General features: G+C 37.5%; 15 protein-coding genes, 1 long non-coding RNA gene and 1 pseudogene across 61 annotated transcripts; 8 read left to right on the plus strand and 9 right to left on the minus strand.

Annotated features, from left to right (window-relative positions):
- Positions 1 to 4091: 4091 nt before the first annotated feature.
- On the plus strand, positions 4092 to 374111 carry LOC5571296 (serine/threonine-protein kinase N). Of its 12 annotated transcripts, none has more exons than XM_021840134.1 (14): positions 167821 to 167990; positions 218532 to 218820; positions 219737 to 220024; positions 233923 to 234244; positions 263211 to 263653; positions 332083 to 333067; positions 333125 to 333330; positions 349069 to 349524; positions 361559 to 362134; positions 362258 to 362447; positions 362508 to 362689; positions 362755 to 362862; positions 362922 to 363062; positions 372415 to 374111. In XM_021840134.1, exons 3-14 carry the CDS (start codon positions 219935 to 219937, stop codon positions 372556 to 372558), a joined length of 3843 nt encoding a protein of 1280 aa, XP_021695826.1. In that variant the 5' UTR covers positions 167821 to 167990; positions 218532 to 218820; positions 219737 to 219934; the 3' UTR covers positions 372559 to 374111. The 12 variants fall into 12 exon arrangements, with proteins under 12 accessions (XP_021695829.1, XP_021695834.1, XP_021695823.1 ...); XM_021840133.1 differs by lacking the exon at positions 167821 to 167990 and adding an exon at positions 168278 to 168725; XM_021840135.1 differs by lacking the exon at positions 167821 to 167990 and adding an exon at positions 168284 to 168725 and having other exon boundaries at positions 219789 to 220024.
- Positions 263635 to 265533, minus strand: LOC5571298 (2-hydroxyacylsphingosine 1-beta-galactosyltransferase). The gene is made up of 2 exons (XM_001653552.2): positions 265187 to 265533; positions 263635 to 265123 (listed from the first exon to the last, which is right to left on the minus strand). Exons 1-2 carry the CDS (start codon positions 265352 to 265354, stop codon positions 263741 to 263743), a joined length of 1551 nt encoding a protein of 516 aa, XP_001653602.1. The 5' UTR covers positions 265355 to 265533; the 3' UTR covers positions 263635 to 263740.
- On the minus strand, positions 274321 to 277062 carry LOC5571297 (2-hydroxyacylsphingosine 1-beta-galactosyltransferase). 3 transcript variants are annotated; one of them, XM_001653550.2, is made up of 4 exons: positions 276824 to 277062; positions 275986 to 276258; positions 275428 to 275921; positions 274321 to 275370 (listed from the first exon to the last, which is right to left on the minus strand). In XM_001653550.2, the coding sequence occupies exons 2-4, from the start codon at positions 276163 to 276165 to the stop codon at positions 274467 to 274469; spliced, it is 1578 nt and encodes a 525-aa protein (XP_001653600.1). In that variant the 5' UTR covers positions 276166 to 276258; positions 276824 to 277062; the 3' UTR covers positions 274321 to 274466. The 3 variants fall into 3 exon arrangements, with proteins under 3 accessions (XP_001653600.1, XP_011493156.1, XP_021695840.1); XM_011494854.2 differs by having other exon boundaries at positions 275986 to 276276; XM_021840148.1 differs by having other exon boundaries at positions 276954 to 277061.
- On the plus strand, positions 297524 to 331911 carry LOC110675370 (polycystic kidney disease protein 1-like 3). Of its 3 annotated transcripts, XM_021840147.1 has the most exons (7): positions 297529 to 297612; positions 315099 to 315602; positions 321741 to 322295; positions 329751 to 330026; positions 330086 to 330265; positions 330331 to 330685; positions 330750 to 331911. In XM_021840147.1, exons 3-7 carry the CDS (start codon positions 321903 to 321905, stop codon positions 331721 to 331723), a joined length of 2178 nt encoding a protein of 725 aa, XP_021695839.1. In that variant the 5' UTR covers positions 297529 to 297612; positions 315099 to 315602; positions 321741 to 321902; the 3' UTR covers positions 331724 to 331911. The 3 variants fall into 3 exon arrangements, with proteins under 3 accessions (XP_021695836.1, XP_021695839.1, XP_021695838.1); XM_021840144.1 differs by lacking the exon at positions 315099 to 315602 and having other exon boundaries at positions 297524 to 297612; XM_021840146.1 differs by lacking the exons at positions 297529 to 297612; positions 315099 to 315602 and adding an exon at positions 298487 to 298843.
- Positions 374112 to 386637: 12526 nt separating the features above from the next.
- LOC110675371 lies at positions 386638 to 388139 on the minus strand. The gene is made up of 3 exons (XR_002499420.1): positions 388034 to 388139; positions 387002 to 387944; positions 386638 to 386937 (listed from the first exon to the last, which is right to left on the minus strand). It is a non-coding gene; the product is annotated as an uncharacterized LOC110675371 (long non-coding RNA).
- Positions 388140 to 389433: 1294 nt separating this feature from the next.
- On the plus strand, positions 389434 to 442643 carry LOC5571295. Of its 4 annotated transcripts, XM_021840155.1 has the most exons (5): positions 389626 to 389729; positions 389784 to 389854; positions 389997 to 390078; positions 401006 to 401026; positions 401124 to 402677. In XM_021840155.1, the coding sequence occupies exons 2-5, from the start codon at positions 389825 to 389827 to the stop codon at positions 401456 to 401458; spliced, it is 468 nt and encodes a 155-aa protein (XP_021695847.1). In that variant the 5' UTR covers positions 389626 to 389729; positions 389784 to 389824; the 3' UTR covers positions 401459 to 402677. The 4 variants fall into 4 exon arrangements, 2 of the variants coding, with proteins under 2 accessions (XP_001653598.1, XP_021695847.1); XM_001653548.2 differs by lacking the exon at positions 401006 to 401026 and having other exon boundaries at positions 389448 to 389729; positions 389810 to 389854; XR_002499422.1 differs by lacking the exons at positions 389784 to 389854; positions 401006 to 401026 and having other exon boundaries at positions 389434 to 389637; positions 401124 to 402620.
- On the minus strand, positions 411548 to 543503 carry LOC5571294 (kinesin-like protein KIF13A). 5 transcript variants are annotated; one of them, XM_021840154.1, is made up of 15 exons: positions 542508 to 543503; positions 513770 to 513857; positions 470195 to 470627; positions 458358 to 459717; positions 445177 to 447204; positions 444968 to 445113; positions 444215 to 444262; positions 443751 to 443838; positions 428313 to 428408; positions 427761 to 427823; positions 427307 to 427570; positions 421012 to 421485; positions 420809 to 420942; positions 413704 to 413884; positions 411548 to 413645 (listed from the first exon to the last, which is right to left on the minus strand). In XM_021840154.1, the coding sequence occupies exons 1-15, from the start codon at positions 542557 to 542559 to the stop codon at positions 413590 to 413592; spliced, it is 5511 nt and encodes a 1836-aa protein (XP_021695846.1). In that variant the 5' UTR covers positions 542560 to 543503; the 3' UTR covers positions 411548 to 413589. The 5 variants fall into 5 exon arrangements, with proteins under 5 accessions (XP_021695846.1, XP_021695841.1, XP_021695842.1 ...); XM_021840149.1 differs by having other exon boundaries at positions 427100 to 427570; XM_021840150.1 differs by lacking the exon at positions 444215 to 444262 and having other exon boundaries at positions 427100 to 427570.
- Positions 543504 to 557121: 13618 nt separating this feature from the next.
- Positions 557122 to 618703, minus strand: LOC5571293 (glycerol-3-phosphate dehydrogenase [NAD(+)], cytoplasmic). Of its 5 annotated transcripts, XR_002499423.1 has the most exons (7): positions 618271 to 618703; positions 602495 to 602672; positions 574622 to 575201; positions 574412 to 574565; positions 567885 to 567977; positions 566757 to 566891; positions 565311 to 566689 (listed from the first exon to the last, which is right to left on the minus strand). XR_002499423.1 is itself a non-coding variant. In XM_021840158.1 (6 exons), exons 1-6 carry the CDS (start codon positions 618312 to 618314, stop codon positions 558010 to 558012), a joined length of 1065 nt encoding a protein of 354 aa, XP_021695850.1. In that variant the 5' UTR covers positions 618315 to 618703; the 3' UTR covers positions 557122 to 558009. The 5 variants fall into 5 exon arrangements, 4 of the variants coding, with proteins under 4 accessions (XP_021695850.1, XP_001653595.1, XP_021695848.1 ...); XM_021840158.1 differs by lacking the exons at positions 565311 to 566689; positions 566757 to 566891 and adding an exon at positions 557122 to 558025; XM_001653545.2 differs by lacking the exon at positions 566757 to 566891 and having other exon boundaries at positions 566085 to 566497.
- Positions 618704 to 623551: 4848 nt separating this feature from the next.
- LOC5571291 (endoribonuclease rege-1) lies at positions 623552 to 652507 on the plus strand. The gene is made up of 6 exons (XM_001653543.2): positions 623552 to 623784; positions 626365 to 626534; positions 638573 to 639435; positions 639501 to 639602; positions 651897 to 652099; positions 652169 to 652507. Exons 2-6 carry the CDS (start codon positions 626367 to 626369, stop codon positions 652321 to 652323), a joined length of 1491 nt encoding a protein of 496 aa, XP_001653593.1. The 5' UTR covers positions 623552 to 623784; positions 626365 to 626366; the 3' UTR covers positions 652324 to 652507.
- LOC5571289 (septin-7) lies at positions 623861 to 917780 on the minus strand. 18 transcript variants are annotated; one of them, XM_021840169.1, is made up of 16 exons: positions 917525 to 917780; positions 917010 to 917460; positions 911510 to 911511; positions 767553 to 767663; positions 755943 to 756363; positions 736813 to 737023; positions 736489 to 736741; positions 734267 to 734459; positions 734034 to 734196; positions 733659 to 733706; positions 733333 to 733498; positions 733129 to 733262; positions 686674 to 686722; positions 624289 to 624401; positions 624135 to 624228; positions 623901 to 624072 (listed from the first exon to the last, which is right to left on the minus strand). In XM_021840169.1, the coding sequence occupies exons 2-16, from the start codon at positions 917080 to 917082 to the stop codon at positions 623953 to 623955; spliced, it is 2151 nt and encodes a 716-aa protein (XP_021695861.1). In that variant the 5' UTR covers positions 917083 to 917460; positions 917525 to 917780; the 3' UTR covers positions 623901 to 623952. The 18 variants fall into 18 exon arrangements, 16 of the variants coding, with proteins under 16 accessions (XP_021695851.1, XP_021695852.1, XP_021695853.1 ...); XM_021840168.1 differs by having other exon boundaries at positions 917010 to 917463; XM_021840159.1 differs by lacking the exons at positions 911510 to 911511; positions 917010 to 917460; positions 917525 to 917780 and adding exons at positions 784525 to 785072; positions 827166 to 827319 and having other exon boundaries at positions 623861 to 624072.
- Positions 917781 to 941331: 23551 nt separating this feature from the next.
- On the plus strand, positions 941332 to 942341 carry LOC5576847. The gene is made up of 3 exons (XM_001662906.2): positions 941332 to 941539; positions 941606 to 941965; positions 942031 to 942341. The coding sequence occupies exons 1-3, from the start codon at positions 941502 to 941504 to the stop codon at positions 942194 to 942196; spliced, it is 564 nt and encodes a 187-aa protein (XP_001662956.1). The 5' UTR covers positions 941332 to 941501; the 3' UTR covers positions 942197 to 942341.
- An 11847-nt stretch (positions 942342 to 954188) lies between these two features.
- LOC5571287 (proto-oncogene serine/threonine-protein kinase mos) lies at positions 954189 to 956473 on the plus strand. The gene is made up of 3 exons (XM_001653538.2): positions 954189 to 954358; positions 954438 to 954827; positions 955306 to 956473. Coding segments are annotated over exons 1-3 (1308 nt in total). The 5' UTR covers positions 954189 to 954356; the 3' UTR covers positions 956222 to 956473.
- A 10-nt stretch (positions 956474 to 956483) lies between these two features.
- On the minus strand, positions 956484 to 1000802 carry LOC5571286 (tafazzin homolog). 3 transcript variants are annotated; one of them, XM_021840177.1, is made up of 8 exons: positions 1000192 to 1000802; positions 988974 to 989344; positions 988667 to 988823; positions 968099 to 968227; positions 967912 to 967926; positions 967592 to 967835; positions 967276 to 967528; positions 956484 to 957977 (listed from the first exon to the last, which is right to left on the minus strand). In XM_021840177.1, exons 2-8 carry the CDS (start codon positions 988983 to 988985, stop codon positions 957924 to 957926), a joined length of 864 nt encoding a protein of 287 aa, XP_021695869.1. In that variant the 5' UTR covers positions 988986 to 989344; positions 1000192 to 1000802; the 3' UTR covers positions 956484 to 957923. The 3 variants fall into 3 exon arrangements, with proteins under 3 accessions (XP_021695869.1, XP_021695868.1, XP_001653587.2); XM_021840176.1 differs by lacking the exons at positions 988974 to 989344; positions 1000192 to 1000802 and having other exon boundaries at positions 988667 to 988948; XM_001653537.2 differs by lacking the exons at positions 967912 to 967926; positions 988974 to 989344; positions 1000192 to 1000802 and having other exon boundaries at positions 988667 to 988945.
- An 8246-nt stretch (positions 1000803 to 1009048) lies between these two features.
- On the minus strand, positions 1009049 to 1040750 carry LOC5571284 (ubiquitin carboxyl-terminal hydrolase 31). The gene is made up of 6 exons (XM_001653536.2): positions 1039771 to 1040750; positions 1024624 to 1024812; positions 1024429 to 1024563; positions 1024235 to 1024369; positions 1013488 to 1015809; positions 1009049 to 1010152 (listed from the first exon to the last, which is right to left on the minus strand). Exons 1-6 carry the CDS (start codon positions 1040221 to 1040223, stop codon positions 1010102 to 1010104), a joined length of 3285 nt encoding a protein of 1094 aa, XP_001653586.2. The 5' UTR covers positions 1040224 to 1040750; the 3' UTR covers positions 1009049 to 1010101.
- Positions 1040751 to 1051330: 10580 nt separating this feature from the next.
- Positions 1051331 to 1052093, minus strand: LOC110675372 (annotated as a pseudogene).
- A 5721-nt stretch (positions 1052094 to 1057814) lies between these two features.
- Positions 1057815 to 1059495, plus strand: LOC5571283 (monocarboxylate transporter 12). The gene is made up of 5 exons (XM_001653534.2): positions 1057815 to 1058004; positions 1058069 to 1058195; positions 1058250 to 1058596; positions 1058656 to 1058925; positions 1058983 to 1059495. The coding sequence occupies exons 1-5, from the start codon at positions 1057933 to 1057935 to the stop codon at positions 1059466 to 1059468; spliced, it is 1302 nt and encodes a 433-aa protein (XP_001653584.2). The 5' UTR covers positions 1057815 to 1057932; the 3' UTR covers positions 1059469 to 1059495.
- Positions 1059496 to 1072274: 12779 nt separating this feature from the next.
- On the plus strand, positions 1072275 to 1073902 carry LOC5571282 (otefin). The gene is made up of 2 exons (XM_001653533.2): positions 1072275 to 1072456; positions 1072524 to 1073902. Exon 2 carries the CDS (start codon positions 1072525 to 1072527, stop codon positions 1073749 to 1073751), a length of 1227 nt encoding a protein of 408 aa, XP_001653583.1. The 5' UTR covers positions 1072275 to 1072456; position 1072524; the 3' UTR covers positions 1073752 to 1073902.
- Positions 1073903 to 1094228: the final 20326 nt, after the last annotated feature.

Consider the following 1094228-nt stretch of genomic DNA (forward strand, 5'->3'; position numbering starts at 1 on the left):
GTTGTCAAATAACACAGAACACCTAGATATAAGAAATGAATGTAATGTTTGGAATAATACTAATAAAAAAATTAAAAAAAAAAAAAAAAAAAAAAAAAAAAAAAAAAAAAAAAAAAAAAAAAAAAAAAAAAAAAAAAAAAAAAAGCGTGTTCTATTGCAGTTGTTACGCGCCCCCAAGGTGGTCGATTGAGGAATTTTCCAACATGGTTGACAGGATGATGGCCGAACTAGCTAATCGGCAGCCAGTAGTGATAGCTGGCGACTTTAATGCATGGGCAGTGGAGTGGGGTAGCCGCTGCACCAATCAAAGAGGCCAGCTATTGTTGGAATCCCTGGCCGCATTAAATGTAGAGCTGGCAAATGTGGGTAATGTGAGTACCTTCCGCAGAAATGGTGCAGAATCGATCATCGACGTAACGTTTTGTAGTCCTAACCTTTTAGGTACCATGAACTGGCGCGTTGATGACGGTTATACTCATAGCGATCATCAATCGATTCGCTATAGTATAATACCAGGCGGGCAGAAGGCAGCGCGATGTAACTCGACCCAAGCCCGAGGATGGAAAACAGCGCGCTTCGACGGCGAAGTATTCACTGAAGCCCTGAGGCGCGAACGAAACACTCTGGACCTAAACGGTGAAGAGCTAGTTGCTATGATATCACGAGCGTGTGATGCTTCCATGCCGAGAAAAGCCCCTCCTAGAGATAACAGGCCGGCAGTGTATTGGTGGTGCGAATCAATTGCAAATCTTCGAGCAATCTGCCTTCGGGCTAGACGAAGAATGCAACGCGCACGCACAGAAGCACAAAGAGAGGAACGCGGTGCAGCATTCAGAGAGGCAAAGTTGGCTCTCAAAAAGGAAATCAAGAGTCGAAAACGGGCATGCTTTGAAAGTCTATGCGAGAGTGCCAATTCTAGTCCATGGGGTGACGCCTACAGAGTGGTAATGGCTAAGACCAAAGGAGCCATAGCGCCCCAAGAGAAATCGCCCGAGTTGCTGCGATCGATAATCGATGTACTCTTCCCGCACCATCCCATAAGCCCATGGCCCCCAGCGCCGTATGCGGCAGATGAAGGAGAAGAAGTGGCGAGAGTGACGAACGAAGAGCTGGCAGAAGTCGTGAAATCATTCGCGTCAAACAAGGCACCGGGACCCGATGGTATCCCGAATGTTGCCTTAAAAGCGGCAGTGAACACGGATCCGGACATGTTCAGAACCACGATGCAACGCTGCATTGATCAAGGAATCTTCCCGGATGTATGGAAGCGACAGAAATTGGTGCTACTACCAAAGGCGGGGAAACCACCAGGTGACCCGTCGGCGTATAGACCTATCTGTCTACAAGATACGACGGGCAAGTTATTGGAGAGGTTGATTCTCAACAGACTAGTACCGTATACGGAGAGTGCGGACGGCCTGTCCAACAACCAGTTTGGAATCAGAAAAGGTAAATCTACTCTGGACGCCATCCAGTCGGTCGTTCAAACAGCTGAGGTGGCAATCGAGCATAAAAGGAGCGGCATCCGTTACTGCGCGGTTGTCACTCTGGATGTGAAGAATGCGTTCAACAGCGCAAGCTGGGAAGCAATAGCACACGCGCTTCACCGCCTCAAGGTACCGGTGCAGTTGTGTAAGCTTCTAGAAAGCTATTTTGATGGTAGGATTCTACTGTATGATACAGAGGAGGGGCAGAAAAGCGTTCGAATTACCGCGGGAGTACCTCAAGGTTCAATCCTGGGCCCGCTGTTATGGAATGCGATGTACGATGACGTACTGAGGCTGCCCCTTCCGACGGGTGTTAAGATTGTTGGCTTCGCCGATGATATCACCCTAGTGGTCTATGGTGAATCGATGGAGGAAGTAGAGTTGACAGCAGCGCACTCTATTTCCCTGGTTGAGGAGTGGATGAAGTCTAGGAAACTAGGACTGGCCCATCACAAGACTGAGGTGGTGGTGGTCAACAACCGCAGGTCCGAGCAACGGGCGCTTATCTCGGTAGGTGATTGCACCATAGAGTCCAAGCGATCCCTTAGGCATCTTGGGGTAATGATCGATGACAAGCTGAGCTTCGTTAGCCACGTTGAGTATGCCTGTAAAAGGGCATCTACGGCTATAGCGGCGCTTTCGAGGATGATGTCTAACAGCTCTGCTGTAATTGCCAGCAAACGCAAGCTGCTGGCAAGCGTGGCGCTATCCATACTAAGGTATGGAGGACCAATCTGGTCAAAAGCGCTTAGAACGAACAGAAACCTAAAGCGGTTGGAAAGCACGTACAGGATAATGTGCTTAAGAGTAGCAAGTGCATACCGGACGGTATCTAAAGAGGCCGTGTGCATCATAGCCGGGATGACGCCCATCGGGCTCATCATCAAGGAAGATGTTCAATGCTTCAACCAAAAGGGGACCAGAGGAGTCCGCGACACGTGTAAAGAGGAAACGCTCAGAAGCTGGCAGCAGGAATGGGAAAACTCCACTAAGGGTAGATGGACCCATCGACTAATACCAAATGTGTCAGATTGGTATGGTAGAAGCCATGGGGAAGTGAACTTCCACCTGACGCAGTTTCTGTCAGGACATGGTTGCTATAGACAGTACCTGCATAGGTTCGGGCACTCAGAATCTCCTGCGTGCCCCAATTGTGCTGGTGTAGATGAAACAGCGGAGCATGTCGTGTTCGATTGCCCCCGTTTCATTGTTGTGAGAGGTCGCATGCTCACTACATGCGGAGGGGACACGTCCCCCAACAATATTATAGAGAGAATGTGTGCGGATGCCGAGTGCTGGAATGCAGTAACCACGGCTGTCACTCACATTATGTTAGAATTGCAGCGTCTATGGCGCGCCGACCAAGAGTTGGCTGCAGAGGATTAGCCCTGCCGAGGCTGGTCCCTTGTAACATTGTTTAAGTCGGCTAGGAGAAGCAGTTTGCCTAGGCTACTTCTGCTACACGTGTTGTGCTATATGCACTGGTCCCTTCCCGAAGAAATACCGTAAGGTGGTTCCGGGGAGATGAGGGTCTGAGTCCAAGGGTCATGTCGATGCACTGTTCACCACTTGAGCAATTCTAAATGAATTGCTCATGCACAGTGCATAGGCTGGTTTTAGCGGGTCGTCGTTGGTGCGTCATCCCCGCATTCCCTGAGTTATCTTCTCAGGGGATCTGTTTGCAGATTTCCCCCTTGTAAAAAAACAAAAAAAAAAAAAAACAAAAATCCCTCGGGCATGGTCCCGCAACGCTCTCTCACTGCGGGCAATGATATGGACTTCAATTTTCATTTTACATATGTAATTTGATTCAAATTGCACGATTAAATCGATAAATTCAACATACTTGAAGTCTCCTTACAATATTATTCGTTTCTCTTATATGGCAAAATACAATACAAAATTAATACTTTTCCAAACCATCAAAATACAACTTTTGAGCATCGAAAGTATTATGAACTTGGTTATAAGTGTTAAACGTATGAAGTTTAAATTCTGTGCCAAATCAAGAAAATAAATTGACATAAAAGCTGACGAACTTGCATGCAAGTTGGCTAAAATCGTCCAATTCTTCTTATTCAACAGCAAATATCTCAAAAACTATACGAGCTATGATATTTTTGAAAACGGTTATTCTTCAACCCATACAAGTGTTCTGCACTGTATTTGACAAAATGAACAAATGAACGTTTTCATTTTACTTGAATTTTTGTCCGTTCGGAAGAAAACTGCTGTTCCAATTTTGGCAAAATGACCGATTCCGAACAGAACCTTAATATACGGTGCACCTTAATTAGTTAAGAAGCTATACCACAATCCATCTCCACTGGCACTGCGATGACGCTCACAATCGCTCCGAAGTGTGACGCTCAAAGGTTTGACGTTTCAAACGTCACACCCCACTGTCAGTCAGTTATTTTTTTGTTTGGGTTGCGTGATTTTTTTTTCCTTCGCGGAACATTGCGCGTGTGTGCTGTTGTGTTATTATTTTTCCCGTTTTTGGGTGCGTTCGAGCACCAACACAATCTCCCAACCCGTTATTCTACACACAATCGGCGGGACACGAATACCACCACCACTACAAAGTGGAAGCCCTGACCGACGAGAAACAACACACCCGTCCGTCACGGAATTCAAGAATCAGTTTCTTCAGTGTCGTTTCGTGACTCTGGCTCATCTTGCTTTTGTTGGCGGTGTGGTAGATTCTAGGGAGCGTTTTCCGGAGTGTTTTCCTTCGCATTCGGTGTGTTCTTTTGCGGGCAAGAAGTTTTAGTCACGGAGTTTACGAGTTGAGAAAGGCGGTTCAGGAATTCGACCGAAATCCGGGGGGAATTTCCGGAACGGACACGGGACAGGTTTTCGCTCGGCGATCGTTTCTTTTGCTTTATGGTGTTTGTGTTGTGGCGCTGTTGCTGTTAGTGGTTGTCTTAGCGACAGACACGTTTATTGTTGATTGCCGAAGAAGGCGTTGTGGATCGAGGGGAGTGTCGAAAGGAGGGAGGAAGTTCGTGTTCAGCCAGAAATTCCGTTCCAGGTTCGCGATCTTCTCCCAGAAGCCAGTCAGTGGAGGAAAAACGCGAAATTGAATCTGTGACGTTTGGAAACTCGAGTTGTTAAGCGGTGTGAGTGTGCGCAATCATGCGTAAACAATAGTCGCGTCGGAATTGAAATACAGCAGTTTCAGGGCCTACTCTTGTGAAAATACTGTGTGTTGTGTTGCAAATCCAGCAGCTCAGAAAGTGCGATCGACGATCAAAGTGGCCGCAGAAAATATACGATCTATGTTCTATTCGCGGAGTGCTCGTTGATTGATAAAAAGGGTATTTTCGAGGTGAAGATCCATTCGCCCACGGTCGCGGAAAAGTGTTCATATTCAGATTATTGGTGTGTCATAGCGGCAAATAGCTCTAGAATACCTGTTGTGTGATTCAGGGCTTTTTTTTTTCGGTGAAGGGTGCGAAGGAATTTCGCTTTTTGCGAGTGAGTGAGAAAGCGAAGGAATCATCCATTTAGTGGCCCGAGACTTAAAACGGAGCAGGCGGTGAGAAGCAGCTTCAGAGCAGAGCCCCGTAGTAAATAGCATAAAAAGAGGAACGACGGAGCGGAACTACTGCTCGGCAAACTCAAAATGGCGGAATCATATTATCAGGTATGATGATCGCGACGACCAGCGGATGGATGGGTTCTGGTCCTGGGGTTGTATTGTGGGCGGCTAGCATTAGCAAAATAACAACAACCAGCAAAAGTATGCTGCGGTTCATCATCGCGCACCGCAAAGTGGCGATCGTGATTGATTTGAATTCAGGGGGGAGATCAGCGTAATGCTGCAGTCCGGCAAAAGGGGGAGGGAGATCGTTCGTTGATCTTCGAATGCAGGGTTGAAGGTCTCTCCGCGGCCGGACTCTGCGCAGTGCAAATTGTATAATAAGTGGTTCGCGAGCGCTGTTTTTTTGACTGATCGCGTTGAAACATGTCATCGTCCGTCACCTGAGTCGGACTTGGGGGAAAAATGGAGCATGAGAAGTTTCCTTGACCTGGCTAAAGGTCAATCCACCGGGTTCTACAACATTGCATATTTTAAGATATGATCAAAGAATCAATGGGTTCCATCAAAGTATGCCATTCCATGATATCACAGATTTTCAAAATTCTTTGAGCTATCTGTACTAAATTCTACATTTAGGTATCATCTCGATATCTTTCCCTATATTGGTCTGCATTTTTCCTATCTGATCTGCTGTCACTTGTATCTGTACACAATTTTTCTCTATATCTCGATTTGAACTTGTTCAGGTATTTACTCCCCGTTTTCCCCCGTATGTTGCCATTGCCAAATTTTAGTCATTATTTTTTTTTTCTTTATTAACTAGATTTTTAGCCCTGGGCTAGTTCATCTCGGGACCAACGGCTTTACTTCCATTTTCTTCGTCACTAGGTATAACTTTTATGTCATAAGTGACTATCTCGGGGATGGGATTCGATCCCAGGTCCTCGGCGTGAGAAGCGTGTGTTCTAACCACTACACCAAGTCCGTCCCCCTAAACAATTTAGAAGCACTGAACTGCCGTGAATCGCAAGTCAGTCCCATCTGCATTTTCGTCAAAATTGCGTTGAGTTTAGTTTTTAACATATCTTCCAACGCTCTTTCAGCTGCACTAATGAGATACTATGATTTGTTCGGAAAAATATGATAAAAAAAAACTGCAAGTCAAATTGTCCCATAATGAAAAGTAACCGTATATGTAACACAACAATTATTTGTGTTTTGATCATCTTCATTCTCGGAAAAATATCGTAGCGAAAAGCAAATTTTCAAAGTTTCATTAAGATTAGAACACGTTATCATCCTCTGGATTTTTTTAATGGGTATTCTAATGGAAAACGAGTTTGGAAGCTTCACAACCCATTTTCTCAATGCCTCATTTTTTACAGATGGGACTGACTTGCAATGCACGGCAGTGAATGACCGCTTATTTTCCCTAATCTTTCTGGTTACCATCTGGTTTCATCTCATCATTCGATCATCTGAGAATGATACGGATTGAATACATGTACAATTTACAATGTAACTATGTATACAGCGGTAAACTACAGTAAATTGAAGGGGAATTCATAAAAGTAAGTCAATGATACACATTTAACAAGATTAATTTTCCTTGGGCTTTGCTTGTGTATTTGCAAACTACCTACTGAGATGGTGCCCGGTTTCCATCAGCATTTAAAGGATGTCTACTATCTAGAAATACCTGTAATTCTCAGGGAATTTCGGCCACAATCAGGAAAATTATTTGAAATCAATTACACATGGTAGAACATGTCCTTTTTGGTGACACAAAATATATTCAATAAAAAAAATCGTTGCACCGCTATCAAAACGCTACTTGAGATGTTCAGGCCTTTATTTTTTTTTTAGTGATTTCCATTTATTCAGGATAAAACATGTTTGGGAAAGGTTGCAAAACTTATGAGCTTTTGAAACATAGCTGAGAATATTCATTTTTTTTACAAAATAGTTATTATTGTTTGTTCAGAGTTTTTTTTAATGCAAGTCTCTAAAATGTTCCTATTTTTTGATATAAAGTATCTTAAGTCTCTGTTTTAATAAAAAAATGGTCTCTAAAGTCACTTTTTTGTCCTAATCCGTTTCCAGTGAATCCTGATGCAATATTTACAGAGACTATTACGCGAAAATTCCAAAAGTTTTTATTTTTCTCAGATTCAAAGGAATGTGTCATGAATTATAGTGATTTCTCCAGAGATTGCTTCTGAAATACTTTCAGGAACTCTTTCGGAGATGTTACTAGTATTTTTTAAGGGATGCTTAGATGAATTTCAAGAAAATCCTTGAGCACTGTAACGTTACTATCTCCAGTAGTTTTTACATAGAGCACTCTGATTTTCTTTTTTGATTATCCCAGGGTTCCCTCCAGATATATTTCCAGTTGTTTCTTCTAGGAAATTTATCACAGATCCAACTGGAGTTCTTCCACAGAAGTTTATTCCAGAGTTTACAATAATTCCCACGTCGTTTTTTCAAACTTCATAAGGATTCTTTTGATAATTTATTCAAGATTATTCTTAAAAATTTACCAAAAATTCCTTTAAGCATCATTCGACGAAATCTGTTAAGGATTTTTCCAAGAATTCCTAAATAAATTCGACCTTGGATTCCTCTAGGTATAAGTTCCTCCACAAACTTCTCTCGAAATTTTCACAGTGTTTCATCAAAATCGTCTGCGGTTCAAGAATTTCTTCAATATTTATCGATATTATATTTAAAAGTATCCAAGGATTCATCATGCAAGTTCCATACCAGTTAATGCAATTATTACAAATATTCACGAAAACGCGACGTGAGACAAGACAAAACACTTATAGTTCTTACTATCGTCAAAAAAGCTTAAAAATGTCCGACTGATTGCGATTCGTACGATGTTGTTCACAAAAGCGACAAGACTTTGCGCGATTTATTGTGCAACCTCAAGGACAAAGTTCGACCGGAAAGTGAGAGTTCGTCTTAAAGAACATAGAAATACGGTTGTTTCCAATAAAATAAACGAATCCAGTGTGGCAGCTCATGCGGTAGATTTCAATCACAAAATAGATTGGGAAAATGCAAAGCTCATCAAAAGTGTAAGAAAAGTTTCTCACCTAAACGCCTGGGAATCAATGTTCATCATCGCCCCCATCGTATCGTGTCTGTTTGATCTGGTGGATACGACACTTCAGTAGCAGTTTTTCTCTTCGGACGTGTACTACTAACATCGTACGAATTGCAATCAGTCGGACATTGTCCCGGAAATGGGCTACATCGCGCCCGAAACCGGTCGACAGAAAGGTAATTTTCAAGCTTTTTTGACGATAGTAAGAAATATAAGTGTTATGTCTTGTCTCACGTCGCGTTTTCGTGAATGTCGTGTTGTTCTTACGTTAGCACAAATCATATAAATTTATAGTATCATAAATATGCTGTCGGAATTTCTTCATAAAGTCTTGTAGGACATTTTTCAGAAACTCGATTGTTTTGTTTTCAGTTAGCTTAGCAAATTATCAAGAATTTCATCTAGAATCTAGGAGATCTCCAAAAATATTCATAGGAATTCATCAAGGCATACTTAAAACTCTTACAAGGATTTTATTTAGAAATTCTTCGTGGATTTTGTTTAAAATTATCTTCAAAAAAAATTGAAAAATTACTTTGATATTTCCCCGGAGACATCAGTGACAAGATTGGCTGTTTTTTCCGAAGACTTCATTTATAAATTTAAAAAAGAGGAACATCTGGAGTAATTGTGAGTTCTCGAAAGATGCTCTATAAAGTCCTAAGGAAATCATTAGATAAATTTATGGAACACTTAAGACTTTCTTGAGAAATGCCTGAAACAGTCTTTGCAAGAATTTCTGAAGGAATCTTCGAAGTAATTTCTATGGTGATCAAGAAAACTCCAGATTGGACGATCAAATTCTGTGCGTGAGACTTCTGTTGGCTGTACCAAAAGATCTTTTGAAGAAACTATATGTTGAATGCTTATGCTTAGGGGCGATCCATTAATTACGTAAGACAATTTTCAGGGTTTTTCAACCCCCCTCCCCCCATGGTAAGATTTTTTGTATGAAAATTAAAAATAAATTGTATGGCGCGTAAGAAATCCTAAACCCCCTCCCCCCATAAACCCTTACATAATTAATGGACAGCCCCTTATTATATATTTGAAAAGACATTCAGCCGTCAAAAAAAAAAAAATACAAGAAATCATCCAAACAATTTTTAATCATCTCACTAATAAATCATCTCACTACAAATCCACAATATAAATATTAATTCGTATCCCAAGTAACACCAAAAACATCTTCTCTGAAAGGAGATAGCAGATCTTGTCATATAAAAGTTGTAATAGTGAATAGCATAACATCTTGAGTTATAAAACAGTTATAAAATAGCTATCGAAAAACAAATCATCTCAAAACAGTCAACCCAGAAATGACTATCTGACTTGGTTGATATAATGCTCTACAAACGTGCATATAACTTCACAAGGAATCATACTTTAAGTATCGGTGGTTATAAAATGTAAGTTATAATAATGTGTTTTTAATGTTTTTTATGCAAGATTCAAACTTCGATAAAACATTCGAAATTGATAAATCTTGTTAGAACGCCGTAGAAAACGCCATACTGACACCCTCTGGAGAAAAATCCGAAATAGAAATGAAACGAAATTGCTAGCGATGCTCTTTAAATTCGATTACTTTTCATAATAACAAAAAAAAAACCAACTGGTTTGATCATATCAACGGTAATGGCGTGAAAAACCGTCGGAAACTCTTGAAAAAAAAAAAACAGAACCATAAGCCGCGAAAACGAACATAAGTGGTCACACAGAGTACTGCTATAATAGGCATTATTTTACAAGCTGAACACAAATTCTTCCCCTTGCCCCACAAGTTTTGTTTGCCTCTTCTACTAGGATTTACTGTTTTAGTCAAGAACTTCACGAATTTTGCCATACTCGCTTTGAGAAATAAACGCAAAAAGGTGCCGATATCTGACGGTTTTGGCACCGTAAGGGGCGCATCACATAGTCCTGAGTGTTTTGTGAACAACGGACACCTGATTGTCACTAGAATCAACATAATAACAAACTTGCTCTGGTAGAAAAAAACAGAAGTTCCTAATGTGTTGGCTGGAATCGTTGTAGTCAAGTACGAAGAACAAATTCCAAATCAATTAACAAAAAACAGCTACCGCGCGAGTTTTTTCCGTCACCATTACTGCTAATTTTACAATGTTGACATTTGTAAACCGATGTTTGACGTTTGACGGATAAAAATACGTTTACTAAGCAAGATGCTATATTAAAGTTGTTCGGGTGTTATAATTATTATCGAAATAACAATAACATGCATTCTCAAATAGTATGTTGAAAAGAAGTTCTCAAGATGTATTTTAAACGTTATTATAATTGTATCAAAAACCCGTTGCTAAGATTCTCTGAGGATGTTATTACAACTTAATTTCTACTTAATTTCAACTTATTTCAGAATCAACGACAACGATTTCACATTTGATCAAATAAATAGTCTAGATTACAGTACCGGTTGAGAATTTATATAACCTTGTTTCGAATTCATTGAAGATAATACCGATCATATTAACCAGATACATTTTGTTAAAAATTCAATTTAGTGAATTGAGCAATCTTGACTTGATATGTAAAAAATTGAGTAACAGAGTGGAGTGTGACCGATGTGAACAGAGCAATATAAAAGTTGAATTAAATAATTGAATAGTTCAAAGATTTTCGAACGGCACTGTAAGCCTAATTGAAAATCTGCCATATTATGTTTTTGTGAGAATTGAAGCAAATTCCACAAAACAAAAGATTTTGGATGGATCTGTATTATAATCAAGGATTTTTATAACGGCCCATGAATTATTGAAGAGTGAAATTTAAAGTTTCACCATAAATTTTGAACCGCATATTAAACTTCCCAAGTATCGATGAACATGATCCATTTTCGTTTACCTCCATTTCATTTGTTTTGCATGCCAGTATGACATTGGACGTTCTAATAAGATAGTGTGTACTACAAATGTATTTTTCAAGTTATATAGCTTACAAATAACATTACAACAACCAAAACAAATGTCAGTATTGTAGATAATCATCTTGAATCATACATACGTTATTTGCACTTTCAAATACCTTAATTACAACTAATGAAGTTTGTCGCTTTATACACTTGATTTGTGAGTATGTAGTACTGAAAAATAATCTAATTAGAACAAATGAATATCGCAACTTAAATTTTCATCTTTATTATGTTGAGGGTTTGTTTAAAAATCATCGATTACATGTGATTTTAACTAGTTGTCAGACCTATAAGATGTTATATAAGCCGCCATTTTTTGCGCTGTTTGAGCTATATAAGTGTGAGATATAATGTAAATACTACTATAAAAATACAACCGAATATGTTCAAAACTTGAAATTTTAACTCATATATAACTAACTGTGTTACTTCCCAATTGGGATGCCTGGTCGCAATAAAGTCTTCCATTTAGAATTTGGCCGCACAATATTAGTGATTTCTATAAGAGGAGAAAACGAAAAAATCTTAGCATATTATTTTGTAGCATTTTTATTAAGCTTCATGGGAAAAATATTTTTTTAGTTGAGTTTTCAAACGTTTTGCCGAATTCCACCCACAATTTGTTTGCACAGTACCATTGTTTACCTTATTTGTAAATTTTTAAAGAAAATGTCTAAACCAGACGGTGTTTGTATTATTTTCACTTATTTCTTAGATTCACGCTTGGTTTTTGCCCAATTTTTTTCGATCTGTTGGATGTATGGGTAATTTGGTAGACTGAAACTTTTTCACTAAAATCGATTCTCTGACGTTAGATCTGTTAGATCTTCCAGCTTGCCAAGTTGGTTTAGAACTATATGGGACCTTTTTTAGATTGAATTAATGGGAAAGTTCTTTTCTTAAAATTCTCCTCGTTGTAAATTGGCCCATTTTTTTTTTGTTCTAGCGATAAAAACTAGGGATGTTTTCTTGCATAACAGCAGATAGCTTTCCAAACCGTCAACTTGCAAATGAATTTATCTGCGAAAACGTATTTGGACTTACCTGGTACATCAACCTTAAGTTCTGCACGGTAAAATAATTGGTACCGGTATGGTATGCGATATGAAAATTATAGAATTTTGCGTCGTTCCTCCTTCTGACTATGATGGGTTTTCAGGATTGAGGAAAGTATAGATGATTAGATGAGATTGTTCTCAATTCATTAAACTGAAGTTTTTACGCGGTACCGTGTAAAATGATAAACTTCTTGAAGTCCAATGACCCATGCAAGCCTCTCTAAAAAAAATGAGACTTCTTCCAAAGATCTTTACAGAAATCAATCAGAGAATTCTGCATTGCCTCGTCTTCTCCTGGTCGTCGAAAATTTTTAGCTACAGAAATTATACTTGTGTCTGAATTTCTAGAATTTGCCTTCAGCACTTTTATTTATAAAATGGTTGCGTCCTGATTGGAATTCACCGTTCATCAAAGTCTATTTTTTCTCTCCATTCTTCAAGGAATGTCTTCAAAAATCACTTAAGGATTTATTTCCAGAAATCGTTCCTCGGAGTGGCTCCAATTTCTATAACGAGTCGTCAGCAATATCTCAGACTTCTTTTTTTGGGATGCTTGTTATTCCTGCCAGGAATTTCTTCAAAATACAGGGCCTTGTTTCGCGAAAATTCTAAAAAGGTCAAAGTTGTTCCGCCAAGTAATCGTTCAAGATCAGATGAAACTTCTGCATATTTCTTAGGATTTTTTTTTTGTATTCTCCCAGAGAACTGTTTAAAATTTTTCAAAAGTTATTATTCTATAATTTTTACTGATGTATTTTATACCAAACTCAATTTCATATGAACAATCTGAAAAATTTCACCAGAAACTGCTAAGATTTTCGAAGAATTTCTGTATGAATTTTTCAAGGAGACAATTATGAATTTTACTAAAAATTGGCAGGTTTTCTTCAAGAAATTGCTACAGGGATTCTTTAAAGTAATTTGCCTTCAATACTTTTTGGATGGTACCCTAAAAGATAACCCGACGCCGACACGAATGCACCCCCTGGTGTAAAGTGTCGTAAATACACAAAAAAAACAAACAAACACCCTAAAAGTTCACCGTGAAATCGCGTTGATAATTGGGATTTGTGTGGAAATTTCTCCTGCATATTTTTGTGAGCATTTCATCACGAATTATTCTAAGAATCACTCTACACAGTTCGAACGAAACGTGTAAATTTCTGAGATAATGCACATAATTGGAGCGTGGTATATAATGGATATTTACATGACATGTCATGTAAACTTCAATTATAGGTCATGTAATCCAGCAGGATTCTGAGTGATTACATGACATATAACACTAATTTACATGATTCCAGACTTAAATTTACATGACGTCATGTTTACATCGCATAAATGAAGTTTACATGACGTGTAATCTTCATTATTTTTAACTGTGTAGGTGTCCCTATGCCAATTCATAAAGAATCTAACTTGTATGGAGACTCGTAAAAGGGCCAATCTGCCGATGATGTTTTAAAATCCAAACATGTTTATCAGTTGTGAGATTTAAAACGTTATACACAGTTAAAAAATAATATAGATTACACGTCATGTAAACATCATTTATGCCATGTAAACATGACGTCATGTAAATTTACTCTACTTTATTATCTACAAAACATCAAAATGCTCTACGAACAACTTTTTAGACGATGGCGTAGATTGCTGTTGAAAATATTTAGTTTTGAAGTGCTCTAGATCAAAGTATTGCAAGAAAAATCAATCTCGTGTTGTTCAAAATCTTGAGAAAAATGGAGTTTACTCCATACAATCATGAAAATCTTCACAAGTGTTCTCAACATGTCGAATTAAAATAGATAAAACGTTGTAAAGGGTAAAACAAATTAGGTTTCTTTTATATTTAAGTACCGTAACTAAAAAAATTACAGACCTTCTGAAAATTATAAAAAAACATTGGCTATAATTTCCAATATCCTGAAATTTTTGAAAATTGCTGAATTAGGGTTACTTTAGGATTGCATAGAGAGCTTTCTTTCCTTCTTTTTTTTAATTTTGATACCTCATGAAATTCCTCGAAAGAAAGGCTTTCTAGCATAGCATAGCATAGCATAGACTGACTGCACATGTCAATGGTTGCTACTCCGTGATTGATCGGAACTGGTAAGAATTGCACTACGATCCAAATGAATAAGGGATGGGAGTTTCCGCTTACTCTTGAAGTGCAATTTTAGCAGATCTAGTATTATTGATCAATAACGGCGCCGGCCAAGTCCTTACAGTCAGTTGGGATGGGGAAGGAATGTTAGGGTGTAATGATTGTTGCTTCTAAAGACCGAGAATACCTCTGCATCTCCACAATCACCACGGAAAGGGTGTTTATTATTGAGGGAGGAAAAGATCTGGGAGTCACCTCTGGTCGATGATGCGATCCATGGACAAGGGGGAAATATACGACTTATATTTAAAGCTAGTTTTGTATTTTTGTCTCGAGAAGTTTTTGGTAGAAGCATTAAAAAATACGTCAACATCTATAATGCCGAAGAATTCAAAAGACGTTTTTATTAATGACGAAAACTGAAAATTACATGTATATATTTTAAATGAAACAGGAATAATGCCGACACTTGTAGTGACGAACCATACATAGTTTGTTTGAAAATTACATATGAGTATTACTGTGCATTTTGTCTCGATATGGTAGAAGTTTTAAAAAATACGTCAACATTCACAATGTCGAACAATTCAAAAGATAATTTTTAATAATGTCTAAAAGAGAAAAATATATGTATATTGAAATTGTATAAGAAAAAAACATAATGCCGACACCTATAGTGACGAACCATACAAAGTTTGTTTTAATATTACTTAAAAGTTACGCTTTCAAAAAAATGTGTTATCATAAGCATGAAACGAACTTACCAATTGGTAATCCATCCTCGACTGAACACAAAACTGATACTGACAGCAAAACTTCTTGGCGTCCCGAAAACAAACCGTCTTGCTTGTGCCTTCCAAATACCTACCCAGCAACCTACGCTCAACAACAGGGGAAAAAGAAGTTCTCCGTCGACGAAAACACGCGCGAAACCATGAGCCAAATCTATCGGACGACGCAAAACCGAACTGTCCTGCTTGGGCTTCACGAAGCACTGAATTCAATGAATAATTTTGGATAAATTTCTCAGAGAAAAAAAACTTAGACAAAATTCATATCGGAATCCTAAAATATTAATCAAAATAAATTATCTGTAACGAATCATCGTGAAGTGTTCTTTAAATATTCTCAGAAACTCAAAATGTTATTCTTGAAGAAATTTTAAGCGGATTGGCTGAAAGAAATTGAGAGGCCCAAACGTAAAGGGGGAGTAAGTGACGTTTTGGTCACTTTTGAGTTAGATATACTCAAAAATTCTACTGTTTCTAAGCTTTTCAAGCGTATTTTAGGTGCTCTTTCCGTTTCTTGGCTCACATGCAATGAAAAACTACAAAACTGATAAATTTAAGTCGACTTTCTCATAACTAGGTTTTTGCAATTTACACCCCCTGAATTCTTAACATTTTTTGAGAAAGTGCTGGGAGCGGTTTTTTAGATTAGAGGAATTCTCAAAGGAAACTAATACAATGTAAAAGTTCTTTAAACAGTAAACGACATAATTCCTTGTGATATCGGAACAATACTAGCTGAAAAGAAGATTCTAGAGGAAATCTTAGAAAAGTTCCTGGAAAAATACGTTTTAGAATTTTAAAAGCAATCCCTAGGGAAATTTCTGTTGATTTTTTTTTCCACGAAATAGATCTTCAGTATTGGCTGGAATTTTACCTTGAAAAAAAAAAAAAAGAAAACGCTCAAGAAAGTTTGTATGACAACTGGAGTAAAGTAAAAGGTTTTGATCAGTTTATTCCTCATCATTGTTTTTGCCTAAATTCATCCAGAAATTTTCAATAATCAATTACTGGACTACTCAAATCTACTCTCGATCGTCTTTATTAGAAATGCAGTTCAGCGGGTTCGAAAATCAAAACAGCATTTTTTATTGAAATGTTTGACATGAATGTGAAAACTCATACGCTTTTATGAAAACTCAAAGAAAAAAAAATTCTAATTGTATAAACCCAAAGTTTTTTTTATTAAATTCTCAAATTGCGAACAGAACTTCATATCACTACTAAAACCTTCTCTTTGTATCTAACTTGGTACTAACATGAAATATTGTCGTATTTGCAATCAAACATCAGTTCCAATCTTGCCGCTTATGAAGATTGACAGCCAGAAGTATGTCAAGAGCCTTCCGATTATCTAATTTGAAGCTGCGAGGTTAGTGCAGATGGAAAAACACAACGCACTTGAAAATAAGTGCTCGTTCCAAATGTTCCATTTTTTTTAACTGAGCTTGTATGGAGCTCGTTTTTCAGTCGTTTCATAAGCAGTTTTGCACCAGTGCTTAGCAAAGTGGTAACGTCCGCGGCTATAAAGCAAAGCCACGCTAAAGGTGTCTGGCTTCGATTCCCAGTTAGTCCAGAATCTGGGAAATTTCCTGGACTTGATTGGGCATAGAGAGCATCATAGTACCTGTCACATGATATACGAATGCAATAATTGCAACTTTGACAAAGAACGCTCTCAGTTAATAACTGTGTAACTGCTCATTGAACACTAAGCTGAGAAGCAGGCTCTGTCCCAGTGCGGAAGAAAAGCGGCGAAAACTTTTTTTAATAGTAAAGTTCACCAATCATCACAATCATCAAACGCAAACATGTATCCTGAAAGATCACCACTTCGGAGTCTCGGACCCATCCCTGGGAAAGGTTATTGAGATTCCGCGAATGTCAATCGACACGCGTTGGTCGTAATGGCAAAATTGACGACAGCTCATTTGAATATTTCCCCTATTTCATCGATCGGTCATGGCGAGTTCCCCGTGTATTCCGTTTGTATTAGCATAATAGGTTTTATTTAAATGGTCATAACTATTCAATTTGCAACCAGCCACTACCAGTGCTGAAACGGAAACGTACAACAAGTGAGAGGAAGTGGGGTGCCCAAGCAAATCCGGCTTGTCGAAAGAAAGCGAATCGACGGATGGCTGATACTGCCCCGCTTCCTCCGAGGGTAAATAAATTTTAGCCTTTCGTCGACTAGTTACAGGGCTGGTAGCAGGTCTCTTTTTAGAGATGTGGCCACTATTTTAATGCAAGTCTCTAAATTTATCACATAATTATGTAAAGTTTCTGAAACAATATTAGTTGAATTCTTATGAGCACTTCCACAGTGATTGAGAGCTTTCTTTGCCATTCTTTGATTCATATATCGTGTAGCCTGAGAAAGCGAGAAAACTCACTTAACAAAAAATCTTGGCTGGTGATATTTGAACCCATGACCCTCAGAATGTTGTTGCTGTCTGTTTAGCAGTTCGACTATTTTGGAGTAATATTTGCAGAGAAATGCTCCTGTTCGGTCTTTTGTCAGGCATGAGATCTCTTAATATTCTTATTCTCAAAACACTCATTCGCCACCAGCCCTGACTTCACCGCGTTGAGATTTGGGATCGGAGCTTCTCTACTAGCCTAGAGAGCGTAGGTACCTAGCTAGTCTCGGATTGACAAAAAACATGACTGCAAACAAAACGGTTTGTAGACGCGGTGCGAAAGAGTGGATTGGTATTTACTCTAGAGTGAGTACTTTGCTACCGGGTGATGTTGATTGCCAATTTTTCTGTTTAAATAATCTGTTTGGATTGCGGTTTTCAACGCGATTGGTAGCAGCGTTATATTCGAAGAAATTTGTTGCGGCTTTCTAGAAGCAAGGTTGGCCAGAGACAAAGTCTCTCACAAATACGAACTTTAGACTCATAGCAAATTTTCCATATGAAAAATCGCTTTTATGTACAATTTAGGAATCCTAACTGGAATCGGGGAACAATTAAATATTTGTGACGATATATTGTTTCTGTTAATAAGCTCTATGGACCCATCATAAGGGATCAGCCATGTCAAGCTCATGAATCCGAAGGCATTATTAAAAAGAAAATGAGTTGACTATTAAACTTGGTCGTTTTATGCAACTATGGTATACATTCAGATACATAGAGCTCAACTTTGTTCATATCTAAGACAAGAAGTGACAGGTCAAAGTACAAAAACGAAACCAATTGCCTGGCAAAAAAGACCACTTCTCATTGGTCGTTTTGGCAAAGGCCTACTTTCACATCGTTGAGTTGGATTACAACAGGGCACTTTGTTGCTAGCCCGGCCGTGTTGCTAGTTTATAATTCGAGTTTCTACAAAAAGTTTGGAAAATTTTCATGAATTTTTTTGTTTTATATCTATTTATATTCGATGTTCAGTTCAAAGCATGTGCTCCTATAATGCAAAAATGAATAAAAATTTACCCAATTCTAACCAATATAATGGAAATTATGTCAACTCTCTCTAAACATATCACCGGTTTCGAATTTTCACCTGATTTTTAAACATATAGCATACTCTATTGTACTAAATGAATGATCCATGCAAGAAACAATCAAATTATTAGCTTTGATACTTCAATTTGTTCACATGATTTGCTTTGAAAGGATACTGGTAGCACTGGATTTAGTATCGTCAAGGTAATCGACTGAACAAAACAACGGGACAGTCTTAGTTGAGCTGTCACGTCCTGTCCTAGGTTCATATTATTTCAAAATCTTTCTGAATTTCCTGTGAATTCTACGAAGGGGGACGTCTTTTAGATATTTTAATAAACTGTTATATCATTTTTGTTCAATTTTGTTTAAATAGAAGCGTGTAAACTCACGGAATTTTAAAATTGCATTCAAAAATAATTTATAAAAAACCTAGATAAAGTTGTAAAACTGTTTATTTTGTATGATGTAGCTTCTGGTAATGAATATTTTGAAAGCCATATTAAACATCAAAATTTCTTACCAAACGTCTGGAAAATAGCAAGTCGCAGGATCATTTTGTCATCAGTTTTCAAATTTAAAATCCGGGAATTGAACAACTGATTTTGAATGGAAACCCTGTCCAAAAAAATATATCCAGGAATTATTCCAGAGAACTGTGAAGAAAGTCTTTTAGAACTAAGGATTCAGAATGAAATGCTTGAGAAGATTCTAATGAAATTTCTGAAGGGAGTGCATGAGGAATTCCTAAAAGAGTTCTAAATAGATTTTCTGGAATAATCCCTGGACTCTAGAAAAACGTTTGGAGCAACTCCTTGGAGTATTCGTACTGAACTGAAAAATCGGCTTTACAACTCCTGCTGGAAGTATTGGAGGTTTTATAGCAAAACCCCTAAACGAATATCTACAACTTCTCTGGAATACACCTTGGTGGATTTTCTTGGAAGAACTGTTGCATGAATTTTGGGAAGATCTCTTAGAACTTAGAGTAACGAATAAAGAGTCGATGGAATAATTACTAGACAAATCTTTGGAGGAAATCCTAAACCAGTCCATGCCTTTAAATTCATTTCAGCATGGACGTTTTTTCACCTTTATGATAAAAAATTTTTGATCAGTAGTAATGTGCCAAAATGAACAATACTCTTCATGAGGTATTCAAATAACTAATTGGCTACGGAAAATTGAAGATGAAGTAGAAGTAAATGGATTTAAGGACCTTTCGGAGCCCTAATATCGACTCAGATCATTATCTTGTTGTAGATTAAAAATGAGCGCGATTATTCAGTGTCCTGAAATAACAGAACACTGCGCTTCAATATCCAACGCTTGTCGACTGATAGGGTAGCTGCAAAGAGCTGCTGCCGAGCTAGGCGAGCAGTTTGGGAAGAATCAACGTTTCGGAAGATGTCAACAGCCTGTGACCCTATCCACGAAGCTGGAAGTAATTGGCATTGGTCAATGACAAAGACGAAACGTCTGGTTCGATTAAGAGTGCCAGAGAGTGACAGACGCGAAAAATGTCGCCGGAAACCGTATGCTTGTGACCGGTATCCTGCAGAACAGAGAGCGTTATAGAGCTAAGACAAGACGTGACAGGACAGGTCAAAGTACAAAAACGAAACCAATTGCCTGTCAGAAAAGACTACTTCTCATTGGTCGTTTTGGCAATGGCCTACTTTCACATCGTTGAGTTGGATAACAACAGGGCACTTTATTGCTAGCCCGGCCGTGTTGCAAGTTCATAAAATTGAGTTTCTACAGAAAGTTTGGAAAATTTTCATGAAATATTTTTGTTTCATATCTATTTATATTCTTTATTTTTATTTTTCTTTATTTGGAGTAGGGAAAAGCCCAAGTGAGTAGATCAACATTAAAATCTTTCTCAAATGGGCGCAAAACCTTCTCTTCTTTTCGTATCAACAGAATTTACATAGTTTCAAAATGATACAATTTTGGCTTACATCTATAATTACATCTAAAATACAACTAGTTATATCCTAAGCTATCTAACAAAGATTAACTACTTCGACTAACTGAGGCTGCAAGTATTTGGCTATATTTTTTACGGAGGGTGTAACGAGAGAGATGGAAATCGAATTCAGACGAACAACGGTTGAAGATTCGACACATGCTAACAAACGGTTCGTTGTGCCCATAATTAGTGCGAGCACTCCGAAGAAAAAGAAAAGTGCAGGATCGAAGACGACGGTATGGAATATTCGATGTTAAGTTCAAAGCATGTGCTCCTACAATGCAAAAAAGAATAAAAATATACCCAATTCTAACCAATATAATGGAAATTATGTCAACTCTCTCTAAACATATCACCGGTTTCGATTTTTAACCTGATTTTTAAACATATAGCATCGTCTATTGTACTAAATGAATGGTTCATACAATAAACAATTAAATTATTAGCCTTGATATTTCAATTTGTTCACATGATTTGCTTTAAAAGGATATTGGTAAGTTACCAGTAACACTGGTAACACTGGATTTAGTATCGTCAAGGTAATCGACTGAAAAACAACGGGGCAGTCATAGTTGAGCTGTCACGTCCTGCCCTAGGTATGGACCGATGCACGAGTTCACTATCTGACGTTTGAGCGGTGCCGTGTTATTTACGTGACCATGGCAACAAGTGAATTCGGCACCGCTCAAACGTCAAATTCGTGAACTCATGCACAGGTCCATAGTAGAGCGAAAGCCGAAGAAAAGCGAACCACCACGAATGTGAATGTCGGAAGAAATAATTGTGAAAATAACATTCTCTGCTGTAGGAGTAATTACACAAGCTCGTGGCGTTGGTGTGCTGAAGGATTTCCTGTTGCAAATCCTGAATAAATTTATCTGAGTATCCCTTGGGATACTACGCTGGAGGAAGTTCTGGACAGATTCCTGAGAAAATTGATGGCGCAATCTCTAGATGAATGGGAGGGATCCCTGGAAATATTCCTGCAGAAATACTAGACTAGACGAATATCTGCAGCTTTCAATTGAGGAATCTGAGTTGAAATTGCAGGTTTGATTGCCAGGAGAAAAGGAAAAAAGTGACTTGGGACTATCTTGATTGAAAAAATGAGTTAAGTGGTCAAGTCTCTAAAAAGAGACCTACCATCCCTGTATAGAAGATGGAAAAGAATTTCAATCAGGCTTGAGCAGTGATACCAATACTCTTCTCAGGACCGTTGAAGCTGCTATGGTCTGTCGAACTTTAGTCATAATTCTAATGCTTATTCATTTTCCAGACTATAGACCCTATCACATTGTCATATTGTGTGGAAGACATAATCGCAAAAACTATCCTTTGAAGCGCACTATCGCTGTTCGGTGCCACGCGAATCAAAAATCCGGATGTCTTCGGCGAGGGACGAACAAAAAGCAGATGCTCTTGGAAGAAAATCGTTATCCTAGTCACGATTCGGACCATGTAATAAAACCATTGAGAAGTGAATTGTAATCTCTTGCGAACAGATGAGGATCTACCCTGGCAGCAATTATTAATCACATTGGGAATGGTGCCTTAGCTAGGCGCAAACTACAAGAAGATTGACTTCCAGGTCGGCGTCATCTGGGTTCTAAATCGCGCGATGAAGTCATCAACGAAAATAACAACTTCCTTTCTTACGCCTAAGATGCATGTTACCGAAATCGACTGATACTGTTACCGAACTGAGAGCCACACCTTTGTAGACTTACCTGACCGCAGCGGTTATCAGTCGATGTCGCCGGTAATCCTTCGCAACCCAACCGAACGGAGCTTATCACCCAACAAGATAACGAATTTCATTCTGCTGGCATAGATTCCAAAAACGTTCAAGCTGCCCATCGAGGAACGTTTAGCATTTTATCGGCGAAATGGAACGTGTTGCTCCGATGGGGATATTGCTTTCATTCATGGGGATCGAACTAGTTCGCAGGACCAGGCCCTCGCCGAAGCGGGAAGAATTCGCGTGGGAGAGTCCGTGACAGTCGCAATTAAAATAATTCGCTCACCTCCACGAACACCACCATTCGAACGACGCAACAAGACAGTTGACCAGTGGCTCCTCTATACACATAAATAATTGTATACCCCACTGTCGAATGTTTGGCATTGGCAAACGTTGGACAACGGTGACGACGACGACGACGACAACGATGGACGCCAGACGACGAATAAATTTGTCCAACTTGTCCAAGGCGAAGCGAAAATAAAACAGACGACGACGCGTGAGACGGTGCGCGTAGGAACCTTCGGTCCATTTTGGGATCATGCTCTAGCGTCTTCGGCTTAGGTGAACTTCGATTTTGAATATCTGGAAAGAACTTATAGTAGCTGTTTACACATAGAAGTTGAAATTCATGATCTTCTCGGGAAGATAGTAATTGAGTAATTGCGAATTATTGGTAATACATTGACCCAAAGTAACAGGCAAACTGTTACACGTCTGTTAATTTGATCGACATAACAACACGAGCAAAGGGGGTATTTGTCCTGATATTCGTAAACGACACTGAAGGCGGCTTTAAGTAGAGGTCGAGATAAGCGTATCTTTCAAATGTAACTTTTTGTTAGTTGCGGCAAAGTACGCTAGATCTACATAATCCGTATTTTATACAGCTTTAATACTTATTGAATGTTTCGCAGAAAACGGATTGAATTGGCTTTTCTCCATATCAGTGTTCCAAGCCTGGTAGTAGGTCTCATTTTAGAGACTTGGATTCTATTTACTTTCTATTCAATTTCACCCAAAATTTGAACTCGAACCAAGGGATATGGCATAATATCGAAGAACGAAAAAATCATCTTTTTAAACTTTAACCAACAAAAGACATTTTAAAATTGAGTAAACATGTGTTTCTGGCCTAAACTTCAGCAGTGTGAACAATAATTGGGTCAGAGATCTAGCACCCTATTATCACAGTCACTTCATTTAGAATATTTTCAGGGTCTCTTAAAGGAATATTTCCAGAAATTCTTCTTAAGTTTTCTCTACCAGTGCTCCCAGAAATTCTCTCAGCCATTTTTCAAATGATGCTTAGAAGAATATCTCCAGAATTTGCTCCAGGAACCTTGAGAACTCCAAAGATACTACCTCCAGGAATTACCTCAAATATAACATTGATTTTCTTCCAAAAACCTATTTTAGAATTTCTTCTAGATATTTTTCCACTAATCCTTCAATTGAACTCTGCAGTTGTTACTCTAGGACAGGGGTTTTCAGCCTTTTTTTTTCTCGCGAAGCACTTTTTGAAACAACATTGTTGCACGGAGCACCTGTTCTTCATGACCGTTTACAAGCTTAAATCAACGCTATAATTCCTATGCAATTCGTGAAGTAAGATTAATGTTAGTCACTCTCTCAGTAACTTTGAATTCCATATTAAACTTTAGATTCTAATCTAAAAAGATTTGATTTGTTTGATTGAGCAATTCTTTTAAATTTCAGGCTTTTTATTTCTAACAGCAGTTGTTATAAATTGGATTTAGGATGATGTTAGAATTACTAAAATTTTGTATTGCTGTATATCGAAATTGTAAAATCTTTTGTTACGAACACCCTACAAAGTAAAAAAACATTTCGGGTGAGAACTATATTTTTACTCGTCCGAACATGGACAAGATGTTTTCCAAATTGCTTCTCTCTAAGTAAATGACGTCATAATTAGTGACATAATTAAATGACATACATGTTTGTTCTTGGCAAATATTCCACATGCAATAAAACTTAATAAAACATTGTCCTATTATCGTTACAACCTAAACATGGTACTTAAGAAATTGAATAATTGTAAACAAGTACGAAAATTAATTTCGGCTCCGTAAAGCGTTAATGGCGATTGAGCTTCCAATAAATTAATTGGTAAAAAATGATGGTTGGACTCTGTTCCAATTATAACTGAATTATAACAAAATTTGCAGCAATTCAATGTAACATGATGTACTCTAAAAATAATTGTAACTTATTCTAATATAATCTTGTTACGAAACATCGAGAATACATTTTACTAAATTATAAAAATAGTAGATATCTATATCTCAATATGATACATTTATATCATGATTCGCTAGTCGGGCAGGCATCTAAATGGTACTATATTTGGTTTTTCGTCAAATATTGGCTTGAAAACAGCAGAATTGCTTTGGTTAGAAAACGGAACGACTTTTGTTTTTAGTGAGTATTTGTAACGTAATATTTCTTTTTGAGCCTTCATTTTTGTGTTTGAATAAACTAATTACTACAAGTTCAACGCTCACCGATATATTCATAATTTTGATAAAACTCGTGAAATATTCCTTATTTTTTATCATGGGGGCGGAGTTACATGTAGGGTGCAGAACCACTTGGACACATCCTTGATTCATTTTGGCATAGGGCTTTTCCCGGCCGAATTGTCTGATACTTTGCAATATGAAGCGCAGCAATACGACGTATATTATGACCAAAAAAAAACTATTTAGCTTAAAAAAAAACCTTACTGCCTTAGACCCTAAGTGAATCAAAAGTACCAAAATTATGATCCGGCTCTCACCTACCTTAGATTTTTTTTCTACGAAGATAAGCATCCCAACAAAACTATCACACCCTGAAAATTTCAAAATATTTTGTCTTGGATAATTGAACTTCTTCAAAACAACTCAATCTCAGCTCAAATGCTTAAGGTTTTCTTAAAAATATTCGAAGTATATAAAAGTTCGATAAGATTTTGACACCATTTTTATAAAAAAAAAAAAAACAGAAAAAAGAAATGCGAGAAATCATTTTGGCAGATGGATACCCCACCCATGAACTGACGAAAAGATTAGTCAAGGAATTCCAGAGTAAGCTGAATCTCTTCCTCACTAGGTCAGTTAAAATACCCTGGAGTACTCCAAGAAACTATCACGAGTCATGAAACATCGAGGTTGACGAGATGATGGTGTCTTTCAACGTAGCGGCTTCTTCCTTAGCATTCCAGTTAAGGATAAATCATTTCGAGGACTGTTTACTACCCCGAAGGACGGATGCAGCATGGAAAGGAACGGTCAGGAAATGTATGGCATGGATGAGAACTACTTCCAATTTCGATAAAACTTCGACAAGCAGACGAAAGGAACCCCCATGAGAAACACTTGCTTTCTCCGATTTTGTCCGAGTTATTCATGGCGAATCTTGAGGAAAATTTTAAGAAACAAGGAGCATTGCCGGAACGATGGTGGAGATATCCAGCGTTATCAAGTGGAAGGATCTATCTAGGATTTTGGCTACAATCAACAATGACACCAGGATAGCAAGCTAACCCACGAGAAGGAAAACTGGGAAAATCACCGCTGTTGGATTTACTTGTCATCAGGGAAGAAAATTCATCATTCAACTTCGAAATCTTTAGGAAGTCTACAAACATCCAGCAAGTCATCCCCTACACGTCGAATAATTCGTTCTAGCATAAGATGGTAGCTTCTCACATGGATGCAGACTCTACCTCTCAGCAAAGACGGAAAAACAAAGGAACTGGAATATATTTTCAAGATGACACATGGATCAACGGATACACTGAAGATAAAAGCCAACATCAGCAAGAAGAAAAAACAGCACACAGTGTGCACACTAGAAGTACTTCGCCGAACATATGAAGAGAGTCTCCGTCTCATTTGACAGACACATCACTAACCAGCTCTGCCTCAACCAAGCTAGGCTCAACCAAGGATCCGGTTAACACACTGAACAAGGCAAGTTTACAAACTCAGTTTTCCTCACTGAACCTCGCGTATCTAGAGGAGTAAAACAGACCCCTCTGTGCGGTCCTTAGCCTCCTGGCCAGCAACACCTATCCCTACCTCCTCGCGGTACTGGCCGGGGTACGAGTAACCTTAGGGAAGAACGGGCAATCAACCCCTGTGGGAACTCTGGTCGTATGCTGACCAGGAAGGTGGAGTTTACTTCTGCAAACTTGGAGCGTATGTACCCCATGTTAGGAGCGGCTCAACACAGCGTCTGTGTCCCATGTCAGGGGCGGCTGATCATCGTCCGAGTGCCAGAGAAGGACTCTAAGCTAAACTGTGCACTATGGCCCTCCGAACATTTAAAACATTTAAGGGGTTGGCGTCAGGCCATGCAAGCCAGCCGTAAAAAAGTCAATGAGAGAATACGAACCGAGACAATCGGCGAAGACCACAGCGACGTAAAGGGACTTGCGTTTGGAAGCTCAGTACGTGGAACTGTAAACCTCTCAACTTCATCAGGAGCACATGCGACGTGCTGAAGGACCGCGGATTCGGCAGCGTAGCGTAGCAGGCGATCAATGGTGCGAACGTAAAGAGATAACCTTACCATCTACAAAAGCTGCGGCAACACACACGAGCTGAGAACAGAGGCAGATGCGCGTGATTGAGTGGTGGCGGATTAATGAGCGACGGCAAAATCAGCATAGGAGATCTAAACGCTAAGGTTGGCCAGGAGGAAAAGTTCAGACCGACTATTGGAAAGTTCAGCGCCCACCAACTAACGAACGAAAACGGCTTACGACTTATTGATTTCGCCGCGCCAGTCGTAGCACCTACTTTCAACACAGACTTCCACACCAATACACCTGGAGATCACCACAGCAAGCAGAATCATTAATCGACCATGTTTTGATTTAAGGGTCGGCACTTCTCCGACATTATTGACGACAGGACCAATCGTGGCGATAACATTGACTCTGACTACTATCTGGTGATGGTTAAACTGCGCCCAAAACTCTCCGTCGTTAACCTTTCGGTCGTCGCGCGAATTTAGTAACGCGAGTAGTCGCGCGTTGTACTTTGTACAACACTCTTGGTTTTACGAAAATCCCAGGAGTCTGACTACTTAGAACCGTGATCACCAACGGTGATCAGTTTCGCAATTTTGAACAAAATAATTATGAAAACTATCCGCTATCAAAAATAAAAATGGTTTAAAAAAAGGGGCTGAGGATCACTGACTTAGAAGGATGGCGTCTTCGGCAATGTTGTACAATAGCTCAAGGGCTGTCATGGATCGAGTTAGTTGATTCTTAGTTTTGCCACCAGGTGACGCTACTGAGCATGAAACATTTGTTTCGCAGATCTCAGGATCTTGATCACTTAGAAAGATGACATCTTTGGCAAAGTTGTTCAATAGCTCAAATGCGGTCTTTGTCTCATCCTTGAAGTTCGAGATTATATAAAATAATGATAGCCCTTGAGCTACGCATAAACTTTGTCGAAGATGCCATCATTCTTAAAGGTCAGGATCCTGAAGTATCCGCAGAACAAACGATTTATGTTCACTAGCGCCGCCTAGTGGCAAAATTTTGAGTCTTATAGCTCGTACAATGATAGTCCTTAATTTACTGAACAACTTTGCCGAAGATGTAATCCTCTAAATGGTCAGGCTTCTGAAATAACTGCAGAACAAAAGTAAAAGTTCCATGTCCACCAGTGCCACCTAGCGGTCAAATTCCGAATTAAATGAAGTACCATCAGATAGCGCTTTACCTCCAGAGCAACTTTACTGAAGACCTCATGTTTGGAAATTATCTGTATTTTGAGATATACCGATTTCAAATAGGGGTCTACTCAAACCGTATATAGTGCGTTCATTATTTTGCGATTTCTATGTACATTCCTTGATTTTAATGCATCATAAAGGGCCATACTGTAAACAAAAACTGTTGAGTATAGATTCTTGAGGAATAAATTTTGGTTTGGTGACGATAAATATCTTTGTTACAAAATCATGGCATATAAATCACAACTGTTGTACAAAGTACAACAGCGCGACAGACCAAAGCTTAGCAACGTAAAGACTGATAATAACAACGATGGAAGGTGAGCAAAATTGTGTGAAGGTTTCAGGCGAACATTCCAGTTTGTTTGGATCCCACCAGGGACTACGACAAGGTGATGGACTTTGGTGCCTGTTGTTCAATATTGCACTAGATAGTGTTATTCAAAGAGCCGGGCTTAACAGCCGGGGTACGATTTTTACAAGATCCAGACAATTCGTTTGCTTCGCGGATGATATGGACATTGTCAGCCGAATATTTGAAATGGTGGCAGACCTGTACACCCGCTTGAAACGCGAAGTAGCACAAGTTGGAATAATAGTGAATGCGACCAAGACAAAGTACATGCTAGCTGGTGGGCCGAGCGTGGCAGACGATAGACGGGGATACGTTCGAGGTGGTCGACGAGTTCGTCTACCTTGGATCCTTGTTGACAATAACTTTAGCCTTGAAATAAGGAAACGCATCATCAGTGGAAGTCGGGCCTGCCATGCGGTCAAAAAATATTCTCATTCGCACCAAATGCACCATGTACAAAACGCTCATAAGGCCGGTAGTCCTCTACGGGCATGAAACATGGAAGATGCTCGAGGAAGACTTGCAAGCACTTGGAGTTTTGGTCGAATGGTGTGTGGAGGCGAAAGATGAACCACGAGCTCGTCCAACTCTACGGTGAACTCAGTATCCAGAAGGTGGCCAAAGCTGGAAGGATACGATGGGCAGGGCATGTTGCAAGAATGCCGGACAGCAACCCTGCAAAGATGGTGTTCGCTTTGGATCCAGCGCAGCAAATTGTGACCCATCAAGTATCAAGTAGTACGCGATATACCAGTACCCAATCGGAAAAATGATCTAAGCGATGAATGACCAGCGTCCCACAAGTTCGCTACATGCACAGAAGAGTTTGCGTTCAAATTCGAATACATATATCACCTCACCCAATTACGAACGATAAACATAATGCCCGCTCCATACCATCCACATCATTCCCAGATGGAAGCTCAACGGCTGTAGTGTGAACCGGAGTTCTGCTGATGATATTGGCCTTAGCCATTCCTGGTCGATGAAATAGAAGCCATAAATTCTGCCATTCATCTATGGCATGCAACCACCATTCCAAGCCACTCTAGCACCTGTTGACGGCATAGATCATTACTGGATTTTGTCGGATTAGCTCTGTCCTAGTCTGCGTCTGCTACTGGCCTTAATTAGCATGTGGCTCAAAAACAGTTGCTCTTCCTGAGTACGGACCATTTAGGGGAACGTCCTGTAGTAGAATCGATATTTTCGCTTTGACGATCTCCATAAAAACGCTATTCAGTGGTAGATTTGAGCCATCTATGGTTTCGATGAAATCCTCGATTAAATTTACAATATAGGATAACGTGGTCAACACTGACTGGGACAATATTACGACGCACTTTGCCGTCGCAATTAACTAGTTTCAAACATTGCCGCACGCGCCAGTCTGGTGGAACCTGTTGCTCAGCACACGTTGGAATCTGTATCGCGTTCACCATGAGGAGAGGCCCACTGTTTGACCCTTCTACTGACAACATCATATTTTTAAAACAAAAATATTGAAATCGCGATAACTTTTGCGTTTTTTTTTATTTTTCACAAGTAATCGGTAAACTCCTCTAGTGTTAGAATCTGTGTTGAATTTGACCCAGGGGGTTGAAGAGAGTCCTAAGTTCCTTGGGGGACCGGCAGTCCTCATATAGAAATTCTTTGATCGCCATTTTATTTTTTGGTGCTTCTAAATTCTTCTCACGACTAGAGTGGTACAAGAAACATAAACGCTCATTACTAAAAAAAACGATTGAATCAGTTTGAATCATTTTTCCACAACAGACTCTAATCAAAGTATTGTTTTGAAATGCGAGTAATCTTAATATGAGAAACATTCTGCATTGTTCCCTCTTGTATTTTTGGAACATCTCCTTAACCAGAAGATCAATGATCAAAATTGACACAGATTCTTAATCTAGAAGATTTTTTGTGAACTTGTAAAAAAGGTTAAACAATATTGAAAAACATAAAAAGTTCTTACGATTTGAATATTTTTTCGTGGCAACATATGATGCTGCCAGTATAGAGGTTAATAGTGGAGCTGTGACGAGCGATCCCTCCCGGAATCGATTCGACAGGTTTTTTTTTGCGCCTGTGATACAACACACAAAGCGGGCACTTCCGTCTCTTGGTCGTCCGATGGGCTAGAGCGCCATCACTTTTATCCGTGGAACGGTAATTTTTCCCAGCCAGCCGCCGCGCCACGAATGATGCCGGCAGCCAGCCAGCGGTCCATTTCGCGACTGGCGGATGTCAAAGCTAATTGATAATAAAAGCAACATCGAATCGAGACACACGATACGACGGTGGCCGTCCGCCGAGAGCTTCACCCCAACACCAGAAGAGGAACCGGAAAATAACGTTGAAATCGAATGGAAAATTATATTAGCTTGCGTTGCTTTTTTTACAGTCGCGGGCCATTAGCATTGGCGTAGCTAGCATTTTTTTTTTTCTAAGGGGTCCTTCATCAAATTCTTCCTAGATTTATGTTTCTTGAAATTTATCCAACCATTTTAAACGCTCTTATACCCAAATTTTTATTTTCGATCTAAATATCATTTTCAGTTATCTAAAATCGTTTTAAACACGTTTTGGGCAATGATTTATTTTCATTCGCAAATCTATGAATTTTGGGTTTTTGATTTTTATAATTTTTATTTTTGAACATCCCTATCCTTTTTCATTTTTTCTTGAAGCCTCTTCTAGTTACTGATTTTAAGCATTAATAAAAATTCAAGTTTTTACGGTGCTTTTGAAAATATAAAATTTCTAATTTTTTTTCTGGACTTTTTTTTATTTTCCGTGTAATTAACGGAAAAACAGTTTTGAAATTATTTTAATACCACCAAGCTTTTCTTTTGTGATAGGTTGATCGTAGAAAAATATAAAAGGTACGATTTTTTGCATTACACGTTAAATGAACCTAAGGCATTTGTAGGATATATAAGAATACAATTTTTCAAACAACTTTCAAAAATACAAAAAAGTTTCAAAAGTCATAAAAAATTTTTTTTATATGAGTGTTATGAGTCAAGGTTTATGCCAAAAATAAAATCATTTTGATTTCCGAGCTACGAAAAAAATACACAAAATTCTAAAGTGTACCCCATCTAAAGGCGGGGTTGGGTATTAGAGGGTTAAGAGATTCCTCTGAGAATTCGTCATAAATTCATCTAATTTGTCTTTTAAAGATTTCTCTAAGAATCCCTCCAGATATTTCCCAACATTTATTGACATATTTCTTGCGGATTTTTTTTTTGCCGTAATCTGCTTGCAGTGAATACTGGTGCCGACATTCTAGAGGCTCCAGAAAAACCTGTAGATACTATTTCACAACTATTACAAAGGTTCTTAATGAAATTTTTCTCGGATCCCGAGAAATGCTTCAGGAATTGTTATGATTTCTCCAGAAATTCCTTCTAGAATAGTCTCATGAACATTTTCAGAGATGCACCAGCGATTTTCAAGGGATGCCTAGAGGAAATTCTTCAGAATAATTCTACAAGATATTTTCCCAAGAAACCCTACAATAATTCGATAAGATTTTCTCATTTATACTGGGCATTTTCATGAGGATGTTTTTAGAAGTTCATTCACGATTAATCTCATGAATTGCTTCAAAAATACCTTCATGCATGATTCGAAATCTATTCCACAGCGGAACAAAGATAACCTTTTTACGTGTCTCCAAATTATGTGTTTCCACTTAATTTGAGGTTGCTGAATCCATTGCCGTTTTCAGAAATTCGCAACCTCACAATGCACAATGCTTCAGGTCGTCAAATTTGTAAAAAAACGATTTTATAGATATTAAAAGGAAATTTAAACAATTCTATCAATCCACTGATTGAAATTTTTCAATTTCATATCGATTTAATCCAACTTTTTCAACATGCATGAAGCCTCCATACAATAGTAATATGTGAAAGTAATCTACAGGAATGTCATAAGCAATTAAAAAAAAGGTCTTAAAAATATTTTTCAATATATGTATCGAACTCTAATGTGGTTACTGTTAGGTTTCCTTTCTTTTGCTTTTCATAATTCATGTATGGTCTCTTTTTGATTCATATTTGCTTTTTTCAGGCAGAAGATCTTTAAAGTTCATATTTTCAAGACGATATATTGCAACTAGTCCTGATTTCCCCAGGCATATGCAGATCATCTGTTAAGCATTCTTGTTTTTTAGAAAAAAAAAATACAATAGACATATTTTTTCTCTTATTTAACTTCTCTTTGTAGTTCACACATTTAAAACAAACAGATAATAACTGTTTTTTTTTTATTGAAATGAAAATTGTTTTGAACTTTTTTTTTGTTTAAGTGTATCGAAGCCAAACTATCTATCTTTGGAAATATAATTTTAGTCATCCTAAATTATTTGTTAGTCAATTATTTAATGTATTTTGGAGAACTTCTTGAATCTGAATCTTTCTAAACCAGGAAAAACCTGGAAATTTCAGGAAATTTCAGTTCTGTAAATGAGTGGTTTTTCTCTCCACATAAGATAACTTCACAAAAACATAGCTTTTCAGGTATTTTTAAAATAAATAAAAATGATTCATTTCAGATACATAGATATACTAATGTCGAATATTTATACTTTTGGATAGGCAACACAAATTCTAGATTTTTGCATGTTTTAGCGTAAATGTAGGGACTTGGTTTTCACTCTTTCATAAATCGAACACAGCTCAATTCGGATTTTTAGTTTCTGTTGAAAATTCATATGCTTAAGTTATTATTTCTATTAAAATAAGTGATAGTCTGATCATTTTTCGTATCGGCAATGATAATTTTTTTTTAAATTTTTATTGTACGTACTTTACAAATTTCGTACAACAAAACCGCTCAGTTGTATCGCGATTTTTGCAAAACTGATAAGAGAAGCATCATATATATAAAATCCCTGAGTCAATAACGCTTTGAAAAATTTCACCGAAATGTTTCATTGAGCGCTACGAGCACTACAACAGCAGAATGTTTGAGAGTTTTCGATATCATTTTTCTCCCTAATTCGTAGAATATTCTGAATTTTTTCAAGTGTTTCACAGCTGCAGAAACACTACTACCGCATTTAGGGTTGTAACAATTTAAGATTAGAGCCTTACAACTGCATAGTGATAACATGTTCATGGAAGTCTGGTTAGAGCATAAAATTAGACGATTTTTAGAAAGGATATGAGATACACAGAACAGAGGCTAATTCAAACGGGGAAAGGGCAAGCTGAAATTCACAATGTTGAATTTTAATTTGTTAAGTTTGTTTTCATTTTCAGAGTACAAAGATTGCTTTGAAAATGGATTTTTAGCTTCCAAATTTCGTTGGAACGTGGCTAGCCACGTTGGCTAAGCTAGTCTAGAAATAAAACACCAACAAACAGGTAGCAAAATGCTCAAAATTCAAAACCTGCTTTCGATAAGTGCAAGAAGCTGAGGTTCGAATCCCACCGGTCGAGGATCTTTTCGGGTTGGAAATTTTCTCGACTTCCCAGGGCATAGAGTATCTTTGTACCTGCCACACGATATACGCATGCAAAAATGGTCATTGGCACAGTAAGCTCTCAGTTAATAACTCTGGAAGTGCTCATGCGACTGCTGAGAAGCAGGCTCTGTCCCAGTTGGGACGTAATGCCAGAAAGAAGAAGAAGAAGAAGTGCAAGAATAGAATGTATGAAAATCAGAATTTAATCTGCATTAGGCTTGAAATTACAGTATGGTAAAGTCGTGCCCATACTTTCTGGGACACCCTATACTTATGATATCGAATATATCTTGATGTTATAAAAATTAAACAGTGTTCAAAATGTGATAGTTTTCGAGAATGAAAATATGGCCAAATCGGGAACCATTACAGCCATATCTGGTACACTTTCCCTATATTCCTAGAGTTTAGCTAAAAAAATATTCAGAGGTTCCTTTAGATTCCGCTGAGAATTTAGACATTCCTTTAGATTAAATCTAGAATATATATTCAAAAATGCCACAACGAAAACATCCCACAGGTCACAGTTGCGTAATTTGATTGAGCATTTCTGCTGGAGATTCTACCAAAGTTTCCTTTTAAAAACCCCTTATTAAATATTTCCAAAAATTTCACAGAGATTCATCCAACGAATTTTGAAGAGACTTTTTTAAATAACTTTTGTGATTCTGGGATTTTTACAGATTTTATAGAGATAATTAGTTTGAGTATTCCGCAATCCATTCGTGAAAGTCTCCAAAAATTACTTCTTGAATCTATCTGTTTAAATTGAAAATGAAATGGTGTTTGTATGTCACCATGTAGCTTGAGAACGGGTAAAACGATTTGCACAATTGTTTTTTTTTTTCACTGATGCCTTTGTCCAAGACTCCTACGTGCTCGTGCGAATAAAAAGTTCAGAGAATTTACGAGGGATGTTGGGAAATAATGAAACATTAAAATAATCTACGGGTCATATTATCTCAATCCTATTAACAGTGATCTAGAGTAACTTGGCATATGACGTATGATTTTGAAGTGGCAGTAGGTACAACATTTGCCGGGATTTCTAGAGATGTTACTTTACGAGATCTTCCAAAGGTTTCTACAGGATACAGAAATCCACAGAGTAGGGCTAAACGTTTGGCATATGCACGTTTGGTCGAATGAACAAAATGAGCGGACACTTGGTCGATTTGTTAAGATAATGTTTGGTACTAACACTAGACTTTTGAATATTCCCTTCTTCTATTGACAGGTAGGTATTCCTCAGAGGATGTCCGGCCATTGCCGTTTGGTCGAACGGTTGAATTACTAACAATTACTAACGTCATGCTTGTCGCTATATTAGTGCCCCAAGAGTATAATTAAAATAATCCGTTATTTCAGGACGAAGTTTTAAACTCGCGTCAAGACCCTAAGCTGATGGTTGGTTCGGTGTGCTAGGGTTAGAGTGATTTTCATCAGAAACTTTTCCTTCTTTTAAGCATAGACTATTTTTCCAATTTGTACAGGTTCCATGAGTATTGGCAATAATTTAGCTTACATTTTATTTGAGTATTTAATGTTGTTTAAATCATCAAATTGTTTTAATTGCATCTAGTTAATTTTTTTTAAAGATTTTCCCTTCTTTTGATCATTGGCTGTTCATTTATATTTGAGTCGTGAAACGTGTAATTATTGTCAAAAGCTAGCTACAAACGCAATGCGATGAACCCTCGGTCAACCTTTCAGTGACTTTCGATAGTGATTGATGACGATTCGTTTTGAATCGTTGGCGATTCGTTGGCCTATAAAGAAATTGTAAAAATCGCTGATCCCGTCTCTGCTGGCAGCTATCACCGCTAGTGGAGAAGTGAATAATTGCTTGCATTTAGGGTCTTCTTTTAGCATTGACTGTTTCTTGAACTAACGGTTATGAGCTGTTCATTAATGATGATTTATCCTTCTTTAAGAATAAACTGTTCTTTGAAATTCATTTGTAGTTCACTATTGTTTTCAATTTCGGCCAAACGGCATTCGGCCAAATTACCCGGAACATCCTTATTTTTCGCTAGACGAGTTTATGCCAAACGTCCATTCGGTCAAATTTTCGTATGCCAAACGGGTTAACATCATTCCACAGCGTTTGAAGAAGTTAGTTCAAGGACTTTCCAGTTTATTCTGCCAATATTTTCATATGGATTTGTTCAAGAATTCATCTACTGTTTCTCCCAGAAATTGTTCCGAAAATTCCTCCTGGTATTATTCGAGGAAATCTATTACGAACTCGTTCAAAAATTCCTCAATATAATTAACCACTGATTTCTCATGAAGTACATCATGAAATTTTTTCTAGCTGTTTTACAGCATTTTGTCCAGCATGGTTTACTCCTTTCGTTTTTCCAAAGATTTTTCGAAGCATTTCTCCAGTAAAATCTTTATGAATTCTTCAGAAGCTTAAAGTTTCACACCAGTAAACACTACAGCTTATATACACGATCATTCCTACATGGATATCTCCACGGATTCAGTCCGATGATTTCCGATAAATTTCATCATAAACTTTTGTTGAATATTATTTATTATTTATATAATTTATCTAAGCCATTCAGCTTGGAATTTCATCAGAAACTTTTTTTGGATATTATTTAATATTTATATAATTTATCTATGTCATTGAGCTTGGAAATCCTTTAAGAATTTATGGAGTTCTTTCAGGAAATTCATTAGGAATTTCAGCAGTAGGCTTCTCAAAAATTATAATAGGATTTGTTAAGAAATACCTCCCGGTTTTTTTTTCAGAAATTTCTGCAATTATTTATGAAAAAATGTCTCCACAATTCTCTAGAGACATCCCTGGAAGTATTCACAAAAATTGCTTGTTGACTTGCTTATAAAATTTCTCATAGAATTTCTGAAAATTTTTTTAAAGGAGTCTCAATATGAATCTATGGAGAAATACTTAGATAAATCCCTGATTTAAATCTTAAATAAATTGTAAACACCAGTTTCGGGGGAAATCTTAAAAATTATCTAACCCTTTGGGGCCGGCGCGGTCATATATGACCGCAGTACAAAAAAGGCTGTAAAAAAAACCAATGAACAAATGTATATACTGTCTTCGGCATAGTTGTCCCAAATATACTCTTTTATCAGAGAAAAATATGAAGTATATGCCTTTATGACCTAATTGACAACCTAGAACATCCTGAACATCCTGAAGTTTGGAAAATTGAACTATAAGTACATACGAAGCGTGAAATGCTGTTTGTGAACATAAATGATGTTCAGGCTAGATAATACAGAATTACTCTTTTAACGAAAACACTATTTCACTTGCTTTGCTATGTCCTGGGATGTTCTAGGACGTCCAAACTGTCCTGAAGCACACTCTTTGAAATCTACAACCGTAACAGTAATTGTTTGGGTTAAAAACAATAACATTACAAATTCAAATAGAATCTACCAACCTCTGAGAATCTCAGGAGCTATTTCAAGGAACGTATGGGATATTCCAGGCCCTCCAAATTACCCTGGAGTTCAGAACTTCAGGTCTACACTTGTTCCAGTAGTTATTCTCGCTAAACTGAGTGAAGTTATATAATCTACAATGTTTACTGAACCTTGTCACGGATCAAAAGGCTACTTCAAGAAACGTTTGAGGTATTCCAGGCCCTCCAAATTACCCTAGAAATCTGAATTTCATGTCTACATTTGTTCCAGTAGTATTTCTTGCTAAACTGGGTGAAGTTATATAATCTACCATGTTCACTGAACTTTCGCACGTATACATAGGATGTTTTAAAGAACGTTTGGAGTGTTCCGGGCCCTCCAAATTACCCTGGAGTATTATAGGTGATCCAAATTATCATGGAGTTCAGAACTTCAGGTCTACACTTATTCCAGTATTTTTTCTTGCTAAACTGAGTAAAGATATATAACTTACCAAGTTTACTGAACCTTGTCACGGATCAATAGGCTAATTCAAGGAACGTTTAGGGTATTCTAGGCCCTCCAAATTACCCTAGTTTTCGTAACTTCAGGTTTACATTTGTTTCAGTAATTTATCTCACTAAACTGAGTGAAGTTATATAATCTAACATGCTCACTAAACCATCTCATGGATCAATAAGCTCTTTCAAGGAACATTTGGGATATTCCAGGCCCTCCAAATTACCCTGGAGTTCAGAACTTCAGGTCTGCACTTGTTCAAGTAATTTATCTCGCTAAACTGAGTGAAGTTATAAAATCTAACATGTTCACTGAATTATCTCACGGATCAATTAGCTGTTTCAAGGAACGTTTGGGGTATTCCGAGCCACTCAGATTACCCCGGAGTTCAGAAATTCAGATCTACAATTGTTCTAGTAATATTTCTTACTAAACGATGAAGTTATTTAATGTTCACTGAGCTTTCTCACGAATCAATAAGATATTTCAAGGAACGTTTGGAGTATTCCAGGCCCTCCAAATTACCCTGGAGTTCAGAACTTCAGGTCTACCCTTGTTCCAGTTACTTTTCTCGCTAAAATAATCAAAGTTTTCCCTCTGGGGCCGGCACGGTCATTTATGACCGCAGTCGGAAAATGGCTGTATAAAAAGAACCAATGAATAAAATTTACTGTCTTCGGAAAAGTCCTTGCAAATATACTTCCCTGTCAGGGAAAAATTTTAGGTGTATGCCTTAATGTCCTACTTGGCAACCTAGAACATCCTGAACATGCAGAAGTCTGACAAATAGAATAATTAGTATAAAAGTAGCTTAAAATGCCTTTTGTAAATACAATTGATGTTCGTACTTGGTAATACATACCTATTATGTCAAGAAAAACGCTGCTTCACATGCCTTTTCATGTCCTGGGATATTCTACGACGTTCAGACTATCCCGAAGCTCAATTCTCGAAATTTACAGCAGTAGTTGCTTGCGCTAGAAATAATCAGCGATGCCAGATTTCTTTGGAAATCATTCCGTAGACGAAAAGTGATAAGCGGGGGGAGAGATCCCCGGCATTGCAATTCCGTAGATTTCCGTTGGAAAAATCCGTAAATTACCGTAGAATAATGAGAATTTCCGTAGCTTTCTGTAGAAAATATACGTTTTCCATAGAATTATCTTACGGATCCGTAGAAAGTGCTCAATTCCGTAGATCTACGAAAATTTCCGTAGATCTGGCTACGCTGCAAATAATAATATTTTCAACTCAAACGGAATCTATTGACCTCTGAGAATCTCAAAAGCTTTTCCAATCTATCCTGGAGCTCAGAACTTCAAATCTGCTCTTGTGGCAGTGTTTTTTTTCGCTAAATAGAGTTCAGTTATATAATCTACCAGGTTATATAGGGCCCCCATAGCCCAAGCTGTAAAGACGCGGGTATTCTCATGACCATGCTGAGGGTTCCGGGTTCGATTCCCGGTCGGTTCAGGATCTTTTCGCAATGAAAATATTCTTGACTGCCTTGGGCATAGAGTAAAGGGTGTCCACGATGAAATTGCCACATACAAAATTGATTCGCAAAATTCGAGTTTTCATCCGATTGCCATCAAAACTTCAGGGATTGAGAAATAACTATTAAACTTCATTTTACCATTTTACTCGTATTTTATTTACAGTCCATACGTAAATGCCCGCACCTTGGCCTCAACCCCGGCCATGAGATTCTGCACAACCTGTGAATCAACCGTTTTTTGCATGTAAACCCATACTTTCATGGACAACGAAACATATTTGAAGGCCGACTTCAAACAGATCCCCGGCAACTTGTTTTTCACGGCCAAGGATAAGTTCAGCGTTCCGGAGCATGTCCGCACTCAGAAGAGGTCCAAATTTGCGAAGAAATTCCTGGTTTGGCAAGCCATCTGCACGTGCGGGAAGCGGAGTGCACCTTTCGTGACCTAGGACACGATGAACGGACAAGTGTACATGAAAGAGTGCCTCCAGAAGCGGCTGCTCCCTCTCCTGAAGGCCCACAACGTCCCAACAATCTTCTGGCCGGATTTGGCCTCATGCCACTACTCCAAGGACGTGCTGAAGTGGTATGCGGATAATAAGGTCAATTTCGTGCCGAAAATGTTCAACCCTTCCAACACTCCGGAGCTCCGCTCCATCGAGAAGTACTGGGCGATTATGAAGCAGCACCTTCTTACACACTTAAATTATTTTGCCGACCTCAGCAAACGGATTGCCGAGAATCCAACAGCTGAGATTTCGGTAAAAAAATTGCCGAATCTCGGTAAACTTTTTACCGAAATATAATAATTTTTTACCGAGGTTTCGGCAAACGTTACCGAGATTCGGTAATGGTTTACCGAAATCTCGGTAAAAGTTTTGCCGAGATTCAGCAAATATTTTACCGAGATTCGGCTGTTGGATTCACGGCAATCCGTTTTACCGAAGTCAATTTCGGAAATTAAGTGTGTAAACGACCTAAGGTAGTGAAGACAGTCGAGGAACTGAAGAAAGTATGGGTTCACATGCAAAAAACGGTTGATTCACAGGTTGTGCAGAATTTCATGGCCGGGGTTAAGGCCAAGGTGCGGGCATTTCCGTATGGACTGCCATCTGTTGCAAGAACCGCGCGAAGCACTGTCTGCCATGATGGATTTTTAGTTGACGTTTGCCTAACACGCACACTACTACACGAATTGCCTGTAAGTTTTGTTCGCATCATTCAGCAACGTGTACACTATCAAAAGTCAAAGCGGTCGAACACTAGCGCCTCTGGTGGAACGATCGCGTCGGTCAAATGAAATTCAAATTCATCGTTAAATGCATGTACCATGAGCTTCTCAAGAGTGTTACGTCTGTTTGTCTGTGACAATACAGTAGTGACGTCTCTACACGGATAGTCGTGTTGCACGATTGCAAAAAAGAAGTAGAGCTCGAGATTTGTATGACGATTACCGGATCTTTTCGTAAAGGAAAGAGTCTTGACTTCCTTGGGCACAGAGTATGGGCGCATGCCTGCCACACGATATATCCATGCAAAAAGGTCATTAGCTGAGAAAGATCTCAGGTAATGATTGTGGGAGTGCTAAACTAACACTAAGCTGAGAAGCCAGCTTCCTCCCAGTGGGAACGATATGCCAAGAAAAAAGAAGAAGATTCGTCGACAAACACATATATTCAAAACGTGTTTCTACTCGTTTACGCATTTAGACTCTACTGACGTTTTCACAAATTGTTCTCAAACAAAAGGTGAAAAGCAGGGGGGTTGAAAATAGTATATTTTTACGTGACATAATTTATGGATGCTTCCCAATAGATGTCGCTAATTATGACTGGAAACTTTGTCGAATACACCATGTTTCGGAAGTGCTTCGTTTCGTGGTTATTAATTTATTACCACTAAATCCTGACTCTCATCGCGTTGCAGATCTTATATACTGAACATCCCGACAAGTTAGATAATCTAAAACATTCTAAATGATCTGATAATATTTGCTGAACACTCAGAAGGTTCAGAATATACGGTAGATTACAGTTCATCACCTTGTATGATGAACAAGGTTGTTATTACAAGCATAGACTTCAAGTTATGAACTCAAGAGCAGTTTTGAAGACCTAGTACCTCCCAAAAAAATATTTGTCATCATTTCTTGTTATGTTTAGCATTTTGAGCACCAAAACTATTGAAAGGCGTTCAAAAAAACTGTATAATAGTTCTTGGAAAAAATCAGGCCCCAAAGGGCTAAAGGCATCTCTGGAGAAACAAATGGTTGAATCGATGAATCACTGTATTCCTGGAGTACTTGGGACCTTATTGGGACATTATTGAAACACTTTTAAAAGAATATTTCTGGAGGAATTCCTGGAATTAATCATAACAGAACTTTGTACTAAAGAAATTAATAGAGTATGTGAAGAAAACTTTTAGAAAATATCTTTCTGACAAAATGATTGGTAAAAATTATGAAAAAATATTTACAGTAATACTTGTCATAATGTCACGATGAATAAAAAAAATCTTAGAAAAGATAAATTAATTTATTATCTCCTGATTCCAGATAATAAAGTTTCGAACTGTTTAGTGGAATACCTATAAATAAATGAAAACCGAATTTAGTACTATACTATTTAACTAGAGTCCTGTTAAATTAGCTTGTTTTTTTTTAACATAAAATATTTCTAGGGGACGGAATCTACCCCCTAGCTCCCCTGCTGTTCCTGCGCCAAAGGCCATTAGTGTGTCGGAGAGAATCTGCTTCTCTTTTTTGTAATAAAATCATGTCGGGAAAAGCTTTATCGCGACGTGGTTTAATAAATTTCATCGAACAAGTGACTTTGATTAGATACTCGCTGAACGGAGTACCTACCAAGATCTTAGGTAACTTTTGCACTCGTTTTCCTGCTGCTCTGTGCTTACACATTACATCAGTATCGGCAGCAGAACAACCCAGGAAGCAAGACTGGTTCCCTTGGATGATGGAAGCTTTTTCCCTAGCGATGTGAATCAACGAGTCCGCTTGAATCAATTCAATCATAAGCACCCTCGGAAGAACCGACGCAGAAATGTTTCAGCCCTCTTACCGTTAATGATTTTACACACATCTGTTTTTTTTTCGTCGTAATCGACTTGATGAATAAAGAAAGGTACACACTGAGTTACATCGCCTTCATCACGATTCCACGAGACGAGACGTGAGAGACGTTTGCATCCAATTCGCCTTCATCTCTCCCTGATGTTTGATGCAATCAAGCGACTCGAGCTACTAATGCACTTGTTCCCTCAGCAGCAGCTCACGCAAAGACTTCACAAAGCATTAGATGGAAGCAACAGCCAACCATCATCTCGAATCAACAGGCTGGATTGATGAAGGAAATGAAAGTGCGAGCCCTTCACGAAGTGTCTACAATATCATACTGCCGGCTGAAGCTGGAAGATGATTTTTCTTTCCATCAGATTGAACAATCTGCCCACTTTTGGTTTGGTGGGACCGCCGCTCGCTCGGTTTCGTGAGTCGACTTATTACCGGCTGTGCGCGGTGTGGGACCATGTTTACATAAATTGATACACGATACCATTGAGGATGATGATGATGATGATGATGATGACGACGCCGACTTGAAGTGGTCGGTGACGCTTAAAGTTAATCCCGGCATCCGCCGCTGACTGCGCCATCAGCTCGGTTGTCAGCTAACTAACATCATCTGATGCGGTATAGTCTGTCGCGTTGCTTCTAGTAGGACCGACAACTTGCTGACAGCGTTGCGTCATTGCTATTCGCGGTGGAGCGACAAAGACGCGGTAGAATCAGCAATCAGCTGCAACTTTGTTGGCGATGGTCACGATAAAATTAGGACGTAAAATATACACGTTCATATGCAATTAGTTTTGCAATCTCATTTTGCAAAAGCGGTTGAGCTATAGAATAAAGTGGGGTTAAAAGTTTGAAATTGGGACAAAGGTTTCTTTTTTAGAGTTCTAGCTCAATTCAAAGCAAATTTTATAAATGTCATGGTGGTTCGAATGCTGTTCCAGTAAGAGACTTTCACTCCAAATATTATAGAAATCGATTGATATTTGGAAACGTTATGGCTTATTGTTGTTTTGTTTTTAGATGTAAGAATTTCAATTTTCATTCGAACTTTCGTTGCATGGAACGAGATAAAAATAAAATCTTATTCGATGTTTTATGTTAGAGCGTTTCTAGGCCTATCATAAGAATACTTTGAGGTGTATTAAATTTTGCATTAATCCTTCTAAACTATTTTTGTCCAATAGTAGGGCAAAAGTTCGAGCCATTTCACGGTTATAATTAAAAATGGGTTAAAGCTTTTTCGGAGTTTCAACTGATTATTTGCATTGTAGATAACTCTTTAATGTGTTCTTTGTTTTCTATCTGTTTCCAGGTAAACATCGCAATCGCCACGGAAAGTATTCTGAAGTTGAAAGTGAGCGTATGTCTTTACGACAACAAGCACAGACAGTAATCACTGGTAAAAAGGTATAATAATAAGGTCGCATAAACAGGGGTAGATCGAAGGAATGAATCCAAGAAAGCTCTACACGGATTGTCCATAGGATAATTAGCACTGTGTTTGTAACACGGTTCTCAAACATCATAAATTCTAGGACCACCAGGAATCTAGCATAACTGGAGTGTAAGGATATAAACAGCTTGCGGGAGTCTACTGTCAGCATCTTTATCGCAGGGTGATTCGATAAAGAGTGTCATAAAGTGACAGATAACCTTGTATGAAGTTAACAAAATGCAAACTGACTCTACAGAATAGAAAGGACAAAAGAGAAACGAATATACCGTAGGAATTGCTTAAGGAATGATCGACATCCGATCATGATATTGGGCCAATATCATGTTTCTGGAATGGGATATTTCCATACATTTTTGACAGCTCAAATATCTCCTTTTGGATGCGATATTGAACATGGGGCCTTCCTTAGCCGAGTGGTTAGAGTCCGCGGCTACAAAGCAAAGCCATGCTGAAGGTGTCTGGGTTCGATTCCCGGTCGGTCCAGAATTTTTTCGTTATGGAAATTTCCTGGACTTCCCTGGGCATAGAGTATCATCGTACTTGCCACACGATATACGATTGCGATAAGGGCAACTTTGGCAAAGAAAGCTCTCAGTTAATTACTGTGGGAAGTGCTCATAAGCTGAGCTGAGAAGCAGGCTCTGTCCCAGTGAGAACGTTATTCCAAGAAGAAAAAGAAGAATGTGATATTTTAAATATACAAACTTTAAGTATACAAACTGTGCAAATATGCTGCTCGGCCTGGAGGAAGAATTTCAGACCGACTATTGGAAAGTTCAGCGCCCACCGGTTGACGAACGAAAACGGCTTACAACACAGCCTTCCATACCGATACATCTGGAGATTACCGCAGCAGACAGAATCACAAATCGACCCCGTTCTGATTAATGGACGGCACTTCTCCGACATTATCGACATCAGGCCCTATCGTGGCGCTAACATCGACTCCGACAACTATCTGGTAATGGTTAAACTGCGCCCAAAACTCACCGTCGTTAACAACGTACGGTACCGACGGCCGCCCCGGTATGACCTAGAGGCTGCACTACCGAAAGAGGGTGAACTGGATGAAGCCTCTCTTGAGGACTGCTGGAGAACACTGAAAGCAGTCATCAACAATGCAGCTGTGAGCAACGTCGGGTACGTGGGACGTAGTCGACGGAACGATTAGTTTGACGAGGAATATAGGCAGATTCTGGAGTAGAATAATACAGCGCGGGCGGTCATACTGCAGCAAGGGACCCGGCAGAACGTGGAGCGTTATAGACGGAAACAAAAACAGTAGACCGGCCTCTTTCGAGAGAGAAAAAACGCCGCCTGGACGAGACGGAGTGCGACGAGATGGAACAGCTATGCCGGTCTCAAGAAACACGTAAGTTCTATCAGGAGCTCAACGCATCTCGCAACGGCTTCGTGCCGCGAGCCGAGATGTGCAGGAATAAATATGGGAACATTTTGACGGCGAGTGCGAGGTCATCGAAAGGTGGAAGCAGCACTTCGACGAACGCCTGAATGGCGCTGAGAGCACAGGCAATGAAGACAACGGAGGAAATGCCTTCGTCAGTACTGCGGATGATAGAAACCAACCAGCCCCCACTTTGAGGGTGGTTAAGGATGCCATTCACCAACTTAAGAACAATAAAGCTGCTGGTAAGGATGGTATCGGAACTGAACTCACAAAGATGGCCATTTGTCTGCATCGGCTGATAGGCACAATCTGGGAAACAGAACAGCTACCGGAGGAGTCGAAGGAAGGGGTTATATGCCCCTACAAAAAAGGCGACAAGTTAGATTGTGAGGACTTTCGAGCGATCACCATTCTAAATGCGGCCTACAAAGTATTATTCCAGAACATCTTCCATCGTTTGTCACCTGTAGTAAACGACTTCATTGGAAGTTATCAAGCCGACTTCGTTGACGTCCGATCGACAACGAACCAGATGTTTACTGTACGGCAAATCCTCCAAAAATGGCGTGAATACCAGGTCCCAACGCATCACCTCTTCATCAATTTCAAGGCGGCGTATGATAGTATCGACCATCTAAAACAGCTCTCCCAGGAAGCTCACGAGACTGATAAGAGCAACGATGGAAGGTGTGCAAAATCGTGTGAAGGTTTCTGGCGAACATTCCGGTCGACAAGGTGATGGACTTTCGAGTCTGTTGGTCAATATTACGCTAGAAGGTGTTATGTGGAAAACCGGGTTCAATAACCGAGGTACGATTTTTGCTTCGCGGATGATATGGACATTATCGGCCGAACATTTGAAAAGGTGACAGACCTGCACAACCGCATGAAACGAGAGGCAGCAAAAGCTGGACTGGTGGTGAATACGACATGTTAGTTAATGGGGCCGAGCGCGACTGGGCTCGCCTAGGTAGCAGTGATACGATAGACGGGGATACGTTCGAGGTGGTCGACGAGTTCGTCTACCTTGGATCCTTGCTGACGACTGACAATAACGTTAGCCGTGAAATACGGAGGCGCTTCATCAGTGGAAGTCGGGCCTATGGCCTATGGGTACTATGGCCTTCACAAGGAGCTGCGGTCACAAAAAAGATTCACACCCGCACCAAATGTACCATATACGAAACGCTCATAAGGCGGAGGAGGACCTGCAAACACTTCGAACGTTTTGGCGGTGTGTGGCGGCGAAGAATGAACCACGAGCTCGTTCAACTCTACGGCAAACCCAGTATCCAGAAGGCGGCCAAAGCTGGAAGGATACGATGGGCAGTGCATGTTGCCAGAATGCCGGACAGCAACCCTGCAAGAAGGCGTGGAGCGCAGCGAGCTAGGTGGGCGGATCAAGTGTGCATCGATTTGGTGAGCGTGGAGCAGAACCGATGATGTAGAGATGCGGCCACGAACCAAGTATTGTGGCGTGAAATTGTTCATTCAGTGTTATCTGTTTAGATGTTAACTAATTAAATGAAATAAAAAATGTAAATGAAGCCCTGACGGAAATTCTTAAAGGATCTTAAAGGAATCCATCTGAAAATAGCTCCGACAATTTTTCCAGGAATTACACAAATTCCTCCATAAAACCAACTGGAAATTTCCCAGGGAATAATTCTGGGAATTCTTTCGATAACTCCTCCGAAACTTCCTCTATATATTTCTCAGAAAATTCACCCGGAGCTCTTCCGGGAACTTCTCCAGGAACCACCCCGTGAATTCATCCGCGATTTTTTCTAGGAATTCTAAAAATTCTCCAGCAACTACTTCGGGCTTTCCAAAAGGGAATCATCTGTAGATAACTTGGCGATTAATATTCTTTCAGCGGACATTCCATGATTTAATTCAGATAATTATTCAGGGAGTTACTCCATGATTTTTTCTAGAAAAAACTTCGGCAGTTCTTTCAGGGATTATTACGGTAATTCCTTTATGAATTTCTTTCAGAACTCTTCCAGAGATTCTTTGAATATTGCTCCTCCAAGCATTGCCCGCGAACTTATCAAGGAATTATTCCAAAACTGCCCTCGGGGATTTTATAAGGAATTCTCTCAGTTGTTTATGTTGTGGGTCTATTGTAATTTTTTTTTTCTTAACAAAATCTCTAAAAACTTCCCTGGGAATTGCTTCAGCGTTTCCTTTTAGATTTAGGACATTTCAGAGAATAACGTAAGAAGTTCATCAAGAATCTACTTTACCAATTCCTGTAAAGAATTACTCCAAAAGATCTCCATGGAATTGTTCCCAAAACTCATCCAGGAATTTAGGTTTTTTTTTCAGAAACGAGTAAGGGACATCCTGCAAGGAATTCTTTGGGAAACTTCTTAAAGAATTTTGCCAGGAATTTCCATGTGAGTTCATTCCAGAATTCCCTTATAAAGTCGTTCAGATAACATCTGGAATTTCGCCTGAGTATATCTTCAGGCGCAAATCCCAATGGAAATCACAAGATGTTTCGAAAGAACTCCTAGGGAATTTTCCAAACCAATTTCTAGAGAAATTTTCAAATGAACTACTAGATGTACTTCGGAAATTCTTCCAGGGAAATGCTTCAAGGAACTACTCCGGTAATTTCTCTAGGAAGTTCTTTCAGGATTCCTCCAGAGATTCTTGAAAATACTGCTCCGAGAATTCTTCCAAGTATTCCTTGCCAACTTATCTAAAAATTCTTTCAGAAGCTTCATTGGTAATTTTAATAAAGAATTCTATAAGTAGTTTCTATATTTGAATCTATTAGTAGTTTTTCAAAAACTTTCTCAAGTAACAGTTTTGAAAGTTCCTACGGCAATTTTCCACGAATGTTTCGGTGCACTTCTCCAAAAACTTGCCTAAGAATGCCTCAGGCGTTTCCTTTTGGATTTTTTCAGTGAATCATTTTAGGGCATTTCAGGGCATGACGTCAGAAGTCCTTCAGTTACTTGTGGAGCTACTAGATGTAATTTCACAGAAGCACCTAAAGAAACTTCTACCGATACGGAGGAACTCTCAGCGAACCGTCCAAAAACTCATAGGTTTACTTCCGGAAGAAATCCTGGGAAATCTTGCGGAGGAACTCCTAGCGGAACTTTTAGAGGAAATCCTTGCGGAACATCTAGATGAACTCCAAATTCTTAGAGAAGATGTGGGGAAACATCTGGAATTCCTAGCAAAATTTCAGGAAGATATATTTGGGTAATTTCTGGAAGAACTCTTCTGCTGTTAATCCTGGGAAAAATTTCGGCGGACCTCCGAAGAAAACTTTCAGAACAAATCATAGGAAAATTTCCGGAAGAATTCAAGCATTGGGGATACTTCTGTAGAAACTCCTTGACAAACTTCTAAAGCAACTCTCAGGTGAACTTCCAGATGAACTCGTTGCGGAACTCAAAGAGTTTTCCGAAGGAATTTCTACAAGATCTTCAAGAGAGTTTCCTAGCGGAACTTCCAGAGATACTCCTAGGAAAACTTCCGGAGAAATTTCGAAAGGAGCATCCTAAAGAAGTTTAACTAGTAACTTTTTTTTTTTTATAAGGTACTCTGTGCTCGTGGCCACTACTGTGCCGGAATCATTTGATCTGTAGCTTCTTCTTTATCGATACAGATCTATTTTCAACTTATCTATATTTACATCTTACTTTCACTCTCTCCTACTCTTTTACTCTCACACCGAGCAGGTAGGAGAGAGCTCTGCTGTTAGTGAGGCTAGCTGCCTGCGAAGAGGGTCAGTTTGTCTCAGTCACCATCTGATACTGATGGAGAATGGATGTGCTCCCCAAAGCACGGTCCTCCGTGAGGCGTCTTCTGGTGGCTGGACGGGTTTTTTGTGGAGGGGCTGGGAATCGAACCCATGAACTTCCGCTTATGAAGCGGAAGCGTAACCTCAAGGCTACAGACCCCCCTATTTCCGGAGGAACTTGTGAAGGAATTTCTACAGACACTTTGAGAGGAACTTCCACAAGAAAGAAGAGGAACTACTACTGGAACTTGGGGCCCAGATAGCCGTAGCGGTAAACGCGCAGCTATTCAGCAAGACTACCGGTCGAGGATCTTTGTACCTGCCACACGATATACACATGCAAAAAATGGTCATTGGCAAAGTAAGCTCTCAGTTATTAACTGTGGAAGTGCTCATAAGAACACAAAGCTAAGAAGCAGGCTCTGTCCCAGTGAGGACGTAACGCCAGAAAGAAGAAGAAGAGCTACTGGAACTTCCCGAAGAACTTCTGCCGTAACTTCTTCAGGAACTTACGAATGAACTCCTACAGAAATTTCCGGTATAACTTGGAAGGAGGAATTCTGGAGGATCCTCTGGAACTTCCGAAGGAACTCCTGCGGAAACTTCAAGAGGAACTCCTACAGGAACTTCCAGAAAAACTGCTACACGAACTCCTACAGGAACTTTCAGAGGAACTCTTACAGGAACATCCGGAGGACGTCCTACAGGAACATCCGGAGGACGTCCTACAGGATCTTCCGTAGGAATTCCAACAGGAACTTCTGGAGGAACTCATACAGGAACTTCCGAATGAACACTTACAGGAACTTTTGGAGGAACTACTACTGGAACTTCCAGAGGAACTTCTGCAGTAACTTCTTTGTGAACTTCCGAATGAACTCCTACAGAAATTTCCAGTAGAACTTATGAAGGAACTATGGACGATCCTCTGGTACTTCCGAAGAAACTCCTTCGGGAACTTTCAGAGATAAATTTTGACAAGAACTTCCAGAGAAAATTCCGAAGGAACTCCTACAGAAACTTCCAGACAAAATTCTACAGGAACTTCTATGGGAACTTCCAGAGCAACTAGTATAGAAACTTTCGGAGGAACTCCTGCAGGAACTTCCGGAGGTATTCCAACAGGAACTTATGGAGGAACACATACAGGAAATTCCGGATGAACACATACCGAAACTTTCGGAGGAACTACTACTGGAACTTCCGGAGGAACTTCTACAGTAACTTCTTGAGGAACTCCTTCAGGCACTACCGAATGAACTCCTACAGGAGTTTCTCGTAGGACTTATGAAGGAACTCTGGAGGATCCTCTGGAATCTCTGAAAGATCTCCTTTGGGAACATCCAGAGGAACTCATACAGGAACTTCCAGAGGAACTCTTACAGGCACTTTCAGAGAAACTCCTACAGGAACTTCCAGAGGAACTCCTACAACAACTTCAGGGAGGAGTAACAGCATTATATAAACTGTCAAACAATATCACCATAATATCCGGTGTGAACAGGCTTCGTGATTAAGTTCGTCCTACGAACTCCTACGGGAACAACCAAAGGAACTCATACGGGAACTTCCGGAGGAACTCCTACAGGAACTTCCGGAGGACGTCCTACAGGAACTTCCGGAGAAACTCCAACAGAGAATTCTGCATGAACTCATACAGGAACTTCTTGAGGAACTCTTTCAGGAACTTCCGAATGAACTTCTAGAGGAATTTCTGGTGGAACGTATGAAAGCACTCTGGAACTTCCAAAGGAACTCCATCCGGAACTTCCAGAGGACCTCCTACTGGGTCTTCCAGAGAAACTCATACAGGAACTTCCAGAAAAACTTCTACTGGAACTTCCGGAGGAACTCCTTCAGGAACTGCATCATACAGCTGTACAATTTTGGCAAAACAGTGATCTAAGAAGAGGTAAGAAGAGAGCTGTCAAACAATATCACCATAATATCAGCTGTCAAACAATATCACCATAATATCCAGAGTAAACGGGCTTCGTGCTACAGTTTTATTACGTTATCATGATAAAACTCCGTAGTGTGAACAAGACATTAGTTTCAATTACGAAAACATCATGAAGCGTTCGAAAATTCAACCGGAACATCTTCATCATGGCTTTGTAGCAGCGGACGGTTAAGGTTAAGAAAGTTACTAGTGTTCACACGATTCATCAGAATCAACTCAGGAATAGAACATACCTTGATACAGTAAGCCAGTATAGTCAACACATCCACTAGAAACCTATCTTAACCCGAATTGAGTGTTCTTATCCAAACCTATTGCAAGAAAGTTTCCAGATTAGATTGATACGATAGCTTTTTGCTATGTTTGATCTCCTAGCTATACCCAACTGTATCGTACGATATAGACTCTAAAAAATGGATTATGGACCTAAATGAGCGCCACCGACCCAATGAGTTAATTTGAATGAAATTCGCATAAATTTGAACGCGGAATTTTGTAGTCGGATACGATTGGATTGCTTCTCCCGACCGCTTGAGCTGTATTATGTAACAGTTCCTAGCAGCGAGAGTAACGGCCAACATCTGCAAAATTTGGCAATCGATTATTTAGGCAATTCCTAAAACAAGTTTCGATTCGGTAACCGCGTGTCACTGTTTCCAAACATCGTCGATTGTTAACTGCAGTTATGTTTAGTTTTTGTTTTGTTCAATCAACTGCATGTTTTGTTTATATCGACGTCAGCTTTTGCCACCTTCTAATTAAATGAAATTATCATAATCTCCAACGACCGAAAGCGTCACCCGAGGGCATACCCCCCAAAGGCAAACGGTCATCATTCATCTTGAAGCATCAATAAATCAGACCCAGTTCCAGATGCATAATGAACCCGCCGAATATAAGAAAAAAAAGCAAACGCTCTTTACTCCGGCTGCCGTCAGTTGATTTCGTCACCATTGGTGTCTTTCGTGGTTACCTTTGACGGTTTAATCGCACCTGGCGTTAGCTTAAGCTGACTTCGTTCCGTGATTATACTCTGCAGTAGCGTGTTGTTGAGACGCTGGATGGATTAGAAGCTAGGGTGGTCCATAATGATCAAACTTTAAACACTTTCAGTTACAAGGCCTCAACATTGTTTGTATATGTTTGGTCAATTTTCTTTATACATTCTTCCAGTTCGTTTAGCCCTTCCTTGGAGTTGACAAATTCCGCTCAAACTTTTACAGCCGAAATCCCAAAAACATAACCTCCATCACAGTCGATTCCTGTACACTTTTACAGTAGCTTCTGGGGGTCCGAATGAACAATTCTGGAGAGGATTAAATTTAGAGTTTTTCAGTTTAATTTTCCTCCCATAAAAATGGGCCACCCCAATGAGAGGCGCTACAATTCGGTCTGACTGACTGACAAACTAACTGCCACTACACTAGCTAGGTGTAGGGTACACACTGACGGACTGATTGCGGGGCTGTTTGCTGTCGGAAAACGCGCGAGATTTAACACTCTTTAGTGCGACCGCAACAAGCTAGCCACCTCACATGCGTGCATACAATGTGACACGCTCCTCTCTTAAGGGATTGAAGGGGAACTTGGGGACGCGCAGGTAAGACGTGGACACGCTACAGTGGCGTAAGGGTCTCACGTTCTCGTTTCGTCGGGCTTAGAGATCATTTCTTTTGAAGGTTTGTCGTTGCCACTGGTAGGAAGAGTATTGTAAACTCGAAGAAACAGCAGTAAACTATGAAAAGAATAGCTTACCTAGATGTGACAGACCATCCAAATTTCAACGTTTTCAGGATGGCCAGGAATTCCACCAGAGTTTTCTCCAGAAACCTGTAGGAATGGTTCCTTAAAAATAGTGGGTTATTACCAAAAGTTCACCCAGGAATGCAATTACAAAACGTAAATTTTGTTCAAGTCTTTATTTTGTGGTGCAAAATGAATATGACATGTTAACATGTCGTAGGAAATTGTGAACAGAATGAGAAAACATCAGAAGACAAAACTTCAATCTTTGAGCGCAATATTCTCAATGCCTTCTTTTTCCATATGAGACAACAAATTCTGTGACTAAATTAGGGTGATCTTTTCTATGAGACCACGTAGTTTTTGAGTTTTTGAAAGTTGGCTTACTATGTGTTGCTACTAATCCTTTTTTTCAAACCCTATGCTCTGCTATGACTGCTTCAGCTACGACACATTCTGAACTGTCTGAAAGAGCGAAGAAGACCACACCGACCACCCATGACCTGGCTCAGATGGAGTATTCCGGCGAAGAGTCAAAGGTATCGGAGACACCACCAAATCAGAGTCTTCGATAACTTCACTCTCGAACATCGTTTGGAATACAACGACGACCCTCGCAAGAACACGGACAACGAGACTTTTCGATTCGGAAGTAGGGAAAGTGTAGTACCTCTTCCGACGCAAGTACGGCAGGTTGAAGGAGTCATCCGGAACGTCTTACCCCAACCCGTTGATGATGAAGTCACCTCCGTAACCGATGGAACCCTACACGACGTCACGACATTGTAAATTCACCGATATACCATCCACTCTGTACCAACATAAGGCAACAGCTACGAAACCAATAACGAGAACACCGACGATACTACACAAAGTCTTTCCCCAGGCTATCGGCAGGATATGCTTTCTGGAAGCAGTCGTGTAGTAGATTCTGCAATGGCTGGCATTATGGGGCAACACGTCCTACAGGTTAGTCTTGTAAATTCTCAACCACAAACAGGTACTGCCGCGTCTGTAATACACATCACAGCAAATCCAAGTCGACATCAACCAGCATCAACCAATCGCCTCGCTAACAACCAACTCACCGACGATACTACACAAAGTCTTACTCCAGTGCCGGTATTTCTAGAAGCAGTCGTGTAGTAGTTTCGGCAATGGCTGGCACTGTTGGCAAGACGTCCCACAGGTCAGTCATTCTACTTTACCATCGCAAACGGTTACTGCTATCCCTGATATTCTTTCAGGATACGCCGCATCACCTCCATCTTCCGTAGAAGGCCCTTCAAGAGATCATCTTAGAAAAAAACACAATGCGCTTTACCAGTGCCGGCTGTTGTCTGTATTGGCAGAACTAGTGTAATGATTTAGACAGCAGCTGTTACTGTGGGACAAAGCTAACACGATCAGCTATGGATAGTCGCTCCGGTGGCTGCTTCGCCCGCCAGTGGAATATCCATGGTCTTAGGGCCAACATCAGTGAGTTGATCATCTCCGACCTCGAACCATGCGTCTTAGCCTTGCAGGAGACCAATGTGAACCAGACTATTGTTCCGTCAGACTTTGTTGACAGAAACTACACGTTCCCGATACAGTCGAGGAACGCCAACTATTAGAAACACCTTGCACAACCAGTAGGCCTTGCAATCCGAGGTATACCGTTCGAACGTGTGCAAATAGACAACCCTTAAAATCTCGTCGCTGTTCGCCTTCACGCACCGATCAAGGCAACCACCGAGTTCAGCTCAATGCCACACCGCACTGGCTAATTTGTTCGACCGGCTGGAAGGTCCGATTCTGCTCCTGGGAGACCTCAACGCTCACCATATCGCACCATATCAAGCGCGCTTGGACGTTTCATATCCAAAACAATCTTTACGTAGCAAATGGTGATCTTTAATGATGGCTCAGCTACCCGCATCGACCCGGCTTCGGGCAACACTTCGGCGATCGATGTGACCATCTGCTCGGAGAGTCTGGCTAGGAGGTTCACCTGGCGAACCTTATCAAACACGCACAACAGTGATCACTTCTCAAATGCGTAATCCATACCTAGGTGGTCATATCGGCAAATTCGTCGGCGACCTAACCCAGACCAACCCGAAGCGTTGGCGGAATTCCAAGCAGCAAAAGCGGATGCACGAAAGGCGATCAAAAAAGCGAAGGAGCAATCGCGGGAAAGCTTTGTAGGGAAAATCTCCCCGCACAGCACGACGATCGAACTGCGGCGCATGGTTAACAGACTGCGTGGACATCGGCAGAGACGGGCAGTTGTTCTCAAATGGCCCAACTTTTACGGACAACCCCGAAGAAGTGGCGGGAAGAATTGGTGACGTACTACGGCGAAAGATCTACGAGTTCCAGATGCCAAAAATGGCACCTGAGAGAGAGTCCATAGATGTTTCGTCTAATACCGGCGACGCGTACAACGTTGACATTATCCTAACCGAAATTCTGTGGGCTCTCGACAAAGGGCGAGGTGCCTCGACAGGTACTGACACGATAGGGTACCCGCTACTTCAACGTCTTCCCGTGTCCGTAAAATTTGTACTGCTGGTGGAATGCCCTCGTTGTTCCGATCCCAAAACCGAACTGCCAAGATTCCGGCTCTGCTGAATTTCGACCTATTTCGCTGGCCAGCTGCATGGCGAAGCTACTCGAACGGAACCGCCGTTCACTGTGCTCACTGAGCTGGAGTAGAACGGACGATTTGACAAGCATCAGCACCAAATACCAATAGCAAACGTCGACAAGCACTGTTTGAAAGCATCTCTGGGTCTGCCCAAAGCATATGGCACCACCTAGTGGCACGGTATACTTCGCACCCTGAAATCATGGCGGATACGTGGTCGGATGATGAGCGTTCTTCAAAGCTTTCGGCGCGAACGTTTCAGGTGTCGATAGGTTGATACACGTCCAGTGAACACAAACTGAAAAAGGGTGTGCCGCAAGGATCAGTATTATGCATAACGCTGTTCCTGGTGGCGATGCAGTGCATCTTCCGGAGATTGCCGAATAGAGTCGACATACTCTCGTTAATGGGGCAAAAAGCGAAGGACTTCACACGAAATTGCAGGCGGCCGTGAAGGCTGTCTGTAAATGGGCGAAGAGTTTTGGGTTCGCCATGTCTGCTGCAGCCCGAATGCGTGTCGAGAGCCGGCGCGGAATATCGTCGTTGACCAAGGCTCCATCCCGAATACCAACCGGTTGAAGGTTCTAGGTATCTCTCTGGATTAGGGATTGAATTCTGAGAAAATTGAGAGAACCTCTCACGTATCGGTCTCTGTAACTATCATAATATGCAGCACATTATGAGAGACTGTTTATCGTATACTGCTACAACTTTGACCAGATCGTGGGGACAGCAGCGCATGATAAAACCCCTCTAATCAAGCTCCAAACCTGGGGGACACTATGGCTGTCGAAAGTTCGGGGATTGTTTATCGTGCCAGTAAAGTAAAACACCTATCACCAACGGTAAACAAGCGAGAAAAATTGATTTTATCATCGCTCTCTCTTTGGGGCTCTCGTTCACTGCTCCTTTTTATCAGACTTGTTACAACTTGCGAAACAATGCCGATCAAGGTCCGCAACGGATGGGATGTTTTTCTTCGCTTGCTTTGATCGTGCTTCAAAATCAAATGAGAGCAAATTCTGCAATGCCTTCTCTGCATTGCAAGCTCCATTGCAAGATTGTGAAAAAAGCGTGCGAGTCACGTCTACGATTATTCCAGATGATCGGAGTCAAATTGTCACGAGGCAATCGGACAAGTTTGCTGCAGGTTGTATCGCCGTTAGTTAGCCGAGGAGGACCAGCAACTATACAAATCCTTGCTCCGGCTGTACGTTTTCTAGCAGCAAATCGTCAAAGATGCACTGACAGGATGTCTACTACCTGGAAAACCTGGAATTCTCAGGGAATTTTATTCAACCTGGAATTCTCAGGGAATTTCGATCACAATCAGGGAAATTAATTTCACGACAAAGGAATTTTGCGTCAAAACCTAGAGGCACCACTATTTGCAAGAAAATTCTCTTAAATCGAAGAAAAATTCGGCTGCGCCGCTATCAAAACACTATTAGAGCTGTTCAGTGAGGTTCCTTTCGAGTATGAAATTTAATGGACTTACAAAAACATGATTAACGTTTTTAATATCTCTATCTCTATATCTCTATATTTAATTAACATATCTAGGGCCTGCAGCAGGATTCTTTTTAGAGAAATGATCTTCATTTTTATGCAAGTCTCTAAAAAGTCTCTATTTTTGTTTAAAAGTCTCTGAAGATTTTCCAAAATGGTATCTTAAGTCTCTTTTTTCCTTATCTTGCTTGCAGATAATAATGCTGCGAAATTTCTAATCATATTTCTCAAGAATAGCTTCAGAAGTTACCCTAGTGATTTCTCCAGGGATTTCATGTTAAATACTATCATAAATTAATACAGGATTCAGTTAGAAATTCTTCTACCAATTCTTATAGTAGTGTTTCAGGAAATCCTTGATCACTTCAACATTACTACCTCAAGTAATTTTCTCAGAGTTTACAACCGAAAGAAAAATCCAAAGTCTATCCAAGGATCCAGAAATTTTTTCACTATTTTTTCCACCAAATGCTCTTGTTGTTAGACTAAGAAATCTTCCAAAGGTTTTTTTTAAGAAAACCCGCAAAGGTTAAATCTAGATTTTTTGATAATAAGATAGATAGATAAAAAGTAATAGATTTTTTGTAGAATTTGTACAAGGATTGTTTGTTTAAGAAACTGGACAAGAATTTCAACGCCGATTATTTCAAAGAATTGTTCAAAAAACCCTCGAGGAGTTATTCGAGTGAATCTACTAGGAACATTTCAATTAATTCCTTTAATTCGATTTGTGTTTCATTATTGAGTTCCCTAGATTTTTGTCTAGGAATTCCTCCAGCATTTCATCAAAGAATTACTGGAGTTGTTCCGAACATTTTTCAATGTATTACTCAAAAAATCACCATGGAATATTAATAAGTTCATTTAAGGTCCCACACCAGCTAACACTACAGCATTTTTTTTTTTTCAAGAAATCCGCCGATCACTCCTACACATCTTTTTAGAGATTTCGTCCCTTGTTTTTCCAGGAGTTCCTTCACAAAATTCTGCTGGATATTATCCACAGATTCAATTGCTTTTGTTTTTTTTTTATTATTTTTAAATTAGGTATCTCAGCCATAATCTAGAAAATCTTGTAAAATTTTCTCAAGAGTGAGGTATTCTAGAAATTCTTATTCATCAAGGATGACTTAAGAACTTACACAAGTTTTAACAGAAGTTACCCTAAGATTTGCTTTAAGAACAACAATTTTTGTTCAACAATTTCTCAGCTTTCCAAAAAATTTCATTCACATTTCGTTGGAGAAAAACATTGGAGACCCCTAGAAGAATGCTTGCCTTTTTTAAACTTCTTTGAGAAATCTTTTAGGATTATTAGATGACTTCCCAAATGGAGTAATTCCTGAAGGTATTTTTAGAGGAATTTCTAGTTAAAATCCTAAAGAAATTCTGAAGGACAGTTTTGTAGCAAATCCTGAGAAATTCTAATGGACATCTGGAGTAGTTTAAGGTTTAATATTCCTACATGAAGGATGTTCTAGAAAAATCGATGAAAGAATCACTAGATAAAATCCTGTAGGACTGAGGGCTTCCTTGAAAAAATATCGGATATGTGATATTTTTTTTTAAAACCCTGGTTTGATTTTTTATTTTTTTGAGAAATCCCTTGGGAAAATTCTTGGAGAGGAATAGGAAATAATCACCAAATGAACTTCTGAAAAGAAAAGAAAATCTCTCAAACAAAGTTATTTATCCATTCATCTAACCTGAAGAATTCATTTGTAATTTTGGAAAAATAATCTGAAATTCAAAGTTTCAATTTAAATTTCGTAGCAATTATTAATAGCCCTCTCTTTTCCACGACTTCAATCGACTATTTCTTAACGAAAAAAGCGTTTATATAAAAATTGTTTAAACAAATAAGGTTGCGCTAAATTATTCAAAACCAATCCAATAGAATTACTTGCTTTTCAATAGAAAATTTGTTTGTTAATTGTTTTACAATTGAACTAGTTAATTAGGTGGGTTAATCTAATGTATATAGAATCATATTTATATAACTACTAGTGGTCCCGGCAAACTTCGTCTCGCCATCAAGTAGGCTGTTGAAAACCGCTATGAATCGTCCCATACAAAATGACAGTTCCGTTCATTACCGTTTTTCCTACTTTCCCGGTGAACAACCTGGAACTTTTATACACACAAACACGTCGGAACCCTTGACGAACAAAATGGAGAAAGAATCATTCAAATCCGTTGACCCGTTCGTGAGCCATTTCGTGACATACAAACATCATTCCATTTTTATTTATATAGATTGCACTGTATTCATCTGAAAATCAATGGAGCACTGGTGCTACCATTGGAACGGAAGGGTTAATTTAGAACTCTTGAACATTTTCGAATGAAATTAATCAATTTATCATTTATCTTAATTACATTTAAATGTTATACAGGTCGGACGGGGCTCGATAACACTGCGGAACACGTTTTTGTCTCCGGCATCAAAATACCTCTATTTACTTAATAAAGGGTTGCTGAATCTATCGCCGTTTACAGAAATATCATAGCACGTCTAGTTTTTGAGATATTGGTTGTTGAAAATGCGAAAATTGGCTATTTCAGCAAACTTGCATGCAAGTTTTCCAGCTTGTAAGGCAATTTATTTACTTAATTTGCCACAGAATTCAAACTTTATGTGTATAACAATACTTATCATCAAAGTTTGTAATACTTTTGACCCGGAAAAGTTATTCTTTGATGGTTTAGAAAAGTATTGTATTTTGTTATATAAGAGAAATGAAGAATTTAGTATGGTGACTACAAGCATATTGAAAAAATCGGTTTATTCTAAATTTAATCGTGCATTTTCAATCAAAATACATCTGAAATGAAAGTTTAAGTCCTCTTTTGCATGCTAGATGGATAGGATGACAAAAAAGTTTGATAAAATATACTTCAAATTTAAGGTAAACATCGATAAAATCAATGTTTTATACAACTTTGTCGACCTGTAGCTAAAAATTGTGACGTGCTGGGAAATTTCTGAAAACGGAATCAGATTCAGCAACCCCAAATCTACTAGAGACACATAATTTGATCCTTGAGTCACGCAAAAATGTCATTTTTGTTGCTCTGTGTAATCCGTGTTTCCATTATCCGAAATAAATGGATCTAGGGATCCAAAAGTTTTACGAATTATTTTTATTAGAGACAATTTTTAGATATAGAAATTAATTTAGAGGAGATAAGGTATTCAAATATGTAGCAGATGACTTTTGCAATAACCATTAACACGATTCAATCAATTTGAGATATTCTGAAGAATTTGGCTTTTTTTCTTATGTTGTTTACAGATTTAGAATTAAGAGTTATATAAAATTAATTATTTTCGTCAACCGTTCGATTTTTTTTATGTGAAGATTAAATACAAATAAATGTGTCATATTTAAAACATTAAATAATTAATGAAAACCTACTCCAACTCCGCGGACAATATCTCATAACCGATCCGAAATATGTAGCTTTGAAAGCTTGAAAAACTGGAAATCTGTCTCTGTCTATTGCTAAACGTTTAATTTTATTATATTGTAATTTGCAAGCAATTGCTGAGAATTTGTAATATTAGGCTTTTTTCATTCTGTTTCAATATTGCCGAGCTGCTGTGCATAAAGAAAGTATTCGAGCGTAGGATAAGGAACTATCATTGAACGTCACCACAGGTACAAGAAATGCCATTGAGACTGATAGCAGATTCAACCTGCTCCACAAACCCTTTCGGCGCTGTCTGCTAGCGCATTTGAAAGAGCTTGCGGCCCAACTATCCGTCTAGCTGCATATGTAACGTATATGTTGGTTCTCTTCGCCGTAAGTAAGCGGATCTGCGTCGCAACATGTGCTTAAATAGCAATAAATTGTTAAAATACTTCACGCGCTCTCGCAAACAGCAGCACCTCACACTTACTCATTTTCAATTAGACTGGTCTAGTCTGGTATGGTAGCACTGACTAAATCTTACAGCAACTACTACGCAGCATCATGGCAGCAGACGGACGTCTTTTACGTCACCCAATCGCTCCGGCTTCTCAGCAGAGCAGTCCGACCTGGAAGTTAATCTCCAAGCCAACTCCACCCCATACGGTAAAAAACAATAAAACTGTGACATTATGTAAGCTCGGAATCGCTCACCAAAAAACAGAGTCAAAAGGTTACCGAATTTTCGATGCTTGAACGGAAGATCTTTCCTATCGGTTGGTTTATATCTTTCAAGTCAGGGGTTAGATGTCCAAAAACAGTCGTCGCCTGAGTGAGAAATGGTTGTGATTTTAGGATTTTTCCCACCTTAATGGGATTTGCTAATTTGGATTGAGTTACCCGAGCAAAAAATGATAGCCAATTGAAAACTAATTTTGATGCTGTTCATGACATTCTCAGTATAATACTCTGATCTAATCAAGTGTTCCAAGATAAACAAAAGCTTCAACAGCTCAAAAGTCCTTAAAAACCGAATTTAGTACTATACCATTTAATTCCACTATAGTGTGTTTCCTTTGACGTATACGCGGCCTCAACTGTAAGGCCGTCTTCAGTGTCGTGTACTAGACTCGACTTAGTCTCGAGTTACAGACAGGCTTTACAGTTGAGGTCGAAATACGCGTATCAATCAAAGGATACAAACTCAAGTGGAATTAAATGGTATAGTACCCTATCTGGTTTTTCATTTACTTATAGGTATTCCACTAAACAGCTCAAAGATTTATTATTAAAAGACCTCCCTCAGTACCAACACCACTAGGCTGGCTACCTTTATCTCTACCTGCAACCATGTACTTCGTATGTAGCTGTAAATTAATATTTTTATATTTTCAAATGGTAATCTCAATTGTAGTATTCATATCATCGTGTAAATGGTGTCCATTCTCTTGGGCTAACTATAAAATAATATTTCAGTCAAACCTTTATAAGTCGGTATTGAAAAGACCATCGACACATGGAAATATCGAGTTATGGAACAGATTATTTTTGGAAAGCTGTTTGAAGGGACCATAAAGAAATTTTGATTTTAGTTTGATGAACAAATAGAATTTCAATTTAGATTTGAGAATATCAAAATTATATCAAATTTTGAAGCGAATCTGCTAGATTTAGAAAATGGTTATCAAAAGCGTTTACCAATTTGTTTTGAATAACAAAACTTAACATCCCTTTGATAAGATTTTGAAACCAGATTCCACTCGGGTATAGCTACTGCTGAAGCTCGGGAAAGGCCCGACGATGGATTAAATCCGATCGGGTGGTGTGATTCAACTTATTTATTCAAATGAGGCAACGAGCTGGAAGTCTTAATTGACGCTTGTTAACCGTATGGCTGTGGCTGTGTGTCTCTTGAGAGAAGGGTTCGGTCGTTTGTCGGATGCACTGTGCGCTCCAGTTCCTGTTGAAGTTGGTCTGTTGAGAATAGCCTGTACGACATGATAATTATTGCACTTATCTGTTTGCGACACACAGTGGGTTGTCATTATGATAAGAACCACGATGGTGTAGAGCAGCTCCCAAGATAGAACCATGGGCAAGACGATGTACAGTCATCTTACAGTCATGGATAACCCACAGATGTGGATCAGTGCTGGGTTAAACAGAAAATTTATCATCAAATATATTTGCAATTGCGCAAACAAAAATCTTACAAATGTACACTAATTTTTAAACTGTTTTTTCTGTTTCTGAGAAATAAACTGTCTACCATATTCCTAGTTGCTGTTATAATGTTACCTTTCTACCTTTACAATCAAATTTTGATCATGATCATGATTTGGTGCGTCCCAAAAGGGATGTTAGTTGATTTGATCCTTCTCTCTCATTGATCCACGTTTGTGGGATGGATGTTCTTAAAAATAATCCATAACTGGTCCATATCTGTGGGCTGACTGTACGAACACTTCGAGTTCGAGTGACATTATAACGGGCCACTACAATCAACACATGCACCAAACATAGACACACGGACTCGCAAACGAGCTGATAATGGATGGAAGTATCCATTATGGTGGTGACGGGCTCTGCCACTGCAAGTATCAATCGGATCTATTAGTTAGGGGTATTTTCTCGTCGATTGCAGGAAGCTTCCTTTGTTGACCTACATAACTTGTTCTATTTATGGATCGGGTTGTTTTGTGCAATGTTGAAGTGGAACGGTTTGGAAATTCTGCTTTACAGTACTATGCCATGTTGAACATAAAAAAAGCATTCGTCAGTGTTTGGCATAAAGGCTTGTTTGTAAAATTGAAAAACTTTAATTTTACAACATACGTTGTTAGATTAATCCAAAGTTATCTGTCAAATCGTACACTTCAGGTTAATTATCAGAGCTCTTAAATCTGAAAGACTTTCTTTAACAGCTGGTGTTCCATTTTGGGACCAATATTTAACAATATATTCACATCTGACTTACCTGAGTCACTTCAGAGATGTCAAAAATTTTTGTTTGCGAATGACACAGGCCTCTCCGCCAAAAAACGAAGCCTGCGTGTTATCTGTAGTAGATAGCAAAAAAGTTTGGATATTTTTACTTGCATACTTGCGAAAGTGGAAGTTAAGGCGACACTGTGCACATTACACCTGCATTTTAAATAAACACAAACCTATGATGCACTGCCGGGTTCAGATTGAACAGAGCAGTACGAATGTACCCGATCAATTAATAAGACAATTTAGCAGTATGAAGTGCCCTTCGTGCAGAGAAAGATAATGGAACCCAACAGGGTCCAATTGATAGCAGGCGCTACATGACCAGTCATTAGAAGAATTATGATTTATTATGATGTGAATAAATTGAATAAATTACTCGTAAAACATAAGAGCAATGCATTCCTGAAGACATTAGTTGATATTCTTTGGTAAGTAGAAGAATAACTTGCAGTCAACAGAAAGTGTGTGTGCTTACAGCAGTCGCCTATTACTCATCTACTTGTAATATTGAACATGATAAAACCTTGGTAGATATTAACCAAAAATTTCATTTCATGTACTATGTACGATTGTGAGAAAAAGATATAATATTTATATAATATAATTCTCATTTAAATAATATGGATGTGCTCACACAACATTAGGCTGAAGATCAAACTCTCCATAGAAAAATAAAAATTATCTACTACAATTATGCTTTCTTCATTTAAACCGTTATGTTCTTTTTTGAAATTGTGTAACATGGAAGCCATTTACCGAAATAAGTACAAAAACCGATGAACAGACTTACCCAGAGTTGGTCGACTGTGATAGTTGTAAAATTATTCAACTACAAAAAGGGAGTGCGGTACGGAGGACCAAGCGCTCGAGTTCGCTTTCAAACGCTTTGTTTCCGAGCGGAGTCTGTATGCTGTAAGTGAAGCTGAAAGTGGATTGTGGCTGCTCAGTCAGGCTGAAGGATTGATTGGTGAGCTCGTTTCATGCTTTTATTTCAAATCAAAAAATATGTATGACTGCACTTTCAACCCTTACCTTTATTTTCTTTTTACCCTTATTTTTGTAATTAAAAAAAACTTCGGATGGTTCGACACTATAAGTGTAGATTTGCAGAAGGTTCACTTTATTCAATGTACAGTTAACTCTCCCTTACTCGATATTCCGTATCTCGATATCGAGTTAGAGAACCATAGTAAAAGTTGGTTTTCATGGCTAACTCGATGGTCCTTTGGATCGCAGTTGCACTGGTTTTGTGTTCTGTAACTCGATACCTCCCTAACTCGATAGTCCCTTCAATATCGAGTAAGAGAGAGTTGACTGTACTTTTAGTGGTTTGCCACTGTCGATAGTGTCGGCATAAGAACACTCTGTGATGGTCCGCCTGTCGAGTTTATTTTTCTTTTCATATGAGTAAAATATGATAACACATGCTTTCGTTCTTACAGCTGTGTGAATGTTGCGTTTAGCTATTTGTTCAACAAACTTTGAATGGTTCGTCACTACAAATGTCGACATTATTTTCTTCTACTTGGAAATTCTTCATATCAATTGAAAATATTATATTTACAAACATGTTTATATCTCACAAATAATTGTTTATCATGGCCTAATCACTTATCAAAGCGAATCCTGTGTATGTTCACTGAGTTCGGTCAATCACGGAATTGCAACCATTGATATGTGTAGTCAGTATAAGCTAAGCTGTGATAGTTGAAAAATTTGAATTACAAAAAACAATGAAAGAGGATAGTGATAGGATAGGATTTTTATAATTAAAATGGAATGGAGTTCAGATGTCACGAAATGGCTAGAAAACAAACTAACGGATTTCCTGAAATTCTCTCAGTAATATTCCTGAAGTGTTCTGAGGTGTTTGAGTGTATAAAAAACTCAGGATATTAACGGACGAAGTGAGAAAAATGAGAGTGAATGGATCTGTCATTTTGTATCGGACGTTCTATGACATTTTTCAGCAGCCTTCTTGATGGTAAGACGAAATTTGCCTAGTTGAAAGATTAAGATTAAAAAAATGCAAATTTGTCGTATACAATATCAATTGTCTCACTTACCCAAACATCAGATTTCGAAATTGATAAATATCTTGATGATATCTCGGTATCGGGTCAGAGAACCACATTAAAAATTGGGTTTCATTGCTATTTCGATAGTCCCTTGGATTGCATTTGCACTGGTTTTGTGTTCTGTAACTCGATACCTCTCTAACTCGATGGTCCCTTCAATATCGAGTTATGGAGGGTTGAGATTGTATATATAGTCATACTGGAAATAAGAATCTGATCAATGAAAATTTCCGATTTGTTTCTCTCTCCTGCTCGGGAGACGATCATAAGAAAATCAATTCATATTTTTACGACACCAATGAAGTCACGCGCAGTTATTGCACCAGGAGGAAACGCCCGTGATGCAACTGCATTGTGTCCGCACAGACAAACGAACATAACAGCTTGAACAATTATCAATTTAAAACATTAACAAACATTGCCGCCCAATGCTTGAAATACTATATTTGACCATCCGGAAAATAGAACTCGAAAAAAAAAAAGCAAAACGAGCGCCTCGAGTGAGCAGTTGGTCAACTATCAAACATTAAAAATGAGCGCTACTGGCCTATACGACGAAACGAATTCGAGCGCCACGTCTGATTGTCTGTGGTGTTCGCATCTTCAGAAGAGAACATTCCACCGGGCGGGCACACGCAGGTACGATATGATTGGGGGCTTTTCTTCCCAAATCTGGACCGCAGCTGTCGTGCCGCAATTGGCATCGTGGATCGAAATCGGAGCTATTTTTGACGCGAGCAGTTTAGTTTCCGAACCCGTTGTTCAATTAGGTGGTCCCGTTGCGTTGCCGGAATTGTGCGCAGCAGCTTCGATAGCTGCACAGAACTGCGATCAGCAGCGTTTGATACGGCGGGAAACTTAGTTGCCGCAGGTGCTGCCACGATGTTCGCGGTAAGGGCGAGATTTCTGGAGTTTTGTTAGCGATGCGATTTTGAGTTGAATAAGCTTCAAAGTAAATGGAATGAAACTGTATGAGTAATCCTTGTAGTTCTGTAACAGAGAGTGTCAACATGCAATGATCGCAGGGCTGGTTGCACGTCTCTTTTTAGATACTTGATCAAAATTTTCGATGAAATAAGGTATCTAACCCAAAATGACCCCTTAAGTAACTTTTTATTCCTTTTATTCGGCTTGCAACTCTAATTTAAAATCTTAGAGGCTCTAGAGTTAGCCTGCCCAACCTTTTTGAACTGCGGTTGAAATTCCTAAAGCAGTATTGTGTGGTGGGCCAAATTTCATTGGTTCACATTGGTAAAATGAACGAAAGGCGCTCAGTGAAAAATTTAAGAATTGAGGAAACTGAGAATAATGAGTTGTTGTTGAATGATTCTGTACAAATCTCCTCTGAAAATCTGTTATGATTCTGAAAAAATTGTGCTCGCTCAGGATTTAATTCAAAATTTGTTCTGAGACTGGGTGAAAATGTTCTGCAGGATTTTATTAAAAGTAAACTTTGTATGAAATCACCATAGAAGCAATTCTCGCTGAAACCAGGCTGCCATCGGCACACCGTTAGAATTCCAATTTTATGTCATTGATCGCTAGAATATGCAAAACTAGAGGGTGGTCCTTTCGATTTATTCAAATAGATAGACCCTTCGTACGCCAGCTAGCCAAATAGTTTGTGAAAAAGACCATTTGTTTATAAATCTTAGTTATTCACGCGATGTGTCTCATATTTCCCTTGGAACACAAAACAAGTTTGGTGGCATCGTTTAGAGGAAAGATGTAACTTTCATTTAAAGTTTAAAAAAAATTGGCGGTCATTTCAAATTTGGTCGTTATTTTGCATTTTGAATCATTTCTTGAATCACTCCAAAACCGCTGGTTTTGAATTATGAGGTCACTATCTGAAGGCTGAGAAAAACTGGCCAGAAACTTTGTTTTTTTTTTTGTATTGGAAATGGCCATCGTGATTGCATTCAATTGCATTTTTCTTTCCTAAGTTTGTTTGAACGCTCCTGTTGCGAATGCTTAATGTGAAGGCTGTCAAATGTCAACGAAAATGTGTCGATTACCGTGATTTCTAACAGCACTGTTGCCACCTAGATTGATTTCTCATGGATGGTGACGAATTTAGGAACACCATGGCAAAATAAAGTGCAAAGCATTAAAAATGTTAAGAAGATTTTTTTCCAGGCCAATTTTGAGGTTTCAGAGAATGATTCCATGTTATGTTGATGCGATTTAATGAACAATGTATATACCTATTTGTACCATACACTTGGCCTTAACTACATTCGTCACAGCTTTATAGAAATTCAGTGTTTAATAGTGTAGACAGTTATGTTACTTGGTCCTTATAATATTATAAAGGTCCTTATAAATTAACTTTGGTCCTTTCTGAACCTCTCAAATTATCAAGTTGATTGAAAAAACATTGAAAAAAGAAGAATTGTAAAAGTGATCAAATTGAAATATGTATAGAATTGAAAATAATCCTGATGTTGAAATAAACAACTGAACTTTTAGTTGATAGTGTAGTCACAGATTAGATGTAGGAAGAACCTTTAAATTTATCGCGCGCTGCATAAAATGAATCCTTGGGTCGTACGTTGAACTCCCCTGCATCAGTGAAACCTTCAGAGACTGTTACGCGATTGTTTCAGGTTCTCCCAGATTTGTTCATTAAAATTCCATGTGAATAAGCTCAAGGAATTCTTCTTGTAAGTTCTTCAGAGATGTCTTCTAGAATAGTTTCCCGGCCCTCTCCAAGATTCCCTCTAAATTTTATTGTGCAGATTTTGTCACCATTCTCTCAAAAATTCTTTAGAAAAATGTTTAACCTTTCGGTCGTCGCGCGAATTTTTGTAACGCGAGTAGTCGCGCGTTGTACTTTGTACAACACCCTTGGTTTTGCGAATATCTCAGGAGTCTGAACACTTAGGTAGATGACGTCTTCGGCAAAATTGATCAGTAGCTTATGGGCTATAATTATTATAACCAAGAAATTCTGGATGTTGCCACTAGGCGGCGCTAGTGAGCATTAAGCTTTTGTTTCCCAGATCTCATGATCCTGACCACTTAGAAAGATGGCGTCTTCGGCAAAGTTGTTCGGTAACTCAAGGACTATCATTGTTTGAGCTAGTTGATTCAAAATGTTGCCACTAGGCGGCGCTAGTGAGCATAAAACATTTGTTTCGCAAATATCTTAGGAGCCTGATCACTTAGAAAGATGGTGTCTTCGGCAGAGTTGTTTAGTAGCTCAAATTCTTTCTTTGTTTAATCCTTAAAGTTAGAGATTTATTGAAATAATGATAGTCCCTGAGCTTCTGAACAACTTTGCCAAAGGTGCCTGTCTAAAAAGTCAAGATCCTGCAGTATCCGCAAAACAAAAACTTCATGCTCACTAGCGCCACCTGATGGCAAAATATCGTATTTCTTGGTTCAAATAATGATAGCCCTTGAGCTACCAAACTACTTTGCCGAAGACACCATCTTTCTAAGTGGTTAGGCTTCTGAGATATCTGCAAACAAAAGTTTCATGCTCACTAGCGCCGCCTAGTGGCAAAATTTTGAATCAACTAGCTCGAAAAATGATAGTCCTTAACTTACTGAACAACTTTGCCGAAGACGACATCCTTCTAAATGGTCAGGATCCTGAAAAATCTGCAAAACAAAAGTAAAACTTCCATGCCCACTAGTACCACCTAGCGGTTAAATTCCGAATTAAATGAGGTACCATCAGATAGCGTTTCACCTCCAGAACAACTTTACTAAAGACCCCAAGTTTCTATATTATCTGGATTTCGAGATATGACGATTTCAAACTGTGGTTTCCTCGAACCGTACATAGTGCGTTCATTATTATGCGACTACCATGTACATTTGTTGATTTTACCGTATTATAAAGGGTCATACTGTAAATAAAAACTGTCGAGTATTGTTCTTAAGAAGATTCTTGAGGAATACATTTTGGTTTGGTGTCGATAGATATCTTTGTTGCAAAATGATAGCATATAAATCACAACTGTTGTACAAAGTACAACAGCGCGACAGCCCGAAGGTTAAGATGGGTTTAACCCGTATAGACCTAAGTGAAAGCAACAATACTAAAACCCTCACCGCTCAGCGAATACATAATCGATTCAAATAATATTACTATACTGGCTCACATATCTAGTTTCTAAAAGTGGTCAGAGGAACTCGAGAATATTCCTGTGGCCGGAGTTATTCCAGTGGGTCACTGGGTCGAGTCGGGTAAAAAAGGACGTTTTTTTTAATTAAATTTGCATACATCATTAAGATCTGATAATCAACATCTCAAATAAAGAGTTTTTCTCCATTTAGAAAGTACCATATGTGACTACTGCCCGAAATTACCGGCTATATATTTGTTGGCTATTAAACCGTTTCAATTCTCTTGAAGTGGAGATCATACACAGTATTTCACTGAAATGCGTTCCCATAATCTTGACACAGATGTTTAAATACAAATTAGCCACTTTGTCGTAAATTTGAGGCGCCCGGGGACCCGAAAACGATCATTTGAAGGATTAAACAAATGCAGGACATATGGTAATCCAATTCAATCGTGATGCGTTTTGCTTAAAACTCCTTGATATAGGGTACGTGTACCAGTTATGGACATAATGGTTCCCTATTTCGCCATACGTGATAACTTTAATGTTTTCAAATTTTAAAATTTTGTTTGTGTTGTAGAAGTTAGATTTAAGATATATCTTGAAGTTTAAACATTCAAAAAGATTTATAATGTGAAAATTGTCAAAATTTCACGTATGGCCAAATAGGGAACCACTATGGCCATAACTGGTACACTTTCCCTAGTGGCCACATTAATAGACGATTATTATCACAATTATCTGTGACTTGAAATTTGCCTACCTCCAGGGGCACAGAACCACGGCACCCTTCACCCGACCTGACCCAGTGACCCATGGAATAACTCCGCCCAAAGGAACATTTTCGAAATCCTCTGGCCACTTTTAGAAATTAGATATGTGAGCCAGTATACTGATAAAATATGATTTGTATCCGTTTAGTATTCGTTGAGCGGTGAGGGTTTTAGTATTATTGCTTCCACTCAGGCCTATACGGGTTAAAGTCGCTCCTCCAGATTTGTTTCCAGCAACTTCTTGAGCACTACAAAGCTACTATCAATACTTCCATCAATTTCCACAAGGATTACTCTGAAATTTTCGCAGAGTCTGTACTAGAGTTACCTGCATTTTTTTCCATTAACGATTCCACCGATTTCTCCAGTCTTTTAAGAAAATCTTCAGAAATTTATTTTAGAGTTTTTGTAGAGATTTGTGTAAGAATTTAAAAAATATAAAGAATTACTATTATTCCTGCGGTACATCAATTTTTTTCAGTTTTACTTTCAGTCATTTCCATATGAATTTCTTCTAAAGTTCATCTACGACTTCTTCAAGGATTAATTCATAAATTTGTTCAGAAGTTATTCGAGAAAATCGAAGAAATTTTGGTTCAATTACAGTCAACTCATCCTAATCGGGATACATAAAACATTATTATTTTTTACTTATCTCGATTATTTGACAGGCTCGGGCGCCGTAGGGCATAACAGAGCCGAAATCTTTTCACAGTCAGTTCAGATCTGATGCCACGATGCTCACCGCATTCCTATACGGCAAATTCGATATCCTATGAAGCCAAGCTGCAAACACAGAGATTGCTTTCTGAGGGTATGCGCGTTTAACGAATAGTGATTGGACGTAAGTCGATACATGACACGAATGAAATCACAGCTCATGCCCCCCTTAAACCATGTTTTTTTCGACACATGTGGTCTTCCGACAAGGCCAACGCAAAAAAAAATCATCGAAGGTGATTTGACGCTCGTAAACATCGCCTTCTTTAACGCCTACCTTAGACAGAGAGTCCGCTTTCTCATTGCTCGGAATGGAGCAATGGGAAGGCACTCAAGCTAGGGCAATAGTGTAAGAGCGATTTGACAAAGCACTCAATGCTTGGCGTAATCCATTCAGGGAGTACACTAAGTGCTTCACCGGCTTCATTGACCAAACAGCCTCCAGAGAACTTAAACGGTCGGAAAAATAAAGAAGTGCTCGGGTGGGCGAAAACTGATGAAGGAGGTGCTATGAGAAACGTTGTAAACGCCGAAACCAGTGATATTATCCATTTTTGACCCATCAGTGAAGAACTGTCGGTCCTCGTTGACAGGCCCGAATTTACTTGCAAACATGGGAGGCATAAACTTTGAACAGTCGAAGACTAGGATTGGTGTTAACCTGAAGATTGGCCGACTTCCAGCGTCATGTACCAGTAGTATACACTGATGAAACGAGTTCGAGGGTTATGTTCAAGCAGCTTTTCGAAGTTTTAAATAACCAATGGATTGAGAAGGCCTCACAACGGATGAGGAACTGGAGTGTTAACTACGCGAAACGATACTCCAGCAAGTACCTCTAAGCTCATTCTATGACTCGAGTTCATGCATATACATAAACAGTTCATGCATATACATAAACAGTAAAGGAGAATTGACTGTATCTTAATCATAAAAAAATACTAATTGAACTTTAACACTTCACTTCACTTTTGCAAAAGAAAAAATAAAATACTAAAAATCACTAGTAAGGTGAGCAAATATTTTTAAACTCTAATATGTCGCTTATCTTGACAGATAGGATTATATCGTCTGTGACTTACAGTGTCGATCACTCAAGTCTAGGCCTCTCTGTCAAAATATGGAACAGTGATTTTTAGTTTTTAATTTTTTCTTTTGCAAAAGTGAAGCAAAGTATTAAAAATCAATTAGTAGTTTTTTCTCAAACATACTCTAATAATTCCTTCTATAAATTTAAAAAAATATATAGTATACCTTGGCGCGGTAAATGGCTGGGCATGGCGTACCATTGGTACCTCGCGTACCTGCAGGAATAAAATAGACCCCTTAGTGCGGTCCTTAGCCTCTTGCCCAGCAACTCCTATCCCTACCTCCTCGTGGTACTGGCCGGGGTACGAGTAACCTTGGGGAAGGTCGGGTAACCAACCCCCGGTGGGAACATTGGTCGTATGCTGACAGGGAAGGGGGGGGTTTGCTTTTGCAAACCTGGAGCGTCTGTACTCCATGTTAGGAGCGGCTCACAACAGCGTCTGTTCCCCATGTCAGGGGCGGCTGATCATCGTCCGAGTGCCAGAGAAGGACTCTAAGCTAAACTGCGCACTATGGCCCTCCGAACATTTAGGGGGTATGGTCCTCCGGAAATCTAGGGGGTTGGTGTCAGGCCCTGCAAGCCAACCGTAAAAACACATCAGCACAGGAACGTCAACAAGAGAATACTGACCAGAACAATCGGCAAAGACCACAGCGACGAAAAAGGACTAGCGATTGGGAACTCGGTACGTGGAACTGCAAATCTCTCAACTTCATTAGAAGTACTCGCATACTCTCCGATGTACTGAAGACCCGCGGTTTCGACATCGTAGCGCTGCAGGAGGTGTGCTGGACAGGAGCATTGATGCGAACGTTTAGAGGTAATCATACCATCTACCAGAGCTGCGGCAACACACGCGAGCTGGGAACAGCTTTCATAGTGATGGTTGATATGCAAAGGCGCGTGATCGGGTGGTGGCCGATCAATGAGAGAATGTGCAAGTTAAGTATCAAAGGCCGATTCTTTAACTTCAGCATAATCAACGTGCATAGCCCACACTCCGGAAGCACTGATGATGACAAGGACGCATTTTACGCGCAGCTCGAACGCGAGTACGACCGCTGCCCAAGCCACGACGTCAAGATCATCATAGGAGATTTGAACGCTCAGGTTGGCTAGGAGGAGGAGTTCAGACCGACGATTGGAAAGTTCAGCGCCCACCGGCTGACGAAGGAGAACGGCCTACGACTGATAGATTTTGCCGCCTCCAAGAACATGGCCATTCGTAGCACCTTTTTCCAGCACAGCCTCCCGTATCGGTACACCTGGAGATCACCTCAGCAGACAGAATCGCAAATCGACCACGTTTTGATCGATGGACGGCACTTCTCCGACATAACCGACGTCAGAACCTATCGTGGCGCTAACATTGACTCCGACCACTACCTGGTGATGGTGAAACTGCGCCCAAAACTATCCGTCATCAATGATGTACGGTACCGACGACCGCCCGGTACAATCTCGAGCGACTGAAACAACCGGATGTCGCAAATGCGTACGGCTCAAGAAACGATTGGTTCGACGAGGAGTGCCAGGAGGTTTTAGAGGAGAAGAATGCAGCGCGGGCTGCAATGCTGCAGCATGGTACGCGGTAAAACGTGGAACGACACAGACTGAAGCGGAAATAGCAAACCCGCCTATTCCGGGACAAAAAGCGCCGCCTGGAAGAGGTGGAATGCCAAGAGATGGAGTTGCTGTACTGTTCTCAAGAAACGCGGAAGTTCTATCAGAAGCTCAACACATCCCGCAAAGGCTTCGTGCCGCGAGCCGAGACGTGCCGGGATAAGGATGGGAGCATCTTGACGGACGGACGCGAGGTGATCGAAAGGTGGAAGCAGCACTACGATGAACACCTGAATGGCGCAGAGAACACAGGCACAGGAGGTCAGGACAACGAAAGCGATGGCTACGTCAGCACAGCTCCCACGATGGGGGAAATTAAGGATGCCATTCAACAGCTCAAGAACAACAAGGCCGCTGGCAAGGATGGTATCGGAGCCGAACTCATCAAGATGGGCCCGGACAGGTTGGCCGCTTGTCTGCATCGGCTGATAGTCAGAATCTGGGAAACGGAACAACTACCGGAGGAGTGGAAGCAAGGCGTTATATGCCCTATCTACAAAAAGGGCGACAAACTGGAGTGTGAAAATTATCGTGCAATCACCATCCTAAACGCCGCCTACAAAGTGCTATCCCAGATTCTCTTCCGTCGTCTATCACCTATAGCAAACGAGTTCGTGGGAAGTTATCAAGCAGGTTTCATCGACGGCCGCTCGACAACGGACCAGATCTTTTCCGTGCGGCAAATCCTCCAGAAATGCCGCGAGTACCAAGTCCCTACGCACCATTTGTTCATCGATTTCAAGGCGGCTTACGATAGTATCGACCGCGTAGAGCTATGGAAAATCATGGACGAGAACAGCTTTCCCGGGAAGCTCACAAGATTGATCAGAGCAACGATGGACGGTGTGCAAAATTGCGTGAAGATCTCGGGCGAACACTCCAGTTCGTTCGAGTCTCGGCGGGGACTACGACAAGGCGATGGACTTTCGTGCCTGTTGTTCAATATTGCGCTTGAAGGTGTTATGCGGAGAGCCGGACTTAACAGTCGAGGCACGATTTTCACGAGATCCGGACAATTTGTTTGCTTCGCGGACGACATGGATATTATTGGGAGAAAATTTGAAACGGTGGCAGATTTGTTCACCCGCCTAAAACGCGAAGCAACAAGAGTCGGGCTAATGGTGAATGCGTCGAAAACAAAGTACATGCTGGTTGGCGGAATTGAGCGCGACAGGACCCGCCTAGGAAGCAGCGTTACGATAGACGGAGATACCTTCGAGGTGGTGGACGAGTTCGTCTACCTCGGATCCTTGTTGACGGCTGACAACAACGTTAGTCGGGAAATACGAAGGCGCATCATGAGCGGAAGTCGTGCCTACTATGGGCTCCAGAAGAAACTGCGGTCAAGAAAGATTCACCCCCGCACCAAATGTACGATGTACACAACGCTCATAAGACCGGTAGTCCTCTATGGGCATGAGACGTGGACTACGCTCGAGGAGGACTTGCAAGCTCTTGGAGTTTTCGAACGTCGAGTGCTAAGGACGATCTTCGGCAGCGTACAGGAGAACGGCGTGTGGCGGCGAAGGATGAACCACGAGCTCGCTCAACTCTACGGCGAACCCAGCATCGTGAAGGTAGCTAAAGCTGGAAGGATACGCTGGGCAGGGCATGTTGCAAGAATGCCGGACAACAACCCTGTAAAGATGGTGTTTGCTACGAATCCGGTCGGAACAAGAAGGCGTGGAGCGCAGCGAGCTAGGTGGATTGACCAAGTGCACCAGGACCTGGAGAGCGTGGGTCACAGTCGAGGATGGAGAGAAGCGGCCGTGAACCGAGTGAATTGGCGAATTATTGTTGGCGAGGCTTTATCAAGATAATTGATGTAAAGCCAAATAAGTAAGTAAGTAAGTACCTTAACCATTCTTGTAGGAAATCCTCTAACATTCCCTCAAAAGTTCAGAAGTTTTTTTCAGAGATCTTTCTAGAAGTTCATCCAGAGTTACTTTAGAACTTACATAAGTTTTACTTTGAAATTATCTTTAGATATACCTATCTCTAAGATTTTTAAAAAAATCACTCAATAATTCTGAAAAATTTACGTTACATTACCGTGGAGACATCCCTGGAAAGATGCCAGGAAATATTCTTTACAGATTCTCTTGGAACATGTATTAATAAATTTCTGGAAACATTCTGGAAAGAATCTTAAAAATAATCTTTGGGGTGATTCCTGAAAGAATTCTTAGAGGAATTCGTGGTTAAAATCTAAAAAAGTCTTGGAGGCATCTCTGGAGAAATTACTGGTTGAATTCTTTACAATATTCTAAACATATATCTTGAATGAGGTCCTTGAGAAGTCGATGAGAGATTTACTGGATTCCTGAAGAACTTATGACTTTCTTGAAAAAATTCTGACAGTATCTTTGAAGGAACTTCTGATAAAATATCTGAAGTAATTTCTGTGCTTATCCCTCGAAAAAAATCGTGTTTGAGTTCTCGAAGGTGGTACTTTTAAATTGTTGAAGCAATTTTTTATGAAGTTTGGTTGAATTTTTCATGCAAGAGGTTTCTATAGATCTCATTTTCAAGACACCCAGTCGCTACCAGCCCTGTGATCCAGTTTGGAATGAGAACCACTTGCCCAATGCTTGAAAATCGTAAAGTGGCTCATATTTCATGTCCGCTACGACGGCCTCAATCCACTTGGTAACGTAAACAAAGCCCTACAAACGCTTTCCAAGCGTCAACTTGGTGGTGATGCTCTTAGGGGAGAGCATCGTTCGGACAAACCCGCAACTGTAGACTGCACTATGGGCGATCAGGTGGCCAATAATCGAAAAAAGGACTTGTTCTGATAGTTTTTTCTTGTACATCATTCCATAGTAAACACTTCTATTAAAATATTCATGGAATATCAGGACAAGATCTTTTATATTTTAATTGATACAGTATGTCAAAGTTAGAATTTTAAGAACAATGAAGAATTCAGTGCAAACACAAGGTACACATTGAATACAATATACTGCATAATCTTAATATTTTATACAGATCTTTATACTCTGTCCGAAAGCTTATTTAAAAAGCTATCTTAGAATAATGAAATGAAATAAAAATTAGTACTTTAGGTCGGAAAAATGCGAGGAATGCACTGAGAAAAATATATTTGATTTGATATCGAAACTTTACACATCCCATACTTTTTTGTCCCAAGTTGTCCCAGACTAAAATTTATTTCCAAGGGTACTTTGAGATGTAAACTAAAGGATCGAGAATAATTTAGCTGCACTTTTTTAATTTTGGGCTTTTCGAATTTTTGATATATTTTTAATCATTTTCTATTAAAAACAGCTAAAAAATAATACAGAGAATAACTGAATGTCGTAGGGGCCCAGATAGCCGTAGCGGTAAACGCGCAGCTATTCAGCAAGACCAAGCTGAGGGTCGTGGGTTCGAATCCCACCGGTCGAGGATCTTTTCGGGTTGGAAATTTTCTCGACTTCCCAGGGCATAAAGTATCATCGTACCTGCCACACGATATACGCATGCAAACATGGTCATTGGCATAGTTAGCTCTCAGTTAATAACTGTGGAAGTGCTCATAAGAACACTAAGCTGAGAAGCAGGCTCTGTCCCAATTGGGACGTAACGCCAGAAAGAAGAAGAACTGAATGTCGTTAAATCATGTATATCATCATTTCTATGTAAGTTCCTACATTTATAATGGTTTTCACAACGTTAATCGCATAAATGGCTTATATGCATCATTAGTAACAAAACTTATTATTTCGCTATAGGCCCTATTCAAAAGTTAGTCTCGAAAACTTGTTTTTGAAAATAAAACATCAAATTTGTATCACTCATAAACATGACATGAGATGGAAAAAATATGTTTGGCCGCCAGTCTGTATGGAAACCGCCCATAGTGGACTGCAGACTGTTTACAGCTTGAACCTTGTTTGTGTTCGACTTTCCTCCGTTCGATGACAACAGCAGCAACGACAGGAAACAAGGGGAGCAAACGGGAAACTATTAAAAGCGTCAAGAACCGGCTCAAGCGATGGATCAGATTCCACCGCCGCAGTTCATGGGACTTCCACAGAACAACTATCACTACTGATTACAACCAAGCGTCAAGCGCTAGGAACGACTACCGGGGTGCTAATGAGCTTTCGATAACAATCGATGGTGTTGAGTTTTGTCGAAGACAAGCCAAAATATATAGAAGCAGGACTGTTAGCAGGTCTCTTTATTGATTCCCTCTAAAATCCCCCGGATGCTCTCATGAATTGCTCCAGAAATTCCGCCAGGAATTATTACGAGAAATTCTGAAATCCCGAAATTTTTCCGCTAGGGTCGATGTACCAATAGCCGCATAGCTAAGAACAAAAAATCGTATAAAATCGAAAAATAACGCTATCGTCATTATTTTTTTCATCATCTGAAAGCTTTTTATCTTGGTTTTGTGGGAAAAATATGAAAACTACGAAAACTCAAATGTTTGCATTTATTATCGCGTGTGCCACTTTAGGAATACATGTGGCTATAGTAGCACTATTTCTAATTTCTGTTCCTATAGTAGCACTAGCATCCCGGCGTTGGCAAAATACTTATCAAAACCATATGTTTACAAAACTTTTATATTTTTATATGATCTATTAGATTTTTTTTTGTTAATCGTTTATAGGGTAAGGGATCCAATGGTTATGAGTATTCCGTTAGTTGCGGTAGCGTCGTTGATTTTGTTACTTTTTCCCGAATGACGTTTCATCAGATGTCATTTCTTCGAACACTAGCTCCCTGAATAACTATTTTTCCCTACTAGCCCTGTAGAACTATCCACCAAGTCAGCATTTGACCCGTAAACCAAGCCATTCCCGTCCAGTTCCATCAGTTCAAGACGATTAAGTAATAAGCTGTGGAAAACGCTTCGTCACGATCCCCAACTATCTCGGTGGCTGCTGTAACCTATTCCCACTTATGAACGCAAGCTACTAGTAGGTATGCTAACATACAGCCTTGGGCACGACGACCGCGATAGGATCTTCATTTTCTCGCTAATTATCGTGGCCACCGAATTGATCGTTGCTCTTCGTGGATCCGGTTTACCCGCTCGTTTACTCGTTATAGCCGGCTTACTCACAGTGGACTATCTGCCAGGTTGTGAGTAATTCAAATTTAATTTCTCAACCAATGCTCATATCATGCAAGAGCTAACCACTCGGCGTCATTTGGTTTTTATTTTCATATGGCGGAAAATTGGCGTGTCAATGAGCTGTCTAATCACTATTTCTATCGTTCCCAGAGCGCTCGGGGAATTACCCAAACACAGAACTGAATTTGACTCCTCTTGAAATCCATGGCTTCTTTCAGAAAGAATTCCAGCATTGGCTAAGCGAAGCTCAATTTCAGCTGCACAATCGAGTTGATTTGATGGTTCTGGACCAGCCAATTGCCTGCAGATGAAACGGAGCAATCTCGAATGCTTGGAATAACGACCGTTGTCACATGTGTCCACATGTGGCGTGTTTGAGTTGTTTATGATTGAACCGTTGCACGTGATCGATATTGCCTCGAGGATAGAAATAATTAGGTAATTTGGTACCGTTTGTTGCCTGCTTTGTAATCCTCAACTTATATTGGGGGCATTCACGATGTGAAAATTGACAGATAGAAGTGGTTGAGGTATGGCGGGAGTGCGGCTGCAATAGGGATTTTGCTTTTTTGTCGTTCGCGGCGATAGTACATCGATTGGGGCTGAAGAACTGGCTCGTTGTACTTCAAGATTGATTAGGCCAAATGGGTGATTTGGTGGTAGGAAACGTTGAGGTCCTTACTGTATCTGCGGCAAATACAGATGATTACGCCTAAAAGAGAAAAAAGTCCTTCCAGAAAAATCTTTTGAGAAATCAAAAACACATAAAAGAAATTCGATAAAATTTGATTTAAATACCTAATCGCGTCAGAGTTTTCTAATTCTGTAAGTAAAGCTCTAAATTCGTGTTTTTTATCCTGAAAATCATAGCTATAATGCCATGGATATGAAATTCTGGCCACATCCAGATACCCTGGAACCGACTGAGCTCAATTGTAATCTTTTGTAACCCTATTTACTCATATCGTACGATGGCTCAAAATTCGTGATTTTTTATCCTGAACATCGTAGCTATAATATCATGGACCAATATGTGATTTTGAGCACATCCGGATACCCAGGAATCGGTTCCGGTAGGGCCTCAGGGGGACACTCTTATAATCCTATTCACTCATATCGCGCGTATTTTTTGTATATACTTTTTCGTAGTACCAAAAGATAATTTGGTTGCATTGAGTAAAGAATAACTAGGATGTCTACTACCTGAAAAAAACCTGGAATTCCTGGAAGCCTGGAAAAAACCTGGAACTCTCAAGGATTTTTTTTTACTATCAGGGAAATTAACTTCATGGTAGAATTTGTTCATGACAAAGGATTTTCACGTTAAAACGCGCCAAAAAATTTCGGCTGCGCCGCTTTCAAAATGCTCCTTGAGCTGTTCAGTGAGGATTTTTTTATTGACTTCCCAAGACAAGATTGAATTTTAGGAATAATATTTGATCAGTAATGGATCCGTATACCTTCATGGGCAATTTATAAAATTATTCGAAATTTGAAAAACTGGAAAATTGATATTGGGAAAATTATTTGGAATATAAACAACTTTCAATTTAAAACGCCGAAACAATCAATTTATCAATTTTAGGGCTGATAAACTCCCTTTTTAAAAACTTGGTCTCTATTCCAATGCAAACCTCTATTTTTGATTAAAGATTGAAGTCCTTATATTTTTTTACCAAAACGGTTTCTAAAGTTTATTTTTCCATATCTTGCTTGCAGTGAATTCTAGATGATGAAGTAGATGATGAACCGAATTTAGTACTATACCATATAATTCCACTAGAGTTTGTATCTTTTGACAGATACGCGTATTTCGAGGTCAACCCTACCTATAGAAAACCATCGTAAGCACACATGTGCAAACTCTAGTGGAATTAAATGGTGTAGCACTAAATTCGGGTTTTCATCTACTTCAGAGACTGTTAGGAGACTTTTCCACTAATTCTTTAAAAATTTCATCTCAGATTTCTCGAGGAAAAGCTTCGGAAATTATCCTAGTGGTTTCTCCACAGATTTCATCTGGGATACTTCCAGGGATTCCTACAGGGATCTTTCCAAAAAATTCTACTAGAGATTCCTCTACAAATTCTCTTAGATATTCTTCCAGAGATTTTTCAAAGAATATCTTGAGTAATTTATCCAGAATTTGCTCCAGGAAATTGTTGAGCACTTCAGCGTTATTTTCTCCAGTAATTTGCTCAGGGATTACTTAATTTTTACAAACACTATCTCAGTACCTCCTCTAGATATTATTCCAATACATAATCCTTCCACTGAGTTTTCCCGTTGATTTTCCACAGATTTTTATTGATTTTCTTCCATGAAAACCGCAAATGTTAATTCCAGAGTTTGTGAAAGTAGTTGTTTAAAGTTTTTTTTTTTTTTTTTGAAGAAACCCGACAAGAATGACTACGTCATTTCATCCACGGTAACTTAAAAGATTTTCTCCAAGTTAGTCTCGAGGGGTTATTCGAGAAAATCTATTAAGAACTTTTCAAAGAATTCCCCAAACTCGACCCTTCGTTTCATCATAGAGTTCTTCTAGATTTTGTTTTCTAGAAATTTCTCCAGAATTTCATCGAAGAACTGCGGTTCTTCCAAACAGATTTTTCAAAAACATGGAACTTACAAATGTTTATTTAAGGTTCCATACTAATTTCGCCAGAAAATCCTACACAATTGTTTTGCTTTTTTTAATAATCCCAACAATTAACCTAGAAACTCTTCTAAAAAATCCTCAAGGGTCTATGGGTTCTTTTAGCAATCGTATTCACCAAGGGTGACTTTAAAGTTTACCAAAGTTTCATTAGAGATTACTTCAAGATTTGCTTTAGAAACACCTCACAAATTTATTTGAACATTTTTCAAATTTATGAAAAAAAATGCATTCATATTTCTTGGAAGAATACCTGAACAAATCTTTAGACTTCTTTGAGAAATCTTAAAGAATTATTGTAGGAATTCCTAAAGAAATCTCTGAAAATTCCTGGAGATATCCTTAGAAAAAATCCTTGTTAAAATCTTAAAGAAATTATGAACGACAATTTTGAAGAAATCCCTGGAGGCATCTTTGGAGAAACTTCTGGTTGAATTTTTGATGAAGTTTTAAATGGATGTCTTAGAGTATGTCCTAGAAAAATCTATGGACGAATTCCATCCAGAATGAGTCGAAAAAAAATAAAAATCGTGCTTGATAATCTTCGATTTGGATTAAATTTTGTACAAGATTATGGTATGGTAGAATAAGTGTTTTCCACAGAAAAATCGATTATTTTGACTCAAGAATAACTTTTGAAAATTGCCTATAAGTTTTTGCATGCAATATATTTGAAAAATTCTAGCTCCGAAACTGTTGATTTCAGAAAAAAAAATCTATGAAGGAGTTGCACTAAAAGAAAAAAATATAGGGAGCTGGACCCAATTCTTGGCACTTTCGATTCACTTCGGCAGTGGGGTTTTTTGAAAGCTACTAAGCTCATATTTGGTCACAATATGCGTCGTAGTAAAATGAATCTCATTGCAAAGTTTCAGACAATTCTGCCGAGAAAATACCCCCATGCCAAAGTGAATCATGAAACTGCACCTACACTGAAAAAAAAAAAACAATTAGAAATGATTATGTTGATCACTTCTCTAGAAGTAGTCATTTTTTGACTATATCAAGTTTAATGCAAATAAATAATAAAATTAGCCATTTTTATTAGTTATTCGCGATTCTCCATCAACGGTGGAAAAAAATATGACCTATACTCTCGGAAAACGTATTGTTCTTCATGGAGAATCGCGAATAATTAATGAAAATGGCCTATTTTATTGATTTTTTTTTTTGCATTGTACTTGATATAAATCGAAAATCGCTATTTCTAGAGAAGTTATCCAGATAATCATTATGGTTTAGAATAATTTCAAGATTCTTATTGTATCATCAGGTCCAATGTTGCTGAACATCGATCGGAAACGCGAGGCACGATGAATTTTCGTAGGCATCAAAAAAGAATCTGCGAATAAACACTAACAACCGTTCGGGCGCTTCATTCATTCGTGTTTCATTTTCGGATCGCTGTTTCTCCCGACGCTATCATCGGGTGATTTTCCATCGCTCGGTAATGTGAACGGTACGATCCACGCTGCCTGTTCTTCGTGAAGAGCAGGAAAATATTCATTTCGGAGTTCTGTTTGATACTTCGACCTTGACACTTGCTTTTCCCGGGGCGAGCGACGAGGGCGGGATCAAACATGTCGCGCGTCGGTCTCGTAAGTGAAAAAGTGGCGTGATCGGTGAGTTCGGTTGAAGAAAGTGAAAAAGTGCCGCGATCGGTTAGTTCTGTTTGATCTTTCGACCTTGACGCTTGCTCCTGGGCAGTGCGTCAAGAAAGCCCGAACGGTTTTTTTTTTTTTTTTATTCTTTTTGGGTCGCGCGCTTATTTTTTTTTTTTCCTGAGTGCTTTTTTATAGCCGAGCAAACGAGTGAAGCCGAAAGTGGATTGTGGCTGCTCAGTCAAGGAAAACGGATCAATTGGTGAGCTCGTTTCATGCTACTATTTCTAATCTATAAAATATGTATGACTGCACATTCAATCGTTACAATGGTGGGATGTAAATATGATTTTTCAACAAACTATGGATGGTTCGTCACTGTAAGTGTCGACACAAACTCTGATTCATGATTTATTTATGTTTAACATTTTTTTTTTCAGAACACCTCTTATATACCTTTAATTTTGTAATTAAAAAAAACTTTGAATGGTTCGACACTACAAGTGTAGACTTGCGAAAGGTTCACTTTATTCAACAAACTTTGGATGGTTCGCCACTGTAAGTGTCGGCATAAGAATAAGAGTGTTCTATGATGTCCCAACCAATCGAGTTTTTTGTTTCTTTTCAAATGAGTAAAATATAATAACACATGCTTTCGTCCTGACAGCTGTAGGAATGTTACATTTAGGTATTTGTTCAACAAACTTTGAATGGTTCGTCACCTCAAGTGTCGGCATAATTTTCCTCTACATAGAAATTGTTCATATCAAATGAAAATATTATATTTACGTATAAGCATGTATATATCTCACAAATCATTGTTTATCATGGTCTAATCGCTTATCAAAGTGAATCCTATGACCCAACGATCCTCCCCATTAACAAACATCCCTCCCAGTAACCTTTGTGGAGATGCAGAGGCAAACACGGTCTCCAAAAAGCAAAGGTTACACTCTAACATTCCTTCCCCCAATCCCACCTGACTGCAAGGACGTGGCCGGCGCCGTTATTGACCCTGTATAAATAGAGGCACTGAATTATGCACACTGAAGAAGATTATGGCCAATCCCAGCCGAGCTTCTAGTTGATTCTTTGTGCATTTTCACTGACTTCGGTCAATCACGGAATAGCAACCATTGATATGTGTAGTCAGTCTAAGCTAAGCTAAGCTAAGAGCAGGAAAATATTCATTTCGATCATCTTTAAACGGGCTCGCAACAATCACGCCAAATTTGTTCCGCTCAAAAATGAGTGCCGAGAGCACAAAATTGGCCTCTTTTCGTGCAGCACAGATTCTGTGCAAAGGGGCTGTACACAGTTTTGTGCAAACGGTGGTAAACAAAACTGAATGAGTGAGGAGGAACGCTTGGAATGCGGAATTCAGTTCCAATTTTAAAGTTTTTCAGAGATTTTTTCATTTGAATAGCCGAAGTGGAAGCAAATGGGGAAAAAACTTTCGCTAGAAAACATCTCAGAAAACTCCCCATCTTACCAACGGTCAACTGTTTGCTGCCGCGCGGGAGATCATTGACAGTTCCGTTTCCATCGATCCTCGCACAGCCGAAGGCCAACACGTCGGCAACTCACAGAATGAGTGCGACCTACACAGAATTTTCACTCAGTCAGCCAATTCTGCATTGGTTGCCTCATTCTGTGTAGTTTTAATACATGCGCTGCGTGGAGCTGGCTTAGCGTGGAGTGTTTGCTTGACTTTACGAGAAGAAGCAACCCAGGGGGACGGACCTGGTGTAGTAGTTAGAACACTCGCCTCTCACGCCGAGGACCTGGGATCGAATCCCATCCCCGACATAGTCACTTATGACGTAAAAAGTTATAGTGACGACTTCCTTCGGAAGGGAAGTAAAGCCGTTGGTCCCGAGATGAACTAGCCCAGGGCTGAAAATCTCGTTAATAAAGTCAAATCAATCAATCAGAAGAAGCAACCTTGCAATTAATCACCAGAATGAACAGCATGTGGATAAATGAATCCTACGAATGGAAAGGCTTCGCGAACCACTTATCGGTGTGTTCATTTTGCTTCTTCGGCGTTGCATCCGTTCGCTTTTTGCGATGCTCTTCGTGACTCAAAAATGAAAAATGAATTTTGGCGAATGTTGGATCGCGAAGATGCGTCGATCATTGTTCACGAAGAAGATCCATCGCAACACTGATCAGGTCGTATTTATTTTGACAAAAAAATACAGTCGACTCTCCATAACTCGATATTTAAGGGACCATCGACTTATAGAATTATCGAGTTATGGAATATACCGCCACAAAAAGTCAAAAAACCAAAGGAACAAATTTTTGTATTTCCAATACATAAATGATCACTTCTGTAAGAAAGCAATATTATTTTGTTCATAGTATTTAACAAACTATAATATGAAAACTTTTTTCGAAATGCTCGAAAAGTCATATTATTTTGACTGACAATAGTTTTTTTTATTTCCATGTTTTTCAACTTTTATTACAACTTGCATGTATTTATTCACCTCCAAACAAGAATAAGACCAAGTTTCCCACAATAAGAATGATTTAAAAATAGATATCGAGTTATGGCGAGAAATTTACTTCATACGTGACAATTAATTGTGGAGATATCGAGTTATAGAAATATCGACTTGTGGAGAGCACGATGTATGGGAATTTGAAGAGACCGAAAAATCCATTGAGTTATAGAATATCGACTTGTGGAGAGTCGACTGTAAAACAAATTTGAATATCGACCAAAAGTTGTTCTTAGAGAAAAAAAAAATATTGAAAATTTCTCCATCATGAAACTTTGTTCCAAACATCTGTTTACTATCAAGATTCTTTGGTGTAAATTTAAAAAATATTAAAAATGAGGTTTTTGTGTACCGTAATCCGGGATAACATTGATCATTTTTTTGAATATTTCTTCAATATTTCGTTTGAAAATGCAAAAGTTGCCAATTTTATATTTTTAAAACAAGTACTGCCACCCATAGCTTGTGACTATATACTGTATTTTGCTTTTTGAAAGATTTGAGCATGTTTAAAAAAATGTTTTGAATGACTTTTTGATTTAGCTGATATGGGGTAACATTGATCTCCTATGTAAACAACGTTCGGTAATGTTGAAAATGTCGTTACTTACTCAAATCATGGCTCCTGAAGCCGAATATGAAAGCCAAACGCTTACAAGTCATTTACTTTTTGAGATATTTCAAAATTAAAAACTCCTCGAACCACGGAATACGCCTAAAGGTAGGCAATTACCTAAAGGAAATCTACATTCTGAACAGTTATTCGTTAATGTTGCCTAATTGAGCATACTTATCAAAGTTTTGACAACGGAATCGTTTTTGGCAATGCCATTTTTAGTGGGAATCGCATTTCCCTTGTTCATATGGTTTGCAGCATTTATGTGCCTCATGAATCTTCGGTAGTGTCATCCTAAACCATTGGAACCATTGTTTCGAAAAGTTGACAAAGTTCCGCATAAGGTGAACGGAATTTTTGCCAAAATCTTCACTTTCATTAGCTTATGAATATAAGAAAAAGAAACACCATTCATGATTTGGAAATGTTCCATCCATAAATTATGATACGATTTTGTTATGAGATGAGTCATTGCGATCAATGTTACCAGGTTGAGTTATTGAGATATCTAAAACATTTTTTTTTACGAAGTTCATAGGAAAATTCTCGAAGGGGATTTTATGGGAAATGATAATTACATGAATTCCTGAGCTAGCCTCGGGCTGTAAATCTCTCAAATAAAGAAATATATCCATCTATCCCAGCTTGAGTAATATCTGGATCTTTGGGCAAATACCCACTTGAAATAATTTCTGATAAAATTATTTGAGAAAATAATTGAAAAATTTAGCGTAATGTCTTACGACTTGTAAATTTCAATGTGAAATATTGTCATAAATATCTGTAAGTCATTTTTTTTTCTTTTTTCGCCATTTGAGTTTTCTTCACGCAGGCCGAAAATGGATAGCGCATGAATACGCAGATATTAATAAACATTAATAATGAAGCATACTGGCGCTCTTGAGAGCTCCGTTCAGTTCACAATGATGGTCTCTTACAAACGATATAACATGATGAAGTCTCATTATCAAATACAGTTCAGTACTTTATCAAATACAATTCATTTGAAAAAAACCAAGCTTTTATATTGTTCCACCTTGAAATAACTTCAACATGCATTAAATGATTTGGAAGCTTGAAACGCTATTGAATCAAATTATTTTGTCTATAACTTTTTATCTATCTGAAATTAGAGTATGAAAATTTAAGGGAATTTCACGAGTAGTAGTACAAATATTTTTCAACAGTTGTCGGCTCGGCTTCGGTTGCCATAATCGTTTTATGTCAACACGATCTACAATTTTCAGTGTAGAAAAATGGATCCATTCCAAAATCTAAAATAATTTTCTTAGACAAAATATTTTACAAATCTTAGAGAAACATTACAGATTTGTCAAGAAAATAGTTTTTTCCAGTGTTTGGATTTTGATCCGAATAGAGTTGTGTTTGATCCGTTGAATCTGTTGCATGCTCCTTTGTGGGCGAGCGACGGAATTCGGATCGTGTCTGGTTCGCATAGTAACCGCACTATTGGTATCGATCATTCGTGTTCACGTATTCATTTAAAATTATATCTTTATCGTTTACCAAAACGAATCCCTCCCCAATATCCAAACTCCCAGTGTCTATTTGTGGGAGTGCAGAGGACTCCTCGGCATCCATAAAGCAAGTAACACGTCAACATTTCCCTCCCATTCCCAAATTGACCTGCATTCGGACGCAGCCGGCGCCGGTATTGTTTGTTATAATAATGAGAGCACCAGTACTTATACATTGAAGATGCTACTGATCCTGCGTAGCATCTGTTGGTTCCCTGTGTAGGTACAACTGTTCTTGCAATAACGGAGTAGCAACTGCGGGCGGTCAATCATGCTCATGCTCATTTATGGATTTTGTTCCGAATAAACCGATCGAACCATATTCGGAGAGTATGGTTAGCGAACAATAACAGTTCGTGGCACATCGCAATCGGTGAGCCCTATGAATGTAAACATTTACTCTCTCGTTAAGTACGTGGCACGAGAGCAGCAACTCTCACAGACTGCAACAGTATCAAGCCATTCGGGTGATTTATGTTTTGCATTAAATTGGTAATAACTTTCATATTTTCTGGTAATGCAGCCTTTAACAACCTAGTTATAATCTATTGGACCATTGAACACCCCTTTGGTTGCAAACATAGCACAGAAAATGGAAAATATTCGCCTCTATTTCTTGATCAGAATCAGAGTGGGCCAGCGAATGTTACAAGTGTTGACACACAGTGATCGGCGCCAAACAGTGGGTGTGTGTCTCTTGTTTTCGTTCATGGCTCGTTTTCTGCCCCGAACGATAAATGTCATGCGTGTTGTATGAATGCAGGTGGTTGAATGGGATAAAAATATGGCTCGTGTGTCAATGATCGTTAAATTTTTCAAAGCCTGGTTTAATCTGAGTTGTGCAAACATAGCACGAAAAAAATATGAACGAGAAATCAGATTGGTATCTTTTGAAAGACACCAAAAACGAGAAAGCACAGAATACACTGTATTATAACCGTATAATGCGAAACCGTAAATATGATGATTTAATATAATCTAGTGCTTAATAATCGGTTTTAGGGATAAATTCGGGTAAATTTCTGTAAATATGTTTTCATTGCAGTAGTTTTCTTGATTTATTTTTTGAAAAAAAAAGAATAATTTTTCGATCAAAATTATGTCCCTACGATACTGACTTCAATCATTGATACATCGAAGAAAAGGAAATCGTATGACCAGTGGATACCGAGTACGGAACAGTAAAGTCATTTCAGCTCAGTCTCTTTCTGCAAACATAATTGATCATCCGCGAGCGTTGATGGCCCTGCTGTGAGTTATGCCGCTGGCCGATGATGACATACATATACGGCACACATCAGACCAATTTACTAATCTAGAGCAATGAACTGTGTGCGTTGGGGCAATTGTTGCCGGTCTGGGCAGATACATCTAGCTGGGAAAAAGAGAGCACTGATTAACGCCAACCTACGGCAACTTACACAGCCTTGGCAGCCAAGTAAGTTCCATCCAGCCAACACACAATGAGGAGAAGACGACGAATGCCCACGGAATAAGATTAACCTGATTCTCCTGTGCGCTTCCCGCAGTTGAAGTTGCTCAGTTAAACTTAAGGTAGTTTCTCCGTCTTTAACTGTTTGCTATTGTTGTTATTTTGCTGTGTGAGCCACACTAGCTACTTTCCGATTTCTTTCGATAGAGTGCTTGTGTTTCGCTTTGATTCCCTTCCGAGTGTTGAGTGTTATTACGTGTTTTAACAATTCGTCTTTTTGCTGTTTCGATTTCAGGTTTGTACTACTGTTTACCCGTCATGGCCAATATCTCTAAAGAAGAAGAAACCCTAGCAAGAATCACCGTTCCCGGTTCACAAGTGAGCAGAGGGCTACTTCTACATGTTTCATCACTTCATTGCAGACACAATTGAGTCTCAAGTATGGACAGCAGCGCCGAGTCCAAGGTTTTTTTTTTCTTTCTTCTCGATTAAGTGGATTTCCCACACACAGCATCATCGGCAAGCAGCAATTCTTCGATTTTGTTTTCAAATTCTGAGAAACGATGCAGGTATTTTGGGGAGGGGAATTCCTCTGACGAGGTCTACGGCTGGTGGGATTAGAAATCGAGCTGAACGATCCCGTCGATTTGATCCGCAAAAATTCCATGTAATGATGATTGGTAACGCAATGATGTACATTTTTTGCGCGAAAACTTGGATATACACGTGTAAACTATATTTACAGCGAACAAACTCATCAAATAATATTAATCACATTCTTTTCTGAGGCACCTTTATTAACGCTCCTATCCCCTGGTTCCTATTTGGTTTCTTTTTGTTTTCTTGATTTCTCTTTTTCTTGTTTGGTCCCTTTTTGGCTCCTGTTTGGCCTCCACTTGATTTCTTTTTGATACCTGTTTATTCTAGTTTTCAGAAATTAATTCTCTAAAGTTTTAAGACACTCAATCGCTTCCAGCCCTGCAATCCTAGTTCCTACAATTACAATTCAATTCACCGTCCGGAGATAAGATATACGATTCCTTTCGGACAGACAATGTTCCCCACTTTCAATCGTAAATCATTACATGAATCAGTACACCCCGTGTACCCACAATAGGCCCATCTACGTCAGAATCATACAAAACTATAAACGGTGGACTGAATTGAATGGTACTGTATCTCCTCCTTACCTTCCGAATTAAGTCATGTCATGAAGACGACGACAAATCTCCAGAGTGTTTTGGTTTTATTGCTCCATTGTGTGCTGCTGGGCTGGGCTGCAATGCTCTTTCCAACTCGAATCTATGACAAAAGGTCGAAGGACAAAAGGTCGAATGACAAATGGTCGAATGACAGAAGGTCGAATGGACAAAAGGTCGAATGGACAAAAGGTCGAATGGACAAAAGGTCGAATGGACAAAAGGTCGAATGGACAAATGGTCGAATGGACAAAAGGTCGAATGACAAAAAAGGTCGAATGGACAACAATTTAGGAAGAATAAAAGGCTATACTTTTGAGATAAAAACCAAGCACAAGCGCTACAGCTAAAATAGACGTGACGAAAACGCGCATATTTTCAGAAAGACCGTGCTGAGGAAGGTTCAATTTCAGCTGGTCAACGATCTTTTTGGGGTGAAATTTTGTTAGACTTTTCAGGTCGTAGTGCATCCAGAGTTACTGTGTACGTGCTGTAGCCTTATGGACAAGAGCCACATTCCTTTCAGGCTCACCCGTGCACTGTACATTTTGAGACCTATGTTGGTGTTCCTCGCTTTTTTCTTAGGGTAATTTGTCCATGCGTCTCATGCGCTCCGTCACAGGCGTTGTTCAAAAACAGCACAATAATTGACGTGAAGACAAAATTTTAAAACGAGAATCGAAATTGTAACTTCCGGATCGCGCGTTTTCGACCGTAACATGTAGACCATCTAGTCACCTGCATAATAAGGTATAAATAGCTGTAGAGACTCTTCGTTACTAAGTAGTTGTTGTACAACTTGGACACCGATGGCGAGCGTAGCACCGAGCAGCGCATGTGTTGAATCTTCTCGCGCTCGCTTTTAGAATTTTCGCGAAGCGCAGCACACTACGATTTTGATGCGTTGAAAGGCGGTTTGGTTTGAGACTCGTCAGGTAATTTATGTTCTCCTGGTAATTGTGTAACTCTAAGTGCATCGAGGTGCATTACACTTGTTAGATGGTTCGAGGCTGGTTCCCTGTAACAATGTTCAAGGCAGCTAGAATAAGCAGTTTCCCTAGGTTTTTTTTGCTGCATGTGGTAAAGTGCTATATGCAATAGGCTCTTCTCGAAGTAATACCATCAGGTGGTTCCGAAGAGAAATGAGTCTGAGCTCAAGAGTAATGTATGTGTTTTCTGTAAACCTGAATTCAGAGCATGGGCATTGGTACGACATCACACCGGCAATCCTAATAAAAACATCCAATCCCGCATCTCTTAATAAAAAGCATGATGTGCAAATAAAAAAAAAATGATAAAATTAATAGAAAAGCTCTCAGTAAATGCTTGAGTAGCTGAAAAGAAGACCCTACCCTAGTTGGGGCTTAATTCCAAAAAAGGATGATTATTTTTCCCTGATGCTAATTAAAATCAATCGAAACCAAAAGTCAGATAAAACTCTAATACATAGCCCCGAAAACAGCAAAACTTCAAAAGAAGGACATTTTTTTTTTTAGATATGCAATTGAAATGCCCATAAACACTATAAAGCATGAAGAACAGCCGATATTTATAAGAAAGCAGCATTTAAATTAAAAAAAAAAATACACACAAGATTTAAAATTGAAATCTATGAAGAACAGCCGATGTATAAACGAAGGAATAATCGTCGATACAAGTGTCTACAACAGTATAAAATCACTATAATGTATAACTCCAAAAGAACAGCCAATGTTTAAAAGAAGAACAAATCTCTTTTGAAAATGTATCAAATAAAAAGCTAATAATAATTACTCTATGCTTTGGAGTATCACAATTATAACAACCGACGTTCAGAAAATTAATCTTTTGTTTGGAAAATGATAGCCTTAGTACAAATTCTTGCTTCAAACGGTAATTCTAAAGAACAGCTATCATTTAAAAGAAGGAAAAACTTCAGATGAGAAGGGAGAAATTTGTGGTCAAAATGTTAGCAACTGAGTGCACGATAATCATTTCAATGGTACAATTTGGAGTCCATTCGACCTTTTGTCCATTCGACCTTTTGTCCATTCGACTTTTTGTCCATTCAACCTTTTGTCCATTCGACCTTTTGTCCATTAGACCTTATTTTTCATTCGACCTTTTGTCCATTCGACCTTTTGTCCATTCGACCTTTTATCCCTTCGACCTTTTGTCCATTCGACCTTTTGTCCTTCGACCTTTTGTCATTCGACCTTCTGTCCTTCGACCTTTTGTCCTACAACCTTCCAACTCGTGTACGGTGAACTTGACTTTCGTGGTCATATTTCCTACATTTCATCGATCTGGCCCACATTTCGGAATTGTTCCTCTCCGACAATACCACCGAAGTTGGGTAGGCATCCCTATACGAAGCATATAATATGATCATAACTATTTTTTATTAACATCTGTTAAAAATACCATAACATGACGTAATTCCATCGTTGAAAGTTTTTTATATTTTTCAACAGACAACATTTGTTTGAATTTTAACAATAAATTTTAAACTTTGTCGTGAAACTTCAGGAACATAACTAAGCTAGAATTTTCAAAATCTGATAGTCTATTCTCAAGCCACTTCGTGACATATAAACACACTTCTATTTTCATTTAAATAGATTATTAACAATTATAATAAAGTTTGTTATAATTTTGTTAGTTAGTGGAAATTTTGTTAAATTTTTTGATATCTTAACTACTAAGAACACACGTTTTATAACAACTGAAGATATAAAAATCGGATATCAAAAATATCTCATTCTGTTACTATCCTGTTTCTTCCAACTGTTCGGGATGTGCTCTGCAATTGTTCGATATCACCGAGGGAATGTTTTTTTTTTCTCGTTCCTGATGGAGATGTTTTGTTATCAGCAGTTGTTGATGTTGTGCAGTTTTCTCATTTAGCCTAAAAGCGTATTGTATTTCTGTACTTCTGTCTAGTTAGTGTTTTTCGTTGTCTTTTTCCCCCATGTTTGTGCCAAGTGCCTACCGCCGTTTGTTGTCATTTTTAACTGACCAACATCGGCCCAGATGATGGTCGGGGAGCGAAACGAAACAACGAGAAACAAGTCGAGCTTTCTGGTTTATTGCTTTTTGGTTCGGTTGAAAGTTGGAAATTTCTTTCCCGGAAGGGAGGCAATTTGGGTCGATTGTGTGGAATGATGTATGATGGAAGTGAGGATTCTGATCATAGTAGAATTGATGCATTCAGTCGTTCATGGATTGCTTGCTTTTTAAAAAAACAAAGCTCACTAGTACACTTTCAAGGACACCTCCAGCAATTACTCTCGAGATTCCTCCAATTCGTCCAGAATCTCTTCTAGCGATTCTTTAAAGAGATTTTGCCAGAATTTTTTCCAGGAAATACTTGAGCACTAGGACTCTACTTCCTCTACTAATATCAATAAGGATTACTCCCAAATTTTTATCATGATTTCCTCCAGAGATGTTTCCACCGTTTTATTCAGTTTTTACTCTAAGATTTCTTTCAAAGATTTCTACAGGAGTTCTTCTAAGTGTATCCAGTTGGGTTTAATTCAGAGGTTTTGAAGAAATTTGGTCAGTTATCTATAAGGAAATCCAAATAGGTTTCTCCAACTTTGGCAAAGAAAGCTCTCAAATGCAAAGGCAAAGCAGCTCTGTGGAAGTGCTCATAAGAACACTAAGCTGTAAAGCAGGCTCTGTCCCAGTGAATACGTAATGCCAAGAAGAAGAAGAAGAATGTCACTGATTCGAGTCTTGAGTATCGCACTGCTGTAAAACGAACATAATCCACTGAACCTGCCCTAACATTGATCAATATTTTTCAAACAAACCTTACCAGCCTATCTAAAATGTTTTCTGAACTCTAAACCCCATAATAAAACAAATTGCTTTATATATTTTGAAAACAATTTCATTCATTCACCATTTCTCCTATCACAATCATCACCGATCATTCCTTTGCCCCATCATAGCGAACCTCTTTCTCAGCGACACACGTCTCCAATTAATCAAGAAAATAGAACAAGAAACGCCGTTCGCTTATTACAACCCATCGCAGCGCATACTTTGCCAAAAGTACCGTCTGTCGGTCGGTCGGTTTCCTATACGCAATCGCTTCTCAGCCAACGTCAACATCATCACCGTCGTCTTGTAACAACAACAACAACAATCGGGTAGAAGAAAAATGAGCGAATCAAGTGTGGTGTGGTACCTCATGTCATAATGATCCTGTAAAGCCGTTTGATAACGAGCGAATCGCCGGAGATCGCGCCGCAAATCTCTTCGCCGTCACGTTCTCTTTCTCCTCCAGGTTTTGGAATCGCGGGGCGATCGTACTACATTCATTGGCTTGAAATCGTCACATCAGCATCAGCGCTGCCAGATTTTCAGAACTTAATACATACCAGGATTTCAATTTTTTTGGAAGAAAGCTACAAATTTCAAAAGAAAGCTGATCGTTTGAATACAATTTTATGATGTCTGAAGAAAGAGCAGCTTAGGATTTTGAGAGCTTAAATTTTCTCAGAATATTTTTTGTTATTTTTCAAAGAATATAAAAAGTGCCAAAAATACTGAAAAATACTGAAACAGCACAGAAATAAAAAAAAATCATATACATTGAAATTTTTTGTACGGTTTCTTTTTACAAGGCTTTTTTTACACGGCTTCCGGAATTTACTCGGTACTTTTTTGCACGGAATTCAGAATATCCACGGCTTTATTTTCTCATTTACACGGATTTCGGAATTTACACGGCTTTTTTTCTTACGTACATGGATTTCAGAATTAACACGGTTCTTTTTACACGGATTCCGAAATCAGCATGTTTTTTTTTTGCGCGGTTTTTTTTTTCACACGGCACGTAGGGACACGTGTAAAAAAACCTTGGTGTATAGACTTTCCATAAATTCCATATCAGATTTTTTCAGGGATTCCGACAAGAAATGTGCTATGAATGTATGTAGAAAGCTCACAATTATTTGTGGACTTCCACTAGGTATTAATCTAGAAATGATTCCCTTCTTCCAGCAGTTCGTCAAGGGACTTGCACACAAATTACTTCACAATTCTTTCAAGATATTGCTCTATGTATTCTTCGACAGATCCCTCTACCAAGTTCTATTGGGTATTTATTCAACAATATATTCAAGAATTTCTTTAAACATTTAGCCAGAAATCCTTCCAGTAAATATCTTAAGAATTCCTCTATACCGTACTTCAAAAATTGCGCCTCAATTCCTTCAGAGATTTCTTCGAAAATTCGTATCAGAAACGCTTTTTGAAACCTTTGGAGAAATTTGTCCTTCAATTTCCTGGAGAACCTTTTCAGGAAATTCTATGAAAAATCAACTCACTCTGTATCACATGAACATCATATAGACCATGGCATTAGCATTATTCTAGTAAATGGCAATTAATTTGTTCTAATACTGAATTAAGGTCATACAAAACCATGGTTACTAGGAGAGTTACCACGTGATATCTTTTCGTGCAGTAAGTTTGATCTTAAGTGTGGTGTGGGTGCACGACGTTAGGCATAAGTACGATTGGCATAATGAATGTTAAGCATAATGGACATTAGGCATAATGGACGATAGGCATGATTCCCAGAATAACAAAAATGAATTTGTTTGTGTGAAAAGTGAGCTGACATTTTTGATAATTGTGGATGGCTTCAAATATCAAAAGTTCTTCTTCTTCTTTTTGGCGTTACGTCCCAACTGGGACAAAGCCTGCTTCTCAGATTAGTGTTCTTATGAGCACTTCCACAGTTATTAATTGAGAGCTTTCTTTGCCGATTGACCATTTTTGCATGTGTATATCGTGTGGCAGGTACGAAGATACTCTATGCCCTGGGAATCGAGAAAATTTCCAACCCGAAAAGATCCTCGACCAGCGGGATTTGAACCCACGACCCTCAGCATGGTCATGCTGAATAGCTGCGCGTTTACCGCTACGGCTATCTGGGCCCCTAAATATCAAAAGTGTGTCCTTTGAAATACGATTGCCTTGCAGTCATCCCACAGTTGTGAATCCTTTGAGGTCAATTTTTAGAACAAAAACTTGATTAAATTATTAGCATGAAAATGCTTTAAATTGCTTCATTAGCTTTGTGGTAACTTCTGTGACCGTAGAGTAAACTGTAAAGCCATGCTGAAGGTATTTTAGTTCGGTTCCCAGTCGATCCAGGATCCTTGGACATGGAGTATACACGTGCTCATGTATCGTGCCCAAATAATAATGCAAAATGGCCATTTTGGCAAAGCAAACATTTGGTCAATAACTGTGGACTCGGGGACGGACCTGATGTAGTGGTTAGAACACACGGACCTGGGATCGAATCCCATCCCCGAGATAGTCACTAAAAATTTCAGTGACGACTTCCTTCGGAAGGGAAGTAAAGCCATTGGTCCCGAGATGAACTAGCCCAGGGCTAAAAATCTCGTTGATAAAGATAAAAAAAAAAAAAATAACTGTGCTCCTAGAATACTAAGCTAAGAGCTTGGGTTGGGGCGTAATATCAAGAATATGAACGACGCTAACTGCTGTTCATCTTTTGAGTTTGGTTGTACACATATTATTGGCAAATTTTTCATCAGAGATTATCCCTTCTTCAAATTGAAGGTTATTTTTTATAGTTATACTGTCGACAAAATTATTGTAGTTAGTGCTGCTAATGTTTTAATCAGATTTTTTATCTTTTATAATTAAATTGTTCTTTCGAGACATACTCATTCAAAAATAATGTCACTATTGCTTTTAATACTTCCATCATATATTTTCCCTTCTTTGAATCCAGTGGCGTCTCGTCCTAAGGTGCACTTGGTGCACTGCACAGTCAAAGATTTCGAACTAACAAATTAAATATGTATATGTTATAATTCTCAATACTTCCAACATTCATAATGTGTAGTTGCTTGAAAATGTTGTTTGATTTCTTCACCTTCAATTGGTGCATCGCCCTCTGTGGACAAACCGTTTGATTCTCCCTCCCATGGTCTTGCTCAACCAGCAAGCGAAAACAGCAAAGCAAACAAGACAAACTGCCATGCGTCTCCATCGTATTTCAAAGAATGTTCATTTCAGTCGTGCACTCTTTCTTGTGCACGAAAATAGCGTGTATGGACACAGCAGGAATGTGCATTTGTATTGGCATTTCTAGAGTAACAGTGGCATTGTATTGGTAAAATCTGGTTCACTCCAATTTGTGCACCCGAGAGAGAAATTGCCCATGACGCTCGCATTGGTTTGCAAGAATTGAGAAAGCGCGCGCAACTGGCGTCACGACGTCTGCTGATGGAAGAGAAAGCGTCAACGCCATACATGCTTTGTGTGTATGTATGTTGCATGGAGCTTCCAGGTGTCGCGCCTTACTAGGTGAAATATTGATTGGAACCAAAACTAGATGTTATAAACATATTGGCAAAATTGATTATGTTTTATCTTATTATATAAACCAAATTTATGTGGCTTCGAATTGATTTATAAACTATGAGTGAATATAGCTTTTCTTGCTCAACAGACCGACAACTGATAAATTGCGGTGGGCGTAAAGTGGGTTTCAGCGTTCAACAGTCAGTCATCATTTCACTTAAAAGCTTTGATGTATCCACAAAAGTATACAAGGAGATGTACCAGCGCTGGACATCGTTAAAAGCTAAGATATCGTGATACAATTAACAAGCTGTAAATAATAAGAATTATTATATAGAATAACAACGTTAGGAATAATGGAGATTCGGAATTTCGCGAAAGCCACGAAATCCACGGAATTTATCCATCATCGCGAAACTTGGAAAATGACGCGTAAATAGTTGAATTCTGAAGGTTTATATGATAATCTCAGAAAAGTTCAGATTTTTGCTCATAAGAATGGTTTATTTATTTGTAAGCCGAGTTTCATATAAAAAAATGTGCTAATCGTTTAGTTTCAAGTTAAAAGTCTTTCTTCTTGCTTTAAATTTTGCATTGATAATATGATATTAAACTTATTATCTCAGTTCGCGAAATACGAAAAATTCTTGAAATTTACGCATATAAAGGTCATTTTTACTGTAAATACACAATTTTATGTCAAATATGATCAAACTATGGGACCGCGATAAATACGCAAAATTTTTCTTTCATCGACTTGGTATCAGCGAAATTTTGAGAATTTTGCTGAGAATTTTCCTTGTCCCTAAACATTATATAAGGAATCATCCAAAATTCCTAAAATTTACAACTAGTGATTGAAACGAAGAAAACAAACAAAAAATACGTCCAATGAGCAACAAATATAATAGCTTCCAGACACTTCCAGAATGCATACAGTATTGGAAATTACATTTTAATGTGTTTCTAATAAGAAATTACATTTTAAGCTGAAATACATTTTAAAAAATCAATTGAAAAATTCCTATTTATAATTCAAAATAAACGGTTTGTGCGAGTCAGTGCACAGGTAATCAAATTCCTCACGGGACGCCTCTGTTTGAATCAAAGGCTATTCTTTATACTTATACGGTAAATTTAATGACTGATTTGTGGAATCTTTTTGTTGGAATTGTAGATGTAGTTTTTTTTCCATAAAAATAGCACGCCATGCTAAATGCTGATTACTATGTTATGTTAAATTTTAACTTGACTATTAAATCACAGACAAACAGACGTAACAGCTAGAAAAATTATCAATTTAAAACATAGTCACGTGAACGGTTACGTGGTGTCCGATCAGTGCTGCTAGTTGTCACATCGAGACGATATTGATTGTCATGAAAAATAAAGCTTGCTCACAAATTGAAGTTAAAATCTGAATTTGAAATTAACAAATTAACAAATTGAAGTTAAAAATCTGCTTTTTCCTTTTTTTGCTCTCACACACCAGCTTAGCTAGCTTAGCTTAGACTGACTACACATATCAATGGTTGCTATTCCGTGATTGACCGAAGTCAGTGAAAATACAAAAAGAATCAACTAGAAGTTCGGCTGGGATTGGCCATAATCTTCTTCAGTGTGCATAATTCAGTGCCTCTATTTATACATGGTCAATAACGGCGCCGGCCACGTCCTTGCAGTCAGGTGGGATTGGGGGAAGGAATGTTAGTGTGTAACATTTGCTGTTTGGAGACCGTGTTTGCCTCTGCATCTCCACAAAGGTTACTGGGAGGGATGTTTGTTAATGGGAAGGATCGTTGGGTCACAGGATTCACTTTGATAAGCGATTAGACCATGATAAACAATGATTTGTGAGATATAAACATGCTTATATGTAAATATAATATTTTCATTTGACATGAACAATATCTATGTAGAGAAAAATTATGCCGACACTTGAGGTGACGAACCTTTCAAAGTTTGTTGAATAAAGTGAACCTTTCGGAAGTCTACACTTGAAGTGTCGAACCATTCAAAGTTTTATTTTTAATTACAAAAATAAAGGTAAAAATAAGAAGGTGTATTGAATAAAAAAAAATTTAGACATAAATAATTTATGAATCAGAGTTTATGTCGACACTCACAGTGACGAACCATTCATATTTTTTTGAAACATCATATTTACATCTACGATTAACGGTACAGTCATACATATTTTATAGATTAGGAACAGTAATATGAAACGAGCTCACCATTTGATCCGTCATCATTGAGCAGCAACAATCCTCTTTCAGCTTCAGTCGTTTGCTCGGCTATATAAAAGCACTCAGAGAAAATAGGCGCGCGACCCGTGAGGGAAAACAACTGACGACTACTCGGGCTTTCTTGAAGCACTGCCCAGGAGCAAGCGTCAATGTCGGAAGATCATAAAGAACTAATCGAAAGCGGCACTTTTTCACTTTACTCGACCGACGCGCGACATGTTTGATCCTGCCCTCATCGCCGGCCCCGCAGGAGCAAGCGTCAAGGTCGAAGGATCAAACACAACTAATGGATCACGCCACTTTTTCACTTTTACTCGACCGACGCGCGACATGTTTGATCCTGCCCTCATCGCCGGCCCCCGCAGGAGCAAGCGTCAAGGTCGGAAGATCAAACACAACTCTTTTTGCTCTCACACACCAGCATAAGAAAAAGTAGATTTCAATAAGGGTTAAAAGCCAGAGATTTTGTATGGAATTTTATTATGACACAATCGGAAATTCGAAAATTTTATTAAAAATTGATCAATTTTCAAATTGCTATGTTATGTTTTTTAAAAATGTTTTTTTTTATGGTTTATCTTTAAGAGTGAACTGAAAAAACGCCTCAATGCAGAAAACTTTCCTCGCTCGAATATCTCTTACAAATTGTAGTTTAAGAGAAGTCCTAATAATTTGATCAAGTGATTCTTTTCATAACTGTGGTAGCTAGAGTTGATATGTTGAGAATTTACGTATGTGAAGAAAAAATATATTATTTCAGTGTATACTTTTGGTTGTCAGTGTACAATATATTTGAGAGGAATCTTTTGAGTGTGCTTTTGATTGACAGTTCAAAAGAGAATGAGCGGAAAAACGATTTGAGCTTCATCGCGTGGTCGAGAACTCGAGAAGTCAGTTTAATGAACGATTTTGTCGCGGATGGTTGTGCTGGTTCAAACCCAGCTCATGTTCATTTGGGCGATGGCGAAATCGGCCGAAAGTGATTATTTTTGCAGATCCGGATACTACAATACCTAGTTATCGTTTAAAATGAACAATCTTGTGAGTTTTTTACTTAAATGTTAAGTTATTCTAGTGTAAGAACTTAGAACGACGGGGTTGGTGGTCTGATGGCTACCGCTTCTGCTTCATATGCAGAAGGTCATGGGTTCAATCCCAGGCCCGTCCCTTTCCTCGTACTTTGTAGTTGTATATCTCTCACTTGCTTCTATCTTCCATTCTAAATATATCACACTCAAACTATATTCGTTCATAGCAAACGCTAGAACCAGAGACGGACAAGAAACCGTTTCCCTAACGCTTCCTATTCCACGCGCACACCTTTCTTACGCCTGATACATAGGCAGTCTGCTAACCACAAAAGCAAACCTCTCTGCCATGCCTTCCCGAGCAGAAGAAAATAACTACTGAATACCAAATTGAGGTATTCCATAACAGACAATTTCCAATACTTACAACCTGAATGAGGTATGAATGAGCCCTGCATAAGAGGTAAAATACCTCAAATAATACCTTATGCATATTCTACAAATACCAAGCTGATAACTAGATCATGTATTGTAATACCTAAATAATACTTGATGGATTGTCATATAAAAGTGAAATTTTTCAATACCTCCAGCAGTCCTCAATAGCTATCGAACACCAAAATGAAGTATTTTTAATTGTTTTTCAAATACCATTATAATACCAAAATGAGGTATTGACAACTGAATAATACCTAATTATGGTATGATACCAAAATATGGTATGCATAAGTTATTGGGGAGTTATTTGTTCCTACTCGGGTTTCCTCCAATCCATACACTCCCGCATGAACTGACGTGGATGCAGTGGAATATACGGTCCACGTGGGACCCTGATAGCCGTAGCGGTAAACGCGCAGCTATTCAGCATGACCATGCTGAGGGTCGTGGGTTCGAATCCCGCCGGTCGAGGATCTTTTCGTAAAGGAAATTTTCTCGAATCCAAGGGCATAGAGTATCTTCGTACCTGCCACACGATATACACATGCAAAAATGGTCAATCGGCAAAGAAAGCTCTCAGTTAATAACTGGTGGAAGTGCTCATAAGAACACTAATCTGAGAAGCAGGCTTTGTCCCAGTTAGGACGTAAAGCCAGAAAGAAGAAGAAGAAGTGGGAGTCAGTTCAATGCATCATCAATTCCTCCCCCTTCCCCTCATTGGTCTGCATTCTGACGTGGCAGGTGCCATTGTTGCCTAAAAATAGAAGATCACCAGCACTTATACACTGAGGATGCCTGTTAGTCCCAAGCAGTCATTCGGTTGGTTCCTTGTGTAAGTGCAGCTGATCTGGCAATACTGGAGTGCATCCACGGGCGGCCAATCAAGCTCAAGCTCAAGCTCAATAAATTTTGATTCCTACTTTTTATTAGGAGGGACATTCCGAGCAATGTTATCCCGCTGATCAATGTTACCTTATTTTACGGTACAATAAATAATCTCGGAAAAAATAACCCCCCCCCCCTCTTTCATCAATTTTCTGGGTACGCCACTGATTAGAATTCTACCAACTCCAAATCTTGTCAGAAATCTGCCAAAGATTCTGTCAAAATCCCACCAACCCAAACAAAATGTTGTGATAATGACGCCCAGGATTTGATGGTAATCCTAGCAAATCTATGGAAAATTCTGTGAGATGTACCCAACTTCTATGTGCAAGTCTTACCGAACTATTCCACGAAATTCTTGTCCAGATTTTAGTAAGAGCATGAAAGAGAGGCAGATAGAGAGTAGTCATATATTACAACAATTTAGTAATTTTGTGACTACCCGTGTTTCTGAGTGTAGATCCGTAGAAATTTTTCAGTTCCGTAGATCTCCGCAAATTCCTATAGATCTGGCAACACTGCCTATCAGCCGCGCTACGCTCTCGCGAACTAGCGATCGCGATCGTGCCGCGCGATCACCCGATGGATTGTGTCTAGCTCAGAGGGAGAGGAAACCTACCGCGCTGCTTCCACCTCCTAAACGCTTCGATGATGTCTGGATCTCGACCGAACAACAAAGCACGTCTCTCGCACCGCACCCGGAGGGAGGAATTCGGAACCAGCTGGCTGGCTTGGCTGGCTGGAACTGAGAAGGCTTCGGGGGGTTTGCTTCAGTCATCGTGGCGTGGTCGTTGGGTCGGGTCGGGCTCTCTTCTCGTTTTTTTGTTGGGCACGACGGAGCCAAACAACAATAACAGAGCAAAGGCAAAACGTTAGTAGCAAATTGACTTTCGCGGCGAGTGGTGCTTTCGTGTCATCATCGTTTTGGGGTTCGTCGTCGCGGTCGTTGTCTCACTGTCGAGAGTGTTTTTTTTTTTGCGTGGACGGAATTTTTGGCTGCTGAAGAGCTACTAAAGAGATTGTGGTAAAGGTGGTGACCTCTTCTCATTACGAGTGTGATTTGGTTAGGGGCATAGATAGCCGTAGCGGTAAACGCGCAGCTATTCAGCTAGACCTAGTTGAGAATCGTGGGTTCGAATACCGGCGGTCGAGGATCTTTTCTTAATGGAAATATTCTCGACTTCCCAATAGAATATCATCGTGCTTGCAACACAATATATGAAAGCAAAAAATGTGTCAATTGGCAAACAAAGCTCTCAATTAATAACTGTGGAAGTGCTAAAAACAGTTGCTGAAAAGCAGGCTCTGTCATAGTTGGGACGTAACGCCAGAAAGAAGAAGAATGGTTTTTGGGTTGAGGGGATTTTTTTGGAAAGTTGTTTTCGGGTCGTGGGGGCAACTTAAGGATCCGGAAGTGTTCAGTGAGAAGAAGAACTTGCGCTCGTTTAGTTGCACAAAGAGCCATGTAATGCACCCTAGATTTTACATAAGTGCCGTTCCAGTAATTTTTCCATCAAACATTACCTCATATCTCCACACGAGTGGATCCATGTGCGCGAATGGTACCGTTCTTTTTTTCGCCAGTCGGTCAATCGATCACTCGTGATACTCCAAAAAGCCCACGACTCGGAGTGGTTAGTAACATGTAATTATACCGCGGAGTGTGATCAATCGATCGATCGTCGTCGGTTGATCGATCAAGTTTGGGCTTTGGTCACCTCCGACCACAAACCGAAGAGAGAGAAAAAAACAGCAAAGTGTGTTATGTCAGTCAGTCAGTGGGGCCACACGGAATTTTATGAAGGAAAACGCCGCGCCTGACATACGCGGGCTGCCAAAACTCTGCGCGCGCGAAACGTAACACAAAAACGCATTCATTCAACCTTCACTTTCATCGATTATCATCATCGAGCAGCAAGGCAGCAGCAGCAGCAGCGGGTGCAAGGCACCTGAATAATGAACCTGAAGTCGCAGCCACGCAGAAATAAGGTGGTGGCACCATTAAGAAGACGTGGAACAAGAATGGGCGAAAAAGAAGATCAATACAGCACGGTGTGTTTAGAAGTTTTATTAACGAATAAAAATGTCCACCAATTCGGCACTCATTCGACAGATAAAGTATTCAAGCATCTCCTTTGGGAATTTGGGAATATTTCAAGAACGGATTCGAAAGTAATCGTGATTAGTGATAAGTTCGGGGAAGGATATATTCACTATTATTCACTTATATGAATATGCTTCAAAGTGTTCCCTGACAATAGAGCTGGTAACAGACTTCAAGACTAACAATTCAAAAGGCCTCATCCTCAAAAAGTAAACAATGAGAAAAACGCAATCTTGTTTTGTCAAACAATAAATCAAATTTATATTATGAATTTATGCATTGTATGTTATTTTATCATCCAGAAAGTCGCTGAACAAACTGATTTATAGCAATGAATATTAATTACTATCATTTTAGCAAAAAATCCTACTAAAAAAACGAGTCAAAGGAAATGAGGCTTTTATTTCACCAAAAGCTGTGCAGCCCTTTTCATTTGTGCCCATAGACGCCGGCCGACGCTGATGAGGCCAGTGAGTTGACGCCTTTGTTTACTCTAACATGTGTTGAGGCCTTCTAGTTGTGGCTTCTTTTTTCATCATCTTGTGATGTGGCCTTTTGAAAATCATCCAAAATTGATGATGAAATAAGAAAATTGAAGTGTAGAAGAGTGTTAAGTGGTGAAGTAAGGTACAAGGAAATCTCTACAGCAGAAAAAAGATTCGGGCGGTCGATTAAATATGTGATTTATTAACTCCCTCGTCATTCATGAACATAGGGTGTGCTACGCGAGTTTGTCGTCAAGAAAATATTGGTTCAATATTGCAATTGAACGTTATTTTTCATGCAATTGTAATCAAATCGTGTTTTGTCGATAATGATTGAAGTACAGACAGGCTGACGCAGGTATTATAAGGTAGTGTGATACAAAATACATCAGTCTACAGGAACCCGATGGAAAATTTGATCATGTTCACCATTGCGACAAGCGCTGTGTAAAATAATACAAAGCGTAATCGCTCCGTAGCATAACTTACTTCTACTTAGTAAATTTAACCGTTTTTCGTTCTCTAAATTGCAATTTTGAAGTTTTTTTTTAATAGGCCTCAACTCGGTTTCAGACGAATATATAAATGAGGCCTTTTTAGGAAAAGGCCGCATTTGCGATAAATAACCTGATTAGCGGAAAATGAGATGGGGCCTTATAGAAAAATGTAGTTTTTTCAACTTTCATGCATATTTTTGTATGGCTATTGTATGTTTCAGTAAGAATAGGCTCTTATACACTAAAATCAGCAAAAACCTGATTTGTTTACATTTTGGACTTGAGGCCTTTTGAATTGTTAGTCTTGACTTGGTCACTTTTTTACTGTACGTCTCTATTTTTTTGACGTCTGTAAAGCCTCTATTTTAAGCAAAGTTATTAAGGTTTTTATAATAGCCCTTTTCCTTATTCTGCTTACAGTGGAATGATTACGCTTACGCGACTGATCTACAGGTTCTTCATGAATTTCCTCTTAGACTCCTGAAAAAACAGCTATAGGTATTCTTCCAAGTATTTTTCCAGATATTTCTTCTGAAATATATTTTCAGGGACACTTCCATGAGTTCCTCTAAAGATTCTTCCACCGATATCTTGGGCCAAAAAGATTCTGATCAAGATCTTAACAAATCTCAACAGAACTTTGTTCCTATTCTTCAATGATTTATACTGAAATCTTTGCAAAATATTATTGGAATCTTAGCACGATTCTATTCACACTCAACATTGCTGTAGCTTTTTAGTTTCTGATCGAAATTAATGGAAACCACAAATTTACCTATAGTCGGAATCTTAACATCATTCTAGTAGAAATCATCATTTGCACAGTATTCACGAATAGAAATTTCCACAATAATTCAGGCACAGTCTTGTCAAAACACTCATAAGATTTAAACCAGCACTTTTTAATTTGAGTCTCATGATTCAGTACAGAATCTTCTCATGGCACTTTTAGGAAACCTCTTAAGATTCTGTTCAGAATCTCTCAGTAATTTTCTTCCACTTTCGAAATATGTTGTCAATTCCTGCATTTTGTCCAGAATCAAGTCTGAATTCCGAGGATTTTTTAAGCAAACTAACTCGCCGAATTAGGCTCAGAATCTTTCTTGATATAGAATGTGTCTTGGAATATATTCAATCCAGAATCATAAAAGGATTCAGTTCGAAGTACTACAAATTTTCGCTTGAATATCTTTGAAATTGATTCGAAAAGCTTAAGAAATTCTGATTTGAACTCCTCAAAAACCTGGTTCGAAGATATCGTATGATTCAGATCTAAATTTATACTTGTTTTGATGTTTTAGCTGTTAAATATTCAAAACTCTTCCACGAAGTTTGTGCAAATCTCACTAGAATATTATACATTATATTTGAGCAAAAATGTAATATTTTAAAAACTCCATAGAATTAAGAAGGGTGCAGAGCTTCTTAGGTACTTACACAATTCACTTTAGCATGGGCCGAACTGTCTGAAAATTTGCAATGAAAAGCACTTCAATACGACACATATGATGATCAAATACAAGCTTGCAAAAAAACCCACTACTGAAGTGAACCAAAAGTGCCAAGAATAGGATCTGGTTCCCTAACTTAACAAAATCATGAAAAAAAAGCTTATCCTTTTCCTAAAAAATTGTATAGGGGAAGAGCACCAATTTACGACCCCTTCGTACGATTTTGGCCTACTTGGTATGGAAATCCGAAAATTGGCACAGAATTCTTGTAGGTCGAATATTAGTGCTTTTGCCGTATATTATTAATTTTTAAAAATTATCAATAAAAATGTGTAAGAAAAAAAACTACTAATTAAACTTTAACACTTCACCTTTCTTTTGCAAAAAAAAAAATTAATATTAAAAATCACTAGTAAGGCGAGCAAATACCTTTAAACTTCAATATATTGCTTATCTTGACAGATACACTGAGAGGCAAAATAAAGTGCCCACCTCACCAGTTTTCGAATTTCTCTCATTGATTTGGTTCACATTAAAGTTAACACACTTAAATCTTTTTTGATATTTTATTTTTGATATTCTTTTAAAGTTGCACTTACGAAATTTTGATAAAAAAAGAATTTTACTCAAAGAAAAAGAAAATCAATATTGAAAAAAATAAAATAGTGACAAAATAAAGTGCCCACTTCCTTCTTTTGGGGCCAAGAAGGAAGTGGGTGTGATGGTCTGGGGGTGTTTTTCGTGGAGTGGAGTAGGAAGCCTCGTGAAAATCGACGGAATAATGACGGCAATTTCCTACATCAACATCTTGCGGGAAAATCTGGAGATTTCGCTGATCCAGACGGGCCTTGAAGACAAATTCATATTTCTCTAGAACAACGACCCGAAGCATACTGCCAAGAAGACCAAGTCTTTCTTCCGATCTTGTCGGATTAAACCGCTGGAATGGCCTCCACAAAGCCCAGACCTCAACCCCATCGAGAATTTGTGGGCGATTCTCGATGCCAGGGTTGACAAAACTGGTGTTACCAACAAAAATAATTATTTTGAGGCCTTGGACCGCGCGTGGGAAGAACTAGAACCACAACACCTACAAAACCTGGTGAAAAGCATGCCGAAACGCCTCCAGCAAGTCCTTAAGGCCAAAGGAGGACACATTAACTATTAAATTGCTCTTTATTTTTCTTAAATCATCTTTTCTGGGGCCAAGAAGGAAGTGGGCACTTTATTTTGTCACTATTTTTTTCAATACAAATTTATTTTCTTTTTCTTTGAGTAAAATTCTTTTTTTTATCAAAATTTCGTAAGTGCAACTTTAAAAGAATATCAAAAAAGATTTATAAGCGGTTTCTTCACCACCGCTTAGGCCTTAAACCTGGTTTAATCGTATGGGTAAACGTGGTTTACGGCTTAAGCGAAGGTGAAGAAATCGGCCCTTAAGTGTGTTAACTTTAATTTGAACCAAATCAAAGACAGAAATTTGAAAACTGGTAAGGTGGGCACTTTATTTTGCCTCTCAGTGTAGGCCTATTTCGTCTGCGACTTACAGACTTCTCGACTAATAATCCCTTCCACAAATTAAAAAAAGTGTAGTAAAAATGTGTACTTTTTAAAACTTCTTACACTATATTTCAGAAGTTTATAAAATGTGTCCCGCTTTGTAGCCAAACATGTCTGGTCAATTTAGAAGCTGACAATATGATCGATTCAGTCATTACCAGCGATCGACCAATCGTTCTCTAGATCGTTGCTCTTGAAGGTTTGAAATTTATCCAAAGACTATCCCAGAATTTCCTTCGGATGTTTTACGCTGATGTCTCCAGTTACTCTATTTAGAATAACGGCAAAAAAAAATCTTTAATTTTTGTCACGAAAAATCTAAGAAAGTTTATTGCAGAGTTGTTGAAGGTATTCATTTTATTTTAGGAACTTCTTTAGAAATTTCTACGTTATTTTTTTAGTTATTCTTTAAAGCAATCCGCAGAAATCATCATTCAAAATAAAATCAACCTGGGATTTGCCATGAAGTTCTTCCAGAAATTTCTCTAGGAATTCCTCTCGCATATCGTTCAAGGATTACTCCTGCAGTTCTTCCAGTCATTTCTCAAGAAAAGTTCGCTTAAGGTTTCACACCAGTTCATACTACAACAATTATTCCAGTTATTCGTCCCATTTTCTTTCGAGATTCTGTCCAATGTTTTGTCAATGAAATCTTTCAGAAATTAATACATAATCTAGAGCTGGTCAGCCCAACCTTTTTGACCGCGGGCCAAATTGTTGAAAAAATATTGTACAGCGGGCCAATTTTTTTCTTTTTTTTTCAGAAATTTTCGATGTTTCTCATGATTACATCAAAATTAAAATAATTACTTCTGCTCAGGATTATGTAAGATTCAATCATGGATGTTGTGCTAATCTTGTCAAGGAATTATTATTATTATTATCTCTATTAGGGAGATTTTCAGCCCACGGCCCACCATGGAATTAATGAGAATTATACAAGTTCTGGTATAAGATTCTTTTTAAAAAATGCTTATTTGGGCTCTGCCTTAATCTGCATTCATTTTCTGTCCGAATTCAACATGTTATATTTTGAAAATCCTGGTTCGGGTTCTATGAAAATGCTGCTCTTGATTTTGTAAAAACCCTTCATTCGAAAAATTCTCATCTGAAATCTTATAAATTACTGTTCAGAATTTTATTAGCATACTGCATATAATTCTGAAAGAATTTCCACTAGATGACATAGATTCTAACTTGAATTATTGGATCCTGATTAGAATGTGAATCCAAATTTCAATCCGAAATAGGAATCTGGGAGAAGGTTGCTATAAATCGATGCCCAAAATTCTGAGAGAATTGAACCTATGATTCAACGATATTGTGATTGGCCTTTTTGAAATATCTTTCATTCAAACTGGATAGAATTTCAGTCTTGGCTATCAAATAGTGTGCAAAGTAATGGAAACCTGATACAACTAAACTAATTACTCAGAAAACTTATCATAATGAACCCCAAGTCGATCGTTTCTAGCAAGAGTTATGTGTAAAATAGTTCTCATGGTTAATCAAACTAAAAAAAAGGGCAGAAAGTCAAGCTAAACATTAACATATTTTCACAATTTCAAATTAACTCATTCTGAATTCAAAAACATGATGTATTTTTTAACGTAAGAAAAAATATCAAATTGAGATTAAATCTTAAAATCAACTTAAAAGTTAAAATAGTTCTGCCTTGGTATGTTCGAACTTAAAGTTGGTAGTTCATTCAACGAGCCAGATATGAGTAGAATCTTGAAACTCTTCGCGGGTCGCACAAAATGAAGGCGCCGGCCATAGGTTGGGCAGGCCTGATCTAGAGGTTCTTTCAGAGATCCTTATAGGAGTTTAGCAAGGGTAACTTTGGAACTTTCACAAGTGTCATCAAAGGATAAGTTTAAGTTTTCTTTCCTCCATGATTTTTCCTAAACTTACTTTAAAAATTTCTTTAACAAAATTGCGTTACGCTTCTAGATGAAGAAATTAAGTTTGGAGCGTTACATAATTTGTGAACGGTGCCATTAGAAAACTTTTCAAAACGTTTCTGTACGGATTCCTCAAAAAATCTTAGGAGCATTTCCTGGAGAAACTCCTGAGGTATGCTTGGAAATTCTTTTTAAAAATCTTGAATTTTCTGAAAAACTTAGAACTTTGGCAAATATCTGACAGCATCTACGGAGGAAATCCTGAAAGACCCTAAGGTTATCCTTTGAAAAATCCAGGTTATCTTTTAGAACGTAATTCTCGGATGTATTTCTTGGGATATCCGTAAAAAATCACCTCATAAACTACTGAGAAAATCTTCAAAGCAGTGTTGGTAGACTGACACTCAAATCTCAATCTTTGAGTTTTTCCGCGAGAGCAAACTCATTTGAGATCTGCTTCCAAAACTCATCCATGAGATGTTGATACAAAATCACTTGCGTCAAAAATGATTCAATCATAAAACACATCGATAATATGTCAAAACCCAATGTTATTGTTTACATTAGAAAGGTTTGCTTAGAAAAACAAAGAATAAGTGCTTTGCGTGAAAAATCAAACTGTGGAAATACAAGCCAATGAGTCTAACGGATGGGCCAAATAATTCATGATTTTTTTTGTCTATTGAGTTGCGTGAGTTACAAGTCAAGCGTGAAAATCTCAAGCATGTAAAATGACAAAACGTCGATTCCCGAAACCTCGAATGCCAAAACGGATATTAAAGGAAACTAAATTTCTTGAAAGAAATAATGTTCATATAATCATAGCACACTTAGTCGATCCCGATGTGAAAAAAGACGTCTGGCAAATGATGTTGAAAATTGACTGCTTTCGACGTTTTGTCCTTGGGGCCCAGATAGCCGTAGCGGTAAACGCGCAGCTATTCAGCAAGACCAATCTGAGGCTCGTAGGTTCGAATCCCACCGGTCGAGGATCTTTTCGGGTTGGAAATTTTCTCGACTTCCCAGGGCATAGAGTATCTTCGTACCTGCCACACGATATACACATGGCATAGTAAGCTCTCAGTTAATAACTGTGGAAGTGCTCATAAGAACACTAAGCTGAGAAGCAGGCTCTGTCCCAGTGGGGACGTAACGCCAGAAAGAAAAAATCAAGAAAATACATACAATAATCTGGCCAGGTTCTGTTTTCTTGATTCCTGTGGTGTTGAGTTGCTTGATCCGTTGAAATTGATGCTAAATTCTTTATGAGATCTTTGCAGGAATCCTATAAAAAATCGAGGTGCTAATCTACTAATTAAGGTGGGATCTATTGAAGATCATTAGGTAATTTTCCTTGAAAATCTTAGCAGATCCTTAATGGTTGACGATCAGCTGAATTGATATGATAATTATTAGCCAATTAATTGGCTAATTTCATGAGAGACCTACGTGATATCCTACTTAAAATTCACACAATTTGAATGAACCGAAACAAAAACAAAACAAAATGCTCGCGAGCATCAGAATGCTGATTTATGCGCATCTGTCGTACTCGCAAGTAAACGAAGATAAAGTTATTCGTGAAAGTGTTCGGAGCTCGGAGTCAATTGCACTTTTGGAAAGGAGAAACTATTTTCTCTCCGACGTTTCTGGTTTTCAAAGTTTATTTTACTACAAAATGGCAGTAAACTGTCGATTTGATAGATATACAATTGATTTATTTGTGGAAATCCTAAAAAATCATACCTTGTTCGGATACTCACGAGTAAAAGTTCGCGAACTTTTCTTGTTGGCGAGTCTGTTATGATTGTTTTGCGTTGGTTTACACTCGTGAGGTTAATCATGATGCGAACATTTCCACTACTGCTCCTGACGAGATTTCGCATGGCTCTCTGAAGATTTATAGTAAATCCTTCCAGCTATTCACAACGATTTAAGAGATTCTTGATGAATTTATGGCGAGATCTTTGATGGACCAATGAATATTACCTCTTTCAGTAATGGCAAGAATGAAGATCACAACGATCGATTTTCATACAAAACGTACAAGTTTGGAAACTTGTATCACAGTTTCTGTCAATTCGATTGATCTGAAAGTTGAACTGCTTGTCAGGAATAACTTGAAGTTTCATTTGTCAGAAAGTGTTAAAATACTGTTCAAGAATTTTATAATGATCATAAAACACCATATTGAGCAAAATGACAAAATTGCCAAATTGAAACATGTTCATAATGATTATTTAAAAGAAGGCATGCATTTTCATTTATAATACATTTAAAACTTTGTGGTATATAATGTTTATTCTAAATTGTTTGTTTTTGAAATATCGAAGAATCAATATTTGCCCTTTTTTGTTGAAATGGGCGTTTATCTATAACAACAAATCTCGTATATAATTTGATAATTTTTGACCGACGAGTTATTGTCGTAATTTCGGATCGATTTGCTAAAAGTCGAGTTGCAGGTCTCCGAACATGTCCATTTTATATAAAAATCAGAACAGTAGATATTAGAGTGGTTCAAAAAAATGTTTTTGCTCCACACCGCTCATTCGATTAAAGATCGAATTCCGAGTGTCCTTCCAAAAATTTGAGCTCATTCTCATTCGGTTGAAAATTGAAACTGCACAAGCCCTTCAAAGTTTATATGGGAAGTACTATGGGAAAAGTAAGCAAATCATTCAATCGATCATAGTGTCTGCCCATGTGCTCTTGGGGATTAGAACTACGTTAATAATGTAAGCTACAACTTTGCTGAAGACCGTTTTCAAATCGGATGTCTCAGTAATTAGTTATTGATTTTTATATGAGTAAAGGCCCAAACGCAATGATAGCGGAACGGCAACGGAATGCGGAACCGGTTCGCCAGCATGAACTATAATCAACTTGTCGACTCAGTGTTGATCCAATTTCATTCGTTGTCAGCTCAGTCGAGATGTTGTGATACATGCTGGCGAACCGGTTCCGCATTCCGTTGCCGTTCCGCTATCATTGCGTTTGGGCCTTAACTGTAACTCATGGTTTTTTCTATGGGATAATTTCAAATTCACAGGAAAGATGCTTGGACATCACATCTAGGAAATGCTCATTGAAAAATTAATAATTACTTGCTTTTTTTGTCACAAACTGATGCGCAAATCACGATTACCTTCGATCCTCTTGTTGCAATATTTCCAAACAAATCGAATGCCATATCTTCGAATGATGAGTGCCGAAATAGTAGACATTATTTTTCGTTAATAACGCTTTCAGACTCACCGCGTAATACCTGTACCTGTCCTGTCGAGAGCAGGTTGAACTTTTGAGCAAAGTGCGCCACCGCGACTGTGATGGTATTGACTTTCGGTTCGGAACACTGCACCGATAGCGAGGAAGAGCCTTGAGACGTGATCTGCACCGCGCGGAGCTCAAGGACCTCTTGTGTGGGGTACGTGGTGCTGCACTGCAGTGCGCACCACCTTGATATTGAATTTATTGGACATTGGGATGAACTTTTCACCTGTCCTCGTGTTCGGTCGGTCGTATGGAACCAGGCAGCATGACATTCAAGAGAGAAGAAATCGTAACACAGGAGGCGCAGTTTTGTGGAGGCATCATACGATTGTTGAGTAGATGAAGATGGACAGATTTAGTGCAAAAAAAGTTGATTTGTAGTAAAGCGATCCCGACCAGGCGGATGGAATAAGATTATAAAAATTCCTCTGAAATGATTTTTATATCACCAGTTTTTATAGAATTGTTAATTGTTAAAATTAGAAAAAAAGGTGTCAAATAACTATTCATAATGAAATTATTACAATATGTTTTACAAGGATGTCAAAAAATATTTTTTTTTTTTGAAAATTATGTTATTGTTCATTACATCGAATGTGACTTACAACAATTACACAAATGCAATTTCAAAAGTATGACAAATATTGTTATAAATCTGCTATAAAAAATATAAAGTTAGAAACAAAGCCATCTTGATAACAAATTTAAATCAACTTATATTATTTTTAACTGCTGTTAATAGAAATGTGTCAAAATTTTGTTATGTGATTCTGGTCGGGCTGGTTGGACAATAGAGGAATTATTACCGTGCCTAGATGAATGGAATAATAAATTTTGCTTGGAGAACTGGGGAGAACGTGAATTGTGTGTGATGTGTTTTGTGAGAGCTCAATGGATGACGTGTGCCGCCGTGGATGTGGTTTCCGAGAAGCTGACTAACTTACAAGCCTGATTGGGGCAAATTGGACAGAATTAAGAAGAGGTGTCTAAAAGGGGAATGTAAACAAGATGTGACAAACGTGTGTGTCGCGAAGTGATTGCTGGGGGCTCGAAAGCTTGGGCAGTTTTAGTGCGATAATTGGATGCGAAGGGTAGAATGGAGTTGTAGGTATTTTAGCAGGTTCATTATCTGAAGCTTGTTTACTGGAGTCTTTAGAATACGACATCAAAAAGTTGAAGAAATAAGTTTCTTTTATATATTGCTTTAACGATGAAATTTGTTTAAGTTTCAAAAACATTGTCAATATCAAGTTTTGTTTGTAGAAAAATGTTAACATCAAGATTGCTATCGATATATATTCCACTCGGCTCGAAAATAATTGAAAGTGGAGCTGATAGGATTGAGAACCGCTTCATGGGATATTTGAAATGTAACAGGGACATGATCAGAATCAAAATCAACATGAGTAACCAGTTGGCAACAAAGGTGACTAGAGTCGGTTAAGACCAAATCAATCGTAGATGGGTTTCTAGAATAGGAAAAACATGTAGGGCTATCAGGGTATTGAATTGAGAAATATCCTAAAGAAAACTCATCAAATAAAATATTTTAATAATAATAATAAATAACAAATAATAATCAAAATAATACCATTATGCTGTTAGAATAGCTCAGTGAATTATTCCATGAGCGATGTTTGGCATTGCAATGACAAAAAAAATTGACTTACTGTGAGTCAATTTTCGTAAGTCAGTTTGAATCAAATTAACTTGCTGCCCAATGCATTGAAACGGCAAATAAGCAGCTATGAAAGTATATTTACTGAGCTGTGTTTCAACAGAAACACCCAAAGTTTCAAAAACTTTAATTTCAAATGACGAAAAACGTTGATGTATTATACGCCTACCCGTTACAGAGTCGCATAACAAAGTTGTTTAAACAACAGCTGTTAAATTAGCAGAAGTTAGTATAATTTTGTTTTCAAGATTGCTTTGTTCTTATCTTGTTACATATTTGGTAACAGATTTATACATTTGTTATGTTTTTGACATCCGCGAATCGATTGTCATTATCACCAAGAATCTTCAAACAATCAATATCAAATTATTTGAATATTGTTTTTGTTCTCTAGGTAAAACCGCATAAGTTTTCCCAGACTTGTCCCATTTTCTTCCGGATGTCCGCTGGAATCGAACTTGAATTCAATCTTCCCGCATGTTATAAAATCGAACGAAGTGCTATGTTACACAATCACAAGAAGTGCAATCTGGCGTACACTGTGATTGAAAAGCGATTCAATCTACAAGCGCGCCTTTCGCCCCCATCCAATCCAAACTCGATTATCGAAAATAGTTGCCCCGGTAAAGTGATTTTCTGCTCCCAGGAAATCAACACAATTTCCCATAGCAATAAAAACACCGGTTCCATCCCACACACAACAACTCCGTCACTCAGTCAGAGTCAGTCGGCCAGCCAGTCAGCCATCCTATCAGATCGGAAAATCAACTCACCTCACTTTCTATCTACCAGCGCCTATCTTGCTTGGCTTTTCTACCCGACCAGTGGACTGGAACATCATTGTAAGAGAGTTTGTTAGTCAGTTAACATGATTTAATTCTGACAAAATGTCTTATAAATTTAACTAATTACTTCAAATTTATTATTTTAAAATTTCATATACATAAAACAAAAATTGTTTCAAATTAAAAAAAAATCTAACTTATTGTGTTATTTCCATAACAGAGCTATAACAAAATTAGTTGTTTTCATAACATAAAATAGAGCTGACGATGTATAATAAATTTCTCTCTGCTTCTTCAAAACAATTTGTGTTATATTTTGGTCTTAAATGCAATTAAAATTTAAAATATTTGATCTAGAATAAAACAAAACTTCTTATTTGTAACAAATTTTGATACAATTATAAACTTTTGTTGTAATCCGGTCGCTATCGTGATCCGTCGCCTGGGAATTTCCAATCTCGATCGCAGTCATCGTCGTAACATCTATCCATCCAGCCGAGTAACTTCCTTTCCGCCTCCGATCCAACCGACGCATAGTGGCCAAAAGTCAGAAATATGATGTTTGCAAAAATTTTCAATGATGTTTTTGTGGATTTCTTTGGTACTGAATAACAAATCCTGTTAAAAAGTCAGCTATAATTGGGCCTTTTTAATTTTACATTTTTTGTTGACGTTTCTTTATCGAAATATCTGTTTCCGTGCTAAATCTTGCTCAATCGGTTTTATATGATAGAATGAGCTTTATTCTTAGGGGCTTTCCTTAGCCGAGTGGTTAGAGTCCGCGGTTACAAAGCAAAGCCATGCTGAAGGTGTCTGGGTTCGATTTCAGGTCGGTCTTCCTCAACTTCCCTGGGCATAAAGTATCATCGTACCTGCCACACGATATACAAATGCGAAAATGACAACTTTGGCAAAGAAAGCTCTCAGTTAATAACTGTGGAAGTGCTCATTGAGCACTAAGCCGAGAAGCAGGCTCTGTCCCAGTGAGCACGTAATGTCAAGAATAAGAAGTTGCTTTTTATCACAGAAACGAAATATATTTATTTTGAACCGATTTTGACAACTACACCGGATTTTTTGTTTCGGCGACTATTTTCAAAAAATCTTGTGTTCTCAATGAATTTTAATTGTTGAACGGTTTGAGTGAGATTTGTATTTTTGACCAACTTTTGCATGAAGTGCGACAACTGTGCGGTGGTGCACCGTGTTCGACGTAACGTCATCTTCCTCTACATAACGCCGCCGCCGCCAACAACATTTTTCTCTACATTTTATCGCATCTGCACAACGATATTCTCCTACGACTTTATTCGCGCGCTCCTATCATGAGACGTTGGCCGTCGCCACTATGGGCTAGAAACCAAAATTTCGCGACAAAATTACAATCACACGCATAAGGACAAGAAAGCAACCTAAATACAAATTTTCATTTAAATTTGAGTTTTGAATTTAATTTAATCTTGGGATTATGACTTTTAGGAAACAAAATTGATTTATTTCCTATTTAATTTCAAATATATAAAATATCATGAAAAAATCATTCATTCCAAAGAAATAAAAAACTACAGTTGATCTCACTTTTTATTATTTTCTCCCTTCAGTGAATCCTTGATTGAATTCTTCTTTCCAATGAAACTCCTACGTAGTTTATCCAGGAATTCTTTTCAGTAACGATTCCCTAATGCTCAAATCTACTTGTTCGACGAATAGAAATTCTTGATTTTCAGCTACTGGTTTACATGTGATTAATAGCGAATTTCTTCTTCTTCTTCTTCTTTCTGGTGTTACGTCCCAACTGGGACAAAGCCTGCTTCTCAGCTTAGTGTTCTTATGAGCACATCCACAGTTATTAACTGAGAGCTTTCTTTGCCAATTGACCATTTTTGCATGTGTATATCGTGTGGCAGGTACGAAGATACTCTATGCCCTGGGAAGTCGAAAAAATTTCCAACCCGAAAAGATCCTCGATCGGTAGGATTCGAACCCACGACCCTCAGCTTGGTCTTGCTGAATAGCTGCGCGTTTACCGCTACGGCTATCTGGGCCCGAATTAGCGAATTTCTACGTTCCAAATATGACGAAATTGCCATTTTTAGATTCGTTCGTCAAGTAAAACGTGATGTAATGAATTGTCACTGATTCTTTCACAGATTAATCAAAGAAAAGATTCAATGATTTTCCCGGGGTTTGTTCAGAAATACAGTTGGGAAATCTTCCAGATTAAATCCAGCAATTCTCCCAGGACTTCGTTCTAGAACTGCTCGATTTATTTTTCAATGAATGTTTAGCTGAATTCCTCCATAATTTACTCTAGAATATTCTTTAGCAGTCCAACGCTTCTACCTCCAGTAATTTCCACAGTGAATACACCAAAATTTCTCTTAGGCTTTCTTCCAGCATTTCCTTCAAAAATTCTTTCAGTGATTCTACCAATTTGTCTATTTTTTTTTGTGATATATCTTCTAGATATCCTTCCTGAAAAAATCAAACAAGCTTTCTAGGATCGATGAAATTTGTTAAGGAATTATTCGAGAAAATACTAGAAGAAATAGTCAAAGAGTATCTACGGTAATTTTTTTGGGTGTGATTTTTCCGATAATTTTAATTTCTTCAGGAATGATTTCTTCCAGGAATTTTTGCAAGCATCCTTCCTGGAAATATTTCTCGTTCTATTGAAAACTGTTCGATGAAATCAACTAGACTCCTCATGGAATTTCTCCAGGAATTCCCCCTTTCAACATTTTATCCACGGATTGCTCCTGTAGTGCCTTCCAAACATTTTTCGAAATAAGATTACTCATCAGAAAATGTTTCAGCCAGTATTCTTTCAATTTCTCCGATTGTTTCTACATAAATTTCTCATCAATTCCGCTCAAGTATTTTTCATTGATTTATTGGTATGGTAATTGTTTTCAACAATTATTTTATCCATTTTTCTGGATAGTCATCCAAGTCATGCAATACTCATAAAAAAAATCTTAGAGAAGTTTCTATTAAAAAACTGGATGATTACATTGAGGACATATTTAGTAAATTTCGGGAAGCATCCGTTGAAGAATTTTTGAAGGGACCACCAGATGCATCTCTGGAGTAATTTCTGAGCATATCCTACTGACAAATTACTGGTTCAATCTTTGATGAAATTCTGTTAAAAAAAATCTCGGAGTGAATCCAATAATGAATTGCGATAGCAGAGTACTCATTTGGGGAATTTCTCAGTGAATTCTTGAACGATTCTTCGAAGAAATTTCTGGAACTATCTCCATCTCTATTTCTGAAGGTATCCTTCCTGGATTCAATTCTGTTGAAACACTTGGAGTAATTTCTTGAGAAGTCTCTTTTTGTTTCCTGTTAAATCTCTTTAGGTCTCTTTTTTCATGCATGAGATCACTTTATCACATCAATGTTGACTGTTGAAAAACGCCAAGAAACTTCCCATACAAAACGGCAGTTCTTTTCACTTTCGTTTTCCCACTTTTCCGGTGAATATCATAAACTTTTCGTACACACAACCACGTTGGAACACTTCAGGAACATTACTATGAGAGAATTTTCAAAATATGATAACCCGTTCTCGAGCCAACTAGTGACATACCAACACTATTACATTTTTTTATATAGATAGATAGATAGATAGATCAATAGATTTTTATCGATATTACACAGTATAGAGAGTCGGATTCTATTCTTGCACTTTTGATTCACTTCAGCAGTAAAAGTTTTTGAAAACTACTGATCTCATATTAGGCCACAACATGCGTCGTACTGGAGCGCTTCTTATTGCACAGTTTCAGACAATTCGACCGAGAAAAACCATCCATGACAAAGTGAATCAGGGAAGTGCCCTACTGGGTTCATACCAAAACTTTAAACACAGTCTATAGCTTCATTTAATGAGATGAAATATCAGAAGCTACCGGTCTACACCGGTATTTCAACGTAAATTCTATTATTTTATGCTGAAAGCTTTTACATAAGGATTCCATTTTTTTTTTGCCTGGTTCTCGTATCTAATTGATTTGACATTAACAAATCGAGTAGAATTTTGAAAATAAAGTCAAATGTAATTTTTGAACCGAACCAATATGCTTCTGAAAACCATTTTAATATGAACAGAGTTTAACTCTAAAAGTACCTACTAAGAAAAAAAACTGACTGTTGAAAATCGCTTTGATTCGCCCTATACAAAAGGACAGTTTCGTTCAATCTCGTTTTTTCGACTTTCCCGGTGAATATACTGTGATTTTTATACACACAAACACGTCGGAACCCTTGACGAACAACACGGAGAAAGAAGCATTCAAATTCGTTGACCCGTTCGTAAGCCATTTCATGACATACAAACACCATTCCATTTTTATTTATCTAGATAGAAAATAGATGACGTAAATTCAAAACTATTCGATGGAAACAATGGAATGACTTAAATTTGATGGTATTTGAACTTAAAAATACGTCGTCCAATGTGGCTGAAAATTGGTGTGATCCGAACAATACTCAGTTCAATGTGACGGAAAATTACGTCATTTGTAACTTAATTTTACGTCATTTAACATGCTTCAATATGTCGGGCACATAAATCTCAATGATTGTTTCTGAGTGTGTAGTAATTTGTGGATGTTTCTATTGTTATTAATAAAATGTGTTGATTCGTTGAGTTCTAATGATAGTATCATTGTTTTAAAAATAAAAACTAAATTATAACTCGTACTTAACACATATGGGCAAGAATTATTGGTAGCATGTGATATAGGATACGCAGTTCAGGCTTCCACATCATACTGTAAAATCAAGAAAAAAATCTGGAATTTAGGTCATTTGAAAAAAAAAACAATATAATTATTTTTGTAATTTTTTACCACAAATCAAATGTTTCTCAATTTACAGAAAATAAAGTTTTTTCGTTTAAATTTAAAAGTTCAATTTAAAACTGTAATTAATCGAAAAAAATCCTCGGTATGCAGTCACGTTTGTATTCATTTCATAAGATTATTTTCATAAAAGCCTTTTGGAATTTTGTCGCGAAATTCTGATTTCTGACCCATAGTGCATCACTGTCGTTAAGTTTCAATGTTTATCTGCGCCAATCGACGATCGTTGAATGCGACCGTCCATCCGGGGGTTATGCGTGGGTAGAGCTTCTTCCTGAATCTCGAATTCGACAGCTTTCGTGTGTGGGGCTGAAAAGAAATTGAAAGCAGATAAAAAGCAGTCCATAATCTGTATCGTCGGAAGTTGGCGAAAGGAGCGAGCCGGGCCACGCGCTTCGGTTCGGCGCATGGAAATAAAAATAGTTTGATATAGTTACGCTGGAGTGGCTCGATATCCTGCTTCTGCAACTCTTTTTTTTCTATGTAATTGAAGTTCGATTTGTGCTTGATTGTTTATGAGTTGGTAAACTCAGTTCCTATTCCGCTCTGATCGTGGATATTTTCGCACGACATCTCTGGTCATAATATGTCACACCTTATGAATAGGAAATGAAGTTTTACATAATTCTTGAATAATTCAGTTGGAAAACTTGTTAAAAGATATTCGTAGCGGCTCGGTTTGCTCTCAAGGAGGATTCAAATGTTCAGGGCCGTCGTTCAATTGCGTTCGCTTGCTCATTGCGGTAGCCTAATAAAAATATGTCGAACAAGGACACTTGGCTTTTAAATTTCTAATTTGGTTTGACAATGCACTGCACTCAAATAAATACCTTCGTCACGAGAGTAGTGTAAATAGAGGTCTACCGAAATTGAAGCAGATTACGTACAATAAGGCTTTTCAGACGCACTCAATTGGCTTAGCGTGGACCATAGCCGAATTTCCTAATCCTTGGAGTCTATCCCTGACTTAATTTGTATTTCCCATGATGCCAGGAAATAATTATAGAATGACAAACACATTTCTTCTGATTGGTTTTACTACCAATGTGGCAGAGCTTGTTTCTGAGGTTAGTGTTCTTTAAACACTTGTACTATACACTTATTAGTTCAATATATTTTCCACTTTGTGTAAGCTGTACTATTATTGCTATTGATACTTGAATTTGATATTTGATATTTAATATTTGATATTTAATATTTGAGATTTGATATTTGATATGTGATATTTGATATTTGATATTTGATATTTGATATTTGATGTTTTATTTTTGATATTTGATATTTGATATTTGATATTTGATATTTGATATTTGATATTTAATATTTGATATTTGATATTTGATATTTGATATTTGATATTTGATATTTGATATTTGATATTTGATATTTGATATTTGATATTTGATATTTGATATTTGATATTTGATAATTGATATTTGATATTTGATATTTGATATTTGATATTTGATATTTGATTTGTGGCCCAGCCTTCTTAAACCACTCCACAGCTCCAATCAGCGCTCCAATATGAAAAATCGAACCCCAATTAAGCACCTATCGTCCGTTTCGAGAGCGTCCGGACTCTGCCGGGACACGAACCGCTTCTCCGAAACGGTCGTCGTTCCTGCCGTGGCCTGTGTGTATTTACGTCTGCGGGTTCGCGTCAGGTTTGTAATTACCAACCCTCCGCCCGCCATAACATATCATCCAACAGCGATCTCCATCATCATCCTCCTCCTGCTCTTCGTGTCGAGTGTGTAGGATTGCAATGCATGATTTTATTTTTCCTTATTTTTGCAAACTCACTCATTACGAACACTTCCTACCTCTATAAGTTAACTCCCCTAACCCCTTAGAGTAGGGCGGTTCAAGATCCTAAAAAAATCGGAAATTGCAGCTTCCATATCTTTTTTACATTCCTTTTGATATAAAAAGAGTTCGATCAAATGTTTAATCATTTTGGTGAAGGTTTAAGGGTAAAAAAGAAGTAGGATTAGTATTTTCAAACTTTTTTGTACATTAAACCACCCTAGTGATATAGCTATGAAACGATAGGCACAGAGAGCACTATTGGCCGGTTAGTTAGGGTGCTTGGCCGCTGGAAGATCAAGTGTTTCGCCGCGCAGTTCGGTTCGACAGGCAATCTACGCAAAACGTCAACAACAACCATGTGTCTGAGAGTTCATGTGTTTTTGCGTACGGCTTGAACGCAGAAGGTGTTTATGGAAGAAATTGAGATGTTTTGATTGCGGAAAAAAGAAGTGTAATTTGTTTGGATTTTTTCCTCCTCCTCCTGCAGCAGTGAAAATGCAACACGACGACGGGTGGTAATGTGCGAAAGAAAAATCGAACAAGTGTCGCTCTTGAAGGCAAGAAAAATCAAGGGAAACGCAGAGCCCGGCTTCTGCAAAGTGTATACGGTTGGCAAATGAGGGTATAATTGGATCAAGTGCTTGTGGCTTTGCGAAGCAGCCGTTGGAAAAATGAAGGAAGTGAGCGGTCATTTCAAGGGGTGAAAATTGGCAGTCCAAAGAGATTGATTAATTGTGACATAGTGACGGTGTGCTCTGATCAGGAAAGTGGAGAGGAGTGCGGAAAATTGAGCTGATTAGTGACAACAACCATGAGCATCAACGATCCCAACGATTACAGTAGCAGTTACAAGTCGAGCAGAATGGTGCTGCTGAAGGATCTGACCGCGAAGCTGAAGGGGTATTTGTTCACTGTAGGTATTATCTGATGAGGAAAAACTAGTAAGAATTGTTTATCTACTTGGATTTTCATAATTCTACCTTTATGCTCAATAAGATGATAGTTTGAATAGAAAAAATATGACAAGAAAAATCTTTGAACAGAAGTGCGTTGAAATCTTCAAAAAATAAATTATCGCAAAAAAAAAATACAATGACAATTTTCATTTCCCTGCAATGTATATGTTTTCTAGTAAATTATATTGCAAAAGTTCAGTCTATAATAAGTGTTTTTGTATTATGTATTCAGTTGGCAGCGATCCTTTAAGGCCGTTGTACCATCAAAAAGTCATGTAGTATACCCTGTTTCGTTGAACACATTGCATTTTACACCAACTTGGACTGCTTCAGCCATAGTTGTGGTTTTGAACATTGTATCAATCATTAGATTCAATTGTTCAATTGTTATAATTTCAAAATCAGTGACAAAACCTGTGACTAGAAGAAGGTAATTTTTCTGCTGTGTTTCTGTTGAGATTTTCCGTTGATGAAAAAAGGGAATAGAAATTACCTGCGGGTGCATAAGCATTGGTGTTTCCATTTGATTTAAAAAAATCGAACGGTTACCCGTAAGAAGAAATTCGAGAGGAGCTGGTATTACCTGCGACAACATTGGCGTAGGAATTTACATGGGTATTTCCATTAGAATGGTTACCCGACGAAAAAAAATAGCTTGTGAATGAGCATGATTTTGATTTCCCTGGTGACTATGTATGCAAGCGATCGTTAACTGAAAAATGAGAATCGTTGGAGATTCTTCCTGGGGAATTCCGGCTACGAAAAACGTTGCCGTTTATCTGCCTGGCACGAGCCTAAACGACTCATTTGTGCGAAGGGCAACCCCAAAAGTTAGACTTATGGTTACCCCCGCAATTTGCGCATACAAACTTTTTGATAGCGTGCGAAAAACCTCCGCAGACAATGCATCTTGCGTCGTAAACATTTTAAAGTTGAAAATAAATATGTTTGGCAATACTGTAATCAAAATATATTTTCATATATCAGATCCTCAATCATGGGCAATCGTTCCGTGGATTAGGGAGTGGTCCGAATGATTTGCTCACCTCGGTACATATTTTCATTGGATTTATGAATTATAAGGATAATCCGCGACACAGTATCTTGGTTAGTAATGCACTTGTCTAGCATACAAGAGTCATTGTTTCGAATCCCAATTGAGCACCTATTTTTTGTTTCAGAATTTCACGAGTTAATCAATGTAATTACCATGATGATTGGTTTATCGAACAGCTCTATATGTGTTAATACATCTTTCGAAGCAGTAACGATAGCCATCATAGTACATTCTCGTTGAAAAGCATTTGTGTTGCAACTTTCTGGGACAAAACTATTCCAATTGATTTCAGTGGCTATTACTTCTGCCGGCTGCATACTATTCAAAGCAACAATTGGCAAATTTACAACCTCCTAGCCGCTAAAAACCCCAATAGTTACTCAATTAAATAATGCACCTAAACCGCACCGAAATGAAATTGGGTCCCAATTACTGCAGCTGCCTGATGCCCTTACCTAACAGACCGCGCGAAACAAAATCTCACAATTGCACTTTGTTCCCATCATCGTCACACCAAACACAAAAAAAAAATGCTACTGCTGCGAACAATCCATTCCATGGCTTTCCGTCGGAGTGTTCTTACATAAAATTTCTTCATCTGCTCGTGTCCAAACAGCATAAACACTGCACCAGCTCGGCAGCTTTTGGCATCGCGGCGCAGTAGCTGTTCATGTGGTGCTTATTGTAGTTTAACGATTGCAATTTAGTGCTTTTGTTTCCCGCGTGCCAATTCTCCGCACACCAGTTTTTCCGCGCCACAAACGGCGAATTTTCTGACATAATTTTATGTTTTGACTCCACACCGCCACCGTCCAAACACTGCCGATTGGCACCAACCTACAGTGGTCGAGCTTCGTAGAAATAAAGGGCCAAAATAATCAAAAATGATACATAAATTTTTATATGTTTAAATGTACAAAATTTATATTTTAACATAAAACAAAAACACGTCATGGTGCAGAAATTTTAAATAGATTAATCAAGTTTTTTGCTGAAAATGTGTGGTTTTTAAATGAGAGATATTTGAATATTAGGGGCCTTCCTTAGCCGAGTAGTTAGATGGGGTCTTCCGCGGCTACAAAGCAAAGCCATGCTGAAGGTGTCTGGGTTCGATTCCCGGTCGGTCCAGGATCTTTTCATAATGGAAATTTCCTTGACTTCCCTGGGCATAGAGTATCATCGTACCTGCCACACGATATACAAATGCGAAAATGGCAACTTTGGCAAAGATAGCTTTCAGTTAATAACTGTGGAAGTGCTCATAAGAACACTAAGCTGAGAAGCAGGCTCTGTCCCAGTGAAGACGTAATGCCAAGAAGAAGATGAAGAAGAAGATATTTGAAGAAAAAACACTATTTCACTTATGTTTTTTGAGTATTTTTAATACTAAAATGATTGAAATCATATTTATCTACCCTTCATACATTTTTTATCAAATTCGATAAAATATAAACAAAATGGAAGTTCTTAATCATATTTGATTGCATTTCTTTTAAAATCGCTTATATTAATACTAGGTTAATAAAGGTTATTTATTCTGTGAACAGTGCCATCTGGAATAATAAAAAAAAAACAGTTTGGACAAAACAAATTGTATAGATTTTAACGAAAAAAATCTTATCTTGATACACAGATAAGATTTTTTTTTCGTTCAAATCCATAAAATTAGTTTTGGCCAATTTTTTTTTTTCACCGTTCATTCTGCATCCGTCCATCTGTGGGCTACTCTCGCCGTGTTACGCCGAGCACGAGACGTGTGTGTAACTACTGATCGCATTTCGATTCATTTTCCCTATATTTAAAGCGCAATTTATTATGCAGTTCATGATTATTGTTGTCATCGACGACGTCATTGCCTTTTCAGACGAGGGAGCACATGTTCGATTTTTACGATACAAACAATCATGGGTGTAGCCATGATTTCCTACAAAGGGATGGAAGTTTCGAGTGACCTCAGAAGTGCATTCACGAGTTTTTTCGCAAAAAAACAACAATTATGTACAGCCTATGCACCCGTTTTGAAGGATGTTCACCCTCCTTTGTCCTTCACAGTGAGCATAACACGTAAGTGGAGTATAAAACGTGTCTTGGTTCGATATGTAGACTGAGTATCGGTGGTAGGTCATTTGGCATAAAGTCGTTTGGGATAAAGCCTTTTGGCATAAAGTCGTTTGGCATAATGGTCATTTGGCATAAAGTCGTTTGGCATAATGGTCGTTTGGCATAATGAGTCTGAAGAATTTCTCAATTTTCGTTTTTACATTTCTATTCAATATTTCTGATGACACAAGGCTTGTTTTGGAGTCAATTGATACAAGATGGCACTCTATTCAACAATCATTCGCTCTTGAATAAATTTGAGCACAAGAGGAAAGTTATTGCCAATAGTATTTTATTTTTTATCCAGAAATTACCCTTCTTTTATATATTAATTCTTCTTTTGAGTTTCGCTACTGGAACAAATTTTTGCACTGAAGATTTTTATATATTTAGCACAAATTTACCCTTCTATTAATTGTTCTATTTTTTTTTCCTAAATATGATGTAACCATTATTATAGGTATGAAAACTGTTGATTTCAAATTTCATTAAATTTCTCCTTCTTTTATGCATAGGTTGTGCTTTGGAGCTATATTTTTTAAGTATTTTTGTATAGAACTGACGCCCCTTCGGCAATCGATAATTATCAGCGAAAAGAGAAATCGATTACTGCAGTTACTTTGATGGGTTGTGTTACTTTTCCCCGAATGTCATTTCCCCAAATGCCATTACCCGAATATCCCGTTTCCTCGACTAGCCCACTCATCCAAAAATTTTTAGCACCCATAATTGTCGTTACTATATACATTTCAGGGGGTGAACGAACTGACCATCTAATATGCAACCTTCTTTATTTAATTGGCGGTTCTTTCGAGTTTTACCGTCTTCAGCATTTTTGCCAACATGTGTATAGACGAGAATGACAGAATACTTCCTTCTTTTGACTGTTTATCGTTCTTTCTCGTCACCACTTTTCGGGGGAACCAGTCATTGCCGCAATAATTTTTGGCGTCAATTCTTGTATTGGTTTAATTGTAAATTTTGCCTTCTTTTAAAAATAGGCTGTTCATTATGTTTATACTGTTAAAAATTTTATTATTAAGTAAAGCTAATTGTGAATCATTTTTATTATCAATTCTTGCCAGATGTGTTGTTAGAATTATAATTATTTCGGAACCTGCCAATATTCTATATATACTTTTTTTGGGGCAAACTCGTGATCTCCTTACGAGATCTGCTGGAAAATATAATATTTCAATCATTTTCCCTTTTCTCGATAATAGACGGTGTTTTTGATGTACACTTCCAAAATTAGAATTTATATTGAACCGTTGAAATGTTTTGCCACAAGACGGGGTTGGTGGTCTAATGGCTATCGCTTCTGCTTCGCAAGCAGAAGGTCGTGGGTGCAATCTCAGGCCATTCCCTTTCACATATTTGTAACACTCTTTCTAATAGCTGTCTTTCTCTATCTCTCTGCGTCATTATGGCGCAAACATCATCAGTTCTATCTATCGCTAGAATTGTATATATCGACTTGACCGCTTACCACAGTGGTATCCATACGGTCGAATGGATGAGGTCATCCATCACTAACAAAACACTCCAACCTCCAAGGTAGCTGAGGGAAATGCAGGAGATTCTCCGGTTTTCTAGTAACAACAGCTAACTAATTAACTTCCTTCCTCTCCCCGGTGAACATAAGGACGTGGCCGGCGCCGCTATCAATCGAAAAATATCAAGGGTTGTGGGATTGTACATTGAAGATGGAAAAAAGCTAAAACCCAAGCATCATCTGAGTGGTTCTCTGTGCAATATCACTATCCTGATTGATCACGGAGTAGCTACTACAAAGTATATGCTCCATCAGTTGATCGTTTTTGATCGTTTTTGAACCGTTGAAAAGTTTTGCCACAAATATTTTCTTTTAAAGATGTGTTGTTCATTTGAGCTGTGCTGTGAAAAGATTTTTTTTGCGTTAGAGTCTGAAACATTTTAAACGAAAAATAATCTGCTCTCGTATAAAGGCTATTTTTGCATTAAGTCGCATTAATAGATCTTTTGATTAGAGCTTTTGATATTTTGCAAAAAAAAATCATTCTTTTATCAAGTAATTTTCAGCGAGTGTTACGTCCAAACTGGGACAGAGCTTGATATGCAGCGAAACATTCTATGAGCGTTCCCTTGATGAATAACTGCGAACTTTCCTTGCCAATTTACTATTTTCAAACATGTATATCGCAACAAGCTCAAGGGTACTCTGTTCTGTTCTGAGATGTAGAGACCCGTCACGAATGTCACAGCATTTTTTGAAATTCTTAGCGCGGAGAATCTGAACGAACACCACGCTTGTTTAGAACCTACCAAATGTTTTTAGCTGTGGGCTCGATGGTGTTGATCTCGGTAAAAGCTTACCGATATTTATTTAAAGTCAATCATTATGCCAAACGGCCATTATGCCAAACGGCCATTATGCCAAACGGCCATTATGCCAAACGACCATTATGCCAAACGACCATTATACCAAACGGCTTTATGCCAAACGACCTTATGCCAAACGACTTTATGCCAAACGGGGTACAATCTGAGTATCGATTCCAATTAATGGTTTGGAGATTGGAAAAACTTTGAAGATTCGATTGGTAGCGATCCCATTGGCCAGCATTTTTCCCCTTGCCTTAGAGACACCCGGGATCATCCTTAGTTTCTTGGACCGTTAGATCATATAAGGATTTTGTACAGTTCGTCCAATAAATCTCTAAGATAGATTTCATCAGCACTTTATCCAGGAAAATCTCCCTGATTTCATAGGTATCCCTCCAGTATTTTTCTTAGGTATTCATTTAATTCACTATGCTCCGGAACAGAACTTCTTATGTTCAATTAATTGCTGCTCTGAAACAAATAGGGTTAACTAAATCCGGACCAATGCAAGAACGCATCATTCGGTTCATTTTCTTTCATGAGGTGTAAGCTGGATCTTGGTTCCAGAAGTACTTTCCGGGTAGGAGCCGAAACCATGGAACAAAGGTAAATTTGACTCGAAGTAATTTGTGGCTATTAACTCAGAAATTCAATGCAAGACTTTAACTCTCAGTATTGCGAGTTTTGTAATTTGTTTTTTTCTTCTGTTCGGATGACCCACTGCGACCATTGTTCAGATCTATTGTGGCATTACCCGTATCCTTAGTGTATAGTGCATGTCGCATTACTCCATTTCCATTGATAGGTAATGAAGTATTCCTTGGAGATTGATAAAAATCGAATATGATGAAAAGGTCTCGCTATTTACGGTTTACTGTATACTATTTATGGTTATCCTAGATTCAAGTGCAGTCTTGGAACTGATAAACTCCGAGTCTTTAGCAGCTGCTGGGTTAAATAGATTCAATTTCAGAAACTGTTGCCAGTAACAAGGACTTTGTACCGCGAATTCTTGAATTACCAGAACATATTACACTAGCCCGACAAACATGACGAGACTAGGGTTCAAATTGGTAGATCTTACCCCGTAACGCATCACGAAAAGGTGCGTTACAGGTATAATACCAGGGTGTCTACTACCTGGAAAAACCTGGAAAACCTGGAATTATCAGGGAATTTCGTTCAACCTGGAAAAAACCTGGAATTCTCAGGGAATTTCGATCACAATCAGGGAAATTGTTTGAGGCTGTAATTCATGGTAGAATATGGTCACGACAAAGGATTTTTGCGTAAATCTGGGCAACAATTATTTGCAAGAAAATTCTCTTCAATTCTCTTCTACTTTTGAGTATGAAATTTTATAGACTTTATAAAACATGATTGACGTTTTGAATATATCAGTAAAGGATTAACATAGATTACCAGTAAATGGTTATATGGGGCCGGTAGCAAGTTTCTTATTAGAGAATTGGTATTTATTGTTATCAAAGTCTCTAAAAAGTCTCTATTTTTCATGGATGGTCTTTGAAGTCTCTATTGTAACCAAAATGTTCTCTATAGTCTCTTCTTTCCTTATCTTGCATGCAAATGATTATAATGCAAAATTTCTTCCAATATTTCTCAGGAACAGCTTCAGGAATTAGCCTAGAGGTTTCTCCAGGGATTTCATCTAAAATACTATCAAAAACTAAAACAGGGTTCTCTCCGGAAATTCTTCCAGAAATTCCTCTACCAATTATTGCAGTAATTTTTCAAAGGATGCTTAAATGTATTTCTCCAAAGTTTGCTTTAGGACATCCTTGAGCACTTCAACGTTACTACCTACAGTAATTTTCTCAGATTTATTTTGAACAATTTTCTAAGAACTATTCTAGGACTTCCTCCACTATTTTTTTCAGATTCTGCAGTCATTAGGGTAAGTGATCCATTGGTTGTGAGTGTTCCAATAGTTGCGGTAGTGCCATTTTCACTGATTTTATTGCATTGCAATGCATTGGTCACAGAACCGACACTGCCAATCGACGTATTGGCTTGTTGATACTCGAAATAGTTGAAAACAGCATTCAAATTACTTTGTTTTCAAGTAAATCCGCAAAGGTTTATTTTAGATTAGAATTTTTGGTAAAATTCGTTCGAGGATTTTTTTTTCAAGAAACCCGACAAGCATTTCTACGCCATTTCATCTACGGTTATTCCAAAGAATCGCTCCTAAAATTTCGCGACGGGTTATCCGAGTGAATATATTAAGAACATTTCAAGCAATTCCTTAAATTCGACCTGTGTTTCATTATTGAGTTTCCCTAGACTGTTTTCTAAGTATTTCTCCAGCATTTTATCCAAGGATTACTGGAGCTCTTTCAAACATTTTTCAATGATTCCTCAAAAATTTCTCATGGAATATTCAAAAGTTTGTTCAAGGTTCCACACCAGTTAACACTGCAGCATTTCTTTTCAAGAAATCTCCCGATCATTCCTACACATTCTCTTAGGAATTTAGTTCTATGTTTTTCCAGGAGTTCCTTCACAAAATCCTGCGGGATATTATGCAGAGATTCAACTGTTTTTTTTTTTTTCAATTGTCTTAGCAATAATCTACAAAATCTTGTAAAAAGATGTATGTGTAATCATATTTATGTAATCGTAAATACAATTATCTGATTCAGGTTGTCTTAAGTTCGCCGAAAATCAATGGAGCTATGGAGCTACCATAGGAAGGAGAGGGTTGATTTAGAACTCCTGGACATTTTCGAATGAAATGTAACAATTCATAATTTACTTTAATTTCCACATTTAAATGTTACACAGATCGGGCGCGAACAACCGTAGGCTAGATTATCCGTGTTTCTATTATCTAATCTAATCTAATCTAATCTAATCTAATCTAAGCGCTTGCACAGCCAATATTGAATAGCATCCTGGAAATACCTAAATTTATTCAGGTATTTTTTTGTCAGTATTAATATTTGCAGAATATCAACGATACGATGTAAATATTAAAATGGCCAGGCCCACTGTGCAGACTTTGGGGTAGAAGACCCAAGTAACCAGTAAGCACGATAATGCGGCACGGTAACAGCATTATATGCGCATATAGGGTAATCATTTGATGCATGTCAGTTTTATATACGCATATAATGCTATTATAATGCCAGAAAAGGCGAAATAGCGTGCCATTATATAACCGTGCTTCTCTGCACCACTAATGCTGATATAAGACCACGTGAGAAACGTCAGTTGTTTTCGCCAGGTTTTTAGGGCGAATATTTTGTGCTTTCGCGTACGCAGCCAGAGAGCTTTCGCGTATGCGGCCAAACAACTGGTACACGAGGTAAATAAATGAATAAATGATAATGGAAACCTCTAATAGTATGCAAAAAATGTAATAAAATGATACAGATAGTTCTTCTCCGTATTAGACATATTCGTTTTGGTAGTTTTCATCCTTTTGAGGACTTGCAATTGCCACATTTTGATCCTCGTTTTATGATGATGAAATTCCTCATTTTGCGTCTCGAACCTGCGACACCCGTATTGTTGAGTTGTTGTCCTGCTCCTTTGCTCCTACGGCCACATAAGATAGATAGTATTGGAAAGAAAAGTGATAAATTTAAACCATCACTTTTCCCCGTCATAAAACCTGCAATTGTAGTAGTGAGAAGATTTATGTTTGACTCCCTCTTACCACTATATGCAAACACAAAGCACGTGGTATATCTGTCAAAACACTGGATGGCATTTAAACATGCCCTGTATTCGAATATAAAGCCAATATAGTGCTTATTTAATGTTTGTATGCATCAGGCTTAGAAGCATTAATGATGCTGTGATAGGGTTTCTATGCAGCAGAAGTGCTGTTATAAGGTGTGTAAGCATTTGTGGTGCTATTATAATGCATGTACGCATCTATGATGCTGATTAAGGGCTTATTATTAGTGCTTATGGTTACTTGGGGAAGATTGAAAAAATCATGACGATCAGGTTATTCACGCATGAATAAACTGATAGACAAAAATTTTCCAATTTTGAGAAAGAAGAAACGGGGACAACCGTACCAACCGTTTCGATTTAGGGTTAGATATAGGTAAAATCGTTGGGAGTGGCGTTGCTAAGAAAGTTAATGCACACTCCATTGTTGTTCTCCTGGGATGGGACATAGGTATTTCTTCCTCATGTCCTGGCTCTATAGCCTTGATTCAAGCACCTTTGCTCGCTCTCTGAAACGAGATGAATTCCAATTTTGTCCCTTTTTCGCTATACAGAAACCAAAACTTTTTCCCATAAATTTGAAAATATATAAAAATAAATTAGTAATACCGAGATATTATGAATACATGGTTTAACTCACCAAAACTGAGACCTTGTGTGCAATTTGCACAAAAATGATAATATAAAGTATTAAAAACGATCTCACCAGATATCAGTAGTGCACCAACGTTTGATGTTTGTATACTCCAGGATCCCGCTGTTACCGCCAATGATTGCAAGTTACGCTTGAGGCAATCGTCGGAACTTTTTCGGTAGGCAACAAAGACCGCATTTTTCATTTTTGGTAGCCTTGGGCTATTGACGCATTGTTCCATCTGTAACCGGGCGCCAAGACTTACTGTTGGTCTATCCGCAAAAGGCCACTTCTTCCGTCTGAACTCGGGCGCACACGTTGACGGAAGTCCATCGATTTTGGAAACAGCAACAACACTGTGCTTGAAAGGATCCATAGTGTTCCAGTACTGCCCACCGAACCAAGGTTGCGTTGCCACCCAGCGATTTTGAATCGCAGTCAAGGGATTGTTGATAAATATTTTCCATTCCTCCTCTTTTATCTTTTCACCGAAAAATCTTCTCAATTTGTACTACTACTTGAAGTGTATTTATGTTAAACAAAACGCAAATTCTTGAATTTGACGCACGGAACTTTTTTTTATTATCCGCAAAAAAATAAATCCAAAAGTTAAACGGATTATTTGTATAAATTTAGGTGAGAATATACCTTATCAAATATGTAGCAGATGATGACTTTTGTAATAACACGATTCAATCAATTTGAGATATTTTAAAGAATTTGGCTTTTTTTGCAGGCAAGAACTGTATGATTACTTGCGAAAACATCATTAAACTTAATTTTTATTTTAACATATTGTCACAAATCCAAATCAAATTTTACTTTTACGCCCATGAAGCTGTCTTAGGTTTCCAAAAGACCCTTGGAAATGAATGGTGCATAGTATTTTTTTTTTTGCATGAGAAGGTAGTAGGTAAAAAACGTTCAAGAAGAAGCATAGTGATGCACTTGAAAGTTCCGTGCAGTTCACGATCATGAACAGAGCTCTTACAACGAAATAAAAGACTCCATCATTGGAAAATATATTTATTTTGAATAAAACTTAAATTTTGGCATTGTTAGCACCTACATAATGGAATATTGGATATTGGAAGTTTCAGTATGGTTTAAAAATGTCTTGAAGTGTATAAATTGCTGTTAAATTAAAAACATTTTAAAATTTGTTATTATTTTGTTGTAGCCATTCAAAATTAGAGTATTTCTTGAACCTAGAATTATATTGTGATTCCTGGAAAAACCTGGAAATATCAGGGAATTTCATTTCGGCAAACGAGTAGACACCCTGTTTAAACATACTCTAATAATCCCTCCCCTAAATTTAATAAAAACCTGTGGCTACTCCAACAATCTAAACAAAATCTACAGAGCTTAAAATTACTTTTTCTCTAAGAATTTCTCTTCCTTCTCTTCATCTGTGCAACAACAATTTCCTCAAGTGCTTTTCTTAAAATTCCTATAATCCCTCTACTGGCAGCTTCATTTTTTACAATAAAAAATATTTACATTGCGATAACTTTTTTGTTTTCAAATACTTTTGCACCATTTTTTCACAAGTTCTCAAAAAAATCTTCTATTTTTAAAATCTTCGTCGATTTTAATCATTGGTCGTCTGGATCCGGAGAAATTCCGAAATTTTTCGAGGGACCGACGCGTAGCCATAACCCACTTTAATATCTTAGGCTACAGATTTTTTCTCGAGTTCGGTTATTCACTTTTCGAAACAATACTTTGATGAGAGTCTGTCGGGAAAAAAATTAAGCAATTGGGAGCAATCGTTTTTGAGAAAAGAGCATTTATGTTTGTGGTACAACTCTGTCTATAAGTTTGTTTGCGACTACTTTTCGATACACTCCTCTTTGAGAAAACTCGATACACACAGGTCTTTGAGAAACCTATACGACATCAAGCGTATTTCAGAATCAATTAGTACAAAAAATGACTTTAAGTAAACTAAGGCATATTACCTATATATGATCGCTGACAGTGAGAAAAATGTTGTCAATAGTAGTTTATTATTTCGTTGCGCTACTGGAACAAATTTAGCACAAATGCTGCTTTAGCAGCTATTTATATGCTCAGCACAAATTCACTCTTCTATCAAACATTAAAAGTTCTTTCAATATATGATACAACAATAATTAATGGTATCAAAACTGTTAATTGACATTCAAATTAAATTCACCTTCTTTTAAACAAAGACTGCTCTTTGAAGCTGCATTTTTCAGATAATTTTTTGTTTCCAACTGATATATGGGTGACAATTGATAAATTGATCTGTACATGTTATCAGCGAAAAGAGACATCGGTTACTGTAGTTACTCCGATGATTCTAAACACATTTTTTAAGTCCTTTCGTTTCATTATGTAGTAATCATTTTTGGCGGTCAATCTTCTGTTGGTTTATCATTAATTTTCTCTTCTTTTAAATATAGCCTGTTCTTCATATCAATACTGCTATGAGATAATATTTAGTAAAGTTGACTGTCATACAATTTTGAATTTTTCTGTTTTATCAATTCTTGAAAGAGCCGTATATTTTAAAAAAGAAGGGAAGATTTGTGATTGGAATAATAATTGCCCTCAAATATCTCAAAACAAGATCCGGTGTGAAAAATAATTTATGTTGAAATATTAGTTGGATTTAAAGTGATGATTATTGGAACAGCATAAATAATCATCACTTTAAATCCTGCTAATATTTCAACATAAATTATTTTTCACGCCGGATCTTGTTTTGAGATATTTGAGGAGGATTATTATTCCAATCACAAATCTTCCCTTCTCTTTAGAATATACGGCTCTTTTATTTACCACTTCCAAAATAAAATTATTATTTGATTGTTCAATAATTTTGCCATAAATATTTTCTGTTAAAAAAATCCTAGCAATGTTGTTAGAAGATTTTTTTGGACTACTAACTTTAAAAATTTTAAACGAAAAAAAAAGTTCTCGTCTAGAGGCTATTTCTGAATTACGCTGCAATAATATATCATTGGAATGAAGCCTTCAATATTTTGTATTTGTATATTTTTTTTGTCTTTCATCAAGTGTCATTGGACGTCAATATGGGACAGAGCATGCTTTGCATCATTCGATGAGCGCTTCCTTAATTATAAACTGAGAACTTTTCTTGTCAATGCCGCATTTTCAAATATCTATACCACGATAAGCTCCATTATGCCAAACGGCTTTATGCCAAATGACCTTATGCTAATCGGCCTTATACCAAGCGACTATATGCCAAACGGGGTACAATCCATTGTATAGCCCACATTTTTTTTTTTTTTTTGATTGATTGACTAAAAACAAAATGGTGTTCAAAGAAATTTTATATAGGAAATGTCAGTTCTTCAAAGAACATCGGAATATTTTCAAAACCAAATGACCAATGATCAATATCGACGTATATTATCGGACTTTATTAAGTAGACCCCCAAAGCGGTTAAAGTTTGGCTTTTTTGACCTCCAAAGAAATTCCAAATGAAATTCCGAATCAAATTTAGCATTTAGCTCCAAAAGGAACTCCGAAGGAAACTCCAGAAGAAATTCCGAAGCAAATTGCAAAGTAAATTTCGACGTAGAAAATTCCAAATCAAATCCCGAAGATAGCTCCAAAAGAAATTCCAAACGAAATTCCAAAGCAAATCCCGAAAGAAATTCCAAAGCAAATTCAAAAAGAAATTCCATAAAAATAAATCCGAATGGATTTTTGAAGGATGTTTCGAAGCAAATGCCAAAGAAAACTCGGACGAAAATTGCGCAGAAAATTCCAAATGAAATTCCGAAGCCAGCTCTATAAGAAATTGCAAAGGAAATTCCATAAGAAATTTCAAAGGAACTTCCGAGGCGAATTCCAAAGGAAATTCCGAAGGCAATTCCAGAAGAAATTCCGAAAGAAATTCCAAAGGAAACGCCGAAGAAAATTTTGAAGAACTGAAGAAGGAAATTCCGAAAGTAATTCCAAATAAATCCAAAATAACTTCCTGAAGCAACTTACTGAAAGAAATTCATGAAGAAATTCCAAAGGAAATTCTGAAGTAAATGAGATATGAAGTTCCGAAGATTACAAAGGAATTTTAAAGGATACTCCTAAGAAAATTCCGAAAAAAACAATTCGAAGGAAATTCCAAATTAAATTCCGAGAAAATTCATTGGAAATTCTGATGAAAATTACGTTAAACAGTCCTAAGGAAAATTCCGTAAAAAAATTCCAATCAAAACTTCTAAATAAAATTCCAAAATCTCCATAGGAAATTCCAAAGGAAATTCCGAGGAAACTCTATAACAAATTTGGAAGTAAACTTCAAACGAAATTCCGAAAGAAATTTCAAAGAGAATTTTGAAGGAAGTAATAAAGGAATTCCAAAGGAAATTCTGAAGAAAATTTGATAAGTAGCCTCAAAGAAAACTTCAAAGGAATTTTAAAGGATACTCCTAAGGAAATTTCGACGGAAAATCCAAAGTTAATTCCGAAGGAAACTAAAAAAAATCCAACGGAATTTCCGAAGCAAATTTCAGAGGAAATTCTGACGAAAATTGCGTAGAAAATTCCAAAGGAAATTCCGAAGAAAATTCCGTGAAAAATTCCAAAGGAAATTCCAAAAACTCCATAGGAAATTCCATAAAAAAATTCAAAGCAAATTCCGAATGAAATTCAAATAGGAATTTCTAAGCAAATTTCGAAGAAAAAATCACAGCTCCAAAAAAAAAAAATCCAAAGGAATCTTCGATGGAAACTTTCAAAATATAAGGGAAATCCTGAAAAAAAAATAAAAAAAACTGAATAAAATTCTAAAAGAAATTCTGAAGCACATTCCAAAGGACATTCCGACGACAATTCTGAAAAATATCCAAAGCATATTCAATAGGGAATTTCTAAGGAAATTCCAAAGAAAATTCCAAAGCAAATCCCGAAGCAAACTGCAAAGAACAAAGGAAGTTAAAAAGAAATTTCGTAGAAAATTTCTAAGAAATTTTCTATGGAAAATCCAAAGCAAATTGGTAAGGAAATTCTCAAGAAAACTCTGTAGAAATTCCAAAGAAAATTGTAAAGGAAATTTATAAGAATATTCCGCACTAAATTTCAAAGGTCCAAAAGAAATCCCAAATGAAATTCCGAAGAAAGCTCCAAGGAAAATTTCGAAGGAAATTCCAAAGTAAATTCCAATGCTTCGAAAGAACTTCCAAATATTTCGAATACAATTCTGAAGGAAGCTTCAAAGATAATTACACAGGAAATTCCGAAACAAACTCTAGAAGAAATTCGGAAGGAAACTCCAAAGAAAATTCCAAAGCAAATTTCGAAGGAAACTCAAAAAGAAACTCCGAAGTAAATTTCGAAGAAAATTCCAATGAAAAGTTCAGAATGAAATTCCGAAGGACACTTCATTGGAAATTTCGGAGGAAATACCACAGAAAATTCAAAAAGGCACTTCTAAAGATACCGAAGAAAATTCCACAGGATATTCCGAAGCATGGACATGAAGCATGGACCATGCTGGAAGAGGACCTGCAAGCACTTGGAGTGTTCGAACGAAGGGTGCTTAGGACGATCTTTTGCGGAGTGCAGGAGAACGGTGTGTGGCGGCGGAGAATGAACCACGAGCTCGCTAGGCTCTACGGCGAACCAAGTATCCAGAAGGTTGCGAAAGCCGAAAGGGTGCGCTGGGCAGGGCATGTTGCAAGACTACCGGACAACAATCCTGCAAAGATGGTGTTCGCGTCGAATCCGGTTGGCACAAGAAGGTGGGGAGCACAGCGAGCGAGGTGGCTTGATCAGGTGCAACAAGATCTGGAGAACGTGGGCCAAAATCGAGGTTGGAGAGACACAGCCTTGGACCGAGTAAATTGGCGTAACATCGTTAACGAGGTTTTATCAAATTAATTGATGTAACACCAACTAAATAAAATAATAATTCCGAAGCAAATTCAGGATAAATTTCCAATTTTGATGAAAATTCCGTAGAAAATTTCAAAGGAAATTCCGATTAAATTCCAAAGGAAACTCCAAAAAAAATTCCGTTGAAAACTCCAACGAAAAAATCCATATGAAATTCCGACGAAATTTCTATAAGGAACTTTGTTACATCTTTGAAGAATAAACGAGAACTGATTTTAAAACTGAAATTGCCTACGTTGTCTTAACCGAATCGCGTGTACTATAACAAGCAGAAGGCAACGTACTTTTGTTTCGGGAATGAAGGAGCCCAAGGCTGAGAATCTCTTTTGAAAATATAAACTAATCACTATTGTTGCCCCTCATCGTCGTCCATCAAGCTATTGTCATAATTTGAACACGTCAAAAATTATTTCATTCCTTTTTTATCTGTATTTTGATTATGGCAGTTAGAGTTGTGCTTCACTGAATTCACTGATTATTGTTATTGGAACGTTTTATTTTAACTATTCAAAAGAAAACCTTAATGAAAATATCTTAACGAAAAGTTGCATGCCAATGAAGAACCATGATTCAAAACTATACAAACAAAGTTGATTTGTTAGATCTGTTGAGAATATTTATTTTTAATTTACAAATTAAATGATCGCACTTATGCAAAACTGAGGACAATAGCACCAATGAAATATCACTTATATTTATTTTTCCACTTGTATTTATTATTCCATTCAAATTCTCATTTTTTTAAAGGACCACCGTAATGGAATATAAGTGAGCCTTCTCAATGAAATATCACGAATCTAATGAAGGAAATGGCCTACGATGATGAAAGAGATGATAAAATACTATTGTTTTTAATATGCCATTCAAATTATGATTTTTCGACAGAAAGGCCCACCGTAATGAAAAATAAGTAAACCACCCTAATAAAATACCACATATTAAAAATGTGTGGAAAAATTAAAATGGCTTACGATAATGTGAGAGATGTTCCAATACTATTGTCTTCAATATTCAATTAAAATTCTATTTATTATTTTTTTTTTTTAACAAAAAGAACCACCCTAATGAAATATCACATATAATATGCTTTCAGTGGCCAACAATGATATAGGATATGTTTCAATACTATTGCCTTGAATTTCTCAGCAATTGAATTCAAATAGTTCATTTCAAATTCAATTCACTCCCCCAACTCAAAAATTTACTAAGTCCCAAAAGGTCGATTTAAAAAAAAAATCCAAATTACACCAGATCTCGACGTTTCATGCATTTCTAAGACATCTGGCATCAAAAAAAAATTTTCAATTTCTGAAATTTCATGTACAGTGGTCACACTATCATGGGTCACCCACTATTATGGGTCATTTGCATTTGAATTGCATGCAGAGCAAAGTGACTAATGATCGTGACAAGGTGACCCATAATAGTGTGACCACTGTACCCCCCCCCCCCCCCTTTGGAGATTTTTCATGGGTCAAAAAAGCTCAAATTTTGCATGGGGACTCGAGGAGACAAAACTTTTGAGCACTACCATTTTTTGTAATTCGATGTGCAAAATTTTTCCCATACATTCCATTGGCACCCTAATAGATATAAAGAAACAAAAAAAAATCGCGATTTGAATATTTTTTATGCTAAAAAGTATAATTCAAAGAACTCCTCTAGAAATCATCACATTTTTTCAGTTCTTTTTTATTTGAAGAACGAAAAGTTTTGTTTAAATTCATTTTTGAATTTCTTGCAATAATTTGTGGAACTCGTGAAGTAATATTTTCATAAATGTCGTTTGGATTCCGTAAATTTATGTTTTAAAGGATTCTTAAAGGTATGCATTGAATGAAGTCCTGTAAAACTCTCTGAAATTATTACTGAAGTATCCTTAGAGGATTTCCTGTTTAAGTTATTCAAAAAAGTAAATAATTAAAAAATGTTTCTTAAAATTCATTGATTTGGTGGCGACGTTATAACCAATTCCGGAAACTATCAGTAACTCGAAATTTGCATACCTCCAGGGGCACAAAATCACAGCACCCTTTTCACCCGACCTGATCCAGTGACCCACCGGAATAACTGCGGTCAGGAACATTCCGAGATCATTTGGCCACTTTTAGTAACTAGATATGTGTATAATCGAGGTTATTAAAATAACCAGGTTCAGGTTATTAAATAACACCCAGGGTGTCTACTACCTGGAAAAACCTGGAAAACCTGGAATTATCAGGGAATTTTATTCAACCTGGAAAAACCTGGAATTCTCAGGGAATTTCGGCCATAATCAGGGAAAATATTTTGAATCTGTAATGCAGGATAGAATATGCCCTTTTTGTGAGAGAAAATCTTTTCAATAATAAAAATTTTCAGCTGCGCCGCTATCAATACGCTACTAGAGATGTTAAGTCCTTATTTTTTCGAAGACTTTTTTTTTGAGCTTAAATTGGAAAGTTAATAAAGGCAAATTTGTTTTCAAAATGTTTTTTTACTATTCCACATGTTCTGGAGGAATCTTAAAGGAATGCTTCAGGTATTCTATAGATTCTTTCTAGAATACCTTTATGAATTTCTCCAGGAATGCCACCAGCAATTTTTCAAGGGTTGCTCAAATGAATTCCTTATATTTTTGAACAGGAATTTTTGTTTTAAATTTTTTCAAAGTGTTTTTATATTGAAATAAATTTTAAAATAGTTCAATAATCATTAATATAGCTTGCAGAAATAAGTTGTATTAAAATTTTTAGAATATGTAGGATCATTACTTATGCTCTATGCAAAATATTGTGAATGATTTACCTTCTTATATCACAAATTCCAAACATTTCCAAACGATGTGCGATAGTTTGGGTAAACGATATTGATCTAAATGATCGATTGCCGTTAGCCTCATTGATAGGAGATAGTGGGAGCATATAGTTTTTTGGCTATTTTTGCCCCAATTCCCCTAAAAATGATTTTCATAATTAATTGAACAGATATCTCCGAATCAAATTTATTATATACTAAATTGTTTATTCAGTAGTTGATACAGTATTTAAATCCTAAAACATAGGAGATTATGGGGATCTTTTACACATAAATAAAAAAAAAACAAATAAAAACACTCAAAAATGGATCCATTAAGTAATCATCTGCAGTTTTTTTCTGATTGAAACAAATCACTCAGAATTAAATTAGTTACACAATCATACCTGAAGAAATTTCATGAGAATAAAATTGCATTTTGAAGAAATTTCATGAGAACAAAATTGCATGGAAGTGCCCAAGTAGCTCTGCCTGCACCCTACTACTGAAAAAGTGATCATAAACAAACAAAGTCTTCCATATATTTCAATAAGGCACATTTTGATTGAAGATGTAGTAGTTAATAATGCTTAATTCAAAATAAATTGACGCTTATATTGAGCTGTTCGGTAATCCAATCCGCATGGTTATTAAATTAATTAACTCATTACGCGTGGTAAAGATGGACAAATCTCGCGTAACAATTCAAAAGGGCCAATCCTCAGATCGTTGACTCTGAGAAAATTCGATTTGAATATCATTCATCACATTTTCAATTCCTATTTTTCAGATTTCAAATCAATCAATGTGATTTCTTGCTAGTTGAGTGACGATTTACTGTTACTACACACTAATAATTGACTTTATTCTGAAAACTGACAAAAATGTGGAAAAAATGATGAGTTTAAATGCTTGGCCCATTTTCGATTTTCATCAAGGCATGGGCCTTTTTTATTGGCCAAAATAGAATTTTATTAGCGTGCTTGGCCCAAGGCTAGGCCTTTTCGGTTTTCAATGAATGAGCAAGAGAGAGTCATTGGCCTCTCACCATGCTAAGGCCAATGACAGTTTGCGAAATTTTCCGATTGTAGGCCTTCTTGATGGAGCGAGAACCAATCATTGGCCTTTTCGAGCGGGGGCCAATGAATGATTTGGAAAAAAGCGGTTATTGGCCGTTTCGAAAACCGAGTTTATAACGGTAAGTTTTATGCTTATGTTGACAATGTTTGCAAAGTTTGTGGGTGTTGGGAGATGCTATCGAATGGTATCAAAACCCGATTTGTTTACAATTTGATCATTGGCCCTTTAGAATTGTTACGCGAGAAATCATGGGTGAAATTATGAAAAAAAAAAATCCACGTGCTCGGCTGGGATTTGAACCCAGGACTCTTGTATGCTAGACGAGCGCTTTACCAACTAAGCGACCGAGCCCGTAAAGCGCTCGTCTACCATACAAGAGTCTTGAGTTCAAATCCCAGCCGAGCTCGTGGATTTTTTTTCATATTTTCACCCATAATTTGTCCATCTTTACCACGCGTAATGAGTTAATTAATTTAGATTTCTTCATGTTATGCATTTTAGAAAGCTCTTGAGCATGCTTGAAATTCAGTCAAACAGATGTAACCATAATTACTGTTTACAATATAAACGAAGTATGGTAAACCATGAGGAACATTGATGTCAACCAACAAGCAATCTGTTAACAGCAGATGTAGAGGCAACATAACAAACATAGTAACTATAAATTATACTAATGAAATGAATGATCGATTTTGGAAAAACCTAGAATTGAGCATTATAAACAACTGCATTATCACTTATATGATAAGTTTTTCTGTAGTGTATGATGGCAATTGGATATTGAATACCAAATATCCATAAAAAGACAAAATTATTTCCCGAATAATTTCTTGTAAATGCATTTTGACTCTCACGAAATTGCTACAGTAATGATTGAATAACTAACCTGATCCTGAGTAATTTGTTGTAATCAGAAAAAACGGCTGATGATTTCTTGATAGACTCATTTTTGATTTTTTTATATGGTTATTTTTTTGTTTATGTGTAAAAGATTCCCAAAATCTTCTATGTTTTATGATTTATTTATATATTGTATCCTATCAATGAGGCTAACGGCAATCGACCATTTAGATTAATATCGTTTACCCAAACTATCGCACATCGTTTGGAAATGTTTGGAATTTGTGATATAAAAAGGTAAATTATTCACAATATGTTGCTTAGAGCATACATAATTATCATACATATTCTACAAATTTTACTACAACTTATTTCTGCAAGCTATATTCATGATTATTTGGCTATTTTAGAATTTATTTCAATAAAAAAACACGTAGAAAAAATTTAAAACAAAAATTCCTCGCCAAAAATATTTCATTGAACATTTGGCCCCATAATCCCCTAAATTTCCATCTTTTTATAACGTTCTCTGTGAAACATTGTTGAATGGACTAGAAATGATGGATTTCATGGGAAATAATCTCCACAATAAAATAGTTTTACTCAAAACAACATGAAAATCTAAAATTTTCAAGGAATTGGGGCAAAACGGGCACCATAGCTTATCCCAGAGTGGCCCCACATTCATGAAACCATCACCAATCGATTTCTGAGAAAATTTCCTTTCGAATGAGCTATAAAACTTATTTTTTATCTTTCTATTGTGGAATTTATCAATTTTTTCCACCTTTGGGGTCGGAATTCCCCAATGTGCAATGTTTGAAAATGTTCTTCATGAAATTCCTATTCGAAATTTTGAAAAACTTGTGAGAAGATTTCTGTAATATATTTTCAGCAATTCTGTAAAAGCCCCAGAGGGCTCACAGTTTAATTTCAGATAAAGTAATAGAATTTGCTTCAATAGTAAAAAGCAAAGTTTTCAGAGATCGAGTAATGGCCCTTAATAGGCCAAGAAATAGCCATATGTCAATGTGCTCAAATGGCGCTTAAGCCAAGGCTTTTGGCCAGGACATACGGTTGAAATTTCTAAACAACGTCACTCCCAATGATTTAATCTTTCCCTTTGAAATGAAACGGTTGGTACGGATGTTCTTGTTTCTTTCTTCGTAAAAATTGAAACTGCGTCTATCACGTTATTCATAAGTGAATAATTTTATCGCCGTGAATTTTTAAATTATCTCCAAATCGAAGTCTGCACAGTGGGTGCCTGGCCATTTCGAAATTTGTATCTTATCACCGATATGCTGCAAATATTATACCTGACAACGATAAACCGGACGAAATTATAGTATTTCCAGGATGCAATCCCAGGAAGAATATTACGAGCTTTCTTCCTCGGCGCATTATTCGAAGAATTATTTCAATAAAATTAGTAGATCTGCTGACAATATCCTTGGCAGAATCCTTTCAGCTTACATAACCGATTTTTGTTGAATCTCTGGCAAGATTTATTGCAGACTCTTGATGACCTCTTGGTATTTCTTGTAAGATCTCTTTTGAAGCCTGATTGTTTGGTGGAGTCCAAAAATTCCCTAGAAGTCTATTGTGACTCAATTGTATGGAGACAAACTTTGAAAAATTAAAATAAAAGATTGATTTTCGTAGCTCGCCCCGTAGCTACGCCCATGAAAACAGCATACCGAGCTCCTTACTGAGGGAGTCATACCACCACGTATTTAGTCCGTATAATCGATTGCCCCTTTTGGATTTGTTATTGTTGTAACAGAGCATCGACTGCGCGCCGTTATGAATCGAACCGAGCCGGCGGTGGTGCCTTGGCACGCAGATCGACGACCTCGTGGCGTACCCTTCAAAAAGCGCAACAGCTCGAGAAAAAGGCTTTATCGTGACCCAAAAATCAGCAATGCAGTGAAGCGTAGGACCATGAACACCACCAGACTTCAACGCGCGAAGTTTTATCGATTTATAGGGTTTTCCCCTCAGCACTGCTGAAGGCAACTCTAGCTGCTAAAGGCCTCAATTCGTGTGTCTTGATAATCTACTGAACTCGGCACGCGGCCAGGCTTCAAGATCCGAGCGCTCTGAACTCGCTAACGGAATTCGCTAAATTCGGACCGCGGGCAGTCAGTGTGGCAAATTTGGCGGAGAAAATGAAAACAATCGGAGAACCGTGGCTGGAAACAGTAGTGCAACCAAGGAAAGATGTCGATAAATCTTTTGCGCTCTACAAGAGAGCTTTCCAGGTAGGCAACTGAAGAAGACTATGGTCAACAGGTTCGACTGGAGCAAAAAGTAGAAAAAAAGCCGGTGAAATGGGCGAGAAAACACAGTTAGGTTTTTTTTTTCCTATATTGTTGTTGTTTTTCGTTCGTACATCGCACAGCTGATGGTCACGGCGGCTCAGAAAGCGGATAAACACACTTTACGCCTATTTGGACTGTTGGGAAGAGGAACCCCTGGTCTAGCGCACAGGTGGTTTGTAGAGCGATTCACACGGGCGGTGTTGGTCTTGACAAGCTGGACGGAGTCATAATACTGTCGATGGGTTTGGCGTGGGAAGTTTTCACCTCTTAAAAATTTCGGGTTGGAAATAGGTAGTAGTGAGGTTGGTGAAATATGAATACAATTTACACAATGTAGATAACAAGGTGGTACGTTTGCAAAAGATATAATTACCAGTTAGACAAATTTGAAAACATTCAACTCTGTATACAGAAGGTGGTAAAATTAAGATTTTTCATTCAACTGTAAACGATTCAGATAGAAAAAAATTGTCATTACGTTCACGTCAACATCCGCTAGCTTTCCCCGAAACCAATAAATCCACCTCGTCCCGAATCAATTAAGTCACACTTAATCCCCAGGCACGATTTATGATCCGCCGCTCGCTAAAATGCACTTCGGGCTAATGTAATTGCTCACAGCTCTCACTTTCTTCGGCTTTGGCGCGCGCGCACCGAGCAAATCATAAAAGGGTCGTAAAAATACCTGCCCTACCTTTCCTATCCGATCTCAACCACTATTATTGCGGCTGGAATCTGGCATCTCTGGTATACGTAGTGAAATAATGCAGGAAGGCTCCTTCAGCCCGATATTTATCGATCCCGTACCGAATGCATTATTGCCTGTGTCTGCACCCTGCACCCTCACCACTGCACCAATTGCCTTTCAATGCAATCGATGCAATGCTCTTATTGTAATTGATACCTATGCACAATGACCGCCCTTTTTGCCTCTATACCTATGATCGCTCTCTAGAGTCAGTGGCGTGGATAGAAGGTTGAAAGCGACATTCGTTTGGCCGATTTCCAATTGTTTTTCGAAAATTAAGATGGGTTTGGTGGTCTAATAACTACCTCTTCTGCTTCATAAGCAGAAGGTTGAATCCCAGACCAGTCGCTTTTATCGTACTTTTTAATTGTATTTTTCACTTGCTTCTGTCTTTCACTTTTAATCTATCACTCTTAAACTGTTCGTTCCTAGCAATCTCTAGCACCAGAGACGGACAAGAAACTGTGTCCCTTCGCTTCCTTTCTTCCACCATTTTAGCATGCCTTTCCTTACGCCTGATACATAGGCGGTCTGCTAACCAAAAAAGCAAACCTCTCTACCATAAAATTACCTTACCCCGCATGGCGTAGATGCAGGGGTATATCCGGTCTACTGTAGGCCAGTTTTTAATGCAACATCAATTCCTTCTCCTCCCCCTCATTGGTCTGCATTCTGACGTGGCAGGCGTTATTGTTGCCTAAAAATAGAAACTCACCAGCACTTACAAAAGCATTCATCTGGTTGGTTCCTTGTGTAAGTGCGGCTGATCTGGCGATAATGGAGTAGTACGAGCACCATGGGTGGCCATGCAAGCTCAAGCTCAATGCATACGTTGTCATCGATGCAGTGATACTCCTGTTTCAAATCAAATCATCATGTTAATCTCGTGTAAAAGGGGGTTTGGATTGTAAACTGCTCTCTCGTGGCTACGCCACTGTCATAGTAACGATAGTCTATTATCCATTGAATCTTGGGGGTGCGAGAGGCCGGAGTCGCATATCAAAATTAAATATATGTATCATGTCCTAGGCATAGCACGAGGCTATTTGAATTACTCTCACTCTCCATTGAAGTACAGGGCTTTTGAAGTTATTAAGACGAATTGCTCATTAGGTGCATTTTTTACTTTCATTTGTTCGATAACTCATGCCATAAATAACATATTCCTAATACAGTCGACTCTCTCTCTTACTCGATATTTCGTCCCTTGGATCACAGGGACAATGGTTTTAACTTCTGTAACTTGATACCTCCCTATCTCGATGGCCCCTCCCATAACGAGTTATGGAGAGTTGACTGTATATAATAATATACAAACTCGTTATTAAGAGATTTCTACTCATAGGAATTGTTTTCTAAAGCTTGGATGGAGTCATACTAGGGCCATGGCGTATTGTAGAGCTTAACTTCGTCGCTTAATGGACAACCCCCAAATTAATAACGTAAGACAATATTGATGGACGACCCCTTGGGGATCGCCCAAGGGGTCTGCAGCTATCCAAAACGTTCCCATTTCTTGCTCCATCGCATAGCCTTAGATGGAGTTGTAGAAAAATAAGCAAAAAATCACTACTTCAACACAACTAGGCTTGCCTCTTTCTCTACCGCCAATCATGTACTTTGTTTTGATAGAGTTGATGATCAAAGCTTTCCTCGTTGTCTTCCTTTTCAAGGGAACTACACGGAAAATAAAATATAACCCAAAAAAATTTAAAAAATAATAATTTCAAAAGTATCGATAAATCTTTAGTTTTTATTGTTGCTAAAAATCAGTTACCAGAAGAAACTTCAAGAAAAAATGGAAAAGGATAAGGATGGCCAAAAATAAAAATTATAAAAATCAAAAACCAAAATTCGTAAATTTGCGAATAAAAATAAATTAAATTACCAGTAATTTTTATATCTTGTGGTGGATAATTAGATTTTTATCTTCTGTTGTAAAAGTTTACGTTTTGAAATATATGCACCCTATATATTTTCTTTGTCTTTGAAAATCGTTTAATTAACCCTCTAATACCCAAATTTTTATTTTCGATTTAAGTATTATTTTTCGTTATCTAAAACCGTTCTAAACACGTTTTGGGCATTTATTTATTTTTATTCGCAAATTTTTAAATTTTGATTTTTGATTTTTATAATTTTTATTTTTGAACATCCCTAGCTTTTTTCATTTTTTCTTGAAGCCTTTTCTAGTTGTTGATTTTTGGCAATAATAAAAATTTTAATTGTTACGGTATTTTGAAAAATATTAAATTTTTAATTTTTTTTCGGAGCGTATTTTATTTTCCGTGTAACTAACGGAAAAACAGGTTTGAAATAATTTTAATACCACCAGGCTCTTCGTTTGTGATAGGTTAATCGTAGAAAAATATAAAAGGTACGATTTTTTATATAACACGTTAAATGAAGCTCAGGCATTTGTAGGTTATATAAGAATGCAATTTTTCAAACAATTTCTAAAAATACAAAAAAGTTTCAAAAGTCATAAAAAACTTTTCCTAAATGCGTGTAATGAGTCAAGGTATAAGCCAAAAATAAAATCATTTTGATTTCCGAGCTACGAAAAAATACACAAAATTCCAAAGTGTACCCCGTCTAAAGGCGGGGTTGGGTATTAGAGGGTTAATCAAACCATCCTAGTATGTAGCATATTGGCTCTTTAAATTTTCACAAAATCTATAAAAAGGGTTTTGAACAATAAATCGCAAAACAAAGATTATTTTTTGCATGTTCTATTTGAGAATAAAAACTTATCCTACTTATTAGGACAGACTTCATTTGCAAACCAAATTTTTAAAAATGGCCTGATAGACCTTGGCTTGAATATACTTTCAAAACTAGTTGAGAATGCTACCAAAACATATATTCATAGGTTAATACATAAGAATGGTAAGACAGAAATGCTTCAGAGCATTTGTCGTTCTCATCGAAACGCTTATAAAATCATGCATACTTTCTTCAAAGACATTTGGGGAGCCGGACCTCTTCTTGCCACTTTTGATTCACTTCGGCAGGAGGTTTTTTGGAAGCCACTGAGTTTATACTTAACAAGAATATTAATTGTACTAAAGTGATTTTTTATTGCGTATCTTAAGACAATAACCCCCTATAAGGGGCCCAGATAGCCGTAGCGGTAAACGCGCAGCTATTCAGCAAGACCAAGCTGAGGGTCGTGGGTTCGAATCCCACCGGTCGAGGATCTTTTCGGGTTGGAAATTTTCTCGACTTCCCAGGGCATAGAGTATCTTCGTACCTGCCACACGTTATACGCATGCAAAAATGGTCATTGGCACAGTAAGCTCTCAGTTAATAAGTGTGGAAGTGCTCATAAGAACACTAAGCTGAGAAGCAGGCTCTGTCCCAGTAGGGACGTAATGCCAGAAAGAAGAAAGAAGAAGAAGAAGTGAAGTGAACCATGAAAGCGTCTAAGTAATTTTGATTGAAATATTAAAAGCGTAATTTTAATAACTACTTTAACAATATAACTCAGAGGAACAACATATTCAGCCTATCGTCTTTATGCTAAATATCCATTCGGCCAAACGTACCACTCTTTAAACTTACTAATGAAAAATTAAATTCCACTCAGGCTAAAGGTGAAACAGTTTGGAATCAACTTTGAAGATTGTACTAAAACTTCAAAGGCACAAATCTCACGAAGAAAGCATCCAACAGTGCACTTTTTATTTTGTCTTTGTGTACTAGCAGAAAGCTTAAAATAAAAAGATCAGTAACGTTTGCCAACTTTTTCTCCAGATTAGTGCCTTTGAAAACGTGAGTAGGAGCACAAGTGGGTCATTGTGACAGCCATCTTTGGATTCCGAGACGTTTCGCCTTAAATCCATCATTTGTTCTCCATTAGTCGGCGTTCAAAGGACGTATGACGTATCTATGATACATCGGTTTCAAATATTATTTATATGCAAATATTATATATTCCGTAATCTTGATCTAGTTACACACAATATTGGCCTTATTAGGTAGAAGCGTTAAAGTCTTATTCTTATCTTATTATCTTAAGTGATCTTTTTCGAAACCTCTTTCTAAAATTTTGAAAAGATTGAAAGACTGCGAACAAAAGAATTATTCACGTTAATGTGCAATTTTTGTTAAAAAAAACTGTAGGCAATATTTTGAAATTTTGGATGTACGATAAAAAAAATCAAATTTAGTACTTAACTAGCCCTACAACCTGCAGTAGATCATATTGGATGGTAACTTCTTCATTGTAAGGCAGTGTAATAGAACTGAAATAAAACTGATTACGGTTCGATGTTCAAGTCATTTGTAGTCACTTTTTCGGGCACCATTTTTTGCTTCAGCCCTGCTAATTAGATTCGCCAGAATACCATGTTCAGTAGGGTGTCTCAATATTACACTTTGTCAGAAAACTTGTAGTGCTAAACCTCCAAATGGTAGCTAAAAATGTCATCAAACTTTTGTTTCTAAAAAAAATACTCTCGTTGTGGAATGTTTCGTGATACTCATTGTTTTTATATCTTCTTGTGAATCCCTGAAAGTAATGATCTGGGAAAAAAACAAGTTTCCGAAAAATTGTATACATTTTTTTGAATTTTTTAAAAGTATAACTTTTTAGTACATTTTTATTTTCAAATAGAATAGGTTTCACTGTTACTGTCATTGTTTTCTGCATTTTTATTGACTATCGTGCAAATATGATCAATATCTAACACCAGAAGCAGAAGTTGATCGAATGATGCATTAATTCCTACCTAGAATTTTTATTAAAACTGAGTTTATATTCTTTTGAAAGATTTTAGCTACTTTGATGGCATTTAAACGTAAAAAAATAGAGTATTAGAATGCCGTTGGCACACTTGAACCTCAATACATCATTATGGATAAAAAAGAAACTGTTTAGCCTACTTTACAAGAAAATCGAATACGTATCGTTAAACAATCAACAAATTGTTCCTAAACTGGATTTAAGTATACAGCCATTCCATGAAAACCGATCTAGTGGGTCACCGAATTCCGTGAAAATTTGCTATTTTGTTCCTTATCCAAAATAAGGATATACGTATTTTTGTATTTTTGTATTACTATTTTGATTAGGGTGACCATTTCCGAAATAGGGTGACCCGAAAAATCGCGATTTTGCAATTTTTTTTATTATTTTTTAAATTATAACTTTTGAACCGCTTGACCGATTTCCAATTTCTTGGACGAAATGAAAGCTAAAGATTTTGACTTTGCAAAAATTTAACAAAATTGTATATTTTTTAAACATGAAAAAATCCGTTTTTTCGTGTTTTGAAGCCCTTGGGATCAAATGGGCTATAGATGTTCTTATTTATTCTTGAAAGTTCGGAAAATTTTACGTTTTCTGTCAAATTTTTAGCGATGTATGTTTCTTAGTTTTTGAGATATTTTTTTTTGAAAATATATAATCAGTCATTTTCCATGTCTCTTATACCTTTAGGATTTTGTTTGTGTATCATGAAACAACAAATTTTGTAGTTCAAGTATATTGACATTTGCTTAAGTGTCTTCTATGCCTTGAAGTTTTCATTTTGTATCAGAAAACAATTAATTTTGCAGTTATGGTGCTCAACAAAATTTGGTAAAATTTGGAATCACATCACTCTAACATATAGAACATAATAAGTTTAAATTTTGTGTAAATTTCAACACATTTCGTCCCAAACTTGTTTAATGTAGAGAAAGTTTAATTATTTTTTTGTTATTTTAACCACTGCCAAAGTTATAACCACATTTTGACATAACAACATGTTAATTAAGTAACAAGATCTGTTATAATTCTCTTAAACTCGCTGGCAGGATTCCTTTTTTCCATGATTCCAGTAATTTCTTAAGGGGTACTCCTCGTGGCTTTAGCAGTCCACCGGTTGCACCTCAAGTAATTTCCACAGAGATGGCACCGAAAATCCCATCTGGTATTCTAGAAAGGCCATCAAGATTTTTTCCAGGAATTTCCTTCTAATAATTATCCAGTTGTTACTCGAATAATTCCTACATGAATTTTGTCAGGGACATATCCAGTCTAAAAGAATTCCTCCATGAGTTACTCGGTGTTAATAATTTAATAATTTTTTCGACAATTTGCTAATATTTTTTCTCTAGATTTTCCCAGCATTTAATCCAAGGTTTACTTTGGCAAACGTTTTCTCGACTTATTCATCTGGTTAATTTTAAATCAGGAAATGCAACTCTCCCAGCAATTCCACCAATTATTTCTATATGAAATTTTACAGGAGTTGAGGGGTTTGAGGGTTGTCTGCGATTCCTCCGGCAAATCATGTAAGGTTCGTTTGATATTTGTAGTTCTAAATTCTAAAGAACCATCCAAAACTCCTTACGTTCCAAAAATTCCTTCAAAGATCTTGTCTGAGGTTTGTCTGGATTAACTCTAGAAATATCTTCCGGGCTTGATTAAAAATTCCTTCAAAAAATTCTGAACATTTCTCCGGCGCATTTTTTTTTTCTTGGAAAAATGACTGCATCAATTTTCTTACGTCTCTCTTGCTGATTTTTTGGAAGAATTTCGGAAGGAATTCCTGAAAAAAAAAACCATAGAGAAATCTTAAGAATATTTCCTGAAAGTCCATTTCAGAAGTTGCTGGTTGAAATCCTTAAGAAATCCTAAACGAAATTTTAGGAGGATATCTAGGAGCTGTTTTGAGACAAAATATTCGGAATTTTTTCCAAAAATTTCTAGAAGAATCACTGGGAAATACCCAAGGAAATATTTGGACGAATCTCAGAGATAATTCTACAGATATTCTTAGACAAAAAAAAGAGTAGACCTTAAACAATTTTGAATATGGGATCTTACGGAAATCTACGGGAGATAAATTACAGAATTCCTGGAAGACTGAGTACTCATTTGAAAAATTTCTGGAAGCATCTTCTGAGGAAGGTATCCTAAACAAAATCTTGGAGAAATTCATAGGAAAATCCGTGAATCAGTGGATGAATTCCTGAAGTAAATTTTCGGAGTCGTACCTAAATGGAAACAGAAGAAATGCCAGCTGATTAGTTTACTTAGTTCATGAATTTACAAATACATAATAACACGTTAAACTTAAACATTAGTATACCTGGCGTGATGTTTGTTTATTACTCGATATTAAACTACTATTCTATACCCTGGGAAGTCAAGCGAAGACTATCAATTAGACTGTTGAAAAACGCAATGAACAACCCCTTACAAAATGAAGGTTAATTTTACTTTGGTTTCTCCGGCTTTCCCGGTGAATATCCTGAGCTTTTTATACACACAAACACGTCGTAGCACCTCAGTAACATAAGTATAAGAGAATTTTCAAAAACCGATAGCCCGTTTTCAAGCCAACTCGTGACACACAAACAACATTCAATTTTTATGCACATAATATAGATAGATAGATAGAAGACAGAAGATAGATAATTGAGATTTCAATAAACTGATTGTTATCTATAAAAATTAGACATACACAATTTATCGATAAACCAAAGAGAAAGCTTCCCCCTTGATATATCAGATTCATTATGTCTTCCTGGCTACAACAACATGGTTAGTTTAGTATAGTATTGTAAAATCATCGAGATTACACGTATGAGACAATAAGCTAGTTTTTATTTTCGTTCACTTGCCTTGAGGTTTAAGGCTAATGAATCCATCATACAATCATCAAAAAATAAAAAACAGTTTTTTCATTCAAATTTAAAGAAATCTCTGCGGAAATCTATCAGCGCATTACAGATAACATGTGCAATGCAATGATAGATTTTCATGAGTATCGTTTCAATTTTGAGCAAAAAAAACTGGGTTTGAAAATTTTTAAAACTAGGATGTTTATTTCCCTCTTAATCTTAAGAAATTAAATTTATTAGAAAGTTTGCTAAATTTCGTTAGAACATTTCATCAGGCCCTCCACCTAATTATGGGCTGTGCTGATGAAATGGAATGGAATGAGGGATCCACTGCGTTACTGCCGCCAAGGCACAGTCACGTATTTGCTCTGCGGAGTTGTTGAAGAACTCGGCAAATAAATAACCTCGAGATGAAGGATATTCCATTAGGGATGATGGTACATGGATGATTCATCGTCGGTCGGCAGTTCCAACTTACAGCATAGCAGCGTGGTGGATACGTGCTTTGTGAATCCAATAAAAGTGTTTTCTTGCGAGAACCCTTACCTTCTACGCGGGGTGGTATCGGAAGAATATTGTTGACTGCTGCATGACGATCTGGTGGATCTCTCGATGGAATTGAACAAATAAATAACACCAGCATTCCGGTGGGAAAGTTGAAACAAAAGAAACATCTTAATTAAATTCCATTTCAGCACGTACCGACTACTGCAACTGGCTGGTTTCTCGTGGATCCAATGAAAGCTGCAATCTGGCATAATCTTCTAATGTTATGTCTTACAAAATCTATCACAGACGTGCCTTTGATTTGTTTTCTTGTTCTGACGCTGAAAACTAATGATTTCTCTTTTCTCTCTTTCCAGGTATGTAACTATTAAACCGAACGATAGACGAAGTCACTCAGATCTACCATTGAATTCACAAGTAATACAATTAATAAAACAATCGATAAGTTTTCTTATTTCCCATGCAAAACTCTTAGGATCATAATCCAAACCCCACACCATGAATCATATCTAGCTATTTCCATCCGTGACACGATAAACCAAAATAGGATCTACTTTCATTCCGAAAGGTTATCTATTCATTTCCCGAACTTTGCCCCATCAAAATCCGAAGCATATCAAGAAGTTGCACGCCACAATCACACAAACACACGTCACGTCACGAGCCATCACCGCAAGCCCACAATGAGCCAAGCAAGATGATGAGGTGTCGGAAGCTCGCACTCACCGCCACCTGTCCGATCCGCTCCGCAAAGTTTGTTCCGATATCTCAAGATTAACAATTGAAAAGACCTCAATTTCAAATAGAGCTCATAACGCAAATGAAAATGGCATTTTCAGATTATCTATTTCCAATATATTTCCTATAGTTTTAATATACTCATACCTTTTTTACGTCATTACTAAAAGTAATCATTGAATAGCTCGACATTATGATTGTCGACGTCTTTTTTTAATCTTCTAATAGTATCTACGAATATATTTTCACTGTGAGACAAATATGTAAACTTAGTTTTCAGGACTCTTACTTTTCCTCCTCATCCAACAAGGATCACATCACCGACCAAAGGTGACTCCCAGATCTTTTTCCTCCTTGGCTAATAAACACCCTTCCGTGGTGATTGTGGAGATGCAGAGGTATTCTCGGTCTCTAGTTGCAACAGTCATTACACACTAACATCCTTTCCTCATTCTAATTGACTGTAAGGACTTGGCCGGCGCCGTTATTGTTCAGCAATATGAGAACTGCTAAAATCTGCACTTCCAGAGTAAGCGGAAAATCCCATTCCTTATTCATTTGGATCAAAGTAAGTCTTTCCAATTTAGATCAATCATATTATGATATGCTATGCAATATTGAACTTTAGGACTTATCTATTGTTGGTCTTGATCTGTGTATCTATCCGTTCCGTTCGCGTCAGTTTACCCAGTTCCAAATATCCATGTGTGTGGGGTGGAGTGTAACGCTCTTTTTGTTGTTGTTCATGTGCGCTGCTATGCAATGCGAGCTGGTGGTGGTGTTATTCCCCAAAGCGCGCTCGCAAGCTAGCTGCTTTTATCGATAAAATATGTGTGTACGTAGACGATAATTGGATTTCGCATCCCGTCGCTGCCACCGGGAACCTCTCTTTGCCCGCCAAACAACGTCTTCGCTCCGACACGAGCCGGCCGGTCTTGAACTCGAGGCTTGACTTTTCTTGTGCCGCGGAAGCAGGGGTTCTCCACTTTACATTTCTTGCGGTTCAGATGACTTTGGCAGTGATGTTGCAAATTGGAAGCTGAGTTTTCTTCCCGATAGAGTAAAGAACTACTTGGGCGTTGAGGGGGTTTTCAGCCAAATTGTTGCCAAATATGAGCCAAGTAGCACTACTAGTGGGTTTGATTCCCAGTCAGTTCAGAGAGAGCAGTTGAGAAGCAGATCCTGTCCTAGCGCCAAAAACTGGAAAAAGCTTAAACAACCAAGCTGCAGTGGTTCAAATGCTTCAAAAATAGTAGAGTAAGGTGGGGCAAAAGTTCGACCTTAGTGGTATAATCAAAGTTTCCAGGAAAACAATAGCAGTTGAAACAAAACAAATACCTTACAGACAACCTTCACCATATTGGCTATAATTTTGCTGAACAAACTTCTGTCAAAATATTTACCCATTTACCTCTTGCCCCACTCGAACTTTTGCTCCACTTTACTCTATACGTCTTGTTCTTGAAAATATCAAGAAGCAATCAACATAATAGTTCTATTGGTGCCCGAAAAAACGTTAGAATTGATTCTCAATGCGATTTTTTAAACTAGACACCAATATCTACAATTTCTACTGATGTCATCAATCAGTGATTAACCCCTTTATAGAGTATACTGGCAGCTTCATTTTTGTACCGCTAAAAAAAATATTCAAATCGCGATAACTTTTTTGTTTCTCAATATGTTTGCACCATTTTTTCACAAACTCTCAAAATACTCTTTTTTTAGAATATGTGTCGATATTAATAATTGGTCATCTGGATTCCAAAATTCCTTGGGAACCGACGCGTAGCTATAGCTCACGTAAATATCTGAGGCTACAGAATTTTTATCGTAATCGGATATTCACTACTCGGAATGATACATTAATGCGAGTATGTTGTGATAAAATGAAGCAATTTGGGGCAGCCGTCTTTGAGTAATGAGAATTTATGTTTCTGGTACTACACTGGAAAAATCAAGATCTTCAAAACTCTAAAAACCTCATATCGTAATTTTCAGATTTCTCCTAGAATACTGAACCGATTTGTATGATTTTTTAAGAGTTGCTCCTTATTACCTGGCATTGTATAGTACACATTTTATTTTTTTTTTTATAAATTGACCAAAAACAAAATGGCCGCCAAAGACATTTTATATGGAGAATGTCAGTCCCCCAAGGAACATCGGAATATCTTCAAAACTTGATCACCAATGACTAATATCGACACGGCTTCTTAAACTAGAAGAGTTTTTAGAGGTCTTGTGAAAAAATGGTGCAAAATATTGAGAAACAAAAAAGATATCGCTATTTGAATATTTTTCTAGCGGTAAAAAATGAAGCTGCCGGTATAGAGGGGTTAATACACACTCTAAAGGAATTAAGCCATTCGAAAACGTGAACGAAACATGGGAAATATTTTTTTTTTTCTGAGGAAATGCTAGAGTTGCTGTCGAATGAAAATCTTTCGTATATCATCTCGATATTCTCTAAAGCTAGGCAGATTTTAAAATTTTCGAAAACCTAAATGTTTAAGGTGAAGATGTATCTAGAAGTGAAACCAAATCTGAAATTTTTAGAGCACAAATCTAGACAACCAGACAACCGATCGCGTTAAGAAATTTATTGATTGGTCACTCGCTGGTGATGACCAATCCATCAAATTTTCAGCTTTGGATGATGTTTGATTCTTCAGATTTGTGCTCTTGAAAATTCGTGTTGTATGATGAAGATAGGATTCGTCATGGAATGAAGTTGTAGGATTTGCTCCAGATATTGTAGCTTCGTGTGATATCCTTTACGATCTCAATGATGTCTGTCTACAATATCCTCCGTAACCTTGACATTGTCAATACAACAGTGGATTTCAACCTTCATAGTGTTCTGTACCATTTATTTCTCAATATTTAACAATCGTTGCACTTTAACCATCTCCAAATATACAAAACACTGGATTGTCGCCACAGTTGACTCCAACAAATCTGTAAAATGTTGAGGAGAAACATCTCTGAATCCAATAATGGCCGTCACAATTGCAGACTTCTCACGTTCTCAAAAGCTTTAAAGCGCAAGTAAAAATGGAGCAAATGTCAAAACTCTAAGCAGTTTTCTCTTTTTAAAACAACAAATCAAAGATGATTTAAAAGGAGAAAACTGCTTTTTCAGTTTCGACATTTGCTCCTTGCCCTGACCTCTCTTTTTCTAGCTGCACGTTGAGAAAAATCCATTCAAAATGACGCGTAAAATTAATAAAATCATGCATATAAAGGGCATGCCAAATTTGTCGTTTATTCACACGAAAAATCATGTGAAAATGTGAATATTACAACATTCCCGGTATTCATCGTAATCGTAATCGAGCATGGACACAAATTCATGTAGGTTATGTAATTTTACATGATTTGAAGTATAAATTTGCGATAAATCTGGAATTCACTTTATGTACATCTGAATTTTATAATGATTTGACAACAAAGATTTTTCTGAGAATTTTGGAATTCTAGCTAGAAATCTGTATCCTATGAAGAGATCTTGAGTTTAGTTCAAATATGGTACAAAATGCATTCTCACTTTCAAATCATGTTGGTTTTCCAATATTCCTGCGGGATCAAGATTATTCTTCCATATCCAAAATAATAATTAAATAAGATCATATTGAAGGCGTTACGTCAACTTTTTTATCGGGTTTCAAATATCTCTGTTTTCCGAAAAGGCGTGCATGTTTCAAGGAAGTGTTATTCTACGCAACCATTCCTCTCTATACATAATAGCTTCTTTTTCTTCTACTACACCATCTTTAACCCTCTAATACCCAAATTTTTATTTTCGATTTAAGTATTATTTTGAGTTATCTAAAATCGTTCTAAACACGTTTTGGGCATTTATTTATTTTTATTCGCAAATTTTTAAATTTTGGTTTTTGATTTTTATAATTTTTATTTTTGAACATCCCTAGCTTTTTTCATTTTTTCTTGAAGCCTTTTCTAGTTGTTGATTTTTAGCAACAATAAAAATTTAAATTGTTACGGTATTTTTAAAAATTTTAAATTTATAATTTTTTTTTTTTGGAGCGTATTTTATTTTCCGTGTAATTAACGGAAAAACAGGTTTGAAATGATTTTAGGCTCTTCGTTTGTGATAGGTTAATCGTAGAAAAATATAAAAGGTACGATTTTTTATATTACACGTTAAATGAAGCCCAGGCATTTGTAGGTTATATAAGAATACAATTTTTCAAACAATTTTTAAAAATACAAAAAAGTTTCAAAAGTCATAAAAAACTTTTCTTGTATGCGTGTTATGAGTCAAGGTATAAGCCAAAAATAAAATCATTTTGATTTGCGAGCTACGAAAAAATACACAAAATTTCAAAGTGTACCCCGTCTAAAGGCGGGGTTGGATATTAGAGGGTTAAATAATGTAATGTAATAACAACTTATTACATTTCATTTGTCGTAGCAGGTCAGAATTTTTACAGGTGAGTTGATTTCACCTGCTTATAAGAGAAAAAAACGCTTTGAATATACTTAACCTAAACATATAACGCATTAATCGTGGCAATAGAAGATTGTAACGATTTTTGCCTGAAATTATTAATTATTTTATTTGACATTTGTTCCAATGTTGCAACATTGGATATTCTATGTAACTCACTACTACTATATCAGGGGGGAAGCTTCAGAATCATTTTCAAAATTTTATTTTGAATTCTCTGCAGAGCTTTCTTCCTGGTATTACAACAGCTAGTCCATATTGGTACAGCATACAACATGGCTGGCCTGAAAATTTGTTTGAATATCAAAAGCTTGTTCTTAAGACAAAGTTTTGATTTTTTTATTAATAAGGGGATAGAGACATTTTATATATTTATTACATTTGGCTTGAATGCCCTCAATGTGATTTTTGAAAGTTAAATTCTTATCTAGCATGAGCCCTAGATACTTAACTTCATCTGACCAATTTATTGGAACCCCTCTCATCGTGACAACATGTCTACTTGAAGGTTTCAAATAAAGCGCTTTTGGTTTATGTGGGAATATTATTAGTTGAGTTTTGGAAGCATTAGGAGAAATCTTCCATTTTTGCAAGTATGAAGAAAAAATATCCAAACTTTTTTGCAATCGACTACAGATGACACGCGGGCTTCGTCCTTTGGCAGAGAGGCCTGTGTCATCCGCAAACAAGGATTTTTGACATCCCTGAGGTAACTCAGGTAAGTCAGATGTGAAAATATTGTATAATATTGGTCCCAAAATGCTGCCTTGAGGAACACCAGCTCTTACAGGAAGTTTTTCAGATCTGGAGTTCTGATAATTAACCTGAAGTGTACGATTTGACAGATAATTTTGAATTATTCTTACAATGTATGTTGGAAAATTAAAGCTTTTTAATTTAACGATCAAACCTTCATGCCAAACACTGTCAAATGCTTTTTCTATGTCTAGAAGAGCAAGACCAGTAGAATAGCCTTTAGATTTGTTGGAACGGATCAAATTTGTTACACGTAAAAGTTGATGAGTGGTCGAATGTCCATGGCGGAATCCGAACTGTTCATTGGCAAAAATTGAATTTTCGTTGATGTGGGCCATCATTCTGTTCAAAATGACCTTTTCAAAAAGTTTACTGATGGAAGAAAGCAAACTGATTGGACGATAGCTAGCAGCTTCTGCAGGATTTTTGTCTGGTTTTGAAATTGGAACAACCTTAGCATTTTTCCATTTATCAGGAAAATATGCTAACTGAAAACATTTGTTGAATATATCAACTAAAAATGATAAGCTACTTTCTGGAAGTTTCTTGATGAGGATGTAGAAAATTCCATCATCGCCAGGAGCTTTCATATTTTTGAATTTTTTAATACTAGTTCTCACTTCTTCCAAATCAGTCTCACAGGCATTTTCGAAAACGTTCTCTTGATTGAGAATATTTTCGAACTCCTGAGTAACTTGATTTTCAATTGGACTAGTAAGTCTTAAACTAAAATTGTGCGCACTTTCAAACTGCATAGCAAGTTTTTGAGCTTTTTTCGCAATTAGTTAGTAATAATTTGTTTTCCTCTTTCAATACCGGTATTGGTATTGGCTTCTGAGGTTTTTTCAAGATTATACATAATTTCCAAAAGGGCTTAGAGCCAGGGTCCAATTGAGAAATTTTATTTTCAAAATTTTTGTTTCTTAATTGTGCAAAACGTTTCTTGATTTCTTTCTGCAAATCCTGCCATGATTTCTAAATTTTTCAACGTTGTCTGGTATTGGGTGCTGATCGGTACTGGGGGGTCTCCCCCTACAAATTCATATTGCTCCTTAACGAAGTAAATTAAATTTGGGGAACCGTAAAACTCGCGGTTTGGTCTAGAATTTTCAAACGGTTTGTACAGAGGTAACGTGGTTACTCCGTCATTGCCTCCGTAATATATTGAGCGGCCTTTTTAAGTCCTTCGGAAGATCCGTAAAAATGATTTAGAATCGGTTCACAGTCATTGCCGTTTTGTGGCGATAAATGGCCACTTTGTGATCCTCCGGAAAACCCGTGAAAGTGGACATTTCCTTGAAGACCTAGAGAGCTGTAATTTATTCCAAACAAATGTCATTCGTTGTTTTAGAATCGTATTATTTTCATTGCCATCGTCAGATCCGTAATGTCCACTGTGTTCAAAAAGTCTGAAACATCCGGAAAAGTGGGCATTTCGCTGAAAAATGAAAAAATAACCTGAAAATTGAAAATTGTGAAGAGCCCTTGGACGATTTCCCTGAAAAAGCTCCTAGCTCCTCCATATCTGGTAAAATTCCTAAAGTTATCTCCTGAAGAAATTTCTACAGAGGAATCTCTGCAGCAATGTGTGGAGTAATCTCGTGAAATGTTTCAGAAGGAAAAAAAAAATCGCCGAGGAATCCCCGGTAGACTATTTCAATGAAATGTTAGAACTACCGGAATTTAAAAAGGGGAAGGAGGAATCCCTGGCTGAATTATTTAAAGAATGCCTGTATCAGTTCTAAAAAGTATCGATCGAGAAATTTTTATAGAAATCCTTAGAGAAATACGAGTAATCATAGGTGAATGCTTGGAGAAAGTTTCAGAAGAAAACCCTGTTATTAGAGGAATTTCTTGAGAGATTTTTCGAATCACCCGTGAAGGACTTCCTACAAAGATTTATGATAAAATTGATCCAGCAACAATCTTTCCCAGAGAAGTACATAAGAAATCTCTGGTAAATGCCCGTAAAAGTTCTTGGAGGGGTACATGGTGGAATTTTCAAAAAGCTTAGGGAAGTTCCCCAAGGGGGATGGAGAGAATCCCTAGAGGCATTCCTAACGAAGTCTTTAAAAAACGTCTGAAGGAAATCTTTCAAAAACCAAAATCCTGTGGAAACCTTTGAAGTACTTTCTTAACCCCTCTACGAGCAGCATCACTATTCTATCGCAAAAAAGGTTTGAATCGCGATAATTCCTTTGTTTTCCAGTTCTAAAAAAAACTCTTCTATTTTTGAAATCTTTGTCGATTGATCATTGGTTTTGAAGAATTCCGTAATAGTTTAAGGTACCGACATTTCCCATATAAAACTGTTTTGGTCGCCATTTGTTTGTAGTCAATTTATTAATAAAATAAAATATGGACTAAACAATGTCAGACTAAAGATCATTAAGATCAGTTGAGTTATCTCCAAGAAAACTGAAAATTAGCAAATTATGTTTTTCGAAGTTTTAAATATGCTTATATGACCAGATCGAAGCAAAATTCATAAGTGCTCAAAACTCGAAATTGGTTGCTCCAATTTGCTTCATATTTTCACAACAGATTTTCATTAAACTAATGTTTTGAATATCGATTAACCCAACATGAAAAAAAATCTGTAGCCTGAGAAATTAACGTGGGTTATAGCTACGCGTCGGTGCCCCAAAGAATTTCGGAATATATTTTAGACCAGATGGTCAATGTTCAAAACTGACACATATTCTTAAAATTGAAATAATTTTTGAGCAGGTAGTTGTGAAAAAAATGGAGAAAAAGTATCCTAGAACAAAAAAAGTCATGCCTATTTAAAAAAAAGGTAGTCAAAAGCTTGCTGCTGCTTGTAGTTGATGATGCCTCTGAAAGAATTCCTAGATACAAAAGAAAACGATAACCGTGGCGAGTTTTGGAAGGAATGCTTGAAGGAGTTTTTGAAGAAATCTTTGAAGGTATCTTAGTAAGAATGTCTGAAGGATTTCCAAGAAGTGCCAGTTGACGATTTCATGATATTGTTACTAAATGATTACATGAAGATGTTTTCGTATAAAATCCTAATATGAACTTATGCGGATCTCTCGAGAATCCGTGCCAGAATTACTGGAAAATCTCTGGAGAAATTGTTCAAAAAACACCAAAATTATTTCATGAGGAATTTCTGGAGAAATATTATCTTTGATCAAATTGATACCTTTCAATTTAACGTTAATCCAAAACCATGCGGCCGTAGCCGTTCTTCTTTATTCTAATCTAGTTTCGTTTCTGGTAAATTGTGTTGAGCAGTGAATCAATTTGTCAAAACAGACGAAAAACAAACAACAAAGCAAGCACGCTCACAACCGTTTATCCCAACTTGTTCGGATTGGGATACAATCAAAAGAAAAATTGTCGTGCAACCTTTTTAACTCGTGATAAATCAGTTGTTTTAAACACAAAATCGAATTAGGGCCCATTCACATATTCCATAACGCTGAAGGGGGTGGGTGGGTGTTTTCAAGATGTTACAGGTCATGCAAAATTCGGAAAATATTCTTACAAAATGCGTTACAAGGGGGTGGGTGGATGTTAAAAATGGCCATTTTCGGCGTTATGAAATTTGTGAATAAACCCTTAGTTTTATGAACGCTGTTCGATAACGTGACATCATTGTCATATTCTGTTCAAGTAGTGATCAACTGTTGTTGCGGAATATAATTGTTGCAACAAGAATAGGAGGGGGCAACGTGGCGTAGTTGGCTACACGTTCGCTTCAAAAGCGGATCGTCATGGGTTTGATTCTCAGCCCTCTCATCAAAAAATTTCGTCAGTCCGCTCAAGAACAACACGAGTTCATCCGTCCAACATTACGGCCGCCTGAAAGCGGACTGGCATCTTGACCCTTCTCTGAGCAAACGCTGAACAGCACCCGGAATAACACGGCAATCGACAAAAACGGCTATGAACAAATGGACCTTTCTTGGTCTGAGAAAAGCATCCCTGCATGCTCTACTATCCACCTGCGAAAAGTAGAGAGCGCAAAGAAACAGCGTAGCATCAAATCCAAAAATAGATTAGGTAATAGAATAGTATGAATTTAGGCGTAGTGCTCTAGTACATCAGTCGAATTGATCTTCGCTCTAGTGATGCCCAATGGCGAAATGAGCTACAAATTAGAATATAAGTAAATAAAAAAAACAGAATAGGAGAGGAGTCATTATTGCTGCGTGTTGGTTGACAATTGATTCACTGGTCTTGAGTAAATAGAAAACCTTTGTTTTGTACCGTTCAATTCAAACAAGAATTTTGTATCCTTTGACCTAAACTATAAGGCCTTCACTGTCTTGTATTAGATTCAAAGTCAAAATACGAATATCTATCAAATGATACAAATTTCTAGTTCGAAGGTGAAGTATTAACCCTCTATACCCAACACCGCTTTCAGACGGGGTAAACTTTGGAATTTTGTGTATTTCTTCGTAGATCGGAAACCAAAATGATGTTATTTTTGGCTTAAACCTTGGCTCATAACACCCATATAAGAAAAGTTTTTCATGACTTTTGATTTTTTTTTTTTGTATTTTTGAAAAAATGTTTGAAAGATTGTATTCTTTTATAACCTACAAATGTCTGGGGTTCGTTTAACGTGTAATATAAAAAATCGTACCTTTTATATTTTTCTACGATCAACCTATCACAGAAGAAGAGCTTGATGGTATTGAAATATTTTCCAACCAGTTTTTTCCGTTAATTACACAGAAAATCAAAAAATCCAGAAACAAACATGAATTTTTATTATTGCCAAAAATCAGTAACTATAAGAGGCTCCAAAAAATGAAAAAGGGTAGGGATGTTCAAAAATAAAAATTATAAAAATTAAGAACTAAAATTCATAGATTTTCGAATAAAAATAAATCATTTTCCAAAACGTGTTTAGAACGATTTTAGATAACTAAAAATGATATTTAGATGGAAAATAAAAATGTGGGTATTAGAGGGTTAAACTCCCAGATAGCCGTAGCGGTAAACGCGCAGCTATTCAGCATGACCATGCTGAGGGTCGTGGGTTCGAATCCCGCTGGTCGAGGATCTTTTCGTAAAGGAAATTTTCTCGATTCCCAGGGCATAGAGTATCTTCGTACCTGCCACACGATATACACATGCAAAGAATGCAAAGAAAGCTCTCAGTTAATAACTGTGGAAGTGCTCATAAGAACACTAATCTGAGAAGCAGGCTTTTTCCCAGTTGGGACGTAACGCCAGAAAGAAGAAGAAGGGTTAAACTCCGTTTTTCTCTTCGTGTCCCACATTTAATCGTTTACCAACCACTGCGTCTAAGCACACAACCAACACTGCGCCCGATGACATAGGTCAACAGGGATTTTCTGCTGGGGAAGTTCGATACATGGGTGCTGCTTGCCGTTCTCGGAAAGCTAATGTGGCCCGGTGTAGTATCGCGCTTCATTTCATTCCGTTGCACTAAGGCGGGCTTCGGGTTTGGGCTTACTTTGTAGGGATTTCAGTACAGTTCGGTGGACCGGTAGAGCCGGAGTGCAGATCCATCGGGTCTTCGGGGGATCTGTACTAAAAGACGAGTTCACCTTCGCGACCGGTTTCAAATTACTGTCGGTCGGCGGATTTCGTTCCTCCCGTCCGTCGTCGGAAAGGACCCATTTTCGGTGGAGCATGGAAGATTTACTCTGGCACCCCGACACCACACTGTGTTTGTGTTTCCTTTTATGATAATTGTGTTTATTGGACCGTGTGCTAATCGATTTATGACTGGTCGTGAGTGAATATATTTGCTGCTGTAGATCCAAAAAGAAGATAATCGTAGGCGGTTGAGCGTCGTTCGGGTGGATTAAGTTAACGCTTTTACCTGATAGTAAATTTCTTCAATTTAGATAGTCTTCTGTGAAAGAAGTCTTTAAAGGATTACTTTATTACTCATATTTTTTGATTAAAAAAATAACTTTAACTCAAAATCAGCACCTTGTTGCACTATCTGTTCAACAATTGCTTCCCACTTTTGTTTATCCCATTTCGACTTATCTTGGAAAATTCTTCTAAATGACGCATCGTTGCACAGTGGGCAAAACTGAAGTCGTAACTGGACTTATTTAAAAGCAGCTGAATTTGATTCATGAAATGATGCAAATTTCATCTTGCGCAGGCTTCAGTAGATGTATCGTTTTGAACATTTTCTCCTGAATTAATTCCTGTTAAATAAAAATCTTTTAGTTGAAATCAGTGATTTGCTAAATTGCGAGGCAATATATTTTGTTCTTCGAAAGGCCAGTTCTTGCTAGAATATTTTGAATGATTTCTGGGGCTACCCTTAGAGAACAACCCAGGTTAAATTCTTAAAGCAAAATACCTTCTTGAAGAAATTCTATGGGTAGTCTTTTTGTTCCTTAGTTCCAGGTAGAACCAACTTTTTTATTTCTGTTTAGTTTCTTTTCTTCAGAACCACTTACTCAAATCTGCCCAGGATGAAACCTATTCAAATCGAGTTTTTGAGCATATTTCCTCCAGAATTGCGCCACTTCAAGATTCTAGTTCAGCGGATTCTATGTCCTAACACGGCTCCGACTCTGCCCGCTGTGCGTCGATAGGCTTTATCAAAAGGCGGCGCGTACGTTATCGATTGTGACTCTCTTTCTCTCGCTCATCCCCTCGCTGCCACGTCACGCCCTGACTTTAACAAATTCACCGATATTCTCGACGCCAAACAATTAGTCAGCCGGCTGTCGTCGTCGCCGTAGAACGGGCACCTAATCGATCAGAGGGCGTCGCATCGCGTCGTAACGCATTAGTATTCCACCTCGTGCGCGATTGGTCGTCCGATTCTTCGAGTGATTCCATTGACATATTTTTTCTTCAATTGGAAAGGAAGCCCTGCCATGGTAACGAACGTGGTGCAACTTAATTGATGGAGTTGCCCTTAGAGCAACCATTTAAGGTGAAGATGCATCGAAGCCACAGCTCAAATTTTCAAGAGCAGGAATCTGGTGAACCAGAAAGCCATTCTCGCTTAAAATTTGATCTATTTGTCACCGCCAGCGAGTGGCAAATCGGTCAAGTTTTCAGATCAAACAGTTGTCTGGTTCTTCTGATTTATGCTCTTGAAGGTTTAAGGTTAGAGTTCGAGCAGCAGTCAATTCTAGAAGAGATATTGGAAGACAAAGGCAGAAGGGGGTGCTGCGTGCCACAAAGTCGGCTTCTTCAATCGTGATCGGAATTAGCGAAGCAATAATACGAAGTAATCTAGAACGTGCCCCAGCCCCGCCGAAGTGATATGGCCGAAAAGTGCGTGATTTTAAAAGAGCAAACACCACGATAAGAAGTTGCTGGTACCGAAGCTAGTGACGGCGGTGGCCAGTTTTGTGAATGAAAAGCGAAAATTACGGTCGAAATTGAAAGTTACCTACCATTCGAAGATAGTGCTATGACACGTTCCAGATAGTGTCCAAAAATGTTTTGTGGTTTCAGTGATAAAGCTGTCGAAAATGTGTTGGGTGCTACGAGTTCAAACAAACGTTCAGAAGTGCAAATGATCCATTGGAAATGCTAGCTTAGCGGATCGCATCTCAACTGTTCTGTTGGCTTGAGTGGAATAGAGCTGAGACAAATATTTGCCCGTACGTCTGGATATTTTCCGGGCTATTTATATATGTGGTTGACATTTGTCGGTATGCCTGAGTGGTGGAATTAGCGAACTAAATTCGATCTTGCTAAATATTTGCAGACTTGTGGTAATTTACTAACGTTTGTACATACAGTTGCTTGTTGGTACTAATTTGAATAAATTGGTTCCTCTCACTGCTGTCGGGTAAATGGCTAATACAAATTTAGAAGTAGCAGATTGTTATCATGAGAGCTTCCTTAGCCTAGTGGCTAGAGTCCGCGACTATAAAGCAAAGCCATGCTGAAAGTGTCTGGGTTCGATTCCCGATCGGTCCAGGATCCTATCGTAATTGGAATTTACTTGACTTCCCTGGGCATAGAGTATCATTTTGCCTGCCACTCGATATACGAATGCGATAATGGAAACTTAGGTAAAGGTAGCTCTCAGTGGAAATACTCATTGAACAGCACTGAAGCTGAGAAACAGACTTTGTCCCAGTGACGACGTAATGCCAAGAAAAATACGAAGAAGAGCTTTACTGGTGCGTAATTTATGTTTTCATGATATACCTAGGCTTTGGGAAGGACTGAAACAAATATAAGTGAGTCATACATTAGATAGATTAGATTTCTAACAGGTTTCCTCAAACAGCTAATAACTATTGCATAATCAAAATGGTCACTATCTGCTCTATGGTATCACTTCGGTAATTCTATTCACGATAACGACTCAACATCGTGCGTCCATGAACCTGATCGATTTCACATTTTTCGTAATCAAAGAACACCAATTAATCAACTCTAGACTCTAGACTCTAGAAATTCATTGACATACTTTGACAATATGATATATTTATGCTATTAGAAAGTTGAGTTAATTCTCTCGTGATACCTTTTTTAAAATAAGTTTTTGATTTCAACCCCACATCCCTATCTTGACTGGCATGTTAAAAGGAGGCTGGTCTAAGTTTGAGCTGATTTCATCGAGATTAAGAAGTGCATTAAACTGCGTAATGATAGCTATATATTAGGGTGCCAATGAAAATAGATTTTTCGAATTTCAAAAAAAGGTAGGGCTCAAAAGTTTTGTCTCCTCGAAAAAAGTCCCCATGCAAAATTTGAGCTCAATCGGACTTCATTAAGTGGACCCCCAAAGCGGTCAAAGTTTGGCTTTTTTGACCCATGAAAAATCTCCAAAGGGGGGGGGGTACATGAAATTTCCGAAATCGAAATTTTTTTTTTGATGCCAGATGTCTTAGAAATGCATGAAACGTCGAGATCTGGTGTTATTTGGAAAATTTTTTTTTTTGAAAAAATCGACCTTTTGGGACTTAGGAAATTTTTGAGTTGGGGGAGTGAATTGAATTTGAAATGAACGATTTGAATTCAATTGCTGAGAAATTCAAGGCAATAGTATTGAAACATATCCTATATGATTGTTGGCCACTGAAAGCATATGATATGTGATATTTCATTAGGGTGGTTCATTTACTTTGCATTAGAGTGGTCCTTTTTGTTAAAAAATAAAAAAAAATAAAAAATAGAATTTTAATTGAATATTGAAGACAATAGTATTGGAACATCTCTCACATTATCGTCAGCCATTTTCTACATTTAATATGTGGTATTTTATTAGGGTGGTTCACTTATTTTCCATTCGGGTGGGCTTTTCTGTCGAAAAATCATAATTTGAATGGGATATTAAAAACAATAGTATTTTATCACCTCTTTCATCATCGTAGGGCATTTCCTTCATTAGATTCGTGATATTTTTGTTTAGAGAGGCTTTAAATTCCTCTGAATTCATGCGCCTCTAGTTCCATTTGATATGCGACATCATCGTAGGATACTGTTAACATATTTCTTTAGGGAGTTTCTCTTATTTTCCATTAGGGTGCATCATTTTTCGTATAGTTTGAAACCATGATTACTCGAAAAAATCTCGTCCACTTTCCTTAATTATGGTATCATTGTAAAAATTTCAACCTTAATATCTACAGACCGAAAGATTATGGTGTGGACTACTACATAATATTTGCGTAATGTTCGACGAAAAATGTAAAGGTAACTTAGTTAACAACAAAAGAGTTTTCTAGAAAGCCTCTCATTGTTAGAAAGGTCTTTTGAAAAGTTTTGTGTGATTTTCATTCGGAATGCAACACTTCACTAAGCTGAACCAGTTTGGAGTCCTCGTCTCATACAAAATCCGCTTGCTACTTCGTGATTTCAGATGCACTCATCTCAGAGATCAAGCATTGAGCCTCGTGACCTTTCCAAGGAAGGAAATTCCAGAGGATATTCCGAAGGAAATTGCAGAGAAAATTCCGAAGGAAATTCCAGGGAAAATTCCGAAGGAAATACCGAAGAAAATTCCAGAGGAAACGAAAATTATAGAGGTACTTCCGAAGAAAATTCCAAAATAATTTCAAAGCTTCAAAAGAAATTCCAAATCAAATTCCGAATCAAATTTAGCATGAAACTCCAAAAGGAATTCCGAAGAAAACTCTAGAAGAAATTCCGAAGCAAATTGCAAAGTAAATTTCGACGAAAATAACGTAGAAAATTCCAAATCAAATCCCGAAGGTAGCTCCAAATGAAATTCCAAAGCAAATCCCGAAAGAAATTCCAAAGCAAATTCAAAAGGAAATTCCAGAAAAATAAATCCGAATGGATTTTTGAAGGATGTTCCGAAGCAAATTCCAAAGAAAACTCGGACGAAAATTGCGCAGAAAATTCCAAATGAAATTCCGAAGCCAGCTCTAAAAGAAATTGCAAAGGAAATTCCATATGAAATTTCAAAGGAACTTCCGAAGCGAATTCCAAAGGAAATTCCGAAGGCAATTCCAGAAGAAATTCCAAAGGAAACGCCGAAGAAAATTTTGAAGAACTGAAGAAGGAAATTCCGAAAGTAATTCCAAAGAAATCCAAAATAACTTCCTGAAGCAACTTACTGAAAGAAATTCATGAAGAAATTCCATAGGAAATTCTGAAGTAAATGAGATATGAAGTTCCGAAGAATACAAAGAAATTTTAAAGGATACTCCTAAGAAAATTCCGAAAAAACAATATGAAGGAAATTCCAAAATAAATTCCGCGAAAATTCAACGGAAAACAGTCCAAAGGAAAAAATTCCAATCAATACTTCTAAATAAAATTTCGAAATCTCCATAGGAAATTCCAAAGGTTATTCCAAAGGAAATTCCGAGGAAACTCTATAACAAATTTGGAAGTAAACTTCAAACGAAATTCCGAAAGAAATTTCAAAGAGAATTTTGAAGGAAGTAATAAAGGAATTCCTAAGAAAATTCTGAAGAAAATTTGATAAGTAGCCCCAAAGAAAACTGCAAAGGAATTTTAAAGGATACTCCTAAGGGAATTTCGACGGAAATTCCAAAGTTAATTCCGAAGGAAACTAAAAAAAATCCAACGGAATTTCCGAAGCAAATTTCAGAAGAAATTCTGACGAAAATTGCGTAGAAAATTCCAAAGGAAATTCCGAAAAAAACCCAAGGGAATTCCGAAGAAAAATCCGTGGAAAATTCCAAAGAAATTTCCGAAAACTCCATAGGAAATTCCATAAAAAAATTCAAAGCAAATTCCGAATGAAATTCAAAAAGGAATTTCTAAGGAAATTTCGAAGAAAAGATCACAGCTCCAAAAGAAATTCCAAAGGAAACTTCGATGGAATCTTTCGAAAATACAAGGGAAATCCCAAAAAAAAATTAAAAAAAAATGAATAAAATTGCAAAAGAAATTCTGAAGCACATTCCAAAGGACATTCCGACGACAATTCTGGAAAATATCCAAAGCATATTCAAAAGGGAATTTCTAAGGAAATTCCAAAGCAAATCCCGAAGCAAATTGCAATGAAAGAAGGAAGTTAAAAGGAAATTTCGTAGAAAATTTCTAAGGAATTTTCTATGGAATATCCAAAGCAAATTTGTAAGGAAATTCTCAAGAAAACTCTGTGGAAATTCCAAAGAAAATTGTAAAGGAAATTTCTAAGAATATTCCGCAGTAAATTTCAAAGGTCCAAAAGAAATCCCAAATGAAATTCCGAAGAAAGCTCCAAAGAAAATTTCGAAGGAATTTCCAAAGTAAATTCCAATGCTTCGAAAGAAATTCCAAATAATATTTCGAATACAATTCTGAAGGAAGCTCCAAAGATAATAACACAGGAAATTCCGAAACAAACTCTAGAAGAAATTCGGAAGGAAACTCCAAAGCAAATTTCGAAGGAAACTCAAAAAGAAACTCCGAAGTAAATTTCGAAAAAAATTCCAATGAAAAGTTCAGAATGAAATTCCGGAGGGCACTTCATAGGAACTTTCGAAGGAAATACCACAGAAAATTCAAAAAGGCACTTCTAAAGATACCGAAGAAAATTCCACAGGATATTCCGAAGCAAATTCAGGATAAATTTCCGATTTTGATAAAAATTCCGTAGAAAAAAAAGGAAATTTCGTAGAAAAGCCAAATAAAAATTTTTAAAAGGAATTTCGAAGGAAATTCCGATTAAAATTCAAAAGGAAACTCCAAAGAAAATTCCGTTGAAAACTCCAACGAAAAAATCCATATGAAATTCCGACGAAATTTCTTGAAGGAACTTTGTTACATCTTTGAAGAATAAACGAGAACTGATTGTCAAAACTTGAATTACCTACGTTGTCACAACCGAATCGCGTGTACTATAGCAAGCAGAAGGCAACATACTTTTGTTTCGGGAATGAAGGAGCCCAAGGCTGAGAATCTCTTTTGAAAATATAAACTAAACACTTTTGTTGCCCTTCATCGTCGCCCATCAAGCTATTGTCATAATTTGTATACGTCAAAAATTATTTCATTCCTTTTTTATCTGTATTTTGATTATGGCAGTTAGAGTTGTGCTTCACTGAATTCACTGATGATTGGAACGTTTTATTTTAACTATTCAAAAGAAACCCTTAATGAAAATAGCTTAACGAAGAGTTGCATGCCAATGAAGAATCATGATTCAAAACTATACAAACAAAGTTGATTTGTTAGATCTATTGAGAATATTTTACAAATTAAATGATCACCCTTATGCAAAACTGAGGACAATAGCCCCAATGAAATATCACATATTATACATTAACAGTGGCCTACGATGACATAGGAGATGTTTAATTACTCTTGTATTTACTATTCCATTCAAATACTCAATTTTTTTTAAAGAATCACCGTAATTGAATATAAGTGAGCCTTCCCAATGAAATATCACGAATCTAATGAAGGAAATGGTCTACGATGATGAAAGAGGTGATAAAATACTATTGTTTTTAATATCCCATTCAAATTATGATTTTTCGACAAAAAGACCCACCGTAATGGAAAATAAGTGAACCACCCTAATAAAATACCACATATTAAATGTAGAAAATGGCTGACGATAATGTGAGAGATGTTCCAATACTATTGTCTTCAATATTCAATTAAAATTCTATTTTTTATTTTATTTTATTTTTTAACACAAAGGACCACCCTAATGGAAAGTAAATGAACCACCCTAATGAAATATCACATATCATATGCTTTCAGTGGCCAACAATCATATAGGATATGTTTCAATACTATTGCCTTGAATTTCTCAGCAATTGAATTCAAATCGTTCATTTCAAATTCAATTCACTCCCCCAACTCAAAAATTTACTAAGTTCCAAAAGGTCGATTTTTTCAAAAAAAAATTTTTCCAAATAACACCAGATCTCGACGTTTCATGCATTTCTAAGACATCTGGCATCAAAAAAAAAATTTCGATTTCGGAAATTTCATGTACCCCCCCCTTTGGATATTTTTCATGGGACAAAAAAGCCAAATTTTGACCGCTTTGGGGGTCCACTTAATGAAGTCCGATTGAGCTCAAATTTTGCATGGGGACTTTTTTCGAGGAGACAAAACTTTTGAGCCCTACCTTTTTTTGAAATTCGATGGCAAAATTTTTCCCATACATTCCATTGGCACCCTACTATATATGTATGTTACATATTTGCTACATAAAGTATATCCATATAACAAAAGCCTTTGTACGTTTTTTTTTTCGATTTTATGCTCAAAAGTAGCCTGAAATTTGATTACAGTCATCACCATCTACAATTCCATTTTTTTTTTTTCATTTAAATATCAGATTTATATTCTATCAGATCTCCTGGATGTTTTGTTCTTCCAAACCAATGTTGTAGAAATTGGAATGGTTAGCATAAAAAAATGATATTTCTGTGGAGAATGTGCTTTGGCAATACTGTGTCATTTTTTTAAGACACCAATACATTAATGCTTCTAGTGGCCTTCCGTCGAAGCCAGTGGCACAGTCGAAATATGTTCCTGGCGAAAAGGCTCGGCCATTATCCCGAGAGATTTCTGGTGTAAACCTACAGCAATATATGAAAGAATTATCGGAGGAATCACTAACCAAAGGGTAATCTCTGAGCTTGTTGAACTGCTGGTCTAATTTCTATCTTAGTTTTTAGTAGAATGTGTGATGAAATTTCAGGAGTACTTTGTGGAAGAATAACCTAAAACATTCCTGTAGAAGCTTTTGGCTGAAATTCGAGAGATATTTTGCCAAGCTTGTAATACAACTTTCAAAGGAGCTTAGATTATGGTTGATTGTCTAAATTCTAGATTTGTAGAGAGACTCTTTGGCCAAATCAGGAAGATTTATATTCATTTGTCTAGAATTCCATAAGCTCCACGGGAAATTCCTTCAGGAGGTTTGTCAGCAATTTATAAAAAAACGGTCGAAGCCATTTCAACATTTTAGTTGAAAAATCTCCTAGTAAAACTTGCCCTGAAAATTTCTCTAGTAATGGCGTCAAACATACCTCAAAAATATTACCGAAAATTACTCTTGCAGTTCCGCAGGAATTGCCAAAAAAAATTGAAAAATTATCAGTCAGTAAATATTATTCTCAGCTATCGAGTGGTGCCTCTTGAGAATCGCCCGTGAGATCCAGAGATTAGAGACTCGGTTGCTAGTTTATAATCCACTTCTGTTATGTGATCCTTGGCCAGTCCCAATTCTATCAATTTTTAGCTGTTTATTTGTCAATTTTTTACTCTTTAGTGAATGTTCGAACCCTCTGAGCAGAATCTCAAATAGAGAAACTTAAAAGTAGATGGAGTACACGGTACTCCATCTACTTTTAAGTTTTTCAATTTTTTACTTCTTCTTCTCAATCCACCTCTCATATCCGTTTATAGCAATCGCTAAGACAAGAAAAGTACAAAAAGTTTTTCCTTCACAATCAATCTTTCACATGAAGAACTAGCCCATCGAGTTAAAATTCACAAAAATAAAGTCTTAAAAAGCTTTCTTCTTCTAACCTCAGCAAATCAGTGTCGTAAATCACCTACCCTCGATATCAGGTTGTTACAGCTTGTGCGGTTTTCGCGTTTGTTTAGATCATCGAAATCAGGAAATTTCGACCTTTGTAAGTTGATGCTATTAATCCCAAAAAAATGAATTTAAAAACAATTAATTTGAATCCGAACAGTGTGCGCTTACAAAAGCTGCTTCAATAACAGCTTAAATAATGATAATTTTTGCATTCAGTGAGAACTTTATTTGGTTTTCGCCGTGCATTTTTTTTTTTTCAGTCAAGCTTTCAGTTACTCTTAAGCGATTATTCCACAGGTTCTTCAGGAATTTCTTCTCGAACTGCTCGAGGAAAACCAACTGGAATTCTTCTTGTGAGCAATCCAGAGATTTCTTCTGGAATACTGTCAGGAACTCCTTTGGGTGTCCCTCCATAAATTTCTCTTGAAATTTCCCACCAATTCTCCCTGGAATTGAACTGATTTTTGAAAATGCATTTTTGTGATTTTTGAAATGAAGAGGAATTTCTCCAGATTTAGCTCTTGGAAATCCAACGCAACTACTACAGCTGTACCAAGAAAACAACATTTTTCCTTTAAAATTCGTTGATCGATTTTTCCAGGAAATTCTACAAGCATGCTTACAGTGTCGGGAAATTATCCGTACAAACTTTGAAGGCATGGCTCTATGCAATTAAGCGGAATAATTTCAGTATTCTTGCATGGTATAATACATTGACCTATTATATTCTTTAGCAGTAAGTTTCACACATATCCGATTTCAAATATTTGTAAAACCAAGACAAAAGTGTTGAAAGGTCTTAGAGAGAGCCGTTTTTCGAGTTTTTTGACGGAAGATAAAAGTCCATAGAACTCACAGGATAAGAACTGATTTATTTTATATTTCCAGCCTAACTTGAAGCCAAGGAACTGTAGATTACTTCAAGGAGTAATAGAAAATTTGGAATAATCTATTTCAGATTTCAGGGAGAAAAAGTCTCTAAAATGACTAACGGCCCTCAGGAATAACGTCTCCGAAAAATTAAAATTTGCCTATCTCAGAAAGTAGAAATTATTTCTAAATTATTTGAAATTCTATTTTGTGTCAACATATGGATGTATTAAAAAAGGTTCACGGTCATTGATGTTTTATCGTTTTAAATGTGAGATCATCTTTCTTATATTTTGTTGTTCGGATAATATACGAACACCCTGTACAAGAGTTCCTACAGTGGGATTCCGTTTTTGGCAACAAAGTCGAAATTTTCAGTTGCCAAAAATGGAACCGTGCCAAAATCTAAATCCATTTATTTAATCTAAAAAATATCATTAGAATATTGCTACATCGCCCTTATAGTAACAAATAATGGACAGACTTCAAAACCGTACGAAAATAAATGATTTTTTTAAATTTAATGAAACAGTTATTTGGAAATGGATCTTCAAAATTATGTTTTGCATAATAAGGCATCTCATATCATGCAGGGAGGCGCACAGAAACAGCTGAAATCACTTGATATACACAAATAGGATTTACCATTGTAATATGGATGGTATGTTAAATTCAAAAAGAAATGAATACAAAATGTTATGGTACAGTGGTACTCAACATGCGGCCCTCAAGCTGTATGAGGCTCTCATGATCCATAACAGTGGCTTTTAATTTCGTACAATACACAAATAAGCTTCTTATAACTTTAAGTTGAAATGAGTTTAACTGTATTTTCGATGTTAGGCTTGTATCAACCATATTTTTTAAATCAACGAAAATTCGCTAGCAATCTACAGAATCTTGTTTAGAACTCTCAGGATCTTGCTCAGGATTCAGATAGGAATTGACATCTGCCCAAGAGCTCACTAGGAAATTTGGGGACATTCTAAGATTCCGCTGCGATATTGCTGAAAATTCTCAAGGTACCAATGGAAATTCTTCGACGTAAGTAAGGTAAACCATAAATTTATCTGGAAACCTATTCAGAATCCTAAACATTCACAATAAATACTCGAACTACCAGTACAAATCCTCAGTATTCCGCTAGAAATTCACAGGACGACTTTGAAATCTTATCAGTTTACTGAGAATTGCCAGACTTCGCACAGCATCCGTAATAAGTAGCTATACATTCTCAGGAACCCGCAAGAAACCTCATATTTTCGATAGTAATACCCAGATTTCACTCAGTATCCTCAAGCATCCACTCCGAAAATTCTCATGCATAAGCCCACTATAAAAACATAATATCTCCCAAGAAATCTCTAGGATTCACTTAGAATACTGCCATACCTAGATAGGAATTACCAGGATCTCGTAAGGAGCAATTTTATTATTTCATGCGGCTAACATACTTGATTAAAATAATGATATGGAATGCAGTATACTCCAGCATGAGCACTCCTGGACCAGGCTGGTATGGAATCGGATATTGGATCGTTTCTTAAAAAACACCGTTCTACCCATGGGTAAAACACGAATTATGGTTTCCCAAGGTATATTTTTTTGTTTCTACACGGAAAGACTTCCGATTTGTTGAAGTTCCTTCTAAATTGATTACAGTATGTTCAAATTCAAATTCATCAACTGCAGTGCCATCTATGGTAGAAACAGTAGTTCGAAACGTTTCTTCCGTATATTTTGCCGATTTTCTCCATACAAACTTGGAGCTTGTTTAGCTCCGTCCACTTGGATTCTACGCGGATCCAATAGCTTCTGGAGGTCCAAATGAACAATTTTTTTGGGTGTTGCTTTAAACTGTTATAGTTTGATTAATATGGGCCATCGTAATCAACTTACAAAAAAAATCTCTCAATCATACTCACCGCACGCTTTACTGATCTTATTGAGAAAAAAAAAATTAGACTGTGCTTGCATTTGTCATGGTGATGCTACTAAACGGTGCATAGAAGAAGCCGTTTGTTCATTCATTCCTCTAGTTACTGTCAAAGTTATGATTATATGTTGACACTTCAGAAATTTACTTGAATAACGTAGTTTATTAAAACAAAATCAATAATAAGTTAAGAGGAATGACTTTTTGTTTGATTTATTTCTATTATTGCTGAATGCTTCTTCATACGCTTTGTATGTAATTAAATGTAATAACAAGAACAGTAAACCGAAAGGCGAGACGAAATTTGTCAATAAAACTCTGTTCGAATTTGTTCAACCGAGCTGCTCCAAATCTGAAGAAAAATAGTTTTTATTGACTTTATCACCTACCGGCAGTCTCATGTGGGCTAGTCACAAAGTATGAATGCCTGAGAAAAGAATTTGAAACTCTAGTTGAGATACTTATAGAGATTAATGGCTTCATGAAACGTTGCGAACATATGAACATCTCAAATTTAATAAACGCACACAGGAGGGTGAATGTCGACGAAGCTCGATGGAGCTCTAGAATGCGGTAGGAGCGTAAGAGTAGGAGCTGACCTGATTTTCAAATGATTAAAATAAAAGACGCAATGATATTAACAAAAATTTACAAATTTTGATGCTATTCAATAATGTTGCCAAAATCGGAGGATGCCAAAAATGGAGCATGCCAAAAATGGAATCCCACTGTATATCGATTTTCGTTGTTGTTCCTCCAGGGTTTATTTCTGGAGAACTATGAGGAACTCTTCCAAAAATTCCTAATCAAATTTGACCAGGTATTCCTCATTAGGTCCCTCCAGACATTTTTTATAACTTGGTTGAGTCTCTGAAATTAATGGAGGCATCTCTAAGGAACTTACTGTTTGAATTCTTAAAAAATACCCCATCTGGAAATCTCTGAAAGGAATCCTGAAGACCAGGGCAGACAATCGTCAGATTGGTCACCGACTGGTGATGAAATAAAAAAACATCGTCATCCAGTATAATAACTCTGACAGGTCGTCGTCTAGTCATCGAGGAAAGAATGCACGACTAACTTCAATCCAAAACCGTCAACGATCAATTTTTTTTTACATTCCGCTTGCTACCCTTACTCACAAGAAGAAAGCGTTTACTGTATATTCGCTTATTACGCACCATACAACGAATGCCATCACATAATTGCTTGTATTGACAAGTGAGTCCGTTCTCCTCATGGTTCTACAATAGCTTTGTTGGTAAGCGCGTAGAGTAGACGATTCAGTGATCGTTTGTTCGATTCCAGACGTGTTTTGTTGTTGTTTTTTTTTTCAAATGCTCATAATCTGTCGAAGACACGATTCATATTTTTAGTCGGCTCAGTGCTCCCGAACGAAGATTCGCTTATAACGAAGAAATCGTATTTGTTCGTCATGCCGCCGAGCATATGTGACTGGATCTCTGCAGCAAATCGTCATCCGCCGCTGATTGAGTGACGATGACTTTTAGTTTCGTCGCCGACTTTTTCCACTTGAAGGCGACGATTGTCTACCCTGTTGAAGACAATGCTGGTGGAATATTTGGAATGCTTCTAGGTTAAATTCTTGAAGATATTTCGAACGTAATTCTTAAGGGGTTCGTAAAAAAATCACTAAATGATCTAATAAAAATACATACTATAAAAAGTACAGTCATACTTGCCTTATTGTCACAAGAAATACTTTCTTATAAATACAGTACAAGGCTGGTAGCTTCTTAATTTAGGCTAAGTTTTAAGTTAGCAGGGTGTCTACTACCTGGAAAATCCTGGAAAACCTGGAATTATCAGGGAATTTTATTCAACCTGGAATTAACAGAGGATTTCGGCTATACGCAAGAAAAAATCCTCGAACCACTAAGGCAGCGTCCATTTATTACGTTACGCTAAAATTGAAAATTTTTGATCCCTCCGCCCCCCCCTCCGTAACGCATTTTGTACGGGAAATTTTGAATTTTTGTATGAGCCGTAACGCTTGAGCCTACTCCTCCTCTCCCCCTAGAGCGTTACGTAATTTGTGGATGCCGCCTAATTATTATGACAGAATATGTCCTTTTTGTAACACAACATTTATTCAATCAAAAAAAATTTCGGCTGCGCAGCTGTTACAACTTGAGGTATTCAGTCCATTCACTTTAAGTTATATTTAATATTTATTTCGAATAACTTGTTTAAATAAGGAAGTAGGAGTTAGGATTGCTAAAATGGGAAAGGCAAATACGATTCCCAGTTCTAGTTTGGTATCTTTCATGAGCATATGAAATAAATGATATTTGTAGGAAAAGATTAAAGCAAGTAAAAATAGTATATTTTCAGGTAAGCAGATCTTTTTTAAAGGCTTGGATACTATTTCAATGCATATCTCTGAAAAGTGTTTATTTTTAGTTAAGGTCTCTAAAGACATTATAATCAATATGGTATCTAAAGTCACTTTTTTGCCATAACCCACTCTTTCCCATGGTAGCTCCAGAGCTCAATTATTTTTGACGAACTTGAGGCAAACCGAACCAAAGGAATACTATGCATTAGTTTCTACAGTCAACTCTCCGTAACTCGATATTGAAGGGGCCATCGAGTAAGGGAGGTATCGAATTATGGAACACAAAACTAGTGCAAATGCGATCCGAGGGACTATCGCAGTAGCCATGAAAACCAACTTTTACTGTGGTTCTCTAACTCGATATCGAGATACGAAATATCGAGTAAGGGAGAGTTAACAGTAGATTATGATTCTATACTTATCAGATTAATCCAAAAGTCAACTAACTTTTTGAATAGTAAAACTATTGGTGAGCAATCAGTTTACTATTGTAAAACAACCAACAAATTTTAAACTGATTTTGAAAAATAGAACCTTTGAAATATTGTTTTTGGAATTACTTTTTACAAAAACGATTTTTCATAAAGAAAATGTCGATTGAAGTCGTCGGACATACATGGTTCATCTGCTTGCAATGAATTCTGGTGCAACATTCTAGAGGCTCCAGAGAAACCTTCAGAGACTATTACGTAACTATTTATCCAGAGATTCCTTCTGGAATACTTTCAAGAACTCCACCAGGAATGCCACCAGCAATTTTTCAATAGAAGCTCAGAGGAATTTCTTCTCAATTTTATACTAAAAATTTTGGAGCATTCCTACGCAATTTTCACAGAGATTACTCTGAAGAAAAAATCTCAGTATTTCTTCCAGATCACTGATTCTTTCACAGATTTCTTCAACTTCAACTTCTAGGATTTTTCCCGCATGCCCTACAGAAGTTTTACCCCAAAGGTTTATTATAGAGTTTCGAGAAAAATCGACATTTTTACAAGAAACCAATAATTCCTACGCATTTTTCATTTAATCTAGGCATTTTTATAAGGATTCTCTCAAAAATTCAACCATAATTACTCTACGGAATTTCTCAAAACTTACTCAAGCTATTATTGGATAAAATCTTTTCCAAGAATTGCTCGATGAATTGCATCTGGGATTCCTCATTATATTCCTCTAGAAATTTCTCCAGCATTTCTTCAAAGTATTATTACTGCGGCTCAAACACTTCACTGATATTTTTTCAAATACAGTTTCCAGACCTGCATAGATTCTTTAAAATTTCATTCAAGGTTCCACACTAGTTAATACTACAGCAATTATTACAGTCATTGCTCCGACCATTGATGGATTTATATGCCTTTATTATCATATCAATTTATCAAGAAATATATTCATCAAGAATTCGAGAGATCTTTCAGTTATCCTTGTAGGTATTCATTATTATAACTCACACAAGTTTCATCAGAAATCACACTAGGATTTTTTTTAGAAATTCCTCGTGGATTTTTCAAAATTTTACACAAAACATATGATTTTTTTTTAAGTTTGAGTTTTGTTCGTGGTTTTTCTTTAAAAAAAAACAGATTGAATACATGAAGGTATATAATTTACGGCAAAACGAAAAGTTACTTGTCGTAATTTTACGGAGAAGTCTTAGAATGTGAATACCTTCCATTAAACTTACTGATGGAAAATTTCTTTCTTAGTCGGCGTTCAAAGGACGCGGTTTAAGCAGTATTCCAATCAAATTCGAACTTCTGTCATCATTTTTTACTTGAAATATCGATTAATGCGTAAAAATATTGACCTTATTAGGTAGAAGAGCTGGAGTTTAAATGGAAAAGTGAAATGACAAAAATTTTAATTTTACAAATGTTCCAAATTCTTATTAAAATGTACAATATAAAATACTTTGGTAATATAAAAGACACAACATTTTGAAAATATTGATAATCTACTAAAAAGGATTATTACGTAAATATAAACTACCCTGTTTGAAAAAATTCTAGGCGATATCTCGTAAATTTGGAAGCACAATAAAAATGTCCAAATATGGTACTCAACTAGACCTACTACATGCAGAAGATCATATGGAATATTCCCTATCATGATTGATATTGATCGTAAAACAGTATACTAGAATTGAAATAAGATTGATTACGGCTCGCTTTTCAAGTCACTTTTAGTCACTTTTTCGAGAATAGAAAGTCACTTTTTAGTCACTTATTTCCCAAATTTGGTCACTAAAATAACTTTTTTCGGTACCAATTCTTGCTACCAGCCCTGATTTTAAATACAAGAAAAAAAACTTCTAAAATTTCCTTAGACGAATATTTAACTAGATTATCTAAAAAATAATAATGAAACTCTTGTATTATGGTTTCCCAGACAATCAAAATGTACGTATAACGGAATCACCTTTTGCATGTATGCGATACTTATATGTGCAAAGTTTCCGTATAAGATGTCGGCAAAAGGCGTTATACATACAAAAGTGGAGGCGATAGGTGTGTATATTTTATATGAATAAAGTTGGTATACAATGTGAGTTTAAAGATTTTATTGCGAACTATTATGTAATTTTATGCGACTTAATTTGTACTTGTATACTGAACGAAACAAAAAGCACTGCAGAACCCAGAAAATAGCGTTCAATACGAGGAAACCCGCCACTCAAACGATTTCCGTCGCCGTTTTTTTGCGAATCTGATGTTATTTGTACAAGTAAATGAGTTTCTACGTCAATTCTAGTATGATTCTTGATTGTCTGGGTTCTGTCTAGATTATATTTGTTTTTTTTTTTTTTTATGGTCTTTCTTCGTTCCTCATTGGTCTCTATTCAGTCTCTTTTTTAAGCATGAGGTCACTAAAGTTCCTATTTTAAAGACTCTCAGTTACTACCTGCCTTGAAGTTATGATCCGTTTCAATGCATGCCGTTTTAGTTGTACTTGAATATATTTGGAACGCACTTTCAACAAAATTTATGGCGTATTTATGAACATATAGTTTTAGTTCAAAATATTTTTGAGTAAAGGTAAAAATATTATATAAGCTTCAGTGGAGCACTGTCAAGGCTTTGCAGAGCACCAAGTGCTCCGGGAAGTATGATCTGAAAACCGCTATGTTAGATAATTTTGATGATTTCATGATGTCTCTATTTGGAGTTGTATTGGATCGCATTACGTCCTCACTGGGATAGAGCCTGCTTCTCAGCTTAGTGTTCTTATGAGCACTTCCACAGTAATTAACTTAGAACTTTCTATACCAAAGTTGCCATTTTCGCATTCATATATCGTGTGGCAGGTACGATTATACTCTTTGCCCAGGGAAGTCAAGGAAATTTCCATTACGAAAAGATCCTGGATCGACCGGGAATCGAACCCAGACACCTTCAGCATAGCTTTGCCTTGTTGCCACGGACTCTAACCACTTGGCTAAGGAAGGTCCCTAAAGACGTTAACAATAGACTCAAAAAGTCCCTCATTGGCCTCATTATCTACAATCATTGAGCTGTTTTAGTGTGCACTGCCATTAGCTAATGATTAACTGTGATGTTTTCTGACATTGCTGACCAATAGTTTTTTCATCAATGCACTTTGCTCCGATGAAAAATGCATAATAATGCCAGAGCATCGCTGAACGAAAAACCGATTACAGAAACATGATGAAACTTACATAAGACCATTTAACGATAACAATTTCATAAAAAAAAACAAAGCCAATATTCATAAAAATTACTACTGGATGACCTCTCCCCAGGAAACCGCAATCAAAACGTAACCGTGCTAAACTCATCAAAAGAAATGCCTAATGGCGTCCACGGTGCCGGGTAATCGTGCAAAAGCATTACGGTAGTTGCTCATTTTTGCGATTACATCCAAGGGGACCACGGGCATAACATCATTGAAGCCAGCGAAAAAATCTGATAATGTCCGTCCACTTGTGCAGCGCCATCGCAGGAGATAGAAGGACCGAAAGCGGAATAGAAAGACAGAAAAAACTTCTTCAAAGGAATGGAGTGAAAGTTTTAAGCAGCTAGATGGATGCCTTTGCGCGGTCCCAAGCCTCTACAATAATTACGTGAGCCTTTGCATGGAGCAGCGCGCATATCGCGTACAAGTAAAGTGCTGCACTTTGACGGCTCGCACACGCCGCCTGACTGAATGAGTCATACCCATAGCGGCGTATTTTGTACTCCTAAATAGGGTTACCAGCCATACTCTTTTTGGAGTACATGTATGTTGTTTTTAAAAATTGTGTACTTTTTTGTATTGCTGACTTTTTAAGGGAGCTTGGTGGTCTAATGGTTACCGCTTTTGCTTGGTAAGCAGAAGATCATGGCTTTAATCCCTGGCCCTTTCCGTAGGTAGATTATTTTGTAAAAGTTTCTTTGTTGTGCAATCTGTATCTATCGATATTTTTCATTCTTTCTCTCATTCTACGCTTATTCGTATGTTCTAGCAATTACTAGAACCAGAAAAAATATGCCGTTTCCCTCTATTCGCCCCTTTTTGCTGCAAATACTGCGTAGCATTTTCAATGTGATAGATTTCATTTGGTCGCCTAATATGTGCTTCAGAAAACGTGACTTAATTCTCACATTACTGAGCTTTTACTCTTTAATGAAGTTTCAAAAATGTACTCTTTTGGACAATGATTAATATGGTAACCCTACATTCTCAAGAGACCGTTCGGCAGCTTCTAATAGCAATAATAAAACAACAAAGTTTGAATTTTTCCGTCGCTGCCGGAAAGTACCCTCCATCGCTGGAATCCCTTCCTATCCCAGGCATGACGCCGCCGTCGCCATAGACGATGATCGAGGAAAAGAATTTGCACACACTAGCGCACCCAGCTGTGTGGAAATTGGGCGGCAGAGCACTTTCGCTACACAGTTCGTCGCACAATGGGACCATTTCAGGAGAAGACGATCAAAACCTCTAACGCGTCTTAGATGACATTGGAGGGCGTCGATGTCTATTCAGGGAATATGTTCATAATGTTCTCTATTTTTGTACCGAGCAAAAACTGCTTAAACCGCAAACAAAACTTATCGATAAATATAAAATGATTGTGCTATTTTTCCCCGAATTCCGCATCGTTCTCAAGAAACGCGTAAGGTCTACAAAAAAATCATTGCAACCCACAAAGGCTTTGTGCCGCGAGTCGAAATGTACCGGAATAATGATGGGGGTATCTACGAACGAACGTGAGTTGATCGAAAGGTGGACGCAGCACTACTATGGACACATGAATGCCGCAGAGGCCGAAGACCATGGCAACAGAGGAATAGCTTCATCAGTACGGCGAATGAGGGAGACGTGCCAACTCCCATAATAGGTGAAGTTAAGGATGCTACCAAACAGCTCAAGAACAACAAAGCAGATATGAAGGATGGTATTGGAGCGGAACTCATTAAAATGGGAATTATCCTAGTGGTTTCTCCAGCTATAATACTGTCAGGACTAATACAGGGTTCTCTCAAGAAATTCTTCAAGTAATTCCTCTACCAATTCTTTCAACATTTTTTTAGAGAATGCTTACAGGAATTTCTCCAGAATTTGTTTCAGGAAATCCATGAGCACTTTAACGTTACTACCTCCAGTTATTACTCTAAGAGAGATTCCAAAGATTCCCTAAAAAATTCTTTTAGGAAAACCCACAAAGGATAATTCCGGAGTTTTTGGCTAAATTCATTCAAGATTTTTTTTAAGAAAGCGTACAAGAATTTCTACGCTGTTTCAGTCTCGGTCATTACAAAAAAATGCTCCAAAAATTCCTCGAGGGTTTATTTGAGTGAATCTATTAAAAACATTTAAAATAATTCCTTAAATTCGACCTATGTTTCATTGAGTCTCCCTAGTTTTTTTTTATAGGAATTTCTAGAGCATATCATCCAAGGATTACTGGAGTTCTTCCAAAAAAATTTCAATGAATTTCTTAAAAAATCAAAATATTCTATGGGATATTGGAAAGTTCATTTAGGGTGCCACACCAGTTAATACTATAGCAATTTTTCAAGAATTCTTCCGATCATTACTACCCTATTTTTTGGGATTACGTCCAATGTTTTTTTTCATGACTTCTTTCACAAAATCCTACGAGAAATTATTCAGAGATTTAATTGTTTTTTTTTTAGAATTATCTTAGCAATAATTTTAGAAATCTTCTAACAGTTCTTCAAGACTGAGTCCTTCTAGAAATCGTTATTCATCAAATATGACTTGGGAACTTACACAAGTTTTAACAGAAGTTACCCTAAGATTTGCATTAAGAATACGTTATGGTTTTTGTCAACAATTTCCCAGCTTATTGGAAAAAAATCATTCCCATTTCCATGAAGATGGAAAACTCCTGGATGAATGCTTGAGAAAAAAAATGAACTTCCTTAAGAAAGCTCTTATATTGGATGAATTCCCAAAGAAATCTTAGGAGCAATTTCTGATGGTATCCTTTGAGAAATTTTTAGTTAAAATCATAAAGAAATTCTGAAGGACAATTTTTCAAACAATCCTGAGAAATTCTTGGAGACATATGATGAAGTTTCTGGTTGAAAATTACGACATGTTTTAAATTGGGAGTCTCCACCAATCGGAAAATCATCGGATAAAATTCTGGAGAACGAAGGGCTTTTTGGAAAATATCTGAAATAATATATGAAGTTATTCCTAATGTCACGAGAAATCTTTATTTTTTTTTTGAAATTTTCTCAGAGATATGTCTGGTAAACTCCTTTTTGCTGGTTTCGATTTTTTATTACTATATGGCCTCTTATTGGTCTCTTTTTGGATCCTGTTTATTCTATTTTTTCAGAAAAGAGGCTCCTAAATTTCCTTATTTTTAAGACGGTCGCTACCAACCCTGCTTTATGTCCAATTTCTAAAATTATTGGAAAATATTTGATCCATTATGATTAGTTTAAAACTCTAAAACGTTTTCGAATAAAATGCAAAAACTATTATTTATCTGAATTAGGTACTTGTGGATTTTTCGGCTACGCAGTCTTGGAATGATTAAAACGAATTTTACTTTAACCCAACTTTTCGACACAGAGATTGTGTCTTCCTCAGGAGAAATCAATTTGTCGTTTTTCGAGGAAGACACAATCCACATGTTGAAACGTTGAAACGTTTGTGGGGATTTGAATTCTAAACTTGTAACCAACTCAGTTATTGGATCACCAAGTGGCTCGGTAGCTTAGTTGGTAAAGCGCTCGTCTAGCATACAAGAGTCCTGGGTTCAAATCGCAGCCTTTACCATGCGTAATGAGTTAATTAATTCACATTTAAATGTTATATGTTGGACGTCGGATGTAATTGTTAAGTCGGACGCGATCAATCAGGGGTTTGTTAATCTGTTTCTATTTTCTGAGAAAATGGATCCGGGATAAGGAAGTTTAACGGATTATTTATATTAATTTAGATGGAATTATGTTTAATCAAATATGTAGCAGATGACTTTTATAATAACCATTAACACGATTCAATCAATCTGAGATATTTCAAAGAATTTGGCTTTCTTTGCAAGTCACCTGTATGATTACTTATTTGGTATTGATAACACCTTCATATTGGAGTATTCGATTTTGGAATAGCTTCAGCATGCTTTGAAAAATGTCTAGTTGATTTATACAATTTATTAACGCAAAAGCTTAAAATACCTCAAAATTTGTCATTAGTTTGTTTTAACCACATAAAATTAGAGATAGATTAGATTTCTTGAACCTGCAATTATTTTGTAAAACCTGGAAATATCAGGAAACTTCATTTTGGTAAGCGAATAGACACCCTGGACAGAATATTCTTCAGTGACATGGTGGCAAACAACAACGCACGATAAAAAATCTAAAGAAGGAGATATTTGGTCATTCCCGACTAAAATGATATTAGCAATGTTGCCGAGGACGGTGAAACTCGAAAGAACCGCAAATAACCAAGGATGCATATCAGGTGACTGGTTGTCATAATTTCATCCACCTCAGGGTGGTGAATCCTCCCTGAAATGGATGAAGTTATGACAATTATGAGTGCCAAGCACTTCGGGGAAACAGGATATTCGGAGAACTGGTGTTCGGGAAAAGGTAGCACAACCTTTTAAAAAAACGTATTTTTGTTGTATCGTATTTCTGTATTTTGCTGCAATATTATTTTTAAATGTCAACAAATTTGTCGAAGATATTATTTTGGTATTTTGCAATTTAGGCAGAGAAAAATAAAAAAAAAATGATTTCGAGGTTAGGTATTTTACCAAACTGCTGCAATTTCTCCTTGAAAACGATATCAAAGCATATTATTTATATATTCTGCAAAATTGTTTTAAATTTAATATTTTGCTAAAAACACTAACTTTTTGATCTTTTTAAAAGACATTTGCTATAAAGGCACGCTATAAAGCCATTTGAACTCTGACCGGTTTTTTCGGAAATGATCCCATTGTGCGTCTTGCGGGGCTCGAGCAAATTGAGTTTGCGTTTTGTTGCGGCCGTCGAAGATGCTGAATTTATTCCGTTCCGTCCACCGTGTCGCAGAGTGACGTGCAAAATTCCTTTGGAGCGCGGTGCGATGGTCTTCGGTCTGTACCCGGGCTTAGAGAATTGACAAAAGATTCCGACGGCTCTGCTGCGTACTTCGCTGGGACGCAGTCTGAGAAATGTGTGATCGGCAGCGACAGCCAACGAATTTGACATGATTGATTAATGGCTGGTTATGCCAATAATAGGCAGGCGCGGGGCTTGACTGAAGTCAGTTACCTATCGGCTCGAGTGGGTTTATTAGGTTTAAATTTGTCAACAACAGATGCTACTCCGGAGTAGATTAAACTGGCCCTAAAATATTATTACGAGTGTCGTGTTTGCTTTGCTGAATAATTATCAATCTTTTGACATAAATAGCTTATCAAATGATGCTATATGAGCTTAAAATGGAATTATTTCAGACTCCGGTATATTGCATTTCCGATTGTTGTTACCCCTTTTCAATCGTTTCAAAAACTAATGTTCATCAGCTTTGGTCGTAAGAACATTATTTTGTTGATGGTCATTAGCTTGGGACACGATTATATGAAAATTATAATTTCTCGCTCCAGTACACGTTTTGGGTGTCATTTCCGTCCTATAAGAACTGTACAAAATATAAATATGTATGTTTCGATTATTGGCAATAATTACAACCACACCACAGTGCTTCCAAGGGCCTATATTCGTGATCGAAAATGTTTTGCACCAGAAAAGTTGGTTTTAGAGGTATGGTGTCTTCAGAGAAGTTGTTCGGGATGTTGAAGCCCTTCTTAAGAAAGAATTATTTTTGTGATGAATCCACCTAGCAGTGAGATAGATTTTCACTTTTTTGAAAAAGTGGAGGTACAGCAATGGTGTCTTCGGCAAAGTTGTAGATAATTTCACTACATGAAAATTTGCTGAAGACACTTTTGCTCTATCTATTGAATTTTAAGAGATATAGGTCATTTTTTTGTGAACGACCCCTTAAAACTAGTTTTTTCGTTATATCCTTTTCTGGGTATTTTTGAGATTCTTCACATGTTCTACAAAGTTGTTTTAATTGATAAAATACGCATTTCTTTAGAAGACATAAAAAATGTATCTCTTATATTTTCGGAGTTATATGATATTTTATGTTAAAAAATCGGCTATTTCACCTTCCTCTAACATTTACAGGGGCAAATTGGGGCAACATTTTTAGCTTGCATATAAAAGAGTAACTTAATAGCTATCAAATCCATGGTAACTGACACGTGGCACTGCGTTCCTTGCCTACAAAATATGTTCTGTAAAATATTGAAAAATTGAAATTATGCAACTTTTAATACCGTTTATTTTTTAAATACGCCATTTTTCAGGGCTGAGTGACAATTTTCAGGTCTTTTACGCAATGATATATTCGGATTGGCTAATGGTGATATTGCCTAAGATAGGATATCTTGAAATCAAACGTCATACTTCTCATTTACAGTGAAAACTAGATGTATGAAGTGGCGTGACATACGAACAAAATGGCTTTCAAACGGACTATCATTTGTTACCATAAATAAGCTATAATTTCGCTGATATGTGTATTTTTAAGATTTTCGATACTACTTTTTGAGCATGTGAAGAAGAAAATTTAAAATAAGACCCTTTTTATATACAGTGCTGTTCTGAATAATAGCAGCGCATGTCGATTTTCATACAAAATGCTCAACTTTGACATGCTGTAGTTTTGTTCCCTTTCAAGCAATCGAGTTGAAATTTTCTCCACAGAACTACAAATATGCCCAATTTTGTAACTACAAAATTTCAAAATTTTCTAAGCCCCTGCCGTAAAGTGAGATACTAGGTGAAATTGTTCGAAAAAATAGCATTTTTAAAATTTTGATTTTCGGCTTGACATTATAGTTTTAAATTGTATATCAGGTATCAGGTATCAGAAGGCCGGCTCCAAAGGCACGTTCCCCACCAGTTGGGAGATTTGTGCCATCGCCATATTTGAGCCTATTTCATCATCTACCCGATGGGAGAGGAAAGGGAAGGGAAAGATGGGAGGAAATAGGAGTGGGGTCCCTTGAAGAGGGAAGATCGCATAAGCGAAATGAGAGCATGTAGCTCCATACCACAATGGGTTCGAACAGCGCCCTAAAAAGGGCACTGCAAAACGCATGAGCGTAAAGAGAGCCTATAGCTCATTACCACAGCGGGTTAAGAATAACAGAATGTCCTGAAGATTCAGGCTTCTGAATTCAGTTTCACTTAATAAGTGTTTACCAAGTAATTGGAATCGCATTTGCGCAAAAACTGGACAGTTACATATCAGGTGATACGAAGTTCCATAATCGGAGTCACAACTATCACACACAAATGAGTCAGCACGCTGAATATTTGCCATGTGATAGTTGAGTCGGCAGTGGCCTGTCAACGCTCTGACCAAGAGACTGCAATTCTCCTTTGACAGATTTGTTAAATACTTCGCCACCTTTGGAGATGGCTCAGTAATATACAATTTTGTTTGACGACACGACTCCAAACTATTCCAATATTGCTTGTGCTGAGTTGCCGCCCAAGAGTTTATCTGAAGCTTCACCCAGCACTTCGAAATTGGAATAGCCGGCTCAGGGCCAATGAAGTCATGCGATGCTCCATCGCGAGCTAGCTCATCAGCCAATTCATTTCCAGCGATGGAAGAATGGCCAGGTACCCATACAAGGTTTACAGAGTTGACTGAATTCAGTTCCTCAATTTGAGTTCGACATGCGATAACAAGCTTCGACCTTGAGTTGGCCGAAGCGAGAGCTTTTATAGCAGCCTGACTATCTGAACAGAAGTATATGACTTTACCCATTACGCGCTGTTGGAGTGCTGATTGCACTCCACACATAAGAGCAAATATTTCCGCCTGAAAAACGGTGCAGTTTCTACCAAGTGAGTAAAACTGATTCAGCCTTAGCTCACGAGAATATACTCCTGCACCAGCTCTACCTTCAAGAAGGGAGCCATCAGTGTAACATACTATATTGCTTGATATACTTCTTTCCAAATAGCCAGACGTCCACTCTTCCCGTGAAGGGAATTGTGTGGTAAATGTCCTGTAAGGAAAGTTACAAGCAATTGTGAGATCACTTGGAGCAAGGACAATTTTGTCCCAATTCACCAAAAGTGGAAACAACGAAGTGTGTGTAGATCTACGATTCACTGGATTTTTCTCCAGTAGATCCAGTACCCATAAACGGTAAGAGCAAGAAAGTGCTTCTTGTTTAAGATATATGTGTAGTGGCGCAACGTCGAAAAGGGCCTCGAACGCTGCTGTGGGAGTTGTAGAGAACGCACCAGACATCGCCATCAAGCACATCCTTTGGAGATGGCCCAATTTTGATTGGATTGTTCTCACTTCGCCCTTTTGCCACCACACAAGACATCCATATGCCAATATTGGTCGAACAACTGTTGTGTAAATCCATTTGATATATTTGGGTTTGAGGCCCCAAGTTTTACCAAAGGTTCGCCGGCATTGACCGAAGGCCATACAAGCTTTTTTGACTCTGAAATCAATGTGAGCTGTCCATAAAAGTTTGGAATCTAGAATGACTCCGACATACTTTACTTGATCAGTCACATTAATCTCAGTGCCAAAAAGACGTAAAGGTCGAATTACATCGCGGTTTCGTCTTTCCGTAAAAAGAACAATAGATGTTTTATTCGGGTTAACCGAAAGGCCATATTGGCGACACCAACTCTCGACTACCTGAAGAGCACTTTGCATCAGTTCGAATAGGGTGCTTATGCACATACCAACTATCAGAGCTAGATAGTCGTCGGCAAATCCATAAGTTGGAAAACCGCAATTATTGAGTTGCCTCAATAGCGTATCTGCTACGAGATTCCACAAAAGTGGTGACAAGACTCCCCCTTGGGGGCATCCGCAAACACTCAATTTTCGAATCGCTGCTTGACGCAATGTCGAGAAGAGATGTCGGTTTTTGAGCATTTGATGAATCCAATTGGTAATCATTGTAGGTAGCCCATGGTTTCGTGCGGCTTCCAATATGGCATCGAAAGACACGTTATCAAAGGCACCCTCAATATCCAAGAAAACACCCAAGCAGGATTGCTTCTGAGCGAATGCTTTCTCGATATCGTATACAACTTTGTGTAAGAGAGTCACAGTGGACTTTCCAGATTGGTAAGCATGTTGATTCACATGAAGAGGCATGTTTGCCAAATAAACATCACGGATGTGATGATCGATAATGCATTCCAGACATTTCAGAAGAAAAGAGGTCAGACTGATTGGTCTAAAACTCTTCGCTTCCTCATACGACGCACGTCCTCCTTTTGGGATAAACTTTACAGTAATATCACGCCAGGATTTGGGAATGTACCCGGTAGCAAAACTGCTTACAAGTAGCTTTTTCAAAACATGTTTGATAAACTCAAATCCCTTTTGGAGCAGAACAGGATAAATCCCATCCACTCCTGGAGATTTGAAAGGAGCAAAACTATTAAGTGCCCATTGAATCGATTCAGTAGTTACGATACTGCGAGCCGAGGCCAGAGACTCGTAACTACATGAAAAGACATTTGGTTCATCCGTAGATGCTATGTCCACACATCCGGGGAAGTGTGTATTGAATAAACATTCTAAAACTTCTTCATCGGAAGAAGTAAAGTACCATTAGGTAAGCGAATTTCGTTCACTTGGAAATCCTTAGATTTTGCAAGAATTTTGTTCAACCGACTGACTTCACTCAAACTGGAAACATTTGTACAAAGGTTTTTCCAGCCGGATCGTTCAGCAGAACGAAGAGCCTTCTTGTAAGCCTTGCGAGCTGACTTGAACGACTCTGATCCAGCTGAACGGCGTCTGTTCCAACTCCTTCTACATTGTTTCCTGAGTCTAGTCAGATCGGAATTCCACCATGGGGTCCCTCTTGTAGTCTTTACAGACCGCAGAGGACATGCTTCTTCAAAAGCTTCCATAATGTAGGATGTTGTAGTATCAACGGCATCATCCAGATCACTTGGATTTGCAATGGACGGAGAATATCCATGAAATTTGGTCGCAACCAATTCAATGTAGAGTTCCCAGTTTGTTGACCGGGGATTCCTAAAACGCAAAGTCTGCGCAGTTACATTTGAATGTTCAAAGAAGATGTAGCGATGATCAGATAATGATTCCTCATCTGATACATGCCAATTCGTCAACTCGTGACTGATTCTATTCGAGCAGAGCGTTATGTCTAACACTTCTTCTCTATTAGAAACCATGAAGGTTGGGTGATTGCCTATGTTAAGTAATCCAAGGTCTGTACTACTTAAGTATTCCATCAGACTGGAGCCTCTCAAATTGATATCCGAGCTGCCCCAGATGATGTGATGAGCATTGGCATCACTGCCCACAATCAGCGGAAGGCCTTTTGTTACGCAGTGTACGACAACTCGTTTGAAGTCATCCGTTGGGGATGGTTCATCATGTGGTAAATATACCGAACAATAGACGTATTTCCTGTTGAGGTCACCAACAGAAACATCGATTGTGACAGCACATACATCTCTGGTAGTTAACTCAGAAATGAGTGTAGCAACGATTGCTTTATTAACGAGCACGCATGCGCGGGGCATGGAGCGCAAGTTTGCCATTTCAAGTTTGCTAAAAGTAGCAAAAACTGGGTCCACAAGGTTACCTAGATAGAAGTTCCCTCTACGAAAGTAGGGTTCTTGAACTAGCGCCACTTGGGCTGCACCATTTTGCATGAGTCTGCAAAGATTGATCGTTGCTGTTCTTTTATGCTGAAGATTGATCTGAGCTAACCTAACCGTAGCCACTACCCAAACTAGGCAGGATTAAGCTTTTTGCAATCTCAGCACGAAAAAGACCAGCAACGAAAAAACCAGATCGGTATCTATTTAAAGTCGCCAAAGGCGAAAGAGCACAGAATACACTGTGTAAAACGCATAATGCGAATCCATATAGGTGATAATTTAAATTAAATGTCAACATATTCATAATCCCACCCTTATTAAGCCTCAGGATAGAGACTGAAGAAGGGCAGCCGATTATCTCGGAGAAACACAAGGTCACCTGCACCATTGCTCCGGGTAGCACAGGAAGGACTCAATACTGTGGAGGGCGCCCTGGTACCCCACAGGCTCCGTTAGCGGTTAGGTTTTATTTAGACCCCCCTAACCATTCATTTCTAGGCACGGTACGCATCACTCCATAAATTAGGGGTCACCTGTGAGGTGGACTTTTACCACCGGAACAGGCAGTTCGTAGTGTTAATTCTTAGCCAGTTGAAACAATCGCTACCGACACTACGCGGCTATCTAGGCTGCTCGGGAAAAGGAGGTTAATATTGATGATTAACTCCTGACGTGCCCAAGCAGCCGGAAGCACGACAAATTCAAGAGGAACATCAGAAATCTTATTATAAGCGCGTTGTTCAGTTCCAGAATTTATTACGTTAGAAATATTCACATGAATTCCTAGGGGAGAAAAAATCATATCGGAATCCTGAAATATTAACTAAAATAATTTACCTTTTGAGAATTATCGTGAAGAATTTCAAGAAAAATGAAGACATTTTGGAAAGAATGTCTATGTGAACCCTAAATTTCTAGATCCTTTTCCAGGAGAAATTCATGACTGAAAGAAATTCTCCAACAATTTTGTGGAGATTCTAGGAGGTGTAATCGAAAAATTATTTGAGAAGTTTTTGGACTATGTAAAAAAAACGTAAGATTTTTTGGGACAGCTAATGAAATAATTCTTTGTGGTATTAAACATATATATTTGGAGAAAAAAGTTGAGAAGCTTCTGGGAGAAATAATAGAAGAGTTCCTGAGGAAATATTGAAGGAATACTTGGAAATATACTTTTAAGAATTCAATTTGGAATTTCTAAGAGTTTTTTATTGAACTCATTGGTGTATTTCTCCAATGAGTCAATGGTCAATTTTATCTGAAAAATAAATAGCCAAATTTCAGGAAGAAAGTCCTTCCAAATAAAAAGTATAGTGGATGATCTTAATAAAATGACGTCTTATTTATAAAAAATGTTATAATCAGGTAGCGAAAGGTGTCCAAAATTACCGTTTACATCGACATGTGTGTTAGAGTAAAGTAAAAATTATTGCACAGTTTACTCATACGACCTAAAACATAAACTCTACAAAACAAGTGAATCAAAATGGTCTGGAATTTTTCTGGAAAACGACTGCAAGGTCAGGGAAAGTCAGGGAAGCCGACACCCTGATCCAGCACCCAACGTTTTATAATTCAAAAAGTAACTCTCATAGAGTTATGGGTAATGAGTTAATAGACCCTTGCACTGCCCTGAACACGTGTGGCGGAACTCATTGCTTCCTCACTTAAACCTGGGCTAGAAGATGCTTCGGTTTTTTTTTCTTGGAAAATTTATCTAATTCATCAAATTAATGAACAAGAATGTATGTACACACAGTGCAAAAGAATGATTTCTGTTTCTACTTCTAGGATTTCAAATTATTTACGATTAAGCGTATTAGATTTTGAAAGCTACTAATTAAGCTAATCAAGTCTGCTGAAATATATGGTGGAGCAAATGATGTAGTTGCTTTCTTCTGCGCTTAAGAATTCCGAATTAAAACTTCTTCTTCCCAGCAGATTATTAGTCTTTCTATTTATTGTAAAGCTATTCATTTCATTTCTGGGTCAACTTCAAACTCTAGTCTATAATCTCTGTTATAAACACGATCTAGGAGAGCATGATCGTGAGCCTTTCGAGTCGTGTTCGTATATTCATTTCGCGCAGTATATTCCTTGTCATATAAAATCAAGTGCAACAATTTCTAGGTGAACATGGCACAAAGTTCCTAGTCTTAGTTTCTGCTATATGTTCGCAGGTTATTACCATTCAAATGACCATATAATCAAAACCTACTCATATCAATTCTTGTCGTCGCCAACTCCGCTCATCACCTAACGATCATCGATGACCATCCTCGGCGACTCATTAGGTAGCCGCATACCGCAAAGGTTTCCATCGAGGTGTCATCTACCCATAAGTATATTTATAGTTACAAACCGCAAGCTGCCCATATGCTGATTGACCATCCATAACTTTGCGTACGACAAACGGCGCAGAAACGCATTTTATATAATTATCGGCCGCTAATTGATAGTCAGTCACTGCCATCATCGTCCACCCGCGCACTCTGGCCTGTTTCCCATCTAAGACGAAACCATGCGATCCAAAAGGCGTTAAGGTGGTAGCCAGATTGGGCAAAGCTTGCCAAGGAACCTCCTCGTAGCGATCAAATATTCCAGTTTGGCCATCGGCGACTCCGCCAAAGTTGGACGCGCGGCAAATTGGCGGCTTGTGGTAGGTAGCAGCGATCGCGGCTCAAAAGCGGCAAATGACCACTAAGCGCGTGGGAGGCACACCACTTGGCACAACTAGTCGATGTGCGCACTACACGGGCATAGCCAAGGGGGGGACGTTGACGAAAAGTTGTGTTGGGGCTTCCATGATCATCTGCTTGCTACAAAGTTTACAGGAACAAAATGCAAATCCCTGAAGGCATCCCTAGAAAACTCTTGGATAAACTCTTTGAGAGATTTCTTAAGAATTTTGTCAAAGAATGCCTATAGAAGTTCCTATAGAAATCTTAGGAGGAATTTCTAGAGTAATTTCCTTTAAAATAAATCCTGATTGAAATGTTGAAAAAACCCCCGGAAGACAATCTTAAAGAAAATCCTTAGAAATCAGTGGCATCTGGGGGATTGTCAAAAAAAAACTCTCGTCTCCTGGCTCCTATTTAATTTATTTTTCCATGATATACAGAAAATCTCTTTTTTGTTTCAGTTTCCAGTTCCCAGGCTAAATTGTCTGAAACTGCGACTATAAAAGTTGAGCATTTACATATAACGTAACAAATGAGAGCTTACGTTCTTCATTGTATTACATTTTATGCAAATGTTTGGAATTATTACAGAAAAAGAATGCGGAAGATTTTAGAAATGAATATTTTGTTAGAAATTGATAAATGATGAGACCGTTCGCCTCCCCTTTGTTAGAAATCCTAACTACGTTCATGTCATCCCCACACGTCACATTCGGTTCGATGAATTGCCGGTGGGCTACGAATCGAAGCTTCACTTTTTTCGTGTTGTTTTCGGTGTCAAGCCGCGGCTTTGGTCAATGAGTTCGGGGTCGTTCGAGGTTCATTAAGAAGTTGTTTGTCTTGTTACGTGCTTGTTCAGGTGCATTCCAGGTCTTTTTTACTTTATTGCACAAACTGAGCAACACCCCACTGCACAAACAAACGTGGCTCTCAACCATGCAAGAATGGGGCGAAGAAAAAAATCATCATCAAAGGATTGAACGAACCCTCCTCGGTTGGCACGCTATCGGGAAGAGTTTTATCTTATCTCGGTGAACGAATTGCCAACGAGAGTGTGAACATGATAGCGCAAAAGCACACACAAACGGTTTCGATTCCCATGCAGAAGGTTCGACGACGACGACGACGGAAACGACGGAGCGGTGTTCCGCTCGAATATTGCCTGAGCTCACGCGAACCCCTGCTGACTACTTGCCGGGTCGGAATCATGGCACAGTGGTTTGAAACGCAAAGTACACATGATCATCTGTGTCAAAGAGTGAAAATATGACTATACTATGTTCGTTAAGGTTGTTGCATATGTAAAGAGGCTTGGCTTTAAGACATTTCTGATTAATCCTTCTATGTATAAACATGATTGAACTTTGATTTTTTTCTGTTTGTCGATAAAAACGTTTGGTGTCTTCGACAAAGTTGTTGGAAATGCTGAAGGAAAAAAAAGTTATGTGGAGGACACATTATCTCTATCTTACAATGCATAAAGGATTTATAGTTTATTTTATAGAAAAAAAAACATTCAAAGTACAAATATTCACTTGGCGATGTTTATGACCTGAAATGCAGAACTGATAAAAAGTCTCTTTTTGGAGAATTTGTCACTATTTCAATGCAAGTTTTTTAAAAGTCTGTTTTTAGTGGAAATTCGCTAAAGCCTCGTTTTTAACTAAAATGGTTTCAGAGAAATCATTAAAAACCCTTACACCGTTACACAATTATTCCTCAAGTTGTCCGGAAATTTCTTCTCTCGTTTCTGGAAGAAAAGCTTCATGAATTCTTCTAGTAATAGGGTCCTAAAGCCCTGTCCCAATTTTAGTGCCAAACGCTTAAGTTTAGGCCAAGAACCCATGTTTACTCAATTTTTTTATATTTTCCGGTAGTTTAAGTACAAAAAACATTTTCTATGTTTATTTTAGATTTTGTCACACCCCTTGGCTTTAACTCAAATTTTGGGTGTATTTTGTTTTCCGTGTCCCTTCCGAAATGTCAGATAAGAACAACCCCAGTGTTAAAATTAAAACCCCTGTGGTGTTTTTGTCGACTAAGCGAACGTCAAACATGATCTTAAGTGTCAAGGTTCATTTATGGACCCAATTTTTAAATTAAAGTTTAAATATGATATAGCCGTTATTTGGGCGGGAAAAATTGCTAAAGTAGTTGCAGTAAGGTGCTCTTTCGTGTTATTGAATAAAAACAAAATTTCATTAAAAATTTTAGGACCCAATTTCTCCAGATTTCTTCATGAATATTTTCAAAGACTCTTCAAGGCATTCTTTCAAAAAAAAAAAAGGTCCCGTGATTCCCTACCAATTATCTCAGGAAATTGTCTAGAGTGTCATGAATCCTTTCAGCTACTACCGTCAGTCTCTATAAAAAGGCTATCCCATGATTTCATTCGGATATTTATTCTCATATGCTTCCATTTTTTCATCGTTATTAATGTGTTGTTTTTAGTTCAACACGAACCAGACTTTTCAAGCATTCATACAGGAGTTCTTGCAAGAAAATCCTCAACAGTTTATTCCAGATCTTTTGAACAAATTTGTTTTGGGATTTTTCTAGCAAAACTCTTAACAGATTTTTTTTTCAAACATTTTCATGTTCCTTCAGTACCACACACGGTTCCTCTCAGAAATCGCTCCAAAAACTGTTCCAGGAATTATTCCACGAAATCTATTAAGAACTCTTCCAAGAATTCCTCAATTGAGAAACCAGGAATTTCTCAAAAAGTTGCTCCAAAAAAATTCTTCAGGAATTTCTCAAGCATGTCATCAAGTGATTCCTCTTGCAGTTATTTCAAACACAGGGTGTCCACTACCTGGAAAAACCTGGAAAACCTGGAATTATCAGGGAATTTTATTCAACCTGGAAAAAACCTGAAATGCTCAGGGAATTTTGATCACAATCAGGGAAATTACTTTGAGGCAGTAATTCATGATATGAGCTATTCAATGAAGATCCATTTAAGTATGAATTTTTATCAGCTTACCAAAACATGATTGATGTTTTTAATATCTCTTTATTTATTTAGTGAAGGATTAACATATCAAGGGCTGGTAGCAGGTTTATTTTAGAAACGATTTTTATGCAAGTCTCTAAAAAGTCTTTATTTTTGATAAAAGGGGTCTGAAGTCTCTATTTTAACCAAAATAGTCTCTAAAGTCTCTTTTTTCCATTATCTTGCTTGCAGATAATTAAGATACAAAATTTCTTCTCACATTTCTCGAGAACAGTTTCAGGAATTATCCTTGTGGTTGCTCCAGAGATTTCATCAGGAATTCTTATAGAAATACCTCTACCAATTTCTTCAGCAATTTTTCGTAGGATGCTTACAGGAATTTCTCCATAAATTGCTTCAGGATTGAGCATTTCAACGTTACTACCTCTAGTAATTTTCTCAGGGTATTCCCTGAGAACAAAGTCTATCCTAGGACTTCTTCCAGATACTTTTTCACTAACTTTTCAACCGAATTCTACAGTCGTTAATCTAAGAGATATCCAAAGTTTCCCACAGAATTTCTTCCAAGAAAACCCGACAAGAATTTCAACACTATTTCATCTACGGTTATTCCAAAGAATAGCTCCAAAGTTTCTCGAGGGGTTATTCGAATGAATCTATTGAGAACATTACAAATAATTCCTTATATTCGACCTGTGTTTCATTATTAAGTTTCTTTAGATTTTTTTCTAGAAATTTTTCCAGCGTTTTTTCCAAGGAATTTTGGAGTTCATCCAAACGTTTTGAATGAATTCTCAAAAAATCCCCATGGAATATTGAAAAGTTCATTTAAGGTTCCACACTAGTTAACACTCCTACATTTTTTATGAGATCCTACGATTGTAGTAACAATAATTCCTTCACATTTTTTTAGGAATTTCGTACTGTTTTTTTTTCAGGAGTTCCTTCAAAATATCCTGCGAGATTTGATTTTTTCTTCTATATTTTTCAATTATCTTAGTAATAATTTAGCAATAATCTTGGAAATCTTCTAATAGTTCTTCAAGAGTGACTCTTTCTTAAAACCTTTTTATCAAAGGTGACCTAAGAAATTACATAAGTAAATGTAACAAGGTTACCCTAAAATTTGCTTTAGGAATACGTCACGAATTTTTCTCAACAATTTCTCAGCATACTGGAAAATTTCATTCAAATTTCCACGAAGAAAACTCCTGGAAGAATATTCGAAAAATAAGTTGTGAAAACTTCCTTCAGAAATCTTTTAGAAATAATGGAGGAATTTCCGAAAAAATCTTAGGAGCAATCTCTGGAGTAATTCCTGAAGGTATCCCCAGAGAAATTTGCTGATGAAATCTTTAAACAAAAATCTAAAGAACAATGTTGTAGAAATTCTTGAGAATTAGGAATCATCTGGAGAAGTTTCTAGTTGAATATTATAACATGTTTTAAACGAGAGTCTTGAAGGATGTTTGTAGAAAAACTGATTGGAGAATCACCGGATAAAATCCTAGAAGACTAAAGGCTTTTTCGAAAAATATCTGAAATAATGGAAATAAATATAGGAATTTCTGATGGAAGCCCTAAGGTATTGTATGTGATATTTTTTTTTGGAAAAATCTTGATTCTATTTTGAGATACCCAAAACAAAATATTTGGAGGAATTCCTTAGGAAATTCTTGGAGTGTGAAAATCTCAAATAAAGATATCAATCAATCCCCATCGTAATGTCGTCATAATACATGTTTTTCATTTACTAGCATATACCAGATTTGTTGGTATGTCGTCGTAATGTCACCGTCACGAGAAATTTGAAAAAACAAAGTTTAAAATATTCTCAGAGAAATGTGTGGTCTGATCAAACTATTCTATCCTGGTTCCTGTTAGGTCTCGTTTTGCTTTTTGATTACTGTTTCGTCTCTTTTTGATTACTTTTTAGTGTCTTTTTTTCTGGAAAGAGGTTTCTAAATTTCTTATTTTCAAGAAACTCAGTCACCACCAACCCTGCTTCATGCAGAATTTTTAAAATTATTGGAAAATATTCGATTTTAGAACAAACGATTTTCGAAAAGTATTCTGGAATTTGTACAACTTTAACCTTCCAGTCGTCGCGCGGTTTGCCACCGTCAGAACCAACGTGCTGCTGTTGTGAACGAAAGCGTGTTTTTTCAGCGATGTTGCACAAAATACAACAGCGCGACGATGGAAGTGTTAAATTGAAAATTTCGTAACAATCATGATTAATTTAGAACTTTTCCGAAGGAAATGCGACAATTTAACATTTATTTTAATTACCACAGTGTTATGTTATACGGTCGAACGCGATTACCCAGGGGCTTAATAATTCGTGTTTCTATTTCCGAAAAAAAATGGATCGGGATCCAAAAGTTTTACGGATTATTTGTATGAATTTAGATGGGTATATGTATATCTACTTAAATATGTAGCAGATGACCGTGTAAATGTTAAGATATTTTAAAGAATTTAGCTTTTATGTAGATCAGAACTGTATGATTGCTTGCTAATACATCGATAAACTTAGTATTTATTGTGAAATATTACCACAAATCCAAATAAAGTTTTACTTTTGCGCCCATGAAGTTGTCTTAGTTATCTAAACGACCGATGGAAATGATATGTACCATTCATCTGTACTAAAATACTTTCAAGAAGAAGCATACTGATGTACTTGAAAGTTTCGTTCAGTTCACGGAGCAAACGAAATATAATACATCATCATTGGAAAATATAATTCATTTGAATAAAATTTAAGCTTTGGTATTGTTAGCATGTTCATATTGTAATATTGGATATTGGAATCGTTCAGCATGCTTTAAATAATGTTCAGAAGTGTATAAATAATTATTAGATTGAAAACATTTTAAAATTTGTCATTTGTTTGTTTAAGGGCCCTTTTCTTCACCTTTGCTTAAGCCATAAACCACTTTAAACCCATATAATAAAACTAGATTTAAGACCTAAGTGGGGGTGTAAAAAATCATAGACATATAAAATTAGAGTATTTCTGGAACCTGGATTTTTTTTTTGTAAAACCTGGAAAAACCTGGAAATATCAAGAAATTTTATTTCGGTAAACGAGTAGACACCCTGAAACATTTTTCGAGTAATTTCTTAAGTAAAATCAATTACTGGAATCAGCTACAGCAATAATTCCAGTAATTTGTCCGATCATTGCTACATTACTTTCTTTTGCGATTCTGTCTGATTTTATTCGATAAATCTCTTAAGATAACTTTTTTTGGCATTCCACTGTGTTTTTTTTTTTTTTCAATCATTGTCTTAACAATTTATCTGAACTTCGACTTCTTTTAGAATTACCTGCTAGATCTTTCATGAATTTTTTATAAAAATTCTTGACAGTTGTATTTATTCCCTTTTATCTTGATATTTTTGGATTTCCTGTACAATTCCCTGGAAACATTCCTGGATTTAAAATAATGTTTAGATGGCTTCTTGAAAGAGTCTTAGGAGGAATCTGTGGAGTATTTCCTAAGGGTATTGTATAGAAGTTTTGGAGACGTTCCTGGTGGAATCTCTGTTGCAATTTATGGCGTTTTACTCAGAAAATAATCCAGTTTGATTGAAATTCTCGAAGGTATCTTGGACGAAATTCTCCGTCGGTACTCCGCAAATAAAATAAAATCCAGAAGAAATATTACAAAGTATCTTCAAGAATTCTGAATAATAATAATAATATGACAAAGTAATTCAAACAATCTTATACATATCCCTTATACATAATCCCTAGTCGAATTCAGGTTTTTAAGTTCCTATTTTTAAGACTTTCAGTCGTAACTAGCCCTGTACAAGAATCTAGAACTATTTATATATTTGCAATATATCAATCTTTGCCTAATTATCAAAATAAATTTTTCTTTCTTGTCTAAGAAAGAACAGAATTTTATTATAAAAATAATACCTCTTTCATACTTAAACATTTCGAAAGTTGCAAATAGTCAATAAAAAGTTTATACATCACAACTTCCAAATCTATCCTATTTTTTCCTGCTGGGCCCATGCATGTCTAGTTTTTGATACTTTTCTGATGGATAAAACTTGGTTATTATTAAATTTTAAGCATTTTTCAAACGTATTTCAGTATTTTCCATAAAAAGTGCCGTAATACGCACAATATAGATCATTATTCAAAGGTTAAGGTATAACGGTATAAAGTGTAAGAACTTTTTACCAGGATAATTTTGTCATTGTAGAACAAATACAAATTCAAATGCTAATAACTTTATGAAAAATTAATGAAATCGGGTGCATCCGGAAGCAGTCGACGGCAAATTTGCTTTAGTTTTAGAAACTTGCTTCGACATGCATATTGGCCACCAGACACCGGAGATGTTTCGGATTTTCCGAGGTCATGTCAAATTGGCATTTTTTCTGTTGTTTGTATGTTTATGCGGTATGAAGTTGTATAGATGTTCACAATTATCCTAGATACTAGAACTAATAGGAATTTGAATGCCGGCAGACGCATTGAAATCCATTGGTAATCCTCAGAAGTATGACCATTTCCGTAAAATTGGTTCCGAAAAATATGGTCAGTCATGTTTGTGTTTCTAATAATGTAAATATTATCCAGAGCTGCTGTAGGAAGCATCACCTTCATTAGAATGTTCCTATCAGGCTTTGTATAAGAGAAACTCTGAGAAATGACATTTAGAAGTTGCCTCGTTGAGATTTTTTAACAATGTCCGATTTTCGTGATTAATATCAAACCAATATTTCTAGTTCAGCAAAAAATCGTGTAAAATCCATAGTTTTTATATTTTTTGCTAATTCACCGTACGCTTTGTATTCTGCATACTATTTTTTTTTTTATTTCGACAAATGTGATTTTTTTAGTACATTTCGATTTTACATCATCAAGAGTGTGTATCAAATTCACGCTAGTATTATTATTTACATATCAAAATGTTGGAAAATTTGTACAGAAAAACTTGGCCCAAGGCATCACACCTTTTATTTTATATGTATCAGAGTTATTCGAGATTTATTGCCGGCAGAAATTGGAGTTTTTGTTTTTTTTTCCAGAATATCACAAATGTTCTTTCTTATAATTTCCAACATGTTTTCTCACAAACCGAAGGAAACCGAGTGTGTCCATATGTCACATATAATTGCTGTTAAGGCTGGATTTATAATTTTTTTGACGGGTTATAGCTAGGTTTATGGAGACATATGTTGGAAATTGGTTAACATTTGTATAATATTCTGTATTAGAATATAGATAGGTATAGAAGTCACATTTCTGCCCTCAGTAAACCTTGAATATCTCTTACATGCGTAAAAATAAACACAAATATGGGTATGATGTCTTCGGTAAAGTTTTTCCTCGCAAAATTTCCCATCTTTCCGTAAAAATATAATACAAGTGCCAAGATTGATACTTTTGACAATATAAAATAAAAATGTGATGAGAAAATAATGATTGTCGAATATTTAAAAAGACAGTGTGCAAAGTTTCCGAGCAAAACGTACAGTGAACGATTTTCACCAGATACGGGATCTGCAAAAATATATACACACTAGGTTTTACGGTATTCGGCTGAACTAGAAATATTTATTTGTGGGGTGAGCCCACAGGTTGAATTTTGGGACACCCTAGTTTGCATTGACAATGCAAATTGTAGGAATATTTTTCCAACCTCCAACCTCCAATAGGAAATTATTTTCCTACCTCCAACTCCTTAGATTCCGCTTACTGTATATTCAATTTTAAATGGCTTTACATACAGTAATTTCGTTTGTTCGAGCAAATATCTCTTTTTCCACTTTCTTTACCATACCAATTCCGGTTAATGGTGAATATATCTTAAAGCGTTGATTTATTTTGAATACATTGTCTGAAACACTTTCAGAACTATCAATTTTGCACCTTTTTGCTGAAGGCACCAAAGACTATCTCGATTATTTTTCAAGTTATGGACGATTTTCTCAATCTTTTAAAACAAAAACCGTCCTCACAGTTTTTTACCATAAACAGAGAAAAAGATAATATTTCTAATGGCGACAAAAGATTGAATTCGTTTGCACCTTTCAGAAATATCGACATTTGAAAACAACCATTTTTTACAAGAAAATCTCTGATAACTCTGTAACTATGAGAGATAGAACAGTAGTTTCTTCAGCAAAAAGTTGCGCAATCAAAAGTTCTAAAAGTGATCGGAAAAAAGTTTTTGCGAGAAATCTTCGTATAAAAAGTTATCAAGAAAAAACTGATTTTTCAGTATCACTCTAACCTTTTTGTTTAAAAAAAATCATAACTCGCGATCTATAAGAGATAGAAATTTGGTTTTTCAGGCAAAGTTGCTCCAAATCGACTGTTCTAGAACATTGTAGGCCTAAATGCTTCAGCAAAAAAGTTTATATGCTGATCTCGTAAACCATGTGGGGCACCCTCATTTCACATCAATGAAAAAATGTCTGAAAAATATGAAGAAACTTTGCCGAAGGCACCATATATCTTCCTAGATATGGGTATGGGATCAATGAGCGCTGTACTGCAAAAAAAAAAACGCGTACAAATTGCAGCAAATACAAGGAAATATAACCAAGATAAATTGACATAAAAATGCCAAATACACTACAAGGCACGAATGAGTTCAACTGGAAAGTATAGTACGTACAATCGAAGGACAATGTAAGTTAAATTGTGGACTTCGTGACCGTGCGGTTAGTGTTACCAAGCATTTAGCCGCGTAAATCCGAAAAGAGTGGGTTCGATCCTCGCTTCAGTCCGGAAAACTTTTCGCTAGGAACGTATTTCGACCATGCCGTTGACTAGTGTGGTGCTTTCTTCAAAGGACAAATCGTTTATTGGGAAGCATTGACGTGCCGGTGTAGGGTAGATGTACCAATAGTGGAGGTACTAAGCACGATTGAACTTCTTTTAACCGCCTAAATTCAAGAAGCGCAAATAATGTACATGTTAATGTTGTAACGGGAAGTAACGACCATTGACTTAATGAGAAAATTGATTTCATCGCAGTAATCCACGGCATGTCAGTGAAAAATAATACCTCCACTATTGGTACACTGTTCCTTTAGTTGCGGTAATTTTTTTAATTTGTGTTCCTATAGTTGCGGTATCCGTTGTTTTCTTATGGAATCCTCCACTATAGGAACACTTTACCGCAACTATTGGTACAAGTAAGAAAAGTTTTAGCAATTTTAGTGATATTTCATCAGTTTAGAAGCAATTCGAACGCTTTTTTCAACTATTCCGTGTATCAACAAGCCAATACGTCGATTGGCAGTGTCAGTTCTGTGGCGAATATAATAAAATCAGTGAAAACGGCACTACCGCAACTATAGGAACACCCACAACTAAGGGAACACTTACCCTATTTTTTTTCAGTCATAAAAATCGCAGTGAACAAATTTAAGTGGAAATTTGTACCTCTTAACAGATTTCAATATAATCTTATATCTTCTTTGAATACTATTTTTTCATTTAACATTTCCTATAGAGATGGGAAAAACAGCTCATTTTAGTGAACTGATCCGATCCGAATCACTCATTTTAGTGAACCGGATCTTTTGAACGGTTCAGTGGCTCAGCAGCTCGCAAAGAAAGAGCGAATGGAAAAAAAATCGGTTCACTCCCTGTTGCGCGACATGCGTCGTACCATCTGTATTTTTCTCTCTATCATTCTCATTCTTCATCCCCAGAAACTCACGAAACTCGGCTGATTTCCCCTACTCCAACCAAAGGGAAGAAGCAAATGTAGGAACTTTGCCATTCAAGTGAGCACTTTTTCTCTCTACACTATCAATCATCTGCCTGTAACGAAGTGGGCGGGGCAAACTTGTTTGTCTATGCTGAGAGCGCTGGGAGCACGGAGCAGCATAAAACTGTGCTTGCATGTGTGGCGTGGCGTACAAAGCAAGGCACGTGACAAGCGTTATAATAATGCCGAGCAACGAACAAAGGAGAATAGGAGAAACAAAAGTTCGTCCTTTTTCCGGGTCACTTTCTGTCTGATCCGTGCTGATCAAATGAACCGACTCTCGCCAAGATAGAGCCATGAATCACTCGTTCTTTTGAGTGATCCGGATCTTTTGAACGGCTTCGATTCTTTTTGTCCATTTCTAATTTCCAATAACTTAGTAGACAAACAGAATTAAAGGATTAATTGAAAATGTCTTGAAGGCAAAAGTTTCCCCTTAACATATGCAACAACATTGCCGTACATTGGCGATATTTTCGCTTTTTGCCATCGGAAAAGCTGATAATCCTGATTTTGCGTTTTAAACCACTGTGCATGGGAAAATTGCTGGATGGATGTTATTATGCACATGAGAGCGCAAATCAGCTGACGGCACTTCGCGTGTGCACGGCGATACAGATTTCCTTCGTTTGTTTTTGGCTTCGCGTTTACGCACACAGCCCGCCGCCCGGTCGCTTCCATGACGCTCGGCGTGGTTCATCCGCTCACTCGGGGACATCACTCAACAACAGATGATGACGGGACGATATACGGATTCTGCTCAGAACCGGTAGCACAGTGCAGGGCTGGTAGCAGGTTTCTTAAAAGTTTTTATTTCTAATGAATAGTCTCTGAAGTCTCTTTTTGAAACAACATGGTCTCTAACGCCACTGTTTTTGCTTTTCTGCTTGCAGTGATTCCTAGTGCAGCATTTTAGAAGGTCAGAAAAAACTTTAGAGACTCTCCTTCAAAATGTGTTCGAGTGATTCTTCCAGATATTTCTTCTGGAATACATTCAAGGACTCCTTTCGAGAATACTTCAACAATTAGTCCAGTGATTCCTTAACCAATTCTTTCAGAAATTCCAGAAGATTCTTGGAAGATTTTATCCAAAGTTTGCTTTAGGAAAACTTGAGCACTCTAACGCTACTATCTTTAGTAATTCCCCCATCCAGGGATTGAATTCTGAGAAAATTGAGAATATCTCTCACTTATCGCTCTCTGTAACAATCATGATACAATTCGAAATCAATCAATTCCAATCGAAATCAATTGAGAACGAATTCTGCAATGCCTGCCCACAGCGATTACTCTAGTAGACTTTCCCAGAGAACTAAATTCGTCTGGATTTGAAGTATTACACCGATTCCCCTAGTTGTTACTTCGATTGGATTCTTCGACCAATTCTACTCTAGAAGTTCGCCCAAAGATTCCTACAAAAAAAAAAGTCTTGAAGTTTCTTCTTAAATTGCTTCAGAGAGACTATTAATAACATTCCTTAACACTTCAGTCGTCGCGCTGTTATATTTTGTACAACACTGTTGAAAAAACCTCGCTTTTCGTTCACAACAGCAGCGTGGTGTTTCTGACGGTGGCAAACCGCGCGACGACTGAAAGGTTAAATTATTATCAAGGAATTTCCCATGCAGTGCCTTCAGAAATTTCATCCAGGGATTACTCCTATGGTTGTTTCAAACATGTATCGAGTGATTTCATAAGTAATCTATGTTTTTTTTTCTTTTTGATTATTAAAACACTTGGTCGCTACCAGCCCTGTAGCCCACGAAAAACGTTTTGATTTGCACGATCCGGTACACCAAATGATGCAATATGATAGCAATTTGCAATTTCGGGCTGTAAATTGTTTCATTCGATAGAGTCACACATTCTCCATCATGTAGAATCATGTCAGAAAATATTTGTTTTATCACAAATTGTTGAAGCCATTTTGTGTTTCCTGATCGGAATCTGCCTTGTCATTCACGAACGTTGGAAAAACACTGACCGTCCACAGTATCCGCGCGCTTCAATTAATTAATATTTCCGAGCCCTACTGCCCGTGTAATTATCAGCAAAACTATCATGATCTCAGCACTTTCCGCACTTTCAGTAGGCCCTATAGGAAAACTGTCCTCCATGAGTCAACATTGCGGTACCAAATTGGACTACCTAATGAGACATAATTTTATTGCTCCACTGACTGACTGGTGTTGGGTCAACTTCCGCCGTAATAGAGTGGATTTAATCGGTTGATCATACTGAGTTGGGCTGGGTTGTCATCATTACACTTGCATTGGCCTGACCATACATATAACAAGATGACAACGATCGCGATATTATGGTCATGCAGTATATCTTCGATATATCGTCGTTTGAGCCAATTTCTGTGCGTGATACGAAAGCGAAACCAATCTGGCAAGCCAATAAATTGTCTTCCGCTTGGATAATTTCTGAGTCTACGGGAATGGTAGTTTCCGGCTGCACATAACGGGCTAATGTGGTCGGAAAATGGCTAAATATTTTCCTTAAAAAATTCTTCCGGAGTTTTCATCAAACATATTTACAGGAATTGTCTGCACAAATTATAAACCCATTGCGAATTTCTTGATAATAACACAATGTATTATTCTAAACATTCTTTCCTGATGAATTTTAGGAAGGAATTCGTGGAAGAATTTTTGATGGCGAATTACTTATAAAAAGAGATGTTGTGACAAAGGAGAAGAACTTGTAACAATTCGCGGAAACATTTCTGGAGGAATTCATTGAGCAAAAATCACTAAAATTTGAAATCACCTAGATCAGTAAAATTTGGCAGAATCTAGATTCATTCCTAGAGGTATTGTTGGTTGAATCTCAGGGAGAAAGTTTCTGGGAGAGATTCTGTAGAAATCCCTAAAAGTAATCTTGAAATGGTTTCTTGGTGAATTTCTGAAAATCTTTAGAAAATCTCTGTATCTAATAATTTTTGATGAAATCGTTCAAAGCATCCTTGTTCTGAGATGTCCAAAGCCGGCGCGTTTTTGCGTCTCCGCATTTTTTTTTTCTTAATTCTTGGTCACCCTCAGAATGATCTTACTGAGAGCAAGCATGGAAAACATTCACTTGATTATTGCGTTTCCCTCACTCACTATCACACGCAGTCAAGAGCAAGGTTCTCGTTTCTCCAATCAAGCTGAATGTTTCCATTTTCAATGCGCATTCTACCTATTTTTCGCCGAGCGGACAAGTCAGGAAAAAAACTACAACAGAACTAGTCACTACCGATTCAGTGTGCCGAAGGTATCCGATTGCAATAGCTAATGATTGTTTGTATGCTGATTCCACTCGAGTGGCATTCGTTCTTGAGAACTTATGAAATACACTCGGCGGAATGATTCAGTGAGCACGAAATCAGTTCATTCAGCTGAATGCAATCAGTGATTTTTTTTCGTGTCTGCCAGAGCAGGTTAGTTCTCTCTCTCTTGTCAGTGAGTCTCAGCGATTCGTCGGGATTGCGCTGACCCTAGAAGCGTTCAGCTCTCACTGATCATTTGATGACGGCTTCATCCCATTGTCCAGAACGCCACAACTCCGAATGGGTCATTTCCCCGAATAAGCCATTACCCCGAATAGTAGGAGATACAGCTTAGTATCTTGTTTTGCGGGCAAAAATGCGTCTATTGAAAACTGGTAATAAATAACACGTAAAATTCGTCGGTAAAATGTCCATCATATATTTTCCCTTCTTTTGTATGTCATCTATTCTTTCGAAAAATCTTGTTGGCAACTATCTGCCCATAACTGCATAACAGTCACATTCGAAATTTTTGACAAATTGGAGTTAATACCGGGGAGAGTCATCAAATGATAAATACTTTCGATCAACTTACTAACATCTGTGAGTTTGTTCTGGAAAATTCGAAAAAAATACCAAGTTGTTTTGTCACACTGGCAAATGTAACCGCATAACAGTCACATTGAGATTATACATGAGTCTCATAATGTAGTAGCAACGAAATTTCTATCAGAATTATTTTCTGTCTACTCACCCAATATGCGGTATGAGTTGTACAAAATTTCAGCCTCAAATAAGCTCTTTTGAATTCTTAATGATTTTTTGAAATTTTAGTTTCCTCCCATACTGCAGTAAAATACAAACTTGGTATCCCATTTACTCAATGCCTACTTTTGTCGAATGTTACAAATATGCAGTTATGGGCAGCTATCTTCTTCTCATTCTTTCTGAGACAGTGCCTGTTTATCAGCTCAGTGGGCACTTTCGCACTTCAAGGGTTCATTGCCATTTTTGACACCTACACACCCCCTCGTACCATTTTTTGTATGGAAATTCTACATATTGTGTATGGGCTGTAACATTTTGAGGACAACCACCCACAACATTTTTTGTCCCTTTTTAGTATTTTGAAATTTGTGAATAGGATTTTTTCCTTGTCAATTTACCATTCTTGTACATGTCCCTGTATGCCCAAGGACGTCAAGGAAATGTTCAATGCATAAGATCCGCCACCGGAGGAATTCGAACCCATAACCAGCTTATCTTGCTTACAATGATCATTCACGTCTTAGCTGCAAACATTTCCCCAAAAACTACCTGCTTTTTTATCTCCTAAAATATGAAAAAATACATGGTTGAGCCTAACTTCTTAAATACTCATAAGGAATCGTACAATCATCTCCCCATTCTCTAACTACAAAAAGTCTAAAAATGTTATGCATTCTGGGTCATGGCGTTCGGGGTAATGACCCATTCGGGGTAGTGTCACAGAGTCTTGATGACAGCAACTAGTTTTTATTGGTTGCGTTCGGGTGAGTGAATGAACTTTCCCATGTATTTTTTTTAGTCATAAAGCATTTCCTCGTTATACGTCCTATCATGACTCAAATAAGTTTAAAAGTATTTTTTTAATTTGTGAAAAAGTGTTGCATAATGAACTCATATTACAATTCCGTTTCCTGACGGATTTGCGTCATGAATTGTGAAATTTGAAAAATGTCGTTCTAAAATGAAATCAGAGATTGATTTGTATCAAATTAATGATGAGATTAAGAAGTTGATACGAATAACAGACACTAAAGAAGGCTACAATTGGTAGTCGAAATACGCGTATCTGTCAAAAGACAAGCAATTAAGACGGAATTAAAAGGTGGAATACTCAAATCTACTTCTTTGATATGCTATATTGAGATTCAGCTCCGAGAATTCAAATACATAAACAAAATTCAATGTTTTTTAAATGGAAACATTTAGGAAAAAACTCAACTCTGCAAACTCTTGACTATTATTAAATAGGGGATTCAATAATTTGTTCCTTGATTTTTTTTTTCACGGAATACAATTCTAGGATAAAGCTATTACCTATTTTTGCATATATCTAATTTCATGATTCTCTGAAATTTGGAATGAAGCTATAAGTGAAATGGATAATGAAGCTATAAGTTTTTGATTATTCAATTTACCGATTAATTTCAAAAACCTGGTCTCGCTAAGGATTGCTTACTTTTGTGGCAGCTCTGAAACATATCATTCGACGAATAAATCTCTAGAAGCTTTCCTGAAAGAATTTCAAAATGATCGCCAGAAATTCATTGAAAATTTCTGCCTTAGGTTTCCAAAAATAATTCTAAAAGTAGTTTGCCAACCTTCATGCATTTCATCAGCTGTGTGCAGATTCATGAAAAAGATTCTTCTATTTAAAATATCGTAAAAATAACTTTATAATTACCCATAATTCCAACTTCAGGATAATAAAAAAAACACTTTCACACAAACTTCCACTCGGTGATTTCATCAAAAACTCTTCATAAATTTTTTAAAAAGTTCACACAAAAGTAGAAAATTATCCCAAACTCCACTTCAAATTGATTAACTCATTACGCGTGGTAAAGATAGATAAATTATGAGTGAATTCAAAACTTGTAACCTTCTGAGTTATTGGGTCACTAAGCGGCTCGGTAGCTCAGTTTGTAAGTCACTCGTCTAGCATACAGCAGTCGTGGGTTCGAATTCAACCTTAGCAAGTGTATTTTTTTTTATAATTTCACTCATAATGTATCCATCTAACGCGTAATGAGTTAATTAATTTAAAAACCTTGAGGATTGGTCTACCGAACAGCTCAATATATGTATTCAGCCATTCCATGAAAAACCGATCTAATAGGTCACCGAATTCCGTGAAAATTCCATGATTTTGTTCCTTATCCGAAGTGAAGGTACACGTGTTTTTGGATTTTTTGATTACGGTGCCCATTTCCAAAATAGGGTGACCAGAAAAATCACGATTTTGCTTAATTTTTATTTTTTTAGAAAATCATAACTTTTGAACCGTTCGACCGGTTTTCAATCTTTTTAGACGAAATGAAAGCTAAAAATTTTGACTTTTCAGGAAAAAAATTCACAAAAATTGCTTTTTTACATGAAAAAATTTTATTAATTTTCGTTTTTTCGTGTTTTGAAGGCCTCGGGACCTAAGGGGCTATTGCTGTTCTCATTTTTTCTTTAAAATTCAGAAAATTTCACGTTTACGGTCAAATTTTCAGCGATGTTTGTTTTTTAGTTTAAGAGATATTTTTTTTTTTTTAAATAAAAAATCAGTCATTTTCTATCGGCACACTGTAGGTCTCAGCGCATTGGATTAAAAATATCATAACTCGACCGATGATTTTTTTATGGAATGAAAGCTTCAGATTTTGTTTGAAAAATTAAAAAATCTGAAAAAGTCTGAAAAAAAAATTATATAAAAAAATATAAAAATTTCCAGTTTTTTTAGAAAGTTTCATTTATTTTCATGTAAACAATTTTTTTTTCAAAGTTTTATATTTTTTTCTGAAAAGTTGAAATCTTTAACTTTCATTCTATAAAAAAAGATTGAAAATCGGTTGAGCTGTTCAAAAGTTATGATTTTCTTTTAAATAAAATTCTAATGCACTGAGACCTACAGTGTGTGCCGATGAAAAATGACTGATTTTTTATTTTCAAAAAAATATATCTCTTAAACTAAAAAACATACATCGCTGAAAATTTGATAGTAAACGTAAAATTTGAACTTTCAAGAAAAAATGAGAACATGAATAGCCCCTTTGGTCCCGAGGCCTTCAAAACACGAAAAAACGAAAATTATTGATTTTTTTTCATGTGAAAAAGCAGTTTTTGTGAAATTTTATATATTTCCTGAAAAGTCAAAATCTTTAGCTTTCATTTCGTCCAAACAGATTGAAAATCGGTCGAACAGTTCAAAAGTTAAGATTTTTTTTAAATAAAATATAGCAAAATCGCGATTTTTCTAGTCACCCTATTTCGGAAAAGGTCACCCTAATCAAAAAATCCAAAAACACGTGTCTCCTCATTTCGGATAAGGAACAAAATAGCAAATTTTCACGGAATTCGGTGACCCCCTAGATCGGTTTTTCATGGAATGGCTGTATTAATATAAGAAGAACTTTCACAAATTTCTTAGTTGATTCCATCAATTGTGAATGCCTTCAGGGAAGATACTTGTAAATTCATTGAACATTGCATAGTCAACTTTATGTGGGATTCAGATTAGTATCTTCCAAAATACTTGACTAATTCCACTCAAATCATCAGTAAAATTATCAGCATGTCTTTCTACAGATTATGTGCAGATTGCACCTTTTCTTTTTGCTATTTTTTTTTTTTGATTGCTCATGTTATAGAGATGCTTAAAATAAGAAGATCAGGAACGTTTGACAACTATCCATCCAGTTTTGTGCCTTTGAAAACGTGAGTAGGGGCAGAAGGTGGCCATTGTGCCGGCCATCTTTGGATTTCGAGATGTTTCACCTTAACTGTAATTTCAAAATCTGTTGCAATTGCCTAGAAATTGTAGAAGTATATAGCACTTCTGGCACCCTCCGTAGTTTTGCACATGCACTGTACTGAAATTATTACTGGAAGATATTTTTTCGACGGATTCGAAAGTATGAAGTGATTTTTTACAATAAATTTGAATTGATACATACTTTTAAAAGTGTTTTGTCCAAAACTCATCAGAATCGCAAACCCCCCAGTTCCCCACTTCTGAGGATTAGTTATAAGATTCAAATTCTTAATTCTAATCTATCCTATATTTATACAACTGCAATGGTATTGCCAATGTTCTCATATATAGGACCATATATAAATAAAAATGAAATTCATTAGATTTACCTTAATTTCCCTGGCCACGATCACAGGGTTTGACGGTGCCAAAGTAGAAGGTGCACCATAATAATACCCGTCTGTGAAACATATCACCTTCCCAATACTTTGGCACACCTCCAACGGTTCATGATTTATTATGAAACGGCTGCATTCAGGCGGAGGATCTGTTAATATGTTTCGGCATATTATCAGGTCCTCTTCGAACGGAGGGACCGCCAGGGCTCATTAGTTACTTATAAACCAGTGCTGGTTGTTGATGTTTCAGTTCGTTTACACGAGCTGAAGCATCCTTTGTACTAATCAGCAATGGTGGTTAAGTTTCGAAGCCAACGTGTGATCAATCGTTTTATAATGCAAAAAAATGGGTGTTTGGTGGAACTGCGTTACACTCGTCGTTATTAAATTTAGTGATTGTGAAGGTGCTAATAGTGATTTTATAATAAAATTTATGGCGATGAAAATTTGAAAATGAAAGTGTAAGTGATTCTAATAGTTTTGTTAGAAATATTATAATAATGATGTGAACTCTACTATTTTAATAATACATTGTGCAATCATTTCTCTGAATATAAACTTTATTGCCTAGTTCTTCAAACGTGCATGATAGAAGTGTTAATAATGACAGCGAGTGCAGAAGAATGGATCTAAGTGATTTTTTTACTGTAACTTTCTTGATCATAGTGCTAAATCGTAGTTTGAGAAGCAATGACTCTACAGCAATAAAAATAATGATACATTTAAATTGAATATCTTTTGATTTTTTTTAGTAATGCTAACAGATGGTAAATGGTGATAACAATGAATTTATATGAAAATGGTGTGATGTGAAAAGTGATATAATGGAAAGTATATCTGAAGTGTATTACGAAAGTTAATGAGTGATAATCGGTGATATACGTCATAGTGTCGAAAATAAAAGTGACGATAGTGAGTGATGAAATGAAATGGGGAATGAGGACCTTTTCATAAAACTATTTCGTTCTTCACTTTAACCACACTAGTAGCATTTCAGGCATTATCATAGTTTGATAGTAGTCTGAACTACTAGACTGCAAAACTACGGCAAGGGCTGATGGCTGCTAGCGTACACAGTGACCATTTGAGCAACATTGCTTAGGAACGTCTGTGTGATGAACGCAATAGAGGCTTATAAAAGCAAATGCTGGGAAAGAGCTTAGGGCAGATTAAGAGTCCCAGTACTACCCCTATCGCTACTGACAAAAAAAAATGAAATTCATTAGATTTACCTTAATTTAAAAAAAATTCCTATCCCAAGTATGGAAAATATCAAATGGTAGGATCATTAAGTTTCAGTTTTGAATTTTTTTTCAATCATCTAGTTTTAAATTTTTAGGTATTTATAAAAAAATCAGAGCTATTGAAATATTTTTGAAAATCGTGAATTAATCATTGCTCTGTAAGCTTGCTATATCCTTTCGACGTGTTCACAATTGACCACATAACCAATTTTCGATCGAAATCATCCCACTATCCACCACTCAGTGCCACTGCGCGAACAACGAGAAAAGAAAAACCACTCCTTGACACGCAATACGTTTGCTTCCGCAGCATCACCAGTAGCAGCAAACTATCAGCGGGAAACAAGTGTTGCTAATCTAGTCGTCGTCGTCGTCGTCGCTGTGTTGTGTTGACTAGGGTCCTTTAATCGTGCGGTCACTAATCGAACGAGAGAAAATGCTTCGGGCTAATACAAACCGCTCCGCAATAATGGGGGAAGATTGAATCCAGCAAACCCCTCGAGGAAGATGGTGGTGTAAGAGTGGAAGCACCATAATTGCTACTTGTAACGCAATAGTGCAGCCTCACCCAAGTCGGTGCCGAGGCTCAATTGATGAAGGTATCGAATCCGAATTCACGGTGCTTCCTAGACCGTTATTATTAAAAACAAATCTATAGAATCGTGCTCTCCAGTTGTTTTTTATGGCTATCCTGCATTTCTGAGCAAAATTAAAAAAAAAACAAAGTTACGCTCTTTTGCGGGTATTTAACGAATTCAAAGGAAATTAGATATATTCAAACATACCATCACAGTAATAGGTTCGCACTACGTTTTTAGTAAATGAAAACCGAATATAGTCAAATGGTATAGTTTAATTCCACTAGAGTTCTTTGACAGTTACGCGTATTTCGATCAATCTTATTTGGTTCGCGTTGTGCGATTGCGAAAAGCTATTCGTGTTTAGTCGATGATGGATTGCCATCTGGTGAGCTCGTTCCATATTTATGATAACACATTTTTATAGTGGCAACAATATGTTTATGTAATTTTCTAACTAACTTTCGATGGTTCGTCACTACATACGTGTTCCATACTTATAAATTGGCCCGTAATATAATTCAGCACTTGAGCCTAAAAAATAAGGATTTTGTAAAAAAAAACTTGCAGCATGTAATATCAGTTTTTTATTGAGAGCATTGAAATGTGATGAACGGTATTGGTATACCTCATCATTTTAAATATTTTGAATAGTTACGCCACAAAAAGGGGGTAACACAAATTGCGTTGATCTTTTTATTCAAAACTCTATCCAGAGGTTACAAACAACTAAAAAAAAACAACTTTGAACCAAGTTTTGATGGTATATTTTATTTGATAACCATGACAAAAGAAAAACTATTTGAATCATACCTATTTCCATTGAATTAGTGGTTTAATACCATCAGAAAGGCGTTACTTCAAAACGAGGCCCAACGATTTTTACCCATCCATGCAGAATATTCGATAATGTTATTTTCTGATAACAACGGTCTAGGGAGCACCGTGCCATCTTCATCCGGGGTTCGGTTTCGGTGTTTCCTTCGAAGAAGTGCGTAAGTTGAGCGACAAGTGTATCAGAGAGAGAGAGAAGAAAAAAACACCTAAACCAAACGGCAACAAGTGAGTGAAGTGATCTCGGGTGCTCGGTAATTGCAAGAGAAGACGCCACCAGCCAGAGGGCAGCAGCCGTAGAATGGATCTTCAGATTGCCGAGTACCGGCAGCGTAAGAGGCGCAGCCGTGTCTTTAGCACCTGCATTAGCGCCGCGGCCACCACAGATAAGGTATTTGTTTTGCGTTGAAGCTCTTTGGCTCTTTGGCTTTCCTTCTTTCTCTCGCTCTTGAACTGAAATAATACTGCTGCGTAAAGGAATCGTGCGTAGAGAGATCGGGTTTAAGTTTTTTGTTTGTGCATTTTCTGTTTTTGTTGGTAATTTTTCGTTCGTTATCTGTCCAGATAGAGAGCACGGTTTATTGTGGGCACCCTCTGGGTAGTAGGGTGCAACTTATTTTTCAAAAGTGTTCAATACTAAAAGTGTGTGTGCTCTTGACTTGGAAGTCTCTCTGAAAGAATGTCTTCAAAACTAAAGTAATAAAACTTTTTTTTTAAATCTCTAATCAGTATTAGTTAAAAATTGTTTTCTTGGGTATTGTCCTACTTTCACTAAAAAAGTTTTGACCTTATGAACACTCATCCAAGTAAACATAGTTCTCATTTAATGTGATTCGAATTAGAATAACCTACGAACTTTTAATATTGAGAACTTTCGAAAAATAAGCCGCGCCCTACTCTTTAGACAAGGTACTTCACCGGTTGCAAGGTGAATTGGGCTTATAATCGAATATGCTTTTACACTGTTGCTGTTCGGTTCGCTTATAATCGATGTTGTTGCAAGCGCGTTTAACGGATTTAGAAATGCGAGATGTTTGTTCGATTTTGAAAATTGCTTACATTGTTTTACGCTTGTTGTTCGGATAGGCGATCGACGCTTGTGTATCAGATGCTGATGAGTTAGTTTCAACCAGTATTAATTGGAGGATTGTTTCGTTGCCCGTAGATAATTTAAATATTTTCCCCTGATGAACCACTAGCTAGCTGGTAGATGCATTTCTGAAATAGCTTCACGTTGTGTTGCAAATATTGGTCCGATTGCAATATCGATTACGGTTAGTATTATGCCTGTGGAACTGTTGCAGCACACTATGTGTTTGACAATCACCTGCTTGATCACCACACAGAAAAAAATATTTAATTTTCAATGTGATGTAAACTGAAGTCTATTGTAAAAATAAATCAAATTCGTGTGTTGTAACAGCATCATGAAAATTTAAATGAATATACATTCAATTTTCAACTAAAAATGGTTGAATATTACATGATTGTGTGAATTTAAAGTGAATTCGATTGAAAAATAATAAATTGGTCGTTGAAATTTAGGTTTATTTTGATGCTCCAAATATGTGCATGAAAATAAACTTAAATTTACAACATATTTTTAGCTGTGCAATCTATCAAGTTTTCAGCTTAAACGAATGTCTGGTTTTCCAGATTAGTGCTCTTGAAAATTTGAGATTTGGCTTCGATTCATCGTCACCTTAATCCGCAAAGTTTATACTATATCTATAGTCCTAGTAGTACCAAACAATCTTCAAGTGATGTTTTCAATCATACATCAGCCAACGGGATCTTCTTAAGTGTCGCATCAACTAAAACTGTTCTTCGACAAACCGTGAGAACACCATCCGAATCACTTCCATTCTATTCGACGCCCACCCGATAATGATGATTTGATTCCATTTCACTTCTCCTAAACTGTCCCGTGTCCTATTTTGTCGCGAATTTATATTCCCGTCACATATTCCGGCCCCGACACTTTATGGAGACCTAACGTCGTCTACTCTGCGATGACTACGGCACGCATTGGCATTAGAAGCTTCCTCAACTGCACCACTTCTTGGCACCTTCGTACATTGAACCGCTCTCTCTCTCCATATCCCAAGAAGTGATCTACGATGATCTTGGAATAACGTGCAAACCGGGCTGCCACAGGGCGAGAGAGAAGGTGTATGATAATTTCATGCAAATTGTGTTTTCCATCGACGATTCCGTCGACGACGACGACGATGGCAATGTCTTCATGAAACGAGTGTGCTTCCCAAATGTGCTTTTACAACACATTCCAGAAGGGGGGTGGTCGTTGCCTGGTGGGGAATCGTCTTCGCCTCTGCACTTCCCACTTTGCACACTAGAGAAGAGTTCAGTTGAAAAGCTCTTTCGGAGTTTCGCCCGGGATAGTACTTTCAAGTGCTTGAATTTAAATTCAATTTTACTGCGTTGCACGCAGGAGTAACATCGTGGGTAAAAGTTTTTGAGCATTTTCGCAATTTGTATGAAATCAATTGTTTTGCTCTGTCTGGCAATAACAAAATTGGCGCCTGAGGTTTTTTTTCTTCAAAATTTTAGATAATTTACAAAAGGGTTTAGAGTCAGGGTCCAATGGAGAGATTTTATTTTCAATTTTTTTTTCCTAATTGAGTAAAACGATTTTAATTTCTTTTTAATCCTGTCATATAATTTTCATAGCAGGATCGCGAGTGCGTTAAAATTGCCTTCTCTTCACGTTTTTAAGACGGATGAAAAGTTGAAGATCATCGTCTATAAGCACGGATTCGAATTTTACTTCACATTTTGGTATTGCAATGCCCCTTGTTTCAACTATGGAACTAGTTCAAAATTTCGAGAGCATTGTCAATATCAAGTTTTGGTTGCAAAGGAATGTTAACATAAAGATTACTATCGATATATGTTCCATATGTATTCCAGTCGGCTCGAAAATAATCAAATGTGGAGCTGATAGAATTGAGAATCCTTCATGGGATGTTTGAAATGTAACAGGGACATGATCAGAATCAAAATCAGCGTGCGTAATCAAGTTGGCTACAAAGCTGACTAGAGTCGGTTAAAAGCAAATGAATCGTAAAAAGTTTTCTAGAAGAGGAAAAACATGTAGGGCAATCAGGGTATTGAATTGAGAAATATCCTGAAGAGCACTCTTCAAACAAAATTCTGCCGTTGGAATTACTTTGCGAATTATTCCATAAGCGATGTTTTGCATTGAAGTCAACAATGACAAAAAAAAAATTACTTATTGCGAGTCAATTTTCGCAAGTCAGTTTTAAGCAAATTAACTTCCTGCCCAGTGCATTGATAATGGCAAATAGACAGCTATGAGTGTTTTACCATTCTGTGTTTCAACAGAAACACCCAAAGTTTCAAAAACTTTGGTCTCAAATGACGAAAAAAGTTGATGATTTATACGGCTATGAATGATAATCAGAGAATGCCAGAAAACTCGGAGCGGTGCAAAATATGCATGTGCTGCACACGACTTTTGCGTGCGTCTCCTGTTTTTGTTGAGTTACACAAAAGAAGGTGCGAGTATTGCCGCAACTGTGTGAGAGACAAAAGATAGCTCCAGCTCTACTCTTTAAAACTCTTGGAGTAAAGCACAATGTGCTTCGTTTGGTGCTTTTCATTGGAAACGTAATCGAGAACGAATGTGACTGACGGCGTTGTCGAATTATTTGTTGCTTGCTCTACCTTTCAAAATCATTTTAGGGTTTATTCACAAATTTCATATCGCCGGAAATGGCCATTTTTGACACCCACCCACCCCCTCGTAAGGCATTTTATATGAGCATTTTTCAAATTTTGTATGAGCTGTAACATCTTAAGGACCTTCAGCGTTATGAAATTTGTGAATAGGCCCTTACGTAGAAATCAAATGAATTTAAAACTAGGACGTAGGACATTTTTTACAATGTTCGGAAATTATTTTGTAATTAGAGGCCGTTCACTAATTAAGTAAGGAGTTATGTGTAGGATGAGTCATGTGGAAGGGGCAGGAAGATATTTGTTACGTGCCAGACAAATTATTTTTTGATTTCATACAACAAATCTTCCCTCGGGAGAGGGGGTGTCAAAAAAACCGACAAAACTCTTGACACTTCCGTGGAATTGCACACAGCAATAACATATGTCGAATTCATTTTTGAATCTAGGTTGAAACTGACGCAATCCGTTCTGAATCACAGTTTCAACCCCAACCCGATTTATGTTCGACCGAACTACAACTATGCTATGCGAACTATGCTTGAAGTTGGTTTGTTTATGTATTGATCACCGATCCAGTTCCTAAAAACAAAAACGACAATGGGGCTCTGCACTGTTTTGATTTTGTTTGGTATTTTGACGTTTACTGACCTTGTTGTTTACAAATTTTATGTAAGAGTAAAAGAGAGAGTTACACCGTGTCCAATATATTCTCATACACTTTTTCTTTTCTTTGGTATAACTTTACTGAATGTAGGATAATCCAATATTGTAGTATTTCATTGTAGTCTGGTAGTATTATACTAACGTAGAAAAGCTTGTTTTATGAATAAGAAAAAATAATTGCTATGATGAGTGATGAAATGTCCATTGAAGTCGTGTTTTGCACTTAAAATGAATTTTTGTTCATATTGGTCTGGTTTACAAAGTGAAAATCAGAGCATTCACAAAAAAGTTTCAGAAACTTTAAGTTAATCATATTGCGTTTTGAATACATAAATATTGATAAAATTTGATAAATATATGTGCGATAACTGCAGATTGAAATTGGGCTCTGCCTATGAGCGTGCCGCTGGAAATATTTTTCGTATATTCTTAGGTTGATAACATAAGTTTATAATTGAAATATTTCCAAAATATTTCCTGCAGTGAATCAGTATTGTAACCACTATCAAAAAATATTATCACCAATGATGTCAGTTAGACGAGCGCAAAGTAATGTTATCTCGAATTTGTATGAGAATATACTGGACACGGTGTAGATTGTTTTGCAGTGACCCATAAACACACGAGTTCAATATTTGACGTTTAGCGGAGCTGTGTTATTTATGTGTCCATAGCAAACAGTGAATTCGACACCGCTCAAACGTCAAATTAGTGGACTCGTGCATCGGTCCATAGTGGAAGATCCCATAAGAAAACAACGGATACCGCAACTATGCACCAATGCACGAGTTCATTACTTGACGTTTGAGCGGTGCCGTGTTATTTACGTAACAATAGGAACAAGTGAATACGACACCGCTCAATCGTCAAATTAGTGAACTCATGCAGCCTGCCCATAACTGCATATTTGTAACATTCGACAAAAGTAGGCATTGAGTAAATGGAATACCAAGTGTGCATTTTATGGCAGTATGGGAGGAGACTAAAGTTTCTAAAAATTACCAGGAACTCAAAAGTACTTATTTGAGGCTGATATTTTGTACAACTCGTATCACATACTAGGTAAATTGTAAGAAAATAATTCTGATAGAAATTTCATTGCTATCACATTACTAGTCCCATTAATAATCTCAATGTGACTGTTATGCGGTTATAATTACCAATGTGACAAAACAACTTGGTATTTTTTTAGAATTTTCTAGAACCATCTCACAGATTTCACTAAGCTGATCGAAAGTATTTATCATTTGATGACTCTCCATGGTATTAACTCCATTTTGTCAAAAATGTCGAATGTGACTGTTTTGCAGTTATGGGCAGTGCATTGGTCCATAGGAACGCAAATGAAAAATATACCGCAACTAAAGGAACAGTGCAGGTACTATTTTTCACTGTCATGCCGTTGGCTACTGCGATGAAATCATTTTTCTCATTAAGTCAATGGTCGTTTCTTCCCGTTACAACATTAATATGTTCATTAATTGCGCTTCTTGAATTTAAGCGGTTAAATGAAGATTAATCGTTCTTAGTACCTCCACTATTGGTACATCTACCCTCTGTGTGAGGCGAAATCATGTATGATTTATGAAGTAAACAAACGTTTGTGTGGTTCGTTTGACAGTGGCGTCCATCCGTACACCGTCATCAAAGCAAAGTGATGTTATTTGAGAGAGCCTTGCCTAATGCTCAAAGAGATTATCAGCAACGGCACATGGGAGTTTAAGCACACAAAAAAGAATGGGTGCAACACAATTCATATTGCACTAGCACGTCTCTTTCAAATTGAACGTGCTGTCTCCCGGCAGCGCGTGCTGCACTGAAAGAGTTTTGAGTCGCACCCTATCCCTGATGATAATAGCAACTCCCCCACATGCTGCATCCATCCGATCATTCTTCTTCTTGGCATTTCATTCTTATGAGTACTTCCACAGTTATTAACTGAGAGCTTTCTTTACCAAAGTTGCCATTTTCGCATTCGTATATCGTGTAACAGGTACGATGATGCTCTATGCCCAAGGAAGTCATGGAAATTTCCATTACGAAAAGATCCTGGACCAACCGGGAATCGAAACCAGACACCTTCAGCATGGTTTTGGTTTGTAGCAGTGGACTCTATCCACTCGGCTAAGGAAGCCGTAGTCGATCATTACGATAAACAAAACATTTGGATGTCTTTTTAATTTGGATCCAGGTTTCAAATAAGCTTCAGTAATAACTGCTATATGTATGTTATTAGCTGTTAGAAAATTTAACAACTCGTCGTCCCCAGTTAACATTTTGGTTGGTATAACTTTTGTTATACAGTTAACTCTCCATCACTCGATATCGAGTTAGAGAACCATAGTAAAGGTATACTTTCATGGCTAACTCGATGGTCCCTTGGATCGCAGTTGCACTGGTTTACGGTACGGAATATAGTACATTTCTCAGGTAAAGAGATCTCTTTTTCGAGTCTTGGTCACTATTTTAATGCAAGTCTTCAAAAATTTATTTCTGATGTAATGTCTCTAAAGTCTTTATTTTAATCGAAACTTTCTTCAAAGTTAAGAGTTTTCTCAAGGGATGCTTAGAGGAATTTCTGTAGAATTTGGTCTAGGAAATCCATCCAACGCTACGATCTCTAGTAATTTTCACAGACATTACTCTGAAAAATTCCTAGCGATTATACCAGGATTTCCTCCAGCTATTTTTTACTGATTCTTTCACCGATATCTCCAGTTGTTACTTCTGGGAAATTGACCATAGATTCTATATGACTTCTTTCACAAAGATTTATTCCAAAATTTTGAAAAAAAAAATCGTTTCGACATTTTTTTAGAAACCCTACAATAATTCCTTCGTCGATTTTTCTTTTATGTCAGGCATTGTCATGAGGATTATTAAAAAAAAACATCTACGGTGACTGAATTGCTAAAAAATCAACAGTGCTGTTGATATTTTAGCAATTGTTGTTCATTTAAAATAAAATATAAAAATTTATCAAATTTCCAAATTTTCATGGAATTTTCACAATTTCATTTATAGTTATTAGTCAGATCATTTATACATAAATTTCTTCATGGTTCTGTCAGAATTTTCACAAGGAATTTGTAAAAAAAATTATGCATCATTATTCGGTTCTTTTGTTTTGTTTTTAGTAATCTTATTAATTTATCAAGAAACTAATAGAAAGAATTTCATCAAGAATACTGGAGTTTTTTCAGAGATCATCGTAGGAGTTTATCAAGGTATACTTAGAATTTACACAAATTTTATCAGCGAATACTCTAGAATTTTTTGTTTAGAAATTCTACCCGTATTTTTTTTTAAATTTTCTCCAATAAATCTGGAAAATTTCCTTGGCATTTCCCTGGAATGAAATGCCCTTGATGAATGATTAAAGAAATTTTTTTTAAACTTTTTTGGAAAATTTAAAAAAATGATGAATTTTAAAAGAAATTTTGAATTTTTGAAGATGCTCTAAACAGGAATGATTGAGAAAATCCAATGGAGGGAATTCAATGGAAGAATCAATGGGCGGTATGAATAAAATGTAGTAAAGTTTTTCATCTCTTGGAATTCTGTGGGTATCTTTGAGACGGGAAAAACCTTTAAGATTCCGTTGATCTCCAGTTCCGTTGGAATTTCAAAGCAAGGCTTTTGATTTCGATGAATAGTGTCTAGATTACAATGGGATTTTTTGTGAAGCCGATAAGAATTTTAATAATTTCAAAGGGAACCCTGTAGTTTTAGGGGAGATCCTCATTGAATTCTAATAAGTACCATCGGAGTCACTACAATTCCCATCAAAATCACATTCTACATTCTAAAAATTCCAAGGATACTATCAGAAACCCCACCGAAATAACGAGAATATCACAGAAACACTTAGAATTTCCGAAATTTAACATGCTGTTAAGAAAACATCCGGGGAGCCTCTAAATTCTACCAGAATTTTACCAGAATTTCAGAACTGGTGCTAGGAAATATGTGGTTCTTAGTTTGATAGCTGTAATCTCAGAATCTCTTCATAGTTTTTAAGCTAAAATTCAAAAATTCGTCAAACACTGCCGTTGGCGAAGACCGAAATTTCTTTGATCATCATGAAATCATACACATAAATAGAATACCACACAAAATTACACAAATCTTGTCAAATTACAACACCTTCATGAATTTGTGCAAATTGTCGCGTAATCGATTAGATTCCATGCATTTCCTTCATATGCATGATTATATTGATTTTAAGCGTCACTCTGAATAGATTTATCCTTACGTGCAGAATCACTCTGCTCTCTGAATGGATTTTTCTTATCGTGCAGCATCAGTCACTGCTACTCGTATGTAGTAAAAGTTCATGTTCGAAAGCAGTACGTACTGCATGTTCGAAAGGCTGTAGTAAACTTAGTGGATTTTGTTTTTGAGTAGATGCTACATGTAGTAAAGTTCCACGCTTTTTATTCATGCCACCCAATGGATAAACCTCCAAAAAGGTTGAAACTTTCTTGAAGGATGAAACGAACTTTAGAGGAATTCCTTATTCCTAGAAAAAAAAATCCAGATTTAATTCATGAAGGTTTTTTTAAGAAATTCATTGAAGAAGAACTTAGAAAATTCGTGAAATATCACTAATCAAACTTCTTGAAAGATCTTTGGAGTAATATATGAAAGAAATCAACAGCAAAACGAGCAGATATACTTGTCGTAATACCACGAGGAATAAAAAAAAATCTTAGAGATATTCTCAAAGAAATGCCTGTTCAACAGTGGTGGAAAAGTTCGCATCACGAAGCATCTCACGAGTGTATACCAACGCATAACAAACATGACTGACTTGTGAACTGGCTAGGTGTGAGCAAGTCCACACCCGTCTGCTCGGGAGAACATGCAAAAAGAAGTAGCAACAAGCTCGGGATCGTTTACTCGCGAGTAACCGAGCAAGGTGTGATTTATTATGGTTTTAACAGACAAATGTATTGTATAACCATCAAATCGACCGTAAACTACCAGTTTGTAATTAAAAAACCCTTGGAAACCATAAATCTCGGAGAGGAAGCAGCTTTTTCCCAAAAGCACAATTGACTCTGAACAGCTCCGAACACGTCTACGAATCACTTTTTGTTTCGGTTACTCGGGAGCACGACAGATGCGAGTAAACCAGCGCTCTGACGCTCGGGAGCAATTGGTTTTGTTTTTGTTCCAGTTCAGCAGAAATGATTCCCACTTTCCATCACTGCTGTTCAAATGAGGAACTGAACTCTAATATCGTGGTTCCTGTTTAAATGTATTATTACTGCAGTGGACAATATTTTGAACTTTACATTAGAGTTTTATGTGTTGATGTTTTGAAACCACTTTAAAAAGCAATTTTAAATCATCTAAAATTAAAAATTCGTTTGTAGTTTGTAATAAAACAAAAGTAAATATTAAAAACTTTGGTAACTTTTTCAAGTGATCTGGTATATTTCGTAAAATAAATTGAACGTGATTTGGGGGACGGGTCTAGTGTAGTGGTTAGAACACCCGCCTCTCACGCCTAGGACCTGGGATCGAATCGCATCCCCGAGATAGTCACTTATGACGTAAATGATTATAGTGACGACTTCCTTCGGAAGAAAGGTAAAGCCGTTAGTCCCAAGATAAACTAGCCCAGGGCTAAAAAGCTCGTTAATAAAGATAGAAAAAAATAACGTGATTTGTTGGTTGTATGACATTTGCCAGAAAACCATTTGCCAGAAAGCCGTTTGCCAGAATCAATTTGCCAGAATGGATCATTTGCCAGAAAACCATTTGCCAGAATGGACCATTCCCCAGAAAGTCATTCCCCAGAAAGACCATTTCCCAGAAAAAATATTACTACATTACTTTGCTTTGTTTAGCAATATTTAGGTGTGTAAAATCTTTCGAATCATTATGATTTTCAGCGTACGATACATAATTATATGCAAAATAATTGTGACGTAAGTTTTTAAGCTTTTTGTTTGATAAAATGTTTTAAACTAATAATGATATCATAAACTTATTATATAGACAGCTGTAGGGGTAAACATGCATCTATTCAGCAAGCTGACGGACGTGAGTTCGAATTCCACCGGGCGAATATAATATTGGATTGAAAATTCTCTCGATTTCCCAGGACATAGAGCATATTCATATAGGCAATACGTTATACACATGCAAAAATGATCAATTGGCAATAAAAGTTCTCAGTTAATAACTGTGGAGGTGCTCGTAAGAACACAAAGCTGAGATTTGGCTCTGTCCCAGTTGGGACGTAATACAAGATAAGAAGAAGAAGGTGTAATAGATTTCCGAGGTTTTCATAGTTTCTGAGAAATAACTGTTTTTTTTTTAATGTTAAAATAGTCATCAATTTTATACAAGCTATTAGGGGTCGTCCATTAACCATGTGATCATTTATGGGAGGATGGAAGGGGGCCTGGCCAATGACCACGATACAAACAATTCTTTTTAAATTTTTGTATGGACGAAAAAAAAATCCGTAAAAAATCCGAAAGAATTGACCACGTTGTTAATGGACAACCCCTTATAGGCAACTGTATTTTCAATATTCTATTAATGATTTTCCCTTCTTTGAAGATTAGGCTGTTCTTTAGGGCTAACTAATTCAAGGACTTATATGCTTCATAGGAGATTTACCCTTCTTTATATTATTGGCTAGTCTTTATAATTGTACTGCAGTTAACAGAAGGAATGGAAGTAATGTAAACAAGGTTATGTCATTTCAATTTTAAATAATTACAGCTAAAAAAAATCAATATAGGACTGCTGTCAATAAAAATGTCTGTAAAAAGGATTTTTGTAAAAAATGCAAATATCGGGAAATGGACAATCAATATATGTCCTCTATTAAAAAAAACTTAATTGAAAATGATCCAATAATGGAATATTTACCATGACCTTCATCTAATTGCTCATTGAAGATAACTCGAGTGATTCCGAAAACATTAATCTTCATAACCGACTTGTTTCGTAGAGCATGCGACTGAATATGAGAAACCAATATATGTGTGTTTTTTTTTTGGTTTCCACCATTAATCATGGCCACGTAGCAGTCCTGCTAAGAATTTCAAAATATCTCCGGTTCCAGATAGCTAAAACTAGCAATCAGGGTAAACACAGAAGATTGAGTTTTCCGGCAGCCTGTCACAAATGTTGTAAAACTACTTTAAAACAATAAATAATGCGGTTCAAATTATTATCAAGAGTAAAACAGTTTAACGTTCTTTTCAAGGACTGAATAATGTATTTATATATATGACCGAAAGAACATTGGGTAGTCATTTGAGTTATATTTTTCCAATGATTATTGGCGCTAAACTGATCATATTTCAAACATAATTTTCCCTTCTTTCACTCAAAGGCTGTTCTTTTAAGTTGTTTTGCATTTTTTTCCGCAAAGATACACTATTCATATTTCAGAAATTATTCAACTAAACTAATTCGTGTCAAACGTTTCAGCTTTTTTGTTCTCAGACCAGCTATGCAAGTAGTGAAAATTGCATAAAATTGTATGCGAAGGATTTAAACAACATAGACTAAATAACACGGATCGATCAGTTGCGTTGTTTTATACTTGTTATAATTTTACAAAGATATAAACATTATTTGGAGCAATATTTACGATGCGAGTGAAGTACTGTAGAAGTGACGCTAAATTTTAATTAATTTTGCGCTGCAGCTGTGCAGTGCTAGTAGTCAAATCCTCTTGAGGTAAATAATGTGAACGTTGACTACACAATGTTTCATGCTATAAGTGCAAATAATATGAGTATATTCAAGATACAAAAATGACAAATATCGAAAATTTCGGTAGGCTTGAGGTGAAGATGCATCGAAGCCAAACCTCAAATTTTCAAGAGCATAAACCTCGAGAACCAGCCAGCGGTTTGAGCTGAAAACTCACCACCAGCGTGTGACCAATCGATTAAATTTTCAGCTGGAATGGCTGTTTGGGTCTCTAGATTTGCGCTCTTGAAAATTTGAGGTTTGGCTTCGAAGCATCTTCACAAATATGTCGATTAATTGATATCAAGGTTTGAAACGAATTACAAAAAATGATTCTGGGGAATGGTTTTCTGGCAAATGGTCCATTCTGGGGAATGGCTTTCTGGCGAATGGTACATTCTGGGGAATGGTTTTCTGGCAAAAATCATTCTGGCAAATTGATTCTGGCAAATGGTTTTCTGGCAAATGTCATACAATCGATTTGTTTTACGTTAGTTATGGCTCGAACTTCACCCCACTATGCGTTAAAACTGTTTTCAAACATCCATACAAAAACTAATAGAGAAAGTGTACCAGTTGTGGCCATAGTGGTTCCCTATTTGGCCATATGTAAACGTTTCGTTAACTTTCACATGTTCATCCGTTCAAACATTTCCATTTATGGCCAGGAATTTGGTCCAGTTACCCCTATGTGCGCGTTGCTCGAGCCATGGGAGAGGAAGAAGCCGCCTAACGGTAATCCGATGAATCACTTGATCCACCCAGTTTCGCTTTTTATTGCCAGATAAGGTTTCAAAGGGCGCTCTCTCTGCACTGTACTGGATTATGTCAGCTAATGGTTTGATTTACATCTGATTTGTGAGTCAATTTGTACCTTTTTGATGGCTTAATTTAATTTCGAAAACTGAATCGAATGCACTTTTGGGAAACGATGTGACCCCTTTTATGTGGAGCAGTTGACATTTTCCCAGCGTTTGATTTGACCCGTTTCCGTCGAAAATAGTGAGGTGACTTATGTGACTGGAGCCTCTAAGCATAAAAAAACACCGGTGACTATCCAAAATTGTCGTTTTCTCTTTTGCGTGTCGCCCCTTTGGCGTGGTTCTCAAAAATAAACCTAGTCATTTTCTGCCAGCCGGCGTATGACGAGCACCATACAATTTGCATTGGATTCCGATCTGAAGGTCTTCCTTCAAAAATTCGAAATCGTCTCCGGGTGCACCACCAAGCCGAAGCCACGCGACGACAGGTGACCGACTTTCGTCTTTAGAGCCCTCCTTTTATTTGACAACAAAATTATCATTCCTCGTACGTGTGCCACTGAGCTAGTAAATTTAGCGCGCACGAAAAACGTTTTTATGTTTTCCCTCTTGATCGGATGTTGATTCGCATGGCAGTTCAAGTTCAAGTGACTGGACTCCTTTTTGGATGCCAGTTGCACACGTTGGTCCAGTGGTTGTCAATCTGCTGGTATTTTCGTTCAAATACGGTCAAACAAGAAACAAACAGAAAAAATATTTTCCACAATTTCAAGGAATCTTCATAAAATTGCTTAAGGGGGCAGGATCCGTCATTGATTTCGAAATTTTTAAAAGCAATTTTTTCGTTTGAAATCAAGAAAATTGACATGAAAATGTGTTCAGTGTATACTATTCTCCAACCGACATACAGTGAACACATTTTCATCGAATATTTTTTTAGATTTGGACAGAAAAACTGCTTTTGAAGTTCCGATGATGACGATGATTACGATGACGGAGCGTTGAGCGTTAACGTTCAATGATCCGTCATCACAATAATTGTAGTCATCGAAATTGCAAAAGCAGTTTTTCTCTTCAAAACTGACATTTATTCGCCGAAAATATGTTCACTGTATTTCGTATGGAGAATAGAATACAAAAAAAAAACACATTTTCGTGTCAGCTTTATTGATTTTAAACAAAAAACTTCTCCAAAAAATTCTAAAATTGATGATGGATCCTGCCCGGTTAAAAAATACATCTAAAAAAAATCACAAATTTTCAACTGTTTTTTTTTCCGAAATGAGTCTTTGCATACTGCAGTTCATTTCTACTAAGTGAGCAAATTGAAAACTCTTTTTTCCGGATCTCACCCAAATATCTAAAAAATATACCGAAACTAATCCTTTCCATCTTCTCTTCTCCGACATTCCAGGGCGATTACATCAAACACCCGGTACTGTACGAGCTCAGTCACAAATATGGCCTCACAGACAACCTCCCGGAGAGCCTGCTGCCAAATCGGCTGGAGGAGATCAAAGAAGCCATCCGGCGGGAGATTCGCAAGGAGCTCAAAATCAAAGAGGGCGCGGAAAAGCTCCGGGAAGTGGCCACCGACCGGCGATCGCTCTCGGATGTGGCCTCAATCGTCAAGAAGAGCAACAACAAACTGGCAGAGCTGAAGTCCGAACTGCACGAACTGGAAAGCCAAATCATACTGACGCAGGGCAACAGCGTCAGCAGCAGTAACGGACAGGGTGAGTTTCAATTTAACCAGCATGCGCCGGGGTGGGCTATTTGCTATGCTGGTACAATATTACGACATCGAAGAAGACGCACATGCATCATCATTCGGGGCGAGCTTCTTGCGCTGACGTACTATGGGACAGGAACCTACTTTGTTAGGCCAAAATCTTTAGCGCTCTGTGTCATGCGCAAACGAAGATTGTTGACATCCCTGAGGTAACTTAAGAAAGTCGGATATGAAAATATTTTATATTGGTCCCAAAATGCTTCCTTGAGGAACATCAGCTCTTACAGAAAGTTTTTCAGACTTGGAGTTCTGATAATAAACCTGAAGTGTACGATTTGACAGATAACTTTGGATTATAATCCAATAATTATAATTGCGAAAAAGCTCATATGATTCGTTCCAACAAATCTGAAGGCTGATCTAAGCATAGAAAAAGCATTCGACTGCGTTCGGCATGAAGGCTTGATTGTAAAATTTAAAAAAAAATCATTGTCAAAAATACATTGTTAGAATAATCCCAAAAAAATATTGGATTATTCTAACAAAGTAATGGGACACTTCTATCAAAAGAAAGACCTGTTCTTGATAATATGTAAGTTATCTAGATCTAAATAAATACCATGAAAAAGCCCCAATTGACCCTAGATCATTCGTTGAAGACATTGAACTTCTATGCATCATAGAAGAGCTTTAGAAGTTTTGACCAACTAAATAATTTTCTATCCCAAAGTGCAACGGTGGGTGATAATGACTGTTTGGAATTTTCTTACCCCTCTCGCATCCAATCCACCATGGAAGAGTTTGGTCTGCCGGTGGGTGTCTGTTGGTTGATGAACTTTTTTCCATACACCAACCAATATGCAAGTAGTATGCAGAAGCAGAAGCGAGAAGCGCGCACAGCCGACAAAAGATAATCCATTCCAATTATCGGTAATTTTCAAAGCGTTTTTCCTTTCGTTGCTGCTGCAGCTGTGTTGTAATGTGGCACTGATTCAATAATAATAATAATAGAAAAAAAAATGCAAACAATTAGCACTGATAATTCGAAATGGTTCGTTCACAGCAATGCACTTTGCTTATGTGGGCTTGTGTACACTCTGTCTATACGAGGCTATTGGATTTGAAACTGTAACTTTGCCGTGGAGTTTATGGCACAGATAAGATAGTTATTTTTATTTCAACACTTTTAATTTATGAAGGAGCATACTCTCTGTTACGCAGATAGCCGTAGCGGTAAACGCGCAGCTGTTCAGCAAGATTAAGCTGAGGGTCATGGGTTCAAATCCCACCGGTTGAGGATCTTTTCGTAAAGTAAATTTTCTCGATTTCTCAGGACACACAGTATATTGGTACTGGCCACAAGGTAAACACATATGACAAAGAATGATCTCAGTTATAACTGTAAAAGTGCTCAAAAGAGCATTAAGTTGAGAAGCAGGCCTATCCCTCTAGAGACTTTACGCCAAAAAGAAGCAAAAGGTATAAGTCGGTGGAATTGAAGCAAACACCATTTTAGCGTGTCCTTGCTTTTACGACGTGTTCTATTTGTTACACTCTTCGAGTAGATATACTGTCAAAATCGGCCCTAAACATATAATAGTCAAAAGTTCCTTTCAGCACCTTACGATTGTTAAACATCGTTCAACAAATGTATCAAACCCAGAAGTCAAATTGAAGGCTTAATTTTAGGCCATATTGCACGTACTAGTCTATTTTGTTTAGCCGAAAAACCTTGATTAGACATTATCTACTATTACTTATTTTATCACCCTCAGAATCGTTTGAATGTCTCGTTCTAGAAGCTAGGATGTCAAATAATAATTTGTTGTAAGCTATCTAAACAAAAATGTCTACTCTCAATTTGTTTTGTTGACAATATTATCAATAAATCAGGTTAAATCACGTCTACGAAATCTTTTTTCACAGTTTTCCCAAGCAATGATTCAATCCCCCTCGATGCAACCCACATTTTATGCAGTATCAAGTTGTAAACAAAATACATTATGCAACAGCCGCTTGACCATTGTTCGCCCATGTAAAGACCCTGAGAAAGCCATATTTTTGCAATCATTCTGCTGCCGCTGGTTTACACAGCATACTGACTGTCTTCATTAGTGCAAACATACCCCGCCTAAGATAAGGAAACGTGATTGTAAAATAACGACCGATGAATTGCGATGTCGGACAACATATTTCCTGAGATTATCAAACACTACTTCTTCTTCTTGGCCTGGATTCTCAGCTTACTGTACTTATAAGCAATTCCACAGTTTTGAAGAGCTATCTTTGCCAAAGTTTAAGCTATTTTTGCCATTTTTACATTCGTATATCGTGTAACAGATAAGATGGTACTCTATACCAAGAGAAGTCAAGGAAATTTTCATTACGAAAAAGTCCTGAGCCGAGCGGGAATCGAACCCAGATACCTTCAGGCTAAGAAAGGCCAAAAACTAAACGCCATGAATGGCAATCAATCAGCGGCATGATTCTTCCCAATTGAAACATTATTTGGATCGATTAAAATCATTGCAACTGTCATTATCATTAATCTTCCTATACTCAGTCGCATTCGACTGCAAAACTGTTCGTGCTGCACATCCGATGCAACGATGCCGCCTTCACTCTGACCAATATTGGACGTGCCAACCGGTTCGACGACCTTACCGCCGACGCCGCTGCACAGAGGTCCAGTTTTGTAAAAAGCTGACAAAATTTAATTGTCCAACATTGTTTGAAATGGCAAATGCCTAATAATTTCAACGAACTCGCGATCCTTCTATGAAAATTATATGGCAGGATCTTCAGAAAGAAATTTTTACAATTGACAAACAAAAATTTTCAAAAATTTCTTAATTGGACCCTGGCCCTTTTCGAAATTATCTAAAATTTTGAAAAAAATACACAAAAAACCAATACCGACATTGGAAGAGGAAAATAAATTGTTTCTAACTAATTGCGAAAAAGCTCAAAAACTTGCTATTGAGTTTGAAAGCGCACATAATTTTGATTTAGGACTTACTAGTCCAATTGAAAATCAAGTTACTCAGGACTTCGAAAACAGAAGGGAACATTTTCGACAATTCCTGTGAGTCTGATTTGGAAGAAGTGAGAACTACTATTAAAAAAATCAAAAATATTAAAGCTCCTAGTGATGATGGAATTTTCTTCCAAAAAGTAGTTTATCATTTTTAGTTGATATATTTAACAAAGAGTGCTTCGTGAAGCCCAAGCAGGACAGTTCGGTTTTGCGTCGTCCGATAAATTTGGCTCACGGTTTCGCGCATGTTTTCGTCGCCGGAGATTTTTTTTTCCTGTTTTCAAGCGTCTTGCTGGGTAGTGCTTCGTGAAGCCCAAGCAGGACAGTTCGGTTTTGCGTCGTCCGATAGATTTGGCTGACGGTTTCGCGCATGTTTTCGTCGCCGGAGATTTTTTTTTCCTGTTTTCAAGCGTCTTGCTGGGTAGTGCTTCGTGAAGCCCAAGCAGGACAGTTCGGTTTTGCGTCGTCCGATAAATTTGGCTCACGGTTTCGCGCATGTTTTCGTCGCCGGAGATTTTTTTTTTTTTCCCTGTTTTCAAGCGTCTTGCTGGGTAGTGCTTCGTGAAGCCCAAGCAGTACAGTTCGGTTTTGCGTCGTCCGATAAATTTGGCTCACGGTTTCTCGCATGTTTTCGTCGCCGGAGATTTTTTTTTCCTGTTTTCAAGCGTCTTGCTGGGTAGTGCTTCGTGAAGCCCAAGCAGGACAGTTCGGTTTTGCGTCGTCCGATAGATTTGGCTCACGGTTTCGCGCGTGTTTTCGGCTCCTAAGATTTTTTTTTCTGTTTTGGAGCGTCTTGCTGGGTAGGTACACCCGATTCTGTTTTTGCACGGGGGATGCGTACCGTGCAAAAAAAGTTTTCAGTTCAAAATTTCAAAAACCGTGCAAAAAAAGTAACACCATTTCTCGACGTTTCATGCAAAAATAAGATTTTGGCGAAAAAATTTGTATGGAAACTTTTTTTGCACGGCCGTGTAAAAAAAATCCGTGCAAAAACAGAATCGGGTGTATTTGGAAGGCACAAGCAAGACGGTTTGTTTTCGGGACGCCAAGAAGTTTTGCTGTCAGTATCAGTTTTGTGTTCAGTCGAGGATGGATTACCAACTGGTGAGTTCGTTTCATTCTTGTGATAACACATATTTTCTTGAAAGCGTAACTTTTAAGTAATTTTAAAACAAACTTTGTATGGTTCGTCACTATAAGTGTCGGCATTATGTTTTTTTCTTATACAATTTCAATATACATAAATATATTTGCCTCTTTTATACATTATTAAAAATTATCTTTTGAATTGTTCGACATTGTGAATGTTGACGTATTTTTTAAAACTTGTACCATATCGAGACAAAATGCACAGTAATACTCAAATGTAATTTTCAAAAAAAATAAGTATAGTTCGTCCCAACAAGTGTCGGCATTATTCCTGTTTCATATAATTTAAAATATATACATATAATTTTCAGTTTTCGTCATTAATAAAAACATCTTTTGAATAGAGTATTGTTTGATCCTTCGACCTTGACACTTGCTCCTACTGGGGCGGGTGATGAGGGCAAGATCAAACATGTCGCGCGTCGGTAGCGAAGCGGTGAAAAAGTGATCGGTTCGTTAGTAGTGTTTGATCCTTCCACCTTGACGCTTACTCCTGCGGGGGCGGGCGATGGGGGCAGGATCAAACTTGTCGCGCGTCGTTCGCTCAGAGAAATGAAAAAGCGCCGCGGATCGCTAGTAGTGTTTGATCTATTGATCGCGTCGCTTGCTCTTGCGTGGGCGAGTGACGAACACTTGTTCGGCGTTTAATGCGATTATCGAATTATTTCGCGAATCCGGTTAGGCGTGATTATATCATGGCTCGCATCACCAAACATTGGTGACTCCCAGATCTTTACCTTATCCCACTAACCCAATATCCTCTCCATGACAACCGTGGAGATGCAGAGGTGATCTCGGTCTCTAGTAACAACGGTAGTCACACTAACATTCCTTCCCTTCCCCGATGACCGTAAGGACGTGGCCGGCGCCGTTATTGACTTTTAAATTTGAGCTCTCGATTTGTGCACATTGAAGAATGGTAAGCTAATCCCAAGCCCCATTCATTAATTCCCTGTGCAACTTCGATTGTTCTGGTCAATCACGGAGTAGCAACTACGAATTGTACGGTCATCTATGCTTATGCTTATGCTTATGCTTTATTTGATATATTTAACAAATGTTTTCAATTGCCATATTTTCCTGACAGATGGAAAAATGCTAAAGTTGTACCAATTTTAAACCTAGACAAAAATCCTGCAGAAGCTTCTAGCTATCATCCAATCAGTTGCTTTTCTCCATCAGTAAACTTTTGGAAAAGGTCATTTTGAACAGAATGATGGTCCACATCATCGAAAATTCAATTTTTGCCAATGAACAATTTGGATTCCGGCATAGACATTCGACCACTCATCAACTTTAAGTGTAACAAATTTGATTCATTCCAACAAAACTGAAGGCTTCTACTGGTCTTCCTCTTTTGGACATAGAAAAAGCGACAGTGGCATGAAGGCTCTGTTGTAAAATTAACTTTAAAGTTTAGATTGATCCAAAGTTATCTGTCAAAGCGTACACTTCATGTTAATTATCAGAACTTCAAGTCTGAAAGACTTCGTGTAAGAGCTGCTATTCCTCAAGGCAGCATTTTGGGATCAATATTATACAATATTTTCACATCTGTCTTACCTGAGGTAATTCAGAAATATCATAAATCTTTGTTTGCGGATTGCACAGGCCTCTCTGCCAACGGACGAAGTCTGCGTGTCATCTGTAGTAGATTGCAAAAAAAAATGGATATTTTTTCTTCATACTTGTAAAAATGGAAGATTTCTCCTAAAGCTTCCAAAACTCAACTTACATAAACAAAAGCTCTTTGTTTGGAATCTTCAAGTAGACGGTTGTAGGACATTTCCCAGAAAGCCAAACCCCAGAACGACATTCCCCAGAATGACGTTCCCCAGAATCCCGTTCCCCAGAATGTGACATTCCCCAGAAATCCATTCCCCAGAATGGGACATTCCCCAGAATAGGACATTCCCCAGAATCGTTTTTATACGTATTAGAAGAGTGGAGAATAACAATATTAGTTTTATTTTGTCGTTGAAAAAATGTACCTACTGAATTTATTCGAGTTCCCAGAAGCTTCGAATATCGGACACAGGCGTCAATTCACCCAATATATTACACGGAAAAAATCTGTCCCTGGAATCATGAATATCCATGTTCATGGTCTGATTTTATATGGAAAAGAGTGCTATGAATATGCATATTAATGATTTTGTGAATAATTTTCGTGGGTTCAGGAACACATTTTTACCCGTGTATTTGGTCAAAATCATTATTATGGAAGTCAAGCAAATAAAATCGGAATGGAGTCCAAAAAACATTTTTAAAGGAGAATGTTTGCTTCCCTTTTCTTAGGCAAACCATCTAAGGGACCGTTTATAAACCACTTGATCATCTATGGGGGTGCATGGTTTGGCCAAAGACCACGGCCCATACAAATTTCAAAATGTTTGTTCAGTCAAAAGACGAAAGAAGGGGGTAGGAGGGGGTTTGAAAATCCAAAATAAATGAGTACGTGGTTCACCAACCAAAGTCTTAAGGGAAAAATACTGTTTAACAATTTTACATTTGCCTAACATGATTGCGCAATTGTCGTTTCCCTGAATCTATCCCCGGGGAAATGATCCCGAATGACCCATTTCCCCAAAAGGCACCCGAATGACTCGTTTCCCCAAAAACAAATGCAGTTCAATATAGAATAGTCTTTAGGGACTGGGTGCTGAACTTGAAAGAATGATAAGCAATTGTAAGGTTATCCTCGACTAAATATGTTAGTACATCTTGCCAACAATGCCGATGATGGTGAAACTCGAAAGAACCGCAAATCAAGCAAAGAAGGGTGCATATCAGATGACAGGTTCGTTCACCTTCAAGGCGGTGTTATAACAGTTATGACAATTATACTGCCCATAACTGCATGTCTGTCACATTCGACATTTTTGACAATTTCGAGTTAATACCGGGGAGAGTCATCAAATGATAAATACTTTCAATCAACGTACTCAAATCACTATTGGCATAAAATGCACACTTGGTATTCCATTTACTCAATGCCTACTTTTGTCGAATATTACATATATGCAGTTATGGGCAGTATGAGAGCTAAAAACCTTTCGGGAAACTAGGCTATTCGGAGAAACAGAGTGTTCGGGGCACTGAAATTATGGGAACTGGCGTTCGTGGAAACGTAATTCGGGGAACTGACATTCGGAGAAAAGTAGCACAACCGTTTAAAATAAGCTGCTCTGACTATGTTTTATGATCTAATTTGACCCAATATTTGATGTTTGTTTTGTTTTCATAGTTATTCTTCCTTCTTTCGAAATTGACTGTTCTTTCTAACTGTATTTTTGAAGGGTGATTTATATTATATTTATAAATTGATGGAATTTGTTTTTTTTTTGCTTACATAGCATATTCTCCCTTCTTTTGAATATATGCTGTTCTTCCTAGGTTTATTGTCTTCGTATTTATGTAGATTAATGAATCACAATTACACTAGAAAATTTCTCTTGTCTTTTATAATTTCTTTTTACAGCAAAACTTAATAGCTACAAAATATCGTAGTATGTATGTACTAGGGTGGCCCATATTAGTTAGATACAATAAACTACTGTAAAAATTTGAACAGAACCCTTCAACTCTAAGGAGGGGCTAAACGAGCTTGAAGTTTGTAAGGAGAAAAACGTCAAAATATATAAAAATCGTCCAAACGGTTCCAGTTTTTCAGTTAAATGCGTTCACTATTTACTATTTACCATTTACCTCGATTTTAACAGCCCAAAAATCTCTTATTATTTTTTTTCTGGGGAATGTCCCATTCTGGGGAATGGTTTTCTGGGGAATGTCGTACAATCCAAGTAGACATATTGTCACAATTAGAGGGTTTCCAATAATTTTTTCAGATGAAGTTAAGTATCAAGGCTCATACTAGATAAAAGTTTAAATTTCAAAAGTCAAATCGAGGGTATTGAAGCCAAATGTAACAAATATATAAGACGTCTTCATACACTTTTTCACAGAAAATAAAAAATGTGACCTTAAAATAAGTTTTTGATATTAAAACAAATTTTCAGGCCGGCCATGTTGCATGCTGTACATGGACTAGCTGTTGATACACCAGGAAGAAAGATATGCAGAAGATTTAAAATAAAATTTTAAAATGATTCTGATGCTCCCTCCCTGGTATAGCAGTAATGAGTTACATGGAATATCCAATGTGTCCTGGACCGACCGGGAATCGATCCCAGACACCTTCAGCATGGTTTTGCTTTGTAACCGCGGGCTCTAACCACACGGCTAAGGAAGGCCCCGGCGTTATATATTTAGGTTAGGTTAATCGGAACATTTTATTCTCTTATAAGCAGGTGAAATCGACTCACCTGTAAAAATTCTGAACTGCTATGGCAAATGAAATGTAATATGTTGTTAACAAAATGTTAATAAAAGTTCAATTTAGTTGTACCAAATTAGGATCATAGTGTTGCCTTACACAAAACACCTAGATATGAGAAATTAATGTAATGTTCACAACGATACTAATAAAGAAATTAAAGAAGGCTTGCTTAATTTTTGCCATGATTTTCGGAAATCTGGACCATTGGTGCCTTCAACCATAATGGGTGGCTTAGCGGATTGCAGCACATCCAACGGTGTAGTAACTGGATGAGCAAACGCCTACATTATAGCATTGTTGTAATGCTTTTAACACATAAATAAAATACAGAGCGGAAAAACGGTGTAATGGAATTGAAGTATTTTTTTAAATGCACGTGATGGCAATGATAAAAATATAGTTAAAGCAATCATTTGCAATTTGAATCATTGTTTTGTTATTCTAAGATTTTTTTTAGTTTATACGTTGATCAGAGTTGCTCGCTGTCACTATCAACGCTTGAAATTTGCTGATCCATACAGGCCGACTGCGATACAATTCAGATCATTCCATATCACATCAACATCATGCTGTCTACTCCATCACCAGCGATTGATGGCGTAAGGCTATGGATTTCACTGATGGGTTAAGTTTAGTCTTAAATTAAGCAAATAAAATGGTAATTTATCAGTACGATAATCTTTTCTTTTTTTTTATCTTTATTAACGAGATTTTTAGCCCTGGGCTAGTTTCATCTCGGGAACAACGGCTTTACTTCCCTTCCGAAGGAAGTCGTCACTGAGATTTTTAGTGACTATCTCGGGGATGGGATTCGATCCCAGGTCCTCGGCGTGAGAGGCGTGTGTTCTAACCACTACACCAGGTCCGTCCCCTGCGATAATCTTGATAGTGCTGCAGATAGATTTAAACTGTGTGTTGGTCACTTAAAAATATTTATAGCGTGGATAATTACCACGTGATCACTAATTCCGCAGTGATTATGATCTAGAGTGCGATGTCGTATCACTGCTGTTGGTTGTTAGATCAAAGTGATATTAATAGTTCGCAACTTATATTGATAGTTTTAGTACATCAGCCATTACACGGATAAAAATCTGATCCCCACACCATGATTTTCAAATCATGAAATTCATAAATTGGTTAGGTCATAATATCAGGATCACAAATCATGGTTCCTGGAGTCATAATCATGATTCCTCATAAGCGTAACATCCAGTGTGAAAACACTAAGCGGCTTACTTTGCTTCATCACATTCGTATCGATCACTCTTATTTCAAAATGACGAAGCGGTTGAGTGGTAGAGTACGTGGATCACAATCGGAAGGTTCTTTGCTCGATTCTCAATCCATGCTATTAATAACTTTTTTTTATTTTGTCGATCATAAACGGATGCGCGACTCAGCATTTTTGGCATTTGAATCATGATTCCGAGCAATCAGCTACAAAAAACCTAACGCGTGTGTTGCGTTACGGCAATCTGACTCATGATATCATGAGTCCAAATCATGGTGTATTTTCATAAGGCGAAAACACGCTGGAATCATGATATCATGAGACATTATCTTGTTTTTGGATTCTGATTTCTACCCGTGTAGCTGATATGATTGATATTGTGCAACTCTGACGTTGATAGGGCTAATGTTCTACTCTTTTTTTAAACTAGAAACAACATACACAATTTATTCGTTTGGGTCTTTATATCCAGATATTAGGAAAAAACGATTATTAGAATTATTAGAATATTAGAGTTCTACATACTAATTTTTAGAATAACGTGTTGCTTAAGTAACACATTCCGTGTCGGTAGAATTTATACTGTAAAGCATCCTAATTGGCCTTTTGACTAGTTTTGAGCTTGGTTTAGTAGGTTTTAGTAGTCTAACGCCATTTACAGCAAAAAAAAATCCTAGCACATTACGAAGATTACTGCAAATTGCTTACTAATAATCCTTTTTCTCTACCACTTTTGCAAATTTCACCATAACGAAAGTAATTTTTTTCCTAGTTCTTACTTACCATGAGCGTAGCTTCTTCCAGGAAGTACTGTTTTTAATAATTGTTAAGGTACTCTTCCAAATATTGTTCTAGAAAGTATTGCAATGATTCCACGTAGTTCGAATTAAGAATTACTTGAAGGATGCTCCAAGGAATTACTCATGCGATTGCGAGGAATTAATCCAATGATGCATTAATGAGTTACTAAATAAATTTATTCAAAATTTCTTCCAAGAAAACCCCAAAAATTCATTTCGTGGAATTTTTTAAGAGGGAACTGGGGATGTCTTACATATTTTACGCAGAAATCACTTTGAAAATCCCTACTCTACTCTATCTACTACTAAAATTTAACCCGAATAAAGCCTGTCCACGTTAAATTTCGGACACCCAAATAATGGCAGCAAAAAAAAGTTACTCATAATTCAACAAAAACAATTGTTTATTTCAGAATAAAAGAGTTATATCTACAAAATAAACAGTTGACAAGGATGTTAATCCTTCTTTCTGTAAAATTCTCGAACTTTCTGTGGTACACCCGCCATCCGTGTCCGAAATTTATCGTGGACAGGCTTTAATTGTATTGTTTCTGGAAAGAACTCTTCCAGAGTTTTTAAACTCTACTCTAAATGGGTAACTTTCCCCATGAATTATTATTTGAACTCACTTTAGAACATCTCGAGAAAGGGTAATGTTTGATCCTTCGACCTTGACGCTTGCTCCTGCGGGGATGGGCGATGAGGGCAGGATCAAACATGTCGCGCTTCGTGTTCGCGTCGTAATGAAAAAGCGCCGCGATTCATTAGTAGGTAGTATTTGATCTATTGATCGTGTCGGTAGCTCTTGCGTGGGCGAGCGATGAACACTTGTTCGGCGTACCGTGTGATTATCGAATTATTTCGCGAATCCGGTTAGACGTCATTGTAGCATGAATCGCATCACCAAAAATGGGTGACTCCCAGATCTCTACTTTATCCCACTAACCCAATATCCCTTCCATGACAACTGTGGAGATGCAGAGGTATACTCGGTCTCTAGTAACAACGGTTGTCTAACTAACATTCCTTCCCTTCCCCGATGACCTTAAGGACGTTATTGACTTTTAAAGTTTGAGCTCTCGATTTGTGCACATTGAGAATGGTAAGCTAATCCCAAGCCCCATTAATTAAATCTCTGTGCAACTTCGATTGTTCTGGTCAATCACGGAGTACTTACTTACTTATTTGGCTTTACATCAATTATCTTGCCAACAATATTACGCCAATTCCCTCGGTTCATGGCCGCTTCTCTCCATCCTCGACTGTGACCCACGCTCTCCAGGTCCTGGTGTACCTGGTCAATCCACCTAGCTCGCTGCGCCCCACGCCTTCTTGTTCCGACCGGATTCGTGGCGAACACCATCTTTACAGGGTTGTTGTCCGGCATTCTTGCAACATGCCCTGCCCAGCGTATCCTTCCAGCTTTAGCTGCCTTCACGATACTGGGTTCGCCGTAGAGTTGAGCGAGCTCGTGGTTCATCCTTCGCCGCCACACGCCGTTCTCCTGCACGCCGCCGAAGATCGTCCTTAGCACTCGGCGTTCGAAAACCCCAAGAGCTTGCAAGTCCTCCTCGAGCATAGTCCACGCCTCATGCCCATAGAGGACTACCGGTCTTATGAGCGTTTTGAACATCGTGCATTTGGTGCGGGGGTGAATCTTTCTTGACCGCAGTTTCTTCTGGAGCCCATAGTAGGCACGACTTCCGCTGATGATGCGCCTTCGTATTTCCCGACTAACATTGCTGTCAGCCGTCAGCAAGGATCCGAGGTAGACGAACTCGTCCACCACCTCGAAGGTATCCCCGTCTATCGTGACACTGCTTCCTAGGCGGGCCCTGTCGCGCTCAGTTCCGCCAACCAGCATGTACTTTGTTTTCGACGTATTCACCATTAGCCCGACTCTTGTTGCTTCGCGTTTCAGGCGGGTGAACAAATCTGCCACCGTTTCAAATTTTCTCCCAATAATATCCATGTCGTCCGCGAAGCAAACAAATTGTCCGGATCTCGTGAAAATCGTGCCTCGACTGTTAAGTCCGGCTCTCCGCATGACACCTTCAAGCGCAATATTGAACAACAGGCAAGAAAGTCCGTCGCCCTGTCGTAGTCCCCGCCGAGACTCGAACGAACTGGAGTGTTCGCCCGAGATCTTCACGCAGTTTTGCACACCGTCCATCGTTGCTCTGATCAATCTTGTGAGCTTCCCGGGAAAGCTGTTCTCGTCCATGATTTTCCATAGCTCTATGCGGTCGATACTATCGTATGCCGCCTTGAAATCGATGAACAAATGGTGCGTAGGGACCTGGTATTCACGGCATTTCTGGAGGATTTGCCGCACGGAAAAGATCTGGTCCGTTGTCGAGCGGCCGTCGATGAAACCTGCTTGATAACTTCCCACGAACTCGTTTGCTATAGGTGATAGACGACGGAAGAGAATCTGGGATAACACTTTATAGGCGGCGTTTAGGATGGTGATTGCACGATAATTTTCACACTCCAGTTTGTCGCCCTTTTTGTAGATAGGGCATATAACGCCTTGCTTCCACTCCTCCGGTAGCTGTTCCGTTTCCCAGATTCTAACTATCAGCCGATGCAGACAAGCGGCCAACCTGTCCGGGCCCATCTTGATGAGTTCGGCTCCGATACCATCCTTGCCAGCGGCTTTGTTGTTCTTGAGCTGTTGAATGGCATCCTTAACTTCCCCCATCGTGGGAACTGGTTGATTTCCGCTGTCCGCTGTGCTGACGTAACCATCGCCTTCGCTGTCCTGACCTTCTGTGCCTGTGTTCTCTGCGCCATTCAGGTGTACATCGTAGTGCTGCTTCCACCTCACGGAGTAGCAACTACGTATTTACGGTCATCTATGCTCATGCTCACGCTCTCCATAGATTTCACGAGAAATTCAAGTGTTTTCACACAGGATGTCTAAACCTGGAAAGTTTGATAATATCAGCAAAACTCAATTTTCGAACTAGAGTCACGACAATGTACTTGAGGTCAGGGAATAAATAAAAGTTGTTTCAATTTAAATTTGAAAAAAAAAGTAAGAGGTTGTTTCCGAGATACGACCGCCAAGTTGACGTTGGATAACGTTAGCTTCTTCTATTTCCTGATTTAGGACCGTCACGAACTTATGAAAGATTTACCTAGAAATCTAAAAATCTAATCAATTTTCAAACTATTTGTTGCATGTCAATTCTGATCTATTATGGATATTGAGTGTTATTATTTGGTTGGTTCGGTTAACACTTCAACACCGATAGAACCGGTCGATGGAAGAAGAAGCATGGGCGGTAACTTTTGCTCTCCAAATAAACAGAGAAAGAGTTTTGGGTGATCTGTTTGTAGTATAAAAATGATGTCCGTAATAGGGAATGCATCACCAAACTCGCAACTAATCAATGATCATGACTGCGATAATTGACAAGAAAATTATGAATGAAATGGATCACTTGGGAAATGCGACCGTTCCTTATGAATAATCCCAGAGATAATCATATTCTTTAGTCCTTACATTTAATAGATGGAAATAATATCCTTAGGGGCCATCCATTTATTACATAAAGGTTCATGGGGGGAGGGGGTTTCAGATTTCTCACGCGCCATACAATTTATATCAAAGGGGGCTGTGTACAAGACCCGATTGCATGACGTTAACTACGCTGCGTCCTCGGAAACAGCCTCAAATTGCCGTATTGTCAATTAATCAATTATTGTATGATGGAATGAGATGAATTAAGAGATTATAGCAAGTATGTGGTAAACACATTAGGGAATATTATACAAATAACTCTTTAAAACACATTTGTTGGCTCTGAAAAGGGCCGATTGAATTGTTGAATTTGCGTAACACGGACACATTTTGACGGCGCACTGGTTTCAATCCTCCTCGCCCGATGAGATTTGCGGAGCGGATGACGATGTGCGCTTCAACAAGCGGCTTTGGTCGATTTCCTTCAGCCATCTCGTACAACAGCTTGCCTCTAGTGGCGAGGAGCTGAGCAGGTTTGGAGGAGCTCTTACCAGCTCGAAAGCGAAAACAGAATGAAACCAGATTCAACGAAGGAGGGATGCTTTATACCCTTAGAATAGCAGATGATGCTCCTCCTTTCATATTCTTCGTTTTCTTATCTGGGAAATAGGCTATATGAAACTGATGTCTGGGTAAGGGATGTACAGATTAGCATTATGCTGTTATTGCAACCCGACGGCACTGCAGCAGCATCCTCGGAAACAGCTTCAAATTGCCGTATTGTCAATTATTCGTAATAAATCAATTATTGTATGATGCTATGAGATGAATTAAGAGATTATAGCAAGTATGTGGTAAACACATTAGGGAATATTATACACATAACTCTTTAAAACACATTTGTTGGCTCTCAAAAGGGCCGATTGAGTTGTTGAATTTGCGTAACACGGACACATTTTGACGGCGCACTGGTTGCAATCCTCCTCGCCTGATGAGATTTGCGGTGCGGATGACGATGTGCGCTTCAAAACAAGCGGCTTTCGTCGATTTTATTCAGCCATCTCGAACAAATTAGGGAATATTACACAATCAACTCTTTAAAACACATCTGTTGGCTCTGAAAAGGGCCGATTGAATTGTTGAATTTGCGTAACACGGACACATTTTGACGGCGCACTTGGTTTCAATCCTCCTCGCCCGATGAGATTTGCGGTGCGGATGACGATGTGCGCTTCAACAAGCGGCTTTGGTCGATTTTCTTCAGCCATCTCGTACAACAGCTTGCCTCTGGTGGCGAGGAGCTGAGCAAGTTTGGAGGAGCTCTTACCAGCTCGAAAGCGAAAACAGAATGAAACCAGATTCAACGAAGGAGGGATGCTTTATACCCTTAGAATAGCAGATGATGCTCCTCCTTTCATATTCTTCGTTTTCTTATCTGGGAAATAGGCTGTATGAAACTGATGTCTGGGTAAGGGATGTACAGATTAGCATTATGCTGTTATTGCAACCCGACGGCACTGCAGCAGCATCCTCGGAAACAGCTTCAAATTGCCGTATTGTCAATTATTCGTAATAAATCAATTATTGTATGATGCTATGAGATGAATTAAGAGATTATAGCAAGTATGTGGTAAACACATTAGGGAATATTATACAAATAATTCTTTAAAACACATTTGTTGGCTCCGGAAAGGGCCGATTGAATTGTTGAATTTGCGTAGCACGGACACATTTTGACGGCGCACTGGTTGCAATCCTCCTCGCCCGATGAGATTTGCGGTGCGGATGACGATGTGCGCTTCAACAAGCGGCTTTGGTCGATTTTTTCAGCCATCTCGTACAAATTAGGGAATATTACACGGACGGTGACGGCTGTGCCGCTCGATCTAATGAACCAGAATGACCGCGCTAGCCTCCCGCATGGCAATGACAGCGGAGCACTGGCTGGTAGCGACGATTTCTGGCCGAAAACGATTATGCTGGCTGGTGCACTCAAATGAGCGGCTTCAGTAGCTGCGGCTCCGAAATGCGTGGTTCTTCGGTTCTAATGTGTGTTGTATTCGCGTCCTATTGAAAACTGAACTGAGGACGCGAATGACTCTCGAAATTTGCTCGCCGAACGTGTTCACAGTCTGACGGCAAAAAGAAGAATGAGGGAAGAAGCAGGGTGCGGTGCGCTTTTATAGTGGGAAGCGGAACAGAAAAATGTGTTTGAACGTGATTGGTTAGATAGGAAAGGGGTCAACGTTTTACGATGTTTCAATAGTTTGTTGCTAATAATCAATAGTGTCCTCCATTTGAATCGACGCGTAGATAAATTTCCAATCGATTCATGGATAAATATTGAAAATCTATCGATAAATGACTGAGTTATTAGCGGTCAAAACCTGACCATTTTTCGTTACATGCTCAATTTTTCGTTTTTCTGAATTGTACCCCCATATGTTGCCGTAAGACGTTATCCAACGTCAAAAGATCATTTTAGTTTTATTGCACATATTTTTGGTTGTTTGCAAAGTTTCCGATGAATCAATTTAGAAATGCAATAGATTGTAATCTGACGATAACTTATTTTAAGACATTTTTTACGCTCTATTTAAAGGGGGTACAGACAGGTTTTCCTGAACATTTTTCAGACTATTGTAGATACAGTATGGACCATAAAAAAATGCGAAAATTTTTTGAACGTGAATATAGCATCCACATGCGTTTATTTCATTGTTTTTGTGAGTGAATGTTATTTCCGATTACTGTAGTATATTTTGACATAACTTCGCTATCTAGGACAATTTTTGTCATATTTTACTTGCTAGCCTAAATAATATAATAGAGCAAAGAAGTTTAAAGGTTTTGCCCGCTCAAAGTTAGAAACAGCGTCTGATTGGGACAGTGCTTCGGGAAGCCCGAGCAGTCGTGTTTGTTTTTTCTCGTGTTTTCGGCGGTGCGGTTGCCGGTTCCCCAGATTGTGCGTGATTTGCTGGACAGTAGTTCGGGAAAGCCCGAGCAATCGTGTTTGTTTTTTTACTCGTGTTGCCAGCGGTGTGGTGCCCGGTTCCCCAGTTTGCACGCGATTTGCTGGGCAGTGCTTTGGAGAAGTCCAAGCATTCGTGTTTGTTTTTTTATGTGTCGTCGGCGGTGCGCGCGATTCGCTGGGCTGTAGGGTACACACTCCCTTTCACGTTGTGCGAGTGCGAAAAGATATACGCGTTTAGTCGAGGATGGATTACAAAATGGTGAGCTCGTTTCATGTTTATGATTACACATTTGTATCGAGGCAACGTAACATTTTTGTATTTTTCAAACAAACTATGGATTGTTCGTCACTACAAGTGTCGACATTGACCTTCATTCTTAAAAAAAAAAAGAACTACATATACCTTTTTAACTTCGTCATTACTAGAAGTAACCTTTGAATAGTTTGACATTATGAATGTCGACATGCTACAGGGTTACGTTTTCTTGGAGATATCCTATAGGTTTATTTTCATAAATTGATTAAACTTCTAAACATGCAAATACAAATACTTTTATAATTATCATGTTTTGTATTTTCAAACAAACTATGAATAGTTCGTCACTTCAAGTATCGGCATAAAACTTTTTTATTATTGAATATAATTTCATTATACATAGCTTTCTTGCCATTACTAAAAATAACTGTTCGACATTTTGAATGTCGACGTATTTTCTTAATCTTCTTAAATTGTATTTTCCCCTTATCCATGGATCGTATCATCGACCAAAGGTGATTCCCAGATCTGTTTCCTTCCTCACTAATAATCACCCTTCCCGTGGTGATTGTGGAGATGCAGAGGTATTCTCGGTCTGTAGAAGCAACAATCATTACACTCTAACATTCCTTCCCCATCCCAACTGACTGTAAGGACTTGGCCGGCGCCGTTATTGATGAATAATATGAGATCTGCTAAAATTGCACTTCGAGAGTATGCGGAAACTCCCATCCCATATTCATTTGGATCGAAGTGCAATTCTTACCTGTTCCGATCAATCACGGAGTAGCAACCATTGACATGTACAGTCAGTCTATGCTATGCTATGCTATGCTATGCTATGCTCAAAGTTAGAAACAGCGTCTGATTGTCGTATGCTCTAGTGGTGAAATTTCCACCTTCTAAAATCACACTTTATTGTTGTAAATATTAGTTTGTTTTGTATCAACGGATGGAGGAGTTCCTAGAGAACGTGTTTTTTATGGTCACAAGAAAATATTTTGCCAGGCTAATGAATTTAGGGTCATTTGCGTCTTAAGGGTTTGAAATGCCTTTATTTCTTGTTAAAGTTTAATAAAAATTTTTCCTTCGACTGGAGACAACTTATATCAGTACTGGCTCATAGGTTTTGAGCAAATCAGAGCCGCTTATCACGCTTATATAAATGTTCAATCACGACACTCCAGAATAAGCCAAATTTTCTAAAACATGTTTAAGTCTCCAATGCTCCAGGTATGAATCCATTCTATCATCTGGTATGGGCGAATGCTGGAGACAAGGGCTGTGATGAAACTCACCCCATCGTTGATGTTTTAGAAGCTTTCATCACAAAGATATTGAACTCCTGCATGATAAAAATTGAAGGTAATCTTCCATTTCCTCTCCGCTAAGGTGAAGGTGGCAGATAAAAATCATGTCCAAAGCGAAAAACAGAGTCTAAACAGACTTAACAATACCAATATTGAATAAGTGTCATGTTTCGTTTACATTGTCCATATAAAAACTACTATTAAATATGATATAAAGCTTTTCGCATTTTTTATGGGCCATACTGTAGGTGGTATTTCTTGAGTTCTTTTTTCAAAAAAGAACCTCAAACAAAATTGAAGAAAATCCTTCCAACGATTCATTGAGTATTATCATACAGTTCAAGTGGCTGTTCGGTGAAGAAATGGAGCAATCATATTTTTATAGGGGGAGATCCCCCAGTGCCGGACAGCACCCAATACCGGACAAAGCCGAAACATTGAGAAATCATGGTCCAATCAAGGTGGTGTATTAGTACAAAACAAAGCTATTATGTAGACTAATGATTGTGTAGAATAACACATCCTTGAAATATTCATGCCTTTTTAAAACAGTAGAAAAGTTTGAAAATCTTTAAAAAATTGACGTATCCACTTAATTTTGAGCCTATTTAGTAAATATTTTGAATATGAAAAAATACTTTGGATCCCGCAAGCATGATCGAACTTAATCCTAATTTGATAGTATGAATGTATTTTGTACCTTAATTGAACTAAATATGGACAAATTACAATTTGATTAAGCACCTCCTGTCCCTCAGTTTCGGACAGCTTGATTTGTTATATGATATCTTTGTAATTATTGCATCAGTGTCTCAGAATACTTTCATTTTTCATGGGTTCCGTCGATCATGGTATCAAATATGCAATAAAATAAAAATGGAGTGGTGTTTGTATGTCACGAAATGGCTCGAGAACGGGTCAACGGATTGACGCAAGTTTTTCACTGGGATGCGACGTGTTCGTGTGAGTAAAAAGTTCAGGAAAGTCTCCGGAATAATGGGGAAAACGGGAGAAGACTAAAGTGTCATTTTGTATGAGAAATTTCTTGACGTTTTCCCTCCCCTTGGTTATGCGACCTTGCCGCGATGGGAGGGCATAATCCATTAGCCCATATGATGGAAACCAAAGGCGTAACCTGTAGTGGTGGTATCACATTTTGGCATTTTTTGCTTAAAGCCGCGTCATAATTCATATGGCATAGACGCAATAATATCTCGGATGTGATCCAACGGACATTCTGCGTCATTGATAGAATTGATGCCCATTTCAAATAATTAATCTATACGAAGTGGATATTAATACTATTGGTGACGTTCAGTTTGCCTTTTGCTAACCAGAATGATCCGTAGCCACTCTTACTATTAGCTAGCTAGATACATCGTTATCATATACGACGTAGGGAATACTTAGGAACTCTTAGGAAAATGACTAGTAGATTCACTGAGTAGAAATAAGTGGCGACAATCTTATTTTAATATGGTTTTTACATTGCCATAATAAGAAATACCTCTTTTGTAACAGCAGTATAAATAATCTAATTCCAGCTTCATTTTCGCAAAATTTACAAGTAGAAAGTAGGCGTTGTGAAGCATTGCATTTGCCACCGAAAAGTGAATCTTGTAGGAGACTGTAATAGAAGCCTAAGGTAACTTTACTCTTCAATATTCACTATAAAAATGACTATGGAAAGTAAGACGCTGAGATCGATCATTAGGGTACACTTGCTAGTTTCGAAAAATTGTTGAACAGACAAGGAAAGCGACTTTTTTCTTTAAGGATATATGAACGTAATGACCAATGAATACTTTTAACAACAAGAAATGAAATTAACTAGAACTACTACTAAACAGCCTAATTTTGTTAAGACTTGACGACACTTGACATTTAAGACTCTAATCTTACGTAAAAGACAATAGTAATCAGAATAGCACTTGAATGACAAATTATTCAAAACCATTTCGACTAGACAGTATTAGACTAGAGTATTAGTATTAGCTGTCAGGCAGCTCCAACTGAATACCATACAAAAAAAAAAAAAAAAAAAAAAAAAAAAAAAAAAAAAAAAAAAAAAAAATTTCTTGACGTTTTCCAACAGCCTACTTGATGGCAAGACGAAGTTTGCCGGGACCACTAGTATGCAATAAAATTGAGAATAATGAACAATCAGAACAACATCGTAAAATGTGCTATTTTTCATCATATATGAACTAAGAAAAAACTAAGAAAAACTCAAATTATTCTTGTAAATGTAGCAAATGCATTGAATTGGTAATTATAAACTATTCCTATAGTGTACACATTCGATGATGTTCAAATTTACAGAATTCGAGGCATTTCCAGATCTTGTCCGGTATTGGGTGCCACCTTTCGAGATCGATCAATTTGGTACTAAAACTCATCATCAAAATGCAATATCAAAATTCATATTTATATTTTCAAATTTATTTTTGTACACTATAAAAATGATAATATTTATCATAAATAGGTAACACGAGCCCATAAAATCAATATTTTTCGAATTATGAATTTAGTGGCTTAAGTGTACGGTACTGGAGGATCTCCCCCTACTGCCGTTTTATTCCATATTTGGTGGATTTTAAAAGTAAGAGTTGATATTTTCACAACTTTTATTGTTTTTTGTTTGATAAAAGTTTTGCAAAAATCTGTGAATCCTCGGAAGAATTTTCTGATATTCTTAGATAAGTTTCAAAAAACTCTTGTATTTTTGATTTTAGTTCTGGCGTTACCCCCTACTGGAACAAAGCGTGCTTCTTATCTTAGTGTTCTCTTAGTGAGCTCTTCCACATGTATTGCCTGAGGACTTTCTTTGCCAATTGACCATTTTCGCATTTAAATTTTTCAATTTCCATCACAAAAAGTTCCTCAACTGGTGAGATTCGTACCGATTATGAAGGTAAGAGTTGATACTTTCAAAACTTTTAAGTGTATAGGACTTAAATCATAAAAGAATTGATCATCTTGTGAAGAAAAATGAGACGTTTTCTTGAAAAATCGCTATTAAAAGTCGAGTAGTTTTCGTGTAATGAGTAATGTATGAAATTTGAAACAAAATGATACTTGTTGAATTTATTGAATACTTGGAAAAATCCTTGCATAAAAGTCGTAGGTATCGTCAAAGAGTCGTTCAAATAATTTCTAGTGGAAACTTTGACTTAGATTTTCTGAAGGAGTTTTTTGAAAACCCTAATTTTGGACGATTTTATTTTCAAAGAGAAGTTATTGGGGATTCAGCAACAATTGAATCAATACTAAGAAAACATATATTATAATCGGAAGACTAAAATCTTTAGCATTTTTTCAGTGCATATCCTATTAGGACATTCGGGTGTAATTTCTTGAAGGAATTAAGCACGAAAGAAGAAATTTACCCTGCTTAAAAGCTCATGGAGATGTTACTTGTGGAAATTTTTGGTGCGTACATTTGGAAAATATCTGCAGACATCTTTTTTATGATGTAATATTCTTAGAACATTTCTTAACAAATTCCAAAACGAGTCGCAGAACAAATATTTATAGAATTACCAGACAGAATTTGTGGAGTAATTTCTACGTGAAGCTCAAGAATAATTTCTGTATGTTTCTTTTGATGAATCCTCCAAAAATATTCTGGAAGGACTACTGGAATTACCGAAGAAATTATATGGCATCCAAACTAGTCAGGCAACTTCGAAAAAATCATGTAAATTTGCGTGAAGTGTGTCCGACATATTAAAGCAAGTAAAACGACGTAAATTCAAGTTACAAATAATCGAAATTTACAGTTTAATTTTACGGATTTTACAAGAACGACGCATTTTGAAGTATATAGGGGAACGTTTTCTCGGCATCTTAAGCCGATGCCATGCTTCTTTTGTAATTTTCTCGGACATCAGCAGACAAATTCCGTGTTTGTCTATTTATATTTATGCGTTGCTCAATCCTCTATCGATTCACACCGACAGACTTGTCAACATGCTTTTGGAAACGTTTTTACAACGCTGCGAACATCCCTTGTCAGTGTGACTATTGTCGGCAGCCTCAATCTCTTCGGCAACTTTCCCATAACAACTGCTGGTGAATCTCTTCGGCAGCTCCGAATCAGTCGCATTTTGATGCGTGCTCATTTGAATTGATGACATCTCCGGCGATATCGTTTGTTTAGTCTCAAAAATCTCGCCAGCGGGAAGCGGGCAGAACTAAGAATCGTCTGAATGTTTCCACTGATGTGTTTTGATAGAAAAATTATGTATATTTGGCGTTTGAAATTTGGTTGCCGATGATAGTCGAATGGTGCCGAAGCCGTAAGTCTCCGTACTATCAAATTTACGTTATTTACTTATCTACGTCGAGTATTTTGCTTTGAAAGAAATGTATGTCATGTGTAATATTAGTTTTTCCGCAGTATATTGGTTTAGAGATTCTATCAAAAAATCCTCCACCGTTTTCCTTAGTAGTTACTCTAGGGATTATTTTAAAGATCTTCCTGAATTTCTGAAATAAATCGTTAAAGGATTTCACAAGAAGTTTCTCCTGGATTCCACAAAGATTGTATTACTTCAACAGATCCTTCCTGGGGCTTCTCAAGTAATTCCTCCTTTATTTTGGATCGTCCAACTATTCCTGCTGAAATTTCTACAGACTGAGTTTTTTTTTAAGGGTTTTCAAACAATTCTTCTAGCGATTTCTCCTAGGAATTCTCTAAAATACCATCAAGTGTCCAGAAGGTTCTTACAATTTTGAGAGTGCTCTAAAAATTTCTCAGGATATTAAGGGTATAAGATTTTTTAAAGTTCTCCATAGGAGTTTCTCCAGAGTATTCTCTGAGGTATCCTCCCATAATTACAGAAAATTGCCTAGACGCATTACTAGGAAAATCCCCTGGAGAAGTATCTGAATTACCTACAGAGGCGTCGCGTGCCAAAACCAACCACCTGTGCAACAACAAGATATACACTCCCGTGCAAAAGTTTTGGTTACCCTCCTCAAAAACACACTAAAGTGTTCTGTCCATATCTGTCCGCGTCTAATTGAAACTCTCTAAGCCGCATTCGGAAGGCAAAAAGTAAGAATAACTCTTTGAATGCATTTTTCCAAAAACATTTTTTAAATTTTGGATAGGGAGTCGATACCGGTTATGGACCCTTTGCGTATTAGGGACCCCCTACAGAAAAACATAAAATAAACACTCAAAGCAACCTTAATCCTATGAAAATCCACCGGGGGAACTTCGATTGCATTGTTAGTCAGCAGTTTCAGGCAAAATATTTGGGTTGAGACGCATAAATACAGATATTTGAACAGTTTTGCAAATGAAACCACACAAGAGGGTCCTTAATACGCATTTCCAGGTGGGTCCATAATGGGCATGTCGGCAGCGAGCCGGATTACATGGGAATCAAATGGAGGGTCCATAATAGGAAACGTCAAATTTGTAAACATTCCTATTATGGACCCCGGGAGCAGTGTTGTGAAAAACTCAATTTCTCACAACTCACGCTTGAGATTTTTCATGCGTGAGCTGTCAATCATGCAACTCAGCAGTCAAAAAATCATGGATGAGTTGGCTCACCTTTTTAACTCATTGTCTCGTATTTCCACAGTTTACTCACACACGGCAATAATTTCTTGTTAGTAAACAACAACATTCGGGTTTCACGAGTTTTTGCCGGGTTTTGCGACTGAATCATGTTTTACGGTTTGAGTTGATTGAGCTGATTTTGCATCAAAATCTCAAGCGTGAGATTTGCGAAGCAGATCTCTGATGAGTTTGCTCTCACGGGAGAGCGTATTGATTGAGATTTTGAGTGTGCGTCTAACAACACTGCCCGGGAGGGAACATATCAGAAACAACAAAATGTTTGTAAATTGAAAATGTTTGTAAATTGATTTTGCATTCTTGCATTTAGTAATATAAATCAGTGATTGTTTTTTTGAAATTTCCTGGTAAGTTTTGGTTGACTTGGGAATACTTTCAGGGTATTCGGCAGAAATTTAGAAAGAAAAAACACTTTTTTTTTAGAATAATTTTCTTGGTCCTCAGGCATTGCAACTAATATGTGAATATGTGTGTATTGTGTTCTGCAAGAAAAATCCACGGTGTGCAATTAACCGAAAATGTCGATATAGCGTCGCAGTGATAATAAAATTATCAAATGTTTCAGTTTAAGCTAATTAGAAACATTCGCATCATTGAAGAACGAAAAAATCAAACCTAGGGTTTCGTTCTACTTCGTCGTAAGAGCTACTATTCGTCGTATCAAACTTAAAATGTTCCACTACGGCTGATATTCCAACTTACCTGCAACATAGATTCATTTTCCAAATGTAGTTCTGTGAAAGCTTTTATGATTCGTCCACCTGTACACCAAAAATGCAATGAAAGAAATGTATTTCGATAAATAACTTCAGTTCAATTATCCACTTTACACATTTTCACCGAAATCGCATGAACGAACACGATTTGAGAGAAATGCTTAGAGATCGACATCAGTCACACCACTTTCCAACACAAGTTTCTTCCTGCTCCCGTGGGTGACTTACTTCGCCGGGCACTTATTTTCACTATGGAAAACCTTCGTATTTCATCACTGAAGGATCTTATTCCAATCACATGCCGTAAAACTACAATAAATCACCAAATTTTACGAAATTTCCTCAACCGCCGTGTATGATTGAAAATGTAAACAAAGTTCTATCCGTCGTACTGAGAAAAAAAAAGCTTGTGCGCATCAATGTGTGCGCGACGCTCGACGTAAAAATACGGTTCCTTTGATTGTGTTGTTTTCGCTGTACTGTGAGCAAATGCCATAATTGTACGGTCAAAAGGAATTGTGTTCATATGTTTGGGCTGAATTTTGATGACGAACAATTAATTTTAAAGGAATTTAGTATATGCCAACATGCTGAAGGAATGGAGGGAGATGCCCGTAGATCTATATAATCTAGTGAAACATTTTATTATAGCGTTGATATATTGTGTTTTAACCACTCAATCAGTAAGCCGTAAGTTGTGAGACGAATCTGGAAACTGATTGCGACGGAGTTGAAAACGATACGACGGGTTGAGAATACGATAAGATGCATTTTCTTTGCATTATTTCCAAAAACAGATTAAATTTATCAAAATGTTATTGTACAATGCTAAAGCCGTTTTGAGAAAGAATTGTTTGGCATCGGTTTGTATCAGCATCATTCACTGCAATACTGGGAAAATTGCAGTTCTCACTGATCAATGCTTAATACGATGGATACTATCACATCACCCTACTTGAATTTTGACAATGCGTTTGAAATGCACGCATATCTGCGTGTACCACGTAAAAGCACTTCGTGAATGATTTGCACGCCACTTCGGTGGCGACCCGACAATTCCGTTAGAAAGGTTAATCCTTCTCTATAACAACATAAATCTCACAATTATTTATAGAGAAAACAAATAAGGAATCATCTATTATTTAAAAAAAAATGGAAATTGGAGCAATCTACGAAGAAAACATAACTACGCTAATCAGTGTTTGGATTTCGATCAGAATAAGCCGATCGAACCATATTCGGAGAGGATGCAGGCGGATAAATGGGCTGACATTATGGCTCGTGTGTCAGTGATCGTTAAATTTTCAAAAGCCTGGCGCTAATTTCATTGATAACACATTCTTCTTGAGCTTTTATCATCTTCCTCAGCCTGTTCAAATCGGCTGGTTGAACATATCGAGAGAAACCGACTTCGTATTGCATGAAAGTAAGCATCATACTTGCATGCTTTACACTCTAAGCACATTCCATTTCCAATTTGACTGCGCAAACTTCAACAAAGACCTGAATTTATTAGTTTAACAATGGATGAATAAAATTTATACATGCTCGGTATGCATTTGATTGTTATTAATGTAAAATCACATTATTAAATCTCTCATGTTAAGATGTCGATATCCTAAGTTGGTGTAAATAGATCTTGATGGATGGGCACTCGATTTATTTCGAACAGAAAACATTCTATTAGGAAACTTCTTAGAGTGCATAAATCTTTCGAAGAGAAAAAGTGTTCAATTCATTCTGTTGAACGGGTTGTTTCCACACGTGTAGGCTTTTGAGCGTGTACAGATTACTACGCTGTGAATGTATGTGGGACCTTAGTTATATAGAGCTTAGTGACATTTGAACACACGTAGACTAGCATACGCTCGTCATACACAGCTTGTTTTTGTTTTCCTCAAAGAAACTTGCACACGCTTTCCAGACTCATCAAAATGCATATGCAAATATTACCCAATTTTAAAGATTTACACCCGGATTATGGGTGTTTTTCGAGACAGAGTGCATATTGTTTTCCTCTAAGGTTCACAACTACTTCTACACTAGGGCACCCATACCATTGTGCGTGATAACCACTATGGGATTTGGTTCAACAGTTGCAGTTGAACAGGTTGAATGCGCAGTACCGTTTTCCGACGGCATGGCTATTCAACTTTTGCGCTGCTGTCTTTAGTGAAGTACCACGCTCGTGTTGTGAGTAGAGTATCAAGCGAGCTTATTACATGGTGCAAGAACTCAGCACACTACGCGATTGTTCTTGGCGCCTTGGGACAATTGCTATGCTACTTTCTTTGTAGTGCGTATGAACCCACACTATATTGAAAATCCTCATGCTATTTTAAGATTTGTTGATTTTGATTTGTTTTTTTTTTATATTAATTGTACGATTTTGATTCAAGTGGTCTACCTCTTCAAAGAACAGGTTGAACAGGCTGACCATGCACTTCTGCTGAATTAATTCTTGGCCGAATTCTCTCAAGGATTTCTAGTAGTATTCCTGAAGCCATCTTTGGAAACTTTTTCTTTAAAAATAGCAATGGTTGAAGTCTTGCAAAAATCAGTGAAGGTATTCCAGTATTCAGTATTGATCCTTGGAAGAATTTTCTGATATTCTTGGATAAGATTCGAAAAACTCTTTTATTTTTAATTTTTGTTATGGCGTTACACCCTTACTGAAACAAAGCCTGCTTCTTATCTTAGTCTTCTCTTAGTGAGCTTTTCCACAGGTATTACCCGAGGATTTTCTTTGACAGTTGACCATTTTTGCATGTGTATATCGTGTGGCAAGCACGAAAATGTTCTATGCCATGGGATATGAGGAAATTTCCAACCCAAAAAAGTTCCTCGGCTGGTGAGATTCGTATCCATGACTCTCAACATGGTCTTGCTAAATAGCTACGCGTTTACCTCTACGGCTATTTGGCCCAAATGTCCACTCCACCAAATATCCATATGCTAAACGTACAGCCCCATGAATAAGGAAATTTTGATGAGGATTTATTACTATTATCTTCTTTATGCGGTTCTTCGCCCTTGACGAGTTCACAATTCGGGCATCAAGATGGCACACAAAAATTATTGTAAATACGGTTAAATGGACTATCTGGATAACCATGATAACAATTTTTCACTATGATATCGAGATATAGAATATAGCTTCATTTGTAGTTTATTTATAAGCCATAAAATCCACTTCGGTTTGGCAGCAACCCACACATTGACAATCTCATTTCCCACCTGCCTGTCAGAGAAGCTTATCCACCTAGTTCTATTTCAAAACGTACGACACCGTTTTCCAACGTCTGCTCCGATTCGTTGTTCGTCTTGTTCTTGTTCATGGAACAAACATCATTTCCGGTGGGATTGAATAACCGCAGATAGATACGGCACTCGTCCTTGACAGTGAATCAGGAGAAGAGGGTTAGCTGGGAGTAAATCTACTTCTATCTTCAGAGCGCTTGAAATAGAAACATTCTATTGGATGGATTTATATTTTATTTCGATGCACGTGCAAGGTGTAGACTTTAAACGGGTCTTTGTAATGAGCCTTACTTGTATTATATAGACGATTGTGTCTAATTTAGAATTGTTTACAAGATTTCCCCTAAATTACTTCTGAATGCGTGAACGAGAATCCTTCGACGAAATATACAAGACTAAATAATAATTGACTAAAGGTTGACTATATAAGTAAGACAGCGGAAGGGAAACTATTAAAAGTCATTTTTATAAAACTACTTCTGCACAATGCTAAAAAATAGTGTTAAAGCGGACAACATAGCTCCTTCTGTCTGAGTATTGGCAAAAGTAAAGGTCAAATTTGCAACAGCTGAACGCCTTATACAAAACTAACTATGGTTTTTTAACTATTTTTTAAAAGTGATTTTGAATAATTTTGATATTTGCAAAAATATTATCAAACATTTTTTTTGTAGAAACGCCATTTTGACAATCAAATTGTAGTTCAAAGTTGTGAGAAAGAAAGGGTTAACAAACATGAATTGGAATTTTAAGCATGGCAAAAAACCCAACCCAAAAACTAAACATTAAAACTAGCAAATCAAACTAATTCTCTTCCCTTCCGTTTTAGATATGATTCCCTCGCCCGTCACACCGAGCGGCCCAGCCGAGCTCACACCAAACGACAAGCTGCTCTTCTCGCTGGAGAAACAGCTCAGCATAGAAACCAAGGTGAAAAACGGCGCGGAAAACATGATCCAATCGATCTCCAGCGGGCACCACGGTCGGGACAAGAAACTGCTGGCCGAGGCACACCAGATGCTCGCCGATTCCAAAGCCAAAATCGAATTCCTCCGGTTACGGATACTGAAGGTCAAGCAGAACAAGCTCAACAACAAGGTGCCGGAGGAGAACGGCGAAAACAGGCCCCGGGAGCTGGAAACCTCGCTGGAGGATCGGATCGATGAGTTGAGGCACCGGTTACGAATCGAGGCGGCCGTGGTGGACGGAGCGAAAAATGTCATTCGGACGCTACAGAGTACAAAGACAATCGATAAGAAGGCACTGCAAGAGGTGAGTGATAAGAATTTTTATTAGCTTTAAGATGAACTGTGGAACACATTTTGTTATCGCGAGACATACAGAAGGTACGATAATTTGCTAGTAAGTCTTTTGCTTCTTACGTCCACCGCAGATGCGTTTTGCTATTGATTTGATCAAAAGTTTTAGCACTTTGAATACTACGTATGCCCCGACCAGCAGAGCAGCTACGACGTCCAACATCTGTTCCTGGAAGAAGTTGAGATCTGCGCCTTGGTAGTGCATGTGAGGTGCTCCCTTGTACCTGATAACGTACTCGACCCAGTAGCAGGCCAGATCGATCGCACTTTGCGGTCGATCACGGTACAATTCCGACAATTCCTGCACCTTCTGTCGATACTGGGGATTTGTAAGGATCTCCTTCAGTGGGGTTTCGAACGATTCCTCGGTCAATGTTGCGTAATCCACTTGCTTACCCCAGCCTTCGCGTTCGACCCCATTCACGTTATGGGACTGCTCGGCGAATATCGGGATTCCCAGAACAGGAACCGCATGGAATCGTGCCTCTGCCATACCTCCCAAGCCTCCATGCGCTATGAACAGGACTACGTTCTTGTGAGCAAGGACGTCGTCTTGAGGAAGCCATTTCTTGGTGAGGAAGTTCTTCGGTTGGTTGGGAATACTGTCGGTTTCCCACTTGAACAACACCCTTTGCTTTTGTTTTCCCAGAACTCGGAGGAAAATTTGCAGCTTTTCCGGAGGTAGATCAGATGACTTGAGGTTTGAACCCAAGCAGAAATAGATTACTCCATGTTCGGCTCCGTCCAACCACTCTTGGATATCTTTCGGTAGAGGATCCGGTTTGGTCTTGATCTGCAATCCACCGACTTCGATTATGTTTTGAATGTAAGGTCGCGGTCCAGAGCTCGAAAAATGTGTGTTCAGCAGCACCAGCGAGACGTTCTTCCGAACGTCCTTGTAACTGGGATATTTATCTGCAGGGAAGTTCCAGTCGTAAAACTTCTGTTGGCTGTGGGTCATGTAAATAGTGATTAAATTTTCCACCGTGCCAATCAAAAGGTTCTTCATTCGTCCAAAGAATCCCATGGCACCTTGGGAACCCAGCATGATATGCGGAACGGCTTCCAGAGCCCTAGGGTTGCCCACCAAATCAGACGTGAACTTGGTCTGCCCTGCAGACCATAATGCAATAGTGGGAGCATTGAAATGTGGACCAAATCCTAGAATGAAATCCGCTACGAACAGTCCCGTTATAACCACATCGAACTGCTCGTTCTTGATGGCCAAAAACTGGGGATCGTTGATCGTTTTGTTGGCCGTTTCTGTCACACTCCGCATCAAGGTTGGCATGCTTTTGAACATGTTTTGCGGCTTCTCCAGGAAGCTCTTCGTCATCTTGCTCACGGTGTCATCCGCTGGGACGTAAATCTCCCTGTAGTTAGGCACTGGCTTCGACAGCTTAAAAGGGCTCACCATTGTAACCTGCAATTGGATGTTTATGATTGAGACGCTACAATTCAATCAGTGCTATGATATCAATCTTACCTCGTGACCTCGTGCGGCCAGCCCCTTCAGCAGGGTTTGCCCAACGAGAACATGCGATCGTCCGGGACTGGGAAATATGCAGAGAATCTTCGCCGATTCTACGCCCTTGTTGTTGCTACTAATTGCCAGTGCCAATAGTAGCAGCGGGAATCCAATTTTGCCAATCATGGTGCTCCGCTGCCCCGAGAGAATACACTTGTGCTGCTCTATGTCTTTTGCGAAACTTATCTCCTGTAAAGTCTACGGTCGACTGATATAGACAGACGACGACGACGACGACGTCTGGACGGAAAGAACGAACGTTGACGGTCGAGCAATTGAGTTGAAGTGGTTGAGGTGGGACCGTTGAGTGCTGATTATTATAATAAATGTTGATTACTGTTTGTGTTGGTAGGTGAGATTCTTTGATTAAAAGCGGGAAGCGTGAATGGCGATGTATTTGTAGCTCGTTTAGTGAAGAATTGATTCAGTTGAATGGGAAGTCTGTATAGTTCACTACCACATCGTGTATCATAAGAGGATAATTAACCCTGGTATTGGGTCGTATCTTGATCACGCTTTTGTTGTTACTATTAAGTGATGCAATTCGACGGGGTTACTTGTAATATTATGTATTTCAAATAGTTGATCGAAGTTACAACAGCGTGGTTTTGTATCGAGAGTTTCATCCCTAAAATGGTTTATTCCTAACGGTGAGGTGGGCTCAAATCTCGTCCAGTCGATAAATTTATCGAATCGGGAAACTTTCTAGGCCATACCAAGTTTTTATCTTTTCAAGCTCCTGTTGACTTTGCATTCTATCCTTCGAGCTCCTCCTCTGTCGTCCTCGTCTTTTATCGGTTATCGCTCCGATGGATACATTGTTACGACTCTGCAATTTATAGAGTGTCTAAATATCCAGTTTTGCGATACGAAGCTTGAACGGCCGATCTTTCTCCAGAAGCGTCACAGGCATTTAACCAAATCTGGGCCTATAACCTGCTAGTTATTTGGTTAATATCACAAAGCATCATGAGCTTCTGTATCCCTGTACCCATTATGAGTGCTGTACCAAGTACATCAGAACTTAAGAATATTTTTTTTAATTTAGGATGTTTTAAACCTGCATAGGTTTAGAACATTATGAATTATGTAATAATTAGCCTTGTGGTAACGTGCTTAATTTTATTTTCTATCTTTATTAACGAGATTTTTAGCCCTGGGCTAGTTCATCTCGGGACCAACGGCTTTACTTCCCTTTCGAAGGAAGTCGTCACTGAAATTTTTTGTGACTATTTCTGGGATGGGATTGGATCCCAGGTCCTCGGCGTGAGAGGCGTGTGTTCTAACCACTACACCAGGTACGTCCCCCAAACGTGCCTAATTATCGTTATAACAGGCTGAATTCAACAAATTTGATTATCACTACAAATGAATGGTTCTCTTACGAATGAATTGAATCGAAAAACGACAGCCGAGATATTACGATTGAAGGAAATTGATACATGATAGTTATTATTGGCGCGTCTTCTTTTGAAAATATGTTGAAAAATAATTCAATTCAATTATGCTAATAAAATAATAAAAATAAAAATAAAAATGTAGAAAATGTAGAGGATAGATTTCAAGATTTCAAGATTTGATTAAGTTAACTATGCTGAGAATCCTAATAAAAATGCGGAAAATGTAGAAGGTAGATTATAAACAATATTCAAGATTCGAAAAATCAGATGCCTCATGTCGTTAGTCCATTTTAAACACATCTGATTGAACGGACAATGGCAGAAGCAAGGAATAAACTTTTTTTTGGTTCAAACCAGTTTGAAGGATTCAAAGGCGTAATCCAAGAGAGACATCATTCATATTCATCGGTGCATAAGAATTTCAAAAGAGTTAATGAGTCTACTAATTTGCTTGGGACGCATCTGAAATTTAAGGAGGTATTGGTTTAAGAACAATCAAATGCAGTTTTTTCTGTTCAAAATCAAGACTTTACATGAAAATGGGTTCACTGTGTTCTATTCTTCAACCAAAAAACACAGTGAAAACATTTTCATCGAATAAATTTCAGTTTTGAACATAAAAAAACAGCTTTTGAAGTTTCGATGATGACATCGTTTTCGATGACCCATTTTTGAACGTTAAGCACATATCATCGAGGCTGATTTTCGGTCATTATCTTTGTGTTAGTAGTTTGTGTTTCAAAAAAACATAAACAGATGTTTTAGTTATATTTTTGTAACAATAGTTGATATCCTAGAAGTTGCTTATTTTTAAATATTTTTAAATATCTCTTTAGAACGAAGGTTCTTCTTCTTGCTTGCTACTGTTAATGGTTTTCCCTTTTGTTAGAATCTTGTTTTTAATGGATAAAAATATCAATAAAAATATATAGACCTTCTGAAACTTTTTGTAATTATAACAATTTAGTTATTGATCCGACATTTTTGAAGCTTTCGATCTACTGTTGATGGGAGCATATTTTTCAAAAATAAGATGCAATTTTTTTATCTTAGTAGTATTTTGAGCACGCATTACTGAAATGCTCACTTTATTTGACTTTTCCGGCTTGATGACACTCTTAGCTAAATGACGTTCGGCAAAATTGTTTCTAAAAAAATTGTTTATCTGTAAAACAGATATTGATTGTAAGAAAATAAATAAAGAAGCATTCAAAAGTATCTAGAAGGAAAATTCTGGAGGTTCAATCATGTAAATTCTATCTCTAGCCTAATTTGCTAGGGCTTAATGATTTTACTGTATAGTTAAGGTGTGATCTATGTTGCAATAAGCATATTATAAAATTACATTTGGCCTAATGAACATATGCAATATAAAACTTGGGCCGAATAATGTACCTTTGTGAAATCATGCGTAGCAGTCATTATATAAAAAAGGGAAAATTCCTACTGGAATATCATCAACTATTGGTTAAATTCCAATAATTATTGGAACAGTATAACTCAAAAGCATAGTCTATTATTCTATGAAGGCAAAATTCAAACCAAACGTCTATCCGACCGCGTTTCTATGTGCTCTTTTCGTCATTTCCATGTCAGGCTATCCCAAGAACGGTTTTGAAGTTTTTTTTGAGTTCAATGCACCTGGCATATCCTACTGAACATCAGTTACTATCAACATATGGATTTTATAACAAATTTAATAAATTTTCATCTAAACTTTTATTTGTTAGCACGTAGAACACTTTTTGGCAACATAATCATTAATATCATTCAGTATGTAGATTTCATAACGATCTTTTCGGGGAAATGGTATATTCGTGAAACAAGTTTTCGGGGGAATAGTTCATTCGGAAAAAAGTCATTTGGGGAAATGTTGGACAATTTCCAGGATCCTTTCTCCGTTGAAACTTCTCCGCGATACATGAATGCAAAAATGGTAATATCTATTTTGGAGCAAAAAAAAATCTGTCATTAGTAACTCTGGAAGTAGTCCAGCGGAATAAAATGCTGTATATTGGGATGTGATGCTATCCGTGCTCTAGAATATGTCAGCGAACTCTGATGATGTTGAGGAGTATTATCAAGCCTGGTTATATCTAACATAATGTTTGACCTGCTTCTGGTTATAATTAAGGCAGTAAATAGAAATATCTTATGAAAAGGATTATTCGCAAACTTAAATTCTCAATTTGTCAAAAGGTTTGTCAATGATTGTTGAAGATTCGAGTCCATTCCATAGGTTGAAGTTAATATGTTTGAACTTCCAATTTTTCAATATAGGCAGAATATAGAAATACTTCTTTATGAATTTCTGCATTCCGGAAAGTTACATAAGGACCTATCTCCTCTTAGAGCAACTATTTATGTCCCCAATTTTACCTAATAATCTTCCGAAAAAAATCTTCTATTTGCAGAATCTGAACTTGTTGATCTTGTGAGGTCGCTACTGTTCACACAGCATTGGTTTGCTCACGATCTATGATCTATTTATAATCGCTTCATACAAAAATCAATAATTTGTCAGATGCTAGGTAACTGCCATGAAAATTCCATGCGAGCCTGCTTTTGATTATATTTTTATTTTTTCGGCCATATATTGAGTCCAAAAAATGTACCATTTCTTGACAACAGAGTTACTAAATAGGTATCTTGATTTGAAAACCAACTTATCGCAGAAATCTATGACTAGAGTTGTTCAAGTTAGAAAGTCACATGATAACACCCAGAGAATTATGAGCTATCTTTGAAACCAGATATCCGATGACCTCAAGCAGTTCAGCTCCTAATCCGGTGAAAACTATCATAAAATGGAGAAAAAAGGTACCTTAAAATCATAAACTCAACTGGTTCAAGTCAACATAAACTGGATGTTTGGGATTCCAAAATAATGATACCATTGCACACTGGGCCAGGAGGTGAATTTAGCCAGACAAAACCTCTAGTGCTTTGGGAGTGCATTTTTCGGGTTGGTGTCAAAGAAGACTTATCTTGAATTTATTTGTTCTATAATTTGATGATAAAAGTTAGTTGGAAATTTCACCGCATGGGGTGCGCTGCGATGCGAACTTTTTGATTTCGCATTTTTCGCGTCTTCTTATTTTAACAATAATTTGTCCAAAACTTAAAATATTTAAATAAAACCAAAATATTTATTCTTACAGTACATGTATGGTATTATAGCAAAAAGCTGGATAGTACTAAATTCAAGTTTCATTGATTTATAGGTTTATATATTCCACTAAAAGCTCGATTTCAACATAAATCAAAGGAAGTACACATCTTTAAAAACTTCATGAGCTCTTGTCTTAAAATAAGAGTAGGAATTCTGAAGATGTTAGCCTAGTGTTTTTATGAGCGTTTTTACAGTTATTATCTCAGAGCTTTCTATGCCAATGGCCTGGGAACACGAGAAAATTTCCACTTCGACAAGATCCTCGACCGGTGTGATTCGAATCCACGACCCTCAGCTTGGTCTTGCTGAATAGCTGCGCGTTTACCACTACGGCTATCTGGGCCCCACTAGATAGATATCATATTATTAGTTTATAAATTCTACATTGAATGTGTTCATGATTAAATCAAGGCTACAAAATAGTCAAACTTCATTGCAGTTAATTTCATAAAGAGATTCAAAAGTAGATTGGGTATATTGCATCTCATGCTAAAGTTGGCTGGTAGGGTCGGTGTTCCCTTAGTAGACAGTCCCATATAGTCGCACTAGTGGCTTTTTATGGCCGTTTTGCTATAAATCTTTTTCAAAACATTTTTTGACATGAAGGTCAGGAGCTATTCATCAAAGTACCATTGATACACAATTTGATTTTGTCCTAAAAATGATCGAAATAATTAGTTTAGCTTAAAATTTGAGCTCCCTTGCGCCTATAGTAAACCTATTGTTCCTATAGTAGCACTGCTGGTAGAAACTATTTTTTTTTATTTTACGAAATAATTGATAAATTACGAACTTTTTTTACATTAAACGAAAGCTTTTGATCCACACTTTTAAGGAAAAATATACAAGTTTTGTAAAAATACGGTTTTGATAAGTATTTGCCAACGCCGTGATGCTAGTGCTGCTATAGGAACAGAAATTAGAATTATTGCTACTATTGGCACATGTATTCCTATAGTGGCGCGATAATAAATACAAACATTTGAGTTTTCATAGTTTTCATATTTTTCTCACAAAACCAAGATAAAAAGCTTTCAGATGATGTAAAAATAATTACGATAGCGTTATTTCTCGATTTTATACGATTTTTTGTTCTTAGCTATGTGGCTATTGGTACATCGACCCTACGTGTATTTCGACAACCTTTTTCAGACTTTCACAATCCTCCTAGACTCTCTGCACAAATTTTAGCATTGTGTTGTCAACTCGACATACAAACTTATGCGATAGCAAATCAAGACTGTGGAAATACTCAAAAGAATACCGAGTTGAAATTGAAGATTAAATTCCAGTAAAACCATATAGCTGCGAAGATAAATAAACGAAAAAAGAGTTGTCTGCCATTGATTTTTGATAACCTACACACGTATATAATTGGCAGCCAAGGGGCGCTACTTATCCACACATTGGAAAAAATAATCACAGCTACCAAAATCTTCCCGACTCAAACAAAAATGAGTCGGCAGATTGATAATGACGGTACAACTTTTTCGTTGGGCACAACAATGATACCACAGAAAAACACATTGGGTAATCACTAATTGATGTTGTGTCTGTAAACCAGATTTGGGTTAAGTTAGAGCACGAACAAATACCCCAGATTTTTGTGTGTTCAATAACACTTTTTCATACATCCAATAAAAAAAATATTTTTTTAAAAATTTTAGGTCTGGCTTCTATGAAATAAGTGTTCATTAGACTGGCACAGCTCAGTATGGGAGGAAAACAAAGTTGTATAATTTCACGGGGCACCCCCTGGTGGCGGGATTCGGTATCTGAATGACCATCGTATGTCAGTCCTTGATCTCCTAAACAACATTGTCGAAGATGTTTTTTTTTCTATATTCAACCTAGATCGCAAGTTATTTCATGTTTGTGCGACAACCAAAAGGGTAAAGCTTTAGTTTTGCACTTTTATGATAGAAAAAGAACGAGAGAAAAGATAATCTCTCAGTGTTACAAATGTCCTTTTGAGAAGTTACGCGAGAATTACCAGCATCACCGAACGCAGGGCCTCCCAAACGGTGGTCCGCGAACCACTAGGGGGTCGTAACGTCTTCTGAGGGGGTCCGCGAAACCATTAAACGTATGTATTGCGTTTCTTGAATGATGAATAAATATGAGAGATAAATTGCATTCGTTCTAATTAGTGTATGCGTTCTAATTAGTGTATATAAAGCCTAATAAGGCTGATACTAATAATAATTTTGTTTTATGTCCGAAACCACTTGATAAAAATAAATAAGGAACACAAAAAAAATAAAAAAAAAGTTGTTATTTTTAACGTTAATTTTTGCAATTTTCTCAATCGTCATCTGTACCGTACTGTTCCCTTTCTAACTTAAAAACATTGATAGGGTGCCGGTGCCATTAGTAGACTACCTAAGCTATAAAAAATCATAACAGAATAACGAAAAGTCTTAGCAGAGATCTTTTGGCGTCAACAGAAAGATTTCAACCTCTACTATATGGGAAAAATATAAAAAGAGTGATAAAACTTTTTTTAACATAAAATCGCTTGAGCCACTATTGGTACACGAGTTCCAGAAGAATTTTAAACAAAATGGTAAAATTTTACATAGGTTCAACATTTTTCCCTCGGAACAGCAACTAATATCTTTCGAATGAAACATAAAGATCATCTCTGGGACTTTTCTTCATTTTTATACATCCATTTTAAAAACTGCTTCCATCCGTTGATCTACTACTGGAACACGACGGCAACTATTGGTGCATTACCAAGAACTCAAAAGTGCTAATTTGAGGCTGAAATTTTGTACAACTTATATCGCATACTGGGTGAAGGGTCCGAAAATATTTCTGATGGAAATTTCATTGCTACTACATTACGAAAATTATGTATAATCTCAATGTGACTGTTATGCGGCTACAATTACCAATGTGACAAAACAACTTAGTATTTTTTTCGAATTTTCTAGAATAATATCACAGATTTCAGTTAGTAGATCGAAAGTATTTATCATCATTCATTCACCCCCGGTATTAACTCGAAATTGTCAAAAATGTCGAATGTGACTGTTATGCAGTTATGGGCAGTACGGGTGTGGTTTTTAAGTGCGTCTGCCAAGAATAGCTGTTGAAACATTCTGAGATCATTGACAGGTTTTCATAAATATTGATTACAAGACAATCCATCTTTTGTGGTCCGCGAGGACTTCAGAGGGGGTCGCAACTTCAAAAAGGTTGGGGACCACTGACTGACCACTGAACATTTTGTCAAAGATAGCAAATAAGGATCTTCAGATACAAAAATTGAAAGCAAAATGTTACCAGTCCCACCTAGCGGATGAATTTACAATCAGATGTTTTCACCGCCAGATAGCCCTTTTCCGAATGCATTAACTTTATAGCAAATCAGTACCTTAAGATACAGGAGATCGAAGAAAGTTTTAAGCGCCTCCTAGCGGAGGAATTTCTCATCAGGTTTTTTTTACGAGATAGCTCTTGATATGTTGAACAATTTTATCAAAGACACCAACATTATAGCTCATCAGGATTTTGTGATATCCGTTGAAATGACGATATGGCCAATTTTGATACCCCAAATTAAGGGTGCAAGTGACAAAAACCTTTTTTAAAGAATATCGACTTTGAAGTTTCTTTTTTCAATACATACAAAAAGTATAAAAGCCAAAAATATTATCCAATCTTCTGTGATTTATGTTATTATTTTATATTGGACCGTAAAATCACCTAAAAAATCTTTAACCAATAAAAACTTTAGTATACTTAACTTAAAACTGACCAAAATGTCACTTACACCTCTTTCCGTTCGGGCCCCTCAATGGTTTGGATTATAACGTAGTAGAATCTGTTGAAAAATTATGAAATTTCTGACAAAATCCATCAAGTAATAACAAATTTACGCCGACTTTACTGCCGTTCTGTGCATATTTGTTCAGCGATCCATAAGATTTACATAGAACATGGGACAAGTAGGCGTAGAAGGGCAGTTTGGGTTTTCGGCATATGAAAAGTATGTTGGTTGGATGAAGGTAAAAATGTATTAAGTTTTAATGAAAAAGCAAGCAAAAGATGCAAACACAAAAATTTAAACAGATTTTGCCATTTTTCGCTTGATCTAAGCTTTCTTTGTGCTTTAACGTTGCAACAAATAAATAAAATAATAAATTGTTGTGTAACAAATGCAGACTAGTCAAGGAAGATTTGCGTAAGGTTTTGACTACAGAACGACAACTATATAATATTGTTGATTTAATTGTATTTTTTAGATTAATCATATCTATTATTGCATCATGTTATACGTGTATTAGCATGAACATTTCAAATAACATTTGTAATATGTATTTCAATGTATATTTTTTGTTTTAATAGAGCTGAATCCCAACAGATGTGAAAATATAATGAGACTTGTTGTATTTTCGGCATATTTGTTCTCTTCGTCATAGGTGTTTTTTAAGCTATTGGCTTCAAAATTTGCATCACCATTTTTAGCATGTGAGTGAGTCTTAAAGCCAAATTAAAAAAAAAGATCGGCGTGTCAGCAAAAAAATCGACAATTTTACTTTATTGGTTTTGAACCTAAAATGTGAGAAAAGATGAGTGATCGTACAAAAAACGTTCCCTGAAACCTTGTGTACACAGTACACCTTCTCCTTCATTATTTCCTAAATAAATGCTAAGATCATTGCTTCTTCTGCTTTTTCGTCTTCTGATTACTGCCGCAAACCATTCGCTTCACTCGGCATAACGCAAAGCATACCAGCTTCTTAGCGATGTACAGCACCGCTCCCAGAAAGGCAAACACATCCACCAAGTACCGCTGCAGAACATTCAAATCCGCTCCTTGATAGTGCAGATGCGGAGCTCCCTTGTGCCGTATCACGTATTCCACCCAGAACGTCGCCAAATCCATCCCCGACTGGGGTCGATCTTTGTACAAGTCGGTCATGCTGCGGATCTTCTCGGCGTACTTTGGCTCACCAAGGACTTCCTTGATTGCCGCCGTAAGTTTCTCCTCGGTCAGGTCATCGAACGACACCGGGGCACCCCAACCATCCTTTATGACCTGCGCCACATTGGTTTCCTGATCGCCAAACATGGGTATTCCAACGATCGGCACTCCGTGGTACATCGACTCGGTAATGCTGCCCAATCCTCCGTGTGTCACGAACAACTTCAGATTCTTGTGCGCCAAAATATCGTCCTGTGGCAACCACTTTCCGATCATGACGTTGTCCGGCTTACCGGGCATAACATCCGTGTCCCACTTCCAGATGATGCGTTGCTTCAGCTTGGAGATGCTTTTGATGATGGCATCGAACTTGTCCTGTCGTAGATTCGAGCTCTTGAGGTTTGACCCGAAGCTCAGGAAGATGGCACCATCCTTGGCGCCGTCCAACCACGCTTGGATGTCTTCTGGCAGTGGATCGGGTTTCGCTTTGATCTGCAGGCCTCCCACTTCAACGATGTTGGGCAGGTATGGTCGAGGTACGGTTTGGGTGAAGTACGAGTTGAGCATGACCAGCGATACGTCTAGCTTAGCCTGCTCGTACGAGGGGTATCCCTTTTCAGCGGGGAAATTGGATCTAGAATGAATTAGAGCGTTAACAGTAAGCAAGATGAATCGGTAAAACTTGTCTTACTCATAGTAGGGCTTCGTAGCGTAAGCGAGGGCCTTAGCTACTACAAAATCCACCATGTATACGAGTGTGTTTTTCACGCGATCGAAGAAGCTCATCGGGTTCTTGTTGCCCAGAAGCAAATGCGGAGCGGCAGAGATCTCCGTAGGATTGCCTACCAAGTTGGCCAAACTGTTGAACCCGGCCGAAAAGTACATGATCGTGGGACAGTTCAGCCACGAACGAACTCCAGTGATGAAGTCATTCATGAAAAAGCCCAATATGGCTACATCGAATTGCTCTTCTTTGACCAGCTTCTGGAACTGCGGTGAGTTGATCGTATAGTTGCTATTATCGAGCGAGGCCTTCATAACAATTGGCATCATTTTAAACATGTTTCGACTGCCACCCTGCATGAAGCCTGCCATGACGGGTCCGAAGGCATCCTCGATCGGCACATACACATCTCGGTAGTTCTTCACCGGCTTTGACAACGGGAAGGCACTGACCATGGTGACCTTGAAGAAAGGGTAAAAGAAAAGAAATCAGACGAACGTGTGCAAAAGTTGATTGACACCTTACCTCATGGCCGCGTTGGGCTAGGTTCTTCAGCAAGGCCTGAGTACCGAGGACGTGAGATTTACTGGCCGTAGGGAAAAGGCACAGGATTTTTGCCGAGTCAGCTCCATTAGGCTGCTGTAGGAGCAACAGAAGGGTTGCAGAAATGATCACGACTGACGGCACGAGCAACCGGCTGGTCATTATTGAACCGATAATATAGTCCGTATATGGCAGTGAGTATCGAAGAACTGGTCGCCTATCGTCGGGTGGAAGCGAAATTTATCGCTTGCGGCTCTGTGAAATAAAAGCATACTGCATTGATAATAGGTCAGTTTGTATAAACGTTTTGATGCGATAAGGAGTTGAAATTGGGCACAGCGCTGTGAAATGTTATGGTGAAGGTGTTGTTATCAGGTAGAACAGATAGAAGATTTCGTGTTGACTTGCAAAGTGTAGACGATTATCCTTTATCTTGAACTTTAATTATAGTCAAATATCATGGCATATCAAACATTCACACCGCATCTGATCCGTTTGGTATGTTAATCGATCCTAAGGTATTTCAGACACTAAAACATTAGGATCAATATTTCCTTAGTAGATTGTGAAGTATTTCAATGTTAACTAATGGAATACTTGTATGTGCTAACATCTAAACCACAATTCAATTAATATCTTAAGTTTCACTAACGCAATTCTACAGATCATCAAATATCCATTTGGTGTTAACTACCAATCACGCATCACACGCTGAACGTGATCTCAACTCTCAACCACTTGCTTTAGCAAAACTTAATTTTCGCAGAATGACGTCACATCACATTACTCGCGGATTTGTTTCTTCTGCTCTTTGACTTACCGTGCAAACATTCACTCTCTAAACTTTTGAGATCGATACCTGATTACTTCTGTTCTATCACATTTCATTAGGACAACTCACTTTTCTTCATGTTCAATTGATATTGTTCTCAAAATCTATACCGACTTACTGGAAGGCGTTTCCTAGCACGACTATCTCGAACCACGCACGAAGTGCCGAAGACGTTCACTTGATGCTTTGATTGGAAGTGGCCGGTTGTCTACGGTGCTGACGGTAAACCTAGCCACCACCACCACAATCGACAAAGTCGCGATTCATTGGATTGTTTGTACTCAAACGACGACGGCGGACGGCTTGATTCCCCAGTTACGTGTGTTTTGCTCGAAAGATGCTGGTCGTCGTCATCTTCGTCGCAATTTACAAATACTTGCACTTGTTGATACGTGCCGATGCCGGGCGAATATATTCACCGTCATAAATGGACCGATCCCGGTTTAAGATTAATTGCGATGTCTTTTTTGTTGGAGCTAATCGTCATGAATGGAGGAGAATGATGAAACACGTCCATCGCGGAAGGAAATAGTCTTATAAGATAGATATGTGTCATTATCTGGACCTAGAGGTGATCTCTCGATCATAAGGTTGTTCAGTAAGGGTGGTCATCATAAAAACGGATAACCTAGATTCATGAGATACATCATATAAAAGTATATCTTATAAATTATTTAGTTTCTGATAAATAATCAGAACACACGCCGAAGTAAACTAAGGTACCCTTATTATATTTCAAGGTTCGTTAAACGAATGTGTGAATAGAATTTCTAAAGGAATTTCAAATAAAAGGAATGATTGGTGGAAACTTTGGAACATTTTTTCAAGGAATATGTATAGGTCATTAAAAAATCCGTAAATTCCGTCAGGAACAGTTTCGGGTGAATTTTACCTAGAATTGCCTTTGGGCATTACATCATAGAAAGAGTTTGATTAGACATTATGCCATATAAATTTCACCGTCAGGAATCCATCGCAATTTCCTTTAGAACAATGTAAATGAAATGAAAAGCGAATTAGTACTATACTGCCGTTATACGCATAATTGTCCCATGTTACTTTTTGTGCATTATTTTAACGTATAGTTTTAGAAAACACTTACCAAAAATTAACTTTGTTCGGAAACTCATTGAAAAGCAAGCCAAGTCAATTTGTCCCATTGTTGAATTTCCACGCATAACAGTACCACTACTGTATTTCTACACATAACTGTCACACTATACAATTCGCTGCGCTGATCTCGAACAAAATATTCAGTTGTCAGTTTTGGATTAGCTGGTGTTTGGGAAAATCGTTTTGAACATTGGCTTTACATCCCATGTGAAACACAACCTGTTTTATGTGTTTGTATTATCGGGGTGCATACATCATTCATGCGAGCCTAACGTCAAATATGATTTAAATTTTCAATATCAAAACATTATTTCACATCCGTTTTTCAATGAATTTCAGTCGAATTTTCAGAGTCAATTACAATATTCTTCTAGTTTTTGGAACCGCGGTCAACGATTAGAAATTCATCGTAATTTTAGATTCATCACGGGGAGTACTGAAATAATCCCACTTGAAGAGTCAGTAACCACTTTAAATTCGAGTCCATGGCTTGCGACAAATCAACTTCATGATTTAGCAAACCAAGTCCAAAAAAAATAGTTCGACCATTTTTGAATGACTTGGCCACATGCTGGGTTGCTCCGAATACCGATTTACTGATGGAAGTGGCCATTGTATTGGCGAATCTGAAACCTGGCTTGCGACTTATAAATTTTCATGAATTTGCAAATCAAGTCTAAAGGTGGTTTTAATGTATTTGAATGACTTGACTACATGTCAGATTGTTCCGGATTCCCGGTTCCCTGGGGGGAATGGCCTCTAGACTGTCGGTTCTGAAACCTAACTGGCAACATCAAACTTCATAAATTCCCAAATCAAGGCTAAATAAGGGTAATTCAAAGGTTCTTGGATGACTCGATAACATGCCAGGTTGTTTAAGATACCCTGTTCCCCAGAGGAAGTGGCCATTATATTGGCGGTCCTCATTTTCTCATTATCACACATACAGAAAACTTTGCTTTCCATCCCAAACTATAAAATCGTACTTCTTCACTTCCCCACTTGTGGCTCCGATTAGCACATGTCACCACATGTCACTTGAGCCTTCATTAGGTGCCTTAACATAGTCTTGAGGATATGCGTCTTCTACATTCGGTATAATCTATACGTAAGATTGTCATATACAGCAGTATGTTTAGCACATATTTGGTCACTACTATCAGTGAGACTGTTATGCGTAGAAATTCACCAAATACCCCGTATTTCTAGGCATAACAGTCCCACTTTGAATTTCGTAGCTAAATTCACTTTGTTCCCATAACACAGCGTTACAAAAATGACATTTTTGCGTGTCTCAAGGATCAAATTATGTGTCTCTAGTAGAATTGGGGTCGCTGAATCTGATGCCGTTCTCAAAAATGTCGCTGCACGTCACAATATTTAGCTTCAGGTCGCCAAAGCTGTATAGAACACTGGTTTAATTGATGTTTATATGAAATTTAAAGTATGATTTATCAAACTTTTTAATGAACTTATTCCAACAAGCATACGAAACATGACTTCAACTTTCATTTCAGATATAATTTGGTTGAAATTGCAAGATCAAATGTAGAATAAATCAATTTTTTCAAAATGCTTGCAGTCTCCATACAAAACTCTTCGTTGCTCTTATATGGCAAAAAACAATACTTTTCTAAACCACCAGAAATAACTTTTGAGCCTCGATAGTATTATGAACTGTGTTGATAAGTATTGTTATATACATAAAGTTTGGATTCTGTGGCAAATTAAGCAAAAAAATTGCCTTATAAGCTGGGAAACTTGCATACAAATTGGCTGATATAGTCAAATTTAGCATTTTCAACAGCCAATATCTCAAAAACTAGACGTACTATGATATTTCTGAAAACGGCCATGGATCCAGCAACCCATAATTAAGTGAATAGCGGTATTTTGATGCTTGAGACCAAAACGTGTTCCACAGTGTAATACAAACTCTTGACTCTAATAAACACGCTATTTTTTATACTATTGGAAAGATTTTAATTTAATTTACCACACACCTGGTCAATACGAGGCCTAAATGTGTTAAAATCTGTAAACGCGTTTTTCTTGTTTGCATATTTTGAAACATGGGTCAATTATGCGTATAACGGTAGTATACCGTATAATTCCAATTAGAGTTTGAATCCTGTAACACATATTTTGAAGTGAATTTTAAGACTGCAAGGCCATCTTCAGTGTCGTGAACTTGAAGTCGAGGTTTGTCGAAATACGCGTACCTGTCAATATCGTCAGTTGAGGTCGAAATAAGGAGTGTATCGAAAAGTAGTCGCAAACATTCAAAACGGTATTTCTCAGAGCATAGTACATCTTTTTAAAAGCTTTTTTCACGCAAATCTTCATCATGTCATCAAATATTGAAGCAGCTATAAAAATATTGAATAATATGCAGTCTTAATTTAAATACAACAAGGTTTATAAAGCATGGAAAATAAAATCTTGCACAAAATTACATTTTTGAAGTGTCTTCTGAAGATTTGATGATCATTTTTCGTATTGAACAAAATGTGTATCAAACAAAATAGGATGAAAAGCTTATTCTATCGAAAAATATGTTTACTTCACACAGCACGTAAAAAAAATTCAAAAAAATAAATTATTGCTCTAAAAAAGCTCAATTATTGGAACAAGGTCGGTTTTAGAAAGTCACTTTTGTTTATTCAACTTTTGAAGCTCTGTCATATACAGCGGCAATTATATAGAATAACATTTTTTACTTACATTACTTCATAAATATGCAAATAAACTTTTCCAATCAAAAAAACAAGTTTTCATTCATTAGAATTGTTCGATATTACGATTATTTTTTCGATGTTTGTATTTGCTCTCAAATGCTTGTTAATGAATTTTTCAAAATATGTTTTACACTATGTCATGAGAGTTGTGGCACAGAAATATATTAGCATAAACAAAAATCATTTTTTCGAAAAATTTTACACATTTATTACCATATCAATTTTTTCAGAGGTGTGCAAGATTTTCATCGACATCTGTTAGTAATTTGCAAAATTATCATGCAAAATGCCACTTTATTGAAACAATATCACCACATCATCATTTTTAAATACATTATTAAGCATTTCTGATCAAAATATTGTTTGTAGGTTCAACCCATTATTTTTGAGACTGTTTTGAAGGTTTGCGACTACTTTTCGATACACTCCTTACGCGTATTTGTCAAAGGATTCAAACTCTAGCGGAATTAAATGGCATAGTACTAATTTCGGTTTTTCGTTTATTTACTAAATTCGGTTTTTATTTACTTACAAGTACATACTCCACTAAACAGCTCGAATATTTATTATCAGTGATCTTCAATTCAACTAATCATGCCAACCATAGCTTCTAGATCTAGTTGGTGGGGTCGGTTTCACGGTCACGGTCTATTCTAAATTTTGGCAATTAAGTAGACCAAATCAAAATTTTCGAACAGTTCCGATCTAATTAAAATCAACTGTCATACGCTTTGTTCCAATCTGATACAAGCATGTGTTCCATACAAATTGAATCTGTGTCAGCATAAAAATATCTATAATACTGATAAGGAGTGTATCGAAAAGTAGTCGCAAACATTCAAAACAGTCTCAAAAATATTGGGTTGGACCCACAAACAATTTTTGATCGAAAATACTTTACAATGTATTTAAAAATTGTGATGCGGTGATATTGTTTCAATAAAGTGGGATTTCGTACGATAATTTTTCAAATTACTAATAGATGACGATGAAAATCTTGCACACCTCTGAAAAATAATGTGTTAAATTTAAAGAAAAAATGTTTTTTGTTTATGCTAATATACTCTGTGCCGCAACTCGATTCTTAAGGACCTGTTTTTTGAATCTTTTTACACGTTAATGGTAATATCGAACGATTGGAACGAATAAAAAAAATGATTGGAAAACTTTCTTTGCATAATTATGAAGTTACGTGAGCATAAAATTGTACTCTATATAATTACCGCTGTATATGACAGAGCTTCAAAAGTTGATTATACTGCCTTTCAAAAACCGACCTTATTCCAATAATTGAGCTTTCTTAGAGCAATATTTTTTTTTAAATCCGTTTTACGTGCTGTATGGAGTTCATAATAAATTCTCCAAGTGGTCATTCTACAGTTCCAATAGTGGTTTCTAGTGAGTTTTTAAAGGATGCTTCCAGGAATTTCTCCGTGAATCATATATATATATATATAAAATCCCAGAGTTGTCTGTCTGTCAGTAACGCTTTGAAATGTTTCACCGAAAAGTTTCATTGAGCACTACAACAGCAATATTGAATCATTGTAACATTCAATTTTAATATTAGAACATTATAATTACAAATTGGGACCTTCCTTAGCCGAGCGGTTAGAGTCCGCGGCTACAAAGCAAAGCCATGCTGAAGGTGTCTGGGTTCGATTCCCGGTCGGTCCAGGATCTTTTCGTAGTGGACATTTCCTTGACTTCCCTGGGCATAGAGTATCATCGTACCTGCCACACGATATACGAATGCGAAAATGGCAAGTTTGGCAAAGAAAGCTCTCAGTTAATAACTGTGGAAGTGCTCATATGAACACTAAGCTGAGAAGCAGGCTCTATCCTAGTGAGGACGTAATGCCAAGAAGAAGAAGAATTACAAATTGAGGAACACTTAAACAGCATACTTTTGAGTTTTCTGGAACATTGTTTTTCAAAGTGTAGTAGGAACTTGGTCAGTGATTAAAACGTAAACAAATCAACTTCAAGCAGATTTTAGTGCGGTCGAACTTGAACCGGGCTGGTGTTGAAAATAAGATTCAGAACGGGCTTCGCCAGTCCAACTCAGGTTTAAAAACAAATTCGACATATGCAGACAAGACATGAATGAAATGAATGGGCGCCAAATATTCGAATTTTTTCCGTATTTCCAGTGAATCCTCCATGAGTCGATGTTCAATAACTCGATATCGTCTCATGGATGCATACTAAAAACCTAATTTTATTGTTACTTTTATGCTCCTTTAAAACAGTTTTCCCAACTATTCCCATTCCATGACTCGATGGTACTTCATCACAATTGCGATTTTGCAAGTTGATAATAGTTTACATAGCATTTCTACAGTTATTCAGCTGAATATTGTAGAAGTTTCAGCAAGATTCTACTCCTCAATTCATAGAATCTTCAAGAACTTTCGAAATGTTTCACAACAGATGAAGGCACTACAACAGCATTCAATATTATTTCAGATTATAACATTACAACAGCATTAAGGTCACGTGTTTCTTTCCGAGATGAGCCAGCCTTGGGCTGCAAATCTCGTTAATAAAGATAATAATAATAATAAAGGTCACGTGCTTATTAAGTTCATTAAAGAATATCCTTGAACTCTTGCATCAATTAATTGAGGAATTCAGTCAGAGATTTCTCCAAGGATTTGTTAAGAAATTCTCCAAAAAAAATCTCTAGAAAATCTTTTAGGATATCATTTATTATGTAATGTTCTTTCAAAGATTTTGCACTTCTCCGGGATTCACAATGAATTTTTCAGAATTTTTTTCACAAGGTTCACACAGTATTCTACCCTAGAATTTAATAAGATTTTCATCCAGAGCTAATCCAAATGAAATTTTTCCAATCCTTGAAAGATTCTGCCTGAATATAATCCTGAAGTTTCTCCAGAAATTCCTCCGGATGTTTCTCAACATCCTCAAGAACATCCACCAGTAATTTCCGAAATATTTCCATATGTAATTCAGGACTTTTTCGCTCCAAAAATTACACAAAAGATTTCATCAAATAAAAAGGATTTTCTCCTGAGAGTCCTCCAAGAACTCCTTTGAGGAATACTCTTGGAATTGTTCCAGAGATCAGAGATTTATCTAGGAACTCCTACAGTAATTCCTTCAAGATAATCTCAAGGGGTTTCTTTAAGAATTTCTCACCGCATTTCTCCTAAATTTCCTCTTGAGATTCTTCCAATAACTTCTAGATATCTAGATGGAATTCTTCAAAAATTGCTTCAGGGAGTTATTCATAGATTTCCTCAGAAATTCTTGCCAGAAATTCTTCTCCAGTAATTCCAATAGGGTTGCCTCTAGAAATTTACATCCCTCTAGAAATTTTGTCAGGCTTTCCCCCTGAAATTCCTCCAGGGATTTTTCCGGAAACACCTGTAAGGATTGCTCCAATATTTTTTCAAAGGATTACGTCTATAAAGTCTCAAGCGATTCCTACAAGAGTTCCTCCAGTAATTTTTTCAGGTATTCTTCCAGAAGTTTCTCAAAAATTCACTTAATGATTTCCTTAGAGATTTTCTCAAAGAATTTGTTCATAAACATGTCAGTGTATTACTCCGAGATTTTCTCCAAAGATTTTCTGGTAATTTATTCGGCAGTTATCTCAGAAATTTCTCATGTATCCTGAAGAAACTCCTAGAGGCATTCATGTAGGAATTTCTAGAGGTAATCCTGGAGGAATTTCTGGAGGAACATCCCTGTCTGAATTCCAGGAGAAATTCCTGTTGGAATATGTGGAGATTTTCCTGGAAGAAATCCTGCAGAATCCTGCAGGAGAAGTATTTATTCTTCTAGAAAGAATTGGCAGAAATTACTGGGAATATCCTTGAAGGAATTTTCAACATGAATTATTTCTTAGCGAAATATCCACAGAAAAAATCCTTAAGAAATCGCTGGCGAAACCCTGGAAAAAAAAACTTGATAATATCTTTGCAAGAATTTGTGGTGGGATCTCCGGGGGCTTTATTGAAGGATTTTTTTTAACTGTACAGGAATTTTTGGTGAAGCATCTGGTGGATATAAGATTGTTTCGTGGGGAAATCTTTGAATACATACTAGTTAGAATTATTGGAATCCTTGGAGGAATTTTCGAAAAATTGAAATATTTCCTGCCAAAATATCCCTAAGAAAATACTAGGGTAATGGTGAAAAAAAAACCCTGAGGAAGCTCGTTGAGCACATCCTAGAAGAATTCTCGGACGAATCTCAGGAAAAAAAAACAATCTGGAGCAGTCTTGAAGTACGTTTTTAAGGAGAATTTTCTCAAGAAACCCCATGAGGAATTCCTTGTAATATCTTTGAGGAATTCCAGTATGAGTTTGTGGCTGAATCCAAGGGGCCTTTTCTTGAGCAATTCTTGGAGTAAATGTTTGGTGGAATTTCCGAAAGAATTTTAGAGGGCAAATTGAAGAAACTTTAAGAAAGATTTTGAAGATTTCTAGGAGAAATTGTTGGCAGATATGCGATTTTTTGGCGAAATATTTAAATATATCCTAGATGAAATTATTGGAATCCATTGACAAACGTGCGAAATATTCGTTGAAATAACTCTTAGCAAATATTTCTAGAAAAATTACTTTGGAATTTTTTGGGAAAATTCTTCGATTTACTGGAAAAAGCTCGAATTACTTCGATTTACTAGAAAAAAGCTCGAAGAAGCTTCCAGTAAATCGAAGAATAAATGGAGAAATCCCCGGAGGAATTCCTGGAAGAATTCCAGGAGGAATCTCTGCTAGAATCCATTGAGGAATTTATTGAGGTAGTAAAAGTAATAAGTAATCTTTGAAACAAAATTCTTTTCAGAATTCCTGCAGAAATCCTTGTAGGAATCTCTGGAAGAATTGCTGTAGTTGTTCCTGAAAGCGTTCCTTGAGCAATCTGTGAAAGAATCCCTGAAGAAATTCCCGGAAGACTCACAGGAAAAATTGATGGTAAAATTTCTGGAGGAAAAGATAATTCTGGTAAAATTAATGATGATATATGTGAAGAAAACCTTTGTAGAAGGTCATCAAGGAAACTCGGAAGCATTATTTATATCGAGAAAGTTCTAGAGAAGAAATTTGTAAAATATATTTAAATTATTTCGAAACCTTTGAAGAAATCCTTTACGAAATCACTGGAATCCCTGCAGGAATTTCCGAAAAAATCTAAATTATTTCTCGGCAAATTGTTCTTATAAAATTTCGCTGGGAAATCTCTGACCATACCAGACAAGATACCGTACGGTCATATTCGTAGATGTCTTTCTTACAATCCGACATTTTACCCCACAAACAACTTTATCAGATTGCTTTTAAGTTTTATTTACTTTATTCGTCCCACGTCAAACCGTGAAACTGTCAGGCTGCTGTGCACGAAAAATCCAACGTCACTAGCAGCCAGTCAGTGGCTAGAGATTTGGTCAACCTTTCCAACTGCACCCACGCAGCTTCCATCAACATCTGCGGAAAAATCATTCAACGGACCGGAATGGAACGATCAACCCATGACTCGCGTGGTTCTGTCCCTCACCAGTAACGGTCCGAGGTGAAGACAACTTGCCAAAAAATTCGGCTTGCATTACCTATGCGCGAGGTAATACAGCATCGAGTAAGTACGGCAAGAAATTCGCGACCCGCCAAACGGTCGCAAGTATTGGTTTGTGGCCTCCGTCGATCTCTCACATTTCGCTGATATTTTGTTTATCACGATTCGTGGGGTTGGTACGCTACACACAGGAGTGTTTGGAGCAATCATGATTAAAATCATCCTCGCTGGGACAGAGTCTGCTTCTCAGCTTAGTGTACAAGGAGAACTTCCACAGTTATTAACTGAGAGCTTCCTTTGCCTAGGGAAGGCCCATACTAAATTCCATACTCAACTAATCAACTAATTATGCGTGGTAAAGATGAATATATTATAAAAAAATCCATGTACTGATGAGGGATTCGAACCCATGACTGTTGTAGACTAGTGCTTTACCAACTAAGCTACCGGTAGCTTTACCATGCGGGTTTGATTACCGAAAAACTCAATACATGTGTCAATATTTACAAAATACTTCTTAAATTTAGAGATTCGGTGTTGATTGCTAATATTTCCCAATATTAGACAATCTATATGCATCGAAATTCAATAGTGTTTTAATTTTTTTAATATCTTCAATGTTTGTTTTAATAAATCATATTTTGAGTTATACCCACGAATTTGTTCTAGTCCCTCTTCTGTGCACTGCCCGGTAGGTTGTATATGCGGAAAATCTATTTATTTTTGGCTTTTTTGTTCCAATCTGCCGAATCGGTTGCTATTGGTGGGTGCCATTTCGAACGGGCGCCCGCATAAACTCGCGAACTATTTCCTTTCGGTAGTAGGTAATCCGTCACGCGCAAATCTCGCGTTCGGCATCGCGTGCGTACGGCGGGTCTCGCTTTCGGCGGCAGAGTGCTCCCTTCGGACAAGTCAAATTCCGACGGCGGTCGTTCCGGGCGGATTGGGCTTGTACGGGCGTCAAGGGCCAAAAGCGCGGAACGTGTGTGATGGACTGGATCCGGAGCAAAACCAGTAGTTCAAAGGGTAAACCGAAGAAGAGCAAAGGATGTCGAAGGTCCTCGGAAGTGAGACCACTTATGCCGATTGATGAGGAGGTTAGTGGATGTTGCGTGCGTTAGAAATGATTGTGTTCTGTTTGAGTTGATATCAAGTCGGAGTACACATAACCTCAGTTTTTATCGTTCGTTTGTTTGCAATGCGACCTGTGTGTGGGCAGCGTTTAACAGTGTGCGAAAATTTCAAAAATAACCTTTTTCACTCAATGAAAGCTTGTAAGATGACAGGGCTGTAGCTGGTTGGACAATCGACCAACCAATTTTCAACGGAACAGTTGTACCTATTATGAACTTGAATTCTAGATTAACATATGAAACACCCTAACACGGGTAGGTCACTTTTTCTTCGTGCGTTACAAGGTAAGATCTACCATTCTGCCAACCCAAGTCTCATTTTTTTTTCAAGGTTGTATGTTATGGTAATTTAAGAATTCACGGTACTAAGTCCTAGTTACTGGGAACAGTTTCTGAAATTGAATCTATTTTACCTAGCAGATGGTTAAAGATTCGAAGTTTTCCAATACCGAGACTACACTTGAAGCAAGGACAACGATCATGTGTACTAGCTCAAAGTGGACTGGCAAATACATACTTAATAATTTAAGGACACACGTGGATGCTGATTATTGAACGGTTTTGCTGCTAGTAGGATGAGACTACGGTTTTTTTGCATGGTCAAATATCGGTAGTACTACCGATTTGATTCCTCAGAAATCAAATCGTTTATGTTTATTAGGGGTACCCTATCGCGGAGATGTGAGCTGGCAGCTTAATTTTTCGAATCGAATCGGGATAACTTTTTAATTTCTCACCATTTTTTCACAACTTCTCAAAAAACTCTTCTGTTTTCAGATTTTGTTTTAATATTGCCAGTCAGTGATCTGGTTTTGAAGATGTTCCGATATTTCTGGGGGGACCGATGCTTCCCATTTAAAATTTATTTGGTCGTCATTTTATTATTTGTACATTCAAGTATAAAATAAAATGTAGGCTATACAATGTCAGGTAATAACGAGCTTTTCTGAAAAAAATCACCCAAATCGGATGAGTTGTCTCCAAAAAACCTAAAAATTACAATATGGTTTGCACCAATTGGTTTATTTTTTTCACAACAGACTCTCATCAAAGTATTGTTTCAAAAAGCGAATAACCGAACAAAAGAAAAATTCAGTAGCCTGAGATATTTTCATGGGTTATGGCTACGCGTCGGTCCTCCAAGGAAACACAAACAAAAGCAAACGTGTTAACTGTAAAAAGGAATTCATTTAATTATTTTCTGTATTTTAAAAATCTATTGCATCTCTGCAGAAAATGGTGAACATTTCGATTCTAATGAAATGAATCAAAATGGTAAAAATGTGACTTTTATTGATAAATACAGATATATTGAACATGGTACGCTTCTCCGTACTGGGATGGAATGAGTGGATCAAGTATTACTATCATATATTGGCAGAATGCTTACGCAAATTTAAATAAGTTTTAATATCCTTAAATGTTGTTTTCCTTAAACTTTATTTTATCCCTAACTTTAGTTTGTCAAACCAAAGAAAATTTTAATTAATCCACCTAAAAGTGTTAGAGAGGGTTCTGATTTCAAAAAAAAAAACTACAGTTATTTCACAATTCAAACAAAATTTTTGGTGGTTTGTCTATGCTGAATTATAATAAAACAGCAAAATATACAATTTCTCCAATTGAAAGTATATTATCATACGTTATGGTCAAATATCAATTGTCAATTTTTTTCGCCTATTATACAAAAATAATCAACTTTATAGGAAAAGAGCAAATACTAAAAGTACAAAAAATTGTACATATATAAGGTAAGCAGATTTTTTTAAAGTCGTTCAGAAGTCTATTTTTGGTTAAGGTCTCTAAAGTGTCTATTTTAATCAAAATGATCGCTAAAGTCACTTTATTAATCTGCTTGCAGTCAGTGCCGAATTTAGGCCTCGGGGGCCCAGGTTAGATCTCTTGAAGGGGTCCCTTAATACAAAATGAACCGAAAACGCCAAGCATAGGAATGTTCAGTTTTACGAAAATGATTGTCATAATACTGGACAACACATACCATTTCATGAATATTGCGTAAATAATTCATCTCCAACAAATAGTTTAAAAGACTTACATAATAGAATATGAATTTAGAATGAATCGTTCTCAATCAAGTCTAAAAGGAAAAATGCACGAAATCATGATTAGATAACTAAATTGAGATTTTAAATGACAAAATAACAAAAGGCAAGATTTAAGTCATTTTATATTAGGGACACTTTTAATTCAGCTTCATTCTCGATCAACTGACAAGTTCTATAAAAAGCTACATGGGCCTACTCCAAGGCTCATATTTAACCCTCTCTTTCCCATGGTAACATAGGTGATCCACCGATTTTCGACGAACGCTAGCTAAACCGAATTGGTACGACTAGCTCAATAATGATTGGAATAAATTTATGCGCTCATTTGTCTCATTAAATACCTAAATAAGTGACCTAAGGGTAAAATTATTTTTAATAATTTAGCTTATTTGCAACAACTTTTGTTCAAGCTGTTTTTTTAGAAACGCCATTTTGACAGTTAAGTTGCCGAACAAAGCTGTGGGAGAGAATGGGTGAAGTCCCTTGCATTATATTTTTGTTTTGCTAAAGAAATTGGCAACCGTTCCGAAGAACAATGCACGCTTAGAAAACTTGCAGATGATGCATTGAAATATGGGAACTTCAAATTTCCGGTAGAATGATGCGTTTGGTAAAATTGAATTTTCAGTCCCTGCTACTAAAATCATGAAAATGACTGAATTACTGAGTACGTTCCTCAATTTTCAAGGTTTTTTTTCAAGATCATTGCAGGGCATAAGGCACTATAATTTTGGTCGTATCTTACCAGAAGGCTGATGCAGTAAACTAATTATTAACATATCTTAATAAATGACTAAAAATACAAACTTCTTATATTTCTAATTAATGCATTGATTTCCCTGCGTTAAGTGCTATCAACAAATATTTAAATGATTTCCAAATACCGTTTCAAAACCATTTCGACCATTCCGTCGTATCTCCAGTATTTCCTTTTAAAAATAAACAATGATGGTTCACGTGCCCTCAAATAGAAGGTAATTGCTTTAGCAGTTAAATAATTGAAACTGAAAGATTCAAATAAAAATCATATAGAGCTTCCTCACTGCATATCATGTTTAGAATAATCTCATGGCATAATCACCTTTATTCTTGTTTACGTTCCAATGCTCTTTCGATCGAAAACCATTTTGCATTCTCGTTTACGCCAGCAACATCAAATGGGCCGTGAATTCGAACGAATAGGATTCGATCGAAAGTTGGATCCGCCGTAAAAAATAATGAGGGTGAAAATCTCTGTTGGTATTCGTATCGGATTTGAATATGTAAAATGTAATTCATTATATAGCGTTTCACTTCTTTTCAATCCTCGGGGGGCCCCTTTGATCGCGGTTCCCGGGGCATTTGCCCCCTTGGCACCCCCCCAAATCCGGGCCTGCTTGCAGTGATTCCTCTTGCAAAATTCTAGAGACTCCGAACATATTAAACGTAATCTCACACACGATAAAAATATTTCAAATCAAATTTCTTAAATTATACAACGATCAACTTGAACCCCGATGATGGTAGTCGGAAGCTATTGTTTTGACTACAACCCTTCAAAAAAAGTGATCTTCCTTCTAGTATCGTTCAGCTACGGTGAACTTTCTCTCATTCTCTGATTTAACTGCAGTGTTTTGTTTCCTACACAATCGACTGCGCAAAGTGAAAGTTTCATTCTTTAAAACACATCAACATTGCAAATCAGCTGTTTCTACTAAACCACTTCCGCTAACGGTCTATTGTTGTGACGCAACTCATGCTTTGCCTTGACTTACTTATTCTTCCGTCGTCTATCTTCAAATGGGCCATCACATTCCTAACCATAGTCAAACTGTAGTCCCTTTTACTAACCGACCTGATCGTCATCAACGTCGCCGCGCCGTATCGTTTCACAATCGCCCTCTAAGCTTGATGGGTGGTTTCCCTCTGCCAACAATACCCCACCGCCCAATCCTAATTAGTCGGTGTCTCTTTTAAATCCCCATCACCCCGGATCCGGAGCGGGAAAACTCCGACAAAATATGAAGATCGTTTTGTTTCTTGCTGTAAATTAGTATCTTCCCGTGTCGGTCGTCGATTTTCGGCGGCGTCGTCGTCGTCAGTCGCCATAATCGGTGCCGCATATGTTGTGCCTTTTGCTTGAAATAATATTTACTCTATATTTGCTTTTCGGGAAAAATGCCGTGTGTAACTTTTTGTCTACTTGGTAGTGGAATAGTGGAGGAGTAGCTGAGGAGGGTCGAAGCGTGCGAAGATGTTCGGTCAGGCGGTACAGTATTGGACAATACATTTGCAACTTTTCAGATTTTATATATAAAATGGTGAATTTTGGAGGGTTGGATCTAAGTTATTTATGGACCGATTTGATTTAAATTTTCAAGCACTTCAGACATAACTTGAATTTCAAAATATATTTTCTTTATTTTTCTGTACACGAGTTCAAAATCAACAACAACATATATAAATTGCATTTTGGACGAATTTTAATAATTGGCATGACTCAAAAGAAAAAGCATTATAGTAATAAGGTAAGGTCCTGTTGAGTGTTGTATACTAGACTCGTACACGACACTGAAGACGGCCTTACAGTTGAGGTCGAAATACGCGTATCTGTCAAAGAATACAAACTCTAGTGGAATTAAATGGTATAGAACTAAAATCGGGTTTTCATCTACTTAAAATATTTAGACAAGATGAAAAGTTTGCTGAAGACACTTTTTGTATAGTTTATTATAGTTCTGAGATACATAAGTCGTTGAGATTTTTTTTTGTCAAATTTGTCATAAGGTACCGTGGGGTAACTACATAATAATCAATAGTATAGTAGTATCTTTATTTAATCAAATTATAATAAACCATGTGTCGAACAAAAAAAAACATTGTAACTAGAATAATTTGGAGACAATTCATCCATTTATACTCATAAGTTATACAGACGTTTTGTAGGATTATTCCTAACGATGTCTTCGACAAACACTCGTAGTTTAAAAATATTAGTTACATTTACTGAGATTTAAACTACGTTTATTTGGCTTTCTCAGTCATGGGAAAAAATCAAAACGGTTTGTATTGTTTTTCCCGACGTTGGGCAAAGCAAAACATACCGTTTTGATTTTTTCCCATGACTGAGAAAGCCAAATAAACGTAGTTTAAATCTCAAACATCCCAGTCGAATTTATCTACAAAAAGTTACATTTACTTTTGAATAACAAACTAAAATCCTTCTATTCTATTTATGAATATATGTGTTTCATCTGTCTAGAACAATTTATATAGTCAAATAAGGTACAATACTATGCTTTCAATTGGAAAATTAGTATACTTTGCTCGTTTGCAATTTAGCTTAGATAGAGCACGAAAAGTTTTGAAATTATTAGTATTTTATATTTTTTATACCAGAAAGGATAAAACAAACTTTTAGGTAGATTAATTAAAATTTTCTGTGGTAAACTTGACAAATTCAAGCTGAGAATGGAACAAAATGAAGGAGAACAACATTTGCGGATATTAAAGCTTATTAAACTTTTCGTAAGCAGTTTATCGTCTTACCCCACCCCATTAAAAGGTAGGGGTAAGTGTACCATGTCCAATATATTTGTATTTATTTATAAAAATCATATATTTTTCATTGTGATTCATTCAATTAGATCTGAAATTCTCACCATTTGTCGAAAAAAATAATAGAATTTGATTTAAGACAGAGCAGGGTGTCTACTACATGGATAAAACCTGGAAAACCTGGAATTATTAGGGAATTTTATTCAACCTGGAAAAAACCTGGAATTCTCAGGGAATTTGAATTACAATCAGGGAAAATATTTTGAGGCAGTAATTCATGGTAAAATATGTTCACTTCAAAGGATTTTTGCGTCAAAATCCAGAGATTACCATTACTTTCCTAAATACTCTCTTCAATAACAAAAATTCGGCTACGCCACTATCATAACGTTACTTAAGTTATTCAGTGAGGATCTTTTCAGATATGGAACTTTATCGCCTTATCTAAACATCAAATATCTTCAGGTATATTTGATCAGTATTGGATTCACATATCTAGGGCTAGGGGCAGGGTTTTTTTTCAGAGACTTGGTCTCTATTTGTGATGAAATGTCCCTATTTTAACCAATATGGTCTCTAAAGGATCTTTGTCCCTATCTTGCTTGTAGTGAATTCTGATGCAATATTCTATAAGGCCTCGAGAAACTTTCAGAGCCTGTTACGAGACTATTCAACTAATTCTTTCAGAAATTCTTCACATATTTCTAGAGAAAATGTTCCAAGAATTTTCCTTGTGTTTTCTCCAGATATTTCATCTGGAATACTTTCAGGGACTAATGCAGGATTCTCTACAGGAATTCTTCAAGAGATTCCTCTACCAATTCTACCAGCAATTTTTCAAAGGATGCTTAAGGGAATGTCACCAGAATTTGATTCAGGGCATCCTCGAGCAATTCAACGTTACTACCTCCAGTCATTTCCTTAGAGATTACTTCATTTTTTTCCAAGGACTATTCTAGGACTTCCTCGAGATATTTTTTCAATAATTCTTCAACCGAATTTTCCAGCTGTAACTGTATTAGATCTTCCAATGATTCCCACAGAATATCTTCCAAGAAGCCCGCAAAGGTTGATGCATAAGCTTTCAGTTTTTTTAAGAATTTCTACGCCATTATGTCCACATTCACTCCAAAGAATTGTTACAAAAAATCCTCGAGTAATTAATCAGTAAATCTATTAGGAACATTTCATATTCGACCTGTGTTTCGTGGTTCAGTTACTCTATTATTTATTTTTGGAATTTCCTCTGCATTTCAACCAAGGATTACAGTTGTCCCAAACATTCCTCATGAATCAAATAAAAAAATACCATAAAATTCTCATAAGTTTATCTAAGATTCCACATTAGTTACTACTACAACTATTTTTCCAAGAAATCCTTCGATCATTCCTACCAATTTCTTAGCGATTTCGTTTTTCAAGAAGTTGCTTCACAGAGATTCAATACTGATCTGTTTTTTTTTTCAATAATTTTAGCAATTACTCTTAAGTTTTGTCAAGAGTTTCTCTAAGAATCCTTATTTATCAAGAATGACTTTAGAACTTACACAAGATTTTTCAGAGGTTACTCTAATATTTGCTTTGGAAATTCGTCACGAAAAACTTATGGAAGAATGCTGGGCAAAATCTGTGAAAACTTCATTGAGAAATCTCTTAATTTTACAGGAGGAGTTACTGATACTAGAATTTCCTGGATTTCTTATTACTGTAATTTCCAATGAAATCTTAAAAGCTATCTCTGGAGTTATATCTCCCTGAAGGCATTTCAGGTTGAATATTACAACATGTTTAAAACGGGAGCCTTGGACGATGTTCTAGGAAACCGATGGGAAAATCACCGAAAAAAAACCTTGAGGACTAGAGATTTGCTTGAAAAATATCTGAAATTATATATCAAGCGTGTGCTAGAATAAGGGCGTAAGTCGCATGATCGATTTCTTTTCATCGATCCTCTCTTCTGCGAATAAAGGTGACAAGATGCGGGTTTGTTAGCATTTTTTCAGTTCAGGGCGCTAGGCAGCGATGCAATCTTGCGTCCAGAGGTGAAAAAATGCTGACACACCCTCTTCTTGTCACCTTTATTCGCAGAAGAGAGGATCGATGAAGAGAAATCGATCATGCGACTTACGCCCTTATTCTAGCACACGCTTGATATGAAGTAATTCCTGATGAGATTTTCGAGATAATTCCTGTGATTTTTTTTTTTGAAAAATTCAGGTTGTTATTTAAGATATCCAAAAAAAAATTCTTAGCGAAATACCTTAGGAAAATTCTTGAAGTGATTTTATGGGAAATAATTACTAAATGAACTCCTGGAGAAAAAATCAAATCTCTCAAATTAAAATATCTATCCATTTATCTAATTTGAAGAAATCTTCAGTGTTATATCTGGATCTTTGGGCAAATACCTGAGATTATTGATGAAATTCCTTGAGAAAATCATTGAAAAAGCAGTAATACAAACACTATTATTTGTCGTAATATCTCAAGGAAGTTCAAACAAGAAAATATTCTCAGAGAAATGTCAGGTCTGATTCCATAAAAAATCAAACTCTTTTCTCCTGGTTCCTGTTAGGTTTCGATTTGTTTTTTGATTATTGTTAGTTCTCTTTTTTCAAGCTAGAGGTTTCTGAATTTCCTCTTTTCAAAACACTCAGTCCCTACCAGCCATGCTTCATGAACAATTTCTAAAATTATTGGAAAATATTCAATTTCGGAAAAACCGATTCCGGATAAGTTATCTGGAATTTAAACAACTTCGAATTATTTTTTTACAATCATGATTCATTCAGAGCTCTTGAAAGTTTTCGAATGAAATGCAATTAATTAATCATTTACCTAAATTACCACATTTGTAAATGTTATACAGGTCGGATTCGATTAAATGGGAACTTTATTATCCGTTTTCTAAACACAATGATAGACAGAACTTTTACAAACGAAATAATAAACACCATCATTATTAAATACAATTCACATGAATATTCGAATTAAGATTTAATATTGTTAGCATATTGTTTTATAATGTCTAGAAGAGTGAACACACATTAAAACACTTTTTAAAATTGTCATTAGTTTGTTTTGGTCATATAAAATTAGAGTATTTCTTGAACCTGGAACTGGTAATATCAGGGAATTTCATTTCGGTAAACGAGTAGACACCTTGCAGAGATACAATGGATTTTTGATTTATGGAAAACAATTTTCAAATTAATTATTTTTTGCAACTAACAAGTTTGCTTGTGTTAGTGTACTTGTAGTACCAGTTTTGCAACAGGATCATTTACCCCACTGTTCCTTAACTTCTTAACTCGCAACTGAGATCTAGTCCACCAAAGTTGACCATTTTGTATGAAAAATGAAAAAAAAAGTTACGAATGTATTGTCCAACACTGTATGTCATTTGTTGACCCTGCATGTTTCGGGGAGCGCTATTTATCGTTCCTTGATCAGACCGGATTATCCGCAACACTGCCGAGCGATGACGGCAGCAGTAATCGATTAATATCTGGCGGGATTCTGGCGCAGATTTATGCTTTGTTTATGCACGATCTGGGTTTATTGTAGTGGAGTTCTAATGTTGTACGATGCTGGCGGTCATAATACAGTTTTGCACAAAGGGATGTTGTTAACCGCAACTTATTGGCAAGGGAAGTCATATATTTTGGCAGCTGCTTATGTTACCTGGTAAATTGAGATACTCAGGGTAGTTCGAAGGTCAATGTTTATTATATAAATGTTAACTCCATCAGATGAATACCATACAGGCAAAGTGCTGGTGATTTTCTATTTTTAGGCAACAATAGCGCTTGTTACGCCAGAATGCTGACGAATGACGAGAAGAGGTTGGAATTGATATTGCATTTAAAACTGGCCCACAGTAGACCGAATATACCCCTGCATCTACGCCAGTTCATGTGGGAAGGTAAGGTAATTTTTACGGCAGAGAGGCTTGCTGTAGCAGGTTGTCTGTGTTTCAGGCATAAGAAACTTCTTCTTGGCATTACGTTCCCACTGGTACAATGCCTGCTTCTCAGCTTAGTGTTCAATGAGCACTTCCACAGCTATTAACTGAGAGCTTTCTTTGCCAAAGTTGTCATTTTCGCATTCGTATATCGTGTGGCAGGTACGATGATCCTTTATACCCAGGGAAGTCAAGGAAATTTCCATCACAAAAAGATCCTGGACCGACCGGGAATCGAACCCAGACTCCTGGAGCATGGCTTTGCTTTGTAACCATTAGGCTATGAAAGGCGAACACTTAACGTCCCACAAACTCAATAACATTTTTTCGCCTTGATGTTCAAAACCGTGAATGAGTTCGCCATAACGTCCCATCACCCGCACTTCAGTGTGATGACGACTACATCGAATCGCCGCATTCCGGACGAGCTGCCAAAATCCACTTAATTTCTATCGAACAACTTTCAACATCTTCTCGTCGTCGATCGAGACGTCAACACTGCCTACAAATTGCTACGCTCCTCTTGAATGTGGTTTCGTCATCTCTCGTCGTCGTCGTCGTCTGTCCGGCAGTCGTCAACTACCATAGGACTCCATCGATTCAGTGTTTACTATAAAATCGAACGAAAACGAACGAATCTCGACGTCGCGGGGAAAATCGACCAGTTCATCAATCTGCGCGTGTGATTATTGATTCTTTTCTAATTCAACAGCAGAAAATTCTAGATTAATCTTGCTGATAGACTTCCATCGATTTATACATTATATACATATGACGTTCTGCTCAATAGACCTCTCTCGTTAAACCTCAAATCTGCTAGAGGATCATCCTTGATCCACATAAGGGTAGCATTATGCGAGAGAAATAGAGCATATTTGAGATGTGCTCATCAGCATCGTTTAAGGTCTCCAAAATGTCAGAGTTCAAAATAATAATCTATCCGCCAATAATCTAAAACATGAACGATAAAATCCAACGAGATAGGTCTATTTCCCTCACGGTGTGAAAAGTCGCACAACAATCGTGCGTGCGTCGATCGTGACCCGAATACACCACAAAGAGCCACGAACATTATTCGCCGCTGTGTTGAGCCGGCAGCATTATGGGCCAGAAACAAAAATTTCGTGACGGAATTTGAAATATTTGGTTCCAATGGGATTTGCAATATTGGTTATAAAAAAAGCATTATTTTTCGATTTCAGTTAATCTGCATGCAAGTTTACCAGCTTGTATGGCAATTAATTTGTTTAATTTGCCTCATAGTTCATACTCTATGTGCATAACAGTACTTAACAACATAGTTCCTAAAACTTTCGTTGCCCAACGTTTTTTTAGTGCTTTCAAAATGTATTACATCTTGTCATATAAGATAAACGAAGCATGTTGTATATCGCAGGCTTGTTGAAGAAACGTTTGAAATCAAATTTTATTCGCTCAATTTTAACCAGAATATATCTTACATGGATGTTCAAGTTGAATTCTGCATGATTGGTGGATTAGATCACTAAACAGTTAGATAAATCATAGTTTTAACTTCATACATTATGACTTATGTCGTCGATCAACAGTCACACATGTCCACGATAACAAGAAATCCTTCTCAGAGGTTGTTTTTGATTTCTGGCCCATAGTGTGTAGTTTTCCGACTCGGGAGGACCTTTTTCTCTCAGATCAATAGAGCCGTTCGTTCGTTTTCTCTCCGACCGACCGGTTCTAGTTCGGTTTTGCGAATGGTTGCCGATCAGTTGAATTGTTCCGGTCGGCCTGATCCGTGCGCGTCCAAATCGATCGTGACCCAGGTCGTAAAAATGTGATTGAATTTCAAAATGTGACCACCGCGTGCATTACATGGATGAACGGTTACGGCTCTCGGTGTGGCTTTTTGACGAACATAAATTATACACCGTGTATGGGTTAGTCTTGTTAATGGTGAAGCGTTAAATCAAGTGATCTCGAATTTTGCAAAAAATATCAACTCGTAACTTACTGATGGAAGGAGAGAACGTTGTGTTGAGTCGCGTCCTGTAGTGAGCAGAGCAGTGATATATGGTGCAACAAATTTTCCCATTCACGCACGCAGTGCAGTGGCCTCCGTGAAGAACGCTACAGTCAAAAGTGCAGTGAATCGGCACACACAGTCATCGCGATTGCATTCGATGTCGTCGTAGGGGTGGAAATGTAAACATCGTCATAAATTGGAAACAAAAACAAATTTCGAAATTTCGGTCAGCAAATGAGTCCATATATCACGGCATGGAAAGGATTCATCGAGAGAAAATGTGCCCGATATAATGAACGTGAACGTGAAATGCCGCATGGTTTAATCATGGTTCGAGTACGCGGTAGTTGTGTCGCGGGTTGTGGTCTATTTGTTAACCGTTTGGATGTCGACAATATGAATGGTGTCGAATAATCTAAACACTAAGCTACCGTCGTACGGGGTGACATTGGTCCATAAGGCTGACTTTGGGGCAATATTTTTACAGTAAGCTAATGCCAGAAAATGAAAAATAATGTGTCAAGTTTCAAAAATACGTTATTAATAGCCAATAGATGGCCATAGATTAGTGTTTTGGTGCTCCTACTAGTCATGAGATGCATCGGAAGAGGCGGTCAAAGTCACCCCCTAGGCTCAATGTCACCCCACCCCGCACGGCGGTATTCGAAACTATGTATTTAGACCTTTATTGATTACCAAGAGACATTTGTCCAGCTTGATCTAGTAGCAATTCATGGGTACCGTGCGGTACAGTAAGATCTACAAACTAACTTTGATAATAATGTGGTCATTTAATGATCTTCTTGTTCTTGTTGACATTACGTCCCCACTGGGACAGAACCTGCTTCTCAGCTCAGCTCAGTGTTCTTATGAGCACTTCAACAGTTATTAACTGAGAGCTTTCTTTGCCAAAGTTGCCATTTTCGCATTCGTATATCGTGTGGCAGGTACGATGATACTCTATCCCCAGGGAAGTCAAGGAAATTTCCTTTACGAAAAGATTCTGGAACGACCGGGAATCGAACCCAGACACCTTCAGCATGGCTTTGCTTAGTAGCCGCGGACTCTAACCACTCGACTAAGGAAGGCTCAATCATTTCATGATGTCAAGGTTTATATCCTCTATGCAGGCTTCCGAATTCTCACTCACTCTCACGATAATGGATTTATCCCTCACAGCAGTTTTCAGCGATCAGCTGCCTTGCGATTTTATCCGTCCACAAAACAAAGCGAAAATAGATAATTGCACATTTCCGAAGCTGTGAGAAGTTTGTTTTCTCTTTCTCCGATCCATGGAGAATTTTTCCTGTATCCATCGCCACAAGCAGCAGTTGCTTTTATGCACCAAATTAACCACTCCTTTCGTCAAGTTGGTGTGGTAGCATGGTTAGCGTGCACGCGTCGCGGTTGTTTTTAGCAATATTCTAGGTTCGAATCCCGTCACCGGCACTAGTTTTTGTTTATCCACATAGTGATAATTCTCGGGAGCAGTTGGTGAGCGAAAATATGATGGAGTGAAAAACAAATTATCCACAGAGTGGAGTGATTATCGATTATCCTCCATCGTAGCTCCAGGGAAAATAAGTGTGAGTGATAAAAGATGTTCACGCGTGGAAGCGAAAAAAGCATTCTCCTTACGTGCGAAAAATCGTAGATTTCGCATCATTGATACGAAAATTCAGAACCCTACCTCTATGTTTCTATCCTAATGTTTCTAGAATAGATTAGAATGGGAGGTTATTTAGAGCATGGCAAAGTTTTTTGCCTTCTTTCTTGTTCAGATGAGTGGTCAGAACATGAAATTTGATAAATTAAACTCAGCTAAGATCTTTGTCTGAGGAATCTAAGAGTGCAATTTTTCATCTTCATGGAGTTTCAGGAGCGGTATCTCAAACGGTTTTGCATAGATACAAGTCGGAAGCTTCAAGAATCCAAAGAGTATGAAATATTTCTTCTTGGAAGCTGCTGGACAGCATAGAGGCCTTGTTTTTCCTAATTCTCGAATTGAAATCCGTCACTTTGAAAATTTCTTTAAGGTGAAACATCTCGGAATCAAAAGATGGCCGGCACAATGGCCGACTTGGCCCCTACTCACGTTTTCAAAGGCACTAATCTGGAGAAATAGTTGTCCAACGTTCCTGATCTTTTTATTTTAAACTTTCTGCTAGTGCACAAAGCCAAAATAAAAAGTGCACAGCTGTTCCATGCTTTCTTCGTGAGATTTGTGCCTTTGAAGTTTTAGTGCAATCTCAGAAGTTGATTCCAAACTGTTTCACCTTAAAGCATGTTAATGTTTACTCAGACTTCCCTTGTCAGTGAAGCGTACTTAGTTGGCTGCAAAGTATCATCATGCCTTTCAAGAAGCTTTGTAGAGCTTTATCTTTGTCGGTTCTAGGTTGTATAGTTTTCTAGTTGCTCTGATTCTGGAAATTATTGTAGGGTAGAAGCACTGGTTTTGGCCATACGGCAGTTGTGGCCATAGTGGATTATACACCGTTTTAAATATCCAATCAGTATGAAACCTTTTGTGTTCAGTAAGTCACATTCATATGATAGAGCTACATTCATTTACTCGTCCAAATTTATTCAAAACATTAGAAAAACAATTCATTTTACTTATAATTTAAACTCCTATACACCTAATTTGGCCAGGGCACTCCTTATTTGGCCACTCTCATGAGAAATCAATGCAATTGGCCAATTTAGGAACCGAAGTTAAATATCTAGCCGAAACTGGTTCCGTTGGCCTATATTGACCAACAAGATTTTCAAAGCAAAAAAATGGTTTTAGCTCTGTTTTGGTATTTTACACAGATACTATATTTGTAGTATAAATACGGCTTCCCATTTAATTTTCATTGACATTTTCTCTTAGGCTAGCCAAAACCGGTGCTTTTACCCTATTGGTGACCTTCCACGTAGTTGCCGACCACTACCTGATAATGAAATTTGTTTTTTTTTTGTAGTTTGACCATTAGGGCCATCCTAGTGCAAACTTTTGTCTGCGAATTTGTGCCTTCAGTTCACGTCCAATCTTTTTCTTCAAACATATTTGCGTCTTAATGAATTCACACATGTGTATATAAGATGTTCAAAAAAAAACCGTTCGATCTATGGGAGCTAAAACAAAGACAATCCAGTAAAAATTGCCAAAAGGCGTTTTTTTTTCATTTTCCTCGTTTTGATGAGCAGATACGGAACAAGAAATTCAGAGATGTTTGATATGTAGCAAGCTATGTTTCGGAACAGCCAATTTAGTGAAAACTTCCACGAGGAACCGGATATCCGACACAAGGCCGATTCATTCAAAACCCATTGAATCATCCTTCTTAAGATCTAATTTGTAAAAACTTGAAATATGATACAGTGCTGCATAGAATTACCGGACGCTTCGTAAGCCGGACACTGGCCTTTTCCACGGTGTGGATGTACCAAATTTCGATTTGTCTTCGCCTAAAATCCATAATTATGACGTCTTCTACATTCTCCAAACATGAAAGCCGCCGAAAAAAAAATTGGGTGATTTTAAGCCGGTGTCCGGGATTCGAAGCATCCGGACACTTCGAATTAACACGATATATCTGAGCCTGGTTGGATAGAAAAAAAAATGTTTGGCTTACATAGTGAAACTTCTGGCACCAAAATGGACGGATTTATGATTTTTGTAAATTATGTTGACACCAATAAAAACTTCTGACTCCAAAATTAGTTATGTTTTTCATATTAATCTAGCGCCCCGGGCCGCATTTACCGTAGGGGTGAGGGGGTAAGATGGCCCCAGGGCCCCACAAATCTCATATTCATAGTTAAACTTTTGCGAAAAATTAGAATCAATGCAATGGTACATACTTTGACTGAAACAAAATATTAGAACATTCAGAATGTTGACTTTACGAGTAACAATAAGATTGAGAAAAATTCATATACGCTTTGGATAAACAAGTGCCATTCTTTTGCTTAAGTTCCTAACGATTTTCTAACGTAACTTTTTCAATTGTACGAAAGCTTTCTCAACGCAGTTTAAGACTAGGTCCAAATGCAATTATTTATCTGCAGAAGTTATAGGATTTAATTATTTAAATATTTATTCAGAAAAGGATCTATCGATCACACTGAAGGGCTGGTAATTTTTAAGTTCCTGAATACTTTAGACGCCTCTAGCTTGAAAAAAGAGACCGAAAATTGATCAAACAGGCTACAAAAAAGCCCAAATGAACCAGAATATGTACTTGCTTCTTCATCATAGAATCAGACCAGACAATTATCTTTTTTGATAATTACTAATGCCACGTTAGTATTACTGTTCGTATTACCCTATTAGTTTTTTACAAGATTATCTCTAGGACTTCCAGGAGTTCATTAAGTGTTTATTTCCTGTGGAGTTCCTCCAAGATTTTTCCTAAACGATTTCTCCAATAATTTTGTTTCGGATATCTCAAGAGTATAACCTGGATATCTAAGGATAACCATAGAAATTACCCAAGAGATTCCATCCATCTTCCATAGATTTCCTTAGTATATCCTCCAAGATTTACGTTTAGAACATCTTCAAAAAATCTTCGTAAGGTCTCCTAGAGTAACAACAGTAAAATTCGGATAAAGGATTCGTGAAAAAATCACTGGAAAAAACTCCTAGCACAGTCAAACCTCCGTGAGTCGATATCCGAAGGGACTATCGACACATGGAAATGTCGAGTGAAGTATATGAATGCTTTGAAAACTGATCGAGGCGATCATCATATTTTGTGTTTTAGTATGGTTCCATGAGTCGATATCGAGTCATGGAACATCGACTTACGAAGATTTCACTGTATAGTCTCTGGGAAAAATAGAGTATTTTTTGTTTTGTTTAGAGAGACTTTTCCCAAAAACAAACAAAAAAATACTCAGATGAAATTACTGGAGGCAGTACCGTTAGAGTGCTCTAGGATTTCCTGGAGAAAATTCTCTAAGTATCCTATGAAAAATCTCTGGAAGAATTTCTTGGAGAAATTTTAGAGGAATCTCCAAAAGAAGTAAAATTCTTGAAATTCTTCTTCTGCTGAAAGGCTCCGTTGAAGTATTTTATTTTATCTCTGGAGCCTATAGAATTTTGTATCGGGATCCACTGTAATCAGAATAAGCAAAAAAGAAGCCCTAGTGACCTTTCATTGAAAAAAGAGACTTTTTAGAGACTTTCATTCAAAATGGAGATCAAGTCTCTGGAAAAAGACCTGCTACCGACCCTACACCAATTTCTTAAACTCAAATCTGTTAAGTAAATCTGTATGTTTTACAGCTTGAAAATTGAAACATAAATAGAACAAGCATGATTTGAATTAGGGAAAGATGTGAAATATCAAATGAATTTTGTAGTTGACGAATAAGCCCCAAAAAACATTGAATTTATCCTGTTAACGTATAAAATCTACAGAGATATATAAAATATTAAGGAAAACATTAGTTGCATGAATTTAAAATCAAAATTGGTCTACTTTGAATTTGGATTTGAAGCATTTTTTTAACATTATACCATGAATAGAATTCACGTGCCCCCTTGTGTCTACGCCAATGATTACTGAAATGCATATTTTAGAATCGCCCACTTATATGAAATGTATATTATTTATTACATAAACGTTATACTGTGTTAAGATTTTGATGTACGGCTTATCATAAGTGTACCAAAAAATATTCAAAGTCTCAAAATAACTGATGAAGTGCTTTATATTATTCCTGATATGACTAAAAAGAACTTGGTACGGCCTTAATAGTCAAATTAAATCCTCGAATGAAATATCAGAAAAATTCACCACTTCTATTTCAATGCAACATAACGTAAAAAGGTCATATGTTTCAAAAATTTGGAATACTCAGATGTTTTCTTCTTTTTTTTTAGAAATTTTGAAATTAATAGTGTCGATAAAAATGAGTATGAAAAAACGGATAACAATAATAAAAGTATTAACTGCCTAATCCCAAAATGTCCCTTCATCAAAACTTTTTTTTTTCTACTATACTATTTGTTTCTTATATAGTTGTTATGTTGGAACAAATATCTGTAACATCAAAATCTACGTTATCTTTTAAGAAACTCTCAGATGCTATATGAAAATCCATATAAGGTACAAAAAAAAACTGAATGCATCACAAAACATTTTGTTTTTGCAAACCATCAAGTTTTGCCTAAAATGAATTGAATGAATTATGTTTGAAGATAAAAGTGAGATGTAGAATAAATAATTCTTCAAAATCATAACTGTATAAACTTCCATTAAATTGAGTAGACACTGCATTTTCGGTGGTAGGTCATTTGGCATAAAGTCGTTTGGCATAAAGCCGTTTGGCATAAAGTCGTTTGGCATAATGGTCATTTGGCATAAAGTCGTTTGGCATAACGGTCGTTTGGCATAATGGTCGTTTGGCATAATAGTCGTTTGGCATAATGGGTCTGAAACCAAGAATTTCTTAAGATGACATTCGTTTTTACATTTCTTTTGAATCTTTCTGATGATTTCACGCTCATTTGAAGTCAATTGACACAAAATTACACTTTATTCAACAATTATATGCTCTAGAATAATCTCAAACATATAAAGAAAGTTATTGCCAATAGCATTTTATTATTTATTCAGAAATAACCCCTCTTTCAAAAATAAATTCTTCTGAGTTTCGGTATAGCAGGTATTTTTGCACTGAATATTTTGATATATTTAGCACAAATTTAGCCTTCTTCAAACGTTCTACGTTTTTGTTTTTCTAAATATAATGTAACCATAATTAATGGTAAAAAAAACTGTTGATTTAAAATTTAAATAAATTTCACCTTCTTTTATACATAGGGTGTTCTTTGGAGCTATTAGTGGTTATCACGCGTAAAGGCCCATTCACAAATTTCTTAACGCTCTAGGGGGTGGGTGTCCTAACGTTGTTACGGCTCATGCAAAAATTGTAGAGTATCAATACAAAAAGCGTCACGAGGGGGTGGGTGGGTGTCCAAAATGGCCAATTCAAACGTTATTTAATATATGAACCAACCCTAATGGTATGGGTGCCCTAGTGTAGATGTGGTTGTCTCGAAAACACCCAGTATCCCAGTGTAAATTTTTCAAATTGGGTAATATTTCCATATGCATTTTGATGAGTCTGGAAAGCGTGTGCAAGTTTCTTTGAGGAAAACAAAAACAAACTGTGTATGACGAGCGTATGCTAGTCTCCGTGTGTTTAAATGTCACTAAGATCTATTTTTTAAATATTTTATTGTTTACAACTGACAAAAGAGCGGCATTCGATAACATTGCTTAAGCTATCAGCGAAAAGAGACATCGATTACTGCAGTTACTTCGATGGGTTGTGCCACTTTTCACTGAATGTCGTTTCCCCGAATATCCCGTTTTCCCGATTAACCCAGCAGTCATAATTGTCGTAACTTTATACATTTCAGGGTGGTGAACAAAATGGCCATCTAATATGCACCCTTCTTTATTTAATTGTGGGTTCTTTCGAGTTTTACCGTCACTTTGAAAATTTCTTTAAAGCATGTTAATGTTTACTCAGACTTCCCTTGTCAGTGAAGCGTACTTAGTTGGCTGCAAAGTATCATCATGCCTTTCAAGGAGCTTTGTAGAGCTTTATCTTTGTCGGTTCTAGGTTGTATAGTTTTCTAGTTGCTCTGATTCTGGAAATCATTGTATTGGTGACCTTCCACGAAGTTGCCGACCGCTACCTGATAATGAAATTTGTTTTTTTTTTGTAGTTTGACCATTAGGGCCATCCTAGTGCAAACTTTTGTCTGCGAATTTGTGCCTTCAGTTCACCTCCAATCTTTTTCTTCAAGCCTATTTGTGTCTTAATGAATTCACACATATGTATATAAGATGTTCAAAAAAAACCGTACGATCTATGGGAGCTAAAACAAAGACAATCCAGTAAAAATTGCCAAAAAGCGTTTTTTTTTCATTTTCCTCGTTTTGATGAGCAGATACGGAACAAGAAATTCAGAGATGTTTGATATGTAGTAAGCTATGTTTCAGAACAGCCAATTTAGTGAAAACTTCCACGAGGAACCGGATATCCGGCACAAGGCCGATTCATTCAAAACCTCTTGAATCACCCTTCTTAAGATCTAATTTGTAAAAACTTGAAATATGATACCGTGCTGCATCGAATTACCGGGCGCTTCGAAAGCCGGACACTGGCCTTTTCCACGGTGTGGATGGACCAAATTTCGATTTGTCTTCGACTAAAATCCATAATTATGACGTCTTCTACATTCTCCAAACATGGAAGCCACCGAAAATAAAATTGGGTGGTTTTTAGCCGGTGTCCGGGATTCGAAGCATCCGGACACTTCGAATTAACACGGCATATCTGAGCCTGGTTGGATAGAAAAAAAAATGTTTGGCTTACATAGTGAAACTTCTGGCACCAAAATGGACGGATTTATGATTTTTGTAAATTATTTTGACACCAATAAAAACTTCTGCCTCCAAAATTAGTTATGTTTTTCATATTAATCTAGCGCCCTGGGCCGCATTTACCGTAGGGGGATACTTTGACTGAAACAAAATATTAGAACATTCAGAATGGGCTTTTGTTGACTTTACGAGTAACAAGAAGATTGAGAAAAAAATCAAATACGCTTTGGGGCCCAGATAGCCGTAGCGGTAAATGCGCAGCTATTCAGCATGACCATGCTGAGGGTCGTGGGTTCGAATCCCGCTGGTCGAGGATCTTTTCGTAAAGGAAATTTTCTCGATTCCCAGGGCATAGAGTATCTTCGTACCTGCCACACGATATACATATGCAAAAATGGTCAATCGGCAAAGAAAGCTCTCAGTTAATAACTGTGGAAGTGCTCATAAGAACACTAATCTGAGATGCAGGCTTTGTCCCAGTTGGGACGTAACGCCAGAAAGAAGAAGAAGAAGAAGAACGCTTTGGATAAACAAGTGCCATTCTTTTGCATAAGTACCTAACGATTTTCTAACGTAATTTTTTCAACTGTACGAAAGCTTTCTCAACGCAGTTTAAGACTAGGTCCAAATGCAATTATTTATCTGCAGAAGTTATAGGACTTGATTATTTAAATATTTATTAAAAAAATGATCTATCGATCACGCTGAAAGGCTGGTAATGTTTAAGTTCCTTGAATACTTTAGACGCCTATAGCTTGAAAAAAGAGACCGAAAATGGATCAAACAGGGTACAAAAAAGCCCAAATGAATCAGAATATGTACTTGCTTCTTCATCATAGAATCAGACCAGACAATTATCTTTTTTGATAATTACTAATGCCACGTTAGTATTACTGTTCGTATTACCCTATTAGTTGTTTTTCAAGATTTTCATTAGGACTTCCAGGAGTTCATTAAGTGATTATTTCCTGTGGAATTCCTCCAAGATTTTTCCTAAACAATTTCTCCAATAATTTTGTTTCGTATATCTCAAGAGTATAACCTGGACAACTAAGGATAACCATAGAAATTACCCAAGAGATTCCATCCATCTTCCATAGATTTCCTTAGTATATCCTCCAAGATTTACGTTTAGAACATCTTCAAAAAATCTTCGTAAGGTCTCCTAGAGTAACAACAGTAAAATTCGGATAAAGGATTAGTGAAAACATCACTGGAAAAAACTCCTAGTACAGTCAAACCTCCATGAGTCGATATTCGAAGGGACTATCGACACATGGAAATATCGATCGAGTAATGGAACAGATATGCTTTGAAAACTGATCGAGGCGATCATTATATTTTGTGTTTTAGTATGGTTCCATTAGTCGATATCGAGTCATGGAACATCGACTTATGGAGATCAAGTCTCTGGAAAAAGACCTGCTACCGACCCTACACTAATTTCTTAAACTAAAATCTGTTAATTAAGTCTATATGTTCAACAGCTTGAAAATTGAAACATAAATAGAATAAGCATAATTTGAATTAGGGTACATATAACATGTGAAATATCAAATGAATTTTGTAGTTGACGAATAAGCCCCAAAAAACATTGAATTTATCCTGTAAATGTATAAAATCTACAGAGATATATAAAATATTAAAGAAAACATTAGTTGCATGAATTTAAAATTAAAATTGGTTTACTTTGAATTTGGATTTGAAGCATTTTTTTAACATTATAAAATGAATAGAATTCACGTTCCCCCTTGTGTCTACGCCAATGATTACTGAAATGCATATTTTAGAATCGCCCACTTATATGAAATATATATTTTTGTATTACATAAACGTTATACTGTGTTAAGATTTTGATGTACATCTTATCATAAGTGTACCAAAAATTATTCAAAGTATCAAAATAACTGATGGAGTGCTTTATATGCAATGAAAATATGAACATCCTTTTTTTTATTTTAAAGCACATATGATCGATGTTCTGACAGACCAGACAAGGGGATATTTTGGGTTTGTAAAGATAAGTCTAAGTTTTCATTAATTTTGATCTTTTTGATGCCAATTTGATACAGATGTTTTAGCAAAAAAATAATTTCAAATACTATATGAAATAATGCAAAATAATCTTATCGGTATGAATTCTTAGAGTACCGTCAAACGGGGTAACTTGCAACAGGGGTGAAACTTGCAACACTTCGACATGTAACCGAATTGACGTTTCGTTTAGCATTTAGTCAAATTATTGTTATTCATTTCACCGTTTATTGACTTTAGGCTTAAAACAGTAGATTTTGTAGAGGGTTTGAGTATTGTTTCTTTTTTATTTGGTTTGCTGGAGGTAAAAATCGTATTACACGTTGTATTGTATGAAATTAATGCTGAAAATCGTTCCTCATACAACACAAACGGTAAAAATGAGCCATTCAGGGCATTTGCTATCAGTTACAGTTCATAATAGTGTACTAATTGACAGTAAATAAGTTTTGATAATTTGATGCCTGAACACTATAAAAATTCAAAAACGTTTTTGACTGCCCTTGTGGGGTAACTTGCAACAGCAATTTTAATCTCAATTGTTCGATATTTCTTGCCGGTTGCCATTAAAAACACATGAAAAAGCGAAATTGAACATATATTTGTTCAGTAACATTAAAATTGTTGTACATCAATCAGTTCTATAAGCATTTGGTACTGAATATTAGAACATTTATATAAATCGTAATTGTATTGTATTGAATTAGTTTTATTTCCTTCATGAAAATAGTAAAAACTTTCTGCATATAATATGATGATAGTTATGTCAAAACACTAAGAAAGGCTGTTTAAAGACATACATATCAATATAAGATACGTTGCTTCGGTTGAAATATATATAAATAAAAGTTATGTAAAGTATAACCTAAAATACTATTACATTTGTTGATAAATTGTATTGAAACATTTTAATGGCTTTTTAATAATGGTCAAGACTTATGATATGCTAGAATTTCCCCGTGTGGACATCCTATGCAATACCAATGTAGTTTTCAATCGAATTGGTTTAATGCTCATAATTCAATCAAAAATAATTAGTTTTCTAAGAGTAAAGTATCCTGTTTCTGATTATTGTTATGCTTTTACTGCAGAAGTTTAGTAAATGATCATAATAAAACGATATAGGTTAAGTTTTTAATGATGAAATTTAGGTTTCACTATGTGTTGCATGTTACCCCACATCAGGGGTAGCATAAAAAATGTATACTTTTCGTCTCTCCTGAGCCCGGAAACCAAATACTGTTAAAATTATTATCGCGTGGTTTTATTTACGTGGCGATTAGGCTACCAGATGGTTTTTATCTCATCTGAATCCTTAAATTTTTCATCCATATAGCTTTGAAGTTGAAATGTGTTGCAAGTTACCCCGTTTGACGGTACGTTTTCCTTATATGACTAAGAAGAACTTGGTACGTCAAATCCTCGAATGAAATTTCAGAAAAATTCACCACTTCTATTTCACTGCAACATAACGTAAAAAGGTTATATGTTTCAAAAATTTGGAAATCTCAGATGTTTTCTTCTTTTTTTACAAATTTTAAAATAAGTAGTGTAGATAAAAATGAGTATGGAAAAACGGATAACAATAATAAAAGTATTGACTGACTAATCCTAAAATGTCCCTTCATCAAAACTTTTTTTCTACGATTTAGAAATATTTGTTTGTTATATAGTTGTTATGTTGGAACAAATATCTGTAGCATCAAATTATTCAAATCTACGTTATCTTTTAACAAACTCTCAGATGTTGAAAAAAAAATGTTTGAAATGTTTTATCAATTTATTTTTTGGAGCAGTAGTTTTCCAGATATCCTAAAATTATTTAGGAGAAACAAAAAAATTTTTAGGAGAAAATATTTTAAATTTAAATTGAACTGATACTAGTAGATTTTTTTGGTTTAAAGTACATCCTGATGGAAGTACTAGTATAGTATTAATATGAAAAACAACCTACGCCTTCATAGAGTTGCTTATTCATACTTCAAGCACAATAGAAAAACAAATGCTTTATTTTCAGAAGATCTCTGAAAGCACAATTACAACCATCAACATTAGCAACACTGCTGTAATGCAATCGAATTTATTTTCCATGAATTATTTCCATAATGTGTTATCCCTGATTACCTATCAAAATATTCGGAGAAAAACGCTTACAATTTGCTGTAGATCGATATATATGCGTACATGATTTTAAAAGTATGAGATTTTTTTCATAAACGATCATAAAGAGTAAAATTTATACTTAACAATCCGGTACGACTCACGATCTAGCTCTCTTTTATACAAAAATAGTTTCTTTAGTAATCTAAATCAATTTGTATCACACTTTTTACTTTACTTTTTTACGGGGAGTGCATGTTTGGTGTATTAGTAAATTTGGCCATAAAAGATACATCACTAGAGAATGACATAGTATCAGAGAATAGTTGAATATTATTTAGTAGAATACCTAGGTATTCTACTAAACAGCTCGAAGATTTATTATTCAATATTATTGATAAAGGATAAATGATAGTAAAGGATACCAACATACAATTTGATCAGATAATGCTTAACTTTGACGAACAGTTATTCTTCGGAGTTTTTGGAAACCAAATTTAGTTCTTCAACCAAAAGCATTCTGTAATTCTTTTTTTTTATTTTTATGACATAGTATGACATTTGTGAACAATGAACAGGAAACCGATTACGATTTTATCAAAAAATAAAAAAGATATAGCATAAACAAGGTGTCCACTTTAAAAAATTAACAGTCCTTAAATCTTCATTGATGGCGTGAATCGGATCGATTGAACTCAAAAACTATTTAATACACTTTAAATACGTTATATATAGAAAGTGCATTTAAAAGGCGTGGTTCGATCCTCTGTAGGTGTCCGTATTCTGTCTCATTTGATTTTACTCACATAGCATCTATAACAAAAGGTCGAAAAGACATTAGCTCAAAAGGCAAAATAATTTGTAACAGTTTCACTCGTTTTCAAACGTGAAACTGTAAGAGGCAGTAATACAAATTGATCCACGGAGGTAAAATGGAACAAAAAATTCTTCCTATCGATTTGTATCAGGTTCATTATAAACTGCAAATGTGTCGAATGGATTCGATAGCTTGGGGATCGATGATCGAATAATCTAAACGTTAAATATTTAAAACGTACTATTATTTTTTTTTATTATTTTCCCATCTATTTTCAAACGCAACGTAAAAATCTCTCACTGTTCTTCTCGGCTTTTATGATTTTTTTCACTTTATAGTTTTCAAAATTCGTTTTGACTCCATTTCCATGGAGACGCATGGTTGTTCATAGATAACTGTTTCTTCAGAACCTTTCGATGAACGAAATAAGATTTATAGTTGTGTTTCAGTTGTAAACTTTCCCAATCTCCGTTGAATGTGATTCAGGGACCAGGAATAACCGGAAAGGTTTAATCGTTCTACGAACTCTACCTCATTCTTCCACCCGTCGATGACGTCCAACAGCCGACAACAAAGGCTGATCAATCGATTCACAGTCAAAGGCCCTCGGCCGCCAATTTTGGTTTCGTTTGCGGTCAGTTTCCCAACAATCTCGCGACCGTTTCATTGATCTTTCGCGCTTTCCTTTTTCTGTTGTTAAGTAAATACTCAACTCACTCCTCCGCTATTTATAAACACACACGACACTACTGCTGAACGAAACATCCTAGCGGCGGCAGAACTGATCCCGACTAGCAGATCATATCAAAATTATATCATAGGTATATCATATCGAGGTTATAATTATCTCCCATTGGTAAAATGAACAGTTCGGATTCCGCCATGGACATTCGACCACTCATCAACTTTTACGTGTAACAAATTTGATCCGTTCCAACAAATCTGAAGGCTATTCTACTGGTCTTGCTCTTCTAGACATAGAAAAAGCATTCGACAGTGTTTGGCATGAAGGTTTGATTGTAAAATTAAAAACTTTAATTTTCCAACATACATTGTTAGAATAATTCAAAGTTATCTGTCAAATCGTACACTTCAGGTTAATTATCAGAACTCCAGATCTGAAAGACTTCCTGTAAGAGCTGGTGTTCCTCAAGGCAGCATTTTGGGACCAATATTATACAATATTTTCACATCTGACTTACCTGAGCTACCTCAGGGATGTCAAAAATCTTTGTTTGCGGATGACACAGGCCTCTCTGCCAAAGGACGAAGCCTGCGTGTCATCTGTAGTCGATTGCAAAAAAGTTTGGATATTTTTTCTTCATACTTGCAAAAATGGAAGATTTCTCCTAATGCTTCCAAAACTCAATTAATAATATTCCCACATAAACCAAAAGCTCTTTATTTGAAACCTTCAAGTAGACATGTTGTCACGATGAGAGGGGTTCCAATAAATTGGTCAGATGAAGTTAAGTATCTAGGGCTCATGCTAGATAAGAATTTAACTTTCAAAAATCACATTGAGGGCATTCAAGCCAAATGTAATAAATATGTAAAATGTCTCTATGCCCTTATTAATAGAAAATCAAAACTTTGTCTTAGGAACAAGCTTTTGATATTCAAACAAATTTTCAGACCAGCCATGTTGTATGCTGTACCAATATGGACTAGCTGTTGTAATACCAGGAAGAAAGCTCTGCAGAGAATTCAAAATAAAATTTTGAAAATGATTCTGAGGCTTCCTCCCTGGTATAGTACCAATGAGTTACATAGAATATCCAATGTTGAAACATTGGAACAAATGTCAAATACAATCATTAATAAAAAAAATTAAAAAAAACGAAAATCGTTACAATCTTCTATTGCCACGATTAATGCGTTATATGTTTAGGTTAAGTTAGGTTAAGTATATTAAAAACGTTTTTTTTTTCTCTTATAAGCAGGTGAAATCAACTCACCTGTAAAAAAACTGAACTGCTACGGCAAATGAAATGTAATATGTTGTTAACAAAATGTTAATTAAATCTTAAATTTGTTTTACCAAATTAGGATGATAGTGTTGTCTAATAACACAGAACACCTAGATATAAGAAATGAATGTAATGTTTGGAATAATACTAATTAAAAAAAAAAAAAATCTCCCGTTGGTACGATGTAGATATGACCATTTTTTCCAATGATTCATAACAAGATTATATCAGAATGTGAGGTCTTCCTTAGCCAAGAGATTAGAATCCGCGACTACAAAGCAAAGCCTTGCTGAAGGTGTCTGGGTTTGATTCTCGTTCGGTTGAGAATCTTTTCGTAATGAAAATTTTCTTGACTTTCCTGGACATAGAATATCATCGTACTTGCCACACGATATACGAATGCGAAAATGGCAAATGGTAAAATGAGCTCTCAGTTATTAAATGTGGAAGTGTTCATTGAACATTAAGCTGAAAAGCAGGCTAAGAAGAAAAATAAGATTATTTTAAAATGTGTTACAACTAATTTTATTATAACTTACGGAAAAGTCCAACTCAGATGAGCTGAGAAGACGTAGAACCAGTTGATTTTTTTTCTTCCAAGATGGTATTTCTAATATGTTACAATTTGATATGCTGTAGCGAAAAAATTAAGTTATTTCAATAACATCATGCATGTAAATTATAACCACAGTTGCTACAAAAAAAAACTACAGTAATTAAATAACACATCAAGTTATAACTCTGATATATTAGCAACTCGGGATACGTTTGAGTTTGCGAGTTATCCTACCGGTTGATGCGTTGTTTCGCAGTTGTTTAACGGACGCTCGCGATGATCTTTCTATTTAAAAGCATAACAATATATAGCAACGGACGGTGGCACTAGATCGAACGAATAAATATAACGAATCTTGTGTCTAAATGCCACCAGCGACCAGAAGTGGGGATTTTTTTTTTCGGTGAACAGTGTGTTAGGGAAAGTGCTATGAACCCGAACGAAGCAAAGGTTGACTGCGACCAATTATCGCAGACATTACATCAGGAAACGACATCCCGCAGCAGTGTTCAATTGTGATTACACGAGCTTCATTCACTTTCGAAATTACATGTGCTGAAGTCAGTGCCAAGAGTGAAGGGACATGTAGGGCTTGTATGTTCTACGGAAGAATCAACCATATGTTGTGACGACGCAGACGACGACAACGTGCCACGGTTGACCTATTTATGACAGCCGAGGGAACCTTGAAGAGACAAATCCGTGTGCATCTTGTCGTCTCACACGGATTTTTAGTGCGGCATTATTGTAACCCATTCCGAAGAGCTTTCTTTCTGTCTGCACGGTGCTTCATAATAACGGTAAATTGTCAAAAAAGCCATCGAAACTTCGAACGTAGTTTGTTTAAATGGTTGTTCTACGTAGTTTGTTTAAATGGTTGTATCTACATGGATCGATTAAAACAAAATGATAATCATTGAAATTGTTGATTTTTAGTACATAAACAATGCATTTCAATGCATAAAATCCTTCATGAATGATTTCAATTACATATCATAAAAAGGCTCAAGCGCTTGAGGCATTACGGAGCCGATTTCGTTGCATAAGTTTACACTAACCTGAAACAATAGTTTGAAGATCATAGCTTCAAACGTTTGCTTACATGCACAGTTGAATGTTATATTTGGTCGATGAAGTCACTTTTTTCAATTTCTCGATATAATTTTGCTCTGATATTTGATAAACAAAATAATTTCAAAACCATTTTTCTCAAGTTTAAATAAAAAGGATAAGGATATCACACCTCCAGATATTAATCGAACATTTATGAATGAATACATCTTAGAGCTACCTCTAACTCTTTATAATGAAGTTTTTCAGACGATTCCTTAATGTTATGCTGCAAGAAGGAATTAGTACGACAATATCTGCGTGGGAGCTTTAAATAATTTCTACGAATTTCAAGGAAGATAATTAAAAATTCCATGAACAATCAAGATAAAGTTTGTACAGAAACGTGGTATAATTCCGGAATGTTCCCGAGATTTCTACACGACTCCTCCACAGATTCCTCGAGAAAACGATTCAAGAATTCTTCCAAACATTTCTCGCGTAACTTTGTAGAGAATCTATCTAACATTAAGAAGCTCTCTTAGTATTCTCTTTAATCAATATCTGAGCCACATTAACCTCTTCTGTTGCGTTTTTGGAAGGACATTGTCTTTCGATCGATAGTGAAAAACTTCTCAAAAGCCTTAGTATCGCACGGGGCTAACCCATTTCGCATAAGGAATGCTTAATAGACTTCCCACCATTTTACCCAGCTGATACCTTCAGTAATTTCCGCAGGTATTGTAGCGAAAATTTTCTCAGGGATTCTTTCACGAGTCCCTCATGAAATTCCTCTGGAAATCATTCCACCAATTTCTCCATTTTCCTAAAAAATCTTCGAAGATTGTTGTTCCTTCAGGAGATCTTACGTTGAGTTTTCTAGTAAATAGTGAAGCTATTACTTGGAGGCGAAGGTATCGTTTGATAATTTTTCAATGATTGTATCAGTAATTTGCCAAAAGTATCCTCCAAGGCTTCCACCAGAGTTCCTTGAACGAGATTTTTTTCGGCAGGAATTCATCAAATACTTCTCAGAGATGTATAATTTTTACTTTGAAAACCCGACCAGTGAATTACAACAGAGTTGTAATAGATTTGGTTGGTTACTCAGTAAACACTTTATTCTTCTAATTTTTTTTATAATTTCGGCCGATTAGTATTTAAAATAACAAAAATTATAACCATATTTCCCCTACATTAAACAAGATTAAAACAATTATAACAAAATTTATTATTTTCATTTGATTCCAAATTTGCTTTTAGGTTACTTATAACAAACTGTGTTATAATTATGTTCTTAACTAAAATAAATTTTGTTTTTATAACTGATTTTGTTTTAAATGTGGTATAGTTTCTTCGATTTCTAGCAAAAATCAAACATAATTTGTCGTTTGTAACAAATTTAGATATAATTGCTATACAATGTTTCCGAACTTTTTTGGATTTTTCATATACAGTCAATTCTCCCTTACTCTAAATTATGTATCTGTATATCGATTTAGACACCCTTGAATCGGTTTTCTGTTTTTTTTTTGTGTTCTGCAACTCGGTGGTCCCTTCAATATGGAGTTATGGAGAGTTGCCTGTAATTTATCAAAAAAAAATCTTCATAAATCCCTAATACAATTCTTGAGGTCTACCAAGTTCAAGTTTTCAACTTGAGCGACTATTTAGTTTTCTAAATGTGTGCTCTTGGAAATTTGAGGTTTGGCTTCAATGCATCTTCATTTTAAAGAAAAAAAAGCTTTAATCTTAGATAAATCCAAAACGAAAAATTGGAACATATCCAAAAAATCCGTGAGTTCATGGGGGAATCCCAGAAATAAAACTTGGGACAACTCAGATTTTCTGTAACTATCGCTGCAGAATTTCTTGAAAGAATTACTCGAGTAATTCCTGAAAATATCGTTGGAGAAATTACAGCAAGTCCTGAATTTGCATCCATCTTGTAGATATTCTTAGAAAAATCGTCGAAAGAATCACTGGATGTATTTTGGGCTAAATGAATCAAAAAGCTTGAAATTCATTGTCTTGAGAGATTCAAGATTTCTCAGCATTAATTTCTAGAGGCACTCTTTAAAAAAAAAAATTTTGGATATTTTTATGTAAGAATCAGGGTATACGTTTCCGGAGATATGAGGACTATCTAAAGCAATTTCAGGAATAAGCTTAGCATGAATTTGATGAAGTTTCTAGAAACATCGTTGAACAAATCTTGGTTGATTTTTTAATGGTATTCTAAACGGAAATTCGGAAAAATTCCTAAATAAATAAAATTTTAAAATAAAAAAATGGGCCTAAATTTGTAAAAATGATTCGGCACACAAAATTCTAACGACACTTTTGACCTACTACCAGGAAACAACTAATTTTTATAATGTTTTTTTAAAGAATAATATCAAAAAATCATGCAGGGATTCGTCCAAAAACTTGAGAAATACCTACTATTTCCAGAAATTCAAGAATCAAACTCCCCACATTTCTTAAGAAAGCTCTTACAGTGATTTTTCCACAAAATTTCTTAGGTATGCATCCAGAACTTTTTCACGAATTCCACCAGATTTTTTTTTTTTGTGAAGAATCCTAGGAATCTGTTAAAATGTATCAAGCATACATCCTGAGATTTCTTCTAGAATATCGCCAGTAATTATACCAGGCATTCGTTCAGGGTCGTTTTCGTGGAAAGTGCTTCAAGGATAGTTCTATTTTATTTAACGAAGTTCTCTAGTGATTTCTTTATTAATTCTGTTTCACAACCTTCAAACAATTTTTTTTTTCAATACTTTTATTATGGGTTCTTACAGAAATTTATTATTGAGTTCCTTAATTATTGTTCCCATAATTTTAGAGTACAGTCAAACCGCCATGAGTCGATATCTGAAGGGACCATCGACTCATGGAACAGAAATGCTTTGGAAAGTAGTAACCATGAAATTTTGTTTTAAGTATGGTTTAGACATAGAATATCTACTCATGGAGGTTTCACTGTAGTTTCTTCAGAGATCCCATAAGTTGACAAAATTGATTACAATGTACTAGAAAAGTTCATGGACTGCTCTAGATTACCTTTTACCTGAAAAAACTCATCTAGGTATTCCTTTTAGAACTGCTCCAAGAGTTCCTCCATGGATTTTCCAGGAATATTTCAACATTTCTTCAAGGAATATTCCAGTAAACTCTAGCTCTACGCTTTTCACCAGGGATTTTCGAAAAGAAATGCTACAGTGATTCCACCATTTTTTAAAGGTGAATCTCTGAAACACTTCAGCCATACTTCAAATAATGCTCGAATGTTTATCTAGACTAGAGGTTTATCCTGGAAACCTTTTAGGAATTCTCCATATATTTCCGCAAGATTATTCCAGGTTTGTCTTGAATTTTTTTGAACCTCTGAATTAAATCGAACAATATTAAAAGCACTTTTCAGGAATTCTTCCAGCGTAAACTTGTAAAACAATATTTGAAGTTTCCTCCAGTTATCAAAAATACTAAAGTAAATCGGCTACATATCCCTGGGCAGAGATTGCTTTTAGGTTTATTGTTCTATGAACATTTCAATAGTGTTTGACGGAGAGATTTTTGCCTCAGGGAAGTTCAAGAAATTGGAAAAGTTTCTGGAAAACCATGACAGTGCTTATAGTATACTTAGTTAAGAAATAGGCTCTGTTCTAATTGTGACGCAAAATTGACAAAAACAAAAAAAAACATAAAACAGGAAAAAAAAAGATTGAAATAAGAATGAAATAGGTGAATAACATAAATTTCAGGTTCATTTGGAACAAAATCAGGGAAAAATATTCTGCTTGGATATAATGTAACCTCCATATATTGGAACAAATGTTTTGGTTCTTACAACGACTCTAGTGGTCGAATTTAGAAAACAGTCTATGTGTGCTCTATAAATATAAAAACTTCTGATGATTTTTTTCACAGCACAATTTAAACGTACTTTAGAGAAATTTGATATGGACAAAGAAAGGAGGAAAATAATAGGGTAACGACTGTTTATTTTGATCTTAATCGCTAACAGTTGGCGCCAGTGGCAAAAAGTACAGCCAACAACCCTTCGAACATTCAGTTTATCTGTGCTGTATTCCTTTCACTGATCGCGCTACGCTGGATTCTCAAATTTATCAAATTTCAAACACAAGCGCATGGAAGAATGGTAGTCGGTGAACTGTCAAAACGTATGGAAAATAATGAAAAACGTAAATTACTTGCAATTAGGAAACTGGATCGAAAAAGTAGTGATTAGAAATCAAGCGTAATATAAATACATAACTTTTTGTGTTTAGTTCATCTTCCATTGTGCTTTCTTTGCTTCAGGATTTCGTTTTTACTACCACTGAAAAAGAGTCATCTATTGCCTTTTCAGTTTTGAATATCGCCCTATTATGCACAAAAATTTTGTAAACCCATCTTAGTCAGGATCTAAAATAGGGGACGGACCTGGTATAGTGGTTAGAATTCAGGCCTCTCACGTCGAGAACCTGGGATCGAATCCCATCCCAAGATTGTCACTTATGACCTTAAAAAGATTATAGTGACGATTTCATTCGTAAGGGAAGTAAATCCGTTGGTCCCCAGATGAACTAACCCAGGGCTAAAAATCTTTTCTACTAAACAGCTCGAAGAATTATTATAACTAAAAATCTTGTTAACAAAGATAAAAAAAGGATCTAAAATAACGAAAGTGTCAGGTTTTTCAATAATTGCTGAGTGGCGTGTTCAAAGAAAGCACCGCGAAACTATTTCGACGGATCTCAAGCCATAAAGCAAGAGGGGTTATCAGGACTTTTAAATCAAATCCTAACAACTCGATCCGCGATTTTGCCAAAAAGGTTGGCGCCGCACGCACGCAATACCGTGCAACGGATTCATCTCTAGGAATTGAAGACATTCAAATGGGAAACAAATGCAGAATAATGTGGCCAGATTTTGTGTCAGCAAGTTGTATGCTCAAGTGTAGACCAAATTTAAGGGCTGTGTCCTGATGTATGCACCTGAACTGTCCCATTTATTTGCCGCAGATCCGACCGATAAAGAGATTTCGGGTTATTGTGAAGGTAAAGCTAAAGACAAATGGCAGTTTCATCAAAACATCAACTAAACGAACACTAAATGGAATAAACTTGTCAAAATGATAGACGAGAATTTCTGAGGGGTTCCTTAAGTTTTTTTTGTAGTTCGATCATTATGGGCCATCCTAGTGTCCACCCAAACTCCTTTAAAATTATTTCAATTCAGGGAGGATGTATCCCGAAATAAAATCACTGCACTTAAAAACCACGTCTTGAGCACACGGACGCCTGATATTAAAAGAGGCCAGCTATTGGCAATAACCGTTCTTTCTAATTTCAGTTTTCCCACTTTCCGTCATTCAAATCATTTTTAGCTTTAGCTATCCTTTCTGCCATATTGCAGCATTGGTAGCAAATAAATCTATTTGCAGCGGCACTGAACCCTATCAATATATATATACCCCCCTGTGGTATTCCTTCTGTTATTGCACAAGAAACGTGAAGGGTCCAACAAACAACACTATCAACAAAACAATTTGTAACCAAACGGTTACAGTCCCTTCAAAATCGAGTTATAGAGAATTGACAATACTAAAACGATTTTGAAGGTTATATATAGAAAAGGGCGTAACAAAAAAATCCATCAAACGATCTTTTAATTTTTTTTAACCGTTGGTGCAGAACAACTATATGCATAACAAACTCACGATTAAAGTTTTCATGGCTTATTTTTTTAATAACAACGATAAATGAAGCACCGTGCATTTAGTGCACGAGCATGTGATGGCGATGAAAATATTCACAAAGTGGTGTTTCGCGGTCGGAAAAACATTGTCACATGTAGGTCCGTTGTTGTTTTCGTTGTAGCTCTGTAGCTGAAGTGATTTTCGATTCCACAAAGACGGTGGTGACATAGAGTGAAACTGACGGATGTCTAGATGATTGTGGAACATGCCTGTTTTGCGAGGAAGAAATGCTCGACATTGAATTTGAAGTTTATTAAAGTGATTGTTCTACATTGTTGGAGTCATGACTAGCAGTTCGACTTCGGTTCCACCGGAGATTACGGCCGAGTGGACAGTGCATGCGCAGCTAACCTTGTCACACCAGGGGAGCAGTGCCACCAGTGACCAGAAGAAACCCGAAGGCGAATCTAATCCAGTGGCCAATAGTAATTCCGTTGGTGCAGGTGCAAGTGATTCACCCAAATCCAGCCCAAAGCTGCCACAACCTGTGAAGGTGATCTATAAATTTAGTGCTCCCCATGGAACGGATGGAGTCGGCGGTAATTATTCTCCGGCGGCAGGTGACGGTGGGGGTGTGACATTCAAACAGGATGGTTCGACTATTTTTACCGCCACGGCTGCTGACCAGACGAAAACGGCGACTTCGGCCAGTACAGCAGCAAAGTCGTCTGCACAGGTGAGGGCGCTTTGTTTCAAGATGCATGGACCGGAGCAGCGAAATCTCGTAGGTGGCGTTGAGTGAAATGGACGGATTTTAGATAATTAGTAGGCGATTTGGTCGATTCTAATGAATGTCGAAGGAATGTTTTCCTTGAAATACTACCTCTCGGGTTGTGGGCGGTATTAGAGTGGAACATCATAGAGGTATGATGTGAGACATTTACTATGATTTGATTCTTTTGATCGTACGTGCTCGTATTATGACATGATGATCAGGTCGTTTGAAACACGTGCGATACACACGAGGGTCATAAATGAGGAGGTTTTGACGAACTTTGTTTTGCTTGCGATAATGTTCGCGTGAGAATTATAAATACAGGTCGGATTCGATTATCCGGGATTCGATTATCCGGAATTTTAATCTCGATTATCCTTAGTTTGTTTTTTTGATGTTCTTGTTTTTCAGTTTGGAATAATTTGGTATTGCAATATACAAGATGAATTGTTTTGCAGTTTTGAGTGTATTTAAGAAAAGGGGGAGTTAAAAAAAGTGTGTTTGTGTATGTTGGTCAAAATTTTGTTTCTTTTCAAAACTCCTACTGTTCCTAGAAATGATTTCTAGCTACGCCCCGTATCATATAAATAAAACAACGAAAAAAGATAATATTTAAGTTCTTTTATCGCAGATTTTTATTTTTCTTCGTGTGATCCGGAGGATTCGATTATCCGGAGTGAAAAAAAAAATCGATACTCCGGATAATCGAGTCCGACCTGTATTGAAATCTGGGACAGAGTGAATCAGCCCTCTTGTTGTTTAAGTGTAGATACTTTTTCTCGAAAATAATCGTTGTTAACACTTCTTTATTCCAAATCGAATTAGTATCTGCGAAGGACTGCTAATGGAAATAAAACTATGTGAAAAAATGTTTTTATATGTCGTAAAACAAAATAAGTACATAACGAGAACAAATAAACTATTCATCTAAACAGGCAGAATTCTAGGATAATGCAATATATTCGCAACAAATCATTCCTTACGACCTCAGATTGGTATGGTTCCGATTACGTGTGAATACCCAACGTGATTAGGACTCAGTCATTCTTGAACGAATTTACTTCTGTTTTTTTTACTACTTTTACATACAAACTACACACAGTTTTTCTTCTGCAATTATTTCCTCACCTTCTTCTCTGCTTAGTGATTCGATTTTTCTTTGCTAAATTTTCCATTTTTGCATTCGTAAAACGTGAGGCAGTGTTGCATTTGAACGCGTTCAGTTTGCGTTCCAGTTAAAATTTTTGAACTAGAGATCAAGTAGGCTGAATTTGAACTCAAAAGAGCTGGAAAATGAACGCTAACAAAAAAATGTTTGCATGGCGAATTTAAAACAAATTTAAAAGCAGAAAGATTAACTAAAGATGTCAAGGGACATTTAAGGTTACATACATTGTATATGACATGAATTCAATGTAGTTTAAAGTAGTGTTTTTAAGTGTTGTGCTGCACTGTGCATTTTAAAGTGAACGGAGTTCGTGAGCAGCGTCTGAATATTCCACGAGAGTTCAATGTTTACTGCGTTCACGTGCAAAATTAAAACGCGTTCAGTTCACTCTTGGCTCGCGTTCAGTTTAAAATATGTCATTGTTGTGAGGCAAGTACGATAATACTTTGTTATATAAAGAATTCAAGTAAAGTTCGAACTCATACACCTTCAGCAAGGCTTTTGTTTGAAAATAAAAATGAATATTCGTTTGATAGTGGTTCCATGGCCCACAAATTTCACCCTACCCAGTTAGATAAAAGAATTTCAAACAGTTTCTTCAAGAATACCCTAAGATGGATTTGACCAGCATTTCATTCAGAAATAACTCTCGAGCTTCTCTAAGCATCGCTTTAATATGTATTCTTTTAAAGACTCGACAGAAGTTCTCTCGAGAATTCTCACATAACTACAAAAGGACCTCCGCAACAAAGCTTCAATATTTTACTGGTATAATCGCTCTTTTTAGATTACAATCAGGCATTGCGGAATTCGTCCTCAATTGATTTTGAAGCACGATCAAAGCAAACGAAGAAAACATTCCATCTGTAGCGGTACATGATCGGCAATGTATAACATCAAATTTTGACAAATTAGAGCAGCGAACGAGAGCCCCAAAGAGAGAGCGATGATAAAATCCTTTCTCTATGTCCAGAGGGGTTTTATCATGCGCTGCTATTCCCCCGATCTAATCAGAGCTGTAGCAGTATACGATAAACAGGCTCTCATGATGTGCTGCAGATAAGCGATAAGTGAGAGATTCTCTCATTTTTTTCAGGATTCAATCCCTGATTATAGCAGTACAATACTAAAGCCTTTGGGAAGTTTTTCACTATAGATCGGAAGACAATGTCCGACCTTTTAAAGTATTACGCAAGAATTCGTTTCGGAATTCATGTAGAGCTTTCTCTAGTATTTGTTTGAAGTTTTTCCTTCTGGTACCTTCCACTTTTTATAAATTCATCCAAATCCTCTATGCATTCTAATCTTTTGCTTAAAAAGGGGATTTAGAGTGTCTCTTATGTTCAATCGAGAGTAACAAGGGGGATAAGTTATTTCAAGTGTTTGGCATAGCCAAAAAAAGTTTCAAAATTATTTAATTCCTACGGTTAATAACTCCCCATCGTCCCTACTTTCTAGGAAAATCACATTGTCCCGGAGGAAATAATGTGAGATATTTTAGATACAGTTAACTAACTAACTACGGGAGGAATTGGATAACATAAATTTCCGGATGAATTTCTAAGAAGCTTCAGGAGAAACATCATCATCCAAAAATAGTTCCATAATTGCTGCATATATCCTATAAAAACTGCTTCGAAAGCTTTCTCGAAAGAAATTTTAAACTATTCTAGGTACAAAAACCTCCTGTATCCCATCAGAGGTATTGATGTTATAACTTGATTTATTTCCAGGAATTCATGCAAAGATTCCTCCAGAAAAACAATTTTAAAGATTTGTTTTGCAATTTTTCAAAAATTGCACTACGTATTCTTCACCACTCGCAATATTTTTTTAGGAATCATACAACCATTGTCTTGAGAATATTTTACTCCATAAATGTTCCATTAGATCCTTGTCTTGAGAAATACCAAACATAGTCAGTAGATACCTGTGAAAATATCTTTGAGAGTTCAATGAGGGTTTTCTTACATTTATAATTTTCTAAAAAAAATCCTGGAAGAATAGCTTTAATAAGTCTCAAAGTAATTCAAGAAAAAACTCAAAAAACCCTATTGGTAATTCTTTGGAAATTCTGACATAAAAATGCTTGAAGGTATCCTCGGTAATGTTCTTCAAAGATTCCTTTAAAAATACTCCACAAGTTTTTAGTAAAATTGCTGAAAAATATTTTCTCAATTTCTTTAGGAATAATTGCAAAAAGCTTCAACAAATTGATGAGTATTTTAAGATTGAGTACTTCAAAAGTTTAGTTTATCAAATGTATGTTTTTTCCTTTGTTAAAAGCAGAATTATTTCCTATAATCCTTGAAAAAGTGTCAAATGAAGCCGCTCAGAATACTCTTGGAAAATTCAAGAGTAAATAAATAAAAGTTCTAGAAAATTATCTGGAGGACTTCTTTGGAAATTTAGAATTAGCTCTGCTGACAATAATTTCGATTTAAATGAATCTCAGAAATCTCAAAAAGCGGTATAAAATTGTGTAGATATACACAATCTTTGACAGTATATGGACAAAACACATTTGTATGTTTTTGGGGGGGTAAACCCAAGCTTTTGCACGGGAGTGTATCTGGAATCTTGAAGAGAACACCACAATCAAAACAATTCAGTAAGTAGTAATATTTTCAAACATCTAGATTGAATTTTAGAGATTGTTTCAACTTGGAAAATCTATCAATATTTTTAAGCAAGTTAAAAAAAAAAAAAAATAGCATACCGTGCACCCCCGCTAATTTGGACGATAAATAATGCAAATTATCGGGGTTCATTTTACGAAAAATCTGGCATTATCTCTATGTGTATCATTTTAAGCTTAAATTTACATGTTTTTTTGTGTATGGCAAAATGCAATACTTTTTTTAAGCATCGAATAATGACTTCTAAGCATCGAAAGTATTACGATTACATTCTAAAATAAGCTTCTTGTTCCAAGGAATCTAAATGTCTTATGCGATGAAACCTGATTATGATTTTTAACCTTATAAGTAGAACCAATAATTTGATACGCTAGAGTAACGTTGCATGGTCAAACTCAGTATCATTCAAATATGATAGAAGTATTGATGCAAATTTTGAGCCTAATAGTTTTGAAAAAAAAACCTATGACGAAGAGAGCATAGCTGCCAAAAATACAACAATTCACCCTAACTCTTGAAGAGTTTGGATGGAATACATGAAGACATTATTTAAAAAAAATGCAGAAAAAATTGCAATGGAGCCATACTAGACGAATACTTGGAAGAATCTTCATAAACTTTTCACTATGTTCTTTGCTGCAATTCCTCAAACAATTCATTAGGTAAGGTATTGTGTTCCAATAAAAGTTCCATCAGGATTCCATATATGAATTGTAAAAGGATTCTGAACAGAATTCCTTTATGAAATTTGTGTAGAAATGCCACAGAAACACTCGGGAAAATTCCCAAAAAAATACTTTGACCTGAAGACTAAGTTCTTCCAGCTGCGATTTTTATAATATAGGTACCTTGTTTCGTCCCGAAGTAGGCTGTTTGATAGTATGAAAAAAGTGACAGTTTTCTACGCCTGATTTCCTATTTTTTTTTCCTTGGAGTTTTTCGACTTTCTATACACACCAACACGTCGGAACACTTCAAGAACCTAACTGTGAAAGAATCAGATTAATCTGTTGACCAGTACTCAAGTTATTTCGTGACATACTAATAACATTCCATTTTTAATAGATAGAAGATAGAAGATAGAAGATAGAAGATAGAAGATAGAAGATAGAAGATAGAAGATAGAAGATAGAAGATAGAAGATAGAAGATAGAAGATAGAAGATAGAAGATAGAAGATAGAAGATAGAAGATAGAAGATAGAAGATAGAAGATAGAAGATAGAAGATAGAAGATAGAAGATAGAAGATAGAAGATAGAAGATAGAAGATAGAAGATAGAAGATAGAAGATAGAAGATAGAAGATAGAAGATAGAAGATAGAAGATAGAAGATAGAAGATAGAAGATAGAAGATAGAAGATAGAAGATAGAAGATAGAAGATAGAAGATAGAAGATAGAAGATAGAAGATAGAAGATAGAAGATAGAAGATAGAAGATAGAAGATAGAAGATAGAAGATAGAAGATAGAAGATAGAAGATAGAAGATAGAAGGTAGAAGATAGAAGATAAAAAATAGAAGATAGAAATAGAAGATAGAAGAGACAAGATAGAAGATATAAGATAGAAAATAGAAGATAAAATAAAAAAGGTAAAACATAAAAGATAAAAGATAGAAGATGGCAGTTGGCAGCTAACTTGGCAGTTTTTTGGAAAATTCTTCGCAAGATTCATTATGAACTGTTGATTGATTGACCACTAGCTGAAAGACTGCAAAAGCGAGCAATGACTTCCCACTTGGATACATCCATGTTCCTGATGCATGCTTGCATTAAATGAGCACTATGTGCATATAGAGCATCGTTCAGCGCTATCCATTATTTTGATACACCACGTAATTAGTGTTTATAGACGTAACAGGGGCCCAGATAGCCGTAGCGGTAAACGCGCAGTTATTCAGCAAGACCAAGCTGAGGGTCGTGGGTTCGAATCTCACCGGTCGAGGATCTTTTCGGGTTGGAAATTTTCTCGACTTCCCAGGGCATAGAGTATCTTCGTACCTGCCACACGATATACACATGCAAAAATGGTCAATTGGCATAGAAAGCTCTCAGTTAATAACTGTGGAAGTGCTCATAAGAACACTAAGCTGAGAAGCAGGCTCTGTCCCAGTTGGGACGTAACGCCAGAAAGAAGAAGAAGACGTAACAGTAATAAGGAGCAAACATAAAACTTCTCACTTCCATATTCGCAAATTTATTTACTGTGCGAATGGATTCAAATACTGGAAATTGCTATTTCTTGACAGAGCTCGAGATGCATATGAGGAATTTTTTATCACCATATATCAAGGATCAAAATCTTGCAACGAAAACATATAGCTAACAAAAATTAATATTATAAATAGACACAACTTGACAGAAACTCCTCTGCGATGCAAAAATGAGGCGATTTTGACGTTTTTCAGAGAGGTAAAAACTGCCCAGACAACCAGAAATCGCATGAAAGTGCACGTTACAACTCGTTTATTCATAGAGAAACTTTAAAGTAGATGGAGTACCGTGTACCTTTTAATTCCGCTCCTAAATGCTTATCTTTGACAGATACGCGTATTTCGACTACCACTTGCAGTCTTCTTCAGTGTCAGTTACTCGTATCGTGGATACGAGTAACTGACACTGAAGAAGACTGCAAGTGGTAGTCGAAATACGCGTATCTGTCAAAGATAAGCATTTAGGAGCGGAATTAAAAGGTACACGGTACTCCATCTACTTTAAAGTTTCTCTATTTGAGATTCTGCTCAGAGGATTCGAACATTCATTAAAGAGTCGTTTATTCATACTAATTACATCAAACCCGCACAACACCGTGGATAAACTCGTCAGATTGATGGGTTTCCTCGCATAAAACACTTCTTCTCTGAGTTCATTTGTACATTTTATTTCGTCTCGTACACTCGTACAAAGTAAGTCGAATCAATCCGTAGCAGCTGTCAAATCAACATTTGTTATCATAAGTTAAGTCGCATAAGATCACAGGTTAGTTCGGTAGAATATTTATACACTCGCATTGTATGTTATTATTCATCACATAATATATGCACGTATATCGCCTCCACTTTTGTACGTAGAAGGCCTTTTCGCGACATCTTATAAGTGAAATTTTGCACATATAAAGCCTCCAGGTGATTTTGTTATACGTTGTTTGGGTGACCTCAAAATTTTCAATATAGATCCTCAAGCAATTCGAGTGAGAGTGCGAAAAAATGCGAGAATTTTTCTGACACTCTCTCTTTTTTTTTTTTTTTTTGATGCTATGCTCACCTTTACTCACGCTTCAAAAGAACTTTTGAGTGTCCCGCCCGCATCAAACAGGCCTCGCGGAGTTGTGTTGGCACACTTTTTTGATGGAATTTTGCGCCGAATCTTCCTCGCTAATTTTTCGTTTCCTCCCTGCTTAGTATTTTTCGCTCCTTCGCAAAGTGGCAAAGGCAGCACGCTACTATAGAGTTTGTCATCGATGTTGATCACCGATCTGGTGATGTTGAGGGGTATTATTAATTATTAATGGTTAACTGGCAGTATTTCGTCCGTCCATTCACTCAACGCTGTCTATGATTTCCGTTCGGAAATCTATAACTCCAATCCCACACTTTATCAATCCTAAAACAGAGTCCAAGCGACGAGACCTCCAAAACAGTCCCAGGCGGACAAGATGCACCAAAATCCTTAAATCTGCTAGCCCCGCCACAAACTCTGACTGCCTTCGCAACGTCGCCACTATTCCCGAAATGCACCAGTACCTGTAGTATAGTGTTAACGGCGGATCTCCTGCCAACCGGTGTTGGAGGAATCCACGAGCCCACCATTAGCGTGAACAAGTATGCCACCACCAACAATGTGTTCAACACGACGACGGCCGACAAGTACACCTGCTTTCCGGAAAAGGTACCTCCGCTTTCGTTTAGGTTGTTCTAAAATTATCAAACATGTAACGTCGTTTCCAGTCGCTTGACGGATCGAAGATCTACGAAGCCAAAGACGTCAGCTGCCAGACGAGTGACATTGAGCTGTCCAAAGACAAAACCGTTCAAACCAGTGGCGATGATCTGCGGAGTGTGTCGCGGAAGGCTGCCGAAGCACTACTGTCGCCGGTTACGACTCGCCGAGAAGAAAAATACGGCTCTGTTAGTAGTTATTTGCGTTTTCTTGAACTTCTTATAACGCGTTGTCCTTCCTTGATTGTTTGCAGTTACCTCGCAAGTCCCCCCTTTCTCCGGCGAACATTCTCTCCCCGAGCAATACACTCCAATCGCAGCGTTCGAGCGTCAAGGACAGCAAGAAGAAGCCCCGAACGGTACACATCGATGTGTACTGCACGGGATCGGATGCCGAGTCTTCTTCGTCGTCAGATGAGTCGTCGGTCCGATCCGCATCACCATCGTCGGCATCGGGAAGTCGTTTCGACACCAGCCATGTAGCGGAGCTGAAGGCCAACTCCAATGTGTCTCATCCGACTGTGTTCGAGTCGGAGGAGATGAAACTGCGGCACAAAAGAGCCGGAAAGCATGAGGTTCCGCGACGGATGATTCAGCAGACCGCTGTTGGTTGGTAGTTTGATGTTATACCTATCTGGAGTCCCTTTTTCAATTCGCATTTCGGATTTTTCAGATCAGAATACCTTATCCACCGTAGGGAGTTTGAAGAAAACCGATTCGCAGGGTAGAAAAAGTGTGAAGCGGAGCAATACGAAGGATGAAATCAGCGAATCCAAGCAAATGCTGTTCAACAAGATCCTCGGTGAACCGAAAGAAGCGGTGACCTATGCCAATCTGGAGTACCTGGAGCGCGATCCGAGTGATGATAACATAAGCTCGAACTATCCGTTTTCGGTTCATTCGGCGAAACGAGATGTCACGGGAAGCAGTTTATCGAGTGCTCTCGCTTCAGCCGGCCTGGACGAAGTGGGCGATCTGGAAGAATCGGCGAATCTGAATCGAAGCCGTACGAATGTCACGCATTCGGACAGTTTTGAATACGCCAACAGTGAAGATCGCTACCGAATCCACCAGATGGAGCGAGTGTGGGGTGATCAGACGTGGAAGTCTCCTTCGGTGGAACGAAAACTGCTGGAGATACACAACCCGAAGTATCGTCGCCATAGCGAGTCGGACAACAATTTGTCCGAGTCCGATCACAGCTTCGTGTTCGATAGTCCATCCCGTCCGAACGAATCGGTTCACTCGCAAAACGAATACAGCGATTCTAGTCCTTCTACGGTGAAGAGCAACTCGAACCGGGCACAGTCGAACGTAGACGCGTCCAAACGAATGCTTCAGCAAGCTTTGCTGACTGCGAACGGCTCGTCGACGTTTCCTCCAAGGACGTTGTCCCCGATAGAAGGCTACACCAGCGAATATTTCGCCTTGGCTAGACGATTCGGTAGCTTGATCAGCGGTAAACGGAAACCGGGCGTCCACATGGGACCGGTTCGGAATCCGGAATGTCAGTGCGAACACTGCCTTCGATGGATGCGGCAGAGGGATGGTAGCCTTCGGGAGCGAGCCATGTCCGTCGATGATACGCCGTCCAACATTGTGGACATGCGAAAGAAACTTCACCTGCGAAACCAAATGAAATTGTAGGAAATGGAAGAGTGCTTTTCGGTCGCCTTGTAAATATTGCTTTTAGAAATGCATTTGCTTTTTTCATTGTTTAAGTTTCTCATCTCGATTTCAATTGCCATTATGCAGCATTTAGTTGTAAGAATACATAAGGTAAACGGAATGAATTGTACAGTCAGTTGCGCAGATGAATACAGAAGTAGATTTCACTGGACATTTTGTTTAAAAATATCACATCCCCAAATTCTAATAAAAATCCGTTATTAAAGGTAAGCCCTTCCTGAAGTGTTCCACAGTTCATTATCTTTAAACAATTTGCATGCAATTTATCAATGCGTTTACAAATTACTTACAAAATGCCTTCATTCCCTACCCCACAGGCTCAAACCCGCCTATCGGAATCCTCCCGCAAGCTTGACCTGCTCCGGAAAGCCCTCGAACTGCGACGGTTAGAACTGCCACAGGATTCCCAGGCGGCAATACAGCTCAAAGCCGAACTACAAAATGTGCAAGCATCGAGTCCGGTTCCAGTCCAGTACACCTCCCTGCATCCGTTCCGGGGTACGGCCCAGGGGAAACCAGCCCACAGTCTGTCGTTCAGTCGATGCGCCGCCGTAACCGGTAAGCTCGAGGTTCGCCTGATGGGCTGCCAAGACCTGCTAGAAGACGTACCTGGGCGATCGCGACGCGATAAAGATTCCAGCTCTAGTCCGGGAGACCTGAAAAGCTTCGTCAAGGGTGTCACCAGCCGAAGTTCGTCCAAGAGCTACAGCGTGAAGGACGAGACGTCGTCGGAGATTATGGCTGTTATTAAGTTAGACAACATCACCGTGGGTCAAACGTCGTGGAGGCCATGCTCCCAACAGGCTTGGGATCAGCGCTTCTCGATAGATCTAGATCGATCGCGAGAGCTTGAGATTGGCGTCTACTGGAGGGACTGGCGATCACTGTGCGCGGTCAAATTCCTACGCCTGGAAGAGTTCATCGACGATATCCGGCACGGGATGGCTCTGCAGCTGGAACCGCAGGGTCTTCTGTTTGCAGAGATCAAATTCCTCAACCCGATGATATCGCGCAAACCAAAGCTCCAACGTCAGCGGATGATCTTTAACAAACAACAAGTTAAGAACATTCCCCGGGCGAAACAGATGAACATCAACGTAGCAACGTGGGGACGATTGCTGAAGCGAAACACCAATACACCGGCGGCAGGAACCGCCGGAACGCAGCCAATGATCACTACCCCTACGACCGCTAGCACCATTTCGACACCATTTGATATAGTGACGGAAAACGACCCGGTGGAAACGCTTGGTGAGTCAGCCGACTTCAACACTGTCGGATTGGGTGGCGGAAGACCGCTTGGTAAGATCGCGTTTATTTCGCTTATCACTGATCGTAAATTCCAACACTTTCATTCAGGAATCCATGGTGTCGCCGTCCTACCGGAGAGTCCCTCATCCCACTCGCTGCAGAATCAGGTTACGTCCCCGACGGGAATGCGACCGATGCAGCCACCGCAGTCGATCAGCACCCCACCCAGCTTCCGCCAGAAGAAACCTCCGATGCCATCACCTCCATCACAGCAGCAAATCGGTTCGCCTGCCTCTAGCAAAATGGACCAAGAGGTACGTACACAGCCCCTTCGGTTTTCAGATTAATTTCATTCGAGGGAAACCTCGAAGAACGACGATAACAAAAAATCGCAGGGATTTCATTATCTCACGAGTCTCATTCGAGCGCAACATCTTAATCCTCGGCTCTAATCGCGGTGTGGTGTTGCGGATTCGTCATGCCATTCATTCCCCTTGGTCTCCTTACAACAAATAACCAACCAATAAACCGAAGCGGACTTCAGCTTGTGTCGTCGGACATCGGTTGACGTTACCTGTGCGGTTTTACGATTTGCTCCTTATCACCGAAACGCGCGTAAATGTCAATGCCGGAATCTCATTTTCCTTTTTCGTTCGTGGTGTTGGTAGCGCAGTTTGATTCGCCCCATGTCCATTTGTCCATCCACCATCCGCACTGTTTTCAGTGACCCTGTAGAACGGGGTGCGCGCGCGCGAACCTTCCATTCCGTCCCTACGATTGTACGGAGTGTCGCGGAAATTTGTACGAGCTTGTTTTTCTTTGGTTTTCGGTTGTGAATTTACATCCCTTTTTGTTTCGTTTTGTTTGAAGTGAACGTCGGTTTTATGAGTACTAATTATTTTTCGTTGGTTTTGAAGTTATTAATTGGTTTATTGATTAATATAATAGTTAAACGGTGGAAGGTATTACTCTGACGAGCAAGTAGTATTCACAAAATAGAAGGGGTTTTCTTAACTAGGACCGCATCACTCAATTACTCAATATCATGAGATGCACAGATGGTATTTAAGATAAGAAAAAATGAACCTAAATGTGTCGAATGGATAACAGAGAATAGAGGATTTTTTTTTCTAGATAAAACCGAAGTAGATAACACAGTTTAAGTAACACGGAAGCCCATGCTATTTTACCTAGGGGAAGTGGTGGTAAAATGAACAGATGTGGTGAAATGAACACCGTGCCTTTTACGGAGAAAAAACAAATTTCGATGAATTTTTATCACGCACAGACGATTTAGAGCATAAATCTAAGTGTTTGAGTTGATACGGAGGTCAATTGAAGTGAAAATATCAACAAAAACTATGATTTTAGAAAACCACGTTTGAAAATTAGAACTGACGTAACTTTTAGGTCGCAAGATTAGAGGTTTTTCAGTGAGGTGAATATCGTTATGATATGATGTCAAATCTGATACCTTTAGAATTCTTTTTGAATGGGTTCCAGTCATTAATGGATGTATTTTTGGTGAAGCAATGAAAATTTTCAGAAATATGTGTTTTGCTCACGTATTTTGCATGGTGTTCATTTTACCCACACAGTGCAGGTAAAATGATCATTTGCATCGCTTTTTGATAGCGATGAAAATATGTGAAAATTTAGCTATTTTAGTCTGAATCCATGTAGCTGCTATAGATTACATCCCTGTTTTTGATGTTGTGCGTTTGAACTATACAAATTCCTCGTTTTTCTATCAGAAATAAGATGATGTTCATTTTACCACCCCTTCCCCTACTTCTAATCATTGTTATGAAAACATATAACATGAAAATCTCTTGGTTTTGTGGACTGATGTAGCTGAAGTGGAACTCGAGATTTGCTTCTTGAAATAAATGGGAGGGCAATAATTGATTCAATCCTTTTTCGCTTGGCCTAAAAGAAACTAAATGTTTGTTTATGAAAGGATTCGAGGCTTTTTTAACTAGTTAGTTCCTTTCTTTTGAGGCTCAATCGCGTTTAACGCTCTACGGAGTCGAAAGTTATTTTTGTATTATTTACAATTTACTTTTTTAGTATCAAAATTATTACGGGATAGAGCCAGAGTACTTTTGGCAGCTTGAGGTTAGTAATCACTATTGTTGAAGGAAGGACATGGTAAGGATTGGGTTTCGGGTTCTCTGCAGCTTATCCGGGAGATATATCGTAATCGCTCGATTTTCGTATCGTGGCGTTGGTACCAATATCGTATCAGTATTCGTCTGCCGGATGGGCAGGATCCTCAATCCAATACAAAGGGGATAACACACGAAAAAAAAATGAGGAAGAGAACACAAGATAATAAAACTTTTATACCAGACAAGCGAAGGAAATCTCAAATTGCGACCATATACATGAAATCATGGGTTCCCAACACATCTCTAACTGAAACATGGAGTTGTCTACCTTGGGCCGCAAGGGTATCAACTAGTTGCACTCTGGAGGCGTTCATATACGGGCATTGCCAAACTACGTGATCGACGTCATCATAACCGGAAGCACACCGATTACAAATATTGCTCACCCATCCTATGCAAATGTGCACCTAGCGAATAATGGTTGGACGTAAGTCTTGACATCACGCGAATGAAATCCCGACTTACATCCAAACCTTTCCATCACGCTCGCAAGCAAACTCTAGGGATTTTAAAATATAACCACCGCTCCAATTGGCCATTTAGCCAACCCCTTTCCAACCGTGAAGAGAACTCTGACGTGCAAAATGAAAAAAAAAAATCATCGTGTAAAATTCTTCTGTCATAAATCTCACCTTCCTCAACGCCCACCTTTGCGAGAGAGTTCGCCTTCTCATTGCCATAAATTGAGAAGTGTAAGGGTACCCACACAACGGTAATCTTGTATGATCTTTCGACCTGTGCACACATCTGCTCTCTTATATTTGTAAGAAAGTAAGATGCATGCTTTACAGATTTCATCGATCGAAGTGCCCCAATTGAGAAGATAAAAAAGTGATCTACGGGCATGTTGCAGATCATCCCCAAAGCGAAGCTGATTGCTGCCAGCTCAGCAACATAAACCGTGCAAGGTCCTTGAAATTTTCGGTAAGCAGAAGGCCACCGAACCGGGAAAAACGGGAAAAGCTGGAAAAAGACGGGAATTCGATTCTACCGGGAAAAAGACGGGAAAAACCGGGAATTTGAAATGGATACCGGGAAAATCATGTTGAACGACGAACATTTTTGAGCTATAAATATACAAACCAGAAGTTGTGGAAAATCTTTACACTATGCGTCTTAAACATGTTTCACTTTGCTCACAAAATCGCTAACCAGGATTTGAAATATTTTTCAAATCTTTCCACTACTGCCAGGAATAACATTTTTTAAACTTTTCTCAAACTTTTTTGACTTGATGATTCGAATCAAGGTTCAATCATTTTTTTTTTCTTACAATCAATTAAAGTATCTAATTTATCATTCTTAAAAAAAAACGACAAGGAAATAATAAATAACATGCTTCTACATGTGTGGCTATGTTTAATTTTCATCTTAAACTTCACACTAAGAATAAATCACAGATTTCTGTGCGATTTCACCGAAATCCCAACAGCAGAAATTTTGGTGAATTACTCCTTATTAAAAGCAGCCTTTCTGGCGGTTTTCTGACAAATGGTGATGAACTAGCCGTATGCGCTCAAAATCACCTTAATAAGGAACAAAAAAAATCGATGAATCGTTCGGTGATATGTAACCGTTCGTGAAGCTAGAAAACGTTCAGCTGTCAAAAGCACCGAAAAGCTGGGTGTTATTTTTTACAATTTTTCTGTGGATTTTTTGTTCAATTTCGTAGATTTTAGCATACGTTTCAGTAAGTTTTAAATTTCTGGTGATGACTTGTTTCCATTATTGGAATTTTATAGTTCTTCCGCCTAAATAGCGCGAACAAGATTGATGATTGAAATGAAAACATTCAACAACGGGAGCTATTTGGAATTTAATCTTTTTTCGCAGTTGTAAACATGGCCGCCTAATGAATTCACTGATTATCAGTGTGAATTTCGGTATATGGTAAAAAGATGGACTTTCACCGAACTTTAAGTTAATTTTTCACAGACTTTTGTAAAATTTTAACTTCTACCGAATTTTCAGTGAATTTTTGACAATTTACCTATGTTGAAACCGCTGTTGTTCGACAGAAAAAAAGTTGAATCATATTTCACAGTACGAATTCTGTGGATTATTTAACAGATTTTTATGTTTCATCCTAAGTGTGTTCTTTGCTTTGTAGAACTCTTTATTTTCATGAAGAAGAAATAGAAAGATTAGAAATTGAGTTAAAATATCTTTGATTAGCTAAATTAAAAACCGGGAAAATTTTGGTGATTGTACCGGGAAAACCGGGAAAAAAGCGGGAATTTCAAAATGGAAACTTGGTGGCCACCCTGAGAAGAGTTTTCATTGGAGACACCGAAGACGGTGGATGCATTAATAGGGGATGTAAATGTAAAATCTCCTTAGGAATCGACATTCTGGTACTTTTCGTTGAAAATACGTGGAATTATAATAAATCGATGTTGACCTGGATTTCATGGACAGATCGTATTCTATTTTGACTGAGTATTCTGTTTGAGCATTTCTTCGATGTTGTCGATAACGAGTGTGTTGCTTACTCCGCACTTAATAAGTATTCTTAGCGAGAGCTCCCAAAATCGATTCTTTAGTGGTTTACCACTGCCAGTACCTCCAGACTCGTATAATGTGTTGACACACCCTAAGGCGATACGCAAACAACGATATTGAATTCTTTCCAATTTAATCAGGTGGCAGTTTGCTGCTGAGAGAAAACGAAAAGAGCCATACTCTAGAACAGTGAGAATCGTTGTTTTATAGAGTTTAATGAGATCATCCGGGTGAGCACCCCCACCATGTTCCGGTAATTGTTCGTAGAAAATTGATCCGTTGTTGGCATTTTCCCGTTAAATACCTAATATGGGTTCGCCAAGGTATTTTGAAGTCAAAGACTGGTCGATGTCTCTTCCCAAAAGCTTAAGCTTTAGTTAGGCTGGGTTCCGCTTCCTAGAAAATACAGTCAAACCTCCATGAGTCGATATCTGAAGGGACCATCGACTCATGGAAATATCGAGTAGTGGAAACAAATGCTTCGGAAAGCAGTTTGAGGGGATTATCGTAGTAACCATGAAATTTTGGTTTTAGTATGGTTCCATGAGTCGATATCGAGTTATGGAACATCGACTCATGGAGGTATCACTGTACAACCAGTTGAGTTTTTTGTGGCGCAAACTCGATCCCTAAATTTTCTAGCCCAAGTGAATAAATCATCAAGGGAATTTTGCAATGGTCTTTGTAAAATTTCCGATCGGCTGCCCTTAAGAAAGACCACAGCATCATCTGCAAGTTGTCTCAGCGTGCATGGCTCTTCCAAACAGTTGTCGACATCTTTAACATAAAAATTATGAAGCAAGGGACTTAAACATGAGCCGTGGGAAAAGCCCACATAACTAATTCTGGAGGTTGTCAGTGTTGAAATAGACGAACTACAAAACAACAAGGCTCTTCCGCTCCACACTGCAGGCTACTGACTGATATCACTATCACGTCAGCACCTCTCTTTTATTCACTGTCTGGGTATATATTACAATTTCCTTCTCCTACAATATATATTATATTACAATATGTTTACCTCCAGACACCGCTGCTACAGGGTGTGTGATATACCTGCTCTCCAACAGTCAGTTCGCCGAGAGTAAAGCTCATACGCTTTTCTGACAATAAATTGTTTAAAAAAAATATTCAATGTTCCAGGTAGTCCACTATTGTGCAGGCTTTCTGACAATATATCTATGGAAACTGAATCAAAAGCGCCCTTTATATCCAGAAAAACTGAAGGCAGTTGCTCCTTGTCTGCAAAGGCTAGTTAAATATCTGATGAAAGCAACGCTAGACAATCATTTGTTTCTTTTCCTTTGCAAATACCAAATTGAGTACCGTGATTTTGTGTGAAATTGGTCATTTTTTACGGTTTTTCTTGTCCGTTTTCTATAATGTTGACAATGCCAAACAATTGAATGTAGGAAAGCAAGTACGAAGGTGAGTCTCATTGACTCATGTACCGATATGTTATAACAAATGTCATTTTAGTGCTAAGAAATATCTCTAAAATAAAAAATCGGAGAATATCATTTCGGGGTGAAATTGATCAATTGTCAATGCGATTCTTGTTAGTTTTCAAAACAACTCTATATAATAAATTTGAGGTCCCTGAATCCGAATATGCTTGCTAAATTCTTAACAATACAATAATTATAGAAATAATGAATAGTTAAATTTCAAGAATTACGCGGAAAACGCCTAAATGTATGCAATTTCCTAAGGAATTTCCTGATATCTAACAGAAATTCAATTATTTCCACCGAATGAGCAATTAATACGAGTTTCGGTTATGAAATCTAGTTTGGGGATATATCTCAAGCATCCTCACAAATTTTCAGGTACACTACCCGCCATAAGTATGGAATCGCATCATCTAGTATTGCAACACCTCAATTGAATATTGCAGCACCCCAAAAAGTTTAGCATCACCCGTAAGCTATTACACTAATGACGCAATATCTTGGAAACCTTACTTTCTAGAAAGCTGCGGTCTTCAGCAAAGTTGTTCAGAAGCCTTACGGCGTTCATCAGCTGAAATTTTTAATGCGCCATTTTGCCGCTACGTGGCGCTAGTGTGCATGTAATTTGGTCATATTTTAGACGGCTCTAGCTCATGAACCTGGCCACTTAGAATGTTCGTGTCTTCAGCAAAGTTGTTCAGAAGCTTAAAAGCAATCGGAGACAGCACTGATTGGTTAGCAATTTTGCCGCTACGTGGCGCTAGTGTGCATGTCATTTGGTCATATTCTAGCAGGCTCTAGCTCATGAACATGACAACTAAGAATGTTCGTGTCTTCAGCAAAGTTGGTCAGAAGCCTAAAAGCAATGTGAGGCAGCACTGATTGGTTAGCAATTTTGACGAGGGTGGCTCTGTTTTTAGCGAAATGATGGATCCGAAATTTGAACTGAATGTTGGAAATAACTTTGAATTAAAACTGTGTACGATTCCTTAAGGCATTAAATATAGCCTATTTTAACAAAAAATGTCAAATTTTGAATTTTTTTAACACATAGTAAACAATTATACAGTACTGACCCGATATTGTCAGCCCCCGATTTTATCAGCTTTTTGACCCGATTTTGTCCGCTATTTTAAATTTATCAAAAAATTGTTTTTGCCATGTTTTACCATATTTTCATAAAAAATGATGATGATGTTTAATGTCGTGCACGCATGGGCATAGCCAGAGGGGGCAATGGGAATGCCTCCTCCCCTTTGGACGATGCTAAAAACAATATTACGGGAATTTATCATGTGTTTGTATTCATAAAAGATTGTCTCCAGCACTCATATTTATATAATTGTTGCATGATGATATATTGGAAAACTTATGGAGTATTCCAAACAATCAGCTTTTTGAAAAACTTCTTGCCATAAATTTTTCGAAGAATTCATCAAATCTGTTGGGAAACTCAAAAAGGTTCTACAAAATTTATTGTCAGCAGAATATTATCATTAGAGTAATCGGATAAAACTCCTCGTATTTCCTCGTATTTTTTAATTTTATTATAATCCTCCAGATATTTCTCCAACGTGATTCTCCAATTATTCCTGAAATTATTCTACAAATCGTTCCTGGCTGTACCTCGAATTTCTCCAGAGCTTCCTCAACAAAATTTAAAGGTGTTTTCAAGAGGTGATTCTAAAAATTCTTCCATAAAAACTCAATTTAATATGCCAAATATTAAACGAGTTATGTACAGCGATCTCAAGTATCGTAAAACTGTGTTTCGTTACTTAGCAACTAGGCAACTCGCTAGTTAAGTCATTCTTAAAATTAAAAAAAAAACGAGATTCATACAGCCGAGTCTATGACAAAAAAAACATGTGTGTAGGTTCATTCATGAATTCCTCCGAGAATTTCTCTCAATACTATTTCAAAAATTAATCTATGGATTCCTGTTGAAACTTATTTTTTCAAAAATTTCCAAACAATAATTTCATAAATTGTTCCAGAAACATACTGGGTACACCGAAAGGGTTTTGCGTCCAAATTAAAATTGATTTTTGCTTGAACTTGAACTCGACCACAAACTTCACTCAAAATTCTAATAGAATATTTTTATTTTTCAAGTAATTACTTCAATAATTATCTTCTTTTAGTCCTTGTTGAATTCATTCCATTTTTATCTTAAGTATGTCTCGAGATAAACTTCAAAATTTGCTCACGAGATTTTCAGAAACTTGACTAGGAATTTCACCAAAATCATTTTGAAGCATTAAATCATCCCTAAACTAAAGAAAATTTCTTGGTTTTCATACAGTAAGAAATATTTTTACACACATTCCATTTCCAAACATTGAGTTTTAAAACAATGTTTTGGAAAAATTATGTGAAAACTCCGTATGAAACATTCTTTGAATTATACTAAAATGAATTAAAAGAAGAGCTTCGAGGCAATTATTTATGCTATTTCGAAGGAGTTTCTAAATCAAGAGGAATTTTAATATGAACCTCTTTAGGAATTTCTGTGTTCTGTGAGAAATTTTTAGAACTCAGGTTGATTCCATTTGTTTTACTGGACAATGCAAAATTGGTGATCAAAGGGACCACAACGAATCGAATCTTTGGAATTTTTCCAATAGGTAAATCTGCAAGACTTTAAATAGACCCGTCACTCAACATTGAAATAAGACGCGTTTAGGACTTTACTTAGCTTACTATGAAAAAATACGGTGGGTATCTTGTATAGTTTTATGTTTGCAAAAAGTTTGCAAAAAGAGTGTAATGTATAATGATCGTTAGGTCGTGAAAATCGTGAATGAAATGTTAAGAATCGATCTTCTCAAGACCCCCCCCCCCCCTGGAGAAAAAACCTGGCTACGCCAATGGTCATACACCCCTTAGGGACCGTTCAAATATTACGTTACACAACAGGGGAGGGAGGGGGTCTTACATAGTGTTACGGTTCAAAGAAAAATTTAAAATTTTCTATACAAAAGTTGTTACGTGGAGGTGAAAGGGGGTCTAAAATTGACAAATTTTGCGTTACGTTATTTTTTAATGAACTCTTAAAAGTCCATGCAAGTTCTTGACGCGGTTCACAAGCAATCATTAACACGTAGAAATTTGAAAAACAGGAACATAACAAAATGACCCGATTTTGTCAGGTTCCCCATTTTGTCAGCCTAAAATTCATCGAGGGGCTGACAAAATCGGGTCCTCACTGTATTATATTCTACAATGTTTTGAATTTTGTCTAAGTAAACAGGTTCGTAAGAATGCCTTCTTCTAAATATTTGCTGAAGATACGAACATTTTATGTGGTCAAGATCATGTGCTAGAGCCCGCGAAAATATAACCAAATCTACCTGCATATCTGAGAGAGAGGAGACAGATGGCTTAGATTGCGAGCTCCCAAAAGGCAAGGGAACCTGTCATAAACTGACACTGGAAAACCACACATTTGAAGAGCAAAGCGTAAAATACCGTCAGAATTTAGGTAAAGGTAATTAAACTTTCTAGGTGTTCTTCGATGACTGCTTAATTTAAAAAGTTGAATACTTGAATATAGTCGTATGTTGGCAAACAGCTATTGATTTTTTTATTCATACCTTTTTCACAGTGAACAACAATGAGTGAATGATTTTGACCAAAATAAGATCATTAGACCGTTGTGCACAACCGAAGAACTAAAGAAATAAGTCTAATGGTGGTAAGCTCCATCGAAGTTACGACGCCAATCGCGTATATTTACTATAGTAAAATCGAGGATAATACGCGATTGGCGTATTAACTTTGATGGAGCTTACCACTATAAGAGAGCAAAAAAACATGCCAACTGTCAGTGAGCTGTCTCCTCTCTCAGCTGTACGCTAGCACCACATAGCGGCAAAATTGCTAACCAATCAGTGCTGCCTCACATTGCATTTAACTTCTGAACAACTTTGCTGAAGACACGAACATTCTAAGTAATCAGGTTCATGAGCTAGAGCCGTCTAAAATATGACCAAATTACATGCACACTAGCGCCACGTAGCGGCAAAATGGCGCATTAAAATTTTCAGCTGATGAACGCCGTAAGGCTTCTGAACAACTTTGCTGAAGACCGCAGCTTTCTAGAAAGTAAGGTTTCCAAGATATTGCGTCATTAGTGTAATAGCTTACGGGTGATGCTAAACCTTTTGGGGGGTGCTGCAATATTCAATTGAGGTGTTGCAATACTAGATGATGCGATTCCATACTTATGGCGGGTAGTGTATATACTATACTCAAATCCTTGTTTAGAACTTGTAGTTTATGAATGTTTGTCAATACTGCACCGCACATGGTTTTGGAATTTTACATTATTTTCATAGAAATAAACATTCTTTAACGCAAAAAACTTCACAACACACAATTCAACAATGGTTACGACAAACAACGTTCATTCCTGCAGGTTACATTGATATGGGTGCTCCATTAGGAAGAAATAAAATCGAGTGACACTGTGATCAATTTCACCCGAATTTACGGTACTGGAAAGTATCTTGTTTGATTCGACCCAGCAGTCGAGTCGCGATAGGATCATTTTTTCTAACAATTTCCTTAAGGCTAAGTAGCCCGTCATTCGTTTTGGCAACAATGATGACTTTTCAGCATGCTTTTCAAAGTGATAAAACTCAGTCTTGATAGTTTATATTAACTTGAAAAATAATTACTGTACGCGCTAACATGCATAAAGTATGCTGATACTTTTTCAGCTGTGTCAGCGCAAAACCAACTGATTTTCTTTGATTCGAAATCGTGAGATGAATTGGCAACAATCATTAACGACGCGTACAAATTTCAATGACGGCCTACTTCGCCTTAAACATGCTAAGATAGCGATCGGGCGTTATGAATTGTGATCAGACGGTGGTCTCCCAACCTTTTGAATAGCTGTCTCCATTCAGGTGGAACAATCTTGTGCTCCATGAATGAGATGAACAGGTCAATCAACCGTCTTTGTGCGATATTTGGGAGATTTTCGAGAAGATTTAACTTAATCATATCGTGTACCAGAGAGGAATTGTTTGATGAAAGAAGAGCTATTCAAAGTTTCAGCATAGTGAATGGTCTGTCCAAAGAATCGTCTCTCTGGATAACACAGAAAGGCGGCTGAGTTAGAACTGAGTCTGGACAGACCTTTTTTGCGAAGTTGAATATCCAACGGTTGGAGTATTCATCACTCTCATTTGAAGATGAGCGGTTTCGCATGTTGCGAGCCACTATCTGAGCGTCGACATTGAACATTCTTGCGAAAGGCCATCAATGAAACGTCGCCAAATAACTACGCTTCTTCGCTTTGATTAGATTCTTCAGCTTTTTATCGAACTTCGAGTACTCTAAAAAAGTTCTGAGATACCATGTCTACGAAAAGCTTTGAAGGCATTTTATTTTTCTCGATACAACTGAGCGCATTCCTCATCCCAACCAGGTGTGACTGGTCGTATTTTGAAGGATGCACTTGAAACTTGTTGCTTTTGGCATTCTATTAAAATTGAGCACTGTAGCACAGTGAGTGGCGTAGCTAGGGTTTTCGGGTTGATTTGCTTAAATCAGCTGTTAATTAGAAGATTTTTTCAGGAGTACACTGAGTATTTCCTTCGCAGATTTGAACTCAGATTATTTTCTTATGGTACCGTCAGAAAATTTCCCAAAGAAGTCCTCAAATAGTGCCTAAAAAATTTCTCTAGGAATTTGTCCAAGAAGCTTATTATTTATCTTTATTTGAGTGGCTATTCGCCCTTGGCGAGTTCGTCACTCTGTCCAAGAAGATGCCAAAGAAGTTTTTCAGAAATTAATGGGGTAATTCCAGGAAGAAAAATCCTACAGATATCACTGATGAAATACATGATTAATTCATACAAGAGAGGAGTCTTTCAAAAATCTCCAGATCACTTCTGGATTCCTGAAAAAATCATGGATAAGTTTCCAGAAAAACTAACAAAATAGTTATTAAAAATTTTAAGAAACCAAAATTTTCCAGAGGAATTCCCTGAAAAATTTCGTGTGGAACTCTTGGAGGAACTACATGAATAATTGATGTAGCATTTTGTGGCTCTAAACACTAACTGTAGAATGTACTTCAAAATAATTCTAGAAATATTTGAAAGCACTCCAAATTCCTTGATATACGAGGAATCCCTGGTTGAATAAATTGTGACATTTCTGGGAAAAAATCCAATAGGTTTTGTGGAATAATCTCTGGAAGAATTTATGGATTTATGGAGCAATTTCTACACGATTTCTCGAAATCAATTGTACACGATTTTCTTCAATGCTAGAATAATCCTTTGTTATATTCCTGGAAGATTGTTTGTAGGAATATTTTCTAAATAGCTCAGTGAAATGTTTGAAGAAATCTGTAAAATAATTTCTGTAGGAATCTTTCTAGCAAATCCTATAAGAATTTCTGGGAAAGTTTTCGATGTAATTCCGTTATTCAAATGCCGAACGATATTCTGGAGAAAATTTTGAAGAAATTATTTTAAGACGAATTCATAGGAGAATTACTGGAGAAATTTTCATAACAATTTCTGAAGGGATCCCCGGAAAAGTTTTCGTACATATTCATGAAGAAAGTTCTAAATGAATCTCTGGAAGATTTCCTGAAGATGGAAATCTATGCACTTATAAAGTAATCGCATAGTAATCTCTGGAGCCTCAAGAATGTACATCAAGATTCATTGCAATGCAAAAAAAGGGACGAAATATGCCTTGCTATCTTTAAAAATGTATGAAATATTGTGTTCAAATATTCATTTCAGCTTTTCGGCTTGGTTCATAATAAACTGTTACCAAACTAGTTTCTGGTTTCGTCAGGCGCCCGGATATTAGATGATTAATAAAACAATGTATTTATGAATCCAAAACCACGAAGCTCTGTAAAAATCTCTATTCTATAGCGTTGATATTCGCTACCTTCGTCAAAATACTGAACGATATAGGAACCACTATCCATTACCAATTCAGGTCCCCTTAAAACTTGATATGCCTTACCCCTATACATTTTAGTTTGTTAAAAACTCATTTTTTGGTATGATAAAATTTCACCATGATTTCGGAATGACTAAGAACCCGGGGCCCGGAGCGGACCGAATCCATCGCACCCCCCACCCCCCAGGGACGCTACTGCAGTGATCATATCTTGTACCCCTTGTACCTCACTCGATGAATTAGCCATCTAAAGAAATGATCGAAGCAAGGAGGAACCATGACATAGTCAATTCCCTGAGATACTCTTCTATCGCGGGGAGAAAAAAGTCGAGTATGCCCCTGAATAAATTTGAAACTCCGAGAGCATCATATATGCGATCCACAAGGGCCGTAAAAGTTATCAGTCCTTGCTTGACTTTGCTTTGTAGCCGCGAACTCGGCCACTTGACTAAGGAAGGCCTTATGGGTTCGTGGCGAAATTACCAAGGCAAAGATCCACTATGATAAAGGCAATAATAATAATATGGCAAAATCGAATACAAATATAATATCGGATGTTAAGGTGATAAAAATTTGAGAACTTTCACCGTAAAAAAAATGAATATTTTAGCAATTTAAAAGATAAATTTCCAATTTCTAATAAGCATGTCTGTCGCATGCATGTTCTTAATTATTCACGCAATAGCTATACGTCAATGGTTCTTATTATAGTCTCAGATTGTTCAAAAAACAATTTAATCACGTTGGTTATGTTACAGTAGAATGATGAAAATTTTGAAATTTTAGCTCCCCTATGCTTAAACGATTTTAATTATGGTAAAAAGCATCCTCCCAAAGTTTGAAGTGATTCGGAAGAAATTTGACTGTGCACACGCCATTTGAAGTTTATATGAAGATTACTATGGAAAACTCCAATCTTTTGTGTTCAGCCCTCTATTTCTTCGTCATAATCTTCTTCTTCTTTGTGGCGTTACGTCCCAACTGGGACAAAGCCTGCTTCTCAGATTAGTGTTTTTATGAGCACTTCCACAGTTATTAACTGAGAGCTTTCTTTGCCGATTGACCATTTTTGCATGTGTATATCGTGTGGCAGGTACGAAGATACTCTATGCCCTGGGAATCGAGAAAATTTCCTTTACGAAAAGATCCTCGACCAGCGGGATTCGAACCCACGACCCTCAGCATGGTCATGCTGAATAGCTGCGCGTTTACCGCTACGGCTATCTGGGCCCCGTCATAATATTTTATGGAAAATTGAACAAACTCTTCTAATGTGACATCCTCCCAGCTACAACTTTGCCGAAGACCACTTTTCGATTGGACGTCAGGATAAATTGTTATTCATCATCATAAAGTTGGTTTACATGTAGCATGCTTCACCAACTGTTCGGTAGGCAACAGTGGTGCTCCTGGCGGGAAGGATACACGGAGAAATCAGACTACCCAAAAAATAAGTTCTTTTTACTCAAATTTGGATAAACTGCATTTAGTTTTTACCCACGGTTGGGTTGTTTTGTCTCTCTCGCAACAGCAATGTTGTCAAAAACAGAGAGAGACGCACCGACCCAGCGTCGAAGTTCAATGGAATAAGCCAAATTTGGGTTCATTCGAGTTTACCTAACGTTAAGTTGTTTTAACCCATCACGGAGACTTCGAAAGCTAACGCTGGGTAGATTTTTTTTTGCACTGAGTTGTTTGTTTTGCCGCTGTCAAATGGAAACAACCTAATGATAGGTATACATCAGTTAACCCAAATTTGGGTTATCCCACGGAAGAGCCGAATTGCGTCAAAAGAAGTCAAAGTGGGGTTGATTTGCGGCTCCGTGTAGATCAAAGTAATCCAGGCTACTATGTTCTACAGCAAAAAAGCAGTGTTGCTCTGAAAGTAGTTAAATGATCATCTCAGCATGGTTTAGACTTTGGAATCAATAATAACAAATTAACAAATAACGTACCATCAAAATGTGGTCTTCAGCAAAATTGTAGCTGGAAAGATTTCACATGAGATGAGTGTGTTCACTTTTCCATAGATTATTATGACGAGCAGCTAGAGGACTGAACACAAAAGGTTTGCCTTTTCCATAATAATTTCCATATAAACTTCAAATAGTGTGTGCACAACCAAATTTCTTCCGAATCACTTCTAATTTTGGGAGAATCATTTTCATCATAATTGGCATCGTTTAAGCATAGGGGAGCAAAAACTTCTAAATTTGCATCAGTCTAATGTTACAATGTGTCTTTCAGTTCTAAAAACTGTAAAAAGATAAATGTTCAGAATATGGAACAGACTGTTCAGAACATGGCGCTGTCTATGATATGGTGCTAACACGGTATGTTGGTATTCAAAGAAAAAATAATGCGAATGATTTCAGCCGAATAATTCGTTAGGATATTTGCTAGTAGTTTCCTCAACTTCCATCCCCGGTATTGCTCTCACGAAATATTTCAAATCCTTGGAAGCTTGATGTAGCGAAAAACAGAACTTTGCAAACAAAACAACAATAAATTGCTAATAAATAAATAAATAAAAATCAATATCATCAATATAATTATAATAGTCTTAACTGTTCCAATATTTTTGTAAATACTATTTGCTCGTCGCACACTTCAATTATTGTATTTTTCTTTTGCAAATTATATCTCTTGGATAACGGTATCTGACTTTTCCCTAACGAACACACCAGTGAACTCCAAATGCGCACATACACCCACACTCGAGCACTCGACATTCACTTGCACATACATTTAACTGTATCTCACACAACCACCAGCAAACAAGCATTCCGCATGCCTTGATTTTTATCTCTCTATCATGTTTTATCAACGAAAATATCCTCTACCACTTTCTATTGTTATTTCACCCACCATCAACCACCCACTTTCACCCACCCCCCATCCACCAAAACCGTTCAACACCCTCGCACGGCGGCGTCCTGCCCGTAAACTCGTGCTCCAACGTCTCCGACGTCGTCGCCCACTTCAGTTGCAGAATGCCCTGAGGGAGTTCGACTTCCTCCAGCAGCACGATAGCAGTCTCGGCAGCGAAGGCCAACAGCAACAGCAGCAGTCGGAAGTTGCCCCGCAGTTTGCAACTCAGTCATCAGCTCACCGGAATCGAGAAACCGGGGAAGACGACCTGGACTACAATGTGCCACCACCTCCACTCCCTGACACACCGCCACCCACGGTTCCGAATTCGGCGGCTTTGCAGAAGTCCCTTTCGGGAGATTTGCTCAGGCCTGTTCTCTCCATGCCACCAGTGGTGCTTATGGGAGGCGGTGGGTCCAACCGGAACAGTTACATATCATACAGCACGGCCAGTCCGATCGTGGAGGAACCGCCCTCTCCGGCCCCCAACGTGGAGTATCCGTTCGACGACTATGCCGCGTACTCGGTGACGGTCAGCGATGGTGTCGGAACGTACGACGAGATTATCGAGGTTAGGTTCTTGCGCAAAGCTTACCGTCTTAATGAGCATTTTCTGAATATTTTATATGCAAATGGAAACCCCCTAGCAGTCGTGTGTTGCATCGCCTATCTCTATTGGCTACTATCTCTATGGTCACATTTTGATGTAAAGTTCGATAAGTGTGACTTTTGGTTGAGTGGTATTGGTTCTAGAACTTTGCTTTACCTCAGTTGGATTGGTATTCATAGATTATTCGAACAATGATTGGCTTTACTAATTGTGGGATTTAACCATTCTATTATAATTGTTTGAAACATAGCATCGGTGTGGTAGTATTAACACTCGCATGTCCCCTTTACTAACAAATGCATGGTTTTACTTTTTTTTCTACTTATAAGACTATATAACCCGGCAAAAAAGATGCAACACAAAAAAAACCGGACTCGTAATACAAAACAGTTTAATGTGTCTAACTATTTGCTATCCGATTCTCAATCGAATTCAACATAAATGAACTGTCATTGAAGTTGATAAAGAAGCAACATTTATCTATAAACGCACTTATTTTCTAAAATTCGAAGTTATTCTGTTGAGAAGTGAGATTGCACAAATTCTTCAAAGTTTGTATGATAACTATGTATAATGAGAAAACAGACGGACCTTTTTACAGAGTAGTACAATACAGTACAGTTACAGTATCTTTATACCATACTTGAGACGTTCCTCAGAGAGTGTGGGGTTGACGCACGTCCGACAACCCGAGAACAAAGTTGAGTATGGTCATACCACGCATTGACTTCAGACCCTCTCTCCACTGGCAACCTTACCTATAACTTCGAGGAGTAATTGTGCATATACAAATACTGAGTCGTCCGATTTGAATACGGTCTTCGGCCAATTGAATGAATTGCTTGCTTTTCCCATAGTAATTTCCATTCAAACTTGTGCAGTCTCAGTTTTCATCCAAATGAACTCAAATTTTGAGAGAACACTCATAATTTGATCTAGAATCGAATGAGGTTTTTTGAACCATTTTAATAAAAATATCTCTTTAGCACATGTAGTAGAAGTATCTTTGGCAAACTGCTTCTCCGACTACGCTGACTTCAGATGCTTGAATATTACATGATCGTGTATATTTAAAGTGTATTCGATTGAAAAATGAGCGATTTGCCGTTGACATTTCAGTTAGTTTTGATGCTCCAAATATTTGCATGAACATAAACTGAAATTTACAACATAGTTTTAGCAGTATGGGCATTAACCTCGAAAGCGTCGCTATAGCCGTAGGCCTTCACAGGCCTATTCAACGTGGCTAGCGAAACTGAGCTTGTTATCGATCATTACCCCAAGATGCCTAAGGGATCGCTTGGACTTGGTATAATCACTTGTCGAAATAAGCACCCGTTGCTCGAAAGTGCGGTTGTTGACCACCACCACCTCAGTCTTGTGACGGACCACTCATAGGTTCTTAGACCTCATCCATTCCTCAACTATGGAGATAGAGTGCGCTGTTGTCAATTCTACTTCCTCCATCGATTCGTCATAGACCGCTAGGGTGATGTCTTTGGCGAAGCCAATAATCTTAACACCCATCGGAAGGGGCTGAGGCTGGGGCTGGGGCGTACTGAGGCTTGTACGTCATTTTTTTTTTTTTTTTTTTTTTTTTTTTTTTTTTTTTTTTTTTTTTTTTTTTTTAATTTCTTTATTAGTATCATTTCAAACATTACATTCATTATTTCTTATATCTAGGTGTTCTGTGTTATTAGACAACACTATCATCCTAATTTGGTAAAACAAATCTAAGATTTTATTAACATTTTGTTAACAACATATTACTTTTCATTTGCCGTAGCAGTTCAGATTTTTTTACAGGTGAGTTGATTTCACCTGCTTATAAGAGAAAAAAAAAGTTTTTAATATACTTAACCTAACTTAACCTAAACATATAACGCATTAATCGTGGCAATAGAAGATTGTAACGATTTTTGCCTGAAATTATTGATTATTTTATTTGACATTTGTTCCAATGTTTCAACATTGGATATCCTATGTAACTCATTGGTGCTATACCAGGGAGGGAGCCTCAGAATCATTTTCAAAATTTTATTTTGAATTCTCTGCAGAGCTTTCTTCCTGGTATTACAACAGCTAGTCCATATTGGTACAGCATACAACATGGCTGGCCTGAAAATTTGTTTGAATATCAAAAGCTTGTTCTTAAGACAAAGTTTTGATTTTCTATTAATAAGGGGATAGAGACATTTTACATATTTGTTACATTTGGCTTGAATGCCCTCAATGTGATTTTTGAAAGTTAAATTCTTATCTAGCATGAGTCCTAGATACTTAACTTCATCTGACCAATTTATTGGAACCCCTCTCATCGTGACAACATGTCTACTTGAAGGTTTCAAATAAAGAGCTTTTGGTTTATGTGGGAATATTATTAGTTGAGTTTTGGAAGCATTAGGAGAAATCTTCCATTTTTGCAAGTATGAAGAAAAAATATCCAAACTTTTTTGCAATCGACTACAGATGACACGCAGGCTTCGTCCTTTGGCGGAGAGGCCTGTGTCATCCGCAAACAAGGATTTTTGACATCCCTGAGGTAACTCAGGTAAGTCAGATGTGAAAATATTGTATAATATTGGTCCCAAAATGCTGCCTTGAGGAACACCAGCTCTTACAGGAAGTCTTTCAGATCTGGAGTTCTGATAATTAACCTGAAGTGTACGATTTGACAGATAACTTTGAATTATTCTAACAATGTATGTTGGAAAATTAAAATTTTTCAATTTTACAATCAAACCTTCATGCCAAACACTGTCGAATGCTTTTTCTATGTCTAGAAGAGCAAGACCAGTAGAGTAGCCTTCAGATTTGTTGGAACGGATCAAATTTGTTACACGTAAAAGTTGATGAGTGGTCGAATGTCCATGGCGGAATCCGAACTGTTCATTGGCAAAAATTGAATTCTCGTTGATGTGGGCCATCATTCTGTTCAAAATAACCTTTTCAAAAAGTTTACTGATGGAGGAAAGCAAACTGATTGGACGATAGCTAGAAGCTTCTGCAGGATTTTTGTCTGGTTTTAAAATTGGAACAACCTTAGCATTTTTCCATTTGTCAGGAAAATATGTTAATTGAAAACATTTGTTAAATATATCAACTAAAAATGATAAGCTACTTTCTGGAAGTTTCTTGATGAGGATGTAGAAAATTCCATCATCACCAGGAGCTTTCATGTTTTTGAATTTTTTAATAATAGTTCTCACTTCTTCCAAATCAGTCTCCCAGGCATTTTCGAAAACGTTCTCTTGATTGAGAATATTTTCGAACTCCTGAGTAACTTCATTTTCAATTGGACTAGTAAGTCCTAAATTAAAATTGTGCGCACTTTCAAACTGCATAGCAAGTTTTTGAGCTTTTTCGCAATTAGTTAGTAATAATTTGTTTTCTTCTTTCAATGCCGGTATAGGCTTCTGAGGTTTTTTCAAGATTTTAGATAATTCCCAAAAGGGCTTAGAGCCGGGGTCCAATTGAGAAATTTTATTTTCAAAATTTTTGTTTCTTAAATCTGCAAAACGTTTCTTGATTTCTTTCTGCAAATCCTGCCATATAATTTTCATAGCAGGATCACGAGTGCGTTGAAATTGCCTTCTCCTCACGTTTTTAAGACGGATCAAGAGTTTAAGATCATCGTCTATAATCACGGATTCAAATTTTACTTCACATTTTGGAATTGCAATGTTTCTGGCTTCAACAATGGAATTTGTTAAAGTTTCAAGAGCATTGTCAATATCAATTTTAGTTTCTAAAGAAATATTAACATCAAGATTAGAGTCAACATACGTTTCATATATATTCCAGTCGGCTCGTAAATAATTGAAAGTGGAGCTGATAGGATTGAGAATCGCTTCATGCGATATTTGAAATGTAACAGGGACATGATCAGAATCAAAATCAGCATGAGTAACTAATTGGCTACAAAGATGACTAGAGTCGGTTAAGACCAAGTCAATCGTAGATGGATTTCTAGAAGAGGAAAAACATGTAGGGCTATCAGGGTATTGAATTGAGAAATATCCTGAAGAGCACTCATCAAATAAAATTCTGCCGTTGGAATTACTTTGAGAATTATTCCATGACCGATGTTTGGCATTAAAGTCACCAATGACAAAAAAATTTGACTTATTGCGAGTTAATTTTCGCAAGTCAGTTTGAAGCCAATTAATTTGCTGTCCAGAGCATTGAAAAGGCAAATAGGCAGCTATGAAAGTATATTTACCAAACTGTGTTTCAACAGAAACACCTAAAGTTTCAAAAACTTTAGTTTCAAATGACGAAAACAGTTGATGTTTTATACGCCTATGAATGATGATTGCAACTCCCCCACATGCCCCATCAAGTCGATCATTACGATAAACAAAAAAGTTAGGATCTTTTTTAAGTTTGGATCCATGTTTTAAATAAGTTTCGGTAATAACTGCTATGTGCACGTTATTAGCTGTAAGAAAATTAAACAGCTTGTCCTCTTTACCATTCAGAGAACGAGCATTCCAATTTAAAATATTTAAATTATTATTTGGATCCATTAGAAAAACGTAATCCAATAACAATTTTATTTGTAAATTTTACACCTACTTGGACTGCTTCAGTCATAGTGGTGGCTTTGAACATTGCATCAATCATTAGATTCAATTGTTCAGTTAGAAAATTAAAATCAGAGGCAGACATATCATCTGATGATTTCCCATTGGAATTTTCGGTAGACGAAGAAGCGGGGTAGGAGTTACCTGTGGCGGTAGGGTTTTTTCCATTTGATTTGAAACAAGTAGAATGGGTACTCATGGAACGAACAGGGGAAGAGTTCAAATTACCTGCTACGATATCGGCAAAGGATTTACCGTGGGTAGATACATTCGAAATTGAAAGATTCGAACGGCTACCCGACGGATTAAAATTTGTTTGTGAATGAGCATGATTATGATCTTCCTGGTGGGTATGATTCCTAATCAAGCGATCGTTAACTGAAAAATGAGCATTGTTCGATACTCTACCAGGCAAATTCCGGAAACGACCGTTTTCGTAACGGATATTATCCTTCATCTGCTTGGCACGAGCCTCAACGACTCTTTTGCGTGAAATGCATTCCCAAAAGTTAGCTTTGTGAGAGCCCTTGCAATTGGCGCATTGAAATTTTCTGGTATCTTCTTTCACAGGACAGTCATCCTTAGCGTGAGAAGAACCTCCGCAAATCATGCATTTAGCATCCATGCGACAATTTTTTGTACCATGACCCCACTTTTGGCACCGACGGCACTGAGTGGGGTTCTGGTAATTTCCTCCAGGTTTCTGGAAATGTTCCCACGTCACACGGACATCGAACATAAGTTTAGCTTTTTCTAAAGCTTTAATATTATGTAGTTCTTTTTTGTTAAAGTGAACTAAATAATATTCTTGAGAAAGCCCTTTCCGAACAATGCCAGATTGGGTTCTCTTTTTCATAATGATTACTTGGACTGGGGAAAATCCAAGTAAATCATTTATTCCATTTTTGATCTCTTCAGGTGACTTATAGTCACTTGAGAGACCTTTCAAGACGACTTTGAACAAACGTTCAGTTTTGTCGTCATAAGTAAAAAATTTGTGCTTCTTCTCTTCAAGATGTTTGAGAAGAAGTTCACGATCTTTAAGAGTTTCCGGCAAAACGCGACAGTCTCCTTTCTTTGCGATTTGGAAGGAAACCTTGATTCCCCTAATGGAGTTCAAGATCTCCTGCCTAAATCCCCCAAATTCGGAACAACTGACCACGATAGGCGGCACTCTTTGCTTCCTCACTTGAATCAAAGAGCCTGGGCTAGAGGCTGCTTCGATTTGGTGTTCGGAAAATTTGTCTAGAGCATCGAACTGATTGCTCATTTCAATACAATTATTCATTTCACCCTTGGAAGAAACTTCGCATTCCGGGGAAGCGTCCTTTCTTCCATTCTTGCCACGTGTAGTGACAGTTTTAAAACCCACTTTTTTGGAAGGAAGTAGTGAAATCAGAGATTCACCCTTCCTTTTGTTAGTTGTTGATACCATGTTTAGTTAATAAACGAGAAAGACGTGACCTTCGAGAGGTTTTTTCCCTAGACGGTGTCCAAGAAGGATTACCACCGCTAGCTTTCGCCAACGGGTCCAACGAAAAATCGAAGGCACGGGTCCAAACAAGGATCGTAAAGGGATCAATAGTAGAAAAAATAGTACTGAAAAGTACTGTTTAAGTAGCACTGAAAAGTACCGTTTTTAATTTTAGCACTGAAAAGTACTGTTTGAGTAGCACTGAAAAGTACTGTTTTATTGCTTTAGGTAGTTTTTAAGAAAACTTCCAAGAGCAGAGAGAATTCGTGTACGCACAGCACGAAGGTACGATGCGCACTGGGGCTTGTACGTCATCGTACATGGCAATCTACAACATTAGTCTCAGAATTGAACCTTGGGATACTTCTACTTGGTAATTCGATCGCTATGCTGCCCCTCCTCTTTGTCATACCTATAGCATAGTGTAAATCTCTCTATAGTCGGTCTGCACTTCACTTACTAGCTAAGCTGAGCGTTTAGATTTCCCTTTATAATTTCGACGTTGTGTAAAAAGTGTCTTTATATTATCAGTGCTTCCAGAGTGTGCATGTGTCCTATGATTCTCAACTTGCACATTCTCTCGGCTACCATCAACAGGCACCCTCTAGATTTCCGGAGGAGCGTTCCCTCTAAGTTTTCGGAAAGCCATAGTGCACAGTTTAGCGAAGAACTCTAGCTTGGTGGGCATTGACGGTATAAATTGGACCGTCACAAAAGTGTGCACTCCCATTCAAAGTGTGATAGCAGCTCAGGGTTACCAAACAATGATGGTGTTTACGGTGCACAAGGAACAAGTGCACTGACAGGGTGTCCATCCATCCGGGAAATCCGGGAAAAACCCGGGATTTACAAATGATATGGAAAAATACAGGAAACACCCGGGAATTTAAAGAACACACCGGGAAACTATGTTTTCATAACATAAGATTACCGGTTTGTTTCAATTTCAAGCACTTCGGAAAAAAAAAACAGAAAATGTTTCCAGTAGATAAATGACTACCTATTACTTGTAATTCCTATCCTGACTTACTTTTGGTAAGTTGGTAGAGAGATAGTTATCGATAAAGATCTTTGAAACATTTCTAGAAGGGTACTAAGGGATTCCTGGAAAAGATTTCCTTTTGGATTTATGACACATATTTAATGAGATCTATGATGGAATCCTAACTGAAATCGAACGGTAATGGATTACCTGCTTTGCTCTTGTCCACAGTGGATCAACAGAATTTCTCATTTTATCTTGTATGGGGAAAGGCATCTAACTTCAAATATCTTGTGAATGAAGGCTTTAATCGAAAAAAAAAAATATTTAGTAGGCGTGATAACCATCATCATTGCGCTCAACCGGTACCAAATATTTTTTGGAATATATTTCCCAATTTTAAGAAATAGAGTTCTGTTTGATCTTCGACCTTGACGATTGCTCCTTGGCAGTGCGTCAAAAAAGCCCGAGCAGTCGTCAGTTGTTTTCCCTCTCGGGTCGTGCGCCTATTTTCTCTGAGTGCTTTTATATAGCCGAGCAAACGAGTTAAGCTGAATGTGGATTTTTGCTGCTCAGTCAAGGATGACGGATCAATTGGTGAGCTCGTTTCATGCTACTATTTCTAATCTATAAAATATGTATGACTGCACATTTAATCGATACAACGTTAGGACGTAAATATGATTTTTCAACAAACTATGAATGGTTCGTCACTGTGAGTGTCGACATAAACTTTAATTCATGAATTATTTATGTTTAACATTTTTTTGTTTTCAAAACACCCCTTTCTTTTTATCTTTATTTTTGTAATTATAAAAAAAAAACTTTGAATGGTTCGACACTACAAGTGTAGACTTTCGAAAGGTTCACTTTATTCAACAAACTTTGGATGGTTCGCCACTGTAAGTGTCGGCATAACAATAAGAGTGTTCTATGATGTTCCAGCCAATCGAGTTTTTGTTTCTTTTCAAATAAGTAAAATATAATAACACATGCTTTCGTCCTGACAGCTGTAGGAATGTTACATTTAGATATTTGTTCAACAAACTTTGAATGGTTCGTCACCTCAAGTGTCGGCATAATTTTCCTTTACATAGAAATTGTTCATATCAAATGAAAATATGATATTTTTATAAAAGCATATTTATATTTGACAAAAAACTATTTATCATGGTCTAATCACTTATCAAAGTGAATCCTTTGACCCAACGATCCTTCCCAGTAACCTTTGTGGAGATGCAGAGGCAAACACGGTCTCCAAATAGCAAAGGTTACACACTAACATTCCTTCCCCCAATCCCACCTGACTGCAAGGACGTGGCCGGCGCCGTTATTGACCCTGTATAAATAGAGGCACTGAATTATGCACACTGAAGAAGATTATGGCCAATCCAAGCCGAACTTCTAGTTGATTCTTTGTGCATTTTCACTGACTTCGGTCAATCACGGAATAGCAACCATTGATATGTGTAGTCAGTCTAAGCTAAGCTAAAGCTAAGCTAAGCTAGCTAAGCTAAGCTAAATGAAAATCGTTAACCACACTTCTTTATTTCAAATCGAGTTAATATTTGCGAAGGACTGCTAATGAAAATAAAACTATGTGGAATAATGTTAAGATATACCGTAAAACAATAGAAGAAGAATATCAAGAAATTCTTGGTATCATCAGAAAAACGAAAAAACTCTTCATCTGAACAGACAGAATTTTATTTTGAGATATTGCATTAAATTTGCAACAAATCATTTATACTCTCGTAAGGTTCCGATTATGTCTGTATACCAGTGGTGGAAATGTTCGCGTCACGAAACACTTCACGAGTGTTTATATCTCACAAATAATCGTTTATCATGGTCTAATCGCTTATCAAAGTGAATCCTGTGACCCAACGATCCTCCCCATTAACAAACATCCCTCCCAGTAACCTTTGCGGAGATGCAGAGGCAAACACGGTCTCCAAATAACAAAGGTTACACACTAACATTCCTTCCCCCAATCCCACCTGACTGCAAGGACGTGGCCGGCGCCGTTATTGACCCTGTATAAATAGAGGCACTGAATTATGCACACTGAAGAAGATTATGGCCAGTCCAAGCCGAACTTCTAGTTGATTCTTTGTGCATTTTCACTGACTTCGGTCAATCACGGAATAGCAACCATTGATATGTGTAGTCAGTCTAAGCTAAGCTAAGCTACAACTTTTGTGATAGTCCAATAAGGGTGAAGTGCGCAATAAATTGCGTCATGATGAACTTTTGGATAATTTTTGGAGTCCAATCGGACTTCTGCCAAAGATCTTTCCAGTAGTCAATCAGAATTCGGCGGCCTTGCCCGTTCCTGGTCTATGGAAACTTTTCGCAAGGGTCTGAATTTCTTAAAATTGTCTTCAGTATTTATTTTTATAGAATAATTACGTCCTGATTGATATTTCTCAAGAAGTTTTGGAGTTTACCAAAGTATAATTTTCTGAAATAAAATCTAGCCAGAAATCACGCAAAGGTTTCATCAGCAATCCGCAATATATTTTGGGAGAAATCTGCCTAAAATGTATTACAGAACTCAAATGGTTTATGCTTAAGATGTTCCAAGTAATTTTAAAACAAACAAAAAATTAAAGGAATTTCAAAAAATACGCCAAAGAATTTGATAAGATAAAAGATAGCTTCAGATACCTCCAAGAATCCAATCTAGAATTCCTCTCCTTTCTTTCACACAAGGATTTGCTTCGTGAACTCCATTCGCCCAGAGAACTGTTTGAGAGAAATTTGAGAATTAATTTCTACATTATTTTTTTTTATAATTTACAATTATTAGATGAAAATTACGTTAAAGAATTCCTGAAACAATTTCTTAGGGCAATCATGCCTAAGGCAGAGATAAATTTTGTAAGAATTCTTTGATAATTTTAGCAGTTTCTGGTGAATTTTTTCAGATTAATTATATACATTTAAGTAATTTAAACTTAATCCAAAAGTTAGATGTAATTTGACAAAAATCTTGATACTTAAAAGTACATTAACAATAATTCCTGAAGAAATTCAATAGAAAACATTTAAAGGCATCTATTGAGATAATGGAAATCGCCAAAAGGGTAAACTATAAACAGATCCTGGAAAAATCTCAGAAGGAATTCCTAGACAATTTTCTGTCGGGGTCCTTGGAGGAATACATACTTGCTAGATGCCTGGAGAAATTCAACAGTTATTCCTGGAATACATGCTAGCGGAATCAATCTCTTAATGAATTCTTGAAGGAACTGTATGGAATCCTTGTGTTTTGTTTCAATAACTTTCCGGTCAACATGAACTCTACCAATCGAATTTTTCAAACTTTTACAATCTGGAATTCCCAAGGCGTTACTCAGCCAACAAACCAAATCAAGACGCGTTTCAGACTTCTTTAAGCTCACTATGACAGCAAAAGTATGGTGAATGTGCTTCATAGTTTAACGTCTCGTGCAAAAAGGGTGCAGCGGTTTTGTATAATGATCGTAAATTCGTGATTGAACTTTCGAGATCGCTTGCAGACACCACCAAACCAAGTATTGCTGAATCTATTGCCAGAATATCCTAACACGTTTAGTTTTTGAGATATTGGCTCTTGAAATTACGTGATTTCAAGCGTGTGCTAGAATAAGGGCGTAAGTCGCATGATTGATTCCTCTCTTTTGTGAGTAAAAGTGACAAGACGCAAGTATGTTTTTTCACCTCAGGACGCAAAATTGCATCGCTGCCAAGCGGTATGAAGTGAATAAATGCTTACAAACTCGCATCTTGTCTCTTTTATTCACAGAAGAAAAGATCGGTGGTGAGAAATCGATCATGCGACTGACGTTCTTATTCTAGCACACGCTTGATTTAACGTTTTCAGTCAAATTGCATGCAAGTTTACAAGTTTGTATGCTTATTAATTTGCTTAATTCATCACAGAATTTAAACTTTATATGTTAAAAAATACTTAATAGCACAATTGGAATATATCTTACATGAAAGTTTGAGTCCTATTATGTATGTTTGGTGAATTGGATTACTAAAAATTTAGATAAATCAGAATTTAAAATTAAAGTTAATTCTAATAAAAAATGCATTTTGTCGTCTTGTAGCACAAAATTGTGACGTGTAGGAACATTTCTGAGAGTGACAATGGATTTAGCAACCCTAAATTTACTGAAGACTCGTTATTCGATCCCTAAAACAGTCACCTTTTCGCATATTTTTGTTCTGCTGTGTTAACGTTACTGTAACCTAACTGCCGGCGCCGGGGATGGTCATTCGTAACGGTAGTGGATTAAATCCCTTCAAATTAAACGAAAAAGTTGAACACATTCAACTTTCATTCAATTCAATTGAGTTGAACGAAAAGGCTTACACGTTCAACTCAGATGCAATCAAGTGAGTTGCTAATTTAACTTGCCCTATGTAAATCCCTCATTAACCAAGCTCCACATATTTCACCTGTACTGTTAGGTATGACAAACAAACCACATCGAAGCAAATGAATTTTTGCGTAATTTAACATCATTACACAATTTGATATTTTACTTGTTCGAACTCCTAGGTATTCGTCTCTATAAACTTTCTCTCCCATGCTTTAAGTTTTAATCATGAGTTTGTTGAGTCGCAATTAAATTTCTCACTATTGAAACAACGCCCATTTTATGCATGACTAAAGATATACACAATAAGTTACTAATGTATTGACATCTCCGAAAATCATATTTATCAATATCAGTCATTCCCAGCCATTTTTCATATCTAATTGTGGGAAATAAACCTATACAGGTATTGATGTCTGCTTCCATAAAAATAAATCCGCAAACCCATACCCATCAATATAAAAAAAATTATGTGTTGCTTTGTCTCCATTTAATGCGAATTGTATGGAGAATGCAGTCTCCCTAGTTCAACGTAAACCATTCTCAAAATTTTCCCATCTCAACTATCCCATTTCTCCAGATCATCCAACCCTTCGAACAGCTGGGCGTATCGGGCAATATTGTTCCAATACAGACACCACACCATCACCAGCAGGCACAAGCGGCGGCAGCGGCAACGGCAGCAGCGGCCGTAGCGCTCCAACAGCAACAGTACTACCAACAGCAGCAACTGCTACTCCAGCAGCAACAACTCCAGCAACAGCAAGCTCATCAACCGCAACAGCCGCAGCATGATATGGCAGTCGCGGGACCGGCTGGTGCGATACCTCCGAACAGGCGGCAAGGTCCGGCGCGGGCCCTCCAGTATCGGGACAGCGCGTACGAAAGCCGCCGCCAGTCGCAGGCCGGTGCCACCGGTATGCACATCGACAGCTTCCGGTTGCTGAGCGTCCTAGGCCGGGGTCACTTCGGCAAGGTCATTCTGGCCCAGTACCGGAACACCGGCGAGTACTTTGCCATCAAGGCACTCAAAAAGGGCGACATCATCGCCCGGGACGAGGTGGAATCCTTGCTCAGCGAAAAGCGCATCTTCGAGGTGGCCAACACGATGCGACATCCGTTCCTGGTGAACCTGTTCGCTTGCTTCCAGACTGAGGTAAGTGTGACAAATTTCGCGTTTTCGTTTTTCAACCTAAATATATTACGATAAAAAATAAATAAGTCGATTCACGATCTAGATCAGAAAATTAGATTTACTGATATTTTTGGTCTTTCGCAGCAACACGTCTGTTTCGTGATGGAGTACGCCGCCGGAGGTGATTTGATGATGCACATCCATACCGATGTGTTCTCGGAGCCGCGGGCGGTATTCTATGCCGCTTGCGTCGTGCTCGGTCTACAGTATCTACACGAGAGCAAAATCATCTACCGTGATTTGAAGCTCGATAATCTACTGCTGGATACGGAAGGTAGGTTAATTGAAGCCTTACTTTATATTGATCCCCGTCACTAACAATCATATGATTCAGGTTACGTGAAAATTGCCGATTTCGGTCTGTGTAAGGAAGGAATGGGCTTCGGCGATCGAACGGGAACGTTCTGCGGTACGCCGGAATTCCTCGCTCCAGAAGTGCTCACCGAAACGTCGTACACTCGGGCGGTCGACTGGTGGGGCTTGGGAGTGTTGATCTTCGAAATGCTTGTCGGAGAGGTAAGATCATATCTAATGTCTCAGTTCATATCTTGAAGTAATAATATATATTTTATTACCAATAGTCACCTTTCCCGGGAGATGACGAAGAAGAAGTATTTGATTCGATCGTGAACGACGAGGTTCGGTATCCGAGGTTCCTGTCGCTGGAAGCGATAGCCATCATGAGAAGGGTGAGTTGAGCTTCGACTGACGGAAGACCTTCCAACTGATTGCGTTGTTTTCGTTACAGCTTCTGCGGAAGAATCCCGAAAGGCGGCTTGGCTCATCTGAGCGGGATGCCGAAGACGTGAAGCGACAGGCCTTCTTCCGAAACATCGTCTGGGACGATCTGTTGCTCAGGAAGGTGAAGCCTCCGTTCGTGCCAACCATTGTGAGTATTGTTTTTCTTTATATATTTTCTCGATTAAGTAATTTCGTTATCTGAAAAGTTCTTGATAGCATTATTTGCCATTTACGTTTCTTATAGTAATAATAACATAATGCTTCCAAAGAAGTGATTTTTGTCCTTTTGCGTAGTGGTTGGACATAAGTCTATGTCATTACCTTAAGGCTAAGTAGCCCGTCATTCGTTTTGGCAAGAATGATGACTTTTCAGCTTGCATTTCAAAGTGATAAAACTCAGTCTTGATAATTTATATTGACTTGAAAAAGTATCACTGTACGCGCTAACATACATAAAGTATACTGATACTTTTCCAGCTGTGTCAGTGCTAAACCAACTGATTTTCTTCGATTTCAAAACGTGAGCTGCTATAGCAACAATCATCAACGACGCGTACAAATTTCAATGACGGCCTACTTCGCCTTAATAAAATCTCGACTTAAGTCCAACCCCTTAAACCACGGGTTAATAATAGAGCCCACCTTGGCAAGCGAATCCGCTTTCTCATTGCCCGGAATCGAGCAATGCGAATGGACCCAAACGATGGTGATATGATTCATTCGATACACTGAGGCAAAAATACCTAGGTTTTCCATAAGTCATGACTTATGGACCAGCCAAATTATGGTTTCATTGAATGCTTAACCATTTCGAATATGGGATCATAAGTTTCATAAGTAAGAGCTGTGAATTATTTAAAAGCCATCACTCGAAATATTTTTTTCTAGCAATCGCTAGAGGAACTGTCCCGCTATCGATGTTGGGTACTAGTTAATCGAAAGTAGATCACATGTTTTCAAAACATGTCAATTTTTGAGGACGCCTAAAATGAAAGGCAAACATTATTAATAATTGATCAAATTAATTATGCAATTTTCATTGAATCGGTTTTCATTGGTTGACTTATGAAATTTAGTAATTAAATTTTTCACCAAAACCATAAGTAAAACTTAAGAATTTTGACAATAGGGTAATTCGCCAATTGTTGAACGAAAAAATGCTCGCTAATTGTTGGACACGCCATAAGGAATACACGGACTGTTCAACAATAGGCGAGGTTTTTAGCCGTTCAACATTAGGCGAATTGCCCTACTCGTTGTGGCGCCAGATCATAATTATTCCTTAAGAAATTATTAAGTTATTTTGCCTCAGTGTAGAACACTCAATGTAGATCGTATTTTAACGAGGAATTACGGGGAGGATTCTATCCCATTACCCCGAATCCCATTTCCCCGAATGCCATTTTCCCGAATGCCATCACCCCGAATTCCATTACCCCGAACAACCCATCACACCGAATGACATTACCCCGAATTCCAATATCAAGGGCAAATGTCATCAATATCATCATGTCAAGATAATTGTAAATTCGGGGAAATCGCATTTGGGGTGATGGAATTCGGGGTAATGGAATACGGGGTGATGGCATTCGGGGAAATGGCATTCGGGGTAATGGGGTAAAATCGGGGAGGATTCTATCCCATTACCCCGAATCCCATTACCCCGAATGCCATTTCCCCGAATGCCGTCACCCCGAATTCCATTACCCCGATTGACATTACCCCGAATTCCAATATCAAGGGCAAATGTCATCAGTATCATCATGTTAAGATAATTGTAAATTCGGGGAAATCGCATTCGGGGTGATGGAGTTCGGGGTAATGGTACTGTTCGGTCTCACCGCAACCATCACCCATTACAAGGCGCAGTAAGATACAGCAGCAGCGCAGCAGTGCATATTCAATTTCTCTTCTTTCGCCCCAGCTAGCAGCAAGCAGCCCAATTGCTTTGATGCTATTGCTTTGGGCTGCGTGATGCTAGCTGTCGGCGCATCGCTTACATTGTAATGTTACTCTCAACCGTACTACCTCTAGCGTATATAAGAGGCATGTTTTCTGTATTCATGTTAGTTGTAAGTTGTGATCGTTACGAGAAGTATCCCCCACCGAGCAGGAGCACTGCCTCTCGGTGTGGTGGGCAATAAATTATCGTTGGAGTAATTCGTTTGTTCGTTATTTCGTCTGCTCTTTCGGGACCAAAAATTAAAACACAACGTAGGGCCTGGTCAACCCTGGACGAAACAGGTACATTTGGGGTAATGGAATACGGGGTGATGGCATTCGGGGTAATGGGGTAGAATCATCAAAAGAAAGAGAGGCAATTTGGTCTAATGCATAATGTATAGCCGTTAATTCATTAAATACACCAAATCCAGTTGAGTCATTTGTTTTGACCCGTTAGTGTAAACCCTTTTATTGCAGTTGACGTGGCGGGACTTACTCCCATTTTTTGTTTGTTTTGAATTTACTCCGAAGAAAGCACCCTCCCCTTGGTTATGCGACCTTGCCGCGATGGGAGGGCATAATCCATTAGCCCATATGATGGAAACCAAAGGCGTAACCTGTAGTGGTGGTATCACATTTTGGCATTTTTTGCTTAGAGCCGCGTCATAATTCATATGGTATAGACGCAATAATATCTCGGATGTGATGCAACGGACATTCTGCGTCATTGATAGAATTGATGCCCATTTCAAATAATTAATCTATTCGAAGTGGACATTAATACTATTGGTGACGTTCAGTTTGCCTTTTGCTAACCAGAATGATCCGTAGCCACTCTTACTATTAGCTACCTAGACATATCGTTATCATATACGACGTAGGGAATACTTAGGAACTCTTAGGAAAATGACTAGTAGATTCACTGAGTAGAAATAAGTGGCAACAATCTTATTTTAATATGGTTTTTACATTACCATAAAAAGAAATACCTCTTTTGTAACAACGGTATAAATAATCTAATTCCAGCTTCATTTTCGCAAAATTTACAAGTAGAAAGTAGGCGTTGTGAAGCATTGCATTTGCCACCGAAAAGTGAATCATGTAGGAGTCTGTAATAGAAGCCTAAGGTAACTTTACTTTTCAATATACTTTACTTTACTTTTCAATAACTATAAAATGACTGTGGAAAGTAAGACGCTGAGATCGATCATTAGGGTACACTTGCTAGTTTCGAAAAATTGTTGAACAGACAAGGAAAGCGACTTTTTTCTTCAAGGATATATGAACGTAATGACCAATAAATACTTTTAACAACAACAAATTAAATTAACTAGAACTACTACTAAACAGCCTAATTTTGTTGAAACTTGACGACAATTGACATTTAAGACTCTAATCTAACGTAAAAGACTGGAGTAATCAGAATAGCACTTGAATGATAAATTATTCTAAACCATTTCGACTAAACAGTATTAGTAATGACACTACTACACTGCCCATAACTGCATAACAGTCACATTCGACATTTTTGACAATTTCGAGTTTATACCGGGGAGAGTCATCAAATGACAAATATTTTCGATCCACTTACTAAAATCTGTGAGATTGTTCTAGAAAATTCGAAAAAAATACCAAGTTGTTTTGTCACATTGGCAATTGTAACCGCATAACAGTCACATTGAGATTATACATGAGCCTCATAATGCAGTGGCAACGAAATTTCTATCAGAATTTTTTTCTGACTATTCACCCAATTAGCGGTATGAGTTGTACAAAATTTCAGCCTCAAATAAGCACATTTGAATTCTTAGTGATTTTTTGAAATATCAGTTCCCTCCCATACTGCAATAAAATGCAAACTTGGTACCCCATTTATTCAATGCCTACTTTTGTCGAATGTTACAAATACGCAGTTATGGGCAGTACACTACTATTTCAAACAAATTCTGATGGAGCTGCTGATTTTCACAATGCTTCCTTTTCTCAGAAGCAAGGGAATATGGGTATTTTTCAAAAACTACCACGTCACAATACTAATAAAAAACAGTGTTCATGTGGGCGCCATTGCCTAGTCCGTCTGAGTATTGGTCCTGGTAGAGGGGAAACTTGGCAAAAGCCAGACCGAGGGTTCAGCCTTGACAAGTTAAGCTGTCAAGCAGCTCCAACTGAATACCATACAAAAAAAAAAAGGATTTACTCCGAAGAAAGCAGTTCTAGAACGGATATTTTGCTTCATGGTCAGATCACAAACTACAACGGGACTTAAAAAGTCTGGGAAGCAACCATGATTGCTGCGATTCAAAGAAGGATTAACCTCCAGAATCATGTACGCGTAGTACAATATCATAAATCTTGTTTGAGGATTTCGTTCGATTAGCTATTCAAAATTTTAAATTACCAATGGATTTAACACTTCACAGCGGATGAGGTACCTTAACGACAATTCCACGAACCTGCTATAATACTTCTAAACTGAGTCGAATTCATGCAGCCTAACGCGATTCGAACACAGTGCTACTGAATACGCTGGAGCTTCAGAATGTGTGTTTTCGCGGCGGATTCGAAACAAAAACTACCGTATTCAAGAACCGACACAATCGTTGTGCGATATAGCTTTATCAGAACATCCGGGTGGGCTTCCCATCATGATCCTGTGAGTATGCGCATAAATTTGATTCGTTGCTACGAAAGTGTGACACTGCGTGTATTAGGTATTGGAAAAAGCGTGACAGAGGGGAGAGGGGGGGGTCTAGAAATCCCTAAAAAAGATGAACGTCATATTTGGATCATCCCTAAGTTCAACAAGCGCCTCTTCACGACGTCTGGGAGGTATTTAAGCAAGTTTAATTTGATCCTATCCATTCCTGGGGTAGAATTATTACATGGAAGAAGAGCAAGTCAGAATTCTAACAGTGGCTAGTTCAGAGTCAGCCTTCTCAGGTACGGAACTATACCTGCTTGAAGCTACTCACAACCCTGTTCTAGGCAAAAGCGGGCAAAGGGTGCAAGGAACCAACGGGCGTGTATGCAGACCTTTCCCTTATATAATTGAAAAGAGCTGGAAATACATTTTCCTAATTTTCATTTTAGGTTTTAATTCATTTTGTTGTGTGGGTTAGTGTTAGTTCGTTGCTGCCGATTGTGGTGTTGGATGTCATACTGACGGGTGTGGAGGGAGGAAGCTTGTTATGGACATACATTGCATAAGGTCTAAAAGTGTTTCTCGAGTTGAAGCCGGGAGTTCTGGCCACGTAGTTGCCAAACTTCGATTCGGAGGACCTTGCAGAGCGGTACACGAATTAGTAATGGCCAGCTGAAGCTGTCAACTTGGCCTTCTTTAGAGGCCACGTGGGGGTCCACGTCCAACCTGGGCATCGGGTTTGAAAGGAATACCGATGCAGTTGACCAGATTTGGTGGGCACCGAAATCGAGAATGATACCTTTGGCGGCATCCACAAATTACGTAACGCTCTAGGGGGAGGGAGGAGTAGGCTCAAGCGTTACAACTCATACAAAAATTTGAAATTTTCCATACAAAAAGCGTTACGGAGGGGGGGGGGGTCAAAAATTTTCAATTTTAGCGTTACGTAATAAATGGATGCTGCCTTTCGGGTCTTCCGTTAGCGTTAGCGTTAGCGTTAGCGTTAGCGTTAGCGTAGTTACGGTATACTTCGTAGATTGGATACTAGCAACATTCATGTTTCTTTTTAATAATCTCATCCTGACTACTTTCAAGAACAAGGCAGGGGAGTATACCTTGTTCAAATCATAAACAAGAATACTAAAAGCATGAATATCGCTATTCCCGGCCACGCCCATCTTTACCGTAACTTGGGATAGGGGAAGGAAATGTTGATGTAGCACTTACTTAATGAGAGGCCACCGACTCAGCGACACCCTCATAAGTGCTACGGAGTTGGAGGTTGGGGAAGGTATATTGTCAGGATTCGCCTAGAAAGCTGGCGATAGACCATAAATATTTGTTGTTTAAGCGTTTTCAAATTAATCTTTTGAATGCCGGCAATCAAAAGAGAAAACAATAGCTTATTTATAGTATAAATAGTATTTCGCGAAATGCTTGTCGATTGTGCAGTAATATTTTTGCTCAATAACCAGTAAAAAGCAAAACCGATCCCTCCAGGGTCATCGGATTGTATAAAATAACGATACGCGTAAAAAAAAAATCACGCCTATTGAAAAACTGTACTGTGCCCATTGAAAAACTGTACTGGGTGGTACTGTATTTTTAGGTAATCGAAAAACGAAAGGAAGCGCGTTCGAACTAAACATCCTAGGATAACACAGTCGGTTTTTCTGCTCAAAATTATACGAAAAGCAGAATCGATCCCTCCAGGGTCATCGAACGGTTAAAAGCATCCACAACCGATTGTTAGTTGCGTAACAGTTAGTTGCCCGGACAGAATGCGCAATCTGAACATAATTATCAAACTCCGAAAATAACATTTTCCGTTCAAGAAACGATCAGAAGTTCCACGACGCTTACAAAAACGATCCGGAAGGCTCACAAAAGAAAAAGTATCATACTGGAACAAACTCACCGGATTGATTCTCTAAATTTATGTGCTGCCTGTCACTTCCGGATGGTTCGGTGAACTTAGGGCAGCCAAAAACCAACAGTACTGAGGACACAAATCAAACAAATCACTTTTTCATTTTTCACTTTTCACTATTCCATTTCTGAATGTAAAAACTGTCCTGCTTGGGCTTCACGAAGCACTCGATGCTGCCTTTCGGGTCTTCCGAAGCAGTGACAGAATAGAGTTAGATGGCCGGTTCGGGAAGGGACCTCCTCAATGCAGATCGTCCTCAACTTGATCGACCCATCTTGCTCGCTGCGCACCACGTCGTCTTGTGCCGGTCGGATTGTTTTCGAGAACCATTTTCACCGGGTTGGTATCCGACATTCTGGTGACATGCCCGGCCCACCGCAGCCTCCCAATTTTTGCGAGGTGGACAATGGTTGGTTCTCCGAGCAGCTGGTGCAATTCATGGTTCATCCGCCTTCTCCACGTTCCGTCTTCCATCTGCACTCCGCCGTAACCCTCTGCGAGATTCCAAGGGACTCGAGAGTGTCCCTGATACTCGGACTACGCACATCACTCGCTCCATCAACACCTTGATCAATCTTATCAGTTTGTCCGGGAAACCGTATTCGTGCATAATCTGCCATAGCTGTTCTCGATCGATTGTATCATAGGCCGATTTAAAATCGATGAATAAATGATGTGTATCGCGGCATTTCTGCAACACCTGGCGGATGGCGAATATCTGGTCCGTTGTTGCTCGTTCGCCCATAAATACTGCCTGATATTGTCCAACGAATTCTCTAGCAATTGATGATAGACGGCGGCATAGAATTTGGGAGAGATAGGCGGCGCTCAAAATTGTGATCGCACGATAATTGGCGCAATCCAACTTGTCGCCCTTTTTGTAGATGGGACACACGACACCTTCCATCCACTCCTCCGGCAATACTTCCTCCTCCCAAATCTTGGAAATAAAGTAAACGGTAACAAGGTGTAGGTCAAATTCGTTCCGTTCGAGTGTACTGTCACGTGTTATCGTTTGCATTTGGACAGAATCCGGACAAACTTTCTTCGTGAAATCTCATATCTATTATTTATTAATTCTATCTATATTTATTATTTATTTATTCTATTATAATCTATTATTAATCTACCAATACAGCGTTCCACATGTTTTTTTTTTTTCAATTTATCTCTCCTTCTTTCTCCTTATCTCTTATTCTGAATGAATTCATGTGAGACCTCGCACAACGTTTCTATTCTATTCTTCTTCAATAAACCTGTAGTTTTTTTTCAAGAACTCTACCGTGGATATGTCTAGATATATTTTTCGAGTTCCTGAGAGGATACTGAAACAATGAAACAATTATTGTGAAACGATCTCTGCCGTAGTGGGAAGGAGCATTGATCGGACCAGCTAGCAACTTAAACGCCACGAATTCTCATGAACATAACGTGCAAGCTTTATTGAACCTGATTCGGTCCATCTACATAATCACTGTCCTAGCTAACTATTGTCCAATATCTCCATTTTCTTCTCGCATTCTTGTGCAATTTCCTCACTCACGGTTCTTCTGGGTGCACCCGGGCCTCCGAACTACCTTCTTGCTGCTGGGCATCCCCTGGTCGACGACTCGTGGCTGTACAAGTCGTCCACCGTGCCGGTTCACACACACACATCGACTGCCGGTTGTTGATCTCCCACCGCTCCAGCTGGTTCTGCTCGTGTTGGACTCACCACCACTCACGAATCACGGCTACGAGGGGTTGTTGCCCTGTGACCGGCCTCTGCTCCTCGCCGCTCTCGTGCGGCACTTGTCCAGCAACTGCAAGTCTTCCAAACGAAGCGACGAAGCAAGCTGTAAATACCAAAACAAAAAAGCCCTAGGGAAACCAATCCCTTAGCATTTTCTTCTCCAATTGTAAGTCGGACACCTACTTCTCTTCTGGAAGGCTTTTGTAGGGTTCTGGATGTCTAGCGACCGCCTCTCAGAGACGCAACAGGATCTCTCGTGACATATGAATGTCTGCGCTGGTATCCTGTACGGTTTGCGGTCGAACTATGGAAGTCTTCTCTTCCGCTCCTTAATCGGATTCAGAATCGCTTGGTGTGGATCTTATAGAGTGATGCGGCAGTAGCGTGTTGGAGGGCGTAATTCGTGCCCTGCCCAAATTTCACACGTGGGAAGATTTTCGACACCAATCTAGGTGTGATTTCACACCACTTTATGCGTGCAGCTTTCCAATGTCCATGCAGAGCGTTCCGTCCGTAATGAATCCGCAGCGATGTTCTGCCACCAATCAACTTTTGCTGGCTACTTGCCATCTTGCTGTCGAGTCCGCGAGCGTCATGTGTGTGTGATTTACCGGAAGGACAGTCAGTGATTTTCATTCACTTTCGAGTGACAGCTGATCTTTTTTCGTCGAGTTTTTCGTTCACTTGCCAAGGTTGGCATATTTGGCTTCGTATGAACGGAAAAATGTTTTTGCGGTTCTTGTTCTGAGCTTGCATATTTCGATAAACTAATCAAATAACATACTAATTTAACTTACGTAACACAACTCATGAAACAATTCTCCGCACTTGAGATTTCTCTAAATAGTTTTTCTAGTTCAGAAGGGACTGTGTTTTAAATTGCGGGATTCTCGAGAAATTCAGAAAAACGATGAACGTCATCAAGGTGTTTCAGGATAATTAAAGAATATTTCAGCTTTTTTCCATGAAAGTCTTGTAATTTGTAGGAGTTTCAATTCTACATTTCAAAACAATTCGCGGGATATCGAAAAAATCTTAAGATTTTTTAAATTGTCCAGAGTGTGAATTGTTTCAAATATATAGAAAAAAATATGAATTTAGAAATGTGATGGTTTGGAAAGAAGCTCGTAAAGTACCGCTTGGAACTTATTTCTCCGTGAATTTAGTGAAACACCAATTACACAGTTACCAAATTGCAAATAATTCAGAACACAGAGTATATACAATACAATACATTTGTTTCATTTTTGCAGCGCTCCGCGGAGGACGTTTCCAACTTCGACGAGGAGTTCACATCGGAGAGGGCCGCCCTAACGCCACCGAAGGACCCGCGTGTTCTGACCGAGAGCGAACAGACTTACTTCAAGGACTTCACCTACATGGCCGACTGGTGTTGACAGTAGTGGTAGTGAGACGTAGGGTTAGAAGAAAAGTGATCCCAGAGACGCAGGACAGGCACTCACTGCTGGTTGGGTTCAACGATGCAACAAAATGGTTTCCCACAAGTTCCCCCTCAAAACCTCAGATATCTCCAAAACTATAGCTACCTAATGTCGTCTATTGGTTATTGCTGTTCGTGTACCACTATACTGCAACTATGAACATGATCATCAACCTTATACGTATACATATAGGAACGTGCTGTTGTACCACTACTACTATCTTCTACTGCAGCTTAGGAAAGATACGTTTCGTTCGTTGTTCTATTTGTTAATTTTTACGTGAGCAGCTACTATTACGACACGCTTCGATGCATATCACACTCATTATTCCTTTATCCGTAGCAGAACAGAAAAGAAAAAAGCATGCATAAGAATGCGTTAAAACTATGTATGCAACCCCTTGTTAATATATTACCATTAGGCAACAAAGTGGACACACAAACAAGTTATATACAAAGAAAGGAAACACTAGGAAAAATAAAAAAAAGCATTGTTGAGCAAAAAAAAGGAATAAACGCGTTTGGCGCATGTGTTTGAAATGTCTTCCAAAGGACACACCCATACACAAAAATCAGGAACTGTGACGGCTTCTCAGCTTGTTTTTAGACGAATTTAAGCTTAACCGTTGTAGAGCATGCACTTTCCATCACTCACTCACTCACACATAGACAGACGCGGAAAAACAACCGAAAAGGAATATTTGTCAGGTGCCTTTCTTGAATTGTTGTATTGGAAATTGTTCCACAAGCGCGATCAATTTGCAAACATTGGTGTGAGACTTACTTTCAAGCCGAATTGTGTATACTTTTGCGTTAGTTTTTATGTTTGTATGAATTGGGACTCTCCCCCCTAGCAGGACTTTGTATAGACAAACACTCATACACAAGTACATGGATAGATAGCTGTAGAGTGACTTGAGCCGGATGGATGATCGATCATCGTGTTAGAAAAAAAAAAAACGTTGTTTTAAACATGCCTTTATTTATGAATAAACCCCACTTGACTTAGAATTTTGTACTACCATTATTCTTTTATGCAGAAACACAAACTCATACACTCACCTCAAGCTAACCGAATCAATCACTTTACTGGCGCGCAGAAAATGTATCATTTGAGTTGAGCTGAATAAAGAACGCAAAGCATTATCATCTTAACACAGTTGCAGATAAAAAAGCGATAACAATTCAGTATAAGCAGCTGAGTGCTGCCGCTGTTGAAGTGAAGAAAAGTAAAACGTTGTTTATTATTTTTATTTTAGTATCATTAGTTATGTTACGCTAGTTTACACACATCAACAATTAACATACACACATGTGATTATAACTTTTATCAAGAAAAAAAAAGAAGAAAACATAATAATAATATACATTACGAAACAGGAACGGAAATATTGATGATTGTAGGCGAGAAGAAAATTGTACTAATAGTCGTTTATTGATAAAAAGAAAAGCAATTTATGCATTTTTGAGAAGGTTAACAAATGAAATGAAAAATACATTACAAGCGTTGTTTCGCGTTTTATTTATCAACAAAATAGACAACCCTGAGAGTCTGCCCGGATGAGGGCCGTAACGTGGGTAGATCACCTTGGAATGGTGCGTTACGGCGTGAGATCTACTTCATCAAACCTTAGCCTTGATGTCTGAAAAGCGATGCGGAATTATTCTAGTTAAATTTCGATGTATGTTGATTTGTTATACTGCATTACACGCTGGAGAGCTTCGATTCAACTTGAATTTTCACAACACAAAAAATGCTTGAATCGCCTTCAATAGCGTTTTTGTTTTTTTTTCGCACCATTTTTCACGAATTCTCAAAAATACTTTTCTATATGCTGACGATTTTGATCATATGTCATCCGGTTTTGGAAATGTTCCGATTTTCATTGCGGAACTGCAACCCCCTATTATAATTTTGACTATTGCTGGGTTCTTAGTGACATGCATTGAAAAGCTTCTCTAAAAAACGTGCAAACCGGTTGAGATGTCTTCAAGAAATTACAAGATATTGTTTTTTGAAATATTTAAGATCTCTTAAAACCGACTTCGGGAAACAATCTGTGGAGGCTAATGGAGCCTGAAAATTAAATATTCGCTTGTCAAGTTACCGTGAAAGATGCGGTTTGGTTTTCCATTTAAAAAAGTTTGATTGAGATTTAAAATTGACCACCTGTTCAAAATAAAATAAAACATATTTTTTAGAGATTTTTTTCAGATTATTTCCTTAAATAATTCATAAGAAGGTACAACCCGTTTTTCTCTATGGAAACTCCTCTTAAAATGTCCCTCCGAAAACTTGTTCATAGAAACCACTTAGGACACGTTTAAGAACTTGGGTTAATTTATTTATAGATAAATCAAAAAAGTCTGAGGGCCTTAATTTATAAGTCGATTCGATCAAAAACGACTCGACTGGAGTCACTGTCGACATAAAATCTCGCTCGACTTGGCTCTGTCACTCGAGTTTATCGACAGTTGTCACTCTATGTGACTCTATGGTGACATCTGAAATATGCAAGCTTACTTTGATCGACAATGACTACAGACGAGTCACGTGAATTCGCTCGAATTACAAAATACAGTCGACTCTCCACAATTCGATGTTCTATAACTCGATATACTCTATAAGTCGATGGATTTTTCGGTCCCTTCAAATTTCCATACATCGTGCTCTCCATAAGTCGATATTTCTATAACTCGATATCTCCACTAGTCAATGTCACGTGAGAGGGAAATTTCTCTCCATAAGTCGATATCTATTTTAAAATCTTTTTTATTTGGGGAAACGTGGTCTAATTCTTGTTTAGAGATGAAAAAATACTTGCAAGTTATAATACAAGTTGAAAAATATGAAAATAAAAAAAATTGTCAGCCAAAATAATGTGATTTTTTTGAGCATTTCGAAAATAGTTTTCAAATAATAGTTTGTAGAGTACAATCAACAAAATAATATTACTTTCTTACAGAGGTGAACATTTACGTATTAGAAAAACAGAAATTTGTTCCTTCGATTTTGTGATTTTTTGTTTCGGTACATTCTATAACTCGATAATTCTATAAGTCGATGGTCCCTTGAATATCGAGTTATGGAGAGTCGACTGTAGACCCCTAAGTGAACTAGTGGGTCCTTCCTTAGCCCATGAAATCAAATTAAATACTATTTTCTTTGTATTTTACGTCCTCACTGGGACAGAGCCTGCTAGTGAGACAGCGTAGTGTTCTTATGAGCACTTTTCACAGTTATTAACTCAGAGCTTTCTTTGCCAAAGTTGTCATTTTCAAATTCGTATATCGTGTGGCAGGTACGATGATACTCTATGCCCAGGGAAGTCAAGGAAATTTCCATCACGAAAAGTTCCTGGACCGACCGGGAAACGAACCCAGACACCTTCAGCATGGTTTTGCTTTGTAGCCGCGGACTCTAACCACTCGGCTAAGGAAGGCCCCTTAGTTAAGAGTAGTTTTCTCAAAATTTTTGTTCATTTTACTGAAAAAAATATTTTGGTTTGACTATAACTTCATGAATACTCAAAGGATTCCAAATCTTTCTACATGTTTTTGATGCTAATTTAGTTGGTTTCAAACATTGTTTACAACACATTTTACCTAAAAAATGGGTTTGACTTAGTTATTCATCAAACACTATCCAAAACATGATTTGTTAATGAAAAAATAAAATTTATTTGTATTATTTAGGTATTTTTTGCCGGAAATAAAAAAGCAATCTTGTTATGAATACGAGTTTAATAGTGCGTATATTTTTCAACATATTTAAAAAGATTTTTGTTACAAAATTTAAAAAATGTTAAGTGGATGAGAAAACCGAATTTAGTACTATACCATTTAATTCCACTAGAGTTTGTATCCTTTGGCAGATACGCGTATTTTGACCTCAACTGTAAAGCCGTCTTCAGTGTCGTGTACTTACCTTTTCAGAATTAAATTACAAAGTCTCAAGGTTACTTACTTTTGTCTTTGAACAACCCTCTGAAACTCTATGTAAAATGACTGCAATGTACTAATTCTCTTACAGACAAAACTTCAAGTTATTTGTTGTTCGTCATCCAAATTTCAGATAATTCGGACTGCCAGAAGCTGAGATACAGCACCCCAAACTTGGGCATTTTGTATGGAAAAACAGCCTTTGATTACTAACTTATGTCACTGACTGTACATTCAACTAAGACTAGTTTTTATTTTAGAAAAAAAAAATGATGCTCTAGAAAGTTTTTCCAAATGGATTTTTGAAGAGAAAGATGCCAAACGTTTTGAAATTGGTTGTAAAATACTGCTTCACTGAAGGTCATATTTTATAACTTGAAAGTTTACCTTCAAGTCACTTGCTCCACCTCGAAATGGTAATATTTTTGGCTCAAATTTTGAGGTTTCTCGTCTTATGTGATCTGAATTCAGAAGGGCACACGATTTTTTGTTTGTTTTGAGAGCTTTTGAAAAATAAGATCCTAATGGGCAGTGTAGTATCATTTTTTTTTAATACACCCCCTACCCCTCCCTCCTTCAAAAAGTCGAAAATATTGAGGGGAGAAAAAAGCTCCATACTTTTCGTAACCTCTGTTAGGTATTTGAAGTTTTTAAAGTTTATAAACAGGTTAAATGACGATCCTGAGAAAGATTGAAAAATGTGCATAGTTAGTGCAACGTTAAAAATAAAAAAAATAAAAACAATTTTTCTTCTTTCATTTGTTTGTTCCTTATTTATAAACCTCCCCTCTCGAACCATTCAAGTGGTCTCGGACTTAAGGCTAAGTAGCCCGTCATTCGTTTTGGAAACAATGATGACTTTTCAGCTTGCATTTCAAAGTGATAAAACTCAGTCTTGATAGTTTATATTGACTTGAAAAAAGTATCACTGTATGCACTAACATGCATAAAGTATGCTGATACTTTTTCAGCTGTGTCAGTGCAAAACCAACTGATTTTCTTTGATTCTAAATCGTGAGATGAATTATTAACAATCATCCACGACGCGTACAAATAGCAATGACGGCCTACTTTGCCTTAAAAAGAAATTAATATCTGTATCAATCTTTATGCAAATAAAATTCTCGATAAAAAAAGATTAGATTCTACAAGCAAATCATTTGTATGAAATTTTTCAAAATCATTTTACAGTTTTGCACTTTAGCTCAAAATTTCCCATGTGCTTTCAAATATTCTAGGGGGATTTCCATAACCTGTTACACAAGGGTTTTTAATATTGAACAGATAAAACATAGCCTAATTAATTTGAATTTAGACCTGAATCACGTGATATTTTCGGACAATTTATTTTAAGGATTTACAATCAGAATTTTGTAAGCTTTTTAAAACAATGTCAGAGGTATTGAAGCAAACAAATATGGTGTTTCGAACTGAATCCTTGAAGGATTCTGGAGTAGTTTCGGTGAGTTAGGTAGGTAGTTAAAATTTGTACCCGTGAGTTTCTGTCAGAATTATGAATAGATACTGACTATAGATAAATCTGTGGATTCTATAAATTTCGATCAGTAACCAACAATTTACCTAATTTTAGGATGTTGTTAGCATTCCAATAATATTTTGCGAGGATTACAACATAAATTTTATAAAAATAAAAAAGTCCTGTCAATATCTTAACAAAAGAATCCAGTGTGGATCCTGATGAGAACACGATAATAGTTTGGAATGCTCATATAACAATGAATAACTTTTTATTGTTCATATTTCAAGTGAAAATTCTATTTCTATTGGTTATCTCTTCAATCTGGGACGCTTGTTGATCCGGGACAGATTACTTCAATCCGGGACGTCTGGTCACTTTATGTTGATGGGGAAGTAAATTCGTTGGTCCCGAGATGAACTAGCCCAAGGTTAAAAATCTCGTTAATAAAGATGAAAGTCCAAAATTTGAAAGAATGTTTCAATCATTTTGAGTACATCAATGCGTTTGCATCCGTGGGGCAAGATGAGCACCCTGCTCAAAATAAAGAAACGTGTGGAATTATAAAACTATTTGATTGGAAGTAGTAAAATTCATCTTTTTTATGTGGGACTTCCTTCAGGGCTTGTACATAGATATTTTCTGTAGCTAATGGATGACACCTCCGGCAATTGTAAAAGTAAAATTTCTTTGTAAAAGTAAGTTTTCTCATAGTCAATCCCATATAAGCTTTGATCTGCTGGCGCTAAATTATAGTTTTACCAATCAAGCTGATATTATGCACAGTTAGTATGGGATTCGAAAAATTGCCTGGAGCGAGAATTTTTGCATAATTAGTCGAAATACTATGAATCAAATCCTTGGAGTCATTGTAAACAATTCTCAAAAATCACTGGAATATCTCAAAAATCCTGCGAAAAATATGTTCTATAATTTAAATTAAATTATAGAACGCATTTCATCAAGAATCTCTAGAGAATAATGCGTCAATTCCCGAGGAACAAATCCAGTTTTGAAATGGTTTCTGAGATAGTTACAAAATTTGATTTTGTGCTGAAAAAGGGTTGGAGGAATTTCTGAAGAAGTACAGTGAGAGGCAAAATAAAGTGCCCACCTTACCAGTTTTCGAATTTCTCTCATTGATTTGGTTCAAATTAAAGTTAACACACCTAAATCTTTTGTGATATTTTATTTTTGATGTTCTTTTAAAGTTGCACTTACGAAATTTTGATTAAAAAAAGAATTTTACTTAAAGAAAAAGAAAATCAATTTGTATTGAAAAAAAAGTAGTGACAAAAATAAGTGCCCACTTCCTTCTTGGCCCCAGAAAAGATGATTTAAGAAAAATAAAAAGCAATTTAATAGTTAATGTGTCCTCCTTTGGCCTTAAGGACTTGCTGGAGGCTCTTCGGCATGCTTTTCACCAGGTTTTGTAGGTGTTGTGGATCTAGTTCTTCCCAGGCGCGCTCCAAGGCTTCAAAATAATTATTTTTGTTGGTAACACCAGTTTTTTCAACCCTAGCATCGAGAATCGCCCACAAATTCTCGATGGGGTTGAGGTCTGGGCTTTGTGGAGGCCATTCCAGCGGTTTAATCCGACAAGACCGGAAGAAAGACTTGGTCTTCTTTCCAGTATGCTTCGGGTCGTTGTTCTAGAGAAATATGAATTTCTCTTCAAGGCCCGTCTGGATCAGCGAAACCTCCAGATTTTCCAGCAAGATGTTAATGTAGGAATCTGCCGTCATTATTCCGTCGATTTTCACGACGCTTCCTACTCCACTCCATGAAAAACACCCCCAGACCATCACATTTCATCACATCACACTTCCATGCGTCACCGTTCCTTGGATGTGGCGCTCCTGAAGCTCGAGCTGTCTAACCGAGAGCGGCGGGCTCGTGTGTGATGCAGAGCACCACATCCAAGGAACGGTGAAGCATGGAGGAGGAAATGTGATGGTCTGGGGGTGTTTTTCATGGAGTGGAGTAGAAAACCTCGTGAAAATCGACGGAATAATGATGGCAGATTCCTACATTAACATCTTGCTGGAAAATCTGGAGGTTTCGCTGATCCAGACGGGCCTTGAAGAGAAATTCATATTTCTCTAGAACAACGACCCGAAGCATACTGGAAAGAAGACCAAGTCTTTTTTCCGGTCTTGTCGGATTAAACCGCTGGAATGGCCTCCACAAAGCCCAGACCTCAACCCCATCGAGAATTTGTGGGCGATTCTCGATGCCAGGGTTGAAAAAACTGGTGTTACCAACAAAAATAATTATTTTGAAGCCTTGGAGCGCGCCTGGGAAGAACTAGATCCACAACACCTACAAAACCTGGTGAAAAGCATGCCGAAGAGCCTCCAGCAAGTCCTTAAGGCCAAAGGAGGACACATTAACTATTAAATTGCTTTTTATTTTTCTTAAATCATCTTTTCTGGGGCCAAGAAGGAAGTGGGCACTTATTTTTGTCACTACTTTTTTTTCAATACAAATTGATTTTCTTTTTCTTTAAGTAAAATTCTTTTTTTTATCAAAATTTCGTAAGTGCAACTTTGAAAGAACATCAAAAATAAAATATCACAAAAGATTTAGGTGTGTTAACTTTAATTTGAACCAAATCAATGAGAGAAATTCGAAAACTGGTAAGGTGGGCACTTTATTTTGCCTCTCACTGTACGTCGGTAAGATCGTCATCAATCAATTCAGCGCTTCTTCCACTGGGTAATACAGTCAGCTCTCCCTAACTCGATATTGAAGGGACCATCGAGTTAGGGAGGTATCGAGTTACAGAACACAAATTTAGTGCAACTGCGAGACCATAGAGTTAGCCATGAAAACCAACTTTTACTATGGTTCTCTAACTCGATACACCGGGGATTCGCTGGTTGGAACACGACTGCCTTCCATCTAGCGAATCCGACCCGTTAGTAGGAAAGACTGACAGCTGGTGAAAATGCTCCACACGAACGCATCTGGACAGCAAATCGCCACAAAACGCACATATACATACGCATTTGTTCTATATATGCAGACATCAAAGCGACGATACTCAGACGTCAAAGTCAGTTTGACATTTTCTGTTGACATTTGAGTGCTTTTAGTTGGAATATTTTCCAACCAGCGAACATCCAACCATCGAGTCATTCCATGTAGCGGAACCCCAACGAGCGAATCCCCACTGTATCGAGAATATCGAGTAAGGGAGAGTTAACTGTAGTCATACCTGAATCCGTTTCCCATAATTTTGTTCACTGTATTAGAAATTAAGTAATTGTAATTGTAATTGTAATTTATTGGCAATACGATAACATGTTAGTATTTACACTTTAAATCATGTCAAGGAACAAATTATTTCAAGGAAAATACACAAGGAAAGACAGTTAGCAAGATAAGTTAACTATTGGTGCTAATTGTGATTGGCTAGTTGCCTCTGTTCAGTGCTGCTTTAAGAGAAATTAATGTGGGTTGTTGCCTGACGGAGAGTGGTAGCGAGTTCCAGGTTGACGCGCCATACACCAAAACACTTTTACGAACACTGGTTGTATGGTGTGGGAGAATGAATGATCTAGCTCGCTCGTTCCGACCAATCGGTGTATGTTGAGTGATGTACTCTGGATGGTTACCATGATATGCTCCATGCATGGAATGACAGATACGCCGACGATAGTACTCAGGAAGATCGCATCCAACTATTGTGTGTCGTACCATTCCCGTTGTGTCACGTCTTCGAAGTCCGTAAACAAATCTCACAGACGATTTGAAGCAGCGGTTGAGTTGTTCTTTTTGCGCCGCTGAAAGCCCAGGATAAAAAGCAACGTCACCGTAGGAAAAGAACGGCATCAGCACTGCTCGAGTCAGCTTCATGCGAGTTTGAAGAGGTAGCACTCCCTGGAACCGTCGAAATGTACGAAGGGTACAGTAAACTTTCCTGGTAGGGGAAATCAGGGTAAAACCGACACTGTGGGTAAGCTCGACACCCTTTGATTTTTCATGTTTTGAGCAGATTTTCTTGTAGTTTCCACTACGCTATATTTTAACTTGTGAAATGTTGTGTTTCAAATGACATTACAACTAACGCTACCAATAAACTACCAAAATAAACAATAAATCATATTGGATAACATAGAAGCAACAGCAGTTGCAATATTTCGCTATTTTTCTTTAACAATTCCGCATGTGAATTTTTTAAAATATCATTATTTGTTCTACGTCTACATCATCATTTACTATTATTACGTTGATACAACATGAAGGAGAAATTAATTTTTGGTTTTTCAACAGCTGAAAACGCTATTGAAAAATAAATGTTTACTCGGGGTAAGATCGACACTTTCATTTGGGGTAAAATCGACACCTTTCTTTGCTTCATAATCTAACTTCAGAGTATCTTTCTATTCCAAAGACTATCTCTGCAGTTTATTTGAGTCTTAATTTTCGAATCCCAGTGAAGTTCACGGATGGCAAACTTGTTAACATGTGAAATATGACACTATATAACTTGCCACAAGCTATCATTAAGTATTTAAAAAAAATATTTCTATGTTATCACGTTTGAACTTATTTGATAAAGCTTGAAGAAATTTTTCTCATTTAAAAGAATTTGAATTATTTTCACATAGAATTTGAAATATTTTCACATAAATTAATCTTATTGTTTATTTACAACCCATGGAGTTCGACAGTTTTTATAATCTGAAAATAATAACACTTTTCTGTTTTGTTCAAATAAAACAGTGTTTATTTTCATAATCATTCGCTACATCTTCATCTTCATAAGCATTCCATGAACACAAATTAAAAATATCCATGTGTATTCACCCCAACTTTATAATCTTAGCATGGGACATTTGCATTTTTCACATATATTTAGTGGAACTTTGGCCTCTCCTCAATAATTTACGTAATATGTTAATAATCCTTTAAAAGAAGGGTTCATAAATATCGAAAGTCATGTTTAAAGCATTCTTTTAAATATGCAATGTGATGGTGATGTTCACAACGTATAAATTCTACTCAAAGTGGATGTGTCGGTTTTACCCCAACAGGGTGTCGGTCTTACCCGCACTCTCAATTGGCTCACCTAAAAATAATTAAATTTCAATTTGATTTAAATCACTATATAACCTTAATATATCATCCAGCGATCGCAAGGATTGATAGATTTATAACCAATTTGTGATTCTACAACAATTTTAGGTTCGTTTAACAAACGAAAGTACACAAATTTTATCAATACGCTTAGGGTGTCGGTTTTACCCCGAATTCCCCTAATGTCGTTAACATGGTTGCTCCATTTCAAGTTGGAATCCATCGTAAGTCCAAGATTCGTTATCTCACTGGATAGTTCGATGATTTCTCCACAGAAACGGATATTGTCTTGCGGATTTATCGTACCCTCTTTACAGAAGACTATTGCCTTCGTCTTCTTGGGATTCGGAAACAGCCTGTTTGCTAAAGCCCAACGTTCAATCGCGGAGAGATCTTCGTTAATCAGCTGGACGAGTCTGTCGATTTCGTTTATTGGGCCAGACACGTAGATCTGCAGGTCATCTGCGTACAGATGGTATTCACATTTTACGACGTTTGGCAGGCTGTTGATGTACAGAGCAAACAGTAATGCGCTGAGGCACGATCCTTGTGGTGTCCCTTCATTCAGCATACGAGGTTCCGAAGAGATGCTTCCCAAAACGACACGTTGGCTTCTCTGCTCGAGATACGATGAAAGAAGTTTACAAGCGGAGTCCGAGAATCGAAATTCGCTTTTTAATTTTTCTTTCAACAGGTCATGTTTGACACAGTTGAAGGCCAATGAAAAATCAATTAGGACCATCAGCGTACATCTGTTGTTGTCGAAATTACCCAGAATGTCATGGGTGACTTTCACCAACGCCGTCGTCGTACTGTGCGCTCTACGGTACCCAGATTGGTGTTTGGCAAGAAGAGCAGGATTGGCGTCCTGAAGATGTTCGGTGATTTGAGAGAGAAGAATCTTCTCGAACACCTTCGATACTGCAGGCAGAACGCTGATCGGCCTGAAATCTTTTGACGAACCTGGCGTGGATGTTTTCGGTAGAGGTGTCACCAGAGCTTGCTTCCAAAGTGAGGGAAATGATTGAGCATTGATAATTGCATTAAATAAATGCATCAGGAGTGGCAGAATGAATGGGCAAAGCATTTTAATGAACGAGATAGGAATCTCATCAATTCCTTTCGCGTTGGTGTTAATTTCGTTTATTCTCCTGCAAACTTCTTCAACGTTGGTAGGCCTGAACCGGAAACGTTCCTCAGATTCGTCCAGAACGGGTTCGATGATCGGTGCTCTATCCAAAGGTCTATGTTGAAGTGCTAAGTGTCCTTCAGCAAAAAAAAGATTTAGCTGTTCAGCATTGAAATCTTCATTGGCAAGGTTGGATTTTGAATTATTGTGAATGCCTTCTCTTTTCAAATTGCTCCACAGTTGTTTGGCTGGAAGATCACTGCTGAACTGTAACTCAGCGTAGCGCTTTTTTGCAGTATTGATCAAGTTGTTGGCTCTACTCTTCTTCGAAGTGTAGTCTTGCCATTCGGCATTCCCTCTGACACGATTGGGATTCCGCACGTACAATGCATAAGCAAGATCGCGCAGAGCAATGGCACGCTTGATTTCATTACTAATCCATGGCGTACGCTTGTCGCGGACGCAGATTGTTCTTTCGGGGGCGTGTTGATTCATCAATGAATGAAGCTCGGTATTTAGAAGTTGTGCCGGTCTTCTTCTTGGTAGATGTTGAGTAAGTCAATCGCTTGGAAGTCCGCTTGTAGACGTAGAAGGTCAATTCCACGGAGGTTTCGCACTTTGATGAGTTGGGGTGGTGCTTCTGATACTCGTACATCGGCGATCAAATATACTGCTTCATGGTCCGAAATGGTGTTTGCGTTGATAGATTTGGATTTCCTAATTAGCTGTGGCTTGTCGGTAACCATTAGATCGATCGTGGTTGAGCTATGTTCCGTTATCCTTGTAGCTGAAGTTGGCAGAACAGTAAGGTTGAATGCAGTGTGTATTTGATGTAAAGCAAGTACATTTGCGGAAGGCTGTCTTGTGTCTACATTTATGTTGTAGTCGCCAACGAGGAAAATTCGATCAAAGTGGTGGTCGAGAAGATCTAGTTGAAGCTTTTCGTACTGCTGTGCAAACAGAATATTGCTACCGGAAGGGTTGTACAAAATTACGATGCATGTGTTCAGCTCTCCAATTCTAGCTTGAATGGCTAAAAATTCGAGTCGTTGATTGATAGGCGTTGCCAGATCAAGAGAAGACTTCAGGATGGGCACTGCTTTGATCCCTTTTTTCACGTAAACTCCAACACCTCCGCAGGTTCTGGTACCTCTACCACGTCCGGATGATAAGGAGTGCTTGATAAAGTTGTACCCAGGAATCCGAACAGGTCCGACTGGCGATGATTGGCTGAGTTTGGTTTCGGTGACACCAAAAAAGTGATAATTGTTGTTGTCGAGCATTAGTTTGACACCATCGATATGCCGTTCGAGGCTACGAACGTTGAGGTGTCCTATACGAAGAAGCTTAGGGTTTGTCGTCATATAAAGTTGAGGAATGGGGTTGTCGTCTAGGTAGTGCTGGTGCGAAGATTATGCATGTGAGGAATTCCCCGACTCTGCGTCGAAGAACATGGATGAATCGTCACTTGCATGAACAGGACCGGTGAGCTCCAGGAGTTCAGAAATGTTGTTGACAAGAGTGTAGTCTTGCTGGCCGTGAAGAAGAACCGAAACTGTGTCATTCCGAATGAATATCGATTTGATGATCTTCCTTTGTTTCAACCTTAGAGATAGGTTGCGCAATCGGAATGTGTGAAGTGACAAAACCTCATTCATTGTAAACCGATATTCCAGCGGCAAGCTGTTATCAAGGACACACAGTTTTGCATCCTTGTGTTTCTTGTAGTATACTCGAAGTATGGCGTTCCTAGCTTCTGGGCTGTCCAGCACGATGATGATAGCAGTGGCATTAAATACCTTCCAACCTGACCTACACGATGCCCATCGTCAAAGTAGGCTGACAATGGAAACTGGAAAAAGGACTCATACTGCCCATAACTGCATATTTGTAACATTCGACAAAAGTGCTTAGTAAATGGAGTACCAAGTGTGAACTACTCGTCAGTATGGGAAGGCTTCAAAATTTTAATAAACTACCGAGAACTCAACAATGCTTATACGATGCTGAAATTTTGCACAGCTCATCTCACATATTGGGTGAATAGTCAGAAAATGATTCTGATAGAAATTTCTTTGCCACTACATTACGGGGCCCATGTATAATCTCAATGTGACTGTTATGCGGTTATATTGAGCAATGTGACAAAACAACTTGGCATTTTTTCGAACTTTCTAGAACAACCTCACAGATTGTATTAAGTTAGTCGAAAATATTGATGATTTGATGATGTTCCACGGTATTAACTCGAAATCGTCAAAAATGTCGAATGTGAATAATATGCAGTTATGGGCAGCATACTCTTGTGTGGATCGCAGAAGCCTACGGCGATGCCAACTACGATGCAAGATCGAAAGGATCGTTCTCATTATTTCTACATTAGGAATATCAAGATCAATAGGTAGGGTTCACAAAGATCTCATTTTATTACAAACGTTTCTCGGTAAATAGTAGGTATTTGATTAAAATTTTATATTTTTTCAACTTGTACAAAAAGACATTTCAATTACACAGTGTTCAGTTGGTTCAGCCATTTTGAAAGGGGAACTCATTACAAATTAGGATCTAATTGTGCTGATCCCTCTTTTGCCCGTAGAATGTTGCGCTCGAAGAATCCATGGAACAAATGCAGATACATTTCTACAAAATTAGACATACGAATTGCCATCTGCAAGCCCGAAGCGGTGGCTCCCCGGTAGACACTATGAAAGCAAAGATACAATTATGTTTAGCCTAAACAACAATTTAGAAACCTAAATAAATTACCTCAATGATTTAGATTCTGCTTCGTCCGATCGATGAAGACAAAAATAATAGCTCTTGTGGTCCAGGATGTTCCTTTTATACTACAAATAAATCGATATGGGTAGCTATATAACCGAATAATTGTGAATGCTACCCATTATTGTCCCATAGGTAATTAAAATAGAAAAGAGCGGCTCTACAGCAAGCTGTACGTCAAAATTTCCACCCGTTACAACCGTTACATTGTACAGCACATATTTACATTGCTGTTATAGAGCTTAGTGACATTTGAACACACGTATACGGAGAGAACGAAGTACTCAAATTCGAGTTCTTTCTACCCAACTTGGCACTTTCGTGAGTTACCCCAAATTTGAGTAAATAGCCTAGTACTCAAATTTGGGTTATCGTACAAAATTATCTCAGTGGGTGATTTTTACCTAATGTCACCTCGGATGTTAAAACTCAAAAATAGGTATTTTTAATCGGATCAAAATGCAACCTAAAACATTAGTCAGAAATGCAATATGAACAAGCTGTGTTTTTGTGATCATTGAAAATAAACTGAACTCAACTTCAATGATACAATCATTTCTTTGATTCATCATTTCGTTTATTTCAACCAACGGCGTGGGTGGCAGGAACAATTCGGACCGGGAGAGAATACTTGCAGCAACTACCTTGATGGTTGCACAGGATAACTGGAATGGCAGGAACAGCGAGCAGTGGGCAGGCAACAAATGACACATATTGGGTACAGCTACCATCAGCTTTTCACTTTCAGAAATTGTTCGTCGGTAACAGTTCCGGGAATCGTGAACGGTTGCTGGCGGGAACGGCCATCAGCAGTTCGAATAGAGTGGTAGTCATCGAGAGCAGGGCACTAAGTTTATCGGAATCAGACACTTTTCGACTTCGGTAATCGTACACCAAAACTAATTTAACGATATCAGATTCTGAATTCCTGAAAATAAGAAAGGGACCATTTTATATTATACTTTTCTGCATACTGATCTGCTCGGTAGGGAATAGATCAAACATAATATTACTTACCTTCAGTAAATCCGGATTCCGGAATATTGGCTGGCCAGTTTAACAAATAGTAGCGAAGCTTTAACAAAAGTTTACTAAATAAAACTTCATCAACAAATAATTGATTTTTCAGAAAAATATAAACACAATAACTAATCTTGACGATTACCGACGACTAGTCTGGAATGACGTTTCAATATGGCTGTCACATTTTTTCATCCAAAATTGAGTTAAAACTACTCAACGGGTAGTACGCAGCTCAAATACCACATGTTGAGTTGTTTTTACTCAACTTTTTGTTTTTTAAGTGTTTGGAAATAAATGATCGATTAACATATTTATGTGTCTAGTTATTTAGACTGCGTTTTTATGACAATAAAATACGTTAAGGGACAATTCGAGCGATTTCGTAACTAGTTTAGCACATAAAGTACGCAAGTTCAAATACTATAATTGTATGTTAAAAGCGCAATAATTTGAATAAGTATTTTTTTACTCAAGTTTGGGTATTCGTCGAATTACTCAAAAGTTGGGTTTAATGTACGTATTAGACAGAATGCAAATCACCCATTTCTTGAGTTCGACCGTCATTACTTAATTTTGAGTTAAAAAAACTTATTTTTGAGTACTTCGTTTTCTCCGTGAGACTAGCATACACTCGTCACAGTTTGTTTTTGTTTTCCTCAAAGAAACTTGCACACGCATTCCGAACTCATCAAAATGCATATGGAAATATTACCCAATTTGAAAAATATACACCCGGTTTCTGGGTGTTTTTCGAGACTGAGTGCATTTTGTTTTCCTCTAAGGTTCACAACTACATCTACACTAGGGCACCCATACCATTGGGCGTGATAACCACTATACATACGTAAAATTTCATCCTTCGTCCGTATCCTCCGTGGACTAGCGATGAAGTCTTTTGAAAAATTTATTGCATAGTTTAATAAACTCTTTCTTATCAATCTTATTGTCCATCAGTAAAATTATCTTGCCTGCTTTCTGAAGATTTTGATATATAAATGTTCTAAAGATTTTGATATTTAAAATATCGTGAAAAATAATTTTCATTAAATAGAATGTTCGGTGAACTTCGCAAGAAACCATAATTCAATCATCAAAAACTAAGAAAAAAACATTTTTTTGTTCAAATTTCAAGAAATCCTTGCGAAAATTAATTCACTGCTTTCCAGATAACAAGTGCAAAGCAATGATAGATTTTCATGAGCATTGCTTTGACTTTTATCGAAAAAACTGGCTTATAAAATTTGTAAAACTATGACAATTATTTTCCTTTTGAACCAATTGAATTGCCCTTAACGTTTGGTCAAAATCGATAAAAAACAATTATTATTGATCACAATTAGAGTATTAATTTATTTTTTGAAATTCCATCACACATCCCTATTGGAAAATTGAATAAAACATTGTGTGCAAGATTGATGGCTTTAGTAACGTTTGAAACGCTTGTAATGGCTAACGACCCTAACAACTGTGTCTCGTAAATTTCTACGTAGGGTGTTATAATCTCTCACAGATTTTTAAATATATAGAAAAAAATAAAAAAATCAAAATTATAGCCTCAAAAGTCTAAATCTCGCGCACATATTATTATTTTGATCTCCGTATGTATAGTAATGTTAATACAATCGACACCTACGAATTATTGACCCAAACTCCGAGACGAATATTCTGAGAGTGCGAACAAGACGTCACAGTAAAACCCAAATCAAAATATTATGACCTGAACATATATTTAAATTAATTATAGTTTTATGAATATTTCTAATGTTTCAGACATAATTACATACCATGGCAGGAATAAGTCCAATATTCAATATAGTAAATATGATTAATTTACATTATAAAATTAAATTTTCAAGTTTTTGAAGTTGCTCAAATTTGTTTACATTCCATGCAAAATAAACTACGTAACGAAACACTCAAAAGTGAGATAATTAATATCATGTTTACATCTTTTCAGCTCAAAGAATTTCGCCAGCTCGGCTGCAGCGATGAGACACGATGCTCTGCAGCCTACCGGCTTTATATCCATCTTTGCGAGAGTAAGTATTACTTTAAGGAACTTCTTAAGGTGAAACATCTCGGAATCTAAAGATGGCCGCCACAATGGCCGACTTGTGCCCCTACTCACGTTTTCAAAGGCACTGAACTAGAGAAATAGTTGGCAAACGTTTCTGATCTTCTTATTTTAAGCTTTCTGCTAGTGCACAAAACCAAAATAAAAAGTTCACTGTTGTTGGATGCTTTCTTCGCGAGATTTGTGCCTTTGAAGTTTCAGTGGAATCTTAGAAGTTGATTCCAAACTGTATCACCTCAAGTATCATTGTTGAGTATTCATATAAATTCAGCAGAGCTCGGCAAGAGCATTTATTGGACATATTGAACGGACCACAAGCCACAAATGGTGATGATCCTAGTTTGGCCGTCAAAGGGAAAACTAAGCGAGAACCAGAGAAAGAAACAAATCCGAAAAGTCGATATAACGATTTTCCCTCGACGATGTCATTGCGTTTAAAAATAAGTCTTTAACGGATTTTTTTCATGAATGCGTTAAAGCCACGGCGTGTATATGGCAAAAGTTTATCATGAAAAATTGGCATCGCTAAATGCTTCACCATTTGAAAATATGGGGTTTTCGCTATCGTTTGACATTTTCCTCGAAAAGAATCCACCGAGAGTTCCCGAACAACTTTTTTTTTTATGAAAATTGTCTTTAAGGTGAAATTTGTATCAGTTTTCTCAGTGTTCTGATCTAACATTTTAAAGTAAAATATCCTTAAATAGGGTAGATGTACCAATAGTGAAGGTATTAAGCACGGTTGAACTTCATTTAACCGCCTAAATTCAAAAAGCGCAATTAATGTACATGTTAATGCTGTAACGGAAAGTAACGAGCATTGACTTAATGAGAAAAATGATTTCATCGCAGTAATCCATGGCATGTCAGTGAAAAATAATACCTCCACTATTGGTACACTGTTCCTTTAGTTGAGGTAAATTTTTAATTTGTGTTCCTATAGTTGCGGTATCCCTTGTTTTCTTATGGGATCCTCCATTATAGGAACACTTTACCGCAACTATTGGTACAAGTAAGAAAAGTTTTGACAATTTTAGTGGTATTTCATCAGTTTTAAAGCAATTTGAACGGTATTTTCAGCTATTCCGTGAATCAATAAGCTAATACGTCGATTGGCAGTGTCGGTTCTGTGAATAGTGTAATAAAAACAGAGAAAATGGTACTACCGCAACTATAGCAACACCCACAACTAAGGGAACACTTACCCTACATGGACTTACATAAAACAAACAATCGAGGAAATACATGCTGCAGCCTACTCTGACAGGAGCCAACTTCGATGTGAAAAAAAGTCGAAAATACAGTAAAAAGGTACATTTGAAACAGTACTGAAGAAAAAAAAGTCTCAAGTTTGATTGAAGTTGTACATTTAAAATTTATCATTCATGTAATTGCATTTGTTGTTTACATGGTAACTGTTATCATTATAATACACTAAGTATTATCGTGTAAGCCACGAATAGCATTGTCGAGGTGAACCAGCCACGGGCTGAAAGCCTCGTTAATAAAGACAATAATAATGATAACGAATAGCATATACTACATTGAGTTTTTTTTCTCATGCTATCGGCGTAAAACAGTTTCATGACCATCACGCTGTAGGCAACCAATTTTACCACTATCTTCTTCTTTTCTGGCGTTACGTCCTCACTGGGACAGAGCCTACTTCTCAGCTTAGGGCCTTATTTTATAAGTCGAGTCGATCAAAAACGACTCGACTGGAGTCACTGTCGACCAAAAATTATGCTCGACTTGGCTCTATCACTCGAGTTTATCGACAGTTGTCACTCTAAGTGACTGGATTTCTATGGGAGTCGACGGGTGACATCTGAAATATGCATGCTTACTTTGATCGACAATGACTACAGACGAGTCACGTGAATTAGCTCGAATTACAAAATAGACCCCTTAGTGTTCTTATGAGCACTTCCACAGTTATTAACTGAGAGCTTACTATGCCAATGACCATTTTTGCATGCGTATATCGTGTGGCAGGTACGAAGATACTCTATGCCCTGGGAAGTCGAGAAAATTTCCAACCCGGAAAGATCCTCGACCGGTGGGATTCGAACCCACGACCCTCAGCTTGGTCTTGCTGAATAGCTGCGCGTTTACCGCTACGACTATTTGGGCCCCTCAAACACTTTATTACCACTACCTACACTTTTTTATATTTATGGAGGGATTATTAGAGCACTCGACTCTGAAGAAGTCTGTAAGTCGCAGACGAAATATGCCTATCTGTCAAGATAAGCAACATATTAGAGTTTAAAGTTATTTGCTCGCCTTATTAGCGATTATTAAAAAAAGACACGGACACCGTCTTCAGCCATTTAGCTGCCATCTTGGGGATGAACCTGCCCACGGCAGAAAATCTCTTCAATAAAAAGTAATTCAATTAAATTCAAATTTAGCTTTAACTTAACACTAAACAACGGACAAGCATGCTCCAATGGCACAGCAGTGAAACGGTCGTTACGAAAAGTTCCTGTGGCTGACGCAGGACTCGAACCCACATCCCATGACGCGATTTGATCACTGCCTGACGACACGGCCACCACATATTTTTAGTATTTTCGTTTTTCTTTAGCAAAAGTGAAGTGAAGTGTTAAAGTTTAATTAGTGTTTTTCTCAATTTTACCAGCAAACACTCCATGTGGTCCGAGACTAAAAGTTCCACATTTTGATGTTTCTCGTTGTGCATTTTGCAAAATATTCAGTCACTGTTAGAGAACTTCTTTGAATGATTTTACAATAACAGGATAGATACGCATTACACAACTTCAATATTTGTCAAAGCAATTGCGATTTGTTCAACGCTTTCAATTCATACATAATAATAATAATAATCATTATTATCATTATTCAGAAGATTTATAGCCCTATGGCTAGTTCATCTCCGTACATAATAGTTAAGGAAAAGGTTAGGTATCCGTAAAAATCGGTTTTACAATTATGTTTTCTACGGGGCAATCTACTGATTGTTTTACTTTCGAATGGCTTCATTTTGTATGCTCCTACTCAATTACTTCAGCTCTATGAAATATTTAAGATTCTTCTGGCATCTCTATGTTTAAACTGCTCTCTACATTACTCATAAAGATACCGTTAGGGACGATTCAAATATGACGTCCATCGTTTTTTGAGATTTTTAGACCACCACCCCCCCTCCCCCCTGTGTCACGCTTTTTCCAATACCTTCTACACGTACTGTCACACTTTGTGATTATAGCATATATAAGAAACGGTAACTTTGGATACCATAACTCTGCTGGAAACAATAAATCCCTCTGTAATTCAAGTTTTGAATAATTCAGCATTGATTATATGAAAATTGAATCTCAAATATCTCTATATCTAATTATTCTAAATTATAGTTCTTTCTGTGTTTAGGTCTGTTCAAACTAAGTTAAAAAAATGGTATGGTTTCAACATAAAATAATGTACAAGATACGGATCATAACACAAAAGTACCGTAGTCTTAACATACACAGATTCGTTCTTTTTAATTGTCTATTAATGTATATTTTTACATGTTGAGTTTGAGGAATGGGGCACTTTCGGTGTAAGGGCGAAGTCGAAATGATCTTTACTTGTTGTAAGTTGAAACCAGACTGAACTGGGCTCTCTATTTTCAGATCACCTTTTATGGTTGTCTATGCTCATGTGTGTGAGTACGCATATACAAGTTATATGAACTACATTTTCAGAGCTGTCATTTGATGACACACGGAAAACTTATTTATAAAATTAAGTATGCTACAACTCCTCACCCCTTCGGATGATCGAGTTTCGGTTTTTACCGACAGCTTAGTCTAAAGTATAATACAAAATTCCGAATTCATTGTTATGAAAAATATTAATTAATCGAGATATTCGAAAAGATTTTGAGTTCAAGGTTGAAGTACAATAATACAATGGAAATATCAAATTCACCTATATAATCAATTGTAAACATAAATACTATCTTTCTTCGCCTTTTTAGGCCTCATTGACCTTCTTAGAGAAACACTGTGGTCCAATTCATCGCGCTTTCTTTTACGCTTGGTTGGATTGCAGGTGTCAACTGGAGGTTCCTCGACCCTCGCCTCTGCTCCAGTGGTAGACTGATCCCTTTGCACATCTTCATCACAACGCCGCAGTAAGACCACAGCATTCGGCATATTGTTGTCACTCTCGTTACATCTACGCACTTGGCTGCGGTGGGCCATTATTGGTACGCTTCCAATTGGCACCTGCAATGTATTTTGAGAATGCCATTTAATGAAACTGGCCTTAATCCATCTTGCCTTGACATGAGGTTTGTGGTTTTTGTACCACAACTCTTCTCCAGCCGTCAGATTGCACAGTGGATCATTTAATCCCGTATGGACATCTCCATTCCGTTTAGAGATGTTAGTATCTTCATGCGGCAATATTTCTTGCAAATTTTGTTTAAAATGTTTCTTTGGGTGGACTAGGTCAATCAACGTTTTTGGTGCGTACGAAAATATTTGTTCTGATGGACAATTTCCTTCTTTTGTTAGGCAATGATTTCTATACGTTATTAAAAATAAGCTTATTTGATTCTCCAACTCCAAACCCATCACAGTTCTATGCATCAAAAACTTTTTCATTACTTCCTTGACCGTTCTCACGAATCTTTTGGCCTGGCCATTGCTAGATGGATGGTAAGGTGGACTTTTCAAAACTTTAATGCCCTGTCTCTCCAAAAAGGAAATGAAAGCATTAGAATTAAACGGTGGACCCCTATCAGATACCAACATATCTGGTAAACCAAATCTCGCAAAAAATACGACTAACTTATTAATTACCTTTCTTGCATCAGTACCATTCTTCATCCATTCAATTTCTAACCATTTAGAGTAACTGTCAACTATTAGTAAAAAAAAACATGATGCTCAAAATAGAAAAAAAAAATCAAAATGCTAAATGGCTTAGTGGTAGGGATCCATTTGGATAACAGTTTTGGCTTTGGTAGAATTGTCATACTGCTACAAATATCACAAGAAGGTACAAACTATATCACTATTTATACCAAACCAATAGACATAACGCCTTGCAAGCTGTTTCATTTTTACAATACCAGCGTGATTGGCATGCAGCAGATCCAACACTTTATTTTGCATAATTTGTGGAATCACCACCCTGTCCTGATATAACAAACAGTCTTCAATAATTTCCAAATCATGATGATTTGCAAAAATGTCGACATAACGCCTCTCTAATCTTTCAGGCCAGCCATTCTGTAGATAAGAAACAATTTGTTGCAAAAACTCATCTTGTTTGGACCATTTAGCAATTGTTTTATAATCAATAGGCAATTCTTTTCCAAAATTTAAATTGTTAACACCCTCCGTATCCAAATTTTCTGGGACTAATTGATCCAACGGGAATCTAGAGCAGAAATCTGCGTTTCCCATTCGGGATGAGGGTCTATATTGAATGTCAAACTCATAAATAGATAACTCTAATACAAATCGTTGCAAGCGTGTCACATAAATGGAATTTCTTCCTTCCTTTCCAAATATTCCTACTAATGGTTTATGGTCTGTAAAAACTTGAAATTTCTGTCCATACAAATACTTGTGGAATTTCTTTACGGTACTCACTAAAGCTAAAGCTTCAAGGTGCAATATAGGGTATTTGCGCTGCACTGAGTTTAATGAAAACGATGTAAAACTTATTGGCTTTTCGACTCCGTCAATAATATGAGAAATTACTCCTCCCAAGCCGTAGCTTGAAGCGTCTGACACTACTACTAAAGGTTTCTTGGGATCATAAAATTCCAGAAATTTTGCATTGACAAGTGAATTTTTACTTTCTTTAAAAGCCTCCTCACACCGAACATCCCAGATAAATTTCACCTTGTTCTTTAATAAATTGTACAAATGATATAGCTTTATTGATAAACGAGGGATAAATTTATTATAGTAATTTATGAGACCCAGGTAAGATTTCAATTCGGTTTCATTTTTGGGAGCTTTTGCCTTCTGTATAGTTAAAGTTTTATCGGGACATGGCAATAAACCCCTGTCACTGATAATGTGTCCCAAATATTCAAGTTCTGTAACGAAAAAACGGCATTTGTCCCAATTTACTTTTATGTTAGCTTGAGAAAGTCTCTCCAAAACAATTAGCAATCTTTCCTTGCATTCTTCAAAATTTTTCCCAGCTATGAGCACATCATCTAAATAACAGTAAACGAAATCGATGCCTTGAAGTACCTGGTCCATAATTTGTTGAAAGATTGAAGCACTTGATGAAGCTCCCTGTGGTAATCGGTTATATACATAGAGTCCCTTAATAGTGTTAATAACCATGAATCTTGATCGTTCAGTCAACATTAACTGCGTATATGCCCCTTCTAAATCCAAAGCACAAAAAAATTTGCATCCAGCTAAACCCGCAAACAAATCTTGTGCTGTGGGTAAAGGATATGTATTTGGTATAATCACTTTGTTAATTGATACCTTGCAATCAATAACCAGACGTATGTCATTATTCTTCTTCATAACGATTACCACAGGTGAAGCCCATTCGCTTATTTTAATAGGTGTAATTACGTTTTGCCTTTCAAGTTTATCTAAATATTCTATTACCTTATCTTTTAAACGATAAGGGACATTGTAAGCCTTTTTAAAAATAAGCACGTCACTTTTGAACACTAATTCTGCTTCATAACCAACAATCGGCAGAGAAAAATCTTTCTCAAACTCTAGAAAATTTTTGTTTGATTTCATTTACTATTGTATCACTGTTTCCTACTAACAACTTGTTAATGCTATCTGAGTTCGTGAAAAAATTCCTCCAATCTGGGAAAAACACATCCAACCAAGTTCTCCCCATCAATGGGATGAAATTATAGTCACTATTTAGTACCAATATTTTTAGATTCTCCACTTTCCCTTTAAATTCGACCAAAAGACTTGCTTCTCCCTCAATTTTGAGTCTATCTCCGTTCACAACTATCAGCTTTCTGTTGCATTGCTTTACTGGTTTTTTAAACATTTTCCAATATTCTTTTTTGCCAATTACCGACACCGAGGCACCGCAATCTACCTCCATTTGCAAATTTTTGCCTTCCACCAATAACTCTAATAAACAGGGATTGTTTTTAGTAGACGTCACATTCATGCATTCAAAATCACCTGCATCCCAATCATCCTCACTTCCGGAATCGTCTGCCTTCAGTCTGTTGAACAGCCGTTCCAAACTATCGTCCTTGTCATGTCCTGATCCTTGGTCCACAAAATTAACGGCGTCCCTTTTCATATTTTTCAGCTTGAAACACTTGCGCTTGATGTGGCCTTTGATTCCGCAGAAATCACACACAAAATCTGCATATTGCCCTCTCTGCCTTTCCCTGTTGCTCTTCCAGTCGCCTCGCATCCTGGGATAGTATGGTCCCATTTGTTCACCATTGTTCGTCTGTCTGCCTATAGAGTTGGGTCTATATCCCAACCTTGATTTCACCGGTCCTTTATCGTGTCCCTCATTGTGATCGCTGTTTGCAGTCCTCGCCAAATCCAGTGTAGCTAATAGCTTCTTCAATGTAGTGCGTGGATTTCCATTAAATTTGCTAGTCGATGCAATTGCATCTACCCTTTCCACCCCAGTATTGTCAGTTACTCGGTCTGCTAAACCCCTACTATTAGCTCCAGCAACTTCCCAGGTGGCAATAATTTTTTCTGCTAACGAAAGCGTCAAATTTTCCTCATTAAGGAGTCGCTGCTGGAGAGCTTTATCCCGTATTCCAGCAATAATGCGATCCCTAATGGCAATAGACTTATAATCGCCAAAAGTACAAAACTCAGCCTGTAATTTGACAGCCAGGACAAAATCTTCCACCGATTCGTCTTTTTGTTGTTTTGGCGCTGAATAATATCCGGTGCAACCTTATCGAATCGAGCTTTCAATTTTGAAATCATGTCATTGTACGCAATGTTGTTCAAGTCAGTATTGGGGTATAAAAGTTTCAATTCCGAATAGACTACAGGGCCACCTAAAGTAGCCAAGTACGCCTTTTTATGTTCCTCCTGAACGGAGTTTATCAAAAACAGATATTCTAGCCTTTCAGCCCATTCTGTGAAACCCGCACCTTTTCTGTAAGGCTCAATGTTGGTTGCAAGGGCAGATTGCGCCATAATTTATCAGGATTGTAAGGGCTATTGTTTGAAACACAATTGAATTAGGTATTCTATTGTGTGCAAAGAATTTTCAATAAAGGCTATTGTAAATGATTGAAAAGGGTAAAATTTAGCCAAAAATCAGCCAGAAAATCATAAAAGGAAAAACAAAATTTGTCGCAAAACGGTTATAGGAAAAAAAAAACAGCGACTCACCAATGAAATTCCTGTGTGGTTTTGTGGTTTATCGACCTTTGCCGACGTGTTGCGTATACGTGTCTTGTGCCGCCCACGAAATACACACTCCGGATGTCCTTGCTTTGATCTGCTGCACCGAACCAAATCACCTCAAACGTAACGCTGCGTAATGTTCACAATATTACAATACCAAAATGAATTTCAGACCTCACAATGGCCGAATCCAGATGACCAGAATTTTCTTGCAGGATCAAACGACTGTACGTCTTCCGGTTGGTTTACTGCTGAATCCGCTGGATTCCTAATCGTCTTCTCGATGATCTCCTGGAACTCCAGTGGTTTCCGTACCAGCCTCGCCGTCAGTTGTTGAGTTTGAGGAATGGGGCACTTTCGGTGTAAATGATCTTTACTTGTTATAAGTTGAAACCAGACTGAACTGGGCTCTCTATTTTCAGATCACCTTTTATGGTTGTCTATGCTCATGTGTGTGAGTACGCATATACAAGTTATATGAACTACATTTTCAGAGCTGTCATTTGATGACACACGGAAAACTTATTTATAAAATTAAGTATGCTACATTACATAAAGTTTCTCTTTATTTAGCCACAAGCTTAATCAAGTTCAAACACTAATGGTGGTAAGCTCCATCGAAGTTAATACGCCAATCGCGTATTATCCTCGATATTACTATAGTAAAATCGAAGATAATACGCGATTGGCGTATTAACTTCGATGGAGCTTACCACCATAAATCGTGTTTTGAATCCCATATAACTTGAGCTAAAATATGTAATAGATAGAAAAGCACGTGAAACTATCATGTATTGGGTTAATCTATTCAAAATGGTTGATTCTATCTTACCGTTTGTGAATCTTTTTTTGTTCACAATATACAAACGCAAAAGTTAATCAATTGGGTTAGCGATGAAAAAGTTACAGTTTCTTGTCGCTTGATAGAAAGAATATATATGAAAAAATATAAGACAGCCATGTCTACTACAACAGGTCACCTAATATATCTTTTTCGTATCAACTTTCATTTGACGTTTCAGGATTAAAAACATAAAATAAAAAAAAAAACTTCAGGATCCCTCATAGACATGTTACCAGAAGTAGGGACATTTTCTGTTGATTTTACGTTGAGATTTTTCGTTGATAAAACGGCGGAATAGAAGTTACCTACGGCGATATAAGCATGGGTATTTTCTTATGATTTGAACAATTCGAACGCTTACCCGTAGGGAGGAACTGAAGTTACCAGCGACAGCATTGGCATAGGAAACCCTGGCTATTTCCATTCAAATTTAAAAGATTTGAACGGTTACCCGACGGAACAAAATTACCTTGTGAATGAACATAAAAATAGTTTACCTGATGGGTATGATTATTAAGCAAGCGATCGAAAACTATAAAATGAGAACTGTTGGAGATTTTGTCTGTGGAATTCCAAATAGGAAAAACGGTACATCATCTTCCTTTTACGAGCCTCAATGATTCGTTCGCCCCAGCAATTTGCGCATAAAAACATGTTGGTATCTTCCTTCACAGGACAGACGTCCTTAGTGTGAGAAGAACCTCCGCAAATCATGAATTCAGCATCCATGCGGCAATGTTTTGTTCCATGACCCCACTTTTAATACCGACGATACTGAGTGGGGTTCTGGAAGTTTCCTGCAAATTTCCGGAACGTCACGTCACACGGACATCGAACATAAGTCTTACTTTTCTAAAGCTTTAATATTATTCAGATCACTTTTGTTAAAGTGTATTTAGTTCATATTCTTGAGAAAGCCCTTTCCGAAGAATGCCAGATTGGGTTTTCTTTTTCATAGTGATTACGTGGACTGGGGAAAATACAAGCAAATTATTTATTCTATTTTTGATCTCTTCAGGTGACTTACAGTCACTTGAGAGACCCTTCAAGACGACTTTGAACAAACGTTCAGTTTCGCCGTCATAAGCAAAAAAAGGTGCTTCTTCTCTTCAAGAAGTTTGAGAAGAAGTTCTTTAGAAGTTTCCGGCAAAACGCGACAGTTTGCTTTCTTTACGATTTTGAAGGAAACCTTGATTCCCCTAGTAGTGTGATCTTGCCTAAATCCTCCAAATTCGGAACAACTGAACACGATAGGCGGCACTCTTTGTTTGCTCACAGGAATTAAAGAACATGAATTAAAGAAAGAAATTTGTCTAAAGTATCGAACTGATTGCTAATTTCGATACCATTTTAAATATTAACCATTTCACACTTGAAGGAAGCTTGCATTCCGGAGAAACGTCCGTACTTCACTATTCTTGTGATAATTTTAAAACCCTCTTTTTTGGAAGGAAGTTGTAAATTCAGAGGTTCACCCTTCCTTTTGGTTGCAACTATGTTCAGTGAATGAACGAAAGAAGGAGTGACCTTCTGAGAGGTATATTTTCCCAAGCTGTTGTCCAAGAAGAAATACCACCGCTAGCTTTCGCTAACGGTCCAACGAAAAATCGAACGCACGGGTCCAAACAAGGGTCGAAAAAGGTAGCACTGTTTTTGTAGCACTGAGAAACACTGTTTCATTGTTTTAGATAGATTGAATGATTCCAAAGGTGATCTACCCCATGTTGACGAATGACCTTCAACCGGAGGCTGCATAGCATCACACAGTGATAATAATACCGACCTCCTCTTCGATCACCCAATCAGAACGACACCTCTGGGACGTCCAGTACCATTACGCGAAGCATCTGGACATCGTCTACCTCACGGCACGCAAGGAGCAAGATTCCCCCGCAGACATCTACATCCCGGTGCCAACGTTCGACGATGTGACCATGGGTGACATTGACCGGTACCAAGCAGAGCTAACCGACCCCACAACGACCGATAATCGTACCATTATCATTGCATTCTGTGATCCCAGCTCGTCGGTGCTGCTGTACAAAATGACCAACACGATCAAACCGATGGAAGATAAACCTCCGTCGAAGAACAAGCTGTCCAAACAGAGGTTCAAAGTCAATAGAACGGATGATTTGTAGCATGGCTTTCGGAAACTTGTTCTTGTAGATGTATCACCGCCCTTGTGATTTTGATCATTGTTTTTTTTTCTTTAATTACAGAATAAGCGGTATTAATATATTTTCTTGTATCTGTTTTCCTCGATTCCTTTTCTTGTATAGTTATTGATTCTTAGCGATTCTTTCTTCTTTTAAATGTCTCCATGCCTCTATGTATGTTATTTTCTGGTTTTCTCTGTTTTTTTTTTTTCAGTATTTATTAGGTTAATGTTTTTCATCTTTTTTTGACTAGAATTTATCATTTTTAAACCTCTTTTTCTACACCCATTTTTTACTGCTTTTCGTCGCCGTCTTGCTTCGCTTTGCCCTCAACGAAAAGCTATAAACCGGTAATTTAATGTTAATGTTTGAAACATATGTGTACAAAAACGGATGATGCAAGAAGACTGATGCTGTCTCTAGTTCGGTTGTATGCTGTAGTTTCTATAATGTGTCGTTCCATTTATACAATGCACTTGCAGATGAATTTTACTACTTGTGGAATTGAACAGCTTGTGTTTTTCAAAAGTGCTTTCTTCTGCTTTATATTGTGTTTGCTAAAATTTTACTTGTTTTCGGGTTGTTCTAAAGGTAAAGCAAAGCACCACGCGGGATGATATGACAAACGAAAACGATGACAGTAACGTTGTGCCATTGATTGACGGATCCTATATAAATGGTTAAAGATATAAACTAAATCACATGTTTTTTTTACACACAAGCATAAAAGTAAACACTAACATAGGAAGATACAATATTGTTTAACAAAGTCTTTCAGCTTTTAGGCTTTAACTTAGGGAATAACTTAAAACTAGCAACATGTTTTTGATTTTATACGGTTGATCGAATTGTTGAGGAACCAATCGGAAAACGCGTGGGGATTTCGTTCAGTGTGCAACATAAGCTCTTAGTAAAACAAACAGAAATTGCACTTGTCCCTTCCCCTCCCTCCTGCTCCTTCTTAATTCATCCGACGGCGAATGGGTTTCCTCTACGCTTACTCTACGCGCGATACACGGTGGTCTATACACTACACAAGCACGTGCACGATTAAGGTGGTGCAAAAGTAACTGAATCCTGATCGTTGAAACGCCATGCTTCTTCTCTTCTATCGTTCGCGCTTCCTATCTAGAAGTAAAGTCTGTGTGGAAATGACAAAAAACGGACGTTTGACGGTAAAGGTGGCTCATTTTTATGTGAGGAGATCAAACCGTAGAAATCTTAAGTTACATCCCAAAAACTTGTTCTTTTGGATCCCCAGAAGCACTGTGAAAATTTGAGCTAAATCCGTCTACTCTAAAAACGATTCTACGAATTTTTTTTCAAGATATTAGGAATTTGAACATGCTAAAGCAGGAAGTTGCCCAAGAGAATTCATTTTTTTGAATTCCTACATGACATAAAATTCACGATACCTTCAAGAATTCAAACTGGATTTATTAAAGAATAACCCCAGATTTTTTTTCAGTCTTCACCATGAATTTCTTCAGGAAGCTTCTTTTGAAAATTTCTGAGAAAAATCATGGAGCTCATCCAGTGATTTTTCAATTGATTTCGCTAGGAGTTGGTCCAAGATTTCCGTTCAGGACTTTCCCAAGAACTCGAGCAATAATTTCTTCAGAGATGTCTCCACTGATTCCTGGGGATTTCCTTTAGAATTATCATTCAGTATTTCAAAGATTTCAACCAAGAATTTCTCTAAGGGTACCTTAGAAGTTACTTTAGATATTCATCCTATGAACACTTCATAAAGTTAATTGAAAATTCTTTGAGAAATTCTCCACAGAAGTTCTCAAATAAATTACCCAGAAAATTGTGAGGGACATTCTTAAGACATTATTGGAGAAATCCTTGTGAAAATCCTGAACAGCAAATCCTATAGTTGGGTTTATTCTACGACTGGCGTGAAGTGACAATTGTCGGTCTCGTATAGCGAGGTGACAATTCTCGACTCGAGTGAAGTGACTCGCCGTGTAAATCAAATGGAGAGTCACTTAACTCGAGTCGAGAATTGTCACCTCGCTATACGAGACCGACAATTGTCTCCTCACGCCAGTCGTAGAATAAACCCAAATAATCACTGATGGAGAATTTCTGGAACCCTCAGAGTTGACGGATCCAACTTAAATTTTCCTAGTAGCTTCTGGGGGTCCAAATGAACAAATTATCGGGCTGTACTGTAACTTAAGATTTTTGTAATTTGATAATTATGAGCCATCTTATTGATGACATTCACATCGACAGAGAGAAAGAGAGAGACGGATACAGACAGCGAAACTGTGGGCACACAACAACGTCCTAAAAAACTATAGATTTAGTAGCCTAGCGCCAATTTAACGTGACCTTCCCTATTGGTTCTTACCAGGTTCGCTTTTCCTCCCCTAGAACAACTACTACTCGCTAAAGCCTCCTCCAATGCTGACTGTGCTATCCGACGACGACGACGACGGGTCTAACTTATTCGAATCCGAAGGAACTCCGATAGCTGTTGCGTCATGCGACGGGAGATCATTTCATTGGTATCGACGCGGTTCGGGAAGGAGTGATGGCTGAAACCCGGAATGCGGTTTTCAGGCTGGGGCGGTTGGGTTTTAAAACAGGGCTAACCCCGCCGGACGGACACGTGGCGCACTCGCTACTGGAGGCAAACGCGCGCGTCTTCTTGCGCCATGCGTATTCCTCAGTAGGATTTTCGAGATGGCGTGGTGCGCGAATGGATTCCTAGTGGATCCTCTGTCGTCGAATTCGCGCTTAGTTGCATGGCTACGCTTCGACGTCGTAGCCATAGAAGCCGTGTTTGTTAGGTGTATCTCTTAATTAGGGGAACACGTGTCCACCCGAACTTGGGAGCCCTGTCTGCGAATGAGTGAGGAAGAATGGCTGAATGTATTCAATAGAATTGAAGGTGCAGTTATATATTTTTTAAGTTAAGTGGTGATTAAGAAGCGTTTTTTACCAGTAATGGCGACGAAATCTGTCCTAAGAGAGTTTGTAGGACTTTTATGGTCTTTTCGCATGGAATGGTCGATATTTGATTCCAACGTTGTTTGGAAATTCCTTCTGCTGATTGTGGGCAGTGAAGCTAATGATCATCACATCATCTGGAGCAGCTCAGACATCAATTTGAGAAGGTCTTTTCTGATGTAATACAGAACTGGGAATACTTATTATAGGCACTTGCTCAACCTTCATGGTATCTGTTAGAGAAAAAGGATTAGACATTATGTTCTGCTCCAACAGAATCAGTCACGAGTTGACGAATTGGCATGTATCATATGAGGAATCATTATCTGATCATCACTACATCTTCGCACTAACTTCGCAGACTTTACGTTTTAGGAATATCCTGTCAACAAACTGGGAACTTCAACGTAGAGTGAATTAGTTGCGATCAAAGTTCATGGATACTTTCCGTCCATTTTAAATCCAAGTGATTTGGATGACGCCGTTGATACTACAACATCCTACATTATGGAAGCTTTTGAAGAAGCATGTCCTCTGCGATCTGTGAAGACTACAAGTGATACCCCGAGGTGGAATTTCGATCTGACTAGACTCAGAAACAATGTAGAAGTAGTAGAAACAGACGCCGTTCAACTGGTTCAGTGTCGTTCAAGTCGGCTCGCAAGGCTTAAAAGAAGATTTGCTGAACAATTCGGCTGGAAAAACCTTTGTATAAATATTTCCAGTTTGAGTGATGTCAGTCGGCTGAACAAAATCCTCGCAGAATCTGAGGATTTTCAAGTGAACAAAACTCGCTTACCTAATGGCGACTGTTCATTTCCCTGGATTGTGGACATAATATCTATGGATGAGCCAAATGTCTCTTCGTGTAGTTACGAGACTCTGGCTTTTGCTCGCTGTATCGTAACTACTAAATCGATTCAATGGGCACTCAATAGTTTTGCCCCTTTTGAATCTTCAGGAGCAGATGAGATTTATGCTGTTCTGCTCCAGAAAGGATTTGAGTTTATCAAACATGTTTTGAAAAAGCTACTTGTAAGCAGTTTTGCTACCGGGTACATTCCCAGATCCTGACGTGATATTACACGGTGTGCTGAAACACACATATTATCGAATTTGCATGAACCTCCAATCTTTTTTCACTAAAAGTTAGCCTTGGCAGTCAAAATAAGCTTGCGGCATATTAAAAAATCTTTCATCGGCAAAAATTTGAATAAAGTCGATTTTTGTATTTTTGGCCCTTGCCCATACATGGGTTCATAGGAGAATATTAGATTTACACTAATATGATGACTTTTAACGGCTTAAAGTCCAATTTGACATATCTTTAACATGAATGAATTCTTAGATGTTTTAAATTAAGCATCATTTTCTACATACACTCACACAATATGACCAGCCCATGCTAGTATGCCGTATTTTATATAATGGAAAATTCAATTTTCACTTCAGAAAAGCTCATACGATCGCTTTGTATTCTTCTTTCTGAATCTAATCAGTAATATTTTAAGTATGCGGCATAGTTTTTCAATAAGAATAGGAATTCCAAGAAATGGATACACATGGCAGTATTTTGGTGTAAAAATTCCATAAAAACAAATAAAATTTTGTTTCAGTGTGATCTCAAGTGTTTATTTTGACAGCAGACAAAAGTTGACACAAAACAATTATTAATTCTAAACGATGGGTCGACTTGACATGGCGACTCTCAATTTTTTTTCTGCACAAATGGTGTACAGAAAAACTGCCGTTCCGAGATTTGGCTTAAATCGCGAAGTGTCCAAATTGAATTTTTTCAACGCTGTGGCCAAAACAGATATTCCTGACGACGTACGATACATCCCAACAGAAAAATTTGGGAAAAATGATTTGGTATGGCAAGCAATTTGCTCCTGCGGTATGAAAGTACTACATATTTCGTTTAATCAACGGCGAAAATTACAGAACTGAATGCATTAAAAAATGGCTTCTGCTCATCTACTGAAAGCATACCATGCCTTCATTGTTTTTGCCAGACCTAGCATCGGCTCACTATGCTTCAACTACTTTGGAGATGCTCAAGAAGGAATAAGTCGAATTTGTAGAAAAATGATCGAATCCATCAAATTGCTCAGAACTACGCCTCATTGAAACATATTGGGCAATAATCAAACGGCATCTTAAGAAGGATGGAAGAGAAGCAAGCTCCATCGATTTTTTCAAGAAAATGTGGTCAGCAGTTCAACAAGCAGTTCGAAAAGTTCCGAAAAAAGTTGTGCAGAATTTTATGGGAGGTATCAAAAGAAAAGTAAGAGCATTCTCCAGCAATGCTCAATAAATGTTCAAATTTATGTGAATTTGATCGAAATTACGTTGATTTCCATGTATTTTAGGTAAACTCATGAATTTGTTCGAAAATAAACAGTTTACTGTAAAAAACACGTGTCAACTTTCTTAAATGAACAGTCCTTATATAGCCTTAATGTGGTCTCAAGCTCATCGTGATACAAGTTTTGTGCAATCACTAATCTACTCATAATTAATGCGCACATTATATTTGGGGTTTGAAGTGCCTGATTTTGAATAAAAAGGGTGGATTACTTCGGATCGACATTATGTCATTGTTTGTAATAAAAATTAAATGTGGCGAAGATAACAAATCGATCCGACGTTATCACGCACTTTTATTCACGACTTTGCACTTATGGAGGGCACATTTTGGGAAATAGACACAACAATTTTAATAACCAGCATGGACAAATAAATTTTAGTGTCGTGAAACGAGGTATCTTTGATAATGCGGGTAACTTTGATAGTGCGGGATCCGCAACGTACTTAACGAAATCACAAACATTATGTTATTCAGTTAAGGAAAACGAATGCGAAAGTAAGGAGTATCAGTGTGACACTGCATCTCGGAGCTGTTTTCGTGGCAATCGATAGTATTTGAGGCTTTATATTCGAATATTAAAAAATGATGAGATTCTAGCACTCTCACGCTCACAAACAATCTGTTTTACTATTTGATACATTATAATGAGTTCGGTACGTATGCTTGATGGCCTAGCTATAGTAGAACATGAATCCGGTATCAAACCTCATAGCGAAAAACAGATTTACAATTTGGAATCATTTGTTATATAGTTAGTTGTTGAAATAACAAATAGTTTGTTGTGGATTTTCATGTGCTTATCTACTCATAATCAATGTTACTCCATTACCAAAAACTGACTTTCGATAAATGAAAAATTATAGAATCATTCAGATGGAACCGTTATGCAATCTTTCTTATGCAATCGGTAACTAACATACCGGTGCTTCTTTTACAAATTAAAAAATAACATATTTAGATTTTCTCTCAAAAATCTATCAAAATTACCCCGTTTTATGTTATGTATTTAGTTTTAAGTAGGTGAATATGACTAAGGATATGTTAATGATGTGAGGTTTTATATGTAACGATAATATGTAATATGTAACGATATTTTACAATATTTGTATGCGTTCTAGTTCTGGATGTACACACACCGCATTATCTGCGAGAAATGTGAATGCTGTTTGCAAGGTAAGACGCCACATACTCCTTTCTCTAGTGAGTCTCAAGCCAAGTCGAATGCATACGGATGTTTGCGGTCCGGTTGAGGTGCCGTCGGTCAGCGGTTATCGGTACTTCATGGCTGTTATCGATGACCACAGCCGATTTTGCGTCCTCTACCTGTTAAAAGAGAAAACCGAGGTCGCTACGAAAATAGAGGAGTAGTTCGTCTACGCCAAAACACTTTTCGGTCGGAAATCGAAGAAAATCCGCTCTGATCAGGGCGGCGAGTATAGCGGAAAGCAGCTGCGTGCGTTCTACAAGCAGGAAGGAATATCGGCGCAATATACGGCCGGTTATAACCCATCCCCTCAACACGGCATCGCAGAGCGGCAAACCCGTGCATGCTCTTCGAAGCACACATGGAGCAACGCTATTGGACAGAAACAGTGACCAGGCCGGTTCACCTCCAGAACGTTATACCAACGAAGCCTCTCGACATTACTTCATACGAGTTTTGGATTGGCCTGAACCCGAAGGTCGATTACCTCAAGATTTTCGGCTGCACATCCCGAAAGTAAAAAGGAAAGTTGACGTTCGTGGGCTACTCCTCGGAGCATAAAGCTTACCGCTTCTTGGACAAGGCCACACGAAAAGTCTACTAACCTTAACACTGCCGAATGGAGTCGAGATCGTCGGGTTCGCAGATGACGTTGTTGTTGCGATAAGTGGAGGAGGAGATGCTGACGGCGGAATCGCTAGACACCATTGAAACGTGGATGACTGGAGTCAAGCTGCAGTTGGCTCATCACAACACGGAGGTGGTGCTGGTCAGCAACTGCAAGGCGGTTCAGCATTTAGAGATCGACGTCGGAAGACACGCAATCCCATCGAACGGCTCTCTAAAGCACCTTGGGAGTAATGGTCGACGACAGGCTAAACTTCAACAGCCACGTAGACTATGCCTGCGAAAAGGCAGCGAAAGCTGCTAACACTGTAGCTAGGATCATGCCCAACATTGTAGGACCAAGAAGCAGTACGAGGCGGCTTCTGGCGACCGTATCATCGTCCATACTAAGGTACGGAGTCCCTGCCTGGGCTGCAGCGTTGACAACCAAACGCAATCGAGATAAGCTGGCAGGTACGTTTCGGCTCATGACTATACGGGTGGTGAGTGTCTACCGCACTACATCGTCGGAGGAAATGTGCGTTATCACCGGAATGATCACCATCTGCATCACTCTGGCTGAGGACATAGCATAGTCGTCGTAGAGCAACGAAGTGCATAAGACCGCCCAGAAGAAGTTCAACAGGGCTCTGACGCGGGGCCAGCCCAAGGGAAGTAAGCGTCGTCGCACAGAAAGCTGTCCAAAGCCCCGGCAAGATCTTCAACCGCCAATTGGGCAAAACGAGTAGTCGCAGAGACACCGTAGAAATGTCGTAGTGAGTAGCGTTTTTGACGACATTATTAATAAGCTCCAACAACGAACTCCGAGGTTGAGTTCGACGAGATTCATAGGCAGTTGCAGCACAAATTCAAGCAGCTCAAGCGATTCTTGGGAATACGCGTCGACAAGGCTGGTGATCACTACACACTCGAACAGGCCAGCTACATCAACAAGTTGATACGACGATTCGGACACGACGAAGCCAAGCCATCCAAGGTACCAATCGACCCTGCTTGAGGCACGAAGCAAAAGGAGGAGACGGTACTACCTACAAACGCCTCGTACCGTCTCACTGCTTGGATGAAAAGTCACCAGCCCGACTAAACGAGATTGGACGGAAGCTAAAAGGATCCTCCGATACCCCAAGGCTACGAAGAACCTTCGTTTGCACCTTGGCTCTGGATCCGGCGAGATGGAATGCTTCGTGGACGTCGATTAGGCCGAAGATGAAGGCGCCGTAAGTCAAATTCCTGGTGCCTTCTAAAGTTCGGTGTCGGTCTCGTCGACTGGGGAACACGAAAGCAGTGGTGTGTCGCCCTGTCCTCAACGGAGGCTGAATTCGTCGCGTTGGCGGATGGATGCCAGCAGATCATGTGGTACCGGAAGTTGCTCAACGACCGCAATCAATCATCGCCCAATCCGATCATCATCTGGGAATCGTGCATAAAGATCATTGAGTCAGAGCGTCGTGAACGATGCTCTAAGCAGATTCATACGAAATACGCCTACACCAAGGACCTCCAGTAACAGAGAGTCATCGAACTTCGCTTCATGCCAACAGAGCGCATGGAGGTGGACCTCATGAGGAAGCCGTTGGAACGAATCTAGCTAGAGAGGCACAGAAATGTCATCGGTGTCAAGGAGCCATCCGAGTTGTCTATTTGTCAACGTTGCGGAGGAGTGACGGGCTACACAACCCTGTGGCACCGTTGTCAATTTTAACACAATAAATTATTTCAGTGTATAATTTATTTTATCTCATTTCTCCCAATTATCCTCACTCGATGTACTGGATGTACCTAACACACACCAACATGCACACTGCATTCGTTACCACACTGCTATACATTGAGAATATAATAAACCATCATTCAGTAGTTGTCAGTGTTGTCACCCAAGAGAACCACACATTTTGTTCTTTTATCCACTGCTCTAACCGCTGCACCAAGAACTGATGCTAATGTGTATTCTCGTGAGCTGAGACTGAATCAGTTAAACTCACTTGGTAGAACATCAAGTAATGGTTTAAGTTATATACTTCTGTTCAGATAGTCAGGCTGCTATAAAAGCACTTGCTTCGGTCAACTCAGAGTCGAGGTTTGTTATAGCATGTCAAATTCAAATTGAGGAACTGAATTCAGTCATCTCTGTAAACCTTGTATGGGTACCTGGCTAATATCCCATCGCTGAGAATGATTTGGCCCTCAATGGAGTTTAACTCCATTGGCCCTGAGCCAGCAATTTCGATTCCGAAGTCCTCAGTGAAGCTTCAGATCAATTCTTGGGTGGTATGAAACTACTTGCTCTCATTTTGGTTATGCGATTTTCCCTCTTTAAGGGACCCCACTCCTATTTCGCCACCATCTTACCTTTACCTTACCTTTCCCATCAGGTAGATGATGAAATAGGCTCAAATATGGCGATAGCACAAATATTCCAATTGGCAATACATTAAAATTTACAAGAAACATATCTTCCTCCCTCGACTGTTCATACTCGAAATCACTCCCAATTCCAACTGAAATCTCTCGACTTTACCGCGATAAATCCGGTAGCAATGGGCACCTCATCACTCCTCCCACCGCACAATTTTCACACACTAGTTCGAAGACCTTTCTACTACAACTGACTGGGTACACATCATCCTGCTACTTAAGCCTCTAACGCGTCACTATCGTCTTAGCGCTCCACAACACGCCCTACTACCTAATCGATGCTCAACAGCTTAACCATTTTCAATATTATAAATTACTACACTTTATTCCTCTTTTTCGTCGTCCTCTCTAAATAGCTTCCTGGTTGCCTTGTCGACCTAATTATTGCCTATAAAACACTGAGAAATTTGAAGAGTTATTTGTAACTGGTTGTTATCCTTATCAAACACCTTCTTTCCACATTTGGTTTTCGATTCGTTTTTTCGTTCTCGTTGGAAACCCCAACTAAACTTGCACGTTCGAGAGTCAATCTCTCCCGCGCCGCGTTCCAAAACTTTGTCTCACTCGTCGTTTTTGGTTTTTGCTTTGTTGCTTGCTGATACGTCCCATTCCTTCACTTTCCTAACACTGGGAGAAAAAATTAATCAGTTCCGGTTCAATTTCGAAGCCACAGCTAAAAAACACACACGCACATATTGACTACTTAGAAAATACCGAGGTCGGGGCTGTAGAAGAAATCATTCCTAGCGTCTTTTCCTACCAACTAATGATATTACAATCGAATTGTTTTTTTACTCTTTTTTGAATGTTGTAAACCAGACTCAAAAAATTTTGATGGTGAAAAGGGATGGACTCACTGAATGTTTGAAAGTTTTTGGTAGTCTCTTGTTACATTGCTGTCGCCTATAACTACAGAATACGCGACTGGACACATCATCACATTGATTTTAGGTTCTTTTTCGTTTAACTCTATTCTACTGATTACTGGCTTCATTGTTTTTTTAGAAAGAGAAGTTTGGGTTGTGGCTGTCGATAGGATCCTATGGTTTGAATGTTACTATGTCGGTTTTTAAGAATCAGTGTGGCAAGCGTTGAACTATTGTATTCTGGCTTTTTGCTTCATGCTTGGGCTTTTCCGATGAAAGTTTTCTGATTCGATTACACAGTGGTCCGGAATGGCGAAATCAGTTGAACAAATTTGATAATTGATTCAAGAGGTAAAACTAAATAGCTATTCAAATAGTCAGCATAATTTCCGAAGAAAATATACCATTCATCTGATTTGCCACTTCGAATAACTGTGGTTAATCCGACTCAATTTCTGATTTCAAGCTGTGCTGCATATGAGAGTATCGTCGTATCCATTTCCTTCATCAGTGGCTATTGGTTTTCTGTTGCTGTCGTTCTGTACCGCTGTGTATAGATTTTACAGAAGAAAGAGATTGAAAAACGGCTTGTCTTGCTTGGCTTTGTCTTGTAGCAAAGAAGCGGTAGAATAAATCGTTTCATAATGACATATTTTACTTCTTGTTTTTTTGTAGTGTATAAATATAAATATTTATAGTTGTTATATCAATCGTCTCTGTCTTTGAACCCTCGACTCCTGCTTCGTTCGACTGATTTTGGCTACAAAGTTGTTGTTCTGGTTGTGTGTGTGGTTGAATTCTTGATTCTCTTAGCAATATATAGTGTCACCTGCAATAATTGTTTTCCTCCTTAAAGGGTGAAAACTCCTCCAATTTTCAACACAATCTTTGTGTTTTTTACTTTTTGTTTGCTTACGGTGTATACAATATAGCTGATAATAACTTTAGAGCTTGCTTTGTGGTTGTGGTTTCACTTCAATGATGACCTTGGACAGAACTGGTTGGTTTCATTATATCGTTTTGGATCGTAAATTTGCTTTCCTGACACGGTTTTCTAAATTACGGCTTTTCACTCGTTCTATCTAGAATGCACTTGCAAACGCTTATTCAATAAATATATTCAGTTACCCCTTTTTCTGATTTAGGGAAAAAGCTTGGTATGGATGCAATTTGTCTTTTTTTTCTATGTCACACTCTATAAAAGTATAAATAATAGAATTAAACTGGATACACAATTATTATCCTTATCCATTGCTCAGAAATCATTTTTGCTTAATACATACCATTCTTCATAGTGGGTAATCTCTAAACGGCTTGTATGTATATTATCACGACATTGTAAACTTAATCACGAAAAAACAAGGTACGCTATCGAGGATGATCTAGGGTGGTTTGATGAAACGAATCTCTTTTTACTCTTCGGTTACTGATTGATTTCTCTATATCGACATTTTCCGTTGTTCCTTTGACTGTAAGAAACTTGGAAAATCCATAAAGAGGTTATGTGCTATTACTGCTATACAGTTATTCACTTCGTCCTTCCGAATGCCGCCATGGACGCGGACTTGGGTACGAACCGTCGCCGTGGCATCGGTCTCGCCACCGCGGCAGCCGAGCAGGATCCACTCGACAACATCGCGGTGCTGAGACCACGGTTAAACCCGTATCATTTGCGTGGCCCGTTCGCGCTGACCGGTTTGCCCTTCTGGCCAGCGAATTCCGCTAATAAAAAATATATGAATTAAAATCTCTGAATTGACAAATTAATCAATCTACCAACCTTTCATCTTTTCGGCCCGCTTCAGCTCTCGAATTGCACGACCCCGTTTGTCCAGGATGAGTTTGTCCACCCGGACGAAAATTCCATGCTTCTGCTTACAGTTGAAGTACTGTATTCCTTGCACCGTGCCGTCGTTCTTGCCGGTTGGTGTGTCCAGTTCTACGCCGATCCAAGTGCCACCCTGGAAATGTAAAAGGATTAAGGTTAATCACGTTAATCATAAGACAAGCGTATCATCGGCATTTTACGTAATTATGTGGGGTCAAACCGATGTCATTTTGTAAATATCTATCATTAAAAAAAATTGAATGATTTATAGAGTGATTTTTGAACAAATTCCTGTAAAAAATTGAGGTAGAATCCTTGAATAAAATACCTGAACATTTTTACCAATGTTTCCCTCACTTGAAAATTGTTTCAGGAGTTTCTATTACAGTGGCACAATCAAAGGGTGTGTTTTGGAGGTCAACACCCTTCCCAGATTCACAGAATCTTTCAATAATTATTTTTTTAATTTTTATTTCTGGAATTCCTAATGAAATGTGAATGTTCAGATTTTCTTCTCGCGACTTCTCCATAGAATCCACTTAGATTTCCTCAAGAGACCATCAGAATTCCTCACATGATGTCTCTAAAGGTATTATGTAGTTCCATATGAATTTCTGCAAGGATTATTTTAGAAGTCCCTCCAAAAATTTGACTCCAATTTTCTCACGGATTTCTCAAGTAATATCGAAAGAATTCAAAATAGGTACCTATAAGAACTGTGATAAACTGTTTACTTGTAGAAAAATATAGAATCAAGGCTTGGAGGAAAAATAGAGAACATCTAGTAAAACAAGAAGAATTACAAGAAATGCAAGAAATTCAGGAGCCAGTCTCGATAGAATCTCGTAATATAAGAAATCCCTGAAAACTTTCTGCAGAAAAAACTACGTATGCGATTTTGAGGGTAATTTCTGCAGTAATATCCGGTACCATTTCCTATATTTTATTTCTCAAGGAAATTCAAGACTCCTTTAAAAATTCTTTAAGGTGACACGTGTCGGAATCCAAACATGGCTGATACAATGACCGGCTTGTGCTCCTACTCACGATTTCTGCTAAAATAATTTTTCCGTTCAGTATCCTAAGGGCGTATATGCAGAGATCAATTTCTCTTCGTCGATTTACTCACCGCGAGTAATGAATGTATTGGGATCAAAGTAATCCACGATGAACTAAACCAATTGTAGTATGTCATGGTATTGCTATGTGCGTTTGACATGCAAATATCAAATGCGGAAACTCCAAACGCGGTAAGATTTTCCACAAGAAATGCGGTGTCAAAGATAGATGTTTCTTGCTAGGGCGGTGGTAATTTATACAATCGTTGCTAGGTGTCCTTTGATTGTTTTGTGTTACCGCAATGGTTTTTATTCCATATTGTTGTTTAATATATTTTGCTTTAATTTTTTGAGTAATTTCGCATGAGTTTAGAGTTCAACCAATGAGTTTAATAATTTAATACAAGAAAACATGTGTTTTAATTTTTTAAGAAATATAAATTCTTTCGCGAAGTTCATCTAAAGTTTTCCAGAAATGTTACCAAAATACCTACATCACAAATTACGTTATTTTTTTATGGAAATTCGGGAAGTAGAATTATACAAGGTCAGATTATACAATCATTATCTACGTTTCTGCAGAGATTTTTCAAAAATTATCATAGAAAAGTGTTGTTAAACTGTATCTTGCCTTAGAATCTTTACTTTCGAGATCAACATAGCGATTAAAGAAGTTATAAAGAAACATTTAGCAAAAAAGCTGGAATTATTGAGATATACAAAAAGAAATAATGAATAGTAATCTTCCTCAAAACCTTTCTTCAGAAATAGTTTTACCAATTATTGGTAGGATCTACATTCTGGGATTGAACTATTGTGCAATGCCAGGGCGGAATTCTTAGAGGCTTTCTGCCAGAATTCAGGGGAGTCCAGAAGTTAAAAACGGAATTCTGATAGATTTCAAGGATAATTTCTAAAGAATATTGTGATGAAGGAAAAACAACACAATGTTGAAGCAGCTAGAAACAGCAGATGGACAACGAAAGATGGACAAGTGATTATTTGTAATCTTTTCTTTAGAGGTGAAAAATAAAATGTTATTTAACCCTCTCTAACTTATAAAAAAAAACAAATTTTTCGAGAAGCTTCATCAGAATACGCTTTAGAAATTACCTCAGATATCTATCAGAATTCTGTCCTAGACTTCTGGACTCCCTAGAATTCTGGCAGAAAGCCTCTAAGAATTCCACCCTGGAATTGCACAAAGATGTTAAGAACAAATATCGTCAGTTAAAAATCCATCCTTTTTAACGCCAATGATTGTCTCTCAGAAAAGGCGAAGAAAGAGAACAACTTTTTTTGTAAAAACTCCTTATGCTTTTCTGTGAAGTTTTATATAATATATGTATTCAGGAATTTCGTCAAAAAGTATCAAAAATTTTACAGTGTGCTCTTAATTTTTCGACAGTAAATTAGTAAATATGCGTTTCTCTAGAAATAAAAATAAATTGGATATGGATATGGAGTGATTCGTAGAGTAATTCGCAAAGAAATCACTGAAAAAATATTGAGGTATTCCTGCAGTAGCTTTTGAACCAAAAATAGAGAGTGGATGGATTTATAGAACCTGACAGAACGACATTTCAAAAAAAAAAAAACAGAAACTCTTAAAAATATTAGGATGAATCTATGGTGAAGACATCCTTCCTAGAACAAACAATAATATAATTCTCTGAAGAAATGCTTGAACAAATTGCTAGGGAAACTTTTGAGTATATTAGCGGAAGAATTTTAGATGGAACTTCTTCTTTCTGGCATTACGTCCCCCTTGGAACAGAGCCTGTTTCTCAGCTTAGTGTTCTTAAGAGCACTTCCACAGTTATTAACCCGTATAGGCCTGAGTGAAAGCAAAAATACTGAAACCCTCACCGCTCAGCGAATTCTTAACGGATTCAAATGATCTTTTGTCAGTTCACTGGCCCACATATCTAGTTTCTGGAAGTGGCCAGAAGAACTCGGAAATATTCCTGTGGCCGGAGATATTCCGGTGGATCACTGGGTCAAGTCGGGTGAAAAAAGGCTATTTTTTGGGACATGCCAAGTTACCTTTATTTATTTTCAATGACAATCATTTAAATTTGCATAAATCATTAAGATCTGATATTCAACATTATAAATGAAGAGTTTTGCACCGTTTAACATATACCAGATGTGGCCATTCGGACGTAATGCTCGGAAGAATCAGCTGTAGATTTGTTGGATACTAAACCGTTTCAACTCTCGAAAAGTAGCAATCAAACATAACTGTGCACGAAAATGCGTTTCCATAAGCTTGGCACAGATGTTCAGATACAAATTGGCCACTTTGTCATAAGTTTGAGGCGTCCAGGGACCCGAAAATGGTCATTTGTAGGATTAACCAAATGCAAAACTCATAGTTATCCAATTCAATCGTTTCTCAAAAGGTTTACACTGATGCAATTTTCTTAAAATTCCGTCATGTAGTGGCCACATTATAGTCGATTCCGGAAATTATCTGTGACTTGAAATTTGCCTACCTTCAGGGGCACAAACGCACAATACCCTTCTCACTCGACCTGACCCAGTGATCTACCGGAATAACTTCGGCCACAAGAATATTTCCGCGTTCCTCTGTCCACTTCTAGAAACTAGATATGTGTGCCAGTATACTGACAAAAAATCATTTGAATCCATTAAAAATTCGCTGAGCGGTGAGGGTTTTAGAATTTTTGCTTTCACTCAGGCCTATACGGGTTAACTGAAAGCTTACTGTGCCAATGACCATTTTTGCATGCGTATATCGTGTGGCAGGTACGAAGATACTTTATGCCCTGGGAAGTCGACAAAATTTCCAACCCCAAAAGATCCTCGACCGGTGGGATTCGAACCCACGACCCTCAGCTTGGTCTTGCTGATTAGTTGCGCGTTTACCGCTACGGCTAACTGGGCCCCTAGAAGTATTCTGAAATATACATTTCAGGAATGATTGATTTTTTAATTTTTCTTTGGTAGACATTTTGTAAGAAATTTTAAAGTATTATTTTCGAGAGAGTGTTTTGAAGGAATCAAGGGAGCAGCATCAAATTGATTTTTAGAGAGTTAGTTGGTAGTTAAGCATTACACTGAGCAGGCCGTGCTTTTAAAAAGAGTTCATTATTAATCAAGCTGTCGAGTCAAGAAGTGCCACATTGGCGAGGAGTAAGAACCAACGGCCGGAATCCATATAGGAACTGAACGGACCTCAAGTTGATTCCGAACTTATCGATTAAGGGTAACTATAAGGTACACATGCATTTCCGACAGATAACATCTGATCCGATCAGGTATGAGGGAAAAAGAAAAGTCTTGCCTAAAAATAGGGAGACGCCCTTAACGAAAATCCGACCGGAGAGGGCAAGAGTAGAGGGCCTAATAGTAGAGAGACGCCTTAACGGTGAAAAAACCGGAGAAAGCAAGAATGTCTCGCCTTAAGGGAGACGCCGAAACGGTGGATGAAAATCCGCCTCATGAGAGGGAGACGCCTTAACGACGGGTGGAAAATCAGTCGGATAAGGCAAGGAGAAGGGCCGGTAAAGCAAAACTGTTTCTTATAATGGGTAAAAGACAAGTGAATGATAATCCAATCGAAAAAGCAGACCTCAGGAAAAGGCCATATTATTAAAAGAATCAAATTCAGAATACTTAACTGAAAAGACAGACATAAGGAATAAGATACATCAGTTGCTGAGTAATTCAGCTAGGAAGGCAAGTGTAAGTCACATAAAAAAAAAATGTGCCTGAACGCTAGCTTTTGAAGGGAGCAGTTCTAACGACAGTTTTCAGCTGTCGTGTCATTTGAATATAACAGTTGAAGAGCTTCAACAAGAAGCGCTCTTAGTGAATCCAACCAATCTGATCAAAAAAAAAACTGTGTCCGTTGGAGGAAATAGTCAAAAACAAATTTGAGGCCAATTTCCGAAAGAAACGTTCAATGGCTTTTGAACCTAGCTGTGAAATAAAAGTTGTCTACTTAGAGCAAAATAGCGATCCTACATGGTCGCTGTTCGAACAGACTGGACCAAGTGTTTTTCAATGGTTTCAGAAAAAACGTACCCCAGGCATCAAACAAGCATTAGAAACATCATAACTGATGGAGTTCTTAATATGTCTTTAACACGCCAAAATATCATTTAGTCCATCTAGAGCAAAAGAACATCTTCTGTCCAAGGAAAGGAGATGTGGTAGTTTAGCATTACACTGAGCAGGCCGTGCTTTTAAAAACTCTTGATTATTCATGTTGTCAAGTCAATAAGTACCACAGGCCCTATTTTATAAGTCGAGTGGACTAAATTGACTTAACTGGAGTCACTGTCGACCAAACAAATCGCTCGACACGGCTCTGTCCAGGTCCGTCACACTCGGGCTCAGATTGGGTACCACTTCTAGTACTGCATTTCGTCCCTCGGTAGTATAAAAGGTAGACAAGTTTGACAGATCGCAGTACACTTTTCACGGCATTCTAGATTACCTTATGAGCCATAAAATTTTGGGCAACTGCAAGGGACATGGAGGTCTTTAATTTGTCTTTGGCTCTGTCACTCGAGTTTTTCAACAGTGACCTTTTAGAAAGATGGTATCTTCGGCAAAATTGCTCAGTAAGCTAAGGACTATCATTGTTCGAGCTAGTTGATTCAAAATTTTGCCACCAGGCGGTGCTAGTGAGCATGAAACTTTTATTTTGCTGATACTTCAAAATCCTGACCTTTAAGAATAATGGTATCTTCGACAAAATTGATGCGTAGCTCAAAGACCATCATTATTTTAGCTAATCTCGAACTTCAAGGATTAAACAAAGAAAGTATTTTGGCTACTGAACAACTTTGCCGGAGATGCCATCTTTCTAAGTGGTCAAGATCCTGAGATCTGCCAAACAAATGTTTCATGCTCACTAGCGTCACCTGTTGGCAAAATTGAGAATCAACTAACTCGATCAATGATAGCCCTTGAGCCACTGAACAACTTTGCCGAAGACGCCATCTTTCTGAGTAGTCAGGCTTCTGGGATGTTCTTAAAATCAAGCGTGTTGTACAAAGTACAACGCGCGACTACTCGCGTTACAAAAATTCGCGCGACAACCGAAAGGTTAAACATCCTTATTTTGGTAAAATTAGTCAACTCTCCCTTACTCAATATTTTGTATCTCAATATTGAGTTAGAGAACCAAAATAAAAGTTGGTTTTCGTGAGTACCTTGATGGTCCCTTGGATCGCAGTTGCACTGGCTTTGTGTTCTGTAACTCGATACCTCCTTAACTCGATGGTTCTTTCAACATCGAGTTATGCAGGGTTGACTGTATTAAGATTTTGTTAACAACATATCACATTTAATTTTCCGTAGCAATTCAGAACTTTTTTCAAGTGAGTTGATTTCACCTGCAGCAAAAAAAAACGCTTTCTATCAACTTATCTTCACTCTCAAATATCCAACCCCGTCTTTAGAGGGTTTGGAATTTTGCATATTAGGAAAGTTATATACCACTTTTGAAACATTTTTGTATTCTTGAGATTTGAAAAATTGTATTATTTTATAACCTGCAAATGCCTGGGTCTAGGTTGAGGTAGGTATAATTCAAAAATTTGAACATTTTATGTTTTTCTACAATCAACCTATCACATAAGAGAAGCCTGATGGATTTAAAATGATTACACGGAAAATAAATCATGTTTTAGAAAACAAAATGTATTTTCCAATGAACTGTAAAAACTCTAATTATAATTATTGTCAAAAATCGGTACCCAGAAAAGGGTTTAAGGAAAAAATGAATAAGAATACAGATGTTCAAAAATAAAAATTAGAACAATTAAACCCGAAAACTCAGAAAATTTGGGAATAATAATAAAAAAAATTGATGCTTAGATCGAAAATAATTAGTATTTGAGGGTTAACCTGAATATCAACAACATCATAAAACAAATGAACAAATTCCCCTACAATGGATAATCATTATATTTGACAGTATGTCAGAATGTTGTTATTTCATAAGAGAAGATAAAAATTACCTGGAAATGCGTTCCACCAACAAACGCGATAACACCACTTGTATTGTATGGCCTTATTTGCACCGACTCTCCAACAACAACCCATTCGGGAATATTCTCATGCTTGCTGGGCGTCGTGAAACTACTCTCCATGACTGAAAATATTCCAAACAAACGATATTTAAATTTCAGAGCCAAGAATCAAACCATTCATCGAGTCATACCATCCGAATCGTTCATCAGTTTTGAACTATTGTTCTCCTCGTCGACGGTTTCGTTCATATTGCACTCTTCCTGCTGCTGCATCTGTTCCTCGCCAACTTCCTCAATCGTCCTGGTGGTTTCCTCTTCCTCGTCTTCCTCGACATCGCCGCCCTGTTCATCAACACCTTCATCCTCCTCGTTGATCATTTCGGATGCCGAAGACGAGCTCAGGATCGCCGGTTCGCTGGCTCGCTTGAGGTTATTGTTGTACATCTGATGCAGCTCAGTGGCCCGCTCGTCATCATACTCTTCGCCCTGATTGCCATTCAGCTGGTCAAAGTTGGCAACGTCCTTCAGGAATGGATTCACCCGCTTCGGGAATTCGCTGCTGATTGCACTGGCGTTGAAGCCGCTGTTGATCTCCGCCGGGGTATAGCAATCGGACGATTTGGCATTGGTGTGGTCGTTTCGCATGTTGGACGGTGACATGGTTTCTGCAAAAGGGGAGAAAGAGGAGTCAAGTTCGGAACTTCTGACGAAAGTGTATGTAAACATATGGAGATAACATTTAAACGATTCTATAACAATGCCCAGAAAACCATTCTTCAGATTGAACTGTTCTCTAGAATCTCATTTCCTATAATGTACCACCCCCCAGAAAGTGATATATTCCTAGTCAAAGAAAGTAGGTAATACATTTCTTGGTCGTTTTCATCGGTGCTTCATTGTTGGGTCCAACTGTACCAACAGTTCCAAAAAAAAGACCCCCAAAATAGAACAAATTTCATGCGCTTTCACCATTGTTTGAACTAAATTCCATTTCAAATAAATGTGTTATCAATTTAACATCAGCTCTTCTGCTTAATGGTGAAGCAAATCAAAAACATTTTTGTGGCGATTCTACTCCATTGGCCCGATTGCCATCAATCCCAATGCAACTACCCCGAATGCACCATTAACCTGAATGCTATTACCTCGAATGTGCAAACACCTTGAGTGACATTTCTCCGTGATATTCTAATTCAGGGTAATGTCATTCAAGCTTATTTGGGGTAATGGGGTAGAATCGATGTATTCAGCTTGGGAAGCAGTGTATTTTTTTTTAAACTCAACTTTCAAAGTTGGGCATCTTGCATGGAAATTCTACAATGACAACTCCAGAAACCCCTCTACGAATTCTTCCACAGATTCCTCGGGATTTTTTTTCCAAAAATTGTCAAAGGGCTCTTCCAAGATACCAGCAGGGATTTCTCCTTTCGTTTCTCCTAAGTATGGATCTATTATTTTTTCAGAAACTCCTTCATGGCTTTCTTTACGGCTTTCTCTCAAGGAATTTGTGTAGGAAAATTAAACCACGAAATAATTCAGATTTTTTTTTTCAAAAACTCCTGCAAGGAGTTCCTTCATAGATTTCACCTTAACATAATTCAGATATCTTCCCGAAATTTCTCCAAGGATCTCCTGGAATTCCTCCAAAGTTTCATCAGGGATCCTTCTAAGATTTACTCCTTCAAATTTGTCCAGGGATTCCTCCTAATTCTTTCAATGATTTCATCTAGACATAATTCAGATATTTTCCAGAAATTTCTTCTTCCAGAGACAGGGATTTCTCCAAGAATTCCTTCAAATTGCTCTGGGGAATTTCTCAAAAGGATTAGTCCATGAATTTGTCCAAGGATTCTCTCAGGGAGGTATTCTAAAGAGGGATTTTTAAATGAATTTCTCTAGTCTCTAGTTTTTTTTTTCTAGGAGTTACAGTACTTTCTCCAAATTCATTTCCTTGAAAGATTTCAAAAGGGATTTCTCCAGGGATTCCTTCTGCAATTTTTCTAACTATTTCTCCAGAAATTCTTTCAGGAATGTCCTGAGATTTGCTCAAAGATTACTCCATAAGCTTCTTCAGAGATTTCTCAACGAATTTCTTCAGGAACGTTTCAGCAGGAAATGGTTCAATCTTTTTTTTCGAAAACTCGTCTAGAGAATGCAGTAAATCCTACAGAGAATTTCCTAAAAAAATTAACCATGAAATATTTTAGATATTTTCGAGAATGGATAACGCCAATGACATTTTTTCAGGAAAGATAGAGACTTGTCCAGGAATTCTTTCACAGATTTCTCCAGGCATTCTTCCAAGGAACCTCAAAGGGATTTTCCAGAATTTTTTTCAAGGCTTCCTCCAGAGACTCTTCCAGTGATTCTCCGAGAACTCTCCCTGTGGAGACATAGTTGTATCAGGGATTCCCTCAGGTGTTCTTCCAAGAATTACTCCTGGATTTTTTCTAGTAATTTGTACTGGAATTTTTGTTTTAAGAAATTTCTCCTAAAGCTACTTAATGCATTTTTCATGGAATTTCTCAAAGATCATTTCGACAAGAAATAAGCGACATTTTCGAGAACTTCTACATGGATTCCAGTATTTCTTACAAGGATTTATACAAAGATTTCACCAAGAAATAATTTAAATATTTTCCAGTAATTCCTCCAAGAATACCTCCGGAGACTTCTCCGCGAATTCCCTCTGAGACTTCCCCATAGTTTCACCATTATTTCCGCCAGGGATTATTTAGGTAAACCCTCCGTAGTTTCTCCGGAATATTCCTCCATATAAATGTTTCCTCAGAAATCTTACCAGATATTATTTCCAGAATTCCATTTAAGTCTCGTTAAAGAAATTCTCTTGGAAATCTTCAAAAGAATCTATGAAAAGTTTTTGATTTCTGATAAAATGCCTCAAAAATTACTGGGAGATTTTCTGGAGAAATTCTTGGGAGTATCTCTGCAAGAATATTTTGAGGAATTAGTGTAAAAAATCATCGAAAACATCCCAAATAAATTTCTGGTATCTTCTGCATGTTTCTTTTAAGAAAATGATTATTGAATTTCTTAAGACATTTTTGAAAGAAGACCCAAAGAAGTTTCTGGAGAATCTCTTGAAAAGTTTCTTGATAAGTTTCTTTGGTGGGCTTCGTGGCCGTGCGGTTAGTGTCGTCAGGCAATGAGCGTATCGTGTCATGGGGTGTGGGTTCGATTCCCGCTGCAGCAATTGAAACTTTTCGTCAGAAATGTTTCTCGGCTGTACCATTGGAGCATGCTTGTCCGTTGTCTAGTGTTAAGTTACAATCTGTGCAGCTAAATGGCTGAAAACGGTGTCCGTGTCTTTTAAAAATCTGGAGGAATCCATGGAGAAAATCATATCTTCCTGGAGGAATCTTTGGAGGAATTTTTGGAGAAATACATGGAGGAATCTCTGAAAAAAAATCTTATATAAATCACTGGGGAAATCTCCGAAAGGATTTCTGTGGAAATTAGTGGAAGAATTCATAGAGAAATCTCTGTAGAAGTTCCTGAAAAACTCTTTGAATGAATTTCTGGAGGAATTTCTAGAGAACATTTGAAAATCTTTGAAATGGTTTAAAACTTTTAAGTCATTTCTGGAGGAGTTTTTCAAGCAATACTTGGATTAATTCCTGATGGAATCCAAAAAAATCTTAAGCGAACCTTCAAGAAATTCTTAAAGGAATCCCTGTGAGAGTTTCTGGAGAAATCCTTTAAGGAATTCCTAAAGAAATCCCTGTACAAATCTGTGCAGGAGTTCCTGGAGGATACATAGAACTCCAGGAGGAATTGTAAGAGGAATTACTTGAGAAATTTTTGTAGGAATCCCTTAAGACGTTGCTGGAGGAATCACTGGAATTCCTGATGAAAGCTCTAGAGGAATAACGGTTTGAATCTTTGGCGGAATCTTTAAAGAAATTTCTGTAGAAATCCTAGCGAAAATTTCTGGAGAAATTCATGGAGGAGTGTAGGCGGTCTTGTAGTATTCCCTGGAGCAATCTCTGGATGGATTACTGGGGAAATACCTGGAAGTACTCTCTGTAGAAGTTCCTGAAGAAATCTATTAAGGAATTTCTGAAGGAATCTCTAGAGGAACATCTGGAGAATATCTGGAAAAATATGTGAAGTGATTTCTGGAGGAAATTTTCAACGAATCCCTGAACAAATTCCTGAAAAATACCTTTGCTGGGGCAATCCTACAAGCAATCTTTTGAGATATTACTGAAGGAACGCATGTAAGAGTTCCTGGCTCAATCCTTGCAGGAGTCATTTTTTTTCTAGAAACTTCTTTGGCATTTTATTTTCCAAAAACTTCTTCTCAAGCAATTTGTGTAGGAAAATTACACCACGAAATAATTCAGATGTTTTTTTTTTTTTCAAAAACTCGTCCAAGGATTTCAGTAGTTCTTTCAAAGATTTCACCTTGACATAATTCAGATGTTTTCCCAACATTTCTCCAAGGATTCTTCGAGAATTTCTCCTGGAATTCCTCCAAAGTTTCATCAGAGATTCTTCTAGGATTTACTCCTTCAATTAGTCCTAATGTTTTCAAAGATTTCACCAAGATATAATTCCGATATTTTCCAGAAATTTCTCAAAGGATTCTTCCAAAGACTGCTCCAGGGATTTCTCCCAGAATTCCTCCAGAGTCCTCCAAGGATTTTCCAAGAATTCTATCTGCAATTTCTCCAGATTGCTCTGGGGAATTTCTCAAAAGGATTAGTCCATGAATTTATACAAGGATTCCTTTAGGAATACCTCCAAGAATGATTTTAAATGATTATCTCTAGTAATATTTTCCCAGGTAATAATTCAAAGATATTTTAGTTTTTTTCCAGAGGTTACCTGGCTCAATCCTTGCAGGAGTCCTGAAAATGTTCTAAAGGAATTACTGTTGGAATTCCTGAAGTAATCTTTGGAGAGATTCTCGGAGAAATTTCTGGAGGAATACATGGAGGAATCTCTAAGGAAATACTTATAGAAATCCCTGGAGAAATCTCTGAAAGGTTTTCCGAGGATATTTCTGGAAGAATTCATAGAGCAATCTCTGTATAGATTCCTGAATCCAATTCCTTCAATCAATCAATTCCTGAATCAAATCAATCTTTTGAAGAAATTTCTGGAGGAATCTCTAGCGAAATATTTTAAGGAATGGTTGAATAGTCTTTGAAATAGTTTAAAATTTTACTAGTTATTTCTGGAGGATTTTTTCCAGGAATGTCTGGATGAATTCCTAAAAAAATCACTTGAAAATACCTGGAGTGAACCAACAGGGAATTTCTTCCGAAATTCCTGAAGGAACTTGTATAAGAATTTTTTGAGGAATTCCTGATGAAATTTCTGTAGAAATCTCTGCAGGACTTCATGGAAATACGTAGAAGAGTATTTGGAGGAATTGTAAGAGGAATCCTTCGAGAAATTTTTGAAGGAATGATTCGACTTGAACAAATCCAACGTATGCACGAGTATATTTAAACTAGGAATAGTTATATTTCCCTTCCCTCTTTTGTAGAGCTATTAAAATTTTAGTTGTATTAAATGGTACAATACTAAATTCGGTTCTTCATTTATTCTAAAAGAATATCTTTTGGCATTCCTGGAGATTCTGGAAGAATACCTGAAGGAATTTTTGAGGAATTCCTGTATTTGGGAAGGAATCCCTAGAGGAACCTCTGCAAACATTTCTGAAATTTGTAAATCTGGAAGAATTTTTCGAGGAATTTCTGAAAAAATCTCTTGAGAAATTCCTGTAGCAATCCTTCAAAGAAGTCCTTGAGAAATTCCTGAAAGAACTTTCTGTAAGAGTTATTGGAGAAATCCCTTCAGGAATTTCTGAGGAAATTTCTTTATGAATTCTTCAGGAATCGCTGTGCAAATATTTGGATGAGTTCATGCAGGATAAATTATATAATACCTGGAGGAATTGTAAGGCGGATCCCTTGCAAAATTTTTAATGGTATCACTGTAAGAATTCCAGAAATAATCTCTGGAGAAATGCTTGGATAAATTTCTGAAGTACTTTGCAAAAGTTCTTGTAGTAACCCTTGGAAAAATCTCTGAACGGATTCTGGGAAAATATCCGGAAGAATTTATGGAGTAAGCTCTGGGACAATCTGATGAATGAGATTCTAGGGAGTGAAATTCTGGGGAATGGTTTTCGGGGGAATGATATTCCGAGGAATGCTATAGAATCCACTTATACAATATTATGAAACAGTACAAAGCTCTTATAATATTTGACTCATTGGAATATCATCATTGCACAAAACTAACCTGGAGTTTCTCCGACGCTTAGCGACCGGATCGAGTACGAATCGTCGTTGGTAAGGTTACTGCAGGAAACGGCCTGCGAGCCGTATCCACTGGACGTCGAAGAGCTCATGCTGGGCGTCCCAGCGGCAATATTTTGGCTTTTCACTATTCCACCACCGGTACCTGTGCCAACACTACCACCACCGGACATCATGCTTCCCATTTTACCTTTGGCCATTGCGCTGCCGCCGTACTTTCCGCCCAGATCGTTGGTCGGGGGCCGCTTGTCGATGTCGATGAACGATTCCACCGTGTAGGAGGACTTCATCTTCGAGAGGTTGGGCTTTTTGGCGGGCTCGTAGAAATCGTAATCGGCGTACTCGGGTTCGCTGAATCGATCTTCGCCCTCCTCCTCGTAGCAGATTTGCTTGATCAGGGGTTCCTCGTGCAGGGTTGTCATCCGTTGGGCTAGTTTGCTAGCCGCCGGGGACGCTGTTTTATCGTGATAGAAGTGTAGAAAAGATGAATTAGTTACAAAGTGATCGATATACTGAATGGCAAGAATAAAAACAATTTAAATAAAATGGGAAAACAATTATCGAAACACGACATCGATCTTAACTCAAGAGTTCAATGGAAATCATGAGAGAACAAATCAATCGACCAAACGATCGCTACGTACGCTTTGTTGGCTGTAATCGCAGGGAGTTTAAATTTATGTTAAGGTTTAGGAATGTGGGACGAGCTGCATTCCATGAAAGTGTGAGTGAAATAAGAAAGAGAAAAGAGAAAGAAGAATACAATACGGTGGATTTGTTTGGCAAGTTGAATGGGATTTCTCTGGCTGTTCTGTTGGATCGGTTGTCCTGATCAGTGATTGGGTGACATTTAGTGGCTTGTAACTAGCTCCTGGAATACTGTTGTTACACCCGGATGTTTTGAGCAATTTGGTTTCAAATTTGGAATGAATCCATGCTTTTTTTCTCAAAAAATGTCGAAATATTATCACAGAGACATCAAATATATTTGCTCGGTAAAAACCTGGGTGTCTATGAGTGCAAATAAGTATATTGATGGGTTCTTATACATATCCTAATAGTTGAATGTACTGTGGTATTGTTAATGTTCGACTCAAAGCACCTAGACACAGATACGAGCTAGCTTTGTCCATTATCACGAATAAGGGTTGCAACTCTAATTTGATCCATAGTTTCTAACTAGCACTGGAACTTACCTGCTCCGTAGGAAGAGTTTGGCGATTCATCACTGCTGCCAGTGGTGGTGTTCTTCAGTTTCTGTCGATTCGTGCTCGTTTCACGGGTGCTTTGAGCTGAAAGTAATGGTATAGAATTAAGTTTATTCGAAACTTTGAGAAGAAACATATTCAACAACCATGCGTCTCCATGAAATCATGTCTAATTTTTAGATGTTTGCGTACATTTAGCGTATTTGTGATAGCCTTCGAACCGTTTAAACAGAAACCTCTTTCAAAGAGCATGGGTATGAGCATAGATGACCGTACAATTCGTAGTTACTACTCCATGATTTTCAGTTCACATAAAGTTTGTTTAACTTGCTTAAATAGAATAATGCATACCACAAAGTGGGGGAAAAGTTCGACTCGAACTTGTGCTGAACTTTCTAGTTTTTCGAGAATCTAGTTCTGATAGTATTCGTTATGTTCTCTGATTCAGCGATATAGTTTCTTTGGAAATCTTCTAATTTCGAGTGAATTAATTCCAACAAGCGTGCATAACAATGTATAGTCGGCAAAACGTCTCTCCACCCAAGGTTCCGAAGTGCAAATCGAAAAAACTTTTTTGTACGCTTTCGATTCTTGTTCTATGCGTTTCGTAATATGGTGAATATGGAGAAGCGTTGAAGTTGCGATTGAGGAAGCCATCGGAATCGTGGCATCGGCATCGACGAAATTATAGGTTTGACGAGGAGTGTCAAGTGGTTTTAAACGAGAAGAATGCAGCGCGAGCATTGTTGCTGTAGCAGTCATCAATATGTAGAGCGATACAAAAAGATGAGGAGACAGCAAAGCCATATTTTTCGGGACAACAAGGGTCTCTTGAAAAAACTAGAGTGTGAAGAAATGGAGTAGATGTGTCGGGGTTATGGCATTCGGGGTAATGGGGTAGAATCCAAATACCGGAGAAATAAAAAAAAAGATATAATATGTCCAATTTATAAGTAATGTGACAAGCTGGAATGTGAAAGCTATCTTACACACAATAGAAACCTTAGCCAGCACGTCGGTGGCGAGTGATGTGTGATACTTTCACTACCTAAAAAATAATGCGCTCTCGGGCTAGGCATTGGATATATATAGAATGGGCATCTAATTCTTCCGAAAGAGGTGCACTTTGCGAAAAAGGACCACGTGATTATTGAGCTGAAATCGAATTCAAGTTAACTTCTGCGTCCACGAGTCCTCTCGTGGCGTAGGGGTAACGCGTCCTAACTAGAGATCAGGGAGTCGTGAGTTCGATTCTCACCGAGAAGACGTTTAACTTTTTCGCAAAACTTCACATCAATTTGTCCCTTTAATTCAATTGCAAAGTATATGTAATGTTTAGCTTTCCGGTAGTTATTCTTACCCAAGTAACCAAATATCACTCTAATTACGGCTGACATGCTCTACATTAGCCGTTTAAAGCTCTATAAGCTCAAAAAGGCAAATTAACATACTAGTGGTTACTTGGCTAACGCGGTGTACAGAGTGTTTTTCAAAACTATCTTCCGATTTCTATCGTCGCTAGCAAGTAGATTTATTGGGAGATATCAAGCCGGCTTTCTGGATGTGCCTTATTTCGTTACTTACGTTGCGACAGATCATCCAAAAGTGTCGCGAATATCAAGGTCCTTAACTCCATCTGTTTATCGATGTCAAGGCCATATACGACACCATTGAATGTGAAGGGCTATGAAAGATTAAGACGAAAAAGGTTTTCCCGGGAAACTGACATAACTGAAAAGTGTAATCATCTACATCGGGCACGCATTCGGACTTGTTCAAAACATGCAAAGGACTTCGACAAGGCTAGTCTATCTAATCTCCGGTTCAGCATTGCGCTTGAAGATGTTATGAAACATGCGGGTTTCGATTTTTAATGAATCCAACCAGTTCATATGCTTGAATTCGAGATTATAGACGAGTTCGTATACCTAGTATCTTGGTATACCTATAGTATTGGATAAATCATTTGCAACTAGAGTGTCCAATTCCCGACCATTTTGTTTGTCCCGGGATTCGAGATAAAATATGTTGCTAATCCCGGTATATTTCTAATAAATTTAAAAAAGTAATAGTGTGCTTCGAAACGTCCTTTATTGAGAAACAGATATTAATGAGTTAAAAATGTTATGTTTAAATTGGATTTAGATTTAGATTTAAATTTGTTTAATCAAAGTGGTTTATTTGTACAAACTCGACTGAAAATCACCATCTTGACTTTCTGTATTTGAATCATCGTCATCTGATTCATCAGCATTTGCTGTAAATGATGATTGGTCCTTATACATGACATCACAAACTCCCAAGTGAATCGCGTGATTGTAACACTGTTGGTTTAAGTTATAAATTTTTTTTCCAAATTTTACTATTACTTGAGCTCCATCAGTCGTTGAAGCGACAATGTCTTTATCGTCTTTATCGTGAACGCCGAACTGCAGCACATGTTCGAAACAATTTCCAAAGCTCTTTTCAACAGGAAGCGATCCTTGAATTTTGCAAAGTCCGAGGTTATAGAAAGATCTATCTCCAAAATTAACGTTTATATTTACATTATTCACCATAAGTATGGAATCGCGTATTGCAACACTCATACTGAATATTGCAGCACCTTGAAAAGTTTAGCATCACCTAAAATGAATATTATCTCGTGATTCTGAAGTGCTAGATCAATATATTTTTGAGGTCATCTAAAAAAATACGTCCTTGAGCCCCTGCGATTTTTTATTTTTGTTGAAAAAACTTTTATCACTGCACGCTCAAAAAAGCGTTCTGGAAAATGTGAACTGTCAAAAATACACCGTGAACTACCATGATTGGTCTCGTATACATGATCTAGTTCACGGTGTATTTTTGTTGTTGACGAGTTCACGCCTGCTGTTCACGGATACGAGAACGGATTTTTTTCTGTGTGTATTTTGGGTGATGCTAAACTTAAAAGTGCTGCAATACTCAGTATTGCAACGATTACATACTTATGGTGGGTAGTGTATGTACCTAACGCTTGTTGCTCTGACTAGTCCACTCATCCAGGGTGAGACTAAGGAGTTTGCCTATTCGGAATTTATCCTGAATTTTGGTCTCAGTTCGTAAAGGTAGTTGCTCAATCGTGAATGGGAAAAGATCGCAGCAAGCCATGCGCGCGGACGGTTGCGTTTTGAATTTTGTGTCACGTTTACCTCGTCCGCGTTCTTTCGCTTTTTTCCATTTCGCTGGTGAAAATTAGATTCGGCGGATGGTGCTACGCCACATGCAAATAATCTGTGGGAACATGTTTTTCAAAGCGATAGATAGATTTTTTATCGGAGATTGAAACCGAAGATGTTTTTTGAAGTTTTGTTTGCGTTTTGCTCGAGAGTGCTCTGTGAGGGCACCATCAATTGAATTCGTTTCACGTGACGTGACTCGTTTTTTATCCCCCGTGCGTGTTGATTCAAAAATCGAATGTGATTCGTGCTTGCTCGATTCGGGATGGATTAAGAATTGCAGTGCGTGCATTTTGATGGGCAGTGCTAAGTTATGGCTCAAGCTATTGTTCATTATTAGAGGAGCGATAGACTGCGGAGGATTTTCGAAAATGGAATTTGGTGAGTTTGTTCTGATCAGCAGCGCATAATCACAATGCGTAAATACTAACCATTGTCGGCCAGAACGTCTACCGAACGTATCCTTTGGCACTACCCTTTCCATCAACATTTCACAACATCCCGTAACATCTATGAGAGGTCGTAGAGTTCTCTGCATCTTTCTTAAGTAGGTGTTCAATCAATCATCCTTTCCCATTCCCCAGCTTTCGCAAATACGTGGCCAGGACAGCTCTCGATTATTGGAGGATGTGTCAATCTTGTCTAAGAGTTAGAGGTTAGTCCCAAATCTTTGACTTTGGTAACGGACGGGAAGGAGGCAACCCTCATACAATTGTCTAGGACTGTACCACCTACGAATTTGTGCGACATGCCTAATGCTTATGCTAATTTTAGTCTCAGTTCGTAACTTTGCATCTTTATAAAAATCAGTCACCAATTTCATGACCGATGTTCGTGAAGTTGGTAGAGAAAATCGACGCGCTGTTATGGACTGCCTGATAAACATAAAATAACTTTTCGTTATTGCATTGATAAAAAAAATCTTTTGCAGCAAGATGTGCCACAATCTCCGATAACGATTGGCGTTTCACGAATTTAAGCACGTAAACCGTGGAAGAATTCTTTGCTACGGAACGACTGATGCTCATGGACGGTTTCAGATCTAGTTCTAGATCTAGTTCTAGATCTAGTACCCATAAAAGAATTTACTCGCATTTATAGCATCGCGCTTTGTCCTTATCTGCGGGTAGCTTTTCACAGTATTTCCAAATTTCAGCCATACTCTTAAAATAGATCTAACTCTCTAAAGTTGACCATTGTGTATGAAACATCGAAAAAATGTAGGATTCGAATAACACATGCAGCAGGAAAATTCTGAGACGAATTATTGTCGAAAGTCGTGCTTACTATGACCTCCACAAGACCCTGAGGCCAGAAAAATTCTCCGTACTAAGTATACCATATACATAGTCCACTAGGTGCACGTAGACAATGCTTGAGGAGGGTCTACAAACGCTCATAAGAATGCCGGACCATAACCCCGCAAAAATGGAACGCCGCGAGCTTAATCGATAGACCAAGTTAAGCTGAATTAACGAAACGTGAAACGTTAAAGAAACTGCAGACAAACAATATTTTTTGTGAAATCCATGCCGAATGGTAAAGTGGGGTATAAACCTGTAGTTAATGCACAATATTATCATTAAAGTTAATGTAAACATTTCAAATTTTCACTTATTTGAACATTGTCTAAAACCACAATTTATGAATCGGCAAAAAAGTTGTCCACAAATATGAATCAATGTGAACACGATTTATGAATCAGTTGTTTACTTTCAATTATTTTGCAATTAAACGCTATATAGTTCATATGTTTATTAGGCACTGCCTCGAACAACGTTAATTATATTCAGGGGTGAACCGGAACCAAGTATTTCAAGAATCTGCACGACATTGCTTGATTTTAAATTTTGCTACTGAGCGAGCCTAGTGAACTTTGAATTTGTGGATTTATATGCTTCTGGAGCATGTTTATTTGGAGGATAATAGCAGGTAGTGTGATCAGACACTCATTAGATCTAGATGGCTTGACTCTTCGACTACCTTTACTTCACTGATAAAAATCCACACGTTTGATCTGTGTGCTTAAAATTATGAATCGATTCATGAACGTCCATATCGGTTTGCAATGATTTTCTTGTAAAACCCGTGTGTGTTACACATTAAATTCCTTTGTTTGCTTCATGGATTGATAACAGGGATTCAATATTTTTTCCACATAAGTTCCTGAAAATTCGTATGCGTCAACCTATGAACGCATAGATCATCACCCTACACGGATTCAGTGTGTTTTGCTTATGGTGAGCTTGCGTCATGATCATCATGTTCCAGTTGGTCAATTAATCGATTTGCGCAATGAGTTTGTTATGATGAAATCGTCGAGCTTTGCTATCGGTTTCAATGTTCAAAACTTCTAAATTGTTTGAGATCAACCCATAGCGAACTGAACTGCGGTTGGACCTCGTGTCGAACGACAGTCATCATCATGCTTTCAATGATAAGAAGCAAATTTTGAAGCTGGAAATGTTGGATGACATTTTGTGAATTTGATTTTTCTTTCACTAGAAAAGTTGTCCGATATAAGAGGATTCTATTTTTTTATAAAAAAAAACATGGTTTAGACGAAAAATCGGATTCCACTAACAGATTTCCCTGATTCTTGAAAAAAAAGGAATATGCTAATCCCGGGCTTCCCAAATTATGGATTTGCGGAGCCCCGCAAAAAAAACATTCAAGTGAGCTTGCGACAAGCAGAGGAGCCTTGAATCCATATTCTGAGGAGCAAGAGTTCTTCACCATATTTTTTCTTTCAGTTTCTGGTTCTGTCACACATGGCTATCCAAAGCCACTACATTTCGAATCCAATAAGCAGATCAGTAGGTTTTCATGGTTTAATAATTAGACATTCATGTTTGCTTCACATGACAACTTGATGCTGATACACATGTTATTATACGGTGAAGTCAATGACGAAATCCATATATATTCCAGCTACCCAACAAGTCATTTGGTTTTCCTCATTGCGCAAATCAATAAGTTAAACACACGATCTTAACATGTTCATTTTTCTTAGTGTGAGGATTCCAATATTATATAGCGATTATATGGTGGCACATGAATGTAAACGATGCTCCATGACCTCTGATTTTTTTTATTATTTTTGAAAAGTGTGAATACCTTGGACTTCTCCATGTGTCTGATAGAAGAGCCAACAGTTTAGCCTGGGAGTTAATCTAAAAAAAAACACGTTTTATAGCAAAATTAGGAAGAACCTATTGGGTGTAACTAAAAAATTCTTCACATTTTTTACATCTATACTGTTTTTTTTTTGTTCCTCACAAATTTAGCATTTTTTATTTATCCCTCAATTATATAAACAACGTCAACAATTTGTATGGCCATATAAGACAATAATCCCCCTAAATAATGTTATGATTCCTTTTCCATAAATCAAACAAATTTTCGTAGTTTGTGAACGGTCCGAAACCACTTTTGCTTTCTCGTAACAAAATTTTACATTGGAAATTACTTGAATCTAAGAATCAAGAAGAAACTAAGAATCAAGAATTACTTGAAACTAAGAATTTTTAAAAATACTAAGTACTCGTAGTTTGAACGCCGATTCATAAATTGTGACTGGTGTGTATATTTCCCACAATTTATTGATCAAGTATTTTACTCAAAAATCTCAGCCAAATACGAATCAATAGGGTAGATGTATTAATCTTCGCCCCCTCCCTAGTTTTCGCCCCCCTGGTAGAACATTAGCTTGTTCTAGATTGTAATAAAATAAAAATGTTTTACTTTTTAACTTATATAAAAGATTGGAATAAAATATACTTAGTTTCCAAATGTTACTAATTAAAGTAATCTTCTAAACCGCCAAATAATCACATATAAAAATGTGGAAAAAATGATACGCTATTTTTTGCGTTCATTGAGAAAAGCGTCTATTTTAAAAGGCAAGGAAAACATATTAAGATAACTATTTCATCTTTAAAAAATGAATAGTTCTGATAAGACATGCATCAGCAAGAGACACGAATAGATTTTTTCAACTATTCCAGCAATTATAACCAGTTTTAAACTATTTTTTCAGGGTGGCGAAAACTAAAGCACGTTTTCGTACGATTCTAATCTTCGCCCCTGGCGAAACTACCTGTAACGTTCTTTCAGTGGTGCGTGCATTAATTTTCGCCCCTCCTCGAAATTGTTCGAAAAACAAAACAAATTCATTGATTTATTAACTGTTTACAGGAGGTTACAGGAAGTTTAAAGGATTTTCTAAATGTACCGAATAGTTCCTACTTCTTGGTATTACGTTTCACTGGGACAGAGCCTGTTCTTAGCTATATATTCTCAGCAGTATTCATATGAGCACTTGCACAGTTATTAGCTGAGAGGTTTCTTTGCATAAGCTGCCATTTTCGTATTCTTTCATTCTGTGGTAAGCACAAAAACACTTTATGCCTAACGAAGTCAATATTATTCCCGTTAAGAATAGATCTTCGACCGACCAGGAATTGAACTCAGACACCTTCAGCATGGCTTTACTTTGTAGACGCGGACGTTACCACTAGAATTAGGTGGGATTAAGAACTTCATCAACGTTTTTCAACCGACTACTAAAATCTGTTTAGTTTACCATAATCTGGTAAAAATCCTGTGCAGTAAATGTGACCATTTCCATAGTAGCTTTAACTACAAAGCATTTAAATCCGTGACACCTACCGTACAGCACAGTGTGGTTCAAATCAAGTTTATTTCTAGTCATAAATATTGCAACTCTGGTTAAATAAATAAATTTTCTTGTGTATTGATGTTGACTACACTTCAAAAAAGTTAACAGATTTATGTAGTCTTGAAAATTGTAGGTGTAGTTCTTAGTTTTACCATGCATTCAGTAGTTTCTACAATAAAATTCATTTCAGTGTATGATATTTGTTGCTCATCATTATACTGATAGTCTGTGACGGAGAACAAATTGAACTTATTATTGTCAATCAAATAACCCACCATATTCAGCAAGAATGAAATAGAAACGAAATATGATCAACCGATTTTTAATATTAAATATTATTTTTACCACTACATGAGTTAATGGGTTTACCGCAGTACTTTTTTTCCGCATTCAGTTTTTGGCACTGCTAACATTATTGAAAACGCTGAATATGATAAATTTCTCCCGAAATAACGGTACTTGATATAATTATTTAAAAAATATTGGAGAACTTTAATGTATGACATATCGGGGTTGATTCCGATATTCTGACATTGGATTATTTCATGTTGGGAAATTTCTCGACTTCCTGGGAATAATAACATATATCCAGGCTTCCGAATTCTCACTCACTCTCACGATAATGGATTTATCCCTCACAGCAATTTTCAGCGATTAGCTGCCTTGCGATTTTATCCGTCCACAAAACAAAGCGAAAATAGATAATTGCACATTTTCGCAGCTGTGAGAAGTTTGTTTTCTCTTTCTCCGATCCATGGAGAACTTTTCCTGTAGAGTAAAGTGGGGCAAAAGTTCGAGTGGGGTAAAAGTTTCTTTTTAAGATTTCTAGCTCAATTCAAAACAAATCTTATAAATGTCATTGTGGTTCGAATGCTATTCAAGTAGAAGACTTCTACTCCAAATATCATAAAAATCGATTGAGATTTGGAAAAGTTATGGCTATTTGTTGTTTTTCGACGTGAATATTGTAATTTTTGGTCAAACTTTCGTTGCATGGAACCAATTGAAGATAAAATCTTTTTCAATATTTTATGTGAGGGCGTTTCTAGGCCTATCATAAGGTTACTTTGACGTGTATTAGATTTTGCATAGATGCTTGAAAACAATTTTTGGCCCATAGTGGGGCAAAAGTTCGAATCAGCGGGGCAAAAGTTCGACCCATGTATAAAATCACGGAAAAATTGTCAAATTACCTAAAATCCACATATTATCTTCAAATTTAGTCAAATTTGTCTGATCGTTTGAAAACTGTCACCAAAATTTTACATTTCCACTTAGTTTTGCGAAAAACTGCTATTTTTTAGTATATTACAATTAACCCGGTTTTGGGCAATTTTTTGATGATAATTTAGTGTGTATTTTTCGGCAAACTTAAGTTTACAGCTGGTGTAAAGTATGCCTGTCATAAAAGGATCGATATTTAGTGTTTTAGCCAGCGAACTTTTGCCCCACACTAGATTCGAACTCTTGCCCCACCGGTGGGGCAAAAGTTCGAATAAGACAATAAATTTTGAAACTGTTATAACTAAAAATGGGTGAATATTTGGACACAAGTTTGTTCAGCAAAATTATAGCCAATATGTTGGAGGTTCACTGTATGGTATTTGTTTTGTTTAAACTGCTATTGTTTTCCTGGAAACTTTGATTATACCACTAAGGTCGAACTTTTGCCCCACCTTACTCTATCCATCGCCACAAGCAGCAGTTGCTTTTATGCACCAAATTAACCACTCCTTTCGTCAAGTTGGGGTGGTAGCATGGTTAGCGTGCACGCATCGCGGTTGTTTTTAGCAATGTACTAGGTTCGAATCCCGTCGCCGGCACTAGTTTTTGTTTATCCACATAGTGATAATTCTCGAGAGCAGTTGGTGAGCGAAAATATGATGGAGTGAAAAATAAATTATCCCCGGAGTGGAGTGGTTTTCGGTTATCCACCATCGTAGCTCCAGGGAAAATTAGTGTGAGCGATAAAAGATGTTCACGTGAGGAAGCGAAAAAAGCATTCTCCTTACGTGAGAAAAATCGTAGATTTCGCATCATTGATACGAAAATTCAGAACCCTGCATATATCACAAAAATGCTACAAGAGCATAAATAATTACTTTGCAATAAATAAAAACAATACATAGTGGAAATCAGGACCTTCCATAGCCTTCGTTAGTAGGCGGCTACAAAGCAAATCCATGCTGAAGGTGTCTGAGTTCGATTACCTATCGGTTCAGGATGTTTTTGTAATGGAATTTTTATTTGAGTTCCTTGTCCATGAAGTGTCATCGTGCCTGCCACACGGTACGACTGTAGAAATGGCAACTTATGTAAAGAAACCATTTAGTTATGAACTAAGTACTCTTTGAAAATTAAGCTGAGAATCAGGCTCTGTCCTAGTGTGGACGTAATGCCAAAAAGAAAAAGACATAGTGGAAATAGGCAGGATAAGTACCAGTGAAGATGATAAGTGAGAAGATAATAAGTACTTGATTAAACTATCGAAAACCTGTACTTCAATTAATGGGGGCGAAGATTAGAGCATGGGTGGAGCGAAGATTGAATTTGGGGGGACGAAAATTAAAGCACACCATCAATCCAAAAATTATACTTTTTTCAATAGTGAAACTTTGTTTTGGATAACTTTGCAGCTTGATCATCCTAAAATAATAGATGAATAGTTGAATAAACCCAATAACATTATTTGATATTGATTAATAGAGTCAGAAATTTATTATTCCTGCGATTACATGGTTTAGGGGGGCGAAATCTAGTGCTTCTACCCTACGCATTTATCTCTCGTAGCTATGTTTATTGAATCTGTAAATGTTTGCTGGGGCTCAATCTGTCATAAAAAATCTTTGAAACAAACTTTAAAACGTCGTTTCTAGTTAGGCGTCAATAGGGACACGGCTTACGAAGTTCACAAAAAATACAGCCCAAATAACTTCAAAAAGAATGCAGTAATATTGTTGGTTCATACCGCGATCAAGAGCTATTTTACTGAGATAAAAAGCCTTGAAATGGCTGAACACTATGTGTTACTTATCAGTAAAAATGATTCGGTGGTGTTTTGTGATAAGTTTGATAATAATTTTGACTTTTGATATCAGCTGATTCATAAATTGTGGGTGATACTGCGTGGGGTGACTGTAATTTAGAAGGGCCAGAGCATTGGATGATCCTTGATGGATATTTGAAGGAGTTCCTGAAAGGATTCCCGAAACAAATCTTTTGACAAATTTTAAGAAAAAATTCCTGAAGGAAACTGTGAAATAATCAATGAATTCTCTAAAAAAATCTGCACGAATCCCAAAGGAAGACATATTTCTTGAGGAATTCTGTAAAACAATAGCTTTTTGTGGAGCAAATCTTTAAGAAATTCTTAGAGGAGTTTCAAGTGGATTCTCTGAACGAATTTCTGCACTGCAAAATATACCTTCGATTATCAATGAAAAAAAAAATTGTTTGCAATCATTCTACGGATACCATTTTTACGGCGTCGGAACTCTAAATTATTAATAAATAAACTACCGAACTTTTGGCTTTTTTATTCGAACTCACTGATGTTCATAGGGCCGGCTAAGGACCGGTTAGAGTCTGCGGCTACAAAGCAAAGCCATGCTGACGGGTACAATCCCGGTCGGTCCAAAATCTTTTCGTAATGGGAATTCCCTTGACTTCCCTGGGCAGGCTGGGGAACTGTGACCACTATTTACCACAGATCATCGATTCTGCCAGTCAATCAAAACACAAAACAGCATCAGGCGTTGCGCTGCCAACGGTTCACACACTGCTTGAATGTTTTTGTCTCTCCACTATGATCGTTTTCGGGCAGCCATGTCGAGGTGAATGATTGAAAAAAAAAGTTGAATAACTCAATCGTTAATATTTCGCTTGTGTTTTCAACTAATTGAAATCTATTAGCGCTGACAGCAAGAGAACAATCATTCCGTTGCAATACATATAAACAAGTTCAATTTCATGCTGCATTTATCGATCAAAAATGCAAAACCCCGAAAACCGAGAAAATCGTGTCACCACTGTGCTCGAGTCATTTCGCATTCGAGTTTGAAAAAAACGTTGGGAAGAAGAAGATTACAGTTTTAAAAAGCCGTGACATTTTTTTGTTTTGAACGGTCATGGTTTGCTCTAGATTTTGATGGTCGTGTAGAAAAATGTGAATGTCGAGGTGGTAAATGTTTGCTACAGTACATTTCTCGCATAACTTATGATCTCGCCCTAAAAGCCATTGGTAACCATCTGAGACGAGACTCGCGAAGACGGTCTTCTTTTTCTGTGATTGCTGAGTTTTTTCTTATTCCGCTTTGTGTTTATACCAATTATGCGCATGCTGTTCAAACCCTCACATGAACCTCTCAGCAAAAAATGATTGAGTTTGCATCACATCGAATCATAAATAGCCATTTGAGTGAAATTTCATGCCAGCAAACGTAGCAGACATTAGAAATAATTATTCTTCTGCTTAGATTTATCAGCAACTTTAGAAAAAACTGCTCCGCCGACTGAGGTTTTCAATAACAGTTTACTTTGAACACAATACTTTTCACTTTTTCAGCCATAAAAACGGTGGGCTGCATTTGACGTTTCGTGAGAGGGGAATCTGGGCTGCATATGACGTTGATATTTTTCCTCTTCGCGAGTCTCTCTCAGGTAACCATGTGTGTAGCTCGTTGTTTCTCAGCATTTGAAAGGATTTACAAGTTATTTAACAACGCTATGGTGAAGAAAGGATCATTCCCTACCTGCCAGAGGTAATAGTTTGGATGCCTATTTATTAATATGCTCAGAAATAACGAGCTACACACATGGTTACCAATGGCTTTTAGGGCGTTATCCCAGATTTCCCATCCCTGCCTGCCACACGATATACGAATGCGAAAATGGCAACTTTGGCAAAGAAAGCTCTCAGTTAATAACTGTGGAAGTGATCATTGAACACTAAGCTGAGAAGCAGGCTCTGTCCCAGTAGTAAATGACTGTAGAAAGAATTACTGACTAAACCAGCATTTTTTATGACAGCTCAAGAATCTTGTCGATTTACGATCTTAGTGTGTACATCATGAGGAATTGCTGGATGCTCTTATTAAGGTGAAACAGTTTGGAATCAACTTCTAAGATTGCACTAAAACTTCAAAGGCACAAATCTCGCGAAGAAAGCATCCCACAACAGTGCACTTTTTATTTTGGCTTTGTGCACTAGCAGAAAGCGTAAAATAAGAAGATCAGGAACGTTTGCCAACTATTTCTCCAGATTTGTGCCTTTGAAAACGTGAGTAGGGGGAGAAGTCGGCCATTGTGCCGGCCATCTTTGGATTCTGAGATGTTTCACCCCAGATAGCCGTAGCGGAAACGCGCAGCTATTCAGCAAGACCAAGCTGAGGGTCGTGGGTTCGAATCCCACCGGTCGAGGATCTTTTCTCGATTTCCCTGGGCATAGAGTATCTTCGTACCTGCCACACGATATACGCATGCAAAAATGGTCATTGGCATAGTAAGCTCTCACTTAATAACTGTGGAAGTGCTCATAAGAACACTAAGCTGAGAAGCAGGCTCTGTCCCAGTGGGAACGTAACGCCAGAAAGAAGAAGAAGAAGAAGAAGAATGTTTCACCTTAAAGCGAGGAATTTTTATTTTTTGAAGGATTTTGGCACTTCTCACATGCAAAAAAGCTGGATTGTCCTACATTGAAACATTAAGATTTTCGTTCTTTCGGATTAATTTCTTGTTTATAATCAGTTTCAGGGATTGTTATCGTGGGAATCCAAAGAGTGAATTTTGTATGACTTCAGTGTAGGCCAATACTGCAATAAAGCATGTTAAAATCACTAACATTTCTTCTCTCCCCATCCTTGTTTTCATATTTAACCCGCCACTACTTCGAGCAACAATTCAGGAAGAGGAAGAACATCCCTTATTATAGCAGCGTAATGGCCGAGGAAACGCAAATACGGAAACGACCGTCGGAACCAACGGATCAACGAAGGATCGCAGCAACCTCCAGCTAAATGGGAAAAGTATCCAATATAACAGTCTAATTTGGTTCAGACAACAATTTAACATTGACATTTATGACTATAATCTCACGAAAAAGACAGGGGTAATCACAGTAGCATGACTAAAAAGCACACTTTATTATTTTAGATTATTTCGACTAGACAGTAATAAAACAATTATTACAATTACACTACTTTTTCAAACAAATTCAAGATGGCTTATTTTCACAATGTTTCCTTTTTGAAAAAGCAAGGGAATATGAGTAGAAAAGACTGGCGGTAAAACAAATCATTTCAGATTAAATAAATAGTTACACAGGTAGTCTACTTGACTTTGTTTGTAGAAGTTTGGATAACAATTTGGATTCTAATTACTGAAACGACAATTATCAGAATGAAGATTTAATTTGACAGACAATACTTAAATGGAAAGTATTGTACAAGTGACATGACAAAACAAAATCTTGGTACAGCAACGACGTTGAACAACACTTTAATACACGCAATTCAGATGACTAGTTACGAAATAACAGAATACTTGCTTTACTACTTGTTTAGCTACATAAGTAGATGGTTTGGAGTATAACGTTTCTATAATCATTCCTATTACTAATTGAAAGGTAAATCAGATTTAACTACAGTCGACTCTCCATAACTCAATATCCAAGGGACCATCGACTTATAGAATTATCGAGTTATAGAACACATCGACACAAAAAATCCTAAAATCAAAGGATAAAATTTCTGTACTTCAAATACGTTTATGATCTCATTTGTAAGAAAGCAATATTATTTTGTTGATAGCATTTAAAAAAATCATATTTAAAAAAGCTTTTCTCAAAATTCTCGAGAAATCACTTATTTTTACTAAAAATCAACAATGTTATTTTCGGGTTTTTTTTTCAACTTTCATTACAACATGCAAGTCTTTCTTCACTTCTAAACAAAAAGATCACTTTTTCAAAAAAAAAAAAAAAGATTCACTGTTTCCCTGTATAAAAAGGATTTTTAGAGAAATATCGAGTTATGGAGGGAAATTTACCTCACACGTGACATCGACTAGTGGAGACATCGAGTTATAGAAATATCGACTTATGGAGAGCAAGATGTATGGGAATTTCAAGGGACCGAAAAATCCATCGAATTATAGAATATATCGAGTTATAGAACATCGAGTTGTGGAGAGTCGACTGTAATAACATATTTGTTCCACAGAGCTATTTACAAAACACCATACATAATCCCTCCTTTCCCATATCCTTAGGCAAAACACTTCACTACCGCTATAAAATAAAATAAAATAAAATAAAATAAAATAAAATAAAATAAAAAGTTTCTATTGTAAAGTTTTAGAAAAGAATAAGGAATGCTGTGCCTTCTTGAGAACGATTACTAAATACTTTCAATGAAAGGCTTTTTTTCCCTCTTTCCACATTTTAAGGGTAAACAAATAATGGGTATAAATTATTTCTCCAAAACTACAAACTATCAAGTCCTACAAATTTTAAGACGCATGGTTCAGTGTCCAGTAAAATACACTTACCTGAATTGAGTCCCATCTTCAAATCAGCAAACGATTCCGACCGGCCGATGCCCAGCAGAGATTCTAACGACGCGTCGAAGAACCTCATCTAGAACGGTAGGGAAAAAGCTCAGTTAGGCCAAGAGCACGAGACGATAAATGGCAAAAATCTCACTGTTTTCCTATACACAACAAACTTATCAAACTAATGTGTTGCTTAAACGCTAATAAAATATCTGACATAATCCGACCTTGGCACGATTCACACATACACGCACAGATAGTTTGCCCGTGAAATGATTAGCCAGAACAGAAAATAACGGAACTAACCAGAACGGAAACAGCTCAATGCTCAGAATAGCCCAAATGAAACTAGGAAGAAGTATCAAGAACCTTAATCCAAAGAAGAGTGACGAAATCAGGAAGAGGAACGCAAGAGAAGAAGAAGAAATTGTGAAACTGTAAGCCACATCTACTATACTTACGGTCATCGAAGTGGTGAGGCCAGTATGTTCCCGGGTATCTTTTACGACCTTTTACGGTGAGATTTTGATTTGGCGCGTGAGGACGGTGGATTTTGATTTATTTCAGATAGGGTTGTCGGATGTTGCAAATTTTGATTTTTTTATTTCGGGTCAATTTGGGTTTTTGTTATTTTTTATATTGTTAGCAGCGTGCAGATAATGTATAAATAGAGAGATAAATGTTCAAAAGTGTTAAAGCGTATGCACAAACAACGGAGAAAGAGAGATAGCTATATATCAATAGGATTCGGTGGTTCCGTTTGATCGAACGACGGAATGAGGCGGGGGTGAGGTTGTTAAGGCAAAAGATATAAAAATTTATCAAAAGGACAGCACTGGTGCCTTAGCTCGAGAGACAGAACAAAAATTGCTTTCCATGGCCGGAGAAGGAAAAAATCGATATGTAGAAACGTGAGAAAACAAGACACGAACCAAAGAAAAAGTTGTTCAAAGCATGATCATAAATTTACAGTGTGGAGGCGCAAAACAAAGAAGTGTGTTAAAATTCCTAAGTGGTAAGTGGATGTGATTCAACACGAACAAAAAGTGTGAATGGAGGCAAAATTGTCACCGATAAAATAAAGTTCTTGAATTTGAAGCAAGTTGTTTTGCCCGGCAGCTGTGTATATCAGCGACGACGAAAACGACGACGTTGACGACGACATTTGGCACAAGAAAGCGGAACCGTGGAATTTTTCGAGGATAATACTGTACCTGAGAGAAGTTCGGCACGCTGGCTGTCTTTCGCATCGATAACGTCGGACCGCGGACCTGTTCCAGTTCCTTCACAGCCACACTCTGTCGTAAACGGTCCAGAGTGAGAATACTTTCCACCGCTGAGACTCCTTTGGTATATTTTTCTGAAATGACGAACACCAATATTATTACTAAATCTACTAGACAGCACACAGTACTAAACTTACCGATATATGTTTCACCATCGCTTGCGGACACATCCTCTCCAGTTGCGGCGATCTGGGCCAACGATTCGCGATCTTCCAGCTCTTCGGATGCCTTTGGAATGTTGGACACAACTTCGTATGTCACACCCGATTGTAGCGAACTGGATTCAGCGCGACCAATGCGCAACTTTTTCAGTCGATCGGTGAAACTTTGCCGTTTGTAGATGTTCAATGCTAATCGCTTTCGTAGCACCAAATCCATTGGCGCGGGATGAGACAACCGAACCGTTGTCTTCAAAATCAGATAAACTCGCTCGTTAGCCTCTGTCATTCGGTTCAACGCTGGGCTGTCGTGTATCGACGAGTCCCAACTGCAACAGGCGCAAATGTCCTTATCCTGGTGTTGAATGATTTGCAGGTTGTAGAACTTGTTTCCGTGTTCCTTTGGCAAGATAGAGTTGATACCGGCGATTGGAACTTCGTCGTTCACGCTCTGAGTGGTCAGATCGTCGGCATTGAGATCCAGAAATAGGACAGGTACGTGCGGCTCCATCCCCAATGGTGGATCCCAGGATGCTGGAGCACCAGGAATTCCAGAACCTGGGGCTGGTACAAGTACGGCATTACGTTCCTCGGTCAGCGAGACCCATTGATTGACGAGACTTTGCTCTCTTTCCTTCTCCTGCTCGGTCTTATCATCTTTGTTGATCAGCTTCTGAATTTGTTGATCCAGATATTGCCGCCGTCGGCCAAGAGCCTCACTCCATTTGTCTCGTAGCACCGTGAGATCTTCCTCTTGATATGAATCCATCGGCTTCTGCAGCTTTGATCGCACAGTAACGCAACCCACGGAAACGTTTATGATTGACTGACAAATAATTGGTAGTGTGCCGGAGTTCTGAACCGGTTTAACGCGGACCAAGACTCGTCGCTGAAAACCTTGTCTTAATTGATAAACTCCACCGGTCAGCATATCCTTTGAACACTGGACATCTACCGGGGCCCAATCGCCGTTATCATTCAACTCATGAATCTCAACCCACAGTTCAATTTTTCGGGACAGTTCGGCCCATCGATCAGCAAGTGATCGTGCCTTGGCCTGTTGCTGTTCGACTTCCCAATCTTTAGCACGTGAGAATCCAACCGACCGATGGCCCCAAACTTCAATTGACAGAGCTCCATCGGTACAGTGTTCCAGAAATTCTTCGTTCACCGTTACGTTGAAATCATTTTCATGGTCAAATTTAAAGGTAATATTTTGATTGTGGGCAGCTACTTCCTGATTGGTGGCCGGCACGACTGCCACATCGTGATTCCAGAACGAGTATTGACAGAACACAAAATTGGACAGGTAGAGCGGTAAGCCGGAAGCTTGCTTGATGCTGATCCGACAGGTGACTTGATTACTGGGGGGATCGCACATATCGTCATCTTCGTGACTGTCCTGGGAGCTTTCCGAAGCCGATTCGTTGATTCGATCTTGCGGGAATTGGCCAGCTACTCGGCTTATTTCCACTTGTAATCTTCCGGCCACCTCTCCTTGCTGACTAATGATTGGAGTGTGATAGTCCAGTTTAACGTCGTGGAATAGGACCTCTAGGAAAATGTTGGCTACACCGATGAGGTTATGGTTCTCCTGCGACTCATAGAACGGATCCGATTTGTTTTTGTTCTCGTCCATAAGCGTGAAGTTGTTATCCTTGAACTCTTGGTACCAATCTCGCATGTCGATCAGCTTGTTCTCCAGCTTTTCCATGCTCCATATTTGGCTGCCGGAGTTCATTCGACGCACGAGAATGGCCGGTTCGCTGACGAAGGCACCCCGCTTCCGGTTCGGGCTGAGGTTGGCCGGCGGAATCTGCAGGGTGACGCTGAATTTGGTTTGTTTGTCCATCTCTTCGGCGAGCACGTTAGCCTCTTGGACTAGGGAGTTGGCCCGCACAATGTCGGTTTTGAGTTGGCCTAGGGATCGTTTGAACATTTCGTCCCGCTCTTGGGCCCACTTTTCTACGCGCAGTTGAGCGTTTGGTGTGTTTGGAGGGAGTTTACCTGGGTATTGGGAGAAATGGTACAAATAAGAAAAACATATTTTATCGCATTGCAGAGAGTAAAAACAGATTTGGATTGTATGGAAAACTGTGCATCTATTTAAAATACAAAATATACCTTATCTAGGACGCACTTTAACTAGTAGGAAGAAATGGAAAGTTTAAATGTAGAACGGCAAATCACGTAAACGATGATCCGTAGATAAGAGTATGTAAGCTACCAGGCGTCCCCATGAATATTTATTTTGATAACTTCGAAGTACTGGCCTTAACCTACTAAACAAGTTTGCGGAAGACGTTATTTTTTTAAATAGTAAGAATCTTGAGATATCCGCAAATCGAAAATGGCATGCTCACTAGCGCAACTTGATCACCGAATTTGAAATCCTTCAGGCATCGGACTGAAGAACAACTTTGTTTTGTTAGTGGGGAGGGATCATAGCTGCAAGATCAGGATTCACCTTGGTGAGTGATGCGATTCATGCAACCTCAGTTCAAAAAATCTTCTATTAGTACTCTAAAGACAACGTCAACATACGGCACTTACAGTGACGAACTGTACATATTTTGTTAAATCAATTCATTTAAGTACATACTCACCGTTTCATAATATACGTACGTTTCAAAATATGTTGTTCATTTAAAATAAAAGCATGAAACGAGCTCACTAGATTGATCCTCATCCGTCCTTGATTGAGCAGCTGTAGCTACTTAAATCAGCATGCTCATTTCACAAAATCAAAATATCACCCCGACGACGCGAAAACCTGAACTCGCTTGCACTCAGAACATGTGCAAACTAAAGCGAAAAAAAAACTACGAAGACACAATCAACGATTTTTCCAGTGAAGATAAACGATGAACGAAGCCAAAACTTAAACGCTCAAGAGCACAAATCTAGGGAACCGGACAGCGATTCAAGCTGAAAACCTGAGCGATTGGTTACCACCAGCGAATGACCATTTGATCAAGCCCTCAGCTCAACCCGATCCACTGTCCGGCTCTCCTAACCCGCGCTCCTGAAAATTCGAGGTCCGGCCCCGATGCATCTTCACCTTCTGTTTGGGCTTTAACAATGCACTAGCCAGCAGAAATTTGTTTCATCTCAGTTACGAAATTTTTCATGCATTATATGGATTGAAAGCTTACGTTTGCCATGTGTGTAGTAAAAATAGGGCTTCCAATATATGTTTTAAAAACATTAGGATGGTCAAAATCGGTGCTTTTACCCTATAGATTATATAAAAATGTGTACCAAATCAATCCAAACCAGGATTTCTCCGAACATTGATTTAGAGAATAAAACAATGGTTCACACTGAAAATTTGATCATTTAATAACTTGTTGGTTGCGACCAATCGAAAATATTTTCAATTCAGATCATTGTTATGTTCCGTAGATTTGTGTTCTTGAACATGTTGGCGTTCATTTTAATTCATCTTCAGATTGTGATGTTTCCAACGTTTGGTGGATGATGAAACACAATTTTTTGCGAGTTTCCTACAGTATTGTGAAAATATCTGTGGATGTTTAATTCTTGGTAAATTCAATAAAAACACATAACTAAAGGTATATAGAATTCAAATTTCCGAACTACAGCAATTCTGTAGTTCGCAATCAACGAGTTTTGATATATTTGGCAAAAACCAAATACAGTTCTATTTTAATGCCGCAGATTCACATTTCATGCCAGGAATGAAGTACAGTGCTGTTCTGAATAATAGCAGCGCATGTCGATTTTCATACAAAATGCTCAACTTTGACATGTTGTAGTTTTGTTCCCTTTCAAGCAATCGAGTTGAAATTTTCTCCACAGAACTACAAATATGCCCAATTTTGTAAACACAAAATTTCAAAATTTTCTAAGCCCCTGCCGGAAAGTGAGATACTAGGTGAAATTGTTCGAAAAAATAGCAGTTTTAAAAATTTGAATTTCGGCTTGACATTATAGTTTTAAGTTGTATATCACTTACCATTGGAACAATCTCCTCCTACTTATCCAACCTACACCTAAACCGAAAATGTTTAAAATATTTGTAGAAGAAAAATTTTAAAATGAAAAACTGCTTTTTTTTCGAAAAATTTCACCTAGTGTCTCACTTTTCGGCAGGGACTCAGAAAAAACTGAAATTTTGTAGTTACAAAATTGATCATATTTGTAGTTCTGTGGAGAAAATTTCAGCTCGATTGCTTGAAAGGGAACAAAACTACAGCATGTCAAAGTTGAGCATTTTGTATGAAAATCGACATGCGCTGCTATTATTCAGAACAGCACTGTAGCTTCCTTAATCAAAGATAACATGTAATTCCATTATATCAAAATTAATGAAAGCTTAACCAACATAAATCTCAATATATGATTTTTGTTAGAATTATTGAGTCGATTTACGCGTGCCGAAAAAATCGGATTGCAAACTAAGCTCCGTATAACCTGACATTGTACACTCCCGTGCAAAAGTTTGGGTTCACCCCATAAAAAACATACAAAAGTGTTCAGTCCATATCTCTGTGATAACACGTTCAATTGAAACTTTCTAAGCCGCATTCGAAAGGCAAAGAGTTATTCTTACTTCGTATGTATTTTTCCAGAAACATTCTTTGAACTTTGTATACTAAATTTTTACTTAAAGTTGTGACATTTTTCAAAAAACACACTGCAAAAACTTAGCTAATTTTCTCAGCATTGGATCGACCAAAATTTTAAAACAAAGTGAATCGTAATTTTTTGTTCTTTATTATTTAGAGCACTCATGAAATTTTTGCGGACAAATCTGAAAACTATTCAAAATTAATGAAACAGTCATTCAAGTCATCGTGTAAAAGTTTGGGCTCACCCCTCAGTATGGTGTATCGTGCAAAAGTTCGGGTTCACCTGAACTTACTTAAAAACACGAAACATCTGTGAAATCTCCAACCAATCATGTACGCGCCGTTATTTGCGCTCAAAAAAGCTTTAAACTATTGAAATTGGTTGAAAAATGTCAGAGATATTGACAAAAACGATGAGCGTGTGGCTAAACATTTTAAGGAAAAAGATTTTTTTTTTGAGATTTTTAAGAATGTTTCCGTAATATCTTAAAGCAATTATATATGTCGTAAAATTGTAATCCGTAGTGGCGAATACCGGTACACCTTCCCTAATTGAAAACACTACGAGGAATTCCTAGGAAAGTCTCTCACAGAATAGCTGGATAAATTCCTAAGAAAAACATAGAATAAATTCCTGAAAAAAACCTTTTCTGATGTTTTTCTTAGAGCAAAGCAGGAAAGAATTTAAAAGTTCTGATCAGGTCATCAGAAAAATAAATTGTGGCGAAGAAAGGCAAAATACATATACAGCCATTCCATGAAAAACCGATCTAGTGGGTCTCCGAATTCCGTGAAAATTTGCTATTTTGTTCCTTATCCGAAATAAGGATACACGTATTTTTGGATTTTTTGATTAGGGTGACCATTCCCGAAATAGGGTGACCAGAAAAATCGCGATTTTGCAAAATTTTTATTTATAAAAAAATATAACTTTTGAACCGTTCGACCGATTTTCAATCTTTTTGGACGAAATGAAGGCTAAAGATTTTGACTTTTCAGGAAAAATATAAAATTTCACAAAAATTGTGTTTTTTACATGAAAAAACTCAATAGTTTCCGTTTTTTCGTGTTTTGAAGGCCTCGGGACTAAAGGGGCTATCGCTGTTCTCATTTTTTCTTGAAAGTTCAGAAAATTTTACGTATACTGTCAAATTTTCAGCGATGTATGTTTTTTAGTTTTTGAGATATATTTTTTTGAAAATAAAAAATCAGTCATTTTTTATCGGCACACACTGTAGGTCTCACCGCATTAGATTTGTAATGTTTAAAAAAAATATAACTTTTGAACAGCTTAACCGATTTCCAATCTTTTTGTATGGAATGAAAGCTTAAAATTTCAACTATTCAGACAAAATTGAATCACATCTAATGCACCTGGAAGAATTGTCTAAAAACGGGAATGTTCTTGCAAATGGCAAATTCCTCAAAGTAATTGTTTGAATCATTTCTGAAATAATTTGAGAAAGGATACGAGGAAGAATTAAGGAAAAATGTATATAGGGATATATTGATACATATATTGCAATGTTCGGTAATCCAATCCGCATGGTTATTAAATTAATTAACACATTACGCGTTGAAAGCTGGGTAAATTATGGGTGAAATTATGACAAAATACACGTTCTCGGTTGGATTCGAACCAAGGACTCTTGTATACTAGGCGAGCGCTTTACCAACTAAGCTACCGAGTCACTTAGTGACCCAATAACTCAGAAGGTTACAGGTTTCAAAATTCAAATCCCCGCAGATCACGCAGACCCTTTCCATAACCCATATCCATCCAACTTATGTATACTACACACGCGGACAGAGCGAATGAGAAGCTGCGTGTTCTCAGTAAGTACTCGAAAGACAACGTGAACATACGGAAAGTCAACACTTATTGCATAGAACCATTCAAAGATTATTTTGTATAATGATAAAAAACTGGCATAAGGAAATGTATGGGGTTTTCATTGTTAATGTACAAGAGTTTATGTTGACACTTACAGTGACGAACTGTTCATATTTTGATAAATCAATTAATTTAACATTTCCATCGCTATCACCGAATTGATCATCTATCCTTGACTAAGCAGCTGTATTTTATGTTAATCAGCATGCTCGTTTCACAAACGCTAACGAGTGCTAACTAAAATCTACAGCGATAAAACGCACTGCCCAGCAGAACGCGTGTTGAGTAAACCGACTTATTTCAGCATGATACTTTTTTAAAAAATTGCACCATCCGAATCAAATAATTTTCGAAGACGATAAAAACGTGACAGATCAATTTTCAACACATCCGTTCGCGCACGCTGCCTACTGCAATCTCTATTTAATAAATTAAAATATGGAGATAAGCTTTGATCCGTTAACAAGAGTTGCAAGGTAACTTTTATTTTCAAGTAATATCAACATATACTTTTTCAGGGTGTCGATTCAAGTTTGAAAATAAAATTCCCTGACTTTCCCTGACCTTCCAGTCATTTTCCAGAAAAGTTCCAGACCACTGAGTTGGTTAATTTGAACCGAAATAAGTAAGATTTTTACAAGAAGATACATATTCGTTATGTTATAGGTCGTATGAATAAACTGATAAAAAAACTTTTACTTTATTGAGATATATGTACCTGTTAGATGACATTCTTGAACGTTTATTCAAGGTAATATGATAAAACTGAACAATTGAGAATCTATTTACTTTTCTAACTTGACGATCCGTATGAACAAAGATGTTCCCGGTTACTGAACTACCTCAGACCTAATTTAAAATTTTAGGCATGAACGAAAATTTTGGACTCCTTCCTGATTATAACTTTTTTATACAAGAGGCAAAACTATTACGATCATCCACCATAGTTTTTTAGTGGAAAAAAGCTATCCTGTTTCTTTTTCCAGGCAAAATTCTAGCCATTGCTATAGTACTTTCTTGGAGAATTGCTTCAAGGAATTCCACATAGATTGCTCAGAAATTCTTCTTGAAATTCTTAATGTGATTATAGAACGAAGCCACACCTCAAATTTCCAAGAGCACAAGACTTGAGATCCAAACAGTGCTCCGCCTTGAAAATCTATCCCATTGGTCACCACCAGCAAGCAAGCAATTTGATTGGTTTTGAACGTGAACTGCTGTCAGATACTCTCGTCTTGTGCACTTGAAAATTCGAAGTTTGGCTTCGTTTTATAATCACCAGATATTCCTTCAATACTTCTCAATGAACTCTTGAAAGATTTCCTCCAGAAGCTCCTCATCTCCCAGATTCTCTAAAAATTGTTAGAGAATTTCTTTCAGTCTTAAATATTTCTAAAAATAGCATTTTGATTTCCTAGAACTATTTTAGGAATGCTTTTAAAAAATATTTTTCAGGATAACATATTTTTTTCAAATTGTTTTTATTTATTTTTTTCTTAGAATATCTTTGATAATTTTTCACGATGATTCGTTACAGTTAATATTTTAGGATTTCGATATGCATGACCCCTAGCTTTTCTCCCGGAAAAAAAATATCTAAATATTCTTAACGGAATGCATTCAGGGCTTGAACAATGCGCTGATTAGAAGGTTTCTAATGTTTCTCTTGTACTTGTCGTACCTTCAGCAATGCTCCGAGGAACTCTTCTAAGCACTCATCTACGAGTATCTCTAAATAATATCACAAATTGTCTATACTGCCCATAACTGCATAACAGTCACATTCGACATGTTTGACAATTTCGAGTTAATACCGGGGAGAGTCATCAAATGACAAATACTTTCGATCCACTTACTAAAATCTGTGAGATTGTTCTAGAAAATTCGACAAAAATACCAAGTTGGTTTATCACATTGGCAATTGTAACCGCATAACAGTCACATTGAGATTATACATGAGCCTTATAATGCAGTGGCAACGAAATTTCTATCAGAATTTTTTTCTGACTATTCACCCAATAAGCGATATGAGTTGTACACAATTTCAGCCTCAAATAAGCCTTTTGAATTCTTAGTGATTTTTTTAAATATCAGTTCCCTCCCATACTGCAATGAAATGCAAACTTGGTATCACATTTACTCAATGCCTACTTTTGTCGAATGTTACAAATATGCAGTTATGGGCAGTATAGCAGGGCTGAGAAAAACTCTGAAATTCACTCTACAGTAGCCAAACAAAGCCAATCACAGTCAGCGAAGCCAGTGAAACTCACGTCCATCGCTGCTACAGGCAAAAAGCCTTGAAAATTGCAAAACACTTATTGCTAAGGGCAACCCAAAATTACTGTAAAATATGTTCTATTTTCCGCTGCCTTTCCCGCACACGTTCAGAAAATTCATGAACCCAACATAGGCTGCTTAATGAGATTCACGTTTTTGAACTACTGTACTGAGAAGAGCCACGTGATTTTCGCAAAATTCAAGCCTACTACTATTACTATTCCCAGCACTGGTCAATAGATTATCAAGATTATTTCAAATGATATTCCTGAAATTTCTGCTTTTCAATGATTACTAAAAATAATAGAGGAACTTTGAGAATCATCCTCAGAATTTCTGTAGAATTTTCTGCGTCCTGGTTCTTTAGTCGAGTGGTTAGAGTCCACGGCTGCAAAGCAAAGCCATGCTGAAGGTGTATTGATTTAACATGATCAATTACTTTGTAGACAATAAACTCGTTTGTCCTAGCAAAGCTCGCGGTAAACTCTCAGTAGCAAGGTACCCCTCGAGCTGGGTCTCAAGGTCGGCTTACTACCGGGCAATCGGAGGGGCTTCACGACCAACGTGCAGATACTGTCACCTTACTTGGGTTATGGGATTTTAAAAAGGTGTAATTTGAGGAAACTAATGACATTTATTGAAATTCTATTGTAAATGGGGTATGGGTTGAATTTATTGAAAATTTATTGCAATTGTGGGTGTAGAGTGGGTGTAGAAGGTTTTGGGACACGTACCGGTACTGTTGGTGATGCTGATGTCTCGATGCCGATGGACGAGCGCTCGCCGACGATGTCTCTGCGGGCCGGCTGGATTGGCCCTCCGGCGGATTTCCCAGCAGGGTGATGGCGGTAGTGGTGGTCGGAAAATTGACTGGTGGATCGGTGAGTAGATCGGCTTGACGGAATGGTGCGATCTACTTGTCTCCCTGGCGTCTTCTCTCTTTGACAAGCATCGACAGAGCCCAGGACAAGGCCGGATTGACTCTGCCGAGAGAGGTCCTCCTTTACGGTTAGAGCACCTTTGGGCCCGAGGAATCGCTCCTTGATGATTATGGCCTCGCAAGACCAGAGCGGCACTAATCTTTTTCGGTTAGGCGTAATGGCCAACTAAGGGCCACTATGCCGAATCGTGTGCTTCACCAACTTTCGTTGGAATTCAAAATGGCGGAGTACCTTAAGGTACCACAAAAGGTCCTGTGAGGGCAACGGGGATGGGTTTTAGAAAATTGCTTACTAGTCATATTCTAGTCTAGCGTAAGTAGTGTTAGGGAGAAAGTTATACAGGCATTGAGGAGTGCAGTCCTACCTGATTGAACACTTAATATCACCCGTTTCACTTCACCACTCACTTGACTTACAACGTAAGGACACTTTTAATTTTCAATTTTACGATCCGAAGCACACGAACGCCAGAACTTAAGTGAGAGATGGCGAATTAATTTTGCGCCTCAATCCTTAAATCTCTCCTATTATGAGACGTGCATTGTTACCACCCCTTTTGTATGATATTCTACGCCCGCCGAATATGTATGTTGTTGTACCCACTCAGTTATGCAATATGTCTCCCACTTGTACCCACTCTACTTTGTAATGCTTTAACAATTTTTGAATTTGAAATGACTAACCCTACTAATCAACATACAATTTTTATCAATTTACATTTAAATAACCCTACTAATTCAACACCTACTAACCAAAGAAACGTAACAGTATCAAGACATATAAAGCACACGTTAAAATTCTAAAAATCCTGTAACACTCGGTTACATGTTGTAGTATTGATATTTTTTCCCTGACCTCAAGTTAAATTCCCTGATTTTCCCTGACTTTACAGGTCAAAAATAAATTCCCTGACATTCCCTGACTTTCCAGGTTTTTCCAGGTAGTCGACACCCTGTTTTTAAATTAATTAAAATCAAGAGAATTCAAAAGCTATCATGTATTAATACATTTTGAGTTTGACACGATACTTTGAAATATAATCAGCAGGACAATTCAGTACAATGTGGGAACAAGATTGATTGTTGAATAAAAAAAAATACAAACTTTTGACGTTAATTATTTGTGCCTGGCAAACAAGCGGTTTCCAACTACACTTTATACGATTCAATTTCTAAATATGGAGTCGAAGACGCCATTTTTCTAAGTGGTCAGAATTCTAAGATACCTTCAAAATAAAAGTTTCAAGCACTCTAACGCCACCTGGTGGAAAAATCTTGAATTTTTTGACTTGAATTATGATAGCCCCTGGTTTATTAAACAACTTTTCCATCTTACTAAATGGTCAGGCTCCGGTGATATCTGAAAAACAAAATTTTCATGCTCGCTAGCGCTGCCCGGTGGCAAAATTTTGAATCAACTGACTCCATTAATTATAGACCTTCAGCTACTGAACGACTTCACCGAAAACGCCAGCTTTTGAAGGAGTCAGGTTCCTGAGATATCCACAAAATAGTTTCGTGCGCACTAGCGCCACCTAGTAGCAAACTTTTAAATTTACTGGCTCACAAAATGATGGCCTTTGAGCTACTGAACAACTTTGCCGTAAGCGGCATCTCTCTAAGTTGTCAGGATTCTAAGATAACTCCAAATAAACAAATTACAGAAAAACTTCTAAACTTAAATAAAAAATCATTCTGTATAGTTATTGGACTATTTACAGGACATTGTCCAGCTAGATATCATTTAAAGAAGATGGGTCGAAGTCCAACTGATATCTGTCGGTTTTGCGACTGTGAGATAGAGACCTCTCAACACTTGCTTTGTGAATGCTCAGCACTATTTGCGCAAAGAAGACAGTATTTCAACAAGGGCATACTGAGTCCTTTTGAAATTTGGCAAGGAAATCCCAATAAGGTAGTTGAATTCATTTTAAGAATCATACCAGATTGGGGTACGTCGCACTATCAGTCAACTGCAGTTACTCTCAATAGTAACTTGTCGTCCTGAAAATATGCGAAAAATAAACAGGGGTATACCACAATAGATCAACTTAATGGTCGCAGTGGTTCAAATCCCAACAAAAGAAAAAAAAAAAAAAAAAAAGATATCCGCAAAACAAAGTTTTAGATGCCCACTAGCACCGCCTGATGACAAAATCTCGAATTTCTTGGCTCAAATAATGATAGCCCTTGAGCTACTGAACAACTTTGTCGAAGACGCCATCCTTCTAAGTGGTCAGGCTCCTGAGATATTTGAAAAACAAAACTTTCATGCACACTAGCACCGCCTGGTGGCTGAATTCCGAAACTGAATAATCACCGCATGTCAGCGCTTGATCTCCTAAACAACTTTGTCGAAGATGGTTTTACTATATTTTATTTGGATCGCGAGGTATTTCATGTTGAACATGAAAAACCAAAGGTGTTGTACTAAGTACAACACGCGACTACTCACGTTACAAAAACTCGCGCGACAACCGAAAGGTTAATATGATACGGAAACTCTCAAGCAGTGTTGATAGACTCACATTCAAAATCTCAATCAATACGCTCTCCCGTGAGAGCAAACTCATTAGAGATCTGCTTCACAAATCTCACGCTTGAGATTTTGATGCAAAATCAACTCAATCAACTCAAACCGTAAAAAATGATTCAGTCGCAAAACCCGGTGAAAATTCGTGAAACCCGAATGTTGTTGTTTACGTTAGAAAGGATTACTATAATTTTACCAGACTAACAAGAAATTATTGCCGTGTGTGAGTAAACTGTGGAAATACGAGACAATGAGTCAAAAAGGTGAGCCAACTCATCCATGATTTTTTGACTGCTGAGTTGCATGATTCACAACTCACGCATGAAAAATATCAAGCGTAAGTTATGAGAAATTGAGTTTTTCACAACACTGCTCTCAAGACTATTTTATGATTCACTTTGGCATGGTGTTTTTATTTTGTTTAAATTGTTTTTATTTCGGCAATAGAATTTACTTATGTAGTATTATATTGTCAACTGTGGCCCAATGGCTTTCAAAAATCTCAGAATGTTTTAGAAATGATATATGTTTACTTAATCGAAAGTTATAATTAAATTATCTTTGCAATATTGAAATTTGAATCAGATAATATTGTATTGACCAAAGAATTAGAGATTCATTGTATATATCGACATCCATTTTCCGAAATCACTTATAGCGACATCTCCATATAACGACGGCCCCTTGCAATGTCGTTATAACAAGCTTTGACAGTAAAACACCCCAGAAGTAACCCTTATAGCAATTCCAAAACTTTTAAAAAGAGCTAAATAGTGCAACGCTTTGTCCAAATAGTTTACAGTTGGTCCCGAGATGAACTAGCCCAGGGCTAAAAATCTCGTTAATAAAGATAGAAAAAAAAAATAGTTTACAGAATTTCCATACTTTCTTACGAAAATTAGAAGTGTTCCAACTCACCTAGACGGAATGGATCGTACGGAGCGTAGGGCGCGTACGGAGTCGTCGGCGACAGGATGTTCCGCAGCTGTTGGAACTGCTTCTCGTACTCCTGCCGTTGCTTCTCCAGCGCGACCTGTTTGTCCTCTTCGTGTTGCTTCTCCAGCCGGGAGATGGCAGCCTGGATCGGATTATTGCTAAATTCGTTCTGCATCAGTTCTTCTTGAGCGTAGTAGTAGTCCAAGTGTTGAGCAGGGGTTTGAGGTTCCGAGGACAGATTGTTATTGTTGTTGTTGGATTTTGGACAGTTCACGCGGAAGAAGTGATGGTTACCCCACAGGATGCGGTCACCGTGGTTCAAGGAGGTTTTGTCCGTTACAACGGAACCGTTCACACAACAGCGGGCATTCTCGATCGGCTCCATGAACAGCTCACCGTCTTCGATGGTAATCAGACAGTGTTCCGGTTGAATGCCCAATCCGAGCAGTTGAATATCAGGCTGTTTGTTAACGTCATTACTTCTACCTCCAATTAGCGTAACATCCTTGAGATAGTACACGAGCAGCTCATTCAACGAAGGATCGGCGTTCAAGTTCACTAGATAGTACTTGTTCTTCTCCACTTTGATACCACTATCCTGAACACTGATTCCCATCTTCTCGAGGGCCTGCTGTCTTTCACTTTGTATCTGTTCTGTCTTTTCTAGCTTCTCTTCCCACGTTTGCGAGATCTGCTTCATCAGATTTTCACTTTCCGCCAATTTGTCGTGAATGTCTCCACGCTTCATATCTCCAATGCTTGCCCCGGTCGCATGTTTCAACATTTCCCTCAATGTTTCAACCTCCTTACGAAGTTCTCGGATGATTCGAGCATTAGGATCTTCATTCACCACGGCGTGATTCACGATTCGTTTGGCTCGATCCGCATACCTTAGTGTAGATAGTGTCTCTTCGTAATTATCTGCAGCCGGTGACAATGTTGCCACCATGACGGTTTTGGAGTTTCCACCTAGATTATCCTTCAGCAACCACGTCAGCACCGAATCTCGATAGGGAACAAACTTATCTTTGTTTCGATTCCCACTGGCCTGGTCAGCTAGCTTCGATATCACCAAACCCAACGTGGTCAAACTTTTGTTGATGTTGGAACCCTCCTTCAATCGTTCCCCCACAGCACCAGTTTTCACTGCCCGTTCACTACCGGCCAAATCCACCAGTGAAACCCGGGACACCTTCTCGCCCGTCACGCCGGAAAGTGTGTCGATCAGGGTCTGCGTGAGCACCACCGTGAAGACTGCATGCGAACGGGACGATTCCGAGTTCATGTTGGTTGCCGCCACCGTCCGGGATTTGTTACCCTCGGCCATCAGGTTATCGATGTCCTGTAATTAGATAATTAAATAAACATACTTTTAATAATTTAAGCTTTCGGTAAAGGTCAGGTTTCAGTTGCGTGACGCGCGATGCGGGATGGCTGGGAGGTGGGGAAACCACAAAACCGTAATAAACGTCAGCCGAAAAATCTCGACCCGAACCTCTGTCCACAAACGGGATCCCAATCACATTAATCTGCAGCATAATTACAGTCCATTTTACGTCGCTTGATTCAGCTTAGATTTTTTTCGTGTTTGGAGAGAAAAACCAAAGCGTGACACGCAGCCATATGTGGACCGACAGCCAACCGCAATGAGCGATAGGTACGGCTCAACGCGTATAGCAAAGTGGGGCCAAAGTTCTAGTGGGGTAAAATTTTCTTTTTGAGATTTTTTACTCTATTTTGAAATTTCTGCTAACTTAATTTTGAAATTCCTACTTTTTTCTTTGTTTCGGTATGATTATAAATCATTATTATCAAAATTTCATGTTTAACCATGGTTTTGCAACTTTGTATTGATCAAATTTCCTATTAAATGATAGTGTTTGTTTTTCTGCAAACATGACTTCATTGCTGGTATAATGTATTTCTGTAACTAAAATATCAATATTTTGTGTAATCCTACTCAATGAACTTTTAACCCAAACTAAATTTGAACTTTTGCTTCATAGGTGGGGTAAGAACTAGTTTTGGATAATCGTTTTTCAAACTGTTATGTTTGAAAATAGGAAAATATTCTGTCATAAGTTTATACAGAAAAATTGGTCGAACTTTTGCCCCACCTTACCCTACAAAGATATAGACAGCCGGTTCTGTTGGCTAACTGAGCGACCCAAACGACCATGCGGTAAACCCAGAACAATAAATGGAGTAAAAATCTCCGGAGAGCCATTTGATTCTTCTGGTTCTTTCTTACGTGTGTTTTATTTTTTGCGCCACTTCTACTAGCGTTGGATCCTTGTCTCGTAATTCCCGGAAAGAGGTTTTTCCTGACTACCATATTTATGGACACGCTAGGCGGATCCGTGCAGAAAAAGCACAATGTTTTAGTAGAGTAACGAAACGGTATCTCACTCACGGTCACAGGACGAGGCCAGGGGACGAGTGACAGAGTGGGAAAATGTCGCACAAATCGTCTGAACTGAAGCGAAACCAGCTGTGGCGACTGAGTTTGGTCCTTGTCGGAGGTCTTCTCTCGACTCCCTAGCTTTGTTATGCAGGAAAAGAACAATAAATTACTCTATCGAGATTCACGATTTGGCATCCCTGGGGATATAGGTCAGTTGCCTAGCTTTAGCTGCAATAAGTCCGCCGCCGTGTTGCGAAACGGATAAGTTTGCAGGCGAAGCGGTGCCTAATGGAATTATATTGCTCGGAAGGAAGTTTTTCAATTGCCGACAAAATGGAGAAATGCCAGAGGCCAATGTCCCTTAGTTCTAATGGATTGTGAAATACGGAGAGTGTTGTAACTGGTGTCTCGAAGCTACATCTAAGTTTTTAGAAGGAATCCCAAATCTATATCTTTTTTAAGAACTATAATGCCCATAAAAGCCTAAATGTACCATAAGAAAATAGCGCTCAGAGTTTGATGTTTGTCATCTCAAACAAATGTTTATATTTGTCTGTTACTAGTAACTACTAACTAGTACATACCAAAAAACAAAGCTTTTAAGGCATGCAGAAATGAATTTTATGAAATACTTCGTCTACACGGAGGACAATGTCATAGCTGGAAATCCATAGGATGGTATTGAGAATAATGTTTTAAGAGCAGTTTGTTTCAATTAACTCAAATGAAAAACAAATCGTCTCGAATTGTCAAAACCTGGAGAGTCTTAAATCAAACGCAAACTTCAAATCCCCATCTATTAGATATGTTTCAGTTTATTATGATTTGATTTCAGAAATATAGGCTGGCTCATCTAACATACAGACATTTTATTTGAGGTGCTATACTATTTTAATTTCGTACACATGCGGTATCCTCACAAAAAATGTATTATAGAAAACTACTACGATTGGCTTCAGTTCATATAACAAAAAAGTGGTATTAAGTCTCCCCAAATGCTAAAAAAGTATTTGCTAGAGAATTTTAAATAGTAAAGATACCTATTGGGCCTTAGAAACAAGATGTGGTTTAATTTCTTTACGATTCTAGTTACCTTTACATTAGTAGAATTAATTGGTATTTTCGAAGATAAGTACCATGACCCCACAGTTATGGATCAAATAGTGTGGAGTCCAACCTATGAAATTCAATAAAACGACATGGAAAACGTGAAATTGTAATTTAAATGCATGAATTGAATCGTTTCAAATTGGAACTTCGGTTAGTAAACTGTTTTGAGTGTAATATTTACATAGGATTGCATAGAAATTAAAAATTGTATCGGTTTCTGAAAACCATATTATGGATCAATTTTCATATTATGGATCAAATTGTGACATATTGCGGATCAGTGCGCAAAATCAAGAGATTTTTAACTCAATGCATCTGTATTGAATGATTTGGCGAAAGTTAACAATGTGTCACATATTACTGCACAAAATAGCAGTGTTAGAGCTGTAAACAAGGGTAAAATGTCCTTATTGTGTGATACTGCGTTGTAGTAACTGAGAAATGAACTGTTTTCGCTCTACATCAAGTTTTCCACCCATTTTTGTCTGCTAAAAAAAATTAAATTTACAAACCTTGATATTTTATTAGTCTTATCCTTAGTGCGATTGTTCGAAAATGTCGAATCCAATGCTTAAAATGGAAGAAATCTACATTCTTTGGAAGTGATCCATAACCGTGGTAAACAATCATTTCCTGGACCATATTATGGATCACTAGTTAGAAAGGCTAATATTCGGTATTTAGAATCAACAATCAAGAAAAATGTTTTCCAAAGATGAATTCATACTTAATTGAAGCGAATGAGCATGGTTTATGCTATAACATTTGAATTTTACCACCTGTGGGAGCTTATGAATGCTGACGGCACTTCTTACAGAAAACGACCATATAATGATAGCTGTGTGGTACCAACTAAACATTTGTCAAATACACCATTATTTAGTGGTTGAATGTTGTGCTTAACATTACAAATGGTAGAAGACAAATAGTATAACATGGGAAAAATATGTTTTACGTCACTGTTTATGTTTTGAGCGAGTTATCCGATGTTAAACGTCAAAGTGATCCGTCACTGTGGGTGATCCGTAACTGTGTGGGCATGGTACCAACTAAAATATAGACACACCATTCATTCCCGTACAGCTGATCTTGTCTAACGACAACGCACAAGGGCAGCCACGGTGAAAAGTCGAATATGTATGTTAATTTCTGCACCTCGGTTACACCCGCCCTCATCATTCAACTCTTTACCTGTTGATACAAATGGCGCAAAGTAGGTAACTTCAGTAGTTCAGTAAGAGCGCAACAACCTACGGGCACACTATAGATATAGGTTATGTGAGCGTAGTGGGAGTCAGATGACTTGACTGAATCGAAAGCGCGCTCGTGTGATGCATCATTTCTTTCTTTGAACAGCAACAAAGGCTATAACAGCACAACTTGGAAGCAGTAATGACCTAACGATGGTAGCTGATGCCTTTTATGATGTTTGAGATGGCGATACCTTTACGGATGCAACTCTCCATGGCTACTTGTTGTCGTGACATAGAAAGGTCGCAATAGTTGACGATAAACTCCAACCGCCGCAGTCAATCATAACTAGACTAAATAACTGCTTTAAAAATGTTGTTACAGTTTATCAATCCACGCCACCACTTACATCAGTAATTTGAATTTAGTATCCTTCAAAACAACCATAGAACACACGCTAGTCTGGTTGAATTACCTCAACACCAAGTAAACCGAACCGTGGAGTAAATCGATGAGGCCTTGAACCTTATTTATCCGCTCATGTGGCGCGATAGGTACCACCGCAGTATTGAAGCTCCGATTATGCGGCTTACGGAGTGAAGGGTAAAGAGCAATAGAGCACAAAAGGCTGACAGCAGGCAGTTCCTGCCACATTGAATATGATCCCAAAAAGGCATTATTCCTGCATTACAAAATGCGTTCACATGACACATTCACCGCCAACGACAACATTGAGTCTCCAATGCCTCCTTAAGCATACTTACTTCACTACCCGGAAAGAAAACTTGGTCATAATGAGATGCATATGATATGGAGAGGCAATTGTAACAGTGCGCGGTGGTATATGAAGTATTCCATGGGCTCCGCAAAATGTCAATTTATGCAAAGTGCTTTTCGTCCTGGTTTCGTTAGAAGGACAATCCAGGCTGTACATTAGGGTGTTTCAAAAATCGTTTTTGTACCACACCGCCCATTCAATTCAAGACAAAATTCCTCCAAAAATTTGAGCTTATTCAGATGAAAACTAAGTATACACAAGCCCCTCAAAGCTTGTAGGAGAATTACTATGTTAAAAGCAAGCATTTCTCGCATAACTATGTTAAAAGCATGCAGTTTGCCCATGTGCTCTTGAGGCTGATGCATTCATCAGCTACAACTTTGCCGAAGACTGTTTTCAAATCGGACGCCTCAGTAATTAGTTATTGATTTTTGTATGAGTTGATAACATTTGGCTAGAATAATTGAGCTGCTCTTCAGGCATCACTGGATATGTGCAGTGAAACATTTGTGGGTGCTATCTTTCGAGCCAGATGCAGCTATGTAGCCTGTTCAGAAGATAAATGAGCATTGTTGGAGAATTTCCGGTTGGATGTGAATCGATAACTAATTACTGAGACGTCCGATTTGAATACGGAATTGGTATACTTTGAAGAGCTTTGAAGCTCTGAAGAGCTCAGTTTTCATTCAAATGAGTTCAAGACACACGGAATTTGATCTAGAATCGAATGAGCCGTATGGACAAAATATAATATTTTGAACCACCCTACTGTACATGTGTAAATAAGAAAAAAAAGAGAAAACAAAAGCATTTCGATCAAGCCTTGTCAAATATATGAAAATTGACATTTTCCAAATTCATACGACCAGATTAATAGCTTAGCAGGAAATTGTAATATTATTAGGTAAACTGGAAACATTTCAATAACATTAGTATTTGTCTTTTCTTACAAATTTATAGTGTTTCTGTCATGATCTTTCCAAATCTATCAGAGGCGCGTCAAAACCATGTGTGAGACAAACGTTGGCTAAATCTTTATGTCCACACGCTCAAAAAAGCGTTCTGGAAAACGTGAACTGTCAAAAATACACCGTGAACTACCATGAACGATCTCGTATACATGATCTAGTTCACGGTGTATTTTTGTTTGTTGACGATTCACGCCTGCTGTTCACGGATACGAGAACGGATTTTTTTCTGTGCAAGGATGTTCAGTAAAATTTTCAAATTTTTGGCAGAAAATATACTGTTTCATGTCGGTCATTAACACAAGACTGAGAAAGCTTCAAATTCATTGGTTAGATATCCTTCAATTGTGATTTATTATTTGATCAAAATTTTAGTATTTGGAAACTTGCAATCAGAAAACACAGTGTGTTTGTTTGACAAATTGAGACATGAATTTGCGAAAAAATACGCGTTCTAGTGAGACTCGAACTCACGACTCCGTGTACGCTAGACCGGCGCTTTAACCAACTAAGCTACAGAACACCTTATGATTCTGCGGAATAGAAAGCCAAACTGAATCCGAGTACTAACTATAAACACATCTCTTTTCGCAAATCCATGTCTCTTTCGGACTTAGATGCCAAACCCCCAACACGCTCACGTTTGTATCTCCCGATCGCAAGTGAGAGCGAATTGTTTATGGATACTGAGTTCTTACGCTCTACAGCCGCATACCTATAAGCCGAATGCTTGCCGGCACGTTGGGGGTTTGGCATCTAAGTCCGAAAGAGACATGGATTTGCGAAAAGAGATGTGTTTATAGTTAGTACTCGGATTCAGTTTGGCTTTCTATTCCGCAGAATCATAAGGTGTTCTGTAGCTTAGTTGGTTAAAGCGCCGGTCTAGCGTACACGGAGTCGTGAGTTCGAGTCTCACTAGAACGCGTATTTTTTCGCAAATTCATGTCTCAATTTGTCAAACAAACACACTGTGTTTTCTGATTGCAAGTTTCCAAATACTATGTTTCAGACATACCAGCAAATCTGGTTTATGCCAGTAAAGGGCAAACATTCATTAATGTATCAAAATTTTATAACTTAACAAAAACTGCGAAGCTCAACAGTCTATAATTTCCTTATTAAAACATCACATTTCTGTGAATCCGTCTATTTTTTTTCTTTGTGTTCTTCGCAGAATTGTGATTCCCGTGCACGCTTAAAAAAGAGTTCTGGAAAACGTGAACTGTCAAAAATACACCATGAACTACCACAAAAGGTCACATAAACATGATCTAGTTCACGGTGTATTTTTGCTTGTTGACGAGTTCACGTCTGCTGTTCACGGATACGAGAACGGATTTTTTTTCTGTGGGATAACTTAACAGAGCTTACAGAAAGAAACTGATAATTGCTGTACTGTCGTGAATTACAAGTCAGTCCCATATGTAAATATAGTGAGCAGTTTTGCGCTATTTTGCCTTACTTAACAGAAAAAGTCGTGCTGTATCAACTGTTGTGAAATTGAGAGATCATTGGAAGATATGTTGAAAATTGATATCCACTCCATTTGACTAATGTTTCATAGCTGTGGCACAAACTTAACAAGCTAAAGTTTCATGGGATTCTCCAAAATATACTCTATGTATTTATGAGCCCAGATAGCCGTAGCGGTAACATGCAGTTTTTTAGCATGACCAAGCTGAAGGTCGTGGGTCCTTGTTAATAACTGTGGAAGTGCTCTTGAGAACACTCTGCTGAGAGGTAGGTTCTGTCCCAGTTGAGAAGTAACTTCAGAAAGAAGAAAAGATTAGCTAACTAACGCCCAGTGATCTTATTTGAGATCAGTTACTTCTACGAATATAGTTAAGTTTTTAGACAAAATGGATGGATGGCATCTTCGGCAAAGTTGTTAAAGGGTCAGTGGATCGAAGCATTTTAGAGTGGATCATGGTATTGCAGTGTGGATTCTTTGATTCCAGTGTGGCTCTTGGAATTGTAGTGTTAATCGTAGGATTTCAGTGTGGATCCAGGGATTGTAATGTGGATCGCCGAATTCCAATGTGGAACTTTGCATTCAGTGTAAACCCTAGTATTTCAGTGTGGATGCTGTTATTATGATGTGGATCCTAGCAATGTAGTATAGATCGTAGATTTTCAGTGTAGATCCTGGGATTGTAGTGTGGATTGCATAATTTCATTGTGGATCTTGAAATGCTAGTGTGGATCCCAGAACTCCAGCGTGGACTCTGGTTTTCAGTGTGTATCCCTTTATTCCAGTGTGAATTCTAGGGTTGTGGTGTAGATCGAAGGATTCCAGATTGAGTCCTGGGACTGTGATGGAACTGGTAGGGTAATAATGTCGATCTTGGTATGCATATGGATCCTTGGATTTAAATGTGGGTATTGATATTCCAGTGTGGATCCTAGTCTTGAGATCCCCGGATAGATACATACTAGGATTCCAGAGTGACTCTTGGGAGTACCAGTGTGGATCCTGAGATTTCTGTTTGGATTTCGGTATTTGATAGTGGCTCCTTTGTTAATAGTGTAAATCTAAGGATTGAAGCGGTGATTTTTGGAATAACAGTGTGGTTTCTGAGATTACAGGCTGAATTCTACTATGGGATTCTAGTGTGGATTCTGGGGATTTAGTTCGAATCCTGTGGTTCTAGTGTGAATCCTGGTGTTGTAGTATCGATCCTGGTAATCACATATGGATAATAAGATTGTATTGTTGATCGTGGAATTCCTGTGTCAATCCTCGGATTTCAGTATGATTCCTGGTATTGCAGTGTGGATTCTGGGATTCCAGCGTGGGTTTTCATATTCATGAACTCTGATATTCCAGTGTGGATTCTGGGATTACAGTATTGATGCTTAACTTGCTTACTGACAGGACGAACGGCGATGATACTCCTGAAGGCTATGAACACTATGCACCAGAAACTACAGAAAGCTAAATCCATGTTTCAGAATACCGTAAAAAAATCTAAGAATACTTTGATATACGTAATCTCTAAAAATTCTCTCTTTTAAAAGAGACGAACCAGCTCAGGGCTGAAAGTCTCTGTAATAAAGCTAAAAAAAAAAAACAAAAAAAAAGTACTTGTTTTTAATTATGAATCGTGGTTTTACGGCTAACCCGCCGAGTGGAAGTTTAACAACTACCGAAAGCTAAACACTACATATATTTTTCAATTGGATTAAATGGACAAATTGATGTGAAGTTTTGCGAAAAAGTTACTCGTCTTCTCAGTGAGAATCGAACTCACGACTCCCTGATCTCTAGTTGGGGCGCGTTACCCCTACGCCATGAGAGGACTCATGAACGCAGAAGTTAACCTGAATTCGATTTCAGATCAATAATCACGTGGTCCTTTTTCGCAAAGTGCACCTCTTTCGGAAGAATTAGATGCCCATCCAAACACAACGCTTTCTATGTATATATCCAATGCCTAGCCCAAGAGCGCATTATTTTTAGGTATGGAAATAGCACACTACACTAGCCAGCAACTGCGTGTTTCAGCTTTAGAGATAATATTTAACTGGCAAAAATAAAAAAAACGGGCATTTTTCGTAAAAAATCATGTTTTTGCTGAATAACTTGGTCAAGACATTTTAACTAAAACTTGTTTTGATTTTAGACAAATTTGATGTTCTAAAAAGTTTTCATAAATTTAATTTTGAAGGTAATGATGCTAAAAGTTTTGAAATCGGTTGAAAAATATCAAAGTTATGTTTACTTCATTGAAGGTCATTTTTTATATCCTGAAAATTCACCTTCAAGACGTTTCTCTTTTAATGTGATTCGAATTCAGTAGACCACACGAATTTTTGGTTTTAAGAACTTTTGAAAAATAAGCCGCACCCTATTGTACAATCTTTCGTTGGGGGCCTTCCTTAACCGAGTGGTTAGAGTCCGCGGATACAAAGCAAACCCATGCTAAAGGTGTCTGGGTTCGATTCCCGGTCGGTCCCGGATCTTTTCGTAAAGGAAATTTCCTTGACCTACCTGGGCATAGAATATCATCGTACCTGCCACACGATATACGTATGCAAAAATGGCAACTTTGGCAAAAAAAGCTCTCAGTTAATAACTGTGGAAGTGCTCATAAGAACACTAAGCTGAGAAGCAGGCTCTGTCCCAGTGAGGACGTTAATGCCAAGAAGAGAGAGAGACAATCGTTCGGCTAATATTGTACAATATTGTGGAAAAAAAATAGTAAACAAAATAATAAAAAAAAGTATTCGATTTATAAGAATAAGCAAAAGGGTAATTTTTTAAGGCTATCAAAATAAGTGATTAATAGAGATTGGCTGAAAAGCTTGGCAATTTTTTTTTTATTTAAAAAGGCTTGTTCTTCAATAGCATCAGAAACAAGTTTCTGAAATTTTTTTTATCTTTTGGCTGTCATCTTGTTTAGACCTATCTGTTCATAAAGACAAAAACTGAAGCTTGTCGTAGCAATAGTTTTGATAAAAATATGAAAACCGTTTCTAGGAAAACAATGTTTTAAATTAAAAATAATCTAAAATTATTATTCAGGCTCAAATTACATCATGACCAAAGCACTAATATAGCTCTAATATGAAAAAAAAACAACCTACGCATAATATAGTGCATTATCTAAAAACATGACATCACTGCTGCAATAAAAACTATGGTTTTCTATGTACTTTGATTTACTTTTTTGCTGGACGTAATAAAATGGTATTTCCGCGCATTTCACAAGAATGGGTAAATAACCACTCCAACTTATAGGGGAGGTCAAGTTAGCAATGCTGTTTAAATTATTAAGAGAACTTCAATGGCTTACAATTCATAATGATCTACATTTATGAAGGTGTCTATTTTACCTATATTGATGGAAAGTTTCATTGAACGAACAATCTCTCAGTAATCAAAATATCCACCCGTCAGTTTCACCACACTGACTCAGCATAAAGTCCCATCCCAGATTCCGGTTGAAAGTGTTGGAAACATGAATGTATGACACCCGCACATATGTAGATATACCCAGCTATATGTGGGCGCATCCGTTTTGCCCATTTATCGATTCATTTCTCTACTGTTTGTTTCCCATGCAGCGGGCAGCTTTTATTCCGGTATGCATCAAGCTGGACGACTCATAGTGGCCGCACTTGATATAATAGTTGACCGAAGGTTTTATAAATTGCATTGTTAAGTGCAGTTTACATTATAGCCAATCGATCTGAAAATTTGAAGACGTCAGACTCAATACCAAAGAAAGCCAATTTGCAAACTTTTTTACCGTTTTTTGGCCAGCATTGGACCACTCCGCAACTGTGACCGTAAAAACAACAGAACCTCCCAGTCATAGATCAGAATACAAAACTGAAAATACAGTAGATCAACTACTATACCTACCATGAACGATGTGACTGCCAGCTGGGACAACCCGTCCACGTACGGCCCGAGGACGTTATGTTCCCGCACCTTGAGCGACTGTTTGCTCGTCTTTGGATCCAGCAGGTCATGCACTTTCTCGTTGTAGATTTCCATGTAGGACACCTCGACCTTATAGGTCAGCTCTTCGGTTTGCTTGGCCGCAATCGACCCGAACAGCTCGTCGCACAGCCTCGGGATGATGCCTTTGTTCTCCTGGTTGCCCATCATGGTGTAGGACTTTCCGGACCCGGTCTGGCCGTAGGCAAATATGCACGCGTTGTAGCCCTGGAAGGCATTGTCCAGGATGTCGCGGCCCATGTTGGCGAACACCAGCTCCTGGGAGGCGAAGTTGTCCGCATCCGGGTCCGTCGAGTAGAAACAGTGATCGAATGCGAATATTTTTGGCGGTTTTCTGCAATTAAGAGTAGACAAGAAAAACACGTTATAAAACTTTTAACGGTTGGCGCTTGATGTGTGAGGTGCACTTTTCGCATTAATCGGCATGGGCGTAGCGAGGACTTTCATCATTTGGATGAACCCTTTTTGCATAAAACGTGACATTAGAAAAGATATAAACCAGTAAACCCCTGCGACCCGCGATCTGATTTTGAATTTCAATGTGATGAGGCCCACGAGTAGTAAATTTTGTTCTTGTAACTAAGTTTTTGAATAGTCAGATGAAGTAGAATCGTGACCGGCGGTCTTCAATATTCAGCCTACGTATCAGGCGTAAGGAAAAGCGTGCTATAATGATGATCGAATGGAAGCGTATAGAAGCGGTCTCTTGTCTGTCTCTGGTTCTAGCGTTTGCTCTGAACGAATAGTGTGTGAGTGTGATAGATTGAGAGTGGAAGAGAGAAGCAAGTAAATATACAACTACAAAGTACTATGAAAGGGTCGGGCTTAGGATTGAACCCTTGACCTTCTGCATATGAAGCAGAAGCGGTAGCCCAACTCCGTCCTGCAGGATTTTGGAAGTCTTGCATTGAAAACCTGCATTAACCCCATCAAGGTATTCAAAAATATTGGTTTCCATAAATTTTAGCAAAGATTCCTCCATGAACTACTTCAAGGATGTACTCCTGCACAAATTCGTGGGCTTCGTGGCCGTGCGGTTAGTGTTACCAAGCATGTGGCCGCATCGTGTCAAGGACTGTGGGTTCGATTCCCGCTTCAGTCTGGAAAACTTTTCGCCAGGAACGTTTTCCGATTGTGCCACTGGGCGTTGCATGCTAGTCCGTTGTCTAGTGTGGTGCCTCCTTCAAAGGACATAACCGTCCACTGGAAGCATTAATGTGTAGGTGTCTTTTTTAAATTTCTTATTTCATACCTTCTGGTATTTTCCCTTGAATTTCTTTAAGAATTACATCGGAAACACTCGGCTTCATCAAATTACACTGCGAAGCAAGTTCTTGTCTCAAGCATTAAAATACTGCTATTCACTTAATTTGAGACTGATCTATTGCCGTTTTCAAAGTGGCCAGAGGAACTCAGGAATGTTTCTATGGACGGAGTTATTCCGGTGTGTCTCTGGGCCAGGTCGGGAGGGTGTTTTGCTTTTGTGCCTCTTGAGGTAGGCAAATTTCAAGTCACAGATAGTTAAAAAAAAAACGCATCAGTGTGAACCTTTGAGAAACGATTGAATTCGATAACCACGTTCCCTGCATTTGATTGATCCTACAAGTGATAATTTTTGGGTCCGGAGACGCCTCAAATTCACGATAAAGTGAACAATTTGTATCTAAACATCATTTTGCTATCATGTTTGATGTTCACTTTTCAAGAATTGAAACGGTTTTGTATCTAGGGTTATCATCTCCTGGAGATTCAAAATCAGGACATTTTGCATTTTTCACAACTTGCTCACAAGTTCTATTTTACATAACTCAAATGCTAAACAGTTATGAATTCAAAGATCTTTCTTTTAATTTTTTATTATGAGCACTTGTAATATAAAAGAACCGATCGTCCTGCGAAGAAATTTGAGTAATTTTCTTGAAAAATCATTGTTAAAAAGTGTTCGGAATTTGTCGAATGTCTGCCCTGGGCTAATGTGTCATTTTGTATGGGGGATTACATGACATGTTACAACAGCTTTCTTGATGACAAGACGAAGTTCGCCGGGACCACTAGTCGATAGTAAATCGGGAAAGTGCAACCAAACTAGGTCTCACACAAATTTTTTTTTTTTTTTTTTTTTTTTTTTTTTTGTATTTAGTTGGAGCTGCCTGACAGCTTAACTTGTCAAGGCTGAACCCTCGGTCTGGCTTTTGCCAAGTTTCCCCTCTACCAGGACCAATACTCAGACGGACTAGGCAATGGCGCCCACATGAACACTGTTTTTTATTAGTATTGTGACGTGGTAGTTTTTGAAAAGTACCCATATTTCCTTGCTTCTGAGAAAAGGAAGCATTGTGAAAATCAGCAGCTCCATCAGAATTTGTTTGAAATAGTTGTGTAGTAGTGTCATTACTAATACTGTCTAGTCGAAATGGCTTTGAATAATTTGTCATTCAAGTGCTATTCTGATTACTCCTGTCTTTTACGTAAGATTAGAGTCTTAAATGTCAATTGTCGTCAAGTTTTAACAAAATTAGGCTGTTTAGTAGTAGTTCTAGTTAATTTTATTTTTTGTTGTTAAAAGTGTTTATTGGTCATTACGTTCATACATATATCCTTAAAGAAAAAAGTCGCTTTCCTTGTCTGTTCAACAATTTTTCGAAACTAGCAAGTGTACCCTAATGATCGATCTCAGCGTCTTACTTTCCATAGTCATTTTATAGTGAATATTGAAGAGTAAAGTTACCTTAGGCTTCTATTACAGTCTCCTACATGATTCACTTTTCGGTGGCAAATGCAATGCTTCACAACGCCTACTTTCTACTTGTAAATTTTGCGAAAATGAAGCTGGAATTAGATTATTTATACCGCTGTTACAAAAGAGGTATTTCTTATTATGGCAATGTGAAAACCATATTAAAATAAGATTGTCGCCACTTATTTCTACTCAGTGAATCTACTAGTCATTTTCCTAAGAGTTCCTAAGTATTCCCTACGTCGTATATGATAACGATGTGTCTAGCTAGCTAATAGTAAGAGTGGCTACGGATCATTCTGGTTAGCAAAAGGCAAACTGAACGTCACCAATAGTATTAATGTCCACTTCGAATAGATTAATTATTTGAAATGGGCATCAATTCTATCGATGACGCAGAATGTCCGTTGGATCACATCCGAGATATTAGTGCGTCTATGCCATATGAATTATGACGCGGCTTTAAGCAAAAATGCCAAAATGTGATACCACCACTACAGGTTACGCCTTTGGTTTCCATCATATGGGCTAATGGATTATGCCCTCCCATCGCGGCAAGGTCGCATAACCAAGGGGAGGGAACTAGGTCTCACACAAAACTTTAAGTCTAATTTGACAGGCTCGGTGGATTGAATCTCCAAAATATATCATAATAAGTAGAATATTTTTTAATTAATCTTCAATAATATTAGTATTTTATACAAATTTGACGACCTATAGCACAACATTGTGACGTGCTTGTACATTTTTGAGAGCGACAACGAATTTATCAACCATAAATTCACTGAAGGGGGGCCCAGATAGCCGTAGCGGTAAACGCGCAGCTATTCAGCATGGCCATGCTGAGGGTCGTGGGTTCGAATCCCGCTGGTCGAGGATCTTTTCGGGTTGGAAATTTTCTCGATTCCCAGGGCATAGAGTATCTTCGTACCTGCCACACGATATACACATGCAAAAATGGTCAATCGGCAAAGAAAGCTCTCAGTTTATAACTGTGGAAGTGCTCATAAGAACACTAATCTGAGAAGCAGGCTTTGTCCCAGTTGGGACGTAACGCCAGAAAGAAGAAGAAATTCACTGAAGCTACATAATTTGGTTTTTGAGACACGCGAAAAGGTTATTTTTGTTCCGCTGTGTTATTTAATCCCTCCTAACTATTCTTCTAAAATTCTGCCATGAATCTCTCCATGCATTCCATCAAGAGGTCATTTTTTGATCCTTTTACTGAGGAATTTCTCAGATACTCTTAATGAATTTTATACAATAGCTCGCCTAGATTTACAACTGAAAAAGAATTCATTGCGTGTTGCCTCTTCGGATTATATCAGAATAAAAAATACCAGAAACTATTAAAAAATCTATAACTTTTTGTTGTTCCTGAAGTAACGTTTCATGGAATCCAAAAACTAATATTTTAAAGTAGGAACTCATTTATCTTCAAAATAATTTATCTATATAAATAAAAATAGAATGATGTTTGTATTTCATGAAATGGCTTGAGAACAGGCTATTGGATATTGAAAATTGTTTCATAGTAATGCTCCTGAAGTGTTCCGATGTGTTTGTATGAATGAAAAGCTTAGGCTATGCACCGAAAAAGTCGAAAAAAAAACGAGAGTGAACGGAACTGTATTTTTTTCTGGGACATTTAATGGCGTATTTCAACTGCCTGCTTGATGGCGAAACGAAGTTTGCTGGGATCACTAGTTCTTAATATATCTTTCGAGAACATCCAGGATCAATTATCTTCGAGGTCACAGAAAAACTTTACAGTTTACTGTTCAAATTCGGTGATTTTTGTTCACAGGTTACTGCGATTTATTTGAAATGTGTATGTTATTAGCTGTTAGAACATAAAACAGCTCGTCCTCTTCAAGTATTTTTAAAAAATCCAAGATGCCTTTCATAAAAGGTAAAATCCATAAAAATACATAGCAGATTTTATTGAAGAATTTGTGGCGGAATCCTTAAAGGAATTCATGAGAAACTTCACTAAGAAATATTTGAATGTACTCAAAAAACATTTATCTAGTGTAACTTTTGGAGGAATTTCAAGAAAAACATTTAAAAATCATATCTAGATGTTTTTCAAATTTTTTTCGCGATGAATCCATTTTCTTGCATGGTTTTGAGATAATTAGTTGTTCTGGTGTTCTTCTTGTAAGATCTTCTGCAATAACTTTAAAAGAAGTCACGACGTAAAAGGAGACGTAATATTTTCTGTATTAGAAGTGGGCCCTTCTGGCTACACTCATGTTGCGCCGCAAAAAATTGGGTAATGCTTGAAAATTTTCAACTGGTTACGGTACATGAAGCAAGTGCTGAAATGTTGTTGTGCATCAGTTTCGGTGTGCTCTTGCATTCGGTTGAATATCAGTTTTTCGCTGGCAAACTAACTGCGGAATGACCCTGGAGTCGTTCGGTGGTCAGCTACCAACGCAAAACACCACCACCAGCAGCTTACGACTTTGATAAATACTTTTGATCAGCGATTATTTCGTAAATTATGATTTCGAGTCGTTTTTCCAATGATGAACTGGCAGTTTGTAGTCAGGTTTAAGCCGGTCAAGTGGCCCGAAGAGGCGGGAAGTGAGCAGTAATAAAAATAATAACGCTTTGATCGCGAGGTCGGCCTCCGAAGTGCAGTTACATGGAACAAGAGAGACGCTACCGTACAGCTGACTGAGAGAATTGACCGCTAACTCGGTATGCGTCGAAGCTTCTGTATGGTTGCGATTGCGAATTGCTAGAATGATTCTATGGTTCTAGCGATGATGAAATTAAACGAGAAGGGCTACACAGAGGAAGCAATTGTTGTACGATTTGATGTAATACACTTGTTAAACAACAGTGCAATTTAAGGTGAAGATGAATCGAAGCCAAACCTCAAATTTTCAAGAGCACGGATCTGGAGAACCAAACATCCGTTTAGGCTGAAAACTTAATCGATTGGTTACTCGCTGGTGGTGACCAATCGATTAAGTTTTCAGCTCAAACGGATGTTCGGATCTCATGATTCGTGCTCTTGAAAATTTGAGGATTGGCTTCGATTCATCTTCACCTTAATTGACCCTTTTCGATTTTCTCTAGTATAATGGATCTTTAGGACTTTTGAGCAAGGTCTTGGACGTAAAAAAAAAGTTTCACGTAATTACAGCTGATGGACATGGCCGTTAGATATAAAATTGAACAATAAAGTAAACGACTTTTTACATTTACACATCTTAACAGATAAGCTTGCAGCAAAACAGGTTCCAGGTTCTCTTCGAGCATAGTCCACATTTCAGAACTACAGATCTTTTTAGAGTTTTGGAGATGGTATATTTGTTGCGGGGATGAATCTTTTTCGATCGCAAGATCTTCTGGAACCCATAGTAGGCCCGGTTTCCACAAACTCTATATTTCACGACTAACGTAAGCAAGTATTCGAGGTAGACGAACTCAAGGATCATCTCTAAGGTATCTAAGGATCGTGAAATATGCGCAAAGCGCCGCATGTGGACAAAATCTTTAATTTCTTGGCCTCAATAATGATAGGCCTTTAGCTACTGAACAACTTTGCGAGATCCTAAAGGATCATTTGAGTATCACCAATGATCAACAAAGATAATGAAAATAGAATTTTGTTGAGAACTTCTGAAAAAATGGTGCAAAAATATCGCAAATCAAAAAGACTTTTGAGGTAACTGCAGATTTCATAGTGATTTCCAAATATTTACGAAATAAACGATAAAAAGTACAACAACCAATCTAAAAAACTGAGCTCCCTATGTACAACTCTTCGTCATATTTCATACAGCTTGTCTTGGTGCAGGCTGATAGTGAGATGCTAGGTCAGCCGTCAGTCAAAATTTCACCGAAAAATGGAAAATTCATACCGTACCGAGTTAAGTTAGCTGTGCACTGCAGGCTGATGGAGTTGGCCACGGGTAGCAGCAGCGGCGGCGCGGCGGTGTTTGCAATGACGTGTCGAAGTGTTATGGAATAGTGTACTGTATACATATACCACGAATAGTGCCTGCTGCTGACTCGTTTCGAAAAGGGGTAAGACCCCATCATCACACTCGGACCACCCGTCGACGAACTGGTCGGCAGCAGTTGAGTTGAGTCGAGAAAGCATAAGAAGAAGCATAGAGCGCCGCGCCGCAGAGATATGGCCCCACGTGTAGCCAATAGGCATTAGCGGAGTTTGGGGCAAGTGTGATATAGAGGCTAGAATAGCCCGATCATAGAGAGCTAACACACAGAGCTGGATCCTATTCATGACACTTTCAATTGGCTTCGGTAGGGCTTCATTTATAAGTTGCGGGTCTTTTATCTGGCCACAATATGCATCGTATTGAAGTGCATCTTTGAATAAAGTTTCAGGCAATTTGGCCGAGAAAACCCCTCCATGCCAATGTGATTCATGGAAGTGCTAAAGTAGTTCGTTACCCTATTTATGTCAAAGCTTTTTAAACAAGAAAGTTTAATAAAATTATGTGATGAGATGTTAAAATAAAAAAATATTCCACTGGTTCTACCATTATTATAGATTAAGATAGAGAATATAATTTGTTTAACAGAATAAGAAACAATCAATTGAGATTCATTAAGAAATTATCACAAAAACTGGATATAAATATGTTGTTAATAACAAATTTTGTTATATTTGCGATATTATGTACTACCGTCGTTGGGGGTGAGAATGAGTCAAAAAATGATATGCACCAAAATAATTTATTGAAAAATCCATTTGATAATTTTACGAATTTCAGAAAATACGATTGAAACTATTAAAAAAACTTTAAACCTTTAAATATATAACACATTATCTTATTATATATTATATTATTAAAATAACAAACATAAATTTAATAAAAATAACTGACTTTGTAATAATGTTGACATGACATTGCAAAGCAAAATATATCAAGCGTTGATATAAATTACAATTGGTGATATATTTTTTTATAATTATGTTCTGTATTTTTGATCGGGTTGGCCACCACTTATTTTTTAAAACAACGTGTAAATATTTTTATTCTTTTTAAGTTTAACCCGTTAACGCCCAAGGTATCTCACAATTGGAATTCAGCTCCGTTTTTGTTATTCATAGTCGTATTCCCATAAATTAAACCTTAATTCACCAAAAAAAATTCAAGTCTATGGTGGGGATCCAAAAAAAATCTTGAAAGTGTGTCGTCCATATCTAGCTGTTCTATAAGTTTATTTTCGAGATTAATCAAATATATTTTCATGCAGTTCGACCCATTACAATGTAAACAAGTTGGAAAAAACTGCTGGTGAGGGGTAATTCATAAATTACGTCACGTACAGAAGAGGAAGGAGGGGGTTACAATGAAACGTGACTACCCGTATACAAATTGGAATCCATACAAAAAGTGTGAAACAGAGGAAAATTGAGGAGGATGAATATGGCAAAACTTTGCGTGGCGTAATTTATGGACGTACCTTGATAAAGCAATTGCACCATAAAGAATACAAATTTCAGAGGCGAAAGGTTCATGCCAGAACTAAATCATTTAGTGACTTCAATTCAATTTCTGCACTACCACATAAGAAAGATACAGACATACATGTACATGTACAATTATGCACACTTAAACCATTTATACCAAAAATAAAATAAAATCTTACATCAAATATTTTGATTTAGAAAAAAAAACCTACAGATGTTTAAGAATAGTCTTTAAAAAGATTATATAAAACTTGCCAGCTGATAATGGAAACAAAACTATCAAAATATTTTTTTCTGGGTCAAGTTATTAGTATACAATGTGACTCGGATCTGACAGTGATTGAAATATATATTTGGCAATATCAGAATTACGTTAGTGCTGATCAAAAGTTAGTTCTTCAGTCCAATGACAGTCAAATATTGGACTCCAACTATTACATGCTTTACAGATGTGAATACTTGAAACCAACATTATTCGGCTATAACGTTGAAGTTACTGCATCACTGATGCATATATTCACATATTTACCGATAGAACCGAATCCACGCGGTCCAAGATTTTTGACACTAGAGCTGGCCAGAATACCTGGGGAGCATACTGAAGCGTGCCCGCTCAAATGTCACAGTTCTTGGTCTTAGTGAGTTCAGCAAGGAAGGCTCTTTACTGCTACCTCAACGCGTCGCTGGTTCTAAAAAGTAAACAACCAAACAAAACTACGATCAAACAATGGTGAAGGCGTAATCAATTTTCTCGAAAACATTCATTTTGGGAATTAAGTAGAATTTTCTGATTAAATTGGCAACAACGCACTGCAGTAGCGCGTAGTAAATAACTGCTTGTAAACAATATCTTTCAAGCGCATTTATTACCTGTAATTTTGCGAAAAATAATTTTTACTTTTCCACGTTTAAGTCATAAAACTGCTTCTGGACTTAGGTTGGCGGCTATTCAATGTTACTCTCATTTGACAGCCGCCCTTCACCCTTGGAGTTCAGTTCATGGATGGATAAGTCAATTTGTCGTTTTTTTCGTTCAATACTCCCTTCAAAAGATCAAAAGATCTAAATGGTGTCAAGGTTCATCTAAAAACGTAAGGAGCATTGCATTCGAAATAAGCGATTGTTGCTCGGATCGATAGTAAGTATCCATTGTTTTGATCTAGGCTGACCAATTTATTATTGGTTGTTTCCTTGATGTTTCGCACATAATAACAATACCCAGCTAATATGTTTTTTTGTGAAAATATCTCCTTTTATGTCGAAGATACCAATTTCGAGAGTTCAATTTTTTTCAGTCTCATCGCTGGACTGATATAAAAAAATAAAATATTTGACCACTAGCGCCACCTTGTGAATGTTTTTCGAACTAATATGGTTTTAGGCGAATAGGATTCATTTGATTGTTCAACATTGTCCATGACATAAACTTTGTATCTAATCACTTGACTGAGATATTAGCAAACAAAATCTTTGCCCACTAGCGCCATCTTGTGAGTGTTATAAGGTTTTATGTGACTAAGTATCATTTAGTTGTTCAACATTGTCGAAGACAACAATTTTGTATCTCATAACAAAACATAGATGCAAGCAAATACAATATTTGTCCACTAGCGCAATCCAGTGAATGTTTTCCGAACTAATAAATTTTCGGGCGAATAGATCTCATTCAGTTGAACACATTTGTCGAAGACACCAATGTTGTATCTCATCACTGAACTGAGATATAAACAATCAAAATGTTCGACCATTAGCGCCATCTTTTGAGTGTTTTCCGAACAAATAAGGTTTTAGGCGAATAGTTCTCATTTAGTTGATTAACTTTATCGAAGACACCATTTTTGTATCTCATAACTGAACTGAGATATAAGCAAATAAAGTTTTGGCTCACTAGCGCCATCTTGGGAGTGTTTTCCGAATTTATAAGGTTCTATGCGAATAGGTATTATTTAGTTGTTCAACTTTGTCGAAAACACCCTTTTTGTATCTCATAACCGGGCTAAGATATAAGTGAATAAAGTTTTGGCTCACTAGCGCCATCTTGGGAGTGTTTTCCGAATTTATAAGGTTCTATGCGAATAGGTATTATTTAGTTGTTCAACATTGTCGAAGACACCATTTTTGTATCTCATAACTGGGCTAAGATATGAGCAAAGAAAGTTTTGGCTCACTAGCGCCATCTTGGGAGTGTTTTCCGAATTTATAAGGTTCTATGCGAATAGGTATTATTTAGTTGTTCAACTTTGTCGAAAACACCCTTTTTGTATCTCATAACCGGGCTAAGATATAAGTGAATAAAGTTTTGGCTCACTAGCGCCATCTTGGGAGTGTTTTCCGAATTTATAAGGTTCTATGCGAATAGGTATTATTTAGTTGTTCAACATTGTCGAAGACACCATTTTTGTATCTCATAACTGGGCTAAGATATGAGCAAAGAAAGTTTTGGCTCACTAGCGCCATCTTGGGAGTGTTTTCCGAATTTATAAGGTTCTATGCGAATAGGTATTATTTAGTTGTTCAACTTTGTCGAAAACACCCTTTTTGTATCTCATAACCGGGCTAAGATATAAGTGAATAAAGTTTTGGCTCACTAGCGCCATCTTGGGAGTGTTTTCCGAATTTATAAGGTTCTATGCGAATAGGTATTATTTAGTTGTTCAACATTGTCGAAGACACCATTTTTGTATCTCATAACTGGGCTAAGATATGAGCAAAGAAAGTTTTGGCTCACTAGCGCCATCTTGGGAGTGTTTTCCGAATTTATAAGGTTCTATGCGAATAGGTATTATTTAGTTGTTCAACTTTGTCGAAGACACCATTTTTGTATCTCATAACCGGGCTAAGATATTAGCCAATAAATTTTGGCTCATTAGCGCCATCTTGGGAGTGTTTTCCGAATTTATAAGGTTCTATGCGAATAGGTATTATTTAGTTGTTCAACATTGTCGAAGACACCAATTTTGTATCTCATCGCTGGACTGAGATATAAACGAAGCAAATATTTGTACGCTGGAAAGTTGTTTCATATGTTGCTTATAAATGCGACATTTGTTGGCGTCTGTGCGCCACCTGGTGAGTTAATTCTGAATTAAAATAGTTACCAAGTGGAAGTCATCAGTCCTGTGATCCACTTTGTAGAAGACAGTTTTCTCCTAAACCTCTTTATTTTCAAGATATTTGCACCACAAGTACTGTCCTATTTATAGGACGCTGGGCGTTCGGGGCTTCTGTCCTATTTTTAGGACGCTGGGCGCTGGGTTAACAACGATACACCTGGAGATCACCACAGCAGACAGAATCGCAAATCGACCACGTTCTGATTGATGGTCGGCACTTCTCCGACATTATCGACGTCAGGACCTATCGTGGCGCTAACATCGACTCTGACCACTATCTGGTGATGGTCAAACTGCGCCCAAAACTCTCCGTCGTTAACAACGTACGGTACCGACGACCACCCCGGTATGACCTAGAGCGGCTCAAGCAACCGGATGTCGCAGCGGCATACGCGCAGCACCTCGAGGCTGCATTACCGGAAGAGGGTGAGCTGGACGAAGCCCCTCTTGAGGACTGCTGGAGAACAGTAAAAGCAGCCATCAACGATGCAGCTGAGAGCAACGTCGGGTACGTGGGACGGAGTCGACGGAACGATTGGTTCGACGAGGAGTGTCAGGAGGTTTTGGAGGAGAAGAATGCAGCGCGGGCGGTCATGCTGCAGCAAGGGACCCGGCAGAACGTGGAACGCTATAAACGGAAACGGCAACAGCAGACCCGCCTCTTTCGGGAGAAAAAACGCCGCCTGGAGGAGACGGAGTGCGAGGAGATGGAACAGCTGTGCCGGTCTCAAGAAACGCGTAAGTTCTATCAGAAGCTCAACGCATCCCGCAACGGCTTCGTGCCGCGAGCCGAGATGTGCAGGGATAAGGATGGGAGCATTCTGACGGACGAGCGTGAGGTGATCGAAAGGTGGAAGCAGCACTTCGACGAGCACCTGAATGGCACTGAGAGCACAGGCAATGAAGGTCGGGACAATGGAGGAAATGCCTTCGTCGGTACTGCGGAGGATGGAAACCAACCAGCCCCCACTTTGAGGGAGGTTAAGGATGCCATTCACCAGCTCAAGTACAATAAAGCTGCTGGTAAGGATGGTATCGGAACTGAACTCATAAAGATGGGCCCGGAGAGGCTGGTCATTTGTCTGCACCGGCTGATAGGCACAATCTGGGAAACAGAACAGCTACCGGAGGAGTGGAAGGAAGGGGTAATATGCCCCATATACAAGAAAGGCGACAAGTTAGATTGTGAGAACTTTCGGGCGATCACCATTCTAAATGCGGCCTACAAAGTATTATCCCAGATCATCTTCCGTCGTCTGTCACCTGTAGTAAACGAGTTCGTGGGAAGTTATCAAGCCGGCTTCGTTGACGGCCGATCGACAACGGACCAGATCTTTACTGTACGGCAAATCCTCCAAAAATGTCGTGAATACCAGGTCCCAACGCATCACCTTTTCATCGATTTCAAGGCGGCATACGACAGTATCGACCGCGTAGAGCTATGGAAAATCATGGACGAGAACAGCTTTCCCGGGAAGCTCACGAGACTGATAAGAGCGACGATGGAAGGTGTGCAAAATTGTGTGAAGGTTTCAGGCGAATACTCCAGTTCGTTTGGATCCCACCGGGGACTTCGACAAGGTGATGGACTTTCGTGCCTGTTGTTCAATATTGCGCTAGAAGGTGTTATGCGGAGAGCCGGGCTCAACAGCCGGGGTACGATTTTTACGAGATCCAGCCAATTTGTTTGCTTCGCGGATGATATGGACATCGTCGGCCGAACATTTGAAAAGGTGGCAGACCTGTACACCCGCCTGAAACGCGAGGCAGCAAAAGTTGGACTGGTGGTGAATGCGGCCAAGACAAAGTACATGCTAGCTGGTGGGGCCGAGCGCGACAGGGCTCGCCTAGGTAGCAGTGTTACGATAGACGGGGAGGTGGTCGACGAGTTTGTCTACCTTGGATCCTTGCTGACGGCTGACAACAACGTTAGCCGTGAAATACGGAGGCGCATCATCAGTGGAAGTCGGGCCTACTATGGCCTCCAGAAGAAGCTGCGGTCAAAAAAGATTCACGCCCGCACCAAATGTACCATGTACAAAACGCTCATAAGGCCGGTAGTCCTCTACGGGCATGAAACGTGGACGATGCTCGAGGAGGACCTGCAAGCACTTGGAGTCTTCGAACGTCGGGTGCTTAGGACGATCTTCGGCGGTGTGCAGGAGAACGGTGTGTGGCGGCGAAGGATGAACCACGAGCTCGCTCAACTCTACGGCGAACCCAGTATCCAGAAGGTGGCCAAAGCTGGAAGGATACGATGGGCAGGGCATGTTGCAAGAATGCCGGACAGCAACCCTGCAAAGATGGTATTCGCTTCGGATCCGGTTGGTACAAGAAGGCGTGGAGCGCAGCGAGCTAGGTGGGCGGATCAAGTGCGTATCGATTTGGCGAGCGTGGGGCAGAACCGAGGATGGAGAGATGCGGCCACGAACCGAGCATTGTGGCGTGAAATTGTTGATTCAGTGTTATCTGTGTAGATGTTAACTAAATAAATGAAAAAAAAGTTTAACAACATGTTTCCTTATAATTCTGAGCAAAATGGACAAAATATTATGAAAATCTCTCTTTTTTTCATATATCTTTATCGCTTTAGATATTAACATCTAAATATCAGTTTGTGTATTTTTATGTAGCGAGGTATGAAGGTAAATTGTAAATATGGATTTCCAATGTGCGGTGCATCGTGCAACTCTTCAAATGTGTTAGTTGTTGTGGCACTTGAACGAAAAAAGTATTTAGTTTAACTTAAGAAATTCTGTTTGGATGTGATTTATACCTTTTTGAGGAGGCAAGTGTGCCACTTGTTCGGAAGTGAAAAAAGCGTTGTCGTTAAGAAGTTCACAGACCCATTTTTTTTTTTAACTTTTTTAATGTGTTCTATACTGTTAAAAAATAATAAAACACTTCAAACGTAATCGCCCCCTATCCCCTGCTCACAATCGTTTTACGCTGTTCTCATTTGAAAATTCAAATAAATACCCGGAACAAGAGTTCGTGATCGATATCAGTGCTGGTAGCTACTGAGTGTTTAAAACTGTTTGAACATTAGTTACCTCATGCTTGAAAAAAGAGACTAAAAAAACAAAACGAGACCTGACAGGAATAAAAAACACAACGATTTAGCAGGAATATATTCAGGAATTGATCTTCTAAAGATTTTTTCACAAATTTATCATGTAAGTGCTTATCAGAACAGGATTTTACCGAGTTATTCTTGTATTGATTTTCCCTACACACTAAATTCAGCAAAAACAATTGATGAAATTTCATTTTCTCTACAGTTGTCGTTCATGATTTGTTGAGATTTCAATCATGAATTTCTTTAAGGATAACTTCAGGAATTACTCCGGAGATTTATCCTAAGAAAACCTCCGTAAATTATATGAGGTCCAAATTATATGAGGGGGGTCCACAAATAAAGTATCCAGGATTTTATCTTGAAATGTCTATACAGAATATTCAAGTATTTTTAAAAATGCCTGAAACAATCTGGTTGGTAATTACAAAAAAATATCCTTTAATGATCTCTGATGAAACTTTCGCAATAGCTCATGATGAACTTATGTAAAGATCTCTAGTAGAACTGCTGGGTTAATTGGGAAGTCTTTCTAGATGAACTGTTATGTTAATCAGGGTTGCGATGGATCTTCTTCGTGAACAATGATCGACGCATCTTCGCGATCCAACATTCGCCAAAATTCATTTTTCATTTTTGCGTCACGAAGAGCATCGCAAAAAGCGAACGGATGCAACGCCGAAGAAGCAAAATGAACACCACGATAAGTGGTTCGCGAAGCCTTTCCACTCGTAGGATTCATTTATCCACGCGCTGTTCATTCTCGTGATTCATTGCAAGGTTGCTTCTTCTCGTAAAGTCAAGCAAACACTCCACGCTAAGCCAGCTCCACGCAGCGCATGTGTTAAAACTACACAGAATGAGGCAACCAATGCAGAACTGGCTGACTGAGTAAAAATTCTGAGTAGGTCGCACTCATTCTGTGAGTTGCCGACGTTTTGGCCTTCGGCTGTCCGGGATCGATGGAAACGGAACTGTCAATGATATCCCGCGTGGCAGCAAACAGTTGGTCGTTGGTAAGATGGGGAGTTTTCTGAGATGTTTTCTAGCGAAAAGCCGGAAGATGGTCGCAAATGCGAAAGTTTTTTCCCCATTTGCTTCCGCTTCGGCTATTCAAATGAAAATTTCTCTGAAAATCTTTAAAATTGGAATGTTTTTTTTTAATGTTTTCAGAAGCAAAACAAAAATGGAAACGAATGCCGCATTCCAAGCGTTCCTCCTCTGTGCGCAATTCACTCATTTAGTTTTGTTTACCACCGTTTGCACAAAACTGTGTACAGCCCCTTTGCACAGAATCTGTGCTGCACGAAAAGAGGCCAATTTTGTGCGCTCGGCACTCATTTTTAAGCGGAGCAAGTTTAGCGTGATTGTTGCAAGCCCGCATGAAGATGATCGAAATGAATATTTTCCTGTTCTTCGCGAAGAGCAGGCAGCGTGGATCGTACCGTTCACATTATCGAGCGATGGAAAATCACCCGATGACAGCATCGGGAGAAACAGCGATCCGAAAATGAAACACGAACGAATGAAGCGCCCGAACGGTTGTTTGTGTTTATTCGCAGATTCTGTTTTGATGCCTACGAAAATTCATCGTGCCTCGCGTTTCCGATCGTTGTTCAGCAACATTGATGTTAATTAATACAAAAAAAAGTAAATTGATATAATATTTAATCTGCGTGATTTTAGAAAATCATCTAAAGAAATAAGAAGACATTTATCTTAGGGATGATCAGAAGAAATACTGGAATCATTGCTGTTGTATTTGCTACTATGAACCTTAAGAGAAATTTTGAAGAATTCATGAAATTTTAATTGACAAACATAACAAAGAAATGCTCGTAAGCACCACAAGAATAATCACAGCATGAAATAGTTGGTGCTCAAACATACTGGACGAAGTGCATTCGAAATAGCAAAATATTTACCCTTGCTTTAATATTGATTGGAACTTATTCATTTGATAAGGCATCTGTATCAAAATTTCACCGCAAAAAATCTGTATCAAAATTTCACCGAAAAGAGAACCTACATTAGGTTGAATTTATTGAGGGAATCCTGGAAGAGTTCCTAAAAGATTTCCTAAAATAATAACTGGAGGAATTTTTGAAAAAAAAACATCGAAAACACGTAACCAAATTCATACAAAAAACTGCTGAGAAAACCTACGTAAGAACTTTTGGAAGAATTCTCGTTGGATTGCTTGGAAAATCTCCATACGAATTACTTTAGAAACTTGCAATGAACCTTTGTAAACCTGTATGAATCTTTGAAAGGTCACAGAGAAATCAGTGAAAGAAATAATGCTGAGTGAAAGCCTGGGATATTTACCGTAAAAAAATTCTGAGTGATTTCAGTGGAAATTAGTGGAGGAAGTAGCGTGGGATTCTCTTGAGCAGATTATGAAAAAATTCCTCTAAGTATCTCCAAGTATTTCTGGACGAACTCCTGAGAGAATCGGTGGAGAAACTCTAAGAGAATTTCTGGAGAGATACCTGGAGAAGCTCTTGAAGCCGTTCCAGAAGAAATAACTAGAAAAATTTCTGAAGTTTTTCATCGAGTAATTTCAGAAGAAATTACTGAACGACCTGTGAAACAATCACGTGAGAATCTCAGAAGGTTTCTCTACAGTCTCTCGAATTTTGCACCAAGTTTTACTACAAGAAGAAAAAGGAAAATAGTAATTTTAGAGACCATTTATGTTTAAAAAATAGACTTTGAAGACCTTTACTCAAAAATATAGACTTTTTAGAGACTTGCATTTAAATAGCGAACAATTCTCGTAAAAGATACCTGCCGGCAGTCCTGCAAAATGAAAGCAACACCAGCGTTGCAAAAATTTCAAATTCTTTTTTCTCATACTTGAGATTTTTCAGCTTTGAGTGAGTTTGTCGTTCAAATCGTACACTTCAGATTGATTATCAAGAACACCAGATCTGAAAGACTTCCTGTAAGAGCTGGTGTTCCCCAAGGCAGCATTTTGGGACCAATATTATACAATATTTTTCACATCTGATTTACCTGAGTTACCTCAGGGATGTCAAAAATCCTTGTTTGCGGATGACACAGGCCTCTCCGCCAAAGGACGAAGTCTGCGTGTCATCTCGATTGCAAAAAAGTTTGGATATTTTTTCTTCATACTTGCAAAAATGGAAGATTTCTCCTAATGCTTTCAAAATTCAACAAATAATATTCCCACATAAACCAAAAGCTCTTTATTTGAAACCTTCAAGTAGATATGTTGTCACGATGAGAGGGGTTCCAATAAATTGGTCAGATGAAGTTAAGTATCTAGAGCTCATGCTAGATAAGAATTTAACTTTTACAAATCACATTGAGGGCGTTCAAGCCAAATGTAATAAATATGTAAAATGTCTCTATCCCCTTATTAATAGAAAATCAAAACTTTGTCTTAAGAACAAGCTTTTGATATTCAAACAAATTTTCAGGCCAGCCATGTTGTATGCTGTACCAATATGAACTAGCTGTTGTAATACCAGGAAGAAAGCACTGCAGAGAATTCAAAATAAAATTTTGAAAATGATTCTGAAGCTTTCTCCCTGGTATAGTACCAATGAGTTACATAGAATATCCAATGTTGGAACAAATCTATATAAATAAAAATGGAGTGGTGTTTGTATGTCACGAAATGGCTCGAGAACGAATCAACGGATTGACGCAAGTTTTTCACTGTTGCCCTCCACAAGGGATGCGACGTGTTCGTGCGAGGAGAAAGTTCAGGAAAGTCTCCGGAATAATGGGGAAAACGGGAGAAGACTATGGTATCATTTTGTATAGGGGATTTCTTGACGTTTTCCAACAGCCTACTTGATGGCAAGACGAAGTTTGCCGGGACCACTAGTGTCAAATAAAATAATTAATAATTTCAGGCAAAAATCGTTTCAATCTTCTATTGTCACAATTGATGCGTTATATATTTAGGTTAAGTTAGGTTAAGTAAATTGAAAACATGTTTTTTTGTCTTATAAGCAGGTGAAATCAACTCACCTGTAAAAAATCTGAACTGCTACGGCAAATGAAATGTAATATGTTGTTAACAAAATGTTAATAAAATCTTAAATTTGTTTTACCAAATTAGGATGATAGTGTTGTCTAATAACACAGAACACCTAGATATAAGAAATGAATGTAATGTTTGGAATGATGCTAATAAAGTAATTAAAAAAAGTTAGTTTTTCGCGGCAGATCTGAAATCAGTTTGCTCTCGTGGGAGAACTCAATGAATGAGATTTTAGTGTGAGTCTACCAACACCAACACTGAGCAACATTGATTTTTTTTTTATTTAGAAAAAAGCCAAACATTAAACAAAATACGCTGTATAAGCATAATATTACATTCACCATAATGGTCTATTTTGTAGGGATTGAACAAACCTGGGAGGGAGGCACCGATACTACACACGAAATATGACACAAAGTTATTTCAAACTGCAAGAAAATTCCAACTTGCCAACGACAATCAAGGCAGACTTGATGAAAATCGATAGCTTTCTTTTGCTATGTACCTTCGATCTTTCTAGACAAACATGGAAAAGGGCCAAAGTTTTCTATGCAGTTAATTTTAGTTTTTATTGGAAAAATTAAAATTATGAGTATTTGAATACTTTATATTCAATCAGAATAAAAGATGCTATCGTGACATTACTTTTGAATCAGCATGAATAGCTTTTCAATCGATTACACTGCGGAACACGTTTTTGTCTCCAGCACCAAAATACCGCTATTCACTTAATTAAGGATTGCTGAATCCATTGCCGTTTTCAGAAATATCATAGCACGTCTATTTTTTGAGATATCGACTGTTGAAAATGCAAAAAATGACTATTTCAGCCAACTTGCATGCAAGTTTGCCAGCTTGTAAGGTAATATATTGGCTTAATTTGCCACAGAATTCAAACTTTATGTGTATAACAATACTTATCATTAAAGTTTGTAATACTTTCGATACGGAAAAGTTATTTTTTGATGGTTTAGAGAATTGTTGTATTTTGCCATATAGAAAAAACGAAGAATTTTGTATGGAGACTGCAAGCATGTTGAAAAAATCGGTTGATTCGAAATTTAATCGCGCAATTTCAATCAAATTATGTCTGAAATGAAAGTTCAAGTTCTATTTTGCATGTTTGGTGGATTAGATTACAAAAAAGTTTGATAAATTGTACTTTAAATTTTATGTAAACATTAATAAAACCAGTGTTTTATACAACTTTGGCGACCTGTAGCTAAAAATTGTGACGTGCTGGAACATTTCTGAGAATGGCACCAGATTCAGCAACCCCAAATCTACTAGAGACACATAATTTGATCCTTGAGACACGCAAAAACGTCATTTTTGTTACGCTGTGTTATTTGTCACATTTGATAAAATGCAAAAATATGTGTTGATGAATTACGCGCTTTCATCATGTTTGTCCATTGTTTACGATCTGGGCTCACAGTGACAGTTCGTGACAGCAGCATCTCGGTTCACCTTGACGTACATTAATTTCGTATCGGTTCCTCCCTCCCAGGAACAAACCAATTGCAATTTGAAACAATTGAAAAATAACAATTTCTGTCGTTCATTTTTTCAGATACCGTCGAATTGACCAAATGATAATTCAACGTGTGATAAATCTTATTATAAAGAAGTCCCGATCAACTTGAAAATATGTTTTAAGGTTAAGATGCATTAAAGCCAAACTAATCGATCAAATTCTCAGTGCGAACGCTTGTCAGGTTCTCTAGGTTATGCACTTGAAAATTCGAGGTTTAGCTTCAATGCATCTTCACCTTAAAATAGGGAAGTTTACGTATTCTCGGTTATCTGAGCCAATAGCAATCTTGTAATCTTCTCGGACATAAAAAAATAACTTGTCTGTTATTTAAATTTATACACTGACCTATCAATTCACACCAACATAGTTTTCAAAAACTTTTTGGAAACGATTTTACAAAAGTTCGGAAGTCTCATGTCAGTGTAACTATTGTAGGAAGTTTTTTTTTCGACTGCCTTCCCTATAAGAACTGTAGGTTAATCTTCTTTTCTATTATTGGCAACTCGAAATCAGCCGTATTTTGAGCATTATTTTTTTCAATAAATGGCAAAATTGTTTATTTACTCCCGGGAATCTTATCAAGAATAATACTGTAAACTTGGTGTTTCAATTTTGGTTGCCGAGAATAGTCGCATGATGCCGAAGCAGTTAATTATCCAACTTGGAGTTTATCTTTTCATTTTGAATGACACTTGAGAAGATATTAGACTAACGACTCGATGCTAAATCGGAGAGTTTGATAAGCTTTGGACAATATTAGAGTACAATTTTTTTAAGGTTGCTCCACTTGCCCCATATTCCGCTACGGCAAGCAATCACATAGCCCGAGAGAAAGATACAAGCACACAAATATACAGCTAGCAGTGAAAAGCTAATGGGACCACGGATAAAAAATATAAGGTGCGCGCCGCTCTTATCAGTCGCATGTACAGTACAAACACCAAATGATACCGGTGGAGTAAAAGAGAGGGCGGCCAGTCGAAAAAACGGCCGACGGGTTCGGATTTGGGGCGCGCACGGTTCGGCTTGGTTGTTGCAATCATAGATACATATGGGGTAGGTGCACCGGTTTTGGCCTTAGTGGGAATTGTAGCCATCGTAGATCATACATCTTTTTACACGGAAAATTAGCTTGGAGTATTTCGTGTTTAGTACAAAACATTCACAAAAAAGAAAAAAATAATATTTATCTAGCTTTATATCCTATACAGCCAAATTGGCCATCCTGTGGTATCCTTAATTTGGCCTGGTATCATGAGAAATCAGCGTGATAGGTCAATTTAAGAACCGAAGTTAAGAAGATACTACCATATATTTTAGAAAGACATCTGCCTGTAGCACTGAATTAATCTGGAAAAGCGATTTGATCAAGACTGTCCTGTAGTTTGTGAGAAGCCAGTCTTCTATATTATTAGGGCTTTCCATATTTTTTTTTCTCTTAGGCTGCCCAAAACCGGTGCTTCTACCCCGATGTTTTAGTTGAGTTTGTCTTTCTCCCCGGGGTGAAAATGTAAATGCATGCTTTCTGGTCATATAAAACTGGACGATAGGAACAAGTGCCGATTGACATAAGCAGGATGGACAACCGTTGAGCAGAGCAGAGCGTTCCCCAATCCGAGAACTGTGATTTTCGTTATACTGTATGGTCTCCCACGCTCTCTCTGAAGGCGACGAATACGTATTATATATAGTCAACCTTTGAATCCGACGTGGATGATTCATAAATTCAATTCGGTGCATTTCCATTCAAGGTACGGGGGACAGAACACGCCATTGGTGCTAACTAACTCGATAAATTTGGGCGTGAGGGTAAAGTTGATGTATATAGGGGAACTGCATGATTCAATTTTATTGGATTTGCATTGCGATTTTTTCTAGATAACGCTAATTGCGCGTAACTTTATTCATGTTCTTCTTTTTCTTGACATTAAGTCCCCTCTAGAACAGTTATTGCTTCTCAGCTTTGTGTTCAATGAGCACTTCTACAGTTATTAGATAATAACTTTCTTTGCCTAATTTGCCATTTTAGCAGTTAACGCAATTTATGAAAATGCAAGTAGCACCTGTGTTGTCAAAACACGGTCTATGAATATGGTTTTCAAAAAGCTTCAAATAATTCTACAGTCTTAGGATAGCTCTAGGAGAGAATCCATAAATGATGTAGCATTTAAGAGCTTGAAGATTTTTTGACAAAAATACAACGCCATTGATAGGTGCTCCCTGAGCCTAAAAAGCAATAATGTTTATGATTGCAGTGCTAACTGAAACCAGAAGGGATCAATGTGGAATCGCATAGCAATAGACACACGGAAAACTCGCTATCCATTCAGACCGTTGCCTTCGATTGCCAAAAATTGGATCTTTCTAGCGGCAAACCGTCCACCAGCTAGACATGCTGGCATCGGAAATGGGACTCAATTTCCGCCTTCCGTCCCTCCTCCGACAGCCTGTTTCGGTCTATTATTGCCGTTGTCGTCTCCCGTCTGCGGCCAACATTGCTGATCGCCTTTCGATTACCTAATAATTGTCATGTTTTTGCCATCCACTGTCCACCACGACGTCGTCCGCACTTCTGATGTGATTCAACTTGCGACCAGGTAGACCAGTGGTCACCGAAGTGCTTTAAAATGTCCTCAAATTACATAAAAAAATCTTCGCTTTGCGATCACTCGCTAGTTTAATGATCGAGATTAGTAGACCTTAAAAATCTTGTAGGAAAGTCAGGAGACTTCAGAATTTTCTACAATGTGTATCATTTTATAAGTTTTGCTTTAGATCGAGTATCAAAAGTTCGAGTGATCTATGAAAATCATGAAAATACCGATTTTTTATTGCATAAATGCTTCTTTTAGAAACATAGCTCTCAAAAATCCTATTTACGCGTTTGTAGAGAAGTATATTTGAAATCCCATGGGAAGTCGTTAAAATGAATCCTTACTTATTTTGCAGCACGCGTAATTTTTTGAAGGCATTAAAGAGGCCCGCCTGATCAATTAGATTGAGAACAACTGAGCTAGACAAAACTACGGTCGACAGCGAGCCAGAGACTCGTTCCAATTTCCTCACGTTTTTCGCTGCTGATAAGGGGTTCATTGGAAATTGACTCACGCTACATGTCGAGGAGAAAACTGAACTTCGATTTCAACGTGATTGAATTGGATTGGATAGCGATTTTGATCGGAACGACATGTGCGCGATTGGCATGATGGGCCGCAATTCCTCTAATAAATATTTGTTATTTTGGTCAAGGCTGGCTCCGCAAAAATGTGGGTAAAAATAATGGCGTGAATTGGAGAATCGAATATAGTCGACAGTATTTTTACCACCCACCGAATTGCACAACACGATATAGCCTTGCTTCTATCAGCCCTGATTTGCCCGCGTTTTGGGCGGATGTGGAAACTGTCAGCACTGGGGGCGAGCTTGGGGTGGCTTGGGTGGATAACGTGCTGAAGTTTTTCATTCATTTTCTCACCCCACGGCTTTCTTCATTCAGAATTGAATCGCTACAGCGGAAAAGGACGACTACCAAAGCTGGATATCGCGTATCAAACGCCTATGTATGAAGCTACCCACGTCTATAGATGCAAATTGTAGCGCTTTTTCAGTACTTTAGTCACCAAATTTAGTCCCCTTGTCGGTGACATTACAAAACAGTCCGCTCCTTTGATTCACCATACCCTCATACATGGGCGGAGCCAGGATTTTCATCAGGGAAGGCGAACTTCCTCAGAGTCATTATGGTAGCTGTTGATGCCTTCCACGCAGTGAATTTTTTGCAACTTTTGCGTGAAACTAAAAAGCACCTAAACTAGGGAGTCATAAAATTTCAAAACTTTGTATGAGGAGAACTCTGAGAAATGACGTTTAGAGGTTGCCCCGTTGAGATTTTTGGAAAAAAAAAAGTTAGATTTTTGTGATTTATGCCAAACAAATATTTATACGTCAGTAAAATTTCGTAAAACTCATAGTTTTTTTGCAGAACCCTTGGGGCTGCTATCTGGGAAAAATCATAACCTGCATATATTGCACGGAATTTTGGCACACCAATTGTTTTTAAGTTCATAAACTATTTTTTTACATGTACATTTCTATATTTTTTATAAATGGGTACCAAACTTTGTTTGTTCAAAAATGGAACATTTTGTAAGGAACAACTTTGCCAAAGACAACATTCCCCTAATTCTATGCGTTTTGGAGCTATTCAAGAATTACTGCCAGTGAGTCATCCAAAAACGCAGTAACAAAGACATTGCCATCTCCTATTCTTGTTGCAATAATTTTATTCCGCAACAACAGTTTATCACCACTTAAACAGAATATGACAATGATCGATCACAACGTGTGCACCGATTTTCTGGACTTCGCATTGCAATTTTTGAGATCTTCCTCCGTGTTGAAAACATTGACACATTGTCGAACAGCATGTTGTAATGATGTTAGCACAAAACCTCATAACAACAGGTGACAAATAATCGTTGTTCTGATGAGTTTTTCTTGTACAACATTCCATGATTAATAGTTAAGATATTCCTGGAATATTAGAGCAAGTTCTTTTGCAGTTTTATTGATACAGTATATCAAAGTTGAATATTAGATGAATTAAATATACTGTGTAATAGTAATATTTTATACAGATCTTTATGTACTGTTCGAAAGATTACTGAAACAAACTAGCCAAGAAAAGTAAAATTGTATACAAATTCATACTTAAGTTAGGGTAAATATAAGAACTACACTGAAAAAAATCTATGTTTTTTATCAAAACTATACATATTCCATATTTTTTGTTCCAAGTTGTCACAGGTTTTCCAATATTATTTTAAGATGTAAACTGAAGGATCGTAAAAAAAATTAGATGCACAAATTTGCACGTTTGTTTCATTTAGGTCTTTTTGATCTTTTTCAATATTTTTAACAATATTCTATTAATAACAGCTAAAGATTATTTCAGGGAAATATCTAATATCGCAACATGATTCATATCATTATTATTATGTACGTTCTAATATTTGTAATGGTTTTCACAACGTTTATCGCAAGAGGCCTATTCTTCATTAATATCAAAACTCATTATTTCGCTATAGGCCCTATTTAAAAATTAGTCTCGAAAACATGTTTTTCAAATAAAACATAAAATTTGCATACTCATAAAATTTACATGGGATGGAAAAAACATTTTTGGCCACCTGTTTATATGGAGTCTGCCTATAGTGTATAGGCCAACAAAATCAATTTAAATGTTTGATTAGCTTCACAAGAAAACCGCATTTATTACATTTAGTTTTATCTAAATTTTTCAAATCAAAGTTTTGAATAATTATCCTCTATCCTTTATGCTGTACAGTAGCTGTAAAATTGTTTCCAAAATATTCAGAGTAATGGAAACAGTGGGTGACCCTTTTTGAATAGAAATATTTTACGTGAGAACGTTTCGCATAATACACTTTACCTGATGAACAATTAACATGAAGTGAAATTTATGACTATTATATTATTTCAACAATCAGTTTTTGTACGACACTTAAAAGTTAAAACCTGTCCATCAAATTAAAAACCCAGCCTTCCCTATCAACAATAATATGTAAAGAACGATTCAAAATTGGATTTTCTCCGTTTTATGGAGGCATATGTTGGAAATTGTATCACATTTGTGTGAAGTTCTGCAAACAATACCTAGAAAGTCACATTTCTGTCCTTAGTAAATATTTAATAACTTTAAAATGCGTATGATGTCTTCGGCAAAGTTCCTTACAAAAATTTTATTTCTTCCGTGAATAAAGGATAATACAAACGTCAAGTTTAAAACTTACTTTCGACGATATAAAATAAAAATGTGTAATAAAAAATATGGTTTTTGAACATTCAAAAATTCAGTGGACAAAATTTTCGTGCAAAATATACAGTTAAATGATTTTTCCAAGATAGCTTGGACTCCAATTGATCTACAAAAAATATAAAAGCTACTTTGCTGAATTATTTTGCACGGTTTGAAAAAAGTTTGAAGGATTGTTTTTTTTTTTTGCGATTTGTAGAAATTTGTCCAGCGTTTCTTATAGTAACTTCCGAATTTTTGCAAGCATCCTACGAAACATAATATCGAAGATTCCTAAGAAATCTATCATAAATTCCTCATAACTTCAATACGGGAATCCTCTATATTGCTTTAAGCATTTTTTTCTGATATGTTTTCAAGAACTTGAGACTCTTGTAGGGAAAAAGGTATTCATAAGTTTTACAGGAAATATTCCAAAGATTCCTTGATAAACTACATTAAGCATATATCTTTTCTCGGAAATCTCCCATACCTGAAGGAATTTAATGAAAAAAAATCATTCAAGTATTTCTACATGAGTTTTTCCAAGAATTCCTTGAAAATTTCCTCAGGAATTTCGTTTGAAATTACTCTAGAAATACATAAAGTAATTAAAGTAATTCTAATGAATCTGACAATATACATTTTGAGGAATTTTCTTAGTTATCTCTGGAATAATTGTTAATGTATCCTTCAAGAAAATCTAGGTTTAATTTTTTGTCAGAAAAAAAAAACAAAAATTTCCTTGGGAAGAAATCCCTGCATCAAATGTTGAAAAAAAATTCATATAGTTCCTAGAGGAAATCAAGTTACAATACTTGGAAAGGAACTTCTGAAAAAAAAAACCGTGAATTGTTTTCCGGAGAAATTCTCGAATGAAAAACATAACGATTAGTGATATCTATACGTCATTCTTGAGGAACTTCATGATTTCTTAGAGAGCTCAAAGAAGAAAGAATCCTTTGCTTAAACACTTGTAAAATCTCTAGCGGAATTATTTGGAGTACCCTCCGACAAATTCGGGAGTAACCACTGTAGAAATGCGAGTATATCCAAGGGAACCGCAGAAATAATTCCCGGAGAAATTTTCACGGCAATTCATTTAAGACTAGTACCGTAAATTCGGGTGAAATTGATCACCGTGTCACACAATTTTATTCTAACTAATAGAGCACCAGAATCAATGAACCTTGTAGTAAATGAACGTTTGTTTGTCTTAATTATTGTCAAATTGTGTGTTGTGAAGTTTTTGCTGTTCAAAAATGTTTATTTCTATGGAAATAATGTAAAAATGCAGAATCATGTTCGGGCGGGTATCGGAAGACATCAATAAGCTTCTAGTTCTAAACAAGGACTTGAACATGGTGTCATTCTGAAAGCTTGTGAGTTTGCTTAAAATATATCCCCAAAACAGATTTTATCATCAAAATTCGTACCACATTGCTGATTTTGTTGGAATAATTGAATTTCTGTTAGATGTTTGAAAATTCCTTAGAAAATTGCCTACATTTAGGCGTTTTCCGTGGTATTTTTGAAATTTAATTATCTAATACTTCCAAATATATTGATTCGTTAAGTATTTAGTATTGGAATCAGAGAGCTCAAATTAAGTAAGTAGAGTAGGTTTCAAAACAAACAATAATCGTATCGACAAGTGATCGATTTCCCCCGAAAATGGCATTCCCCGATTTTTTGTTTTTGATAAAATTTTTAACACTAAAATCACATTTGTTAGAAAATTTCGGCACATGAGTAAATGAGACTCACCGTCGTACTTGTTTTCCTGCATAAAGTTATTTGGCATTGACAACAGTATAGAACACAGATCAGAAAAACCTTCGAAAGTGATCAATTTCACCCGAAATTACGGTACCTGTAATAATCCGTGTAGTTATTCTTCAAGGAATTCAAGAAGCTCTGCTTGGAAAAAATCCTGATTATATTACTCGAGAAATTCCTTTTTCAAGGAGTCCATTGTGGAAGTCCTAGTAGAAGATTTCCTTGCAACATTCTTCGATGAATTGAAGAGTTCTCAGAAGAGGAATTGCTGTTTGGATTTAATGTTTGTTTCGCCCAAGGTAAGTTTACTATTTCAAAATAATGGAATTTTTGTAACAATATATTTTTAATAACACTAAGGATCACTTTTCTGTTTCAAGCAGCAAAGTACCGCCATTTACTTAATTTAGGGTTGATGAGTCCATTGCCATTTACAAAAAATTTCATAGCGCGTCTAGGTTTTGTGAATAAAAAAACCTTTTGTGAAAAACTATACCTTGAATGAAAGTTGGAGTCCTATTTCGCTTGTATGGTTAATTAGATCACTAAAAAGTTTGTAAGGAACGAATGACCTTTGGATTTAAGTCTTTCTCAAACAACAAAAAGTTTGTCAAATCATACCTTAAATTTCATGTAGAGTAAAGTGGGGCAAAAGTTCGAGTGGGGTAAGAGTTTCTTTTTAAGATTTGTAGCTCAATTCAAAACAAATCTAATAAATGTCATTGTGGTTCAAATGCAATTCAAGTAAGAGACTTTTACTCCAAATATCATAAAAATCGATTGAGATTTGGAAAAGTTATGACTATTTGTTGTTTTTCGACGTGAATATTGTAATTTTTGGTCAAACTTTCGTTGTATGGAACCAATTGAAGATAAAATCTTTTTCAATATTTTATGTAAGGGGGTTTCTAGGCCTATCATAAGGTTGCTTTGAAGTGTATTAGATTTTGCATAAATGCTTGAAAACAATTTTTGGCCCATAGTGGGGCAAAAGTTCGAATCAGCGGGGCAAAAGTTCGACCCATGTATAAAACCACGGGAAAAATGCAAATTGCCTAAAATCCACATATAATCTTCAAATTTAGTTATATTTGTCTGATCGTGTGGAAACTGTCACCAAAATGTTACATTTACACTTAGTTTTGCGAAAAACTGCTATTTTTGGGTATATTACAATTAACCCAGTTTTGAGCAATTTTTTGATGAAAATTTAGTGTGTATTTTTCGGCAAACTTAAGTTTACGGCTGGTGTATAGTATGCCTGTCATAAAAGGATCGATATTTTGTGTTTTAGCCAGCGAACTTTTGCCCCACACTAGATTCGAACTCTTGCTCCACCGGTGGGGCAAAAGTTCGAATAAGACAATCAATTTTGAAACTGTTATAACTAAAAATGGGTAAATATTTTGACACAAGTTTGTTCAGCAAAATTATAGCCAATATGTTAAAGGTTCACTGTATGGTATTTGTTTTGTTTTAACTGCTATTGTTTTCCTGGAAACTTTGATTATACTACTAAGGTCGAACTTTTGCCCCACCTTACTCTAAACATCAATGAATCCAGTCATACAACTTTAGCTATGTAGCTCAAAATTGAGACGTACAAGAACATTTATGAGAACGGCATCAATTTCAGCAAACCTGCTTCTAGAGACGCATAATTTGATCCTTAAGACACGCGAAAATTTAATTTTTGTTACGTACGCAGTGTAGTTGTAAATCATTGTAAAAATTTGAAAGAATTCCAGAAGGGGCCCGACCAATCGATACAACAAAATGACACACAATTATATCAAGATTTTTTACGAATAACTAACTTTGTTTCATTTTGTTAGAAGCATTTTGAGTTGATGGAGGAAATTATAACAGAATTAAAATAAAATCAGTTATAATGACAAAGGCTGTTTCAAATTTGTTTCGATTTAAAGCATAATTATAACAAAATTTGCTATAAAAACTTTAAAGGGGATTACGTATAACAAATTTGGTTGTAATTCGGTTATGGAAAATAACAAAATGAGTTATATTTTTGTTTGATTTGAAACATAATGAGTTATATTACGGGGCCTTCCTTAGCCGAGTGGTTAAGGTTAAGGTCCGCGGCTACAAAGCAAAGCCATGGAGAAGGTGTCTGGGTTCGTTTCCCGGTCGGTCCAGGATCTTTTCGTAATGGAAATTTCCTTTCCTTGGTAGTATTGATTGGATTTGATATCCCTGGTAAGTATTACTCTAAAAAATTCAATAATGTAAGTAGATGAAAAAACCGAATTTAGTACTATACCATTTAATTCCACTAGAGTTTGTATCCTTTGACAGATACGCGTATTTCGACCTCAACTGTAAAGCCGTCTTCAGTGTCGTGTACTAGACTCGACAAGTCGAGATTTGAAGATTCTTTGAAGAACATTTCAGACAGATTTTTTGGGTGATCAGCGGCATAACAAAATTATTGAATAATTTCTGGTGAGATTTTCGGCAGAATCCTTATATTTAGTTGAAGTGGGATCCTTATATTAAGTTGAAGTGGGAAGTTTATTATGAAGCGTTATTTTATGAATAATGAATACTGCAAAATAACTCGTGATAATTCTGGCTACGCCCATGCCCTCATACACAAAGCGGAGGGTGAAAAAAATAAACTGGAAGCGAGTTTATCGTCGGCGACGCTGTGTCAGTTCTTATGGCTTTTCGTCGGAAGGAACCGCCTTATGGCCTTACTTACAACGTAAGTAAATGGAGCCTCGGAAGAAACACTAATTGAAAGGGATCCACGTGTCATTGCTGAGAATTGGGAAGTCTACCACCGTTACATTTCGTGTGTTTTTTACGTTGCTGCCGGAGGATACGACTCTTACGAGGTGTTGCAACGCTATGATGTAGGACAACTGGTGGCGGTGGCGTGACTGAAATTTGAACAAGCGGGTCAAATTTACATGAAAAGCCGGATGACTGATGGCTGCTAGCATAAAGTGCAAGGTCTTCTATTTGGAACGGTTTAATTATTGCTGATGGCTGATTAAAACGTAAATCAATCAGACATGTTTAAACATAAAATTGTGTGTCACTTAAGCAACGTTTTGATATGAATCATAACCAGTTATAATCAGGGTTCTGAATTTTCGTATCAATAATACGAAATCATCGATTTTTCGCACGTAAGGAGAATGCTTTTATCGCTTTCACACGTGAACATCTTTTTTCGCTCACACTTATTTTCCCTAAAGTAACGATGGAGGATAACCGAAAATCATTCCACTCTGGGGATAATTTCTTTTTCACTCCATCATATTTTCGCTCACCAACTGCTCCCGAGAATTTTCACTGTGTGAATAAACAAAAACTGGTGCCAGCGACGGGATTCGAACCTAGAACATGATGATGATGATGATGATGATGATTATTTAGCCACCATCAGCGCAAGGATTACCTATGGCTGCAGAATCATACCGGGATGGTATGATCTACCTGATGGTTTGTTGTAGCAGGGCTAGTTAATATCTTTGAAGACCTTTGGAAGACAACACTAAGGCTGTTTTCTCATAACAAAAGGCTGGCGACCCCACGCACTTTCATCCAGTCAACAGTTCAATTAACTCCCTTAGGCTACCCCTCCCCAATACCCAATATATAGTAATATATCATATTAACACTATAAAGTATCTTACCGTAAAATTATAGAAATAATGTTAGTGTGACTACCGTTGTTACTAGATACCGTGATCACCTCTGCATCTCCTCGGTAGTCGCAGGAAGGATTTTTGTTAGTGGGAAGGGTTGAAAAGTTACATGATCAGGGTTCACCTTGTAAGTGATGCGACTCATGAAATTTTGATTTTAAATATCACTATTTTGTATGGCTTCATTATAAACGAAGACAAATGTATGTCGTCACCTGTGCTGACGAACTATTCAAAAATAATTGTCAATTAAAAAAAATAATTTATTTTCATTTGATGAGTGTTCATAAACTATGCCGACACACGGGGTGATTTATATATTTAACTAGTGGCCCCGGCAAACTTCGTCTTGCCATCAAGTAGGCTGTTGAAAATGGCATGCAATCTCCCGTGCAAAATGACACATAAGTTTTCATCTGTTTTTACAACTATTCCGACGACTTTAACTTAAACTTTTTCTACGTACGAACACGTCGGAACCCTGGACGAATGCAACAGTGAAAGAATTGTGAATATCCGTTGAACCGTCTTCAAGCCATTTCGTGACATACAAACACCATTCCATTTTTATTTATATAGATTCACAAGCATTGCGTATCAAAAATCGATAAAAGGTAAAATATATATGCATGCTTTCATGAAAAAATAACAAAAAAAAAAAATAAAAAATAATCAAAGCTTAAACTAATAATAAAGAATAAAAGAAAATAACAAGAAAAAATATACTTAACAAAATCCAATTAAAATCTTGATAAATTTCAAAGCAACTTCAATCTTGGACACTTGATAAAACCAAAGAATTGGAAACTTCGTAAAATTCGAGTGCTCTTCAAAATACAGGAATAAACAATCCCTTGAAAAAGTTCCTCCTCAGTCCAACGTCCAAGGAATGCACGGAACACGAAACATGATCACCCTCCAAATGTTTAGAACGATCCTAGACGGAATGTCCTTCCTCAATTTCAGCGCTCACGTAAACTGGATAAATCAAATTCTTGAACAGTTTGGGAAAATTTCTCCTCCTGAAAAAGAGAGAGTAAAATGTCAGACGTTGAAAAAAACAAGTCTTGTTGATTGGGATTCGAACCTAGAACATTGCTAAAAACTACCACAATGCGTGCACGCTAACCATGCTACCACATCAACTTGACGAAAGTAGTAGTTAATTTGAAGCATAAAAGCAACTGCTGCTTGTGGCGATGGACACATGAAAAGTTCTCTATGGAGAGGAGAAGGAGAAAATAAAATTCTCACAGCTGTGGAGTTGTGCCATTATCTATTTTCGCTTTGTTTTGTAGACGGATAATTTCGCAACGCAGCTTTTCGCTGAAATTGTGGTGAGGAAGAAATCCATTATCGTGATAGTGAGTGAAAATTCGGAAGCTTGGTTATAATAGATATAATAAAGCTTAAAATGATTATCCACTAGTTGCATTGTTTTTTTCATACATTTCCATCTGTTTCATTCTAACTATTATTCGGATTGAGCTTTAAAAAGATGAATCCCATTAATCCGTGGTAATTCAATAAGACTCAAATTGTCTCAATTCTAGGTAAACTCATAACTACGTCTAAAGCAAACATTTTCTGCAAAAATGAACTTAGTTTTCACACATCCTTCTTCTTTTCTGGCAATACATCTCAAATGGGGCAGCATACTTATATGCTTAGCAGGGGTTTAATTCTAAGAAAATTGAGAGTATCTTTCACTTATCGCTCTCTGCGACAGCCATGAACCGCAGCACATCATCAGATTATGTTTATAGTCTACTGCTACAGCTCTGATTGTATCGAGGGAAATAATAGTGCATAACAAAACCCATCTAAACAAGCTCCAAACCTGGGGGCAGTATTGCTATAGGATGTACGGGCATGTGAATAAGCGAGAAAAATGTGTTTTTTCATCGCTCTCTCTCTCTCTCTTTTCGCAGCTGTTATTTATCAAGCTTGTTACAACTTGCAAATTATTGTCGATCATGGACTGATACAGATGCGATGTTTTTCTTTGCTTGCTTTAATCGTGCTTCAAAATCAATTGAGAATGAATTCTGCATTGCCTGATGCGCGATGAACACTTTCACCGTCATTAACTGAGAGCTTTGTTTGTCATGTGAACATTTTTGCGTTTGTTATCGCAACGACTATTTGAGCGCCATCAAAAGATTTGAATTGTATTGAGAGAGCAATATTATTTATTTATTTGGTTCTACATCAATTGTTGGAACAAAAACACGTTCTCGTCATATATACTGGTCTTTTTTCAATAGTATCCCAATATACCCTGCCCAAATATACTTCCTGCTTGAGCCATCTTCATAGTAGAAGCTTGCAAAAAAAGTTTGAATATTTTTTTTCTTACTTGTCAAACTGAAGGAATACTCTCAATGCTACAAGTTATAATTTTCCCGTAAAAACAAAAACCGTTTCTAGCGGACAACTCGCCAAGGGCTTTTCGCCAATATAATACAGATAATAATTACAATTATAAAGCACAAGTGTCTCGCCAGTTATTTTTCTTCATGAAACACAATATTTGCAAATTCTGTTCTCCACACAAACGAAAAATAGTCAACATTTTCTAGCTTTGTCACATCCAACAGTCATTCCACCCGTGGAGTAGCCTATTATGACCTGAACGCTAATTGCTGATTGATACGACATCCATTTCGCCCGTTCCGCCTCCGATATCGAAGAGTCAAGGCTGGGCACGTGGAACCTTGCTGCCTTGCCTTGAGCGTGATTGAAAGGCAAAGTTTTCCGAAGGACAACGAATCTATAACCGAACGACAGAACTATCAACTTTTCCCATGACAGTTTCTTTCCCCATATGAATCCACAGCTCAAGAAACGAATTCTACCTGAGTCGAGTATTTTATGCGTTGCCCGAGTGGTAGTGAAGTACCTATTAAAACGTGATATCTCGAAAACTTATTCAAACAGACTCAAGTCAAAAAAGTATAAAAACTTGTTTTATCGATTCTACGTGTTTCGCAGACGAAATTCTACACATTTTGCTCTAAACCAACTCGATTTTTCACTTTTAGAACGTTTACTTTCCGGATTTACAAAACGACGAAAGTAAGATTTTCAACTTTTGCTACCTAACCACTACTTTCGCCGCTCCGCTGTATGGAGAGACAAAGTGACTTAACCACGAATCGAAACAAAACATTACTTGAGTCGATTTTACACTGGTAGAAAAACGTCGAAAGTAACTGAATAAATCGGCTTATCATGTTGTAATAATTTTTTTGTGGGAAATAACAGGATCTCCCTAGTTTTTGAATGCGAGCTTATTGTATGCAAAATTTAAACAATGTACACGGCGAAAAAATGTCAAAAAGGTGATTCATTTTAAAACAGTTTTAGAAGACAGGTTGTGATTCTTCAGAATTAATTTTCTCAAAATCGTATGGAAGTTACTTACGTCGATTTGAAAAAGTAATCGAGATATGATGATCAATCTCACTGCTTTTGATTAGATCTTACAATAGCTGAATATGATATGCTAATGACATTCTAGGTGTAAAGTTTAGATAGAATTTCACATATTTTATCTCTTAAATCTATTATAATAAATCCTATAAGTAAATGAGAAAACGGATTTAGTACTATACCATTTAATTCCACTAGATTTGGAACTTTTGACAGATTCGTGTACTATAAGACGACACTGAAGACGGCCTTACAGTTGATTTTAAAATACGCGTATCTGTCAAAGGATACAAACTCTAGTGAAATTAAACGGTTGAGTACTAAATTCGGTTTCCATGTACTCCTATATATGTCAACTCAACTTCACGTTTACATATCCATATCAAACCTAGCTATTACTAAACATTTTTCTCCTACTCGAGTGCTCCCATTGAGGAATCCGGTCACGATGGATGGTTGACGTGCGTCACATCGGAAAGTAAAACAAAAGCTTTTCCCCAACAAATCACCACTTTATTGACTGATGGCTTCTAGTTAAAGTGGTCGTCAAGCTACGATGAACCGTCGAATCGTTCGCATCAAATAGAAACATGGCTAGGCTAGGTGGATTTCGCATTCAGCAAATATTAATATCGAATCAGGCAATAAATAAAACAAGCGCAAACAGTCAACGTTTCATCGCTTGGTGCTGCTTTCGGTTCGGAGTTCAAAGATCAACCAATCATATCGCTGAAACAAGGAACGTAGAACTATACGAAATAGGTTTACCTCTGCAATCGTAACATTTTTTTGCTTTCAATTGAATACATTTCCACTCGTAGATGTTTTGGCAGTATCAATTGAAGCACAGAGCGAAGTATATAGAATTCGAAACTAACGAATTTCAAAGGGTAAGTGAAGAGTAAATGGTTGAAATCAGCTTTTTGACATCAATTCTGGATTATAACATACACATTTATGATAAGCGTAGACAACTTGTAATCAATATCTTAACTAATTATTCACAAAGGTTACTGTGCTGAAAGCAGGCTTTGTTCCAGTAAGGATCGTATAAAAGTGGCAGTACTTGTCTCCCTACTTCTGTGAACAACCTGACACACCAATTCATTTTTTTCCCAATCTCTGGTCTCGATAGGACTATCATTTGGGGAAACAAATTTCCTGCCCCATGCTACAAACACACAAAGAACGCAATAATACTAGCGATGACTACGGGAAACAGGTAGAATGGAAATGAAATTTTTCCTTTACTTTTCTGTATCCCTTTCAACCAGCGGCGTTAACTGGAGAACACTGAAATTCTGTTCTGTTCTAGGATAGAACAGGTTGCTCGAATGCGTGTTACGAGTACTTGAATATTTCAGTGCGCATCGTAGCTTCGTACTGTGCGTACACGAATTCTCTCTGCTCTTGGAAGTTTTTTAAAGAACTACTTAAAGCAATAAAGCAGTACTTTTCAAATAAAGCAGTACTTTTCAGTGCTGCAAAAACAGTACTTTTCAGTGCTAAAATTGAAAACGGTACTTTTCAGTGCTATTATAACAGTACTTTTCAGTACTATTTTTTCTACTATCTACTAACCCTTTACGATCCTTGTTTGGGCCCGTGCCTTCGATTTTTCGTTGGACCCGTTGGTAGCTAGCGGCAATCCTACTTGGATACCGTCTTGGGAAAAAACCTCTTAGGAGGTGTCGTCCTCTTCTGTTTATTCACTAAACATGGTTGCAACTACAAACAAAAGGAAGGGTGGATCTCTGAATTCACAACTTCCTTCCAAAAAAGTGGGATTTAAAACTGTCACTACACGTGGCAAGAATGGAAGAAAGGACGTTTCTCCGGAATGCGAACTTTCTTCCAAGGGTGAAATGGATAATAATGATAATTGTATCGAAATGAGCAATCAGTTCGATGCTCTAGACAAATTTTCCGAACACCAAATCTCTAGCCCAGGCTCTTTGATTCAAGTGAGGAAACAAAAAGTGCCACCTATCGTAGTCAATTGTTCCGAATTTGCTAAATCCCGCAGGAAATCTTGAACTCCATTAGGGGAATCAAGTCTCCTTCCAAATCGCAAAGAAAGGAGACTGTCGCGTTTTGCCGAAAACTCTTAAAGATCGCAAACTTCTTCTCAAACATCTTGAAGAGAAAAAGCACATTTTTTTTTGCTTATGACGACAAAACTGAACGTTTGTTCAAAGTCGTATTGAAAGGTCTCTCAAGTGACAATAAGTCACCTGAAGAGATCAAAAATGGAATTAATGATTTACTTGGATTTTCCCCAGTCCAAGTAATCATTATGAAAAACAGAACCCAATCTAACATTGTTCGGAAAGGGCTTTCTCAAGAATATTATTTAGTTCACTTTAACAAAAAAGAACTAAATAATATTGAAGCTTTAGAAAAAGCAAAACTTTTGTTTGATGTCCGTGTGACATGGGAACATTTCCAGGAACCTGGAGGAAATTACCAGAACCCCACTCAGTGCCGTCGGTGCCAAAAGTGGGGTCATGGTACAAAAAATTGCCGCATGGATGCTAAATGCACGATTTGCAGAGGTTCTCCCACGCTAAGCACGTCTGTCCAGTGAAGGAAGATACCAAGTTTACATGCTCGAATTGCGGGGGCAATCATAAGTCCAATTTTTGGGCTTGCCCTTCGCGCAAGAGAGTCGTTGAGGCTCGTGCAGCAGATGAAAGATAATATACGTTACGATAACGGTCGTTTCCGGAATGTGCCTGGTAGAGTATCGAACAATGCTCATTTTTCAGTTAACAATCGCTTGATCAAGAATCATAAGGACTGTTCATTTTATAAAGTGGACACTTTGTGCATGCTGTATCTTTCTTATTAATCAATGAAAATTCAATCGGTTTTTTTGCTCATCGTTCGACTAGTATTGTACAATGTTGTGATAATAAAAATTCTCCAAAATAATTAAATTTCACACGAATATGGAACAACGATTAGATCGGTCGATTTTTTGAGGTTATCAAAATCAATGATTGTAAGAAATTGGCTGGAAAATTCGATAATTTATATTTTCTATTTTCAAAAAAGGCTTGTTCTTCGAAAGCATCATCAATCAGAAGCATGATGGAAAAAATCAAGTTATTTTTGGAGCAACAATTTTACAGATATAATAAAATCAATTTTCCCGTATATTTTTAAAGAATTTTTTTTAAATTTGATGGGAATTGATATGAGTAGAATTTTTTGTGTAAAAGTACGTCCTGACGGAAGTCCTAATATAGTATTAATATGAAAAATAACTTACGCCTTCATAGAGTTACTTAGTAAGTCCCCACGTCACATTCAAAGCACAACAGAAACACAATTGTTTTATTCTTAGAAGACCCATCAAAGTACATTGACAATCATCAAAATTGGCAACACTGCTGTAATAAAATCGATTTTATTTTCCACATATTATTTTCATAATATGTTATTCTGAGATTACCAATTGAAAAATTCGGAGAAAACTGTTTACAATTTGCTGTAGATCGATAAATATGCGTTCATGATTTTAAAAGTATGAGACTTTTTAGTAAAACTACCATAAACAGTAAAATTTATACTTAAGACTGTAGTTTAATCTCACGATTTAGCTTTCGTTTATACTAATATAGTTTCTTTAGTAATCCAAACTAGTTTTGAACACGCTTTTTACTTTTCTCTTTTGCTGGGAGTGAAAGGATTGGGTATCAGCAAATTTGGCCATAAATGGGTAAATCACTAAAGTTACCTAATGTCATAGAATGGTGAAATATAATTGATATTTTTAAAGCTTTACCTTTAGTAGAATAGTAAAGGATACAAACATACAATTTGTTCATAAAAATAAGGATTTTTGCTTTGCGAAAAATAATGTTAAACTTTGACGGACAGCTTTTTTTAAGAGTTTTTGGAAAAACTATTTAGCTCTTCAATAAAAAGTATTTTCAAAGATTTTATATTTTCATAGCATTTTAGAATAATAGGTCAACGATACACAGAAAACCGATTACGATTTTATCAATAAATAAAATGATATAGCATAACCCAGTGAACCACGTATCGTATAAGAATGTGCATCCAAAATCATCATTCATGCGTCCAAAATCAGAATTGCACAAGATGCCATATTAAGCGTTATCAATGTCAATACAAGTTGTATATAAATCCCCAATACGATTCATAAACAACAATCTGTGTTGACAACATAACATGTCGTAAATAGTGCACATAGAATCACGTTATGTTATATAAACTGACAGATCATATATCAATCTAGTAAGCATCGTATGAAATCGCAAACTTAGCAAAAATTGCCACCCAAACTTAGTCTAGCTGCTGACGATGGGCCTCAAAGAACAACAAAGTATATGTCGCTTGTACATGAAACATGTATTAAAATTGGCAAATAATCACTCTTCCAACAAGTAACCCTTGGTGGTACAGTGGTAAGGTGTGCGATTCCTGATCCAAAGGTCCCATATTCGAGACTCATTGGAAACTTTTTTTTAATTTTCATCCAAATTTGGTGGCATCGTATATCTGATCGCAGAAAATCCGAAAAAGTCGTGCCAAGTACGCATATAGCCTCCACTTTGGTAGGTATATAGCCTTTTCGTGCATTCTATACGATCGAATTGATTCGTATAGAATGATGTATAGCAAAAGTTATACCAACCAAAATGTTGACTGGGAAACAAAGTGTCCACTTTATAAAATGAACAGTCCTTACCCATCAGGCAGATCATAATCATGCCCATTCACAAACTAATTTTAATCCGTCGGGTAGCCCTTTGAATCTTTTAATTTCGATTGTATCAACCCACGGAAAATCCTTTGCCGATATCGTAGCAGGTAATTTGAACTCCTCCCCTATTCGTACTATGAGTACCCATTCTACTTGTTTCAAATCAAGTGGAAAAAACCCTGCCGCCACAGGTAACATCTACTTCGCCTCTTCTTTTACCGAAAATTCTAACGGAAAATCATCAGATAATGTACCCACTTCAAGTGATATGTCTGCTTCTGATTTTAATTTTCTAACTGAACAATTGAATCTAATGATTGATGCAATGCTCAAAGCCACCACTATGACTGAAGCAGACCAAGTAGGTGTAAAATTTACTAATCTACAATTGATTTGGTCTTAACCGACTCTAGTGATCTTTGTAGCCAACTTATTACTCATGCTGATTTTGATTCTGATCATGTCCTTGTTACGTTTCAAATATCCCATGAAGCGATTCTCAATCTTATCAACTCCACTTTCTATTATTTTCGAGCCGACTGGAATATATATGAAACATATATTGACTCTAATCTTGATGTTAACATTTCTTTAGAAAGTAAACTTGATATTGACAATGCTCTTGAAACTTTAACTCTTGAAGCCAGGAGCTTTGCAATTCCAAAATGTGAAGTAAAATTTGAAACCATGATTATAGACGATGATCTTAAACTCTTGATCCCTCTTAAAAACGTGAGAAGGCAATTTCAACGCCTTCGCGATCCTGCTATGAAAATTATATGGCAGGATTTGCCGAAAGAAATAAAAAAACGTTTTTCACAATTAAGAAACAAAAATTCTGAAAAGAAAATTTCTCAGTTGAACCCTGGCTCTAAACCCTTTTGGAAATTATCTAAAATTTTGAAAAAAAAAACCTCAGAAGCCAATAGCGGCATTGAAAGTGGAAAACAAATTATTACTAACCAATTGCGAAAAAGCTCAAAAACTTGCTATGCAGTTAGAAAGTGCGTACAATTTTAATTTAGGACTTACTAGTCCAATTGAAAATCAAGTTACTCAGGACTTCGAAAATATTCTCAATCAAGAGAACATTTTCGAAAATTCCTGGGAGACTGATTTGGAAGAAGTGAGAACTATTATTAAAAAAAATCAAAAATATGAAAGCTCCTGGCGATGATGGAATTTTCTACATCCTCATCAAGAAGCTTCCAGAAAGTAGCTTATGTTTTCAATTAGCATATTTTCATGACAAATGGAAAAATGCTAAGGTTATACCAATTTTAAAACCAGACAAAAATCCTGTAGAAGTTTCTAGCAATTGTCCAATCAGTTTGCTTTCCTACATCAGTAAACTTATTGAAAAGGTCATTTTGAACAGAATGATGGTCCACATCAACGAAAATTCAATTTTTGCCAATGAACAGTTCGGATTCCGCCATGGACATTCGACCACTCATCAACTTTTACGTGTAACAAATTTGATCCGTTCCAACAAATCTGAAGGCTATTCTACTGGTCTTGCTCTTCTAGACATAGAAAAAGCATTCAACAGTGTTTGGCATGAGGGCTTGATTGTAAAATTAAAAAATCTTTGATTTTCCAACATACATTGTTAGAATAATTCAAAGTTATCTGTCAAATCGTACACTTCAGGTTAATTATCAGAACTCCAGGTCTGAAAGACTTCCTGTAAGAGCTGGTTTCCCTCAAAACAGCATTTTGGGACCAATATTTACAATATATTCACATCTGACTTACCTGAGATACCTCAGGGATGACAAAAATCTTTGTTTGCGGATGACACAGGCCTTTCCGCCAAAGGACGAAGCCCCCATCTGTAATCGATTGCAAACAAAGTTTGGATATTTTTTCTTCATACTTGCAAAACTAGAAGATTTCTCCTAATGCTTCCAAAACTCAACTAATAATATTCCCAAATAAACCGAAAACTGTTTATTTGAAGCCTTCAAGTAGACATGTTGTCACGATGAGAGGGGTTCCAATAAATTGGTCACATGAAGGTTAGTATCTAGGGCTCATGCTAGATAACAAATTAACTTTCATAAATCACATTCCCAGATAGCCGTAGTGGTAAACGCGCAGCTATTTAGCATGACCAAGCTGAGGATCGTGGGTTCGAATCCCACCGGTCGAGGATCTTTTCGGGTTGGACATTTTCTCGACTTCCCAGGGCATAGAGTATCTTCGTACCTGTCACACGATATAAACATGCAAAAATGGTCATTGGCATAGTAAGCTCTTAGTTAATAACTGTGGAAGTGCTCATAAGAACACTAAGCTGAGGAGCAGGCTCTGTCCTAGTGGGAACGTAACGCCAGAAAGAAGAAGAAATCACATTCAAGCCACATGTAACAAATATATAAAATGTGTCTGTGTGTGTGTGTATTCCATCTAACACCCACTGTTCGGCAGTGATATTATGGAAAATAAACCTATCTGCAATGCTACTTTGCTTTTGCAAATAGCTTTAGTCCAGGAGTTAGAAGGTGATAGCTCTATTGCAGATCCAGTGACCCATTTCAGAATGGCTGGAGAGACACGTCCATTCAGAAGTCACCTTCACTTACAATAAGCCCCGCATGTATGCATTACCGTTATCAAATGGATAATGATAATACAAACACACTTCCAAATTCTAAAAATATAATTTTTAGAATTGGCTCGTATTTTGTTTATCAAAGCAACAATCATAACCAGAACAATCTCACCGATTTCATCCAAGTCGGCCGCGGCGCCGTCATCACCATGGAAACCTGCCAAGCGCCTCACTGACTTTTTTTTTTCATCATTCCGTAGATATTCGCAAATATTCAGCGAACGTGAAACACACGGTTCATTTTCTCAACATTGTGATGGAAAGCATACGCAAATATTATTTCACAAAACAGTTGTTTCTCCAACATATGTCGGGTGGCATAGCACCATATTCGCCGGCCGAAAGCCGCTAAGTCACAAAAACCGTGACAACACACATAACAACACAGCCAAACCCACGTGATTGCAGGAACTTTGTCAACAAATATATAAAATGTGACTATCCCTTTATTCATAGAAAATCTAAACTTTGTCTTAAGAACAAGCTTTTGATATTCAAACAAATTTTCAGGCCAGCCATGGACTGGCTGTTGTAATACCAGGTAGAAAGCTCTGCAGAGGATTCAAAACAAAATTTTGAAAATGATTCTGAAGCTCCTTCCCTGGTATAGTACTAATGAAATACATAGAATATCCAAGGTTGAAACATTGAAACAAATGTCGAATAAAATCATTTAAAATTTCAGACAAAAATCGTTGCAATCTTCTGTTACCACGATTATTGCGTTATATGTTTAGGCTTAGTTAGGTTAAAAAATTGAATGCGTTTTTTTCTTTTTCCTCTCTCATAAGCAGGTGAAATCAATTCACCTGAAAAATTCTAAACTGCTACGGCAAATGAAACAAAATTCGGGTAAAACTATCCCAGCTCTATAAATCATTGTATGTTATCAATTTCGTGAATTAGTCCTTTGTTGAACAACGTCGACAATATCAAGGTGGGACATGGTCATAAAAGTTACGTGACCAACCAAACCCATTTAAAAATAGTTGAAATACATTAAAATGACGCTGTAAATTAAATATAGATAACAGATAACAAGTAGCATGGAACTGATATTGTTCCAATCATAGGCATGATCTAAATACCCTTCATACATCACTGTTTGTTCATACGGCCCGAATAACCAGTTCGCTCCTGGAAAAATACCAACGAATGCTTGAAACAGGCAACAGCCCTCGAACACAATGAACCAACAATGACAATAGAATAGTGTCGACAACTGACAAAACAAGCGCGGTAGAATTTTCGGTGGGGAGGACAAAGACAAGAATTGTGCTCCTCCCAAAAGGCGTCTCCAACGCCATGCTGCCATCTCCCACTCCCACATTCACTTCCAAGAAACGGTGCCTCAAGGACCACTTTCCCCCCACATGTTTTCCTTCCGCTCCTTTGCTTGATGAGTTTTTCCATTCAGCAAAAGTTCTACTTAACAACACACCTCCCCCCCAAGAGCTCCCGCAACCAACTTACCTTTCCATCTTATCTAATGTGGCAGGATATTTCAAAATCGTCTGTGAATCGTTCATTTCTATCACATTCTCGGTGGCGAGCTCCAGTTCTGCAAATGGGATGAAAAAAAAAACGAAGAAAAAAGTCTTGTTTTAGTGAGTTTATAGCAGATATGTCGGTAGCGTGGATTAAGAAGCACATGGGTATCATTCGCAACAACTGGTTATAAAACCGAAAAGACCTTAAGAGACAGCTCAGCCAGAAAGGAAGTAGGCTGAAACGCGCCTTCATTACGACAACGACTTGGCGTGGATAGGTTCTTTCGTACTCCCACATACGCTTTTGTGCACGGTGATATCTAGGTTTGTCGTGTGTTTCTGTTGCGCTGTTTTGTGGTTTGGTGGCGGAGCCTCACTTGTCAAGTGTGTGACTTACCAGCCCAACGACGATGGCTTGTATTCCGCTTGAGAGGGTAGAATGTTTGAGTAGTAGTAGCGCGTACTATCTAATGTTTGCTTTTTCTGTATGGTTTCTTGGTCGCGAGTGGTTAGCGTCCTACGGTGACTGAAGAAGTGAATGTCACTCAATAGTCGAAAAAGTTACTGATGCAGAACCTGAATTAAATAGATGGCTGATTTTTGTGAGACATCCTGCATAACTGCAAACTATTCAGAATTGCTAGCCCATCGTGTAGTATTCAGATAGGATTCGACCTTTCTTTTGGCGTTACGTCTCAACTGGAGCAGAACCTACTTTTCAGTGAAGTGTTCTATGAAAACATCAAAATCGTCAAATCTATTTTTGGATGAAAAATTGAAGGATGCATGTGAACCAAACATATCCTAATCGCTACATAAAGAATACCACGTCAGATATTTATTTTATTAAAGCATAACAAGAAATCGGGTATAATGGCATACAGTATATCGGTACGAAAGCATATAGTACATCGTACCTGTCTCACGATATACGAATGCAAAAATGGCAACTTTGGCAAAGAAATCTCTAAGTTAATAACTGCGGAAGTGCTCATAAGAACACTAAGCTGAGAAGCAGGCTCTGTCCCAGCGTGGACGTAATGCCAAGAAGAAGGAAGATTTATTTTATCACTAGGTTACCCAACGTGGCTAGCCACGTTTCAACTGAATTTAAAAGCGTAAAGATGTGTATAGTCTTTCAAAGATTAATAAGTACGCAGAAGCCTAATAAATAAATGAGTAATTAAAAATAAATAATAATGTATATGTTCAACTGAAAAATGACAACATGGACATAAAAATCTCTCTAACAACTTCTAAAGTGCTGTAAGAACAAAAAGCTGAAAAGCTAACTCCGTTCCAGTGTAAACATAATGTCCGAAGCAGAGGATAATGGTTATAATTTTATTAACATGACCGCAAATTCGCCTAAATTTATGCCCTGTCCATACTCCATTGAGCACGTGGCCTTAATGCTGTTTGAATTTTCTAATATAAAATAATTATAAGCTGTTGTAATATTTCTTCTGTTGTGAAACATTTAACCTTCGGGCTGTCGCGCTGTTGTACTTTGTACAACAGTTGTGATTTACATGCTATCATTTTGCAATCTATCGACACCAACCAAAATGTATTTCTCAAGAATCTTCAAAGGTACAATACTCAACAGTTTTTGCTTACAGTTTGCCCTTTATAATGCGGTAAAATAAATAAAAAATACTTGGAAGACACATAATCATGAACGCACTATATACGGTTTGATTAGACTACAATTTGAAATCGATATATCTCAAAATACAGATAATTACGAAAGCTGTTCTGGAGGTGGAGCGCTATCTGACGGTACCTTATTTAATGGGGAATTTGACCGCTAGGTGGCACTGATGTGCATGAAATTCTTGCTTTTGTTTTGCAGATACCTCAGGAGCCATTTACAGTCCGTTTACAAAGATGGTGTCTTCAACAAGGTTGTTTAGTAACTCGAAGGCTGTCATTAATTTAGCCAAGAGATTTGAAATTTTGCCACCATTCGGCGCTAGTGAGCGTTAAACTTCGGTGTTGCGAATATCTTAAGATCCTGACTATTAGGAATGCCGTCTTCGGCAAAGTTGTTCAGTAGCTATTATTATTTTAGCCAATCTCCAATTTCCAGGCTTGAATAAGGATAGCCTTTGAGCTACTGAATAACTCTGCCAAAGACGCAATCTTTATAAGTGATCGGACTGCTGAGATATTTGCAAAACAAATGTTTCATGCTCACTGGCGTCATCGGGTGGCAAAATTTAGAACCAATCAGCTTGATCAATGATAGCCTTTGGCTTTTTAAACAGCTTTGCCGAAGACATCCAATGTGATGGACTTTACTAAGGTGGCACAGACAGACATTGCAGAATTCGCTCTCATTTGAGTATGAAGCACGATCAAAACAAGCAAAGAAAAACATCCCATCTGTTGCGGTCCACGATCGTCAATGTATCGCAAGTTGTAACAAGTCTGATAAATGGAAGCAGCGAGCGAGAGCCCCAAAGAGAGAGAGCAATGATAAAATCCATTTTTCTCACTTGTTTACCGTTGGGGATAGGTGTTTTTCTTTACTGGCACGATAAACAATCCACGAACTTCCAATAGCAATAGTGTCCAATAGCAATAGGCTTGGAGCATGTTTAGAGGGGTTTTATCATGCACTACTATCCCCCCAATCTGATCAAAGTTGTAGCTGTATACGATAAACAGTCTCTCATAATGTGCAGCATGTTATGATAGTTACAGAGAGCGATACGTGAGAGATTCTCTCAATTTTCTCAGGATCCCTGGGCGCAGATCATTGATGCGTGCCACTAGTTCTCTCTTTCATTCTCCCGCTGTTCTTATGCAGCGAAAATAGTGACGTCACTATTTGCGCTGCATAAGAACAGCGGGAGAATGAAAGAGGGAACTAGTGGCACGCATCAATGATCTGCGCCACCTTAGTAAAATCCATCACATTGGAAGACATCATCTTTCTTGGTGGTCAGACTCCTTCTTCTTCTTCTTCTTGGCATTAACGTTCTCACTGGGACAGAGCCTGCTTCTCAGCTTAGTGTTCTTATGAGCACTTCCACAGTTATTAACTGAGAGGTTTCTTTGCCAAAGTTGCTATTTTTGCATTCGTATATCGTGTGGCAGGTACGAGAAAATTTCCATTACGAAAAGATCCTGGACCGACCGGGAACTTCCTTTGTGGGGTAATCGACATAAGTAACTTTCGAACGGTTTGGAAAAAAATGAGATGAAATCAAATTTTATTTCTGAATATATTTTAAAATAAATCTACATTTCTCGCTTAATTTATGAACTCTCCCAAAAAGCCATCGGTAACCGAGTGTGTAGCTTGTTGTTACTGAGAAAATCAATGGATTAACGCGTTTTTCAATAATGCTATGATGAATAGAAGACCTACCTCTATCTCCCAGTGGTGATAGTTTTTGTCTATGACATTTGCTTAAAAACAACGAGCTGCACACTTGGTTATCAATGGCTTTTAGAACAAGATCGTAAATCATACCAGTTTTTTACTTTTTTCTTCGAGTGTACCCTGAAAACATTACATGCAAGCAGCAAGCGTCCAAAAATTCGGATTTTCTACCATTTTCCAACAAAAACTCAATGGCAAACTGATACACCGTTCTGATCAATTACTGACGAATTTTTGTACCAGCAGTGTAAGATTGATTGGTTAAGTCACTTTGCTTCTCCATATAACAGAGCGGTAACTGTAGTGGTTAGGTTGCGAAAGTTAAAAATCTTACCTACGTCGATTTGTAATTCTGAAAATTCAACGTTTTAAAAGTGAAAATTGAGTCAGTTTACAGTGGAACGTGTGGAATTTCATCTGCGAAACGCGTAGGATTGATAAACTAAGTTTGTTTGCTATTCTGATTTACTATTGTTTGAATTATTCATTTTTTTTTTCTTAGTGAAAACCGTGAATAATTTTAACAGCCTGCCATTGTTAACGTTTTGCATGTAATATGTTGATAGCTATGTCAAAACGGTGGCCGTTTCAAAACATTGCATCAATATATGATATATAGCACTAAAACTTTTGAACGGATTTTTGCTAGACACTCAATACAATTCCAATTGATTTTTCAACCGAGTAGGTTAAATACTCATGATTCAATAAATAATGATAAGTTTGCAAAATGTAGGGTCTTGTTCCTAAATATTGTCATGCTTGCTTTTTTTTGCAGTAAATTCACGAATAATCAAGAAATAGGTAGCATGACAAATGTATGTTTCCGTTTCTCCTGATTCCAGGAAACCAAATAATCATATACATATATGTCTGGTACACTGTTCTTTCCAATTCACAGAATACTCTCGAACTTAACATTATTTTTGTTTTTGTTTTATGAACTTAGTCGGTAATCAAAACGTAAACAAATCAACTTCAAGCAAATTGTACACTCAAGATAATGTGCTCATTTGATTCATGTGCCAACCCATATGGATTTTTGCAATGCGGGTTTGCATAAGGAAAGCATGTGCGTAATCAATGGATTCTTGCCATTCTTTATTTCCACTGAAAGCATGATTATTTCATATCCAATCCATAATCCAGACACATACTTTACATGGGCGGATTCAATGTAGTATATTTACCAAACAAATCGTGTCAATGGAAGTTTTTTTGTTTTTTCTTGTTAAACCCAATAATGAGCAAAAATAAATAAGTAAATGTAAATTAAGTTTATTATATAGCTTAATAGACATATTAGAACAGTTTCAATATATGTAGTATGATAAAACAATGAATTAGAATGAGCAGTAGAAGCAGACGAACCAAAATTTACCATTTTTTTTTTGTTGGGAAACTCGTTTTGGTCTTTAATCTACGCAACGTGATTTATTTAAGTGGGCAGCGAGTTCATCAATCGTTTTTTGCTGTTGCATCTATCTAATGAAATTCCTCCATCTGCATAGAAGTAAACATAAGTTATATCAATATCAAAGTATCGTTTTTTAGCAAATATACTTTCCGATGCAGTCAAAATATTACTGGATAAATACAGCTTAACAAGACTACTACCGCGAAACCTTCATACGGACGCCATACATTTTTGCACAATGTGCTTCAGAAGAATGTATAACTTGCACATACTTTGAATATGTTTTAAATGCCATATATGTGCTGCAAATAGAAGGTATTTAATACTATCATAGTGAGTATATGACAAAATTAAAACAAATGATTTTGGTAATTTGAGCAAATTCACATGAATTGAAGGAAGCTATTTTCTTGAGTGTAGTTCGGTCTAACTTGATTCGGGTTGGGGTTGGATATGTGATTCAGAACGTGTTTCGCCATTTCCTTGGTTGAAAACGGATTCGATATATATAAAAGCAAGATAAATATGAATGAAATAAATGTACACCGAATATTCGAGTTTTTTTTTAATTTATAGTGAAACCTCCATGCGTCGATTTATATGACTCGCTATTGAAGCATACTAATAACAAAATTTTATTATTACTATGATGGTCCCCTGAAACAGCTTACCAAAGCATACATGTTGCATGAAGTCGATGGTTCCTTCATTGTAATTTCGAAAGAAGACAATAAATCACAAAACACTACATCAGCTGTTCAGCAGAATATTCGAGAATTCGGCAATATTTTTCTCTTTAATTTATATAATGTTCTGATTTTTTTAAACTATTCGATTGTCGCGCGAGTGTTTGTAACGCGGTCGCGCGTTGTACTTTGTACAACACTCTTGGTTTTTCACGATGAACGTCTAGGTTAAATATAGAAAAACCATCTTCGACAAAGTTGTTTTGGAGATCAAGGGCTGATATGTGGTGGTTATTGCAAATACAGAATTCCGCCACCAGGCGGCGCTAGTGAGCATGAAAGTTTTGTTTTGCGCATATATTAGGATCTTGACAACTTCCTTCTTAGACTGCCATCATCGGCATAGTTGCTTAGGCTACCATTATTTGAGGCAAGAAATTCGAAATTTTGCCACCAGTCGGCGCTAATGAGCATGAAACTGTTTTGCGGTTATCTTTGGAACCTGACCACTTTTAAAGATGGCGTTTTTGGTAATGTTGTTCAGTAGCTCAAAGGCTTTCATTGTTTGAGGCAGTTATTTAAAATTTTGTGTCACTATTTGCGCTGCATAAGAACAGCGGGAGAATGAAAGAGAGAACTAGTGGCACGCATCAATGATCTGCGCCACCTTAGTAAAATCCATCACATTGGAAGACATCATCTTTCTTGGTGGTCAGACTCCTTCTTCTTCTTCTTCTTGGCATTAACGTTCTCACTGGGACAGAGCCTGCTTCTCAGCTTAGTGTTCTTATGAGCACTTCCACAGTTATTAACTGAGAGGTTTCTTTGCCAAAGTTGCTATTTTTGCATTCGTATATCGTGTGGCAGGTACGAGAAAATTTCCATTACGAAAAGATCCTGGACCGACCGGGAATCGAGCCCAGACAACTTCAGCATGGCTTTGCTTTGTAGCCGCGGACTCTAATCACTCGGCTAAGGAAGGCCCCTGTGGTCAGACTCCTGAAATATCTGAAAATCAAAAGTTTTATGGTGGCAAAATTTTAAATAACTGCCTCAAACAATGAAAGCCTTTGAGCTACTGAACAACATTACCAAAAACGCCATCTTTAAAAGTGGTCAGGTTCCAAAGATAACCGCAAAACAGTTTCATGCTCATTAGCGCCGACTGGTGGCAAAATTTCGAATTTCTTGCCTCAAATAATGGTAGCCTAAGCAACTATGCCGATGATGGCAGTCTAAGAAGGAAGTTGTCAAGATCCTAATATATGCGCAAAACAAAACTTTCATGCTCACTAGCGCCGCCTGGTGGCGGAATTCTGTATTTGCAATAACCACCACATATCAGCCCTTGATCTCCAAAACAACTTTGTCGAAGATGGTTTTTCTATATTTAACCTAGACGTTCATCGTGAAAAACCAAGAGTGTTGTACAAAGTACAACGCGCGACCGCGTTACAAACACTCGCGCGACAATCGAATAGTTTAAAAAAATCAGAACATTATATAAATTAAAGAGAAAAATATTGCCGAATTCTCGAATATTCTGCTGAACAGCTGATGTAGTGTTTTGTGATTTATTGTCTTCTTTCGAAATTACAATGAAGGAACCATCGACTTCATGCAACATGTATGCTTTGGTAAGCTGTTTCAGGGGACCATCATAGTAATAATAAAATTTTGTTATTAGTATGCTTCAATAGCGAGTCATATAAATCGACGCATGGAGGTTTCACTATAAATTAAAAAAAAACTCGAATATTCGGTGTACATTTATTTCATTCATATTTATCTTGCTTTTATATATATCGAATCCGTTTTCAACCAAGGAAATGGCGAAACACGTTCTGAATCACATATCCAACCCCAACCCGAATCAAGTTAGACCGAACTACACTCAAGAAAATAGCTTCCTTCAATTCATGTGAATTTGCTCAAATTACCAAAATCATTTGTTTTAATTTTGTCATATACTCACTATGATAGTATTAAATACCTTCTATTTGCAGCACATATATGGCATTTAAAACATATTCAAAGTATGTGCAAGTTATACATTCTTCTGAAGCACATTGTGCAAAAATGTATGGCGTCCGTATGAAGGTTTCGCGGTAGTAGTCTTGTTAAGCTGTATTTATCCAGTAATATTTTGACTGCATCGGAAAGTATATTTGCTAAAAAACGATACTTTGATATTGATATAACTTATGTTTACTTCTATGCAGATGGAGGAATTTCATTAGATAGATGCAACAGCAAAAAACGATTGATGAACTCGCTGCCCACTTAAATAAATCACGTTGCGTAGATTAAAGACCAAAACGAGTTTCCCAACAAAAAAAAAATGGTAAATTTTGGTTCGTCTGCTTCTACTGCTCATTCTAATTCATTGTTTTATCATACTACATATATTGAAACTGTTCTAATATGTCTATTAAGCTATATAATAAACTTAATTTACATTTACTTATTTATTTTTGCTCATTATTGGGTTTAACAAGAAAAAACAAAAAAACTTCCATTGACACGATTTGTTTGGTAAATATACTCCATTGAATCCGCCCATGTAAAGTATGTGTCTGGATTATGGATTGGATATGAAATAATCATGCTTTCAGTGGAAATAAAGAATGGCAAGAATCCATTGATTACGCACATGCTTTCCTTATGCAAACCCGCATTGCAAAAATCCATATGGGTTGGCACATGAATCAAATGAGCACATTATCTTGAGTGTACAATTTGCTTGAAGTTGATTTGTTTACGTTTTGATTACCGACTAAGTTCATAAAACAAAAACAAAAATAATGTTAAGTTCGAGAGTATTCTGTGAATTGGAAAGAACAGTGTACCAGACATATATGTATATGATTATTTGGTTTCCTGGAATCAGGAGAAACGGAAACATACATTTGTCATGCTACCTATTTCTTGATTATTCGTGAATTTACTGCAAAAAAAAGCAAGCATGACAATATTTAGGAACAAGACCCTACATTTTGCAAACTTATCATTATTTATTGAATCATGAGTATTTAACCTACTCGGTTGAAAAATCAATTGGAATTGTATTGAGTGTCTAGCAAAAATCCGTTCAAAAGTTTTAGTGCTATATATCATATATTGATGCAATGTTTTGAAACGGCCACCGTTTTGACATAGCTATCAACATATTACATGCAAAACGTTAACAATGGCAGGCTGTTAAAATTATTCACGGTTTTCACTAAGAAAAAAAAATGAATAATTCAAACAATAGTAAATCAGAATAGCAAACAAACTTAGTTTATCAATCCTACGCGTTTCGCAGATGAAATTCCACACGTTCCACTGTAAACTGACTCAATTTTCACTTTTAAAACGTTGAATTTTCAGAATTACAAATCGACGTAGGTAAGATTTTTAACTTTCGCAACCTAACCACTACAGTTACCGCTCTGTTATATGGAGAAGCAAAGTGACTTAACCAATCAATCTTACACTGCTGGTACAAAAATTCGTCAGTAATTGATCAGAACGGTGTATCAGTTTGCCATTGAGTTTTTGTTGGAAAATGGTAGAAAATCCGAATTTTTGGACGCTTGCTGCTTGCATGTAATGTTTTCAGGGTACACTCGAAGAAAAAAGTAAAAAACTGGTATGATTTACGATCTTGTTCTAAAAGCCATTGATAACCAAGTGTGCAGCTCGTTGTTTTTAAGCAAATGTCATAGACAAAAACTATCACCACTGGGAGATAGAGGTAGGTCTTCTATTCATCATAGCATTATTGAAAAACGCGTTAATCCATTGATTTTCTCAGTAACAACAAGCTACACACTCGGTTACCGATGGCTTTTTGGGAGAGTTCATAAATTAAGCGAGAAATGTAGATTTATTTTAAAATATATTCAGAAATAAAATTTGATTTCATCTCATTTTTTTCCAAACCGTTCGAAAGTTACTTATGTCGATTACCCCACAAAGGAAGTCAAAATCGTTTTTGATTCTTTAGTGTTTAAGCGTGAAATTTAGTGCTCTTTGAAAGCACAAGCAGCGAGTTCAGTTTTTGCGTCGCCGGAGTGATTTTTTTTGGTTCCACGCGTTTTGTTTGCTGGGCAGTCCTTTTTGAAGGCCCAATCAGTTGAGTTGAGGTTTTCGGTATGCCGGAATAATTTTTTTTAATGTATTGTGCAAGCTGATGAAGTAGATTATGGCTGCTTAGTCAAAGATAGATTATCAATTTGGCGAGCACATCTTATGCTTTTTACCCTTCTTACAACCATAAGAAGGGTATAAAGATCGCTTGAAAAACCGACTTTTGATCCGAGGCCCGGAGGGCCAAGTCTCATATACCAATCGATAGAGCTCGACGAACTGAGCACATGTCCGTGTGTTTTTTTTTTTTTTTTTTTTTTTTTCATGCATCTCTAGGTGTTGCGGGAGGCGTTACGAACGTTGACGCTTCAGCAAAAAGCTCCACAGGGATGCTGCCGGCCTGACGGATCAGCTTGACATCCAATGACTTCTATTGTATGAGTGGCACGAATGACAGAAAAGCAGATGAATTGTATAATGTGGTGATGAAATTGTGTCGGATCCTGAATTAATTATTACTACGGAAAAACTGTTAATTTACTATTGATTAGAACTAGTTTTGGATTACCTTTTGATTATTGCTAGTGAGTTAAACACGTAAAACTACAATATGTACAAGAAAAATGTGTATAATTCACAAATTTATGATTTTAGGTTATGTTCCATGCACTTACTCCTACTTAATCTTACGACAATGAATTAAAATTGAATTATAACTTAAAATACTTTCTTAAACTATACAACAGTGAGTAAACTTATATTCTAATGAATGACTTAAGACTAAGACTTTAAAGCTGACTTAAACAGGTAGACTGACCTCGAGACTGACTATAAATTACAGGACGGTAACCAGGACGTAGACGTTGTATTTTGAGTCACCGAAATGTGAGTACAAATGGACATAATTATAGACTGTAGGAAAAGTGACCAACAATTTATATTTTAGCTTTAAAGCGCTATTGCCGAATAAAATGGAATTCGCTAAAAGGACTGTGACCCGTTTTTTCTACGTCTCCCACCGCGCCAACAATCTTTAAAGATTTCGACTCGTTCAGCCTGTGCTGCTGAGTTAGCACCGATTGGTTCATAGAGGTCACGCAAAGGACGAATCCATGATGCCCACTACCACCCGGGCTGCGGCGAAAGCCAGTGCTGGGGGGTCTCAGTGCATTTGCGAGAAATGCAAAATCCCGAATCACGTAGCAAATATGGTAGCTTGCGATCGATGTCGTCGTTGGTACCATCGTACGTGTGCAGGGGTAGCTGAGAGTCTCAACGGAAAGTGGACATGCAAAGATTGCGTTTTGGTGGTGACTATCAGCGAAGCCTCTATTTCGGGAAGGACTAGCAGTACATCTCGTTCAACACGGGTTCAGTTGCAGCTCATGCGACTTGAAGAGGAGAAAAAATCCCAGGAGAAACTGATCCTTGAACAGCAGGAGCAGGACCGGATTCGTCAAGAAAAGGCCCTGGCCGCGAAAGCTGCGCTAGATAAGCGGTATCTCGACGAGAAATATGCGCTGTTGATCGCTGAGGCGGACGATGGAGAAGCTAGCAGTCAAAGAAGTCGTCGCAGTCGATTGAGCCGAAATAGTCAGGTTCAGGAATGGATCCAGGATGTCGATGAAGCGGTCGGAGGTGTTGTGAACGTTGACGATATCTTCCCGCCGATTTCGGTTGGCACCGAGGTCAATGTGCCCATTGGAGGAATGGTTGCGAAATACACTGGAACAATTCCCAAAGTCCCATCGAATCCGTTGATCGGTGGAGTGAGTGAGGGAGAAGCACATTCTTCATCCAGACGTGCGATCGACTGGCTGGCCGATAACGTTGCGACTGAGGGTATGTGCTCTACAACCGGTATGAGAGACCCGATCACAGCATCAACTCCTATCCGGTCGGTTGGTATTGTGTCTCAGCCAACAAGTCAACGTTCAATACGTACGCAATCGATGTATATACAACCAGTTTTAACACAACCAGTGTATACGCAGTCGATGATAGCACAACCAATGCAGCCTCTACCCATACGACCGAAGTTGGTTCCACGGCCGCGTTTACCAACATTTTTGTTTGCTGAGCCAATATCAAGGCCAACAGCTGATCAGGCACGTGCTTCACTACCACCAATAAGTGAATCCCCATTACTACCCTCGAGCGTTGAACAGCATGCAGAGACGAGTCAGTCGCATTCTACAACACAACAACCACTGGCCCCCCGCACTTTGGTGCCGCCGCCGTCGCAGCCACCGCCGGTATCGCAGTCGTCGATCAACCCATCATTTCAACCCAACGAGCAGATATCGAGCATGCAACTACCACCAACATCTCAAGCGTCGTTCTCTCAGACGTCGGTCTCTCAGACGTCGTTCCAGCAGCAGCCGTATACACTCGCAGGTCAACAAGCGACGATGTGCGATGAGTTAGAGAAACAATCGCAACCTCCATCTGTGTTGCGAGAATCGGTATCATTTACTCCACAAGCACAGCACCCGCACGAGTCGGAGAATTTTGTGCCTGTCCATCAATCATTGTCCTCGCATATATCGCTACAACAACCAGCAGAGCCGTATGTTACCCAGCTGCAACAGATGCAAAATCAACAGGCAATGTGGGGACAATTTCAGCAACAATTGTCCGCCAGGCAGGTAGTGCCCAAGGACCTCCCAGTCTTTTCTGGTAGTCCCGAGGAATGGCCTCTTTTTGTGAGCAGCTACCGCAATTCCACTGCTATGTGTGGCTATTCTCAGTCCGAGAACTTGATGAGGCTACAAAAATGCCTTAAAGGCAAAGCGTTAGAGGCTGTTCGGAGTAACCTTTTGCTACCTTCATCGGTCCCGAAAGTAATGGAAACACTTGAAACATTATTCGGGAGCCCAGAGCGACTAGTTCAGTCGCTGCTCAACAAGGTGCGCAGTGTCCCTACTCCGAGAGCCGAAAGGCTTGAAACGTTGGTTAATTTCGGTCTCGTTGTCCAGAATCTTGTGGGCCACCTCAAAGCTGCCAATCAAGAAGCTCACCTCACCAATCCAACTTTGCTGCAGGAGCTGGTGGATAAGTTGCCCCCACACATTCGTTTGGATTGGGCTTTGTATAAAAAGAACTTTGGACGAGTCGATTTGGGGACGTTTTGCGACTATATGAGCGCTATCACGTCGGCCGCAAGTGACGTAGCTCACTTCACTGATTTTGACGGTGCTCGTTCCGGTGGGCATGAAAAGCAGAGAAAGGAAAAGGTGGTGATCAATGCTCATGTTTCTGCCAAACCGCGGAAATTCGACCAGAAGGCGAAGAAGACGGAAAACCAGGAAAGACCCTGTTATGTCTGCCAGAGCGTCAGGCATCGAATCAAGGACTGTAACAAGTTCAAGTCCTTGTCCATCGAAGAACGTATGAAGGTGGTAGAAACTCACCAACTTTGCATGGTTTGTTTGGTGCCGCATGGAAAGTGGTCCTGCAAATCAACACGCACCTGTGGAGTTGGAGATTGTACGAAGAGACATCATCCCTCGCTACACGTAGGTCAACAAACCCCCTCCGACTGTTCTGGAACAAGACAGAAATCCGAAGCCGTCATCAACATTCATCGTCGAATCGAAAGCTCTACAATATTCCGTATAGTACCAGTAGTATTGTACGGAAAGGAAGCAAAACTATCTACCTTTGCCTTCCTCGACGAAGGTTCATCGTCGACACTGATCGATAAGGAAGTTGCGGATTTGTTGAACCTCGAAGGCAAACTGCAACCATTGTGTTTGACTTGGACCTCTAAAGTTTCCCGTCACGAAGCTGGTTCCAGGATGGTTTCGCTGAGGATTTCGGAGCACGAAAGCAGCGAAAGTTTTCCTTTGATAGATGTTAGTACCGTCAGTCAATTGGATCTTCCCGTGCAAACTCTGCGATATGAAGAATTGTCTCGTCGATACTCGCATTTGGCTGGGCTACCGGTGGAAAGTTATGAGGACGCCGTTCCAAGAATCCTCATTGGGTTGGACAACATAAAGCTGTCGTTACCCCTCAAGATACGTGAAGGGCGGACACACGGACCGGTTGCCGCAAAAACCAGGTTGGGATGGACCGTTTTTGGGAGCACTGATGGCCGTAAGGTTGATTCGTGGGCCCCAGTTTTGCACATCTGCAAGAACACCAAAGAAGCTGACTTGCACGACCTAGTAAAAGGCTATTTCGCGATGGAGAATCTCGGAGTTTCCATTGCTTGTGGACCCGAAACAGAAGACGATCGCCGAGCGAAGGAGATTCTTCGACAAACGACTATCAAGCGTGCTGACGGTCACTATGAAACCGGATTGTTATGGCGGTACGATGTTGTGGAGTTGCCATCCAGCTATAATATGGCGGAACGTCGTTTGCTCTGCTTAGAGCGAAAGCTGCGGTCTAATCCGGAACTGCAAGCGGGCTTGGAAAAGCAGATTTCCGAATACCAGGCCAAAGGCTATGCCCACAAAGCAACGCCTCAGGAGTTGGCGGGAAGTGATCCGCAACGTACATGGTACCTTCCACTTGGGGTAGTGACAAACCCTCGCAAGCCAGGGAAGATACGCATCATTTGGGACGCAGCCGCAAAAGCGAATGGTGTGTCACTGAACGACGTACTGTTGAAAGGCCCGGACCTGTTAACATCGTTGCCGGCGGTTCTGTGTCGTTTTCGGCAACGAGAAGTTGCGATTGCAGGAGATATTCGGGAGATGTATCACCAGCTAAAAATCAAGAAGGAAGACTGCCAAGTTCAGCGCTTTCTCTACCGAAGTGACCCATCGAAAAAACCGGATATCTTTGTCATGGATGTGGCGATCTTCGGGTCGACTTGCTCACCCTGCTCCGCCAATTTCGTGAAGAACATGAATGCACTGGAGTGGAAAGAAAAATTGCCAGAAGCTGCTGCAGCGGTGATAGATAACCACTATGTGGATGATTATCTCGACAGTCGAGATACAGAAACGGATATGGCAATACTGGCTTCGGATGTGCGGAAGGTTCAGGCAGAGGCAGGTTTCGAATTACGAAATTGGCGTTCCAACTCTAAGAAGGTATTGCAGGCCCTCGGAGAAGACGCAGCAATCTCAAGGAAGGATTTCAGCATCGACAAGGAAAGCCAGGTGGAACGCGTCCTTGGAATGGCATGGTTACCAGAAGAAGATGTATTTGTATATTTTGTCAAGATACCAAATGGTGGCGAGTGCTCAGGATCGGCAAGGGAGGTCACGAAGCGCAGTATTCTGAGGTTTGTCATGAGCGTCTTTGATCCACTTGGGTTGATATCAAACCTGCTTGTTCACGGTAAGGTGATAATCCAAGACCTTTGGAGAGCTCAAGTTGGGTGGGATGATGCTATTCCATCGAATATCCTGGAGAATTGGACCCGGTGGATCGAGCAACTCACCAAATTAGATCACCTTAGGATTCCACGGTGCTATTTTTCCGGATACAATCCGGATAGTTATCGGACGCTTCAGCTTCATGTTTTTGTGGATGCAAGTGAGTCTGCATTTGCTTGTGTCGCCTACTTTCGCATCATAGATCACGGTCAGCCACGATGCACTTTGGTAGCTTCAAAGGCCAAGGTAGCTCCATTAAAGCCGCTTTCAATCCCCAGATTGGAGCTGCAAGCGGCAGTTATTGGGAGTCGATTGGCGAAATCCATCGAAGGGTATCATACACTACCCGTAAGCCGCAGATTTTTCTGGAGCGACTCAAAAACGGTTCTATCCTGGATTGGCTCGGATGCACGGAATTATCGCCAGTACGTAGCAGTACGAATTGGTGAAATTTTAGACGAATCGAAGGCAGAAGAGTGGCGCTGGGTACCCACCAAGCTGAACGTTGCGGACGAGGCCACTAAATGGGGGAAAGGACCTGTCTTCCATCCGGACAGCCGCTGGTTCACGGGACCAAACTTCCTCTTCCAGCCGGAGAATGAATGGCCACAGCAACAGGTGGCATTAGTTGATACGGAAGAGGAGATACGAATCGTGCACGTACATCGTACAAAGCTTATGAAACCATTCATCGAGTATGATCGATTTTCCAAGTGGGAACGAATGCTTCGAACCACTGCGTACGCGTATTCATTTGTGGACCGTTACTTGGCTTTCGGCAAGCAAGGAGCTTCACATGATAAACAAACGTTGAGGCAAGAACATTTACAGCGAGCGGAAAGGGCATTGTGGAGACTTGCTCAAGCAGAAGCTTATGCCGTTGAAATTTCAGTTCTACAGAGTGGGCTAGACGGGAAACGATCGTCGAAACTTGAAAAAAGCAGTCCAATAAGCAAATTATCGCCGTTTCTAGATGACTACGGAGTAGTTCGTATGGCAGGTAGGACTGAGGCATCTGAACTAGCTCCATATGATGCTAAATTTCCGGTTATCCTACCAAAAACTCATCGAGTGACCGAACTGCTGATAGATTGGTACCACAGACGATTTGGCCATCACAATAGCGAAACTGTGGTCAACGAGTTACGTCAGCGATATCATATCTCTGCTCTTCGAACAGTGGTACGTAGAGTAGCGAAAAGGTGCCAATGGTGTAAAGTATATAAAGCGAATCCTGTGGTGCCTAGAATGGCGCCCCTACCTGAAGCACGTGTAACTCCGTTCGTTCGTCCCTTCTCACTGGTCGGTATAGATTATTTTGGCCCGTATATGATCAAGATAGGCCGAAGTCAAGTAAAACGTTGGGTGGCACTCTTCACGTGCTTGGTCGTAAGAGCGGTTCACTTGGAGGTTACAGCTTCGCTTTCTACAGAAGCCTGCAAGTTGGCCTTGCGACGATTCATCGCGAGACGTGGTGCGCCGAACCAAATCTACACTGACCACGGAACGAATTTTGTTGGCGCCAGTCGGGAGTTAGCTAACCAAATATCAGCAATGAACCAAGAATTGTCGGAGACGTTTACAGATGCTAACACACGCTGGTTCTTCATCCCACCTTCCTCCCCGCACATGGGTGGGGCTTGGGAAAGGATGGTAAGAGCAGTTAAAACCGCTATGGAGTCGATCAACAATTCTCGTGCGCCATCTGAGGAAGTTTTTCAAACAATGTTGTGCGATGCTGAGGCAATGGTCAATTCCAGGCCTTTGACCTACGTGCCGCTGGAGACTTCGGACCAAGAAGCATTGACTCCTAATCATTTCATCCTCCTTAGCTCAAATGGTGTCAAGCAGCCGGAGAAAGCTCCTGTTGCAGAAGGTGAAGCACTTCGAAACGGATGGAATCTGTGTCGCAGCCTTCTAGATCAATTCTGGGCAAGATGGATCCGGGAATATCTTCCGGACTTGACCCGACGCACCAAATGGCATGAGGAGACGAAGCCTATTCAGGAAGGAGATGTAGTCTTCATTGTTGGAGAAACAACTCGGAACCTTTGGCCTAGGGGTAAGGTCGTGAAAGTAATCCCAGGGAAAGATGGTCGTATCAGGCAGGCAGACGTGCAGACAGGTGCAGGAGTTCTTCGCCGTCCTGTGGCAAAGCTCGCTGTGCTCAACATATTACCATCGGGTAATCCTGCTAAGTCGGAGCAGCATTACGGAGGGGGGGATGTTGCGGGAGGCGTTACGAACGTTGACGCTTCAGCAAAAAGCTCCACAGGGATGCTGCCGGCCTGACGGATCAGCTTGACATCCAATGACTTCTATTGTATGAGTGGCACGAATGACAGAAAAGCAGATGAATTGTATAATGTGGTGATGAAATTGTGTCGGATCCTGAATTAATTATTACTACGGAAAAACTGTTAATTTACTATTGATTAGAACTAGTTTTGGATTACCTTTTGATTATTGCTAGTGAGTTAAACACGTAAAACTACAATATGTACAAGAAAAATGTGTATAATTCACAAATTTATGATTTTAGGTTATGTTCCATGCACTTACTCCTACTTAATCTTACGACAATGAATTAAAATTGAATTATAACTTAAAATACTTTCTTAAACTATACAACAGTGAGTAAACTTATATTCTAATGAATGACTTAAGACTAAGACTTTAAAGCTGACTTAAACAGGTAGACTGACCTCGAGACTGACTATAAATTACAGGACGGTAACCAGGACGTAGACGTTGTATTTTGAGTCACCGAAATGTGAGTACAAATGGACATAATTATAGACTGTAGGAAAAGTGACCAACAATTTATATTTTAGCTTTAAAGCGCTATTGCCGAATAAAATGGAATTCGCTAAAAGGACTGTGACCCGTTTTTTCTACGTCTCCCACCGCGCCAACACTAGGAGTTAAAAAAATCTTCTCAAGACTGGCCTGTATTTGTTCATGCTCATGCCACAGTGTATGGTTTGGCACTGTGTGGGATTCGCAATGGGGCGCCTACCCACTAAAAAACAGTCTCCTAGGTACACCGTCACCGTAAAAAATTCTTCTCCGGCACCACCTTGCGGTATTACTTCGAAGAAGAGGCGACACATGCTACGCGCACCCTTCATTAAGCCCTTCGGCTCCATCATTAATTTGTTAGTTCCTAATCCATGCCATGCTGAGCCCTTCGGCTCCCATTAATAATTTGTTAGTATTCCTAGTTTGTGATCTAAACATGCCATATTCATGCCATATTCAGCCATTCGGCTCACGATACCATGGGTGCCAGAAACTCCCTGACGAAGGAAGTTCTCTCGGTGCTGGACGCATGCCATTTAGCACTCCAGGTTCTCGCGCATTATTCGGATAGTCCCCGGCGGTGAATCTACCCTACCCCGACGAAGACTTCCCCGGAGGTGGAAGTTCTTCCGGTACCGATGCTGCCCGGATAGGTGCCAAGGTCGATCCTGCGATTCCGGTTGGTGGATGACTTCCGGTTCACAGGTGCCCTGACGACCAATTTGGCAAGACAATTTACACCGTCTTTAGCTCAAGGCTGCACAGACTGAACAATCACAAACATTAGGCAACGGACAACACGAAACACCCAGTAGCCCAATGATGAATTTTTCGTTTGACGAAAAGTTTCCACCGACTGGAGTGGGAATCGAACCCACACTTCATGGCACAATATGCCTAAACGACTGACGCCGCTAACCGCACGGCCACGAAGCCTACAATTTCCGGGGCTTTTCCACGATCTACTCGGTCTTGTCCCCGACGGTGGATCAAGCTTACCTACCGGTTGGGTGCCGAGGTCGGTTCGGCGATTCCGGTTGGAGACTGACTTCCGGTTCACCGGCTTGTTCCTCCCTCCACTTCCGCTGAAGCAATGACATTATTTTCGTCACCGCCATGTTCACCGCGTTCCACATCACCTCATCGCTACACATTCTATCCACTACGTTGTCTACGGTTACGTCAGCACCGCAGACCGCTATCATCTCGCTACGTTCCGCAGCAAAACGTGGACACTCGAAAATGACGTGTTCCGGCGACTCCTCTACGACTGGGCACTCAGCGCAGAGCGGCGACTCTGCGTGGCCGAACCTGTGCAGATATTTCTTGAAGCAGCCGTGACCTGACAAGAACTGCGTCAAGTGGAAGTTGACTTCTCCATGGGATCTGCTCACCCATTTCGCCAGATTTGGAATAAGGCGATAAGTCCACCTTCCCTTCTCAGCGGTATCCCACTCGCGTTGCCATTTCACCATCGTGTCGGCTCGGGCAATCTTCCGGGCTCCTCTAGTACTACTAGCTTCGTAGCACTCCTTATCCTCTTCCAAAACGTAGCCGATAGGGACCATTCCGGCAATCACGCATACTGCCTCCGAAGATATGGTTCGGTAGGCACTCGCTACCCGCATGGCCATCAGCCTATACGTGCTGCTAAGCTTGACTCGGTTTCTCTTCGTCTTCATTGCGGTTCCCCACGCCGGGCTAGCGTACCTCAGGATTGACGTAGCCACGCTAGACAATAGCCTCCGCTTACTGCTGCAAATCGCCGAGTTATTCGGCATGATCCTGGACAGCGCCGTGACTGCCCTTGCTGCTTTCTCGCACGCGTAATCGACATGGCAGTTGAAGTTCAGCCGATCGTCGATCATTACGCCGAGGTGTTTTAGCTCCCGCTTTGAGGCTATGGTGTGTTCTCCCACTGTAATCTCAGCCTTTTGCACCACTTTTCGGTTGCTGATAAGCAACAGCTCCGTTTTTTGGTGGGCTATCACCAGTTTCTTCTCGTACATCCAGTTTTCGACTGCGTCCACTGCTTCTGTAGCGAGAACCTCCACCCTTTCCAGTGAGTCACCAATGACCACAAGCGTGATGTCGTCTGCAAATCCAACGATTTTGACGCCTGTTGGCAGCCTAAGCGTCAGCACTCCGTCGTACATAGCATTCCACAACGTTGGACCCAGGATAGAGCCCTGTGGAACTCCCGCATTTACCGACCTCGTCTTCTGTCCTTCGCTAGTGCTGTAGCTCAAGACCCGGTTTTCAAAGTAGCTTCCTAGTATCTTGCACAGATAATCCGGAACCTTCATTTTATGTAACGCCACAGCAATGGCTTCCCAGCTTGCACTGTTAAAGGCGTTTCTCACATCTATCGTCACGACAGCACAGTAACGGTTACCTCTTCTTTTTTTTGTCCTTGCTTTGTCGGCTGTGTCAATCACTGTTTTGATGGCATCTACCGTTGACCTTCCTTTCCGGAATCCAAACTGCCACTCCGACAGTCCACGCTCTCCCTCAGTGAACGCCATCAGTCTATTGAGGATGATCCTCTCCAACAGCTTTCCGAGTGTGTCGAGCAAACATATCGGCCGAAACGAGCCTGGATCACCGGGGGGCTTACCCGGTTTCGGTAACAGAACCAGTTTTTGCCTTTTCCACTGTGCTGGGAAATGTCCCTCATCTAAGCAGATCTGGAGTGATGTCCGGAACATATCTGGGTTGGCCGTGATAGCTGCTTTCAACGCTACGTTGGGAATACCATCTGGGCCAGGCGCTTTCTTCGGCTTCATTTTCTTGGCCGCCTCTATGAGCTCCTCATTGGTAATGATTGCTCTTTCTTCACCTTCCTGGCCATACGGTGTCGGTGGCCAGACCGTTGGCGCGTGTTGTGGGAACAACCCGTCGACGATAATCTGCAACTTCTCTGGGCATGTTTCAGCGGGTACGGCTGGACCACTGATCTTGGCCATCGCCACCCTGTATGCATCTCCCCACGGATTTGCATTGGCATCGCGACACAACTCCTTGAAGCACGTTCTCTTGCTCAGCGAAATTTCTCTTTTCAGATCGGCTTTCGCCGCCCTCAATGTTACTCTTCGCTCTTCCCTCTCACCATCGGTTTTGGCTCTTTGCATCCGTCTCCTGGCTTGGAGACATCTTTTGCGGAGGTTGCCAAGTGTCTCATTCCACCAGTATACCGGACGACGTCTGTATTTCGGCTCGACCTTCCGTGGCATGGCAATGTCGCATGCTCGTACCATCGCAGCCGTTAACTCCTCCGATCTCAAGTTCAGAACCTGCTCTTCTCTTCTGAGGGCTTCCACGAAAAGCTCTTCGTTAAAACGTTTCGTTTTCCACATCTGCTCATGAGGTGTACTCGCTCTCTGTGAGCATTGTGTTCTTCCACCAATTCTATACCGGACCTCCTGATGATCGCTATGGGTGTACCCATCGCAGACTCTCCAGTTCAGGCTTCCCGACAACACGGGACTACAGAAAGTGATGTCGATTATTGATTCCCGGCCATCTCTACGGTAGGTGCTGGTTGTTCCTTCGTTACCCAAGTCTACGTCCAGCCTTGCCAGCGCTTCTAGTAGACTACGCCCTCTTGGGTTGGTGAGACGGCTGCCCCACTCAACTGCCCAAGCATTGAAGTCGCCAGCGATGACGACTGGTCTCCGGTCGGCTAGCTTATCGGTTAGCTCGTCCAGCATCTCGTTGAACTGGTCCAATGTCCAGCGGGGGGGTGCGTAGCAGCTGCACACGTACACATCGTTAACCTTTGCAATAACGAAGCCTTCGTCCGCCTGGAACACTATTTCCTGGATAGGATACCTCCCCATCGTCCAGATTGCCGCTGTCTTCGCCTTATCAGCGATCCAGTTACCGTTTCCAGCTGGTACTCGATACGGCTCGGCAAGGATAGCTACGTCGCACTTCGATTCCGATACGGACTTCCACAGCAGCTGTTGCGCTGTGTCACAGTGGTTGAGGTTTAGCTGAGTTACCTCCACTGCGGTTTAGAATTTCTCGCTTGCTTGAAGGCCGGGCACTTAGGGCCTCCCGTCGCGTGTCTGTTGCGACTTTTGTCCTTGCAAATCAGGCACCTTTGCTTATTGTTGCAATCCTGCGCCTTGTGACCTTCGTCGCCACACCATCTACAGAGCTTACTTCTGTCTGGTCCTTCGCAGTTTCGTGCCAGGTGGCCGTATTCCAGGCACCTGTAGCATCCCTCCGGTCTCTGGGAGATCTTCAGTGGACATACTGAACAACCGACCCGAATTTTCCCGACTTCCAGCGCTTTGTTGGCTGCGTCTACTGGGAGCTTTATCGACGCCGCCTGTGTACCAAGCGGTGCTCTTCTTAGCCGTACTGTCATCTGCACCGTTTCCAGATCGCACTGTTCCTTTATGGCGGTCCTCACTTCCTCTTCGGTGGTGATCCAATCCAGATCCCGCAATTGGAGTGTCACTTCAGGGCACATGGCTTTCACCTGCACCTTTTCGCCCATGACTCTCTCGGTTAGCTCTTTGTATGTTGAGCTTTTGTTCACCGAGTCTTTTTTTAGCTCGATGAGCATGTCTCCCGTCTGGGTGCGTCTGATCTTCTGAACGTCGGCACCAAACTCCTTTAGTTGAGGGTCCGTCCTCATGGCCCGCAAGACTTCAGCATAAGTGTCCTCGCTAGTTTTGACGACAACAGCTTCGCATTTTGCCTTCTTCCTGATTGGCCTTTGCTTTCTGGCATTCTCCTGTTTGCCTCTCTTCTTCTTGTTCCGGACCTCTTGCCATGGGATATCGCCGGGTCCCCCACTGAGCACTTCATCCGCCGGTTTTGGATTTGCATTTTTCGGCTTCTTGGGTACAGCCTGTCTTTCGTCTCCTGGTGACGACCTATGTCTTTTAGGGGTGAAACTTGGCGTAGTTCCTATTCCCGCTGACCTTTCTTTCCCCTTGCTATCTTTCCGAGGGGCTATGCCGGTTTTTGCCGGCTGCACTACCGCAGCTGCCAGGGCCTTTTTGGTCGCCGCTAACTCGGTTTCAACAGCATCAATCCTCTGCATCACTTTCCTCCAGTCCTTCACGGCGGATCTGAGGGTTCCTTGAATCCTTGCCACGAGGTCCTTGATGTCTTTGTGCACGTTGTGCCTCTTATCGACGAATTCCCGAAGCTCATCTACGACGGTTTTCGCCGCTTCCACCTTCGATTGGCTCGGGGGTAACTTCCACGCACTTTGCAGCTGATGTTGCTGCTGTCTCTCACGCTGCTCCTGCTCACTTTGCGACTTATCCCGCCGCTCCTGTTCACGTGTTCGCTGCTCGTGCAGCTCATCTTCGCCATGCTGGTGTTCCAGCTGCTGCTGTTCCAGCTCCTGCTGTTGGCCTTGCTTCGGTGGCGACCTCGGCAAGCCACTTTTTGCGAACGGATTCGCTGCTTCACCTACGTTGATGTTATTCACTTCCATGCTTAAGGGTCCCCCCTCCAAGCCGCTATCTCCACCCGTCGTAAGTAGTCGTCCTTGTGATCCCGTGGGTATCTTTGCTTGCAGTGAGGTCCACGCGAGGGCTGACACGGTCCTTCATGGGGTACCGGGTTCAGAGCCAGATCGACGCTAGTCAGGAATATCCATCTGAGCCTACTTCCACCAGCTAAGGTGGCGAGCTTTGAACGTACTAGGAGGCCTGCCACGGTTTTAACGGGACGGGGACAACCGTTCCATTAGCCCACCTGCCGTTTCAGAATAGTGTCACCCATTCTTACTAAGGAAGTGGAATAGAGCGATTGTCAGCTCTATAGCGTCGTGTTGATACAGTCCTTGACCTTGTCCTTGTCCTTGCAGCCAGTATGCCGTAATTAGGATCTTACTGGCATCGATCCTAATGTGCCGGTTGGCACTCCAATGGTTGGGCTAAGGCACTTTGAAAGCGGTACCAGGTCGCTTGTTCAGGGTTACTTGCAGATATGTGGTTTTTTGTAGAGATTCACCAGAGCCCACTGATGAACCCCCGCCACATCCTAGGTAGACCGTGCTTGAGCCCCCGGTCAGATGGACCAGACGCTCGGCTACCTCCCGAAGGAAGTACTAAAGGTGGTATTCCATACGGCTGTATGTACAAGTTTCGCTTGGGAAGGGTAAAAATCCCAAGCTCCCACCTGGCACCTCCTCACTCTAGCTGATGTCAGAAGGACAACAGTGCCCAGGTTGCACTACCAGCTAAGTACGCAACCCTTTGCTGGCGGTCTTTGTCATCGTTAGACCCGTGGAAGCGTGAGGTAGGGGCTTGTGAGGACCAGAGCTATGTTGGACGCTCCTTCCTGGTTGTCGACTCACCATTTTGCAACCCCCCCCCCCCATGTCCGTGTGTGTGTATGTGTGTGTGTATGTGTGTGTGTATGTGTGTGTGTGTTACAAAAAATGTCACTCAATTATCTCAGCCGTTTGTCAACCGATTTAAACACTTTTAGCTCTAAAAGAAAGCTACAACATTCCCATAGAACGCTATTGAATTTCATTGCGATCGGACATTTCATTACAGAGTTATGATTCAAACAGTATCGTGAAGTACTAGAAAAAGCATATTCTAATATTTTCAACTGTCTGCATTTTGATCGATATCTCAGCCATTTTTGAACCGATTTAAGTTCTTTTATCGGCTAATGAAAGCTCTGACATTCAATCATAAGCCTTCAAATTTTCATTGAAATCGGATTACTAGTTTCAGAGATATCATTGGAAGAATTTTTTAAAGTACTGGAAAAAAAAATTTCTCTGAAATATTCATTTTTTTACATTTTGATCAATTTCTCAGCTATTTTAAATCCAATTTAAGCTCTTTTTTCGTCGATTGAAAGCTCGAATATCATTCACAACCATATTGCAATCGAATTATAAATTACAGAGATAAAAATCATTATTTTCAAAAATCTCTAAAATTCCCCTTTTTACCCTTCTTACAACCATAAGAAGGGTATAAAGATCGCTTGAAAAACCGACTTTTGATCCGAGGCCCGGAGGGCCAAGTCTCATATACCAATCGATAGAGCTCGACGAACTGAGCACATGTCCGTGTGTGTGTATGTGTGTGTGTATGTGTGTGTGTGTTACAAAAAATGTCACTCAATTATCTCAGCCGTTTGTCAACCGATTTAAACACTTTTAGCTCTAAAAGAAAGCTACAACATTCCCATAGAACGCTATTGAATTTCATTGCGATCGGACATTTCATTACAGAGTTATGATTCAAACAGTATCGTGAAGTACTAGAAAAAGCATATTCTAATATTTTCAACTGTCTGCATTTTGATCGATATCTCAGCCATTTTTGAACCGATTTAAGTTCTTTTATCGGCTAATGAAAGCTCTGACATTCAATCATAAGCCTTCAAATTTTCATTGAAATCGGATTACTAGTTTCAGAGATATCATTGGAAGAATTTTTTAAAGTACTGGAAAAAAAAAAATTTCTCTGAAATATTCATTTTTTTACATTTTGATCAATTTCTCAGCTATTTTAAATCCAATTTAAGCTCTTTTTTCGTCGATTGAAAGCTCGAATATCATTCACAACCATATTGCAATCGAATTATAAATTACAGAGATAAACATTATTTTCAAAAATCTCTAAAATTCCCCTTTTTTTAATTTAAACCTGCACATAAATCTTAAAAAAATCGCTGGCAAAATCATTTTAGGACATCAATTTTTCATTTTTCGATATTATTTTACAGGATGGCAACATGGGTTTATAGACCCTCTTAAACTATGATAATAAGCGTATGAAAACTAATAAAGTTCGATATCCGCCTTTTGACGTGCAGTTTCCTGGACTTTTTCGCAAACCATTAAACTATTAGGGCAAATAGAACATAGTCACAACATCCTAAAGTTTAGTTATACACCGGGGATTCGCTGGTTGGAACACGACTGCCTTCCATCTAGCGAATCCGACCCGTTAGTAGGAAAGACTGACAGCTGGTGAAAATGCTCCACACGAACGCATCTGGACAGCAAATCGCCACAAAACGCACATATACATACGCATTTGTTCTATATATGGAGACTTCAAAGCGGCGATACTCAGACGTCAAAGTCAGTTTGACATTTTCTGTTGACATTTGAGTGCTTTTAGTTGGAATATTTTCCAACCAGCGAACATCCAACCATCGAGTCATTCCATGTAGCGGAACCCCAACGAGCGAATCCCCACTGTACTGGTACAAGGTTCCAAATGAATGATGAATAATAATTATCTCATACCTGTATGGAAATGTAAGAAGGGTTCAGTCTCACCATCGGTGGATTAAGTCAGGTTTTTAACTAGTGGTCCCGGTAAACTTCATCTTACCACCAAGTAGGCTGTTGTAAACGTCTCTTGTCAAGTGCAACTGTGGAAAACTTACGTCAATCCATTCATCCATTTTCAAGCCATTTCGTGACATTCAAACACCACTCCATTTTTATTTACATAGATAGATGAAGCAGTGCTTATGAGAAGATGATAATCCTTTTTTCGCCCTCCAACGCCCACAATGTTTTGAAGGGCAGTAAATGTTTAAACAAGTGCTGGAACAAAACTTATTAGAATTTTCTAAATTATTCAAAAACATACAACAAAATTGGTCAATAGTTATTTGATTGTTTATCAATAGTTACACTATTGAACCAGCAAGTAGACTATTTAAGTACTCTGATGAGCCCTCAATATGATTTCAATAACAATTTTACAGTATTAAAATGGATTGCTTTGATATGAATTCGTCGTAAAGTGATGCTGCTCTATAAACAACATGAGCGTTGAAATATCTTTATAATTCATGAGTTAGATGAGCTTTGAATGGAACAAATTTATTGAACCAACTGCTCAAGTTAATTTAGGGCAAAATTCCGCTCTTTTTAATAAGGTAGTGATAAAATCATTGGCGTAAATACGGGGGGGGGGGGGTCAAGGAGGGTCTTTAGCCCCCCCATAGAAAAGTTAAAGTCCCCTCTAGAAAATGTAAACTCTCATGCTAACATGCACCTTGCTTAAAGGATTTTTTTTTTATCAAATGGATCAAGGCCCCTCTAGACTCTAGTTCAAGTTACGCTAATGGATAAAATTCACTATGCAGTGACAGAACGAAGGTAGCAAAAGCCACAAATGCGATCCATGAGAGATTTTTGAAAACCATAGGGACTATAGAATAATTGTAAAAGAATGTAGAGTATATGTAGAGGAAATGCATCAATTTTCGACCCATTCATACTATTTTGACCTACTTTGTATGAAAATCCGAAAATTGGCACAGAATTCTTGTAGGTCGAAAATTAGTGCTTTTTCCCCATGACATTTTTTTTAAAACAACACGACATCTCCTCATCTAAGGCCTAACTGTAGTATAAAACGCGCAGTTATTCACCAAGCTGAAGGACGTGGGTTCGAATCTCACCGGTCAAGAATCTTCTCGTAAATAAAATTTTCTCGACTTCCCAGGCCTACTTCACGATATACACATACAAAAAATTACAAATCGGCAAAGAATGCTCTCAGTTAATAATAATAACTGTGGAAGTGCTCATAAGAACACTAAGCTGAGAAGCTGGCTTTGTCCAAGTTGGGACGTAACGGCAGAAAGAAGAAGAAGAAAAAGAAGAGTATCTTCGTGCTGACCACACGATGTACAAAAATTCTCAATGATTAACTTTGGAAGATCTCTTAAGAATACTAAGCTGAAGAGCATGATCTATTTATTTTTATTATCTTTATTATCGAGGCTTTCAGCCGTTGGCTGGTTCGTCTCCGCTAGAGCATGATCTGTTATTAGAGTTTCTTAGAGCTCTTTTTTTTCAATACTGGCAAAAAAAACATGTTCATCGTCTTTGCCACTCGATAATCAAATTCAAAAAGAGACGATTGGCAAACAAGTCTCTCAGTCAATTACTGAGGAAGTGTTCATAGAATACCTAAGTTCAACAAGTAGTGAAAATAAGGTAAACTCTATCCATTAGTATAAGGTAAATTAGGTGGCGACACCGGAATACAAAGTGGAATGGATATAGCGTTTGAAATCGCTATTTGCACGACTGGGTGTGTTGGCCAACCGTAATCCATCAGAATCAAGCGCTTCTGACTGGCAACGTATGGTCGTCGAGCATACGTGATAAATTTATACACCCTGTCGCACCAGATAAGATGTCACGGCTGTACTGAACATATTCACCAGGTCTGAAGTGTAAGTAAGCCGAAGACGACTTTTCTTTCACAGCAGGAAAAGAGTCGATTTGCAGGAGAAACGTAATCAATTTCGTTGAGTGATATCGGCCACATTTTTTTCTATATGATAACTCGATGATTAAATCGAAATCGTTTGACTATGCCGAGTTCTCACATTTTGCGCTCGAGCATGTACCTACCAGTCCGCTACAATGAAAACATTCAATGAGCCATGCATTTTCAATGAACAAACGACGACGATCCAACAGACTGATTGACTGAGTGCAGTAACAGAGCCATAACGTTCTTTGTTTGTTGATGAAGTCATAATTGCACACATTTGCACAAAGACCTTATAATAAGGTAAACTATGAGGATTGAAGATAGAAAGCTACAGTTGCAGATTGACCAAAGTGCCAAATATTTGGATTTGAGGAAGACGAGATCTCGTTTTTCGCGAATTTCCTTCTTCACTCAAAAGCTTTTACTTTGCAACCCGCTCCGACCGACTGCTGCTGTTTCTGCTGGATGGCGAGTAGTGGTGCTGCACAGCATTAATTGAAGGTCAAACGTTTGGTTGATTTCGCTCGTCGAGAAATCGAAAGCCATTCCGTTCCATTCCTTCGAACAATCAATTGAAATGAGTTGTACCTATAGATTTCGATTTTTGTTCGGGTTATTGCGCGACCATCGATTTCAGAATGCGATGATGACTAATAAATTCTACGTGTAAGGAAATCAAACTCGTGTTCTATATACGCAATACGCTGGAGGAGGGTTAAGGGAAAACTGTGAAAAGGGGGGTTTGGTTGGTAGACTTACCTCGGCGATTGAAGGGACGAACCCGCACCGCGACCTTAATTTTGTCGGACATTTTCGTTGGCTTATGTTGAATCCTTTTTTATCTGGACACGATTCGGTTACACCATTAAACAAATTTGTATAACTTAAACCAATCAACACACTAAACCAGGGGACATTGAATGAGAGGATTGGAAACTTTTCTCAATCAAAATCCTTCACGAGTAGAAGGGGGGACAGGCAGGGTACGACACTCAAAAAAACTCCTCACAGGGGGGGTTACACCTTTGTTGTGCACTTGTTTTTCTTCTCTCTCTCCGCCCTCTCACACACCACCAAACTGCTCGGATTTTACTCGCAAGGAATAATAGCAATATGAAAACCCCTTTATTTCACCGCCTATTGCGATGGCTCTTCTGTTGTTGTTGGATGGCTGACACAAAAAACACACTTCACGACCTACGAAGAAGACCAAAACCAATAAGAGGACAGCCAGGACAGGACAGGACAGAAGAAGGAGGCCTTCTCTCACACACTCTCTCGCTCCTCTAGCAGCTCGCCATCTTGATTTTTGGGGCTGATTTTTTCCTTATTGCTTCCTTACACACCACCACCGAAAACAGGAGCTCCAGGAGCTTCCGGAAGGATCCCCTCTGGAGGGTCCAGAATCTTCCGGGAGGACACTTCACTCTTCAGTTGCAACACCTTCTATGATGAATCGTATTTCTTCCTAACACACACTGATCGATAAAGCAGTTTCACCAGCCAACCCGAGGAAAATTCCGATACACGACTTTCCGGACAAAATCGCGGAACCGTTCCCGTTTCCGAAACGCGAACTACTAGCGAAAATGGTTCTGCAACTTCTGTAATCGCCGTTTTTCATGCTTCATGCTGCCTGGAGTGTATTTTCTTAATTTTTGTTAAATACTTGTTATTCAAACACACACGAGAGACGAAACCACGTCCGATCGCCGCGAGAGCAGAATTAACACAAAATCGAATCGCAGCACACGATGAATGACAGCTCCGTTCCAGCAAAAGTCCAAAATCACTCGAATGAAGCAGGTGAGCGATGAATGGGAGCCCGTTAGGTTGTGTGGAGCAGAGCGAGATGGATGGATGCACGACGAGACAGCTGACGGTGGCGAGTAACGGGAGTGTGAGTGGGACCGTTGCATCGCGTTGCGTTGCTACTGGAGTCGTGTGGGTATTTTTAGACGTTTCATTCATGATAAACAGACGCAGCGTGAGACTGGAATGACAGTGGGAAAACGTTCCTAAAGGGCTGAGATTTCCACTAAAAGGATAGGGTGACTGATTTATTTCTTAGATGGTTTGATTGATTTGTTATCGAAAAATGTTGATGCCTTTTTGTTAAAAATTGTCATGGGCCAAACAGAAAATTCAAAATTTTTCATCTCGATGAAATAGGAGTAGGCATAGTGAGCACCTGAGAGAGACTCGCGAAGAGGAAAAATATCAACGTCATAGGGCCCATTCACAAATTTCATAACGCTCTAGGGGGTGGGTGGGTGTAATTGAGGCGTTACAGCTCATACAAATTTTATAGAATACTAGTGGTCCCGGCAAACTTCGTCTTGCCATCAAGTAGGCTGTTAAAAAACGTGATGAATCGTCCCATACAAAATGACAGTTCCTTTCACGCTCGTTTTTCCGACTTTCCCGGTAAATATCCTGGGATTTTTATACTCACAAACACGTCGGAACACTTGACGAACAAAACGGAATTATAATCATTTAAATCCGTTGACCCGTTCGGAAGCCATTTCGTGACATACAAACATCATTCCATTTTTATTTATATAGATTCATACAAACAGCTTTACGAGGGCTGTCAAAAATTACCATTTTTGGCGTTATGAAATTTATGAATAAACCAATATGCAGCCCAGATTCCCCTCTCACGAAACGTCAAATGCAGCCCACCGGTTTTATGGCTGAAAAAGTGAAAAGTATTGTGTTCAAAGTAAACTGTTATTAAAAACCTCTGGCGGCGGAGCAGTTTTTTTCCAAAGTTGCCGATAAATCTAAGCAGAAGATTATTTATTTCTAATGTCTGCTACGTTTGCTGGCATGAAATTTCCGTAAAACGGCTATTTGTGATTCGATGTGATGCAAACTCAATCATTTTTTGCTGAGAGGTTCATGTGAGGATTCGAACAGCATGCGCATAATTGGTACAAACACAAAGTGGAATAAGAAAAAATCTCAGTAATCACAGAAAAAGAAGACCGTCTTCGCGAGTCTCGTCTCAGGTGAGCACCACGCATTATCAGCGTATATTTTCGTTCATTAACGTTCAAGAGTTCAGAATGATGGTTTACATAATGAAAATACATTTTTTGCTAATGAAGAGTTCAGATTCCGATATCGGACATTCGACCACTCTACCTGTAACGAATTTGATACAATGTATGTTGGAATGTCATTCCAACAAATTTGAAGGTTGCTCAACTGGTCTTGCCAGTGCTTAGCATGAAGGGCAACTAGTACACCACAGTCGAGTATAGTACACGACACTGAAGACGATCTTTTGAGGTCGAAATACGCGTATCTGTCAATGGATACAAACTCTAGTGGAATTACAGTTAACTCTCCCTTACACGATTTTCCGTATCTCGATATCGAGTTAGAGAATCATAGTAAATGTTGGTTTTTGACGGCTGCTTGGGCACGTCAGGAGTTAATCATCAATATTAACCTCCTTTTCCCGAGCAGCCTAGATAGCCGTGTAGTGTCGGTAGCGGTTGTTTCAACTGGCTAAGAATTAACACTACGGATTGCCTGTTCCGGTGGTAAAAGTCCACTTCACAGGTGACCCCTAATTTATGGTGTGATGCGTACCGTGCCTAAGAATGAATGGTTAGGGGGGTCTAAATAAAACCTAACCGCAAACGGAGCCTGTGGGGTACCAGGGCGCCCTCCACAGTATTGAGTCCTTCCTGTGCTACCCGGAGCAATGGTGCAGGTGACCTTGTGTTTCTCCGAGATAATCGGCTGCCCTTCTTCAGTCTCTATCTTGAGGCTTAATAAGGGTGGGATTATGAATATGTTGACATTTAATTTAAATTATCACCTATATGGATTCGCATTATGCGTTTTACACAGTGTATTCTGTGCTCTTTCGCCTTTGGCGACTTTAAATAGATACCGATCTGGTTTTTTCGTTGCTGGTCTTTTTCGTGCTGAGATTGCAAAAAGCTTAATCCTGCCTAGTTTGGGTAGTGGCTACGGTTAGGTTAGCTCAGATCAATCTTCAGCATAAAAGAACAGCAACGATCAATCTTTGCAGACTCATGCAAAATGGTGCAGCCCAAGTGGCGCTAGTTCAAGAACCCTACTTTCGTAGAGGGAACTTCTATCTAGGTAACCTTGTGGACCCAGTTTTTGCTACTTTTAGCAAGCTTGAAATGGCAAACTCGCGCTCCATGCCCCGCGCATGCGTGCTCGTTAATAAAGCAATCGTTGCTACACTCATTTCTGAGTTAACTACCAGAGATGTATGTGCTGTCACAATCGATGTTTCTGTTGGTGACCTCAACAGGAAATACGTCTATTGTTCGGTATATTTACCACATGATGAACCATCCCCAACGGATGACTTCAAACGAGTTGTCGTACACTGCGTAACAAAAGGCCTTCCGCTGATTGTGGGCAGTGATGCCAATGCTCATCACATCATCTGGGGCAGCTCAGATATCAATTTGAGAGGCTCCAGTCTGATGGAATACTTAAGTAGTACAGACCTTGGATTACTTAACATAGGCAATCGCCCAACCTTCATGGTTTCTAATAGAGAAGAAGTGTTAGACATAACGCTCTGCTCGAATAGAATCAGTCACGAGTTGACGAATTGGCATGTATCCGATGAGGAATCATTATCTGATCATCGCTACATCTTCTTTGAACATTCAAATGTAACTGCGCAGACTTTGCGTTTTAGGAATCCCCGGTCAACAAACTGGGAACTCTACATTGAATTGGTTGCGACCAAATTTCATGGATATTCTCCGTCCATTGAAAATCCAAGTGATCTGGATGATGCCGTTGATACTACAACATCCTACATTATGGAAGCTTTTGAAGAAGCATGTCCTCTGCGGTCTGTAAAGACTACAAGAGGGACCCCATGGTGGAATTCCGATCTGACTAGACTCAGGAAACAATGTAGAAGGAGTTGGAACAGACGCCGTTCAGCTGGATCAGAGTCGTTCAAGTCAGCTCGCAAGGCTTACAAGAAGGCTCTTCGTTCTGCTGAACGATCCGGCTGGAAAAACCTTTGTACAAATGTTTCCAGTTTGAGTGAAGTCAGTCGGTTGAACAAAATTCTTGCAAAATCTAAGGATTTCCAAGTGAACGAAATTCGCTTACCTAATGGTGACTTTACTTCTTCCGATGAAGAAGTTTTAGAATGTTTATTCAATACACACTTCCCCGGATGTGTGGACACAGCATCTACGGATGAACCAAATGTCTTTTCATGTAGTTACGAGTCTCTGGCCTCGGCTCGCAGTATCGTAACTACTGAATCGATTCAATGGGCACTTAACAGTTTTGCTCCTTTCAAATCTCCAGGAGCGGATGGGATTTATCCTGTTCTGCTCCAAAAGGGATTTGAGTCTATCAAACATGTTTTGAAAAAGCTACTTGTAAGCAGTTTTGCTACCGGGTACATTCCCAAATCCTGGCGTGATATTACTGTAAAGTTTATCCCAAAAGGAGGACGTGCGTCGTATGAGGAAGCGAAGAGTTTTAGACCAATCAGTCTGACCTCTTTTCTTCTGAAATGTCTGGAACGCATTATCGATCATCACATCCGTGATGTTTATTTGGCAAACATGCCTCTTCATGTGAATCAACATGCTTACCAATCTGGAAAGTCCACTGTGACTCTTTTACACAAAGTTGTATACGATATCGAGAAAGCATTCGCTCAGAAGCAATCGTGCTTGGGTGTTTTCTTGGATATTGAGGGTGCCTTTGATAACGTGTCTTTCGATGCCATATTGGAAGCCGCACGAAACCATGGGCTACCTACAATGATTACCAATTGGATTCATGAAATGCTCAAAAACCGACATCTCTTCTCGACATTGCGTCAAGCAGCGATTCGAAAATTGAGTGTTTGCGGATGCCCCCAAGGGGGAGTCTTGTCACCACTTTTGTGGAATCTCGTAGCAGATACGCTATTGAGGCAACTCAATAATTGCGGTTTTCCAACTTATGGATTTGCCGACGACTATCTAGCTCTGATAGTTGGTATGTGCATAAGCACCCTATTCGACCTGATGCAAAGTGCTCTTCAGGTAGTCGAGAGTTGGTGTCGCCAATATGGCCTTTCGGTTAACCCGAATAAAACATCTATTGTTCTTTTTTCGGAAAGACGAAACCGCGATGGAATTCGACCTTTACGTCTTTTTGGCACTGAGATTAATGTGACTGATCAAGTAAAGTATGTCGGAGTCATTCTAGATTCCAAACTTTCATGGACACCTCACATTGATTTCAGAGTCAAAAAAGCTTGTATGGCCTTCGGTCAATGCAGGCGAACCTTTGGTAAAACTTGGGGCCTCAAACCCAAATATATCAAATGGATTTACACAACAGTTGTTCGACCAATATTGGCATATGGATGTCTTGTGTGGTGGCAAAAGGGCGAAGTGAGAACAATCCAATCAAAATTGGGCCATCTCCAAAGGATGTGCTTGATGGCGATGTCTGGTGCGTTCTCTACAACTCCCACGGCAGCGCTCGAGGCCCTTTTCGACGTTGCGCCACTACACATATATCTTAAACAAGAAGCACTTTCTTGCTCTTACCGTTTATGGGTACTGGATCTACTGGAGAAAAATCCAGTGAATCGTAGATCTACACACACTTCGTTGTTTCCACTTTTGGTGAATTGGGACAAAATTGTCCTTGCTCCAAGTGATCTCACAATTGCTTGTCACTTTCCTTACAGGACATTTACCACACAATTTCCTTCACGGGAAGAGTGGACGTCTGGCTATTTGGAAAGAAGTATATCAAACAATATAGTATGTTACACTGATGGCTCCCTTCTTGAAGGTAGAGCTGGTGCAGGAGTATATTCTCGTGAGCTAAGGCTGAATCAGTTTTACTCACTTGGTAGAAACTGCACCGTTTTTCAGGCGGAAATATTTGCTCTTATGTGTGGAGTGCAATCAGCACTTCAACAGCGCGTAATGGGTAAAGTCATATACTTCTGTTCAGATAGTCAGGCTGCTATAAAAGCTCTCGCTTCGGCCAACTCAAGGTCGAAGCTTGTTATCGCATGTCGAACTCAAATTGAGGAACTGAATTCAGTCAACTCTGTAAACCTTGTATGGGTACCTGGCCATTCTTCCATCGCTGGAAATGAATTGGCTGATGAGCTAGCTCGCGATGGAGCATCGCATGACTTCATTGGCCCTGAGCCGGCTATTCCAATTTCGAAGTGCTGGGTGAAGCTTCAGATAAACTCTTGGGCGGCAACTCAGCACAAGCAATATTGGAATAGTTTGGAGTCGTGTCGTCAAACAAAATTGTATATTACTGAGCCATCTCCAAAGGTGGCGAAGTATTTAACAAATCTGTCAAAGCAGAATTGCAGTCTCTTGGTCAGAGCGTTGACAGGCCACTGCCGACTCAACTATCACATGGCAAATATTCAGCGTGCTGACTCATTTGTGTGTGATAGTTGTGACTCCGATTATGGAACTTCGTATCACCTGATATGTAACTGTCCAGTTTTTGCGCAAATGCGATTCCAATTACTTGGTAAACACTTATTAAGTGAAACTGAATACAGAAGCCTGAATCTTCAGGACATCCTGTTATTCTTAACCCGCTGTGGTAATGAGCTATAGGCTCTCTTTACGCTCATGCGTTTTGCAGTGCCCTTTTTAGGGCGCTGTTCGAACCCATTGTGGTATGGAGCTACATGCTCTCATTTCGCTTATGCGATCTTCCCTCTTCAAGGGACCCCACTCCTATTTCCTCCCATCTTTCCCTTCCCTTTCCTCTCCCATCGGGTAGATGATGAAATAGGCTCACATATGGCGATGGCACAAATCTCCCAACTGGTGGGGAACGTGCCTTTGGAGCCGGCCTTCTGATACCTGATACCACGCATTATCAGCGTATATTTTCGTTCATTAACGTTCAAGAGTTCAGAATGATGGTTTACATAATGAAAATACATTTTTTGCTAATGAAGAGTTCAGATTCCGATATCGGACATTCGACCACTCTACCTGTAACGAATTTGATACAATGTATGTTGGAATGTCATTCCAACAAATTTGAAGGTTGCTCAACTGGTCTTGCCAGTGCTTAGCATGAAGGGCAACTAGTACACCACAGTCGAGTATAGTACACGACACTGAAGACGATCTTTTGAGGTCGAAATACGCGTATCTGTCAATGGATACAAACTCTAGTGGAATTACAGTTAACTCTCCCTTACACGATTTTCCGTATCTCGATATCGAGTTAGAGAATCATAGTAAATGTTGGTTTTTGCAATTTCTCATCGTAATAGGCTGTTTTTCATCACGTCAATCTGTCATGAAAGGGCCTACTTTCCTGCACTGAAGTATGCAGTGCGGGAATAGTCATTATCTAACTGAAATCAGGGCTGTAATGAATCATTACGCAACGTTTTCTTATTACGCAATTGTTTTGAGTTGCGTAATGAATCATTACACAACAATTTTTCAGAAATTGTAAAATTATGGTGAATGCATTCCGATATAATTTCTGATGCCCCCCACGAAATTGCAAAATATGTTGTACGTAACTCGTTGCAGAACTCGATTTTTACAGCACTCGTCGTAATTATCCTACTCGGCAAGCCTCGTAGAATAAATTTACCACTCCCCAAGTAACCAGTAAAATAGCGTGCCATTATAGTGCCAAGATATAACCGTGCTTCTCTGCACCACTAATGCTGATATAAGACCACGTGAGAAACGTCAGTTGTTTTCGCCAGGTTTTTAGGGCGAATATTTTGTGCTTTCGCGTACGCAGCCAGAGAGCTTTCGCATATGCGGCCAAGCATCTGGTACACGAGGTAAATAAATGAATGAATGAAAACGCAAACCTCTAATAGTATGCAAAAAATGTAATAAAATGATACAGATAGTATCTCCGTATCAGACATATTCGTTTTGGTAGTTTTCATCCTTTTGAGGACTTGCAATTGCCACATTTTGATCATCGTTTTCTGATGATGAAATTCCTTATTTTGCGTCTCGAACCTGCGACACCCGTATTGTTGAGTTGTTGTCCCGCTCCTTTGCTCCTACGGCCACATAAGATGAATAGTATTGGAAAGAAAAGTGACCAATGTAAACCCTCACTTTTCCCCGTCATATAACCTGCAATTGTAGTAGTGAGAAGATTTATGTTTGACTCCCTCTTACCACTATATGCAAACACAAAGCACGTGGTATATCTGTCAAAACACTGGATGGCATTTAAACATGCTCTGTATTCGAATATAAAGCCGATATAGTGCTTATTTAATGCCTGTATGCATCAGGCTTAGAAGCATTAATGATGCTGTAATATGGTTTCTATGCAGCGGAAGTGCTGTTATAAGGTGTGTAAGCATTTTTGGTGTTATTATAATGCATGTACGCATCTATGATGCTGATTAAGGGCTTATTATTAGTGCTTACTTGGGTAGACTGATAATATCAATTTATCATGTTATGTATATCATATTATGTATTTTTTTCTCTTTCGACCAGACGGCTTCATCCCATTACCCCGAATGCCTCTACCCCGAATAGTATTGAAGATAGTACAGTACTTAGTTTTTTTGACAAAATAATGTTTACGTTACTGTAATCTGAGACTGAGACTCTGATGTAAGCTGGTTACTTTTATAGGGCAAGATTCGCATGGTGGAATTTTCAACGTAAATTATACCTGCTATATTTTATCTGTTCTTTGTTATTTTGTTGGTGACTAGCTTCTCCTTCTTTCTTGTGGTATACAAGAACAGAGCCTGTTTATTAGCCGCTTAGTGGGCACTTCCACAGTTATTTACTAATAACTTTCTTTGCAAATTCATCAAAGATCATAAAACAAAATAATTGAACATCGATGTGAGAGATTCTAATCCATCACTTTCAGTATTTGATAGTCATCACCATTACCACCGGTATTACACCATCAGTTACAATTATTTTTAAAAAGAGATTTCCCCTTGTATGAACAAAAGTTGTCCCATAGATTCATGTTAATATAGTGATTATTCTCGTGATAGTTGCAAACATTTTATCCGTAGTTATCCCTTCTTTCGTAAATTAGCTGTTCTTTCGAGATATTGGCGGAAAAGCTGACCACTATCTATTCGTATAGAAGAATTATCATCTTTAGAAAGCAAGATGTCCTTTAGCCTTTCAATAATGTTAGACCTGCTATTATTTTAAAATGAAATTTCCGTCTTTTTACATTTTTCTATTGTAACAGTCTGTTCTCTATCAGAATTGCTCACAGCTTTTCTTTTATCATCATTTTTCCTCTATCCTCCATCACTCAACGGATTTTGTGTGTGAATTCAGTCTTATGGAAATCCAGCAATATGATCCTTCAAAGCATCGATATTTTTTACTGTAGTGGCGATCTAACGCTGTCTCGATTCATGCACGAGCTTGCCAGCGTGTCTATGCTGCGGCGCAGCAATTTGTTTGTCCGATTGGTTTTGTGCGATCCTATAGAAAAGTGTTTGCATATATAATACCATTCGTTGCCATCGTTTCATAATTTTAATTAAATTAAATTTAAACTTAACTTTTAAATTAAATTTAATTAAATTTTATTTTAAATGATATTAATGTCAACAGATCGATACCTAAGAAATTTCAATAAAAAATTGCGTGCAGCGTCAAATGGGTGACCTTACTATATCTCCATTTTGTACATTTTATAGCTATCATTATCACAAATGATTCACATTTTCCCTTCTTTTCAAAATAGACTGTTCTTTGGAGCGTTTCATAGTGTACGCTCATAAGGTCGAAACTAATTATGTTAGAATTATTTGCTTTAAAACTAGCTACTATTTATTTCCACTACACATTTCTCTATTGAAGTGCTACAATGTTTTCAACTACCATATGAATAAAAAGAACATATAAATGATCATCAATTCCACCAGAGAATACATTAGAAATTCTGTTAATCATTTCTTCTGCAAGGTCCTCTACGTACTTATTTCATATGAATCTAAATGTTAGTTTAAACCATTCTCCAGTTGTTCATTTAAATTATCCAGTTGTTCATTTAATTTCTCCAAAAAATAGTACAAAAATTCTAGGAGTCTCACCAAAAAAACTTCAAGATCACCAAGCAACGATTTTTTCGCAGATCTATCTGCATTTTTTGCCCAGATAATTATTGTTTAGATTTTTCTAAAATCAAGGAGCAACATCCCCCATTCCTTCAAAACCCTCTCGAATTTTGTTTTCAATCAAAAATGTCTAACTAAGTCATGTTTAAAAAATTCTAACATTCTTATGAAGCTCCTAACGGAATACATTCAACTGTTCTTTCAAACACTCTTCCACGCAAATACTCAAAGATTTTCTGAGTAATAGACATTAACGTTCAACGCTCCGTCATCGTAATCAACGAAACTTCAAAAGCAGTTTATCTGTTCAAAACTAAAATGTATTCGTTGTAAATGTGTTCACTGTGTTTCGGTTGGGGAATAGAATATAGTCAACACATTTTCCTGTAAATTTTGTTATTTTTACACGTAAAAACTGCTCTTGAAAATTCCGAAATCAATGACGGATCCTGCCTCCTTAATCTAAATATTTTCCAGAGATTTCTTTAAGCTGCACTAATGAAATTCCTAAAAGAAAATCCCCCAAAAATTCCCAAAAGATATTTTGCATCAGATTTTGCTATTTATTCTTGACCTTTTTAAAAAAATCTCCAGAAATTCCATCAACTTTTTATTTCGGTTCTAGGTTACCTCCAATCTATTTACCTCCAATGTTTTTTTCGAATGGTAATTTTGGGATTCTTCCGTAAATAATATTTAGGGTAGATGTACCAATAGTGGAGGTACTAAGCACGGTTGAACTTCATTTAACCGCCTAAATTCAAGAAGCGCAATTAATGTACATGTTAATGTTGTAACGGGAAGTAACGACCATTGACTTAATGAGAAAACTGATTTCATCGCAGTAATCCACGGCATGTCAGTGAAAAATAATACCTCCACTATTGGTAGGCTGTTCCTTTAGTTGCGGTATTTTTTTAATTTGTGTTCCTATAGTTGCGGTATCCGTTGTTTTCTTATGGGATCCTCCACTATAGGAACACTTTACCGCAACTATTGGTACAAGCAAGAAAAGTTTTAGCAATTTGAGTGATATTTCATCAGTTTTAAAGCAATTTGAACACTCTTTTCAACTATTCCGTGTATCAACAAGCCAAAACGTCGATTGGCAGTGTCGGTTCTGTGGCTAATGCATTAAAATAAGTGAAAACGGAACTACCGCAACTATAGGAACACCCACAACTAAGGGAACACTTACCCTAAACATTTCTCCACTCTCCATTTTTTGGTTCAAAAACTACTCCATGAATATCTCAGTATTGGGATTGCTATAAAAATTCCTCTACGAGTCATTCCATATCAGATTTCTAAAGTAACACATGCAAAAAATGTTTGAAAGAACTTTGCTGGTATTTTTTTTTATAATTGCAGCTTAAGGGGTCTATTTGTAATTCGAGCGAAATCATGTGACTCGTCTGAAGTCATTGTCGATCAAAGTAAGCATGCATATTTTAGATGTCACCCGTCGACTCCCATAGTAATCCAGTCACATAGAGTGACAACTGTCGATAAACTCGAGTGACAGAGCCAAGTCGAGCGAAATTTTTGGTCGACATTGACTCTAGTCGAGTCGTTTTTGATCGACTCGATTTATAAAATAGGGCCCTAAAAATCGGAAAAATTTACTAAATTCCTGTCGTAAAAATCAAAATTCGTTCATTATAACAGAAAATGATCGGTGTCTAAACGGATGGAAGTTTTATTGAAATTATTTGTAACAAAAATCTTAGATAATATTTTGTATGAACTCCGAAGTTTCATGATACTATATAATGAACATATTGATGTAGAAAGAACCCATTTTTTCTACCTTTAAAAATTCCATCCACAATATCGATTATATTAAAGTAAAGTAGAAGTCCATCGCGAATTTTTCATCGCCGGTATTTTTTAAGAACATTACCAAAGTTGTATTGTGCATTACTTTGAAAATTTGTTGAGGAATTCCTTATGGACTTTCAGAAATCAGAAACCATACGTTTAAAAATGCTGCAATTTTTCAAAACTCCTATAATTTACCTTTTTTAAGAATCCATCAGAATTTTCTTCAAAAATTATGAATCTATTCTTCTTTGACTTCTAGTTTTCTACAATTCTGCCAGAAAACCTATGGAAATTACGCCCTCGTATCGCACAACAATTCAAACCAAGAATATGGACTCTGACAATAACTGGTAAAATTATTTTTAAAGAAGGAAGATCAATACAAACTTCTTTATGAATACCGTAATAAATCCTTTTCCCCCTTCCCAGTTATATTGCTACAAGTTTCTCCACAGATTCCTTTACCGCTGTGCTAATTTTTGAAGCAAAAGTTTTCCTTGGGTTTTTCAACAAATTTCCTCGGAACATTCGACGGGAATAGACATTTCAAATACAATTTTCTTTCCAATTCATGAATAAGTAAGCCGGGATTTGAAGCAAAATTTCTAGAAAAAAAGACAGAAGAATTTTTGCCGCAATTTGTGATGTATTTTGGAATTCTCAAGGACTTTTGATAAACTTCGCAAAAAAAAAATTGTAATAAAAATTTTGGGAAAAATATTTAAAGAAATTCACAGAAAAATGACTAGTAGAAAATCGCAGAAAAATTTCTAGTAGTTGAAGAATATCAGAACGTTTATGGAAAAAAAATAGCTACAAATTTGTTGAAAATTAATTAAATAATTTATGAAATAATGAGTTTTCTTTAAAAAATATAGTTTAAGCAATAAATATTCATGCGAAAATACTTAAAACATTGAATCAAAATTAAAGAGATAATTATTAGCTGGAATAAAACACTATATTCGATTTTGTTACATATGTTTAGCCATTCATCTGAAGAAAACTTGCCAATGCCGAAATTCCTTGAAAATTAAACTTTATTTTTCGACAAAAATTCCGCAATGTATTGTCTAAAAAATGCCTTTAGTAATTTTGTCTATTTTTTAATTTTTTTTTACGAACATTTATTTAGTGAATTCTCATAAGGGAAATCATTATCATCGGACACCTCGAGCAGGGTATCTTCAAAAAGCATGGGAAATCAGAATGCAGTGAACATGCTGCTTCATGCTGAAACGGTATTTTTTGCAACGGAGATACTGAAAAATTGCGCTTATCGCATGCAACAAAAGACTAGTTCTAACAGTAATCAATCAATCGACAGCCGGACAGTTAAGCTTTCGGTTGTCGCGCGATTCACCGAATCCAGTACAGCCACGCTGATGCTGTGTAAGACAAGCGAGGTTTTCTCAACAACATACAATAACGTAAATATTGAAGCAATGTTTTTTGCTAATAACAAGAGTCTTGGACAATAATTAAGAAGATTTTTCTTCATGTCGAATTGTTTTTTGTTTTATTTTTACTGTCATTAAAAATTCTGGGGGGCCTGGATAATTCTGGAGGGGACCAGGACCCCCTGCCCCCCCCCCCCCCTGTTCCTTCGCCAATGCACATTAGATTCTGAAATAAGATTGGATGCCATAAATGGTTTGTAATTAGAAATCGGTTCATTGTTATAATAGGTAAGAAGCCGCACGGAAGGAGATTGTATCAAGAAGATGTCGCCATTGCGTTCTAACTCCCTAATTTTTACAAACCAATATAAGCTGTGCATAGACGATTAATTAAATTCTCTCATCTCAGTCGGTAAAAAACTCGCAGCAGCAAGATTTTTAAAATTTCGTTGACTCAAAATACGAATTGCTTGAGGCATTTTTTAACAAATTTTTGAAAGAAATCGGGAGGAAATTATCGCTTGTAATTATACATAACATTTTGGCGGAATTCTTATTAACAGCCATGGATAAATTTCAAACGATTAGAAATCTAAAATTTAAAAAGCAAAACAATATATATTCAAGAATTAGGTAGTATAAAAGCAATTGAAACAAGACTTATAACATTTGTAGAAGACATCCATTTAAATGGAAAACATATTTAACTTGACTCTTATGCATTTGAAGAATTATTAATTCAACATCTCACTGTGTTTATAGTTCTAAACATGTCCATTTTCAAATCATGTTAGCAAAACTTGACGATTGTCGAAAGCAAAATGTTTATTAAATGCATTCAGCTTTATTTTCCATTGATTCTGAATTGCACATAAAAGCATCGCATAACGCAACAGGCATTTTCTTTGATTTCGGTTTGTAGTGAAGTTATTGAATTTAACAGCTCATAGTGTCCAATATCGACAGATTGGATACCTCCCAAAAGAAAGGAATTTCGGATACATAAAAAACCATGGACGACCCCTTTGATCGATTTCATCAGTAGTTCGCTTTATTTTCCGATTTAATCTAGAGTCCAGTATTTCCGATACACGCATATGTTTACTATCCATTCCGAATGTTCAAATTCTATTAAAAGATACTCTCCTCCAGAGAATCGCACTTAATTATCATCTCCTGTTCGAAACCATTCAGGTATTCCGTTACACATAGTTACCACTTATGATGAAAATATAATAAATTGTATTCGTATTTATCGTTTTTGTACAATTGAAAGGTACGTAAAAATTTGAATTAATTTGTCGATAATTTAAGTACATACTGTCATTATAAATATATCACGGGGTTAATTTTTGTACAAAAGATTTGTATAGGAAGAATATGCAATAAGCTAGGGCCGCATCGTGTGATATACGTGAGTTTATAAAACGGTGTTTCCGATCCGATTTCAGGTGCAAACGTGATGCAAATATTTGAGGCAATCGAATTCGATTCGCTGAGATTGGGTTAGACTGGAAATTAAATATGTATTCTTGTTTGGGAACATGTACCGAAAAGTTATTGGCTGTTTGAATTGGATATGCCTGATGGATGTTACCTGCCTTCTCCCTCCTTTATGTTTACTTCAAATATCTTCACTATAAGTTTTCGGTTTATCTCTTTGGCTAGCAGTGGTCATCCCTATTGGTATCGATCGATATATCTCTAAAAGTCAATCACAACGAATTTCGATAACTTTCTTTCTCTACGAATGTTGCACCACAGTGATTCGATTAAGGTCTACTTAACTTTTCGGCGTGTCTTTTATTCGTACAGTTGCCGTCTACTGAAATCTACACAAAAAGCACATCGCTTGGGGGAGACCACGTGCGTCTTCGGTAGGATGTGTGGATTTTGGTTGGGTGGGTGGTATTTAGGAGAAAGTTTGCCTGCAATCAAACAAGAATGAAGAAGCGCACAAAATTAGGCCCTGAATTCGGAGGCGGGATCAACTCACAGTTGACACACGTAAAATGTCGTGGAATTCGAACATAAACGTACTTACCAAAATAAACGAACAAAAGTTGTTTAGCACAATATCTACAAAACAAGGGGTACTACCGATGTATGAAATGAAACTAATCGACATCATACACGAGCAACGGATGGATACAGAACTGAAATGGCAACTGAAATAACTGATTTATCTAAAATGTGATAAATATGGTGGAAAATTACCAATGTATTACCGATTTATTTCATTACCATGTTTGAGGCTGAAGAATGTTCACAATCAGTATCAGCTGACTAATAACACTTTGTTGACAGAGGCGAATGGCGAAACTATTGAGTTGGTATGTCTATCTATGTAATGCTTCGCATTCCTAAAATTTTAGAGTTCATTTTTGTGTTTCCGAAAAGCTAGTTTCGTTACTCAGAAAGTCAAGGATCATTAGGAGAATAATGAGTTACTTGGTAATACATATTTAAAAAAAAAATCGTAAGGAAAAAGAAGTACCGGACAGCAAGTCGAATACTTGAGAAATCATGGTCCAATCAAGATGGTGTATTAGAAGAAAAGAAAGTTATTATGGAAAATAATTTTTGCGTAGAATAACACATGCTTGAAATATACATGCCTTTTTAAAATTGTTGAAATGTTTGAAAATCGTTAAAAAGTTGACGTATCGCCTTAAATATAAGCCTGATTAGTAATTATTTCGAATACAGTGACCCCACGCAGTTGAATCACCCACAATTTATGAATCAGCTGACTTCAAAAGACAAAATTATTATCAAACTTGTTACAAAACATCACAGAATTATTTTTACACATAGTTTCTCATCAGTAAAAATAATTCTGTGATGTTTTGTGACAAGTTTGATAATAATTTTGTCTTTTGAAGTCAGCTGATTCATAAATTGTGGGTGATTCAACTGCGTGGGGTGACTGTATGGCAACTGTATCACGCACATCGTGCCCTGTACTCAGTTTGATGGACATTTTTTTTTCATAATGACGGGCCATTGGGGCACCGTGTTAGTGTAAGTAAAAAGTTGTTTGTTAGACCAAGGACTACACTGAACGAAAGTTGTCGACATAAATTGAATGTTTTGTAATTCACTTGGAACCCCCATGTTCTTCATTTCGAATGATGTTGGGAGTATATGATGCATTTACAGGCTATTGAACAAAAATCATTCAATTCCTTGATGACCTACAGTACACACCCGTAGGGCATTAAAGTATGTAATCTAATTATAGTAACTAGAATGAATAACATCCAACTTATGGAGGATTTTATTTTCTTGCAAATCCCCAATCGAAAATCATTCAACTATCGTTTAAAATGTCATATGGCAAGCTAATGATGCTAAACGTCAAATCGTTCTTGTCAATCGTAGTGAAAACATGGCGGCAGCAGCGTGGTCCGTTCGGCACCCCTACGTTAATGTAACAGGTAATTGCATGTTATCATTAAATTGTGCTTAGCTTATTAGCTTTGCTACTTATCATCTTTGCTTATCTACTTCAAGTTTGTGCTTATGACTTTTAAGGATGTATAGCAATCGAATATACCCCTAGTTTACTGTTTGGATCATTGATTTCATCTTGAATTTTATGGAGTTTGAGAGCATCTGTTCGTGCAGTTAATTCTAATTGAAGGTCAGATTCATTTTAATGAATAAAACTAAATAATCAAACATGGAAGCATCACGGTCAGAACTTATTTATTTTGAATTTGTTTTAGGGATTGTTTACATCTATGTATGATAATCAATCAATGTAACATATCTTCTAAGAAATGCTTCTCAAGCGGTGGTCCGCGGACAAAGACTTATCGAAGAAATTAATAAAAAAGGGACCAACAATATACGAAGAATCTTACCAGCAATTTACCGAAAATCTTACAAGAAGATTGCATCCTAACGAGGATATTGAGAGGCATCTATTGTAGCATTTACAGGAATCCGCCAAGCCAATAATTTTGGAAGAGAAATGTCAAATGAGTCCGCTAGGGAATTCCCCAGAAACTTTCTGAAGATCTTTTGGACAATGATTTATTTTTATTCGCGAATTTATGAATTTTAATTTTTGATTTTTATAATTTTTAGTTGTGAACATCTCTGTCCATTTTCATTTTTTTCTTGAACTCTCTTCTGGTTATTGATTTTCGACAATAAGGCCGGAACAAATCTTAAAATCTTCTTTTGACACCTTCCATCAAAATGTGACGAGGGGGAGGGGGGACAATAAATAATAAAATGGAAATTCTGGTTAATTTATCTTTTTTATTCTCATATGTTGCTATACTATATGTTGGCACATTGAACCGTCAAGTCAATATGTTTTGAGCAACAATTACGTGATTTTTTATTTTTCATAACATTGCTCGCAACATTTTTTATAATATGCTTTTTGAACTGTAATCTTGTGCTTTTTATGAAAGAATATAAAAATTATTAAAATTAAACAAAACCAAAATTATGCTCTAGCAATTAACAATTTCAAGAACACTGCGAAAATGTTGCACTTATTTGCAACTTGAAATCAAATTCAGATGATTTGAATTTGATTTAACATGTGTGTAACATTCTCTTAGTAAAAAATATTCCACTAAATTTAAATGAAATTGAAGAAAATTGTCACTGTGAAATATATTGCTCTTTTACGCCCACTTGTTCTTTGTAAATCTTAGCGACTGTGAGATAAATATGCATAGAACTTCAGTATAATAGGTTGTAAGTGTCCTGAAAAGCAGATTTGAGGGCACCTATTCTACATACAATTTTATATTTATGGAGCAATTTCTGCCAATTTCTTTCTTTTAAACAAAATGAAGACAAGGTACAATAGCACATTTGATACGCAGTTTGAAGATGATGATTACCAAAAGTATGCTTTCAAAATTCATACATCAATATAAAAAAAGTCATTAGGAAAACAAGTATTTAAAAAAAATTGAAGAATCTGAAATTGAATTGATTTCACAAGATGTTCATTGAAGGTTTATAGAAAAACTAATTCATGAACATCACTAAAATATTATATTTACAAAGGCTACACCACAGACAAAGTTACAGTAAAACAAACAGATGTTGGAATAATCATCCAATAACACCTGTTATCTCATGTATTATTGTAAGGATGAATTACAAAGGTAGCAAAAAAGATGGAAAATAATGAAAACCAACACTAAAAATAAGATACTTTATTTATTTTCCCCTTCTAGCTTTTAAAAATTTTGAAGGGGGTGAAAAAGTAAAATTTTAAATTTGTTCCGGCCTAATAAAAATTTGAAGTTTAAGTTTGAAAATGATTAACTTTTAATATTTTTTTTTCTGGAGCATATTTTATTTTCCGTGTAACTAACGGAAAAACAGGTAGGATTTTTTTATTTTTTGAATACCACCAGGTTCTTCTTCTGTGATAGGTTGATTGTAGAATAATTTAAAAGGTATGATTTTTTGTATTACACGTTAAGTGAGCCCCAGACATTTATAAGTTATACAAATATACAATTTTAAATGCAAAAAAAGTTTCAAGTCATAAAAATTTTCCTTATGTGCGTGTTATGAGTCAAGGTTCAAGCCAAAAATAAATTCATTTTGATTTCCGAGCCATGAAAATAAAAATAAAATTCCAAAATGTACCCTGTCTAAAGGCGGGGTTGGGTATTAGAGGGTTGAGAGATCTCATAAAAATCGACCAAGCAATCAGGATTACTAAGTATTCGGTTGACAGCGTGCTAAAATTAAAACTGAAGTGTACTGAGTAAATGTACTAAACGATGAAACCGCAACTACAAAAAGGCTGGGAACCACTGAAATAACATTTAACTTATCAGCTTGTTGAGATATATGAGGTATTCCATGTTAAATCGATCAGTCCTAGAACTCGACATTCATCGATTTGCAGTTTATTTTGAACATGTTGTTTTCGTCATGATGATTCTACCAAGTGTTTCGCATAGATAAATCGATCTTTTTGACTTAAAATTAACCTCTGAAATTAGTTTAGCTATGTAACTGTTGATTTTAGAGGAAAAAGTTCTATGAGGAGGAAGTAGATTTCATTTTATATCATGAATAATTAAAAAATAAATACATTTTAAATTACACAAATACCAAACACAAATATTTGTTCTTCTTAGGAAACAGGTTTGGGAGAAAATTGATGATTAAATATGAATCTTGAAATTATTCTGAACCGGATAAAAACGTACCACCCAGTGAATGGTATAAACCATCAATGCACAATATATTCTACACGGATAAAAATCTGATTCCCAAATCATGGTTTACAAGCCATGAAACTCATGAATTGGCTTTGATATGGTATCAGGAAGACAAAATTCTTCATAAGGGTAACATCCACAGTGACAACACTAAGCGGTGCGCTTTGCTTGAAGTCATTTGCATCGATCACACACAATTCAACAATACACATTGATAGTGTGGTAAAGCACGGGACTCCCAATCGGAAGGTTGTAGAATTTTCTAAATGAATTACATTTAAAAACTCAACATGAGTCAACATGAATTTATCTATGGAAAATACTTACTCTATCATACTAAATACATGAGTAAAATTTTGATTCAAATCGAAGATCATTGGGCATGATTTTTAATAATAGTCGACTCTCTATAACCCGATATTCAAGGGATCGACTTATAGAATTATCTAGTTGTAGAATATACCGACACAAAAAATCACAAAATAGAAGGAACAAATTTATTCATTTCCAGTAGATATATGAAAGCTTCGGTAAGAAAACAATATTATTTTGCTGATAGTATTTTACAAACTATTATTTTAAAACGTTTTTCGAAATGCTCGAAAATTAACGTCATTTTTACTTACAATATTTTTTATTATTTTCATGTTTTTCAACTTTAATTGTAACCTGCAAGTATTTATTCACCTCGAAGTAGACCAAGCTTCCTCAAATAAGAAAGATTTTTAAATAGATATCGAGTTATGGAGAGAAATTTATCTCTCACGTGACATCGACTAGTGGAGATATCAAGTTATAGAAATATCGACTCATGAAGAGCACGATGTAAGTAAATTTAAAGGGACCGAAAAATCCATCGAGTTATAGAATATCGAGTTGTGGAGAGTCGACTGTATTTCGAAATCTGGATGGAATTTATGTTCCAAATGTAACGTCTGCTTGCCAATTTTCTTTTAAGCGTTACGTAATAAATAAACGCTAATGTTCCCAACGTTAGATCAATAAAAGTACCTGCCAACAACTGGGATCAATTCCACGATTTCTAAAATATCATAGCACGTCTGGTTTTTTAGATACTGATGGTTGAAAATGCATTGTTTATCGATTTCAATCAACTTGCATGCAAGTTCACCAGCATGTAAGCTGATTTTTGTGCTTAATTTCCTACAAAAATCAGTGTTTTACTACTGCAGCATACAAACCAACAAAGTTTATAATATGTTTGTTACTAAAACGTTTTTTTATGATTTGGAAATTAAATTTGGATATTAACTCATCTACCGGCAGCTCCATGTTTTACCACAATTTAAATATTCAAACCTCGATAACTTTTTTTGTTTCTTGTTATGTTTGAGTAATGAGCATTCATGTGTCTGGTATCACGCTGGCCAAATAAAGATCTGAAACACTTCAAAAAACATCATATCGTAATTTTCAGATATCTCCTTAATCTCCTTAAGTTTTCTTACCCGATTTAAATGATTTTTTCAGCGTAGCTCCTTATAACCTAGCTTTATGTAGCACACATATTATTTTTTTGATAAATTGTCGTAAAATAAAATAGCCGCCAAAGACATTTTGTATGGAGAATGTCGGTCCCCCGAAGAACATCGGAATATCTTCGAAACCAGATCACAAATGGCAGGTATCGACATAGATTCTTAAACTAGAAGAGTTTTTTGAGAACTTGTGAAAAAATTATGCAAAAATATCGAGAAACATAAAAGTTATCAAGGTTTGAATATTTTTATTGCGGTAAAAAATGAAGCTGCCGGTAGAGGGGTTAAAGAGGGGGAAATTATAATCAAACTATATGTCTCATAAAAAAGTTACAAGTCCTTTTTTTCATGCACGGTGGATTGATTCACCTAAAAACGTCATAAATCATAATTGACAACATCAATGAAATTAGCGTATTATACATCTTTGACGTCGTGTAACTAAAAATGTTACGTGCTGGCGCATTTCTGAGAGCAAAATTGATTCAGCAATCCCGGAGACTTATAATTTGACCTTCGAGGATTCTACCCCATTACCCCGAATGCCATTAACCCAAATGTCATTGCCCCGAATTTCAAATCCCCGAACGGCCCATAACCCCGGATGACATTACACCGAATTCCAAAATCATGGGGAAATGTCATCAATAGCATCATGTCAAGATAATTGTGAATTCAAGGAAAAAACAAATAGGCAGGGATTGAATCCTGAGAAAATTGAGAGAATCTCTCACGTATCGCTCTCTGTAACTATCACAACATGCTGCACATTATGAGAGACTGTTTATCGTATACTGCTACAACTTTGATCAGATTGGGGGGAAAGCAGTGCATGATAAAATCCCTCTAAACATGCTCCAAACCTGGGGGACACTATTGCTATAGGAAGTTCGTGGATTGTTTATCGTGCCAGTAGAGAAAACCACCTACCCCAACGGTAAACAAGCGAGAAAAATGGATATTATCATCGCTCTCTCTTTGGGGCTCTCGCTCGCTGCTTCCATTTATCAGACTTGTTACACCTTGCGATACAATGACTATCGTTGACCGCAACAGATAGGATGTTTTTCTTTGCTTGCTTTGATCGTGCTTCATACTCAAATGAGAGCGAATTCCGCAATGCCTGCAAATAGGTGATGCAATTCGTGGTAAGGGGATACTATCCGGGGTGATGCATTCAGGGTAATGGAGTAGAATCCCCTTGCACCTATTGTACTTATAGTAGCATTGCTAAGATAAACTATTTGTTTAAACAACATAAAGAAAGACATCAATCAAAAGCTTTTGGTCCATTCTTTGAAGTTAAAATATAAAAGTTTTGCAAAAATACGATTTTGATTTGGGTTTTCCCAACGCCGTGAAGCTAGTGCTACTATAGGAATTGAAATTAGAAATAGTGCTACTGTAGGCACATGTGTGCCCACATTAAATGGATAAGGATTTTGATACTGCATACAGCATGTAAATTAGTTTGGCAATATTTAAATTTCTATGCATCCTGTAAAAAGAGTTGCAATAGGATGATCATTTTGCTTCTTCTACCTGTACGTTTTCCAGCACAAAATATATTCATTTCGATTGATAAAGCGAATGATCTGAACTTTGGGACCCTGTCATCATTTTTGATTTCTTCTGGAAGTTGTGATGAGAACAAAATGCGGCTATCAACATCGGCAAAACTGTGGTCACCATAGCAGAACCAATTAGGAGCTGATCATATTCGCAATTTTGAAAAAAGAAACTAAGCTGTAAGAGTAAAATCTTACAAAATCTTACATTTTTAAGAACGGTTGTAAGTTTTCAGAAATAATATGACCTTTTCGACATAGCCAACTCAATAGTCATACTTACGAGTGCGAATCGCCAATCGCTTGCATAATCCCTCAATCAAATCAACACCGCATTTCCCCAACGACCCAGTTGGTTAGTGTTAGTCAAAACGTGATTTGGGCGATGAGTCTCAGCGCGCAAAAACCCAAAACAAGTACGTTTCTCTACCGAATAAATGAAAAACCAATCGCACCCACTAGAACACGCTGGTTCGTCGTGGGTTTTTGTTTAATTTTTTGGACAAATTTTATTTACCATTTGCAATGCGCTTACTGTTTTGGTTTTTATATTTTGTTATAAAAGATAAAAGGCAGTTTTAACCTAACTTAACAAAAAACACACACTGACTGCTAGCGCAGCGTTCTTCAGTGGAAAGGTTTTCAGTGTATGTATGTGTGTAGCAGTAAATGTGGAACGAATGGCTTCTTTGATCGATTGTTTAGGTATGGTACATATATTTATAAATGCAGTACTAGCACGTATCCGACAATGGCCTCGTTCTCTCTCGCTTACTCACTCATACTACAGCTAGTTTTTATGGCAACAAAGGAACGATCAACTGGTTTTAAAACACACTAGAAATACTTAGCATCTTGATATTTCGACAGACTTAATGAATCAAAACGAACAGACTTTAGTTACGTGTTATTGGAAAAGTAGTACTAGAGCTAGAGCGAGTTTTTGGAATTGCACGTTTACGCATACACGCCGCACTTTCACGCTTGATGCGTTCTTGTTCTGATAGTACCGTGCATGTATACGAGTGTGTGTGCCGGAAGGAGCGAATCTTATCTTGTAGTACTAGATTAGTTATTTAGTTTTGAATTTGATTTAGAGTTTTGCCCGTTGTTTCCTAAAAGTGTACGGAGAAAGAAAGAACAAATATAAAACAAATAAACGGTGGATGTAGTAGATGTTTGATTGCGACTGGGTACAGGAAAATGTGAGCAACACAAATTTGCGGGAAAAAGGAAGCTACACTGCTGAAGCAAACCTCTCGGCGGGTTCCGGATTGAAGAGATTGCTGCTACGTAAATGCAACGCACTACGAAAAAGAAAACAAAAGCTGTGTGTTTAATTACATAAAAGTGGGAAAAACCGAAATCAAATACCAAATGCAAATACACATGCAGGTAGCAGCGGATGATACAGGAATTTTGAAAAAGCCCTAAAGCAAGTCTTCTTCAGTCACGGCACAGAGAGTCACACGGGGTCTTCAAAACTTCATCAAGTGTTTGGCTTCGAAGCTGCAAAAGGTGAAGTGTGACGGAAAAGGTTTTAGACACGATTTACATTCAGAAACTGTGTGTTGTCAGAGAGAATAATTTTGCAGTCAGTTAGGGAGAACACATTCGGAAAGGTTTTTAGGATAGTTAAGAATCGAGAAATCTTGGATTAGTGTTGTAGTTAAATTTTGAATTTTTATTAACTGTACATTTCTTGTAGCAAGCCAATGTGTTAGATATTATGGTAGTTACTAGCATTACTATTTTTAGATTTTCATATGGAATGTTGACTCTTAATTCTGTTTAGCACTGCTTTCCACGATTCGGGAAGAGTTCATTCAAGTAAAACATTAAAACACTCATTCTGAACGTTAATCACTGTTCTCTATTCAACTATTTCACTTCTTTTATAAACAAAAATATACATCAATCATATAATAGATACATAAAAACTTGTTTTCTTTGGATCACGAGCTACATATTCATTAGCATATAACAGGATGAACTAAAATTTACAGCTTTCATTAAATAAAAAAAAAAACATTATATTGCACGTGAGCAGTTCGCAACTGTGTAAGTAGTGGTTGGTGTTCATGGTTTTATGACACGTAGAATTTCACGACTTTCAATGTAAACTTTAAACAACGATAACAGAATAATAAATATAGTACACGTGACTGTGTGTAAGTAAGCACTCCACAAATACCATTTGCTCAACTATTTTCTACGATAAACTATTTTTAGTCACGTGACTCTCATGTAGCTCTTTCTATCTTCCTCTATCTCTCTCTCTCTCTTCGAACATTTAATGCGCCTTGCGTTTGTACTCGTGTGATTTGATGCGTCGATTGAGATTTGGGTGTTTGTGTGAGACAAAAAAACGATTTGCAAATGTTGTAACGAACAGAAATTAGGAGCCAAACAATGTACGAATAAAAATATGCAGAAGACTTTTCGAAGGAGATAAAAAAAAAGTTTCGAAACAAACGACGTTTACATGGTTTTAAAACTTACATGTGCTCCGGGTGGTTACGTAAGCAATCCAGGAAGCCCTGGGGCTTGATTTGCGCGGTGCAGATTCTGTGAATCGCGGTGAACAGCGGGAATCTGGAAATAGGGAAATTGATGAATTTATGTAATTACAACGACAGACGACATATTGTTTGGTGAGATCGTTTTATATTATTACAGTTTTATTTTAAGGGAAGTTTAATCGTACATAATTTTGCTTGTCCTTCAAAACTTTAGTTCGGGATTTAGGGGTTTCTCTATGGAAGTCTCCATTCATAGTTTCAATTAAGATACGTCTCCAAGGACATTTTTAGAGATCTTCTAAGCAAGTCTGGAAGAATATTTGTTCCAAGAATTTAATCAGGAAAATTGTCGGGAACTTTCAAAAACTTTTTAAGGGATCATGAGAAGAAAAACGGAAATGTTTTCTTTAAAAACCCCTACTTAAACAACTGGAGAAATACCTAATAAGCTGTTGTAGGAGAGAACTGAAACAGGACTCCTAAAATAATTGTCGGAGAAATAATGAAAAAAAAAAAAACGGGATGATATTCTACAGAATTATTAGAGATTAATTATAATAATAAGTCATAAGGAACTACTTCGAATGTTCCTTTCAAAAATGCCTCCAGGGATCTTCAAAAAATTTTGAGAAAGCCCGCGGCAATACTATTTGTTCCAATAATTTCGCCAGAGAAATTTCCAAAAAATTTCAAAAACTAAAGGGTGGTTCTTTCGTTTTTCTCAAATTGGTGGACCCCTCGTACGCCAGCTAACTAAACAGTTTGTAAAAAAGCCCATTTTTTGATAAATCTCAGAAATTTCTTCGCGTGATATGTCTCATATTATCCTTGAAACAAAGTGGCATCATATTGAGCAAGGATATAGTTTCAATTGGAGCAAAAAACATGTTGGCGGCTATTTTGAACCTAGTCGCCATCTTGAATTTCGTCAGAATTCAAATTCGCTCATTTTGAATTCTGAAATCAACATCAAAAAGCTGAGAAAAAAACTGAGTAAGATAGGCTACAAAAACTAGGTGAATTTTTAGCTTCAATGGAAAGCTATACCATTTTTCTATACGATGCCACTAAATTTGCTATGTGTTCCAAGGGAAACATGAGACATATCACGCGAAGAAATACCTGAGATTAATCAGAAATTCACAAACTGTTTAGTTAGCTGGCGTACGAGGGGTCCACAAATTTGAGCAAAAAGAAATCCTCCTGGGGGACAACCATTCCTTTCATATCCACTATTTAACCACAAATTTATTCCGGAACATGTTTCCCGAATTAGCTAAAATAATTGTTTAACCTTTCAAAAACCCAAAGTTTTTTTCGCAATTCCTCTAGAAAATAATTGTCTCTGTTAAATCTTATACTGATTTATAAAAAAAAAATAAGATACTTATAAATAAATGTGCAAGGATCTCCCGTAAAACATTTCTTTAGAAATAGTTTTATCAATAGTTGTTAGAAATCATATTCTAAGATTGAATTCTTGTGCAGTTCCAGGGAGGAATTCCAAGAGGCTTTCTGGAAGAATTATGGGGAATGTGGAACTTCTTGATATTTTGATTCTGATGGAACTTCTTGATATTTTTTGTAAATTCATTAGAGAGGTTATCCTGTAAACATTCATCTAAGGAGAGATGATTATAAATAATCACTTCAACTTTTTGTTGTTTCTCCTTCCTTCGCATGACACTTCCTTAACCCTTTCTTTCCCACAGCTTTGTTCGACAATTTAACTATCAAAGTGGCGTTTCTAAAAAAAAAAGCTTGAACAAAAGTTATTCCAAACAAGCTATATCTTTCAAAACCACAATAAAAAAATATTGTTTTTCAATAGTTAGTTGATTGTTTATCAATAGTTTGACCCTTAGGTTACTTATTTCGATGTTTGATAAGACAAATGAGCGTATAAATTTTTTCTAATTATTATTGAGCTACTCGTACCAATTCGGTTTAGCCCGCGTTCGTTGAAAATCGGTGGATCACCTGTGCTACCATGGGAAAGAGAGGGTTAAGGAACTTTGTACAGAAACCTTTTCATATTCCAAGATGCAACGCTTTGGAGAATCTTAAAAATAAAAGTTGATTTCTTAGAGTTTTGGAAAATTGCAGAATTCCTATACGTTATTTCTAAAAGTCCCTAAGGAAAGCAAATTTTCAAAGTATAGCAAACAATTCCTCCATGATTTAAATTTAGTAAAATCTAAGATTACGAATATTACCAAAGACATCTTTGGAAATGTTCTTAAAAATACCGCCAATATTTTCGCGTTTAACTTCTACAAGTCATCCAAAATAATAAAAAAAAGTCAATCTTTTAGTTTTAGTATCATGAAACTTTGGAGTTTATGCAAAACATTTTCTTAGATGTTATATCCAAATACCTTCTACAGAAATTCCACCCGTTTTAACGCTAATCATGGTCTTTCATAAGGGGTCCATTACTAGCGTAGAAATGCTAGGTATGTTAGATTTTTTTTTAAATTTCTAGGTACGCTTTATTGAGGATTTTTTTAAAACAATATTTTTGAGAGAATTTTGAAGTCATGCGAGTGTTGCTGATTTCTAGAGAACTCTAAAGAAACGCTTATTTTGTGAAAAAATGCAGATAGATCTGCGGAGAACTTCTATGAGAAATCGCTAAGAACATTTTCTTAAATGAATTCTATTCTATCGCTTGTGAAAAACTTGTGGAATCTTAGGAGGAATCCTTAGAGAGACACCTAGAAGAATATTTTGCTGTTTTGTGCAGGAAGTCCTGGATAATTTTTGCTGCGAATTTTTGGAGAAATCCTTGAAAAATTACTGTGAGGTTCTTAATCTGAAGAGAAACTTTCGGAAGACCCTCAAAGGCAATGTTGAAAAAAGTGTTGGTGGAACATCTGAAGAATTTGTGAAAAGAATCCTTGCTTGGTGATCTTGAAGACTCCTAGAAATTCTTGTACTGTTTCTTAGAGAAATCCCTAGTACACACTTAAACGGATTCACCGAGAACCCAACAGCTGATATCTCGGTAATAATTTGACGATTCTCGGTTAAATTTTTACCGAGATCTCGATAAACGTTTACCGAATCTCGGTAACGTTCGCCAAGATCTCGGCAAAAAAATTGGATTGCCGAAATCTCGGTAAAATAAGTACCGAGATTCGTCATTGAAAATTGCCGAATTCTCAGCTGTTGAGTTCTCGGTGAAACGTTTTACTGAGGTCGGCGAAATAATTTAAGTGTGTAGTTCTAGAAAATTCTGAACAAACTATAAATGAACAACTCGATGATGTTCCAAACTAACAAATGGAATTTATATGTAATAATACGCAAAGCATTCTCTGGCGGAATTCGTCAAGAGATTTTTTAACTAATTTGATAGAGATTCTTCGAGAAATTTTCTAGTAAGATCAGAAATCCTAAAAAAAAAACTTTAGGAAAAATCTGTTGAATAATAACTACTGCATTCGTGATGATTTTCCGTGAGAATCCCAAGAAGAACTTAGTGAAAACTGGCAAAGGAGTTCTTGGAGAAAACACAGAAAAAGTACGGAAATAATTTATGAAGAAATTTCCATGGTAATTCTCAGAAGAACCTCTTAAAAGCACATGGTTAAATATTTGAAAAGTTCGTGGATATTCCTCGTGAGTTCTTTGGAAGAATGCTTGACTGAAATGGAAAATGGGATGTTCGGGGAACCGGCGTTCGGGAGAACCGACATTCAGGGGAAAGTAGTAAAACCCGCTGAAGGAAATCCTGGAACAGCATTTTGTAAAATTTTCAGAATAGTCCCTATGGAACTTCCTGGTTAGGTATTTAGAATCACAATTCACTGCAACGACAAGGAAATCAGTAGCTTTAAAGACCATTTAGATCAAAGAGACATGAGAAACATAGAGGCTAAGTATCTTAAGAGAGACCTGCTACCAGCCCTGCTGTAGAAATGGGTGGAATAAAATGGAAAAAAGAAATCGGGGTTAAAAAGCTTGGATTTAGTAGAAAAGTCTCGCAACCATTTTTCATCAGAATCCTTGGAATACACCTTTGTTTTCCTGCATGCATATTTGTTGAAATCTTTGGACGATATTCCGAAGTAAAAACTGTTGAATCCTTAAAAGAAATCACTGAAAGAATTTTGGAGAAAATTCTGGGGGAATTTTCAGATCGCCTCTTGTAAAAAATGTTGGAGTTTTTTGAGAAAAATTGCTAATTTTGAATGTCATATTTCTTGCAAAACGTTGCGGGCTGCGCCGATGTCCGGAATGGTGGTTAGGATTCCAAAAACCAGAAAATCCATCCAAAAAAATGCATGCGTAGGTAGTTGGAGAGCGTACAATGCTGATTTCCGGCCACTTGGAAAATACACGTCGATTTCAATACGTGTACTTCTACAACGGATCTTTCCAGGAACACACTTAAAATTTCGTCCGAAGTGTGTCTGTAATCTTACAAGAATCCACCGAAGATCTCACAAATAATTTAACAAGTTTTAGCTATAAATCTACTTAAGGTGAAATGGTTTGGAATCTAACTTCTAAGATTGCACTTCAAAGGCACTAATCTCGCGAAGGAAGCATCCAACAATAGTGCACTATTAATTTTGGTTTTGCGGACTAGCAGAAAGCTTAAAATAAGAAGATCACGAACGTTTGCCTACTATGTATTTCTCCAGTTTGATGGGGGTGGGACCTTTCGCATAAAGACGTTTCGCATAAGGACGTTTCGCATACGGACGTTTGGCATAATGGACATTTAGCATAATCAGAATCATATACCTTCTTTAAAATGGTACTTGTTCTTGTATGAAACTGCTTTATGCGAAACGTCCATTATGCCAAACATCCGTATGCGAAACGTCCTTATGCGAAACGTCTTTATGCGAAATGGGCCACCCCCGTTTAATGCCTGTGAAAACGCGAGTAGGGTCACAAGTCCACCATTGTGACGGCCATCTTTGGATTCCGAGGTGTTTCAACTTAGGGCTAAGTACAAACGAAGGAGGTAAGAATTCACATACAATTTTGCTGGGAATCCCATCAGGATTACGCGAAAGACCACTAAAAATCTTCCACTAACATTTTGCTAAATCCATAAAAATATATTAAAAAAAAAACAATTCAGTATACAGTATTGGACAAAACATTAGCAACTTTTTCGATTTTCCATACAAAATGACCAACTTTGGTAAGCTATATCTCAGTTATTTTTGGACCGATTTGAATGAAATTTTGGCAAAACATCAGCCATAACTTGAATTTTAACATATATTTTTGAATGATTTTTCCAATCACAAGTTTAAAAGCAGTAACGGTTTGACTAAAGTGCATTTTTTGATGATTTTTTATAAATGACATAACTAAACATATTGAAGGAATAGCTTCATGGTATCTTCAGCAAAGTTATAGATTTCAACGAGATGAACAAGTTTGCTGAAGACAGTTTTTGTGTAAGGCTATCAGATTTTGCGATAAATCGTTTTGAATTTTTCGTCAAAAATTACACTTCAGTTAAACCGTTATTACTCATAAACTCGTGATTGGAAAAATTATTCAAAAATATATGTTAAAATTCAAGTTATATCTGAGGTTCTGTGGAAATTTCATTCGAATCGGTCTATAAATAACTGAGATCTAGCTTACCAAAGTTGGTCTTTTTGTATGGAAAATCGAAAAAGTTGCAAATGTTTTGTCCAATACTGTAGATGTCTCCTGCCAGAAATTCCTCAAGGTTTTCAAGGGGAATTAACAAAGGATTTAACCAATACCATCATAAATTGTTCTATAAACCCGGCAAAGATCATACATACTTGCTGAGAACCGCCACAGTTGCAATCATGCAACAATTTTGACTGAAATTTATCAAGAAGCTTGTAAAAATGCGTTGAACACTTAAAAAAAACTATCAAAAATCTATCCAGAAAATCCACCAACATCTCTCTAAGAACGAATCTTGGATCAAAGGAAACAATCCGGCAAGGTTCTAATCGGCAAATTCGCAATTTTTTTTTCCGAAGATCGTCAAAAATTTGACATAGTTTACATCAAGGACCTTAGAAGTAATTTGTTGCATGTTCTTTTTTCGAGAAATCGTCAAGAATCTCGCACAACGGATCTCAAAAAGACTCTCAATCGAATTCCGTTGAAGTTTTCGACTCCAACTCAACGATGAATAAACTAATTGAATAGTCGGATTAATCATGTAATTTTCTTCTAAACGACTGAAGATCTTCAAAATTGATCAGAAGACGGCGATCAAAAGTGAGGTTAGGTAACGAAAATTTTTCAAATTGAAATTAATATTTGCTGTTTCCTGTGCCTTAAATTGCAGAAATCTTGTAGTGATTTTCCTTCCAAATTTGTCACTAAAATTTCTGATTAAGAGGCACTAATCCCTATTCTAAAAGAGCACAATCTACCCCCATTGCGTTAGATCACCAATAACCTGCAGTATGAAAATAATATCACCAACTTACAATGTTAATGCTGAAATATCCTTTGATAAAGATAATAATTCGCAGTTCTACTCACTTGTCTTCCATGCCTTTGTTCTTCAGCATAAAGTTAACCTCCTCCGCAGTGATCGGGCCCTGTAGTTTCTGACCGTTCAGCATCTCATCTTCGAGTTGCTTGATCGATTTTCCGGTCTTCACGAATGCTTCCGACACCTTACGATTACGGCCACCTAAAATAAGCCCATTTAAATTTCCACTCCAGTTACCATCCTGAGGCACCACATACCGTAGCAAGTGGTGATCAGATCGGCCACGCCGCAGCTCTCGAAGAACGTCGACAGCTTGCTACCCGGGTAGAACACGTCCACGAACTTGATCATCTCCATCAGCCCTAACCGGATGACGGCCGCCTTGGTGTTGTCGCCCAGTCCCATACCGTCCACGAACCCGGCCCCGCATGCAACGATGTTCTTCAGGGCACCGCAAATTTCCACCGCATCGACGTCATCTACCACCACCACTCGGAAGTTGGGCGTCTGGAACAGATCCCGCAGCGTTTGGGCGATCTTCATGTCCCGGCAACCGATCGTAGTTTCGCAGAACTTTTCCTCTGCGACCTCACCGGCCAGATTGGCTCCCATCAGCACTGAGCAGGGGATCTTCAGGTGCTTGGTGATGATGTGGGAAATCAGTTCCATGCCACCGCCCTCGGCAACATCGAAGCCCTTGATCAGCGAGAGACCGACGGCTGAGGTTTTGATTTTGCCAAGCAGCTGGGCTCCCAGACCCCGGATGAACTGATGTGGCACGACGAAGATGAGGATGTCGGCATCCTTGGCAGCTTCCACGACGTCCGGAACGGCGACCTTTAAAAGAATACGGAGAAGATACCATTAATACTCAGCTCGAATTTTTTACCTCAACTTTTATTTAGGCCTGACGGCGTCTAACGGGGTTAAAATCATGTTAGAAGCGTAAAATTCGCGGTTTGATAAAGTCTACACTCATGCCGAACCCTTTAAACCATGATCTATTCGAAAGCTGCCCAAATCTCCTTCATTTAATTTTTGTTGCCAACTGATTGTGAATTGCTGGCGAGCGATTGTGAAAACATCATTGAAGGCGATACACCTTAGTAATTGAGTCCGCCTTCTCATTGCCCGGAATCGAGCAATGAGAAGAGACCCAAACAAAGTTGATGGTGTGATTCGGTAGAGCCCTCAAAATAAATCGTATTTTTTGAACAAATAGCTTCTATTGAGCTAAGGCTATCCCTGAAAAAGAAGTATTGAACAGAGGGAAGCGAGGCAATTAGCTCTAATGCGTAGTGTATCGCCAGTAATTCGGCGACATATACGGAATAAGGACTCTGAAGTTTGAATGAAACTTCATTAAATACCTCAAATCCAGAGGAATAATTTGTACTTGACGCGTTGGTGTAAAACGTTCTGTCACTGCTGATTTGACCGTACTTGCCTGCAAAAGTTAGTGTTATATACTCCGAAAGGAGTGTATCTGGGATTTCGTGGATTTTTTGCTTCATGATCAGATCAACACATATAGTAAAACTGGAAAAGACTGGGAAGCAACTACCATGGGATGTATTCGAGGGGGATTATTCTTTAGAGTCATGTATCAGTAGAACATTGAACTCATAAAGACAATACTCAGCTCAAATCTTGGTGATCAATCACTTGAGAGCTATGGGACATTAATGAAAATATACATCAATCTCACTGCCACGTTGGGTGACCTTCATTGTGGCAATTTTCCTCCACTTTCAAGCATCGTCGACAGAACGAAGCTATAGAAGAAAGATAAGTGACTTGAACCCGTACCTTTCCCCTGGCGGTACTACTGGTTGTTTGTTTGTTACACACCTACAGATAATCAGAAGCAACAAAAAAGTAAGCTCCTCGGTTGTTACACAATATGTGTTTGACTCACATTCTGCCGTGTGGCACAGTAAACAGTCACATTTCGCAAACTTGACTGCTCCTTATGTGCGCTGTTCTGAAAGTCAATGGCCACAATGTGAAGTGGACAGTAGGTGCAAGTTGAACTTGTGCCTGCATAATGCTTGTAAATCTATGTCGAGCAATCCCACTGCTTTTAGAACACAAGTAGGTATTGGTGAAGATAAGCACCATCAATATAAGTCCGAGCCACAATCAGCCGGCTTTGACGCTGAGCAGATTAAAATACAGCAACGTTAAGTACGCTGATAAAAGGTCAGCATGCATCATACTAAGATGACAGGGCTGGTGGCGACTAAGTGTCTTGGAATCTTTGGAGACTTCAAGACAGAAAAAATACCCAAAAGAGACAAAACAGGAACTACAAAGGGACCAAACTGGGGCAAAGATAACAAAAAGAAAACAGAAGATAGGAGTATTCTTGTGGGTTTATAAGAGTTAGAACAGGCTTTTCACTAAGAATATTTTTAAGTTTTTGGGTATTCATTCAAATAAAGATTTTTAATTCCCGGATGGTAAAATAATTCTGCATCAAGTCATTGCATCCATTTTCGATATCTTCCTTTGATACAAAATGGTCGAATTTTGAGGGACTTACTCTAACTCATATGTATATGAATTATTTTTAATTAAACTTATAAAATACTGTGAGCTAAAAACGGTTTGAATTTTGAAACAGATATGAACTATTATTTGGAATATTTAAGAGACCACTAGAATTCATTGGAATTTTAGAGATTTTGGAACTATATTAATAAATTTCTGCTCTCTATCTAAATTTAAATAATACCTCCACAAAACGGCAAAGTTCAAAAGCCAACCTTTTCAAAATGCCTTCGGAATTATGCATTAGCCATGGACCTCCTATGAAGTTGTCTATAATTGTTTGACATATATCCAAAATAACATCTTCCAAGCGTTTTTGTCAAAGATTTGGCCAAGAATGTAAAAAACACCAAAAGGACCTCGCTATTTATTTATCCATTAAAGATCTAGCCATGAAAAATTACAAGGAATTTGTTGGGAATGATTGAAAGAAATCACTGTAAATCTGTAGAAGACCATATAAAATTTCGTCAGGAGCCTCATTAGAACTTTTTCATAGATCTAAGAAGAGTCAAACTAGTAATCCAGACAAGGCTTCACCAATAATCATTATAATCAATAACCCAAGAAATCCGCCAAACGGTATTCTCAATGAATCTGTTCAGGATTTCAGTAGGTCTTTTAATAGATTTCCATTTTTGTTTTGTGGCTCAGCATTTCGCCAATCTCTACGAATCTAATAAAAATTTCAAGCAAAATCAGCCAAGGATCTTTTCTAGAATCCACTGAAATCTTATTATCAATCTACCAATAATCTTTTTTAGTGATATCTCAGAAAGAACTTTCAAGAAACTGGTCAATTATTGGCTTTAGATTCTCGTTAGGATTCTAGCAGAGATCGCATTGAAAATTTGTCATGAATCTAAATGAAAATCTAACAAGCTTCTATACAAGAACCTTGTCAGGAGTTCCTAGGTACCCTTATAGTAATATTTCAAGGGCCTAAACTATTTCTCTATCAACTCTTGGAAGATCAGTCATGATGTGAAGTACAGGCAGTCGTGCACCTCCTGAAAAAAGATCTAGATTTGTCCATAGCGCTTGAAATTTTGAAACATATTGTCACGATGTGTTCTCCAAATTTCCGTGTATTTCCCGTATTTTCCCAATCCTTTGTAATTTACGGTTTTTCCCGAATTGATGGAAAGCTTTATTTAAATGTTTTGTGACTTAACGACTGCTCGTATTACAGTATGTATTCGATCATGATTTTCTCCAGAACTTTCATGGTGATTTTTAAAGTTTCCTACAGACATTATTCCAAAGTTTTTTTTTTCTGGATTTCATTGAGTGATTTTATTACGGACTTTATATGTGATTCCTCCAAACTTTTCATTCACAATACCTTCAAAATTGAATTAAGACTAACCTCAAAATTTATTAAGATTAACCTCAGAAATTACTCCAGTGAATGTATCTAGATTTTTTTTTACCAGCAGTTACTCGAAAAAGTCTCAACTTCTTCACGAATTCATGCAGTAATCCTTCTATCGGTTTCGCTAAATTTTTCGATTACGACATCCTCAAGATTTCTTTTTTCCAGAAATGCCACCAAGTTCTCAGAATTTCCTTAAAAAATGTCATTTGAGGAAGTAAAGGGCATTTTTCAGAAATTATTAGGGGACGTTTCTAAAGAAAATCCTAAAGTAATCTCTAAAGAAACTTCTATAGAAATTCCTAATGAGTCCCTGGAAGGATCTTTGAAAAACAAAACTCTTGGATGCTTTCCTAGATACATTTTTAACCCTTCAACACCCAGTGTCACCAATTCTTATTTGATTTTCATGAAATCAGTTGCAAATGAAAGCTATACTAATTCAGTTTGATTTTTGCTCAGCAATAAATACCGTAAAACTGGGTAACTTTGATAGTTTTTTTTAAGAAAATCTGAATATATCTGCATTCTGATTTTAGGATTTTTATTTTTAAAACAAGTACTGGTATCTTAGTAATCGATTGCAGTTGAAAGATCGCATACAATTTTGTTCTGAATGCACCCATAATTTTTCATATAATCGAAAGTCGACTTTCTGTTTTGGGGTAACTTTAATAATGGGTAGAGAAAAACATGAAAATCTAGAACCAAACAACAGTTTGACATCATTGATGTTAGTACTGGATTGCAGAACGTTAATAGAGACAAGAGTCATATTTCATCTATTGAAAAACATAATTTATAGAAAAAATCACCTTAAAAAGTTTTTTCGGTTAAAACAAACATCACAAACACAATTATGAGTTGATAATAATTTGAATAAAATTATATCTCTGATGAGATATTTTTTGAACATCATGTTTCGACACAAAACTTACCATAAATCAACCGTTTTTTATTTATTATAAGTAAGTATATTTCAGACAAAATCGATTCTGTGAATTATATAGGGCGTTGCATATCGCTAGAAGTTTGACGTTATATGGAAATTTTTGACTTTGATTAGAAAAATGGTCCCAATTTGAAATACTGCTTTTCGCTTAGAGATTTGAGACCGAATTCATGTTCTACTATAACTAGGCTATAAATATTGCGTGATGGAATCATTATAACTTCATTAAATAGTGATCGTAGAACAGATTGTTTGTAAGCGTTTCAAAGCTTCTAAAATCTCATCAATTTATATAATTTGAATATGAAGCTTCAAATGCACTCGATTCAAGCAAATTCAGCTCTGACATGAAGTGTTATGCTTACACTCTTTGCTTTTGTATTCGTTTTACTTAACTGATTTACAGAATTTATGTTATTTCGTTTAGTATGTTTCGTATCTCGCACTGTCAAAGTTACCCGCATTATCAAAGATACCCCGTTTCACGGTACCTAAAATTTTATTTAAGGTGAAGATGAATCGAAGCCAAAGTTCAAATTTTCAAGAGCACGGATCTGGAGAACCAAACATCTGTTTGAGCTGAAAACCTAATTGATTGGTCACCACCAGCTAGTGACCAATCGATTAAGTTTTCAGCTTTAACGGATGTTTGGTTCTCCAGATCCGTGCTCTTGAAAATTTTAAGTTTGGCTTCGATTCATCTTCACCTTAAGGCACCCGAGATTTGTAAAGCTTATTTGTTTTTTTGATTGATTTATGAAACCAATATTGGAACCTAAGGGATGCGGACTCAAAGATTTAGGTTGTTCAAATTAAACACAATCTTTTCCATGAGTGCTAACCGTTGTGTGTTTGCTTGTCTCGTAGGAACCCACATTCAAATGTACACTTAATCTTACAGTCGTCGCGCAGCTTGCCACCGTCAGAACCACCGCGCTGTTGTTGTGAACGTATAGCGAGGTTTTTTCAGCAGTATTGTACAAAATACAACAGCGCGACGACTGAAGTGTTAAAATACTTCATACAAAGCTCCAACAGTTCAATGCAGGAAATGAACCCAATGAATAGACTTAATCAGAAAGTTTCTGGCCGTATGTTAGTGAGAAACATATTTTGAACAGTTGTACAATACTTATGCATAATTTGGACTAAGCTCAACAATTTTAGCGTGTCGAAATCACGACCGTACATTTCTATGCGTACTCTGTTCATTGTTATGAAAATTTTAATTTGACAACAGCCTGGCTGCTTGTTGATTTTCTATTCGCATCCTCCAGATTGGAACTATGTTTTTATTCTGGATAGCCATTAGGTGCCCACCGCAGAAAATCCGGAACTTTTCTAAAATATTTTTCCACTATTTCAGGATGAATACAGCATTGTGACTACCGAGCAATCCGGAGTATTCGTAAAAAGTAAACCATGGAATTTATGGTTTACTATAAATGATAGTAGATTATATCGACAAACGCATTGACAATAACCGGGCAGTGAATTCACTTCTCTTGCCGATCGAAGAGTTTTGCGGATTGGAAGTTTATTGACTAACACGATATACATTTGTAAAAATGGTCAATTGTCATTGGCGTAAATAGGGAGGGGCCAGGGGGGGCCTGGCCCCCCGAACCATGGCCTTGCCCCCCCCCCCCCCGAAAAAAAATGGAGAAGAAATGACAATACAGTTAAAACTAGTTTTTAGTATCAAACACTTATGATACTAGACGCATTAAATGCATTTTGAATATGAATTTATGGATGATCATTGTTTGACAGGCAATATCAATATGTAATTTTAAAACGTCACATACTGCCATACTGTTTCCTTTTTGTCTAGTTTGTTTTAGAACTATAAGAACTGGCTTGATCCATTTGTAGTGGTATTTTTAATTAGAAAACCAAAGTCTTTTCATATTTTAAAACAAGCTGCGATATTTTGTGATTAATTATCTAGAACGAATCGTTGTTACTGGAAAATGTTTGTGTATGAGAGTTATGGTAAAGTTCCACAAAAAAATATCGAAAATAAACAATTGTGCAGTAAGCGTAGCAGTTCGTACGTAGACGACAGTGAAGCAGTTGCATTCAAATGTGAACATTAAAATTCCTTTACATATAGTAAGATAGTGGCGGATTCGTACAAAAAACCACATCGAACCATGTAAAATCGTAAATGTCGCAACAATTTTCAATGCTATGTTGACACCAATTTTCTAAAGTTTTTTTATTGGTTATTGCGTTATTTGTATTAAATATAGATAAAACTTGTTTCTAGATTAATGATAAGAAATCGAATGTTTAGGATTCGATTTAGGATCTAGCTCAAATCAAATCAAAGCTCATAAAGCTCATGTTCAAGTAAGAGACTTTCACTACAAATATCCAGGCATTGCAGAATTTGCTCTTATTTGAGTATGAAGCACGATCAAAGCGAGCAAAGAAAAACATCCTATCTGTTGCGGTCCACGATCGTCATTGTATCGCAAGGTGTAACAAGTCAGATAAATGGAAGCAGCGAGCAAGGACCCCAAAGAGAGAGCGATGATAAAATCCATTTTTCCCGTTTGTTTACTTTTGGGGATAGGTGTTTTTCTTTACTGGCACGATAAACAATCCACAAACTTCCAATAGCAATAGTGTCCCCCAGGCTTGGAACATGTTTAGAGGGGTTTTATCATGCACTACTATCCCCCCAATCTGATCAAAGTTGTAGCAGTATACGGTAAACAGTCTCTCATAATGTGCAGCATGTTATGATAGTTACAGAGAGCGATACGTGAGAGATTGTCTCAATTTTCTCAGGATTCAATCCCTGCAAATATCATAAGAGTCGATTATGATTTGGAAAAATAATGGCTATTTGGCTTTCATTGCATGAAAATAAATATGGATAAAATCTTCTTCGAATTTTTATGTAAGGGCGTTTTTATGCATCATAAGGATGATTTGTATTAGTAACTACATAATTGCTTGGAATCAATTTTTGGTCCATAGTGTGGCAAAAGTTCGAATCAGCGGGCTAAAAGTTCGACCCATATAATCTAGCAGAGAAATTTACTAATTTCCCCTAATTCACATATTATCTTCAAGTTTAGCGAAATTTGCCTTTTTCATTTCACATTTCACATTTTCACCTAGTTTTGCAAAAAACGTTTTTTTTTGGGCTTTGGGCAATTTTTTGATGAAAAATTAGAGTGTATTTATCTGTAAACATAAGTTTATATAAAGTATGTCTATCGTAAAAGTGTCGAGCCACACCGATGGGGCAAAAGTTTGTTTAAGACAATCAGCGAAATTGTAGCAAATATGTTGAAGGTTCACTGTATGGTATTTATTTTCAACTGCTATTGTTTTTATAAAAAAAATTGATTATACCACTAAGGTCGAAGTTTTGCTCTGCCTTACTATGATTGGATATTAATAAATCCATGAGCAAAATACCTTCCATCCTTTTTCATCAAATAACTGTTATCGTACGAATTTTCTGACAACAGCTTTATTTGAATACAAAAAAAACATCAATCCTTCAATATGATGGTAGCCAAGCTTTAGGATTTAAAGTTTTTAACTCTAACAAAAAAAGGTATTATTCAATCCTATGTTCAAATTTTGTATTCGAGAGGTTTAGAGAAATGAATCGTTTGCTACAGAAATGTTGAGCAACAATAATCCATATTTTCAAACTAGCAAGCATTTTTTTTTTTTCAAAGGCATGGGTGATACATTTTAGTTTTTATCTTGTTTTAAAACTTTGCAAACATCTAGTTCAAATCGAATTGGAAAGGTAAATCCTGATTATAATCTGCTTTTAAATCCTTGTATTCTATTCTAGAATCAAATATAAGATTGGGTTGAATACGTCATCTTGGCAATATAATACGAGAACATAGATTTTTAAATAAATTTTTACTATTTTCCATAAAAGTGACATTTGGTATCTAAGAAAGTTGATCAGTCGGTTTTGGACGATTCTTAGGTTTTGTTCTACCTCTGTATGAAAGTACGCGACTATAATCGGTTCACAAATATTATCGAAACAAGCATTGTTAAGTTATCTAAATCCTTTACGACTTTTATCTCTCATGAGAAGGGGCCGTGTCCCCCCTCAAGTCTGATGGCTATTTACGCCCATGTCAATTGTTAAGGAAAACATATTGGGGGTTGCGACTGGAAGTTGAAACGTAAATTCTTGGTTGTCTGCTGACTTAATCTGCAAACGTTTTAATTTATTTTGCCCGACGTTTCGACCATTTCCAAGGAAAAGATAGTCAATCGTTTTTGTCCTTATTGATTTAGCTGTTCTGCGTGTCGAGTATTTATGATTTTGCTTAGTTCTCGCATAACTTCTGATCTCGCCCTAAAAGCCATTTCAACCATGTGTGTAGCTCGTTGTTTCTATGCATTTGAATGGAGTTACACGTTGTTCAACAACGCAATGGTGAAGAAAGGATCATTCTCTACCTGCCAGTGGTGTTGGTTTGGATGTTTGTTAATTCATTTTCTCAGAAACAACGAGCTACACACGTGGTTACCAATGGCTTTTAGGGCATTATTTCAGATTATGCGAGAGTTGTACTAATTTTGAAATAGTTAATAATGGTCACTTCGTTACAGTTTTAATGGAACCGATTGCAATTGTAATTAAAACTGCAACGAAGTGACCAATATTAACTGCTCCTAAATTAGTACAAATAAGCAAAATCATGAATACTCGACACGCAGAACAGCTAAATCAATAAGGACAAAAACGATTGATCATTTTTCCCATGAAAAAGGCCACAACAAATGGCCGAAACGTTGGGCAAAGTAAACTAAAACGTTCGCAGATTAAGACTGAGATAGACGACAACCAAGAATTTAAGTTAAGGAAAACATGAAGGTAATAATTGTAAAAGTGCTCAAATAACACTGAGTTGAAGAGCATGAAAGATTCTTCATAGAGCATTGAAGTTGATTGAACCGACCGACTCAACTGCTTTCAAATTACAACAACAAACTTTACCGGTTATCTTCTGAACTGCTACCAAATTATAACAGAAAACTTCACCGGTTATCTCTTGAAAAAAAACATGATTTTTTGCGATTTCTATTGTCAATACGTCTATACGTCAATCTGTCATGAAACGGCCTACTTTCCTTCACTGAATTATGCAGTGCGGGAATAATCATTACACAACTGAATCCAGTGCTGTAATGATTCATTACGCAACGCTTTCTCATTACGCAACTGTTTTGAGTTGCGTAATGAATCAGTACACAACAATTTTTGAGAAATTGTAAAATAATGGTGAATGCATTCCGATATAATTTTTGATACCCTCAAGAGGTCTTTTATGAAATTGCAAAAAATGTTGTACGTATCTTGTTGCAACACTCGTCGTAATTATAAACTCAAGCTGTAAAAAACATCATCCTACAACTTGTTCCGTAAACTACTATTACCGGATCAAAAAATAATCAGTAAAATGAATAGGTTAGGTAAGGTAGCACTTTTCAGTTGCATTAAATAATGACAGTAAACTTTACCGCTTATCTCTTAGAAGAAAAACGTATTTTGTCAGTTCAAAAGTAAATCGGTCAGATGGACCGGTTCAGCTATACGACTAAACATCCATCAAATAAAAATAGCAAACCTTAACAAATAAGGTCTTATGAAATTAAAATAAAAAATGTACAGGATCAGAAGTGATGAACCGATACAAAGAGTACAACATTACAGTTGAATGAATTATTTGCTATTCAATGACAACACTAAAGTTTACGGTTATCTTCTGAGAAAGCAAGATTTTGCCGGTTCAATTGTGAATCGGTTCAAAAAGATACACATTTTAGTTGTACGATAAAACTTATACCAAATTATAGCAGCAAACTTCAGCGGTTATCGCCTAAACAGCGTTGCAAAAATCTCAAATGCTTATACCTCGTGCATGAGATTTTTCACGCATGAGTTGTAGCTCATGCAACTCAATAGCTAAAGCCTCAAACATTATGGATGAGTTGACTAAGGTGCTCAATCTACCAAGTCCGCTTCAAAAGTAAACCGATTCATAAAAAAAAACAGACTTTCTCAATATTTCACCTCTCATCGACATTAAATTTTGAATAAACTTACATACCGCTTGTATTATGAAGCGGTTCATCTAATAACAAATTTAACACTACACTTCAATATTCATTATAATAAAAATACGTCCAACTTAAGAATCACTAATTGCAAAAAAAAATCTTATATGTCAGCTCAAAAGTGAATCGGTAAAATGAACCAGTTCAAAATGTGGCACGCTGAACGACTAAACTTCCATCAAAATAAAAACGCAAATTTTCTGATTATCTTCAGGAATAAAAATAAAATATTTTACCGGTTCAAAAGTTAATCAGAAAAATGAACCGGTACAATAAGATACACATTACAGTTGTACTATCTGCTATCAAATGTTAACAGTAAATTACATGAAATATTTTCTGAAATATAAACAAATGATTCAACCGGTTAAAAAGTGAACCGGTAGAATGAAACAGTTCAAAAAGTTACACATTTCAGTTGTACGAATAAACTGTAACCAAATTATAGCAGCAAACTTCAGCGGTTATCTTCTAAAATAAAAATAATTGATTTTACCGGTTCGAAAATGAACCGATTCTTCAAAAAACAAGATTAAGCATTACATTTCACCTCCCATCGAAATTATATTTTCATTTACAACAGCTCACTTTTGGGCGATGGAGGATTAATCAACTTTTATGATGTTCGGCAGAACTGCAAAAATAACCCCCGATGAAATGCTGACAAAATAATTAGAGAGTTTTGGAAGGCACTTCATGAGGATTTCTTCGTTGAATTTATTGAGGAAATCTTCCACATAGATTTTCTGGACCCCAGTAACAACTGATGATGACTTCTTGAAGACATCAATTTGAAAATGGCTGGAAGAATAACTAAAAAATCGGCTTAGGCAATCTTGGAGGATTTTCTGGAAAAACATTTCAACGTTTTTTTCTCAAAAATATTGGAATGAACCTTTGTGGATGTTCATGGAACATACTATAGTAAGAACTGTAGAAATTAGTGAAAAAGTAAAAAAAAAACATTTCTAGAAAAAAAAACTGGGATAGACCCTAGGAAATCTTCAACAGGAACTCCAGCGAAAATTACTGGAACAAACTGTGGACCACTCCAAGAGTCTCTTGGAAACTTGCTAAAAGTATTTCTGGACGAATTTCTGTGATAATTGGTGAAGTACTACCTAAAAGAATTCTTGAAATGATCTCTGGAGGAATCCTTGAAGGTATTTCAGAAGCAAATCATTAGAAAAATTACTCGGAGAATTCCTGAAGCTTTTCCTCGAAGAATCTGAGAAGAAATTTCGAAAGAACATGTAGAAGTTTTCTCTCGATTCTCTAGAATTTTGCACCAGGATTCATAGAAATAGAAAAAGTAACTAAGAGGACATTTAAATTTTAAAAACGAAACTTAAAAAGCCAACTATTGAAAAAAAAAATCGAAACTTGCATTCAAATAGTCTCTGAAAAGTTACCTACTAACAGCCCTGTAATGAATTATACTGATATGAATACTCATCAGACGTCCAGTCCTCAGCTTCAGCTGTAATTAAACGCGCATTTCTACCAGTCATTCACAATTCATTAAGCGTTCTCGAGTGACGTCATTTGTGCGGTTAAGAGCTACATATACGGTTGCCAGTAAGCAAATAAGAGCCCTAGAGTCGCACATTGGTATAATAAGTTCTTAGGGGGTAACAAGTCTTGTGTCGCTTTAAACATAAACAACCTGCACAGTCACACCTTCGCATGAGACTTAATTACTTATCTGAGGAATTAAAAAATCGTCTCTCAATCAAGGGGATGACGCGAATCATCTTTTGAGTAAGGCAAAATGGATCGGCTTACAATTCAAGTGCACAATTCACCACGCTATACCGAAAATAATTACTTGATTGATCGCAAATTACTTAACTGGTAAGCCAATACACGTCATTGAACAAATTGCTATAAAAACAGGGTAATTACTTGAAGCTCTGTTGTGCTGTATGGGTGGGTGTGTACAGCTGCAAGGTGCACACGATTCTTGACGATGCAGCGACGAGATAATCGATGCTTTTTTTTATACACTTTGATCAAAAATATCAAAGCCCTCAATGGTTTATTAACATGTTTGATAGGCGTTTTCGTCTTCTTGGCATTAACGTCCTCACTGGTACAGAGCCTGCTTCTCAGCTTAGTGTTCCTATGAACACTTCCACAGTTATTAACTGAGAGCTTTCTTAGCCAAAGTTGCCGTTTTCAAGTCAAGGAAATCTCCATTACGAAAAGATCCTGGAGACTAAATTATTGCTATAAATCAGAGAATAGAAAAAAAGATTTCATTACAACTTCTCGAGGGTCTGCCATATGATGTGCCAGGATTTTCCGCCGTTTAGAACTATGCTCACAAAAGATTATAGCATTCTAAGTGTTTTTAAAGCTTTTCATTACATAATAGTCTGCTCATAATTTTCGCATCGCATGACAATTGCACAATGCTTGTTGTGCAAATTTCGCCATAATCTCGAATCTGTTTGACGTTGAACACTTCAATAAGTGCAATTCTTCTAGTAAATTAAGCTCGTGCAGTTAGAGCCATTAGCTATCTGCAGCATTACCCAGTTATCTAACGGTTATCTTTTTGCTAGACAAACACGCCTATAACCTACTCAAACAGACTTAAAATGACCATCACGGTCTAGGAAGCAAGTCGCAGACTGCCCCATAAGAGGAAGCAAAACTCAAACCAAACACACTTGATACTTGAGCAAAATTGAGAGCCTCTTCGTGATCGTAGTGATATGGTGCCAGTTCCAGTTAGCTGTTGTCTTTTCTCGTGCATCGATATCACTGTGCGCTAGGCGTAAAGCCAATCACGTGCACAAGTGTCCTACAGAAGTGTGAGTACACGGGCATACTGCAAGCTTCATAGATCTCTACATAGAGCTATGACGAACGACTGCAATTGATTTCCTGGTATTCGCTCGCTACTATCACGATCGTGCTCACAACCGTGCTCCGTGACTAAAAGGCATATAGTTGCAATGGAAAGCCATGCACTATTTTCGATGCACATAGCAACATGCGGGTGCATAGAGCTTATACGTATATCCTCCATCGACTCGCTTCTATGAGTGCCCCATCGTCGTCTAATAATATGCTGTATCATGGCTTGGGATGGTTATTTTTGGTTGGTATCCAACGGCATGCATCCTGCCATCGCTCTTTCCATCACTTGTTCAGCACGTTCCGATTGACATTGCTCCACTGTTCGTACATGCCATTAGCATCTAGGCGGGTGGTATAAGCGAGAAGAAAGCCATCATAAGGGCCCAACCCACACCAGAAACTACGCTGATGTGTTCTCGACGACTTGATCTCGGTCTCCCGCTCAATGTCAATGTCTGACGTTTACACGGTCATAACGACGGCGATTATGCAGCTCGATGCAGTTGGCTTCAACAGGACAGGGCTGGTAGCGACTGAGAACAAAAAAGGAAATTTAAGTGAGCACATAGCCTTCCTAAGGAGTCCACAACTACACAGCAAAGCCTTGCTGAAGGTGTCTGGGTTCGATTCGGTCCAGGATCTTTTCGTAGTGGAAATTTCCTTGACTTCCCTGGGCATAGAGTATCATCGTACCTGCCACACGATATACCAATGCGAAAATTTCAACTTAGGCAAAGAAAGTTCTCAGTTAATAACTGTGGAAGAGCTCATTGAACACTAAGTAGAGAAGGAGGTGCTGTCCTAGTAAGGACGTAGTGCTAAAAAAGAAGAAGATGTCTAAAAAAGAAGACCAAACAAAAATCATGATATACTCCTAGAGTTTTCCATAAAGATTCCAGCAGACATGTGGGCACTTCTTTGGGGATTCTATGTAACATCAGAACAAACATGGTATAATATCTTTATACTTTTTCATACATTTCTCCGGGAATTTTATCAAAAATGAAATCAAACATTTGTCTAAGGTTTCCTTCAGGTAGTGCTCCAAAGATTTCCTCAAGTATTCGTGCAGTGTCTATTGCATGGATTCTCCATTTTCAGATTCGAAATATGTGTGAAAAATTCAACCAGCGTTTTTATAGAGATTTCAAGGATTCCAAATGTGATTCTAAAGATTTCGCAAGGAAGTCCTCAGTGTTTCAGCAATTTCTCAGTGATTATTCTATAGATTTTTCTAGGATTCTCGAGTTTCGTTCAGAAGGCTTTTTTAAATATTCAACAAATATATCCTAGGATTTCCTCCAAGATTTTTGGTCAGGATTACTTCAAAAATTTTGAGCAGGAATTCATTTAAAGATACCTCTAAAAAGTGCTTTACTGATTCATTCAGGTTTCCATCACATATTCTTGCTAAAAATATTGAAGAGAATCCCGGAATTTTCTGGAGATTCACTGCACGAATTTTTTTAAAAAATTAGGAAAATTTGTTGTTGTTTTTTTCCTATAGATTCAAAATGTATTGTTCATGGTTTTCCTTAGGATTTCCGAGATTATTGAAACGTCCTGGAGGAATTACGAATCTGAATGTAATTACTTAAGGAATCGATGGAAAAATTCGTAGTAGAGTTTTAAAAGAATTATCAATTCCTGAGAACAGCTATGAATGAATTTTTAAAGGAATGTCTGTGGGAAGAAAAACCACAAGGCAGAATGCCAGAAGGCAGAAAATACCACAAGGCGAAATTTCAAAACACCGAAAATAGCATAAGGTAAAAAAAAAACCAAAAGCCAGAAAATGCCGAAAAGACAGAAAGGCAGAAAGTACCGAAAGGCGGAAAATGAACCAGGGGAACATGATCGATTTTAAAGCGATTTCAGGGTGAGGTGAGGGCAACCAAAACCCCACTTGTGTCCCAACTGGAATCCTGCATGCCGCAAAAGTCGTAAACGGCCTTGATATGGCACTCTGATGATTCTCACGGAACATATAAGCGGAATGCTGCATGTCTCCCTGAAAAGTACTGTAAATGCGAATTTGATAACCCTTAAGATCCCCTCAACATTTCTATACTTCTCTGGTACCATAATGCGGTCCAGGAAGGGGAAAGAATGGATTTTCAGTTAAAAAACTAACTTTAGGTCAAGTGGCATTGACAGGGTGTCTACTCATTTACATAAATGAAATTCCCTGATATTTCCAGGTTTTTCCAGCTTCTACAAAATAATTCCAGGTTTAAGAAATGTTATTGACAAAATTATTTGATTCAAAAGCGTTTCAAGCTTCCAAATTTTTTAATGCATATTTAAGCTATTTCAAGGTGGAACAATATCAAAGCTTGCCACAAAGCCTTGATTGTATTTGGTAAGAAGTTTAATATTTTATCGCTAGTGAGAATTCTGATCATCATTGTAAACTGAACGGAACTTCAAAGTGCTTCATTGTGTTTAACCCTTAAAGTTCATTGATTACAGCGTACTTGTGCAAAAACAGATGCACTATTCATTTTTGACCCGCGTTTAGTGAAGAAATCTCAAATGGAAGTCATGGGCAGTTTGGATAGTTAAGACAGATAAATGGGCGAAAAAAAAATACTTACAGATGCTTGTGACAACATTTCACAATTAAATTTACACGTCGTAAAACATGTTTTTCGACCATTTTTTTTTTCAATTATTTTCTCAAGGAATTTCTCCATTATTTCAAGTATTTGCCCAAAGGTCCAGATGTTACGAATATTTACTCAGGCTAGGGTATATGGATGGATTTCTTTATTTGTAAGATTTGCAGCACGATGCTGGCTCACCTCTTAAATGTCTTAAATGTGTTCATGTAGTGATTATTTCCCATGGAATCCCTTCGAGAATTTTCCTAAGGAATTCGTAAAAGAATTTTGTTTTAGATATCTCAAAAACACAACCTGGTTTTTGCCAAACATAACCGCTGAAATTAACTCAGAGATCGACAGGAATATTTTTACTGATTCTTTCGGATGTCCTTCAAGGTTTTATCCAGTGATTCTTCCATCGATTTTCCTAGGACATCCTCTAAGACTTCCGTTTAGAGCTTCTTCAAAAATTCAACCAGAAGTTTATCTAATGATGCCTCAAAAAATTTATTAAAAATTGTCCTTCATAATTTCTTCAAGATTTCAACTTCAAATTTTTGCTAAGGATAAATCCAGGAATTACTCAGATTTCTTTAGGAATTCCTACAGTAATTCTTTAAGATTTCTCGAGGAAGTCTTTAAAGATTTGGCCAGGATTTTTTGTGGGCATTTTTCCATGGAAATGTGAATTTAAGAATTTCAGAAAAAAATGAGAAAATGTTCAATTCGTGATGTATTTCTAAAGCAAATTTTAAAGCAAACTGTGATGGAACTTGTATTAGTTTTTAAGTCACCCGGTTACTAGAATTTTTAGAAGGTTTTTTTTTGTTGTTAAATTGTTGGGATAATTAAAAAAAAAAAAATGTGTGTAATTTTCTGGCAAAATGCTAGTGTGAACTAGTATGGAACTTTAAACTTTTATCACTTTTGTAAGCTCCATGGGAATTTTTGCGAAATGTTTGGAAGAACTGTAGTTGTCAGTGAATGAAAAACCGAATTTAGTACTATACTAATTTATTCCACCAGAGTTTGTATGCTTTGACAGATACGCGTATTTCGACCTAAACTGTAAGGCTGTCTTTAGCATCGTGTACTAGACTCGACTGAAGTTGTTATTATTCGATGAAATTCTGGAGTTTATTAAAAAAAAGTCTTGAAGAACTCCATGTTGAAACACAGGGTCGAGTTTGAGGAATTTTTTGAAAAGTTCTTAAGAGATTTTCTCGAATATTTCCTCGAGAATACTTTGGAGACATTCTTTGGAGGTACCGTGGATGAAATGACGTAGAAATTCTTGTCGTGTTTCTTGAAAAAAAAAAAAAAAAACTTCTGAACAATTTCTTTCGAAAACTCTGGAATTGACCTTTGCGGTTTCTCTTGGAAAAAATACAGTAAACATCCTTAGAAGATTTCCTAGAGTAACAACTAGAAAATTCGGTTGATGAATTAATGAGAAAAAAATTTCGAGAGAAAGTCCTTAATAGTTTTTCCTGGAGCAAATTCGGGATAAATTACTCAAGATCTTCTATAAAAATCTTTTGGAGAATATCTTAGAGATTTGGTAGAGGAATCTCTAGAAGAATTTCTGGAAAGATCCCGATAGGAATTCTTGGAAGTATTCCAGATAAATCTCCGGAGAAAAAACTAGGATTATTCCTGAAGGTTTTACTCGAGAAATCTTAGATTAAAATGGTAAATAATTAGTTGAAGTGTCTCGTAACAGTCTCCAGGGTGTCCATTCAAAATCAGTTTTCAAATTCCCGGATTTTTCCCGGATGTCCAAGAACTTAAAAAACAGATTACAAAAAGATCCTGCGACTCGATATCAGGGCTGTTACAACAGTCGCGAATTTTGCCAGGCCAGGCGCAAACATCACGAATGACTGCAATTCTGTCGCGAAAATCGCGGATTTCCTGAATCGTGCCACAAAAATCGCCAATAAATTGTTTTGACACAAGTTGTGCAGTTCATCATTAGGAAATTTGTATTTAAAAATGTAAACTCTTGTCATCTCATTGAGCGCTGTAAAGTTTAGTCACTAGGGGCCAGTTTTGCAGAAAATAGCGTTTTTTTTTTCGTTCAAAATCAAGAAAGTTTACTTGAAAGAAAATGCATTTACTATATTCAATTCTTCAACTAAAACACAGTGAACACAATTTCATCGTATAAGTTTCAGTTTTAAACTGAAAAACTGTTTGTGAAGTATCGATGATGGCAATAATTACGATGACGGATTCTTGAAAGTAAAAAATGTGGTGTAGGAAAATATAAAAAGCAATAACATTTCATCTGTAATTCGACATTTGACAAAAAGCATTAAAGAATATGAAATCTGAAGGCACTGGCTAAGATGGTTAGGATTCATTGTGTATCTAGATATAATATCGGAAAAATGTCAGTTAAACAATTTGCTACCATTCTGAAAATGCACAATCCGGAAGCTTATAATTTAAAAGTCGATAACGGTGGCGGCCACGTCCTTACGGTTATCGGGGAAGGGAAAGAATGTTACTAGAGACCGAGTATACCTCTGCATATCCACAGTTTCCGTGGAAAGGATATTAGGTTAGTGGGATAAGGAAAGGATCTGCGAGTCAAAATATTCACGCATCTTTTTTAAACGTCGAAAGAGCTTTAAATGTATAATGCAATGAACTGTACATTGGTCAATTACTGTCGGACTAACATTTCATACCGTAATCCGGGTCATTTGGCGAATTTGGTCGGTATTAGAAAGCAATATCTTTTAAGGATGCTTCATACGTGCCAAGATTTCAAACAGTTTTAGTTTTATAAGGATACTTTTGCACATAAATATTAACAGTTTTTTTTAGGTGTAAGCAATACTGTTGGAAAAGTCAGTACTAAACAATCCGCTGGTGCTAAGTTTAGATGCAAAATTTGAGTATATGAATTTTGTTGAACTATTGAACTCGATTTTAAAATCATGCTACATAACTAGCGTAGTTTTTCGAACCGTTTATTTTCGGAAAACGTGCCTATTACAAGGTAAATAAACTACATTAAAATGGTCAAATGCAAAAGCTGTAAGATTTTTTTACGTCATTTTCTGTATTAGGGGACCCACATTTAGGAGAAATTTATTATTCTTATTTTTACTTTATTATATGAAAATCAATTTCGCCCCAGTGAACCATTTTCATTTTTTTATTTTCAAGCTAGGTTTATGATACTTTATTATTTCCTAAAAAAAATAGTTACATGCACTGATGGAGATCAACGAAGTACTGGTTTTGCCGAAATTAAGTTATATCTATATCTTAGTTCCTAGGGATAATATAACAGAAAGTTATAGTAATTAATTTGCCCCTGGATTACGGAACTAAGAAAAGTGCATCAACGAACACAGAAATTTGTCAAAACAATTAAAAATCGATTGGGTATTGTGACATGAAGATTTCGATGACAATTTGATTTTTTTTTTTCGCGATTGGTACTTCTGCTTCCAGTCGCGGATCGAATTTCAGAAGTCGCGGTTATCGCGGATAACATTTTGAAGTTTTTGTAATAGCTCTGTATTTTTGGTTAAAATTTTTAAAGAATTTTAGATCAAAAGATATAACATATTTGTTGAAATATCTAAAAGATCGTGACCCCCTCGAATAGGGTCTTAGAGCCCTGTCCCAATTTTAGTACCAAACGCTAAGACTTAGACCATAAACACATGTTTACTAAATATTTAAATGGTTTTCGTTGGTGTAAGTCCAAAAAACATTTTTTTATGGTTTTTGAGATTTTGTCAGACTCCTTGGTTTAAACTCAAATTTAGGGTATATTTTGTTTACCGTGTCCCTTTCGAAATGTCAGATAGGAACAACCCTAGTGTTAAAACTCTCAGGTTAAAACTAAAAGCCCTGTGGCGTTTTTTTCGACAAAATGATCGTCAAACATGATCAAAAGTTTCAAGGTTCATATTTGGAATTATTTTTAAAATTAAAGTTTAAATGTGTTATATCCGTTATTTGAGCTTGAAAAATTGCTAAAATAGTCGCAAGAACATGCTCTTTCGTATTTTTAAATAAGAACAAGAATTCATTAAACATTTTAGGACCCAATTCATAGGAAGTTCAGAAAAATTTTGGAATTATATAAACAAATAGCCAACCCATTTCCTTCTAAGAATGCCTTAGGAATTATGCGTTAGACAAGGCTTGTTCATGGAGAAATAGTTGATCTGATGAAACTCATGTTGAATCCAAGAAAAAAAATACAGAGACGGTATTTCCAAATACATTTTATTGTTCTGAAACTTTTGACATAAATCCAAGATTGCAGTTTCCAAGTAATCTTCAAAAGATTTGATCAAGATATCAAGAATCTTGTCAAAAACATAACAAAAATCTGCTCAAGAATACCTAGAGGCCCTCGTTATTGTTTTATCCATCAAAGATCTAGTTACGAAATTTGTTTTGGATGATTGAAAGAATTCGCTGTCAATCTGCAGAAATCTACACAAAATCTCGTCGGAGGCCTCATAATAACTTTGTAATAGATCAAAGACTAGTCAAATTAGTAATCCTGATAAGGCTTCATCAAAAACCAGTATCACCAACAACCCTAGAAATCCGCCAAAGCGAACTCTAATGAATCTGTCCAGGATTTCAGAAGATCTCCCAATAAATGCAAACTTTTTTTGGCTTAGCATTTTGCCAACCTCTAAAAATCTACTAAGAATATCAAGCAAAATCAGCCTATGATCTTTTCTAGAATCCACTAAAAGTCTTATTAGCAATTTACTAATACTTCAGTGATCTCTCAGAAAGAATTTTCAAATACTGGTCAATTATCGGTTCAATTCCAGTAAATATCCCATTAAATATTTACCAAGAACTAAAATGAAAATCTGACACTCATCTCGAAAAGCACCTTGCCAAAAACCCTTAAGTACCCTTCTAGAAATGTTTCAAAGATCCTACTTACCAAAAATTATTCATAATGTGAAGTACTAATAACAGACGACTTAAAATTTAAACAAACCGGTAATTTTATGTTTGAAATACATATTTTCCCGGGGTGTTCTCCAAATTCCCGGGTATTTCCCGTATTTTTCCCGGTCATTTGTAATTCCCGGGTTATTCCCGGTTTTCCCGGATTTCCCGGATGGATGGACACCCTGAGTCTCTGAAGGTTTCTCTGGTGCCTTCATAATTTTGCATCAGAATTCGCTGCAAGCAAGATATAGAAAAAAAGAGACTTTAGAGACCATTTTGGAAAAAAGACTTCAGAGACCTTTCATCAAAAATAGAGATAATCATGTCTTGGGAAGTCGATAAGATTCACTCAACAGCGACAGCGGCGCAGCCAAAATTTGTTGGGGAGTTTCGACCTTTGTCATGTACACATTCTACCATGCATTACTGCCCAAAAGAAATTTCCCTGATTGTTGGTGAAATTCCCTGAGAATTCCAGGTTTTTTCCAGGTTTAACAAAATTCCCTGATAATTCCAGGTTTTCCAGGTTTTTCCAGATAGTAGACACCCTGATTGAGGACTTGAAGCGGCGAATGCCACTGACGTCTCCGATACCCGATATGCAAGCATTAAATCGACTCGTTTTAGAAGACAGTTTGTAATTCTTCTTAATTAAATTTCTCAAAACCGTATGAAAATTACTTATGTCGATTTGAAAAAGTAATCGACTGTTTTTCATTTTTTTACGTCCTACGAGCGCAGCGAGTGCGAACAGCAAGCGTTTGCCCGGTATAAGGCATTCAGTATTTTCTGCAAAAGAACATTCAAAAATTGCGGCCGTTTCTGCCTTGGTACTTTCCACCTTTTGATGCTTTCCGTCCTTCGACCTTTTCTGCTTTCCGGTGTTTTCCGCCTTTTGGGATTTCTGTCTTCTGGCGTTTTGTGCCTTTTTGTTAATTCCGCATTCTGGTAATTCCTGCCTATCGGTCTTTTCGGCCTAATGAAATAGGCCTTTTCATGTGACAGCTCGGTCTATGGACTTATCCACGGTCTTCTTTTATCCTCGACTTTCTTTTTCTTTTCGGCTCTAAATGCGGGCAATGTTTACATTAAATAACATCCGGACAACGAATGTTTACCGGATGAACATGAAGTGGATGAATGCACAACAAAATGGTTCATTTTTTTTTTTTTGTAAACACGGCCCGCAATAATAGGTTTTCATCCCGGTGGAAGAAGCAGCGTGACGTCCTTGTAAATCAGTACATGCATACACGGGCCTGTCATTTTCATAAAAGAACTGTCAAAAAGCTTCCGAGTCAGTTGATTTGACACGTATTGTGAAAAGGCCTATTCTGCCTTCTGCTAATTCCACATTGCGGTTTTCGGCTTTTCGGGGTAAAATCTTGGAAAAAAAGTTAAATGATTACTGGAAATATCCCTGAATGAATATCTTTTAGAAACCTAGATTAAACAAAGATAATCAAAAGTAGATTTCGACACGATTGCACGATTGCACCATACGGTGTAAAGCAGGGACGAAAAAAATCATGCTCACTATACTCAATTCACTGAATTTATGCCACCATCAAAGTAACCGCACCACCACCAATATGATTGTACCAATGAAGATGGCACAAAAGTAGATGGGCAAAACAAACAACGATGCCCGTATGTCGTTGGTGTTTTTGATTATCAGAAGCAGAAGAGTATCAATTTTAGAAAATTGATTATCAATGAGGTTCAAATTGTTTAAAAAATATGCTGCTATACGGGTAATGAAGCATCCGATGCACTGAATGGATTATATTGACGCGTCTTTAGTGTGCCTCGTGCAAAAATTACAACTTCCCGAAGCGGAATGTAAAAAAGTCAAGCTGGTTAGAATGAATATCATTTTTTGTTTCTGATTATCAAAAAGCGGTTGAGTAGCAGCAGGTCAAAAGGAAACTGACAATCTTGCGCAAGCGCTTTGCCAATCTGTGTTGTGTTGTCAAGGTGAGGATAAAAACAAATAAAAGTCAACGAAGATTCTACCCAGCAAGTATCAATGTAGGCGAGGGTAGATTGAGTATTTTCGTCCCTGGTGTAAAATATCGTAAATAAAACAAAGAAAACTAGATCGAAGTATTTTTTTTTTTTGTATTTGTCGTTCAGACAGGCTAAGACCAGGTTTGGTCCATCTCGCCAGAAGTATTTTGTACCTTTCAATTTCGTCTTCATTGCTTATGTTTTGACAGATACGCGTATTATAGTGTATGCGAATAACTGACACTGAGAAAGATTGCAAGTGATAGTGTTCAGCTATCTAACTCTTCGTTATATTATTTTATGGAACAGCTCATAAACTTTTATCAAGTCTTCCCAACTACAACCCAGTCACAAGACCACATTTCAGTTGGAAGTTAAGCTGGTTGGATTCAAGAGTTTCTCCAGGATTTCTCGAGCGATTTTTTCAATGATTTCTTTATAAGGTCCCCAAGGGTTCTATGAAAAATTGCTTCAGTGATTCCACAGCAAATCCTCCATGGAATTATTTAATTTAAGAATTTCTTCAGAAGTTCTCACACCGATATCTCCAAAAGTTTCCACAGGAATCTTTTCTAGAGGATTTTCCAAACATTTTCTCTAAAAAAAATCAGGTATTTCACTTTAAGCTACACTCACAGCTTTGATTAGAGTAGGGATTGCTCCAACAATTTACCTGGTGAAATATTCCAGAAAATCATTCAAAGAATTTCGTTGCGAAGTACATCAGAGATGCTCTCACAGGTTTCTTTAGTAATCATTTTAGGAAAGCCTACAGGAGTTTATCCCGGATTTCTCTAGCTATTCGTCCAATGATTCTAATTAAAGTTCCTACAGCCATTCCTCACGGAATTTCATCAAATATTCCTCCAGTAAACCATACAGGGATTTCTCCAAGAGGTCATGAAGAATTTGCATCTTTGGAATACTCAAACAATTATTCCAGTGATTCTTCTAATATTTTTTTGAGAAAGTGCGACTTTTTTAGGAGATCTTCCAGAAATTTGATGAAAATGTCAATTTCTTTGTCAAAATATTCTTCAAGATTGTTTTTAATGTCCCGAAGGAAGACTTGAATAAGTGTTAGGAAGAAATCCTTGCAGGGATTCCCTCAAGGGTTCTTGCAGGTGTGCTGCAAGTGTTTTTCCAAAAGTTCGATCAGAAGTTATTTCAGGGTTTCCTCCAGGAGGGTTTTGTTGAGATTTTCGTCGATAAATCCAGATTTTTTCTCGGAAGTCATTTCATTCTGGAAGAGATTTCTCCAGAAGTTTCTACACTAATTTTCACAGTAATTAGCAAAAACATGATTTCAATAAATTATAAAAAAAACTATTTTTTCAACCAGAAAATGACCAGCAAAACTTGTAGTGATTCATCTTGTATTTAATATGGTTATTCTTAAAAGAATTGCACAACATTTTTTTTCTGAAATTCCAGAAATTCATGCAGGACGTTTTAAGAAATAAATTGTGTTATTTTTTTATTTATTTTTTATTGCTATTCCTTCACAAAACCTTCCAATTTGAGTTTAACCCTCTAATACCCAAATTTTTATTTTCGATCTAAATATGATTTTCAGTTATCTAAAATCTAAATTCTAAACACGTTTTGGACAATGATTTATTTTTATTCGCAAATCTATGAATTTTGGTTTTTGATTTTTATAATTTTTATTATTGAACATCCCTATCCTTTTTATTTTTTCTTGAAGCCTCTTCTAGTTACTGATTTTAAGCAATAATAGTTATCCAAGTTTTTATGGTACTTTTAAAAATATTATATTCTTATTTTTTTCCTGGATTTTTTTTTTATTTTCCGTGTAATTAACGTAAAAACAGATTTGAAATTATATTAATACCACCAAACTTTTCTTCTGTGATAGGTTGATCGTAGAAAAATGTAAAAGGTACGATTTTTTTTTATTACACGTTAAATGAACCCCAGGCATTTGTAGGTTATATAAAAAAAAATTTCAAACAATTTTTAAAAATACAAATACGTTTCAAAAGTCATGAAATTTTTTCTTATATGCGTGTTATGAGTCAAGGTTTAAGCCAAAAATAAAATCATTTTGATTTCTGAGCTACGAAAAAATACACAAAATTCCAAAGTGTACACCGTCTAAAAGCGGGTTTGGGTATTAGAGGTTAAAGAACCAGGAGTTTGTAAAAAGACTGCATTTGTTTGTGCAATAGTTCCTACAGTAGTTATTCAAGTAATTCTCCAAAAGCTTCCGGTTCTTGAAGGATTTTCTTGGGAATCACTACAGTACTTCTCGGAGAAAAACCTAGAAGAACTTCTACACAAATTTTGTGTAGAGTGACTCCTGAAATTAGTGTTAGAGCAAAATCTGGTTGATTGCCTAAAGAAATTGTAAACGATAGTCTTGGAGAAATTTTTATAGAAAACTGTGGAAGAATCGCAGCATAAAATCTTGGAATGATACTTTTAAATGGAAAAGTTATTCAGATACCGGTATCAGTTTTATCATTTGAATCTATGGAGACATTTCCGAAGAAACTCTTGGTGTAGTGTCATTAATAATTCCCAAAGATATTCTTAGAGGCGTCCTGATGAAGTTTTTTTTGGATTCTATTACAAATTCTTTTAAAAACTTGATGATTCACTGAAGGAATTCTTGTGTGTATATATATCTGGATAGCCGAGAAATTAAACCGGATGACTTTAACTGGAGCTTGAGCTTGAGCTGAAGCTTGATTACTATTCCAGTTGCACTTACACAAGAAATCAACCAAACGATTGCTTGGGACTAACAGGCATCCTCAGTGTGCAAGTGTTAATTAGCTTCTTAGGCAACAATGGCGCCTTCACGTTAGAATGCATAACAATGAGGGGAAGGGGATTTGGAATTGATTTTGAATTAAAACTAGGCCACAATAGACCAGTCATACCCCTGCATCTACGCCAGTTGATGCGGGAAGGTGTAGGGGTGAGGTAATTTTATGGCAGATAGGATTACTTTTGGTTAGCAGACTGCCAATGTTTCAGGCGTAAGGAAAGGCGTGCTATAATAATGGAAGAATAGAAACGTAGGGAAACGGATTCTTTTGCGTCTCTGATTCTATCGATTGCTTTGAACGGATAGTATATAAGTGTGTTAGATTAAGAGTGTAAGATAGAAGTTAGTGATATATGTGTACTACAAAGTAAGTACCGTTTAACGTTGGCTGGTACAAGAAAAAAAAGCCATTTTTCATAGTTTTACCTTTAATATCAAAATTCAAAATAAAAAAACAGTGTTAGACAAATTGGTCGTTTTTCGTAGAATATTTTTTCTATGTTTTTTCACCTTTTTTTTCAGAAGACAATTTTATTATAGAATTAAAAATAGTAAGGTGGGAGACTATCTTGCTATAAAACTTTAGGAACTTTAGAACATTTCATTTAGAAAAAATATATATAAAATTTTGTATTGAAATAACGACCAAGTCTCTAAAACAATATCTGCTACCAACCCTGCAACAAGGTTACAGCCGTTGAGAGTTTCGGTAGCTACAAGCTATACCGTTGTTATGCGATTCCATTGATTTAAAATTTACAATCGTGGGTACTACTAAAACTTGTTCCTACACATTTAACTTATTTTACGGATTCCATGAATTACTCTTCTCAACAGCTGAACAGCTCAGTACTCTGGGATACCGTAGTTCCGTAAGATTTCACAGGCTTTGTATTTTTTTCACGGATTCTGTCAAATTTGTCAAATGTGTACCATTCTGTAACATTCATGGCCTTGTTCCATTCGAAAGGAGTTTAGCTCACTTTGTTTACCACTTACAGGGAACTGGTCCCAAGTTCAAAACAAAAAAAAACGAGAGCGTTAATCGGTTCACGCTTAACCGGTAACCAAGCCCCCGTTCAAAAGTGAAAGGTTTGAAGAATTCGTTATCAATCCCCCCGAAAACGGCAGATTGACGGGTGAACTTTGCTTTTGGCTGTTGTCGCACAAGCGGGTTTTACTCATGAAATATAATCACTCTCATTCGTCCAATCGACGGAGAACAATATTTCCCAGTGGATTGAGACAAATGTGTGCAGTAATCAATTATTACTCCACTCAAGCATTGAGCAAACAAGGCGATGAAGGCGGTATAATTTTCATTTGAGCTAGCCTCCGCTTCGGCGAGATTGGGCATGTGGTGTTGAAAGTCCATTGATAAGATAAATGCTAATCAACTCTACGATGCTACTGCAGGCGGACCATGATAGCAAAGGCAGCCATACAACATGAACCCCCTAATAACGAATCTCTACAAGTGTTCAATTTTTCTCGCGAACATTTGGTGAAAATCACGATTTGCACGAGCGAGCAAAATAACGCGCTTTTGATTCATATTTATCGCCCTCGAATCCGGGCACTTTAGATGACACCTAAGCATATGAACCGCCGTCCACCAACAGTCGAACAAAGTTCAAAGTTCTTCCCCTTTCTCCAAGGTCTAATCGACCGCATTACGAGAGCTTCGATCTTGGCCGTCGATCAAGTGCACGGTTGATATAAATAATCCACTTTAAACGGGTGCGCTATAATGCGACAGCGGCGAAGATGATGATCGTCCGCTAGAAACTCCCACATCACCCCTATCCAACATGGTTTGGGTGAATGAAGTGCACTAAAATAAACCTTCTCTTCTAACAGCAAGACGGAAAGGAGATGTTGTGGCTTTGTACTTACGACATTCTCTGGCAGCTTGTGTCCAGGCAGGTACTTGACGTTCTCGTGTGTGGTGTTGATGATTTCGGTGAGCTTCTTGCCGTCGATCATCTCTTCGAACACGTACATGGTGACTCGGTCCTCGAAGTTCGGCAGCCGCTTGGCGTTGACGCCGACGATCTTGGCGATGGCCGAGCCCCTGTGGGGGAGGTGGAGAAAAATGGAAGGTGGTTTAGATTCAGCTATTATAAGACAAAGAATAAGACAAAGAAGGGATTTGAAAAGGTCATTTTTTTGCAAAATATAAGCAATACTTTCTATAACATTAGCATTAAATGACCAGCCCTTTAAGGTATGCCGTATTGAAAACATATTTTTCGGTTTCCTAGAGCATAGAGTATTTTTGCACCGATCATACACTAAACAAACTGTCCGTTTAAGAGTTTTGGTGTAATTACCAGCAAACGAAATCTCCTGGCAGGCGTGGCGTTAACTATACTCAGATATGGAGGACACATCGCGCTTAGAACGAACAGAAAACTAAGGCAGTTGGAAAGCAGGGTAGTGGTCTGACTGCATTTCCCCCTAGATAAATAAAGAGCTAGATAAAAAACTACTTGGGAACCTCACTTTGGCATGATTATTTCTGGACCAATTAATAAGTTTGCGGATTTCAGCAAACAATAATTTTGTATGCTTTCCGATATGTCATTGAAAGACACATTATTGAAATACGCTAGATATCTAAAAAACCCTCTGAGAAGACTGCCTCCGAGTCATTATGACTTGTTACTTCCTTGTCCAAACAGTTAGTGAGCTGATGGTCGTTTATACTGCTTTACTTCCAATGGAGTCTTCCACCAACAAAGTGCGATGCTTTTCCCAGAAATCTTTCAAGGGCATCTACGCAAAGCACCGTGATTTTATACGTTTTGGTTAATTTTTTTGTGTTACATCGTTGGCGGCGTCATTCTTATAGGGAAATCAATATATTTCTCTTTAAATGTATGCTTCCAAAATGGGCCGAGTTTTGAACAAAATGATTTATTTTCGGCACCGAAAACAAGGCTTGGACAAAAATTCTATCAGATCCTTACATATACAGAAAATGTAAGGTTTCAATACAGAAAATGAAATCATTCAAAATGAATACTGTAAGAACCTTTCATTTCTTGTATATGTAACGATAGTCATCCACAATTAAGATATGCATAATATTGTTTACGTTGAAATGTTCTTTTGACCGAAAACCGTTTTGCATTCCCGTCACGCCAGCAAAATCAAGTTGTCAAGAGATTCGTTCGAACCTTCAAGACTTCAGTTCACATAAAGTTCATTTAAACTACTTAAATAGTGATGTTTTCCATAAAGTAGGGAAAAAGCTTAACTCGAACTTGTTCTGAACTTTTTAGCTGTTGATAAATGCATGAGTTACTTTTTCGAGAAACAAGCTCTGTTAGTATCCGTTAAGGTACCGTTGGGCAAGTGAGAACTAAAAAACGGTAGTTCAATCAAATGGTTAAATAAAATTTTCAAATGTCAAAGTTTTTCAAATCCAACAGCACAATCACATTTTGGCAACATATTTGCTGGTGTGTGCATGAAACCGATCGAATAATTTCGAAATTGTAGAAACCTTGGAGGAAAGTTTTAGAATGAGCCGTTTGACGCAGTTACCTCGCTAAACGGGGCAAGTGGGACACATCTAGTTTCATGCGTCAATCCACATCAGTAAGTCAACCATTACAAAAAAATGATTGATAAATCATATATTTTTAATTTCGAGTACATTTTTGATGTACATAAGGGATCAACCATAAAATACGTAACGCTTTAGGAAGAAAACGTTTATTTAATAGTATGTCACCTCGCATTTAATATTAACTGAAAATACCTCAATAAAAGCGTAAAGAGGAATTAAACATGTTCAACATATATCATTTAAAAGTTGTTAATTACAAATTAGCACATAAACCATCAATAATTGCCGATATTATAAATATGTTTTGTTATTACTTATATGCATAGTAGAAAACCGCTTAATAGGGTGGAATTGTTTTCCATCACTACTAAATTTGGTAGAAATAACAAATAAAGTTCAAATAAGATAGAAAAATGATCTTTCTCATGATGCATTTCAAATTTCATCTCTGTGTTTGTTTAATTTTAAAGTCGTATTCCAAAAATAAAAAATAAATAAAAAAAAACATATAGAAGAATTACACATTTCTTCTCCCTCTGATGCAATTAAGTAATTTTAGATTTATCTTTTTTGATAAAAATCATTTGTTTGAATGTTTTAGTGCTACTCTCTAGGAAAATGTATGAAACGACTACGAAAAGTTTTGATTCTGGTTTTTCTTTTGATAGTTCCCACTTACCCCGGGTACAAAGATATATTGGGGTATGTAAGACCGTCGAAAATTTCATATGAAATGAAAACAAAATACTGGTTTATCGTAAGCAGCTTGTAATAATAATTGAAGTTGTAGCTTGCTGATGGAAATTCAATTTATAACACATTTATGTTTTGCGAGTCAATGCAAGACGTGAAACGTGTCGCAAATTATCATGCAAGTTGAAAATGGCGCTGAATTGACAACTGTTACATGAACCACATGGTAATAAAAATAACAATATGTTTTATACTTAATAAATTTCTTGTCATTGTATCTTCAACTTTCTAGAAGAATACCCCCATGAAAAACTTTTCTTAAGTGAGCTATGACGAAACGTCCCACTTACCCCAGATTCTCACTTGCCCCAGGGTACCTTATGTCATTTTATTCAGCGATATACTTTCATTGGAACTCAAAATCTACTAGAAGCGAACTTTTGGATTCACTGCTTAAGAATGCGAATTTTCGGTTGCTTGGGATAGTCTTGAAAAAAGATCCTCTACTTCAAGATTTTAAGCCCTCTTCATAAATAAGAAGAGCCCCCACATGTACATTGGACTACATATATCTACGTTACTTTTTTGACGTCTTTTACATAGCTTTTTACATAACTCTTCTTTTTAATATATGTACATCAGAAGAATTCTGTGTTTTTTCGGCAGCTTTCCCATAAGAACTGCAAGTTCGGCAGCTCCAAAATTAGCCGCATTTCGAGGCGAATTCATTTGAATTGATCACATTTTTGGCGAAATTGATTGTTCAGTCTCGCAAATCTCGTCAGTGGGAAGCTGACAAAACCAAGAATCATCTGAATGTTTTCGAAAGGAAAATACTGTATATTTGGTGTTTGGAATTTGGTTGCCGATAATAGTCGAACGGTGCCGAAGCCGTAAATCACCCTAGTTTGATTGTATCTTTTTTTTCTGACGATTTATATACATAGATACACACTAAATCCTAGCCATCTTTAAACAATGCCTTCAGATCTGAGATTCTTAAATGCTACTGAATGCTTCCTATAGTAAGTAGGCCACGACCAGAGAATTTGTTTATATAAGAGAAGCGCGAATACTGAAACCAAAGGTTCCAATCGAACCGTCAAACGTGGTTCCAATCGAGCAAATTCAATGAAACTGCGAAGGATGTTACGCAGAAGAGACGATGGATGTGTGTGAGTGAAAAGCGGCACGAAAGTGACGTCATAGATAAGATTGATTTCTCATGGCGACTGCCGGGATGACACGTACACTACAATATTGCTCGAATCACCTCAATTATTGACGGTTATTGCTGATATTGTTTATAAACAAAGGCAAAATGCTCTCCGCGCTTCTCTAGTATAATCATTTTCTCTGGCCACGACCTACTCTTTACAACAACGATTTAATGTTTTTTCCCATTGAGTTTAACAGTATGTTCCTCTACTTAGTACAATGTACAAAATATTACAAAAATAAACTTTCAAATTTGCGATACATTTTTGTTTTCATTACGTAAAACGATAGAGCGTGTTCTTGCTACCAGAGTTGCTCGCTGTCACTATCAACGCTTTGAATTTGCTGATTTGTACAGGCCGCCTGCGATACAATTCGGATCATTCCATATCACATCAACATCATGCTGTCTACTCCATCACCAGTGCATTGATGGTGATAGACTACACTGAAACAAGCGTTGCAGTAATGAGAACCATGAGCGTGTTTTTAAATTTACTATTCCAACCACGATTGAGCTATCATGAACGCTTTTTATTTGCGTTTTGTTCCCTCTCAATCCAACCGCGTCGATAGCCGAGCGGCTAGCGTTCGCGCTTGACAATCGCCAGATCCTCGGTTCGATTCTGGTCTGCTGCAAGTTTTTAACCATGATATAGTAATTTTTACTATACAAAGGGTGCCATGGTAAAATTGAATGCACAAAATATTCTAAATAAATGCGAATTTAGTCTGCACAAATCAAATGGCGTTGTGTATTTAATTTAACCCTCTGATATAGTATTTTCAACCGCAACGCTGTTTTCAGTGTATGGATATCACTGATGGGTTAGTTTAGTCTTAAATTAAGCAAGTATCATGGCAATTTATCAGTACGATGTTTTTTACAGTGTTGTAGATATAATGAAACTATTTGTTGGTCACTGAAAAACAGTTATAGCATGGATAATTACCACGTGATCACTCATTCCGCAGTGATCATGATCTAGAGTGCGATGGCGCATCACTGCTGTTGGTTGTCAAATCAAAATGATATTGATAGCTCGCAAGTGATAGTGATAGTTTAAGACCATCAGTCATCAGCTGATATGAGTGATATTAAACAACTCTGCTTGCTACTACTCTGACTAATTTTCCCGCTAAAGTAATAGCTTTATCATATCGAATTTTTAACCTTGACACTTATGATTATGTTTGACGTTCGACACAAACGTCATATGGATTTTACTTTTTGACATTGGGGTTGTTCCTATCTACACTCAAAAAATCCTCACGTCAACGCTACGTGAAAAATCACGTAGATCCCAAAAAAAATGATTTCTTCTCCAGTTTACCTAAGAACGGTAACAATCATCTAGATGCAGATGTATGTTAGATGAACCTTCAATAATATTCACTGTTGGCGACCATCACTCCTACGTGAAAAACACGTACGCGTGAATGAACACAAGATTTGACAGTTCAACCATAGTTCATTGTGCTGTACAATGGACCAGTGCACGAGTTCACTAATTTGACGTTTGAGCGATGCCGAATTCACTCGTTGCCATGATATAGCCGTTATTTGAGCAGAAAAAATGCTAAAGTAGTTGCAGTAACATGCTCTTTCGTGTTATTAAATTAAAACAAAATTTCATTACACATTTTAGGACCCTGTTATAGTTTTCTTGTTGAAAAATAAGTTCCAAAACCCAAATTCACATCAGGGTGCGACTCAATTTTGAAAATAAAATTCCCTGACTTTCCCTGACCTTCCAGTCGTTTTCCAGAAAAATTCCAGGCCACTCAATTGGTTAATTTGAGCCGAAATTAGTACGATTTGTACAAGAAGATACATACCCGATAACTTGCATGTTGTAAAGTTTATGTTATAGGTCGTATGAATAAACTGAACAAAAGCAATTACGTTACTAAAATATATTTGTCAGATAACATTTTTAGCGTTTATTCAAGTTGATATGTTAAAACTGAGTAATTGAACTAAGGTGTGCTATTACGATCATCCACGATGCTTCTAAATGTAAGAAATTTATCCTGAAATTTGGCTATTACTTTTTCCAGGTAAATTCTAGCCATTGCCGAATAACTTTTTTGGAGAATGGCTTCAAGGAATTCCACATAGATTTCACTTGAAATTCCTAAACATATTTTTACAGGTATTTCTTTAGTACTTCTCCATGTCTATTTCCCTTAGAAGCTCTATATCTCCAGGGTTTTCTAAAAATTGTTAGAGTATTTCTTTCAATCTTGAATTTCTCCAAGAATAGAATTTGGATTTTTTAGGATCATTTCAAGAACACGTCTAAAGATATTTTTCAGGAATTACATAGAGTTTTCCCAAAATGCTTCCATATTTTTTCTTAGAATATTTTCAATAATGCTTCACGATGATTAGTTACTTGGTTTACTAGATTCATGCTCTTGAAAATTTGAGGTGTGGCTTCGTTGTATCTTCAATTTAAGGTGATTATAAACAAAGTCAAATTTCGAATTTTCAAGCTCACAGATCTAGTAAACCTGACAACCGTTCGCGTTGAAAATTTGATTGGTTGGTTGCATTCTGGAATGCTCAAACGATCAAAATTTTCAGTTCAGAGCGCTGTTTAGTTCTTTAGACTAGAGCTCTTGAAAATTCAAGGTATGGCCTCGTATTATAGTCATATTAACGGAATGCATTCAGGGATTGAATTATACGCTAATAATAAGTGTTCAGATGCTCCTCTTGAATTTGTCGTGCCTTCAGCAACGATCCGTAGAACTCCTCTAAGAATTATTTTATGAGTATCTCCAAGTATTTTTTTTTCCAAGTAATCTCACAAAATGTCAAGAGCTTATTGAATAGGTAGAAGAAAAAACCGAATTTAATAGTATACCATTTAATTCCACTAGAGTTTATATCCTTTGACAGATTCGCGTATTTCGACCTAACTGTAAGGCCGTCTTCAGTGTCGTGTACTAGACTCGATTTCAGATTATTTCAAACAATATTCCTGAAATGTCTGCTTTTCAATAATGTTCTGAAGAATTTCCTGGGTATATTCTAAGAAGAAAAACTGGTCATATCTATGAGAAAGCTCCTGATAAAATCCTGAAGAAAGGTGGTATTATCTGAACAAACTATTTTCAGAAAAAACTTGAAAAAATAAACAAGAAATAGCCTGAAACATCCGTATTTTCGACAAAATTTTATTTATTTTCTCGTGCTGCAATTTTACATCACATATACTGCCGTGAATCGCAAGTCAGTCCTATCTGTAAAAAGTAGGCATTGAGAAAATGGGATTTGAAGTTTTCCATACAAATATTCAAAAAAAAATCCAGAGGATTGGAACATGTTAGGGCAGCTGAAAGAGCATTGGAAGATATGTTGAAAACTGAACACAACTCAATTTTGACGAAAATGCAGATGGGACTGACTTGCGATTTACGGCAGTATAATAAAAGTGAAACTATCCAGAACATTAAACCGAGAAATTGTACCATCATCGGGACCACAAATCCAGAAAACCAAACAGTGTTAAGAGCTGAACAATAGATCTATTGATCACCACCAGCCAGTAACCAATTTTTTTTTTTCAAATAAATTATTGTTTGATTCATCAGATTTATGCTCTTGGAATTTCGAGATCATAGGTTTTTATTCATCATCACTTAAATGCGAGAATCCTTATTGGTTTTTCTCTATACTTAGTTTCACCAGTTCTACTTGGATATTTTGAGCAAACTTGTAAGGACTGACATAATTTGATGGATTGGAATCCATTTTTTCAAGATTTTGAGCGAATCTGCACATGTTTGGGTTGATATGTTAATTTTTGATTCCACTCAAAGTTATTTTACACCAGAAACTTGGATATCCCGTATTTTAAAATCCATTCTTCTATAAATCAAAATTCGACCCGGTAACATGTAGTTTTTTCTATATGAATATGATTGTAGAAGCCCAGCAAACATGTTTGGGAAGGAATATAAATCTTTAATTACACTAGTGGTTTTCTCGACTGAAACATTTTTATCGTGACTTGTGAATTAGTTTATTTCTTTCCAAACATCCTATGCAAATAAATTTAGGTCGAAAAAACAACATGTCAGCGCTTTGAGTTTTGATTAACAGTAAAAAAATGGGTAAATAATAAGATATGCTAATTTTTCAGTAAAATAAATTTTGAATGTCATCTTAATTTCCTATTTCTATTCAAGTATATTCACTGGACAATTAAAAGCAAATTAATATCAAAAAACAACATGTCATTGCTTTGCATTTTAATTTACAGGATAACAGGTTTCGGGCCTTCCTTAGCCGAGTGGTTAGAGTCCGCGGCTACAAAGCAAAGCCATGCTGAAGGTGTTTGGGTTCGATTCCCGGTCGGTCCAGAATCTTTTCGTAATGGAAATTTCCTTGACTTCCCTGGGCATAGAATATAATCGTACCTGCCACACGATATACGAATGCAAAAATGGCAACTTTGGCAAAGAAAGCTCTCAGTTAATAACTGTGGAAGTGCTCATAGGAACAGGCTTAGAAGCAGGCTCTGTCCCAGTGAGGACGTTAACGCCAAGAAGAAGAAGAAGAAGAAGAAGTTAAAAACTTGAGTTTTATAGCTCCTTAAGTAAAAAAAAAGTGTAAACAAAAAATTTCATTTCTGAAGCATCGACTTGTTCCCATGAATTTTGATTTACAGGCAAAAAATTTAGAACAAACAAGATTTAAGTAGTTTTTAGGCAAAAGAAATATTGAGTGTTTTCCTTTTTTTTTTATTTCTGCTCAATCAAACTTTCTAGACTTCAAGAATGAAATTTATGTCGAAAATAAAAGAATGTCATTGCTTCAAGTTTGGTTTTACTAGCAAGTATTTTAAAACAATGAGGGTCTTATCAATTTGTTAGCAAAAAAAATTGAGTGTAATCTGATATTCTCATTTCACCCCAAACAAGTTCACTGAACTTCTGCAAGGAAATCAATTCCAAAAAATATATGTCATTGCGTTGAATTTTCATTTATAGGCTAGCAAGTTCAAAACTATGGTGTATGGTATTTTTTAGGCAATCGAAATTTTGAGTGTAATCAAAAACTTCTCTTACTGCACAAATTCAATCACTGTTATTGTGCAATCAAATTTATGATGATGATGATGATGATGATGATGATTATTTAGCCACCATCAGCGCAAGGATGACCTATGGCTGCAGAATCATACCGGGATGGTATGATCTACCTTATGATTTGTTGTAGCAGGGCTAGTTAATATCTTTGAAGACCTTTGGAAGACAACAATAAGGCTGTTTTCTCATGACAAAAGGCTGGCGACCCCACGCACTTTCATCCAGTCAACAGTTCAATTAACTCCCTTAGGCTACCCCTCCCCAATACCCAATATATAGTAATATAGCTTAGCTTAGCTTAGACTGACTACACATATCAATGGTTGCTATTCCGTGATTGACCGAAGTCAGTGAAAATGCACAAAGAATCAACTAGAAGTTCAGCTGGGATTGGCCATAATCTTCTTCAGTGTGCATAATTCAGTGCCTCTATTTATACAAGGTCAATAACGGCGCCGGCCACGTCCTTGCAGTCAGGTGGGATTGAGGGAAGGAATGTTAGTGTGTAACCTTTGCTATTTGGAGACCGTGTTTGCCTCTGCATCTCCACAAAGGTTACTGGGAGGGATGTTTGTCAATGGGGAGGATCGTTGGGTCAAAGGATTCACTTTGATAAGCGATTAGACCATGATAAACAATGATTTGTGAGATATATACATGCTTATACGTAAATATAATTGTTCATATAATTTCTATGTAGAGGAAAATTATGCCGACACTTGAGGTGACGAACCATTCAAAGTTTGTTGGACAAATACCTAAATGTAACATTGCTACAGCTGTCAGTACGAAAGCATGTGTTATTATATTTTACTCATTTGAAAAGAAACAAAAAACTTGATTGGGTGGGACATCATCAGAAGGCCGGCTCCAAAGGCACGTTCCCCACCAGTTGGGAGATTTGTGAATAAAGTGAACCTTTCGCAAGTCTACACTTGTAGTGTCGAACCATTCAAAGTTTTTTTAATTACAAAAATAAAGGTATATAAGGGGTGTTCTGACAAAAAAATGTTAAACATAAATAAATCATGAATCAGAGTTTGTGTCGACACTCACAGTGACGAACCATCCATAGTTTGTTGAAACATCATATTTACATCCCACCATTGTAACGATTAAATGTGCAGTCATACATTTTATAGATTAGAAATAGTAGCATGAAACGAGCTCACCAATTGATCCGTTATCCTTGACTGAGCAGCCACAATCCACTTTCAGCTTCACTCGTTTGCTCGGCTAGCACTCAGAAAAAAAAAAAAAAATAAAAAAATAGGCGCGTGACCCGAAAAAAAAACACGGACGACAGCTCGGGCTTTCTTGACGCACTGCCCAGGAGCAAGCGTCAAGGTCGTCGAAAGATCAAAATGAACGAACCGATCGCGGCACTTTTTAACTTACTCCAACCGAACTCCCCGATCACGCCACTTTTTCACTTACGAGATCGACGCGCGACATGTTTGATCCTGCCCTCGTCGCTCGCTCCGGCAAAAGCAAGCGTCAAGGTCGAAAGATCAAACAGAACTCCCCAGCAAAACGCGCGAAAACGAAACACAAACCCCGGCGTCCCGAGAACAAACTGTCTTGCTTGGGCTTTCCGAAACACTGCCCAGCAAAACGCGCGAGAACGAAAAAAAAAAAAAAAAAAAAAAAAAAAAAAAAAAAAAAAAAAATTAAAAAAAAAAAAAAAAAAAAAAAAAAAAAAAAAAAAAAAAAATAAAAAAAAAAAAAAAAAAAAAAAAAAAAAAAAAATCATACCCAATATATAGTAATATATCATACATAGTGTTATTAAAGTATCTTACCGTAAAATTATAGAAATAAAGAAATTAAAGATTATTTTCAATTATTGCGACAAATAAATAAAACAGTACATACACATCTTTGTGTTTTTTTTTAAACAGGAATAAGGGCACATGCCGACACTTACAGTGACGAACCATCCATAGTTTCTCTAACGATTAAATGAATGAAACATTGTGATATAAATTTCAGTTTTCACAAGCATGAAACGAACTCACCAAAAGTTGGTAATCCATCGTCAACTGAAGTCACAATTACGGCATCAACCCCACTCTATTCGCTTGAATTCTTGATTATTATATGAACTGGAGAACATTGTCATTGGCGCCGTTTACTTAACACTCCCGCAGTTTAAATAAGAAAGAAACATTATGCACTGTTCTTACATGCACCAACGTCAATCAAATTTATTACTAAAAACAACATGTCATTACATTGCAACTCGATTCATGGGCAAACAGTTACAAACAAGTTAAGAATCATGATATGTTGTGTCGTTCTCAAGTTATTTGCGCAAATCACTGTCCTTGAGGTCGCTGGGCGTTAATGGGTTGAGCAAAAATGCCAAAATGCGATACCACCGCAACAGGTTACGTCTTTGGTTTCCATCTAAAGGGATAATAGATAAGGCCATTCTTTAGCGACCATGTCGCATAATCGAAAAGAGGGCATGATGTAAGACTTTTAAATTCTTTTCTCAAGCTAGTTTTATATGTATGTTACAAATTGTTGAACAAAAGAGAAAAACATAACTCTCCTTTGCCATAGTTGTTTTATCAATTGAAATCTACAAACACTAAATTTCAATTGAGGTGTCAATCATGGTTCTCCGACATTACCCGGATAACCATTACCCGGAATGCAATTTACCGGAAGACCATAAAACGGAAAACCATTACCCGGAAGGACCATTTACCGGAAAATTATTTCTCAATTTTTTGCCTTTTTCATTAAAGTTCTTTTAACCGCTTTACGGTCCTTCCGGTCAGCATTTTGACTTGAAATATTTAAAATGATCACCAACGATAATCGACAGGGGATGTTCTTCCTTCAAAATACGTAAGCATCGAAGAGGAGCAGTGTTGTTCAGACTCATTTCCCCGAAAATAACATTTTCCGAACTACGAAGCCACGAACTACTACAACCATGCTTTATCCTCCTAAGATAGAAAAGCAGATGGTTAAGCTTGAGTACTGCACACAAAATCGATCAATTTTGATCCCAGAGAGCCACAATTCAAGTTTCGGTGAAATGAAATGAGTGAGTGAGTGAGTGCGAATCATTTCACCGAAACTTGAATTGCGGCCCACCGAGATCGAAACTGTCGTATCCCATGTGCAACACTCAAGCCCAACCACCTCCCCCTCCATCTCAGGAATACAACGCACAGTTATAACAGTTCATGGCTTCACAATTCGAATTTCGGGGAAATGAGTCTGGTCAACACTGAAGAGGAGTCTAAGATATCTTCGTACTTGTGATCATGTCAATATGCACCATGGTGTCAATGCTAGTAATGGACCCCTTAGTAGCTCAAATTCATTCTCGACGCCTTTCCGCAATTATATCTCAGGCCAATATACGTTTTGTGGAGTCTAATAGCAAGTTCAATGTCTTTACTTCACAGTACACCCATGCAACATACAAAATCATACAATTTTCCCAGAGAAATATACATTTGGAAAACTGTTGTCCAAATGCCTATCATGGACCCTCCCGGGGTCCATAATAGGATTGTTTACAAATTTGACGTTGCGTATTATGGACCCTCCATTTGATTCCCATGTAATCCGGCTCGCTGCCGACGTGCCTATTATGGACCCACCTGGAAATGCGTATTATGGACCCTCTTGTGTGGTTTCAATTACAAAACTGTTCAAATATCTGTATTTATGCGCCTCAAACCAAATATTTTGCCTGAAACTGCTGACTAACAATGCAATTGAAGTTCCCCCGGTGGATTTTCATAGGAATAAGGTTGCTTTGAGTGCTAATTTTATGTTTTTCTGTAGGGGGTCCATAATACGCAAAGGGTCCATAACCGGCATCGACTCCCTATTTGCATTTCACAGATGATTCACCCTTCTTTTAAAAATAAGCTGTTCTTTAAACTTATCTTTGCAGCTTGTCTTGGCTGAACTGGCTAAGTTTGGCTACAACTATGTAACTTTATTTTTGACATTCGACCGTCAGTTCTCCAAGTGTCCAAATGTTAATTAAAAAGCAATGGTTAGAATTTTTAACACGATTGGTTGTGCTACTTTTCACCGAGTATCAATTCACCAAATGTCGTTTCTGTAAACGTCAATCAACCGAATGCAAATCCTCCGAATATCCCTTTTTCTAGAATGAGTCATTTCGGGTCATCCTTTCTTTATATGGTTGGGGGTTCTTTTTCTTTTGTCACTTCCCTCGCAAGATTAGTGTTTTTTTTTATTTGTTTATACAATATTTAAATTGGATTCTAAACTGTTTTAACTGAAAGGAATAAGAAAACCATCATAAATCCAAACATTTTCAAATGCTGGGATGTACCATTTACTCCAATGCCCCCTACCTTAATTAATAGGCGATTTTTTCGATTTATTTTGACCTCGTTAATATTTGACATCAAATATATATAACAAAAATAATACTTTTCATTCTTTTTATCCTTGCCTGTAATGTATAGTTGTATAGCCTAAATTTGAAGACATAGCTTTTTGATCTATGGGGAGCCGGATCCTATTCTTGACATGTTTGATTCACTTTGGCAGTGGGGTTTTTCGAAAGCTACTTAGTTCATATTTGGCCACAATGTGCGTCGTACTGTAGTGTCTCTTTTTGAAAAATTTCATATGATTCGGCCGAGAAAAACCTCCCATGAATCATGGAAGTGCCCATGTAGCTCTGCACCCTATCATGCGATTCTTTTCTAATTAAAGCTAAGTATGCTGTTTCGCTCAGGAAAAGTAAAGAAATTTCTTGACTGAAAGGGTCAAGAAATTTCCTACAGAGAGCCCCCTTTGAAGTAACATTTCTTCTCAACTGCGTACTGCGATCAGAAAAAAGAGATTTTCTTGACCATTTCTTGGGAGAAATTTTCCACGCATCGAGATAGGCGATTCCTTTTCTTGTCAGTAGCAAACCGGTCTTAAATCACAAATAAATGGAATACCGCCGGTTCAAAATTATTTCTGGTTGGCAAATTTGACGACGTTTTAGAGATTATTTACATATTTGTCAAACTCTCAGCTATTAACTGTAGAAATGCTACTGAAAAAGGTCGTCGATAATGGAAGATTTGGCCTTCCGGGTAATGGTGCATTCCGGTGAATAGTACGTTCCGGCAAATGTTTTTTTCCGGGTAATGGTATTCCGGGTCGTCAATCATATACACACAAAAAAAGTTACACGCATATAATTGTCCAAAACGACGTATCTAACGCTCGGAAGGATTTAAGAAAAATGCGATGCAATATATTCCATTTTTTCATTGCTGTATCTACTACAGTTGATATAAGAACACTGTTTCTAGCCCTATTAAACAATGCCAAGCTGTTTTGAGTTAGGTTGATCAAATTATCGAATAACCCTTTCTGATTTATGCTTGTCAGTGCGTGCATACAAAGAGCAGCTCAATTATTAAAGCCGAAGATTTTCAAATCATACAAAAATAAATAAATAAATATTACTGAGGCCACCGATTTGAAAACGGTCTGCGGCAAAGTTGTAGCTGACTAATATATCTAACAGTATCGGCGTTGCTCTAACTCTCAAGCGCACGTGACCAAACACTGACCTTGCTTTTCCCATAGTAATTCTCATACTAACTACAAGGTTTTGTGCAGTCGTAGTTTTTATCCAAATGAGCTCAAATGTTGGGAGGAAGCTCAGAATTTGATCTAGAATCCAATGATCGGTGTGGAGCAAAACACAATTTTTTGAACCACCCTATGAATCAGTGAAAAAATCAACAATCATCGTATATCAACCCGGTATATTTAGCCAAAAACATGGTATCTTCTATAGCGACAGTTAGTTAGAAACTGCAAAAACAAAATTATTGGATGCGTCAAACTAAGCACAACATATTCCTGCTACTTTTTCAAATCTCATAATTTACATATAGTTTTACAAAACTTAACACCACAAACAAAGAGTGCGAAACAGTAACAAATGTGCATATGAGCTTAATTTTGAATGATTGTTCTGATTTTTTTTAATAAGACTAATAAACATGATCCTGATCTCGTATTTAATCACTTTTTTAATATATTTGAGTTCTTCATAGTACAGAGTCTATGAAAATAATTAGCAATTGACGAAAAATCGAATGCATTCTGGCAGAGCACTTTTCTTCACCGGTAATGTATCCAACTGACCTCTAAGGACGCATATTCTAAAGAGATGATAAGATCACTGATAGAATTAAGGCCATGTTACCTTTACACCTATCAATCCCTTTTATTCATTATGGTGGATAACATGTCATACAAATTTTAATAATTGTAATGGAGTAGCTATATCTTTTCCAATAAGTTCGACAAGCTTTTTTTGCTGTGTCAAAATTCGTAATTTATAACACATCTTGTACAACGTGATAATTTCCACCATTAATTACTAAGACTACCTTTCACAAGCCGCAAAATATTGTAAGTAATCAATCTTCTTTTCAAGGACAAAAAAAAGTGTCTTGAATGGTCAAGGTCCCGCTGAGCAGTTTTTTCCTGCTTATTCTATTGGGGCAAGACATTCAGATTTGACGATGCATCATCAGCCACCAACCAACGATCTTTCGCACGCTCTCTCTAAAGTTAGCTAACCAACCATCGCGAAGAAGATTTCGAACCAATATAATTTTACAATCCATCTCATATTGTATTGCGAACGGTGGTCGACACACTTTTTTGATAAATTCGCAACAGTGTGATGTAAACAAACTTTTGGACGCTTTTCGCGTTTCGTTCATTTAAATTTGACCGTACGGGGGCCGTATTCGAATTCGTGGGACATTAAAATTCAGTGACCTACTATTGACTACGAGATTCCCTTTTATCACAAAAAAGTCTTTTCATTATCCGCCATTATCACCAACCAAAGAAGAAAGCATAATCGGTTGTGATCCTTTGTTCGTTCCACATTTCGCCATTAGCACCCTATAGGTTTTGAGGTTTACGTAACAATATCCTGAAAAAGGTTTGCCCTACAGCTAAATCCCCAGAACATAATAAGACGCATTACCATTTGAGATGATTTTTTGCGCTTAAAGAATTTATCTATAACTATCCCATCACTTACCAGTTTCCTGATCCAACGATACACACTTTCACTTTATCAGCCATGATAAGAAGGGAAGATTCGAAGGGAACGAACTAGACACAGAAAAGAAAAGCACAACTTCCGCTGACAAACTCCGAAGGAATACTGCGGCCAACCAAGAGCACTGGTGACACAATCCGTAGACACAAAATGTAAGAGGCAGTCTTTATATAACTTCGTGTGGCGCGCGACCAAAACAACGCTTCTATCTTTAAAACCGACCGCGACCAAATACTCGGAGCTGGCTATACCTATGAGTGATAATAGAACCGATTGCACTGCACTTCCAACTGATGTTGATGGGGTAGGGATTTCCTACAAACTTTTCTAGCCCTGCTGATAGAAGTTGAATTTAAAATTGTAGAACCTCGAACCGAAGCGCACGAATGATGGAAGAGAACTAAACTGCCTGACAGAACTGGCGCAGCCGAACAAGAATCCCGAGCCCGACGCGGATGGACACACACACCACTACACAACACAAACGAAAGAAAAACAACAGAAATATGATGACGTTTCATTTGCAGCACAGACAAATAGACAAACGCTGAAGGACAAATTGTCTGGTGGTTGAAAATCAAAAAGTGCAACTCTAAATTTGTATAGGTGTTTCAATATTGTTATGAAATTTTCATTTAAAATCCATAAAAGGTTGAATAATGTGAAATACACATTTAAACATTTAAATGATACGCACAAAATCGAACTCTTATGAACTAACACATAACGTGTGTAACGCTATGGACCTATGCACGAGTTCACTATGAACCAATGCACGTGTTCACTAGTTGACGTTTTAGCGGTGCCATGTTATTTACGTGACCAAGGCAACGAGTGAATTTGGCACCGCTCAAACGTCAAATTAGTGAACTCGTGCATCGGTCCATTTGACGTTTGAGCGGTGCCGTGTTATTTATGTGACCATGGAAACCAGTGAATTCGGCACCGCTCAAACGTCATATTAGTGAACTCGTGCACAGGCTTTATTCTGCTCATCTTGATCTGATAGATGAAGCGACCTCGTACGCTCACAACAATTATGAACCAGCATTCGCTGTTGGTTGAATAATCCGTGGCTGAGAGAGTAAAGAGAAACGTTGGCTCTATCCAAACGCACATCTTCCATTTGACAGCTCTAGCTTACTGCGAGGCTCTGCAAACACATCATCATTGCTTTTGGGATGAACTGAGGTTGGTTTCTCCGTCAACACAAGAGCATGATTTCGCTGTCCTCTTTGCCCTTTTGGGCAAAGAGCTACAAAGAGACAACGAAGAGCTGTCTGGAAATGCTCTTCCCCGAACTGAGAAATGGGAAAACATGCTCTCCCCCTAACTGAGAAAGGGAAAAAATAATCTCCTTCTCTTTTAAGCACTGAGGTTGTCAAAACAAGCTCTTCTCCACTGTGGGAATGAAAATAACAAAACACAAACGTGTGAACTCTTCATCCCGCAGAGCTCGTACGCTCACTTTGTGTGTGGGTAAAATCGCTTCTCTTTGGTAGTTGATCATTAAAAGGGGGAGAAAGAGGATAAGTCAAGAGCAAGGAAGAAGCCTGCTCGTGCATCGGTCCATTCTGAAAACAGATGTCCCTTTGTTGTTTTTTTCTTTGGGCACATGCATTTATTTCATAAAGCTAAGTATGCTGTTCCGCTCAAGAAAAGTAAAAATTTCTGCCCAAAAAATGGTCAAAAAATTTCCTACAGTGAGCTCCATTTGAATAGGGTCCTAAAGCCCTGTTCCAATTTTAGTGCCAAACGCTTAAGTTTAGGCCAATAGCACATGTTTACTCAATTTTCTAATGTTTTCCGTTGGTTTGAGTCCAAAAAACATTTATTTAGATTTTGTCACACTCCTTGGCTTAAACTCAAATTTTGGGTGTATTTTGTTTTCCGTGTCCCTTCCGAAATGTCAGATAGGAACAACCCCAGTGGTAAAACTAAAACTCATGTGGTGTTTTTGTCGACTAAGCGAACGTCAAACATGATCTTAAGTGTCAAGGTTCATTTATGGACCCAATTTTTAAATTAAAGTTTAAACATGATATAGCCGTTATTTGAGCGGGAAATATTGCTAAAGTAGTTGCAGTAAGATGCACTTTCTTGTTATTGAATAAAAACAAGATTTCATTAAAAATTTTAGGACCCAATTGACATTTCTTTTCAACTGCGTACTGCGATCAAAGAAGTATGCTTTTCTGGAGCATTTCTTGCAAGAAATTTCTCACGCATCGAGATGAGCGATTACTTTTCTGTTGAAATGCATACTTCGCTTTAAGCCTGATTCGCTGCTGACAAGTAATTTCTTGGCCTATCTTGATGCATGGGAAATTCCTGCAAGGAATCGATCAAGGAAGCGCTTTTTTCGGATCGCAGTACGCAGTTGAAAAGAGATGTCAGTTCAAACGGGAGTCGCTGTAGAAAATTTCTGCAAGGAATCGGCGAGAAATTTCTTTAGCGATTCCTGTTCAGCACCAAATCAGGCTTAACGCTGAAATTGGCCATTTTGGACACCCACCCACCCCCTTGTAACGCTTTTCGTACGAATGTTTTTCAATTTTTGTATTGACCGTAACATCGTTAGGCCACACACCCACCCCCTCTAGCGTTATGAAATTTGTGAATGAGCCCTTTTGCTCTTCCGCAAAGTAGAATATGACACATGAAGACGCTCTGCACCTGAAATTTGTGAAAATGAGAACTTAATCGGCACAAAATCGGTTTATCGGAATTGGGTTGTTTGCGATAAAAAAAGTCACAGTTTTTCCTAGCTTTTTAGGTATGACACAATTTTATTACACTTCAATGTCTTAATTTTGACGTTAAAAATGACAAATGAATTTTTAAATCTGCACGCTCGTTCAGATCTACTCAAAAGTGAGTAGATTTCGACTCACTTCGGAACAAAGTGGAACTGCTCAAAAGTGAGTAGCATCATCGTTACTCACTTTAGAGTTACATTGTCAAATGTAAATATGGGAGTAACACTTACTCACTTCCTTTAATCTGAAATTTGCGAAAGTGAGTAGATGTCACTCACTTCAGGAAATAATATTTTTGGAAATAAATGTATTATTTTATTCATACACTCAGGCAAATGGACTATCGATAAACATAGGAACCCCTAATGAAAATTCGCCACAAGAAATCGGATTTAAATTCATAAATTTGCCTTATGAAACCAGAATTTGAAAACAAAAAACCTTTTCGCGGCAACCTGGAATCGAACCAAGAACCTTGCAATGGATAGGCCCGAGCATGCACCACGCGCCTATCGACGCCTTGATGTGGAGTGATGCTAAAATGATACATAAAGCGCTCGTATTGCAATAATCGTTCCACCTTTCATAAGGCAAAATGTATGAAATCCGATAGTCTAGTTCGCTGCGTGTAAAATCAGAAGAATTATTCAAAAAGCATAACATTTATTCATTATCTCTTACTTAAGTATATGAATAATACATGATAACAAGTAAAAAAAATGATATTTGTGTTAAAATTTTCGCTGTTTTGGAATGGATCCCCGGATGTTATAAATCTCAGGGGGATTTATGAAAGTCATGGAGGATGTAGTTTGACCGAGCCAGTAGCCTTCCGAGTTAGACTGTAAAGAATTCTGGAAACTTTTTTCAGAAGGGCGAATCTAACAAAATTTAGAAATTGAGTTTAATACTTGGCTGGTTCCTGCATGCAACATAGTTTTAAGAAATGCAAGAAAAAAATATTTTACTCGAACTACTAGTTGATAAATCATAAAAGACAAAACGGCGTAATTAAAAGTTTGATTCGATTTTTCTTAGTGTGCTATTCCGCCTGTTTTCCTGCACACCACACATATGGTGGCAAAAGGGCTAATAGGGTCCTAAAGCCCTGTCCCAATTTTAGTGCCAAACGCTTAAGTTTAGGCCAAAAACACATGTTTACTCAATTTTCTAATGTTTTCCGTTGGTTTAAGCCCAAAAAACATTTTTTTAGATTTTGTCACATCCTTTGGCTTAAACTCAAATTTTGGGTGTATTTTGTTTTCCGTGTCCCTTGCGAAATGTCAGATAGGAACAACCCCAGTGGTCGAACTAAAACCCCTGTGGTGTTTTTGTCGACTAAGCGAACGTCAAACATGATCAAAAGTGTCAAGGTTCATTTATGGACCAAATTTTTAAATTAAAGTTTAAACATGATATAGCCATTATTTGAGCGGGAAAAATTGCTAAAGTAGTTACAGTAACATGCTTTTTCGTGTTATTAAATAAAAACATAATTTCATTAAAAATTTTAGGACCCAATCGATAATCAATATGATAAAAAGTAATGCGGGTTAAAAATAGTGTGTATAGGAAATAGAGAATTAATTACTTGTGAGGAAATTTCAATCAATAATTTCTCATATTGTCATCAATGTCAATTTCGCCGTTTTGAAAAAAGTGCACAGAATTGATAATTAGTCCAATAAAAAGTACGACGGTAAACTTACTGTTTATATTTTTTCTCTTGCGATTGTTCGATCAAAACCAGGACTTGGCCATTTTCACTCCGACCTCGCTTCACTTAATATCAGGATTATTGATCTCGCAGCACTAATCTGGAATTCGCCGGTTGGACTTCCGAAGCGAAGTTTCAAGCGAACTAACTGTCATTGCTCTGCCGGCTCGGCTTTTATTTCGTTTTTTTTTTTCAAACAGTCTGACATCACGTCGACGGAAGAAATTTCACTACAACGGATTTTGCGTTACGTAATATTAGAATGACGTTTACAAAGTGAGTCAAATATGTTTGTGTTCACTCAAAAGTGAGTAAGGTCGTTTTCTTTCATGATTGAGTGAAAAGTTACTCACTTTTATAAAATAAAGTTACTCACTTTTGACAGCCAACTTGAAACTTCAAAAGTGTGTCAAAGTTTGAACGAGCGTAATAAGGCTAACCATGAGGACTTTTCGCGATAGGACTGACAGCTAAAAGTGTACACGTAACCGAAACGGCAGGGTAAACAATGCATGAGAGTGTTGTCGGAGCTTTACATTTTCCTTTGTAATCGAACGGTCACTCCGATCGCGAAACGTCAAAACCTCATGATAAACAAAAAACCAGCTGATCGCAGCTGTCTCATGGATTGCCTTATATTCTGGGGATTGTTTTTGGATTGGCCCTTTCGTAAGGCAACGCACATGTTGAGATGTGAGCCGCTAAAAAACGAGAGCCACCCTGATGCGCTTTTCGCGCACAAAAGTGAGACCAAAACAAAAAATCACCAAAGCAAACATCGCAGCGTTTCTGACAGCAGCGTGCTTTTGTTAACAGCCCTCTCTCGTGTCGACATTTGTTGCTACAAGTTTGTTCGTGATTTTGGTGATTTTGCGATAGTTATCTGCATGTGGAAGTGCTCGATTTGCATTAATTTCATTCAAAATTTGCGTGCAAACATTTTCCATTGAATAATCCATACATTGGGAACTGCGGACAACTATTTGAGGTGCCAGGTTGGAGACAAAAACTCTCAAGGTTAGTGCCTTTGTTTTTGATTGAAAATTACGGCTTAATGGTTGCTGGAAGCAAAACCATCAAAATAACTCGAGGGTTATATTATTTTGTTTATTTGCTCATTGATGCATGCAATATGTGTTTCACGAGTAACTTCCTAATATCTATATTTCAACACGTTCAATTATTTTACTGATTCTCCAATTCCTTGATTTCGGTTCCAATGTTAGTCCTGGCAGTTGTCTCGAATTTATCCCCAAACTCTTTGGTAGAATAGATGAACGGGATTCGGTTGAACGTCTGGAGGATCTGCAAGAGATACCGTCGATTAAAACTCTTTCTTCATACACCTGAGAGCGCTGTTATCTTACCTTCAACCTCATTTTGTCGTAGGAACTCGTTTCCACCGAAGGATACTCCTTTCGTAGTAGTTCGGTATAAGCCTTATAATCTTCTGCTGGATATCTACAATCGAACGCACATTCATTATAATGGATTTCTATTGAAAAACATCTTCAGTCTTACCCCAGTATGAGTAGATCCAAATCCTGAAAGTATAGAACATCTTCCTCCGGTAGATCGGAACATTCCACCGAGACGTCTCCTATCAGTCGAAGGACGTTGTTCTCCAAAGCTTTCTGCAAAAAGCAAATTTATAGACCTTGAATTCATCAGCCGCTAATTGCAAAGGACAGGAGAAGTAAACATAGGAGTGGGTCACTAGCAGAGGGAAAATCACAATTAAAATAAAAGCATCTCCATGCCACAATGAGTTCCAACAGCACCCTAAAAGGGAGGCTGCAAAAGAGAGTAAAGAGAGCATACAGCTCCTTACCACAACGGGTTAGGAATGTCAGATTGTCCTGAAGATTCAGGCTTTTAAAATAAGTATCTTTTAGAGTAAGGTGTAGTTGTTTTGCAAAACTTTGTAAAATCGAGAAATTTGAAACGATCAGGCAATTTCCAATTATTTCTGCAAGATAATACATGGGTCAAATTTTTGCCCCGCTGATTCCAACTTTTGCTTAAATACTTGAATAGCATTTGAACCAAAATTGAAATAACCGCTACCGACACTATACGCGGCTATCTAGGCTGATCGGGAAAAGGAAGTTCATATTGACGATTAACTCCGGACGTGTTCATGCAGCCCTCTATTTGCCATCTCAAGACGTTCGGCAAGAAGCAAATTTATCGATCTTGAATGAATCAGCTTCCCTCCTCAATGATAATCTCTTACATTATCAATTTTGGCCTCCGCTAGAAACTCCTTCAGGGCTTCGCAATTCTCCCTGACGCAATCCTTTCCGGCGTCGAAATTATAGTACTGAAAAAGTAGCGCCAGCTGAAGACACACGCTGGCGCCAGAAAGGTGCTCAACCTTCCGCCGGAGCATTTGCTTCTCATTGTGATAATGCCTGTTGGGTTGAGCGTACTGTTGCCTTAACTTTGCCAGCCACTTGTCCGCCACTTCCGATGGGATTTCCAACGCCGTGGTAATGTTTTGCCAAACCGATTCCATTTGCAAAGAATCTAATCTAACAAATTTGGTCTAGAATTTATTCAAAAAACTGCACTAAAGAGCGGAATCTTTCCTGAACTCGGAACAAAAAGAAACTGGATGTGTAATCACAACCAAACGCCATCCGTCAGGAGCTCTGTTGAAGGGTGTCAAGGACACATGCGCAGAACGACCCAGCACGTGCCTTTCTAGACTCTCATATTTTGCACATTTGCGTTTGGGGGAGGATCGAACTTCGTTGGCGTTGTCTTGTTGCTGCCATTGATAATGATAATGAAATTTGTTTTGGGCAACCGTCCTTGAACTCATGGGCGTAGCAAGGTACCAGGGCACCAGGGCAGAGCCATCGCACGAGCGAACTTAAAGGATTTCATTTGCTGTCATATCTGGGTTCTAATAGGACACTTTTTGAACTAATTTGGACCAAGGTGAGTCCAAATCATGTAGGGGAAAGTGGGGCAAAATCATAAATCTATGTAAACTATTTGAAAATATGATAGAAGAATGTGGAATCTACTTACAATTACTCTAACTTTTGAACCCTCTCCACGAATGAACTCCTTAGTGTGCAAACCATGGAGATACAGAGATGATCTCGGTCTCTAGTGACAATGGTTTTAAATCTTAAAGGAGTTCACAGAGGTTTTATTTTAGGCTTAGGTTGTATTTCATCAAGAATTTCCTGATAAAATTTTAAGAAAGGAACATACTTGGGAAAGAACATATAAAACAATGTATAGCATACATATGAATACCCATAATGTATTATTTTGGTATTGCAATATCATATCAACTTATCAGTTTGGTAGGTATTCGCAGAATATGCACGACATACTATTGGTAATTTTGCCTCTTATGCAATGCTCTTCAATACCTTATTCAGGTAGTAACTATAGGGAATTATGAGGTATAGAATACCTTAATTTGGTGATCAACAGTAATTTTCCTCCAATTTAACGACAATTTTCCCCCTGCCTCTCTTCGGCTACGTCCATGCTTCAGTTACATCCTATATATGAAACCGTTAACCACCAAAATTCCTGTTTCCATCTAAAACTTTGCTTGTACCTCACAAACAGGAATGGCACGTAATAAGAAACCGAGACGGAACATTGGTGTGCACAAAATGCCCGGAAAAGTGACCGGACGCTCGCCGCGGTTCATCGGCAAACCAAAATTGCGCGAAGGGGGACCGATCAGCGAACGGAAGAAGAAGATGCGCGACAAGGCTAGGGAAGTTAAGCGATTGGTAAGTGTAACGACTTTTTGCATGTCTGGCGTCGTCGAATGTGAAGATACAGTGACCCCACGCAGTTGAATCACCCACAATTTATGAATCAGCTGATTTCAAAAGACAAAATTATTATCAAACTTGTCACAAAACATCACAGAATTACTTTTACACTTAGTTTCTTATCAGTAAAAATAGTTCTGTGATGTTTTGTGACAAGTTTGATAATAATTTTGTCTTTTGGAGTCTGCTGATTCATAAATTGTGGGTGATTCAACTGCGTGGGGTCACTGTATGTCTAAGTTTTCATTCAGAAGACGGTTTTGAGAATTTATGTACAATGTACATATCGAAGGTATCTGAGTTTGGAATTTTTTTAGACTACCGTGGGTATTGAAAATCATATTAGACCCCTCACAATATACGGTTTAAAAAATGGCAATATTTATAAACATAGCTCTCTGTAGAAAAAACAAACAAATCAAGTGGATCTGTTGGAAATTACTTCGAGGCTTTTAACTCTAGCGCAATTGAATCAATTTATTAACTGTAGTGTTAGCCGGAGATCTTCACGATTTCATTTTTTATCATTTATCCATCGTCTTCCAATGTTGAAACTGAAATTCTCGACAATATTGAACAATTTGAACATTGAAGGGATTTCTGACCAAACTTTAATAATTATATAAAATACATATAATAATAAGTTTGTTAAAAATCGTAGATTTATGCACTTTCTAAATTTATAAAAAATGATTTTTAACTTTTCGGCGGTCGCGAGTATTTTTGTAACGTGAGTACAACGGTATTCAACACCTTTAATTTTTCGTGTTAAACAGGAAATACTTCCCGATCTATATTAAATTTAGAAAAACCATCTTCGACAAAGTGAAGGGCTACCTTCTAGTGAGTAAGTCTAGTACACGACACTGAAGACGGCCTAACAGTTGAGTCGAAATACGCGTATCTGTCAAAGGATACAAACTCTAGTGGAATTTAATGGTGGAGTACTAAATTCGGGTTTCCATTTACTTATAGGCATTCCACTAAACAGCTCGAAGATTTATTGCCTTCTAGTGACCTAAACAATAAGCGTACGGGCTGTTGCGCTGTAGTACTTAGTACCGTGTATTTTTACAAATTATTCTTCTGTCAGCAAAATAAGATAAAACTGATGAAATGAAATAGTTTTTGTCACAAAGCATTTTGAAAAACCTAGTTTATGTAGTCAAAATCATGTTAATTCAGTTTGATAATGATATTTTTCAACACTCTTAGTAGAAACGCCAAAAATCACATTTTGTCAATTTAACGATAGAGTATGAAATTTTTTGAAATTTCACTAAATTTTCACTGTGGATACTATTAGTAAGATGTATTTCATCGTATGAGCAATGATATTTTATGCAAATTAGAATTTCAAGACTAACAATTCAAAAGGCCTCAAGTCCAAAAAGTAAACAAATCAGGTTTTTGCTGATTTTTGTGTATAAGAGCCTATTCTTACAGAAACATACAATAGCCATACAAAAATATGCATGAAAGTTGAAAAAACTACATTTTTCTAAAAGGCCCCATCTCATTTTCCGCTAATCAGGTTATTTATCGCAAATGCGGCCTTTTTCTAAAAAGGCCTCATTTACATATTCGACTGAAACCGAGTTGAGGCCTATTAAAAAAAAACTTCAAAATTGCAATTTAGAGAACGAAAAACGGTTCAATTTACTAAGTAGAAGTAAGTTATGCTACGGAGCGATTACGCTTTGTATTATTTTACACAGCGCTTGTCGCAATGGTGAACATGATCAAATTTTCCATCGGGTTCCTGTAGACTGATGTATTTTGTATCACACTACCTTATAATACCTGCGTCAGCCTGTCTGTACTTCACTAATTATCGACAAAACACGATTTGATTACAATTGCATGAAAAATAACGTTCAATTGCAATATTGAACCAATATTTTCTTGACGACAAACTCGCGTAGCACACCCTATGTTCATGAATGACGAGGGAGTTAATAAATTACATATTTAATCGACCGCCCGAATCTTTTTTCTGCTGTAGAGATTTCCTTGTACCTTACTTCACCACTTAACACTCTTCTACACTTCAATTTTCTTATTTCATCATCAATTTTGGATGATTTTCAAAAGGCCACATCACAAGATGATGAAAAAAGAAGCCACAACTAGAAGGCCTCAACACATGTTAGAGTAAACAAAGGCGTCAACTCACTGGCCTCATCAGCGTCGGCCGGCGTCTATAGGCACAAATCAAAAGGGCTTAATACCTTTTGGTGAAATAAAAGCCTCATTTCCTTTGACTCGTTTTTTTAGCAGGATTTTTTGCTAAAATGATAGTAATTAATATTCATTGCTATAAATCAGTTTGTTCAGCGACTTTCTGGATGATAAAATAACATACAATGCATAAATTCATAATATAAATTTGATTTATTGTTTGACAAAACAAGATTGCGTTTTTCTCATTGTTTACTTTTTGGAGATGAGGCCTTTTGAATTGTTAGTCTTGATTTTTTATTTTGTTCCAGTCGAAACCCAAATGCACGGTGAATGGACCCTTTTCAATATATATGGTTCCTATTACCGTGCATTAGTGTAAAAGGCATGATACTACAGCTTATGCTCGATAACTGGGCTGAGAGAACCTTCCAGTTAGCGAGCAGTGCTCGATAACTGGACTGCCATTCCAACGCACACACACATTCAAATAAAAATCGAGGGGGACTTAGATGCAAAGTTTTGGTTGGCGTCATTCGGTTTTGGAATCGCGTCGTGTTCGTGTCATTCCGTCATTGAATTCGCGTTTTAATCGTACCGTCTTGTAAATATTGAGGTGAATTAAACAGTTTTCGTGGGGGAGATCATCAACAGGAACCGGAATTCACGAAAGCCATTCATTCGTTGGACTACTTACTTCACTTCGTGCAAAATGATGCTGCCGATGTAAGCCGCTTGAGGTCATTGAGAACAAAGCTGATCGAAAACGAATGGCGCAAGCGAGCTTTGTAGATCCAGTGCAGCGATTTTTTTAAATGAATTTTCTAAAGTACACACATGAATTTTGTATGAATATCAATAAACCAGTTAAGAACAAAGCAATAATAACTATTTGTGATTTATTTCTCATTTCGACATATTGCACATTGGATTGAAAAAAAAAATTAAAATCTAAATGAAAAAAGACAAATTTACAATTAAAAAAATAATGCCGAAACCTTATTTTGCATTTCCACGCCCCTCGTCAGTTACGGGATGGTGAAAGTTTTTGACGTTTAACTGTTTTTTAACTGGGCTACAGCCCAGTTAGCGAGCACCCAGTTAAAAAGCAGCCCAGTTAAATAGCACCCAGTTATCGAGCATTAGCTGTATTCAGCAATATTAGATTTATTGTTACGTTGTCATTGAACTACTTCATATTTAGTTTTTGAGTGAATGTGGAATGGTTTGGACAATACAGTCAAACCTCCTATAACGGTTTTTATAAAAAAAAATATTATTTAGACAATTTTAATTTTTTTATGGTTTTTATTGTAAATGATGATTTGAATACTCTTAAAAATGAGTGCGCACACTACTAGCAACATAAATGCACCATCAACAACGTTTTTTCGAGATACAAAATTAAATCATGACGAAAACTATACGCACGGTGAATGGTGCACTAGTGTGCACGGTAAATGGTGACATAGAACGGTACGAGGCGACCTTAACATAACATTTTCAAACATAGTTTTTGAGTAATTTTTTGTTATGTATCACTAGTTTTAGATTTTTCCCTGAATTATTATATAATTGCACGCTACGTAGTGGTATTCTAGTGCGCTTCAAATTATTTGGAAAAGTTATATAATTTTTTGAAGGTCAAATTTTTCTTAAATGCACGGTGAATGGTAGCTTGACGGTACAACAGTTTTGATTTATACCGTGGACGTACCATATTTGACGCGGTTAAGAAAATTCTAAATTCAAACTCTTGTCAAATCGTCTAAATCTATCCGATTTTGTTGAAATTTGAACTTATGCTAGCTCAACTATTATAAAATTAGGCAAAAATCAGTAAAAAATATTAAACGATTTTTTCTTCATGTTTGATTGACTTTTTGTGGAACACATTAGGTTCCTTAATTGACGCATCAATTCTTCAATGTGCCTAATTTGACGCACTATGTTCCTTATTTGACGCACTTACAAATAATTGCTAAAGTTTAAAATATACAAGAGTTTCAGTATTCAATAGTTCAATTGAATGAAAAAAGCGTTTTAGAGAGGACATAAAAGTTAGAACCTTCGGAAAAAGTTTTGAATGACGTCATCCGGTAGTCACTTTTGCTATGCGTTTAGTTAGTGTAGAAAATAAAACCGGCGATTGAGTTCAATCTATAGGTAAGCATTATTGTTTAGTTTAATGTATTTTCGTCGTGATATCAAACCAGGGAAAATTTTGAAAACTACGTTGCGCTGGAACGGGGAAAGTAGTTGCTAAAATAAGGACAAATTGGTCAAAAACTAGAACAAAAACAACCGGTTCCAAAAATTACCGTTTGATAATCTTCGTTACTTATAACACGTGAACTACGCCTACTTGTCCCATCTTCTATGTCACCCTTATGGACCCCGGGACAAATATGCGTAGAACCAACGGCAGTATGGGCCTCGAAATAGATCGAGAACCATATATGGGTCATACATTAAGTACGTCATGTTATTAGGGGGAAGGAGGTGCTCTGCAAGATGTGACGAATCATACAAGTTTTTTGAAGGCTCCATATAAAAAGTGTGAAGTAGGGCGGATGGGCGAGGTTTTTGTAGAAAATAGTATGTTTTTGTGACACGTATCTCATGGACACCCCCATATTGTATAAATTATACGGAACAAACCATTGAACCTACACCTCACCTCCTGACGCATTTATTGAAGCTTCCTTGAAACATTAGGGGACGTCCATAAACCGCGATAAATTGTACAATTTTCAACCCCTCTCAACCTTGACCTCATTTATTTTATGAAAAGTGCGAATATTTTGTATGAATCGTTGCGTTTCCCTGAACCTCCTCCTCTTCCTAAAAACGTGACGTTATCTATGGATGATCCTTTACATGTGCTTACATAAAGCCTTGGGTTGTTCTGCGGACGGATTTTTTGAATGCAAGCCCCATAAATATTTATTTTCCTATTTTCGATTCAACAAAACATGCTGAACAAAATAGCAAATAATTAGGAACATTGTGTGCCTAACTTGACGCACAAGATTTTCATACAAAAATATGTCTTAAAGTTTAAAAGTAGAAAACTTTCGACGTCAATTCATGAATAAAAGAATATTACTGACTGTTGTTGATGATATTGATGTAAAACAGCACAATAATTTCACGAAAATTGATCAACAATAGTTAGCATATTCACTAAGGAATGAAAAAAATTGACGCACTTGTCGGATGCATTTTCAAATAAATTTTATTTTTTAACTATTATCAATGAAATATAAACTTTTTTCGATCGGAATTCATCAATAACATGTAAATAAAGATTAAGCAATACATTTTCGAGTGCTAGTCTGATCTAGAATTAATTTATGATAACATTAATTAGAAAATGCGTCAAGTTTGGACCCGCGTCAAATATGGTACGTTCACGGTATGCTATTATTTTGCAAGAGAGGTATCTATCGCCACCAAACCCGAACGTATTCTTCAAGAATATGCCAAAAGCTGATTTTTACATCCAAATCTTGTAAGATTTTCGTAGTAGCAACAAATTTTCATATTTTCGTGAGTATGTGAAGCATAAAAATCAGTGTCGTAAAAATTCAGCCGAATGATACCCGATCAGTGCGAAAACGAACAAAAACAAACTCCGCTAGCAAGAAGCCAATCTGACTTCGAGTGCGAATGCGACGAGAAAGAGAGTGGGTGCAACACACGCACACATTCAGTTTCACCCACTGTTGGTGTCATTTCAAAATTCAGTTTCACCTAGAGGCACTGAAATTGAAAATTGAATATAAAAAATTACAAATGAATTTCATATTACTGGTGTAAGAAAACGGCAATGTGATGCCTCCAGTTGATGAATCATGATTGTCTTTTAATAAAAAAATACAACTTTTGCAATTTGCGGATGTTTTGTGGGGTATTCTGACGGAAATGATGTTTTTCACTAGTGAAATTGAATTTGAATGTCAGTAGTGGATGAGAATTAGTGTAGCAAAAGTAATTGAAAAACTGAATGCACGTTCTACCAGATTCGTGCATGTATTGTCAAACAAACATTCACACAAAGAAGAATTCAACGATGACGGAGCCTACTGAGGATCGGCGTTGTTGACTGTATATTGAAATATGCAGACACTGATAAAAATAGATTTTTGAACGGTTTTTGCAGTGGTGGCTAGTTGAAGCATACTTTATGAGTTCATAAAGTAATTGTAGTCAAAATCCATTTTTCAAGTTCAAATCAGGCCCATTACCCGTCATACTGCCCCGACTCACCCTAGGACAGGTAAAACATGTCATACGCACAAAAATACCTGGGTAGGACAGTCAAAAGATTGTCCTACCCTTGATCCAACAGGAAGTTACATCATTTTTACATACTTTCTACTGCCAGATGTAGATGTTCTAGGATTAATTGCCATCGGCATTCCTGCAAATATTTCTTGACTGAAATATGCATGGAGAACATTCAAGAGATTCCTAAACAATCGTTAAAACAATTCATGGATTAACACAAGACTGGTAACATCGTGTACTGAATATACGCATCTTGAACAAATCTCGCTTGTTATACATAGCACGAGCGTGATGCTCTTGATTTCTCAAGGCATCCCTGGAGGAATCTGTTGAACAATTCTTACAGAACTACCGAAACACACTCTCTAGAAGTTCTTGGATAAATTGTCGTAAACTGCATGAAGTTCCTTGATAAATTCCTAGAAAATGATTAGATCATATTGCTTATGATTCATGAGTATATTTTGAAAAATTTGTGAAAAAAAATGTAATCATTAAAAATCCTTGCAGAATTGTTTACGAACGAACCTTCAGCGAAGTTTCTGCACGTTGAACTATTTACGAAGAATTACACAGCGTAACAAAAATGACGTTTTTGCGTGTCTCTTGAGTCAAATTATGTGTCTCTAGTAGATTTTGGGGTTGCTGAATCTGATGCCGTTATCAGAAATGTTCCCGCACGTCACAATTTTTAGCTATAGGTGGCCAAAGTTGTATAAAACATTGATTTCATTGATGTTTACATAAAATTCAAACAATGATTTATCAAAAAATATTATGGTCTAATCTATCAAGCACGCAAAATAAGACTTAAACTTTCATTTCAGATTTAATTTGATCGAAATTGCACGATTTAATTGAGGTTAAATCGATTTTTTCAACATGCTTGCAGTCTCCTTACGAAATTCTTCATTTATCTTATATGGCGAAATACAATACTTTTCTAAACAAACAAAAAATAAGTTTTGAGCATCGGAAGTATTATGAACATTGATGATAAGTATTGTTATACACCTGTAATTTGAGTTCTAAGGCAAATTAAGCAAATAAATTGCCATACAAGCAAACTTGCATGCAAGTTGGCTGAAATAGTCAAATTTAACATTTTCAACAGCCAATATCTCAAAAACTAGACGTGCTATAATATTTCTGAAATTGGCAATGGATTCAACAAGCCTTAATTAAGTAAATAGCGGTATTTTGGTGCTTGAGACAAAATCGTGTTCCGCAGTGTTATCAGCTTCTTGACTAATTATATACTGCTTCGCGTTAGAAAATAGGTTAACCAAGGGGCAAAGTTTGATTTTTGACCAGCTTCGCCACGTCGCAACTCTATTTTCAATAGTGCGCATGATGCACATGGCTGAGGGCAAAGCAGTATACAATTAGTTCGGAAATGTTTAGCTTCGATGATGTTCAGTTTGTGCCATTGCTATGAATTGTAAGTCAAATTGGATTGATATAAATTTTCAACATATCTTACAATCTGTTTTAATTAGACAAAAACGCTCAAAATTTTTTCAGTACATTTTATCAATGCCAACTTTACATATGGGACTGACTTGCGATTCACGACAGTCCAGAAATTATTGGTTTCTTCCAGCTGAACAGAGCAACTACATCGGGAATCTTTTTTCGAAAATTATGCGTAGAATTCAAAGATAAAAATTATAGACAGATTCACAGCATTTTGATGTTTCAATAAGCAAATTATAGTACAATATCACTGACTGTTTAGTTTTGCAGTTTGTTCTAGTTTTTGTCAAATCTTTCTAAGTGAACTGAACTTTCTAAATTTTTGACAAATAAAGCCTATCCACGATAAATTTCGGACACGGATGGCGGGTGTACCACAGAAAGTTCGAGAATTTTACAGAAAGAAGGATTAACATCCTTGTCAACTGTTTATTTTGTAGATATAACTCTTTTATTCTGAAATGAACAATTGTTTTTGTTGAATTATGAGTAACTTTTTTTTTGCTGCCATTATTTGGGTGTCCGAAATTTAACGTGGACAGGCTTTAATTAATCGGTTATGAAGTTGATCTAACCCAGGCCTGCCCAGCGTTTTGAACCGCGGGCTGTATCTCCGAACTAAAGTTATTTGATGGGCCAATTTTTTTCAGAGTGCTATGCTTTCTAACATTGTCGAAAAATCTATGACAGTGGATAAAAGGGTCGTTAGTTAAAATAAAATCATGCTAAAAGTTCTTTAAAATCCTTCCTGGTATTTGATTATAATCTTGTCCATGACTCATGATGTCTTGGGTTTTTGTTAAAAACTTCCTCAAAATGTTAAATAAAATAACCTTAATGCAACATTTTCGCCGTGTTCTTAAAATTGTAAGTAGCATTTTGAAAGTTGTTCTTGTAAATTTTATCAATTTAATATTTTCTCGCGCCAAAACTTAAGATCATAGTTATTAATTAACTCTGGGAATCATGATTTATTGAATTGTCTGTAAAACATACAATTTCAAGATTCAATCAGACTTAAGGCCAGTTTCCATACAAAACTCTCACATAAATACTGCCTTCTTGTACATTATTCATGCAAGGTTTTTTTTATCATCATCAGATTTATCAGGAGCATTTTGCCCCGTATAGTGTAATACTATGCACAAAATAATGTTTTTAAAACATGTTTCCATAAATGTTACTAAGTTACATTTTTTACAAAATACAACCGGGTGAAAGGAGACGCTTCAAACTAAATACTGTCCCTATTCCAGGAGTAAATTATAGATACTGTTCTAGTTCTTTTATCTCTTGAATCTGTCAAGTAAATATCACCTTTAGACATCCATTTTATATATTTTCTATTACCAAACTCTTTTCATCTGCTTGGGTAATGGAATTTTATAATGATGAGAACTTAAACTACCCGATTATTAAGTTAAGGTACCGTGGGGCAAGTGGGTAAATGGGGTAAGTGAAAATAATGTGTATATTTTACTGAATATGTGAATTAAAGTTTCAAAAGCATGCAAAAACCGTTGAGGCCATTCAAAGCATTACGGTAGGTAAAAGATTCCAGAGATTTTTCAACCATTTTCGCATAATAGAGCGAATGATTGTTAGCCTTTCGACTAGTACTCCGTAACAAGTTGGCGGCGTGCAATATTTTAATATTTTCAGTGGAAAAAAATTGCGGGCAATAATTTTCTGTGCCACTTCTAAGTTGTCCTATCTGACAGTTTCAAACTAAAATAGAAAAAGTTTTAGAATGAATTCGAAGCCCAAAAAATAACTAAATCAAAACACCTTCAATTTTCAATCACCTGGGGCAAGCGAAAAGTTTCTTATTAGAGAATGAATTTGTATTTTCTTTTTAGGTAGCTATAACAATACAAGATTCGCAATTATCATAGAATTCAAGATAATTCAAGAAACACTATACTCAAAGCGTTAAAAGCTATTATCATTGCCAACTCATGGAACTTCTCTAAAAAAGGTTGCCATATATTACGATTAATATGTTTAGTTCGGACAGCCGATTGGAAAAGTTCCAATATAAGAGAATGCACGGAAATCTCGTGGAATGTCTATGTAAATCTAGTTCAAAACATAAAAAATGGGATATAGGTCTATCCATATAAAAAAAGTTTCCAAATACTTTATTGAAGCATTCCGTTTGATTTCTCCCGAAGAATTATCCGACGTCATATCCGACTTTCTTAAAAAAAATAAATAACGAGCAGTGGAAATTCTACAGAGCAGAAATGCAATCGCTGTCCCTTGATCTAAGAACTAACAACATTGGAAATGTTGCAGTTATAATATTGTCGAATCATTTCAACAAACATAACTGAACAGAAGAAAATTTAAGTAACAAGAATAAAATGCTCTTTGTTTACATGTTACTTATCTTATTGTTCATTGGGACGCCTTAACAAATTTTAAAGGTAATAGAAATCGTGAATATAACTGTTAGTTTTTCTATTTATTGTTCAAAACGATAAACTTTCCACTTGCCCCATTCGTGGACGTTTTTCAAACACTTTTTCTGTACTTTTTCCTTCAACTTTACATAAAAATCAATTTCAGCATACTGCTTATATTTGATGGGAGTCAAGCTAAAAAATATACACGACCTCATTTGTTTTAATGGAAAGTCTCTAGAATTTGAAGAATCCCAACTATGCGAAATCCATTACCCACTTGCCCCACGGTACCCTACTTGAAACGAATGTTTAGGGAAGAAAACACTGCTTGCATCTAGACAGTGTCTACTAGCCCAAAACTTTGCATTTCATTTTGCCCTACTCGTTTCAACTTGCCCCGGTGTACCGCATTGCGTATATAACAAGTGCGATATTGCGAGTAAAATTGTGGGTATTGCAAATAACAGTGCGAGATTACGTTCACTCAATTTGGTGTCTTCTTCACTGCATTTATTGAAACAATATTGGCTAAGCGGTCTTTAGGGAATTGAAAACGCTGTTTTTTTATTTTCCAGAAGTTTCGGTTCGTTTGGGCATTTTAGAGTTTAGCAAAGCCATCTTGACTAGGAAACCGTAGTGATTGAAAAAGGTCCCCCCAACATAACCTCAGGCGAAGCTTTTCCAATACTACCGCATTTATTCAGCATGAGATGAAAACAATTACGGTATATCCTTTTTTATGCAATTCCTCACTTATAGGGGGTGGGATGCAGATAGCAATGCAATTTATAATTAGTTTATTATAAACCTTTTTTTATATTATAAGCAATTCAATTGTAAAATTTCTGACGGAAAATTGAATCTAATATGTTGGTAATAATAGCTTAACTTAGTTTTACCGAAAAAGGATAATAGTGTTGTCTAACGCAGAACACCAAGATATAAGACATGAATGTCATGTTTGATACCCATTCAACGCATTACAGTTTTCTAAAAAGGATCTTAGTGCATTCAATGAACTTTTATTATAATACTGCACATTCTTCTGCGTATTAGCATTACATCTTCACTGGGGCTGAGCCTGTCTTTCAGTTAAATGTTCTAAAAGCAATAAATTCCACAGATATTAGATTTCATACGAGAGCTGTCTTTGCTAAAGTTGCCATTTGAATTTCGTAAGTCGTATGGCAGGTACGTAATACTCTATGCCCAAGATGGGTTTGTTTTTTTATGTCAAATGATATTCTGTGCCCAAGAAAGTCAAGGAAATTTCCATTATGAAAAGATTCTGGACCGTCCAGGAATCGAACCCAGACCAGCATGGTTTTGCTTTGTAGCTACAAAGGCACACCTACATATCCGAGCAGATATCATCTCAAAGGTCTGATGAAACCCTTTGAAGCCTGGAGAACAAACCCCAATACGTTGGCACAATTCGTAAGAACTGTGACACCGTGTTGGATTGAACAATGCTTGAAGTCATGGATCGATGATTACCAATATCAATGGTGATACGTCAACTTGACAAAGCTAAATTAAATGGGACACGTGTCACAACAGATCTAACCAAAAGGTCGCAGTGACATCGATACCCAACAAGGATAACTAACCCTTTTTTAACAAATTTCACCACAGAAGCAGCTCCGCGAACGAATTATGTTAGAGCGTAAATCGGAACCCAGGAAAAGCCCTCTTTCCCGGAAACAGATCCTATACCCACCGATATCTCCCCGTCGAGCTGCGGACAGAGGAATGCCATCCACCTCGAAACTAACGCCTCGAAGGCGCAACCGTAACCGGAAGCAACCGCTGAAACCCTCCAACAGTGACACGATAGTGATAGACTCCGAAGACGACTGCAGCAATCAGCCGCTGTTCTACGTGGACACTACCGCCGGATTCAACGACAAGGAAGTGCCACGATACGTAAAGAATGTACAGGGGGCGGAGGATCCAAGCGTGATGATCGTTGAAGAAAGTGCTTTGGAAGAAGGCGAGATCAGGGACGAGGATGAGGAAGATAAAAAAGAGGAATCAAATAGCATGAACAAAAGAGTCAACCTAGAGGAAATTCCTATCGATGAAGATGAGGATGATGACCAGAACGACGACGATGATGTGGTGGATTGTGATGCAGTAACTGTGCCAAAACCTAAACAGATTGAAGACCGATCGGTGATATTTTGTTCGGAGGTGATCGATCTGGTGGGCGATGATTCTACTCAAAAGAAGCGCAACGAACAGATGGATTACATACCGATAGGGTTTGATGTGGAGCCTGATGGTAGAAATCAAGGAAGGTTCAATCGGTCACCGAGGAAAAAGTTGTTCAAGGGTCTGGAAAAGAAGCAGAACAAGTTGACTAATAAACCAGCTCAAAATAAAAAGCAGAAAGATGAGAACGTTGAGGCAGCGCCTAAAGAGAAAGGCGAAGACAGTAGTAGTGATACTCCGAAGAAGAGATTCGTTGTCATCGATGGAAATAATGTGGCATTTGCGTAAGTGAAATTTGATTTATGGAATTCAAGAAAATGACATATGTTTCTGATTCTCTTACATTCAGGCACACACATGGCCAGGCGTTCTCCGTCAAAGGACTGGATATTTGCATACAATATTTCAAAAAACTAGGGCATGAAGTAAAAGCGGTAGTTCCACAATTCAGGTATTTATTTACAGGCAATCCTGTTTGGTACAATTCAACTTATTCATTGTTTTATTTTTAATTCTGTTTTCTGCAATATCAAATTTTAAATAAAATACTATCTAATCCGGGTCTATCCCATTTGACATAACAGTCGTTTGTCATAATTGCGGACAAAAGTCAAAAGTCTTCTAGGTGATTTCACCCTCTAATTGGTACCCAATTTTTTCTATTTTTGATCTAATTATCATCTTTCGATATCTCAAATCCCTCCCCTTGGTTATGCGACTTTGCCGCAATGGGAAGGCGTAATCCATTAGCCCATATGATGGAAACCAAAGGCGTAACCTGTAGTCACGGACAATCAGACGTCACGCTCTCATAATCTTCCATCGACCACTTTTTTAACGGTCGATTCAAAAATATTTTAGGTGGTCAATCCACCACTCGCAGCGTTCCCATCGTTTTTGTTCACGTTTGACATTTACATACTATCGCCATCTGTTGGTCCATCGGCCAAACACAACGATTTTAGCATTGGGCGTACATGTTCTCTCGACTATAATTTTGATCGCGATTTGTTCTAAGTGTAACGTCTGTTTGTCTGTGCTGTAGTGGTGGTATCACATTTTGGCACTTTTTGCTTAAAGCCGCGTCATAATTTACATGGCATAGACGCAATAATATCTCGGATGTGATCCAACGGGCATTCTGCGTCATTGATAGAATAGATGCCCATTTCAAATAATTAATCTATTCGAAGTGAACATTAATACTATTGGTGACGATCAGTTTGCCTTTTGCTAACCAGAATGATCCGTAGCCACTCTTACTATTAGCTAGCTAGACACATCGTTATCATATACGACATATACATATACTTAGGAAAATGGCTAGTAGATTCACTGAGTAGAAATAAGTGGCGACAATCTTATTTTAATATGGTTTTTACACAAAAACGCGACGCGAGACGGAACACAACACTTATTGTTCTTACAAATAAAAAGGATATTAAAAATTACCTTTTTTATGTCGACCGGTTTCGGGCTCGATGTTGCCCATCTACGGGACGATGTCCGACTGATTATTCAGATTCACATACACATATTCATGCTGATTGCAGCATACGTCGAGGGGGGGGGAGTTTATTGCTAGGTCATCCATTTCGTCAAGTTGAAGAGGGGTGATGTTATTGGGGGGTCGTCCTCATTCATGAGAGGGCGATCAGCGGTAGCTATATACATAGACTCCCATGCGTTGAGGTGTGAAGCTTTTCGGACATTTTTTAGCAACTTAGCCTGTTGCCAATCGATGCTATGGTTTTGAGCTATAGTGTGGGCTGCTACACTGGATTCGTTCGGTCGTTCATGGTCCACTGCATTTTTATGTTCACGCAGGCGAACTTTGAACTTACGGCGGGTTTGGCCGATATACACTGCAGGACAATTTTGACACGGAATTTCATATATTCCTGATTTTTCCTCAGCAGGAACCTTGTCCTTCAGATTACATAAATGATCCTTCAGTATGTTGCCGCTTTTATACACCACATGAATACCATGGTGTTTCAAAGCCGCCTGAATAGGGTTTGTCATTTGGGGGTAAAACGGAAGACTTATCCTTTTTATTTCTTCTTTGTCAAGGTGAAGGGTTGTGGCAGTCTGTCTGTGCTTTTTTCGTTCATGTTTACGGAGGATTTTGTCAACGAAGTCTTTACCGTATCCATTCATTTCGGCTGCAGAGTGAATTCTTTTTCGTTCTGCCACAAAATCCTCTTTTTCCATCGGTATATTGAATAGCCGATGGGCCATGGAATGGAATGCTGCTTGTTTTTGAGCCCCGTAATGATTTGAATCCGATGTGATGTACCGATCTGTTGACGTGGGTTTTCGGTAAATCGCAAACTTTAGTTGATTGTCTGTTGTTTTGGAGACTAACAAATCTAAAAACGGGAGCTGGCCCTCGTTTTCTTTCTCTACCGTAAATTTTATTGTTCTATGTCGGGCATTGAGCATATCGAGTGTTTGCTGCACTGCCCATAAATGCATACCAGTCCCACTAGCAAAACAGCGCACCTAAGAAAAACGCGATAGAAGTCGTGAACACTTTTGTGCTTTATTTACTCTAATTATATCAAAAATGCAATGTCTTTGCACCCAAATTTGCACTCAAATGGTGCAATGAACTATTGTTTATAGTATTACATGCATTTTGTTTACTAATTTTCTCAAATAATTAGTTAATAAACGGGAAAATGTACGCGTGACTGATATGCGTTTATTTGCTCTTGAATGTACGAGAATAAACGCATAACAGTATCAGTGCTTACTATGATGCAGCGGTCTTCACATGTGAACTATTGTTGTTTTGACAATTTAGTGTACGCATTCAAAGTCGCGAAAATGTCTGCTCTCGATAATTTGAAAAGTTATGGTAATTCTGATAGTTCCGAGGATGAGTGCAGGAATTTGGCCCATGGAGTCCGAGTCCCTATGGACAATGACGCGGGCTCTGAAAACAACTTCGATGGATTTGACGATATGGACGGCTGTGACGGCAATGCTGGCGGCGACGGCAGCTTTCAGTTTTCACCGAAGACGTACCCTGAGCATTGGGTAAGCTATTTGAGATCGTTGGAGGACACTGAATATGCGAGGGGGACTGATGAAATGGACTCTGACGGAAGTTATACGGCAGTTGATAAGCTCGCCAAAAACGCAAGAGAACAAAAAAGGAATTGAAAGCGAGATGCAACGCCAAAAAGCGCCGTTTATCGCAGCTTGTCGATTGTGGGGTGGGTGTGAAATGAACTGCAGGCTTAAAATTTCTAAAGTGACACGGTGTTCTAGGCATTGAATTCACGAGAGCACACCAGCTATATTCGCCAGAGCGTGGAACAAGTAGATGTTCAAAGACGCAACTTAGCTGAGAAGACGATTTTGGATGATATTCATGAGAATGATGAAGAAATCTGATACAATCTAGAAATTTTAGAAATCTAGAACTGTTATAGAATAAAATCGATGTAAATGAATAAAGCTTCCTTTAAATTTCTTTGTTTGTGAACTGCGACATTATTCCAGTAGCAATTATTTTTTTTACTTGTTTTAAATGCATATCTTGGGTCGCGAGACTGACATGCGTTTATTAGTAACGTGGGACACATCATGTTCGATGTTGTTTTCAACATTTCTAGAACAAATGTATTGTTTTCTTATAATACCATGAATGAGCATGCAATTTAATGACGTATCCCGCAATCAACTAAAAATTGACGAAAACTCACGTGGGACTGTTATGCATTTATGGGCAGTGCAGGTAACGTTCTTTTACAACAGCAAAAATGTCATCCACGTAGCGCCACCAAACTCTGGGGAAAAGTTTATGCTTCGACAACTCTGCTTCCAGATCGCTCATGAAAGCTTCCGCTAATAGTGGGGACAATTTGTTGCCCATGTTGAGGCCGAACGTTTGCTTGTAGAACTTACCCCTGAACGAGAAGAAATTCTGGTTCATACAAGCTCCAGCAACCAGTGGCGGAAAAGTTCGCATCACGAAGCAGCTCACGAGTGTATACTAGCGCATAACAAACATCACAGACTCGGGAACTGGCTAAGTGTGAGTAAGACCGCTCCCGGCTGCTCGGGAGAACATGTCAAAAGAAGTAGCAACAAACTCGGGAACGTTTACTCGCGAGTTACCGAGCAAGGTATGATTTATTATGGTTTTGACAGACTAATTAATTGTAAAACCATCAAATCGACAAAAAACTACTAGTTAGTAGTCAAAAACCCTTGGAAAACTTAAATCTCGGAGGGAAAGCAGCTTTTTTCCCAATGGCACAATATGACTCTGAACAGCTCCGAACACGTTCGCGAATCACTTTTAGCTTCGGTTACTCGGGAGCACGACAGATGCGAGTAAACCAGCGCTCTGACGCTCGGGAGTGTTTTGTTTTTGTTCCAGTTCAGAAGAAATGTTTGCTACTTTCCATCACTGCCAGCAACTTGAAGGTACGCATTAATTTGGTAGAGAGGGACGCGGTTTCGTTCTAGATGACTTTGCAAGCTATTCAATGCATCTTTTACTGGTATGCTTGGGAAAAGCGCAATAACATCAAAGGATACCAAAATTTCGCCTCGTCGTAGCTCAACGTGTTTCAGTTTTCCTACCAACTCTACTGAATTCTTAACGCTCTTACCGTGGGAAACTAAAGTTTGCGATTTACCGAAAACCCACGTCAACAGATCGGTACATCACATCGGATTCAAATCATTACGGGGCTCAAAAACAAGCAGCATTCCATTCCATGGCCCATCGGCTATTCAATATACCGATGGAAAAAGAGGATTTTGTGGCAGAACGAAGAAGAATTCACTCTGCAGCCGAAATGAATGGATACGGTAAAGACTTCGTTGACAAAATCCTCCGTAAACATGAACGAAAAAAGCACAGACAGACTGCCACAACCCTTCACCTTGACAAAGAAGAAATAAAAAGGATAAGTCTTCCGTTTTACCCCCAAATGACAAACCCTATTCAGGCGGCTTTGAAACACCATGGTATTCATGTGGTGTATAAAAGCGGCAACATACTGAAGGATCATTTATGTAATCTGAAGGACAAGGTTCCTGCTGAGGAAAAATCAGGAATATATGAAATTCCGTGTCAAAATTGTCCTGCAGTGTATATCGGCCAAACCCGCCGTAAGTTCAAAGTTCGCCTGCGTGAACATAAAAATGCAGTGGACCATGAACGACCGAACGAATCCAGTGTAGCAGCCCACACTATAGCTCAAAACCATAGCATCGATTGGCAACAGGCTAAGTTGCTAAAAAATGTCCGAAAAGCTTCACACCTCAACGCATGGGAGTCTATGTATATAGCTACCGCTGATCGCCCTCTCATGAATGAGGACGACCCCCCAATAACATCACCCCCCCCCCCCCACTCGACGTATGCTGCAATCTGCATGAATATGTGTATGTGAATCTGAATAATCAGTCGGACATCGTCCCGTAGATGGACAACATCGAGCCCGAAACCGGTCGACATAAAAAAGGTAATTTTTAATATCCTTTTTATTTGTAAGAACAATAAGTGTTGTGTTCCGTCTCGCGTCGCGTTTTTATGTGATCGTAGTGGAAGTTCTTACGTTAGCACACCCAAAAAATGGAATGTGGTTTTTACATTGCCATAATAAGAAATACCTCATTTGTAACAGCGGTATAAATAATCTAATTCCAGCTTCATTTTCGCAAAATTTACAAGTAGAAAGTAGGCGTTGTGAAGCATTGCATTTGTCACCGAAAAGTGAATCTTGTAGAAGACTGTAATAGAAGCCTAAGGTAACTTTACTCTTCAATGTTCACTATAAAAATGACTATGGAAAGTAAGACGCTGAGATCGATCATTAGGGTACGCTTGCTAGTATCGAAAAATTGTTGAACAGACAAGGAAAGCGACATTTTTTCTTTAAGGATATATGAACGTAATGACCAATAAATGAAATTAACTAGACTTCTAACTAAACAGCCTAATTTTGTTAAGATTTGACGACAATTGATATTTAAGACTCTAATCTTACGTAAAAGACAGGAGTAATCAGAATAGCACTTGAATGACAAATTATTCAAAACCATTTCGACTAGACAGTATTAGTAATGACACTACTATTTCAAACAATGGAGCTGTTGATTTTCACAATGCAGCTCCAACTAAATACCATACAAAAAAAAAAAAAACAAAAAAAAAATAAAAAAAGGGGATAGAGACATTTTACATATTTATTACATTTGGCTTGAATGCCCTCAATGTGATTTTTGAAAGTTAAATTCTTATCTACCATGAGCCCTAGATACTTAACTTCATCTGACCAATTTATTGGAACCCCTCTCATCGTGACAACATGTCTACTTGAAGGTTTTAGATAAAGAGCTTTTGGTTTATGTGGGAATATTATTAGTTGAGTTTTGGAAGCATTGGGAGAAATCTTCCATTTCTGCAAGTATGAAGAAAAAATATCCAAACTTTTTTGCAATCGACTACAGATGACACGTAAGCTTCGTCCTTTGGTGGAGAGGCCTGTGTCATCCGCAAACAGGGATTTTTGACATCCCTGAGGTAACTCAGGTAAGTCAGATGTGAAAATATTGTATAATATTGGTCCCAAAATGCTGCCTTGGGGAACACCTGCTCTTACAGGAAATCTTACAGACCTGGAGTTCTGATAATTAACCTGAAGTGTACGATTTGACAGATAACTTTGAATTATTCTAACAAAGTATGTTGGAAAATTATTTTTTTTTTAATTTCTCTATCACATTTTTTTATTTTACAATCAAACTTTCAAACTTCGAATGCTTTTTCTATTTCCAGAAGAGCAAGACCAGTAGAATAGCCTTTAGATTTGTTGGAACGGATCAAATTTGTTAAACGTAAAAGTTGATGATTGGTCGAATATCCATGGCGGAATCAGAACTGTCCATTGGCAAAAATTGAATTTTCGTTGATGTGGACCATCATTCTGTTCAAAATGACCTTTTCAAAAAGTTTACTGATGGAGGAAAGCAAACTGATTGGACGATAGCTAGAAGCTTCTGCAGGATTTTTGTCTGGTTTTAAAATTGGAACAACCTTAGCATTTTTCCATTTGTCAGGAAAATATGCTAATTGAATACATTAGTTAAATATATCAACTAAAAATGATAAGCTACTTTCTGGAAGTTTCTTGATGAGGATGTAGAAAATTCCATCATCGCCAGGAGCTTTCATATTTCTGATTTTTTTAATAATAGTTCTCACTTCTTCCAAATCAGTCTCCCAGGCATTTTCGAAAACGTTCTCTTGATTTAGAATATTTTCGAAGTCCTGAGTGACTTGATTTTCAATTGAACTAGTAAGTCCTAGGTAAATTAAAATTGTGCGCGCTTTCAAACCGAATTTGGTGCTATACCATTATATTCCACTAGCGTTTGTACCCTTTGACAGATACGCGTATTTCGACCTCAACTGTAATCTTCAGTGTCGTGTACTAGACTCAACTAACATAAATTTGAGTTCTATTGAAAATTCTTAAGGTGAGAACTTTCGTGTGAAATGTTTCCGATTGTCCGGATTTTGAAGTTGTCTTTCCCACGAGGTTTTTCGTAGTTTAAAAATAGAAAATATGATATCTGTAAAAGCAGCCATCAACGATGCAGCTGAGAGCAACGTCGGGTACGTAGGACGGAGTCGACGGAACGATTGGTTCGACGAGGAGTGCCAGGAGGTTTTGAAGGAGAAGAATGCAGCGCGGGCGGTCATGCTGCAGCAAGGGACCCGGCAGAACGTGGAACGCTATAAACGGAAACGGCAACAGCAGACCCGCCTCTTTCGGGAAAAAAAACGCCGCCTGGATGAGACGGAGTGCGAGGAGATGGAACAGCTGTGCCGGTCTCAGGAAACGCGTAGGTTCTATCAGAAGCTCAACGTATCCCGCAACGGCTTCGTGCCGCGAGCCGAGATGTGCAGGGATAAGGAAGGGAGCATTCTGACGGACGAGCGTGAGGTGATCGAAAGGTGGAAGCAGCACTTCGACGAGCACCTGGATGGTGCTGAGAGCACAGGCAATGAAGGACGGGACAACGGAGGAAATGCCTTCGTCAGTACTGCGGAAGATGGAAACCAACCAGCCCCCACTTTGAGGGAGGTTAAGGATGCCATTCACCAGCTCAAGAACAATAAAGCTGCTGGTAAGGATGGTATCGGAGCTGAACTCATAAAGATGGGTCCGGAAAGGCTGGCCATTTGTCTGCACCGGCTGATAGGCACAATCTGGGAAACAGAACAGCTACCGGAGGAGTGGAAGGAAGGGATAATCTGCCCCATCTACAAGAAAGGCGACAAGTTAGATTGTGAGAACTTTCGAGCGATCACCATTCTAAATGCGGCCTACAAAGTATTATCCCAGATCATCTTCCGTCGTCTGTCACCCGTAGTAAACGAGTTCGTGGGAAGTTATCAAGCCGGCTTCGTTGACGGCTGATCGACAACGGACCAGATCTTTACTGTACGGCAAATCCTCCAAAAATGTCGTGAATACCAGGTCCCAACGCATCACCTTTTCATCGATTTCAAGGCGGCATACGACAGTATCGACCGCGTAGAGCCATGGAAAATCATGGACGAGAACAGCTTTCCCGGGAAGCTCACGAGACTGATAAGAGCGACGATGGAAGGTGTGCAAAATTGTGTTAAGGTTTCAGGCGAACACTCCAATTCGTTTGGATCCCACCGGGGACTACGACAAGGTGATGGACTTTCGTGCCTGTTGTTCAATATTGCGCTAGAAGGTGTTATGCGGAGAGCCGGGCTTAACAGCCGGGGTACGATTTTTACGAGATCCAGTCAATTTGTTTGCTTCGCGGATGATATGGACATCGTCGGCCGAACATTTGAAAAGGTGGCAGACCTGTACACCCGCCTGAAACGCGAGGCAGCAAAAGTAGGACTGGTGGTGAATGCGGCCAAGACAAAGTACATGCTAGCTGGTGGGGCCGAGCGCGACAGGGCTCGCCTAGGTAGCAGTGTTACGATAGACGGGGATACGTTCGAGGTGGTCGACGAGTTCGTTTACCTTGGATCCTTGCTGACGGCTGACAATAACGTTAGCCGTGAAATACGGAGGCGCATCATCAGTGGAAGTCGGGCCTACTATGGCCTCCAGAAGAAGCTGCGGTCAAAAAAGATTCACGCCCGCACCAAATGTACCATGTACAAAACGCTCATAAGGCCGGTAGTCCTCTACGGGCATGAAACGTGGACGATGCTCGAGGAGGACCTGCAAGCACTTGGAGTCTTCGAACGTCGGGTGCTTAGGACGATCTTCGGCGGTGTGCAGGAGAACGGTGTGTGGCGGCGAAGGATGAACCACGAGCTCGCCCAACTCTACGACGGCGAACCCAGTATCCAGAAGGTGGCCAAAGCTGGAAGGATACGATGGGCAGGGCATGTTGCAAGAATGCCGGACAGCAACTCTGCAAAGATGGTATTCGCTTCGGATCCGGTTGGTACAAGAAGGCGTGGAGCGCAGCGAGCTAGGTAGGCGGATCAAGTGCGTATCGATTTGGCGAGCGTGGGGCAGAACCGAGGATGGAGAGATGCGGCCACGAACCGAGTATTGTGGCGTGAAATTGTTGATTCAGTGTTATCTGTGTAGATGTTAACTAAATAAATGAAATGATATCTGGACAAACCACCAGAACAAAAGATGTAGAGAAATAAAATTCAGGATTTCTTAAAAAATCTTCAGGAGGAATATCTAAGAAAAAGTAAACCTTGGAGGAATTCTTATTCTGTTTGATGCAACCCCTGGACTATGGGTTAATCTCTGTAGGAATCTCTAATGGAATTAGAAGCCCAGAACAAATCACTGGCGAAATTTCAAAGGGAATCCCTGGAGGATTGCCTGGAAAAAACTTAGAATAATTCATGTTGTGATTTTCCTGGAGGTATGCCTCCCTGATAATATTATTAATCATCACTACGCATGATTCTAATACTAGAATTTCATAACTGGTCTAAGTTATTTGAAGTTCTGAGAACCATGTCAAACATACTATTTCCTTGTTCAAATCAGCCTTTTACTCAGTTTTAGTACAAAACTCTCACATAGAGATTGTCCTATTCTACAGTATGGCCCATAAAAAAAGCGAAAGTTGTTTGAACGTGAATATAGCATCCACAAGCGGTATTTTCATAGTTTTTGTTAGTGAATGTAATTTCTGATTATTGTAGTATATTCTGACACAACTTCGCTATCCAGGACAATTTTTGTCATATTTTTTCTTACTGTCCTAAATAATGTAATAAAGCAAATAAGTTCAAAGGTTTTGTCCGCCCAAAGCTAGAAACAGCGTCTGATGGTCGTATACTCTGGTGATAAACTTTCCACGTTAAAACATTACACTTTATTGTTTAAAATTTTAGTTTGTTTGGTATCAGAGGATGGAGGAGTTCTTAGAGTACGTGTTTTTCATGATCACAATAAAATATTTTGCCGGGGTCATAATTTTGAGGACATTTGCGTCTTATAGGTTTCATATGCCTTTATTTTTTGTGAAGGTTGAATAAAAAATAAATACGGAGGCCTATAACAGATTTTTAAGGATGAAATTTATTCCATACGTTAGAGACAACTATTATCAATACTAGCTTATAGGTTTTGAGCAAAACGGAGCCGTTTATCACACTTATATGAAGGTTCAACCAAAGCTCTCCAAAATGAGCCGTTTTTTCGAAAATATGTTTAAGTCTCCAATTACCCAGGTATGATCCAATTCTATAATTTGATTTGGGCGTATGCTGAAGACAAGGCCTGTGAAGAATTCCACGTCATCGTTGATGTTTTAGAAGTTTTCATCACACAGATATTGAACTCGACGTCCGCATGATAAAATTTGAAGGTGTGCTTCCAATTCCTCTCTGGTAAGGTGAAAGTAACAGATAAAAATCATGTCCAAAGCTAAAAACTGAGTCTAAATAGATTAAACAATACAAGTAATGAATGATATTTATGTTTCATTCACATTTTCTATGTAAAAACTACCATTAAACATGATATGACCATTTTTGCATTTTTATGGGCCATACTGTACATTATGTCTCGCAAGAATTTTTTTTATTCAAAACCATCAGTTTCAGAGTGCTTCGTGAAGCCCAAATAGGACAGTTCGGTTTTGCGTCGTCCGATAGGTTTTTCTCCGAAGAATATTTTTTTTGGAGCGTCTTGCTGGGTAGGTATTTGGGAAGGCACAAGCAAGACGGTTTGTTTTCGGGACGCCAAGATGTTTTGCTGTTAGTGTCAGTTTTGTGTTCAGTCCAGGATGGATTACCAACTGGTGAGTTCGTTTCATGCTTGTGATAACACATATTTTCTTGAAAGCGTAACTTTTAAGTAATATTAAAACAAACTTTGTATGGTTCGTCACTATAAGTGTCGGCATTATGCTTTTTTCTTATACAATTTCAATATACATATATTTTTCTCTTTTTGACATTATTAAAAATTATCTTTTGAATTGTTTGACATTGTAAATGTTGACGTATTTTTTAAAACATCTACCATATCGAGACAAAATGCACAGTAATATTCGTGTGTAATTTTCAAACAAACTATTTTCCTGTTTCATATAATTTAAAATATATACATGTAATTTTCAGTTTTCGTCATTAATAAAAACATCTTTTGAATTGATAATAAATTTTCGAGCTGTTTCGTAGAATACCTATAAGTAGATGAAAAAAACGAATTTAGTACTATACTATTTAATTCCACTAGAGTTTGTATCCTTTGACAGATACGCATATTTCGACCTCAACTGTAAGGCCGTCTTCAGTGTCGTGTACTAGACTCGACTAGTCGACACTGAAGACGGCCTTACAGTTGAGGTCGAAATACGCGTATCTGTCAAAGGATACAAACTCTAGTGGAATTAAATGGTATAGTACTAAATTCGCTTTTTTCATCTACTTATCTTTTGAATTGTTCGTCATTATAGATGTTGACGTATATTTTAAAGCTTCTACCAAAAACTTCTCGAGACAAAAATACAAAACTAGCTTTAAATATAAATCGTATATTTCCCCCTTGTCCATGGATCGCATCATCGACCAGAGGTGACTCCCAGATCTTTTCCTCCCTCACTAATAAACACCCTTCCCGTGGTGATTGTGGAGATGCAGAGGTATTCTCGGTCTCTAGAAGCAACAATCATTACATCCTAATATTCCTTCCCCATTCCAACTGACTGTAAGGACTTGGCCGGCGCCGTTATTGATCAATAATATTAGATCTGCTAAAATTGCACTTCGAGAGTAAGCGAAAACTCCCATCCCTTATTCATTTGGATCGTAGTGCAATTCTTACCAGTTCCGATCAATCGCGGAGTAGCAACCATTGACATGTACAGTCAGTCTATGCTATGGTATGCTATGCTACGCTATGCTATTCAAAACCATCAGTTTCAGTATTGTGGCTCATATTTTTCCGTAAGGGGCACTTTTTTGACCCGTATCGTAAAACTATCTGATGAAGTTCTTGTAGTGGCTCTAATGGACCTGTATTTTCTGTAACTTCGGGGGGCATGATATCTAAAAAATGAAGACACAAAATTTTATTATCTCGAGCTTTACTAGATATTGTAGTTGATTTCTTTTCAAATTATGCCAAACGACTAAACATTATGTCAAACGGGTCAGACCCTTCTAACACATAAAAAGTACTTCCACAATTGCAGCAGCATCGTTAATCCGTATGCATTCCGCTATTTTCAGACTGAAAAAGGAGAAATCCACCGACCAACGTCTCCTTGAAGAATTGTACAAAAAGGGTGACATTCTTTTGGCGCCCAGCAAAAACCTCCCCGGTCAAAAATCGTCCTCCTACGATGACCGGTTGATCATCTCCGTGGCGGAAAAGTTCGATGGGGTCATCATCTCCAACGACAACTTTCGGGACCTGATGGAGGAAAATGATTGTAGGTTTACCTTTATTTCACATAGAATATTTTACTTACAATTTATTTCTGGTTCCTTTTTGCCTGTAGCTTGGAAAAAGATCATCGAAACGCGAGTTGCTGGCTACACGTGGGTGATGGATGCTTTCTTTTTGCCGGATGATCCGTACGGCCGCAAGGGTCCGAGTTTAACGGATATGTTGCAACCGAAAGCCAAGGTTGACGCCACCGCCAAAGATAAGTAGAGCCATCTCACAGTTTTTTTTTTCTTTTCGTTTCGTTGTCCATTTGTTTTCTTTTCTAGAGATGCCTTTTTAGTTTTTATACAAAGGTTGTTAATATTTATTACTAAATACTATTACAGTTCTACACAATCAAATCACTTTTGCTTAGGGAATAAAACAAAAAAATAATATAAAGCAAACGGAATCTAGGCTAGAACTTATTGTTATCACAGCACGTGGATCAGAGTTACATTAGGCAGATGCCGTCGTTGTCGCGGTAGTCGTCACTGCTATCGTTGGCGGGCCCTGGGATGTCGTCGTTGTGGCCTGGATTGGTACAGTCGATGCAGGCGGTGCGTCTTCCGTTATTGGGAGTATAACCACGACAGGACTATCCTTTGTTACATCTTCGTAGGACGGTGGCAAGTCTGCAAGAAATGAGCATCATGTTAGATAAAATAATAAATATTGATGCTTTTGAAAGATATATACCGGTGGAATGGGCATAGTAAGAAGTTGGTCGACTTGGAAATAGTGTGTTTGGTCGTTGTGGCCCCGAAGAAGGTGCATTTGTGGGAATTGTGTATATTATGGCTGGATTCTGGGATGCGGCCGCTGAAAATATGTAAATAAAATTGTTTAAGTTTGATACACTTGTATTTAGTCACAGAGGGTTATCGAAATAAAGTCACGTTTTCTAGTCAGGTCTGTTTAGAGCATGTGCATGGATGACCGCTTCGTAGTTGCTACTCCGTGATTGACCAGAATAAACGAAGTTGCACAGAGATTTAATGAATGAGCTTGAGAATGTTTACTCAATGTGCACAAATCGAGAGTTCAAAATTTACAAATCAATAACGGAGCCGGTCACGTCCATACGGTCATCGGGGAAGGAAAAAACGTTATAGGGGGAGATCCCCCAGTGCCGGACAGCACCCAATACCGGACAAAGCCGAAACATTGAGAAATCATGGTCCAATCAAGATGGTGTATTAGTAGAAAAGGAAGCTATTATGTAGACTAATGTTTGCGTAGAATAACACATCCTTGAAATATGCATCCCTTTTTAAAAAAGTAGAAAAGTTTGAAAATCTTTAAAAAAATAACGTATCTTCTTAATTTTGACCCGATTTAGTAATTATTTTGAATATGAAAAAATACTTTGGATCCCGTAAGCATGATCAAACATAATCCTAATTTGATAGTATGAATGTGTTTTGTACCATAATTGAAGTAAATATGGACAAATTACAATTTTGGTTAAGCACCTCCTGTCCCTCAGTTTCGGACAGCTTAATTTGTTATATGATATCTTTGTAATTAATGCATCAGTGTCTCAAAATACTTTCATTTTTCATGGGTTCCGTCGACCATGGTATCAAACATGCAATAAAATTAAGAAGAATGAACATTCATAACACCATCGTAAAATGTGCTGTTTTTCATCATATATGAAAGAGGTTTTTGATAGGCATCTTGCAAATTAAGAAAAACTCAAATTATTTTTGTAAATGTTGCAATTGCATTGAATTGGTAATTATAAACTATTTCTATAGTGTACACATTCAATGATGTTCAAATTTACAGAATTCGAGGCATTTCCAAATCGTGTCCGGTATTGGGTGCCACCTTTCAAGATCGATCAATTTGGTACTAAAATACAACATCAAAACTCAATGTCAAAATTCAAATTTATATTTTCAAATTTATTTTTGTACACTATAAAAATGATAATATTTATCATAGATGGGTAACACGAGCCCATATAATCAATATTTTTCGAATTATGAATTTAGTGGCTTAAGTGTCCGGTACTGGGGGATCTCCCCCTACAATCATTGTTAGGGGAAAATGGGATAAGAACGCCCGTCAGGGTAAGACGGACCACCTTCAGTTTGCTATGAAAATGATGGTTTTCTAAAAAGTTTACCAAGCACTTTCCATAAACACAAGATTTTTGACATTCCGAAACATTAAGGGTGATGTATACATAAAAATTTCCATAACAAATATCAAAAACAAATGTTCTGCTGATATTGAATTTGATCTAAATTTAACAGATGCTCCTAACCTAACCTAAGGATTTTAGAAGGGATTTTTTTTTGTTAAAACATAACAATTTACCCGTCCATGCTTCAACAGAAACGTGATATATGCTTCAGTGAAGTGAAATATGAATTGTAAATATTTAGCTTTGTAATAAGGCCATAGTCAGTTGTGCTGAAGCTTTTGCTGCATTCAGATGTGTTCATGCTGAGCACCCGTTATCGTTTATCGGTTATCGCTTTGTCTTGATGGCACCTGCGTTGTTCGGTAGCAACAATGGTAGTTAGCTTTCGTCAAAATTCGTTCAAGATAGATCTTCGAAACTTCGAAAAGCGTCCGAGTTTTGAAGATGTGCATAATCTCATCTTCAGAAACATAGCTCTGAAGCCGAGTCAGGTTCTACGCCTGCAAATGAACCATGTTCAGTGCTGTGTACATGTGAAATGCATCGATTTAAAAACTGCTCTGAAGGTGGTAGAGCAACACGACGACCGTCACCAGCTCGAAGTGGCTGGGAAACGGTACAAAGTGCGCCTGTTGATGGACGACGATAGACTCAAGGTAAAAGTGCATGACCTCTCAGAGAATGTCACAAATGAGGACATTGCCACATTTTTCCGGCAGTATGGTGAAGTCTTTAGTGTGACCGAAGCGGTATGGGGTAAACACTTTGCTGGCAGGGAAATCCCTTCTGGAGTACGCATCGTGCAAATGACTCTGAAGGAACACCTGAAATCGTACGTCACCATTAAACGTGAACAAACATATATATCTTATATATCGCAGCCGGCCACATGTCGCCATTGTACCCAACTAGTTCATGTTGGCAAATCCTGTACAGTCAACAAGAAGAGTTTGACTCAAACAGCATCGAACAAGACTACATCAGTTGAACCAGATCAAATTCCTCCCGCCACAATTACTGTTGCGACGAAATCGAAGGTTGCAAAGAAAAAAAGCGACAAAAAGCCTCAACAGCAGCAAGAAAAGCTTCCACAACACAACAGTAATCTAAGCGAACAGTGATCCAGTCAGACGAGAGATCATCACCTACGTTTAGTGAAACACGTACATCATGTGAGAGATCGCCACCACGGAAGAGAATAGATAAAAACAATTGAGCTACGGACGGATCGTACATTATGCAGAATGAGTTTACAACCGACGACGATGATATGGATACAGTTGAAGAGGAAGAACCCCCCATCGAAGAAGATGCAGACAAGTGGTTTGTTTGGATCCAAAAGAAATATAAACGTGAAAAGAAAGGAAATATGTAAATGAATTGTAATATATCGATAAAATAAAGCTATCCCGACCCGAATGACTCTTGATTGAGTTAAAAGGTCGTTAATTAAACATAAAAAAATAAAGCCATAGTTGTGGAAATTGCGCTAGCGGGGTAAAACCGACCACGTTTGATGGGATTAGACCGTCACCCCTAATTTATACCAAATAAAATGTCTAAACCATTTTAAAATTTGTAACTACATTGTACATTACTATTCTAGTAAAATTAAATCAATTTTGTTAAATATACAATCCAAATCCGCGTATTTTTCCAAAATATGGGTGTCTTAAGGTGATAATAAGTATATATCTAAGTTTTTTTTTAACTAATTAAGCATAACAGACACATCAATTTTCCGTAGTCGTATCCTTGTTGAAATCAAATGTTACTAGATTGCATTGCTCATTGTGTTATCTAATGGAGCAAAGAATCTAATCCTAATCAAGCGTCTTCTTGAACCTATAAAACTTATTATATAATGAACCAGATGTGTGAAATAGAAAAATAAGTAGTATTTATATGGTGTACATCCTCACATACTTGCTTAATGATCGTCAACATTCCAAATTCATATATAAAAATGATGCCAATATTCTTCTGAAATGGTGTACGTTTCCCTGAAGCGATCTAGTGCTAAAAAATATTGATTTGACTAATTCAATGCTTGAATAATTGAATTTGAAAATATATTGATATTTTGCTTATTGCGCTTTTTTTTTGATAAAAAATGCGAAAATTTCAAACTTTGTCAAAAAATAATCCAAAGGTGCTGCAAATCATTTGAAAACGGCCTTTTTCTACACTTTTCTTGCAATTCAAGACCCATATAAACGCGACCCTGATCCACCCAAAGATTTTTTTTTGTCGAACAGTGTAATTTTGTTTCGGATAACTTAAGAGTGTAAACTGGATTTTTTTCAAGGATAACCATAGAAACTAAAAAAAAATCAGACGTTTTTCAGGGAAGTCCTAAGTTCTACAAGATTTAAACCGGTGATTCTTCCATCGATTTGCTAAATATATCCTCCAAGATTAACGTTTAGAACATCTTCGAAAAATCTTTGTAGGATCTCCTAGTGTAACAACTGGAGAGATCGGTTAAAGGATTACCGTAAAATGGGGCGAATAGAAACACTTTCCGACATGTTTGAATGTGTACAACTTAAACCGTGTGGATAAAAACCAATTTTATAAGCCTTAAATATGAGTCGCGTCTTCCTTTTTTTAAGGCCCCAATTGCTGTTAAAAAATAAAAATTATATCGTACAAACATTTATAAAAATGTTGTATGTTTCTATTCACCCCGCAATGATAAAAAATAATTGAGATTTCAATATTTTCTTCTCAATTTGTTAATGAGAAATGTAGCAAAATTTTTAATTTTAAAATAGTCTAGGGATACTCTTTTGTTATTGAATTAATGAAAAAAATATATTTCAGTAGGTTTTTAAAGTTTATCATTACATAATAGTCGCATTTTTAACTGAAGGTCGCTTTGTTTCTATTCGCCCCACTTTTTCTATTCACCCCGTTTTACGGTAGTTAAAAAAATACCTGGAGCAACTGTACTTTTTGGGAAAAATCAAAGTACCGTCAACGTACCAGTACCCGCTCATGTTCCAGTAGCCCGCTTACGAGTTTAAAAAGTAAGGTAATATGAGTAAATAAGCAAGAAAATGTCCACAGTATAATTCAATTCGTCGATTTGAACCGTATAGCGGCTATAGTTTTCAAATTTACTTTGTGTTAACTTATCTTTTTTCAGTGTGAGCGGGCTACTGGAACATGAGCGGATAATGGTACACTGATGGTAATCCCTGAGGAAATTATTGGTGTAAAGTTTTGCATCAGGATTATCTGCAAACATAATATGCAACAATGAGACTTTAGAGATCATTTTGATTATAATAGATTCCCCAGAGACCTTCCATGAAAAAGAGACTTGCTTTAAAATAGACACCATGTCTCTAGAAGAAGACCTACTTAAATAAATTGTATATTCAACAATTTGAATATTATAACATAGAATATTCATAATGTGAAATAAGGTACAAATGCGAAAGGAATTATCAAATTACAAAAAAAAAGGTAAAAAGGACATTAAAAACATCTAGTCTATTCTAAAGTATCAAAACATTTTTTTTAGGAAAAAGGGCCCCCACAAGACAATCGCTCCCGGGACCCCACATTTGTAAATTCGGCCATGTGGAATGCCCTTACGCTAGTGGAAAACGGTTTTATTTTGGCCATAACTGGTTCTGTGGACAGGAATGGCGAGGAAGGGGGCATTGCGAGGGCTTCATGCTGAAACATGGAAAGATACCTCAGCAAGAGGCGTTGAAGTGTGTAAGTTGCCGGTGATGATGTTAAAAATGAAAACTAGCAGCGACCTAACTCTTCTTTCCAAGAGTCTCCTAGTTAATTAGCTGGCATCGATCAGGATAGCTTGGCAAAAGACCTTTCAGTACAAATCACAGAAAACACTTTTGTACACGTTCCAATTGTAAACCGTACGTCAAATGATATGGTGCCCAGACAGGAGCTGCATACTAGTGAGCGAATGGCGCACGCTGCCTCCGTCCCGTAAAACCGTGGCAGGCCTTGGTACGTTCCAAATCCGTCGCCTGGTTCCAACTCGGCTGGAGTAGGCTCAGATGCCATTACCTGACTTGCGCCGATCCGGTTCTAAACATTGTATCCCACGAATGACTATTGCAACCCTAGCAAGGGTCTCCATGCTTGCATAGATAATCATGGGATCACAAAGGCGACTATTCCAGCGGAGGTGGATAGCGGCTCTTTGGGGGACTCATAAGAGAACAAACAACTAGCGGAATGTGAAAGAGAGGCTTCTTAACCGGTTAAAGTTCCCGCCAAGGAAGGAGGCGATCATCATCAATTTAAGTGAGAACAGTGCAGACAAAACCGTATACACTGTGACAACGGCAGGCACTGGCTGCTCCAGTGCAGTATGTGAGGTGATTGATTTCCCGGGACTAATCGAGGCCATGGATCGCAATGGAGAGTACCTCCCGAAAATGCAGGTGGCTGCTGAGCAACTCGATATCATCATCGAGTTTGTTAACTTTGCAAGGTAGAAGGCAAAAAAGACACAAAGTCGTGCCAGACTGAAGTGTTTTCCTTCAAGGCAACGCGAATATATCAGATGATATTATTCAATACGCGATACGAAAGAGGATCCGAGGATGAATATGTGGCGAAAAGACGCATGGTTTCTAAAGGTATCGCATAAGTATCTTATGCGGCTGTCTTCCAGAGCGGAAAAGCTGGCACGAGTCAGGCTCCGGGATCGAGAGGACATGGCAACAGCGGAGAGACCAACAAGTCTAAAGCCAAGAAAGCAAAGGAGTTATGAGCCAAACCAGGCAGTGCTTCCACAGGAACCACGGGTGCAAAGCACTAGCAACCCGTGGATACGAGTCGGAAGTCAGAAAGAAAGGAGAAAACCGGAAACGGTGACCAAGGAGAATCCTAAACAGAAAACAGCGAACCGTAGGAATTTGAACGAGGCCATTGGGCGCAGATGTGCGGAGCATAAGGCGGACTAAGATTGGTAAAATGATCTTAATCCTAAAGAAGCAAAAAGGGCTGCACCTTTAAGCAACTAGCACAAAAAGTACTTGGCGACAAAACTGATGTGAGATCACTCACTGCAGAAGTGACCCTCCAGTCTAAAAATCTGGATGAGGTCACCGATGCAGCGGAGGTCTCGGCTGCCCTCAAAGAGCAGTGTGACATCACCGTAGCCAGTAAGGCCATCCACCTTAGAAAGAGCCCTAGGCACCCAGGTGGCGGCGATCAGGCTGCCGGTTGCAGAGGGAAACAAAGCGAAGAACTTGGGCATACTCAAGGTAGGCTGGGCAGCCTCCTTAAGTTTGCTTCATGGAAGGGCCGTAAATCGTGAAAATGCAATGGTCCCGACAAAAGTAAGCTGTGCAGAAAATGCAGCAAATGCCGATACTGTATTAGGCGCTAAGTGCCCAATACAGTTTCGGACATATAAAATGCACCAAAGCCGTTTTCCAATACAAAAAGGTCAACTTCAGATAGCTATATCTCCGTCGTTTCTCAACCGATTCTTTTCATTTTTTTCTGTGACGAACTACAAATTTTCTCTATTTCTGAAAACTATTGTCAAAGTTGTGTGAAAACTACTAATTTAAAAGTTACAGATAGGTTGAATTTGGAAATAAATAATGCACCAAGACACAAAGTGTTCTAGCAGAAAAATTACGCGTCGTAGCATATTGGTCTCTTTAGCCGATTTGTTTATTAAGTAATAAGGATCAAATGCGCTGAAGACACCGAAAGGATATGACGCCTAGTTTGTCTGATACATGACTTTTCGTCTTTGTGCATTTTTATGTCAAAAATCAACCTATATGTAACTTTTAAACCAATAGTTTTCTTTCACACAACTTTCTCAACAGTTATCAAAAATTGAGGTAGGTAATTTGTAATTCGTTACAGAGACAATTAGAAGAGTCGGTTGAAAAACGGCGTAGATATAGCTATCTGAAGTTGACCATTTTGTATGGGAAAACGGCATTGGTATATATGTTTATATGTCCGATACTGTATGTTGTAGCATGGTCACTTTTTTGTAAATATTATTTTAAGATTTATTCAATATAAATATAGATGTACATAAATTGTTACATAATTATATTGTTTTTTCATGTTCTTCAATGTTAATTTATTATTCGTGTTAAATTATTTTTCATTTAATCATATATCATTTCATTGTCAAATTTAACAAATTCAATAGTTCACTTAAATATATGCGATATTCAGTATCACAGTTCAAAATGAAATGCACTTTTCCAAAACCGCATACAAAACTTGCATACAAAACTTGCATACAAGTCGCCTTCTACCAATACTATATCAAATAAAAGTCCCTGTCGCCTTACACACTACACCACGAAACACGAATAAGCCTAAGGTTCAAAGTTCAAGCCCGAACGTTAACGATCGTTATAAATAGATCGGAGTCCAAAAATAGACGGAACGATACAGGTCATTCAGATGGAATGGTAGCGAAAGAGATAGCGCTTCAATCGGTTCTCATTCGTAGTTGATGAGGATCGTCGTTTGAAAAGGTCGTGAAATTACTTCGGTGATTTTACGTACTTCCGTCCACGAAGATGTAAAATCACACCTTATCTGAGGACTTTCAGAATCTCTACTCGTCCATTTTGACCTGGACCGTGGAAGAGGCGAGAGTGCGTGAATAATCGTTAAGTGTCGCGGTGTGTTTCATTTGTCAAGTAAAGTTCGTTAGCCTAAAGCCAAGAAGGTTAAGTGCGGTCAAGTTAGTTTGTGTGTGCGTTTGTGAATAAAAAAGCCGTTCGACGGTTTTTTATTTAGGATCGAAATCTAGCGATCTACGGCCCAAGCTCGGCACACTGCATCTGCAAGCTAAACGCTGCTCTCGACCCCACGCTTCAGCGTTCAGAAGTCCCGGTTTGAGGGGAAAGCCGGAAGGGAACAAACCGTTCCGACAGAGCGGCCACCACCATTTCTATTACCTCGTGGACAGGCCACGTGTGAAGCCCCCGACGATCCCCACCGTCGTCAACTGCGTCATACGTCACCGACGCACGTGATTTCCGGCGTGCGACACTTCATCAAGGAGTAAATCTAAAAAGTCGCAGTTCGTTGCCGTATTTGGAGTAGTAGCCGCAATACCACCATCGTCGATGTGCTAATTTCGGAATCCTGCTTTGCCGTCCCATTCTTCGTCCGGCACTTCTGCTTTGCCAGCCCATTGAACGGCCGTCGCTTCTGCTTTGCCGGCGGCATTCATCGCAGCATCTAAAAGGGTCCGTGAGTACAAGCCAAACCAAACTAACCATGCGCATGCGTTAAAACCCCACACAATAACCGAGCTCGAAGATAAAAAGAAGATGATCGATAAATGTCGATAGAATTAGTTTAGCAAATCCGCACACACATTAGGGAAAGTAGGAAGAAGAAGTAGAAGAGGAAAGGAACACACAATTATGAATAAAACCTAGGTTATCAAATTTGAATAAATTTCTAAATGTTTTTGCTGTTCTCAACCAGATTATGTATTTTTGTAATATGTTAGAGCTTTCCCTGTAACAGTTTTTTTGGTCTTCGAGATTTCTCACGTTTCGCGTCGTTCTACCTGTTTCTTTTTCTGTTTTTTGTACGCCAGGATAGACTGCCTGGGAAATCAGTCTCTCCACTCACGTGTCTGAAGCGAACAGGGAAATTTGAATTAGTGAGTTCTTCCAGTGATGATACTCGTGAGTGGTGTCTTTTTGTGTCGGTAGAACGACGGTCAACATCAACTATTTTTTGAGAATCGCTTAAGGCGACCTCTATAACTGAGAAATCTCGATCCACTATTCCTTTGAGTTTTCTGTATCGTTTCCTAAATTGCTATTTGGACTCTTATAAAACAAACCCGCCCTGAGGTTGGGTTTCTTGCCGGGCAAACATAACTCGACAGACGGTCCTCTTCGGAGGTGGCGCTAAAGCCGTCTGTTTCTTGAGCCAGGGAACGAAACAGGAGACGGAAAACCTTTAGCCGTATTTTACGTGCTACATTTTGGCGCCCAACGTGTCCCCGGTGATTCATTCTTGTATCCACCACATCTACTTCCTCCGGTTCGTCGCATTCATCCTGCGAATGATCACAATCTACATGGTGGACGTTCCGCTGATTCCTCTGTTCCGTATTTCTGAACTCGTTGTGAATTTGGAAGCTGCTGTCGGCTGCGTCGATTCTATGGTTGAGTTGAATCAAATGCTCCAAATCTCGGACTCGAACAATGGAGATCTTCGAAATGGACCAGAGCCGGTGGGTAGTTTCACAACTTCACAAGAGACGATTGCGTTCACCCTGGAACCTTTGGGAGAATTGCCGAAAATTCAACTAACAGGAAGCGACACAACATTAGACGTTCCTACGCTGGACATTCCGGAGGAGGTACAGCAACCAATGGTCGAAACCTTGGAAACTGAACATGAACTGACAGATAGGGAGCGAGAGGAACTAGTTCAAGTGATTAGGGATTTTGAGTTTACTAGTAGCAACAACTTAGGCCGAACGCATTTGATTGAGCATGAAATTGTACTCAAAGAAGGATCGAAACCAAAGAATCAGGTAATGTACCGTTCAGCACCGGCCATTCAAAAAGAGATCGATGCAGAAATCCAGCGTTTTAAGGACATGGGGGTCATAGAGGAGTGTTATAGCGAATGGACGAACCCGTTGGTGCCAGTCAGAAAATCGAACGGCAAAATTAGGGTTTGTTTGGACTCTAGGAGATTGAACAGCATGACTACGAAGGACAGTTACCCAATTAGGAATATGTTGGAAATTTTTCAGCGGTTGGAGAATGCGAAGTACTTTTCTATTATCGATTTGAAGGACGCATACTTCCAAATTCCGCTGAAACAGGAATGCAGAAACTACACGGCCTTCCGAACAAGTAAAGGGTTGTTCAGGTTCAAGGTATTACCTTTTGGGTTAACCAACGCACCTTTTACCATGTGCAGGTTGATGGATAAGGTCATTGGGTTTGATCTGATACCGTACGTATTCGTCTATCTGGACGATATCGTAATAGCTTCCAGAACGATGAAAGAGCATTTTCGACTGTTGAAAATCGTAGCTGAGAGATTGAAAAAGGCCAACCTGACCATCTCGCTCGAAAAATCACGGTTTTGCCGCAAGCAGGTAAAATACCTGGGATACCTCTTGACCGAACGGGGCGTCGCGATTGATGCGTCAAGGATATCACCAATACTTGACTATTCAAGACCAAAAACGGTTAAGGATGTGCGTAGATTGCTGGGTTTAGCGGGATTCTACCAGCGATTTATACAGAACTACAGCCGGATAACTACACCAATCACTGATCTCTTGAAGAAGGCGAAGAAGAAGTTTGAGTGGACCGAAGCTGCTGAAAATGCGTTTACGGAATTGAAATCGGTACTGACCTCCGCTCCAATTCTAGCAAATCCAGACTTTACCAAACCGTTTACAATTGAGAGTGACGCATCCGATACAGCAGTAGGAGCAGCCTTGATTCAGGAACAGGACGGAGAGAACCGAGTGATTGCTTATTTCAGCAAAAAGTTAAGCAGAACGCAGAGAGCTTATTCGAGTGTGGAGAAGGAGTGTTTGGGGGTGTTATTGGCCATTGAAAATTTCCGACATTATGTCGAGGGGTCGCGTTTCAAAGTGGTCACAGACGCTCGAAGCCTTTTGTGGCTGTTTACAATTGGAGTGGAGTCCGGTAATTCCAAACTCCTCCGATGGGCCCTTAAAATACAGTCGTACGACATTCAGCTAGAGTATCGGAAAGGAGCTAGTAATATAACAGCAGACTGTCTCTCCCGATCGGTAAATGTGCTCGATCTGTCATCGCAAGACGAAGAATACGAAGAACTCGCCGAGGACATACAAGCCAACCCTAAGAAATATCCGGAATATCGGGTATCCGACGGACAAATTCTTAGGTACGTGACGAACAAGAACCGTGCCGAGGACAGCCGATTCCGATGGAAAACTGTACCTCGACGATTAGAACGAAACGAAATCGTAAAAAAGGATCACGAAGTTGCGCATTTTGGTTTTGAGAAAACGGTTCAGGGACTCAGAAGACGATATTACTGGCCAGGAATGGCGAAGGAAGTAAGGAAAGTTTGTCGAGAGTGTCTGAAATGCCAGACTGCGAAATCGGGAAATACGAATTCGACTCCGCCCATGGGAGCACAGAAAGAATTTGTTGAGTATCCTTGGCAATTCGTAACGCTTGATTACGTTGGTCCTCTGCCGGCATCAGGGAAAGGAAGACACACCTGTTTGCTCGTTGCGACGGATGTGTTTAGCAAATTCGTGTTGGTTCAACCATTTCGTGAAGCGAAAGCTAGTTCACTGATTGAATTTGTGCGAAACATGATTTTTCTACTCTTCGGGGTACCGGAGGTGATTCTGACGGACAACGGGACGCAATTCACGTCGAAGGCTTTCCGAGATCTCCTGACAGAATATGGGGTCAATCATTGGCTCACCCCGTCGTATCACCCACAGGTGAACAATACAGAGAGGGTGAACCGAGTGGTTACGACAGCGATACGGGCCACGATAAAACAGCACAAAGACTGGGCGGAAAATCTTCAATCGATTGCGTGTGCGATTCGAAACGCTGTACATGAATCTACCAAGTACACTCCGTACTTTGTAGTGTTCGGCCGTGAGATGGTTTCGGACGGTCAAGAGTACCAAAGATTGCGACAAGGCTCGCCGGATAATACGACAAGGAGTGGAAACACTCAGGATAAGCTGGAAAGTCTGTATGCGGAGATAAAACAACATCTCGCGAAAGCGTACGAACGCCACAAGCGAACGTACAATCTGCGATCGAATGCGGAATGTCCTACTTACGTCGCTGGGGAAACGGTACTGAAGCGAACCTTCGAACAGTCGAGCAAGGCAAAGAACTTCTGCGCGAAGCTAGCCCCGAAGTACGAACTCGCCGTAGTCAGGAAAATTTTAGGAAAACACTGCTACGAGCTTGAGGACCTTCAAGGAAAAAGGCTAGGCGTCTTTTATGGGAGTCATCTGAAGAGGATGCACCCACCGTCTTAGACAATTTTTTTTCAAGCTATGAACCTCTTCGGAGTGACCTTTTATAAAAAAAAACACGCCTACGGGTTCATAAATCACCGAGTCACTAAGGTGACCAATGACTTTTTCAAAGCTATGTAACGTGAGAGACTATTTTCAAAAATACCTTCGGGGAAAGTCATACGTCACATAGTCGATTGGATTGGGGTGAGAAATGGTTTAGGATCACCATTGTCGATTGTAGAGTGTCCCTGGGCGATGATTTCTCACTGAAGTAGTAAGAATCATCAAGCATAGAAGGAGCTGGGCGATGATCTGATAAGTAGTAGTGGCAACACGAAGACTACAGAGAGCCTAAGTGATGACTTCCGATCCTTAGTACTCAGTACTAAGTTAGTACTGATTCTTATGAAGCAAGGAAGGAGCCCATGTTTGACCTCTGGCCCCAATTGACCATACGGTGGCTCTAAATCACCCATCACTGTGATTGATCGCCTGTAATGACGTCATCTCACATGGAAAATTCGATGGACAATGAAAACTCAAGCTATGAAAACTTCCCCTCGAAGCAACTAAGGTATTTCCATGAAAATCTCCACGAAAACACCTTCAAGGGCAAAAGAATCAAAGAATAAAGGGAGTTGAGACTACGAAACGTAATCCTCCCATGTACATAATGTAAATATTAGATTAGTTAGTTAGTACGCGCCTAACGCCCTACGGTAATGCTATTATTAGTACCTTAAAATTAGATTAATTAGTAAAGTAAATTCACTCACGATTCTTATTGGAATTAGCCCTTCGTTTTCGTCCTTCGATTTAGTATCCAGTCCTAGTTGCATTTTCTCATTCAGTCATCGTTTTTGGTTGTCCAGATCTTCTTTATCGACAGTGTTTATTTTCGTCCTTCTATGGCGTTTCTGAATAGTTCGTCCGTCTTCGTTCGCGTTTAAGTTATCCAGTCCATCGTTTGTTATATATATCCGTCCTTGTGCTATTCGAAGCAATTCTTGTAATCCAGTTAGCCAATCAATCACTAGAACCAGTTTCCAATTAAAATAATCGCCCATGCCATTGTTGAACGGTTGAACTTCGTAGATGTTGCTTCACCTAAAAATAGAAAATCAACCCTCCCCGAGCCCGAACAACAGTTCAATTAGCCACAACAACCAACGATACAATTAATTTTAAACTTTCCGTTATGTTTTCCACCATCCTTGTAGTATTTCATCGTAAAAACTTTAAATTCCGAGCCAGCTCCAAATCCAAACTGCACTTTATTATTTTTTTCACATTTTGTTTTGCTCGTTTTGACGTTCGTGTTTAGTTTTGTTCCGTTACGTTGGCAGCGCATGAGTGGGTGAGTTACAAGGGAGTGAGTGACGGCTCGTTCCCGGAGTGACCGATCGAGGGGTGATTCATTGTTTGTGGTATTGTACGTTCTCATAATATTTCGAATGAAATATCTATGATGAAGATTTTAAAATTTATGTTGTTTGTGTGTTGTGAAATGTGTTCGGACTTATGTCTGGAGTATTTTCGCAGCACACTGTTTAAAGTGGAAAGTGGTTGTGATCATATGTTTCGGGTAGAATATCTGGAGAGATCGCAGCTAGGATTCACTAGTCCATTTATTGTGGAAAGTGAACGCAGTCAAGGATTCGGAACATGTTCTGGAGTAGACTGACGTTCAGGATTCACAGGTTCTTGTTGTGGAAGTTTTACGGACACTGTCTTAGTTTTCGGCTCATGATGGCTGGAGTAGAAGACAGGGGTCCTAGTTCATGTTTACTTCTCTGGAGTGAAGGCCTACTCCAGATGCAAGTATTTTATTGTCACGTTTTTTTTAATGTTGTTGTGTGTATGCGTTGCCTGCCAACTGACATTTTTTCAATTCAATAGCCCAATCATTTTTCTTCAATAGAATCAAAATCAGCTGGAACATTTTTTAGGGTTTAACCCTACGAAAATTTGATTGAAATTCTCTCAATTTCAATCAAATTTTCGTACCTTTAGTAGAGGATAATGTAGCATGGTCACTTTTTTGTAAATATTATTTTAAGATTTATTCAATATAAATATAGATGTACATAAATTGTTACATAATTATATTGTTTTTTCATGTTCTTCAATGTTAATTTATTATTCGTGTTAAATTATTTTTCATTTAATCATATATCATTTCATTGTCAAATTTAACAAATTCAATAGTTCACTTAAATATATGCGATATTCAGTATCACAGTTCAAAATGAAATGCACTTTTCCAAAACCGCATACAAAACTTGCATACAAAACTTGCATACAAGTCGCCTTCTACCAATACTATATCAAATAAAAGTCCCTGTCGCCTTACACACTACACCACGAAACACGAATAAGCCTAAGGTTCAAAGTTCAAGCCCGAACGTTAACGATCGTTATAAATAGATCGGAGTCCAAAAATAGACGGAACGATACAGGTCATTCAGATGGAATGGTAGCGAAAGAGATAGCGCTTCAATCGGTTCTCATTCGTAGTTGATGAGGATCGTCGTTTGAAAAGGTCGTGAAATTACTTCGGTGATTTTACGTACTTCCGTCCACGAAGATGTAAAATCACACCTTATCTGAGGACTTTCAGAATCTCTACTCGTCCATTTTGACCTGGACCGTGGAAGAGGCGAGAGTGCGTGAATAATCGTTAAGTGTCGCGGTGTGTTTCATTTGTCAAGTAAAGTTCGTTAGCCTAAAGCCAAGAAGGTTAAGTGCGGTCAAGTTAGTTTGTGTGTGCGTTTGTGAATAAAAAAGCCGTTCGACGGTTTTTTATTTAGGATCGAAATCTAGCGATCTACGGCCCAAGCTCGGCACACTGCATCTGCAAGCTAAACGCTGCTCTCGACCCCACGCTTCAGCGTTCAGAAGTCCCGGTTTGAGGGGAAAGCCGGAAGGGAACAAACCGTTCCGACAGAGCGGCCACCACCATTTCTATTACCTCGTGGACAGGCCACGTGTGAAGCCCCCGACGATCCCCACCGTCGTCAACTGCGTCATACGTCACCGACGCACGTGATTTCCGGCGTGCGACACTTCATCAAGGAGTAAATCTAAAAAGTCGCAGTTCGTTGCCGTATTTGGAGTAGTAGCCGCAATACCACCATCGTCGATGTGCTAATTTCGGAATCCTGCTTTGCCGTCCCATTCTTCGTCCGGCACTTCTGCTTTGCCAGCCCATTGAACGGCCGTCGCTTCTGCTTTGCCGGCGGCATTCATCGCAGCATCTAAAAGGGTCCGTGAGTACAAGCCAAACCAAACTAACCATGCGCATGCGTTAAAACCCCACACAATAACCGAGCTCGAAGATAAAAAGAAGATGATCGATAAATGTCGATAGAATTAGTTTAGCAAATCCGCACACACATTAGGGAAAGTAGGAAGAAGAAGTAGAAGAGGAAAGGAACACACAATTATGAATAAAACCTAGGTTATCAAATTTGAATAAATTTCTAAATGTTTTTGCTGTTCTCAACCAGATTATGTATTTTTGTAATATGTTAGAGCTTTCCCTGTAACAGTTTTTTTGGTCTTCGAGATTTCTCACGTTTCGCGTCGTTCTACCTGTTTCTTTTTCTGTTTTTTGTACGCCAGGATAGACTGCCTGGGAAATCAGTCTCTCCACTCACGTGTCTGAAGCGAACAGGGAAATTTGAATTAGTGAGTTCTTCCAGTGATGATACTCGTGAGTGGTGTCTTTTTGTGTCGGTAGAACGACGGTCAACATCAACTATTTTTTGAGAATCGCTTAAGGCGACCTCTATAACTGAGAAATCTCGATCCACTATTCCTTTGAGTTTTCTGTATCGTTTCCTAAATTGCTATTTGGACTCTTATAAAACAAACCCGCCCTGAGGTTGGGTTTCTTGCCGGGCAAACATAACTCGACAGACGGTCCTCTTCGGAGGTGGCGCTAAAGCCGTCTGTTTCTTGAGCCAGGGAACGAAACAGGAGACGGAAAACCTTTAGCCGTATTTTACGTGCTACAATGTGTCGACAGAGCAGACAAAGGACACTTAACGGGTGAACCCAAATGTCCGGGCACAAGCAGAGCGCAGTCAAAACGGAAGTAACACAGTTAAATTTAAACCACTGTGACCACCATACAGCATACCGCGGGAACTGGGTGGCGGATAGGTCTTAACAGCTAGCAACTATAGGGACGACAGCCCGCTACCCAATCCAAGAAGTAGTCTCTATCTCAAATGGCGGTTTTGCGATAGCAAAAATCAACGGCGTGTTCTATTGCAGTTGTTACGCGCCTCCAAGGTGGTCGATTGAGGAATCCATGGCCGTATTAAATGTAGAGCTGTCAAATGTGGGTACAGTGAGTATTTTTCGCAGAAATGGTGCAGAATCGATTATCGACGTGATGTTTTGTAGTCCTAACCTTTTAGGTACCTTATACGTCATAGCGATCATCAATCGATTCGCTATAGTATAATACCAGGCGGGCGGAGGGCAGTGCGATGTAACCGGACCACAGCCCGAGGTTGGCAAACAGCGCGCATCGACGGCGTATTCGCCGGAGCCCCGAGGCGCGAACGGAACACTCTGGACCTAAACGGTGATGCTTCCATGCCGAGAAAAGCCCCTCCTAGAGAGAACAGGCCGCCGGTGTACTGGTGCTGCGAATCAATTGCAAATCTTCGAGCAAACTGCCTTCGGGCTAGACGAAGAATGCAACGCGCACGCATAGAAGCACAAAGAGAAGAACGCGGTGCAGCATTCAGAGAGGCAAAGTTGGCTCTCAAAAAGGAAATCAAGAGTCGAAAACGGGCATGTTTTGATAGTCTATGCGAGAGTGCCAATTCTAGTCCATGGGGTGACGCCTACAGAGTGGTAATGGCTAAGACCAAAGGTGCCATAGCGCCCCAAGAGAAGTCGCCCGAACTACTGCGATCGATAATCGATGTACTCTTCCCGCACCATCCCATAAGCCCATGGCCCCCAGCGCCGTATGCGGCAGATGAAGGAGAAGAAGTGGCGAGAGTGACGAACGAAGAGCTGGCAGAAGTCGTGAAATCATTAGCGTCTGGATCTGGACATGTTCAGAACCACGATGCAACGCTGCATTGATCAAGGAATCTTCCCGGATGTATGGAAGCGACAGAAACGACGTGGAAACCACCAGGTGACCCGTCGGCGTACCGACCTATCTGTCTACTAGATACGACGGGCAAGTTATTGGAGAGGTTGATTCTCAACAGGCTGGTACCGTATACGGAGAGTGCGGACGGCCTGTCCAATAACCAGTTTGGGTTCAGAAAAGGTAAATCTACTCTGGACGCCATCCAGTCGGTCGTTCAGACAGCTGAGGTGGCAATCGAGCATAAGTGGAGCGGCATCTGTTACTGCGCCGTTTGTCACTCTGGATGTGAAGAATGCGTTCAACAGCGCAAGCTGGGAAGCAATAGCACACGCACTTCACCGTCTCAAGGTACCGGTGCAGTTGTGTAAGCTTCTAGAAAGCTATTTGGATGGTAGGAATCTACTGTATGACACAGAGGAGGGGCAGAAAAGCGTTCGAATTACCGCGGGAGTACCTCAAGGTTCAATCCTGGGCCCGCTGTTATGGAATGTGATGTACGTACTGAGGCTCCCCCGCTTCCGACGGGTGTTAAGATTGTTGGCTTCGCCGACGATATCACCTTAGTGGTCTATGGTGAATCGATGGAGGAAGTAGAGTTGCCAGCAACGCACTCTATTTCCATAGATGAGGAATGGATGAAGTCTAGGTAACAAGGGATGGCCCGTCACAAGACTGAGGTGTCCGACCGCAAGTCCGAGCAACGGGCGCTTATCTCGGTAGGTGATTGCACCATAGAGTCCAAGCGATCCCTTAGGCATTTTGGGGTAATGATCGATGACAAGCTCAGCTTCGCTAGCCACGTTGAATATGCCTAAAGGGCATCTACGGCTAAAGCGGCGCTTTCGAGAATGATGTCTAACAGCTCTGCTGTAATTGCCAGCAAACGCAAGCTCCTGGCAGGCGTGGCGCTATCCATACTAAGGTATGGAGGACCAATCTAGTCAAAAGCGCTTAGGACGAGCAGAAACCTAAAGCGGTTGGAAAGCACGTACAGGATAATGTGCTTAAGAGTAGCAAGTGCATACCGGACGGTATCTAAAGAAGCTGTGTGCATCATAGCCGGGATGACGTCGTGTTCGATTGTCCCCGTTTCATTGTGGAGAGATCGCGTAGCGAACACATCCGGAGGGGAATGCAGTAAATACGGCTGTCACTTACATTATGCTAGAATTGCAGCGCCTATGGTGCGCCGACCAAGAGTTGGTTGCAGAGAATCAGCACTGCCGAGGCTGGTCTCTTGTAACATTGTTTAAGTCGGCTTTTTTTTCTTAGTTTTCTACACCTTATCCATTACTCAACTAAGAAGATAGAGTGCGCTGCAGTCAACTCTACTTCCTACATCGATACGCCATAGACCACTAGGGTGATGTCGGCGAGGCTCATCATACACCGCATACTTTAACATCGGGCTCCTGTTTGAACCTTGAGGTATTCCTGCGATAATTCGAACGCTTTTCTGTCCCTCTCTGTGTCATTCAATAGAATCCTAGCATCGCAATAGCTTTTAGCAACCTACACAACTGCACCGGTACCTTGGAGTGGTGAAGTGCGTTGGGTATCGCTTCCCAATTAGTGCTGTTGAACGTATTCTTCACAACCAGTGTGACAACCGACGTGTGGGTTCAATGTAATAGCGAAATCCACATCTTGTCATCTTGTTACTAAAGAAAATCATTATTTTATTTCCTACTTATAACCTCCTAAATGACATCAGTTTGTGTTGCCTTCGAAATTTTGTTTGTCATGAGTCGAGATAAGCTTATCGATCAATTTTCGAACACCTCCATTTTCGCTTAATCCGTTCCAGATGTAAACAATTATAGAAGAAATGACGGTTTTGACAATGCCTTAGCTCATTAATGTTGGTAGGATAGTTCTAGAGCGAGTATTTTCTGTGTTAATATACACACCATGTTACGAAGCATCTTTGTGCAAAATAGTACATTAGGAACAGATCAAAATTGCTATAGCTATAATTTCTTCTATGTAGGTATTTAAAAACACTCACCTGCCGCTTGCAATTTTCGATATCTCACGAAAAATAACTTGAACACGAACAAAAATTTTATAATGGTTAAAATATGCTTTCAATTTCACAGAATTTTGTTGATAACAAATCTATAGTTTTTGCAAATCGCCAATTCAAAACTTACACCGGTTAGCTTATGTACGTACCCCGGCGAGGTAAGCAAACACTATCACCATTGCGATAATTGGAACTACCGTGAACGTACCATATTTGACGCGGGTCCAAACTTGACGCATTTTCTAATTAATGTTATCATAAATTAATTCTAGATCAGACTAGCACTCGAAAATGTATTGCTTAATCTTTATTTACATGTTATTGATGAATTCCGATCGAAAAAAGTTTATATTTCATTGATAATAGTTAAAAAATAAAATTTATTTGAAAATGCATCCGACAAGTGCGTCAATTTTTTTCATTCCTTAGTGAATATGCTAACTATTGTTGATCAATTTTCGTGAAATTATTGTGCTGTTTTACATCAATATCATCAACAACAGTCAGTAATATTCTTTTATTCATGAATTGACGTCGAAAGTTTTCTACTTTTAAACTTTAAGACATATTTTTGTATGAAAATCTTGTGCGTCAAGTTAGGCACACAATGTTCCTAATTATTTGCTATTTTGTTCAGCATGTTTTGTTGAATCGAAAATAGGAAAATAAATATTTATGGGGCTTGCATTCAAAAAATCCGTCCGCAGAACAACCCAAGGCTTTATGTAAGCACATGTAAAGGATCATCCATAGATAACGTCACGTTTTTAGGAAGAGGAGGAGGTTCAGGGAAACGCAACGATTCATACAAAATATTCGCACTTTTCATAAAATAAATGAGGTCAAGGTTGAGAGGGGTTGAAAATTGTACAATTTATCGCGGTTTATGGACGTCCCCTAATGTTTCAAGGAAGCTTCAATAAATGCGTCAGGAGGTGAGGTGTAGGTTCAATGGTTTGTTCCGTATAATTTATACAATATGGGGGTGTCCATGAGATACGTGTCACAAAAACATACTATTTTCTACAAAAACCTCGCCCATCCGCCCTACTTCACACTTTTTATATGGAGCCTTCAAAAAACTTGTATGATTCGTCACATCTTGCAGAGCACCTCCTTCCCCCTAATAACATGACGTACTTAATGTATGACCCATATATGGTTCTCGATCTATTTCGAGGCCCATACTGCCGTTGGTTCTACGCATATTTGTCCCGGGGTCCATAAGGGTGACATAGAAGATGGGACAAGTAGGCGTAGTTCACGTGTTATAAGTAACGAAGATTATCAAACGGTAATTTTTGGAACCGGTTGTTTTTGTTCTAGTTTTTGACCAATTTGTCCTTATTTTAGCAACTACTTTCCCCGTTCCAGCGCAACGTAGTTTTCAAAATTTTCCCTGGTTTGATATCACGACGAAAATACATTAAACTAAACAATAATGCTTACCTATAGATTGAACTCAATCGCCGGTTTTATTTTCTACACTAACTAAACGCATAGCAAAAGTGACTACCGGATGACGTCATTCAAAACTTTTTCCGAAGGTTCTAACTTTTATGTCCTCTCTAAAACGCTTTTTTCATTCAATTGAACTATTGAATACTGAAACTCTTGTATATTTTAAACTTTAGCAATTATTTGTAAGTGCGTCAAATAAGGAACATAGTGCGTCAAATTAGGCACATTGAAGAATTGATGCGTCAATTAAGGAACCTAATGTGTTCCACAAAAAGTCAATCAAACATGAAGAAAAAATCGTTTAATATTTTTTACTGATTTTTGCCTAATTTTATAATAGTTGAGCTAGCATAAGTTCAAATTTCAACAAAATCGGATAGATTTAGACGATTTGACAAGAGTTTGAATTTAGAATTTTCTTAACCGCGTCAAATATGGTACGTCCACGGTAACAGCGCGATAACTTGGTCGTCCATTGCAATTCGTTACGAGTTTTATAATCGCTAAAACAATGATAACACCAGGTAGAAGTAGGACCAGGCCTCTCAGAACGTAGTTATTACTCTCAGAACCACAACTCGACTAGAAATGAACTAGGCGATGCACTAGGAAGCACACTATGTCTAGTATTTCATGTTTACCAAACTCATCATAAGGAGGAAATTGAAGATTGGTATAAATGACGACGCCGCCAAGCTACTTGAGACCATATGATGCAACTCTGCCATTATCTGATGGAACTATTTTGAAAAATCCCTCGTCATCTTGACTGAATAAAGTATTGTGGGCACTGATTTTGATTTTAGTAGCATTTTTCCGATCGATATGCACAGTTGTGTTCAGAATAATAGTAGTGAAAGCCGATTTTCATACAAAACGCTCAACTTTGGCATGCTGTAACTTTGCCTCCATATGAGCAATAGGCATGGAATTTTGGCAGTGAACTACAAATATATTCAATTTTATTATCTCAAGATTTGAAAATTTTTACACTTCCGGCTAAAAAGTTAAGCACCAGGTGAAATCGCTCAAAATAATAGTAGTTTTAATAATTTAAATACCTGCTGTACTTTGAGTTTTTGAATTTTTCTTCATTCGTCGTTTCAACCATTTCCACCCAAGCCATAAATGTATAAACAAGCCAATTTTTTATAAAATTGTTGCTGAACAAAAATTTACAAAAGAAAAACTACTATTATTTTGAGCGATTTCACCTGGTGCCTAATTTTTAAGCCGGTAGTGTTAAATTTTGTGATAATAAAATTGAGTATATTTGTAGTACACTGCCAAAATTTCATGCCGGTTGCTCATATGGAAACAAAGTTACAGCATGCTAAAGTTGAGCTTTTTGTATGAAAATCGGCTTTCACTACTATTATTCTGAACACAACTGTAGGTACTTACCTCGAGCTTGCATTTTTTGAATCCGTCGGAAGCGTTTGACGAACGAATACTTTGAAACAAAATGATAGATTATTAATACGTCACATTACCCACTACTGTTCTAGAAAAATGTTCAGGAGTTCTCAGGCCATCTGCCATGACACATACCGCTGATAGTGCACTCAACAGAAAGATTAGCAGGATCAATGGGATTACCACGGACTCCACCATTCTGCTCGTAAGACACCCTTTTTCCTGTTGCGAACAATCCCGTTTCGTGTTCTAGACCGTCAAACTACAACGTAGACTGAATGACTGAGTGCTTTGTACACGACATTGTTTCTACTGTCGTGCGGTGTGGCGAAATTATTAACGGGTGATGGCAGATGCAATGCTTTTCCAAACGGCGATAACGATACCTGTTGTGTGGTGTAAAATTGATAACGAGCTGGACAATTTATCGATGACGTTGCGTTGATTGTAACACCAAGGGCTTGCTTCTGGATGGAGGACACAAACGGCCTCTTCCACATTTGAGTTATCAGTAAGCGTACAGCAGGATTTGGATAAAGGCATTGGGAGGTTAGACAGCAGAAAATATATTTATCAATATCATTGTGGTAGTAAGTACATTCATCAATCATGTTAAATGTTTTTAGGGACTCCAGTTAGCCTAATGGGATGTAATCATGATTACCAATCTGGTCAGATTAACCCCTCTATCGGACACTCTAATGATCACGCTTTGGTGTCTGAGCGAACGCTGTGATGCTACGACTTGTGCCCCGACGACAATCTCAGCGTGTTGATCCGCTTTGCGATTGCTGACTAGCAGGCTTTGGAAAATTTACCAATCATTGATACACGATCCATAATTTCATCCCATTAATCCACCTGCATTCATACAACACGCATGACATTTATCGTTCGTGGAAGAAAACGAGCCATGAACGAAAACAAGACAAACACCACCCACTGTTTGGCGACGATCACTGTGTATCAACACTTGTAACATTCGCTGACCCACTCTCATTCTGATCAAGAAACAGAGGCGAATATTTTTTATTTACTTTGCTATGTTTGCAACCAAAGGGGTGTTCAATGGTCCAATAGATTATAATTAGGTTGTTAAATGCTGCATTACCAGAAAAAAATGAGAAAATATTTTATGCAAAACATAAATCACCCGAATGGCTCGATACTGTTGCAGTCTGTGAAAGTTGTTGCTCTTGAACGCGCTTGTGCTACGTACCAGACGAGAAAGTGAATGTTTACATTCATAGGGCTCTCCGAATGCGATGTGCCACAAACTGTTATGGTTCGCGAACTGTTACACTCTTCGAATATGGTTCGATCGGCTTATTCGGATCGAAATCCAAACACTGCTGACTAGTAACATCTCCGTTTTGTGGTGGGCTATCTTCAGCATGACTGCATTCATCCAGTTCTCGACCGGGCTGATGCCTCCGTGGCAAGCACTTCCACTTCTTCTAGCATTTCGCCTATTACTGTTGGGACGACGTCATCAGCAAAGTCGACGATCTCGATGCCCATGTTTAATTCCAGTGATAGGACCCCGTCGTACATCCCATTCCACGGCGTCGGACCCAGTATGAACTCTTACGGAACTCCCGCCGTTACTCTTAGCTCCTTTCAGCCGGCATCGGTTGCATACACCACCAGCTGATTCTCGGAGTAGCTCTGGAGAATCCGGCATAGATCGTCAGGAACTCGCATTTCATGCTGCGCTGTGGCGATGTTGGGTACTGTGAACGCGTTCCTAATGTCTACCGTAACTACGGCACAGTAACGATTTCCTTTCGTTTTCGCTTCAATACCTTCTCAGCCCTCTCCAGGACCGTCCGAATAGGGTAACGACTGTATATTTCATTCTTGATCGCTAACAGTTGGCGCCAGCGGCAAAAAGACAAACCCTTCGAACATTCAGTTTCTCTCACTGGCCACCGAGCGGTGACACTGATGTTTGTATTCTACTCACTGATCGCGCTACGCTGGATTCTCAATTTTCTCAAACTTCCAACACAAGTGCGTGGTAGTCGAGAACTGTCAAAACGTATGGAAAATAATAAAAAACTTAAATTACTTGCATTTAGGAAACTGGTTCAAAAAAGTAGTGATTAGATATCAAGCGTAATGTGTATACAAAACTTTTTGTGTTTAGTTCAACTTCCCTGGTGCTTTCTTTGCTTCAGGATTTCGTGTTTACTACCACTGAAAAAGAGCCATCTATTGCCTTTTCAGTTTTGAATATCGCCCAGTTGCATATACCATGCTCACACAGTGACCCCAGACAACCAAAATGTGCCTTGCCTTGCCTTGCCTTGATGGCTACAGCGTAGCATCACGAGGCGATATGCGTGCATATATTATGTGATGAATAAGAACATACAATGCGAGTGTATAAATATTCTACCGAACTAACCTGTGATCTCATGCGACTTAACTTATAACAAATGTTGATTTGACAGCTGCTACGGATTGATTCGACTTACTTTGTACGAGTGTACGAGACGAAACAAAATTTACAAATGAACTCAGAAAAGAAGTGTTCTATGCGAGGAAACTCATCAATCTGACGAGTTTATACACGGTGTTTTGCGGGTTTGATGTAATTAGTATGAATAAACGAGTTGTAACGTGAACTTACATGCGATTTCTGGTTGTCTGGGACGGATCACATTGGCGTTCAACATCGGATAACTCGCTCAAAACATAAACGTTGACGTAAAACATATTTTTCCCATGTTATAATATTTGTCTTCTACCATTTGTAATGTTAAGCACAACATTCAACCGCTAAATAACGGTGTATTTGACAAATGTTTAGTTGGTACCACACAGCTATCATTATATGGTCGTTTTCTGTAAGAAGTGCCGTCAGCATTCATAAGCTCCCACAGGTGGTAAAATTCAAATGTTATAGCATAAAAAATGCTCGTTCGCTTCGATTTAGTATGAATTCATCATTTTTCAAAACATTTTTCTTGATTGTTGATTCTAAATACCGAATATTAGAACTTTAGTGATTCATAATATGGACCAGGAAATGATTGTTTACCACGGTTATAGATCACTTCCAAAGAATGTAGATTTCTGCCATTTTAATCATTGGATTCGACATTTTCAGACAATAGCACTAAGGATAAAACTAATAAAACATCAAGGTTTGTCAATTTCGTTTTTAGCAGACAAAAATGGGTGGAAAACTTGGTGTGGATCGAAAACAGTTCATGTCTCAGTAACTACAATGCAGTATTACAAAATATGTGACACATTGTTAACTTTCGCCAAATCATGCAATACAGATGCATTGAGTTGAAAATCTCTTGATTTTGCGCTCTGATCCGTAATATGTCACAATTTAATTCATAATATGAGAATTGATCCATAATATGGTTTTCAGAAACCGATACAATTTTTAATTTTCATTCGATCCTATGTAAATATTACACTCCAAACAATTTACTAACCGAAGTTCCAATTTGAAACGATTCAATTCGTGTTTTTAAATTACAATTTTACGTTTTCCATGTCGTTCTATTGAATTTTATAGGTTGGACTCCACACTATTTGATCCATAACTGTGGGGTCATGGTACAACTGTATTTGTACCGTCGACTTTCCGGGGGGCTTTCTGATAATCCGTGCTCGCTCTCCGTACATTTAGCCACCCTGTTTAGGATAACCCCTTCCACGAGTTTGCCCAGTGTATCCAGCAAGCATATAGGTCAGTATGATGATGGATCACCGAGTGGTTTTATGGCTTCGGTAGCAGCATCAGCATCTGGATTTTTCATATATCTGGGAAGTGACCTTCGTCCAGGCATTTCTGTATCAGATTCCGGAATATATCCGGGTACGCTAGGATCGCCGCTTTGAGTGCCACATTCGGGATTCTATGCGTTCCGCCTTTTACAAATTCAATGCTTTCACAGCTGCTACAAGCTCGTCATTGGAGACCTGACGATCTACAGCGTTTTCTTCTTGTTCTTCTTCATCGACATACGGGGTGGGTGTGGGTGGCCACGGTGTCAGATCATGCGTTAGAAAGAGACCCTCGACAATAACCCTCAGCATTTCAGCACACGTTTCCACCGGCGTTCTCCAGGGGTTGGTGTCAGCTGCTCGGCACAGCTCCTTAAGCACTCAGAATTGCTCAGCGTTATCTCTCATTTGAAAGTAGTACTGGCTGCTTGGAATATGACCTTTCGCTCCTCTTTGCCTTCTACGTTTCTTGCGCTCTAGTAACGTCTCCTGGCTTTAAGTCAATCAGCGTGGAGGGCGTTAAGTGCCTCGTTTCATACGTACGTGGGACGTCGATCGTTCCGGGGCTCCCGTTTTCGTGGCATCGTTGTATCACATGCCCTCGCCAACGCTGTTGTCAGCTCTACCGCACCCAAGTTCAGGGCATCTTTGTCGAAAGCCTTCGTCTTGCACTGCCGGTCGCCAATTGTATTCCTCTGCATTGCCGCAGTGTTCCGCTGGCCAATCCTGTAGCGAATCGCATCCATGGCGTGTACTCTTCGCTTACCATCCAGTTCATGTTGTCCGCCAGTGATGGGCTACAAAATGTTAGGTCGATGATCGACTCTCGTCCATCTTTCCGTAATGTACTAACGGTGCCTTCGTTGCACAATCGTACGTCTAGCTTTGATAGAGTCTCCAGTAGGTTGTAACTTCTGGCATTGGTTACCCTGCTGTCATCCCTGAAGTCATCTCCATTCAGCACTGGTTTTCGACCAGCTAGCTCGTCGGTCAACTCCTCCAACATCCGACTAAATTCTTCGAGCGTCCATCTTGGAGGCGCGTAGCAGCAGCAAAAGTAGATTACGTTGATTTTGTCGATCACGAACCCCGCATTTGAGCTGTGAACTACTTCCCGGATAGGAAACATACCCCTCGCTCGTATCGCCGTTGTGCCTGTGCTATCCACCACCCAATTGGCGTTATTGAGTGGTACTCAATACGGTTCAGCTATTATCGCAACTTCTTCTTCTTATTATTGGCATTGACGTCTTCACTGGAACAGGGCCTGCTTCTCAGCTTAGTGTTCTTATGAGCACTTCCACAGTTATTGACTGAGAGCTTTCTTTGCCCCTTCGACTAAATCAGATTGCTTGATGTCGTACGTAACCATCAACGTATCTAACAGCCCTGCAAGCGAGCAGCCGGCGTAAAATTAGAAAAATAAAAAAACGAAATGCTGTGATCAAGTGATTGTTTTTAGCACGGTTTGGTGAAATTTTAAGTTGTTTTCATCAGAAATCAACCAGTAATCGTTCTTTTCTTAACAAGTAGTGAAAGTAAACTGTGTTGGAGGTTCTACGTTTAGCGAAAGTGGTAAAGTTTGGCGAAAAGTGTTCTTCGTTCGCAGTGTAAACAATGTAGCAAAGTTAAACGGCCGTGTTGAAAATTAGCACGGCTTTTGAAATTTCCACCAGCTAGTAGTGTTAAAACTTCGGAAATCGTAAGGTAATAGTCTTCTGATGTCTCGTTAGCAATTTGGGAGTGAACTTAGTGTAGGTAAGTGAAATATTTTGAGAAATAATGTGAACTTCTAGAAATGTGTTTGTATATGAGAGGAAGCCATTTTCACTGCCATGACAGGGATTCCTTCCTATATGTCCTTAAAGTGAGCTTGCAATTACCCGAAAACTTCTTACGATTGTGTGAAATGAACAAAGGATTGTGAAGCAGAAGCAAAAGTAACCAATACAGTGCCATCGATAGCGTACTTGCAAAGTATCGTTAACATTTCTGACAGCGTGATGAAAGTGTTAAAAATGTGTTTATGATTTATATCGAGGTAAATAAACTCATAGTAGAATGATTAAAATCAAGCTTCAAAATCCAAGTTGACCGCTACAATTTTTCACTTCATTATTGCTCTTATACTTCACTCGACTCGAACATAACACCAACGATTGAAAACATGTTTCTTTGTTGTACAAAAAAATGATGTTTTCATTGATTGCACTCGCCATATTTGTCAAAATCGTAGAACATGATTCAGAAAATCGTTCATTTCATAGGGTAAATACCATTGCTCACCTAGTTTTTGTAGCCTATCTTACTCAGTTTTTTCTCAGCTTTCGGACGGTGACTCCAGAATTTTAAACGAGCGGTGCGCTAATGGTGAAAAAAAAAACGGTTTTTCTAACAAAATTCAAGATGGCACCCAAATTAAAAATGGCCGCCAACATTTTTTTAGTCACAGATGCCACTAAGTTTGTTATGTGTTCCAACGGAAAAATGAGACATATACCGTCAAGAAATACCTAAGATTTATCCAAAAATGGGCTTTTTCGCAAACTGTTTCGCTAGCTGGCGTACGAGGGGTCCACCAAATTGACCGAAAGCAGGGTGTCTACTACCTGGAAAAACCTGGAAAACCTGGAATTATCAGGGAATTTTATTCAACCTGGAAAAAACCTGGAATTCTCAGGGAAATTCGATCACAATCAGGGAAATTATTTGAAGGCAGTAATTCATCGTACAATATTTTCACGACAAAGGATTTTTGCGTCAAAACGCAGAGCAACCATTATTTGCTAGAAAATTCGCTTGAATTGAAACAAATTTGGCTGCGCCGCTATCAAAACGCTATTTGACGATCATTTCGAGTTTGAAATTTTGTCAACTTACCAAAACATGATTGACGTTTTCAATATTTTTACATGTAATTAGTAAAGGATTAACTTATCTAGGGCCGGTGGCAGGTTTCTTTTTAGTTAATTGGTCTTTATTTCAATTCAAGTCTCTGAAAAGCTACTATTTTTTATTGAAGGTCTCTAAAATCTCTATTTTCACCAAAATGGCCTCTGAAGTCTTTTTTTTATCTTATCTTGCTTGCAGATGCAGATAATTAATATGCTGAATTTCTTCTTATATTTCTTAAGTACAGTTTCAGGAATTATCCTAGTGGTTTTTCCAGGGACTTCATTTAAAATACTATCAAGAACTACTACAGGGTTCTTTCCAGAAATTTCTCTACCAACTCTCTACTCTTATCCAGAGTTTGCCTTAGGAAATCCTTGAACACTTCAACGTTATTACCTCTTGTAATTTTCTCAGGAATTACTTTGAACAATTTTCCAAAGACTATCCCAGGACTTTCTCCAGTTATTTTTTTCACTAACTTTTCAATCGAGTTCTTCAGTCGTTACTATAAGAGATCTTCAAAGATTTCTACAGAATTTGCCAAGAAAACCCGCAAAGGTAAATTCCAGAGATTTTGGTACATTTAGTTCTAGGTTTTGTTTTCAATAAAACCTACTTTAAATTTCTACGCCATTTCATCTACGGATATTCCATGTTTCATGATTGAGTTTTCCTAGATTTTATTCAAGAAATTTTTCCAGCATTGCAACGAAGGATTACTGGAGTTCTTTCAAAAAAATTTCTATGAATTACTCAAAATCTCCCCATGGAATATTCATTTTAGGTTCCACACCAGTTAACGCTACTGCATTTTTTTTCAAGAAATCCTCCGATCTTTCATACTTTTTTATGGATTTCGTCCTATGTTTTTCGAGGAGTTCCTTTACAAAATCCGGCGGAATATTATCCAGAGATTCATTTAATTTTTTTTTTAATTATCTTAGCAAAAATCTGAAGAATCTTGTGAATTTTCCTCAAGAAGAACTCACTTCTCGAAATCCTTGTTCATCAAGGGTGACTTAAGAACATACGCAAATTTATACAGAAGTTACCCTATGATTTGCTTACAATTATTTGATAACTTCCCAAAGACATATTAGGAGCAATCTCTGGAATAATTCCACTAAATTTCTCTAATGGTTAAAATCTCAAAGAAATTTGTAGAAAATCCTGAGAAATCCTTGGAAACATCTGGTTGAATATTCCAACATGTTTTAAACAGGAGTCCTGGAGGATGTTCTAGAAAAACCGGTGGTCCTCCATTTTCTTGAAAATGTATCAGAAATATTATATTAACGACATATCTATTGGAATCCCTGAGGAATTGTTTGCGGTATTTTTTGGAAAAATCCAGGTTTTATTTTGAGCTATTCAAAACATTTTTTTTAGAAATTCATTGAGAAAATTATTAGAGAGATTTCATGGAAAATAATCACTAAATGAACTTTTGAAGAAAAAAAATCGCTCATATAAAGTTATATATCCATTCTCTGATAAATGTCTGGTCGTATCAAACTCTTTTCTCCTGGTTACTGTTAGGTCTCGTTTTTTTTTTATTACCGTTTGGTCTCTTTTCGAACTCTTTTTGAGTCCTGCTTACTTATTTCAAGAGAGACAGTTAGTCGCTACAAAAACTGCTTCATGCACAATTTTCAAAATTATTGGAAGATATTTGATTTCATTACTAAAAAATCCAAGAAGACGCATATTGATGCCCTTAACAGTTCCGGTCAGTTCACGATGATGAACAGAGTTTTTATATGCAATAAAAGATTATTGGCAAATAAAATTCATTTAAATAAAACTTGAACTTTGGTACTTGTTTTTAATTATGAATCGTGGTTACGGTTAACCATCCGAGTGGAAGTTTAACAACTACCGAAAAGCTAAACATTACATATACTTTGCAATTGGATTAAATGGACAAATTGATGTGAAGTTTTGCGAAAAAGTTACACGTCTTCTCAGTGAGAATCGAACTCACGACTCCCTGATCTCTAGTTAGAGCGCGTTACCCCTACGCCATGAGAGCACTCATGGACGCAGAAGTTGTGTGCTATTTCATTACCTAAAAAATAATGCGCTCTCGGGCTAGGCATTGGATATATATAGAAAGCATTGTGTTTGGATGGGCATTTAACTCATCCAAAAGAGGTGCACTTTGCGAAAAAGGACCACGTGATTATTGAGCTGAAATCGAATTCAGGTTAACTTCTGCGTCTATGAGTCCTCTCATGGCGTAGCGGTAACGCGCCCTTACTAGAGATCAGGGAGTCGTGAGTTCGATTCTCACTGAGAAGACGTGTAACTTTTTCGCAAAACTTCACATCAATTTGTCCATTTAATCCAATAAGTATATGTAATGTTTAGCTTTTCGGTAGTTGTTAAACTTTGGTATTATTAGCACCTTCATTAGGGTGGTTCAAAAAATCGTTTTTGCTCCACACCGCTTATTCGATTCTAGAATAAATTCTGAGTGTTCTCACAAAATTTGAGCTCATTTGGATCAAAATTGAGACTGCACAAGCCCTTCAAAGTTTGTATGGCAATTACTATGGGAAAAGCAAGCAATTCATTCAATCGGTTATAGTGTTTGTCCACGTGTTCTCAAAGGTTAGAGCAACGCTGATTGTGTTAGATACATTTGTCAGCTACAACTTTGCCGAAGACCGTTTTCTTATCGGTTGTCTCAGTAATTAGTTATTGATTTTTGTATGAGTTGAAAATCTTTTGCTATAATTAAAGAGCTGCTCTGAAGGCATCACTGGATATATTCAGTAAAACATAGGGTTTGTTCATATATTTCATAACGCTAAAATTGGCCATTTTGGACACCCACCCACCCCCTTGTAACGCTTTTCGTATTGATACTTTTTTATTTTTGTATGAACCGTAACAGCAACAGCTTTTGGACACCCACCCACCCCCTACAGCGTTATGAAATTTGTGAATGGGCCCATAGTAGCCATGAATAATTGTGTGTGCTATGTTTCGCGCCAGATGCAGCAATGTTACCTGTTTTGAAGATAAATGAGCACTGCTCAAGAATTTTCGATTGGATATACCTAAATCAATAACTAATTTCTGAGACGTCCGATTGCGATGCGGTCTTCGGCAAAGTTGTAGCTGATAAATGTATCTAACAGTTTCAGCATTGCTCTAACTATTAAGAGCGCGTAGGCAAACACTATGGCCGGTTGAATGAATTGCTTGCTTTTCCAATAGTAATTCCCATACAAACTTTGAAGGGCTTGTGCAATCTCAGTTTTCATCCAAATAAGCTCAAATTTTGGGAGGACACTCAGAATTTGATCTTGAATCGAATGAGCGGTGTGGAGCACTCTAACCTTCATATTGGAATATTGAATGTTTGAATAGATTAAGCACGCGTTAAAAATGTCTAGAAGTGTATAAATTGCTATTAAATCAAAAACACTTTAAAAGTTGTCATTATTTTGTTTTAGACATATAAAATTAGTGTATTACTTGAACCTAGACTAGAAATATTTTGTGAAATCTGGAAAAACCTGGAAATATCAGGGAATTTCATTTCGGTTAACGAGTAGACACCCTGGAAAGGCCACCCTTTAGTTTTAGCAGTGACATAAAATTGGAATTCTAACGATGGATGCCGATGGCGGCCTGGTTTCAGCGAGAATTGCTCACATGTAATGACAAATAAAATGCTAAAATGACACCATTTCACTTCAAAAATTATCTAGATAATTAACAAATATGCTCATTAGAAATACATTTTTGCAATTTACTTTATATCAATCACAAAGCACAGCACTTAACTTAAAAACTATCTGCAATTGTAAATTTATAGCACCAGTATTTTACAAAATAATCTTCCTGGTGCAGATAGATCAACACTGTACGTCCACTACCCCAGGGACCTTGGCGGTATCTTCTAGGACTTCTAGAACTGCGTTATGTCTGCATTCGTAAGGTTCCTAAGGGCCTCGCCACTCTCTTCCAAACTAAAATGGTCTTATCCACCGGTGTACTTTAGTGCCAGTGGATAATGCCATACGCGTCAAAAATATAGAGCGACTTCACCGGATATTGCCTCTCGTTTTGAATATTGCAGCACTCCCGAAAAGCTTAGACTACACCACAAAACAACAAAAGCAACTTATGCGTACCTGTGTTTAAACTTTGCAGTGTTGTAACTTCGAATGCGAAAGAAGTGTTTGATTATTCGATTCTGTTGCTTGCTCAAATGGGGTCGAGACAGAATCGGGATTAATCGTGTCCGATTTTGCGTAGTGCGATGACGAAAAGGTATCGGTATTTTAAGTTCATGCCTTCATTTCCACTTCAAACTATAATTATAACGTTTATCAAAACGAATTCTTCCAACAATCAACCTTCTACCATATACAAACTCCCAGTGTTTTCTTGTGGAAGGGAAGAGGACTCCAAGGCTCCCTCAAAGCAAGTAACACATCGATATTTACCTCCCATCCCGAAGTCGACCTGCATTGGAAGCACGTGTATTTTTTCATAATTTGTCCACATTCACACACCCACAATGAGTTACTTATCTCAGAAAAAAATAAATAAAAGGTCAACTGGAAACTCTGACTAGACATGCTTAGTAACTTTTCGTGTTGACAGTTTCATGACACTGCAACGCCATTTCCATGTGTTTCCAGGAAATAATGACATTATTCAAGCGTATGTATCCTGTAAGTTTATGATTGAATTTTGATCCTACTTACCTCGCGTTTGCAAAACTCTCGTCCTGTTGTACCTTTTGTCGATTGTGTACTGTAAAATGAAGAAAAACCGTTGATACGTCTACGATACCCATAACGACATAGATGACGAACGGCTTCGGCTTAAAAGCTTAAGCCACATGTTTCAGTGTTAAGGTGTGAGAAGTTCGCATTGAAACAAACAGAAATCTTTTATCTCGTAAACCGTGAAATCAGCTTGAGGCCATCTATTTTGGTGAACCCTCATATCTAACAACACTTCAACACGTGAAGACTTCGGCATTATCGTAAATCAAAATCGTTCGAAACTCACCACCATCGTCCATACTACGATTAGCACGAATACTATCAACGGAATCACGATATAGGCGGACATGTTATCTTCTTGAACGGTTGGAACTGACAACGCGCCCTCTATTGTTTGTCGTAGCTTCCCCTCTTGATTGATCAATCAAAAAAGATAGGGAATGCACTGTATCCCGAACCACTCGCAAACTTCACGCTTCCTGCTTCCGCACTGAGAGAGAACTCGGGCCCGTGACACAGAAAGCGGAATACCCAGGCAAGCATCGATAAACGGCATGCAGTTTATCTTTATTTGCGTTGCGATAAAATCCGATCGAACGCGATAAGACGACGGCCAGTGATTTCACCACCATCCGGATAAGTCGATGATGTAGTTATGCGGTGAAAAAGCTCGAAGAAACGACTCCAGCGCTCAGTTCAGGGATGGTAGGAAATTTCGGAATCAGTGAGCTTCCCGGTTTTTGTCAAGCATTTATTCAAATTCATTGCAAGCCGGCTTGAACGACTCTGATCCAGTGGAACGCAACCCCCTAGAAAAAATTTAGCACCCCATAGAAATTTACTTTAATGCTGAGATAGCATTTTGCTTAAGCAGGGTGTCGACTCAATTTTGAAAACATAATTCCCTGACTTTCCCTGACCTTCCAGTCGTTTTCCAGAAAAATTCCAGCTAACTGAATTGGTTAAATTGAAGTAGGCTTTGTACAAGAAGATACATATCCAAAGATTTGCACGATGTTTAGTTTATGTTATAGGTCGAACGTACAAACTGAGGAAAAGTTCAACTTTACTGAAATATACCTGTCAGATAACATTCTAGAGCGCTTATTTTAGTTGATATGATAAAACTGAGCAATTGAGTATCTATTACTTTCCAAATTTGAAAATTCGTATGAACAAAGATGTACTCAGCTACTAAACTACCTCAGATATAATTTCACAAATTTCAGGCATAAACGGCAATTTTGGACTCCTTCCTGCCTAAACATTGTTATTTTTTTTATATAATACGCAACACTATTACGATCATCCACCATGCTTTTTAGTGGAAGAAAGTTATGCTAAAATTTGGCCATTTTTTCCAGGTAAAAAGCTAGCCATTGCCAAAGAACTTTCTTGGAGAATTGCTTCAAGGAGTTCCACATCGATGTCTAACAAATTCCTATCGAAATTCTTAAACATATATTTCCAGATATTTCTCCGTGAACTCTTTTAAGATTTCCTCTATAAGCTCCTCATCTCCATGATTCTTTCAAATTGTTAGAGAATTTCTTTCAGTCTTGAGTTTCTCCAAGAATAGCATTTGGAATTCGTAGAATTCAGGATTTTTCAGGAATCACATAGAATTTTTTCCAATTTTTTTTTTTCATTTTTTTTCTTATGGTACTTTCAATAATTGTTAACGATGTTTCGTTACAGGTAATTTGTTGTTAGTTATTTTTTTTTAGGATTCCGATATGAATTACGTAGGTTTTCTCCCGAGGGATTTATCTAAATATTCTTAACTGAATGCATTAAAGGATTGAACAATGCGCTAATAATAAGTTTTCTGATGTTCCTCTTGAATTTGTCGTGCCTTCAGAAATGGCCCGAGGTACAACTTTTGCATGAGTATCTCCAAGTTATCTCTCCAAACGCCAATAGATTATCGAGGAGATTCTTTCATAGAACATTCCTGAAATTTCTGCTTTTCAATGATGTTTTGGATTCCCTGATGAAAATCAAGGATTTTCGAGAGGTATCCTCAGAATTTCTCGAGAATTTCCTGAGTATTGGGAAAAAACTCGGCATATCTTTAAGTAAGCTCCTGAAAAAATCAGGAAATATTCTGTCCATACCCTTATATCTGAAACATAGGCATTTTTGGACCAAATTTTTCATTTATTTTTTCATGCTTCAACCGAAAAAATGTACCATCATCAGGAGCAAAATTAAGAGAATCAAACAGCGTTCAGAGCTGAAAAAATTATCGATTGAGCGCCACCAGCGACTTACCAAAACCTTTTTTTTTTGTTTTTTAATAAATGATTGTTTGATTCACCAGATTTGTGCTCTTGAAATTTTGAGATACGGTTTTTATTCATCTTCACTCAAATACTAGAATCCTATTTGTTTTTCTCTATAAATAGATTCACCAGATTCACTTGGATAGCTAACTTGTAAAGATTGACATGATTGGGTGGAGTTAATTCCCTTTTTTAAGATTTTGAGCAAAATGCGCGAAACTAGGCAATGAGTTGGTCTAGGAAACTTTAGAACAAAATATGTATAATCCACGCCAATTTCGAAGTAGTTGTTCGTAGAGAACTGTTAAAAAGCAAACAATTTTGAGTATAACACCTTGGACAGATAACCTGATACATATACCATGGACAAGTCGTCAAGAAAATTATTCCAAGGCTATCCTGAATGAAGACAATTATCAGCATGGAACTCATTTCAAGATAATTTTACCATGGTACGTATACCACAAATGTGTCATAAGTATGTATAAATTTATTGCATAAGTACAGTTTACTCTAATAAGCATAATAGCATTTTCTCAATGGTGAACTGCTATTTTAAAAGATTACTTGCACATTTTCTCGATATTTCGTATTGATAGTGAACATCATGATTATTAACTTATTGCTGACTTTTAATGTTGTAGTATTGATATTTTTTCCCTGACCTCAAATGAAATTCCCTGATTTTCCCTGACTTTCCAGGTCAAAAATAGAATTCCCTGACAATCCCTGACTTTCCAGGTTTTTCCAGGTAGTCGACACCCTGTTAAGGATTTTTCGATCGAATGGGTCAAGCTATACCTAGCTTTAACCTTTCGGTCGTCGCGCGAATTTTTGTAACGCGAGTAGTCGCGCGTTGTACTTTGTACAACACCCTTGGTTTTGCGAATATCCCAGGAGTCTGATCACTTAGAAAGATGACATCTTCGGCAAAGTTGTTCAGTAGCTCAAGGGCTATCATTATTTTAGACAAGAAATTCGGGATTTTGCCACTAGGCGGCGCTAGTGAGCATGAATCTTTTGTATCGCAGATCTTAGGATCCTGACCACTTAGAAAGATGGCGTCTTCGGCAAAGTTGCTCGGTAACTTAGGCGGCGTCCATTTATTACGTAACGCTAAAATTGGAAATTTTTGACCCCCTCCGTAACGCTTTTTGTATGAAAATTTTTAAATTTTTGTATGAGCCGTAACGCTTGAGCCTACTCCCCCCCTCCCCCTAGAGCGTTACGTAATTTGTGGATGCCGCCTTATGGACTATCATTGTTAGAGCTAGTTGATTCAAAATTTTGCCACCAGGCGGCGCTAGTGAGCATAAAACATTTGTTTCGCAAATATCTCAGGAGCTTGATCGCTTAGAAAAATGGCGTTTTCGGCTGAGTTGTTCAGTAGCTCAAATTATTTCTTTGTTTAATCCTTAAAGATCGAGATTTTGTGAAATAATGATAGTTCCTGAGCTTCTGTACAACTTTGCTGGAGGTGCCTGTCTAAAAAGTCAAGATCCTGAAGTACTCGCAAAACAAAATTTTAATGCTCACTAGCGCCGCCTTGTGGCAAAATATCCTATTTCTTGCCTCAAATAATGATAGTCTTGAGAAACTGAACTACTTTGCCGAAGACACTATCTTTCTAAGTGGTCAGGCTCCTGAGATATCTGCAAACAAAAGTTTCATGCACACTAGCGCCGCCTTGTGGCAAAAATTTGAATCAACTAGCTCGAACAATGATAGTCTTTTACTTACTAAACAACTTTGCCGAAGACGCCATCCTTCTAAATGATCAGGATCCTGAAATATTTGCAAAACAAAAGTAAAACTTCCATGCCCACTAGTGCCATCTAGCGGTCAAATCCCGAATTAAATGCGGTACCATCAGATAGCGCTTCACCTCCAGAACAACTTTACTAAAGACTCCAAGTTCATATATTATCTGGATTTTGAGATATACCGATTTAAAACTGTGGTTTACTCGAACCGTATATAGTGCGTTCATTATTATCTTAAGAAGATTCTTGAGGAATACATTTTGTTTTGGTGTCGATAGATATCTTTGTTGCAAAATGATAGCATATAAATCACAACTGTTGTATAAAGTACAACAGCGCGACAGCCCGAAGGTTAAAGTCAAGCTACGTTAGCGATAGCGTAGTTACGGTATACTTCGTAGATTGGATACTAGCAACATTCATGTTTCTTTTTAATAATCTCATCCTGACTACTTTCAAGAACAAGGCAGGGGAGTATACCTTGTTCAAATCATAAACAAGAATACTAAAAGCATGAATATCGCTATTCCCGGCCACGCCCATCTTTACCGTAACTTGGGATAGGGGAAGGAAATGTTGATGTAGCACTTACTTAATGAGAGGCCACCGACTCAGCGACACCCTCATAAGTGCTACGGAGTTGGAGGTTGGGGAAGGTATATCGTCAGGATTCGCCTAGAAAGCTGGCGATAGACCATAAATATTTGTTGTTTAAGCGTTTTCAAATTAATCTTTTGAATGCCGGCAATCAAAAGAGAAAACAATAGCTTATTTATAGTATTTCGCGAAATGCTTGTCGATTGTGCAGTAATATTTTTATTCAATAACCAGTAAAAAGCAAAACCGATCCCTCCAGGGTTATCGGATTGTATAAAATAACGATACGCGTAAAAAAAAATCACGCCTATTGAAAAACTGTACTGTGCCCATTGAAAAACTGTACTGGGTGGTACTGTATTTTTAGATAATCGAAAAACGAAAGGAAGCGCGTTCGCCCGAAGGTTAAAGTCAAGCTACGCTCCATTAACCCTTAAAAGCCCGAGACGAACTATGATTTTTTCAACGGCCTTAATTTGGAGACCAGTTGATCAATTAATTTGAAACAAATTTTAAAGTAAATGCGATTCGTTGGTCTTACAATCCTTGGGTGAGACATCTTCCCTGACCCCTCCCCCTTTTCTAGGTAACAGAAAAAGCGTGGAAACGAGGATCTAAGATTGATCTCAAACGGATATCTCAACATCCAAATGAACTAGAAGTTTGGTGTCTTCGGCAAAGCTGTTCAGCGAGATTTCTTATTGAAATTGTCTTATGTATTTAATAGACAGCCCCTTTGATGGCTAGGAATATTCATCGTGCCTCGTGTTTCCGATCGCTGTTCAGCAACATTGATCATCTGTATCTCAAGATCCTAATCAGCTAGAAGGTTGGCAAGCTGTTCAGCAGATCCAGGGCTATCTGGCGGTGAAGATTGAGAATTTTCCCGCTAGATGGCGCTAGTGACAATTTTTCTTCAATTGCCCGTATCTCAAGATCCAAACCAGCTAGGATGTGGTGTCTTATGTCGTTTTTCTTTATTATGGTTCTTAGCTGTCAGTGGCATTCTTGTTTTGGTCGTTTTGGTTGGTTTTGTTGCGTTCGGTAACGAACAAGCAAGGTTATACATTTTCGCTCATTTCCGACTGAGCGGATAATCCTTTCAGAAAGAAAGAAATATTCTACGCATTTATAAATGAACATCACTACAAGAAATACATATTACATAAGTATAATATGGGATACTATGAAGCATGAGTAAAAAAAAATATGAGCAAATTTCAGAAAATTCAACTGAAAAAACGTGCCAAAAGAATCAGCAGCGGCTGGACTGTATGTTCCCATATTTTGAACTCGGATTACAAAATCTCTGCTTCTATATTTTTCAAAAACAGACGATTGGCGAGAATTCGATATTGATTTTACATTGGCAATGATCGATTTCCTATACTCTTTTCGCATTATTACAAAAATAACGGATTAACCTTTTACATCGTGAGCTAGAAACATTGCGTAAGTATGAATTTTGATGAAGTTATAAGCCAGAGAGAAGATTGGTGAAGTGTTTATATATAAACATTCTTAATTTCAAATAAATTTTATTGAATCAATGGATAAATGAATAATGGTTATAAATTCCCAGGGAAAATAAATTTTTGTTTGTATACCTAACATTTGTTTTCTTACACGACATAGTAATGTTTTCATCCAGTGCTGTAAAACCGTTAACAAACTATCTAAAACATAAGTGAATAGGCCTATTCACATGACGTCTCAAATCAGCTGATCGGGAAGCATTTTGACAGTTCTTCTATGAAAATGACAGGCCCGTGTTAGCACCGGTCCACCGATGTAAACAAATGAATAGACGGATCTGTCACATGAAAGGCCTTATCTAATGTTTTCTAATCCCTTACAGCACATCACGAATAACAGAAACAGCTGTTCTATCTGTTTGAAAATTGATATTTTGTTTTGATTGACGCCTTCACTAACACCATCATAAGCTGTCAAAATATTGCACCGAAACCGTTCTATTTTCCGGTGTCAATTGTTACACTCGCACGGTGCACCGTCGGGAATAATCGAAAACGACATTAGGTGTAGATCAAGAGCTACCTGGCGGTGAAGTCTGATTGGAAATTAATCCGCTAGGTCCCAGCAAACACAAACTCGTAAACGATGGCATATATGAGTACAAAAGTGGAGTTGATATACGTACATGCACCATTAGACTGCATGTGAAATGTACGTATATCGCCTCCACATTTGTACTCTTATATCCTTTTATATACGATCGTGTGTTTACTTGGGTGGCACTAGTAAATAGAAATCTTCAACCTTATATATTTCAAGATCTCTATCATCGTGAAGGTTGGTGTCTTTGGCAAAGATATTCAGCAGATTTCGAACTACCTGGAGGTGAAAAATCCAATCTTATTGAGAATTTATCTGATAGGTTGTGCTATGGCTATATGACGGTGAAGAGTCTGAATGATAATTTTACCGATAGTAACAAATGTTCTTCAATTGTCTGTATCTCAAGATCCTTTTTAGCTAAAAGGTTGGTGACTACGGCAAAGCTTTTCAGCAGATCAAAAGCTGTCTGGCGGTGAAGAATCTAATTGGGAATTCTTTTGTTAGGTGGCGCTAGTAACATTTTTTTATTCGATTGTCTGTACCTCAATCAGCTAGAAGATTGGTGCCCTCAGCAAAGATATTCAGCAGCACGACATAAAAATTAACAAGGCAGGCTCTTTACTGATGTACAGTGGCCCAATTTCATATTCGTACAGGATACTGTTTCCACATCATGTTAGTAAAAAACTATTAAATAAAGTATTGAGCTACAAATACTTTATCCACATTGAAGGTAACAGGTGTTATCTATTGTTTGCCAATCACAAAATGTTTCCACTTACATTCATCTTTGGATTAATAGAAAAGTATTGAATTGATGTCTAAAATTCACCCAATTCCATATTCGTACACCTACCAAAATTCATACGCACAACGTTCAAAACTAAATTTAGAAGCTCTATTTGATTACTGAAATGCTTTATTATGATGTTCAGATGTAGTGAAATTCATTTGGGCAATTTATAAGTGGACATATATGAAATTTAGGTAAAGTTATGAGAAATGCCAGTTTTCCAATGATTTTTGCTATTAAATCCTATAATTCGAACAATAACGTTTATTTTTGTCATTGGATCCAATCTATACATTATACTCGTAAGCTCTGATAGAAATTTAGTTGAAATATATATAGTTTACAGAAATTATAAACAGTTTTTATGCCTTTTGAGTTCAGAAAATTGTTGTGCCATAAGTTCAAAACTCTTTTAAAACGATATTTTTAATCAATGTAAACCAAATTTTCATTCTAAACAACAGGTAAATGTTAATTTTGAATTTGTCTGTAAAAATAATTTGAACTACGAACTTCGTTTTACAATAAAGTACCCTAAACTACGCTGTACATACCTCCACATAATTGATGTCATCGTAATATTCAATTATCTTTGAAATAATATTCAAATTATATTCAAAATAGCACCCTATTTTGCAATTTATTGATTTTATAAGAAAAATACAAAATAACTTGAATGAGTAGAGAGCATTGATACACTATTTAATAGAATATATCCTATTGTTTTCATCATTTTAAAAAACGTTTGTGTTGCGGTTATGGCAATAATATTTATTCTTTAAATCTCTATAATCATGTTTGGTAGTAAAATGTAAATTAAAAATGATAATAACGCAATGTTTTGATAGGAACATTAACTATGGATTATGTATATACATTTAGGAGCCAAACATAAAGAAATTGACTAAAATTTTTGGTTTTGGATTTGTTATAAATGTTATACTACCTAAGATTCAAAAGTATAAGTTGTCGATATCCACTCCTAGCTACTCTAAAACTGATTATAATTTTTTGAAACTTGTGCAATATTCGCAGTTATCATTCTTAAGGAAGTGATGTTGAAAAAAATGGAATTTATTGTTCGACTTACCGAATATTTTAGCAAAAAACATGGGAAAACTGGTATTTTTCTTAAATTTACTTAAGTTTCAAATATGTTCGCTTTTAAATTTTCCAAATGTACTCTACTGCATCTGAACAATACAACGAAGAACTTAAGTAATCATCTAGTCCATTAAAAATTAGTTTTGAATGCTGTATATTTCTTTTATGTTAGGTGTACGAATATGGAATTGGGTCAATTTTAGACACAATCTCAATACTTTTCCATTATTCCAAAGATCTAAGCAAATGAATACAGTTTGTCATTGCCAAACAATAGATGACACCTATAACCTTCATTATTGATAAAGTATATCGAAGTCCATGCACCATTTAATAGATTTATACCAACTTGATATGAAAACAGTGCCCCGTACGAAAATGAGATTGAGTCACTGTAAGTTTGTAAGTATCAATGTTTACATGTGACGTCACTCCTATCGTACCATATTTTTTGACCCACCCCTCCGTAACGCTTTTTGTATGAAATTTTTTAAATTTTTGTATGAACCGTAACGCTTCAGCATACTCCCCCTCCCCCTAAAGCGTTACGTAATTTGTGAATGCCGTCATTATTAAGTGTTCAATAGCCTAAAGCTGACTACCAAAAAAACGCTGATTTGGAATTGCCGTGCAAAACCTGATTGGACACATAACTGTAGCAAATCAGTAACAATATGTAACAACATTATTATTAACAAGGGGCCCAGATAGCCGTAGCGGTAAACACGCAGCTATTCAGCAAGACCAAGCTGAGGGTCTTGGGTTCGAATCCCACCAGTCGAGGATCTTTTCAGGTTGGAAACTTTCTCGATTCCCAGGGCATAGAGTATCAGCGTACCTGCCACACGATATACAAATGCAAAAATGGTCAATTGGCAAAGAAAGCTCTCCGTTATGTCTTCTTCTTCTTTCTGGCGTTACGTCCAAACTGGGACAAAGCCTGCTTCTCAGATTAGTGTTCTTATGAGCACTTCCACAGTTATTGCCGATTGACCATTTTTGCATTTGTATATCGTGTGGCAGGTACGAAGATACTTCTATGCCCTGGGAATCGAGAAAATTTCCTTTACGAAAAGATCCTCCACCAGTGGGATTCGAACCCACGACCCTCAGCATGGTCATGCTGAATAGCTGCGCGTTTACCGCTACGGCTATCTGGGCCCAGTTATGTATAAAGATCTTTATCAGCTGATCAAGGGCTATCTGGCCATGAAAAAGTTTGATTGAGAATTCAACCACTAGATATCGCTAGTATCAAACTTTCTTCAATCTCCAGTATCGCGATATATTGAAAAATAAAGACCCAAGTAACCATAAGCACTAATAATAAGCCCTTAATCAGCATCATAAATGCGTACATGCATTATAATAGCACCACAAATGCTTACACACCTTATAACAGCACTTCCGCTGCATAGAAACCCTATTACAGCATCATTAATGCTTCTAAGCCTGATGCATACGGGCATTAAATAAGCACTATATTGGCTCTATATTCGCATACAGGGCCTGTTTAAATGCCATCCAGTGTTTTGACAGATATACCACGTGCTTTATGTTTACATATAGTGGTAAGAGGGAGTCAAACATAAGTCTTCTCACTACTACAATTGCAGGATTTATGACGGGGAAAAGTGGTGGTTTAAATTGGTCACTTTTCTTTCCAATACTATTCATCTTATGTGGGCGAAGGAGCAAAGGAGCAGAACTTCAACAACTCAACAATACAGGTGTCGCAGGTTCGAGGCGCATAATGAGGAATTTCATCATCATAAAACAAGGATCAATATGTGGCAATTTCAAGTCCTCAAAAGGATGAAAACCACCAAAATGAATAAGTCTGATACGGAGAAGTACTATCTCAATCATTTTATTACATTTTGCATACTATTCGAGGTTTCCGTTTTCATTCATTTATTTATTTACCTCGTGTACCAGCTGCTTGGCCGCATACGCGAAAGCTCTCTGGCTGCGTACGCGAAAGCACAAAATAATCGCCCGAAAAACCTGGCGAAAACAACTGACGTTTCTCACGTGGTCGTGCAGCACTAGTGATGCCGAGAAGCACGGTTATATCTTCGCATTATAATGGCTTTCGCCTTTTCTGGCATTATAATAGCATTATATGCGTATATAAAACTGACAAGCATCAAATGATTACCCTATATGCGCATATAATGCTGTTACCGTGCCGCATTATCGTGCTTACTGGTTACTTGGGGAGTCATGTTTAACCGTGGAACTTAATTCAAGGGATAAACCGAGAGATGACGCTACAGCCATCTCTACATAATTTAATTTTCAGAATCTTTCCATTGAGTTATAGAACCATATCAAAAGACGGTTTTCATGGCTTCCCTTATAGTTTTTTGAAGCACAGTTGCATAGATATTGTATATTTTTATGCGCCAGTATTTTTCACCTATACAGTACTGGACAGAATAAAGTACGCATTGGCCGTTTTTCCATACAAAATAGTCAAGTTTGGAGGCTTATATCTCGGTTTCTAGATGTCCGATTGACCTGAAATTTTCACCGCAGCTTGAAAGTAACCTCAAATTTGATAGGCTAGAAATTCATAGTTTTTTATTAACAAACTTTTATGTTATCGCAAATCTCAATTTATTATAAAAATGCCAAATTTTTAAAAAGAAATAATTTTTAAATGAAAATATTTAAAGCAATATGTCCTTCTGCAAAAATTTGCAATTTGATGAGACACACAAGTTTGCAAAACATCATTTTTCGGTAAAACTGATTGTTTTCAAAATATTTTTAAAATAAAATTATGCAATTTTTCAAATTCAATGCAGATTTAAAATAATTCAAAAGATTGTTGAAACACACAGTGATATTCCAATTGTGTAAAATCTATGTTATATCTAGTTTGTGGTAAAAAATTCAGATCAATCGGACCACTATAAGCTGAGATTCAGATCACCAAACTTGACCATTTTGTATGGAAAAACGGCCAATGCGTACTTTATTCTGTCCAGTACTGTATATACCCAAGTAACACCAAGAATTATAACATTGCACGTATTCTACTACATCTCAACAATACTGATGCGACATTGCTTTTATTCGACAAATTACGAAAGCTGACAAGCAAAAGCTTGGACTGAAGAACTTCCAGACATTTGAATAGGTCCAATCTTGAGATAGTGAAGATGGTGCTATCTCGTTAGGCCGAATGTCGTTAGGTCGAAGGCCATTAGGCCGAATGCTGTTAGGCCGAAAGGGTCATTGAGCTTGAGTTTGATTGGCCGCCCGTGGATGCTACTCCAGTATCGCCAGATCAGCTGCACTTACACAAGGAACCAGGCCCATGACACGGGACGACTTTAGCGTAGTCAACATCTCCATGTGTTTACTCATTTTCGGGTAATTTGAATCGAGAGTGCAATCAGAATGCGAAGTTTTGTTTAATGTTTATGATCCATACTCGAGCAAGTTTCGCAATCAAACCACTGATTGCTTGCTTGCAGGCTTGCAGGATGCCTTTTAATGTTTGCTCTCCTTCCAAAATCATCGAAATGTTGAATGTGCTTCAACTTTTTGGCACTTTATTAGCTGATTTGACAATATCAAAAATTGATAATCAAACAATTAAACAAAGCAATGGACCTGTGCATGAGTTCACTAATTTGACGTTTGAGCGGTGCCAAATTCACTCGTTGCCATGGTCACGTAAATAACACGGCACCGCTCAAACGTCAAATAGTGAACTCGTGCATCGGTCCATGGTCTTCATTTTCACAGTTGTCACCACTGACAGTGGGCGATATTCATTTATCGCCCGGGACATCCTGGCTACGAAGAACACTGTGTATCGATATATGGTTGCCATGGGCCTGCAAGGAATCAACCGAATGACTGCTTGGGACTAACAGGCTTCCTCAGTGTATAAGTGCTGGTGATCTTCTATTTTTAGCGACAATGGTGCCTGCCACGTCAGAATGCAGACCAATGTGGGGAATGGGGAGGAATTGATGAAGCATTTAACTGGCTCCCACGTAGACCGTATATACCACTGCATCTACGTCAGTTCATGCGGGAGTGTATGGATTGGGGGAAAGGCATGGCAGAGAGGTTTGCTTTTGTGGTTAGCAGACTGCCTATATATCAGGCGTAAGGAAAGGCATGCGCGTGGAAGAATGGAAACGTTAGGGAAACGGTTTCTTGTCCGTCTCTGGTTCTAGCGTTTGCTATGAACGAATAGTTTGAGTGTGATAGATTTAGAATGGAAGATAGAAGCAAGTGAAAGATATACATCTACAAAGTACAAGGAAAGGGACTGGCCTGGGATTGAACCCATGACCTTCTGCATATGAAGCAGAAGCGGTAGCCATCAGACCACCAACCCCGTCTCTGTTAGGCCGAAAGGATCATTAGGCCTAAAATGGCCAATAGTTCTAATGAGCCGTAAGATTGAGTGGGTCGCTAACAGGGATAGGTCAGGATAATTTACATTATCTAGAAGAATGAATGAATGAATTTTTAGGTTGTATGGATTGAAAATTGGTAGATCAGGATAATTTGCATTATCGAGAAGCCCATAATAGTCGAGTCTAGAACACGACACTGAAGACGGCCTTACAGTTGAGGTCGAAATACGCGTATCTGTCAAAGGATACAAACTCTAGTGGAATTAAATGGTATAGAACTAAATTCGGTTCTTTCATCTACCCATAATAGCCGCTGTGAAATTTTACTAGAAAGAGCAGCCTTCGATTAAAAGAAGGAAAAAACACTGATGAATGTGTTAGCCATTCGACACAGTAATAAATTATCAAATGTTATTTCGGTCTAACGACCCTTTCGGTCTAACGATCCTTTCGGCCTAATGGTCTTCGGCCTAACGACCTGCAGCCGTGAAGATTGAAGATTTCTTTTACTAGTGCCACCTAGTGGATGAATTTCTTTGCCTAAGACACCAACCTTCTAGCTGATGAGGATCTCGAGATACAGACAATTGAAGAAAAAATGTCACTTGCGCCACCTAACGGAAAAATTCTCAATCAGACCCTTCACCGCCGGACAACCCTTGATCTGCTGTCAGGGTGGCCAGTGAAAAGTCAATTTAGAATTCCCGGTTTTTTCTCGGAATTTCAAAATTATTCCCGGTTTCATTAAAAGCAAAAAAAAAAAAATATTACGATTTTTTACCATTTTAAACGGCTTCAAGTATCTTTTTTTTGGCCATACATCAAAGCATTACTATTAGGGTAAATCCGAACGCAGTGGAGGTTAAATTTCATTTCAAATTGAGCTGAGTCGAAAATTTCTTGACCAATTCTGTCGCAGAAATTTTTACTTTTCTTGACGGGAACAGCACACTTAACCGTGGAATTCATCATTTTCATGAAAATGTTTAGTTTCATTAAAAGATTGACCAATGCTTGTATGATAATTTAGCCAAACTTAGAATAAACTATAACTTGAATTTTAAATAGCCACACAGTCTTGATAGGCTTTAAACAGAGTTTATCAATTGTCGAAAAATTCAATATAATATATGCAACCGAAAACATAGAAGTTTTCCTCAGGTCAATTATTTCTGACAAAATAACACAGATAGTTAGTTTCTAGAATGGATTAAAGTTTCATAATATGTTTTACCATTATCAAGCAAGAAGCAAATATCAAATCTTTTACCACGGTCATAGGTTTAAATATTCCGAATATATTCGGAGATTTTTTTTTTTTTTCAATATTCCAAGAAGAAGCGTTGTTATATTGTTATATCTATATTTATATGTCAAATTCATAGAAATAATGTTTTGAAAAGTTAGGTAAACTTTCCTTTAAGATGCTTCATAAAAATGATTGAAATAATATTACCCAAAGGATGCTTAAACAAAATTTTAGCAATAAAACCTAAGTTGGTAGACTTCTAGCTAAAATTCAAAGAAAGTTGTTTTTGCAAGGTTGAATGATCTCGAATTGCAAACTTGCTTAGAACAAAGTAACACCCTGACATTGTATTTTGTAACATGAAATGCTTTTTGGAACTTCATGAAAAAACGCTATTCGCAAGGTTTTTTTTCAATAAATTTTTAAGTTATTGGCTAATTAATTACTGGATTGAAGCAGAGTAGTGTTTGATCCTTCGACCTTGTTGCTTGCTCCTGCGGGGGCGGACGACGAGGGCAGGATTAAACATGTCGCGCGTCGTCCCGTGGTCGTAGTAGTGAAAAAGTATAGGGAAATGAAAAAGCGCCGCGGATCGTTAGAAGTGTTTGATCTATTGATCGCTTCGCTTGCTCTTGCGGGGCGAGTGATGAACACTTGTTTGGCGTATATGCGAATATCGAATAAAATCGCGAATCCGGTTAGGCGTGATTATATCATGGATCGCATCACCAAATATTGGTGACTCCCAGATCTCTACCCTATCCCACTAACCCAATATCCTTTCCATGACAACCGTGGAGATGCAGAGGTGATCTCGGTCTCTAGTAACAACGGTAGTCACACTAACATTCCTTCCCTTAACCGATGACCGTAAGGACGGCGCCGTTATTGACTTAAAATTTTGAACTCTCGATTTGTGCACATTGATTCATTAAGGTGGAACATCTCAGAATCCAAAGATGGCCGGCACAATGGCCGACTTCTCCCCCTACTCACGTTTTCAAAGGCACAAAACTGGAGAAATAGTTGGCAATAATTCCTGATCTTCTTATTTTAAGCTTTCTGCTAGTGCACAAAGCCAAAATAAAAAGTGCACTGTTGTGGGATGCTTTCTTCACGAGATTTGTGCCTTTGAAGTTTTAGTGCAATCTTAGAAGTTGATTCCAAACTGTTTCACCTTAAATCTCTGTGCAACTTCGATTGTTCTGGTCAATCACGGAGTAGCAACTACGAATTGTACGGTCATCTATGCTTATGCTTATGCTTAATTAATTACTGGATTGAAGCAAGTCTTCGTTTAGACTATTTCTAAAATATCGATCAAATCAGTTCCAATTGGTGACATTTTTTTATATATTATGTTTTTATTTTGTATACGCTGACTTTATTGATTAGCCTGAGATTCAAATGTTGAATCTATAGTTAAAATCCACTAAACAGTTCCATAAGTACTAGTATGCAACATTTTCCCGGCGTTAATTGAAATTCCCATATCATTCCCGGTTTTCTCCCGGTGATTTGAAATTCTCGGCTTTTTCCCGGTTTTCCCGATTTCCCGGTGCGCTGGTCACCCTGTGCTGTACAGCTTAGCCGAAGACACTAACCTTCTAGCCGATAAAGATCTTGAGATACAGTTGGTTGAATAAAATTTGTCACTAGTGCAACCTACCGGAATCAGATTTTTCATCGTCAGATAGCCCTTGATATGCTGAACAGATTTGCCGAAGACACCAAACTTCTAGTTCATTTGGATGTTAAGATATCCGTTTGAGACCCAGGGTGTCTACTCATTTGCAGAAATGAAATTCCCTGAGATTTCCAGGTTTTAAAAAATAATTCCAGGTTGAGCAAATCCCTCAAATTAGAAGAAAGCACGAGATGAGAGTTTGAATCCTAAGTTGAACAGATATTTTTCTAAGGGTTCTATTTTATAAGTCGAGTCGAACAAAATGATTCGACTGGAGTCACTGTCGACCGAAAAATACGCTCGACTCAGCTCTGTCACTCGAGTTTTTCGACAGTTATCACTCTATGTGACTGGATTACTATGAGAGTCGACGAGTGACATCTGAAATATGCATGCTGCTCGACTTACAAAATAGGCCCCTAAGTAAGGCCCTTCTTGGAATTTTTCAGTATAACAGCTCGATTTACTCTAGATTTCTTTCACATATTACTCCGCAGATCTCTTCAGGAGTTTGTTTTGAGATATTTCTACATATTAACTTTCTAAGTAATTATTTCATGAATCTCGAAGGTATATCAATAATTCAATCTGGATTTTTATTAAGGATAATCACATCAGGAATACATCCATCCAAAAAATATTCCATTGATTATCCTAAGACTTCCCGTTTAGAGCTTCTTCAAGAATTCAAAATTCCTTCAGAAATGCCATCATTTTTTTTTTGAAAAAATCTCCTAAATTTTTAATAAAATTCTTCCTAAAATACTTAAAACATACATTAGAATCTACAAATAATGTCCTACCAGACGTTTTGAAGAAATTCGGACCGAATCCCTGAACCTTGACTAAAGTTTTGAAAAATCCATGGAGATTTTATTTTAAAAAAATATTAGAGAAATTTTTTAACCGCATCAACAATATTTTGATGATATGCTGGAGACATTACAACAGAAATTTCTGAATAAACTATGTCCAATTTATCAAGAAATTCTAGGAGCAGTTTATAGTAGATCATCGAATAATGCCTGAAGGATTTTTGGAGCGATTCCTGAAAGTAATAGTGGATAAATATTTGAAAAAATCTTCATGAAAATGCCTGGAATTATTGAAAAATTGGCTTAGGAATTATTGTAGGATTTTGTGAGAAAATGTCAAAACGATTATTTCCAAAAACTCTGGAATAAACTTTTGTGGAAGCGTTGCTCTAGGATTTTTGGACCAAATTCTAAAGTAATTCCTCTAAGGGGCTGTCCATTAATTATGTAAGGGTTTATGGGGAGAGGGGGGGTTTGGGATTTCTTATGCGTCATACAATTTATTTTTAATTTTCATACAAAAAATCTTACCATGGGGAGAGGGGGGGTTGAAAAACCCTGAAAATTGTCTTACGTAATTAATGGATCGCCCCTAAGCATCAATTGAAAAATCGCTGGTAGTATCTGTGAAGACATTTCTGAAAGTATTCAAGAAGAAATCACTGGAGAAATTACTAGAATTACTGAAGCATTCCTTGCGAGATCTAAGAAATATCATTAAGAACCTGTGGAAAAGTCGCCTAATAGTTAGTCGCCTAAGAACTTGTGAAATAGTCGCCTATTAACCTAACAGTTATAGTATAGTTTTGCATCAGGATTCACTGCAAGCAGATTAAAAAAGTGACTTTAGAGATAGTTTTTATTGAAATAGACTTTAGAGACGTCAACAAAAATAAATAGAGACTTGCACTAAAATAGTGATCGAGACTCTAAAAGAAAATTAGCTCACTTGAGAAATGTACGTGCCTGTTGTAATTTTTGCTCTTTTCCTACAAAGTATATTATTTTTCACAAAAACAAATTTTTGTGAAATTTTTTGAATGAACTAATATTTAATGATTAATTAAATATCGTTGAAAGGATTGAACATGTCAACTAACGTTTTGATAGCGGCGCAGCCGAAAAATGTTTAATTAAGGTGATTTTGTGTTACAATAACGACATATTATACCATCTATTACTGTTTCAATATAATTTCCCTGAGTGTAGCCGAAATTCCCTGAGAATTCCAGGTTTTTTTCATGTTAAATAAAATTCCCTGATAATTCCAGGTTTTCCAGGTTTTTCCAGTTAGTAGACACCCTGAGACCAATCTTAGACCCTCGTTTCCACGCTTTTTCTGTTACCTAGAAATGGGGGAGGGTCAGGGGGGATGTCTCACCCAAGGATTGTAAGACCAACGAATCGCATTTACTTTAAATTTTATTTCAAATTAATTGATCTACTGGTCATCGAATTTTGACCACTCAAAAATTCAAGGTTCGTCTCGTGCTTTTAAGGGTTAATTACGAAAGCCAAATTTGACGGGTTTTCAACCTCCCATAGTAATACTTTTTGTATGAAAATTAAAACTAATTTAATGGCACGTGAGATACTTCGAACCCTTACTTAATTGATGGAAGACAACTAAGCGTGAAGCCGCATCACACTATGAATTAGGGGGGTCATCAGTGAGCTGGGCTTTCACCACCGGAATCGGTGGTTCGTAGCGTTATCCCAAACAGCGCCCATTCCATGGGATGGTAGGAAATTTCGGAATCAGTGAAGCTTCCCGGTTTTTTTTTGTCAAGCATTTATTCAAATTTATTTTGAACTTTTTTTTGTTGTTGTGGATGTTGTCATCGTTTGAAATATTTTCTTGGTTTGAAGATTTTCTTTATGTTTAATAGATTTGTTTGAAAGATTACTCCTGTCGCAGATGGTGGTCCGCGTGGGGGTTTGGAATTTTGTTTTTAAGACTATACAGACTGATACCTATTTTGGGTCGCGTTTAAGATTAAATGTAGTATTATTTTTCGAGTGAAACTCATTAAATGTTCTCGCTTGAAATTCGATTCAGTTTGTAGGGCTATAGTACTTTCTCTAAACATTGAAGGAAGTTTTGGGAATTACCCGGCTCTAAGGAATGTGGTCATCGTGAGCGTTTGAGACATTTTTGGTTTCTTTTGTGTGAAGGTGGGTTGTAAAGCAGGGAAGGGTGGTATGCACCGAACGTGTGGGAAGCTGCGCATTGAAAATCGAAACAGTGTGAGGGATAGTTTTGTGGGCTTTTTTTTGTTGAGCAATATAGTGTATCAGTCTCTCGATATTTTTTTCTGTTGTTTCGTTTTCCACTAAATATAGTTTCCTCTTTATATGAGTTTTTTTTTCTGTGTCTATTTTACTTGAGAAGGGGAATATTACCAACGTTTTCCTTACCCATTTTCGATTCCTGTTTTCGCTCTAAATATATATAATCTGCCATTATCTTTCTTTTGAATGTTTACATACGTTTTAAAGATACTAGTTAGGTTTTTATATTCAGAAAGAATTTTTTCTCATCATTTTTACGAGTATAGTAAAGTTTGTAAACCTTTTTGCTTTGTACAGATAGTGTAAGGTTCACAATTGCCAATGTACTTAAAAAAAGACGGCTAAATAGCGATGTTGTTTTTAAAGTTTGGTTCAATATGATTTCGATTCGACCAAGAGAGAGTAGAAACAGGAAATTTGATTCATCCTAAGGGTGTTAGGTTGGTATGCACCACAACTAACAGGTGCTTGCATCAGTTTAATAACGATAGGCTGAGACAGACAGAGAGTGAGAGAGAACCGATACATTGGAAGAGATTGATCAACACACTGCTATTGAAGTATCGGAGTAAAATCGGATATTCGTTGTATGTTTATTTCTATGATTGCATAAATTCGGGGGTGCTTCTAAAAGAAGTGACATTCAGTGCCAAAAATCGTTACAACCGGTATGGCGTGAATCCAAGCATTCGCCATTTCACAATAAACTCGCAAATCTATCTGGCTCGATAAAAAATTAGACCTGTTTCATTTTATGTCCTACCGCAAAAAAAGTATTGTTCGAGTAAAAACCTTTGGTGAACTATATAAAAGTAGAACACTAGTGATGTTCTGAATCGACAAATTGCTTCTGTGGTGTATTTTATGTAACTCTAAGATTGATTAAAAGTCGACTAACTTTATCTATTGTTTCTAATCGAGTCAATCGATGATAAAATTGCCTTGAACCTGTTTTTTTTTTATCGCTCGAGAGCAAAATACAAGAAACCCTTCCATTTCTCACTAGTTTTCTCTAACTATATTGCATCCACTGCGTGTGTGCCTCTCTCAATATTAACGGTGCTACTCGAAATCGTCCCATCTAAGAACAAATACCCTAACCTATAATGCTGTTTGAAAAGCTCGCCAAAACAACTACCGTTAGCTGCTCTGCCTGTGTACGTTATCGTTCCTGTTTTCTACCCGCTGGTTGATACTTTTGCTCATATTCTAAAAATCAAGCAAATCTATATCTCACATTTTGCGTGTGTATTGTATGTCTTATCCTCAGCGTGTAGGTGTGTGTATAAAAGTTTCAAAAAACTTTATTTTATAAAAATAAACTTTTTAAAAAATAAAATAATTTAATAAATATACATACTCTAAATATATATGGCATATCCGTTAGACGATTACACAAAAAATTTCTTGTTTTATTCTTCTTCACTATTTCCTAACACTTTGCACGTACACTGTTAATTCATGCACACTGCCACTGCCTTGGTGTGTTTGTGTGGGTGTTTCGGTTGGTTTCCTGCACAAGCGAATGTGTTGGTCTGTCTAAGCCGAGCATACTAAGAACGTGTCTGTGCGCATTCCCTCAAAACGAAAAACACCGTAAGCCACTGTTGTTGCCACGGTACAGTAAATAAAAAACCGTTTTTCAACCTATAATCTAAGCGTTTGAATATCATAATTTCTCACATCTTTCTTTGAACAAAGAAAAGAAAAAAAAAACTTACACATTTAAACCGATTCGAACGGGGGACAAACTAACACTTTTGCAATGTATTTTGTTCTTTTTTTTCGCGCAGTACTAGATTAACTGTATTACTCTTACATTTTATATGTACTAAATTTACATAACCTACTACGTTCCTCCTGTCAGGGGGCGGGTCTCGTGGGACTATTTCGTCTTGCACGCTAGCATTACTTACGCGGTCAGATTCGTCAAAATCTCTCGTACACGAAACGGATTCTATATTTGAAGTGTATATAAACCGTGGTGTCGTGTCCTGTTCTGTCTCGTTTTTTTGGTGTAGTTGTTTTCTGTTTTGTAAGTGACGATATCTCGCTTACAGTGCAAACACTACAAACACGCACGCCCCCGCACGCACACGACGGCATTCTTGTCCTCGTTGTTTTTATTTTATATACTCGTATAAAAACCGAAGCGAGCTGTTGCGGAAGTAATAACTAGCGGATTTGTTGTAGCGCGGTATCTATAGCTAGTAGATACTAGAACGGGTAGTACTAGAGCGTTCAATTGTGTAGTGTGATAGGAGCAGTAGTAGTAGTAGTAGTGGTAATAGTAGGCGGTGGTAGCAGAAGAGGGTCGTCAGTGCGTGGTCTCGGTCGGGTTGGTTGTCTATACATTGGGGTTGGGCGCCATTTGTGGAGGGGCCGTTCGTTCTTTCAAATCGAATTTGTGTTTGACTGTGTGTGTGCCGTACACCTAGCCAAAGGGGATACTACCGAGGGAGCAGATCGGAGGGGGACGACCACACGACGGAGACGCCAATTTTTTGGTTTCTGTCAGCCATTAGAACAGACCCTTCTTCTTCTTACCTTTGTCTTTACCGTCCACGGTTCTGAAAAGTGGGTGGGATAAATTATAAAGAAAATAGGGATTAAACTGATGTTCGGTTAACATTACTACGGAAGAGATGGAAAGCTACAGTAAACGTTTATTGTTTGCTTCTAGGAGGTAATAGAGTAAGAAGATAAAAAAGAATAGTAGTACTAGAGGTAGAAGCCAAGTGGATTTTATCGCGAAGGCCGACCAACTGGGGACACAATTGGGAAACAGAATCATGCGTAAGCTTGTGAAACGATACTATACTGCTCGATGAGTGATATGAGGTGTGTAGTGTCAAACCAATAACATACTATTTTAATGTTTCGAGCAGTTTATGAACGAAATTGAGACGTAGTAGACGTAAAGACGAATAAAGACCTTCAAGTCCCTTGCAGTTGCCAAAAATTTAATGGCACATGAGGTAATAGATCAAAATCTAGAATACTGTGGAAAGCGTACTGCGATCTTGGGTACCGAGTGTAAAACCAAGGGACCAAATGTAGTACTAGATGTGGTACTTATTCTGACCCCGACTACTATGCCTTTATTTCGTCCTTGGTAGACGTGTACAAAATGTGTACCATTTGTAGTACTAAATTTGTACCCAAACTAGCCTTATAGTTGTTCTTTTTTAACTTCCTAGATTATGCTCTACTATTTCATAATCCATAAAGTTTTGAATAAATAAGATTGGCAATAACAGCTCGAAACAAATTTCAATATAATTTGTTTTCTTTAGCATAACGATTGAAATTGTAAAAATCGACATACATAGTAAGGTGGGACAAAAGTTCGATCTTGGTATTTAGAATAATCAATATTTCAACCTGTGGCAAGAGTTCGAATCTAGTGTGTGTGGGTAAAAGTTCGCTGACTGAAACACATAATATCGATACTTTTATGAGTTAGAGAACCATAGTAAAAGTTGGTTTTCATAATTACTAAAATGTTGGTGAACCCATCAGAAATCAAATAGCTTAGAAAGATACAACGTATTTGTTGGAAAGGTCCTGAAAAATTTGGCCTTGTAAGGCACTTGCAAAGAACAACAGGCGGTAAAAATCCGTATGAGAATCCGTCGAAAATATTTATCTGTATTTTATTAAAAATATTTCCTACTCATCGTTTGTTTCAAAAAATTACTAAATTTTGAATTCCCTATCTCGAATATTTATTTTGATATTCATGAAAGTATTTAATAATCAAATTTGAAGAATATTACAGAAAATGCCAAAATGTAGGAAAATTTCCAATGAAATTAATGAACATAGCAGTAAATCAAATAATTTAACGAATTTCATCGTATCGTAATTTCGGGTGAAATTGATAATTTTTCACGTTTTTTCTAGTCTGTTCTCTATAATGTTAACAAAGCCAAACAACTAAATGCAAGAAAATAAGTACGAAGGTGAGCCTCATCGACTCACGTACCGAAATTTTCTAACAAATGTCATTTTAGTGTTAACAAATATCTCTAAAATAAAAAATCAGGGGATCTCATTTCGGGGTGAAATTGATCACTTGTCAATGCCATTATTGTTAGTTTTCAAAACAACTCTACATGATAAATTTGAGATCCCTGAATCCGAATATGCTTGTCAAATTCTTAACAATGCAATATTTATCTTCTTCTACCTGGTGTTACATCCCAACTGGGACAAAGCCTGCTTCTCAGATTAGTGTTCTTTTATGAGCACTTCCACAGTTATTAACTGAGAGCTTTCTTTGCCGATTGACCATTTTTGCATGTGTATAATCGTGTGGCAGGTACGAAGATACTCTATGCCCTGGGAATCGAGAAAATTTCCTTTACTGAAAAGATCCTCGACCAGCGGGATTCGAACCCACGACCCTCAGCATGGTCATGCTGAATAGCTGCGCGTTTACCGCTACGGCTATGTGGGCCCCAATGCAATATTTATATAAATAACGAATATTTAAATTTCAAGAATTACGCGGAAAACGCCTAAATATATGCAATTTTCTAAGGAATTCAATGATATCTAACAGAAATTCAATTATTTCAACCATATGAGCTAATTGGTACGAGTTTAGAAGATGAAATCTGGTTTGGGGATATATCTCAAGCATCCTCACAAACTTTCAGGTTTATACCATGTTCAAATCCTTGCTTAGAAATAGAAGTTCATAGGTGTTTGTCAATACTGCACCGTGCACGATTTTGAAATTTTACATTATTTTTATAGTAATAAACATTCTTTAATGCAAAAAACTTCACAACACACAATTCGACAATAGTTACGACAAACAACGTTCATTTACTGCAGCTTACATTGATATTTGTACTCCATTACGAATAAATAAAATCGTGTGATACGATGATCAATTTCACCCTTCTGATCAATTACACCCGATTTTACGGTACATCTTTTGATTATATAAACTGCTTCGGGGCTCTAGACTCTCTAGAGTCTATTCCACTTGGAATTTGCCCGCAAAAACGAGTGTTTTCTATAGAAAGTCTTAGCGCATCATTATGTAGCATTTTTATTAAGTTTTTTTTGGTAAGCATATGAGATTTATTTATTTATTTTTAAATGTGATTCTGAAGACACTTCTCAATACAATGTTGTCAATTTATAGTTGAAATTATTGATTCAGAATTTTGAAATTTAAGGAATTTTTCTATCATTTCTCCCGACTATTTTGGATTTTCAACGAAAGTTTGCATAATTCTCTCCTCTCGTCAGATGGAATGCTTAGATAACTTTTGAACATGTGTATTGATCTTGGTGAAGGTTTTACCACTGAACAATTCTTTCGGATCAAAAGTGCAAAAATTGGTCGACAAAAAAACATATCTTTCAGTCATAATTCATAATACAAAGATCTTCTTATTTTCGTTTAATATCCTAATTCATATATTTAATGGAAAAAAAAATCGTTTATTATTTTGATTTGCCATATCCGAACTGCCGTGCCTTCAGGTTAACCCCTTCCATAAAGTTTTGCATCGAAATGATTCATCGTCAAACGCCAGTTTGATTTAAACTGCTGCTTGTTTTCCATGGGTTTATTAGTTTTTTTTTGGAAATTCCATCTGACCAAGGCCCAATACCGTTTGATAGGACGGAGCTCTGGGCTGTTGGGAGGGTTGTGGTCTTAAGGTTCCAAAACCAAGTTTTTCGCATTGTACCATTCCTTTGCCTTTTTCCGATAGTGACAGCTCGTCAAATCTGGTGAGAACACCACAGATCTATTATATTGCGTCAGGAATGGTAGTAGGCGCAGGCACTCATAGACGTAAATCTCATCATTGATGGTTCTCGTAGTGATGAAAATATCATTTTTAAGACCACATGAGCATATGACATGCCGGAAGCAGTTTATAGATAGTTTGATGCCGGGAATTTAGATAGTTTGATGGTTTTGTAAAATTCGGCCACCATTCCTTTTTCTGATGCGGAATAAAACTCCTGTCCCGGAAGCTGCTTGAAATCTGCCTTCACATAAGTTTCGTGCGAGAACGTCGGATTCTCTAGCTGCGCGAGCAAAATTTTGACACGCTGTTTCTCTTACTTGGACGTCGTTTTGGAAACTGGAGAGCAAAAGGTGAAAACTCTTCATAGCAACCATTGTATATACATTCAACTTTCAAATGCAGCATTTCAGGTTTTTTTTTAAATGCATTTTCAATTAAAACAGATCAATTTGAAATCGACCAATTTATGCACGTTCCAGTCTTTATTGTTGTGATTTTGTTCAATGGTTTACTGGAAGGAATTTCGTTTTGTGTCTTAATACGTATATTGTGTACGTTTTAGCTATTTGCTTGAAATAGGAATTGAATTTCGTTTGAGAAACTTCATGGAGAGTTATCTCAGATAGTCAAAAGTGTTACATTCGACCTTTTCAATTCGAGTTCCAGATCATTAGACACATTAAGGTACTTGATTTACCTGATCATCAGGTTAACAAATGTTACAAACTTTTGGTGAAAAAAAAATATGCCAACAATTCACGACATCATTTCAAAGCCTTGCATTTCATGTTTCAACTTGTCCCAGTGTACCTTAATCAATTTCACTTTATTTTACGGTGTTATACAGTGTTGTATGTCTACATCTTGTAAGAGGATTTATATTGACTGACATTCAATAAAGACATACTGGGATACTATATATGATCTAATGAAAATAAACTGAGTAAGATATGCTGGTGTAGATAGCGCTAATAAAGCAGTTTATTATTAACAGGATTATTCCACATCGGTAAGCAAGCACAAACATAAACTATCATCAATTAACTAACATAAGCTTTAAGTCGTTCTGTGCATATTTTATTGCATTAAATTATTGGATCACATTCATAGGGTGGCACATGAGCCATATGCTCAAAAATCAGAAGTTTAAGTTATTTCGATCAGGAAAGAGGAAAGCAAAACGCAAAATACAAAACCGTTGTGAGTAACACAATCCGGATCAGTTTTTTTTTTATATTTCTTGAATATTTCATTTCAAAAAGCAAATGTTGCAGGTTCTATTTTTATAAAACATGTACAGTCAAATTTCGGTCGTTGCATTAAAGCTGTAACCCACCTAGTGGAAGACTTTCACTAATTGGGCTGAGTTTTCAGCTGTCAAACTATCTATTACAATAGGAAAAAGCAGGGCAGACAATCGTCACCGTCAAATGGAAAAAGTCGGCGACGAAACTAAAAGAAACATCGTCATCGTCACTCAACCAGCGTCGGATGACGATTTGCCGCAGTGATCCGATACATAGACTCGGCGTCATGACGAGCAAATACGATTCCTTCGTTACGGGTGAAACTTCGTTCGGGAGCACTGAGCCGACTAATAATATGAATCGTGTCTTCGTGTGACAGACTAAGAGCATTTTTTTGAAAAAATAAAATAGGGTGTCAATGCTAGTAATGGACCCCTTACTAGCTGAAATTCATTCTCGACGCCTTTCCGCAATTATATATCAGGCGGATATACGTTTTGTGGAGTCTAATAACAAGTTCAATGTCTTTACTTCACAGTACACCCATGCAACATACAAATTCATACGATTTTCCCAGAGAAATATACATTTGGAAAACTGTTGTCCGAATGCCTATTATGGACCCTCCCGGGGTTCATAATAGGATTGTTTACAAATTTGACGTTGCGTATTATGGACCCTCCATTTGATTCCCATGTAATCCGGCTCGCTGCCGACGTGCCTATTATGGACCCACCTGGAAATGCGTATTATGGACCCTCTTGTGTGGTTTCATTTACAAAACTGTTCAAATATCTGTAGTTATGCGCCTCAAACCAAATATTTTGCCTGAAACTACTGACTAACAATACAATTGAAGTTCCCCCGGTGGATTTTCATAGGAATAAGGTTGCTTTGAGTGTTAATTTTATGTTTTTCTGTAGGGGGTCCATAATACGCAAAGGGTCCATAACCGGCATCGACTCCCTAAAAACAAAACAACAAAACCCGTCTGGAATCGAACAAACGATCTCTGGATCGTAAACTCAATGCGCTTACCAACAGAGCTATTGTGGAATCATGAGGAGAACGGGTTCATTTGCCAATACAAGCAATTATGTGATGGCATTCATTGGTTGGTGCGAAGCAAGCGAATATACGCCTTCTTCTTGTGTGTAAGGGTAGCAAGCGGAATGAAGAAAAAATTTCTCGTTGACGATTTTGGGTTGAAGTTAGTCGTGTATTCTTTCGTCGACGACGAGACGACGACCTGCCAGAGTTATTATACTGGATGACGATGTCTTTTTTTCATTTCGTCACCGCACGGTGACGAATCTGATGATTGTCTGCCCTGGGAAAAAGTGCTTTCATGCTTTGAAAATGGTGCATCATTAAATGTTGATTCAAACTTTTTACGAGATTATTCATTCCGATCAATGTTACTCTGGATAACGGTAACAGCGAAAATGTGCCGTGTAATCCAAGGGTTCACAGCTTTAGAGTGGTGGTATAAAACCAGGCTTCCTTTCCGTGAAAATTTGATTGTTGAGAAAATACAAAATAAACAAATGTTTGCATTTCCGATCGTCATTAGTTTAGACAACATACACTCCCATGCAAAAGTTTGGGTTCACCTCCTAACAACATACAAAACTCTTCTGTACATATCTCTGTGATTATACGTCCAATTGAAACTCTCAATGGCGCATTCGAAAGGCAAAGAGCGTACCGTAATCCGGGGTAACATTGATCATTTATTTTAGTTTTTCTTAAATTTTTCATTTCACAATACAAATGTTACAAGTTTCATGTTTTTAAAACAAGTACTGGCACCCACCGCTCCTAACTATGTACTTTATTTTGTTTTTCGAAAGATTTAAACATGTTTAAATAAATGTTTTAAGTGATTTTTTGATTCAGCTGATATGGGGTAACATTGATCACCCAAGTAAACAACGTTCGCTAATATTGGAAATGTCGTTATTTACTAAAATCAGGGCCCCTGAAGCTGAATATGAAGACCAAACTCTTACAAGTCATTTACTTTTTGAGTTATTTCAAAATTAAAAACACCTTGAACCGCGTAATACGCCTAAAAGTAGGCAATTTCCTCAGGAAATTCTACATTCGTAACAGTATTTAGTTAATGTTGCCTAAATGAATAAACTTATGAAAGATTTGACAACGGAATCGTTTTCGGCGATGCCATTTTTAGTAACACCCGCATTTTCCTTGATCACATCGTCTGCAGAACTCATGTGAGACATGAATTTTCGGTAGTGTCAGTGAAAATGATAGAAATCATTGTTTCAAAAAGTTGACAAATTTGCGCATGAACTAAACGCAATTTTGGCAAAAACCTTTATTATCATTAGCTTATGAATATAAGAAAGAGAGATACCATTCATGGTTCGAAAATGCTTCATCAATAAATCTTTATTTGAACGTTTAACAAGATGAGTCATCCCGATCAATGTTACCCCGCTGATCAATATTACCCCGGATTACGGTACTTCGTAAGTATTTCCCAAAAAAAAAAACAAAAATGAATTTTGTATTCTAAATTTTTACTTGAAGTTGTGACATTTTTCAAAAAACACGCTTAAAAACATGGTAATTTCGTCAGCATTGGATCGACAAAAATTGTGAATCAAGGTGTCATTAGAATCGTAATCTTATATTTTTTGAAGATCACTCACGAAAGCGGAAAAATCTAAAAACTATTCAAAACCAATGAAACAGTCATTCAAGTCATCGTGCAAAAGTTTGGGTTCACCCCATAGTACGATGTACAGTATTGAACAAAACATTTGCACCTTTTTCGATTTTCCATACACAATGATAAACTTTGCTAAGCCAGATCTCAGTTATTTATGGACCGATTTGAATGAAGTGTAATTTTTGACGAAAAATTCAAAACTATTTATCTAAGAATCTGATAGTTCTACACAAAAACTGTTTTCGGCAAACTTATTTATCCCGTCAATATCTACAACTTTGCTGAAGATATCATAAAGCTCTTCCTTCAATTTGTTTAGTTATGCCAATTACAAAAAAATCACTTTTGTTAAACCGTTATTGCTTTTGAATTCGTGGTTGGAAAAATTTCTTAAAAATATGTGTTAAAATTCAAGTTATTTCAGAAGCACTATAAAAATTTCATTCAAATTGGTCTATAAATGACTCAGATTTAAACCTCTAAAGTTAACCATTTTGTATGGAAAAACGAAAAAGTTGCAAATGTTTTGTCCAATACTGTATATATCGTGAAAAAGTTTGGGTTATGGATATGGACAGTACACTTTTGTATGTTTTTAGCGCTTGAACCCAAGTGACAAGGAGTGTGTGACGTTTATGTCTGCACAGATTATGATAAGCATATCTTTTATGGGTCGGACATTGACAAGGAGGCATGATTTTTGGCCGCAAAAAAAAACGAGATTTTTTCGATAAAAGTCTAAGAGCTAAGTTATCAGAAAACAATTATCATAGTTGATAGTACCGTAAAATCGGGTGTAATTGATCAGAAGGGTGAAATTGATCATCGTATCACACGATTTTATTTATTCGTAATGGAGCACAAATATCAATGTGAGCTGCAGTAAATGAACGTTGCTTGTCGTAACTATTGTCGAATTGCGTGTTGTGAAGATTTTTGCGTTAAAAAATGTTTATTACTATGAAAATAACGTAAAATTTCAAAATCATGCACGGTGCAGTATTGACAAACACCTATGAACTTCTATTTCTAAGCAAGGATTTGAACATGGTATAAACCTGAAAGTTTGTGAGAATGCTTGAGATATATCCCCAAATCAGATTTCATCACCAAAATTCGCACCAATTAGCTCATATGGTTGAAATAATTGAATTTCTGTTAGATATCATTGAATTCCTTAGGAAATTGCATACATTTAGGCGTTTTCCGCGTAATACTTGAAATTTAACAATTCGTTATTTATATAAATATTGCATTGTTAAGAATTTTACAAGCATATTCGGATTCAGGGAGCTCAAATTTATCATATAGAATTGTTTTGGAAACTAACAATAATGGCATTGACAAGTGATCAATTTCACCCCGAAATGAGATCCTCTGATTTTTTATTTTAGAGGCATTTGTTAACACTAAAATGACATTTGTTAGAAAATTTCGGTACATAATCATCGACTTATGGCACCTTATGGCGTACTTGTTTTCCTGCATTTAGTTGTTTGGCATTGTTAACATTATAGAAAACAGACTAGAAAAACCGTGAAAAATGATCAATTTCACCCGAAATTACGGTAATCCTGAATGAATATCTATAATCTTACAATTTTTTCTGCACTGGTTCAGACAAAACATTCGGAATTCCGGCAGAAATCATAACAAATGGGATAAGTACTCCACAATTCTGACAGGAGCTGTCCATGCGATAATTGTAAAGATTTGCAGATAGAATGATCCTCAGTCGGATCTAGATCCGAAAGAACCATCCGCTTTTGCCATGATCCTTATTCAGAATTTGATACGTTGATGAGTATTCAATCAATTGAGAAACAATGAAAATATTACCATGATACATTCACTAAACAAAACATGCCTAGGATACTAATACAATATGTGTTGATATTCAAGCTAAATTTTGCAATAAATACTATGTCTACATAAAACACACAACCTATGATACGTTATCAACGGCTACATGAATGGAAAGGATATGGTTTAAGATGAGAATTTTAGACAAATATCACATAGAATATTATTTAAATATAGGGTTACATTAAGATAATGACGATGGGACGATTATACTACAAATACTGAAAGAACATAAAACCGAACTAATCAGAACCTTTCGTGGTACGATTCGAGAGCTGTTCAACGCAGGGTGAGGACGGCACACAGAACCCAAAACAATTACAAACACACAACTGAACTAACAAACATAGGGTCAGACAACTGAAACGGAAATAGCACAGAGAAAACATAATGGCAAACATTCAAGAAAGGTTGATCCCAGGGTTTATCACATACAGAGATGAGTAGTGAATGGATGAATGATAAAAAACCGATATTTTCAATGTAATGACACATTCGTGTATAGATTTATTTTCACTTTCAGAAAACAAAACACATGGTCCATGAAGTTGAAACGAGTGTGTGTACAAATGTGATCGTTCGTTTTAATGATATATTTTTAGCGTTTGTTCGATTTTTTAATGTTTTAGATTTATCGTTACTTTCCTACATAGTTTTATAATAAATTGTCATGAAATTGTCCCTTGTCACAAATGAAACGATTCGAAACAGAGTACTTAATGGTTAAAAAATTGTTTAAAGGATACAAACAAGCGAGCAATCGAAGGGAAATGGTAATTTAGCAGTGGTTATTTACGTAGACTAATCCCTAATAAGTGGTAATAGCTGGGTATGCGATTCCCATTGGTTTTGCTTAGTGTTGCTAAGTACTGCTAGATTTCGCACAATGGATGAGTGTGCTGATGTGTTGCTTGTGTATGTGTTTTTAAGCGATGATGTGCTTCTTTCTTTCCTATGATATTATTTATCTTCCTCGGCTATGGTAGAAGTGAAACTAGTAGAAACAGTTGGTGCAACCTACGCAGGATAAGCGTTATTGCTTTTTCCTTTCTCAATTGTGGTCGTTAGCACAAGTTATTGCATTATCTGCTCTTCCATCGGTATGGGAATGATCAATTTGTGTGAAGCTAGTGCAGAGCCAAGTCCTGCCCGACAAAACGACGACCGGTGGTGACCGAAAACAGATAGGTGTCTCGGGGATCAACTTGCTTAGGACTCGTTATGCTCTTGCGGACTGGGTGGCACCGTGCTATTATTACTGTTATTAGTATTGATGGTGGCGCTAGTAGTGGTAGTAATGGCAGAGGAAGATCCCAAGAGCCCGGTGCCGCCACGTACGGTATCGGGGGCTCCGAAGCTAGTGTGTCTACGCAGCAGTGATCCAAACACGCGCCTGCCCTTGGACTCATCGGAACTTCTTGATGCAAGTGACGCGGTCCTGTAAAATGGGTCCAATACCGGGGACACGAACACATACACGGGATTCGAGGAGGTTATGGTCACAGGTTAGGGGAAAATGTGAGAGGATGAAAGGAGAGTGAAGGGTTTATACACATCAGTAATGGTTTGATAATTTGTTCGATTTCTAGATTACATGTAGTCGATTGCTTAATGGCTAAAGGAAAGATTTTGCGATATGTCACTCGTACCGACCGAAGTCAATCTGTTTTACTAAGCAAAGTCGAAAGCGACCGTATTGAGTTCATCTAACCACAACTCCATATACAACAAATTTACAAAACTCTCTTATCTACATAAGTACTGCAAAATACAAAAATGTCTGCTGAGTTGCTCTGTACGGTGTAAAGGCAGTTAGTTCAGTGCAGTTGCAAATGGTGCAACTGGTTTTTTGAATTGGAAAAGAATCGTTAAACATAACACAAGTTGTCCAGGTAAACATTAAAATTACTTCAAAGTGCAGTATGAAAAAATCATTAGAATAAATAAAACCTTGTTTTCGAATGAATAGACATTTGGTTTAATCGAGTTAATCGACATTTGGTTGTGTACAGCGTGTAAACGAAACGTGTTCGAAAGAGCCTAAGCCTAAGAAAAGCTGAAGTACGGTTAAATAAACAATTAACAATGCAATTTCAGCCATAGCCTAGTTTCAATGGTACAGTTCATCAACAATCAAACAGACTGAACCAAGTGATTTTAATGGTTTCAGAAAAACGTACCTGAACCATTCGAGATAACGAAATACTTGCATTATTTCCTGTAATAATGGAACATAACTATTTGATGATACATCTGTGTCAAAATGCATCAGACAAATCAGAATTGTTGGAGCGCAAATATGGAAAAAATGAAAGGGAATATATTGTTTACGAAATGTTAATAAAATCTTAAATTTGTTTTACCAAATTAGGATGATAGTGTTGTCCAATAACACAGAACACCTAGATATAAGAAATGAGTGTAATGTTTGGAATGATACTAATAAAAAAAATCATTTTGCATCTTGTTGCATAATAGTAGTTTACGTAACAAAATGCAGAATGATGATTCGTAATGTAAAAATCGAGTTCTGCAACGAGTTACATACAACATTCGTAGAAGACCACATGAGGGTATAAGAAACCATATCAGAATGCATTACCCATAATCTTGCAATTTATGAAAATTGTTAAGGAATGATTCATTACGCAACTCAAATCAGTTCAACTGATTTCTCGCGGAACATTACTAAAGGACCTATGTACAAATGAAAGATTCTCTCCTCTCTCGTTCTCTTTTGATTATAACAGTGGAATAATAAAGATTTTGGGAAGTTTTTCACTATAGATCGAAAGTCAATTTCCTTGACTAGCGTTTCATACAAAAAAAGCAACAGAAGAGATTAATGTGACTCAGTTATTAATGAAAGAGAAAGTAAACAAAGAGAGCCTCTCAATGTTAGATAGGTCCTTTAGTAATGTTACGCGAGATTTCAGTGGCGTAATAGTTATTTATGCAACAAGTTGCAAAATGATAATTTTTTCAGCACGAGTTGTACATTTATAGAGTGCTGAAAAAATAGAGTTTTGCGACGAGTTTCATACAACTTTTTTTTGCTATTTCGAAAAATATTGTTTCAACTGGATGCACTCTAAAAGCACACACATACATTTCAAGAGAACCCACATGGGCATTAGCCTGGGACACGGTTAAATGAAAAATTTAGATTCTCGCTCCAGTCCACTTTTTGGATTGCATTTAGGTTCCATAACAACTGTGCAAAATTTCAGCTTGTTCGGAGAAACTATATTTACGCGCCAGCCGTTCAAAGTTTGTATGGAATTTACTATGGGAAAACTTACTTTTGCAAATAAAAATCGCCAGAGTTCGCCCATTGACCTCTATAAAAATTCTGAACACAGACCTCGATAGGTATTTTTACAATGAACAACATTGCTGAAGACCGCAAAGCAATCCGATGCTTGTGAAAAAAGTTATTAAGCATAGACTATTCGGAAATTTTGGCCGATTTTGTTATTATTGTTATTCCTTTACGTGTTAATCAACGCCGCTTTGCCAATAGGTTTTCATTGAACAACTTTTTTCACAAGGGTCGGATTGTTTCGCGGTCTTCGGCAATATTCTTCATCGTAAAAATACCTATCAGAGTCCGTCTTCAGAACTTTTATAGAGGTCAATGGGCGACCTCTGGCGATTTTTCTTTGCAAAAGTAAGTTTTCCCATAGTAAATCCCATACAAACTTTGAACGGCTGGCGCGTAAATATAGTTTCTCCGAACAAGCTGAAATTTTGCACAGTTAAATTAGTGAACTCGTGCATCGGTCCATTGGAGGAATGAAGACAGCAAAGACAGTAGCAGGACAGAATGCTGGACGATCCGATCCCACATCAGAATCACCAACCTGTGTCGGAACCAGATCGCACAACGGATATAGACTCTAGCGAAGTGACTCGCCGTGTAAACCAAATAAAAAGTCACTTAACTCGAGTTGAGAATTGTCACGTCGCTTTACGACAACGACAATTCTTACCTCACGCCAGTCGTAGAATAAATCCAAGAATCAAATGCAAATGTGCGGCTTGTAAGGTGAGACGAGTCGGTGAGGTGTCGACTCGCTTCCATTTGATTAGGGTGGAAGCACCGGTTTTGGCCATACGCCAGTTGTAGCCATAGAGGATTATACACCGCACAGTGGCGGGCCTCCATGCAAAGGTCGGACAAAACCTCAAATACGTCCTAAATCGCTTGATAATGGTATTATATTAATTATTTTAAATGGCTTATATTATCCCGTTGAAAATAACTGTCAAATTTAAAATTCGATTTTTAAGTGAAATTTATCTTAATTAAGTTTTTTCATCCAATCGAATGAGAAGGCTATTTTCACTAAAAATTTGGTTGTAATGCAGAAATTTGTACATAAACCTGAACAACAGATATAAATTTAACTTCTTTTCACTAATTTAAGTAGAGTTTTAAACGCGTTATGACACATGAAGCAGATTTGAATTATAAAATAGATAAATGATAATGTAAAATGAAAATGGAATTTCCTCTAGGGGCAAAGAGGGGCAAGAAAAACTATTGTACATTTGAAAGTATGGATAATATGCTGCTTCGTAGTGAGTAACTCATATTCACGAAAAACTTCACATAAAACGTACGATTATTTGAAAATTTATAAAAATTTGGGAGAAAAACTGTTTGTTACATGTTTTGTTACAAATAACAACATAACATGTTAAGGTGAAACATCTCGGAATCCAAAGATGGCCGTCACAATGGCCGACTTGTGCCCCTACTCACGTTTTCAAAAGCACAAAACTGGAGAAATAGTTGGCTAACGGTTCTGATCTTCTTATTTTAAGCTTTCTGTTAGTGCACAAAGCCAAAATAAAAAGTTCACAGTTGTTGGATGCTTTCTTCGTGTGATTTGTGCCTTTGAAGTTTCAGTGCAATCTTAGAAGTTGATTCAAAACTGTTTCACCTTAAAAGTTAAGTAATTTTAGCCAAAATATAGGCTTAAATTTGCGCTTTAAAATAAAGCCTATTGAGCTTAAATCGATTATGATTTCGTTGAGATACAGTTGTTTGAAGTTTTCTAGTTGAACCATAGTTGATGAATTTGAAGTAGTCCAATTTTGCTGACTTTCCCACACTTACGATGCTGCCAAAAATCGAAAACAAAACAGATCAATTACAAATTTTGAGAAGTCGTCACTCAATGGTATTGAAGTCTATAAAGAATATTAACAATTGATTTTGAGATTATGAATTTTTGAGGCCGGACAAAAGCCATGCGCCACTGTGCACCGTTTTACATAGCCAATCAGCATGAATCCTTTTGTGTTCAGTAGATCACATTCACATGATACATTCATTTACTTGTCCAAATTGATTGAAAACATAAGAAAAACAATTCATTTTCCTGATAATTTTAACTCCCATACACCTAATTTGGCCGGGCACTCCTTATTTGGCCACTCTCATGAGAAACCGATGCGATTGACCAATTTAGGAACCGAAGTTAAATCTCTGGCCGAAACTGGTTCCGTTGGCCTATATTGACCGATTTTCAAAGCGAAAAAATGATTTAAGCTCAGTTTTGATATTTTACACACATAATATGGATTGAAAGCTTGCATTTAACATATTTGTAGTATAAATACGGATTCCCATTTAATTTTTATTGACATTTTCTCTTAGGATGGCCAAAACCGGTGATTTTACCCTAACATTAGTCGCATCACGTCACCCGAAGTGAGAACGACTCGTCTCGACTCACACGCCGTGCAGAATAAGCATGTCATGAAAAGGCTGGGTTATGCGGTTGACGCATACCAAAATAGTACTGAAAAGTGTTACTTTTCAGCACCGAAAAGAGTGCTGAAAAGTAGCACTTTTCAGCACTATTTCTTTCAGTAGCAAAAGTAGGCCGTTATGTTGATCAACTTCTCAATTATTGATTGATTTGCAAAGGAATTGCAAAAAGACTATTTTCGTACTGCATAACTCAGTGCAGGAAACTAGGCCGTTTCACGAAGGATTGGCGTGATGAAAAACAGCCTATTACGATGAGAAATTGCAAAAATAACTATTACGAAATCGAAAGCTACCCTGACCAGGTCCTTGCGACAGCTTATTAAAAGATTCTTTGATGGCCTCATAGCTTTTGGCATAGGGAAAACCATTGATTTTTCACTAACATTCAAATGCAAGCAACCCACACCACATAATACTGACTGCTAAAACTTCGAATTACAGCTTCCTGAATAGACAACAACCCCGAATTTCATTACTTTAGAATCATGTCAGAAGGAGAGCAATACGGTTTCGACTTGAAAACCATTTGAACAACTGATGAAAACTCGTTCAACCTGAACCGTCTTACTTCTGGGGCCTTTATCGAAGTTTACTCAAGCCAGAAATGTTATTACTATTCATCAACAATATTAAGAAAGAGTTATGGATATCAATTGCATCAATTGCTCACTAAAGGAGGACATTTTCAGTCCAAAGAGGACGGGAGGACATATGATCGAAAAGGAGAACATGTACTCCCAACGGATAACATCTGGTTAGCCTAAATCCGTGGTGTACAAATGTGACATAATGGAAAAGGGGTAGTCCAGCGATACACCATTTAACGAACAATTCAGAGCGTTTTGAAAATAATAAACTGAGAGCACCATGGTAGAAATCCTGGAAGAAAAATACGAGGAGATGCGGAAGCTTCATCAGAAGATCAATCCGTCGTGACAAAAAATATGAAAGGGGAAACCAGGATGTTACCTTTCAGATCTGATGATGAGGGTGGCCCATTTCGCAAAAAATTACACACACAGTTACAGTCCTTATGTGAAATGTATCTTTCGAATGGGATAACCTCTACTGGAAGGATCATGACGGACGAATGGCTGGTAATCGGAAAGTGGAAGCAGTATTTCGAGGAACACCTAAATGGCGCTGAGGTGAAATGGTCTACGACAATCCAACGGATGATAAACATAAACTTGAAAATTTATTTGGACCTTTTGAGAAATTCCTGGACGAAATTGTTGACGAATTATACCAGAAACTCTGTAATGAACCTTTGAAGGACTAATACTGAAGAAGGCTACAAAACGTTGTCGAATTACGCATATCTGTCATAGTGTGTTTTATGAGGCGGTATTTAAAGGTACAATACTCAAATTTACTTTTTTGGCTCTTTTTATTTTTTTTTCGGGTAAAAATGGGTCAATGGGGCCCAGATAGCCGTAGCGGTAAACGCGCAGCTATTCAGCAAGACCAAGCTGAGGGTCGTGGGTTCGAATCCCATCGGTCGAGGATCTTTTCGGGTTGGAAATTTTCTCGACTTCCCAGGGCATAGAGTATCTTCGTACCTGCCACACGATATACGCATGCAAAAATGGTCAATTGGCATAGAAAGCTCTCAGTTAATAACTGTGGAAGTGCTCATAAGAACACTAAGCTGAGAAGCAGGCTCTGTCCCAGTGGGGACGTTATGCCAGAAAGAAGAAGGGTTCATTATAAATATTCAAGATTTTCTCCATACAAACTTCAAGCTCGTCGAGCCTCCTCAGACGTAAAATCTATAATTTCATTTGTAATCCATCGTCCATGTCACGCTTTTATTATCTAAGTGACCATGTATCGCGAAATATGTACGGTTTTGTGCAACAAGATTTGTAGAAGGCACTAGTGTGAAACGTGTGTAGTATAAAACATATTCAATTTGAAATGATCGTTCAAAGCTCAATCAACGGAAGTTTCGCCAGTGTTATCTCTGTTTGTCTGTGATTTCGAAATCGTCATCAATTTTTCTAACTTCCTTTAAAATTATTACCATTCACCGTTAAATAGAGATACTCAGCAGACAAGAAAAACTCTCCATCAATACAAAAAGGATCAAACATTACACCATCGCAATCAAAGAAGGCAAACCAAATGTACCAAAAGTAATTCCTTACAAAGATTGATATAAAAATAAGCAGCTACAAAAAATAAACGAAAGTAAGGAAAAGGCAATAAGCAGCAAAAGAGAAACAATAGTACCCTAAAAAGTATTACACAAATTGTCCATCATAAGGTGAGACAAGAGAAAGTAAAATCAATCGCAGCAAATCATATCCAAAGTCAACGCAATAAAAAAAACCTCACTGAAGTTGAGTATCTGTTTGTGGTGGGCACTGTTGTAATTGTGACAGTAGCGATATGATAGTTTCAAAAATAAAGTACGATTTTGAAAAAAAAAAGTTACTCACACAAAAATTTCGTTTCCTGTCAGTTAATCGTTTTGGTTTGCATTGTGCGTTTTGTTGTTTGAGGATTGAGTTGGGAGTACGTTTTTTTTTTGTATGACGAATGTACCCGCCCAGTAACGAGAGCGATTGGCGGTTTTGTTTGTTTGTATTTTGGGCAGTTAGTCAATCACAAAAAATGTCGGTTTGTAGGTGTAATCAAGAGTAAGAAAAGAAAGGAAGAAGAAACGGAAACGTTTGTTTTAAAATCAATGCTGTTAGGCGTAAATTAGGGGGAAGTAATCAGTTTAATCAGTTCAATCCATTTCTTCTGTTTAGGGTTTTATTTTTAATACTCTTTTATATTATTTTTAAATAAGAACTGAAGAAACAGTAATAGATAGTATGCATCAACATGGAATGATTTTGCATAGAACCGACAGTAAATATAGGAAATATCAGATAGAATGTTAGTGAGAGCAAAAGATCAAATCCGAAAGCGGATGAACAGATTTAAGAAACAGTGACAAATGTAAACAAAGAGAGAATCACACAGAAGGAAACACAAAAACCTTATATTGCGCATTGTTTCGAAGCTTTTTGGCACATTTACAAATTTGGCAAAAAAGCAGATAAAAATAGATGGGCGTGTTGAAAAAAAAAAAAAAACAATAGTGATACAATATCCCAGTAGTTCACAATAGAACCAATCAACGAACGATTGTTAACAAAAACGAATGCAAAATGAACCAATAATTGGTATGAGTTTCATTGCTTCGTTTTCCTCTATCCAGAGAAGGTGCGATTTTTGATCTGTGTGCGGGCGCACCGTAAAAGTATCGTGTCAGTGTAGAAGTGTTCACAATTGTGGCATGGTGCGTATGAGAAAATCATTCGGTGTTGGTGGACAGGTAGAGGGCGAAAACGCAAAACGATTAAGGGAAATAATGCGGGGGGTCCAATAATACGCTGTTCGTGAAAATTCAAACATAGTTCTAATTCAACCATCATTTTGGTAAAGTTTGGATAAAGAGATCCTCAGACTATTCATAAAATTGAAGCTTGTCCGTCCATTTGTTGTTTAGCATAGCAGAGCAAAGCATAGACTGACTTAGGGACAGGTTAATGGTTGCTACTTCGTGATTGATCGGAACTGGTGAGAATTGCACTTTGATCCAAATTAATAAAGAATGGGACTTTCCGCTTACTCTCGAAGTGTACATTTTAGTAGCTCTCATATTACTGATCAATATCGGCGCCGGCCAAATTTTTACAGTCAGTTGGGATGAGGAAGGAATGTTAGTGTGTAGTGATTGTTGCTTCTACAGACCGAGAATACCTGTGCATCTCCACAATCACCACGGAAAGGGTGTTGATTAGTGAAGCATGGAAAAGTTTTGGGCACCTTTAGTCGGTGATGCGATCCATGGATAAACAAGGAAAATACGACTCTTACTTGAAACAGATTATAATTTTTATCTTACCATGAAAATATAATGGTAGCCCCATTGGTAGAAGAATAAAATAACATTCATAATGTCAAACAAGTTTTTTTTTGTAATGACGAGAAAAGAAAGGTATACAGCCATTCCATGAAAAACCGATCTAGTGGGTCTCCGAATTCCGTGAAAATTTGCTATTTTGTTTCTTATCCGAAATAAGGATACACGTATTTTTGGATTTTTTGATTAGGGTGACCCCGAAATAGGGTGACTAGAAAAATCGCGATTTTGCAAAATTTTTATTTTTAAAAAAATTATAACTTTTGAAGCGTTTGACCGATTTTCAATCTTATTGGACGAAATGAAGGCTAAAGATTTTGACTTTTCAGGAAAAATATAAAATTTCACAAAAATTGTGTTTTTTACATGAAAAAACTCAAAAGTTTTCGTTTTTTCGTGTTTTGAAGGCCTCGGGACCAAAGGGGCTATCGCTGTTCTCATTTTTTCTTGAAAGTTCAGAAAATTTGTGTATGTTTTTCAGTTTTTGAGGTATATTTTTTTGAAAATAAAAAAATAGTCATTTTTTATCGGCACACACTGTAGGTTTCAGCGCATTAGATTTGTAATGTTCAAAAAAAAATTATAACTTTTGAACAGCTTAACCGATTTCCAATCTTTTTGTATGGGATGAAAGCTTAAAATTTCAACTATTCAGACAAAAGTGAAAAATCTGATGAAAATATGTTTAAACGTGAAAAAAATATAAAAAATTCTAGTTTTTTTAGAAACTTTCATATATTTTAATGTGAAATTTTTTTTTTTCAAAGTTTTCTATTTTTTCTAAAAAGTTGAGACCTTAAGCTTTCATTCCATAAAAAAAGATTGGAAATCAGTTGAGCAGTTCAAAAGTTATGATTTTTTTTAAACATTACAAATCTAATGCGCTGAGATCTACAGTGTGTGCCGATGAAAAATGACTGATTTTTTATTTTCAAAAAAATATATCTCAAAAACTAAAAAACATACATCGCTGAAAATTTGACAGTTTACAGAAAAAATGAGAGCAGCAATAGCCTCTTTGGTCCCGAGGCCTTCAAAACACGAAAAAACGGAAACTATTGAGTTTTTTCATGTAAAAAACACAATTTTTGTGAAATTTTATATTTTTTCCGAAAAGTCAAAATCTTTAGCCTTCATTTCGTCCAAAAAGATTGAAAATCGGTCAAACGGTTCAAAAGTTATAATTTTTTTAAAAATAAAAATTTTGCGAAATCGCGATTTTTCCTGTCACCCTATTTCGGAAATGGTCACCCTAATCAAAAAATCCAAAAATACGTGTATCCTTATTTCGGATAAGGAACAAAATAGCAAATTTGCACGGAATTCGGAGACCCACTAGATCGGTTTTTCATGGAATGGCTGTATATGTATATTAAAACTATTTGAAACGGGGATAAAGGTTTATGTCGACACTATTAGTGACGAACCATCCATAGTTTGTTTGAAAATTACATAATATGTTATCATAAGCTTGAAACGAGCTCACCAATTGTCAATTCATCCTCGACTGAACATGAATATCTTTTCGCAAAACGCGAGCCCGATTGGTCTCGATTCCGTCGTCCACCCCACAGGAGTATACAACGAAATCGAAGGACCACTTACTACTTGTCCGTCCATTTGTTGTTTTGAGAAAAAGTAAAACTTCATATCTGGATCTGATTCATTCAATGTTTTTGAATTCATGAATAAAATGGTGAGAGCTCACTTCAGTGGATTTCGTTTGGGGCTTCGGTTTGATAGATCATTTTACGTCAGCTGTAAAACCATGAGTTAATTATATTACACGATTACATTTCGATACTCTTTGTGTTTTACTGAGAAGAGCTGATTTATTTTATTATCTAAGCATTATTGTATTGTTCTGGTTTTTGTCAAAAGGGAAGAATTTCTCTCAGAAGTCATTGCAAAAATCCTTGGTGAATTATACTTTGAAAGAAGTCTAGCAGCAAAATAAATGGAATTTCTGGAAGAATATGTGAATATGTGCAGGACTTCAAAGAGTTATTAATGGTGAATTCCAGCATTATCAAGAACATTCAATAAAAGCCTTAAGAAATTACTCATTACATTTTTGAAATGTTATAATGTTTACTTTGAGATATGATCATAAACTTTTAAAATGTTTTATTTTTCTTTATTATATAGATTTCCAAAGTTTTAGGTTGTTGCAACTCAAAGATTAAAAGCCTTGAATAATCCTTTCTAGATTAAGAGGGAATGATTAAAAATTTTTTTTAATATGTAAATGTTTTGCACGGAATTCTAATTAGTGAAATTCCTAGACAAATTCGTCAAACTCTTAGTATGTATCAAAAGGATCTTTGTACAACAAGTATACTGTATTGTTTGCACAAACAAAATTCCCTGATATTTCCTGTTTTTTAACATTTATAGGTCGTTTACAGTTTACATTACGACATTTTTTTCAATTATTTACTCAAGGAATTCCATCTGAAATTATTTCAAGTATTTGCCCAAAAATTATTACTCCGAAGATTTACTTCGAGATTTTTTCTGAACAATTCGTGAAAGAATTTTATTTTAGATATCTCAAAAGCACAACCCGTTTTTTTTTTTCAAATATAACAACAGAGAACTCAAAGATCGTCAAAAATTTCTAAATTACAGATTCTTCCGGATATTGTTCAAGAAAGTCCTCTAGGATTTTCTCCGTTATTCTTCCATCGATTTTCCTAGGACATCCTCTAAGAATTCCGTTTGAAACTTCTTGGAAAATTCAAATAGAAGTTTCTCCAAATATGCCTCCAAGAATTTCTTAAATATTGTCCTTCATAATTGCTTTAAAGTTTCACATAAAATTCTAAGGATACCTCCAGTAATTACTCAGAGATTTCTTCAGGAATGTAGGAATAGTAATTCTTAAAGATTTCTTAAGGAAGTCTAAAGATTTTTCCAAGTATTCTGCCAGGATTTTTTTTCTAGGCATTAATCCATGGAAATGTGAATGAAATATTTTTCAAATTTGAGCAGATGTTCAAAAAAGAATCGTGAAGTGTTTATAAAGCAAATTTTAAAGTAATCTCTGATGAAACTTGTGTAAGTTTCCAAGTCATCTTTGATGAATAACGGTTACTAAAAGAACTCATTGTGGAATTTTTAGGAGAGTTTCTAGTTAAATTGTTGGGATTAAACCTAGTTGATTTGTTCTGAACCTTAAATAAACTTTTATAAGTTTCATGGGATTTTTTTTGAGAAATGTTTGGAAGAGCTGTAGTTGTAATTCTTCGATGAAAATCTTAACGAATTTCTAGAAAACAAAAATCTAGAAGAACTCCATAATGAAACACAGGGTCGAGATTGAGGATTGTTTTTTAAAGTTCCTAATAGATTTCCTCGAATAACCGCTCGAGGAGTCCTTGGAGAAATTCTTTGGTCTTACCGTGGATGAAATGACGTAGAAATTCTTGTCGGGTATTTTTTGAAAATAAAAACCTCTGAACAATTTCTTTCAAAAACTGTGCAATTAACCTTTGCGGTCTTTCTTGGAAAAAAAATCCTTAGAAGATCTCCTAGAATAACAACTGGAAAATTCGGTTGAAGGATAATGAAAAATATCTAGAGGAAGTCTTAAGATAGTGTTTTTTAAAGTTTTCAAGGTAATTCCTGAGCAAACTACTGGAGATAGTAACGATGAAGTGATCCACAATTTCCTGGAGAAATTTCAAAAGATATTCTTCGAAAAATAACTGGAATAATTTCTAAGATAATTGGTAGAGGAATCTCTAGAAAACATTCTGGAAGGATCTGTGTAGGAATTCCTGGAAGTATTCCAGACGAAATCTCTATAGAAGTCACTAGGATAATTCCTAGAGCTTTTCCTCAAGAAATCTGAGATAAATTTTTTAAAGAAATTGTTGAAAAGTCTCGTAACAGTCTCTGAAGGTTTTTCTGGAGCCCACATAATTTTGTAAGCAAGATATGGAAAAGAGACCTTAGAGGTCATTTCGGTTAAAAAATAAAAAATCCAAGAGACCTTTCATCAAAAATAAAAACTTGCATTAAAATAAAGACCAAGTCTCTAAAAAGAGACCTGCTACCAGTTCTAAAATTAATAAATTTGTTGTTTCGACGTTTCAAATTGAAAGTTGTTTGTATTCCAGATTACTTTTCCAAAATCAGTTTTCCAGCTTTCAAATTTCGAATAATTTTTGAAAACGTGCGTGAAGGTATGTGAATCCATTGCTATATTATTCCTTGGGAAGTCGATAAAATTTCAAACCCGAAAAGATCCTCACTGAACAGCTCAAGGAGTATTTTGATAGCGGCGCAGCCGGAATTTTTGGGGGATTTGGACGTGAAATCCTTTGACATGGACATATTCTACCATAAATTACTGACTCAAAGAACTTTCCTTGATTGTTATCGAAATTTTCTGAGATTCCAGTTTTTTTTTTGGTTTAACAAAATTCCCTGATATCTCCAGATTTTACAGGTTTTCCCAGGTAGTAAACACCCTGTAATAATAACTGTAATAATTTATAAATATTTTTTTCTGTTTTTTATGCATCCAGAAATTCTAAGATGCCTTTTTGGATGAGTGTTTATATAGATCCATTATGCTATTTTTAATCATGATACTTGAAAAATTCATATAAACTTTTTAGAGAAAATATCTTCTGAATGAATTTCTGAGGAAATGTCTAGACTCGAGAGGAATTGATGAGGACTGTCTAAAAATATTCCCAGAAAAAATCACAGTAGTGATTCTTGAGACAGTTCTTGAAAAAATCCATAGGTAAAACATTCAGAGTACCTAATGCCTGGAGGATTTCTCTGAGATATTCCTACACGAATCCATCGTCGTTTCTTCTTGGAGAGATTCATATTGTATGCTGCCGTGAATCGCAAGTCAGTCCCATCTGCATTTTCGTCAAAATTGAGTTGAATTCAGTTTTCACCATATCTTCCAATACTATTTAAGCTGAACTAATGAAATAATATGATTTGTTCAGAAAAAATAGAAAAAAAACAGCAAGTCAAATTGTCCCATAATGAAAAGTAACCGCATGTCAGTCCCACTAAAGATTCCGATTGTGTAACACGCAAATGAACCGTATTTTGATCATCTTCATATTTTTCTCGAAGATATCGTAGTAAAAAGCAAATTGTGAAAGTTTCATTAAGATTTGAACATGCTCCAATTCTTAGGAATTTTTTGAATATTTGTATGGAAAACGAGTTTGGAAAAATCAGATCCCATTTACTCAATACCTACTTTTTACAGATGGGACTGACTTGCGATTCACGGCAGTATGGTTCTGCTCGTAAGATCCAGAGATTGGGGGAATGCCATACTCATAGTAATATTTTTGACAGATTCCTTGCTGCAAGACCCGTTACGGATTTTGCCAGAGAGTTGGATTCAAGTAATTCTCCAAGAAGTTTATCATGACGCAACTTCAATGAACACGAACATTGGAGACAATCTTCAAATTTTCATTTATTCATTTATTTCGATTTTTGTCGGTCAGGGGAAGGACCAAAATGGAATGGGCTATGCCAATTGCATGATAAACCCTCTGGAATAAAACTTGTTTGTCAGTTGGGTACTGAAAGCACATACATAGTTATGAAATGAGAGTTTTTTTGACTGATTGACCATTATGTGCAAGGGAGTAACTTTTGAATGCGGTATTTGCACTAATATAGCAGTGTTATATCACAAGAGAAGAAAGTTGCGAAGTTGTAAAGACAAATAAACACCGAGATACCTATGATCAGATACCTACGCTTGACTAGAAATGGTATTGTTTTATCTTGGGTTTGAAACGGACTTAAGTTGAAAAACTATCATTTGAACTTCACGAACTTTTAGAATTCTTGGACCACCCCGAGAAAAATAATCGAAACAATAAATAAGGAAACCTTCAACGAAATAATAATCCTTGCGAACAATAAAACCAAAAGACTCTAAAATAGAACAGACAAGTGAGACGAGGCACTGTCTCTCGCTATCGAACCAAATATTGCGAAACGTTTGGAAATCGAACACGAGATCGGCCAATAATTATCAACACCTAGTAAGGCGCCCGAAAAGGCAAATGTTTCTGTTTGACTTACTCTTTGCTGTTCGCTTCGAGGCTCTTGCGCCGCAGCTCTTCGAGCGTGACTCCGTTCTGTTGTTCCCACTCGGCTTTCTCGATTTCGAACGCTTTCCGGCGATCTTCCAGTTCGCGGATCTGAAGTTCCAAAGCCTGTGACCAGGAATAAAATTTTACAGCGTTAGTTTGTGTCTTTTTGGAATGCAAGCTTCACACTCCTTACCTTTTTCCTCTCCTCGTGCCTTCTGGTGAGTTCGGCTTCGGAATCCTTCAGTTTCTGTTTCTTCTCCTTGACCTTCATTTCGAACACCTGCTCCATTTCGGCTTCCATCTTCTTCATCTTGGATTCGTGCTCGCGCTTTTCCTCCTCCATCTGGGCCAGTGGGTTCCTGAATAGGTGTACAAACAATTTAGTGCATTGCATTCGAAACGTGCTTCGGTTAAGTTTAACTATTGCGTGACTGTTATGGGTGAAAAATGAAAGCGGCATGCAAATTTATGCTGAACTCAAGGAAACCGTTCTGAAAGCCAAACTCAAAACAAACTTACCATCCAGTACCAAATGAGTTTGCATTAATCGTTCCAATATTGCATAAGCTGAATGGGTGAGACGTGGTAACAGAGGTTAGATGAGAGAATGAGACGATTCGTTTTAGAAATGATGTGGTGGTGTGGAAAGAATGTGATGCATGATTAATCGAATAAATTTAGGCATATTAAATAGAGCGTGCTTAGGTTGGTTCGGCGGTAGCCACCGAACCAATCAACCTATAAACTGAACACTTGTGAGTGCCGTGCATGTGTTGAAAGCAAGTGCACTAAAGCAAACGAGCGCGCGGCATATGTACAAAACAATTAGTGGCCTTTCCGCTGCTTATTTTACGAAATGTACTGTTAATTTTTTTCTGCAGAAATGAAACTTACTTATTGCTCAGTTTGGTCTTTCCGTCGTTACCCAAACCGGCGAGCTTTCGGCAGCGATAGTTTTCGTAGTGGACGTTGTTGGTGACATCCTTGAGGTCCTGCAGGTGCGTCCGGATAACCATATTGCGTAGCGCAATGAAATCACAGTGGTCTAGGCTTTCGACTGCAAGTGGACAGATTGAAATCGTTAATAATCACCACCATTAGTTGATGTTGAGCGGTGAGACACAAACCTTCTACAACACCCCACGGATACCGACGACCACGGATTTTACGACCATCAATTTCGATGATGGCATTAGCACCTACAACGGCAAACGGCACTCGACTTCGCAGCTGTCGCAGCGTTTTGGCATCCTCCTCCTCATCCGATGGGTCCGGGAAATCGTATATCTTGATCTTGTGCTGGGCAATCTCGTTGAGAATCTGTCGAAAGGTTAATTAAGGATTGAGGTTTCGGTGAAAAGTCGCTAGACTAGATTAATGGCAATTTTCTGTTTGCACAAAGTTAAATTTTTACTTTAAGATTTTCTACTAAATCACTCCTTAGTAATAAAGGAGTTCTTCAAATGATATTTAAATACGCAATGTTGAACTAACGACGGCTACGGATTCCATCAAGAAATTCTACCAATCGTACTCTACCAACTAAGAAAACACGCGGTGGTCTTGTAATGTCACGGTCGCCATGTCATAACGTCTGAATAATTATCATTGGGCGTTTGAATAAATGCTTTACGGAAAAAATCTATATCTCCTTGTTAGAACCAGTGCTTTCAATCTCTTGATATATTCAGCCCAATTAGGGAAATCAGATCACGAACTACTTCTCAAAAATCGTGAAGATAAAAGGTATATTTTTTTCCATTTACGACAATACAATTGAACATTACTTTTTTCAAATAATTTTAGAAGTCGATCAACTAATGGAATAGTTGCTACTCCGTGATCAACCATGATAGTGATATTGCATAGAGAACCATTAAGATCGAGCTTAGCATTTAGCTTTTCACCATCTTCAATTACATTACTCTCCACATTTTAAAATTGATAACGGTTCCGTCCACGTAATCCACGGCATCCTTATTACATAGCCGTTGTTACCGGAGAATATTCTGCATTTTTCACTGCTATTCTGGAAGTAGGAGTGCTTTGTAGCAATGATATGTCCTTCATTTTATTATCAATCCTTTTTTTTTCGAAATGCATAGTTTTTCCCTCATTTTTCTTTGTAAGCTTAATATTTCAAACCAATTCCAATCATATAGAAAACTGTTAAATTACTGCTGGACCACCAAATCTCGGTTTAAAAATCAAACTATATGTAAATTGCATGTAAGATTAAATGAACTAAATAAATAAACAAATGATTGTAAAAGAAAATACCAACAAGTTTATAAGTACTTTTAAGATTGCCCTTCGCGCAGACAAATTATGCAGTATCGTACCAAGCAGAACGGGAACGTTAAACGTGCCCGTAATTTTGAAGATAGAATATCCAAAAAGTACCGTTCGATATCAGTCAGTTCGAAAAGTGCTGCCTATGCTAATGCTGCTGCGGGTACACTTCAATTGCGTCTCATCATCAACGGAAAATCCTTTAAATGTTCTTACTTTTGGTAAGATGTCTACTTCTCAAATAACTAATTGAAATGAATATAAAATATACATCAATAACTATCTTGTCGCAAACACTTCTTTGCATACGCAATTTGATAATGACAAAACTTTCTCAACTTTAACAAATTTTAATGTTCAAGCAAGTGGCACTGCAATACCAAAATCTGAAATGAAATTCGAATCTGTTATTCTAGACGACGATCTTAAACACTTGATCGGTCTTTAAAACGTGAGAAGAAGATAAGACAACAGAAGAAGGGAAGGCAATTACAACGTGCTCACAATCCTGCTATATTATATAGCAGAGTATACTAAACATACTTTGAGAAACGGTTTTCTGCACTATAGGAACGAAAATTTTGAAAATAATATCTCACAATTAGATTGGATCCTCGTTCTTTGAAGTCTTTGGCGATGATAGAAAAGTTACGGGTGCCATAGGCCACTTCCAGTCCAATAACTCAGATAGCATTTGCTGGACGTGTTGCGTCACGGTCGCCATGTCATGTATTGTGGACAACTTTCATTGAACGCTTTAATAAGGATTAATCAATGTATCACTTAGTTTTACAAAATAAAACTGCTATAATGTTCGTTTTTCGATATGAATGAAAAAGTTGACAAAGAGAGACACAGTTTGATCACTATACTGTTTTAGATAATTAAGATGCACTACTTGATAAGGATGATATTGAAAATGGTTATTTTCGAATACTTAGCATATTATTTAAAAAAGCATGTAGGTAATCAGAGTGAGACTTTTTCACAAACAGAAAAAATCAATCTGTTTTTGTTTCAATAAATTCAAAGAATACCTATGAACAACTCCCCTCACCTGTTTCTTAAAGTGTGTAATCTCCTCGGGCGTCAGCGTGTCCGCTTTGGAAATGACCGGAATGATGTTAACCTTGTCGCACAGCCGCTGCATGAACTCGATATCCAGCGGTTTCAACCCGTGCCCCGACGGAGCGATGAAGTACAAACACACGTGCACTCGTGAGTCCGGAATCGCCATCCGGTGGACGCGCGATTCCGCCGTCAGATATTCTTCGTACTTGTTCTCAACAAACTCCACGATGGGGACCCAACTGAGAAGGGGGAAGAAACAGGAAGTTAATCATTCGAAATGCAATATCGTTTAATTAGAGGGAACACCTACCAGTTACTGTTATCGACGGCCGTTCCGAAACCGGGGGTGTCCACGACCGTCAGTGTTAGATTGACCCCGTTTTCCTTTAGTAATACTTTCGTGCTTTCCACGGTCACTGTTTTCTTGATCCGTTTCGATGGACCCGGATGCTGCTCCGGATGATACACATCCGACAGGAACAGCGAGTTGATTAGCGTTGACTTTCCCAAACCGGCCTCACCTGTGGAATGGACAGACATGAGCTAGAACAATTCGACAATTTTTGGGGGACTAGTTTGGAATAAGTGAGAACTATTATGAAAACAATCAAAATTATTAAAACCCCTGGTGATGATCGATTTTTTTACTTCCTCATCAAGAAACTTCCAGAAAGTAGCTGATCATTATTGGTTGGCATATTTAAAAAATGTTTTCAGTTGGCATATTTTCCTGACAAATTGAAAAATAACAAGGTTGTAGTAATTTTAAAACCTAACAAAAATCCTGCCGAGCTTTTTTAATCAGCTTATTTTCTTCCATCAGTAATTGGAATTTATTTAAAATTTTGAAAAAACCTCAGAAGCATTGATAGAGGAAAACAAATTATTACTAACTAATTGCGAAAAAGCTCAAAAACTTGCTATGCAGTTTGAAAGCGCGCACAATTTTAATTTAGGTCTAACTAGTCCAATTGAAAATCAAGTTACTTAGAACTTCGAAAATATTCTCAATCAAGAGAATGTTTTCGAAAATTCCTGGGGGACTGATTTGGAAGAGGTGAGAACTATTATTAAAAAAATCAAACATACGAAAGCTCCTTGCGATGATGGAATTTTCTACAAGCTTTTTAAAAGGTCATTTTGAACAGAATGATGGTCCACATCAACGAAATACATTTTTTACAATGAAAAGTTCGGATTTCGACATAGACATTCGACCACTCATCAACTTTTACGTGTAACGAATTTGAATTCGTTGCAACGAATTTGCAGGCTATTCAACTGGTCTTGCTCTTCTAGACATAGAAAAAGCGTTCAAATGTGTTTGGAATGAAGGTTTGATTGTAAAATCAAGAACTTTAATTTTGCAACATACATTGTTAGAATAATTCAAAGTTATCTGTCCAATCGTACACTTCAGGTTAATTATCTGAATTCCAACTCTGAAAGACTTCCTGTAAGAGCTGTTTTTTTAAAGACAGCATTTTTTACACAGTATTTTCACACCTGGCTTACCTGAGTTGCCTCAGTGATGTCAAAAATCTTTGTTTGCAGATGACACAATGTAGGATCGCAGTAATCATTGATTGTTATACATTGTCACATTGGTTCAATAAATATTCATTCTAATACTAACACTGAAGCACGAAGGACGTTTCTCCAATGATAGTCAAAAGGAAAAGTCAAACAGAAGTACGTATAATTGTTGATTTACGCGAGGCAAATAAAGCTGTCATTCGCGAAGTACATCCCTTACCGATGCTTGAACAAATGACTAAAAAAATAGGTTGGGATCAATAATGATATTGATTATATTTTCTTGATTTATAATTATAACCATAAAATTTCAGGTGGCCATTCTATTTTTACGAAGCTTGATATTCGTCAAGCATTTCACCAAGTGGAATTGAATAAGAAATGTAGGTATATAACGACCTTCATTTCTCCACTTGGGTTAATGCGTTACAAAAGACTCATGTTCGGTCTCTCGGCGGCCCCTGAACTTTTCCAAAAAGTGATGGAAACAATATTTGCCGATTTTCCTTGGCTGATAATTTTTATCGATGATATTTTAATACCAGCCAAGAATATCGAGGAATTGCGGTGTAGAACGGATCTTGTGAACCAAAGGCTACAGCAATACAACATTTTGATCAATGCAGATAAAACTGAATACGGCGTAACAGAACTTGATTTCATTGGTTACCACATAACCCCAAATGGTATATCAATTTCTAAGAGCAAGTTGGAGGCAATTGATAAGCTCGATGCACCTAAATCGACTGAAGAAGTTCGAAGTTTCCTTGTGTTAAAGCTAATGAAAAAGAGAGCAAATTTAGGGTTAATTTTATGAATTAGTTTTGCTTTTTTGTTTACGGTGTAAGCGCCGCTTTTGCTCAACCGAGCTGTCAGATGAATTTCCGTTTCCGCTATACGTTTTTCACTTGATCTCGCGAAGAGAAGACGTGATAAATCGATTGTTAAAACCGCGTGTGAATAAAGAGTAAAATTACAGTCCACATGTTTTATTTGATTTGAGCTATCCGAACATGGTCGTTTTCGATCCGGATATGTTCGAACAGTGAATAAGTTTCCGGCACCGGTGAAAAGTGTCCTGAAAGTGGATTCCGCCTCGTGAAACGCGAAGTCTTCGCTTGCGGAGTGACAGAAATCTGCTTCTTGTCGAATCGTGTTAATGGATTCCGCCACGCGGTGATTGTGTTCCGGAATGGGACTCCGCCCTCTGTGACTTGTTATTGGGCAACGTAGAAAAAGTTCAGGAACACGTTGTAACGTGTCGGGAGTGATTTCGTCATGGTTGAGCCATTCGAAAAAGTGATTTGGTGTTGATCGCTGCACTGCGGTAATTTGACCGCTGCACGGCGGAATTTCGACCCGTTCGATGGAGAACGGAGGAAGAAAAGTGTGATCTCGGCTTGGTTCTGGAAACATTGATAGTATTCTGCTACGCGTAGCATAAGAAGTTTGCACAGTGTGCACTGAACAGAATTTAGCAGTGTTATTGATGAGCTTCTGGAAGAAAGCTCAAGTAAGCTGTTTGAACACGGAAGAACCTCGCACGAGATAAGTGATCGGCGAAAAAATCGGAAGAGCAATCGCCGAAGTGAAGTGAACATAACCTCATAAATTGAGAAGGCGCTGTGATTGAAGTGCTAAAAAACAAAAAGAAAAAGGCGAAAGAAAGTAATGTTTCTCCGTTCCGGGCGTCCTGTAAGGCTGAATTTTTCTCTTCCGGCAACACCCCATCTTCCGACGATATCGACACCGGTAGCATCCGTCGCCGAGCAGAAAATTCAGCACGTGGAGGAAAAGGCGAAAACCAAGATGGCGGAAAGCATTGCGTCTTTGAGCCAATGTTGCGAGAGAGCACAAGGTAAGGTTACTCGTATTCAACAAGCTGTACAAGCAGCTAACCTTGATCATGAGAAGTTTAGTATTCACGCTCTGAAGCTGTACAAAAAAACAGTTGAGTCAGCCTATGAAGAATACAACGAGCACCTGAACAAGATTTACCTTGTCGATCCTACGCGTAAAACGGAATTCGAACCTAAATTCGTGGATTTTGAGGAGCTCTACGAGTTTACCTGCATAGCGCTATGTGAAATGATTGAAGCTTATGAAGTTTCAAAGAAAACCCTAGAATTGGTTAACAGACTTGATGTGCATGCGGCGCCTTCGAGTTCCCAAGTACGATTCCCCCCGACCATTGTATTACAGCAGGCAGCACTACCGACATTTGACGGCAAATATGAACACTGGTTCAAGTTCAAGCAGATGTTCAGAGATATTGCCGACAAATGTACTGCCGACTCTGCCGCCACCAAGCTCCACTACCTTGATAAGGCATTGGTTGGCAAAGCGCAGGGTGCGATTGATGCTCAAATAATTCGTGATAATGATTACGAAGGTGCGTGGAGGAGCCTAACCCAACAGTTCGAAAACCTGCCGGCCCTGATTAACGATACGATCAACAAGTTGTTGCATTTGAAACCAATGACGTGTGAATCTTACCAACAATTGAAGGCACTAATCGACGATGTAGACAAGTGCGTTAGCTCGTTGGAGTTCCACGGTTTGAATGTAGACAAATTATCAGAGGCCATATTGACGACGCTGATTTCTACGAAACTGGACGCTGACAGTAGAAAGGTTTGGGAATCGAATGTTAAAAGAGGACAACTACCTGTTTACAAGCAGATGATGACAGCACTTCGTGATCACCTGAACATCTTGGAACGTTGTGAAAACGCGAGGACCACAAGGTCGCGGACCGCGAATCCTCCAACTCGGGCTCAACAAACTGCAAGCAAGGTGCACACAGTGACGACTACCCATAAAGCCGATGATACCTGCCCTCTGTGCTCAAGCAAGCATAGTGCTGATAAATGCGACGAATTCAAGATCTTGGACGTGAAGCGACGCTACGACAAGGCCAAGCAATTCGGGCTTTGCTTCATGTGCCTTAAGAGAGGTCATAGAACGTCGAACTGTAAAGTTACCGCAACGTGCTCAAAATGCTCCAAACGCCATCATTCATTGATGCATCCGGAAGAAAACTTTACGAAGGAGAAGTCTGCTGCACCGGTGAAACCTGCTGCCGGAGATGCTACCGGAGAGAAACCTGGTATCGGTAGCAGCAGTGAAACGACAGTGGCGCAGTGTTCGGCAAAGTGCAGTGATGATGACTCGAAACAAGTGTTGCTAGGGACGGCAATAGTGAATATATTTGATGCTGCTGGAGTGGGGCACAGATGCCGTATGCTTTTGGACTCTGGTGCAATGGCAAACTTTATGTCTCAATCGCTGGCCGAGTTTCTACGAATTCGGAAACAGGGTGTAGATCTACCGATCGTCGGAGTAAATGGAATGAGAAGCACCGTGAGGCATAAGGTGCACGCTAATGTACAGTCGCAGTATTCGGATTACGAGTTCTGTCTGGACTACCTGGTGGTCCCTCGGGTGACCGGGACGCTGCCGCAATCGACAGTTAACGTGGAGAACTGGCCTATACCTACCACCTTGCGTCTGGCGGACCCGAAGTTCTACGAACCCGGCCAAGTCGACCTGCTAGTCGGTGCTGAAGCATTTTATGAAATCTTGCGAGCCGGTAGGATCAGGATGTCTCCTGACCTTCCAATGCTGATAGAGAGCAGGCTAGGATGGCTGATATCCGGGCGAGTGAAAACTGCAACGACGATCGGAACAGTGCGAGTGTTGCAAGCCACAGTCGACGAAGCAAACGAAGATCTCGTGAAGCTGATGAAGATGTTCTGGTCGATCGACGATCAGTCGGTTGACGTTGGATCCCCAGAAGATGATTGTGAGCGACATTTCGTGGAAACGCACAGCAGAACTGCAGACGGACGGTACAAGGTACGACTACCGTTCAAAGGAGATGTTGGAGGTCTTGGAATGACTCGGCAAATGGCCGAGAAGCGTTTCTACCAATTAGAACGCCACCTTGAGAAGAATCCTGACCAACAGAAGCTGTATCGACAGTTTATGGAAGAATACCTGGCCCTCGGACATTGCAGAATCGTCGAAAATCCAGAAGCAAGCAGTAATCTGGGATATTATTTGCCGCATCACTGTGTAATCCGCCCAGACAGCTCAACGACACGATTAAGAGTTGTCTTCGATGCTTCCATGAAGAGTTCTTCTGGAACTTCACTCAATGATCTGCTCAAGATTGGACCACAGGTGCAGGATCCATTGTTCAGCATCATGTTGCGTTTCCGTCAACCTAAGTACGTCTTTACGGCGGACGTGCCGAAAATGTACCGGCAGATTCTGATACACGACGACGATACCAAATTCCAGAAGGTATTGTACCGAGAACAGAGTTCGCAGCCACTGAAGGAGATAGAATTGACAACGGTCACATACGGTACTGCGACTGCGCCATTCTTGGCGACCCGAGTCCTCAATCAGTTGGCTGAGGATGAGCAGGAAAATTTTCCTAAAGCGAGCAAGGTTGTGAAGAAGAGTTTTTATGTGGATGATGTACTTTCCGGAGCTGATACGCTGGACGAAGCAAGGGAGATTCAGCAAGAGCTCCTGGCATTGTTGGCTAGAGGCGGCTTTGGATTGCACAACTGGTGCGCGAACGATGCTGAACTACTACAGGATATTCCAATCGAACTCCGAGAGAAGCAGATGGATTTCCAGAACAACGATATCAATGTAACAACCAAGACGCTTGGTTTGTCCTGGAATCCTGTAGGCGATCATTTCTTCTTCCTAGTGAGGCCAATGGACGGTGAGAATGTCAGCGTGACTAAGCGTCAAGTGATGTCCGACATAGCGAAGCTTTACGATCCGTTGGGGTTACTGGGTCCGACAGTCGTAATTGCTAAACTGATCATGCAGGATCTTTGGAAGGGCCGACTGCAGTGGGATGAGCCGTTAGCTGAGAGCCAACTAGCAACGTGGACGAAGCTGAGGCGAGAATTACCGGAGATAGTAGGAAGGAAGATTCCACGAAGAGTGACTACGGACGCTGCAAGTTATCAAGAGCTGCATGGATTTTCGGATGCCTCTCGGAAGGCCTAGGGATGCTGTGTATACATACGGAATGTGCAATCGGAAGGACCAGCTGTTATGAATTTACTGTGTGCGAAGTCACGAGTGGCTCCGCTGAAGGAACTAGATCGACAAGAAAAGGACGACATGAAACCCACCGAATTGACCACGCCTCGATTAGAGCTTTGTGCGGCGTTACTGCTAGCTCAGCAGATTGCAAAGGTGACTGAAGCGCTCGAGATAGATGTGAACCGCGTGATACTCTGGTCTGATTCAACGATTGTGTTGGGTTGGATAGAATCCATGAAGCCAGACGTTCCCGTCTTTGTCCGGAACCGTGTTCTGCAAATTCGTAAGTTGGCAGGGAAATTCGAATGGAAGTATGTGCCGACAAATGCCAATTCAGCGGATTTGATTTCGCGTGGGTTGTACCCGAAGCAACTGATTAACCCGTAAAGTGGCAGGACGGACCTTAGTGCACAAAAATGCTTCAATCTCAGTCAATAGTCATCCGAATCCAATTCTTTAAAAAGTTATGGAAGGGGGATTAGTGTACCTACATTTTGGGGGGTGACCCATCCCTCCATACCCCTCCCCGCTTTTGTTTGACTCGAAAAACCTTGGCTCTTTAGTGTTTTTCTATAGCAATTTTACTAAGCATCATGAAAACAAAAATGCCATGCAGATTTTCGTTCTCAAAACTGGTCAAAATGATGAATTCAGACCAACGTAGGCATTTTGGACCATTATGGTCCTCTCGGAAGAGGACACCGGTGAATCCGGATTTATATAGGAGTGTTCATGTGAAAATGGTTGTATCTCAGTCATATACGAATCAAATGGCATTCTGTAGCCAGCATTCGGTAGCAAACCCTTAGGCTTTTTGGTGGCGCTTGAAGTTGACGCATCCCCCCTAGTCCATTCCCCTCGATGTTTAGTTTGAAATTTTTATGATTTTTCATGCAAAACTATAGAAATTTTGCTTACTACCGCAAAGAGGCTGTTTTCAAAGCAGTTTATATCTTCCACATATATCACAATGATGGCAGAATTCCTTCCTGGCTTACAATGACCTGTCTGGCCCTTCTGAAACTGATCTGGACAGCAGTGAGTACGAATTTTTTGGAAGGACTTTTATAGATGGCAAAATATTGGCTATACGTCAGTCAAGAAAGACACCGGTATGAATTTTGAGATTGCAATGAAAGTTCTAAGTTATCAAAACTTCTTTGTTCTGAGATATCAGTTGAAATTGTTGGTATTCTAAGATTTAGGCTAGGATTCCAGTAAGAATTCTAAAATACCTATGGGAACTCTGAAATTCCAATGAACCCTAAGATATATTGAAGATAATCTACGATTCCGGAAGAAATTATGAGGGGCAGTGTTGAGTTCCGGATGAAATCCATGATTTCAATGACAATTCCCCTGAGATTTCATGTAAGGTATGCTGGGACTCCAATTGGAAGTCTGTGCTTCTGGTTGGAGTTCTTAGGCCCTGAAAGCAATTCTCAGATTTCTATGGGTGGAAATTTTTAAATTTTGCAAGGATTTCTGCAAATCGTGTAGGAACTCTCAGGATTCTTATATGAAATCTGGGTTTTCGATGAAAGTTATGGGTTTTTAGTAAGAAATCCGGGATTTATAGGAACCTACAGAAACCGTGCAGGTTTTATGGGAGGTTTTACAAATTTTTGGTGCGAATGCTGGATTTCAATGGGCGATCAGAAATTTCGGGCATCTAGCAGAGTTCTGGGCATCTAGTTGAAATCTTTGGATTCCTGTAAGAATTCTGCGATTTTGATGGGAGTTCTGGGATATCAGTAGAAATTGAGAGTTCTGATGTATTAAGATTCAGGAGGTTACTAGAGTTTTAGAAAATTCGTAGATTTCGGTAAGAATTCGGGTGTTTTTGTGGTAATTCTAGAATTCTGAAGATCATCCTGGAACATTGGAGAGAATCCTGTGATTCCGGAGAGAATCCTGTCTGGAAATTTTGGGAGGAATGATGGAATTTGAAAACACATCTTTTGATTTCTGATGTATTGGTATTTCGATAGAAATTTTTGGATTTCGGTAGGAAATTCCACGGTTACAGTATCATTTCTTACATTTCGGTATAATTTCTTGCAATTTATGGGGGAACTTTTGGGAGTCTTTATTCACTACCAATGAAAGCTCTTGGAATCTGAAAGAAATTTTAAGATATCAATAGAGATTCTGGGATTCCCGTATGACGTCAAGGGATTCAGTTGAACTACACTGAAATTTAGAGTTTTAGTGTGGGTTTTCAAGAATTTTGGTGAGAATACTATAATGTCTATAGAAGGTTTAAGAATTTGAGAAGAATCCTAAGTTTTCAATACGAATTCTCAGATTCCGAAAGCGAAAATGTTAGTTTTATGGTATAGTTTCTGTAAAAATGGCAATCTGGAATTTTTTAGGGTATTTTATTATCCTGATCAGCATCTAGGGATTATGGGGGAATTACTAACATTACAAGGAGAATTCAGCTATTTCAATAGGAATCCTGGTATTATGGAGAAATCCTGGGTTTTCAATGTGTGATTTCAATCTTCAATTTCGGTGGAAATAAATGGAAGTTTTATAATGGGTATTGTAACATAAGCTAGAATACTGGAATTCCGATTATTACTGGAATTTTGAAATAATATATATGATGGAATTCAGAAAAATAATGAATATAATATAATGGTGTTGTGGTAGGAATCCAAGGATTTTGATAGTGATAGATAGGGAGAACTATAGTTGTGAAATTTCGATGAGAAGGCCATTTAAAACTGCATTGGAAGTTCAGGTTTATATTGTGTGTACAAAAATTTCGGCTAAATTTTCTGAAGAAAGGATTTCACCCTCAATCACATAATGCTTATAGGATTTCCTCAATCTTAGAATACCCACTATCTCATCAAATTCTCAGCATTACTTTCGAATTCCAAGAATTCTTCAGAACACTCATCATGTATCTAGAACTTCTATCAGGATTTCCATAAAAATATCACAACTACTTTCGGAATCAAAGATTCTCTGCCAAAATCCCAGTAGTTCAAACCAAAGTATTGGATAGATACATCTTCAAATATAGGAACCAAGCATGCAATCGATTTCTCCGAAATTCCAAAATTCCCATTGAAATGCATGGACGTAAAAAACAAAATCCAGAATGTCTATACCATTACCAGCACTTTCTCGGAATTCCAGAACAATGTTCATAAAACCTAACTCCCGCTGCAGTTCAACCAATTTCCAAAAATTTCCATCGAAAATCCAGATCCTCAAGATTTTTTAAATTTTAGAATTTCTACTGTAATCCAATATTATTCTTTCTGGACTCAAAAAAAATTAAAAAAAAAATATTTTGAATTTCAACAATTTCCACCGGATTCTCAGAAGTTCCTCCAAAATCTAAGGCCTCCTATAATGATTCCCATTTACCGTAATCCCAGTAGTTTCAATATAATTTCTAGGATTACTTGTAAAATTCTAAGTATTGTTTTGAAAACGAGGGATTTCCACATACATGTTAGGTGTTCCTCTAATATCCTCAGATATTTATTCAGATTCAAGTATTCACATCAACATCGCATGATACTCAGTGCAAAACCAGTATTCTTCTTAGAATATGCAAAAAAAAACCTGAAATTTCCCATCAAAACCCAAAACTTTCTAAAAAGAAAGAACTAAATAAAACCCAGGAATTCAAAATCCTAGAAATTTCTTCAAAACTTCGGACTTGTATTGAATTTTCAGGATTCTCACCGGAATCTTATGACTCCCTCCTAAATCTTCATCCTCACATAATGTGGGATTTGGGGTAAGAATGAGTAAGTCACTTGAGCTTATTTGTATAGAACGCGATATGAACATGTGAACCATCTCGTTGTACTCACATGAATTGAGTGAAAGTTGGACGAGTTGAGTTCAAATGAAATAAACTCAGCTGATTTGACTGCAATCTATTCCGAAGTGATCGATCTATTTCATAACTCAAAACTTCTATGAACATTTCAGAATTTGAACCGATATCCAAAACTCTTCCTAAGCTAAAAACTACACCCAAATTCTAGATTTTCCATCGAATTCATTGGTTTTTTACAGCTTTACAAAATTCTAGAATTCAGATTGAGATCGCAGGATTCACTGGAACCTATATCTAAAATTCCAGAGTGCTATCGGAATCCTATTGAAATCTCACAACTGTTACTGAAATAAAAGAACCCTTTCCATAATCTCAGAATGCATATTTGAATCTGAAATGTTATCGCAATCTCAGAACACTATTGGAATTTGCAGTGACATCCAGGGACTTTCATTGAATCTAAGAAGAAATACCGACAATTCCTTCCAAATTCAGTAACTTCCACCGAAATAGCACAATTTCTACCAAAATCCCACAACAACTGCTGTCCAAACAGTTACAACTAAAGTCCTAAGAAAACCTACCAAAATTTCAACAGTAAGAAAATTGAGGAACCTATCCAAGAATTCCCATCAAGATTCCAGAATTATTTCCACAGACCTAGAATTGTGAAATTTCAGAATTTTCTCCAGAAACTCAAAAATTGCTCCAATATCCTAGAGTGAATCTCCAGGATTTTACTTCAAAATCCCAACATTCTCACCTAAATCTCAGAATACCCACAATAAAACCAGAAGAACTATATTCCTATTGCAATCCCAGAAGACACATCGCAATTCCAGAACTCGTTTCGGAATCCACGGAATCTCAGAAATCATACGAGACTGCTAAGAGCTTCTACCCGATTCTCAGAAAACTTTCCTCAACCTTGAGATTACCACCAACCGAAATCTTATAACCTCTAACAAAATCTAAGAATAGGAATTTCATCAGAATTTCACTTATCAGAAAATAGACATCAAAAACAGGCACCCTTGGCAAATGTTTTTTTTTTGTCCAATATTCGGGAAATTCAAAAAAAGGAATCTAATATCTTGAGGATCTGGATTTTCGAAAGAAATTTTTGGATTTTGGTTGAACTGCAGTGGGAGTCAGGTTTTATGAACATTGTTCTGGAATTCCGAGAAAGTGCTGGTAATGGTATAGACATTCCGGATTTTGTTTATACGTCCATGCATTTCAATGGGAATTTTGGAATTTCGGAGAAATCGATTACATGCTTGGTTCCTATATTTGAAAATGTATCTATCCAATACTTTGGTTTGAACTACTGGGATTTTGGCAGAGAATCTTTGATTCCGAAATCCTGATAGAAGTTCTTGATACATGATGAGTGTTCTGAAGAATTCTTGGAATTCGAAAGTAATGCTGAGAATTTGATGAGATAGTGGGTATTCTGAGATTGAGGAAATCCTATAAGCATTATGTGATTGAGGATAAAATCCTTTCATTTGGATAGACATTCTCTGAGTTCTCTTTAGATTTAATGAGATTTTCAACGGAGGATTCTGAACTCCTAAATGTCCGGTTGTAATATTTGAATATCGATAAAATTCTTGGATTCTGTCAGGGATTTTTTTGGTGTAATTTCAGGAATTCCAATATATGGTGCGGGTATCCGATGGAAAACTCGAATTTATAAAAAAGGAATATGGAGAAGTCTTGGATATTTAAAAAATGTCAAGAAAAAAATATGAAATACCTCAAAAGTTCTAACATTCCGAAAAAAAACACTTGAAACTCGCTTGAATTTTGGTGGGAATTTTGAATGCCTTGGCAGGTATATTTTAAGATGTCGAATGGCATATGAAATTTGGCTTATGACTATAGTAGAAGAAACGGTTGAAATTCTGGAATTCCGATTGGAATTTTGGAATTTAGAAAAGATCTTCAGGAATCCAAGGATTTCCACCAAAATCTCAAGCGGATGCCGTTTTCCAATAATCTTTATCGTTCGGAATACAAAAATCCAATCCACGAGATTTTTTTTGAATCCCTGTATCTCTAAATTTCTGTTTTGAAATCCTACAACAATTATCTTTTTTTTTTAATTTCTTCAGAAATTTTTTCCGAAATTTTTGTACACAGCTTGAGCTTGAGCTTGAGCTTGATTGGCCGCCCGTGGATGCACTCCAGTATCGCCAGATCAGCTGCACTTACACAAGGAACCAACCGAATGACTGCTTGGGACTAACAGGCATCCTCAGTGTATAAGTGCTGGTGATCTTCTATTTTTAGGCAACAATGGCACCTGCCACGTCAGAATGCAGACCAATGAGGGGAAGGGGGAGGAATTGATGATGCATTGAACTGACTCCCACGTAGACCGTATATTCCACTGCATCCACGTCAGTTCATGCGGGAGTGTATGGATTGGGAGAAAGGCATGGCAGAGAGGTTTGCTTTTGTGGTTAGCAGACTGCCTATGTATCAGGCGTAAGAAAGGCGTGCGCGTGGAAGTAGGAAGCGTTACCCGACTAGAGGCTTGTAACAAAAATATAATAAAATTTTATCAGAATATGATATGCATATCATATTATGATACAATTTTGTTAGGCTCCGTTATCCATAGAACATAATAAAACAGAAATATAACATAATGTGTTTTATTTCCCTTTAAGATATTTTTTTGTTCATTTTTAACAACTTTATAACAAAATAAATAGATAGTTATGCATTTCAATTATATAGAATATTATCGTATATCGAACAGTATTATAATTTTGATACTTTGTATCAAACATTATAACTTGTTTTGATATGTTTTTGATAGAATTGAAACACATTTTGTTATGTTTATGTTACTAGTCATACAATTTTTGTTATAATTTTAGTTATTTTAACAACATCCTGCATCAAGTTTGTAACAACCTATGTTCGAAAAAACCTTATAACATAATAACATATGCTGATATAATTTTGTTATGTACCCTTAGTCGGGTAGGGAAACGGTTTCTAGTCCGTCTCTGGTTCTAGCGTTTGCTATGAACGAATAGTTTGAGTGTGATATATTTAGAATGGAAGATAGAAGCAAGTGTGAGATATACAACTACAAAGTACAAGGAAAGGGACGGGCCTGGGATTGAACCCATGACCTTCTGCATATGAAGCAGAAGCAGTAGCCATCAGACCACCAACCCCGTCTTTTTTCCGAAATTTTTGTACACACAATATAAACCTGAATTTCCAATGCAGTTTCAATCGCCTTCTCATCGAAATCTCACAACTATAGTTCTCCCTATCTATCACTATCAAAATCCTTGGATTCCTACCACAACACCAGATATTATATTATATTCACTATTTTTCTGAATTCCATCATATATATTATTTCCAAATTCCAGTAATAATCGGAATTCCAGTATTCCAGCTTATGCCACAATACCCATTATAAAACTTCCATTTATTTCCACCGAAATTGAAGATTGAAATCACACATTGAAAACCCAGGATTTTTCCATAATACCAGGATTCCTATTGAAATAGCTGAATTCTCCTTGTAATGTTAGTAATTCCCCCATAATCCCTAGATGCTGATCAGGATAATAAAATACCCTAAAAAATTCCAGATTGCCATTTTTACAGAAACTATACCATAAAACTAACATTTTCGCTTTCGGAATCTGAGAATTCGTATTGAAAACTTAGGATTCTTCTCAAATTCTTAAACCTTCTATAGACATTATAGTATTCTCACCGAAATTCTTGAAAACCCACACTTAAACTCTAAATTTCAGTGTAGTTCAACTGAATCCCTTGACGTCATACGGGAATCCCAGAATCTCTATTGATATCTTAAAATTTCTTTCAGATTCCAAGATCTTTCATTGGTAGTGAATAAAGACTCCCAAAAGTTCCCCCATAAATTGCAAGAAATTATACCGAAATGTATATAAATCCGGATTCACCGGTGTCCTCTTCCGAGAGGATCATAATGGTCCAAAATGCCTACGTTGGTCTGAATTCATCATTTTGACCAGTTTTGAGAACGAAAATCTGCATGGCATTTTTGTTTTCATGATGCTTAGTAAAATTGCTATAGAAAAACACTAAAGAGCCAAGGTTTTTCGAGTCAAACAAAAGCGGGGAGGGGTATGGAGGGATGGGTCACCCCCCAAAATGTAGGTACACTAATCCCCTTTCCATAACTTTTTAAAGAATTGGATTCGGATGACTATTGACTGAGATTGAAGCATTTTTGTGCACTAAGGTCCGTCCTGCCACTTTACGGGTTAAAAGTGATTTGTGGTGGGAAGGCCCAGTCTTCCTGAGATCGAACGATGGTGAATCTGTGCTGCTTTCGCTCTTCGAAACCGTGGATGCTCATCCTGGCGAGCAAGTTGTGGAAGCTGCGAGTGAAATAGTGGCGGCAACGACAGTTGCAGAAAACCGATTGCTGAAGGTGATTATGAACAATAGCGACTACCGTAAGTTGGAGAAGATCTTCGGATTCGTGATGAGGTTTATTCGAAATTGCCGTGTAAAAATTGAAGAACGACGTCGAGGAAAATTGACCAGAGAAGACTACCGAATGGCACAGCACGCTATGGTCAAGATTGTGCAAGCTGAAGTGTACCGTGAAGAAATAAAGTGTGTAAAGAAGAATGAAGCAGTTAAGGGCAAACTAGCCAACCTGAAGCCCGAATTGGAGAATGCAACTAGTTTGCTCAGGGTGGGCGGCCGCATTCGGTATGCCTTTCTCCCGGAAGATCAGAAGCACCCATTGATTCTACCGGAGAAACATCATTTCACCGAAATACTCATCGAAGCCTTGCATCGTGAAAATCTCCATGTGGGATTGAACGGATTGTTGGCTGTGATCCGCAAGAATTTTTGGCCTGTTAATGCGAAGAGGTCTATCAACCGAGTGCTACGGCGTTGTGTGAAGTGTTTTCGGGTGCAGCCGAAGGACACCGATCAGCACATGGGAGACTTGCCGAAGTGCAGAGTCACAGTAGCAGATCCATTCTCTAGAGCTGGCGTCGACTACGCTGGACCAGTCTTCCTTAAGCAAGGGAGACTCCGTGCGCCAGTGAAGGGTTATATAGTGCTATTTGTATGTATGTGCACCAAGGCCATACATCTTGAATTGGTGACATCGATGACAACGGAATCGTTTCTGGCGGCCCTCCAGCGATTCGTAGGCCGGCGTGGAAACGTTCATGAGCTGTATTCTGATAACGGCAAAAATTTTGTCGGAGCCCAGCGCCAGCTCAAGGAGCTGATGAAGGCGTTGAATTCCCAGCAACTTAAGAAAGGCATCGATGACTTTTGTCAACCTCGTGGCATCAATTGGAACTTCCTTCCTCCCAAGGCCCCACATCAAGGTGGTCTTTGGGAGGCCGGAGTAAAATGCGTGAAGTATCACCTGCATCGAGTGCTCAACGAGTCGAACCTAACGTATGAAGAAATGAATACGCTGCTTATTCAAATAGAGGCGGTGCTTAACTCGCGCCCCCTTTGTCAACAATCGGATGATCCAGTGGACTACAGAGCGCTCAGCCCGGGACATTTTCTCATCGGGCGAGAGCTGACAGCAATTCCCGAGCCGCTGTATCACGAGGTAAGGGATAATGCACTAACGAAGTACCTAATCATCCAAAAGAGGAAGCAAGCATTGTGGAGAAGGTGGTCTGACGAATACCTAACCGACCTTCAACGACGTGGAAAGTGGTTCAAGACACCGTCACTCATCCGGACCGGCATGATGGTGGTCTTGAAAGAAGATAACACTCCTCCGAAGACCTGGAAGCTTGGAAGAATCACCGCAACGCATGCCGGCAAGGACGGCATAATCCGAGTCGTCAAGGTGCGTACCGCTACTGGAGAATACTGTCGACCAACAACGCAGGTAGTTGTTCTACCTATTGCAGACAACGAATAGAAACAGTAACCCAGGGTTGTGCCTAGCCCAAGGGGGGTCTATGTTAAAGCTAATGAAAAAGAGAGCAAATTTAGGGTTAATTTTATGAATTAGTTTTGCTTTTTTGTTTACGGTGTAAAGCGCCGCTTTTGCTCAACCGAGCTGTCAGATGAATTTCCGTTTCCGCTATAAGTTTTCCACTTGATCTCGCGAAGAGAAGACGTGATAAATCGATTGTTAAAACCGCGTGTGAATAAAGAGTAAAATTACAGTCCACATGTTTTATTTGATTTGAGCTATCCGAACACCTTGGATTAGTGAACTTTGTAAATCGATATATTCCACACATGGCAACAATAACAAATCCTCTAGATCAACTTACGTACAAAGGAACAAAGTTCCATTGGGATTCTGTTCATCAACAAGCATTCGATCAAATCAAAAATATATTAAAGAAAGACGAGAGCCTAGGATTTTATAAACCAGATTTTGAAACATATGTAATTGCTGACGGAAGCCCGGTTGGACTTGGTGCAGTATTGGTCCAGAAAAATGACACTGGTCAGTTTAAGATAATTCATTATGCTTTAAAGACCCTCACAGCTACTGAGAAGAAGTATGCACAAACTGAGCGGGAAGCATTAGCTCTAGTGTGGGGGTGCAAAAAGTTCTACTACTATTTGTATGGTAAATCATTCAACTTAATAACCGATCATAAACCACTGGTGGTAATTTTTGGAGATCGGGTTAAACCATCACCTCGAATAGAAAGATGGATACTACGACTGATGTCTTACGACTACAAAATTATGTATAGACCAGGAAAAGGAAATATAGCTGACCCCCTTTCTCGATTATGCCAAACTATACCCGATAACGGACCTAGTTTTGATGAAGAAACGGAAAGAATAATCAGATATATCACTCAAGATACGTGTCCCATAGCTCTGTCGTTACAAGAAATAGAAAAAGCAACTTATGCTGATGAGGAACTTCAAGAGCTTATCAAATGGTTACCATATGCAGCTCGACGATGGCCTAAAACATTAATGAGATATAAGAAACTTTCAAACTGCATTACTACAAACCAGAAAGTTGTGATGAAGGATAACATAATAGTTTTTCCTAGGGTATTGCAAAAGCAAACGTTGGTTTTAGCACACGAGCCTCATCTTGGCATATCATCAATGAAACGACGGCTGCGATCAAAAGTTTGGTGGTCTGGAATGGACTCCATGATTGAACATTTTGTAGGAAATTGTTCAGGATGCGTTTTAGTTTCGATTCCGGAGACACAACCAATCACACGAACAGAAATACCAGAAAGACCATGGATGAAAATTGCAATGGATTTCATGGAAATTCCAGGAGGGCACCATTTGTTGGTTGTAACTGATTATTTTTCTAGATATTTAGAAGTAGTTATCCAAAACTCCATGACAGCTAAACTAACAATCACAAAACTAAGAGAGATATTTGCACGATTTGGATATCCTGAAGAAATAGTTTGTGATAATGGCCAACCATTTGCGTCTGATGAGTTTTCTACTTTCTGTAAAACAAACGGAATTGAAATAAAACATTCTGTTCCATATGCATCAAAATCAGCGATGCAATGGGTCGCGATTGAAAATGCGACCTACAAGACTTCTTACATGCGTATCGATCAACACCACACTCAGTTACCAATTTCTCTCCTGCTGAACTCATGTTCGGTTGGAACTTGCGAGATAAGCTACCACGATCCACACGTAAAGTAAACTTCGATCAAGCAAAACAAAACGATGCACGTATCAAGGAAAAAGGAAAACAATATATTGACGAAAAACGGAATGCAAAACAATCCACTATCGATGTTGGAGACTTGGTAGTGGTAAAGAACTTCATTCGAAAGAATAAACTATCTCCAAATTTCAACCCTCAAAAACACAAAGTAGTCAAAAGAGAGGGGACGCGCCTTCATTTGGAAAACCTTGAAACAGGTGTTTTATCCAACCGACATGTTAACCATACAAAAAGGATTGGTAATCAAAACCCATTTAGGTGTTCAAAAGAAGGAGATAGAGGTATAATCTAACAATTATTTGATTATTATAAATCTATATAGATATATTCCTATTCAAATATTGGTATAAAATGTATTTGAATTTCAGATGTGATTTCAAGCCAATTGCCATCGAATGAAGAAAGACGAAAACGTCAATATCCACCAGAGTCCAGAGTAGCCGAATCAAAAAGACCAAAACGTCTCCCTAAGCATTTCCAAGATTTTGCGTTATATAATGTAGAAAGGCTTTAATCAATAATCCTTGTATTTACACTTACTATTTCATTACACAAGATGTTAATTATTAGAAAAAGGGAGAGATGTAGGATCGCAGTATTGATTGTTATACATTGTCACATTGGTTCAATAAATATTCATTCTAATACTAACACTAAAGCACGAAGGACGTTTCTTCACACAAGAATGACGAAGAACGAAGCTTGCATGTCACCTGTATTAGATTGCAAAAAAGTTTGGATTTTTTTTCTTCATACTTGCCAAAATGGAAGATTTCTCCTCATGCTTCCAAAACTCAACTTGTATTTTCAGTCCACATAAACCAAAAGCTTTTTATTTGAACCCTTTTAGTACACATGTTGTCACGATAAGAGAAGTTAAGTTAAGTATCTAGGACGCATGTTAAATAAAAATGTAACTTTCGAAAATCACATTGAGGGCATTCAAGCTAAATGTAACAAATACTTATTAACACAATTGAAATTTTAACTTAAGAACAAGCTTTTGATTTTCAAACAGATTTTCAGGTCAGCCATGTACCAATATGGACTAGCTGTTGTAATACCAGCAAGAAAGCTCTGCGAAAGATTCAAAATACAATTTGGAAAATTATTCTGTAGCTCCTTCCCTGGAGTAGTAATATTCAATTATATAGAATATCCAATGTTGAAATACTCGAAAAACAAAACATCTATAAATTAAAAACAAAAATTCGTTGCAAACTTCTATTGCCACGATAAATGCTTTATATATTTAAGTTATGTTAATTATCATGTGCTTAAACAACCCAATGCATTCAGGGAAACTTACCCACAACCATCAGCGTGAACTCGAAGCCCTTTTTCACCGCCTTCCGGTACACCTGATTGGGCAGGTTTGCGAACCCGACGTACCCGTCCAGCTCCTTGGGCTTAGATTTGACCACCGGTTTTTCCTTCTCGTGCCGTTCGTTCAGAATTTTGTTCGAATCGTGATGTCCGTTGTTCTGCAGCAGCACATCGTGGTGGTTGTTGGCATTCATGATCGCCTCGCGTTTTTCTTTTAACGAAATATTGGTTAAACTGTTGGCTAGCCCGTTGACGCTGGTGCCATTGCTTGTGACGCTGTTGTGATTGTTGTTATTGTTGTTATTCATGTTACTGACGTTAGATCCGAGGGAACTGTTAGTGGTATGCGAGTTTAGTGAATGCTTATCGCTGCCGGCACTGTTTAGATGCGATGAGCTGTTATTCTGTAATGAGGGAGTTGGAAAAGAACATAATCGTGAGAAACTAGTTCTATTACTGTACAGATGGGGCCGGTTTGGCGGTAGTAGAGGAGACAAAAGCGCGGGTTGTTCGTTCCGATTGCTGGTCGACTGGCAAGGCTAGCAAGATTACGGAATGCAGCGATGCGTGTGTGATTGATGGTGAATGGCTAGCAAGATGCTAGGCGTTCTTATCAGAATCAACAAGTGTGTGCTTATGGACATAAATGATGTTGCATGTAGAACAAGATTGCGCAAGCGTTTACGTTTCTTGTACAAGATGACGAGGAGAGCCTTTCACAAGCCCATTGGTGGATTCGTTTTCCCAGACAGACAAACATTTCCTTGTATGGCATTATCTACAAACGGAGATCCCTATTCGTGGATTGTTTGCATTTCGCATTAACAATCTGAATTCATTCAAAAAAATCGGAAAAACGATTCCCGGAAAATTGCTGACAAAATCATTACAAAATATTTCAAAGAAGTTATTACTGTATTCTTGGTTTTGGTTAAATCTACAAGAATTACATATAAGAATCACATGGAAAATAAATACGTTTAAGATAATATCCCGGTTGGCAAAGATTTTATAAATACCGTTTAAATTCACCATTAGCTGAATCTATGGGGAAATTCACGAAGCAGTATAAGAAAAAAATGGGGGATCTGATTTTTTGTCAAAATGTCAGAATGGTCTATTGAGATATATTCTGGAAAGTCACCAAAAAATGCTTATACAGACTCTACAAGAATATCTTCATGATTTCTGCCACAAAATCTCAGGTTACCATTTACACAGAGGTTTCCTCAAATTTCACAGATAAAACTGCTAGAAAAGAACACTACATTAATTTCTTGAAACTTTTTGTAATATTGCTTCTTGAAGCTTTTTGTTATATTGCTCACAATCAATACCAAAAAAAATAAAACAAAGTTTTCGATAGATTTGCTTTCGAGTATTTCGCTGCTATAGTATAATATTTTAATGTTCAGGGATTTTATTAAATTGTTTCCATGAATTCCTATATGGTTTCGCTAAAAATTGCCAGAAAATCCCATTGAAAATTGCAATTATAAAAATTTTACTTGTGATTGTTTCAAACCAACTCCTGAGAGCTAACAAGTTCTTTCAAGGATACCTCTAGGAATCTCTTTTCAGATGGACTTCTCAGGGAATTTCAGATGAAACAAGCACTTTTCCAAAAGTTTTTCGAGAAACCATCAAAGATTTTTTTCATCAGGAGCTCTTCTTCAACAATCCAGTGATTTCTGCATGAGTTCTTCCAAGAATGAATCGAAAATTTATGTTGAAGTTTCACTGTATGAATTTCTGGAAGAATGTCTGGAATAATTCCTGATGTATCCTGAGAGGAATGCATTTTTGAATAAGTTTGGAAGAATCTCGAGATAAAAATATTAAAATAGTTCCTAGGTAAATCGCAGGATTATTCCCTAAAGAATTGTGTGTTTTTTCATGGTAATTTCTAAGCTTCATAATTTTGGTTTTACTACCACTGGATCTCCGTTGCCTTTTCAGTACCGTGAATGTCAGTAACTGGCACTGAGGATGGCAACAAGTAGTAGTCGTATATGTCAGAAGACAAGCAATTAATCCACCCTTATCTAATTAAAAGGAACAGCACTCAATTATTTTTTCTTTACTTCATATTGACGTTAAAAAAGAGGCACATTTCTTGAGTTTTAGTATCGAAACATTATGAAATGATTCCTAAAATATTCTATAACTACCAAAGAAGAATCATAATTCCTAAGCGATTTAAAGAAGGAATGCTTTTTATTAATGATATATATTATTAATGACTTATAGAAGCTGTGATCTCCCTATAAACTTCCCTATAAAGCTGTGAAAATCCCTATAAACTTCCCAGTATGTTCTTGGCTAGAATTCATGGAACAACCAATGAAACAATTTTTTTTTGTGTTTTCAAAAAATGTTCCTCTAACAAGGGAAGGTCACGATGGTGTTACACGGGGTTTTCAACCGGACTATTTTTGTTAGATTCTACATGTCGAAATATGAAAAACCCCAAAGCCTTTCGGGTGATGGACCAGTGGTGTAGCTAGGAGGGGCTCTAAAAGGGGCAATTTTGTACGTATATTGTATTATTAAGCTAATTGGAAATTTGACAAATATATTTGTTTAGTAATTATTGTGATGTTAGAGAACAGAATTGACATTGATGTATGTTTAAAATGTATTTTTTCCATGCCATAGGAGCAATCGGGATGGGTTTCTTGTTGGTATACTATTTCAATAAAACCAAATTTGTTTTGGTGTCCATATTCCATGTTAGTTACGCCAATGGCATAAAATACATTACAGTCATACATTAATGTCAATTCTGTTCATAGGTCGGTAGGAAATAGTTTTTTTGCAATTTCTCATCGTAATAGGCTGTTTTTCATCACGCCAGTCTGACGGTTTACTTTCCTGCACTGTAGTGCGAGAATTGTCATTACGCAACTGAAATCAGTGCTGTAATGATGCATTACGCAACGTTTTCTCATTACGAAACTGTTTCGAGTTGCGTAACAAATCATAGCACAACAATTTTTCAGTAATTGTAAAATAATGGTGAATACATTCCGATATAATTTTTGATACCCGCAAGTGGTCTTCTACGAAATTGCAAAAAATGTTGTACGTAACTCGTTTCAGAACTCGATTTTTACAGCACTCGTCGTAATTATCCCACTCGGCAAGCCTCGTAGGATAAATTTACGACTCGTGCTGAAAAAATCATCATTCTGCAACTTGTTCCGTAAACTACTATACCAACACGTTAAAATCATTACCACACAAATTTGTCAACCTGAAAACCAACAAGAGACAGACGTGTATCAACTGGTCCCTATTGTTGATATAATTTAATCACGACATATCATACTGTATTGCGTCAAAGCACTCAACCAAACAAAAGGCCAAGCGTCCCCATCCAACAACTATCGGTTTCCTCATCGTCTGACCCGACTCGAGGAATACTCCAGCTGTACAGCTTACTTGGCATTCTATCAATGCCAATTGGGGCGGCGGCGGCGGGCGTCCTGAATTTCCCTTTCAGCATCAATTGCAGAGTACCCGTCCGACGAAAGGAAGCATCTCATCGCCAAAAAGAGCGTCTCACACACATCACACACGTGCGCTTGCCGCCATCCAGCTCATGTCGAACACGTTTCAGTATCGTCTCACGGTGCTCCCCAGACCGTTTTTATCAGATAAAAATTGCATCAAATCTGTGCTCACCAGTCGAATTCCGTGGCTAAAATGCATGTTAAGCAAAATATAAAACAAATCGAGGGCGCGTTTTGTAGTTCCGTCCTTCTGATGACATAAATCCAAAATAGAATTTTGTAAATTCCAAAGATAACAGTGACATTTGCACGATGTTTCAGCTTCCTTAGTAGGTACTGGATTTCTTATTCTTGAGTCCTCAACACGAAAAGACTGAGTTTCTACGAAAAATCCGGATGAAACCTTAAACTTGATCATTGAAATTCATTTTGCTGTGTCGATTTCTTGATATGAGCAGCTCTGAATTGAGGATGAACGATGTTTTATCGAAACTTTGTCATCTGGTAGAACAGTAATCTCCGAATTGGATCTTGCAGACGTAATCTTTACAAATGCAAGAATGCAACACGATATAAGGTCTATTGAGCCTTACAAATCTCCAGCACTAATTCAAAACGGAGAAGACGTGTTGATCCCGTCTCTTATTGATATGTTTATGGCGAGGTTAAGGTTAGACTATGCTCCGTCTGTTTGGAGAGCAGTGAAAGTTATCTTTATTCCTAAAATTGAAAAGCGAGATAGAATGCATTCAAAATCATATAGACCAACTAGTCTCTCGTGATTTGATTAATCCAATATACATGCAGAAGTGTCTATTATCTGACTCTAAGTTTACATTCCAATCTGGTAAGTCAACCGTTACGGTACTTCATACACTTGGAACCAAAGTAGAAAAAACTCTTTCAGTGAAAGAAATAGCACTTTGTTCTTTCTTGGACATTGAAGGAGCCTTCGGCAACGCTTCTTATTCTTGAATTACTAGCGCAATGATGGAATTTTAACATGAATATCATTAACTGGATTAATAATATGCTTGCAAAAAGAGAAATCACTTCAGAGCTAGGGAGTTCGTCTATACCAGCAAGAGCTACAAAAGGGTGTCCCACTAGGAGGAGTGTTCTTACCTCTATCGTGGTCTTTAGTAGTTGACGATCTTCTAAAAAATTAAAAAAAGAAAGGTTTCGCAATTGTAAGATTTGCGGATGATATAGTCATTATTGTGAGAGGATCATTTCAGGAAGAATTCAACTGGCTCTCAACTTTACCCACTCTTGGTGCATTCTAAGAGGGTCTTAACATAAATCCTTCAAAAGTAGAAAGAAAAGGAAGCCTTTAAGCTTTTTTTTTTTTTTTTGTTTTTTACAAGGGGGAAATCTGCAAACAGATCCCCTGAGAAGATAACTCAGGGAATGCGGGGATGACGCACCAACGACGACCCGCTAAAACCAGCCTATGCACTGTGCATGAGCAATTCATTTAGAATTGCTCAAGTGGTGAACAGTGCATCGACATGACCCTTGGACTCAGACCCTCATCTCCCCGGAACCACCTTACGGTATTTCTTCGGGAAGGGACCAGTGCATATAGCACAACACGTGTAGCAGAAGTAGCCTAGGCAAACTGCTTCTCCTAGCCGACTTAAACAATGTTACAAGGGACCAGCCTCGGCAGGGCTAATCCTCTGCAGCCAACTCTTGGTCGGCGCGCCATAGACGCTGCAATTCTAACATAATATGAATGACAGCCGTAGTTACTGCATTCCAGCACTCGGCATCCGCACACATTCTCTCTATAATATTGTCGGGGGACGTGTCCCCTCCGCATGTAGTGAGCATGCGACCTCTCACAACAATGAAACGAGGGCAATCGAACACGACATGCTCCGCTGTTTCCTCTACACCAGCACAATTGGGGCACGCAGGAGATTCTGAGTGCCCGAACCTATGCAGGTACTGTCTATAGCAACCATGTCCTGACAGAAACTGCGTCAGGTGGAAGTTCACTTCCCCATGGCTTCTACCATACCAATCTGACACATTTGGTATTAGTCGATGGGTCCATCTACCCTTAGTGGAGTTATCCCATTCCTGCTGCCAGCTTCTGAGCGTTTCCTCTTTACACGTGTCGCGGACTCCTCTGGTACCCCTTTGGTTGAAGCATTGAACATCTTCCTTGATGATGAGCCCGATGGGCGTCATCCCGGCTATGATGCACACGGCCTCTTTAGATACCGTCCGGTATGCACTTGCTACTCTTAAGCACATTATCCTGTACGTGCTTTCCAACCGCTTTAGGTTTCTGTTCGTTCTAAGCGCTTTTGACCAGATTGGTCCTCCATACCTTAGTATGGATAGCGCCACGCTTGCCAGCAGCTTGCGTTTGCTGGCAATTACAGCAGAGCTGTTAGACATCATCCTCGAAAGCGCCGCTATAGCCGTAGATGCCCTTTTACAGGCATATTCAACGTGGCTAGCGAAGCTCAGCTTGTCATCGATCATTACCCCAAGATGCCTAAGGGATCGCTTGGACTCTATGGTGCAATCACCTACCGAGATAAGCGCCCGTTGCTCGGACCTGCGGTTGTTGACCACCACCACCTCAGTCTTGTGACGGGCCAGTCCTAGTTTCCTAGACTTCATCCACTCCTCAACCAGGGAAATAGAGTGCGCTGCTGTCAACTCTACTTCCTCCATCGATTCACCATAGACCACTAGGGTGATATCGTCGGCGAAGCCAACAATCTTAACACCCGTCGGAAGGGGCAGCCTCAGTACGTCATCGTACATCGCATTCCATAACAGCGGGCCCAGGATTGAACCTTGAGGTACTCCCGCGGTAATTCGAACGCTTTTCTGCCCCTCCTCTGTGTCATACAGTAGAATCCTACCATCAAAATAGCTTTCTAGAAGCTTACACAACTGCACCGGTACCTTGAGGCGGTGAAGCGCGTGTGCTATTGCTTCCCAGCTTGCGCTGTTGAACGCATTCTTCACATCCAGAGTGACAACCGCGCAGTAACGGATGCCGCTCCTTTTATGCTCGATTGCCACCTCAGCTGTTTGAACGACCGACTGGATGGCGTCCAGAGTAGATTTACCTTTTCTGAATCCAAACTGGTTGTTGGACAGGCCGTCCGCACTCTCCGTATACGGTACTAGTCTGTTGAGAATCAACCTCTCCAATAACTTGCCCGTCGTATCTAGTAGACAGATAGGTCTATACGCCGACGGGTCACCTGGTGGTTTCCCCGCCTTTGGTAGTAGCACCAATTTCTGTCGTTTCCATACATCCGGGAAGATTCCTTGATCAATGCAGCGTTGCATCGTGGTTCTGAACATGTCCGGATCCGTGTTCACTGCCGCTTTTAAGGCAACATTCGGGATACCATCGGGTCCCGGTGCCTTGTTTGACGCGAATGATTTCACGACTTCTGCCAGCTCTTCGTTCGTCACTCTCGCCACTTCTTCTCCTTCATCTGCCGCATACGGCGCTGGGGGCCATGGGCTTATGGGATGGTGCGGGAAGAGTACATCGATTATCGATCGCAGCAACTCGGGCGATTTCTCTTTGGGCGCTATGGCTCCTTTGGTCTTAGCCATTACCACTCTGTAGGCGTCACCCCATGGACTAGAATTGGCACTCTCGCATAGACTTTCAAAGCATGCCCGTTTTCGACTCTTGATTTCCTTTTTGAGAGCCAACTTTGCCTCTCTGAATGCTGCACCGCGTTCCTCTCTTTGTGCTTCTGTGCGTGCGCGTTGCATTCTTCGTCTAGCCCGAAGGCAGATTGCTCGAAGATTTGCAATTGATTCGCACCACCAATACACTGGCGGCCTGTTCTCTCTAGGAGGGGCTTTTCTCGGCATGGAAGCATCACACGCTCGTGATATCACAGCAACTAGCTCTTCACCGTTTAGGTCCAGAGTGTTTCGTTCGCGCCTCAGGGCTTCAGTGAATACTTCGCCGTCGAAGCGCGCTGTTTTCCATCCTCGGGCTTGGGTCGAGTTACATCGCGCTGCCTTCTGCCCGCCTGGTATTATACTATAGCGAATCGATTGATGATCGCTATGAGTATAACCGTCATCAACGCGCCAGTTCATGGTACCTAAAAGGTTAGGACTACAAAACGTCACGTCGATGATCGATTCTGCACCATTTCTGCGGAAGGTACTCACTGTACCCACATTTGCCAGCTCTACATTTAATGCGGCCAGGTATTCCAACAATAGCTGGCCTCTTTGATTGGTGCAGCGGCTACCCCACTCCACTGCCCATGCATTAAAGTCGCCAGCTATCACTACTGGCTGCCGATTAGCTAGTTCGGCCATCATCCTGTCAACCATGTGGGAAAATTCCTCAATCGACCACCTTGGGGGCGCGTAACAACTGCAATAGAACACGCCGTTGATTTTTGCTATCGCAAAACCGTCATTTGAGCTAGAGACTACTTCTTGGATTGGGTATCGTCCTGTCGTCCCTATAGCTGCTAGCTGTTGAGACCTATCCGCCACCCAGTTCCCGTTGTTGGCTGGTATGCGGTATGGGTCCGATAATAACACCACGTCAGTCTTGGTTTCCGAGACTGACTGCCAAAGCAGCTGCTGGGCTGCATCACAGTGGTTTAAATTTAACTGTGTTACTTCCGTTTTGGCTGCTTTGATACTCCGCTTGTGCCCGGACATTTGGGTCCGCCCGTTAAGTGTCCGTTGTCTGCTCTGTCGACACATATTAGGCACTTAGCGATTTGCTTACAATCGCTTGCCCTATGGCCTTCAGCGCCGCATTTTCTGCACATCTTACTTCTGTCGGGACCATTGCAATTCCACGACTTATGGCCCTTCCCGAAACACTTGAAGCAAACTTCAGGAGGCTGTTGTATGCTCAGCCGGCAAACCGACCAGCCTACCTTGAGTATGCCCAAGTTCTTCGCTTTGTTGGCCTCTGCGACCGGCAGCCTGATCGCCGCCACCTGGGTGCCCTGCGGGCCCTTTCTAAGGTGGATGGCCTTACTGGCTACGTCGATGTCACACTGCTCTTTGAGGGCAGCCGAGACCTCCGCTGCATCGGTGACCTCATCCAGATTTTTACACTGGAGAGTCGCTTCAGCAGTAAGGGATCTTACATCAACCTCGTCACCAAGTACTTCTTGTGCCAGTTGCTTATAGACTGCACCCTTTTCCTTGGCGTCCTTCTTTAAGACTAGGATCATTTCACCAATCCTAGTTCGCCTTATGCTTCGCACGTCTGCGCCCAATGGCGATAGCTTCTCTGTGCTTCGCATCGCCTTCAGAACCTCGGCGTATTTTGCTTCCTCCGTTTTGATAACGAGGGCTTCGCCTAAATTCCTACGTTTCGCTGTTTTCGGTTTAGCGCTCTCCTTGGGCTCCGTTTTCGGTTTCCTCTGTTTTTTCTTATTTCCAACTCGTATCCACGGGTACTTTTAGTTTAAGCTTGGAGGAGTACTAATGCACCTTAGTGAACAGGTTACTCACTTAGGGATAATTTTGGATTGTAAACTGAATTGGAATTTTCATATTGAGTATGTTATAAGTAAAACTATCAATTCGTTTTGGGCATGCTTCAGATTTTTTGGCAGGAGATGGGGCTTGAAACCAAAAATGATAATATGGATATACTCATCCATAATTCGTCCAAAAGTAACATACCCTTTGCTAGGTGTAGTGGCCACAGCAAGTAAAGCTGTCAAAACTACAACGTCTTGTATCCATCGCTATGTCAGGAACGATGCGAAGCACTCCGTCAAAAGCATTAGATGCTATTCTTCATCTGAAACCGTTGTACAACTAGAAGCTCAGAAGAGTTTTCTAAGGCTTAACAGATCCAATAAGTTTAAATCAGGTGGATACTTGAATTTCTCAACACATCAAATGTGGGCCAGTAATGACTATGCATGAAGACTGGACGAAAACTATGAACAACTATGATTCCCTTACAATATATGCGACACGACGTGTGCGGATTGGGAAGGCGGAGGTCCCAATGTTCTTCACAGATGGTACAAAACTTGGGATTCAAACTGGAATATACGGCCCTGGAACACACATTTCAGTGGCGATGGGAAACTATCCAATAGTTTTTCAAGCGAAGATTTTTGTTACACTAGGTATTTGTCATATTTGTATTAAAAGAAAATACAGACATGCAAATATCTGTATTTTTTTCTGATAGTTATGTCGCATTAGAGGCGTCGAGCGCTTTCAAATACTCATCAATACTTGTGTGGGAATGCTTTCTTTCATTGTGAAAATTGTGTCAAGAGAACTCAGTATGTGTGTATTGGGTTCCGGGATATAATGGCACTGAAGGAAAAGAAAAGGAAGAGGATCTTACAAAACAAGAATCAAATACACACTATGCACTAAATATGGAACTTAAAAACTGGGAACAACAAAGAGTGATGAGCAATTGGATGGTCACCGCGAGCCAAAAGATTTTTAGTTCCAAAAGTAACTATGACCAAAAGACTCTATTCTGCCCGATTGAAAAAAAACCCGTCAAAGCGCTTAAGCAGTTCACTTGATTCATAGTGGATAGTTTTTAGTTCTGAGGGTGTTGGATTTTTGAAAAAAGTCATGCTGAAATCCCCCACAACACTAAGCATGATTTTTAAATAATGATGGGCAGAAAGGTGATAAAATTCTTAGTAGGATTTACATGGTTCTAAAATTATTGTTTATGTTGTTCTCCCAAATGAATTTTTATTAAAAAAAAATTGGAAATGTTTTGGCCCACCGTGAAATATTATTGCTGAAATGTGTCCCGCGGTTCGAAAAGGTTGAGCAGGCCTGCACTAGGCAATAGGTCATTGATTTTAATGCAGATTATAAAATCAAGCTCTGCCAAGGTTACAATTGTGAGTTGCGTGGGACAAAATGATAATGGACGTTCTGTATTTTCCATTATTTTCGTCCAACTATTGCTGCGTATCCTGTCATTAACTTCCGATCATTTCACACATTACTGTCTCTGAAACAAAACAGTTTTTATGTGAAACGCACTCGAAAGGTATGTATTAAGGGGAACTTTTCAAATGCCAGTACTAAGCTTCACCAACCTTTACAAGTTGTTGTTCTGCAAAAATATTTCAACTACATGATCATATTCGCTACGTAGTGCCTCATACCACTTGAGCGTTTACACCATGTAATTACTACATGTCTTTGAACAAATTTAAAGATGATTATCGGTATTCGAAATTTGTTCAACTAGGTATTTTAAACTAATGTTTTTGACAACTGGTCGGTGTTTAATCAGACTGGACCAAGTGATTTGAGTGCTTTCAGAAAAACGTACTCCAATCATTCGAAATAACAAAATATTTCTCATAACTGCATTGATCATCTCTTCATCGATTTTCTTTTTAACTAATTACTCGGCCGGGTGACTGTTTTCAACTGATTTTTTTTTTGATTCAGTAGAAAGCACTCATCACCCTCCTTTATGCTGCATCGCAAAATGATTTAAACGTTTGATTTCTATGTACTGACTTAGAGAGAAAATCGACGAAGAGAAATCGATTAATGCAGTTACTCCTGTATGATACTACACGTACAAGAATTATTACTATCACTTTTCCAAGTCTTTATCGATTTTAATAAAAAATTTCAATATAAGTAATGGTGAAGAGCATTCGAGCCATCATGATATTTATAATATTAGTATTAAATTGAGCTAGATAAATCCAGAAAATAAACTTTTGCCCCACTTTACTCTACGCTTTGAAAACGGCGTAATTCATAAAATAGTTGACCTATCATTTCACCAATCTTCCCAGATGTAAAGTATACCTACAGCAACTAATTTCGAACCTTTGATGTGATTTAAATTTTGATATTGATGGTATCGAAAGGCCATAGAACATGGCTTAACTTCAAAACGGGCCCTACAATTAAAAGGATTGATTTGAAATTTCGAACAGACATGCAGTTTAGCCATAGAAATCGATTGGTGAGCACAGCTTTGTTGAAGATTTATTTCTGATAATAACGATCCGGGGAGCACCGTGACGTTGAGTGTCCTCTACCAACAGCAGCAAACAAAAGAGAAGCACACTTACCACTACGTTATTGTTCGCCAGGTTGAGATTTCCTAGTACCGGTGGATTTGGGGGCGGCCCAGACGGACTGTTGCTCTCCGATTTGAAGAACATTTCACGCTTTGACTGGAGCTGTAAATGAGAACAACGCCAACAGATATGGATCGAAGGCGAAAGAAGAAAGGGGAGAAGAATTAGCACACCCGGCTAAAGCCAATTTAAAGCTGCTGTTGATGTTTTCGAATAAATGAAAGGAAGAACACAGGCTCGTAACACAATTCATCCACCCGTGGCCTGTCGACTAGATCTGGTCTGGAGGGGGGTGGAAAGACGGTAAGTATAAGTGGTCTCGGGCTACTACAATACCATATGATGTTAGAAGGGGAGCAGGAGCGTCATTTCGAAGTGGGGAACAAGTGCGGGTAATATGTTTTAATAACAAAAACATGGGGTAAATAGAGCGATTGAAGTGTAGACGCAATACGGATCGGAGAGTGGCGATGATTTGCTGCTGTTCGACATGCAACCGTTTCGATAGAGTGCACTCCTGACACCACACACTGAAGAAGGAGTTGAAATAGCGGCAAATTTTCTGCATGGTTTTACGAAGTAAACCAAATATGAGCTGTCATTTTTAATTGTACACTACATCGGTTGTTGAATTAGCTTTTTTTACAAACAAGCACATTTATTGTTTCGAGTGACACGTCTATGACCTCGATCGAAACTGGTCTCTTTTATAGTCTTCGTCATTACAAATCTGTAAAAAGCCTTCCTAGTATCTTATTTAGACCCTGAAATCATTTTTTTTTTTTCATTTTTCAGCTTGCAATGAATTTTGGGGCAAAATTCTAGAGGCCCAACGAAGACCTTCAGACATTTTGATTCAGGAAGAAGATCAATTTTTTAGGTCAAATTATGGATGAAAATTTCTCAATGTGTAAAATAAATTATTTATCTTCGATTTCTTTACTGATTTTGTCAAAATAGCCCATATAATGTAACTATAATAGTAACTGATTACTCAAGAAAATTAAAGAAATTTATTTACCGAATTAGTCATGTCATAGTCATGAGATTCCATAAATACATGTTAACACCTAAAAGCCATTTTTCAATAAGATGTCTCACTGTTAACTCTTCTTCACTGTTTACCCTACACCCTAAGCCTCGAAAGAAATCCAAAATCAATATTACACACACAGGAAAATCCGTCGGCAGACGGACGCGCTCTACCCCACCAACAACGGATATAGCCGTGGAGGGTAAAATAACCATGAAAACTGCATGAATAAATTTAAATACCGCTCAGCTCACCGCTAGATATTGACAACAATGTAAAAAGGTCCGGGGGCTCTATCCCGGAAATGTGGTGACAAGACAGATGTAATACTGCAGTAACAATGATTTGTTGTGCCGGTGTGTGAATCAGGAACCGTTTCGTGACATGGATTTTGCATTTCCGAACCACCCCATCAGCCCCATTTACGTGATAAACATATAGAAGAGCTTTATGCGGGTCATAACAGAGCGGGACAAAGGTGCAATGTGTGACTGATCTTGATAGTGGGAGACTGCTGCCGCTATCTTCTATGTCTTGTTCACCATACTTTGGATTAAACTTTTATGAAATGGCTCGGAGCGATTCCAGTCATTCATTGATTGAAATATGTATGGGACAACTTTTCTGCAGTCAACTAGGACTCATAGCTTCCGTTTGATGGTACAGACTTGGATGGGCTGTTGATTGGGATCCATGTTTCAGAAGCTTTATTGGTGATATAAAGTTAGGTTTCAATTTCAGCCTTTTTATGTCGAATAGTGTTCTTTTTGAATGTTCAGTTTTCAGTTTTTTTACGTTTATCACATGGAAAATCCAGAATTTGTGACTGTACTATACTATAAACTAACCTTCAAAACGTTGAAAAAGGCAATTTTTTGACATCCACCCAACATTTCGTAACGCTTTTCGCATGAATATTCTACATACTTTGTATGAGTTTAAACATTTCGAGGGCACCCACCCATCCCCTTTGAATGGTCCCTAGTGAGACTGTTATTGTCCAAGAAGGCAAATTGGCATCGCATTTGCTCTTTCTAATGTATTCGAATCCTCTGAGTAGAATATCAACAGATAAAGAAAAAAAATAGATTGGAGTAAGTTGTACCTTTTAATTCCGCTCTAATTGCTTATCTTTGGCAGATACGCGTATTTCGACTACCGCTTGCAGTCCTCTGACACTTAAGAAGACTGCAAGTGGTAGGCTAAATACGCATATCTGTCAAAGATAAGCAATAAGGGCGGAATTAAATGGTACAAGGTACTCCAATCTATTTTTTTTGTTCCTCTAATGCATTTACTTTTTATATAAACATCCTTACTGTTCTTACTTTTTTTCAATGTTGTTATTAAATAAATCATAATCGTCAACTAAAATTCAAAAATAGTTGAAATGTAACATAGGACAGTATCAGTACTACCGTTAGTGCATGCATGATCAGCACAGCAAATGAATGGACCAAGATAAAAACTATCACTACTGAGAGATAGAGGAGGATCTTCTTTTCATCGTAGTTAAATAACGTGTAAATATATATTTTTTACACAGTAACAACAAGCTACACACTTGATTACCAATGGCTTTTAGGGCGAGATCATAAATTATGCGGTAACAGCTTATTCAAATTAACTCAAATAAAATCCAACAGAATTTATTTGAACGGTTTAGGAAAATCTTTATAATTTTGCGCTATTTTAACAAATCGTCTCATATTTTCAGAACTTGGAAATTTAAATAGTAAAATCAAACACAAAACCTAAAATTCCCTTATTTTAGATGTGTTGGTATGTTCGTTATGATTTGGTGTTTTTTAAGCACCTAAAATGAGATTCGCAATCGAAAGAACACTGAAATTAGCGAAATGTTTAAGCCTCAATCGAACTGGAAGATACTTAACAATAAAAACGTAGCTCTTAAATAAAAAATGTACTAATAGACGAATTCCATCCAGAATGAGTGAAAACAAACAGAAATGGTGCTCGATAATCTTTTATTTAAATTAAATTTTGCACATGGTATTGGTACGATAGAATAAATGTTTTCCATTGGAAAATCGATCATTTTGACTCAATAAAAACTTTTGAAAATGGCCTATTGGTTTTTGCCTGCAAGTCATTTAAAAAATTCTAACCCCGAAGCTGTTGATCTTAGAGAAATATGTTCTATGAAGGAGTTGTAGTGAACCGTTTGGGCAACAAGAAAAAAATATACACTAAAAAAATATTGTATGAATTTTCATTAAAAATGCAAATCAAAACTTTATTTTTAAATTACACAAAAATCCCATTTTTATAAATTTTTGCCATTGAATCTTGAAACAGATGTTTGGGACAAAGTTTCATGATGGAGAAGTGTTTCATAAAAAAGATTTTCTAATAACAACTTTTGGTCGACATTCAAAATTTTGATTTTTTGTCAAAATAAATTTTACTCTCGAAAACGTAAATTTATGTACGTAAAATGGCCTATTCTAATATTTGAATACTATTTTTATTGCATTAAACATGATATAATTCGAAAATGACTACTTTTAGAGAAGTCATTCAGATAATCATTATGGTTTTGAATCATATCGAGATCCTTATTGTATCATCAAAACGTTGGTTGGTTTGACTTTATTAACGAGATTTTTAGCCCTAGGCTAGTTCATCTCGGGACCAACGGCTTTACTTCCCTTCCGAAGGAAGTCGTCACTATAACTTTTTTACGTCATAAGTGACTATGTCGGGGATGGGATTCGATCCCAGGTCCTCGGCGTGAGAGGCGAGTGTTCTAACCACTACACCAGGTCCGTGCCCCCATCATCAAAACGTATTTATTTTGAAAAAAAAAAAACAAAATTTTGAAAATGAAAGTTGTTTTTTGAAAAACTATTTTATTAAAATTTTCTCCATCATGACACGTTGTCCCAAACATCTATTTATTATCAAGATTCTTTGTTGAAAAATTAAAAATGGGAATTTTGTGTAATTTAAAATTTAAGTTTTATTGTTGAATTTTGCGTGAAAAAAAAAATATAAAATATTTTTTCAATGTATATTTTTTTCTTGTAGCCCAAACGGTTCACAACACTTCCTCCATAGAACATTTTTCTCTAAAATCAACAGTTGCGGTGTTAGAATTTTAAGGCCATTTTCAAAACTTATTCCCGAGTTAAAATAATCGATGTTTCTATGAGAAACACTTATTGTACCATACCAAAAACATGTGCAAAATTTACTGCAAATCGAAGATGGTCGAGTTCTGTTACTGACCGATTTGACATGGAATTCGTCAATAATAATATCCATGAGGCTGCCACACGATAAATAATACAGACAAAAACGCACTAGTGGTATCTATGTCAAAGAAAGCTCTCCGTTAATCAATATGGATTTTTTCTTACATCATACAGTAAGATGTAAGCTGCTCTGTCTGCTTGGGGTAGGAATGCCACAAAAATTAAGGAAACTCTTTTGCAGTATACCGGCTTTTTAAAATTTTGCTGTTCTCAACGCATTCTCAAAATGCATAATTATAGTATAGTTTTTGTTTTCAGATAAACAATGATATAATCTACACTTTATGAAACCGTGTCAAAAACACATTTTTATTTCAATAAACCGATTATATTTCCATGAGTAAGTAGGTATATGTCGAAAATTAAAAATGTCATGGGTCGCAAATTGAAACAGTAGGTCGAAGAATAGCACAAAGAGATACTTTTTTATATGCTTTTAAGTTAATACATACAAGCAAGCTTGATAGAAACTCTTCTGCGATGCAAAGATGAAGCGATTTTGACGTTTTTCTGAGGAGTAAAAACTGAACTCAAAATTTTCAACACGGATCCTCAAGCGATTCGAGTGAGAGTGCAAAAAAATGTGAGGCTTTTTTCTGGTACTCTCTCTCTCTTGTTGAGATGCTCACCTTTACTCATGCTTCAAATTAACTTTTGAATGTCCCGCCCAAACAAGGCAGTCCTTGGGGAGTTTCTTTTTTGAGGGAATTTTACTCTTTTGTGTTTTGTAATGCATCTTCCTCGCTCATTTTTCGTTGCCTCTCTACTTAGCATTTTTTCGCTCCCTCGCAAAGAGGCAAAGGCAGTATGCTGTTCTAGAGTATGCCATCGAACTCTGATGATGTTGAGGAGTATTATCACTCCAAAAACGCTCAACATAGATACAAATTAAGAGTGTCTATATTATAGTGAATTTTGAACATCAATTACGTTTTGTCGAACAATTTTCATCCATTTCACAATGGTCGGAAAAAAAAACGAAGAAATATGTTATCTTGTGGTTTTTATTGAATGAACATAGAATGATAAATATAGTCAAAATACACGTAAAATACTGAATTATTAAAATAACTCTAACTTGAAAATCAGCAAATTTCTGCAAAAAAATGAACGTTTTTTGTAAGATCTAAGGATGTTTTTTATGTGCATCATTCGAAATGGCGGCGACATGACGCGACAAGAGTTGTTTTTCATGTTAAAGATCATCAAAATTACTTAAATGTATCATTGATTAGTACTAAAACTTTAATGAAATATTTTTTTCATCATTATGCTGGATAAAAGTATTGAACCATAAGTTCTCCGATAGTGCATGACAATTGCGAAATATTGAATTCCTAAAATATAAATTTTGTTACTTCTTTTAATTATAAATTTTTCAAATTTTTGGCTTCAGCCAATTTGGCGGCATAAAAGTCAAAGAAATTTGAATTTTAGTAAAAATCATTTATGGTAGTTTTGGTTGCTTCTTTATATGGAGCCCGACAATTGTGCATTTTTCGGTTTTATGGGTCGAAATGTAATGCTGTTACCCTACTTCGCTTGGCTTCAGTGCATATAGGGTTTCTTTGCTAGTGATGAACCCCTTGGTAGCTGTGATTCTCGACGCTTTTCTGCAATGGTATCTTAGACGTTTTATGCAGCCTTTCAACAAGTTCCATGTCTTTGCTCCATAGTATGCATTTAAAACATACAAAATCATTTGATTTTCCAGTAAAATGTACATTTGCTTATTATGGACCCGCCTCACAGTATTTCGATTGACCGAAATCGTGAACTTAATTCTGTAGCACCTATTAACGTGCTTTTTTGTGTCTCCTGATGTAAATTCTCCTAAAATATAGCGCATATATGGCGATAAATGTTAGTTCGCAACATTGCCACGAGCGGCGCTGCGAAATTATTATTTTTTAAATGACGATCTTCAAATATGGTGTCTTCGGCAAAATTATAGATAATTCTAAAACAAATAACTTTGCCAAAGACACCTAGTGTGTATTCGGTCGTATTTCCAAAATATGGTAGTATTTTATGAACGACCCTCTAAAACTAGTTTTTTCTCGAATATTTTGAATATTTGCACGCGTCGTTGATGATTGTTACTAATTCATCTCACGATTTCGAATCAAAGAAAATCATTTATTTTTGTACTGACACAGCTGAAAAAGTATCAGCATACTTTATGCATGTTAGCGCGTACAGTGATACTTTTTCAAATCAATATAAACTTTTAAGATTGAGTTCTATAACTTTGAAATGCAAGCTGAAAAGTCATCATTGTTGCCAAAACGAATGACGGGCTACTTAGCCTTAAGTGCCAAAATCAGTCCGTGGCAGGTGGGGCAGATGAAACCTTGCACCTGGAATTCATTCAATCACGTTTAAAGATACTTCAGAATTATGATCACTATTTCGGCCGATCGAAATACTGTGCGCCTGTCTGTATAATATGAATGTTCACAAATTTTACGTTTCCTATTATAGACCTTTTATTTGATTCCTATATTATCCGGCTCGCTGCCGACGACGCCTATTATGGATCATATTTTTGAAAGGTGTTCCTCTTTACATGATTTTTTTGAAGCTACTGAACTGACAATAATATGCTTCTTACTTAAGTGCATCTTATTGCCAATGCAAATGTCCGCTACAGAAAAAAATCGAAGGAGTAGAATTTAATTTTTGCTTCATAAAAATGTAGGGTTCTCTAAATCAAATAAGTATAAAATGAAAATATAGCACGATAGATAGATAACTTTATTTGAGAAATTTGCAGGCCGAGGCTGGCTCATCTTTTCAAAAAAACACAAAGCCACACTATTTATTCCATTCTCAGTCGATTAGCTAACTAATATCATATGTATTGCAAGGTTGAGCGAGGATCGATTGAAAATGTTGTACTAGAGCACAACGCCTAAATTCACACTATTTTATACCCTAATCTATTTTTGGATCTGATGCTACGCTGTCTCTTTGCGCTCTCTACTTTTCGCAGGTAGAACGTAGAGCACGCAGAGATGCTTTCTCAGTCCAAGAGAGGTCCATTTGTTCATAGTCTTTTTTGTCGATTGCCGTATTAATCCGGGTTGCAGTTGAGCGTTCGCTCAGAAAAAGGCTCAGATGTCAGTCCGCTTTCAGACGGCTCGGATGGATGGGCTCATGTTGTTCTTGAGCGGACTGACGAAGTTTATTGTTGAGAGGGCAGGGAATCAAACCCATGACCATCCGCTTTACAAAGCGCCACGTTGCCCCTAATTTTCATTTTTTTTAACTTTGAGTCAAATAAGTTATAGTAAAGTCTACAAAGTGATACCCCTGACAGTAGAAGGAGAGAATAAAAAAAATCGAAACATCGCTAATCATTGATAAAAACAAAATATCTTTAAGAAGCATAGTCGCAGGGCTGGTACCGGTCAGACAGCCAAATAATAGTGACTTTAGTGAACAAAATGATCAAAATAGTGACCTAAAAGTGACTTCAAAACTACAAGTTGCGAGATGGACATTAGCTAGATATAGATAACTATTTTATATTTCAGATTCCAGTCGAAAAAAAACATCAACTACATGAACTCCGGAAAACCAACTCGTGTTAGAATTTTTAGCACAATTCCTTTTCATGAGGAACTTACTGGCAAAAAAAATATTGAAGATTTTGAAGTAGAGATACTAACTAAACGAATTACTTGCACCATTTCTTTACAAATCTGTGGAATAAGTCGAAGGAAAATCGTTGGTTGTAGACATAAATGTGGCAAAAATCTTGAATGAATAACAGGGTATTTAAAAAATCCTGACAGAAATAAAAATTCTAAAACTACCAAAAAATAGAAACTCATACTAAATTTGTGGCAGAATTTCTGTAAAATTAAATCCTTTCTTTTAGATAAACAACTCCAGACCACAATTGATTATTGACGAACTCGAGGAAAAAAGTTTGAATAGGGAATTAAAAATGATTGCATGCGTCCTTAAAATATTGAAATGTAGATATTTTAAGAACGCATGCAATCATTTTTTTAATTCCTTTTTTAATCTTTTTCAATATGACCGATTCAATAAATGAGTTATTGAAAAAAAAACATATCAGGTTTTATCTGATATACAACCCTGAAAATGACTAATTTTACATACTTAGATCACAGACAACCAGTAGTCACACTCTCATCATAGTACATCGACCACCCTTGTAACGGTCGACTCAAATATATGGTAGATGGCAAATCGACCACCCGTAGCGTTCGCATCGTTTTTGTTCGTGTTTGACGTATACACTAGGGTGCCAATGAAAATCGATTTTTCGAATTTCAAAAAAAGGTAGGGCTCAAAAGTTTTGTCTCCTCGAAAAAAGTTCCCATGCAAAATTTGAGCTCAATCGGACTTCATTAAGTGGACCCCCAAAGCGGTCAAAGTTTGGCTTTTTTGACCCATGAAAAATCTCCAAAGGGGGGGGGTACATGAAATTTCCGAAATCGAAATTTTTTTTTTTTGATGCCAGATGTCTTAGAAATGCATGAAACGTCGAGATCTGGTGTTATTTGGAAAATTTTTTTTTTGAAAAAATCGACCTTTTGGGACTTAGTAAATTTTTGAGTTGGGGGAGAGAATTGAATTTGAAATGAACGATTTGAATTCAATTGCTGAGAAATTCAAGGCAATAGTATTGAAACATATCCTATATGATTGTTGGCCACTGAAAGCATATGATATGTGATATTTCATTAGGGTGGTTCATTTACTTTCCATTAGGGTGGTCCTTTTTGTTAAAAAATAAAAAAAAATAAAAATAGAATTTTAATTGAATATTGAAGACAATAGTATTGGAACATCTCTCACATTATCGTAAGCCATTTTCTACATTTAATATGTGGTATTTTATTAGGGTGGTTCACTTATTTTCCATTCGGGTGGGCTTTTCTGTCGAAAAATCATAATTTGAATGGGATATTAAAAACAATAGTATTTTCTCACCTCTTTCATCATCGTAGGGCATTTCCTTCATTAGATTCGTGATATTTTTGTTTAGAGAGGCTTTAAATTCCTCTGAATTCATGCGCCTCTAGTTCCATTTGATATGCGACATCATCGTAAGATACTGTTAACATATTTCATTAGGGAGTTTCTCTTATTTTCCATTAGGGTGCATCATTTTTCGTATAGTTTGAAACCATGATTTCTCGAAAAAGTCTCGTCCACTTTCCTTGATTATGGTATCATTGTAAAAATTTCAACCTTAATATCTACAGACCGTAAGATTATGGTGTGGACTACTACATAATATTTGCGTAATGTTCGACGAAAAATGTAAAGGTAACTTAGTTAACAACAAAAGAGTTTTCTAGAAAGCCTCTCATTGTTAGAAAGGTCTTTTTGAAAAGTTTTGCGTGATTTTCATTCGGAATGCAACACTTCACTAAGCTGAACCAGTTCGGAGTCCTCGTCTCATACAAAATCCGCTTGCTACTTCGTGATTTCAGATCAGATCGGATCAGAGATCAAGCATTGAGCCTCGTGACCTTTCCAATTTAGTTTTGCGAATTCCAAAGGAAATTCTACAGAAAATTCTGAAGGAAACTCTAGAGGAAATACTGAAGGAAATTCCAAAGGAAATTCCAACGGAAATTCCAGAGGGAATTATGAAGGAAATTCCAGTGGAAATTCCGAAGGAAATTCCAGTGGAAATTCCGAAAGAAATTCCAGAGAAAGTTCCGAAGGAAATTCCAGACGAAATTTCTCAGGAAATTCCAGAGGAAATTTCGCAGGAAATTCTAGAGGAAATTCCGAAGGAAATTCCAAAGGAAATTCTGAAAGAAATTCTAGAGAAAATTCTGAAGGAAATTCCAGAGAAAATCCCGAAAGAAATTCCAGAGATAATTTCGAAGAATATTCTAGGGGAAATACGGAAGGAAATTCCAAAGTAATTTCCGAATGAAATTCCAGAGGAAATTGCGAAGGAAATTCCAAAGGTAATTCCAGAGGATATTTCGAAGGAAATTGCAGAGAAAATTCCGAAAGAAATACCGAAGAAAATTCCAGAGGAAACGAAAATTATAGAGGTACTTCCGAAGAAAATTCCGAAATAATTTCAAAGCTTCAAAAGAAATTCCAAATCAAATTCCGAATCAAATTTAGCATGAAGCTCCAAAAGGAATTTCGAAGAAAACTCCAGAAGAAATTCCGAAGCAAATTGCAAAGTAAATTTCGACGAAAATAACGTAGAAAATTCCAAATCAAATCCCGAAGGTAGCTCCAAATGAAATTCCAAAGCAAATCCCGTAAGAAATTCCAAAGCAAATTCAAAAGGAAATTCCAGAAAAATAAATCCGAATGGATTTTTGAAGGATGTTCCGAAGCAAATTCCAAAGAAAACTCGGACGAAAATTGCGCAGAAATGAAATTCCGAAGCCAGCTCTAAAAGAAATTGCAAAGGAAATTCCATAAGAAATTTCAAAGGAACTTCCGAAGCGAATTCCAAAGGAAATTCCGAAGGCAATTCCAGAAGAAATTCCAAAGGAAACGCCGAAGAAAATTTTGAAGAACTGAAGAAGGAAATTCCGAAAGTAATTCCAAAGAAATCCAAAATAACTTCCTGAAGCAACTTACTGAAAGAAATTCATGAAGAAATTCCAAAGGAAATTCTGAAGTAAATGAGATATGAAGTTCCGAAGAATACAAAGAAATTTCAAAGGATACTCCTAAGAAAATTCCGAAAAAACAATACGAAGGAAATTCCAAAGTAAATTCCGCGAAAATTCAACGGAAATTCCAATGAAAATTACGTAAAACAGTCCAAAGGAAAAAATTCCAATCAATACTTCTAAATAAAATTTCGAAATCTATATAGGAAATTCCAAAGGTTGTTCCAAAGGAAATTCCGAGGAAACTCTATAACAAATTTGGAAGTAAACTTCAAACGAAATTCCGAAAGAAATTTCAAAGAGAATTTTGAAGGAAGTAATAAAGGAATTCCTAAGAAAATTCTGAAGAAAATTTGATAAGTAGCCCTAAAGAAAACTGCAAAGGAATTTTAAAGGATACTCCTAAGGGAATTTCGACGGAAATTCCAAAGTTAATTCCGAAGGAAACTAAAAAAAATCCAACGGAATTTCCGAAGCAAATTTCAGAAGAAATTCTGACGAAAATTGCGTAGAAAATTCCAAAGGAAATTCCAAAAAAAACCCAAGGGAATTCCGAAGAAAAATCCGTGGAAAATTCCAAAGGAATTTCCGAAAACTCCATAGGAAATTCCATAAAAAAATTCAAAGCAAATTCCGAATGAAATTCAAAAAGGAATTTCTAAGGAAATTTCGAAGAAAAGATCACAGCTCCAAAAGAAATTCCAAAGGAAACTTCGATGGAAACTTTCGAAAATACAAGGGAAATCCCGAAAAAAAAATTAAAAAAAAAATGAATAAAATTGCAAAAGAAATTCTGAAGCACATTCCAAAGGACATTCCGACGACAATTCTGAAAAATATCCAGAGCATATTCAAAAGGGAATTTCTAAGGAAATTCCAAAGAAAATTCCAAAGCAAATCCCGAAGCAAATTGCAATGAAAAAAGGAAGTTAAAAGGAAATTTCGTAGAAAATTTCTAAGGAATTTTCTATGGAATATCCAAAGCAAATTTGTAAGGAAATTCTCAAGAAAACTCTTCCAAAGAAAATTGTAAAGGAAATTTCTAAGAATATTCCGCAGTAAATTTCAAAGGTCCAAAAGAAATCCCAAATGAAATTCCGAAGAAAGCTCCAAAGAAAATTTCGAAGGAATTTCCAAAGTAAATTCCAATGCTTCGAAAGAAATTCCAAATAATATTTCGAATACAATTCTGAAGGAAGCTCCAAAGATAATAACACAGGAAATTCCGAAACAAACTCTAGAAGAAATTCGGAAGGAAACTCCAAAGCAAATTTCGAAGGAAACTCAAAAAGAAACTCCGAAGTAAATTTCGAAGAAAATTCCAATGAAAAGTTCAGAATGAAATTCCGGAGGACACTTCATAGGAAATTTCGAAGGAAATACCACAGAAAATTTAAAAAGGCACTTCTAAAGATACCGAAGAAAATTCCACAGGATATTCCGAAGCAAGTTCAGGATAAATTTCCGATTTTGATAAAAATTCCGTAGAAAAAAAGGAAATTTCGTAGAAAAGTCCAATAAAAATTTTTAAAAGGAATTTCGAAGGAAATTCCGATTAAAATTCCAAAGCAAACTCCAAAGAAAATTCCGTCGAAAACTCCATCGAAAAAATCCATATGAAATTCCGACGAAATTTCTAGAAGGAACTTTGTTACATCTTTGAAGAATAAACGAGAACTGATTGTCAAAACTTGAATTACCTACGTTGTCACAACCGAATCGCGTGTACTATAGCAAGCAGAAGGCAACGTACTTTTGTTTCGGGAATGAAGGAGCCCAAGGCTGAAAATCTTTTTTGAAAATATAAACTAAACACTTTTGTTGCCCTTCATCGTCGCCCATCAAGCTATTGTCATAATTTGTATACGTCAAAAATTATTTCATTCCTTTTTTATCTGTATTTTGATTATGGCAGTTAGAGTTGTGCTTCACTGAATTCACTGATGATTGGAACGTTTTATTTTAACTATTCAAAAGAAACCCTTAATGAAAATAGCTTAACGAAGAGTTGCATGCCAATGAAGAATCATGATTCAAAACTATACAAACAAAGTTGATTTGTTAGATCTGTTGAGAATATTTTACAAATTAAATGATCACCCTTATGCAAAACTGAGGACAATAGCCCCAATGAAATATCACATATTATACATTAACAGTGGCCTACGATGACATAGGAGATGTTTAATTACTCTTGTATTTACTATTCCATTCAAATACTCAATTTTTTTTAAAGAATCACCGTAATTGAATATAAGTGAGCCTTCCCAATGAAATATCACGAATCTAATGAAGGAAATGCCCTACGATGATGAAAGAGGTAAGAAAATACTATTGTTTTTAATATCCCATTCAAATTATGATTTTTCGACAGAAAGGCCCACCGTAATGGAAAATAAGTGAACCACCCTAATAAAATACCACATATTAAATGTAGAAAATGGCTGACGATAATGTGAGAGATGTTCCAATACTATTGTCTTCAATATTCAATTAAAATTCTATTTTTATTTTTTTTTTATTTTTTAACAAAAAGGACCACCCTAATGGAAAGTAAATGAACCACCCTAATGAAATATCACATATCATATGCTTTCAGTGGCCAACAATCATATAGGATATGTTTCAATACTATTGCCTTGAATTTCTCAGCAATTGAATTCAAATCGTTCATTTCAAATTCAATTCTCTCCCCCAACTCAAAAATTTACTAAGTCCCAAAAGGTCGATTTTTTCAAAAAAAAAAAAATTTCCAGATCTCGACGTTTCATGCATTTCTAAGACATCTGGCATCAAAAAAAAAAATTCGATTTCGGAAATTTCATGTACCCCCCCCTTTGGAGATTTTTCATGGGTCAAAAAAGCCAAACTTTGACCGCTTTGGGGGTCCACTTAATGAAGTCCGATTGAGCTCAAATTTTGCATGGGGACTTTTTTCGAGGAGACAAAACTTTTGAGCCCTACCTTTTTTTGAAATTCGATGGCAAAATTTTTCCCATACATTCCATTGGCACCCTAGTATACACACTACGACCATGTGTTGGTCTGTCAGCCAACCACACTGGTTTTAGAATTGGACGTGCATGTCATCGTGACTATGATTTTGATCGTGATTTGTTCTACGTGTTACGTCTGTTTATCTGTGCTCAGATTATAAAGCAAACAGTAAACGATTAAATTCGCATATTTGTTGCTTAAATTCATGAATTGTATTTGAAAAGCTATCCTAGCCTGCAATTTCATTATCATCAGAGCACGAAAATAGTGACTTTAGTGAAAATGGTCTGAAAAGTGACTTAAATGACTTTCTATTGGAAATTGTGTTTTTTTAGAGACCATGTCAAATAAAGGGTTTAAGTCACTGAAAAGTGACTTGCAACCAGCTCTGAAAGTATAGCGTTAATACATTGCTAAGTAGTAATTAAATCATTATTATTTTATAAACTATTTCAATGAAAGTTATTTGTTCAAATTCAAAGATGTTAATCCCTGGCCAAGAACACAGGGTTTGACGGTGCCAAAGTAGAAGGTGCACCATAATAATACCCGTCTGTGAAACATATCACCTTCCCAATACTTTGGCACACCTCTAACGGTTCATGATTTATCATGAAACGGCTGCATTCAGGCGGAGGATCTGTTAATATGTTTCGGCATATTATCATGTCCTCTTCGAACGGAGGGACCGCCAGGGCTCATTAGTTACTTATAAACCAGTGCTGGTTGTTGATGGTTCAGTTCGTTTACACGAGCTGTACAATCCTTTGTACTAATCAGTAATGGTGTTTAAGTTTCGAAGCTAACGTGTGTTCAATCGTTTTATAATGCAACATGAGAATGTGTGTTTGGTGAAACTCTTCGTTACACTCGTCGTTATAAAATTGGTGATAGTGAGTTTGAATGAAGTTTAATGTTTGATGTTTGAAAAAATGTTTGGTGATTAAAATTTTGAAAATGGCATTGGAAGTGATAGTGTTAGGGTGGTAGTGTTGTTGAATATTATAAATATTATAAAAATAATTATATGAACCCTACTAGTTTAACGATGGCCACAATACATTTTGCAATAATTTCTCTAAAGATAAACACTATTGCCTAGTTCTTCACATATGCATGATAAAAGTGTTTATAATGACAGTGAGTGCAGAAGAATGGATCGAAGTGATTTTTTTTTTTTGTAACTTTCTTGATCTTAGTGCTAAATCGTAGTTTGAATAGTAATGACTTTACAGCAACAAAATAATGAAAAATTTAAGTTGAATATCTTTTAATTGCTTAGTAATGGTAAATGATGGTAAATGTTAATAACAGTGAATGTGTATGAAAATAATGTGATGTATTTTTGATGAAAATTTGTAGCTGTGATAGTGAAAAGTGATATAATCTATCTATATAAATAAAAATGGAATGGTGTTTGTATGTCACGAAATAACTTGAGAACGAGTCAAAGGATTTACCTGATTCTTCCACAGTTAGCTTCTTGAAGTGTTCCGACGTGTTTGTGTGTTTAAAAAACTCAAAATATACACCGGGAATGTCGAAAAACGAGAGTGAATATAACTGTCTTTTTGTATGAGACGTCACATGGCGCTTTTCAACAGCCTACTTGATGGCAAGACGAAGTTTGCCGGGACCACTAGTGGAAAATATATCTGATGAGTGATAATCGGTGATATACGTGATAGTGATAGTGAGTGGTGAAATGAAATGGGGAATGAGGATCTTTTAATAAAACTATTTCGTTCTTCACTTTAACCACTCTAGTAGCATTTCAGGCCTTATCATAGTTTGATAGTAGTCTGAACTACTAGACTGCAAAACTACGGCAAGGGCTGATTGCTGCTAGCGTACACAGTGACCATTTGAGCAACATTGCTTAGGAACGTCTGTGTGATGAACGCAATAGAGGCTTATAAAAGCAAATGCTGGGAAGGAGCTTAGGGCAGATTAAGAGTGCCAGTACTACCCCTATCGCTATCGACAAAAAAAAAAAAAAAAATTCAAAGATGTTAATTACAATACAAACACACATAACAACTTTCTTTAAATATTTGTAGTGGTTTGTAAGTTTAGAGCTCAAAATGTTCGGTCAAAACGATTTACCCGGAGACCACCTCAAATTTCCGGTTTTTCCCGTCTTTTCCCAGTGGATTCACATTCCCGTCTTTTTCCCGGTTTGGTGGCCACCCTTAATATTCAAAGGGGCCATAACCGGCATCGACTCCCCAGTAAAAAGACAAAAAAACGACGGAAAAAAAATTCACAGGATTTATAATATTTGATATTGAATTTCCTCATTAACTAAGTAACTTGGGTTCAATATAATATAACTATTCGATTAGAAAAGTTATTTTATATCCAGGTATCTATCCCGTTGCTTACCTTTAGTTACATGCACGTCTTATTTGAAAAAGGATTATTTCTCATGTATTCTTGATTGTGAACGCATATGCTAGAATAATTGAATATACATTACTGAGCGTACCAGTTTTCTTCGGAACAGAAAATAATGAAGGGTACCACGGAACATAGAACGTGATGAGCAAGATGGTAAATATAATTGAAATTTGTATCAGATAACAGCATTTTTCACAGGTTCATAACTTTCTTTTGCTTCCTTCTCTCTTGATGTGAGGCAGAACAAACAAATGTGAGGCAGAATATAAAATCTAGCAAAAATCATAATATCAGTGTTTCTTGTATTTGTACGATTTTTATTTCGAAGAAAAATAATTTTCAATTAAAATCAAATTCAAAATTTTCGACTCTATAAAATGAATGTCCCACTCAACATTAATAAATGATCTATCAAACTGAAAGACGAGATAGCACGCATAAACAATAAATATTGAAACCACATAAACTTAACAAGCAAATGACAAACAAACAAAAGGCAAAAGCTGATTGAAATTAATCGACCATGATTTATCATCCATAAATTTAAATCAGACTCGAATAAAATCAAGAAAATCGCATATCAAGAACAGTAAGAGAGTAACATCGTTCAATCAAACCTTTTCTCGCTCCGCCTTGTCAATCTTGGTGAACTCGTTCCGGTCCCGATCGATCTTGTTGAACGAGGACGAGTATTTTGGCAGCGTTGGAGGTGGAATGGGCCGGGCAGCTATCGTTGGCTTTTCGTGCGTTTTGTTGCTACTGTGGATGCCGGCCGTAATGGGGGCCACTGGGCTTGCCCCTGTGGACCCCGGTGCTGCTCCACCGGGCGTTCCGGTTCCGGCGGAATTGAGCGAACCCGCTTGGAAGTTTGCCATGTAGGCACCGGGCGACGAGAGGATTGGCTTCACCGGGGGAACCGGAGGCCCAGATGGTTGCGTTGGCGTCGATGCACTCATATTTTCATAATCCTGTTGCTTGCAAACACTTTGTAGAAACCACACTCTGTATTATCCGGATCTTTTTTTTTTTGTATGGGGTATATGCGCACTAATCCCGTGTGGGGAGTCGTTCACTACACTATGATATCACACACGTGGAAATCTATCCAACTCCGGTAACTAACTACAAATAGGTATATCACTTTATCCCGGTATGCTATCGAGCCCTGTGGGTAAGGTAAAAATATGATAATTGCACCGTAATTATATGAATTAATCTCACTTTTTTCTTCTTGCTCGCATCTGTAACGCGATTATTCGAACACCGTGAGGCACTACTGAGGTACAGATGTACGACGTTTGAAAATGTGCAGTATGTTTATTAGGGTGGTCCAAAATATCGTTTTTGCTTCACACTGCTCATTCGATTATATCTAGGTTAAATTATAAGTGCCCACCCAAAATTTGAACTCATTTGGATAAAACTGCACAAGCTCTTCAAAGTAATTATTCATTCAATCGTTTATAGTGTTACGATATATTGAACCACTCTAATATGTATTAATTTCCCACTGATTGCATTCGAACGCTCTCCGAAATCGTTGTCATCGTCGACGTCCTTCCACGAATGCAAACTCCATCCGTACACCCTTGCGATCAACCGGAGGACTTTGATGAATTTATGTTATCTTGCGCAACCAAGATAATTGGAATGCCCGCACTTCGTATATGAACAAGACAGTGATTGATCTCGATTCAATCGACAACATCTACCAACTATAGTTATACGACGGATGATGATGGCAATGATATAATAATAATGACGACCGAGGATCCGACGAACACTCTCAATCACTCTCGAATCAATACTATTTTGCGCCCCTGATTACGGGGGTCCAACTCCGGAGTGTTCTCCTACTTACGATTCCGAAGGAATCAAGGCATAGAGCGCCGCGTGCATTCGAAATGAGAGCTTTCGCACGCTGCACAGAGGAGCAACTAGAACCAATTCGTGGCTATAATTTCAAAATTGAGAAAACAATATTTATCCCGATGTAATTTTTGAATATAGTTTATACACAGATGGTAGCGACTGAAAATTTAAAAAATAGGAACTTTAGAAACCTGATGCCTGAAAAAACGACCAAACAGAGGCCGAATAGGGACCTAGAAACTAATAGAAGCCAAGCAGGAATCAGTGTTTTGAAAAGGTCACCTATTTGAAGAAAATATCACTTTTAAATAACTACTTTCCGATAAACTCCTTATGAATTCTTCAGATAAACCGACCAGGTATTTCTCGAAGGATGTTCCTAAGAGTTTTTTTTAGAATGTTCAGAAATTGATTCAGGTAGGGAGGTATTTGGCCCAAAATATCTTTCAGGTATTACTCCGAAGATTGATTCAAAAGTTCATTTAGTGATTCCTTCACGGACTTCCTAAGGAACTCCCTCAAGATTTTCGACGGATACCTTCACGAATGTAAGCCATCAAGATATTTTCAGGTATTGCTCCTAATACTCTTATAAATCTGTCCGTTAAATGCAGCATCCCATGAATTCAGCAATCGCTGAATGAATTTCAGGACGAATTCATGGCAGAACTTGGAGTAGGAATTAATTCCTGAAATATTCCAGTAGATATCTCTGAAGAAATCAATAGAAGAATTCCTGATCTTCTACTCGATGAATTTCTGAAGAACTTGTGGAATAATCGCGAAGAGTCTCTGAAAGTTTCTCTAGGATTTTGCGCCAGGATTTACTGTATAAAAAATGACAGAAGTCTCTTTTGAACCGGTTAGGTTAAAAATAGACTTTATAGATTTAGTATGCCATATTTTGTGGTTAGCAGACTTCAAGAAACATTCGAAAAAAGTGATTATATTGCAAACAAGTCGTTTTATTTTTCAATGATTTTTTCATCATTCTTTATTACCCCCGGTGCCGGACATTACAAATTAAGTACCAGACATTGTCGAAAAATTCGGAATTCGTGATCCAATCAAGATGCTGTATTAGATAAAAAGTAAGCTATAGCGATACACAATCTTTGCCAGGAATAATAACCTCATTGAAAAAGCTTATTTTTCAGAAATTAAATATGTTTGGAATACCGTTTCGGATAACTTTATTTGCAACAGAATACCATACGTATATTCACACCAGTATCTTCAAATGCATTCATTGTTCATTGTTTCTGACGATCAAAGTATATGACAGGCATTTAAAATGAACAGAATGGACAAACAACACAGTTTAATGTGTTTATTTTTTTTATATAACAAGACGGTTTTTTTAACCTCTATTATAGCTCTTTTCAGCTAAAATTTCCCAAGTCGATGCCCAATTGACAACTAAGACGGCAACGTAGTGTAGTCGTTCGCATAATAAGCAGATGATTGCAGGTCAGATTGTCAGCTCAAAAATGCTCAATGAACTTTTCGAAAGTTGAAGTTTTTATGGAAAAATGAATAAAAAATACAGTCGACTCTCCACAACTCGATGTTCTATAACTCGATGGATTTTTCGGTCCCTTAACATTTCCATACATCGTGCTCTCCATAAGACGTGGTTCTATATTTTTGACAATAGGAGCTATTGTGGATGCGAAATTTTTCAGCCTACTTAAAAAAATCTATGTCACATGCTACGTTTCAGTGCACTCTTCAAAATAATGAAAATTACCGTGGACGTGATTCAAAGTATGACTCAATGGCATGATAAAATGACACAAAAATGTGCTCTTGGAAATTTAATGAACAAAATATGTAATTGTACATGTTAGAAGACACAAAAACGATATCACTATGGTCAACATTTCCCGAATCAGACACTATGGCATTTAAAATGTGGCTCAAATTTACGTCATTCGACTCGCTTTTTTATGTGCATCCAAAAGACGTAAAATCACATGATTTTATGGCAGTGTGTGCATTTTATTAGTGAGAAAATTAAATGATATTTTTGACTTATTTCTTAAGGTTATCGCATAGCAAAATCTGGCCTGAAAACCTTTTTTTCAAAGAAGAAGAAATTTCCCACCCGTTTTTGACGTTTTCTCCTTTCGAACTTTTTTCTTTCGATCTTTTGTCCCTAAACCGAAGAATCCGTCCGACATAACAAAGTCGTTTAAGTTCTTTGTTCTCCAGTAACCAGCGTTTTGAAACGCTTCCAGGATAGATTGAAGGTTGACCCGGAAACCTGGATTCCGTGAAAACCAGAACGATAACTGTAGTACTACACTTCAACGAGGCAAGATTGATGATCATTTCAAGACTAACAGTTGCCAAAATATGCTAAAAATTGCATAGTTTGGCAAGCTATGTGTAGTTGTAATATAGAGCATGATCTTCATAACCACTGGTATAAGCAAACAATAAGAGTTTTTCAAAAACTGTCTGCTGAAATGGCTTTTGCCGTTCAATCAAAAGTCCACGCGTTCTGTATTATTCTGACCTGAATTAGCGTCAAGCTATTACGGAATAGTTTTTCAGAGGTGATATTCAGAAAACAGCATTAAAATTGTACCCCAGAGCTACAACCAATTGAAAGATTTTGGGCCATCGTGAAGAAAAATCAAGTAAAAACAAAAGAAGAAACAAATAATGGTTAAATATTCCAAAACTGTAACTAAGAGCGCTATGCAAAACCTTAGGCACGGAATCAAACAAAAAGTTCGAGGATCTGAACATAACAAGGCAGAATAATGCTTTTATTACAATAATGTTTCGTTAGTTCACTGGTTTTTTTCCGCGTGTTTTTCTTTTACTAGCACTAAACATTTGATCGATCTACATTCAGTGACAAAAGTTGGTAACAAAATGTTGTTTTCCCATACAAAATGCTCAAGTTTGAGGGCTCTGTGTCATAGCTTCTCATGGTCCGAATTGGCTGAGATTTGGATGGCGAACTACAAATAACCTTAATTTTGTCTACAGCATTACATTGATCTCATTTTCCAATGAATTTAAAACAGTTGATCAAAGACAAAAGTATGTAAACAAGAGATTCAATTCAAAAACCGATTCATTGTAGTTGGTTGGTTAGTTCGGCAAAGTCATTCACCACACACAACTGATTTTTTTATATAAACCTTGGTTACTTACCTACTTTTGTCTTTGAACAACTCTCTGAAACTTGTTGGAAAATAACTGCAAAGTAATGAATTCGTTGTAAACAAAATTTTTGGCCTACTTAACGCTGAAATCGAATCGACAAATGCAACTTGTTTTTAGTTATTGTCAATCTGAGCAAATCAATTGCCATTACTTGACGTAACAAAATTGAAGTAAGAATCATCGAGTGCCTACCAAAACATGCGTACCTTTCGAGATGCATACAGCTCGATAGTGACTAATGATTTCATTAGCCTGATTCTAGAACAAACCCTATTAAACGTGCGAAAAGTAGATAATTAAAGGGCGTCGTATGTACCTTTAGAGTGACATTTTATTGCGTTGGAAGCATATTTAATTCTAGAAATAAAGGTCCTAAGTAGAGACAATGGAAATTCGCGGTAAAATTCTTGAAATTTCGCGGCTGGCCAATGCAAATAAACCAAAATTTCACGGCTTTATCGCGGTCTCATACTTTTGACCATATTTCCCAATATCCTTTAAGGGTTGAAAACTAGTGGTATTGCATTCACATTAAGTCATTTTTCACGATTTAAGAAGATAAATTCAGACACTTGGGTCAACCAAAAAATTAAAACGGAATGAGAAAATCCAAGTTCCGTTTTAATTTGTTGGCTGAAACTAAAATCTATAATAAATCACTACAGTCGACTCTCCATAACTCGATATTCAAGGGACCATTGACTTATAGAATTATCGAGTTATAGAATATACCGACACAAAAAATAAAAAAATCAAAGGAACATATTTCTTTATTTCCAATACATATATGATCACTCCTGTAAGAAAGCATAATAATTGTTCGTAGTATTTTACAAACTATTTTTTGACAACTTTTTTGAAAATGCTCGAAAAATCGCATTATTTACAATGACAATATTTTCATGTTTTTCAAATTGTATTACAACTTGCAAATATTTATTCACCTCCAAACATGATTCAGATCTCGTTTCCCCATATAAAAAAGATTTTAAAATTGATATCGAGTTATGGAGAGAAATTTACCACTCACGTGACATCGACAAGTGGAGATATCGAGTTATAGAAATATCAACTTATGGAGAGCACGATGTATGGAAATTTGAAGGGACCGCAAAATCCATCGAGTTATAGAGAAACTCGAGTTGTGGAGAGTCGACTATATTTTCATTTACAGAATACTAAAATTTACATCGGTTGCCTTATAAATTCTTCAGACTTGGTTAATTTCGCGACATTTTACGGTATCGCGAAATCGCGAAATCGCGAAAGTCAAGTATTCGACAATTTGTGTAAAACAACCTTGTTTTCGTGTGTTGAAACAGTATTTTAACGAATGTTAATTAAAAATGAACTCAAAAACTGATTGCCTATAACGGCATGTTTTTCGATACAATTACTCATTGATAGATGGAATGAATTTTAATGGAGCAATTGTTTTTAGTAAATATTAGAGCACAAGAACGGTAATTGAGACCAATAAATAATTTTGGAACAACATTCACCCAAATTATCCCTGTGTGCACTGCTGCTAGAGAACGCTTAGAATGATTGCATCCCGGCAACTATGTATGTGCACATCGCGTAGCGCATACACGCGTCTGCCAATTGAAATAAATTATATTGTTTTAACCAGCGGCCAGAGTCGAACATGCTGGCCGCCTGCTTGCTAGACTGGACCAGCTCAGCTGTATTGCACCAAGTCGAGGCAGAATCAACAACAAGCATAACAAAAGTTGCACTTCGTTGCATCGCGGCTTCTGGATGTTGTTGCTGCTTCTCTGGGTTCAATTGGAGCTGACCATTCCACACGCCCGTTCGTTATTTTTAATATGCGTTTGCTGATAATTTTTCGCTAGATTTCTGCACCCCTCGATTATATTTCTTCAGTTTCTTCTTTTTGCAAAAATAGCTTGGATAGCTTTGTTAATCATGGGAATGGCGAGATATTTTCCACATGGTATAAAATGATTATTTCAGTGTTGAGTCAACTTCAATGACAAAATATGATAAGAATTCTCAGGAAGCCAATAAGCACGCGGAATCTAATATTTCGCCAAAACGGGCATATAGTGCTAATATAGAACTTTCGAATGTCTTATAAGCCCTATACTAGAACTATATATCGCCGATGTGGAGCATTGAATGCTTGTTGATTACTAGGGCTAGTGGTAGATTTTCTTAAGCAAGAGTTGAATTTCAGCATTGAAAAAACATTCTCAATTCAGTAAGTAAATCATATATCGCTTCACTGATTACGATTGAACCAAAAGTGGCACAGAATCGATTGAAAAACAACAACCGCCCCACTTGCTTTTGTTTCATGAATGCAACTCATGAACGAAAATTGTGAATGGGAGAGAGCCGCCACCCACCGGGTACCGAAAGGCAGCAATTTAATATCACCACCCCCCATCTACTTAACTTGCAAGCAAGCCGGTGGTGCACTTAGCTACTGTACTTACACAACAGCGAAACTGCACGCGAATGAACCAGAGTGGGTGCATACATTTTGCTATGCTAAACGGCGCGTAAACGGTGTGATTAACCGGTCTCTCTCTTATGGTGTGTGGCTGAAAGATGCGAGGTGATAAGTATGTGTATTTACGCCCGGTAATCGTGTGGAGGATGCCATTTTTTATGCGAATAATGTAATGTGTGAGTACTTAAAATTCTTCTCAAATGGAATTTGTAGCAAAAAAAAACTTCGAATTTTTAGTTCAGAAAATATGTTTCAACTTTATTGTGTGTTTGATTATGACATCATAACTTGTACATGATAGTTAGGTTCTTCTTCTTCTTGACATTAACGTCATCACTGGGGCAGAGCCTGCTTCTAAGCTTAGTGTTCTTATGAGCACTTCCACAGTTATTAACTGAGTTTAAGTTGCCAAAGTCGCCATTTTCGCATTCGTATTTCGTGTGGCAGGAACTCTATGCCCAGGGAAGTCAAGGAAATTTCCATTACGAAAATATCCTGGAATCGAACTCAGACACCTTCAGCATGGCTTTGCTTTGTAGCCGCGGACTCTAACCACTCGGCTAAGGAAGGCCCCCATGATGGTTAGGTACACAATACTATATTACTGATTTATATAAAAAATATCTCTCTCACTTTATCTGAGATTTCCCGTATACATAGGACAGTTATGCGTATAACAGGAGTGTACTTCAATAAAATTCTGGGTAATAGTAACACAAGAGGCCTACATTTTAAAAATCTTCTTTTCTTTGTCGTTACAGACTAACTGGAACAGAGCCTGCTTGTCGGCTTAGTGTTCTTATAAGCATTTCCATGACTAAAAACTGAGCCCTTTTTTTGGCCAATTGAAAATATCACTTAGGTTTATCGTTTGGCACTGAAACTTTTATTAGGAAAAGATCATGGAACGACGTGGGAAACGAGCCCAGACACCTCCAACATGACTTTTGGACATATCCACAAGGCTAAGGAAAATGCTCATAAGTTCATTGATTTGGAGAAGCAAACAAAAGTTATGAGGAAAAATATGCAGGTGTAGTTTTGTTCGAACAAATGCTAATTGAAAAGTAAAATCGCCAATTTGCAGGTGATAATTGCATTTGTTGGCAAGACTATTTGAGAAGCGACAAACGATGCAGTCGGGACAATGAATCATCTGTGACTTATGACTGCACATCATTTTAGGATGATGAAAAAATGTCCATGTCGACCAGGTTAATTATAGTTCTGATGGTAAGATACCCACCGTCAAGGATATTTACCCAGAGTTTCACTGTTTTAACCCCTTCCAACCTTTTTAAATTTTTTAAATGACAAGAAATGGTTCCAATTAAAAATGCTGGAACAAAAGGTACCTAAATTTATCGAAATCAGAAAACAAATTTTGGTTGGAAATCAACAGTGATTTGATTGTTTATCAATAGTTACAAGTAGAATATTTGAGTACTCTCATGGGCCCTTAGGATCATCCAAAAAACTATGTACTTCACAATAATCAACTGAATTGGTTTACAGAACCCCCTTGATTATCTATTATTTTTCATATTTCAGGGCTAGATTCAGAGTGGACCGAGAAGCCCAGGACACCGTGGCTTTGGATCCTAACATTGTAGGGGCCTTCACAAATTCATGAATTTTGACTTCCAAAAATCTGGAGCATTGCTGAGCTTTGAGCTTGTACTCATTTCTTTACGCTCTGAAGCATTATCTTTGTCATTTATTTTGGAAAAGATACAGAGACCTTTTCAATGTTACATACATGAGTTAATGGCTTTTTTCGATGTTAACGTTTGAAATCATGAATTTTGTAGAATAAGAAAGCCAAAGATTTCTATTTTTATTTACTATTTAGTCTAATGCAAATATCAACTTTCTTTTGTGTTCGAGACCATTTAGCAGGCTCCAGTTGAAAAATATGTATGATACAACCTTAGGTATAAATATAATTAAAACCCCTTTTTTCAAGCCGTGTAAAAAAAAAAGATATATTATTCATGTTTTAAGGTTGTCCTTGGGGTCGTTGTTCCATGGAGTCCTTTGACTTAGAAACCATCAATACCCTGATAAGGTTGACCAGAACAATATCTGTTTTTCTCCCCCTCAAAATTATCGAATTTTCAAGGGATGGGTGACATGAAGAAGAAATAATACGTGTATCATCATTATCTCGAACTCTTAAAGATTAGTATAGGTAGGTATATTAGAAGCGTTTCTGCTATAAAATGTACTAATAATTTGTTGAAATTGTTTCTGGAAGTATTTTGATGAATCCTTGACGGATTTCACTGGACCATTCCAAATGACTCATCCATAAAATATATTGCTAATCGAAATTCCTTCAGGTATAATTTTTTAGTTCATAAAAAAATACCTACAAAAATCATCTAAATTTATTTTTGGGTGACCTTAAATAATTAATCAGGATAAAAAATTTCTTCTGGTAATTTATATGAAATCATACCATGGATTTTACTAACTTTTTTATTAGTCGTATCCAAAGTTTCCTCCAATATTTTGTCGAAAAAAACGAGAAAATACTTCCATGATTTTGTTTGGAAATTCATTCAAATTTTTTTTGCGGAATTTCGATCTGATTTTCTTCAGAATCGACTTCAGTATCAAATCCAAGGATCTTTCTTCAGCGCGTTCATGTAGAAACTCTATAGAATATTCTGAGCTATGCCAACCTGGATTATTCCTGCTAATTCTTTGGATTAAAACCCCTATAATATAGAAATAATCTATCTGGCATTCCTATATAGACAATAGTTCATCAAGGGATTTTAAAAGAAATTGCCACAGAATTTCTACTCGGATTTTTTCAACGATTCTTCAAGAATTCCTACACGAATTTATCAATGTGTCAACCAAGAATTCCACAGAGGAGACATCTAAGCGTTTTCTCCTGAAAACCAAGGCAGGGTTGCAGGAATTGCTTGGCGTACTCTTGGCCAAGAAATCCTATAGTTTTCTCAATTATCCTTTTACCAAAAACACAAATAATCTTAAATATTTCAAATATACTGCTTGAGATTTATCTGAGGATTGGTTTTGGATATTTATCGGGTAAGTTTGCGAGAATTGCTCAGATAATTTGAAATCCGTTCAGTATTCGTCCTTCTTATTTTTTCTAGGGAACCCTTGTTAGATGCGTCCATTACTACGAGAAGTTCTTCAAGTTATAAAAGCAGTAAATTCCCCCAGAAACTCCTTAGCGATTCTAACAGTTTTTTTTTAAGAATGCTTCTGAATCTTTTTGCAACATTTCTTCTAAGACTTCTTTTAAAACTCTTAAAAGAAATAAATCTAAGTATTTAAGGAATTTTGACAGAACTCAAGGAAAAAAAAAAACTTCAGAAACCCCGAATTCCTCATGAAATGATAGAAATAATAAAATCCGAAAAAAATATGATTTCCTCCTAGATCTGCATCAAAATACACAGCAAGAATTTTTAAGTGATTTGCGCAATACTAGAATTAATGGAATTTGATCATCGATTTCACCAGATATTTTGCTAAGTCTCTCATGAGTCTTTGGAGAGTTCAACTAGGAATGAACGTAAATATGGTACTAAACCCCTACCATACCTTACAACATACAGAAAGTTATCCAAAAATACCTTCTAAAGCAATTGCTTCATATACCGTGTTGATTCAAAGTGTCCAGATGCTTCGAATCCCGGACAACGGCCTTAAATAATCCAAAACTTGTTTTTTCGAAGACTTTTATGCATGGAGAATGTAGAAGACATTATAATTATGGATGCTAGGCAAAATCAAATCGAAATTTGGTCGAAAACACCGCGAAAACGCCAGTGTCCGGCAATTCGATGCAGCACGGTATACTTTTAATTCCACAAGACGTAGCATCAAAAACTACTTCCTGGTGAAAATTCTGACTACGCCCACGTATGGGTGAATTTTACCGGCAGGATGTTTTTTAATCACGAAGTTTTCTTCCAAATGTTACACGTTCCCCAAATCTACCTCCGCACCGGGCCCTCAAAACTCTAGCTACGCCACTGACTAAATTGAAGCAATAGTATAGCCAACGTTTCTGAACTTTTTATTTTAAGTTTTTTCTGCTAGTGCACGGAGCTAGAATTAACAGTTCACTATTGCTGGATGCTCCCTTCGTGAGATTAGTGTCTTCAAAATTTGTATATTCAAAATATAGATATGCCCCAGCTTATCATTCAACTAGTAGCAAAACTTATTATTAGTATTGTCTTTATTAAAGACAAATCAAAACTGATATTGGTCCAGACTGAATGCCGAATTTTATTATTGATGTAATTTCACGGGTGTGGGTCATCAGACCGAACTCACCATTAGATCAAAATGATCATTAATCTTTATTGGTTATTATTTCGAATCATTAATTAGACCAAATTGGAACAGCTACCTTTGCTGAGATGTTCACAGTCATGATGGCTGAAGATTTCAGCCAGTGCTGATCTCAAGCTTGTTCAAAATTGTCGGGCTGCAGAGTTTGTTGAAAGAATCAATTGGTTATTATGCAGAAATTGGCATTTGGCAAATATGGGCAAGTTGGTTTATCAAGTAAGGGTTTTGGTTCAGGACACAGAGCTTTTTTTTTTGTTTTCAAGCACAAACTTCAAGTATTATTTTTGGTATATTAGTGCCACGTATTTATGAATTTGGTACGTACGTAAAAAATATACCTTGGTTTTGTCCGAAACCCATGATTTTCTATCGAAATCGAACGAAACCTACGACGAGAGGATCCAAAACAGACAATAATTTATCATTACGTTACGAGATCCTTCGCACAGATGCAACCGTCATTGCAAAAATGCCTCTTATGTTCGGACTCAACTGAACAAAAATTGGTTATAGGATTTGCGCCACCCCAACCAAAACCCATTACCGAAAAAGAAGTTTGCTAAAAAATCGAATCTGCTCACATGGTTGGTGTGTGAGAGGATGTTAGTGCGCGTACGTGAAAGTTTGTTGCCCCATCCGAAGCTCGAAACCGAAATCGATCACGTAATTTCCAAAAACTAAAAAGTTTTCGAAAACGATTTTCCTAGGCCGCCGGTTGGTAGGTGGAGACGAAGACGCACGCCACAGGTCAGTGTCTCCTGCCGCCGCCGCTGAAGCTCTTATGCTCAACAGGGTGCACAGTGGCGCTTTTTAATACAAAAGTCTGACAAAACCTGAACAGTGAAGGAAATCGATTGAAAACAATTATTTACCAAGTTTTCTGGATGGTCATAGTAAACTTTATAAAATTGAGAAACGAAAAAATTGACATAAACTGAAAACAGAGATAAAAGTTCAATTTTCTAATAGAAGGTTAACCAAAACGTTAACAAAACTGTGAAACAGGTTGCAATTTTATATGTTAGATTGGCTATAGCAGAACATCATTCAATGGTACAGAAATCTACTTCAATTTTTGAGGTTATGTCCAGCCATGCGCCACTGTGCGGTGTCGATAGTGACTGCACAAAAGAAAATACAACATCAATCGAAAGAGTGGACTGGACAACAACAACTCTCGCTATCAGTAGGAGTTTTGACGTTGTTTTTTTTTTGGAACGGTGGCGAACTGACGGACGCAAGTCGGGTTCGAGAGCGAGAGGATTTGATTGATTAATTAAAACTGGATTTCGGTTTCTTGTAGCGTCGCGGACGTTATGCCTCGAGTCCGCTCGACAGGCTGCGTTCGATGTTATTCAACAATGCACCACTGTTCGGCTGAATTTGTATCGAATTTGTAAGAGGAAACACCTGAAACTGGTTGGATGTGGGCCGGTTTACGAGATCTAGTATGATCAACATCTGATAAGTGAGCGGAGGCCCAGTGATAAATATATCACTTGTTTTGTTAGGGTCGTTTTTTGATAAAAGTTCGTAATCAATCCTTAAAATTTTACAGAAATTCATAAATTTAAATCACTTAATGTTTGAGGTTTCGGCGAAAATCGAAATAACTCGTAAAATGGAATTAATGTGTAGTCAGACTAGAAGTCTTATGTTTCCTGGTATCGCTACTATGGGGCATCTGCTTGTATTAACTAGTTTTGCTAAGACCAAATCAATCGAAGAAGGATTTCAAGAAGAGGAAACATAAGTAGGGCCATCAGGATATTGGATTGAGAAATACTCTGAAGAGCACTCATCAAATTAAATTCTGCTGTTGGAATTGCTTTGCGAATTATTGCACGAACGATGCTTGGCATTAAAGTCACCAATGACAAAAATAAATGACTTATTGCGAGTCAATTTACGCAATTCAGCTTGAAGCAAATTAACTTGATGTCCAGTGCATTGAAAAGGCAAATATGAAAGTTTATTTATCAAGCTGTCTTTCAACAAAAAAGCCCAAAGTTTCAAAAACTGTGGTTTCAAATGACGAAAAAATGTGATGTTTTATACTTCTATGAATGATGAATGCATCTCCACCATATGCTCCATTCAGTCGATCATTATGATAAACAAAAAAGTTTGGATCTCTTTTGAGTTTGGATCCAGGTTTCAAAAAAGTTTCAGTAATAAATGCTATACGTATGTATTTTATTGGCTGTTAGAAAATAAAACAGTTCGTCCTCTGATGAATGAATATTTTGAATTGGAATGCTTGTTCTTTGTTACCATTCAAAGAACGAGCATTTAAATTCAAAATATTCATCATCTCTAAGTGAAAACTCATTCTTCAAACTGTAGTAAAGGCAGTTGCAGAGAAGAGCTATTCTACAGACGGATATAGAAAAAGATATCCATGAATTTGTTTCGTAAAATTTGGATATGCATATAAGACTTATAATCTTTTGCAAAATGCCAAACAAAATTACTTCAGAATAAACTTATTTCATTAGATATTGTTAAGGTTCAGAAATTTGCACTAACATTAAGTTGATTATAATAGTATTTTTTATGTTTGCTCATATAGATTTTTTTTAAATCTTCAGCGTGTTTGAGTCACCTTTAAATTCTCACCAAAATTGTTGAAAATTTGCCAGAAAACTATTTTTACCGAAAGGATTGCAAAAAATCAATGAGAGACAGCATATCCAAACTTTCTCGTAAATGTACAACTAAATTTTCGTTCACTAAACGAAACATTTGTAATAGATACAGAAATAACTCCGGAGATTCAACTTAGTGCGGGGTTTACTTAGGGAAAGCAACTGAATTGAATGCGAATTTAACGTGTAAACGCTCCCATGCAACTCACATAAACAACTGAATTGAAAGAAAGTTGAACGTATGCAACTTTTTCATTCATTTTACTTGCTCAAACTAAAAACGTCGTTCATCTGAGTTGAATTCAACTCACTTGCCGGAAAAGTATTCCGGATTGAACAATCTAAACTCATGTTTCAACTGAGAAATATTCAAGTGAGCTCATCTACTAAACACATCAGTCAATTGAAATGCTTTCAACTCTGATGCATTCAACTGAATTGCTCAACTCAGTTGCTCTATGTATATTCAGCATAAGATTCCTTCAAGAGTTCATCCAAAAATGCTTTGAGAAATCTCCCATGGAAGTCCTCAAAGAATTTATCCAGTAATTCTTCCAAGGATATCTTCAGAGAAAAAATAATCTGGCAGGGATTTCTAAGGAAATCCAAAAGTCAACTCTTAAGTAAAGTATCTCTTATGTAATCTATTTTTAAGAATGTCTTTGTCAAACGTAAGACGTAATCCCTGAAGAAATTTGTGAAGTAATAGTCGGAAGAATAATTGGAATAATTGGTGTAGTGTAAAGCCTTAACTGAACTTTTGAAGAACCCATGGAAATTTTGCTGGAGAAAGGTTTGTAAGAACTGGGGGTGTAATTATTGAACGAAATTCTGGAGAAATACGTAGATAAACTTCTAGAAGCACTTTACGAAGAATTTTAGGTCAAATTTATTGAGGAATTCCTAGAAGAGTCCTTAATAGATTTCCCGTAACAATCCCTGAAGGAATTTTTGGAGCAATTGTTGGGAGAAACTGTTGATCTATTCCTGCAGGTATCCTTATAAAAATGACGGGAAGTTGGCTTAGAAACTCTTGGAGGAACGATTGTAGGATTTTCTAGATACATTTTGAAAAACTCTAGGATAAACCTTTGTCATTTTTATTAGAACTCATGCAGGAATCTTTGGAATAAAGTTAACAACTGAATAGATTGGTTAGTGATAGAGCAGTTAGTGCAGAAATCTCTGGAAGAAATCCAAGCATAGTTCCTGGGAAAATTTTCAGAGTAATCCTGTGGAAATGACAGGAAGTAGTAGTGTTCAAAGGATCAAGTATTGCCAAGGATTTCCTGAAACAAATTCTTGGGAAATTTCGCTAGAATCCCTTAAAAATCGCTGAAGGAATTTCTGTGAGAATTGGTGTCAGAATCATTACAGGAATTCCTACAGTGATCAATAGAGCAGGCATTGACATCTTTGGAGAAGTCCTGCGCTGAAAAGCTGCGACCTATCTAACATGGAGAAGTGCTCTTTATTTACTTTATTTAAAAAAAATAACAGAGCCACATTAACCGCTTCTGTTACGTTTTTCGTATGAAATGCTAGCCAAGGACATTGTCTTTCGATCTATAGCGAAAAACTTCACAAAAGCTTTAGTATTGCACTGTTATAATCTAAAGGAAGCGAGAGAGGAGATAACTCGCATTGTCACATAATAGGTTCTTTAGTAAAGTTCAACAAGAAGTTACTAGTGATGGAAATGTTCGCATCAAGAAGCACCTCACGAGTGTAATCCAACACAAAAAAAACATGACCGACCTTCGAACAAGTCTGGTGTGAGTAAGTTCGCAGCTGCCCACTCGAGGTGTGAACAAGGTGTGATTGGTTTTGACAGACAAACCAATTGTATATCTATCAAATCGAAATTGAAATACCAGTTTGTAGTAAGAAACCCTTGAGAACCAGAAATCTCGGAGGAAAAATAGCTGTTTTTACAAAAGCGCAATTGATTCTGAACAGCTTTGTTCAGACATGTTCACCACTTTTAATCACTGGAATTCACTCGAAGAATTTCTGAAGGTTTTCTTAAAGAAATCTGAGAAGAAATTTCGAAAAAGTTTGTGAAATGGTAGCCTGAAAGTCTCTGATTATTTTTCTGAAGCCTCCAGAACCAAGTCTCTCAAAACATGCTACCAGCTATGCCTTAGATAAATTATCATCTTCAGGCGTGAATCCTTCCCATTTGCACAAAACTGCTGGAGCAGGACACTCAAATCGAGACCATACCAAGAATAGGAAAAAAACCTCTACTCATATATAAGATTGACTCAACCAGATCGTGCTGAAAAGGAAATGGTTATTAATGTTATAATAATAAACATCATTCGCGTGCTCTCGATATTCGTTGCTTTGTTCTAGTTTCTGCTCGCCATTCCTTTGCATGTGCTAAACTACAAGAGCCCAACACTCGGATGGAATAATTGATTACGACGACGTTGTTGGACGGTGCGGTATCAAGCTCTATGTAGTGAGTGTGCTACGTACCGAAAATATTATTGTGCAGAGCAGCACATATTCTCTCCCCTTGCCCTTGCTTGGCGTACTATTGATTATACATCAGTGCGCATGAGGGCGCTTTGGGATTTATGACGAATTCTGTCGGGCGCTGGTGGTGGTGGTTGCGCCCCTTTGATTCGATAACTTCAGTCGATTGTTTTCTTTTTACATACGAGGTGCTTGAAAATATGCTCAGTTTGCAGCCCCGTGGATGAGCGTGTGAAGTTTCGAGCTCATTTTATGCTGCGTAGAGATTTCAAGGCCAGGTGGAATTTCGTCCGTGGGCAAATATATTGCGGGACTTGATAGCAACCGTATGGGCTTAGTTAGGGGCCCAGATAGCTGTAGCGGTAAACTTGAAGCCATTCAGGAAGACCAATCAAGGATCTTTCGGGTTGGAAATTTTCTTGATTGCCCAGGGCATTGTGTATCCTTTTGGTACATGACACACGATATACATGTGCAAAAATAGAAACTTTGCCAATGAAAGCTCTCAGTTAATAACCGTGTAAGTATTCAAAAAAACACTAAGCTGAGCAACAAGCTCTGTCCCAGAGGGGACGTAATACTAGAAAGAATAACAAGAAGAATGTGATAAGTTGTAGCCCATCGTGTCACATTGCATGTTCAAGAAGACCACAGAAGGTGGGCTAATATTAGTAATAAAACGATGAATTGATCGGTTTCGCTTAACTCGGATCAGATTTTTTAACTGTCGATAACGGCTTCTATATAGTGTACAACAGTGGAACAGTGTATCATGTTAAGTTCGATAAGCTAATGCTTGAAAGTTTTTCTTTATGGAATCCTTATTGTTGGTCATTCTAATTTTTGGTAGAACCATCGAAATCATTTAAAAAAAATACTCTAGTTCTTTGACACATTGATTACTTTATGTTTGCTAAATAGTGCATTATCTGATTCTGATTTAAAGTACAATACTGCTTCGCGACTAAAAATGGGTGAACCAACGTGCGAAGTTCGATTTTTGACCAACTTCACCGCGTCGCGAGTCATTTCGCTATAGTGCGCATCTATGTTCTCCGCCGTGTGCATTATGCGCACTATTGAAAATCGAGTTGCGACGCGGCGAAATTGTAAGTATGCGAAACATCTTAGCCCCTTAATTGATAATTATTGTATTTATGGTTTCGCGGCCTCTTTGAGAATCCGTCACGTCCTTCAAGGAGTTCGTATTTCACCGGTTGGGAAACATTGAACTAATCATCTGCTTTCTTTCTCTATGCTGCACACTAGCTATTATCAAACATCATCTTAAGCCCTTAAGGGTTAACTCACTCGATCGGTTCGCACAAAGCCTTGGTAAATGCTGGAGATTTTAAGTGTCCCATTTACCTCCCTATACGTATTCTCTTTCACTTCTCCGAAAACCGATTAGAAAGTGGACATTGGCTCCTCGCTCCTCAAAATCCGAACCAGACAGCATACTGTTTCTTCTCACGTCTTGGTTCCGTTACCGAGACGAGGCCACCGCCATTTCCCGCGGGTATGCAGCTATTCGTGGAACGCACTGCGGCGCAATAATCGAACACCCCAAAGCATTGATTCATATTTCTAACGTGTACTGCTTATTATTAGCATGCGGTGTTTGAGGGGCCGGGGATACCCCTTAAACACCGCAATTATATTTTTGATTATTGATGGCTAACATGGACAACACATATGGCTTAATTCACTCAATACCTATACACAGGATTGACGATCTCTATTGCACTTGCTATCGTGTCGGCCTTGTTGGACGTCCCCGACCTCAATTCCATAGGAGTCCACGTTTGTTGAGGATTGTTATTGTGGATTGCATTTTTTGTTGAACCATCCAACCACCCTCCGCTGTTGTTCGCCTCTTTGTTTGTTCATTTCTAATTACCCTCGAAATTGATATCAGGGTTTCTGTTCTGCTTCTGAGTGATTTTTTCTTATGTTTATGATTATCATATTTCCACACGCTTCTCGGCTTTCCACACCGACTCACACACAAAACAGCTCATCTCATGAAACGAGTTGCATTGGAAATTTAGCCGAACAGCTGTCTTGGATACTGTTAGGGAAAGGCCCTCCTCCTTCATCAGAATAATGGCCGGGCTCATCATCAGCCGTTCAATAGTCGAGTTTTTTGTAGAAATAAACATGGGAAAACGTCGTTCAGACTTCGGGCTAACCAAAGGAACCGAGCCCTTTCATGTGAAATGTGTATAGCAGGGCTGGTAGCAGGCATCTTTTTAGAGACTTGATCACTATTTTAATGCTAGTCTCTAAGAAGTCTATTTTCACTTGATGAGTTCTAAAGTATCTTTTGTTGACCAAAATGACCTCCAGGTGAAATTGTTTAGAGGCGTCAGAGAACCTTTAAAACACTCTCACGTGACAATTTCGCAGGTTCTTCCGGATTTTTTCGTAGATTCCTCAAAAAGCTTCTTTGAATAAGTTCTGCAGAGATTAAATTTCAGGAATATTCTCAATCTTGAAATTTCTCTATTTTTCCACGAATCCGTTTAAAATTTTATCCAGAAATTTTTGAAGGGGTTCTTAGGAGAATTTCTCCAGAATTTGCATCTGCACTGCATCGCAACATCGCTTCTATATCCTTTTTTTCACTAAGATTTTTTTCAAATTTCTCCACTCATTTATGAAAAAAAAATCCCTAATAGTTTCGTGAGGGATGTGGACGAACTCCAGGAACTCTATGAGGACTTCTTTGAAAATATCTGAAAAATTTCGAAAGAATTCTTAAAGGAATCTTTGGAGGAATCTTCAGAGTAATGTCTGGAAGTATTTGTAGATAAATGTCTGAATGTTTTCAAGAAATCCTAAATGACAATTTGTAGGAAATCCTAAGAAATTGCTGGATACATCTCTAGAAATATTACTGTTGTACTCTTAAAAATATCCTGAACGAAAATTTTGGAGTATTTTTTTTTTTCGTTGAATTTTATAGAAAATCCTAGGAATCTATGGGTTTCATTGGAAAAATTCTTGGTGGAATTTCTGGAGTAATTTCTGGGGCTATCCTTAGAAAAAAATCCAGGATGATTTCGTGAAGGTATCTTGAATAAAATTTTTAGAGGAATCTGTTTATGGCTGATTAGGTCAGATTGTCTAATAAATCCTGAACTCCTAGTTCTGTTTCTGTTTCTTTTATGTTCCTGTTTAATAAGAGTCTCCTATTTCAGGCATAAGGTATCTCAAGAGTCTATTTGAAAGACATTTAGTCGCTATCAGCCCTGCAATAGGACCTCTTCTTTCTTTTATGCGCAATTCAAGCGCCACAACGTCATTCATCATATTGCACTTTCCATGAGGACAAAATAATAATAATAAAAAAAAAACTACGAAGAAGAGTGTGCCACATTCAGGGCTTTAGTTTACCAGGCAACATGTAGTGTATGTGTAGTGAAGGAAGAGCACCACCAGAAAAGCGGACAACTTAGTGATAATGAATGCAAGATGCATTCAGAGCACTGGCCCTATGAGAAATGCATGCATAAAAAGGAAACTACTCACTCTGGGGATGGCTGTGTACTCGAAACAGACTCACGGTTCTCCCCAGAGCGTTATTATGAGAAGAAAAATCACCATACAATCTGTGCAAATCTGGGTCCGTTCTGAATTTATGTCCTTTTGATGATTTAGGTCCACAAACTCAAAATTAATTCAAAATTGGTTTCTCGACCACGCCAAAGAAACAGGATTATAACACGATGTGTTTCCATAATAAAAAAAAGGATTATAACAAATCATATTATAACTATACCAAATTACAGAATGTGTTGTGAATTTGAATAAGAACTTCAACATAATTTTGAGCTACATTTTTGAAGCGTAACCATCAAAATCAAAAGCATTACAGACAACTCTCCCTGACTCGATATTTCATAAATCGATATCGAGTTAGAGAAACATTAGAAAACCCAGGGGTTCATGGCTACCTCGATAGTCCCTTGAAAAACAGTTACACTGTTTTTGTGTGCCATAACTCAACATAGTTATGAAGTGCGGACTGTAATTTTAAATAAAATTTTGAGACATTCTATTAGCGTTTATTATGTTGGAATTTTGTAAATGACAAACCGCAATTACATACTTTAATTTTTGTTTTCACAAATAATTGATTTGTTATATGCTCAAGCACTGTAAGGCATAACGGAGCCAATTCCATCATTTGACTACAGATAAAGTTACAAACAAAACTAACAAGTTGGTTTTTGTAGCACGATATTCTAGATATGTTGATTACATTTAACCCTCTAATGCATGCCTTTAGACAGAGTTCACTTTGGCATTTTATGTATTATTTCGTAGTTCGGAAATCAAAACGATTTTATTTTTGGCTTAAACCTTGGCTTATAACACGCATATAAGGAATGTTTTTATGAGTTTTGAAACTTTTCTTTATTTTTGAAAAATGTTTGAATAAATGTGTTTTTATAACCTGCAAATGCCTGGGGTTCATTTAACGTGTAATGCAAAAAGTCGAACCTTTTATATTTTTCTACAATCAACCTATGATAGAAGAAAAGCCTGGTGGTATTGAAGTAATTTGAAACCTGTTTTCCGGTAGTTACACGGAAAATAAAATAAATGTTCCAGAAAAAATTTAAAAAATAATAATTTCAAAAATACTGTAAAATTTTAAGTTTCTATTGTTGCTAAAACTCAATAACCAGGAGAGGCTTGCAGAAAAAAACGAAAAAGGATGTTCAAAAATAAAAATTTCAACAATCAAAAACTAAAATTCATATATTTGTGAATAAAAATAAATCATTGCCTGAAACGTGTTTAGAACGATTTTAGATAACGAAAAATAATATTTAGATCGAAAATAAAAATTTGGGTATTAGAGGATTAAACATGATTAACGGCATTGAAATACCTCCTAATTCTATTTGAAATTAACTCAAAGTTTGTTGTAATTCTTATTGGAGCTATTGGAGCTCAAAAAAAAAGAGGTATATTGGAGCTCAAAATAACTAAACATACCATCTGTGAACCGAATGTTGAAATTTTTTTTCTTATAATCTCGATAAATAAAATAATATGATTTCCTTCGAAGTTTATGGACTAAAACCCTCGTTAGGGCGTAATTTCGAAACGGGTTCTATGGTTTTTTTTTATTATTTTGATTAGACATGTAGAAAGACTGTCATAGAAAATGGCTGCTGAATACACTTTTTTTCTGATAATAATGATCTAGGGAGCACCGTGAGACGAAGAGCACTACACTACGCGAAGCAATGAGAAGTGTGGGAGCGTAGGGCCGGGGTAAAGTCGGGTACTTTATGCTTTAGCCGCATTAAAAATCTTATCTCGCTTGTCGCTGGAATTCCGTGCACTCTTTGAGGGCCGGCGAGGAAATGGGGTGGGCACGGGTGGTTTACATGGTAATGTGTAACGTAATTTACACAATGAAACCATTTGTTAGCGCTCGGGCTTCGAACGAAAAAATGAAGCCGTTTATAATGATGACGATGGTGGTGATTGCAGTGCCGATGGAGTGTGCAAAGGGATGCTTCGCGGGGATCATCGTTTATGTTGATGAAGGGAATGGGTTTATTTAATTTGAATATACGGAGGAATGTAGCGGAAAGGCATTCAGCAAAAAAGGGGGTAAGGGGGTAGTGACAACCGAATGAAACCAGAGATCACGGCTTTAAGCACGGTAGGCTTCATGTAAACAAACAGAGAGATGCAAGTGTGTAGTGATGTTCAGATGGCGATGAAGGCAAGCTGCTTCATTTTCACCGTAATGCGATACTGTTTGCGGATGCAGCCTTTGATTCCAAGTAAATCGTTGTAAATTGATTTACACGGTAGTGTTCTAGCAGTTGACTCGGACTGAGAACAAAGGAAACGAGATGAATTCGAGGATTTCATGATAAATTGAGAATCTCTAAGCAGGTTCACTTGAGAACTTTTTGTTTGTTTACTAACTGTTTATTTGCATTTAAAACCTTGTAGGCAAATGTCGAAATTTATTTTCTTCTACTAATTTAATTGGAATTTCTGAATTTCTTAAAACTTCATACAAAACATATAATATGTAAGCAAACATCTTGGGATCTATCAGGCATTGAAAATTGTAATGCAGGGAGAACGTCACGGAAACTAAATTGTTCACCGTTAAAGCAGCTTCACAATATGAACAATATCTATCTTAATAAAATTCTTACAAGGACTACCAAAACCAAAGAAAGTATTTTCTGCATCTTGGTTCTGAAATATTATGAGACCACGTTTTCCATTTGTATTTCAAGCAAATATTTATCAAATGATTTCAATCACTGGCTGATAGCCAGTACTTTAAAATATCTTCACAAAAATTCAAATACAAATTTGAAGACTATCCACAATATTGGCTTTTACTTATATCAAACAAGTATATTATTTTAAATATTAGAAATGTGAAGTATTTCTCTATTTCTAAACTGAAGCCCTGAAGTATGGGGATTGACGTTGCCAAAGTGAAGGTACATCACAAAATAATATCCGTCTGCATAACATATCACCTTCTCAGTACTTTGGCACACCTCTAACGGTTATGATTTATCATGTAACGGCTCCTTTCCGGCGGAGGATGTTTCTGCATATTACAAGGTTCTCTTAAGGCTATTGAGCAAAACCAAACTGGAGGTCGAATCTCACCGGTTTAGGATTTTTTCGGGTAGAAAATTTGTTCAACTTCCCAGGGCATAAAGTATCGTCGTACCGACTACACGATATACGAATGCAAAAATGGTCGGTTGGCAAGGAAAGCTCTCAGTTGAAGTGCTCATAAGAACACTAAGCTGAGAAGCAGGCTCTGTCTCAGTTGGGACGTTGGAGTATTTTGTTTTAAAATGAATCGGAAACTAGACCGCGACTGAAGAAGCCCCAACTCTATGAGTCACTTCCATTTGGAACTCAAGTGTAAAGCAATGACTAATAAACTGTGACCTATGATTATGTGTTTAATAGATAATAATCGTAGGTTGAAACAAACACCTAAGTCTATTCCCATTTCAATCTATGGCATGCAATCTTCCTCACAGTATTCTCAAGATCACCACGCAAGGGTGAAATTCCGTTCAACTGTCACAGCTACAATTACATAAACTGACTATGGAGCGTACCTAATTGACCTTTGCAAAACTTCGACTGCAGGTCCGACAAGCACTAGACTTCCGAGACGATGTTCCAAAAGCATATCGTTCGTTGCTGTGTCATGAATATTGCAAACATCTCCGGTTCGGTCAATTTGATCCATGCTACAGTATACAAATGGACAATCCGCAATTGATACTCTTAGTAGTAAGAATTATTCATTTTACTTCATCCTCTACAATAAGCTATGAACGCGAATGAGAACATGCGTATGCTTCATTCCTGAAATGATAGTGAAACTGGCTATCGAACTTGAAGTCGATTAGAATATTATCTTTTATCTCAAACTATTTTTGGTTTTGCAACAGATTCCATTAGATTGTCAGACAAAAAACACTTCTATCCATTTATGAGAAAAGTTGCTGCGACTAAGCTTTTCTGTATGCTGAATTCCGTAGAAATGCAAACACAATCGCAAGTGACCTGGCGCAATAATAAATAATACAAAAACCCTTATCATAGCACCGCTCCTCAAGGGAACGACCAAAGTTAAACTTTATCGCTATCACAGCTTGAAAAAAAAAACGTTTGCATTGACTTCTTATCGGCGATGTCAATAGTCGTCAGACAGACATCAATTTCACATCGACAACGGGTGAAACCTGTTCCCTCCTTCGCTCCAAAACTATGGACCGTGCCAGTGAACTCGTTTGCCATAAGTTGGTCTTGACGGGATGCAATAATCCTAGAAACGATATTTACCTGTAAGGTTATTGAGGGTACGACGACGACTACGACACACGGCTGGCTACTGTCAACCAGTCCGGAGAAATGATTGTCAATCAACGTGGGAGCTTAAATAAACCGGAAGAAAGCCAAAAGGCAAACACCGGGTCTATTATGGGGAATGGGCACCACCGACCGACCAGAGGGTTCTAATACACTCCATTCGAGAGCCAGTCTCTGGGTCCATGTTTGGCATATCCAAATAACACTCCGACGACATCGTCGTCGTTGGACGACCAATGATGTGCAGTGGATCGATCTGTAACAGAAGTTGGCTAAAACGTCCAACAAACCGTCAATTAAAATGCAAATAGTATTGTAAATTCACTTCTCCTTTTTAAATATGATAAGTTATATTTATACGGACTTTCATATTCAAAGGCTTCTTTATTTTTGAATCGATAATTAGGATATAATTTGAATTAACGTAATGATTAAAATGATTCCAATAAAGGAAATAAATAAATACTACGCTGTTATTTTTTTAAACCATGTCCACGGTTGACTATTGTATAAAAGTGAAAATCCAATAGATCTGATTCAAACTTTGGATTCAACTTTGATTTTGGAGATTTCAACCGCCTTCGAACAACTGTGCAATGCCAGTGACGATAGAATAGACCATTGGAGCAAGTAAACCCAGTACCACCAGGCACACATTCGACTGTTTCCTGCTAGGGTGGATGGCGTCCCATCACGAATTCCCCCAGCTCTCCGACCCTTCCGCTGTCCGCGAATGGTTTTCATGCAAGTAAACCAGGGGCCTGGAGGCCGTAATCTTATTTTCGTTTATTTTATACGTTTCTTCACGTCTCCTCCCCGTTGCACTAAGCCCAAAGACTACTACCAGTCAGTACCAGCAATCGAGTTGAACCTTCTTTTCGGCTTATGGTTTAAGTTTCCTCCTTCATTCATAACCCTTGCGCGCCAGCCTGACGACGACGACAACCGTTTGCCCAGGCCAAAAGCGGACGGAGCTTAACTTTGCCTTTTGCCGAGTTGAGTTCGGTTGGCTTGATTTGGAAATGGAGAAATTTTGGGGCCAGCAGCAGATCCAAAATTGAACCGAGCGCTAGAGCACAAAAAACATACGCGATGAATATTTGATGCTCCTTCGCGGACGGACGGTGCTATGCCTGCGAGGATTCCAGTTCCATATGGGTCCGGGCAACGCAGATCTCCCGGCCGTGGTATTTCCGCTGAAGTAGGTAATAAAAACAATGTGCTCCCATTGTTATTACTCGGCGGATGGAGCCCGGCTGGAGCGCTGTGCGGTTGAGGATTTTTTGCCTCGGCTAACGAAAGGTGTGCCACGGTATGCACTGCTCTAGGAATGGAGGGTTTTCTTTCACCGCTGGATGTTTGCGTTGGTCCAATCCAAGAGCAAGAGTTTCCGTTGCAACAGGCTAAAATTGGATTTTTATTGAATTATTTCCGGATCAAGATATGACTATGAGAGTTTCATATTGTCCAGTGAGTTTTGCAACAAGATGTGTCCTTAGTTTTCTGTAGTGTTAGAACCCAGTATTGGATTTTTCTTGCTCAACATCCGTGATCGAATGAAGAAATAATTGGAGAAGTGTCCTGGAATAGTATATCCTGGATGAAGTGCTGGTACATGGCTAGATTAATTTCACGCTAGAAAGATTTCACGAAATAATTCGTGATTGTTTTAAATCCCCGTGGAAATAGCATTAAGATTTACTATGTAATATGCGTATGAACTCCTGAAAGAATTGTTGTAGGACTTCTTAGTTTTTTTTAGGTACATATTCCTGAATAATTCGGTGGAAGAATTAGCGAAAGAATTTCTGAAAAACATCCTGAAAGAATCCCTAAGGGAAACATAACAACAATGTATGTGGGGATTACTAGAGGTAACAGCGTTGGACTGCTGAAGGGAATTCTGATAGAATTCCATTTCTGCCTATTCCTTGAAAAATCGCTGGAAAAACTTATGTAGGGAATTACTGGGAGATTTTCTGATTTTGATTAGGATTTTATTCAGAAATCTTTCCAGGGAATGTCCCACGGGTTCTTTAGAAATCAGAGCATTTATCCAGGAACCCTTACATAGAGTTTTACAAACCTCTGTAAAAAAAATGTAAGGAAATCTCTTTTGGAACTACTAGAGAAACATATGATGCATTCAAAGAACTCTAAAGGGCTTGCTGGGAGAATCCTTGAAAAAAAACTATCTCCCTGTAGAAATTTGTGTAGGAGTAATCGGAGAAATGACTAGAATAAATACTGTAGCATTTTCTTCTGGAACACACAATTTATGAAAAATATATTGAATATTTTCTCAGGTAAATACCCATGGAGTACTTACTTGAAAAAATATTAAAATCTTCGGATGTCATTCCTCGAACAAATGCTGGAAGAATTCAAAACAAATAATATGGAGATCTCTGAACTTGAGAAATTCTTGTGAGAATTTATTGAAGAATCACAAAAAATACAGAGGAGTCATCAAAAAATGCTACAATTTCTACAGCAATTCCTGTGATGATCCGTAAAGTGTTACAGTTTTGGAGAAGAACAAACAATTCTCTCATAATTTAGGACAACACCCTAAGCACCATTGGTAGAACTTCGTTTCTGAGTTTATGAATGGATTTATTTGTTATTGACCAATGCTCTGATGAAGAGATGATCATATCTATTTACCAAGGATTATTGGTTGGATGTTTGTTTAGCCATTTGCTTAGACACTACGTGTAACGGAAGTGATTACCAATGGCTTCTTGGGTGTTATCATAAGCTAAGCGATAATTGAAGTCTTTAAAAATTTGTTGTATAGTATCACTCCCAGATTTGATGTAACAACTCTTTACGATAAATTTCATAGTAGCCGCTAGTTTTCTAATATCTAACGTCCAAGAAACTTTTTGAGAAGGCTTCGAAAATTCTTCCAAATATTACCCCAGGAGATTTTTAAAGGTTTACTACGGGTGCAGGTCGTTAATGTCGTTAATGTCGTTAGGCCGAATCATCAGTGTTTTTTTTTCCTTCTTTTAATCAATGTTGTTCTTCCTAGGTATAAGTATTTAACAGAGGATATTGTGGGCTTCTGGGTAATGCAAATAATCCTGACCTACCCTGTTAGTTACCCATTCGACCTTACGGTTCATTAAAACTATCGGCCATTTTTTTACCTTTATGCCATTTGGCATTGAAGCGTTTGGCTCAACAGCGTCTGACAAAAATAAAACGACGGACACCGTCTTCAGCCATTTAGATGCACAGACTGTAACTTAACACTAGACAACGGACAAGCATGCTGCAGTGGCACAGCCATGAAACATTCCTGACGAAAAGTTTCAATGGCTGAAGCGGGAATCGAGCCCGCACCCCATGAAACGATGCGATTAATCGGGTGAAGGCATTTAAATGCCTGACGACACTAACCGCACGGCCACGAAGCCCACAAAGCCAATGTTTACCAATGTCGATGAGCCCTTTTGAAATGTTTGTCCAGATATCCGAGACCATTAGATATATCATAAAATATCATGCTCCTTCTTAAAAGTAGATTTGAGTACCTTGTACCTTTTATTTTCGCCCTTAATGCTTATCCTTGACAGATACACGTATTTGGCTACCACTTGCAGTCTTCTTCAGTGTATCTGTCGAAGATAAGCATTTCGGACGGAATTAAAAGGTTCAAGGTACTCCAATCTACTCTTAAGTTTCTCTATTGAGATTCTGCTCAGAATTTTCGAAAAAAATTAAAAGAATGTTATATTTTTTCCAATAACATGACATATCTTAGGCGCTGGACACATTTTTGTAAAAAAAATGCTATAATATCCCGGACACAATGGCCCCGGAAGTTATGTATGATGCAAATCCAAAGGAGCTTTAATGGATATTGTTTTACTTGAAAAATGAATGTCCTACTAGTAACTGATAACGGAATGTACGATCGCGAGCAGTTTATCAACACCTCTTTGCCAAATGGATGAAATGAGATCGAATTCAATGTTTTTCACAATTATGCCAAATGTCATTCTGCCAAACAGCTATTATTCCAAACAACTGTATGCCAAACGGCATTATGCTATATGGCATTATTCCAAACGAGGTATATCCTGTCCAGTCTATATTTATATTGGAACATAGACATGGGATAACTCTACAGCTTTATCCAGGGATTTTTCGAATGATTATTTCAGTGATTCCTTTAAAAAATACTTTTTGTTTTCATGTTTTCTACGAATACCTTCTGACGTTTTTCAAACTTTTTGAGTGATTCCTACCGGAAAATCCCACAGATTTTTACAGTAATACTTCAAAGACTTTCTCAAGTGTAATTGCTAGATAGCTTTAAGAGTTTTAGTATGAGTTTGCAGGGAATTTTTACAAAGATTACATCAGGAATTCCTTCTACGATTCCTTCAATTGTTTTTTTTTTAATTCTTTTGTAATTTCTTGTTTGAAAAACGTTCGAAACCGTACTTAACGTATTACAGTCGCCTTTCCACATCTCGATATCGAAGGGACCATCGAGATAGGGAGAGATCGAGACATAACATTTTAATGAATACCAGATTGAAAACCGATACGTTGTTAGGAAAATAGGAATAATAATGAAAAAGCAGACGTCATTTCATGCTCTTCGATTTTTTTAATCACGAAAATCTAGTCTAGTATCCTTTGATAAAGTGTGTAATCAGGAACGAAAAATGAACAAAACCACATCGAGATGGTGATATCGAGATAAGGAGTATATCGAGATACGGTAAGAAAATTTATATGCAGAAATAAGGGACCAAGGAAATCATCGACATAAGGAGAGAATTCGAGATGTGGAGAGTCGACTCTAGTTAAATTATTTTGTTGTGATCATTTTTAACAGTTCTCTCTATCTGTTCCGAAAATGTTCTTCTGCTTCTTTCTAGAGAATTCTAAAACAATCCCCAGAATTCTTATCCGCAGAATGAATAGTTTTCAGGATGTACCCAAAAATGACCATTATGCCAAATGGCTCTTCATCATTCAATTAATTATCCCAAATGACCTCTTGTTATATGGTCTCCCAACCGTACATTCTGTCTATATCGTCAACATGATGAAATCAGTGAATGAATTGTTAACCAACACGCTGCAATAAGTACATTGTCCTCTCCTATTCTTGTTACAACAAATCTAATCCACAACAACAGTTTATCATCGCTTGAACAGAATGTGACAATGATCGCTCACCGCGTGCTGAGCGATTTTATAGGCTTTACATTGCAATTTTCGAGAACTTTCTCTATGTCGTGAAACATTGGCACGTTATTGAATAGCATACGTAAAACAAATTCGATGTTATGATCAAAATAACTGATTAATCACGAGTTGAAATGGTTGCAACAATGTTGCCTCCTGTGATTGTCATGAAAATTTTTCGTTCGATTGTATCAGAAATCGCAAAAGTTGAAACAAACGGTTGTGAAAGCGCTTGCTTTGTTGTTTGTTTTTCATCTATTTTGATGACAATTTGGCTGGCTCCAACCGATTTTCAAAATTTTAGGCATTCAGCGAAAAGGAATAGTTGTACTAGCTTTTGGCCCTCACAGTTTCAAGGAGATTTAAATATGTTTAAATAATTTACATTTGTATGTAAATTTCGACCAAACTGATATCTAAATATATATCAGAATATTGCCATTACCTGTTAAGGTACTTATCTACATAAAATGTCCCTGGTCCTCCGGGAAGACTCGGAACATTCGTGATGGCCTAACAAATGTCTCTACAGAGGAGCGCGATTTTTAGAAACCATTCCAATAGCTGCTAAATGGTCAAAATTGATATTTTAATCCATGTATGGAGCAGAGTGGCCAAAGAGTGATCCCCCGGGAAGACACGGAACACCCGTAAGAGGAGGCTCTGCTACTACTCTACTGAAACAACTCTTCTTAACACTTTAACGCTCTAGTGTCTGAAGAGCACCATCGTGCCAGCAGTGGTGGATGGCGCCATTGTTTACGTTGAAAGTAGGTACGTAAAAATTGCGTTATTTGTCACTTTGGTTAGTTAAAACTTTTCGCAAAATATTTGTTGATGATTTTAGTCTCAAAATTCTCAAAGGAATCCTCCAGAGACTATTCCAAAAAAAAAATCGTTTGAGTTTTTTTGTCTTTCAAACATTAGTAGTCACTCCCATTGAGAAATTGCGGAATATGGCTTTTGAGACTAATGTGAAACAAATTTTAGAGACCTTCAATTGAAAATGAAGAATATACTTCTTATAAGCGGTTTCTTAACCACCGCAAGCCTTAAACCTAGTTTAAGTATATAAGTAAACGTGATTTACGGCTTAAGCGAAGGTGAAGAAATTGTCCCTTAGAGACTTAAAATAGCAACCAAACCGCTTAAAAGAGACCAGCTTCCAGCATTACAATATCCTTTATTTGAACATTTCCATCTATTCCATCGCATCACATTCCCAGTAAGACATAGCTTGCTACTCAGTTTGTTCTCACGGTGTGTTTCGTAGAGCAATTTCAAAACAAAAAAATCGGCATGTGTGAAATTTTGACACAATAAAGCCATGATTCTCCCCTTTCATATGCAACCAAAACGAAAATAATCGGTCGGGGGGTCTAGAACAATATTTTTTTTTTTTTTTTTTTCAATTTGTTTACGGTGTTTGGGATATAGCTTAACCTTAGTAAGGACCTTGGGTCGTTTTCGACCCATTTCAAAATTCAAATCATTGTAACTTTTGATTAAAATAACCTAGCAATTTGACGTTTTTTGACAATTGGGTATTTTTTGTGGGAACATTTATTTTTGCGGAAACAAAAGTTTTGAATGGCCTCTTAGGGAGCTTCCATAAAATAAAAGTTACAAATTGTGACTTAGGGTCGTTTTCGACCCGAAAATTAAAACAGCTCGAAAAAAATCAGTGTGTTGACCGAAATTAGTACTGTTGGGCTGAAATGAAAGGCACACATGTCGATTTTCGGAAACCCATCCGCAGATCCGGAATTGGGTCACTGTGGCCACCGGGAACCTGCTACATCTGAAAAAAGTCCCTTTAGAGACCCTTACTTCGACAACCTGTAGTTTCGCAACCAAACAAGTAGTCTGAAGCGTCCTAATATTGTTGAATAGAGATTTACGTGGACTGTAAATAGAGATCTCAAATCATTTAGTTATTCATACCCGGTTCCGGAAACCCGGAACATCCGAAAAGTAAGTTTTCATCGCAGTTTTGTGTATGTAATTCACATCGGTACTATTCGGTTGATGGATATTTTGTCATAAAATTTATCAATAACAAGGAATCAATTACCGGTGCACATCTCTTGAAAAACTCGGTTCAGTATGGTCCATGCGGAATCGGTACCTGGAGACCCAGAAGGTAGCCAATCTGGACAATTCGATAAAATTACTCGAATTGATGCCAAAAAACCAAATGAATTGTGTCTAACTCATAACGATTTATGATGTTTGAATGTATTTTGCCAAAAGAATTAATTGATGGTTATTCTGGTTCTTTTGGAGCACCGAAATGATCACCGGGAAACCCGTAATATGGGACCACTAAGTTTTGGCACCAAAACTAGGCATGTGACGGCTCAAACTTCATGATTTTGACTTTTCTAATTCAATTATAGCGCCAACTCGAACGTCTTTTGATGGAAGATTAGCATCAAAAGTCGTTCGAGCTGGCGCTTTTATAAGTTTAGAACACAACAAAGCTATAGAAAACATAGTACTTGAGATCTGCTGGATATAAGTAGCAAACAAGTCTGTATGCAATAAAGTTCACCGTTTTTGGCTCCTTTTTTGGTGTAATCAGAGACTTTTATGATTCACCTGATATTTTTGTTAAAGCTTCGTATGATTTCGTTAGCTAGAAAAATCGTAAAGTTACTGAGTAATATTTTTAAGCTGATTAAATGTATTTGTTTTATGAATTAGTATAGAATTCCGTACAACTCTAATGAAACTATGGTTAAACTGAACATTACAGCACTTATTGAGATCGCTGAGCAAAATGTTACGATCGCACGATCAATCTTTCTTTCTTTTTTTTTCTTTTTTGTAATGAATAAAACCTTTCGATGTTTGTATGGATTAATTAGCACTTTTTCTACTATATATTTAAAAAGGAAGTTTATATTCGACAGCTTTATTGTTTATATTCTTATTTACGAGATTTTCAGCCCTAGACTGGCTGTTAATCTGAGAATATTTGTCAGCAATTCTGTTTGTTTTGCCATCGCAAACAAAAGCAATGTACTGTCAATTCACACAATAAACACATGAACAATAGTGTCAACATTGCATTGCTATTGCAATTGGGTTGGAATTATGATTTATGAAATGTTATTTGTGAAATGATATGAAATGTTATATTGCGTCTATCATTGGCACAAATGTGAACTTGTCAATTTCCTAGAATCTACGACATAAGGTCGAAAGGATAAAAGATCTAAGAGGAATAAAGAGGGGATAAAAGGTAAAAATCTTCTTTCAAAAATGATTTAATTTCCCATGATGCAAATCACTTTGATTGTACCCCGTTTGGCATAAAGTCGTTTGGCATAAGGTCGTTTGGCATAAAGCCGATTGGCATAAAGTCGTTTGGCATAATGGTCGTTTGGCATAATGGCCGTTTGGCATAATGGCCGTTTGGCATAATGGTCATTTGGCATAATGGTCGTTTGGCATAATGATTGGCTTAAAATAAATATCGGCATTGTTTAAGCTTTCACCGAGATCAACACCACCGAGCCCATAGCAAAAAATGTTGGTAGGTTCTAAACAAGCGTGGTGTTCGTTCAGAGATTTTCCTAGCTAAGAATTTCAAAAATTATTGTGACATTACACACTTAAATTATTTTACGGATTCCTGTGAAATCTCGACAGCTGAACAGTTCGGTAAAATAAATTAACGGAGTACGGTAAATTTTTACAGTGTTCCGTGAAAAATCACCGGAATCCGTTAAATTCCGACGAAGTTACGGTATTTTATTTCACCGAACTGTTCAGCTGTTGAGATTACGGTGAAATTCACCGTAAGAGCTTAGTGTGTAGAGAGCATTACTCAATTAAACTCGTGACGGGTCTCTACATCTCAGAGTATCTTTGAGCTTGTTGCGATAAACAAATTTGATACAGTAAATTGGCAAAGAAAGTTCGCAGTTATTCATCAAGGGAACGCTCATAGAATATTTCGCTGCAGATCAAGCTCTGTCCCAGTTTGGACGTAACACTCGATGAAATTACTTGATAAAAGAATGGATTTTTTTGCAAAATATCTAAAGCTATAGTCCAAAGATCTATCAGTGAGACTTAATGCAAAAATTGCCTATATACGAGAGCAGATTATTTTTCGTTTAAAATATTTAAGGCTCTAACGCAAAAAAAGTCTGTTCACAGCATAGGTCAAATGAACTATACATCTTTAAAAGAAAATATTTGTTGCGAAACTTTTCAACTGTTCAATGTATATTCTAATTTTGTACATCAAAAACACCGTCTATTATGGAGAGAAGGGAAAATTCGTGATTGAAATAATATTTTTTCAGGCATACCTCGGAAGGAGATCACGCGTTTGCCCAAAAAAAAGTATATGTTGAAAATTGACAAGTTCTAAAGTAATTATCATTCTAACAACACATCTGGCAAGGATTGATAAAATAGTTAACATTTAGGTTTACTAAATAATAAAATTCAAAACAGTATAAACATAAAGAACAGCCTATTTTTAAAAGAAGGCAAAATTTATGATTAAGCCATTACAAGAATGGACGCAAAAAATATTTCATAATAAAACGAAAAGACATAAAAAAGTGCGTACAAAATCATCGAAGTGGTTGTGCTACTTTTCCCCGAATACCATTTCCTCGAATGACTGGTTTCCCCGAAAAGTGGTGACAAGAAAGAACGATAAACATTCAAAAGAAGGAAGTATTCTGTTATTCTCGGCTATACACATGTTCACAAAAATGCTGAGGACGGTAAAACTCGAAAGAACCGCCTATTAAATAAAGAAGGGCGCATATTAGGTGGTCAGTTCGTTCACCACCATTAAATGTATAATGTTACGATAATTATGAGTGCTAAAAACTTTTCGGGGAAATGGGTTAGTCGGGAAAACGGGATATTCGGGGAACTGGCATTCGGGGAACCAACATTTGGGGGAAAGTAGCACAACCCATCGAAGTAACTGCAGTAATCGATTTCTCTTTTCGCTGATAATTTCAGCAGATCAATGTCATCGATTGCCGCCCTTTTGTCAGTTGGAAACAAAAAAATACTTAAAAAATATAGCTCCAAAGAACAGCCTATGCATAAAAGAAGGAGAAATTTATTGAAATTTAAAATCAACAATTTTCATACCTATAATTATGGTTGCATCATATTTTAAAAAAAATAGAACAATTAAAAGGAGAGTAAATTTGTGCTAAATATATAAAAATCTTCAGTGCAAAAATTTGTTCCAATAGCAAAACTCAAAAGAACACACTTAGTTTAAAATGCCGAATCTCGTCTAATTTTAACCGAGATCCGCACAACCGAGTAATCGGCAAACAAATTTCCTGGGATCTCAGCAAATAAGAGCCGAGTTCAGTAAATCATGCTGCGTTGCTAAGCTACCGGACAATTTGTTAGCTGAGTCTCGGTTAAAATCGGGAAACTGAGATTCGCAAAGTCGAGCTCGTGAAAAAAATCTGAGTGTGAAGAATTAATATTTGAAAGAAGGGTAATTTCTGGATAAATAATAAAATACTATTGACAATAACTTTCCTAATATGCTTAAATTTATTCAGGAGCGAATGATTGTTGAATAAAGTGTCATTTTGTATCAATTGACTCCAAAACAAGCCAGATGTCATCAGAAAGATTCAATAGAAAGGTAAAAACGAAAAAATGTGAAATTCTTGGTTTCAGACTCATTATGCCAAACGACTATTATGCCAAACGACCGTTATGCCAAACGACCGTTATGCCAAACGACTTTATGCCAAATGACCATTATGCCAAACGACTTTATGCCAAATGACCTACCACCATCACTTTTGACCTTTTGCATTTTCGACCATTCGTCTTGTCTTCCTTTTGTCTTTCGACTTATTGTCACTTTCGACCTTTTGTCTTTCGATCGCTTTTTTCTAAACCAAGTCAGAAAGATGAATATTGCTCTTGAGTAACAAATAAAAATTGAAAAGAGGTTGTTTACCAAGTTTTAAAAGCAATGCAAATTTCAACAATGGATGAAAGCAAAAGAGAGGCAACTCGAAAATTTAAATTTCGGCCTCGGCCTGTAAATTTTTAGGATGTCTAGAATATAATCTACATGATATTGAGACTAGCTTTTTGCAACATTTTCATCTAAATCCGTTTGAACAGTTCACCTCACTAAAATTTATTAATTTACGGTGCATTTGAAATGATATTACGAACAACAAAATTTCAAAAAAAAAAAAAATTGCGCTAGACCCCCCGATGGATTATTTTCATTTTAGCAGGAAATGAAAGAGGAAGGTCTTGTCTTTCATTGGTCCAAATTTGAGACATGCCGATTTTTTTGTTATAAAGTTACATGAAAAAGACACCGTGTTCTGTGAACCATTTTTACGATTATATCTGAGGGTTTTCTTGTCTATATCAGAGGTGGTAGCAGCTTAGTGTCCAAAATAAGCAATTATAGAACCGTCACCATCCCGATTCATTCAGACCAGTGTTTCTACAGTACCAGTAGAATTTCTCCAGATCCGGTGATTCTTTCTAGAATTTACTCCTAGATAATCGTTTAGAACTATTTAAAGAATTCAACACGTAATTTAAGTAAACCAAATCTACAGAAATCCTTCAAGATTCTTCATTCCTTCTTTATAGAACCTAAGGGTTTTCCACGAGATTGTTCCAAAAGGTTATCCTGTAATTTCTTGTACAAATTTTTCATGAATTATTGCCGATGTTTCTCTATAAATTCATCTAGTGGATCTACCATAAACTTGCCTAGGATTTTCTTTTTTCTTCAATTCTGAACAAAGAGTCATCAACTGAGAGCTTTCTTTTCCATATAATCATTTTTGCAATTGTATAAAAAAAATCCTCGTCCTGGGATTCAAACCCAGGACCTTCAATTATAATTAATGATTTTTTTTCTATTTTCGCAATCTAGAATTATGTCGCAGAGATGAAATTGTCTCTCACACGCACTTTTGTTTAGCTATATGTAACTACAACCTTGAAATGTGCCATTTCCAAGGAATTATATCGAACTTTTCTGTCAATCCAATAAGAATAAATGCTTGGCCTTTCGAGGCATATTCGAATTCCATCACGTACATTATTGGGCACACCAGAAATAACCCCATGACAAAAGCTTCTTTATCACCTCTCCCATCTATACCAATTCGAAGAAGCTACAATAACAATTTCTAATTCACACAACCCACATAGTTTCGGTTGCGACACGTCACAAATCTTTGCCACTTCAAACCCTACCAAGCTGTTATTGTGACTACATATTGCAGTTCGTTTCACCCCCGGGTTTTAATGGCGGCGCAAGTGAAAACAATAATTCAAGCATTGCACAACGCAACGACACCACAAGTACCTACCTATCTACCGCCCGAAGAAGGGAAAACTTTCAATCTTGGGTGGTAAAGTCGTCGGCCGACTCGCCGACATAATGGGGGGAAACAAATCGAAAGAAACCTGCAGTGTGGTTTGTAACCTTGATTTTTTCGCCACATCCGTTCATAGTTTTGCACCGAGTGCGGATTTGGCTGGGGCAGTTTTGTTGATAGGTGCCAAGCCAGTCAAACTTTTTTTTTTGTGTTTTGTGATGACCAAACCGACGACCATCGGTCCCTCAGCAAGTAGCATGCAATTTCTGGGTGTTGGCTCACACGATTGGGGTGTGCTGAAGCGCTCGATTGCAACAATGTAACCGAGGCAAAAATTCTGCACAGCAATATTGTTTGGTTTCGGAACGAAAAAGTTTCAAAATGTTTGAATGCAGTTGGAAATATTTGCCACGACATGCACCGCGTATATAGACGGGTTCCTACCCTTTCCATGTCCGTTCGCAATCCTTGCGTTCCTTGTTCCTGTGCTTCAGATTTAGGTTGGCGTAATTGAGTCACCCGAGAAGTCACACCAATACACAGAGTCGTCGTTCAACATAAGAAACCTCCGCCCCTCCTCGATTGCGACCATGCCGTTCTTACCGTTCTTCCCCTTTATGGATCGACGACGAAGCACGGAAGTGGTCGGTTGTGGAGGCAGGGCTGGTAGCGAGTCACTTTTTCTATCACTTTCAACTGTTTTATTATTATCATCATTAGGTCCATTAAATGATTTGCAAAACTTCGTAGGTGGTACAACACTAGAGCGCTATTTCCCGGTTGTTACCATAGACATGTATTTGGGACAATTCTCTATCTCTTGAACGCAACTTACATATCCTCTAACAATCGAAAATTGTCCTGGCCACGTCCTCGTGGAAGCTGGGGGATTACTTTCAAATTCAGAGAAAAATTATGAAACCGATATTTTTCTAGAAGTTTTAGGTCAATTTTTTTGTTAGGTCAGCTCCCGAACAACTTCATCTATCTATATTTACGATATTTTAGCCATAGGCTAGTTTATCTTGGGACCAACGGCTTTACTTCCCTTCCGAAGGAAGTCGTCACTATAACTTTTAATTCATAAGTGACTAACTCGGGGATGGGCCCATGTGCAACATTGTTTGCTCAAGCACTTTTTATAAAAACGCTTTTTTCGTAGATCAATAATAAAACCTTTCATTCCCACGACTTTGATCGACTATTTCTCTTCGAAAAAAAAAATTGTTTATAAAAAATGCTTGAACAAACAATGTTGTACAAGGGCTATTTTTTTTAAATCAGTTTAAACATTTTTGATGATTTTTCAATAGTAAATTGATTGGCTATCAATAGTATTGAAACAGTTAGTTGACTCTTGGATTGATTGGATCAGTATGGAACCATATACTAAATACTGCTAATAATCTTATTAGATTTGTCTTATTTTCGTCGAAAATCATTGGAGCACTGGATTTACCATGGGATAGAGAGCAGAATGTATTTCATAAATTGTTTCTAATAATGAAGTTCGAAAAACTTCATTCGGAATGCTTGAGAATGTTTCCTTAAAATATATTCCATGAGTTATTACAGGCAGTAATGCATTTTGAACTGAACGCGATCCAAAAATGAACTGAACGCGTTCTAATTTTGCACTTGAAGATTCTGACGCTGCTCACGGGGCCGATCACTTTAAAATGTACAGTGAAGCATAAAACTTAAAAATACTACTTTAGTATTTAATTCATATCACGAACAATGTATGAAACCTTTAATGTCCCTTGACATCTTTAGTAAATCTTTCTGCTTTTAAATTTGTTTTAAATCTGCCATGAAAACAATTTTCCTTTCGCGTTCATTTTTCAACTCTTTTGAGTTCAAATTCTTAAACCAGAGGCGTCGCGTGCCCAAACCAACCACCTGTGCAACAACAGTAACTAGTGGAAGACACTAATTTTCGACCCACTCATCCATTTTTGGCCTACTTTGTATAAAAATCTGAAAATTGGCACAGATTTCTTGTAAGTCGAAAATTAGTACTATTCGCCTTTTTTTTTTTTTGTTTATAACGCCTATTCAAACGGTGAATTGATGATTAACTGAATTTTGCACGTTTCAGTTACAAAACATATCAACAATAACAAAATGTACAGTGGTCACCCTATCATGGGTCACCCACTATTATGGGACATTTCCATTTGAAATGCGTGTGGAACAGAGTGCCTCATAATCGTGACAAGGTGACCCATAATAGTGTGGGCAATGTATCAATGTGCAAATATGCATCCTTGCATTTAGTAAGATAACTGCAGGGATTGATTTTTTACTATTACCAGGTACGGTTTACTTGACTTGAGAATATTTTCAACTGCATATTAATCTCGTGTATCCGGCAGAAATTTAGAAAAAAAAGTAATACCTATGCTCGGCAAGAAAAATCCACGGAATGCGAATAACTGAAAATGTTGTGTTCGCAGTGATAATAAAAATAATCAAATGTTTCAGATTTAGCTAATTTGAAGCATTCGCGTCCTTGAAGAACGAGAAAAAAAATTAAACCTACTTGAATTTTGACGTTGCTTTTGAATTGCGCGCAGATTACCGCCGTCGCTGGATGTGGATTTAAAAAATGAGCGTTGCAATACTTGAATTGTATGAATGCAGTGTAAGAACACATCACGAATGACTTGTACGCTGTCCGTTTAGGTGTCGGGTTAATTCCGTTAAAAAAGTTAATCTTTCTAATACAACAACATAAATGCCACAATAAACTATAGAGTAAACAGATGAGGAATCATCTATTATTAAAATATGGAAATAAGAGCAGTCTACGAAAAAAAAATGCGCTAATTTCATTGATAATACATTTTTCCTGAGCTTTTATCATCTTCCTCAGCTTGTTCAAATCGGCTGGTTGAACGTGTCGAGGGCAACCGATTTCGTATTGCATGAAAGTTAGCATCAAAATTGCACGAATCTTTCGGAAAAAGTTAAACCTTTTCAAGTTCTTTCGTTGAGCGGGTTGTTTCCACACATGTATGCGTTTGAGCGTGTACAGATTATTAAGCTGTGAATGTATGTGGGACCTTAGTTACATGGGATTTGGTTCAACAGTAGCAGTTGAACAGGTTGAACGCACAGTGTTGTGTTTTTCGATGGCATGTCTCTTTAACTTTTGCGCTGCTGTCTTTAGTGAAGCACCACGCTCGTGCTGTGGATATCAAGCGAGCTTTTTACATGATGCGAGAACGCAGCACACTACGCGATCGTTCTTGGCGCCTTGGGGCAATTGCTATGCAACTTTCTATGTAGTGCATATGAACCCACACTCATGCTATTTTAATATTTGTTGAATTAGATTTTCTTTTTTAAATTAGTCGTACGATTTTGATTCAAATGGTCTACCTGTTTAATGAACAGGTTGAACAGCCTGACCAGACGCCTCTGGGTTAAACTGCTCAATGTTCAAGCCTACTTGATCTTTCGTTCAAAAATTTGAACTGGAATGCAAACTGAACGCGTTCAAATGCAACACTGATTACAGGGCTGATAGTAACTTATTGTCTCTAAAATAAAATGTTTGAAGAGCTCATACTTGAAAAAACGAGACCGGACAGAAATCCCATTTTTATTTGTCTTGTCAGTAACGCTTTGGAATGTTTCATTGAGCGCCACAACAGTAATTTTAGAACGCTATAACAGTTTATTTAATGTGAGATTATTACAATTGCAAATAATACAGCACTAAAACAGCCGTTAATCATTCGATAATAGTCTGGAACATGGAATTTTCTCGAACTTTGTATTTCACAAAAGCAAGATAAATTAAATAAATATTTAAAGTTTAAGGATATTATTTTCCACATCGATTTTCATAAGGAAAGGTTCTAGAAAATTCCTGAACATTACACATCAAATTGTTGTCGCATACGAGGCAAATCATCCATCGACATAAAATTTGGATATCATCATCATATTTATAAAATCTTAATACAACAGTTTATTTACATGTTAGACCACTCCAACTGTCATTTCGAAAGACCAGCATATAGGCAGCATCCATTTATTTGAAATTTGCTGAATCCCTCCCCCCTCCGTTACGCTTTTTGTACGAAAATTTTCGAAATTTTGTTTGAGTCGTAACGCTTGGTCCTACTCTCTTCCCACTGTTTGAGCGTTACGAAATTTATGAACGGCGCCATATCGACGAACGCTTCATCAGAATATTCGAGAGCTTTAGGTGGCCTTTTCTTTAGCGTAATGTACCGGAACTTCAGAAATATTTCACAGCAGAAGAAACCGCATTTATGACTGCGATTATTTCAGATTAGAACATTACGACAACTGACTCAATGGAGTATAGTTTGAGCATAAATTTATAGATTTTGCTGTCATATGACCATGCGTGTGTCGATATCGGGTAAACTTATAACCATAACTCTTCTTAGAGCATTTTTACAGTTGTTTATAGATACATTTCTTAACCGAAGCTGCCATTTTGCATTTGAACATAGACATTATCAATCGGTGAAAGGTCGAACAGTTTTTCGCTTCCGAATTTTGTTAGAATGTGACTAGCCATGTAGGGTATGATAGTAATTACATGTCAAAAAAAATAAGTCCAGGGCCGACTCGTAACCTCACTTTCTACCTGTTATACGTCTAATTAAAAAGATAAATGATTGAAATCAACTATTCGGACCATTCTCTACTGTTGAGATACGCATTTGTTGTGAAAATCAAAAAAAAAACCTATATGAAGAACAGGTAGGTTTGAGGTTAGAGAATCGCCACTGAATAAGTCTAATCCATAAACAATATCCTGCACGGATTTTTGAAGGAATTCCTGAAAAACATTATGAAGTAATGATTGGACGAATAACTAAAATAATTGCAGTATAGTTGCTGAATGAATTAATGAGAATCAGAATACCTAAAAATAATTTTGAAAGTGTTTTATGGGGAATCAAATGATTGAATTCATTGGATAATTCCTGAAAGAATTCCTAATAGACTTTTTGTAATAATCCCTGGAGGAACTTTTTGAGAAATGGCTGGTAGAATAGCTTGTAAAATCAACCTTTAAAACCCAAAGCCCATCTCCCCCCACCCCTCGCAATATACAACTTTTATCCTATTTGGTCTCATTTTCTAAAATCTGGTCATCAAAACAACAGTTACAATTTTCGGCACCACTTTTCGCTACCAGCCCTGGATGTGGTGACAATATAAATCAACCTCAAAAAGGATTCTCGTGTGAAATTCTAGTTGTACTGTTGAATTACTAAAATGAATCATAGATAATACGATGGCTGATTCATTGATTGATATTCCACCATTCAAGACCCGATCACTTCAGTCTTGCGTTTCATTATGATCTTGCTGATGATGCACAAAATCTCTCGGAAGAAGCAATATCTGTCAACCAATATCAACAGAAAGCACCAACAAAACTCGGCGATGCCTGGCTGTCACACGAATACAATCACACAAGAAGCGACGTCGACGACGACGACAACGACAGGCGTAGAACACAGAAGCGGCGCTCCCCCCCTTTCGATGATGTGCACGAAGATACAGGCGGGCGAGGCAGCCAGAAGAAAAAAGGAAGAAAAATCTTCCTTCCAGGGGATGATGCGAAAAAAAATCCATCTGCACTTTTCAGCGTCAATTTTCGACACAAAACCGCACCGCTCAGTGGGAAATTTACACGCAAAACATCACTGCACTTGTACCCGTCACTTATCAGCGCTTATTTGCGTCAAAACTTCACTAACCGATCGAGAAAATCCCGAAAACAGCACCCGACGATTCTTGCTTCTTCTTTCCCAAGACTGGAGCACTTTTTTCCCTACAATGGACGACGCGGAGACAGTCACACACGATACCGCTTGATTTGTAGCTCACGACTAAACTGACGAAGCGACGTCGTTCCTCTTCGGGTCGGACTCCAGCCATCCAGCTAGTTTAGCACGACGTCCTTTTTCATTCGAGCGACGAGAGGATTTTTAAATCGTTCATTCATGCTCTTCGCCCGCGCAACAAAATCGCTCGTCGGCGGCGGCATATCGACGCGACGCCACGAATGTGTGGGTGAGCGGTGGTCTAAACTGCCCATAAAGGCATAACTGTCCCATATGGAAAAAGTAGGCATTGAGAAAATGGCACTCAAAGGTTGAAGTTTGCCTGTTCATACAAATATTCATAGTTTTCTAGTTCATTTCTACATACAGTCGCCTCTCCACATCTCGATATCGAAAGGACCATCGAGATAGGGAGAGATCGAGACATAGAACAAATTTTTAACGAGTACTAGATTGAAAATCACTCCGTTGCCAGGAAAATCAAAAACAAACAGATGTCATTTCGTCTTCGCAAATTGTTTTGAATCTCTAAAATCTAGTCTAGTAGCCTTTGATGATGGACGTATCGACATACGGAGAGAAAATTGGGAACGAAAATCACATCGAGATAGGGAGATATCGAGATAAGGAGGATATCGAGATATGGAGAGTGAAAATGTATGCAGATTGAAGGGACCAAAAAAATCATCGACATAGGGAGAGATATCGAGATGTAGAACATCGAGATGTGGAGAGTCGACTGTACCATTTTCATTTAACACAACCACACAGACAACTCATTTTGCTTCTATTGATTATCGAAAAATATAAACTTGAACATAATTCACGTTTTGCAGTTGTTATTTAGGTTGAAAGTTCATATAGAGACTGTTTTGCCTTTATTTTTCAATATGGGACTGCATCAACTTCATATTTTTCCACAACATTTCCAAACAACGTGTGTTAATTTTTATATGCATGGTAAAATATACATCAAAACATGGATGTTGCGACGAAATAATGTGTTGGGCCGAAAATCAATATGGGACAGTTATGCTTTTATGGGCAGTAAAAGTCGCATCAGCGTCGCATCGCGACTGACAGCTGCGGTGTTTTGAGATCACGACAGAGCTGTGCCTACGTGCAGGGGCACACTTTTGGAAGCGAAAGCGCGAGCGTTAGTACAAAAAAAGCGCGCCAATCAGCGCTCGAAGTGGCGGTTTGTAACCGAGAGTCACATGTTTCGTTGTTTGGTGGGCTTCGTGGCCTTGCGGTTAGCGGCGTCAGTCGTTTAGGCGTATTGTGCCACGGGGTGTGGGTTCGATTCCCGCTACAGTCGGTGAAAACTTTTCGTCAAACGAAAAATTCATCGCTAGGCTACTGGGTGTTTCGTGTTGTCCGTTGCCTGATGTTAGTGATCGTTCAGTCTGTGCAGCCCTACGTGCTGAAGACGGTGTAAATTGTCTTTTTAAAAATCAAACTGACGGAACTAAAGATGACTTATGTTTTGAATTCGAAATAAGCCATCCAAACATGGCCATATCCAGTAGCGACCTCATAGGTTGATTCAGGAGTTTCTCATTAAAAAAGATTATGTTAAACCTCCATGAGTCGATGCTCCATTACTCGATTCATGGAACCATACTAAAAATAAAATGTCATGGTTACTATGATGGTCCCCTCGAACAGCTTCCCATAGTATTGCTCTAGGACAGGACTTGTCAGGTACTAGTGCAAATTTGAAACCATTTGCCTGTCAAAAAAGACCATTTTTGATTGGTCGTTTTGGCAAAGGCCTACTTTCACATCGTTGAGTTGGATTGCAACAGGGCACTTTGTTGCTAGGCCGGCCGTGTTGCTAGTTCATAAGTTAGAGTTTTTATTGAAAGTTTGAAAATGTTTCATGAAATCTTTTTACTACAAATCAATCTATATTCGATGTTTGGCTTACCGCATGTAAATCATATAAATCGCATATAAATCAAAAATACTTAATTGAGTGCAGTATAATAGAAATTGTATCAATTTTCACTAAAAATATCGCCGGTTCTGAATCTAACCTACTTTAAAAAAGAAGCTGGCATTCGCTATTGCGCTAAATGAATGAAGCATGCAAGAAACAACCAAAATGTGAGCCTTGATACTTGAATTTGTTCAACTGATTTGCTTAAAAAGGATACTGGTAGCACTGGCTTTTGTATCGTCAAAATTATCGATTGAAAAACAACGGGGCAGTCCTTGTTGAGCTGTCACGTCCTGTCCTAGGTATTGCTGTTCCATGACTCGATATTTCCATGAGTCGATGGGGTTCTATACCATTTCCCGGAAAGACATTTCCCGGAAATCATTTCCCGGATACCCCATTTCCCGGAAAGACATTTCCCAGAATGACCCATTTCCCGGAAAGATATTCAAGTATCACTAAAATAATGACCGTCAATGAAATCTATTCAACTTTTTTTTTCAGTTAGTAAGTGAGGTTAAGGTTTGGGCTAGATGTTTTATTAGATCGAGCATTTTTATGGGTAGGATTTTTTTTCCAAACAATCCGGTGCAATCTTAGTTTAGTCTATGTATATATCATATAGACAAACTACTATGGTACTATGTACAGTCAGCGTTGAACTTTTCGGCCGATCTATTTTCGTGTTGTTCTGGTAGAGTTATTATTGTCCATACTATTTATATTTTCATTGGACAATTGTCCATCTTTCGCTGTTTGGCCATTTGGCCGAATGGATCGTTTGGTCGAATGCCGTTTGGCCGAATAAAGAACAAAAAAAAACATTTAATATTTTCAACGCTTATGTGTAGGATTTATAAATGTTGCCCTGATCTACCAGTCAACTTATCAATTTATATGATATGGTGGATCGCTATATATGAGCTCCAAGAGAATACATAAAATTATCCGTTCATTCAGGACGAAGTTGTGAAGTTTATGGTTGGTTCGTCTCTGGGCTACCAACGGTGTGCTCGGGTTTGCATAGTTTTTGATAGTTTCATAATAATTTTTCCCTTCTTTTAAACATAGGCTATTCTTTCAACTTGTACTGGTTTCATTACTATTGGCAAAAATTTAGCTTATATTTTAAATGGGATCTTTAAATCATTTATATTTATACTGATATAATAATTGTTTGCATAACACTAGCTTAAATTTTCATAAGAGATTTTTCCTTCTTTTGATCATAGGCTGTTCTTTCATATTTTAATAATTTTCATAGTTAATAGAACTAAGGCTTATGATAAGTTTATAGTCCTAATAAAAATTATACCGAACGACTCGCTGAACACTTACGTTAAAGAGGCTAACTGTTTCTCCGTTGTGAAAAGAAGAAGCTAAACTTGTGGTTGCTAGAAATTATTTAGTTTACTAAGTACTATCAGAAGGATTGAAGCAAATCGATGCTACAGAAAGACGAATAAGTCGTAAACTGGAGTATGAGTCGATGGTCCCTTCAATATCGACTCATGGAGGTTTCACTGTAACACTAAAGAGCTGTATATCAATGATGATTTATACTTCTTTCGGAATAAACTGTTCTTTGAAATTCATTACAAATGTATGCTAACTGTAGTTCATTATTGTTTTCAATATCGGCCAAACGGCATTCGGCCAAATGACCCTTTCGTCCAAATGGCGTTCGGTCAAACGGCATTCGGCCAAATGACCCGGAACCCTTCTTTCATACATACACTGAGAAAAATTCACACGTTTGATCCATGTGCTTAAAATTATGGATCGATTCATGAACGTCTATATCATTTGTTGTGATTTTCTTACAAACCTCGTGTGTGTTACACATTCAATTCTTTAGTTTTGCGTCATGGACCAATTCATCAACCGACAACATGAATTCCATAATTTTCCACATAAGTTCCTGAAGCTTTCCATTTCAAATTCGTGTGTGTCAACCTATGGGTGCATAGATCATCATCCAACATGGATTCAGTGTGTTTAACTTATGGTTACCTTGTGTCATGCTCATCATATTCAAGTTGGTCGATTTGAAATCGATGAGCTTGTTGTCGATTTCCGTGTTCCAAATTTCTAAATTGTTAGTGATCAAGCCATAGTGAACTAAATTACCGTCGGACCTCGTGTCGAACGACAGTCATCATCATGTTCCAAATAAAAGAGGCAAATTCTGAAGCTGAAAGTGTTAGAGGAAAATTTTCGGATTCGTTTTTCTTTCAATTAGTGAAGATATCCGAGTGAATATAATGAGTTCATTCTAATTTTCTATAAATGAAATGTATTACTTCCAGCATTGGATATAATGTATGGTGTTAGAGAATCGAATTCCACTAACAGATTTTCCTTGCTTTCAGCTTCGAATAAAATGAAATATGCTAATCCTGGGCTTCCCAAAATATGGATTTGCGGCGCCACGCTTGTTGCTGACTCACTTGCTTGAAAAAAAAAAACATTCAAGTGAGCTTGCGACAAGCAGAGGAGCCTCGAATCCATATTTTTGGGAGCAAGAGTTCTTCTACCAAATTTCTTCTTTCAGTCTCATGACATTCATGTTCTATCACACATAACTATCTAAAGCCACTACATTTCGAATTCAATAAGCAAATCAGTTGGTTTTCATGATTTAATATTTAGACATTCATGTTTGTTTCACATGACAACCTAATGTTGATACACATGTTATTATACCGTGAAGTCAATTACGAAATCCATATGGCTACCACACTCAAATCATGTGGTTTTCCTCTTTGCGCAAATCTAAAAGTAAAACACACGACCTTGACGTGTAGATTTTTCTCAGTGTAGGCTGTTCTTTTAAGTTGTGTCATGAAAACAAATGTCAATGCTCAGACTGATAAACAAATACATCATCATGAATTCCAATTATAGCTACTGCCATTTGCATAGATAATCACCCTTCTTTTGAGCAATTGTCGTTCTTCCGAAATATACCGACAGAAAAATGTTTGGCGAGAAGGCTGCTAATATTGAACATCATAAATTTTCCCTTCTTTCAAACTAAGGTTATTCTGTTGAGTCATTGATTTATACACAAATTATTTCACGCTAAAACTAGACATATTTGACCAAACCCCCCCTTGTCAATTTAGTAAGGTTTGTGATGCTTCCCACAACTTCTTCTCCACCTTCGGAATGAGATATTAGCATAAACTTTATCCTGTTATGTGGGTTTTTAATTAATATCATCTTCTTCTTTTTTTCTGACATGACGTTCTAACTGGGACAATGTCTGCTTATCGATTCCATGTGCATATTAGTTCTACCACAGTAATCAACTGATATTTTTCGCCAATTGACGAAGAAATTCTATACCCTCGAAAATAGAAGAATTTGCCAACCCGAAAAGATTCTCAAGATTTGAGAACAAAAAATCGAGTCAAAGACCTTGGGCGCTTTCATCTTTCATAAGAAAAATAGGTATGAATTTTGATAGTCCAGTTCGCTTCGTGTAGGGTTCTTGTAAGCCCTTCAGTTCTGGCAGTTCTATCGCAAAACAAAATCCGCGAAAGTTTATTATTGGTGCATTCCGGGAAGTGGCATTCCGGGAAATGGGTCATTCCGGGAAATGGATTCTGGGAAACGGCATACCGGGAAATGGTTTTGCGGGAAATGTCATAGAATCGTCGATGGTCCCTTCAATATCGACTCATGGAGGGTTGACTGCAAATAAAACATCCGCACCCTTTTTGCATGAAATGTTAGAATATGAATTTCTTCAGGCAGCTCCCAAGCATTTATCTAATGAATCCGACGGAAAAACGCCCTGGAAAATGTTTAAAAATTCCGGTGGAGGTTTTTGTAAGATTTATTTCAATTTATTCTCCGGGTAACTTGAATTCTTCCAGAAACTCTTCAATGTGCTCTAACCTTGATTGTTTTAAAGGCACAGTACATGAGCTCATAAGCTTCATACTAATAATTGTTGCAGAGAATCCTCCATAAACCACTCAATTTTTTATATTTTATTTCTGGATTTCACTAACTTCAACTTCAACAAGTTTTAAATTCAATATCAAAACGGATGCCTTCGAATATTTCCTCTTGAATTCCTTCAGGAAACACACCAGAAATTCCTCTAAGGGTTGGTTCAGGGATACAGTCAGAAATAAATTTTACATTTTTTAAGGAATTGTTTAACTTTTTCTTGGGATATTTCTTAAGACGTTACTCCTGGTAGTTTTCCGGGACTCGGACGAATTTTTTCCAGTAATTCCAACAAAGAAGAGTTCTATCAGAGATATTTATGAGAAAAACTCGAAAATTTTTAGTATTCCATTCCGAAATTCCTGAAATCTATTAAGGTATAATCTGAAAAAAAAAATCTTACAGGATTTCATCCAAATATTTCTAAATAAATTTTCTCAAGAATGCTCCGAAAATCCATCCAGTTGTTTCTAGAGAGATTACTTTTGGAATTTATTTAGGAAATTAAACAGATTCCATTCAAGAAATTTCCTCCAAGAAATGCTTTAGAAAATTCAAAGATTTTTTTCTAATATATTTAGCAAAAATAATATGTTGAGAGATATCTTTTGAATCATGCAGGAATTCAAAGAGAAATGATTGTTAAACTTGAAGGAGGCATTAGAAGAAGTTCCGGATAAATCTCCGAAATTATTCCTAATGTATCTTTACCAGAATTCCTGTTTGAAAATTTGGACGATTCCTGAGAAACATCACTAAACTTTTGATATGGGAAATCGATTACAAATGTTGAAAACATATCTAATGATAAGTAAATGAGAAACCGAATTAATATTAGTGAGCCGGATCCTATTCTTAGCACTTTTGATATAATGTTTTGAAAGCTACTGAGCTCATATTAAGCCACAATATGCGTCGTACTGAAATGCTTCTTATTGCAAAGTTTCAGAAAGTTCGGCCAAGAAAAACCCCCGATGCCAAAGTGAATCATGGAAGTGCCCAAGTAGCTCTGCACTCTATACCATTTGATTCCACTAGAGTTTGTATCCTTACGCGTATTTCGACCTCAACTGTAAGGCCGTCTTCAGTGTCGTGTACTAGACTCTACACTAGTGGAAAGTAATGGTATAGTACTAATTCGGTTTCCACTAAACAGCTCGATGATTTATCATTATATTTAATGATATCTCCCAGATTAGCCTGGAGAAATTTCTGCAGGAATGCGGGAACAACTATAGAATAATACTGAAAAACATACAGGAAGTATTCGTATAGAACTTCTTATGAACGGAGGTATTCTGCCAACTGGTTTGAAAAAGCTCAAAAGGTATTTCTGAAGAAATTCCTAGGACACTATTTAAAGGCTGTTTATGGCAAATTACTTTGAAGAACCCCTGGAGCAATTTCTTGAATAATCTGTGTTTAAAATAATATTGTAGCTAGCGATTAATTATCGAATCCTTGAAAACTGCTTAGCATAATTCCTGTAGGAATCCTTCAACTATCTAAGCAGTTTCTAGTGGAATTGCTCAGAATAATCATAAATAGTTAAGTGTGGTGTAAATTCTTAAAAATTCAAGAACAGATTTTTTTTTAAGAATATCTGGACGAGCTCTTTGACCCTAAAAGGTATAATAAACAAGTTTTTATTAATCTGAAGTTGATTTCATTTATGATTTCCAGAGAAAATATCAAGAAAAGGGATTTTTGGAGACAACCTTAAAAGAATTTATTAATCTCAAGTGAGTTATGAGTAGCAATTTGTAAAGGAATGTTTTTGGAATAACTAAATATGTATAAAGAAAATTTTACTAGGAATAAAAAAAAAACTTATGAATCCTAAGAATATACCTTTTAGTTTAAGGCAGAGATACATTCAAAAAAAAAAATACCTTGGAGTATTGACGGCGACACGTTGGAGAAATTAGATTTACTTCGACGAAAGATTTCTAGAAATAAACCCTGGGGTAATTATTGGAGAAATCACTTGAAAATTCTAAAGAAAAACATCTAGAGGAATCCCTGAAGAAGGATAATTTTGGAGCGAATAACAACACCGAATGCTAATCAGAGTTTGTACGAAAATCGTGGAACGCATGTCAAAATCGTAGAATTTCCGATACGACGTCATTTTTTTAAGAAACCCTCAGAATATTTTGTTGAAATCCCACAATCCTTGAGCATATCCCAGCTAACCATCAAGCACTAAAATAAGTCGCGCGAAAGACTGCTTACAGCATTAGACCTGCTTGCTGCCCTATTGAAGCAGTTGCGTGGACAACTTTTGTTTCCTAGCAATCTAAATGCTGTTTCCTTGCTGTTCGAATGCAATGAACGAGTAGTGTAGATTATGTGTTACTCATTTGACTTCACTTGTTGTCTCTCTCATACTCCCGTTCATACATACACACCAAAATTTTATTGCTGGAAACCAGCAAAATTTTGCTGATTTTTTAGGTGCTGTAAATTCAGCAATCCTTCCAGCAAATAATTTATTGCTGAACTTACAGCAACCCGATTTGACAATTCGTTTGCTGGTTATCAGTAATATTTTCGTTCCGGGAGATTCGGCTTTTGCTGATCATTCAGCAAATTGATAAAATCAATGTATTTTTGTTTTTTACATAGTTTTCATCAAAACATTGAATTTAAACGCCAGTTAAACTTTTCCGTCGTGCATTTCAGACACTTCATATTGTTTTCAACTTATTAATAAAGTAATACATTTGCCGGCTGCTAAAAAAATGTGTTGTCCTGAAGCCATTTCAGCAATTCATTTCGCTGGAAGGAGAAATGAAAATTTGGTGTGTAGCAAACATGATTGCCGCGAAGAAAATCAGGCAGAGCGAAGTAATACTATGCTTCATTGAAAGAAGTGCAATAGAACCACAATGTCATTAGCTAATTTTAATGACATGAATGAAGCAAATGATTTGGATAGGAATCTAATTTACCTATATAAATTTCAGATTTATCGGGCACTGGTTTTATTTTTTCACCCTGTCCTTTGGTTCAGAAAGGGGTACGGGCGCGTTCTGCCAACTCGGTCGAGGCAGATTTCTTGTGTGAACAAGTTACAACATGGACGTTCTAAAGTGCCAGAATGAAGTGTTGTGCTTGTGGGGAGCACTTGAAGATGGGATGGAAGGTCATTACTTCGCGTTTGTGCTTTACTTCTGCTTATCTATAAAGTTATATGCAATAACCGACCCTTAGCTTAACTATTAAAATTAACAGTTGCAAATACAATAATCGTTTGAGCTTACTAACATGTCTTTGCGTTAATTATATCATAATGATCTTTTATCTCATCCGTCGAACCATTCTGAATGGCCGTTGTGAGAATATCACCAAGAACTTCTCACATGCAATAAAGCTGGATTGTCATACATTGAAACATCAAGGTTCTCGCTCTTTCGGATTCATTTTTTGTTGTTTATCATTAGTTTCAAAGATTGTTATCGTGGGAATCCAAAGAGCGAAATTTTGTATGACTTCAATGTAGGCCAATACTGCTATAAAGCATGTAACAATCACTAACATTCCTTCTCTCTTTATCCTTGTTTTCATATCTAACCCGCTTCGAGGAATAATTCAACGGAGAGGAAAGGCATCTCTTATCATGGCAGCGTAATGGCCGAGAAAACTTCGGTTTGCGATCGCAGCTCTCCATCCTCGGTTCTGTCCCACGCTCGCCAAATCGATACGCACTTGATCCGCCCACCAAGCTCGCTGCACTCCACGCCTTTGTTAAGTATAAAGTTTCTGTAATCATTGAATACTAATTGAAAGGTAAATCAAATGAACTTATTATTTAACTAATAACAAATTTGTTCCACAGAGCGATTTACAAAACACCACACAAAATCCCTCCTTTCACATATCCTTAGGCAAAACACTTCACTACCGTTACTTGTATGACTGATTCATGTTCTTTCGACCTTGCATCATTCATACGTGTAGGGGAAGTCTAGAGTAAAAGCAAAACTTAAAGAACCTTCTGGTCAAAGATGTTGCGTTGCCTACTTCCCAAACTCCAATTCCCCCGGTGTATTATGGACGGTATGAGTTTTCAAACTTATGCTGGAGACTTGGTCCCTGACCCCCTTGTACATCAATAAAATAAAATAAAAAATAAATTTCAGATTTATCGGGCACTGGTTTTATTTTTTCAGAAATTACCGCAACGTATCTGCTCGTTGGTAGCCAATTGGGTGAACTTTTGAGCAGAACGTACCTTATGTAGGATATAAAATCAGTGCTCGGAACAACATCAGCTGTAGCCGAGCTTGCAGCGTGGAGCCTCACCATCGGAAATCACCAAAAATGATTCACGAACCATTCCTGGAGGCGTTACATATTTCGACAGCGACAATCAACATTTCTGAAGGTGCAGCATTGAAGAAGCACGTTATTTCACCAAAACCTGCTCTGAAACAGCACTATCAACAGCTATACGATTTAAGAGCATTAATTTATTTGCCTTGAAAGCGCGTATAATGCTGAACGAATGCAGTTTTAAGTGCTGGTTGGTTACTTGGGTATTATAGAACGCCTATCAGGTCTCAGGGTCCGCACCGAAATCCCAGAACACTCACCGAAATCTAAGGATTTCAGGCGTTGCAGAATTCGCTCTCATTTGAGAATGAAGCACGATCAAAGCAAGCAAAGAAAAACATCCCATCTGTTGCGGTCCACGATCGCCATTGTATCGCAAGGTGTAACAAGTCTGATAAATGGAAGCAGCGAGCCCAGCGCCCCAACGAGAGAGCGATGATAAAATCCATTTTTCTCGCTTGTTTACCGTTGGGGATAGGTGTTTTTCTTTACTGGCACGATAAACAATCCACGAACTTCCAATAACAACAGTGTCCCCCTGGCTTGGAGCATGTTTAGAGGGGTTTTATCATGCACTACTATCCCCCCAATCTGATCAAACTTGTAGCAGTATACGATAAACAGTCTCTCATAATGTGCAGCATGTTATGATAGTTACAGAGAGCGATACGTGAGAGATTCTCTCAATTTTCTCAGGATTCAATCCCTGAAGGATTTATATCAAAATACTCTGTTGGGTCTCTCTGTTGGGATTCTTTCTGGAAATTCTGCGAATATTCTACCCAAGAACTTTGGAGGTTCAGCAAATATTCAGGTATGGCTTAAGAAAATCTTACAAAGAATTTGAAGACTCTGTGTTTCAACAGAAATCAAAAATTGATCATGTCAATAATTTTTTCAGATTTTTTTGTTTATAACAGAAAAATAAAACGCTCTTAAAATGTTTACCATGTATTCTTAACAAATCTCCTAATAATTTGAGTTTTTTTTTCAAAAGTTTCACCAAATTTTATCAGTCAACTCTCCCAAACTCGATATTGAAGGAACTATCGAGTTTGGGCGATATCGAGATACAGAACACATATTTTTCAAATTTTGTATTTTTTGTAAATTTTACAAAATACAGTGGGATTTTGTTTTTGGAAACAAAGTCGAAATTTTCAGTTGCCAAAATCGGAACCCATTTTTTAATATTATTTTTCACCTATTATTTTCGAAAACATCATCAGAATGTTATTACATCATCCTTATGGAATCATAAGGCATCGGGACATCGGAACGGTTCTGTTCGAAGCAGATTTCCGGAGGGGTGGACTATGCTATGAATCTATAACCTCGTAATGCTGATTGTGGCAAACGTTCTACATAGTTTTTATCGCTTCAATGATTTTTTAAAAACTTTATCTACGCTATTTGTATATGGGGGTCATGTAAAATCAATAATCGCATAAGTGACCATTGTTCAAGAATTGGACTTTTCCTTGAAACTTTGTAAGAATAAAAAACAAAAAGAAATGTATTACCGTATTCTGAAAAAGAATCTTGATAAGAATCCGCAGGATCCCGCTTAGAATTCCCAGGATCTCGCTTAGGGTTTCGCCTCGATATTGCTGAAAATTCTCAGGTCTCCAATGATGATTTTCAAAAATTCATTATTCTTCGGCCACCATTATCACTGGTATTCCTCAGGAAACCACCTTTTCAAAATCTACAACATTTCGCCAGAACTACACAAAACACCACTAGAAATCCATTATCTCGCTAGGATTTCACAGTACGCCCTAGAAATCTTAAGAGTTTCTTAGGCATCAGATATTGGACATAATCTTCAATTATACATTCTCAGGATTCCGTAAAAACCCTCAGTGTCCGTTAGGAATATGCCCAAGTAGCAAAGTTAATTTTATGCTATTCTTGAAGTATTTTCTTACACCAATTCTATAAAACTATAAATAAAACCAGTAATTCTATAAACCTACACTAACCCAACGATAAACCTCTCATAAGACTAAAGTGGCCCATACTAGAGACGGTGTTGGAGAGCAGCTGTCAAGTATCTCTTAAAACTTGTAATCATGCACTTATGACAATCTTCAACACTTCAATAAACTTTCCACAAGTAGTTCTCAAGACAAGTTAAACTCGCAATATGTTTATCATGTTGGTTTGGCTAACGAATTTATAAATTCTTGTTCATAAAATTATCAATCAATAATAAAGCAAAATGCAAAACATCTGTGATGATAACTTTTCGTATTTTTTTTTCGATACCTACCTGTGTTTTCGGTTGTCACGCTTATTACATCGTGAATATCATGCATAAAACACCCGAAACACACAATGCGCCTCGCTGACTAAAACACAAAATATCGATATTTTATGACAGGCATACTTCACACCAGCCGTAAACTTAAGTTTGTCGAAAAATACACACTAAATTTTCATCAAAAAATTGCCCAAAACCGGATTAATTGTAATATACTCAAAAATCGCAGTTTTTCGCAACATTAAGTGGAAATGTAAAATTTTGGTCACAGTTTTCACACTACAGGTCAGACTCGATTATCCGGAGTATCAATTTTTTTTTCACTCCGGATAATCGAATCACTAAGAAAAAAAATTTTATCTTTGATAAAAGAACTTAAATGTTATCTTTTTTTCGTTATTTTATTTATATGATGCGGTGGCTTAAATATGTTCTAAACTGCAAAACCATTCATATTGTATATTGCAATACCACATTATCTCAGATTTATGCATAAAAATTGAAAAACAAGAACATCAAAAAATAAATTCCGGAAGATCGAGTCTAAAAAATCCGGATAATCGAATCCCGGATAATCGAGTCCCCGGATAATCGAGTCCCCGGATAATCGAGTCCGACCTGTATCAGACAAATTTAACTTTATTAGAAGATTATATGTGGATTTTAGGCAGGCGCCCCGATAGCCGTAGCGCTAAACGCGCAGCTATGACCAAGCTGAGGGTCGTGGGTTCGAATCCCATCGGTCGAGGATCTTTTCGGGTTAGAAGTTTTCTCGACTTCCCAGGGCATAGAGTATCTTCGTACCTGCCACACGTTGTACACATACAACAATGGTCATTGGCATAGTAAGCTCTCAGTTAATAACTGTGGAAGTGCTCATAAGAACACTAAGCTGAGAAGCAGGCTCTGTCCCAGTAGGGACGTAACGCCAGAAAGAAGAAGATGTGGATTTTAGGCAATTTGCAATTTTTTCCGTGATTTTATACATGGGTCGAACTTTTGCCCCACTATGGGCCAAAAATTGTTTTCAAGCATTTATGTAAAAACTAATACACCTCAAATCAACCTTATGATAGGCCTAGAAACGCCCTCACATAAAATATTGAAAAAGATGTTATCCTTAATTGGTTCCAACAACGAAAGTTTGATCAAAAATTACAATATTCACGTCGAAAAACAACAAATAGCCATAACTTTTCCAAATCTCAATCGATTTTTATGATATTTGGAGTGAAAGTCTCTTACTTGAATAGTATTCGAACCATCATGACATTTATGATATTTGTTTTGAATTGAGCTAGAAATCTAAAAAAAACTCTTACCCCACTCGAACTTTTGCCCCACTTTACTCTAGACATTGTCATGTAACGCCAGAAGAAGAATTATACCAACGTTAAGTGGCAGTTCTTAGTGTACTGTATCACAGCAACTTGTTGCATAAATAACTATAGAAGCATTAAAAAGGCATAAAAATTCTAGACCTTTGCCTAATTTAAATTTTCAAATATCATACAAGTGGATACATTCAACCATATATCTATTATTTGGTCCAATAATATTTTCAATCATTCATTTCAAAACTAGCTTGGATGAAAATGTTATGAAGACTTTCGCGATCAAATCTCCATGCGACCAACTGGCATTTGACTAAACGTCATTAAACCAAATAACCTAAAGTCGAAATTTTTATAGTAAGATATTCGGTTAAAAGCCAAGATTTGGTCGATGGAGTTTACAATGTCGCAATAAATTTATGAGGATGAATGCTGGAGATGATCTTCGAAAAATGCAATTATAAAATTATTCGTTGTAGTAAACCAATTGATTTTGTTTTTTTTTCATAAGCACAGAAAGGTGGAGGAAAAAGGGTTGTTTTTGATCTTTCGTTCGCGACGCTTGCTCCTGCGAGGGTGGGCGATGCGATCAGGATCAATCGCATTTGAAGCATCTTTCGTCTAATGAATAAAACAAAAAATGTCGCGAATCGTTAGTAATGTTTTATCTATTGATCACGTCGAAGAAGACCTGTTCGGTGTACATATCGCGTATAATATCTCGAGACCGATTAAGCGCGAACATATGGTTCGCATTACCAAATATAAGTGACTCTCAAATCCTAACCTTATCCCACTAACATAATATAATTTCCATGACAGCTGTGGAGATGCAGAGGTATACTCGATCTTTGGTTGTCTAACTAACATTCCTTCACTTCACACAGAATGGAAGGACAAAAACTTCTTTGGTGGTCCTCTCTTGCTACACCCACGTCCTGATTTATATAGATCTTTTTGTGACCAAAATTTAAAATACATCACACCCAGAGCAAAGTTTGTAATACCTATAAGGTTGATACACATTCTTCAACATACACACATTTATCGATCTAGAAATACCGCCAATAAAGGCTTCCAACTGCCCCCAGTTCAAATCAATTCCAGGTGATATGAACAATTGTGTACGTTCGATATGGAAAGTGCTTGGTGTTTCCTCCTATCTATTATAATGAAAATTGTACAGATTTGCAGTAAAATTAAAAAAGAACACTCGATAAAGTAAAACATAGAAAACATCTCAACTATACACATATTTATCGAGTCCAGCAACGGAGTTATGCGTACAACTCGACGTGGTGGCCAAGCGCCCCAAAAAAAAAAACTCACAACTCGCTACTAGGCAGTTTGTAATGGCAGAAGCACTCCGGTACCAATTGAATATAGATAGCCGCATTAAATCAAATCAACTGTTCGGCGGGCAGACCGCGGCCGGCAGGTTGTACAGTTAGTGCGTTACATCCATCGATCGGGTTCGGGATGGCCAAGTCGGTCGCGGGGTAATGTTATGTTGCCCCCAGTGTACAAGTGGCGGGAATGCGGGGTGAGACGATGTTTGAATCTGTTTGGCAAATCGCACACTTTTTTCTTCTTTTCACTTTGGGTATCACCGGCGATACTGCGCTATAACTATATTCACTATGGGCGGAAAGGTGGCCAAAAATCGAAAATAATTATTCTGAATTTTTCTTGCTCATTACTCCATATAATATAACCGCAAAATTGATCTATGTGCATAAAAGTACCCTCTTTATCATATTTAAAAGTTTGTCTCGAACTTGTTTTTTAAAAACAAAACATCAAATTGGTATCACAAAACTCATAAATATGACAGAAGTCGACAAAAATATTTTTGTCCGTCAGACTATATAGAAACTGCCCATAGTGCTATCACCGCATGCAACCGATACAATCCAAAACATAAAACTCTTGAGGCGCGAAAAGAGTGTTGATGATGGTCTAGTGATGGACGCCTCAAGAGTAGGTAATAGGGGTAAACCTTATGTGAAGCAGCGATGCATACACAACCTGACGTTTAGTTAGTATAAGCTGCGTGTAAGTTACGCGTAGTTAGTACAAATTTCGATTACATTTTTGGACACAGGTACGCCATCGTGGCCAAGTTTGTTATCGAATCGCCTCCAAGGTGGTAAGGTGGCATTCTTCACGTAGACAGAGGTATCTGAAGGATGCGTGGTCTGCACACGTTGCGCGCTAGGCAGCGTTGTTGGGTCGAGCTTTGTGATTGTTAATCATTCAAACTGGGGACAGACCATTGACCGCGTATCACTTGAGAAGAGAAAGTTAAAGAAAGAGGTCATTATGCAATGGAGAGCATTGAACAATAAGATATATTTGTGGGGTATGGTAGTAATTTTTGGAAATAACGGAATCTTAGTTTTAATTCATATTGAATGGTCACGAAATCCTACACTATCATAAAGACCTATACAAAATCTGCAAGTATGTTCTGGAAGATCTGGAAGAAATGCATCACAAAAATCTCATATAGCTGTAACAAGTGAGGGAACTTATTGAATATATGTACAGTTATCATCTTGTTGAAGTTTATTGATACACGTATCAATAATATGACAAATTTATTAATTGTTTTTGGAAAATCTCGTTTTACAGTACTTCCACATTATAAGAAAAGAGTGTTATTAAAGATAATTACTGTAAAATGGGATAAATTTTATTACTTTTGAACGATTCCGTTCTGTTCTGGTGTAACGCATGTAGGGTAACCAATATATTTTGGACACCCTGGGCCAGTTTCCTGCAAATTTTCCAGTTTCAATCGAAAGACCAATATAATCCGCATGCCATTTGGAAAGATAGGACCATTCCGCACTTGCATCAAGCGTCTCTGCATGGAAAATGTGTTTATTTTATCTGAAATTAATTTAATTTAATCGGTTCATCCATGCAACCGTTACAACACGTTACACACAGAAATTGAAGACGTCAGAAATTTTTCAAATGTAAACAAAAACTTTTTTCTAATTTCTGAACTGAAAGCGTAGAATTTCCTCGCTTTTCCATTGTCAATCGATTGATTATACTTACTTACTTGATACTTGATGGGCAACAATTCCTTGCTATTGCGTTGAATCTACGCCGAATGAAGAAGCCTTCTCCATTGGACCCGGTCCTGAGCCAATCGCTTCCAGTCGCCCTGAACGTTAAGCGACCTTAAATCCTCCTCAACTGCAAAAAGCCATCTGGTGCGCGGCCTTCCACGGAGGCGACGGCCTCTCCCTGGTTCTCTGCTGAATATTAGTTTAGCCTGACGTTCCTCCGACATGCGAGCTACATGCTCAGCCCACCGCAGCCTGCCGTGTTTTATACGCTTAACAATATCCATTTCGTTATAGACTTGGTATAACTCGTGATTCATGCGACGCCGCCAGATGCCATTGTCCAATTTACCGCCGAGTATTGTTCGCAGCACTTTACGTTCAAAGACCCCAAAAGCTCTCCGGTCGACCTCTTTCAACGTCCAAGATTCGTGGCCGTACAGAGCTACCGGAAGAATTAGAGTCTTGTACAACGCGAGTTTGGTCTTCGTCTGTAAGCTGCGGGACTTTAGCTGGTTACGAAGTCCGTAAAAAGCCCGACTCGCAGCTGCAATACGCCTTTTAACCTCGCGGGTAACATCATTATCGCAAGTCACTAGAGTTCCAAGGTACACAAATTCTTCAACTACTTCAAAAATATCACCACCTATCACCACCTCACTACCAACATCACCTATGGGCCCACGATGTCTACCAGCGACCATGTACTTTGTCTTCGTGGTATTGATACTGAGCCCAATTCGCGTTGTCTCCCTTTTAAAAGGCACGTATGCCTCTTCCACGGCTCGGCGATCAATCCCGATTATGTCGATATCGTCCGCAAAACCAAGGAGCATATACGAACGTGTGATAATAGTGCCATTCCTATGCACGCAAGCTCTCCTTATTGCTCCTTCTAACGCTATGTTGAACAATAGGTTTGAAAGTGCATCGCCCTGCTTCAATCCGTCTAAGGTTACGAAGGATGTGGAAATCTCATCCGCAACACGTATACTTGATTTCGATCCTTCCAACGTTGCACGAATCAGTCTAATCAGCTTCGTCGGAAAGCCATGTTCCATCATTATTTCCCACAACTCGTTTCTTTTAACTGAATCGTACGCCGCCTTGAAATCAATGAACAGATGATGAGTCTGCAAGTTGTACTCCCGGAATTTATCGAGGATCTGTCGCAGGGTAAACATTTGATCCGACGTCGATCGGCCCTCACGAAAACCAGCTTGGTATTCGCCGACGAAGGACTCTTCAAGCGGTCTCAATCTGTTGAACAGAATACGTGACATAATTTTGTACGCCGAATTGAGGAGCGTTATTCCTCGGTAATTGGCGCACTCCAATCTATGCCCTTTTTTGAAGAGAGGGCAAATGAGGCCATCCATCCAGCTAGCAGGCAGTTCTTCTTCCTCCCATATCCTTAGTAGAATATGGTGAATTATTCTATGCAGCTGCTCACTACCGTGCTTGAGAAGTTCGGCCGGGAGCTCATCCTTCCCAGCAGCCTTGTTGTTCTTCAGCTCTTTAATCGCCTTCTTAACCTCATCTAGAGATGGAGGCTCCACAGCTTGACCGTCGTTGTCGATGTTCATTCTGTTCTCCGATGCTCTATCGTTCCCTCCATTCAGCAACGTTTCGAAGTGCTCTTTCCACCTGGCAGCCACCATCGTTTTATCTGTCAGCAAATTAGCTTCACGGTCGTTGCACATGACGGGAGACGGCGCTGACTTTCTCCGCACGCCATTGACAGTTTCATAGAATCGTCGCATATCGTTCTGTTCCATACAGTTTTGCGCCTCGGCTATCACGTTCTCATCAAACTCTTTTTTCTTCCTGCGATGGATTCGCTTTTCGGCTGATCTTGCTTCCCTGTACCGCTCTCTGTTCAGCCTGGTACCAGACACTAACATCCGACGTCTGGCCACGTTCTTCTCATCCGTCACCCTCTGGCACTCCTCGTCGAACCATCCGCTTCTGGGGCGTCTTCGAGCAGTACCTATCACTTCTCGCGCTGTTTCACTCACCACTTCCTGGATTGCATCCCATAGATTGTTGAGGTTTTCGCTCACATTGACCTCACTTATCCGCTCGTCCAGCTTTTGGTGGTATTCAGCTGTAACACCGTCTGCTGAGAAGCGCTGGATATTGAATCGCATTGTTCGCTGTGGTCTTGAATTCGCTACAGTTGATAACCGCGCTCGAATTTTACTGACAACGAGGTAGTGATCCGAGTCAATGTTAGGACCCCTGAAACTCCTAACATCGATGACATCTGAGAAATGTCGGCCATCCACCAGAATATGGTCTATCTGGTTGCAAGTATCACCATTTGGATGCCTCCAGGTGTGCTTCCGAATATCCTTGCGTGCAAAGTAGGTGCTGCTGATGGCCATCCCCCTGGCAGCAGCGAAAGTCACTAGTCGTAGGCCGTTGTCATTGGTAACGGAGTGAAGACTCTCCTTACCGATGATCGGACGGAAAAAGTCCTCTCTTCCGACCTGCGCGTTCGCATCTCCGGTGACGATTTTCACGTCGTGTTTTGGGCACTCTCCATAGGCCTTATCAAGGCCTTCATAGAACGCGTCCTTCACGTCATCAGGTTTGTCGTTCGTCGGTGCATAGATGTTGATCAGGCTGTAGTTGAAGAATTTGCCCCGTATCCTCAGTACACAGATTCGTTCGCTAATCGGTTTCCACTTCATAACGCGTTTCATCTGCTTCCCGATCACTATGAAACCGACACCATGTTCTGCCTTATCGCCGCCGCTGTGGTAGATGTTATATTTGAACGTAGTGTTGGCGATGGGATCGACCGCCCGGAATTCACGTTCTCCAGATCTAGGCCACCGCACTTCTTGAATGGCGGCCACGCCCACTCCAACCTTCTGCAGTTCACGAGCCAAAAGGCTCGCTCGTCCGGGTTCATTTAACGTCCTGACATTCCAGGTACCAAGTTTCCATTCATAGTCCTTATTTCGTTGCCAGGTCGGTTGCCGAAAATATCGTTCGTTATTTCTTCTTTCTCCATTTTTCGTGGTAGGTGAGAAATTCGGTATGCTACCTTACCGGGGTTGCGCTACCTACATCACGTTGATGGGGCTGCCACCTTAGGTTAGTTGACGTGATACAACATTTCATACTCAGCCGCTGGATACCAGAACAGACGCTGTTTGAGCCGCACCTCCTGGTGAACAGACGCTCGGGACGCACCCCCTCACTCTAGCTGATGTCAGAAGGACAACAGTGCCCAGGTTGCACTACCAGCTAAGTACGCAACCGATTGATTAGACTATGGGCAAGCATATTATACAACCAGTGCCGTGGACTTTGTCGCCAAACGATAAAAAATTGCCGGGGGTCCAACATATATACTTTGAGGGTCCAAAATGTATTGGTGTGTCCAAAATAATGAAAAACAGTGCATCACAATTCAATTATTTTCGAAGCCTTTTGGATCCTACATGCCCGTATGGGCATTTTTATCTCGTAGAGGAAGTTTTTCTCTACATTTTGGTATGTTATTTGACTTGGTTACGCTGTGCAATTAATTAATTGGGACAAAAATGTAAAATCACTTCCTTAGGGGGTCCAAAATACGACCGTTACCCTATTATCATACCCAAAATGGATTCTTTGATTGAAATGTTGTCAAGTGTTACTAGAAGCTGAGAGCACCAATTGTTTGCATTTTTTATGGTAAAATACCATTTGGTTTTTGAACTCTGTCACTGACAGTAGAAATTCAGAAAATAAGTCTTCAGTTTGTTTTACTTAGCTTCCTCATATAAGAATAAAAGATAAATCCCTATAGCATTTCTGGAATAGTTCATTCTCTGTTTGTGGTAAATTTTCTGCGTTAATTTGGTATGAATATCTTAACATAAGTGTGGGACATTTAGCTCATATACCGGTTCAATAACATTCACTAAATATTCGGTAAAAGGAACAGTCACCTCGAAGAGTGGCTGAGCGCGAGAGGATTTTAGCTTAAAGGATATTAAAGACATTAGAGCATACTTTTCGTTAAATTTTCGCATTGTTTCCTATGAGGTTTTCGAGAGAACATGTTGGAGATTGATGTTTTTTCATTGCTTTGGAAGAAAACAAATTTACTCTGATTTCTGATTACACTGGTATCTATAGGAGACTGGATTGAACTGATTATTCTGGGAGAAATCTGCAAAATGGCTTGATGAAAATTCTGGATTAAGTTTTAAAGAATCACGGAGCAATCCTTAGAATAATGCGTAGAAAAGTCCACGCGGAAAATCTCGAAAGAATATCATGAGATATATCTCCTTTTCAATAGTTTCTGGAAACATTCCTCAAAAATATAATCAGATTTTCTGGAAGAATATCAGAAGAATTTGCATAGAGGATTTCTTCTTCTTCTTCTTCTTCCCTGCAGAATCTTGGAAAAATCCCTGGAAACATTCCTGAGGTAGGATTTTCTGAAGTAATTTATGGGAAAACAAAAATCCTGGAAAAAATCCTGTTCAGATTCCAGAAGAAATCCGTAGAGAAATTTTGAAGGATTCCTGGCGGATTCGCTGGAAAGACTCCTGGAGGAATCTCTGGTTAGATATTAACCAAATACAATCATTGACACAAAATTTTGAATAACTGAACTTCTGAAACAATCTTTAGAGGGATCCTGGAGAAAATATTAAATATATTTCTATAGCAATGCTTGAGATTTCCTGTAGAAAACATAACCAGACTCTAGTATAAAACTGTTTCGTAATTGTATCAAATTTGTTTTGCAAAATATTGACCATGGATATTTTTGGAGCTTCCTTTTTTTCTATCTGACATTATTTCCCAACTTACGTCCTGGGGGAAGAGATTCCTGGAGTAATCCTTTGAGAGATCCCTAGACGAATCTCTGCAGAAAATCTCTGGAGAGCTTCCTGCAAGAATCATGGAGAATCTCTGCATCGTGGAGGAATCTCTGGAGAGCTTCCCAGAAAAGTCCCAGAGGAGATTCCTGGAGGAATCCGTGAGGATATTCCTGGAGGAATCCCTGAAGGAATTCCTGCAGGAATCCCTGAAGAAATTCCTGGATGGATGCCTGAGGAGATACTGAGAGGTATCCGTGGAGAAATTCACAGAAGAATCCCTAGAGATACTCCTAGAGGAATCCCTGGAGAGACCCCTTCGGGAATCCATGGAAAGACTCCTAGAGGAATCCCTGAAGAGACTCTTAGAGGAGATTTCTAGAGGAATCCTTGCAGAGATTCCTGGATAAATCTCTTTAGAGATTCCTAGAGGAATCCATGGAGAGATTTTAAGAGGAGTCCCTGAAGACCTCTAGGACAACAGTGAGAGATTCTCTCCTCTCTTGCTCTTGACGTTACGTAAGAATTCATGAAAAGATTCCTAAAGGAATCGCTGAAGAGGTTCCTGGAAAAAATCCCTGAAGAGATTACTAGAGAGATCCCTGGATAGGTTTGTGAAGGAGTTCCTGGAGAGATTCCTGTTGTAAGAAGAATCCCTGGGATGATTACGACTTACACAATTTTTGACGACATTATGGAATTGTGTCTTATCACTCTGGCAGATTAACTAGACCATGGAGAACCTAAAAGTGAAATTTATGCCATGGTGCGACACCCGAAAGCAAAATCAAAATTGAATCACGTCACTGTTCCGTAAAATTCCATTTTTACCTATCCGCACCACTTCATCAACGGATGGCATTACCTCATCATCGACATCGCCCACCACACCATACTACATAAATATGCGACGACCGACGGTGGACGCGTAACGAGCGAAGTCATGCACTCAAACTCGATGATGATGGGAGGTGATAGCGCTTGAGTGACAATCCACATGCTCCCCATGTTGTCCATTCACGTTCAATCCGCGTAAAAATTAAATTATCCATCTTCTTTCTCTCGTTCGCTTGCATCTCAATGACCCCCCTCGTGCCAGTCGACTTCGGCTATAGAGTCCGACAAACGGCCGTTGATAAGATTGATGCGTCCGGCGCTTCTGGTTGTCACTTGTATCCCCCAGCATGGAGAATGGACCGAATCGAGACAGGCGCAGGAAATGGGGGTGCCATGTGGGGATGGCCCCTCCTAGATTTTGTTTTAAATAATGAATATTAAATGAAAGATTTTGGACAGATAGAGATACTTATGTTAACCAACATTGGAGACAAAGTATTTAAAAAGTGTTGCGTTTAAGGTGCTCGCGTCATATTGACCTGGAATTGACGTATCGATTTCGCAGTCGTTTCATGTTATAAGCTGTTGTACTCAAAACTATCGCTTAGGCTTATATTTTGTGAATCAAAATCAGCTAAAAGTTTAGATTTGGTTGAATTTGGCTTCTCAGAACCGATGCCACCAAAAGAAAAAAATGCAGCTGAGTGTTTTCTGGTATGAAGGTTTTTTGGTAAGTGTTTTCATTACTTACAACCTGAATAAGGTATAAAAGAACTCTGCATAAGAGGTATAATATCTAAAACAATATCTACTACAAACACCAAACTGATATATGGATCAGGTATTGAAATACCCTAATAATACATGATGAATTTTCATATTGAAATGAAATGTTTCAATAGTACAAGCACTCCTTAATAACTTTCGGATACCTCAATGAGGTATTTTTAATTGTTTTAAACAAATTTTCAATACCATAATAATACCTGAACTACTGAACAGTAGCTAATTATGGTACACACTTAATTCAGAATGCCGAATCTCGGCTAATTTTAACCGAGATTTGCACAGCCGAGTAGTCGGCAAACAAATTTTCTGGGATTTCAGGAAGTAAAAGCCGAGTATCAGTCAATCGTACTTCGTTACTAAGCAACTGGACAATTTGTTAGCTGAAACTCAGTTAAGCCGAAGTAGGCCGTCATTGAAATTTGTACGCGTCGTTGATGATTGTTGCTAATTCATATCACGATTTCGAATCAAAGAAATTCAGTTAGTTTGCACTGATACAGATGAAAAAGTATCAGCATACTTTATGCATGTAAGCGCGTACAGTGATACATTTTCAAGTCAATATAAACTATCAAGACTGAGTTTTATTACTTTGAAATGCTAGCTGAAAAGTCATCATTGTTGCCAAAACGAATGACGGGCTACTCAGCCTTAAAATTGAAAAACCAAGATTCGCAGAGCCGAGCTCGCGAAAAAAAAAATCTAAGTGTTTGATACCAAAATATGGTATGCTCGGATAGGGGCGAGTTATTCGGTTTGGCCATTTTTGCAAAGGAGTATAGTTCAGAATAGATGTTATAAAATGCAGTTGTATTGAATTGTAAAACATGTAAAATGCATTGAAAATTTCACGGTTAGTTGATTAGAGCACTACCGTCACTACTCTATCAAATGTCGGATTTAGCCACTTATCCACTCCAGGACTCCAGGAATATGTTACGAAACCACTCGGTGGTCACTGTTTCTTCAGATTACAGAAGATATCTCTGATGAATTCTTTTTGGAATTCTGCTAAATTTGATGTTGTATCGGCACGGCTTAGTTGCATCAAAAATTCGAATTCGCCAGTAAGAAAATTACGGAGCTTGTTATGGAACCACTAGGTGAACAAAATTACTTCACATAACTGAAGATATGTCAGATCACACTTAAATTATTTTACGGATTCCTGTGAAATCTCAACAGCTGAACAGTTCGGTGAAATAAATTAATGGAGTACGGTAAATTTTTACAGTGTTCGGTAAAAATTCACCGGAATCCGTTAAATTCCGAAGAAATTACGGTGTTTTATTTCACCGAACTGTTCAGTTGTTGAGATTACGATGAAATTCACCGATTTCCTGAAAAATGAGCTAAGTGTGATGAATTCTCAATGGATTTCTGCAAACTTTGATGGCTTAGTTCTATCAAATCCGTAACATATTAGGAAAACTTGGAACCTATTACGAGACCACTAGAAAGCCAATATTACTTTACATAACCGAAGATATGCCGAATTCGTAAATTGTTCTGGAATCTTGGAACCTGTTATGGAACCGCTAGGCCACCAATGTTACTTTACATTGGCCCTTGGCCACTTAGTAATAAGTAGTGTCCTGAACCGGTTTATTTGGATAACATTTTCAATTCATTTAGCACCAAATACTATGTTTCACAGTTCGAGAAAACTGCCTTCTGCACCAACCATTCTTAAACATACTTCCTAACTTAAATGGCAAAGCTTTGTTTTTCCTAGGCACATTCTGAGCAACTAAAGACAATCAATCCTATATATTAAACTGGATTTACTAAATAAAAAAAATTAACGATAATTTCTAGTACAAAAGCTTATATATACACGCTCTTTTCAATGTATTCGATCAAAAAAAAAACGATCAAATGATGGAACATACACTTCGAAGTTGCTACTCCGTGATCAAGCAGGGTAGTGATATTGCACAGAGAACCACTCAGATGAAGCTTGGGTTTTAGCTTTTTTTTCCATCTTCAATGTACAATTACACTACCCTTGATATTTCTCGATTGATAACGGCGCCGGCCACGTTCTTATGTCCACCGGGGAGAGGAAGGATGTTAATTAGTTAGCCGTTGTTACTAGAAAACCGGAGAATATCCAGTATTTCCCACAGCTACCTTGGAAGTAGGAGTGTTTTTGTTAGTGATGGATGAAGTATTCGACCGTATGGATACCACTGTGGTAAGCGGTTAAGTCGATATATTCAATTCTAGCGATAGATAGACTACTGATGATGTTTGCGCCATAATGACGCCGAAAGATAGAGAAAGAAAGCTATTAAGAAGAGTGTTTCAAATATGTGAAACGACGGGCCTGGGATTGAACCCACGACCTTCTGCTGGCAAAGCAGAAGCGATAGCGATAGACCACCAACCCCGTCTTCAAATTCTCTGATTCTGCTCAGAACAAGAGAAACAAAAAAGTAGATTTGAGTATTTGGTACTTGTAAGTGGATACGAGTAACTGACACTAAAGAAGGCTACAAGTGGTAGTCGAAATACGCGTATCTGTCAAAGATAAGCAATTAGGGCGGCATTAAAAGGTACAATGTACTCCAATCTATTTTTTTGTATATTTGTCTGAAAAACCGACTGCAAACCAATTTGATAATCAAAATCAGAAATTTCCATATAACGCTAAACGCCTATGCAGCGCCCTATATACTGATAGTCATTCGTCCAATTTTCTTCGAAAGACACTTACTTTTATTCCAAAAACACTTGATTTTTGGTGAATACAATATCATAACATGAGAATAAATCAATATCTAATGATTATATACAAGTTTTCTCTAGACTAATAATGGTGTTAATTTTGCTTGTTTTAACTTATAGCTATTTTTTCTTTAACCTTCCAGTCGTCGTGCGGTTTGTTACTGTCAGAACCACCACGCTGCTGTTGTGAACGAAAAGCGAGGTTTTTTCAACAGTGTTGTACAAAATACAACAGCGCGACACTTTAATGCATAAAATCTAATCCGCTTTCTTTTTTACCATTCTCCAATACAATTACAATTGCAAGTGTGTTAAACAATAGTTTGGTTATGGATTTTCATGAGCAAACATATCTCTTACTTATCATTATCATAGTCACCCAAAAACCAAAAATCGACTTTCGAAATAAATTAAAAATTATAGATGCATTCAAAATAAATCGTTATGCAATTTTTCAAATGCAATCGATAACCAAGATACCAGTACTTGATTTAAAAATATGAAATAAAAATCTTCAAAACTGAAAGCAAAAATAATCAGATTTTCTCTCAAAAAACTATCAAAGTTACCTCGTTTTACGGTACGTCAAATGTGGGTCAATATGACCCGAACTCCTTAAACGCAACTTTTTTTCACCCAGCCCTACAGAATCGACTAACTTTTCATCAAACGGTAAATTCTAATTTTTGACAAATGATTTAAAGTCTACAAATTTTAGAACAATTTAAGTAACAAACAAAAGTTATGTCAAATTGACCCGAACATCGTACGAAAATTAAGTTGAGTAAGATAACATTAAATGATTATGTAGCCGACGTAATTTGAACCCCGCATGTTTCAACGATATCTCATTAGGGTAAGTGTTCGCTTAGTTGTGGGTGTTCCTATAGTTGCGGTAGTGCCGTTTTCACTGATTTTATTACATTAGCCACAGAACCGACACTGCCAATCGACGTAGGGGGGCTGGGGGCAAGAAGGACACCTTAAGATATATAGGTTCAAATCATGGTTGATTATCACAATTTTTGAATATTATTCCAGTGTAGGGGTAAGCTCACCTCTTGTTCTAAATGATGTTATCGATAGAATTCAAAAATATAAGAAACACATGATGATTTGAGATTTTTGAAAATGTCTCTTCTTATGAGGTTTTTAAACGAGGCACGGGGCAAGAGTGCCACTCGTATGGGGCAAGAAGACCAGAGCAAAGTTCCACAAATTTTGTATATTATTATTTCCCCGCCTAAACGATACATTCTAGAGTAAGTAAAAATAAAAACTGAGGGATAAAAGTTGACTTATAGTTAAAAAGTAATTTTACGAAATTAATTGAATGTCCAAAATGGTTTATTTTGATTTTATTTAGTAGGAAACATTGATTTAATGCAATATTAACAATAAAAATAAAAGTTCATTTGATTTTATATGAGAAAATTGCGGTGTCCCTCTTGCCCCATAAGACATACTGTTTTTATATATGTTAAAATTAATGTCAAAAGGACTTTTTCGAAAAAAAATTCCTCACAGCTATATTAAACAATTGCTTCCTTCAACTCCGGCGGACTCAAGCTGCGTCGAAGCAGGTCTTCTCCCCTTCCGTTTTTTCATTTACACGGCTGTCTGCAGAAAAGCTGCCGCTATTACCGAAAAAACATCCGGAGACGACAGGATTTTTATCCTATCTGAAGCGTGCAGAATCCTCCAGTCGGCCGCCAACGTGGACCTCCCCCCAGTGGCCAAGGTTCACTGGTACGGAGATATTTGTTGGCACTCATCGAAACCAAACATAGACAACGCAATTGCAAATCAGTTTCGCGCAGGTGACAATTCATCGTTTCTTAGAGCTACCGTCCTCGATTGGCTACATAACAAGTATCCCAGTCACGAAAAACGCTACACCGATGGGTCACTCTCGAACCTTGGCGTCGGTTTGGGAGTTTCGGCCTCCGACATTTCACTAAGCCTTAGTCTTCCTCCTATATGCTCCGTTTTTTCCGCGAAAGCCGCTGCTATTTTCATAGCAGCCACCATACCATCCGACCGACCAGTATTAATCCTTACAGATTCAGCAAGCGTGGTTTCTGCCTTGCAATCTGAAAGGCCCACACATCCATGGATTCAGGGGACGCTAGAGAATGCTCTGCCGAACACAACCTACGCATGGATTCCCGGACATTGTGGGATACCCGGAAATGTAGCTGCCGATAACCTCGCCGGGACTGGCCATTTTCTCCTCGTTTCGAAGAAACGGTTCCTTTCGATGACGTCAAAAGATGGATTTCGAAAACTTTCAAGAACGTATGGGGTACTGAATGGGCTCAGTCTTACTCTCCGCACCTGCGAAAAATCAAACTCTCAACCGAAAACTGGGTTGATTGTCCTCTTCTCCACGATCAACGAGTCATCTCCCGCTTAAGAACCGGGCATACGCGGGTTTCTCATAACATGGATGGACGTGGTCCTTTCAGACGGATGTGCTCAATCTGCGGCGTTCAGAACTCCGTCGAGCACTTTATATGTACATGTCCGCAATACGAATCAGCCCGGAGATCCTTCGGAATTTCGGGAAGTATCCGCAGCTCCCTAGGAAACGACGCGGCCACCGTGTCAACTTTAATAGAGTTCCTAAAAGCTATCAACCTGTACGGACAAATATGACCCAACACTACAAGCCAGCTTAGTCCGGCTAAGCAGATGTCCACCGCCAAAGTCGGCGGCTATACGCAATTAGGTTATCATATTTTTCAAAAACAAGGAAGTTTCGTATTATGCGGTGCGCATTCACAATAAGGATATTTCAATTAAAGACTGTCGGTGGGTGTTACATGTAAAACAACGACAGGTCGACTGTCCAGTGAGTCAGCTAAAATAGCGTTACTCTGTGTTTGTCGAGACCCCTTGGTTGGGCTCGAAAGAGGCACCCCTTAAGGGTCCTTCTTTTTTGAGGCATCATTTCGGTGACCTCTTCTGACGAGTGTTGAACTAGCTTTATGTTAAAAAACACTAAAATAAAGAAAAAAAAAACAATTGAAAATCATCAATACTGTGCGGAAAAATCAATATGTTTTGTATTTATTGGGAGTCAAACCTTGTTTTCCAGCCTTACATTCTTATAATATTTCGCATTTTTCGCGTTGGTAAGTTAAAGACATTTTTCTAATTTTTTGTACTAAACATTTTTAACTGTAATATTTACACAACCCTCAATTAGTACTCAATTTATTCTTATCCTGAGTTTAACATAAAAAAAATTGATTTGAACAACGTGTAATTAGAGGTGGCACTATTGCCCCGGGTGTCGCTCTTGCCCCATGCCCCCTATTGGCTTGTTGATACACTGAATAGTTGAAAACAGCGTTCAAATTGCTTTAAAACTGATGAAATATCACAAAAATTGCTAAAACTGTTCTTGCTGGTATCAATAGTTGCGGTAAAGTGTTCCTATAGTGGAGGATCCCATAAGAAAACCACGGATACCGCAACTATAGGAACACAAATTAAAAATATACCGCAACTAAAGGAACAGTGTACCAATTTTTCACTAACATGCCGTGAACTACTGCGATGAAATATGTTTTCTCATTAAGTCAATGGTCGTTACTTTCCGTTACAACATTAACATGTACATTAATTGCGCTTCTTGAATTTACAAAGAAGTCGGAGAGAAATTTGTAAACACTATTTTTGAAGTAGGTATTTCAGGTTTTTTTTTTCAACAGTTCTTGGTAGAATTATATAAAAGTTTTTTTTATGAAAAGCTTCATTGAAACAATATGTACTTCATTGGCGGAATTCATACAAAATTTTCTGATGAATCTTTGGAGAATTCAATAGTTCAATGGAGGAATTAATGCACATATCTTGGCATAATTAGGGATGTAATGATTTTCATTTTTCTTATAGTAATTTTAGATGTTACTAATGAAGAATTGTGTGGTGGAACTTCTAGAGGAGACACCCCTTATGAAAGCTGTGACATAATGCATAAGAAAGTATTTCAAGGTGTCTCTCCCTCTAGAAAAAAATCCTATCTACGCCGATGTCAACCGCTCCCTCAGAAACCATTTTTTTGTATCGCAATTAGCAAAAAGTTATTTCAATTTACTTCATAACATCAGAACGAATTATCAGACGACACATCGTGTCCGTCTTGGGTCGGTAGTTTTCGAATGGACATCATAATCGGTTGGCGTAAAAGTGAACATTTTGTTGGAATTTATGGCCTCGAGCTCGAGCGATAGTAGATCCGAAGACCGGCGAACAGCCCCTTTTACTGCCATCGATTGTTTTGAGTGGCATTTCATTAGCAGTGCAATTAAATCAGTTTGTTTAATTTTACGGTTATTACCAACCAATCGAGCATTGCCAGCCGCGTTGTTGGATACTGTGTGCCATGGGGAAGATAATTAAGTCTAATGAAGAAAATCTTCGCGGAACGGAACGATTCCGCAAAATTTTCTCGTATCGTTCGTTGATGGGAAAGACATTGACGGGCTACCCTTCAAGTCGGTGCAACAATGGCAAAGAGCGAACTGTTGCAAATAATGGTTTATTGCCTACAAACACCATGGTGCATCTGCTAGTCTAGATGATCTCTCACGGAACATTTCCAGAGCTGATCTTATTAGATTATTCGAACGTAGAAACCAATTTTCAGCTCTATGATAAGCAAATGTATCCAAAGGAAATTTCAATTTATAGAGACTTGGTCCAACAGATATGTGTGGTCAACTGGCTCTTCCTTTTCCCTAACAAGAACCTCCAAGTAAAGTTTGTGGCCTGATTTGTGGATATGTATGAGGCATGAAGCTCATCTTCTTCTTTTTCTTTCTGGCGTTACGTCCCAACTGGGACAAAGCCTGCTTCTCAGGTTCGTGTTCTTATGAGCACTTCCACAGTTATTAACTGAGAGCTTTCTTTGCCAATTAACCATTTATGCATTTGTATATCGTGTGGCAGGTACGATGATACTCTATGCCCTGGTGGTCGAGAAAATTTCCAACCCGAAAAGATCCTCGACCGGTGGGATTCGACCCCACGACCCTCAGCTTGGTCTTGCTGAATAACTGCGCGTTTACCGCTACGACTATCTGATTGAAGCTCATATTGAGGTCATTAATAACACTTTGTGCCGTGTGCTGCTGCTGCTGCTTTTGCGCCGTAAATTGAACGCGTAGACAACCATCATTGCATTGTTTTCCATCAACTAACCGCATCGTCTTGGTCATCGATGGCGACCGACTTGCGTGAATGGCAATGTGTCATAAAACCGTAGAAGGGAGACTTAAGGCGAAACTGGATTGGATTTCCATGTTCGGCTTTCACGATTTTTCATATTTTTTTGGTTCATTATTTTCAAAATCGGTTTTCGTCGAAAGATAGAGGAAGGTTCAAGGTATCTTCTGATTTTTTTTCCTAGTGGAAAATGTTTTCCGTTTTCGAGATTACCATTTTCCTGTGAAATTTTTTTGATTTCCCCTGAGCCAACTTTTGGCTTTGCACGCCGATATCTCGCAAAGTTGATATGGAAACGCAAAATTTGGAACTCGTCCAAAGATGGGGAATTTTACAAGGAACATATTCGTCGAAGACACCATATGTGGAAAATGCGTTTTTCGCGAGATTACCATTTTTCTAGGGAGCGTTCCACGGAAATTTTCATCACCCAGTAGTATCATACGCATGCGTGTATGTGTAAAACAAAAAACCAGCAGCAGATGACCGGTTTGCTCGGTCGATTACGGACGGCACAAAACGGAGAACGAAAATCATCAAGGACGGGTGGGATATTTGAACAGATTCCTGCAGCAGCAAACACATTTTAGCCATAGACTGGCGGATTGATGCAATGAGAGAGTTGGCATCATTCCTTCTGTCCTCGTTTGCCTGTTGCATTCGTACAACCGTTGTCAATTTGTTTGGCTCTATAAAATCCTCATTCGCAAGTCTATAGAAATAGTGGCTATACTCGCTATTTGTATTGCGTTGAAGCGTGAGCGTAACTTATATTTTGAGCAAATCGATTCACTCTGTAAAGGATTTATTGATGTGAATATCAATAATTTGCAACAAGTTTGTTCATGGTGGATCAGATTAGATTATATTCTTAGAAATTCAATGGCTATAAATTCAAAACTGCAAGTTTTGAGTACAACCAAGAAATACATACGAGAAGCAAATTGTTTCTAAAAATGGAGGAACTGTTTAGGACAACGAAAAATACTGAGATTTCCTTTCCACTTTTGGTCGATTTACAAATACTGGGGATAATTTAAGTAACATAAGACAGTCTGAGAATAATCGGATTTTCTATATTGTTTTCTGGATTAGTAGTGAATGCTCAGGAATACTGAACGAATGATTCTGGCAGTGACATGATTTTTGCAAATATAAAGAAACACTGGAATAGTTTATTGATGAATTTTTATCACATAATGATTAATATGTGCAACATGGGAATACTTCAGTTTCACTGTGAACTTCTTCAATAATTTTCAAACTATTCGTTATTGTTTCGAGCTACTGGAATAATATTTAAGTAAATCAGTGATTCCCAACCTTTTTGAGGGTGCGACCCCCTATGAATTTTAACAAACTTTCCGCGGACCTCTAAAAGTGATTGAGGGATCAATGCAAGAATTCTTCGAACACCATTCGAAGTTCACTAAAAATCTTACCAAGAGTCATTCAAACATCTTAGTAAGGTTTGATAAGAACTTTCTAAATGATCATACCACAATCCAACAAAAATCAGTTGGTTGAGAAGATTTCTACAAAAACAACCGACAGAAATTTTTCAAAAGTTTTTACAAGAGTACCCATAATCAAGATTAACCCGAGAAACGTTGTAAATTTGTTTTACAAGATGTGAAATATTTTTTCGGGTATACCCAAGGCTTCTACAAAAATCCGCGAAATCAAAATATCTAATGATTCCATCTATGCAACTGCTTCGAATATACTAAAATAATTTTTAATGAGCTTTTAAGGAACCAGATAACAGTCATTGGAAAAATTCGTAAAACTTTTCATCATTAACTCTACAGAAAATCTTGTCCGATATCCGTCAAGAATTATACTGATGGAAATAGTGAAGAATCTCATTTTGTTTTTTTAAATCCCGTCAATATTTCGCTGAGGAACTGCTCAGAAGCTTTTCGAGGATCTCATCAAGGATCCAGGATGCCAGGAATTTTCTAATAACAATGCTATAGAAATGATGTTCATTCTGTTTTCTAGTTTGCACTAAAAAAACATACAAATTTAGTGAGGTAAAGTTATACTGCGCATCCCGCTAATTTGAACGATACTCCATGTAAACCATTGGGGTTTATTTTTAATTTGAACTTGTAGTTACCCTCAGCACAACGAAAAAAACTAGTTTGTTTTGGATTCTGTGTCTTGTTTCACAACGTTCCATTTCTCTTCAACCATTTTTAATTTGAACGATTGACGGGGTCTTCCTTAGCCGAGTGGTTAGAGTGCACGGCTACAAAGCAAATTCATGCTGAAGGTATCTGGGAAATTTCCTTGACTTCCCTGGGCATATAGTATCATCGTACTTGCCACACGATATACGAATGCGAAATTGGCAACTTTGGCAAAGAAAGCTTTCAGTTAATAACTGTGAAAGTGCTCATAAGAACACTAAGCTGAGCAGCAGGCTCTGTCCCAGTGAGGATGTAATGCCAAGTAGTAAAAATGATGGGATCGAGTCCTTTTAAATAACGATCACTTGTAAAACAAGCGATGTTATAAATTCCTCTTATTTACTTTTCAATTCAAAAATGACACTTATTTAAAACAGCTTCGCGGACCCCCTGAGAAATCTGTACGGCCCCCTAAGGGTCCACGGACCACCGGTTGGGAAACTCTGAAGTTAATAGGAAGGATAATTTTGACATTATGTTTAAACGTAACAATAAATTACAATATTTTCAAATTATTGGTACCTAATAAAATCTTCTGAGAGTAATATTGAGAGAAATAAATATGGAAGTAGGGGGCCCAGATAGCCGTAGCGGTAAACGCGCAGCTATTCAGCATGACCATGCTGAGGGTCGTGGGTTCGAATCCCGCTGGTCGAGGATCTTTTCGTAACGGAAATTTTCTCGGTTCCCAGGGCATAGAGTATCTTCGTACCTGCCACACGATATACACATGCAAAAATGGTCAATCGGCAAAGAAAGCTCTCAGTTAATAACTGTGGAAGTGCTCATAAGAACACTAATCTGAGAAGCAGGCTTTGTCCCAGTTGGGACGTAATGCCAGAAAGAAGAAGAAGAAGAAATATGGAAGTGTTGAGATTATTTCACAATTATTCGAAGAATACGAGATTATCTTTATTTTTTGATGTATGATCAAAACTATAGGTTAGAAAATTTGGGGGATATAATAATGTTTAAGGCTTATGACAAATTTTTGGATAATTTTTATGTTGTTTGTGAATAACGTGGTATTTTTAGGATATTTTCGCATGATTTATGAATGATAACAACTCTTAGGATAATATTTACAAGATATGGGAACGCTTGGGAATTACATTGGACTCTCCAATTCTTGAATTTTTTGAGGAATACAGGTATTTAGATTTTTTTAATTGGTGAGAGGACGAAAAATCTAGGAGAATATTTGAAAGGAATGAGAAAATTTGAAAATATTTTTCAAGTTATTTAAAGAAAGCGGTGTATTCTGACAATATACCTAAAGATTTGGTGAGTGATCAATGCTTCTGGAAAATTATTTTAACGAGTTAGAAAGATGTTTCTGATATTATTTTTGAGATTTGTCTTAAACCCTTTAAAAATAATCTCGACACTTGTTTTCAACATTCAACTTTGACCAAATGTTTCCAAAGAATCTTTTAGAATTGGGACTCATCAAATATTGAAAAATATTCTTAAGGTTGTATTTGGTTCTCAATTCGCTCAGAAGTATTTTATGAATTTCTCATCAACATTCCAAATTTGTCCGGAAATTTTTCCAGAAATCCAAAGCAGTAACCAATAATTCATAAACAAAGGAATAAAATACTATAATCTTAAACTAATTTTGAATATCTAGAATACTCGAAAACTTTTATTATATAATAACCAAATCATTAATAAATAATGAGTAGTCTGTAATGCTTAGAATGCAATGTTTAGAAGTAATCTAGGCATTTTTGGTTCTCCATTCACATTCCCAGTTTATTCAAACATTCTCTCAGAAATATTAAAGCATTCACCAACTATTCTGGATTTAAAACAATTTTCTATCGAACTTCAAAAAGTTTGAAATAATAGTGAAATAATAATTGTTAACGTTCAGCGTTCATATATGCATTTCTCAAATATTCCGAAGTATTCATCAAAAAATCAATAGCAATCGTTGTAAGCTTCAACAAATTCACAAATATTCTACAAAAAATCTCATTCTTCTTCAACATTCTCAGATTGTCCAAGCATTTTACCAGAATTCTAAAGAATTCACCAATAATTTAGAAACAATTCAAGTACCGTAATCCGGGGTAACATTGATCATTTTTTTGAGTTTTTCTTAATTTTTTCATTTCACAATACAAATGTTACAAGTTTTATATTTTTAAAACAAGTACTGGCACCCACCTCTCCCAACTATATACTTTATTTTGTTTTTCGAAAGATTTAAACATGTTTAAATAAATGTTTAAAGTGATTTTTTGATTCAGCTGATTTGGGGTAACATTGATCACCCAAGTAAACAACGTTCGGTAATATTAGAAATGTCGTTACTTACTAAAATCATGGCCCCTGAATATGAAGACCAAACTCTTATAAGTCATTGACTTTTTGAGTTATTTCAAAATTAAAAACACATTCAACCGCGGAATACGCCTTAAAGTAGGCAATTTCCTAAGGAAATTCTACATTCTTAATTGTAATTAGTCAATGGTGCCTAATTGAATGAACTTATAAAAGATTTGACAACGGAATCGTTTTTGGCGATGTCATACTTAGTAACAAGCGCATTTTTCTTGATCACATCGTCTGCAGAACTCATGTGAGACATGAATTTTCGGTAGTGTCAGTGAAAATGCTAGAAATCATTGTTTCAAAAAGTTGACAAATATACGCATGAAGTAAACGCAATTTTGGCAAAAACCTTAATTTTCATTAGCTTCTGAATATAAGAAAGAGAGGCACCATTCATGATTCGAAAATGTTTCATCAATAAATCTTTATTTGAACTTTTAACGAGATGAGTCATTCCGATCAATGTTACCCCGCTGATCAATGTTACCCCGGATTACGGTATATTCTGTAGCCTTCAATAAGTTCAAACATTAAATTAAAAAAAATGATCTATGATAAAACTTCTTCATTCCCAATTTGTCTCGAAATTTCTTCAGAATTCCAAAGTATTAACGAACAATTCAGAAATTTTCTGTCATCCTTAATTTATTAGGAAAATACAATTAAAAAATCTCGTCAGCATTTCAAATATGTCCAGACATATTTCAAGAATTCCAAAATATTTTCAAATAATTCACAATAAATCTTAGGGTTCCAAGTGATATATATTCTAGGCATAATGTTCTTCAATACTTATTTCTGATTCATTGGTGAATAGTCTGGAATTCCGAAAAAATGTCTGGACTTATTTGGAATGATGACGCATAACGAGGGATTCTTAGGTTATTTCTGAACTAATTGAGGATTACAGAGAACTTTTAGGTCATTTTTGATTTTTTTAAATGTTTCATATTTGTTGATGAATACTCTGGAATACTGAGAGAATCTCATAATGAATTGGGGATGTTAAAGAATAACCAGAAATTGATAGATTAGTTCGTAACCAAATGAAGATCACATTAAACTCTTCGAATATTTCTGAATCGTTGGTAAATACTTTTGAATTCTATGATAATTTCTGCACAAATTGGGAATGCGGATAATGACAAGAAATCCTGAGGATCGCCAAGAATTATAAAAATATGTTTGAATTGTTATTGAATACCTGGTATTCTTAGAGAAAGTATAAAAAAAAAATGGATGTAGCCAGGTATCGACAAATTCCTGGAATATATCTGAATCGAACATAGATCACGAAAATATTCTCTCTGAAAGTATTTTAAAATATAAAGACGAAAAAACAGCGGCTGAAAGCTTGTTTTTCCTAAAGATAATCAGTTTATTGTTATTTATTTTATATCTGAATATATGGTGATTAATTTAAAATTCTTATAGATTGTCTGAGCAATTTGGAAGTATTGATAGCAACGAGAAATTTCTTGAAAATTTCTTAACTAGGGTAGGTGTACCAGTTATGGACATAGTGGTTCCCTATTTCGCCATACGTGATTATTTGAATGTCTCCAAATTTTGAAAATTTTGGTGTGTTGTAGTAGTTAGATTTAAGATATATCTTGATGTTAAAACATTCAAAAAGATTTAAAATGTGAAAGTTATCAAAATTTCGCATATGGCCAATTAGGGAACCACTATGGCCATAACTGGTACACATTCCCTAATTGAGAATCACAGAGAATTGGTAAATTATTACAGAATTGTTGTTGTATATTTTGGTATTCTGAGAGAATGCCTGGACATTTTTGTAATTTTTGTTTGTAATACTTTGAAATTCCCGAAGAATGCCCAGGCAAATCGGGATTGTTGATGATAACGAAAAATTGCTTCTTGACGATCTCAGAGAACAATAAAATTATTTTTGCATTATCCACATTTTTTCAATTGCTGTTGAATAATTTGGAGATTTGAGATAATGTTTTAATTGAGAATGTTGAAGGATAACGATCAATTCATAGAATATTTCTTAACTACTTGAAGATCACCGAGATCCCTGAGAGTATTTCTGAATTGTTGGAAAATACATTAAAATTATGAGAGAATGTCTGGACAAATTGGAAATGTTGAAGGGTAACCTGAAGGTTAACATAGACCTCTAAGATCTCTGATAAGAATAACGAGAACTTTCGACTTTCTCAAAATATTTCTGAATGTTTTTTTTTGAATTGTGGAAAAATAATTTGTAACTCTCGCTCTGGACTAATCTTAAATGTTGAAAAATAACAAGAATTACCTAGAATATTTATGAACTAAATGAAAATCACAGAAAATGCAAAGATTATTTCTGAATTTTAAGTGAATAATTTGGAATTCATGAAGAATGCCTGTACACATTTTGAATTATCGCGGATTCAAGAGATCTCTAGGATATTTCTTAGCTAGTTGAGGATTACAGGAAACTTTAAAATTATGTTTAAAAATGCAATATTGATTTTGAATTGTTCGTAAATACTTTGGAGGATTGAGAGAACGTCTGAAAAATTGAGAATGTCGAAACATAACCTGAAATTCATAGAATATTTCTGAAATTATTGGGGATGCGAAACTCTGAAATGTTGGTAAATGTCTTAAAATTATGGGAGAATGTCTGCGACATTTGGTAAAGTTGGAAGATATTAAAAAAATCAGAATATGTTTAAGCTAATTGAGAACCACATAGATCTTTGAGTATTTATGAATTGTTGGTTAATACTTTGAAATTCATACAAATTTAAAATGTTAGATTCTTAGGTTATTTCAGAACAAAATATAAAAACAAAGAATTTCAGGGATATTTTTGAATATTTAAGATTATTGTTTAAATGTTGATATATACTTTGGAATTCTGAGAGAATGTCTGAACTTATTTGGAAAGTTGTACATAACGAGATATTCTAAGAATATTTCTTAACCAATCAAGGATTGCAGAAATGTTCAAGCATATTTCTGAATTGTGTTTACAAACTTTGGCAATCTGAGAGAATATCCGTACAAAATGGGAATGCTGAGAGGAAATTGTTTTGAACATTCGTTCCTATTGAGGATTTTAGAGAACCCTGAGTGTATATTTGAATTGTAGTTGAACGCTTTGGTTTTATGTGAAAATGTCAAGACAAATTTAGAATATTTATGATAACGAGAAATTCGTAGAATATATTCAAACTAATAACGTAACACAGTGATCTCTAAGAGTGTATCTAAATTTTTAATTAATAATTAATATGAAATACTGAAATAATGTCTGGGCACTTAGGGAATGTTGAGAATAACGAAAACTTTGTAGTATATTTCTGAATGTATTAAGCATCACAAAGAACTCTTGGATTATTTCTGAATTGTTGCTCAATATTTTGGAATCCTGGAAGAAAAACAAAGGCTGATTAACTCACCAAGGATTTCAGAGAATTCCAGGATTATTATTAAATTGTTGTTGGATACTTTGAGTATCTAAGAGGACGTCTGGAAACAAATGTTATACGGAAAGATAATGAGGGATGTAGATTCATGTAGATTCTGAACTCATTGAAAATAACAAAGATTGCTAAGATTATTTTTGAATTTGTAAGATGATTTTTCAATTGTTGATGAATACCTTGGAATTCTGAGAGGATATCTGAAAAAATTAGGAGTATTGAAGTATAACGAAAAAATCCTAAAATATTTTTTAATTAATTAGCACGCAGAAAAACCTCATAGAGTATTTCTGAGTTGTTGATGAATGCTTTGAGAATCCTAAGAGAATATCTGAATAAATTTGGGGACGTTAAGGAATTACCAGAAATACTTAGAATATATCTGAACTAATTGAGGACCACAGAAACCTCTAAGCGAATTTTGGAATTGTTGAATACATTAAAATTCTGAAAACATGTCTGGGAACATGGGAAATGCTGATGATGACGAGAAATTTCTAGTATCTTACTGAAATTGTCCAAAATCATAAAGAACTGTTGGACTGTTTCTGAATTGCTGGTCAATTCCTTAGGAACTCTGAATGAAATTTTGGACAATTTGGAAATGTTGATGATCCTAGACTATTTGTAAATTTATAATGGATTTCAGATAATGCTGAATTATTTTCAAATTGTTGTTGAATACTTTGATTATCACAGAAATAAATTAAAGTATTTCTGAATTGTTGATGAATAATTTGGAATCCTGGGAAAATGTCTGAATAAATTTGGAATATATAAGCATTATCAGAAATACCTAGAATACTTCTTAGCTTATTTAGTATCACATAACTCTCTGAGAGAATTTCTGAATTGTGGGTATGTCTGGGCACGTATGGATCTTTCATGGTAATTAAAAATTTCCGGTATATTTCTGAACCTATTGAGGATCACAAAGAACACTTTGCTTATTATTAAATTGTTGTTTGATAACTTAGGCATTTTTTGGACAAACTGGGAATGCAGATGATAACGAGAAATTTTTAGAAAATTTCTAAACTGATCGAAGATTGTAGAGAATTTTAAAATTATTATTGAATTGTTGTTGGATACTTTGAGAAACAGAGAGAAAATCTGGAAAAAATTGGTATATTGAAGGATAACTAGAATTTCCCAAGAAATCTGAGCTAATTGAGCAGAAATCTATGATAATATTTCTGAATCGTTGTTGATTACTTTAGAATTCTGGGAGAATGTCTGAATAATTCGAAGTGTTGAAGGATGACCAGAAATTTCCAGCATATTTCTAAATAATTGAAAGACTATACAGAAGTATAAGATAACTTCTGAATTATTGGTGAATATATTGGAATGCTTGGAGAATGTATGGACAGATTTGGAATATTTACGGATAACATGATTCCTAAGCTGTTTCTAAACACAAGAAAGATTACAGACAACTTCAAGTTCTCTTGGAGTTCAGAATGTCTGAACTTATCTGAAATGTTGAACATAACGAGACATTCCAAGAATATTTTTGAACTAATTAAAGATTGCAGAAATGTTCAAGGATATTTCTAAATTGTTAGTAATTTAAAAATCTGAGAGAATATCCGGACAAAATGGGAATGTTGAAGGAAAATTTCAGATCCTATTGAGGAGTATAGAGAACCCTGAAGAATGTCTGGACGGATAACTAGAGATTCGTATGTTAATTCTGAACTAAGTAGAGAATTACCTAAAATATTTCTAAGCTGAATTAGGACTACAGAAATCTCCGAGTTATTTTCTAATTTGTTAGCAAATAATTTAAAATTATGCAAGAATGTTAGGACACTTATGGAATGTTGCTGAAAAATTTATTGTATATTTCTGAACTTATTGAGGATCACAAAGAACTCTTTGATTATTTCTGAATTGTTGTTGAATAACTAAGAAACTCTGGATGGAATTTTGTACAAATTGGGAATGCAGATGATAACGAGAAATTCCTAGATTTTTTTAGATTATTATTAAATATTTTGAGAATATGAGAAAACGTCAGGATAAATTTGGAGAATAACGAAAAATTTAAAAAAAAATCTGGTCTAATTGATCAGAGATCTTTGAGTAGGGGGAGATCCCCCAGTACCGGACACTAAAGCCACTAAATTCATAATTCGAAAAATATTGATATGATGGGCTCGTGTTACCCATTTATGATAAATATTATCATTTTTATAGTGTACAAAAATAAATTTGAAAATATAAATATGAATTTTTACATTGAGTTTTGATGATGTATTTTAGTATCAAATTGATCGATCTTGAAAGGTGGCACCCAATACCGGACACGGTCTGGAAATGCCTCGAATTCTGTAAATTTGAACATCATTGAATGTGTACACTATAGAAATAGTTTATAATTACCAATTCAATGCAATTGCAACATTTACAAAAATAATTTGAGTTTTTCTTAGTTTGCAAGATGCCTATCAAAAACCTCTTTCATATATGATGAAAAACAGCACATTTTACGATGTTGTTATGAATGTTCATTCTTCTTAATTTTATTGCATGTTTGATACCATGGTCGACGGAACCCATGAAAAATGAAAGTATTTTGAGACACTGATGCAATAATTACAAAGATATCATATAACAAATCAAGCTGTCCGAAACTGAGGGACAGGAGGTGCTTAACCAAAATTGTAATCTGTCCATATTTACTTCAATTATGGTACAAAATACATTCATACTATCAAATTAGGATTATGTTCGATCATGCTTGCGGGATCCAAAGTATTTTTTCATATTCAAAATAATTACTAAATAGGCTCAAAATTAAGAAGATACGTCAATTTTTCAAAGATTTTCAAACTTTTCTACTTTTTTAAAAAGGGATGCATGTTTCAAGGATGTGTGATTCTACGCAAACATTAGTCTACATAATAGCTTTCTTTTCTACTAATACACCATCTTGATTGGACCATGATTTCTCAATGTTTCGACTTTGTCCGGTATTGGGTGCTGTCCGGTACTGGGGGATCTCCCCATATTTATGAATTATTGTTGAATACTTTGGAATTCTGAGAGAATTTCTGAATAAATATGGAGTGTTGAAGGATAACCAGAAATTTCTAGAATATTTCTGAACCATTTGAGGATTACAGAGAACTAAAATATCATTATGAATTATTGGTGAATATATATAAGTTCTCAGAAAATGTCTTGAAAAATTTAGAAAATAAAAGAATAACGAGATTACTAATTTGTTTCTGAAATCATTGAGGATTACAGAGTTCTTCAAGATAACCTTTGAATTCGCAAGGATTATATCTGAATTGTTTTCGAATGTTTCCGAATTCTGAGAGAATGTTTGAAAATGATTTGAATGTCGAAGGATAACTAGATATTCCAAGGATATATCTGAACAAATTAGGATCACACAGATCTCTGAGAATATTTCTTAGTTGTATTCTTAGTATTTGAATACTTTGAAATTTAGGGAAAATATCTGAATAAATTTTAAGTGTGAAAGGATAACCAAAAAATTTCAGAATATGTCTGATTTATTTTAGGCTTACAGAGAGCAACAAAATTACTTCTGAATTGTTGATATATAGTTAGGAATTTCGAAACAATGTCTGAATAATTTGAAAATGTTGATTTCTCCTGGAAATCCTAGAAATATTTCTGAACCAATTGAGGATAACAGAGATCTGAGGCTATAGATAATTTTTGTCAAATATTTTGAGATTATGAGAGAATTTGTGGACAAATGTTAAACTTATTGTGCAACACAGAGATCTGTGAGAGTGTTTCTTAATTGTATTTGAATACTTTGGAATTCTGAGCGAATGTCTGAACAAATTTGAAATTTTGAAGGATTATAAAGAATTCCTAGGATACTGCTTAACTAATTGAGGATCACAGAGAGCTATAAGAATAATTTGGAATTTTCAGATGGATGGATGGAATTTTTAGAACTTACAGATAAGTTCTCTTTGATTCTCAATAATTTTAAAAATAAACTAAGAATATCTCATCATCCATCATCATTGCAAATATGTCCCGACATTCTTTCAGAATTTCAAGCTATTCATCAATAAATCAGAAATAATTGAAGAAGTCTCTATAGATCTCAATTAGTTCAGAAATATTTTAAGTATTCCTTCAACAGTCCTAATTTGTTCAAACATTTCCTCTATATTCTTCCAACGTATTTAGCAACAATTTAGAAATTCTGTCAGAGCCTCTTTGACCATCTAGTTATTTGCAACTTTCCCAAATTGTCCAGATATTCTATCAGTAAAACAAAGAAACTACCAACAATTCATAAATACTCCCAGAGGTCTATGTGATCCTCAATTATTTTGAAATAAATTCTAGAAATTTCTGGACATCCTTCCACATTCCCAATTTGTCCATACATTTTCTCATAATTTCAAAGTATTTTTCTAAAAATAATATATACCCTCAGAGATCACTGTGATACTCAATTGGGTAAAATAAATTTTATAATGCCTCAATTTGTTTTGGTATATCTTGGAAGTTTCTCGTTATCCTTCTTAATACTAATTTTGGTTACGCATTCTCTCGAAAAGAAAAACAATCTTGAAAATACCAAAATATTCTTATAGTTCTATGATCCTCAATTATTTAAGCAAAATTCTAGGCATTCATGATATTTCTTCAAAATTTGAAATTCGTTCAGATATTCTTTCAGAATTCCAAAGTATTCAGTAATAATTTAGAAATACTTTCACAGATCTCTGTGTTGCTCAATTAGTTTAACGTTTGGCCACAAATTTTGTCATAATTTCAAAATATTATTAAAAAACTATTTAAAGACTTAGAGATTTTTGTTATCCTCAATTGATTCAGAAATATTCCAAGAAATTCCAGGGGAATTCAATATTCTCAATTTATTCAGACATCGTTTCTAAATTCCAAACTATATATCAACAATTCAGAAGTATTTATGTTGCTCTCTGTAAGCTTCAAATAAATCAGATACATTCTAATTTTTTTGGTTATCTTTTATCACTTTAAATTTAATTAAGATATTCTCTCTAAATTCCAAAGTATTCATCAGCAACTAAGAAATATTCCCACAGATCTCTGTGATCCTAATTTGTTCAGATATATCGTAGGATTTTCTCGTTATCCTTCGACATTCAAATCGTTTTCATACATTCTCTCAGAATTCGGAAATATTCACAAACAATTCAATTACAATCTTGCGAACTCAAAGGCTATCTTGCAGAACTCTGTATTCTTCAATGATTTCAGAAACGAATTAGGAATCTCATTATTCGTTTATTTTACAAATTTGTCCAGACATTTTCCAACAATTAGTTCTCTGTGATCCTCAAATGGTTCAGAAATATTCTAGGAATTTCTGGTTATCCTTCAACACTCCAAATTTATTCAGACAATCTCTCAGAATTCCAAAGTATTCAATAAAAAAACAGAAAACTTCTTATAGATCTCTGCTGAATAAGTTTAGATTTTTTTAAGAAAATCTCGTTATCCTTCCAAATTTATCCCGACGTTTTCTCAGATTCTTAAAATATTTAAAAATAATCTAAGAGTTCCCTAAAATCTTCGATTAGTTCAGAAATATTCTAGGAATTTTCAGTTGATACATTCCCAATTTGTCAAAAATTTCTTCCAGAGTTCCAGAAATAATCAAAGAGTTCTTTGTGATCCTCAATAAGTTCAGAAATATACTGGAAATTTTTCGTTATCAGCCACATTCCATAAGTGCCCAAACATTTTTGCAGAATTTTAAATTATTTACTAGCAATTCAGAAAATAACTTGTAGATTTTTGTAGTCCTAATTAAGCTTTGAAATATTCTAGGTATTTTCGATAATTCTTTAACATTCCAAAGTTATTCATATATTCTCTCAGGATTCCAAAGTATCCATCAACAAAACATAAATAATATCATTTATTTCTGTAATTTTAAAATAATTCTTAAATATTCTAGGAAACTCTAGTAATACTTCAATATTTCAAGGAAAATCTTATTTGTTCACATATTTTCTCGAAACTCCAACGGTATTCATCGAAAATTCTAAAAAAATACTAGTACATACAAAAATAATTTTAGAATTCTCTACTTAGTTCAGAATAAACATACGAATCTCTAGTTACCCGTCTAGACATTCTTCAAGAATTTCAAAATATTCACCAATAATTCATAAGTTATATTTTAGTTCTCTATAATTCTCAAATGGTTCAGAAATATTCAAAGATTTTCTGATAATCCTTTTTTCAAATTTATCCCGTTGTATTCTCAGAATTGAATGTATTCATCAACAATTAAAAAAAAAAACCGTCATCATGCCTCATTTGTCTAAGCATTTTTCAATATTTTCAAATTATTTACCAACAATTCAGAAATAATCTTTAAGTTCTCTGCGATCCTCAATTAGTTAAGGAATATTCTAGAAATTTCTCGTTATTCATTTTCACATAATCCAAAAATATTAAACTACAATTCATATATACCCTCAGGGTTGTCTATACTTCTCAATAGGATCAGAAATTTTCTTTTAACATTCCCATTTTGCCCGGATATACTCTCAAATATTCAAATGAATTTACCAACAATTCAGAAATATCCTCGAACATTTCTGCAATACTTAATTAGATCAGAAATATTATTGGAATGTCTCGTTATGTTCAACATTCAAAATCAGTTCAGACATTTAGAATTTCAAAGTATTCACCAACAATTTAAAAATATTCTTAGAAATCTCTGTGATGGTGAATTTGTTCAGATATATTCTAGGAATTTCTCGTTATCCTTCCACTATCATATTACTTTTAGACAATCTCTCAGAATTCTGAAGTATTCACCAACAATTAAAAAATAATCTTGCAAATTCAAAAGTAATCTTGAAGTTCTGTTCTGTCTTTCATGAATTCAGAAACAACTTATGTATCTCGTTATCCGTATATATTCCAAATTTTGTCCAAATATTCTCCAATAATTCCAATATATTCATCAATAATTCAGAATGAATCTCATAGTTCTTTTTAATGCTCAAATAATTTAGAAATATTCTAGGAATTTCTGGTCATCCTTCAACACTCCAAAATTTAACAAGATGAGTCATCCCGATCAATGTTACCCCCGCTGATCAATGTTACCCCGGATTACGGTACATTGAAATTATGAAAGAATGTGTTAACATAGACCCCAAAGATCTTTTATTCTTTTTCTTGGCATTAACGTCCCCACTGGGGCAGATCCGGCTACTCTGCTTAGTGTTCTAAGAGCACTTTCACAGTTATTAACTAAGAGCTTTCTTTGCCTATGTTGCCATTTTCGCATTCGTACATCGTGTGGCAGGTACGATGATACTCATTGCCCAGGGAAGTCAAGGAAATTTCCATTACGAAAAGATCCTGGACCGACCGGAAATCGAACCCAGACACCTTCAGCATGGCTTTGCTTTGTAGCCGCGGACGTTAACCACTCGGCTAAGGAAGGCCCCTTTTGAGGATTATAGAGAACCCTGAGAGTATATTTGAATTGTAGTTGAATACTTTGGTTTTATTAGAAAATGTCTAGACAAATTTAGAATATTGATGATAACGAGAAATTCGTAGAATATATTCAAACTAATTACGTTCCACAGTGATCTCTAGGAGTATATCTAAATTGTTAATGAATAATTATTATAAAATTCTGAAATAATGTCTGGGCACTCAGGGAATGTTGAGAATAACGAAAATTTTGAAGTATATTTCTGAATGTATTAAGCATCACAAAGAACTCTTAACTTATTTAGTATCATCTGAGAAAATTTCTGAATTGTTGGTATTTCTGCAAGAATGTCTGGGCACGGATGGAATGTTAATGGAAACTAAGAATTTCTGATATATTTATGAACTTATTGAGGATCACAAAGAACTCTTCGATTTTTTTTTGAATTGTTGTTCAATAACTTGGGAATTTTTTGGACAATTTGGGAATGCAGATGATAACGAGAAATTTTTAGAAAATTAAAAAGAACTATGAGATTCATTCTAAATTATTGATGAATATATTGGAATTATTGGAGAATATTTGGACAAAATTTGGAATATATACGGATAACAAGATACCTAGTTGTTTCTGAATTCATGAAGGACAGAACAGAACTTCAAGATTACTTTTGAATTTGCAAGATTATTTTTTAATTGTTGGTGAATACTTCAGAATTCTGAGAGATTGTCTAAAAGTAATATGATAGTGGAAGGATAACGAGAAATTCCTAGAATATATCTGAACAAATTCAGCATCACAGAGATTTCTAAGAATATTTTTAAATTGTTGGTGAATACTTTGAAATTCTAAATGTCTGAACTGATTTTGAATGTTGAACATAACGAGACATTCCAATAATATTTCTGATCTAATTAAGTATTGCAGAAATGTTCGAGGATATTTCTGAATTGTTGGTAAATTCATTTGAATATTTGAGAGTATATCCGGGCAAAATGGGAATGTTAAAAGAAAATTTCTGATCCTATTGAGAAGTATAGACAACCCTGAGGGTATATATGAATTGTAGTTTAATATTTTTGGATTATGTGAAAATGAATAACGAGAAATTTCTAGAATATTCCTTAACTAATTGAGGATCGCAGAGAACTTAAAGATTATTTCTGAATTGTTGGTAAATAATTTGAAAATATTGAAAAATGCTTAGACAAATGAGGCATGATGACGGTTTTTTTTTTTAATTGTTGATGAATACATTCAATTCTGAGAATACAACGGGATAAATTTGAAAGAAGGATTATCAGAAAATCTTTGAATATTTCTGAACCATTTGAGAATTATAGAGAACTAAAATATAACTTATGAATTATTGGTGAATATTTTGAAATTCTTGAAGAATGTCTAGACGGGTAGCTAGAGATTCGTATGTTTATTCTGAACTAAGTAGAGAATTCTAAAATTATTTTTGTATGTACTAGTATTTTTTTAGAATTTTCGATGAATACCGTTGGAGTTTCGAGAAAATATGTGAACAAATAAGATTTTCCTTGAAATATTGAAGTATTACTAGAGTTTCCTAGAACATTTAAGAATTATTTTAAAATTACAGAAATAAATGATATTATTTATGTTTTGTTGATGGATACTTTGGAATCCTGAGAGAATATTTGAATAACTTTGGAATGTTAAAGAATTATCGAAAATACCTAGAATATTTCAAAGCTTAATTAGGACTACAAAAATCTACAAGTTATTTTCTGAATTGCTAGTAAATAATTTAAAATTCTGCAAAAATGTTTGGGCACTTATGGAATGTTGCTGATAACGAAAAATTTCCAGTATATTTCTGAACTTATTGAGGATCACAAAGAACTCTTTGATTATTTCTGGAACTCTGGAAGAAATTTTGGACAAATTGGGAATGTATCAACTGAAAATTCCTAGAATATTTCTGAACTAATCGAAGATTTTAGGGAACTCTTAGATTATTTTTAAATATTTTAAGAATCTGAGAAAACGTCGGGATAAATTTGGAAGGATAACGAGATTTTCTTAAAAAAATCTAAACTTATTCAGCAGAGATCTATAAGAAGTTTTCTGTTTTTTTATTGAATACTTTGGAATTCTGAGAGATTGTCTGAATAAATTTGGAGTGTTGAAGGATAACCAGAAATTCCTAGAATATTTCTGAACCATTTGAGGATCACAGAGAACTAACTGTTGGAAAATGTCTGGACAAATTTGTAAAATAAACGAATAATGAGATTCCTAATTCGTTTCTGAAATCATTGAAGAATACAGAGTTCTGCAAGATAGCCTTTGAGTTCGCAAGATTGTAATTGAATTGTTTGTGAATATTTCCGAATTCTGAGAGAATGTATGAAAACGATTTGAATGTCGAAGGATAACGAGAAAATCCTACGATATATCTGAACAAATTAGGATCACAGAGATCTGTGGGAATATTTCTTAGTTGCTGATGAATACTTTGGAATTTAGAGAGAATATCTTAATTAAATTTAAAGTGATAAAAGATAACCAAAAAAATTAGAATGTATCTGATTTATTTGAAGCTTACAGAGAGCAACATAAATACTTCTGAATTGTTGATATATAGTTTGGAATTTAGAAACGATGTCTGAATAAATTGAGAATGTTGAATTCCCCTGGAATTTCTTGGAATATTTCTGAATCAATTGAGGATAACAAAAATCTCTAAGTCTTTAAATAGTTTTTTAATAATATTTTGAAATTATGACAAAATTTGTGGCCAAACGTTAAACTAATTGAGCAACACAGAGATCTGTGAAAGTATTTCTAAATTATTACTGAATACTTTGGAATTCTGAAAGAATATCTGAACGAATTTCAAATTTTGAAGAAATATCACGAATGCCTAGAATTTTGCTTAAATAATTGAGGATCATAGAACTATAAGAATATTTTGGTATTTTCAAGATTGTTTTTCTTTTCGAGAGAATGCGTAACCAAAATTAGTATTAAGAAGGATAACGAGAAACTTCCAAGATATACCAAAACAAATTGAGGCATTATAAAATTTATTTTACCCAATTGAGTATCACAGTGATCTCTGAGGGTATATATTATTTTTAGAAAAATACTTTGAAATTATGAGAAAATGTATGGACAAATTGGGAATGTGGAAGGATGTCCAGAAATTTCTAGAATTTATTTCAAAATAATTGAGGATCACATAGACCTCTGGGAGTATTTATGAATTGTTGGTAGTTTCTTTGTTTTACTGATAGAATATCTGGACAATTTGGGAAAGTTGCAAATAACTAGATGGTCAAAGAGGCTCTGACAGAATTTCTAAATTGTTGCTAAATACGTTGGAAGAATATAGAGGAAATGTTTGAACAAATTAGGACTGTTGAAGGAATACTTAAAATATTTCTGAACTAATTGAGATCTATAGAGACTTCTTCAATTATTTCTGATTTATTGATGAATAGCTTGAAATTCTGAAAGAATGTCGGGACATATTTGCAATGATGATGGATGATGAGATATTCTTAGTTTATTTTTAAAATTATTGAGAATCAAAGAGAACTTATCTGTAAGTTCTAAAAATTCCATCCATCCATCTGAAAATTCCAAATTATTCTTATAGCTCTCTGTGATCCTCAATTAGTTAAGCAGTATCCTAGGAATTCTTTATAATCCTTCAAAATTTCAAATTTGTTCAGACATTCGCTCAGAATTCCAAAGTATTCAAATACAATTAAGAAACACTCTCACAGATCTCTGTGTTGCACAATAAGTTTAACATTTGTCCACAAATTCTCTCATAATCTCAAAATATTTGACAAAAATTATCTATAGCCTCAGATCTCTGTTATCCTCAATTGGTTCAGAAATATTTCTAGGATTTCCAGGAGAAATCAACATTTTCAAATTATTCAGACATTGTTTCGAAATTCCTAACTATATATCAACAATTCAGAAGTAATTTTGTTGCTCTCTGTAAGCCTAAAATAAATCAGACATATTCTGAAATTTTTTGGTTATCCTTTCACACTTAAAATTTATTCAGATATTTTCCCTAAATTTCAAAGTATTCAAATACTAAGAATACAACTAAGAAATATTCTCAGAGATCTGTGTGATCCTAATTTGTTCAGATATATCCTTGGAATATCTAGTTATCCTTCGACATTCAAATCATTTTCAAACATTCTCTCAGAATTCGGAAACATTCGAAAACAATTCAGATATAATCCTTGCGAATTCAAAGGTTATCTTGAAGAACTCTGTAATCCTCAATGATTTCAGAAACAAATTAGTAATCTCGTTATTCTTTTATTTTCTAAATTTTTCAAGACATTTTCTGAGAACTTATATATATTCACCAATAATTCATAATGATATTTTAGTTCTCTGTAATCCTCAAATGGTTCAGAAATATTCTAGAAATTTCTGGTTATCCTTCAACACTCCATATTTATTCAGAAATTCTCTCAGAATTCCAAAGTATTCAACAATAATTCATAAATATGGGGAGATCCCCCAGTACCGGACAGCACCCAATACCGGACAAAGTCGAAACATTGAGAAATCATGGTCCAATCAAGATGGTGTATTAGTAGAAAAGAAAGCTATTATGTAGACTAATGTTTGCGTAGAATCACACATCCTTGAAACATGCATCCCTTTTTAAAAAAGTAGAAAAGTTTGAAAATCTTTGAAAAATTGACGTATCTTCTTAATTTTGAGCCTATTTAGTAATTATTTTGAATATGAAAAAATACTTTGGATCCCGCAAGCATGATCGAACATAATCCTAATTTGATAGTATGAATGTATTTTGTACCATAATTGAAGTAAATATGGACAGATTACAATTTTGGTTAAGCACCTCCTGTCCCTCAGTTTCGGACAGCTTGATTTGTTATATGATATCTTTGTAATTATTGCATCAGTGTCTCAAAATACTTTCATTTTTCATGGGTTCCGTCGACCATGGTATCAAACATGCAATAAAATTAAGAAGAATGAACATTCATAACAACATCGTAAAATGTGCTGTTTTTCATCATATATGAAAGAGGTTTTTGATAGGCATCTTGCAAACTAAGAAAAACTCAAATTATTTTTGTAAATGTTGCAATTGCATTGAATTGGTAATTATAAACTATTTCTATAGTGTACACATTCAATGATGTTCAAATTTACAGAATTCGAGGCATTTCCAGACCGTGTCCGGTATTGGGTGCCACCTTTCAAGATCGATCAATTTGATACTAAAATACATCATCAAAACTCAATGTAAAAATTCATATTTATATTTTCAAATTTATTTTTGTACACTATAAAAATGATAATATTTATCATAAATGGGTAACACGAGCCCATCATATCAATATTTTTCGAATTATGAATTTAGTGGCTTTAGTGTCCGGTACTGGGGGATCTCCCCCTACTCAAAGATCTCTGATCAATTAGACCAGATTTTTTTTAAATTTTTCGTTATTCTCCAAATTTATCCTGACGTTTTCTCATATTCTCAAAATATTTAATAATAATCTAAAAAAATCTAGGAATTTCTCGTTATCATCTGCATTCCCAATTTGTACAAAATTCCATCCAGAGTTTCTTAGTTATTCAACAACAATTCAGAAATAATCAAAGAGTTCTTTGTGATCCTCAATAAGTTCAGAAATATACAATAAATTTTTCAGCAACATTCCATAAGTGTCCTAACATTCTTGCATAATTTTAAATTATTTGCTAACAAATTAGAAAATAACTCGGAGATTTCTGTAGTCCTAATTCAGCTTAGAAATATTTTAGGTAATTCTCTACTTAGTTCAGAATTAACATACGAATCTCTAGTTATCCGTCCAGACATTCTTCAGGGTTCTCTATACTCCTCAATAGGATCTGAAATTTTCCTTCAACATTCCCATTTTGTCCGGATATTCTCTCAGATTTTTAAATTACTAACAATTTAGAAATATCCTTGAACATTTCTGCAATCTTTAATTAGTTCAAAAATATTCTTGGAATGTCTCGTTATGTTCAACATTTCAGATAAGTTCAGACATTCTGAACTCCAAGAGAACTTGAAGTTGTCTGTAATCTTTCTTGTGTTTAGAAACAGCTTAGGAATCATGTTATCCGTAAATATTCCAAATCTGTCCATACATTCTCCAAGCATTCCAATATATTCACCAATAATTCAGAAGTTATCTTATACTTCTGTATAGTCTTTCAATTATTTAGAAATATGCTGGAAATTTCTGGTCATCCTTCAACACTTCGAATTATTCAGACATTCTCCCAGAATTCTAAAGTAATCAACAACGATTCAGAAATATTATCATAGATTTCTGCTCAATTAGCTCAGATTTCTTGGGAAATTCTAGTTATCCTTCAATATACCAATTTTTTCCAGATTTTCTCTCTGTTTCTCAAAGTATCCAACAACAATTCAATAATAATTTTAAAATTCTCTACAATCTTCGATCAGTTTAGAAATTTTCTAAAAATTTCTCGTTATCATCTGCATTCCCAGTTTGTCCAAAAAATGCCTAAGTTATCAAACAACAATTTAATAATAAGCAAAGTGTTCTTTGTGATCCTCAATAGGTTCAGAAATATACCGGAAATTTTTAATTACCATGAAAGATCCATACGTGCCCAGACATACCCACAATTCAGAAATTCTCTCAGAGAGTTATGTGATACTAAATAAGCTAAGAAGTATTCTAGGTATTTCTGATAATGCTTATATATTCCAAATTTATTCAGACATTTTCCCAGGATTCCAAATTATTCATCAACAATTCAGAAATACTTTAATTTATTTCTGTGATAATCAAAGTATTCAACAACAATTTGAAAATAATTCAGCATTATCTGAAATCCATTATAAATTTACAAATAGTCTAGGATCATCAACATTTCCAAATTGTCCAAAATTTCATTCAGAGTTCCTAAGGAATTGACCAGCAATTCAGAAACAGTCCAACAGTTCTTTATGATTTTGGACAATTTCAGTAAGATACTAGAAATTTCTCGTCATCATCAGCATTTCCCATGTTCCCAGACATGTTTTCAGAATTTTAATGTATTCAACAATTCCAAAATTCGCTTAGAGGTTTCTGTGGTCCTCAATTAGTTCAGATATATTCTAAGTATTTCTGGTAATTCCTTAACGTCCCCAAATTTATTCAGATATTCTCTTAGGATTCTCAAAGCATTCATCAACAACTCAGAAATACTCTATGAGGTTTTTCTGCGTGCTAATTAATTAAAAAATATTTTAGGATTTTTTCGTTATACTTCAATACTCCTAATTTTTTCAGACATCCTCTCACAATTCCAAGGTAGAGAAAAGTGGGGCAAAAGTTCGAGTGGGGCAAGAGTTTCTTTTTAAGATTTCTAGCTCAAATCAAATCAAAACTTAAAAATGTCATGGTGGTTCGAATGCTATTCAAGTAAGAGACTTTCACTCCAAATATCATAAAAATCGATTGAGATTTGGAAAAGTTATGGCTATTTGTTGTTTTTCGACGTAAATATTGTAATTTTTGGTCAAACTGTCGATGCATGGAACCAAATGAAGATAAAATATTTTTCAATATTTTATGTAAGGGTGTTTCTAGGCCTATCATAAGGATGCTTTGACGTGGATTAGTTTTTCCACAAATAGTTGGAATCAATTTTTGGCCCATAGCGGGGCAAAAGTTCGAATCTGCGGGGCAAAAGTTCGACCCATGTATAAACCCACGGAAAATTTTTCAAATTTCCTGAAATCTACATATTATCTTCAAATTTAGCGAAATTTGCCTGATCGTGCGAAAAATGTCACAAAAATTTTACATTTCCCTTTGTTTTGCGAAAAACTGCTATTTTTTGGGTGTATTACAATTAACCCTGTTTTGGGCATTTTTAGATGAAAATTTAGTGTGTATTTTTCGGCAAACATAAGTTTACGGCTGGTAGAAAGTATGCCTGGCATAAAAGTATTGATATTTTGTGTTTTAGCCAACGAACTTTTGCCCCACACTAGATTCGAACTTTTGCCCCACCGGTGGGGCAAAAGTTCGAATAAGACAATCAATTTTGAAACTGTTATAACTAAAAATGGGTAAATATTTTGACACAAGTTTGTTCAGCAAAGTTATAGCCAATATGATGAAGGTTCACTGTATGGTATTTGTTTTGTTTCATCTGCTATTATTTTCCTGGAAACTTTGATTATACCACTAAGGTCGAACTTTTGCCCCACCTTACTCTATTCATCAACAATTGAAAAATCATCTTACAAATTCAAAAATAATCTTAACAATCTTTGTTATTTTCAATGAGTTCAGAATCTACATGAATCTACATCCCTCATTATCTTTCCGTATAACATTTGTTTCCAGACGTCCTCTTAGATACTCAAAGTATCCAACAACAATTTAATAATAATCCTGGAATTCTCTGAAATCCTTGGTGAGTTATCATCAGCCTTTGTTTTTCTTCCAGGATTCCAAAATATTGAGCAACAATTCAGAAATAATCCAAGAGTTCTTTGTGATGCTTAATACATTCAGAAATATACTACAAAGTTTTCGTTATTCTCAACATTCCCTAAGTGCCCAGACATTATTTCAGTATTTCATATTAATTATTAATTAAAAATTTAGATACACTCCTAGAGATCACTGTGTTACGTTATTAGTTTGAATATATTCTACGAATTTCTCGTTATCATAAATATTCTAAATTTGTCTTGACATTTTCACATAAAACCAAAGCGTTCAACTACAATTCAAATATACACTCAGGGTTCTCTAAAATCCTCAATAGGAACAAAAATGTTCAAAACAATTTCCTCTCAGCATTCCCATTTTGTACGGATATTCTCTCAGATTGCCAAAGTTTGTAAACACAATTCAGAAATATGCTTGAACATTTCTGCAATCCTAAGAATCTAACATTTTAAATTTGTATGAATTTCAAAGTATTAACCAACAATTCATAAATACTCAAAGATATATGTGGTTCTCAATTAGCTTAAACATATTCTGATTTTTTTAATATCTTCCAACTTTACCAAATGTCGCAGACATTCTCCCATAATTTTAAGATATTTACCAACATTTCAGAGTTTCGCATCCCCAATAATTTCAGAAATATTCTATGAATTTCAGGTTATGTTTCGACATTCTCAATTTTTCAGACGTTCTCTCAATCCTCCAAAGTATTTACGAACAATCCAAAATCAATATTGCATTTTTAAACATAATTTTAAAGTTTCCTGTAATCCTCAACTACCTAAGAAATATCCTAGAGATCTCTTGAATCCGCGATAATTCAAAATGTGTACAGGCATTCTTCATGAATTCCAAATTATTCACTTAAAATTCAGAAATAATCTTTGCATTTTCTGTGATTTTCATTTAGTTCATAAATATTCTAGGTAATTCTTGTTATTTTTCAACATTTAAGATTAGTCCAGAGCGAGAGTTACAAATCATTTTTCAACAATTTAGAAGAAAATATTAAGAAATATTTTGAGAAAGTTGAAAGTTCTCGTTATTCTTATCTGAGTATTTACCGACCTTTTATAAAAGACTTTAGAGGTCTATGTTAACCTTCAGGTTACCCTTCAACATTTCCAATTTGTCCAGACATTCTCTCATAATTTTAATTTATTTTCCAACAATTCAGAAATACTCTCAGGGATCTCGGTGATCTTCAAACAGTTCAGAAATATTCTATGAATTGATCGTTATCCTTCAACATTCTCAATTAAAACATTATGTGGATAATGCAAAAATAATTTTATTGTTCTCTGATATCGTCAAGAAGCACTTTTTCGTTATCATCAACAATCCCGATTTGCCTGGGCATTCTTCGGGAATTTCAAAGTATTACAAACAATTCAGAAATTATAGGAGAATTTTGGAATTGATGTCTATGGTGCTCAATAAATTGAGCAATATTCCAGGTATTTCTGGTTATCTCTGAAAATTTCTAATTCGTTGAAACATTCTCCCAAGATTTCGAAAGTAAATTGTTGATCTCTAAAATAATCTTGTTAATTCAATACTGATCTTAGAGTATTCTGTACTCCAAAATTTGTTGAGAAACAACCTAGGATTCTCTCTGTTATCGTTAACATTCCAAAGTTGTCCAGACATTCTCTCAGAATACCAAAATATACAACATCAATTCTGAAATAATTTACCAATTCTCTGTGGTTCTCAATTAGTTAATAAATTTTCAAGAAATTTCTCGTTGCAATCAACACTTCCAAATTACTCAGACAATCTATAAGAATTTCAAATTATTCACCATCTATTCAGAAATAAAATAAATAACAATAAACTGATTATCTTTAGGAAAAAAAAGCTTTCAGCCGCTGTTTATCCGTCTTTATATTTTGAAATACTTTCAGAGAGAATATTTTCGTGATCTATGTTCGATTCAGACATATTCCAGGAATTTGTCGTTACCTGGCTACATTCAATTTTTTTTTGAGGCTTTCTCTTAGAATACCAGGTATTCAACAACAATTCAAACATATTTTTATAATTCTTGGCGATCCTCAGGATTTCTTGTCATTATCCGCATACTCAATTTGTGCAGAAATTATCATAAAATTCAAAAGTATTTACCAACGATTCAGAAATATTCGAAGAGTTTAATGTGATCTTCATTTGGTTACGAACTAATCTATTAATTTCTGGTTATTCTTTAACATCCCCAATTCATTCTGAGATTCTCTCAGTATTCCAGAGTATTCATCAATCAAATATGACCTAAAAGTTCTCTGTAATCCTCAATTAGTTCAGAAATAACCTAAGAATCCCTCGTTATGCGTCATCATTCCAAATTAGTCCAGACATTTTTTCAGAATTCCAAACTATTCACCAATGCATCAAAAATAAGTATTGAGAAACAACTTAGAAATATATTGTCATATATATTGAGGTGTTCGGTAATCAAAACCCACTCGCTCTACGCGCGTGTGTGTACATGAAATTGATAAATATGGGTTGTAAGAAGCTAAGGGCAAATATGATCTCAACATCGATGTTACTGAATCGATTCAAATTCAACATGTCGAATCGATTGACCGATGTTTGCTCCTAAAATACGACCAAATGCAATTTCGCACGATTTCTTAATTGTTTCCATTGAATAACGATTGAAATACAAAATTATATATGAAACACTTACAGGCTAATTCAAATCTAGGTTTATGATTTATCAAGTCATTAAAAAATACTTATCAATTTCTTCCTCTTGAATCGAAACAAAAAATTAAATGAAGAAAATCGATTCAATCAATTTTTTGTGCTCCCAACATCGATAAAAAAAATGAATTTTCGGAACATCCATTCAAAATCACCAAAATTTTAAAAACTTCAAAATAATCTTATAGTGCTCTGTGAAGTTCAGAGCTTTTCTTCCCTTTCTTACTATCCTCCAACATTCAAATATGTCCACAAATTCTCTCAGATTTCCTAAGCATTTGCCAATATTTCAGAAATACTCAACGAAATCTGCTTTGAAAAATCAGAACAAATTGAGGTTAAGAAATATCACATATTTCCAATATGTCCAGGCAATCCCCCAGAATAGCAAAGCATTCACCAACAATGCAAAAATAATCTGAGAGTTGTCTTTGGTTCTCAATTAATTCATTTTATGCTTCAACAATCTGATACTGATGGAGAATGAATGGACTTCCACGCTATGTGGTTTGTTTCGATGACAAAACGAAGTTTTTTATGGAGGTGCTGAAAATCGAACCCATGATCACTAATTTTTTTAGCAATAGGGTCGATGTATCAATAGCCGCATAGCTTAGAACAAAAAATCGTATAAAATCGACAAATAACGCTACCGTCATTATTTTTTCAACATCTGAAAGCTTTTTATCTTGGATTTGTGGGAAAAATATGAAAACTACGAAAACTCAAATGTTTGCATTTATTATCGCGTGTGCCACTATAGGAATACATGTGCCTATAGTAGCTCTATTTCTAATTTCTGTTCCTATAGCACTAGCATCACGGCGTTGGCAAAATACTTATCAAAACCGTATTTTTACAAAACTTTTATATTTTTCCTACAAAGTGTGGATCAAAAGCTTTCGTTTGATGAAAAAAAAGTTGTTAATTCTTCAATTATTTTGTGAAATAAAAAATAGTTTCTCTCAGTAGTGCTACTATAGGAACAATAGGTTTGCGCCTATACAAGGGAGCTCGAATTTTAAGCAAAACTAATTATTTCGATCATTTTTTGAACAATATCAAGCTGTGTATCAATGGTACTTAGATAAATAGCTCCTGACCTTCATGTCAAAAAATGTTTTGAAAAGGATTATAGCTAAACCGCCGTAAAAAGCCACTAGTGTGACTATAGGGGACTGTCCACTAAGGGAGCACCAACCCTAGATATAAAAAAAAAGTTGCTCACATTTTGTTTGCCGACAAATTGTTATCGTTTTTTTTTTTCAATTTTTATCAAACGTTTTGCAATACTTCTAACAATTTATTTGATACTATTGAAATGGAAAACTAGCCTATATGATTTCAAAGCCAGGTAGATCGAATTTTCGATCCACGAAATATAGTTTATATCTATGCTATATAGTTCGTCGGAGATAACAATTCTCAAAAACTCATATCTATGACTATAGAGAAATTGACTAAAAATTATGATATTTTGCTCCACTGTGACAGGCTACCAAGGTCGTTCAGCCCAAAGTAAGTTATTTCAGTTCCTTGAGTAATTGTTTTGTTAATGTCCACCCAATTATGGCATTCTTATAATTTCCATTATCTGAATTACACGCGATTACAATACTCCCCATAGCGGTACTTGGATGAGCTCACTACTACCAAGAAAATTTGAATTTGAAAGCTGGCTATGTTAATCCCAACGGAAAAGCCTCCAGTTTCGCCTTAAAAGGGGGAGCAGCAAATAGTTGCACGACGAAAGCTAACTAGGCGTCTAGGTTGTTATACTCAGTAAATGGTAGAAGAGCGATGTCTAGTATGAGATTTATCAGATATAATATTAGGGCTCTTCTTCTCTCTGGCGTTACGCTCCAACTGAGACAGAGCTGCTTTTCAGCCACTACAGTTGTTAACTCAAAGCTTTGTTTGCCAATTAATCATTTTTGCATGCGTCTATCGTGTGCCAGGTACGAAGATACTAAATGCCCAGGGAAGTCGAGATTTTTTTTTTGAATTTCTGAATAGCTGCGCATTTATCGCTACGGTTATTTGCATCAATATCAACTCATTTTTGAAAATTTAGCGTTTACCTCAAACCGTAATTCACGGTCAACAAACTGAGATGTCTATGTCGAATTGATTGCGACCAAATTGTATGGGTACTCTCCGTTCATCGATACTTCAAGTGACTCGTATCATGTCTTCGATACTACAACGTCCTACATTACGGAAGCTGTAAGGTGAAACATCTCGGAATCCCAAGATGGTCGTCACAATGGCTGACTTGTGCCCCTACTCACGTTTTCAAAGGCACTGAACAGGAGAAATAGTTGGCAAACGTTTCTGATCTTCTTATTTTAAGCTTTCTGCTTGTGCACAAAATCAAAATAAGAAGTGCACTGTTGTTGGATGCATCTGGATGAATTGGATGCTCTTCGCAAGATTAGTGCCTTAGAAGTTTGATTCCAAACTGTTTCGCGGTCTGTAAGGACTACTCCAGGGTTGAATTCCTAAGGGATCAATGTAGAAGGAGTTGGAACTGTTCAATCCAGGGCTGTGCATTTTCGAAAGCATTTTGTGAAACACGAAGGCATGGTTGTGTCGTCTCGACGATGACGAACAAATGCGTCGCTTCGTTCTTCTTTCCACACTCATCCGTTTCGTTACCTGATTGAAAGCAGCGAACAAAAAAGGTGAAATGAAAGAGTAAGAACTTCGTTTCATTTAATTTCATTGAAATCTATCGAAATGTTTCAAATTTGCAATAGTAATGTATGAACTTGTTAGGTAATAAATTAAGATAGAGAAACAGAATAGGTACATTGGCTGAATTGGCTTTCAGGATAATAGATTTCGGGGTAATGGGGTAGAGTTGAAGTTTATCCTGAAAGGAGGATGTGGGTTTGAAGAAACAAAGAGTTAGACCAGTAAGTATGATCTTTTTTTCTGCTGAAATGTCTGGAATGCATTATCGATCATCACATCCATGATGTATATTTGGCCAGTTCATGTAAATCAACATGCTTGCCAATATGGAAAGTCTACTGATTAGGTGCTTTCTAGGATATCAAAAGTGCTGTTGATAACGTGTTTTTCGATACCATTTCGGAAACTACAATGATGACTAATTGGATTCATCACAACACAAACAAAAAAAAAAAACATTGTGCCAAGCAGCAATTCTAAAACTGAGTGGATGGCATCCACTGGATGCCCTCAAGCCGGAGTCTTAAAGGGTGTACGGAATCAAATACAATCACTTTTAAATGACTGTAACTTTTTACCAGTTGGGTATTTCCTACTGAAATGTTTGGTGTAATTTGTTCAATGTGTATTTGTTTACGCTATGTACTGCGCATTTCTTCCATCACTGGACTATTGCAGAAGTTTTTACAAGTGCGGAAACGCTAATAAAAATTGCATCAAATCGAGTCGATGTCTTCGGCGGGCTTATTCTTCACAATCCAAAGAATAAGTGCTCTGAAGACACCAACATGATTCGATGCAATCCCGCCCTTTTATTCGCATTTTCGCACTTATGAAGCCGCACTTCGCAAAAAATGGATCTCCTTATAGTGTTAAGGATCACAAACGGGTAGCTCAAGCTTCCAAGAGGAATCCCAACAGTTCAGTTCGAGATGTGGCGAAGAAACTGAATCTATCCAAAACTTTCGTGCAAGATGCGAAAAAACATGAAGAACTTCATACGTACAAAGTCCAAAAGGCGCCTAATCGCGATGAACGGCTAAATACAGTAGGTAAAACACGTTTGGAAGCAGAAGATGTCAAAGTTTGCAAAAAAATATGATTTGGCAAGAAATTTGCTCGTGTGGAAAGCGGAGCACCCAATTCGTGACAACTGGAACGATCAATGAATAGGTGTATCTTCATCTTCTGAGGTCACACGATGGTCCTACGATTTTCTGGTCGGATTTGGCTCGTACTATTACTCGAAAGAGGTTTTGGAGTGGTACAAATTGAAAAGTACAGGGCCATCATGAAGCAGGCACTTCAGAAGCATCCCGCGATTTTTTGTGTGTCGCAACTTGATTTCGTACACCCTTTATTACCACTTTTAACGACGACTATATAGTTTGATAGTTGGTACCGTAATCCGGGGTAACATTGATAAGTTTTTTGGATTTTTTTTTAATATTTACATCATGAAAGTCAATGTTGCAAGCTTCATATTTTTTACTGAGACATAGAGCACGTGATATATTGCTGTTTGCGTTTGACGTGCAAATCCAGTCTAACTGAGCTTCAAATGCGGTAACACAAAGTAACCAAAGTAATCGCCAACCCAGCAAAGAAAATCAAATTTTGACTTCGCCTTCCTTGTTAAAAAACTTACCGCGTTTGGTGTTCCCGCATTTGCATTTCAAACGCACACAGCAATATATGGAATTTTGCTTTAAAAAGTTTCAAATATTTTTTTGATTTTGCTGATATTGGGTAACATTGATTATCCATGTAAACAAATGTTCGGTAGTATGTAAAATACCGTAAATGACTGAATCCGTGTTAAAGTGAAACTATGACAAAATCTAGAAACCAGAAAAATATGATTTTTGGCCAAAAACCTCTAGTGCCTTTCCGAGTTTGGCAAAACCCACTTTTATCTACCCCCGATTTTGACAACAATTTCTTCCCGATTTTGGCAGCACTATGAAAATTATTTTCAATTATTATTAAGTACTGAATTCCAACATTTTGAAATAAAACAAAGTCATCGAAATGAAAAGGTGATGAACATTGATGTCAAAGAAAGATGAGACGTGCTTATGAGTAAAACTCTCATATATCAATGTTGTTGCTTGACGTATAGAAGATGTCTTATGAAGCAGGCAACCTGTATAAATTATTGCTAGTAGCAATTTGCTACATAGAGTAATTTACGGATTAAGTGGCGAACTCGCCAAGGGTACGAAAATCCACTCAAATAAAGATAAATAATAATGATTTACGGCTTCGGCACCATTCGACTATTATCGGTAACCAAATTTTCTAACGCCAAATTCACAGTATTTTTCTATCAAAAAACACCAATGAAAACATTCAGATGATTCTTTGTTCTGTCAGATTTCCGAGACTGAACAAATAATTTCGCCAGAGTTGTCATAAATTTAATTGAACACACCTCAAAATGCGCCGAAGCTGCCGAAGAGAATGAAGCTGTCAACAATAGTCACACTGACAAGAGATGTTCGAAGCTTTATAAAAAACTTTCTAAAAAGCTTTTAACAAGCCTGTCGGTGTGAATTGATAGATCGATAAATGTAAACAGACAAACACGTAATTTGATTACTGATGTCCGAGAAAATTACAAAAGAAGTACGGCATCGACTTAGACTGCCGAGAATATGTAAGTACCCTTAGTTTGAAAGGCTTTATAAATTGGACAGTAAAAGCGAGTAAAATGAGAGCATCACATGTAAGGATAATTTGTTATTCTGTGTTAATCACGATTAGTTTTTTGTAGTTGTTGTGCTTGTAAAAGTGTTTAAACATATCGATCGGATTGTGTGATCAAAGAAGTTCGACGATCTGAAATGCCTGAAGATGTTTTTCAATTATCCCGTGAACTTTGGTTAGTTAATACATAAACAGTTTAGAAAATATTGATGAATGATTTCTAGTTAGTTTCAACAGAACTTAAAAAATTTGGCGTTGCCGTTGAAGGAAAAATTGGTTGGAAATATCAGAAAAAATCAATTTATAATTGGATATCAACTCAAAATTTACAGTAAAATCTTTTAGACAGATATGCCTTATCAATTTTGCATCTGAAAAGATCTAACGGAATACTTGTAAAAATAGAAACTTAATTAATAACTTTAGACTTTAAACAGCAATTCTTTGTAGTATTTCTATTATTATTTCATGCGAATTCCTCAACAAATATGTACATCATCTCCTTCAAATAGTTTTTTAAGAAGGTTTCACAAGGCCTTGCATTGAAGTTTTTTATCATTAAGAGTTTAATGGAGAATTGTTCCAAAAATATTTATTTAGCTAAAAGGTTATTATATCTTTTACTATAATTCTTATACCAATAAATCAGTTAAAAGATAATCATTATTTTTAGGAACTTTCTTTGAAGTTCAAACAGAACATTTGCAAGAAATAAACGCATGACGTCTGTTAGAAATTCTATCTAGAGCTCCCAAAAACTTGTCTTTAAAGTTTTCAGGGAATACATCACGGAGTTCTACCTGTCACGTGTCCAAAAATACAATGGCTTTATTGTGTGTTCCTCAATAGTAATACGTAATTCTGAAACCGGGCTCTTCACTCCATTTATTTAAACGTTTGTTTATATTTTATAAACTTTTTAACTCTTTGCTCAAAATTCCATTGGATTTTAATACGGGTGTACCACAATTTCTCTGGCAGTTCCGCCACAAAACTCTTAAGTAGCTTCAGACAAAAGACATTTTTATAATTGTGCCGAAAATGCCTCTCACAATTCCAATGATAACTGAACTACGAGTTTTGTAAGAAATGTCTCAAGGGATCATGTCTAACTTTCCAATAAGAGTGAAGCGATTCCATACTTTTGACGGGTAGTGTAATTAGATTTTGGTGTCACATTAACCTACCTTTTCGCTCTATAAATCAGTGGGTAGTCAAACCTTCATGAGTTGAATCCAATTTCGGATGCACGTCCGACCAGAACTTTCTAGCTGCTTAAAGCTAAGTCCTCGATTACTTTTTCTAATCGACGTAAGTAACTTCCAGACGGTTTTGAGAAAATTAATTCAGGAGAATCACAACCTGTCTTCTAAAACTGTATTAAAATGAATCACCTTTTTGCAATTTTTTCACCGTTTACATTGCTTAACTTTTGCATTCAAACAGCTCGCGTTCAAAAACTAGGGAGTTCCTATGATTTCCCACAAAAATTTTATGACAAAATGATAAGCCGTTTTATTCAGTTACTTGCGACCTTTTTCTACCAGTGTAAAATCGACTCAAGTAGTTTTTTGTTTTGATTCGTGGTTAAGTCACTTTGTCTCTCCATACAGCGGGGTGGCGAAAGTAGTGTAACAGTTAACAGTTGCGAAAGTTGAAAATCTCACTTTCGTCGTTTTGTAAATCCGGAAATTGAACGTTCTAAAAGTATTACTCGAGCTGGTTCAGAGCAAAACGTGTAGAATTTCGTCTGTGAAACACATAGAATCGATAAAGTAAGTTCGTATACTTTTTTGACTTGAGTCTATATGAATAAGTTTTCGAGAAGTATGCTGTTTCGTTCAAGAAAAGTAAAGAAATTCCTTGACTGAATGGTTCAAGAAATTTCCTACAGGGGGTCCTTTGAAATGACATTTCTTCTGAACTGCGTACTGCGATCAGAAAAATGTGATTTCCTGAACTATTTCTGGAAAGAAATTTTCCACGCGTGAACATCTTTAGCAACCGTAGAATGCGAAACCTCAAGCTGCTGTGCTTCGAGATTGTCCTTATGTTTAAACTTACGGGTTCTTGGATGATGGTTCATGAGCTTCATTCAATAAATCAATGCGACGGATAAATGTCATCTCCGAAGATGATTGTCTGTCATCCAGAAAATGCTGTAAAATGTTCGTTGAACAAAATATCATGTTTACAGCATTCGTTCGACCCGGGACAATTAGGTATATGTTCGACCCGAGCTACTTATTTTTTATGCAGTTACACAGATAACTATCTTTTTTTTTTTTTAAAAAAAGTTGAACATTCATTAAAGCACTATTTTTGAAAAACTGGTTGACAGTTTCACATGCAGTCATTCTTCCTGTCAGACACAACATCCCGACCTCGTCCAACGACCTAACGGGGCGAATCACCTTTCACAACAAGAAAACATCACGTACTTCACTTCAATGCACCCCAAACGACCTTTGAGTCCATTATGCGCGAGTTAAAACTCCATCACACTTTCTGCTAAACCTTAGCTTGAGCAATTTCTTAGGAACGTACAGTCTCTGAACATCACCAGCACTTTGTCGAACGTGATTATCCACTTCCGCGCAGCGCACTTAATCCAAATGTAAGTGCATTGCTGCTACTTGGCCACGTTGCTATGCATAAGGTCATTGCATTTTTTTGCGCTTTCCAGGAAACCTAATAAAATCATAAACCGCGGATCCACTCCACCTACTATATCCAAATGCACACGTGCTAGTTAAGTCCACAAAGGTACCAATTTTGAGCGTTGTGTTGCGAAATTCCGCTCCGTTTCTGCGCAAAAAATTGCCGACCGCCATCGTTCGGAAAATTTTGCGTTAGACGCTTTCTGATCGCAGCAAGCCGTCGCTGTCGTCATAGAATTATTGTGATATAAACTGGCGCCTGCTTCTACTACATTTTTTCTTCTCATATGCCACTGCACCACCACAAACAGTCCATGATGCAATTATTGTTCACTTCGTATTACTACTAATCGTTGTCGTAGCTTTTTTTTGCAACGGATATCGGCTTACAGTGCTACTGGCGTAACCAAATGGAGTTCAACCATTGCACAGTATTTCGATTGGGCGAAAACGTGAACTCAATTCTGTAGCATCTTTAGACGTGACTGTTTTTAAAATGGTATCTTCGAACGCAAATTTTCTAAGAATATAGCGCATATTTTGGTTGTAAAATCAAAACTTTCGAAATGACAATCTTTAAACATGATGTCTTTGGTAAAGTTGTAGATAACTTATACACACACCACATCGCCGAAGACCCCTAGTGTGTATGAAGCCACATCTCCAACATACTGCGGTATTTTATGAACGACTCCCTAAAAATAGCTTATTCCTTAATATTTTGAAAAATTGGAATTTTTGTAGCAACATTTTTCTGAAAAATTGTGTAATTTTTTACAATTAATCACTTTTAAGAAAGCACTAGGTTTCTTAGGCCATCGTCAGCATCGTCGCAAATCATATGAAGAGTTTCAAAAATTATATAACTTGTCATACGATTTGTTACGCTGCTGAAGATGCCCTTAACAGTAAGGAAAAGCTGTTATAAACAGTTATTAAGTAGACAAGAAAAAGCCATTTAAGAGCGATAATCAATCATTTTGAAAATATTCGGAAAAACCGTTTTCAGGGGATAGTTTACAAAATACCTTCACATTTTGGAGAGTTGTCACACACTATGGGTATTTAGTAAAGTTTGTCAAAGACATCATAGTTAAACAAGGTCATTTCAAAAACAAAATATTTTTTTTAGCTGCGCCGCCTGTAGTAAATTTGCGAACTAACATTTACTGCATGTAAATGCGATTTTTTTTAGAAAATTTTCTAAATTCATTCTAAAAAATCACGTTTCAAGGCGCTACTCAATAAGTTTCACGATTTCTTCCAATCGAAATACAGTGCATTGCTAGTAAACTTCTTTGCGGTAGATCAATTTGATATACTTACAGCTGTGGCAGATATCCAGCGGCGGTTCAAGTAGATGTCCGATTTGGTGGAACACATGGTGACCGATGACGTGACGTGACGTGACGAACAGGTGACCAAAAACGGCGGCGGCGGCGACGATAACCACGATCACGATAATGGCGGCGGCGGCGGCGAAAAACAGTGGGCGAACGGGATCGTCCAAAAAACACACACGCGAGGTGAATACCACAGAATCGCGGAACAGAATGTGGTCCAGAATGGCGGAGCAGCAGCAGCGCCAACAGTAACGGCAAACGGGGCAGCATCCGATCCACAGCGGGAGATTCAAATTTCCGATGAGGTGTACAAAGGGGTGAGAAGAGAAAAACAATAATAACATTAGTGTGATGCGTGCGAGAGAGGAAAATGGAGCTAAATAATAACAAAGGAATTTAATGGATGTATGTACATTAAGACGTATATGGCGTTGCGGGGCCTATATCTGATTTTGATGAGTTCGGCCATACAGGTATTGATCCTATGACTTTTGGTTGGATAGTTCCATTTGGAATGGTGAATGAATTCGTAGCACCGGATTCAAGGAGATCTTGCGTTGGGTATCAAAACAATTCAATTATTCCAATCTGTCTTCATTTACATTGAGATATACAGCATTTCAGAATCACTTTCACGACATCTAAAAATATGATCTTGAGCGACATATGGAACAATTTTAATCAAACATGTTTGGCTCCGTCAACAAATAGTTATTAGACCGATTATGTATTTATATCAGCAGTAACAGCATTGGCAAAATCATTCGAAAGGTAAAATAACATTACGACGAAAACTTGAATAGTCCAATACAGTACAGTATGGCTCATAAAAAAAATGCGAAAATCGTCATATCATGTTATGTGGTAGTTTTTACATAGAAAATGTGACTGAAACATAAATACTATTCATTACTTGTTTTGTATAATCAATTTAGACTCAGTTTTTCGCTTTGGACATGATTTTTATTTATTACTTTCCCCTTACCAGAGAGGAATTGGAAGCATACCTTCAAATTTTATCATGCGGACGTCGAGTTCAATATTTGTGTGATGAAAGCTTCTAAAACATCAACGATGACGTCAGCTTCTTCACAGGCCTTGTCTCCAGCATACGCCCATGTCAAATGATAGAATTGGTTTATACATGGGTCAATGGAGACGATTGTACCCCGTTTGGCATAAAGTCGTTTGGCATAAGGTCGTTTGGCATAAAGCCGTTTGGCATAATGGTTGTTTGGCATAATAGCCGTTTGGCATAATGGTCATTTGGCATAATGGTCGTTTGGCATAATGATTGGCTTAGAATGAACATCGGCATTTTTGAAGCTTTTACCGAGAGCAACACCACCGAGCCCATAGCAATAAATTTTGCTAGGTTTGCAATAAGCGTGGTGTTTGTTCAAAGATTTTCCAAGCTATGAATGTCAAAAATTGTTGTGACATTTGAGAGCATAGCTAAATTAAACTCGTAACGGGTCTGGTGAAAGATCTTTTCGGAATGATAAAAAATTATGTTGAATATTGGCAGGTTCTAAAGTAATTATCCTTCTTACAGAACGTCTTGCAAGAATTGACAATACAGCTAAATATAATAATAGTTTAAGCTTAACTAAATAATTAAAATTAAAAACAGTATAAATATAAAGAACAGCCTATTTTTAAAAGAAGGCAACATTTATGATTAAATATAGAAGAAGACGCCAAAAATAATCGTGGCATAATACAACGAAAAGACATAAAAAATTGCGTTCAGAATCATCGGTTCCCCGAATGCCATCTCCCCGAATGATCGGTTTCATCGTAAAGTTTGTGCAGTTTAGATAGGTGCTATGATAGTCTTCAGTGGCTGGATAGTGAACGAGAAAGAACGATAAGCAATCAAAAGAAGGAGGTATTATGTCATTATACGCATGTTGGCAAAAATGCTGAGGACGGTAAAACTTGAATGAATCGCCAATTAAATAAAGAAGGGTGAATATTTGATGGCCAGTTCGTTCACCACCCTGAAATGTACAAAGTTACGACAACTATCAGTGCTAAAAACTTTTTAGAGAAATGGGGTAATCGGGGAAATGGGATATTAGGGGAACTGGCGTTCGAGGAACTAGCGTTCGAGGAACTGGCGTTCAGGGAAACGACATTCGGGGAAAAATAGCACAACCCATCGAAGTAACTGCAGTAATCGATTTCTCTTTTTGTCAATATCATGAGCAGATCAATGTTATCGATTGCCACCCTTCTGTCAGTTGGAAACAAAAAATATCTCCAATATAGCTTCAAAGAACAGCCTGTACATAAAAGAAGGTGAAACACTCTTTATACCTATATAACATCATGTTTAGAAAAAAAAAACATAGAATATTCCACTAGCAAAACTCAAAGTAAGCAATAATATTTGAAAGAAGGGTTATTTCTGGATAAAATACTATTAGCAATAACTTTCCTAGTATGCTTTAGTTTATTTAAGAGCATATGATTGTTGAGTAAAGTGTCTTTTTGTTTCAATTGATTCCAAAACAAGCCTGATGCCATCAGAAAGATTCAATAGAAACGTAAAAATGAATGTCATCTTAAGAAATTCTTGTTTTCAGACTCATTATGCCAAATGACTATTATGCCAAACGACCATTATGCCAAACGACTTTATGCCAAATGACCATTATGCCAAACGACTTTATGCCAAACGGCTTTATGCCAAACGACTTTATGCCAAATGACCTACCACCATTGGAGACTTAAACATATTTTCTAAAAAACGGCTCATTTTGGAGAACTTTGATTGAACCTTCATATAAGTGTGATAAGCGGCTCCGTTTTGCTCAAAACCTAGTATTGGTATAAGTTGTCTCTAACCGAAGGAACAAATTCATCCTCAAAAGTCTGTTATAGGCCTCCGTATTTATTTTTTATTCAACTTTAACAAAAAATAAAGGCATATCAAACCTATAAGACGCAAATGCCCTCAAAACTATGACCCTGGCAAAATATTGTGTTGTAATCATGAAAAACACGTTCTCTAAGAACTCCTTCATCCTCTGATAACAAACAAATTAAAATTTTCAATAATAAAATGTGATTTTTGAAGGTGTAAAGTTTATCACTAGAGTATACGACAATCAGACGCTGTTTCTTGCTTTGGGCGGACAAAACCTTTGAGCTTCTTTGCTTTATTAAATTATTTAGGACAGTAAGAATAATATGACAAAAATTGTCCTGGATAGCAAAGTTATGTCAGAATATACTACAATAATCAGAAATTACGTTCACTAGCAAAAATAATGAAAATAACGCTTGTGGATGCTATATTCACGTTCAAACAATTTTCGCATTTTTTTTTATGGGCCATACTGTACAATGTTAGATAAATTATGGTTTTAGTTTCTGAAAGATTTGAAAATTCAAATTTTTTAAGCCGTATTGGGGTATAAATCTGATCTAGTTCATGTTCCGAAGAATTTGAGTTTAGTCTCAGTGGTTCCGATGATATTCAGGATCGTCTTGGGGAACCAAAGCTGACCATTTAGCACATTCAACAGATATCTCGTAATCCTGATGGGCTAGGTTGGTGTCTTGTAGTAGTTCAGAATATCAAGCGCTATTTGACGATGAAAAATTAGATGGCGTTACAATCTTCTGTATCTCACGGTCCTGATCTACTAAAAGGATATATCTTCGGCATAGGTGTTCATTAGATCAAGGGCTATCCGACGATGAAAAAACTGATTAGGAATTCATTCGCTAGGTGGCGCTAGTAAAAAAAAAAAATTCTTCAAGATTCTGCTAGAAGGTGTGTCTGGAAAATTGAACAGTAGATCAAGAGCAACGGGTACAGATGACTGATGAAAAATGTTACTAGCGTCAGATTTTCTCATTGCCAAAGAGCCCTTGATTTTATGAACAACATTGCTAAAGACACCTTCTAGTTCATCAAGAACTTGAGACATCCATTGAATGGACTGTATGGTCTATAATTTTCGGTTTCCCATACAATTCAAACTCTGGAAACGCTTAGATCGAATCCTAGAAAAAAATCAATGCTAGAAAAGATTTATTATCGAGTAACTTCGTCTTTTCAAGATATTTCCAGTCTCTCTAATTTTAACAGTATCTTTTCAGAAAGAGTTTTAAAGTTTTCCTTAGCGAAGAAAAAAGGTCTGAAAGGTCGTGGAAAGTACGTTGGTATATATCCTCCAATTTGGTAGGTATATAGCATGTTCATGCTTTGTATATGAGTGATTTAATTCATATATGGGTGGCAAATGACTGGAAATTGCGTACCATTGGTACTTCGCGTACCTGCAGGTATAAAATAGACCCCATGTGTGGTCCTTAGCCTCTTGTCCAGTAACTTCTATCCCTACCTCGCCGTGGTGCCGCCTGGGATACGAGTAACCGTAGAGAAGACCGGGTAACCAATCCTGGTGGGACCTTGGTCGTATGCTGACAGGGAAGGGGGGCTCATCTCTTCTGAGGGTGTAGTTTATCAGAGCGTCTGTTTTCCATGTTAGGGGCGGCTCAAAACAGCGTCTGTTCTCCATGTTAGGAGCGGCTGATCATCTCCTAGTGCCAGCGTGGGACTCTAAACAGTGCTGTGCACGATGATCCTCCGGCGAGACAGGCGGTTGGTGCAGGCCTTACAAGCCAGCCGTCAAAATCATCAGTACAGGAAGCATACAAAGTAAATTCGTACCGGAACAGTCGGCATAGACCCAGGCATCGAAAACGGACTAACGATTGGAAACTCGGATCAACCCGAGGTTTGCTGAAAAGGGTCGACGGTACATACGTATAGGGATGGTTAGGCGGCATCCACAAATTACGTAACGCTCTAGGGGGAGGGGGGAGTAGGCTCAAGCGTTACGGCTCATACAAAAAATTAAAATGTTTTATACAAAATGCGTTACGAAGGGGGGGGGGGGAGGTGGTCAACAATTTCCAATTTTAGCGTTACGTAATAAACGAACGCCGCCTTATACCATCTACCAGAGCTGCGTGATGGGCGAAATTCAAAGACACGTGATTGGGTGGTGGCCAATCGACAACAGAATGTGCAAGTTGAGGATCAAAGGCCGTTTCTTCAATATCAGCATAACCAACGTACACAGCCCTCACCTAGCAAGTTACGATGACGATAAGGACGCTTTCTACGCGCAGCTGGAACGTGAATACGACGGCTGCCCAAGCCATGATGTCAAAATCGTTATCGGAGATCTCAACGCTCAGGTTGGCCAGGAGGAGGAATTGAGACCGATTATAGGGAAGTTCAGCGCTCACCAACTTACGAACGAAAACCTTGGCCTTGGACTGATTGATTGACACCAAGAACATGGCCATACATAGGTACCTACTTCCAGCACAACCTCCCGTATCGGTACACCTGGAGATCACCCCAACAGACTGAATCGCAAATCGACCACGTTTTGATTGATGGAAGACACTTCTCGGACATTATCGACGTCAGACCCTATCGCGGCGCAAACATCGATTCGGACCACTACCTAGTGACGGTTAAAGTGCGTCAACGACTCTCCGTTGTGAACAACATTCGGTACCGACGCCCGCCACGGTACAATCTGGAACGACTCAATCTACCCGAAGTCGCAACTGATTACGCGCAAAGCCTTGAAGCAGCGTTGCCGGAAGAGGGTGAGCTCACCGAAGCCCCTCCTGAGGACTGCTGGAGTTGTCTCAAAGCAGCCATAAACGCAGCGGAAGGTGCCATTGGGTTCGTGGAGGGAAATCGACGGAACGGTTGGTTCGACGAGGAGTGTCAGACGGTTTTGGACGAGAAGAATGCAGCGCGGGCGATGATGCTGCAGCAAGGCACCCGTCAAAACGTGAAACGATACAAACAGAAGCGAAGACAGCAAACCCATCTATTCCGGGATAAAAAGCGCCGCCTGGAAGAGTTGGAGTGCGAAGAGATGGAGTAGCTGTATCGTTCTCGAGATACACGTAAGTTCTACAAGAAACTCGATGCATCCCGCAAAGGCTTTGTGCCGCGAGCCTAAATGAGCCGGGATAATGATGGAGGTATCTTGACGGACGGACGTGAGGTGATTGAAAGGTGGAAGCAGCACTACGATGAACACCTAAACGGCGCAGAGGAGGAAGATCAAGACAGCATGAGGAATGGCTTCATCAGTACGGCGGATGAGGGAGACGTGCCAACTCCCACAATAGGTAATGTTATGGATGCTATCAAACAGCTCAAGAACAACAAAGCAGCTGGAAAGGATGGTATTGGAGCGGAACTTATTAAAGTGGGCCCGAATGGGTTGGCCACTTGTCTGCACCGATTGATAGCCAGGATCTGCGATACAGAACAGCTACCGGAGGAGTGGAAGGAGGGAGTAATATCCAATATACAAAAAGGGTGACAAGTTAGAATGAGAGAACTATCGAGCGATCACCATTCTTAACGCAGCCTATAAAGTGCTTTCCCAGATCATCTTCCGCCGTCTATCGCCACTGGAAAGCAGATTTGTGTGAAGTTATCAAACCGGTTTTGTGGACGGGTGATCGACGACAGCCTAATTTTTTATGTTGTGGCAGATCCTCCAAAAGTGTCGCGAATATCAAGTCCCTACGCACCATCTATTAATCGATTTCAAAGCGGCCTATGATACCGTCGACCGCGAAGAGCTATGGAAGATTACCCAGACAACCAGAAGTCGCATAACAGTTTACGAACATAGTCGTTTATTTATGCAAATTGCATCACATTCGCACTACATGGTGGATGAAATCGTTTGATTGATGGGTTTCCTCGCATAAAACGTTATTTTCTGAGTTCATATGTACATTTTTCTTCGTTCCGTATACTCGTACAAAGTTAGTCGGATCAATCCGTAGCAGCTGTCAAATGAACTTTGTTATCATAAATTAAGTCGCATAAGAGTACAAATTGATTCGCAATAAAATCGATACACTCGCATAGCATGTTATTTTTCATCATATAAAAATGCACGTATATCGCCTCCACTTTTGTACGTATAAAGCCTTTTCGCACCATCTTATATGTGAAACTTTCCACATATAAGCATCGCATAACACAAAAAGTGATTCCGTCATACGTACATTCTGGTTGTCTGGGTATGGATGAGGATGGTTTTCCCGGGAAACTGACTAGACTGATCAAAGCAACGATGGATAGTGTACAGTGCTCTGTGAAGATATCGGGTGCAATATCGTACCCGTTTGAAACACGCAAAGGACTTCGACAAGGCGATGGTCTTTCCTGCCTCCTGTTCAATATTGCACTAAAAGGTGTTATGAAACGGGCGGGCTTCAACATGCGAGGCACGATATTCAGTAAATCCAGCCAGTTCATCTGTTTCGCTGACGACGTGGACATTGTCGGAAGAACGTTCCAGGTGGTTTCTGAACAGTATACCAGGCTGAAACGTGAAGCAGATCGGGTTGGATTGAAGGTAAGTACGTCGAAGACGAAATATCTGCTGGTTGGAGGAACCGAGCGCGATAGAGCTCGCATTGGCAGATGCGTGATGATCGACGGGTATGAGTTCGAGGAGGTGGACGAATTTGTTTACCTCGGATCATTGATAACGTCGGATAACAACTGCAGCAGAGAAATTCGAAGACGTATTATTGCCGGAAGTCGTGCTTACTACGGACTCCACAAGACCTTGCGGTCTGGTAAACTTCACTTCCGTACTAAGTGTACCATGTACAAGACGCTGATAAGACCGGTAGTCCTCTACGAGCATGAGACGTGGACAATTCTCGAAGGTGACCTGCAAGCGCTAGGAGTCTTTGAACGACGTGTGCTTAGGACGCTCTTCGGCGGAGTATGTGAGAACGGCGTATGGAGGAGAAGAATGGACCACGAGCTTGAGCAACTCTACGGTGAACCCATTATCCAGAAAGTAGCCAAAGCTGGAAGGGTACGATGGGCGGTAAACGTTGTGAGAATGCCGGACAATAATCCCGCAAAAATGGTGTTCACCTCAAATCCGGCCGGTACAAGACGAAGGGGAGCGCAACGAGCTAGGTGATCTGACCAAGTGGAGCAGGATCTTGGAAGTGTGGGGCGATCGAGAAATTGGAGGTTAGCATGGAGGTTAGCATGGACCGAGTTAGTTGGCGTAACATTGTGGCGCAGGTCATGTCTTGAAGGACGTAGAGCCAGCAAAAGTAAATTAAGCAAGCCTACAAATCTACTTTTTGAAATTCTGTTCAGAGGTTCGAATACGTAAAAAAGTCATGTGGAAAGCCAAAAATAATAAAAGCTTTGAGAATCGTGCCACTCAAAGTTCAACTGAGATGTAGATGATCACAATCATCTTCAACCAGAACGTAAATTAGGGTCATTCGATTTCATTGAAGAACGACCTTATTCCTCAAACCAGCTCATAACTCGCAACATGAATAATTTAGAAAGTCCCGCAAATATGTGAGTGTGTCCATCCAATGGTAAGGAAATGATTGAGCCCCCTTTTCTCGTAGCTTGCCTACCTCGCGAATACCTAATGGTTCCGACTTGAGGTCACCGGCAGTCGTTTACTGCCCAATTACATAAACAAAAAAAGAAAATGCATTGCAAGGCCACGCAGTTCCACACAATACCGGCTCAAAACCTTCCAATTGCTTGTCTTGCGGTGCGAAGATTTTCGTCTGTATGGCGACCAAAGCCCAACAAAACACCTTTTTTCTTAGCGAATTCAAGTGATTCAAATTGACCGATCAATGACTTCGGTTCGGCCTGTGGTGGCGCGAAATTCGAAAACGGGCCCCATCAATGACGCAAATACGCCCGGTGAAGAAAGTGCTACACGTGAGCCCCGAAGCCACGGCCGCGATCGGAACTTCCAGATGTGTCGAATTATTGCCGCTTTTGTTTTGATGGCGAAGGAAATGCTGCTGATGCTCCAGTCCAGTCAGTGCCAACTCTCTTCATCGGAACTCTAACCGATAGGTCGACCATCCCACTTACCGCCACCGTATAGTAATTTTAAATGTTTACTCATAAATCATTGGATTGCATAGTGGGTCCAATTTGTCTACGAAGCGCTCATAAATCTTCTTATACAATTTCTGACGAAAGATATCATCAGAAATTTCCTAGGTGTTGACTATTAAAACACACTTAATTGTCATTGATGAACCAAGCTAAGATTCAATTTCTTTCAGAGCAACACTGTCGCAATTTCCGAACATTAGATTTCGTATGAAGATTTTGTTGAAATATTTCATTGGCCTTGCTATAAAATTCAACAGGGACGCATGCATTTTTCTACATTCTTGAGATCATAATAGATCCATAAGAAGATAAAGGAGTAAGGGAGTAAAAACAAGACAACTTATTTTCCGATTTTTGGCCTATGAGATGTACCACTGTGGATGGGTCCGTTTACTGGCGCTGTCCGACTGCTAGGAAATTATTGTTTACAACTGGTGCTAAGTAGAAATGGAAGTAAATCATTTAAAGCGAATAAAATCGTGCGCTCGCACTTCAGTCGACGGGCGGCGATTTGTCTTGATTCTGGTTCCAATAAGCGCTCGATAGATGACGAGGACGCGACAAAGATATGCTTGAGTTATGAACTCCACCGCATTCCAGAGATCGGAGTGCACGCACAGACTCGTGGATTGTTTACTCGAGTCAGAGATCGAATGAAGATGGTCCAAGTAATCCAATCTCTGATCTCGGTCGCAATTACATATGGTCTACTGCGATCCGGTGGAACAACAAACAAAAAGCGAGTGAATCATATTTGAGTATTTGCGCTCACTTGGATCTCTAAACGAATACCGAATCCACATGCGTAAGAAATGGATCTACATATATGTACGAAGCAGGAAGTGCGATAATTGAAGTTTTTGAGTTCGCAGCACCTCCCTATCGATGCGCGCAAAAGTGATGAACCGATGATCGAGCCAAAACTCGGCTTTCTATATGAGCTCTTTCACTCTATCAGCACCTAATTTATTCCCAAGCAGCTGGCGCTTCCCGTTCCAGTTCTGCGGCGGATTGATGAGTCTCTGGCGAACCTTACCGAGTGAGGCACACAAAAGAAATGCTTTCCGAACGCTGAAAAGAAGCTAATTTTCAATTAAAAGTAGATAAAAACCGTTCGAACCAAATTTTTTTATAGGCTTCATCGCTTTACGAGCCCCCGATATGGAGGATTATCCATGATTCCATGATATACTACATATCTGCATACTCGAACACGAACAAAGGAGGGAATTTTCAGACACTTGATATACTGTAGTAGATTGAAAACAAAACATCGAATTGATGCCTTCTTCTTCTACTTCTTCTTTATGGAATTACGTCCTCACTAGGACAATGTTTGCTTCTCAGAGCTTTCTTTGCCAAAGTTGCCATTTTTACATTCGTATATCGTATGACATGTACAATGATACTTTATGCCCAGGGGAGTCAAGGAGACTTCCACTACGAAAAGATCCTGGACCGACAGGGAATCGTACCCAGATGCCTTTAGCATGGTTTTGCTTTGTAGCCGCGGATTGTAACTGCTCGGCTGAAGAAAGCTCCTAATTTATGAAAACATTAATTTATTTGTATCAGCCTTATTCGTGAGTTTAAAGTCACTAACGATATTATATTTGGGAAATATATTGATATGTTAAATCAATTTCACACTGTTCAAGACTGATTTGTGTGACACACTTTGAGAATAAATTATTTTATAATTCAAGCGTGTGCTAGAATAAGGGCGTAAGTCGCATGATCGATTTCTCTTCATCGATCCTCTTTTCTGTGAATAAAGGTGACAAGATGCGGGTTTGTCAGCATTTCTTTCGCAATATCGCATCGCTGTCTAGCGTCCTGAAGTGAAAAAGTGCTAACAAACCCACTACTTGTCACCTTTATTCACAGAAGAGAGGATCGATGAAGAGAAATCGATCATGCGACTTACGCCGTTATTATAGCACACCCTTTAATTACGTACTTGCAGATTATTAGGGATTGATTGCAACTTATAAATTTAAAAATTGGTTCGAAAGATTCGAAGCCTTTCTTCATTGAAAAAAAAAACAAACCACGTTCATATTATTTGTAGTGTATTTATAGAATGGAACGTTTTAACCATAAAGTGATTCATATTTTAATGTTTAAAATCACCCCCACCAGATGCCGAAGACTTACTGAACAGCTTTGAAGAATCCAACTTTATCGATGATCAGCAGTAGCGTTATCAATCTATAAAAAGTAGTCCTAAAATTCAACGCCAATTCGATAACGACAGGGAAAACCGATAATTAATTCAAGCGTATCTTTGACATCACTGTAAAATTGATGAGAAAATGCGAAACTGACCTGTTGTGTAGCAAGTCAGTTTATATATGAATCCTAAAGACAGCATATAATTCTCTGTATGCCAAACGTACAGTAAGCAGTTTGCTACAAAAATCATAAAAGTACTTATGTATACATAGAGAAAAAAAAAGTACGCCAAACGTCTATTGTGCGTAACGTACAAGCATACAATTGTACCATATGTCCTTATGCAAAATGTTCCGTCCCAATAGTAAAATCTCGCATCGAATTACAAAAGGGAAAATTCCCTGAATGTATACATCGAGAAAATTCAATGCAGATGTTTTCCTTCGCTTTTCTAGACGTATTTGCCAGTATTGAATTTATATAGGGTAGAAGCACCGATTTTGGTCTGTACTGGGCTATACACAAAATACGGTAAATGGAAGCTTTCACTCCATTTTATGTATGAAAAATATTGGAACAGAGCAGAAATCTTATTTTCGCATTTGGAATCACGTTGGTATAGGCCAGGACTGCCCAACCTTTTCGAACCACGGACCAAATCTCATAAATAATATTGTACATGTACAAAAATAAAATGGGCACAAAAAAAATTATTACAGTTCTTTATTTGGTTGGATGATTGAATAAAATGAACTACTTATCGTTACAACATTGAGAATAAGATGATCCAGAAAACATTCGAATTGCTAGGACTGTTGGAAATAGATGCGTTACTTACGAAGGCGTACAAAGATCTGAAAAAATCTCGTCGATAACGGTCTAGCTGCAAATAATTCAATTGATTAGAACGTTGAACATCCGACTACAATTTTGTATTTACCCTCATCGTAATAACAACTAAATGCTTATGCGCCAACAGTTATATCAGAGAAAATGTAAGATGTAAACACCCAGTCAACATTTTGGTTGGTATAACTTTTGTTATACATCATTCTATATGAATCAATTCAATCGTATAGAATGCACGAAAAGGCTATATACCTACCAAAGTGGAGGCTATATGCGTACTTGGCACGACTTTTTCGGACTTTCTGCGATCAGATATACGATGCCACAAAATTTGGATGAAAATAAAAAAAAAGTTTCCAGCGAGTCTCGAACGCGGGACCTCTGGATCAGCAATCAGGCACCTAACCATTGTGACACCAAGGGTTACATATTCGATGAGTGATTATTTGCCAATATTAATTCATGTTTCATGTACAGCGACACATACTTGGTTGTTCTTTGAGGCCCATCGTCAGCACATAGACAAAGTTTGGATGGTAATTTTTGCTAAGTTATTGCGATTTCATACGATGCTTTCTGGATTGATATATGATCTGTCAGTTTATATAACATAACGCGATTCTATGTTGCACTATTTACGACATGTTTTGTTGTCAACACAGATTGTCGTTTATGAATCGTATTGGGGATTTATATACAACTTGTATTGACATTGATAACGCTTAATATGGCATCTTGTGTGATTCTGATTATGGACGCATGAATATGTGATTTTGGATGCACATTCTTATACGATACGTGGTTCACTGGGTGATTGATAAAATGAACTGCTTATCGTTACAACATTGAGAATAAGATGGTCCAGAAAGCATTCGAATTGCTAGGGACGGCATGGAATTCTGTCGGAAAGAGATGCGTTGCTTACGAAGGCGTACAAAGATCTGAAAAATCTCGTCGATAACGGTCGAACTGCAAATAATTCAATTGATTAGAACGTTGAACATCCGACTACAATTTTTTATTTACCCTCATCGTAATAACACATTTGCAGCACTTTAAATTCGAAGACAATTGAATGCTTATGCGCCAACAGTTATATCAGAGAAAATGTAAGATGTAAACAAAGCTTTGTCATCTAGCCCAATTACTGATCTCGGTGATCTGACACAACGATCACCGAAATTTCTGTAAAATATTACACAGATTTCGGTAAAATTAAAAATTTACAGAAGTTTCGGTAATTTTTTGACAAATCAGCGCCAATTCACCTAAATTCAGTAACTTCAATAGTGACATTCTGTCAAAAGCTAGCTGATTACCGAATCATCAGTTATTCTGTAAATTACAGATTGAGTACGGTAATTTTATTTACCGAACACCCACAGTCTGCTTGAGTGTGAACATTTTTGTTGAAACGAATTAGAAAAGCAAAATTTAATTTGAAAAAAATCATTGAGCAATTAGTAAGAATCCTTTTTAGTATTATGTAATAAATTTTCGAAGGAGTTGTGTTCAAGATTACGTCAGACTTTCGATCAGGAACCATGACAAATCCTGCACTTAATTTTGTATTAGAATAAAGAAACGTACTCAGAATTTTCTCACAATACCACCCAACATTATTTTAAAATCTTTCCTAAGTTTATGTGAGAAACCTGCGTGACATTTTGTGAAACTCCAACGCAAGATTCTGTAAAAAAAATGGTTCTAGGATACCCTCAGAATCATCATTAACAATTAATCTTTAACAATCCTCATTACCATAAAAATATCTGTCCAGGATTTTATATGAATCCAGAATTCGGTAAGAAATCCACCCAGGTATATTTGGAAACCCTGCTGAGTTTCGTAAAAAATGAAATATTTACGATTCTTAGAAATCCTGCTAATGGGTTTGAAAGAAATTCGCCCAAGTTTTTCGTAACATTAATGTACAGAATTTTGTAAGAATCGAAGTGATATTCTTTTCAACTAGTATAACCTTTTGCCATCATATTTTATTTCAGCTGGATTGATGATCAGTTTTTCTTATCAAGTATTAAAGAAAGTCATGTCAGATTGTTCTTGTTATTTTAATAAAATTATTATTATTATAAAAATATGGTTTCTCATTATGATTCTCGTAAGCAAGATTTATGTGTAGGATAATTTTAACGCTTATCTTTTTAAAAAAGGGTGCAACCAAGTTTTCCAGTATTTTTGAAATTTCAAATTGAATCATATCGAGTATTTCATTAAATCAATAAAAATTAGAATAATTGGAAACTAAATCATCATTCTGAAATATAAGCTTGAAATCCAATCGAACGTTTTAATAATAATGATCATTGGTATATTCTAACTTTAAATAAGTACTACAGTCAACGGGACGGATATGAAATCTTCAAACTTTCCGCGGGCCGCACAAAATAACGACCGTACATTGGACATCCCTGATATTTGGCCACCAGAGCCAGTTTCGGCCATATTTTTATCTACGGTTCCTGAATTGATAAATCACGTTCATCATAAAATATACGTTTCGTCCCGTATACTCGTACAAAATAAGTCGGATCAATTCATAGCAGCTGATAAATCAACTATGTTATCATAAAATAAGTCACACTCGCATTGCATACTATTTTTTATCATATAAAATATGCACGTATATGTATCACCTCCACTTTTGTACGTATAAAGCCTTTTCAGGACATCCTATGCTTGAAACTTTGCACATATAAGCATCGCATAATGCAAAAGGCGATTTCGTTAGACGTACATACAGGTTGTTCGGGCAGATACGATGATACTCTATTCCCTGGGAAGTCAAAAAAAAATCCATTATGGGAATGATCCTAGACCGGTGAGATTCAAACCCACGACCCTAAGTTTGATCATGCTGAATAGCTGCTCATCTACTATGGCAAATGGGCCAGCTCAATCATGTCAATATCAAACGAACTGCTCTCGAATTCAAAATTGCATGCCCTGATTGGAGAATGAAAAAGTCAACATAAACGTTTCCACCCAACTCAGATTTGAAACTTAATCTTCGAAGTTCAAAGTTTGTATCCTATCTCGACACCAACTCGCATCTGTTAGAAGAGTTGATCTTTTTTCGATACGTTTCAACAACAGTAGGGCCTGTATGTTTTTTAAACTTTCAGAGTGGCCCATAATAATCAATGTGTAAAACTCTTTAGTTACCTACGTCCGCCAGTTTGTTTATTTTGACTCCTAACTAGGAGCTACTGTGAAAATTTGAATAGAATTCATTAAATATAAACGGGTTGGTTTGAATTACTTTTTTGGTAATCATTCAAATATATGGGAAACATTTTTTCAACTAATTAGGTTGCGCTGTAAATTATAAAATTCTTTCGTTAGTGACTTGAAGATTCTTCTATGAATAGGAAAGTGACTGCATTGGGAAACTAAAAAGGTTATCCAGTCAACTCTCCATAATTCGATATTGATGAGACCATCGAGTTAGGGAGGTATCGACTTACAGAAAACTAAACCAATGCAGCTGCGATCCAAGGGACCATCGAGGTAGCCATGAAAACCAACTTTTACTATGGTTCTCTAACTCGATATCGAGATATGGAATATCGTGTTAGGGAGTAAACTATATTTAAATATACTGAAATTGGGGTTTCCGAGCTTCGCAGAAAAACGTTATTTTTCAAAACTGCTCCGATTCCGTTCAAATTTTGTAAGTCGGAATATGATTCAAAAATTTTGGACCCGTATTTTCTATTTTATCAAAAAGGTGTGATTCTTTTGATTAGGGTGGCCCTAAAATTGATTTTTTTACCGTTCCACCGCGACCGGATACTTTCCATCCACCATGTGTTGTAAAATCTATCTGAAGGGCGTATCTTCAATGATCAATTTTTCTTCATCTATTTTCTCATTGTATTTCACGCAAAACTCAGTCGATTTCTACTGAAACATAAATAACAGTCGAAAACATTCACCCGACCAAGCTATTACCAAAAGAGAAAACCGATTGATAGAGATTGGTCGATGCGGATACCTACGCCGTTATGATACTGAAGGCGAGAATCAATCTGTTTATTGATTCCATATCAAGACAAACTTACACGACTGACCCTGTGCAGAATGCGTGGCTGATGACGTGCAGAAATTATTTATGTAATCCTTAAAAAAATCTGAACACAAAAATCCATAAACAAATTCTTAAAGCGATTTCGTGTTATTTCCAGTAAAATTTAATGGCATGGTACTAAATTTCATTTTTTATGTACTTGAAGTAATACACTTAACCAGGGATGGGAAATGTACTGCAGCAAACATTTACCACCTCGACATTCACATTTCTCTACACGACCATCAACATCCAAAGCAAACCATGACCGTTCAAAACAAAAAAATGTCACGGCTCTTCAAAACTGTAATCTTTTTCTTCCCAACGTTTTTCAAACCTGAATGCGAAATGACTCAAGCACAGTGGTGACGCGATTTTTGCGGTTTTCGGGGTTTTGCATTTTTGCTCTATAAAGGCAGCATAAATTGAACTTGTTTATATGTATCGCAACGGAATTATTGTGCTCTTGCTATTAGCGCTAATCGATTTCAATTAGTTGAAAACACAAGCGAAATATTAGCGATTGAATTATTTAACATTTTTTTTAATCATTCACCTCGAGATGGCTGCCCGAAAACGGTCATAGAGGAGAGACAAAAACAGTCAAGCAGTGTGTGAACCGTTGGTAGCGCAACGCATGATGGTATTGATGCTGCTGCTGCTTTGTTTTTTGGTTGACTGGCAGAATCGATGAACTGTGGTAAATAGTGGTCACAGTTCCCAAGCCTGCACTTAACAGCTCGAATTATTATCGTGAATGGATTTAAATATTGTGCGATAATGATATGTTTAGCAGAAACCTAAAGAGAACCCTCGAATAATCATTTGAATCCCCTCTGGGCTAATGAAAGAACGTAGCGGATTGTAACCCATCTAATATTAAATAATATGGAAAGTCATTATTTTCACTTATTACACTGAATTTAAAATCGGGCCATCAAAAATGGGTTGTTTCATTTGTTGCTTTCTATGCATGCAGATTTTATTACCTTCAATATAGATAAATTTCCCCGTGATTCATCATTATCTATGAAAAACATCATACAATAAACCAGTAATAACTGTGTCATTAACTCTGAGGTTTGCAAAGTGCACTACAGGTTGTCTCAGAAGTTATGAATAAAACTACAATTAAACGTCGTTTGAACAAAAATGTTGATAAATTTCAGATCCCAGATCAGATTTTTACAAGTAGATGCATTATGCTACTGACAAGAGGCATGCATCCAAGCCAACATTAAAATTTCATAAACAAATTCAGTTGTAATTATTAGCCTAAAACGTTTGAAATGAACTGAATTATCGTGAAATCGGAAGAAATCGATCAGTAGGGTGAAATTGAGCAATGTGTCGATTTCTTTTCCTTCAAATGGAGTACCAATACAAGTGCATTTTGTGGGAAATAAGCGAATTTGACTTAAATATTAATGTTTATATGCGCGGTGTCAGATAACTATAGTGGTAAACACGCCATTCAGCAAGAACAAGCTGAGGGCCGTGGATGCGAGTCCCGCCGGGCGAGGATCTTTTTGTTATAGAATTTTTTTTTGACTTCCCTGTGTATATAAAGTATTATCGTGTCTGCCATACGATAAGCGAATATGAGTAACAGGTATCTGTGGAAGAACACAAAGCTGAGAAGTAGGATATCTCCCAGTTTGGACGTAACGCCAGATAGAAGAAGAAAATTTGGAAAAATTGCAGATTTTTCAAAATCATTTTCATTTGGTGGTGAAAGACATTTACAAACTATTAATCCTATACCCGTATCCACACGTGAAAAAATCCTGATAATTTGTGAAAATGCTTAAAATAGTTTTCTAGATAGCTTTAACGGGGCATGACCCGTCATTGAATCATCGAAGGCAGTTTTTACATTCGAAATCAACAAAGTTTTAAGGAAAATGTGTTCACTGTATGAAAAATTAAGCGTATGTCTTCGGCAAAGTTTATCCTTACAACATTTCTCATCTTTTCATAGATATAGAATAATACTAACGTTAAGTTTGATACCTTCTTTTGATGATATGAAACAAAAACGTAATAAAATAAGCAAATTTCACATTTTTTTAAAAATCAGTGCACAAAATTTCCGTTGAAAACATACAATGAATGATTCTCCCCAGAAAGGTTACCCCCAAAATAAAAAAAATAAAAGGTTTCCGAATTGTTTATTGAACTTCTTCTTCTTCTTCTTCCTGGCATGACGTTCTCACTGGGACAAAGTCTGCTGCTCAGCTTAGTGTTCTTATGAGCACTTCCATAGTTGTTAACTGAGAGCTTTCTTTGCCAAAGTTGCAGGTACGATGATACTTTATGCCCAGGGAAGTCAAGGAAATTTCCATTACGAAAAGATCCTGGACCGACTGGGAATCGAACCCATACACCTTCAGCATGGCTTTGCTTAGTAGCAGCGGACTCTAACCACTCGGCTAAGGAAGGCCCCTTATTGATGCTACTTACGAAAATCAGGCTTTTCTTTTACTTTCAACGGGGCAACCTCTAAACGTAATTTCTCAGATTTCTCAGAATTTTTGAAGAATATTTACGGCCAGGCCTGTATATGTTCTGGCCGTGAGCTTTCCTGCAAGTAATTCTTGAGAATTTTCTGGAACATACGGAAGAATTATTGAAGAATCTTTGGATGAAGTGCTGGATTGATCTATAGTCTCGTGTTATACACAACACGAGTGTGATGATGCTAGCGATTTCTGAACGTGCGATTACTTTTGATATAATCTATCAAAACATTGCTGAATCTCTTGACATTTGCAGATTATTATTATTATTTATTAGAGACACTTTACACCGAAGTGCATTCGTGTCGTATAAAGAAAAACAAAAAGACATTTGCAGAGGAACCCTTATAAAAGTCCCTCAGCACAGATGATATTCACATTTTTCAATATGACAAAAGTTGATCCAATGAATGTTTTTAAGTATGTTTTAACCAAAATAATCTGTTTACCTTATTTTTCCTTTTTTTACTCACATTGAATCCTGATGCCAAATTGTACAGGCTCCAAAGAAAGGTTTATAACATTAGGATTATAACAGTTTCATTAGGCTTTTCAAGAATTTCGGCTCAGATTCTCTACAGAGATCTCCAGAAAATTTTCTACAGATTTCCTTACCAACTATTCCAGCGATTTTTCAAAGGATGCTTAGTAGAATTTATCCAGATTTTGCTCCACGAAATCCTTGAGAAGTCCAAAGCTACTACCTCCAGTAATTTCCTCAGGTATTACTTTGTTTTTTTTTCAACACTATCCCAGAATTTCCTCTAGATATTTTTCACTAATCCTTCAACCGAATTCTCCAGTTGTTACTTTAGAAGATCTTCCAAAGATTTCTACAGAATTTCTTCTGAGTAAATCCGCAGAGGTTTATTTCAGAGTTTTTGAATAAAAAAAAGTTGCTTAAGCGTTCTTTGAAGAAGCCCTGCAAGAACTCTTCCGACTATCCATGTGGATTCCTTCAAGAATTCATCCATGTTTCCTGCAAGAAATCCTAAATTCCTCAAAGCTTTCTTCGAACAAATCTACTTTTTCCTAGGAATTTCTCCAGTACCTATTTCATTTAAGTATTACCCCTACAGTTGTATTTCAATGTTTCTCAAACAATTCTCAAACAGTCTTCAAATGTTTCATTTAAGTTGTTACTCCAGTTAATACGATAGCTATTTACAGAGATCCTTGTTCAATAAGGGTGGTTTTAAAACTTACACAAGTTTCATCACTTTATATTTTCTTGACATTTCCCTGGAGACATTCCTGGAAGAATTCTTGAAACAGAAAACTATCAAGACTTACTTGAGAAGTTCTCAAAGGAGGAATTTTTATAGAAATCCTTAAGGCAAATGCTGAAAATTTCTGTAGAATTTGAGCATAGAATTTTAAAAGACGTTTTGACCGGAAATCGTGGAGGATGTAACAGGGAATGGATGGATAAATCACTGGATAAAATCTTGAAGGAGTTTGTATATTCAGAAATTAGTAAGTTTTCAAGAGGATTTCTGAAATAATCTTTGGAGAAATTTCGTGGCTGTGATTGTCCTTGGAAAAATCCAAGTTGAATTTGGAGGTGTCCTAAACAAAATTCGTGAAGGAATTCCTTAAGAAATTATTACTAAACTAGTAGACTAGTTGTTCCAGAAACAAAATTCTACTTTACAAGTGTCAGTTTCCTACCCCTATTTTTCTCACATTTCTGGTGAAGTTCTTTGACTTTTTGTACACACTAACGCGTCGGAACACTTCAAGAACCTGACTGTGAAAAAATCAAGTAAATCCGTTGACTCGTTCTCAAATTATTTTGTAACATACAAACATAGTTCCATTTTTATTAATATAGATGAACTCTTTTGAAAATTTCCGGATCAATATCTGAACATTTGGAAAAATACCTGAATAAATTTCTAATGAAATTTGCAAATGAAGAATTCTGAAAAAAAAGGTCGTAGATCATAGATTAATGTCTGCTCTGATGCTACGAAGAAAAAATTGATACACTAGAGCCTACAAAGATCACCGACATACATATTTTTCTGCGTTTTATTTGTTGAAGTTGGAAGCATTATAAAAAGTTGAAGTTGGAAGCATTTTAAAAACAATGTGCTAAATGATCAATTTCACTTGAAATTACGGTATCTAAACGACAGCAAAAATCCCAACTATAAGATAACGATGATTTAGTTTTTCTATTACCTAAAATTTAAAAAAAAAATCTTTAAAAAATTTTTTCATGACAAATTTTTTTCCTTTTTTTTTAGATGCTACATAACATCTGTACCAATAACAATCAATACTTTCAAAAATAAGGTCAATGTTTCTACTACAATTGAAAATTTCGACAAAAAAATAACAAATATTTGTAAACTTAGGTTGAAATACCATTTCGAAATTGAAATGTTACTTCGTAAAAAAATGTTTACAATGCAAATTTGTTTGAAAACTTGATGTATTGGGGCCCAAATAGCCGTAGCGGTAAACGTGCAGCTATTCAGCAAGACCAAGCTGAGGGTCGTGGGTTCGAATCCCACCGGTCGAGGATCTTTTCGGGTTGGAAATTTTCTCGACTTCCCAGGGCATAGAGTATCTTCGTACCTGCCATACGATATACGCATGCAAAAATGGTCATTGGCATAGTAAGCTCTCAGTTAATAACTGTGGAAGTGCTCATAAGAACACTAAGCTGAGAAGCAGGCTCTGTCCCAGTTGGGACGTAACGCCAGAAAAGAAGAAGAAGATGTATTGGGGATTGAGTAGTAAAAATGAACACATTAAGGTGAAGATCATCAAGCCTCAAATTTTCAAGAGCACAAATCTGGAGAACCAAACATCCGTTTAAGCTGAAAACTTAATAATGTCACTAGCTGGTGGTGACCAATCGATTAAGTTTTCAGCTCCACCCCCTACTTAATAAAATCACTCAACAGGCATCAAAGAAAACATTAAAATATGAATAAATAAAAAAAAAATCCTCTAAGTCTCGCATAATTTGTGATCTCGCCATTAGTGGCGATAGTCCTGGTCCATTCATTTGCCTAGAAACAAGGAGCTACACACTCGGTTACCAATGGCTTTTGGGGAGAGGTCAGAAGTTATTTGGAAATTTAAAATGTGCATTCACATATTCTGGGATACTCCGAATCACACACAAATTATTGTCTATTTACCATATTTAGCCCACTGCGGCATGTTTGCCCTGCTCTCTTCGTTTGAATTTGCTCTCTACAAATCTCTCACTGCAAATACACTGCTTTGATGAATGTTGTATTATTTTCACTCCTAGCGTCTCCCCGGTTGTTAGAAGACACGCTACAGTGCTTCTTCTTGATCTTCTGGTTAGCCAAAACACACCAACAAGAAAGAGAGCGAGATCAAACCCGAAGAGGTCTCTACACCAATAAATAACTTCAGTAGGACTACAACAAGTACAAAGCCGGGGAAACAGCAACATACAACAAGAACTGCGACGAAAACACTTCCGAAAAAAAACTGTACGTAGCACAGAACGGGAAAAAAATCTGCATCAACGTGCAATATTACTGGACGGCCAAAAATAATAAATAAACGCACTCTACTACATTTTATGAGACGACATCCAAAGAGGTATACACTTTGTCTGCCGCCTTGAAGAATGATCGCGCGCGAATGAAATGTCCCGCCGATCTCCGGGAAAGCCGAAGGTCTTCAGCTGCACCGGAATTGGTAGATATTATGTCGTTGTACTTACTTGGAGATTTGATCATGTTATTTTTAGACGGCTCGATCTTCAGCGAGATCTTATTTTCCGCTTTGATACTCATGCTGGGCTTTGGTTTTTGTGTGTCCAAAAGTCGACGAATTAATATTGATTGTGGTGGACGTTGTGTCTTCTCCTATGCGGCATCAATTATAATTGCAAAATAAACGATCTTCCCTTTCGTTCGAAAACTGTTGCCGCTCTGCTTTGTATATAAGCTACACCACTTCCACTTTTCACTTTTATCGGCGTTGTTTTGCGCTACGCTGAACTGATAATGGTGCAGGTCATTAAATTCACTCCACAATAGGTTTCTCTTGTTTTACGTCGGATTATTTTCCGTCTCGCCACGATCACTCACTTCTTTAGATGGTGTTAACTAGAGTTAACCGGCGGTTGAACGCAGTAAGCTTCGCGGATGCTGACCGAAAGATCGACAGAGCTACTGAAGATTACGAAGTTTTTAATTTGAATAGATCACGAAGCAGACAATGGAGATGTCTTACTATATGTAGTTACCGAAACCTACGATCTACTGAACACGTCCACGAGATCTACTCTCGTTGAAACCTGATCCTCTTTCCAGCAAAGCACACTAGAATAATAACTCGTTTCCTACGGAGTTAGAACACTCGCACTGGATATAATTACACGCGCATTTGGTTGACCAACTCTGACTAAAAGCTATACGGACAGCTGTCGAGATAACAGAGCACGCCAACGATCTTTGCGTTATGACAAGTCACTTCGAACTAAAACGGCGATCGCGCGCTCGGATAGTCCACTGCGCGCTGTCAATACCTACTTTGACTAACTAAAAGGCAATCCCGTACACGCACACACTCGTTTGCCTTCCATGGGCAGCAGCGGCTCTCAAGCGACTCCTGGAGGCGATGCACATAAAACGATGAAATTTTCGTCCTGAAAAGAATAAACGTCCCTCACTTAACCTTTGAAAAGTCCTGTGAAAACAAGATTTTTATCGTGTTCTTAGCAATATTCAGAACGTAATTATTTGAGGCTCCTGGTTGGAGCCTACACAAGATTTTGGTCTGTATCCTCACAAGACTTCTCTAATCCTAATAAAACTCATGTTTGAAGTTTCACTAGATGTTTTATACTGAATTCTGTTCAAAACCAATAGATGCATATTTGAGATTTTCTTTCGTTTTGATCGAAGCATCTACAGAATTACCGAAATACATAGAATTTTGATTGAAATTTTAGGCAATGCATTGTAGAAAAATTAACACCCTCACAGTATTTGTTCTATACCAAATATTTTCAGCATACGGTAGACTCTCCATAACTCGATATTCAAGGGACCATCGACTTATAGAATTATCGGGTTATAGAACATACCGGCACCAAAAATCACAAAATTAACGGAACAATTTTTTGTATTCCAATACATATAAGATCACTTTTTTGTTGAAAAGTATTGTATTGTAAAGCAGTATATTTCGTTGAAAGTATTTTACAAAATATTATTTGAGAAAATTTTTCGAAGTGCTTGAAAAATCACGTTAATTTTACTGACAATATTTTATTTTATTTTTTTATGTTTTTGAACTTTTATTACAACTTTCAAGTATTTATTCATCTGCAAACAAGAAATAGACCGAACTACCCCAAATAACAATGATTTTAAAACAGATATCGAGTTATGGAGGGAAATTTACCTCTGACGTGACATCGACTTGTGGAGATATCGAGTTATAGAAATATCGACTTATGGAGAGCACGATGTATGGAAATTTGAAGGGACCGTAATATCCATCAAGTTAGAGAGTATATCGAGTAATGGAGAGTCGACTGTGTATCTCTGCTCAGAACTCTGTTAGGATATCTATCATGGTTATGTTCAAAAGTTTCCAATGATTTCCAGAATTTTTCCATTATTTTGAGAGTTCTCTGACGACTCTTGATTCAAATCTATCTTGATTCAGAAGGTTTGATTCATTAGTAATGCTAACAGATTTAAATTTGCACTTATCGTGTTATTTTAATGTACTCACTGTTACAAAAATGTAACTCAAATATGGAATATCTATGTGATGTTGAACATTATTATCTATTTATGGAAAATGAAATCATCTAGCGTCTTTATCATAAGCTTTAAAACGGATCAATCAATATCTTAAATGTCGCATCCAGACATTCGATTCATGTATGAACTAGGTTTGGAATTAAAATCACCTATTAAATTTGAATCGCTTTTATGAACTTTACCTATGTTGGAAATTATTAGGTAAAAGAAGCAGCTTGTGAAAATAACGTTTCTTTTTCCAGAATAGATATTTTTCATTTATTTGTTTATTTTCAGTGCTCATTAGCATTAGAGACAATTTTGGATACTTTTTCAAATAAGCAAATGACTGATTAAGTCAGTATTAAAGGTGAGTGAATGTTTGATGACTTATCAGTTATTTTTTACTTATTTGAATTGCTGTTAATTGCCCATAATAAGGAAAATATGTAAATAAGGAAAATAGGTGTTAATCTGCGATGTTTTTCACAGGAACTTAAAGCGTATAGCAGTTTACAAACCGAAATTGAAATAGATGTGGCTTTCCCCTAGCTTGATTGGTAAAAAATAAAATCTGTCCATTTCCCGGTCATTTGCTTGTCCCGGGAAATCCGGGATCCCTTGATTTTTAAGATTTTGAATAAAATTAGTATTTTGGATATAATGGAAGTTGAAATTCAACAATTCAATGTTTTAACAATGAAATAAAACGATAATGGAACTTTCCAAGATAAGATTTTTATTTTAACATTTCACGATTTATGTACGATTTTTATATTCTGATGCAGTAACTAAACACAGACTTGACTATTTACGGGTATGCTGGGATTTTTTCTTTCAATCTCACTGTAATACTTAATACAGAAAGTATGGTAAAAGAATTAAGGTCATAATATATTTGCTTCAGACTTCTGAAAAGTAATCAAAACATTGTAGCAAAACAAACATTGAAAGTATCATAAAGGATGATAGTAAATGTTAATTACTGAAAATTATCGACTGAAGTTTAGGTGTACTTTCAGATTTGCTTTCTCAGCACAGGCTTATTAAATGGATTTACAAATGTGGAGGCCTGGGGGGGCATTTTCCCAGAAAAAAAAACATTTCGATACTTTAGAATAGAGTAAACATTTTTAGTGTTCTTTGTAAGGTATTCATTATCAGCATTCATATAACTTGCAATTGGATTAGATGGACAAATCATTCATAATATTTTATAACGGTATAAAAAATTCTTTAAATTCCTTATGAATGTAAACCAATTTTAAATTTAAATTTATGTAAATAATGTTTTCTTAAGTATTTTGTGAATCTATGTAGATTTCATATGTTTCAGGTTATTTTTTTTTGTGCTTATTAGTCACCAACAAAATTCATTTGATGATACACCTTCTTCTTGGTATCTTACGTCAAATAATGCTTATTCTATTCATGTTTTATTTATTAAGGTTTTGACAATACAGATTTACCTAACAGCTGTGATGTGAAGAAATTTGTGTTGGCCCGATAGCAGGTCTTTTTCAAGAGACTAGGTATTTTAATGATAGTAATTAATAATAGGTCTCTAAGGTCTCTACTTTAATCAAAATGGTCTCTAGAGTCTCTTTTCTCTTTATTCTGATTGCACTGAATCCTGATGCAAAATTCTACAGGCTCCCGAAAATAAGAATTTCTTCTCACATGTCTCGAGGAAATACCTCATTTGAGATAATTTCAGGGACTTATACAGGGATCTCTCTAGAAATTATTCTAGAGTTTTCTAGAAATTCCTCCAGCGATGCTTAAAGGATGCTTAGAAGATTTTTTTTCAAAATTTTCTACAGGAAATCCTTGAGCACTCCAACAATTTTAAGATATTTTTTCACTCATCCTTCAACCGAATTCTACAGTAGTTACTCTAGAAGATCTAACAAAATTTTTTGAAAATGTTCAAAATTTAAGTCTTGGAGGATATACTAAGGAAATCGATGGAAGATGGGATGGGATGGGATAAAATCTTGGAGGACTTAGGACTTCCATGAAAAATATCTTTAAAAACAAGAATAAAACAAATTTAAGATGTTAACAACATATTACATTTCATTTGCCGTAGCAGTTCAGATTTTTTACAGGTGAGTTGATTTCACCTGCTTATAAGAAAAAAAAATCAGAGGGGGTTGTACAAGACACGACCGCTTGACGTTAACTACGCCATATTATTTGTTGCATGTGGAATCAAACATTGTTGATAGTTTCTGATTTTAATTCCGAATTAATTCCGATGCATGATTTCTTCATAATGTAGATTTTCTTGACTTTTCAGGCATGATATGCCATCGTAGCCACAAATATCTTATACGATATAAGAATGGCAAAATTGAGATCGTTTAGCATATTCGCTCTAAGAGAATTGCTCTAAACGAGCATTGCGCTCTCCATGCTCATTGCACGGTGACGTCATCTAACAATAGTTCTCTTTCTCGTCTTTGAGAAACCTCAAAGTTGACAGGCACTGGCAACATTGTTTTCAGGTTTTGTTGGAGAGCAAAAGAGAGAGAATTTCACCGTGAAGTGAACTATACGTCCCAAACCATGGTTTCTGATGCGAAATCTCCTATTTTTTGCACGAAAGGAGTATTGTTTTTCGCTTCCTCACGTGAACGTCTTTTTTCGCTCACACTTATTTTCCCTAGAATTACGATGGAGGATAACCAAAAATCATTCCACTTAAGGGATATTTTTTTTTTCATCCCACACACTTAGATTTTTTCCACGAGCTCGGCTGTGCGAATCTCGATTTCCCGATTCTAACCGAGACTCAGCTAACAAATTGTTCGGTTGCTTAGCAACGAAGCAAGATTTACTGATACTCAGCTTTTATTTGCTGAGATCCCAGGAAATTTGTTTGCCGACTACTCGGCTGTGCGGATCTCGGTTAAAATTAGCCGAGATTCGGCATTCTGTATTAAGTGTGCATCAAATTATCGCCTACCAACTTCCTCCGAGAATTATTACTACGTTGATACACAAAAACTGGTGCCTGCGACGGGATTCGAGCCTAGAACACTGCTGAGAATAATCGTGATGCGTGCACGATAACTATGCTACCACATCAACTTGATTAAATCAATTGTTTATTTTGTGTATCAAAGCAGCAGCTGCTTGTGGCTTCTCACAACGGTGGAAGTGTGCGATTATCTATTTTCGCTTTGTTTCGTTGACGGATAATTTCTCAGGGCAGTTTTTCGCTGAAAATTGAGAGAGAGAAATCCATTATCGTGAGAATTCGGAAACTTGTCCCAAATCAAAGTACCTTAATACACAAGTACCGGATTCCCGCATATTGTATGGGAGTATCACTTCTAAATTAAAATATTTCATTAATAACCTGGATGTGTTGGTGAGCCAATTTTCGGGAATCGAAGAAGCAGGAATCGGTCTGCTTTTATAGCGCGACGCGAAACCCAAAAGGAGCGTGGAAAGCTGCTTGAACGTGATTGTTGTGTAAGAAAGGTGTCGAAATTTTCCCAATTTTCAATAGTCAGTTGTCTATAATCAATAGTTTTCTCCATTTGAGTAAAATGTTGTATAAATTTCCGACCGATTGGTGGGAAAATATTGAGTTATTAGCGTTCAAAACCTAATATAATTTCGTGACGGTTGTAAAATTTTAGAATTGACACCCAGTATATTGCCATAAGACGTAGTTAACGTCAAAAAAAAAACAACTCTGGACAAGTAAAGATATTATGCAGTCATCGAATGTCTTGAGGTCCCTGACCTTGTTGCTCGATCATTGCCCTCTCTATTTACTCAATTCGTGATCAAACGTCAACATCCCACCTCAAAATCGCTAGTGTTTGGAGGAGATGTTTACTTCCAAAATGCGAAATCATCACCTCTCACTTAGTTCTAATACCCTCCGTTATATGAATTATTGTAGCGCGTTGATCGTCGCAAGTTTCTCGCTAAACAGTCAAAAGGTCCCTTTACGCCACCCTTCAAGGCTTCCCAGAATATGATAACCTATCCCACTGGTGGAGGGTTTTTACACTGCGGTTGGTAGGTGGCTGTGTAACCAGACTACATACTATGGGGTGGTGTCGTATGTCTATGCTTCTCAGGAGTTAGAAACTTGTGGAAACCTAACAATGTACATACAAGTTTTCCTAACGTTGAACAATTACCAGGTGACTCTCACGACATACAATAACCAACTTTTACAACATTGATTCCAAAATTTCAATGGAATTGTTCAAAATTTGTCACAGATTTTTAATTATTTACCAAGAGAAGCTGCGCAAATAACAGCGGAATGAAAGTTTTTATATTTTCATTTAATTTTTCAATTTAATTAATTTTTTTAACGTATTTTAACGGAAACTCAGCAAAAAAGATTAGGTACCGAAAACTTTTATTGGTTTTTGTCTCTTTTCAGACAAAAAAACTTCTCTCTTAGTTATTTCACATTCTGAAGTTCATATTAGAGTTGGTTTCACTATGGTGAAGTTCAGCTTTTGTACTACATAAGTTGAAATTACGGCATTTTCTAAATTTTACAGTTTAGGTTCAGAATATCTGTGCATCGTTATTAACATTTTTCTAGTTTTGAAGTACACTTGTTTTTGTCTTCGTTGAAAACTAAAGGTTTAACTTTGACAGTAAACTTAGAGGTTCAACCTCTAAACGGTAGCAGAGAATGTTACAAACAAGCTTTTGTACAGGATGTCTGCATATTATTCGTTCGAACTATGAAGCCATGCCTCTATACTCTATAGAATCAAGTTGAACAAATTGATTATTCGCACAAGGTCTGGTATCTTGACCTATTATATTCTTTGCTAATATTTGAGGTGATCTACACCTCTTAATTGCAAGATTGGCTGAAAATAGAAAGTTATACGATTCAAAGTGAGTTCTATAGAGGACTAGCATGACATTTAGATTAATATTTTTTTAGAATTTAAGGAGAAAATATCTCAAGAATGGTTATCGGCCATCGGACATAACGCTCCCAATAAAACATTAACCTAATTTAAAAACTTTTGAAAAATCCATCTTTGTGTTAACACAGAGACACTTAATTTTTTCTTGTTTTCAATGAGAGATAACATTTCCCATACTATGAGTTTGGATATTGTACAGGCACCCTGTATGGAGGGAACTCTGAGAAAAAGGCGCTGAGAACCAGTAATCTAAATACCAACTAAATAGCTTAAGCCGTCTACAAAATTGTAAACTCAAGCTTGACAACAATCTATCTTCGCTGCATGGGAAGAAATGTTTGATATTAGATCACAACTGTATGATAAACAGCAAAATAAACACAGAGAACGTCACATTTTTGCCATCAGTAAATAATCAATAATTGTAAAACGTATGAAATTAGAGGTACGATGTTTCGGCAATGTTTTTATTCACTAAATAAAATAAATCAAAACCAGTGTATAAATCTTTTGTTAAAAATTATAGCAAATTATTTTTTGATATAGTATTACTGGAGGGATGCGTAAAAATATAAAATTTATGGGCTTCACAATTATTTTTTTTTTTTTGTATTATTCACAAACATCGTTTTTTTTTTTTTTCTTTCCAAAAAATTCAACGGAGCAATCTCTAAAGTTCTCGCTCACAAAAAATTGGAATACCCTCCTATAGATACAATTTCAAATGATAGAGAGAAATTTTAACAGGTTGGTTTCACATACATTGCAAAGCAACACTAACTTGTATTGTAGCGAGAGGTACTTGGTAGATAATTGTAATTTAGGTTAATTTTCCAATCCCAATTATTAATTTGTAGTTTATATGAAAATAGAGAAGTTTTGCAATTTCATACAGATAGCCGTTTGGAAACCACTGCCAAATAACAGCGCACCGCAACATTCAAACGACACCCAACTTGGACGGTAAATAGTATTGCCTATTTGCACATCGCCGCCAAAGTCGTTCGGTTCAAATTCCCACCACATGCCTGTGGTCAGAGCAATTTTAACGGAACGCTGCGTTGTTGTATTTATCTTGCGATAAAATTATAACTCACTTACCAACACACCAGCCCGGGTGGGTAAGGGTGAATCACAAAAGAACCCCCGCCGCCTCTCAATATTCTCAGCATCACTGTAGTGTACAGTGAAGGTATGCTCTTTGCAACGCTTAACCGCCAGACACGCTTCTGGACCGGGACGCGCTTAGGTTTGTTTTGATTTGACCGCGAGACCAAGTCGTGTGTCGCTTCACTTGACGGTTCTACGGGGCGGTTTTCAGTGTCACGTTTCATGCCAAGAACCATCCGCATCGGATCTCCATCACGACCTTATAAGGCGACATCCACAAATTACGTAACGCTCTAGGGGGAGGGGGGGAGTAGGCTTAAGCGTTACGGCTCATACAAATTTTTTATTTTTTTCATACAAAAAGCGTTACGGAGGGGGGGGGGAGGTGGTCAAAAATTTTCAATTTTAGCGTTACGTAATAAATGGACGCTGCCTAAGTACCTTGTAGATATACAGTACTTGACGGAATAAAGTACGCATTGGTCGTATTTTTAATACACAATGATCAACTTTGGAGACATGAGTCTCGCCTTCTAGTGGTACGATTGGCCTGAAATTTTCACTTTGACTTGAATTATAGAATAATTGATCATCCTGTGAAGAAATTTGAGGGGTGGAAAATCGTCATGAAATTCTAGAATTTTAAATATGAGTAATGTTGAAGGAATCGAGCTCTGCAACGAGCAATTTCGTAGAGGACTACTTAGAGATACCAGAAATCATATCGGGATGCATTAACCATTATTTTACAATTTCTGATAATAGTTGTGTCATAATTTAGTAAGCAACTCAAAAGATTAGTGTAATTAAAACATTGAAAAAATAACGGCTTATTTTTCCCAGCAACAAAAAAAGTACCGAAAAGTGCTACTTTTTAGAACTGTTTTTAACAGTTCTGATTAGTAGCACTTTTCAGTTTTATTTTGGAAGATTGTTGTTGGGGTTTGATGTCCCTTGAGGGTCCGATATTCCCTATATAAAATTTCTTTGACAAGGTAACCAAAGATTTTTGATTACTTTTGAAACTTGGTACCTTTTGAAAAAATGGTACGAAAATATTGAAAAACAATAACAATTTTGAAGATAGCTGAAAAGAAGATTTCAGTAGAAGACATACAATTCATGAAAATATATACGCGTATCTGACAAAAGATATACAATCAGGGCGGAATTAAATGCTGAATTAGACAATTTGACTATATTTTACATAAAAGTAGTTTCTTCGCATTTTTCAATTCACCATTGAAAAATTGGCCGTACTATTACCGCATTGCATAAATCAGTGCAGAAAAGTAGACCGTTTCATGACAGATTTGCGTGGTGAAAAACAGCCTATTACGATGAGAAATTGCAAAAAAAAAATATTTCTGAGCTGCGGGGAAAATTTCAAGTCAATCAAATCACTGAATGCGATATCCATACGCTCAAACTTGACCGGTTTTGTATGAAAAATGGCCAATGCGTAATCCATACTGTCCAGTACTGTATGTAGGTATATCAATCTGATGTGTATTAGTTTTCATCATAGTTTCAAACGGAGCGCGCCGAGTTGTTGAGGGACTTGCAGGCATGACGCATTGCTTGTTAGGGCGCGCGGTGATCTGGAGGGTGACTAATCCGCACCGGATCCGAGAAATGTTTCAATCTTTTAAGCATCAACGAGTTGGATGTAGGGTATCGATTTCGATATCGATCAATTTTGGTTTGAATCAAAACAGAAACGTTTCGAAGCGGAGAAATCTGGGCTCGATTTGTTTGGTTTAGGAAAAATCTGCATGGGGAAAATTGGAACGGCCGTCGATTAGGCTAAGGTTTGTTCCATGTGCTGCATACCACTATCGGTGTTTCAATTGAACAATCCGATGCGAATTGCAATTATTATAGCCCATGATACGAAAAGTTGGATTAAGGTAGCTTCAATGCTTTCAAACGAAGTAACAAAACGTCGAAAGTTAAATCCGTAGAGTTTGATCTAGGTTTAAAATAATATTATTGCATATCTTATATATTCAAATAGAAGACGCCCAAACGCTATAAAGTGAATAAAGAACGCCATCGAAAGCACAAATCTGTCGAACCAAATAGCCATTCACAATGAAAATTTATTTAATTAGTAGCTCGCTGGAGGTGACCAGTTGATCAAATTTCCAATGCTGTGTGGTGCTCTAGATTTGTGCTCTTGAGTATAGTTGTTCATTTGTGAAGTGGGTCCTGTATTAAGTCGAACAGAATTGGTTTTTAACAATAATATTACAATTGGACAAAATAGTCAATTGTAATATTGAGCGGTATGAATCCAATGATTTGAATGTCTTGAATGTTTTGATGTGGGCATGCTGGAATTAACAAAATTATTCTTTAACGTTAGATTGATGGTGAAGGAAATGGGCATATACAGAACTGATATTTATTGACAAAAGAAGCTTAGAGATTACACACCTGAAAAAAAACATAACGAGTTAAACCAGGAACGAAAATAACAAAAACAGACCAAACAGGAATCATAGAATATACTCTAGGGGCCCAGATAGCCGTAGCGGTAAACGCGCAGTTATTCAGCATGACCATGCTGAGGGTCGTGGGTTCGAATCCCACTGGTCGAGGATCTTTTCGTAAAGGAAATTTTCTCGATTCCCAGGGCATAGAGTATCATCGTACCTGCCACACGATATACACATGCAAAAATGGTCAATCGGCAAAGAAAGCTCTCAGTTAATAACTGTGGAAGTGCTCATAAGAACAATAATCTGAGAAACAGGCTTAGTTCCAGTTGGGACGTAACGCCAGAAAGAAGAATAATATACTCTAAGAGCTTTTTCATAAGGACTTTAATGATAAATTCTCTTATAGGATTTCCGATCCCGGGAAACGAAATTGATTTCAACTAAGCTTTCAGATTATCTATGAACTTATTTGAATGTAGGTCTTCAGATCTACACGTTCAGCCAATAATTTCTCGGAGTTCAACTTGACAGAACATAATGGTACTCGTACTAGTTTGAATGAGAATGAACCTTATTATCATTCCTTAGAGTGCTCACTAGTTACCGTTGCACATTCGAAAGCCTGTTCTCATCAAAGTTCGTGAATTGATAGTTAGACTCACCATTGACTATGATCTGTAGTACCTTTAGGACTATGAACATTGTCCTTTTTTATTTAAACTTAAGCTTTTAGATAAACTTAAACGGTAGTTGGACTCAAAATGAATAGAATTTAATTATACGAGCTTGTTCATAATTCTTCAAGTTATCTATAGTTACACTTGTAGATCTAAAAGCCTAAACTCAAAGGAGTTCTTTTATAGCCTTCACTTTCAACCTTCAGTCTGTGTGAAAAAAATGTTACGTTGTCTGTGCTTTGGGGTCATATTGACCCCAAATTCAACTCACGATACCTACCTTGATACCTTGATGGTTACAGCGTAGCGTCACGCCATTGTCGGGCGTATTGTAGAGCTCCATCTTCGTCGGTCTTTGGCGAAACTGTTCCAGTTGCCTCGAACGTTTAGGGTCGCCAGGTCCTCTTCCACTGCGTACAGCTAGCGTATTCGTGGTCTACCCCGAAGCCGCCGACGTCTACCTGGTTCCCTGCTGAATACTATTTTCGCAATTCTTTTTTCCGACATTCGCACTAAGTGACCAGCTCACTGAAGTCTGCCGTATTTTACACGCTTGATAATACTCGCATCTTTGTACACTTGATACAACTCGTGATTCATGCGTCTGCGCCACACACCATTTTCGAGTTTCCCACCGAGTATTGTCCGCAGCACTTTACGCTCGAAAACACCGATAGCTTTCCGGTCTGACTCTTTCAACGTCCACGTTTCGTGCCCATAGAGAGCACCGGAAGAACCAATGTTTTATACAGGGCGAATTTTTGTTTCGTTTGCAAGCTGCGGGACCTAAGCTGGTTACGTAGTCCGTAAAAGGCCCTATTCGCAGCCGCAACACGTCTTTTCATTTCGCGGGAAACGTCGTTGTCACATGTCGCATGTGTTCCAAGGTAAACAAATTCTTCAACAACTTCAAACACATCCCCATCAAACACTACCTCAGCACCTACACCACCATGCTTGACTCTATCTCTACCTGCAACTTGGTAAAATTAATAGTCAGGCCTATCCTCGCTGTCTCCCTCTTCAGAGCCACGAAGGCCTCTTCCACTGACCTGCGATCGATTTCAATTAGGTCTATATCGTCCGCAAAGCCAAGAAGCATGTGCGACATTGTGATAATAGTGCCATTTCTCTGCACGCCAGATCTCCTAATAGCACCCTCGAGTGCAATGTTGAACAGTAAATTCGAAAGTGCGTCTCCCTGCTTCAATCCGGTTGACACCTCGTCTGCGTTCCGAACACTTGATTTCGAACCATCCAGCGTAGCACGTATCAGCCTAATTAGTTTCGCCGGAAAACCATTTTCAGACATTATCTGCCAAAGCTCATTTGTTTTCACTGAGTCGTACGCCGCCTTAAAATCGATAAATAGATAGTGAGTCTGCAAGTTATACTCCCATGGGGTAAGACACTCATTAATATTGGTATTAATATCCGTTAATACGGATTAATATATTTTAATATTAATATTAGGGGTATTCACTTAACGGCGTAAATCACTACGTATATCGTGATAAACTGGTTATATCAAATGTTTCATAAAATTGCGTGAACTACGTAGGAAATGTTTCAAGCCGTTGAGATTCAACAGTCAACCAATCCAAGAATGCATCAGTCATCATAGCAACAACCGAACAACCCAATAAAACAAAGCATGGAAAACAATTGGAAAACGTAAAAGAGAGTAAGATTCTCTATACCTAGTTTTGAAAGTTTTATTTTAGAAAATGGCTGAGGAAAAGTTACATGAATATGTGAGCATGACCATAGAATAGTTTTGAATAAAAGAGGTTGCGTTAATGCCGGATATTGTTCGTTCAGTTGAATGGTCACAGTGGGGAACGAAATGAATCATTTGGTGATCATTTATATCGAAAGTAGTTATGGGGGAGGTAAGAGAGGTTTGAGATTTCATACGCGCCATGCAAATAACTTTTCATTTTCGTACAATAATCTTATCATAGGGGGAGGGGGAGTTGGTTGGTTTGCTGAAAAATCCCGAAAATTCTCTTGGGTAATTAATGGACAGCCCATATGTGTTAACCTTACTGAACGCAACGCATCGATTCCCATTGCAATCAAATTGGGTTTTAGTCGAAAGAGGTGTTCTTTAATTTAATATTTGAGGGCTTAAGACGCGTTGTTTTTTGTTCCTGATAAAAAGTGTACACTGATAGGATACCGTGATCAATAAAATTACAATTACAATTACAATTCATGAAAAATCCCACATTCACTTGGGATCACTTGAATTATTGTGGGAAATTATTCAAACGCGATCGTAATCATTTTCACGATAATACGTTGAATGAGGAGTGCTTGTAGTAACAGTACAATTCAGCAGTCTTCTGAGAAGAATTCGGGATATTGTGAAGAAAACAGTCGCAGGTTCTTCAACTAAGGTGAAGCTTGGCTGAAACGAGTCGAATATAAGTTCGTAATTTAAATAAACAAACTTTTGACAAGCTTGATATTTTTGTAGGGTAACTAGATTACAAACAAGTTATTTTTTGTCGTCTGGAGCCAGGAAAGGAATATTTCATTTGAAATGTTTCATCACCAATATCTCAGTTTACGCTACTTTAAGTGAATACCCCTATTATTTTTATGATATCATCGAGATAGCCACGATTTTTCTAAAGACATCTGACAGAAGTATCTTGAATTTAAGTCAATGTAGGGGGCAGATCTGATACACCGCAGGAGACAAATTGTATCGGAGTCGAGTTGCGGAATGGCCCGGAAATCGTAGAAAGATGTGGGGCAATGATGACAATGAAGCTTCACCGAATGTGATGCATCGTACAAGGTGCCAGTCTCTTTTTAGCCAGAAAAACAGTTGGTCTACGTTGCATTTCTCATATATTTTGCTCAATATAGAGAATGGAGGTGAGGATGTTCTAATTACTGAATTTATTAGTGGTAGTAGGGTTTTATTCTTCTTCGTCGTAAACGCTACTATTCGTCGTATCAAACTTTAAATGTTCCACTACGGCGGATATTCAAATTTACCTGCAACATAGATTCATTATCCAAGTGTAATTTTGTGAAAGCTGTTATGGTTTGTACACTTTTACACCAAAAATGCAATAAAACTACTGTATTTCGGCAAATAACTTCAGTTCAATTATCCACTTTGCACTTTTTCACCGAAATCGCATGGACGAACACGATTTGGAAGAAATGCTTAGCAATCGACTGAGCCACACCAATTTTTAACACAAGTTTCTTCCCGCCCCCGTGGGTGACTTACTTCGCCGGGCACTTATTTTCACTATGGAGAACCTTCGTACTTCTTCACTGAAGGATTACATTCCAATCCCACGCCGTAAAACTTCAATAAATCAACAAATTTTACGAAATTTCGTCAACCGCCGCATATAATTGAGAATGTAAACAAAGTTCAATCCGTCGTACTGAGAAAAAAAAGCTTGTGTGCATCAATGTGTGCGCGACGCTCGACGTAAAAATACGATTCCTTTGATTGTGTTGTTTTCGCTGTACTGTGAGCAAATGCCATAATTGTACGGTCAAAAGGAATTGTGTTCATATGTTCGGGCTGAATTTTGATGACGAACAATGAATTTTAAAGGAAATTAGTATATTCCATCATGCTGAAGGAATATAGGGAGATGCCCGTAGATCTATATATTCTAGTAAAACATTTTATTATAGCGTTGATATGTTGTGTTTTAACCATTCAATACACACAGTGAGCCGTAAGTTGTGAGACGAATCTGGAAACTGATTGCGACGGAGTTGGAAACGATACGACGGACTGAGAATATGGTAAGGTGCATTTTCTTTGCATTATTTCCAAAAAGAGATCAAGATATATCAAAATGTTATTGTACAATGCCAAAGCCGTTTTGAGAAAGAATTGTTTGGCATCGGTTTGTATTAGCATCATTCACTGCAATACTGGGAAAATTGCAGTTCTCACTGATCAATGCTTAATACGATGGATACTAGCACATCACCCTATGGGGATTATCCTGGTCAGATAAAGATTCTGATATTACTCTAACACATATTATGCTTCAGGAACATCTTTTCTTTTCTCAATCTTCCTCTTATTGCCTAAAATTTCCGTTGAACATTCACTCTTATGAATTAAGCCCTACCCATCGCTATAATTAGTGCACTTGGGTCAATGTTCACCCGTTTAGGCTATTTTTACTAAAAATACAAAGTGTGTTTGAGTGGAGAAAATCTATGCGGGCTTCTCACGGCGGTATCTAGATTTAGCAAGTAGGTACATGAAACTCCCATAACATATTGAACATATTTTGGCTAAAAGGTAATTCTGATCCATTCACTCATATGGATCTGAGACAAACTGACAATAAACACAACTTGTTTTTTTTTTCATATAAATAATCAATTTGCCTTGGCAACTCCGGCAACAGGCAAACAGCGAAACTCCATGCATACTTGATAATCTTCTCAATATCAATATTAATATCATTAATAAATATTAATATTTTAATACTAGATCTAGTGTCCTGCCCCATGTATACTCCCGAAATTTATCTAGGATCATTCGCAAGCTAAACATCTGGTCCCTTGTCGATCGGCCCTCACGAAAACCAGCTTGGTATTCGCTGACGAAGGACTCCTCGAGCGGTCTCAGTCTGTTAAACAGGATACGCGACAGAATTTTGTACGCCGAATTCAGCACATTCCAGTCTGTGTCCTTTCTTGTGGATTGGGCGTATGAGACCATCCAACCATCTAGTGGGCAATTCTTCGTCCTCCCATCAGAAGTACTCGGTGGATCGACTGGTAAATCTACTCACTTCCGTGCTGCTTCCCAGCAGCCTTACAGTTCTTCAGCTCACTGATAGCCTTTTTAACCTCTCCTACTCGAAGTTAGAACATACCAAGACTAACTGTTTTAACCCTCTTATACCCAAATTTTTATTGTTGATCTAAATATCATTTTTTGCTATCTAAAATCGATCTGATCACGTTTTGAGCAATGCTGTATTTTCACAATCACACGACGCGAGGCGAGACAGGACACAACACAAAAGATATTATAGTACAAGATAGAGATTGTCGCTGTCGTCGCTGTCGGTAACATGCCGGGGCGATAACTGTCAAACGGTTTGTACTTTCACACTAAACTTGCTCCGCTCAAAAATGAGTGACGAGAACACATTTTTATTCTGCATCTGAACATCATGAACATGCTTCTAAAAAATTACAATTTGAAATATTTTTCAAATATTTTCTCATTCCAATTGCAGAAGCGCTTCCCCACTTGGGGAAAAAACTTGCATTTTCGGCCATCTTCCGGAATTTTGCCAGAAAAAAAATCCCGTAACCGAAAACTTCTCATCATAATAATGGCCAACTGTTTGCTGCTGAGTACTATAGTAGTATTATAATATCTTTTGATGGGCAGCATCAAGCCCGAAACCAGTCGTTAAAAAAAGGTAATTTATATGTTCTTTTAACGTTTGTAAGAACCATAAGTGTTGTGTCCTATCTCGCGCCGCATCGTGTGATTGTGATATAGTTCTTACGTTGCACAAAACCCAAAATAATAACTGTATTTTCATTCACGAATTTATAAATTTTGGTTTTTCTATTTTTTGTTTTTGAACATCCTTAACTTTTTTTATTTTTTCCCAAAGCCTCTTCTGGTTACCGATTTTTGACAGTAATAAAAATTTGAAGTTTTACGTCACTTTCGAAAATATGAACTTTTTAATATTTTTCTGAAACATATTATATTTTTCGTGTAACTAACGGAAAAACAGTTTTAGAGTAATTAAATATCATCAAGTTCTTCTTCTGTGATAGGTAGATTGTGAAAAAATATAAAATGACGAATTTTTAAATGAGAATCAAGCATTTACAGGTTATAAAAAAAAACAATTTTTCAAATATTTTTCTAAAATAAGAAAATGTCACAAAAAAGTTTCCTTATATGCGTATTATAGTTCAGGGTTTAAGTCAAAAATAAAATCATTTTGATTTTCAAGTTACGAAAAAATATACAAAATTCCAAAATTCCTGACTTGAGAAAATTGAATTGAGGTTAATTATGGAGAACAAAAACAAGTTATAAATGCAAGATTAATATTATTGGGATTATATAAACATTATTTCCACCATGACTTCTTCAACATTCAATAAATGAGGCCATCCTTAGCCGATTGGCTAGAGTCTGCGGCTACAAAGCAAAGCCTTGCTAAAGGTGTCTGGGTTCGATTCCCGGTCGGTCAAGGATCTTTTCGTAATGGAAATTTCCTTGACTTCTCTAGGCATTGAGTATAATTGTACCTGCCACACGATATACGAATGCGCGAAAATGGCAACTTTGGTAAAGAAAACTACCGGTTAATAAATCTAGAAGTGCTAATGCGAACACTAAGCTGATAAGCAGGCTCTGTCCCAGTGAGGACGAAAAAGCCAAGAAGAAGAGGAAGAAGGAGAAATAAAGCCTGAACAAAACTCATTGCCAAAATGCTGGATTTCGAGAGGGATTCGCGAAAAGGGCCTATCTGACAAATCAATAACAATGGCAAAATAACCAATGAAATTTTCATGTGCAATTTTTAATCCCAATTGGAGAAAATATACTCCAACTTTAACTATTTCACTTTAATACATATTTCATAAACCTAGTTTCAAAATCCCCATCAATACCACACACATCTTCTTCAATTTTCCTAGCTAATTCGTAATAAAAAAAATATTATAAGGTTTCGCCTTAAACGCAATCAAGAATGCCAGTATCGCCCAATGTTATGAACCTGTAATCGATATTATTTTCAGTGTCGCCTATTACTTTTGCGCCGTGTTTTCATTCTGGTTTCAATTAAGCGCGTCATGTACGCCTTGTTTAATTTTTGTTTGCAGTGTCGCCGTTTACTCTCGCCGTGTTTTGATTTTGATTTCAGATGCGCCCATCACTTTGATAAACAAAAACACAGGCGTAATCAATACAGTGTGTGGTTTTGCATGAGGTGAAGTTTCGTCTTCTACAAATTTGCGTTTTTTGAATAGTTAAATCACAGACAAACAGACGTCACACTCTCATCATTGTCCATCGACCACCTTTTTAACGGTCGATTCAAAAATATGGTAGGTGGCCAATCCGCCACCCGCAGCGCTCGCATCTTTTTTGTGTTTGACGTTTACACACTACCGCCATCTGTTGGCCTGTCGGCCAACGCACCGATTTTAGCATTGGGCGTACATGCCCTCGTGACTATGATTTTGATCGAGATTTGTTCTAAGTGTTACGTCTGTTTGTCTGTGGTTAAATTATCGAAAGGGGAAAAGTTCAAGTGCAGTGAATAGACAATCAAGCTACAATTTCACCGCTATAGTTTCTTAAATTGTGTACATTTTGTCAGTTTCGCCTAATTCGCGAATCTTTCTAGATTTATTTTTGGGAAACATAATTTCATTGAATTAGCTAAATTATTACAAAAAAAAAACAAGACACAAAAACAAAAGCGTGAACTGGATTTTTGAAGAATTCTAGACACGACTTTCACGGATAACATGGCTAAGATTCTCAAGAATCTTCAATATTATTCCATAAGCTTCTAGCCATTCTGGCTTTCAACGAGTTTAATACTTATTGTTGTAAAATCATGGACAAGGCAACAATATAACCCTTTGTATGATTTTGACAGAATCTGAAGCGAATTAAAATTTGATTTTGAGCAGGTTTCTTTCAAAATACTGGTAAGCATTCTCAAAGATTTGATGGTAGGATTTCGATATGATTATTCGGTGAGATTCTGTAGGAATCCAAGGCACAATTCTTATAAAATCCTGTACATTCTGAACAAAATTTTCGTTAGAGCTTGTTCAGGATTTTAACTCATTCCGGGTCATTCTAATAATGGTAGATTGGTTCTGACAGAACAACACGTCCAAAAAAATCATGTTACTGAAAATAAACCGTTCCAAAATCGATAGGTTTTTTTGTGGTGCATTTGTAGAAGTGATTGATAAATAATGTGCAAACTTCATGAATTTTGGAAAACCTTGCAATTTTGGTATAGTGAATGGTGAAACGAACAGGAAATATATATAAGTGGCGAATCGCGCCAGCTTGGGACTCATTTGGGAATCATTAAATTTGTCTATTCGGTTTTAGATACCTGTGGTATTTATTTGCTTTACCACATTTTCGTAATACAAGTTAAGAATCTTGTGACATATTAGATGATTTGGATGCTTGATGCTCCAAAGTGGCACTATTTCGAACTATTTAGGTATGCTTATCATTGCTCTTGGCTCAACCAGCAGCTTCACTGAAAACAACAGCCTGCTATGGACCGATGCACGAGTTCACTAATGTGACGTTTGAGCGGTGCCGAATTCACTTGTTTCCATGGTCACGTAAATAACACGGCACCGCTCAAACGTCAACGAGTGAACGCGTGCATTGATTAATTTGATCTGCATCCTGAGATATATGAGTTTTAATTTAAGAATCAATCACTCAAGCAATTTGTATGCTTTGAACCTGAGAGAGACTCGCGAAGAGGAAAAATATCAACTTCAAATGCAGCCCAGATTTCGCTGTCATGAAACTTCAAATGCAGCCAGTCGTTTCTATGGCTGAAAAAGTGAAAAGTATTGTATTCAATATAAAATATTATTGAAAACGTTACGTCAGTGGAGTCGTTTCTTCAAAGATGTTGATCATTCTAAACACAAGATTAGTTATTTCTAGTGTCTGATAAGTTTGCTGGCATGGAATTGCACTCAAAATGCTATTTATGCTTCGGTGAGATGCAAACGCAGTATTTTTTCTGCTGAGATGTCCATGTGAGGGTTTGAACGGCTTGCGCATGATTGATAATGTCAAATTTCAAAAATGTATGCAACCATGAAAATGATTTTAAAATTAAAGCAGAATGGCACTTTTTCCCAACCTCACATGGAAAAGGTCCTTGTGATGGTATCGGTGGCAACATTAAGCGAATGGCTAGTTAGAAAGTCAGTAGAAATTAATAACGCCAAACAATTTTTCGACTGGGCTGTGTCGCAAAAGGTGAAAGACCAATTTAAAAAAGATTGGGAATTTATCTATGCAACTGAAAATGACTATTCAGAGGCTGAAAAATTTCTTCAGGAAAGATTTTCTAACCTTGTTCCAATTCCTGGAAGAAAAAAAAATATCATTCATTTATACCAAAAGACGAACGAAGCATTTTTGCTAGTGAATTCTCAGATGCACACGAAAACCAAGAAAATACAGCATGCTTCCCAAGTAACCATAAGCACTAATAATAAGCCCTTAATCAGCATCATAGATACGTACATGCATTATAATAGCACCACAAATGCTTACAGACCTTATAACAGTACTTCCGCTGCATAGAAACCCTATTACAGCATCATTAATGCTTCTAAGCCTGATGCCTACATGCATTAAATAAGCACTATATTGGCTTTATATTCGAATACAGGGCATGTTTAAATGCCATCCAGTGTTTTGACAGATATACCACGTGCTTTGTGTTTGCATATAGTGGTAAGAGGGAGCCAAACATAAATCTTCTCACTACTATAATTGCAGTTATTTTACATACAAAGGTATCGACCGTGATAATTTTATTTTGAATTTATTTATCGGCATATCGGTCTGTTTTGCTCGAAGTAAGAGGGAGCATGGAGAAGAAAGCAATGAATACTAGATGGATAGGTACCGTAAGGGAACGGCGAGAGAAATTGGATTAGATGTTGAAGAGGGCATACCATATGAAACAGTATTACTTGAAACGTCACTTCCTTGTGGCTAACGTCCCCTATGGGAACGGCTTGGGTGTGTTTTGAGAATGACACTACCAAGACAGCCAAAAGGAAGGAGGTTTCAAGCGCCCTAATACTGTTTGGCGATCAAGCAGATTCTATCGATCGATGGCTTATATTATTGGGGAATCATTACACAATCATGGATGGTGTGTCCATATCATGTGTATTTCTCCCCGATAAGCCACACACATGACCATTTATTTATGAACTGCGTTTTTTGTTTTTAGCCGGTTGTTATTATTTTACATACAAAGGTATCGACCGTGATAATTTTATTTTGAATTTATTTATCGGCATATCGGTCTATTTTGCTCGAAGTAAAATAGACCGATATGCCGATAAATAAATTCAAAATAAAATTATCACGGTCGATACCTTTGTATGTAAAATAATTCCACAGTTATTAACTGAGAGCTTACTATGCCAATGACCATTTTTGCATGTGTATATCGTGTGGCAGGTACGAAGATACTCTATGCCCTGGGAAGTCGAGAAAATTTCCAATCCGAAAAGATCCTCGACCGGTGGGATTCGTACCTACGAGCCTCAGCATGGTCTTGCTGAATAGCTGCGCGTTTACCGCTACGGCTATCTGGGCCGCAAGGCAGTATACTATCCATAAAATCATAACTGCTCCATATGGAAAAAGTAGGCATTGAGAAAATAACGCTCAAAGTTTAAAATCTTGCTTCTCATAAAAATGTTCGTAATTTTTTGATACAATTCTGCATGACATATTCATTTAGCCAAACCACATTGTATATATTAAAGCATGAATGTTGCGATGGAAAAAGGTTGTTGATTCAACAATCAGAATAGGACACTTCTGCTTTTATAGGCAGTGTAGTATACAGTTGACATAGCTGCACACAAGTATTATTTTTAGTATACTTTATGCCGATCTAAGAAATGTTATACAAACTTCATTTCGAGAGCTAGAATACCACTTACATAAAACCAATTCCATGCACGTAAGGACTTTTATTAAGTAAAATTTTCTTCACATAAATGGATGTTTCAATCTCGGAAACACATCTCGGAATTCAAAGATGGCCGCCACAATGACCGACTTGTTATCTTACTTGTTACTTATTATCAACAAGGTAAACAAGATGTTAGCATTTATAAAACGATTTAGCTATACTTTTCACGATCCATACACTATAAAAACATTATACATAACCTATGTGCGTTCAATTTTAGAATACTGTAGCATAGTTTGGTCACCATTTTCATATAGAATCAGTTCAAAAACAATTTCTGTTGTTCGCACTTCGAAAATTAAGTTGGACAAGGTTACCTCTACCATCTTATGAAGCACGATGCATGCTCATTGATATTCAAACATTGAAGAAACGTCGCGAATTTGCAATGGTCTCGTTCGTAAACGATATAGTTTCGCATCGTATTGACTCTATGACACTTTTATCAAAATTAAATTTTTATGCTCCTTCAAGACAACTGCGAAGTCGTAGTATTTTTTATACAAACCATCACCGCACAAATTATGCCAAATTTGAGCCTTTAAATCAAATAATGTCTGTTTACAATAAACAATGCGAAACCATTGACTTTACTAAGACGAAATCGGAACTAAAACAAAAATTTATGTCATATCAAAATTCGAACTAGATTAAGAAAATAACGTTTTCAAACTATATAATATTAGGTGTAAAATTGTAACAAAATGGTCTACTTCTGATTGACGACATGAAATAAATAAACTTGTGTCGCTACTCACGTTTTCAAAGGCATTAAACTACTGGAGAAATAGTTGGTAAACAGTTTTCTATGCAAATTGACTTTGTAAATTTTTACTTTTGTATATCGTATGACAATAACGAAGATACTGTATGGCCTGAGAAATAAAAAAAAAATCTAGTGTAGCCCGAAAAGATCCGCATCCGGACATAATCTGTACCTACTACTAATTCTAAAAATCTTACTAAAAGTTAAATAAATAAATTAGGTTTCTTCTACGAGTGAAAATTAATAAATTAATTAGGTTACTTCTAACGAGTGAAAGTAAACAAGCAACATTTAAAGTTTGAACTCAAAGTAGGTTCCGCTGTGGGACTGCGAAGTAGTGAAACGACTTCCATTGGCAATGGGGTCACATTTTCGTCCACGGCAGTTAAAACTATGTAATGAGTTGTGAATGAACCAAAACGGAATATCATAATGCTCAGCCACGAACAACGTTTTGACGACGCGATACGGTACACCGATGGCAGAAAATGGGAGGCTAAGTGCAGTTCAGCACGCTAAAATAATGGAATAACTGTTGGAGTGAAATCGAAACGTTCTTTATTTGGCACTGAATGGCACCAATCAACACCTTATTTCGAGCGGGTAGTGATGTAGCTGCCTACCCATTTACGTTCGGAATGGCACAACAGTTGTTTGGTTGTTTGTTTGAAACCCCACAGAGTTTTTTTTTACGATGACGCGACGACGCACTATCGCGGTATCCACCATCAGGAAGGTGGATCACCCAAACCCTACTTTGAAGGAATGCGGCAGAAGCGTAATGCGAAAAATGCACGCCAATTCCACCCCCAACTAAAGGGAGGTATGTTTGGATAGGGACTTGACTAAGCTTTCGATGACCTTTGCGATAAAATAGTTAGATGAAACCACCCAACAGTCTCAAGAAACTTTTTTAAAGTTGATTGGATTCATTTTTTTATGGGTCATGTGTTAAGAATGATAGAACATACCGATGTGTGAATGTTTTAAAACTACCTAAAGAAAGAAAAAAGAGGAAAACAAATTATTATTAACTAATTGCGAAAAAGCTCACAAGCTCGTTATGCAGTTTGAAAGCGCGGATAATTTAAACTGGTTTTTACAACCTCTTCAACACTTTGTTGAAGATAATCTTATGTTGTTATCAGAAGGATATGATGGATTAGTAAGATTCATTAGCAGCTCTAACTATTCAATTGGTCATAGCTGCCGCTAATAGAATATCATAAGACTTAAATGTTACTTGGAGTGAACTCCAACATTATTGAATGACTGCTTGGATTGCAATGTTTTTCCTACAAATCAGTAAACCATTTCCACAACATAAACTTCTATGTGCAGCCTACTGAATCCTTATTTTTCGTGCACGCTTCAATCGCTTTCAGAGCTTGCGGTAGCCGTCGAAGTTGGCTTGGGCTGGAAATCGTTTCGCCGCATCGCATGCTATGCTCGTGAATAGTAGCGCCACTTCGCGTGAATATCCTGGAGTGTCTCGAGCGAGGTGTCAGGTTCGAAGTTGAAATCCGTGGCCTACTACCACCACCACAGAAAAAGTTCCTTTTTTAATATCCAGACTAGAAACGGTATTATTAGGGGGTGCACTACAATTCCAGTTTCCTACTGGGGCAGTCGGTTTTTTGACTCCTGCAGGAACGAGTACGAAATTGGGGAAGGTTGTCGAATTGTTCAGCATCAGCAATCAAATTTGCTAAATTTCCTTGTGTACGCGTGCATGTCCCTAGAAACTCAGTAATATGGCAACGTGGGGTTCGTTGAAAGTGGGCGGTCCCTCGTAAGTATCCCTCGAATTCCTCCGTTATATCTCAATTAACGTTATGTAACCGCAACGAACAATTAGCACCACGACCACCACCTGCAGCAGCAATACGCGCCTTACGCGAACCCCCAGCAAAGGTGGAGTCGCAGGGTTGTTCAGTGACACGCTAACGGCTGCCCTGGGAAAGCGGAAGAACCGTTTCAAGGAAATCACCGAGGAGCTCAATCAACGGATCAACAAGGAGGAAAAGGATGAGCCCTATCAGAAGCCACTGTTCAATACCGAAAAGATAAAACGCATCATGGAACGCGTCATCGAGAAGCAGTTTGATGTGGATGAAGAAGAGATGCGTTACATTTACGATCCATCCAAGAACTTGCAGATGTGTCAGAACATAGCCAAGATGATCAAGGATCGGATTAAGCACATGAACTATAAACGGTGCGTATTTTCTCTCGTTCCAATTAAGAAATATCCCATTACGTATGTTCTGAATTCTATTCCAGACATCGCATCATCAGTTTGGCTACCATTGTCGAGAAGCAGCAGCAGGGGGTGCACTACAAGATGAAGTACATCTTGGATCCCAAGATGGATGACTACATTCGGCACTACCACGAGACGCCCCATTTCTATGTGATTGCAACTGTGATTCTGGTGCACAAGGATTAGATTTATTAGTGATTCCATTATTAGAATGTTAAGCGTTATTACAGAAAGTGCTGAACATGCTAGAAACAAGGTGAAGTTAGTCGTCTTTGAAATTTGTTCGCGCCATTGATAATTGATGTCAATTCATCTCACTATTTCGAATTAATGAAAATCAGTTGGTTCTGCACTCACCATGCTGAAACCAGTATCAGAAAACTTTCTGCTTACATGCGTTTACATAAAGTGATACTTTTTCGAATTAAAATTAAATATGAGGAATGAACTTATTTACTTTGAAAATGTGAGATGCAATGTCAACTTGGCTACCAAAACAAATAACGAACTACCTAGCCTTGACAGAGTATGATAGTGAGCGATCTTCTGAATTTCTGTTTGTTAAATAAAGACATATGTGATGATTTGAAGAAATCTGTTACTGCAGTAACACTTTTAAGTTGAGCTCAAAATATGTGATTAGTTATAGAGAAGATTGAAATAAATTGTGAAAATCTAATTAGTTAAATTGTTCATGTACGAATCATGTAGCGTAAGGGCACTGGATTTGGCTAGCTTAAGAGAAACTGTTTCTAAAAAATGTATGGGAAGTCCTATAGTACTGCATTTTCATCAAAAGCTATAACAAGCTGAATTATCAAAATCTACGACGTCGCAGCATCAAAATTAGTTTTCAATATAACTTATCTTCATTTTCGGGTATCATTTCACTTAGTTAAATGTTGTTTGCATACCCCGATTTTGTCAGCCCCTTTTTCAAAACTTTGTTAAGCTCTCCTTCAAAGTGTAAGCAATTTATCAATGTTTTTTATTTGCCTTGTTCTGAATATTCATAGTAACTTCAGCATGACTAAATTAATTGGGATAAAATTCATTAATGAAACAGTGAGAACAATAAGATTTCCGAAAAAGGGACAAACAAAATCGGGTTAGTTGTATTCCAAAATTATATGATGAATAATTCTGTAATTCATCAAACATTGATCCATAGCGGCGGGACGACCGTACTTAAGCGATTGAAATTGTTATCCTGTATTTGTTCCTGTCATACTAACGGAAGATACCGAAGATACCCATTCGAAGAAAAACCCTTGTGAGAACTCCAATTTTTTCAGGGTTTCTAATGAAAACATCAGAAGGAATTACTGTAGCAAACTCTGAAAAAATATTTGGAGAATTACTAGTAAAAGAGGAGTTTTTTGTGAATATTTGTGGTATGACACATTTTTGACGAGAAGAGAGCAACTCACTGACTTTTGGAAATATTATTGACAAAAATGAAAGGAACACTGAATTTCTTAGGAGATTCCTGAAGTTCTCTCTGTTGGAATATCTGCAAAATATATTTGAGGAATTCTTGCATGGATTCTTGCAGAATCTTTGGAGTTACTTGGAATTTTGTTAAGAAAATTCCTTTGAAAATCTCTGGACGTGTTCAAGAAATAGTCCCTGAAAAGATTCTGAAGAAGTAAATCAAGGATTATACAGAAAAATCTTCTCAGGTATTCGTGGAGCATTTAGTGAAAAAAATGTGTAAGGAAATACCGTAAAATGGGGTGAAGTTGATCACTTTTGTGCCATTTTGTTCTATAATTCCCAGTTGGATCCGTGTATTATCATGCAGATATTTTTAAAACCTGTACTGGTTGAATGTTTATCGAATTTTACAAGCGTAATTTTGACGAAATGTTATCATAATATTAAAAATATTTTTTAGAAATCAAAAAGTGAAGTTTTTTATTCCGGGGTGAAGTTGATCAATAACTGCGATAGGTTTTGTAAAATAAAGCAATATGCTAATCAAAGGATTTGGGGTCACTGAATCTGAATCAAGTCTCAAAAATCTTACAACTTAATGATAAATTGGTCAATTTTAGAGTTAAAAGTTGTGAATTACAGAATACACCGCATTAAACGCCTAAAGGTATGCAATTTTCCTTTGAATTAGCAACTCGCTCACAAAAACAACGTGTTTTTTCTCTGAAATTGAAATTTTATCCTCAATGCAAATTCAAAACTGAGTTCACAGAATATACCTGGAATGTATGAAACAGTTTATTTAAATGGTGTTTTTATATAGCCTTGGCAATAGTCGATTGTTTGGGGAAGAACCCTTCAACAGTTCATCAAACATTTCATAGAAAAACTGTTTTTACATGGTATAATTATCTTGCATATAAAAACGAACTTCAAAACATCAAGAGCAGATATCAGGTAATGTGACATAACACAAATTGTGATAATTGAAATCGGATCATAGCTCTCTTGACAGCTTATACATGTGGGTACGGGAATGATCAACTTTTCCCCACTGATCAACTACAACCCGAATTACGGTACTAAAAGAATTTTTGGAACATAATTTTGTAAAAAATGTTTGAAGTTCTGTAGGAATATTGTAAATCTTGAAAAATTCTAGCAGGAAACTTATGAAGAAAACATATCAAGATTACCGTGTAAGAAACTCCAGTTACAATGTAGAAATATATTGAATAATCCCTGAGAATATGCAAAGGGGAATGAATTCTTAGGGGAATGAATATGCAAAGGGGAAAGAATTCTTGAAGTGACTATTGAACGATTTTTTTAGAAAAATAATCTGTGACAGGATTCCTTAAAATATAACTTGGAGGAATAATTCTCTGACAGAATAAATTCTCCTAGTTCATTGTGATTATTATAAGGCGACATTTTTCACACACTAGTAAGATTAAAGGGATTTTTTTAAGAAATTTATGCGGTATCGTAAAAAAAGTTTTGAAGAAGCGCTAGAAACTTACATTTCTTACAAGAATTATTTGTGCAATTCTCAGAAAAAGATATTAAATTATTATTACTAAATATATTACTACAGCCGGTGGGGACGGATCTGGTGTAGTGGTTAGAACACACGTCTCTCACGCCGAGGACCTGGGATCGAATCCCATCCCCGAGATAGTCACTAAAAATTTCAGTGACGAGTTCCTTCGGAAGGGAAGTAAAGCCGTTGGTCCCGAGATGAACTAGCCCAGGGCTAAAAATCTCGTTAATAAAGATAGAAAAAAAAATAGAAAAAATTACTACAGCCATTCCATGAAAAACCGATCTAGTGGGTCTCCGAATTCCGTGCAAATTTGCTATTTTGTTCCTTATCCGAAATAAGGATACACGTATTTTTGGATTTATTGATTAGGGTGACCATTTCCGAAATAGGGTGACCAGAAAAATCGCGATTTTGCAAAATTTTTATTTAAAAAAAAATATATAACTTTTGAACCGTTTGACCGATTTTCAATCTTTTTGGACGAAATGAAGGCTAAAGATTTTTCATGTTTGAAGCTTGAAATCTCATCTTCGCGTGGATTTAAGTTTGGAGTTCCTAAGTATCTTTTTATTATTATTTTTATTTACTGTTTTCATTAAAAGTTTTGATTTTCTTTCAAATTTTGATATTTTTGCACCCCAATTATGGATGTTGATGTGCATAATTCTGTTTTAAAAGATGGTGATCCTCCACCGGGACCATCATCTTCTACTGCTAAAACATTTCGTTTAAAAATATATCCCATTTCTTTTGCTGGTCCATTTGTGGTATTTTTTCGGAAAAAACAAATTCCAATTAATGTTTTACTAATTTCATCCAAAATTTATGAAAAGTACTCTTCTGTCAAGGAAATCAAAAAGGTTTCACTTGACAAATTACGAGTCGTGTTTGGTTCGACAGAAATCAGTTTTCTTATTCCGAAATTTTGAAAAATTCGACGGATTATACTGCTCCGAATATTTATGAATCTTTAACTGATGATGAATTTGAAGACACATTGAATTTAGATAATTACATTTATAAACCACCATCAAAAAGAAAAAGAATTCAAAAAAAATACATCTAAAGCTCAGGTTAAAATTGATTCTAATGCAAAATCATTCAATGAAAATTTTCCGCGATTGAGTTCTTCATCTTCTCGTATTATTCCAGGTTTTCAACGAGTTGATTCTGATCCATCAAATAGTAATGTGAATGAAAATGTCAATACTTCAAACGATAACAATAATGTTGGTGAAAATTCTTCAATTTTAGGAATTTTGGAGGAATTAGTAGAATTGTTGGGATTTAGTGATTTTTGGAAAAAAAAATATTAAAATTATTTTACCATTTGTTGCCTCCCTACTTGATAAATTGAATGCTTTTGGACCCATCTTTGCTTCAGTATTTTCATCGTAATGGCTTCAAATTCCAATAATTATTTGAATATTTTACAATGGAACTGTAGAAGCATAATTCCAAAGATAGATAGATTGAGAGTTATGCTTGAACATAACAAAATTGATATATTTTGTTTAAATGAAACTTGGCTATCTGAATCAAAAATAGTACGCATTCCATCATTCAATATAATTAGAAAAGATAGAGATATTCCTTTTGGGGGAGTTTTGATTGGAATTCGCAATGGTATTGAATTTAAATATATCAATTTATCATTGAATGTACATTTTGAATATATTATTATTTCTGTAAAACATACAGATTATCATTTTCATATTATTTGTTTGTATATTCCTCCTAATGTAAATTTTTCATTATCTGAATTGAAAATGGTTTTAGATAGTGTTCCTCATCCTTTTTATATTTTGGGTGATTTAAATGCCCATAATTTTGCTTGGGGTAGTGATAAAATTGATGGTCGTGGATCATTAATATTGGATTTGATTGATGAATATAATTTAAACATTTTAAATGATGGATCGTTCACCAGAATTGCTGTTCCTCCATTACAAAATTCATGCATTGATTTATCTTTATGTTCAAATAATTTATCTTTTAGGTCAACTTGGAGTATAATCAATGATCCAAATAATAGTGATCATCTTCCAATTTTGATTCGGATGAGCCATTGTATGCAAAACAATCTTCAAGTAAATTCTTCTATTCCAGATTATTCAAAAAATGTTGACAGGGTTAAATTTTCGGATTTAATTTCTTTTTCACTTATTAATCTTAAAGATTCAAATACTTCAATTGAAAATTACACTAAATTCATCAAAATTTTGTTCAATTGCTTACTTAAATCTCAGAAAAATAAAATTGTTTGCAATAATAAAAAAATAAACGTCCTACATTTTGGTGGGATAATGATTGTTCAATTGCTTTAAAAAATAAATCGGAAGCTTTTAAAAAATTTCGTCGTTTAGGATCTAGAGAAAATTATTTCTTATATTGTAAAGCAGAAGCTTGGTTTACCCGTACCACAAAATTTAAGAAAAGAAATTATTGGAAAAAATTTATTGAAAACCTTGACAGAGACACTTCATTATCCACATTGTGGTCTGTAGCAAGAAATTTGAGAAATTATGATAATTCTTCTCCTGTTTTAATGGAGTATTCTGATAATTGGATTGATCAATTTGCATCTAAAATTTGTCCAGATTTTGTTCCTCAATCTATTAATTTTAGAACAAAGCAATCTATTAATTATTTTCCAGAGCTTTGTTCACCATTTTCGTTAGAAGAATTGGATTTGGCATTATCTATTACAAATAATACTGCACCAGGTATTGACAATATTAAATTTATCGTACTTAAAAATTTACCCTATGAAGGGAAAGTTCATTTACTTGCAATTTACAATTCATTTCTTTTACAAAATGTTATTCCATTAGATTGGCGTTCAGTTAAAGTAGTAAACATACTTGAACCAGGAAAAGATGCTTCATTGGCTGATAGTCGTAGACCAATAAGTTTACTATCATGTCTTCGTAAACTTATGGAAGGAATGGTTTTAAATCGTCTTGAGATATGGGCTGAACATAATAATATTTTATCTCCATGTCAATTTGGTTTCAGAAAAGGACGTGGTACTCGTGATTGTACAGCACTTTTGGCTTCTCAAATTGAACTTGCTTTTAATAAAAAAAACAGGATACTATTTCTTCTTTTTTAGACGTGTCTGGAGCTTATGATTCTGTACTTATTGGTTTGCTTTTTAATAAAATGAATTCTTATAAAATTCCTTTAATTTTATCCAATTTCATATACAACTTATTTTCATTCAAAATTATGCATTTCTATCACAATGGGTCGTCTAAATTTACTCGTAATAGTTATTTTGGCCTTCCTCAAGGATCTTGTTTGAGTCCTTTTTTGTACAATTTATTCACATGTGATTTTTCATCTGTTATCCCAAATGGTTGTTTTTTAGTTCAATTTGCTGATGATAATGTTATTTCCGTAAGTGGATATAATAGAGAAATAATACGTCATTATATGCAAATTTGTTTAGATAATATTGATTCGTGGGCTTACGATAATGGTTTTACGTTTTCAGTGCAAAAAACAAAATATATTATATTTTCACGTAAACATTCCTCAGTAAGTGTAGATTTATTTCTTAATGGATATGAAATCGAACAAGTATTTGAATACAAGTATCTTGGTATTTGGTATGATTCAAAATTAAATTTTAACTTTCAAATTAAATACATCCAGAAAATTTGTTCTAAAAGGATTAATTTTCTTCGTACAATTACTGGTACTTGGTGGGGTGCTTATCCTTCTGATATGATTATTCTTTATAAAACTACAATACGCTCAGTTTTGGAATATGGTTGTTTTACTTTTGGTTGTGCCACTCAAACTCATTTTTCTAAACTTGAAAAAATTCAATTTCGTTGTTTAAGAATTTGTTTAAAATTAATGAATTCTACTCATACTAAATCTGTTGAAATTTTGGCAGGAGTGGTTCCACTCAAAATTCGTTTTCATGAATTAAATTGCAAATTTCTAAGTCAATGTTTCACAAATCAGCATCCCCTTATTCAAATTTTAAGTGATTTACACGGAATAAATCCTTCTAGTAAAATGTTAAACTCATTTAATCATTGTTCTACCGAAAACATATTACCTGGTTTTCCAAATACATTTTATAATTGTGATATTAATGTACATTCTTTTCAGACCTTTGTTGATAAATCTTTACATTGGGAATTAAATCAAATACCAAGACATATGTGTGTTCGATATGCCAAATTATGTTTTGAGCGAAAATTTTGTGGCTTCGACCAAAAATTTATTTATTATACGGATGGATCATTAATTCAAAATAGTGCAGGTTTTGGAGTTTATAATATTGATGTAGTCCATTTTTACAAATTGAAATCTCCTTGTTCTATTTTTGTAGCTAAATTGATAGCATTGTACTTCACATGTAACATAATAAAGGATCATCCTCCAAATATGTTTGTTATTTGTACTGATAGTTTGAGTTGTATCAATTCCATCGAATCTTCAAAATTTAATTTTAAAACCCATTATTTAATTTTATTGATACGAAAATTGTTATACGATTTGCATTCTTAGGGGTTTATAATTAAATTTGTTTGGGTTCCAGCCCATAGTAATATATTTGGTAACGAACAAGCGGATTATTTAGCTAAACTAGGAGCTACTCGCGGAATTATTTATTACACCCTGCAATAATCCTCCCTTTTTGGTAACTTCCTTTTCAAGAATTCGGCTCTGATATGGATCACTTCCGGTTGAGCCTTTAGTTTTAAGATTTATTTTTGTAACGTAATAAGAAAAGATAAAGAGGTTTTGTGCCCTTTTGAGAACGATTTCCAATTGATATCACTCAAAGGGGTTTTTCCCTCTTTCAAAATTTTTAGTTCAATAAATAAATAAATAAATAAATAAATAAATAAATAAGGCTAAAGATTTTGACTTTTCGGGAAAAATATAAAATTTCACAAAAATTGTGTTTTTCACATGAAAAAACTCAATAGTTTCCGTTTTTTCGTGTTTTAAAGACCTCAGGACCAAATGGGCTATTGCTGCTCTCATTTTTTCTTAAAAGTTCAGAAAATTTTACGTAAACTGTCAAATTTTCAGCGATGTATGTTTTTTAGTTTTTGAGATTATTTTTTTTGAAAATAAAAAATCAGTCATTTTTCATCGGCACACACTGTAGATCTCAGCGCATTAGATTTGTAATGTTTAAAAAAAATCATAACTTTTGAACAGCTTAACCGATTTCCAATCTTTTTTTATGGAATGGAAGCTTAAGTTCAGAAAAATAGAAAAAAATAGAAAACTTTGAATTTTTTTTTTTTTACCCTTAAAATATATGAAAATTTCTAAAACAAACTAGAAATTTTTATATTTTTTCACGTTTAAACATATTTTTATCAGATTTTTCAATTTTGTCTGAATAGTTGAAATGTTAAGCTTTCATTCCATACAAAAAGATTGGAAATCGGTTAAGCTTTTCAATAGTTATATATTTTTTTAAACATTACAAATCTAATGCGCTGAGACCTACAGTGTGGGCCGATAAAAAATGACTGATTTTTTATTTTCAAAAAAATATATCTCAAAAACTAAAAAACATACATCGCTGAAATATTGACAGTATACGTAAAATTTTCTGAACTTTCAAGAAAAAAATGAGAGCAGCAATAGCCCCTTTGGTCCCGAGGCCTTCAAAACACGAAAAAACGGATACTATTGAGTTTTTTCATGTAAAAAACACAATTTTTGTGAAATTTTATATTTTTCCCGAAAGGTCAAAATCTTTAGCCTTCATTTCGTCCAAAAAGATTGAAAATCGGTCGAACGGTTTAAAAGTTATAATTTTTTTTAAATACAAATTTTGCAAAATCGCGATTTTTCTGGTCACCCTATTTCGGAAATGGTCACCCTAATCAAAAAATCCAAAAATACGTGTATCCTTATTTCGGATAAGGAACAAAATAGCAAATTTGCACGAAATTCGGAGACCCACTAGATCGGTTTTTCATGGAATGGCTGACTAAAGATATTACAATGAAAATTCCAAGAAGTAAATGTCTCAGAGATTCTTTTCGAAAAATAATAGAGAAATCTTTTTAAAAAAATCTGGACAATCTTTGAAAGATTTTACATGAAAAAGGGTGAATTCATGATAAAAATTGAGAAGGAATCCTAGGTAGAATTCTTGAAGAAATATATCGATGTATACCTGAACAATATCTTGGAGGCATCGCTGAAGAAATAGTTATTAGGATCTACCAAGAAACTCCTGGAAGAATCTGATGGTAATTTTCTGAATCCTCTAGGTGTATCCGCAGAATTTACTTCCACATATCTTAAATCATCGAAAAATTTCAAGCCTCGAAGACTTATTCAAACAGACTCATATCAAAAAAGTTCACAAACTAGTGACAAAGTGACTTAACCACGAATCAAAAAAAGGTGGTATGGCACTAATTTGCGTAGAAGAGAAGTTGAAAGCCTTATTTATTAAACAAGTTTTGTACTAGTAGTTCTATTAGAGAAAATGATCATTTCCTTTTAAATTGTCCATACACTCGAAAATTGTCTCGAGTTACTCACGATAGGATTAATATCGCCATGCAATATAGAGCCATAGACTATTTAAATACGGTTTCATTAATACAGTTAACTTTCCCTTACTCGATATTGAAGGGACCATTGAGTTAGGGAGGTATCGAGAATATTAAACTTTTTATTATTTTAACAAAATACATTTAAAATAGTTATTTTAACGTGAAAAAGATTACAATTTTTCCATATTTACCTATGTGACACTTTTTTACCGATCTGCAAAAATTAAAAATTTTAGCACCCAGAAATTGGCAGTAAACCTTAATTTTACTAGCAATTTAATCATAATAATCAAATTCATGAAATGTATTAACATTTGGATGACATTTGGAACTTTTCATGAAAATATCGAGTTAGAGAGGTGAACTTACTTGGAAAACTGAAACAGATAGCATCGAGTTAGGGAACATCGAGTTAAAGAGGTATCGACTTACAGAGGTATCAAAGCATGCTAGATTGAAGGGACCGCGCATTCCATCGAGTTAGGGGAAAAATCGAGATACAGAATATCGAGTAAGGGAGAGATGACTGTATACGATTCTTTAATAGCAAAACAAGAAAATGTCCCAAAAATTCAGTTGAAATTTCCAAATTATAATTGGCAAAATGTCTGGGAAAATTTTAGTAAGAATTTTTTTAGTTCAGAAGCTAAATCAGTGTTATATGTAATTTTGAATGACATTTTTCCAAATAATGAAAAATTGTGCAAATATAAAATAAGAGGTCAGTCGGAAAACAAATTTGTAATATGTAGTAAACTTGATACTAATATACATAGGATGAAAGAGTGTATATATTCTAGAGAAATATGGAATTGGATTGAAAAAGTAGTGAGGAAACAGATAAAAGTTAACTTTTGTGCTTATTCTGCGCGACGTGAGACGACTAATGTTAATCAAATGGGAGTAAGTCGACTATTGTCACCTCATTCGACTCGTGTCACCTCACACGCCGCGCAGAATAGACACGTTTAGCAGTGCTACTGAGATTATAGGAGTCAATATAGGAGAAGGTAGGAAAGACCTAAAAGCAGCTCTTTGGCTAATAGTAGAAGGAATCGCATATACAACAAAGCACTATAAAAACGCTTCGTTATACGTTTTTCAACACATGTTAAGAAATCAAAGGTTGAATCAGAGGTATTTATTTAAAAAAGTTTTCGGAACACACGCTTTTGTATTTTAAGAATGTTGTTTTAAGTTTTGTAACGATTATTAGAAAATACACAATTAAAAAAAACACTACTTGAGTCGATTTTACACTGGTACAAAAACGTCGAAAGTAACTGAATGAAACGGCTTATCATTTTGTGGGATTTTTTGTGGGAAATGATAGGAACTACCTAGTGTTTTAACACGAGCTGTTTGCAAGCAAAATTTGAGCGATATACACGGTAAAAAAAATGTTAAAAATGGAATTCATTTTAAAACAGTTTTAGAAGAAAGGTTGTGACTATTCTTAATTAACTTTCTCAAAACCGTATGAAAGTTACTTAAGTCGATTTGAAAAAGTAATCGAGAAGTATTCAAAACATAATCCTTTTATAACCTGTAAATAAAGAATAAAATAATAATAATAATACGCTTACGGCAGCCAGTATTTATAGCTCAGAAATCCCGTAGGTACGAACAAGTAGAAGGTACCAGAGTTATAAGGAATATCACTTGAAATAGGTAGACATGACAAATCCTTGAAAAATTATTTTAATAAATTAAAAAAAATCCATGGAATAATATTGACAGAATCACTTAAGAGGAATCCAAGAGCTATCCATCATGGATTAATTGAAATTTATTTGGGGTAAATTCTAAATGATTCTTTATGTAGTAATTGCTGTAGGAGTTGTAGGATAATTGCGTAACTTAGATAAATTTAATTAAAAATCCTTGGAAATTTACGTTTTTAAATAATTCTTGTAAAGTTTGGATACATTCCAGCAATAATTATTGGACTATGTTAAACATGAATTACTGAAGTAATTTTTGGAACAACGTCTAATTTATGGAGAAGAATCGAAAAAAATGCTGAAGCCCGGAAAAAACTTACGCAATCACACGATGAATACCTGAAAGAGTTCATTGTGGAATCCTCCAAAATCGTGGAGAAACTCCTTGAATTCTTGACGCACCAACCATTTATGTCGAAGAAGAGCCAAAAAGGTTGGGCAGGCCTAATTTAAAATATATTTCTTTTTGTCAAAATTTAAGACTTGGGATAACTTAAAAGTGTGTTTATGAAATACTCTAAGTTTCCAGTTTAGCAAATTTGAAGTGGAAATTTTAGGCCATTTGAAGCACTAGAAGCCGAGTTTCAAGTCTCCAAACTTGACCATTTTGTACAGCAAAAAGAACAATGTGTACTATATTCTATCTAGAAGGGGGTATTTATTACGAATTTTTGAAAAGGCACCTTCCTTGATAAATTGCTTAATATCACAATATTAGATAAATTACACTGCCCTTCTTATTAATACCGCCCTGTCTTCGAAACGTTATCAACGTAAATTATCGGCTTCAATGAACAATTTTACGGGGTGATGCATACGTCCCCAATAAATGCGCCTAAATGTATGTAACACATGCAGCCCAATGATCGTTACTCCGACCGCGATCATCGCACTCTTCCTTATCAATACACGACAATGTATTATTTCAAGCCCCTTCTATTGTGTCTAGCACGTTCTCGTTCGGCAGTAAACCAATCCCTTAGTATTATTTCACATATTTTTTCCACGTATTATTACTAATAATCATCAGATTCAAGAAATTTTCATATCAATGAATCACACGATATTAATCATCGGCCAACATGTAAGTAGCACTCAAAGTGAAACCAGAAGCATAACGAGATTTAAAACAAATCCCCAACACCCTTCGATCCCCTCCAAAGGTACCCCACCAAACTCGCCATCCCGAAGATCGAGATCAACTTCGACACCCCGAACCGGGAGCGCTTCCTTCGGGACGAATTCTCCCAGCGCAACAGCGCCAGCTATACGGTTCTCGGTCGCGGTAGCTACGGCGTGGTCATCAAGGCGGCCTACAAGGGCCAACACGTGGCGGTGAAGATTGTGGAAAAGCATCGGAAGTACCGCTGCCGGTACGATTCGCTGCGGAATGAGGCAAACGTGCTCAACCTGAAGCACGAGAACATTGTGCGGGTGTTGAAGATCATCTCCGGGGCGCGGTACGGATTGGTGATTATGGAGCGCTTCGATGGGTACTGTTTGCAGAGTGTGCTGAATCGGGGCTATGAAGTTACCGTCTATCATCGTTTGTTGTAATGTCGAATGTGGATGCACGGTGCTCCTCAGATCGTTGTTATCAGAAAAAAAAAATCATTAAATTTGTGCTCACTAAGCTTAACTGCATATCTAGCCAAAAATTTAAAAAAGGGAAATTTAAAAGTTAAGTTAGTTTTACGAGTTTTAGCAATTTTCTACTCTTTTAAGCCAAAATATTATGATAAATAATGTAAAAATAGCACCGTGGTATTATATTTAGAGGATTTACAGAGCACTTAGAATCATAAAAAAGTTTCTTTTCTTTGATAGTTGCAAATGTTGCTAGGTAATTACTTTATTATACAGTTTTCACGTAACTGAGTTTGGGGCCAAAACCAGGTCCAGGTCATGGTTAACATGAAAAAATCGAATGTTGAAAACAATTTTGATGGAGATTTTTTTCTGATAACGGTATCGGGAGCACCATGAAAAGACTATCGATAACGATATCGACGTATTTTTTATTGATTACAGGATTCTGTGCGACATAATTAACGGACTCTGCTTCTGCCATCGTCATCATATTGTACATTTGGATGTAAAACCTCAGAACGTGATTATTTGTGTGCTGATCCCGGATTTCCCAGCCAACAATAGATGTTCATCGATTAGAAATTACACCTGCAAATTATGCGACTTTGGATCGTCGGTAGTTTTGAATAAACCTAGCGTGGTTGAATCGAAGAATAATCGTGGCACGATACGATACATGGCTCCAGAGTTGCTTCGAGGACTGGATGGGATAACCGAGATGGCCGATATCTACTCGTTTGGTGTGACGATGTGGCAACTGAGCGAAGGGAAAGACCCTTATGAATCAATCGCATCCAACGAAGCCGTTGCCTACAATGTGGTCAAGAAGAAGATCCGCCCCGATAGCGTTACAACAGCGGAAATATTGCGCTCGGAACCGGTGTCTATTCCAGCGGCGAAAAATCTCAACAATCAAGTACGTGGTCGCAAAAATAGCGACAACTCGATGGAGTCTTCCCAAACTTACCTGAAGGGTAATGGCAACTCGCACATCAGCTTCCACAGCAGCATTCTGATTTCTTCGAATGCATCCGACCATCAGCGTCCCAGTATCGACTGTTCAACAGACGCCATGCGTGACGAGCTTCAGCAACAGGGCATCGACCTCCTTGAGGAGGTGGCTTCTACCGCGGAGCACGATGAGGATGAGTTGGACGATGCACCGAGTATGGCGTCACTGAGTGCCCTCTTCGTGCAGGCTGTTGAATTGCATGCCGTCAATCAGAACTTCATCCGACAGGAGTATAGGAATTTGTACCGGAAATGCTGGCAGCATGAGGCCGTGCGTCGCCCAACAGCTGCCGATGTTCGTGCCACGTTGCACGGTATGGTTGAGCGGATTGTCTGTTGTAAATAGTTACCATTGTATGTTCCGTTTGTATTGGCGTTGAGTGTTACCTTTTATCACTTGTTCAGCTCCATGGCAGCTACCGAGCTGTTGATAGCATGCGAGCTCATGTTTGTTGTGTTGTCCTCTGTATGTATGTTCACAAAGTTTTCCTAGATTAGGAATTTTATATTAGAAAGTTTTTTATCGATATTATTTTAAATATCCTTACAGTATCGTTGTGCGATAGGTAATAAAGAATTGTCATCGCATTGAAATGCACTGTTAGGTGTTTAATTTTAACTCAACTTTAATTACTTATCAGCATTTAATGCATTTAATTGTGATAATTTCATAATGACAATTTAGCTATTTATAAATTGTAGTTTTCTCAACATCTAACCTTCAAATGAATTAAGGTACTAAACTAGCTACCAATAGTTAAAAGGGAAACTATGAACCGATTCTATAACATGCCCCAGAAAACCATTCATTCGAAAATCATTTCCCAGAATCTCATTTTCCAGAATGTATCATTCCCTAGAATATATACATAAAGAGAAAGTTAGATGGATTATAATAACAAAAATAAAACAGTAGACGACATAATTGAAAACAAATGAAGTTTACCGAAAAATATAAAGTATATAATATGCAATGTAGGAAAGAAAGCTGAAACAAATGTTCTTAATTTTGAGTTGCAAATCTTCAGGATTTGGCCTAGTTCAAGGCATTTCGTAACGTTCATCATCAAGAGCCAGTTTCGCAAATTCGCGAATTCAATAACTTTCGAATTGTCCCTCATGTACTCGAATTGTTTATCATGCACTGTTATCTCCCCGATCTAATCAGAGCTGTAGCAGAAGATGATAAACATACGCTCATGATGTGTTGCGGATCATGATTGTTACAGAGAAAATAAGAATAATACATTAGAGATATTCTAAATTCTCTCTCTTCATCAATATAAAGATACAAGCACAGGCCATTTTACGACTTTCAATTTTTTATGATATTTAGACATATAGATATTGAAAAAATAAAATAAAATTAAATTAAATTCTGGAGAATCAGATACTGGTGAACGGTTTTTGGAGGAATGGTTTTCTGTATAATGTCATATAAAATCCTTCAAACAAAATTCATCGTTTAAACTTTCCCCCTTTCCAAACTACACATTGGTAAGCCTCTTCGGTCGTTCTTCATCCTATCGGTCCTCGTCTAACAATTATCTCTTAACAAGCAGGTCTGATTTCATCGTTGTCAACAGTACGCCAAACATTCCAAGATGACTAGAAAAACGGCGTGGGCGAATCTCAGTTCTCGTCTACAAACTATCATTCTTAACAATGGATGGAGCAAATGCATATTTTTTTATACTTATTTAAATGTGAATTGAGAGGGCTATTTCAGTTCTGGAGCTATGGCAAACTACGGTGACTCAGGTTCAAAGTTAAGAGGTGCTCTAGGTACGCAAGAGGTGTGAAAGAATTATGACAAGATTGGAAACAATATCATTTTGGAATCACACGAGCTTCCGGGATTGGATGGAATTATGACATTATAACAAGTAGGTTAAAATTAGTTTTATAACATTAGCGGTTCGTCACTTTTTGCACGATCTCCAAGTTCCGTCATTATCGAGCTGTACTCAGTAATTACTTGACTTCGGTGCGAATGTCTTTTGCTTCCACTATCAGTCGGTGGCTCCCTCCGAGCCCTTCTCTACGTCTCAGCTGCTCTTGATGTAGTCGAAATGTAACCGCTCGGTTTCTTCCTTGAGGATCTGAAATATTAAGAATTAAAAGGAAGGGTTTTTATCATTACTTGAAGACAGTGCCACTTAGTATGATTTGTTTCATTTAATAATTTTTAAGCTGAAAATCATACTTTGTACCGCTGGAAATTTAATGCAAAGTAAAAAATCGCTATTTGAAATGATGGAACTCCAAAAATTTCAACACACTGTTATTTAAGTATATGCATAAAGTTTATCTTCAGGTATTACCGGGTGAGCACCATATACACCCGATTCTGTTTTTGCACGGGGGATGCGTACCGTGCAAAAAAAGTTTTCAGTTCAAAATTTCAAAAACCGTGCAAAAAAAGCAACACCATTTCTCGACGTTTCAAGCAAAAATAAGGTTTTGGCGGAAAAAAATGTATGGAAACTTTTTTTGCACGGCCGTGTAAAAAAATCCGTGCAAAAACAGAATCGGGTGTAGTTTGCGTACTGAAGGCTTTTCAACTTTCAATCAGCTGTAATTATTAAAAACAAAACACAATACTCAGAAATTTTAGGGCGAATACTTATCGATCTAATGCACAACGAAAAAATATAAAAGCTTCAATAAGTAATGATTTTAATTGCATATTTTGAAATATCTTCAAGGGGTCCGTGTTCCTAATTCTGCGCACATGATAGACTCTGTAAAACAAGTGAAGTATTTTATCAAAAGCATTTTATTTTATTTTCACTTCAATTAACCTCCGTATCAATTTTCACTTCAATTAACCTCCGTATCAACTCGAATACTCCGATTTATGCTCTAAATCAGTGCTTCCCAAACTTTTTCAACTTTTGCCCCCTTGAGGCCAATATTTTTCTAGAATCGCCCCCCTGATATGGGATATGTGAAATATTTTATTTAGGCGCTGTACGCCAAAAAATTTATTCGACTCGCATATTCATAGAATCATTATACAATAACTATTATGTAAGTATTTTCTTGCATATCGATAATCCACAATTCTTAGGAATGATTTACTGGTCTGTAATTTATGATATCAATTTTAACAATATCTTGCGTGTACTATAGGCTGCTGAATCAGTTTTCAATATAAGTTCGGCCCAGTTTCAACAATTTAAATATAATTTATGCATAGGCATCAACAAAGCTCTTCAAAATAAAATTAAATGGAATGTTTCACAAGTGAACGCACAGACATGGTAAAATCCTGGGAGGGAGAAACCAATTCAAAATTTCTGTACGTCACAGTGAGCCGAGATTCCGCTGTCACGAACTGTCACTGTGAGCCCAGATCTCAAACATTGGACTAACATGGAAAAAGCGCGTAACTGATTAAAACACATTTTCGCATTTCATCAAAAGTGACAAAAATTGAATGAAAATCAATTCATACACAAAATGTAAGTAATGTCACGTGAGCACCTTCCAACTTATTGAATATAAAGCATTGAAAAACGCATCGTTTTACTTTTTCCAATGAAAATTATTATTTATTGCATAGGAAACTGTGGCCCTTTTTCCTTGTGTGTCAGGAAAGATCGAAAGTACACAACAAAAGAAAACTAGCGGTTTTCCCCAAGCCTGCCTTGATTGTTGTTGGCAAGCTGGAGTTATCTTGCAGTTCAAACAAACGCTGTTCTATATTTCGTGTGTAGTATCGGTGCCTCCCTCCCAGGTAAAATCCAGCGCACAAAGTTGTAAGTAACTAAACCTGAATTCGACTGAAATTGCATTTAACTAATAATTCAATATTGCAGCTTTAGCAATACTCTGCGGAAAAAGCGAGTTGCTCAAAGACATCCGATATCACACCAACAGTGACTACAGGTATGTTCCGTTTTTATCACGTTCCGATTTTATCACGCTCCGATTTTGTCACGTCCCGATTTCGTCAACAAATTATTCCGTTTTTATCAACACAAAAAAAGTGTTTTTTTTTTTTTTAACTTTTAAAAATGCTTAGAATATAAACTAAAAATTTATATGAAGCTATTTAAATGTTTTTCAATAGCCTCAGGTTTAATTCTCTTCATTATGTTGGTGTTGATCACCCACGATACATGGTAGGTGTTAAGTCATATACGATTCAATAAGGTTTGATTCCTTCCTATCCGCTAATTAATTAGAGTTTTCAAATATAGCATGGACTGATGGACAAGATTGACGCATCTTTCAAAAGTCAATGGTTGCTCTGGCTACGTCCTAGCAACCAGGCTTGACAGAACTCCACTGCGATGCAAAAATTATGCGATTTTGATCTTTTATTTAGAAGTTAAAATTGCACTCAACATTTTCAACACAGATCCTCAAACAGTTCAAGTGAGAGTGCAAAAAAATACGAGGATTTTATTTAGTACTCTTTCTCTCTCGTTGCTATCCTCACATTAACTCACACTTTAAAAGTACTCTTGAGTGTCCCGCTCGAACAAAACAGCCATCTCAGAGTTGTTATAAGACCTTTGTTATTGAATTATGCTCTGTTCTGCGAGGGAAAAAAAGCTGATTTTTTATGCCTCTCTGATTAGTATTTTTTAAGTTCCATATTACTTACGATGTGAATGTGATAGACATATATCAATGAGAATGACCAGTTCTTTGTTATAAGGGATGTACCTGAGGAGAATGAACTCAACAATGTTTAAGCAATGGACCAATGCACGAGTCCACTCATTGACGTTTTAGCAGCGCCGTGTTATTTGTGTGACCATGGCAACAAGTGAATTCAGCACCGCTCAAACGTCAAAATAGTAAACTCGTAGGGGAACTGTGGGTAAAATGAACAGGGGGGTAAAATGAACAGGTTTGTGTTTTACGGTAATTATGCTATAAATCTATGCAAAACATTGCACCATCTTCAATCCTAAGACTAAGAACCTATTTCGACAACTCTAGCGCGATCTAAAACTGCCAAAAGCTGGAAAAGTAAACAAAAACAAAGTGCGCCTGTCCGTATTCTCATATGATGTAAATTTTCACTCGTGGAATTTAAGGTTTTTATGACTAAAATCATCGAAAATCTATTGAACTGCGTAGCACATCATATCTTTAAGGTATTTATAATAAGTAGACGGAAATTGAAAGTATTTTTATATTCTAAATTCTTAAAACAAATGATGATGCTGATTCTTTGGGGGTAAAATGAACCACTCGAGATGGAGGTAATATGAACACCATGGCAGGGCGAATACTACCAGATTTTATTTCAGATGCCGAAAGTCTTCCGGAGAAAAAACAAAGACAGACATCAACAGCCACCCACATGGTCGCAGCTAAGCGTTCCAGCGGTTCTAGAATGTCTGTGAGATATGCATTGATCGTGTACAGGATGCCGAGAATCATGCCGCAACCCGTTCAATTTAAATGGTGTTCATTTTACCCCCACTGCATGCTCATTTTACCCCCACTGGATGTTCATTCTACCCCCAGCATGTGTTCATATTACCCCCATTGTATGTCCATTTTACCCCCAAGTATATGTTCATATTACCCCCGTTACATGTTCATTTTACCTACATGTTTGAAGCATTGGCTCTGTGGATAGAAATTTTCAAAATGATAATAATGATGATAAAATTCGATTTTGATTACGATATTTCAACTTGTTACATTGCATAAACATCCTTCTTCAATTCTGAGCTATTGAAAAAGAATCTGACAGCTTCATAAGCAAGAAAACATGAAAATTGCTTAGGGTGTTCATTTTACCCCCAGTTCCCCTACATAGGCCATACATAATTTCACCTAGAGTGAATTTATAGCAGAGAAAAAGTAGATTTTGTATGAAAATTGACAGAAAAATGAATTACAAGTTCATCCACTTCTCCTGGCCTATTGGTCCATGGCAAGAGACATGATCAAGTTCATTTTATTTTCGATAAGACTATCGATCCCTTCATATTTTGTAGAATATCTTTCATCTCTCAAACTCGATAACATTGCACAGATTATAACAACAGCCATTAATTAGGCCCTGTTGCAAGGATAGGGGAAGAGGTCCAGCAAAACTTAACAATCTATTAAAATATTTGGAATCTTCATACAATAAATTCGCATCAAAGAAGATGGAAAAAGACTGTTCTGGAGTTTGTACACTTTTGTGTTTTTGATAAACCAATTCAACATTATATTACCAAACAAAATAGTAGAATTTTAGTTTAGTTTAGTGCTAGTCAATTCGTGATTCAACTCAGAGCTAAACGGTGAAGGTGGCGCTGTTCTAGAAGAATGATTACCGCATTCCAGTCGAAGTTGGTAGTGTTAGTGAAGAAAAATCACCACAATCATTCTACCGAACAGATTTTGACAATTTAAAGCACAGGAAAACGGAAATAATAATTAAGGCTTGTAAAATTTTCGCAACATAACCCCACATTTAATCGTCAATTTAATTATTTAATTCCATATTAAATACAATGAAATTGTAACCAACAAAACTTAAACTATTAAAGATTTATCGCATTAAATAAGACGGGGTTGGTGGTCTAATGGCTACCGCTTCTGCTTCATAAGCAGAAGATCATGGGTTCAATCCCAGGCCTGTCCCTTTCCTCGTACTTGGTAGTTGTATCTTTCACTTGCTTCTATCTACCACTCTTAATATATCACAGTTGATGTATCTATCACAGTTCATAGCATTTGCTAGAGCCCGAGACGGACAGAGATAAACCGTTTCCCAACGCTTCCAATCGTTCATCATTATAGCATGCCTTCCTTTAGGCATGATACATATGCAGTCTGTTAACCAAACCAGCAGCAAGCCTCTCTGCCATAAAAATTACCCCTGGGTTGGCCCTTCCCGCATGAACTGGCGTTGAAGCAGTGGTATGTACGGTCAACCGTGGGAGCCAGTTGAATGCATCATCAATTCCTTCCCCTTCCCCTCATTGGTCTGCATTCTGACGTGGCAGGCACCATTGTTTCCTAAAAATTGAAGATCACCAGCACTGGTTGGTTCCTTGTGTAAGTGCAGCTGATACTGGAGTAGCAACCACAGGCGGCCAATCAAGCTCAAGCTAAAGATTTATCGCATTAAATAATCATATTGGTTGATTGGAATACGTTGTTACGAATGCACAATCTTAAAGCTAATTACAGCTCCCAAATATCATAACTGTGCATTTAAATGATGAAATTGTGTATTATCTTGGCAAAACAGCAATATTGTTTTAAAATTCGGAAAATATTTTGTCTAAGAAAATTATTCCGTTTTTGTCACGGTTCCGTTTTTGTCAACTGAAAATTGCCGATCGTGTTGATAAAAACGGAACATACCTGTAATCATTCCGAGCTTGTGAAAATCTCAAATACCGACCATTCTTAAAACTCACTTGCTAAGCGAAGTATGCACTTCAACAGAAAAGTAATCGCCCATCTCGATGCGTGGGAAATTTCTTGCAAGAAATGCTCAAGAATTTTGTATGGAGACTGCAAGCATGTTGAAAAAATCGATTTAATATAAATTTTATCATGCAATTTCAACCAAATTATATCTTAAATGGTCAGTGTTCGGACAGACCGGACAAGTTGATATTCGGCATTCCAAAGATACGTTGAGGACTCCAACAATTCTGATTTTTCCGATGAACAATTCTGATTTTTCCGATGATATTTTTAAACAGATATAAAAGATAAGTTCCATTATTGCAGCAAATAATGCAAGTATTTTGATGTTTCGAAAGCCTGAGCTGAGGTACGCTTCCCTCTAATAATTAAAAGAAAAAAACACTTGGTCCAGTCTATCTGAACACTGACCAAATGAAAGTTAAAGTCCTATTTTGCATGCTTGGTAGGTTATATCAATAAAAAGTTGGATAAATCATAATAAATCTTCGAGCTGTTTAGTGAAATAGTACCTATAAGTAGATGATAAACCGAATTTAGTACTACAGTCGACTCTCCATAACTCGATATTCAAGGGACCATCGACTTATAGAATTATGAGTTATAGAACATACCGGCACACAAAATCATAGAAACATATTTCTGTATTTCCAATACTTTTATTATCACTTTGTAAGGAAGCAATATTATTTTGTTGATAGCATTTTGGAAAAAAATGTTTCAACACTTCTTTAAAATTCTCGAAAAATCCCTTTTTTTTTACAGAAAATCAATATTATCAATATTATTAATTAAAGTATTTTTAGCTGGATATCGAGTTATGAAAGGAAATTTGCCTCACACTAACTTCGACTAGTGGAGATATCGAGTTATAGAACTATCCACTTATGGAGAGTATGATGTATGGGAATTTGGAGGGACCGAAAAATCCATCAAGTTATAGAGTATAGAATATCTAGTTGTGGAGAGTCGACTGTATACCATTTAACACTCAAATTTTTACTTTCGATCTAAATATCAGTTTTAGTTATCTAAAATCATTCTGAACACGTTTTGGGCAATGATTTATTTTTATTCGTAAATCTATGAATTTTGGTTTTTGATTTTTATAATTTTTATTTTTTGAGCATCCCTATCTTTTTTCATTATTTTTTGAAGCCTTTTCTAGTAACTGATTTTTGGCAATAATAAAAATTCAAGTTTTTACGGTACTTTTAAAAACATTAATTTTTTTATATTTTTCTGGAAATATTTTTATTGTTCGTGTAATTAACGGAAAAACAGGTTTGAAATTGTTTTAATCCTACCAAGCTCTTCTTCTGTGATAGGAGCAGTGTTTTGTAAAGCCCAAACAAGACGCTTCGTTTTTGGGACGGCGGGAGTTCGGTTTTTGGTTCGTGGGTTTTGCTGGGCAGTGTTTTGGAAAGCCCAAGCAAGACGCTTCGTTTTCGGGACGTCGGGAGTTTGGTTTTCAGTTTGCGGGTTTTGCTGGGCAGTGTTTTGGAAAGCCCAAACAAGACGCTTCGTTTTCGGGAAGCCGGGAGTTTGGTTTTCGGTTCGCGAGTTTTGGTGGGCAGTGTTTTGGAAAGCCCAAACACGACGCTTCGTTTTTCGTACACCGGGAGGTTTTCGGTTCGTGGGTTTTGCTGGACAGTGTTTTGCAAAGCCCAAACAAGGCGGTTCGTTTTCGAGGCGCCGGGAAGTTTTGCTGTTCGCGCTGTGTGAGTGCGAAAAGATATTCGTGTTAAGTCGAGGATGGATTACCAACTGGTGAGCTCGTTTCATGTTTATGATAACACATTTTTTCATGTAAACGTTACTTTTTTGTAATATTCAATCAAACTTTGTATGGTTCGTCACTACAACTGTCGGCATTATGCCTGTTTTATACAATTCTAATAAACATAGAAACTTTTTGACATTACTTAAAATATTTTTTGAATTGTTCGACATTATGAATGTCGACGTTTATTTTGAAACTTCTACCAAAGACTTTTCTTCTTGAGGCATAAATATTCAGTAATACTTTTATGTAATTTTCAAACAACATAGTTCTTCACTACAAGTGTCGGCATTATTCCTGTTTCATATAATTTAAAATATACGCATATATTTTTCTCTTTTCGCCATTAATAATAACTTCTTTTGAATGGTTCGACATTACAGATGTTGACGTTTATTTCAAATCTTCTACCAAAAACTTTTTGAGACAAAACTAAAAACTAGCTTTAAGTATAAACCGTATTTTTCCTCCTTGTCCATGGATCGCATCACCGACCAAAGGTAACTCCCAGATCTTTTCCTTCTCCACTAATAAACACCCTTCCCGTGGTGATTGTGGAGATGCAGAGGTATTCTCGGTCTCTAGAAGCAACAATCATTACACCCTAACATTCCTTCCCTATCCCAACTGACTGTAAGGACTTGGCCGGCGCCGATATTGATCAATAATATTAGATCTGCTGAAAATGTTGCTGTTGATAGCAAAACATATAAAAGTTTCGATTTTACACGTTAAATGAACCCAAGGCATTTGTAGGTTATATAAGAATACAATTTTTCAAACAATTTTCAAAAATACAAACAAGCTCCTAAAGTCATAAAAAACTTTTCTTATATGCGTGTTATGAGTCAAGGCTTAAGCCAAAAATAAAATCATTTTGATTTCCGAGCAACGAAAATATACACAAAATTCCAAAGTGTACCCCGTCTAAAGGCGAGGTTGGGTTAATTCCACTAGAGTTTGTATCCTTTGACAAATACGCGTATTTCGAGCTCAACTGTAAGGCCGTCTTAAGTGTCGTGTACTAGACTCAAATTTGGACTTAAGTCGAGTCTAGAAAACGACACTGAAGACGACCTTACAGTTAAGGGCGAAATATGCGTATTTGTCAAAGGATACAAACTCTAGTGAAATTAAATGGTATAGTACTAAATTCGGTTTTTCATCTACTTGATAAATCATGCTTTAAATTGCATGCAAACAACAATGAAAAGAGTGTTTTATACAACTTTGGCCACTTTGTACAACTTTGCTAAAAATTGTGAAGTGCAGGAACGTTTCTGAAAACGGCATCAGATTCAGCAAACCCAAATCTTCTAGAGACACATAATTTGCTCCTTGAGACACACAAAAATGGTATTTTTATTACGCTGTGTTATAGAGTGGTCATGGAAGCTTGTGGTTCTGAAAATGCTCCTATCACCTTCAAAAATGTTTAAGTTCGATACCCATGTTGATAGAATTACGGACAAAATTCAATTCAAAATCGACCCCATCCCCCCGAGCACCTCGAACCTACTATAGAGTATCCATAGCAGTCGGTGGTTCTAAAAATGCTTCCGCCCAGCTTTCTGGAAAGTTGCTGTCAAAATTACAGTGCTCTATGTCCTAGAATGATCTTCAAAAGACGAGGATACTCGGTAATTCATCTTCTTGATTTACTATCAGAGCACTGAAACTACTATTCTAACAAACACATCTTAAATTCTATGTTTCCATATTCTACTGTACTCTTTTCCATTTGTGCCATTTTTTTTAAACTTTTTATTCATATTTTCATGGTTTTGTTTAAATATTACAAGTTTTACTAAAAGCTTAGAATTTACTATATTGTTAACACAAAACCAAAGAATTTAGTGAAATATTGCAATTTTCACTGAGAGCTTACCATAATTTTTACTCAAATATACACAATTTAAGTAAAATTATATTTTTCCGGATCCCTGAATTACTAGTCCAAGTGGATAGGTAGGTAATTTTTGTAGGGTTACTTGCATTCGAAGAATCATCAACTCTCTGAAAAGAGACCTGCTATCTGTAAGTATATTTTAGGTGGACCTTGGGCAAAATCTTCCATTTGTGAATCTAGACAGATTTAAGGGTGATATCACGACTCACGTCACAAATTTACGTTTGCTTTGCGACAGTTACAATACTACTAATAACATCAAAACATTTGGAGATTGGATTATACGGTCCTATCAACTCACCATCATCTCCTCCTGAATCTTGTCGGTGATTATCTTCCGTGCTTCCTCCTCGGAAACGGGATTCGTCCTCAGCCGTTCCATCACAGCATTCAAGTCGATCGGCTTACCAAAATTGTACGTCAGTTTCTTGCCCAACCTAAGGTAGTATGGTGGCTCGTTTGGAAGCACCGTTTCCATCCCAATGTGCCAGATGGGAATGATGACTGGCAAGATGGGTGTTTCGTAGATTATCCGCCCTACGCCCCATTTGAACCTTCAAGAGGAATAGAATTGCCGATGATCTCCAAAATCTGACGTAAAACCCATCATCCAGTACCTGAGATCTTCTTTGGTCATGTTGACTTTCCCCTCGGGGAACACGTGCACCCAGTGGCCCAGCTTCAGCTTCTCTATGCAGAGATCGATGGCCGGTTGATAGACCCCGGCTCCTCGGACGACCGGGATGCACTTACCGTACATGAAGAATAGCGAATGATATTTGTTGGTGAAGCAAATGTCATGAGCTGCCATCGACCACCGGATCACGTTGTGGTTGCAAACGTTGCGCAGTTTGAGCAGTCCTAAAATGATTCAAAATTTGAAATGTTAGTCTGAAGTTCGATTCTTCTGATAACTATTGAAAAGGGAAACATTTACGAAGCTTCAGCAGTCCTGCGACGGCGTGATGCGTACAGATTTTACATATACATGAAATGGCAATACAACAAAGGTAGAAGGCAGAGTTACAATTTTTCACGCGTGGCAAGTTCCAAAAAAAGATTTAGATTTTAATGGAGGTTACAGAAAATTATGGTGGTTGAGTGAGCCACGGCGAGCAACTTACCCCACATGCCGGGATCATCGAAGCACGAGTGATGATTGGAGACGGTCAGCAGGGGCGTTCCCTTCGGGCGGTTCTCCAGGAGGTTTTCCAGCACTTCAATGTTGTGGACACGAGTCTTGTTGAGCCACACTGAAAATGGAGGAGAAAAAAGGTTGAATTTTGTACCGGGTTTGATAAGCAATGCATGGGCCGACGGAAAATAAATTCAAAATAAACTAGTTTGTTACGATAGTGAATATTTTGTTTGAATTATTGTAACTTTTTTTCCAGGCTATTATTGAGCTTCATATGGGATTATAGCCCTGTGAACACCTACAAAAATCCCAAACGAATTTAGCTCAATAGGGATTTGTTTCGTCAGCATTAAGGTTTGAAAAATGAGTTTTCACTATGAGATGATAAGTTTGTACTTACATTACAGTACTAACGTGTTTTCAAAATTTCTCAATAGCAATTTCCATACAAACCTTTGTCTTTGGGCTATCTGTAAATCACCACAGTAAAAGCTGAAAATTCACAGAGCACTATTTTTATGGCAAGGATGATAAAAAAGATATGGGAGGTTAAATTTTCAAACATTTTTAAATTTTGAATCGCCCTAGTGGTCTGCCGTTGTACACATAATTGTCCCATGTTACTTTTTGTATTTTTTAGTTTTTGTAGCCAAAAAGTATATTTTAACCTATATTAATAGGAAACAATTAAAAATAGCATACTTTTTTCGAGTATTCTATGGGAATCCTACCGAGTCAATTTGTCCCACTGCTGAATTTCTACGCACAACTGTCTCGCTAATGAATTTCCACGCATTTATGTCCCACTATGTATTTTTCACAAGCAGTTTCAAATAAAGTGCTAAATTTATAGGATTCATTGAGCTGTGTAAAGTCATTTTATATCATATTTTTACTTTGGCTTTACATCCCACGTGGTACATTGCCTGTTTCACACGTAGCGTATCACCGGCTTGAGTCGTCGGAGCGCCAGTGAGCCGGAATCGCTGGACTGACTTCAGCACTCCACTGGCCAGTATCGAAGCATGAAAAAGCGCGTAGCCGGAGTAGGCTAGCTCTACCGTCGGGGACTAGGCCGAGTAGCATCGATCGTCACAAATCAGTTTTGAATCGTCGGGGCACCAGTGAACCGGATGACTTCCAACCGATATCGCTGGACCGACCTCGGTATCCAACTGATCTACCTGGAGAGCTCGAACAGCAGCAGCAGAGAACGAGGCGTCGTAGAGCAACGAAAAGCACATGAGCGTCCAGTAGAAGTTTAACAGGGTTCTGATGAGAGGCCAGTCCAAGGGATATATGCGTCGTCGCACAGAAAGCTGTCTAAAGCCCTGGCGATATCTTTAACCGCCAATTGGGCAAAACGAGTAGTCGCAAAGACACCGTAGATATGTTGTAGTGAGCAGCGTTTTTGACGACATTAAGCTCCAACAGCGAACTAGCAAAATAGCTAGAGGCTGAGATTGACGAGGTGCATGAGCGGCATGAGCACAGCCCTCCCCCGATGAAGTTGCGTGATGTAGTTCCGGGGTGTACAAAGATGCGAATATTAGATATCAAGCGTGTAAAATACGACAGACTTCAGTGGACTGGTCACTTAGTGCGAATGTCGGAAAAAAGAATTGCGCAGATAATATTCAGCAGGGAACCAGGTAGAGGTCGGCGGCTTCGGGGAAGACCACGAACACGCTGGCTGTACGCAGTGGAAGAGGACCTGGCGACCTTTAACGTTCGGGGCAACTGGAAAAGTTTCGCTCAAGTCCGACGAAGATGTAGCTCTACAATACGCCCGGCAATGGCGTGACGCTACGCTGTAGCCATCAAGGTATCAAGGTAAGGTAGGTCTAAATAACATTTCTATTGTTACTTGTAGGTATTACAATACCTGATCTAGTTATAAGTTTGGTGTTCGTAGAATATGCTTGAGGTATTATTTGAGGTATTTTACCTCTTATGCAGGGCTCATTCATACCTCATTCAGGTTGTAAGTATTGGAAATAATCTGGTATGGAATACCTCAATTTGGTATTCAGTAGTTATTTTCTTCTGCTCGGGAACTAATGGATCACTTATCCTACACAGTAGTATTGTTTTAACACAGTCAACCGCACAGTGGCACATGGCCGGACAAAACCTCAAAAATTCATGTTCTCAAAATCACTCGCCAATATTTTTTTTAGACTTCTATACTATTGAGCGACAATTTCTCAAAATTTGAGATTGATCTGTTCTGTTTTCGATTTTTGGCAGCATCGTAAGTTTGTGAAAGTCAGCTAAATTGGACTGCTCGAAATTCATCACCTAGCAAACTTCAAACAGACGAATCCCAACGAAATCATAATCGATTAAAGCTCAATAGGTTCCATTTGAAAGCGTAGTTATAAGCCTTAGTTTTGTCTATAATTATATAATTTTTAACATATCAAGTTGTTATTTGTAGCAAAAAAAGTTTTAAACAATCTTTCTCCAAAATTTTGGTAAATTTTCAAAACTTCGTACGTTTTATGTGAAGTGTTTTGGGAAAATGAGTAACTCACTATGAAGCAGCAAATCATCCATACTTTCAAACGTGCAATAGTTTTTCTTGCCCTTTTTTGCCCCTAGAAGAGAAAATTCCATTTTCATTATTCATTATAATTTATCGATTTCCTCATTCAAATCTATATAATTTGTCATAATTCGTTTGAAACTTTAGTGGAATTTCTAAAAGGAAGTTAAATTTGTACCTCTAGTTCAGGTTTATGCACAAATTTCTGCATTACAACAAAAAAATTGTAGTAATAGCCTTTTTATACGATTAGATGAAAAAACTTAATGTGGACCAATTTCACTAGAAAATCGAATTTTCAATTCAACTGTTATTTCCAACGCGATGATATCAGGTATCCAATATAATCAATAGAATACCTTTATCAAGCAATTTGAGACGTATTAGAGGTTTTGTCCGACCTTTGTATGAAGGACCGCCACTGTGAACCGTCTCAGCATTGAACATTCGAGAAAAAAACTTCTCAAAATTTCAACTCGATTGATTACTTCACCAGCTGGCGCATTCAGTTCAATTAACCCCAGAATGGCAAATTTACTAGTCGATACCCTAATGAACATGATTACAGAGGGTTGTATCTGGATTTAAGCTCGTTTGAAGTTGTTGAAAGTTAGGCTTAGATCAGCACTCCAGTACAATCACAAGTATACATGCGCCTTGTGTAGCAGCTCGCCCACCGTCATAGGTGGCTATGATGCGCTTAGTGGCTATGATCTGGGAGGGAGAAACCGATACGAAATTTATGTATGTCAACAAGGTGAGCCGAGATTCTGCTTTCACGAACTGTCACTGTGAGCCCAGATCTGAAACAATGGACAAACATGATAAAAGCGCGTAATCGATTAAAACACATTTTTGCATTTTATCAAAAGTGACAAAAAATCGATTGAAAAGCTATTCATGCTTATTCAAAAGTAATGTCACAATAGTACCTTTTATTCTGATTGAATATATCATTTTACTTTTTTCAATAAAAACGGAAATGAAATGCATAGAAAACTTTGGCCCTTTTTCCATGTTTGTCCAGAACGATCGAATGAACACAACAAAAGAAAACTACCGATTTACATCAAGTCAGCCTTGATTGTCGTTGGCAAGCTAGAGTTTTCTTGCAGTTCGAAATAACTTTGTTTCATATTTCGTGTGTAGTATCGGTGCCTCCCTCCCAGGCTATGTTGAAGAAATACAAAGCAGTATTGCCTGAGCTTTACAAATCTAGTTCAGATAGCTAAAACATCAACTTTATCAATTTTAATCATCATACAACTTTCTACTATATTCTTCGCTATGACATCATGTAGTGTTTTTGACATTCTGGGTTCAAGTGAACAAGATCATCCATTTTCCTGAACCAAACAGTGGAAGATGTGCTGTTCCCATATGTTTGAGCTGGAATCCCATATTAACTTTAATTCGAAAGCGCCAGCTCATGAATCCACCAAATGAGCTGAAATTTTCAGGAAGTTTTTCTCTAACCCTAAAGAATAATGCTGGGGAGTGCCCCGTGGAATTGTAAAACTTTATTTTTCTTCCATAATGAGCTGGGCCAGTCTAATCCTTGGCATGTTCTAAATAATATTGGCGGGTAATGTAATTACGTGCCAAGCTAGCGAATTTTGCTGAATCAGACGAGAATAGGGTAACCAATATATTTTGGACCCCTATATATTTTGAACCCCCTGGACCATTTTCCTGCAAATTTCCCAGTTTAAATCGAGACCAACTCAATTTGCATGCCATTTGGAAAGATAGGACTATTCCGCAATTGCATCAACCGTTTGTACATAGAAAATGTGTTTATTTTATCTGAAATTAATTAATTTAATTGGTACATTCATGCAACCGTTACAACATGTTACACACAGAAATTGAAGCCGTCAGAAATTTTTCAAATGTAAACAAAAACTTTTTTCAAATTTCTGAACTAAAAGCGTAGAATTTCTTCGGTTTTCCATTGTCATCGAATGATTAGACTATAGGCAAGCATATTATACAAAAAGTGTTGTGGACTTTGTCGCCAAACGATAAAAAATGCCGAGGGTCCAAAATATATACTTTGATGGTCCAAAATGTATTGGTGTGTCCAAAATAATGAAAAACCGTGCTTCACAATTTAATTATTTTCGACGTTTTTTGGATCCTACATGACCGTATGGGCATTTTTATCTCGTAGATGAAGTTTTTCTCTACATTTTGGCATGTTCTTTGACTTGGTTACGCTTTGCAATTAATTCATTGGGGCAAACAGCTAAAATCACTTCCTTAGGGGGTCCAAAATACGACCGTTACCCTACAACCCAACAACGAAAAATCTCAGGTCCATTTCATATTTTTTAAATTGCGATCAATCAAACGAAAGTTCACTGCGCAGCGAGCAACGCCGCACTGTAAACGTTAGTCAAGTCATCATGTTTAGCAATCAACAGATAAGTTGCATGCACGTTTGCATGACGCTTCATCCAATCTACATCGCAGCTAATCCGCGCTCTTCCGCAGTGTGACGTGTAACTGCGCGACCAACTGTAGAGTAAAGTGGGGCAAAAGTTCGAGTGGGGTAAGAGTTTCTTTTTAAGATTTCTAGCTCAAATCAAATCAAAACTTAGAAATGTCATGGTGGTTCGAACGCTATTCAAGTAAGAGACTTTCACTCCAAATATCATAAAAATCGATTGAGATTTGGAAAAGTTATGGCAATTTGTTGTTTTTCGACGTAAATATTGTAATATTTGGTCAAATTTTCGATTCATGGAACCAAATAAAGATAAAATATATTTCAATATTTTATGTAAGGGCGTTTCTAGGCCTATCATAAGGATGCTTTGACGTGTATTAGTTTTTCCATAAATAGTTGGAATCAATTTTTGGCCCATAGCGGGGCAAAAGTTCGAATCTGCGGGGCAAAAGTTCGACCCATGTATAAACCCACGGAAAATTTTTCAAATTTCCTGAAATCTACATATTATCTTCAAATTTAGCGAAATTAGCCTGATCGTGCGAAAAATGTCACAAAAATTTTACATTTTCACTAAGTTTTGCGAAAAACTGCTATTTTTTGGGTGTATTACAATTAACCCTGTTTTGGGCATTTTTTGATGAAAATTTAGTGTGTATTTTTCGGCAAACATAAGTTTACGGCTGGTATGAAGTATGCCTGGCATAAAAGTATTGATATTTTGTGTTTTAGCCAACGAACTTTTGCCCCACACTAGATTCGAACTTTTGCCCCACCGGTGGGGCAAAAGTTCGTTTAAGACAATCAATTTTGAAACTGTTATAACTAATAATGGGTAAATATTTTGACACAAGTTTGTTCAGCAAAGTTATAGCCAATATGTTGAAGGTTCGCTGTATGGTATTTGTTTTGTTTCATCTGCTATTATTTTCCTGAAAATTTTGATTATACCACTAAGGTCGAACTTTTGCCCCACCTTACTCTAAACATTGCACTGCCTATAAACAAAGCAACACGCGACCAGACAACCCGATCGTTTCAATTTATTGTCGCGCTCATCAGATGCACACAAACGCACATGGCGTCTGGCTGAGCGACGCCTTTCGCTGACAAGTTGGTTCATTAGTGGGTAAAATATTATCATGCCTTAGGAAAAGGATAGCCATCAGTTATCCCAGAAACAGTCAATAAAAAAAATCAAAACGAACGACAAAAAGTAAAAACAATATTTGCATCGGCCAACTGTGAAGGATACAAACTCTAGTAGAATTAAATGGTTACGATATCATACATTTTCAAAAAAAAAAATGTTTTTGATAAAACAAAAAGTGTCCCCAATCTTTAAACGCTTGATAATTTGGCTGCCTTTCATTAGCTGCTGCGCGTCGCACACGCATCTCCGCCACCGAGCGAGCGCGACAGCGCAATAAACGGAACGAAACGGCGGACGACGGTGTGCGACCTTGAATCGCAGCAGCGTCATTCGCGGTCGGCCATCGTCCGCCCCGCCGTTTGATGATGTTGGTGTTGTGCTTTTGATGGCCATTTCTCGAAAACTTATTCAAACAGACTCAAGTCAAAAAAGTATACAAATTTATTTTATCGATTCTACGTGTTTCGCAGACGAAATTCTACACATTTTGCTCTAAACCAACTCACTTTTTCACTTTTAGAACGTTTACTTTCCGGAATTACAAAACGACGAAAGTAAGATTTTCAACTTTCGCTACCTAACCACTACTTTCGCCGCTCCGCTGTATGGAGAGACAAAGTGACTTAACCACGAATCAAAACAAAACACTACTTGAGCCGATTTTACACTGGTACAAAAACGTCGAAAGTAACTGAATAAATCGGCTTATCATTTTGTAATAATTTTTTTGTGGGAAATAACAGGAACTCCCTAGTTTTTGAATGCGAGCTTATTGTATGCAAAATTTAAGCAATGTACACGGCGAAAAAATGTGAAAAAGGTGATTCATTTTAAAACAGTTTTAGAAAACAGGTTGTGATTCTTCTGAATTAATTTTCTCAAAACTGTATGGAAGTTACTTACGTCGATTTGAAAAAGTAATCGAGATTTGGAGGCTTGTTTCCAACAGTGCCGCAACGCAGAGCAGAAGGAACTGTTTTGAACAACAATGACGGGATTTCTATCAGTTTACCTTTGTGTCAATCGTTTGATCGACTTTGGATTTTCCATTTCAGCATTCAGGTTTGGCTTGGATTGATTACGCATCTAGCTAGGCCGTGAATTAGACAGCTTGGAGAAATGTAGGTACCTATATACAAGATATGTATGAGTCAACCGTTGTTACTAGAGACCGAGCATACCTTTGCATTTCCATGGTTGTCAGGAAGGTTTCTGGGTTGATCGATGTTGAGTAAAGGTGACTAATCGAGTAACGAAATGCAGTTTAATTTTAAAATGTCCATATCGATACTAATCTTCCATTATACACCTACTTGTTCCATATTCTACATTCATGATAGCTATTCGTTTTTTTCAACAACTATTTTATAAAACCAGTTTTTGTACATACAGGTCGGACTCGATTATCCGGAGACTCGATTATCCGGGGACTCGATTATCCGGGATTCGATTATTCGGAATTTTAGACTCGATTATCCGGAATTTGATTTTTGATGTTTTTGTTTTTCAATTTTTAAGCATAAATCTGAGATAAATTAGTATTGCAATATACAACATCAATGGTTTTGCAGTTTTGAACGTATTTAAGAACAGGGGGGTTTGAAATAGTGGTTTTTGTGTATGCTGGTCAAAAAAAAATTTTTTTTTTCTTCTTGTAAAGACCCCTGCTGTTCCAAGAAATAATTTCTTGCTACGCCACCGCATCATGTAAAAAAAAACAACAAAGAAAGATAATATTTATGTTCTTTTATCGACGATTTCAATTTTTTTCTTAGAGATTCGATTATCCGGAGGATTCGATTATCCGGAGTAAAAAATAATCGATACTCCGCATAATCGAGTCCGACCTGTATAACGCTATTTTATGCACCACTAGTGGTTCCGGCAAACTTCGCCTTGCCATCAAGTAGGCCGTTCAAAATGATAGTACCGTCTCATTCAAAATGATAGTACCGTTCGCTCCCGTTTTTACGACTTCCCCGGTGAATATTCTAAACTATATCTATACACACAAATACGTCGGAAGTGAAGTGAACATTTTAATGAAAGAATTTTCAAAATTTGATAGCCTGTTCTCAAGCCATATCGTGACATACAAACACAATTCTATTTTTTTTTTGTTTAGGGGGATTAGGGGCATAATGAACATACGGGGCGAAATGGACACCCCCTCAATATCTGAAAATATGCATACTTCATCAAAAGTTCATACCCTGCATGCAATCTGTAATGCATTTGAAATGTTTGACGGTGTAAAAGTTTATTTTTTGCTTCAATTGCCCTTCAAAATTTTAATTAAAGTTTTGCTCAGTTTAAAATTGGCCAATAAGCAAGGCCGTGGAAGAATCTAATTTTTGAGCAAAGTAACGAGCCCAGAAATGTTCTTTTTAGCTGTTTTGATTGAGGGAGAGCCCTTTTACATATCTGAACGATTGACAGTCATTAAATATATTGGAATCACTAAATTTCATGCGAGCGTTCATTTCGACCCGATACCTTTTTACCACCCTTGTTTTAGACCCAAATTTATATCTCGCTATTCTGACATATGATTTGATTTTCATCATCATGAATAAATGTTGCACGTCGTACTTAGCTTAGCTTAGCTTAGACTGACTACACATATCAATGGTTGCTATTCCGTGATTGACCGAAGTCAGTGAAAATGCACAAAGAATCAACTAGAAGTTCGGCTGGAATTGGCCATAATCTTCTTCAGTGTGCATAATTCAGTGCCTCTATTTATACAGGGTCAATAACGGCGCCGGCCACGTCCTTGCAGTCAGGTGGGATTGGGGGAAGGAATGTTAGTATGTAACCTTTGCTATTTGGAGACCGTGTTTGCCTCTGCATCTCCACAAAGGTTACTGGGAGGGATGTTTGTTAATGGGAAGGATCGTTGGGTCACAGGATTCACTTTGATAAGCGATTAGACCATAATAAATAATTTTTTGTGAGATATAAACATGCTTATATGTAAATATAATATTTTCATTTGATATGAACAATATCTATGTAGAGAAAAATTATGCCGACACTTGAGGTGACGAACCTTTCAAAGTTTGTTGAATAAAGTGAACCTTTCGGAAGTCTACACTTGAAGTGTCGAGCCATTCAAAGTTTTATTTTTGATTACAAAAATAAAGGTAAAAAGAAGAAGGTGTATTGAATAAAAAAAATTTAGACATAAATAATTTATGAATCAGAGTTTATGTCGACACTCACAGTGACGAACCATTCATATTTTTTTGAAACATCATATTTACATCTCACCGTTGTAACGATTAACGGTTCAGTCATACATATTTTATAGAATAGGAACAGTAGCATGAAATGAGCTCACCAATTGATCCGTCATCATTGAGCAGCAACAATCCACTTTCAGCTTCAGTCGTTTGCTCGGCTATATAAAAGCACTCAGAGAAAATAGGCGCGCGACCCGTGATGGAAAACAACTGACGACTACTCGGGCTTTCTTGAAGCACTGCCCAGGATCAAGCGTCAATGTTGGAAGATCATAAAGAACTAATCGAAAGCGGCACTTTTTCGCTTTACTCGATCGACGCGCGACATGTTTGATCCTACCCTCATCGCCGGCCCGCGCAGGGGCAAGCGTCAAGGTCGGAAGATCAAAAACAACTCTGAATAAATGTTGCACGTCGTACTGACATCAAACTTGAAAACTAGATGGTGGTAAAATAAAAACATTGCCATTATATGGTCTTAAAACGAACATTTGCTTAACGTGTCCATTATGCCTCTAATTCCCCTACCATATGAATTTATTGTATTTGACACAATCACTCAAGACTCAGTAATGTTATGAAATATTCATGAAGTACACGCTTTATGGGTGTTTTTGTATGTTTTGCGCTTGTCTTCCTCTAACGGTACTGGCATTGGATGTTTTCCAGTATTTGCTAAACAAATCACTCGTTTTGCGTAAATGCGAAGGATTCGTAAAAGATGTTCAATGTTCGTTCTCAATACAAAATAAACGAACTTCGACTACAAAATGGTTTATAACAATGGTTTATTCTTCCCAAGAACCCACGACCCGCAGCATGGTCATGCCGAATAGTTGCACGTTTACCGCTATGGCTCATTGAGTCCCTTGAAAACCCTGCTCACCGTAAAATCCGGTTAAAATACTCAAAAACTTATGGAATTTTGGTTGAATCCTAGGCACAATTCTTACAGAAACCTTTTGCAGTATTATTGCAAAATAATATGTTGAACATGATTATCATAGAACTTCAAGCTAGATTACAATACAAGATGTGACTCTAACTACTATTAGTATGCGGATGTCTTACAAAGAACATGTCAATTTTTGGATCGTTAATATCATTTCCACAAAGTCCAGGACAGGTTCTTCAAAAGAATTGTAGACTAGATTTGAATGTAATCCTTTATAGGGTAATTCGCTAATTGCTGAACACTTCCCAATTTGTCGTGACCAGAGCAACGTTCTTAAGGATCTCTCCTTTTGACGGTCGCAGTGTGGAAAACTCTCAAAGCCTCACTGCGCGTCAGTTTTGAATGCGTGTTTTTGAAGCGGCAGTAAGATCATGTGAAACGGTCAACATTTAGCGACAGTCATTTAACATAAGTTTTAGCTAGGTTAGGGATGCCTAATGAATTTTTTTCGAAAATTATTTGAATATTCTCTTAAAAATCAAGTAAGAATGGAACCCTTTCGTCCTAACTGATCAACATTTGGCGATTTACCCTAATTTGTACATAATCATTAGAATATTATCCCAGAAACCAGCAAGATACTCCGCAGCAATTGTCTTTTTTAAATTTTCCAAAAGATATTTGTCCTGTACTGATTGACATTTGTCGAAATAAACTTGACAAAAAAGTCAACTTGAAAACAAAATTGACCTGCTAAGTAGTCCGTCATTCGTTTTGGCAACAATGATGACTTTTCAGCTTGCATTTCAAACTGATAAAACTCAGTCTTGATAGTTTATATTGACTTGAAAAAGTATCACTGTACGCACTTGCATGCATAAAGTATGCTGATACTTTTTCCGCTGTGTCAGTGCAAAACCAACTGATATTTTTTTTGATTCGAAATCGTGGGATGAATTATCAACAATCATCAACGACGCGTACAAATTTCAATGACGGCCTACTTCGCCTTAAAGCTTTTTTCTACATCATGCTTCATATGCGACCTTGTAAGTTTTGCTCTGCTCCATCATTTCTACTATTTGATGCGTGTCCTACTACATTTCGTAGCCATATTGGAAAAAAATTGTCCTATTTCCAACATTCAACTACGTTTGTGATTTCCAACGGAGAATAGTGTTATAGTTATATATATTCTATAACTTGTTTTCAACGAACTGATTGCTTTGCTCTTCTTCTTTACATTACGTCCCTTTTGGAACCTGCCTCTCAGCGTAGTGTTCTAAGAGCACTTCCAGTTATTTTAACTGCTTTGTTTGCCAAAGTTTTAAATTCTACATTCGTAAATCGTACTGCGATGATACTCTAAAATTTTCATTGCGAAAAAATCCTAGATCGATCGGGAATCAAACACAAACACTTCATCGCTTTGTAGCCGCGACTAAGGGAAGCCCTAATAAATTGCTTGATTAGGCCCATATAGGCACATGGAGTTTTTCATGTAATGTGTTGATGATTTTTTAAACGTTTTGAGTTATGTGGCTGATGAGAATTGTAATTTTTGAGTTTTTCTTCATTTCTTCCACACGTTTCACTTTATTTATTGCGAATGATTTTTTTTTTTTGTGAATTTATAATACTTAGAAATACATGTACGAAAACATTCCCGGTCGTTTTTAGGATGTTTCACTCCACCAATAGACCGATTGAATGAATATCATAATCCACTTTTCGTATCTTACCACTAGCGGATATAAAACCTAATCCAAAGTGAACTTCCACTATCAAACACGCCCCTACGGGAAGGATCCGAAAGCCAGTCAATGTCGTTCACGGTAGCAATCACTGAATCGCTAAGTTGCTACCGAGTTCTTTGTAACCGAAACCTCATCGGACACAAAGCGCCAATGAAGCAAATGGGATTGACCGCCACTCAATGCCACACGCCAACCGCGGGCAAATTGTGCAACCACGCAGTGGCTCATCTGCTCTCGATCTCGTCTCGCTCCCCTCTCACAGCACAAGAGCTTTCAAATGGGCAGTACAGTCGTTCAACAATTGTGGATAAGTCACAGATATGGATCAGTATAGATAGACTAAGTATAGATTTAGATATCAAGTACTAAGTGCTCATCAGATATCATTCTAGATTTTCAAGTACGCCAAACTCATTCTACCAGAATGAACTTATATTTATACAGCTTCACAATAATGGTTGACATTTGTGAATCGGGTTTTATGCATCCAACAGATCTGAAGGCTACTCTACTGGTCTTGCTCTTCTAGACATAGAAAAAGCATTCGACAGTGTTTGACATGAAGGCTTGATTGTAAAATTAAAAAAAAAATAATTTTCCAACATACATCGTTAGAATAATCCAAAGTTATCTGTCAAATCGTACTCTTCGGGTTAATTATCAGAACTCCAAGTCTGAAAGACTTCCTGTAAGAGTTGGGGATTCTCAAGGCAGCATTTTGGGGCCAATATTATATAATATTTTCACATCTGACTTACCTAAGTTATCTCAGGGGTGTCAAAAATCTTTATGTGCACCAAAGGACGAAGCCTGCGTGTCATCTGAAGTAGATTGCAAAAAAATTGGATATTTTTTCTTCTAACTTGCAAAAATGGAAGATTTCTCCCAATGCTTCCAAAACTCAACTAATAATAGTCCAACATAAATCGAAAGCTCTTTATTTGAAACCTTCAAGTAGACATGTTGTTACGATAAGAAGGGTTCCAATAAATTGGTCAGATGAAGGTAAATATCTAGAACTCATGCTAGATAAAAATTTAACTTTCAAAAATCACATTGAGGGCATTCAGGTCAAATGTAATAAATATGTAAAATATCTGTATCCACTTATTAACAGAAAACCGAAACTTTGTCTTAAGAACAAGCTTTTGATCTTCAAACAAATTTGCAGTCCAGCCATGTTGTATGCTTTTTTTTGGTCAGTAAGAGGAGTGTTGGGACTTTTGATCTACCCTAAGCTTCCTTTTAATCTTTACATAAACCCAACATTTGTTTTTATAAGCCTTTATTACATTCATTACACAGACGTTCCTAAGCAATGTTGCTCAAATGGTCACTGTGTACCCTAGTAGCAATCAACCCTGGCCGTTGTTTTGCAGTCTAGTATTCCAGACTGATATAAAACTATGATGAGACTTGAAATGTTACTAAAGTGGTGGTTGAAGAGAAGAACGAAATAGTTTCATTGAAAGGTCCTCATTCCCCATCTCATTTCATAAGTCACAGTCACATAATTACCACTTTTTTGCCGTCGTTACCTTTGTTTTCAACACTATCGCTAATACAGTAATGTCCCGATTTTGTCAGCCCATGCTGCATTTAGGGTTGACAATATCGGTAAAGAGCTAAAATCGGGAAAAAATGTTCAACGTGTTTCAAGTTGTTATTATAACTAAAGGACTTAATTTTATGATTTTGTTAATATGAACACTGTTTTTTTACTTCCATTTTCTATGTATCGTAATTCAGGGTAACATTGATCAGTTTGTTGGATAATTATTGAAAATTTTATTTGAATATGCAGTTTTATTTAATTTTGTATTGTTTGTATTGTTTTATCAGGCATCTATATACTGTATTTATGTATGCTTAAAAAATGATTTATGCGAATTCTTGATCAGGCTGATATGCGGTAACATTGATCACCCACGTAAATAAGGCTGATACAAATATTAATTTTCTTTTATGTCACCCCCCCCCCCCCCCCCTTCAAAAATCCGAAAATTTTGAAGGGGAGAAAAAAAAGATTCATCACTTTTTTGACATCAGTTAGGTTTTTTTTTAATTTTTAGAGTTAAAACCAGGTAAAATAATGATCCAGATGACGATTGGAAAAAGTTTAACAACTATCTTTAAGAATAAAAATTCGAAAAATAACTTTTTTTTTATTTTAAATTTTTTGTTCCTTATTCATTTTTAGCCCCCCCCCCCCCTCGTACCTTCCAAGTGGTCTCGGACATAAAAGAAAATTAATATTTGTATCAGCCTAATGATCGATATGATTCAAAATATTGTTAATTCCTAGAATCGTGGCCTCTGAAGCCAAAAATGAAGGCTAAAACAATATTTTCTTGCTTATATGGTTTGCAGAATTCAAGTGAGTTGTATTTTTTTAGGCTGTTACACATGATTGATTGGTAGAAACCATTGTTTCGAAAAGTCGAAAAATTTACCCATGAGCAAAACTTATAATTTAGAAAAACCTTTTTTTTATTAGCTTATGTGTAAGGGAGTCAGAAGCACCATTCATGCAGTTTTGAACAATTTCATTGTACTCTCCAAAACAAAATTACACCAAATCAGGCTTTTCTAGACCAATTTTTAAACATTCTAGTAACAATTAATAGTGTGTTGTTTTCTTTTAAATTACCGAGAAACAGAGATTTTTAGTATTGTCAAACTTTTTTATGTGTCATATATTTTTGCAAAAGTGGAGAAAGAATCATCTTAAAAGAAATTTTTAAGAATGTATTAACATTACACATATTATTTGTAGTTCCAGAAGAGCTTGATTTTGTGTGAATCGTACTCAATTTTGTATTGTTTAAGCGTATAATGTGTTCCGGGAATTCAAATGTTTTTCGACGATTTTGTGTTGCTAAGTCTCGAATGTTGGATTAAACATAACGAACATAAGGTCAAATTGTCGTCGGATTATGTAATTGTACATCATGAGCCGAATAACTTCGTAATGGCACCGTCCCGTGACAGCTGTCACGATAAAGGAAATCTCAAGGTCATAACTGACTTTATGCAGCCAATAAATTTTTGCAAAACACTTTTCAGACGTTTTCCGTAAAGGGTTTGTTGATATACACCGAATCAATAACGCTCTGGCTGACGTTCCTCTAAATGCTCTCAATATGGAATATTTCCAGTTTTCTGAAAATGAAGTCCTGAACGCGCTGAATAAACTAAAGTCATCTTCTACAGCGGGTCTTGATGGTATTCCTTCAATCGTATTAAAAAAATGTGCCTCATCGTTGTGCGCTGCTCTCACCATTATCTGCAACAGATCAATTGCTGAATCAATAATGTTTCCGGTATACAAAAAGGGAGACAAGAGAGACGTAAAAAATTACAGGGGAATAACTTCATTATGCGCTGGATCCAAGCTGCTTGAAATCCTAGTCAGCGATGTTTTGTTATCAGCTTCTAAGTCGTACATTTCTCCTGACCAGCACGGATTTTTTCCGGGACGCTCCAGTGAAACAAATCTGGTACAATTTACGTCGTTTTGCCTGAGAAACATCGAAGAAGGAAATCAAGTCGACGCAGTCTACACGGACCTGAAATCAGCTTTCGATCTGGTCGACCATTTGATTCTAATAGCTAAAATGGAAAGATTGGGAGCACCTTCGTTCTTCACTCGTTGGCTTGAATCGTACTTGAGGAATCGGCGATTGTCTGTTAAAATACGTGCGGTACAATCTTACTATTTTACTAACAACTCTGGCGTACCCCAGGGCAGTAATTTAGGTCCGTTACTGTTCTCGATATTCATCAATGATGTATGCTGCTAGTTACCTGCTGGATTTCGTTTAGTGTATGCGGATGATCTAAAGATCTATCTAGTTGTAAAGAATCACGAGGATTGCATCGAGCTGCAGAGGTTGGTTGATCTCTTTGAAGACTGGTGTATCAGAAATCATCTGGTTATAAGTGCCCAAAAATGTACAGTGATATCATTCAACCGGAAAAAATGTCCAATAACATGGGATTATCAAATCTGTGGTACTCTGCTGTCGCGTGTCACCGTCGTAGAGACCTTGGAGTCCTTCTGGACACAAATCTGTCTTTTCGTAACCATTTTTCTAATATAATTGCAAGAGCAAATAGAAACTTAGGTTTCATCATGCGATCAACCGGAAATTTCTCTGATCCTTTCACTTTAAGATCACTATATTATTCGCTAGTTCGCTCCACACTGGAATATGCATGCGTTGTTTGGAGTCCTTACACAAATGTATGAATATTGAGAATAGAAGCAATTCAGGCCAAATTCACCAGATATGCTTTGAGACTGCTCCCCTGGAACGATATTGCCAACATGCCAGCATATGAAATACGATGCCGTTTGCTTGGTATGGAATCGCTTCGCAATCGACGGAATTCTTTGAGAGCATTATTCGCCGGTAAACTGTTATTAGCGGTTATAGACGCTCCAAATATTCTTGAGCGACTGAACATCAATGCGCCTTCAGTATCCCTGCGTTCCAGAGATCCTCTCAGACCGGATTTTCGTAGAACGGATTACGGAATCAACGAACCCATCACTGCTTTGTGCCGGGAATTCAACAAAGTCTATCATCTATTCGATTATTCCATCTCAGCTTCAGTATTCAAAAGCAGACTAAGACGTTTCTCTCTACATCCGGAATCTGAGTGAGCAAAAGTGTGTCGCAATTAGGTGAGTCCCAGTCCAATAATTTTATGTTTTAAATGATGCTTCTTGAGTGTTCTTTTCTTTTTTGTTCTCGGTCATCTTTCTTCAATACAACGAGTGACGAATACAGCTGCGTATGAACTTGACAAATGATTACTTCTCTCATAGCTCTGTATAAGTATTTATTGTGTAGAAATGTCGTTTTGTATTTTATATTTTTTATGTATTATTTTTAATCTGTATGTAATCCATTGTATTTTGTTTTGAAAAGATATGGGGTTTTTACGCCCTTTTGATTGGACTACAGTTCATGCAAAAGGGCTTTTCCCCATCTTAATCCTCATTAAGACTTCGATCAGTTGAGGTATGAAAAATAAATAAATAATTAAATAAATAAATAAATAAATAAATATTAATAGTATAGAAGTGTTTAGTGTGATTATAATATTTTTTTTCTCGATTATTGGAGGATGCATCAATCTTGTCTAAGAGTTAGAGGTTAGTCCCAAATTTCTGACTTTGGTAACGGGCGGGAAGGAGGTAAACCTCATACAATGGTCTAGGACTGTACCACCTACGAATTTGTGCGAATTGCTTAATGCTAATGGTAATAATTTCTACAAAAAATGCTTTTCATTCCAGGAGGAGTTGGAGGGTGTATCTATCTTCTATATAAATAAAAATAAAAGTGTGCTTGTATAAAATGGTGTGAAAATGAGTCAACAGAATCACACAATTCTCACGCTAATACCTTCGTTGAGTTCTGTGACGTGTTCGTACTTAAAAGTTTAGGAAGGTCTCCTGAATGATCGAAAAGCGAAAGAAAAAGAATCTGTCATTTTGGATGGAAGATTGCATGCCATTTTTCAACAGCAGCCGTTTTAAGCCGATAGAAGTCGTTTTAGGCCGATTTGAGCCGTTTTAAGCTGTTTTAAGCCGTTTAGGTCGTTTCAAGCTGTTTTAAACCGTTTTAAGCCATTTCAAGTCGATTAAAGCTGTTTTAAGCCGTATTAAGGTCTGTGGGGATTTGATTATTGGGTTATGGATTGTTGGGTCACCAAGTGGTTGGGTAGCTTAGTTGGTAAAGCGCTCGTCTAGCATACAAGAGTCCTGGGTTCAAATCCCAGCCGAGCACGTGGATTTGTTTCATAATTTCACCCAAAATTTATTCATCTTTACCACGCGTAATGAGTTAATTAATTTGTTTTAAGCTTTCAAGCATTTCAAGCCGTTCTAGGCCATTTTAAGCCGATTGAAGCCGTTTGAAGTTTTTTAGTCTGCCGTTTTAAAAGCCTAAAACGACTTAAAACGACCTCAAACAGCTTTAATCGGCTTAAAGGAGCTTAAAACGACCTCAAACGGCTTTAATTGACTTAAAATGGCTTGAAACGACTTAAAACAGCTGAAAACGGGTTTGAACGGTTAAAAATTTCCTAAAACGGTCGTTTTAAGCCGTTTCAAGCCACTTTCAGCCGTTTTAGTCGTTTCAAGCCATTTTCAGCTGTTTTGTAAGCCATGTCAGGCCGTTTTTAGCCATGTTAAGCCGTTTCAAGCCGTTTGAGACGTTTCAAATCGTTTGAAGTTGATTTAAGACGTTTTTAGCTTTTTATGCCGTTCGAGCTTTGATACTCAGATTGGAAACATGTTGAATTACTGTTCTACTATTCAAGTTCAGTTTTATCAGCAGATCACTAAAATAATGACTTGAGTGACCTTTTTTTTCTGAAAAAGTTATTTTTTGTTGCAAAAAGTGACTTTTCAGTAACCAGGTCAAAAATAGTGACCAAGTTACTAAAAAGTGAAAATTGAGTAGTGTTATTGGAATGTCAGTTTTCGAAAAGTGAAGTTTACGAAGCAATAAACAAGAATGAGAGTTGTAAGCGTTTTTTCAATCAAAATCACCAACTTTACTATGGTGGCTCATACTGACCCGTAAGGTAAACCATTTACAACCCCGTATGGTGTAAAACTACAGATAATGTTGTTTTTCCACAATAATTCCAAGAAAATTCTAAGTAACCTCTTTTTACAAAATCCAACATAGGCATGGAAGGAGATACTACGAACTGCAAATCAATCTTATGGGACGATTAATTTGTAGATAAAAGTAGGCCAAAGTTTCTTTTTTCAGATTTTTAGCTCAATTCAAAACAAATGTCATAAATGTCATGATAGTTCCAATGATGTTTAAGTAATATTATATAAACCAATGAGGATTTGGAAAAGTTATACCTATGTGTTGGTTTTCAACTTGAAAATTGTAATTTTCGGTAGAACTTTCATTGCATGGAACAAAACAAAAATAAAATCCTACTTGATTTTTTATAAGGACGTTATCGCTGATCACAAATCAAAGTGTGGGTGGACAACGTTCGAAATGTATAGGGGCAATGTGGGCATTATGAACATGCGGAGCAGTATGCTTCACCCCGGATTTGACCTCAAAAACAGTGTTCCAATGTCCAGTTGCATAAAGATCTTCTAGACAGAGGATGCATGAAATAACCACCACAATGAAAACCGTGACAGTTTTTGTTTCAAAACTGCCCTTTGTCATGAACAGCTTAAAATTTAATCAGATTTCAATTGATCCTTTAAGACAATTATATTGATTATTTTTTAAATTTTACTAATCCACTAAAGCACTGATACTACTGAACAATCCGTGCGTCAAATTAGATTTGTTCGCAAACAAAATGATTGGAAAATAGATTATTTTTAAGAATGTGAAGAGGCGGAGCAAAATGAGCCACAACCGATGTTTTGAATTAAAATGCCTAAATATATTAGATGATTTTTAACTGCAACTGTATGATTTCAAAGCACCATCGAGTTAGGGAGTTATCGAGGTATAAAACACAAAACTAGTGCAAATGTGGCCATCGAGGTAGCCATGAAAACCACATTTTGCTAACTGGATATCGAAAAACGAAATATCGAGTAAAGCCTGATTCGCTGCTGACAAGTAATTTCTTGGCCTATCTTGATGCATGGAAAATTCCTGCAAGGAATCGATCAAGGAAGCGCTTTTTTCTGATCGCAGTACGCACTTGAAAAGAGATGTCAGTTCAAACGGGAGTCGCTGTAGAAAATGTCTGCATGCATATATGTAATTGTACGAGAATGCTGATCAAATCCTAACTTTCAACTACTGAAAGGTTAATTAAAATGAGCTTAAAACCAGATACAACCTTCTACAACTATGTTCATTAGGGTATCAACTAGTGAATTTGTAATTCTGGGCTCAATTGAACGCGATTTACCAGTCTACGGAACGAAACAGTGGCATAGGGTCAATTTTCAATATATTTGAAACAAATATTCCATATAAACTTCGAATTGAATGCGCCAGCTGGGGGAGCAACCAAATGAGTTGAAATTTTGAGAGAGCTTTTTACTCTTACCCTAAGGCACATATCTAAGGGATGCCACGTAGAGTTTTTCAACTTTTTTGTTTAAGGGCCAGTCTACTGCAGAGTCATGGTAGTGATTCAGTCTTATAAAGTGTCACCTTACCATCTTCTAGACAGTAACCCTTAGTTGATTCATAACCGTGGGATGACTGTAGGTAGAAGAGTAAAATTTTCTGCACCGCTGCTCGACATTTCCGAGCATTCCTTTCATCGGTTCTTCACTTCGGTAAGCTAAGTAGAGCCCATCGGACCCTGCCTATGAGTAGGTATAGCTGAAAACTGGTTTTGTAACATTTGCGCGTTCCATTCCTGCTTTCCACAACTGTTGAGCTTATACGCGTGTCCGTGTGCAGTGCACTAAATACCCTTCCCCTTGCCTTACATAAGCCACTGAAACACTAAGAGAACTGACCTTGACCACTTACCGATCACAATCTTGGAGAAAAATCCCACCAATCCGATGACTCCGGTGCTAGCAATGTGCCACAGCCGAGACGGTCTCCGCAGCTTGGGAAAGATCCAATCGATGTTGTACGGGATCAGGGGTTGGCCACCCACCGCCGCTCCATTCAAAGACGGGGGCTTTAAAATTAGATTAAACAGAAACGCACTCATTAGATCCGTGGCGAAGAAAGTGGGGCGCGATTTTTCTTTGGCAAATTGGCGGTCAGCTCGACGCGAGCGCGAAATGTCAACTGACTAGCGATTCCGATGGTCGTTCGTAGAAATTACCTTCGAGTTCATGTTTCCGCCGTTTGAATATGTTTATATTGACGTCAAATTTAATTAGGAAAACTATCCGTCGTACACTAGCTAGTAGCTACACTAGCTCTGGTGCAGCAACGGTTTCGTCTCGCTGATTACGGTTCGTGCTGTGCTGAGGCGGATGATCGTCGTAGCGCGTTTCCTTGCACCGAAGTCTCGCACGAGATTGTTGTGCTATTAGGGCTGCTTGGCGTTTACTGAGGATGTTGATAATGCTGTTGATGTGGGACAGGGCAGTGTGTGCGTATCGCGTATCTACGTCCGACTGTCGTCTTTTCCTGGAGGTTTCGTCGATGTAGGTACTCCTTGTTTAGCGTGATGTACGATTCGCGGGGTCGCTGATTGGATGAAAAATTTCATAAATTAGTATTTTTGGATGTATAAAATTTATAATCTAATACATCTTCAAAAGGCTTGAAGAATCTTGTGAATAGTATCGTAAATGTAACATTTTTACCATTACGGCAAAATTATCAAATGCATTCATGAGTATAACAGGGGCAGTGACGAAAGAAAAAAAAAATAGAGATTTCCTCCAGCACTAATTTTTATAAATATGATAAATAATTGCGGCATAATATACTTTTTGAAGAGTATTTAAAATTCTTTAAACAATCAACCTTCTGAAAATATTGTATTAGACATTATTCGAAAGTTTTATTAACAGTCCATAATAAATCCAGATCTTACAATGAATCTAACAAAAATCTGTTATGCAACTCGAAAGGTTTTTGCCAAGAATATTGCCAACAGAATCAACAATTATACCAAGATATCTATACTCGATACCTCTCTAACTCGATGGTCCCATCAGTATCGAGTTGGGGAGAATTGACTGTAAATAAAATGGAATAGTGTTTGTAGCTCATGAAATATAATTTTTTCGATGTCAACGATACCTGATATGTTAAATGTGAAACTTTCTCAACTAAAAACAAATAGCTCTTCTCGTTGCGCCATACACTTGTAAGAATATTCGCAGTATAATTTATACTTTATCATCAATATCATTTTGCAGAATTTAAAATTGTATAATAATATATTGCATATTTTTTAATCAAATTCATTGAACAATTCTCGGAAATTTTTAGCTCGATGAAACTTTCAAAATTGGTCAAAACTCCACATAACAAGCAAAAACATTGAATACCATTTGATATCCATCATAATTCGAGTGGGGCCTTCCTTGCCGAGTGGTTAGAATCCGCGGCTACAAAGCAAAGCCATGCTGAAGGTGTCTTGGTTCGATTCCCGGTCGGTCCAGGATCTTTTCGTAATGGAAATTTCCTTGACTTCCCTAGGCATAGAGTATATAATCGTACCTGCCACACGATATACGAATGCGAAAATGACAACTTTCGTATTGAAAGTTTTTCTGGTTGCCTATTGAAAGTTTTTCTGGTTTAAAATTTTCATGTAGATGCATGAAGCTTGGGTCAACCCAAGCATATTTCCAATGTTAAATTCAAGGGTCCTAATTATCACTGTCAGCAATGTCAGGAGAATGGGAAAAATAGTGTATTAAACAAATGAGTTTAATGGATAATTTCAAACCGATTATCAAAATTTTAGGAGACATGCAAAAATTTAGAAGATAAATTCAAAACTTTTTTTTTGCGTCCCACCAGATATCAGCACAAGACCCCACAGGAGGTCGCGACTTACAGTATGGGAAACTATGCTATAGATCAGGGCTGAGCTCATTTTGTGCGACCCGCGGAAGGTTCGAATATTCTTCTCATATTTGGCCCGTTGACTATTCTACCAACCTAAAGTTACAACATACTAGGACTATGTAGTTTTCAATTGAGTTTCAACCTGATATTTTACCTAGGTAATTATTTAAATTGGTTTGTTTGATTTTTTTTAATCTTCTTATATATTCAATATTATGCATGATTCAAATTTTAAATCTCAAATTCTGAGAATGTTTTTACCATGATTTTCTTTGACATAAAACATATGTAGCCTTAAAAAAACTCATGGGCAGAAGGCTAAATTTTCATACATAATTTCACTGAATCATAGGCGAGTTTTCTCGCAGAATCCTGTAAATAAATTTAACCAATACCTAGGCGTAATTCACGCAGAATCCTTGAAAGTATTATAAACAAAACGGGCTTTTTACTAAACCTTGAACAGGATTTTAATAAGTATTCTGGATCCGACTTTGATTGACAAGATTCTCACAGAATTTCCACCAGGATTACAAGGACATCTAGCCAGGATTTTCTACATAACTTTCTAAAATTCTGGGCAAGATTTAAATATAACGCTGTCACTTTTTGTCAAAAACTTAAGCAAATTTGTAATACAATTTTTAGTAGGTTACAAGGGGGTGGGTGGTTGGGTGTCCAAATTGGTAATTTTCGGCGTTATGAAATTTGCGAATGACAGGGATTGAATCCTGAGAAAATTGAGAGAATCTCTCACGTATCGCTCTCTGTAACTATCATAACATGCTGCACATTATGAGAGACTGTTTATCGTATACTGCTACAACTTTGATCAGATTGTGGGATAGTAGTGCATGATAAAATCCCTCTAAACATGCTCACAGCATGTTGCTATTGGAAGTTCGTGGATTGTTTATCGTGCCAGTAAAGAAAAACACCTATCCCCAACGGTAAACAAGCGAGAAAAATGGATTTTATCATCGCTCTCTCTTTGGGGTTCTCGCTCGGTGCTTCCATTTATCAGACTTGTTACACCTTGCGATACAATGACGATCGTGGACCGCAACAAATGGGGTGTTTTTCTTTGCTTGCTTTGATTGTGCTTCATACTCAAATGAGAGCGAATCCTGCAATGCCTGGCGAATGAACCCTAGGTCGGATTCTGATAGTATGATTTTTATAAAATCCTGGGCATTTTCCCACAAGATCCAAAATTCTAGATTCTTCAAAATATTCTGAGCTGGATTATTATTTAATTTTGAAAGGAACGCTCACAATATTCTGCAGAATGCTTAGCATCTTCGATTTTAATTTATTCACAGCTTTTTGTCAGATTTTATGAAATTCATTTACTGTATTTTGTCAGATTTTGTGCGAATATTTGTGCGTTTAAAAATGTGCCCCGCGACACAAAATTGTTTCTGTGATTTGGCCCGCGGTTCAAAAAGGTTGGGCAGGCCTGCTATAGATATTTATTATGAGTTTCTTCAAGGAGTTTCTCCCGCGATCCACTCCAAGGATTATTCATCAAACCTTTCCTGGGACTGCCTCAAATTTCTCCAGTGAGTTTTCAACAATTCCGAAGACTACTCCAGGCATTGATCTATGAAATCCAGATGAAACTTTTTCCGAAAAATACCGCTTTGTCTCAAATTCTCATATACAGAAAGATAAAAATTATTTTTTTCAGTGCTTTCAATAGGGAAGTCTAGGATTGTACAAGAATTGATCATCCTATGAAAAATCACTGTCGAATATGAGGAGTATGAGTCATGTTAGGAATTTGAGACAAACCGATACAAGTAATTGCTTAATAGACCATTTCCGTTAGATCTAACCCCCAGTTTTTGTATTTTTCTTCGAAAGACAATCATTTTTAATGAATATCAACGCTTTCCGATTTTGTTTATATGGACTCCTAATTTTCTTATGAATTTTTGAAAACATAGATACTCACCACATTTTTAAAAATAATTCGAGATGCGGCACAGTTGGTTCAACCCTATGGGTATCAGCGTGGTGAGTTTTCAACAGATTTTCGATTCCACCCCTGCTTCGGGATGCTTGTTTACATTTGGAAACGTCAAATCAGGTGCGCGCGCAAACTGACCGTGATCCCGGTCAGTGCGCCCCAAACAGGAGCGCCAACGAAACTAACTTCAAATTACTCAAACAAACGTTTTTGAACCAGGTTGGAACTGGCGCAACCCGTTCTGAATCAACCCCAACCCGATTCAGGTCTTCCTATAGGAAAATATACATATTTTCCCCCACAGATTCAAAATTCAAAACCACCCCCTTACAACAAATCTCGCATCCACCCAACAGTTACAGCATCGCAAGTTCTATTAGAGACTATTTTTTACTAGTCATGCCGACAAATGCCTTAATCTATCTGTTGGCTATTGATCCGGAAGATTCCCGCCTTGAGGCAGCAACAGCCGCGCAAGGAAATTTTGAGCAGCTGTTGCTGCCTCATGTCGGGAATCTTCCGGCTTATTCAAACCTCGTCAGCACAAAACAGAGAGATCAGGTATCTGTTGGTTGACTAAAATCCTTGCGTTGCAGAACCGTGTAGTGTTCGCCGTGTGCGGTCATAACCGGCCGAAGCGATGAAGGTGGTTTCCACGGTGTTAACGGAGATTTCAGGAACCGTGAAGGAAGGAGGTAGCAAAACCGCAGCGGAGCCCATTATGATGAATGAAAACATAAATAAAAATCATCTGGTCATGCCAGCTGATCATAAATTCACCACAACGTGGTGGCAAAACCATAGGGGAAAAAGGGGTCTGCATTTTTTCGAGGTGAAACAAATTGTAGGGGACCGAGGGGTGAACTAACGTGCCGCAAGTTTTTCATTATTATCTAATAGTTAAAGGCTTCAAAACATATCGGTTCCTTAGGAAAGTTTGTTCAGTAAATTGACAGAAATCATAAAAGCCAATAAAAAATTTTCACGGACCTGGTCTATTGATTGTCTAAGGAATTTTAGAAAAGAACATACTGGGAAGTTTATAGTGATTCATTCAAGATTTTTCTCCACATTCTTAAAGAAATTTATTCATGCATTTTCTCATTAAATCCTTGAGGAATTATACATGACTCCATTAAATCTATGTTCGATACTCTTCCAAGAACTCTTTTAAAGATTGCTAAAGAGAATAATCTAATTTTCCGTCTAGAATCCTTACACAATTGCTAAAATTATCGAAGGATTTCTATAGGAATCATATCACGACACGAGTTTTTCAAAAATTCTACTAACAACATTTCTACTTGCTCTTCGTAGAGATTTCGTTCAGAGATTTTCCCGAGCATTCCTTTATGATTTCTATCGAAAATTAGTTCAAAGAATTTTTGCAGTAATTTGCCTTAAGTGAATTTAAAATGGATTTTTTACGGATTTTTTTTCAGGGCTTCCTCGAGGCACTTTGCAGATAAATTGACTGTTTATGGGTTTTGACAGAATTGGATTGAACTGAGCGTTTTAAGTATGTTAAGAATCGTACAACAATTACAAGATACAGGAATTTCTCCAGGCTATTCTCTGAAATTTCACTGTAGAAGTTTCAAATAATTTAATGAGGAATTTTTCTCATATACTCTATGATTTCATAAAAGTTCCTCAAAAATTCCTAAAGAGATATGAAAAAGCATACAAATTAAATAATTACCGTAATCCGGGGTAACATTGATCAGCGGGGTAACATTGATCGGAATGACTAATCTCGTTAAAAGTTCAAATAAAGATTTATTGATGAAACATTTACTAATCATGAATGGTAGATCTCTTTATTATATTCATGAACTAATGAAAAATAAGGTTTTTGTTAAAATTGCGTTTAGTTCATGCGTGAACTACCGAAAATTCATGTCTCACATGAGTTCTACAGACGATGTGATCAAGAAAAATGCGGTTATTACTAAACATGGCATCGCCGAAAACAATTCCGTTGTTAAATCTTTTATAGGTTCATTCAATTAGGCAACATTAACTAATCACTATTAAGAATGTAGAATTTCCTTAGGAAATTGTCTGCTTTTAGGCGTATTCCACGGTTCAAGGTGTTTTTAATTTTGAAATAAATCAAAAAGTAAATTGCTTGTAAGAGTTCGGTCTTCATATTCGGCTTCAGAGGCCATGATTTTAGTAAGTAACGACATTCTCAAAATTACCAAACGTTGTTTACCTGGGTGATCAATGTTACCCCATATCAGCTGAATCAAAAAATCACTTAAAACATTTATTTAAACATGTTTAAATCTTTCGAAAAACAAAGTAAAGTATATAGTTAGGAGCGGTGGGTGCCAGTACTTGTTTTAAAAATATAAAACTTGTAACATTTGTATTGTGAAATAAAAAATTTAAGAAATACTCAAAAAATGATCAATGTTACCCCTGATTACGGTATGTATGATTCCTCAGCGTTATCGAGCTTACAAACCACTTAACTTTCTAATGGTGGGTGACAATTTTGATTCCCCAAAATGAATAATTTAAAATAGACAGAAATGTATGAGCTTTTAATGATTCTTTTTCTGGACGCTTGCTCACTTTTGCCTCATATTTCGTACCGTAAGGAGGACTCGCGGTGTTTTAAGGGACTGAACTTTTCCATCAAGTTTGACAAATCACAAATACGTCGAAAGTTGATATATCAGTTATCTCAAATGCTTGATTTGTTCAGAGGAGCTGTGTGTGTAAGCTGCATTGTGTGATAAGGGATGTCTATTAAAATAAAGCATTGTGGAGTCTAGATATTGAAAACGATTCAAAACATTTTTGTTCGAATTTTATAGGCAAAATATATATAACTACAAAACTGTGAAACAATATTGAGAAAAATATATGAGTAACTTTTGAAACATAAGTATATTTAATTGCACCTTGTTTTTTTGTCAGTAGCGATAGGGGTAGTACTGGGACTTTTAATCTGCCCTAAGCTCCTGCCCAACATTTACTTTTATAAGCCTCTATTACATTCATCACACAGACGTTCCTAAGCAATGTTGCTCAAATGGTCACTGTGTACCCTACCAGCAATCAACCCTTGCCGTAGTTTTGCAGTCTAGTATTCCAGACTACTATAAAACTATGATAAGACTTGAAATGCTACTAAAGTGGTTTAAGTGAAGAACGAAATAGTTTTATTGAAAGGTCGTTGTGGTGATTGGGCATACTGTCAAGTAGGCCATGCTAATCTGGAGGATCATAATTATAAAACTGTCAAGCAGTGAAGACATGAAAACTCCACATTGGCGACGAGAGATCCTGCGTGTTGCAGTAAGAAGAATATTCTTCGAAGTGAATACTGAGATTCCAACATATCTAATAAAAAAAAGAAGTACCCATCGAAATTATGCAGTTTGAAACAGTGTAAGTTGGAACTAAAATAAAAACTCGTTGTAAAACGGGTTGCCGTGACGACGGCGGAAATGTTCAAGCTCACCTTAAAAGTGGGCTGCCGTAGCGACGGATTCTGATCTGTTGGGTTCGGCGGTGAAAAAACGAATCAAGCTCCATTACAGGAGCTGCCGAAGCGACAGATTTAGTCTGTTGGGTCCGGCGATAAAAAGAACCAAGCTCGCCTTAAAAGGGGGCTGCCGTAGCGACGGATTCTATCCGTTGGGTCCGGCGAAATAAAAACGAAAAAACTCGCCGTAACAGGGAGCTGCCGTAACAACAGATTTAGATCTGTTGGATACGGCGAAAAAAAACAAGCTCGCCTTATGAGGGGGCTGCCGTAGCAACGGATTCTATCCGTTGGTTCCGGCGGACAAAGATATTGCTCATTATAAGAGGAAGGTATTATAGAGGTGGACTCAACCTCACATCAACTGATTACACATAAAAAGGATTAAAGCTCTTTGAAAAGGCAAAAACTCTAACAATTGAGTTTTTGTTAAATATCCTTACAGGTGTTGGAAAAGTGTCAATAACCATGCTTTTTCAGCCTCAAATAGGATAACGGATCCTCGATGCAATGGATTATTGAAGACCAGCAGAAGTCGGTGGACAGTGAGATGCTTAGTCCGACGGCCTTCAAAATAATTTCGATCATGGAGAAACTGACCCGGATTGGTTGGCTTCGGCGCTAGAGGAAATCCAGGCGGAAATCGCCCAGCGACACTTCGAGGATCGCCTGGCATTGGTGCAAAAACGTGAGGAGTATTTGGTGAAGGGCAGTAGCTACCGTGGGCGGCCAAAATCGGAGTGAAAATCAGAATCAGACAACCTCTGAAGACACTGAATATTGTTATCAGAAATTCTTGTTTCAAACTAATTGACATTGGACTAGATTTGTCGTACTACATGGAGGGTTTACATCGGAATACTACGAACGTCTGGCAGTCTTACAATCTACAAACGAAGATCAATTTTAGGAGCGTTTTGAAGAAGTTCGATGCCCTCGGCCTAGATATGAAACCCCTTGTCACGGGCGATACTGGGATCAATCTTCACATACTTCGGTGAAATTCTGCAAACTCTTCCGGACTACCACTGTGAGCTGCGCCTATCTGACCAAGTATGGTTCTGGCGCCTATCTGGCCAAGTATGGAAGTATATGGCCAAGTATGGCCAAGTATGGGAAGTAAACGTCTGAGGCAGTTGGGCATATACAATTTATTAGATATTTATGGAAAATGCTTATTGAAACAGGCCTCTAAAATTAGAACCTCTAAACGGAAAATATTGAAGCATTTCGTGTAAAATGTTTCCCATATAAAAAAGAGTGTCCGTAATTTGAATCAGAACTGTGTTTACCTCTTCAGGGATTCCTTCAAGTATTGTATTTTGATTTCCGTCATGACTATGTCTATGGCATATCGCATATATTTTCCCTGAAATCGATAGCACGATTTATCTAAATATTAAAACAGGAATTCTTCCAAGGATACTATTGGAATTAATTCAGAGATTTTTTTCAGAGTTTTACCCAATGCTTGCTTCCGGTTTCACTGACATTTATCTATGGAAACCGAGGAAAATATCTGAAAATATTACTTGCATCCTAAAACTACTGCAAGGATTTTTTATAACAAATCCTTGTTGGAGTTTTTGCAAAAGTGTTGAAGTAATTCTTAAAGATGTAAAGATGCCTAAATAAACAAATAGAAATTGATGGATGTGTTCATGAAAGAACTTTTTTAACTATGCTTTAAGAAACCTTCAGAACAGCTCCTAAGTAAATTGCTGTTGTCGTTTTCTAAAGTTTCCAGAATTTCTAAAGAAACCATAAGAGAATTTTCGATATGAATCTTTGCAGGAATTTCGGTTATCTGGAACTCATTTTGCCCGTATGCCCGTAAGAATTTTCAGAGACATTTTCAGAACAACTTGTAGAGAAATGATTTTTATTAATCTCCAGAAAAATTCTACATCAAAAGATCGATGGAGGAACTGTAATGAAATTTATGAAACAGGATAAATTACGACTACGTATTATTCGACTAGTAACGACGATAGGAATTTCGAGTGTTATTCTCAAAAGAAATACAGACAATTATATAAAGAAGAATCTTGCGAGAAAGTTTTAGTATCCGTCATCAGTGCCAGTGGCGCAACCAGGGGGGGGATTTGGGGGTCAAAAACCCCCCCCAGAGCCGAAAAAATTAGGAAAATCAAGTATATTTTTTAAACTCATCACTACACATCTTATGCAACTTCGCAGCAGTAATTTAGTTCGGTTCAAATTAGCACTAAAATTTCAGTGATTTTTACAGTTATATCTCCGAAGTTATATGTCTTAGATCTCTGAAGAGTTTATTAAAAAAAAGCTCATAAGCAACAAAATTTTCTTGCCTTTTCGGAATAGGTAATAGGAAACTTTGTGTGGGAAGTTTGTCAAATATTTAGATATATTGGGGACTTTTAGATACTTCAGTAGTGGCGCTTTTGTATTTTGTACAACATCGATCTATATTCGTAGTCAGCATCAGCGGGGTGCTTGTGAAGTGTTCAACGGAAAATTAACATGAGATGCAGAATCCGAAGCATCAAAAATATTTCAGTTAGCTCAGTATTTAACCAAATTTTACAACTATTTTTAGAGCATATGAACTCCCGTATGAGCCATGCCTACAGAAAAAATAGTTTGATATCGAAGTATGCAAAATCATCTAAAACCACAATTTGATGTTCCTACTTGAAAAAAAAGTAAAAAGATGTTCACACATATTTGGTTATCTAAATCTTCACAGTGAAAGAAAAGCTCGTTTTTGACTTTTAGACTCGATATTTTGGATTGTCGGTTCTTTAACATTAGATAATTATGTTCCCACTGGAAGTTAAGTTTTCCTATGCTGGTTTGCTTCCAATAATTCCGGCTGTAACAATAATTGCAATGATTCTATTGCAAAATTTTGCGCTAAAGATGTTTCTCATCGTTGCAAAATTTGAAAAGACATTTAAAGTACACATATGGACGAACAAACGGTATCACGTCAATGCATTATAAACTTGTTTAACAATATTATACTATGCGTGTTAAAATAGTGAAGTTTACTTAAATCTTCAAGTCGATTTTATTCTATTAAAAATACATTTTCAAACTCAAGTTTACAAAACCCCCCCCAGAACCAAATTCTGGTTGCGCTACTGATCAGTGCATTTCTTGAAAAATACTCAGTAGGATCTATGATTATTGTTATTACTTTTTTATAACTTCATGGAATTTTGTTCACAAAAAAAAACTTAATATAAAACTCATGCTTTGAATAAAAACATCACGGAAAAACATCTTTGAATACAGTGAAAAACATATTGATGTATACCTGTAGAAATACGAGAGTTTTGCATGTATGAAATAATGATGTAATCCACACACTTAATTTAGAATGCCGAATCTCGGCTTATTTCAACCGAGACTTGCACAGCCGAGTAGTCGGCAAACAAATTTCATGATAACTCAGAAAATGAAAGCCAAGAATTAGTAAACCGTGTTATGCCAAATGGTTTTATGCCAAATAGCCCGCTCCCGTATGTTAGCTGAAACTCGATTAAAATTGATAATAAAAAAAATAAATAAAAGATTAAATAAATAAAAGATTTACTCAGTCAAGGTCGTGAAAACATCTAAGTTTGTAGACATTTCTTGGATGAATGGTATGAAATCTTTATATTATCTAACAACGGTTAAGTACAACAAGTAATGCAAAATGATCCGGGTTTGACGACCAATAGTTTCTTCAGTATTTTTCATATCTGTTGTTTTTGAAGCCATTAAAGAGACCCGTTACTGAACCTCTTATGTAGATGACGCATGTACTGCAATTTTACACTAAGGAATAGGCAGGATAAATATCCTTCAGAGTAATTCGAACCCTTCCTGCAAAAAGGGTGCAGGAATTATGTATAAAGATCGTTTTTGTGTGACACTCGTGAAAGAACTATAGTTAAGTTTGTTTGCCCTTGGCAATTCTGACTACACCCATGAATGAAATGAAAAAGATTATCAAAGTTATGTTTTATTTGCATAGATTCTGCAACCAGAGACACCGTGACTTACCTACTAAGCTGCTGATGTAAGTGTGATCCGCGCAAGGCAACGTAGAAGTATTACAGCCGTATCACATGTAACCGCAGTAAGTTGGAATTTTGCACACCACTATTCCCAGAAAATAGTATTCTGATAACTACTATTGCACCACTTGATAGCAAGATGCAACAAAATGCGGCACATGTAACACTATCACAGTGAAAATCAACCAATCAATACTCTTACTGCATGGGGATTGAACTTTTGCTGTTTTCTTCTGAGACTACCCCAATGCAGAACTTCTTTTGTCTGCGAAGGTATTTCACGCGACGCCACAAAATTCGATCAGAATTTATCACTGTTGCAACGCACACTGGCCTTTAAAAACATCACAAACAATGAACCCTTTAAATTGGCAGCCTCGGCGAGCATAAAGAACTTTTACAAACGGTACCGTTAGTTCCAGACAGACAATCACCGAGCTCTGCTAGCTTTTTTCTGTCTTTCTCAGATGTAGAACCTCGCCTCCAGAGTTGTTACGAAACCAACGCCAGCCAAATTGTAAACACGCGACCACGCGAAAACGACGACTATTGGACGACAGACAACCAGGCAGTGCGAAACGATTTTTGACAGGTTTGCGAAGGAGGGGAATTTTTGGCGTTTTGGTTAAAGGTCTCTCTCATATTTTTTTGGAAGAGAGGCGATTGTGAGCGCGTTATGAATGATTCATTCATGTGAGGTGAGACGAGTGTATCACTGTTAATGTGGTGAGAAAAAATTGCGAAGTGAGAAATTTCAAATGGGGCTACAAAACGGACTTTGGATGATAAAAACATTCCGAATAATTCAGCCATATGTCTTCTGATTTCTTATATTACGTGCTATGTATCTCAGCTTCTGGTAGTCCAAATTGGCTGGAAATTCAATGACAAGTGTTAAATAACCTGAAGTTCTGTCTGTAGTACCTTAATTTATTGTATTGCAGTCATTTCCCATACGGTTTTAGATCTCGCATACTCTGAGATAACGCCCTAAAAGCCATTGGTAACCACGTGCGTAGCTCGTTGATTCTGAGCAAATGAAAGAATAAGCATCCAAACCAACATCACGGGCAGGTAGATATTGATCCTTTCTTCCTCATAGCGTTGTTAAATTACATCAAAATCCATTCAAATGCTCAGAAACAACGAGCTACACACATAATTACCAATGGCTTTTAGGGCGAGATCAGAAGTTATGCGAGAGATGGTTGTTCAAAGGCAAAAGTACACGGAAAAATCAGTTTACCTAATTTTTTAGTTGACTTTACCCAAAATTAAGTATATCAATTATTCTCTCAACCCTAAATCTCTCGGTATTCTCTCTCTTCCCCACCAATGTTGTCAAAAACAGAGAGAGCTGCACCTACTCAATGGGGGTAGTTTGGCCCAGGGTAGCTTGGGTTGAATGAACTTAATTTTGCGTTGAATCCAACCAAATTTAGGTATTTTTTTTATGGCTTAAAAGGCAAAGTACCCAATGGAGGCCTTGGAAATTTAGCCAAATTTGGGTTATTGGGCTCAACTACGGTTTTTGCGTTTTTGAGTAGATCCGCGTTGCCGTGTAGTAGATCCGAGCTGCTTCATTTTTTACAGCAAAACAAATATTCAAAACACAGGTGTTTTTTAGTTTCTCGATATTACTGCACCATTTTTTACAAGTTCACAAAAAACTATTTTAGTTTAAAAATCCGTGTCAACTGTCGATATTAATCATTGGTGAACTGCTTTTCAAAATATTCCGATATTCCTTGGGGGGAAGACATTTTTCATATAAAATGTCTTTGGCGGCTATTTTGTCTTACGACAATCTATAAAAAAAAAATAAATAAATGTGGACTATACAATACCAGGTAATAAGGAGCTACTCTGAAAATATCATACAGATATCTGAAAATTACGATATGATGTTTTTTGAAGTTTTTATGGTTTGAACAGCGTGTTACTAGAAACATAAATGCTCATATCTCAAAGACGGCTGCACCAAATTGCTTATTTTTTCACAATATACTTTAATTCGTGTATTGTTCCGAGGACTGAATATCCGAATACGATGAAAATTCTGTAGTCTGAGATATGTACGTGGGTTATGGCTACCCATTGTTCCCCCAACGGATTTCGGAATATCTGCGGATCCAGATGACCAGTGATCAATATCGACACAGATTCTACACATAGAAGAGTTTGTCGAGAACTTTAAAAAAATATGCAAAACAATCATGAAACAAAAAAGTTATTACGGTATGTTTTTTGTTTGCAGTACAAGAAAATTAGGCTGTTAGTAAAGGGGTTAAAAACAGTAAATTTAATGAGAATTTTAATTAATCAGAAGAAGATGAAAAGAGAACTAGAAAATTAACACAAAGAAAACTTAAATTCAAAACTAAAATTCGCTACACTAGAAAAGTATCTACAATCAAATTGATTATTAACAATTTAGCCCTCTCAAGGTCTATCATGGACAGGGCTTCCCAACCGGTGGTCCGCGGACCCCTACACTGAAGAAAAAATATATTGATTTCCATACGAAACGGGTATGAAATTTCACCAGAAGAAAATATTATAAATTTCATACGATGGTGCTATGAACGAATTAGCTTGTGGTATAGTATGCGTTTTGCAGTACAGTAGTATAGATTCCATAAATGTGTCGTATGAAATCTATGAATATTTGTTATGAACATCAAATTGTACTCGTATGAATCTCTTTATATTTGAGTATGACCTTTGTAAGAAAATTTATGCAATTTATTTTATATTATTATGTCTTTTGCAGTATTTCAGTTGTAACAAGATGATTCTCGTAGTTTTCGTTGACTTATGAAAAGGATGAATAAGTGATATTCCTTATAGCGTCCTTTTCATTCTAAGCACGGCCATTTATTGGAAAATGTTGTTTGCTACTTTTTAAATTGATTTGAAATGAGCACTGCAACATTTGAAAACTATGCTATATTTTTGCAAAAAATGTAAATAAAAACAGTTTTCACTTAAAAGCATACATTTTGATCGTTGTTTATAAATCAATAGTTTGTATCCCTGTTGAAATTGCCATCCAATCGAATATTGCCGTTGTCGGAACTGAAATCCCCTGGCAGTCTGGCACCGCTCTCGAAAGCTTCTTCGAGATGTTGAACAGATTCTGAAGAAGATTGTCGATTAATAATATGAAACATATGATAAAATCTAATGGCTCAACTCACGTTTGGTTCTACCATTTTTTATAACCTCGTATTTCCATTGCGCTCCCATTACACGAGCTAAAGCTTTGCAAATTTCTTTTTTTGGCCACCGTATTTATACCGCACTCTACGTAGAACTATCGCTAATTACTTATTACCTCTAAACACGACAAAAGTCTTCACAAAAACTTTGAAATGCGAAAAGCTTCTGTACAAAAGCCATGATCCTATTTGAAAGTAGACCAGACTCGGTTCATAAGAAAAACGTATGAACTTTTTCAAACAAGGCTTGCTTTGGATTTCAAAAGCACATCGTATGAAATGTTATAGAGCCTCGTATGAATCTTGAATTTTATTCGTATGCTCTTCATAAACGATTTATGAGAATCATACGGATCGTATGAAATGTTTTTCAGCTCGCAAAATACTGTTTCATACGAAATGTGTTATGCAGAATATAACTTCAGTTTCTTCAGTGTAGGGGGACGCGATGACTTATCCGGGGGTCCGCGAAGCCATTAAGCCATTAAGTGTTATTTTTCTTGATTGATGAACAATTCTTTTATTTAGTCCACATCTAAACAAATAACACTGAATAAACAATTTCACCCCACAATACTCGGTTGGGGGTCGTCCATAAATGACGTAGCTTTTTAGGGGGGAGGGGGGTATTTATGAATTTGTGACGAAGTGTGACGAGAGGGAGGGAGGGGTCCAAGCTAGTGGACGTAGCATTTTGAATCAAGTCCGTAAAACGAAAGGCACTGAAAAAAATTGCATACAATTATTTTTTATCAAACTTCTTTTTTCTTACTTTTAAATTTGGGTTATAAAATTATGATTAAGCTTCAAAACTTCATATGACAAGATTGAAAAAATATCTATGAAACTTTAGATTTTCTTGATAAATGCAATCATACAGATGTTTTGAAGCTTTAAATAATTATGTGAACATTATATTATATTCGTGTCTAAATTAATAAATTAATAGGGGGCAGTGTGGACACCCGGGGCAGAATGGACACCCCCTGTATCTTTGCATAGGCGAATACTTTTACACTTTCAATGCAAACAATATATCAGTTGCCTATCGGAAGAGTAAACTAACCACTAAAATTTCAGAAAAAATGTTCAAAACATTGATTTTAAATCGAAAAATTGAGCATGATTTTATTTGGTTCGAAAATTATAACATTCAATCTTCAATTATTTATGCTATATTCAAAAATATAGTAGATTTTTTTCTGGTACTTTAAGACATTGAAAAACTTATATGGAAATTTCTTATACTGTTGGGGCAATATGGACACCGAGTGCAAAGTAGAGCTGACACTTCAAAGAGGAAGAAATATAACTTCAAACACAAAATCATCCCAAAATATTTAGCATTCAATGCAATAATTATGAAGTGGAACCACAAATCGGTTGAAAATCGTCAATTCTTGATTAAAACTAACCTGGAGGCAATATTGAAAGCATCTCTACGAAAAATGTCGTAAATTGATGTTAATCATGTTTTCAGTGGCACAGTGACCTGTCACTATGGTTTCCTGAATATGTACTTCATTTTTCGAGGTTTTGAGAACGATCACATAATAATTTTCCTATAAACATTGAGGTGTCCATACTGCCCCATGGGGGTGTCCACTTTGCCCCGCTAGCTTGATGGCGACTACCAAATATAAGTTTTTTTTAAACCTTCTTTTGAAAACAAAATATTTTTTTCCTGATTATGTAACCATGTTTAACAAATGCTAAAGAACTTTAAAAAGCAGACTGCACATAAAAAACAGTATAATATTCATGTTTTTACAGTCAAAATAGGCAAATTCCTTAGGGTGTCCATACTGCCCCGTGTCCCCCTAAATAAACAAAATGAAAGTTTAATAAATTGATTAAAAATCAATGCTCTTACTACTTGGAGTACATTTTTTTGCCATTTGTTAACATGACATAAAGTCAGCCGTTTTAGTTTTATCCATATTTTCTGTTGGAGCTTTATTCCTTCAAGAAAATAAAATATGCTCTTCTTGGCAAATATTACAAAGATATTTATTCCGTGAATTATGCCTTCAATGTTGCAGGAGATCTCCATCAAATCAACTCATCATTTGTTTTGATATATCAATGCTCTTGATGGAATAGCCTGAATATTGATGAGGATAATAGATTGGAGTGTTATCAAAATTGCCCTATCATTCCATTTTCTTAGTAACTCGGTAATTTGAAGAATTTTTATTATTTAACTGTTTCATTATAGGTTGTGTAAGATTATTTCAGTATGGAAACGATAATGAAATTCAACTGAATAGAAATTATTGTATTTGTATGATAATCGCTGAAATTTACTAAACATTCCATATATTTCAAGTGTAATCTTTTATGTATCTGGCCACTGTTTGCTAAAATGATTTGAAATTGGATAATATTAACGATGATTCTTTTCAGATTACTATATTTTCTTGATCATCTTTATTGAAATCTATTTCCTGACAACGAATAATTAAAAAAAAAACAATCCTCCAATATGTATAACGGAATTTTTGTTCAATATATTATAAAATATATTGAACCCTAACTCGACAGCTTCATCAATCCAATCATTTTTTTTTTCACATTTTTTATAGTAAAGTTCTTCATGGTAAGAACAACAAAAGTAATATAATTTAGCCTATATGAAACTGGAAACCAAAACCAAGGAAATGTTTATTTAAAACTTTTCCAAAGAGCACAACTGTATATCAAACTGTTAGATTAGATTATCCTTACATGTCAGTCAGTAATTAATATCAAACTTTGTATTGAACTACTCAATTCCAATTTTTTGTTTCAACCCGGTCACTAAGGAAAACAAATAAAAAAAAATATGGGGTGGGGGGTTGCTTGATATGCTACGTATTTTCCATGGGGAGTACCAGCATTTGTGACGAAATGCTACGAGGGGGTAGGGGGTGTAAAAAATCAGTGAAAAAATGCTACGTCATTTATAGACGGTCCCTTGGTGGCCGCATCTCTCCATCCTCGGTTCTGCTCCGCGCTCGCCAAATCGATGCGCAACTTGATCCACCCACATAGCTCGCTGTGCCCACGCCTTCTTGTTCCAACCGGATTCGTAGCGAACACCATCTTTACAGGGCTGTTGTACGCCATTTTGGCAACATGCCCTGTCCTTCCAGCTTAAGGCCACCTTCTGGATACTGGATTCGCCGTAGAGCTGGGCGAGCTCGTGGTTCAAGGAAAATTCACATCAATCATTCAAATGATGATACAACGAATTAACGGATTCCATGCATGCCGAATGTTTGAAAATGTAAGAATATCTCCGTTCTACGGCATTAAGCAGAATACGGTGCTGCTCAATACGCAAGTCATTCTCTGCAAATCAAACTTTCACTCGTCTTGCAGGGACTGTATGATAGGGTTTGGAAATTTATAATCGTTTAAACCCCGTCCATTGTCAGGGCTCTCCATACTTTCTATATTTGGGTTAATTCTACGAGTGGCGTGAGATGACAATTGTCGGTGTCGTATAGCGAGGTGACAATTATCGACTCGAGTGAAGTGACGCCACTCGTAGAATAAACCCAATTGTTTGCGACACGTACTGATCACGTTCTTCCTTTAGCTATTAAACGACTCAGTAGTCTGCGGTCTATTCGCTGAAGCATTCCTAGAAGTTGAATGAAAAATTCAGCCATGAATTAATGCTCTAACGTGATAGGCACCGTTACTGTCGTAAATTCCGGTCTGAGCAGCACAAAAAACACCGAAAACACATCCGTTCTCACGCAAATTCGTTTCAAAACTGACTCAGCAGAATCTAATGCTATTGCAGTGAGCTTTTCAAGCTACACACTTCTCGAAATATAATGACTCTAATAATAAACTATTTCATTTTTCTGCACACGCCAAGAATAAACACTCAAATGACTTATAATTAACCCATTTATAGATATTCCCTACAACCTAGTTTGTTAAAAAATAATGATCAAAAAAGTACATCTATAATTTCAGAAATACAGATCCTCAGAAATTTTGATTTTTTTTTTTATTTCTTTAAACGGTTTCAAAGCTGAAGAAAACGATTATTCATTTCCATTCATACTCCGTTTTGTTCTTCACCGTAGGAGCATTCCCTATTAAAAACAAAACTATCTCTCGCGCTCAGTATCATAAGGATGAAACTGCAATGATCGATTTCTCTTCATCGATTTTTTTTAGCTAATTTACCGTGCAGGCCACTGGTTTTGACTGCTATTCTTAATTCTGCATAAAGTACTCATCGTCTTTCGTCATGCTGCATCGTAAAATGTTACGAAAATCGTTTGATTTTCACGTACTAGTTCAAAGACAAAATCGACGAAGAGAAATCGATCACTGCAAATACGCCTGTATCATACTAAACGCGAGAAATTGAACAAACATATTGGTTTTATTTGGCCGAATATTGAGTCATTATTCGGCCGTATAATATATCAATTATTCGGTATTCGGCCGAAAGCCGAATAGTGCTATTCGGTACATCTTTAGTCAATACTGTCGTATGCCGCTTTGGAATCGATGAACTGATGGTGTGTAGGGACCTGGTACTCACGACATTTCTGGAGGATTTGCCGCACGGAAAAGATCTGGTCCATTGTCGAGCAGCCGTCGATGAAACCTACTTGATAACTTCCCATGAACTCGTTTGCTATAGGTGATAGACGACGGAAGATAATCTGGGATAGCACTTTGTAGGCGGTATTTAGGATATTGCACGATAGTTTTCACACTCCTGTTTGTCGCCCTTTTCGTAGATGGGGCATATAACGCCTTACTGCAATTCCTCCGGTTCCGTCTCCTAGATTTTCACTAGCAGCCGATGCAGACAAGCGGTCAACCTCTCCGGGCCCATCTTGATAATTCGGCTCCGATACCATCCTTACCAGCGACCTTGTTGTTCTTGAGATAGATCATCTTCGCTGTCCTGACCTTCTGTGTCTGTGTTCTCTGCGCCACTCAGGTGTTCATCGTAGTGCTGCTTCCACCTTTCGATCGCTTCGCGTCCGTCCGTCAAGATGCTCCTATCCTTATCCCTGTATATTTCAACTCGCGGCATGAAGCCTTTGCAGGATGCGTTGAGCTTTTGATATAACTTCCGCGTTTCACCATCACTTGGCATCTTTTTGTCCCGGAATAGGCGGGTTTGCTGTTTCCGTTTCAGTTTGTATGGTTTCACGTTCTGTCGCGTACCATGCTGCATCACTGCATTCTTCTCCTCCAAAACCTCCTGACACTCCTCGTCGAACCAATCGTTTCTTGAACTCCGTTCCACGTATCCGACAATGCTTTCGGCAGCGTCGTTAACGGCTGCTTTGACTGTCCTCCAGCAATGAGTTCAACATATAATAATGGAAAAAACAGCTCCGTGGTATACAGAAGACGGGCTTGGTAATCAATCTGCCAATGTAAAGACAGATATTCACCCGTATTCTTGTTTACGTTCGAATGCTCTTTCGATTGAAAACCGTTTTGCATCCACGTTTACGCCAACAAAATCAAGTGGGCCGTGAATTCGAACAAATATGATTCGATCGAAAGTTGGATTCTCCATAATACCTTCCGTAACTCGCCTTTCACAAGAACATGGACATTTCGGAAATCAAATGACATTAGCTACATTAATCTATTCTAATAATTTATAATTTTACTCCTCTTTTTACAATCAAATAACTAACATTAAATTGTACTTGTTTCTGTATGCTTAATGTTGTTTTTATTCGGTTCCTGCCTGACTGCAAACGCTATCCATTCCGCTTCACTCCGCACGGCGAATATCTACGCAAAAATCTCTCGTTAATTTGGTTGATTACAGACCCCGTTTGTATCACTCGCTACTAAACTCAGTCGTCAATGCCAATATGCTAGCCTATAGATTTTTGGGGCGGGGACGGGCTGGTCTATGGCTTTGCTGCAACCTGCTGCTTATCTCTGCTCGGACCCCAAAGGTAATGCAAACGCGTTAAATTTTTTCTCGAAAAAAAGGTTCACGTAGTGTAAATTTACATTCTCTAGATAATTGCTCTCTAACTTCGGTCTTGTGATCTGAACTTGCAAGTGGGTACCGAACAGTTTGATTTAGTCTAAAGTTTTTCTCTCTTCTTAATTTGGAAAGTCTTGAAGAATGTGTCTAACGCGAAATAGGATTGTATATTTAGGTAGTAAATCTTGTGTCTGGTTAAAGAGGAATGGGACTCTATACAGTAAAGTTTTTTTTTCTTTTCGTTTCTGCTATCTTAGTCTACTAGTTCCTAGCTCAAATAAATACTCACCCGAACACGGATACGCCCGCAATCGGAACGTCCGCGCACCACCTAATATACAATAAACGGTCTATAGCGTTACTTTTTACGAACCCTCGTTCCCTCCTTTTTAATAAATAATAATAAATGAGTGACTTTTTTACCTACTACATATTACTCACAGGCAAACAAAAATTATAACATAAAAACGATTTAAAACTTTCAACATGATCATATATAAATAGAGCTGCGTGACTCGCATTGCACGTGTCGGTGAAGGTACTTTCACGCTGCGAATACTGATGCTCTGTCTCGTACGGTTTCAGCTACTTAGGACTGCACTGCAATGTTCGTTATTTGGTGGTTGGGAGGTTGGTGGTAGATTTTTGAAATCTGTTTTCGACTTGTTGCGACTCGTTCACACGGCAAACCTCGGTTAGTTCTTCGGCGAGACCGTTATCAGCTTATGCGGCGTGACTGGCGATATCTGCAATGGGAGAAGGGAAAAAAAATAATCTAGGAATTTACCTCCGCTACTGCAATTAAACCGATTCTGATTTTCATTGTCTTGTTTGGTCTAATCTAGATTAGTCGTTGCAGGGCTGGTAGCGATTGAGTGTCTCAAAGACATAAGAAATATACCGAAACGGAAGCCAAAAAGATTCTACAGAGACCGAAAAGAAACCAAAACGAGGTCAAACATGAATCAAGAAAACAACAATACAAACAAGAACCAGAACTTAAGAGTTTTTCGGATTTTTTTTAGACAAAATCCGACTAGACATTTTCTGAGAATATTTCTTGGAGTTTTTTTTTATTACGGCAAGTATTACTGCTAATGTGTTTTTTTTTTCAGAAACTTTGTATGAAATTTATTCAGGTATTTTCCCAAAGTTTCTAGAAATTACTCCAAAGATTTCTTAGGAGTTCATTTAGTGATTCTTTTACAGACTTCCTAAAAAACACTTCCAAGAATTTTGTTTCAAGAAATTTTTCCAGGTATTATGTTTGAGGGGTGTGGGTCATTTGACATAAAGCCATTTGGCATTTGGTATAAAGGTCATTTGGCATAACGGTCATTTAGCATAATGGACATTTGGCATAAACGAATTTCATCAAGAACAGACATATTTTGAAAGAAGGGATATAATTCTAGTTATTCCAAATGGCCATTATGCCAAATGACTTTATGCAAAACGGCGATATGCCAAATGATTTTATGTCAAATGGTTTTATGCCATTTGACCCGCTACCATGTTTGAGATATCTTCGATAATTAAACGCTGAATTTTTTCCAAGGGACAGAGACGAACCATCCACTGGCTGAAAGTCTCCTTAATAAAGATAAAATAAAATAAAAGAATAAATAAATTTTCCAAGGGCAAATCCTGAAATTACTCCAGATATTCCACCAAGGCATTTCTTTAGGAATCCCTACAAAAAAATCCCTTCAATTTCTCAAAAAAAAAAAAAATGCCAGCAATTCTCCCATCAATTTCGCTAAGATTTCGGTTGAGGATGTTTTGAAGAATTCAAGCAGTAATTTTTCAAAAGATGCTTTTACTGGTTGCTATGGTATTTTTTAATTTACGCTCGGGTATTTTTTAACTCCTTCCTGCCTACGACTTTTTTCGATGTTTTGAATGGCAAAAACTGTTCAAATAAGAAGGAACAAAAATTATTAGATTTTAGGGGTAGACGGGGCACCCTAAGAATGAACTCGATTTAAGCCTACTTAAACCGTTTTGTTTTGTTAAAATTTGTAATAATTTATATTCAACACTCATTCTAATGTTTTTAAATCAAAAATAGTTTTTCAAATAATACTTTAAAAGTAGCTGTTTTATTCTTTCCACAAATAATCGTGGCAGGGTTACCAGACGTAATCTTTTTAGAGTACATGTACTCTTTTTCGCCTTGAAAATTTGAGTACTATTCCTTTTTGTTAAACGGGCTCAAATGTATTTTTTCCAAATTTAGCTCACGAATGCCGATCAAATCAAATAACCTATTGAAGAAAGCAGATTAAGGTGATTTGCCAATTTTAAACAAATACCGACGGAATCGTCGGATCGGAATACGGATCAATAATGACTAGAAAAAAATACGCTCATTTATCTCACTTAGTACAGAAATAAGTGATCCAATGATAAATCTATTGATGAACAATCACTAATCAATGTCAATCACAAATTTCTCAAATACTTTACAGATTCCTCCTACGTTTCTTTTGGAAGTTCTTCTAGTTTCATAAAGAAGTTTTCAAAGATTTTTTTTCCAAATTTTGCCGAGGGAATTTAGAATGATTAGAATTATGGAACAAAATAAAAAAAAATGTGGGGATAGATATTTCTCAAGGTAATCTCTAATGAAAGATATGTAGAAACTCCTGCAAGGATCTCTGGAACGACTCTCATATTTCTAATTAAGCTTTAGTTAATTTTCTAGATAAATTTCTGAGATAATAATTAAAAAATACGAAACAATCGATTCCCTGGACAAAAACCAGCAGGATTTTTTGAAGAATTCCTTGAAAGCATCGGACGGAATACCTGAATAAATTTGTGTTGAAATAGAGAAAAGAAAATTGCTTAGCGAAACTTTATTTTATTTATTTATTTATTTATTTAAATTGAGAAATGTCTGAAAGAACTGCAGGAGTAATCCCTGAATGCAATTTTGGACATAGATTTACCGACATTTCTGGATTCATCAAGATTTTTTGGTTGAATTTATTGAAGAATTTTTAATAGACCTCCTGGAAGATCCCTGGAGGAATATTTTGAACAATTCCTAGGAGGAACCGTGGATGTATTCTTGGAAGAATCCATATGCATAGCATAGCATAGACTGACTGTGCATGTTAATGGTTGCTACTTCGTGATTGATCGGAACTGGTGAGAATTGCACTTCGATCCAAATGAATAAGGGATGGGATTTTTCGCTTATTCTCGTAGTGCAATTTAAGAAGCTCTCATATCATTGATCAATAACGGCATCGGTCAATTCCTTACAGTCAGTTAGGAAGGGAAACGGGGGAAGGGATAAGGCGATAAAAATGAGTTATCATAGGCATGAAACGAGCTCACCAGTTGGCAATTCATCCTCGGCTGAACATGAAGCTTTTCGCACTCGCACAACGCGAACCGAACACGATTGGTGTTGATTTCATCGGTCGTCCCACAGGAACATGGAACTGAATAAAAAAACCACGGTCTTTTCGTATTCTTGAAGGAATCCATATGAAAAAGAATCGATGTAGGACTAGAAGAATCGATGTAGGAACATCTGGAGGAATCCTTGTAGGGTTTCCCTATTTGAATTATTTCAAAAACTTTCCAATAAACTTTTAAGGACTTTCTTGGATGATTTTCTGTAGGAATCTTTGAAACATGGTGTAAAATAACTACTGGAGCATTCCATATGGAAAGAGCGTCCGTAATGGAAATTTCCTTGACTTCCCTGGGCATGAAATATCGTCGTACCTGTCACACAATATAGGAATGCGAAAATGACAACTTTGGCAAAGAAAGCACTCAGTTTTAACTGTGGAAGTGCTCATAAGAACAAGAACAGCTGAGAAGCAGGCCCTGTCCCAGTGAAGACGTAATGCCAAGAAGAAGAAGAGCAAGAAGAGAAAACAATCCTGATGAACTTGTAAAATAATCGCGTAAAACTCTCTGAAGTCTTATTTGAACTCTTTAGAATTTTTCCATAAAAATAGACACTGAAGAATTGCGTTGAAATAGCGATCAAGTCTTTAGAAAGAGACCTGGTACCAGCCCTATCATTGAGATTTTGTTTTTCATGATATTTACTCACCCATAGCGCCCGACTGTTACTCATCATGTCGTCCGAATCGTCCTCGTCGTCCATCATGACTCGGTCCAGCCCTGCCGCATGCGATTGCTGATCGATAAACAGCAACGTATCCTTGCTGCACGTGTTGGCCCCCCTCATCATCGAAACCGCATCCGGCTCGTAGCTGGATTTGTACGCCGTAAATGATGACGGTCGATGATGGTGGTGACCCCAGAGAATCTCCGGAAAATGCGAGTGCGACGTTGGCAACGAGAAGCGACTGCTCGAATCGGGCGATTTGGTCGTACTGTCGCTTGTATCGTCCGAATGCTCCGAGGTCGTTGGCTCTGTGGATTTTCGCAGTTCTGGCGATGAAGGCTCATCGGTAAGAGTTTTAATGGAGCCTTCTTTTGAGGTGTCTCCTTCAGACGTTTCCTCCTCAATGAGAGATTTAACCGATTCCTCGGTGACGGAGGGCGGCTTTTCCGAAGGCTCCTCAATCTCATGACTGTCGGTGTTCTGAGTTTCTACTTCAGCTTGCACAACGGTTGTTTGAACTTTTTCAAACTCAACACTGGTCTCTTTAGGCATCTTGTTATCACTCGTTTCACTTTCACTCTCGGAATGTATGGTGGCGGTTTCTTCGATTTCGGCTTTTATCGGAATCGCCTGCACTTCCGATTTAGCAGTAATAGACGTTGTAGTTGCAGTAAGAGTAGCGGCAGGAGCCGGTTTCGGCGGATCTACCTTTGGCTTCGGTTCATGAGTAATACCCAGCGGAGCTGCGGATATTCTCGACACCCAATGATCGTTTCCAGAACTCGAACTCGTTCCCGAGCATTCCGATCCATCGATTTTTCGTCTTTGGTAGAACAGTATGTAAGCCTCATTGTTAACGATTTCTTCTTGGATGCGTTCATTGGGAACTTGTGCCACGCGTTGGTCATCAAATTTGTACCACTGATGGTCGTAAGGATTCTTGCATGCAGCAGTGTAGTGGCCAGTTTCCAAAGTGTCGCCCTGGTGGTAACAGACCGCATAAAGGTCATAACGATTGTCCATCGGTAGCGAGTTTTGATTGTAGTGGTTTGAGGAATGTTTTGTATATCGATTGGTAGTTTTTCGCCAAGGACTCCAATTGTCTTCCGTTCCGTTGCTGACGGAGGACGCTTCAGCATTCGAATCTCTCGCCAAATGGGGTGACATATCGAAGCCGGTTAGTGGAAACTTTACCAATGTGGTCAATTTGGCAGCCTGAGGTCCGCGCAATTGTTGCTGTCGGAATCGTTTGAAATGGATCACCATTATGTCCGGCAGTGACCATAGCCCTAGCGTTTTCACCACAGGCAGATATTTCTGGCAATGAGGACACCTCCAGGCATCTTCTGCGCTAAGTGTTTCCGCTTTAGTGTAATGTTCTAGGCACTGTTCCAGCGTCAGCGACGAACTGCCCGGAATCTTCTCTTTCATCTGACTGACGCTTTCATGTTCCACAAAAGGATCCGTCATATCACTGAAGAATCGCTCTGGATTAGTCCACTCAATCAGCAGTTTCACATGTGCTGGACCGGCATCGGTTGGTAGCACCGACAACGCCAAATCTATCATCTCCGTAAACAACGGGTGCTCTACATTCGATTCCAAGTAAGTGTCCGCGTCACATGACGGATCCTGCAACCGCATTTTGAACATCTCCTGCATAGGAATACTGAACGCAAACACTTCCGATTTGAGAATACTCGACATCTCCTTCAACAGCAACTTCTGCAACTCCACATACGAAACATCCCTATTAACCACTATACAGAATGGAGTTCCAAACCGTCGAACTTCGCCACTTCCGACGTCCCTTCGCCCATTGGTAATACACAGCACTATTTGCGTCATGCCCTCTGCCACCGGTGGACTTTCGATACAGTACACCGAGCCATCGTCCCCAATCGATGACACCAAATGCGAATCACAGTACACCCGACTGAAGCCCCCCTCGCACACCTCGGCCAGTATCATCCGGTCGACGGCGATCCCCGTGTCGGCGTGCAGTTGTTCCCTCAGCACCATCACTGGGGACCCATGCGGAACCCCCAGCCCCAGCTGAACCTGTTTCGGTTGCTGCGAGGCGTAGATCACTCGCACAAACACCGGCTGCAGAGTCAGCTGCGGCAACTGAACCGAAATGCAGTGGAACGGGTCGAAGGTATTGCTCTGCTTATGGCACCGGGGGCAGGTTAGCGAAGACCGGAACTGGGCTTGAAAGACGGCCTGCACGAACGAGCTGTTGCACCGGATGTGGTTGGCTAGCGTTTCGGCGGCGATCACTTCGTCCGAGCGGCCGTAGTTGTTCTGTGGATGAGAAGAAAAGGATGTCAGGTTTAAGAACCAATTCATCATCATTATCAAATTTAATAATAAGTTTTTCTGTTCAAAACTTAAATTATATCGATAAAAAATTCGTTTATCACTGTGGGAGCTAACTATTTGGCATACCGAAAGACAAAACGACAGTAGAGGGATGAGGATTTGGGAGTCAGGCAACATTCACAAGTGTTATCCTGGAAAGATTCGATTAATTGAGTGCCTACTTTAGCAATTCATCATAGTTTTCGTTTAAGATTTTTCTCACAATACCTACAGAAATTACACAAAATACATAAGAATCTTATGATAAGATTACAGTTCATTCTAGATTTTTGTTCAAGAATGTAAGCAGGAATTTCTCTATGTAATGATACCTTCAGAAATCATTCCAAAGACTCTTCTAGGAATTCCCTAGAATGCCCCTCCTTGCAACGATCATATCTTTTGATGGATAAATTATCCACAGAGGTCGAAGATATGATTTCTGTTCTACACTGGAACTGTCGTAGTATTATGCCTAAATTAGATAGTTTTAAATTTTTAGTTAGTAATTTACAGTGTGATGTTTTTGCATTATCAGAAACATGGCTAACACTTGATGTGACCCTTCCTTTCCATGAGTTTAATATTATTCGCCTGGATCGATCCGACTCATATGGAGGAGTGCTTTTGGGGATCAAAAAGCATCACTCGTTCTACAGAGTCGATCTGCCGCCGATGTCAGGCATTGAAGTCGTTGCATGTCAGGTGACTATCCGAGGCAAAAGCCTCAGTGTCGCCTCCATATATCTTCCTCCGAGATCTGCGATATCTCGCAGAGATCTCTCTCACATCTGCTCAGTTATGCCTGAACCACGATTGTTCATTGGGGATTTCAACTCCCACGGAACAGGCTGGGGGGAACTGTATGACGACCACAGATCAACGTTGATATACAGGGCTGGTAGCAAGTATTGGTATCGAAAAAAGTTATTTTAGTGACCAAATTTGAGAAATAAGTGACTAAAAAGTGACTTTCTATTCTCGAAAAAGTGACTAAAAGTGACTTGAAAGCAAGCCGTAATCTATTTTATTTCAATTCTTGTATACTGTTTTACGATCAATATCAATCATGATAGGGCATATTCCATATGATCTTCTGCAGGTAGTAGGTCTAGTTGAGTACCATATTTGGACATTTTTCTTGTGCTTCCAAATTTACAAAATATCGCCTAGAATTTTTTCAAACAGGGTAGTTTATATTTACGTAAATAATCCTTTTTAGTAGATTTTCACTATTTTCAATATGTTGTGTCTTTTATATTACCGAAGTATTTTATATTGAAAATTTTAATAAGAATTTGGAACATTTGTAAAATTAAAATTTTTGTCATTTCACATTTTCATTTAAACTCCAGCTCTTTTACCTAATAAGGTCAATATTTTTATGCATTAATCGATATTTCAAATAAAAAATGATGACAGAAGATCGAATTTGATTGGAATACTGCTTAAATCACATCCTTTAAACGCCGACTAAGGAAGAAATTTTCCATCAGTAAGTTTAATGGAAGGTTTTCACATTCTAAGACTTCCTCGTAAAATTACGACAAGTAATTTTTAGTTTTGCCGTAAATTATATACCTTCATGTATTCAATCTGTTTTTTAAAGCAAAAACCACGAACGAAAAAACAAATAAAATTAAAAAAATCATGTTTTTTATGAGAAATTTTGAAAAATTTACGAGGGATTTCTAAAAAATCCAAGTGTAATTTCTGGTGAAACTTGTGTGAGTTATAATGGTGAATACCTACAAGGATAACTGAAAGATCTCTCGAATTCTTGATAAATATATTTCTTGATAAATTGCTATGATAATAAAAGCATATTAATTCATCAATGGTCGGAGCAACAACTGTAATAATTGCTGTAGTATTAACTAGTGTGGAACCTTGAATGAAATTTTTATTTGAAAAAATATCAGTGAAGTGTTTGAGCCGCAGTAATAATATTTTGAAGAAATGCTGGACAAATTTCTAGAGGAATCTAATGAAGAATCCCAGATGCAATTCATCGAGCAATTCTTGGAAAAGATTTTATCCAATAATACCTTAAGTAAGTTTTGAGAAATTCCGGAGAGTAATTATGGATGAATTTTTGAGAGAATCCTTATAAAAAGGCCTGGATTAAATGAAAAATGCGTAGGAATTATTGTAGGGTTTCTTGTAAAAATGTCGATTTTTTTTTTTGAAAACTCTATAATAAACCTTTAAGTAAAATCTTCTGTAGGGCATGTGGGAAGAAGTAGCGATTGAAGAAATCTGTGAAAGAATCAGTGATCTGGAGGAAATACTGAGATTTTTTCTTCAGAGTAATCTCTGTGAAAATTACTGGAGGTAGTAGCGTGTGAATGCTCTAAAATTTTTAGTATAAAATTGAGAAGAAATTCCTCTGAGCTTCTATTGAAAATTTGCTGGTGGCATTCCTAGTGGAGTTCTTGAAACTATTCCAGAAGGAATCTCTGGATAAATAGTTACGTAATAGTCTCTGAAGGTTTCTCTGGAGCCTCTAGAATGTTGCACCAGAATTCATTGCAAGCAGATTAACCATCTATTTCCGACGACTTTAATTGACAGTTTCTTTATGAAAAAGCGTTTTTATAAAAGGTAATTCAAAAACAATATTTCAAGGGGTCTACTTTTTTCAAAATCAGTTTAAAATTTGTTGGTTGTTTTACAATAGAAAACTGATTGCTTACCAATAGTTTTACTATTCAAAAAGTTAGTTGACATTTTAATTAATTTGATAAGTATAGAATCATAATCTACTGTTAACTCTCCCTTACTCGATATTTCGTATCTCGATATCGAGTTAGAAAACCACAGTAAAAGTAGGTTTTCATGGCTACTGCGATGGTCCTTCGGATCGCATTTGCACTGGTTATGTGTTCCATAATTCGATACCTCCCTTACTCGATTGCCCCTTCAATATCGAGTTAGTGAGAGTTGACTGTAGAAACTAATGCATAGTATTCCTCTGGTTCGGTTTGCCTCAAGTTCGTCAAAAATAATTGAGCTCTGGAGCTACCATGGGAAAGAGAGGGTTCTGGCAAAAAAGTGACTTTAGATACCATATGGATTATAATGCCCTTAGAGACCTTAACTAAAAATAAACACTTTTTAGAGATATGCATTGAAATAGTATCCAAGCCTTTAAGAAGATCTGCTTACCTGAAAATATACTATTTAAACTAGCTTTAATCTTTTCCTACAAATATTATTTTAATTCATATGCTCATGAAAGATACCCAACTAGAACTGGGAATCGTATTTGCCTTTCCCATTTTAGCAATCCTAAGTCCTACTTCCTTATTTAAACAAGTTATTCGAAATATTAAAAATAATTTAAAGTGAATTGACTGGTTCGAGGTTTTTTCCTGCGTATAGCCGAAATCCTCTGATAATTCCAGGTTTTTTCCAGGTTGAATAAAATTCCCTGATAATTCCAGGTTTTCCAGGATTTTGTAGGTAGTAGACACCCTGCTAACTTAAAACTTAACCTAAATTAAGAAGGCCGATTCAAAATTTTCTCCCGAAAAATTAGCTCAAAATAGTTGAAAAAAGTGACTTTTTGACGAAAAAAGTGACTTTAGTTGAAATGGCTTCAAAAAAGAGACTTTAAAGTGACTGGTCTCAAAAAAGTGACCAAGTCACTAAAAAGTGACTCGCTACCAGCCTTGATCATTGATATATGACCTCTGCGACGACTTCAATATGACAATTCTCAACACTGGGGAAGTTACACGAGTGGCACCTCCAGCTCAAGATGGAAGTCCTAGGGATAGCCGTTTAGACCTCTCAATATGTTCAAGCTCGTTATCGCTGGATTGTTCATGGAGGGTAATCCAGGATCCCCATGGTAGCGATCACTTGCCGATCGTAGTTACAATTTCCAATGGAACACAACAGTCTTCATCCATCGATCTCGCCTACGACCTCACGAAACACATTGACTGGGGAAAGTACACGGAAACTATAATTGATGGAGAACAAGCGGTAGAAGTACTTCCTCCGTTGGAAGAGTATCGATTTTTATCCGAGTTGATTCTCAACAGCGCGCTTCAAGCACAACGCCGTCCTGTGCCAGGTCCGTCGGTTCGTAAGAAGCCTCCCAATCCGTGGTGGGATGACGAGTGTAAGGAACTCTATCGCGAGAAATCCGCCGCGTTTAAATACTTTCGGAAACATGGTTCAATTGACAACTATGAGCGCTATTCTTCACTTGAACGCAAGTTTAAAAGCTTGGTCAAAGCGAAGAAGAGCGGTTATTGGCGTCATTTTGTGGAAGGATTATCACGTGAGACCTCGTTGAGAACGCTTTGGACCGTCGGAAGAAGAATGCGTAATACATCGTTGGTTAATGAAGATCGAGAGAGCTCTCCTCGGTGGATTATCGATTTCGCTAAGAAAGTTTGTCCGGATTCCGTTCCTGTTGATCGCGTGCGACGAGATATTCCGGTGGATAGGGACGCCATGGATAGACCATTTTCGATGGTTGAATTCTCATTTGCTCTCCTTTCATGTAACAATTCCGCTCCAGGAATGGATCGAATCAAGTTCAATTTGCTTAAGGGTCTACCTGACGTCGCAAAGAGGCGCCTATTGAACTTGTTTAATCACTTTCTGGAGTGTAACATTGTTCCGGATGACTGGAGGCAGGTGAGAGTAATAGCCATCCAAAAACCCGGGAAACCCGCGTCGAACTATAATTCGTACCGTCCAATTGCGATGTTGTCGTGTGTTCGCAAGTTGTTAGAGAAGATGATTCTCTTTCGACTGGATAAATGGGTTGAATCGAATGGCATGCTGTCAGATATGCAGTTTGGTTTTCGCAGAGCCAAAGGAACGAACGACTGTCTTGCGCTGCTTTCTTCAGAAATTCAACTTGCCTTTGCCCAAAAGGAACAGATGGGTTCAGTGTTTTTGGATATTAAGGGTGCTTTGGACTCAGTTTGTGTTGATGTTCTTTCAGATAAACTCCACGCAAGTGGCCTTTCATCAATTTTGAACAATTTTTTTGTACAATTTGTTGTCCGAGAAGCATATGAGTTTTACTCATGGCAACTTGTCAGTTTCACGAATTAGCTACATGGGTCTACCACAGGGCTCATGTCTGAGCCCCCTTCTTTATAATTTTTATGTGAGAGACATTGATGACTGTCTCATGGAAAATTGCTCGTTAAGACAGCTTGCAGACGACTGTGTTGTTTCTGTCACAGGACCAACAGCAGCCGAACTATAAGGACCCTTACAAGATACTCTGGACAATTTGTCTACTTGGGCCTTAAAGCTGGGTATCGAATTCTCTGCGGAGAAAACTGAGATGGTTGTCTTTTCAAAGAAACACAAACCTGCCAAGTTTCCGCTTACACTCATGGGTAAAACAATCACTCATAGCTTGTCTTCTAAATATCTCGGGGTCTGGTTCGACGCCAAATGCACCTGGGGGAAACACATTGCGTATCTGACACATAAATGCCAAAAACGAATCAACTTCATGCGAACTATAACCGGAACATGGTGGGGAGCCCATCCGGAAGATCTGATCAAGCTGTACCAAACGACCATCTTGTCGGTCTTGGAGTACGGTAGCGTTTGTTTTCAATCCGCGGCGAAAACACATATGCTGAAGATACAGAGGATTCAGTACCGTTGTCTTCGCATCGCGCTAGCTTGCATGAACTCGACTCACACAATGAGTTTAGAGGTACTTGCAGGAGTACAGCCCCTGACAGATCGTTTCGCGGAGTTAACACTCAGGTTCCTCATCCGTTGTGAGGTTCTCAATCCATTGGTTATTGAAAACTACGAAAAGCTGCTTGAACATAACCCTCAAACTCGTTTCATGAGTGTGTACTACTGGTACATGACGCTGGAGGTTAGTCCATCTTCGGTTAACACCAATCGTGATAACTTCCTAGACTTCGACGGTTCCTCTGTAGTATTTGATTTGTCCATGAAGCAAGATATCCATGGTATTCCAGATCACTTTCGTTCAAAGTTTATCCCTCCCATGTTTGCAAGTAAATTCGGGCATATCAGCGAATACCGGCAGTTCTTCACTGATGGGTCAAAAATGGATGATATCACTGGTTTCGGTGTTTACAACGTTTTTCATAGCGCCTTCTTCATGCTTCAAAAGCCATGTTCTGTATATGTTGCTGAGCTAGCAGCTATACATTACGCCTTAGAGTACATCAGTTCTCTCCCACCCGAGCACTTCTTCATTTTTTCCGACTGTCTAAGTTCTCTGGAGGCTGTTCAGTCAATGAAGCCGGTGAAGCACTCAGCGTACTTCCTGAATGAAATACGCCAAGCATTGAGTGCTTTGTCAAATCGCTTTTACACTATTACCTTAGCTTGGGTCCCTTCCCATTGCTCCATTCCGGGCAATGAGAAAGCGGACTTTCTGGCTAAGGTAGGCGCTAAAGAAGGCGATGTTTACGAGCGTCAAATCGCCTTCGATGAATTTTTTGCATTGGCCCGTCGGGAGACCTTGATCAGCTGGCAACAGAAATGGAGAGATGGAGAAATGGGTAGATATGGCTGCATTCCATATTTCCACAGGTGTCGAAAAAACCATGGTTTAAGGGGTTGGGCATGAGTCGTGATTTAATTCGTGTCATGTGTCGGCTTATGTCCAATCACTATTCGTTAAGCGCGCATACCCACCGTATTGGGCTCTCAGAAAGCAATCTCTGTGTTTGCGGCGTGGCTTACCAGGATATCGAACATGTTGTGTGGGGATGCAGTGAACATCGTGGCATCAGATCTGAACTGACTGAAACTCTCCGGATCCGAGGAAAACAGCAGAAACCTGTCAGGGAGGTGTTGGCGGGCCTTGATTTAGAATATATGAATTTTATCTATCTGTTTTTGAAGCGTATCAATGTCCGAGTTTGATTGTCGTTCGTTCCCTGTCTTTCTTTTTCCTCTTCAAATTGTCCTCTTCTCGTCGTGTCTCCCAAAAACCGTTTTTGTTAGATTCGTTACAGATCTGGACATCCTGTCTCTTCAAGCTTCATCAGCATAGTAGTCTATGTAGCTTAAGATATCCCGAAAAATCCTTTCCTTTCCTGATGTACAAATGTATTCCCTAACCTTAAAACTTCCCCAAACTAACATAGTTTTTAAAATAAATACAAATTTCAAAATGTATATAATGTAAACAAAAAGAAAAGATTTCGGCTCTGTTATACCATACGGCGCCCGAGCCTGCCAAATAAACGAGATAAGTAAAAAAAAAATGTCTTATATTTCAACATAGCTTATAAGTAAGTGTAGGGCGTATCACCATGCGAGACTAGATGATCGATGATTGTTCAAATAAACAAATCATTGCCCATACCATGGGCAGTGAAAATGATCGCCAAAGGCAGTTTTTTGGGTAAGTTTTCTGAATTTCAAGATAAACAATATATATTTTTGTCAACAATTTCACTTCAATTAAATGGTTAATAATTTTGAACTTTTGGAAAGAAAACAAAACAAAAAAACAAATATATGTTTATCAACTAGTTAGTATTTGGATACTAGTTATATTTGACTTCAGAAGTGATATATAAAAGTCATTCCAATAACTGAGATCTAGCGTATTGAAGTTAGCGGCGATAGTTAGCAAATTTATTTTGTTGAGTTTTATCTTTTTGATGTGTGAGTGGTGTGCTAGAAAACATAATCGGAACTTGGTACACAGATGGTAGGAGATTTTTATCTTCAAACCCGAATGGAAATAATGTTCCATTAATCTAGAAGGATGAAAATGAAATCATATCGAAATAATGGAACGGTAGACCCTATTGATACTACAAATCTATAAAGCCAAATGCCCTCGACATTCCACTGAAAGTGTAGTTCCCACATCGTACCAGTCAAGAAGCACGCAATAACCGGAGGCCGGTCGGGGTCAATTGGCGATCTCACCGAGTGTCGTCGATCGCAAAAGGGGCTGCGGCTGGGGAAAGAATCAATTGAGCTGATTTGACAGTCCCTCGCCGCGCTGCATTTAGGACGGATAATAGCGCAAATAGTTTCGCTGCTGAGACAAATCCAGCTCTAACTAGTTAGTACCCAACACTGTGCCGGGACGTCATGGAATACCGCGGCTACCTACACCCCTAAACAATCCTCTAAGTCCATGCTTGAAGAAAAAAAAACACCTTATATTAACACCCCGGCGTTAACTTTCGAATGATTACTTAAATAATGGAGAAGCACCAACTTTATGCCTGACTTGCCATTACGGACGCTGCTTGCAGCTCGGAGGACGGATAGCACGTTCCCAAAAATTCGTTAGGCAAACAACCGGAAAATGATAATGAACCGTGGTAAATAACTACAGTCTCGTCTGCTGGGCCCCTACATTACATACCTTGATCGCTTTGTATTTCCGCTTGGTGGCGGTGTTTAGATCCTCGTGCACCTTGTCTAGCAACCAGAAGAGGAACTCCTGCGCATCATGTTGCGTCGAGCTCCGAAATTGACTTCCGTATCGGTCAACCACGGCCTACAATTCAAACAGAAAGTTAGTTTAAAATCTTCCATCAAAATGTATACTTTTAATACCTTAAAACTAGAACTATATTCGGGGGCATCCTTGCACGTCCAGAGAGATTTTAGCACCAGCGCCAACTGTTCCGTCAGCTCACCCTTGGTTCCAAACTTTTTCGCATTGATCTTGTTACGTCGTTTTAGATCCGCCTGTGAAAAAGAAGAGAAACAAATCAATACCAACTTGACTATGAACAACGCAAAACAAACCTTGTATTGATCTAGAACGAAGTACTCAGCCAGGATGTCGGTATGGCTGAGGCACTGGAGGACGGCATTCATGAAACAGGTGTTGCCGTGGTTCCGCAGGCCGATCACACCCGGTACCGTGTCCGGTGGCCAAACGAACCCATTGGCCGGCGGTGGCGGTGGAACACGATCAGCGCCCTTTTGGTTGCCCTGGATTTTAGAACGAGGGAGAAAGTTAGATTGATGTTAGTGGGGTCACAACAACTCTATGTAATGCTTGCTCCCGTATGATCAAAGATAAGGGTGGGGTGGCAATAGTTATAGTTTGAGTGGAATGTACCAGTGCATTCCTGAGGTGTGGCACGATGGACTGAATGGTTTATATTAATATGACCGTTTTCACCCATAGATTCCTGTAGGGACTAGAAGAATGAATACCACTACACGATGTAAACGAAAGAAAAACTTAAGGCCGCACGGGACGTCATCATAATCACCCTATCCATTTCAAGAAGCAAATCTCAAGAACCACTCCAAATATCGATGCGAAAAATGTATCACTATGATTCTATATATGTAGTGCACAACCCGATACATTTTCAGCTCCATCGGTTTACTAAAACTCGAGATTTGCTTCCACAAAGTTTTGATGATAATTGTTAGAGTGAGACAAAAGACAGGGAAAATAACACGGTCTCCCGCACGCTATGTCTGAACCAGACGATTATAAGAATCGAATGTACATCGGATTTTTTCTCGCTAGATATCAGTATTTGATCCATATTTTCATAATCGGAAAGTTTTAAAATATTCTATCGGTGAAATTTTTTCCATACATTTTGTATGGGCTGAAATGCGCCGAAAAACGAGGTTTTCATGGGTTTTAGTATGAAAAATAGCTGAAAAGTGTAAAAAATCAAAATTTCACCGATAGAATATTTTAAAACCTTCCGATTATGAAAATATGGATCAAATACTGATCTCTAGCGAGGAAAAATCCGATGTACATTCGATTTTTATAATCGTCTGGTTTAGACATAGCGTGTCCCGTGTCCCCTTAACGATCAACGCTCGGTCATCGTAATCATCGTCATCATCGAAACTTCAAAAGCAGTTTTTCTGTTCAAAACCAGAAAATATTCGATGAAAATGTGTTCACTGTGTTTCGGTTGGTGAACAGAATACAGTGATCACATTTTCCTGTAGAATTTCTTGATTTTGAACGAAAAACTGCTTTTGATAATTCCGAAATCAAAGATGGAGTTGGTGTCGTATTCATGCTGACCGGTAAACAGATGAAGTGTATCATACAGAGATATTTATTGAAAAAAAATGTATATTATATCCCTGGATGAATTCCTGTAGGTTATTTTGGAGGCATTTCTAAAAAAATATTGAACAGAATCCCTGAAGAAACCTGTTTAGAAATGGTAGGAATAATTGCTATAGTATATGATGGTGTGAAACTTCAAATAAACTTTAGCATCAATGGTGATTTTACTTGAAAAATACTCGAAAATTGGAGAATTGGGAAGAACTACAGGAGTAATTTATGGATGAAATATTGGAGCAATTTCTGGAGAACTTAATGACGAATTCATTGAGGAATTGATGGAAGGGTTTCTTATAAATTTCTGGGAATAATGTTTGGAAAAAATTGGAGCAATTTAAGAAAGCCTTCAAAGATTTTTTCCAGGTATGTGCCTAGAGAAATGTCAAGGAAACCCTTCTGAAATAAGAAAGATATTTCTAAACGAAATCCTAGAGTAACCTTTTAGATGAAACTTCTTTAAATTCTAAAGTAGCCCTTGGTGAACTCCTACAAGACCTCTTGGACTCTTGTGAAAGGTTTGGAGGATTCCATGCATAAATTTCAAGATAATTATTGAAAAAAACATGGTCGAATCTCTGGATAATATCCAGCAAGATTTTCCGAAAGAATTTTTCGAATAAATCTGTCGGAACCCCCGAAAAATCTGTGTATGATTGATCGGAGGAATAACTGGAATTAATGTAGGATCAAGAGTTTGTGCCACTTTGAAGAACCCATTTTACTTGAGAAATTACTCGAGTAAAATTAGGAAAAAATACAGGATTAACCCTTGAATAAAATGCTGGGAAATTTTCCAAAAGAACTTCATGAGGAATCTCAAACATTTGTGTAGCGTTTCCTGGCTATACGCATTTCTATGCAAACAAAACTCTGCTCAGAGGATTTGAATACGGTGGAAAAATATCTGAAAGAATTTCTGCTATAGTTTTGAAAAGAAGAAACGCTGAAGTAATGTCTGAGAGTATTGGAATCCCTAGAGGAATTCCTGGAGGGATCCTTGGAATTGTAGAAGGAAGTATCCCAAAAGGAATCTCTAGAGAAATAACTGGTAGAAATCCTGAAGCTTTTCCTAGAAATTATGCGCAAGGATTCTCTGAAAGCAGAATAAAGAACAAGTGCTTGTTCAGTATTTTTCCATTGATTCCGTAAGAAATCCATCCAGGAATTTCTCATACGTTTGTATCATTTTTTTAGCCGTGAAAATTGCAAAACAATGTTCAAAGAACCCTTCAGGAATTGCACTAGAGATTCTTACAGTGGTATTTTCAAATGATAAAACTTTTAATAATTTTTGCTTGAAACTTCCGGTAATTCTTCCAACTACATCTTTATGAATTCCTAAAGAGATCCTTCAAAGAATTCCTCAACGGATTCATTCAGAAACTACCCCTGCAAATTCTTCAGGGATTTCTACAGATATTCTTCCAAGATATCATCCATGAATTTACAAAAAAAAAAATAAACAGGTATTCATCGAAGAAACTTTGTAAGGATTCCGTCAAGATTGCTTCTAGGGATAATACAAGATTTTCTTCAAAGGACTTCATAACAAATTTTGCCAGCATTTCCCTCTGAAATTTCTGAATATACAGTCGAAGCGCGTTATAACGACATCGCAAGGGACCGTCGCAATAGAGAAAAGTCACTATAGAGAATAGATATAGCATTGAAATATTTTTCATGGGACCGAAAAATGTCGCTATAGAGAGCTTTTGTCGTTATAAAAGTTGTCGTTATAACGAGCTTCGACTGTAACTTGAGAGTCTGAAGATTTTCTGAAGAATTATTTAGGAATTCCTTTCTGAATAATTATTGAGAAATTTCTTCAACTATTAGTTCATGGACTTATCCATGAATTCTTCTTGGCTATTTGAGAGATCCTGTCTGGAACTCCTAAAACAATCGGTTCTACTCCTGAACCGATCTATTTTCCACATTACAGGTATTCTTCTTGAAAATTTAAGAAAACATTGCAGGAATTCATAAAAGAATTGGTTTAGAAGTACATATCAGCAAATTTTCTAAAGGGAACCCTCCCAGTTTTGCGATGGATTTCTGCCGTAATTTCTCAAATAATTTTTCCAAAGATTCTTCTAACAATGTTTTTAAATAAAAATCCTTAAGAGACCCTTTCTGGAGTTCCTTATGGGAGTTTTCTGGGAAGGATTCCTCCCAAAGATTACTTCAGGAATTCTTCTGAAGATCTCACTAAAATTATTAGGGGCCTTCCTTAGCCGAGTGGTTAGAATCAGTGGCTCCAAAGCAAAGCCATGCTGAAGGTGTCTGGGTTCGAATCCTGGTCGGTCCAGGATCTTTTTGTAATGGAAATTTCCTTGACTTCCCTGGGCATAGAGTAAAATCGTACCTGCCACACGATAAACGAATACGAAAATGGCAAGTTTGGCATAGAAAGCTCTTAGTTAATAACTGTGGAAGTGCTCATAACAACACTAAGCTGAGAAGCAGGTCTGTCCCAGTGGGGACGTTAATGCCAAGAAGAAAAAGAAGATCTCATTAAAAAAATTACCATGGAATTTTTTCTGAAGTTTCTCCAGAGATAAATCTATGATTGCCTACAGGGATTCGTAAGGCAACTCCTCGTGAACTTCCATTGGAAAGTCTCCCTGCAATTATAGAAAAAAAATGTCTGAAATGTTTTCAAGAATTCATTATCTTGAAGTTATCTATCTAGATATATGCCTTGAAATGTTAGCCTTCCCAGGTAACCAATAAGCGCAGACAAACAGACGTAACACTTAGAACAAATCGCGATGGAAATCATAGTCGAGAGAACATGCACGCCCAATGCTACAATCGGTGTGTTTGGCCGATGGGCCAACATATGGCGGTAGTGTGTAAACGTCAACAAAACTATGCGAGCGCTGCGGGGTGTGGATTGATCACCTACTATAAATTCGAATCGACCGTTAAAAAGGTGGTCGATGGACAATCGCAGGGCTGGTAGCGGTCAGACAACAAAATAATAGTGACTTTAGTGACCAAAATGATCAAAAAGTGACTTCAAAACTAAAAGTATTAGCCATAAAAATGACTAGAAATAAAAATATTTTCTATCAACATATTGGACGAATTTAGAACGTAGAGAATTGCAGTTATTTGAACCATATCTTTACAGTTATCTATCCGGGCTCAGACTTGATTGCCATAAATGGTCAAAAAGAGTGCGCTTGGGAGGTTTCACTTCTCATTTTTTACTCTGTTCTCACTAACATTTTACACTCTTATTTTTACTGAAATAGACTAATTTTTAATATTTAGATTGAAAAGCTAACAATAAATGATTGAAAGTGTGCTGAAATCCAGAAACAGGCGGATTTGTATAGGAAAAAGTTGACCAAAGTCGTTGAAAAAACAGTATTAAAAGTTAATCAATGGAAACATGAATAGCTTATTTATTGGAATTTCTAATGACATTTCTGAAATGATTTCTATCACAATTAGAACTCGCTTTTGAAGTCCTAGACGTGTTTCTGACAAACCTAACCGGCTCAGGCTTATCTTTCGGAAGAGTTTTTTACGAGGTTTTACAGAAGGCAGGTTCAAAAATCCTTATATAGCCGCAGATTACTTCAGAAAGTTAACAAGTAATTTATTCAAAAAGTTTGTTAGATATTGGTTTTAGCCAATTTTTTCAAATATTTCGGCAAGAAAATTCAGCCTAAAGATGTTTCAAAAGTTATGCTAAAATCGACTACAAATCTTATGGTCTAAAAAAGTGACCAAGCACCAAAAAGTGACTCGCTACCAGCCCTGCAATCGTGAGAGTGTGAAGTCTGTTTGTCTGTGATGGAAGGATTACTCACCTCCAAACAAGAATTTTCCTAGATTTTTTAGAAACAATCTCTGATCTTTCTTCAAATTCATTCGGAGATTTTAGTACGAATTTCTTCAGATTTTGCGCAAGGGAATTTCTTGGTGGATTTCCTCAATTCCTCCGGAGGCCCATCTTGCAGTTCTTCAAATGATTATACCAGTATTTTCTTTTTCTGTGGAGTATTTTAGTAATACCTTTTACCCTCTAATACCCAACCCCGGCTTTAGACGGGGTACACTTTGGAATTTTGTGTATTTTTTCGTAGCTCGGAAATCAAAATAATTTTATTTTTGTGACAATGACTCATAACACGCATATAAGAAAAGTTTTTGATGACTTTTGAAACTTTTTTTTTGTATTTTTGAAAATTGTTTGCAAAATTGTATTCTTATTTAAACTTCAAATGCCTGGGGTTCATTGGACGTGTAATATAAAAAATCGTACCTTTTATATTTTTATACGATCAACTTATCGCAGAAGAAGAGCTTGGTGGTATTAATATAATTTCAAACCTGTTTTTCCGTTAATAACACGAAAAAAAAATCCAGAAAAAATAAAATTTATTATTTTTAAAAGTACCGTAAAAACTTGATTTTTTATTATTTCATTTTCATTTTCATTTTGCAGCGTTTGGTGGATCAATGAGAGCGCAAGTCAGTCCAAAGCCGGGGGAAGGGATAGGTAATGGCCGTAATAGTCTATGCGGACCACTTGAACACCATCGGAAAGGATAAGAAGGGTTGGGGTAGGGTATAGGGAATGGAGAAGACTTGACACAGTAATGCGATTAATGCTGCAAAATGTAAATGTGCTGAAAGCAATTTAATTTGAGTTTTGAAGTTAGATTTGACTTATTAAAATTCCAAATAGATCGGCCATTGTACAAGTAAGAAAGAATATGCTGATCGCTTTCTAGAAATTTTATAAACAACAAAATAATAACAATATGAGAGTGATGCTAAGGGCTGCTGATGGCACAATGCGACGCTTTAGGAGATTTTGATACTGATTGAACATTACTATACAGAGCGCAATTCAATCGATGGTGATAACTTTACAAACTTTATCTGTTTTTGCACTGATTGACGATGCTGATTTATATAAAAATATTTGATATTATTAGTTCATTTGTTTGTGTGATCTAAGTGTTAATAATGAAAAAAAATTACATACCCTTTATAATAATACTTCCCTGATCAGAAATATTATATTTTGAGCACCCTTTTCGAAGCTATTCTATCCAGGTATCCATGTACTGCTTTCAATCCTGAAATTATTCTTATTGTGCATGCTCATGCATTATATTAGTGATGATCATAATCATGCAACAGATAAGAAGGAGAGAAAAAGAGAATATAGGAACAGTGATTAGTAATGAGTTAATTATGTAGTTTTGTTAGAATTATAAACAATTAAACAGTAGTAATGAATAGCTTTTAAAATGACTTTGCAGCATAGCTGAGCCTTTCGGATCGTAAGACCGATGTATAAAAATAGTTTGTTTCGAAATTGTCCGCGTGGTCTTCTAGTGCCCCTATAGATAAGAATCAGTCATAGACATACATACCGAATTCTCGCCATGACCCTATGACCAACATTTGTATATGTATAGCCTTAGCTGATGTGGCTTTTCTAATAGGTAATTCTTTCACTCATTGATTGTCTTCAAAACATTGTCAAGTATAGAAAATTGATTTTATTTCATTTATTACTACATTGAAGCTACATTGTACTTATTATGTATTAGGTATTATTTTATGTTTTTATCACTATTGATATTATCAAGGCCAAAATTCCCAGTGAGTGAAGAATTTTATAGTACTAGAACACCATAGAAGATCGCTAAACATTACCTAATCACAAGGATGGAAATCTAGTGATCATGACAAAATCCATGATGCCTCGCGTTGTTCTTTATCGTGCGATCATAGCAACAACGATTAACTTTTTGTCGTCAAGTTATCACAACAAACTACGCTCCGCGAATAATGCATCATGTTGCACGTGTGCAAGCGATTAACTGTTCGCGAATAAAAGTTTAATCATTTTGAGGATTTTTCCACTTTTACTTAATGATCTACCTCCATATATGCTGTTTGTGATTCTAAAACCAATCGGACCTTGGTTGAGTGATAAATAATAGCGCGAATGCGGCATGATTCAAGTTGATCGCTACTTGTAACAATATCCGATAAACCCTTTGTCCCACGACAAACAGTGCATCTGATGCTTCATATATCGGCTCTACGCGCGCGTAATGAGGTGTTGAAATCATGCTGCTGTGAGAGTAATGGCCCTCTTAGATTATTCCAATTCTATGTTGTTGATCGCTAGAGACGATTTTTTTCCATCCTTGCCTAATCATGGAACGGCTTTTTGCTCTATTATTTTAGGTAGATGCTATTGATCTCCCTTTGCTCCTATCCGCAACCCGGTGCACGCGCCCTGTTGGTTTTCGAAAACCTCGTAGAAGATTACAAACCGTCAATGGCATTCCCAATAGGGTCCTAAAGCCCTGTCTCAATTTTAGTACCAAACGCTTAAGTTTAGGGCAGAAACACATGTTTACTCAATTTTTAATTGATTTTCATTGGTTTAAGTACAAAAAACATTTTTTTATGATTTTGTCACACCTTTTGGTTTAAACTCAAATGTTGGGTATATTTTGTTTTCCGTGTCCCTTCCGAAATGTCAGATAGGAACAACCCCAGTGTTCAAACTATATGCCCTGTGGCATTTTTGTCGAAAAAGTGAATGTCAAACAAGATCACAAGTGTCAAGGTTCATATTCGAAACCATTTTTAAAATTGAAGTTTAAAAATGTTATAGCCGTTATTTGAGCTGGAAAACTTGCTAAAGTAGTTGCAATAACATGCTCTTTCGTATTATTAAATAAAAACAAGAATTAATTAAACATTTTAGGACCCAATTACTACCCCACATTGCACATTCAAGGGTCTGATTGTGCTCCTAACCCACCCTCAGTTCGTAATCTTCTCGCCAGTTTGAAATTATATTTTCCCGAAGTGAAAGTAATTTTGATGAGTGATAGCCTAGTGCAGCCCAACTGCATAGTACAGTAGTTTAACCAGAATTTTTAGGTCAGAAGATAAAATCTAAATTTTGTAATAAAAAGGTTGCCATTGCTTTGAAATTCACCCAACATCTAATCAAAACTACTAACAACAGTGATCAATTATCAAAATTCATCGCTCCCTGGAAAATATAATCCCAAGCCCAGGGCAAAAAAAAAAAACTTGATTTTTTATTATTGCTAAAAATCAGTAGCTAGAAGAGGCTTAAAAAAAAATGAAAAATAGGATAGGGATGTTCAAAAATAAAAAATATAAAAATCAAAAACCAAAATTTGTAAATTTGCGAATAAAAATAAATCATTGCTCAAAACGTGTTTAGAACGATTTTAGATAACCAAAAATGATATTTAGATCGAAAATAAAAATTAGGGTATTTGGGACTTTTTCAGTTTAAAGTATAAAATTGCTTCACCGAGTATTGTAACACCTGTTTTCAACATTGCACCACCCCAAAAAACTCAGAATCACTTGAAATAGCAAGTAACTGTTGAAGCGATTCTTAACTTTTCAGGGGGTATTGCAATACTCGGTGAATCTCGGTCCCATACTTCAGACGGGTAGTGTAGATTCAACGACCGTAAAAAAAGAACCCACCGCATGCTAAATTCTCTTATCGCACATGACACATGGCCTTCACGAAAATTCACCCGTCGTCCGAGCGCCCATTCACACACTATTGGTATACCTAGACCTACACGCGAGCCGTTCTGGGTGCGAGTGGATTCTTTCGCCAGCATCTCCCCGAGGTGTGATTTACGATACAATAAGTCACCCGATCAACACCTCGCCCAGGCAGAAAGCCGCCCGGGGGTAGCTACTCTAAATTGGGGCTTCCTGGTGGCAGCTTTGCCACCATTGGCACACCCCTCGACCGGGGGCTCAATTGTGCCGGCTGGATGATGATGATTGGGAGCAATCAGCGAAGAAGGTCAATTATATTTCAGCAAAACGCGAGTCTAATCAACTGCTCTCCCTCGCACATACCTACGTGTGTTGGAGCGGACGTTCCCAATATGTGGTGTAGATGTAATGTAATGTAGGGTGGAAAGACAATGACGCTATTTTTGGTCACTATGGACACTTTAGTCGCAACACGCAAGAATGAGTTCATCCTCGAGGGCGCGCGCTTTGCGGTGTAGTTGAAGGCCGTATTATTTTTAATATGTGTTTGAAAAAAAGCGTAATGATTTCTACATTGTTGTTGAGTTGCAAGAATATTCTTCTTCTTTTTGACATTACGTATCGACCTTCCAAAGTTGCCATTCGTATATCGTATGGCAGGTACGATGATACTCTATGTCCAGGGAAGTCAAGGAAATTTCCATTACGAAAAGATCCTGGGCCGACCGGGAATCGAACCCAGACATCTTCAGCATGACTTTGCTTTGTAGCCGCGGACTCTAACCCAGTGTTGTGAAAAACTCAATTTCTCACAACTCACGCTTGATATTTTTCATGCGTGAGTTGTCAATCATGCAACTCAGCAGTCAAAAAATCAAGGATGAGTTGGATCACCTTTTTAACTCATTGTCTCGTATTTCCACAGTTTACCCACACACGGCAATACTTTCTTGTTAGTCTGGTAAAATTATGTTAATCCTTTCTAACGGTAACAACAACATTCGGGTTTCACGAGTTTTTGCCGGGTTTTGCGACTGAATCATTTTTTACGGTTTGAGTTGATTGAGTTGATTTTGCATCAAAATCTCAAGCATGAGATTTGCGAAGCAGATCTCTCATGAGTTTGCTCTCACGGGAGAGCGTATTGATTGAGATTTTGAGTGTGATTCTATCAACACTGCTCTAACCACTCGGCTAAGGAAGGCCCCTAGCAAGAATGTTGCACAATTTGAGTTGATTTCTCATGAGTTGGTATTATCTTACACATTGTAGCCTGATTCGAAGCGTCATTTTTTGAAGAAAGGCTTTTCTAATGATCACTTTTCAAAGTAATCTTTCAGTGAAGATTCATAGCATTAAAATTCGGATGCAATGTCAGGGAGAATTCGGCATTCAGTGTAAATTGAAGCTCTGTAAACACCATTTCTCGACGTTTCATGCAAAAATAAGGTTTTGACGAAAAAAAATGTATGGAAACTTTTTTTGCACGGCCGTGTAAAAAAAAATCCGTGCAAAAACAGAATCGGGTGTATTTGGTATTCATTTTTCTCCACGCCGGTGACGCCGCCGGCACAAAAGTGCTTTAACGCCGCCGCCGACCAAAAATATTTCGGAGCACAGGTCTAGTTGCAGCCATGTTTAGTGCATAAACGAAAGAAGACGAGACCTTCTAAGAGGTTTTTTTCCAAAAAGGATTACCACCGCTAGCTTTCGCTAACAGATCCAACGAAAAATCGAAGGCACGGGTCCAAACAAGGATCGTAAAGGGATCAATAGTAGAAAAAAGTACTGTTTTTGTAACAATGAGAAGTACTGTTTTGTTGCTTTAGGTAGTTTAAAAAACTTTCGAGCAGAAAGATTTTTTGTACACACAGCATGGGGGTACGATGCGCACTGCATTAATAGAACAGTGGGATTCCGTTTTTGGCAACAAAATCAAAATTTTCAGTTGCCAAAAACGGAACTGTGCCAAAATCGGAACCCATTTTTTAAATTTCAGGAACATAATTTGGCCGTTATTACATCATCATTAAGGATCCAAATGATGGCCAGACTTCCAAATAATTTATTTCGAAATTTATTGACTTTACATATTAATTGTGACAGACGCTCCACACGCTATTGATTGCTGAGTTAATTTAAATGATTTAAGCATACTATATTAAGACCTATATTCTAGAACTGGACAATTCCACAAAATAGTGAAAGAATACAAAAATACAATACTTTTCTTTAGAAACGTATTTACAAAAAAAGGTGTAACAAAACATAATGATTTTTCTAATTCAATGAACAAATAACATTAAATTGTGAGCTTGAGCTTGAGCTTGATTGGCCGCCCGTGGATGCACTCCAGTATCGCCAGATCAGCTGCACTTACACAAGGAATCAACCGAATGACTGCTTGGGACTAACAGGCATCCTCAGTGTACAAGTGCTGGTGATCTTCTATTTTTAGGCAACAATGGCACCTGCCACGTCAGAATGCAGACCAATGAGGGGAAGGGGGAGGAATTGATGATGCATCGAACTGACTCCCACGTAGACCGTATATTCCACTGCATCCACGTCAGTTCATGCGGGAGTGTATGGATTGGGGGAAAGGCATGGCAGAGAGGTTTGCTTTTGTGGTTAGCAGACTGCCTATGTATCAGGCGTAAGAAAGGCGTGCGCGTGGAAGTAGGAAGCGATTTCTTGTCCGTCTCTGGTTCTAGCGTTTGCTCTGAACGAATAGTTTGAGTGTGATATATTTAGAATGGAAGATAGAAGCAAGTGAGACGATATACAACTACAAAGTACGAGGAAAGGGACGGGCCTGGGATTGAACCCATGACCTTCTGCATATGAAGCAGAAGCGGTAGCCATCAGACAACCAACCCCGTCTATGAACAAATAACATTAAATTGTATCTTTTAAGTCCAAGTGTCAAATTTTATAATGACGGGGTTGGTGGTCTAATGTCTAATCGCTTCTGCTGCCAAATTTGACAATATTCGATCAATTGAAAATGACTCTTCAAAATTATGTTCTTTGCATAGTAAAACATCTTACAAAAATAATTTACTACAGTCAAAATGACATACATAATCATCAGGTGTCCGTTAAGAATCCACTGATATCCGGTAGAACTCTGAAGTAGCTCACTAGAAATCGACAGGATCTTGCCTAGAATTCAAGAGCCCAAGACCCAAAAGCTTGCTTGGAATTTTGAAGACATTGCTCAGAATTGCGCTGCGATATGCCTGAAGATTTTTAAAAGTTCACAAGTATTTCCCGGACTACCAATAGCAATCTCTATATTCCGGTGGATACTTATTCAAAAGCTTCAAAATTTTGCAAGAAATATTCAGAATATAATTATAAAATCACAGCATTTCGCTAGAAACTTACAGGACGTCTGAGATCTTACTAAGTATGTTTATTCAGGATCCCGCAAGAAATTCCTATTGTCCGATAGGAATACCCAGCGCTCAGTATTTTCTAGAAACCGCTGAAAACTCACAGAAGCTCACTATAAGAACATAGGAGCCGTGAGGATTCTCTAGAATCCAGTTAGAAAACTCTTAGACTTAGCTAAGGATCACCAGGATATCGTTAGGAACATTTTGATTCATGCGGCCCACATGCTTAATTAAAATCTTGATATGGCTCGCACTGTACTCCAGACTGCGCAACATTGGATCGTTTCTTCAAATGTCAAACATTATACAGAGTTTCTATCGTATTCATCGCAGTTCAGTTGCGACTGTGTTTGCATGTGTCATGGTGGTGAGCCATTTATTTATTTATCTAAGTATTATTAAAGTTATGAATTATATGTAGACACTTCTGAATACGAATTTGCTTGAAATACGCAATTTATTTCATGAAATTCCATAAAAAGTTAAGAGACCCGACTTTTTGCTTGGTTTGCTTCTATTGTTATGGATGGTTTTACATACGCTATGTATGTAATTCCACAATAAATGGAACAGTGAGCTTAAGAGGCGAGATGAAATATATGATAGAAATTCATAGACTTGTGCTTTGTTCAAAAGAGCTTTTCCAAATTCAAAGAAAAATGTGTATCATCTACCAACATACTTAAGTGGGCTGGTCATACAGCGTGAATGCCTGAGAAAATATATTGGAACTCTAGTTGAGATACTCATAGAGATTAATGACATTATGAAACGGCGCAAACACACGACCATTTAGAAGTAAATAGGCGCGTACAGTAATACTAGCAGTTGGTGCAATTTGGGGGAATATCAACAAAAAATAAGCTCTAGAATGCGGCAAGCGTGAAGCTGACTTGCTTTTCAAATGACTAACACAAAAAACACACAGATATTTACAAAAGTTTACAAATTTTAAAGGCTTTCAAAAATGTTGCCAAAAACGGATCCATTTTGTTGCCAATCGGGGGGTGCCAAAAATGGGGGAACGCCATTTGGCATAAAGCCGTTTGGCATAAAATAATTTGGCATAATGGTCGTTTGGCATAATGGACATTTGGCATAATCATTGAAAACTGAGTTTCTATGTTTTTGGCGTTACCATTGCTAATATTCTCATATATGATATTTCCTTCTTTTAGTCATAGGCTGTTCTTTCTCATTACGTTAATAAACTAGTGGTTTGCAGCATTGTAACTACTAACATTTTCATTAACAATTTTCCCTTTTTCCTACGTTGGCGTTATGACTACTAACATTTTCATCGACGATTTTCCCTTCTTTTGATTACCAGATCTATTTTTAAGTAGCACTATTTAAATGTATATATTTTTTTCTTTTATGCCAAACGTCCATTATGCCAAATGACCATTATGCGAAATGACCATTATGCCAAACGACTTTATGCCAAATGACTTTATGCCAAACGGGGTAGCCCCGCCAAAAATGGAGCATGCCAAAAACGGAATCCCACTGTATTACAGTAAGGACCCGATTTTGTCAGCCCCTCGTTGAATTTTAGGCTGACAAAATGGGGAACCTGACAAAATCGGGTCATTTTATTTTATTCCTGTTTTTCAAATCTTGACGTGTTACATGGTTACATGGACTTTTAAGAGGGCGATGGACATGGGCGTAGCCAGTTTTTTTTTTGTCAGAGGCTCCCCCCTCCCTTATATTGGTAATATCAATTTTTAACACTTAATAAATGGCACTGCCATTGCCCCCTCTGGCTACGCTCATGCGTGCATGACATCAAACATCATCATCAATTTTAATTTAAACGTGGTAAAACATGACGATAACAATTTTTTGACAAATTTAAAATAGGCTGACAAAATCGGGTCAAAAAGCTGACAAAATCGGGGGTAGACAAAATCGGGTCAGTACTGTATTTATAATGAAACAACTACACTTTATTTCAAACTAGTGGTCCCGGCAAACTTCGTCTTGCTATCAAGTAGGCTGTTGAAAAATGACATGCAATCTCTCATACAAAACGACACATTAGTTTTCTTCCGTTTTTACTACTATTTCGAATACTTTCCCAAACTTTTTCTACACACAAACACGTCGGAGCCCTTGGCGAATGCGACAGTGAAAGAATTGTTAAAATTCGTTGAACCGTTTTCAAGCCATTTCGTGACATACAAACACCATTCCATTTTTATTTATATAGATTTATTGAAAAGAAGAGTACAGTGATAATGCCACAAGGTACGCACTATGCTCACCTGCTTTGTATAGTATATAGTTGTACACAAACTTTAGAAATTTTTATAAATTGTCAAAAACTTGGGGATTTCCAGTACAACTGTGCTAATCCTGGCCTAAGTCACTTTTGGAGGGAGCTTCAAAAATCTAAATGGATCTGTAATCAAGTTTGAAGATTTTTCTAATAATCAAGGCGTACATAGCCATCGCGCAAGGATTGCCTGGCCAGAAACGTTCGTATGATGATTAAGAACCCAGATATCTACGGCAAGTAAGTCGCACGCTCGATAGTGACTTATTTTTCGCAATATGCTACTCGAGAGGCACCTGTTTATTTATAGTGGTAAAGGAGGGACATATCTCACCGTCCAGTCATGTGTATTGTACGATAAAAACACTATCTCAAGTAGCTCACAAGGAGAAGAGGGGCGTAACTAGGTGCAATCCGCTCTGGGCATTTGGCACTTTACAAGATCTTATTTACACAAGTGGCTTAGATGATGAGCTTCGACATCACGGACACCGTCTTCTACTTGTGTCTAGAATCGTGCCATCCCTCCCAAGACCTAGAGACTAAATAAGTACCCACAAACATACAAATTTTCCCATTTTAAGTGGACCTTCTGCACTTACCGCAAGACTGACGTATGTCATCTGTTGTGCAATGCGATTGATGAACTTCTTCACCGAGAGGCGCCGAAATATCTTCTTCTCCCCCCGATTGATGGCCTCGGGGCCTTGCACTTTGGTTGCATCGGTGCCAACTCTCCCTCCTCCTCCTCCACCTGCTCCCAATACCCCTCCTCCACCACTGTTGATGGAATTTTGTTCCGAGGTCACGACGCTTGCATTCGTCATCGTTCCAGTTCCGGACTTTTCCACGACCGTTTTCCTGCCCATCGTCTGACGCGAAACCGACTGGAACGGATTCCGAGGCATCGAGAAGGCCCGCTTCAATTTGGACCCCTTCCCTTGTGGTTGTTGTTGGCCATTATTGACAGTGGGGGCGGAGGAATTGCTGGTAACTTTCTCACTTCTGCCACCACTGCTGCTGCTGATGTTGGGGTTGTTTTTCGTGTTCTCCATATTTCTTCACTGGTGAAGCACTACTTTTTCACACCACCAATTATGGCGCGCCCCTCTGGCCAGGGACAGAGGCCACGAGAGGACACGTAATTTTGCACACCCAAAACAAGAAAACAGAAAGAAAAGAAACACGACGACGATGACTTTTTGACAGACGACGACGACGCTCATCGACGGCCTTCTTCTTCCATTCGAGGCTGCTTTGATTCGACGCTTCCTACTTCCCAGAATCGCACTCACGTAATTTTGCACAATAAACGCGTCGAGTCGAACGCGAAGACGCAACTCCTTCAAAAATAATCAAACTTTCGAAAGTATAATTACCCCGACATTACTAGGAATGGATAGCACATAAACGCGAAACGAACACTCTCGATTCGACTCGACACCGACACTGAAAGAAAATGGGACGAACTGGAGGAGGATTTACTTAAAACTGGCACGATGTGTGAGTAAAATCAAAGCAGGAACTACTGCTACACACTAGAAAAAGACCTTAGTAATTTACTTCACCCGCTAGCTGCGGTCGTGTTTTGAATGGAAGTGGGGGGATCAAGCTCTCCCCTCATGCAGCGTTGCCAATCTTCCAGATACGTCCGGAATATTCCAGATTTATGAGGCTTCATTTAACAAAAAAAATAATCTGGAAGATTGTAGAAAATTCGTAAGGTTTCCAATATAGGTACGATATATAAGATTGAGACGTTTCCAGACACATTTTACTACCCTCTTTATAAAATTTACACGAAATCTGGCGGCTCTTCTGCAGCAAGCATGCATGAATCGTATATGTAACTTCGTTTAAGTGTGGCAGATTTTTGAGGCTCCATTTAAAAAATAATATCTGAGAAAAATTTGTAGCGAATTTGAATGTTTCCCATTTATACGATACACAAAATCAAGACTTTTCCGAACAAAATTTCCAAAAATCATTCACAGATTTTTGAAAAAATAACTTGGCATCCCTGCCCACGTGCACGTACACACTCGCATAAAACACACGCACACACTCGCGAGACGGCTTCAAGGCGAAAATGGCGTGACAGCAGCGAAGGCGAATCAACAAAGAGACAGTGACGTCATCAGCGGGAGCAGGGTTGCACTTTTGAGAACTACTCGAATGTGGCGGAAAAAGGTTCGACTTGATGCAGTACTAGATTAGAGTAGGGGAAGAGGTGAAAAAATGACTAGAGATGTGTAAAATGAACACAGTAGATTTTGGAGTAAATCAAACATCAATGAAATTTGATCATACACCAACGATTTGAAGAATAAATTTTGGAGTGTTCGTATTGATAAGGAGGACAAATGAAGTGAAAACCTCTACGAAAACCCAGTTTGAAAAGTAGACCTGATTTAGCTTGGAGGTCGTGACAAGCCTTAGAAATTTTTGGAGTCTCATAGAAGAAGCATGCCAAGGAGGAGGGGAGAGGGGTAGAGAAAGGTTGAATTTAGCTTGACATAATGTGTGTACTATCCCATACTTAGCTTTATAGAACATAACACCAGTGCAAATGCTATCCAAAAGATCATCGAGGTAGCCATGAATACCAACTTTTACTATGATTATCTAAGGGTGCATTCACAAATTTCATAACGCTGAAGGGGGTGGGTGGGTGTTCCCATGCTGTTACACTTCATACAAAATTAGAAAAATATTCCTACAAAAAGCGTTATGCGAGGGTTAGTGTCCAAAATGGCCATTTTCGGCGTTATAAAATTTGTGAATCAATCCTAACTTGATATTGAGATACGCAATTTTGAGTAAGGGAACGTTAACTGTAGTAGCATTAGCTAAATTAATTCACTCTACTTAACATTCAGATACAGCGCAGTGATACAGAGGAGGACTCTCACACCGAAGGATCAAGTTCAAATCTACATAGGAGCAGCATCAATCAAATTGTGTAAATTACTATACGTATACTAATTTAATGTAACGCCTTCGTGCCGCGAGCCGAGATGTGCAGGGATAAGGATGGGAGCATTTTGACGGACGAGCGTGAGGTGATCGAAAGGTGGACGCAGCACTTCGAAAAACACCTGAATGGCACTGAGAGCACAGGCAACCGTCAGACAACGGAGGAAATGCCTTCGTCAGTAATGCGGGCGATGAAAACCAACCAGCCCCCACTTTGAGGGGTTGGTTAAGAATGCCATTTACCAGCTCATAAACAATAAATCCGCTGGTAAGGATGATATCGGAGCTGAACTCATAAAGATGGGCCCAGAGAGGCTGGCCATTTGTCTTCACAGGATGATAGGCACAATCTGGGAAACCGAACAGCTACCGGAGGAGTGAAAGGAAGGGGTAATATGCCCCATCTATAAGAAAGTCAAGTTTGATTGTGAGAACTTTCGAGCGAACACCATTCTAAATGCGGCCTACAAAGTATTATCAACAATCAATATGAAACTAGCGATTTTTTCGGGAGAACGGTTTGTAGAGTGTGAACGACCCCGGTACCCACGCCGTGTTTTGACGTTTTTACAGTTCACGCATTTTTTCTTCGACCCTTTTCCTCGGGTTGTTTTTGTTTTGTTGCAGTTTGTTTTTTGCTCGAACGTAACAAACGAGCTGTTCTCTTTTGGATAGCGTGAAAGACGAAAACCTATACATTTCTGAACACCGCGAAATAGATTCTTTTCGGCTCTCTCTTCGGATCAATCTGGAGCAAACCCTCAAGCAGAAAACCCTGGACAGCGAAGTTCATCAAACCGTTCTGACGATAGCGCAGGATCTGGCAGAACACACCCCAGCAGCTGATCCTTGCTGAGAAATGACGACAACAAAGGAACAGTCTAGCAACTCCACGAACAGAATCGCCCTCACTATGTTCCTGGAGATACTATCTACTCCATCGTCGCCGCTATCCATCACAAGTGATTCTCGAAGAAAGCAACTTCTCGCCACCGTCCCCTAATCTGACCAACCAGGACCTGCTCTACGTGTAGATCAAAAAGATTCACGCAATCTTTGATGTTTTCGACGAAATGGTGGAGTCTCCACCGTGGAGATCAATACAATCACCATAATCGTCCTCCAAGAAAACACAATTCCGCGAGTGGAAATTGTTTGCCGTGAGAGACGTACGAGTACGTTCCGTGGATGGCTTCCTGCGGGCGGAACGGATTGAAGGACGTCCTCTTGGACATTATCAGCAACATGCTGAAGGTGCAGCAGGAGAGCGACGAACCGGAGTTCGAGTACATGACGGACCTGGTTCACTTTGTGCTGGAAGGGCGCAAGTAGTAGCTCGAAAGCGTCCTGGACGAGTCCAAGCGAACTGCACGGTGACTCGATATTTCCGCTAGGTAAGTGTCGGTTGTTGATCGATTATAAGGAATTATAATCTTTGACCCCTCTCAATCACATGATAAATTTTTGTATTGGAAAAAAGAAAATTTGACAAAGTAAACCGTATCCAGTTTAAGCATTTAGTTTGCTGCTTAAACCTGTAAAAATTGTTGAATTCTATATATATATGACCCAGATATGGAATCTCAGGGCTGGTAGCAGGCCTCTCTTTTGATACGTAGTAACTTATATTAATGCAAGTTTCTAAATTAAATAAAAGCTCTCTAAAGTATGTTTTGTTCTCTTTAAAAATTAATCCTAGTAAATCATTCTAGAAGTTCTAAAGATTTTTATGAGATTATTACACAGGTCTCTTCAGAAACTTCACCTTGGGACAAAGTATATCGTGTATCGTGGTCCTTTGTCATATCCCATCGCCTCTCCTCCTATATATGACGATAAAAAAATAATAATTTATTACTTCTTTCTCTTCCTGTTTTAGCTGGAGCTATTACTATATTATTAACAGACCGAAATTTAAATATATCTTTCTTTGACCCAATTGGAGGAGGAGACCCTATTTTATACCAACACTTATTTTGATTCTTTGGGCACCCAGAAGTTTATGTTCTAATTTAACCTGGGTTTGGAATTATTTCTCATATTATTACTTAAGAATGTGGAAAAATGGAAACATTTGGAACTTTAGGAATAATTTATGCTATATTAACAATTGGATTATTAAGATTTATTGTTTCCCTCCGTGGTGGTATCACATATTAGCACTTTTTGCTTAAAGCCGCGTCATAATTCATATGGCATAGACGCAATAATATCTCGGATGTGATCCAACGGACATTCTGCGTCATTGATAGAATTGGTGCCCATTTCAAATAATTAATCTATTCGAAGTGGATATCAATACTATTGGTGACAATCAGTTTGCCTTTTGCTAACCAGATTGATCCGTAGCCACTCTTACTATTAGCTAGACACATCGTTATCATGTACGATGTAGGGAATATTGCTCTGAGGAAAATGACTAGTAGATTCACTGAGTAGAAATAAGTGGCGACAATCATATTTTAATATGGTTTTTACATTGCCATAATAAGAAATACCTCTTTTGTATCAACGGTATAAATAATCTAATTCCAGCTTCATTTTGGCAAAATTTACAAGTAGAAAGTAGGCGTTGTGAAGCATTGCATTTGCCACCGAAAAGTGAATCTTGTAGGAGACTGTAATAGCAACCTAAGGTAATTTTACTCCTTAATATTCACTATAAAAATGACTATGGAAAGTAAGACGCTGATATCGATCATTAGGGAACACATGCTAGTTTCGATAAATTGTTGAACAGACAAGGAAAGTGAGCAGACAAGGATGTATGAACGTAATGACCAATAAATACTTTTAACAAAAAAAAATAATTAACTAGAACTACTACCAAACAGCCTAATTTTGTTAAGACTTGTTGACTTTGTTTGAAAAAATAATCGAGAAATAATAAAAATTTTCAAATAAATTATAACAAATTTATTAATGATAACTATTTTTAAGCTTACATTTATTAAATATTTATTAAAAATTTATTTTAAAACAAATACCTCGATATATTATTTTATAAAATAAAAATACTAAATAAATAAAATTTTTAATTCATAAATCTAAATTAAATTAATTTCTTAAAAAACTAGATATATTTTAAAACGATTAACATTCTATTTCTAATTATATGTTTAAAATAATTATTCCACAGTAACTTTTATAGACAATTAAATCTTTAAAATTCGAGAAAAATTAATATAATAATTAATTATTTATTATTAAGCCCTGATACACAAAGTTCAATAAATTAAATTTTCTTTTTAAACAACAAATTTCCAAATTATTTCAATTTTCTTTTACAATACAAATATACTATTATTAAAATTATTTATTTCTTTAAAAAATACTAAAACTAAATTTATTAATTTTTTTTTATTAAGTGAATTAATATGTACATGTTTTAGAGCTATTTTATATTACTATTAAATCCACCTTCAAATTTTTATTTCAAAAATTTATTCATTTAAATAAATTTATTGTAATCCATCTCTACTTAAACATAAACTGCACCTTGATCTGACATTTTATTTAATAAAATATTAAGAAAATTAAATCTTATAACATATTTTGATGACGACGATATACAAATTAAACAAATTTAAGTAAGGTTCAATGTGAATTATCAATTACAGGACAGATTCCTCTAAATAGACTAAAACATCGCCAATTTTTTTCAATTTTAAGAGTATAACTAATACTACTTTTGCATTTAAATATTTATTTTTTATAATAGGGTATCTAATCCTAGTTTATTACAAAAAGTTTATAGCTTAAAATATTTTTTAAAATAGTAAATTAATAAACATAAAAATTTCACCTAATAAATTTATATTTATATTATAAAAAATTATAATTTACCTAATACTAAAAATTTTTACTTGCATTATTATATATAACCGCGGTAGCTGGCACAAATTTTACCAATACTATATATTTGTGCTTATTCTGCGCGGCGTGTGAGGTGAGACGAGTCGAATGAGGTGACAATTATCGACTTGCTCCCATGTGATTAACATTAGTCGTCTCACGTCACCCGAGGTGAGAGCGACTCGTCTCGACTCACACGCCGCGCAGAATAAGCACAATTATTACTACAGTCATCTCTCCCTTACTCGATATTGAAGGGACCATCGAGTTACAGAACACAAAATCAATGCAACTGCGATCCAAGGGACCATCGAGTTAGCCATGAAAACCAACGTTTACTATGGTTCTCTAACTCGATATCGAGATACGGAATATAGAGTAAGGGAGAGTTAACTGTAATACACAATTTCTTTTTTAATAAATTGCTTATTATATTTTTTTGTAATTGTAATTGCTCAATCCACACCCTGGCAGACAATTATCCGCCCATCTAGACACGGGCTGGGTGAGGACCTACCAAGCCTCCCCCGTTAACATGTCCTATACCGTTTAGCACACCGGGATCTTCCACAAGCAGGCGCCGGAATTAAAGCGGTCCCACAAGCTTCAGATACATTAAATAGATTTAGTCCCTCTGGCACTAAACCGAATGGCGCCCTCCGCTTCACCACTAGTACTGCTTCCCCACACGCCAAGCACAATATCGAAAGTAGTGCGTTGTATAGCAAATACAGTACACCACCTCCGACACTATGCCAAATGTACAGGAAAAACAGCACCAGTAAGAAAGCGGAAGGCGCACCACTCGGTTCAGTGCCAGAAGGACTATAAGTATAACGAAGAAGAAACGAAAAGATAGTAGAGTTGGTTCGGTTATTTGATTGCTGAAACGAAAAAAAACAGAAAAAACAGAAACAAAGTGTTAACATTAAAACGGGGTTTTATAATTGATAAATGTATCGATAGTTTCTCATCTGTTACGTTTCCTTATCGTAGCGCTGTCGATTTTTCCATCTCCAGGGTGTTCGTCTCCGCTCGAGCAATGAGGACCATGATGAAATGAGAATATAAAAATGTGAGCATTAGTGTTGATCTAGTAATAGATTAATTTAAACTGCTTTTCATGTGCTAAGTAACTTGTAAACTCCTACTCAATTATGTTTTGTTGGCCTACACGTTTTATTTAGATACAATTTTTATTTAGAAAACTATTTGGATCCGAGATTTTAGGTGCAGATTGAGCATGTTTGATAAAACAAGCATCCTGTTTTCAGTTGAAGAATGTTCAAGAAGTTGATGATTCTGTTATTTATACTGGCTACATACAAGAATTCACTATTGATGTAATATATGGATATTGAAAGTTCCAACGCGCGATTATAATACTTCAGTTTTCGTGCTGTTGTATTGGTGTAAGTAGTGGGAAACCAATCAGTTTGGTGATTCTAACGGTAACAAATAGCAAGACGAAAGGGAAGTTGATAATCTATCATCATTATGATTTCAGTCCTAATTTCATGATCCGTTTAATAAATTCCGCGTATGATTCGGCAATTTTAACAATTTATACATGTGTATTCGAATAAAACAGACTACGGGCATTTATTACCTGTTGCAAGGTTCCTAAGTGATCAGATATTTATCATTTTCTACAGCCTAATTTAATAATACCTACATTGGGTTGTAACAAAAATTTGATCTTGGGATGTTGATTTGCCTCCTAATCATAGTTTCGACAATAGTCACATGCTTACTATCCCTTATGGCAGTGTTGTTGATTCTATTGTCTATCGCTCATCAGTTTCGCGCCACCCGGCAGGGACTTGGTCCTATGTACCCAATACTCTGCTGTGTCTTAACTTCACGCAATACATTCTGTAGATGTGTGATACAGTTTGCGGAATATTATGATTTATCACTTCGTTCAGATGGAAAATTCTGTTATGGTACCATATTCACATATCAGATAACTCCCACCTGGAACGATGTAATACATCGGAGACATGTAGATTCAGATGTATGTAGACGATCTATGCCTAGTTCGGCTCTGATCGACAGGCAATCAGTGTATTCAGTTTTTCAACTAGCTTGAAGCGATGAACGTATCAAGACAAGCTCTCCACTATATCTGCTAGCAATCACCGGTCGTCGATAGACATTTCGGTTCTTTTCTGCTAAAGAAAGACCCGATTGTATGCCAAAGACTATGGCTCATGCTTTTCAATACAGCTGGAAAAACAAGAACTACACCCAGCACCAAATAGTACGTAACTATGAGGCGGACCGGAAGGTTTGATAAGCAATCCCCACCAAATTGCTTATTATATTTTTTTTAAATTAAAATAATTCACACAAAAATTTACATGTAAAATAAAATAATAAAAAAATATTAACAAAAATAAAATAATATTTATTAATATAAATACTTAAAATAGATAATCATTATTTTTAAAATTATATAAATCTAATAAAATCTAAAAATTTACAAAACTTATCAATTATATAAAATTAATTCATATAAAATTTATTATGACGTCGGATAACTCTTCGGGAGAAATCAAACGGAATCCTTCAATAAAGTATTTGGAAACCTTTTTATGTGGATACATCTATACCCCATTTTTTATGTTTTGAACTAGCTTTACATAGACATTCCCCGAGATTTCCGTGCGTTCTCTTATATTGGAACTTTTCAATCAACGTCTTCCTTTTAATTGGCTGTCCGAAGTAAACATATTAATATCATAATATTTGGCAACCTTTTTTTAGAGAAGTTCTATGATTTGGTCATGAGTGGTCATGATAATAGCTTTTAACGCTTTGTTAATTTCATAACTTGTAGTTTTTAAGTCACTTTTAGGTTACATTTTGGTCTCTATTTTGACCATTTTGGTCACTTAAGTCACTATTATTTTGTCTGACCGCTCGCTACCAGCCCTGTAATGGAACTCCTAAAGATTGCCTGGTTAATTTATGATGAATTTCCTGCAAAGACTTAATCCTCTAGTCACACACCTATAAAGTCCCTGAAAAATTAGTCTCCAAATATTTAAAGGGTATGTAAAAGATGTAGTGCAGAATTTTTCTTGAAATTCATTTAAGAAGCAGTGCCTATGTTGATTTAAGAAACCTTATGTAACCTTATGTAATATTATTTGCAGGTCTATGGATCTGCACTCAATAATAATATTAAATATTCGAAGAACATACAAATAATTGTGTTTATTTTAATTATTTCTTATTTTTTTCAGATCATATTTAACAAATGGTGCGGATATGTTATCGGACATATCGCGTTCTCTACATCAAGGTCCAACCCGCGGACTGAAGCGGCATTCCATCTGCATGAGTATACAGCCTATAATTTTTATGATTATTGTACATCAAATGGATTACATTGTAATACGTGCAAATAAATCACTTAAAATTAATAATATATATTTCAATACACAGCTGCAGTTATGCAAATAAAAGTTATATACTATTAACTGGTTTAATAAATCGCTTTTTATCTTTTTTCGAACTAAATTCTGATTAAATGTTATACATTGTAATAACTCTGTCAGCAATTATTAGTTTCAAACACAAAATAATAAAAAGTTATTCATTCAATAATTGGGCAGATTTGTAATACTTTAAAATATCTTCTAATACATCGCTTTCCTACTATATCGCTTGGATTACATAGTCGGATATATTACATCGTTTCCAATCATCACATCAAAAGCTCGGCAGTACATCGTGCAGTGTAAAACCGCACAGTTGATTTGGTTGCAGCGGTTTAGATGTAATATTCAACAACTTTTTTTGCTGTGTATTGATGTTGACCAAAGCGGGTTCTATTCTCTAAGGTGTAAGATGACCATTTTGTATAGAAAATCGAAAAAGTTGCAAATGTTTTGTCCAATACTGTATGACAAAATGTGTACTGATATTCTTAATCTGGGAGGCATTTGAGAAGGAAAATCTAAAGATCTGATAAAACATGATTAAGTGCTAAAATACCTCTTGCTAAACACCGACAAGATTCTTTGTAAGAAATCCTGGACTTTTGAAGAAATATTAGTGCATTTCCTAGACAAATTGTTAAGATAATTGAAACAAATAATTAATCACGTCTCTGGATAATATCGTGCAAGGATATCTTGGAAATTATCGGTTGAAATCTGATTAGAAATGTGTGTGGGAATGATCGCAGGAATGACTGGAACTATTACTGTTGTAATGGCAGATGAGAAACTTATATGAACTTTTGAAGCACCCATTAAAATTTACTTGAGAAATTATTCGAGAAATTGTTTGGAAAATCTGCAGGAGTAATTGTTGCATGGAATGAATATTCCTTGGAGGAATTAATTCCTGGGCATAAATGTGGATGAACTTATATTGGAAGTCATATGAAAATGCCCGAAAGAATAACTGGAAAAAATGGCGTAAATACGTAAATTTATTTCTTAGAAAACTCTTAAAAGAACCTGTGTAGATTTGCTAGAAAGAACGCCTGTATGAATCTTTCGAAGATCTCCTATAATAATTTAACTGTAGAAATCAGTTGCAGAATTAGTTTGAAAATATCTGAAGAAAATCCTGATACAGTCTCTGTGGAGCTAAAGGAAATAGAAGCGATGAAGTGCTCAAGGATTGCCTGGAGCAAATTCTGTAAAAAATCCCTCTAAGCATCCATTGAAATAACGCTCGCAGAATCACTGGAGAACTCCATAACAGTATGCCAGGAGAAATCTAACAAAATCACTAGCAAAAATTCCTGAGACTTTTCCTCGATGAATCTGAGAAGAAATTTACGAAAAACCTGTGAACTAGTCGTGTAATAGTCTCTGAAGGTTTTTTGGGAACCTCTAAAATTTGGCATCAGGATTCAATGCAAGCGAAATAGGGAAAAAGTGACCATTTTAGTTAAAATAGAGATCTTAACGACCTGACGTTAGAGATTTTTAAGAGACATGTATTGAAATAGTGACCAAGTCTTTGAAAATAGATTTGTAACCAGCCCTGTTACAAGCCTCCAGGAGATTTGTCAGCAACTTCTCAAGGATATTCAGGTTCAGGCATTTCTTCGGGGATTTTCAAAGACTCTGGTAGTTTCTCCATAAGTTTCTTCAGGAATTTTTCGAATGATTTATCCGAGGCTTCCTTTAGGAGTTGACCCAGGAATCCCCAAGAAGTTTCTCCTGTGATTCCTCCATGCGTTTCAGAAGTTTCTTCAGGAATTCATACACAACTCCAGTGATTCCTTCTGGAGTTTATCCGGATATTACTTCTGACAAACCTCCGTGTATTCCTCTTAGAGATTTTCCAGGAATTCATCCAGCTATCTTTAAGACTTCCTCCAGGAATTTGACAAAGATTTCCTCGAGAGACTTCTAGAGTTCCTTCGGTGATTTCTTCAGAGAGCGCAGGCTTGCCATCTTTTACTATTCCTCCTGCTTGGAATAGACCAGGGTCAGGAGGCACTTGTCACAGTAGTGACGATATTCGTGAGTAACTGTGAAGACTCCGGCACTGCAGGTATCGCTGATGTACTCACGACGCAGACGGTGGATTTTGCCGTTTTCGTCGACCTTCTAGTACTGAAGACGGTAAGTTTGACCTTGTGCTTGATCTTCTTCCGGTGGAGTAATTCTTCTTCTTGCGCTCCTTGCCACCACCGCGGAGGCGCAGCACCAAGTGTAGAGTGGACTCCTTCTGGATGTTGTAGTCAGAGTGCGGCTATTTTCCGGCTGCTTGCCGACGAAGATGAAACGCTGCTGATCTGGCGGGATTGTCCTCCTGGTTTGGGTTTTGGCCTTGACATTCTAGAACGTATCGGACGGTTCGACATCAAGGTCGCTGGTCTTGCCCGTCAGGGTCTTAACGAACATCTGCATCCAAGATGCCTTACTCTGACACCACCAAATGTTTGGGAACGAAGGCGGATCTTATCAGGAACGAGTTGGGTGGGGTGCTGATGGAGAGTAATATTTTGCATTTCGGCCTGAAATTACAACGAATTGGATTAATTATGATTGATTTATGTAAAAAATACCAAAAATACTTACATTTTTCTGTCTACGAGGTCTACGACGACGGCGAGGACGAGGAAACAAAACAAAACATAAATTTCGAAAACAAACTGTCAAAAAATTAAAACGTCAATCTGACACTTCGATGTGCACGGAAATAAAACTACACGGAAAATGTTTTTACTGGGTACCCGATTGGTCCCCCAAATTTAAATGCGTTTCTTCGACAGTCCAAGGTCTTACTTTTTAAGTCTATGGTATTATTCCAGATCATCTTCCGTCATCTGTCACCGGTAGTAAACGAGTTCGTGGGAAGTTATCAAGCCGGCTTCGTTGACGGCCGATCGACAACGGACCAGATCTTTACAAATCCTCCAGAAATGTCGTGAATACCAGGTCCCAACGCATCGTCTTTTCATCGATTTCAAGGCGACATGCGAAGGTATCGACCGCGTAGAGCTGTGGGAAATAATGGACGAGAAGCTCACGAGACTGATAAGAGCGACGATGAAGGTGTACAAAATTGTGTGAAGGTTTCAGGCGAACACTCCAGTTCGTTCGGATCCCACCGGGGACTACGACAAGGTGATGGACTTTCGTGCCTGTTGTTCAATATTGCGCTAGAAAGTGTTATGCGGAGAGCCGGACTTAACAGTTAGGGTACGATTTTTACGAGATCCAGTCAATTTGTTTGCTTCGCGTATGATATGGACATTGTCGGCCGAATATTTGAAAAGGTGGCAGACCTGTACACTAAGGTGGTTCAAAAAATCGTTTTTCTTCCACACGTAACACTGCTACCTACGCGAGCCCTGTGGCGCTCGGCTCCACCTACTAGCATATACTTTGGGATGTATGAATAAAAACCGTTGAACTTTACTACATGTAGTATCTATTCAAAAACAAAATCCACAAAGTTTGCTACACTTTTGGTATGAATAAAAAAGCTTTCGAACATATGGTACGTACTACTTTCGAGCATGAGCAGTAACTGTTGCTGCACGTTAAGAAAAGTCCATACAGAGTGTAGCACGTTAAGAACAAACCATTCAGAGTGCAGTGTAAAATCAATAAAATCATGCACGGGAAAAAAATCTGTGGTAAAAATTACTATTGTAGCTGACTACGCCCATTCTTGAAACTACCATGGAATTTCAGATCAATTTACTATGTTTATGGTACATCCCAGCACATTACTGGTACATTTGACAGAAATAATTTACAACAATCTGATTTCGACTACAGACATGGTAAAATCAAGCGCTTTTCTGGTCTGCTGAAAATTGCCGGTGCGAGCGCTTAAGTTAACCCCCTAAAATGGTAGTTTTAACCGCAGAATTTTTTTTGCGTGTGCATTTAAAGGGGATGCCAAATTTGTCACTTATTCACACGACAAATCATGTGAAAATATAAATATTACTACATTCCCGCTATACATCGTGTAATCGATCATGAACACAAATTCATGTAGGTTATGTAATTTTACACGATTTGAAGTGTAAATCTGAGATAACCATTTACTTTATGTGAATGTGAATATTTAATGATTTGACAACAAATATTTTTCTGAGAATTTTGGAATTTTCACTAGAATTCTGTATCCTATGAAAGAGTCTTGAGATTACAGCAATCATGAAATTATAAAATTCCAGTACTGAGAGTTTGAAGAAATAGCGGTAGATGTTTGAGCTTCCTCTGTGAATTTAAAAACAAAACAGCATGTTGATCTCCGATGATGGATATGGGATTCTTAAGCTAGGTATGCTGTTCCGCTCAAGAAACGTAAAAATTTCTGCGGAAGAAATCGTCAAGAAATTTTCTACAGTGAGCTCCATTTGAAATGACATTTCTTTTAAACTGCGTACTGCGATCAAAGAAAAACGATTTTCTTGACCATTTCTTACAAGAAATTTTCCACACATCGAGATAGGCGATTACTTTTCTGTTTAAGTGCATACTTCGCTTTAGTATTTCTGTGGTATTCTCGTTATTTCGGTAGATTTCCTGTTAGCATCTCTGGAATTCCTAGAAATGAAAATAAATTCTCACAATAGTGTTTGAATTAAGGATTTTTTTAAACATTTTTACATTCAGATATTGAAAGGTAAGTTTGCAGGAATCTCACTGAAATCTCAGAAATTCTTACGGAAATACCGGCCTAAAGATACCCGAATAATTTCAAAAAAATTATAACCAGATCAAACACCAGGATTTGCAATATTCCCAAAACAATCCCAGAATGGCTTCCAGAATTGTTATAACAAATCTAGAACGCCTATCGGAAACCCATAATTACTATAGGGATTCCAGAATTCCAAATGAAATCAGAGAATCTGGGATGTCAGAATTCTCACATAAAATTAAGAATTACTTTAGGAATAGCTGAAATCCATCCAGCATCCGAGAATTCTTAAGAAACAAAACAATTATCGTAAATCCTATCGTAATGAGTATCTTCGTACCTGCCACATGATATTCACATGCAAAATGGTTAATAAACTTGACATTGAAAGCTATCAGTTTATAACTGTGTAAGTTCTCATAAGAACACTTAACTGAGAATTAGGCTCTGTCTCAGTTGGGACGTAACGCTAAATCTCTCAAATAAATTCTAAATTCCTTACCGGAATCTCAATTACCTTTATTCATAACAACGCGTTTACAACCGATAATGTAGTAAACTAAACTTTACCACATTTTATTCATACCGCCTGTCTTGAACGCATTCACCACCAGTCCGATTTTTGCTGCCTCGCGTTTCAGGTGGGTGTAGGGGAAGACGGGGTAAGACCAAAGACACATTAAAGACCTCCATGTCCCTTGCAGTTGCCCAAAATTTTATGGCTCATAAGGTAATATAGAATGCCGTGAAAAGTGTACTGCGATCTGTCAAACTTGGGTACCTTTTGTACTATCGAGGGACCAAATGCAGTACTAGAAGTGGTACACAATCTGAGCCGGAGTGTGACGGACCTGGTAAGACCGTAAGACCGCCCGCCTAAGCAATTTAATTCATATGTCGAAATCAAAAATCAATAAATACTATTTCGACGCAGCATGTCGTTTTTGGAGCCTTAGGGATGATCAAAAAATATCACAGGGTTTGTTTGTTAAAATTTATTTAATTCTTGAAGCTTGAAAAAGTGATCTCTTATCACGATTATTTTCAGCGACTGGGTAAAACCGCCCACCAACGGGGTAAAAGCGATCACCACGATTTTCGTACACAATTTTGCAAAAAACTATATCAGTTCCCTGTGATTCAAAAAAGTATAATGTTTTATGAATTCTACGTTGATTAACGTGAATATTGAATCATCATTAGGGTTAATTTTTTCAAGAAAAAAATAGATATATACTTATCATCACCTTAATATACCCATCATTTTACTAAAATAGTACTGTACAACGTAGTTACAATATTGAAAATGTTTTAGACATTTTATTTGGTATAAATTAGAGTTGGTTGTCTTACCCCATTAACAGTGGTCGGTTTTACCCTGCTTGCGCAATTTTAACAACTAGGGCCTTATTTCAAAGCTATTTATTTACAATTCATATTTCACTTTACTAAATCATATTTAACATTTCTGTTAAAGCATGGACGGGTAATTTGTTATGTTATTACAACAAAAAAATCCCTTCCGAAATCCTTAAGTGAGCATCTGGTAAATTTAGATCAAATTCAATATCGACGAGCAGAAACTTTGATTTTGATATTTGTTATGAAAAATGTTATGTTAATATCACTCTAAATTGTTCGGAATGTCAAAAATCTTGTATTTATGGAAAGTGCTTGGTGAACATCCAAGGAAACCGCCATTTTCATGTCAAACTGAAGGTGGTCCGTCTTACCCCGGCGGGCGCTCTTACCCTGTCTTCCCCTACAGTAGAGTTGTTCAGAAAATTATGTTTCTTCCATACCGCTCATTAAATTCAGGATAAAATTTCGAGATTTTCGATAATTGTCACTCTATGTGACTGGATTACTATGGAAGTCGACGGGTGACATCTGAAATATGCATGCTTACTACTGATCGATAGTGACAACAGACGAGTCACATGAATCTGCTCGATTTACAAAATAGACCCCTATATATGAAAATTACTACGGGAAAAACAATCAATTCATTCAATCGGTCATAATGTTTACCCATGTGCTCTTAGGGATTACAGCTAAGTTGATACTGTAGCTACAACTTTGCTGAAGACAGTTTTCAAATCGGACGCCTCAATAATTAGTTTTTGATTTTTTGTATGAGTTGTAAATCTTTTGCTATAATAACTGAGCTGCTGTGCGGGCATCACTGGATATATGCAGTAAAACAAAATAGCCATGATTTGTGCTTGGTATCTTTCGCGCCAGATGTAGCAATGTTGCCTGTTTAGAAGATAAATAAGTACTGGTAAAGAATTTCCGATTGGACATAAAGCAATAACTCTGGACAAACATTTGAAAAGGGCCCAAGAGGTCTTGAGCCTTTTTTTAGAAACGTTGCTGTTGAGCCCTTCTTAGCCCGCCCACGCAAACTAACACCACTATCAGAGAGATTGGCGTTAGCTCTACCTGATAGTGGTGTCGGTGAGTGTGATCGAGTTAAATTGGGCTCAACAGCGTCTTGCAAAGCCAATGTTTACCAATGTCGATGTGCCCTTTTGAAATGTTTGTCCAGAACTAATTACAGAGGCGTCATAACCTTCGTCCATTTCAAACGCAGTTTTTCGTTTATCTTTCTTCAAGACTGGTAACGATTATATCGGCGACCGTTGTTGTAATTTTACATTCATAAGGTTAAAAAAGAGAAATTTTGCCGCTCACATCGAAACCACGTCTCCTGAGTGTTAGTGATGAACAACACGAGCAACATAACCGAACATGAGGAGTATACCTGCTTGGAGGTCATCCATTAATTACGTAAGGGTTTTGGCATTTTGTATGCATCACATATTTTTTGCCGAACAAAAAAATTTCAACATGGAATCGTGCACAAGCTAGGGGGGTGGAAACCCCACCATAGTTTCCTTACGCTATTAATGGACAGCCTCTTCTCTAGTTCATATACTGTCTTGAATTGTCGAAGATTCTGTTATGTTGAGTGACCCTGCGATCTGCAAACACCGATCGCATTTTGGATTTATGATTAATCGAGTAATATAACGCATTTGGAATCTTAACCGCAATTAACCAACATTAGATAACGAATAATTCCGGTGAAGACAGTAGACCGATCAATGTCAACGTAAGCAATATAATTTAAAATATTGTTCATGAAAATTTATCATTATATTTCATTTGCTATTATTATTCAAAATATGTTTTTTTTTATAAAGGAAAAAGCCGTTTTTTTACTTTAGATGCATGTTTAGTTTAGTTATGGGTATGCTAAGCCTAAAATGTTATTTCGGGGGATGAAAATAACAATTAAGACATAATTAATTACAACGACATTTAACAGACTTCCGAATCCCAACTCATAACGCAAGGTCAATGGTCTGGATGCCAGTCGAATTTGTGTTGATCTACCTGATAAGACCATACGATATTGTCCATACTGAAGGAGGGAAGAAGGAAAACATATGCACTTCTCACCGAATGCACACGATCCCAGCCGTACATCAAATTCTGTGTGTGCATGTATTGTGCACCGTCGGCTCGCATCATTTGCATCGCACGAGAGGACTTTAAGCTTATCACTCTCGTAAGCACATGGATGATTTTTTTTATCTTCTCAAGCGAAGATTTTTGATGTTTGATAAGCAGTGGGTGGTAGTCCGGCTTCCAGATTATTTAAATGATTCACTATTCGTCAGATATATCGTGTCTTGGAAGGCGTTTAGATCGGATTTTGATTAGGACCATCTATAATTGCTTGATGTTGAAATTTAAATCTGCTTCTAGTGAAATTCGGAAATATGGTATCAAATAAAGTACCACCTGATGGTGGCTATGGGTGGGTGATTGTAATCGGTTGTGCTATAATAAATGTATGTCAGCAATTGGTGTAGCTTTTTGATAGTTCACTGTGAATGATATATTGTATTTTAAAAGGTTTTCAACCAATCTCTTATATCAGTGTTTGGTTTGATGTTTGGCGATTATTTAACGGATATGGGTGAGAATGCGTTCGGAGCAGCACTTGTCATGAACGTGTGCAATATTTCCCTCAACTTTTCAGGTATGACTTGTATAAATACATACAATACTGTTATCTATTCTTCAATATTTGTAGGTCTTATAACGGGACCAATAATTAAAAAAATGAAAACTAGGAAGGCTTCCATTCTGGGTAGTTTGTTGACAGGAGCAGCTCTAACGACATGCGCATACGCAACGCAAATGTGGCAAATCCTACTTTCATACAGCGTAGCTTTTGGATTTGGCTTGGGTTTGATACAATCATCCACTTTTGTGGCACTCAACTCTTATTTTCGTAACAATAAAGGAAAAGCGGTTGGACTTGCTCTTGCTGGAACCGGGATAGGCCAAATTTTAATGCCACTTATAGTACAGTATTTGCTTGATATTTTCAGTTTTAGAGGAACAACCCTGATCATCGGTGGATTAGCTTTCAATGGGGTAGGATGTATTTTGTATACTAATGTAGATTGTCTTAAACAATCTTACTTCTTTCTCAGGTGGTTGGTGCGGCTCTCTTACAACCTGTTGAGTGGCACATGAGAGTTCAGCTTGTTGAAGAATCCGCAGATGAACGAATACCGCTTTTAGACCATGATAAAACTTCTTCAACTACGTCGAAAAAATCAGATAGTGGATGGTCAAAGCTTGCTGCATTGATGGACATCGCGATATTAAAACGAGTATCGTTTCTAAATTTGATAATAGGGTTAGGCTTGGCATATACTGCGTCAACAAGTTTTTCGCTGTTCTTTCCATATTTTCTACAGGTGGAGGCTATTAGAATTCGTATGTTCAGTATGGTAATTTTGTTTTGTTACTTTCAGAAAACAGCCAATCTGGATATGTTTCAAGCTGCGAACTGCATGTCTATTTTATCAACAACAGATCTGCTCACTAGAATCACAGTGCCTGCTTTTGTCGACAAGATGAAATTCTCCCATCGAAATACTTTCCTCATGGCTGGTTTGTGTCTAGTCATTGCCCGATCCGTCATGGCAGAGATGAGAAATATCGTGGCGCTGATGGTAACGTCTGCTTTCTACGGGATTTTCCGCTCAATAACAATTGTGAATCAAAATCTTACCATCGCTGAATATTGCAGCGAAAAAGGTCTTGAATCGATGCTGCCAAATGCCTTGGGATTCAATATGATTGCGAAAGGTATATTAGTGTTAAGTTTGGGACAACTACTTGGATGGTTTGTGGACTATACTGGTAGCTATTCTTTAAATCTGCATGCTCAGAATTTATTACTTGTTTCGACGTGTGTTTTATGGTTGTGTGAGTTATATTTTAAGTACAAAGATTAATATACATTTTAAAAAAAAGTTCAAAATAAAAAATACAAGTAATTTATATCCGAAATATTTTTTTCCTTATAAAAATGCAATTCAAATGAATATTATACGAAAAAATAAACTTTGAACTTTATTTTGATGTGACAACATCATATTTATTTGTTTAACTTTCCTCAACCAAATAAGGGGTTGATTAACAATCAAATATTTGGAAGTTTTGAAATGTTCTTAATTTAGGCCCTTCCTTACTCGAGCGGATAGAGTCCACGGCTACAATTCCCGGTCGGTCCAGGATTCTTTCGTAACGAAAATTTCCTTGACTTCCCTGGGCATTAGACTGATGCAAATTATTAAGTTTTTGCTCCCCTATGCTTTAACGATGTCAATTATGATGAAAATGATCCTCCCGAAATTTGAAGTGATTCGGAAGAAATTTGGTTGTGCACACGCTGTTTGAAAATTATATGGAAATTATTATGGAAAACGCAAAACTTTTGCGTTCGGTCCTCTAACTGCTCGTCATAATAATCTACGGAAAAGTAAGCACACTCATCTCATGACAAAACTTCCCAGCAACAACTTTGCCGAAGACCACATTTCAATGGGATGTAAGGATAATTTGTTATTTTTGATAACAAAGTCTGAATCATGCTGAGCTGATCATTCAATTACTTTCAGAGCAACACTGCTTTTTTGCTGTAGAACATAGTAGCCTGGATTACTTTGATCTATTCTTCCCGCCAGAAGCACCACTGTTGCCTGCCGAACAGTTGGTGAAGCATACTACATGCAAACCAACTTTATGATGATGAATAACAATTTATCCTGAGGTCCAATCAAAAAGTGGTCTTCGGCAAAGTTGTAGCTGGCAAGATTTCACATTAGAAGAATTTGTTCACTTTTCCATTGAATATTATGTCGAAGAGATATGGGGCGGAACACAAAAGATTGGCGTTTTCCATAGTAATCTCCATATAAACTTCAAATGGCGTGTGCACAGTCAAATTTCTTCCGAATCACTTCAAACTTTGGGAGGGTAATATTTACCATAATTAAAATCGTTTAAGCATAGGGGAGCTAAAATTTCAAAATTTGCATCACTCTACTGGGCATAGAATATCATCGTTCCTGCCACACGATATACGAATGCGAAAATAGCAACATTGGCAAAGAAAGCTCTTAGTTAATAACTGTGAAAATGCTCATTGAACACTAAGCTGAGAAGCAGGCTTTATCCCAGGGGACGTAATGCCAAGAAGAGGAAGAAATGTTCATGACATGGCATGCAAATAAAAATCTGAAATTTATTTTTGCATATACATATTTAAACGTAACGGTTTAAAAGAGGAGAGAGTACACGCAAACAAATTTTGTTGTATAATCTACCGATTCCATGGTAGAATTATCAACTGTACCAACGATTTTCAGCCGACTACTATAATCTAGTAAAAATAACTGAGTAGTGCAGTAAACGTGACCAAGCCTCGAATACGTAGCATTATATTGCTGTTTGCGTTTGACGTGCAAATCTTGTTCAAATGCGTTCCAAATGCGGTAACACAAACTAATCAAAGGACACCTAGCAAAAGTGATCCATATCACCGCCAGCCTAGCAAAAAAAGCTATCTTTGACTTCGCCTTCCATGTGAAAAATCTTTCCGCATTTGGTGTTCCCGCATTTGATATTTGCATTTCAAACGCACACAGCAATATTTCAATCCGTTACGCATGACATACAACACAGTATGGTCAAAAATACAATGACCAATTTGACAAACAAAACTTGATATTGACAACGCTCTGGAAACTTTAACTAATTCCATTGTTGAAGCAAGAGGCATTGCAATACCAAAATGTGAAGTAATATTTGAATCCATGATTAAAGACTTTGACCTTAAACTCTTGATCCATCTAAAAAAAGTGAGGAGAAGGCAATTTCAACGCACTCCTGATCCTGCTATGAAAATTATATGGCAGGATCTACAGAAACAAATTAAAAAACGTTTTCCGCAATTAAGAAACTAAAATTTTGAAAATAAAATTTCTCAATTGGACCCTGGCTTTAAGCCCTTTTGGAAATTATCTAAAATGCCAAAGTTATACCAATTTCAAAACCAGACAAAAGTCCAGCGCAAGCTTCCAGGTATCGTCCAATCAGTTTACTTTCCTCCAGCAGTAAAATTTTTGAAAAAGTTATTTTGAATTTTCATGTGGACCATATCGATGAAAATTCAAATTTGCCAATGAATAGTTCGGATTCCGACATGGACATTCGACCACCCACCAACTTTTACGTATAACAAATTTTATACGTACCAACAAATCTGAAGGCTATTCTACTAGTCTTGCTCTTCTAGACATAGTAAAATCATTTGACAGTGTTTGGCATGAAATTTTCCAACATACTTTACAGCATTTCGAGACCAATATTATACAATGTGTAAATAGTTACCTCAGGGATGTCAAAAATGTTTGTTTGCGGATAACACAGGCCTTTCCGCCAAAGGACGAAGCCTGCGTGCCATCTGTAGTAGATTGCAAAATATTCGGATATTTTTTCTTCATACTTGCAAAAATGGAAGGTTCATCCTAGTGCTTCCAAAACTCAAATTATAATATTCCGACATAAACCAAAAGCACTTGCTTTGTACTGCCTTGCGAACTATTTCTACTGACTTTCGTCTTGCCACGAATACACTAGAATCAGGCATAGTTCAGAACACCACATAACATTGGCATATCCCGACCAACCAGTCTTCATAATTCTTTATAGATCTTTGACCAACGATGGCGATCGCTAACGGTTCAAAACGAATCTATATCGATCGCTATCGAAAATCACTGACTGGTTGACCGGGATGGCATCGATTGTATTGTCGTTTAGGTTTAGAAAATTCAACCGATACAACATTTTCTCTATTTCCTTTTAATATCTAAAACATATGTTTTTGGAGATGCTCGATGGACTGTTGAAGTTTCCTACTCCAAACAAGGCTATATAAAGACACCATTTACAGAAACTGTTTCATACGTTCTAGATATATTCTGTAAACCCAGATTGAAATTTGCATTGAGGTTAAAAATTCATTTTCAGAGAAACAAATGTTCTTTTTATGAGCGAGTTGCTAATTAAACAAAAAAATTGCATACTTTTAGCCCTTTAATGTGGTGTATTCTGTAATCTAAAACATTCTGTTCTAAAATTTACTGATTTATCATTAAGTTGTAAGATTTTTGAGACTTGATTCGGGATCAGTGATCCCAAATTTAGTAAATAGCATTTCTCTTTATTTTTTTAGAAACCTGTCGCAGTATTTAATCAACTTCACCTCGGATTAAAAAAAATCGAGTTTTTGATTTCTAGACAATGTTTTTCTTATTATGGTAACATTTCGTAAAAATTTAGATAAACATCCAATAAGTACAGGTTATAAAAATATTTGGACGACAATCTAGCTTTTTACGCTAGCTGTAAAAATGCGAGGGGTTATTCAATTTTAGCATTTCTTGCCTACATATTTTATAGTGCCCACTAAGTACGGGCAGTGATGTTAGATTGTTTATTAGATTGTCAATAATTTTCACTTCATTTGTTTCCAGCTGTTGTGTATATCGAAACTGGAAAGATTAACGTATTTTTCAGCAATTACATTCTTTTTATTTCTTCCCTCATAAATATTTACCGTATGCGAAGCCTATGCCAGAGTCCAGTATCCTGTGGAGCAGGCAAAATGCAAGAGAACTGCCACTTCGGAAATATTGTGCCAGAGGTTCCGGATTTCATTGTCCCTGATGGATATTAGCTCATCTGCTCCAGTATTCCAATCGGAAATCAGTAATAAGGTAAGCTTCAATGAGCATATCGAAGCAGACGATCCAACCGTGTATGATTTGTTTTATTTAAGTCTGATTCGGAAATCTGAAACCCGAGAGCATAATCGATACATGCAGCTAATGGACGTGGTAGTGGTGCATGAAAGATAAGTTTAAAGGCAACAATATTAGTTAACTCAAATTACATTATCAAAAATGTGAATAAATAAAATACATAAAAACTTTAACTCATATTTGTTTCACTTTTTAACATTAAAAATAACTTTTGGTGGAAAACACTTAGAAGTTGGGTATAAATGTTTCAAATTAGGTAATATTTCCATGTGCATTTTGATGAGTCTGGAAAGTGTGTGCAAGTTTCGTTGAGGAAAACAAAAACAAACTGTGTATGATGAGCGTATGCAAGTGCTCGTGTGTTCAAACGTCACTAAGCTCTATAGTGTTGAGATCTACACTGAACCAATAAATATCATAGAAAGTATTAAAAACCTCACACACCCTTGCAAAAATTGAAATCCGATACATGTTATGTGTATCCATTGATATTCAATTAAAGAACAAATAAAACACATTGAGATATTTCATACTATTCATTTACCAACACTGTGAATTGTATATGAACAAAAGTCATGTATGCAATCCGATGAATGTTATGTGATTTGCCGATGTGAAAATTCTGTCTTATTTTTGTTGGTACTTTCGTGATGGCGGAGTTTGGCTCTCAAGATATAATTGTGGTGGATTAAAGTAAGTTTTAATTTAAAGCGACATATATTGGAATTTTAGAATAGTTAGCAAATATGAAAGAAGGGTAAGTTAAATATTTATTAATTGAATACAAATAAAAGTTCATTAATTTCAGATTTGAATTTACAGGAGACATCACTTTGATTGGAAGTTGCAAATGACGAAACAAGTACAGAAGGAACAGAATACTCAGAACGTACGAAGGTGTTTAAAATCGTATAGGATGTGATTTTCCAAGTTATAGCAATTAAAGTGGTTGGCTATCCAACGTGCTTAATTCATCACTTTGTCACAAATTATAATGTATAACATGGAAACATTATACTTTCGATTAAAACCTAGGTCAAACTAAATTGATTGTAATAGAACCTTTAGGACAACGCAGATAATTTATCAAATAAACAGTATTTCAATTATAATTATATTGTTTTCTTAATTCTACTAAAAACCTGAAATTAAATCATCACAAACTTATTATACTATCATGTAGAAATCACTAACAATACTAATATTTATTATCTGAATTTCACATAACATTCATCAGAAAAATCCAATGGTTTTTATTTTGAGTTTGCATGAAATGTATGTGTTTTATCAGATGAATCTAATCAAAATGGAATCGCACAAGTTCATGTGATAAATTGATGAGCGTTATGTGAAAAGCTATATGGAAAAAAACTATATGTGTTATCAGATAAATCTTACATGATTACTCGGTTCAGTGTAAGGTAAACGACCCTGTAATTGTCACCCTTCCATAGTCTCGGGGAGCTAGCGGGTAACAAACAAGAATGCAAATTTTTGACATTCTTTTGTCAACACAATAAATTTTCACCATTGAATAGCTTACTGCGATCAAACCATAAAAATTATAGTGCAGGCAAGAAACGTCAGAAAGGGGTGATTCAAAGTTTATGGCGATCTAGCGTAAAAAGCTGGTATCCATACAGCAAGTGATCAACTTTTCATCCCATTTTACGGTAGCCCTTTTCTAGACCTTTTCCCCCAAATATGTTTAAATTTATTTTTGCCCTCTCTTAGAGCTTTTTGCGCTTAGCCTGCCATAAATTGTGAATCGCCCCCTTTTAAAATTTCTTGTCTACACTACTTTTTATTGTTTAATCAAAGCAAGCCTTGTTTTGATGACATTTTGTTGTTGAGATTAATGGTGGTAAGCTCCATCGAAGTTAATACGTCAATCGTGTATTATCCTCGATTTTACTATAGTAAAATCGAGGATAATACGCGATTGGCGTATTAACTTCGTTGGAGCTTACCACCATAAATGTCACAATTTTTAACCCGTTTTCTCACGGAATTAAAATAGGAAAACATATAACCTTTTGTCTATATATTTTGGCTTGGGAGCAGGAGCTACTACCAGGATTGCAAATTGAAGTTAATATATGCTCGAACTCGAACATTTTTCCAGTCGTCGGGTTACTTCTGATGCTGTCACTAGTTAGAAGGCAAACCGATAATTCTAAGAATTGTGAACGATTCAAAAGGATATAGATACCAATACCATTTGACAGAGGACAAGTTATATTTTCTTGTCACTCATTGTCTCCGGCATAATAATTTTTACATCTTCATTGGATGTTTAAAATTGGCGATGACCAATTCAATCTGTAGGTCCAGTCATCCAGAATCTACCAAAAAATCTACACCTCCTCAAGGGTTCGGTATGTGATACTAAGAATAAAATGTTCATCAAATTTTATCGGTTCTGCACAGCGATCAACACAGATTTGTAATATTGTTAAGTAAAAAAAAAAGTTGCTGTCTGTGTTCACTAAGCTCGGTGTTGTGCTTGATCATAGTTTAGTATGCAGTCTGGAGGTCTTTAATTTGTCTTTGGTCTGGCTTTTAAGCTTAAATTATGTTTGATCTTTTGTCCACTAGACAATTTGTAGACTGCAGTGTGTTTTTGGAAAAACAAAATCAAAATGGGTTCTCAAAAAAAAAAAAGCATTTAAGAGTCTCCTGCCCCAGGCTTCAAATAATTATTCCAATTGTAATGCGAGCAACTATCCCATTTTGGTACATTTATCATCATTAGCTGTAGATTTGAACTTCTGGTTACCTAAAATATAAATAAATAGTTATAAGGTGATTGAAATAGCAAAAATAAATAAAACTAATTGTAAAGCTCCAATACAGAAAAATTAATAACAAATATTGTGAAAATTTTTGACAACCCAATCAACGAACTTAATTCATGGCCTGCTTAAACTTTGCAATGAAAAACGTACACAAGATATATCAAAATCAAATCACCCCCTTTCGTTTTATAGCGTAAGAAGCTGGATTATAACTGCTTCTGTTTTCCAATAAGCTCAGCGTAAGCAATTTAAAATAATGAAAAAAAAAAACACTCTGAGTTCACCGCAGTGATATGGAAAATGCTTTTATTATCACATTTTTTTTCTGTAATGATGAGGTCTATAAGGCGTATGGAATTTTAACAGTCATCGGATTATTTCTTGAAATAATCAATTCGATAAATACTTTCAAGGAAACATAATTCAAACCAAACCAAACCGTTATAACAAATATTGACAGCTCAATCAATAACCTAAAATTTCAGTCTACTAAGATCGAGCTATAAAATTGGTAGGCTTCTTCTTCTTCTTGGCATTAACGTCCTCACTGGTACAGAGCCTGCTTCTTAGCGTAGTGTTATTATGAACACTTCCACTCCACAGTTATTAACTGACAGCTTTCGTTGCCAAAGTTGCCATTTTCGCATTCCTATATCGTTACTGAGAACAGCGTGCAGTTGAAAATACTATATCAGAGGGTTAAATAAAATGCACAACGCCACTTGATTTGTGCAGACTAAATTCGATTTTATTTGAAATTTGTTGTGCATTCAATTTTACCATGGCACCATTTCGGTAAAACAACTTACCATTGTGCTTATTCTGCGCGGCGTGTGAGTCAAGACGAGTCGCTACCGCGAGTGACGTTAGACGACTAATGTTATTCAAATGTGAGCGTGTCGACAATAGATCATTGAAAGTAGTTTTTGTCAGTGCTCACCGCATCAAAACAAAGGCGCCACTGTATATGGGATTTAACATTGTGACAGCATTGCTGTTCTGTCGAACACACAAGGCTACGGTGGCGCCAAAGACAAATTAAAGACCCCATGTTCTTTGCAGTTGCCCCAAATTTTATGGCTCATAAGGTAATCTAGAATGCCGTGAAAAGTGTACTGCGATCTGTCAAACTTGGGTACCTTGCACTACCGAGGGACCAAATGCAGTACTAGAAGAGGTACCCAATCTGAGCCCGAGTGGGACGGACCTGGTGGCGCTATCTATGCTTGCCATAGCGCCAGGTTTGGTTATTTTAATGATCCATTGTCACCGCGTTCGACTCGTCCCGAGGAGGAATAAATAACTCCCAATAACTTATGCATATCAAATTTTGGTATCATACCAAAATTAGGTATTGTTCAGTTGTCAATACCTCAATTTGGTATTATAATGGTATTGAAAAAAATCTTCAAAACAATCAAAAATACTTCATTTAGGTATTAGACAGCTATTGAGGTCTGCTGGAGGTATTGAACTACTATTGAAAAATTTCACTTTTATATGAAAATCCATCAAGTATTATTGAGGTATTACAATACCTGATCTAATTATCAGTTTGGTGTTCGTAGAATATGCTTGAGATATTATTTGAGGTATTTTACCTCTTATGCAGGGCTCATTCATACTTAAAAAAAAGCTTTCATGGTTAGACAATGATCATGGAGATAGTAAATTTAAAAACATGTTCGTAGTTCTTAATACTTCAACGTTCCATTCAGTGTATGGCAGGCACGATTATGCTCTATGCCCAAGGAAGTCAAGGAAATTTCCATTACTAAAAGAACCTGGACCGACTGGGAATCGAACCCAGACACTTTCAGCATGACTTTGCTTTGTAGCCGCGGACTCTAACCACACGGCTAATGAATCGGTAGGCAATAATTGTCAAAATCAATTCACTCCTCATTGTTTTATAGCTAGCGTAAAAATCTGGATAGAGGTCTACCTGTAGCCTCTGTACATGTCATTAAATCTTTTGTTCTTTTGACTTTTACTGTGCTGTTTGGTGCTGTCTTGCTCTCTCTCACGGGGAATTTGAAAACAGGGCGCACTGTAAAAGTCAAACGTTTTAGACAGGTCCGTCGCACTCGGGCTCAGATTGGGTACCACTTCTAGTACTACATTTGGTCCCAAGTTTGACAGATCGCAGTACACTTCTCACGGCATTCTAGATTACCTTATGAGCCATAAAATTTTGGGCAACTGCAAGGGACATGGAGGTCTTTAATTTGTCTTTGCTTTTAGACATAGCATGCACAGGCTCATTGCCAAGAATACCAACGCGTGACCCAAGTAACATTAGTAGCTGATTAACAATTTCTTCAGCTGAAGTATGCTCTAGGGAGATTTGTTCAACCCTTATTCAGCAAAATTGTTTGTTGGGGAATAATCTTGCACAAGTTGATTTCCTCATAATGAAAACGTATTGTTATCGATATTTGGTCGGTGTTCGGACAGACCGAACTAGATGATATTTTGGTGTTCTAAGTAAAGATACGTCAAGGATTCCATCTGTTATGATTTTTAAGTGCTATTTTTATACAAATGTATTGAGAAATAGATAAGTTCCATCACTTAGACCAGTTTGTCTGAACACCGACCATTTGTTCGACGTCATTTGAGCTTTCGATCAACGCCAGTCCAACAAAAATGTGTTTACTTCAAAGCCTGATTTGCTACTGAAAAGGAACCGCTAAAGAAATTTCTCGCCGATTCCTTGCCGAAATTTTCTACAGCGACTCCCATTTGAACTGAGAGTTCTTTTCAACTGTGTACTGCGATCAGAAAAAAGCGCCTTCTTGGCCGATTCCTTGCAGAAATTTCCCATGCATCAAGATAGGCCGATAAATTACTTGTCAGCAGCGAATCAGGCTTAAAGCATAGTATGCTATTCGCAAGAAAAGTGGATGAAGAAAAAGTTTGATTATTACTTGAAGAATTTTTGACATCCAGTTCAGCAATGTTGTTGATTTTGCTTCACAGTGATTTCACAGTTATATCTTCAGCGAATTTCCATGGTAACGCATATTGATATTTTGTGAAAAAAGATCAGTAAGATCGTTCTGCAAAGAATTGATAGTTTGAAAAAACACAGCAAACAAATGCAATGTTGTGACAGTTCCCAACGCAGGCAATTGTATAGGCCTATTCACAAGATGTTCAAATCAGCTGATCGGGAAGCTCTTTGACAGTTCTTCTATGGAAATGACAGCCCCGTGTTAGCACCGGTTCTCCAACGATGTAAACGAATGCATAGACAGGTTCATTGGGCCCATTCATAAATTTCATAACGCTGAAGGGGGTGGGTGCCCGGATAAAAACGTATCATTCAGTGAATGGAATAAACCATTAATGTACAATATAACGTATTGGATACAATACAGCGTATTGTAAGTGAATGTCGAAGCAATATTATTCTTGTTTGGATAAACAATTCAAAAACAATATAATATATTGTAACAGAACATTGTATTGTTTTTAATTGGTTTTATACCTTACAATTTTGGTCAAATTCCTATTTTCGAGTAAAACAACTGTTGCTTTTTTCTATGTAGCTTTGCTGAAAAAAATAAACAAAACAAGTTCAGAAAGCAAGAAATGTTGGGTGAAAAATATTCAAAAAGTAAAAATAAGTAGTTTTTTAGAAGTCACTTGACATTAGCTGTAACGACGAATGCAATCATGATACAGTTCGTTGAATTGTTTTTGTATTGTACAACAATACACGAATTGCTAATCAAGACAATACATGAACAATATATCGTATTGTATTTTCAAAATGTTTGTATGAGAAAATATCTATATTTGTATTGTTACGATACTTAACCACCCATACATTATATTGCCAAAATCTCATATACAATACAGTGAACTGTTCAAAACAATATATTGTACTGTAATTGTATTGTCATTGTACAATATACTGTATTGTATTTCCAATATATTGAATGGTACTGTTGCAATACGCTATATTGTTTTTGTATTGTATTTTTTATCCGGGTGGGGGTCCTTGAGTTGTTACAGCTCATACAAAATTTGAAAAATATTAATACAAAATGCGTTACGAGGGGGTGAGTGGGTGTCAAAAATGGCCATTTTTGGCGTTATGAAATTTGTGAATGAACCCATTACAAATCTCATAACGCCAAAATATGATCATTTTTGACACCCACCCACCCTAACGCATTTTGTGTACATACAGTATTGGACAAAACATTTGCAACTTTTTCGATTTTCCATACAAAATGACCAACTTTGATAAGCTATATCTCAGTTATTTATGGACCGATTTGAATGAAATTTTGGCAGAACATCAGACATAACTTGAATTTTAACATATATTTTAAATGATTTTTCCAATTACAAGTTTAAAAGCAGTAACGGTTTGACTAAAGTGATTTTTTTGACGATTTTTTATAAATGGCATCACTAAACATATTGAAGGAATAGCTTCATGGTTTCTTCAGCAAAGTTGTAGATTTTAACGAGATGAACAACTTTGCTGAAAACAGTTTTTGTGTAAGGCTATCATATTTTGAGATAAATTGTTTTGAATTTTTTGTCAAAAATTACATTTTAGTCAAACCGTTATTACTTATAAACTCGTGATTGAAAAAATCATTAAGAAATATATGTTAAAATTCAAGTTATATCTGATGTTCTGTGAAAATTTCATTCGAATCGGTCCATAAATAACTGAGATCTAGCTTACCAAAGTTGGTCATTTTGTATGGAAAATCGAAAAAGTTGCAAATGTTTTGTCCAATACTGTATTTTCCAAATTTTGTATGAGCTGTGACATCTTGAAGACACCCACCCACCCTATTTTGCGTTATGAAATTTAATAATTTAATAATTCTGGAGCTCGATTTGAAAAGGTCATATGTGACATTTTTGACTATCTGAGATAACTCTCCATGAAGTTTCTCAAACAAAATTCAATTCCTATTTCAAGCAAATAGCTCAAAAGTGTTCAATATACTTATTAAGACACAAAATGAAATCCCTTTCAATAAACTGTCGAACAAAACCATGAAAATACACTCAATTTATTGATTTATGATCATAAAAAAGCTTTCCGTCGATATAACATTGTTTGATGTTCATTCGACCTAATCGATACGACCTAACGCTAGTCACCGCTGCACTTCGAACGGGTACGTTCAGACGTTTGACATCTGAAAATGTCCATACGTCAAAGTACGATCGGACTGATTGGTGGCCAGTGAAGAACATACGACCCACCGTTGTAAACAAAACTAGAGAATTTCAAAAAATTTCTTAAGTTTTCTGCATGAAGGTATGTATTTCGTGAAGTTGGCAAACGATTTATGCGATCAGCGATGTTGCTCAGAGCAAATCCCCATCTGCGCTGAATGTCTACTGTAGAAAAAATGCAACGGAACCGATTATGGATGGGTTTGTAGGATGGATAATGGATTCATTGTATATGTTATATCGTTGTAGGAACATTCATAAGGCATCATTAGTACTTCTGCAGTAAGGCTAAGAGAGCTAAAGGCCGAAAATTAAACCAAAGTTGAACGAAGAGTGCAAATTGTCACGGAGTGGATCCTTAAACCTTTCCCTAAGGTCTTCCAAACAATCGAAAACACTGTAACTTGATTTCCTAGGAAACGATACAGCACCAAGTGTTGCTCTGCTGTTTGCCAACATCTCAGTTTTAATGGTTAACTGTGTTGAGCTAGCAGGTTTTGATTATGGGGGGATTTTGTAAACCCAAGATGAAAGAAAAAAAGGTCGAATACGCGTTTTTTTTTTTAATTTTGATGTTTTTGCTTCATTGGACCTTATGCGCAATAGGACGAATGAACAAATTTTTACTATTTCTATTTTTTGTTAATTACGTCAAAGTGTAAATTTATTTTTTTATTTTAGAAGAAATATGATATCGATATGATACTTTACCAGCATAATAAGCTGAATAGAATCTACCTAATGGTGAAATAAACGCAATTTTTTACTTTTGTTACTTACGACCTTTTCACATCGAGCTCCAGAATTAATAAAACACCAATCAATTCCAAACGAGATAAGCTAGTACTTCCTCAACTAGCGATTCGAGTACTTGCTTAGTTCGCACACCCCTGCAACAACTACTCGAAACCTTGACCAGTCGTGGAAAAACAAGACATTTCAAAAAACAACTTTTCGCCGCTGAGAGGTAACGTCATTCAAAAACCGCAAAAAGTGAACGGCCTCAAAAGAGCCTCCGTGAGTAAGCTGGTGAATTTAAAGGACAATTTGAACGGATTACAGGAGATTCAAACCGATTTGGAGATCGAAACCGCAAGGTAAGAAAATGTTTTCGTTGTTTATTAGAGTAAAATCAGTTATTAACGTGTTTTCTGGCGGTTGCAGGATGGAGAATTTCGATGACCTTTCCAACGATCAACTTCGGTTGAAGATGCTGGAATACGGCATGCCTAATATGCCCATAACGGCAACAACCCGGAAGTTGGTGGTCAAAAAGCTGAAAAATTACGTCGAGAATGCCAACAGCAAAACCCGTCGAGATACGATTCATGTCACAAAGTTTTCCTCCGATGAAGACACGGATACAGCGGAAGAACCGAAGAAGGCCCCAAAGAAGGAATCCAGTCGACGGGCCACCATTGGAGGTTCTGCAGCCAAGTTGTCCAAAACTCTCCCAATAGTGCCGGATTTACCGCCACCGTCGAAAGCAACCTCGACAAAGTCTGATAAAGCCGCCGATCCCGTGCAGAAGCGCAGATCCGGTAGAATTACGCCGGTTCAAGGCAAAGACGAGGCTCCGACAGTGACCGCCCCGAAAGAACCGATGATTGTGGAAAATTCCGACGACGATGAGGATGAAGATATGCTTCCGTTGGCTCAGCCGGTAAATCGTCGGGACCGGAAGTCTAAAAGCCCATCGTTATCGCGTGCCGAAATGGTCACCACTTCGTACATTCATCAGGTGGAAGTTGCCCCCAAGAAGACCATAGTGGAGACAATGGAAATCGATTTGACCGAGTCGACAGATGACGTTTTGATGGAGCCGGAGCCTGTCCCGGAACCCAAAATACGGCCACAGGTTACCCCATCGCGTGAATCTCGTTATAATACATCTTCCAGCACAGCCACCAGCAAGAGAACCACAATTGCCGGAGGATTTTCCACTACGACATCAAATCGCCCCAGCGAGCTCTCTACGTCTTTCGGACGCCCCTCCATGTCTACCGTGTACTCTTCCCCCAGGACAGAAACGCGCCGCGAGGAAGCTAACTTGGAACCGACCGATTCTCCCTATTTGAGTGAGTTCACTAAGCGTCTGTCCCGGTTGAAGGCGGAAAACGCCCAACTGAACGCCGTCCGGGACCATCCGATCAGGCGTACGATTGCATCGAGCTATGCTTCGACCCGGGGATCCGATGGGGACTACGTTTCATCCCGGCTGGCAACGGTGCGCGGTCAGCGACCGGATGATGGCAAGAAGGAAGGCGAAATCCGGGCATCCATTCGGCAGGTTATCCTCTCGCTGGATCAGAAGTACTCGATCCGGAAGATGTTCTACCTGCTGATCGTGGCCATGATCGTAATATTCCTGTTTGTATTTTTCTTCCTGTAAACGACGACGGTGGCCGGAAGGAGATTTTGGTGTAAATGGAGGAAGCTGTTTTGTGTATTACGAGCGTTGTGTTTTATTACTTGCCGCGTAAGGTTTATGTGAAATATTTCAATATTGAATAAAGTAATTTTAGTCTTGCTAATACTCCTAAGCTTTCTGTAGGGGAACCTGGTCCAATTAGGACCCTGTTCTAATTCGGACCATCAAGCATTTCTCAATACTGGCGCTACTGTAAAGATCGTGGGTACCGTTTTTCTGCTCACCGTTTGGCTTAGATCTAACACAATAAATTTGACGCCTTTCAGTTATTACGTTTGATTTTTATATTAGTTTATTGTTTTGAAGTGCTCAGGTGTACTGTCGGTTGGCGTTATTTCCAAGCTTCTATAAGCGACACTAATTATCCAATCTCTCTGTGTTATTTTATAATCGAATCACCCTAGCCTAAGCTTTCATCTGACCATATGGTTTTGATATGTCTATGCATCGTTTGTGCTCAACGAGTTTGAAAATCTCAAAATGTGTGTTGGTCCAATCCGGACCTTTTGATATGGTTCAATACGGACCTCTTGTTTTTCAACGTGTACTCAGTCTATTCTAAGAGCTCCACCCCGTGAAAATCTTCCCGACTCAATCGAAAATCACAGAAGTTGTAATATTGATTAATAGTGCCTTTGTTTCTGTTGCGGTCAAGAAAATGGCTTCGCAAAAAATCTAAGAAATGAGGTAGATTACCAAAAACTAAAGGAATCAATAAATCAGCAACTTGAAAAGCATCTTCATCAATATCACAGCCAAGCTTTATCGAAAATAGTTTGGCAATACGCTATAAAAAACGTTTACGAGTAGTATATAAGAACAATACAGTCAACTATTCCTTATCCGATTTACTGTGTTTTTGTTCACAAGCTCGAAGGAAAACGCAGTCCCTTCAATATAGTGTACTTCAATCCATAAATATAAGTAGGTACTTCTCAAACTTGAATTTCCGAGACTTCGAGTCTGTTTGTTGTCTGTTTCAGTTTCCCATACAAGTTCACCTTTTCAACCCGATATGTTTGGACCTTGGACTGGACCGGCGGAACACAATCAAATCGAAATAAAACCCGAACCGTTTATAATTAACAAATCGAACTTAACTTTATTGCTACTGTTTCCTTGAACGGTTGGTACAGTTATGATGACGGTTGAACATATTTGAATTTTATGCTTTTTTCTCGAACAGTTTTCGCGCAATCTGACAGTTGCGCAAGGGTGCTTTCCTTCCAGGGGCGAATAGAGATGTGGGTAGAGAGGGCGATAGAGCTGGGTGGCATTTGGTCGCGAACATCCTCCCCCACCTTGAGGCACCTGTGCCTCAATCCGTTGGAAGAACACAAATCTTCTGGATTGGACGTGTATACTCTGCTTGACCACGCCGCAGTGTTACAGTCCGGACGACTCCACTTGAATCTGGATGAAGCTGGACGATACGAGCCAACTCCCACTGAGTAGGCGGTGCGTTGTCATTTTTGACCAGTACTAATTGATTTTTCTCCACATTTTTTTCAGTTGTACGCCACTTAATCCGAGGTTGCAGGTTGGCGACGTACTCGTCACGCCAACGTTTCCAGATTTCAATCGTGTGCTTGTGCAAAAGTTGCCACTTGTCCAAACGGTTCATCGGAATGTGCTTAACATCTGGTTCTGGTAGTAGATTGATCGGTTGACCAACCAGAAAATGACCAGGGGTCAACGCTTCGTAGCTGTCTGGATTCGTTGAAAGCGGGCAAAGTGGTCGCGAGTTAAGGCACGCTTCCACCTGCGTCAAAATTGTTGAAAGGTCTTCATAAGTTGCTGCTTCGGAGCCCAAGACGGCGACCAAGTGCTTCTTGGCGCTTTTCACCGCTGCCTCCCATATGCCCCCGCGATGAGGAGCCGAAGGTGGGTTAAACACCCATTTGATACCCAAGTTGGAAAGGAATCGACTAGTCTCTTCGTTGTGAATCTGTCTTGCACTTTGGAGCTCCTTCAACCAGTGGTCAGTCCCAACAAAGTTTGTTCCACAATCAGACCATATCTCGTTCGGATGAGATCTTCTGGAGATGAAACGCTTCAGGGCACAGATGAACGTGCTTGTCGACAGGTCACTAGCGACCTCTAGGTGCACAGCTTTGGTCGCCATGCACACAAATACTACGATGTAACCCTTGGTAGTCTTGACGCCTCGAACACAAGATGCATGAACTTTCAGAGGGCCAGCGTAGTCAACGCCGACGTGCGTAAATGCTCGAGTACCCATCACACGTGACACAGGCAGGCTGCCCATGAGTTGTGCTGCAGTCTTTCCTTTCATTCGCACACATCGAGTACATCCCTGAACAGTAAGACGGACCGCTGATTGCAATCCTACCACCCAGTACTGCTGATTGACCGTTGCCGTTAGTAGACTGGGTCCCGCATGGAGGTTGCGCAGATGAATGTCGCGCAACAGCAGCTCGGTTACCTTGTGATTGGCTGGGAGGATAATTGGGTGTTTGACGTCGTACGAGTAGGATGAATTTTGCAACCGACCACCCACGCGCATCGTCCCTTGTCTGTCGAGAAAAGGGTGAAGGGCAGCCAATTTGTGTTTAGATGGCAATTCCTTACCCTTGTACAGTAGTTCAATTTCCTGCTGGTATGATGCATACTGTGCCGCTCTGGCTAGTTGAGTCTTGGCGTCATAGATCTCATTCGGCGAAAGTCCTGGCTCGAGATTCGCGTTCTCCATCTTGAGTGCTAATACAAATCGATTAACATACGCTAGGGTGCGCACGATTAGCATGTAGTTCGAACGTCGCTCCAGCAGGTTGATCTCGATGTCGTAATTCTTTCGGATGGTTGGAGATATAGAGTGCAGTACCTTCAACCGTCGTGACTCCAGTAGATCTTCATCTTCGATTTCTTTAACTGGTACTCGCTTCCAACTTTCAGATTCCGTTTTCAGCTGATCAGGTCCATGCCACCAGAGAGGATGCGTTACTAATTCGCTTGGTGTGAGACCACGTGAAGCGCAATCTGCCGGGTTGTTCTCACTTCGTACATGGTTCCAACGGTCACGTGGCAAAACTTCCAAGATTGCTGAAGTACGATTCGCTACGTACGTCTTCCATTTCCGGGGATGAGCAGACAACCACTGCAACACAATGCTGCTGTCTGTATATGCCCAGGGTTCGACTTCCAGATGATTGAGTGCTTGCATTATCGATTCCATCAAGGTCGACAGTAAAGCTGCTGCGTTGAGTTCCAACCTTGGCAAGGACACTTGCCTGATAGGAGCCACTCTGGTTTTAGCAGTGAGAAGATTCACAATTATTTCCCCAGCTTCATTTGTTCCTCTGGCATACACCACCGCTGCATACGCTGTCTCGGACGCATCCGAAAATCCATGTAACTCAATCTTGCCATTGTAGTTCGGCACAAATCGAGAGATGCGTATCTGTTCCACTTGTTGAAGTGTTTCCTTAATTTCGATCCACGCTGATTCGACTGCTGGAGGTAGTGAGTCGTCCCAAGATAGTTCGCTGAGCCACAGTTGCTGGAATAATGTTTTGACCTTGATGGTAACTGGTGCAAGCCAGCCAAACGGGTCGAATAATTTGCAAGAATCTGAAAGTAGCTGTCTCTTGGTGTTAACGCTGTCCACATTGAGGTTGACCTTGAATGAGAATGTGTCTTCTGTGGGCAGCCACTGGATGCCGAGTGCCTTCACCGCATTTGCTTGCTCCGCCAACTGAACATCTACCGGTTCTTGATCGTCCTGTATTTCCTCCTGTAGAAGCTCGGGGCAGTTTGTTGTCCACTTCCGCAGGTGGAAACCAGCGGACTGTAATATCTCCATGACTTGCTCTTTTAGTTGCCTTGCTTGCTGCACATTCTGAGCACCGGACAAAAAATCGTCAACGTAGGTGTCCAATACAATCCTGAGGGTAGCTTCAGGATACACATGTTGGTATTCTTCAGCTGCTCGCTTCATGGCCGCAATTGCCAAATACGGGGCGCACTTCGTTCCATAAGTCACAGTGCACAGCCGATAGTGTTTGATGGGCTGATCCTCTTTATGACGAAAAATGATCCTTTGGTAATCACGGTCGGCCGGATGTACCACCACTTGGCGGTACATTTTCTCGACATCCGCCGAAAATGCTACTTGGTAGGTTCTAAAGCGTAAGAACACCGAGTAAAGATCCTGATTCACGTTGGGTCCTGCCAGGAGTCTATCATTGAGGGACACGCCGGTAGACGACGCGCATGAGGCGTCGAAGACCACCCTCAGTTTGGTCGTCGTGCTGTCGGCCTTGACGACGGCGTGATGCGGAAGGTAGAAGCACTTACTGCTATCCACCTTCAATTCATTTTCTGGCACTTCCTCCATGTGTCCAAGTGCCAGATACTCACCGAGGAACTCTGAGTATAGCTTGCGGAATTCCTCGTCCTGTCGGAAACGCTTTTCCATTGATCGCAATCGCTTGATGGCCGGTGTGAGAGACTCACCCAGCGCTGGCTTCGAACCGTCGAACGGTAGTCGTACGATGAAGCGTCCGTTCTCGTGACGTGTGAGAGTAGACCTGAAGAGCTCGGTGGCCACCTGTTCAGAAGGAGTAAGCTGCTGTGGCTTTGGAATCTCCTCCTGCTCCCAAAACATCCGCAAGGTACGGTTGATGTCTAACTCTGCATGAAGATTGACAATGGAAACGTTTGCTACAACATTCGACGAGTAAATGGCTTGATTCCCTGACACAATCCAGCCAAAGATCGTGTTTTGTGCCACAGGAACACCATCATTGTCCTTGACTTGCCCTGGCTTCAAAAGAGCAAGAAAGACATCGGATCCCAGGATGATATCAATCGCTCCGGGCCGTTGATACGCCGGATCTGCAAGGTTACCTTGAACGTCCTTGTCTAGAAGGTTTGGATGTACTCTGCAATGTTGAGTAGGGAGTGTCGATGTGAGTTTCCCCAAGACGTAGGCACTTGTCTGCAAAACTGTTGTATCGTTGAACCGGTTGGTGATTACCAACTTTACAAGGCCACGAGTCGTTCCAGCCGCTTGTTGTCCGAGCCCGGCGACTATCACCTTTCCGTTTGAACGAGGCAGACCAAGTTTCTGCACGCAAGCTTCTGAGATTAGTGACGCTTCAGATCCCGAATCGATGAGAGCACGAACTTGAAGCAGATCGCCAACATTTGTTCGCACACGAATGACGGCAGTAGGCAGCACGAAGGCTTTCTGATGTACTTCTACCGGAACTTGTGCCACCATCGAGTTGACGACAGCTTCACTCACTTGTTGGGATTCCGTTTCACTGTTTTGCACTTGCTTCTTCGCTTCTTCTTCACTCCTCCGCTCGCACAGCAGTGTATGGTGTCGCTGTTTACAGTCACCATTTCGACACACTGATTTAGAGTTACAAAACTTCACGATATGCGACGAACGCAGGCAGTTGAAACACAACCTCGATTTTTTCACCAATTCGCGTTTAGATGACGTGTCCATGTTCTTGAAATCGTCGCACTGAAATAACGGATGCTCCTTGGAGCATTTCGCGCACTTTTCTCCTCCTGCAGCAGAGTGCAGTGACTGCAACTTCCTCTCGCCTACTGGTTTCTTCATGTTGTCTTTCTTCACAGCTTCATTCGTTGATTTCTTCGCAAACGCCGTGCAGGTTTCCAGAGCGTCGCACCGGTTATCCAGAAACTTCACGAAGTCTTCAAACGATGGATTCTCTTCGTCGATAATGCGTTGCGCCCAAAGCGATCGACTTTCTTTATCGAGCTTTTCCAATACGAGATGAATTAACCATGGGTCGCGCGTGTTGTATTCTTCACCTAGGGCGTTCAATTGTCGAACCACTTCATCGGAAGTTGTGACGAGCTTACGTAGGCTTCCGGCTGTGGCAGTGACAACCGCCGGCTGGTCCACGAATTCACGGATAAGAGCAAATACAGTGTATTTCTTTTTATCGTAAAAATTCGTGAGCGCTTGCCACGCTTCCTGATAGTTGGCATCGCATATCGGAAACGAGCTAACCAACTGCTTCGCACTTCCCTCCAGATACGAGACTAGATACTGCATCTTAAGAGAGTCCGGAAGATCGTTCCGGTTGTGTATGGTGGTTTCAAAAATGTCCTTGAACGACCTCCAGCTCTTCCGATCACCGTTGAATGTCGGCACACTGATCGGAGGGAGCCGCACATTCAGACACGGTGCACGATTCGACATCTGTTCACCTACTGCCGGATCAAAACTTCCCCTAGCTTGACTGATGCTTGCCTGAGCCGCTGCTTGTTGACCCTCCAGCAAGCTACGCTGTGTGATAAGGAGCATTTTCATCGCCTCTCTTAAATCCGTATCGATGATGGTTTGGCTGCTGGATGTGGAATCTATTTCATCCGGGTTGTTGTCCGCAATATACCTCTCGAGAATGTTCTTCGCTTGAAAATACGCTCCGTTAAACTCCTCGCGGAAATTATGCACGGAGGCAACAGCTTCCGGATCATCTTGATTCTCCTCGATTGCTGATTGTGTTTTCCGGAAGTTTCCAGCAAGTTCCTTCAGCTGCTCGAGCCTTTCTGTTGCCTCGCTGAAGGACGCCTTCCTTTCAGCAAGTTTCCCGGCTGCCGCAAGCTCTCCGACCACTTGCACCATTTGCGCGTTACGGATTCTCACGAGTTTCTCCATTCCCGGTTCGCGAAACTATCCGATTACGAAGGACCAATGTTTGGACCTTGGACTGGACCGGCGGAACACAATCAAATCGAAATAAAACCCGAACCGTTTATAATTAACAAATCGAACTTAACTTTATTGCTACTGTTTCCTTGAACGGTTGGTACAGTTATGATGACGGTTGAACATATTTGAATTTTATGCTTTTTTCTCGAACAGTTTTCGCGCAATCTGACAGTTGCGCAAGGGTGCTTTCCTTCCAGGGGCGAATAGAGATGTGGGTAGAGAGGGCGATAGAGCTGGGTGGCATTTGGTCGCGAACACGATATTTCATAGCAAAGTTTCAATGTGTGGAAAATTTTACAATATTCAACTTCAAAATTACTTTTTCGAATGTATTTTGTCAAAATAAATGAAAAAAGCTCTAAAATTTGAAAATATGTGTACTTCATCTCGATAGCTCCCATACACGATAGTCTGTTCAAAATCGAGTCAGGAATAGTTGACCGTACCCAATTTTGAACAAGTTTCCGACATATTTTTTAATGAAATTCATATTTCACTTGAGCTTGTTCTGACACGAATTAGTTTGAAATTTCTCATACATTGAGTTCATTTTTTATGCTTGCGCTTGCAGAAAAAGTTCAATAAGCTTTGATACCAAACAAATCTGAGTAATATTTTGTTACTAACATTGCAAATAACGATGAAATATAGGGTGGTCCGAATTAGAACATGGGGGGTCCGAATTGGAACAGGGTTGGTCCAATTCGGACCTTTTGGAGAAGTTGGTTCAAACATGTCTAGCCATGTCCTGGTAGGAGCTATCACAAAACTTTCTGAGAGAAAAATGTGCGCGCTGAATTGCGCTTTCTCGAAAACATAAAACTTTTCATGCCAATCAACGTGCTGAAAAGATATGGCCAAAAAACTGTTACTAGGTCCGAATTGGACCATGTTCCCCTAAAAATCAATTATTTTATCCGAAACAACTTATTAGAAACGACGTGAAATACAACGTTGAACTCTTCTTCTTCTTATTGGCATTACGTGCTCACTGAGACAGAGTATGCTTCTCAGCTTACTAACTGAGAGATTTGCCAAAGTTGCCATTTTCGCATTCGTATATCGTGTGGCAGGTACGCTTATATTCTACGCCCAGGGAAGTCAAAAAAATGTCCATTGCGAAAAGATCCTGGAGCGACCAGGGATCGAACCCAGACACCTTCAGCATGGCTTTGCTTTGTAGCCGCGGACTCTAACCACACGACAGAGGAAGGCCCCTAAGGAAATTGTCTTTTGGAGTTTATACTCCGTCGTGCTCCGCGGAGCACTTGGTGCAGGTGCTCCGCGATAGCTTTGAAAATTTGTACCAGTGCTTTGAGATATCACATTTAGCTTCAAAATATGCTTTTAAGGTAATTATAAGCCGAAGCATAACGTTGAATATTCAAATGCATAGATATTGAGAACCTGACAAACGTTCGCAATGAAAATTTGATCAATTGGTTGCATGCTGGTGACAAAATTTTCCACCGTTGAGAAAATTCGTAAAGAAAAGCCGGAAAAATTATGCTCCAACTCGTGGAAAATTTTCAAAAAATATTTTTGAGAAGATAATTTTATAAGCTTTAATCACACATTTGCACATTTTTTACAAAACTCAAAAACGAAAAAAAAGTACATTTCAAAAATTTCAGCAATTAAAGCTTATGAAATTATCTTCTCAAAAATATTTTTTTGAAAATTTCCCACGAGTTGGAGCATAGTTTTTTCGGCTTTTCTTTACAAATTTTCTCAACGGTAGAAAATTTTGTGGAAAACTTTTTCCAGTTTATATTTTTTTTTATTCCTGAGAAAAGTTGCTTTCATTTTCATAAAAAAAAACTTTGTTTCTATGATGCTTCGTTCTTGAGTTATGATTTTTCAAAGTAAGTAGTGTCAGGGGAAAACAAAAAAAATCCAACTGAGTTTTCCGGGAAAATAGGCGATCCTAAATTTTTCTCATTTTTTTTATTCATATATTGATGAGCCCTGCCTGTGGAAAAAGTTTCATGAAAATCTGAGACCCTTCGGCCCAAACCTGTACGGAAATAAAAAAAAAATCCCCTAAGTAAACAAAAGTTTTTTTTTCGTACAAAATGCGTAAGCTTAGTGCTCTGCATCTCAGCTTCTGTTAGTCTTTGAATTTTGTTTGCAATGAATTAATTACATTGCACTCATTTTTCTGTGAGTTTCAGAGGGTTGTTTCGAAGACAAAGTAAAGTAATTGAGCGATTTTTTTACTCAAGTTTAAAAACTGTTAGTTTTGAGTGATTGGTAGCCTCGGCGAAGCCATTCACTTTCAGAAGTTTTACAGAACCTATCAACCACCCACAAAGTGCTGTGAGTTAAATAGAAAAATAACTCGATTACCTACTTTTGTCTTCGAACAGTTCTCGAAATCTCATTTTAAAATTACTACATTGCAAAGAATTCCCAAAATTTATGTTTTTTTTTTGTATCTCGTCATCCAAATTTCAGTCAACTTGGACAACCAAAAGCTGAGATACAGAGCCCTGTACTTAGGCATTTTGTATGGAAAACCAGCATTTGGTTACTAACTTTTATCAATGACTGTTAATCTTACTTCACGATTTTAGTAGGAATTACAGGGTCGATTTAAGCGTGTTAAAATTGATTTCAAACGGAGATGAAACACAGGTGTTCCGCGCAACGATCTAATATCAAAAAGTGCTCCGCGAGCCAAAAAGGTTGAAAATCCCTGTCTTAGGATATTTCCCAACCTATTTCTTATCATATTCCACAAAAAGGAATAGGAATCCTCTTAGATTCCTTACCAAAATTCCTTCAGGAATCGTTCAAGAAATTTTTCAGGATTTTTTTAAAGAATATTGATGATTTCTTTAAGAACACCTCAAGCAATTCCAATTTGTTTTAGAAAAACTTATCCATGTTAAATTCCTGGACTAATTTCTGAAGTACTGTTAGCGATGAGGAAAGAATCTTAAGATTTTTGATGTAGTTTCAGTAGTTCTGAAAAAAGAAGGTACCTATGCTTGGAATTTGGTACCCAAATTTCCTTTGCGGTAAACTAGCCAGCTATTTAACAGTGTTGATAGTTATGGATTCTATGGGCTGCAAAATGGTGAGTCAACAACAAGGAAGGAGCGTCCAACACGGCTCTGGTCCTCACAAGTGTTGGAGCATGGCGATGTTTAAAGAAAATTTGAATTTTGAAATTGATTCACAGTAGTCTGTTTTTTATTTGAATTTATGCTGCGACATTTATTTTCCCTTCATTCTGTTTAAGAGGAAAATAACCATCATCGTTTTGCAAATTTTCAAAGTCAGTTTTTTGCTCAAAATCGAAGCAATGCTCAAGAAAATCTATCATTGCATTGCACTTACTATCTGAAATACGATGATAGATTTTCATAAGGATTGACTGGAATTTGAACTAAAAAACTGGTTTTTAATTTTTGATTATTGCTGATGATTGAATGATGGATTCTTGAGCCTTAACACGTTCTTTAAATAAAGTCGGTTGTGTATAACACTCTGGTTTATAGTATTTTACTTTGTTTCCACCGTAAATTCCGTCAGATCTGACAACAAGTTCCTACCTCACGCTTCCACGGGTCAAACGATGACAAAGACCGCCAGCTCAGGCAGGGTGTCTACTCGTTTACCGAAATGAAATACCCTGATGTTTCCAGGTTTTACAAAATAATTTTAATTTTACATAGCTAAAACAAATTAATTACAAATTTTAAAGTGTTTTTGGTTAAATAGCTATTCATTCACTTCTAGACATTTTTTGAAGCATGCGGAAGCAATTCCAATATCAAAGTGCTAATATTACCAAAGCTTAAGTTTTAAGTTAATTACTTAAGCTTAAGTTGCTTGCATCTGCAGATTTCCATGGGCCATTTTGATACCTAAGACAGCTTCATGGGCGCAAAACTTTTTTCTTCTTGGCATTACATCCCCACTGGGATAGAGCCTGCTTCTCAGCTTAGTGTTCAATGAGCACTTACACGGTTATTAACGAAGAGCTTTTTTGCCAAAGTTGTCATTTTCGCATTCGTATATCGATGATATTCTATGACCAGGGAAGTCAAGGAAATTTCCATTAAGGTACCGCGGGGCAAGTGGGTAAATGGGGTAAGTGAAAACAATTGATATATTTTACTGAATATGTGAATTAACGTTTTAGACTCATGCGTAGACCTTTGAGGCCATTGAGAACATTACGATAGGTAAGAGATTTCTGAGATTTTTCAGCCATTATTGCATAATAGGGCGAAAAATTGTTAACCTGTCAACTGTTACTCCGTAACAAGTTGTCGGCGTACAATCTTATTTTAATATTTTCAGTGGAAAAAAGTTGCGGAAAATAATTTCCTGTACCACTTCTTAGTTGTCCTCTGTGACAGTTTCAAACTGCAATAAAAAAAGTTTTAGAATTAATTCGACGTAGACCTAAAAATAACTAAATTTAAACACCGTCAATTTTCTTATCAGGTGGGGCAAGTGAAAAGTTTATCATTAGAGATTGAATTTGTGTTTTCTCTTTAAGAAGCCATAAGTAAACATGGTTCGAAATTATCATAGAAAAACATAACGTGCTGATAATTCAAGAAACACTATACTCAAGCGTTAAAAGCTAGTAGAAATCATGGAACTTCTCTAAAAGATGTTGCCAAACATTACAATATTGATATGTCTACTTCGGGCAGCCAATTAAAAAGAAAACGTTGACTGAAAAGTTGCAATATTAGAGAACACACGGAAATCTCGTGGAATGTCTTCGTAAAGCTAGTTCAAAACATAAAAATGGGCCATAGGTCTATCCACATAAAAAAGATTCTAAATACGTTATTGAAGGATTCCGTTTGATTTCTCCCGAAGAGTTATCCGACGTTATATCCGACTTTCTCAAAAACAAAAAACGAGCGGTGGAAATTCTACAGAGCAGCAATGCAATTGCTGTCCTATAATGTAAGAACTAACATTGGAAATGTTGCAGTTATGATGTTGTCGAATCATTTCAACTAACATAACTGGACCGAAGAAAATTCAAGTGAAAAGAATAACATTTTCTTTGTTTACATGTTACTTATGTTATTGTTAATTGGGAAGCCTTAACAAATGTTAAAGCTAATAGAAATCGTGAATATAACTGTTTGTTTTTGAATTTCTTGTTCAAAACGGTAAACTTTTCACTTGCCCCACTTTTGGGGCAGGTGAAAACTAAGAAGACATTTTTCAAAAACTTTTTCTGTATTTTTTTCTTCAATTTTTCATAAAAATCAATTTTAGCATGCTGCTTATATTTGGTGGGCGTCAAGCTAAAAAATGTACACGACCTCATTTGTTTCAATTTAAAGTCTCTAGAATTTGAAGAATCTCAACTATGCGAATTCCATTACCCACTTGCCCCACGGTACCTTACGAAAAGATCCTGGAGCGACCGGAAATCGAACCCAGACACCTTTAGCATGACTTTGCTTTGTAGCCGCGGACTCTAACCACTTGGCTAAGGAAAGGAGCAAAAGTAAAATAAAAACTAATTTTACCGATGTATTCGCATGTAATCATACAAATCGGACATCCTAAAAAGCCAAATTCTTTAGAATATCTCAAATTGTTTGAATCGTGTTGATGATTGTTACAAAAAACATCTACTACACATTTGATTATATATATTCTCTTCTAAATTAATACAAATAATCCGTAAAACTTTTGGATCTAGGTTCCATTTTTTTTTTTCGATAATAGAAACATGGACTATCAAGCACCCTGTAAATCGCTTCCGGCCTGTATAACATTTAAGTGCGGTAATTTGTTGCTTTCATTCGAAATCGTTCAAAAGTTCTAAATTATTCATAATCGTCTCCTTTGAAACGTTACTGGAAGAATTGGTATATGAATATCTTGAAGAATTTCAGGGGAAACCCCTCTATAACTTCCAGATAGTATTTTTTTTTTTATGGTGTACTCAGCTGGAGCTGTATGACAGCTTCGTTGTCTGTGCTGGACCCCGTAGTGCAAATTTTTACCTCTACTTTTGCCAATATTTAGACGGAATAGGCTATGTTGCCCGCTTTAACACTATTTTGGATGAATATTGTGCAGAAGTAGTTTTATTAAATTGTTTTTGCTTCAGTTTCCCTCCCGTAGTCATGTTTGTATAGTCATCCTTTAGTTCTGAGCAATCGGATTCTTGTTTACGCATGGAGAAGCGACATGAAAATATATGTTATTAATTAATGCATTTCTTGGAAATAACACACAGAGCTATGTTGTAGTAGTCTATGTTGACAAATTGTAGCACAGATGTCATCTCCAAGCATCTTTTGACAATGATAGACAGAAAATGTTAATTATACAGAATGCGGTCGTATATCAAACGATAGCGATAGGGAGATCCTTTTTTCCCGAATGGAATGAAGGTTATTGAAGTGAAAAACATGAAATGTGCTTCCATCTATACGCGAACAAGAACTCTCTGAAGTGCCTCGTCATTGTATGTCATGTATTCTCTAGTATTTTAGTCGTTTTTGCTACTAGTCTGAAACGTGATGTGTTATACTATATGAATAAATTTCAAAATATGAATCAAGTGTTTGGTTTTAAATAGTCTTTATCTTTCGAAGGTCGTACTGGAATGCTAATCAATACAATACTTTTCTAGGAGAGATGACTGTCTATGTTGCCATCTTGTAGTACCGAATCCAAGTTGTAGATAATTAATATGAGGAGAAGTATCAAATCTAAATGTACTGTAAATGTGTTTGGTGTGGTCATCGATGTGCTTTATGTTCGCCTTATTGTTATTGTTCTGAGGTCTTCTCAAAATGAGAATTCAATTGAATAATGTCTCAAGTTAGTTTACAGTTTGGATAGACAAAGTTATTGGTACGGTATTATGAATATATAGGGGGGCTGAAATGGTATACAATATGCGTTCGCTAAAAATTAAAAATGTTACTTACCCCTTTCTTAGTATACCCACCAACGCATATGGATCGTTTTTACCTCAGTTTGATGGTAGTTCGATCCGTGTCCGTGCTGATCTATGTGCTTCGGCTCCTAACACGACGTTTGATACATACGACAGACAAGTTGCTCCCTCGTGATGGTGTTGTTGTTAGTTGTTATACATGAAAAGAAAGAAAGAAAGAAAGTTATTAGTATTAGGAATAAACAGGATTTAGTGAGTTTTCATTGAATTACATTTGACTACATCGCTGACTATAGACAACGACATCGGAAACTTTATGTGTTGACTGTTGATCTAGTTTTTCCTCAGTCCCGTTGGTCAGTATTGCTAAAGGTCCTTTTTAACATGTTTATTAGTACTTGGACAAGTTGAATATTTTAAGTTTACTACTTTTGTCATGTTGGTCAATAATGATTTTGATCAGTTTGTTTTATACATCTATTCATATTCAAATCTGGTCTCGTCTGTTTTCTTTTAGGATCGTCATAAATACATTTCTATATGTTAAAAACTATACTAGAAATAATAAAGAAATAGAAAGTCATTTTTTATTGTCCGGATCCACTTTTCGGTGACAAAATAAAGCTTCATCGCGCCTAAGCCCTATCTATTTATTATAATTTTGCGAGAATGAAGTTGTTGTAGTTTTATGATACCAACATAATAAATGTGGTTTTTTATTATGATCCTAATGATAGAAGCATAACAAATTAACATTTGTGTCACATTCTACTCGATGGATCCTCAGTCATTCTCCTCATTAGTCAATATTATAACCATTTAAACAAAATCTAACCTATCTGCATCAAAGCGTGGCTACGGCTCCTGTTACCCCGATGCCTGGTAACAGGATAACCGTTGGATCACATCCGTAAGATTGATGCATCTATGCCAGATGGTTGATGACGCGGCATTAAACAAATATTTCCTGATGTGATACCGCCACGACTGGACATGTCTTTGGTTCCCATATAAGTGCTAATGGGGTAAGCCCACCCATCGCGGCAAGATTACACGTCCTAGGGGAGGGAACTTCCAGATAGTATTCTAAATGAAACCTCTGGAGAATCCACTAGGTGATCACTAGATAATTCCTGATAAAATTTCATACTCGAAAGAATCCTCACTGAGCAGCTAAAATAGCGCAGTAGCACAATTTTTTTTTTAATTAGTGACAGTTTTTCTAGCAAATAATGGTTCCTCTGGATTTTGACGCAAAAATTCTTTGTCGTGAACGTAATCTATCATGAATTACTGATTCAAAATAATTTCCCTGATTGCGATCGAAATTCCCTGAGAATTCCAGGTTTATTCCAGGTTGAATTAAATTCCCAAATAATTACAGGTTTTCCAGGTTTTTCCAGATAGTAGACACCTTTTAAGGGTTGCGTACTTAGCGGGTAGTGCAGCCTGGTCACTGACATCAGCTAGATTGAATAGGTACGGTTCAAGCGTCTGCTTTTGGTAATTATCTAAAATTTTGAAAAAACCTTAGAAGCCAATACCGGCATTGAAAGACGAAAATAAATTATTACTAACTAAGGCGGCGTCCATCAATTACGTAACGCTAAAATTGTGAATTTTTGACCCCCCCCCCCCTCCGTAACGCTTTTTGTATGAAAAATTTCAAATTTTTGTATGATCCGTAACGCTTGAGCCTACTCCCTTTCTCCCTAGAGCGTTACGTAATTTGTGGATGCCGCCTAATTACAAAAAAGGTCAAAAACTTGCTATGCAGTTTGAAAGAGCGCACAATTTTAATTTAGGACTTACTACTCCAATTGAAAATCAAGTTACTCAGGACTTCGAAAATATTTTCAATCAAGAGAACGTTTTCGAAAATGCCTAGGAGACTGATTTGGAAGAAGTGAGAACTATTATTAAAAAATTCAAAAAAATGAAAGCGCCTGGCGATGATGGAATTTTCTACATCCTCATCAAGAAACTTCCAGAAAGTAGCTTATCATTTTTGGTTGATATATTTAACAAATGTTTTCAGTTTGCATATTTTCCTGACAAATGGAAAAATGCTAAGGTTGTTCCAATTTTAAAACCAGACAAAAATCCTGTAGCTTCTAGCTATCGTCCAATCAATTTGCTTTCCTCCATCAGTGAACTTTTTGAAAAGGTCATTTTGAACAGAATGATGGCCCACATAAACGTAAATTCAATTTTTGCCGATGAACAGTTCGGATTCGACCTCTCATCAACTTTTACGTGTAACAAATTTGATCCGTTCCAAAAAATCTGAAGGCTATTCTACTGCTCTTCTAGACATAGAAAAAGCATGCGACAGTGTTTGGCATGAAGGTTTGATCGTAAAATTAAAAAAAAAAACTTTTAATTTCCCAACATACATTGTTAGAATAATTTAAAGTTTTCTGTCAAATCGTACACTTCAGGTTAATTATCAGAACTCCAGATCTGAAAGACTTCCTGTGAGAGCTGGTGTTCCCCAAGGCAGCATTTTGGGACCAATATTATACAATATTTTCACATCTGACTTACCTGAGTTACCTCAGGGATGTCAAAAATCTTTGTTTGCGGATGACACAGGCCTTTCCGCCAAAGGACGAAGTCTGCGTGACATCTGTAGTCGATTGCAAAAATGTTTGGATATTTTTCTTCATACTTGCAAAAATGGAAGATTTCTCCTAATGCTTCCAAAACTCAACTAATAATATTCCCACATAAACCAAAAGCTCTTTATTTGCAACCTTTAAGTAGGACATGTCACGATGAGAAGGGTTACTACAATAAATTGGTCAGATGAAGTTAGGTATCTAGGGCTCATGCTAGATAAGAATTTAACTTTCAAAAATCACATTGAATGCATTCAAGCCAAATGTAACAAATATGTAAAATGTCTCTATCCACTTATTAATAGAAAATCAAAACTTAGTCTTAAGAACAATCTTTTGATATTCAAACAAATTTTCAGGCCAGCCATGTTGTATGCTGTACCAATATGGACTAGCTGTTGTAATACCAGGAAAAAAGCTCTGCAGAGAATTCAAAATAAAATTTTGAAAATGAAGCTGAAGCTTCCTCCTTGGTATAGTACCAATGAGTTACACAGAATATCCAATGTTGAAATATTGCAATTAATTAAAATTAAAATAATTAATAATTTCAGGCAAAAATCGTTACAATCTTCTGTTGCTACGATTAATGCGTTACAGGTATGTTCCGTTTTTATCACGTTCCGATTTTGTCACGCTCCGATTTTGTCACGTTCCGATTTGGTCAACAAATTATTCCGTTTTTATCAACAAACAAAAAATGTTTTTTTTTGTTTTCAAAATGTTTAGAATATAAACTAAATACTTATTTTGAAGTAGTTTGAATGCTTTTCAAAAGCCTCAGAGTTAAATTTTCGACATTATGTTAATGATGAGCACCTACGATACATGGTAGGTGTCAAGTTATATACGATTCAATAAGGTGTGACTCTTTCTTATCCACTAATCAATTGGAGTTTTCAAACTTAGCATGGTCTGTTCGACAAGATTGACTCATGCTTCAACAATCGAGAGTTGCTCTGGCCACGTCTGGAATTTGTGATTAGTTGAATTTGTACTCAAGAGAGTTGCAGAGACATCTCCTTTTTCACACATAACATGGCATTGAAGTACTTTCTATGTGAATTTGATTTTGCCGGTTTTTCGACCCCTCTCTCCCTATAATATTGATTTTTTGTATGAAAATAAAAAATAATTTGTATGGCACGTAAAATATCTCAAACACCCTCACTCCCCCATAACTCCTTACGTGATTTATGGACGATCCCATATATGTTCAGTTCTTTTTTTATAAGGGATGCACTTGAGAATGAACTCAAGAGTGTTTGGGCAACGGCAAGAGATATGATCGAGTTTGTTTCATTTTTGATAAGACTGTCGACCCCGTCATATTTTGGGACATTATCTTCTATCTGCCAAACTCGATAGCATTGCACAAATTATAGCAAACAGCCATTGATTAGATCCTGTTCTAAGGGATAGGGGAAAAGGTCCAGTCTACATTAGTCCAGTCTAAGGGATAGGGGAAAAGGTCAAGCAATCCATAGAAAATTTTGGAATCTCCATATAATATATTAGCATCGAGGAAGAGGATAAAGGGCTGAAATTGCTGACAATTTGAGAAACTGTTGATACTGGACGTTCCCACGTCACGCACGTTGCCATCCCAAACCCTTACCCCACATGGAGACCAGAAGGTTAACTAGGAGTCTTGCACCAACAGCCATACGTTTATTCATAAAACTTTACAAAAGAGTTTCTTACCAACAAGTTCTAATATGGTGCTTCTAATATGCTTGTTCTAGAATTTGTACACTTTTGTGTTTTTGATGAACTTCTAAATAAATTAAAATATAATGGTGTCTGTATGCCACGAAATGACTTAAGAACGGGCTAATAGACTACATGATTATTTCACTGTTGCATTGGCCCAAGTGTTCCGACGTGTTTGAATAAAGGAAACGATTTGGAAAATTCTCTGGAACAACTGGAAAAACAATAGAAAACTAATCTGTCGTTTTGTATGGGAGATTGCATACCATATTTCAGCAGCCTACTTGATGGCAAAAAGTTTGACGGGGCCACTAGTATTTAAGATGATTTTTACTTAAAAAAAACTAGAACTTTAGGTTAGTTTATTGCCAGTCTACTTGTGATGTAACGTAAAGCTATGGTGGCGCTGTTCAAGATTGGCGATTAGAGCATCCCTGTCGAAGTTGGTAGTAATAACATTAGAAGAAAGATCACGCAATCGTTTTACTGATAAGATTTTGGCAATTTAGCAACACAGGAAACCGTAAATGTTCATTTCAGTTTGAAAAAAAAAAATGGCAACATAACCCCACATTTAATCGCCAATCAGGTGTGGCCAAAAATGAAAAAAAATGTACCTTGGCATAAACGCTCTCAGTTAATAACTGCGGTAGAACACTAAGCTGAGAAGAAGGCTCTTTCTCAGTTGGGATGTAATGCCATTAAGAAGAAGAAGAAGCATAGGGATGAGGATGAACAGTAGAAAAAGAAGTTGTTTCTTGTTTAATATTTCTTGAAAAAAAAAAATGATCAGCATGACCCACTTCTTTGTAGTTATTTTTACAAACATGACGCATCTTATGATGCAAAGGACATTTATGTGATTATCATTTTCTACATCACATTTATTAAAATTATAATATTCTATATTACATTTATTAAAATTCTAATCAAGAAAACTAAAACTATTAATGATTTATGACAAAATCATATTGATTGATAGGAGTATGCAATCAACTTTCATTACGAACACATAAGAATGAACAATCTAAATGCTTCTCACAGCTCCTAAACACCAATACTGTGCATTTATATGATGGAAATGTGTATTATCCTGACAAAACTGCAATTTGTTTTTCAAATTTGTAAAATATTTTTTCTAAGAAAATTATTCCGTTTTTGTCACGGTTCCGTTTTTGTCAACTGAAAATTGCCGATCGTGTTGATAAAAACGGAACATACCTGTATATGTTTAAGTTAAGTTAGGTTAAGTATATTCAAAGCGTTTTTTTTTCTCTTATAAGCAGGTGAAATTAACTCACCTGTAAAAAATCTGAACTGCTGCGGCAAAAGAAATGTAATATGTTAACAAAATGTTAATAAAATCTTAGATTTGTTTTACCAAATTAGGATGATAGTGTTGTCTAATAACACAGTACACCTAGATATAAGAAATGAATGTAATGTTTGAAATGATTCTACCCCATTACCCCAAATACCATTATCCCGAATGCCACTAACCCGAATTCCATTACCCCGAATTCCAAATCCCCGAATGACCCATAACCCCGAATGCCATCACCCCGAATTCCAATATCATGGGGAAATGTCATCAATGTCATCATGCCAAGGTTATTACGAATTCGGGGAAATAGCATTCGGGGTGATGGAATTCGGGGTAATGGTACATTCGGGGTAATGGCATTCGGGATGATGTCATTCGGGGAAATGGCATTCGGGGTAATGGGGTAGAATTGTTTGAAATTTTACTAATAAAGAAATACAAAAAAATGTAGTGTTTGATGTGCTTGAAGTGGTTAAAGAATTAGTTTATCTTGAATAAGACAATGACGATGATTTTTGAGTTGTGTTTGATCCTTCGACCATGACGCTTGCTCTTACGGGGGCCGGCGATGAGGGCAAGATCAAACATGTCGCGCATCGGTCGAGTAAAGTGAAAAAGTGCCGCGTTCGATTAGTTCTTTTTGATCTTTCGACGTTGACCTTGCTCCTGGGCAATGCGTCAAGAAAGCCTGAGCAGTCGTCAGTTGTTTTCCCTCTCGGGTCACGCGCCTATTTTCTCTGAGTGCTTTTATATAGCCGAGCAAACTAGTGAAGCTGAAAGTGGATTGTTGCTGCTCAAGGATGACGGATCAATTGGTGAGCTCGTTTCATGCTACTATTTCTAATCTATAAAATATGTATGACTGCACCTTTAATCGTTACAACGGTGAGACGTAAATATGATTTTTCAACAATGTTTGAAAGGTTCGTCACTGTGAGTGTCGACAAAAACTCTGATTCATAAATTATTTATGTCTAAATTTTATTTTTTCAAAACTCCTTTTTCTTTTTACCTTTATTTTTGTAATTAAAAAAAAAATGAATGGTTCGACACTACAAGTGTAGACTTGCGAAAGGTTCACTTTATTCAACAAACTTTGAAAGGTTCGTCACCTCAAGTGTCGGCATAATTTTTCTCTACATAGATATTGCTCATATC

This window comes from Aedes aegypti, chromosome 2, assembly GCF_002204515.2.
Source record: "Aedes aegypti strain LVP_AGWG chromosome 2, AaegL5.0 Primary Assembly, whole genome shotgun sequence".
In the NCBI taxonomy this organism is placed as follows: domain Eukaryota; kingdom Metazoa; phylum Arthropoda; class Insecta; order Diptera; family Culicidae; genus Aedes; species Aedes aegypti.

Coding starts and splice junctions, on each gene's coding strand:
- LOC5571296 (XM_021840131.1), top strand. CDS start 123,371: ATGAGCATCAACGATCCCAACGATTACAGTAGCAGTTACAAGTCGAGC. Junction 123,473..233,922: donor TGAAGGGGTATTTGTTCACT/GTAGGTATTATC, acceptor CCGACATTCCAG/GGCGATTACATCAAACACCC. Junction 363,063..372,414: donor CTCCGTTCGTGCCAACCATT/GTGAGTATTGTT, acceptor TCATTTTTGCAG/CGCTCCGCGGAGGACGTTTC.
- LOC5571298 (XM_001653552.2), bottom strand. CDS start 265,354: ATGATTGGCAAAATTGGATTCCCGCTGCTACTATTGGCACTGGCAATT. Junction 265,124..265,186: donor TGGCCGCACGAGGTCACGAG/GTAAGATTGATA, acceptor ATCCAATTGCAG/GTTACAATGGTGAGCCCTTT.
- LOC5571297 (XM_001653550.2), bottom strand. CDS start 276,165: ATGACCAGCCGGTTGCTCGTGCCGTCAGTCGTGATCATTTCTGCAACC. Junction 275,922..275,985: donor TAGCCCAACGCGGCCATGAG/GTAAGGTGTCAA, acceptor CCTTTCTTCAAG/GTCACCATGGTCAGTGCCTT. Junction 275,371..275,427: donor GCTACGAAGCCCTACTATGA/GTAAGACAAGTT, acceptor AATTCATTCTAG/ATCCAATTTCCCCGCTGAAA.
- LOC110675370 (XM_021840144.1), top strand. CDS start 321,903: ATGACTAGCAGTTCGACTTCGGTTCCACCGGAGATTACGGCCGAGTGG. Junction 330,027..330,085: donor ACACCTGCTTTCCGGAAAAG/GTACCTCCGCTT, acceptor CGTCGTTTCCAG/TCGCTTGACGGATCGAAGAT. Junction 330,266..330,330: donor GAGAAGAAAAATACGGCTCT/GTTAGTAGTTAT, acceptor GATTGTTTGCAG/TTACCTCGCAAGTCCCCCCT.
- LOC5571295 (XM_021840155.1), top strand. CDS start 389,825: ATGGCAGGAATAAGTCCAATATTCAATATA. Junction 389,855..389,996: donor TAAGTCCAATATTCAATATA/GTAAATATGATT, acceptor ACATCTTTTCAG/CTCAAAGAATTTCGCCAGCT. Junction 390,079..401,005: donor TTATATCCATCTTTGCGAGA/GTAAGTATTACT, acceptor TCATTGTTTTAG/ATAGATTGAATGATTCCAAA.
- LOC5571294 (XM_021840149.1), bottom strand. CDS start 542,559: ATGTCCGACAAAATTAAGGTCGCGGTGCGGGTTCGTCCCTTCAATCGC. Junction 421,486..427,099: donor AAGCGTCGGAGAAACTCCAG/GTTAGTTTTGTG, acceptor CCCCTTTTGCAG/AAACCATGTCACCGTCCAAC. Junction 413,885..420,808: donor TTGGTGGAACGCATTTCCAG/GTAATTTTTATC, acceptor TTACATTTCCAG/GGTGGCACTTGGATCGGCGT.
- LOC5571293 (XM_021840156.1), bottom strand. CDS start 618,314: ATGGCTGATAAAGTGAAAGTGTGTATCGTTGGATCAGGAAACTG. Junction 602,673..618,270: donor ATCGTTGGATCAGGAAACTG/GTAAGTGATGGG, acceptor CCTCCCCCACAG/GGGCTCGGCCATCGCCAAGA. Junction 566,690..567,884: donor CGTAACCACCCGGAGCACAT/GTAAGTTTTAAA, acceptor TCTTTTTCGTAG/TGCGTTGCATTTACGTAGCA.
- LOC5571291 (XM_001653543.2), top strand. CDS start 626,367: ATGGCACGTAATAAGAAACCGAGACGGAACATTGGTGTGCACAAAATG. Junction 626,535..638,572: donor CTAGGGAAGTTAAGCGATTG/GTAAGTGTAACG, acceptor ATTTCACCACAG/AAGCAGCTCCGCGAACGAAT. Junction 652,100..652,168: donor CCTGATGGAGGAAAATGATT/GTAGGTTTACCT, acceptor TTTTGCCTGTAG/CTTGGAAAAAGATCATCGAA.
- LOC5571289 (XM_021840159.1), bottom strand. CDS start 784,863: ATGAGTGCATCGACGCCAACGCAACCATCTGGGCCTCCGGTTCCCCCG. Junction 767,664..784,524: donor ACAAGGCGGAGCGAGAAAAG/GTTTGATTGAAC, acceptor TCTCATTTACAG/CTCCAGTCAAAGCGTGAAAT. Junction 734,197..734,266: donor TCCGTGGGGTGTTGTAGAAG/GTTTGTGTCTCA, acceptor GTCCACTTGCAG/TCGAAAGCCTAGACCACTGT.
- LOC5576847 (XM_001662906.2), top strand. CDS start 941,502: ATGGCAACGTGGGGTTCGTTGAAAGTGGGCGGTCCCTC. Junction 941,540..941,605: donor TTGAAAGTGGGCGGTCCCTC/GTAAGTATCCCT, acceptor ACGAACAATTAG/CACCACGACCACCACCTGCA. Junction 941,966..942,030: donor AAGCACATGAACTATAAACG/GTGCGTATTTTC, acceptor ATTCTATTCCAG/ACATCGCATCATCAGTTTGG.
- LOC5571287 (XM_001653538.2), top strand. Junction 954,828..955,305: donor ACCGTCTATCATCGTTTGTT/GTAATGTCGAAT, acceptor TATTGATTACAG/GATTCTGTGCGACATAATTA.
- LOC5571286 (XM_021840176.1), bottom strand. CDS start 988,856: ATGAGTGCGTTTCTGTTTAATCTAATTTTAAAGCCCCCGTCTTTGAAT. Junction 967,529..967,591: donor ATGACCAAAGAAGATCTCAG/GTACTGGATGAT, acceptor TTCCTCTTGAAG/GTTCAAATGGGGCGTAGGGC. Junction 957,978..967,275: donor AGATTCAGGAGGAGATGATG/GTGAGTTGATAG, acceptor TTAATATTTCAG/ATCCTCAAGGAAGAAACCGA.
- LOC5571284 (XM_001653536.2), bottom strand. CDS start 1,040,223: ATGGAGAACACGAAAAACAACCCCAACATCAGCAGCAGCAGTGGTGGC. Junction 1,024,813..1,039,770: donor TGACATACGTCAGTCTTGCG/GTAAGTGCAGAA, acceptor TCTAAAATCCAG/GGCAACCAAAAGGGCGCTGA. Junction 1,024,370..1,024,428: donor AATATAGTTCTAGTTTTAAG/GTATTAAAAGTA, acceptor TTTGAATTGTAG/GCCGTGGTTGACCGATACGG.
- LOC5571283 (XM_001653534.2), top strand. CDS start 1,057,933: ATGGTATCAAATAAAGTACCACCTGATGGTGGCTATGGGTGGGTGATT. Junction 1,058,597..1,058,655: donor GTGGATTAGCTTTCAATGGG/GTAGGATGTATT, acceptor CTTCTTTCTCAG/GTGGTTGGTGCGGCTCTCTT. Junction 1,058,926..1,058,982: donor TCTTTCCATATTTTCTACAG/GTGGAGGCTATT, acceptor TGTTACTTTCAG/AAAACAGCCAATCTGGATAT.
- LOC5571282 (XM_001653533.2), top strand. CDS start 1,072,525: ATGGAGAATTTCGATGACCTTTCCAACGATCAACTTCGGTTGAAGATG.